This window comes from Chlorocebus sabaeus, chromosome 21 (genome assembly GCF_047675955.1).
Source record: "Chlorocebus sabaeus isolate Y175 chromosome 21, mChlSab1.0.hap1, whole genome shotgun sequence".
In the NCBI taxonomy this organism is placed as follows: Eukaryota; Metazoa; Chordata; class Mammalia; order Primates; family Cercopithecidae; genus Chlorocebus; species Chlorocebus sabaeus.
The window spans coordinates 107,390,769-108,466,826 of record NC_132924.1 but is presented as its reverse complement, the minus strand read 5'-3'; the positions used below and the strand labels follow the sequence as shown (position 1 = coordinate 108,466,826).

The window sequence follows — 1,076,058 nt, the reverse complement described above, 5'->3', positions numbered from 1 at the left end:
ATTTTTGTATTTTTAGTAGAGATAGGGTTTCACCATGTTGGCCAGGCTGGTCTCAAATTCCTGACCTCAGGTGATCTGCCTGCCTCAGCCTCCCAAAGTGCTGGGATTACAGGTGTGAGCCACCACACCCAGCCAGGTGTGGGTCTATTTTAATTCATTTTGCTGGACACAGTGGATATACAGTATGTTTTTAAAATCTTATGACTCATTTTCTTCAGTTCTCGGAGATTTTCTTGACTTATTAGTGAATTTCTTGCACTTTCTTTTTCTGTTCTCCCTTTCCAAAAATTCCATTGTTTAATTACTAGACTTTCTGGACTTCTGCTTTTTAAAATATTTTCTCCAATTTTCTATCGGTATCTTCACTTTGGCTGTTCTTTCTAGGAAGTTTTCTTTCAACTTTATAGTTTTCTTCTGCTTGTGCTGTTTCTCCAAGTTGCTTTAATCTGTTTGCTTTGATTTCTATCTTCCTTATTAGAGATTTCTACACTTGATCTTAGCCAAAAGGCCAAGAAGTGATTATATTAGAGACTCTTTAGACGCATGGTAATCCTTGGTTATCTGCTCATGAATGAGATGGAAAATTGATGGGGAGTTTTGAAAACGAGTAGGGCTTGCCAACTTTGAATTCCCCTATTGGAAGATCTGGGTTGTCTCTTCTAATGGGTAACCTCTGTTGTCATTGTCTTTAGCACCTGTCTCTTGGCCTTGGCTGGTCAGATTCCATAGAGAAGAGTCTTACAATGGCTGGCCTAGCTGGTAAGGGTCTGACTACCAGGGCTTCAGAGCTGTGTTGGGTCTCTTTATGTATTTAATATTATACTACATATAATCTCCCCGATGCAGTCTTTACCTCGCCAGATAACTCTCCAAATATCTGCCCATTTATGAGAAGAATAGCATGGAGTTGGGGAATGAATCTAGGGAGTTAACTTCTTAAAACAACTTTCTTAGTAACATTTATTTAGCCCCACTCCACACACTTTATCTCTGGTTTTAGCCGTATCTGGTCCTGTCAGTTTCTGTGCCCTTGAGGATTTTGTGATGTAAATTGGATTGGAGCTCAGTTTTCCCCGCTGTTAGCTTAAGGTTGGCCTTTCTCAAATGAGCTAGGTGAGTCCACCCAACCGTCTACTTTCTAGGTCCTTAGATTTTATTGCTGTCATTTCCTCTTGTTATCCCTGTTTTTCTTTTGTCTGTTACTTGAATTTTAATGGACCTTTAGGAAGAAATAAAATTAGATATGTAAGTTCAGTCTACCATCTTAGCCCAGATCTGTGCTCTGATTTGATAAACTAGTAGGCATAGTTTGTCTGCCAGTGAAGTAGAGGAAGGACTATCTTTTGCTATTGGCCAATGAGTGCTAGTCACCATGTTGTGTATCCCTTGGTTTGAATAGTACCTGTTTGTTTCATTTACCTTGAAGTGGTTTCTCTTTTTAACATCCCCTTTTCCAAAGAAGCTCTTGGTTTATAGTCAATAGTTTGTTTTTCAAGAGGTAGTCACACAGGGGATAATTTTAATGGTTAAATTTTAGGCTGGATGTTAAAGGCAAATTTTACTGCAGTTTCAGGGTCGTTTGCAAGTCAGATGGATGTGGGTCATTTTTTAGCCTTAGCTGAATTAGAACAAGTCTAGAAATTGCAGAGAGGGAAAAAATAACCTACTGTTACCTATGTATGCTGTGTAAGAATTGTGTTTTAAGGATGGGTAGTAATAACTGTCAACAATGTATATCTACAGAGATTATGCTATCGTATTAAAATACAGAGTTGAATTCAGTTAGCACTCTCCAACACGGTTTGCTTAAACTTGAAGACACAAGGTATACTGCACATGGCTTTTGAGTTTTCTATTAAATATTAACCATCATTTAATTTTATATCCTTATTATTACAGTATGTAAACTCTTAAAAGTTAGAAAGCTTATATATCTTAAGCATAATTTTGAGATATGCCCTTTGTCAGATGTATTTACTTCTGCCCAAGTGGCCTATCCAAGTGAAAGATGACTGGAGGTCATTAGCATGAACTATTTGAAGAAATCAAATATTTATCTTGTCCCCAAAATCAGTACTCTATTTTTTGTGCTTGTTCAGTAATTGTTAATTTAGTTCAGACTTAGACTTCACACAGTCATAGGCAGTTTTCCAGCAGGAAGAGCTGCCTTTGAAAATACTTTTTTTTTTTTTTTTTTGAGACAGAGTCTCACTCTGTCACCCAGGCTGGAGTGCAGTGGTGCAGTTTTGGCTCAGTGCAACCTCCGCCTCCTGGGTTCAAGTAATTCTCCTGCCTCAGCCTCCCAAGTAGCTGGGATTACAGGTGTGCACCACCAGTCCCGGCTGGTTTTTGTATTTTTAGTAGATACAGGGTTTCACCATGTTGGCCAGGCTGGTCTCGAACTCCTGACCTCAGGTGATCTGCCCTTCTCAGCCTCCCAAAGTGCTAGGTGTGAGCCGTCATGCCTGGCCTGAAAATACATTTTAAAAGTTGTTTCTGAACATATTAATTTAAGGAAAATGAGTAAATTATTTAATAAATTCCTTTAAGGATAAAATAATTATTTGTATTGGTGATAACCCAGATGATTTGGGAAAGAACATGCATATTGGCCCAAATGTTCATGGTACACCTTGGCCATTCTCAAGAATATATTCTGGCCGGGCATGGTGGCTCAAGCCTGTAATCCTAGCACTTTGGGAGGCCGAGGCGGGCGAATCACGAGGTCAGGAGATCGAGACCACCCTGGCTAATACAGTGAAACCCCGTCTCTACTAAAAAATACAAAAAAACTAGCCGGGCGAGGTGGCGGGCGCCTGTAGTCCCAGCTACTCGGGAGGCTGAGGCAGGAGAATGGCGTGAACCTGGGAGGTGGAGCTTGCAGTGAGCTGAGATCCGGCCACTGCACTCCAGCCTGGGCGACAGAGCAAGACTCCGCCTCAAAAAAAAATAAAAAGTTAAAATAAAAAATAGAATATATTCTGCATTTGGTCCATCTCTGAGGGAAACTGAGGGTATGGCAGGTGTTAGTAGGTGTAGTCATTGGACCTCCTTCTCTGGCTTCCTTTCGTGGGTGAAGGAAGTAAGTGTACAAGATCAATAACAATGAATAGGCCAAATAGATATTTTTGGTGGTCTGAATGATTTAAAAACTCTAATAAATAACTCAAGAGCATTTAAAGGGAAACAATCATCTGTGGCTTTCTTATTTTCAGCTTTAGTATTTGCAAAGCTAAAGTACTGTTAATAAAATGCCTGGCATATGACATCGAGTCCAGAGGCACTTTTTAATGTTGTTGGTTTTATATAATGAATTCCAGTGCTCTTATCAGATCCTATCATGTGGGAAAAGTAGGGAAATAGGCTCAGAGACGTTGAGGTTTTGTACTGGGTCACAGGTTTTATAGCAGAGCTAGAACTACTTGTTACCCATCCTCACCTACATTTGCATGACTTTGGTTGTCCTTCCTTTCTGTTTCAAAGTTGCAAGTACTTTTCTAGCTTTCTTGTTTATGGAATTACCAAGATGAGGTATTATTTGTCCCTCCCTTATATTAGCTAAGTAGTGGTGGGTGAAAGGGTGTGGAGAGTTTCTGTATTTGTTCATCCCAGATCATAAGGTATGAGTCAAAGTTTAGTTGGGAAGTCCCTTAGGGATGTCTTGATTATTTTGTGCTCATATTGAGTTGTATTTACATTCAGTTGAACTACCAAGTTAGCCAGTATCTTCTGGATTTTATGCAGATAAGGAACAGGGATGAGGTACTTGTCTTCCAATGTTTGAAAGACAAGAAGAGGAAATAGGATGAAGGATGCAGCTTGGACTAAGACGTGGAAGAGAGATTTGGGTTCAATTTAGTTTTAATAATTTTTGAAAACACCTTTAGGCTTAGCATCATGCCAGGTGCTTCCGGGGGTACAAAAGTAAAATGATCCCTGCTCTCTAACTGAAAAAGTTTGAATAGTCAGCTCTAAAACTGAAAGTGAGTGTGAGAAGTGGGAAGTGCCAAGGTCGCTCAAAGAAAGAGCTTTGGACAAACTTGAGACTTGGGTTGGAGGGAACACTGAACAAACAAAGACATCAACATGAGCCTGCCTGGGGCATGTTTAGGGCTTGCAACTTGGGGTTCCTGTAGGGGACTTGTGAGAAATAAGGCTGGAAGGGTGAGTTGGGCACTGCTTTTGTTTCAAATGACAAGTTCTAAGTAGGAGAAAGGTATGATAGGATTTTGCTTTAAGTCCTAAGTGGAAATGATGAAGATGAGAGAGCCACTGGGGTAGGGTTCTTTGCGTCAATTAAAGGACCCAAAGAAATCTAAGGTTTGGCCACAAAAGGACTATCAGTGACCCTAGAAATTGTATGCAAAAATGGTATGTGCATTAGTGTTTTATCAAATTATTTTTAAAATGTGCATGATGCAATAAAGTCTGGTAAGCTAGAAGAATAGTTCAGGTGAAGGTTTCGGGCTGATAAAGGGATTGGGAATGGAAACAAGGAGAAAGAATTCAAGAGAGATTTCAGAAGTGCTAGAGATTTTTGCAAGTTACTGGCCATAGTTAAAGGATGAAAGAAAAACAATTTCACAGCCATCTTAGATTTCTTAGATCCTCCACTAGACTGTAAGCTTTTTGAGAGCAGATAGCACAGCTAGCTTGTTAAACATTACATTCTCAGAACCTAGCTGGCACATAGTAGGCTCTCAAGAAATATTTCAGTAATTCTTGCCTGGAATTACTGAAATAGTTGCATATTTCAATATTGCATATTGAAATATTGCAAGTTTTGAGCCAGATGACTGGAATAATTGTGTCATGTTGAAAACAAATGTGGACTCATGAAAAGGAACAAGTGCAAAAAGATGAATTTGTTGACTTGAGGTTCCAGCAGGTCATCCAGCTGGTGGTGTCCAAGAAATACTTGGAAATTTGTGGGGATACAGAGGAGAAATACAGTGTTGGAGTCATCTTTATAGGGAGAGAGGTGAGATGGGAGCCTTGGGAAAAACAGATGCTAGAAGTCTAAAATGAAGGAGATCTGAGTGTATGGTGTCGGTGTAGAACAGTTTCTAGGCAAGAATTACTGGAAATTTCGTGCTATGTCAGTCAGGGTTTCATCAGGAAGCCAGGGATTTCACAACCACTGGAAGGACTTGGAGAAGAAAGGTCAGGAAGACCTCTGCTGGCTTTCAGGAGCTCCAGAAGTACAGGAGTCATAGAAAAAGCCTCCACCAAAAAGCCCTCAGCTGCCTGCAGCACCAAGTCGGTAATTCCCAGGAAGACTCTGGGAAGTGGCTACCCAATGCCCCATTTGCCAGGGACCACCTGCCTGCCCAGAGATGACACCTGTAGAATGATGGCTTTTTCTCTTACATCTTTCAAATTGCCCTAAGTACCTCCCGTTAGTAGGGTCTAACCTGGGATCCTATTGGAAGGAATCAGAACTGTGATGCAGGAGAGAATAGCAGGGGTGGGGCTGATGTCAACAGAAAAGCTAGCCCCTGTGGTTTAGAGCATCTCACAGGGCCATGTCACCTCCTTGTCAAAACTCTCCAAAAATATCTCTCCCTCAATACTTTCATAATGAAATTGAAGTTTGGCTGGTGTGGGACCTGGAACCCTCTCCCCTAATAGGAGGATATTCTTCATTTCATGCGACTGTGTCTCTGTTCTGTGCATATCTGTTTTCTCAGCCTAGAATGTATATATTATTCCTATCCTCACCCTGGCAATCTGCTTCTTGCAGCTTTTTCTCACACCTCTAGGCAGATTTAGGTGGCTCTCCCTGCCTTTGTGTCTTATACATGCCTTCATTATGCTGCAACCTCCTTGAAGAAGGGATGCTTCTTTTCATCTGTTTATACACAGAGTTTAGCACAGTTCCCAACATTCAGTTTGAATGAATGACAGAAGGAAAGCAGTTTTGGGTGGTGGGGTGCAATTAAGTTTTATTGGCAGGAGATCAGTCATGAACTTTAAGACACTGGTTTTAATCCAGTGGAGGTGCTGGAACCCAATTGCAGTATGTTGAAGAATGGAGAATGACTAGGAGTTAAAGAACTGGAGATAGTATACTCTGAAGAAGTTTGATAAAGGGATAATGATAACACAGTTTCAAGTAAAGGAAGTTTTTTTTTTCCTCAAAGGAAATCATAAGCCTTTTAGAGGAGACAAAATTATTTGAAAAAGTAAATTTGAACAAGAAAGCTGAGTTGAAGGGCATCAGGAACATGCATGGATGCTTCCCTCCAAGGTAACAGCAAAGAAAATAAGAGAGAGGGTTTTAAGGTAAAGAAAGGAATATTAAGGGAACCGCTTGGCTCAGCATAATGAGGTAGCAGAAGGTGGAATAGGAATTTGGAGCTTGAGAACATAGGAAATGTGCAATACTTTGGAGAATGTAACAGGAAGGCAAAAGAATGCGTTAAAAGAGTAGTAAACAAGCAGCAAGGGCCCAGTTGAGGTTACAATGTACAGATCCAATCAGAATAATTCGATGTGGCCTTGACTGTTCATCAATCTTAGAGAGACACAAAGGAGGCATGGAGATTACCAGGAGCTTCTGACCGATAGAAATGGTGGAAAATCATGGGGTTGAGGCTTTGGGAGGGGGCGAAGGTATCATTGAGGCTTTGGGAGGGGGCGAAGGTATCAAAGTGCTCACCATGGCCCATAGTATGAAGATAAGGGCTCACCATGGCCCGTAGAAGGCCAGCAGTAGGGGGCGCTCTTCAATCATGTTGTCAATCTCCTGGAACTGAATTGGTGCCCACAGCTGGGCACAGAGAAAGTACACAACCTATTGTCAGAGCACACAGCCATACAGTTGGACCCCTCTATGATCCCTAAAATTTCTTTAAACGTTTCAGATTTTATGATAATTTTGGGATTACTGCATAAATTACCAATAGCCAAAATTCAAAATTAAGTGTAAAATTTAACAATGTGTACAGAATGCATTATTTTATAAAACTCACAATCGCCTAATTCACATATTGAGTTTCTTCCAGGGATACCTGTATTTTCTTGTTAATAATACCCACATCATTCTTTTTTTCCCCATCTGCTCAATAACCATTTTTTGAGCATGGAGGTACTAGACTGTGATATGTGTTAGGGACACATTTGGGAATAGAACAGTCATGACTCTTTCTTTCTTAGAGCTCAGACTTAGGTGGTGAAGATGATCATTAAACAATCCAGTGAATATACCTAGTCATATGAAAATGCAGAAGAATATATTTAGAAGTATGTGTAAGCAATATCCAAAATACTAGACCCCCCAAAAAAATATTGACTAACTTACCCTAAATTTAAGACTTCTGTAAGACAAATTGCCATAAGCAAAATTAGATCAACAATGGACTGGGAGAAAATATTTGTAACCCATGTAATAGACTGAGGATTAGTATCCCAAATATATAAAACATGCCTACAAATCAATCTTTCTTAAAAATACAAAAAGCCAAAGACAACTAATAGACAATGATTACCGAGAATGTTTTGTTCTTATGATTAAGAAAAACAAAAAATATTCCTAAGGGTATAAGAAAATGGGTATCTTATGTACTTTTGCTATGATTATATATTGGTACATACTTTTATGGGGTATGAACTGACAATATGAAATTGCCCATTCACTTCAACTGAATAATTTCCCTTCTTGAACTCATACACAGAGAGGAATATATAAAAGCATTCATTATAGCATTGCTTATAAGAAGAAAAATACAAAATAGCCTGAATGTTCAGCAGTTCATTGGTAGGCAATACTACAGAACACCATGAGAAGAATAATGACATGTATTTTTGTGTGCAAAATCTACAAGTCACACAATGAAAAAACTATATGTAAATATACAGGTTTTTTTGTTTGTTTATTTGTTTGTTTGTTTTTGAGACAGAGTTTTACTCTGTCACCCAGACTGGAGTGCAGTGGCGCGATCTCGGCTCACTGCAACCTCTGCCTCCTGGGTTCAAGCAATTCTCATGCCTCAGCCTCCTGAGTAGCTGGGATTACAGGCATGTGCCACCATACCCGGCTAATTTTTTTGTATTTTTAGTAGAGACGGGGTTTCGCCATGTTGCCCAGGTTGGTCTGAGCTCAGGCAATCCGCCCCCCCTTGGCCTCCCAAAGTGCTAAGATTACAGGCATGAGCTACTGCACCCAGCCTAAATATACTTTTAAAGTATATCTGCAATATTTTCTACATTAAACACACAGGAACTAAAACTACATATTTGTATGTGCCTATGTAAATGGCAATGCATAGACAAGACCTGGAAGAGTTCATGCCAAAATGATGATAGCAATTACCCCTATGAAGAGGAGTGATGTGGGGTTGGGGCTGGCCAGGAGACATTAAGGAAAATTTCTTGCATGACTGAAACTGTTTTATCTCTTTAAGCCATACAAATGTATTAATATATTATAAAATGAAAATATTGATATAATTAAAAATTATGCCTTGAAAGGAAAGTATAACATACAATAGGTGTGCAATGGAGAAGCTGCTTTTCATCAGGGCATCAGAATGTAAACGCACTTGGAGAGCAAACAGCATGTTTGACTTTGTTTTTGTTTTCGAGATGGTGTCTCTGTCACCCAGGCTGGAGTGCAGTGGAATGACCATGGCTTACTGCAGCTTCAGCCTCCCCAGGCTCAGGTGATTCTCCTACCTCAGCCTCCTGGCACACCACCACCCCCAGCACATTTTTGTATTTTTTGTATAGACTGGGTCTCACCATGTTGCTCAGGCTGGTCTCGAACTCCTGGCTCAAGGGATCCACCTGCCTTGCCCTCCCCAAATGCTGAGATTATAGGCATGAGGAATTGTGCCTGGCTGCATGACTTGTTTACTCCAGTCTACCCAGTAAAGACATCAGGTGGATGGGTGGGCAGTTGGATGGATGAGAAAGCCCCACTGAGAAAGTGACTTGCCAATCAAAAGAAGAAAAACAAGGAACCAGCCCTGCCAACTTCACCAGCAGGAGAGCCGTGTTTGTGAGCATGTGAAGAGACCCCACTGTGGGAACCTGGGCATATCCAGCTGGAGGCAGCCCTTGTTGCCTGGTGCACAACGAATGAGGAGGAGAATGGTATAAGATGAAGTGTGTGAGTTGATCAGGGGCCTCAGGGCTCATGGCTTTAGTAGCTAGTCATGAGGAGTTCTATTTAGTCCAAAAAGTGATGAGTATACCCTGACAATGACTGAGGTGTCTCCATGGAATGAGTGTACTCGCTGAGAAAAATAAGTAGCATAGTGTGATTTGACTTGCTGCCAGTCACAGTGAGTGGGTGATGAGGATTAAGACTTGGTTCTTAGCAGCCAGTGCAGTGGCTCATGCCTATAATCCCAGCTTGAGGCCAGGAGTTTGAGAGTAGCCTGGGCAACATAGTGAGACCTCACCTCTACAAAACATTAGGAAAAAAAAAAAGACTTGGTTCTTAGAAATACCAGCCTACATTCTGTCTATCTAGCACATGAAACTTTTTTTTCTTCTTCTTGAACTGGAGGTAGGGGGAGAGTGTAGAGAAAGAATAGAAAAGGGTTTATAGTATAATGGTTTAGAGTTACAAACTCAGACTGCCTGCATTTAATTGCCAGCATTACCATGTGCCATCTGGGTGACAACGGATAGGTTACACAAATCTCTAAACTTCAATCTCCTTTCCCTGTATGTCAAATCAGGTTAATAACATGTGTACTATTATCTTAGAGTTATGGTGAGGTTTAAATAAAATTATCCATGTTCAGTACTCAGCATTTTGCCTGTCCAATGGCTTGAGGGATCTGGAACATTTAGGCCAGAAAAGAGAGGAAACCACTCACAAATATTTGAAAGTTTTGCTGAGAAGAGGAATTATACATTATTTGCATGTCCTACTGAGAACAATGAAGACTTATGAGGAGAAATTCAAGGGCAAGGGCAACCCAGTGTAAGGAAGGCCCAACACAGCCAAGGATCGATAAAGGGAATTCCTTGCTTTTATTGAGAGGTTGGACTAGGTGATCTCCAAAAGTCCTTCCAAATTCACTGATCAGTAATGGCACCAGATAATCTTGGAAGTGAGTATAAAGTCATGTCAAGTCCTGCTGTAATCAATTTACAATGAAGACCTCTAAATAACCTCAAGATTCTCAGGCATTAGCTGAGAAACCCCTAATATGAAACTGCAAAAAGTATTACCACTTACCTTACGGCCTTGGGAAGGCCACAACACCACTTCTGGCCTCTGTTTCTTCATCTGTGCACCGACATCGTTATACTCATGTGGCTGCAAGGCTTAAATGAAATATTGCAAATGCAAGTGCTCTGAAAACTGAAGTGCAATACAAATGCAAAGAATGATTGCTGTAATAATTTGCTGCAAAATGTTTTCTTCTCATGAAAAAGTGCTGCCATACTTTACACTGGTGGCTGGAGATTTGGGCATGAGCTGTTAGCCACATGGATTTCTTTGGTGTCAATGGAGGTGCATCTGGGCAGCCCCCACCCCGCCAGGCCACATTGCACTCTGGACTTCCCTCCTCCTGGGAGCAGTACCCACAATTTCCCATCAAGAAGACCTTCAGTTCAAGTGGCTTCCAGGTTTGAATTATGCTGAACAGCCCTCCTGGGGAAAGGCAATGCTTTGGGTTTGATTGCCTCAGACTATCAAGATGACAACTTTGAGTAATTACCCTGATTATCTTTGACACTTAAAGAGCTACTAATTTTTGTTTTTTTGAGATGGAGTCTCGCTCTGCCGCCCAGGCTGGAGTGCAGTGGCCAGATCTCAGCTCACTGCAAGTTCCGCCTCTCGGGTTCACATCATTGTCCTGCCTCAGCCTCCCAAGTAGCTGGGACTACAGGCGCCCGCCACGTCGCCCGGCTAGTTTTTTGTATTTTTTTAGTAGAGACGGGGTTTCACTGTGTTAGCCAGGATGGTCTCGATCTCCTGACCTCGTGATCCGCCCGTCTCGGCCTCCCACAGTGCTGGGATTACAGGCTTGAGCCACCACGCCCGGCCAAGAGCTACTAATCTTAACCAGATGTTGTGATACAACTGTTATCCCCACTTTTCATTTTGGAAGAAGATGCTCCTTTGTGGTATCTGGCAGAGTTTCCAAATGTATTAGGTTGGTGCAATAGTAATTGCAATTTTTGCCATTACTTTCAATGGCAAGTACCATGATTACTTTTGCACCAACCTAATATTATGGCATCCTGTGCTCAAGAAGCCTTTTAGGGACACCTAATATGTCCTTACGCCTCCAGAGAAGGCAGCATTTTAACCCAGTATAGATGGATGAACATTTTATTGATTTACTTATTAAACATACAGTTATTGAGTACACAACAGCCAGAGTGCCAAGAATGAAAAGACATGTTCCTGACTACTTAGGAAATCACAAACTCGAAGGGGAGACTGACATGAATATTTCTTAAAGCTTTCAATTGTGAAATATAAGACATAATGAAAACTACATAAAGCCAAGATGTGCAGAGTGTTGTAGCAACATGTGGAGGGAGGGATTAGTTCAGTGTGAAGAGTCGGGGCCAACTTCACAGGGGAAGGAACATGGAAGCTGGAATATAAAGGATGAGCAGGGTTTACCGGGTGAAGCCCAGAGATTTGGGGTGGGGTTGGCAGAGGGGATGGAGAGGATATGGCATTCCCAGCCAGGGAAGTGACAGGTGCAAAGACAGTGAGAAAGGCATGAAAGTGCTTACCAGGTAGTGGTGTGATTGGGCTATTTTTGGAGGAGTAGCAAGAGGTACTGAAAAGATAGGTTTAAGCCAGACTTTTAAAGGTCTTGACTGTCATGCTAAGGAAAGTAGGCTTCGTATTGTGGTTGACATGGAAGACTAGGCCTTCTCGTATCTTTGAAAGTTACCTTGGATTGTACTGTGGTTGCAGAGAAGCTAAGAGAGGAGTGTCATGGTCAATTATGTCAAATGCCATGGAGACCAAGTAGGACAAAGACTGAAAACAGTTCATAGAGTTGGAAATTTGGAGGTCACTGATCACCTTTTCCAAGGGGAAGGCAGAAATATGATTATAGCAGATCAAGAAATGAATAGATGGTCACACTTCTATGTGGCATCTGAAAATGTTGAGCTTCTAGGAGTAGAGAGTAGAATCGTTGTTACCAAAGGCTGGTGAGGTGGAGTGGACAGGAACAGGGGAGACAGCAAAAACGACTGGAGGAGAAAAAAAAACAATAAACACTGAACAATTGTGTGTGTGTGTGTGTGAGAGAGTTTGGATTAGTGTAATATTAACACACACACACACACACACACACACACGAAGTAATGAAACCAGTTTAAAAGCTATTGAGAAAAAGCCAGACACAAAAGGACGAATATTGTGTGATTCCACTAACATGAGGTACCGAGAGTAGTCAAACTCCTAGAAGAAGAATAGTGGTTATCAGGAGCTGGAGGGAGGGGAAAGGGGAGTTACTGTTTCGTGGGTACAGAGTTCCAGTTTGGGGTGATAGAAAAGTTCTGGAGGTGGAGAGTGCTGATATTCAGGCAACAATGTGAATATACTCAACGTCACTGAATTGTACACTCAAAAAGGGTCCAGACAGTAAATTTTATGTTGTATCTATTTTACCACAATAAAACAACAAAGCTACTGCAGTAGTCCTGGTAAGAAAGTGTACCTGAATCTGAATTATGACCAGAGGACAGAGAGGAAAAGAGTAATTTAATTTTTTTCTTTTTTTCCCCAAGAGGAGTAACTTAAATTTTAAGAGACATTTCTGATCCATGATTGACAGGACTTACATCTGTATGAGAAGGTGGAGGAAGAGAAAGTGATGGAGATGACTGAGGTCTTTGACTTGAACAACTACCTGCATGTTGGTTTAAGAGAGAGAATGATGAGTTTGACTTTGTGTGGTCTAATATGCAGTGAAAATATACATGTATGTATACACAAGCGTGCACGCACACACACACACACAACTAGAGCTCAGGAAAAAGGACAGAGAGATAAAAATTTAGGAGTTGTCAACCTGTGGCTAGTATGGAACTGAGATCACTTAGGGAAGAAAAAAGGAGCCATAAGTGGGATCTTGGAAAACATCAACTGGTGAGACTGAGAAGGAACAGAGGGAAAGGAGGGACTGGGAAAAAATGGTTGCATGGAAGCTATGAGAGAAATGTCATGGTTAACTGTGTCAAATGCACTGGAGGCCAAATGGGACAAAGACTGGAAGCAATTCATAGATTTGGAAATGTGGAGGTCACTGATCACTTTTTCCAGAGGGAAGGTAGAAGTGTGATTATAGTGGATCAAAAAATGAATGAATGATCTCACTTCTATGTGGAATCTTAAAATGTTGTGCTCTTAGGGGTAGAGAGTAGAGCAGTGGTTATCAGAGGCTGGCCAGGTGGATTGGATGGGAATAGGAGAGACGTTGATCAAAGGGGACAAAGTTTCAGTTAGACAGGAGGAATGTTTTAGTGGTCTATTGCACAGCACAGTGACTATTGTTAATAATAGTGTATTGTATATTTCAAAATTGCTATAGCAGACTATCCTAAACATTCTTACATCAAGAAATGATAAGTATGTAAGGTGATAGATATTTAATTAGCTTGATTTAATGATTTCACAGTGTATAAATATGTACTCCATAAATATATACAATTATTATTTGCTAAATAAAAATTAAAACTGATTTTTTTTTTTAAAAAGGGAATGGGATACAGCAATGAAAAGAAATGAATGATGGCTATGCAACAATATGGACTAGTCTCACAGCATACTATTGGGAAAAAAAAAGAAGCAAGATGCAAAAGAACACATAGAGTCTTGTTCCATACGTGTAAATATTTAATTTTAAAAACCTGTAAAAGAAAACTACATAAGTGATATTATGAAAGAGAAGAGTGAGCACAGGATTATTAAAAAGTGAGAAAGTTGCTTACTTCTAGAAGAAGGTGGGGGTTATGATCAGGGAAGCCATGGGGCAGGGATTCCAAAATATTGTGTATGCTGATACTTCTTGACCTATATGACTACAAGAGTGCTTACTTTAAAATTATCCATGATATGTGTATGAACAAATTTGATGCGTGCATCTTTCTCTATGTAGATTATACTTCACACAAAATATAACCAGGTCAACAATCTTATATCTGCTTCTGAAACTATTCAGAGAGCAAATTTTCAAGCAGCAAAGTTTTAGTTTGGGGTGCTGCTTTAATGTAATTACATCATCGCCTTTGACCAAATCTTCCTGAAGAAGAAGACATCCTTTCCTTTAGTCAGTTTCTGCTAATGAGGAAGGCAAGCTTAATAACTTTGTGGCAACATCACTCTTGCTAGCACAGTTTACTGGCAAGGTGAGCATCAATTTCATTTTGGAACTGTGTAGTATGGTGAGCAGAGAAAAAAAATAGCATCTAAAAGTGCTGAGAAATCAGTTTCCACACTCTAATGTTAAAATTTGAATACTGTACATTCTTAACTCTTCATGTTGAACTAGTTTTAGTATTTTGGAAAGTTGCAAAAACAGTACAGAGAATTCCCATATACCCTTCACTCAACTTCTCCTAATGCTAACATCTTATAGAACTACAGGACAGTGACCAAAACCAGGAAATTAACAATAGTGCAGTACACACACACACACACACACACACACACATACACACACATTTAGTAATAAAATTATTGAGAACCTTTTAATGTAGTTGGCAGTCATTTGGATTTTCTTTTCATGAGGTCTGCTTGGATTCTTGGCCAATTTTTCTCTTGGGTTGTCTAATTTTTTTTCAAATTGAATTTGTGCTTTTTCTGGTCATCCTCATTCAAGAACTGTTATTGGGATATTAATGTATCACTTCATTTAGGGTGACAATAATAAACCCATACATGTTAGCACAGTTAATGTATTTTATGAGGAATACCTATATTTTCAGAAACAAGGATCAGTGTAGAGGGTGGCACTATTTTGCATTTTTGCGAGTTTCTTTAATGTCTGGCTTGGTGAAGGATAGCTAAACTCTCATACCTGCTTCCTCATTCAATTTGTTGGGGTTTTTTTTTTTTTTTTTTTTTTTTTTTGGCTTTTATTCAGTGGTGTTGGTGTACAGAGTTTATTCAAACATTTTCCAATTGGTAGGCATTTACTTTTTTCCAGTTTTATGACTTTTATGTTGTTTTTGCTACCACGAATAATGCTTCAATAAACATCCTTGCATGTTTCTTTTTAAAAAAAAAAAGTGAATGGGAAGTGAAGAAATGGAGGTAGTCGGTGGAGACTAACATTTTAAAAAATATGTGATTCTTCATCTCCTTTGCAAATAACACTAAAAGTTTTATTATTAACCCTCATCCTTCATCTCTTTATGTGTTCACTCTTAATTTCCTTTAAAATACACTCTTACTTGTTTGACTATTAGTTGTTACTATCTTCAGCAAAACCTCATATCTCTGTTACACCCTCCACCCTTCTTCTCCGGTCTAAATGTGAGGCCCTTCAACTAAAGAGACAGGAAACCACTCGATCAAATATTCTCTTATAATTCCAAATGGTCCTGTATAGATAGCTCACTCTTCAGTGGGCAGCTCCCTTCGTGTCCTTAGAGAATCCCCTCAGTGATGTCCATGATACCCTCCTCTTTGTAGAAAAGGATGGTTTTCTTGATCAGCCATCAGGACTTAAACGTCACCAGTGGTTGGGATACGCACGGTTGACATGTGACACACTCGATGTTAGGAAACCTGGAGCCCACTTCTGTGGGATCTCTAACTACTTGTGTGAACACTGAATACCTATGTCACTTTGCTTTCTGGGCCAGTTTCCTCATCTATAAAATGAAGGATTTGGTGTAAGTAATTTTGAAAATTCTTCCCTGTTCGTTCTTACTTTAGTACCTTGCAACTGTGGCATCCATTTGCCAGATGATTGGCCAGGGCCACGGCTGTCGTGTATGGGAATGTGGCAAAACTAGCTGGTCCATACTGGGACTTGGCTTACAACTCACTCGTGCAGAGCGCTCCTCAGTCCTTTTCCCTGGGGTGGGGGTGGAGGGCTCCAAGGCCTCAAGGCTAATCCCAATCAATGAAGCCCTTCTCCCAGGCTGGCTTCTTAGGGCCATGGCTTTGGTTGATGGATTAGTTAAGGGCAGGAGCTGATCTGGAAACCCTGGGAGGGAGGAGGTGGGAGAAAGATATGGGGCCAAAGAGCCCTAAAAAAGTGACATGAGATTCTCCTGGCTGCCTCACACAGACAGCGTCCCTTTCCTGTTCCACGATGGTGCCCACATTCAAGTCACGCATGAGGACAGGCTGGCTGAATGACAGTGGGCTCCTAGTACAAGCCCCTTAAAATAGCAGAGGTAGGGCTCCACTCCAAAACAGTGACAGTATCAGCAAGTTAATTAAGAGATCTGCCAGGGACGATGCGAAATCTGGCATGTGGCCCATTCAGATCAGCACTGCTCAAGATGAACTGAGCGGGTGTTTGTTTGTCAGGCTGAGCTAAGTCAGGCTGAGAGAACAGCTCCCCGGAGAAGGTTTCATGTCAGATATTCAGAAAACTTCACTCCTCGCCGGGACATATGCTCTCAGATCAGATGACATTTTGATGGAAAACTGTGTAGGATTTCCATTTAAGTATCCAATATCACAGCCGGTTTGCATCATGCCTTTTGATTTTCTTTTAATGTAGCCTATCTAAATTTCATGATGTTTCATTTGGAAACCGGTCCTTGTAGGAGGATACTGCCCATCGTTAGGCTTTAGATGAAGTAAGGAAAGTGCAGTTGCCTTCTCAGTGCACTGACAGTAGAAGAAAGGGAAGGACGTGTAGGGCAGGGGTCAGGGAGTTGAGCAAGTGGTTGGGAAAAGGTGAAAAGTGAGGAGGAAAAAGAAATGGGGGGCAAATGGGCCTGCTTCTTCATGGGATGTAGATCCCTGGCCTGCATGTGAATGCTGGTCTCTGGGCCAGGGGCTGTCAGAGGAGGTGTAGTTCTCCCCCAAATCCAGCCATTTTTACCCTATGGGCTGCAGTCCTGCATGTCCAGCTGCTGGCTGGCTATTACCACTCAATGTCCACCATCCCTTCACACCCAATATGCATGAAACCTTCCATTTCCCCCAACACACTCTGCCTCTCTGCCCTGTTTCTAGGCTGCCTTTGTCAGTACTGGCGAGGTGTGGAAGGGTGGTGTGGGCAAGCCACGGCTGGGGAGTGACCCTGGGCTCTAGTCTCCATCTTACACTGAGCTGGGCCTCTCTGGGAAGACTCCAGACCTTTTCGGGTTGGGAAACACAGGTGGAGCATTACCATGACCTGTGTGAGCTGCCCGGCAGTTCTGCCTGCACACCTCAGAGCATGATATCGGACACATGCAAAGTTATCAAGACTTCCGTTTGGACTGGTCATGACAGAAAACTCTGTTCACAAATGCCCACCTTAAAAGTTTTAAAAAAATTTTTAACTTCTTTCAGTACACGCCCACTGTAGCCAAACACTCTACGTCCTGCCTCCATGAGCTGACAAATACAAACTTTCTTCTGTCTTTGCTGCTGATTACTTTTATCTGGGTTATTATAATTTAGTAGCTGTGCACATTATCCGTATATATTAGAGATGGGGTCTCACTCCAGGCTGGAGTGCAGTCGCGCGATTGTAGCTCACTGAAGCCTCAGACTCCTGGGCTCAAGCAATCCTTCTGCTTCTGCCTCTCAAGTTGTTGGGATTACAGGCATGAGCCACTGCATCTGGCTCTTCCAATATTTTCCTATTGCTCCACTGGACCCATCTTCCACCCTTCTCCATCCTATGCTCTGCCCTGGGAGGCCAACCTATCTGGGCTACACCAACAGGTTCCTATGCTGTCTGGCTTTGGTTAGTTTGGCCAATGGGGAGCACAAGTCAAATATTAGAGGAAGGAAGGAGAGTGAGGCCATGATCTTTAGTCTCTTGGATCCCTACCTGGGAGGCTACCGGATCCCCCTCAGCCAAAGGTCACACATTCTCAAGTTATCTTCCTCAATGTGACTCTCTCTTCTTAGGGGCCAGTCCCTCTTCTCTCCTTTGCCCTTGGATCTAAGGGTGGTAACAGTACCTTCACTGTTACTAGCCCTGGGGTACTGGATATCCAATATAGTTCTCCCATATTCTACCTCCACCTTTGTAAATGATCTGATTTGATTGTTGGGAGTCTGAGTGGTGGAGCGTTGCACAATAGGGGCAAGAGGAGAACTTGGGAGGGGACTCGGAGGCACTGTTTCCGAGGCTTGTAGTTCTGCCTGCTAACCACCTGTTAGTAGCGGAGTGAGTAGCTGTGCTGCCCTACCAGGATCATCCTTAGGCCTTGCAAGAGGGGCCCACTCTGGCCCTTCTCTGGGTATGCCTTCTCCATGGGGCAAGGAATCTGGGACCAAAGGAACATGCCGACCTGGACCCCCTTGTATAGACCACACTCTCATTCTGAGATTCTGCCACTTGCAGACCCTGTGCAGGCCTCTTTCCCAGGTGTGCATTCCTAGGCCCCACTGAAGAGTAACCAAGGGAAGGTGTTGGGGAGTGGGGACATGGAAGAGCTCAGATGTTAGGACAGGGGTGTTCATTTGCACATACCCAAGGACTGTTGTGTGGGATGGAGCAGGGGGTGGGCTGTAAGCTGAGGTCTGTTCTCCCTGTGCCACCCCATTTGAACACAGAATTCAAGGAGTATGCATTTCAAATGCAAGTCAACTCCCAGGTTCTTATGAAGGTGTATTCATCAAGGTTGGGCGATGGAGCATATTCATTTCACAGTTAGCTGGCCTTGTAACTTTTCAGTCCATAGACACACAGTGTGTAGTATGTAAGCCTTCATTTGGATCTGTGCCTCAGGCCTGCAAACAGCATGGGTGGGGATCTTCAGAGGAGTCCTGATTGCTCCTGTTCTATGGCAGGCAGCCTGGCCCCATTCTAAAGATTTCCTCATTAACCCTTGCAGTGAACTCAGCCTTCTTATGAGGTTCTCTTCCTTAAGTCCAGCTCCATTAAGAAACAGATATGGTGACTTAGGAAGACTTTCTGACAATGAAGTGAAGGCCATTATGGGGACTGAGCTTGTGATCAGAATCCCAGCCAGGTGGCTTGTACTTTCTAGCTCGAACAAGAAAAGGCAAGGATTGGGCCCCTTGGAGGAAGAAGACAGAACAGATGGCCATGAGTGACAGTTCCCCTCTCTTGCCACAGAATCTGGAGGGGATGCCTCCTGTGGAGGGCAGTGTGACCCAAGTCACCTCTGCTGTACTCGGAGGCCCATAGCAGGAGCCCAGGCACGTGAGCATCTTGCCCCAGCTCCAGGAATTCCAGCCGAGCCAGGGAAGCTCGGTGGGTGGCAGGCGGCTGCCTGGGGAGGCTAGTGCGCAGGAGCAGATCCTTGGCTTCTGGAGAAGGTGGATGCATGTTGAAGCTACTGATAGGGCCCCTGGTGCAGGCACTTTTGGAGGTGACCCTGGCCTGCCCATTGGCTCGAGGAGGCTACCCCAGACTGCTGCAAAAAAGGAGAGAAGAAGGAAGGAAACGAGAGGGAGCCTGGATGTGAACAGGTTAGAGCTGTGGCTGGGCTGGATGGGGTTGTCCCAGTTTGCACCGAACCTGCTGTCTTGCTCTTCAGACACAGATGCTCCTTCTGACTCCTAGGAGAGCGTGGGTCTCTTTTTCTAGTGTTCTGTGGCTGAGGGGATGGGCACTTTATCTTGTGACAAGCCCCTCCACTGCTTTCTTCCTGCTCCCCCTAATGTATAGATGACAAGTGCCAACAAGGGCAGAGTCCTGCTCCCTGCTGGAGCCATTTTCCAGCCACATTTCTCCTGCCTCCGATCACCGTCACCAGGAAGCTGCCTGCCTATATAACTGCAGCCCTTGACCCACCATTGGAGTGAGGTCTGCATTGTCTTGCTGTGTTCAAGGCAAGTGAAGTCCAGGTAACCAGTTCCTGGGTAAAAAAGGGGAGAAAAAGAAGGGAGGTGGTACCTGCTTCTGGTGACACATGCTGAAGGCCCAGATGTGTCCACCCTCCCCGCCGCACCATGAACTTGGCTGGAGAGGGGAGCCAGCGAGGACGCCCAGGCAGGGCCTGACGGGGAGACAGGGAGATGCTCCAGGGAGCAAAGCCCTCCCTGCAGGGAAGGCTGGGTGTGTGTTAGGGCTCCGGCACCTGGAAGGGAGACGCTTCATGGAGACCTGGAGGGAGCTGGCAAGAGCGTGGCTGGAAGAAACTGGTCCTGAACCCAGTGTCTGGGCCACACCCAGCACCCTCAGCTCAGTGTGCTTCTGGTCTGAAGCCACCATTCAAAAGTGGGGGCTCAGTTTCTGCACGACCCATACTGCCACCTCGCCTGCTCATGCTTCTGGGGCCCTGGGAGCCAGGCTGAAAGCTTGGCTGGCAGCCGGTGAGGGTGAAGAAATAAATGGCACTGTGGGGGCAGGGAGATGGCTCTAGGACCCCTGCACATCCTTCTCCCTGGGTCCTAAGTGCCTCTAGGTGCCAGGCTCTTCCTCTTGGGGGGGGCTGCCTCCCTGGGTGGTACCTGGGGGGCAGAGGGGGCAGGCCTGGTCCTGGAAGGGGCACTTTGAGAGCCACGATGGCTGCGTGGGCTTCCCGCCAGCACAGCCTGTGCTTCGGGACCCCTGAGCCTCTGAGAGTGAACTTCAGTATGTGAAGGCACCTCTCCTTCACCACCAGCTGGCAGATGTGGGGAGAGCAATGAAGAGGTTGCCCAGCTCCCACCTGTTTACTTAAAAAATCACAAGATCTATACATTTAGAAGAGGAGACTTTATTTTTTGTAAAGGCTTACAGCCTGCAAAGTGCCCATCCCACGGGCTGGGAAGTGTAGCCCCCAGCCAAGGCCAGACACAGGCCCTTAGGAGGAGGAGGAGCTGGGGCAGGGCTTTATGTCGAATGGGTCGGCTAAACGTACATATTCAACAGGTTACAGGAGGAACTATGAACATTCATGAAGGTGGTCCTGACGCACATGGATTAAACATGCATGTAACATGCGACCCGTGTTCACCTTGGGATGGAGACTTAACATTTAAATGCGCTACAGTTAGGCCCTAAATGTCAAAAGGTGAGCAGAGACACAAAGGCACTCAAGTGTGCAGCCTCTGTAAACTGGCCAGAACCAGTCCGTGGTCAGTGGCCTTCTTATTCAGGAGAGTTACTGCAATCAGCCTCTTGTCCAATGAAAGCTGTGGTTATGGCTGGTAGAACAGGAGGTTAGTCCATGCCTGTGAGCTGCAAGTGTTGTAATAGTTTCAGTATTGCTTATCTTGAGACCACTGCTTGTTTAGTGGCTGGAGAAAAGGAAGACCCTTGTGGCAGTTGGACATAGTCTATTCTTTTAGTGTAGGGTGCACAACTTCACTCTTCTCTGGCATGGTCCTAGGTCCTGTTGATAATTTGGTATCTTATTGCCACAAAGAGTCTGTTCCGTCAGGCTTATGACCTCTGTTGTAGCATTAATGCTGGTCAGTCATTGTGTCTAAACTGCAAAAAGGAGGCAGGTGTAAGGTGTGTCTAATTTCAATTCCATGATAGCCAGGAATTTAGTTTTTCAGGATTCTCTGGGAACCCCTTGGCCAAGAGGGCATCCATTCAGCCAGTTGGGGGGCTTAGGATTTTAATTTTAGTTTACACACCTCTCCTGTGTCTATTCCCCCCAGGGTCAGATCAGGGCCCTGTGTGACACAGATCGGCCCTGCCAGTCTTGATGCACTGGTCTGGCTCATGTGGCTTCAGTGGTCCTGTCTGGAGGGAGCCCAGCCAGGGGCTGTGCTGCCAAAGCAAGGCATGGAAGGAAGGCTGGTCCTGGCCCCCAAAGGCCCCATCCCCACTGCTTAGTGCCCTTTTGCCTGGTCCTGGCTTCCTCTTTCTGCTCAAGGATCTCACTCAACAGTTCTTGAATCAGGTGGGACCACAGTGACTGGAACCTTAGCCCAGGAACCCTAACAATGTGGTTCTCCCCTTCTTCCAGCTGCTGTTCCTGGACTGACCTGTGTGCCCTTGAGGCAGGTACCTTGAGGCTATTCTTAAGACGTTATTGTCGGGCAAGTGGCCTCGTGTCCACTCCTCATGCTGTCCTTTTTCTTTGGGCCTTCTCATCCATGCCTATGATGTCAGTGACCATGTATGCAGAGTTGACTCTCAAAGTTGACATCTCCACCTGTCTCCTGGGAGACCCTCTGTATGTACATATGCCTCCTTCACATTCTCACTTGCATGTCTCAAGTCACCCTGAACTCAACAACTGCATTTATGTTCATCCACTCCAAACCTGGGCCTCTTCCAGTTTTCTCTAACTCAATACAAATCCCCACCTTCCATCACATCAAAAAAACCCCAAACCCCATGTCATCCCTAATACTTCCTTCTCCCTTATTCCACCCAATGGCCAATTCATCACCAAGTTCTGTTGACTTTGCTCCTAAACATCTCCTCTTCCCATTCAGTTTTGCCCATTTTCACCTTCACCTTCACCATCACTTTGGTCTGAGCCACCACCTTTTATCATCTAGACTCCTGCAAAGGCCTCCTCCCTGGCCTTTCTGCATTCATTCTTCCCCTTTCTAGTCTGTTCTCTACGTAGCAGCCAGAGCAATCATTTTGGAACATAAACCTGCTCATGTCACCTCCCTAATTGAAGCATATCCATGACTTTCCATTGCTCTTTAGATAAAAGACAAAACTCTTAACATGGCCAACAAGGCCATGCATGTCTGGCCCCTGCCCACTCCTCCAGCCTCAATTTACAGCCCACTCCTCCTCACTCCCTGAACTCCAGGCTTCTTTTAGTTCCTTGAGTGTTTTTGTGCCTTTGCACAAGCTGCTTCCTCTGCCTCAAACCCTCTCAACTCATCTACCTATATCAAAGCAGTCATTATTTTCTCAGGAAAGCTCTTTCTGGCTTCCTTGACTAGGTAAAAAAAATCTTCTTGTAATAGTCTCACAGCACCACTTGCCTGTTCTTCATAGCACTTATCACATCTGGAATTATGGATTGATCTGTAGTAGTATTTGATTAATGCCTGTATCTTCTCCCAGACAATGTGTTTCACGAGGGCAGGGACCTGTGGGTCTGTTTTTGCTTGCTGTGATATACGCATCACCCAGCACGATGCTCAAAACATACCAAGTGGTAGTAAGTGCTCTAGAATGTGTTGAGTGGATGAATTGGTGGGTGGCTGGAAGGAAGAAAGCATGCAATGAAGGAAGGGATGCCTGTTTCCTAGGCATGCTCGAGCAAAACCCCACAGCTAACATTCTCTGTTAGGGTTCTGTTATTAATTGCAAAGGCTTTGTAGAATGGGAATAACATCTTTTATCTCCTTGCCTTCTTTTTGTAGGAGAGAAGAGGAATCGACCATTTGATAAAGGCCAGGACTTGAGCCTTGCCTCAGGAAAACAGCATTCGAGGCTTGGGAGGTCACCTGTGGTTGGTGGCTGCGTGAGCTGTGGCCTTAAAGTCCCTGAGACAGCAGACATGCGAAGTCAGGCCCTGCCATCGACATCCAGTCTGGCCCACCCTTTCTCCCATCCTAGGATGTCAGCACCATGGACAGGACCCAAGCCCAGCCCTGGAAGGTGGGGTCTGTGAGGAATTCTGGTGAAGCAGAGGGCAGTCCCATGCCCATCTCTAGGTGGAAGGGAGCTGGTGTACATATCTCCACTGGGTGTCACTGCTGCCCTTGTTTTCTGTCACCTGAGGCTCTGGCAGGCTGCAAGGTGATGAATCAAAGGGTGCCCCTCCCCCTCCTCCAACAATGGATGGGGAAGGAATTACCTGGATCAATTTAGAGAATGCTGGCTTGGGGCCCAGTTATAGGTTTTAGTTTTCACATGCTACTTACAACACAGTGGCCCCATTTGACCCCAGTGGTAATAGAGGTGGGGAAAACTCTCTGATGGAACAACATGAGGCTGTTTCCTGCAGCCAGGACTTCCTATCATGTCCATGTCATCTCCTGCAAACATCTGAGCAGGGTGGTGGCATGAACACTCCTGAGAAGGTGGAGGGGTATGGGGGCTTGGTGCCCCTGCCTCCCCATGGGCCTGTCCGCCCATAGGGTCAGCACAGGCCCATGTGTGCTCAGTATGCCTGGCCCTCGGGAATTTCCACGGGGCCGGGGCAGGTACACAGAATGAGCAGCTGCAGAGCTGCCCTGTGGCACCTGCTCCTGGAGGAAGCACAGGGCGAAGAAGATGGAGTCAGCTGGAAGGATGAGAGAGAGGCACTCACTGCTCTGTAGAAGCCATCCTTGGAGGGCTCAGGGGTTACTGGGACAAAGATGGCTTGAGAAAGTGAAGGGGCAGCTTTTGTCTAGTTCCTGCCTCCAGGGATAGCCCCACCATGTGTTGGGGTGGTGTGGGCTCACCCTCCAGGACTCTGAAGAGCGGCACTCCCCTCCTAGGGACAGGCCAGTGCTGTGCTGCCTGTTGGCCCCCAAAGGAACTTCAAGAAGCAGGTGACTCAAACTGCAGCAGCTTTCCTCAGCGCTAAGCTACTTTGCACCGACTTCCCTCTGAGATCTTTGGCACCCTCTCTCTTCCTTCTCAGCTCCGAGGTCAGTTTATTTTTCCTGTCAAGTGGCAGAGATTGTCCAGGAAGTATGCATGGGAAGGTTTTATTTAACGCTCTCCATTCTCTTTCCTAGAAGTCTTCCTTTGCCCTTTTCCATGGACCTTTTTATGGAGGAAGGGACTGTTGAGGTCATTACAAAGGGGATGGGCTGGTGTGCAGTGGCTTATGCCTGTAATCCCGCATTTTGGGAGATCGAGGTAGAAGGATCACTTGAGCCCAGGCATTCAAGACCAGCCTGGGTAGCAAAAAGAGGCCTCATCTCTACAAAAAAAATTAAAAATTAGCTGGGCATGGTGGTAGCACACCTGTGGTCTCAGCTACTCAGGAGGCCAAGGCAGGAGGATCACTTGAGCCCAGGAGGTTGAGGCTGCAGTGAGCCAGGTTTGCATCACTGCACTCCAGCCTGGGTGACAGAGTGAGACACTGTCTTAAAAAAAACGAAAACAAAAACAAAAAAAAACCCAACAAGGAAAACAAAAACAATGGGGATGGTGGCAAAGGTAAGACTACTGGTTGACTGCTGTGGTGAGCAGGTACTGGTGAGAAACCCAAAGTCTACCCATCTAGCATTGTATTATCTATCTTCTGGGATTTGGGGTTCTCTGACTGGAGACCATCTGCCTTTCTAGAGCAATTCTTAGAGTGTTTTTAGAGGTAGCAAATAACTTCCCTGCAAGCCTGCCCATCATTTGCAAACTAACCAATCCAGAGCCCATACTCTCAACCATCTCCTTTATCAGGCCAAACCACTGTCTTCATGCCATAAACACCCTAGGACCAGATGGCAGACAACTAGGGACAGCCCTATACCTTACAGCCTGCCAGAATTACTCAAACCAGCCAATCCTAAGCCTGCTTAGCTGCTTAGCCTGGGTCACCCATACTTCCCCATGAAAATCACAATCAAGATTTTTGCCTACACTTTCTCCCCAATCCTTCTGCCTTCTGATGACTTTGGTGCTTCCCCTTATGGCTCTGCATGGCGTGGTGTGCCCCCTCCTCTTGGGAACTGTGAGTAATAAACTATCTTTTCAATGGCTGTCATGTCCTGATCTGCCAGCCTCACCATAACCCAACAAAAACAAAATCCCAGGTACGTTTTAAAATTAGCAAAGGAGATGAAGAAGGACCTTGGTAAAGCCATGCCCCTTTCTGAGGGACCGTTTCACCCTCTGAAATGGAAATCAGATTTCTAAAGTTTTAGAGAAAATCCCACCCTGTGACTTCCCCTGTGGCAATGACAGCAGCAGCTCCTGCTCTGGGGGTCCACCCACTGAGTGGCCAGCCTCACATTGTCCATCCTGAGCGCAAGCACAGAGGAGCAGAACACAGCCTGTGCTTTCAGAGATCCCCTGTTGTTTTATAGTCAGAGCCCTGGACAGTGGAAGGAGGGCCCTGAGGCCTACCTCTTTATGGACAAAGAACTGGCCCAAGAGAGCAGAGGCACTACTCAATGACTGACACATGCTGAGTCAACTTGGATAATCTGAGCCAATCCAGTTGCTATTGGCTGTGTACTTGTGTATGAGGTGCTGTGTGGGAGGGGAGTGGTGAACAGTGAGGCTTGGAAGAACCAAATCAGGTCATGGAAGACATCATAGGATGTGCTAAGGATTAGATTTACTTTATTCTCAGGGTATGGGGGAGTCAGGAAGAGTTAAAAATTTTTTTTCTTTTGTTCTATTTATGTATTTATTTATTATTGATATGGTTTGGCTGTGTCCCCATGCAAATCTCATCTTGAATTGTAGCTGCCATAGTTCCCAAGTGTTTTGGGACAGACTTGGTAGGAGATCACTGAATCATGGGGGTGGTTCCGCCATACCGTTCTCGTGGTAATGAGTCAGTCTCCTGAGATCTAATGGTTTTATAAGGGTTTCCCCTTTCGCTTGGCTCTCATTGTCTCTCTTGCCTGCTGCCATGTAAGATGTGCCTTTCACCTTCTGCCATGATCATGGGGTCTCCCCAGCCACGTGGAACTGTGAGTCCATTAAACCTCTTATTCCTTATAAATTACTCAGTCTTGGGTATGTCTTCATCAGCAGCGTGAAAACAGACTACTATAATCTTTTTTTTTTTTTTTGAGATGGGGTCTCGCTCTGTTGCCCAGGCTGGAGCGCAGTGGTGTGATCTCAGCTCACTGCAGCCTCCATTTCCCAGGTTCCAGCTATTCTCCTGCCTCAGCCTCCTGGGTAGCTGGGATTACAGGCACGTGCCACCATGCCTGGCTAATTTTTTGTATTTTTAGTAGAGACAAGCTTTCACCATGTTGGCCAGGTTGGTGTCAAACCCTTGACCTCAGGTGTTCTGCCTGCCTCAGCCTCCCAAAGTGCTAGGATTACAAGCATGAACCACTGTGCTTGGCCTACTGCAATTATATTTTCAGAGACAGGGTCTGGCTTTGTCACCCAGGTTGGAGTGCAGTGGTGCAATCATGTCTCACTGCAGCCTTCAACTCCCGGGCTCAAGCAGTCCTCCCACTTCAGCCTCCTGAGTAGCTAACAGAGGTGTGTGCCACCATGCCCAGCTAGTTTTTGTAATTTTTTTTGTAGAGATGGGGTCTTGCTATGTTGCCCAGGCTGGTCTCAAACTCTTGGCCTCAAGCAATCCTCTCGTCTGGGCCTTCCAAAGTGCTGGGACTACAGGTGTGAGCTACCATGCCCAGCCAAGAGTTTTGAAAGGGAAGGACATGACCAGATTTATGTTTCAAGAGTTTACCTGGACTTCTGTGCATAAAATCAATTAGTGGAAGAAAATAGGCTGTGATGTGACACATAAGGAAGCCAGTATAGAATTGAATGAGAAGTAATGAAGGGGCTTAAATGAGGTTAATATATTTGCTACCATCAGACAGAATGGAACACACATGAGAAATATCTAGAAAGGGAATTTGGTGGAATTTGGGAAGAGTTGCATATGGTGGACCAGTTTACAAGGCTGACGCTCAGGCTGTGGCTTGGGTTGTTTGTTGGATGTTGGATTAACTGAGACAAGGAGACTGACCAAATAGATTCCCTTCTTCTCTGGGCTTTGCTTTCTTCTATAGTTCCTTCCTCCTTTCATAGTCTAGATTTCTACTTCTCAGAAAATTTCTCTGCAAGAAGGTGGAGGCAAAATGTGGGAAGGGATGTTGACATGAATAGGCCCTGTTAGTCTCTGAACATCTTGCCAGGCTGGCCTTCAGCAGAGAACTGAGGAAAGGTGGGTCTTGATCAGACCCACCTTGGGCAGAAACCACTATGAGAACCACCTTGCATGCTTCCCAGGAGAAGCAGCGGCCCACTCTTCAATTCATAGCCCAAGCCAGTGCTACTCAGTTCCCTTAGAAGCGATGAAAGAGAAGATGAAGATTTAACTGTGAGCAAGATATATTTAGGTCAAACTCCTATCGAGAAGAATTGAGGGGAAAAAGGCCTGAAGCCAAAAGCACCATTCTCTTCTTATAAAGCCAACCATGGGAATTCCACATGTCAGATCTTAGAGGTCTCTGGCCCTGGGCCCCACACTTCCCAGTTGCAGTTGATTCACGTAGAGGAGCAAGTGCTGCACGCTACAGTGAAAGGACATTGTATCAGTCTATTTTCACGCTGCTAATAAGGACATACCTGAAACTGGGGAAGAAAAGCAGGTTTAGTGGACTTACAGTTCCATGTGGCTGGTGAGGCCTCACAATCATGGCAGAAGGCAAGGAGGAACAAGTCACATCTTACGTGGATGGCAGCAGGCAAAGAGAAGAGAGCTTGTGCAGGGAAACTCCCCTTTTTAAAACCATCAGATCTCATTCACTATCACAAGAACAGTGCAGGGAAGACCCACCCACATAATTCAATCACCTTCCAACGGGTTCCTCCCATGACACATGGGAATTGTGGGAATTAGAATTCAAGATGAGATTTGGGTGGGGACACACCCAAACCATATCAATCATGCAGGAGCCAGGTGCTCCTCAGCCCTGGGCTCCCACATCCCTCAGCTGCAGTCAACCCTGTCTAGTGATGGAGCTGGGTGCCAGGACACCACCGCTATAAGGATAGCACCAGGGATGGTACGATGAAGGGTACGACCTTGGGCCTCCTCCTTGAGGGCTGATCCTCAGTGTGAGCATTTTTCTGCAGGTGGCATGCAGAAAGGACAACCACTCTGATTCTGTCCCATCCATGGCCTGTATGACCACAGTCACAGTCCTGCAGAAATGTTCTGGGATCTGGTGGCTAGCCCTCCTTTCTCCTTAAGGTGCCCATAACAAGTATACATTGAGTCAAAACTGCAGATGGGCCACAAGTAAAAAACATTAACTTTTATTGTGAACCTCCATTCTGCTGGGGCTTTGCAAGTTCAACCTTCCAGCTTGCGGTCCTCCCCGTCTCTGGAGTTTGCAGCTAAGCTCCAGTTGTAGTGCCAAGGCATTAAAGAAGGTTCCATCTGGCCCTGTGTCCTAGTCCTCAGGTGTCCCTGAAGTGTCTGTCATCTGTGTGGTCCACATTCTTCAGTTCACATATGTCCCCACTGAGAAGGCCCCATCAACCATCGTGACCAACTCTGAGTCAGGCTTGAGGACCCAGGAATTATTTGACTGCTTCTGTGTCCTGGTGGGGGTGCTGTTTGTGGCACTGATTCTCTGGACCCATCACACAGATGTCCCCTCTCTGGGTTCTTGCTGTACCCTCTGGACTCTCACCAAGGAATGGGGCACAGTTACCTCTTGCCCCATTTGTTGGCCAGGTTGGTGTCAAACCCTTGACCTCAGGTGTTCTGCCTGCCTCAGCCTCCCAAAGTGCTAGGATTACAAGCATGAACCACTGTGCTTGGCCTACTGCAATTATATTTTCAGAGACAGGGTCTGGCTTTGTCACCCAGGTTGGAGTGCAGTGGTGCAATCATGTCTCACTGCAGCCTGGGTGTTGGTGTGTTGGGGAACACACCAACACCCAGCTGTCTTTATGTTCCTTATCTCACTATTCATCTCCCAACCCTCCAACCAACTACTGGCAGGGAGAAAGTCTTTCTCTATAGATAGTGCTGTTTTCTCTGAGGTATCCAGCATTAACTCCTGCATGGGTAAGACCTTCAGATGCAAATAAGAAAAAAAAAAAAAGCAAGGGACAGGTATACAGGTATTTTGCTTTCTGTCCTCTCACAATGAAGGGAAGGAAAGAGGAAAATACTTGAAGAAAAAAAATCGATTATTCTTCTTCAAACATTGTTCCTCCAGTTTTCTTTCTTCCCAATAAGTCTGTGTCCCCACAAAGAAGAGGGGAACTAGGCTCTGCCCAAATTGAATATCCCTGGTCAGTGGCTGCTCCACTCAAACTGCCTGCCCTGTGGGTGAGACTTTCCCAGGATCTCTCAGGACAGCTGAGGAGGCCGCACACTGGGCAGAATTCTCTCCTCCCTCCTCCTGGCTGGGGGCCTGTCCCCATTCTCTCCCTTGCTTTCTCTATCCTTGCTATGGGTTCAGATATCTCCCCTAGCTCAGTCTCTGCATTGGGCTCCCCAACCGCTTGCTGAATACTGGGGCCCTTTGGTCTTGGCTGCTCAGTTAGAGGTGTCCCCACCTGATGGCTGGTGACACCTGTCAAGTGCCAGCGTGGGCTGCTGGCTCTGGTAGAAAGCCTCTTGCCCCAGAGGGCAGACCCTGACAGGTGCTTCAGAACTTCCACTGGAGGGAAAATTATTTCTCTCCAGGAGGAAGGTCAGTTCTTTTAGAAATTCTCAGTCTGGCATAAAGGGCTTAAAAATCATCCTCCATGCCCTTCTCTTTCTAGATATTTTCCTGGGAATCAGGAATTAATCTGGTCCACAGCCTCTAGTCGTCTTCATCACCCCCTTTCTTCATCCTGGCAACAGCCCTGAGTCTGCTGAAGGCATTTACAGTGGTCTGTTGGACCCTCTCCCATGCAGCTTAGGGAGCGCCCTCTGAACCCGGGCCTCCTAGAGGCACACGATTCTGCCTGGGCTCCCCACTGCCTGGAAGGCATGGCTCTGTCTTGGTTTGTGACCAGTCCCCGATACAGACATGCTCTGCCTGAGGGGTCTTTGTCAACCAGGTTGAGTCTCCACACTGAAGGGTAGGACTCTGAGTCTGCAAAATCAGGGGTGCAAGAAATTACTCTACTGCTCTAAAGCTTGGTGAAGTGAGGATTCCTGCCAGCTTCCCTTGGAGTGGTCCTCTAGGGCAGGTGGGGAGGAAAGAGGGAAATACCCATACAGAAAATGTGCGTTTATAGTTCATACTGTTTGATAGCACAGTAAGGGAAATTTGCTGACTCCTCCACCCACGATATCCCCACTATGGTAACCAGGGAGTATCCGCCTCTTTCTTACGTCTTCCTCCTGCCATTCTTTCCCTTCCTTTGGAAGAACTGCCCCCTTGCTCCTTCTATGTGCATCTTGGAGAGCTGCCACTTATAGGAACCCACTTCCACCCCCATTGGCTGCCTGAATGGGTGGGCACATTACCAGCCTGGGCCAATCAGATCTTGTCTCCTGGGAATTTGACTGTTGAGTGATGGCACAAGCAAGAGAGGGTGGGTGGAGCTATGTCACCTGAAAGTAATACCCTATAAGAGAAAGTCCACAGATTTCTGCTGCTGTGATCTCTAGAGCAACCATTTCTATCCTTCCCAGTGCCTGGTTGTTGAACTCATTCGATGAGCACCCAGTATTCTTTAAACACATATTTGTTTCTTGCTTAAGTTGGTCGAGTCCATTTCTATGACTTGCAAGAAAAACCCTAACTCTATCCTCTGGTTTACACCTCTCAGGTGCCCTCTGGTTTCTAATTTCTCTGATGGCCAGGCAGTAGCAGGATGAATCGTGGGTTGCCAGGAAGGGCTTTAGAATACTGTCCTCTGGGCATGTGGGTAGCAAGTAGCCACAGGAAGGCTGCAGGCTGGTCCTCTGGCCAGGGTGAACACTCAAGGAGGCACACTACTGGACACCTTCAGGGTGAGGTAGTTTATTGGTCCAGGACCTCTCCCTCCAGACACATCTCTTTCTGAGAATCCATTCTGACTTTCACAGGACTCTGCTCTGTCCAGCTTATGGGAGCCCAACCTTCCACTCTGAGCCTTGGTGAACCAGTGTGGGGAAACCTAAGTACAGTATACAGGAAGAGCTGGAATCAGGAAGATGCCAAAGTTGGCTGCAAGACCTGCTGCTACAGAGCAGGAGCAGCTTAGAGCAGTAGTTACATTTTGGCAACCTGTTTTCCAGTTTGGAATCAGCATGATATTAGAGTAGTGATTTTCAACCATAGACACTCAGTCAAATTATCTGGGTTTAAAACAAAATCAAAAGCTGTTGCTGTGTGTATGGGGTGGTGGGGAGTCAATTAAGTAGGAATCTCTGAGAGGTAAAGCAATATGCACCCAGGACTGGGAACTGCTTCCGACCAGGTGAACCTCTGTAAGCCCTGATCCTGCTGCATTTATGGGAAAAGTTTAGGCTGGGCCCTGGGCTCTGTGTCCTGGCACCTCAAGGAAAGTTGCTGGCTCCCATCTCTGAACCTCTCTTCTGAGCCTGTTTGCTCTCAATTAGTGCCTTCTGCCCCTGGCCAGAGCGTTTGCACCTGGTTCCTGCCTTTTCTAAATGATGCTAAGGAAGCGTGGGTGACCTGACACCATAAGCTGATTTTGCACCTTAGTTCCACATGTGCCAGCTCCATCCCCTCCAGGTGTTTGTTCCTGGCTCCAGGGACCCTACCTGGATATTCTTCCCTGGGCCCTGCTTGTCCAGTAAAAGACCTTGGAAATGGAGAGACAGAGATAAGCTGAAGGGTTAGCAGAAGCAGTTAGTTATACAAGAGCAGAGGTGGAAGATTATAAATGGCAAATTGCCCATTATGACTGTTCCTGTTAAGCAGCCCTTGAGTAATATCTGTGTTCTGCAAGACTGAACTCAAATAAAAACTTGCAGTATGCTTAATCCCTGAAGAGAAAAGCAAAGCTGTTATCAGTTGAAGAGAAGAAAATATAGTTTTTTTAAAGTACTTAGTTATACTCGTTGCTTTTGCTTATTTAAACCTATCTACATTGTATGTTAGTTAATAATAAAGATTAAAAATTATATGCTGAAGACTTAAAATTGAGTCTTTCTTTTCCTTCTCTCTCTCTCTCTTCTTTTTCCTTCCTTCCTTCCTTCCTTTTCTTTCTTCTTTCTTTCTTTTTTTTTTTTTTTTGAAAAAAACCAACACTATATTAACTATAGACTTTGGGCGATAATGGTAAGACAATGTTCATGTGTGGCTTTATGTACACTGGCTGTGTGAAATTGGTTTAATTCATCTGACTACTGAGGCTTGATGGCAGGAGACAGCTTGTGGAATAAAATCAAGAAATTAAAAGGTGACCACCATCACTGCTTTTGTGAAGCTGAATGGCCTATGTGCAGATACTGAGTTAGGACGGGCAATAAAGTCTCTATTTCCTCTGAAATTCCCCTAGGGAATAATCTGGCTAATGGGAAGGAATATAGTTATGAACTTATGACTAGAAAAAAGATTATTTATTACTGTAATATTACTGTCTAGACTCAGTACCTGCTGGGTGATAATAGATTTTGGCCCCAGAATGGAAGTACTGAATATTGGACTTTGATAAAATTAGAGGACCTTTGTCAGAGAGTAAGGAAATGGGACAAAATACCATACACCCACTCTTTTATGCTATTGCAGAATCAGGACTCAGGACGGGAAAGGGGCCATAGGATATTAGCCATGCAGGGAGGTGTGAAGAAAGTACTCCCAGATAGTCAAACTCAGGAAAAAAGGACAAGAAAGATTTAACCCTTTTATAGGCCTTGAACCTGGCAGCCACTATGGGTCTCATTGAGGCAGCTATGGCTCAGCCAGCAGCCACCCTTCCCCCTGGTCAAGGCAGACCCATAACACAGCCCATTCCCACGGGGCCAGCAGCTGCTTTCTTAGCTGCCATGCCAACTGCTTCCACCCCACATTATGAAGAAGTAGATTTAAAAGAGGGGGCCACAGCCCCTTCTGAGTATGAGGGAGCTGGAATGGTCTCCCCCTCAAAGATTTGGCAGGGCACCCAGTTTGGACAGGGCAAAAGTAGGATTGGGGCAGGGCAATTCACATTTAGGCGATTACCAGTAGAAGGTTTAAATAAAAATAGACAACCTGCAGGACATTGTTAGACATACAGCTCATTTTTAACATATGACTTACTGAATTAGAAAAGTTCTAATCCACCCTACTGGGAGGACCCCAAAAGGATGGCAGACCTTTTAAAATCCATTTTGCCACCCATCAATCCACTTGGGCAGATATACAGGCCTTCCTGAATATGCTTTTAGTGGCAAATAAAAAATATATTAGCAATCAAAGAGGCAAATGAGGAGGTGCAGCACCTCCATAAAACCAACCCACAAAATACTCCCAATCCTGCCATGGACATTCCAGGTACAAACCCTCATTGGGACCCCAACCAAGCAAATGATATGGCTTGCCTAGAACACTAATGTAAGTGTGTCCTAGTTGGACTCAGAAAGGGAATACTCAAGCAAAATTGCCTGAACAAAGTCCAAACAGTCATCCAGAAGGCAAATGAGGATCCTTCTGAATTCTGAGAACATATCTACCAGGGTTTTTGTAGAAATAGAGGCATAAACCCTGAGAAGTCTGAGAACTCAAGGCGATTAAATGTGACTTTTATTTAGAGAAGTGCCTCCAACATAAGGAAAAAAATTAGAAAAATATGATGAGGTGCTGGAAATGACCCCAGATCAGTTGGTGGATGTTGCTTTGCAGGTGTATAATCACAGAGACAATAAGGGAGAAAAGGAATAACCACCTGGCACTGCATATATGGCACAGGCAGGGTTCCTCAATGCCCTAGGAACCGGGGCAAGCCCCCTAGGCCACAAAAAATGTGCTTACTGCATGGAGGAAGGCCATTGGAAGGCCAACTGTTCAAAACTAAAAGAGACAGGGGGCCAAAGAAAATCAGGATCCATCCAGGAGTGAGGTCATGGACAGATGTTGGGACAGAGCTGTGATAATTAATGGGGAGGCCCACGGGCTCCCTTAGGTCTTTCAAAACCAATTAACACTTCCCCAGAAGAGCCCTGGATATTATTGACAGTGGAAAGCAAACTTATTAATTTCCTGGTTGATACAGGGGCTTCATACTCAATTCTTAACACCCCAGAAGCACAGAGCATAAGAATAACAGCACCTATGATGGGAATAGCAGGGGGTATCCAGCAAAAAGCCTCTTTTCAACCTTCGATATATAAGTTGGGGGATCTGGAACTAAGGCATGGTTTATATGTATGTCAGAATGCCCTATCTCTCTGCTTGGATGATGCCTACAATGTAAATTAAATGCTCAAGTAGCCTTCTTCCCTGAGGAACAGCAGTGATGCTTGCAGGTTCCCCCATGGTAAGCACTTTGGTTACAGATGTTGCTTACCCTCTAAACAAAGGAGGAAAAACTTTTCCCTCCAGAAATCTACAAAAAAAGTGAGTAGTTGTGGCAGATAGAACTTTGGGAAAAACTAAAAATGTGCGGCCAGTGCATATATAATTAAATAAAGAGCTAAGGTGACCCAGAAAAACAAAACCCACTAAAAAAGAAGGCCTTGAAAGAAACACAACCAATTTCCAAAACTTTTAAAGGAATGGGCTAATTCATCCTTGCAGGTTCCCATATTACCCTCATTCTTCCTGTAAAAAGGTCACACTGTGATGCATACTGATTTGTCCAGAACTTAAGAGCAACTAATGAGATAGACCAGGATGTTCACCCAACTGCGTGTAACCTTTCTACTTTACTAACTGCCATACTTGGAAACTACAGATGGTTTTCTGTGTTGGACCTTAAAGATGATCTTTTCTGTTTTCCAATTGAGGAACCAGCTCACCAGTTATTCACTTTTAAATGTTAAGACCTGGAGACCAAAGTGACTTTCCAATATTGTTGAATAGTACTGCTTCAGCGGTTCAAAAACTCTCCCACTGTTTTGGGGGAAATACTGGCAAGAGATTAGAGACTTGCAACTAGATGAAGGAGTTTTGTTACAATATGTGGATAACCCTGATTTTGAGAAGTACCTATCGCTATTCTAGTCCTAAATCAACTGGCTCAGTGTAGGTAAAAGGTATCCCCTGTGGATATAAGATATCCTAGCAGAAAGCTCACATTTGCAAACAAAAGATCATTTATCATGGCTCCAAGTTAAGGCTAGACAAGAGAAGCCAAATGACTGATTGAAAACAGGCAATAGCAGCCATCAAAACCCTGGGGAAGGGGAGGCAATTGCATGGATTCCTGGAAATGACCCGTTTCTGTGGGATCTGGATTCTAATTTTGGGCTGACGGCCAAACCACTTTAGAAAGCCTTAAAGGGACTAGATTCAGAGCCCCTTTAAGGATAAATTAATAACAACCCCAGCACTGGGGATACTAGGTCTCCAGAAGCCATTCAAACCTTATATCCATAAAAAACAAGGAGTCAATTTGGGCAGGTTAATTCAAATGCAGGAGGCACACTGCAATCCATAGCCTATTTCTCTAGGCAATTGAATCAGACAACCAAGGCATGGCCAATCTGCCTTCAGACTGTGGTAGCTACCTGTATAGTTTTGCAAGAGGTAAAAAAATTTTCCCTGGGACAGTTGGTTACAGTGTTTGTTCCCCACCAGGTATTGACTTTACTAAAACAAAAGGGAGATTATGGCTCACTGCAGAGCAAATGGGCAAACACCAGGCCATTCTCTTGGATGACCCAAAGGTTACCTTGCAGACTACTACACCTCTAAACCCCACCACACTGCTCCCAGCTACAGGACCCAATTCTGATTTACAGCATGGCTGTTTAAAAATCCTTAATGCAGGCCAAGCAAGGTGGTTCACCTCTGTAATCCCAGCACTTTGGGAGGCCAAGGAGGGTGGATTGCTTGAGCCCAGGAGTTTGAGACCAGCCTGGGCAACATGGTGAAACCCTGTCTCTACTAAAAATACAAAAATTAGCCAGGTGTGGTGGTGCATGCCTGCAATTCCAGCTACTCGAGAGGTTGAGGCATGAGGATTGCTTGAGTCCAGGTTGCCGTGAGCCAAGATTGCGCTACTGCACACCTGCCTGGGAGACAGAGCGAGACTCAGTCTCAAAAACAAAACAAAACAAAAAATCTTTATGCAGTCTATTCCAGCAGACCAGACCTGGTAGACCAGCCAGAGATCGAGAACTCTACACCAGTGGGAGCAGTTTCACGGAGGATGGACAGCGCCACGCCAGGTATGCCGTGGTAACTATCAACCGGGCAAAAGAAGCCCTTGCCCTTCCTGCTGGTACCTCTGCACAAAAGGCTGAGCTAATTGCCCTCACCAGGCCCATGGAGCTATCCCAGGGAAAGTGGTTACACTGATTCTAAGTATGCCTTCACGCTAGTGCATGCTCATGGGACCATCTGGAAAGAGAGAGGCCTCCTGACATTAGGAAATAAAGACATTAAACACCCAGTGAAAATTTTAGCTCTATGAGAGGCGGCTGCTCTGCTCACCCAGACCTCCATTATGCATTGCCCCAGGCACCGAAAAGATGACTCATTGACAACTAAAGGAAATTAGGCAGCTGCTGGGAGCTTTAATTCCCCATTTGAACTTGTCAGATTTCAAACCCTGTTACACTGAGCAAGACAAGAAGCGTGTCTGGGGACTAGGGATTTGATAAAACAGACTCAGATTCATTCTGGAAAACTGATGCTTAGGGAACAGTCTTACTCCCCGAGGCCCTGGTCTATCCAGCTTTAAAACATTTGCAGGAAAGAACACACTATGAGAGAGGCACCCTTGCAGACCTTGTGTGGCCATATCTCAGGGGCCCCCACCTTTGGAAAGCTATTCAGAAAATTACACAGGGGTATGTTTTGTGCACCAAAAAGAACTCCAAGACTGAACATAATCCTGCCAACAGAGGAATGCAACACAAAGGACTGTGCCCCTTTAAAGATTGGCAGGTGGAATTCACTCAGATGCCTACAGCCAGTGACATAAACTCCTCCTGGTATTTTTTTTGAGATGGAATCTCGCTCTGTTGCCCAGGCTGGAGTGCAGTGGCTCGATCTTGGCCCACTACAACCTCTGCCCCACAGGTTCAAGCGATTCTTGTGCCTCAACTTCCCAAGTAGCTGGGACTACAGGTGCGTGCCACCATGCCCAGCTAACTTTTGTACTTTCAGTAGAGACGGGTTTTCGCCATGTTGGCCAGGCTGGTCTCGAACTGCTGACCTCAAGCGATCTGTCTGCCTCAGCCTCCCAAAGTGCTGGGATTACAGGTGTGAGCCACTGTGCCCGGCGCTGCTGGTATTTATAGACACCTTCTCAGGTTGGGTAAAAACATACCCCACCAAGTCCAAAAGAACCACAGAAGCAGCTAAGACATTATTCCAGAAAATCATTCCCAAGTTCGGACTCCCATGCACTACACAGAGTGACAGCAGTCCTTCTTTCATTTCACAAGTTACCCAAAAGGTAAGTCAAGGAATACAGAGCAAATGAAAACTACATTCATCATAGAGACCACAGTCAATGAGCACGACAGACAAGATAAACCACTCTTCAATCAAGACAGTGGCCAAACTCTGGCATAAAACTAACCTGAGTTGGGATAGGGTTTTACCTGTCACCTTGCTCCTGGTCAGGGTGGCACCCCGAAGCAGGCTTGGGTTAAGTCCCTTTAAAATGATATAGGAGAGGGCTTTCCAGACCCCTTTGCCAGAAACTCCACCTTTGGATGTGGTCAATAAGGCCAGAGAAACAGCATGTGCAGCAGTTGGGACAGACGTTGCTGGCTGGCCTGTGAGGGTGGGGGACTGTGGTGGGCAGTGGGGTGGCTCATTACTCTGATCCAGGCTGGCCAGGCCTTCCCACAGCAACCAGTGGATGTTGGCCCTGCTCCTAGTCCTGGCCCAGCAACTCGCCCGGCCCAGGGGATTGCAGTCTTATTGTTTTCAGGAGAACTCCATAGCGGCAGGAGCTCCTGACTTCCTGATACCCAGCCGTTCCCATCTTACTTCTGGGGTGAATGTGGGGCCCTAAGCACGACGGTGGAGGATCCACGCTTCCTCCATGGCCACACTTGCTGAACCTCAATCAGAACCTCTCTGGGCCGTGGGCCATCTCCTCTGGAGCCCCTGCCCAGGCCCAGAGGGTGGTGTCTTCACTCACCATCCTCTGTATGTCATGGGCTGTGGAACCGCCTAGGTTTGAATCTCAGCTCCCGCATTTATTATGAACCTTGAACAAAAACGTAATTCAACAACATCTGAATTTCTTTCTTTTTTTTTTTTTTTGAGACAGAGTCTCAGTCTGTCACCCAGGCTGGAATGCAGTGGCACGATCTCAGCTCACTGCAACCTCCACCTCCCGGATTCAAGTGATTCTCCTGCTTCAGCCTCCTGAGTAGCTGGGACTACAGCCGTGCACCTCCATGCCTGACTAATTTTTGTATTTTTAGTAGAGACAGGGTTTCACCATGTTGGCCAGGCTGGTCTTGAACTCCTGGCCTCAAATGATCAATCTGCCTCGGCCTCCCAAAGTGCTGGGATTACAGACGTGAGCCACTGTGCCTGGTTGTCTGAATTTCTTACTCTATAAATAAAGATGTGAATGCCAGGTGTGTCATGAAGATGAAATAAGACAGTCCATATAAAGGCAGAGCACAGTGTACAAAGCCGTGTTCAGTAACAGTCAGTGACTTAGCGGCTTTTGACGGTCTCTTCATCTTGGTTTTTCTGTCACAGCCCAAGCCTCATCTGTCTTCTTCTTCAAACCTCTTTTGAATTCAAATATCTAAGACAGGTCTCCTCAATCAACTTGGAAAGTGTATTTTGCCAAGATTAAGAACGTGCCTATGACATAGCCTCAGGAGGTCCTGAGGACATGTACCCAAGGTGGTTTTACACATTTTAGGGGGACATGGTAGGGGGTATGACGGGTTCCAGGTCATAGGGGATAGATAAGAGACAAAAGTTGCTTTGTTTTGAGTCCTTGATCAGCCTTTCACTGAATACATAATTTAGTTTGGCTCAGTGAGTCCACATTTTTTTTTCTTTTTTGAGACAGAGTCTTGCTCTGTTGCCCAGGCTGGAGTGCAGTAGAACAATCTCAGCTCACTGCAATCTCCGCCTCCAGGTTTCCAGCAATTCTCCTGCCTCAGCCTCCCAAGTAGCTGGGACTACAGCTGTGCAGTACCACATCCAACTAATTTTTTATTTTTAGCATAGATGGAGTTTTGCTATGTTGGCCAGGCTGGTCTCAAACTTCTGACCTCAAATGATCCACCAGCCTGGGCCACCTAAAGTGTTGGGTTTACAGGTGTGAACCCAGCCTGAATCTGCATTTTTACATAAATGATAGGGCAGAGGAAGCAATCAGACATGCGTTTGTCTCCAGTGAGCAGAGGGATGACTTTCTGTCCCACATCTATGAAGATGAGACATCAGTTCATACTGCTAGGGTGAAATTCCACAGAGCTGTCTTAGGGTAAAGATCTTGAGGTCCACTAGGAGTTTCCTTGTAGGCAAATTGCGAGTGAGGTATGCAGCGTTTTTATCTTTGCAGCTATCTTATTTAGGAAACACATGGGAGGCAGGTTTGCCCAAGGTGATGCCCAGCTTGACTTTGTCCTTGGCTGAGTGATTTGGGGGTACCAAGATTTCTTTTCCTTCCACAATCTCATCGTCATGTTCTTCCGGGTTTCCTTTTGGACCAAATCCCATTGACTTTTATGTGGGTCCTGCCATGTGCTTCCTGAGCCTTGGGAGCCAGTGCCACCCTTTCCAGAACATTCTGCCACCATGAGGAGCTGGTATTTGCTTGCTTTGGACTTCATGAAGTGGGGTTTGATCAACAGCTTTTGAGGAGGGGCTTTCAAGTGTTCTGTGCAGAATCAGCGAAACTACACCTTCCTGGACTTCTCTCTTTAGAAGGCAGATTATCAGGTGTTTCTGGGTCTTTGGGAAACAAGCACAAAGGGTTGGAAGCATTTGTCTCTCAGGCTCTCACCTGAGAGAGCCTTGTGAGGCCTGAAAGGCTTGTGAGGCCTTTGCCGTACCCATGAGCCTTAGCGGCTGTGGCCAGGACAAGAAGTAATCTTCCTTGTTAATCATCTCATTAGGTATTGCAGGGGTCAGGCTGTTCCAGCTATTTTGCAACAATTTCCATTCAGCTCAACCAGTCACAAGGAATCAGCTTAGAAAATGGAAAAGTCTCTATTTTCCAGCCAGATCCCCCTCTTTTTCTGCCGCCTCGAACCTGGTTTCCAGAAAGTGCTCTTCTGCCACACCCTGATGGGCTGGCCTCCGCTTGGTTTCCTGAGTGCTGTGGGGGATCATTAACTCCTCTGCAGCTACCAAAACTTATGAAACGTTTCCTGCAACCGAATGCACCTTGGTTCCCTGCAGGACAGGCTGGAGCGGCAGCCTGTTAGAGATGAGCAGGCAGGTAGGAGCTGGAGGCCCCTCCCTCCTGGGGGCTGCCTGGGCAGTCCTAGGACCCGCCCTCGGTGCAGAGTTGTGCCTAGAGAAGTTAATCTCCGTCTCCTGCGGCACTGTGTGTGTGTGTGTGTGTCTCTTCCCTGCCCTGCTTCCCCAGAGGAAGCCAGAAGGAGAAGACCCCAGTTGCCATGAACTCTGCCGCCACCAGCCTTGAGCACTCCACTTCCTCGGTGAGGCCCGGTGGGAGACAGAGGGAGAGAAAGATGGGGAGCCGCAAGAAGGGCTGGGGGGAGGTCCTACTGCCCTGAACAGGGGAGCAGGGAGAAGGGCTGGGGGGAGGTCCTACTGCCCTGAATAGGGGAGCAGGGAGAAGGGCTGGGGGGAGGTCCTACTGCCCTGAACAGGGGAGCAGGAAGAAGGGCTGCGGGAGGTCCTACTGCCCTGACTCCTTCTTAGTGCTAAGGCCTAGCCTCATGCTTTAGATCAGATGAGACCTGGGCAGCACTCTCTCCCCACCTCCAGCCTTAGTGCCCCTTAGTGTCACCTGTGGTTACCGTCACAACAGACACAGAATCTGCCCCGAATAAACAGTAAATTACAAAAGAGGGGGGAAGATTTGGAAGATTGGATTTCCTGGCAATCCCGGCAGCTGATCCTGTTTGCAACATCCTAATGCACGGGGTGGATCTGTTGAATCTGAAGGCCTGTTTTCCAGGTTGCATTTCAGTTTCTCTTTTCAAAAGCTTTTTCTGAATGGAAGCAAAGTGAGAGAGAGAAAGAAGTCACTTTTATCGAGCAGCCAGTATGCCCTAAGCACTTTCTGAACTTTATTTTATTCCAAACAAGCCAATGGAAACAGGCACTTCTGTTCCCATTTTACAGATGAGAGACCTGAGGCCCAGAGAAGTCAAGTCACAGTGACACATCTGATGGTCTCTCTAGCTAAGCCCTGAGCCCTGGTCCCACCACCCCCTCCAACTTATTTTGGCCACCTGAACATAACAGGGTGGACTAGGGGGAGACCCTCTGTTCTTGCCAATACCTGCTGCACGGCCGGTTCTGCAGCCCTAATCAGGCCCCGCCCAGATGTCTGGGGACAGGGACCACCCACGATCCGGGCTGGGCTCTCAGGCTTCCCTGAAGCCTGGCCGCAGTCCCCTGCCTGCTGCTGGTCAGCCTTCCAGCAAAGAGCCACACACATTCTCTTCTGAGAAAGTGTAGGAGGCACCAAAGAACTCACGTCACTCAGCGGAGGTGCCGCTAGCTCTTGGGAGCCAAAAACAACCCCTAAACAACGACACGAAAACTTGGGAAATGAGTTGATTCCATTTTCTGGAGACTATTGTGTGTTCCCACATTTTTGGCTTCCCTGAGGCAAACTGGAGAGTGGGGGTTCTGGGCACCTATCCCTCTCCTCCTCAGCGGCCTTTCTTCCTGCTGTTTTTCTCACAGCCTCAGATCAGCACCCAGATGACAAAGTCACCATTCTGAGATGCTGCTGGTTTTTGGGAGCACATGGCTCTGCTGGAACCTCCTAGAGTTATAAACTGGGGGAAGGCAGCTTCCCGACCCTGAAAGCTTATGACCCAGCTAGGCAAAAGCAGGAAGAGGCGGCATCTAAAACATATCTCTGATACAAGGGAGAAAATGGCACATGATGCACCAGAGATAAAGGCCACAGGCAGTTGGGGAATCAGGAAAGGTGATGGGGCAGGAATTTGAGCTCCTCCAAGGAGGCCGCGAGTACAAGAAGCAGGTGGTGGAGATGGAGGGGGGCCCGGGGTGAGCAAAGGCACTGAGGCTGGACCATGGAGGCCACACTCGGAGAAACCCAGACAAACCCACTGGCGAGAGCCAGGTGAATGGGAGTGTTAGGAAATGAGGAAACGAGCCCAGGTCAGGTGAGCCTTGGAGGCTGGAAAGAAGGAAAGGCTGTATGGCGTGTAGATGGTGTCAGACGGGGAAAGGCATTCACCTTCCCCCAAGGAATTCCCCGCCTTGTTATTACTGCTCTCCGCACATCTCTGCTGCCTCCTGCTCTGCTAGTCTGTCCCTGGGAGCTGAAGGACTGTCCCTGTATGCCCAGGGCAACACCTGCAGGTGACAGCCCTCGACTCCACTTGTCCCTGTGTGAAACCTTCCTCCTCTGGTGGACCTCAGACAAGCCTTGTAATGTCAGTGAGCCTCAATCTCCTCATCTGTCAGAGGAAAGCAATGAGATGGTGGTGAGACTTAAATGAGATTTTTTTTTTTTTTCCTCCTGAGACAGAGTCTTGCTCTGTCTGGAGTGCAGTGGCACAATCTTGGCTCACTGCAACCTCCGCCTCCAGGGTTCAAGCAATTCTCCTGCCTCAGCCTCCCAAGTAGCTGAGATTACAGGCCCGCACCACCACGCCAGGCTAATTTTTGTATTTTTAGTAGAGATGGGGTTTCGCCATGTTGGCCAGGCTGGTCTGGAGCTCCTGACCATAAATGATCCACCTGCCTTGGCCTCCCAAAGTGCTGGGATTACAGGCATGAGCCACTGTGCCCAGCCTAAGTGAGATGTGTTGGAAACTCTTTGTAAACTGCAAAATACTATAAAATGCCAAACCTCAATCAGGATGCCTCTTTTGATCAAGTCTTATGGTGAAATTTACAATCCATGCATTGAGTTGACAGACTTCTCCAACCAGAAGAGGAGGTTGTGGCTCATATTCTCATACCACTCTCAATGTCAGGGAGCGCTCTGTGAAGAATTCATTCTTCCTCCAAAAAGGGGCTTGCAAGCTTGCTTCTGCCGCTGTGTGAGTCACAGGCACAGACTTCTCCCAGCAAGGGATTCTCTGGGATTAAAAAGTACTTCATATGTATATATATGCACGCACACACATATACACACACATATGTGTGTGTATATATGTATGTATATTTTGATTTTTTTTTTTTTTTTTTCTGGTAGAGACAGATTTTCCCTATGATGCCAGACTGGCCTCAAACTCCTGGGCTCAGAAGATCCTCCCACCTTGGCCTTTTAAAGCACTGAAATTACAGGTATGAGCCACTGTGCCTGGCCTACCCGTATTCTGATATGCTCTGAGGTGAGGCATCTCCTGCTTTAAGCTATCTTTGGGCTGTTCCTTGTTTCTGTGAATGTCTTTAAGCCCTTCCTCACCGACACACAGGACTCTTAGCATCCTGTATCCCTGCTGTTCGTTTCTATGTCCCCCTCTTTGCCTAGATGACTTGAGGAAGTTTACAACAAAAGGCGTATTTACAAACAATTAGGTGAATAACATAGAGATCAACAACCAAGCACACAGAACGGAGAAGAAAATGAGTATGTTCAGAGAAGGGCTGGGATTACTGAGCTCAAAGTATTCTCCCAGGCTCTGAGCTTTCTACCAGTTCTGGCTGGCGGGCTTCTTGGTCACACTGTCTTCACAAGGGAAGGACAAGTTGTTCTCAGGGAAGGCAAGGTTTCTCCCGGTTCTATGTGCTATTTTTTTTTTTTCATGTGGACCCTCAGGATCCATTTCCCAGAAAACTGTTTTAAAGCAGATGCAGAACTGGCTTCCACGACCTTCCCATGGTCCACATTGCTATAGACAGACCTTAGATGATTCAGAGATCATCAGACTGTGAACAGTCTTTGACACTGGCTCCTGCTCTGCTGGGAAAGAAAAGACAAGTAGGTTAGAGCCCACATTTTTTCCCCATCACGTTGTCTCCCTCGCCTTCACCTTCCTGAGAATTCTCAGAGGTCCTGGGAGAGGGTGCGATGTGAGCCTGCTGGCAGGACACACACAGCTGGAGCGGCCACGGCCCTGTGAGCTCATTCACGGGTACACGCAAGTGGATGGCACACATGTTGCACGCATGCTAGCCTGCAGGCATTCTTATGACCCCTCCAGATTCTAGAGGGGGAGACTGAGGCTGGGAGAGGCGATGTCAGGTGCTTGTGGTTGCTGAGCCGGGGGTGACAGAATCACGTTGGCCCAACTGCTGCTGCTCTTCTGTGACTTCCCTGTTCAGAATCCATCCATCAATCACTCCATCTCCCTCTCCCCCTCCTCTTTCCTCAACAGTGAAATTTCTCGCTGTTCCTCATGGATCCCTCCACACATTCACTGAAACCTCAGCATAAGCACTCAGGACCCAGAGCTCCCTCCAGTCTACCTTTGGCTCAGCTTTGACCACTTTAGGAAAATCAGATTTCTTCCACATGCAACCTGTGTTCCAAGCAGCCTCAATACATCCTTTTTTCCCTAGAAGTCTAAAGAGAGTAGGCATGATGTTTCGGAAGAGTTCCAACCAGCTAAAGTTAGAGATTTATTTTAAAAAATCAGTTAGAAAAATTCTCCATAGTCATTGGTTTGTACATTTGTTCATTCGTTTCATCAGTGCCAAGAGCACTATGTGCTAGGGATGGAGATAGAGAAGTTATGGGACTATACAGTCTTTTGGGTAAGGGATCATAGGATTATGATATGAGTGTTTGGGGCTGTGGTAAACATGCTCATGATTCCGTAGGAGTCCCTGAGGAAGGGCAGACCTTCTCTAGTCTGAGGCTGGCTGCGGTGGAGTCAGGGAGGGCTTCCTGGAGTAGGATGAGCAGTCCCTAAACAGATGAGCCGAAGCAAAACTCTTACATAGATGTTTTAGGACCTAGTGTTAGGAGATGAATGAGCAAATGCTGATCTGTGCTGAGAACCAAATGATCCTGCAGAGCTGAACCAGAGCCAGGTCAGTAGACCCCCATATCAGGATCCTGGACCTTAGCCCTGGGTTCTCCTTGGTGTGCAATGCCAGGCTTCCTCCATTCCTGCCATATGACTTCAAAGGAGCATACTGGGAAGGAATTAGGATGAGCATTTGCCAGCACTCGGCCCCCATGGAGAGGGACTGGCTTCCTTTATCTCCACACAGGACAGCGTGCCGCCCACTCCACCCACCTCCCCATCCTTTCCACCCAGCACTGTCCCAAAGTTAGGGCTTCCTTGGGGAGACCAATACTCTTACAATAATGGTTCTTAACTGGGGGCAGTTTGACCCCCAGGGGATATTTGGCAGTGTCTGGAGGCATTTTTGGTTGTCAGATGTTGGGGGAGGGAGTGCTACTGGCATCTCATGGGTAAGGCCAGGATGCTGCTTAGCATAATGTCACACACAGGACAGCGCCCATGCCACCACACACACAACACAACAAAGAATCGTCCAGTCCAAAACAATAGTGCCGAGAGGCTGAGAAACTCTGTCTTAGAATATAATGTCTCCTTAGCAGAGTGCTCTCCCGGAGATGGTAGGGGATGACTGCCCAGTTCTTCTGGTGGCTTGCTTGCCTCTTTCCACATCAAAGTTAGTGGTAACCCCCACCCCCGTCTCATCTCCTGCTGCTGCTTCTGCAGAGCGGAGCTGCTGATCCATTTAGGTGCAGGAAGCACGGCGCCCAGGACCCATGAAAATGCCCTCATTTCTTTTAAAACTGGAAGGGAAATACACACTTTAAGGTCAAAGAAAAAGTTTTAATATATTAATATAGGCCAGGTGCAGTGGCTCACGCCTGTAATCCCAGCACTTTGGGAGGCCAAGGTGGGCAGATCACCTGAGGTCAGGAGTTTGAGACCAGCCTGGCCAACATGGTGAAACCCCGTCTCTACTAAAAATACTATATATATATATATATATTCATCTTTATACCATGTAGTCCCCAGATCTAATTTATTTTATTGTATTTTTGAGACAGGATCAATGTAGTCCCCAAATATAATGTATTTTATTGTATTTTTGAGACAGGGTCAATGCAGTCCCCAAATAGAATTTATTTTATTGTATTTTTGAGACAGGGTCTTGGTCTGTTGCCCAGGCTGAAGTAGAGTACAGTGGCACAGTCATGGCATACTGCAACCTCAACTCCTGGGTTCAAGTGATCCTCCTACCTCTGAGGATACTAGTAGCTGAGACTGCTGGTGTGCACCACCACACCTGGCTAATTTTCATATATTTTACAGAGATGGGGTCTTGCCATTTTGCCCAGGCTGGTCTTGAACTCCTGAGCTCAAGTGATCTGCCCTTCTCAGCCTCCCAAAGTGCTGGGATTACAGGAGTGAGCCTTCATGCCCAGCTTCCAAATACAATTTTAAATATGTTTTCTATGGAGGAAGGGGCCCACAGAGTCCAAGTGCTCAGTGCCTGTGAGCATCATAACGTGGCCCTGCTCCGGAAGTGGTTCTCTGAGGCTGGGCTGATGTAAAGGGTATGTGGGCAGGGAGCTGGGCATTGGAGTGGATGACCTCGACATTCTCTTTGGAACTGTCTCCATGAGAAGCCCACACTATCCTCAGGCTGTGTCATTGTAGAGACCTGCCCTCTGTGATCTGACTGGGGACTAGCACCCTGCGGAAACACATCACATAGAGTGACCTGATCTTCATATTGGCAGCCTTACCACCTTCTGGCCACACCAGAGACAATGCTGTCATGTTCTTCTCACTCATGACCAGATGCTCAAATGGTGGCCCTAAGGGCATGTGCAAGGCCCTTTGAACATGTGGAAATATGGAAGCTCAGAGTAATTAGACCCGATAATATCGATGGGGTGATTACACTGTTCCAGGCGCTAGGCGATGTGCTCATGCTCCAATTTGATTTTCTCATCCATCTATGAGGTAGGTGCTATTGACGTTTCTTTTATATAGATCAGAAAACTGAGACAGAAATATAAGGAAGGGGCCCGATTAGTAATTTATCCCACCAATAAGTCGGAGGGAAGGTCTATAACTCAAAGTTAATTTTGGTTAAGCCGAGAGGAATGCAAGTTGGCTATCATTCCGTATGCGTGGCACTCATTTACAGTGTTACATTCATTCATTTCGTCTACACGGAGCACAGGGACTTCACTAGAAGCTGGGATGAGTGAGAAGAGAGAAACAATCCATGCATGCTGGAAACTGACATTTCAGCAGAAGGGATGGGTAAGGAAACCACCCATTACGATAAACATGTTGTGAGGAGGGCTTTGGCAGATGGAAACACTGGTCCATGTGGGAAAACTACCCGTTTTCTGATCTTGGAGTTGGCCCCATCTCCTCTCCCACAAAGCTGCTTCTCTGCCAAGGCATCCGGTAAGGCGCCCACTCCCCTCGTGTGGCCCCAGACTTCACACAGAGGCCCTGCTGCAGATCATAGCATAGGAAGCCACTGCTCTTTTGAGTCTGCAGCTAAAATCCTGAGCTGGCCCACAGTTGTCCCCATCCAACTGCCTCTTGCGTTTTGAAGGCCGTCTGTCCGGTTGAAATCAGGAAGTCCACTTAATCACTCTTGAAATGCCCAGAGATGTCCTTTTCTTGTTCCTAGCAGGGGGGTGATGTTGTGCTCAGCTCCCAACCTGTGGCCAAGGCAGGAGGACAGATAGGGAGCCCGGGAGTCCCGCAGCAGCCGCCTGGTCCATGGCATCTTGGACATCCTGCCATGTTATCTCTGTATCTTCTTGGGGATCCAGGAAATTCCTCCTGAAGAGGCTCTGCCTCAAAAACCACATCAACACATAGTCAGGTCAAATGAAGTTGTTGACCTCTCGCAGGAACTCAAAGCTCCTCCACCCTCTCTCTCCATGGGTGTTGGGAGGGGTGTGGAGGATTAGAGGAGGATTTTCCCTCCTACTGCACTGACTGGCCATATCCAAGCCTGGCTGGGCCATTGTTCTCCTAGGTGGGTTCACTGGGCTGGTTAAAGCCCAGTTCTCTTGGAGGAGGTGAGAGGTACCAGGCCAGTTCTCCTTCTTTAGAGCAAGCCCTGTGGATGATAACTTCTCTTCCAATTTCAGCTTCCATGAAAATGCCTGGTGGCCAGGCAAGGTGGCTCATGCCTTAATCCTAGCACTTTGGGAGGCCAAGGCAGGAAGATCGCTTGAGATCAGGAGTTTGAGACCAACCTGGCCAACATGGTGAAAATACAAAAATTAGTTGGGTGCGGTGGCTTGTGCCTGTAATCCCAGCTACTCAGGAGGCTGAAGCAGGAGAATTGCTTGAACCTGGGAGGCAGAGGTTGCAGTGAGCCAAAATTGTGCTACTGCACTGCAGCCTGGGCAACAGAGTAAGACTGTCTCAATAAATAATAAATAAATAAATAAATAAAAGGCCAGGCGTGGTGGCTCATACCTGTAATCCCAGCACTTTGTGGGGTTGAGGTGGGTAGATCACTTGAGGTCAGGAGTTTGAGACCAGCCCGGCCAACATGGTGAAACTCCCTCTCTACTAAAAATACAAAAATTAGCCAGGTATGGTGGTGGGTGCCTGTAATCCCAGCTACTCAGGAGGTTAAGGCAGGGGAATTGCTTGAACCTAGGAGGTGGAGGTTGCAGTGAGCCAAGATCTTGCCATTGCACTACAGCCTGGGTGACAGAATAAGACTCTGTCTCCAAAAAAAAAAAGAAAAGAAAAGAAAAATTGCCTGTATGATCAAGAGATTTATTTGCTAATGAGGGGTAGTTGGCCCTGTCTGTAAGGGTGGTTATAGCTAGTGCTTCTGGGCAGGCTATGAGATGGGCAATCTAACACTGGTGGATTCTTGGCCTGGAGAATATTATGGTCTGCATTGAATTCGTGGGTAGCAGGTCCAAGAACATCTATGAGAGACTGTGAAGGACTGTAGGAACAATGGCAAGGATTGTCAAAGTGCCCCTACAACACGTAGGCACCTATTCTCTGAAGCTCCCCCACCCCCTTATCTCATCTTCCCCAAGGGGGCAGCCAATTTTTAGATGACCACAATTTGTCTGCTGAATCTGCTGGGTTAACCAGAGAAAGAATGCAAATGGGGGACTTGGTCTTTTAGTGAGTTCAAGGTCTCCCCTTCCTCCTACACACGTTGCATCCTATCCCTTTATTCTACTGCCAAAGAGCAGCGCTGATCACATTGGGCAGATTATTTCAGGGGATTAACCATGACTGGTTAAATGGCCTCTGAGACAGTTGAAGTGGTAACAGGAGCTGGAACTGCTTCCTTAAAGAAGGCCTGGCCGTTTCTCTTTTGCTTTTCTTTTAGGACACCTTCCACCCATATGGCTGGAGAGACATGAGGCTTGTGCTTCCCAGGTGGACTGGCCCAGGTTTCTTCTGGGGTCCCAGGCCTGTCTCACTACAGACGGTGGGCAAGACACTCATGTGCTCTCTCCCTCTGGCTCGGAGGAGAGGGTGTGGTCCTTGGTCCTGTTGGGTTCCCACATTTTGAGACTCAGCTTTGCTTGGGGGTGAGTGGGGATTGCAAAAGCAGGCCTGTGCCATGTATGGATATTTTTTAGGTTTAATTTTTTAAAGACAAATCAACCTTCCTGTGGTCTAATTTAGCTCACACCGAGGTTTGGATCAGAGCCCCAACTAAATAAGAACATCCTGATTTGCCTTGCTTTGCCTTCTTTGTGTGCAGATTTTGCTCTGTGTTGTGTGGAGCAGGAGTGGTTGGGACAAGGATCAGGTGTTCTGGGCCTAATTCCTCCTAACAGCACCGGATGGGAACTCTGTGTAGAGCAATGCCTTACAGCCAGCTCTTCCTTCCTTCCTTCCTTCCTTCCTTCCTTCCTTCCTTCCTTCCTTCCTTCCTTCCTTCCTTCCTTCCTTCCTTCTTCCTTCCTTCTTCCTTCCTTCCTCCCTTCCTCCCTCCCTCCCTTCCTCCCTCCCTTCCTCCCTTCCTTCCTCCCTTCCTCTCTTCCCTTCCCTTCCCTTCTTCCTCCTCCTTCTCCTTCCTTCCTTCTGTCCATCTCCTTCCTTCCTTCCTTCCTTCCATCTCCTTCCCTCCCTCCTTCCCTTCTCTCCCTTCCTCTCTCTTTCCTTCTTTTGTTTTCCTTCCCTTTTTTCCATCTCTCCCTGTTTCTTCTCCTTTCCTCTCTTTTTATCCCTCCCTCCTTTTCTTCCTTCCTTCCTTTTCTTCCTTCTTTCTGTCCTTCCTTCTCTTCTTTCATTTTTTTATCTTGACTAACCCAGCACCTAACTTTTATAAACCAAGCCTACATCTGCTGGATTGATTTATGCTGTATTCTTAGGGGATGAGGTGGAGAGCCAATACTCTTGGGTAAACATGCAGTGGGACATTGGCTGCTCTTGCAGATGCCAAATCAGAGTGATTCTACCAGCACCAGGAACATGAGACCCTGTGGAAATGCTGGCCTCAGGTATCAGAGAGCCAGTTGCATCGAAGTGAAGGAGAGAAGCAAGTGGCTTCACATGTCTGTTCTCAGAATGTTTGGCTCAGTGGCCAGATAAGTGTGGGGACTGGAGCCATATATTGGCCAGTTAGCGTGGCTCAGAACAAAACTGACAACAGCCCATAAATGTCCCCCTAGACTCGGCCAACCTTTCAACTCTGGGGCTACAGTGTGTGAGATAGAGGCTGCATTAGTCTATTTTCACACTGCTATAAAGATACTACCTGAGGCTGGGTAATTTATACAACAAAGAAATTTAGTTGACTTACAGTTCTTCATGGCTAGGGAGGCCTCGGGAAACTTACAATCATGGCAGAAGGGAAAGCAGGCATGTCTTACATGGCAGAAGGGAAAGCAGGCAAAACAGAGAGAGTGAAAAGCCCAGGGTAGACTGCCATTGATTGATTGATTGATTGAGCCTCACTCTGTGGCCCAGGCTGGAGTGCAGTGGCTCAATCTTGGCTCACTGCAACCTCTGCCTCCCAGGTTCAAGCAATTCTCCTGCCTCAGCCTCCTGAGTAGCTGGGATTACAGGCACCTGCCACCACATGTGGCTAATTTTTGCATTTTTAGTATAGATGGGGTTTCACCATGTTGGCCAGGCTGGTCTTGAACTCCTGACCTCAGGTAATCTGCCTGCCTCGGCCTCCCAAAGTGCTGGGATTACAGGCATGAGCCACTTTGCTGGGATGGGAGACTTCCATTTATAAAACCATCCAATCTCATAAGAACTCACTCACTATCACGAGAACAGCATGGAGGAAACCGCCCCCATGATCCAATCACCTCCTACCGGGTCCCTCCCTTGACAGAAGAGGATTATGAGGATTACAGTTCTAGGTGAGATTTGGGTGGGGATACAAAGCCTAACCATCAGTGGCCCATTTCTGTGTTGATTGCTTGCCCTGTATCTATCAATCAATTGGTCAATCTGACATCTATATTTAATTTACCTTCTTTATAGCTGAGGCTGCCTGCTATGGGCTCAGCCCTACCCTGAGCTCTGGGTCTAACTCTGTCCTGTCCAGTGAAACTCCAGTAGCCTTTGGCCAATGGCTGCAAGCTCATGCTCAGGCTCTCCTTGTAGATGGTCTGCTCTCACAGTGGGCCTTGTTTAATAATGAGCCTCTTGCCTTGCTCTGAAGGCCCTGTCTTGGTTCCTGTTATCCCCTCCTATGCTTGCCTCCCTGCCTTGGTTTCCTCCCCAGGATATGAGTTCCTGGAGCCAGGGCCCTGATCCCGAGGCCAGTTCCTATGGCTGGGTCCCTGCTTCTCACCACCAGGCCTTGCTCATTCCCCCTGCTTGCCTTGTCTTTGCTTGTCACTCATGGCCAGGTGACTCTCAGAGCAGTGGGAAAGGCACCCCTGGTAATGTTGGGCACTGTCTGGTTTGGATTATGAGAATGGAACTGGAGGCCACAGCATCACACGCCCACTCCTCTCACTCTCTGCCCACAGCACTTCCTCACAGCCCTGGGGGGCCTTGTGGCGGTGCCACTCATCCTGGCCAAGGTCATGTGCCTGCAGCACGATGTTCTGACACAGGGCTACCTCATCAGCACCATTTTCTTCATCTCCGGCATCTACACGCTCCTGCAAGTGTTTTTAGGGGTCAGGTAGGTAAAATGGTTTCCCATGGGTTCTGACTTTTACCTGCCAGGGTGCCAGCAAGGCTTTCTTGGCTCATGGCTGGAGAGATGGTTGGGAAGCTGGTGTGGCATAAGGGAGGGTGCACAGGGTTAGGAGACAGAGCCTGGGTTCAGGTTTCAGCTCCATCACTTACTCTCCACATTGGCTAGGATCCTTGATGGGAAGTAACACAAATCCAGATCAGCTTGGGCATAAATGTATGCTTTATTAACTGATAAGGTGGAAACAAGAGAAATGCAGGGGTGCATCCAAGCCTCAGGAACACGATGAACCAGGAACTAAAATGCTGCCGGGATCCTCTCTGTCTCTCGACTCTGCTCAGGCCTGCCCTTAATATTTACAAGACCCCTGGCACGAGTACAGATGGAGACCCACATACTCCATGTCTAAATACTGGAAAGTTATAAACCAAGCTGACAAACTCTGAAATAAAACATGTTCTCCTCATTCTACCTGGTAAGGCCAGGTTTGAACTTAGAATCTTCTGCCCAGTTGGATCTCTGCTTTGGAGCCTGGCAACATGGCAAGGACCAGTCCCCAGCCTGCAGCCTCCCAGTTCTCTCTCCACTTCAAGCTTTACTCCAAATCACAAATGGTCTCCTGTGTATGGATGTGAACACCCCAACCTGCACATCCAACTTCTTTTCTCGCCTCCATGACAACAGACTCCCCAAATAACTGCCCTCAAACAGCTGGCCCATGGCCATCTTTGGGGTGTGTGCACCTGTATCATTGCCTGCCCTCAGCAGCGTCTACGGAAGACTCACAAGCAGCCTTTGGAAGAGGCTCAGGGCCATTTGGGCACAGCATTTCGGGGACTCAAAGGGGAGAGGGACATAGACCTCAGGTTAGCACATCCCCTTGGCCCTGCAGACTCCTCCCTGAGAAGCTAGAGTGGACCCTTTAAGGCACTGGGCTAAGTGCAGGAGGCTCTCTTCTGGCTGGAGGGCAGGACCGTCTCTTCCTTACTCTGCCGGCGCCTGGTCTTCTTACTTGCAGACAGCCTTCCTGCACGTGTGCGTTAGTCAGGGTTCTCAGAGAAGCAGAGCCAATAGGATATATAGAGATATATGAAGAGGAGATTTATTACAGGAATTGGCTCACACAGTCATGGAGGCCAAAGTCCTGCTACTTGCAATCTGCTACTTGCGAGCTGGAGAACCAGGAAAGCTGGTGGTTCAGGCTGAGTCCAAAGGACTGAATGTTGAGGTCAGGGTAGGGTAGGCCAGTATTGTAAGTTTCAGTCTGAGTCTGAAGGCCTGAGAACCAGGAGTACCAGTGTCTGAGGGCAGGAGAAGATGGCTGTCCCAGCTCAGGAAGAGAGCAAGAGAATCCAGTCTTTCTCTGCGTTTTGTTCTATTTGGGTCCTCAGTGGATTGGATGATTCCCACCGCATTGGTGATCTTCTTTACTCACTTCACCAATTCAAATGATAATCTCTTCCAGAGACACCCTCACAGACACACCCTGCAATATGTTACCAGCCATCTGGGCAGCCCTTAGCCTGGTGAAGTTGACCCATAAATTCAACCATCACAACGTGACTGCAGGCAGCACTCCTAGACATCCTCCTACTTACCACCCAAAAGCAAGTGAGGGCTGCTCTGGCTAGTCTCACATTGTAAAATTCCAGGAGAGCTCTGTTGCCCAGCCCTGGAGCTGCCTGGGCAACAAATATGGCAACTCCCATTCGGGAAGATTTCCCAATAAAGCAGAGTAGAGGAATTCTGCTCTGGGTAGACAAGACAGCAGACATTCACTGTGGTTTGGGACCTGTGCAATGCAGCTAATGAGTATATGTGCCTCTGTTCCCTTACAGAATCACTGAGATGCTCAATTGGTATAATCAGTGGAATCCCTTTTTTAAAATAAAAAAATCAAGTCCTCGTGTTCATATGTGGGCTGCTAAAATTAGCCCGAGTAAAATGGAGCTCTATTACTCCGGCCTGGACAAAATGGTGAAGCCAGGAAATGTGTCTTTGGAGACCATTCCTTCCTCATTTCCACACATCCTCTTTTTTTACACTCTCCATTACCATTCCCTATCCCATTGTGATTCCCTAGAACCTCACACAATGGCTTTTTTGGGTTACCACCTTCTTGGGAAATTTCTTTGTAGGTCCTCTAGATCTTTCTCATTCTCCTCCCTCCCTGCAAACCTGTTAGTCCGGTGTTCCTTCCCTTATGTCTGTTTAGCATCCAGTCCAAAGAGAGTTTTGCACAACCTGAAGCTTAGACAGTTTTTGGTGTCCCCTTTAAGAAAAAGAACAGAAAATTACAAATATAAAATCGTGCACAAAAGAAAATATTTATTTAGATTTAAGAAAGTAATTACAATAAATTACAGGTGTTAAAAAAACAGATAAATACTACAAATGTCACACATTTCAGAAAATAGCATGACATACTTATTATTTAACCATCTGACAGTCACCTATGATACTTTCTCCCTCTACATTTTATGGTTTCATCTCTTCAATGACCTCATTTTGCAGAAAAAAAGGAAAGATAACTCAGTCATTCCTCTAGGATGGGTTAGTCCAAGTTTATTTGTTATTACTGCTAGCTGGGATGCCTCGTTACGACTTTCCATGCAGACTGTGGTACTGCTATAGATTTGTGCCTTACAAACACAGGAGTTCTGATAAACTTTATTGGACCTGATTCCTATCAAAAAATGTTTAAATGCATAGTGAATTCATAAGTTTATATGCTGCATTCCTAAGTATATTCCTGATAGGAGAAAATGTCCACTTTTGCCTAGACATCAATAACAACCAATTCTCTGGCAATGTTGCGTGTCAGATGATTGTCAAGTTTTCCACAGATAGCTTCTGGCTCCATACATTTCAAACCTTGTTGGTCATCCACTATCCACATACATCAAGTGCCAGGTGCTAGAGGACATATTCACATCCTAAAGTGGCCTCTGGTCCTGCACCATCATGTCATGACATCGGGTGAACTGGCCCAGCGGGTGTAATTCCACTTTACACAGTGATGGGAGGGGCCCATCACTGTAATTCCACTTTCTATCTGATCTGCACCAAGCCTGTGCTCCGCTCTGGGGTTGCAAAGGAAAATGGAAAACATTCCCCACAATATGCTTCTGCCTATCTTAAGAGAAAATGACTCGGCAGGAACAATGAATACGCAATTAGTCTTAATTATCTGAATCAAAGCTACACAAGTGTAGACTGAGGTTGGCTAGTTATTTCCAGAGTAGATGGAATCTAGGCAGCATCTGGAGGAAAATGTTCATTCCTAGGATGGTCTTTGTGTCTAAATCAAATCAAAAGTACTTCCCAAAGTACTTCCTTTGCAAGTCATTTCCAGGAGACCTAACAGTGCTTAAGCTCTCCCTTTGTTCTGCAGAGGATGGGAGGCCAGTGCCTCCCTCTTGCACAGGTGACTTCCCTTCCCCCTCTTCCTCCTTTGTCACTATCTCTGTGAGCCAAGATGCCTTCCAAGGGTTCACTCTGGTCTATCAGGCCCCTAAAATCCGGACCCCTCCCTTCCAGGATCAGCCCCACAATGTAAGATGTTGCAGTAGCAGTGGAGAGGCCTTGTAACTCCCTGTGGAGATACCCAGGAGCCCCCACGCCAGCCCCCGCCCCATGAAGAATTACAAACACAAAGCTATTGTGAATGGGGGAGCCCCTCACCCAAACCTGAGGTGATGTTAATTTTGATTATGGAAAAGCTTCACGTTTGGAAACTAGAGGGCTGAATTCTAGCTCTGTGCTGTGGGAACTTGGATGAGTCATAAACCCTCTTTAAGGCTCCAGTTCCTCATCTGCAAATTAAACAAGATGAACTAGGTAGTATCAAAAAGTCCCTTCCATCTCTAATATTGTGGACACCTCTGATGTTGACAGAGAAATTGACCAAGTGTCCTATTTCTTTCCTTCTTTTTCATTTTTTTTGAGACAGAGTCTTGCTCTGTCACCCAGGCTGTAGTGCAGTGGCACCATCTCGGCTCACTGCAACCTCTGACCCCTGGGTTTAAGCAATTCTCCTGCCTCAGCCTCCCTAGTAGCTGGGATTACAGGTGTGTGCCACCACACCCAGCTAATTTTTGTATTTTTAGTAGAGACGGGGTTTTGTCATTTTTGGCCAGGCTGGTCTCAAACTCCTGACCTTAGAGAATCCGCCCACCTTGGCCTCCCAAAGTGCTGGGATTACAGGCGTGAGCCACCCCGCCTTGCCAAGTGTCCTATTTCAACTGAATCATCAGGACTGAAAAGGCCTATGGGGCTAGCCTTCTGGTAAGTTCTGTGAAAAGCACAAACTAATTAGAAATTAGGGTTCAAGGAATTTATACCCTAATTAAACATGCAAAGAAAAGAGGGAAATACAATTCAGAAATAAAATCATGCTCCTGTCTTTAGACTAAGCTGAGGGCAGAAACAAACTTGAGTTTTGTTTCACCCCTGCAAATGGGCTTCCCTCTCAGATCCTAATGAGTAACTTACCTGAAACAGATAGGTTGTAAAACCTAACTAATAGCTTATGAACTAAAGGCCAAGTAGATTTGATTGTTGGTTAAGCAATATTTAATGATGGGTTTTTCTAGATTAGAAACAAGAATGCCGATGTCGCAATAAGACTTCAGAAGATCTTAGCACTTCCTAAGTTAAATACTCAGAAGGGAAAAGGTAATAGCCACTGCTTTGGGCATAAGAGCTAACAGTTGTTTCACCCAGCGTTGGCAGGAGCTGTAATTCTCAACAGTGTGGATGGCTGCCTCCTTCTTATGACTTTAGAGGTCTTGGGTGTATCCCCTAAAGGTCTTCCTTACTTAGTGCTCACTTCTGAAATTCACGTAAAGGAATGCATCACCATTCATTTCAAAAGAAGACATCAAGTTTAAAAGGCAATCGCTAGAGGAAGAAAATATTGACTATGTGAAACTCCAGATTTTAACTAATCTCTGGAATTATTCATGATTTTTGCATAATTCTGGTAATTTCGTTTTCTGGAGTGATCCCAGGCGATATGTCTCCCTTTCTATTATCCTTGGAGTATCTCAAATGTGGAGCAAGAACTCTTGCCACAAAGCAATTCCAAAGTCTCATGCTTACTTGAATACAGTTTGGCCGGAGTCAGCCCTGGCCTGGGTCCTTTTCATCTACCATCTTCCCTGCTGGCTGAGCCCTACCTTGCCCTAGCTCTGGTTCTGCAGAAAGATCATGCTAACCACCAGGGGTCTGCAGCCATGTTGCCCCTGCCCCTGTTGAAAGGTAGGTTACCAGATGCAACCCTAGGGCTCTGGCCAGAGGGGTAGGAGAGTGAGCTGGTGATCAGCCATGTCAGAGAAACTGGAAGTACTGATGTGTTTGGAGGAGTAACCTGGGTTTCTGTTGGGTAGTCATCACAAGGAAGGCATGGGAGGAGCCCTTCCACAATTTAGCAGGTCCTTCCCTGATTGATGTAGGGAGCTCAGGGAAAAAAGTAACAAAGTTCGGTCCTGTGAGGTGCCCAGAATTTCTCAAAACACAATGACCCTTTTAAATTCAAGAAGAATTAATCAGTCCCATTCCACATTCCAGAGGCTCTCCTCCCCTCCCTGACCTATTTCAAATAAAAGTCCTTGTGACATCATTTTTTACCCACTCACTGGATGGGCTCCAAGAAGGGAACACAGAGGTGATGACACAGGAGAGGTTGGATTCCAGCAACTGGAGCTCCGGAGGCATCCATCCCCAGCTGGTGGTATCTCTCCCATTTACTCACAAGTTGGTCAAACTTCACACATCTGTAAGAATTAAAGAAAGAGGAGAGAAACACGAAGGATGGGTTTACAGTTAACAGAGTCAGGTTTATTTTAAACAAACCTGAGAGGGGCTGCTGGCCGAGTTAGGTTAGAGCCCCACTCTTTTACAGACTAAGAGTTTTTAAGGATTCAGGGTGGGAGAGTTTACCAGAGGTTTGGACTGCTTCTGTGTCTTTTTGTTGTGTTTATTTGGGAGGGAGAGTTGTATGTCTGTTCCCACACGTCTTTCTGCAGCTGCAGGCATATTCCCGGAGTCTGCTTTTAACTTTCCTATCTTAGTGCACCTGAAGGAAAAGGAATGTGCTTATTAAGGCCCACTGTCTTACTGGGGCCCATTGTATGAGGGTGAGGTTTGACAGTTACCCAAGAGACTTTCCCCCCACCTCCCTCTGTGTCTGAGCTGTCTTATCTGTATTTTACTCTGTAGTTAGAAGAGAAGTGATTGCCTTGAAATGCTTGAGGCTAGAAAGGGAGCTGGAACTTAAAGTGGCAGTATTTGTCTGAGATGATGGTGCTGTTGCGTCCCAACCCTAAACCTAGTTGGGGCTTCATCCTCTCCAAGTCCCTAGGTGCAGAGGGCATAGTGCCCCACCTAGTGGGGACTTCATCTTGCTCCTTGTTCTCCCTACCCCTGGCAACATCTCCATTTATATTCTCTCAGAGACCTCCTGTTCCCATTAGGAGAAGCTACTTTGTATTTTTGCAAACCTTGAAAATTAAATTAGATAATGCACATATAGTACTTTGCTCAGTTCCTGGCACAGAAAATTTATTTTTCACATTAAAAAAAGGATTATACTACATACACAATTTTATATCTTCTCCCTCTTTAAAATAATTTTTAATTTTCTTAATTGTGGAGAAAAAAACAGCTCCATCTTTTTAAAAGCATATATAATACATTGTAAATATCTTTCCATTTCAATTAATACATTCCTGCAATAGCACTTTGTAAAACACTGGTCGTTTAGTATTCCATAGAATAAATACGTTTTGGTTTAAGCATTTCCTATTAAGGAACATTTAAGTTGCCTCAAGTTTTCACTATTATTACTGCGACCAATGCAACTCTTGATTATGAGAGACATACATTATGGATGTGCTGACGTACACTTATCTAGTGAAAAATCAAAAAAAGACTGGAAGAAATGTTAATTTTTTTTCTGGGTGGTACATATATTAAAAGGTGTTACAGTTTATGTGTGCTTATAAAGTTTATCTAGTTACAGATCAAAAGAATATTGGAACAAACTGTTAATGGTTATTTCTGAGTTGTAGAATTATGGTAATTTAAATTTATTCTTAATATTTTTCTTGATTTGCTATTTGCTTTTCTTCAAAGTGCATGTGTTTTATAACTGGGGAAAATAAAAACAATTCAAAATGTTTTTTAGAATAGTATCAGGGCATATTTTGCGAGCTGTACCCTTTGAATCTGTGCCTAAGAGTGAAAGTCCAGGAGGCTGCTCGTGACTATCTTGGGACGGGGGCCTGGAGCTGTGGATCAAGGCCTCAGCCTCGAGACAACTGCTGAGATTCTGCAACCTTTGTGGTTTCACCTGCTTTTAATCTTTGTCTCACTAGTCTGTTTCTCTGTGATGATCAGCATTAAAGCCATAACAACAAAAGGGGCAGGTATGCTTGGTTTGGGAGCATAACAGAACAGAGGTCTGGAGCAAAGACCCCACTCTGTTGCCAGTTTGGGGTGTCACGGCACACTCCGGGTAGCAGATAAGAAAGACTTCCCGTCCCCACCAGAATCTTCCTCTTCTTTTCTTCTAGGCAGAGGCAAGCACTTGCACCTTTCTTAGCTGGTGATATAGATATTTTCTTCTGTATCTCTAAATAACACACTTCCATTACCGATTGATGTGCCAATACAAATGATGACAATTTCATTTTCTTTCACCACCCCACTCCCACCACATGCAAGCATACTTCCCATCCTCCTATCTTCCCACCCACCCGGTACAGGTCAACATTCAGTGTTTACATTAGAATGATGATGATGCTCTTCAGAGCTGAATCATAAAGTTCTTTTCCTGCCCAACTTTTTGTTTTTCCTGGAGTTAATATGTTTCTTGTTTTTGAGATACTTAATTTTCTGTCTACTTATTTCTAATTCAATTTTAAATGCTCTGCCTGTTGTCTAAATATCTTCTTAAAATTTTTATTCATATTAGAAGAGTAAACTTCATCTTCTTGATGAACTATCTCCTGGGGCTCTCTGACTTACTACAATCTAGAACAGTTGCTGTCTATTTCTGGTGCTCAGCTGTCATCCAGAGATGCCCCTTCACCCTTATCCTGGGAGTTCCCTTTCTCTGCTGAATCTTTTGTTCCCATGTCTTCCTCTAAAAAAATTTTTTTTTTGGTGAAACACATAATCCATCAACTCCCTGAGAGAGAATGCATGAGAGGTAAATTTTGTGAGACTTAGCATGTGTGAAAATGTCTTGATTCTCCTCTCAAATTTGATTGATAGCTTGGCTGGGTATAGAATTTTAGGCTAAAAATAATTTTCTTTCAGAAGACTGAAAATCACAGCTCACTGCAGCCTCAACCTTCTAGGCCCAAGCCATCCTCCCACCTTAGCCTCTCAAGCAGCTGGGATTACAGGCATGCGCCAATATGCCTGGCTAATTTTTGCATTTCTTGTAGAGATAGGGTGAAGTCTTGAACTCCTGGGCTCAAGCAATCTTCCCATCTCAGTGTCCCACAGTGCTAGGATTATAGGCATGAGCCACTGTGCCTGGCCTGAAACTCCTGTTATTCACATGTTGAACTTCTTGTACTAGTTCTCTAATTTTCTTTTTGTTTCTTTCCTATTTATATCTCTTTGGGTTTTTGTTTTTTGTGGTGGGAGAAAATCACATCAATTTTATCTTCTAACTCTTCTTCTGAATTAAGAGCTCTTTTTGTTCTCTGAATATTCCTCCTGATGCATCCTGTTCGTGTTTTAGAAATACACAATCTTCTCTTCTCTCTCAAAGACATAAATGAGACTGATTTTTTAAAGTTACCATCTCCTTGCAGAAGAAGTTACTTTCATCTGTCTCTGTTATTCATATTCCCTTTGTTGTTGGGGATTCTCGTATATCTGCATATATTTAAGAGCAGAGTCCTAAAATGTTGACTGAAAGGTTCTGAGCCTGAGAGTGGGTCTTTTTCTCTTTGGGCTCACTGTAATATGATATGCAGGAATGCCCCAAAACCCAATTGCAGAAAACACATTTCACAGTGTAATCTTTAAATGGCACCATGATCTAGCTGGAGAGGCCTAAATTTAGCCATCTTTATGCTCTTCCTGACATCTTGTCACATTCTCCCTAAAAGGATCGTCCAGTCCCTTGCCTAGAGGGTGAAGGCCTGGTTGGAAATATTCTGGAAGCTGAGTGAGAAAGTGAGCTGGAGGTTTTAGTGTTCAGAATGCACACATTAAATTATACCCCAGTATTCAGTATGGTATCCCTGCTTCCAAATCTACCTGATTTATTTATTTATTTATTTAACTTTAAGTTCTAGGATACATGTGGAGAATGTACAGGTTTGTTACGTAGGTATACACGTGCCATGGTGGTTTGCTGCACCTTTCAACCTATTGTCTAGGTTTTAAGCCCCGTATGCATTAGGTATTTGTCCTAATGCTCTCTTTCCCTTTGCACCCGACCCCCCAACAGGCCCCAGTGTGTGTTGTTCCCTTCTCTGTGTCCATGTTTTCTCATTGTTCAAGTCCCACTTATGAGAACATGCGGTGTTTCATCTTCTATTCCTGTGTTAGTTTGCTGAGGATGATGGCTTCCAGCTTCACCATGTCTCTGCAAAGGACATGATCTCATCTTCTTTATGGCTGCATAGTATTCCATGGTATATATGTGCCACATTTTCTTTATCCAGTCTATCATTGATGGGAATTTGGGTTGGTTCCAAGTCTTTGCTATTGTAAATAGTGCTTCAATAAACATACATGTTCATGTGTCTTGATAATATTGATTTATATTCCTTTGGATATATACCCAGTAATGGGATTGCTGGGTCAAATGGTATTTCTGGTTCTAGATCCTTGAGGAATTGGCACACTGTCTTCCACAATGGTTGAACTAATTTGCACTCCCACCAACAGTGTAAAAGCGTTCCTATTTCTCTACAGCCTCGCCAGCATCTATTGTTTCCTGACTTTTTAATAATCACCATTCTGACTGGCGTGAGATGATTTCTCATTGTGGTTTTGATTTGCATTTCTCTAATGATCAGTGATAATAAACTTTTTTTCATGTGTTTCTTGGCTGCATAAATGTCTTCTTCTGAGAAGTGTCTGTTCATATCCTCTGACCACTTTTTGATAGGGTTTTTTTTTTCTTGTAAATTTGTTTAAGTTCCTTGTAGATTCTGGATATTAGACCTTTGCTAGATGGGTAGATTGCAAAAAGTTTCTCCCATTCTGTAGGTTGCCTGTTCACTCTGATGCTAGTTTCTTTTGCTGTGCAGAAGCTCTTTAATTAGATCCTATTTGTCAATTTTGGCTTTTGTTGTAATTGCTTTTGGTGTTTTAGTCATGAAGTCTTTGCCCATGCCTATGTCCTAAATGGTATTGCCTAGGCTTTCTTCTAGGGTTTTATGGTGTTTGGTTTTACATTTAAGTCTTAAATCCATCTTGAGTTAATTTTTGTATAAGACATAAGGAAGGGGTCCAGTTTCAGTTTTCTGCACATGGCTAGCCAGTTTTCCAAGCACCATTTATAACAGGGATTCCTTTCCCCATTGCTTGTTTTTGTCAGGTTTGTCGAAGATCAGATGGTTGCAGATGTGTGGTGTTATTTCTGAGGTCTCTATTCTGTTCCGTTGGTCTATATGTCTGTTTTGGTACATGCTGTTTTGGTTACTGTAGCCTTGTAATATAGTTTGAAGTCAGGTAGTGTGGTGCTTCCAGGTTTGTTCTTTTTGCTTAGGATTGTCTTGGCTATATGGGTTCTTTTTTGGTTCCATGTGAAATTTAAACATTTTTTTTGTTGTTTTTTTGTTTTTCTTTCAAATTCTGCAAAGAAAGTCAATGGTAGCTGAATGGGAATAGCATTGAATCTATAAATTATTTTGGGCAGTGTGGCCATTTTCACGATACTTTTTCTATCCATGAACATGGAATGCTTTTCCATTTGTTTGTGTCCTCTCTTATTTCCTTGAGCAGTGGTTTGTAGTTCTCCTTGAAGTGGTCCTTCACGTCCTTTGTAAGTTGTATTCTTAGGTATTTTATTCTCTTTGTAGCAATTGTGAATGGAAGTTCATTCATGATTTGGCTCTCTGCTTGTCTATTGTTGGTGTATGGAATGTCTGTGATTTTCACACATTGATTTTGTATCCTGAGACTTTACTGAAGTTGCTTGTCAGCTTAAGGAGTTTTGGGGCTGAGACGATGGGGTTTTCTAAATATAGAATCATGTCATCTGCAAACAGAGACAATTTGACTTCCTCTCTTCCTATATGAATATCCTTTATTTCTTTCTCTTGCCTGATTGCCCTGGCCAGAACTTCCAATGCTACGTTGAATAGGAGTGATGAGAGAGGGCATCCTTGTCCTGTACCAGTTTTCAAAGGGAATGCTTCCAGCTTTTGCCCATTCAGTATGATATTGGATTTAATAGCTCTTATTATTTTGAGATATGTCCCATCAATAACTAGTTTACTGAGAGTTTTTAACATGAACCAAATCTACCTGTTTTCTTGTGGCCCAGAGACCCTGTATTTTGCCTTTTCTAGAGGATAAACACCTAGTCTTCTGCCAAGATGGGAGGACTGTCACCTGGCTGGTGCTTAAAGAGGACTTTGAACTTGTTTTGGCTTCACATATATCCCACTTTAAGAATCAATTCCTTGGAATGTGTGTTTTTCAGAATATTGCCATCTACCTATTGCTAGCATAAGATTCTGCTTCTCCAGGGCTGTTTAATCAGTTACCAATCTATATCTGCTTTTCAACTTCCAAAATTTTGTTGTGATTGTGTCCTGCTCCATTCTCTTAATCCTTGTGATTTATGCTTCTAAAATACATTTTAATGTCAGTTTAGTGGATTTTTAAGAGGGAGTGAGAGTGCAATCTGACATTTTTATCCAGAAGTCAATGTTTTTCTTAGTTTACAAGGAATTCAATGCATATAAATAACATTAAAACTTTGTCTTTATTGTCATAAACATTTTAAGTGTGTCTTTCATTTTAATTAAGAAATTTTTCTATGCCAAAGATTTTATGTTTCTATGGTAAAATTTATCACTTCTGCTCTTTTAAACTTAATCTAATTTTAGACTTAGAAATTCTTCCTATATCTAATAAATAAGATAAATATTGCCTTATTAAAAAGTACTGTGTAGCTAATAAATAAGATAAAATCATCTTATTAAAAAGTATTGTGTTATTTAGATTTTTAAAATTTAAGCATTGAATTCACCTAGAATTTATTTGGGTATATGTTGTAAAGTTAGGTTTTAAATTTTTTTTTTCTCCCTAACAGCCAATTTCCTCAACATCATTTGTTGACTAAATCCATTCCTCATTGAGAATCATGACTTTATTCATCACGTATTAAGTTCTTTTATACTCTGGGATGTATCTGTTTCTGGATTGCTATTTTTTCCATTAATCTGTTTGTTGTGTCTTCAATTAATACTGCACTGTTTTAAAATTAATAACTTTGTAGTGGACTTCGTCTGGTTGGGTATGATTTTCCTCATCTTTTCCTTTAAAATTTTTCTAAATTATTTTCACTTTCTATTCTTCTACATTAATTTGAAGTGAATTTTATTAAATAAGATAATCTCATTGGGATTTTAATTGAAATTGTATTACAATTATAAATTAACTTGTGATAATTGGCATCTTCACAATACTGAATTTTTCTTTCATAGAACATGGTATATGTCTCATTCAAGTTACCATTTTGTCTTCTATTCAAATTTTGTAAAAAAAATTATCCTAAGTTAATCTATAATGCAGCTGTATCCTCATTAATATTTTATAAGCATACTCAATAGTTTTCATTTGCTTCTTACAGAAAATTCTTCCCCTAAGTCTTCAGAGCAGGGAAACCTTTCCCTTCTTGTTGCAGGATTTTGTACAGGCCTGAATCCTGCAGGGTTTTCCATTTATTTATCATATAACCAGGAGGGGTCTATCTAGTCATGGTGCTTATCATAGAAGGTGACTAGAATGTCCTTCGTCCCCCAGTCATCTGAACACTTGGCTCCTGGCAGCCGTTTTTTTGTTTTTGTTTTTTTTTAACCAACCTAAGGTTGTGGATACAACTTCTAGCTTAGTTTGGGATACTTAGCTTCCATTCTTCTAGTTGCCAGGCCTGAGGCTGGTGGATGCCCTATTCCAACTGCTGGTATCTCAGTCTATGCTTAAGAGTCATTAAAAAAAAAAAAAAAAAGAGTCATTTGCAGTTCCTTTTTGGGCAGTCTGATTTTGTAAAGACCACTCACTTCCTTCATCATGAACAATTTTGACCACTTTTATCCTCTCCACTCATTTATATTTCTTGTTAAGTGACTAAAAAATTCAGAATTCTGGAATTCTCCCCTTTTCTTGTCTTATAAGCCAAGAATGTCATCTCTGAAAGAATGTGTCCTGGTATGGACCCTGGACCACCTGCATTAACGTCATCTGAAGTGCTTGTTAAAAACACACCTTTACAACTAATCACAACCAGTTACATATTTCTTTGTTCCTTCTCTGCTCCCACTGCTTCACTTGACTACAAAATAAATGCAAAAAACAAAAACACAGCTTTTGGCTAGCTGTGGTGGCTCACGCCTGTAATTCTAGAACTTTGGGAGGCCAAGGTGGGAGGATCACTTGAGCCCAGGAGTTCAAGACCAGCCTGAGCAACATAGTGAGATCCCACCTCTACAAAAATAAAAGTAAAAAAAGAAAAAATTAGCTGGGCATGGTGGTTTGCACCACGTAGTAGTCCCAGCTATTCGGGAGGCTGAAGCAGGAGATTGCTTGAGCTCAGGAGGTCGAGGCTGTAGTGAGCTATGATCATACCACTGTACTTCAGCTTGGGCGACAGAATGCAATCCTATCTCCAAAACAAAAACAAAAACCAAGCCAAAAATGCATTTTTCCTGGGCCCTCTTCCAGGTCTAGTAAAAAGTCAGAACCTCTCAGGGTTCTGGACATTTTAACAGAAGCCCCAGATAATTCTTATGCACATTCATATTAGGGAATCAAGAGAGGCAAAGTTAGAGTGGGAAGGTGGGGAGTCGGATGATGGCCTACTGATTTTCACAGCAATGTAGCCATGGACTTGGATGGATAATTGATAAGGTCACCTGGCAAGTTCTAGTTTAGAGGGTAAAGCGTGTGGCAGGTAATCAAGAATATTTTCCTCAATCAATCTCATCAATGAGGTAATTAGTAGCAATTATGCCTGAACCTTGGTTTTTGCCTAAGTGCAGCTGTAAATTTTCGTGCATTCCCCATGTGTTCTAATGAAATCTGGAGGAAGCATATCTGACATGATTAGTTACTCTCCAAGCTACCCTGAGAGCACCCCATCTCCTTCAGTTACTGCAACCCCTGCTGTCCTTTATCAGGCCTTGGTGACCTCCTTGAGACCTGCAGATCCAAACAGGGCAGTTGAATAGGCTTCGCTCTGTGTCCTCCCAGAGGCCCTCCGGATCTAAGTGGGCTTATTTGCAGATGATTTCCTCATACCTCATCCCTGTAGAGTGGGGAGAAACAAGGGGAAACTGTTGCTGATAAAGCGGTGATGAGGAAAAGCTCAGGTCGACTCCATGATTCACTTTAAGTGAGGTGGGGCAGCAGCCTGAACACAGGGGCCCAGCCCAATACCTCATCTGTTCCGCCTTCCTGTAAGATAATAACAGTATGGGTAATGCATGAATGAGCACCGTATGACTTACAAAACATGTAATGCTCACTACACTATTTGAGGCAGGTATGATTGTTAGGCTTATTGTACAGAGAAAGAAACTCAGGCATAGACAGATTAAGTGACTCACTTGTTTCCCATTCCATCTTGTTTGCTAAGTGTCTTAGTCTGCTCAAAAGCCAGTAGACTGGGTAGCTGAAACAACAGAAATGTTATTACAGTTCTGGTGGGTGGAAGTCTGAGATCAGGGTGCTAGAATGGTCGGGCTCTGGTGAGGGCCTTCTATTGGCTTGCAGACAGCCACCTTCTGTGCTGTGTCCTTACACGGCAGGGGTAGGGAGGGGAAAAGAGTCTCTTATAAGAGCACTGATCCCATCACGAGGGCGTCACCATCCTGACCTCATGTAAACCTAAATAGTTCCCAAAGGCCCCACTTCCAAATAACATCATATTGGGGGGTAAGGCTTCAATATAAGAATTTTGGGGGATACACACATTTGGTCCATAGCATTAAGTGACTTATACCTTCCCCAGAGGTGAGCAGTTTTGGTGTATTGGAAAATGGAGGCAATGTTAGTATCGTATTCTGGGAGCAACCCAGGGCATCTGTCTCCTCGGAGAAGACTCCTTGTAGGTTGGGAATCCCTGGATCTTCGTAACTGGAAGGCTTTGAATGCTGTCGGTTTCCTGTAGGCACAACTTCCACCCTCAATGCTGTAGCACTAGTAAGTCCTGAAACTGAGGTACTAGCAGCCTTTACTCTCATGCCGCAAGATTGCCTCTGCCACTCGTGGACACTGGGATTCCCCCATAGTTCTTGCCTTCAAGGAGATGAGAGTCTTAAAAAGGGAATTAGAGATGTGAATAAATAATTAAAACCAGCGTGGTCATATTGTTACATTCTAAGTGATGTGGTAGCAGGAGAAAGGAGTAGTTAACTTTCTTAGGAAGCCAGCAAGGCTGTGGTACTTGACAAATGATAACCAGCTGGAGGTGGAGGTCAGGGTTGGGGAGAGCCACTGAGAGCAGAGGCAGTCACGCTCACATTTACGGAATGCCTGCTATGTTTCTGGCACGATGGATACTATGAGGGGCAAAGTCAGACATGGTCCCTTTGACATCTCAGGCCTGAAGCAGGATATTCTAAAGCAGGATATTTCCCTGACCCCTTTGCAAGACTCACAGCAGGGGTGCCTCAGTTACTCAGCGCACCACTTTCAACTCCTCATGGGAGGGAGCATGCAAGCAAATGAGGTGGGAACTGGAGTAATGAGTGCTGGAACCAGCTGGCTGCTTCAGCACTGGCAGGAACAAACTCCATGTGGGCCCTGCAGCAGCATCCAGGTGGGGGTGCCTGTGACCCCCAAAGTCCCAGAGAGTGTGGTACGGTGCTTTTTTAGCTGTGCCATCCACAGACAGCTTAAGTGTTAACAGCTCAGTGGACCCTCTGCCTTTTCGTGTGAGGCAGCTGCCCTCCACCAGTGAGGACAAAGGGCTGGTGTGACAGCTTTTTGTATCCACACTTGTGGCTCCTGAGCTCTTGTCCAGCTTCCAGGAAAAATGAGGTCGCGTGAACAAGTTGCAGGATGGTAAATGTGGGGGATTTTATTGCTGATGAAAATGGCTCTCAGCAGGAAGGGGAGCTGAAAAGGGGACTGGGGGTGGGGGTAGGCAATCCTCCTCTGAAGTCCAGCTGTCACTGGCTGGATTCTTCCCTGAAGTTATGCCATCAAGCTGTCCCTCTGAAGTGAAGCCGTTTCTCTCCAACATCCAGCCACAGTCTCTGCTCCTCTCTGACTGAGTCTGGGGTTTTTATAGGCACAGGATGGGGCAGGGTGGGACCAGGGGTAGTTTAGGAAAAAGCAACATTCAAGCGGGAAAACAGGGATAGAAGTTCTCACTTCAGACTGCAGTTTCAGGCTTTTTGGCTTGAGGGTGGGGTTTTCACCAGGGACCTGCCCTTTTCTGCCTAGAAGTTCTCTGCCTCCTGTCCCCGTCAGTTCCTTATCTCCATCATCCTAAACTGGGGCAGTCTTCTCTGTTACATGCTTGCAAAGCACTGTATAATTTCCTTTTACAGCACTTAATCAGCGTTTGCTATGGCATACTTGTCCTTCCTCACTAGAGAGGAAACCTCTGTCACAGGGATTGTGTCTGACTTTGCTCCTATACCTGAAATGTAGGGCACACCTCCCAGACAGCAGACAGATTCGTAATTTTAAAATAAAAAATATGCACACACATATACACATTTACACACATATACATAGCGGCACCATTGTGTTCCAACCCCGTGTACACAATGTACTGTGCTCCATTCTCTTGTGGAGCTTTGTGGGTCTAGATTTGTGACTCTAGACCAGCTGTTCTCATGGATGGCTGCACATCAGATGTACCTGAGGATTTTTAGGCAATCCCCATGCTGGGCCCATTCCCAGACAAGCCCACGGACTTGCCTGGGCAATGCCCAGGAATCATGCATCCTAATGTTCACCAGCTCACAAAGTCCATTTCAGCAGCAAAACTCTTTCATAAACTATATTTTCTTCACATAAGATGTGTTCCTTCTCAAGAATCATCCTTTATGCTTTCTTCATGAAGCACTGATTCAAAAATACCCTTCTAGTATTCAGTAAAAGGACCTGGACTAGGTGGGTCAAAGTGACAAGTGCAGTCAAGATGCCATGGTCCCTCTGTCCCACCTTCTTACCCTAAAATTCTAATATCCAAAGCTGGCAGGCTCAGGAAGCCTTGATAGCCTCTGACCCTCTAGTAAGAGGGGTGGCTGTAGGTTGACTTACCAGGTTGTCTTGACCTCAGTAGGAAGGCAGGTGGGGCAGGCACTGCCAGAAGTTCTCACAGAGGCCAAAGTAAAAACCCCACCAGGAGTGAGGAGGGCTGGGCTGGGAACATACCCTGACAAAGGACGTATCTTATTGCCCTGCGAAAAGAAGGCGCCTGAAGGTCTTGGATTGCTCTTGGTTTCTGAAGACACACACAAAAAACTGGCAACCCAGATTTTAAGCTGTGCAGCTCTTGATAGTGGGAGAATTGACTGCTGGGCACTGCAGGTATGGGAGCTCTGCTGTGGGCCTGGGGCCTGCGGAGGGTTCTCTGGGGCTGAGGTAGAGAATGGCACCCACTAGGTGTGTTCACTGAGCTCCATGCCATCCCCAGATTCTTTCTCAGGGCGACTCCTTCCTCCTGAGTTTGCATCTCCAGGCCCAGGTGTGGATCTGGGTGCCTCCCTGCCTCCCTGCCTCCCTCTCCTCCCTGTCCAAAGTTTGACAGGGCTCATGGGTCTGCTTTGAAACTTGGTAGGATCTCTCTGCAACTGAGAACAGAAGGGTCATGGTTTTGCTTCTAAATTGGGCTAGGCCGGGCACGGTGGCTCACGCCTGTAATCCCAACACTTTGGGAGGCCAAGGCGGGTGGATCACCTGAGGTCAGGAGTTCGAGACCAGTCTGACCAACATGGTGAAACCCTGTCTCTACATAATACAAAAATTAGCCGAGCCTGGAGGTGGGCGCCCGTAATCCCAGGTACTCAGGAGGTTGAGGCACGAGAATTGCTTGAACCCAGGAGGCAGAGGTTGCAGTGAGCCGAGACTGTGCCATTGGATTCCAGCCTGGGCAACAAGAGAAAAACTCCATCTCAAAAAAATAAATCCATAAAAAACAAATAAATAAATTGGGCTAGGACTTCGGATTGAAGACCCTCCTTGGGGCCAGTGACAGGCCAGTGCTAGAGGACCTCATGGGTAACTGCATCCTTTCCTTCCCTCCAGGCTGCCCGTTCTCCAGGGAGGTACATTTGCTTTTGTGGTACCTTCTCTGGCCATGCTCTCCCTTCCCACCTGGAAGTGCCCTGAGTGGACACTCAATGCCAGCCAGGTGAACGCCAACTCTCCAAAATTCACTGAGAAATGGCAGAAGAGGATCCGAGAGGTAACAGAGCAAGGGGGATGGCTGGGAGCAGGAGAGGTGTCTGCAACAGGGACTCCTGAGTGCGTGCATTCGTTCAACATTCCTTATCCAACTTTCTGCCAGGCAAGGTCCTGGACTTTAAGATACTGCGGTAGATGAGACAGAGAAGGATTCTGCCCTCACAGAGCTAACGTTCTAGTGGACATGTGTGGTGAGGTAGGGTGGAGAGAGAAAGACGCTAATAAGCAAATGGAAAAGGCAAATTTCAGCGAATTATAAGTGCGATGAAAATAAAACAGAATGATGAGCAAGAGAGGCACTGGGCTACCCAATGGAAAGGATGGAGAGTGAAAATGGGTGTTCTTGGAAATACTCCTGCATGTATCAAGGAGGAAGAGCTCAAGCATTGCTCCAACCAGTCCCAGGAAGTAGAGAGGGCAGCAAGTAGTACTCCCGCTTTATATTAATTCACTAAACATCATTAGTTGAACATCTGGCAGGTCCCTATTCACTGAATATCATTTGTTGAACATCTGGCAGGTTCCAAGCGTTGTGTTGGGACTATAAGGAGAGAGACACATCATGGTGGTAGTGGTGATGATGGTGGTGGTGGTAGTGGTGGTAGCAACAGATCATGGTTACTGAGCACTTAGAGTTTTCCAGGCACTCTACTACAAGTTTCTCGTAGATGCACAAGTGCCATATTGATAAATGTCTGCAGTGGGCTCAGATTAATGGGAGGTCCAACATGCCGGACTAGGGCTCAGCACCACTCGGTTAGTGGGCACTGACAGCTTAGCTTGCCCATTTTCGAGAGTTGTGCCCCTGTGTTTATCCCACCATGAAGCATGACCCTTGCTAAACTCAATTGTATCATCTGGGGAGAGGAACTGGTGGCCTGGAGCGGGCTCTGAAAGTCAGCAGTGTTCCAGGTTGGTTTATCTAAAGGGTCGAGAAGAAAGTTAGCACACTCAGGATTCTTGGCAGAGATCACCACAGGCTTAGGGACAGACCCCGGCAACCTCACCCAAAGTGGGCAGGTGGAGGGGTGGCCTGCGGGTGGGGTGCAGTTGTAGGTGGTACACTGTGAGAGAGTGAAGGTCACTTGAGATCTTTAGGGAACCTGAACCATCTACTTCCCAGCTCAACCTGAAACCCCTAGGGCCATGGCATCTGTGCATGGGCTGGCCGGGAGCCGTGCCCAGCACCCCCTGCTCTGGAGCATTACACAGCACAGCGTGAAGGTGGGGCCCAGTCCGATGTAATTTGCTCAGGCATGAATACGGCCCCCATTTAAGACCTTCTGTACCAACTCCCCGGTATCACTGGGACTGGACCAAGGATGTTCCAGAACTTAGGGCTATGGACCTAGAGCAGGGTGGGCTCCCTAGATATATCTGGGAGCCAAGCCAAGAAGCCTTAGACCAGGCAGGGCCCATCCTACAGCCCACCTTGATCCATGTTGAGTGTCCTCGTAGCCTCATTGCTTCAACAATTGCCAGTCTCCCATATGGGAAATACAAAGGACAAACATGGAAGACGGGAAACAATAGTAAGATTCCTATTCCTACCCATATTTGACCAAGTAAGAAGGAACAGGATCCACAAAACATCTCAGTGCCTAACAATGCTACTCTGTGCTTGATAATATTGCTCTAGTTTGATTTTTCCCTCCTTGCTTCCAAAGTTTGAACTAGTACCTTTTAAAATAAACTTTTCCTTTTTTTTGAGACAGAGTCTTGCTCTGTCACCCGGGCTAGAGTGCAGTGGTGCTCACTGTAACCTCTGCTTCCCGGGTTCAAGTGATTTTCTTGCCTCAGCCTCCCGAGTAGCTGGGACTGTAGGCATGTGCCACCAAGCCCAGCTAATTTTTTGTGTTTTTAGTAGAGACAAGGTTTTGCCATGTTGGCCAGGCTGGTCTCAAACTCCTGATCTCAGGTGATCCACCCACCTCGGCCTCCCAAAGTGCTAGGATTACAGGTGTGAGCCATTGTACCCAGCCATAAAATAAACTTTTAATTTAAGTCTTACAAGCATAAAGCAAAGAACACAATCAATTTTCAAAGTTGAGCTGATCTATGTAACCTAGCTCAAGAAATAGGCATTAACAACACCCCTTAAGCCCCATCATGCCTCCTTCCAGTCACCCCTCCCATAACGGTTACCACTATCCCAACTTCTAATACCACAGATTATTTTTGTTTGTTTATTGTGGAACCACACAGTACATATTTGTTAGTGTGCGACTTCATTCATTCAATATTATGTTTGCAAGATTCTTCCATATTGTTATGTGTGGTGGTAGATTATTCATACTCATTGCTGAATAATGTTTCATTATATAATGTTCCATTATGTAAATAGACAGCAGTTTATCAATTCTGTGTTATCCAAATTATGTGTTTAAGGGTGGTTTCCTGTTATTTGCTATTGTAAATTGTATTGCTATGAACATTTGTGTACTTGCGCTTAAGTGAACAGATATATGTACGTCCTCTGAACGTGTACTTAGCATTGGTTGGGTCATAGAATGCGTATGTGTCCACCTTTAGTAAGGACTACTAAATACCTCTCCAAAGAGGATCTTCCAACTTCCACTCCCGCCAGCAGTGTGTGTGAGCTCCAGTTACTTTACATTCTCGCAAACATTTTCTATCTTTTTTATTGTAGCCATCCTGGTGGTACATTTGTAGCTTTTTTATGATGCTGTTGGGATGCTTTAGAGTTAAGTATAATGGTCCCTCCTCAACTTGTAGTTCTGCTTGACTTCCTTGGGTCATTTTTTCCCTGTGCTTACCACATTAACTGGTGACCGGAGTTAAATATCCTGATATAGACTTTGTCAGATATCACCACTTCCATGATTTTCATTTCATTGAGTATCATGCAAATCTTCATCTAAGATAAAAGTTCAAGCAACAGACCATGTCCTAATGTGCCAGCATCACGTTAGGAATTGGCTACATTCACAGCGGTCCCTCCTCCTTGCCTATCCAGCTCAGCCAAGTGTACTCTGGGCCCAGTTTTATCAAGACAAAAACATTAAATGTGTTCCAGTTTGGTAGAATCAACTCTGATGCCATCATCTCTCATCTAAGATTGAAGACATATCTAAAAATATTGCTAAGAAATAATTTTACTAGCAATTTATTTTAAAGATAAAAGGCGAAAGTAGCATCATTTTAAAGATAAAGGGCAAAAGTAGCATCATTTTAAAGATAAAGGGCAAAAGTAGCAAAAGTACAGCAGTATTTCTGGTGACTCCAGTTCTTTCTGCTACTTCTTTCCTTTTTTCCCCTATTGGGATCCCTAAGTCCATTCCCTTGCTCCTATTAAAGGAGGAGTATTGCATTCCTTCTCTGTTATCCTTCAAATAGTGAGCAGCAAAATTAACACTGTTAAACCTACTTCATGTGTTCTTCCCAAGATACTTTCAAATAACTTAATAAGTATATTGTAACTGGGTCCTCTCCACTGGGTAGGGTGCCTCTTGAAAATACCAGATTTTTCAATACGGCTGATAAATGCCTTCAGGGTTCCAACAAGTGAAATTAAATTAATTTATATTATTCCTACTTTAGGGAACACAATCAAATCCCTAGTCCTGGAAAGGTTTCCTTATCTCTCCATTTCTTAACCTATGCCTTAGACAATGGTCCACTGTTGACTTGCTCTCGTGCTCCTCCTACCCTGGAAAGCCAGGCCTCTGTGCCTTTGTCACTAACATTTTGTTGCTTCAAGCACACATTCCAATTTTTTCAAAATTGTGCTGCTTTGTAGAAGTGATGTGAAATATGAAGAGGTCATTTGATATTGTATTTCTTGGTCTACTCTTGCCCTGTTCATGCTGTGAAAAGTGATCCTTGAGCTGTTGATGTGTAAGTTGATATCATGTTGGTGGATGATCTGCGCTGCCAGTCTTTTTATAGTACTCTGGGTCAGATCTTTAGTTGCAGAATGGGCAAAGCTCAAACCAGAAACATTGTCAATACCAGTTTTTAAAAAGTCTTTAAATTTCCCTTGCTCTGTGATATGTCCAGGATAGGCAGCCTGCCAGCTCTGTGATGGGCCATAAACCCTCAAAGTGTATTTCCCCACCAAAGGCACAGGAGCCCATTGCTGTTAACAGTCTGGACCATCCTGGGTGACACAAGTGGCAACAGATGGAGGTGGGGATTATGTTGTTTGTGAGCATGTGTGTGCATGGCTTGTGGTCCAAGGTGTCATCTCGTGGACTCTAGTGACTACTTTCAAAGATATACTTCCCTCCTCTTTTTTTTTGTTTTTTGAGACGGAGTCTTGTTCTGTCGCCCTGGCTGGAGTGCAGTGGCCCGATCTCGGCTCACTGCAAGCTCCGCCTCCCAGGTTCACGCCATTCTTCTGCCTCAGCCTCCCGAGTAGCTGGGACTATAGGCACCCACCACCACGCCTGCCTAATTTTTTGTATTTTTTAGTAGAGACCGGGTTTCACCTTGTTAGCCAGGATGGTCTTGATCTCCTGACTGCGTGATCCGCCTGCCTCGGCCTCCCAAATTGCTGGGATTACAGGCGTGAGCCACCGCACCTGGCTACTTCCCTCCTCTTTTTAAGACTAGGGGGCATCAACATGAACAATCAGTCTCTAAAATTTAAACATGAAGTCCTGTCCCATGAAAGGGAAGAAACATAAATAGCGTTTTCTGTGATCCACTTGCCAGATCAGTTAGTTTATTGACTGTGGCCCAGGAATCTGTGTAATTACATATGGTATAATTGCTGGTAGGATTTACATGTGCACAGTTAACACATCATATATACCTTGGTCCATTGGCCTGACTTAGACTTGCCGGACTTCTATCAGGGGTCTTCTGTTGGCTGGACAGAATGTTGCATTCTTCTAGTTCCAATCTTTCCCAGTTAATTGAGTTCCACCTTCAGAAAGATGCCAACTAGTGCTTTTGAATTAAAAGATTTATACAATGGGGCCCAAGCCTCTGTTGCTGGGTTTAGATTATACTGTGAGGTTATGGCTGCCCTAGGAGATGGGGACTAAATCACTTGCTTGTGGATCTTATGTATCCTTCCTGGGTAATTGTCTTTTCTTTTCCTGAATATAACTATTTCCCTGCAATCAATACATTTTGTTTATCAGGCTGGTCCTCATTTGAATGTCTTTCTAACATCCCTCAAGACACAACTGACATCTCTGATCTCAGACTTATTTGCTTATTCATTAGTGGTCTAATCCCAAACAGTGCCCAGTGGTGGACTGCTTGGTAACGGTCTTTCAAAGGGAGAGTGGTTGAGTCGCTGCCTTGGGCTACATCTGCACCAAAAGCCCCATGGCAGTGCTGGACACCTGTCTTTTGCAGGGTCAGTCCTCACTCAGCGTAGACTCCATCACCAACACTTCCCGTAGCTCAGGAGCACTGTGCCTGTGAGAATGCAATAGACTAATCTGAGCCCTAACTTGTGAATTTCAGCTAGAACCTTCTGTTACTCTTGGCTACTTTCAACAACAGCCTTTTTGCATGTGCTTGTACTCTGACATATAGTCCAAAAGTACACCCAGATGTAAGCAGACTCAATCACCTCATCAAATGCCTGTCCTTGTTTTTTATCTCAGGGTGGACCTGGCGTTAACAAGGCATTTCAAGCTTTAAAGAACTGTTCCATGTAGCTCCAGACCAAGATATACTTAAGGCCTTTACTTGTCAAGCTGGTGGGACCTGGAGTTTTGCCAGGTCAGTTGTCCAATCTCAGAGTGGTATGTGCTGCACTACCTTTTCCAAATCAGGAAGTTCTTCAGTGAAGTCTATTCATATCGTATCATCAATAGAATGAATCACAGCACACATGCGGCTTGTGAGTTTGTGGGGTTTCTTGTTTTTGTTGCTTTTTGCTATCCCCCGGGGAGCCTATACTTGGCTTTGGTAAATTCAAATTAAAACTGAGCATCTGCTCTGCTAGATTCCAGGGCAGGGTTTCCCTACACTCAGCCCCGCTGAGAACTACGATTCCTTATGTAAGAATCTGTTGCCTTCCTACTTCCCAAGAAGTAAGATCTGACAAGTGAATTCATCTTTACTCCTAGCTAAGCCCTTCTGCTGCTCAAATCCTTCCTGTGTTTTAATGCAATGTCTGCCTCTATCACTGCAATGGAACAACTAAAAAAACTTCAGTATGGCCGGGTGTGTTGGCTCATGCCTGTAATCCCAGCACTTTGGGAGGCTGAGGTGGGCAGATCACCAGAGGTCAGGAGTTTGAGATCAGCCTGGCCAACATGATGAAACCCATCTATACTAAAATACAAAAATTAGCCAGGTGTGGTGGCACATAGCTACTTGGGAGTCCCAGCTACTCGGGAGGCTGAGATACAAGAATCACTTGAACCCGAGAGGCGAAGTTTTCAGCGAGCTGAGATTGTGCCATTGCACTCCAGCCTGGGCAACAGAGCAAGACTGTCCAAAAATGCAAAAACAAAAAATGTCAGTGCATTTAGAAGCAGTTGCCTTGTGTTTTGAGGATAGTGGACAATAGTTGTGGAAAAGAATGTTCCTGGGGCCTGAACAGTATCAGTAGTGAGAGTGGATGTTTAGGGATTTGGGTCATGCCCTGCCAGCACTGGGGACTAGATTCCAAGTGACAAAGGCATTCTTATTTTCTTTAATACATTTGCTCTTTACTTTTGTGCTTGTGATATGTAGAGTCCTCTAAAGCAGGAATTTGCAAAATATGGCTCTTGGACCAAATCCAGCCTGTGACTTGTTTTTTTATTTTTATGGCCCATGAACTAAGAATGTTTTTAAAGGTTGTTTTACAAAAAGATCGTGCATCAGAAACTATATGTGGCCTACAAATTCTAAAATATTTACTATCTGGCCTTTTATGGAAAAAGTTTGCCAGTCGTTGCTCTGAAACATAGGGCCCAGGTGGAAGGGAGCCATCTTCACCCACACTGCCCCCAAGTGTTCAACACAGTGAGCCACAAACCTAGGGTCTTATCTGTGGTATTTTAGCTCCCTCTGCTGGGCCAATGTTTTTCACCAGTGCTGTAAATGCGAAAAAGTTCTTGCTAATTTCAACTTCATCTTATTAATTGATGATTGATTGGTTTCATTCACCGAGTCAGCCTATTGGAAGGGAAGACAGATTCCCATGTTTCACTAAGTTATACTGATCCACACACATCTCAAGGCTTGAAACCACTGACGGTCAGCTGACCAATTGTACAGCACGACGCTAGCCACAGATGAAAGTGTCAGCAATACGGAACCAATAGGAACATCATTACTCATTTGGGATGCAAGAAGTAGTGGAGAGGGAAAAGTGAATGATGATTCTCTTTTGCAGGAATGGTGGTTGTAGTAAAAGTGGAAAACCGTGGGCAGAAACGGCAAATTCAGTTTTCAACACCTTAGACCAATTTAAACGTCATCCTCCAGTATCATGGTAGTTTGAGCTAACATAGAACCCACAAACATTACCAACACCTGAAAATGCTGGATGAACTGTTATTAAATCCAGAATCAAGTTCAAAACCAAAGGGAAAACGTTACTTTCTAGAAACAAAGATGGGAATTATAGCCAGGATCATGGGGCTTATGATGGTTGGGTAAAGAATCAGACCCAGATATACGACCAAAGGCTAGGAGCTTGGGTTGTAATGATCAACTGGGATCTGGAAGAGCACCTGCTTCAGTGAATGGGTGAAATAATAATCCCATCAGCCCAGGGAATAAACAAGGAAAGTTTTATTCTTCCTAGAGATCTGTGGGAAGTGTTAGAATATGGAGTTGCATGAAAAATAAGGACTCCAACTCTACAATGTGTGAACACATATGGGTGTGGTGGAAAGATGTGCCAGCTCAGAAATTAAAGCTAAAACTGGTCCTGTCAATAAAATACCTGTGGTTCTCACAGAAGAAAATGTACAATTATTCTTTAGGGATATTTTGACATTCTAAAACACATAAGACACAGGGGAAAAAACAATTCCCCTGAAGATGAGTTCACAGACATAAATTTTGTCATTTCACACAAGGTAATAATGTATTATGAGAGAGAATCAGCAGAATCAAGAGCTAATAGAACAATTTAAAAGATGATATTAAATCAATATGTTTAAAATAATTAGAGTCAAGAAGCAATAGAAACCATAATCTAGAAGATAAAATGAAACAAGAACAAGGAAATTTGAACAGAGAACCAAACAGAAGTTTAGTAATAAAATCAAATAAAGTCATTGCAATTTAAAAATGCATTTAATGATTTAAACAGCATTTAGACACAGCTAAAGATATATTCATGAACTGAAAGATTATCTAAGGAAATAATCCAGAATGCAGCCCTGAGAGATAAAAAGATGGGAAATGTGAAATAGAGGATGGGAAATATGAAACAGAAGTTAAGAAATGTGAAGCTAGACTGAGAAGTCCAGCTTGTTTCTAGTAGGAATTCCTGAAGGTGATAATGAGAAAATGGAAAAGTGATAGTATTAGAAGAGATATAATGGCTAATAATATTTTAGAACAGATGAAAAATATGAATATTCAGATTTAAAAAGCACATGTAGTCTCAAGTGTAATAAACAATTAAATCTACAATTAGATATATCATAATGAAACTGCAACACAAATACAAAGAGAAAAATTTTAAAAGTAGTAAGAAAGAAAAAAATACCTACAAAAGAATAGCAGTTGGACATTTAGCAGCCTTCTCACTACCAACGGTAAAGGCTGGAAGACAATGGAATATTTTCAAAATGCTAAGAGAAAATATTATCTTCCTAGAATTCTATCCCACTGTAGAATCCCACATCAGGCAACACTGATAGCAAAATAAAGACATTTTCAGGTAAACAAAGACTAAGAGTTTATCAGTCACAGACCCTTATTGAAATAATTACTAAAAGCTAAACTTCAGGAAAAAGGAAATGGAATCTTGAATGAAAGAGTGGTGGAAAAGAAGCTATAAGTGAGCAGAGGAGCATACGGGTAGAAAACATAGGTGGATTAGTCAGCTTGGGGTGCCACAACAAAACACTATAGCTGAGTGCAGTGCCTGTATATGTCTATAGTCGCAGCTACTTCGTAGGCTAAGACCGGAAGATTGCTTGAGTCCAGGAGTTCGAGACCAGCCTGGGCAACATAGTGAGACCTTGCCTTTTCAAAACAAAAACAAAAACCAACCACAGACTGGGTGGTTTGAACAACTGAAATTTATTTTTTCACAGTACTGGAGGCTGGAAGTCTGAGATCTGGTTGCCAGCATGGTCAGCTTCTAAGGGGTGCTCCTTTCCTGGCTTGCAGATGGCCACCTTCTAGCTGTGTTCTCACAAAGACTTTCTTTGGTGCATGCAGAGAGAGAGAGGAGAGGAGAGACAGAAAAATCTCTTCTCTTTATAAGGGTACTAAGCCCATCAAAGGGGCTTTTCCCTTATGTATTAGTCTGTTTTCATGCTGCCAATAAAGACATACACAAGACTGGGTAATTTATAAAGAAAAAGAAGTTTAATGGACTCACACAGTTCCAGGTGGCTGGGGAAGCCTCAGAATCATGGCAGAAGGCGAAAGGCACATCTTACATGGCGGCAGACAAGACAGAATGAGAGCTAAGTGAAAAGGGAAACTGCTTATAAAATCATCAGATCTTTTGACTTTTTTACTACCATGAGAACAGTATGGGGGAAACTACCCCATGATTCAGTTCTCCCACCGAGTCCCTCCCACAACATGTGAGAATTATAGGAGCTAAAATTCAAGATGAGATTTGGGTGGGGGCACAGTCAAACCATATCACCTTACGACCTCATTTAAACCTAGTTTCTTCCCAAAGCCTCCATCTTCAAACACCATCATATGAATTCTGAGGGAACATAAACATTTACTTCACAGTACTAGGTAAATCTAAATAAGCACTAATTGTAGGAAAACGGAATAAAAACAATGATGAACAATGTCAGTAGAAACAAAACAAATATTTGACAACAACAGCAGAATGGTGGTAGAAGTTCAAGTTTTCTAAGGTCATTGTACTATTTGATGGGAGACTGACATTTTATTTACCCGTGGACATTGTTAAGTGAAGAATTCACATTAAAAAGTTGTGAGCAACTTCTAAAAGAATAAAATAACAAATCAAACATCCAAACAAGTAAAATAAAAAGGGGAAATAAAGCAAACTTAATCCACAGAGAAGTTGGCAAATTGCAGCCCAGGAGCCAGATCTGGCCCATCACCTCCTTTAGAGCAGACAGCCCACGACTAAGCATGGTTTTACATTTTAAGTGGTTAAAAAAATCAAAAGAAGAACATTTCATGACACATCAGAATTATCTGAAATTCAAATGTCAGTGTCTATAAGCGAAGTTTTATTGGAACACAGCTACACTCATTTCTTCACATCTTGTCTGGAAAAGTGACAGAGCCCGTATGGGCATAAAGCCGAAAATATTCACTTTTTTGGTCCTTTACAGAAAAAGTTTGCATAGTCGGGCATGGTGGCTCAAGCCTATAATCCCAACACTTTGGGAGGCTGAGGCAGGCAGATCATGAGGCCGGGAGCTCAAGACCACTCTGACCAACATAGTGAAACCCTGTTTGTACTAAAAATACAAAAAAATTAGCCGGGCGTGATGGCATGCACCTGTAATCCCAGCTACTCAGGGGGCTGAGGCAGGAGAATCTCTTGAACCCAGGGAGGCAGAGGTTGCAGTGAGCTGAGATCGTGCCACTGTACTTCAGCATAGGCGATAGAGTGAGATTCCGTCAAACAAAACAAAACAAAACACCCAAAAACATAAAGTTTGCCTACTTCTGCAATAGAAACTAGGAAAACAGAAAAATGCTGCAGCAAGATGTTCAATCGTGACCAAGTGTGCTAGTGTTGGGAGTCATCAACATCATCATCATTGTGACTACAATCAAGAATTAATTTTGAAGCCTATTTCCTGAAAAGCTTTGTTAAGCGAAAAAGTCCAACACACAGTTGGAAATACAGACTGGAGGGAGGAGTGAAATCAGAGCTGTCCTCTCAGTTCTTTTGGGGTCCAGCTTTGCCCCTGCACTGTCTAGGAACCACCTAGGGGTCACAATATTTCACCATGGGCTGCAGCATCCCGGACTATTAGGCTGACCTGGGCCGCGCTGAGGGGCTGCAGCATCCCAGACTGTTACGGTGGCCTGGGCCGCACTGAGGGGCTGCAGCATCCCGGACTGTTATGGTGGCCTGGGCCGCGCTGAGGGGCTGCAGCATCCCAGACTGTTACGGTGGCCTGGGCCGCGCTGAGGGGCTGCAGCATCACGGACTGTTACGGTGGCCTGGGCTGCGCTGAGGCCCACAGTCCTGACCACTTCTCCCCTTAATTTGCGGGGTGCCGTCATGGTCACTTCCTGTGTCCAGATGCTGGTGGGCTTCTCGGGCCTCATTGGCTTTCTCATGGGTTTCATCGGTCCCTTGGCCATTGCTCCAACTATCTCCCAGGTGGCCCTGCCCCTCTTCGATTCTGCAGGCAATAATGCCAGGATCCACTGGGGGGTTTCTGCCATGTAAGTGCTCCCTGGGGAGGGAGTGCCATGTACGTTCTCTTTGGTGGAGAATCACCCAGAAAGAATAATGGAGGTCCTGGATATTGGTAAACTCTTGTGGTTTACAAAGACTTTCATGAATGTTGTCAAACCTTAAAAAGCATCAAAGTTGTTACCTATAATTCATCATCACTGCTCATTATTATTATCCTATTTGTATTCACAATGAGGCGGAGGTTTCAGTGAGCCAAGATTGCACCACTGCACTCCAGCCTGGGCAACAAGAACAAAACTCCGTCACAAAAAAAAGAAAAAGAAAAAAAAAAAGAAAAAGAAAAGAAAGGAAAACAGATTCACAAGTGTTGGGAAAAGCTGAGTGTTGGGAGAAGCTGAGGCAGGGCTTGCATGTCTAACATAATATAAAAGAGTCTTGGAACATGTCTAGGGTCCAGGGTCTAAAACCCCTTGTGGCCTTTGGAACACCAGGCTCTGTGCTAAAGGGTGGAAGGCTACCCTGACGCACCATAATCTAAGCCCAGGGCATAAAATCCCTCATGGCTTGGATAGAATCCAGGGCTCGTGGCTCTGGAATGTGTCTAGACTCCCTGGCTCCTTGCTCTCCCAGGATCAACTATATCTTGAGTTAAAAGAACCTGCTTTCCATTATCCCAAGTAGCAGAGCAAATGCTAAACTATCACAGCTGTAAATCATGTGCTTAATGCAACGTGCCCTTTCGACCTCCACATTCTCACCACCTGTTTCTCTGTTGGATTACCAATAAATAGCATGGGCTTCTAGAGCTCAGGGCCTTTGCAGCTTCCACAATCGCGATGGCCCCCTGGTCCCACTTGTCTCTCTCAAACTGTCTTTTCTCAATCCTTTGACTCCACCAGACTTTGTTGCCCCCATGACTTGGTGTTGGGTCTGATCACCCCAACAACAGGTTTGGGGAGAAGGGCATGGGCCTCTGTAAGGGGCTATGATTTTGTCTTCCACATCTGGCCTTCTTTGCCTGTGGCGATTCCACAGGCAGATATTCAATACTGGCCCCAGCAGAGCTCTTTGGTGGCTTTCTGAAGTGTAGGGGGGAGTTTCATTACCTCTGACCCAGCCCCACATCTGAACTCCAACCCTGAATATTCACGTGTGTCCTGACCAGCCCTGTCTGATGTCCCAAAGGCACCTCACCCTCAGTGGCCTCTGTGAAGCTCAGCCCATGCCCCCATCCTGAGTTCTCCTGCAATCCTTGTCTTACTGGGCCCACCCAGTCACCCATGTTATCTGTAGCTTCTTGCTCTCCCACACCCTCACCAGCGGGTTCTATTTTCTCAACACCCCCACTTCCTTCCTCTCCTCTTTTCTGCATTTCCAGTCCCATGGCTTCATCATCTCACTTGGATGCACAATGACCTCTTACATTCTCTGTTTCCAGGATCTTGCCCACGTCATTCTACCACACGGCTGCCCAAAGATCTTTCTAGAACCTAATTCTGATGAGATTAGTCTCTGCTTAAAATCTCTTCATGGCTCTCCATTTTTCACAGGAAAGCTCCATAAGATCAGCAGGAATTCTTCAGGATGAAACTTTCTAAGGTGACACAGAAATGATAGTGTCTAATTGTATTGTTTTCCACATATCTCAGTGGACCTCTGCAGTTCCCAGCGCAAGTCTTGTGAGCTTTGGAACAATAGAGACCCTCCCTGCTGCCCACACTCTACCTTGCATTTTCTTTTTTCTTTTCTTCTTCTTCTTCTTTTTTTTTTTTTTTTTTTTTTTTTTGAGATGTCACCCAGACTGGAGTGCAGTGGCACGATCTTGGCTCACTGCAACCTCCACCTCCCAGATTCAAGTGATTCTCCTGCCTCAGCCTCCTGAGTAGCTGGGATTACAGGCATCTGCCACCAAGCCTGGATAATTTTTGTATTTTTAGTAGAGATGGGGTTTCACCATGTTGTCCAGGCTGGTCTTGAACTCCTGGCCTCAGGTGATCCACCCACCTCGGCCTCCCAAAGTGCTGGGATTACAGGCGTGAACCACCGTGCCTCCCTTGCATTTTCTTATAGCTCCATCAGTGGTTCTGACGTGCAGCCTGGTGGCATCATGTCTTTCTAGCATCAGATCTGCCCACCTCTGTCCTCCTGCATGGCTCTGGCACACAGCTGTAGTTGGTATCTGTGAGCAAATAGCTGAGCCAGCATCTACCCAAAAAGCAGATTCTATATTCTTGACACCATGGACTCTTTGATATTTGTCCAAGATTTCAAAGCCTTTGGCACAGGCGAGGGGAACGTTTTTCCACAGGAGGACCACTGAACCACGCCAAAACATAGCTGGAGAGGAACAAATAAGTATAAAGCAGCAAATATTATCTTTTCTGCTAAAGGGAGTGCATTTCATGCAGAACATAAAACTATATTCAATATACAGAACAAACATTTATTTGATGTATTATCTCTAAAATAAGGCCCTTAAAAGAGAGGAAAGAAAAATACATAGACACAGCAGGCTACAAATCAATTAGAAGGCTTAGATTAACCCTGAAGGCTTAGATTAACCTGTGCAAAGACCACTTTATTTATGGACTCACACCTCCCCCTCGTGGCCTTTTAAGGTATTGCTTTGTGTTGCATCTTTGCAACGATGAGCTCTGGCCGCTTGGTTCTCCACGTGAGTCGTGAGTCGGGGGACTTGAGGCCCAAGGCCAGAGATCTCCTGCCACTTCTCTGGGTTACCACGGCTCCCTGCCCAACAGTCAGTTCTGAGGCCATGATAAGTGGACTGCATAAGTGGAATTGGTGGGTGACTGCAATCTTTATGAGACAATCAGCAGATCCAAAGGGCAGTGGTTGATCCTCACAAATTGTTCCCATAGTTAATTGTTAAGATTATAAACAAAACAAAATGTTCTTTTGATGTGGTAAGAATTTTTTTTCTTTTTTTTTTAATTTGAGATGGAGTCTCGCTTTTGTCACCCAGGCGGGAGTGCAGCGGCGCTATCTCGGCTCACTGCAACCTCTGCCTCCCGGGTTGAAGCAATTTTCCTGCCTCAGCCTCCGAGTAATTTTTGTATTTTCAGTAGAGATGGGGTTTCACCATGTTGGCCAGGCTGGTCTTGAACTCCTGAGCTCAGGTAATCTGCCTGCCTTGGCCTCCCAAAGTGCTGGGATTACAAGCATGAGTCACCTTGCCGGGCTTAGAGTTTTTTTTTTTTTTAATTTAATTGCCATAAAAGACATATAAAATTTACCATCATAACCATTTTAAAATGTACAGCTCAGTACTGTCAAGTATGTTCACATTGTTGTACAACAGATCTCCAGAACTTTTTCATCTTACAAAATTGAAACTGTATTAGAATGTCTTTGCAGGGCTCCCCAACTCCTATGCTGCAGAGCAGTACTGCTCTGTGGCCTGTTAGAAACTGGGCTGCACAGCAGAAGGTGAGCGGTGGGTAAGTGAGCATGACCGCCCGAGCTCCACCTCCTGTTGGATCAGCAGCAGCATTTGATTCTCATAGGAGCCTGAACCCTTTTGTGAACCGCACATGCAAGGGGTCTAGGTCGCGCGTTCCTTATGAGAATCTAATGTCTGATGATCTGAGGTGGAACAGTTTCATCCTGAAACCATCCCCCACCCCAACCGGTCTGTGGAAAAATTGTCTTCCCTCCAAAAAGGTTGGGGACCACTGTTTTAAATGCTGGGAGTAGACACAAATGAATGAGAAACAGATTCAAGAACTATCTAAATCATCTCCTGTGGCCGGGCACTGTGGCTTACACCTGTAATCCCAGCACTTTGGGAGGCTGAGGCAGGAGGATTGCTTGAGGCTGAGCTCAGTTCAAGACCAGCATGGGACCTTATCTCTACAATTTTTTTTTAATTAGCCAGGCATGATGGCACATGCCTGTAGTCCCAGCTACTCAGGAGGCTTAGGCAGGAGGATCACTTGAGCACTGGAGGTGGAGACTGCAGTGAGCCATGATCATGCCTCTGCACTCCAGCCTGGATGACAGAGTGAGACCTTGCCTTAAAAAAAAAAAAAAAAAAAAAAAAAAAAAAAAAAAAAAAATCATCCATTAACAATAGAGTCATGATAAAATATTCAAACAAGGACATTTACAAACAGCCCTAACTTTGGAGAATGATACCAAGTGCCTCAAAGTCAGGAGTCTTTTTTTTAAGACTTAAATTTTTTAGAGCCACTGCACTCCAGCCTGGGCAACAGAGTGGGACTCCGTCTCAAAATAAACAAATAAATAATACTAATGAAACATTTTACAGACGGAGCTTTAGAAATGTAAATCTCATTATGTCACTACCTTGCTTAAAATCCCTCTACTGAGGGTTTCTCTCATCTTTGGATTTTTTATTTTTAATACACATAAAATTTACCATCTTAACCATGTCTGAGTGTATGGTTGGGAAGTGTTAAGTACATGTACATTGTTATGCAACCATCATCACCATACATCTTGTAAACTCTTTTCATCTTGAAAAATTAAAACTCTGTCCCCATTAAACAACAACTTCCCGTTTCTCCCTCCCCTGGCTTCTAGCAACCACCATTCTCCTTTTGGTGAATTTGACTACTCTGGGTACCTCATATGAGTAGAACCATAAAGGATTTGTCTTTTTGTGATGGGTTCATTTCACTTAGCATAATGTCTTCAAGGTTCATCCATGCTGTAATGTGTACCAGAATTTCCTTCTTTTTTCTAGGCTGAATAATATTCCACGGTAGGAATATGCCATGTTTTGCTTATGTCTTACCTTTGGATTTTAGTCTGACTCCTTTCCATGGCCCCCAAGGCCCTGCAGGACATCCCATCTCCTCCCTCTCTCCCTCTGTTACTGACCCCCAGGCACAATGATTTTCCTTTTGCTCTCAAACCACCCAAGCTCCTCCTACCACAGCGTCTGCGTTTGCTGTTTCCTCTCTAGAATTCTCTGAAAACTAATCTTCATGTCCATGACTCCTTCTCTTCCTTTGGGTCTCAGCCAAGCTCTCACCTCCTGGGCAGACCTTTTCTGACTGCCCTCCAAAGAGCCTCCCGTCCCAGACACCCTCTGCCCTGTGACTTATTGTGGAAGACCGATTGCTATCAGAAATTGTCTTCCTTCTTTATTAGCCTGCCTGTTTGCTAACTGTCTCTTCCGAAGATAATAGTAGCTCCATTGACAAAGTCACAGGCAACGTGGATATGGAATATATGTGGTGTAAATCAAGCACCCTGTCGGTGAACTCATAATGCTGTTTACAAAACCCGGGGGGCTGGGTGCAGTGGCTCATGTCTGTAATCGCAGCACTTTGGGAGGGTAAGGTGGGCTGATCACGTGAGACCAGGAGTTCAAGACCAGCCTGGTCAACATGGTGAAGCCCCATCTCTACTAAAAATACAAAAATTAGCCGGGCATAGTGGCACGTGACTGTAATCCCAGGTACTCAGAAGGCTGAGGCATGAGTATCCCTTGAACCTGGGAAGTGGAGGTTGCAGTGAGCCAAGATGGCACCACTGCACTCCAGCCTGGGTGACAGATTGAGACTCTATCTCCGGAAAAGAAAAGCAAAAAAAAAAAAAAAACTCAGGGTCCTAATTACCAGGCTGGACTCAGGAGACCTGGTGTTAGGCAAGTGTGACTACCCTGTGGCCTTGGGCCCCTTGTTCCCTCTCTTTGGGCTTTGATTTTCTCTTCTGTAAAATGAGAGGTTTGAACAAGGCACCCTCCAGGTTTCCTTCCTGCCCTGGCCCTCTAGGATATATTAAAGGTGTATGTATATCAGGTGCTGTATGGCCACAGAAGTGTTGTGGTCAAGGTGTGGCTGTAGGAGGTAAAATGAGCAAGATTCCTATCTTTGGGGAGTAGATCTGGTGGGGAAATAGAAACACATGATCTGAGTGGACAACAGCATGAGCCACCCGCAGAGATGTAGCATCATACAAGAGAACTTTACACCTCTGTCCCTTACAAAAAACCTCTGCCCTTTATTGAGCGCCGGCTATACTCAGTGCTTACTATTGTTGTAAGCACTTCACCTACAGGACGTGACTTAGCTTTGTGAAGTAGGTGTTACTAATCCCCTGTGGCTCACATGGAGGCTGACACTCAGAGAGATTAGGTAACGTGCCCCGAAGTCACAGAGCTAGTTAGAGGCGGAACTGGGATCTGCTTTCAAACCTCCATTCTGAAGCACTGGGCCACTCTCCCTTGATGGGCGATCTCTCGCCTTGCTGTCCAGGCTTCCTAGGGGAGAAGCATCAGAGCCAGGACGTGAAGACGTGAGAGCAGCAGAGTGGCGAGGTGAGGGCACAGGCCGGGTGCCCAGCTCACACCTTCATCCTTTCCCAAGCCCCATTTGGGAGCAGAGGGAGCGGTGTGGGGTGAGGTGGTGCTGCTCCTGCAGTGGGCAGAGGCCTCGGGGGCGCCTGGCCTGGCTGGTGCTCCTCACTCTCTGTGCCTGGTTGCTGCAGGTGGGGAGTCGGGCAGTGATTGTCACCGTGGGCCATGTGCTGCTCCTGATGGGCGCGTTTGGGAAGATCAGGGCTGCGTTTGCCACCATCCCCACCCCCGTGATCGGAGGCATGTCCCTGGTCGTGTTTGGGGTCATCACCACTATGGGGATCTCCAATCTGCAGGTGAGGCGAGCGAGGTGCTCTTGGGACGCCAGCAGCAGCGCCTCTCCTGAGAGGAGCCGGTGGGATTGAGATGGATGGGATGGGGCTGGGGCAGAGGAGGAGGAGAAGGGAGTCCTGGGTCCCAGAAACCACGTTGGCCCCTAAATGGAGCAAAGAAACAGCCAGAAGCATCCAGACCTCTGCAAACCAGTGGTGAAGGTGCTGACCGCCCTGCCTGCCTCTGGGTCCTGTCTCCCGCAGTATGTGGACATGAACTCGTCCCGGAGCCTCTTTGCCTTTGGCTTCTCCATCTACTGTGGGCTCACTATTCCCAACTGGGTAAGCAAGAACCCCGAGATGCTCCAGACAGGTGACTGTTCCCTGCCCTCTGGACTGTCTCTGCTCCAGGGGCAGAGCCAGCATGGCCGCTGGTCCCCGTGGATGTGTCGCTTTGTCTCCACTCCAGGGATTCTCCAGCTGCACCAGGTCGCTCAGGTGCTGCTGACCATGGGCATGTTCGTTGGTGGATATCTGGGTTTTCTTCTGGACAACACCATCCCCGGTAGAACTCACCTCGCCCCTGAGGTAGGGCAGGGTAGGGCAGGCCTGAGGTAGGGCAGGGGTAAACATGGGGCCGCTGGCTCTAAGGCGACGAGACCGATTCTCTTCTTCTATAAAGAGGCAGAGGGTCCTGCTGGCCTCTCCATCTCCTCCCTCTCTAGGCCCGCCCCACCAGGCTGGTGTTTGGGAGCAGTGAGGGGCACCCCCACTCCTCCTGCCCCTCCTCTGTATCCCTGCCGCTCCAGCCTCATCCAGCACAGGGAACCGTGGCCCAGTGTTGTCTACCCAAGCAGGAGGAAAGCTGAATACATAGCCAGCAGTCCTCTGTGGTGTCACCACACACTGCTGTCCCCTGCTCTGTCCACACATGTCCCCTAGCCCCACCTTCCCACTGCTCTTCAGACTCCCTTTCAGGAGTTGTGGGGTGGGGACTGAAGAGCCCTTCAAGGTAGGGAAGGGAGTACTGGGCCAAGGACCTAAGTCCAGGTGTGGCAGGACTGGACCTGGCCTGCTCAGACCCCAGACTACTTGTCTACCAGAGTAGACTGCAGGCTGCTGGGAAGTTGAGGTCACCGCTGCTTTGGGCTTCTCCAGAATCTTCCATTGTTTCTCCAGGGGACTTAATCTGGATTTCTTTTTCTTTTCTTTTCTTTTTCTTTTTTTTTTTTTTTTTTGAGACAGGGTCTCACTCTGTTACCCAGGCTGGAGTGCAGTGATATGACCACAGCTCACTGCAGCCTCAGCCTCCTGGGCTCACTGACTAATTTTTGATGGACTCTGGGTACTACTAGCAAGAAAAAATAGCCATGCCCTCCTTCAACACCTCCTCTCCCACCAAGAACTCTCTCCTTGCTTGGCCAAACCCTCTCCTCAGGGAGGAAGATGGGGAGACACGTTGCTGTAGGGATGGGGGAAGGGGGAACATCTGTGATTGTTCCAGGAGCCCCTTCTAGCAGGGGCTCCTCTGCCCTCCATACTGGCCACCCATCACCGCTTGGCACTGGGTGGGGGGAGTCAGTCCCTGTAACCTACTTTCCAAGGCTTGGTGATTTTCCATCTCCCATCAGAATGGGCGGGAAGGGTTTGTGTACTCAGAGAGGGGCAAGTGTGTGTATTCTTGTGTGTTAGCAGTGGGGGCCCTAAGTGGGTCTAAAAGCTGCACATCCCTGTTCTCAGGGAGGGAACACATCAGGAGTGCTGACCCCATGGAGATGGGTGTGTATGGGGAGGCAGGGCTGTGAAGGGCACAGATGCTCTCACCATGGTCTCAGACTTCTTCCTTTCCCTCCCAGAGCTCCTTCAATAAAACCTTCAAGCAGCCTTTCATGTCACAGGTTTCTTTCAATCTCTGAGTGACCTTGGAAATGGGAGGGGTCACCAGGTGGGGAGGAGGGGCTTATGACCTGGCTTTGGGATATAGCTATGGAAGCATTTCTCCAGGTGGGAAAGTCAATCGGTGAGATTTCTTAAGGGAGGCGTCCTGAGACTGTGAGCCAGAACTGGGAACGTGCAGTGAGATCCACCTGACCCCAGATTCCCTTCAGTTCTGCAGTGTGGTGGTAACAGGAGCCAATGGGGAGGAATTGACAGGGAAAAGGGAGATGACTTCAGTGTGTGCAGTTTCAAGCACACACATGCAGGGATGTTTATTCCGACCCTCTGTGTTGGGTGATGGGTTCAGAGTGGCCAACCCTGAAGACCAGTCCTGGGGTGCATTGGACCAATGCCCTGATGTCCCCACCACTGACTGTCAGGCACCTCAGTGAGAAGGGCAGACGTTCCCTGTCTCCTGGGACAATTCTAGTCACTGTCGCTCCGGAGACAGTGGACCCAGGAGGAAGGAGGAGTGTCACTGAGCATGCAGAATTTCAGTCTTTAAGGGGGCGGGGAAGTGAAGTAGGGGAAGGAGTGTAATACAGCTGAATTCTAGAATCCAATGGACCAGAGTGATAATAATACTTCTAAGAACAATCCTGAATGATGCCCAGTGAGTGAATTTGCCCAGCCAGTCCTAGATCCTGGAATATTACAGGAGTAGTCATGCCTACGTGCTTGGGAGTTGAGTGATAAGTAAATAAAAGGAAGCAGGAGCATGACAGATAATATCCCCAAACATGATCCAGGCCAACAATACCTTTAAAAGCTTCTGACTCACAGATGAATCCTAAAGGGAAGGGAGGATCTTGCAGATCCTTGAAGCCTGGCATCCCTGTGACCTGGCAGGCTCTTGTAGAGTGCTGTGTCTGTGGCACCCCCAGCTCTGCCCCATCAGGAGATGGTCACAGCCTCTAAATCCTCTGCTGAGCCACACATGAGATCTCTGTGTAATTAGTCAGGGTCCTTTTGGCTGCAAATGAGAAAAGTTTAACTAAAAAAATGGGAAGTGGGTGGGATTTATTGGTTCTTGCAGTGGGGAAGGAAGGAAACTGGGAGAGCTAGAAGAACCAGGGCCTAAAGGATGAGAACCCAGGCTTCTCTCCTCCCTGTCTCTCTCCACCTCCCTTTGCTGCTTCTCCTTGCCTGCTGACCTCATCCCTCTCCTGGTGTAGCTGAGGATGATGCCCTCCTAGCCTTCCACTGTCACTGCAAAGGCAGAAGAAAATCACAGCCTTCCACTGGCTCTACCAGAAACATCCCAGGGAGAACAATGGTAGGTCAGAGTATCCTATGCAAAGAAGTTTTGTAAGTGCCGGGCTTGAAGACTTTATCTTTCCTGTCCCTGTCATCATTTTCTATGGCTGCTAAAACAAATGACCACAAACTGCGTGTCTTGAAAGAATACAAATGTATACATTCCTGGAAGAAATGCAGCTCAGAGGTCTAAAGTGAGTCTTACAGGGACAACACCAAGGTGTGGGCAGGGCTGCTTCCTCCTGGAGGTTCCAGGGGACAATCCATTTTCCAGCCTTTTCCAGTGTCTAGAGTCTAGAAGGGGCCTGCATTCCTTGGCTTGTGGTCCCTTCCCCATCTTAAAAGCACAATACTCCCACCTCTGCTTCCCTTGTCCCATCTTCTGTTTCCTTTGACCTGTGTCCCTCCCTTTTATAAGGACACTTTGATTACATTTAGAACCCACCCAGTTAATTTAGGATAATCACCCCATCTCAAGATCCTTAATGTAGTTATTAATATATCTGCAAAAGTCCCTTTGCCATAGAAGGGACTTTTGCCATAGAAGGTAACATTCACAGGTTTTGGTGTTTAGGACATAAATATCTCTGGGGGCCATTATTCAGCCTACTATAGTCCTTAATTTAAAATCTTATACAGGGCCAGGCGCTGTGGCTCACACCTGTAATCTCAGCACTTTGGGAGGCCATGGCAGGAGAATTGCTTGAGTTCACGAGTTGGAGAGCAGTCTTGCCAACCTCGCAAGACCTCATCTCTACAAAGAATACAAAAATTGGCTGGGCATAGTGGTGTGTACTTGTACTCCCAGCTATTCGGGACACTGAGGCGGGAGGATCGCTTGAGCCCGGGAGGTCCAGGCTGCAGTGAGCACCTGCACTGCACTCCAGCCTGGGTGACAGAGCAAGACCTTGCTCAAAAAAAAAAAAAAAAAAAAAAAAAATCCTATACAGTAGCCTCCCCTTATCCTTGGTTTCTCATTCCCTGGTTTAAGTTACCTGCAGTCAACTGAGATCCAAAAATATTAAACAGAAAATGTCAGAAATAAATAATACGTAAGTTTTAAATTGAGTAGCCTGATGAAATCTCTCACTACCCTGCTCTTTCCCACCCAAGACTTGAATCATTCCTTGGTCTAGCTTCTCTACGTTGTGGAGGATACCCGCCCCCCTTAGTAGCTGTCTTGGTGATCAGATTGACTATTGAGGCATTGCAGTGCTTGTCCTCAGGTAACCCTTACTTGAAAATATTATGATATTGTTATAATTGTTGCATTTTATTATTAGGCATTTTGTTATTAGGGATGCCTAATTCATAAACTTTGTCATAGGTATGTATGTACAGGAAAAAACAGAGTCCATATAGGGGTTTGGTACTATCCTTGATCTCCGGCATCTGCTAGGGGTCTTGGAATGTAGTTCCCAAGGATAAGGGGGGAACTACTGTATTGGTTACAGCCTTAGTCTGTTTGGGCTGCTATAACAAAATACAGTAAAAACCGAGTGGCTTATAAACAACAGAAATGTATTTCTTGTGGTTCTGAGGCTGTGAAGTCCAAGATCAAGGAAGGCACTGAGAGATCTGGTGAGAGTCTGCGTCCTCACAGATGAGCACCTTCTCACTGTAACCTCACAAGGTGAGGGAGAGGGGGATCTCTCTGGGGCCTTGGTTGTAAGGCCAGTAATTCCATTCACGTGGACTCTGCCCATGACCTAATCACCTCTCAAAGACCCCCACCTCCTAATACCCTCACAGTTAGGATTTTAACATACAAATTTTGGGTGGACACAAATATTCAGATCATAGCATTTCCTTTATAGTATGGCAGCTCTTCCTTAAGAAAACAAGGCTGAAGATTTTCTGCACTTTGGGAAATTGATGGGCACAGAGATCGAAGCCTGGTTACATGGTCACTTTCACACTTTTATTCATTTATTTTTTTTTTAATAGAGAGATAGGGTCTTGCTGTGTTGCCCAGGCTGGTCTCGAACTCCTGGGTTCAAGCTGCCCTCCTTCCCCTCCTAAAGTGTTGGGATTACAGGCATGAACCACCGTGCCCAGCCTTCAAAAAAAATTGTATTTTTAATTCTAACTTCACACTTTTAAACACACTGCCCAGAGTCCACAGTATTCTTGCTTTTATGGAAGCTATCTTCCTTATGTATACCCTTAGTTGATGAAAAGTCATGTTTTTTTTTTTTTTTTCACTGCTTGCTAGTGAAGTTTCTGAACAAATTCTGCTCTTTTGAAGCAGTTTTTCTTCCCTAATATATTTTATGTTGATTATATAATGTATCCAATTTGTTCCTAGGAGACATTTTGCAGTCTTATCCCATGGAAAAATTGACAATTATTTTTATGTAATCTGTGATAAGCCATTCCTCTACACATTTTTTCTTTTTGTTATATAGTTAGATAACATACTTATGTGAAATGTAACCTTTGCAAAACTCTACTGGAAGCTGACTAACAAAACTAGTACTTTACTTCAGGATAGTGAGGAATGGGGAAGAACTTTAATTCCAGATCCTACAGGACATCTCTACTGTGCTTTTCCTTTGAACCTCACACCATTGGATTTTCTACCTATGCACCTTTTTGTTGTTGGCATCTACAGACCACCCTCCTTCTCTGAGGATGTTAGTGTGTTGGTCACAGTTCCTGTCTCCAAAATTACTGTCTTCATAATTGGGGGCTTCATCTCCACAGAGCTCATCCTTCCCACACCTTGGCCTCTAGTTCCTTGAGCTCCATGATCTGGCCCTTTTGATAGCGGCAGGAGGCAAATTCCTAGACAGACAGGGGCAGGTCCCTGGGGAAGCCCGACCTTCAAACCAAAGACAGCTTAAAGCCCGAAAACTGGGCCTCCAGTTCCAGGTAGAGTCTATGAGCCAGAGTGAGAACTTCCTTGTTTAAGCCTGAAAACTGGGCTGCCAGTTCCAGGTAGAATCCGCAACCTGGAGTGAGAACTTCCTTGTTACTTTTTTTTTTGGGACAGAGTCTTGCTCTGTCGTCCAGGATGGAGCGCAGTGGTATGATCTTGGCTCACTGCAAACTCCACCTCCTGGATTCAAGCGATTCTCCCCTCAGCCTCCCAAGTAGCTGGGACTACAGGTGCATGCCACCATGCCCGACTAATTTTTGTATTTTTAGTAGAGACAGGGTTTCACTATGTTGACCAGGTTGGTCTCAAACTCCTGACCTCAGGTGATCCGCCTGCCTCGGACTCCCAAAGTGCTGGGATTACAGGCATGAGCCACCATGCCTAGCCCCTCCTTACCTTTTAGTCAATCAAATGGTGCTTTTTCCAGGCCCGTCCATACACCAGTCAGCATACATTCCCCCATTCTGAGCCCATATTCAGCCGTGCACTGGGACTACCTGCTTTTAGGTAGGGGCTACCACTTTTGGTCCTCTCTCCTGCAAGAGCTGTGCTGTCACTCAATAAAACTCTTCTCTGCCTTGCTCACTCTCTGGTTGTCCACTAAACTTATTTTTCTTGTACACGGAACAAGAACCCAGAGCCCACCAAAGGACTGGTGTGAAAGGAGCTGTAGCACTATATCCATCCCACCCTCCACTGGTACTGGACGGCTGTCCCACATGACAGGAAGTGGTGGTGCGGTCAGGCCGGCAGCTCAGGAGCCATGGGCTGGAGTGGGGCACTGGGACTGAGTGAGCTGTAACATGAACAAGCTGAAACACGTTCCTGGCCGGCCTGCCGAGCTGTGGGCAGTGACATGCTCTCATCTGCCAGACTACAAGAGAAGAGCTGTGACCCTTTGGGGGCCCATACCTTGGGGGTCCCCAAGCCAGAGCTGTGACATGCTATAACACCCTCTTGGGGCTCCACCGTTGCTAGCGTCTTTGAGTTTTCAGGCACCATGGTGTTCCTCTCACTGGGTGCCCAGGGTGGAAGCCAGTTGAGGCGTGCCTGGTCCAGCCACAGCCTCACATGGTTGTGGCACCTGGAGCTGCCCACCCCTCCACAGCAGTTGGCACACCTGGCTCTGTGGTGTGGCTGGACCCCGTGCTTGCTCACACACCTCCCACTACTCCGTGCCTGGCTCACTCATGGAGGGCACAGGATCTAGGCCAGTAGTGCAAGCTGAGGACAGCCTGCCGGGCTGAGTAGGCAGAGCCAGCCCAGCAGTTGCCAGCAAAACTTGGTCAGAGGCACCACTGGTCACAGAATTTTCTGGCTGGTGAAGTGGCACTGAAAGAATCCCATGTGACTTTGCTCATCTCAGTTATTCATTCTGTGGCCACATCTCAGACCAACCTTTGGGGTTCCCAGCAGCTGTGCCTGCAATCCTCAGTTTCAAGCAGTTGTCTGACCACCATCTCCTATTTTTCCAGCTCAGTACTTCTAGTCCCCCAAGTCCAATAACTCTTTAATCAGCCAGGATCTAAATCTACCATCCTTCTACCTTCCTCTGGTCCCCTCTTCCCTCCTTGAGCAGCCTCAATGCCACAGTCAGTCATAATAACCACCTTCTCGCACTTGTAATGTCCTTGTTCTGCTCTCTTCTTTACACTCTCCTGGCAAAACCTTTACACTGAGGAGAAATAATTCTTCACTCTGCACCTGCTGTGCAACTGAACATCTCTGGGGAAAACACACACTTGAACTGAGTGGTTGTAGATTCAGACCCTGAACTTTACGTGGCCCTCAGTGCTGCCTGGCAGGCAAGAAACCTTCCCAAGCACACTGCTCTTCTAAAACTCTTTCCACCTCTGTCTTTATTTTTTTTTAATTAAAAAAAATTTTTTTTTTTGAGACTGAGCCTCACTGTCACTCAGGTTGGAGTGTAGTAGTGCGATTACAGATCACTGCAGCCTTGACCTCTGGGCTCAAGGGATCCTCCTGCCTTAGCCTCCCATGTAGCTGGGGCTACAGGCACATGCCACCACACTCAGCTAATCTTTTAAAATACTTTGTGGAGACAGAGTCTCATCATGTTGCCCAGGCTGGTCTTGAACTGCTGGGCTCAAGCAATCGTCCGGCCTTGGCTTCCCAAAGTGCTAAGATTACAGACATGAGCCACCATACCCAGCCTCAGCTTCTTATTTCAGAGAAATCTGTAAAGAAGTAATCAGATGAGAAACTGTGCAAACACCTGCATGTCTCCACTCCCAGCTTTGGTGCCCCTGCCCTTGGCTCGCCCTCCTGTTGGGTGAATGAGCTGCCTGGCTCCTCCCTGAGGCTGGTTCCTCCCCGTTGTACTCCAGAGCTCATTCCCCGATTCCTACTCAAGGGTTTCACTGCGGCAACTCTCCTATCTTGCATCAAGTTTTCTCTTTCTTTCAGTAACGCATGTCAGCATATATGCCTGCTGTTATTTCTGCTATCTTAAAAAAAGACTTTTTTCTTAAAAACAGATTTTTGTGAGTGTGTAGCATGGTAGGCTTAAAGTAACAGGGTCCTGCCCATCTAACATGCTGTAATAAATGTGCTAGTTGAGGACCTGTGCTTAGCGGCTCCAGGAGTCCTGGATGCCTCTCACACCAGTCAAGAGCAGGCCCATCCTCCTTCCTGCTGCTTCTCTACCCACCAAAGTCCTTCAAATCCTGTCTGATTCTGCCCTTTGTTCCTTTTCCTTCGGTTGACAGCTCCAGGACTTCAGAATGTTCCCTATGTTCTCACCAAACAGCTGCCAGGCAGCCAGGCTCGGTTTTCCAAGTGGACTTTCCTGTACTTTCTTTTCATATCATGCTGTCCCCAGGCAGCCAAAGCAGGATGAACAGCAGGAGAAGAGTGCCAGGCCCTCTCCTGGAACAGCCTCCCGGTCTTCCCTCAGCTGTCCTTTTTTTTTGTCGGAACACGTGGTTTCAGAGCTTCAGGGACAAGGCAGCTTTGTGAGAAGCATATGCAAGAAGGGACAGATTTCTGACATTTCCATAAAAGCGCAAAAGCTTGTTTTGTTCAGAAGCAAGGTTGGAGAAGTAGCTGGTGGGTAATTGACGAGATGGGCATGGGGTAATTAGCTTGATTCAATTACCATGAGGTGGAACTGAGTTACCCAAACTAGATGTCAGCTCAGCCCAGCCACCACCCGCCCACACCATCTGCGCTCAATAAGCATTTATCTGTTGGAGCTTTTTCTGCACATTCCAAGGTCGCTGTCAGAATCTGAATCCCCCGTTCTGGCGATGCAGTGCCTAGAGCCAGGGCCTCGCAGCTTCCCTCCTTCACCGCCAATCTTGCTTCTTCCTGCCTCCACTTGACCTCCGTGGTCCCCGTCCCAGCCACCACCTAGAGGTGATGCACGTGGCCGACAGAGTGAACTCCATTCCTACATCCTAATTCTTTAGCGGCAGAGCCTTTTTGTGACCTTATGCTTAACAACAAAATTGCTCCGCATTCATTAACTTACTGGGGATAAAAAGACAGAGTTAGAGGTGAGGCGATCTGAGATTCTTCTATTAAATGGTTTGGGGCTTCAGTTAAATCATTATTTCTTCATCTGTCAAATGGCAGTAATAACAGAGGCCCAGCCTCCATAGGGAGCTGTTATAACAACAACATAAAAATCCCCAAGGGGTACCTGTGATGTTGGTTTCATGTGTCAAGCTGGCCAAGCTATAGTATCCAGTTATCTAATCAGGCACTTCTTTAGGGGGTGTTGTGAAGGCATTTTATAGATGTGGTTAACATCAACAACCAGTTCACTTTAAATTAAGAAGACTGCCCTTGGTGATGTGACTGGGACTCACCATCAATTAGCTGAAGGTCGTAAGAACAGCTGAGGTTTCTGGGAGGAGAAATTATTTCAAGACTGCAGTGCCAACTCCAGCCTGAGTTTCCAGCCTCCTTGGAAGTCCTACAGATTTCAGACGTACAGTCCCCACAAACAGATAAACCAGTTTCTTAAAATAAACCTCAGTGTCTCTATATCCTATTGGTACGGTTTTTCCTGACTGCTGCAGTACTGACTGATAGATGTAGGAAGATACCTTCCTGATACAGTCCTTGGTAGGGAAGAAGGGAGATTAAGAACCATGTGAAGGTAGTTTTATGCAGCAAATCCATCCCAGGCTATGCCAATACCCAAGGCTGCGGGAGAGAAGCAGAGGGCTGCTGGGCTCACAACCCAGCACAAGGTTATGGGGGGAAGAGACACCTCCACACCCCGCTGAGGTCCTCTCTGACTAGGGGTACTGGCAGGTACGAATCAAGGAATGAAGTTGCAGCCTTGGACTAAATAGGATCAGGGTGGAGCTTGGTACAAAGAGGGAGGGGCTGGCTAGCACTGGCACACATTGCTTGAGGACCTACTATGTGCAGGCCCCTCTGTAAAGCTGCATTTCTTCTTTCCCACACAGCTGGCTTGGTGAGCCACTGGGGGTGGCCAGCCCGAGCTCCCGCAATCCTCTCTTTCCAGCAGGAGTTCAGGCTGCCCCTGAGCACAAAGGCCCTTCCTGCCCAACTCCTGGAGAGCCTCCATCTGCCCACTCAGTGCAGTGATTTGTAAGTTGTAAAGGGTGGGCGAAGCTCCTATCCCTGCACACCCCCGGGGGAAGTCCTCGAGTGTGGGCTCATGCATCTCCGGACCGCTCTGGAATTACACAGGACTGGGTCTGGGTCCTAAGACTTAGCCTGCTTTTCAGGCTCTCGCTAGGAGATAACACAGTCCAAGCCTTTGGGAGGGCTTCAATGGAGGGGAGGGGCTGTTATGATGCCTTGAAAACTGTAAAGAGCTATGCAAGCCCATTCTCCCGGCACACCCTGAATTAGTCTGGGTTCTCCAGAGAAATAGAACGAAAAGATGTGTATGTATGTAGATACAGAGAAAGAGAGAGGTGAAAAGTTATATTAAGGAAGGGACCCATGCAGTTGTGGAGGTGCAAGTCTAAAATCTGCAAGGCGGGCCAGCAGGCTGGGAAGAGCCGCAGTTCAAGTCCAAAGTCGGACTGCTGGCAGGATTCCCTCTTTCTCCCGGGAGGTCAGTCTCTTTTGATTCGGGCCTTCAACCAATAGGAAGCATTCTGAGGATCATCTGCTTTACTGGAAGACTCCTGACTTACATGTTAATTTCATTAACAATACCTTCACAGAAACATCTAAAATAATGTTTGACCAAATTCCTGGGTACCACAGACTAGCCAGATTGACACATAAAATTCACCCTCACCCCCAGTGTCCAAGCCCAGGGAAATGTATGTACCCTTTGCCCAGAAGCCTCACCAGAAAGCCCTCAGAACCCCGGGACCTCACTGTAGCTCCTGTTCAGCTGACTTTATTACCAGGAGCAGCAGATGAATCTGGTTCCACCCAGCTGTCCTGTAGCACAGGGTTGAGGTCAGCACTTCCCCTGGCTCTCAGAGTGTGCAGGATGAGCAGATGGGCTCTGGAACACTCTAGAACACATCAGGGCAATGCCCTGTGCCCAGGACATGCTGAAAGTATCTGGGGTTATGTCACCTCCAAGGACAGATCCTGCCTGTCCTCCTTGAAAGGCCCGTGGCCTGGGCCCCAGCTGTACTTTGTACCTCCCTAATAGGAGCACAATAGCAGCAGGCCAGCCCTTTGTGCCAAATAGCCCTAAAAGACCAACAGGAGGCGATGCTTCTCTTATACTTTATAATAATCAGAAACTAAAATCATCAAAATTCTTCTGGAACAACCCACTCCAAAGAGTCCTGGAGGCCAAGGCAGGTGCAACCTTAGCTGCCAGCATTCAACCTTAGGAACTGCCCACCTCATTGAGTCCCTCCCCTTCCAGCCCCTCTTCTGCATCACAAATCTTCATCATCAAAGGTCTCTGTACACTGCAACATGATCATCTCTTCGTCAACAGGAAAGGATGCTTCCTGCAAGACACATAGTGGAAGAGGTTCACTTTGTATCTGTGGGTCTCAGGCCCCAGGCAGATAGGAAGGCTCCTGCATCTCTGGCGTGCCCAGCCCCCAGACTCTATCCTATGTCTCTTCAGCTGCATTTTCACCTCCAGCTTGGGCCAGGAAGCAAGGGCTCTAAGGGGGAAGGTCCCATTTCAATTTCACTCAACTCAGCACTCTATGACCTCCAGAAAGGAGAGAGCAGAACTGGCTTTTTTTTTTATCCTGGGGATTTCCAGGGTCCCACAAGAGAGACAGAGGACCTCATAAGGCTTTATCCAAATGCTCACCAATAGAAGATGGTACACTGCACCACAGTGCTCCCACCAGTGGAACACCATGCAGCTCCTTTCCAACAATAATGAGAGAGTGCTCTATCTGTGGGATACGCTATTTACAAAGGGCAAAGTGCAAAGCAATGTGTATCGTAGGCTACTACTATTTGTGTTTGAAAGAATATATAATATCTGTAGAATATCTTTGGATGAGTGTACAAGAAACTGGTCACTGCAGTTGCCTCTGGGGAGGGTATGGGCTAGGAAGCAAGGAAGAGAGAGAGAGAGACTAAGTAAGTGTCCATTGTATATCTTTTGGTAACTTGTAAATTTTATGCCATGTACATGGGTTACCTATTACGATTTTTTTTTTTTAAGCAGCAGTACTGTGGCTGGTTATGGTAGCTCAATTCCTGTAATTCCAGCACTTTGGGAGGCCAAGGCAGGCAGATCGCTTGAGGTTAAGAGTTCGAGACCAGCCTGGCCAATGTGGCGAAACCCTGTCTCTGCTAAAAACACAAAATAATTAGCTGGGCGTGGTGGTGTGCACCTGTAATCCCAGCTACTCGGGAGGCCATGGCGCAAGAATCTCTTGAACCTGGGAGGCAGAGGTTGCAGTGAGCCAAGATCACACCATGATTGCATGCCAGCCTGAGTAAAAAAAAGCAACAGCACTGTTTGCTTAGCAAGGGTTTCTCAGTCCCTAAAGGGACACTGTAAACAGTGATCCCAGCCAACCCCTCAGGACACTCCATGACTTCTTCCTCTAAAAATACGTTCCTGAGGTTTTGCTCCTTCTGTCTCTCTCCATCCCAGCAGAAAATGACCCCTGTAACTTGTCGGCCCTGCAGTTCGGGGTTGATCCCCATGGACCCAGGTGGCATCCCCGACCCCAGTCAACCATCTAATGAATGTGGGACCTGGTCCCAAGGGTGACATTCTGGTAGTGGGGACAACCTCCACAAACTGAGCCTTTCTTGCCCCGGAGAAGCAGTTCCCATTCACCATGCTCTCCTGATAGGGGCAGGGAAATAGGGATCAAGAGTGTCAGGGAGGTGGGACCACGGTCTCCAGGCAAATCATGTGGGCCCCTTGTTCAGTGGGAAGACAATGGCAGAGGTTGAGAGGAGAATGAAACTTTTCTGTTTACATCAGAGTCTATCAAAGCCTGAGTCCTCTTGCCCCAGAGCCACTCGGACAGCTCATTCAAAATGCAGATTTCTGGGCCCCGCTCTTGCAACACTGAGGCATCGGGAATCTAGGAGTGCTGAAGTTTGGCATCTTTGCTTTGTTTTGTTGTTGTTGTTTTGAGAGAGTCTCACTCTGTTGCCCAGGCTGGAGTACAGTGGCATGATCTCAGCTCAGTGTAACCTCTGCCTTGTAGGCTCAAATGATCCTCCAAACTCAGCCTCCTGAGTAGCTGGGACTACAGGCATGCACCACCACACCGAGCTAATTTTTGTATTTTTTGTAGTGATGAGGTTTTGTCACACTGTCTGGACTGGTCTTGAAATCCTGGGCTCAAGTGATCTGCCCACCTCAACCTCCCAAAGTGCTAGGATTCCAGGTGTGAGCCACCGCGCCCGGCCACACCTTTGCTTTGTATGGACACTGGAATCCCAGCTTGTTATCTTTTCTGCCACATGTGGAGAAGGAGGGAAAGCAAAGATTGTCCTTTTGTCTATTCTCAAAGTCTTAATAAAGCAGGCTAATTTAACTGTATCTGAGAGAAAGAGGGGACAACTGGTCCAGGGGACAGTCACCCAAGGATTGGTGGGAAGGGGAGAGCAGACTGCAGGGAAGGGCTGGGACAACTGGTCCAGGGGACAACCACCCAAGGATTGGTGGGAAGGGGAGAGCAGACTGCAGGGAAGGGCTGGGACAACTGGTCCAGGGGACAACCACCCAAGGATTGGTGGGAAGGGGAGAGCAAACTGCAGGGGAGGGCTCCATGTGAGGATTTGCCGTGATCCCAGCAGAGGGAAATGAAGACTGAGTTGGAAAAGGGCAAGTTATACCTTAGCCTATTGAACAGGTGTCCTGACTATTTTGAAACAGACATTTGCTATTATTATAACTTACCTTTTAAATAAACAGTTGTATTATTGCTAAATTAGTAAAGAAAAATCCATGGCTGTGAATCTGAAAGGACCTGTCCCCTTGGTGGCTCAGGCATAATCCCCCTTCCCTGACAAAAGCTTCCAGGAATGGCCCTCCGAACCAAGAGTCCCACTACTCATAGCACTCTAAGTGGAACAATTTGGAAGCAGACATTACTATCCTTCAAAAGCTGACAGCAAATATTACTGAAGATGATGAAAATTGTAGAAGGTGATGCAATAGCTCAGTGTTTTGGGAAGGTGTCAAGGGTTCACACAACATTTATGAATGCCTGTTGAGAGTCAGACCCCTAGGATTGGGTTCCTGCTTCAAAGGGATCCCAGTCCAGGTCTGCCTTAGAGCAGTTGTTCCCAACCTCTATGGAACCAGGGACCAGTTTCATGGAAGACAATTTTTCCACAGACCTGGGAGGCAAGGGTAGTTTCAGGATGAAACCGTTTCACCTCATATCATCAGGCATTAGTTAAATTCTCATAAGGAGAGAGCAACCTAGACCCCTTGCATGAGCAGTTCATAATAGGGTCTGCGCGCGTATGAGAATCTAATGCCCCTGCTGATCTGACATGAGGCAGAGCTCAGGTGGTCACGCTCACCCTCTGCTGTGCATCTCTGTTCCTAGCAGGCCATGGATCTGTACTAGTCTGTGGTCTAGGGATTTGGGACCCCTGCCCTAGAGGACACCTCTGTGTCTTTCCTGTTTCCCTGGCTGTCTTCCATTCATTCTATAGGATGCATCAGGCTGAAGGTGACCATCCACGGAGCAAGCTAGAGAGAATGAAAGAGTGTCCCTGCCCAGTGGCCCTTCATGGTATGATTGGGGTGAGGTCTGGTGACGGCTGCCCTTAAGAGTCCTTTTTGCTATCTAAGAGAGGTGGGTGGAGGTACCACGGTCCTCTACTTTGTCCTACCTGCTTTACTTGAGTGTTTGCACAGCTAAGGCCTTTAAAAAAGTCGATGATCTGCATATAGAGCTGAAACTTCTCCTCTGGGTTTTCTGGGTTGCAGCTGGCAAGCATTGAACTGACAACAGAAAGGAAGAAGAGACAACAAATATTCAGGATCCTGATCTTTCAACTCTGCTCCCTGCTCCCCTGAAAGATTTGGGTCACAGTGTGAACCAAGCACTTGTAAATCCTCAGACAGCCCAGACCTCTCCTTGAAAGGTCTGTGTTACCTCTGCTCCCATATCATGTCTGGAATCCCCTGGAAAATCGAGACTGTGGTGAGACTGACTCCTGTGCCCTAATTTAGTGTTCTGAGCTATGGCTGCTGGAACAAGGGAACAAGAGTTCCTCTATCCCTCAGTCAATCTTCTGCGGAATGCCCCCACGGTTCTGCTTCCACCGTGGCTGCTGAGGCAGCTCCAGGCACGCTGCGTGTCTTGAGTTCAGTTCGCTGAGTTGCCACCGCTCAGCAGGTCTAACGTGGAACTCAAGCCCTGGTGCAGAAAGGAGGCCTGTTGTGCAGGTTCTTTTCCTCCTGCCTGTCTGGGACAAGGGGAGAAGCCCTGTGTGACTCGAGCTTATGTCACCATAAGCAGCACAATTTCAAAGCAGACATTAAAATCCTTCAAAAGCTAACGGCAACTGTTGTTGCGGGGCCTCAGAAGATGATGAGATAGCTCAGCCTTTAGGAAAGGTGGCAGAGGCTCATGCAACATTTAGGAATGCCCGCTAAGAGCCAGGCCCTGCAGTGTAGACCCTGCTTCAAAGGGCTCCTTAAAGCACAGAGGCTGTGTGTCTGCAGGACAGCTGGCACGCACTCATTGTGAGTCAGTAGGCAGCCCTCACTTCCTCCCAGGATGTAGGCCCCACAGTCAGCTGAGGAACCCTCTGGCCCCAACCCCTGACTTTTCTAGGGAAAGTGGAATGTTTTTAATAGATTGTTTTTCTGTTCCATCAGCAGTGCAGAGAGTTCTGAATATTGCTTGGCAAGGACAGGCTGGCAGCTTCTCGATGGTTGTCTTTGCAGCCCAAGCTCAGCACAGAAACAGGAATGTCTCTTCCAGCCAATTGCAGCAAAATGAAACTCAACGCACAGCTGAGAAGCGCTTGAGTCACTCTGTAAGGTCGATCTGGAGAGGACAAAGCCCTCCTCTGACAACCCCACTTCTCCCCAAGTCCATCTAGGCCTGGATGGAACAGGGAGAATGGAGGGAAAATGCTGATGTGTGGCCTGCCTGAAGCTCTGCTGAAAGGCCAGCTGGGTTACAGGGGACAGCTGTGGCCCCAAGGCCTCACAGGCACCCATAGGCCAGGCTCCCCTTGAGAGGACAATGGAGATATTCATTGGGATCACAAGGATATGTCACTCTCACTCCCAAAGCAGAAAAATGAAACATCCAGGATTCTTTTTAGCCATGACAGCAGCACAGGTATCTGAAGAACTTGTGCCTTCAGGCCCTGAGACCACAGGTTTTTCAAGCAAAGCAGCAAGGGAATTTCAGTCCTAAATTATTTCTCTCTCAGAAAACACTCCTTTGGGACATGGTTAGTCAAGCTGCTTCTTGTTTTAAAATCTTTTCACATCTTATTTTGTGTCTTCCCACTTCATGGGGTCAGCTATCCTTTTCTCCCCTCCTTCCATATCCATTCCCATTAGCACCATGAAAAGCAGTAACCCGCTTTTGCAGAACTCAGACAGTCCCCTAAACTCAGGGCCCAGGCCTGTTTGCATGTTGGCCCTTATTCTCTGTGCCCCAGAGCCCCCTCCCGCCTTCTCCTTCCAGGTCAGCTGGGAGAACCTGCCTGCAAGTTGCCCTGGGAGCTACAGACTGATGGTTTATGTTCTTCCAAAATTCATATGCTGAACCCTAACCCCCAACGTGAAGGTGTTAGGAGGTGGGGGGCTCTGGGAGATCATAGATTAGGGCATGAAGGTGGGCCCCTCATGATGGGATTAGTGCCCTTATAAAATAGGTCCCAGAGCCAGGCACTGTGGCTCATGCCTGTAATCCTAGCACTTTGGGAGCCGAGGTGGGTAGATCATCTGAGGTCAAGGGTTTAAGACCAGCCTGGCCAACATGGCAAAACCCCGTCTCTGCTAAAAATACAAAAATTGGCCAAGCATAGTGGCATGCACCTGTAATCCCAGCTACTTGGGAGGCTGAGGCAGGAGAATCACTTGGACCCAGGAGGTGGAGGTTGCAGTGAGCCAAGATCACACAACTGCACTCCAACCTGGGTGATAGAGTGAGACTCCATCTTAAAAAAAAAAAAAAATTAAAAAAAAAAGAAATAGGTTCCAAAGAGATTTCTTGCCCCTTCACCATGTGAAGTTTTATCTAGAAGGTGCCCTCTGTGAAAAAGCGAGGCTCTGACTCTGCTGGCACCTTGATCGTAGACTCCCCAACCTCCAGAACTGTGAGAAATACATTTCTATTGTTTATAAGCCATCCAGTCTATGGCATTTAGTATATAATGGACTTAAGGCAGGGATACAGCAGCCCTCAGCAGAGGTTAGCAGGACTAACACACACTGGGAATAGGGTGCAAAGTGAACAGATGACTTTCCACAACCTACAGCTGATAACCTGGTGTGTCCCAGCCCTGCACCAGGATGGAAGAATTTTCTACTCTAAAGACACCACAGATAATGTCATCCCCAGGTCTATGACACAATCCTAGAACCAGCTCACTTCTAATCACAGAAAAAAAGTGGATCCCAAGAATGCCCACTGAATTAGGCTCCGGATCTGGTTTGGCTCTGTGTCCCCACCCAAATCTCCTGTCGAATTCTAATCCCCACGTGTTGAAGGAGGGGCCTGGTGGGGGTGGTGATTGAATCATGAGGGTGGATGTGCCCCTTGCTGTTCTCATGACAGAGTCCTCACAAGATCTGGTTGTTTGAAAAGTGTGTAGCACTTCCCCCTTCACTCTCTCTCCTGTCACCACGTGAGGATTTACAGGTTTCCCCTTTGCCTTCCACCATGATTGTAAGTTTCCTGAGGCCTCCCCAGCCATGCCTCTTTTATAGCCTGTGGAAGTGTGAGTCACTTAAACCTCTTTTCTTTATAAATTACCCAGTCTTGGGTAGTTCTTTGTAACAGTGTGAGAATGGACTAATACAACACCCATCTAGGGGCTGCAGAGGAGAGGCTCCTGAACACCCCAGCAGGGGTGTGTGCGTGCACACACACACACACACACACACACACACCTCTCTCTCTCTGACTTACCACATTCATGCACATGCAAACTCACACAAACACACCTGCACACACACAATCTCACATCCACCCACACACAGGCACATGCTATCTCATACCCTCTTCCTCACCTGGAGCTAGATGTACTTGGAACCTCACTTTTGTCCAGGAAGCTTGCCACATCAAAGGCATCCTCAAAAAGGATCTGAAAGAAAGCACAACACTTCATGTGTGGGAAATAACTTGACAATTTCACGCTTGCTCTGGGCTGCTGGGGAGCGATGAGTGGAAAGGCTCTGTCTTTACACCACACCCCAGAGGGTGTGCATATCAGAGCAGGGGCCCACACCTGGGGGCTCTGCTTGGTGTTCTTCCTAGGGGGTGAATGCTAAACTCTAGAGTGCCCAGGACAAACTGCCAAGCCTGGAGGTGGCTGTGAGGGACAGGAAGAAATGGGGATTGTGACTCCTCTTGCCGAAGAAGGTGGGAGCTCAGGTGTGAGATGTAATTACCAGAGCCTCAGTTTACCACTGAGAAAAAGCTCATCAAAACCTCCAAGGTGGACAGATTATTGGAGCCCAGGGTCCTCAGTCTAGCAGTCTCATGCCAGGGCAGCTGAATCCAGAGGGTCAGGAAGGCTCTGGGTTAGGCTGCAGGCAGGCCAACTCCCAGGCCTGCCCCTTGCTAGCTGTGTGACCTGGGACAAGTTACTTCATCTCACAAATCCTCCACTATAAAATAGGAGTCACATCAGTGTCTACTCACAGGGCTATTCCAATAATTAAGTAAGATAATGTATGTGAAGTATCTGGTTACATTTAAACATTACCTACTTCATAACAGACATACCTGACACATAATTGAACATTACCTGCTTTATAAAAGACATATATGTTCATTGTGGAAATTTTGGAAAATAGAAACAGATCAAGAAAATAAGAATTACTGAGAAACAATCCCACCCATGTCCATTGTTGACACGTTGATCTAATTCTCTCCAGTCACTTCCCCCAGGTCTATAATATATATTTCCAATTTGGAATCTTGCTATTTAGACAGTTTTTCATCCTGCTTCCCCCTAAAGTGTTAGAGGATATTAAATATGTTACAGAAACATGAGTTACACTTACTTGACTGCCAGATTTAGCAAATACAAATACGGGATGCCTAGTTACATTTTGAATTTCTGATAAAGAATGAATAAGTTTTAGTATAAGAATGCTCCAAATCGTGCATGGGACGTTTTTGTATTAAAAATTTAACTGAACCTTTGGGAGGCCGAGACGGGCGGATCAAAAGGTCAGGAGATCGAGACCATCCTGGCTAACACGGTGAAACCCCGTCTCTACTAAAAAAATACAAAAAACTAGCCGGGCTCGGTGGCAGGCACCTGTAGTCCCAGCTACTCGGGAGGCTGAGGCAGGAGAATGGCATAAACCCCAGAGGAGGAGCTTGCAGTGAGCCGAGATCCGGCCACTGCACTCCAGCCTGGGCGACAGAGCGAGACTCCATCTCAAAAAAAAAAAAAAAATTTAACTGGGCATGCTTTACTTTAACTGGCATCCCCTTTACACTGGCAGGTACTGGCAGGTTCTGCCAGGGTCTCTCCTCTCCTCTCCCCTCCCTGCAACACACAGCTCTTTCAAGAGGATTGATGTCTGCCCTTTCTTTCAATTTGCTTCCTGGAACTGAATCCCTTGGGACTCTGGCCCCTCTCTTAGTTTTCCGAACATTTTCTGTAGTCCTTCTACATGATATCTCTGTGGTCATTTCAAAGAGGATCTGGAAAGGGGCCACAGAAAGACCTGTGATCCAGTGGCCATCAGCTCTGAAGCCCATCAGCTCCATGTTGCTCCCTGGCAGGCCTGAAACAGGGACGGAGAACTGAAATTCCTGTCCTTAAGCAATCGGCCCACCAAAGTCGCAGGCCACACATCGTGCTCACCTGTGCAAATCTCCCTCACAAGCCAGCTTGAGAGGGGACCCCCACACCAGCCTCCACAGCCTTTCCAGAGTGCCACCACACTCGCAGGGCAGCTCCTCTCTGAACTGAAATGGAGCAGTCCAGGGCCTCCCGGGCCCATCTGACCCCGCTGCTGTCCTCTAACACAACAGTTGTGCAGCAGAACCTCTCCAGGTGGACTAGGGGCTGCAGTGGTGTCACTGCACAGCAGGAGTAACTGTGGCTTTGTCCCTGCTTTGGGTATGGGAGTTCTCTGTTCTGCCTACCTTATCGCCCAGCCCTGGCCTGGCCTAAACCTGGGCACAGCAGTGCAGGCAGAGCCCTGCTTCTGGCCACAGCTGAGGGAATCTGCTGCCAGCTTCCCTTAATACCCAAAAAACCTCAGCCCATAGGCCTCCCTGAAAAACCCAGAAAAGCTGTTTCCATGATTTGGAGACATTAGATGATTCTGGTTATTTTCTTTTTGGATGTGTTGGCATGCTTGCACGGTCAAGTTTGACAGAATGGCTCAGGCATTTGGTAGATACTGTCACGCAACACTTACTGATGGGGATAAGTTCTGAGAAATGTGTCCTTAGGCAACTTTGTCACGTGAACATCACAGAGTGTACTTATGCAAACCTAGATTGCATATATATATATATGTATCTTTTTTTTGAGACGGAGTTTTACTCTTGTCACCCAGGCTGGAGTGCAATGGTGCGATCTCAGCTCACTGCAACCTTCACCTCCCAGGTTCAAGTGATTCTCCCGCCTCAGCCTCCTAAGTAGCTGGGATTACAGGCGCTCGCCACCATGCCCAGCTAATTTTTGTATTTTTAGTAAAGATAGTGTTTCACCACGTTGGCCAGGCTGGTCTCGAACTCCTGACCTCAGATGATCCACCCACCTTGGCCTCCCAAAGTGCTGGAATTACAGACTGGAGTCACTGCACCCAGCCCATATATTTATATATATATATATTTTTCATATGGAAAACCAAAAATCCAAACTCCATTACTGAAGATCGATTATTTCCCCTACTTGATCTGCAATGCCAATATCAAGTGCCATATATCAGGTTTCCATATGTGCTCCATTATCATCATTATACATCACAGACCATTGTATATGTGGTCTGTTGTTGCCCAAAACATTTTTACGTAGCCCATGACTGTCTTTTCCTTTCATTTTCTTCATATGAGACTCCAGGGCTTGGCACTTTGGGGCTGTAAACACATCTGTTTGGCTGCCCTTTCATACATGCCTTGGGCACAAGATCCTAATCATCTGGCTCTCTTGAGCCATCATGGAACAGAACGCATCATGGTGGACGCAACATCAGAGGAAAACCAGATCAGAAGCCACGGTCTGGTGGACCAATGCTTGGGGGTCGGGGAAAGGACCAAGGCAGTAGCTGGCAGGCCACTGAACATCTGCACCGGAGTTCCCTCCAATAGGATCCACCGCACCAGCCACCAGGGAAGCTTGTTAAAAAGGCGGATCCTGAGGCCCCACCCTCAGAGGCTCTGATTCAATGGGTCTGGGATAGCAGCCTGGCACCTGACTTTTTTCTTTTTTTTTCTGAGATAGCGTCTTGCTCTGTTGCCCAGGCTGGAGTGCAGTGACACGATCATAGCTCACTGCAGCCTTGACCTCCTGGGCTCAAAGGATCCTCCTGCCTCAGCCTCCTGAGTAGCTAGGACTACAGGGGTACACTACCACAGCTCTCTACTTTTTAAAATTTTTGGTAGAGACACAGTCTCACTGTGTTGCCCAGGCTGGTCTCAAACTCCTGGGTTCACGCAATGCTCCCACCTTGCTCGGCCTCCCAAAGTGCTGGGATTACAGGCGCGAGCCACCGCACCCCGCCAGGCACCTGACGTTTAAAAAACTCCACAGGTGATTCAGTTGAGAAGCATCAGGGGAGATAACGGAGGGTTGACCACCAACAGGTGACCAAAGGGCAGAGTGGTGTGAAAAAATGTGTAATGAGAGACATACAGCCACTGAAGCGGGAGCTGGGTGTTCTGGGCAAGTCACGCTGCAGGCTAGGCCTGCAAACTAGAAGGACAGGAACGGGGGTGATATCTGTCCGTCACCAGGCTTGGGCCTGATAGCTGAGGAACCTTCTAAAAAATGGAGGCATTCCAGGGCTGTAACCCCAGGGTCAGAGTCAATCGGAGGCTCTCTGGCCCTAAGACTCCACAGAGAGACACTGGGAAACTAGCATGTCGTCTCCTCAAAGGCGCACCGACTGAGGAGCATTTGGAAAGTCAGGACAAGGGGGTGGCATGTATCAGGTGGAAGCCATGGATGCTAAATGTCCACGAAGCACAGGGCCTGTGCAGAGTGCGCATCGTCTGCCCCTCTAGAGGAGCGAGCGCAGCCTGGGCCGTGCGGTAGAGCAGTGTTCTGAGGCCATCCTCATTCTGGAAGAGCAGCTGTGGGCCCACTTTTATCTCCGTGTTGGGCGACCTCAAATGCTACCTGATGCTCTGCTTTGCAGACTATGGCCACAGCCATTCTGACTAGTGTACTGAACGCTGAGAAATGCATTTATAGTGGCAGTTGTGGTGACCTCCCCTTCGCAGATCGCTCCCAGTGCTCTTTAGGGTGGGAACTGACCGCCTTTCAAGGGCTGGACCTGATTGGTCCAAGCGTGATCCACTCTATGGCCAGTCATTGGCTCAGCAGGTTGGCAATTTGGCCAGTTCCGGCCAATGAGAGGGGAGGAGCGGTTCTGGAAAACTTTTGCCTTAACCCTTAAGAAAGAGCTTTCATAGGAAATCTTTGTCTTACCTGATGTAAAGTAGGAAGAATGACCGTTCGATTGCTCTAGCCGCCATTCCACAGCCACAGGGGCCGGGAGAGGTGGGGAGGGGAGAGAAAGATAAGAAACCAGGCAGAGCCAAAGGAGGCCAGAATCCACGCGGACATCGTGAGCTCCTCTGCCTGCCTCGGACCTCCCCGATGTGAGGAGTGCATTTCTCCATGGTTTAATAATCCAGGCCAGGCCGGTCGCGGTGGCTCAAGCCTGTAATCCCAGCACTTTGGGAGGCCGAGACGGGCAGATCACGAGGTCAGAAGATCGAGACCATCCTGGCTAACACGGTGAAACCCCGTCTCTACTAAAAATTACAAAAAACTAGCCGGGCGAGGTGGCGCGTGCCTGTAGTCCCAGCTACTCGGGAGGCTGAGGCAGGAGAATGGCGTGAACCCGGGAGGCGGAGCTTGCAGAGAGCCGAGATCGCACCACTGCACTCCAGCCTGGGCGACAGAGCAAAACTCCGTCTCAAAAAAAAAAAAAAAAAAAAAAAAAAAAAAAAAAAATTCCAGGCCCTAGCAGCCCAAAGAATCCTAACTGAGACAACCTCCCAAGCCTTGTCTTCTGCCATCCCCAGGGAAAGGCCAGGAAACTAACCGCAGAAAAAGAAATACTGTTCCGTGGCCCCAAGGATAAGAAAACCGGAAACTACCTTGGGAGCCAGAAGGCAAACTGCACCTCCGACCTGCTAAATGCAAAGCCCTGGTGTCCCCGGGCGGGGGCGAGGGCGGTTGCTGCGCCCCATCCACGCCACCGGGCAGGCCCGCTCACCTCCTCGGGCGTGGAGACCAGCGAGCAGCTGGCCCCCTGGCTGTCCACGCCGCTGTCCTTCACGCTGCCCTCCGCACAGGCTGGCTCTCGGCAGGCCTCCGCCAGGCTCGCAGGGCCGCGGTGCTTCTGCGCCCAGGCCTGCCGGAGGCTGGCCTTCCTCTCCTCCGAGAGGTTCTGCCACAGGTGGGAGATGGCCGCAGAGACAATAGGCAGCGCCGCCTCCTGCGGAGTAATGATCCCGCTGCCGGTGAGGAGGTCCATCGTCTGTTTGTAAAAGTTGAGATACCTGGAATAGAAGCGGCGCTGTCTCGCACCTCTGAAGCTCCCTCTCGAAGCGTCTCCCCGGGATTCGGTCCATGGCGTGGACCCCAGCACACAGGCCCGGCCACGGTGCCACGGCTCACCAGGGGCTTAGACTTCTCTGACTCTGCACGCCCATGGCCCTTGGAGAGCAGAGCCTTCTTGGGGGCCATGAAGGACATAGACTTGGGTTTTGGGGCCCCTCCCCGAGTTCCCCCGGTCCCTGCCCCATGAAGCCCTCAGTGTTAGAGAGAAGCAGGTAAGAGACGTAGCTGCCTCGGCTCTCATCCTAAGGGAATATTCTTTAAAATTCTGAGCCCATGAATGTGTGGGCATGGTAGGACTCTAGCTTTATCCTGCAGCCCGAAAGTCAGGCTCGGCTGTGGAGACAGCCTCCTGCTATTGAGCCAACTCCTCTGGAAGCCAACACGGCTGCTGAGGGGCCTTGAGTCTGTGGAGGAGGCAGTGGCAAGGTACGTCTGAGCCAGCCATTCCTATCTTTCCTACTATAAGACCAGTGCGGACTTGTAGGGGTGTGTGTTTTGGGGGAAAAGGGGGTTAGCCCTCATAATCACCATCAGCTGTGCCCCCCACAAGTCACCCCAGATAAACACCCAGTCTAAGTAAAAACACTGTATGAGTGTATGTGCTATGCTAATGCAGCTTCAAGACTATTTCTCTAGCCTCTCTGCCAGTCCTGTCCCTGAGCCCCTCCCATATGAAAATCCTGGAGAGTTCGTGATTCAGGGCCTCCTATGAACCGTTCACTCCAGCTGGCGTACACAGCTGCAGCGTACTCCAGCCAGAACCTCTGTCCCCTTCCCCATGGGAGGGAGCTCCACGGGTGCACAAAGCCACCCCACCCAGCTGTTCACACCGTTCAAATTCCATGAGGTCAGGCGACAAAGTGCCTGGGGAGCATAAGAGCACTTTTTTCTCCTCTTCCTCCTCCTCCTCCTCTTCCTCCTCCTCCTCTTCCTCCTCCTCCTCTTCCTCCTCCTCCTCCTCTTCTTCCTCCTCCTCTTCTTGATCTTCCTCTTCCCCGTCTTCCCCCTCCTCAGCATCCTTCCTGACTGCCTCAATTGGGCACCAAGGGGAGGAACCATTCTGAGAAAAACTGTTTGACAGCAGGCTGGGAAAGAAAACAAACAAGACAACTATAGACTAATATCCCTCATGAATATGGACAAGACAGTCTTAGCAACTTTAGCAAGTATACATGTATATGTATGTGTGTGTAGGTGTACACATCACGACCAAATGGATTTTTCCTAGGAATGCAAGATAACTGGTTCAACATTTGAAAATCAATCAGTGCAATTCAGCATATCAACAGACTACAGAAGAAAAACCTCAATAGATGCAGAAAAGGCATCTGACAAAATCAACATCCATGAATGATAACAACTCTCAGCAAACTAGAAAAAAAAGGGAGTTTTGTTAACCTGATAAAGGGTATCTCAAAAAAAAAAACCTACCACTAACATCATGCTTAATGGCAAAAGACAGTTTCCCCTCTCAATCAGGAATAAGATGAGGCGGTCCACTCTTACTATTTCTATTCAAAATTGTTCCGGAAGTTCTAGCCAGTCCAGTAAGGCAAGCAAAAGAAATTAAAGGAATATAGACTGGAGCAGAAGAAACAAATCTATCTTTATTTGCACACAGCATGATTATCTGTGTAGAAAAATCTCAAATAATCTACAAACATGTCATTAGAACCAAGAAGGGAATTGAGCAAGGTTGCAGAAGACAATATCAGAATATAAAAATCAATAATATTGTTACATAGTAGCAATGAATAATTGGAAACTGAAATTTTAAAAAGCATCATTTACAATAGCATGAAAAAATGACATACTTAGGTTTAAACCAAAAGCTCAATCCATTAAAAAAAGGATAAATTGGACTCATCAAAATCTACAAATTCTGCTCTTCAAAAGACACCTTGAAGAGAATGAAACAGCAGGATACAATTTAGAAAAGTCATGACCCACACCCAGGGTCTCTTTATACTTATAGGAATAATCCCCAAGGTACCATGTTGAGTTAAAAAAGCAAGCTCAGCTGGGCGCGGTGGCTCACGCTTCCCAACACTTTGGGAGGCCGAGGCGGGTAGACACCTTCAGGTCAGGAGTTTGAGACCAGCTTGGCCAACGTGGTGAAACCCCGTCTCTACTAAAAATACAAAAACTATCCAGGTGTGGTGGTGGGTGCCTGTAATCCCAGCTACTCAGGAGACTGAGGCAGGAGAATCTCATGAACCTGGGAGGCAGAGGTGGCAGTGAACTGAGATCATGCCACTGCAGTCCAGCCTGACTGACGGAGTGAGACTCCATCTCAAAAAACAAAACAAAAACAAAAACAAAAAACAAAAAACCATGAGATCATAAAAGTACATTTCTCAGATCAGTTTCTCCTTCAAATTATGAATGTGACATATTAATAATGTTCCCTTTTCAGCATTTGTGACACCTTTTCTTAGGTTCCCAGGAGGCCTGGAATATAGACTGAGATTTGCATTTTCCTGATGGTCATATGAAGCCTCCAAGAAAGCGATTAGTTGTGGCTTTAAAAAATACATACAGAAAAAGCTACCATATAATATAAACACTAGGGTCTAATTTCTCTAAAGAATAACATGCAACTTTTTAAAAAACTTGATGGATTTTCTTGAAAATTCACATTGATTTTCTTTGAGTTCTGAGGTAATATATATTTTTGGGCTTTTGTGTATTTTCTGCATCTTCTCTGATAAGCATGGATCATTTTTATAATTGGGAAAGAATTGAATGCATGTTACTAGAATAAAAGAGAAAGGAATGGTCTCCAGCATATGGCTGTTTTGGATGATGAGCAGCAGCCTGATGGTTCTGCAGGCCTGAGGGGAAGGGTGAGTTGCTACCAGACAGTACTGATGGCTGTGAGGGCACAGCAGATCCCCAGGTTCCTGGGGTTTGCGGTGTCTTACCTGTCATTTCCAGAATACATGCTGGCATATTCTTTCTTGACCTCCTCTAAGCTGCTTGCATGCCCATCCTCCAGGTTGAAGGATGCTATTGGGGAGTTAAAGGCCAGGAACACAAAGAGAAAAGTCAGGCCTCTGTTGGAGTCTCTCCCACCCTCTGGCCCAGGTGGGCCATGGGTGGGACCCCGAACCCTCCAGGGTCAGCATTAGGGAGACCAGAGCCCACTTTCTCCTTCTAGGTGTGAGGGGAGAGCCTTAGACAAGCAACAGCCCACTCTTCCTCTGGCCTCTGAAGATGAGATCAGGTGCCTTCAGCAGCACTCCAGTAGGGAACTCATCAAAGTCTCATGTCCTGGTGCCTCTGGCCGGTCTTGCTGGACTGCAGGCTCACTAAGGACAGGGACCCTCAACATTGGCCCAAGCACAGTTCCTGGCACACAGTAGGCCCTCAATAAATATTCGTTGATTCATTGTAACCCAACTTCTGTTTTCAATAGAAAAACGGAACCAGTTTTCTCCAGGGAGGGAGATGGGGTTGGCAAGTAGGGATCCATTACCTTTCAGCTTCAACAAATTATCCAGGGTTTGCTCCAGTTCCGGAATATGACTCTTTGCCTTATTCAGAACCTGCCACTGAGGATAGACAGACAATGCTGAAAGCCAGCCTCTCACTGCAGAGACTGGTTTTGTGGACCAAGGAATCCCTTCCCAGGACTGAGGCCACACTCCCTCAGATGCAAAGTCACATCCCTTAACTTCGTCAGTGAAAAGAATAGGAAGTTCGTTCTGATGCACAGGAGGCACTAAGTTTTGTTTGTAGCCTAGAAATGGGTTCTCACCAAAACGCCAAAGGATTTGGAAAGAGTTAAGCTTTGTTCAGCAAATTGCTACTGCTGTAGAAAGGCAAATGACTACAGAGGCGGCTTGAAGGTGGAATAAGGAGTGATGAAAGAGGCGCAGTCTGCATGAACGTCAACCCCAGGCATGCACAAAGCAGAGCTAGACTTCAGCTCAGTTGTAACATTGTGCAAAGGGCTAGTTAATATTAAATGTCCTATTCTCCCACTATTTTTATTTGCTAACTGCATACTCTCCAGATGATCTAAAAACTTATCAAATGCTGTCAACCCAAACTCTAAATTTCCCTCTTTCCCTTTTTCCCTCCTTCCCTCTCTCCCTTCCTCCCTCCCCTCACTTCTGCTTCCCTCCCACCCTTCTTCTTTCCTTTTTTCCTTCCTTCCTTCCAACTTCCTTCCTTTTTTTCTCCCTCCCTTCCTCCCTTCCTTTCTTCCTTCCTTCCTTTCTTCCTTCCTCCCTTCCTCCCTTCCTTCCTTTTTCTTTCCCTCCTCCTCTCTCTTCCTTCCTTCTTCCCTCCTTCCTTCCTGTATGTAACATTATTAAAGTCAAAATGGTAACAGCAAGATCATTCAAAAACGAGCAATGCTAAATGTTGTTTGTTAGGCTGACCACCTGTATCTGTCAGGGGCTGCATGCATCCCTTGGACATGTACAAGGGCAAAACTGTGTGCTAAGTCCCAGGGATACAGAGTACATAAGACAGTCCCTGCTCTCAGGGTGCTGACCTCTGACAGGGAAGACAAGCAAGGAAACAACCCCTCATAACACAAGATAGAATTAAGTAGGTACTAACAAGGGGTAGAAGCAAAGGGCTGTGGAAATGTACAAGGAGGAGGGAATAGTCCAACTGGAGGGGTCCAGAAGATTCCATGGAGCAGGGCAGCTGAGCAGAGTGAGCCAAGCCCAGCTTTGAAGTGTGCACAGAATCCCAAAGGCAGAGCTAACTGCATGAGCAGAGACACAGAGGCCATGAGAGGCAGGCCTGGCTCAGGGAACTGCTGCAGTGAGATGTGGCCAGAGTGTGGGGCAGGCATGGGCGGGACCCCAAAGCAGCTGGGGGCAGAGCAGCCTGGGATTTCACATTCTAGAGTCCAAGGATTCTGGTGGGTGCCTAAAAAGGAGACTTGAGGGGGGCTGGGGTCACAGCGCTCTGCCAGCCCGAAGAGAAGGTGAAGGGAACCGCAGCTACACGATGACACAGTCAGTTGCAAGCTCCCTGAGCACTCCTATGTGTTTTGCTCTCCCCAGTCCCAGAGTTCATGTCCATGCTGGTGGGTCAGCAAGGACTTGGAACTCGGGGCTGACTGATTTCCAGCATCTGGGGCTTGTTCGTAGGGTGGAAAGATGATTCTCCAGCTGCTATGGTCTGAATGTTTGTGTCCCCCCAAAATTTAGTATATTGAGTCCCAATCTCCGATATGATGCTATTAAGAGGTGGGGGCTTTTGGAAGGTGATTAAGCTGATTGGTGCCCTTATAAAAGAGTCCTGAGGGAACCTGTTTGTCTTTCCCCCGTGTGAGGACACAGCAAGACAGCCCTGTCTATGAACCAGACAGCATGCCCTCACCAGACACCCAATCTGATGGCACCTTTGTCTTGGACTTCACAGGCTCCAGAACCAGGAGCAATAAACTTCTGTTGTTTATAAATTTGTCTAGGGCATTTGTCGCAACCCCAGCAGAAGTGGCAGCTCCAGGCCAGTCCCTGCCTTGCAGCACAGTCCCTCCACACGTGAAAACGTCTCCTCCCCTGTGGAAATGCCCCCTCTCCTCCTCTAGGTCCCCATACCTTTGAGGCTGTGAGATCAGACTGAGAGTACACTGTCCTCCTGAGGCTGTTGAAGAGCGCTGCCAGGGTGGCTCGGTGGCGGGCCTGGGACAGGCGTCTCCGGGCCACCCGATGCTCAAGCTCCTGCAGCTGTGCTGGCAGCTGGGGTGTCTCTCTGTCATGGGGGTTGCTGCTTTCTTCAGGGGTTGCCATTATAAGCTGTAATGCACTATTATGCTTTTTTGCCCTAGATAATAAAAATACAATATTAAAGGAAAAGGAAGGCAAATTGAGGCAGGCAGAAAAGAGGTACCCTTCCCAAGTAAAGGCCCCAAATTCATTCCCTCATGAATTCAGTTATTGGTGAGATTTACAGTGAGAGAAATTTGACAAGTTTACAAAAGCCCTTTGAAGGTGATGTTGGTCAATTGCTAATTAAGAAAAGTAGATGGAGATTATACATGGTCAACACAAATTCTGTTATTGAAGCTCAGCTCCTAAAATTGCAAACCACCCATATAGGACTTAACAGTTGAGGGGTCCTGGGACTTACCTCGAAAGGTTCCAATACATTGCAGGTACTCACCAGACACTTGTTAATTTCAGGGGTTAATTTTAAGCACGGCCAAGGAAAGCAGCCATATCCTGAGATCTCAGGCTTTACTTTAGTCTGTTCAAAGCCGAACAGGTACTTGTCCCCACTGTGAGGTCTTTTTCTACCTTAAGAATGCCACCTCTTTTATGTGGGTAGTAGTTACGCAGGTGTATACATATGAAAAAAAATCCCTCAAGGGGTACACTTTAGACTCATGAATTTTTTTGTGATACACCTCAAGGAAAAAAAAAAAAAAGAAAACAAGAAAATTCACTTTACCACCTGTGCAAGCAAGAAGTCACCCGATGACAGAGAAGTGAAAGCCATTTTGCCTTATCTTGCCTCTAGTGGGTTCTGGAGGTGATCACTGTGTCCTTCTTTGTCACATCTGAGCTTACAAGCAAGAAGCCCTTCCCTAGGAGAGGCGATTCTGGGACTCATATGTAATTGTTTCAATAAGATACAGGGGCCAGGGCTTTTTACCTGAGCCATAGACCCTTCCATCAGTCCTCACCCCACCACTCAGAGAGCTATTCCCCACTAGCCTGCCTGCTGTTTGAACAGGGAGGCTGTGACTTCGTCCCTTCTGTACCCTCAGTGCATAACACAGAGCCTGACCCCATTAGGCCCTCAGTGCTGGAGTTTCTGATGAATTACAGTGAGAGGTTTCCACTAGGCCCACTCCCCGCTGAGCTCAGTCCTGCTGTACAGAGACAATGCATGACCTCCGCCAAGGGTTTGTTAATTTTGAGGTATGTTAGGGTCACATGTGGAGACTGTTGAAAATATACATGCCCAGGCCCTGCATCGAAAACATCGGATCTGAACCCAGCGTGCAGCTCCCCAGGTGATTCTTTATATTTTCACAATTTGAGAGCCACTATTAACTCTTGATTTGTGTGTCAAGCATCACCACAGCTGGCAGCAGCTGGAAACAGAGTCTTCATTAAGGGATTATGGGGAAGGGAGATGGAAGACACCTTTCCCACTATGTTTTAGTACGGAAAATAGGCCAATGAGATGGTCAACCCAATCAGGCAGTGTGAGATGTTAAAACACTTTTTAGGTCAGAAAACAACTTCTCATCAATAATCTGGTCTTCCCCAGTGTATCGACTTTTCCTTGTTTTGCTTTTTGGAACAGGGCAGGAAGATGGGAACAGTAAAGCTGTGGTTGCCTCCGCTGGTCCCTGCATGCCTCTGTCACATCTGTTACCAGGAGTTACACTGTGGTATCTTCCAAGGGAAAACAGCATGAATCTGCAGAGGCCCCTCAAGCCTAGCTCCAGGGTTATGTTAGATTAGAGCCTATGCCTTTATGGTCTTCAATTTCCAGACACCAACTAATCTTTAATAGGAAGCAAAGTGAAACTGTGAAGATTTTGAACTGCCCAGGGAAAATGAGAACTTTTTGAACAGAAGAATGTACGGTTTTTTTGTTTTTTGTTTTTACTTGTTTAAATTAAGGAGCAACAGATGTGCCTGGACACCAGGGGATTTAGGTTAACATACATTAAAAAGGGAAGCAGGTGGGAAGCATTGTTCTAGATGAATAGAGGTATAAAAATAACAGGGTCCTCCCAGGACCTCAAGTTCTCTAACAGTCTCAGGATACTAACACCAAAGGCCTCTGGGCTTGTAGGGAGTCTGGAGTTCACCCAATGCCAGTGCTGGGTGTCCTCCCTTCTGCCCAAACAAGCTCAGCCTCAAATTCCTGGATGGCTGTGTGGACAGTTTCAGCCCTGGACAAGGGTGCAGTCCTCTGCCTCCCTGATAGGGGGCAGATTTCCCACCAGTCGCCTCTAGGGGCCGCCAGGGCTGCTCGCCCCTAGGGGACAGCCCCAGAGCCTGCTGGCCAAGCTGCCTGGAGCCGTGGCCTCCATCTTGCCTGCCCCTAGGCGCCCCCTGGTCAGGAGCTGGGGGAAATTTCCACCCCTCCCCTGGCTCATGGAAGGGGCACACAGCAGGAAGAATGGGAGATGACCCTCCTACTCTGCTTTAAGGGCAGAATCAAACCCTGGAGATGTTACTCTTAATTAGACCTTGAGTGATTATCAATGTCTTCTCTCTAGATCCTGCCTTCTGCTCACAAGGCATTCTTTCCAAGTTATTTCGATTGACTTGGAATTTTTTCTTCTCTGTGGCCCTGACAGGGTCTTAGGTAGATCTTCGTTAGACAGAGCTTTTTTTTTTTTTTCTTTTGAGACGGAGTCTCGCTCTGTCGCCTGGGGTTGGAGTGCAGTGGCATGGATCTCCGCTCACTGCAACCTCTGCCTCCCGGGTTCAGTTCAAGCGATTCTCCTGCCTCAGCCTCCTGAGTAGCTGGGATTACAGGCGCCCGCCACCACGCCTAGCTAATTTTTGTATTTTTAGTAGAGAAGCGGTTTCACCATGTTGGTCAGGCTGATCTCGAACTCCTGACCTTGTGATCCGCCCGCCTCGGCCTCCCAAAGTGCAGGGATTACAGGCGTGAGCCACCGCACCCGGCCGACAGAGCTCTTTTTATCTAATAATACACGGGTCTGTCCGGTCAGCACCTGTGATTTGTGTGAAGGGCTGGCTGGCCTGGAACAAGTGCCTCAGAAGTTACTGTCTAGGATGGGGAGAGGAGGGCAGGACCCTCCGCCTCATTCCAAGATTAGCCATTTGACTAGGAAGGGGCAATGGAACATACTGTGAAAGGGGGAGCTAACTATTGTAAAAATGAGATCAAGAAGTGATCTGTTATTTCAAAACAAAACTCTGCTCTCCTAAAAGCCCTGTGCAGTTCAAAGTATATCAAAGAAACTGCTCTCAGCAGTGTAAGGAATTATAGCAGTGTAGAGAAAATATTCTGGAACTGTCCTCCCTAGGGCCTGGAACTGCATTTTAATAGCCTTGAAAACTCAGAATCTCCCAATTGCCCCTTTGGTTTGCTCCCCTGCTCACCAATCTTTATTCCATGACCCACTGCCCCTCCTTCCATCTGTAACACCATCTCTGTCTGCCCTGGTCTGCAGTTTCTATGGATCTAGAGCCAACTTGCCCTTCAATTCCCGGTTTAAGTCCCAATTCCTTTAATGAGTTTCCCAGTCCCAGGCCACACTGGTTTCTAAGTCAATCATGTTCTGGCAACAACTCAGAAAAATCTTTGGTCAGAACCTGTGTGTCAAGCATCAGTTGTGTCCCTCCCAGGAAGTGGTACCATGCATAGACATAGATGATTAACTCAAGCTTCCCTTTCTTGGCTGCCTCTTCTAAACTAAAACCACTGACAATTCTATTGCCTGGACTACTAAGACAAAAATCTCCCAAACATGGGGATGGGCAGAGACACTGGGTTGAATGAGCTAAAGGAAAATGAAGATTAAGAGAAAAGCTTGGTGGGTGGAGGGGAAATAACATCTCAGTTCCACCCTAACCCAAAAGACCTCTCTGCATCCCCTTGAGAAGGCTTCAAAATCTCTTTCAAGGTGATGTTGGTCAGTTGCTAATTAAGAAAGGTAGTGAAGATTATACAGGGTGAAGAAGCTGGATATCCTATCCAGACTTGGAAAACTGGTCATGCTTGGAGAGGTGAATGTGAATGTTTGGGCACCTAAAATGAGCGAGAATTGAGGGAACTCACTACGGAGATGGTAGTTTGAAGGAAGCTAATCTTAAGGATGATGCAGAGACACAGTCAAAGATGGGATGAGCTGGTAAAGGGAAAGGCAAGTTGGGTTATGGATTGGCTTGAGACCTGGGTCATAACCATAGCTTCAGGCTAACCCACCTTGTGACCTTGTGACTTTGGATGAGGCAAGAAATCTCTCTAGTACACACACACACACACACACACATATACACACATACACACACACACACATATATACACACACACACACACACACACACACACACATATATATATATATAAAGATGGGGTCTCACTGTGTTGCCCAGGCTGGTCTTGAATGCCTGGGCTCAAGTGAATCTCCTGCCTCAGCCTTCTAAAGTGTTGGCCTTACAAACATGAGCCACCACCTCTGGCCTCTAGTTCTTAGTTTTTTTTTTCTTGTTGTTTTCCTCTTTTGAGATAGGGTCTCGCTCCATTGCCCAGATTGGAGTGCAGTGGCAAGCTCATAGCTCATTGTAGCCTCGAACTCCTAGGCTCAAGTAATCCTCCCACTTCATCCTCCTGAGTAGCTGGGACTACAGATGTGCACCACTGGGCCTGGCTAAATTTTTCTGTAGAGATGGGGTCTCACTATGTTGCCCAGGTTGGGCTCAAGTGATCCTCCCATTTTGGCTTCCCAGAGTGCTGGGATTACAGGCATGAGCCACCATGTCTGGCCTTAATTTATTTATCTACATAAAAGAGGTAAAAATTCTTTAACTAGACTATAGTCTGAATGTTTTTGTTTTTAAAAGGTCATTGCCAGCCGGGCGCGGTGGCTCATGCCTGTAATCCCAGCACGTTTTGGGGCCAAGGCAGGCAAATCACCTGAGGTCAGGAGTTCGAGACCAGCCTGGCCAACATGGTGAAACCCCATCTCTTACTAAAAATAGAAAAATTAGCTGGCATGGTGGCAGGCACCTGTAATCCCAGTTACTCAGGAGGTTGAGACAGGAGAATCACTTGAACCCAGGAAGTGGAGGTTGCAGTGAGCTGAGATCATGCCACTGTACTCCAACCTGGGTGACAACAGCAAAACTCTGTCTCAAAATAAAAAAGTCATGATCATGATTCTATGAGTATCTGGAGCAATAAAAAAAAAATAAGCCACTCAAAACCCATAGAAGTGGGGTATGGATCACAGAGCAGTATGAGAACCTTCGTCTTAAGGAATTTTGGAGACTTATGTTTATGAACAAATGTTTACTGAACACTTTCTCTGTGCAAAGACCATTTATTCTGCAGGAAACTGGAGCCCAAAATAATATTAGGCATTTCAGAATGGCCATAGCTCTAACATATTTTCCCCTTTTAAAACTTATTGCTGCTCAGGTGCGGTGGCTCTTGCCTGTAATCCTAGCACTTTGGGAGGTTGAAGCAGGAGGATCACTTGAGCTCAGGAGTTTGAGACCAGCCTGGGCAATGTGGCCAAACCCTATTTCTACAAAAAATACAAAAATACAAAAATTATCGAGGCATCATGTGCCTGTAGTCCCAGTCACCCAGGAGGCTGAGTTGGGAGGATCACTGAAGCCAGGAAGCAGAGGTTGCAGTGAGCTGAGATCGTGCTACTGCACTCCAGCCTGGGTGACAGAGTGAGATTCTGTCTAAAAGCAAACAAGTGAACAAACAAAACCAAAACTTATTGCTGTGTTCAACCTTGTTCATGAGATCTCAGCTTGCCAAACATAACCCTTCAGTCTAACAAAGTTAGAAGGCAGCTTCATTGATACCTTCTTCCAAAAGGGCATTTTGTGAGGATTAACACTGTCACATGACATATTTTTATTAATTGTCATCTATAAAGCAGAGCATACTTTCATGACCATATATTTTCCTATTAAAACGCTATTTAATATCCACTCAGAGCTGACATTTAAAAAACTCCCTAGACTAAACTTTTAAAAAATGCCCTCACCTTCTCCAAGTTTCAAAGAAATGTTAATTTTTAAGCATCAGTCCACAAAATATTTGAGTGTGATCCATTCTCATTAGCAAGCCCCAGACAATACAATACACTCGATAATGTACTGCAACCCACAGGCAACTTCATTTGATTCTCTATCTATATCAAATTATGTAAAAATAATCCAGAATTGGCTGGGTACGGTGGCTCATACCTGTAATCCCAGCACTTTGGGAAGCTGAGGTGGACGGATCACCTGAGGTCAGGAGTTCGAGACTAGCCCGGCCAACATGGTGAAACCCCTGTCTCTACTAAAAATACAAAGATTAGCCGGGTGTAGTGGCCCACACCTATAGTTCCAGCTACTCGGGAGGCTGAGGCGGGAGAACCGCTTGAACCTGGGAGGCAGAGGCTGTGGTGTGCTGAGATCACACCATTGCACTCCAGCCTGGGTGACAAGAGCGAAACTCCATCTCAAAATGATAATAATAATAATAATCATCATCATCCAGAATCACTCTCAAAAATATAGGTAGCCACGAAGACGGATACAAAGGCTCCTGTGAACCTCGCGCTAAAAGTTCACCTGTGTGGCTCCACTGCATCGAATTCATTCGCGTCTACACAACACTCATATGCCCAAGGGCATCTTTCTGGAGAGGAGTGTTCAAAGGATACTTACTCGCCGATGGTGCACGCGACGTCCCCACTCCCGGGACAGCAGTCACCCGGCCTCGTGTGCTGGAGTGGGGATCGCGGCTCCTGCCTGGGTCAGAAAACAGACCTGGCACCTCGTTACAGGAGTGGAGACCAATCGCGGCTCTGTCCCCGGCCGCCACAGCCAATGGAGATGCGCGGTGACGGGCCAATGGGCGTGTGGGCAGTGGAAGAAACAGTGTTACAAGTTGTTCGAAGGCGACAGAAAAAGGACTGAGAAGAGGGAGGGGCGGGGCTGACTCTCACCTCGCAGGGTCGCGAGGCGTCAGGGAGGGGACCCCCGCGTCAGTCATCAGCTCGGAGGCGCCACACAGCCTTCATGTGCCGTCGGAGGACTAAGTAGATGCCCTCCACCTGGTTCCACTCACCTGGCATTGAACCCCAGTTTTCTCATTCCTCAAATGGGGGCAATGCCACCAGCTTACAGGGTTGTCCTGAGGGTTAGGGAAAACCCCTTAGATAAGGGAATCAAAATACCAGGCTTGCTGTCTCAAGCGAAAACATGAGAAAACGGCATGAAGGAAATAGACGCATAAAAAGGAGAGAGGGGAATAACATTTAAAATAAGGCAGGAAGAAATAGAGGATGCGGAGAAAACGGGGTGCAGAGAAGGGACCTTTAATAGCTCAGATTAAAATATCAAGAATAAGAGAGAAAAGCGGTTCACTCTGGGCAGTAGGAAGTAGGTATTCTTTCAGTTTGGAAAAAAAAATTCATTTTTTCTCCCCAAATATAGATGTACTCTCGTTTAGGCTTCTTTTTGCTTGTGTCCTTATATCCTGAAATATTTTGTGATGCTCATGATCCCACTATATCTGGTTGACACTGGTGGGCGTACCAGCGAGTCTCTGCACATTTGGTAGCAGATGCATGACCAAGCCCCTCGAAGTGCCTAGCTCAGGGCCGGTGCACGGTACAAGAAGCATGGCTCCGCCCAGGCGCCGCCTTGCTGCCATCTGATGGGTGAGCTCCTTCACTCCTGAGGCAGGGGTGAAACAGGGGTCACACGCTTAGCAGGCGTAGCAGGGGATTCTGGATTAGAATCCACCTCGCAGGGAATGAGAGGGCTATCAACGAGCCCCTACGGAAAGCACGCAATAGGGTACCCGGCAGGCTTAGACACTCAGGAATTTTTACGTCAGTGAGATGGTGTCCCACACATAAAGAAACTGTCACAAAAAAACATAAAAACCTTCCAGTAAGGGTCAATTCTCATTCTCACTTTCTAGCATTTTTTTTTTTTTTTTTTTTTTGAGACAGGTTCTCGTTCTGTCGCCCAGGTTGGAGTGCACTGCAGCCTCACCGCAGTCTGGAATTCTCGGACTCAAGCGATTCTCCTGCATCAGCCTCCCGAGTAGCTGGGACTGCAGGCCTGCACCACCACGCCATGCTAATTTTTAATTTTTTGTAGAGACAGGCGTTTCTAGGAAAATTTAAAATGTTGATTTCACTCCAAAATTCTGCTCGGGTCGGCTGCCACCCTTCTGGCTCTCATGCAGTCCTTGATCTAGGGTCACTGAGGGCTTTAAAGTGCTTGTCACTGCCCCACTCCACCCCCACTCCCTGACTTCTCTCTCTTGGGCCTGCCCACCACCAGCACTACCTGCAGTGTTGCTGGGGACCTAGGAGTTTGTGAAGCTCTGTCTTGGGGAGCCTTATCCTTGCACCAAGATGACACAGAGTGGTTTGGAAACTGACCTCTGACCTGCCGCAACCTTTCATGTAGTCACCCCACCTCCCACCCCAACCACTGCCACACACACAAGCAGATGTGCACCCAGAAAAAATGTCGTCCTGTGAGGGAAGTTACTAAGAAGCTTACTTACCTGCCGCAGCCTGATTTCTTGATTGAAAATGAGGATCTTGTCCACTTCAATCTTCCCCACAGCTGCAAGGCAGAAGGCTCTGCCCATGAACACTGGGGGCCTCCTGGTGGCCTCTCATTAGCTCTGGATACGATGAGTTATCCCTGGTAACATCCACACACACCACCACCCTCTGATCTTGACCCTTTCCTCCCAGTAGCAGGGTCTTAAAGTACACCCTTTTGCCTTAAAGTACACCCCCTCCCCACCACAGGAACATAGATCCTGTCCAGAAATGCCCTCTGCCTATAATAACATAGATCCTTCTCTGAAATACTCCCCCAGCAACATAGATCCTGCCCTGAAATTCCTCCTGCACAGTGGCATAGATCCTGTCTATGGATCTATGTCTATGGAAATACTCTCCTTTTCTCCCATTTGGAGTACATGCCCTCCTTGCAGATCCAGCTCAACACCCAGGAAGCCTTCCAAGATCCCTGCATTCACACCAACTCGGGGTGGCCACCCCTTTTTGTGCCCCTCGGGCCTAACTTTCTGGTTGGAGGAATAGCCCTCTGAATTTGTTCTCCTTGTTAGTGTCTATCCATTTCATGAAATAAAAGGCAGGGACCTTGGGCTGTATTATCTTTTTATTCTCCAAACAAAATGAGAGTGATGGATCCTACACTGAGACTTTACTGTGCTCAGAATCCTCATGGACAACCCTGTGAAGAGTCTTCTCCCCAGACTCAGAGAAGTCCAGAGACTTGCTCAAGATCTTCTCTCCAGTCCTCTGCACTCCATGCCCCCTTGGGGGGGGGTGCATTTAGACCCTTAAATATCAACTACCTTAGACGAGAGAGAAATATGCAAGATTTTGTAACTTTTAGAACAAAAAACCCTCAGTTTTGAGCTGAGGTCTTCAGACAGTGGCTCCCAGGGAAGAAAGAAAAAGGCAGAGACACAACGGAGGGGTGCACTCTCTGACTGCAGGCAGGGACTCCCAGCACTTCTGCCAAGATGAACCTGAGACACAATCCTAGATAGGCTTTTGCTCACTGTGTCCTTTGCATGGGGCTAGACATTGACTTCCAAGGGACCCTGTGGATACAGTAAACTCCTTTATGGGGAGTATTGCTGGGTCAGTATGGCTGGGCACATCCTGTTATAGGAGGGCACATGTATGATCCCGTCAAGACATGTCCCAGGATGAGAGTCCCCACCCTCCCTAGACCTCCATAGTGAAAATTCCCAAAGACATACTCTCATCACAACTCAGCAGCAACTTCCAAGGGACTGCTTTTGGAGTTTCTATTTTAATGGTTTAATGTATAAGTGGAAGTGCTTCAAAATGTAGAAAGATCTGTAGAAATACTGATAAAGAAGGTTGAAACTTGTGAATAAAAGTACGTTCTTAGTGTTAGCTGCTCAGTGGTTCGACAGGGAACTTCTGCTATAGGGAGTCACAATTTATTTCACTATAAAGATTAAAAGCTGCTTTCATTCACTCAGTTAATAGACCTAACCTATTGTGCTTGAGATTCACTGAGAAAATACATGGGCCTCTTAATGTTTCACCATCAAAATGGGCAAACTATTGCTGTGAAAGTTAGATTATTTCTTTTGTGGATAAAATTGATTGTAGATCCTCAAATGTGCTCAATTTAGATGGCACTTTAAGCTAGAGCTACTAAGTCAATAAATATTTCAGTGCACTATAGTCATCTATTTCATTATATTTTTCTCTAATTCATATTGGAATTTATTTTGTTTCCTTTTAGGGAATGACCTTTACAGTTTTTATACCACTCAGTTTAGTTATTTTTCAGAAGGACAGAGGATTTGCATATGTGATGAGATTCACTTCTTTCTTGATTATATAAGAATATTGGGCCATCCTAATGTTGGGCTACTTTGGGATGAAAGAGAGAGTTTAGTTTCTTGGGTGGGGTGGTGTGTGGAGTAGGAACGAGTCCTTGGAATCAGAGGGTTTAATAGTTCAAGGACGTAGGATCAGGAACATGGAAACTACATGGTCTGATGTTGAGGCAGCTCCTTAGCAACTCCAAGAGCCTACTGGGGCAGTCTTGGCCACCACATGGGCAGTGAAACGGGGTTGAGAAATGAGGCTTGCTTGCTTCATGTCTGAGAGACTGATCCATTAGGTTTCCTTTTCACCTGTTCCAAACTAATATCTTGGTTTCCAGCATAGACTATGGCAGGGTTTGAATAACCACCACAGCTGCAACACAGGTGAAGGTCACCCTTCTTAGCAAAAGTTAGAGTAGATCAGTCACCGTGAGCATCCAGGGCACAGGGGACTTCATGCATTTTCTCAGAGGGTGAGAGAGGGTAAGCGGCCCAAGCACAACTAAAGATTTTCATGAGAGGGCAGTGGTTACCCCAGGCCTCAGCCCACGTTGATGGCTATCCAAGAGGGACAGTCTTCTTATTTAATTCCACTGTGCATTGTACCTTGAGTCCAGTGGCTCCACCTCATTATAAATAGAGGAGTCATGGGGATTACCCCTTTTCACCTCCATATTATTTTCTCTTCTGTCTCCTACCATCAGGACTGATGCGAGTTCTCTCAGTTGTGGTCCATGGGCTCTCTTTCTTCACCACAACATTCCAGGTGGTAGGTGAGAAATAAACAGACCAACTTCACATAGGAGTTGGGGTGAGGTCAGGGTTCTCTCTTTTGATGGAGGGGGCCATTTAACGGGTTAAGAGGATGAAGACAGCTTTATACACTCTGGCCACTCCCCTTGAAAGTGAGGGATTGAAAAAATTGCAAATGGTTAAGTAGATGCAAAATGGAGATGTGTCCTTTGAAACAGACAGAGAATGATGGTAAATATAGACCTTGAAGCAGAGACAGGACGAAGAGAGAGATGGCTGCCTGAGGGAAGGAAATCATGACCTCCATGGGCAGAGAGCACTAACACTTTCTCTACTTTTTTCTTTTTGGAACATTGATGTAGCTGCTTGGTATGGTTTGGCTCTGTGTCCCCACCTAAATCTCATGTTGAATTGTAATCCTCAGTACTGGGGGAGGGACCTGGTAGGAGGTGATTGGATCATGGGGGTGGACTCTGCCCTTGCTGTTCTCATGACAGTGAGTTCTTATGAGATCTGGTTGTTTGAAAAGTGTGTACCACTTTCTTCTTTTCTCTCTCCCTCTCTCTCTTTCTCTCTCTCTCTCTCTCCTGCTGCCATCTGAAGATGTTCTTGCTTTCCCTTCACCCTTCTGCCATGATTGAAATTTCCTGAGGCCTCCCCAGCCATGCCTCCTGTGCAACTTGTGGAACTGTGAGTCAATTAAACCTCTTTTCTTTATAAATTACCCAATCTCAAGTAGTTCTTTTAAGCAGTGTGAGAATGGACTAATAACACTGCTCTTAATGGAAAAAGCAATACGCACACATGGTTATAAAAAAGTTCAAGCAGAATAAGATAGTGCACTGTAACTTTTAAGTCCTGGTGATAGTTTTATGTATCAATTGGCTAAGCTATGGTACTCAGTTATTCATCAAACACTGATCTAGGTGTTGCTGTGAAGGTAATTTGTAGTTGTGATTAATGTCTACTATCAGGTGATTTAAACTAAAGTGGGTTACCCTAGATAATCTGGGTAGGCTCGATCTAATTGGTTGAAATGCCTTAAAAGCAGAGCTGAGAAAAAAGAAATTTGGCCTGTGGACTGCAGCATCAGCTCCTGTTTGAGAGTTTTCAGCCTACCCCTCCTGATCACCCTCCCTATGGATTTCAGACTTGCCTAGTGACTGCTCCCTCAATCATGTAAGCCAATTTCTTATAACAAATCTCTCTCTCTCCTGCTGGCTCTGTTTCTCTGGTGGAACCCTGAATGACAAAGGATCCTTTCTACTCCAGTCTTCCTGTCACCACAGAGGCAACCACGCTTTTTTTTTTTTTTTTTTTTTGAGACAGAGTCTTGCTCCATAGCCCAGGCTGGAGCACAGTGGTACGATCTTGGCTCACTGCAACCTCCGACTCCTGGGTTCAAGCGATTCTCCTGTCTCAGTCCCCTGAGCAGCTGGGATTACAGGTGCACACCACCACACCTGGCTAATTTTTGTATTTTTAGTAGACACGGGGTTTCGCCATGTTGGCCAGGCTGGTCTCGAACTCCTGACCTCAGGTGATCCACCCACCTGGGCCTACTAAAGTGCTGGGATTACAGGCGTGAGCCACCGCACCCTGCTAGTGGCAACCACATTTAACTATTTAGAAATAGTCTATGCTGATACAAATGAATATATGTTTATGTGCCTCATTACTCTTACTCAAATGGCACACTGAATACATACTGTTCTTCACCTTGCATTTTCACCTAATAATATATCTTCTTTTTAATGACTTTTTATTTTGGAATAATTTCAAATTAAGAAAAAAAGTGCAAAAATATTAGAGTGCCTATATACCCTTTACCCAGTTTTCCCTAATATTCACTTATCTAACTATGATATAATTGTCGTAATCAAGAAATTAACATTGTTGCAATATTATCAACTAAACAGACCTTATTAGAATTTTGCCAATCCGTCAGTTTATCTTACAGATCATTCTTACAGATCTGCCTGTAAATCTACCAAATCTTTTACTTACCTATCTGTATATACCAATATTTCATATTGCAAAAATTGAAAATGCTAAATCAAAGGGTAGATGCATTGTAAATATTGGTAGAAACTGTACAATTACTCCTGAAAGAAGCTGTACCAATTCGTACTACCACCCTCAGCATACATAGTACCTACTTAACCATACCCTCATCAGTACTGTGTATTGTCATGATTTTAGGACTGGTCCATCTGATAGGTGAAAGATGCTACAACATTTCAATAAGAGCTTTATTGAGAAAGAATTGACACCATAAAATTCACCCTTTTAAACTGTACAATTCAGTGACTGTTAGTATGTTCATGGAGTTTTGCAACTATCACCACTGTCTAATTTTAGAACATTTTCATCACACCAAAAAGAAAGCCCATCCCCATTAGCAGTCCCTCCTCATCCCTGCCCTGCCATTGCCCTACCATTCAGTGATTTGCAGCCTCCAGTCTACTTTATGTTTCTGTGGCTATGCCTATTCTGGGCATTTCATAAAAATGGGATCATACATATAAAAGAGACTATACAATCTGTGGCCTCCTGAGTCTGGCTTCTTTGCTTAGCATAAGGTTTTGAAGGTTCCATGTTATAGCATGTATCAGTGCCTCATTTTTTCTGTGTGTGTGTGGCCAAATAACGGTTCTTCGTATTGATTTTGTTTATCCATTCTTGGGTTATTTCTACTTTTGGCTATTCTAAATAATGTTTCTATGATTATTTGTATGCACATTTTTGTGAGGACATGTTTTCAATTTTCTTGGTTATACACATACAAATGGAATTGCTGGGTCACTTAGAAACTTTATGTTTAATTGTTCAAGGGACCACCAAACTGTTTTCCAAAGCAGCTGATCATTTCACCTTCCTACCAGCAACGTACAAGGGTTCCAGTTTCTCCACATTAATGCTGACACTTGTTACTGTCCTGTTTATTATAACCATTGTAGTGTGCTTAAAGTGGTAACTCATTGTGGTTTGGATTTGCATTTGTCTAATGATGAATGAGGTTGAGCATCTTTTCATGTGCATGTTGACCATTTGTACCTTCCTTGGAGAAATATTTATTTAAATCCTTTGTTCACAGTGTATAACCCTTATAATATGCTGTTGGATTCAGTTTGATAGTACTTCGTTGAGGACTTTTTCATTCTGTGTTCATCATGGGATTTTGAATAGTTTTCTTTCTTTGTGTTTTCTTTGTCTGGATTTTGTATCAGGCTAATTCTGGCCTCATATAATTATCTAGAAAGCTGTAGCTCTTCCATTTTGTGGAAGAGTTTGAGAAGGATTGATTTAAATTCCTTTTTTTTTTTTTTTTTTTTTGAGAAGGAGGAGTCTCACTCCGTTGCCCAGGCTGGAATGCAGTGGCCCGATCTCGGCTCACTGCACACTCCGCCTCCTGGATTCACGCCATTCTCCTGACTCAACCTCCCAAGTAGCTCGGACTACAGGCGCCCACCACCACACCCGGCTAATTTTTTGTATTTTTTAGAAGAGACGGGGTTTCACCATGTTAGCCAGGATGGTCTCGATCTCCTGACCTCGTGATCCACCCACCTTGGCCTCCCAAAGTGTTGGGATTACTGGTGTGAGCCACGCGCCTGGCCGATTTTAATTCTTTTTAAAATGTTTAGTAGAATTCATTAGTGAAGCCATCTGGTCCTGGCTTCGATTGCTGATTCAATCTCTTTACTTATTATAGGTCTATTCAAAGTTTTTATTTCTTCTTCAATCACTTTTGGTAATTTGTGTTTTTAGGAATTTATTCATATCATTGTGGTTATCTAAGTTGTCACTATACAATTGTTTATAGTATCTCTTATAATCCTTTTTCTATAGGGTTAGTAGAAATGCCCCCACTTTCTAATTTTAGTCATTTACCTCTCTCCATTTTATAATCAGTCTACCTAAGATTTGTCAATTTTGTTGATCTTTAAAAAAAAAAACAAAAAAAACGCCTTTCGGTTTCATTGGTTTTCTCTATTGTTTTTCTATTATCTATTTCATTTATCTCTGTTCTAATCTTTATTATTTTCTTCCTTCTTCTAGTTTTGCATTTAGTTTGCTCTTGCTTTTCTAGTTCCTTAAAGTGTGAAGTTAGGTTATTAATTTTAGATCTTTCTTCTTTTTCAGTATAGTTATTTATAGCTATAAAATTTCCTCTGTGCATTGCTTTCTCTGTATCCCATAAGTTTTGGTATGTTGTCTTTTTATTTGCATTCATCTGAAAGTTTTTTTGTAAGTTTGCTTGTAATCTACTTTTTGACTTATTGGTTGTTTATCAATGTTTTGTTTAATTTCCACATATTTTGTGAATTTACCAGTTTTCCTTCTGTTACTGATTTCTAGCTTTATTCCTTTGTGGTTAGAGAAGAAATACTTTGTATGGTTTTAGTTCTCTTAAAATTTATTGGAACTTGTTTTGTGGCCTAATACATGATCTATCCTGGTTAATGTTCTGTCTGCACTTGGGAAGACTGTATATTCTGCTGCCACTGGGTGGAGTGTTCTATAGAAATACACTAAGCCTAGTTGGTTTATAATGTTCTGCTCTTCAATTTTCTATGTTTATCTTTTGGCTCTTTGTTCTGTCTATTATTAAATTATACCATTCTTGAATGGCCAGTTTCTCCATTCTATTTGGTCAGTTTTTGCCTGATATATTTTTGATGCATGTGTGCTTATAATTGTTATGTCTTCCTTATGGGTTGACCCTTTTATCATTGTAAAATGTCCTTTTTTTCTCTAATAACAATTTTCAGGCTTTGTGTGTGTGTGTGTGTGTTGTTAGTATAGCCACTACACCTCTACTTTGGTTAATGTTTGTATGGCATATTTCTCCGCAACCTTTTATCTTCAACTCCTTTATGTCTGAATGTAAAGCGTGTCTCTTGTAGACAGCATATAGTTGGATCATGTTTTTTAAAGTTATTCATTTTACTGATCTTTGCCTTTTGATTGGAATCCTGAGTTTATTTCCATTTAACACTATTACTGAGAAAGTATGATTTACATGTGTGATTTGAGTATCTGGTTTATGTTTGTCTTATGTCTTTTTTGTTTCTTTATGTCTCCATTACTGCTTTCTTGTGTGTTAAATATACATTTTGTATTATACCATTATAATTCCTTTGTTTCCTTTATCAAATATTTTAAAATTATTTTTAACTTGTTTTTCTGGGGATTACAATTAACATCTTAACTTAAAACACTCTACTTTGCAATAATATTAACTTAGTTTAAATAGTATGTAAAAACTTTGTTCCATTATAGGTCTGTTCTTTGCCACCCCTTTTTGCTACTAGTGGCATAAAAATTACATATTTATACATTATGAGCCCATTACATAGGTCTATAATTATCGGTTTATGCAATAAGCTGATTTTAATAAGAAGAAAAGAGTTACAAACTACATTTTTACTGTCTTTTGTATTTACCTATGTAATTACCTTTACTAGCGCTTATTTCTTTGTGTGAATTCAAATTATTGTCTAGTGCCCTTTCTTTTCAGTTTAAAGGACTTTCTTTGGTATTTCCTATAGGGCAGGTCTACCAGCAACAAATCCTCTCAATTTTTGTTTATATGGGAATATATTTTTCCTTTATCTTGGAAGTATAGTTTTGCTGGATATGGAATCATTAGTTCACAGCCCTTAACTTTCAGTCCTTTGACTATGTCATCTCACTGCCTTCTGAACTCCATTATTTCTGCTGATAAGTTCATTGTTAATCTTACTGAGTCTCCTTTCTATACGATAAGTTCTTTTCTCAGCCTCCCAAAGCACTGGGATTACAGGCATGAGCCATTGCACCTGGCCAAAAATGGGTATTTTATATAATATAATGTGACACCTCTGAAAATCAGATTCTGCCCCTTCCTTGGGGTTTATTGTTGCTTTTTATTTGCTTACTGATATGGTTTGTCTGTATCCCCACCCAAATCTCATCTTTAATTGTAGCTCCAATAATTCCCATGTGTCATGGGAGGGACCTGGTGGGAAGTAATTGAATCATGGGATTGGGTTTTTCCCATGCTGTTATTGTGATAATGAATAAGTCTCACGAGATATGATGGTTTTATAAAGGGGAGTTACCCTTCACAAGCTCTCTTTTCTACTGCCATGTAAGATTTGACTTTGCTCCTCATTTGCCTTCAGCCGTGATTGTGAGGCCTCTCCAGCCATGTGGAATTGTGAGTCAATTAAGCTTCTTTCCTTTATTCATGACCCAGTCTCTGGTATGTCTTTATTAGCAGTGTGAGAACAAACTAACACACTTACTATTATTCCAGTGACTTCCCTGGACTAACTTTGTAAAATCTTTTTTTTTTTTTTTTCTTTGAGACAGAGTCTTGCTCTGTTGCCCAGGCTGGACCGCAGTGGCACAATCTTGGGTCACTGCAAGCTCCACCTCTCAGGTTCACACCATTCTCCTACCTCAGCCTCCTGAGTAACTGGGACTACAGGCACCCCCCACTGCACCTGGCTAATTTTTTATATTTTTAGTAGAGATGGGGTTTCACAGCATTAGCCAGGAGTCTTGATCTCCTGACCTCATGATCCACCCACCTCGTCCTCCCAATGTAAAATCTTTATTCTTTGTCATGTATAGCCACAGACACCTAAGCTTGGTTAACTTAGTGGTCATCTAGTGATTGGACAGAGACGTCCCTAAATACCTTGAACCAATAAGCCTCCCGGCCTTTGCCAAGGCAACCACTTGTGTAGGGCATGACTTCAACATTCTTTCACTTTACAATTCTGCCTCAGTCTTCACTTGTCACTTGCACAGAGCCTCAAAGTCAGCCAGAGGTAGGAGAAAAGAGCCTTCTTATTTTCTGGGCATGCACACATGTATGTGGCCTTCTAAATCCCATGGAATATTTTGGAGCTTTATGAATGTCCAGATGTCCCCTATGGAGATCTAATTTCACTTTTCTTTTTTGGTTTTTTAGCCAGTCTCTTGTAAGCCTCAACTGATAGCACTGCCTCAGGCAGCTGTGATGTTAAACAATTGCTAATGATTATCTCTGACAAATTCCCTACCCATAGACTGTTCATACAGACCAACCTTAGGCCAAATAAAGACAAGTCCTGAGAATGGAGCTTTTAAAGGAGCTGCCACAAAAATCAAATAGTGATAATTATCTGGAGATGAGGCTTTTGGGAATTCCAATCCCATTTTATTTCCTTTTGGGAATTCTTGGATGCTGTTTTTCATAGCTACTGTTACTGTAAGTTTCTTGGTTTTCAAGGCTATTGCAGAGCTACAGAGAGGGAGATGGGAACAGGGTGCATTAAAATGATAAAAGTGTGCCATTCTTACCAAGCTGCAGCTGAATAAATAATCCTCAGACTGTTGCATGCCTTTGACTAATTTTGGGAGTTTTGCAAAAGTTGATTTTGAGCATTTTTGACAGTGTTCTTATCACTTTAATGGAAGTCTTTGCTATACTAGAAGTGCTTTCTCGTCCTCATTTGTTGCTTTAATTTTGAATTTAAAGTATTATTGGAAGGAGAGACATTGACTAGATATTTCCTCAAACAAAAACAAAACAACAGAGGGCCAGGCAAATGGTCCAAGATGATGAATTGAGAAGGTTTGGACTGTTAATCCTAGCTGTACCTTTGAACTACTTGGGGAGCTTTTTAAAAATTCCCACCCTGAGAGATCCTGATTTAGTTGATTTAGAGTATGGCCTCTATCACAGTATTTTAAAGGCTCCCTTGGCCAGGTGCCATGGCACATGCCTGCGATCGTGGCACTTTGGGAGGCTGAGGTGGAAGGAGTTCAAGACCAGCATGGGCAACATGGTGAGACCCTGTCTCTACAAAAAATAAAAAAATAGCTGGGCTTAGTGGCACACACTTGTGGTCTCAGCTACTCAGGAGACTGAGACTGTGGGTCGCTTGAGCCAGGAGGTTAAGGCTGCGGTGGGCTGTGTTTGTACCACTGCAATCTTGTCTTGGCAACAAATAGAGACCCTGTTTAAAAAAACCCAGCAACTATAAAAACAAAATAACAACAAGAAAAGACAAAATAAAAGCTTTCTAGTGATTTTAATATGCTACCAGAGGGAAAATCACTGGTCTAGAGTGAGTTTCAAGACAGAGGTTGACTTTTTGAGCCAGGGATGCAGTATGGTGATATGAACCTGGACAGTAATGTTTGTCGAAGTGTGTGCTATAGGCTAATTCCCTCCAAGTCACCCAGACTGGCAATTTCCAAATCATATGTCTTGAAGGACCAAGTTTTCAAAAATTATTTTTTATTTCTAATCTATATTGACTGAAACTTTTATAAAATGCAACAAAAATGAATTACCAGAAAAACAGAATAAAAAGTGATGCACAAAATATGTCCAAATATTTTATTATTACATCCAACAGACATATGATTATTGTGTAAAATAAATATAAATATGTCTGCTTAAGCTCAGTGGACCTTGGTGTGGACTAGCAACTAAGTATGTGAACTAGTACAGAGACCAGGTAAACTTGACTTTGGGTTCTTTGTTGAAGAGGCCCATCTTAGGGAGGCATTTCTGCTGTACTGGCAAAGCCAGCCAAAGGAAGGGACCCACAGATAAGGCTCAAAAGTCCTTCTTTACCCTGTTGGGCTGGCAACAAGACAATTGTGGATGTGTGTGTCTCGCAAGCACACATCAATCTGGGGTGGATACTGGGAATTTTGAGGATGGACAGCTAGCTTATATGCCATCTGCACAGGAAAGTGGAATCCACCAGATGTGGTCACTGACTCAGATCCTCCTGATACAAGGAGACATAGAAGGTTTCCCTAAGAGAAGTGCTGGGTGACCCCCTCACAGACAGTGGAAAATGATATGAAGAGAAGCCCTGAGGAGGATGACAATGATGTGTTGGAAGAGGGAGAATTCATACTAGCATGCACCATGACACAGAACACACAGGTACTGCAGAAGGCAGAAATGGTTTTGGTTTTTAGGAAATGTGGCAACAGAGTTGGAATTCTCCCATGCTGTGCTCCAGTTGATGTTTGTGAAGGCCATGTTACTTTTTAACCTAGGAGACTTGAATCATTTCAGCAGTGAAAGTGAATGATTTTACAGGCCCATAAACTTGCAAATTCCTACCACTGACCATCTAGCAGTATTATGAGTGGTTTGATACCCTGAGCTAATGGGGACTTTGCTGGGGTGGAAGGTGGTAGGGTAGGCAAGTGGCAGGTTCTCACACTAATTTGAGCTGCTTCTCAAGGAGATATGATCATAGTCTGAGACCTGAGAGAAAGCGGTTCATTTTCTCTCTTTAGAATTCATTATCTCTAAGTAGACAGACCAAAGTTCCCAGAAGGTTCTTGGTAGCAGCATGAGGCCGAGGACTGTAAGGGTGAAAGAAGCTCAGGGTCCTTCTGGCCCAAAGTCTTTAATTTGCACATGATTGCTGGGAGCCAGAGAAATGACACAACTTGGTAACCGGAGTTCAGCTGTGGGGTCCTAGATTTGGTTCCAAAAATTTAATTGTAGAAGTACAGGATTGGAAATTCTTAGTTTCACGGCAATTTATGTCTAAAAGTTTGGGGGGACTAGTTGATAAAAGTTTTGGGGGGGCTATTTGATAAAAATTTTGGGGGGCTAGTTGATAAAAGCTTTGTATGAGTTAGCACTAAGGTATGGTTGTTATTACAAATGAATGTGCTATGATTAAAGATTATATTCATTATATTTATAAATTACAAAATGAATATATGTTCATGGTAAGGAATTTGAAAAATATTAAAAAGCCTAAACTCAGAAATCTCTTATAAAATCCAACATCTCTACTACCTAGAGCCAATACTTAAGATTTTTTGTGTGTACATACGATTAAGAATATGCAAAGCAATGGTGTTGCACCTATACTTCTGTATCAACTTTTTAAAATTAAACTTGTTATTCTGATATAACTATAGACTACACATTAATAAGCAGTTATAAGAAATAATATAGAGAAAGAAAGGATTTTGAAGGTTTACAGTGTGAATAAATGATAAATGTTTGAGGTGATGGATATGCTAATTACCCTGCTTTGATCATTACATGTTGTAAATGTGTATTGAAATATCATTCTGGGCCGGATGCGGTGGCTCATGTTTGTAATCCCAGCACTTTGGGAGGCCGAGGCAGGTGGATCTCTTGAGGCCAGGAGTTCGAGACCAGCTTGGCCAGCATGGTGAAACCCTATCTCTACTAAAAATAAAAAAATTAGCTGGGCATGGTGGCTCATGCCTGTAATCCCAGCTACTCAGGAGGCTGAGGTAGGAGAATCACTTGAACCCAGGAGGCAGAGGTTCAATGAGCTGAGATTGTGCCATTGCACTCCAGCCTGGGTAAGAGTGAGATTCCATCTCAAAATAAATAAATAAATAAATAAATAAAAGAAAAAATAAATAAATAAAAGAAATATCACTCTGTATCCCATAAATATGTATAATTATTACATGCTAACTAAAAATAAAAGGAAAAAAGAAAAAAGAAATAATTCAGAGAGATCTCATTGTACCCTTTACTCAGTTTTCTCCAATAGTAACATCTTGTACAATATAATAACCAGGATACTGACATTTACTGATCTTATTCAAAATTCCCTGTTTTACTTGTACATGTGTGTGTATTTAGTTCTCTACAATTTATCATGTTAGGCTTGTGCATCCATAACCACAGTCAAGATGCAGAACAATTCCAGTGCCACAAGGATCCTTTGTGTTGCCATTTTAAAAATCACGCCCCTTCCTTCCTCACCCCCTTCCCATGCGCCCATCCCTCTTCATGGCCTTCACTAATCTATTTTCCATCTCTACATTTTGGCTTTTCAAAAAGGTTCTATACATGGAGTCATGCTGTTGAAGGACATCTGGGTTGTTTCCAGTGTTGGCTATTATGAATAAACCTTTGTGTACAGGTTTTTATGTAAAAATCTAAGTTTTCATTTCTCTGGGACAAATACCTGAGTGTCATTACTAGGTTGTATGGTATTTGCATGCTTAATCTTGTAAGAAACTGCCAAATTGGTTTCTAGAGTGTGAATCATAATTTTGAACACATTGTAGCATAACTATTTCTCCAAATAATTAAATTTTCTTAAAAAACAAAAATTTTAACAACTGCATAATATTACATGGGATAGATGTAGCATAATGTATAAGATTTCCTCTAATGTTGAACATGTTGGTTGTTTGAGATTTCTTTCTCCTTGTAGAAATCAGTAAAAGACTCCTGCATGTGGAACTAGTGTGAACAGACCTGCTGGAACTGGTTCCTGTAGTCCCCAGGAGTGACTAAGTTCTGAAAGGCTGATTTGTGCTGACCTCATTGCACAGGGGCCTGAGGAAGATATCATGATGTCACTTTGTAAATCTCTGAATGAGACATATAACTGCCACACAGGGACTATTCGTGGTAGCACTGGCATAAATGATATCCTTTCCACCTACGTTGGAAAACTATTGTAATCAAAAACTACCTTTTAGTTTACCAGGAGGAAGACACTGGAATGCTATGTTTCCATGTAGTCAAGTGCTGGAGGACACAAATGGTCTTGTTGTGAGCTTTGTACCAGGAAAAGGGGAGTGGGATGCCTCTCGGGCCCAATTTTGGGATGGTCTAGTGCCACCTTCTCATCTTGGGGATGGCCTTGCCATAGGTCAGAACGTAGGACGAGTGCCGGCTATGTTGCACGTGAGCGTGGGCCCTGCCCATGGCACTCTCTGGTTTCTGTGTGCCTGTGTTAAAACCTCTTCCGACTGACATAATATTTATTTTGGAAGTGAATGCCCTCAACCAAAGCTAGTGAGCCTAGTATCTTTTCTCTCTCCACTGATTTTGCATCCTTGGATTCTACACCATCTTAGGTTGATTTTGCAGTTTAACTCTCAGTGGAAAGTACAATTTCTTCATTCCCAAGATCTTGGAGGGTATCTCACTATAACTTCTAAATACTTATACCTTTCACTGTTGTAAATAACTTCCATTATTAAAGATACGTTGCACTCTTATAAAAGAAATATTCTGCATAAATCTTATTTTTAATGTTTACATTAATTTATTTTCTTTTTAAAAAAAATAGAGAAGGGGTCTCCCTATGTTGCTCAGGCTGGTCATAACTTCTGGCCTCAAGTGATTCTCCCAACTGGGCCTCCCAAAGTGCTAGGATTACAGGTGTGAACCACTGTGCCCAGCCTTTTTTTTCTTTTCAGCTTATTTTAAAAATTATTTCTGTAAGGGAAATTAAAGAAATTAAGTGGGATCATTGGGCTAAAGAGTAGAAACATTTTGGAAGTTTTGATAAATTGACTCCTAGAAAAGTAGCTCCTTCTGAAGCTTAATGACAATGCCCCTTTCATTTTATGTTCACCAACAGCGGGCAATAAATTTTAAAAATTACTAACTTGAGGCTGGGCGCGGTGGCTCAAGCCTGTAATCCCAGCACTTTGGGAGGCCGAGACGGGCGGATCACAAGGTCAGGAGATCGAGACCATCCTGGCTAACATGGTGAAACCCCGTCTCTACTAAAAAATACAAAAAACTAGCCGGGCGAGGTGGTGGGCGCCTGTAGTCCCAGCTACTCGGGAGGCTGAGGCAGGAGAGTGGCATGAACCCGGGAGGCGGAGCTTGCAGTGAGCTGAGATCCGGCCACTGCACTCTAGCCTGGGTGACAGAGCGAGACTCCGTCTCAAAAAAAAAAAAAAAAAAAAAATTACTAACTTGAGAAGTGAAAAAGGGTATCTGGTTTAACTTGTATGTTACTGATTTTCAGTGGGCGAAACAACGTATACACAGGCTACCTCCTACAACAAGCATGAGGGCTATCAATAGGAAACCTGTGAATTACTGGATGGATCATGGTGGGCCATTTCCAGTTTTCAGAGGTGCTTATGACTTTTTATGGAACTGACTACAGTCAGAAAAGATTTATCTATCAAAGGCTATGGCAATGGATGCTCTCTACTGAGCATGTAACTTGGCACTATCTATGAACCAGACAGTGGGCATCCACCAGACAACGAATCTGCTAGTGCCTTGATTTTGGACTTTCCACCCTCCAGAACTATGAGAAATAAGTTTCTGTTGCTTATAAGCCACCCAGTTCATGGCATTTCCAAAAAAAAAAAAAAAATTGCAGCCCAAAAAGACTAAGACAGTGACATTTGAGCAAACACGTGAAGGAGGAAAGGCAGCTATCCATGTGAGTATTTTGGAGAAGACATTCTGGTAGAACAGAGGGCTTGTGCTTAAGCTCTGAGGAGCTGCCTTTCATTGATCAGAAAACTGATCTTAGCTGGTTTTACAGGCTCTGGTCTGGGAGGTGTCAGGGTAGATGGAGGTGGGGGAGGTGAGATCTATGGTTGCCGACTTCAGGTGCCCTTAGGGAAATCTAATTCACAACTTTCCTGTAGGTGGAAGCTTTGGTGGTTGCAACTCATCCAAATTTTCCAAGTTCACTTTGATGATCTGAGATCTCAAAGTAGGAGTTAGTCTCCCAATAGTCACAGTCATGACTCTCCTTTCCTGCCCTCGAGGCGAGGTTAGCTGCCTGGAGGGTACACTTGTGGAGACAGGTAGGGCAAACAAAGAGGACAGAACAAGGTCTGTCTTGTCCTGCTGTGGCTTGCTCTGTCCTATCTTTTTGGCTTTCTCTAGTGCAGATCAGAGCCCTTTTGGAGCTGAATTTCCATAGAGTAGGATTGGAGGGTCTGAGCAGAGGGGCAGCAATGATTCTGAGTTGTATTTTGACAAACGTGAAAAGTTACAGCATTCGAGGGAAGGAGAAGGGAACACTTACTGCATTTTACCAATAGGCCATTCACTGTGCTAAGCGTTTTACATACACTGTCTTATTAAATCTTCATTACTACTGTGCAAGGTGGGTGTTATTGTCACCTTTTTTTTTTTTTTTTTTGAGACAGAGTCTTGCTTTGTTGCCCAGGCTGGAGTGCAGTGGCGTGATCTCAGCTCACTGCAAGCTCTGCCTCCTGGGTTCATGCCATTCTCCTGCCTCAGCCTCCCAAGTAGCTGGGACTACAGGCACCCGCTACCACGCCTGGCTAATTTTTTGTATTTTTAGTAGAGACGGGGTTTCATCGTGTTAGCCAGGATGGTCTTGATTTCCTGACCTCGTGATCCGCCCGCCTCGGCCTCCCAAAGTGCTGGGATTACAGGCGTGAGCCACCGCGCCCGGCCTATTGTCACCATTTTGCAGATGAAGAAAGCAAGGCTCAAAGATATTGGCTATTTTCCTACTTACAAAAATACGTACACCTTGTAAAAACTTCAACAATAAAAAGAAAGTTAAAAACAAGAAGGCCTTCATAGTCTCACCTCTCAGATAAAACCACTCCAATTGTCCCTTGGTATCTGCAGGGGTTTGGTTTTAGGACCCTCCCTAGAAGACCAAAATCCATGGATGCCCTGACGTAAAAAGGCCTAGCATTTGCATCTAACCTATACACTTCCTCCTGTATACTTTAATTAATCTCTACATTGCTTATAATACTGAATACATTGTACATGTTATGTAAGTTGTTGTTAAGCTATATTTAATTTCTGTTTTTAAAAATGGTATTTTTTTTTTTTAAACTGAGACGGTGTCCTGCTCTGTCACCCAGGCCGGAGTGCAGTGGTGCAATCTCAGCTCACTGCAGCCTTGACCTCCTGGGCTCAAGTGATCCTCCTGCCTCAGGCTCCCAAGTAGCTGGGACCACAGGCTGCACCACCACGTCCGGCTAATTTATTTATTTATTTTTTGAGACAGAGTTTCGCTCTTGTTGCCCAGGCTGGTGTGCAATGGCGCGATTTTGGCTCACTGCAACCTCCGCCTTCTGGGTTCAAACGATTCTCCTGCTTCAGCCTCCTGAGTAGTTAGGATTACCGGCATGCGCCACCACGCCCGGCTAATCTTGTATTTTCAGTGGAGACGGGGTTGCTCCATGTTGGTCAGGCTGGTCTCGAACTCCCGACCTCAGGTGATCCGCCCGCCTCGGCCTCCCAAAGTGCTGGGATTACAGGCGTGAGCCACTGCGCCCGTGAGCCACTGCGCCCGGATATTTTTTATTTTTGAAACTTTGGAAAAAATATTTTCAATCCTCGTTGGCTGAATCCGCGAATGCGGAACCCGAGGATGCAGAGGTCCGACTGCATAGGAACTTGGTGTAGAATCCTACTGAATTTTAAAAATATACACACACATACCTTTTTTTTTTTTCCCACAAGAAACTAGGACTATAGCGTACATACACTCCTATGAAATTTGCCTATCCTAGCAGTGCATCTTGGTTATCTTGCTGTGTAGCCAATTCGTCTTACTAATGAAAGCAGGGCTTTGGGGGAGTTAGCGCTCCCTGAGGATACGCGTGGTTGTGGCTTCACGGAGGTCACTCTGCTCTAAGGGCTCCAGCTTCCTCCCTGTACGAGGAGGGCAGGGGACCGTGAACTCTGCGATGTAACGCCAACCAACAGGGCGCCGCACCCCCTGCCCGCCTCGTGACTACCTGGGATGTTAAGGTCCAGTCTTGCTTGACTTGGGTGGCAGCCGCCACTTTCAGTAATTCAGACAAAGCTGCCGCCAGCGCCGCCAGGACCCCCCTCGCCACCCCTCGGGCGGGGGGAGGATGACCGGAGCGGCCAGGCGGGGTGGGACTGGCTCAGGGGCGGGGCCTCGGGCGAGCCGGGGGCGGGGCGCCAGCAGAGGGGCGGGGCCTCATGCTGGGGCGCCCGGTGCGTGCGGACTGGTAGGCCTGTCTCGTCGTGACGTGCTCGGCGCTCGCGCCCGGCCCCGCCCCATCCCTCCCAGGCCCCGCCCCTCCGTCGCTCCGTCCCTCGCCGCTCCACCCCTAAAGACGGTGGCGCTGCGATGGCGGAGGCCGTGGAGCGCACTGACGAGCTGGTCCGCGAGTACCTGCTCTTCCGCGGGTTCACGCACACACTGCGGCAGCTGGACGCCGAGATCAAGGCGGACAAGGAGAAGGGGTTCCGGGTGAGGGCCGGCGGGAGCGGCGCGGGCAGAGGCGGCCCGAGGGAGCCGGGGAGCGGGCTCCCCCAGCACTGCCTCCGGGGCGGGAGCGGCGCTGTCACTCGCGCCGGGGCGCTGGAGACCTCAGCGCGTCCGACCCCAGCTTGACGGATGAGGAACTGAGGCCCTCAGACGGACGGGACCTGCGTGAAGCCGCCCCCCGAGTCAGGAGCATCGCCGAAGCTGGAGCCCCGATGCCCCGGCTTCTGGTCCAGGGTTCTGTCTCCACTCCCGCCTCCTTGGCCAGAATGGCGATGAGGTTTTAGGAGCCGAGGTTAGGTAGATGGTTGCGTTTTGGCAACAGATATTCGTGTTGGCTTCCAATGGCAGTGGAAGCAAAGAAGTCTGCAGTTCAAAACGTTAGCTGTGTTCAAGTACCTGCGGTGTTTGTTTAAAATGGCCTCGTCAGGGACTCCTTGGCAATTTTGCTTCTGTAGTTGTGGAAGACCTCATGGCACATTAGAGAAACCCAGACTTCCCCTACTCTAAAATGATTTTGCATTGCGAGGTTCTTGGAATGTGTATGTGTGTGATTTGTATGTTTGTATGTACTGACTTCAATGAGAGGCAGTGAGCTAACAGCAAGAGCACTGGAGGGGAGTTAGGAGATCTGGTTTCCTGCCTGGTCAAAGTTAGTGGCTATTTAGTGGCAAAAGCAAATCATTTCATCCCTCTGGGCCTCAGTGGCCTGATCTACAAGCTAGGGGTGTTGGATTGGTATTGATATCTAAACCCTTTTCCAGATTCTGTACTCTGCTGTAATTGCTCCTCACAAGGAGGTGACTTCCTTGGCTGACACTCTGAGCAGCTACCACGGCTTCAGTGGAAGTCTGATGACTTGAAGGAGTCAGTCTGTGCACCTTCTTATGATCCTTGGTATCCAGGAATTGTGGAGATCCTCTCATACTCTCTTCTCTCCACCCCACCCCCTTTTTAAAAAATGTGAGGTAACTGAGACTACAGTTAAGCAGCAATGCCGTTTTTTTTTTTTTTTTTTTTTTTTTTGAGACAGAGTCTTACTCTGTCACTTAGGCTGGAGTGCAGTGGCACGATCTTGGCTCACTGCAACATCTGCCTCCTGGGTTCAAGCGATTCTCCTGCCTCAGACTCCTGAGTAGCTGGGATTACAGGTGCGCGCCACAACACCTGGCTAATTTTTGTATTTTTAGTAGAGTCGGAGTTTCACCATGTTGGCAAGATTGGTCTCGAACTCCTGACCTCAGGTGATCCACCCGCCTCGGCCTCCCAAAGTGCTGGGATTACAGGTGTGAGCCACGGTGCCTGGTCTGGCACTGCCAAATTGATCAAATAAGTCAGAGGCAGATCCAGGATCTCGAGCCAGATCTCTTACGTTCTGGGCCAGAGCCCTTTTACACCTGAAATTTCCGTGCTTGCTAGAGGGTCAAACCACTTCTCTAACATCAGAAAACTACTGAAAAACCGTTACATTAGTATGTTTTGAAAATGTTACAGATTGCTAACTTACGAATTTTTTTTTACACCCAGAAGCCATGACAAGAGGAAAATACTTTATTCCATGGAGGGGAGAATTCCCTTCCGTCCCTTACCATCTTCTCCATCCATGTTTCTTACCAGGTGGATAAGATTGTGGACCAGCTGCAGCAGTTAATGCAGGTGTATGACTTGGCTGCCCTTCGGGATTATTGGAGCTACTTGGAGCGTCGACTCTTCAGCCGCTTGGAGGATATATACAGACCCACCATCCACAAGCTGAAAACCAGCCTGTTTCGCTTTTATCTTGTCTACACAATCCAGGTACCTGTTGATTCAGGGGTTCTGTTTCCCTTGGTGGAAGGAGCTCTTTGATCCTGAAATAGATTTTCTTCCAGTTCCTAGAGAGGACTCTGTATGTGACTATGGGAAAGAGTGCAGCAGTTACAGTGCAATTATTTTTGGCTGTTTTCCTTCTTTTTTTTCCTTGCCGTCATCTGTAGATCATCTGACTTGTCTTCCCCATTCCTATTTCCTTTTTTATTCTAAGCACATAAGCTTAAAACAAAGGTGGTATTTTAAAGAATATAAGTAGCTGGGTTAAAGTTTGAGTAATAAAGATGATAGCTGACCTGGAGGAATGAGTCACTTAGTTATTTGAACATCAGCTAGGGATTAATTTTTAGGATGGGATTTATCATTAGAACTTCAGTTTAAACCAGCTTTGAAATGACAAGTTCCTTGAGAAAAGAGTGATGATTTCCTTTATATTATGGAATTATATTTTGCCACTTACCTGGCAGGCTGATAGCCAAAGGTTGTCTGCTGTACGGTGATGAAGAGTCTTACCTCTGGATTTCCGTCTCTTCTCCCTCCTTGCTACCTCCTTGTGTCTTGGCAGACAAATAGAAATGACAAGGCTCAGGAGTTCTTTGCGAAGCAGGCCACAGAACTCCAGAACCAGGCTGAGTGGAAGGATTGGTTTGTCCTGCCCTTCCTGCCATCTCCGGACACCAACCCCACCTTTGCTACCTACTTTTCTCGACAGTGGGCCGACACCTTCATTGTGTCCCTGCACAACTTCCTGAGCGTCCTGTTTCAGTGCATGCATATCCTTTCAGTTGCCTGGGGCTGAGGACCCAGCCTGAGGCCCCTAGGCCTCGGTGTCAATAGCCCGCTGCTTTCCATACAGGCATTTCTTCTACAAAAATGCCCGGGGACCATTTTCATGGGTCATATAAGGGGACCGGACAAATTGTGGTTGTTTTTGTCAGTAAGCCAGGGAATCATGAATCTTAGTTCTGACACTGTGCTGCTGAAGTATTAGCTGACGTGTGGGCAGGGACAGTGGTAGCAGTGGAGTGCTAGCACCAACTTTGTCAGCAGGCACTGGGGTTGGAAGGCAGCTGCTGCTTGGAGAAACTGGGCAGCCTTGAGAGTATCCTCTCTGTGCATGAAACATGTTCCAAGGGATGTACCTTTGCTGGGATTAGGTACAGATGAGAAGACTTCTTGGGTTGGAACTTTTGCCTGCGTTAGTGTTTGAGTTACTGTCTCTAATAGTAACTTCAGTGTTCCTCAAGTTGCCAGAAAACACAGTAGCTTTAAGAATATATGTGCGGATATTTGCGAGGGGGAATGAATGAGAATGCAGGTAAATAATTTATGGCCTACCAAACGTACAAGCCAGAGCTCCCGAGGCCATCGTTCATACTCTCTAGGCTGGAAATTTAGAGGAGGAGGAGGGAGTCTGGCTTGAATGGGGCTGGCTGGTGAGGCACTGATAAATTTGGGTGTTTAGAGGCCCACCCATGGGCGGGCATTTTGGCCTCTGGGAGGAACACTTTGTGGTGGAGGTGGGAAGCGCACCTTTCCTGCCTTCACCCTTTCTGTGCCGCAGATGAGTGTGAATTCCACCCTTGCCAGAGCTGCTTTGTTTCCTCCCCCTTGCTCCCTCCCTTCATCCTGAGGGCTCTCCAGTTAGTCTCGTGGGCCCTCCAGTGACATCGAAACTGTCACTCGAAGTCTTTTCAGTGGTCCTCAAACTAGGTTACACACATACGGGCTCCAGTCCTTTTTCCAATTCTGAGGCCCTGTCTGCTCTGTGCTCCTCCTAACTGAGGCTGCCTGAGGCAGTGGAGAAGGACCAGTATCCCAAGCTAGATTGTGGTTGTTCTTGGGGCGGCCATGCCATCTGCAGAAAACTTTCTCTTCTCAATCCAAACCTTTGCTAGGGAGAGGCTCAATCTGGGAGGCAAAGCCAAGTGACTGGTCTTTTCTGCCTCATTGGCTGTATTCTTGTGGAGCCACTGGCCTCCAGGGCTGCTTTTAGCTGAATGTACTGACCTCCCTAAAGCTCAGACTGGCTGTGAAGTCCACTGGATGCTAGCTTTTTGCTGCTGGTATTTGAGAGAAAATGCTTAGGTTTGGATTTATGTCCCCTCTGTGGGCTGGCCAGGCAGATGGTCATGTGTCTGTGAGTCTGTCCGAATGAAATGAGGCCAGACCTAGAGAAAGTCTTGGAGACAAGAGAGCGACTATTTCATTAAGCCCACAAGAGCCCACAGCGCCGCTCCTGTACTCTGTTCTCTGTGTCCCTGTGTCTCATGTGTTTTACTGATGTGTCAAGGGTTTGGGAAGGAGTTTTAAACATTTCACGGGCTGGCTTATTGTTTAACTTTGTGCACCAGTCCCTGTGATCCTGAACTTTGATGCGGAGTGTCAGAGGACTAACCAGATTCAAGAAGAAAATGAAGTTCTGCGTCAGAAGGTTTGTTCTGAATAGGCTTGCTCCTGGGGAAGTACTTCTGCTTTTTGTGTGTAAAATTAGGTAGTGGCAGTGGAAGACTATATTAATCAGCTTTTCACTGCCACTACCTAATTTCTCAGATGGAAATGAGTTACCAGAAAGTCAGTATTGGGAATTTGGAGAGTAACAGTCTCTCAAAACCAGAAATGAGATTCGTATTTTAAGTCAGATATATAGCATGAACAATATAGTAACAGTAATTAACTTTTAAGGAGAAAAAGACTATATGCATCCATGCCACCTTATAACTAACCTGGTTTCGTATGTCTGTTTCATCTTTCCACATATAGCTATATATGTGTATGTATCTATACACATATGTAAACTATACGTATATGTATATATGTAAACTATATATGTAAACTATATATATACACACACACATATATAGTTTACAACCCAGATATAATTTAGTTGTTCCTACTCAGCTATATGCTTCTCTAGTTTGATAAAACAGTAGAGCCAGGGGACCCACATTTGCCTGTACATTTTGCCTGAGGAACATTTCTCTCTCCTGAAATCTCTGTAGGTGATATTGTTAGGAAAAGGAAGATTATAGGCTGTTTAGGTTATGGGGTTTAAGATTCTTGGGTTTTGAGGTGTGTGTATATGTAATTTTCTTCAGGTGAAAGGTTAAAAACGCTGTAATTCATTAAATTTTTTTTTCCATTCCAAAGAGCAAAGCAGGATGGGTGGAGCTATTTTTCTCAGTGAGTCTAGGAGGAAGCAAGTCGAATGATTAAAACGAAAATGGGTTTTGGATTTCTAATGGTTTTTGGTTTTCTCACCTCATTGTTGTTCAGTGACAGCAGTCACTTTTCCCAGTCTGCAGTGAGCAGAGTGAGACGGGCCCCTTGATGCTGAGGCGGGTGGCACTCAGACCAGTGGGCTTGGATGCAATGTGTCTCGATATCTTCCTCCGCAGAGGGAAGGTTAGGTGAGATCATTGGCTAACTCAGCCCCACCCCTGTGTAGCTTTTTGCATTGCAAGCTGAAATCCACCGCCTAAAGAAAGAGGAGCAACAGCCAGAAGAGGAAGAGGCCTTGGTCCAACACAAATTGCCTCCTTATGTCTCCAACATGGACCGCCTGGGGGACTCAGAACTGTGAGTGTGTGTGACGGCCCTCTCCTTTTCTTTGCCCTTTGTGCTCTCAGCCCCACCGTTCCCTCTGATCTTGCCTTGCCTGTAGCCTTCTGTGCCTGCTGAAGGAGAATTGCGGAAGAGCCTCCTGGCACACACTGCTCTTGCTTGAGAGCTTTATTTTTATTTTTAGAGATGGAGTCTTGCTCTGTCACCCAGGCTAGAGTGCCGTGGCACAATATTGGCTCAAAGCAACCTCTACCTTCTGGGTTCGAGAGACTCTCCTGCCTCACCTCCCAAGCAGCTGGGATTACAAGTGCATGCCACCATGCCTGGCTAATTTTTGTTGTATTTTTGGTAGAGATGGGATTTCATCATATTGGCCAGGCTGGTCTCAAACTCCTGACCTCAAGTGATCCACCTGCCTTGGCCTCCCAAAGTGCTGGGATTACAGGCATGAGCCACCACGTCCAGCCTTGCTTCAGAGCTTTATGAGTAAGGTCCCCATGGCCTCAAAAGTCCTCTAGGAGTTCTGAGCCTCCAAGCCTGTGGCTGTGCCTAGAGCTGGGGAACTGCAGAGCTCTGCCAACTCTACATCCAGATATGTGTAGCCTGGATAAATAAAAACACAACCACTGTGGTAAAGTCTGGGGAAGGTTTTGTGCATTGGAAGGAGCATCTCATGTATGGAAAGATTGATAACCACAGGTTGGATGCATTCCTCAGTAGAAGCATGCACCTCTCTGATGGTTTAAAGAGGAAGGCAGATTAGAGAGAGGTATTTGACCTTCAGACAGCCAGTTAAAGCAGAAGCCCCAGCTGGTGATAATAATAGTAGTGGTTGAAGAAACAGAGGTACACACAGGTGAGGAAGATAGTGATTGGTGAGTCATGATGCAAACCCAGGCAGCCGGATTCCAGACCTCCACATAACCAAGTACTGCACCAGATGACATAGCTCTGGTGGTGGAGCCAGTGCTTTCAGATGGAAATAAAATGCAAGCCAAATATGTAATTTAACTTTTTTAGTAGCTATGTTAAAAAAAAAAACAAAAAAACAACAAGATGAATTTTAGTGATATATTTTATTTGGCCTAGTATATTCAAAACATCATTTCAATATGTAATGGATATAAACAAAATGTTAATGAGCTATGTTATACTTCTTTTCATGCCAAGTCTTTGAATTCCAGTGTGAATTTTACATCTCTAGCACATCTTGATTTGGACTAACCACTTTTCATGTGCTCAGTACCACACGTGACCAGTGGCTATCGGACAAGACAGCTCTGAGTTTACTGTGACCCTCAAAGAAGAGCCGCAGACTTCACCCTTGTAACAGATAAGCTGCTGGCTCCCTTTGTACAAAAAGATGATACCAAGGATAATACCACCTTAAAGCCCAGCCTCCTGGACCTGACCCAGGCCTGGTCACTTAATATCATCCATAGCCCGGGAGGTCTGTGTTCTTGGTTTTCCACATCCCGTTTCAGCCCTCTGACCCTGTGGTGTGTTTGCTGACCAGTGCCATGGTGTGCAGCCAAAGGAATGCCTCCCTCTCCCAGTCACCTCGCGTGGGCTTCCTGTCCTCGCTGCTGCCTCAGAGTAAGAAGAGCCCCTCAAGGTTGTCACCTGCCCAGGGCCCTCCTCAAGCTCAGAGCTCGGCCAAGAAAGAGTCCTTCGGTGGTCAGGTAAGCACAAGTCCTGCCTCTCTAACCGTGGCCAAGAAGCCCCTGACGACTGCCTGTGCTTCCAGACCTCCTGGTCAAGTGTAGACTTATTTGCCCTCCCTTTAGGACTGATTTCTTGGGCATGTTGATGAGATTCTAAATTGACATCTCATTACCTTTCTTCCTCCTTCCCTGCCTTTCCTCTCAGAAAGTGATGGTTCTGCAGGATGAGAATCTAGAGAAGACTGTAGCGGAGGAACTGGGAGGAGAAGGAGGAAAATCCACCGAATGCGTTCTGGCTCCCCGCTCCATCTTCACCTGTGGCTAGACTGCAGGCACTGTGGTGTTTGAGATGCTAGGTAGATGCTTGTGCACTGATCAAGGCAGTGCCAGACCTCACACCCCGGTCTCCTGACCCAAGGGGTTGCCTTCCCCTGCCTGCACTCCTGTGCCAGTTCTCTGAAGTCTGTGATGCTTCCTGGGTGAAGTAGTAGATCTGATGACAGGAAGCAGGCTTTGAAGAGTCTCCCTCTTTTCTCATAAATTTCCTATGAACTCATGAGGGCTTATGACTATGTTTTGGTGGCTCAAGTGTGGGTTCAGGCAATTAGAATTTTGAATTTTTGGTGATACAAAAATAGTGTTTGGCTAAAGAGTAAATCAAGAATTACCTCTGAATCCATGCATTTTGCCTACAAGTTGGTATTTGCTGATTCTGCAAAGGATTTTCACTATTTCCTACTTTTATGGAAAACTGCAAGTGGGTTTTTTTTTTATGTCAGCTTACGTCCCAAACAGCCAAGGGTCCTACTGACTAGTTTAACTAGCAGACATTGTCAGAATTCATTGCTTTCAGAAATGCCTGCAGACTGTTTATTGCTTGCGTAGGGACACTTTCTCTTTGAGTGCATTATTAGTTGCAGTCATAGTCTGTGGCTTCTTCTCTTACCAGCCTCGGCGTGAGACCAGTTGCAAGTGGCACAGCAGTTTGGGGCTGCTTGCTGTACCCAGGGAGGTAGGGGTCTGCCTCAGGCTGCCATTGGAATACAGCACTTGGGCTGGGTATTGTTGAGCTGGAGACACTGAGCAGGACACTGGATCAGAAAGAGCATGGGCTTTGGGGCCAGGCAACTTTACGTTTAGCTCTGGCTCCTCGTTTTTCATTGGTGCTCAGATTGCTTAAACTCACCCCAGTTTGCTTGGGATGATAATAATAGTATTTACTCCCCAGGGAAGGATAAATTGAGTGGCTAGAAGAAGAGTGCTTGGCAGAGGGTCAGCACTCAGTAAACGTTGGTAGTAGAAGTTATATTCCTGCAGGCCCTGGCCTATGTTAGTTCTGAGACCTAAAGTGCCATTAATGCAAAAAAAACCTCTAATCTTAGCAGCCATGAGGGTTCAGGCAGTTAAAACTCAATCATGGTTACTCCTATGAATATTTTTCTGAAATTCAAATCTTAAAGTTAGAATTCCAGTTCTGTGGAATGTGGCCGAGTAAGTTGTACTGCTTGCTTTCTGGATCTTTCACTGTGCAACATTTTATAAGTTTAATAAGTGACATGTGGAATGTTGAGTCCTTTGAAATGAGGTTGAAATTATGAAATTTAATTTCACTAACTTGAAAGAAAACATAGAGACAGCTTCTGTGGGAGTAAGCTGTGGCCATACTGTATGTGGTTTGGAACTGTGTGTCACATGGTGAGGTTGAAATGAGATTGGAAATTACTTGTGCAGTTTACAGCTAAGCAATGGGGATAAGAATGTGTGATTTGCAGTAAAGCATGCCTTTACCTTTCCTCTAAAATATAATGGAACAAAGATTGGGTCACTGTGTGGTATGTTAACAGAGCAGTTTGTAGTTCTTCAGTGAAGACGAAAGATATCTCTAATCTAAAAAAACCCAATAGTCAGGTCACTTGTTTTTTATTAGTGGTAGATGAGTTAGATTCAGCATTAATGTTTCACTTCTAAAAATAACTAGTAGATTTGAGGTTCAAGAAAATCACAGAATTTTAGAGTTAGAGGGAAGCTCGAAGGTCATCTGGCCCACCTTCTGCTGAGTATAGGAGTACACTGTCTGGATTGATTGCCTCCTAAGATGCAGTGCTCATTGCTTGTCAAAGCAGGAACATATGCATGTTAGAAAGCTATTAGAAGAAACTTCTTTATGACTTTTCCTCACGGATCTTAGCTTAGCCCTCTGGAGCTACATAGAATAATAAGGCTTATTGTATAGAATGATTCTTCCTATGTTTTCCATGCTAAGCACTCTTGTTCATCCTCCCTTCAACTCCCACCTCAACTGTTTGTCCCTATGGCATGATTTCCCCTCACATCCTGGGCCCCCTGCTCTGGGGGGACATTCTAATGTTTCAATCCCACTATTACAATTAATGCCCAAATTTGAGTGTACGATTCCAGATGCTCTCTCACAGATACTAAATGCAGGGCATGGAAGGATCACTTCCTGCCATTTTGATAATATACTGCTTTGAACTCAGTATACAATGGCATTGGTTTTTAAATAAGCCACATTGCTTTATTAGTGTAGATTAAACATGTCATCTTTTTTCCTTGCTACTACCACACCAGAGCCCTTCTTTTTTTTTGTACTGTTAAAGAATAAGCACACACACAAAAAATAGGCTGTATTTTATTGTTAAATTAGCAATATTGTAAAAATGATTAGATTTTCCTATCTTAAATATAATTTATAGAGAGCGTTGTAAATTTTGCTCACATCAGCATTTTGTCTGCTTGTAATTGGTTGCTGTACCCGTTGTCATTATTACTGAAATGTTCATAGCATTATTCTTGTAAAATAGATGGCAAAATAAATGCAAAATAGATTGCTTTTATATTGAAAGCCTGGCAAATACTCTCCAGGCTTTCAATATGAGTCTGGAGGCAATTTTTTCTTTTTTTTTTTTTTGTGGTAATAACTGCAAAACTACACTTCCCAAGCCCTTCTAGGATCTCTAATTACAATAGCCAGGGAGGGCACATCCATAGCAGGCTTGCCTGGGCTGCTGCTTGGCTCATACAGCCTGTAGTTTGTACTCCATCCTTCCCGCCAGCGATAATTCTGCTCCTTTTACACCCACTTGGTGAGCCGTGGAAATTACCTCATTATAGAGATAACCTTTAATCGGCTGTAATGTAAGGCAAGCAAAGCATCCACAAGCTTCTGTGTTTGTGACTCTTATTAGTGTCAAATTACCTCCCAGTTACTGAGAAGTAAGTGGTCACAACCACTGCCCTGAAGGTTTTTCCCAAGGATCTTGACAGGAAGGGGAAAGCCTGTCTTTCATTCTGGGATTTCTGTGTTATGAGGGCCTGTTTTCTGGATAACTTTGTTTAGCTTCAGGTGAGACCAAATTACTGGAACTTGTTTCCTGCTCCGTCTGGATGGCTGCCATCCTGGTAAGCTCTGTGAGGCTCTGGAATCCCTCCTGACCTACTCAGTCCACCGGAAATTAATGGGTATCAACTTATGTCTGTCTCCAGAGTGAGAAGGTCAAATGATAAGACAGAGGTTACCGTGTCTCTCTTTAACTGTAGGAGTCAGGTAGATTATGACAGAATATACTTTAGACTATTGGGATGTTCTATTATTTGAAGCCAGCAGTTAAAGACTATTATGAGGGTTGCACTTAAAATGAAATAAAACTTTCAATTAACAGTTATTTCATCTGTCCATCAGTCCATCGTCTATTTAGCCAGTCATGAATGAGTGCCCAGCTTATGCAAGGTGTGGTGCTGGGTGCTAAGGTTACAAAGATGTGTAAGGTAGAGTCACAGTAGAAGAAGCTTCCAGAAGGGTGCGAGCTTCTCTGTGTGCAAGTGTGATTGTCCAGAGAGTACACAGTTCTGCTGACGTCTTTCATTCTCTCCAGCTCTTTACCCATATGCAAGTGCTTGGCCATAATTGTATGGATTTGTTTGAAGGTAATGACTTACATTGCATTGTGACTTTACCCCTTTTTCCTTTGTTTTCTCTTTTTTTTTTTTCAGCTTTTTATTTCTGAAAAATTAACAGTTGCCAGTATACCTTCACTTGGTATGTACATTTGTGGCTAGACACAAATTGGCCTTCACTTACTTATTAAAAAGTTTTGTGGACAACCGCATTCACCAGCTTTTAATATATTACTATCTTTTATTCTTCTTCTTCAGTGACTAACGTAGATTTAAGGAGAAAGGAGAACCTCTCCTCTTCTTTAAGCAAAATCTGATAGGTCATGCTTAGGTCCATCACTCTCTTGGCATAAACTGCCCTATCATTGTAAAGGCAGTTCTTCTCTGTACCAGACGCCTTCCTTGCTATCTTGACTTGTGAAGGAAGTATTAGCTTTGTACTTCTCAGTGTTTTATTGTTTGCTCTTGCTAGGGAAGTGTTACAAGTGGCCTTCAAATCAGCGAGAGGAATTCGAAACCACCTCCTTCCATCAATATTCACCAATTGAATTGAGCACTCTTTGCTGTTGCTGAAAAAGGAAAAAACACCATTTATCCAGTGGAGGGGCTGAATAAGGCAGGAAGGGGCCCATAAAGTGTCTGTCTCCCTCTGTAACAGTTCCCACCTTTGTTTCCAAGGCAGAGTCTCCCTGTGACCCATGTACAGCGTGGCATACATGTAGCAGCGCAGAATGTGGCAGTGGCACCTCCTGGACTGTGATGCGACTGCTCGGTGTTTGCATTTTCAGTGATTTGTTCTTATGGGGGTTTCAAAGCCTTGTCTTGAAACAGGACACGACGCAACTGCCTATCACCTCCCCAGATCTTAGCCTTGACAGCCCACTCCAACAGGCCACCTCCCCACTCCATCTCTCTGAAACTCTCTGAGGAGTGGACATTACCTCTCCGTGGCTTTTGTCCTCCCAGGACCCATACACAATTGTTATTGACACAGTTCTAATACTTGGAATTAAATGTGTTTGTGGCTGATTGAGACAGATTTACTATCCTTTCTTTGTTCACGGAAATACTTGAAGTTTATAAACAGGCCAAAAATAGCAAATACCCTGCAGGTTAGCCATGGTTTGGTTCCCGGTAAGCTAATAGTCCTTTAAAATTTTCTTTCTTAACTGTTCCCATGGCTGCAGGATTCCAAGGACTCCATGTTAATCATTTTAAATTGTTTACTGTTGACATAAAAAATAACAAGTAGAAGAACTGGAAAGCAGTAGGTAGACTTTGATTGAGTTTCTTCTCTTCACTTAGGGCTTGTGTAGAAATCGTTTCTCAAGAAGACTGGTCTCAAACCTGAGTGGCTGTTTGCATTCATATCTCTTGGCTAAAAGTGTAAAAACTGAGGGTGAGGGTGTTTGAACATCACAATTTGTGGGTACACACCCGGAAAAAGAGAGCCCTGCCCAACAATCTGGAAAGGTGCCGGGTGGCCACTCCTTTTAAGAGTTTCTAGATTAAGAATAGAGACTTCTTCTGTCTATATGCGTGGGGTGGGGGTGATCAAATTCATTCCCTCTTGTTATAACTTAGTTGACCCTATCACTCTTGTTATGAAAAGGAGCCAGAAAATACCAGTTTATTTCCTGTCCAATTTATCTTTCTTAATGTTCCTTGGGTTTTCAACAGTTTCAGTTAAGAATTTCTGGTTTTCTAGTAATCATTTTAAAACATCTCAGTATTTGTTAATATTAGCTGCTTTAGTCCACACTTGGCCCAAAACAAGAGAGGGTACTGTGTTCCATTTCCCTCCAGAGGTGATTGCTTGTTGCATCAATAATTTTTAGATTGCCCAAAAATATTGTTGCTTGTAAATGTGTATAACACCAAGCATAGGCCCCGGCTTTCCTTAGTCATCACTTAGTAAGTGCTGGCTCTTCCCCGTCAACTAGACTAAATTGTTCCGATTAGATCAAGATGATATCTCCCTCCAGATGAGAGATACTGCAGGATGAGGATTGCAGGTGACCTGTCCTCTTAACAGGTAGAGGACAGAAAGGAGGAGGTCATAGCAGGGGCTGACTATGACCTTACCTACCTAGTTAAGCCAACACCATTTTAACCACCTGCCCCCAACCCACCATGCCCCCCCCACCACCCCCCTGCCCTGCCCACTGCCTCCCCGCCATGTCCCCTCCTGCCCACTTCCTCCCCGCCCCCCGCCTGCCCAGGGCTGACCTTACCTGGGAGCTGTAGGGTAGAGGAGCCACTCCCTGGTTCTTGCTGCTTTCCTGGCATGCTTATCATGGCCTAGGCAGATGGGAAGAGACTTCACAGCCAGCTTCTTTTCCTCTAGGGCACGAAGGGAAAGGACCCGATGTCAGGAGCCAAGGATGGGAAGAGCCTCCTCAGCGGGCTGGCCACTGGGGAGTCCGGCTGGTCACAGCACCGGCAGCGGCGCCTGCAGGACCACGGCAAGGAGAGGAAGGAGCTTTTCTCCACAACCACTTCCCAGGTATGGGGTTGTCCTGAACACCCCTGGGGACACTCATGCAGCTACTGAGGAGCAATGTGGGGGGCCTCCTCTTCTCTCTCCTCTGAGTCTGCTGCTGTGCGGAGTGTGCTTTTGCCTAATTGGTTTTAATGGCTTGTATTTTCGTTGTTTGGGTTCCTCGTTTGCCTGGCTCTTCTGTGGTCCATTTCTCCCATGCGCATTTCCCTAAGTAGGGGCCAGAAAATGCAGGCCTCTGGAAGTGCTCCCAGAAGATGACTTCTGTGATTAAGCTGGCTTGGGAACCTTTGCATACTCATCCTTCCCTTAGGTTAATTGTGCTTAGCAGCCTGTCCTGGGCTCCTGGAGACCTGGTTCCCTCGGTTCACCCAGTCACTCAGACTTGCTTGGTCACAGGATTCCTTTATCTTGTGCTGCCTGAGGCCCTGCTGCCTGCATTGCTGCACTGAGGGTCATGTGCCCACACAGTGGGAGGCTGTGGCCCAGGCCCTTCTGTGCTAAGCCCTGGGCTCTGGGGACTCCCCTCATTGGCCAGTGTGGACCATGGCCTGCTCTTTGTGGCATTACAGCTGCTTCTGCTTCTGCCAGATACTCCTGATTGATGGCAAAGTCTAAGGTGTTTACTGGTTCTCTTGCTCAAGTCACCTTCTTGACCATTTATCTCATAACTGAGGCTATTTGCCTGTTTTAAAGGCATTTCCTCATTAACAGCCCTCTGCTGTGGTGACAACAGACCCTTAAGGCTCAGATTATAAGTTCTGGCATTTCAAGATTCAAGATGTGCTTGGGGGCCAGCCACAGCCCCATAAGGTCTGAAGATCCTCTGTTACTATTTTTTATTGTTGAACTCCTCCTCCAGCCTCTCTGAGGAAGCACTTGCAGGAGCATCCGGACCCCAGGGCTGGTAGAGAGTGCCCTGGCCGATGCCCCCAGCCTGGATTGTGTCTGGGTGAGCACTAGATGGTAGCCAACACCTGCTGCCCCAGGGATGCAGAGACTGGGCAGCCTTGAACCCCCAGCGGCCCTTGGGTCTCTGTCTTTCTTACTGGCCAGTTGTGTCTGTTTCTTAGTTTCTCAGTGCCCACCTCCCAGGAGGGCTGGTGGGCCTAGGGGTGCACTGGAAAGGGGCCGGGCTTACCTGTCACCCACCCAGCTTCACATCCAGTTTCTCCCCCTTGCCAGCCGTATGACTTTGGGCAAGAGATTTGGCTTCTCTTTCAGTCTTTTAGTTTCCACAGCTGTAAAATGGGGAAAATAATAGCATCTCTGTTCGAGGAGGACTAAATGAGAGAAATCTGTAAAATGCTTAGTGCGGTGTGTGGCCTGCACCACACATCCTCCCCACTGGCCTGTTGTCCAGGCAGATGTGTGTCCTGGGTCCCATCAGCTGTGTCACAGAGAGGCCACAGCCCCCTTTCCTTCAGCGGGGACTGTGTGGAGCGAAGTCTCCAGGAAGGGGCTGTCAGAGGGGCAGGCCCTGCACCCTCCCAGGGTGAGCTAAGCACTACCCTCGCAGGTCAGAGCTCTCCTCTCCTCTCTAATTACCGAGAGCCCCGTAAAATGCTGCGGCCTAGGCCTAGTCCCCCTGTGGTGTATGCCCTGGTGTGGGGGACCCTTTCCTGGCTGACTTGTCCCCGCCCTGCTTGTGACAGTGTGCAGAGAAGAAACCAGAAGCCAGTGGCCCAGAGGCCGAGCCCTGCCCAGAGCTCCACACGGAGCCAGTGGAGCCACTGACTCGGGCGTCCTCGGCAGGCCCTGAGGGTGGAGGAGTCCGCCCCGAGCAGCCCTTTATTGTGCTGGGACAGGAGGAGTATGGGGAACACCACTCATCCATCATGCACTGCAGGTGGGTTGGGCCTGGGGCCAAGGAAACCCTGGGAAGCTCAGATTTTCAGGCAGCACACATGGAGGTGTGGCCAGCAGGAGATGGCAGAGAATGGGGGCTTGGACGAGGGCCACAGTCATGGCTGAAGAGTCATGGGAGTTGCTTGGAGCTGCCAGTGGACTGGTCAGCCCATCTGCCCTTTTTTTTTTTTTTTTTTGTTTTTTGTTTTTTTTTGAGACAGAGTCTTGCTTTGTCACCTAGTCTGGAGTGCAATGGCACAATCTTGGCTCACTGCAACCTTGCCCTCCCAGGCTCAAGCGATTCTTGTGCCTCAGCCTCCCAAGTAGCTAGGACTATAGATGCCTGCCACCACACCCATCTAATTTTTATATTTGTAGTAGAGACAGGGTTTTACCATGGTCTGAAACCTGGTCTGAAACCATGGTTTCACCATGGTCAAGCCTGGTCTTGAACTTCCCGACTTCAAGTGATCTGCCCATCTCAGCCTCCCAAAATGCTGGTATTACAGGCGTAAGCCACCACACCCGGCCTCTCTGCCCTTTTTAATTGTGTTTTTCTCAGTTTTAGGAACAATTTACCCTACTTTAGCCCCCCAAACTCACTCAATTTTAATTTGCTTTATGTTGGTACTTTTAGGTAAATACCTGATTTGTAATTTACCATTTGTAAGTTTTTACTTAAGCACAGTAAAAACCTTTCAAGAACAAACCCTAGTGGAGCATAATTTTCAGCTGGTAGATGGGTTTCTTGTTTTGACAGCCCTGACAGCTCTTGGGGCCCTTGGGCTGTTCTGGAGTGTGAGTCTGGAGGCTCTAAATCTCCAGAGACTGCAAGTGGCCCCAGGGCAGGGCCGTGCAACTCTTGCTCACCGCTCTTTGCCCAGAGTTGACCAAAAGGTCCACACATGGTTGGCACTTAATAAGTATTTCTTAGACAAACAAATGAATGAATATTTCTGGAAATAGTCTATACCAGTCCTTTGAATGTAGACCTCTAGGGATTGTTTTTTAAAAACAGTAAGGAAGTCAGGAAAGCGATCATCTTGGCATTAGCGGAAGATGGGGATGGAGAAGCCAGCTGACAGGCCTCCCTTTTCTCTCATCTCAGAGTGGATTGCTCTGGGAGGAGAGTCGCCAGCTTAGACGTAGATGGGGTCATCAAAGTGTGGTCCTTCAACCCCATCATGCAGACCAAAGCGTCCTCCATTTCCAAATCGCCGCTGCTGTCTTTGGAATGGGCCACCAAACGGGACAGACTGGTGAGTAATGGTGGCCTGTGGGGCCTGCTTTGCTGGCTCAGTGGAGGAATTCCCCAGGGTTCTCCACCAGCTGAGTCAAGACAGCCAAGCCAGTTCCCCTCCCTTCTCTCCATTATTGGGGATTCAGGGACACACATCCAGGACTGGCCAGAAGGCTCCTGTTGTGGGAAGGCAGTAAGGTTACCAAATTGACATTGAAATGAGCTGCAGGGGGCCTGGAACACACGGCTTCTTCCTGTCTGTGGTGGTCTGCCCTGGCGACCACCTGCCAGACTGCTGTCCCCCCATCTGTCTGTGTTTCCAGCTGTAGTTTCAGTGGGCGCCCTCCCGTGCCAGGCCCCATGGGAAGTGGCTTCCGCTGGTGAGGGGCTGGTGTTCTGTTTTGTGGTTCCCATGGGTGTTATTGTCCCCAGGAATAGTACAGTGTTCTTCCTTCTGGATTTTAGATTTGAGATAGGACTTGTAGTTAAGGAGGTAAGATTGACTTGCTGTTTTTTCTTTTACTTCCTTTGTGGGGATCATACCACATAGCCCAAGATGCAAATCCTGTTTTTCTATATTTTTTGGCAGCTGAAGGGATTACCCTCATGGATGAGGGCCTCAGGGCTTGCCCTGTGCCAGCACCAGTTTGCCAAGTGAATGCCAAGGTCACACTCTACCTAATATTCCTGGGAGACACCCTCAGACCTGGGCTGCTTCTGGCACTTTCCTCTGGCACTATTATTATCTTTGAAGCTTTTCACCAAATAAGTCACAAGTTCCTGAATGCAAGGATAGCCCCTTTTATTTTTTTTCTGAAGGTCTTTATAGACCCAGAGCCAGAGCTGTCCCCTGAAAAGGCAAATGGGAGTCACCCAGGCTCCGTGGCAGTCGAAGCCAGTATGCTGGGAGGGGTGCTGGGCAGACCAAGAGTGGGAAGGAAGGGTTCCAACAGCTGGGGTTTCAAACTGAAGAAAGGGAGGATCAGAGGGCCTCATTCACCAGCCGGAACAGATGTGTCCAAGGTGACACGTCTCTCCCATTCCACAGATACTTTTTGTGGTTTTGCTTAAAGTTCAAGGTCAGCTCTCATGTCTTTGTTTAATTTTGAAATGAGGCTCATTTTAGCCAGATTTCCCCCGAACTGCCTGGATGCGTAGAGGAGGGGCCTCACCCCCGCAGCCTGCCCAGCCTCGCCCCCTCTGGAGATCCTCCCTGACTCAGCCTCACTCCATGCTGTCCTTCCCACCTCACGCCCCTTGTCGTTCCAGCTCTTGCTGGGCAGTGGTGTGGGGACGGTGCGTCTCTATGACACGGAAGCCAAGAAGAATCTCTGTGAAATCAATATCAACGACGACATGCCCAGGTGAGCTGGAACCCACCCCCCACCATCAAGGCCGCAGGCTGCCAAGTGTGGTCCGCAGGGCTAGGCCTTTCTCGAGCCTTGTGCCCCATCTCCTGTGCAGGATCCAGCCTCAGTGCACCCTCCCTCTGTGGGCAGGTGGAGGGTCTGACCCAGGCCCATGTGTGTTGCAGAATCCTGTCTCTTGCGTGCAGCCCCAATGGGGCCTCTTTCGTCTGTTCGGCTGCAGCTCCGAGCCTCACTTCCCAGGTGGACTTCTCAGCACCAGACATCGGCAGCAAGGGCATGAACCAGGTTCCTGGCAGGCTGCTGCTGTGGGACACAAAAACCATGAAGCAGCAGGTACGGGCCTGCCCTGTGGCTCTCTCTGGGGCCAGGCACACTCTCTGCATTCCCTTGGGTTTCTGAAGAGCCTCTTCCCTCTTTTTGCTTTGGTCTCCTCAGATTTTTAATAAAGTTTTAAGTGTTGAAAAGTAGTGTACTCCAACTGGGCAGATTGTTAGTGACATGTCATTCAGAATTGTGCCACAAACTTAGGAGCCGCACAGAACCTACCAGAGGGCCCCTGTGGTTGATTTTTTAGGAGAGGACTCGTGTCTCCCTCTGACATCCTGTTAACTTAGAATTGTATGAGAATTATAGCAGCAGCAGCCAGCAGTAGCAAGGACACATGCAGATTCATAAGAAGCGAGGTGACCAGACAGCCTGTGAACTTGCTCCCAGGGGACCTGGGCACCACCTTGGAGCCGAGGACCCCTTCCTTCAACACAGTAATAGATGCTGCAGCCGCCACCCTGAGCCCCAGAGAGACTGAATGATGCTAAACTCACCTTCTAAGGCAGTGCTACTTCTTATTAAAATGATTTGTTTCACTGCTCACAAGTCATATGGCCTTTATGTTGAACACATTGTTTCCTAATGCTGCTGGAAACTCCTACTTTCAGTTGGTTCCTGTTCCAGATGTTCAGTTTGTTCTGTTCTGTATCTGCCTGTAGAAGTGCTCTGTGTTCCCTTTGGGTCTCTCAGACCTCTCAGGCCTGTCAGGGTCACACCCGAATTCTTGACCTCCACCCCTTGCCACATCCATCCCTCCCCTCATCATTTTCCTTACTTTGGCAAATGTGCCTCATCTAGAAATTTGGGATCTTGGCCGGGCGCAGTTGCTCATGCCTGTAATCCCAGCACTTTGGGAAGCTGAGGCAGGTGGATTGCTTGAGGCCAGGAGTTCAAGTCCAGCCTGGGCAATGTAGTGAGCCCTTGTCTCTACAAAAAATTTAAAAATTAACCGGCTGTGGTGGTGCTCACTTGTAGTCCCAGCTACTTGGCAGGCTGAGGCAGGAGGATTGCTTGAGCCTGGGAGGTGGAGGCTGCAGTGAGCTGATGTGGTGCCACTGCATTCCAGCCTGGGTGACAGAGTGAGACCCTGTCTCAAACAAAACAAAACAAAACAAAAATTAGGGTTCTTCCCAGACCTGTCCTTTTCCCTCTGCTCACACAGTCCATCCATAAGCAAATGCTGCCAGTGTTTTTCCAGTCTGATCACTTCTCTGCATTTCCAGGGACATACTCTAGACCTATCTCTTGTGCCCCTCTCTGCCCACTGTCCTCTCTACCGGTTTAATTCAATTCCTCTTAGTTCGTAGCATCTTGTATTTTCCTCCAAAGCTCTCATTACAATTTGTAATTATGTGTTTACTTGTGATTTTCAAGGTTTTAATTAAACATTGAATACATACAAAAGCATATTGAAATCATAGGTGTATAGTATAATAAGAAGAAAAGCAGTGCAGTGAGCACCCGCAGACCCATCACAGTTTATAGAGAGCATCACCAATACTTTTAACTCTTGGGTAGCCCTTCCCAATCTTGGTCTTTTTCCCTTCCAGAGAGAACCTGTCTTGAATTTTGTCATATTGATGTCTTTTTTTTTTTTTTTTTGAGACGGAGTCTTGCTCTGTCACCCAGGCTGGAGTGCAGTGGCACAATCTCGGCTCACCAAAACCTCCACCTCCTGAGTTCAAGCAATTCTTCTGCCTCAACCTCCCAAGTAGCTGGGATTACAGGCACCCAACACCACATCCAGCTAATTTTTTGTATTTTTAGTAGAAATGGGTTTCACCACGTTGGCCAGTCTCGAACTCTTGACCTCAGGTGATCCACCCACCTCAGCCTCCCAAAGTGCTAGGATTACAGGCATGAGCCACTGTACTCTACCTGCCTTACATTTTAAAAATTACTTTACCATGTTATTACATATCCCTAAACAAACAAATTTTTGTTTTGTGTGTTTTCTGAGTCCATATAAATAGAACCACAGTATATGTGTTTTTCTAGAATAGCTTCTTGTATTCCAGGCTGAACACTGCTTCCCTAACCTTGTGACTTGCTTCATCCTCTGGCTGCCTTTGCTGAGACCGGGACATTACCTCTCCATGTAATTGGCATTCCTTTGTTGTCTTTTCTCTCTGGCTGCTTTTAAAATCTTCTTCTCTGGCTCTCTGGGTGTGGATTTTCTGGTTTTTAAGTTTTAAAATTTATTTTTTTAAAGTTCTGCTTGGGATTTGTTTTCTGAATCAGAGGATTTATGTCTTTGTTCAATTCTGGAAAATTCTCAGTCATCATTTTTTCCAGTATTGCGGTTCTCTGATCATCTCTTGCCTTCTGAACCTCCCATTCCATATGTGTTAGAACTTGCCTCTTCCTCTTTTTTGTTTCACTTTGCGGCATTCTTGATAAGAGTTTCTTCAGATCTATCAGTTTGCTAATCTCTCCTCTACTATACCTAGTCTTCTGTTTCATCTATTTATTAGGATGGTAATTTAAATTACTGTATTTCTCATTTTTAGAGGCTCAGCTTCATTTTTTAAAACCTGCTTTGTTGTGTTTATAGTCTCTCATTTTTACCCATATTTTCAATTCCTTATTTTATTTTGTTGAACAATTGAATGTGCTTGTATGTTGTGCATTATAAATCTAATGTCTGAAGTTTTTGGGTCTAATTCTGCTCTGTTTCTGTGGGTGCTGGCTCCTTTTGCCTTATTTTCCTGTTTCTTATGAATTGTGATCATGGTGTTTCTTGGGCTAATATCTCTGAGAGTATTTTGAGGTTTGGGTTGGAGGTACATTTCTTTGGATTTGCATTAGTTTTTGCCAGGTTCCTCCCATGTTAGGGCTAGTTTGTGGTTATGAATTTGCAGGGAGGTAAGTTTTCTTGTTATCCCTTTCTGTGAAGTAGGTTTATTTCTAGTTCATTCCTGCACTGAAGGTATAGCTCTTTGGAGTCCCAGCTCCGTGTGACGCTTTCTTTTTTTTATTTTATTTTTTCTTTTTCTTTTTTTTTTGATTATACTTTAAGTTCTAGGGTACATGTGCACAACGTGCAGGTTTGTTACATATGTGCGGTTTCTTATCGCCTGACCTTGGGCAGGTCACACATTGTTGTCTTCAGGCTCCTGAGCTCTTCATGGGAAGCAGAATGGGAACTTGAGTCACCTGGATCTGATTAATGCCCCATAATGAAAGGCAGCTTTGGAGTGCGCTAGTTCTCTGCATTCTTGCTTTCTCTTAGTTTTGGCCCTAGAGGATTCTTTTATTTGCCAGCTCAGTACTCTGTGTGTATTTTAAATAACATTCTATCTTGCATTTTTAATTTCAGGAGGATTATTTAGGGTTCTCAGGGTTCCATATTGTTTGAAATGATAATGTTCATTCATTACGTAATTAATAGACCTTATGTTCTATGAGGTGGTTTTGTTTGCTACTATATTTCTAAGTGTTTCTGTGGGGAGCCATAGGGCAGGTTTATTAGTGTTGTCTGTCATCAGAAGTGGTTGATGAAGTGTTATTTTCTGAGAGCAATGAGACTTTTCAATGAGAATTTGCTTGGAATGCATTCTGGTGAAGTATAGGCTGCTAAGATATGTATTACTTATTTTATAATGGAGCAAGCATGGATTATTATCTATCTATGGAAACCAGAATAGGCACAGAGACCTTGTTCTCAAAAGAGCACAGAAGGTCACTGGCACAGCACTTTGGCAAAGGCTCAGATCTTTCTGATTACGTAAATTTCCAGATTACATAAGGGAGGAGCTGGTGGAAAACCCAGTCTGGGGCACCTGTCTGCATTGGAATAAGCAGCATGCCTGGGCTGAGTGAAGATTGCTACTGGCATTTTTGTTTTGTTTCAATAGCTCCAGTTCTCCCTGGATCCAGAACCCATTGCTATCAACTGTACAGCCTTCAATCACAACGGGAACCTGCTGGTCACAGGGGCAGCTGATGGCGTCATCCGGCTGTTTGGTATGCAAGTGTGCTCATAGCAATCCTTGATATCTCCTTAGATGTCCCAGGCATTTTTTTTTTTTGCCAATGTTGGATTTTTTTTTTCCCAGCTGGGCCAGAGGCTTTTGCAAAACCCTGACTTCAGATGCATGTACTAGAGCTTAACTTTGGTCAGCGTTTTCAAAACACCCACCATAATAGACATGGGAGGGGGTGGAGCTCAGCAGTCCTTGAGTCTTGAGTTGTTCCATCTGAGTCCTTGTCACCCATGTGAAATACAGGAGGGCACACAAGAGTACTGCTGTCCTACCCACTTGCTGTGGGTAGTTCCTTCTCAAAAGCATCAGAACAGGGCTCCTTAACCAGAGGCGTACATCAGAATCACCTGGCATGCTGTGTACAAATCCTCAGGTTGGATTCTGTCCCCAGGAGACATCCCCAGAGCCTGGGCTGGGGAAAGGCAACTGTATCTTTAAGGGATTCCCAGGGCGCCCATGGGGAAGTTACAGAGGGTAGTTTCTTGGGTGTCTTGCTAGACTTAGGGCTCTCCAGATGAGCTCCCCCCAGGGAGTCCTGAGCCTCGCTTCTGACCTGGTGAAAGAAGCTGCCTCTGAGGCTCAGAAACAGCCTGACAACTTGGGCAGCGGCAGCTTTATGGTGCTCACTGGGTCCTGGGTGCCTGCCGTTGGCCTGAGAACAGCTGTCAGCCTGAGTAGAGGGTGAGGGGGCCTCCTGCTGCAGGCAGATGCCTTCTTCAGAGCCCTGGCCAGGATGTGAGTGACGGTGTCTCATTGCCTCAGACATGCAGCAGCACGAGTGCGCGATGAGCTGGAGGGCCCACTACGGGGAGGTCTACTCTGTGGAGTTCAGCTATGATGAGAACACTGTGTACAGCATCGGCGAGGACGGGAAGGTATTGCAGCCACAGGATTCAGATAAGAGAGCACTGGGATGACATGTGGGCCGGCTGCAGGTTGTGGTCATACCTGTTATTAGCTCTGCCACCTGGGGCCTCTTTTTGCAGCTTTGTTATCTGTAGAATAGGGATAAACTAGTAATTCGTCTTACAATCTTTGTGAGGTTTCAGTGAGTTCAGCGGGAGATGGCTATCCTTATGAAAGGAAATACCAAAAATTACTCATCTTACCATAGATGGATCTGTGGGGTCTGGATTTAGGGCTGAGTTTGCTTTGATGGGCTTGGTAATGAGTGGTCCCAGGACCACTCACGGATGCGTAGAGTTTGCTGAGTGGCTGGGGACAGCTTCTTAGATGCCTACAGACCCCAGCAGAGCCCAGAGATGTAAGAAGGAAGCCAGAAAAAAAGGAAAAGTAAATGCCCCTGGTAGATTCCCTCTGTGGAGGATTAGGAACTAGGAATAGTGACCACCTCAGAAGGGGAGCTGGCAGGGGCAGAGGTGGGAGAAGGACGCCATTTCCATGTGTGCCTGCCTGGACCTTTTGGATTGGACACTGTCTTTTTGTCTCTTGAAAGGAGTAACTACAAAATAAATTCTTCATTTGAAAAGTTTGGGAAGGGACGTTGACATTAAAGCTAGACTTCCTTCTTAGGTGGGATGCTCAGTGAAGAGGTGATCACAGCCAAGTAACCTGTCCATGGGGTAGGCTAAGGGATGATGTCTGCTGTGGTAAGGAGCTGAGTTTATAATGGCATCGCCCAGTGTTCAATTGATTGTATGCCTGAAACACTGGAAATATATGTGGAATGTGTCCTCTGTACCTTGTTCCTAGGACAGAAAAATCTAGTTGGGTTCTAACTCTGATGATGATGATGATAATAATAATAATAACAACAACAACAGGTCACTTGAAGCATTCCTCCTGCTTGAGAGACCAGGAATCCAGGCAAAGCCACTTGCTGTCCCTTTTCCTCTCCTAGGGTCAGGCCAGAGGGAAAGAGAAGGGTTGGACTTTGATGTGAAGTTGCTGCCTCTTTTTCTAGATTTTCTTCCCTAAAAAATGCTTAAATCATGTTGGCCAGAGATAGGACTTGTAGACCTGTCACCTGCTTTTCTGCCTCTGGCACTTGAAAGGCTCTTCAAGGATGTCAGCATTGTGGTTGGGGGAGGTGGGTCGCCTTCTCCAGCCTCTGCTCTGGGGTGGGTTCTTGCTCTTCCTTGAGGCCTGCATTGGCCGGCTCTGCTGAGAGCACCCTGCTTGTGCCCTGTGACTGCAGTTCATCCAGTGGAACATCCACAAGAGTGGCCTCAAGGTATCCGAGTACAGCCTGCCCTCAGACGCCACCGGCCCCTTTGTGCTATCTGGATACAGCGGCTACAAGCAGGTTCAAGTCCCCAGGGGCCGACTCTTCGCTTTTGACTCGGAGGGCAATTACATGCTGACATGTTCTGCCACAGGCGGCATCATCTACAAGGTAACTGGTGGTTGGGGGTGGGAGGTGGTGGTATCGTGGTGGGCAGGGATTCCTCCCTGGAGGTCTGGGCCATGTCTGCTGAGCGTGGCCTTCTGTCCCCGAGCTGCATGGCTGTGGAGATGCCTTTGACAAAGGATAGGCAGCGCCTAGAGCGGGGATGTCCCATCGTTTGCCTTCCCTGAGCCATGTTGGAAGAAGAAGAATTGTCTTGGGCCAATTCTTCACACTTCTTAGTGTTAGTGGGCTAACACTAGTGATAGCTGTTGAGCTAAAAAAAAAAAATCGCAAAAAAAAATCTCATAATGTACTTACAACACAAATTTGTGTTGGGCCTCATTCAAAGCCGTCCTGGGCTGCATGTGGCCCGCAGGCTGCAGGGTGGACAAGCTTGGCCTACAGTCTCCTTGCTGCAGGCCTGGCCAGGGCTGCTTTGCAGCTCAGGTGGATAGAAAAGATGGGACCGGGGCATGAGACCCCCATTCTCTCTGCTCATCCTTGACCAGATTCTGCCCTTTCTCTGCCTTCTTTCCTTGGGAATAGCCTGTTATAGAAATCGCTCAGGAGTAGGGAGAAGAGTTGGGGAGTGTTGGGATGGAGGAACATGCCCCCAACCAGGTCCCAACTAGGTTGTTTATTTTAGTACTCGAATATGGTATAGATTTATTAATTTATTGAATGTCCCGTGGGTCAAGTATATTCCAGTCCAGGTTTTTAAAAAAAGTTTTAAATTTTTAATTTTTGTGGGTACATCCATAGGTATATATATTTATGGGGAACATGAGATGTTTTGATTCAGACATGCAATGTGAAATAAACACATCATGGAGAATGGGGCATTCATCCCCTCAAGCATTTATCCATTGCATTGCAAACAATTCAATCACACTCTTGACTTTAAAATATACAGTGATTATTGACTATGGTCACCCTGTTGTGCTATCAAATAGTAGGTCTTATTCAGGTCTTATTCATTCTTTTTATTTTATTTTAATTTTTTACCCATCCAGTCCATGTTAGAGACAGAAATTTGAGGGCGTGATTTGTCAAACCATACTGTAAGTTGTCCACATTGTTTTTTGCCCCTCCTTTTACGCGTTTGTTTTAGCTCTTAAGTCAGAGCTCATTTCATGTATTTTTAAGTGTCTTCTATTTTACTGGTGTCACCTAGACTAATGATGGGGATTTGTGTCGTAGCCTAAGCTTCTGTGTCTGGTGTTGAGTGGGTCCATTCTCAGCCTGTGTGATACTTTTCAGTTATTTGCCCAGGGGTGGTGTTTGTGTAGGATCAGAGTCCTTCAAGGTAGGATATTCTCAGCAGCTCTTGCTGCCACAGCTCATTGACCAGTCAAGGGCATGTGTTTTGGATGGCAGTTTTGTGCTGGGCATTGGACCAGGCACTGTGGAGTGTATGAAGGACATCCAGAATATGATCTTCGCTCTCTTGGGGTGCACACTCAGAAAGAGGCACAGTACCAACAAAGGAGAGCAATGCGGAGTTGAGCAGCTCAGGGAGAAGAAAGCTGTCTCAGTGGGGACTGAGTCCTTGCGGGAGGTGGGAGGCTGTGGATTGGAGGCCTTGGAACCAGGAGGAGAGGATGAAGAGGAGTTGTTGGGTAGATGGAGAAGAAAGCAGGTCTTGGGGCCCCACATGGGCAGAGGTGAGCAAGAGCTCACAGTGAGGCAAGGGGCACTGCCCGTGCTGAGGTGGGAAGTGGGAGCCTCGTAGACTCTCATCTGAAGTGTGCACCACAGGACCTGCGCTCGCTGTCGGTTAGGCTCCTCTCTTCTGTGCAGCATGATTCTGTCAGTTGCCCTTGCCCGTTCCTTCAAAATTAGCTCCATCATTTCTCATAACCGATATTTCCCAATGGAGACACTAAAACGCTTTCCGTTTACAAGCCTGCTCTTATTTTATTCTCCAGAGGTTTGTTTTTGTTGCATTTTTGGTGGGCTGTTCAGTACTTTGCTCTCTGTATGGATATATGTGTGTATGTGTTTTATTTTTAGTCATGCAGCCTTTGTCATTTGATCTGATCAGTTCATATGATTGGCAGTCAGACTTGCTGTATGACCAATTAGTTGGTGGAAAGATTTTCCTCTGTAGAATTCTTTGAATGTGAATAATGAGATCTAATTATTTAAGGAATATATTGAACTTCAGGTCCCACTTTTATAATCTATAAACAATGTAATTTATGGTTTTTGTAAGTGTTTTCTCCACGATGGCTGAAGACTGCGTTGTCTCTCGCTCACAGTTGCTATACATAGTGGTACTGATAGGAATTCGGTTCGCTCCCAGCTTCTCCTTCCCCGTTAGTGCCCTATCGCACAGAATCGCTGGCTAGCTAGTGCCGGGGTTCAGAGAGCCATGTTTCCACACTAACTGAAGGCTCCCCTGCGCCAGCACTGTTCTGGGTGTGGCAGGCTGGCCCCCCGCAGGAGAGAGCTGCCTGAGGCCCTACTCCCCTGCAGCTTGCATTCCCCAATATGGGAGTGAACCTTCAACCAATGAGCAGATTCATGAGCACATGTCAGGTAGTGAGAAGTGATGCTGTAGTGAGAACAACCAGTGTGCGTGCAAGCAGCACCAGCCCACAGCAAGTTCAAGGCAGCTGAGAAAATGCCTTATTTTAAAGAGCTGCTCAGGGACTTGTTTTCTACTTCAGATGGACCAGCTGTAGTTGGGAAAGTGAAAGCATTTCCTGGTTCAAGAAGTTAAACAGACTTTCTAGAAAGGTGGGCATGTGTGCCTGGCCTCAAGCACATCCTCAGGTAGGCCACTGAAAGTGGATCAAGTATGTGTAAGTGGTGTTTGCTGACACCTCCTCCTGTTTCCTGTCCTCTTGCAGCTGGGTGGCGATGAGAAGGTTCTGGAGAGCTGCTTGAGCCTGGGTGGCCACCGAGCCCCTGTGGTCACCGTGGACTGGAGCACTGCCATGGACTGTGGGACCTGCCTCACTGCCTCCATGGATGGGAAGATCAAGCTGACCACCCTCCTGGCCCATAAAGCCTGATGACCTGCCCCAAGGGCCACCTGAGGAAGCAGTATTATCCGGGGTAGGGGGAGGAGGTATAGGACAGGAAAACCAGGTGCTCCACTCCATCTCCCTGCCAGTGCAGTGACTCTGCAGGGAAAGACTGGCAAGGAGGGTCAGGCACTGCCATCTTCGGTGACTGGAATGGGACCCACGTGGAGTAGGTGGCATATGCTTCCCAGAGACTGGTATCATGGCTGTGCCAGAAGTACATGTGAGACTATGGAGGAAAGCTCTGGAAGAAGGAGAAACATTGCAGTGGCTACTGTGTTGGCTCAGAAGAAATTGACAGTATTTTGTATATATATGCCCATTTTTCTTTTTCTTTTTTTAAAAAAGAGAATGCTCTTATGGTCCCCTGGTGTCTCTTTCTAGGATGTGTGTCACTTTGCTTCAGTGACAGCCCTCCACCCAGCCTGGCTCTGCTGGCCCGGAGCTGAACCTCTCCAGGCTCTCCTGTTGCTTTGCCATGGAGCCAGGTCAGCTCTCTGTCTGTTCTGCTGCGTAACAAGGCTTGGCAGTTCCTGTTTCTCTGGGCTTCAGTCAAGGCCACAGAGTTCTTTTTCTTCCCTGAAAGCTGGCAGCTTTTGTTACAGAAGATTCTCAGGATGAAGGCAGGGGCTGAGGCCTCTGCCACTGGCTTCCCCTTTCCATCCAGTGGCTGCTGTTTCCCAAGATGGGCTAAGCATTCCTTATCTAAAATGCTTGGGACAGGAGTGTTACAGATTTTGGATTTTTTCAGACTTTGGAATATTTGCATATATACATAATGAGGTGTCTTGGTAGGTCTCATGTCTAAACATGAAATTCACTCATGTTTTAGATATACCTTATACATGTAGCCTAAAGATAACTCTATACAGTATTTTAAATAATTTTGTACATGAAACAAAGTATTGATTGTGGTCAGGTGTGGTATTTTCTACTTGTGGTGTCATGTTGGTGCTCAAAGTTTTGGGGCGGGGCACAGTGGCTCACATCTGTAATCTCAGCACTTTGGGAGGCCAAGGTGGGTGGATCACTTAAGGTCAGGAGTTCGAGACCAGCCTAGCCAACATGGTGAAACCCCATCTCTACTAAAAATACCAAGATCAGCTAGGTGTGGTGGCAGGTGCCTGTAATCCCCGCTACTCCGGAGGCTGGGGCAGGAGAATCACTTGAGCCCAGGAGGCGGAAGTTACAGTGAGCCAAGATCACGCCATTGACCTGCAGCCTGGGCGACAGAGGGAGAACACAACTGAAAAAAAAAAAAAGTTTTGGGTTATGGAGCATTTTGGATTTTGGATCTTTGGGTTAAGGCCGCTCAACCTATACCTCTTTCATTTGGTGGCTCCTCTCCTTCCTCCAACTGAACATCTTTGTGGAAAGCTGACTGCTGCCTGCCCCCCTCTGCTGGCGAATGGTGAGGTCAGAGCAAGGGGGCCAAGTTGCTGCTGGTGGGCACCTGGGGTTAAGGCCAGCCCAACTGTGGCTGAGCCCATCTGTAGCTGAGCTGAGCATCAACCAGCTGTGTCCACACCCTGCCTGAGGCCTGCCCTCTCCTCCCTGGCTGGGGTGGGACCTTGAAGATGCAGATCCTCCCACGAGGTGAGGAGGAACAAGAGACTCACTCCCCTTTACCCTCTTGCCTTTCACAGCTGAGGCAGAGCTTATGGGAGGAGTCACTGTGGGAGTGATGGGCCTGGGCTTTGGTCTCCAGTGCTTAGCAGGGGTGACCTTATCACTGAGCTGGGAAAGGTGGCTGCCACTAGTCATTTTAAGTCTCTGAGCTCCAGCCCAGTTCTGGGGGCACAAGGCTGGAGTAGGGATACTCCTAGTTACCTGCTTGTGGAAAAGCACAAAGAAACTTGTACCAAAGCCTTGGCTCTGTTCTGGGAGTTGAGGGAAAAGTAGGGAGGTATTTAAGTGGCTTGATTATGAGAAAACACCAGAGATAGTAGTAAATAGTTATTTATTGATTTTTACCCATTTCTACCCTAGTAATCCTCCCTGCAAATGAAGAAAACCAAGACTTCTTCATTTATTATTTTTCCCCATCTTCTGTATTGAAACAGTGATCTTACTTATCTCACCCAGTGACTCTGTAGGACATTTAAAAAGTGGTCATGGGTTTCATTGGAGTGACCATGTATTAATGTTTCCTCTCTTCATCTCAAAGTTTCTGTCTTACTACCTTTTCTCTCCCCTTAATACCATCTCTACAGCTTGCTGAGATGCTTTAAGGATCACAGAGGCACAAAGAAGATTTGAACCTTGCACTCCTCCCATCCCACCTCTTTTCTCCCTCCTGGGTGAGCGCTCGTCCTCAAATAAAGCATGTTGGAACTTCAGCTTATCTCTCCTTCCATAGACCTGCATGGCATCTGCCTAAGAACCCAAGCAAGACTCTTCCATTGTCTTGGTTGAGGGCGGCATAGAAGAAAACCTCTTTACCAGTCCCAGCCTCAGTTCCCAGCCCAGGTGTTGACCCTCAGCTCTGGGGAGGGCTGCACAGAGAGCCTTGCGGGTACACTTCCCCACTTCCTCCTTCTCTTCAGATACCTGCCGGTATTTGCCTCGTCTGCTCCATGGCCTCAGGCCTTGGCTGTGTTCTGGGAGTTGAGGGAAGCATTTGAATGGGGAGGGCCTCATAGCCAGTCCCCATTCAAATGCTTTAGGGGTTCAACGTAATCTTTTGAAGTATGTATACATTGTGGAATACAGACAATGTAGAATGATTAAATCTAGCTAACTGACATGTGCATTACCTCACATGATAAATAACATTTTAGCTGTCAATTAAAAAAAAATCCCCCAAGCCTCCAAATGCTTTGGGTGCTGACTCCAATCTGTGCAAATCACACAGTTCAGATTCCTGACCCCTGCTTGGGGCGGGAAGCATCTCTCCCTTCAGATAGCTCATTTCAGCTGGCTATGGAAAGAGATTTTAAGGAGAGAAATGTGCAAGGGGTTCTTCTGTTAAAGAAAAACTTAGTCAATGATACTCATTAAAGCACAGTAAAGACTACCATCTCGGTAGGTATAGGGACCACCGCAATGGGGTCTTGCATGGGGGAGAGAGATTGGGCTCAATTCCGAATACAGCGTGCGCAGTGGGAATTCACAGCCAAGGAGCAGGGTGGGGGTCTGTGAATAGAAAATTACTAAGCGGAGCCATCAGGGTAAGAGAGATTCTGGTGAAACTGACTTAACAGGACTCTTGCTGAAGACAGGCTAGGGCGATAGACCACTCGGGGATGGTGGAGGGTAAGGAGCCTGATAAGGCTTGGAGGGTGATCAGATACCAACGGGAAAGGAAAGGGGTTTTTTGCTAAGACTGGATTTTACAAGGAAGCGTACAGACTGGCCTTGCAGAAGACTCAGAAGCCTGACTGAAGCTTGGACAAGTAAAGCCTCTTTGTCAGTTCCAATTGCCAAGGATTTTTTTTCTATAAGTGACAAGGCAGAATAGCCAAGTATTTTCTGTTCCTTTACTCACAAGGAAAAGATGCTTCTCCACCCCAGCCCGTGAGACCTGGGCTTGTCCTGGCTCACAACGGGTGACGGCGGGGACCCTGGAGGTCAGTGACCCTAACCCCTCAAGGCAGCGGTGGCGGAGGAAGCAGGACCTGCCCGAGACTGCCCTCCTGAAGAGCTACGTGGACCCCAGTGTGGCAGTTCGGTTTGTGACCTGAAGGCACTGAGGCCGCCCCCTTCAGCCTTGCTATCTAGACACTGTCCCATGCAGCCAGGGGCTGAGGGCAGAGATCCAGCTGTGTGGGTGTCGCTGCTGGGGAGGAACCACAGGTGCCGCGTAGGGAGGGAGTGCGGTGTCCGAGTTCTCTGCGCCTGGGTATGGCCAGCACCCATTCTAGTTGCTGATGTTTTTGCGAACCACGTTTCAGATTGCTGTCCTGAGTTCCCATTTTAGGGCCAGATCTTGTCAGAGCATCCTTTCAACCTGAAAGTGCTGCTGGGGAAGGCCTCACTGGCCACTGCTTGCACGGGCATTTCCAGTCTGGGCTCCGGCATCCTTTGGGCTGTGTGAAGCCAGGAGTGTAGTTTTCAACTAAAACTCAGCACTGACGCCACGTGACCGTGGCGGAGCCCAGCATCCAGCAGGACATGTGGGCAGAGGGGACCCCCGGGGCCACATTAGCAAGGCCTCCTGTCTTGAAATGTTGCAAAAATTAAGGGACAAGAGAGACCGAAGAATGGGATGCAGGAAAGTTTTTATTTTTAGGTGTACATCAGCTCAGTGGAATTGCATCCAGATGTTTCATAGGTTATTATTTCAAGAACAGCCTGTAACCTTATGATGTGGTTGAGCATATAAATTGGGGTGCAGTATCCCCATGACCTATTTTGTGCCTAGGTAGCTGGCCCATAGTATTTAATGATTTTTTCAGGAGGCCATTCATTATTTTCCTAGTCTCCTATGTCTATGTCTTTTTTGATATTTGTATTTATTTTTGAGATCATGCTCCTTTTAGTTCCTTTATTCTCATTATAGACTGGATATCCTAAGAGTTCCCCTTGCTTTAGAGGAATTAGAAAGAAGGATGGCTAGATTGTCCTACTTCCTTTTGCTTCTGTGCTACCTCTTGTCTGATGTCCTTTACAGTGAATAACGGCCACCTTGTCTGGGGCCCACACAGCGTCTAAGAGTTGTAAGATTTCTTCTTTAATTTCTTTCCCTCTAGCAGTTAAGAGCCCACTTTCTTTGTAAATGGCTCCATGGGCATGTAATGTAGCAAAGGCATACTTTGAGTCAGTATAGATGTTAACTGTCTTTCCTTTGGCTACTAATAGTGCTTTAGTTAGAGCTATTAATTCCGCTTTTTGTGCGGAGGTCCCGGTAGGGAGGGCCTGTGCCTCTGAATTTAGAGTCACCACTGCAAACCTGGCTCGGCAGACCCCTTCTGATATAAACTTGCTTCCATCTGTGAAATATTCAATGTCTGGGTCCTTAAAGGTTTGGTCTCAAGTCTTTCTGGCTTGAGAACACCTCATCTACTATGTCTACACAATAGTGTTGGGGAAACTGGTCTTGCAATTTGGGCATTTCTACAGGCAACAGGGTAGCCAGGTTGAGTATTCATGGTTTTTAAAGTTATGTATGGATTTCCACATAAGAGCCCTTGATATCTTAACATTCTTGGATTAGATAGCCAGTGATATCCTCTTTGCTCCATTAAGGTGATCACTGTGTGTGGCACCCGTATTATTAGCTTTTGTCCTAGTGTCAGCTTCCCAGCATTTTCTGCCAGCATGGCAGTGGCATCTAACGCTTTTAAGCAGGGGGGCCATCCCAGGGCCACAAGGTCTAACCGCTTTGACAAACAGGCTACTGGTCGATACCATGATCGTACTGTTTGAACTAAAACTCCTGTAGTCATTCCTTTTCTTTCATGGACATAGAGAAAGAAAGGCTTAGTCAGGTCCGGCAATCCCAGGGCTCAAGCTTGGCTTAAGGCCTTTTTGATCTCATTAAAGGCCTTCTCCTGCTCATTACCCCAAAGGAGGGACTCTTGTTCTCCCCCACTTTGTGGCTTCATACAATGGCTTTGCCATGAGTGAAAAGTTTGGCATCCAAGTACATCAAAAGCCTGCTGCCCCTAAAAACTCCCTTATTGTCGCCGGGTGACAGGAGTAGGGAGTGCACATATGGTTTCCTTCTGCCCACTGCCGAGTTCGCACTGCCCTTGGGCTACTAGGAAACCTAGATATCTTACTCTTTTTGCACAGACCTGAGCTTTTTCCTGAGATACTTTGTAACTTGCCTTCTATAGAAGGTGAAGGAGATCTTTGGTGCCCTGGAAGCAATCTTCCTTGATAGGTGCTGCAAACAAACAAACAATCATCAATGTATTGTAACATACACACTTGTCATTTGGTGGGACAAAAGCCTTAAGGTCTGATGCTAGTGCCTCTTCAAAGAGAGTGGGGGAGTTTTTGAACCCTTGTGGGAGCCTGGTCCAGGTGAATTGTATTCCTCCCCACTGGAATGCAAAAATAGGCTGACTTATTGGAGCTAGCCTGAGGCAGAAAAAGGCATCTTTTAAGTCCAAACAGGTAAACCAGGCGGCATGAGCAGGAAGGTGGCTCATCAGTGTATATGGGTTGGGCACCACCACATGTAAGGTAACAGTAACTTTATTTATGGCCCATAGGTCTTGCACAGTCCAGAACCCACCAGACGGTTTTTGCACTGGTTAAGAGTAGAGTATTCCAGGGTGACTTGTATTTCTTTATGATCCCATGTTCTAGTAGCCGATTTATGTGCTTGGTCATTCCTCACACTGCCTCTATAGACACCTGGTACTGGGGAATGCGTACTGGAGTTGCACCTGGAACTAACTCTACTACCACTGGTGCCTGGTTTATGACCAATCCTGGAGGATTGTCTTCTGCCCACACCTCAGGTATTTCAGTGACTAGTTTGTCAAATATTCTGTCCATAAATTCAGACAGCCTGTATGTCTCTTTTATGTATAGCCTCCATTCCTCAGCCTCAGGGAGGGTAAGAGTTAACATCATAACTTTTGGTCAGCTTAGATCCAGAGTCATGTTTCCTTCCGGCCTGAAGGAAATTTGTGCTTGTAGTTTCTGAAGCAAGTCTCTCCCTAACAGGGGCACTGGACAATTTGGCAGATATAAGAATTCATGTTGGACTTCTTGTCCTCCAATGACACACCTTCTGGATTGACAGGCCTTTTCTCTGATACTCTGGTTGCCCCAACTATAGTAGCATAGGTTTTAGATAGCAGCCCAACGGGCTGTGTCACTACCAAGTGTTCAGCACCTGCATCTACCATAAAATCCATCTGTTGACCTCCCACTTTCATAGAGACCAGGGGCTCCTGGAGGCCTACAGAGATGGAGCCTGGTCTGTCTCAGTCCTTATATTCCTCAACTCCTGCTAAGCTGACCAGATTGGCATCCAGCTTTAGAACAACAGCTAGCGGCTGCAGGCCTTGGGCAGGCGTCAGGTCCCTAGCTGCTGCTTTCTTCCTTTTTTCTCTTTCTGGACATTCATCCTTCCAATGCCCTTTCTGTTTGCATTCTTGCACATTGATCCCTCTCAAGCCTAGGCCGGCCTTCAAACCCTGGCCTAGCTTGTCCTCTACTGTGACCACAACTATGTCTGCATCCTTTCACAAAACCAGTCTCTCTTTGAACTAGAGCAGCAGCCAACAAATCAACCTTTTCCTTGACTTTGCGTTTTGCCTCTTTCTCAGCTTCCTCCTCTGGCTAATACTAATACCTTAGTAGCTACTTGAATAAGCTGGGTAATACTCATAGCCTCAAAACCTTCCAACTTCTGAAGCTTCCATCTAATGTCACCTTGTGCCTGGCCCACAAATGCCACATTAACCATGCATTGATTCCCTACAGCCTCCGGATCAAACGGTGTATAAAGCCGGTATGCTTCACAGAGTCGTAAAATTCACTGGGACTCTCATCAGCCTTTTGGCGTACCTCTGAGACCGCTCCCAAATGCGTTGCCTTTTTCCCTCCAGCCTTCATTCCATTAAGGGGTGCTTCCCGATACCTCTGCAGGTTTTGCAATTCTTCTGCCTGGATTGGATCCCAATTTGGATCTGCTTCTGGGAACCTCTTCTGTGCATACTGCTTAACAGGTGCATTGCTTTCTAACCACCGTAAGGCTGCCTGAGTAATTCTCCTGGCGTACTTCTGTATTGAACAATATTAAAAGTAGCTGCTGAAAATCAGGCCAGGTAGGGTTATGAGTCAGAAAGACTGACTGCATGAAGTCTATGACAGCCTGGGGCTTCTTGGTATAGGAGGGTGTAAGCTGTTTCCAGTTTAGGAGGTCAGTGGTGGAGAAAGGCTGGTAAACGAAAAGGCGTTGCTCTCCTTGTACATTATTCTGTTTATCATGATAAATTTGGCTTTGTGTCTCCCAGAGAAACATCTGCAAGGCTCGGGTGCGGCGGAGTGCTTCTTTAGTCTTTATAGGTAGGGGCTCTGACTTTTCCCTGTGGGGTGACGCCTGAGGCTCACTCTCCTCTGAGCTTGATTCCTCAGGGGCCGTTTGTGTGGGCCTGCAGAACAGATTTTTCCTGTTTTCCTTGCGTGTTTTCCTTTCCTTCCACTGTCCCTTTGGGTTCTAGTGGCAGGATCTCGGCTCACTGTAAGCTCCGCCTCCCGGGTTCACCCCATTCTCTTGCCTCAGCCTCCCGGGTAGCTTGGACTACAAGCGCCTGCCACCGTAACTGGCTAATTTTTTGTATTTTTAGTACAGACGGGGTTTCACCGTGGTCTCGATCTCCTGACCTCGTGATCCGCCCGCCTCAGCCTCCCTTTAGGTTCTTTTACTGCCTCAGATCTGGCACAAACTACCAGGGTCTCAGAATAGGCTTGTAGCCACTTGGGGCGAATTTGAAAGATGCTCAGCCAGGAGTCAATGTATGGGAACTGGTCCGGGTACCCAGGCTATTCTCTGGCTCCGGTTATTATCCTAAACACACAGTCAATTATCTATCTGTCTATTGTCCCTTCGGTGGGTCACCCAACATTAAAAGAAGTCCAATCTATTTCACAGAGAGTTCTCAATCTCGGAGGGGTTAATTTAACTCCATAATCTCCATTAAAACCTTTGTTGAAATTTTCCCAACATACAATCCAATGGAGTAGGCTTTGATGCTTTTCCTCCCATTTTGCCCTTTGTGATGTGCTTTCACTCTCACTTTCATTCCTGGACTGACCAGACTGGGTCCTATTATGGGAGGGGGAGGTTCGGGCACTGCTTAGCTAGGAGAGTACCTTATTCCCACTACAAGCCTGCTGCAGCTGTAGGGCAGCTCCTGTTTGCCGGATCCGGTGTCCTAGGTCTGGCTCGTCGCACCCTGGGAACACACAGTCTGCGCTAGGAGATCTGTGTCTCCCCACATCACGCCCCGCGTTGGCCTCTGCCAAGACTGTCTCTTTCACACAATTTCATGCACCTCCCCCGTTCCCAGTTGCTGACCTTTAGTTAAAGTTGCGAAGCCCCTCTTGCCATGTTCAGTTTCCTTTCACCTCCCCCATTCCCAGTTGCTATCCTTTAGTTAAAGCAGCGAGCACCTCTTGCCACTTTGGTTCCCTTTCCTGACCAATCTGCGAGCCTCTCTCACATCCTGCATCAGTTAGGGTGTGAGTTTCATCCGAATGAATGGATCTCTCCCATTGTCTCCAGCCCCTCTGGGTCGCACTAGTTTTAGTTCTCACCCCCTGGAAGGTGATCAGGCTCCCCTTCCGTCCTTATGGGATAGGTCCTGCCTTAGGGCCCAAACCTTACTATGGTTCAGATGGCTGCTCCTGTCACTGTCCAGCAGTCCATTTTTACTGGTTCTGTTGCGCTGTCGGGAAGGGCACTGGGGCCGGGGAGGGCAGATCCCCTTCCAGGCCGAAAGTTGGCGCCAGGGGTCCCAGGTCTCCCCTGCCTCAGAGCCTCAGTCCCACAGGCAAAAGAGACAGAAATCTGCCCTCTCCAGTCCCAGATTTCGGCACCAGAAATGTTGCAGAAATGAAGGGACAGGACAAACCAAAGAATGGGATGCAGTAAAGTTTTTATTTTTAGGTGTACACCAGCTCAGTGGAATTGCATCCAGAAAGTCTGAGCATAGAACAGAGAAAACAAATGCCTTTTAAGCATTTTGAGGCAGGAATTACGTGAAGCAGGAAGCAGGCTTACAGAAGTGAGAACAAAGGCCATTAATTATCTTGTGATACTTTTGCAACATATCTTACATCTCTGGGAAAACTTGGTTTGCAACTTACTCTTATCTGTCTTGTTGAGAGGTGACAATGTGCTAGCAGCCCTGGCTCTTGGCGCCTCCTTGGCCTCGGCGTCCACTCTGGCGGTGCTTGAGGAGCCCTTCAGCTTGCTACGGCACTGTGGGAGCCCCTCTCTGGGTTGGCCCAGGCTGAAGCTGGCTCCCTCTGCTTGAGGGGAGGTGTGGAGGGAGAGGCGCGGGTGGAAACGGGCTGTACGCGATGCTTATGGAACAGCGTAAGTTCCAGGCGGGCTTGGGCTTGGAGGGTCCAGCACTCGGAGGGGCCGGCTGGCACTGCCACCCATGGGCAGTGAGGGGCTTAGCAGCTGGGCCAGCAGTTGCTGAGGGTGTGCCAGGTTCCCCAGCACTGCTGGCCCGCCCACACCACGCTCAAATTCTCGCCGGGCTTCAGCAGCCTCCCTGTGGGGCAGGGCTAGGGACCTGCAGCCTGCCATGCCCAACCCCCCCTCCACCGTGGTGGCCTCCAGCGTGGCCGGAGCCTCCCCGATGGGCACCGCCCCCTGTTCCACGGCGCCCAGTTCCATAGACCGCCCAAGTGTGGAGGAATGCAGGCGCGCAGTGCAGGACTGGCGGGCAGCTCTGCCTGCAGCCCTGGTGAGGGATCCACTAGGTGAAGCCAGCGGGGCTCCTCCTGGGTCTAGTGGGGACTTGGAGAACCTTTATGTCTAGCTAAGGGATTGTAAATACACCAATCAGCACTCTGTGTCTGGCTCAAGGTTTGTAAATACACCAATGAGTACCCTGTATCTAGCTAATCTAGTGGGGACTTAGAGAACTTTTCTGTCTAGCACTCTGTGTTTAGCTAAAGGATTGTAAAGGTACCAATTAGCACTTGGTGTCTAGCTCAGGGACTGTAAATGCACCAATCTGCACTCTGTGAAAATGGACCAATCAGCTCTCTGTAAAATGGACCAACCAGCTCTCTGTAACGTGCTCTGTAAAACGGACCAATCAGCAGGATGTGGGTAGGGTCAGATAACAGAATAAAAGCAGACTGCCCCAGCCCGCAGTGGCGACCAGCTCCGGTCACGTTCCACCCTGTGGAGCTTTGTTTCTTCACTCTTTACAATAAATCCTGCTGGTGCTCACTGTTTGGGTCCAAGCTGCCTTCATGAGCTGTAACACTCACTGCGGAGGTGGTTTCAGGTTACTCCTGAAACCAGTGAGACCACGAACCCACCGGAAGGAAGAAACTCTGAACATATCCGAACGTCAGAAGGAACAAACTCTGGACTCACCATCTTTTAAGCACTGTAAAAGTTCTTACACTCACAACCAGGTCTGTGGCTTCATTCTTGAAGTCAGTCAATTCCGGACACACTGTGAGACCTTGTAGCTGTGCAGGGAAGAAAGAAAACACAAACTTAACAGAGCCCACAAAATATTTGAAGGGCAGATACAGTTAATGTTTCTTGGGACTGGCAGTTAATATCCTCCTTTAACTTCGGGAGGGCTGAAATTCTTTTCAGCTTTGGTTAATACAGCAATTCATTCTATGAGCTTTTATTTCTCTTACTATAATTTTACTATTAGTACTTATAAGGGAGGAGACCACCCCCCCATATTGTCTTATGCCCAATTTCTGCCTCCAGAGAAAGAAAAAGTAAAAACTAAAAGGCAGAAATGAAATCCACAAGCAGACAGCCTGGCGCCACACCCAGGGCCTAGTGGTTAAAGATCGACCCCTGACCTCATCGGTTATGTTATCTATAGATTACAGACATTGTATAGCAATGCAATGTGAAAATCCCTATCCTGTTTTGTTCCGATTTCATTACCCCTGCATTCTGCCCCTAATCACGTACCCCTTGCTTGCTCAATCGATCAGCACCCTCTCACGCAGACCCCCTTAGAGTTGTGAGCCCTTAAAAGGGACAGGAATTGCTCAGTTCTTGACACAGGAGTCTTACTGATGGCCCTGGCTGAATAAACCCCTTCCTTCTTTAACTCAGTGTCTGAGGAGTTTTGTCTGCGGCTTGTCCTGCTACACTTATGCTATTATTCTATTATCTTCTTAATTTTCCACTTCATTAGGATAACAAATGGAGGCCGGGCTCCCATCCTCCTCCAGCGCTCCCCGAGGGCTGCCTGGCCCAGCAGGGATCCTCTACCTGGTTTCCGAGGGAATTCCCGGGAGGCCTTTCCAAAACACTCCCATTCCCTTCCGCTAACTTCAGGGGCCAGGAATGGACACTTTCACTTTCCTCAGGCCTGCTGCCCTGCCTCGCGTTTGTAGTGCGCAGGAAACCGTGTGCCAGCAAGGGGCGCAGGCACGGCCAGAAGGGGGCGCCCGCGGACCTCCCAGTGAGCCAGCTGCCCAGAGCCGGAAGTGTCTCGGGTGCTAGGACTCCGAGGGGGCCGGGAGCCGCGCCAGGACCGGAAGTGTACGAGGCGGGAGCGCGCAGGGCCAAGGCAGGCGGCAGAGGAGGCCAGGGGAGTTCCGGTGCCAGGCAAGAAGGTGGGGATTTAAGTTCTGGGTGGGGCGCGGGTCCCACAACTGCTCGGAATTTGCCTCCTGGCTCCGCTCTGGAAGCTAAGAAGGGGCACAAGAAGTGGAGAGAGGGAACCTGAGAGCAGGGAAGCCAGTAGCCGGCGGGAGGAGCGCGCTGTCGCTCGGATCGGAAGGAGCCGGTGCAGCCCGGACCCGCGTGCGGCAGGGTCAGCGAGGCCCCTGCGGTGCTTCGCCTGCGCCTTCTCCTCCGCAGTCACCGGCCCTCTGGGCCTCCCACAGGTCTAGCGGCGGGTACTGGCCCCCAGAGCTAGGGCGGGCTGTGAACTGGCAGCACATCGCGTTCCCGCGGGGGCCCCGTTCCGCTTAGGCAGGGAGCGGCTGGCATGGGACTGAGGTCTGTCCGCTAGCGCGGTGCCTCGGAGACCCGGCTTCTGGAAGGTGCTGCGTCCTGCCCTTGGGGCCCAGAAGCAGGGCGGGGAGGCGCGGGGTCTGGAGTCTGCAGGACCTGGCTGCGAATCCAACCAGCTGATTTCAAACTTTTCTGTGATCTTCTGCAAGTTAACTCAGTCTCAGTTCCTCGTTTGCGAAATGTACTTAATATGCACCCCAGGGTGAACTAAATTTGTCCACATAGACTGCAGCAGTGCACTTGCGAGGCGCCTTAGGGAGTAGGAGTCACTAGTATCAATGAGTTTTGACAGAAATGAGGGGGCATTGGCAAAGGTGTGCCCCGTGGCCATACAGGTTAGGAGGAGGGCCTGCTAATATTTTTTCTTAAGTTGTAAACAGCCATCTGAATGAGCAATACATTATCAAATTGTGATTCAGAGAGGACTAACGCTGACTACTTTTTTCTGAGCATACCTCTGCTTCAGGAGCTTGTGGTTTGATTCCTAAGTGGAAGGTAGAGACCTAGGCCCTCTGAGTCACAACTCCATCTCTCTGGGTGAGGACTGAGCTCCAGGACTGCAGAGTGGAGGCAGAACAATTGGGATAGGAAGAAGAGAGGCCAAACTAGATCAGAGTCTGGCGTGGGCTTCAGAGTCTACAGACTGGCACAGTTATGCTTCCTGGCCCCTATTGCTGGTTCAAGTTTGACCAATCAGAAATATCTTTAGCTTAAGGGCGGGGTGTTGGCTAATGAGACTTTATTGTGAAATAAAATGCCCTCAGTTTCATGTGACTGAGCCACCACAGAAGAGTAGAGAAATCGAGTTGACCAGGTGAGGGAGAGGCCATTAAGAGGTATTTTAGGGATTGGATGGGCTGGGCACTCCGAGGACTGGCATTTGGGGTGGTAATGAGGAGGAACATTGGGGGCCTCCGCCTCTTCCTTTCCTCCTGTGCTGAGTCAGTCAGCACAGAGGCTGCAGGAGGTAGCTCTGGTTGGCTCTGGCTGCCTGTGGGGGGCACCAGCTTTGTGGAGGTCAGAAGGCTCTCTCCTGAGCCGCTCTCATGCCCACAATCACATCTGCCTGATGTCTGTGAATGGCCGTCTGAGTCTCCTGGGCCCTGCTCACCTTTTGGTCACCTCTGGCCTGCCCTGCACCGACCGGTAACTGCTTGATGACTGGAGGTATTGGAATTCACTGAACTTTATTGTTCTTTGTAGGAATCAAAGATCAGCTCCCACTGAGGACAAATGGACCTGTAATTCCGGGTGTGACGAGAGAACGGGATTTACCTTCCTGAATTAAAAAGCAGGTCATTAAACTTTGGCCCTGACTTTTCTTTGTGAGAAGGTACAGAGATGGAAACCTTACAATCCGAGACTAAAAAGAGGGTCCTTCCCTCATGGCTGACAGCCCAGGTGGCTACCAAGAATGTGGCACCAGCGAAGGCCCCCAAGAGGATGAGAATGGCAGCAGTGCCGGTGGCAACAGCAAGGTGCGACAACCCTGGTCAGATGACTCCTGCGAATCTGGCGAGTGGAGCAGGGACCTCCACGACCTGGGCCAGGTCTTCCAGCGTAGGCAGAACAGCAAGATGGGTGGGCGTTTCAGTCTGATCATCTCTTGAGCTTTTAGGAGGTGGAGGGGCTGTGGGCAGGAGGCAAAACAGGTTAAACCTCGAGGACAGGCACCCGCTTCTGCCTCTGCACTGGTGAGTGCTCTGCTGTCAGCACACACAGAGTGGGTTTTCCATGTCAGCCAATCTCTGATGCCAGTTGTCCAAAATGCCAGTCTCTTCCTTTACAACAAACATGGTAACATCAGATGGGCAAGATCAGTGGTAGGGTCTGTTCTGAGTGGTGCCTGCTCCTCCTGTGGACAGCCCTTTAGGGATGGACAGATGAGCAGCAGCTGCGGGGCCAGCAAGCGGTCTGGAGCTGAGGAGTGAGTTGAATGACGGTAATTGCGTGGGGTGGGGTGAGTCTCCAGGCTGCAGCATCAAGTGGGCGGGGCCCCAGCACTCAGTGTTCCCCTCTCTGGCTCCTCCTCCTCTGGCTCCTCCTCCTCTAAGGTTTCCTGACCAACAGCCTTCCCATGTGACTGCTGCCGCCTTTCCCTAAGTCTGGTCCTGCTTTCAGGTTCCTCTCAGTGCAGCCTCGGCCTGAGGTCTCCTTCTTCTTGCATCCACGTGTGTGTTTCAGAGGTGGCAGCACTTCCCTACTTCCACATCCTTGTAGGGCAGTTGGTGGAGGGTGGGAGGCACCCCGGTGTTGCCTCCATGAAGCCCTGTGCCAGTCACTGGTCTGCAAGGCTAAGGAAATTGTGTCCGTGTCGGAGAAAGCTCCTCGGCTCAGAGGTGCTGGTGCCTCCTGCGTGGTGGGAAGTTGGCGGGAAGAGGCCCTCTTCCTCCTGTTTTCTTTGTCCTTGTGAGACCTGAGAGTCTGTGTCATCTGTGCCTTGCGTTTCTTTTTTCAGACTCCCTGCGACGAGGACTGTGTACTGCATGAATGAGGCCGAGATAGTCGATGTTGCTCTGGGAATCCTAATTGAGGTAAAGTCAGCCAAGCCTCTTACTCATGACCAGAAACTCTGCATGGGCAGAAGCTAGACTAGGCCCTTGGTCACCGTCAGTAAGAGAGACACCCTCTGCCGTAGGCTACCTCTTCTTTCTCCTGCCACTTGCCTCGCTCTTGTGTCGCCATGTTCCCCAGGCCTCTCCCCATGTGGTTGTGTGCTCGCGGGGTGAGTCTTTGGGGCTAGATGCATGGGAGGGCGTGCGTGTGTTGGGGAGACCGTGACTGTGCGCTAGTGTGTATGTGGATGGGACATGAAGCCTTTACCTGTTTGTGTTCTTGGAAAGGTTCCCAGTTGGGTAGATGACTTCTTAACCGTTGCCCCTCTCCTGAGCAGAGGCTGCCGAGCTTCCTGGCTTCCTGCAGTAATAATTGCAGTGCCTCAGAGTTGCACAGCATTCTGCGGTTTACCCAGTGCCTTGAAAGCGTGTGTGATGTCATTTGGGCCTTGCGGTAACCCTGTGGTATGGGGCTTTTCCTAGTGCTAAGGCATGGGCCCACACCCAGGTTTTGTATCCTGGGCTCCTTCCATTCTGTCACCGCCCCTTCTAGACATGTGTCTTCCATTTCTTTTTCCTTTCCCCTCACTAATCCTCATGCCTCTGCTTGCTTCTCTCCCAAGTGGGTCCTGGTTTCTTCAAGAGCTGTGAAGAGGGGGTGCAGGGAGGAGTGGCGTGAAGAGAGGGTAGGTGCTCAGGATATGGGTACATTGCCTGGCCTGATCACACTGGCTTTGTAGTTGCTTCTGGATACATCCTGCGTGAGTCACTGACAGACAGATCAGCATGTTAGGGAAATGAAACGTATGTTGAGCCTGCCGTTTCCTGTACTCTGCAGAGCCGCAAAAAGGAAAAGGCCTGCGAGCAGCCGGCCCTGGTGGGTGCTGATAACCCAGAGCTCTCCGCTCCCTGCTCTGTGTCGCCTCACACAAGTTCTGGGAGCAGCAGTGAGGAAGAGGACAGTGGGAAAGAGGCACTGGCTGCAGGCCTCAGCCCTTCCCAGAGGCCAGGGGATTCCAACTCTGCCTGCAGCAGGAGCCCCGAGGAGGAGGAGGAGGAGGAAGAGGATGTGTTGAAATACGTCCGGGAGATCTTTTTCAGCTAGGGCATAAACTGTGCACTCAACTTTCTGCTGAGAGCAGCTGGAGGACAGCTGAGCTTCCATTGGCGCTGCTGGACCACCCGCCTGTGGGAATGGGGTTCTCTGTGCTCCTACCTTTGTGCCTCCTTGGGCCTGGCAGATTCACCTCAGGCCAGAAGTCCCAGGACGCTTCAGGCCTTGGGGCTGCCATTCTGAGTGTGTGGAAGGCAGGACTCAAAACAAGATCCCATTTGAATCCTGCTGTATGTACTGCATCCTCTCCCAGCTCTGAGGCTCTGGAATGCCAACTGTCTGTGTTAGTCAGTCACCAGGTTCCAGGGAAAATGATGTCATTTGGTGGTCCAACTTACTGGAACCAAAGAGACAGAACTTTTCAAAGAAAAGGATCACTGCCAGGCGCACTGGAATTGCTAGTTTGGTCCACATGATCTCTCCTGGAGGAAGCCTGTTTAAAAAATAGTTTCCATCATGAGTCAATCAATGAGCTCCCACCTCTCCAGCCAGCCTAGAAAGCAAACGAGCTGCCCACAGTTCTCTGCTGTGTCTGGGAGGTTGAGGCCACAGTGTTTGGACTGGTAAGTCAGACAGGCCTCCTCCCCCAAGCTGCTACCTTGCTTTCACATGTACCTTGGTCCCTGGGCAGCTAGTTATAAAACAAGAGGGACAGGAACCCAAAAGAGACACTAAGGACAAGATCACACCAGAGTACATGTTTCTGTGTTTCTTTTCAGTGTGGTTTTGGACAGGAATAAATGAGTGAATCATTTGCCATACAGGTTTTCCAATGCGCAGGTGCTGGAAAATACACACAATTCCCCAGTGCTTAAGTCTTTCCTTAAGTGCTAATGTCTTTCCCAGTTCCGGGTTGAGAAGTGGAGGGTGGCAGCATTTGTATGTGTGCAACCGTCCAGTCCTGATCACACCGAGGATTTGGTGTCCTCCAGGGTCTCATCATGGGAGTGATTTGCCAGCGGATGCCTCTGCCCTGACTCGCTTCAAGTCCAGGGAAGCTTTGAAGCAACCAAGGCTTGTCTTTGTGCTCCATGTGTCCTGTCTTTGTTGAGTCACTCAGAGATCACTCCTGGACCTCTGGGGTTGGAATCCCAGTGGCGGCTTATGGCGGCCCACTCACCATCGTGGGCTGAGCGGAAGCTCCTTAAGCAGGCGCCCAGAAGCACTGAGGTGCTCGCTCTTTTAATATCCTCATTTGTTTCCATAAGTCTTTGCTAGGTTTCAGTTTGGCATTTGGTGAATCAGCCTGGAATTCTGACCTCTTGACAGGAATCACTCCCTCCCCACCCTCCTGAAGCTAGAGGAAGATTTGCTCAGACCCATTAATTAAAGCAGGAATTGGTATGACAATGAGCTGCGTGGTTTTAGGGAGTCCTTGGGAGCCTTGGAAGTCGTGAAGGACAGATAATCCTATACTAAGAAGCCGCAGGTGCCCTGGCTGCCCTTGCTGCCCCTTGGCCTCTTTGACACGGGGGCCCCACCTCCTCTGCAGTAGGTTCCATCTGCTGGAGCTGGAGATCAGTGTTAGCTATAAAATGAGATGGCTGAGCAGATGTGCCACCTCCGACCATAGTTGGAACTGAACCCTTGCAATCACATAAGCCTTTAGCAGCTCTCAAGCTCGCTGTAAGCCCTCTAAGCCCTTAGAGGGAACATAACTGTGGCCATTAACAAGAGGATGAGTAAGGCCTGGGCGCTACCCAGAGCTAGAAACCCAGGCCCCAGGAGGGAGAGCCTGACCCACTTCCACATACAGGAGAGGAAGAGGCCCAGGCCGCCGGCCAGCAGCATGGAGGACACAGCCAGGAAGCCCACTGCTAGCTGCCACTCTCTGTCATTACCATTGCACCAGGCTAGGAGGAGAGCCTGAAAGGAAAAGAGGGTGAGGACCAGGGCCCCGTACACGCCAAGCCTGGCCAGGGCCAGGCCAACCAGAGGCACCCCCAGGGCCTCCAGCTCAGGGAACTGGTGACACTGTAGGCTGCTGGCATCCTCATTCCACAGGCAGAAGTTGTAGAAGCCTATTCTCAGATCGGGCAGGTCAATGAGGTCCCCAGACTTCCAGAGGAGAGCGTAGAACATCAGGCAGATGACCACAACTGTGAGGACAATGATGCTCATGAACAGCAGCTGGTCGCCCCACCAAGGCCTTGGCCTGGCCATCTCTCCTGCCTTCTGCGGGGGGACCTGTGGGGAGGTCACAGCAGTCAGTCTATCTCTGCCTCACTTGCCCCCTGTGTCCTCACAAGCTCATGTTCTCCCTTTGGCATTTCTTATAAACCCATGGCAAGCTTCCCTCCTACCCTGCCCTCTGCCAAGGACCAGAAATCTGAGGTAACCTCGTGCCAGGAACTATTTGCTAATAAGTCATTAGCTGCCCTCTGATTTGAGGTCTAGAGGAAAAGTCTCTCCCAAGCAGCTTTGAAAGTGTGAAACATCTTCAACTGAGTGAAGTGCTCTTTAGCCAAAGACTTTGCTTCAGTCCAAATACAACAAACCATTGGAAACAGTGAGGGGATTTCTCAGCTCTTTTTTGAAGGTGGGTTTTGACTGAGGTGAAGGGCAAGGCCCACCCTTAATGGGGACCTGAAGGTGGAGGAAGCTATTGGTTTTCACCACAGCTGCCGAGACAACCACCTGGGGAGCTGTAAGAACTACCCATTGCTGGGCCACAGATCAATCAGAGCCCAACTTTCGTGCTTAGGGCTGGGCACTAGTGTGTTTCTGAAGCTCTGCAGCTCATTCGAAGGTGAGCCTGGGTCAAGGACCACTGACACACGCACTCTGATTTTACCTGTGGTGCTCTGGGAACTCATTAGTGGGTCAAGACAAGATGTCACCTGGTGATGAAATCCCATCATATACTCATTACTTTAAAAACTAACACAATTTTTTTCCTGACAATAGTAGTATATGTTAATTATAGAAAACTTAGAAGTTTTTGTTTGTTTGTTTGTTTTTGAGGTGGAGTCTCGCTCTGTCACCCAGGCTGGAGTGCAGTGGTGTGATCTTGGCTCACTGCAACCTCTGCCTCCCGGGGTCAAGCGAGTCTCCTGCCTTAGCCTCCCGAGTAGCTGGGACTACAGGCACCCGCCACCATGCCTGGCTAATTTTTGTATTTTTGGTAGAGATGGGTTTCACCATGTTGGCCAGGCTGGTCTTGAACTCCTGACCTCAAATGATCCACCCACCTTGGCCTCCCAAAGTGCTGGGATTACACCATGCCTGGCCAGAAGATATTTTTAAAATAATAATAAAAAAGATAACCTTTTATCCCACCATACACATAAAACCACTGTTAATAGTCTACCAATATTTTCTTCCTGTGCTGATGTATTTTTACATAATCATGGTGTTGAACGTAATGTTTTTCTCTAGATTTAGTAAACATTTTCAAAGCTGTTAAATATTCTTCAAAAACACGATCAATGGCTATGTAATAGTTCATGTGGAATCATCCATTACACTATTATTAGACAAATTGTTTCCACTTTTCACCATTATAAGTGGTCAGTGAAGATACTGTGTGAATTGTGTTTGGAATCTGATTTTTCTCAGGTGATCTACCTATAAGTGCAATAATTGGATCAAGGGTAGAAATATCTTTTAGTGATCTTATAAATACTGCCTAACTGGCCTACAGAAAACTTGCTAATCATAGGCCCTCTAGTTGTATATAAAAGTGCCGACTTTGTTATACTCTTTTAAAAAATTCTTTTCACTTCTTTTTAAATCAGAAGGGCTTTGTCCAGTTGGCCTCTGAAACAGTGGTCTGCACACTGTACCTTTACATATGTGTATTTTTCAATATGGGATAAGGTTTGGCTGATATGGTTTGGCTGTGTCCCTACCCAAATCTCATTTTGAATTGTAGTTCCCATAATCCCCACATCATGGGAGGGACCCAGTGGGAGGTAATTGGATCATGGGGATGGGTTTCCCCCATATTGTACTCATGGTAGTAAGTCTCATGATACCTGATGGTTTTATAAAGGGCAGTTCCCCTACACGTTCCCTTGCCTGCTGCCATGTAAGATGTGCTTTTGCTCTTCCTTTGCCTTCCGTCATGATTGTGAGGCCTCCCCAGCCATGTGGAAATGTGAGTCCATTAAATCTCTTTTTCTTTACAAATTACCAGGCATCTCTTCATAGCAGTATGAAAATGGACTAATACAACAGCATTTACACCGGGAAGTGACTAGGAACACAGAGCTTCAAGCTTTGTGAGGCATGAGGTACTGGGGCCATGATACCAAGTGGCCTCCTGGAAGCCCCAGCAAGGAGTCCCAGGTGGTGTTCAGCAGCAAAATGAGTGGTGGCCCTGGAAAGGGACCTGAAAACTACACAGCCCTGATGATCAGCTTCTGAGGGGAGCCCTCTGGGGGAAAAGCCCCCTCCTCTTTCCCAGAGCTGACTGGAAGGTCTGTCCCATTCCACACACTGCATTTGTTACAGGAAGGGACCAAGTGGGGGAAAAAAAGAACATGGAACAGGCTGAGAGAGAGGGCAGCTCCATTCAAAGGACCTATGCCAAAAATGAGAATAAAGATTGACTAGCGACGACTTTGGTAGAGACCTGGACACCCTGGCCAGTGAAGAGCTGGGGCCTGTGAGTACAGCAAAGGTGGAGTCCACATTGCCACCACCTCCCCTCAGATGCCGCTGCTCTGGGCTCAGCAGCACTGGGCAGTCTGCCCAGTCCTGCCCATGGCTTTTGCTCCAGAGGAGCCCAGTGGGGACAGTCAGAGTGGAGGAGTGAGGGGCTGTCCCAGCGGAAGCCCTGGCTGCTGCCTTGGGTGGCACTGTTTCTCAAACACTCTGGAGGCCCCAGAGGGCCAAGGGTCTGAAGACTTGGGTTTGAATGGAGTTGAGAGATTCTTGGAGCAATGATACTTGTTACAGAAGGATTTACTGGGAACTGAAAAGGTGGCATTAGTCTGGGATGATAAGGAGTTTTAACCCTTTGAGTCCATGGTATGGGAAAAATTGCCATCGGGAACATATTTTGTATGGTTTTGCTTATTTAGTAAATGTTTGTAAAAGCCTGTATCTGTGCTTTTAATGGGTTTGGGTATTTTAGGGTGTGGAATAGATTTCCAGGACTTCTCTGATTTATGACGTCATGCTGTGGAAAAGAAGGTTTGACTTCCTCCACTGTTCAGGACCAACTGGGAAGGGACTTGGGGATGCCTTTGTTTAAACACTCCCTCTCACTTTTCCCATTTGAATTCTGTTACACTGGGGTTCCAAAAAAAATTATTAAACATTTTGCTTTGAAAACAGAGCTCCCTTTTTAAAAATTAATGTGGCTTCTCAGGGGGAGATTGCATCAGCCACCTTGCGGCAGCTCCTGCCAGGTGCCAGGAGCCTTTGTTTTGACTTCCTCATTTTCTCTCAACTGACCTTTTAATGTAGAGCAAAACAAAACAAGCCAAGAAGCCCAGGACCAGGCATATGGAGAAGGTGGTGGCCCCTCAACCTTTTTGTATTCAGTCCCAGCTCCTATGAGGCTCCCCACCATCTGGTTCGACTTGGAACTTGAACTTGGAATTCTCTAGTGAGGCCCAGCTTCCACTCTTGCCTTGTGCAGTCCAGCACCTGCTTAGCTGCTCAGGCTGTGTATGAACACATTCCCATCTGCCCATCCTCAGCCACCCCCCAGCTCCTAAATTCCTACCCTACTTTCTGCTTCTCTAAATCCAATCCATGCAGCATGAGCATTCCTGGGCTCCTTCAGCCCACACTCTGGTTTAGCTCTAAATTAGGATTTATTCTCCACTCTAGTGTCACATCTCTGAGGAACAATCTTCATCTGTTTTGTTATTCTGATACACAGTAGGCACTTTTTTTTTTTTTTAAATGAGTGAATGAAAATGCTACATAGTCTCCCTGAGTTCTTTCATGTACAAATCTTGGTTACACATCTTAGGACAGCAGAGCTGCTTGAGGGAGAGCTGTGTTTAATGTCACATGCGTGTTCAGCACAGTGCTGGCGTGGCCCATCTATGCTTTCTATTGAACTATGGACAGACTTCAGGAACTTGTGCATGGAGAGGGTGGAGGTTAGTGCTCGCTTCTTTCCCTAAACTTTGTGCAGTGACAGCGTATGGATCTTTGGTTGGAAACCCTAGGCCTACCCTGGTTTTTGTTTTTTTCTTTTCTTAAACAATCCTGATAATGACACTTCCACCACAATGAGCTTGTAAATGCCCTTTAATGGTAAGCCAGTGTTTCCTTCAGAGAGCAAAAGGGAGACTGCTGAGTCACTGCGACCATTTTTAGATAAACTTTTTCCTGTTTATAATAAAATAACACATGCTGATTGCAGGAAACTGGAAAATACATGAAACTGCAGAGAAAAGACTAAAAGTCATCTATACTTCAGGTCGTAGAAGTAACCACTCTGAACAGCACACTTCTTTTTACAGTATTGTTTTACACCGTTGGGGTTACATAAAATATATGTTTGTATCCCACTTCGTGAACATCATTCTACGTGAACTAGAAATGTTACCTAAACACTATTTTAAGGGCTCCAGATAGCTGTATCAAAGTTTATAGTTTATACATAGATGCTTTGTAACATTATTTTGTTATGTTATGAATGCTATGGTGAATACTTTTGTGAATCAACTTATGTTTCCACCAGCAGTTTCAGCGAGTGCCTGTCTCATCCCATCCTCCCCAGTATTGCATATTCTTGAGTCTTTTATTCTTTGATAATGACAAATGATGAATCAGTGATAGTTTTTCTTCATAATGAGTAAAGTTTAACATTTTCAAGTGTTTGTTGACCATTTGTATTTCTTCTTTTGTGAAGTGCTGTCAGTTCTTTTGCTATTTTACAAATAATTTTGAGTTTCAGTTTTTGTTTGCTGGTCTGTATGAACCCTTTAAAAATAAAGGCTGTTAGCCTTTTGCCATCGTAGTTGTGACAGTAAAGTATAATCCTTTCCTGCACTAGGTCCTCTGGACCAAGATGCAGATTTAGACTCCAGGTCAGCATGTAATTTGACCACTGTCACTCGAGAGTCACAGCCTGAGCAGGGCCTTAGCGGGGAGATGATTTCTGCTTAAAGGTGACACAAATTCCTAGTTAGGGAAATAGAAGGAAAGTATTCTCAGGAGATTAATTTAAGGCAGCTTTTTTGTTTGTTTGTTTAGGCATCTCTAACATTTTCATACCAATAAGGGAGAATGGGATGGGGGCTGAAAGAGACACAAGTATTGTATCATTTAATTCTAAATTATGTATTTGTCAGGTTCTTATTGAAAGAGTGAAATTTTCAAAAGGATCAAGATAGCCATCTAAACGCAGGTAGTATGTGCCTCCACCGTGGTGAGAAACTAGAATAGTAAGTGGATCCATTTTGAACAGATTGTCTAGGAGAGAATGCTAGGATAAACCATAAAAGATACGGGAAACATGAGAAGTAAGGAGAGGGTTTGAGGCAGCTTGCCCTACTGGGAACTGACTGAGAGTCGGGAGAGGCTCCTGATGTGGGGAAACAGTAAGAGAGAACCCCCTAGGGCTCCAAAACAAACTTCTACAATCTTGGCCATGGAAGGACACCTTGACCCCACTGGGCCAGGGCCTGGGCCTGACATTCAGAGCTGCCTAAACATTGCACAGAGGCATTGCTCCAGAGAGGAAACCAATACAAAATCTCACATGCATCTGAACTTGGAACAGCCTCAGCAGGTGCCATTTTGAGAGCTTAGATACTGGGACTCTACAGACATGGCTCTTGCTCCCGAGCTGCTCCAAGGAGGGAGACAGGAGAGCAGGTGCTCCCATGCCCTCTGGGAGGGTCTGCTGCCCTTCTGTGTGCTGCTGTTGAGACAGATGTGAGTAGACGCCTCTCCCCACAACTTCTTTTCCGCTTGTCTGGGAGGGACACTATGATCCCAGGCCCAGAGTGGCATTTTGAGAGTTTAATGCTGGGTTGCATCCCCCTCCCAGCCTGAGTTTGGGCTGATGAGGCTGCAGCTGCCTCCTGGCTAAGGAAGGACAGGGAAATCAGGCCATCCTACACATATCTAGGACAAGACCCACTGCCCTGCCGTGGGCTACTGTGAGACTGAGATGTGACTGGCCCGTGTGTTCCACAGCTTGTTGCCAATGCTGCTTGCTTTTAAGGTGCTCCACCCTCTCTGGTCTCAGGCTTCAGTTGCTATTTTGAGAGTTTAATATTGGGCTGCACCTCTCCCTGGAACTGAGATTGGGCTGGTGCAGCTGTAGCTGCCACCCAGCCAAGGATTAATAGGGAAATCAGGCTGTCCTATTGTGGGCGGCAAGCCACCCAGGTGCCGAGGCAAGAGACCGAGGGCACGAGCTGTTCCAGTATAATAAAATATATAAAATAAGAATAGTTATACTAGATATCGGTAATAGATATGATTATATATGAATATCATTAATCATTAGTTTGTAACAATTACTCTTTATTCCAGTATTATTGTAATCCTCACTCTACAATCATAACCTAGGAAAAACCAGGCCATACAGAGATAGCTGAGGGGACGTAGTGAGAAGCGACCAGAAGACAGGAGTGCAAGCCTTCTGTTATTCCCAGACAGGGCCACCAGAGGGCTTCTTGGTCTAGCGGTAATGCCAGCGTCTGGGAAGATGCCCATTACCAAGTGGACTGTGGTCTAGCGGTAGCATCAGTGCCAAGGAAAAACACCCGCTACTTAGCAGACTGGGAAAGGGAGTCTCCCTTTCCCCGGGGGAGTTTAGAGAAGACTCTACTCCTCCACTTCTTGTGGAAGGCCTGACATCAGTCAGGCCCGCCCGTAGTTATCCGGAGGCCTAACCGTCTCCCTGTGCTGTGCTTCGGTGGTCACACTCCTAGTCCGCTTTCATGTTCCATCCTGTATGCCTGGCTCTGTCTTCTAGATAGCAGTAGCAAAATTAGTGAAAGTACTAAAAACCTCCAATATGAAGAAATAATGGTGTAGGCTGTGTCCTCTCTCTCTCTCACTCTCTGTCTCTCTGCCGCGGCTGCCAAACAGGGAAGGTCCCCTGTCCAGTGGACATGTGACTCACGTGACCTTGTCAATCATTGGAGATGACTCACACTCCTTACCCTGCCCCTTTGTCTTATATCCAATAAACATCAGCACAGCCTGGCATTCAGGGCCACTACTGGTCTCTGCGTCTTGGTGGTAGTGGTTCCCTGGGCCCAACTGTCTTTTCTTTTATCTCTTTCTCTTGTGTCTTTATTTCTACAATCTCTCATCTCCGCACACGGGGAGAAAAACTCACTGACCCTACGGGGCTGGACCCTACACCTATGCGCATCTAGGTCAATACCCACTGCTCTGCGACATGCTGCTGTTGAGACTGAAATGCGAGCAGACCTCCTTCCCCACAGCTTCTTGCCCATGCTGCCTGCCTGGAAGGAGCCCTGCCCTCTTGGTCACAGGCCCAAGGTGCCATTTTGAGAGTTTAATGCTGGGTTGTACACCACTTCTTGATGAGTTCAACTTGATGTGGCTGCAGCTGCTGCCCAGCCAAGGAGGGACAAGGAATCCATGCTGTCCCACACATACCTAGGACAACACCCAGTGCCTGCTACAGGTTGCTATGAGACCAACTCAAGTAGACCACACTCCCTATAGTTTCTTGCACATGCTGCTCACCTGAGAGGGGCCCCACCTTCTCTGGTCACAGGCCCACAGCTGGCACCATTTTGAGAGTTTAATGCTGATTCACAATCAATCTGAATGTGAGACAATGTGGCTGCAGCTGCCACCCAGGTAGGAAAGGGACAGGGAAGACCAAGCTCTCCTAAGCACACTTAGAACAATGCCCACCACCCTGCTACAGGTGGCTGTGAGACTGGAGAGTAGCTCACCCAACCCATCACAGCTTCCAGCAACACCAACATGGACTGCTTGGATCCCAGTTGGCTGCTTTAACACTGCTACTGCCATCACTCACATGACACCACCTGCTCAGGGGCTAGAGATCATGCCCACACACTAGGCTCACCACTCCCACTACTAGCTTCTAAACAAGCCATGTGGAGGCCCAAGAATCAGACCTCCAGGACCCACTAACCACCAGAGCCAGCATAAGCTGCTGTGGGGACTAAAAATGGCACACTCACCCCACTGTTGCCACCATTCGGGCCCAAAGGCTTCCAAGTTGGCATCCAAGTCCCCAGTTAAACTTCTGGGGACTTAGTCTCAGCTAATTACTGTACTCTATCCCACTGAGGAAATCACAGAGACCACTGACCCTAGGTACTGCCGAAGAAGTCATAGAAAGATCACACTGCTGCAGGCATCCAAAATCAAAGTCAAAGTATCTTAATCAACATACATACATCCTCAGGAAAAAATTCCCCCTTATGAAAGCAATTTCAAAAAACTGGAACAAGCAACTGCTACATCAGATGCAAAGAAATCAATGAAAGGAAACAGGAAACATGTAAAAGCAGAGAAACATGACACCATTGTATTAGTCCATTTTCACACTGCTGATAAAGACATACTTGAGACTGGGAAGAAAAAGAGGTTTAATTGGACTTACAGTTCCACATGGCAAGGGAGGCCTCAGAATCCTGGCAGGAGGTGAAACACACTTCTTACATGGTGGCAGCAAGAGAAAATGAGGAGGAAGCAAAAGTGGAAACCCTGATGAACCCATAAGATCTCATGAGACTTATTTATTATCATGAGAATAGCATGGGAAAGACCAGCCCCCATGATTCAATTACCTGGGTCCCCTCTCACAACATGTGGGAATTGTGGGAGCTACAATTCAAGTTGCGATTTGGGTGGGGACACAGTCAAACCATAACAATCATCAAAGGACCACAACAACTGTCCAGCAGCAGCAGATCCCAATCAAAGAGAATTCTTCAAAATGCCACATAAAGAATTCAAAATATTGATTTTAAAGAAGCTCAATGAGGTACAAGAGAAATCTGAAAACTAACACAAAGAAATCGGAAAATTAATCCAGGATATAAATGAGAAATTTATCAAGGAGATAGACATCTTAAATAAAAACAAGCAGAAATTCTGGAATTAAAAAATTCATTGAAGGAAATACATTATATGCTCAAAAACTTCAATAGTAGACTACACCAAGCAGAAGAAACAATCTCAGAACTCGAAGATAGGACTTTTGAAATAATCCAGTCAGACAAAAATGAGGAAAAAAGGATAAAAAAAGAATGAATAAAGCCTTTGAGATTTCTGGGACTACAAGAAGTAACTGAACTTATGAATTATTGGTATTTCCGAAGGGGAAGAGAGATTAGAAGGTTTGGAAAACATATTTAAAGAAATAGACATCCAGATACAGGAGGCCCAGTGATCCCCAGGAAAATACACTGCAAAAGGACCTCACCGTGGCATATTCAAAATGTCTGAAGTCAAGTGAAAGAAAGAATTTTAAAATCAGCAAAAGTGACTAGTCACCTATAAAGGAAATCCCAAATCACATCAGACTAATTGAGGACTTTTCAGCAGAATCCTTACATGCCAGAAGACAAGGGGATGGCATTTTCAAAGTGCTAAAGAAAAAAACCCAAAAAAACAAAAAAAAACAAAGTGTCTGTCAGCCAAGAATTTTGTATCCTGCCAGAATAAGCTTTATGAAAGGAGAAATAAAGTCCTTCCCATACAAGCAAATGCTGAGGGAATTTGTCACCACTAGACTGGTACTACAGGAAATGCTCAAAAGGGTCTTAAACATTGAAATGAATGGTGTTTTTAATTATTTTTGATGCAGGGTCTTGCTTTGTCACTCAACGTGGAATGCAGTAGTGCAATCATAGTTCACTGCAGCCTTGACCTCCTGGGCTCAAGCAGTCTTCCTGCCTCAGCCTTTTGAGTAGCTAGAACTACAGACACGTGTCACCATGCCCGGTTAATTTTTAATTTTTTTGTAGAGACAGGATCTTGCTATTTTGCACAGGTTGTTCTTGACCTCCTGACATCAATTAATCCCCCTGCCTGGCATCAATTAATCCCCCTGCCTAGCATCCCAAAGCACTGGGATTAAAGGCATGAACCACTATGCCCAGCCAAAAGGTTGATATTCACCATCACAAAAACATACAGAAATATAAAACTCATAGTTTGTATAAAACAATCATACAAAGGAAGAGAAAGGAATCAAATGGCAACATGACAGAATTTCATCAAAATACAAAGTCAAAAAGGCAAAGACAAATAATTTATAAAACAACTTGAAAACAATAATATAACAGAAACAAAGTCTCACAGATCCATATTAACCTTGAATGTAAATGGATTAAATGCTCCACTTAAAAGATAAAGATTGGCAGAATGGATTAAAAAACATGATCCAACTACATGTTGCTTACAAGAAACTAACCTTACCCATAAAGACATATAGACTGAAAACAAAGGGGTGCAGAAAGATATTCCATGTAATTAGAAACCAAAAGCAAGCAGGCATAGCTATACTTATGTCTGATAAAACAGATGACTTTAAATTAAAAGTAGTAAGAAAAAAAAGATAAAGAAGGTCATTGTGTAACGATGTAGGGATAAATTCAGCAAGAGGATATAACAGTCCTAAATATATACGTACCCAACATTTAAGCACCCAGATTCACAAAACAAATATCACTAAAGAAAGAGGTAGACAGCAATACGATAATTGTAGGGGACTTTAACACTCCACTCACAACACTTGACAGATCATTGGGACAGAAAATTAACAAAGAAACATTGTATTTAAATTGAACTTTAGACCAAATGGACTTATAAAACATTCTACCCAACAACTACAGAATATACATTATTTTTGTCAGCACATGCAACATTCTCCAAGATAGATCACATGTAAGGCCACAAAAGAAGTTTTAACAAACTTTTTAAAAATTGAAATTATATCAAGTATCTTCTCAGACCACAGTGGGATAAAACTAGAAATCAATACCAAGAGGAACTTTGGAAACTATATGGATACATGGAAATTAAACAGCATGCTCCTGAACAATTACTGAGTCAATGAAGAAATTAAGACAAATTAAAAACATCTTTGAAATGAATGCAAAACCCCATAGTACTAAATCCTGCAGGTTACCGCAAAAGAAGTGCTTAGTGGGAATTTTATAGCATTAAATGCCTAAATCAAAAAAGTAGAAAGATCATGAATTAGCAACCTAACATTGCACCTCAAGGAATTAGAAAAGGAACAAACCAAATCCAAAGTTAGCAGAAAAGAAATAGCAAAGATCAGAGCAGAAGTAAATGAAATAGAGACAAAAAATGTACAAAGGATTGATGAAACTAAAAGTTCATTTATTGGTTCTTTGGATCAATGAAACTAAAAGCTGATTATTTGAAAAGATAAACAAAATTGATAAACCACTAGCTAGACTAACCGAGAAGAGAGAAGATCCAAATAAACACAATCAGAAGTGAAAAAGACATTACAACTGATATCATAGAAATACAAAAGATCATCAAGAACTATTATGAACAACTACATGCTCACAAACTAGAAAAACTAGAGGAAATGGATACATCCCTGGAAACACAAAAACCCCCAAGATTGAACCAGGAAGAAACAGAACTTATAAACAGACCAATAATGAGTAGTGAGATTGACTCAGTAATAAAAAAACTCCCAAGAAAGTTTAAGACTAGATGTATTCACAGCCAAATTCTACCAAACATACAAAGAAAAACTAATATGAATAATCCTGAAACTATTACAAAAATCAAGGAGGAAGGAATTCTCCCTAACTCATTCTCTGAGGTCGGGGTCACTCTGATACCAAAAACCAGACAAGGACACAACAGAAAATGAAAACACAGCCCAATATCCCTGATGAATGTAGATGCAAAAATCCTCAACAAAATACTAGTAAATCCAATTCAACAGAACATCAAAAAGGTAATACACTATGATCAGATGGGATTTATTGCAGGGATGCAAGGATGGTTCGACATATGCAAATCAATAAATATGATACGCTGGGTTGCTGGATTGCATGGTAGTCCATTTTCAGTTCTTTGAGAAATCTCCATACTGTTTTCCCTAAAAGTTGTACTAATTTGCATTCCTACCAACAATGTATAAGCATTCCCTTTTCTCCACATCGTTGACAATATCTGTTGTTTTTAGACTTTTTTTTTTTTTTTTGGAGATGGAGTCTTGCTCTGTTGTCTAGGCTGGAGTGCAGTGGCGTGATCTCAGCTCACTGCAACCTCCGCCTCCCAGGTTCAAGCGATTCTCCTGCCTCAGTCTCCTGAGTAGCTGGGACTATAGGCATGCGCTACCATGCCCAGCTAATTTTTGTATTTTTAGTAGAGATGGGGTTTCACCATGTTGGGCAGGATGGTCTCAATCTCCTGATCTCATGATCTGCCCGCCTTGGCTTCCCAAAGCGCTAAGATTACAGGCATGAGCCACCACGCCTGGCCTAGACTTTTTAATAATGGTCATTATGACTGGTGTAAGATGGTAGCTCATTGTGGTTTTAATTTGCATTTCTTTGGTGATTAGTGGTGTTGAGCATTTTTTCATATGTTTCTTGGCCACTTGTATGTCTTCCTTTGGAAAATGTCTGTTTATGTCCTTTGCCCACTTTTTAATGGGGTGGTTTTTTCTTGTTGAGTTGTTTGTGTTCCTTGTAGATTCTGGATATTAGTCCTTGGTCAGATGCATAATTTGGCAGCCCCTTCCCCACCGGGCACCACCAGCAGCAGTTGCTATCATGGCCCTGAGGACTGCCTCATGGAACTTACATGTTTTAATTTTGCTGCTGTTAAACATTACACACTTTGCAGATTTTGCAGAGTAGAATATTAAAAGAAAAAACCAGGTAAGCCATTGGGTTCCTAGGGCCTTTCTTTTCATAATGATTTCAGAAGGCCAAAGGGGACCAGGGAGGGAAGAACTTGCTTTGATAAGACTCTTTGATCAGTGGAAGGTGTCTGAGAAGAAATCTAATTTTAGTGAGAACTTATTAATAATTAAAAACAGACCTCAAAATCTCTTGAGAATTTACTATATGCCAGGCTTTGTGCTAAGCACTTAACAGGTATTATCTTATTAATTTCTTATAACCATGTGGGGTAGAGTTACTGTTTTCACCTTCATTTTCCAGAGAAGAAAACAGGCCTAGTGAGGGTCAATAACTTGCCCAAGTTTGCACAGCCAGTGAATGGTGGAGCCTGTCAGGCTGCATTGTTAATCACCTTGAGGATTTACCTCTAACTGGGGGCCTGGCCCTTTACATGCATTTACTCATTTAATCTTCACAACACCCTTGTGTGGACATTATTGTCACTGTTCCCATTTGATGTAGTGAAGATAGTGTGGAATACTGGTTCTGAGCATGGACCTTGAAGCTATGACTTCTAGGTTCAAGACCCTGCTCTTCCATTCACCAGCTGTGTGATCTTAGTTACTTAACATCCTTCTGCCTGGATTTCTCATCTGTAAAATGGCTCTAATTATATAACTTATTTTGTAGATGTTACGGAAATTAAATGAAGTAATTTGTGCATGGCACTTAGAACATGACCTGGTAAGTATTATTTAAATTATTACTACTATAGAGAGAAAACTGAGGCTCAGAGAAGTTAAGCCCAGGCTACCAGCTTGACAGTATGAAATTCTAGGAAGACAAATAGTGCCAGGGTTCATTCCCAGAGATGAACTCTAGGAAGCTGGCCTCATTTATGTTTGGTTGTGATGACTCCAGGATGCAGCTGCCCTGTTGAGAGGTAGCACAGTGTGGTGGTAAGGAGCATGGGTTTTAGAGCCAGATGACCTGGGAGCATGTCGCTGTTCTGCCACTCACAAGTCATGTGATCCTGGCAAGTTACGTAGCCAGCCTGAGCCTCACATCCTCATCTGTGATGCGTCAGTTGTCACGTTCTTCATGCGCTGTTGTGAGACTGAAGGAAGTTCACTCATATATAGAGGCCTTGGGGTCTGACACAAACTGGGTCGATGTGTCTGGTCTGGTCATGATGCTGAAGCAATAGCTCAGGGGGATAAACGGGAATTGATGGAGAGTCAGGTAGAGATGGTTGGGTGTGTCGCCTGAATGGAGAGAGAACTGGGAAGGAAATGTTAGCAGAATAAAGCCAGGGCAACAGAACTTGCCAGGGCATAGAACAAGGGTGCAGGTTTACTGGTCGGAGGCCACCAGTCCTGGCTAAAATATTTCTGGTGGAACACATTGAAGATCATTGTGTTCATGGTTTGGGTGTGGCTGTCACAAAAATAAAAAGGGAAGAAGAAAGGGAAATGTATCATTTTTCCTTTGACAGAAACATGAAGTCCAGGTTCTAATTTTTTTCAAAACAGGGCTACTGCAGTGTTTTTCAACAGTGTATATAGGTGGTGGCAGCTCCTGGATTTCACAGTATTTTCTGTGGACAGCCATCCCAACCACCAAGTTTTTTATGAATGCTGTGATGTTTTGATTTACTTAATTATTCCATGTAAATAAAACAGCTTTATCAGACGAAATAGGACTATACCATGAGACTGTAACATAAAGTCAGAAGCATGAGTCCAGGCACCCAGTTAACAAGCCACTGAGATAGCTGTTTAAATGATTCCATTAATATTAGTTAACTTGCTATTTGTGCAATTGTTTTGTTGATTATTAGCTCTCACTAGCAGATAATCCAAGTGGGAACAAAGGTTACAAAAAGTTTAGAGGGAGAAGAAGATCCTTAAAAATGAGAAAATGTCTACAAATGACCCATCCTAATTTGTTTGTTTGAGACAGAGTCTCGCTCTGTCGCCCAGGGTGGAGTGCAGTGGCACCATCTTGGTTCACTGCAATCTCTGCCTTCTGGGTTCAAGCAATTCACCCGCCTCAGCCTCCCACCACCACGCCCAGCTAATCTCATTTGGTTTCTGTTGGCAGGAGTCTGCCCAGTTTATGGGCAGCTAAGATTCACAAGATTCAGTGTTTGAGAATCAGTAGTACCAGAAACTAGTGATTGCCTTGCCTTTGGCTGTCAATGGTTAGTTTTCCTGCTCCAGCCCTCTCTTCTGCAATTACAAAGGCAATTTGCCACCCACTTCGACTGATGGGGTCAGCATTTCATCTTGTAACTCTATTAGTGAAACATTTTGGATGACTGCCTGAATCAGAGGCCCTGGGGATCAGTGCCAGGACAAACCAGGTGCCTGCTCTCATTGAGCTTGTACTCTAGTTTGGAAGGCAAACACCAAACGTATTTTTTAAAAGATCATTATACTTTTTGAAAAGCTTTGGGAAGGAAATAAACAGGGTGAGTGAGGGAGATAAACTGGCAGGAGGAAGTGATGACTAGATTATAGGGTCGGGGAAAGCCTGTCTTCAGAAGAGACATTTGTTTTGCGTCCTGAAAGCGTTCTTCATTAACTAATGTTGAAGCAATTGATTAGCTAACTAGAAAAGAGAAATAAAACTATTTTAGGTCCTCATCTCACTCCACATACCAAAATAAATTTCACATGGATCCAAGAGTGAAAGGTAAAACCATAAAAAGAATCAAAGATCTGGAAAAAAGGATATATTTGATTTATGAGTGAAAAATAAAATTTGGAACTTAAGAGCAAATGGAAACTACAAAGAAAGAATTGCACAGGTTTAACTCTTCTAAAATCTAGATTTCTATTCACCAAAAACAACATAAATATAATTAAAAATCAATGAGCATATGGAAAATACCTATCACAACTATGAAATGACTAATGTACTTAACGTTTAAAATGTTTATGCAAACTGTGAAAAAACATTAAACCTCATTAAAAATGGACAAATATGAAGAGATAATTCACAAAGAATGCAAAGTAGTTAACTAACATGAAAAAAAAATTCTGTAACTTTTTTAAAGATACGCCAAATAAAATAACCTGAGTTTCCCTGTCAACACTGTAGGTAAAAACACTTGATGATACCAAAAGTCTGCGGTAAAACTGGCATTCTCACACAGTGATGGTGGATATGAACATCTGTACACACTTTCAGGGAGGCAGATTGGCAATACACATTAAAAACCCTAAAAACAGTCATATCTCTTTGGCCCACTTTTATAAATGTATCCTAAGATAGCAATCAGAAATCCAGTTAATAATTTATACATAGGAATGTTCAGCACAGCACAAAATGGGAAGCGGGTTGAAAGTCCAATATTAGAAGTCAACTATGACGTATCAGGGATAAAATACTATGCATCTTTTAGAAAAAGCAGGTATAAAATCACTCTGCATAGTGTACCTACATCCATATAAAGAGGCATAGGAGAAAGAGACTAAAGAAGTATTTGAAAATGTTAATGTTAGCTGTGGTAGCTCTGGGTAGTCACATTACAGGCAATTGTTCTTCTCTATTTGCATTAAAATATTTTTAGAATTATGGGCTACATTTATAAAAAAAATAAATTTATAAAACAGACAGACAAAACAACCTTAGTAATTAGATAAAGCAGGGACTAAGCTGGAAAGAAAGTTGAGAAAGGGGAATATGTGCAAGATTGAAAAAATATCTCATGGTCCGAGTCTCAGACCTGAGATTTTGGGGAAGGTGGTATGGGAAGTTGATATTGAAAAATGCTCTTCAGTTATCATGAGGGAAGAAAAGAAGGAAATATGTATCTTTTCCCTCTTCCAAAGGAACCTTTGATTTTATAGGCAAAGAAGCATAGTGGAAGTTATTAGCGAAACTAAGCCCACATTTTAAAAAAATCTCTTAAAATATGCACCAAGAGAACTAAAATACCACCATGGATTTCCATTGGGGCATGAGAAGCAATCTGGTCTAATAACTAATATAAGATCTAAACATCTCTTAGGTCCTATTCTTTGAGGCAAGAACACAAGTTTTTCTGTTGATATTAATTTTCAGTGTGTATTTTAAAGTTTTATGATGTGTTCATAACTACCTTTGAATAGTGGTTTAGTTAGTGGTGGTCAGTGACCTGCTTTTGTTTGCCTGTTTCTGATGAACAGTGTGTCGCACCAGCCACAGCCATGTCCTTGTACACACTGCGTGCAAGACTCTGCTGTGCGTAGTCAGCCCTGCATCATTTCTAACCAGTTACACTGGCCTTACTTTCATCATCTTTGAGGCCAGAGCTACACATGTTGATGCTGCAGAGTGGAAGGAAGGACAGCAGAAAGTAAAGGGGGTAGATTATGTAGATTATACAGACATGAGGGAGGGAAGGTCAGAGATACGGAACAACCAGTGAGTTCCCCGGTGCGGATTGCCAGAACGTGAAATATCTGAGAAGAAAACAAAATTGTCTTACAAGGTAGTGGACGTCTGGGTAAGCTGTGATGCTTGCAGGATCAGTACTTACAGAAAGCAGGTGAAGAGCCCACAGGAACAATGAAAAGGAGAAGCAGGAAATTAGGGTTGGTTATTTGAATCTTCCTTCTCGCTGGCTTTCTAATGTCAGACTCCAGAAAGGAGGAGTGGAAGGGAAATGGCAGGAGGATGCAGTCCTGAGCTGGTGCCCTCTCGCATTCACAGTTGTGCCTAGTAAACAGCTCTCTGAACTTTGGTACATTTGTTCTGACTGATGTCACTATCAGCTGATTTCACTTTCGTTTCCTAACTTGCCAGTGACCCATGACTTTTCAGAAATGAGGTATGTAAACAACTTTTTACTGTGCATCATGACATACTCTTTACTCACACTGTAGCTGGCAAACCAACTGATTTAAAGAGCCAGGAAATGTCTTGATTATATCACACAATAATTCCAGAAAGGGAAGTAGCCGAAGAACTCTCGAAGCTCCCAGTGATTTAAACTGCAAGATAAACACAACCCGGATTTTTATTCAGAAGAAACCCCTCAGGATCATCTGGTCCAAGCTCTCAGCCAATGTGGCAGTCAGGACCCAGGTCACCTCCTACTTATTCTCTTGGGAAGCAGCTATGCCGTCTGTCCCCCCATCCCCTTTCAGAGATCAGTTTTGTAATGATGACTGGGCTTCTCTGGACACAAAATTTTGTGTCCTGAGCGTTCTTACTAGGGTATTTAGGCCCATGTTGGAGCAGCTGGAACATCTATTTTATTTCAAAATAAGAGCAGAACAAAGCTTTTATTTTTGTAAGCATTGGGGCTCCTGGCCAGAGTTTAAAAATTGCTTCCGTTGCTCACATGACCAACTGGAAATTTCAACTGTGGGTTAAACTTGGTTACGTGAGTCCGCTACCTAGTGCTATTGCTGAATCCTTCAGCGTTTCTCTTCTGCTTCCCTGCCCTTCCTCCAAAGGAGGAGTTCTTCGAACTGCTACATTGCCCTCCCCCTGCCCCTAGTTCTTTTAAACTCAAACTCTAGAAAGAGGTGATGGGATCCAGGTGGAAAGAAGAACAGAGGCTTTGAGATCAGAGAGTTCTGCTACATACTAGCAAATTATTTAATCTCTTTGAGCATCAACTTCTTTTTTTTTTTTTTTTTGAGACGGAGTCTCGCTCTGTCGCCCAGGGTGGAGTGCAGTGGCCGGATCTCAGCTCACTGCAAGCTCCGCCTCCCGGGTTCACGCCCTTCTCCTGCCTCAGCCTCCCGAGCAGCTGGGACTACGGGCGCCCGCCACCTCGCCCGGCTAGTTTTTTGTATTTTTTAGTGGAGACGGGGTTTCACCATGTTAGCCCATGTTGGGATGGTCTCGATCTCCTGACCTCGTGATCCGCCCGTCTCGGCCTCCCAAAGTGCTGGGATTACAGGCTTGAGCCACCGCGCCCGGCCGAGCATCAACTTCTTATCTGTAAAATGGAAACAGTACCTACTTTGCATGGTTGCTCTGGGGACTGGAAATAATATGAGCGCTTAGTACAATACTGGGAACATAGTAGTGGTAGCTATTATTATGAAAAATGGAATTTCTGTGTATTTAGCCTTTAAGACAGAGAAAATTAACTTTTAGATACCAATATAAAGTAGTTACTCTGAAAACTCAATACTGATGAGTGAAGTAATATAGAAGAGATAGAAACATATTTATATTTATGAAATTTATTTAAGGTTACCATGTACCTAGTTTTCAAAGAGTCAAATAGTTTTTCAAAACTTGTATGAAAATCGGCAGTCCCACACGCTTCCCGTCTTCTTCTTCAGAGGCAAGCACTTTCACCTGTGCTCATTCTTTAGGCATTTACCTCAGTTCTCTAAATAACATGCTTGGATTGATACTTCTTGATTTTTCAGTTTCAGGCATAATCTACTGACTCCCAACCATAGAAGGTGCAGATTTAGCTTTCTTCTTCCCAACTGCGTGTTCCAGAAATATGCTTCCTCTCTTCCTCCTCTATCCAAATTGGTTATAGTTTTGTTTAAATCAATATTCAGTATTTACAATATTGTAATATGCATAGGTATACTTAATTTTATTGTGCATCTCTTTGTGGATCCTGCATCTTTTACACATTGAGGATTTGTTGCATCCCTGCATCGAGCAAGACTATTGGCACCATTTTTTCAATAGCCTTTGCTCACTTCATGTCCCTGTGTCACATTTTGGTAACTTTTGCAACATTTCAAACTTTTTCATTATTATTATATTGGTTATGGTTATCTTTGATGTTACTATTGTGATTGTTTTGGGGTGCCACGAACTGCACCCATATGACGGTGAACTTAATTGATAATTGTTTGTGTGTTCTGACTGCTCCACCAACTGGACATTCCTCCATGTCCCTCTCATGTTAGGTCTCCCTATTCCCGAGACACAAAAATACTGAAATTATGCCACTTGATGTCCTTACAATGGCCTGTAAGTGTTTAAGTGAAAGGAAGTGTCACATGTCTTTCATTTAAAATTGAAAGCTAGAAATGATTAAGCTCAGTGAGGAAGGCCTTGTGAGAGCAAAGATAAGCCAAATGTTAGGTCTTATGTTGTGAAGGCAAAGGCTCAGATGATCGTTAGCATTATTCAGCAACAAAGGATTTCTAAATTAAGGTATGCCCATTAGGTTTTTTTAGACATAACAGTATCACACACTAAATAGGCTACCTTATAGTATAAACATGACTTTTATATGCACTGGGAAACAAAAAATTCGTATGATTTGCTTTACTGTAATACCTGCTTTATTGCAGTGGTCTGGAACAGAACCTGCAATATATCTCCGAGGTGTGCCTGTAAATACCATTTACAGCAGCTGAGCCATGTAGAAAAATTCAGATTGCTTTTCCTATCCTGCATAACTTTTGATCTTCTCTGAAGATAATTGCCTTTTTAAAAAAAGTTTGTGTGTTTGCTTGGTTTTCTATTACTTAACACTAATCCAACCCTCAAATATTTATCAAATCTTCTATGAATAAATGTCTATGTATCAAGTATTCTGTATCTTCCTGAGAAAGGCTTTTCAGGCCCTTCCAACCTGCCCCAGTCTGGGGCTTGACACCACACACAGCTGTTGTCCTGGATTCTCACATCAACACCATGCTGGGGATTCCCTGTACTTCTGTCCTAGGTTGGATCTCCTGCTTCCTGCATCAAAGACATTTCTCTTTCTCTATTTATTCAGTTCTGGGAGAGTAAATCTCCCAGATTCCTGAGAAATGGGTACACCGAAAATAATTTTTTGAGAACTTACAAAACTGAAAATACCTTCATTCTAACTTGATCTATTCAAATGTGATCAAATATAGACTGAAAATAAAATTTTAGGTTAAAAATAATTTTCCTTTATAATTTTGGAGGTTTCGTCCCATTATGTCTAGCTTTCTTGTTTTGTTGAGAAGTCTAAAGTTGTTCTGCTTCCTAGCTTCCAAAATGGTCTCCTCTCTTGTCATCCTTTCAGCTTTATGCCTTAAAAAATAAATTATTTTGGTGGTTTTAGGAGGGAGCAAAATTGAATGTGTATCCAGTTTGCCATTTTTAACTGGAGATCTAAAATATTTCTCTGTTCTTCTTCTTCTTCTTCTTCTTCTTCTTCTTTTTAACTCTTTTGAGACAAGGTCTTTCTGTCACCTAGGCTGGAGTGTAGTGGTATGATCACAGCTCACTGAAGCCTTGACCTCTTGTGCTCAGGTGATCTTCCCACCTCAGCCTCCTGAGTAGCTGGGACTACAGGTGGGTGCCACTATGCCTGGCTAATTTTTGTATTATCATTATTAATTTTTTTTGTAGAGATGGGGTTTTGCCATGTTGCCCAGGTTGGTCTAACACTCTTGGGCTCAAGGGATTCACCTGCCTCGGCCTCCCAGAGTGCTGGGATTACAGCCATGAGCCACTGCATCTGGCTTCTTTCTTATTCCTTATCTTCCCTTTTTCTTTTCTTTGTTTTTACTCCAAGAGGGTTATTTCTTACTGTATCTTTCAGTGGTTCTCTGGCAACATAGCTGGCCTATGGTTGAGCTTGATGCTTTTATCAAGCTACTCATTTCCTGTTAATTGCTTACCATCAAAATCTCCATTGTTTTTGGCAGCACTCTTAACCTTGAACTTCCCCACACTCTGTTCCAAACAAGTCGGTTTACTTGAGGACAGCTTCAGAGCTCTCTGTTCTTAAGGCATGCCTCTCCCCTGGGCAACATATTTGAGCCACTGCTCTGGACCCGGGGTTGGTGACAGTGGCTTGCTTCTTCTAGAGTGACCCATCTACTTTTTGAGCATGGTGCTGAGTGGGGTAGTAGCCTCTGGTCTTTTCAACTTCAACTTGACTCTCCTCGCATGGAACGTCCACCCTATGAAGTAGCTGGAGGAAAGGTGACCAGGAATCCAGTATTCCCAGCCCACTGCACCTTTGCCTTATGGTTGAGTGGAGGAAGGGAGTCCCTGACCTCTTGGCCTCATTAGCCTTAAATGTTGTCTCTGCTGCACAGAGGTAGGGAGATGAGAAATGCTGGCAGCCTTCTCCTCCTAGAGGAGATACCATAGCTCTTGACTGGGAGCTGGAGGGACTGTGATCCCAGTGTTCTTGGCCATATCCTCCCACAGTGGAGTTTCCCTTCTGCTGAACATGGGGGAAGGGAAGAAGTGGGTCACGGCTAAGTACCACAGACCTTCACTTTTCTTACAGGAATTTAGTAAATTTTCTGAATAAATATGTCTTTATTTGATGTATGCCCTTCGGACAATTTTCAGAAACTTTAAATGGGTTTTTCTAAAAAATATTTCTACCAGGTTCCCCTCCCTGCCCCTCGCTGGGGAGTGGGTGAGAAGCTCCCTCAGGGTGTTGTTTTAGAGCTGGATCTCTGCCCAGTTTTTAAAAAAATTCTATATTAAACACTTCATTTCTTAGAGCGGTTTTAGGTTCACAGGAAAGTTAAGAGGAAGGTACAGAGATATCTCATGTAATTCCTACACATATCCACGGCAGTCTAGTTTTTTTCCTATGTTATCTTCTAGATTTATAGTATTGCATTTTACATTTAGGTCTGTGATCCATTTTGAGTTAATTTTTGTGAAGGCATTAAGGTCTCTGTCTGGATTTGTTTGTTTGTTTGTCTGTTTGTTTTTGCAGTATGTGGATGTTCAGTTGTTCCAGCACCATTTGTTGAAAGGACTGTCTTTGTTCCCTTGTATTGCCTTTGCTCCTTTGTTAAAGATGAGTTGACTATATTTATGTGGATCTTTTTCTTGTCTCTCTATTCTGTTCACTGACCTGTTATTTTGCCAATAACATACTGTATTGCTTATTGTACCTCTATAGTAAGTCTGTTTTTAGAATTTTCTTTTTATTTATTTTTGTAGAAACAGGGTTTTTTTTTTTTTTTTTTAGAGACGGACTCTTGCTCTGTCACCCAGGCTGGAGTGCAGTGGCATGATCTCGGCTCACTGCAAGCTCTGCCCCCCAGGTTCACGCCATTCTCCTGCCTCAGCCTCCTGAGTAACTGGGACACAGAAGACCGCCACCATGTCTGGCTAATTTTTTGTATTTTTAGTAGAGACAGGGTTTCACCATGTTAGCCAGGATGGTCTCGATTTCCTGACCTCATGATCTGCCCGCCTTGGCCTCCCAAAGTGTTGGGATTACAGGCGTGAGCCACCACACCCAGCCGAAACAGGGTCTTGCTATGTTGCCCAGGCTGGTTTTAAGCTCCTGGCCTCAAGTGAACATCCTGCCTTGGCCTCCCAAAGTCCTGGGATTACAGGAATGAGCCACCACACCCAGTTTATAGTAAGTCTTAAAGACATGTAGTGTCCGTCTTCTGACTTTGTTCTTCTTCAATACTGTGTTGGCTATTCTGGGTCTTTTGCCCCTCCATATGAACTTTAGAAACAGTTTGTTGATATCTACAAAATAACTGGCTGAGATTTTAATTGGGATCTATAGATCAAGTTGGAAAGAAGTGACATCTTGACAATATTGAGTCTTCCTATCTATGAACATGGACTATTTTTCTATTTATTTAGTTATTCTTTAGTATTTTTTTATCAGAGTTTTAGAGTTTTCCTCATATAAATCTTGATATATCCTTAAGTATTTCCTTTTTATTTTTTGATGCTAATGTCAATAGCAATGTGTTTTAAATTTAAAACTCCAATTGTTCATTGCTAGCATATAAGAAGCAATTGACTTTTGTATATCAACCTAGTGTCTTGCAATCTTGCTATTATCACTTATTACTCCCAGTTTTTGTTGTTGTTATTGATTTCCTTGCGTTTTCTACAAAGACAGTCATGGTATCTGTGAACAAATACAGTTGACCCTTGAGCTATCCAGGAATTAGAGGCACCAACCCTCTCATACAGAAGAAAATTGATGTATAACTTTTGAAACCCCAAAACTTAATAGCCTATTGTTGATCAGAAGCCTTACTGATAACAAGCAGCTGATAACACAAATTTTGTATATGTATTAAATACCATATTACAATAAAGTAACTAAAGAAACTATTAAGAAAATCATAAGGAAGGGCAAATACATGGAAAGAACTGTACTTTCCATGTACTTGATGTATTTATTGATACCATTAGGTTTACATTATCTATTTATGAAATAAATTGTCTGTCTGAAATAGTGGGCAAATGCAGCTGCAGATCTCAATCTATGGTGTATATCAAGCAATTCAGCTTCTTCTTTTAATGTCATGACACATTACAGTATTAGACATATCACTGAGGCAGAAAACTAACAAAGTTATTCTGGAACTAAACTTGACACTTGACCAAATGGACCTAACAGACATCTACAGAACACTCCACTCAACAACAACAGAATATACATTCTTCTCATTTGCACATGGCACATACTCTAAGATCAACCGCATGCTTGGCCATAAAGCAATTCTCAGAAATTAAAGAAAAAATGAAATCATACTGACCACTCTTTCAGACTAAAGCACAATAAAAATAGAAATCAACACCAAGATTTCTCTAAACCATACAATTACATGGAAATTAAACAATTTGCTCCAGAATTACTTATGGGTAAACAATGAAATTAAGGCAGAAATCAAGAAATTCTTTGAAACTAATGAAAACAAATATACAACATATGAGAATGTCTGGCCACAGCTAAAGCACGATTGAGGGTAAAGTTTATAACACTGAATGCCAACATCCAAAAGAAAGATCTCAAATTTACAATCTAACAGCACACCTAGAGGAACTAGAAAAACAGGAGAAAACCAACCCCAAAGCTAGAAGAAGAAAAGAAATAAGCACAATCAGAGCCGAACTGAATGAAACTGAGACACAAAGAACCACACAAAAGATCAACAAAACCAAAATTTGGTTTTTTGAAAGAATAAGTAGAATTGATAGATCACTAGCTAGACTAATGAAGAAACAGAGAATATCCAAATAAACACAATCAGAAATAACAAAGGGGATATTACCACTGACCCCACAAAAGTATAAGAAACCCTCAGAGACAATTCTGAATGCCTGTATGCATACAAACTAGAAAACCTAGAAGAAATGGATAAATTCCTGGAAACATACCACCTCCCAAGATTGAACCGGGAAGAAATTGAAATCCTGAACATACTATACAAGTTCTGAAACTGAATCAGTAATAAAAACCTACCAACCAGAAAAGGCCCTGGACCATAGAGATTCATGGTTGAATTCTACCAGACATATAAAGAAAAAGTGGTACCAAACCCACTGAAACTATCCCAAAAAATCAAAGAGGGAGGACTCCTCTTTAACTCAGTCTATAAGGTCAGCACCAGCCTGATACCAAAACCTGGCAGAGCCACAATGAAAAAAGAAAACTTCAGGCCAATATCCTTCATGAACGTAGACGAAAAAATCCTCAACAAAATACTTACTAGCAAACCGAATCTAGCAGCACATCAAAAAGCTAATCCACCACAATCAAGGTGGATGCAAGGTTGGTTCAACATATGCAGATCAATAAATGTGATTCATCACATAAACAGAACTATAAACAATCTTTTCTGCATCTATTGATCATCTTAATAGATGCAGAAAAGGCTTTTGATAAAATTCAACATCCTTTCATGTTAAAAACTCTCAACAAACTAGGGATCAAGACAACATACTTCAAAATAATAAGAGCCACCTATGATAAACCTACAACCAACAGCATACTGAATGGGCAAAAGCTGGAAGCATTCCCTTTGAAAATGGGCACAAAACAAGGATGTCTACTTGCACCACTGCTACTCAGCATAGTACTGGGAGTCCTAGCCAGAGCAACTAGGCAAGAGAAAGAAATAAAAGGCATCCAAATAAAAAGAGATGAAGTCAAACCATCTCTCTGCAGATCACATGACTCTATACCTAGAAAACCCCATAGTCTCTGCCCAAAGGCTCCTAGATCTGATAAGCAACTTCAGCAAAGTTTCAGGATACAAAACTCAGTGTACAAAAATCAATAGCATTCTTATACATCAATAAAGCCCAAGCTGAGAACCAAATCAGGAATGCAATCCCATTCACAATAACCACAAAAAGATTAAAATGCCTATAAATACAACTAACCAGGGAGGTGAAAGATGTCTACAATGAGAATTATAAAACACTGCTGAAAGAAATAAGAAATGACACAAATAAATGGAACAATATTCCATGCTCATGAATAGGAAGAATTGATATTGTTAAAATGGACTTACTGCCCAAAACAATGTACAGATTCAATGCTATTCTTATCAAACTACAATATTTTTTACAGAATTAGAAAACAAAAACTATTCTAAAATTCATATGGATCCAAAAAAGAGCCTGAATTGCCAAAGCAGTCCTAAGCAAAAAGAACAAAGCTGGAAGCATCACACTGCTTGACTTCAAACTATACTACAAGGCTATGTAACCAAAACAACATGGTATTGGTACAAAAACAGACAGACTAATGGAACAGGTTAAAAACCCAGATATAATGTACCCTACAACCATCTGATCTTTGACAAAGTCAACAATAACAAGCAATGGGGAAAGAGCACCCTATTCAATAAATGGTGCTGGAATAACTGACTAGTCATATGCAGAAGATTCAAATTGGACCCCTTCCTTTCACCGTATACAAAAATCAACTCAAGATGGATTAAAGACTTAAATGTAAAACCTAAAACTGTAAAAACCATAGAAGAAAACCTGGAAAATATAATTTTGGACGTAGGCTCTGGCACATTTTTCATGTTGAAGACTATAAAAGCAATTGCAGCAAAAACAAAAATTACAAGTGGGACCTAATTAAAGAGCTTCTGCACAGCAAAAGGAACTTTCAGCACAGTAAACAGCCTATAGAAGGGGAGAAAATATTGGCAAACTATGCATCTAAGAAAGGTCTAATATCGAGAATCTATAAAAAACTTAACAAGCAAAAAACAAACAACCCAATTTTTTAAAAAAAGGGCAAAGGACATGAATAGATACTTCTCAAGAGAAGACATACACATGGCCAACAAGCATATGAAAAAATTCTCAACATCACTGATGATTAGATAAATGCAAATCAAAATCACAATGAGATACCATCCCACAACAGTCAGAATGGCTATTGTTAAAGCAAAGAAAAAACAAACAAACAACAACAACAAGAACAGCCGCAACAAAAAACTAGTGAGGTTGCAGAGTAAAGGAATGCTTACACACTGTTGGTGGGAATGTACATTAGTTCAGCCACCATGGAAAGCAGACTGGAGATTTATCAAAGAACTTAAAACATAATCATTTGACCCAGCAATCCCATTATGCAGTATATATCCAAAGGAATATAAATTGTTCTACCATAAAGACACATGCATGTGTATGTTCACTGCAGCACTATTCACAGTAGCAAAGACATAGAATTAACCTAGATGCCCATCAATGGTGGACTGAGTAAAGACAATGTGGTACATATATACCATAGAATACTATGCAGCCATATAAAAGAAATAGTGTCCTTTGCAGCAACATGGGTGAAGCTGGAGGCCATTATCCTAAGCAAATTAATGCAGGAACAGAAAACCAAATGACACACGTTCTCACTTACAAGTGGGAGCTAAACATTGAGTACACATGGACACAATGAAGGGAACAATAGACACTAGGGCCTATTTGAAGGTGAAGGGTGGGAGGAGGGTGAGGATCGAAAAACTACCTATTGTGTATTACACTTATTACATGAGTGATATACCAAATGCCCACAACATGCAATTTACCCATGTAACAAACCTGCACATGTACTCCCTGAACCTAAAATAAAAGTTTGAATAAAAATCTCTTTATGACATATGAGTCATATTGGATCCTTTTTATCCATTCTGAAAGTCTCCTGTCTTATAGCTGCTGTATTTAGACCATTTACTTGTAATGTAATTATTGATATAGCTGAATTAATATCTACCGTATTTGTTAGTTTTCTATTCATTACCTTGTTTTTTTATTATTTTGTCTTCCACTTGTTTTCTACTTCCTTCTATTTAAATTGAATATTTTGTATGATTTAATTTTTTCCTATTTTAGTGTATCAATTATACTTCTTTTTTACCCTTGAATTTACAGGATACATTTACAATGAATCTAATCCTTTTTCAAATAACACTATACCACTTACTTCTTTTGGTAGTACAAGTATTTTATAACAGGTTATTCCCAATTCCTCCCTCCTATTCCTTACAACATTGCTGCTATTCATTTCACTTATCAATAGGCTATAATTTCTGAATACATTGTTATTGTTTTGAACAAATTATTATCTGTTAGGTAATTAAGAAAAATAAAATATTTAATTTTACTTTTATTTATTCCTTTTCTATTGCTTTTCCTTGCTTTACATAGGCCAGAATTTCTGACCTGTATAATTTTCATCCTTTCTAAAGAATTTCTTTTAACATTAAAAAAAAAAAGCAGGTCTAGAGGTGACAAATTCCCACAATTTTTGTTTGTCTGAAAAAGTCCATTTCTCTTTCACTTTTGGAGGACAATTTCACTGGATACAGAACTGTAGTCAGTTGTTGTTGTGGTCCGATGTTGCATCCCCCAAATTTCATATGTTGCAATCCTAACCTCTAGTGTGATGGTATTAGAAGACAGAACCTTTGGGTGGTAATTAGGTCATGAGGGTGAAGCCTTCATGAATGAGATTAGTGGTCATAATAGACATGAGATGATCTCTCCCTACCATGAGAGGATACAAGAGGGCCACCTGCAAACCAAGATGACTGTCCTCACCAGACAATGGATCTGTTGGCATCTTGATCTTGGGCTTGCCAGCCTCAGAACTGAGATAAATTTCTATTGTTTCATTAAGCAGTCTAGTTTATGGTATTTTGTTACAGGAGCCTGAGCTGAGACAGTGGTTCTTTAAACCCTTTAAATATTTCACTCCACTCTCTCCTTTCTTGCATGGTTTCTGAAGAGATGTCTGATGTAATTCTTATCCCTGCTTATCTATACATAAGGTGTTTTTTTCCTGTTTTTTTTTTTTTCAAGATTTTTTTCTTGGTCTTTGCTTATTTTGGTATTTATCCTTCCCAGTATTCTGTGAGCTTTCTGGATCTGTGGTTTGGTGTCATTAATTTTGGGAAATTCTCAGTCATTATTGCCTCAATACTTCTTGTGTTCCTTTTTTTCTTTTACTTCTGATATTCTCATTACACATGTTACATACCTTTTAAAATTGTCGTGCAGTGGGATATTTTGGAGTTTTCATCCTTTTTTGCTCTGCATTTAAGTTTTACTAGTTTCTATTGACATTGTTTCAAGCATACTGACTCTTTCCTCAGTTGTGTCTCACCTGTTGGGTAGTCCATCATCATTCTGTTACAGTGTTTGATTTCTATCATTTTTGTTTGTTTGTTTCTTAGTTCACATCTCTCTGCTTATATTACCCATCTGTTCTTGCATTGTCCAATTTTTCCATTAGAACTGTCAGCATATTAATCATAGTTGTTTTAAATTTCTATGGAAATATATGAAAGGTTGTCAGAGAAGGCAGCAGTTGAGTTGAATCTTAAAGAAGTAGGGGCTGCCAGGTGAAGGAGATGCTGGGCCAAGAGAATAAGTGGCTTTTATGAGAGAGTGGCATGCTCAGAAAACTGAAAGTATTGTAGCATAGTGAGGAAGTGGACTGCCAATTCTCTTACTTTGGATAAAGCATCTTATATTTGTATCAAATACAAGGAGTGCAATTATGGATCAAGGTAAAATTGTTTAGGTAGTATCTCTGCATCCCTTCATCTTCCAGGAAACTGGTTTATCACCTTTTTTGGTCATTCACAAAGACAATAAATTCCAGAGTTTACAGTCTCAAACTCAGACAATTGAAGATTCAAATGACATTTCACTGAATTAAAAATAAATATTTTCCCAGAGTTTAGGCTTTTGTCCTGATCTATGTGGATAACGCCAACTGAATTTTGAGCACTCTTACTCCATCCTAAAGTCAGCTATAATAAATGCTATGATCCAGAACATTAACCTCCAGCTCTCCCAAGCCCAAGCACCTACCTGGCAGAGGGCATCCCAAAAGCCAGTAGACTTCTGCTCTTGCCCAAGATAATCACTGAGAATGAGAATTTTATACCAAAAGTTGGGGTACTCTCTGAGAACCAGGATACTTGCCTCCAAAGCACCATTTAATGTATTTAGAAGGTATCTATTTCCCACCAGATGTTAAAGATTCCTGAGGAAATCTATGGTCATGGTCCTTTAAAATATAATAGTTACTCTTTTAACAGTGCAGTGGGCTCTCCTTGAAAACTCTTCAGCTACTAGAAATACTGTTGAAAGTAGATCACTCAACCCCAGATCTTCATAGTTCTACCCAGCCGTAATTAGGCTGTGGCCTGTATTTTTAATGTACCTCTCCTACCTGACCCTCCTTCTGCTTAGCCTCATCCTCTAATGGATGCCATTGTTGACGTATGACCCAAGGCTGCTTGATTCTGTTTTCTTACCACATCCATCTTGACTCTTTTGCCTGACATACCTGCTCCTCTGTGTGTCCTTCACAAATCCCTGCCAGTGCTCACTGCCTTATGAATGACAAACTGAGGTGCTGGACTTATTCCAGTGTCCACATGAATAAATGGCTGGAGATGTAAACTAATTTTCTGTAAAGGAAACTGTACATCTTTACACCTTTGCTACATTTTGAGAAATAAAATGACTATTTTAAACCATAGTCCATGCATTTCAGTGCCATTTTGTGCCACCCTTTTGCTTTGTGCAACTGGTAACTTTTAATATACAGTATTTTTTCTAATCATTGGAAGTGCGCAACTTAACACTTTATCTTATTCTGTAATCATTTTATTCAGGTATGTTTTATCCGTACAATTATGTGGTAATCTCCTAGTAGAGAGAAATGGTTCCTAGCACACCAATGATATAACAGAAAATCAGGAAATGATGTTTGTTGACTGATTCATTAAAGTGTCTAGTGGGAGGTTAAAAATCAGTGACATATTACATGTCATTCCTACGTTGAGTTCTTAAGTTTTTTGGTGTCAAATGCATAAGTAGTTTTGGAAGAAATCAAAACTTCAGAGATTTTTTTCCATGCTGGTAAAAACTAAATATAAATATCTACTTTAATATTTTTCCATATTTTCTCTGAATTTCTTTTTAAATCTCTGAAAGATGTTCCCACTACAGAAGATGGGATATCTAAAATTTGTAGTTTATGCATATGCACGTGTAGGGGGAGAGATAGGGAAAGGGGAAGGGGAGGGCTTTCCTTTTTTTCTTTTTACCACATAAGCATATGTTATCCTTCATTCACAGTTCTCAGAGCAGTATAAAACTAGATTAACTCTTCCTTTGGAACTTCAGATATAAGGTGGGTTGTCCATCATTCTTATTGGCCTGCTCATCCTTATTTTTAGTTAGATGGAGAGCTGTATGCTTAGAGCTTTGCTGGTTAGTTTCTTCAGCTTGAAGACTCTTATATTTTAGAACATTTGCATCCATTCCAAAGCTTGAAGAAGCAGTCTCCCACTTGCTGCTGAGAGGTTTTATGTCTTCATTCTTTATGGCCCAGATTTGAGAATGTTTATTCTTCTTGGGGCCTTTGAGAGGTGATAAACTTTCCAATGACCCATGGGACTTAGACTGAACCCATTCTGAAGAGTTTGCCATAACATCCCCTTGGATTACAAAAGGGTGATTTCTGGGTGCTGTCCAAGATGTGCTGTATTTCTTTATATTTCTGCAAGTAGCTGGATTTAGTCTAGAAAAGAAATGAAATATGTGAACTTTTGTCCATCATGTACCTACTTCGTAGTCCTAGGTATATTGTCATAGTACAAATAATATTTTTTCTTTTTAGTAAGTTCATAACTTCTTAAAAGTTCAAGACTTTTACCATCATAAGTCTTCATCTCTGATCATGATTTTTTTTTTAAGCACTACTCCAATCTTGTATTTCTAAATGCCTAGAGGACATGTTTATTTGCATACCTACTCTGACCTCAGCCTCCCTAATATAACAGCCACTCTGGGCCCCAGCTTCTTACCTATATATCTAGTTAAAGTAGATGGTCACTAAAAAGTAAAGTAGTTGTTTGCTCTAAAAATCTATTCTGTTTATTCTATTAGAATGGATTCAGTATATATGCTATGAGATTTTTTTCTATAACCAGTAAAAAAATCAACATCTGAGAGAGGGAAGTTTTCCTCGAGGGAGCTTTTGTAAACTAATAATTGCAGCCACTTAAAATCACTGTTTTTATAGTATTCCATTTTTTAACCATAGAATTTCAGCTATATTTTCAATTAACCTTTTAAATTTTGAGGTAACTGTAGACTTACATGCATTTGGGAGAAGTAATACAGAGAGATCCCATGAACTCTTCACCCAATTTCCCCAAAATAGCTTGCAAAACCATAGAACAATATCACAATCAGGATATTAACATTGATGTAGTCAAGATAGAGAACACTGCCCGCATGTTGTCCTCTTATAGTACCTGCTTCCTTCTTTCCCATCCCCTCCTTAATTCCTGGCAACCATTATTAATCTATTATCAAGTTATATTATTTTGTTATTTTAAGAATGTTACATAAAGGAATCATACCGTATGTAACCTTCTGGGATCAGTCTTTTTTTTTTTTTTTGTAAATGCAAAGTAATTGGAGATTCATCTATGTTGTTTTGTGTATCAGCAGTTCATTCCTTGTTATAATTGCTGAGTCTGTGACATGAATGTACCATAGTTTGTTTAATAATTCATCCATTCAATGACATATAGATTATTTCCAGTTTATGGCTATTACAAATAGTTATACACACAGAATTTTTTGTGAGTTATTTTTTGTATAAGATGTAAGTTTAAGGTTCATTTTTTTAGCCTATGGATATCCAGTTGTTCCAGCACCATTTGTTGAAAAGGCTCTTTTTTCTCCATTGAATTGCTTTTGAATTCCCTATCAAAATCAGTGGAGCATATTTATGTGGTCTATTTCTTGGTTCTCGCCTCAGTTCCACTGATGTATATATTTATTTCTCCTCTAATACTACTGTCTTGATTACTCTAGCTATATAAAAGTTGTTGAAATCAGATAGACTGATCTCTCCCACTTTATCCTTGTTTGTCAAATTTGTTTCTGCTATTGTAGTGCATCTGCAGATAAATTCTGGAATAATCTTGTCTATATATGAAAAAGATCTTGCTGGGATTTTGATAGGCATTGTGTTAAACTTGTATATTAATCTGGGAAGAACTGACGTCTTTATTGAGGCTTTCAATTTATGAACATGCTATATCTTTCCACTCATTTAGATATTTTAAAAATTCTCTTATTCATGTTATATGCTTTTGAGCATACAAACCCTGTACAACTAAGTTTTTTTTTTTTCAGATATTTTAAGTGGTATTATATTTGTGATTTTGGTGTTCACATGATCATTGCTTATATATAGAAGGACAATTAATTTTGTACATTTATCTTGTATTCCGAGGCCTAGCATAACTTATTAGTTCTAAAGGGTGTGTGTTTTAGTAAATTTATTAGGATTTTCTACATAGAGAATAGCATCTTTCACAAGGAGGGATCATTTTATTTCTTCCTTTCTGATTTGTATGCTTTTTATTTTTTTATTGCCTTATTGCAATGGCTAGAACTTCTAGCACAATGTTTAATAGAGTGGTGTATTAGTCTATTCTCATGCTGCTAATAAAAAATACCCAATACTGAGTAATTTACAAAGGAAAGAGGTTTAATTGACTCACAGTTCCACATGGCTGGGGAAGCCTCACAATCATAGTGGAAGGCAAAGGAGGAGCAAAGTCATGTCTTACATGGTGGCAGGCAAGAGAGCTTATGCAGGGGAACTCCTATTTATAAAACCATCAGATCTCCTGAGACTTGTTCACTACCATGAGAAGAGTATGGGGAAATTGCCCCCATGATTCAGTTATCTTCACCTGACCCTGCCCTTGACACGTGGGGATTATTACAATTAAAGGTGAGATCTGGGTGGGGACACAGCGAAACTATATCAAGTGGTAAGAATTGACTTTGTTAAGGTGAATAAGTTCTCCTTTATTCCTATGTTTTTCTGACACTTTTTACCATGGATGGGTATTGAATTCTGTCAAATACCAATTTATGTGCCAATTAATAGGATCTTGTGATTTTTCTTCTTAAGCTTGCTAATATGAAGGATTTCATCAATTACTTTTTGGATATTAAACTAACCTTGAATTCCTGAAATAGACTTCACTTGGTCATGGTGTATAATTCTTTTTATTTAGAGCTGAATTCTATTTGCTAATATTTTGTTAGATTTATCTTGTTAAATCTAGATTTATGCAAAATCCTATTCTGTCATTTCCTTTTTTGTTTTGCCCTTGTCTGGTTTTGATATCATGCTAATAATGGCTTCATAAAATGAACTGAAAACTCCTATTTTCTGGAAGAAATTGTATAGAATTGGTACTAATTCTTCCTTAATTTATTGGTAAAATTCTCTTCTAAAACCACCTAGGCCAGGTAATTTCTTTTTTAGGGTTTTAAAACTATGAAATCAATTTCCTTATTAGTTACAGGGGTATTCAAATATTCTATTTCATATTGAATGAGTTGGGGTAGTTCATATTTTATTGAGGAAATAATCAATTTCCTCTAAAAAACACCTGGATACATGTGCAGAATGTGCAGGTTTGTTACATAGGTTTATGTGTGCTATGGTGGTTTGTTGCACCTATTGACATGTCCTCTATGTTCCCTCCCCTCACCCCTCACCCCCCAACAGGCTCTGGTGTATGATGTTCCCCTCTATGTGTCCATGTGTCCTCACTGTTCAACTCCCACTTATGAGTGAAAACATGTGGTGTTTGGTTTTCTGTTCCTGTGTTAAGTTTGCTGAAGATGATGGCTTCTGGCTTCATCCATGTCCCTGGAAAAGACATGATCTCATTCCTTTTTCTTTCTAATTACAAGACGATTTTTAAATTTATTTTTATTTTTAAGATTAAACATCCTCTTCGACAATCCAAAAACACAGTCCTTGCTCACTCAGGACACACACACCTAAAACAGTCAAAAGCGATTCCTCAATTTTCAATGACAAAGTAGGAAAAAAAGAATATGTTCTCAAGCTGCAGTTCAATTTTTCTGTCCTCTTTTCCAAAAAATTTTACTTTGCTATCAAGTCCACCCACCAATGATAAGGAAAGACAATTTTTCGAAAAGCCAACAAGACCCAGAAAAAGGAACAGGTATCAATTCAAAATTATCACCCAAAACACTGCTGTTGCAAAAAAAGAGTATGAAGCTAAATTTCCATAGCTTGTTAGAGAAGACCTTTAAAAATAATTCAGAAAATTAGGACTGGAACTACAGTGGTACAGACAGGTTATACTGTCACTATATGCATATACAGTGGTAAATGCAGATAATTCAAGAACATTCAGATTGGGAATATATTAAGCTTTCTCCTATTCCAGCAGAGGAAATAAAAACATGTGTTGCTGGAATTGATATTAAAATTGTCCTTACAAATAGAAGGTAGAGCAATGGTAAAGAGAGAGAATGTGGAACAAAAGTAGCAAAGACAAGTCATTTTGAATCTAGGCTCTAACACCCAGGAAAGTTGAATAGAACTTAAATTCTTCTAAGCCAGTATCACTAAATTCTAGATTTGGCCTGAAACCAGTGGACCATATACACTACTAATAAACATCAAGTGCCCCACAGCATTTGTGGTATTAAAACATATTTTTAAATTATTATAAATTTCCATTCTGGAAAGCAGGTTAAAATGACACTGGATCATCCAGTGAGTTACAGAGTAAAGGGCTTCCTCCAAAGAGAACTGACTTGGCAGAAATTTAGGTTGGTAGGAATGTGATTAATGTGGAGTAAATGAGATCAGATTCTCAGTGTAATTTTCATAAGGCTTCTTCTACCTACCCCGGTTGTAAGGAGTAGTACTGAGGGAGCTCCAACAGAATGTCTTAGAGGAATGCTTCTCAGAGACAAAGGGTCTGTAAGTTTAACTCTTGACCCCTCTTCTCCTTACGTAAAGCTTGGGGAAGGAAAGAAATATTTAATTTTTAACTACTCAGAGCTTTGGACACATTATAATATTTAATATTCTGTAGTTTCATTTTCTGAACCCTTGGCTTATAATTTTTCTCAATTTACATTAAAAAATATATGAATGCACCCTCTTCAGTAGTACCACATGAAAATATAAACCTTTTCTTCCATATCTTCTACACAGGAAGAGTGAATGAATAGTACTCTAAATATCCTGCAGAGTTACTTTGTGTACTTGACAAAAGATTAGGGAAAACCAGTCCACTTCCATATCTTGAGCAAGTAGTTAACTAGTCTTCAATCTCATCTTCCAAAATATCTTCATCAACATCCACAGCATAAAACAGCTGGTTAAAACGTGGTGAAGCAGGATCAGTGAAATGTTTGTAAGGGTTTGCTCTAGAGAGAGAACTCATGCAAATCCAACAGAAGTATTGCATACAGCCAGTACATGTCATCTTGTTATATCCATCTAATTTCTCTATGGGAGTTCCACAACATGGTCAGTTCTTGAAGTTTTTCTCTGGCCATTCCTTACTTTCCATCTTTTCCAGTGCCTTCTGAATCACCCTCTTACCACACCTTTGTTCCAAAAGTCTTTTATTGGCCTCATCTGCTTGCAGGTATTCATTTCGTAAGTCTATTAATTTCTCTGCAGTCACCTTACATGGAGAGACCCCGTGGTAGGTCAACCTGCATAAAGTACAGAAGGCAAAATTGCAGCTGGAGCAGATACCCATGGTGCAGCCAGGCTCCTGCATGACAGGTAGCTGGCAGCATGGGTAGGGGCAGTACACCACATCTGCCATCAGGTCCAAGGTGAACTGGAGAAGAAGGCGGTCATAACATGCAAATAACTCTGCTTCCACTAGCTCCTCTTTGACCTGACCAGGAGTGGCCACCGAAGGGCACTTTGGTTCTGGGCAGTTGAGGCATTGAACCTGGCCATCTCTGATCTGGATTTCAAAGTAGTCCTTCAGACAGGCTTTGCAGTACACATGCCTGCACTCCAAGAAGTACATGCATTCACTATCCAGCTTGTTACAGAAACAGATATTGCATAGGAACAAATTACTACTAAAGCATTTTATCTGCTGAGCTTGATCAAAGTCCAACATTTCCCGGATCATATTTAACAATGATTCCACATCCTGCACAGCTGTCTCGTCCACAATTTCCTCTTGGTCTGTATCAGATCCAGAAGTTCCTCCAAAAACTAGGTCTGTGTTGGGAGAGGCTTGAGCTGTCCTTCTCTGCACATTTTTGTGAGAACCAATCTTGAGCTCAAAAGGAGAGACAATATTCAGGTATAGTAGGGTATCTTCCTTAAGAAATTGCATGCAGGCAAACAGGATCATGCTGCCATGGTGTTCTTCCCATAGAGCAGATAGCGCTCACAAATATCTTGAAATTCTGTAGCAAATCCAAATAGATCCTGGTTTCTCCACCTTGGACAGACTCCACTTTTCTAAATTCATCTCCATCATAATAAATACTTGCCGGGGCCAGCAATTCATCCTCCTGAGCGTCTCACTCTTCTGACGACATTTAATTTTCTGAGGAACAAAACCAAGATGGCCACGAGAGTGAACTCTGGTCGTTCTTACTGCTATGCTGCCACCAGGGTCATGACAGTTTACAAATGCCTTTTTTTTTTTTTTTGAGAGACAGAGTCTCACTCTGTTGCCCAGGCTGGAGTGCAGTGGCACTATCTCGGCTCACTACAACCTCCGCCTCCTGGGTTCAAGCAATTCTCCTGCCTCAGCCTCCCGAGTAGCTGGGACTATAGGTGCCCACCACCATGCCTGGCTAATTTTTGTATTTTTAGTAGAGACGGGGTTTCACCATATTGGCCAGGCTGGTCTCAAACTCCTGACCTTGTGATCCACCCACCTTGGCCTCCCAAAGTGCTGGGATTACAGGCATGAGCCACCATGCCTGGCAGATGCCATTCCTTTTTATGGCTGCATAGTATTCCATGGTGTATATGTGCCACATTTTCTTTATCCAGTCTGTCATTGATGGGTATTTGGGTTGGTTCCGTGTCTTTGCTATTGTAAACAATGCTGCAATAAACCTATGTGTGCGTGTGTCTTTATAGTAGAATGATTTACATTCCTTTGGGTATATACCCACTAATGGTATTCCTGGGTCAAATGGTAGTTCTGGTTCTAGATCCTTGAGGAATCACCATACTGTCTTCCACAATGGTTGAACTAATTTACACTCCCACCAGCACAGTAAAAGCATTCCTATTTCTCTACAGCCTCCCCAGCATCTATTGTTTCTTGACTTTTTAATAATTGCCATTCTGACTGATGTGAGATGGCATGTCATTGTGGTTTTGATTTACATTTCTCTGATGATCAGTGTGATTAGTGGTGTTGAGTTTTTTGTTTTTGTTTTTGTTTTTAGATGGAGATTTGCTCTGTTGCCAGGCGGGAGTGCAGTGGTGCGATCTTGGCTTACTGCAACCTCTGCCTCCCGAGTTCAAGCAATTCCCCTGCCTCAGTCTCCCAAGTAGCTGAGACTACAGGCATGCGCCACCACACCCGGCTAATTTTTTGTATTTTAGTAGAGACGGGGTTTCACCATGTTGGCCAAGATGGTCTCGATATCCTGACCTCGTGATCCACCTGCCCTGGCCTCCCAAAGTGCTGGGATTACAGGTGTGAGCCACCGCGCCCAGTCATTGAGCTTTTTTACATATGTTTTTTGGCTGCATAAATGTCTTCTTTTGAGAAGTGTCTTCATATCCTTTGCCCACTTTTTGATAGGGTTGTCTGTTTTTTTCTTGTAAATATGTTTAAGTTCCTTGTAAATTCTGGATATTAGACCTTTATCAGATGGGTAGACTGCACATATTTTCTCCCATTCTGTAGGTTGCCTGTTCACTCTGATGCTAGTTTCTTTTGCTGTGCAGAAGCTCTTTAGTATAATTAGATCCCATTTGTCCATTTTGACTTCTGTTGCAATTGCTTTTGGTGTTTTGTCATGAAGTCTTCACCCATGCCTATGTCCTGAATGGTATTGCCTAGGTTTTCCTCTGGAGTTTTCATCGTTTGGGGTTTTACATTTAAGTCTTTAATCCATCTTCAGTTAATTTTTGTATAAGGTGTAAGGAAGGGGTCCAGTTTCAGTTTTCTGCACATGGCTAGCCAGTTTTACCAGCACCACTTATTGAATAGGGAATCCTTTCCCCATTGCTTGTTTTTGTCAGGTTTGTCAAAGATCAGATAGTTGTAGATGTGTGGTCTTATTTCTGAGGTCTCTGTCCTGTTGCATTGGTCTACATGTCTGTTTTGGTTACTGTAGCCTTGTATTATAGTTTGAAGTCAGGTAGCGTGATGCCTCCAGCTTTGTTCTTTCTGCTTAGGATTGTCTTGGCTATTCAGGGTTTTCTTTGATTCCATATGAAATTTAAAGTAGTTTTTTCTAAATCTGTGAAGAATGTCAGTGGTAGTTTGATGGGAAAAGTGTTGAATCTATAAATTACTTTGAGCAGTATTGCCATTTTCATGATACTGATTCTTCCTATCCATGGAATGTTTTTCCACTTGTTTGTGTCCTCTCTTGTTTCCTTGAACAGTGGTCTGTAGTTCTCCTTGAAGAGGTCCTTTATATCCCTTGTTAGCTGTGTTCCTAGGTATTGCTTTGTAGCAATCGTGAATGGGAGTTGATTCACGATTTGGCCCTCTGCTTGTCTATGTTGGTGTAAAGGAATGCTTAGGATTTTGCACATTGATTCTGTATTCTGAGACTTTGCTGAAGTTGCTTATCAGTTAAGGAGTTTTGGGACTGAGATGATGGGGTTTTCTAAATATAAAATTATGTCATCTGCAAACAGAGACAATTTGACTTCCTCTCTTCCTATTTGAATACCCTTTACTTTTTTTTCTTGCCTAATTGCCCTGGCCAGAGCTTCCAATTCTATGTTGAATAGGAGTGGTGAGAGAGGGCATCCTTGTCTTGTACTGGTTTTCAAAGGGAATGTTTCCAGCTTTTGTCCATTCAATATGATATTGGCTGTGGGTCTGTCATAAATAGCTCTCATTATTTTGAGATATACTCCATCAATACCTAGTTTATTCAGAGTTTTTAATGTGAAGGGATGTTGAATTTTATCAGAAGCCTTTTCTGCATCTATTGAAATAATTATGTGGTTTTTGTCTTTGGTTCTGTGTATGTGATGGATTACGTTTATTGATTGGCATATGTTGAACCAGCCTTGCATCCCAGGGATGAAGCCAACTTCATCATGTTGGATACCTTTTTTGATGTGCTGCCAAATTCGGTTTGCCAGTATTTTATTGAGGATTTTTGCATCGATGTCCATCAGGGATATTGGTCTGAAGTTTTCTTTTTTTGTTGTGTCATCATCCTGGTCCATCAGGATGATGGTGGCTTCATAAATTGAGTTAGGGAGGAGCCCCTCCTTTTCAATTGTTTGGAATAGTTTGAGAAGGAATGGTACCAGCTCTGCTTTGTACTTCTGGTAGAATTCGGCCATGAATCTGTCTACTCCTGTGCTTTTTTTGCTTGGTGGGCTATTAATTATTGCCTCAATTTCAGAACTTGCTATTGGTCTATTCAGGGATCCAACTTCTTCTTGGCTTAGTCTTAGGCGGGTGTATGTGTCCAGGAATTTCTCCATTTCTTCTAGATTTTCTAGTTTATTTGCATCAAGGTGTTGATAGTATTCTCTGATGGTAGTTTGTATTTTTGTGGGATCAGTGGTGATATCCCCTTATTATTTTTTATTGTTTCTATTTGATTCTTCTCTCTTCTTCTTTATTAGTCTAGCCAGTGGTCTATCTATTTTGCTAATTTTTTCAAAAAAACAGCTTCTGGATTCAGTGATTTTTGGGGGAGTTTTTTGTGTCTCTATCTCCTTCAATTCTGCTCTTAGTTATTTCTTGTCATCTGCTAGCTTTTGGATTAGTTTGCTCTTGTCTCTCTAGCTCTTTTAATTGTGATGTTTGGGTGTGGATTTGAGATCTTTCTAGCTTTCTGATATGGGCATTTCCCCCTTAACACTGCTTTAGCTGTGTCCCAGAGATTCTGGTACATTGTCTCTTAGTTCTCATTGGTTTCAAATAACTTCTTGATTTCTGCCTTAATTTCATTATTTACCCAGGAGTCATTCAGGAGCAGGTTGGTCAATTTCCATGTAATTGTGTGGTTTTGAGTGAGTTTCTTAATCCTGAGTTCTAATTTGATTGCACTGTGGTCTGAGAGACTGTTTGCTATGATTTCAGTTCTTTTGCTTTTGCTGAGGAGTGTTTTACTTCCAATTATGTGGTCAATTTTAGAAGAAGTGCCATGTAGCACAGAGAAGAATGTATATTCTGTTGATCTGGGTGGAGATTTCTGTAGATGTCTGTTAGGTCCACTTGATCCGAGCTGAGAGTTCAAGTCCTGAATATTTTTGTTAATTTTCTGTCTTGTTGATCTGTCTAATGTTGACAGTGGGGTGTTAAAGTCTTCCACTATTATTGTGTGGAAGTCTAAGTCTCTTTGTAGGTCTCTAAGAATTTGTTTTATGAATCTGGGTGCTCCTGTATTGGGTGCATATATATTTAGAACAGTTAGCTCTTCTTGTTGAATTGTTCCCTTTACCATTATGTAATACCCTTGTCTTTTTTTTTTATCTTTGTTGGTTTAAAGTCTGTTTTGTCAGAGACTAGGATTACAAACCCTACTTTTTTTTTTTCTTTGCTTTCCATTTGCTTGGTAAATTTTTCTCTATCCCTTTATTTTGAGCCTATGTGTGTCTTTGCACATGAGACGGGTCTCCTGAATACAGCACACCAATGGAACTTGACTCTTTATCCAATTTGCCAGTCTGTGTCTTTTAACTGGGGCATTTAGCCCATTTACATTTAAGGTTAGTATTGTAATGTGTCAATTTGATCCTGTCATCATGATGCTATTTGTTTATTTTGTGCACTGATCGATGCAGTTTTGTCATAGTGTCATTGGTCTTTATATTTTGATGTGGTTTTGCAGTGGCTGGTACTGGTTTTTGTTTTTCATATTTACTGCATCTTTCAGGAGCTCTTGCAAGGCAGCCCTGGTGGTAATGAAAGCCCTCAGTATTTGCTTGTCTGGAAAGGATTTATCCTTTGCTTATGAAGATTAGTTTGGCCAGATACAAAATTCTGGGTTGAAAATTTTTTTCCTTAAGAATGTTGAATATTGGCCCCCAATCTTTTTTGGCTTGTAGAGTTTCTGCTGAGAGGGCCACTGTTAGTCTGATGGGCTTCCCTTTGTAGATGACCTGGCCTTTCTCTCTGGCTGCCTTTAACATTTTTTCCTTCATTTTGACCTTAGAGAATCTGATGATTATGTGTCTTGGGGTTGATCTTCTCATGGAATATCTTAGTGATGTTCTCTGTATTTCCTGAATTTGCATATTGGCCTGTCTTGCGAGGTTCGGGAAGTTCTCCTGGATAATATCTTGAAGTGTGTTTTCCAACTTGTTTCCATTTTTCCTGTCTCCTTCAGGTACTCCGATCGATTGTACGCGCGGTCTTTTTATGAAGTCCCACATTTCTTGGAGGTTTTGTTCATTCCTTTTTATTCTTTTTTTCTCTTGTCGTGTCTGCATGCCTTATTTCAGCAAGGTGGTCTTCAAACTCTGATATCCTTTCTTCTGCTTGGTTGATTCAGCTATTGATACCTGTGTATGCTTCACGAGGTTCTCATGCTGTGTTTTTTAGCTCCACCAGGTCATTTATGCTCCTCTCTAAACTGATTATTCTAGTTAGCAGCTACTCTAACCTTTTATCAAGGTTCTTAGCTTCTTTGCATTGGGTTAGAACATGCTCCTTTAGCTCAGCGTAGTTTTTTATTACCCATCTTCTGAAGCCTACTTCTGTCAATTTGTCTGTCTCATCCTCCAACTAGTTCTGTGCCATTGCTGGAGAGACATTGTGATCATTTGGAGGAGAGGAGGCACTCTGGCCTTTTGGGTTTTCAGTGTTTTTTCATTAATTCTTTCCCACCTTCAGGAGTTTGTCTAGTTTTGATCTTTGAGGCTGCTGATCCTTGGAGGAGGTTTTCCTGGGGGCTTTTTAGTTGTTGTTGATACTGTTGTTGTTGCTTTCTATTTGTTTTTCTTTCATTGGTCAGGTCCCTTTTCTATAGGGCTGCTGCTGTTTGCTGGGATTTCACTTCAGACCCTAGTCATCTGGTTCACTCCTGGGCCTGGAGATGTCACTCAAGGAGGCTGGAGAATAGCAAAGAAGCCTGCCTGCTCCTTCTTCTGGGATCTCTGACCTCTAGGGGCACCAGCCTGATGCCAGCAGTATTGCTTTTGTATAGGGTATCTGACAACCCCCGTTGGAGGGTCTCACCCAGTTGGGTGGCAGGGGGAACAGGACCCATTTAACGAAGCACTTTGTCCCTTGGTTGGGGGGGTATGCTTCGCTGGGGGGAAACCCACTTGTCTGGGCTGCCCAGATTCCTCAGAACTACAAGGAGGAAAGTCTTAAGTCTGCTGGTCTACAAAGACTGCGGCCACCCCTCCCCCTAGGGGCTCAGGCCCAGGGAGATCCGGGTTCCTGAGCCTCTGGCTGGAGTTACTGCAGTTCCTGCAGGGAAGCCCCACCCAGTGAGGAAGGATCGGTCAGGGCTAGGCCTGAAGAGGCACTTTGGCCACATTCTGCCATAGTCGGTATGTTGGGCTGTGGGGAACATGTCTCGGGACCAAGCTGTTCAGCCTCCCTGACTCCAGCACAGGAAAAATGCAGCCTGGAGCTATAGAGATGGATGATGCCCTCCCCCACCCAGGGAGCTTAGCGTGTGAGGCAGTTGCGAGTCCCAGTGCCGGCCGCTGCCCCTCCCCCAAGGAACTCAAACAGCTTAGACAGCAGGCAGCCACAGCTGTGGTGCTGGTCATGCCTCCCCTGGGGCATTCTGTAGGCTTAAGCAGATTCCAGCCAAGAGGCGGTTGAGAGTCTTCACGGCTCTGGGGTTGGGACACTAGGCCCTGGTGGCATGGGTTCGTGAGTGGGATCTTCCAATCTATGGGTTCCACAGTTCTGTGGAAAAAGCACGATTTCCCTGGCTGGGTAGTACACTCAGTCACCACTTCCCTTGGCTGGGGATGTAGGGGGGCGCTCTGCTGCCCTGTGTGGCTCTCAGGTGGGCTGCTGCACTACACTGTTCTTCCTTCTCTGTGGATCACACCAGCCTCCTAGTCAGTTCTGATGAGAGAACCTGGATACCTTGCTTATTATGGTTCTTTTCAATGGCAGCCTCCGAATGCCGCTGTTTCTAGTTGGCCATCTTGGCCCCACCCTGGAGAATATTTTTGATTCACGAGTTACTCAGAAGTATGTTATTTAGTTTTCAAATGTTTAGGTTTTTTTTTTTTTTCCTATTACCCTTTGGATATTGATTTCTAGTTGGATTCCATTGTGGTCAGATAATACACTTTGTATGATTAAATTATTTTAAATATGTTGAGGTTTATTTCATAGCTAGGATATGTTCTATCTTGTTATATGATCCACGTACACTTGAAAATAATGTGTATTGTGCTGTTGTTGGGTGAAGTGCTCCTTAAATGTCAGTTAGATATTTATATTCTTGGTGAATTATTTTATATCCTTGCTTATTTTCTATCTAATTATTGAAACAATTGTGAATTTGTCTATTTCTCCTTTCTGTTTTATCAGTTTTTGCTTCACATATTTTGCAGTTTTTTATTGTTTTGTTTTGTTTTTTGAGATGGAGTTTTGCTCTTGTTGCCCAGGCTGGAGTGCAATGACACGATCTTGGCTCACCACAACCTCCACCTCCCGGGTTCAAGTGATTCTCCTGCCTCAGCCTCCCAAGTAGCTGGGATTACAGGCATGAGCCACCACACCTGGCTAATTTTTGTGTTTTTAGTAGAGATGGGGTTTCTCCATATTGATCAGGCTGTTCTCAAACTCGCGACCTCAAGTAATCCACCCACCTCAGCTTTCCAAAGTGCTGGGATTCCAGGCGTGAGCCACCGCACCCAGCCAGTTCTGTGATTTTACACACACATCTAAGATTGCTGTTTCTAGTGGATTGACCTTTTAAATGTTATATATAGGGCCGGGCACGGTGGCTCAAGCCTGTAATCCCAGCACTTTGGGAGGTCGAGACGGGCGGATCACGAGGTCAGGAGATCGAGACCATCCTGGCTAACACGGTGAAACCCCGTCTCTACTAAAAAAAAAAAAACAAAAATTAGCTGGGCGCGGTGGCGGGTGCCTGTAGTCCCAGCTACTCAGGAGGCTGAGGCAGGAGAATGGCGTGAACCCGGGAGGCAGAGCTTGCAGTAAGCTGAGATCCGGCCACTGCACTCCAGCCTGGGGGACAGAGCGAGACTCCGTCTCAAAAAAAAAAAAAAAAAAAATGTTATATATAATGCCCCTCTTTGATAATTTTCTTTCCTCTAAAATCTACTTTACCTAATATTAACATAGCCATTCCTGCTTTCATCTATTAATGTTTGCATGATGTATCTTCTTCCATTCTATTACTTTCAGCCTGCCTCCATTGTCATATTTGAAATGAGTTTCTTGTGACTGCATATTGTTGGGGAATGTTTTAAATTCATTTTATTAATCTGTCCTTAACTGTTGTATTTAGATCATTTACATTCAGTGTAATTGTTGATGTCTTAGGACTTAAATCTGCCATTAAAAAAAATGTTTATTCTTTGTTTTTTGTTTGTTTTCTCTTTCCTGCCTTCCTGTGGGTAATGTGAACATTTTTCAACAATTCCATTTTGATTTATTTAGTGTTTTTTAGTATATCTCTTTGAACAGCTTTTTCAGTGGTTGCTGTATTATACTACATATGCATAACTTATCACAGTCTATTGGCTGTGTTAACTTAGTAATCTGAGTGAAGTACAAAACTTACCTCCCTTTATGTCCTGTCACCTTCTCACATTTATAATGGTCTGAAATATGTCTTTTACATGCATTTGGAACCACATCAATATCATAATTTTTGCTTCAACCATCAAATATGATTTAGAAAATTTTATATTTACCTGTATTTTATATCTACCTGTATTTTTGTTTACCATATTCTTTCTTTCCTGATATTCCTTCTTTTATCATTTTCTATCTGTTTTGCTAAATTCCGTTAGTCATTCTTTTAGAGTAAGTCTTCTGGTGAAAAATTCTCTTAGTTTTCTTTTATCTGAACATTTCTTGACTTCTCCCTTATTTTCACTGGGTATAGGATTCTAGGTTGACAGTTTCTTCCAATAATTAAAAATATTGTGCTACATCTGGCCTTTGTCGGTTTTGATGAGAAATCCACTATCATTCTAATTGTTTTTCCTCTGTAGGAAAAACAATTTTTTTTTCATTTTCAGAAGTTAAATTTGGGGGGATGGGCATGGTGGCTCATGTCTGTAATCCCAGCACTTTGGGAGGCTGAGGCAGTCAGATCACTTGAGGTCAGGAGTTCAAGACCAACCTAGCCAACATGGCGAAACCTCATCTCTACTAAAATACAAAAATTAGCCAGGTATGGTGGTGGGCACTTGTAATCCCAGCTGCTCGGAAGGCTGAGGCACTAGAATCACTTGAACCCGGGAGGCACAGGTTTCAGTGAGCTGAGATTGTTTCACTGTACTGCAGCCTAGGTAACAGAGCAAGACTTTGTATCAAAAAAAAAAAAAAAAAAAAAGTTAAATTTTGGGCTATCTTGGCATGAATTTCTTTGGGTGTATCCTATTAGTGGTCTGCTCAGCTTTTTGATCTGTAGGTTTATGTCTCCTGTCAAATTTGGCAACCTTTCAGCCATTATTTCTTTGATTTCCTTTTCAGCCCTGTATTCATTCTCCTGTCCTTCTGAAACTATGATATGTGAATATTAGATCTTGTCTTACAGTCTTACAGGTCCCTGAGGCTCTATTCATTTTATTTTAAGCCTATTTTTTCTCTTAGGTTTGGTTGGGTAATTTCTATTTTTCTCTTTCTCAATTCACTGACTCTTTCCTCTATTTGCACAATTATACTGTTGTGCTCAGCCATTAAGCTTTTACAATTTCAGTTGTATTTTTCAATTCAAAAATTTCTATTTGGTTCTTATTAACATTTTTTTTCTCTCTCTGCTGAGGCTTTCTTTTTTTTTATTTCTTCTAAGTGTGTTTATAAGTGTTTTTTGAAGCATTTTAATTATGATTGCTTTAAAAATCTTTGTCAAAAAATTCTAACATCACTAACATCTCAGTGTTTGTGTCTACTAATTGTCTTTTTTCAGTTTTAGATCTTCCTGGTTCTTGGTACAACAGTTTGCTTCTGATTCAAACATGGACACTTTCGTATTATGTTATGAGACTCTGGATCTTATGTAAACCCTCTGTTTTAGCTGGCTTTTTGTTACTTTGCTCCAGCACAGGGAGTGGGGAGATAAGACCTCATTACTGCAAGATGGAAGTGGAAGTCCAGGTTCCCCATCTGGACTCCATTGACACCAGAGATGGGAGGCTTCTAATCATTATTGGACAGATGTGGAGGTTCATCTCCATATGTAGCCTCCATTGAGACTGTGGTGGGGTCTAGATGACAATCAGGACATGGCTTGATTTTTAGTCATTACTTTCATAAGAGGTTCCTTATATATTAATACTTTGAATCTAGAAATGCACTCAATGAGGATGGGCCTGAGCATGAAGGTACAGACAAATAGTGAGGTATTAACTAAGACCTCTTTGGTTACAAGTAACAGAAACCAATTCAAGCTAGCTTAATTTGCAAAAGTATAAGGTAGGGTAGGGGAAGAATTATAAGAAAGTACGAAGCTACTCATGGAAACAAAGGGAGAGGGAATTCAGTCAGGCTTCAGGAAAGGACTAGAACTAGAAAATGGAAAACTTCCAAGGCTTTTTATTCATCTGCAGTCTCTGCTTTTCTCTCTCCACAGGAAAGTTTTTACTTCCCTTAGCTCAAATTTGCATCCTACAGCAGTTTCATGTACAAGACTGATCCACTATCTCTCATTCCAGTTCCAAAGCATAGGGAAAGATAATCTGAGTGGCAACCATGCCAGTGGGTAGAGGTCGCATAATTACAAACGCAACTTTTGGAAGTGCTACCCTTATGTAGACACCCCCAAAAGTATCTGATATAGGTGTATATGGAAGTATTAACAAGTAGGAAAGCAGCAAGCAAGGCCTTTCTTAACAGATGATCTCACTACAAACTTAAACATTGTCAGGTTGATTTTTATTGTTGTTGTTATTCTTACAACTTAGTTCTTTATGGCTGCCTTTTCTGTTTTATATATCGTTTGTTTGACTGTCTCAACACTCTTACATACTATTACTTATAGTAAGTGATTGCAGGGTAAAATGAGAATAAGCAAAGAATGAGAAGATCACACTTTGCTAAACCATCTTAGACATTGGTCTAAGTTAGGATTAAGGAGAAACTAGTTAATGTGCTGTACGAGTTTGCTGAATTATCATGTTGAACATGATATAACATCTGAATGTAATCGTAGGGCTGAAACTTCATTGTCTGTTCTGTTCTTAAGCCAAAATGAATAGGGTCTAGGTGGATTAATAGGTGGATTGCACGTTAACAAGATGATTTACATACCTTAAATTTCTCTCTGGTCAAACATGGGTCAGATTTCAAATATGAAGGAATAAATCTCATGCTTGGCATTCCATTTGGTAATGATGAAAATTCTTGAGAAAGATTATGCAAATCAAAATATAATTGGAGAGATTTTTCACTTCCAGGAGGATGAAGTAGATGCATTTTCCCTATTCTTTGAACTAAAAATAACTACAAACCCATATAAAATGAACAAAAGGCAACTCCAAAAGGTAGAAAGCAGGTAGGCTAGCTAGGGACTTCAAGAACCAAGGAACAACACAATGGTGTCTCCTGGGTTTTCTTTTTGCCTCATTTATCCAAGACTTGGAGCTGAAGAAGCTAGCAACCTGAGAACACAAAAGTGCCCAGAAACATGCACAAAAAGCTCTCAACAATAGCCTGTATTATGTAGAAAAGGACCAGGAAAGGGACAGCCTACTGATACAGAAAATGTTAGGCAATAACCACTGTACTCCAGCCAAGTGCCACTGATAAACAGTGCCCTCACTCCCACCCATGTAAGCAGAGGCAGAGGGGCTTACACTTCCACTCTTATGAGGTATAATGAGGGATCTCAAACTTCTGCAAGGGTTGTGTCAAAGAAGGACAAGTAGAAGCCAGAACTTTGACTCTCCCATTGGCCTATAAAGAGTCTCTCTCCTCCCGCAGGGTGTCATTGGAAACCAAATGGAGAGCCGAGATTTCCACACTCAATGGACAGAAATGAAGTACCTCTTTCTCTCTCCATTGGGCTGGTGTCAGAGGATGCCTAGTGAAGAGTCAGGGTTTTCACTAATGCACAGTAGCAATGGTTCATAGCCTTCACCCATTTTCTTATGAAAGTATTTGTAAGTTTCCAGTTGATATGTAAGCACTCTTTGTATATTAAGTATATTGGTCATGTTTTTCACTTTATAAAGAGAAATGGCAACACATAATGATGAAGTTCAGGAGGACTCTGGAATCAGAAGGTCTAGGTGGATTTGACTCCAGATTCCACTATGTATTGGCTTGTGAGGCTTTGGACAAATTATTTAACCTCTTAGGACCTCAATTTTCTCATGTGTAAAATGTAAAGTGTATACATGTATAACTTAGAACAGTGTGTAGCACATAGGAAGTACATTACAAAAATCTGTTGATAATATTACTATTGTATTTATTATTTTCAGCTTGTTACTGTCTTTACTTTTATTTACACATGTTTTCTTTTGGCCTTAGAAGTGGTTCTATTTTTTATCTTTAGAAGAAAACTGGGCTCACTCTTTCTGCTTTCATCTGAGTATCAATAAACTGAAGTAGCTCAGGTTAATTATTTTTAATTCTGGTTACCCCATAGGATTAGAAAGTTACCCTATAGGATTTAGAACAGCTGACAATATTCAAGTCAGGCTATAATCATACTTTATTTATGCATAATTTATTAATAGATCTAAATTAATGAGTAGTTTCATGCAAATAATCAATTAAATAAGGCCTGATAACTTACTCCTTCACTTATCCAGTGTTTTCTGACAGCTTTGGGTCTTTGTTCTTTGCCAAATGTGATGCAGCTGACATCATTTTCAAGAGCAGACTTTTTTCTTAGGATAATAAATTAATAAGCCCTGCTTCCTTTAAAAAGATTATTAAATAGCTAAGAGTGATAAAAACTGTATTGACTTACTGATGTTGGATTTGGAAGTTGGTTCTTGGATTGAATAGCTGTTTTATCTGAGCGGTTTGCATGTTTTTAGGGTTATGCATGATGGGGAGCAAATACTGCAATATTTCTTGAGTTTGAACTATTCCTTTATCCTTGTAGCTCCTTTTTTCATCATCTGTCCAATTTATGCCAGTCTTCTTGCTTTGGAAAGATATGCATTCTTTTATTTTGCTTTTTAAGTTGTGGTGCAGATCTGGGGAGCAACCACAAAAATATGTACAGGGATATAAACTCTACTCACAATTACTTATTGGGCATTATTATATGCCAGGGATTTTATCTAAAATTCCTTGCCCATCTGAAGCTTGTACTTTAATGACAGTGGGCAGAAAATAAACAAGTAAAATATATATTATGTTAGATAATGATAAAGTTTACAGGATAAAGTAAAGCTGCGGAGGGGAGTAGAGAATTCTTGAGGGGTTGATTTCCACTTTTAAAAAGGTGTTAAGAGAAAGCCTCCTTATGAAGCGGACATCTCATGGAATTGAGGAAGCAAATCAAGCAGGTTTCAGAGGAAAGATAATTTGAGGCAAAGGCCCTGAAGTAGGAGAATAGTAGTGTGTTCAAGAACACCAAGAATGCAGTCAGTGGCTGGAGGAGAATGAACAAAAGGGAAAGTTATAAGGGATAAGTTCAGGTAGGTAACATGGACTCAGCTCATGTAGGGCCTCACAGGCCAGTAGAAGGACTTTGATTTTTACTGAGCGTGAGATGGAGAAGCATTGGAAGGCATTGAGCAGAGGAGTGTCAGTCTGAGATTTGTTTGGACAAGATTATGCTAGTTGCCAAGTTGAGAACAGATTGAAGAGAGGCAAGAGTGAACAAACAGGGAGATCTCTTGGAAGGCTGCAGAAACAATCTAGGAGAGATGGTGGTAGCTTGGACCAGGGTCGTGGAAATGGCTAGAAGGGTGACAAGTGGGGTGGGAGTATTCTGGGTACATATGTGGATTTTATAAAGAATTGGATATGAGATAAGAGAATAAGAGCGGAATCAGTGGTGGCTCCAGAGCTTCTAGTCTGAGGAAATGGCAGTATAGGGATATGGGGACTGGGAAGAGCATGTTAGAAGTCCCTTTTTTATTAGATGATACAAAGGAATTATTGTTTTGTTAATGGAGACACTGGAATATAATAACATTTTAAAAAATGTTTATCCTACCCCATATTAGTTAGGATGGCTGCTATAAAAAACAAACAAACAAACAAAAACCTCCAGAAAATAAGTGTTGGCAAGGATTTAGAAAAATTGGAACCTTCACACATTATTAATAAGAATGTAAAATGGTACAACCATTGTGGAAAACAATATGATGGTTCCTCAATAATTAAAAATAGGATTACTATATGACCCAGAAATTCCACTTCTGGCTATATCCCCAAAAGAATTGAAAGCAGGGTCCCAAAGAGACGTAGCAATATTCATAATAGCCAAAAGTTGTAAGCAACACATATGTTCATTCATGAATGGATTAATAAAATGAGGTATATTCATACAATAGAATGTTATTTAGTCTTAAAAAGGAAGGAAATACTGACAAATGCTACAGTATTGATAAACCTTGAGACTACTATACAAAATAAAATAAGCCAGACACAAAAAGACAAATATCATATCTGTCATTCAAATATTTGACTCCACTACCTAATTTGACTAGAATATTCCATTGACTAGAATTCTATTTGACTAGAACAGTCAAATTCATAGATACAAAAGTAGAAGGATGGTTTCCAGGTGCTGGGGCAGGGGAGGGGGAAGTGAGGAAGACTAGGCATAAAGTTTCAATTTTAAAAGAGAAAAAGGAGTTCTGGAGATTGCATCACAATGTGACTGTACTTAACACTACTGAATTGTACACTTAAAAATAGTTAAAATGATAAATTTTGTTATGTGTATTTTATCACAATTTAGAGTCAACATACTTGGGAAGCGAGGGTAACCCTGAGTAAAGCCTGAAGGAAGATCAGTAGTCAGACATTTAAAAAAATGTCATAATTTATAATTGCCATGCTTAAATTGGTCCATAGACAGCATAAGAGAAAGTAGAATACATTCAGAATAAAAGCAAGAAATACACTGTGCTTTGTTAGTGTTTATCTAGTGATATACACTAAACTGTTTATAGGCAAAATAATATAATTTATAGAATTTATTTTAAATGCTCTAGGGAAAAAGTGGTGGGAAAACAGATGAAACAAGAGTAGCAGGATGCTGATGAGGATGGGTGATGGGCATCAGTGGACTCATTATTCTATTCTTTCTACTTTATGTTTGAACATTTCTACAATAAGTTTTTGGTAAAAAAAATTATCTATTCTTAAAAGGAAAATAAAAAGATAAAGCATGCATTGCATTAAGCTAGATCTGAAAGATAATGTATGATTACAATATCTGGCAATACTGGCATATGAAATGAACTTATTTACAGTTTCTTGATAAGCCATTCTTAGGCCACTCAATAAACATTCACTGAATGTAGGCCAGGTGTTGTAGCTTATGCTTGTAATCTCAGCACTTTAGGAGGCTGAGGCAGATGGATCACTTGAGGTCAGGAGTTTGAGACTAGCCTGGCCAACAGGGTGAAACCCTGTCTCTACTAAAAATACCAAAATTAAGTGGGCATGGTGGTGAGTGCTGTAATTCCAGCTACTCAGGAGGCTGAGGCAGACAAATTGCTTGAACCCAGGAGGCGGAAGTTGCAGTGAGCCAAGATCGCATCACTGCACTCCAGCCTGTGTGACAGAGCAATACTCCATCTCAATAAATAAATAAATAAATAAACAAACAAACAAACAAACAAACATTCACTGAATGCTTATTGTATATCTGGCACTATTTTTGTTTGGTAAATAGATGTGAAAAACACAGTTCCTGCCTTCAATATGTTAAGAATCAGGACTAGAGAGCAAAAAGTGAACTATCTATTAGAATATACTTCATAGAGATAAACCAGGACACTTACTACATACATATACTTATAGCCATACTTATAGATGGGGGCAAAGGGTATTGGGTAAATGAATGAACACAAGTCAGCCAAGTAAAAAAGAAGGAGAGTGATCTAGGATGTGGGACTAACATGGCACATTCAGGAAATCATAAATGTGGTGTAGAATAATTGGGATATCAGGTAGGTATGAAGACATGGTTCAAAACTGGAAGCCTTGTTTGCAGTAACACTTTTGAGAGATCCTCTAAGATGGGAATAATTCATGACTGATAACGCTAAATAACTGTGTTTTGAATGATACAGTTAGGGGGCCATTGAAGACCTTACGGAAGATAATCAGATTTGCAGTTTTGAAAGATCACACTGGGACCCAGGAAAACAAAAGGTGGAAGAAAAGTGAAACACAAGGCAGGGAGACAAATTAGGAGGCTAATGCAGTTCTTCAAGGGAGGCAAAATGAGGGTCTGAATTAGCGGTAGCATTAGGATGAAGAGAGCAGATTCAAGAGAATTTTTAGAGGTAGAACGGATAGAGCTTCATGTTATTAGAGACCAAGAAACAGAAGTGCACAACATTAGGATAAGTCTTGGGTTTATTACTTAGATAACTGGATGATGGCAGTACACTGACTGAGACATGGGATGCAGGAGAAAGAGATTGGCAGTGGACAAGTTGAAGATAAGTGCTTGTGGGGAAAAACAGATGGAGATATCCAGTAGGCAGAGGAATATGAAATGCAGGAGAGGCTTAGACTGAAGATTAAAAAATATCATGGTCATCAGTTGCTGGTTGAAGCTGCAGGTAGAGATGAGAGTGCTCAGAAATAAAGTATGTGGTGACAAAGACCAAAGGATGGACTACTGGAAAATAGCCTACTTAAAATTTAGGCAGAAGTGATGTCCTACATGGGCTCCTCTTCATATATTTCAACACATGTTTCATGAATGGCTAGAGAAACAGGAGTAAAACCAGGAGACAGTAATGTCACAGATATGACACTCAGATTGTGAAATAGCTCAATGAATCAAGGGAAAGAGTTTAAAGGCCCTGGGAATAATCAACAGTAGAGAAGTCAGTATGGCTTTGTAAATAACCATTTCATGGTATGGCAACAGTAGAAACATTCTCAAGCACTAGGTTGAGAAGTATACAAGCGAAGAAGTGAAGGTAATGAATGTTGGCTATATTTGAGGAAGGTGAGAAAGAGGGCAATAATTAGAGTTATTTCACTAAGGAAATTGAGGGACATGGGATCTAGAGCACTGCTGAATGAATTAACCTTAAACAGAGGGATATTTATTTCTGTGAAACAAGAAGGAAGGATGTTTGAAATGAGTTGATTTATTGATGACCTCTCTGGTTTTTGTTTCTGTTTTATATGTGAAGTAAGAAGTGAGGTTATCTACTGAAGGTAAAGTTTTATATGTGAAGTAAGAAGTTAGGTAGGAGAGAGAGAGGAAAAGATTTAGAATAGTTACTCTGGAGAATGGAAGAGGTAGTTGATCAAGTATATGTATATGTAAATTGTGCAAACAAGAATGTATAGTGCCATTTGGTAATATAGTTTTTCTGCAGCAGGGCTCTGTAATCTAAGATGGGGTAGAGATGGATAGTTAGATTCATCTAGAATTACAGTTGTTCAGCATTGGCTTAGTCAAAGGATAAGAAGGCAAAACGAGATCTAATGAAACTTAAGAGCTTCTGCACAGCAAAAGAAACTATCAACAGAGTAAACAGGCAACCTACAGAGTGGGGAGAAAATATAGGAATCTGACAAAGGTCTAAATATCCAGCATCTATAAAGAACTTAAAGCAATTTACAAGAAAAAAACCAAACAACCCCATTAAAAAGTGGGCAAAGGACATGAACACTTTTCGAAAGAAGACATACATGTGGCCAACAAGCATATGAAATACAGCTCAATATCACTGATCATTAAAGAAATGTAAATAAAAACCACAATGAGATACATCTCACAGCAGTCAGAGTGACTATTATTAAAAAGTCAAAAAATAACAGATGCTGGCAAGGTTACAGAAAAAAGGGAATCTTATACACTGTTGGTGGGAGTGTAGATTAGTTCAACCATTATAGAAAGCAGTATGACAATTCCATAAGGAGCTAAAAACAGAATTACCACTCAGCCTGGTAATTCTATTACTGGGTATATACCTAAAGCAATATAATTAATTTTATCATAAAAATACATGCATATGTATGTTCACTGCAACACTATTCACGATAGCAAAGACATGGAATCAACCTAGATGCCTAACAATGGTGGGCTGAATAAAGAAAATGTGGTACACATATACCATGGAATACTATGCAGCCATGAAAAGAATGAGATCATATCCTATGCAGGAACATGGATGGAGGTGGAGGCCATTATCTTTAGCAAACTAGTGCAGGAACAGAAAACCAAATATCACATGTTATCACTTATAAGTGGGAGCTAAATTATGAGAACACATGGACACAACAAGGGGAACAACAGACACTGGGGCCTACTTGAAGATGGATGGTGGGAGGAGGGAGAGGACCAGAAAAAGTATCTATTGGGTACTAGGGTGATGAAATAATCTGTACAACAAACCCCCGTGACGTGAGTTTACCTATATAACAAACCTGCACATGAACCCCAAACTGAAAAGTTTAAAAATAAAATAATATCATGATGAACATCCTTACATTAAAAAAAAAAAGCAGTTGAAGCAGTTGAAGAAAATTACAACACAAAGAATGGAGAAAATGTGCTAGAGACATTTTCATGTGGATGAGGTTGCAAGAGCTGAAATGTAACCTATATTCCTTAAATTTGGAATTGAGCTAATGTAGATTCTCAATCTGCCTGGCTCTGCTTATTTATACCTGTCCAGATTACAGCTTTCAGTGAGATATGATGTGACTACAGATATCTAATTATTCCCCTCTCAGTCTCCTACTGAGATGGAATGTGAAAAAGAGGAAACTGACTACCATGAGAAAACAGTAGGGATTATGGGTTTCCATATGTCAGAAACTTGAAGGTCTTTCTATTAAATACAGTGCAGATGGATCAGATAAAACTCCTGTAGGCTGATTTTTAAAAATCTCTCCTAAGAAAAAGCAGCATGCATATTAAGAAAATAAATAAACACCAGAAACATTCTATAAACATACTCTAACTCACATGGATGAGAGTTTGATTCAAGAACAGATTATTGATAGTTGTGAGAGTATATTTTTGACTTCGTTTAAAATATTTTCTATATTCCTGAATATAAAGAGACTAGGATAAGGAACTCCCTCTTAAACCTATCACTCAGCTTCAATAATTTGATTTCTTTTTGCTGCAGTGATTGATTAATATTTAGAATCCACCAAGAGCATTAAAAGAAATGATTATAGACAGCTAATATAAGCAGAAAATCTATGCCGGTGAAGCATGTTCCAAAGAAAGAGAAGTAATTCCTGGAATGCCATGACTTATTTCCAGGTGCAGATGGTCTGGCCAAGTAGAAGAGTGGATTCTGCTGGAGTATTGTGTTTGTGTTTACCAAGCTCAAAGAAGAAATGACATAGGTATAAAACAAGGCCTTTATTGATTGTACATTTGGTAAATTTTTTCCAATATGTCTCATGCATTTTAATTTTCTTAACAGTGTCTTTTAAAGAGAATGATTTTGATGAAGTTCATTAGCCAAATTTTTCTTTTACGATTGGTGTTTATGCGTACTACTGGAGGAGTCTTTTCTTATTCCAAAACCACAAAGATTCTCTCCCATGCTTTTTCCTGTGAGTTTTTATAATTTTAGCTTTGATATTTAGATCTATGATACATTTAGAGTTAATTTTTTTGCTATGGTGTAAGACAAGGGTTAGTGTTAATTTTTATATGAATATTTAAGAGCCAAACAGATGATCATTTTATGATCTGGAGATGGAAGATGGGGTAAAACCTCCCAAGCATTAAAGCAATTAAAAAAAAAAACCCATGAGAGAGGACCAAAGTTCTCTCATACTGAAATTACTCTTGGTGAAAATTTAAGCCTTCATGAAATGGTCTATTGGCTTGTCATAGCCTCATAATACTGAGAACATAAGTAAGTGTGGTGCATATTTTGAGATGCATTTTTTCAATGCTTTGGATTATGTCAATGGAGTATAAAATTATATTGGCCAATTGTTCCATATTGTTATCTTTGATATTATTAACACTTTTCAAGAATTAATGAATAGAATAACTGTTTTTGATAAAACACTTTAGGGAAGGTAAACTAAAAATGTCAATTCATTCCAGAAACAGAAGAAAATATTATGATAATTATAATTTCCATGGTAGTCCAATTTTTAAGACCTAATGAATAAACTTTATGCTCCATTGAAGGTCAGCAGATAATATTTAAGTAATCACAGATTTGGAGCAGGTGAATTTGACTTTAGCCTTACTTCCTATAATTTAAACTAACATGAATTACCGTTGTATTAGTCTGTTTTTATGCTGCTGATAAAGACATACTCGAGACCGGGTAATTTATAAAGGAAAAGAAGTTTAATGGACTCACGATTCCATGTGGCTGGGGAGGCCTCACAATTATGGTGGAAGGCAAAAGGCACGCCTTACATGGAAGTAGGCAAGAGAGAATGAGAGCAAAGTGAAAGGAGAAACCCCTTATAAAACCAATGGATCCCAAGATTTATTTACTATCACGAGGACAGCATGGGGGACACCGCCTCCATGATTCAATTATCTCTCACGGGGTCCCTCCCACAACATGTGGGAATTATGGGAGCTACAATTCAAGATGAGATTTGGGTGAGGACATAACCAAACCATATCAGTCCACCCTGGCCCCTGCCAAATCTCATGTCTGCGTATTTCAAAACCAATCATGCCTTCCCAACGGTCCCCCAAAGTCTTAACTCATTTCAGCATTAACTCAAAAGGGCAAAGTCTCATCTGAGACAAGGCAAGTCCCTTCCACCTGTGAGCATGTAAAATCAAAAGCAAATTAATTATTTCCTAGATACAGTGGGGGTACAGGCATTGGATATATACACCCATTCCAAATGGAAGAAATTGGCCTAAACGAAGGGGCTAAAGTCCCTGTGCAAGTCTGAAATCCAGCAGAGCAGGCAAATCTTAAAGCTCCCAAATGGTCTCCTTTTACTCCATGTCTCACATCTAGGTCATGCTGATGCAAGAGGTGGGTTCCCATGGTCTTGGGCAGCTCTGCCACTGTGGCTTTGCAGGGTACAGCCTCCCTCCCAGCTGCTTTCATGGGCTGGCAATGAGTGTGGCTTTCCAGGTGCATGGTGCAAGGTGTCAGTGGATCTACCATTCCGGAGTCTAGAAGACACTGGCCCTCTTCTCACAGCTCCACTAGGTAGTGTCTAGTGGGAACTCTCTGTGGGGGCTCTGACCCCCAGCCCCCCCATTTCCCTTCCACACTGCCCTAGCAGAGGCTCTCCATGAGGGCCCTGCCCCTGCAGCAAACTTCTGCCTGGACATCCAGGCATTTTCATATATCCTCTGAAATCTATGTGGATGTTCCCAAACCTCAGTTCTTGACTTCTGTGCATTTGCAGGCTCAACACTATGTGGAAGCTGCCAAGGCTTTGGGCTTGCACCCTCTGAAACCATAGCCCAAGCTGTACCTTAGCTCCTTTTAGCCATGACTGGAGCAGCTGGGATGCGGGATATCAAGTACCTAGGGTATACATAGCAAGGGGGCCTTGGGCCCAGCCCATGAAACCATTTTTTCCTCGTAGACCTCTGGGCCTGTGATGGAAGGGTCTGCTGCAACGGTCTCTGACATGCCCTGGAGACATTTTCCCCATTGTCTTGGGGATTAACATTTGTCTTCTTGCCGCTTATGCAAATTTCTGCAGCCAGTGTGAATTTCTCCTCAAAAAATGGGTTTTTCTTTTCTATTGCATAGTTAGGCTGCAAATTTTCTGAACTTTTATGCTGTTTCCCTTTAAAACTGAATGCTTTCAACAGGACCCAAGTCACCTCTTGAATGCTTTGCTGCTTAGAAATTTCTTCCACCAGATATCCTAAATCATCTCCCTCAAGTTCAAAGCTCCACAACTCTCTTGGGCATGGGCAAAATGCCGCTAGTCTCTTTGCTAAAACATAGCAAGAGTCACCTTTGCTCCAGTTCCCAATAAGTTCCTCATCTCCATCTGAGACCACCTCAGCCTAGATTTCATTGTCTGTATCATTATCAGCATTTTAGTCAAAGCCATTCAACAAGTCTCTAGGAAGTTCCAAACTTTTCCCCATTTTCCTATCTTCTGAGCCTTCCAAACTCTTTCAACCTCTCCCTGTTACCCAATTTTGGGTATCTTTACAGGAGCACCCCACTCTACTGGTACCAATTTACTGTATGTCTGTTTTCATGCTGCTGATAAAGACATACCAGAGACTAGGTTATTTAGAAAGGAAAAGAGGTTTAATAGACTCACAGTTCCACATGGCTAGGGAGGCCTCACAATCATGATGGAAGGAAAAAGGCACATCTTACATGGTGCAGGCAAGAAAGAATGAGAGTGAAGTGAAAGGGGAAACCCCTTATAAAACCATCAGATCTTGTGACTTATTTACTACCATGAGTACAGTATGGGGGACACCACCTTCATGATTTAATTGTCTCTCACTGGGTCCCTCCCACAACACATGGAAATTATGGGAGCTACAATTCAAGAAGAGATTTGGGTGAGCAGGCAGACCATATCAACCATGATGGAATCAAGGCTGAGCCAATCTTTTCTGCCCTTCTGTAGGGCACTTCAGTATAGAAATATCCCAAGACAGAAACTATGAACTATATTAGTCTTCAATTAGTTAAGGGCCACTCTAAAGAGTGATAAAGTAAAAAATGGTTTCCAACTGAAAACCCTATGTCTAGGAAGCAGAAGTTACCAGAATGCCTTTTTGTTTTCTTGGTGAGTAGTGGTGAGGATGAAAGGCATCAAGTAACAGGAAGTATTAGGAATACAGCAATTAAGTTTTTTTTTAAGGCTGTATTAAACTGAAATAATTTCCTTCTATATTCAACTCATATGCAAATTAAATAAAGCAAGTATTTTTCACAGATAGGACTAAAATAGCTATCGATCCCATCTTTTTACAAAAGTAGTTCCCATAATCCAAGTTTCACAGGATATTAATGATGATATAGTGAAAACTGTCTTTGTATGTATGAAAATCTTAAACAATAAAAACCAGTAACAACCTTCTGTTGGTATCCTTGTCTTCTCAGTCCAAGTAGAAGTTTGTTTGCCCATAGGAGACTTCAAGGATGTCACTTTGAAACAGTTTCCATACAAATCAGTTCCTTTGAGGGGAATTTTTTTCCTAGATTGGCCTCTCAGTGATTTCTAAACAATGTTCGTGTTGGTCTTTGCTATGACTCTGAGTCATACTTTGGGAGATGAAAAAAATTGGGTCCTCTGATTTCATTGTCAACAGTAAACTACTCATGTAAAAGTAATGTAATAGCTATGTTATATTTGCATATTATACCTCGGGGTATGCAAAGTCTTTTAATACATTATCATACTTGGCGCTCTGATCAGTCTCATGATGTAGGCAGGATGGCCAATGTTATTCTCATGTTACACAAGGGGAATCAGAGAGGTTAAGCTATTTGCTCAAGATCACATAACTAGTAAGGGGCAGAGGCAGGTCTAGCATTCACATCTTCTAACTTCAATACTTTTTCTATTACCTTCTTTTGTCTTGATATATCATTTGATTTCTCTCCATAGGACATGATAAATAATACATGTTTAAAAATTAAGTCAGTTTAAAATAATCAATTCTAGATCCGAGTAAAAGTAGGCCCAAAGATGCTTTACATGTTAGTCTCTTACCTAAATTTCTATATTTCTGGAGCAAGAGAGTCTACATCTTTCATCAGAACCCATTTTATTAACAGAAACTAAGTTTTTAGAAGAGAAGCCAGGAAAGAAGAAAGGATACACCACGGTCTCTCTGTTGCACAAATCTAGCTGGTTCTCAAATACTTACCTATGGTTACCTATTCCACCGTCCAGACAGTTGTTTATATTATTCCTAAGTAAGGGGAAACTTGCCAAGGGCGATAGAGATATAATAATTTACTGGTTTAGACAAAACTATAAAGTTTGTCTGTTATATTTGATTTCCCATTCTCTTCTTCCTCCAGTTTTTAGTATTATTCTTATCCCCCCATGACCAGTGCTCCAGTTGCTACAATGGATAGTAAAACATTTGATTGTCATTCATTCTAAAGTGCTAAATAATTATCTTATGCCAGCAGTGTTTCTTTTTAAAAAGAGAAACTCGCCGGCTGGGCGCAGTGGCTCACGCCTGTAATCCCAGCACTTTGGGAGGCTGAGGCGGGCAGATCACGAGGTCAGGAGATTGAGACCATCCTGGCTAACACGGTGAAACCCTGTCTCTACTAAAAATACAAAAATTAGCTGGGCGAGGTGGCGGGCACCTGTAGTTCCAGCTACTCTGGAGGCTGAGGCAGGAGAATGGGCGTGAACCCGGGAGGCGGAGCTTGCAGTGAGCCGAGATCCTGCCACTGCACTCCAGCCTGGGCAACAGACCGAGACTCCGTCTCAAAAAAAAAAAAAAAAAAAAAAAAAAAGAGAAACTCAGACAATGCAATGCTAAATGCACAGAAATAAATATCTAACTAGATTTTAAGGCATCTTCTGGGGTAATCTGGGGATATTGAAATCTCAGAACCTGCTAAAACACATCTTGTGGGGCAGGCACTAGGTGTAAAACTGACCTAGTCCCAGGTACTATGTAGAATATGAGGAGACATCTGATTAGCAATGGTTATCCAAAAGGTCCCTTTTACCTGTTGCTTTAGTTCAAAATCAAAATCTCATAAGACAGAGGAAAAGATGTAAGGTAGTCAGGTAGAAGAAATCAAGTACAGTTCTCCTACCTCAAATATTTTTTTAGAAGCCAAGAAGGGGCTCGTTCAGGTATTTTCACTAAAAAAGAGAATATGCCATAAAATATCTGAAGTTAGGTTTTAAAAATCAATAAAACTTAATTTTTAACTTTCTTGACAATTACTTCATCCACATATTTAATGGCTAGTTTAATCGCGCTTATCTTCAATTAACCTACCATTGTTTCATTCAGACACACAAAATATATGTGTACATATTTCCCCTGGAAGCCTTTAAATTAAACTGTTTCAAGAGAACAGCAAACAATATAAATACCTAACCTATCTAATAAGTGTTAAATATTTCAGAACTGAATATATCTATGTTAGGATCTATGAAAGACAGTGACAGGTACACTAAGGTGACCAACTTTTTTAGAGAGCCAATCTAGGACACAGATATACCAGGCCAAAAAATAGTCTAATATATAATAATTGCATACACATATTATTTTAAAATGAAATATGAAAATAAGTGTTTACCATTTTTATTTTTCTGTATTATTTGCTTTGTTGTTATATACAGGCGATTATTTAGGCAAAACAACAACAGGACTAGGTAACAGTGGCAATTAGTAGTAATAGAACAGATTAATAGTATGTGTGAGAAAAGTAATATTTTTATAATGTTTCTCTCCTCTGATACAGATTTTAGTTCTTTAGTGGGTATTTAAGTTTCATATGTCATATTATTATTGTATATTCTTAGGTTATAGATAAGACCTTTTGAAAGATCAATGTAAATATTTATTAAAAACTAACAAGGATATATTTCTTAGTATCCCATGATAAAGTAGGATATTTTTGCTCTTTCTGTTTCTTTTTCCAATAATACTTCTTTGAACTGCCTGCAGCCTTTGGGATATCTTTCTTTGATGTAGTGATTAAACAGAATACACTTGAATGCCAAATTCCCCGTGATAAGATCTGCTCTTATCAAGCCCCCATTACACTGCTCTTGGTATCGTTCCAATGCAATGACATCAAGTTAGATATCCTGTCGACAAAAATGTTTTGAGCATGGAATACAGTTGGCATTGTTTGTGTGGCTCCACATCCGTGGATTTAACCAACTGAGGATGGAAAATATTTAGGAAAAAAATGCATCTGTACCAAACGCGTGCAGACTTTTTTCCTTGTCATTGTTCCCTAAACAATACAGTCTCACAACTTTTTACGTGGCATTCACATCGTGTCAGGTATTAGAAGTAATCTAGAGATGATTTAAAGCATACTGGAGGATATGCATAGGTTATATGCAAACACTATGCCATTTTAGAACAGGACTTGAGCATATATGCAGATTTTGGTATCTGTAGGAGATCCTGGAACTAATCCTCCATGATACCAAGGGATGACTGTATTTAGACTTTACTTATTAGCAATGGCCGGTATTTAGACTTGTAGGAATTGGTTTCCAGCTTTTCAAAACTGTCCAATCACTTTGTATCTATAGACCTATTTTGTTAGACTAGCTGTTTGTCATTTAGTCCCTTTGCATCTATAAATTCGTCATGTAGGGTTCCATATCTAAAACATCCTGTTTATAGATTATCTAAAGCACACTGAATATCACTATAAGTTAAACTTCTCTTTCTCAGGGAAAAATGTTTTTAAAGCACTGAGGTAATTTGAACTTAAACTGAGCATAGATTACAAATAAATTATAATTTTAGTACTGTTTAACTTGTATGCTCCTTTCTGGTGACATAGTTTTGAGTTCTGAGTCAGTCTTATTTCCTCCCAAATGCCATTTTTTACCATACATGTCTTTGTCACAACCTACATATAATATCAAACAACTCAGGTACATGTCTAAGGAGGATATCTTCTTCCATTTCTATAAAGTCAGAAGTCTCATTCAGTGCTTCTGTATGTTTTCAGGAAATTAAAAAGTGACCCCAAACTTTTATTACGAAAGCCTCAATGTCACAGGCTAGCAAATCATACCCTTCACAGTACAAGGTGTGGAAGACATTTAGTGGGTAAGATCTTTTCATTTTCTTTGATAAGAAGTTCACAGACTGAATGAAACGTGCCAAAATTTACATTTTCACTGCCAATAATGCAGATTGATGAGCAAAGTCTAGTCAGTATTTGGACAAAATATTAGCTAGCAATATTTGGTTTTATGTTTTCTTTGGTTTCATTAAAATATTCATAGAAATCAAGATTATTTGAAACCCCGCTTTTCAAATCAAAGTACCTAAAAGCCATGGGGATTTTTTCTTTTGTTGCCATGATTTGGTGTATCACTTGATACACTGTAGAAAACATTATTGCTGGTAAGATCTGACAAAATGAGCTCTACCCTTTAAGAGGCCAACACATCTTTTACAAAATTTTCCCTTTGTGGACCCACGGGATATTTTAGTTGTAACCTTTGAACCAGGAAATGTAATTTTACTTTGTTTCATCAAGCAATCAAGGGAATGAATGATGTGATAAGCATTCATTTGTGTGGTATGCCCAAGCGAATTCACCAGCTATTATATTCAACTGAGCATGGGTATCTTCTTGGGTCATAAAAACACTTTCAATTGATTTAGAAGTACTTGCTTGTCTCTTCCAGGACTCCTGAGGTTCAATCTTCATATGTGCTTTCACATCCTTTCCTTTATGATGCACAGTCCCAAATTCTTTTCTGCATATTTTATCATATGCTCTATTTTGGGTATCTTCCTAGTTGTATATGTTCTTCCACCAGTCGTTAAAAGACTAGCCATATATATCCCTCCTTCCTTTTCCCTTCCTTCCTTCCTTCCTTCCTTCCTTCCTTCCTTCCTTCCTTCCTTCCTTCCTTCCTTCCTTTTCTTTCCTTCTTTCTCTTCTTCTTTTTTGGTGATGTTCTATTTTGGGTATCTTCCTAGTTGTATATGTTCTTCCACCAGTCGTTAAAAGAATAGCCATATATATCCTTCCTTCTCTTTCTTTCTTTCTTTCTTTCTTTCTTTCTTTCTTTCTTTCTTTCTTTCTTTCTTTCTTTCAAAAGAATAGCCATATATATCCTTCCTTCCTTTTCTTTCTCTTTTCTTTCTTTCTTTCTTTCTTTCTTTTTCTTTCTTTCTTTCTTTCTTTCTTTCTTTCTTTCTTTCTTTCTTTCTTTCTTTCTTTCTTTCTTTCTTTTCTTCCTTCCTTCCTTCCTTTCCTTTTCTTCTTTTCTTTCGTTTTCTTTCTTCCTTCCTTCCCTCCCTCCTTCCTTCTTTCTTTTCTTTTCCTTCCTTCCTCCCTCTTTCTTTTCTTTCTTTCTTTTTCTTTCTTTCTTTCCTTTCTGTCTCTCTTTTTCTCTCTCTTTCTTTCTTTCCTCTTTTTCTTTTTTGGTGACGTTTGGGCAATGCTGGCATTGGTATTATACTAATTCTCTTTTCATTGTCTGAACTCTTAAGAAACATGATCCCAGTATTCACAACACTGAAATTAAGTTAGTTCTATCTCAATATAAGCAAAACAGTAAACTCACAGGTAAAGTCAAAGATTAATTTTTTTTGAGAGCGAGATAGAGTCTGTCTCTGTCACCCAGGCTGGAATGCAGTGGCATGATCTTGGCTCACTGCAACCTCTGCCTCTCAGGTTCAAGCAATTCTCCTGCCTCCGTTTCCCAAGTAGGATGCACTACAGGCATGTGCTACTACACCCAGCTGATTTTTGTATTTGTAGTAGAGACAGGGTTTCACCATGTTGGCCAGGCTGATCTTGAACTCCTGACCTCAGGTGATCTGCCTGCCTCGGCCTCCCGAAGTGCTGGGATTACAGGCGTGAGTCACCGCGTCCTGCCCAAAGATGAATTGTTAGCACTCCAGATTGCAACACACTTAAGTTGCATGTCAGTCCACCTCTACTCAGAGTGATGCTCCCCTGGATGATCTATTATTGTGAGCAGCAAAAATCATGGTTGCCAACATCAGCAGTCAAGGGGAAAAAAAGTGACAGTGACTTTGAATGGTGATAATCTATGATGTATCCAATTAGCACAAAAAAAAGTGTTGCTTCCATTTTCTATTTTGGGGAACTGAAAGCAAAGATAACATATGGCTTTTGTATTTTCTTGCCTTTTAAAATGCTTTAAAATCTTTTGTTGATCATAGGACAGTGGGTAACAAAAACTGAAGTTAATAGGCCTTTACTATGGGGTTTTATATTAATCTGACAAAGAATTAGACTGTTTAATGTTTGCTGTAGCCACTGGTATCGAAGGCTTGGAATTCCTCTAGGATCTTTGTTTTTGTCTCTCCTGTTGTCTTTAGGATTTCCAAAGAACAACTTATCAGATAGAATCTGTGTCTTTCTTGTTGCTCTATCAGCTGTAAGCCACTGTGATTATACTGGAGTCATGTTGGTGTGGTGGTAAGGTATGGGGGAGAGGAAGTATCCTATAAACTTATTTTTAAATCTCAGTCTAAGCGAGCCTGTGTTCCTGGGCTGTGACCTTAATAAGTGTTTCTTAGCTTTTCTTCCTCCAACCCTCCAGTGATACAGGAAGACTACAGGAGGCTGGAGTTGCAGAAATATCCCTCCCCCAAAATGGGATAAGGTTCTGGTAAAGCCTGTTCACCTTGTGAACTTAGCAGAGTTCCAGGCTTAACATCAGTGACTCTATCTTGGGCTACTGACTCCATGCTGAACTGCTGATGAACTTTGAGACCAACAAGGGAACTATGAAAACCAAGTTCTTTTGCAAACATCTGTGCTCTCAACAATACAAGGGAATGGATCCCAGTCTTGAAGGGATTCTGTATGTAGTTTTTCCTTGCCAACTGATGCAAATGCACCATGCTACGAATGATTACAGCCTTCTTTGTTTGGTAAACCAATGAAAAATCTGACAAACAACTTATGTAATCTGAATAAATTCCTATAAATGTAAGGCCTCTTGCCCCTCTTGGGTGGTATGGTCTCTGACTACTAACCAGGTTGCAATTCCTATTCTGAATAAATGCTTCATTTGTCTCTAACCTATTGATTTTCTCCTTTTAGAGTTAACACCCTAAGAGAATAGGCCCTTGTTATGGAGAATGCTCTGGGTGTATTTCACAATGTTTACTCTTCTTCTCTCCTTCCCAGAGCAACTAAGAGGTCTTTCTTGGCTCTATGAGAACCTGGTGGGATTCCTGAAGATAAAGTCCATGAAAGTGAAGCTCCATACAAGACTATGGCCACCAGGAGTTTCTCACTTTCAAGCTAGTGTGCACTCAGCCTCTGGCAATTTGTTAAAATCACTGTTTAAATGTTCCTACCAGTTTATGATTCTAGCAGATTCTGCTTCAGACAAGCAGATCTCAGCGGTGACTCCCTGGATTCGTCTGTCTCTTCAGATTTCAGGGTGATAGTTCACTTGTCAGCCTCCGTTCTCTGATGGATCCAATAAGATGCTGATTTTTAGTTTGTTCGGCTTTTTCTTGTAAGGACAGGAATGTTGACTTTCAAGCTTTATTCATGTTGGAGCTAAAACAAGAAGGACCCTTACTGTCTGCTTAAATAGTAAGTCTATGTTTTCTTCTAAGAGTAGTTTTAGCTCCTACATTTGTTTCTATGATCCATTTTCAATTATTTTTAGTGTATTGTATAAGGAACAGGGCCAACTTCATTCTTTTGCATGTAGATATCCAGTTGTCCCAGTACAATTTGCTGAAAAGACTATTTTTTTCCCCATCCAATTGTTCTAGCATCTTTGTTGAAAAATCAGTTGAAATATATATAAAGTTTATTTCCATATTTTCAATCCTATTTCATTTATCTATATATTTACCCTTAGGCCAGTACCACACAGTCTCGATTACTATAGCTTGGTAGTCAGTTTTGATATCAGGAGTCCTCAAACATTGTTCTTTTTAAAAATTGCTTTGGTTATTCTGGGTCCTTTGCATTTCCATATAAATTTCAGGCTTGGTTTGTTAGTTTCTGCACAAAAGGTCGCTGACATTTTGATAGGGATTGCACTGAATCTGTCAATTTGAGGAGTATTGCCATCTAGCAATATTAAATCTTCTGATCCATGACCATAGAGTTATCTTGCCATTTATTTAGAGCTTCTTTAATATAGTTCAACTGTTTTTTGTAGTTTTCAGTTTATAAGTCTTGTACTTCTTTTGTAAAATTTATTCATAAGTATTTTGTTCTTTTTGATGCTAATGTAAATGGAATTGTTTTCTTAATTTCATTTTCAAAATGTTCATTGCTAGTGTGTAGAGGTATAACTGATTTTTATAACAGATTTTTGAAGATGTAATTCACATACCATACAGTTCATTCATTACAACTGATTTTTGCCTATTGATCTTTTATCCTGCAACCTTGTTGAACTCATTTATTAGTGCTAATAGTGTGGTATGTGTGTGTGTTCCTTCAGATTTTCTGTATACAAGAACATATATTCTACAGATAGAGATGGCTTTGCTTTTTTCTTTCTAATCTGGATGCCTTTTATTTATTTATTTTTTTGCCTTATTGCCCTGCCTAAGTTTTCATTATAATGTTGAATAGAAGTGTTGAGAGTGAATATCCCTGTCTTGTTCCAGGTCTCAGGGAGAAAAGCATTTAGTCTTGCACTACCAATTATGACATTAGCTGTAGAATTTTTGAAGATGGCTTTTTTTTTTGGTAGAGGAAGATTCTATCTTTCCTAATTTGTTCAGTGTCTCTTTTTAATCATGAAAAAAATGTTGGATTTTGCCAGATACTTTTTCTGCATCTATTGAGATGACCATGTGTCTTTTTCTTTATATTCTATTAACATGGTATATTATATTGTTTAATTTTCATAATCCCATATGTTAAACTAACCTTGCGTTTCTGGGATAAATCCTATTTGGTCATTGTGTATAATCCCTTTTGGTTTGCTAGTATTTTGTCTTACTTTTTCATTCTAATTCTTAGTAGATATAGAAGTTGGTTTAAAAAAAGTTCAATTTATTTGGTCCCTGAAATCTTAACAATTACCTTTTCTGAGGAACCTTTTCTGATTTGCTCCTACACACAGACAACTCCCATGTAACCCCATAACACAGTAAGTAGCATTTGTTTCATATTACTATGTCTATTGACTTGTCACCCACTCTGCTATATTTTATTTACCATTGTACCCAAGTATCTAGCACAACCACTCACTATTACAAGTTGGCACCTCTGGGAAGCAGAGAAACATCAGATTTTTTTAAAAGAACGTGAACAACAATGGAAAGATTATGTAACAAAGGTTGAATATAAGAGTGGCTAAACCATAGAATAGTTTCAGGATGATTAAACCTCAAATAAACTAAGATTTGAAGAAAATGTTGACAACAAAATTTTACATAGCTATATTCAGAATAAAAATATACCAGTGAATGTTCAGATTTATACTTTGGAATTATTTTGTAATACTTATGGATGACAAAGAGCAGAGTTCCTCAGCTCATAAGTTACTTTTCTCTTTTCTATTAAACAGAGTTTTCCCCTAACTGGAAAGGGGAGAATAAATATTGAAAGAGATGAGAGAAATCATAAGGCTCTGAATGAGTTCTCCCATCCCAGACATATTACATTACAAGTAAGGAAAGCATTTACATATAAGATCATAGAACCATTGACAATAGTCTTTTAAGAAGTCAAGGAAGTGATTTTCCTCTCTACCCTAAATGCCCAACTTCTCAGTTAAGACTACATCATGATTTAAGAATTAATTTATTTAAGAAATCATTCTTGCAGATTTCCAGGTGGATTAGATTCCCTTCGCTGAGCCAGCAGACTAACTTGTGCATAACTGTGATTCAATCTATCTCACTCTTATTTTAAGGAATTGTTTGAATCTTATTAAACCTTGGTGCTTATTCCTTAAATGATGAGTAGCTAGTCTAGCTGAAGAGAGGGAGAGGTATGTTTCAGGCAGTGAAGTCAGTATGAGCAGAAGCAAGGAGGTGAGAAGACTAATATACGGTGAGGGAACAAGATCATCTTTGTAAAGGTCAGGGTCACAGGATCACTGGAAGTCTTTCATGTCATGTTAGAGAACTTGGTTTCTATGCTGCAGCTAGAAGTTGTCAAAAATTTTTTTTTATTTCTCAGAGCAGTGTCAGCAAGATGGCTGACTAGAAGACCCTAGTTTGCACCCCTCAAAAATAACAATAAATAAACAATGAATAAACAATTACACGTGACCTGTGAACAACACAGGTTTGAACTGTGTGGATCCACTTATACATAGATATTTTTCAAGCAAACATGGATCAAAAATACAGTATTCAAAGGATGTGAAACCTGTGTATATCAAGGGTCAATTTTTTGAAAATGTGGGTTCTACAGGGCTGACTGTGGGACTTGAGTATGTGTGGATTTTGGTATACATGGGGGTCCTGGAACAAATCCCCCACATATACTGAGGGGCAACTATACGTTTAATGAAAATAACTAAGGGAGTGCACCAGAGTGCATGACAGGAGTGACAGAAACCCTGGTGAGTGCAGAAACTAGGGAAAGCTATATAGAAAATGGAAGGAAACACTAGGCCTCCACCACCCCATCCTCCAAACACGGTCAGCTGGGAACCAGGAGGAACTTCCTCCTACAGCAAGGAAGAGAAAGCAAGAGGATCCCATCAACACATTGGACACCCATTGACTTCACCACTGGAGTCCCCTGCATTCCTTACAGGCACAGTTCTTCCTCACAGCTGAAGGAGCTTCCTGGACTCCACTAGCTGTGCTCCCCACAGAGAAGGAGCTGTCATTCTGGAACTGGAACTACAGCAGAAGTATGTCTTGCACCAGGGGTAAGTAGCTATAGCTCCCCTTCATCCCTGAGACTAGGCTCTATAGAAACACCCCAGGGCTGGTGGTCCAACATCCTCAAACTGAGCTCCCTGAAACTCAACTGAAGCTGTTACACTCTCCCTCCCCTTTCATCCTTAGGGTGAAGCTTAGGTGGTACCCTGCCTCCTGGGAAAACAATACCTTGGTTGCTCAGTGTAGTCATGTCTCCCCAGTGCCTAAGTTAAAGCAGTACACTGTATCCCAGGAAATGGTGCCTTGGTCACTCAGAGTGGTCATGTACCCCAGTACCTAAGCTGCAGTAGTGCCCTGTATCCCAGGGAAATGTTGCCTGGGCCACCCAGAATAGTCACACCCCCCAGCCTTGAGCTGTAGCAGTACATTTCCACCTGGAGGATTGGTGTCTTGGCTAAGCTGAGCAGTTGTGCATCCCAGGACTGAGCTGATGTAGTACCCTGTGTCCCAAGGAAATAGCAGTGGCTGAGATGAGACACCCCACCCTACAGGCCAAACAACTAGACTATTCTGTTTCCCTAGAGTTGAACTAGCCCCTTAGCATCTGAGCTGCTGAGATACCTCCTCCCTGGAAAATGGAGTCATTGCTCTGCTGGGCCCTCTAGGGCCCAGATGACAGCTGTACTTCACCACTCTGGGGTACTTGTACCTGGTCTCACAGAGTCTGTGATATACCAACCCTCACTATTCCAGGGTCTAAAGTCACTACTACACAGTGCTTCATCCACTGGAATCTGGGTTATCACTGAGTCCTATTGCCTCAGGTTCCTGAATTGCAACCATATCCTGCCTGCTAGGCTCAAACTTCCAGAGTGCTCCTTCCTCCCCAGAGTCAGGCCAGTGCTGAGTCCAGCTTAGGAGTAGAATCACAGCTACAACGTGGCCCCATGGGATGTTTCAGATTCATAGACCCTGGCTCTGTGGGGGAATCGACATCCAACACTGCCATAGAGTGTGAACATGCACCAGAAGATCCAGGTGCCACAGTAGTTTCATGAGTCCTTGAGTCTAAGACCCTGGTCCCACAACCACTGCAAGCACCTGCACCTGGAACCCCATACCACTGCAGCTGCTTGTAGGTTGTGTCAGGTCTGACAACAAGAGGGATCTCTTGAGCTAAGTCTCCTCAGTATGGGGAAAACAAAAATAGGAAGACCTCAAAAGCCCTTAAGAGTGAAGAGATTAACAACCTTTGCTGCTGCTGCCACAAACCTCTACAGCCTATACCACTGAGGCAACCACAGTTATTGCTTATGTTGAACACAGATGAAAACTTCATGGAGACTATACCACTGCACCTATCCAGAAACAAGTCAGCACATCCTTCCCAAATAGCACACAGATACCCAACTACAGGTGAAAGTCTCTCTACAAAAGCCACTCTGGAAAGTTTGGAAGGGGCAATCATTCCACCAGATGCACAGGCATCAATACTGGGACACAAGCAACCCTAAAAAGCAAGGAAATATGACACCACCAAAGAACCATAATAACTTTCATAACCAAACTCTCATGAAAAGGAAATCAACAAATTGCTGGAAAAAGAATTCAATGAGAAACTGAGGAAACTCAATGAGATACAAGAAAATACAGACAGATAATTCAGTGAAATTAGGAAAACAATTCATAATATGAATAAGAAATTCAACATAAATAGATATAATAAAAAAGAATTATCACAGCTGAAACATTCAATGAATGAAATAAAAATTACAATAAAGAGCTTTGATGGCAGACTTAATCAAGCAGAGGAAAGAATCTCTGAACTTAAAGACAGGTAGTCTGAAACACCCAGTAAAAGGTTAAAAAAAAAAGAAGAATGAAAAACAGTGAAGAAAGCCTGCAAGACATATGGGACACCATTAAGCAAACAAATATTCATATCATGGGAGTTCCAGAAGAAGGGAAAGGTGTAGAAAACCAATGTCTTGAAATAATAGCTGAAAACTTCCCATGTCTGGGGAGACATATGAAATCCAGATCCAGGAAACTCAAAGTTTCCCAAATAGTCTCAACTGAAAAAAGGTCCTCATCAAGGCACATTACAGTCATATTGTCAAAAGTCAAGCACAAAGAATTCTAAAAACAGCAAAAGAAAAGCATCAAGTCACACACAAGGGAATCATCATTAGACTAACAACAGATTTCTTTGCAGAAACTTTACAGGCTAGAAGAGAATGGGATTATAATTCAATGTGCAGAATGAAAAAAAAATTGCCAGTCAAGAATATGAGACCCAGCAAAGCTATCCTTCAGACATGGGAGAGAAACAAAGTCTGTTGCAGACAAGCAAAAACTGAAGTAATTTATCACCACTAGACTGGTCTTACAAGAAATAATCTAGGGGATACTACATTTCGAAGGAAAAAGGTAATCACTATCATTAAAACATATAAAAGTATAAAACTGACTGGTAAAACAGATATACAAAAGAGAGAAAAGAATTAAACCTTATCAGTATAGAAAACCATTAAATGACAATGATAAACAATAAGAAGGAAAAGATCAAAGGACATACAAAACAACCAGAAAACAACAAAATGATAGGAGTATGTCCTCACCTATTAATAAAAACCTTAAAGGTAAGTGAATTAAATTCCCCACTTAAAAGATATAGACTGTCTGAATGGATTTTAAAAACCAACTATATGCTGCCTACAAGAAACTTACTACACCATAAAGACACATTTAGACTGAACTGAAGGGATGGAAAAAATATTCCACACAAACAGAAACCAAAAGTGAGCAGAAGTATCTATACTTACATCAGATAAAACAGACTTTAAGTCAGAAACTATAAACAAGAGACAAAGAAGGTTCTAAGGATGAAGGATCAACTCAGTAAGAAGATATAATGATTGTGACTATATATGCACCCCACACTGGAGCACCCAGAAACATAAAGCAAATATTATTAGATCTAAAGGGAGAGATAGAATTTGATATAATAATATCAAAGAGGACTTTAACACATCACTGCCATCACTGGACAGATCATCTAGTCAGAAAATAAAAAAGAAACATTGAACTTAAACTGCACTTTAGAACAAATGAACCTAGTAAACATTTACAGAACATTTCATCCAACAGGTGCAGAATACACATTCCTTCCATCAGCACATGGAACATCCTCTAAGACTTATGTTAGGGAACAAAATAATTTTCAAGAAATTTAAAAGAACTGAAATGATATCAAGTATCTTCTGACCACAGTGGAATAAAACTAGAAGTCAATAACAAGAAGAACTTCCAAAATTGTATAGTTACATGGAAATTAGACAACATACTTCTGAATTACTGCTGAAGAAAGTAAAAAAGAAATTACAAAATGTATTGAAACCAATGTAAATAGAAACACAACATACCAAACCTATGGGATATAGCAAAAGCACACTAAGAGGAAAGTTTATAGCAATAAATGCCTATATCCAAAAAGTAGAAAGATTTCAAATAAGGAACCTAATTATGTACCACAAGGAACTAGAAAAGCAAGAAGAAACCAAACCAAAAATTAGTAGAAGGAAAGAAATAATAAAGATCAGAGCAGAATAAATGAAATTGAGACTAAAAATTATAAAAGATCAATGAAATGAAAAGTTGGGTTTTTTTTTTGAAAGATAAAATCAACAAACCATTAGCTCATAACCAAGAGAAAAAAAGAAAAGACCCAAATAAAATCAGAATGAGGAAGATATTACAACTGATACCATGGAAATACAAGGATCATTGGAGACTATTACAAACAACTGTACTCCAACAAATTAGAAAACTTAGCAGAAATGAATAAATTCCTAGACATGTACAATCTACTAAGATTAAGCAAAGAAGAAACAGAAAACCCAAACAGACCAATTATGAGTAATGATTGAATCTGTAATAAAAAGTCTTTCATTGAAGAAAACCCCAGGACTTGATGACATCACTGTAGAATTCTACCAAACATTTAAAGAAGAACAAATATCAGTTCTTCTCAAACTCTTTTAGAAAATTGAAGATGAGGAAATTCTTCCAAACTTATTCTGTGTAACTAATATTACCCTGGTATCAAGCAGACAAGGACACAACAAGAAAAAGAAACCTACTGGCCCATGTTCTTGATAAAAAAAGATGTAAAAATCCTCAAAAAAATACTAACAAACCAAATCTCCTAAATCCAGAAGCACACTGAAAAAATTATTCACCATGATCAAGTGGAATTCATCCCAGGGATACAAGGATGAATCGATATACACACATTGATAAACCTGATACATCACATCAACAAAATGGAGGACAGAAACCCTATGATCATCTCAATATATGCAGAAAAAGCATTTGATAAAATTCAACATCTCTTTGTGACAGAAACTCTCACCAAATAAGGTATGGAAGGAATGTACCTCAACACAATAAAGGCCATACAAGACAAACCCACACCCAATATCATACTGAGTGAGGAAAAGTTGAAAGCTTTTTCCCTAAGATACGGAACAAGATAATGATGCTTACTTTTGTTCAACATAGTAATGAAAGTTCTGGCCAAAGCAAATAGGCAAGAGAAAGACATAAAGGGCATCCAAATTGGAAAGAAGGAAGTCAAACTGTCCCTGTTTGCAGATGACATGAGCTTATATACAGAAAATTCTAAAAGCTCTATCGAATACTCCTAGAACTGATAAATTTAGTAAAGTTGAAGGATACAAAACCAACATATAAAGATCAGTGGTATTTCTATACCCCACCAACAAACCATCAAAAGAAGAAATCAAGAAAGCAATCCCATTTACAATAGCTACAAAAAATAATACCTAGGAATAAATTTAGCCAAAGAGGTGAAATATCTCTACAAGGAAAACTATAAAACACTGATGAAAAAAATTGAGGAAGATACAAATAGACATCCCATGTTCATGGACTGGAAGACTTAACAGTGTGAAAATATCCATACTATCCAAAGTTATCTGTTGATTCAATGCACTCCCTATCAAAATACCAATAACATTCTTCACAGAAATGGAAAAAACAATCCTAAAATTTGTACAGAACCACAGAGGACCCCAAATAGCAAAAGGAATAAATCTGGAGGGATCACACTACCAGACTTCAAAATGAAGGCAATAGTAATCAAACCAGCATGGTTAAAAACATAAAAACAGATATGCAGACCAATGAGACAGAACAGAGAACCCCAAAATAAATCTACTTATTTACAGAAAACTGATATTTGACAAAGGTGCCAAGAACATTCATAGGGGAATGATAATCTCTTCAATAAACTGTGCCAGGAGAACTAGATATCAAAATACAGAAAAATGAAACTGGACTCCTATCTCTCACTGTAAAAAAGGTCAGTTCAAAATGGACGAAGAACTTAAATGTAAGACCCCAAACTATGAAACTACCAGAAGAAAACATGAGGGAAATGCTTCAGGACATTAGTCTGATGAAAGATTTTATGGATAAGACCTCAAAAGCCCAAGCAACTAAAGCAAATATAGGCAAATGGAATTCTATCAAACTGAAAATCTTTTGCACAGCAAAGGAAGCGATCAACAGAGTGATGAGATAACCTGCAGAATGAGAGAAAACATTTGCAAATTATCTGACAAGGGATTAATATCCAGAATATATAAGGAACTTACCTCAATAGCAAAAATAAACAAACAAAAATAACCTACTTTAAAAATGGGCAAATGAGCTGAATAGACATCTCTGAAAAGAAGACATACAAATGGCCAACAGGTATATGGAACAATGCTCAAAGCACTAATCATCAGAGAAATGCAAATTAAAACCACAAGGTGATATGATCTCGTATCTGTTAGAATAGCTATTATCAAAAAGATAAAAGATAATAAGTATTGGAGAGGATGTGGAGAAAAGCGAATCCCTGCACAATTTTGGTGGGAATGCAAATTTATGCAGTCATTTGGAGAATAATATGGAGGTTACCCAGAAAACTAAAAACAGAACTACCATATGATACAGCAATCCCACTACTGGGTATATATCCAAAAAGAATGAAATCAGTATATCAAAGAGATATCTGCACTCTCATGGTCATTGCAGCACTATTCACAACAGCCAAGATATGGAATCAACTTAAGTGTCCATCAACAGATGAAATGATAAAGAAAATATGGTATATATACACAAGGGAATAGTATTTAACCATAAACAAGAACAAAATTCTGTCATTTGTGGCAACATTGATGACCTTGGAGGACATTATGTTAAATGAAATAAGCCAGCCACAGGAATATAAATACTGCATGTTCTCATTCATATGTGGAAGCTTAAAAAGTTGCTCTCATAGAAATAGAGTATAGAATAGTGGTTAATAGAAGCACAGAGGGATGGGGGTGGAAAGATAGTCAAAGGTTGCTTAACAGATACTAATTACAGCTACATAGGAAGAATAGGGACTAGTGTTCCATAGAACTACAGAGTGACTATAATTAACAATTTATTATGTATTTTCAAATAGCTAGGAGAGCAGATTTTGAATGTACCAAACACAAAGAAATGATAACTGTTTGAGGTGATGCTAATTACCTCAATTTGATCATTATACATTGCATATATGAATCAAAATATCACACTGTACCCCATATGTACAATTATTACATCAACTAAAAATAATTATAAAAGGAAAAAATTTTGAGTTATAGACCATTATTGAAAGAAACATTGTATAAGAAAACTATTCAGGATGAAATAGACTTGGTACAATTATTATGTCAACTAAAAATAATAATAAAAGGAAAAAATTTTGAGTAATAGACCATTATTGAAAGAAAATTACATAAGAAAGCTATTCAAGATGAAAAAGGTTTGGATGGGCTAGGCCCAACTGCTTGGCCTCCAACCAATTTTCACTGTGGCCCCCATAGTGGTAACTTGCAAAGTGTGGTCTGCAGGCCATCAATGCCAGAATTATCTGAAATCCCATATAAACAATACAAATTAAGGGGTGACATCAAAGACCTACTCAGTCAGAAGCTGAGATTTACATAAACTCTTCTGGTAATTCTTTTGTTCATGCAAATTTTAAAACCAGATATTCTATAAGACGACTTGCCAATAATCTTTAAAAATGACAGTGTTGCGAATGACAAAGAAAGGCTGAGCCAATGTTCCAAATAAAGAGAATAAAGAAATATGATAATTCAATGCAATTCGCGATCCTGAATTACACCTTGAATTAGATAGTAAGTTTGCTCTAAAGAACACTATTGGGACATTTGGCAAAATTGTATTACATATGATACAAAATCGTGTTGTATCAAGTTGAATTTCCTGATTTTAATGTAAGAGAATGTTCTTTTTCTTAGAGAATATAGGTGGAAGGTTTTTAGGGGTACAAGAGCATGCTACAACTTGTGGATAATGGGGAAAAAGATAGACTGATTAATAGAGAAAGTTTTTTTTACTATTCTTGAAATTATTTTAAAATTAAGTGTAAAAAGAAATTAAAACGAGAAAGAGAAAGCCTAAAGAAAAGCCAGTGCCAGTCTTAGGGCAGTGTCAGCCCAGCCCCTGTTAGATGACTGGGAATCACTAAAAGGCTTTAGGTGGTGATGTTGCATAGTCGGATTTGTGTTTCTGGTAAATCACTTTGATGGTAGTATGAAGGGTGTAATTAGAATGACAATATTGATGGCAGGGAGACAGACTAGAAAACTGTAGTACTTCTGGTAAGTGGATGATGATAAGAATCTGAAAAGAATGATGGTAGTTAATGATGGTAGTCAAGATAGAGAAAAAGAGATTCTGAGGTAAAATCATCTGGATTCAGTGGTTGACTGGATATGAGCGACAAAAGTGAAAGTAAGAAAATAGGATACCGATCAGATTTGTAGCTGGAGTGGTTATAGAGATAGTACTGCCATCAATGCTATTGAGAATATGTGAGGAAGAGTATTTAGTGTGGAATTAGATGAATTTGAATTTGGATAAGTGGGACAGCTGTGTGGAGATGTATAGCAGATAGTTACATACAGGGTCTGAAGCTTTGACAAGAGGTCAAATACATGTACCTATGTATATGCATATGCATGTATGTATATATACGCACATATGTATTCACACATGCATATATATATAGAGTATAACAATATGACATAATAAAGATCAATAGTTCGTGAAAGGCTGAATCTAAGAAGGTTAAATTTAAATTTAACAGGAATAAATTTAAGGTCAAACGTAATGAACCAAATAGTAAGTGAAGAAGTAGAGAATGGAGGAAATACAACTTAGCAGTAGCACTATGAAAATAAAACGTTAAAGGTTTGAATATATGAAATCCAATATGTCAATATTTTAGGATAATTTTCAAAAGAAGAAATATAATCTTAAACCGCATTAATGGAAACCTAGTATCTATAAAGGAGCAAATAAAAATGAAGATACATTTTGCACTCATTAGACAACATCTGCAATACTGTGCTCAGTTTCATTTAAGCTTGAATAGCAACAAAAAAGAGTAAAATAAAATGGTAAAGGGACTTGAATCACGGTGTTTTATGGATGGTTGAAAGAAACACGGAACGTTTCAGGGAAATAAATGACAACTTTTTAAAAAATAGAGAAGGTATCACAATTGCATTATTTCAAGGAGAATTGGGGAAACTGCATCAGTCAGAATTATCTACCTTTAAGGTTTCTTCACTATTTTGTGTTATTAGAGAAGACAGATTAAAAGAAGTGGATGAAATTTACAAGGACATGGATTTTAAACTTTTTATTGTTAAAGTTTATTGAAAATAAACTTTTTCAATGCTATAGTTCTTTAGCAATGGAATGAATTATACTGCAGTTTAGTAAAGTACTTGTCACCAAGTGTAGTCAGCCAGAGGTTGGATGAGCCTGGGGCCTGTCATGAGCAGGTGAGACTAGAGCACTCTCAAGGCCTCTCTCTGCTCTAAGATTTGGTGAGATGCGAATGAAAAGATTAGACAATGAGATGAATATTCTTTTGCTTTGGTTTTGACTGGATGAAATTAAAAGAAAGCAAATTGACATACAGTAAATTTCTACTGTTTCCCCTGTGTATTTCTAGAGCTAGAGAGAAAAATAACATTCAGATCATAGGGGACCACTCATTACTGTCTGTGTGCCTATTTTACTCACCCAAACCTTGATTAGGTAACTGTCTTCTGAAATAATCAACCATATAATCACCTGGTTCATTTGGCCTTGTATCTAGAGAAGATGATAAAGATCATAGTAGCATGAAAATAATTAATTCGCCCATTTACATTTCATATTTTTCATCTTTTTTCAAAGTGACAAATGCTAGTAAATAACTTGTAGACAGCAGTTTAGTTCAGTGAAATTAAAATAAGCAGTCTTCAAATGTTACAAATTTTTGTTGCATTTAAAAATGTTCATACCTTTTGGGTCAGCAATTCCTTTTCTAGGAATTTGTTATAAAGAAATAATTAAGAAAACACACAAATAGAGAGTTATAAAGTTTTCATTGTTGTTTACAATAGGAAAAAAATTGGAAACAAAATGTAAGTTTAACACTGGGGATGGCTTAATTAATAGAATGGAATACTTTGCCACCATTTATTTACATATGAAGAGGTTTATAATATACTGGAATTTAAAATTAAAAAGTAAGTTGCAAAATAATGCGATGATTATGTGATTCATTAACATGGTGTGTATGTGGATGAATATGGGAAAGCGTTTAAAATAAATATTCTAAAATGTAATTTTTGCTTTCTTTTGCTTATCTTTATTTTTAATTTTTGACATTAAAATGTTAACAAAAGAATACATAAAAGCTACTTATAAAAAGCAGCTGAATATGCCTAGCTGACCATTATCAGAAAAAATAAAGTTTAAGTGAATTGACTATTTTAATTATAATAGTATTCTCCCCTTTCCTTGGCATGGTTCTTAGGTTCTTACCTCCATTTATATTTTTTATTATTTTGCTACATCATAAACTAAATGGATATATGAGTGTGTGTGTGTGTGTGTGTGTGTAATTAGGTTACCTCAAATCCTTTTGGGAAATAGGTAGATAAAAATGAACAATAAATTAATATATATATACACACATAAAATTAAGTATTTTAGATAAAATTAAAATATTGCCTAAATTATATGATTCCCCCTGCAAAGGACCTCAACTAAAGATAAGATGACAGAAATTAAGAAAGAAGAAAAAACCCAGAGATGCTAGAGAGTCAGTTAAAGATTCACATCAGACTTAGCAGGTTGCAGTAGAAGCCAATGAACAGTCTATGAATTAATTTGTCTCCTGGGCTCATCTTCTATTAAATTATGAAATGAGAGAAAAAAGATGGTTTTTAAAACATAAAATCCCTTTCCCTTTGGGGGCAAACTTTCAAAACCTTGGGGATAGCCCTCAAATACGTGGACCTCTCTATTCTCCAATGTAATTAACCACTCCTTTCTCTGTGCTCCCTGGGGACCCTAAACAGACTACTGGCATTGCGTCTATGACACTGCACTTGGCTTGTTGTTTCTTTCCTGATTAAAGGATAAGGTCCTGAAGGGACGAAATGGTATCATATACATTTAATATCCCTAGCGCCAAGCACAGTGGCAGCCTCAAAGTTGTGGCACCAACAATTCCTAGATGAGGAAATGAATTAACTGTTTATGAGAAGGTAGAAGCAGAATATTACCTTTCACATCAGAATTTGATTGTTTGTGCCTTTGCAGTAAATGTCCTCTATCATAAACCTAATGGAATGTAGAATCAAGGAAAACAATGCTATTTTATCAACATGAAATGGGGTATATTTCCTATACGATTTATAGTATTGTGCATTTTTAACAAATATTCCTCATTTCATCCTTACAGGTTTAGAATGACCAAAATTATCTTATAAATCAGAATCTTCTAATATTTTTCACTACACTATTCTCCTGCATCAATGAGTAGAAGAAAATATTGATACTATATTTTGGCAGTAAAGGAGGCTTAAAATTTTTCCACATCACATAGAATTTATTTGTAATAAGAAAGAGACCAAAAAAACCGGTATTCTTATAATCTCACTTACTTAAATTAGAAGAACAAACATATGGGAAGATAAAAGTGTGAAATGGATGAAAAGATATAAAATTATGTAAAATATATAAACAGATTGCAAAACTGTGCTTATATAGAAAAAGATGAGGCTGGGCACGGTGCACACCTGTAATCCCAGTACTTAGGGAGGCCGAGGCGAGCGGATCACTTGAGGTCAGGAGTTCGAGACAAGCCTGGCCAACATGGTGAAACCCCGTTTCTACTAAAAAAAAAAAAAAAAAATTAGTGGGGCGTGGTGGCAGGCACCTGTAATCCCAGCTAGTTGGAAGGCTGAGACAGGAGAATCGCTTGAACCTGGGAGGCAGAGGTTGCAGTGAGCTGAGATCGCGCTGCTGCACTCCAGCCTGGGCGACAGAGCTAGACTCCATCTCAAAAAACAAAACAAAAACAAAAACAACCCATAATAAAAGTAGACTATGAAATGGAGTTAAAAGCTCAAACCCACCTCTTCATATAAATTGATTGGCAGCAAAAAAAATGGGCAAAATCAGTATGAAAATGGGAGAAAAATGTAAATATCAAAATTTGATTATTGAAGAAAGAAACATTCTAGAAAAAATTACACAAATTTAAAAGTAGTGATATTATGTAATCACCAGGCATTGGCAAGACAAGGAGTGAAATCAGGCTGAAGAAAATTAGTAAGACTTGATTTGATAAACTCTTGTAATTTTTGGCTCCCATCTCTTGAGTGAAATGATTCTGTGAGCCATAATAAATGATTACACTTATCCTACAGAAAAATATCACCAGGTCAGTGATCTTATGTACATGAGCTACAATTTCTAATCACAGTAATTTATAATTGTTTTTGTTGAAAGTCTTCAGAATCAACAAGTGAGTGTCATGGTGGGAAACAAAGTTAACTGAAATATTTTAAAAATAATTTACCAATATTATTTTAGGGATGTATTGATATCTTATAAGCAAACAAAGTAAGAAATAGTCAGTTCAAGAGCATGAATTTAAGTTGTCCTCAGCCATTTACCTGAGTGAAAATGAGATTGTTCACTCTTTCTGTGAAAGACGGGTAGGAATTTCAAGGTAAGTGACCACAATCTCCTGTTAGCTTATGGGCAGACTTAGAATGTATGCAACTTGCTCAAAGCATTCGACCTAATGAAGATTATTTTCCATTTGGAAGTATCTAACATTAAATATAATGATTTCTTTTTTTTTTTTTTTTTTTTTTTTTTTTGAGACGGAGTCTCTCTCTGTCGCCCAGGCTGGAGTGCTGTGGCGCAATCTCGGCTCACTGCAAGCTCCGCCTCCCGGGTTCACGCCGTTCTCCTGCCTCAGCCTCCGGAGTAGCTGGGACTACAGGCGCCCGCCACTGCGCCCGGCTAATTTTTTCTATTTTTAGTAGAGACGGGGTTTCACCATGGTCTCGATCTCCTGACCTTGTGATCCGCCCGCCTCGGCCTCCCAAAGTGCTGGGATTACAGGCGTGAGCCACCGCGCCCGGCCAATATAATGATTTCATACAATTTTAAAAGCTCCAATCAAGAAAGATGCAAATACATGAGCATTTAATATAAAGGGATTTATAATATTTTACATTAAATGTAGCTTGGATAGGTGAAGAAAACCACTCTATGGATATATTTGTGAGAACTAAATAAATATGTGTCTTGCAATACATACATTAAAAAAAAATCCCCTAACAAAACCTATTTTGGTTATTGGGTCCTGCAAATGACTTAACACAGGGGTATCAATGAGAGGATTTGTTGACCAAAAAAAATTTTTAATTCCTATTCATATTACATTCCTGAAATAATGTAATTCTAGAAGGGAGAGCAGAGGGAAAGGAGCATCACTCCTTTATAGCCATCTCTGCTCCCTGCAGTACTAAACCTCTGATGTTGGTCCTCAGGGGTACAGACTTAGGTATATCCACATTCACTTGGGATGACAGTGCTAAGGCAGGGCTCTCTTTGTCTCTTTCCCTGACCACATTCAGCTCTGCTCTTCAGACTAATCCAATCAAATTTGGACTTCTTCAAAAGGATAGTTGCGGAGGTCAGTGTTTAAGATTTTTTCTGACTCCAGTAAGGCTCCTCCTAGCTGTCTCTTTCTCCAGTTCTCTCTGGCAAACTAGTCAGTATTCAATTTAGCTTGTAGCTCCAATGAATCTACCAGTGTTGTTACAGTAAGTAGCTAATAAGGCATGAGCAGGGCAGGAGAGGGCTTCACCAAAACCCCACTAGGAATGTCAGACATCAGGTGATGGTCAGGCGGTTGTTAACTGTCTCTCTAAAATAGTAATTGGTTGCAGCCAGCAGCAGGGAAAGGTAGTCTTCCTACAGATAGGAAACACCTGAGACTGGTGATCAGCTGCTTCCTGATGAGATCTCAGGAGTGCGCTCAAGCATGCGTAGTAAGAAACAAAATGGCAGAATTTAACTGGTATGTGAACTTTTTAAGATTTGACTCCAGGGCATGAGGCAGAAAAAGAGGCTGAAGGAAGTTTTAGGGCAGGAGTGGAAGGCAAGAATTGATGTTGCTGCAGACCCGTACAGATTTGATGCTGGTAAGATAACTTCCACCAGTAATATATTTGTCCTCTAGAATTTTTTTTTTTAAGCCATAATTGCACTGGTTTTGAGACTGTCCTTAAGCTTAACTTCTTTTTTTCTGGAAGAGATTAGGAGCTATCTGTTTATGACCTAGTTTTTCATCAGGGCAAAATTTATAAGCTATGGCTTATGAGCTGGGGGTGGCGGAAACAGCACTCTTCCCTCCAAGTGATACCCTGCTTTAGGAGCTGAACTGTAGGTGCAGGGGAGGCAGTAGCCTTAGGTCTCCTCCATTTGCCTCTCCCAGTGTGGAACTATCATTTTACAAACCAAGATAAGGGCAATCAGAGCCCAAGAATGCTCAGTGGTGGAGCACCTGAAGTAGAGCCTCTGTCTCATCAAAGGGGACTGGGAGAGGAAGGGAGCCCCCATCTCTTGTCGGCACTCACCTGACTTAGCAACAGGCAGCTGGGGGAAGAATAAGAAATACTGATACTCTGCCCCTCCTGGGATAGCCCTTTGGTAGCTCTGGGGAGAGGGAGCCCTAACTTCTTGTCTACACTAGTGTGGAGTTTCTGTCTTACTGAGCTGGGGAGTCCAGTGGGGGGAGGGGAAGAGGCAGTCTTGATTGAAATACCACAGGCTCTCACAGTTTTTAATGAATTTTAGTAGACTTTCTTGAATAGATTTTTGTTTCACTTGCTGTATAAGCTTCAGACCATTTCAGAGACTTTAAATATCTGTTGTTGTTTGTTGTTGTTGTGGATAATTTCACTAGTTTTGCTGGTGAATGGGTTTGCAGAGCTCTTCCTGCTGTCATGGTAGAAGCTGATCTTTCAGTTCCACTATTTTTATTTTTATACCCTTATATTCCCATTTAATTTTTCTTAATTTCTTTATTCTTGCTACCCTGGATGCATCTTTGTAAGCTTCCTCAAATACTTTTTAGAGTAAGGTAAAAGTACAAATGAAATTTAAATATGGCATCTTAATAAGGCCCACCTCTCATCTGTCAAGGATCTTTTGTGTTTTTATAAACAGTAAATAATATGAACAAAATTTTACTTCTCCTGTGGGAAAATTCGGGTATAAGAAATGTAAGAGAAAATAACTTGCCATTCTCTTTCATTCATTTAAAAAAACTTTTAATAACTAGATCAGTGAAGATTTACCTCTTGTCCTTCTCTGGCATTTTGGTGGCTTGCTGTAGTAGAATTCCTTTCCTTCTTTGTTTTCAAATGTTTTTTCTAGTAAAAGAATCATACTTAAAATCAATATTTAATCAACATATCAAAGAGTACATATGCAGACATGAGACTGTTATGAGATTCCCACTTATAAGAAGATGAGAAGTACTTTATTCCTCCCACTAAGTACAACCAAAAATTCTGGATATTACATAAGAAACTCTAAAAGATGGAAAGGAGAAGGAGACTAGCTAGGGAGTTCAAGGCCAGAAGAGTGGCATGATGATGAGTTCACTGTGTTTCCTTTTTGCTTCATACGTTCTCACATTAAAGCTGGAGAGGCTGGCAATCCAGAAATTCCAATGAATGCAATTTTTAAAAATCCCTACATAAGCCTGTTCCTTCTAGCCCAAGGACCAGGAGAGGGACAGCCTAAAGAGACCAAAACCTTTTAGATAGTAACTGTTCTACTCCAGCCTAACACCACAGAAATGACTGTGACTCCTACACCCACCCATGCCAACAAAAGCTGAGTGGGAGTGCCCCAATCCCTTCTTCAAGGTAGTGTCAGGGAAGGCTAAGCAGGGGGCCAGGCAAATAAGCATGTGAAAAGATATTCAACATAGTTGAACTGTTATGGAAATGCAAATTAAAACTACAATGAGATAACACACTTGTCAGAATGGCTAAAATAGAAAATAGAGGCAACACCAAATTTCAGTGAGGATGCATAGAAAATGGATTACTCATAAACTGCTTTTGGGAATGGAAAATTGTACATCCATTTTGGAAAACAGTTTGGCAGTCTGTTAAAGAATTAAGCATGTATGTACCATAACTACCATGCCATCTACCAATTGAACTCTTGGGTTTTTATCTCAGGGAAATGAAGACTTATTTCACTACACTTCATTCATTAGTGTACATGAATTAGTGTACATTTCATGTACACTAATGTTATGTTCATAATGGCCCCAAACTGAAAACAACCCACATGTTCTTCCACAGGTGAATGGTTAAATAGGCTATGGTAAATCCATATCGTGGAATACTGCACAGAAATAAAAAGGAAGAAACCATGGATGTATGCATCAACTTGGGGGTGGGGGATGAGTATTCCAAGAGGTAGGCCAACTGATAAAAGCCAATCCCAGCATATTGCATATTGTGTGATTTCACAGGAATGTGGAAAAACACCTGTGAATGATACATTTACAGAAGTACGGAACAGATTTGTGGTTGCCAGGGGATAACTGCAAGGTAAGGACAGCAGGGAGTGGGTATGGCTTTAAGAGGGCAATATGAGGGATCCTTATGGTCATGGAAATGGTCAGCATTTTGACTGCACGAATATAAATATCCTTATTGTAACACGGTGCTATAGTTTTTGCAAGATGTTACCATTAGGGGAAACAGAAAACAGGGTCCCTGGCATCTCTCTCAATTATTTCTTACAACAGCAAGTTAATCAAAATTAAAAGTTTAATTTTTAAAAGTTAGAATTTAATTGGTATTATGTTTTATCTGTTTATTCTTTAAAAGTTAACATTTTTATAATGCTAGAAAAATATCTTGATAAAGATGCCTATACCCAAAATATGGCACATAATCAATGTCTGACCATTGTAGGGATTCATTTAGTTTTTGAAAATGATCACACAGAATACAAACTTGCTCTTCTTACTGTTATTTTTTACTCCAGAGGGTGTGTGTGTATGTATAACTGCCTGAATTGTGGGCATGGGTATGAATATTTATCCATGAGTGTCCTGATATATATATAACTTGGAAAGACAAGGTGTTTGTGAAGTAAAGACTTGCATGGTATTTTAACAAACCCACTACAATATTTGAGTATAATCCTTTAAAGTACTGAGGGTGGAGAAAGGAGAAAGGAAAAGATTGGCAAATGGAGGGAAAGGGAGAATGTGATGGCACAGGAGAGAATATGGGAGGAGGTAAAACATTTGTGCTACGTGATTGTTTAAAATTTTTTTGAATTTGGACTTTGTTCAAATTTGTTGTTCATGTCCCCAGAACTCATTCCCTCTTCTTCTGGCAACTGTCTCTAATTTTGTTAGGGAATTTAATCATACCCACTCTCAGTTCTTGGAGTCTGGGTGAATCCTATGAGGGTTTGTCAAAGAACCCAGGCTGAAGCCAATCAGCACAGTCCATCCTGTTAGTCACAGTGAGTGATTTATGGGTTGACACATGTCTAAACCAGCCTGATAAGAATCATCTTTGCTTGTTTCCCTCCAGCTTTATTGAGGTCTAAATTGACAAATAAAAATTGTATATATTTAAGGTGTACATGATGTTTTAAGTATACATTTTGAAATTATTACCACAATCAAGCTAATTAACACATCTATCACCTCACATAGTTACCACTTATTTTGCTTTTCGTGATGAGAATACGTAAGACCCATTCTCTTAGAAAATTTCAAGTATAAAAAACAATATTATTAACTATAGTCATCACGTTGTACATTAGGTCTTCAAAATGTATTCATCTTACAACTGCAAGTTTATACCCTTGACTAACATCTCCCTGACCCCTGGTAATGACCTTCTATTCTCTGTTATGTCAACTTTTTTAGATTTCACATAAAAGTGAGATCATGTACTATTTGTCTTTCTGTGTTTGGCTTATTTTACGGAATATAATGTCCTCTAGGTTCAAAGGCTAAATGATATTCCAGTATGTACACACACATACACATACCCCTCATCTTCTTTATCTGTTCATCCATTGATAGACACTTGTTTCTGCATCTTGGCTATTGCAAATAGTACTGCAATAAACGTGGGAGTGATGATATCTCTTTAGTATCTGGATTTCCATTCTTTTAGATAAATACCAGAATGGTGATTACTGTATCATACAGTAATTCACTTTTAAACTTTTTTTGAGGAAACTCCATATTGTTTTCCATAATGGCTGTACCAATTTACATTCTCACCAACAGTATATAAAGGCTTCATTTTCTCCACATCCTTGCAAACACAGTTTTTTAACTTTTTGACCTAGCAGGCATGAGATGATATCTCATTATGGTTTTGATTTGAATTTCTCTGATGATTAGTGATGTTGAATAACTTTTCATATAATTGTTGGCCATTTATATGTCTTCCTTGGATAAATGTCTATTCGAGTATGTAGCCCATTTTAAAATCAGCTTAGTGGGTGTTTTTGCTATTAAGTTGTAGGAGTTCCTAAAAATTTTGGAGATTACCCCCATTCAGATATATGATTCACAAGTATTTTCTTCCATTCCATAGGTTGCCTTTTCCTGCTATTAAATATTTTCTTTGTTGTACAGAAGCTTTTTAGTTTGTTATAGTCCCACTTGTTTATGTTTGTTTTTGTTGTCTATGCTTTTGGTGTTACAGCCATGAAATTATTGTCAAGATCAATGTCCTGGTGCTTTCACCTATGTTTCTTCTAGGAGTTTTATGGTTTTGGGTCTTATGTTTAAGTGTTTAGCCCATCTTGAGTTGACTTTTTGTGTAGTATGAAGGTCTAGTTTCATTTTGTTTTATGTATATATCCAGTTTCCCAACACCATTTTTTTTCTTTGACACAGGGTCTCATTCTGTTGCTCAGGCTCAAGTGCAGTGGCCCAATCATGACTTACTGCAGCCTTGACCTCCCGGGTTCATTGATCCTCCCACCTCAGCCTCCTGAGAAGCTGGGACTATAGGCATGAGCCACCATGCCCAGATAATTTTCTTATTTTTTGTAGAGATGAAGTCTCACTCTGTTGCCCAGGCTGGTCTCAAACTCCTAAGCGCAAGTGATTCTCCTGCCGTGGCCTCCAAAAGTGCTGGGATTACAGGTGTGAGCCACCACACTTGGCCACCAACACCATTTTTTCAAGAGACTATCTTTTCTTCATTGTGTATTCTTAGTGCCCTGGTGAAAGATAAGTTGACTGTATATGCATGGTTTTACTTCTGGGCTTTCTATTTTGCTCCATTGTGCTGTGTGTCTGTTCATATGCCAGTGTCATATACTTTTGGTTATTGTAGCTTTGTAACATATTTTAAAATCAGGAAGTGTGATGCCTCCAGCTTCGTTGTTCTCGCTCAAGTTTGCTTTAGCTATTCAGGCTCTTTTGTCATTCTATACAAATTTTAGTACTGTTTGTTCTACTTCTGTGAAAAATGTCACTGAAATAGGTATTGCATTGAATTTGTAGAGAGCTTTGGGTAGTATGGACATTTTGACAATATTCTTCTGATTCGTGAACACAAAATACTTTCCATTTATTTGTGTCTTCGATTTCATCAACATTTTACAGTTTTCACTGAAGAGATCTTTTACCTCTTTGTTAAAAATGTCAATATCTGCATTTTTGAGGGAACTACTATATAGGAGGATGTCTCAACCAGACTTAGTATGGTGAGGATGTGAGGCTGGATTTCTATAGTCATTTTACCACGATGAGAGGAAAGTCTGTCTGAGAATGGAACCAACCAAGAAAAGGCAGAAATGAGATGAAAGCAGGAGAAAAAACCCCCCAGGATCTTAATGACATCATTTGAGCCCCTCATTTAAGCCACAACAAAAGCCAGCCTTGTCCCTAGACTTTTTATTTAGTAATCCAACAAATATCCCTTTTGACTAAGCCATTTTGGAAGGATTTTTTGCCTCTTGCAATGGAGAGAGTCCTGATACATCTTCAAAATATGGTTTAGTAGCTAGAGAACAAAATTAAGTTTGCTATTTTACCATTGTCCTCATGGAATGGAAACTCTAATCTCCAGATGCTCAGGTCCCAAATTCTAGAGACCACCTTCTCTCCTTTCTAGTTTTCAATCTTATAAACATGTCATCAGCAGATTCTCTTAACACTGTCTTGAAAATATGTCTAAAACCTAATCACTTCTCATTCCCTCTACTAGTATCACTTTGGTGCAGCCACCACTTTTATCTTGCCTGGATTATTATAAGAGCCCCCTAATTGGTCTCCCTTATGGGTCATCATTGTACTCTTAACACAGCAGCCAAGGTGACCCTGCTAACCACTTCAGGCAGATCATGTCATTCTTCTGATCAAAGATTCCCAAACTCAGAGGCAAAAACTGAAGTCCTAAGCCTACCAGGCTTTACATGACCTGCTCCTGCAACCTTCAATACCTATCTGATTTCATGTTTTACCATTGTTCTCCTTGTTCATTCTTCTCTAGCCACATTAGCTTCCTTGGTCTTCCTAGAAAATGACAGACACACTCCTTCCTCAGGGCCATTGCACTTTTAGCACTCCTGGCCTGGGAAAACATACCCCTGGATTGTTCCTAAATGTTCACTATTATAATTATACTTTCCCACCCCATTGATGTTTAATTTGGACATATGTCTTGATTTGGCCAGTGGAATGTTAAACAGAGGCTTTAAATATATTTGCATGGTTTGGCTTGCCCTCTTGAACTCTTGTGATTGGCCATGAGCAGAATATGCTCTAGTTGGCTGCTGGTCTAGGTGAAGAAAGAAAGGTGGAATAAACCTGAACCCAACCCACAGTTAGGAGCTAAGTTTGGCTGATTTCTGATTAGTTCAGTAGAGCCACAGCTGACCTTCAGATTCATGAAGAAGACAATAAATGTTTGCTATTGTAAGTCATTAACAGTCTGAGGGTGTTATGCATTAAAATCTGAGAACTACAGAAATTGATATGCAGAAGTAAGATGCTGTCCTAAGAAAACCTAAACTTTGTCATAGTCATTGCTTTTGTGACTGGATAGCAAGTAATTAGGAAAATATAACAGAAAAATAGTGACACATTCACAAGCACATGGAAATTAAACAATACGCTCCTGAACAGCCAATCAGTCAGTAAAGAAATTCAAAGGGAAATTCAAAAATATCTTGAGACAAACAAAAAATGGAAATACAATATATCAAAACTTATCAGATGCAGCAAAAGCAGTTCTAAGAGGGAAGTTCACATCAATAAACACCTACATCAAAAAAGAAGATCTTTTGAGCTGGGGCTGGAAAAAAAGGAAAGGTAAGTTCTGAAATACACAATTTAGTGTTATACTTCAAGGAAATAGGTAAAGAAGAACAAACTAAGCATGGAGTTAGCAGAAGGAAGAAAATAATATCAGAGCAAAAATAAATGAAATAGGGACTAGAAAAACAATAGTAAAGACCAATGAAATGAAGAGGTTTTTTTTTTTTTTTTAAAGAAACAAAATGGACAAATCTATAGCTAGACTAAGGAGACAGAGAAGACTCAGTTAAAGTCAGAAAAGAAAGATGAGACATTATAACTGACACCACAGAAATAGGATCATAAAAGACTACCATTATAAACAATTATATGCCAACGAATTAGATAACCTAGAAGAAATAAATTCCTAGCTACATATAACCTACCAAGACTGAATCATGAAGAAGCAGAATATCTGAATAGATGAATAATGAATAAGGAGATTAAATTAGAAATAAAAAGTTCCCCATCAAAGAAAAGCTGGGGACCTGATGGTTTCACTGCTGAATTCTACCAAACCTTTAAAGAGGTACTAATATGAATCCTTCTTAAACTCTTCCAAAAAATTGAAGAAGAGGGAGTATTTCCAAATTCATTTCATGAGGCTAGCATTTCTCTGATACCAAAGCCAGACAAGTAAGCTACAAGAAAAAGATAACAGGCCAATATCCCTGATGAGCATAGATGGAAAAATCCTCGACAAAATACTAACAAACCAAATGTAGCAGCACAATAAAAGATTATTCATCATGATCAAGTGGATTCTTCCCAGGAATACAGGGATGGTTCAACATATGCAAATTGATAAATCTGATACATCACAACAGCAGAATGAAGGACAAAAACCCTATGATCATCTCAATATATGCAGAAGAAAACATTTGATAGAATTCAACATCCTTTCATGATAAAAATGCTCCACAAATAAGATATAAAATGCATGTACCTCAATACAATAAAGGCCGTCTATGACAAACCCAAAGCTAACATCATACCCAGTGGTGAAAACTTGAAAGCTTTTCCTCTAAGATCAGGAACAAGACAATGATGCCCACTTTTACCACTTCTGTTCAACATAGTACTGAAGTCCTCGCCAGAGGAATTAGACAAGATTAAAAGGAAGAAGTTAAATTGTCCTTGTTACATACAACATGATCTTATGTATAGAAAACTCCATCAAAGAACAGAATTTAAAAATTCAGCAAAGAACAGAATTTAAAAATTCAGTAAAGTTGAAGGATAAAAAAACATGCAAAATCAGTAGTGATTCTATACAAACTATAATTAATAAACTATCTAAAAAACAAGCTATCTAAAAAAGAAATCAAGAACATAATTCCGTTTATAATATCTACCAAAAAAAGTAGGAATAAATTTAACCAAGGAAGTGAAAGACCTGTATACTGACAATGATAAAACATTGATAAAAGAAATAGAAGACATGGAATATCTTCTATGAAGAAATGGAAAGGTATCTTGTGCTCATGGATCAGAAGAATTGTCAAACTGTCTATACTACCCAAAGTGATCTACAGATTCAGTATAATCCCTATTAAAATTCCAATGGGATTTTTCAGAGAAATAGAAAACAAATTCTATAACTTATATGGAACCACAAAAGAGCCCAACTAGCCAAAACAGTCTTGAGCTACATGAACAAACCTGGAAGCTCACACTGTCTGACTTTAAAATATACTATAAAATGACAGAAATCAAAATGGCATGGTACTGGCAGAAAAACAGACACATAAACCAATGGAATGAAATAGCCCCAAAATAAATCTGTGCATTTGTAGTCAATTGACTTTTGACAGAAGTGCCAAGAACACACAATGTGAAAAGGACAGTATCTTCGATAAATGCTGTTAGGACAATAAGATATCTACATGCAAAATAATGAAATTAGACTCATCTCACACTATGTACAAAAATCAACTAAAATTGGATTAAAGACTTAAATGTAAGACTTGAAACTATAAAACTACTGAAAAAATATAGGGGAAAAGCTCCATGTCATTGGTCTGGGCAATGATTTTTTTGGATATGAACTTGAAAACACAAGCAACGAAAGCAAAAACAGATACATGGGATTACATCAAACTAAAAAGCTTTTGTACAGCCAATGAAACAATCAACAGAATGATGAGACATCTAATGGGATGGGAGAAAATATGTGCAAACCATACATCTGATAAGGGGCTAATATCCAAAGTGTATCAGGTACTCAATAGTAAGAAAACAAATAGCCTGATTAAAAAATGGGCAAAGGCTCTGAATAGATATTTGTCAAAAGAACAAATACGAATGGCCAACAGGTATATTTAAAAATGCCCTGCATCACTAATCATCAGAGAAATGCAAGTTAAAACCAAATATGGATATTACCTCATGCTTGTTAGAGTGGCTGTTATTAAAAAAAAAAAAAAAAAAAAAAAGGATAATCAGTGTTGCAGATGTGGAGAAAAGGAACCCCCGCACACTATTGGGAAGAATATAAATTAGTACAGCCATTATGGAAAACAGTATGGAAGTTCCTCAAAAAATTAAAAATAGAATTATCATCTAAACTAGCAATCCTACCACTGAGTCTATATCTACAGGAAAGGAAATCAGTATGTCAAAGAGATGTCTGCACTCCCATGGTCATTGCAGCACTATTCACAATAGCCAGTGTATGGAATCAACTTAAGTGTTCATCAACAGATAAATGGATAAAGAAAATGTGGTATGTAGCACGATGAAATATTGTTCAGCCTTTAAAAAGAAGGAAATCTTGCAACTTGGAGTAATATAGATGAATGTGGAGGACATTATATTAAGTGAGATAAGCCAGGCACAGAAAGATCATGATCTCACTTATGTGTGGAGTATTAAAAACAAAAAAAACGCTGAACTCATAGAAGTTGAGAGTAGAATGGTAGTTACCAGAGGCTGCAGGAGTGAAGGGGTGTGGGTTGGGCAGGTGTTGGTCAAAGGATGCAAAATTCCAATTAGATAGGAGGAATAAGCTCAAGAGATCTATTGTTATATCATTGTGACTATAGTTAATAACAACATATTATACTGAAAATTGCTAAGAATAGATTTTAAGTGTTTTCAGTGTTCTCACCACAAAAATAAGTATGTGAGGTAATGAATATGTTAGCTCAATTTCACCATTCCACAAGGTATACATATTTCAAAACAATGTGTCATATACAATAAATACATATAATTTTTACTTATTAAAAACAAAGAATTATGACACAAATTATGTAGAAGTGATACATTTAGTAAAACTGTCTCAAATGATAGTTTGAAAGACAGAAAATCTGCCTAACAGATTGGGTCACTGGAAAAAGGTTTTGAGGTAGACTATTAACAGTGTGTGTTAGGGATTATATTGCTTGGTTTCCCTTTATATACTCCAGGTTTTCACCATAGGATCTTCCCTGTGTATTCTCTAGCCCAAGCAAATGAGAAACATGTGGAACATAACTGAACTCAACCTGTAGCCTGAATCCAAGACCAGTCGACCCAACCCATGTCTAATAGACCCAACCTGCAGACCCATGAGTGAGAAAATAAAAGTTTGTTGTAAGCCACTGAGGTTTTGAAGTTGTTATGTACCAAAAAGTAGTTACTATACCTACTACTTGGCTTGTCCCTCATTTCCTTTGAATTCTTACTTAAGTATTTATCTTTTATTTTGGTAGCCTTTATCCAAAACTGCAATATCCACCTAAACTCTTTATTCCCCCTCCTGCTTTTTTACTCCTTAGGCACTTATCCCCATGTAACACATCATGTATTTTACTTACCTTCTTTATTTTTTATCTGTCCCTGCCAGAATGTAAGGTAACAAAGGGAAAGCTGTTGTCTCATTTTGTTCACTGCTCTATCCTCAGCACTCAGCCAGTGCCTGATAAGTAGTTGGAGCTCAATACATAGTTGAATAATAAATTCATAAATTAAGCAGTCAGGTGATGTATGTTAGGCTACCACCTCTGTCACTAACAAGTTGTATGGCTTTTAAGAAATAATTTCCTCTCTATGGATCTTAAGTATCCTCATCTATAAAGCAAGGATGTTAGAATAAGAAACCCTAAGGTTAAATAATTCTATGATTTAAAATGTGTACATAGTTGGAAAATAAGTAACAATGATGATAAAATAATGACATATCTGCAATTTTTTACCTGATTATTAGTCACAATAAGAACAGTACTTACACAGCATATCCACATATAAGCAAAAATATTCAGTCATACCTGAGAAGTTAACTTGAGAAGGTCAGTCAGAGAGTCAATGGATTCTGAACTGTCAGAGCCTCGGCTACTACAAAAAAAATAATTTTGGTTTACACAATGTTTTGGTGGCATCTTAAAATTTCAGCTGTTGCTTTTATTCTCTTATTTGAATGGTTGAAAAGTTCTAATTATAAGAAGTGGCTGGGTGCAGTGGCTCATGTCTGTAATCCCAGCACTTGGGAGGCCAGGGCAGGTGGATCAGCTGAGGTCAGGAGTTCGAGACCAGCTTGACCAACATGGTGAAACCCCCTCTCTACTAAAAATGCAAAAATTAGCTGGGCATGGTGGCACATGCCTGTAATCTCTGCTACTCAGGAGGCTGAGGCAGGAGAATCACCTGGGTCCACGAGGCGGAAGTTTCAGTGAGCCAAGATTGTGCCATTGCACTCCAACCTGGGCAACAAGAGCGAAACTCTGTCTCAGAGGGGTGGTAGGGGGGCGGTGGGGAAGAAGAAGAAGAGGAAGAATGTTTACAAAGGTGGTTTAGATGTTTAGTAGTTCCAGACAACTTAGAGGGTTTTTGTTGAATGTGTGGAGAGATATAAAGGTTTGGGAATGTGTTAATGGAATGTAAGCTCCAGAAAAGTAGTTTTTTTTTTCCGTCTGGCTCACTGCTCTATCACCAGAGTGGAAATAGTGCTCGGCATGTAGTAGGCACTCAGTAAGGTTTGTTAATATGTTAATGAATAAATGCGATATCAGGGGAGTTTCCTAGATGTCATGGGTATCAATAGCTCTTAAAATTCATTTATTTTTATATCACTATATCCATTCTGCATAAAGCAATGCAGCACCATATGAAACATAGTACCTCAAGAAAAAAGGGTCAAACAAATCTAATTATAATCATTTATTGCAATGGTAGGAAAATTTTTTTTTTGCTTGAGAGCCAATACAAGAAAGAAAACATTTCTGGGTTGTATTTTTCATGTATTATTTTAAAATTAATATAATTTATGTTTTTAGAAAAGTTCTAGGTTTACAGAAAAATTGAGCAGGTAGTACAGAGTTCCCATACACATGCCCCCATTCCCTGCATAGCTTCCTAAATTATAGTATGCGGTACATTTGTAAATTAGACATCTGATAGTATGTGGTACATTTGTTACAACTGATTAAACAACACTGATACATTATTAAAAATTATAGTTTACCTTAGGGTTGACTCTTGTGGTATACATTCTATGAGTTTTGACAACTTTATAATGATATATATCCATCATTACAGTATCATAAATAGTAGCTTAACTGCCCTAAAATTCCTCTGTGCTCCATCTATTCATCTGTCCTTTTCCCAGAACTTCTGGCAACCCAGTGTCATATAGTTGGGATCATATAATATGTGGCCTTTTCAGACTTACATTTTTCACTTAGCAATATGAATTAAAGCTCTGCCATATATTTTTTTTATTTTTTATTTTTTATTATTATTATACTTTAAGTTCTAGGGTACATGTGCATAACGTGCAGGTTTGTTACATATGTATACTTGTGCCATGTTGGTGTGCTGCACCCATCAACTCGTCAGCACCCATCAACTCATCATTTACATCAGGTATAACTCCCAGTGCAATCCCTCCCCCCTCCCCCCTCCCCATGATAGGCCCCGGTGTGTGATGTTCCCCTTCCCGAGTCCAAGTGATCTCGTTCAGTTCCCACCTATGAGTGAGAACATGCGGTGTTTGGTTTTCTGTTCTTGTGATAGTTTGCTAAGAATTATGGTTTCCAGCTGCATCCATGTCCCTACAAAGGACACAAACTCATCCTTTTTAAGCTCTGCCATATATTTTTATGGTTTGATAGCTCACTTAAAAAATCACTGAATAATATTTCATTATCTGAACATATGTTTCTTTATCCATTCACCTACTGAAGGACATTTTGGTTGCTTCCAGTTTTTGGCAATCATGAATAAAGCTGCTATATGAATGCAATCACTGGATCAAGTGTTGAGTTCTTGTTGCTCCTCATCCTCACTGGCATTTGGTATTGTCAGTGCTTTGGATTTTAGCCATTATAATAGATGTGTCATGATATTTCACTGTTGTTTTAATCTGCATTTTCCTAATGAAAATGATGTCAAGCATCTTTTATTTTTATTTTTTTCACGTGTCAAGCATCTTTAGACTTACTAATTTTTTTCTTTCATGGATCATGATTTTGTCATATCTAAACAGTCATTACCAAATTCAAGAGAATTTAGATTTCCTCCTATGTTATCTCCTAGGAGTTTTATAGTTTTGTATTTTACACCTAGGTCTATAATTCATTTGGAGTTAATTTTTGTGGAAGGTGTAAAGTTGCTTCTAGTTCACATTTTCGCCTGTGGATGTCCAGTTGTTCCAGTAACATTTGTTGAAAATTTGTTGAAAATATTGAAATATTTCTCCATTTAACTAGGGATTTTTGTTGCTCTTTTTTCAAACACCACTGACTATATTTGTCAGCGGTGACAAATATATTGGATATATTTCTGAGTTCTCTGTTTTGTTTTATTGGTCCATTTGTCTGTTCTTTCTCTAGTACTGCACTGTTTTAATTATGTAGCTTTACAGTAAGTCTTAAAGTCAAGTAGCGTAGGTCCTTAGATTTTTGTCCTTCTTCAGTATTTTGTTAGCTATTTCAGGTCTTTTGCATACCCATACAAATTTTAGAATTAGTTTGTCTATAGCCACAAAATAACTTTCCGGGATTTTGACTGGAATTACATTGAGTCAAAAATCATGTCAGGAGGAACTGACATCTTAACAATATTGTCTTCCTATCTATGAACACAAACTTTCTCTCCATTTATTTAGATCTTCTTTGATTTCTCTCCTCAGAGTTTGTAATTTTCCTCATATATATCTTACACATATTTTGTTAGCTTTAATCCAAGTATTTTAAATTTTTGTGCTAGTGTGGATGGTATTTTGTTTTCAATTTTAAATTCCAATTGTTCGTGGCTAGTATATTGAAAGGCAATTGTATATTAACCTTGTATATTTAAATCTTTCTATAATTATTAGTTTCAGGTTTTTAAAAAATTCTTTGATATTTTCTACATCAATAATCATGTCCAGTGTGAACAAAGATAAATATTTTAACTAAATTAAATGTAAAATACAACTTATTAATATTTGTAGAATGGTGCACAAGCAGTGCTTAGAGGGAAATTTATAGCATTGAATGCATATATCAGAAAAGAAGAAAGCTTTAAAATGAACAATCCAAGTGTCCACATTAGGAAATCAGAAAAAGGAGAAATAGAGACTTAATGCAAGCAGAAAAAAAGAAATAATTTAAGAATCAGAGAAACTGAAAACAGGGAATCAATAATCAATGAAAACAATGCTGCTGTTTTGAAAAGATTAATAAAATAGATAAATCCCTAGCCAGGTTAACCAAGAAAAAAGAAAGGGTACAATTTGCTAACGTCAGAAATAAAAGAGGGGTCATCACTACTGATGCTATTGAAATTAAAGAGAAAAAGAAGGAGTACTAACAACTGTGTCCTCACAAATTTTATAGCTTAGATGAAATAGACCAGCTTCTTGAAAGACACAATCTACCAGAACTCACACTGGGAGATATATAGATCTAATAGATAGATATATAGATCTACTAGATCTATATCAATTAAAGAAATCGAATTGATAATTAGTGACCCTGCAAAACAAAGCACAAGTCCCAGATGGTGTATTGTGGATTCTACCAAACATTTAAGGAAAAAATAATACTAGTTTTCTAAAATCTGTTCCAGAAAATAGAAACAGAGAGAACACTTACTTTTTCTAAAAGGCTAGCTTTATCCTAATACCAAAAGCAGACAAAGATACTGTCAGAAAGAAAAACTACACCAATATGTCTTATGAACACAGGTGCAAAAATCTTTGAGAAAATATTAGCAAATTGAGTCCAACAAGGAATAAAAAGAATTATAAACCATGACCAAGTAGGATTTATTCCAGGTATGCCAGGCTGTTTAAACATTAAAAAATGAGTTGATGTAATCTGTCACTTTAACAGGTTAAAGCAGAAAAAAAATTATATCAATAGGTGGAGAAAAAGCATTTGACAAAATCCAACACATATTTATGACAAAAACTCTCAGCTAACAAAGTAGAGGGAATCTTGTTCAACTTGGTATCTACAGAAACCTTACAGCTAACATCATACATAATGGTGAGAAACTAGATGCTTTCCTGCTTTGACTGAGGATAGGCCAAGGATGTCTTCTCATAGCTCTTCTACTCAGTATCATACTGGAAGTTCTAGCTAATATAGTAAGACAAGTGCTATAATATGGTTTAGCCCTTATGCTTTGTCCCCACTCAAACTCATGTTGAAATTTGATTCCTAATGTGCCAGTGTTGGGAGGTGGGGCCTAGTGGGAGATGTTTGGGTCATGGGGGTGGGTCCCTTATGAATGACCTGGTTCTCACTCTTGTGAAACTGGATTAGTTGTTGTGGTGATGGATTCGTTCCCACAAGAGTGGGTTATTATAAAGCAAAGATGCCCCTTGGGTTTTTGCCTCTTCCCCTGTGTGCACTTCCTCTTTGACCTTCTCTGCCATGTTATGATGCAGCATGAAAAGCCCTCACCAGAAGCTGAGCAGGTGCTACCATCATGCTTGTACTTCCTTACCTGCAAAATCATGAGCTAAAGAAACCTCTTTTCTTTATAAATTACCCAGTTTTAGGTATTCTGTTGTAGCAACATTAAACAGAGTAAGACAATAAGAGAAGCAAATAAGAAGCTATACAGATTGATAAATAAGAAAACTCTTTGGGTTGTATTTTGGATATAAATAAGCAAACATACAAATATATGTGTGCATGCATACTTTTATAACTACAGTAATATGTATACACACATATTTATGTTTTTAAGCATATTTTAATTGTCTACCGTTAAATATTTTCCTTTTTTGGCTAAGAAACTACATAACTAGTTTATTATATTTACCGCAGTATCTGAATGAATGTGCATTAGAAAATATTTTTTTATTAAACAAGATACCTTTTAAAGTTGCTTTATCTTTTTTATATTAATTATAAAATATTGCTTGTTCTAGTGGCACTATTGTATTCTCTATAAGGAAATATTTTCCATTGCAAATCAGAAAATGTATCAATGCTTTTAAATCAAAGAAACTTCTACATTTCCTTTTTTTGAGACACAATGCTCCTTTTTAAGCAGCAGCTATAAAAGGAATTTAAGTTTCATTTGGAAAATTTCTCCTCTGCACTCACAATTTAAGTTCCAATGGATTTTATTTTACTTTGCTTCTCAGACACAGCTACAAAGTACTTATCAAATGGCCCTCCAGGTAAATTTACTTATCTTTATTTCTGTGTTAGATCCAGCTTAAAGAGAGCCAAAGGCAAGAGGACACGCTGAGGTTAATTCACTGTAGGCCTTAAACTCCTCATTTGTAATATGGAAACTCCTAAAAATTATATAGAAGGCTGCCACATATGGTTAGAAAGTTAAGGGTTTCTCAATACTGACTTGATGTGTTTCACTTATGCCATCATAGAAGGTAACCAAATTTATGAAAAAATAAAAGCAAACAAATTTTTAAATAATAATTAATATATCATAACTGTTGTTCGTATCAGCCTTGATTTTATAACACAGTAGGCATCTATACTGAAAGGTCTATGTTTTAAATTGCTTTATAATAGTATTTTCTATTTAATATATACTTCTAAAAATCAAAGACATTGACTGGCAGGCTGTATTTTAAATGTCTATTTCCTATTTATTAGAAATGTTTTTATTTTCTTAAGATGAATTGTTAAATTGACAGTATCCATTAGAATCTTATAATTTTTTAGGCCTCAGGAATAATTTAACTAAATCTTTCTCACAAATAGGAATTATTTAATTAAGTCCCATAGCAGATGGTCCTCCAGCTTTGGCTGAATCCTTTCTGTTTTTGTTTTGTTTTGTTTCATTTTGTTTTTTGAGACATAGTTTTGCTCTTGTTGCCCAGGCTGGAGTGCAATGGCACGATCTCGGCTCACCACAACCTCCGCCTCCTGGGTTCAAACGATTCTCCTGCCTCAGCCTCCCAGGTAGCCGGGATTACAGACATGCGCCACCATGCCTGGCTAATTTTGTATTTTTAGTAGACATGGGGTTTATCCATGTTAGTCGGGCTGGTCTCAAACTGCCGACCTCAGGTGATCTGCTGCCTCGGCCTCCCAAAGTGCTGGGATTACAGGCGTGAGCCACCGCGCCCGGCCTGGCTGAATCCTTTCTGTAAGGTACTAACTACTTTCCACTAACCCTTCTCAGACTCATTATTAGGGAGTTCTTCCTTTTATTGTCCTGAAAGTCAGCTTCACCCATTTTTCACCCATCACTACTGGTGTGGCCTTGCTTTCTTAAGCATAGAATGAAGCTATGCCTTCTACGTGTTTCTGCATGCGAAGTTCTTAAAATATTTGGACGCTTTCATTTGAAATTGGTTTATATCTCTGGAAAAAGTAGATGGTGATTATTATGTTCCTTTTTAAAAAGGGCAATATACATAAGTAGCACATTTGTAATATTTCTGCACATGTAAGGATGAAGCTTTCTTCAATGTGTATCAGATGTTACAAAGTTTCCAAAATAACCAACATGGAATGATTCTGCAACCTCAAAAAACAGACTCCAGACTCCTGTAGAATATTGATTGGTCCTAGGAAATCAAGTTTATGTCCCAATTTACCAGAAATTCCTGAATTTCTTATAAGGTATTCTGGATAGATAACACATGATATATATTATTTATACAGTATTTTATAGCACAAAGTTATAGAGGATTTACTTACACATTATCTTATTTGATCTCACTTCTATCTCTTATCCTAATTTAGAACCACATTTAAAAGTAAATCGTTTTCAAATACCGCATGTTCTCTCTTACAAGTGGGAGCTAAACAAAGGGTAGACATGGACATAAAGATGGAAACAACAGGCATTGGGGACTCCAAGAGTCAGGAGGAAGGTGGAGGAGAGGGGTTGAAAAACCACCTGTTGGGCATTATATTCACAATTTGGGTGACGGGTTCAATGGGTGCCCAAACCCCAGCATTATGCAATAAATCCATGTAACAAGCCCACACATATACCCCCCTGAATCTATGAAAAAAATACTAATTGGAAAAAGTAGGTTATTTTCAAATGTTCCATCAATAAAGGACAGACTGAGTAAATTATGATATACCCACACTGTAGAGTACAGAAATAAAGAAAACCCCTATGTACTGAAAGATCTACAGTGACTTCCAGAGTATTGTAAGTGAAAAGAGCAAGATATGGAACAACACTGATGGTATACTACCTTTCGTATAAGGTACAGGACATGAAAATATGTGGTTATTCACTCATATTTTCAAAGTAAAACAAAGAATAAGTAAAAAAATTAATGAAAATAGTTAGCCATGGAACAAGGAAGGAAACAGGGTAGAGAAAGGGAGATGGGGTAGAATCAACACTTTTTTGAATGTTCCCTGTTATATAGTTTTGATGTTCTTATGTAAACATGTTATATAATTTAAAAACAAAAAAATTAATAAAAGTTATTCCTGAAAATTAATATAATCAAAAACAAAGACACTTAACTGTCAGACTGCTGGCATAGCCACACAGAGAAAATAATCTCTCCCCTTTTAAAAACTACTTTATATGAAGCTTAAAAAGGATTACAAAGAAATGTTAAACTGCATTCAATAGTCATTTTATTGGTGGCATTATTATGGGTATATGATAGGAAAAGGAAGAAGTAGGTAAATATTTACCCTAAAGTAATTAGGAATGAAGATTTTTCAGTATACGAGAAAAGAGAAGTATAAAAAATAAGGAAGAATAAGTTTTATAATCTTAAATTTGAACTGGAAATATAATTATGAACTGAAGATTTTTTCTTATGAAAATACCTGTTTCCCAACTCAATCCCCTGGAAAAAAAACTAGAAGCAATAATAACTATCATCTAGGCTATGTTATCTAAATATCCCTTTTCACTGAAAAGAACCAGGACTTCTGAGAGAAATGGTAGATTCCAGTTCTGGTGCAGGAAATATACAAGATGAGCCTGGGAAATGCTATCATGGCTGAAAGTTACTGAAGACTATGAGAGTCATGTCAAAAAACACAGGCCAACTTAATCGGTCTTGTATTGTCAAGGTTGGGGAAAATTTGAGCATTCAAATAATAATGACTGAAATTGATTAGAGTACATCAAATATTATATAAACAAACTCATGAGCTCAAAATGATACTCTGCATCTGGAAACAAACATATTAGTCACCAGGGAAAGTTGCAGGGGCACTAACTCAAGACTGAAAAATGTGTAAATATAAGGGAAGAATCATACATTTGTTTTACCTTTCCTGTAAGTACTGTACTCACCTATAAGTTATAAAATTAGTACATTTCACTTATAAAATTAGTACATTCTTTCTTCCAACTATATTCCCCGGTACTGAATTTTCCAGTTATTATTCATTACCTTTTATTATACTGCTTTTGTGTCATCTCACTTCTCTGTGGGTAGTGACAGCATAAGAAATAATTTGAAGAGAAGAAAAGAAAAAAAAATACTATAAGACTAATAGAAAACAACAAAATGGCAATAGTAAATCGTCTATCAATAATGACCTTAAATATAAATGGACTAAACTCGATCAAAGGACACAGAATGGCTGAATGGATTAAAAAAAGAGGATCCAACTACAATCTATCTACAAGATACTCCCTTTAGATTTAAGGACATACATAGGCTGAATTAAGGGATGGGAAAATATTCCATGCTAAAACGGCAACTAAAAGAGAGCAAGAATAGTTATAGTTATATCAGATAAAGTAGACTTTAAGTAAAAAACTGTCATGAGAGACAAGGATATTATATAATGATAAAAGGGTCAATCCACTAGGATGACATAACAAATAAAAGGATCAATACACTATGAAGATATAACAATCACAAATATATATACAGCCAACATCAGAGCACCTAAATATATAAAGCAAACATTGATAGAACCGAAGAGAGAAACGGCAATACAATGATAGCAGGAGACTTCAATACCTCATTTCAATAATAGAATATTGACATAGATGATCAATAAGGAAACAGAGGGCTCGAACAACATTATAGACCAAATGGATCTAACAGACATATACAGAACATTGTACCCAACAGCAGCAGGCTACATAGTCTTTTCAAGCACATCTGGAACTTTCTCCAGGATAGATCACATGTTAGGCCACAAAACAAGCCTTAACAAATTTAACAAGTATTATTACTGACCATAATGGGGTGAAACTAGATAAATAGCAGAAGGAAAACTGGAATATTCACATTTACAAGTATAAAGAAATTAAACAGCACAATCTTGAACAATCATTGGGTCAAAGTAGAAATAAAAAAGGAAATTAAGAACAATTTGAGACAAAAATGAAAACATAATATACCAGAATTAATGGAATATAGCAAAAGCAGTATGAAGAGGGAAATTTATTGTGATAAATGTTTATGTTTAAAAAAGAATAAAGATTCTCAAATAAATGACCTAACTTTATACCTCGAGGAGATAGAAAAGAACAAACTAAGCCTAAAATTAGCAGAAGAAAGGAAAAACAAAGATTAAAGCAGAAATAAAATAGAAAATAGAAAAACAATAGAAAAAAATCAGTGAAACTAAGAATTAGTTTTTTGAAAAGCCAAAATTGACAAACTCTTAGCTAAATTAATTATGAAAAATGGAGAAGACTCAAATAAAAAATGAAAGAGGAAACTTTATAGCTGATACTACAGAAATAAAAAGAATCATAAGAGACTATTATGAACAGTTGTATAACAACAATCTAAATAATCTGCATGAAACAGATAAACTCCTAGAAACATACAAATTACCAAGACTAAATTTTGGATAAATAGAAAGTTTGAACAGGCCTATAACTATTATGGAGATTTAATCAGTAATTGAAAATCTCCCAACAAAGAAAGCCCAGGATTAGATGGCTTCATTGGTGAATTCTATCCAACGTTTAAAGAATAATTAATGCCAATCATTCTCAAACTCAAATAGAAGAGGAGCGAACTTTCAATTCATTTTAGGAGACTCACATTAACCTGATACCAAAGATCTAGACAAAGATACCACAAGAAAAGGAAGCCACAGGCTAATATCCCTAATGAACATAGATACAAAAATTCTCAAGAAAATACTAGAAAACTAAATGTAAAAACACATTAAAAAGATTGTCCACCATGACTAGGTGGGATTTATCCCTGGGATGCAAGGATGGTTCAATATATGCAAATCAATTAATGTGATAAGCCATACAAACAGAATAAAGGATAAAAATCCATGATCCTCTCAATAGAGAAAGAACACTTGACAAAATTTAACATCCTTTCCTCAACAAACTAAGAATAGAAGGAAAGCACTTCAACATAATATAGGCCATATATGAAAAGGCCACAGCTAATAACATACTTAATGGTAAAAAACTGAAGGCTTTTACCCTAAGATCAGGAACAAGGCAAGGATGCTCACCTTGCCACTTCTATTCAACATAATACTGGAAGTCCAAGCCAGAGCAATTAGGCAAAAGAACAAATGAAAAAGTATGTAAACTGGAAATGAAGGAGTAAAATTGTCCCTGTTTCTATAGGACATAATCTTATATATGTATATAGAAAACCCTATGGACTCCATTAAAAAAAAACTGCGAGAACTAATAAATAAACTTACAAAGTTACAGGTTACAAAATCTGCATACAAAAATCCATTGTGTTTCTATATACTAATAATGAGCTATCTGAAAAGGTGATTGGGAAAATATCCCATTTACAATAGCACCAAAAAGAATAAAATAGGAATAAACCTAACTAAGACTTGTATAATGAAAACTATAAAACATTGATAAAAGAAATTAAAGAAGACTGAAATAAATGGAAAGACATCCCCTGTTGGTGGATCAGAAGACTTAATATTGTTAATATTGTTAAAATGCCCATACTACTCAAAGTGATCTACACATTCAATACAAACACTATCAAAATCCCAATGGCACCTTTTACAAAAAATAGGAAAAACAGTTCTGTATTTCATATGGAATCACCAAAGACCGTGAATAGCCAAATCAAATCAATCCTGAGAAAAAAAAACAAAGCTGGAGTCATCACTTTCTCTGATTTCAAATTAATATTACAAAGCTACAGTAATCAAATGAGTATGACACTGACAAAGAGAGAGAGAGACATCTATACTTACAGGATAGAATACAGGGCCCCAAAATATGTCCACACATATATGACCAAATAATCTTCAATAAGGGTGCTAAGGATACACAATGGGAAAAGAATACTATCTTCAACAAATAATGCTGGGAAACTGGATATCCACATGCAAAAGAATAAAATTGGATACTGTACAAAAAAAAAAAAAAATCAACTCAAAATGGGCTAAACACTTAAACATAAGACCTGAAACTACAAAACTTCCAGAAACGTAGGGGAAAAGCTCTATGGCACTGATCTCTGCAAAGATTTCATAGATACACCACCACAAGCATAAGCAACAAACCCAAAAATAAACACATGGACTACATCAAACTAAAAAGCTTCTGTACAACCAAGGAAACAATAGAGTGAAAAAGCGGCCTACAGAATGGAAAAAAATATGCGCAAACTATACATCTGATAAGGGGTAGTCTCCAAAATATATAAGGAATTCCTTCAACTTAATAGCAAAAACCCCTATAACCTGATTTTGTTATAAAATGGGCTAAGTACTTGAATAGATATTTCTACAGTAAGACACACTAGTCAACAGGTATGTGACAAAGTGCTCAACATCGTTTATCAGGGAAATGCAAATTAAAATACAATGAGATATCACCTCTTGCCTGTCAGGATGGCTGTCATCAAAAAAACCAAAAGACAAGTGTTAGGGAGCATGTGGAGAAATTGAAACCCTTGTACACTGGGGTGGGAGTACAAAACTGTGCAGCTGCTACTGAAAACAGCACAGAGGTTCCTCAGAAAGTCTAAAAACAGAACTGCCATATGATCCAGCAGTCTTCTGGGTATTTATCCAAAAGAACTGAAATCTAGACATTAGCACTCCCATTTTTATTGCAGCACTATTCACAATAGCCAATATGTAGAAACAACCTAAATATCTTTTGACAAATGAATGGATAAAGAAAATGCATATCCATACAGTGGCTTCCTATTCAACTTTAAAAAAGAAGGAAATTCTGCAATATGTTAACAACATGGATAAACAGCGAGGACATTACAGTAAGTGAAATAAGCCAATCACAGAAAGACAAATACTGCATGATTTCACTTTTGTGAAGTATCTAAAATGTCAAATTCATAAAATAAAAGTCAAATGGTGGTTTCTAGAGGGTTGTGGGGGAATGGGACTTTCTAATTAAAGGGCAAAATATTTCAGTTAAGCAAGATGAATAAACTCTAGAGATCTGCTCTACAATATTGTATCAAGAATAATAAAATATTGTACAGTAAATAAGATGGTAAATTTCATACTAAGTGTTCTTACCACAATAAAATAAAAAATGAAGAGGTAACATCGACTCCAATGCTGGAAGAAGAAAAGCCACGAAACATATTCTTATCATACTGTCTAGCAACCATGCTCCTTGATATCTACTCAAAGAAGTCAAAGACTTATGTCTACACAAAAACCTGCACATGGATGTATATAGCAACTTTATTTATAATTGGCAAAACTTGGAGGCAACCAAGATGTCCTTCAGTAGGTAAACTGATATATGAACTGTGGTACATTAAGACAATGGAATATTACTGAGTGCAAAAAATAAATGAGCTATTAAGCCATGAAAAGAGATGGAAGAAACTTAAATGCGTATTACTATGTGAAAGAAGCCAGTGTGAAAAGGCCACATACTGTGTGCTCCTACCTATATGCCATTCTGGAAAAGGCAAAACTATGAAGACAGTTTAAAATATCTGTGGTTTCCAGGGGTTAGTAGGGAGAGACGGTTGAATAGGTGGGTTCTTAGGGTGAATCCATACAGTGAAAATACTCTGTATCATACTATAATAGTGAATACATATATTATACATTTGTCTAAACCTGCAGAATTAACACCAAAAGTGAAGCCTAACATATACAGTGGACTTTGGATGATAAAGATGTGTCAGTGTGCACTCATGAACTGTAAACAAGTACCACTCTCATAGGGGATATATGGGAACTCTCTGTACTTCCCATTCCATTTTACTGTGAATCTAAAACTGCTCTAAAAAAACTAAAAGTATATTAAAAAGAAAGAGAAAAACAAAAACAATAACCAAACAAAAATCAATTTCATATGTCTTTACACCTAGTATGCTGTACACAGTAATGTTCATGTTACTTGATAAAAATAATAAATGAAGTCTTAATGAGGTCTGGCCAAAATAATGGGCATGGGCCACCACTTATAGTTGGGTTTTTCAGTTGAGAATTGACAATAACATGCTGGTATAATTATGAAGCACATAGTAAAGCAGCACAACAAATTGCATTACTTCAGTAGCCTTGAGTTACCTAGACTCTAGATCCAATGTAATGTGTATCACAGGAGTGTCTGAATCCTCAAAGACTTTTTCCAGTGTTATATGTCTTTCCATTTCTTCTAATTCTTTCAGGCACCGATAATACTAGGGAAAAATAAATACATGAGCTCATTACAAAATAATTTTATTTCCTAATTAAACTATTTAAGTATTTATAGACACCTGGAACAACTGTTACTGGGAAATTAAGTGCCAAACCCCCAACAACACTGTTGGGACATTAAAAGGCAAACACTGCATAGGCCCATAGTCAGCTTATGGTATCTGATAGGCTGGAGTCTGATGCATTACCAAATGCACTTTGCTTACCTTGGTCCGGTCGGGATCACAATAGTCCAAGAGAGAATCACAAAAATGATATCCCATTGATTCCAGGTCTTTTGTGCTGAAATGAGTGCCTCGTTTATTACCTAAAACATCAATAGGTTTATCCACCCTTGAGGGTAAGTTAATAATTTTTCTTAGCAGGTACATTGCAAAACAGTATAAACAAAACATTGATATGATTCCATATCCTGTTCTTTGGATTTTCTTCTCCAGGGCAGGTTATTTAACAGCTCATTGCTTTCCCTTGTCCCTTTTCCACCATCTGGACCAAAGCTGATTTAACACACATTAGTATATGTTGTAAAGGCAGAAAAAAATTCAGTAAGACAGTTATAGAATATTTGGTTGCCAGTTAGAAATGGTGGTAATAATCACTTTGAGAAAAACTCATGTAAAGATTTTATGAGAAAAGATTTTCATCATCACAAATAATGTTATATCAATTTCAAAGTGCTTTAAAAACTAGCTGGAAAGTACATACGTGGATTTCTAGAACTTTCCTTTAAGTTGATACATTTTTCTGATAATGTGACTATTATTTTAATATGGAGTATTCTAACCATGTTAGGATATGCTAGATGTAACTAAAAGATTTCTTAAATGGGACTACAAAGCACACTTTAAGTTTTTGTTCAGGGAACCAAGTGCTTTCATTTAAACATATATTGACTCCCAAAAGTCCATTTTGCCTTGCAAATAGCAAATCCAATAAAAAATATTTAAAAAAAAATCTGTAGATACCTCCTTAAAAATAACAAGCATTTAAAGATTACCATATGAAACAACCAATTAGAGTATTCTATTTATATGCTTAAATCTTCCTTTCTAAACAAAGGGAAATTAGGAAATAGAGATACCATATTGTGGGAGTTTATTCATCCTGTTTATAGAATTGATTAAATATTAGTATTATTTAAATAGGAAGAAAGTGCTATTGTCTGTACTATTACATTTACATTAAATTATGTATATTTGGTTTAAAGCTTTGAGAGCTGTGAATGAGAACCCTTGATCTTACCCAGAGTAGATCCACAAAAGGTGGCCTCCATGGTAAAGCTGTTCCTGATTCCCATTTTCCACATGACCACTCTTCCTGTTCCTTCTTTGCTCTTCTGAACATTAAACTTGCAAGCTGAGAATGAAAACTGAAAAGAAGCAAATAGAAATGAGACTTGTTCTGGTACCTGTATCTTTTTTGGAAAGTAGTATTAAAAATGAAAGTGGTTATGCAAAGTCTATAATTCTCACTAAAGCTTCAGGAGCTACTTTTCACTTTCTGACCAGTGGAAATATCTCATTTTAAGGATGATATGTTCACATGTCTGAGAACTATAGATTCTAATTTCTGCAATAAAATTTACTATTTTTATAGAAAGATATGTATATATCTTTATGTAACATATATTCAAAATCAGTTCCTTTTTAATTTTTGCAGGTACATAGTAGGTTTATATATATAGGGTGTACATGATATATTTTGATAGAGGTATGCAGTGTGTAATAATCACATTGGGTAAATGGGGTATCTATCACCTCAAGCATTTATCCTTTGTGTTACAAATAATCCAATTATACTCTTTTACTTTTTAAAAAATGTACAATTAAATTATTATTGACTATAGTCACCCTCTTGTGATATGAAATACTAGTTCTTATTAATTTTATTTTTTGTACCCATTAGCCATCCCCACTTCTGCCCTCCCCCATTACCTTTCCTAGCTTATAGTAACCATCCTTCTGCTGTTTCTACAAGTTCAATTGTTTTAATTTTCAGCTCCCACAAATAAGTGAGAACATGCAAAGTTTGTCTTTCTGTCTCTAGCTTATTTCACTTAACACAGTGATCTCCAGTTCCATCCATGTTGTTGCAAACGACAGAATCTCATTCTTTTTTATGCCTGAATAGTACCCATTCTGTGTATGTATCACATTTTCTTTATCCATTCATCTGCTAATGGACACTTAGGTTGCTTCCAAAAGTTGACTAATTCTTGATGCTGTTGGGATAAAATTTTATACTTTTAAAAGAGATTCAATCTTCATTCATGTTAGGAATGAAGATTAGTGTTGGAGATGTTCAAAAATAAAGATTCTTTATCTTTATATGAAAGATCATTTGAAATTATGTCCTGAAAGATTGTCTACAAAGAAAGTTGTGAGGTGCAATTTTATTTTTTCAGTAACATACAATAAAATTGACTTTTTGTGTTTCATTCTATACATCTTTTTGTTTTGGTTTTCGAGACAGGGTCTCTCTCTGTCACCCAGGCTGGAGTGCAGTGGTGCTATCATAGCTCACTGTAGCCTCAAACTCCTGGACTCAAAACTATCCTCCTATCTCAGTCTCCTAAACAGCTGAGACCACAAGCACTTACCACCACATGTAGCTAGTTTTGTATTTTTTTCCCACAGAAATGGGGTCTTGCTATGTTGCCCAGGCTGGTCTCAAATTCCTGGCTTCATGCGGTCCTCCTGCCTTGGTCTTCCAAAGTGCTGGGATTACAGGTATGGGCCACTGTGCCCAGCCTCATTTTATGAATTGTAACACATATGTAGATTCCTGTAACCACCATCACACTCAAGATACAGAACAGTTCTATTATCCTAATAGGTTAATTATAGTCACACCCTCCTGCCACCTCTAACCCCTGGCCACCATTGATTTGCTGTTACTATAGATTTGCTTTTTCAAGACTGCTGTATAAATGGAATCATATAGAATGTAATCTTTTGAGACTAGCTTCTTTCATTTAACCTAATACTTTTGAGATTTATCCAAGTTGTTGCATGTATGAATATTCCTTCCGTTTTATTGCCAAGTACTATTCCATTGTATGGGGTGTACTAAAATGTATATCCATTTACCAGTTAAAGGACATTTTGGGTTGTTTCCAGCTTTTGGCAATTATGATAGAGTTGTTATAAATGTTTGTGTGTACAGGTTTATATATGAACGTACATTTTCATTTCTCTAGGGTAAATACCTAGGAATGGGATTGCTGGATGATATAAGTGTACAATTTTCTTTATAAGAAATTGACAAACTGCTTTTCAAAGTGATATACCATTTTGCATCTCCAATAAAAATGTACAGTATGAGAGTTCCAGTTATTCCAAATTCTTATTAGAACTTGGGATTGTCAGTATTTTTATTTTAGCAATGCTAACAGGTATGTAACTGTATCTCCTCAGTTACTTTGCAGTTCCCTGAGGGCTACTGATGTCAAACACCTTTTCATGTGCTTATTTGCCTTCACATATCATTTTTGGAAATGTGTGTATTTAAGATTATTTGGTTGTTTGTTTGATTACTACTGAGTGATTCTGGATAAAAGTTCTTTGTGAGATATGTGATTGAAAATAATTTCTCCTTTCTGGAGCTTATCTTTGTATTTGCTTAACAGGATCTTTCAGAGAGCAAAAGGATGATGTCCAACTTATCAATTCATTACAATCCAATGGATAATGCTTTTGGTATTTTCTAAGGAATGTTTGTCTAATTCCATGTCATAAAAGTTTTCTTCTATGTTTTCTTCTAAAGGTTTTACAGTTTTACATTTAAGGTTTGAGGGTTAGGTGAAAGTTTTTTGTTTTTTATATGGATGTTCAATTGTTTCAACACTTATTTATTGAAAGGTTTCTTTCTCCATTAAATTTCCTATGTACCTTTGTCAAAAGGCTGTATGTATATGGGTCTATTACTAGTCTTGCTATTCTGTACCACTGCTCTTGGTGTTTACATAGTTCCTATTAACATACTATTTTTATTACTGTAGTTTTATACTGTCGTAAAATTTGATAGTGTGATTCCTTCAACTTCATTTTTTAAAAGTGTTTTGCCTATTCTAGTTCCTTTGTATTTCCTTATCCATCTTAGAATCAGCCTGTTTATATCTATAGACAATTATGCTGTGATTTTTGTCTGGAACTCTGTTAAATCTACAGATCAACTTGGGGAGTTGATATCTTACTATGTTTAGTCTTCCAATCCATAATACAACACATGTCTCCATTTCTTTGGGCCTTTGATTTATTTCATCAGCATTTTTAAGGTTTCAGCATATAGAATCTATACATTTTGTTAGATTTATAACTAAGTATGTATTTTGAAGCTGTGATAAAAATGGTATTGTTTTTAACTTTGGTTTCCAATGTTTTCATTGCGAGTATACAGAAATGCAATTGTTTTTTGTGGGTTGATTTTGTATCTTATGACCTTGCTTAAACTCCCTTGTTAGTTCTAGTTTTGTGTGTGTGGGTGTGGGTGTGGTGTGTGGATCACTTTGGATTTTCTGTGTAGATAATTGTGCCACCATCATTACTTCTTTCCAATCTGTCTGCCTTCTCCTTTCTTTTGCCTTTTTGAACTGGTAGAACCTCCAGTACAATGCCGCATGAATTGAGGAAGAGTGGACTTTCTTGTCTTCTTCCTGACCTTGGGCAGAAAACATTCAGTCTTTCATCAACTATGTTTTTAGCTGTAGAGTTTTTTGTAGATGTCCTTTATTAGGTTAAGGAAGTACACTTTAATTCCTTATTTGCTGAAAGTTTTTTTTTTTTTTTTCATAACTAGATGCTGAATTGTGTTAAAAACCTTTTTGTATCAATTGATGAGATCACAGAGTTTTTCTTCTTTCAACTGTAAACATAGTGGATTACAGTGATTAATTTTCAAATATGAAGACAGCCTTATATTTTGGGATAAACCCCATCTGGTCATGGTATATTAGTCTTTTTATATATTGCTGGATTTAATATGCTAATATTTTGGTGAGGATTTTTGCATCTATGTTCTTGAGGGATATTAGTCTGTAGTTTTCTTTTCCTGTACTATCTTTGTCTTGTGTTGGTATGGTAATCCTGGGAAAGACTGCCTTTAAATTTTTGGTAGAATGCTTCAGTGAATCCAACTGGATCTGGATATTTGTTTTCTGGAGTTTCTTTTTGGAATGCTTTTCAGGACTATTCAGATTATTTCACCTTGGGTGCGTTTTGGTAGTTTGTAGTCTTCAAGGAATGGGTTCATTTCATCTAAGTTGTTAAATTTATGTGCACAGAATTGAATTTCCTCTTATTGTCCTTTTAATGCCTGCAGAGTCTGTAGTGATACCTCTCTTTCATTCTTGATATTGGTAAGTTGTGCCATCATTGCCTCCCCTTCCTCCTCTTTCTCTTCCTCCTACTTTCTCATCAATCTTGGTAAAGTTTTATCAGTTTTACCAATCTTTTCCAAGCACAAATGTTGCTTAACTGATTTTTTTAATTGTTTCTCATTTTCCAATTTCATTATCTGCTCATCTTTATTATCTGCTTCCTTCTGCTTGGTTTATTTTATTCTTCTTTTTCTATTCTTAATGTGGAAACTTTTTACTAATTCAAGGTCTTTGTTCTTTTCTTTTTTCTTTTTTGAGATGGAGTCTCACTCTGTTGCCCAGGCTGGAGTGCAGTGATACGACCTTGGCTCACGACAACCTCTGCCTCCTGGGCTCAAACAGTTCTCCTGCCTCAGCCTCCCAAGTAGCTGGGATTACAGGTGCACACCACCATGATTGGCTAATTTTTGTATTTTTAGTAGAGATGAGGTTTTACCATGTTGGCCAAGTTGGTCTTGAACCCCTGACCTCAAGTGATCTGCCCACCTTGGCCTCTCAAAGTGCTGGGATTACAGGCATGAGCCACTGTACCCAGCCTATTCGTTTCTAATATAAGCATTTCTTGCTGTACATTTTCTTCTAAGTGCTACTATTTAGCTGAATTTCACAAAATTTCATGTTACATATTTTCATTTTCTTTCAGGTCAAACTATATTCTAATGTTCCTTAAGAGTTCCTCTTGGGCCTAAGGATTATTTAGAAATGTGGTTTAATATCTACATGTTTGTAGATTTTCCTCTTTTATTGATTTATTCTAATTCCATTATGCTTAAAAACATACTTGTATGATATTAATTATTTTAAATTTGTTAGTAGTTGTTTTAAACCAGAATGCGATTTACGTTGGTGCTGTTCCATGTGCATTTGAATATAATGTGTATTCTGCTGTTTAATAGAGTGTATTATAAATGTCAAATCCAGTGGGTTGATCCTTGCCTAGTGTCTATCTACCAGTTCCAGATTAATGTAAGAAGTATTTAAAATCTCCAACTATAATTGTGGATTTGCACAAAAAGATTCTTTTTTTTTTTTTTTTTTTTTTTGAGACAGCCTCCCTCTGTAGCCCAGGCTGGAGTGCAGCGGCGCCATCTTGGCTCACTGCAAACTCCGCCTCCTGGGTTCACACCATTCTGCCTCAGCCTCCTGAGTAGCTGGGACTACAGGTGCCCGCCATGAAGCCCGGCTAATTTTTTGTATTTTTAGTAGAGATGGGGTTTCACCATGTTAGCCAGGATGGTCTCGATCTCCTGACCTCGTGTTCTGCCTGCCTCAGCCTCCCAAAGTGCTGGGATTACAGGCGTGAGCCACTGTGCCCGGCCCAAAAATATTTTCATAAGAAACATTTAACAGAAAACCTAGAAATAGAGGCCTCTATGTTTTAAGCAACCTTTAGATGATGTGGAAGACCTGTTTAAACTGCAGAGTGGTGGTTTGAGTTGTTCAAGAAATTGGTCCATTTCATCTAAGGCACAACAGGTTAGAGATCTAAAACCCTAAGGAGAATGTCAATAGACAAACATTAAAATATCTTAGTAACACAGAATTATTTTATAGGAGTAATGAACTATACCTAAGAGTATTGATAGTATAAATTTACATAGGAATAGCTTCAGCTATGGGGTTGGGTTTTCCCGTCATTCTTTCTGACGAAATGAATCTTCTTTGGGGAACAAGCCTGTTCTTTCTTTAAAAGGCTATTTTTATCAGATTATCCTTTCCTTTATATGTCTTTGGGCCCCAATTATCCCCAAAAGACAATTAGTTCTTCTCAGTAAGTCCTTTATAATTGAATTGGTTGGTTGGGAACTTAAGGGAAAGTCTGCAGGAATTTTCTTGGCTATGTTACCATCTTTTCCCTAAAGAATGATTCAAATATAATTTTCACATCTTGGTAAATCAGTCTCCAATATTTCCATAGTTTGTGAAAATAATAATATACTTTATTCTTTTCTCATTCTAATTTCTATATAGTTTTAAAATATTGATTATTGGATTAAGTTTTTTCCTGGCAAAATTCTAATAAATACTTTCAAGAAACTGTTACACATTTCTTAAGAATACAGTGTTTAATCTGTATAATTTAGGCACTCAATGACTATTAAAACAATAAACAAGACCCTAAAATTGACTGATAAAGATGACTAATAGAGGAAGCTTTCAAAAGGTAAAAGAGCAGTGGTATTATGGTGGTAGGTTTGGGGCATTTTTGCCTTTTCCCCCTATATTTTCAAATTATTGCTCACTAAGTAGTTCTATATAGTCGCTTTCTTATTGTCAGTTGTATAAACTGGTCAAACTAACTAAATAACAAAAGCAGTTTGGAACAGTATTATCCATGTGAACCATTCTGGTATCCGACATGGGCAACATTTGGTAAAGGAAGAGTTAACACCTTAAAAGGTGCTTACTTTATCTGGACAATTTTTGCTTAGCATAAGTGGGAAGATTCGTTGCTGTAAGTATAATGTCTTAGATCTGTCACTACCATCACAGCCATACATGAAGATGTTCTCTTTCCTACTATGGCCATGAAGATCACAGTATAAAATAACCTCTCGTTTCTCCATCAGTCTGCCAGGAAGAAAGACAAGTTACTAACTTTTATCTCTGCATTTTTCTTCTATTGGTACAACTATGGATTTATAAGTGTAATATCCAAATAAATACAATTTCTTATATCCTAGCTTTCTCTTATCTATATCACATATTATTAATATACAATTTTTAAAATCTACAATAATTTATTAACTATATAAAGATCTGAATGCAGGCCAAGTGCAGTTGCTCATGCCTGTAATCCTGATGCTTTTGGAGACCGATGCAGGCGAATCGCCTGAGGTCAGGGGTTCGAGACCTGCCTGGCCAATGTGGCGAAACCCCCTTTCTACTAAAAATACAAAAATTAGCTGGGTGTGGCGGCACATGCCTGTAATCCCAGCTACTCGGGAGGCTGAGGCAGGAGAATTGCTTGAACCCGGGAGGCGGAGGTTGCAGTGAGCGGAGACAGCATTACTGCACTCCAGCCTGGGCAACTCTGTCTCAAAAAAAAAAAAAAAAAAAAAAAAAAAAAAAAAAAGTCTGAACGCAGTAGCTTTCCATTATAAGGACAAAATTTACCTTACTCCCAAGACTTTCTTCAACAAGATCTCTCTGCTTTATTTCACATATTTTCTTTCTGACTGTAATACCTTCTTTATCTTTGTAAATGTAAATACTACCTGCCATCCTTCAGTACTGACCTCATGTCTCACTTCCTTTCAATTTGTCAAGGCCACAGAGCTTTCTCTTTTTGAACTTCGGTACCACTTAAAGATATTGGTACTGTTTGCTTGGCCCTTGTCTAGAAAAGTTTTTATATTTTTCATAGTCAAGCTTGTTAAGAATGGGGAATGCTTCAAATCATCTAGAACAGTGCTATGCACATAATAAGCACCCAAATATTTGTTAAAAATTGAGTGCTTGATGACTTGGTGCTGAAGCCAATTAATATTTAACCCTTGAGTAGTGTGGTGATTAAGTTATTATCTTGAGAAAAATGGTACCAAAGTTTGAATTGACTTTTTCTGATAAATTTCTAACAAATATCTGAAAAAATATATTACACATTCCTAAAGAGCACATTTGGTCTATATAATTTAACACTCAATATAAAAATAACAAAACAAAAAATAAGTCCCTCAAACTGATTGATAAAATGACTAATATTAATAGAAGAGGCTTTCAAAAGTAAGAAAGTATGGTGTTAAAGTGGTAGGATTATTACTTAACTAATCAAAATTACATATACTATTTGCTGTATCTGGAAGGATAAACATCAAAATGTTAGCAATAGTATTTATAATATTATTAAATACAGTACATTTATAACAAAAATATTAAAACCTAAAATATAAACATTCAAAGCATTTTGCTTCTATTAGAAACCATACTGCTTTCAACTATAGTGAAATTACAAACTAAAATGTATTATGTGTTAATTTATTGCCCTTTTCTCATTTGCTGCCTAATAAGTTCTCATCGGTAACAGAAGATTGATATAAAGCCACTAAATGATAATTACAAGTTTTTAGAAAACTAACTAGATTATAAGGCATGAATATCAAGTTAAGTTCTTAAATATGAAACATGCTGCACATTTTTAAGCCACAAATTCTTCAGTCTTTCATTTTCTTATAAGAAAGTCAAAAGGAACTCTACTTCTAACAAATTAATTTCCAAAGAGATGGTATTACTTCTGAAGTGAAACAGGATATTAGGGTCTCTCATCTTACATTAATTTAAATAACTTTAGAAACAGTTTGGATTTTCTTTTTACCCATAGGTAAACAGAAATACTTAGTATAAGATTTTATCCATAGGTATCTTTATGGGTAAAAAGATATTCTACTTATACTAAATATTTTACATAAAAATCTACACTCTCTTATTCTAATATGCTTTAAATATACTTAATCTTATATATATTTATAGCTGCTCACCTTTCCACACATATGTGACTGACTTCTTATCCTACTTACCTGCGTACGATTAACTGGATTAAGATATTTCTCTTTCTTCGAAGTCTTTTAGAAACTTGCTGAATAGACTTCTGCCTTAACCTTCTTACAAGACAATCAGAGACTGATATTTAAAAGAGTTTCCAAAGAGAGACGCCAAAGGGCAGTGACCTGTAATCCATCATGTCTCAGACCAGAGACCCTTAATCTCAGACAGCATTAAGCAGACGTTATAGATATTCTATTAGACATATCATCAGCTCCCTTTATATGTATATATTTCATGTATATAATATATATATTTATAAAAAATATAAAATTATTTTAAACATCAGTGCTACCATTATCTTTAGCAAGAAGACAAATTTGGGATATGAAAGCTGATTAGTTTCATCGAGTCATCAAAACATTCTAGAATCTGTTTCATTATTTAAGGGGAGGTTAGTGAATCCAGTGGCATAATGCCAGAAGTATAGAATTACAGTTGTGAATAACGGGGAAAAATAAAGTAGTTATATAGTAGTTAGACTATCTTGCGAAGTTACAGTAAAACGAATGAGATTGTGGGAGCAAAATTCTTACTACTAAGTTTACTAAATAAGCAGAGAGGTAATTTGAGGCTTATTTTACCTATGAACCATGTTCCGGGTATACCATACAGAAGGAAAAGATTCCTTCAAGAGAGACGTATAATTACGGTTTAAATCCCGTCCAGCTAAGGAACAGCGATAATTTCCCACAATCACACCATCTGGATTCAGCATGGGTACCACCTTGAAGACAAAAGTGTCCCGAAGCAACTGTGCATCACTTGAGTTTCCTAAAATATAATCTAGGAAGCCTTTCATGATCCAAGAGCTGTTGGTTTCCCCTGGATGGACCCTTGCAGTCAGAATCACAGCCTTCCGCTTTCTTGAGTCAGAGTTCTTCAAGGGGGTAGTGATTGTTAAAATATACACCATGTTCCTAGCAAGCGTGTGGCACAAAACACGTATTTTACAAAACTTTGACCGTACTGGATCATTATTGATGCCAGAAAGGTATTCTTGCAGGTTGGTGTAAGTGTATGGATAGCAATGAGCAAAGTAGCAGGTATCTTTGTTGTGTGGAAATTGAAATGTCCATGTAAGAGAGAAATAATGGCGCCCATCTTGGCCTGGGTTGTTCCTGTAATACTTGATTTGGTCTCCTATTCTCTGCCAGCCAATATGATGAGCCTTGGCCTCTTTTTCAGAATAGAACAGTGGGCGCATACCCCGACTGTAAAGACTAGCAGGTTTGGTGAAGTTGACAATAGTGAATCTGTAGACTATTCCTGCTCGCATATTAGTGACTTGGAAATAGTACCACTGGGTGTGTTTATTTGTGAAGAGGTCACGGCGTACAGTCAATTGGTATTCATATTCTGCCCTAATACACAAGAAAGAAAGGGAAAAAAGCACGTAAGAATGTAAAAATGACATTTTATAAAAAATGAATGTAAAATTTTGAGTTAAATAAGGAAAATTATTTTATTTTTACTCATTCACAGAAAGCTTTGTTAGGAAAAAATGTGAAAGATAAAAGTTTTGAAATTTTCCCTTTTATTGGATGAGAAACTGCTTCTATGCTAATTCTAAATCCTTTGTATTCCTTGGTAATTCAAGAGAGCACATAAAAACACAGGTGTTTGATAAAAGTTTATATATTTCAACCTAATTATATTTTCTATATGAGAAATGATTAAAGAGTTACCAAAACTGAAGCAAAGTCCAACATTTCTTTTTTCACTTCAGACATATGTATCTATTAGTCTAAAACTAGGGATATAAAATAACTATCACTGAGAGATTTAAACACAGATAATATGATCACATAGATTACATAATTTGAACTATTTGAGAACAAGAACTGCATTTGATAACTATTTACATCCCTCTACTTAGTCATTGGAGATGCTTAAATAAAGGCAAAAATAATAATTTCACTGGAATATTATTTATATACATAACAATATTACCTGGTTAGTCGTGACTATTTTTCTCTATCAAGTAACTTTCTATTCTATCAGCACTCTGCACTTAGCATGTAATGTGTATGTGTACAGTTGTAAATAATCACCTAGGAATAGGTAAAATAATTGTTGCCAAACCTTGATAGCTGTCAAGTCTAGGTGATAGGTATGTAGCAGTGAACGCAGAATTGTACTATTTTCTGTACTTAAGTGTATGTTTAAAGATTTCCATAGTATTTTTAAATAAAATAATGCCCTTGGGATATTCTATGGAACACTCATCCCAAGAACTATTTCAATACAAAGTTTGAGAAGCACTGTGTGTGTGACAATTTATATTACTATACTGAAAATGTACAGTACAGAAGCCTTCTTAACTTTACACCTCATAGTTCTCAAAATTATTTGAACTCAGAATATTTTATACTCCCCTCCTCCACAATAATTTCTAATTATTAATAGTATCTATACTTCAAGGAATTACAGTTTCATAATAGATACTAAGAACTTTAATGTAACTGATTTAGAAAATGGTAAATAGTTGATGGTCTAGCTCCTTAAATAAAAATAATTAGAACCTACACTTTGACTACCTTCTGTAGATTACCACTCTCAAACCTTGCTTCAAACATCAAAGTATTGTCACGGTAATCCACAGGTTGCTTCAAAGGTGTTCGGTTACCCCCAACTCGGGAATACACAAAACAGGGCTCTTTGTAAGCTGATGAGAGAAGAAGATCATAAAGATGTCAAGGCACACCTAAAGTAAGAAAGTTATTCTGCACAGAGTTTGGAGCAATAGTACAAGTATAAGGATTGTAAATTTTCAAGTAACTGGACACTAATTTATATAGACATGTTGAAACAAGAGAGTCTAAGAGTATTTAGACTAGAAAAAACACAGCCTAAAATAAATTTGTATATTTCTTACATTACATTAAAAATACTCATTTGGCCAGGTGCAGTGGGTCATGTCTGTAATCCTAACATTTTGGGAAGCCGAGGCAGGCAAATTGCCTGAGCTCAGGAGTTCAAGATCACCCTGGCAACATGGTGAAATGCTATCTCTACTAAAAATACAAAAGAAAAAAAAAAATTAGCCAGGTGTGGTGGCATGTGCCTGTAGTCCCAGTTACCCAGGAGGCTGAGGCAGGAGAATCGCTTGAACCTGGTAGGCAGAGGTTGCAGTGAGCAAAGATCACATCACTACACTTGACCCTGGGCGACAGAGTGAGACTCGGTCTCAAAAAAAAAAAAAAAAAAAAAAAAAAAATTCACTCTGTTTCTAGTCATGATGAAGTAATTGGTTCTGAACTTGCCCTTTCACCATAAATGACTATAAAACTGGATAAAGGATATGAGCTGTTTTCATGCATTTGGACAACAAATAGAACAACTATGTAGGATATTTGAAAGATCAAGACATGATGTGAGCCTATGTTGAGCCCTGGCTTGCTGCATAGAGATACTTGCTGGACTACAGCCTAGGGAGGTGGCATTTTAGAACAGTATGACAGTCTTGAGCTGAAGAGGGAAGATTGTTGCTTGGGGCTACTGAAATTTGTGGGTCAGGACACCAGGGAAAAGAAAGCTACATAGAGAACCTCAACAGTCTACACAGTGGTTTCCCAGTCCTTGGATGAGGGTTTGGCTACCAGTCAAAAGATGAGACTAAGAAAGACGCAAGAGAACACTACTGCGAGCTGAGATGCCAGAGGACAATACACCTCTGGGATATATTAGAATTCCAACTAATCCAGAGTGGAAAGATTTTATGGAATACCTTAGGCATTCAACAGTGACTCCAGAAAGGCTGTATCTTAGGCATAAGTACCATATTCAAGAGTAAAGGTCACGACGTAGCACTGGGGATAAAATGAAAACAGACCTGCCCCTATACAAAATCAAAGCAAGCCTGAAAGAAGCAAAATGATCTCCCAGCAATTTAATTGCCAGAAAGAACAAAATTCAACATAATGTTTAAAAGAACATAATACAGGACGGATGCAGTGGTTCATACCTGTAATCTTAGCATTTTGGGAGGCCAAGGAGGGTGGATCACCTGAGGTCAAGAGTTTGAGACCAACCTGGCCAACATAGTGAAAACCCATCTCTACTAAAAATACAAAAATTAGCCAGTGTAGTGGTGCATGCCTGTAGTCCCAGCTACTCAAGACGCTGAGGCAAGAGAATTGCTTGAACCCAGGAGGTGGAGGTTGCAGTGAGCTGAGATTGTGCCACTGTACTCCAGCCCAGGTGACAGAGCAAGACTCCATCTCAAAATGAATAAATAAATAATAAATAAAAGAATATAATACAGACTCCCTAAAACATATCTTTTACAATGTTCTACATATGATGAAAACATAAGGCATTCAGAGAAGCAGGAAAATGTGATCCATGAATACATATAAAATTCAGCAGACTCCAAGATAATGCACATGTTGGAATTAACAGAGAAGGACTTTGAATACATATTCAATGACAAAAATGAAAATATAAGAGATCATGAGAAAATAGATAAGAAATCTCAAAAAAGAAAAAAACTAAAAAGAACCAAATGAAAATTCTAGAAATAAAACTACAATAACTAAAGGATTTACCAAATGACACAGAGACACAAAGTGAGCACATGTTGGAAAAATGGAGCTGACAGACTTGCTCAACACAAACCTTTAATTTGTTTAAAAACAAACAAACCCCCAAAAAACACAGTATCTGTGAAGCACAATAAAGCAAAGCACAATCACCCAAGGTATGCCTATATCATTGTTTCCTATACAGATATTCTTCAATTTACATTAGGGTTACCTCTCAATAAACCAATTTTAAGCTGAAAATATCATAAATTGAAGGTGCATTTTCAACTTGTGATATTTTCAGCTCATCATGGATTTATTTGGGCATAACTTCATTGTAAGTCAAGGAGGGTATTGAATATGTATCACTTTTACACCATTGTAAAGCTGGAAAATCATAAGTCAAACCATCATAAGTAGGAGACCATCTGTATGTAATGTGAAGATTTAATTATTCCATACTATATTCATAAATCATAACATCATTTTGTATGCCATAAATATATACAACTATAATTTGCCAATTTATAATTGAAAATTTTATAAAGAAAAAAAGAGTTAAAGCTTGCAAAAGAAATAATCAGTGAACTTGAAAACAAATACAAATTGTCCAAACTGAAAGAGAGAGAGGGAAAAAAGTGGACAAATATCCAGTGACATGGGGGGACGTATCTAGAATCCAACATACGTATAATTGGAATTCTAAAAAACATGAAAGAGTGGTATGGAAAAACTATGTGAAGAAATAATGGCTGAAATTTTCTCAAATTTTGGTGCAAAACCCCTACTAAGCTATGGATCCAAGAAGTTCAGCAAACTCCAAGCAGGATAAATATTAAGATAACTAAATCTAGGCACACCATAGTCAAATTGCTGAAGACAGCCAGAGAGAAAAAGACACATTACATACAGATGGTCTCCTACTTATGATGGGACTTATGATTTTCCAGCTTTACAATGGTGTAAAAGTGATACATATTCAATACCCTCCTTGACTTACAATGAAGTTATACCCAAATAAATCCATCATGAGCTGAAAATATCACAAGTTGAAAATACAACTTTCATTTATGATATTTTCAGCTTAAAATTGGTTTATTGAGAGGTAACCCTAATGTAAATTGAAGAATATCTGTATAGGAAACAATGATATAGGCATACCTTGGGTAATTGTGCTTTGCTTTATTGTGCTTCACAGATACTGTTTTTTTTTGTTTTTGTTTTTGTTTTTGTTGTTGTTTTTAAACAAATTAAAGGTTTGTGTTGAGCAAGTCTATCAGCACCATTTTTCTAACATGTGCTCACTTTGTGTCTCTGTGTCGTATTTTGGTAATCTCACAACATTGAAAACTTTTTCATTATTATGATATCTATTATGGGTGATCTTTGATGTTACTGTTGTAATTGTTTTGGGCCACCATGAACTGCACTCATATAAAATGGTGAACTTAAGTGCTGTGTGTTCTGACTACACCACCACCACCCATTCCCCCATCTCTCTCCCTTTCCTTGGGCCTTCCTATTCCCTGAGACATAACAATATTGAAATTAGGCCAATTAATAATCCTACAATGGCCTCCATGTGTTCAGGTGGAGAGTCACACATCTCTATCTTTAAATCGAAAGCCAAAAATGATTAAGCTTAGTGAGGAAGGCATGTCAAAAGATAAGATAGGCCAAAAGCTAGGCCTTTTGTGTCAGTTAACCAGGTTGTGAATGCAAAGAAAAATATTCTTTTTTTTTTTTTTTGAGACGGAGTCTCGCTCTGTCGCCCAGGCTGGAGTGCAGTGGCTGGATCTCAGCTCACTGCAAGCTCCGCCTCCCAGGTTTACACCATTCTACTGCCTCAGCCTCCTGAGTAGCTGGGACTACAGGTGCCCGCCTCCTCTCCCGGCTAGTTTTTTGTATTTTTTAGTAGAGACGGGGTTTCACCGGGTTAGCCAGGATAGTCTCGATCTCCTGACCTCGTGATCTGCCAGCCTCAGCCACCCAAAGTGCTGGGATTACAGGCTTGAGCCACCGCGCCTGGCTGAAAAATATTCTTGGAGGAGACTAAAAGTGCTACTCCAGTGAACACACAGATGATTAAAAAAAAAAAAAAAAAAAAAAAACAACAAAAAAACAGTCTTATTGTTGATATGGAAAAAGCTTGCTGGTCTGGGTCAAACCAGCCATAACATTCCTTTAAGCCAAAGCCTAATCCAGAGGAAGGCCCTAATTCTCTTCAATTCTATGAGGGCAGAGACAGGTAAGGAAGCTGCAGAAGAAAAGTTTGAAGCTAGCAGAGGTTGCTTCATGAGGTTTAAGTAATCCCAGCACTTTGGGAGGCCGAGACGGGCGGATCACGAGGTCAGGAGATCGAGACCATCCTGGCTAACATGGTGAAACCCCGTCTCTACTAAAAAATACAAAAAACTAGCCGGGCGTGGTGGCGGGCGCCTGTAGTCCCAGCTACTCGGGAGGCTGAGGCAGGAGAATGACGTAAACCCGGGAGGCGGAGCTTGCAGTGAGCCGAGATCGCGCCACTGTACTCCAGCCTGGGAGACAGAGCGAGACTCCGTCTCAAAAACAAAACAAAACAAAAAAAGAAGCCATATTAATAACATCAAAGTACAAGGTTAAACAGCAGGCGATGATGCAGAAACTTCAGCAAGTTATCCAGCTCTAGCTAACATAATTTTTTCTCCTCTTAATTTCTTTAAAGGCAACTGACCCATTTAAAACAAACAAAAAAAGGTATAATATTAATTTTAAATAGACCGTAAGAGGCCAGACACGGTGGCTCACGCCTGTAATCCTAGCACTTTGGAAGGCCAAGGTGGGCGGACTGCCTGAGCTCAGAAGTTTGAGACCAGACTTGGCAACACGGTAAAACCCCATCTCTACTAAAATACAAAAAATTAGCTGAACATGGTGGTGCGCGCCTCTAGTCCCAGCTTCTCAGGAGGCTGAGGTGGGAGAATCACTTGAACATGGGAGGTAGAGGTGGCAGTGAGCTGAGATCATGCCACTACACTCCAGCCTGGGTGACAGAGCGAGACTCTGTCTCCAAAAAATCAAATAAAAAGTAAAATAAAATAGACTTCAAGAAATTGTATATTGTAACTTCTAGATCAACCAAACAAAACATGAGGTATACCTAAGAAAATATTTTGATTAAAATGAAATAATAAAAGGTGTTTGATTGACCTTCAAAAAGAGGAGTAACTGAGGAATAAAAATGAGATGGGCCAATTAATAAGATAGACCCAAACCCAAACATAGATGCAAGTACATGAAATGCAAACTGTCAAACCACTCTAATTAAAAGGCAGAGATTGTCAGATTAGATTTTTTAAGTAAGGTATTACTATACACTATCTATAAGAAACAGAATTTAAATATAGTTTCATAAAAAGATTGAAAATAAAAGGGGGAGTTATTCTAAGTAAACAGTAAACATAAGAAAACTGGTATTGACTATATTACTCTAAAACAACATAAAGACATGATATAATGCCAGAGATAAAAAGAAATATTTCCTAGTTATAAAAGAGACTGGCTGGGCATGGTAATCCCAGCACTTTGGGAGGCTGAGGTAGGTGGATCACTTGAGGTCAGGAGTTCGAGATCACCGTGGCCAACATGGTGTCTCTACTAAAAATAGAAAAATTAGCTAGGTGTGGTAGCACATGCCTGTAATCCCAGCTACTTGGGAGGCTGAGGCAGGAGAATTGCTCGAACCTAGGGGGTGGAAGTTGCAGTGAGCCAAGATCGTGCCACTACACTCCAGCCTGGGCAAAAGAGCAAGCCTCCATCTCCCTAAAATAAAATAAAATAAAATAAAATAAAATAAAATAAAATAATGGTATTTATTTCTATTCTTTTGCACTTTGATGTGAGAATGTGCTTGGGGTGATTTCAATGTTTTTGAATTTATTGGGTCTTGCTTTATGACAAAGCATGTGATTGATCTTAGAATATGTTTCATGTGCAAATGAGAAGAATATATATTCTGTGGTTGCTGGGTGTTCTATTAGGTCCAATTGGTCAAGTGTCCAGTTTAAGTCTAGAATTTCTTTGTTAGCTTTCTGTCTCAATTATCTTAACACTGTCAGTGGGGTGTTAAAGTCTCCTACTGTTATTGTGTGACTAAGTCTTTTTATAGGTCAAGAAGAACTTTTATGAAACAGGATGATCCAATGTTGGGTTTGTATATATTTAGGATAGTTAAGACTTCTTGTTCAATTGAACTGTTTGTGTAATGCCCTTCTTTTTCTTGATTATTGTTGATTGAAAGTCTGTTTCATCTGATATAAGAATTGTGATTCCCGGCCCTTTTTGTTTTCTGTTTGGTAGATATTTCTCCATCCCTTTACTTTGAGCCTGTGGATGTTATTACATATGAGATGGGTTTGTTGAAGACAGCCAACAGTTGGGTCTTGTCTTTTTATGTAGTCTGCCACTCTATGCCTTTTAAGTGGAGTGTTCAGACCATTTACATTCAGTGTTAGTATTGATATGTGAGATTTTAATCCTGTCATCGTGTTATTAGCTGTTTGCTCTGTAGATTTGATTGTGTAGTTGCTTTACAGTGGGCTATATGGTTAAGCATGTTTTTGTGGTAGCAGGTATCATTATTTTATTTCCATATCATCTTGTAAGGCTGGTCTAGTGATAACAAATTCCCTTAGCACTTACTTGTTTGAGAAGGATTTTATTTCTCCTTCACTTATGGAAGCTTAGTTTGATGGGATATGAAATTCTTGATTAGAATTCTTTATTTAGGGATGCTGAAAATAGGCCCCCTTCTGGCTTGTAAGGTTTCTGCTGAAAGGTTTCTTGCTAGCTGGATGGGGTTCCCTTTGTAAGTGATTTCACCCTTGCCTCTAGCTGCCTTTAAGATTTTTTCTTTCATGTTGACGTTGGTGATTCTGCTGACTATGTTCCATGAGGATGGTCATCTTGTATAATATCTTGCAGGGCTTTTCTGTATTTCTTGAATTTGCATGTTAATCTCCTTAGTGAGATTGGGAAATTTTTGTGAACTACATCCTAAAATGCATTTTCCAAGTTGCTTACTCTCTCTTTTTCTCTCTCAGGAATATCAATGGGTCATAGATTTGGAATCTTTACATAATCCCATATTTCTCAAAGGTTTTGTTCATTAAAAAAAATTCTTTCTTCTTTATTTTTGTAAGAGTTTATTCAAAGAACTGGACTTCAAGCTCTGAGAGTTTTCTTCAGCTTGGTCTAGTCTGCTGTTAATGATTCTAACTGTATTATGTAATTCTTGTAGTGAATTTTTCAATTCCAGCAGTTCAGTTTGTTTTTTTTCTTAAAACGGCTATTACATCTTTCAGCTCTTGGATCATTTTACTGGATTCCTAGATTGGGTTTCAACTTTCTCCTGAATCTTGATGAGCTTCCTTGTCATCCAGATTCTGAATCCTATATCTCTCATTTCAATCATTTCAATCTGGTTAAGAGCCATTGCTGGAGAGCTAGTGTGCTCATTTAGAGATAAAGGGACACTCAGACTTTTTGAATTACCTGAGTTCTTGTGCTGATTCTTTCTCATCTGAGAAGGCTGGTGTTCTTTTAACTGTGGTTTAAGTTGAGTATAGTCAATTGGATTCATTTCTGGGTGTTTTCCAGAGGGCCAAAGCTCTGTATAGGGTATTATTTGTGGATAGATTCTTGCCTTGGGTTTTATAGGCAATAAATGTATATTGGCAGAATATTTTTGGTATTGTAATTTGTGCTACAAACCAGTAGATGACGCTTAAGAGTAATGGCCAGCAGAGAGGCTCTTCGCTAAAGGGCTCTTTTGGATTTCAGCACACCTGCAGCAGCACTCTATAATGGGCAGGTGGAGAGATGACCGCCATCTCCAGGCCTGCTCTGGGCCTTGCAGGAGTCCCCTCCAATCACTAGTGCCACTTCTGTGTTTTTTTGTTGTTAGATGTTCCAGGTTGTGGGGCTCCCACACCCTTCCCACATGGTCCTGTGGAGGGAGGTGTGCCCTGCTCCTTTGCTGGCCCATGAGCTTGCATGTCTCACCTCTCTCAGTGTTCTCAGAATGGGGGCTCCTCCCACTCAAGTGCTGGCCACAGATCTACACTCAGCACTCACAAGCTGCATGCCAAAGCCCTGGGCTGTACCTCCATCTGGCCCCTTGGGGTTGAGCACTGGCTGTGCTGGGGGATGTGAAGTGCTCGTAGGCCACTGGGAAGTATTCAGATGGGGCCGCCAGCAAAGCACCAAGGTTAGGCAGAGGAGGTTGTGCTGTGCACATGCTCCTGCAGGAGCAGCCAGGCAGGGGCCTTGGGAAGGGCTAGCTGGCAGAAGGGCCTAAAGAACAGACATGCCCCAGTCCCACAGGATAGGATAGTCAGCCCTGCTCTCTCTTGACCCTGTAGTCAGCTGGGGTTACAGTGACTCAGAGGAACATAGGGAGCCTTAGGAGATGGGCACCTATGGCTGTGTTCTACTTCAGCTTCCCCTGGACTCCATGCAGGCAAAAGCTCTGTCTTTGCCTACTCTCCAGGCAGATTCCCCTGCCAGTTCAAATATCTGTGGGGGTCATGAAATCTCTTGTAGCTAGGATCCCAGTAATCTGCAGCAAAAGCAGGCTGCCCCACCATCCCTTCACTTGCCTCTTCCCTAGGACCATTCAAGGGTGGGAACTAGCCCTGGCATTCAGCAACCCCATGCAGGGTTCCTAGCTTCCTCTTCAGCCTTGGTGTCTGCACCACCTCTCTATCAACCCTCAGTGTTTTCTCTCTGAGGATCTGTTCAAAGCATGTTGATATACTTAATATTTTGGTCTCTCTCAGTGGGAGTGGTGCTTCCTGACTGTCTAGTCAGCCATCTTGTCCCTTCCTTCATTGAGTTTCTATAGCACATGAAAAAGTAAAACATTTGAAAACCATAGCACAAAGAGAGGGAAAAAGGAATTGAGAATATACTTTTGTAAGGTGCTCACACTGTATGTGAAGTGGTGTAACATAATTTGAAGATAGTCTTCTAAATTAAAGATGTATACAAAAAAAAACCTAGGGCAAAAGTTTAAAAACAGGTATACATGATAAGCCAATAGTGGAAATAAAATGGAATAATAAAATACAGTCAAATTAATGTCAATGAAGGCAGACAAAGAATTAAAAAGAAATAACATAAGGAATAAAACAAAGTTAGTAAGATGGTAGCTATTAATCCAACAACAATAATTATATATTAAACATAATAATTAAAGGACAGATTTTCAGTTTATATAAAAAGCAAATCCAACCATAAAAACTCTAGAAGAAAACCTAGGCAACACCATTAAGAACATAGGCATGGACAAAGATTTTATAATGAAATCACCAAAAGCAATTGCGACAAAAGCTAAAATTGACAAATGGGATCTAATTAAACTAAAAAGCATCTGCATAGCAAGGAAACTATCATAAGAGCAAACAGGCAACCTACAGAATGGGAGAAAATTTTTGCAATTTACCCATCTGACCAAGGTCTAATATCCAGAATTTACAAGAACGTAAACAAGTTTACAAGGAAAAAAAAAACCATCAAAAAGTGAGCAAAGGATATGAACAGACACTTCTCAAAAGAAGACATTTATGTGGCCAACAAACATATGAAGAAAAGCTCATCATCACTGGTCATTAGAGAAATACAAATCAAAACCACAATGAGATACCATCTCACACCAGTCAGATGGTGATTATTAAAAAGTCAAGAAACAACAGATGCTGGTGAGGCTGTGGAGAATAGAAACACTTTTACATTGTTGGTGGAAATATAAATTAGTTCAACCACTGTGGAAGAAAGTGTGTTGATTCCTCAAAGATCTAGAACCAGAAATACCATCTGACCCAGCAATCTCATTACTGGGTATATACCCAAAGGAATAGAAATCATTCTATTATAAAGATACATGCACATGTACATTTATTGCAGCACTATTCACAATGGCAAAGACATGGAACCAACCCAACTGTCCATCAGTGATAGACTAGATAAATAAAATGTGGTACAAATACACCATGGAATACTATGCAGCCACAAAAAGGAATGAGATCATGTCATTTGCAGGGACATGGATGAAGCTAGATGCCATCATCTTCAGCAAACTAACACAGGAACAGAAAACCAAACACCACGTGTTCTCATTCATAAATGGGAGCTGAACAATGAGAACACATGGACACAGGGAGAGGAACAACACATACCGAGGCCTGTCAGGGCCAGGGTGAGGGGAGGGAGAGCATCAGGACAAACAGCTAATGCACGTGGAGCTTAAAACCTAGGTGACAGGTTGATAGGTCCAGCAAACCACCATGGCACACAGATACCTATGTAACAAACCTGCACATTCTGAACATGTATTCCAGAAGTTAAAAAAAAAAAAAAAAAAAGCAAATCCCAATGATATGCTGTATATCTCCCAAAATAAAAAAAATTAAATATAAAACATAGGTTAAAAGTAAAATGATGGAAAAATATATATGCACTATACAAATACTGATAAACGAAAGATTGACTATCAAAGTAGATTGCCATGGATAAAGCTGCAATATCAATATGGTGGTACTGGCATAAGTATCAATACATCAATGGAACAGAATGAAGTGTCTAGAAATAGACCTACATATATATTGTTAACTGACATTTAATAAAGGTGGCAGGGCAATTCAGTAGGTGATAGGATAGTCTTTTCAATAGCTGGTGATGAATCAATTTTGTTAAAAGGTGGGAAGAAATGAACCTTGACCCTTATCCCAAACCATTCACAAAAAATGATTCTAGATGAATCAAAGTCAAAGATTAAAAAAGTGAAAAGAATGAAGTTTCTTCAAAAACAATAGGTGATCTTGGGAAAAGCAAAGTTTATAGATAGAAAGGATGCAAAATGCACTAAATTTGAAAGAAAAACAATTGGTAACTGACTTCATAATAGTTTAAAAGTTCTGCTCATCAAAAGATATTGTTATGAAAGTGAAAAGGACTTCCACAGATGAAAGTGAAAATTTCACTACATCATATATATATATGATACAGCATTTGTATCTTGAATACATATCAATCATAAAAAGGCAATTTGTGGTATAGTTATATGATGGGGTACCATTTGGCAATATAAAAGAATCTGCTAACATGTATAAATCTGAAAACATAATTCCAAGTCAAAGAATTCAGACATAACAGTGTAGTTACTGTATGACTGCATTTATATGAAGCTAAAAGTCAGGCAAAACTAATCTATGGTGATGGAAATCAGACCAGTGTTTGCCTGGGGCTGGAGCTGGGGACTGACCAGAATGGGAGAGATGGGATCTTTCTGGGGTGATGGAAGTGTTCCACATCTTGATAGGCGTGTTGGTTACACAGATGACATATTTTTCAAAACTCACCAAATTGTGTACTTATGGTCTATACATTTCATTCTATTTACATTTTACCTCAATTTATCCAAAATAAAAATTAATCATGTCTCATAGTATGCCACATTCTTCAGTATCCTGTCCTAGGGTTTTAACTTTATAAGAACATTTAATTTTCATTGACATTTAAATTACATCTTACCTACTGAAATTTGTCTTTTCTACTCTTCTTTTTTGTCATTTGTGAAAATGGAAAAAGGTAAGTATTTACAATTAATCTTTCACATGTTCAATGAAAATCAAGTAAGTCAAGACTTTTTTTCATCCTCAAACCTTGTTTCTATAGCTATCCTTTCAACTTATGGACAGGCAGATCTTCACAACTCCCAAGTATGGCATAAAAATAGGATTAAGTGGGGCTGATTGCGATGGATATTCTCTGATTCTACCTACAGATCTGTCCTCTACTCTTCTGCACATTATACGTTTCCAAAGAGGTTGATCTGTATTGACTGCCTCAGAAGTTCTCTTGCCCTTTGGCTGTGGACAATGGGAGGCACTGGTAGAATATGGGAAGTTGGGAGGAGACTGAAATTGGATTATTTATCCCCCTAGCATTTTCCCTTCAGTGCCACACATTGTCAGTTGTCTGTTTCTTTACTGAAAGCCACAATTGTTTTGAGGCTGCCCTCTCCTATACCTAAAGGATTCTACAGGTCTGGAGACCATTCTGTCTTCTCACTCTTTCAGGCCTAGCAGTCATGGTTCTGCTCTGTTGATAGTCCTGTGTTGCTTCCCACCATCCCTTGTTAATCTCCATTAACTCTGTCTACCCTTTTAAAAATTCATTAAGTTAAATTTCATTAAACTTTCTTAAATTACTCTGAGTATGCTATCTAATTCCTGAGAAGACCCTGACTGATTCATCTCAATTATTTTAGTTTTTTAAATCAGATCTCATTTCAGTTATGTATGGCAGTTCTGAGGCATGTTTGCCATGTAAATATTCACAATCAAATTGGAAAAATCATAGGTATTCCTCTCCGGTTGTTTAAAAATATTGTGAGTATATTTTTGTGAGTTGTTTGTGAGTATATGATTTCTAGAATTGCTTACTGTACAGGAAATAGTCTCTATGAATTTCTCTTTGTCTTGCTAGCCCCTTAAATAAAATATATATGGTACCTAGAAGTTATCTTTAATATACGAAAACACTCTAAGATATTAAACTGTGTTGGTGAAATTATGAGGAGTCTATACTTCCTTACACTGGTGCTTCAGGAGCAGTATAGTTGAGAACATACTCTGAGACTTCTATGTTTGATTATTAGCATACTGTATCATGAAAGCAAACAAAATATTTTGCATTAATAGAGTTTTCAAAGTACAAATATGGATCTTGAGTGTTAAGAACACGTTCCTGAGATACAATCTTAGATTTTTTTTTTGCAATGTAGGGTAATTGTTTCACTTTTAAAGATTATAATGCCAAGAAATGCATCAGAGTCAGGAAATTAAAAGAAAAACATCTGAATGAATGCATGAATGTGAGCTGTACTAGAGGGAATAATAGTTGCAAAGCACTTCACTGCGTTTATCTTTCAAAATTGATGTGAAGCAAAATTCATTCTAAATATAACTCTTCATTCTAATGGCAAACATGATGTTTAATTTTAAAGTAACTTTGCGTAAACTGCAATACGCCTTCAAAAATATAACTGGCACTAAATCCACACTTGGATCAATATGTAAACAAACATCTTTACGTTTAGGGACTGGTCATTTGAAATTTCCACTACAAACAGCAAAACAAATACAACTCAGAGATTAACCTAATTACCAAATTATATTTTACGGCAACATGTGTCATTATGTGCTCACCATCTTCAGCTAGATAAACCACAGTATCTTCCTTGGAGTCTGGATAAAGAGGTTCCGTTTCTAAGCCCGTTGGGATATACACTGGCTCAGGACAAGAAGGAGTCCAATCTGGAAAAAACAGTGAAACATTATTTGAAAATGACTTCAAAATAAAACAGGAAAATTTTATTGCATACTTTCAAATTATTCATTGATAGATACAGGCTAAAATGTAGTGTTTTGTGTGGGGTAAGATTTCACTAAGAGTTCATTGACGTAATAATGAACATTGTCACACTGTAATACAACTTGTGACATTTCATTCATACCTTTTTCTGAATTATTATATTGAGTAGTTTCATGATTGCTTTTTGCTGATTACTGATTTTATACCTATTTTATAACACAGTTCTCTTTCTCCTGAGCCCTTGATACCGTTCTATCCCACCTCTGGGAATCTTACTCTACCTTTTATTCTTCCTTTCCCTTCAGCCTCTTTGCTTGATAATGCTGTCAAGATAAATCTTATAAACATGTTCAGGTTTATCTCCCAAAAGCAAAGATTTTATTTTATTTTATTTTATTTTATTTTATTTTATTTTATTTATTTATTTATTGGAGATGGAGTCTTCTTCAGTCACCCAGGTTGGAGTGCAGTGGCACAATCTCGGCTCACTGCAAGCTCCGCCTCCCAGGTTCACACCATTCTCCTGCCTCAGCCTCCCGAGTAGCTGGGACTACAGGCGCCCGCCACCAAGCCTGGCTAATTTTTTTTTTTTTTTTTTTTTTTTTTTGTATTTTTAGTAGAGACAAGGTTTCACCAGGTTAGCCAGGATGGTCTCGATCTCCTGACCTCATGATCCACCTGCCTTGGCCTCCCAAAGTGCTGGGATTACAGGCGTGAGCCACCGCGCCCGGCCTGTGTGTGCTGATTTTCAAAAGTTGCAAGACATCCAGACTTCTCAGTTAAGAAAACAGAGATTTTATTAATTTCTGCTTACGCTCTTCTTTATTTATTAATAACTAGTCCTTATTGTAGAGAACCATGAAACCCTATCATTATAACTGGAGAAAGAACTTGTATATAAGGGTCAAGTTTGCAGTTTATTAGAATACTCTTACTGACAGCCGTGTTTTGAGAATCAGATGTAACCCACTTCTGACACCCATATCCACTGTTCCACTAAAATTGTTCTTTACATTGTATTTGAAACAGGGTGAGCATTCAGTTAAATGTCTATAGATTAAATGGACAGAGATCAATGGACATATGGAGAGATGAATGAATGGGTAGTTGAACAATGCAAAGTTCTCATCCACATATTCCTTAAATGTAAATAATGTAATATATGTCTACTGCATAAATGTTTTATGTCTGGCAATATCGTCATTGCAAAAAAACTACTCTAGAGCTAGGGTTGTTTAAGTAGAAGATTTTCGCTTGAAATGAAGCATTTCAAGATTTTCTGAGTATTCTATATTAAGCAATTTCATCGGTAATGGACTTAAACATCAACATGGATTCCTGATATAGGCACTTCTTCTTGACTTGTTATTCAGTGACAGATTTCGCAGCTATCTTTTTGTCAAGTAGACTGGAAAATTATATATTCATCTTTCCGTTTTCACAATCTCCTACTATCCTTGTTGATGTCTGCTGTTCAAAAAGCTACTTGAAAGTGGTGGCTATCACTGTCCTAAGAGAACTCAGATGTCTGTGCATAACAAATACGTGTTTCCCAGTTCTCTCAAAGCTGCAGACTCTTGAGCTGCGAAACCAACACTGCATTCTTTTGAGTCCTCCTTTAATCAAAGTCATGTTCCCAGAAGAATGGAGACTGCACTTAGCAGTTACCATGTCATATGAGCACTAAATCAGTGCTGTTTGTGCCATTATGTCTCATGGATCACCTTGTGAAGGTTTCTGCTTTGTCCTTCAGCTCATTTTTCCATAGGCCTTAGGACTGGCTGAGACAACACCATGCTTTCAGCCCTACACCATATGCTTCATTTTCTTCCAAGGAAAAAGAAAAAAAATAAACTTGTATGCAAAAGAAGACTCCTTCAGGTCCTAACCACCAGTACAGCAGATTTAAAAGCCTAAGTAGGTGGTAAGGATATTCCATTTTGTATATCTCTTTTTTCACTTGGCTACTGTGAGACTTCTTGTAATCTGTTCTCAGATTTATCTTTGGTTGATCCCACTTTTTGATCACCGAGGTATGGTATATGCAAATGATCTTATAAAAGGGATATCCAGGAGTCATAGGAAATCCCAGAAATAATAGAGGTTCTGAATTAAAGGTGTTTAATTTGGAATGCTTTTTATAAGTAATTATTTTTATCAGTCTTGTTTATTGTATAAAAGTTAAAAGAAAAAAAATCCACAATCTCATTATGCAGAGATAAATATCAACTTTTTTTCTTTTTCTTTTTTTTTTTTAAGAGACAGAGTCTCGCTCCCAGGCTGGAGTGCAGTGGCATGATCTCAGCTCACTGCAACCTCCACTTCCTGGGTTTAAGCAATTCTCCTGCCTCAGCCTCCTAAGTAGCTGGGACTACAGGTGCACGCCACCACGCCCTGCTAATTTTTTTGTATTTTAGTAGAGATGGAGTTTCACCGTGTTGCCGAGGCTGGTCTCGAACTCCTGAGCTCAGGCAATCTGCCTGCCTCCGCCTCCCAAAGTGCTAGGATTACAGACGTGAGCCACCACACCTGGCCAACATTTTGGTTTTTATCTTTTTAGGCTTTCTCGCTTTCAACCATCCAGTTCAGATGCTTTTGTCATATGCTAAGAAAAAATATTATTTCACATATTTAGAAACCTAGAAGTAGAGGGGACTCAAGGGATGGTATAATCATCTGGTGACTGGTGGTCATCCAGAGCTCAGTTTCTTTATGTCGCTCCACTTTGTCATCCTCATCCTAAGGCGTACCGTTGTAAAATGTAAAACAACATGGCTGTCAGTGGAAGAGTGTCTTGTACTAACTGACTTAATCAACTGCGACGGAATCAACCACAATTAGTTAACCACAATATCTTCTTCATGTATATGGCATCATTCTATATATACTGATCACCAATTTGTTTTTCCCACCCCACTTCACTAAACATCTTAGAGATGTTTAATAGACATAGATCTTTATCATTTTTTAACATCTGTATAGTGTTCTCTAATATGGATTGCCACAATTTGACCATTAGTGGACATAATAGTTACATCTTTATTTACCTAAGAGATAAACTGCTGGTCAGGGAATACATGTATATTTTCCTTTATTAAGAAACAAAACTGTCAAATCTTTTTACAAAGTGATTATACAATTTTACATTCCCACCAACAATGTATTAGAGTTCCAGTTGCTCTACATTCTAATATTTGGTTGTCAGTCTTTTAATTTTTTTGCCATCCTGGTAGATGTAAAGTGGTATCTCATTGTGGTTCAAATTTTCATTTCCCATGTGGAAAAATTTTTTTCATATGTTTATTGATTATTATAAGTCTTTGAGAAATGTCTGTTCAAATCTTTTGTCCATTTTAAAATTAGGTTTTCATTGTTGGTTTGTAGGAATTCTTCATATATTCTGCATACAAGTCTTTTGTCATATATGTGTTGGGAATATTTATTTTTATAGACTGTGGCTTGCCTTTTCATTTTTAACTGTCTGTTAATGAGAAATTTTAAATTTTGATGATGTCAACTTTATTAATTTTTCATTGTTTCTTTTTTCTTTCCATCTCCTAAGGAATTGGTGCCTTATCTATAACTACAAAGATATTGTTCTATGTTTTCTTACAGGAGCTTTATAATGTTAGGTTATATATAGCTTTACATGTTTAGATCTATGATCTGTCTTGAATTAATTTTTGTGTACTAGTGAGGTAGAAGTCAAGGATTTTTTTTTTTCTACATGTATACTAAGTTGTTACAACACCAATTATTGAAAAGACTTTCCTTACCCTCATTGAGTTTCTTTAGTGCCTTTGTCAAAGGTCATTTGGTCATAAACATTGTTGATCAATATCTAATATGGATAAAGACTGATGAAAAGGGTCAGAGTCCTTTAGTCTGATCCTTGTCTGGGGACATGGGCTATATGCACGTGTGGTTAAAATGGACAGGGGGTGGAGAATAAGCTTTTCCAGGACTCTGACATGGCAGCCCAATGCACTGAGGTTCCAAAATCTGTTGGGTGAAATCCTAATGTGGACTACAGTTAGGTTGGGAGGACTTAGCCATGAAATGGTTGATGAAATTAAGGTGAAAGTTGAGATTAAAACTGAAATACCTAAATGGACTTCATGTGAACTGGATGTATCTCCTTTACCTGAATGTACTGGGATGGATTTTATATCTGATTGGGGAACACTTCCCTACCTTATATTGTAAAACCAAAGGCATGTAAATTTGCCCTTTATCCAGTATACCTGCTAAATGGGAACCTACAGAACTGTCCAAGCCCACAGATTTTAGTTGGAAATAGTATAGAATACCTGGTGCACAAAAATAGATTACACCTTTAATCAATGATGTGTTAAAAACTGGGCTGCTGGTACCAACACATTTTCTCTACAGTAGCCCTGTATGGACCAGAGATTGGGGCTATGGAAAAAGCCTGTGAGCACCATCCAGCAGTGACTGCCAGAATTTGGACCAGAAAATTTTCAGATGCAGCTATAAGATATACAGCTAATTTGAGAACAAATTACTAACTTGCTATTGGACATTAGTTGAAAATGCCCCTGTGACTGAATGTATTAGGGTTCTTCAGAAAAAACAGACCAGTAGACTGTGTGTGTGTGTGTGTGTGTATTATAGGAATTATATCAGTGAATATACACATATGTGTATGCACATTGTCACAGAATTATGGAGATTGAGAAGTCTCATAATCTGCTGTGTGCAAGCTGTAGAACTAGGAAGGCTGGTGGTGTAATTGAGTCCAAGTCCAAAAGCCTGAGGACTAGAAGCGCTGATGTCTGGGGGCAGATGATGAATATCCCAGTTCAAGAAGAGAATTCACCCTTCCTCCATCCTTTTGTTCTATTCAGGCAGGCCCTCAATAGATTGGATGACGCCCCACCTCCTTACACTGGTGATGGTGGATCTTTCCTGAATCTACCAATTCAAATGCTAATCTATTCCAGAAACACCCTCAGAGGGACATCCAGAAATAATGTTTAACCAGCTACCTGGGCATCCCATGGTCAAGTCAAGCTGATACATAAAATTAATTAACCATTATACTGAAGGACATATAACCGTGAAAGCTGAAATGCCCATAATGCCTTAAATGATGTGCGAGAAACACTCTAATAAGGTAGTGCCCAGAAGGGCTCCATAATAAATGGAAACAGTTTATACAGGACAATGTTACTGGGACAATGCAAGGAGGTACTCATTCTGTTCATGTGCAGGAGGTCTCTTTTCCACTGGAGCCTACTTTGAAATCAGCTGAGGAGCCACCAAATCCTATGGCCACCTGGGCAGCACCCTATGAACAGCTCTCTATTGAAAGAGAGCTACTAGGTTGACTGATGGCAGTTCCAAGGTGGATGGTCACCATCCTGTTTGGAAGACTACTGTACTACATCAGATGATGGAAAAGTTTTGATTGAAGAAAGTAAGAACAATCTGCTCAGGCTGAACTATATGCTGTCTGTGCAGTGATGAAAACACTGAACAAGTATAAAAGTTTCATTTAAAAATAATCAAAGTCTGGGTGTGCTAATGGCTGGCCACATGGTCAAATAAATGGGCAATGAAAAACTAGTCTATCAGATGCCCCATGTGGGGCACTATCCTATGGAAATCACCATGGGAATTAGGGGCACATTAAAGTAGGACATGTCAGTGCCCACCAGAAGAACACTCTTCCAGGATCAGATGATGACTGGACCCACTAAGTGGAAAACTTGGTGTGCTTACTTAAGGTGGGCATGTAGGTCCATGAAATAAATGGGAATGGGAGAGGTGTAGAAATGTAGGCATGGGCTGATTGTTGGCATATTTCTCTTTTTCCCTCTGAGGCACAAAATATAAATAAATACTGCAAGAGAGAGAGAGAGACCACAGGTGGCTATGGGCAGATTTCCTGGGGAGAAGGTGGCACACACAACTGACAAGTAACTACATCAGAATTCTGTGGTAGCCCCCAGACTATAAAAGGATCCTGATAGGACTAGACGTTTACTCTGGACTAGGCTTTGCACCCCCAGAGACAGATGGATACAAATACTTAAAATACTGTAAAAGGACTGAAACAGAAGATACTGTGGCAATTTGGACCATCAAGTTATATTTCTTCAGACCAAGAAACACACTTTACAGCCCATAGTGTATAATCATGGGCAAAAAGATATCACATCAAAATGGAATAGTGGTTTACTAGAGAATTGGAAAACGTAATTGAAACTTTTTTTTGGGGGGTCTAAAATGGGGGGTGATAAAGGCAGGAAGGGCTGACATATATACCTTCATGAGTGTGTATGCACATTCAACATGAGGGGGACAAGAGCGGGTCCCCACATGACAAATTCTTTTACTTTTATGGTGGATCTGGAGAAGAAGGGATGGAGGAGTACACTGGTACAAACAACAAAGTGATTTCTCAGGTCACCTCAACTTTTCTTTTTTCCAACCTGGGGTAGTGGTTGGAGACTGCAGGTGCTAGAAACAGGAATCATTCCTAAGCAAGAAACCTACCTTTCAACCTTTATGTCAGAATTGCTATGGGCTTAATGGGGTGGACTGTATCTTCACCCCATCTGGCAAAAATCGGATTGACAGTGAATGGAGCTGTATTTCTTGGTGGTCAAGATAGCCCACTAGTTCTATACCTATATATTCTTACTCTAAATAAAATGGAATGAGCTGAAAGGAGGCATGAGCTAGACTGGTATTACTGCTGGCAATCTAGACCAGCACAGTGGATAAGCCTAACAACTCTTCCAAAGGTGAAAATGTTTGGGTAAAAAATTATGACAAGTGAAAAATAGGAGAAATAGCCAAGGCACAGGAATAAATAAATGAATTAGGTAATAAGGAAAATCTAGTATTACACTGGTGCTTTGAGAGAGGCTCGGAGCAAGAGACTGTCTCTTAGCTTAATTATACTAGATGCCCAAAAAGGTGAAGTCAGTTTTCTAAGACCAACCTTGCTCTTAGAAGCTGAAAAGGTTGAATGGAAGCCTGCAAACTTGAGTGGCATTGCTCTGGGAGAAATTCTGGTCATATGATATAATGATGAACTGGACCAACTGATTGTTAATGACAGAGGTAACGGGCCATTATCTCTTGATTCTTATTTTTCAGGTTACATCTACTACAATACTGCAGATACAGTCTAACATTGGTACTGCTGGAATGATTCCTCTCCCTTATGTAAGTAAGTCAAATGATGATGATCAAATGTATTGGAAAATTGAATCACAGCCTCCTTGGTATGTAGTATCAATGAAAAATGGGCTAAGAACTGGATCTACTTAATTATGAGTTAATTTCTATGCTGAGTAATTATGCACAGGTTTGTCAAAAGGTATAAATAGTAGAATATTAAAATAGGAGATAATCATATTATACAAACTAGGCTCTCTGTTAAGAGAGCCTAGGCCAAGGGACAGTGAGTAGCCTGTGCATAAATGATTAACTCAGCAGGTCTTGGTTGTCCAAACCCTGCACATTGTAAAGGTTTGGACCTTGCTAAACTCTTGGGAGATAACCTCTGATGCCTTGGAATACCTTGCCTCATAAGAGTATCTTTGTCTACCTGGGACCTTGGGCTATGTCAGATAGTTTATGCTAACAACTGGTTTATTGTGGTGGTGGTGGTAGAGGGCTTGGACACACAGTATCAATTTTGACCCCGGGAAAGGCCAGAGACTAAGTAACTAAGGTCAGCCATGTGGGCACTGAATGTAAATATAACCAACCTGCAATAGAAACTAGTGACATCAAAGCTAGATGAGCATCCCTGATTAGCAGCACTTCATGTTATCTCACATTATGGCTGGGAGAATTAAGTGCTGTTCCTAAGACTCCACAGGGAGAGAACAACTGGAAGCCTGTGCTTGGTCTCACCTGGACTCTGCTGCATAGCAAGGGTCCCCAACCCTGAGGCCATGGACCAGCACTGGTCCTATCAGTTCAGCAGCAACAGTTCAAGATCCCTTGAACAAGATCCCTTGAACTGTGCATGCAAGGGATCTAGGTTGTGTGCTCCTCATGAGAATCTAACTAATGCCTGATACTCTGAGGTGGAACAATTTCATTCCAAAACCATCCCCCAACATCTGTGAAAAAATTGTCTTCCCCGAAACTGGTCCCTGGTGCCAAAAAGGTTGGGGACCGCTGCTATATGCCATTATTACCTTTGCTGATTTTAATCTGTATCCTTTCAGTGTAATAAACCATAACCATGAGTATAATGGCTTCTCTTGAGTTCTGTGAGTCCTTGAAGCAAATCGTTGAATATGAGTCGTCTTGAGGACCCCTGACCATACTCATAAACTATTTGCTTTTATGACTATAAATTGATGCAACTCTTTTTGGAGGAAAATATGACAGTATCCTTATACCAGAAATTCTAGCAAAATACCCCTAAAATATGTATGTATATATGCATTAGGCCACACCTAAAAGGATATTTATGCAGTTCTGTTTGTCAGAGCCAATGACTGGAAACCCCTTAAATTCATTAATAAGGTACCAGTTAAAGAAATTCTGATTCATCCATTTAATGAAATCTGATGTACCAGTTTATAAAAAAGGAGATTAATATATATAAACTGATATGGAAATACTTTCAAGATATATGGCTGTGTAAGACAGAGTTAATTTATAGCTGGACTGGAAAAGCTCTATTTTTACCTCTAGGGAATTCTGGCTGTCCAGCTTTGACTCTTGGCCAAGATAAGAACAGTAAGATTAATGATGTGCTGTTTACTGTCTGAAACTGCCCCCGAAAACCCCGCATGGCCAGTTTGTTTACTGATGGTTTCCATTTGGCAGATCAGGAAGACAGCCTGGCTTGATGTCATGACTACAAGGGCCTAAAAACCCAGATGGGAACTTTTGCCTTGAGGTTTTCTGAAGCTAAGATGCATCACATAGATCTTGGTGTTTCAATCTGAAGACAGGCAGTCTGTGTGAATAAGGCCACTGGAAAGCTTGCACCTGAGCCCCAATGCTTGCCATAGTATCTTTCTCTTGCTGCACCTATCCTTTGCCTTTAAATAAAAGCCACACAGAAGAATGCTCTGTGAGGTCTTGTAAGTCCTTTCAAATATCCAAATTTGTAAAATCTTTGCAATAGTCAAGTGACAAAAGCAAGGTCTAGGGCAATATGTAAGACTATGGGAAGTAAACTTTCTGAAATGCTAGCAAGCAAAGTGGAAAAAGCCATCAAGGACAAACGCGGGTGAAGATTATGAGTCTTCCTATACAAGGATGTATTGTATTGGGTGTTCCAGTTGGCTTGAGGACCAGCGGAGCTTGCAAAAATTTCAGGGACACAGACTGAAAATAAAAGAGCAGTGGCATAGCCCAAAATAAAGCTTTTATCCAGCATGACTCTACCTTGCACAGACTGTATCACTAGTAGCTGTGTGACATGACTCTGGGGATCTTGGGAAATGTATGCTGAGAGAGGCTGCATCTCCACCTGTACTGTGTGGTGACTGCACCTTCACCAGGGTGGAGGTTGGGTTCACAGAGCCCAAAGCCTATTTATTATATAAGATATCTGAAAGATGGCACCACAAACTCTAGCCACACTTATAACAATATTTTGGTTAGAAACTATATTTAAAATTTCAATAGAAGAGGCCAGAAACACAGCTGCCCTCATCTGAAAGAACCTCAGCAGTAACAGTGGGGGATTACCAAGCAACCAAAGAAAATAGAACCTCTCCCAGCTCTGAGCTGCTGATGGTGACTCCTGCAACTGAGGGCAAAAATGACGGCTGAAAGTGAGGGCTAGGAAATTTAAGGAACAGAAAGGTGTGGCAAGGATGCAACAGAAGGGTTTTCTAGTTAGATGAGGTGGAACAGAGTTGAGTGGAATGAGCACCTGGGGCTGGAAGTGACACTGAGAAGCAGTGGCCCGATGGGATCTTGCTTTCCTCTTCCTTTTGGGTCTCTTCTGCTCTCATTCTCTCATCACTGCTACTGGAGAGAAATCAGGCAGAAGTCACAGTAGGTGCATAGGGATTTTCCTTTATTGCTCCTTATCCATTCCCTCTGCCACAGATATGTCATGAGGAGGCTGGGAAAAAGAACCAAAGTACAAAAAGAAAGGGTTGGGGGAAGGTTCAAATTCAATAGCATGGCAGTGTTTTCTCTGCTTGACTTTTTTATTTCCTGCCCTGGTGCTGTAGCAAAAAATGAGGTTGGAGGGGGTGGTAACAGAGGAGAGGTGGGGATGATGGTAGAAGGACTGAAAGGAGAAAAAGGGAGAGAGATGTCCTATACTACAGAAGATAAATATATACCCAGCTTTGAAGAGATCGGTACGAATAAGTGATTCTGTTTAGTACTATTGAGCATGAATTCTTTAATATGTTTTTAACCCTATAACTTTGGAATTCTTGAAGAAAATTAACTTTGTCCTCCATGAACAAAAATCAGTGTTCTTTCTCTCTCTGCACCCCTCTCCTTTCTCCCCATATCTATCTATCTATATGCCAGATGATATATGAAGAAAATTTAGTTTTTAAGAACTCCTAGTAGGCACTGTAATAAGTATAGTTATAAAAAGTGTGTATGTGTAATTTTTTTTAATTCACCAATGAATATCTTTAAGATCTCTACCTGGCAATAAATGTCTCAATCAACAAAAGGTGGAGAGTTGTGGCAGTGAAAAGATGGTGAACAATGGGATGTTTCTGTCATACCTGTGCATAGATTGGAGAGATGAGGCTATAAGCTTTACCTAGGAAAGCAAAAACTAAATTTGGGAATGGACACATACAGAAACATTAAAAATCTATACTAAAATATACACTCTTCAGTTTCATAAACATCCATTAAAGGAAAAAGCAGAAAGTGGGTAAAAGACAAAGAAGCAGAAAGAGAAAATGAAACAGGAAAAGAAATGGAAAAAAGAAAGAAGGCAGAAAGAAGTAAAAGAAGATAAAGATACACTAAGAAGAAGACAAACATACAAGGAGGAAATGAGAAAGAGACAGGGAGCCACAAAGAGCAGGACTACAGCTCACAGCCATTCCGGCATAGCCTCCATCTGTGCCTTCACTCTGTGTATGAGTTTGTGCCTGGGACACCGTCATGCCCTTTGCAATTGTTTAGAATTGCTAAAGCTTCAGAAGCCAAGCAAATGCTGTAAGCGCCTCCATTTAAGCCCATGTGGCTACTGAACACTTGAAATGTGGCTGATCTCAATTCAAATGTCTGTAAAGATAAATGCACACCAGATTCTGAAGACTTTGTACAAAAAGAATGTGAAATATTTTGGATATTTTTGGGTTAAATAAAATACATTTTTAAAGTTAATTTCATTTTCTTTTTGCTGTTTTAAATGTGGCTACAGGCAAATTTAAAATTACATATGTGGCTCACCTTATATTTCTGTTGGAATGTACTGTTTTCTAACATTGTGAGTCTCCTCATTAAAATCAAGGTTGGCAAAGTAAGTTTGTTAATGTCTGAATCGCTCAAACTGCTAAAAACATACCAATATGCTGGACTTTTTCATCGATGACTTCACAATGGTATGGCCACCGTGTTGGGCTCAGTGGACCAGAAGAAGAGACACCATATAAATCCCGTGGTTCACGAAGACGTGGCACCCATCTCCCTAGCTGATATTCTAATAGTATCTGTGTAGTCCGGGGGAAGAAGGGATCACCAAAAGAGTCAGCTGAGAAAAAGATTCAAACACAATCATGAGTGGGAAGAAGAAAAATACCAACTCCTGTAACTTTTATATAGTTCCTTTTTTCCTTTCAACACTATTCAATGTGTGGGTATCATTACAAATGTTTTATAATTCATGGCACTTTTTATAAAAGTACTAATGAAATTTTGTGATGATCGAGCTTCACAATCGCCAAAAAATAGTTGACCTTTATACTATTAATTTATTCTAAAAGCTCACTACTACTTTAAAAACATTTCTTTCTTGTAGCTCTTCTAGCAAATCATCTAAATGTCTAATGAGTTAAATACAGTGATGAACTATAATTCCTCACTACTTACTGGAACTGTATTCTCAAGGTTTGCTGGTGAACTGAGTCACAACTTTTTTTCAGTTTTCCTTCTAGAGCTACTGTGTGATACAATGCCAGGAACACAATCCATATAGACTAGTATGGGGCCACACCAAGAAGGCCGTGCAGTGGTCTGGTATATTGGTGTGATACTGTACGGCATCAGTTTGACGTTGATGATCACCCCTCCTTAAGCGTACTTCTCTTATGACACATTTCCTGGATTTCCCCCTCCCTTCTACATATTTGGTTTTCCATTTGTCTCACTGACTCCTCTTGCTCTTTCACCTCTGAAATGTGGCTTTTTGCCGAGACGTAGTTCTTGGTTATTTTTGTACAACAGCTGATACAGCAACTGGACTAGAGCTCAGATAACTGGATTCCTTCCCTTTTATCACTTTTTTTTGTATGACTTTGTTTGGGCAAGGCAGCCTCTTGGAACACAAACCTTACTACAGGTCAATAACTAATAATATCACCTGCCCTAGCTACTTATCAGGATTGTTCTATAGACTCATTCATCCAACAGGTACTTATAATGCATCTACTATGTGCTAAAAACTATAAACAGACAATTGCCATACAGAGTGAAAAAACAGTGTCCCTGCCATCATGAGCTTAAACTGTAGTAGGGCATATATAAGTAGGAAAACAAGATAATTTCAGTGATGACAAATGCTACAAAAATAAAACACAGAAATATAAATGAAGATTAGAAACAGGAAAGTGGGAGTGAGGATGCTATTTTAGAGAGGGTGGTCAGGCAAGATTTCTCTAAAGAGGTAACGTGAGCTGACGCCTAAATAATGAACTCAGCCCTGGAGTAAAGACTGTTCTGACTGGACACACTCTAACAAAGCTGAAAGGCAAGCCTCAAAGTAATGAAACTGATCCACAAGCAAAACAACTGCTTATCAGGACAAAGTTCAACATTCTTTAACTGAATACAACAAAATCCAGCAACCACATGTAAAATTTGCAAGTTTGTCATTCAATCAAAAGTTAATGAACAAGAGTTCTAGTCCTGCTGTGGTAACATAAGTCTTATACAGGCCTTCTCTCTCACTAATTACAACTAAATTCTAGATAAAATACAAAAACATAACTATCCGAAGAATTTGAAAAGTAAACAAGAGCAGATTGTAGAGTTAAAACTTAGAGAAGCACTCCCACAGGAAGGTGAATCCAGCCCCTTGTTTGCCCTAGTGTGCTGAATGAATGTTTGCTCTAGCGTGCTAAACAGAGCAGTGCGGTGCAGTGGTGCAAAAGGCTAAATCTCAAATAGAAACTCAGTCCTTTTTTTTCCATTTACTAAAGTTTGGGGTTATTTTTATTATAAATGTTTGATTCTAAAATGCTTGAGAGTAGTCTTTTCTTTTTCTCTTGAGCAGAATAATTTAGTCACACCACCCTAACAATGATAATATCCTATTTAGTGATTACCTACTATGTGCCAGAACCAGTGCTTGGAAGAGATACAAACATTGATAAGACAGTCTCTGAGATGAAGGCGTTCTCAGTACAGAGAGAAGGAAGGAAGGGTTAGGTGATATGATATGGCAAGGGCAATCACGCAGGCATATACAGGATGCCATGGGAGAATGTGGTGGGGTTGTCAGTAGTGTAGAGGTTGAGAAATTATGAATGACTAAGAAATGACATATGTACACACACAATAAAATAAAAACAAATTCCTTCTCCAAATCAGAAAACCAGTCTTAATCTTAACAGAAGAACCAGGAAAAGGGGTCCTTACAGTGTGGAGGGAACCTGAAGGGAAGAAAGGAACCAGAGAAAGGTATCTCCTAATCCTGTGTATGAGCCCACAGGATTGGGCTAATCCCTGAGCTATGAAAGCAGACACACTCTCAGAGACTATGAAAACTTAACTGAAACTTTAACCACCCCGCCAACCCACACACAAATGTCTCAGCTCAACCCCTGAATTACACATGTGCAAGATAGTCCCAAACCAATACAAGGAAAACTTAAGAGAACTAAACAGGGCTTTGAACCATCTCAAAACTCCTGAACTACACTGGCATGGGAAAAAATCAGCATAGCAAAGGCTTAGAGATGAGAAATCAGATCTGAATGATTATCCACAGAAGGGGTGCCAGAACTTACTGTTTAAACCTAACTGGATTGATTGCCTGCTAAAAGAAATACATTGACCCAGAATCTACACAACATAGCATGAACAACGGAAAACCAGGAATAGGACCAGTTCTCAGGGCAAAAGGCAATCAACAAATGTTAACAACAAGATAACCCAGATGTTAAAACGATCAGACAAGAAGTTTAAAGGAGTGATTACAATTTTGCTCCATGAGGTAAGGGAAACACACACTTGTACTGAATTAAAACATAAGAATTCTTGGCGAAGAAATAACACATTGCTGGGAATGCAAAGGGATACACTTTCGAAAACAGATTCGCAGTTTCTCATATAGTATATATTTAGCACATAACCCAGCAATACTATTCCTAGGGATTTACCCATGAGAAATAAAAACATGTTCACACAAGGACTTGTACAAAAATATTCACAGGAGCTTTATTCATTACAGCCCCAAACTGGAAACAATTTGTGCATGGATGGATGGCTAAATGGAGAAATTGTGGTCTATTCACATAATGGAATACCTCTCAACAATAAAAAGGAACTACTGATATATGCAACAACATGGATAAATCTCAAGAGTATTATGCTAAATGAAAGAAGACAGAAAACACAAAATGTATGATTCTGTTTTGTGAAATTCTAGCGAAGCCAAATATTGGGGGGGGGGGGGGAGAATGCAAATCACTGGTTGTCTGGAGCCAGGGGTGAAGCCTGGAAGGAGAGGATCTACTGCAGAGGCACAGGAACACTTAGGGGTGATTAAATGTTTTACATCTTGCTTTTGGTAACGTTCTAAACAAAGGAAGCAACATAAAGGGATTACTATAAATGGGCAATTCATATCAACTAAGAATATGAGTAGATAATAAGCCTGTAGAAGTAATTCTCTATTTCTCTAGCAATCCCAGAAATGCTAAAGGAGTGAGTTATCCCCTGTCTCCTAATAGGTTGGCAAAATTTAAAAAACAGAAAAGGGTAGCAGGGAAAAGTCCACAAAACAATACTATAAAATTTCTATGCCCATGGGTATAGATATGTGTAATGCAAAGAAGAAGTTCTAGAATGATACACACCAAACTGAGAATGGTGGTTATTTCAAACAGAAAGATTTATTTTAGGATGGTGGTAAAAGACAAAAGAAAAAAAAGATAAAGGCCTTAACTTCAATTTCAGAGTACTTGTGATACATATGTAAATACTGAGTAGAGATATTTTAGCATTTGAAAGTACAACTCTAAGTATAAATCTTTAAAAATTAAGTATACATCAAGATGCCCACACACATGTTCAGTTGCAAATGAATGACTTTATTAAGGAGACTCTTTAGACAATATACTTCGTTTAAATGAAGATGTACTTCTAACATAATCTGTCCTTTATAACTGGAGTCATATACTCAATACAATTAAAGAAATGACAAGGTAAATCGTTATGTTAAATATAAGATAATCACCACTTTCATTTATTATATTCTAATATAAAATAGGTTTACGTAAAACAAACCTGAAAAGTTTGAATTCTGCAAGTGGATACATTTCTCTTTCACAATCTACTAGAATAATCATTCCCTATATTATTCAATCTGACTTTTTAGTTTCCTCATCTTCTTTTTTATCCACTCAAGGTTTTATACTAAACAAAAACTTTATGAATAGGTTCAAACCTGTTAAAAGTGCACACCGATGAAAATCTTCACTTACAAATTTCATGAACATATCCTCATCCTAAAATAAGAATTTAAAAATATTTCTCTTTAAAAAACCAACAGTTTTCAAATCCAGATTTTTTTACATCTATTTTAGTACTTGGGATTGAGTATATGTCTTTAACCTTTAATAAACGAGAAAATTAAAGGATTATTATCGGCTACTGGTCTCAATACACGCAACACTTCAAATATCCTGAAACCTTAAAGTTTGCATCCTTCATTCCTCCTCTTCCACTGGGTGAGGTCATAATAATGACTTCATGGAAGGAATGAAGTTTAAAGATTCTTGGTAAACCTGGGAAAACAATTTAAATTAAAAATAAAATTGGCTAGGCGTGGCGGCTCATGCCTGTAATCCCAGCACTTTGGGAGGCCAAGGCAGATGGATCACCCGAGGTCAGAAATTTGAGACCAGCCTGGCTAACATGATGAAACCCTGTTTCTACTAAAAACACAAAAAATTAGCCGGGCGTGGTGGCGCACGCCTGTAATCCCAGCTACTCGGGAGGCTGAGGCAGGAGAATCCCTTGAACCCAGGAGGCAGAGGTTGCAGTGAGCCGAGATCACACCATTGCACTCCAGCTTGAGCAACAAGAGCGAAACTCTGGCTCACACACACACACAAAAATAACAAAAAGAAAAACACAGAAAGCCGTAATTCCTTTAAGTAGTTAAAGTAAGCTTTAAGAGCTTATTTTGGGACATTAGTTTACATACATAATTTACACTTTAATAAAATTTGAAGGAAATATCTCAGAATATGTAGTAGAAACAGACTAAAGAATTTTAAATACTACATTTTCCCCTCTTTTTCTTCTTCCATGTCCCTTCCTCTGTGACATCAGAGCCACAATAAACTGTTATGGTGATACACAACAAGGTTAGAACACGGTGGTTCTACTATGATTCATACTATGATGTAACACAGTCCAATCAGCACATATAAGAAAATAAGTGGACGCTAATCCTAAAAACCCTACTAAAAATTTCATACACAAATTTTAATAAAACCTAGAAGAATCTTAGCTAAAATATTTTCTCAAAAAAATACAAACACAGTTTCTCTTTCTAGACAGGGCATAGTGTTCCCAGTGATAGCTTAGCTTTTTCAGCCAAATGATTTCCCAACTTCAATGACAATCATTTAAACATCCAATTGATTTTTTATCCAATTGACTTTATAATACTTTAATTAGGGATTTATATAATACAAATTTTATCTCCAAGTAAAATAAAGTTGAGAAAAACATACTGATTCATCTTCATCACTGATTGTTCTGTCTGAATAGTCTTCCTTTTCTGAATCTTCTGACATCTCTTCCAGTGTTTGACTTGAGATTTCTTGTAATATACAGGTAGGCTGTAAAACAATTTCTAAGGAAATTATTTGACAGCTTTTCTTTTCAAGCTGTGTTTACTACATTAAATGAGTACTCAAAAATATATTCAATTGTATTTAACAGTCACAACAGTCTTCTCTAAAAACTAGAGTACAACTAATAACACCTTCAATTTCAAAGATTTAAAGGAATTTTCCACGATTATAAGAGACAACAACCACAATAAAAGACAAATCAAGTAAATCATTTAATTAAAAGGAATTTCCAGAGTATACAGCCAAATCATTCACATTTTATTATATTTACAATTGAATACTACACAGCAAGTTCAGAATGATCCTGAGGCATTAAAAGATAATGAATTTTAAAAATTACAGTCACTTTGTGAAATGTAGCAATATAATTTTAAGTTTTCTCCTTGATTTTCACTTGACCAAAAGTTCAAGTGACAAGACTTTACATTTTGATTATCATTCTGTAGATACTGTCTGTTCTAATATTCATTTATATTATTCTTATTCTTAGAAATCTAAATAGCTACTAGAAGGTTGTATTGGTAATGACCACTACCATTCTATGTATCTTCCCATGTGGTTAATATTAAGACCAGGGAATAATCGAAATTTCTTGTCAAGTTCCCATCGTTCTTGAGAGACCAAAGGACTCGACAATTGCAAATCTATTGGTTTACGCCCCTCTCTACAGAAAGTGTGTTTTGCAGCGTGGACTACATATAAGTTCAAGCTCTCTGGCAAATCACTGCCAATGCCACGGAGCCGACTGTCTCATAGATGACACCTTCAGTCCTAAGAAACTGAAGTTTTTGCCTGGGCATCACAACTCCACATTTGGAAAACCCGACGGGCGTAAATTCCATTCCTTACAGGTGCACACGGGGCACACGAAGCGCTGACCTGCTGCGGATACAGCTCTGGCCTCAGGAGAAGGCCCTTATTCACCCGCGCTCCGCAGGTGTCTTCCACCACTGCGGAGGAGGGCAGGTGCGGGCGCGTCCACGCTCAGCCGCGTCCCGACAGTACCAAGGGAGGCAGGATGAGGCCACAACTCTAGGCGGCCGAGTTCCTTCCCGCACTCACTCCTGGCCACCAGGGTGTGGGGAGGCGCTCCTTTTCCGGGGCGCGCTCGCTTCCCGCAGGGGGCGCCCCGCCTTCCTTCTGCCTACCTCACCGTCCCGTTGGGGCCGGCACCTAGATCCTGGCCGAGTCCTCTGGTCAGGCCAGTCGTCGCTTCCGTGCGGGGACAATACCTTGGGATCTAGCGGAGAACCCAGGGTCCAGCCGCTAGAAGGAATGCCACTACTGGAGATCCGCAGCCCCAGCCACGCCCCCAACTCTCGTCACCAGGCAACGGGTCCGCCCTCGCGAGACTTTGAGCAGCCCTCGGAGATCACCTACAACCAGTGTGGAGGAAAGGAGCCTGCGCAGGTTTTGGTCCCAGGAAGTCGGAGCCCAGAGCATGCCGGGAACTTGGGGGTGGGCAGCAGGGCGGTCGGAGAGGATGTCTGGGAGGCGTTGGGGTCTGTCGGAAGAATTTAGGAGCATGGAAAGCCAGACAGCTAATAATTCCTAGTCGAAGTCTGCACTTCGACTATTGCCTTAGAGGAGGCATGCTGGTTAGGACTGCGCTTTGGAGCCCACCTGACTTTTAACAGTGTGACAATGGACAAATTACCTGAACTTCTTGGGTACAGTACTTGAAACTACTCCTTGGAGATGTTAGAATATTAAAAAGTACGTTCGTCTTGATTTTAATACAGACTGAGTTCCATTCTACACAGTTGTGTGATTAATTCTCTTTATTCATTTCGGAAAATGAGGCTTTTCTCCTTAAATACTACATGGAGAGTCATAGATGAACTAGGGTGAATTCTCAAAAATTATCAGCTCAGAGATTCTTTATAGCAATCGTCAGCTAGCATGTTTAACACTTTTCCTGATCACTGCAAATCACTATATGTAGTCTCATTTAATTAACAGACGTTATTCATGAACATCCCATATTGATTTTTTCCCTCATTTTTAGCTCTGCTGGGTAATGTAATCTGTTTGGAACAGTTTTCCAAGTACAGCTGAAAAAAAGTCTAGATTTTGGTGATATAAGAATGTAAATAAACACTTTTCACAAAGCATTATATGCCATGAGATTTGTGATAATGTAGAAATGGAGATAATGAATGGCAGCAAATTTGAAAGTAGAATAAAGGGCAAAGCACTATGGCTTAAGCATGGAAATGGGTTAATATAATTTCTTTGTATTTTGTGAGTTTCTGAAAATAGGTGTTTTGAGGTCAGCAGTTTAAAAGTCTGAACCTTCCAGATTAGACCTTGGACAGAGAATATTAATAGAGTATATCTTAGATCAGCCTCTTGAAAAGTCGCTCTTATAGTTGAACCTTGTTTTAGCCATACATAAGTCACTAAAAGTGACATGCACAGAGAAATCTTTATATATGTAATCTGTTTTTCTGTTGGGTTTTAGTCATGGCTGTAAGCCATAGGATGTCAGCTGCACAAGGTAAAACTGAGAAGTGATCTAACCAGGTTATACAAGAAATTAATGGCAGAGCTGAGAGACTTAAGTTTCATGACTTTTAGTCCAAATAGTTATATTATCACATATCAAGTAATCCATGGGAAGAAAAATGGTCTTAGTGCATAATTTTAAAACTTTAGGTTTTTTTTTTTTGAGACAGAATCTCACTTTTTCTGTTGCCCAGGCTGGAGTGCTGTGGTGCGATCTCAGCTCATTGCAACCTCCGCCTTTGGGGTTCAGGTGATTCTCATGCCTCCCGACTAGCTGGGACTACAGGCACACACCACCACTAATTTTTGCATTTTTTAGTAGAGATGTGGTTTCACCATGTTGGCCAGGCTGGTCTCGAATTCCTGGTGTCAAGTGATCTGCCCGCCTCAGCCTCCCAAAGTGCTGGGATTACAGGCATGAGTCACCGTGCCTGGCGAAAATCTTAGGAATTTGGCAAAACTTTGAAAATGATATTCATTCATTATTAACAATTTTTTTTTCTTTTTAAAGACAGCTCTGTCACCCAGGTTGGAGTGTAGTGGCACAATCATGGCTCACTGCAGGCTCAAACTACTGGTCCCAAGGGATCCTCATGCCTTGGTGTAACAAATTTACAGGATGGTTGCTGCCTACTAGGGACAGTTCACTACTGCAAGGAAAAAAACCAGACATTTATTGTGGAGGTTACGTTCTGGTGGGAGTAAACAAATAAACCAATGATGATAATAAAAATGGTATCACTCAGACGATAACTGATATGAAGAGAAATCAAGTAGGGGGAAAAAAAGAGAATAGGGGGTGCTGGGGGTGGGGGGCCTTGCTAGGGTTGCTCTTTTAGATGGAATGGCCAGGGAAGGCCTCTCTGGCCAGGGAGTATTTGAGCAGAGGGATGAACCACAGGATGTCTTATGGGGAGACTCTGCCAGGCAGGGTAAGCAGCAAGTACATAGACTGAGAAGTCTGTGTTATGAACTGCAGTTGAGCCTTGAACAACTTGGGGGTTAGGGGTATCATCCTCTACATAGCTGAAAATCTGCGTATAACTTTTGACTCCCCAGAAACTTAACTACTGAGAGCCTACTGTTGACTGGAACTCTTACTGATGACATAAACAGTCGATTAACATATATTTTGTATGTTATATGTATTATTTATTGTATTCTTACAATAAAGTAAGATGAAATGTTATTAAGAAAGTTATAAGGAAGAGAGTATATTTACTATTCATTAAATGTAAGTCATCATAATGGTCTTCATCCTTGTCTTCACATTGAGTAGGCTGAGGAAGAGGAGGAAGAGGAAGAGGAGGGGTTATTAACATTTTTTTTTCTTTTTAAAGACAGCTCTGTCACCCAGGTTAGAGTGTAATGGAGTTGCTGTCTCAAGGGTGGCAGAGGTGGGAGAAAATCCCTGTATACTTGGACTCACATAGTTCAAACTCGTGTTTTTCAAGGATCAGCTGTATACTAGGCAGTACTATTTAGCTGAAGCTTAGCTGGAATCAGTATCATTTTAAGATAAGAGACTTCACAGGGATTTTTTACTTGCCCAAGTAAAATTGAAATGGTTTGCTTAAGCATCTACTTTTTTTTTTTTTTTTAACTCTTCCTTTTTAACTTACTCTCCTATTCAAGACAGTAATATGTACTGGAAATGAAATAATTTGTCTTTAAGTTCATGTGGAAGTAAGGCCTAGAATAAACTTCTACCAAGGACTTTGTCTGAATTTTTGTTCCCCTTCCTTGTGATCTCACCAAAGAAGGTTACCGGACATGCTCCTTCTATTGCCAGCTTCTGCCTTTTTGGAAGGCAGCTTTACGCTTGTGGCAACTTTTTCTCCTCTTTTTTTTTTTTTTTTTTTTTTTTTGAGTTTGATCTAAGACTGCAGTCTAAAAGGCAATATAATAAAAAATAAAGAAAAGAGGAAAAGACAACCAAAACTCTAAGTGCCAACTGTGCCAAAAAGCACAATTACTTGTGTGGGAATCGGGAAGAAAGTTCGTTTTAGCAGGATGGCCAAAGGTAAGTTGTGTTAGGAGTATAATTTTGTGTAACTATATCATTTTGATCAGAATCAAAATAGAGTCATGAAAGAAAACTCTGACAAACAGAGCTGGAGAAGGCCATGAAAGAAGAGTCTTCACATTTGTGTGCTTGATAATGAAAAAGACTCCATAACAACCACAACCTTACACGAGGGCCATCACAACCTTACAGAAAAGATACTTCTACAAGGACAGCTGCTCAGCAACTGCCTGGCTAACCTCAGACTGGCATCACTCTTGTTATTGATCTTTGTGGCTAAGGATAATCATTTTAACAACCAGTATGTAATCTTCCTCTTATTTTCTTTTAAAAATCTTTATCTTCCTTTACCTCCCTGACTATACACATAGTTTACTATGACATGCATATTCCGATTTGCAATGTTCCATTCCCAAATAAACATCTTTTAGAGAGCCTGTCTCTGTTATTTAGGTTGACAATTGAGAGAGGCTTAAATGAATATATGAAGTGACTATGGCAATCAGTTACTTATGACATCATAGAACTCAGTAGTCTATGACCTTAGAGGTCTTGTAATTCGACTGAGGAAGCCATAGGAGGGCCTGGGAAGCCTGGGATAGTCTAGTAATTATCTTGGCCTTCTTCATACTATCTGGGTCTAGGATGACCTAGTACAGGGCCAAACCTCTTAAACTGTTTACAAGCTCAGATCTTGAGATCTGTCTCAGCCAGTCAACTAACCAACACTCAGCTCAAGCGTCATTCACTTGATGGTGTCTTTTCTAGTTACTCTGTCATCGGCAGAATTAATTGTCTGTATTTGGGGGCTACGGTGAAGCTATCATTGCCCTTAGTATTTGGAAATGAGTTAGTAAGAATGCCCCCTGCCTGCTCAACCGATAATAGATAGGATAAATCATCTCAAAAGAGAACGAATAGTTTCCCAGACTCTGAGTGAAATCTCATGACAAAAAACATGAAATTGTCTTCCTCCCGCCAAAATCTGCCCTAACTGTGCAATGGTGAAATTCCCTTTCCAGCTCAGGGGATGTTGGCTAGAGTTGGTAACTTTTCAGTTACTAAAACAGTATCATTTTGATATTTGAGATTTGCTTCTGGTATTTGGCATTCGATTTGGCATTAAGAAGTTCATTTTTTAAAATTACTACTTTAAGTTTTAGGGTACATGTGCACAACGTGCAGGTTTGTTACACGTGTATACATGTGCCATGTTGGTGTGCTGCACCCATTACCTCATCATTTACAATAGGTATTTTTCTTAATGCCATCCCTCCCCTCTCCCCCACCCCCGATAGGCCCCAGTGTTTGGTGTTCCTCCCCCAGTGTCCAAGTGTTCTCATTGTTCATTTCCCACCTGTGAGTAAGAACATGCAGTGTTTGGTTTTCTGTCCTTGCGATAGTTTGCTCAGAATGATGGTTTCCAGCTTCATCCATGTCCCTACAAAGGACATGAACTCATTCTTTTTTTATGGCTGCATAGTATTCCATGGTGTACATGTGCCACATTTTCTTAATCCAGTCTATCATTGATGGACATTTGGGTTGATTCCAAGTCTTTGCTATTGTGAATATTGCTGCAATAAACATACGTGTGCATGTGTTTTTATAGTAGCATGATTTATAACCTTTGGGTATATACCCAGTAAGAGGACGGCTGGGTCAAATGGTATTTCTAGTTCTAGATCCTTGAGGAATCGCCACACTTTCTTCCACAATGGTTGAACTAGTTTACAGTCCCACCAACAGTGTAAAAGTGTTCCTATTTCTCCACATCCTCTCCAACACCTGTTGTTTCCTGACTTTTTAATGATCACTATTCTAACGGGTGTGAGATGGTATCTCATTGTGGTTTTGATTTGCATTTCTCTGATGACCAGTGATGATGAGCATTTTTTTCATGTGTCTGTTGTCTGCATAAATGTCTTCTTTTGAGAAATGTCTGTTCATATCCTTCACCCACTTTTTGATGGGGTTTATTTTTTCATATAGATTTAAGTTCTTTGTAGATTCTGGATATTAGCCCTTTGTCAGATGGGTAGATGGCAAAAATTTTCTCCTGTTCCATAGGTTGCCTGTTCACTCTGATGGTGGTTTTTTTATTTATTTTTATTTTTTTTTATTTTTTTTTATTTTTTGCTCTGCAGAGGCTCTTTAGATCCCATTTGTCTAGTTTGGCTTTTGTTGCCATTGCTTTGGGTGTTTTAGTCATGAAATCCTTGCTCATGCCTATGTCCTGAATGACTCAGGAGCCAACTGCCTTGGGTCAAATATTCTGCCATTTAGCCATATGACTGTGGGCAAGTTTTTAAATTCTCTTTGATTCAATTTGTTTACCTGTCAAGGGGGGACAGTACAGTAGTGCCTGTCTTGTAGGGTTGTGAGGATTGGGTGAGTAACATGTAAGTTCTAAGCACTTACATGTTACATCAGGGAGCAGGTTAGAGCCACCATTCTCCTCAAGACATGGGGAAGTGGTTTTTAAAGTGTGGTCTGTGAGACCCTAGTTGAGAAACCCTAGTGAACTTGATAACTAATTTCTGTAATTTGAAAAAACCTCAAAGCACCCGTGTTACTAATGTTGGCAGGTGTGATGGTTAATACTAAATGTCAACTTGATTGGATTGATGGATACAAACTATTGATCCTGGGTGTATCTGTGAGGGTGCTGCTAAAAGCAATTAGCATTTGAGTCAGTGGTCTGGGAAAGGCAGACCCACCCTTAATATCTGGGTGGGGACAATCTAATCAGCTACCAGCATGGCGAAAATATAAGCAGGCAGAAAAATGTGAAAAGAGAGACTGGCCTAGACTCCCAGCCTACATCTTTCTTCCACGCTGGATGCTTCCTGCCCTCAAGCATCGGACTCCAAGTTCGTCAGTTTTGGAACTCAGACTGGCTCTCCTTGCTACTCAGCCTGCAGATGGCCTATTGTGGGACCTTGTGATCATGTGAGTTAATACTTAAAAAACTCCCCTTTATAGATTTTATATAAACTATTCCATTGGTGTGTCCCTCTAGAGAACCCTGACTAATACAGCAGGAACTAGACATATACAAGATAGCATTTCATTATTCTAATAAAAGCATGTTAGAATGAAAGAGTGCTAGGTAAGGTTGAAAACTGGTTAAGAAACTAATCGTGTGTTCTGTAGGATTGTGGTACTTTTGCATAATTTTTAGTATATTCAGTAAGAGAAGATTGAATTAAGGTCCTTATCCAGGTAGAAATGACCCACTGGGCCTTCCAAAATCTATTTTAATGAAACATTTTTTGAAAATCCTATTTCAAGATAGTAAAAGCCATCACTATTAAGAGCATGTCATGGCAAAACTCTGCTATTAAATCTGCATTGGAGGCCAGGTGTGATGGCTCATGCCTGTAATCCCAGCACTTTGGGAAGCCGAGGTGGGCAGATCACTTGAGGTCAGGAGTTCAAGACCAGCCTGGCCAACATGGTGAAACCCCATCTCTACTAAAAATATGAAATGTAGCTGGGTGTGGTGGCATGCACCTGTAGTCCAAGCTACTCAGGAGGCTGAAGCAGAAGAATCACTTGAACCTGGGAGGCGGAGGTTGCAGTGCAGGGAGCTGAGATGGTGCCACTGCACTCCAGCCTGGGCAACAGAGCAAGGCTCCATCTTAAAAAAACAACAACAACAACAACTGGCATTAGAGTGATGTAAGAAGCCAGTGTTCTTTATGGAGCTGAGATTCAGGGCTGAGTTGATACATGAACTATAAATTTAGTAATACAAAATGTCACAAAACTAACCTCTTATACCTCTAGAAACTTAACAGAAATTGACAGCAGCACATCTAGCAAAGTTTATAAACTGAGTTGCTCATGGTATCATCTTATTGCTTACCAAGCATTGTTATGTGTAGTGGTACTGCGTACACTTCTGGGGGTATAAAAAACGTTCAGGCAAATAGTTTTCTTCTTTGATTACCTGAGGCTGATGTATTCTCTCTTCCCTCTAAATGTTGACAAGTATATACTACATAATTCTTTGACAGTTGTGTGCTAGAGCCTTGTGATACTTTATCTCTTAAATTCTTGAATTATTACTCAGTATTTTGTAACTTTTCTCATCTTTACCATTGATCATTTATTTCCTTGCGAGAATACTAGAATTATTCCACTGAGTGGAGCTAGGTGGCAATCTGTGTGAAGACCAGATAACTTTAAATTCACCTTAGTTTTAGGAGGCAGCTCTCTGAAGACCCAACCAAAGCTAGAAGTAGTTTGCCTAGCCCTCATTCTTGGCAGTTAGCAGATTCTGACTTTTTTTCCTCTAGCCCAATTGTATTTCCAAAGATCTAGCTCAGCCTCTCAGCTGCCACTTGTAGATCAGCATGTGCTCTGAGGCAGCAGCAGCCCCGGCATGAACAAGAAAGAAAAAGTAATATAGTACAGGTGGCGCATAGGTAGGATACTATTAAATACAAAGATATCAGTAATTACATTAAATATGAAAGGACTAAATATTCCTGTTGAAACTCAGAGATCATCAGATTGGATTAAAACCCAGACCATGTGATTATTGTTAAAGACACGTATCTAAGACTAAAGGATATAAATGAAATTTAAGGGATGAAAAAATAATATGATGCAAGCCCTAGTCAAAAGAAAGCCACCATAGTAATTTTAAGAATAGAAAAAAATAACTTTAAGGCAAAAGTCTTTGCACAAATAGATGGTCACTTCATAGTGATCTTTAGCTAAAGATTTAGAATCATTATATCTTCCTAGTGAATTGAATATCTCACCTAAAAATAACCTTAAAATATGGAAAGCAAAATTAACAGAATTACAAGGAGAGACAGACAAATCCATAATCATAGTGGGAGCTTTTTCACTTCCCTTTCTCAGTAACAGATAAGGAAAAAATCAGGAGGATATAGAATATTAGGACACAATTAATAGACTTGACATAAATAGACACTGTACTAAAATCAAGACCTTGTTAGGTATCTGCTAATGTCAATGGAAGAACACAAATTTAGGATTGAAATCTTTTTTTCTTATCCATTCTTCCCCTTGGAGCATACATACAAGCAAAGGTAGGAAAAAACCTTTAATATAGACCTGTTTTGACATCACAGAAGACACTAGTATGTTTTCAAGCTCTTATCCTGAATATACATATTGTAAAATTAATTTCCATTCACCTCTAATCTTACCAGTTTGGTATTGGTATTACAGATTGTATTCTTTCCATTGCTTAATTTTGCAAATTGATTTTGATAACTATATTATTGTCTATAGTTATCACACTTCTTGTTAGGACACAGAAATAAAAATACTTTTTTTTTTATAGTAACTTAGTTAATTGTGTCAATCTTGTAGGCAGTGTTGAGGGAACTGTTCAGGAGCTTCGAACTCACAGTTTAAAACCTTTATGAGAACTTCAGATTTCAGACCAATTAGTGCTACATAAATATGCAAAATTACCATGAAAAAATAACTTTGGATTCCCATGTAATCACCAGTGCCTTGCAAGTAGTAAGTATTCTACAAATGAATGGTTTATATTAAATGGGTGTTTCTATATAAGAGACACTACTTTTGAGAAAACAGTACTGCCCATCTTAGGAGCCAGAAGGCTGGTATGTGACAACATTGGCAATGAGAAGGAGGATGGAGGGACAATCGATAGTTACTTTTTTTTGAGACAGGGTCTTACTTTGTCACCTAGGCTGGAGTACAGTGGTGCTATCAGGGCTCACTGTGGCCTCGACCTCCTGGGCTCAAGTGATCCTCCTGCCTCAGGCTCCCGAGTATCTGGGACTACAGGTGTATGTCACCATGCCTGGCTTTTAAATTATTGTGTACAGAAAGGGGTCTTGCTATGTTGCCCGGGCTGGTCTTTGTGGGTGGCAAGCAACCCAGGTGCCAAGGCAAGAGATCGAGGGCACGAGCTGTTCCAGTATAATAAAATATATAAAATAAGTTATATTAGACATAGATCATAGATATGATTCTATATGAATATCATTAATCATTAGTTTGTAGCAATTACTCTTTACTCCAATATTATAATAATCCTTGCTCGACAATTATAACCTAGAAAAATCCAGGCCATACAGAGATAGGAGTTGAGGAGACACAGTGAGAAGTGACCAGAAGACTGGAGTGCGAGCCTTCTGTTATGCCCGGGCAGGGCCACCAGAGGGCTCCTTGGTCTAGCGGTAACACCAGCGTCTGGGAAGATGCCTATTGCCAAGCAGACCGTGGTCTAGTGGTAGCATCAGTGTCAAGGAAAAACATCCGCTACTTAGCAGACTGGGAAAGGGAGTCTGCCTTTCCCTGGAGGAGAATAGAGAAGACGCTACTCCTCCACCTCTTGTGGAGGGCCTGACATCAGTCAGGCCCGCCCGCAGTTATCTGGAGGCCTAACCGTCTCCCTGTGATGCTGTGCTTCAGTGGTCACGCTCCTAGTCTGCCTTCATGTTCCAATTTGTACACCTGGCTCTGCCTTTTAGATCACAGTAGCAAATTAGTGAAAGTTAAAAGTCTCCGATATGCAGAAATAATGGCGTAAGCTGTCTCTCTCTCCTTTCTTTCTCTCTGCCTCAGCTACCAGGCAGGGAAGGGCCCCCTGTCCAGTGGACTCGTGACCCACGTGACCTTACCTATCATTGGAGATGGCTCACACTCCTTACCCTGCCCCTTTGTCTTGTGTCCGATAAATATCAGTGCAGCCTGGCATTCGGGGCCACTACCTGTCTCCGCGTCTTGGTGGTAGTGTTCTCCCGGGCCCAGCTGTCTTTTTTTTTTTTATCTCTTTGTCTTATGTCTTTATTTCTACAATCTCTCATCTCCACACATGGGGAGAAAAACCCACTGACCCTGTGGGGCTGGACCCTACAGGTCTTGAACTCCCGGGCTCAAGCAATCCTCCTGCCTCCCAAAGTGCTGGGATTACAGGCGTGAGCCACTGTGCCCGGACGATAGTTTCTTTTAGGAAAGATTTGCAAAATTCCTCTGCAGCCTTTTCCATACCTGTTTGGTCAGTTGTCAACATAAGACCAATTTTCTGTATTTTGTTAGATAATTTAAAAATATGAAAATGCTTTTCTTCTTTAAAGAGTGAAACCAAGACTCAACCTGAAATACAGGTTTTACTGTGCCATAATCTTTATTACAATAGACATACCTCTCACTGTCAATATTGTACATAAAAATAAGTGAGGCAAAGACATTTTGCAGGAAGGAATTCCATTTATTGTGGATGCATTTTCACAATATATGTTTATTGGAGCGATCAATTATCAGTGAAAAATATGAAGTGTTTATAAAAGTTTTAGGAATGGCAGATTCACAGAACATGCTAGTCAGCTTGCAGTTTTACCTCATAAAGATAACAGAGAATTATAGTCAAATCAGTAAACCAGGAATTTACTTTTCAAAAGATTAAATCCAAACTGAACAAAATTCTACCCTAAAACTTAACTCCATCCAAATATTGGAATAAAAGTCAGCAGTGATACATTCTCTTCTGAACTTTAGATTTTCTAGAAAAATATATAACAGTGATCAGGAGAAGCTCTTGTTCAAAAGTACAGCAAAGCAATGTTACCTCACCATAGGCCTTAATTCAAACTTTGATCCATTTCACTCCAACGATGGGAGTCAGTGCTACCTGGAACGTTTGTATTTGTAAATTCTGATTTAGCTTATTGTAGACTTGCGCCTACTCTGACATGAGTGTTTGACTTCTGCATTCTTCATGGCTTTCCTTCCTTTGGCCTAGGTTTGCTAAAGCTAGAATATTCAACTGCTCTTTACAAACTTCTGAGGAAGACAGACTTTATAACGCACGGGTCACTTCTCATGCCAGCCCTGCCCTGGTTAGCTCTTCTGAAGGAATACTGCAGATAAGAAAATAGTTATTTGGGAGGCTTCCTCAGTGTGGTAGGAATTGAGACTAACACAATTTTGGTTAAGTCCACTGAGGTATGAGTTTATATAACTCCACTGTACGTATCCAGCTATACCAGAACATTTTTGCCAAGACACTGGAGGGCTCTTTCATTATCTACTGTGAAGAATAAAGACTTAGAGGCTATAATAAGATCTGGATTGTGTGTGTAAAAATCATGAGTTAAAAAAGACTTGGGGGAGAAAGTAAAACTAGTAGAAGTTACATATAATTTTGAAATTTCACCACATTGTCAACTTACTACAAGTACCAATGACAAATAAAGGTAGAAAAGTTTAATTTAAAGAAATGTTTCAGAGTATATAAAGATCAAAGTACTGTCATGACTCCTCAACACTGGATTTTGCTCACTTTACTTCTCTGCTTGCAGACATTTAACCAAAGGTAGTCTTTGTGAGACTCATGAAATTTCATTCTATACAATATTGGCACTAAATTTCTTGTCTTTCAATTTTAGAAAAGGAAGAGACCTTATGACCTATTGTGAACTTCATTGTTTCTAATAAGTAGGCTTTGAGCTTGGTCGAGATGATAGCATTAATAAAATTCACACCGGACTTCAAGAATGCATTTAATTATAAACTAAATACTATGTCTTTTAGAAAATTTCAACTCCTTGTGACACTTCTAATCTCTCTTTTCAATACTTTCTTCTTATAGGTCATCAGGCATTGAAAACATATTGATACCTATCTGCCATGTTTCTATTGGCAAATATGAAATATTAATATAATGTGATTCTTTAATTTTTCAAAAGCTGTGATACTGGCTAGTTACAATGACATACTACTAAATATAATAGTCTAGCACATAAAAAAGCATTCTACCATTAGTGTGTTTGTATATGTGTATGCACATACATACATACATGAGTTATCTAAAATGTGGTTCAGGCTACTATCACTACTAAAGAAATCCACAAAACAACCAACCTAAAAAATCAGTACCACTGTCAGCTAACATAATAATGAAATTTAGATATGAATCATCAGCATGAAAAAAAGTAATACCTTAACAGTACATTTCCTTTTTTTTAAAAAAGACAACCATTACTGCAGTATTTCAAATCTGAAATGGGTTACTTTCAAAAAGTGTTACAATTGCCTACTAAGATAATTTCTTCCATGCTTTATTATAAAGTGCAGAAACAACATGACTTCTGTATTTAAAAAAACAAAAACTACGGTTCATTTTTCTAGATACTGCACACATTCCGCAGGCAATTTTAAACTTGGATCTTCTGTTGACTTCAGATGTGGTTGGTATCACTGTTCAGACACAGAGTTACGATGATCAGTAGAAAAGTCTCTATTTCACAGCATGGGTTTCTTTAGAAACAGGCTCCTGTGCAAAGGCAGTACTTTTACCATGAACATCTCTAGACTGTGATTATTAAATATAGTGATAATATACATGGGTTTATTGGGATATTGAAAAATAAAAGAAAATGAACCCAATTTAGTAAATCAACATAAATACAAAACAGAGCAAATTAGCCCTCTACAACTGAGCTCGTCCCGCATCTTGAGCTTGGGTTCTTTCTTGAACTGTCTCAAACCTGCCAAGAGAAGAGAAGTTGAAACTGACAGCTTGCAGTGTGAAACTGACAGCCTGCAGTGTTTCAGGCAGACAGTTTTTAGAGTCAGAAGAAAAAGGAATAAAAGTATGGCAGGAATAAATATTTATGAAAGGGAAGATTATTACTGGCATTCCATTCAAATATGATCTTTTGTTTTACTTTTTAAAATTTTTTTGAGACAGAATCTTGCTCTGTCACCCAGGCTGGAGTGCAGTGGTGTCATCTCAGCTCACTGCAACCTCTGCCTCCCAGGTTCAAGCAATTCTTCCATCTCAGCCTCCTGAGTAGCTGGGGATTACAGGCGTGCACCACCATGCCTGGCTAAGTTTTGTATTTTTGGTAAAGACGAGGTTTCCCATATGTTGGCCAGGCTGATCTTGAACTCCTGACCTCTAGTGATCTGCCTGCCTCAACCTCCCAAAGTGCTGGGATTACAGTTGTGAGCCACTGCACCCGGCTGGATCTTCTTTTATTTTATCCTTCCTTCTGATTTTTTTCACTTCCCTCTCCCTATCTTTCTCCTTTATGTTCTCTTTTCCTGTCTTAACCTTTGGCCTTGCTCATAGCATTTAGAGTCAAATAAGTTGCTTTGTTTTTTTTCATTTTTAAACTCTACCGTAAGAGCCAAATATCTAGTGTGTATTCCAGAACAGGCACAAGCGACTGAATAGCTCAGTGAGGGCCACATCAGTGTATGATGGTGAAGGAGGATGTTTATCTTTAGTTTTCTCCCATTTTTAATCTAGCAATCTCTATTTTCTCCCTCCTATTCTTACACCCCTACCCCACGAGACTTATCTCACCTATAGTCCTATTCTCATACCATTCTCTCCCCCTCAGCTAGTTGCTAAAATTTTTTGCCAAGCTATTAAGAAATCTTAAAGTGTTGTGAATTCAAATTTTCAAGGGTGTTCATTGTATTTATTTCTAAGGAATGACTGAGTAACAAGAAATGAGTTTGACATTTTGGAGCAAAAGAGCTACCTAATCTGCTACCTCATAAACTCAGTTCTGCGTCTGGTGGTTATATTATTACTACTGTAGAAAGAGGTTAGTGGCATGTGAAAACTCACACTGTCACCCTCCTACCTTGTACTGCTACATAACTGGTGCTACATAACTCCAGGGAGTACCATTCATGTTTGTATGTGAGTGGTGTTCTCTGAGTCTGACCATTTCACATCATCTTTGTTCTACTTTCCAGAGCTCTGGCTAGGAGGAGTGTTATCCAGAGAGACTCCATTATACTGGTGATGATGGTCTATAGCCAGCTGACATCCCCTTTTCAGGGACTCATTCTGGGACTCATAAACACTGGGACTGCCATTCTGAGAGGTCAGATACCTCTCAGAGGTCTGAGAAGAGAACCTTCTGCTGTCAACGTTCCTCCCACGGTGGTGTATGGAGAATGTCTTCCTGGGAACCTTTCCATGGGTTTGGGCTACTTACACTGCATGGCTGACAAACCTGCAATGCGCTAATAGAATAGGCTAGAGTGGTCATAAAGGCTTAAGTCAACAAGCTCATTCTTTGTTTAAAAAATAACAAAAAAAAGTTCTTTTCTCCCCTGCCACTAAGAGAAAATTACAGAAGGAATTGACAACTATACATTTTCTCCTGAATAGCATCCTAAAAGAAAGTACCATGTATAATGGTTAAAATGCAGGCTTAGATCAGACTGCTGGAGTATCAATGCAGGCTATGCTACTTATTCACTGTGTGACTTTGAGAAAGTTACTTCATCTTTCAGTGCCTTGTTTTTCTCAGCTGCAAAATGAGAATGATACACTACTTACCTCACGTGGTGACTGGAGGATCAAATGAAATAATGGAGGGTAAGAAGGCAGAAGATTGTCTAGCATACAGTGGGGTGCTCACTTAGTGCTAGTAGTTTACAATGTGATAATTACCAGCAAGCACTTTTCATGTGTGTAGCAATGACTTAGAAAGGCTAGTGAATTTCAATGGAATAAAAGCGCAATGCGTAGCTAATAGTGAAGGTGGGGTAATATGTTTAGGTAGCTGCACCAGAACTAAAAACATGTAGAAAGTAGGAAAGGGAAGGTAATTCTCTCACTGCAGTGAATTGTAGTGATTCTCTGGTTGCCTTTGATGCACTCTTTAGTCCTGAGTTTGCTTAAGAAGTGCTTCTGTTTAAATCAGTCCATAAGCAGCCTGTTCTAACCTTGCTTATTGTCCGTCTCCAGTTTCTTCCTTTTAATTTTTAATTTTCTTTTTATTGAAGGAGAAGACTAGGTCTATTACTTGAAATGGGGAAAGGCTACAGTTGGGAGTTGAATGAGCTCATTGTACACAAAGGGTCCCATTTGCAGTCTGAGCATCATTTAGATGTTCTTCAGAGCCTCCTTTCTGAAGAATGACCATATCCTTTGACCAGAAGACTAAAAGTAAGAGGAGCCCAGTCATTCTTAGCCATTCATTTTCATAGGGTATTAAATGGTTGCCTTACTCTTGAATATTATTTTAATTTTTTTGCCATAGCAACTCTGAGTCTTAGGCTGCTGGCAGTGGCAATATAATCTAAAATCGTTCCAGAAAGCAGTTTTGGAAACACTCAGGGAGACAGATGTTTTCCCCAAGTGATCTTTAAATGACTGTGGCACCAAGCTGGGACGTTGTAAGGAAACGTGGACCATAGTATCCCATACAGGCTTCTGCTGCCAACGTTCCTACCACTGTGGTGTATTGAGAATGTCTTACTGAGAACCATTCCATGGATTCGGGCTGTTGATGTATGACTGACAAACTTGCAATGCACTTTTCCTTTCACTGTGTTATGTACTGGTCTTTTAGACACCGATGAGTGTGCAGGCAAAGATCGGTAGGTCAGCGATATTTCTCATCTGACTCCAGGACATTATACTACAGCATACATCAGGAAAACGAACCTCCGAAATACTAGTCCTCCCAATGGATTACCTTAGTGGGGGAAGTGACCTTATCCACAGATTGCTTTTCCCAGAGGTTCCGCTTGCTGGATACGTCTCCTGGTCTCAAGTCCTGATAAAGAGAAAGCAGAAAAACATCGATAGGTGGCCATCTGTATTTTCCAGCCAGCTCTAAATAAATGGCCACATCTATTGTTTATTTGAATCAATTTGTTGTTTAATACACTTTACCCCAGTGATCTGAAATGGAATTGAAAGGACCATCAGCTGTTGTTTGATTTTTTTTTTGAGACAGAGTCTCACTCTGTCGCCCAGGCTGGAGTGCAGTGGCATGATCTTGGCTCACTGCAACCTCCGTCTACTGGGTTTCAAGTGATTCTCCTGCCTCAGCCTCTTGAGTAGCTGGTATTACAGGTGTGTGCCACCATGCCCGGCTAATTTTTTTGTATTTTTACTAGAGATGGGGTTAGCTGTTGTTTTGATTTTATATAGACCGTGACATGTCTTACGATATGAGAATGGGCTGGAACTATAGCCTCTGGGTCCTTGCCCTTTACCAAGGACTTACTGTTTATTGATCAGTAAAAGTGAAACAAGAGCATGTTTAAAATAATGTAGCCTCATTTTAAATTTCTGCACTCTTACAAGTGAATAGATCATAGGTTATTTAAAAATAATTAATTTGGGGTTTTATAAACATTTCCTGACTCACAGATGAACTCAATTAGTACTCACCTCTTTTCCCCCAGCCCTTACTACTTTAGTGCACACCAGCCTGACTGCCAACTGCCCACATGGCACTTCTCTGCCTAGGGACTTTCTCTGGGTACAGATGCCCGTTTTGCCTGCCCAGGAGGCAGGCTGGAAAGTTCAGAGAGTTATAACATCTCCAGGAGCAGTCCTCAATGGCTGACTGGTGAATGTTGGTGCAATATTATTTCTCAGGCTCACTCTCGCCTCAGCTTGGGTAACTCTGAAGTATGTGTTATCTGGTGGCTTCCAGGATTTCCTCCGTGGGATTAAGGTTTAACAGCCCATGTGGGGACTTGCTTAATAACACCTTCTTTTCAGGCTGCCTTCTCCCAACCTCACACCCTGTAGTGTTTTCTTCACCTCCATGTAAACAACTTGCTCTGGAATCACTATCTTGGGATCCGCTGCCGGGTAGCCCAAACAAAGTCACTTTTCTTTCTTCTTTTTCTTTTTTGAGACAGAGTCTTGCTCTGTCGCCGAGGCTGGAGTGCAGTGGCATGATCTCGGCTCACTGCAACCTCTGACTCCTGGGTTCAAGCAATTCTCCTGCCTCAGCCTCCTGAGTAGCTGGGATTACAGGCACAAGCCACCATGCTCAGCTAATGTTTGTATTTTTAGTAGACACAGGGTTTCACCATGTTAGCCAGGATGGTCTCGATCTCCTGACCTCATGATTTGCCCGCCTCAGCCTCTGAAAGTGCTGGGATTACAGGCGTGAGCCACTGCGCCTGGCCACAAAGTCCCTTTTCTAGCAGCACCTCCCTCACCCTAAAATCATTTTGTGTCTCCTGAGGGGCAAGTGGGTAATTCAGAAGTGGATCAGTAGAACCCCGCAAATATAAACATTCATCACAAATTGAACCCATGCGAGAAGATGACAGTTGATGACATGTGTAAGAACATGTGGAAATCTTGGGATGGAAACACTAAAATATGATCGATAACAGTTATATAGCTTAGAGTCTTTATTTACTACCTCATAATTAATTTCATTTGGATAAGGAACCAAATTTCTGTTTCAATTTACTTTTCTCCCAGCATTTGCTTATGTTAGTACTTGGCAAAAGGTAGTGTGTAGAAAATAAATGTGTTTTACTGAAATAGTAATGCTTATTTTGGCAAACCCTTTTCTCAGGAGGAAGGCAAAGCTAACAGCAATTGCATTTACCCATGGACACTGATCTAAATGGACATATTTCTGATAGATAGTATTGAGACTGTAACACCGAAAATGCATAGTTAAATGATACCATGTGAAGCATTTCAGATTTGCCTAAACCTTACTGAGTTTCTGGATTTCCTCTGTGGCATGAATTCCTGATATTCTATTAGAGAGTTACACCTATTTAACTTGGAGCCATTAAGCAACAAATCAGATTATTTTTGTAGAATTCCACTACATTTGCCAGCATAGGTGGAAGCTGCCAAACTGTCTGGAAGACTGTTTTAAAATTTTGGAAACTATAATTAGGAACATGCTGAGGGAAGTTCTGGAAAGCAGCTATTATCGCTTTGTTTATTTGACTCACATGAGACAAATATTTTTCCTTCTCATGCATGTTCTTCTACCTAAGAAAATGGATTGCACTTCCCATAAATCCTGCCGATGAATCTTTCAAGATCACTTAAAGAGTTTAAAGAGTCCTTTTAAGAAAATATTAACATCCGAGTTATAAGTTGGCATTTTAAATCAAAGGGGAAATATAAATGGAATTACCTGACCAGACTACATTTTAGAGAAAGACCCACTCCGGAAGAAGAGGGAGAAATGAAGGCAGGAGAAGCAGGTTTCCAATCAACCAGAGACCAAAGAGTGAGGAACAGAAGATCAGCTGAGAAAGACATTGTTGGTTTTTTTTTTTTAAACAAAAAGAAAGACAAATTAGCTTTTTAATTGCTGTGTAACGTAGTTTAGACACAAAGAATAGACAAACCAGCTAAAACAGACATACTCAGAATTGAATTGCAGTTACAAAGTTACACTGAAATCTTATAAATTCTACCCACAAATAGCAAGGGACATCCCAGTAGCAATCTGGTGTATTTACAACATTGATTTCATAGAACTTTCTTCCATCTGGTTTTCATTCGGGAAGCCATGCCAGTCTACAAAATCTAATGGGAAGAAGGATGTCACTAAAATCTATACTAACTGCCATGTTCTTCTTTCCTTTTCTTCTCCACCCTCTAGGGGGTGATCTAGCAAGTCACATACTAATTAGTAGGTAAAGCAGGCAATGATTTTGTAATTTCTCTGCAATACTTTTTTTTTTTTTTTTTTAGGAGGCTGTCAGTAACCCCAGAACATGGTGTATGTTTTGTTTTGCTGTGGAAACCTGGATACAGTTATACCTATGATAATAATAACTGAATTTTATATTTTTAACCTCATTAGGATGTCATACAGAGGATGGTAAACTTTTAAGTTTACAAATTCAAGTGCCAATAAAAGAATAGGGGGCAAGTTCTGGATCAATGTTTTGAGTATAATCTGCTACAAAAATGAAAGATTGCAAATATCATAAACTTGCAAAAATTAGCATCTCCTCCAAATATTCCATACTTATCAAAGAGGGAAACATAGATCTTTCTCTCCTTACTTACTATCTTGAGAGTTCCTCAGTAGGTCCATTGACTGCCTTGGTTTTTATATGTATATTTGGGGGGGAGAGTCCTTAAATTTCATTAGGTTTTAAAGGGGTTCATAATTCAAAAAGGGTTAATAATCACTGGTATGGAACCACAAAACTTATATACACTGCCATGGCTTCGTTTTGTTTTTGAAAATAATTTCTACTCCTTATATTACCAGAGATGCTTGGAAAACTTGAGGCACTAAAGAGCACATAACTTTTGGGTCTAGGCTCTTGCCTCAACTGTATCCTTTTATAAACCCCCATTCTTGTACCTATTGAGAAGGGGAGGAAAAGTTGCTTTTATCAGTGTGTAAAGATTTTCTAATTGTAAATTGGGTTGACATTAGTTTATACCTCCTGTGAGCCTTTATGCAAAGAATCTCGGGGTGTATATTAATTAAATGGTTCAAAGAGTTGTGTCCGAGAAGGATTTGCAAACATTTCCATTTCTTCCTCTTTAAATTGGAAAGTGACAAAAGTCAGTGACTTTGGATATTATCTATGGAGCCAACAAATGCAATTAAATGGCATGGAGCCAATGGATGCAATTAAATGCACAGAGGCCTAGGATTGGAAAGTTTTTCTTCTTCCTCTAGAATGTAGGATTATGACAGTGGACTCTCAGCTCCCTTGAGCACCAACAAAGCTATAAAAGCAAACTTAACAGGGAAAGCTCAGCAATGTACAGTGGGGAGCTTGATACTTTTTCTTATTATAATGACAAATGCAAGGCAATTGTCATACATTCAACGAAAAGGTGAAAAGAAATGTATTTTTAGTAAGATAGCTGCACTTAATAAATTAAGAAAATTTTAAATTATCAAAAACATTCGTAACCAGTTTTTCTAGTTTCCAGTTTTATGACTTTCCTGAGGAGGTGTTGACAACACAATTAGACCAATTATTTCAACAACTACCCAATAACTGCATTTTTGTGCCAAGTTATAAAAACTAGGGAAACTGGAAATATGGGTTCCCAATAGGCAACATACATATTCTTTTGGGAATAAGTTTGGGGTGCTCTTGACAAAGAACTACCCAAAATGATTTGACCTCTCATTTTCAAACTTCTATCTAGAATCTATAGAATAGAAGCTAAACAAATAGACGAGTAAAGGGTCTAAATTCGAACTGCCTCAATATTCTAGCTGATTCCTTCTCTCAGTTAGGGTGTAGAGGTGATTATTTGGTTCCATTTTACCCTCTCAGTAACTGCGATGCAGCTTCTTAGAACAGCTGTAAATCTGAACACTTTCCCGTTTGTTATTCATCGGGGAAAGCAAAGAACAGGAGCACTGCCATTCCTAGGTAAACAGAACAACTGCTTGTTTTCTTCCGCTGATAGAAGCTGGGAGATCAAAGAAACTCAGAAACACCTGAAGGTACTTACAGAAGGTTTGGGAGCAGGTGACTTGTTTCCATCTGGGGTTTTAGTTAGCCACTCATTGATGCGGCTAGAAACCCCTACCTTCAAGCCAGCAGTTTCCTACAAAGGGACAATCATCCAAAATATTAGAGAATGAAGTAAACTTTACCTGGGAAGGAATTTTCAAAGCAAATTCAAAATATCAGTAAGTATAATTTCACATAACCATAAACCTTAACACTTGATATTTATGGAATATGTCATCTGGTTTTCTTTCCCTTGTAACTCGCCCCACTCCAACTTCAAGGGTGGACGTTTCAGCTCAGGCACTTTATTTGGAGTACAATGGCCGAGGCTTAGTACATCATGCAACCTCAGGAACACACTCTCTCTGAGCTTGCTTTTGTGGTCATTGCAAAACAAAATACAAATTGTACCTTCTTCACTGCTTTTATTATTTACTAGTGTGATTCCCAAATCACAATCAACATGCAAAAAACATGTGCCCCTCTACACTTAAAAGGCAAAAATCAGACGCTTACCTTATTTGGTGTGCCTGCTGCAGTGGGGGATGAAAACACATTCCCTTTCTCCCACATACTCTTGATATTGCGTACACCTTCAGCAGGAACAGGAAGATCCGAGGCTGCCGGCTTTGTAGGTTTTGAGCTTTTTGTTCCCTGAAATTTGTGAGTTATTTTTAGGATTGGTGCTGGGAAGTTTGTTCTCATAAAATTACAGGGAGTTTGTCTTCCTCAACATTATCATCTTAAAAATTCGTTGTGTAAACACCTTCACCAAAAATGAGAGTGATAATTTCTGTTGTAAAACTTTATCCTGATGACATATGTCCCTCAAAATAAACCATCACAGCTAGATCAGAGGATCTTTCAAAAATGAAATATGCTTTTTGTTGGACACCATTTATTGTGAAATTGATATTCTACTTTGTTTCTTCAACAGATACTTTTTTTCTTTTTTGAGACAGGGTCTTGCTCTGTCACCCAGGCTGGAGTGCAGTGGCACAATCAAGGTTCACTACAGTCACAACCTCCAGGGCTCAAGTGATCCTCCCACTTCAGCTTCCCGAGTACGTGGAACCATAGGCCTCTATTTTGTAGAGAAAAATATGAAAAAATTAGCCGGGCATAGTCCCTATGTTGCCCACGCTGGTATCAAATTCCTGGGCTCAAGGGATCCTCCTGCCTTGGCCTCCCAAAGTGCTGTGACTATGGGCATGAGTCACCACACCTGGCCTCAACAATACTTCTTAAATGCCTACTGTATGAAGGGCACTTTGCTAGGCTCTGGGGATACAATGGTGCTCAAAACAAGACAGTTGGGAGGCTGAGGCAGGAGAATTGCTTGAACCTGGAATGCAGAGGTTGCAGTGAGCCGAGATGGCACCATTGCACTCCAGCTTGGGCAACAAGAGCGAAACTCCATGTCAAAATCAATCAATCAATCAATAAAATACAAAAACCAAAAAACAAACAGAAAACAAGAAGACAGTCAGCTGCAGTGGGCTTATATTTTAATAGAAAGGAAAGATAGTAACTAGTTATACAAGTATTTATTTCACATTGTGCTAAGTGCTATGAAAAATAATGATGTGCCATAAAGCATGGCACACAATCAGGGGGCAGTACTTAGTTTGGGGGTGCAAAGAAGGTTACTCTGAGGAAGTGACATTTTAAACCAGATCTGACAGAAGACTTGAAAGTGGCGAAGTAAACAGGAGCAGCAAACTCCATTCCATGCAGAGATAATAGCATGTGCAAAAGTCCTGAGGCAGGAAAGTGCTGAAAGATGGAAAGACTGAGATACCCCTGCATGGGAAATATATTGGAAGGAGTAAAGAATGAATGTAAGTAAGAAAGAAGTGTATTCAAGACACTCTGCCAGCAGTAATGAAGGCCATACCCCAAATGGCTTGAGTTTCTCCTCCAGTCCTGCTCTGTGGCCTGTGCCTATGTTCAAGAAGGCACAGCCAGGATGAGTGGCACCATTATGAGGGGCCATGGCATAAAGAATGATCTCACTGGACTATGCAAAGTTTAAAGCTGCAGTCTTGGTTTCATTACACCTATTAGTGCTATGACCAACTCAACCACAGAAAATAAAGATCTGCAATCTGTTTTATATTTTAGTGGACATTTAGTCTTGTAAATCACATCTTTAGTGTTAGGACTTGATTATTCCTTTGATAAATCATCGGATGCCTCTCTTATTCCCTCATATCATCTGTAAACTATTATATGTGTATCTCCACTCTACAATATAAAGAAGAAGAAAAAATCAAATCAAACTGATCCAGTTACTTCATAGCAGGTGCTCTGATGTGCAAGAGGCTAAAACCATTGACTAAAGTCTACACAAAGGAGAAAAAAGCAGGATCACATCTTGATCAATGACACCTTCCTTCTTGGCGCTTTGGTATTGGGAAATACACATTTCCAAAAGAATAAAACCCCCAGGTCAGTTGGGTGGGGAAAAAAAAGGTGGAGTAGATAGACACATAAAACTGTGGTCCTTCAAATATAAAACAATCAGTTTGAAATTGATGATGATTAAACTTGGGTTGGATATCTTTATATTACATTATACTACTATTTTTATTTGATAATAAAAGGTTTTTATAAACAGAGGATTAAGTAAGATTGTGAGAGACCTATTCAAACCACATATGGGAACATATTTTATAAGGAATTAGGGATATTGGAAATATACATGTGAATGTATAAAAAATATAGTTAAATACTGGCCGGGCACAGTGGCTCATGCCTGTAATCCCATCACTTTGGGAAGCTGAGGAGGGTGGATCACCTGAGGTCAGGAGTTTGAGACCAGCCTGGCCAATATGGCAAAACTCTGTCTCTACTAAAAATAAAAACAAACAAAAAATTAGCTGGGCGTGGTGGTGGGCACCTATAATGACAGCTACTCAGGAGCCTGAGGCAGGAGAATCGCTTGAATCCGGGAGGTGGAGGTTGCAGTGAGGCGAGATGGCGCCATTGTACTCCAGCCTGGGCAAAAAGAGTAAAACTCTGCCTCAAACAAACAAACAACAACAAAAAAATTATATATATATATATATGTGTGTGTGTGTATATATATATATGTATATATAAATAAATACCAATAAACCCATTTGTTTAAAAAAAAACCGTTTTCATTAAATAATATTCAGGCTGAAAGTAGAAAGTAATTTATTTAAAACTCTTCTAAAATTTATCTTTATTACTATATTTCTTAGAACTTAGAATTTCAAAGTGTAATAAATCATTAATATTCTAACACTATCAGGGGCCAGGTGTGATGGCTCACATTCGGCTTTGGGACCCCAAGGCGGGCGGATGACTTGAGGTCAGGAGTTCGAGACCAGCCTGGCCAACAGGGTAAAACTCTGTCTCTACTAAAAATACAAAAATTAGCCAAGTGTGGTGGTGGGCCCCTGTAGTCCCAGCTACTTGGGAGGTTGAGGCAGAAGAATTGCTTGACCCTGAGAGGCAGAGGTTGCCATGAGCCGAGTTTGCCACTGCACTCCAGCCTGCGCAACAGAGTGAGATTCCATCTCAAAAAAAAAAAAAAAAAAAAAAAAATTCTAACACTCCTAGGGCTATTGGACTTGATTATTGTCCTAAGTGTTTTTATGATCTTCTATGTAGTCAGAATCCATTTCTGTTCAGCGGGATCATAACGCTGAGGACAATGCTCACCTCAATTGCACTGGTATACTGCTCCAGTCTGCTGTCAATCTTGGAGACTACTGCTGCTTGATGGGTTGATTTGACACCACTGCTAAAAAAGTAAACACATATAAAAATATGAGAGTGAATCTTCCCATACATATGCTAGCTGATTAGTTCAACTGAACCATCAACCATATTTACCTTTTCTGCACAGACTTATTCAAAAATTCTGCTCGCTCTTCTATCTAGGAATTGCAAAAGAAAATAAACCCAATTAATATTTCAAGCTTATAAGCAGTGTTTCTCAGCCCAGGCCAATATCATCCCTGAACCTGTTAAATAAACACACCAAAGAGCATATAAGGGTATTTGAGTTACTGTGCATAGATCTGCTAGAAAGCAAAACTACATATAAGGTATTTGGTAGTGAGATTGGGGGAATGAAGGTAGGATTGATACAGGATAGAGAAAATGTGTAAAAAAAAAAAAAAATCAAGTTTTCAAGGCAAAATAAAGACTAGACAGAAATGGAATAAAAAATGCCTCTAAAACCATATAATCAGTGACAAAATAATTGAATTTTAAGACTAACATAATTGGCTGGGCACTGAGACTCACACCTATAATCCTAGCACTTTGAGAGGTCGAGGCAGGCAAATAACACTTGAGGTCAGGAGTTCAACACCAGCCTGGTCAACAAGGGGAAACCCTATCTCTACTAAAAAATACTAAAATTAACTGGATGTGGTGGCACGTGCCTGTAGCCCCAGCTACTTGGGAGGCTGAGATGGGAGAATTGCTTGAACCTGGGAGGGAGAGATTGCAGTGAGCCAAGACTGTGCCACTGTACTCCAGCCTGGGTGACAGAACGAGCATCTGTCTCAAAACAAACAAACAAACAAACAAAACAACAACAAACTTAAATAATTTTTCCAAAAATACACACCATTACCCTTTAGGATGTATTTACTAGAGACATACCATGCTATTTGAGTTAACAAAATTTTCCCACAATGTTTTAACTATGTATTTGGTATGTAACAGGATTGAATAACTAGGAAATGTGAACTAGTCCCTTATTGCTTAACCTGATTTCCTAACTTGACAAGGGTCAATGATCAAGCCTATTGTTGAACTTCATTAGCCGTGGAACGTACAAGATGGGATGCAGGTAGAATGAGGATGGGGCACAGCTCATCTGTAATGGCTGAGGCTTCCCATGAAGCCCCTCTTAGCCCAAGTGTGAAATTAGGAAATAAGCCCAGAGAAACAGGGGTGGACATAGAAAAAAATCAGCAGTTCAGTAGTCTTTGATTAATTCTTTTTTTTTTTTTTTTTTTTTTTTAAAGCTAGGAACTTTTTGCTACAACTGAAGCTGCTAAATCAAACATTATATGTTACTGAAACTGTATCACTTAAATTTAGATGGTGGCCATAAGCAAATATTTGTTGAATCCATGCCACAGCCAACTCCAGACTAGAAATATCCTCTGCCACCCATGACTTATCAATACCATGAGCAAATACCTTCTTTGCTCATGACTGCATGTGCCAAAGCACAGGCATGCTGAAAAGTTCCATTTTGTTCCCTGTTCAGGACAGCCAAGAAATCTACTAGATTATCGTTGCCCTAGGCTAGTATGTTTCAGTGGCCCCTTGTCTTAGTGAGTCTCGGTTAATGTGAGAAATTACCATAGACTGGATGATTTAAAACAACAAGCATTTCTCACAGTTCCGGAGACTGGGAAGTCTAAGATTAGGTTGCCAGCATGGTTGGGGTCTGCTGAGAGCTCTCTTCATGGTTTGCAGATGGCCACCTTCCTGCTGTGTCCTCATATAGCACAGAATAGAAAGGGAGCAAGTAAGGTTCTGTGTCTCTTCTTAAAAGGGCACTAATCCCATTAAGGGGGCCTCCACCCTCATGACCTAATTGTTTTCCAAAAGTCCCACCTCCTAATACCATCATATTGAAGGTTAGGATTTCAACATATGAATTTTGAGGGGACACACAATTCTCCAAGATGTGAGGGGTTCTTTCTGACCCAGACTGGTCTGGGATTCATGAGCAATTAATAAGTATCACAGAGTTTTTCTTTTGAAAACATGCTTCCTCTCTAATATCAGTTGAATAGCACTTTTATAGATATTAGTAAGAGCATTTCATTCTTCCTGATGATTTCCTACAAAGATAAAAGCAAACTCTTACTTAAAAACCTTTATGCAAAAAAGTACTATAAGTAGTGCTGAGTTTATGGGATATATAAAAAATCTATAAAGTAACTCTTATTTTTCTGATTTTAATTATAAACTTAGAATTATATTTCTGTAGAAAAAATTCTCAGGTGAGTAAGGTGAAATAGTTTAGAACCATGCAATGCACTGGCACTTTTAATAAATATTACCCATCCATCCATCCGTCCGTCCATCCATCCATCCATCCATCCATCCATCCATCCACCCACCCATCCTATTTTTATCCCTGATAGCCTGTCAGCCAATTAGCCAATAAATTATGTACCTTCTATATAAAATTGAATACTAATAAATAAAATAGTGCTATTGATCAAATTGTGTCCCCCTAAAATGCATATGTTGAGGCCCTAACCCCCGATGTGATTGTACTTGGAAATGGGGCCTCTAAGGAAGTAATTAAGGTTAAATGAGATCACAGCAGTGGAACTCTGATCCTACAGGATTATTATCACTACAAGAAGAGACACTAGAGAGTGCACCCGCTCTCCTTCCACCATGTGAAGACACAGTAAGAAGGCAGCCATCTGCAAGCCATGAAGAGGGCTCTCATCAGAAACTGAATCTGCTCGCACCTTGATCTTGGACTTCCAGCCTCCAGGACTGTGAGAAATACATTTCTATTGTTTAATACATCCAGTCTATGGTATTTTGTTATGGCAACCTGAGTAAACTAAGATAGACAAGGTCTTATTCTTTTTTTTTTTCAGACAGAGTCTCGCTCTGTTGCCAGGCTGGAGTGCAGTGGTAGAATCTCGGCTCATTGCAACCTCTGCCTCCTGGGTTCAAGTGATTCTTCTGCCTCAGCCTCGAGTAGCTGGGACTACAGATGCGTGATACCACGCCCAGCTAATTTTTGGTCACCATCTTGGCCAGGATGGTCTCGATCTCTTCATCTTGTGATCTGCCCACCTCGGCTTCCCAAAGTGCTGGGATTACAGGCGTGAACCACTGTGCCCGGCTGACAAGGTCTTATTCTTTAAGGAACACAGAATTTAGTAGGGAAGACTAATACAGTATATAAAATAAAATATTTAAAAATTAACAGCAGGTACAATATTAAAGAAAAAAATGCTGTGTGTATAAGAGAAGTAACTATCTGGGGGAGTTGGAGAAGGCTTTTCAGTAGTGTTGATATTTCAGCTGAGATTAGTAGTTTCTGGTTTACACATTTCAGAAATGGATTTATGAAAGTGAGGAAGGAAGTGCATGGCTTAGCCAGGAAAGGGCATTTCTGGCAAAGCAAGCACATGTACAAAGATTTGGAGAGCCATAAGGCATGCAGCGTGGTGAGACTGAAGGATAAAGAAAAATTCAGTGTGGTGGGAGGACAGAGGCACCGCAGAAGGGGATAGCGGAGGTGAGAATTGTTCTTTGTCCCACCTGCAGCATCTTTATGACTCAAGGATCATCTTTCTAACCTTAGCCCTGGCATTTATTCAAATCACCGAGGTTCTCAGATTCCTACTCCTCCTTTTGCTTCTATCATAGCTAACATAGCTTGACTTCATCATCGCATTCCACACATTTTGTCAGGATGCACTGTTGGTTTACTGATGCACTCCTGTTAGAAAATATCCTAACTTAGTGGCTCTATGTAATTTAACAATTTGTACTGAATTTGTATATTAAATGTTCTGTTTAAGTTTAATGAGGGAAATTGGTTCTTCTGAAGACCAAGAGGTGGCAGTATTGTCTCGATAAAACTCAAATAAAAGCACACTATTTGTTTTAGAAAACTGGTGCTCTCATTACTCCACACCCTGCCCCCAACCAATGAAAGTAATAGAAATAAAAAAATCTTTGAATTGAATTTACTTAAAATCTATTCTTTATTACATATGAAAATCACTCACTGCTAACATAATTTAATGATGAAAAACCAGGTACAGACTTTCCCAAACAAGGAATAGAAATCATGAGATATTTTTTAAAAAAATACTAGTTGACAGTATTTTGATATCAAATAGCAAATATTTTTCCTCCCATTGGTATTCTACAATGCTAACTTGTAACCGCTTATAAAAGCTGCAGGGCCAAGGGCATTAATAGCTATCCCAATTAAGTTGTAGAACATGAAATTGAACTTGAAAATCAGAGTCACAGCAGGTTCTTCAAGGCACATATATGGAGGGAAGCATAGACTGTCTGCCCCTGAATATGTGTCTCTCTTATGTAGAAATTTAAAATATTCTGGACCTTTTTTATACATCTACTTTAATCAACTGCAGACAGATGCCTCTCCACCAGAGGGAGTAGCTAAATGGCTTCCTGGGGGGCACTAGATGAAATGGGAAGTCAGCATTTGGTTGAGGGAAAGACCAGAGAAATAAGTAAGTTGAGAAATTTGGTAGAGAGGAAATAATTAAAGAGGTGGGAAGGGTGGGTTATAGTTTCTCCTGAAAAAAAAAAAAAACCACAGTAGAATTTAGAAGTCTAAATGACTACTATTTTCTTCATGTTACCAAGACTGTTCAAGGAAGGCTTGAGCGGGATTTTAAAGAAGGTAGAAAGAGACAGCATGGTTTTCTTCTTCTTTCTTCTTCTTGGTTTTTGGAGATGGAGTTTTGCGTTTGTTGCCCACGCTGGAGTACAATGGCCTGATCTCGACTCACTGCAACCTCTGCCTCTCAGGTTCAAGCAGGTCTTCTGCCTCAGTCTCTCAAGTAGCTGGGATTACAGGCATGCGCCACTGCGCCCAGCTAATTTTGTATTTTTAGTAGAGACAGGGTTTCTCCATGTTGGTCAGGCTGGTCTCGAACTCCTGACCTCAGGTGATCCACCTGCCTTGACCTTCCAAAGTGCTGGGATTACAGGCGTGAGCCACCTCGCCCGGCCGACTGCATGGTTTTCTTTGACTACTGTTGAGCCAGGAACAGAAGACCTAGACTGGGAATGGGTTGAACTCTGAGAGCTGTACAGAGATAGCCTGAGCCCAGGGAGGTTTTGTTTTCTAGAGCAGGGGGTCTGCAAGCCATGGCCCATGTGCAGCCTGTGTTTTCCACACACAGCCACCAACTTGAAATGTTTTTTTTTTTTTTTTTTTTTTTGAGATGGAGTCTCGCTCTGTTGCCCAGACTGGAGTGCAGTGGTGTGATCTCAGTCACTGCAACCTCTGCCTCCCAGATTCAAGTGATTCTCCTGTCTCAGCCTCCTGAGTAGCTGGAATTATAGGCACCTGCCACTTTGCCTAGCTAATTTTGTATTTTTAGTAGAGATGGGGTTTCTCCATGTTGACCAGGCTGGTTTCAAACTCCTGACCTCAGGTAATACACCTGCCTCGGACTCCCAACATGCTGATATTACAGGTGTGAGCCACCGCACCTGGCCTTGAGAATGGTTTTCACATTGTTAAATGGTTAAAAAAAATCAAAAGAAGAAGAATATTTCATGACATTAGAAAATCACAATAAAATTACATAAAATTCAAATTTCAGTGTTTATAAATAAAGCTTGCCTACTCCACAAGGCCTTTCTCTACTCATTTTGCTCTGCTCTGAGATCAGCATTTGGTCACCTTAGTACTTCTTGAATTGTTTCTTTGAGGCAGTCATTAGTGCCATCAGGGCAGCCACCTTGCTTTGTTCTTTCCCTCATAGGACATAGCATGCATTAAGTATTTCATAAATAATCAGATACTAAATGTATAATCCCTCTGTGGCTTAGTTTCAATTTTCCCTGAAGCAGATCTTGAGACAAGGGTTCGAGTACAAATAATTTGTTTGGGAGGTATCAGAAATATGACTGGGACCCAGACCATCATAAAGACTAAGTAAGCCAGGCACGGTGGCTCACACCTGTAATCCAAGCACTTTGGGAGGCCAAGGTGGGCAGATAATGAGGTCAGGAGTTCGAGACCAGCCTGGCCAATATGGTGAAACCCCCATCTCTACTAAAAATACAAAAATTAGCCGGATGTGGTGGCATGCACCTGTACTCCCAGCTACTTGAGAGGCTGAGACAGAAGAATTGCTTGAACCTGGGAGGTGAAAGTTGCAGTGAGCCAAGATCGTGCCACTGCACTCCAGCCTGGGCTACAGGGTGAGACTCCATCTCAAAAAAAAAAAAGACTAAGCGAAGTTATTTGGGGATTTAAAAATTCTTATTTTCATGTGGAACAAGTAATAACTGTAAAATGTAAGCAGCTTTTGGTCATTTTGGTGTGCCACTTGATATAACCTTATACATATGTACATAATTAACCATCCAGACCTCGCTATGATTCCTTTTTTGTTTTTTTAGAGACAGGGTCTCATTCTTTTGCATAGACTGGAGTGCAGTGGCACTATCTCGGCTCACTGTAACCTCTGCCTCCCAAGTTCAAGTGGTTCTCCTGCCTCAGCCTCCCAAATAGCTGGGATTACAGGTGTGCACCACCATGCCTAGCTAATTTTTGTGTTTTTAGTAGAGATGGGGTTTCACCAGGTTGGCCAGGATGGTCTAGAACTCCTGATCTCAGGTGATCCACCTGCCTCAGCCTCCCAAAGTGCTGGGATCACAGGTGTGAGCCACTGTGCCTGGCCAGACCTGGGTATAATTCTATCATGGCTTTGCCCATTGTTGATGCTTTATAACCTAGCTAGGTTGATGGAAAATGAAATGTTAAAGGTTCCAATCTCTGAAGATTCATTCATTTATTCATCATTTAACAAATTTTTATTAAGTATCTTCAATATGATGTAAAGCACTGTGCTAGATGCTCAATAATGTTAATCCTCAAAGAAATCGCCACTGGCAATAATGGTGGACTGATTATAAATCAAAGATGCCACTTTCTTGAGTCCACTGTGTTTTCCCTACATCTCAACTATTCTATCATCTACCTGACTCAGCTGATTCCTGCTCCTTCTCTGTTGTCTTGGCAGCACTCCGTTTTACATCAAATAGGAGCTGTCTTCCATGAAGGCTGTCATAGGACCAAAGCCATCCTGGAAAAGAACCCTCTCCAAGTCACATTTCACCTCCTCCCATAATAATTGCTTTAAAATTTGCACCTGTATCGTTTCCAGCTGGCTTTTAATCATGACAAAGAAGAAATGAACAGCTAGCATGAAAAGCAGCTTAAACTTTTAAAATATACTTTCCCATTTTATAAATTTTAAATGTTTCTATTCTCAGTTGCTCAAAGGAATGAGGCACATGGAGAATATGGATCAGTAAAATTCAGAGATAATCACCGAATGTCATTTTAATGTATGCCAAAGCATCTAATAAATAACAGATTAAAAATTTCACTACTGTCTCTCCTTTCCATATGTTGTAAACAAAGAGAAGCTGTGAAACAGCTGAAAGGAGGTGCTATGGTCCAACATTTATATGTTGAAACTGAATCCTTGATGTGTTGGTACCAAGAGGCAAGACCTTTGGTTGGTAACTGGGTAATGAGGGTGGGGCCCCTGTGAATGGGACTAGTGCCCTTATAGAAGAGGCCTAAAGGAGCCTGTTTTTTCCCCTTCTCCTTCCACCATGTGAAGACACAGGGAGAAGGTGCTGTCTTTGAAGAACAGGCCCTCACTAGACACCACATCTGCTGGACTTCCCAGCCTCCAGAACTGTGAGTGATAAATTTTGAGACAGAGTCTTGCTCTGTTGCCCAGGCTGGAGTGTAGTGGTATGATCTCGGCTCACTGCAACCTCCACCTCCTGGGTTCAAGTGATTCTCCTGCCTAAGCCTTCCAAGTAGCTGGGATCATTATAGGTGCGTGCCACCACGTCCGGCTAATTTTTGAATGTTTTGGTGGAGGTGGGGTTTCACCATGTTGGCCAGGCTGGTCTCGAACTCCTGACCTCAGGTGATCTGCCCACATTGGCCCCCCAAAGTGCTAGGATTACAGGCATGAGCCACCGCACCTGGCCCCAGTCTAAAGTATTTTGTTATAGCAGCCTGAACAGATTAACATGGAAGGATAGCAAAAAGATAAATGAAGCAAAGGCCCTGAATAATCAATAACTAAACAAGGGGCTAAAATCCAGTTTCTATCATATTCTAATAGAAGTTTTCTGGGGGAAAAAAAAATACCTTGAGAGATGAACCTTTAGGAGTGAAACACTTGAATGGTTTCTTGTCATCTGACAAGCCATCTTCTGGCATCTTCTGGCGTTTCTCAGCAGCTTCTGCTCTTCGCCTTTCAATTTCTTCCTTTAGCCTCCTCTTCTCTTCCTAAGAGAGAAAGAACAAATAACGAGGCATCAGTTCCAGCTTCACAGCCAAAGGGAAGAGTGCTGTAGGAGAGAGAGCACAGTCAGGAGAAGCAGCAGACTCAGGCCGCAGGCTGGACACTCCCCTTCTAGGTGGTCACCAGAGGTTTAGCCTGAGAGCTGGAGTCGAGCTGCCTGTATTTGCATTCTGGTGGTGCTACTTTCCAATGGCCTGACCTTGGCCATGTTATTTATCTGCTCTGTGGCTCAGTTTCTTCATCTGTAAAACAGGGATAACAATAGTACTCATTTTATAGGGCTTTTGTGAGGACTCAGTGAGAAAGCACATGTAAAATGCTTAGACCAAGCTTGTCCAACCCACAGCCCAGGGGCCACGATGCCCAGGATGGCTTTGAATGTGGCCCAACGAATTCGTAAACTTTCTCAAAACATTATGAGACATCTTTGTTTTTTGTTTTGTTTTGTTTTGTTTTTTCAGCTCATCAGCAATCATTAGTATTAGTGTATTTTATGTGTTGCCCAAGGCAATTCTTCTTCCAATGTGACCCAGGGAAGCCAAAAGAGCGGACACCCCTGGCTTAGACTAACACTCATTATGGTGATTTCCCATAGGGCGACACATAATCACCACTGTCCTGTGGGTCATTAACAAGGACCTCACACTTCTGTATATGTAAAAGGAATATGAATATTCCTTCTACCTACATCCTAGGAGAGTTGTGTTGTGAAGACAAATAAATAACTTATGTGAAAAGCTATCTAAATCTGTGGTACTATATTTGCCAGATGGTACAAGAGGTGATTTTATGGGTGCTCCCCACTGCAGGTGAATCTATAATTTGAGATGGTCTGACAAACCTGAAATACTGTAGACACTGCACCATAGTGGTGCAAACGTAAATGTTTACAGACTGTCCCATTAACCCCTCTGTGTCTTCATTCCTAGTCGAGAATACTCTGTCTTCTCTATCAGGCAAACAATTCAGGGCTCTGATCAAGTTGCACAACTTGATTTTCTGAGAGATTTATGCAGTCTTTGGTAGTTCTTAAACTGTGAGATCATTATCACTGCGTGTTCTCAAGCAGAGACTAGATGTTCTTCTGTTAGAGGATGCCGTAGAAGGATCCTGTGTTTCGTAGTTTAGCCCAAATAATCTCCTAGGTTCAATCCAGTTCCAAGACTTCACGATTTCCCTTCAGCCTTTCCTGATACTCTCCTCCTCTGAATAATAATCATAATAACAATGATGGCAATAATGATATCTACCGATTTTTGAGTGCCTAGAATGTGCTAGGCACTGGGAGCACAATGATCTATTAAATTATCAGAAGAATTCCTGCAAAGTGGATATTATTTCACAGATAAGGAAAAGACACAGAGTAGTCCAGATTTCCCAAGGCCCCAGCTTGTTAGTGGCAGAGTTAGAAGACTGGGTGTGTTCCGAGATTGCACCACTGCACTCCAGCCTGGGTGACAGAGCCAGACTCCGTCTTAAAAAAAAAAAAAAAAAGCCTGGGTGTGTTTAACTCCAAAACTCTATCATCCTGATTACTTCCCAACCAAAGGTACTTGGCTCATTGAAAGTTGGAGTTAAAAGAGACCTCAAAATAATGTATCCAAATTTTCCATACAGTTCCGGAAAATTTTGCATAGGATCCATGTCAAAATGCCATTGAAAGTTTTTTTTTTTCCTTTCATATTTTGAATGATGGAAGGTCGCTATTTCAAAAGCTCTAGGCTCTGAGTTGGAAAAGCAGGGTCTCCATACTGATTCTACCATTTATTAGTCAAAAATCTTCAAATAAGTCACTCAAACTATTTGATTCCTGGTTTCTTTGCCCATAAAATGAGAACAACATACCTCAGAATGAAAGGAAAGAATGCACTTTGTAACCTGTAGTACTGTAAGTTGTAGTTGGTTACACATTATTTCATATGCTAAGCCAAAATGTTCCTCCTTGTAACTTTATCTGCTGTTTTTAGCTCTGTCTTAAAAGATGAAACAAATTCATCTGTTTATAATGATGGGGTTCCTCCTGCATGTCAGGCACGGTATGGGGTCCTGGGTACACAGTAATGAACAATGCAGATACTGTCCCTGCCTATTTACATTCTAATGTACTTACTTGCTCATTAAAAAAAAAAAAAAAAAAAAAAAAAAATTAAAAAAAATCTTCTCTATAAAAACTCTCCAACTATTAGAAAAGAAGTATCTCATAACTTCATTCTGGTAACTAATTTGCAGACCTTTCATCCTTCTCAGCTTTCTAACTTTTCCCTTTTGAGAGGAAGTAAAGGGTAATGGGTTAACACAAGGGAGACCTCAGGAAAATTACAAAACAAAGAAACAAACAAACAAAAACAAACCTCTCTGTGCCTCAGTTTTCTCATCTGTAAAATGGGGATAAGTACCCACGTCAGCGAGTTCTTAGAAGCAGTGGACAAATTAATATGTCTACAAGTTTTAGAACCGTAACTAGCACATGTTAAGTTTATTATTCTTAAAAAATATTTTTGAGAGCCCATGCTCAAAAGAGCAGCCGCATGGCACCAGGGAATTTTCTCGTGCAACGTTCTCAGAGGGCTAGCGCCCACCTTACCTCCTCTCTGAGTTTTCGATCGGCTTCCTCCTGCTTCCTCCTCTGCTCTTCCTCCTCCAGGACCTTCCTTCTCTCTTCCCTCTTTTTCTTGAGTTCCTCTAGCTCCAAAGCCGCCTCCTGCTGCTTCTGTTTGAGCTTCTCAAACTCTTCGCTCTCGGTCTCCCCGCGACGACGACGAAGCTCCTCCAGCCTTTTGCCGGCTTCCACCTGGGGGGCGCCTTCAGCCTCCTTGGTGTCCACACTGGCCCTCCCTCCAGGGCGGCTGTGGTTTGGGGGCAATGGAAAGGGGTTTACATGCTTTTGCCTGTAGTCTCCCTGGAGGAAGGGGAGGTCGGTCTGCGGCTTTTGCATCCCAGACCAAATCCCCACTGCCTCTCATTAGCCCAAGGGGTAGGCTGGGGAAGGGGTCTGCCTGGAATCAGAGTCTGAATGGGAGCCTCTGCTCTGCCACTTGCGCTTGGTTTCCTCAGCTGTAAAATGGGACAAATATGCACTGCAAAATGGGATTGTAAAGTTGTGCAGCTGCTATGGAAACAGTATAGAGGTTCCTCAAAAAATCAACAAGAGAACTACCACGTGATCTAGCAGTCCCACTTCTGATACACATCTAGAAGAATGGAAAGCAGGGTCTTGAAGAGATATTTGTATACCCGTGTTCATAGCAGCACTATTTACAAAGACCAAGAGATTGATGCAACCCAAGTGTCCATCATGGCAGGAGTGGATAAATAAAAGGTGGGCCAGCCATTCCATGGAATATTATTCAGACTTAAAAAGGAAGGAGATCTTGTTACCTATTATGACATGGATAAATCTTGAAGATACTATGCTAAGTGAAATAAGCCAGTCACAGAAATCATACAAATACTGTGTGAGTCCATGTATATGAGGGATCTAAAGTAGTCAAGTTCATAGAGACAGAAATAGAACTGTAGTTACCAGAGGCAGAGCGTGGGTGGTGGTAGGAAATAGAGTTGTTGTTTAATGGGTGTCGTCTTTCAGTCTTGCAAGATGAAAAGAGTTTTGGAGATCTATATGCCTGACACTACTTAACTGTACATTTAAAAATGCTTAAGATGGTAAATTTTAGGTTATGTTTGTTTTTACCACAGTTTTAAAAAAAGATACATGCTACAACATGGAAAAATGGGGCAAATACTATTTATTCTATTTACCTCTGCGAGTTGCATGGGATTATGTATTATATCAATATGATAGATATCATACTGATATACTATGATTTATATATCATCTACAGTATAAATATTAGTTGTTATTAGAAAGGAAGGCATGTAGTGCAAAACGTTACTTGTGAATGAGTTCAAAAGTCTCCTAGTGGCCTTACTAGTCCTTTCCCATAAGTTACTGGTTAACTTGGGTCTGCCTGGAGTAATGGATCAGGAGGGAAGACACAAAGGTTCGGGCACTGCAAATGGGAAAAAGTGGCTGAACTAAGCAGAGGCATTGAAGTAAATCCATCTATCCACAACTTTGTCTTGAGCTTGACTCTAGCAGCTGATCTCTGGCAGATGAAATTACCCATTGCCTCTTGATTAAGAGCTAAACACAGTGATTTATGTCTATTCTTACAGAGCTGCTCCAGGAAAGTCCTTCATGACTGCATTAACCTATGGCTGCAATTTGTCTATTTTCTATGCTCTTTGACTCCAACACAACTGGAATACTCCTTATACAGACTTAAAATTATGAAATTAGCTTGGTATGAAGTGGTTATTACTTACATGTCATTCTTTATGCTTTCTAAACCCTTTTCATATCCACTACTTCATTTAACAGTCACAATAACTGGGAAGATGTCAGGTTAGGTTTATTATCCCCACCTTACAAACAAGGAAATCACAGGTAAGAGAGAGAATAATATACTCAGACTTTTGGTAGCTAGAAAGCAGTTGAGCCATGATCAGATTCTAATGCTTATCTATTAGTTGTACTCTTCTTGTCACTATAATTATACCTGAAATTAAATACGTTTTGTTATGAAACAATGAATAAACTGAAATAGAACATGTTAGCCTATCTCTCCACCTCTCACCTCAAACCTTCAGGATAAGAGTCTCAGAGAAACCTTTCCAAACTCTGTCTCTAGAGTTTCTACAGTCTAGGTCTAGCTACCTTCCATGCCTGAGCAGAAGCAATGCTTCATCAGATAGAACAGCCTATAAAACAGAAAGAAAATGGGTACTTTTTTATATAAATAAGAATTAAAATTGAAATTATGTTGAATTTTATTTTGTGATTAAGGAGATACACAGGGACTTCATTGCAGAACTGGGAACATGTTAAGACTTAAGACAGAATGCTATCCGAAGAGTCCTTATGGTAAAATTTTATTTCAGAACTGGTATTTTTAGTATTTTACACATCTATAAGAGGATGGAGACATATCATTAGCACCTACTGTGACCCCTGAGTTTCTTTAATAAATTTGCTATATGATACAGTTAGAACACTGATAATTTTAAAACATGTTGATACTCAAAGTAGGACTTCGGTGGAATACAGCATTTTCACTAACACGGAATTCACCTAAGTTGGATTTGCCTGGGGCTTCACTAAGCAGAATTTAGTGGCTTAATTTAGGCTTAAAGGCCCTTGTTGTAAGTAGTCTTTAAGAGGCAGAGATACAGCTTTGCCATTTAAATACTTATTAGCAAGTAGTAAGGTCATTCTTAACTAGATGTGAACGTAGATATCCTATTCCTGACATTTTTGTCTAAGGAACAAAAGAATTACCACACCCTAATATCATGTACTACATTTAAAGAATGGCACAGTATTTCTAGCTGTGGAACAAGAGAAAGAATAAAACAAGAAATGGTCTCAAGAAATACACTGTGCAATATTGATTTTATAATATATATGTATATTATATATCATGCTTTTTAAACACTGAAGTAGTTCTGAATATACTGTGTCCTCCAGAATAATAATTTTCAAGCTGCAGACCGGAAAGTCAATTTAGTAGTTTGTAATCAACATTAAAAAAAAAAAGAAACAGAAAATATCGGAGTGCACTGCATAGAGCAAAAGAAACTACCATTTCTTGACACACTTGTTTCAGTTATGAAAACATATACAGGCGTGTACTGGGTCATTATGTAAAATTTATTTCTTACTAAGGGCTTAGGTTAAAAAATTTAGAACTAACTTTGGGAGGCCGAGACGGGCGGATCGCGAGGTCAGGAGATCGAGACCATCCTGGCTAACACGGTGAAACCCCGTCTCTACTAAAAAAAAAAATGCAAAAAACTAGCCGGGCGTGGTGGCGGGCGCCTGTAGTCCCAGCTACTCGGGAGGCTGAGGCAGGAGAAAGGCATAAACCCGGGAGGCGGAGCTTGCAGTGAGCTGAGATCCGGCCACTGCACTCCAGCCTGGGCGACAGAGCGAGACTCCGTCTCAAAAAAAAAAAATATTTAGAACTATTGGCCTAGGCTCTTGTCGGTTACAAGTAACTTTTATTTTGAACTCAAACAAGGTTAAAGGGTCCCTCAAAACCTTGTCATCAAAGGCTCTTTCAGGCTCTTCTAGGTTCACAGGCCTGTGACTTCTCTCTCAGTCAATTTAGGGTCTTTCCTTTCAAAAATGAGTTTGTTCTCTCTTTGTGTTCATCATATTACTGTACAGGAACTGAACCGGCAAAACACATGCCTATGGAAACATCTATGGATTCCACTAGGTGTCGCTCAGTCTTCATTTTGGACAATCAATATGTCCGTCATTAAGGACTGGCTGAATAAGTAATAATACATCCATCCAGTGGAATCTAGTATCATTAATTATAGGCTTATATTTATTGGCATAGAAAGCAAGCTATGATACATTCTTATGCACAGTGCAAGAATCAATGTAAAATTGTAAGTATACTCACACACATGTATATACTACATATAAATATACACACGTGTGCATTTATCTTGAATAGTATACGCATAGATAAATATCTGGAAAAAGTGTTACTGGTGGTTATCTTTGGGTGGTGAGTGCTTATTTTTATTCTTCTATTTTCTGAGCGTTTTTATAATGAGTACTTTTTTTCTATAATTGGGAAAAAACCTTTTAATTCCCACCTTCAAAAATAAAAAATCAAAAAACCCTTCATTTTGCACTTTCTATAAAACCCTTGGTAATAATTTGCATCGCTGTATCCTGCTTATTGAATTGAGATTTTTATGTCATGTTTTAGAGAAAACAAGTGAGTTACAAGAAAACGCAAATATCAAAGGGAACAGTAATTAAATCAAACATAAGCAGCTATGCTCAAAACAAGAGCAACAGTTTTGTTCACACCACCTCTGCCTATGTGCACGACCTCAGCATTAGGGTACCACTTAAGGTGGAAATCTCTTCCATAAAGTTCTTTCTCCCGCGCCGTCCTTGGCTTCTTTAGGTGTAAGTCAAGATGAGTATTAGGCCTTTGACCATTGAGAACACAGCTTGTTTTCAGTTAAGCTGGTGCGTACCAAACTTATCTAAATAGAGGCTGATACTCTCTTCCTCTCTTCTCATTTTATATGTATATGGAGCAAAACTGTACTTCTCTGCTTCAGTCAGCATGAACTTCTAATTGAAACTAAAACTCACATATGTTGGTGGCTAAACAAAAATAAATAATATGGTAGCAGCTTGTTCCTAGGTATTTTTTTTTCCTGTCCAAAATAGAAAAATTAAGGCCAGAGTCACATGTAAGGGTTCTTAGCACTTAACTTGTCACCATCCATTGTGACTATTCCTCCCTTCAAATTACCCAGCTTTTTGGATTTCTACACAATAGGCATGTTAATTATTAACTTGAGCTTTGACTGAAGCTTGTTGGCAAGTATGCTAATTGTTAAACAGTACTGACAGATTTTTTCAATGTTATTTCTCTTAACAAAAAACTTACACCTTAAAGAACCTTATGCTTACAAGACGTATTTTAAACTATTAATTAAAAAATTATAATATTAGGTAATATTCATTGAATACTTTTCATGAACCTAACACTATTCTAGGGCATTAAAACATTAAACTACAGGCACTTCAGCAAGTTTTAGACTCAACTTACCAACCTGAATCAACTTGCTTTGTAGATTTTCTATGGATGTTCAATAAACTTAATTTTCACATCTATTCTCTTGGCAATCCCAAGTAATATCTATAGATTCTACCTTTCTTACACCTTCATCATTTTATTTAGATCTTTTACGTACACCTTTTCTTCTGCATGCTTTAGGTTCTCCTTTGGATAAACATGAGTAGGTTTCTACTCAAATTTATGTATAGAAAAATTGTTTTGGGGCAACTGTATTTATCCACCTTAGCCTCTTGGATGAGATTGAAATGTCTATCACTAGTAGCTCCGCCTGCTTTTGAATATTACAAAGGCTTTGGTGTGAGGAGCATGTCAAATTTCTCCCTCATACCTGCTTGATGACTTTCTTGTTTGAAGTGTTCAGAAAAACAGGGTCTCTAGGCAAGGCTGCAGCCAAGGAACAAGCCCAGGGAAATCCACATTGCAGGAACCCAAGACTCTTCTCCAGCACATCTGGCACAGCAACCAGTGACGTAACAGAGGTTGGAATTCGGCTCCAGTGGTTGGAGGGAGTGTTTTGTGGGGAAGGAGCACAGGAATCACGTAGCCAGCCCAGTGTCTGCACCTCAAGTTCTTCTACAAAACTGGTAGAGAGCTCTCAGGATTTGACTGTATTTAGAAATGATGATTTACCTGCATATGCTGGTCTCATCTGTCTGATAATCAGTTGCCCAGATTTTCAATTTGATGGGGCAGGGGGTTATGTTGAGGGGAAAGCTCAAGCTATACAAGAGAGTTTTTCCAAACTGTATAAAATAGAGCAGTCTGTCCATACCCTCTCACTCCCTCTTAGAGACTTCCAATGCAAATGAGCATGAAGGGCTCTCAAAGTCATGTGGTTAAGAAATCTGATGAATTTAGCTTAATTCAATGTTTCCCAAGTATTTCACCACAAAACAATCTTAGTCTTACACAGTATTTATTTACAACCTTTAGAAAATGCATTCTTGAAAATGGTACTGAGAAAGGTCTCTTAGGAAGGTGGTCAGACCATATAGAGATTCATTGAATGATATGAATCCCAGTCATAATGTTTTCTAATACACTCATCTCACAAAAGGTCAGTGAACAAAAACATGGATGCCAAGCATGATCTGCCTTTCAAAATAATGGGAAAAGCAGACTAAGCCCTGTCTGAGCGGTGACTGCTGGTCTTCTGTTAGTGATATGAGAACTGGACCTGCTGACTGAGTATCTCTAAGACAATGGCTAATGACCTCACAACAAAAGCATGCTGCCTGTTTAGCACGTTTCTGTCTGGAAGCACAGGATGGGAAGACTGACATTTTAAAATTTTTTTTGCATGTGAACACAGTTACTATTAACTAGTTGCTACTTCTTACCTGAAAGTATTCTCAGTATGTTTAAGTTTATGGGTCATGAATTCTCCATTCTGCGACTTAACTTCTGTAAATCCCTTCTTTCGATCCATGAAGCTCTTAACTTCTTCTTTGGGTTCTTTGTCCTTTTTAATCTTTTCATCTTTGATCTAACCAACAGTACATATCAGGAAGAAACAGAACAAGAAAAATCTTATTAGGTTTTGGTTGGTGTCATCAAATAAGACCCAAAATTGTTAGGAAGGCAGAAAACTCAGAAAGAAACCACTCAGATGTGGTAGAGTTGGAATCAGGTGAAATTCTTAGAGAATGAGCTATGGTCCTTTAGCCTGTGAACAAACACCTTTACCACATTTTTAAGAAGGTAAGATCATCCCTGATCTCACTGGGGTTTTTATTTTCAAGAGCAGTGGTAGTACTATTGTTTGGAAACCATTACGTTGTGGGAACTTCATGTAAAAGTAGGTGTTTGCAGTTCCCACTGGGAAGAGCAATTATTAGGGTGGCTTTGATGGAAGAATGACCACGTTGCTTAGACAGGTTTCTTCCTGGATGGAGAGAGAATCTGTGAGAAAGACACAAATGTGAAAGGAAGAAAAGGAAACCTTCCAGTTTAGCTAGATCTGCCAGGCCAATTCTGGCAAAGACCAGTATGTTAATCAACTGAGTAAATTATGTCCCAAGGACGGGACACTTACTAACCCTATCTTTAGCAGGAGGATCCAAAGATATGTGGGGTCTGTGAGAACATGTCTATAGTCATCTAAACCATTAAAATTAGAATGGAATAGGTTTACCTTGATTTCCATTGTCAATAAAAATTTAGTTCTCTGGAAGTAGTTTTGTGGTTGTGGTGGGAGACATAGGAAGATGATATATGGAGGGCAGGTGTTAGCTTTCATATTTTGTGTTTCTTACAGTAAATGAGACAGATTGTTTAAAAGTAAAATGAATTTACACAGCTTTTTTGGGGGAGGGGGTAAAGGAATTCAAATTACTTCACTTGTATCATCTCATCCATTCTTAAAAGATGCGTGTGAAAACAGGTGAGGTGCATTCACAATGGTTCTTTTCAAGACAGTTACAAAGCACGAGCATTCTAAAGAAACCCACAGAGGAAGGGTAGGCCATAAGAACTCAGGACTTTAGGTGCTGTGGCCTAGGAGGTTCTATCCTAACCTGATCACTCACCTCTTCTCACCATTCTTCAGATGTCCTGTGAAGATTTACTCCTAAAGTGCATTTTTTTTTTTTGTTTGTTAGAGACAGAGTCTTGCTCTGTTGCCCAGGCTGGAGTGCAGTGGTGCGATCTCGGCTCACTGCAACCTCCGCCTCCCGGGTTCAAGGGATTCTCCCGCGTCGCATCATGAGTAGCTGGGATTACAGGCATGCAACACCACACCCAGCTAATTTTTGTACTTTTTAGCAGAGAACGGGTTTCACCATGTTGGCCAGGCTGGTCTCAAACTCCTGACCTCAAGTGATCAACCCGTCTCGGCCTCCCAAAGTGCTGGGATTACAGGTGTGAGGCACCGCACTTGGCCTAAAGTGCATGTTTTACAAAGCAGAGCACAGTTTTTTGCTCTTTATTGATACGTTTTAAGTAATTTGTCTTCTTTGGGTATTATCTGATTAATTACTAGGGATTCACTACTATGCTGTCCTAGTTAGTTAAGACTTCAATCTTTCACCATGGGGTATATACCTAGGATGTCCCTTGGACACGCTGAAAATGGGGGCTGTACTTTGCCATTCTCTCCAAGAGCTTTGTCTGTAAATCAAGAAACCTGACTTTTGGCTCCAGTGCTGACAACAAAGTAGTTGTGTTACTTAGACAAATCACCTGACTGCTCTGGGATGCTGGTACCACAAACGTGAAAAAATGTGGTTGGACCAGAGGATTCCTTCTGAATTTTTCATCCTGTCATTTCCCTCTTGGCTCCTCATGGGTCATGAGAGGCTACAGAAAAAAGGAACAAGCTCATAGCTTGAATGACAGCTTCACTGTGGCTCCCTGATGGCTATCCTTCCCCAAGAATACATCAGTATTCATTGGACAGGAAGGAGGAAACAAAATATATTCTCATTTTGGCCTACCATTGTTAGACTTAGCCCCAAAACCCAGACACTGGAGTTTATGTTCTGGTTAAGAATCATCTGTGGCTCCAAATGTGAGGGAAACCCATTTTAGGGATAACCATGAAACAAATTCTGAGCAGGAGCTCACGGTCTGTGGAGCACTATGCATGGAGACATTCCCTTTTAACTCGTTTCTCCTATGTTGCAGTCAGAAAAATTTCCATTCTCCCCAAATGTATTATATCTGATTTACTGGTCCCAAAAGTGTTTAAAGGAGATTTGTAAGACGATATATGTCTAACACAAAAAAAATTCCCCTGTTTTTCAAGCTCTGCCTTTATTGGCAAAGGCTGCAGTGGATGGCAGGCTTATATTCTTTATGGAAAACCTTAGAAACATTGTCAGTGTAATAATGATGATTTGAGTTCAACTGAAAATTATTTTCTCTTTCTGGGAAATGAATACATAAAGTAATTTCATAGAGCCTTTACATTTTTTTTTAGATGTTATGGCAGATTTAACCAAACTCATGGGATTCTGAGCCCCCTGGGAAAGGCATTAGATCTTATAGGTCAGAATGTTACCATGGAGAACATCTGTGCTGAAGGATTACTAGGTAGCCGCGTATCCTAAAAGAGTTTGTGTGCCTCATACACAGATAACATTAGCATACTCAAAAGAAAGGCTCTGGCCAAATGTGATCATTTGGGTTTTGGAAATCTAGATACTTGGGATATCCAGTGGAATAACACATGGGGATGAGGTGGGGGATGGGAATTCAAGTGACAGGCCCCTGTGCCAGAGAGACACTCAGAAAGTCAAGTGAGCAAGGACTGAGATGTGTCTCGAGCATATTTTGCATTATTTGGTTCCAGAATAGCAACAAGAGCTGGGTGTAGCTACTGTTTCCTCAGGCTGGGTGTAACGTGCTTTTGTTAGCTTCAGAAGCCCCAAATCCTTTCCTGGGTTCAATTTCTATAACATGGACGTCTTCTAGACTCCTCACTACTGAAAGTTTGGTTCACGGACAACATGGACCTCATGGAATCAGATTCTGCATTTAAGACTCCCAGGTGATTTGCATGCGCACTAATATTTGGGAAGGGTTAATCCGCATGACACAAACATCACTTTCAATACCTCAGGAGCAGCTCTGCTAGAAACTGTTCTCCTGTTAGAAGCCAGAAAAGAAATAAAATAGCTCCTGCATGAAGAACTAAAAAGAGACTTTCTATAATTGGAGAAGAGAGAAAAAAAGCTAAATTAAGTTTCAATGTTGGTGATCGTCTGCAACTCATTGCCACAGTTAAACTGCAGTGGAGAAAGACGGGTTTTATTTTGTGTGTTTTTTAAGACATTGGAGTGATTTCTGGAAATGTTTTCTCTAAGAAGGCTCACGTGATGTTTGTGTTTACTTGTGGTTGCCCTATCCTATGCTGCATAAATCCTTGAAAGGAAAGGTTTTAGTTAGTTGCTTTCTTTTTTTTTTGAACAAAAAGGAAAAAAAAATAGGAAGAGGTTGTTTAAAATGGCTGAATCATGTAAACATGATTTAAAGCTGTCTACATAAAGGAACAACACAACTAGCTGGAAAGGGGAAAACCTAGTCTTTCGACCAGCAGGTTATGTACACAATGTTAAAAAAGGAACATAGATTGGATTTGTTTTCTTTCTTTTTCTTTTTTTTTAACCAGTTTGAGTAGCTTATCTGGCCTTGTGTCAAAAACAGGCCAAATGTTTTGGAACTGGCTGGAATGTGCTGAGGGGCAACTGGGGAAAAGGGCAGGGCTCAGTCATTCCTGGGAGTATCTGATTGACACCAAGGATGCTGTTGAACTGGGGCCTTATCTGAAAAGAGACAAAAGGATCATCCGAGTGGCAACTGATGGGCCCTTCTAGTTCTCAGACACTCTACGTAGGTACAGAAAGCTTTGGTCAGTAAAAACAAATCCCATTTTAGTGAACTGAATGAAATTTTAAATACAGACTCCAGTGTTTTCTACAGCCTCCCTTCCCCCACGTGTTTAATTACTGAGTCATCATTTCATGCCCACTTCTTTCTTCTATAAAGACATTCACCAAGAAACACTACAAGAACCCATGTGGGACATATTTCTGAGTTTAGTTCTGAGGTAACTTTCATTTTTCTTTTTTGTAAATGAATTTGTAGGCATTTGGTCACCAAATGAAAAGTGTTTCCCAACATGTTCAGTGAATGATTTCCTTGACTGCCTCATGAGAGCTAAATGCAGTTTTCCTGTTATTAGCATTTACACTTTCTCCTTCCTTTATATGGCCTGTGCTCATATTCAATTTTCAATTCCAAACCACCGCAACTTCTGTTAGAAACAGAGGAACATACATCTTAACAGAAATGTAATATGTAACGTGAACTGGGGGTTTTCATTTTTCACGTGAAATTGACAAAACATATTTAAGAAAATAATCCACTCCCTATTTAATCTGGTCACCTGTTTTCTAAATATGGATTTCTGTTTAAGATTTTTAGCTTTCTTAATAGATGCCATGATAGGCACAGAAATGTAGCAACAGTCCATGTGGGTTGGAGCTTGTTGGCCACAAATCACTTCACCAATCTCTTGGTGAAGAACTTCGGGTCTTCCTACTTCTAATAATTCAGTTTCACCACATTCTAGTAAATATTGTGAACTTATTCGAAATAGTCACAATTTTTAAGATTATTTGGGGCAAACACAGCACCAGAGTTGAAATGCAATCAGGTGTTCTGATGTGGTGTTCTGACTACTGTCAAATCCCGTGCCATTCTATCTGTAGAGCTCCTTGTTCACTTACCTACAGTCAAACACCCTGGCACCCGCTCCTGTGTGTGCCTCAGAAATGCAATGCAGAACATTTGGTCAAACTTTTCTTTTGAAAACCAAATATCATCTTCAGTTCATCAAATTTTCTACTGAGATGTATATGGGTGTTTTTCCTTTGAAAAGTTAAAGCATTAATCAAGGCCAGTTGGAAATATTTCATGATTGAAATGAAAGTAGAATGGCTCAAGGAAAAAAAATTAGCATTCAGAAGACTAGAAAGCAGGATAAATTGATTCCAGCAGTGTTTTTCAAGTCTTTTTGATGGTGTCCCACAGAAAAAAAGACAATTTACATGACAATGCAATACTTACTACCTACAGTGCCCTATGATGCTTTCTATCCATTTCATTTTTAAAAAAATGCTGACTGATACATTTAATTAATTTTGAGACACTCTAAGCTGATCTTACTATTTAATGGATTGTGAGTCATGGCTTGAAATACACTGGATATAGGGTTACAATTTTGAGATCATCAGACCTGAGATATCTTGGAACACTGACTGCTTTTTCTGTTGCTTTACGATCATTACTTCTCAATCATATTTACCTCCTCTTTTTTGAAGGTAGGCTTGTCTTCTTGGAGCTTTTCCCTTTTAGCTTGCACTTTAGCTCCCTTCTCTTCTCCCTTTTTATTTTCAAGAATGGTAAGGTCATACAAGTAAAAGAAGCCCTTTCTAGTTTACAAGAGTGACAGGGTGCTCAGATCGCTTTGCACGTGCTGCATGGGATGGCTTCTCTTCTGCCGTCTCAGTGCTCACAGCACATTGGTTCTAAACAGCAAGGTGGGCTATTTTCTTCCCACCCCAACATCTTCTCGTGTGCCTGCCATTGCGCTTACTGAAATCTAGCATGATGTGGCACTCCTCGTGTGTTTACAAACCTCGTGTGTGGTTTGGTGCACTTTGCTCATGATCTCAATTATAGCTTTGTTCATGAGCCTCTTACACAGAAGCAGGAGTTAAAGACACCTTCAGTGCAATGCAGGCTTAGTGACAGAGAATTTGCTCTGGAAAGGTGAATGTGAAAGCATCTCCTTTTTTCTTTTTTTAGGGGTGGTGGTGGTGTGGTGGTGGTGGTGATTAGGTACAGTGCTTTTAATGCAGCCTTGCAGACAGAAAAAAATCTTTCTCAAAGCTTACAAACATTTCCCCCCTGCTATTTCCACCCTTCCTCAGGCCACAAGAATTTGTGTCACCCAGATAATAAAGAAGCATGTATGCTCTTAATTACCAGTCAGTTATACATTGATATTACCCTAAATTAATGGCTTTCTGCAAGTCTACATTAAGCTGAGGTCTACATGTTGGCAAATCAGGGTTTTGACTTTTTTTTAAGGAAAGGTTCCAACCAGTTCCTTTCCCCTCTTTATTACCAGTTAATTTCCAGGTATTTGTTTTTGCCTTCTTTTTTTCTTTCTTTCTTTCTTTTTTTTGTTGTTTTTGTTGTTGAGATGGAGTCTCGCCCTGTTGCCCAGGCTGGGGTGCAGTGGCACAACCTTGGCTCACTGCAACCTCTGCCTCCTGGTTTCAAGTGATTCTCCTGCCTCAGCCTCCTGAGTAGCTGGGATTACAGGCACATGCTGCCACACCCAGCTAATTTTGTATTTTTAGTAGAGACAGGGTTGCACCATGTTGGCCAAGATGGTCTTGATCTCCTGACCTCATGATCCGCCCTCCTCGGCCTCCCAAAGTGCTGGGATTACAGGCGTGAGCCACCGCGCCCAGCCTGTTTTTGCCTTCTTAAGATGAAATGTCTGACCATTATTATTCATGTCTATTTCCCACCCCAGCTCTTATCATTTTTTTAATTCAACATCAAACCCATGAGTGAGGTAAGGAGTTAAGGGCCTCTTGCCTCATGTAGACCTATGGATAGAGGAAAGATAATTAAAAGAATGAGTTTAGATGCAGGTGCAGAATCAGAAGCCAACACACCACCACCACATTTATCATCTTTGGATTAATTCGGTTTTTTTGGTATTCATAACAATCAAGCACAGAGCAATCAATTTCTCTCTGTCTTCTGGACAGCCAAATTTACTGGCTGTCCCAGTAAAGTTGGTTGATTGAATATTCAGCCATCAATCAATTGCCGCATGCTTGTGTATTGCTATGGCCTGAAAAAATGAACAGCTTGCCAAATGATCAAGCATGTGAGCTATATGCATGTGGCCTCAGTCCCAAATCAGATGTGCATTACATTTCTCACAAGTCACAGGCATCACACATTTGGTACAAAATGTTTACTGTACCTGTTTCTTTAGGACAGCTGTCTGAAGTTTATCTTCTTGCGCTTTCTTTTCATTTACCCATTTCCCTTCTATTTTCTGTTCTACCTTTTCCCCTTTTATCTTTGTCTCTTGCATGGCACGTTTTTTCTCTTCTAGCTGCTTGTTACGTTTCTGCTCTTCTATCTTAGCCTTCTCTTCCTCCTCTGCCCTGGCCCTTTGCCTCTCCTCTGCTGCCCTTTTCTCTTCCTCCTTTATCCTCTGCCTCTCCTCTGCTGCTCTTTTCTCTTCCTCTTTTATCCTCTGCCTCTCCTCTGCTGCCCTTTTCTCTTCCTCCTTTATCCTCTGCCTCTCCTCTGCTGCCCTTTTCTCTTCCTCCCTCATCCTTTCCCTCTCCTCTGCCTCTCTCCTTTCTCTTTCTTGGGCAGCTGCTTTTTCTTCTGCTTCAATTCTTGCTCGTTCATCTGCTATCTTTTTGTCTTGCTCGGCTTTAATTCTTTCTCTTTCTTCCGCTTCCAACCTTACCCTCTCTGCCTCAGCTCTTTCCTTGTCTTCCTCTTCCATCTTTTCATGATGGGGAATCTCATCTGAACCTTGTTCCCTCTCCTCCTCTTGTTTAGGCTCTTCAGAACTGATTTGCCCATTTTTTAATGACATTACCACTGTTTCCTCCTGGCTTTCAGTTGTTTTCTCTTCCACCATCACCTCTACCTGATTTTCTCCAATGCTCCCTCGCTTTGGCTTCTCTTCTTCCTCCTCCTCCTTTTCCTTGTCTTCTTTCTTGTTTTCTTCAGTATCCCTCCAATCATTCTTCTGGTAGGACTTGGTGACTGTTTCTGTTTCCTCTATCTCGTATCTTTCTTGGCGACTTTCACGTTTTTCTTCCTTCTCGGCAGTTTCGTTTTCTGCTGTGTCATTTTGCATTCTTTTGCTTGGGAGCGACAGACTTGCATCTGTTACTGTTGGGTCAAACTCCTTCTGCCGCTCCAGAGCCTCTTGAAGGCGTTTTTGGCGTCTTTCCTCTCGCCGAGCCAGGCGCTCCAGGAACGCGGCCTCATCATCCCCTTCCACTTGAGTGTTTGTGGTGGTTGTCTTGGCCTCCTCGTCAGGCACACTGTACAACAGAAAGAACAACACCAAAGACAGCTTGCTCATTCATCAGTCAGCGGCATTCATACAGCCTGTGCCACCCAGGACTACAGCAGATGCCAGTAGTGCCAAGCCTGCCCATGTCCCCAGTACGTTACCATTTTAGTACATGCCTGCCTGGCTTTCAGCTGACAGCATGTGCAAGCCTTTCTCTGGGACTGGAGTCTACTCCCCATGCCAGAAGTGCTTTAGGTATTAATGTCCCCTGGGAGCAGTTTTCAAACAAAAATTGATGAGCCTTAGTGTTTAGATACCTCAGCACCCCTCACTTTTTGAGTTGGAAAACTCCGAGGTGTGTGTTCCACACTGGACCTCAGAGTTTCCCCGTGGAGTGAAGCTCCAGATACCCAGTGGTGATGTGCTTGGTCATGCAACCTTTATTTGGTGGCCTTCCCTTTTCTGTCTCACCTTCCCACACCCCCACCAGCGTTTCCTAGCATCACCTTACAAATAAATGACTTGTAGTCAAATCTTTGTTTCTGGACTTGCTACTTGGGGAATTCAAACTTAAGGATCAAACTGAAATAATAAGTGAATTCCTTCGATGTCATGTAGTATTCTCACCTGTAACCAAGTCATCTAGAATTCCTGATCTGGATTGAAGGCTCCCAAGGTACTTTGAGAGGAAGAAAATGTACATTACAGTGTTGAGATTCCACACTCATGCCAATGACCCCCGTGGAAGAGACATCTAAGTGTCCCTTACAATTCCTGCTCCTCCTTCCATAGTCGGGGGGAGTGATCACCACTCAAGGATTAAATTTGCACCATCTCCTTTCTTTGCGCCTAGGCGGGGCCAGGTGACCAATAACTGCCAATGAAATGTAAACAAAGTACCCAACCAAGGCAATGAACAAACAGAGGTGCACTCCCTGTCTTCTCCATCTCTGTCTGTTGGTAGATCAGTAAGCGCCAAGCCCTAGGGATTGAGAACCACAAGAGAAAAGAAGACAGGTGGCTGGTTCCACCAACTAGACGGAAATATGCTTAATGGTAAGTGTTACTGCACTAAACTTACAATTTGGAGGTACTAATCTTTATAGCAGCCAGCATTACCCTAACTAATGTATACACAATCTACTTCTTTGTCAAGACTTCCATGAATAAAGGGTTTCTTGTCCATCTTTTCTACAGTGGAAAAAGGGCAGTTAAATTTGACATTTATTTTTAAAAGGAAAAAAAATCTCCAGAAGTTAAACTGCTGTCCATCACCTCCCTCACTATTGCAGGATGCTGGACACTGTCCAAGCCAGGGTGTTGGTTTCTACTTGCAGGAAACAACCAGTCATGTGACACCAGAACTGTGACCAGAGTTGGAAGAATTTGTCTTTCAATGTTTAGAAACTCCATCAAATTTCATAGTTCAGACCAAACTTTCCAAATTCACTTAATTTTGGAAAAACACATTTCATATTTAACAATGAAAACTAGCATAGTAAAAACTAGCTTTAAAACTTTCTTGGCCTTTACTTTTGCTTCAGGATACTGCCTCCATGAAATTAGACATATAAGGATTAAATGTCCCTACAAATGTAAAAAATTTATAATTGAAGGGGAAGTCTATAGAGAGGGCATTTGGATCAATTGAATTCTAATAATTTTAAAAAGGCACCAAAATTCCAAAGTGCTAGCCAGATTAAAGTACTCTTATGCTAAGAAACCAACAAACTGTATTGAACATTTCTTTGCCTATTTATAAATCATGACCACAATCACCAGTAGATATCAAATGCCAGTTAGAGTGGTTTAGCCCCAAGAAGACTTATTCTTCTTGTGGCTAACTAATATGTCAGAGATAAATCACACATTCTCAAACCTCAATATGATTTTCTAAAAAAAAAGCATTTGAATTCGATCAATAGCATGAAATAATGAATAATAGCCAAATATGAGAAGAGAAGCACAAGGAAAAGCAAGATTTTAAAAGCAAGAAAACTACAGACCAGCAGTAACTTTTTAAGCTCCTGTTGACCACTCATTAATAACAAGATTCAGGAAAGGCATCAAAATGCCATTTTTAAAACTCTTTCTATTATTTCTCTCTCAGCTTGAAAATAGAAAAGGCAGTGAATAACTATGTTGTCCTCCCGTGTTAAGAATCTGGTAACAGTGAAAATTTATTGAGTGCTTACTATGTGTATGACGCTCTGCATTTTACATGCATTATTACATAGTTTAAGTTTAGCAGCATTTTTAGGAGAAAAGTATTAATTTTTATTTCCATTTAACTGAAGAAATACAATTAGTGAAAGGTCAAATTGGGAGTCAAAGTCAGTTAGTGAACCCCAGAAATTATACCTATTTCCCCTTTGCTATACCTACTCCCCAATTAGAAGCTACTTACTGAGGGAAAGGGTAACCAATATCTGTGCTACCGGCCAACATTTTCAAGACTGCTTTCAGAAACCTTCTAATACAGCCTCCCAAACTTAGGTTAAGGAAGCCAGGACCCATTCCCTTTAGAATTTTCTAAATAGATTGAATTAAACAAAGTAAAACAAACTAAAACCAAAACCACATGTGAGATCTTATATAGTGTAACCATTATAATCAGTCCATGGTTTTAAATTAAAATTATTTTCTCCATTTTCCTCCTCAAATATCCTCATCTTTTTTAGACCTTAGGGCATATAAATGACAATATAAATGACACATACTAACCATTAGCATAATGAACCATATGACCTTATTTCTGCTGCAAAAGCCCTCTTTGAAGAAGTTGAACCTATTAGGCATTCTCAACTTCCCTGATTTCTACCAGGGCCTGAGTGAGAAAATACGTAATAGCAAACTCATTAAGTGTGTTTGAATAACCACATTAAATTAAGCAGAATTCTGTATCTTGTTGAATATTATAATCAGAGACTATTGATTCAGGCTGTGTACTGGAAAAGAGAAGACATCTGCAATTCATGCCCACTTTAAAAATTCATGTGTTACCTATTAATGGTAGGCACAGAGAACTCTACTATACTAACATATCTTCAGTTCAAAATGGATAGCAATACCCTACAGAATAAATGTAAATACTTTTTCTTATTTAAAGAAATAACCCACCAGAAAACCGTATAGATTCCTTAAAGAACTAAAAGTAGAACTAACATTTGATCCAGCAGTCCCACTACTAGGTATCTACCCAGGGGAAAAGAAGTCATTATATGCAAAATATACTCGCACGTGCATGTTTATAGAAGCACAATTTGCAATTGCAAAAATATGGAAGCAGCTTAAATGCCCATCAACCAATGAGTGGGTAAAGAAAATGTGTTGTGTATATATACATACATCTATATATATCATATATATATATATATCAGGTCAAATTGGGAGTCAAAGTCAGTTAGTGAACCCCAGAAATTATACCTATTTCCCCTTTGCTATACCTACTCCCCAGTTAGAAGCTACTTACCATACACACACACACACACACACACACACACACACACACACACACACCATGGAATACTATTCAGCCATAGAAAGGAACACAATAATGGAATTCACGGCAACCTGGATGGAGTTGGAGACCATTATTTTAAGTGAAGTAACTCAGGAATGGAAAACCAAATATCATATGTTCTCACTTACAAGTGGGAGCTAAGCTATGAGGATGCAAAGGTACAAAAGTGATATAATGGACACTGGGGACTCAGGGAGAAATGTAGGAGGGGTGTGAGGAATAAAATACTACACATTGGGTATGGTGTACACTGCTCGGGTGATGACTGCACTAAAATATCAGAAATCACCATTAAAGAACTTATCCATGTAACCAAAACCCCACCTGTTCCCCAAAAACTATTGAAATTTTAAAAAAGAATTAAACAAAAAATACATACATATATATATAAAAAAGATATAGCACACCATAGTTATTAATTAAACAAATGCTAGATTGTAAAATGAAATAAAAGCCTTCAAGTGGGGTATGTTTATGAGATGGGAACGGGGTGGAGAGAAATAGAATATCGTGTCCTAATGTCTAAATCAGATTGCCTGTCTAATCAGATGAGTTGCCTAAAATGACTGCAAAATAATTCAACAAGTTAGATTGAAAAAGGGTTGAGTTGAGCTGGGAAAGGAATGCTTTGCTTGACAAATTCCATTCAACAGACAGGCTAACACGTAAGTTAGAAATTCCCCGTCCCAAAGAGGAGAGTACCTGTTCTGGGCATTCACCTCCGCCTGATCGGTCCCCTGTCCCAAGGATTCTTCCTCCTGCTTCTGCCGCAGCCGTTCCTGTCGGGCTCGGCGGCGCCGTTCCCGGGCTGCCTCCTCTTCATCATCGTCATTCCTCTGGTAGGCGATTCTGCGACATTACAAAGACAACCTCTTGAGCATGCCACTTGCCAAATGCCTTCACCAACTTCTTGGCAGGAACAGCCCTGAGCCCTTTTCTGAACTTAACTGCTTAATGAACCACATACGTCTAAAAGGATGGTTCAGTTCCTTAAGTTTAGAGACCTAGTCAACTAGCTTTCAAACTTTTAACTATGTGAAGTGCATTAATCCAATAGCTACAGAAGATAATTTACAATTACCAAATAACAACTTAAACTAAAACATTCTGCACAAAAACAAGTTCCTTTGGAAACTGCGGGTTAGCCTTTTTTTTTTTTCTTTTTTTTTCTTTTTTTTTTTTTTTGAGACGGAGTCTCGCACTGTCACCCGGGCTGGAGTGCAGCAGCACGATCTCGGCTCACTGCAACCTCCGCCTCCTGGGGTCCAGTGATTCTCCTACCTCAGCCTCCCAAGTAGCTGGGATTACAGGCACGCGCCACCATGCCCAGCTAATTTTTGTGTTTTAGTAGAGATGGGGTTTCACCAAACTGGCCAGGCTGGTCTCGAACTCCTGACCTCATGATCCGCCTGCCTCGGCCTCCCAAAGTACTGGGATTACAGGCATGAGCCACCAGGCCTGGCCTTGGGTTAGGAATTCTTTACAAAGCTGATTACCAGCATGTAAGATTTAGAAGAAGGGACTCAAAGTATTGAACCAAAAATAATCAAAACGCTTACTTCAAAAGATACAGCATGTTGCATGAATTATTTGTGTAGACACTGTCACGAAGATCAGAAAAGAATCAAGTTACACTACCAAACCGAGGCTGGTGCTAATAAGCCAAATTATTAAATTTATTTAATAATTATAATAAACATAATATTATAATAAATATTATTATAATTAAATATTATATTCGGTAATAAGTATTATTAAAATTGGGAGTAGGATATCTTCTTTGCTTGGATTTTGTTTTTCCCTCCAGTTCCTTTTCACTGGAGAGAGAAGGTGTTAGTGACAATTGGTAGGATGCTTCAGAGTCAGTGCATTTTGAAGGGGTGGCAGCTCCCTTTAAGGCCCCCCTCTTTTGCTCTAAAACATGCCTTAGTATCATACCACTGCCATGCTGGGCACATCACAATGGCCCACAGGTGTGTATTTAGATAGAAGTCGATGGGCTGAGGAAGGCAGAAGAGACACAGAGGACTTCACATGTGTATATATTACTTAGCTCTTTTTTTTTTAGGCAGAGTCTAACTCTGTCACACAGGCCAGAATGCAGTAATGTGATCACAGCTCACCACAGCCTTGACCTCCCAGGCTCAAGCAATTCTCCCATCTTAGCTTCCTGAGTAGCTGGGACTACAGGTGCACACTACCACACCCAGCTAACTTTAGTATTTTTTTTTTTTAAGAGATGGGGTTTCACTATGTTGCCCAGGCTGGTCTCGAGCTCCTGAACTCTTTAGCTTTTGTAGTCATCTAAAGTGAACATCTATTTGAGGAAATTACAAATCAATATCACGATGCTAGGTATGTTTCTCCTAATACTTATTTCCAAATAAAGAATTGGGGCTGGGGAACTGCAGATGCTCAAACTCAAGAGGAAATAGCTATTTTGAACTTGTTTGACTTAGCTATTTTTGAAGGTAGAATGTGTACTGAGATGCAGAGTGCCAAGAAAGGATAGGTGCTGACTCGACGGGTCAATGGGTTGGGTATGGGTGTGGGGCTGCATTGTGTAGCAAGCTGCTTTCTGTACTGGAGAGTTACAGCGTTTTTATTACAATGTTACTTACATATCTACAAAATAGAAATCCAGATATGTAAACATTTCATGCTAATAATTTTTTAAAATTGTGGTAAGAACACTTAACATGAAATCCACCCTGTTGGCATATTTTAAAGTGTCCAATACACTTAACTATAGGTTAACTATAGGTACAATGTTGTATGGCATTTCTCTAGAACATGCTTATAATTCTTACATCACTGCAAAGCCAAAATAATTTGCAAATTAAAACAAAACAGTAGAACCATACCACTTATACCATATATTAACCTAATATAACTGATGATGGTGTGCTCATGTTAGAGTTATAAACTAGGCATTTTTAGGCTTAGAGTCAGTACTTTATTTCACCTGTGTCATCTTTTGACTTCAATAATAAGAATGCTATGAATGTTTTTTTCACTGAGGTATCTCATAAAAAAACAGGATTAATGATTCCAAAGGTTGGTTGGTTTCTTCTTTGCTACTTGAGAAAATCTGACTTCATGTTTACCAAAATCTGCTCATGTGCAATCCTCAAAAGCCAATACAAATAAAGTGTCACTTAGTAATTCTATAAAATGGGCTGGTTTACTTCACAAATACGGCGGGGAAGGGCAGTGTGATATAGTTGATAATGGATGACTAGATTAGGATTCAGAACACTTGGGTTTTAGAATTGGTCTCTTACTTATCTGCAGCCCTTTGATTAATCTTTTAAAGTTAAATTTTAGAGTTAAATTTTCTTGTGTGTGATAATCAAATGAAATAATAGACAGATATGTCGTGGCAAAGCATTCTGCACTGCAGTGTCTTCCTGTTGTTAGGAAAGTTGAGTTAAGGAACCGCTTCGTGAGGAAAGATGAGTTCAATTTTAGACTTGTTGAATTTGAGGTGACAACATGACATGGTTTGAATGTTCCTTTCTAATTCAATCACACTGTAGTTGCAGTAGAAAGCCCTTCCCAGTGGTTTGGCTTCACCCTTCAGATTCTTGGCCTAATATTCATTTGGCTTATTTCTTGGTAGACAGCTTTAACCACAACAGGGAGAATCAATCCTTAATAACTGCTTCCCAAACTAATCAAAACAGGAAGTCTCAATTTGCTTTTTTACGTCTCTGGATCAGCCATGAGGTCATGACTATTACTTGGGGCCGCCTTCTTCCAAGACAAGCAAGAGGCACAAAACTCCATATGGGATATCCCAATTGATAGGGTTAGGCTTTGTGTCCCTACTCAAATCTCATCTTGCATTGTAATCCCCAGGTGTCAGGTGTTGAAACAAGGAATGTGGTGGGAGCTGACTGGATCATGGGGGTGGTTCCCTCATGCTGTGCTCATGACAGTGAGTGAATTCTCACAAGATCTGATGTTTTTTATAAGTGTTTGGCAAGTTCCTGCTTCCCTCACTCTTCTCTCTTCTGCCGCTTTGTAAAGAAGGTGCCTGCTTCCCCTTCCTCCGTGATTGTAAGTTTCCTGAGGCCTCCCCAGCCATGCAGAACTGTGAGTCAATTAAACCTCTTTTCTTTATAAATTACCATCTCAGGCAGTTCTTTACAGCAGTGTGAAAACGAACTTATACACCTATCCTAAAAACAAAATTCCTCCATCCCCTTAATGGAATATAACCTTAAATCCTTAATTTCCCACTATTTTGAGAAGTTACCATCTTTTTCCTTTCACCTACCCACTGGGCTTCATGGCTGGATATTGCTGGCTGTTAGCTCTGACATGAACTAGATTTGCCACATAGGCCACATCACATGTAACCTCTCTTCATCTTTGATTTCTCAGTGGAGCAACCTGAACAACCAATCATCTCCACTAACTTTCTGACTCTTCTTGCTTGGTACAGCTTAAAGTTTCTAGGCAATCATTCTCCATTTGGAGCCCCTTTTCTAGGATACACAGCTACTAGAGTGTATTAGTCCATTTCACACTGCTATAAAGAACTGCCCAAGACTGGGTAACTTATAAATGAAAGAGGTTTAATTGACTCACAGTTCAGCATGGCTGGGGAGGTCTCAGGAAACTTACAATTATGGTAGAAGGTGAAGGGGAAGCAAGGCACCTTCTTCACTAGATGGCAGGAAGAAGTGCCAAATGAAAAGGAAGAGTCCCTTATAAAACCATCAGATCTTGTGAGAACTCACTATCATGAGAACAGCATGGGGGAAACTGCCCCATGATTCAATCACCTCCACCTGGTCTCTCCCTTGACACGTGGAGATTACGGGGAGTACAATTCAAGATGAGATTTGGGTAGGGACATAAAGCCTAACCATATCACAGGGCAAAATTTCTAAGGATCTTTTAATGACTACTGATAAAGAAAGATATTAAGGTTGTTTATAAAGTTAAGAACAAAAACAAGAGCTAAAATGGTTTCATGGCATTTTCAATCATAACATGTCCAGTCGCTGGTTCAAGAACATATCAATTGACTTTATAGGTAAAATTGTGTCCATGCCAAATGACCTGATAGGGGTGGAAATTCTTCAACTCTGAGGCTCCCTACATTCACCTTAGGCATGCAAAACAGTCATTTCTTAGCTTTTAGGCCTCTCCCTCGTGGTGACGTTCCCATCCTACTAACACCACAGGTTTATTATCTTTTCTTTCAAAATTGAAAAAAAAAATACTCTCAATTGTTCATTCTTTTGGATTTTAAAAGCAACACGCATATAAAAATTTTTTTTTAAACCAAACAATTCAAAATGTATAAAGGAGAAATTAAAAGCCACTCCCTAGAATCATACCATTCAGATTTGAACATGATGAGTATGTGATATATTCTACCATTTTCCTGTGCATGCACAGACATTTTCCTTCTTAATAAAATAGGATTATGTCATGCATATCATTTCATACACCATTTCTTTAATTTACCTTGTTTATGACTATTTTTAACATATTAGCAATATATAATTTCAATAGCAACACAGTATTCCACTTAGGTATACACATACATAATGATTACATGGATCTACTATGGTCTAACCAATTTTCTACTGAGGCACATTTGAGATTGTTTTCAACTTTATATCTTCTTATAAATAATGCTGCTAAGGACGTTATTATAGACTCACTTTAATCACTTGTTCAATTATTTACTTAGGAAAACTTCTCAGAAGTTAGAATTTCTGAGTTTAATTTGTGAGTTTAAAAGTATGCTAGTTTTACAGGCTTTTGATAATCATCGACAAATTGTCATTTTAACACCAGTAATGCATGAAAGCTAATTTCACCACAAAGCAGAATTTATTCAAAAAGACAAGTACACAGGATCCTTATTATATCAAATGATAGCACAGGGCCTGCTTCATGCTTCAGTGAAAGACAAAATGTTGACATTTCTGATTTTCCACACGCCAGATTTAAATGTCTTTGAAATGCTGCTGACTAGTAAAAATCATACCTAACCAACCACTGGATTGTAATAAAAGCATAATAATCCACTTGTTCCTTCTGTGAAAATTCAGCAGATGCCAGTATTAACCTGTCTGCCATATGCTACAGAACAAAGCCACTGATGTTCCCAGATGATTCAGAAGCAGTGTGGGATACTAAAGTTTATCTGAATCATCTGAGAATGACTGAATTATGTTTAATAGAGTTTAAATCAAATGCATTTTATTGTGGATCTATTTTTTTTTAAACTGGTAGTCCACAAATGATCTATAAAGTAATTCTCTATGAAATAAAATGTTTGTTTGACCAGAATCCATGAACTTCCCACCTATGCTGGTTGGAAGAAGGTTTATTATGGAGTATTCTACTTTGTTACTTGGTAAGTGCTTTTGCTCATCTTTTGGCACAAACACTTGGAGAAAGGTACAGTCGACCTTTCTGCAGCAAGGCCAGTTGACAGCAACATGGCTCACTGGATATTTGGGAGAAAGAGACATAATCTCGTGTGTGTGTGTGTGTGTGTGTGTGTGTGTGTGTGTTCACACACTGACGAATAAATGCAAAGAATTGTAAAAGTCCATCATAATCACATGATGTTATTCGATTGTGTGAGTATGAAAAAGTAGAGAGGACTGGCTTTTCTTCCATTCCTGGAACCACTGCTTAAGGGCCCTGGTGTTACAAGATAAGAAAAAAACATATATGCAGTGGGAAAGCGCTCTGCCAATGCTGTGGCTTTTACACCAAAGATATTTTAGGTCTTTAACACCAGGCCCTGCTGCCACAGTGTATTTAAGTAACAAGATAACCATGTTACAGTTGGTGCCTTTTAGATAGAAAGTTCAAATAAATTAAAGTCTTGCAGACATGGCAAATGAGGAGATCATTGAGATGTTATTACATTTGGATGGGCCAGGGTCTAAAAGTATGCCAGACAAGAGACAGAGGAACTTGCAGAAGCTTCCTTAGCAAGACACCGGAGCAAGGCACGAGTTATCCTCTTGCCCCAGAGTTCCCCCACCCCAGCTTCCCTATCAAATATTTCTCAAAACTTCTGCAACACTGGCAAAATTCTTATTATCATCTCAACTATAGTATAGATCGTCTTGTTTGATTTTTACTCTGTGTTCCCCGTAGTTTAAATAATGTTGCTCTTATTCCCTTCATTTTATCTTTTCTCCATTTTGGTATCTTCTGGTTTGAGATTATAGGACATCATCCTTAAAGATTCAAGTAAAATCATGGCAATCGTATTTTATTAACAAAACAAGATCTCTTATCAGGAAGCCATGTTAAAAATTAAATCAGGGAAAAAATAATAGACATTTTTATGGGGAGGGTGCCAATTTTATTACATGTTTAGGCGCATTAAAGACTCAGAGAGAATGAAAAAGAACAGTTTAAGTCTATAGAGAGTATAAATATTTACTTATTTTATGTTGATAATCACAGTACTACTCTGAGTAATGACCTAGATAACCAAATAGTTAATCAAGTTTGGATTTGCATATTGCAATGCTGTATTTTTTACATATGTGGGATATATAATATAGTTATTTTGCCTGTAAAAAAATTTAATAATATGTTTGAGGACTTGTCAAAATCAGTTCAGTAGGGTATACCTTTATTTTCATCATTTATGTAATAGGATACCACAGTTTAACCATTCTATAGAAAGATATTTTGGGTTCTTTCATTTTTTCCCCTATTGCACAATGTAAGTAATTCTTTTGGGTAGATATTGAGAAGTGAAATAGTATGTGTTCATTTAAATTTAAAATTTAAAAGATCAGATCAAATTATTCTGCACAGCAGTTTTTTGTTTATTTGTTTTTCTTTTTTTCTTTTCTTTTTTTTTTTTTTTGAGACAGAATCTCACTGAAGTACAGTGGCCCAATCTCGCCTCACTGCAACCTCTACCTCCCGGTTCAGGTGATTCTCATGTCTCAGCCTCCTGAGTAGGTGGGAATAGAGGCTCCTGCCACCATGCCCAATTAATTTTTGTATTTTTAGTAAAGAGAGGGTTTCACCATGTTAGCCAGACTGGTCTCGAACTCCTGACCTCAGGTGATCTGCCTGCCTCGGCCTCCCAAAGTGCTAGGATTACAGGCGTGAGCCACTGCACCCGACCACAGGAGTTGTTTTAATTTACATTCCCATGCTTTGTCATTTCAAATAGCCAAGCTGGGTCAACATACACTAAGATAGTCCACTGCTAACTGGTAAGATTAGAGAAAAGATGTAATCTTCTGTATCTTGTATTGCAATAGTTTCTAACATTTTAAGAATGAGGATCCTTTTAAAATATTAAGAAAAAATTAAGATCTCATGACAATTACTTATACTTTTCTTATCTATTGATAAAATGTTTTATAAACTATCTATAAATTCAATAGTGCATAAAAAGGAATCTGTATTTTATAAACCAGTGCATATATGCTTATCTGAAAAACAGTCATACATGAGACAACTATGCATCAGACTACAGAAAATCCTTGGTGTGGACATGAATTTGGGAATCTCTTTCAGAATCTTCACCGCTAGAGAACCACTGCTGTATTGAAAGAGATTACAAGTGTGCCAGTGGATAGACTTTGAATTGTCACCTTCAACCTTTTTTGTGTTCTTCAATATTCCCTGTGCTTGATAAGCACACACACAAATGCAGACACAGATGCAGGCCCACAGGTTAAGTGAGAAAAAGCCTCAGAGAAAACAAAAGGCTCCAAGTATTGTAGTGAAGCCCAGTTATAAAAGACTTAAAGAGGACTCTATTCAGATCAAAGTTTCCAAGTCTGTTTTCCTTCATTGTTTCTGCCATATTCCTATATTTTGAAAAAGAACTCTGCACCCGAAATTCCAACAGATCAAATGAATTCACTCACAGAAGGAATGCTATTGAAGTTCACCATTTGTGAATTCATAGTAACTTACTGGCCAGTAGACAGTTGACTGGACCCCAAGATCAGCTCTAATCTTTCTGCATTCCACCGTCTCTGCACTTTCATATAAGGAGTCGTTTGAGAGAAAGCGGTGTTGAGCGATGGAGATTTCAGGCTGGTAACTGAGATACTCAATCCAGGACACTATCCTGTCCCCAGCTTTCTGCAGCTATACACTCCCCATAAAGGCCACACCCCGAAGAAGAATGCCTGGGGCTCACAGCCTCAAAAAAAGATGACTTCTTAGTCAATTACTTTTATCTGATTCCCATCATGATTGGTTCTGCTAATGGCATTGTCTGAACCTGGGTCTTAATATGGGATCCAACTTAAAAAGTTAAAACCTCATGTAGGTTGGAAGCATGCTTATCAACTATTTGGAGGCAAAATGACTCACACATACTTTCATTATTCTTTTTCATATACCAAAACCCCCAGGGATTTTATTTCATAGCATGAAATGCAAGCACATTCTCCAAACATATCCAAGTAGCTCTATAAATTGCTCAAACATTCTTAGCAAAATCTCAGACCATACTGTGATCAGGAGGGAAAATCCTGAGCTACCGAAATGAGTCATATTTGCCTTGCAGATTTACTGTATGTTTGAAAGTTAAAAGAAGTTTATAGAAACATTCCAGGCTCTTAAATATGATTTTGTTTATATGTGGTGTCTGCAAAATGTTGTGGTTTCGTTTAATTCACATAAAATCCAACTCTGAATTTTTTTCCTTGGATTCCTTAAAAGGCAGGCATTAAAAATTATGGAGGAAAAAAAAATCAGGAAAATAAAAATATTTTTCGTATCAGAATATGTTTAGACAGTGATTAGTAAGTAGTCCATAGTCAATTGGTCTGTTATTAATATAATAGAGAGTAAAAGAAAGCCTTCTTGGTTTAGAAGATAAAAAATGTTCATGGAAATGTGCTGTATTATTTCATTGTGGGGTTCATTGCTGTATCAGTGTTATGCCTTTTCCTGGGGTGAGAGCACGCAAGGGGATATATTACTTGGAAGACAGTTACTCAGGAAGCAAAGCATTTCCCACTTCATTTATTCCCCATTCTCCCACCCCATCTCCCCATACATAGACATAATTTGAGAGTCACTAAAGTTTGCATACCAACCATACTTGGGTTCTCAATAATAAAACACTGTGTACTTGGAAGCTTTAGTGTTCTTATGTATGTACTCACAAGTTGTCACCACCAGCCCAACATTTGCTTTATACAATGGTGACATCCCATAATTGGATGAGTTTCTATAATTACAGACCCTAACAGGGGAAACGTGCTGCAGAACAGAGTACACAGCGACATAAAATCCTCTTCTTGTGTCTACACATACCATAGCAGTCTGGTACTTAGCATCATTATGACTGGAACATCCTGTCCAACAAACAGATCAGGTCTGGTTGGTCCTGCATGGTTAGAAGGCACCCAGGGAGTACTGAGAGTTCTGATTCTGACTCTGAGTTATAAAAGGACAGTTCTTAGAATGGTCCTGCCCCAGGGCAGGCAGATCCCCAAGCTTACAGGCTCATTTCTGAATCTATGCACATATTCACAGGACATTTTAAAATGATGGATTCTAATTGTTTGGGTTTATTATTTCAAGCTAAAAATACTTTTATTATGACTTATATTGTACCTACAAATGAATGTGTAGTACATAACTACTTTATTACTATTATTAATTTATTTATTTATTGAGACAAGGTCTCCTCTGTAACCCAGCTGGAGCACACTGGTACAATCTTGGCTCACTGCAGCCTCGACCTCCTGGGGGTGATCTGACCACCTCAGCCTCCCAAGTAGCTGGGACTACAGGTGTGTGCCACCACATCTGGCTAATTTTTGTATTTTTTGCAGAGACAGGGTCTCCCCATGTTGCCCAGGCTGGTCTCGAACTCCTGAGCTCAAGCAATCTGCCTGCCTTGGCCTCCCAAAGTTCTGGGTTACAGGCGTGAGCCACCATGCCCAGCTGTGTACAAAACTACTTTAAAGAATAATCAGACACATAACCATGTGCCTACTGCCCAATTTAAACAGCACCAGTTGTTAGGGATCCTTATGTGCTCCTCTTCAATTGCATACCTATCTCTTTTTAAATGCCTCCAAATAAGCACTAGCCTGAATTTTAGGATCTCTGAATTATTCTCTTGCTTTTCTTTGTAGTTTTACCAGCATGGTATGCATCCCTAAACAATGTATTTTTCAGTGTTGCCTTTAAAAAAACTATACATAACAATACTGCATGTATTCTGTGATTCTTTCATTCGACATTATGTTTTTGAGGTTCATCTATGTTTATATGAATAGCTGTAGTTTATAACAACAGAGGAAGCACAAGCTTTTCCAAATATTTCTTGAGATTATAATTTGTGTGAGATAAATGTTTAATTTCTTTTTCAATTGGTGCATTTTCTTTTAAAACGTCCAGAAATTGTTTGTGATATTCAGTACAAATAAAATGAACAGAAACTGGATTTGTCTTTTATTGAGTTCCTCTTTTTCTCACATTTATTTCTGAAAGAAATAATGCATCTGCCAACCCCGGTAAATACGGATTTTGGAAGGATAATTCCGTGACAGTTTCCTAAGATAAACTAAAATCTATTCATCTTGTCACAAACAGGGACAGAATTTGCACCACCCCATCTACCCCAACCTATTAAATCAATAAGCTTGCTCAGATACAAACATTCACTTTTTAATTTATAAATGTTTACAAAGAATATGTAAGGAAAGACAGGGTTGATGGTGGAGAAGATATCTATTGCTCTTGACTTAGTTACTTGAATTAAACTTTAGGGGAAATGAATGAAAAGGGGTTATGAATGCTTAAGTGGCCAGGAAGATGATTAAAATAAAATAACCAAGCTCCTTCCTCTCTTTCCATCATTATTTAAGATTCAACTGGTATAAATGTGACTAAAAAAGATAAGCCCAGTTACTACCTGGTTTTTCATGAACTTTACCTTTTCTTCATCCCCAACCTAGAATTCTTTGTTTATAAGGGTCTTAAAATAACGAGTAAGAATTTTAAATACGCCTGGTGTGGTGGCTCATACCTGTAATCCCAGCACTTGGGAGACCAAGGCAGGTGGATCACCTGAGGTCAGGAGTTTGAGACCAGCCTGGCCAACATGGTGAAACCCTGTCTCTACTAAAAATACAAAAAAATTTAGCTGGGCGTGGTGGCGTGCGCCTGTAATCCCAGCTACTCAAGATGCTGAGGCAGGAGAATCTCTTGAACCCAGAAAGTGAAGGTTGTAGTAAGCTGAGACCACACCATTGAACTCCAGTCTGGGCAACAAGAACAAAACTCCATCTCAAAAAAAAAAAAAAAAAGAAGAATTTTAAATAAATAGGATCCTCAATGAACTTAGGCTTTTAAAAAGTGTTGTCAATCAAAAGTAAAATCTGAGTTGGAGCTGTTCTTTGACTGCTATTATCTAGTAAAGGACAATTTTGCTTTAATGTGCATAGTAGATGTGGATAATAAACCTTGGGCTTAGTCGTTTAAAGAAAATAAAACATTAGGAAACACTTCAGACCCAGGTGTTGATGGCTGGCAGCACTATATTTTTCTAGCTCTTTCTCTTGCATAGAGGTCTGGATCTGGATATGCAACTGAATCACACCTGCTCCAGAGCAGGATGAAGGATATTCCCCCATTTCTACTGGCTGAGTTGGATGCAATGACATCTGACCACAGGTATATAAATAAGCACGTTATTTTCATATCTGAAGACAATCTCCTAGAAAGAGGAATTTCCATTGTCTTCTTCAAACGTAAAAAATATGAACTCCTTTTAGATGAGTCTTATATTTAGAGTGATCTCACCCCCAAATCTGAAATGTTCATGTGATGCAATACTAAAGTCCATAATCTCACGTGGTTGAGCTTCAAATTATGGTACTACTATCACATCGGTAAACATCTGACGAAAGACATAAAGCGATTGGAAAATGAAAGCAAGATGTCCTTAAATGGAGATTATAAGCCTGTGAGTAATTAAAGGGGTTCTCTGCAAGGGAAAGTGGTATTGCAGACAGGCCAATGGAAACGGTAAACGGCATGTGGATGCCGCTAACTCAAGTCACATTTCTTGTGTCAGCTGAGTGAATTCTCAGCATCCTCTCTAGACAGGCTCTGCTTAATGTGGGGAAATTTATGGGTAATGGATTTTCATAACAGGCCTTTTACGATCTTTCCCTCCCCCAAAAGTGCCCTCTGGAGCTTTTTTGCTTCCACTCTCATTTTTCTTAATTGGAAAAAGATTTACTATTCATTTCCTCCTTCCCAGGGCTCCTTTCCACTCGAGTGGCATTGCCTCCCATCTTGTTCCTCCCTCTTGTACCCCTCATCTCTTCTTCAGACAGGAAACTGTAATATATGATAGATCTGACACTGGGGCATTGTTGCTAGCTCTGCTAGTAAAGAAGTCACTGCCATTCTAATAAGAATGGAGTGAACCCTACCTGCCTGACTCCAGAGGTCCTGCACATAGCTATCTAACATCCAGTTGGTTCATACCCCTACTCCAGGTGCTAGCATTGGAGAGCTTTGTGTACAAGTGGCAGAAAGTAGAAAGACAAACCTTGAGTGGAGACAGGAAATGGGAAATGAAGGACCAAATCATGGATGCTTTGCCCACTGGAGAGAATATTCATTCTTGCAGGGGACTTGGCAGCCAACCACGGCTCACGAGTCCCATCTCCCTACTGTTGAGAAAGGAAGTCAAGGAGTCTGCGGTGCTCTTGATAGATCATCTTTCTAAATCAGTGGAAACCTTGCTTAACACAGGGCCTGCTCATTGTGGAGGGAGAAAAGCAAACACCCATTTGTTGTGATTTGGTACAAAACCAGCCTGACCAAACCAAACCAAGTAGAATCTTCTATGATTAAAGATTCCCTTTGGGTTAATAGAAGACCCCTATAAAAATGTGAATGTTTTAACAGACAGAATAATATTAAATAACTAAGCACCCACATTTGTGTGTGTGAATTGAGTTAGAATCACCAACAGCTTAAGACTCAGGGAACCAGGACTCTGAGAGAGGGAGCATGAGCATTAGAGACATTTGACAACACTTAAATGACTTGAGGGTTCCTATCTGTCCTGTAACAGATTTCTATCCCAACGAGGCAACTCCATCCTAATCCATTGGTTAGATTAATCCATTAGATTAGATGACTAACCAATAAGGCTTATGCTGTCTTGTGACTGGATCACCAATGTAATCACTAATTCCTTAAACTTGTTACCTAATACAGGAGGAACTGCTTCAGTGGTGGAGATCACTGACTTGACTTAAAAAAAAAAAGTTCATATTTCTGAATTACAAAGTTACAGCACTGGCGCTGACTTATAGGCTGCTATTCTTGTATACGTTCCTCTCCCTGACCGATCCACGTGGAACCTAGACTTGGAGGCAAGGACAGTTCGATTCAGAACTGTCATCAGGGTGGTGAGCTCTGGGCAGCAAGGGGGCTGCATGGAGGCCTAGGTTGCGAGGAGGCGGCATAGGGGGCCTAGGTTCCGAGGAGGAGGTGGTAAACCATTGTTCAGAACCATCCGCCACATACCAAGGTGGAGTGTGAACTTGCGGTTGTGGGATGCTGGTAACGCTTGCTGCTATAACCTGGAAACAGACACACAGGTGGCTGGAATTAGCACATCCATTCAACAGACATTTATTGAACATTTACTCCATTCAAGCCACTGAGGGCAGAAGCCAAGATGAATTCAACCCCTGAGAGGAGTCCATAATCTGTAGGGATGTTAAGACCTGTTCAGAATGTGATAATAGGTACAATGTGGTAAATATTAGAGAAGACTTATAGATAAAGTGATTTAAAGTTTAGAGGAGGAAGAAGGCAATTCCAGCTAAGGGAACAGAGGAGGCTTCATAAAGAAAGTGGTATTCAAGCTGGCTCTTTTGGGATGGCTAGGATTGGGAGCTGGGGGGATGAAAGAGGACCTTTCCACATACAGAAAGCTCAAATAGCAAGGTTGCAGAATCGGGAAATATGGTTACGGAAAAGCACACTATTCCATCTAGCTAGGGCTTGGAAGGCATGAAGGGCATTAGCGAGGTGCCAATCATACTTGGCGCATACAGAAAGATGGCTTTGAAGAACTGAGAAGAGCAGACCAATCATTTAACAAAGTATAAGCTCCTTCCAAAGGCTGTGGCCCTGTGGAAGGGAGCCCCGGAAGGGCAGCACACATTTTCCAGTTTCAATCTCCACTCCAGGTGTTTCATCTCACTCTGCAGCTTTCCCCAAGAAATAAAAGAAATTAGGGCCAGCTACCCCATATCAAGGACCCCATCCATCTTAGCTGCAAGAGGAGACTTCAGTTCAGCAAGTCCCACAGTCATTTAGAACAGTAGCACCATGGAGGACTCCTCAAGAGCTGTAAGCTGTGACTTTCCATTTTTCAGAATGGAATTTCTGTCCTTTTTGATTCTTGTCACCTTTTCCACTCTCTTGAACTCACCTTGCCCACCTTGTATTAAATTGGATTTTCACTTATTCTGCTTCTATTCAGAGCCCAGCTGAAATCGTGGCAAAGTAGTGAGCATCTAAGATGATAGATTAATGAAACTAGAAGGAATTTTGAGGTTATTTCGAATTCAAGCTTTATATTTTATACTTGGCAACCTGGGATCTAAGAGGAGAAGTGACTCATACAAGTAATTACAAAATCAGGATTGACCCAGGTCTTCAAGTTCCTATACCTGTTTTCTTTCTACAATAGGAAGCTTTCTTAGGGTGCCCTGGAGATTAACAAAGAGCTTCAGTCATCTGAGCCAGGGACTGGCAAACTATGACCTGCAGGCCAAAGCCAGCTCACTCTGTTTTTGCAAATAAAGTTTTATAGGAATACAACCACACCTCTATCATCTATGGCTGTTTTGCACTTCAGTGCCAGAGCTCAGTTGTTATGACAGAAGCTGTATGGCTCACAAATTTGAAAATATATACTATCTGACTGTTTACAAAAAAGTTTGGTGATGCATGATCTAAGCCAATGGTTTCTAAATGTCTTTTCATACTATACTACAATCAATTTAAAAAATGAAGCATACGCCACTGACACTGAAATATACATATACGTTTACATGTATACGTATACATATGTATGTATGTGTATACATATATGCATGTATACATATACATTTATACGTATATGTATAATCATTTATAAATTACATGTAGTGTTATTTAAATGTTTGTAGACATTACAAAACACAATGAACAAAAACTTAAAAGGATAGAATGACAATAAAACAAAGATATATTTAAAGTAATGTTAAATTGAATTTATTAATGTTCATAAAACTAACTATTTTTGAAAAATCTTGGCTCAACGCATTGTAATAGATAATGTGAAGGTCTGGTTCTAAGTTCAGTTTATTCTGGCATTTAGTTTTAAATGACAGTCACAGCTTATTTATTTGTTTATTTATTTTTGGGGTGGAGTTTCACTCTTGTTGCCCAGGCTGGAGTGCAATGGCATGATCTTGGCTCATTGCAACATCCACCTCCTGGGTTCAAGCAATCCTGCTGCCTCAGCCTCCCATGTAGCTGGGATTACAGGCATGCGCCACCACGCCCGGCTAATTTTGTGCTTTTTTAGTAGAGACGGGGTTTCTGCATGTTGGTCAGGCTGGTCTCGAACTCCCGACCTCAAGTAATCCACCCGGCTTGGCCTGCCAAAGTGCTGGGATTACAGGCGTGAGCCACCACGCTCAGCCCCGCTTAATTCTTTTAATTCCAAAGATATACAAAGAAACACATCGTTGGCTTGACTGGTGGAAGCACAGTACTAATATATTAAATCTGCCCCACTAACCATGCACAATTTTTTGATGCAATTTGCCTAGAAAATTGTATCAAAAATGGTCTGTCCTGATGTCAATCAGTTGTTCCAGTTCAAAGTAATCCCAAGGTGTTTCAATTTTACGTTTTAAATAAATAGTTTCAAAACCTACTGAAATTCTTCACTGGGGAGATTTTTAAATACAGTAGAAAATGTTTCCAAGGTGGAGTGTGAAGATACGCTAGTCCTGATAGGTTACATGTTTCCATCTTTTCCATCAACAAAATAAAAAAATGGTGCCACTCGCCAAAAGATCTGTCCACTCATGAGTTTCTTCTGAAAAGCAGTGAGATTGCCCCTCTCTGCTGGAAACTCACCTCTGCTGAAAGGAACACATAAAGTGTGAGGCTAAGGACGCACTGGTCTGCGTTCACAAGCATTAGTGTCCGCTCCGTGTGTGTCAGCGTTGTCTTGGGTTTGCATTATTAGTGTTACCTATGCTTGCAGCTTCTTCAGAAATCCTTCTCAGTACAGGTCTATTTCATGATGTTTAAACTAGATAAAGTCTACCACTGGTAAATCCATTTACCTAGTCAGTTACAAGTAAACTGCCTTGAATCATAGAATGCTGAAAAGACAGGGCGAAGAGAAGGCCCCACTGTTCTCCCCTCTGGGGGTGCAGGGGACTCATGTTCCATTTTTCCAGGGCACTATTTTTGTGTGATGCTCTCAGGACCAGTCACATGGGGTCAGAAATTGAGGGAAGGTGCTGATGCCAGGAAGCATAAAGAATATCAGCAAGGTTTTCTTTTTGTTTCTTTTAACTTCATTTTATATACTCTTGCCCTCTTTGATTATGCTTTTCCTTAAGTGGTTCTTTCCTCCTCTCCATTTTTACTGTGACCCCACTTATCTGTCCCTCAATGTCAGCTCAAATGCTCCACTCTTCCGTCATGGAAGTTAACGAGAAGGAGCTCTTTAATGCCTCTAAAATCTCTGTGGTTGTTCCAGTTATTTATCACATATTGCTCTATTGCTGTTATTTGTGTATTATCTCCCATATTATGGCATCTGTTTCTTGAAAGCAAGAATCATGTTTTATACATTTTTAGCACCCTTCTCGAAGTGCCTTGCATAAAGCAGGTATTTAATAAGTATTTTTAGTAACTGTAGTCAAGAAAGGCATATGGCATTAAAACACAAAGCAATAGCAATCATGAGGCTAACCTGTACCTGAGTAAGAGGTGAACTGCCTAAGCTCATGGGGATTCATCTAAATCAGAACATGGAAAGGCCAAATACTCCAAGACTTAAAAGTTTTAGTGTCAAATACAGAACAACAGTGCTTCCTTAAAAGGCAGATCAATGAAATGTGACTCCAATCCATGTGTAGGGAAAGGCTGACAATTCTATGCTAGGCTCATGAGTATTTACTGCAAAAATGGTGTTTAAGGTTATTAAAGCTTTATCTTCTCTCAGTAACAGAAGTGGGAGAAGGTCATCCAGAGCGTGTGCACATACATGGAGCACACATACACTCTATCGGAAGTTTTGTGAGTGGCTTTAAAAGCAGACACTTCGTAGGCTCATGGATATGAACCTGGAATACCTGGCTATGCCTGCTGCCATGTTGCTATGGGCTGTAGGGCTCATTCTCTGACCATCAGTTCCAGAAGGTAAAGCCTGATCATCGGATCATTCACCAAAAAAAAAAAAAAAAAAAAGAAAGAAAGAAAAGAGAGAAAAAAAGAAAAGAAATGACCTCTCAGGTTTCAGTTTCATCATCATGACAAAACCATTGCAAACCAACCGAGGAGTGATGGTGGCAGCCTACTAAAAGCTGGGCTTAGAGACAGAAGAATTTTTAGAAAAAAAATACAGGAGATGGAACCCCCAACACTTTGCACTTCTTTCAATATCTTCCTGCCAATAGTTGGAAGCAATTACCAGCCACAGACTTTCTTGCCAGTGTTTGCTTAGGTAGGTTCTTGGTGCATTTTGCTCACTGGACCAGAATGCAAATGTTTTCATGCATTTCTTTGCTTCTCATTCCCATGCTACTTTCTCTGGAGATGGCATTATGTTGCAGCTATACACAGAAAATCCCCTTGAGTTCAGAGCTGGAAAATGGATATTTTACTTATTAAGAAAACCAAATGATTATGGACAGGAAAAGTATTTGACTTTTGAACCTAGTCAATGATCAGGTGCTAAAGTCAAACGGAGTCAACCGGTGTTTTCCAGTGAGATTGTGGACTTTTGCCTGTTTCAAGAGCGTGTGTGTGTGTGTGTGTGTGTGTGTAGTGTGTGCATGTGCCATCAGCCTTTTTTATTGTCATGTGATTGGCCTTGGCTTGGCTCATGAATAGAGCTGTTCTATATTTTCCTGCAACTCTAGCACATGCCTTCTTACCTCCATAATTCCTCCTGCACCATCTTCCCTTGCAAATTTCTTATATTCTTTCTCTTTTCACTATCAAGCCTAGTGTTAGTTTTGGCCTTTTGCAATGTCTGTGGAAAGCAAAAAGAACTCAGTACAACTAGGTAAACTGAGCATGTTTGATTTAGCAGTCCTTTGGAAATATTTTCATGTGCTGTAGCCAAAATTTGTTCTGAAATTCAATGCATAAGTCATTAATAGCCCAAAATAGTTAATTCCACTCTATCACGAGCTTTCTTGTCAGTTTACATTCAATTTCGGAGTTAGGTTTATCAGTTAGTTTAACCTACCTGGTAGTTGACCTAAAATCATCTTGGGATGGATCTCTACGGGGCTAGTCATTTTTAGTTCCAGACATCTTAATCACTTGCCCAGTTGATCAAAATATCAAAAGAACAGTTCAGTTCCATTATTAAATATATCAGAACACTATGTTGACTATATTTAATATTTTTGATGCAGGTATTAGTAGCTCTAACTCCAAAATGACATTATGTTATGAGCTTGTGCTCTGTAAGCTGTCCTTTGAGACAAATTGTCCAATGTCCCCTTGGGCTCTTAGTCTTACTTGGTCCCGCAAAGAGCTTGGACACTGTTGACCACATCTTCCTTTTTGAGATTCTCTGTTTTTAAATTTATTTTGTAGTTTATTTTGTACCTTTTATTGGGTTTCTTCTCTTATCCAACATATGCTCCCTGGATAATGTCATCTATGTTTATAACTTGTCTGTAAATTTTAAGGTGAGGATTCTCTAATTTATATTCCCAACTCAGTCTGCACTCCTGAATTTCCTTTTTTTTTTTTTTTGAGACTGAGTTTTGCTCTTGTCGCCCAGGCTGGAGTGCAATGGCACGATCGTGGCTCACTGCAACCTCCACCTCCCTGGTTCAAGCAATTCTCCTGCCTCAGCCTCCCAAGTAGGTGGGATTACAGGTGCCCGCCACCACACCTGGCTAATTTTTATATTTTTAGTAGAGACAGGGTTTCACTGTGTTGGCTGGGCTGGTCTCAAACTCCTAACCTCAGGTGATCTATCTGCTTCAGCCTCCCAAAGTGCTAGGATTACAGGCGTGAGCCACCACGCCCAGCCTTTGCATTCCTGAATTTCTAAATGAGCTTTCTTCCTTGGTAATGAAATATCCAGTAAGGAAGCTGAGAGTTATGAGTAATTCTAGACACCTGATTAATCCACAATTCTTTCAAAATTCCAAACTTCTCTCCATACTGGTACTGCACTTCCATATCCTCTTACTTTTGAAAATTGATAATCTGAAAAAATTTTTTAAATCTCTTGATCATATCATCCTATCCTTGCTACAGCGATTTCACAATTCCAGGATGTGAAGTTGGCTTCATATTATAAGAAAAAGTAAAATAAGAGGTATGTATTAAGTAAAGTAAATATCAAGGGATGAATAACTTGCAGGGACACAGAGAAAATATAAAAAATCTCACCTCATTACTTATGACTTTGAAATGGACACCGTTTTCAGCTGCTTGGTAGAGTACTTCACTCCTTATATGTATGGAAAATAAAGTTTAAACAATACTCATGTGTCTGGAAGTTGATTTTGGTTGAAAGCACAGTTCTCTACTGTTGAGTTTTAAACAACCGAACTGAATCTACCAACTTGAGAGGAAACCTGTCTAACTTGTTTCATATATATATACACACACACACACACACACACACATATCTAACTTGTTCCATATATATATAGAGAGAGAGAGAGTATTTTCTTGAGAGGTTTCAAAATGTCAGGAAGAAACACTGCCTGGCCCTTTAGGGGGCCTGATGATCCAACAGATGATGCATTCAGAGCAGTGGTTGCTTCTCAAGGTCCTCAACCTTAGCTGCACATTAGAATCACCTGGGGGAATGCCTAAGAATCCTGATGCCCAGGCCATGCCTCAAACCAATTAAATCAGAATCCTGCTTGAGGTCTTATCTAGGCATTAGAACTTTTTAAAGCTCCCCAAATGATTCCAGCGTGCAGCTCATGTGAGAAACACTGATGCATAATGAGTGACTGAAGAACACTGTGGACCAGATGCAGTTAAGTTAAAAGGCAGTGTCGAGTCATTCAGAAAATAGAGCAGAGAGAGGAGTCACTGGCAGGCATTTAGTGATCAGATAGGAAATAGATGAGCAACGCATCACTATGGTCCTAAATGCCAGGCTCTTTTTGTTTATTATTTTAAAACTGGAGAATATAAATATTTATAAGCAAAAGTAGGTGTTACTTAATATTGTTGCATAGATAAATGTTTAAAACTTATTAAACATTTGTTAAATATACCCAATGATATATCCCTTGTTCTCTCCATGACTAAATTTGATCAAGTCCAATATCACCTTCATCACCTGGTGACCGAGAGGATTTTAACCTATAACCTCAAACCTCTTTTAATGAAAACATCATACAACCCCAAATTCCTGTCTTTTTTCAACATAGATAAACTGTGTCAGCATGATATTCCTAAGGCTCAGTTAGACATCTGTGAAAAAAACAATTCTTAGCAGTCTGTTCTACAGAATTCAAACTGAAAAAAGAGAAAAAACCTAGGTCTGGAGCCAGCCAAACCAATGAGATACCTGCCAAACCACACCTTATCCTCTTCAATCAGCAAAAATATCATCCACCGCCTGACTCCCCTTCCCTCACCAATAGGCGCTTGCTCATTCCCTTATTAGGACACTGGCATCGGCCAGAGGGATTGCTCGTGTCTGAGGGCCCACGAGTGGCTCCCACAACATGTGTAGTTCATCAAAAATGAAAAGGCGGGGGGACTGGAAAAATGAAATCCTCACTGTAGGGAGGAGAATCCATTTGGGGTAGGCCACAATTATGGTTTGGAAAACAATTTTTTTTTTTTTAAAGTCCAAACCAAAAAAACACAATCCTAATATTTTTTGTCAATGCATTTTTAGGAAGAATATGTTTGAAACTTAGAAATGCCATCAAAGAAATTTTACTTGCGTGCTCCCAGGGAGTTGAATATATAATCAGGAAGCACCTAGTCTTACTTTTAAGAAGGGTTGGGCTTGGTTGGTCTGTTCCAGTTCTAGGACCTGGGACAGACACCTGAATATAGAGTTGTAATGTGCTTTTTTTTTTTTTTCTTTTTAGGCTGGAGCAAAATAAAAGCTCTGTCCTCCCTTCTGTCTTTCTGCTTCTCCTCTGTTTACAGGGCTACTTTCTCTACTATGCTCTGATCTTAGTTCTTACCACCTTCTTCGTCTTCTCACAAGGTACCAACCAACAGTTAAACCAGGTTTGTTTTTTTTTCTTCCAATGATATTAGTGCAGCTTCCAAGTCAAAATGAGACATCTCCCTGTTATGATCTGTGTCAGCAAGGCTGTCCTGCTAATCTTATCCTGTTTCATGGTAAGCTGTTTTCAGAGCCAACTCATGAACTCAGGTCCATCCAAGCAAAAACAGATGGCAACTTTTTACAAAACACTTTCATCATGTATATGCGATCTGATTTGATCTTCATAGTTATAGTATCTGTGAGATGGGCACTATTATTTCTATTTCATAGTTGAGGAAATTGGCTCAGGGGAGTTAGGTGACTTGTATTCAGAATGAGGACACCACTACAATGGTGGGCTTTTCTGACCGGTGGTGTTCTCTTCTTTCTCCAAGATGTCACAGTTCCGCTCAAATAAGGAGCTCTGAAGCCTACCAGAGAGAATTTAAGTCCTCAACTTCTGCTAGGAACCCCTAACCAAAGGGTATCAAGGCCGCTAGGAGACTATAGGAGGCCCCAGGAATCACCTCACCCTTCTGGGGTTATGCTGCTAGTGAGGAATACCTAACCTGCTCAATTTTACTCCTTGTTGAAGTTCTAGGTTTATCATTTGTAAGGCTAAAAACCTAAAAATCATAGCCACTGTCTATTTAAAAATGAACACTAACGTTGATAATTTTAAATAAAGAAGAATGTACATGTCCTGCCAATCTTACTTGGAATAAGTGAGTCAAACAAACAAATTATTTTACAGGATAGGGAAGCTTACTTAACAGTGATAACTTGCATTTGTGCAGGACTTACAAGGTGCCAGGCAGATACATCTCATCTCATCCTTAGAACAACATTGAATAGACATGATTGCTCTATTTTACAATCTAGATGAGCAAACCTGGCACAGAGAAGCCAAATCACTTGCCCAGGATTACACACACAACATTTTAGCCATCACCCGGCCAACCCCAAAGTCGGGGCTCTTTACACGACAGCAAAGCCCATTCATTTCTTTCCAGGTCTCAGTTCTCTGGCTTTGAAAGGGCAGGGGTTAGAACTTAAGATATAGAGAAGTCCAGCCAGGCGCAGTGCTCACGCCTGTAATCCTAGCACTTTGGGAGGCTGAGGTGGGTGGATCGCCTGAGGTCAGGAGTTCGAGACCAGCCTGGCCAATGTGGTGAAACCCTGTCTCTACTATAAATACAAAATTTAGCCAGGCATGGTGGTGGGTGCCTGAATCCCAGCTACTTGGGAGGTTGAGGCAGGAGAATCGCTTGAACTGGGAAAAGGAGGTTGCAGTGAGCCAAGATCGTGCCCCTGCACTCCAGACTGGGTAACAAGAGCAAAACTCTGTCTCAAAAAAAAAAAAGATATAGAAAGGTCCAAAATTATGCCGAGTTTCTTTTCCTTGAATTGGCATACAAAGTCATGTGAGATTAATAACAATGGAGTTAGATAATTGGCTGGTTATATGGAAGTCCATGTCTCCTCCTGGGGAAAGAGGTACACTCATGACCTCTTTTTAGGGCCCGTAAAGCAGTACTTAGACCCCTGGGCTGGTTATTTCACGGAAAGAGTTATAGAACTCAAAGTCTCTTGCTAGATCCTTCCTCTCCAGCCCTCCTGCCCTGCTCCTCCAGGAGGAGAAGTTTGCTCATCAAGCAGGATCTGATGTAATAATATAGCTGCTGCCAGATTCACCCACTCAAAGACTAGCGGTTAGAGCTCTGAAAACACAGGGAATAACTTTCATTACATGTTAAGCTGGAGAGACCAGGGGAGCCACCAGGAGCGAGCCTGGAGCCAAAAACCAGGCACCAGTCTTACATACGCCCAAGCCGAGAGGAGGTGGGCAACTGAGTGAACCCCTCTGGCCTAATTTTCCTCATCTGCAAATGGAGGTAACACATTAGCTAACCACTGAAGTCATAGTGGAGTGGTAAGGATTGAATGAACTAATAGTTGCACAGTACTTAGCACAGTAGCTTGGCCTATAGTTAGTACTATATGAATGTCCACCATTTTTATAATTTTATCATCATCATCATGATGGAAATTAAATCTGTGCTTACAGGTCTTGCAGAGCATGTTCTTGTTTCCAAACAAGAAGTGGGGAATTGGGCAGAAAAGATTTTTCTAACTTAAGGATCTTAAATGCCTTTTCATTGATGATAGTAACACCACAGAAGGCTGAGAAATGCAGAATAAACGTAGGGGAAAATTCTTATCTCCTCTTTGTGACCCCTTGTTCCTCCCTGTTGATTACTTTTTCTTTCTTTTTTGAGGGGTGTACAAGGAGAACTGTGGCTAAAAATGTCCAATAAATGGAATGCCTTTCATCTCTTATTTTCTCTATCTCTTTCTTAATCCATGTCATTTCTCATTAAAATGTACTTGGAAATTTATCATCAGAGAGCTTTATCTTCCCATGTCAGAAAAGGCATGTGTCTTAGTGGAAGAGGATAATCCCCTTTTCTGTTCTTCTTTGGGGCTGGTTTAATACCCAGACTTCATGGAGAATTGATGGATCAGAGCTCGATGCAGGGAGATTAGTTAGCTTTCTAAGAAGCGAATACTTCCTGATCACAAAGCAGCAAAAGCTGCCTAGACCCAATGGTTTTAGACAGGTATTTACCTGTGAGGGAAGGACCCAGCTGTCCTCCCTGCCCCAACAAACTTCAGCCAGCTGGCATTTTATTTATTAATTTTTATTTTAAGACACCATCTCACTGTGTCACCCAGGCCAGACTGCAGTGGCGAGAACACCGACCTCCCAGCTTAAGCAATCCTCCCACCTCAGCCTCTCGATAGCTGGGACTGCAGGTGTGTGCCACCATGCCCAGCTAATTTTTTTAGTTTACGTAGAGACGAGATTTCACCATGTTGCCCAGGCTAGCCTCAAACTCCTGGGCTCAAGCAATCCTCCCACCTCGACCTTTCAAAGTATTGGGATTACAGGTGTGAGCCACCACGCATGGCCAGCTGGCATTTTAAATGTACTCAATAATTATCCCACTTACTGCATTTATTTATTTATTTATTTAGAGATGGTGTCTCACTCTGTAGCTCAACTGGAGTGCGATGGCATGATCTTGGCTCACTGCAACCTCTGCCTCCTGGGTTCAAATGATTCTCCTGCCTCAGCCTCCCAAGTAGCTGGGATTACGGGCACACACCACCACGCCTGGCTAATTTTTGTATTTTTAGTAGAGACAGAGTTTCGCCATGTTGACCAGGCTGTTCTCAAACTCCTGACCTCAGGTGATCCGCCTACCTCAGCCTCCCAAAGTGCTAGGATTATAGACGTGAGCCACCACGCCTGGCCTATCCCACTTATTGCTTATGAATTAAACTATGAAACCACATATTAAAATTTTAAAATCTTTCAGTATTTGTCATGCATTCAGTTTGTGTCCTCCAAAAAATGATATGTGGATGACCTAACCCCCAGTATCCTAGAATGTGGTCTTATTTGGAAACAGGGACTTGACCGAGATAAGTGAGTGAAGATAAAGTCATTAGGGTGGGTTCTAATCCAATATGATTGATGTCCTTATCAAAAGGGGACATTTGGTTTCAGACACAGACAGACCTGCACAGAGGGCAGATGCTAAGAAGAGACACAGGGAGACGGTCTTGGCCACGTGAAGACAGAGATTCAAGTGCTGCATCTACAAGCCAAGAAATGCCAAAGCTTGCTGCCAAACCACCAGAAGTGAGGACAGAGGCATTGAACAGAGTCTTCCTCACAGCTCTCAGAAGGAACCAACCCTACTTGTGATTTATTTATTTTTAAAGACTTTATTTTTGTGGAGGAGTTTTACATTCATGGCAAAATTGAGAGGAAGATACAGAGACATCCCATATAGTCCATCTCACACACACATAGCTTCTCCCATTATAAACATCGCCTGCCAGTGTAGTACATTTGTTGCAACTGATGAACCTGCAGTGACACATCAGAATCACCCGAAGTCCATAGTTTACATTAGGGTTCACTCTTGCCATTGTACATTCTATGGGCTTGGACAAATGTAGCGTCATACCAACTATTTTCACTACCCTAAAAATCCTCTGTGCTCTGCCTATTCATCCCTCCCTTCTTGCCCTAGCGCCTAGAAACCACTGATCTTTTTACCATCTCCATAGTGTTGCCTTTTTCAGAATGTCACCTAGTTGGAATCCTACAGCATGCAGCCTTTTCAGACTGGCTTCTTTCACTTAGCAATATGCACTTATGTTTCCTCCATGTCTTTTCATGGCTTCAGAGCTCATTTGTTTTTTGTTCTGAGTAATATTCTGTTGTCTGGGTGCACCACAGTTTATTTATCCACTCATCCACTGAAGTCCTTTATCCATTCACCTATTGAAGGACAATCTGTTATTTTAAGCCACAGAGTACGTGATACTTTGTTAAGGTAGCCCTAGGAAAGGAATACAGTAGTCAGTTTAAGGATTAAAGGATTCTACTTTGTTAATAATCATGTTTCAACAATTTCCAGCACCTTGTACTATTTATTTAGGTAAGTGGTTCATTACACTGAAGTGGCAGCCCACCTGACTTTTTCAGATGCCTTCTGTTGCAGATTGTAAATTTATTCTTTTGGATGTTCAGTTTTTCCCTTTGCTGTGTTCCTTTTGTCCTCTGGTATCTGGGGATCTTGGATGGAGATTTCCCTGTAGCTCCAAGGTGGGCTCATGAAACGTAAGCCTTCCTAGGCTCCAAGGGGTAGCTGGATCACAGAGCCACTCCATTCCCTGGGAGTAGGGGGTGCTTTACATGATCTTCCTCCCAGCCCCAAAACCTTCAGATTCAGGAAAAACAGACTCATAATACTTCCCTGGATCACACTGAATGTTTCATTAATGTCAGACATTTGAACATGTATACAGGAAAGGGAGAGCAAGTAGGAAAATATTCCCCATGCTATGAACTTATGTAGACCTGGGATGGCTCAGTCTACAATGCAAGGCTGTTTCCTTTAGGGTGAATGGATATACACACACTTCCTGGTTGCCCTTCACTCAGTGAGGTTCAAAGGAAAGTCCCTGCCTATGCTTGAGTCTAGGGAACTTTTGCTCTTTTGTGATGAGAAAATATTCACTTAGAAAGCTAACCAATATCACAATATCATTTTTCACAATAGGCCTCCCTAGGTTGCAGGAAATTTGCCCAATGTGTGGAGACCTCAGCCGATTCTAGAATGCAGAGGTAATGCCCAGGCTCACTGCATTTAATCTAGAAATATGTACACTCAGACGATGGGTTGAACTGTCTCCTCCACCTCCAAAACTATGTTGAAGTCTTAACCCCCAGTACCTCATGATGTGACCTGATTTGGAAATAGAATATTTGCAGATGTAACCAAGATGAGGTCATTAGGATGAGTCCTAATCCAGTGTGGCTGGTGCCCTTTGGACACAAACACAGACACAGACAGAGGGAAGCCTCTGTGAAGGGACATAGGGAGAATGCCATACGAAATTATGGAAGCACTAGAGTTATGTTGGCACAAGCCAAGGAACATCTGGAGCTACCAGAAGCTACAGGAGGCAAGGAGGGATCCTCCCCTACAGGTTTCAGAGGGAGCATGACCCTACTGACACCCTGATTCTAGACTTCTAGCCTCCACAACTGTGAGACAGTGTCTATTGTTCTAAGACACCCGGCTCATAGTACTTTGTAATTTACAAGCAAAGCAGCCCTCAGAAACTAATACAACTCATCACGGTCACTCATGCTTTTGTGATTACCCAGAAGCTCCCCCAGATTCATCTCCTACGCACCCAGTTCATGGCAATAATTATTGTTAAACACCTACATTCCCCCCATTCCCACCCCTTGAGCACTGAGTAGGCACCAGGCACTGTGCTAGCCACTTTATATATATCTTCCTCTTTTTGTAGATTAATCAACTGAGAAACTCAGAGAGATTCAGTAACTCACTCAAGGGCACATAGTTGATAAAATGATGGGACTAGGATTTGGATTCAAGTTTATCTGGATTTTGAAGTCAACAGTCTTAATTTATGCTCTCCTCACTTGTCCAGAATACTTCAAGATTGGTGGCATCTGCTGGCAAAAAAAACCCTACTTCTTCCTATTTCCCTCTTGGCACTGAATCTGGTTTAGGCCCACCAAGAAAAGTAGTAATTCTATATTTTGCCAAAAAAAAAAAAAAATCAGTTTTTAGCAAGTTTCCTTTAACATCAGTCAGCCAACGTATAGTAGTACAAATTCTCATTTTAAATAGTAAGCCAATGAGATAACTCCATCTGAAATAAAGAGCTCTAATTTTCCTGAAAGCAGAAGGATGTTTTAATAAATGCATGCCAATCACAAATTGAATTCTGCTGATTTCACCCCAGTATCTATCAGTTTGTTGGCAGAAGATATCATGCCATTTCTCTTCATGGGTCTTTGGGGAGGGGAATGTTCAGAGGGAAAGGGAAACGATGGAAATGTCACACTGATCAGGCATCCACTGTGGTTTATGTACTTTGCATAGCTGGTTCCTTTCATTTACACCTATAAGACAGACAATAGACATCTTTAACAGATGGAGAAACTTAGGCCGGTGAAATTAAGTGACCTGCTTGTGGTCATACACTGAGTCATGAGTGGGATCTAAATACAGATGTGGGAATCAGCGTTATCGGGCCCCAGTTTCTTATTTGTCAAGAATGTACCCATTTAGTGCTGCGAGGGCTAGGCCTGGGTAGCAGGAGGGGCGCTGAGACTCCTTCGTGCAACCTGCAGTGCAGCTATGAGTGAAGATGAACAATCAGCTGCTCTTTAAAGCCTTCCCTTCTGCTTCCAGTCCAGTTGGACCTAACCCCTCTGGGCTTCAGCTTACTGATTCAAAAGCCGTGTGAACTCAGTCTTTTTCAATTCAATTAGCAGGCATACCATAACATTCATGAAACAGCTGCAGAAAGTATCGACAAAGAAGCTATACGACAGTCATGAAATCAGCTTAAAGCTGGGTATAAAAAAACTGCTTAACTTTTATGCATTTTGGATGTTTTCTCTGGAAACTACACTAAGAGCTGATGAGCAGTGGCCTTTGGTGGGCATTGCTGATTTGTGTAATGAATATTTTCACTCTTAAAGTGCAAAAGGGGTCGATTATTTTCTTCTCTTTGGGGTGAATATAGTTTTGTTTTTATTTTATTTTATTGTTATTTTATTTTTCCCACTGTTACTTACAAAGTGAAAGGTAGAGTGATTTGGAGAACTGAGTCCTAGAAAAGGTGAATGTAGACATTCCTTTTAAAAACAGATCAGCAAACAGGCTGGGTGTGGTGACTCATGTCTGTAATCCCTACACTTTGGGAGCCCAGGGCAGGAGGATATCTTGAGTCCAGGAGTTTGAGACCAGCCTGGGCAGCACAGTGAGACCTCGTCTCTACAAAAAAAATTTAAAAATTAACTAGGAGTGGTGGCATGCACCAGTAGTCCTAGCTACTCAGGAGGCTGAGGTGGGAAGATTGCTTGAGGCCAGGAGGTTGAGGCTGCAGTGAGCCGAGATAGTACCACTGCACCCTAGCTTGGGAGACAGAGCAAGACCCTGTCTCAAAACAAAAACAAAAACAAAAAAGAAAGATCAATAAACAGACATGAAAAGGTAGAGAAAAGAAGAGGTGATGCAGCAGGCAGAGCTAGCCTGTAAGGCACAGCTCTAGGGTAGATTAGGCCACGAATAGGAATTCAGCAGGCCTTGAAAAAAACATTCTGGCCGGGCGTGGTAGCTCATACCTGAAATCCCAGCACTTTGTGAGGCCCAGGCGGGTGGATCACCCGAGGCCAGGATTTCAAGACCAGCCTGGCTAACATGATGAAACCCCGTCTCTACTAAAAATGGAAAAATAGCCAGGCGTGGTGGCAGTGCCTGTAATCCCAGCTACTCGGGAGGCTGAGGCAGGAGAATCGCTTGAACCTGAGAGGCAGATGTTGTAGTGAGCTGAGATTGTGCCACTGCACTCCAGGCTGGGCAACAAGAGTGAAACTCTGTCTCAAAAAAAAAAAAAAAAAAAGAAAGAAGCATCTGTTCTCACCAATGTCTGTGTAAGATGAGGTTTAGTATAGTTACAAAAGGAAAAGTGAAAGATAAATGAGGAAAGTGCCATATTTGATCTAAAAGTTTACTGTGTTAAACTCTTCTTGATAAAATTATCTCTATTTGTGGTTGCTTTTATTTACTATTAGTTGCTTTTAATAAAAAATGGTCTTACAAACAGTAGAAATTAGTGTTTATAAATCTACTGGGTTAGAGCAGATAATAGGCAAAACACACTCCTTTACAAATAGGCTCATGACTTAAAAACCCAGCGACCACCTAGTTGCTTCCTTGATTTTAAAACCAGAAAAATGGCCAGGCACAGTAGTTCACGCCTATAATGCCAGCACTTTGGGAGGCTGAGGTTGGCGGATCACCTGAAGTCAGGATTTCAAGACCAGCCTGGCCAACATGGCGAAACTCTGTTGCTACAAAAATACAAAAATCATGCCTGTAATCCCAGCTACTTGGGAGGCTGAGGCTGGAGAAGCGCTTGGACCCAGGAGGTGGTGGTTGCAGTGAGCCGAGACCTCACCACTGCACTGCAGCCTGGGTGATAAGAGTGAGACTCCATCTCAAAAAAATAAAGATAAAAAATAAAACCAGAAAAAAGTATTTAAGGGAAGAGGGACCAGGGTAACTTGGCTGAGCTTCTTCAATTCAAACCTCGTTTTAATATTACAAACCAATGCCACCCTGAGATTTCCATTTATGAAGTGGCATCATATTATATATAGCCTTGTTCAAGAATCCTTTCCCAGATCTACAAAGAACAAATGGTCCCTCCAAGGTGTTCCTCTGATATTAAATTTTAATTGTAAAAGTAAGACTGTTTAATAATAACTTGCCTGTGCTCTGTACTTAATGTTTTTCTGCACACTTTAATGCACATTATGATACTGGATGTTCTTGCTCACCCTGTAAATTACACAGAGCAGGCATCAGCATCTCCACTTCATAGCAAGTTGAAGCGACTTGCTGCAGATCACAGTGCTGATTACTGAAGGAGTTAGACCAGAATCCACACCCTCTGACTCCCATCCAAAAAAACTTCTCTTAAACCTCCAGGCTAGCCAGGCATGGTGGTGGATGCCTGTAATCCCAGCTACTCGGGAGGCTGAGGCAGAATAATCGCTTGAACCCGGGAGGCAGAGGTTGCAGTAAGCCAAGATAGTGGAGGCTTATCACTTTTGGGAGGCCGAGGTGGGAGGAATGCTTGAGCTCAGGAGTTTGAGACCAGCATGGGCAACATACCAAGACCCCATCTCTACAAAAAAATGCAAAAAATTATCAGGGCATGTTGGCACACGTCTATAGGAGGATCGCGTAAGCCCAGGAGGTTGAGGCTGCGGTAAGCCAAGGTTGCGCCACTGCACTCTAGCCTGAGTGACCAGAGACCTTCTCTCAAAAAAACCGAAACGAATTAAATTAAAACAAAAACAAAAACAAAAAACCTCCATGCTGACCCATGTAGCTGGCAGCCTGGGTGGTTACCAGCCAACATAGCTTCCTAAGCTGCCCTGAAGGCAGGGACCAGATACCAAGGTCACGTGGTATGTTCAGTGGTTTCCAAACTTCGGTTTGGGACCCATCTGCAGCTTCTGAAATCTATTTAGTGGGTGACCAGCATTTTAAAATGAAATAGAATCGTATAGAAAATACCAGATCACATTGTACACAGCAAGGGTGAGCACTGTTTTGTGAAATTTTTGTTTCAAATGTATATAAATATATAGTGTATAGGTACTGGACTTACAAAATAAAATGCATTTATTTCAGGTCATAGGAAAAAAAAAAAGAAAACTGAGAATATTGATGTAGATAATGCTAAGCTGGGTGGGAGGTCAGAAGACAACAGAACCCTTGAGGCCAGAGCCTGTGCTTTGTCCTTCTTGATGTTCTTAATGCTCAGTGAGTACAGCAGTATTCACTAGAATGCGAAACCCTCAATGAGTATTTGCTGAATGAATGACTAAATGAGTCAGGTTTACAGATTTTCTAAAGACTCCTCTTAAAAATTCAATTAGGCTTGGAAATAGATCCAGGCAGCACTACATTTATGAAGAGGTTGTTTCTAAGACCTTCATTGTAAATTGGCTTTTGAAACTTTCAACACCATGACACATGGTATTCGGGCTCTCAGGCCAGCCTACAACCACCTTTTTAAACCTAAGGTATGTCTGAAGCTGGTATGGAGAACTGAAGCTGTGTTTCTACAGGGAAACGGATCCTCACTAGTCTGGTTAAAAATGCCAGGGGTAAGTTCGCCTCCAGAGGACAGAGGACCTCTTTCCCATTTCTCATTCCTCTTGCCACTGTTAGGCCTGTCTCTATAAAGTGATTTTGATGGGCTGAGAGGAATGTGAGAAGCAGCATAGGCAGGGCTCATTTCAAGGGTTCAATAGATCAAAGGTAAGGAGAGGGAAAAACGCAGATAGCAATGCAAATAGCATCAACAGATTTGAAAGCTTGTGGCCACCAGGTATTGAACCAGTGTGAATGTGCGTGGGCTGGCCATTTGCAGAGAAGACACATAATACAGAAGGTCAAGACCACCTCCATAATCACCACTGCTCGTGCAGTGCTGCAATATCATGTATAGAGTACCCAATACATGCAAAGCACAGTGACCTATTTCTCTGCCATTCTTTCTTTCTTTTTTTTTTTGAGACGGAGTCTCGCTCTGTCGCCCAGGCTGGAGTGCAGTGGCCGGATCTCAGCTCACTGCAAGCTCTGCCTCCCAGGTTCACGCCATTCTCCTGCCTCAGCCTCCTGAGTAGCTGGGACTACAGGCGCCCGCCACCACGCCCGGCTAGTTTTTTTTTTTTTTTTGTATTTTTTTAGTAGAGGCGGGGTTTCACCATGTTAGCCAGGATGGTCTCGATCTCCTGACCTCGTGATCCGCCCGTCTCGGCCTCCCAAAGTGCTGGGATTACAGGCTTGAGCCACCGCGCCCGGCCCTCTTATTTTTAATCTATAAACAGCAGTAGCAATTTTATCTCTGACCAGATAAGGGGTCCAGATCATTTAAAACCTTTCTTTGAACCAAAAAGTAGGCAAAATTGGTCAGTGTTAGAAATGCAAAATGCTTGTTCCCCAGTGCCGCAAAGAAATAGCACTCAAACATATATGCAATTTTCTCAGAAAGGCAAACTTTACTTTCTGCAGAAAGGGTGCCCCTTGAAGATGGAACAATGGCAAGAGCACACCTGGACAGAGGAGGGGCAGAAGTTCTTATTCCTGATGCAGGTAGCCCCTACTGCTGTGTCATTCCCTATTGGCTAGGGTTGGACCGCACAGTCTAAGCCAGTTCCGACTGGCTATTTTAAAGAAGGCAGGGGTATGAGCCAGAGTGGCGGAGTGAGTAGTTTGGCAGGAAAGATGGTTAGGAACAGGTAATCAAAGGTGACTTAGGTCAGAGCAGGTGACCAAGGGTGACTCAGGTCAAAGGTCAAAGCAGGTGACCAGGATGAGACAGGACGGAGCAGGTGACCAGGGGAACAGATGTGAACTACTGATTAGGACTGGTGGGAAAGTTGTTTACTGAAACTAGAAGCAAGTGGGCAAAGAGAACCAGGAAGTTAAACTTTAAAATGGAGAATTAAAGAATAAGAGAGCTGAACATACTGACATACTGATTCTTTGAAGAGAAACTTGAAGTTCACTATATTTAACAGTTGGGCCTACAAACCAACAGTCACAAAATGTAAATGCCCATTACTTTGTAAGAGAGAAGACCTCTCTCACCAGATTGTTGATTTTTACTTTGAACGTAATTCTAACAGATGGGTGTCCTGTTATTCTTGGCTACAGCAGAACAGGGAGTGGGACCACAAGAGGCAGATGCATTAATAGGTATTAGAAGAGATTTAAAAGCATCAGTAAGTAGATGGAAGACATCACATAATAACTGGACCCATTTTTGGATGGGAGTCTTATCCCCTGAGGTATCACTGTTTTACAGCATGATTAAAAAAACTACGTTCCTAAGGAAAACTCCTAGCAATTTGAAAATGTTTTAAATGTATTGTAATATCTGTTTTAATGAAGGCAAAGAGTTTCCACTAAATACATATACACACATATATATAAAACAAAATTTAGCATTCTGCATAACTATAATGCTACATTTCCTGATAACCTTGAATAAACCAGGCATTCCTAAACTTTTAACAAATCTCAATATTCTTGTGTTCATTTCCTTTGTCATTCCTGCAGAATCTTTAAAAATTCTGCCAATCATTTATTTATTTCCCAGCACTGTTTTGGATTCAGTTCCCTCAGAAAACAGTGGGATGAACTAAATAATTTCCTATGTTTCCTTGACCCCATGATTTTACAACTTATATGCCCTTCCATGTTTGTTAGAAAATGTAACACACACAAAACAACTTTTAACTTTCAGCTTCAGGATACATAAAAGCACACTTCTCTATAAGAAAAATAACCCTTTATGGACTAAAACAAATATTTACAGGAAACCCCAAATCTTGTTGCAAGTAAACTTCCTTAGGCTGGGCCGGGCGCGGTGGCTCAAGCCTGTAATCCTAGCACTTTGGGAGGCCGAGACGGGTGGATCACGAGGTCAGGAGATCGAGACCATCCTGGCTAACATGGTGAAACCCCGTCTCTACTAAAAAATACAAAAAAAACTAGCCGGGCGAGGTGGCGGGCGCCTGTAGTCCCAGCTACTCGGGAGGCTGAGGCAGGAGAATGGCATAAACCCGGGAGGCAGAGCTTGCAGTGAGCTGAGATCCGGCCACTGCACTCCAGCCTGGGCCACAAAGCGAGACTCCGTCTCAAAAAACAAAAACAAAAAAACAAAAAAAACCAAAAAACTTCCTTAGGCTTTGGGAAAATGATAAAAGCACCAGTGAAAATATTAAACTGCAGGTCACAGAATCTCTCAGTACAGAATCTCTCAGAATCTTGGTAGGAACAAATTCAACACCTTGAAATCTAAATAACTGAGCAACCATTCACACCTGCTCCTGAAAATAACATGGCCCTTGTGTAGGTCTTGGCATTCAGGAATTTTAACATGCCTCATTAAAAAATCACAGCCAATCTTGCTCTACAGGTGATGAAACAGAGATAAATTATCTGACAGAAATGCAAAGGAACTTAGAATTCATTTTGTTGGGCACCTGTTTCAGCATTTAACCTAGTAGAGTCTAGCAAAGCAAAAGGAGTGAAGGTTTTGTGTGTTCAAACGGCTCAAATGAAAAATGTAAACTAAGGTGAACTGAGTTTGATTTACTCAATAACAGGAAACTTAAAGAATATTTCTGGAGCATCAGCACTGTTCTGGATGCTGAAGATTCAAAGATTCAAAATCATTCCTGCCCTCAAGTGAAGTACCATTTATTGGGAGGGAAGATAGCTGTGTTCAACAGTAACTTTAGTACTGTGAAAGGAAATTAAATTTTGGTACCCTGAACACATTTGGACAAAGAGAAAAGTCAAGCTGAGAACTGGGTCACTCAAAGTCTTCCCCTTTTAGTTCCTAAATAAGATGGCTACAAGGTGAAAAGCTATACAAGGCTCCCACATATTTTGTCCACAAGGATATTCCTAGTGAGCTGTTAAAACTTCACCATGGCAATGCAAACGGACAGCTTATCTTTATAGGTGCAGTCACCCTGGCCCACCAGACACCAATGCATATCTGAGTGTTGCCCTACCCCATTTTTGTCTGTTGTCATATGTAAAATGCAGATTCCCCGCATTTTTCCTCTGCCCCTTTATGTGATCTTATGTAAAAAATGCAGATTCACTTACATGAAAATTGTGTACTTCTCAATATCCCTGCCCTTTCCCCTTTAAATATGGAGCCCTCAAAATCGTCTTCTGATAAAGGCAGAGACCTATCTCCCAGGCACATCCTTAACTTTGGCAAATAAACCTCCTAAAATGATTGAGACTTGCCTCGTCATTCTCCTCGATTGACGGTACAAAGCTAATAAAAGAAGGATGGACAACGGTTATTAGAGTGAGAGAAGTGAGGAATGAGGAAGGTTTATAGAGGAAGGGAGCATCTGATCAGGGCCTTGCAAAACAGGAAGGAGGTCAGAAATAGGAGGGTGAGGGTATTCCCTGTGTAGGGAATAGAATGAGTCCAGAAACAGTGGTGGCTTGTATATGCTGAGTGTGGGGAGCTGTGAGTGATCTTATTTCACTGGATCAGGTACTTCTATACTTTTTACAAATCTCGACATCCCTGTGTGCATTTCTTTTGTCATTTCTGCAGAATCTGATAAAATTATGCCCATCTTTATTTATTTCCCCGCAATGTTTTTAACATTCTCCCTGGTGAAAGTCAGAATGGGAAGAAATATTGAAGGTATATGATGGAGAACTTTGAATGCTGTAAGAAGGAGAATGGACTTTATCTTCAAGGGTGGGGTCTGTAGGGGACTGGATCAGAAAGGGGAGAGAGAGGCCGAGGACCAGATGGCAGGCAATGACAACCATCCCAGTGAGAGGCAATAGCTGTTGAAATCCAGGAAATGGCAGAGTAAACAGAGAAGGGAGACACAGAGAAAGGAGACTGATAGAACCATAGGCATGAAGCAGTGGAAACAAGTGTCAGGACCATGAGTTGAGAGAAAGAGAGACAGCCAGCCACACTGGGCTCTTTTCCTAGCATCCCATGCTCCATTGAGGATCAGCTGTGTGACCCTGGGCAAGCCCTTCCTGTGCCTCAGTTTCCTCAAATGAAGGCTTTCAATGCGATCAGTGGTTTCTGAACTGTTCCATGGAGACCTAGGATTCCAAGGAAGTTTTGATGGAGAGGGAGGGGAGGTGGGGTAGAAGAGGGATGAGGAGTGGGGTACAACTGTGCAGTGGGCTGTGACTGGAAAGTAGAGTGAGGACGAGGAGCTCTAGATCCCAAACCTTCTCTCTTTAACCAGAACATCTCCTTCACACAATAGCATTCCCTTTAAGATCAAATTTGATTTTTAAAAAAGTTTGATAAACACCGTACTATACAGATTACCTCTAAAGTCCCTTTGAGCTCTCCCATGTGAATAACCACACTTACAGAAACTAGTTATCCAAGAGATCTGCTAATGTAATGGACATGGGTCTTGTTTTTAGGACCCTGATGAGTTCCTCTGTTTATTTGATTAACTGTTGTACAAACGCTGGAACAACTGGAACGACAATTGTCATGCTGAATCGGTGCCAAAACTTTCAAAAATGGAAAAGATTTACTGAAAGGCCATTTGGTGTTCTAATTCTTGTGCAGTACCTTTTCCCAAGACCCAGTAAGTTTTTCAAACCTCATAAACACCAGTGTGAAAATAGCCCTTTGCATGAGAGTACAAAGCCATGGCTTGGCTACCGACTGTTGTCTGCTTTGGGGTAAATTGAGTTACCCCTCTGGGTTCTGTTTCCCTGCCTGTTGAACGACAGCATTGCACCAAAGAGTCTAAAGGCCTCCCTTCTGGCTTTAACATTCCAGGATTTCATGATCCTAAACCCTTGGAGCCCGTTATCTGAACAATTCCCTGATCAATAGCATATGCTCTGGGTCTTGTTCTGTCTTAGTCAGATGGTCAGTATATTGAGGGCTTTGGCTGTTTACTTTAAGGATTGGGCAATGTGTAGTTCAGCCAAAATCTCTGAGCCCTGCAAATGGATCACTCTGAATGGAGGGCTAAGGTCTAAATTAACAGCAGACCTTTAGAAACACAATGCTTTATGGATTGGTATTTGAAACGCAGAAACCCCGTGCCTAGGTATAAACTCCTGGCAAATGGTCCACAAACCACCATTAAAATGGAAACAAGAAAAACCAGCGAATCAGAGCAACCATGAAGTGGAAACCAGAAAGTTTCAGACAGGTCTGAAACTCGCACACTCACTGCATTCCTTTCCTGCCTGGTGTCTCCTCCTCTCCCCTCCCACTCCCACATTTTTTTTTTTTTTTTTTTTTTTACAACAATTCGTTTGTTTTTTAAAAAAAAAAAAAAAAAAGAAAAGAAAGGAAAAACCAAAGAGGCGAAATGAGGACTCACTTGGAGAGCGCGGCCAGGCTGCGTCTTCCATGCGATCCGGATCCACCCAGCATGTCCGCAGTTGGGAAGGGGCGGTGGGGCAGAGAGGTACGGAGACCTGGCCGGGCCGGGCGGTCAGGGCGTGGGCCGGGCCCGCGGAGGGGCCATGTGATCTGTGGCTGAAATGCACGGTGCAGGATGCTCCCGTGTTCTCCCTTTGTGTTAACACGTTGGTCTGTCCCTGTGACGAAAGTCTGGGCTTGTCCTCAGCCAAATCTACTCCTCCCCACCCGTTCCCTCCTCACAGGATCATCAGAGAGCTGATTGTTATTTTTTACTGTAATCTCTCTAATAGAAGCCCATCCTGTTTAGCGATTAAAGAGCACTGATTGCTTCGAGAGTTCCAGAAATGTTATTGCTGGGTAGTGAGGCCAGGATCCCCAGTAGCTTTCCTGATGAAGACTTTATATGCTTAACTACAAATAATTTTTCCAAGGTAAGTAACTGGTCAAAGGAAAAAGACACTGATGCATTTGCTCAGCCTTTTGGAAAACAGTTGATCATGGTATTACAGGCATATACAACCTAATTCTGACAAGATCAACAGAAATCAGCCCACCAAAAAGTTCATCCGGGTGCAGTTCTCAGGCTCCCATTCTGAGCTCTGTTCTCAATTAGCATTGGTGTAGGTGGCTTCCAAAGCAAACAGTTCCCACTGAGAAATCAAATCTGAGAAACTCCTCTTATCCCTTTTATCCAGGGAAGGAGGCATGACATAAAAATGCAAACCAAATGAAAAGGGCTGAAGAGAGACGGCCCTGCTCAGTGATGGGCTGGATGGTTCAGCATGTTTGGTGCTCACACCTCTCCAAGAAATGTGGGCAAGAGCCCTCCGGAGAACATGTTGAAACAGCAGGCCCCGTCTGCACCCATGGTACTCTGGCAGTGATCTCATCAGCCAAGCTGGGCAATGGAGCCTGGTCAGCAGCGGCTTGGAAAGCAGCCAAATTCCAGTTCCTGAGGAGGGGGTGGTGTTGATTCTGTCTGGAGATGACACTCCGTCTCAGCTTGACTTATGAATATGGTTCTTCACCTCTAATGAGTACTAAACAGACTGGTGCTTGGGTACCAAGCTGCTCGTGGGACTGGCTTTTGGTCAAGTGAGAACAAATCAGATCTCCACAAAGTAGGGTTAAGATTATTCTCTTGGTAAATAGCCGGAGAAGCAGTCAACTTCACACATTGAGAGCGCTTTCACAGAATGAAAGCAATCTTTGAGATCTGTGGCTTCATATCACACACAGACAAGGACACCAAAGCACAGAGCATTTAGACAACTCACCCAGTGTCACGGAGCTGAACTGCATCTGCTACTCTTGTGTTCAACTTAAAGTTTAACTGGGTTAGGTTAAATGCTCTCTTCACTTTAGCTAGAACATTTTGGTTGTTTTCTTGCTTAAATACTATGCGGTCATCAGAGTCATAGTTTATAGGCCAGGTGAGGTGGCTCATGCCTGTAATCCCAGCACTCTGGGAGGCTGAGGTGGGTGGGTCAAGGTCTGGAGTTCAAGACCAGCCTGGCCAACATGGTGAAATCCCGTCTCTACTAAAAATATAAAAATTACCCGGGGTTGGTGGTGGGTGCCTGTAGTCCCAGCTACTTGGGAGGTTGAGGCAGGAGAATCGCTTGAACCCAGGAGGCGGACGTTGCAGTGAACTGAGATCACGCCACTGCCCTCCAGCCTGGGCGACAGAGTGAGACTCCATCCCAAAAAGCAAAAAAACAAAACAAAACAAAAAATAAAGTCATAGTTTGTAGAGTAAATACAGTTTAATAAACAAAGTTAATTATCTCCATATATCATTAGGTATATATGCATTTAAATATCTCTGATTACACATATGATCACTGTACATATATTGACAAAAGTAGCACATAAGACACTCATGAAATAGAGATATGTCTGCCTTCACACAAGAGTACTTAAATACACACTGACTTGTCTTGAGTTTCTCGCGCTAGAACTGAGACAGAAACATGTATCGAGGCATTCTGCCGCTCTTCTTTCTCCCGAACTTTGCCCAATTAATTTTTTTCCCTTCAATTACTTACAAAAGTCAGTGGCTTTCTGTAGTAGGTAGAATAACGTTTCCCCCAAATCTCCAGAACCCGAGAACATGTTAATTTGTGTGGCAAAAGGGACCTTGTAGTTGTGATGAAATTAAAGGCACTGAGATGGCGAGAGCATCCTGGATTGTCCAGGTGTACTGGAACGAATCACATGGCTCTTCAAAATCAGAGACCCCTTCCCAGCTGTGGTTAGGGGAGCTATGTCTTCGGCGTGGGCAGACAGTTAGACTGGTGATGGCTTTGAAGATGGAGAGGGGGTCCAAGAGCCTGAGAATGTAACTTCCTCTAGAAGCTGGAAAAAGCAAGGAAATGGATTCTCTCCTGGGGCCTCCAGGAAGGAACGCAGCCCTGCTGACACCTTGATGTTAGCCCAGTGAGACCTGTGTTGGTCTTCTAACCTATAGAACTGTACATAATAAGTTGTGTTGTTTAAAGCCACCAAGTTTGTATTTATTTGTCGCAGCTGTGTGAGAAAGCTATCACCTCCTGATTCCCTCCTCCCCAGCCCCCCACTCCAATTCTGAGGTGACAAGTATAGTTTTGGCATATTCAGAATAGGTTCATAAAATGGAATAACCTAAAAAAAAATCTGTGGTTCTTTCTGGCCAGTGGTTTCCATGGAGGAGAGCAAGAATTTAGTGATCTTCCACACATGTGCAGAATCCATGTACAGAAAGTGTGCTAATTGCCAGTTGTACACAGGATGTCCACCAGGCTATTTCCCTAGCTGCCAAAAGAGGGAAAAGGAAACAGTGCACACCCTCCTTTGTTATTAGGGGCATGCATTTGGGAAGCAGCTGTCTGTCTTCAGTTTGTGATAGTAAAACCCAGTGGTGTTATAACTCGTGCTACCTGGTAGGGTACCAACATGGGAACAGTGAAGAAAGAAGTGAGTCCTGGACCTGGTTCAGACACTCTCTGGGAACAGGAAGAGCACAAAGGCCAATGAAAGACAGGCATTGCAGGAAGATGCATGGAGATAACCAGTGAATCACAAGCTCAGAGCAGGGCTGGGCCAGGCAAGTACTTCCAAGAGTCCTCTGAGACCTGGTGGCTGGGGCCGGAGAGGCAAGGTGAGAGGATTGAGAAATAACAATCTAAAGGTTATTTGTGCACAGTGTTCTGGTCCTGCGGAGACCTACAGGCCTGTGTGCTTTCACTGCATAGCAGAGAATGGTACCCAGTGTCCAGCTGCCAGAACTGGTGTCTCTGAGAAGTGAACTAATGACTATTCATTGGCACCATGAACAAGTGGGCCAGTCATCCTTCAGCAAGATAATAGGTATTGTGAATTTGATGATGCTTCAGGACTCTTTTACTAGGAAAAATGAAAGTCTGGGCCACTCTGAGATTACTCATAGCATCCTTTGTTTCTGGATACTTTATTGTTTAATTTTTCATCAAAGAGATTCTGGGCTGGGAAGGTTTGAGGAAGGTCAGTGTAATAGAAAGGAACAGCTCCTACCACAGGGTGGTCCTTTATTAAGAAAATATGATTTTTAAAAAATAACTTTACTTCATGGAGGTAGGAGACCGGACCACATGATCTGTTCCAGACTTTAGAGTCTGCAGCGGTTGTTTAAGAATAGCTTCTACCTTGGAACAATTCCCTAGGGAAAAGAGAGGTATGTGGGAAGCACTGTGCACACACCCTAATGCACTTATGACACACGTGCACACACAGGCACACACATATACATGCATGCATACGCACACATGCACAGACACATATATACACAGGCATGCATACGCACACATGCACAGACACATATATACACAGGCATGCATACGCACACATGCACAGACACATATATACACAGGCATGCATACGCACACATGCACAGACACATATATACACAGGCATGCATACGCACACATGCACAGACACATATATACACAGGCATGCATACGCACACATGCACAGACACATATATACACAGGCATGCATACGCACACATGCACAGGCACATATATACACAGGCATGCATACACACACATGCACAGACACATATATACACAGGCATGCATACGCACGCATGCACACACATACACATATGCATGCATACGCACACATGCACAGACACATATATACACAGGCATGCATACGCACGCATGCACAGACACATATATACACAGGCATGCATACACACGCATGCACACACATACACATATGCATGCATACGCACACATGCACAGACACATATATACACAGGCATGCATACACACGCATGCACACACATACACATATGCATGCATACGCACACATGCACAGACACATATATACACAGGCATGCATACACACGCATGCACACACATACACATATGCATGCATACGCACACATGCACAGACACATATATACACAGGCATGCATACACACGCATGCACACACATACACATATGCATGCATACGCACACATGCACACACATAGACGTGTGCACACAGAGACACACACATATACATGCATGCATACGCACACATGCACAGACACATATATACACAGGCATGCATACACACGCATGCACACACATACACATATGCATGCATACGCACACATGCACACACATAGACGTGTGCACACAGAGACACACACATATACATGCATGCATGCATATGCACACATGCACACACACAACATGCACAGAGTCATTCACTTCCTACAGAAACTCACATACATCTACCACTAGGGAGGCAACAGTACAGGTAGTATAAAGGGGATGTTTGAAAAGGCTGTTGGAGATAAATTTTCTTATGAAGAAATTCATAGGCTCCGTACTCTTAGAACTAGGCAAAAAATCTGGCCTAGACAACTGTTCCCCCATCCCAAGGTGAACAGGAATGTAGGTAAAGGAGTTTCCATAGTCACAGGCAGCATCTCTTTCCTCCTTTCTGTTGGCCTCTCATCGTCTTCCCCCATAGCTGATGGCATCTCCCATCCCCTGCCTCTGCCATGGCGTTGAATATGTTCACTTAAACTATACTGCTCTGTAATGTCCTGTGATATTGAATGTAGGGGCTGCTGTGGAAAAATCACAGTTTACTCCTCACCCTAGTCTGCCAGTGGTTCTTCGTGGCCTGTGTTGATACACGTTTCTTAATTATTCTTTGCCTCATCTATCTCTAGGCCTGTAATAGGGGCTTGGGTTGTGACACTCCCTTATTATCCTTATAATGGTGACCATGTAGTTTTATTTTGTCACAGCACATTCCTTTTTGCTTTGCTTCACTTAGCACTATTGGAATGTTTACTACAAGCAAGTCATTGCACTAAGTGCTGTGGGGGATGCAAAGATAAGAAGGGCAGTCCCAAAGGGAGATAAGACATGTATACAAAAATTCTACTACAAGACAGAAAGTGAACAGTACTCTGAAAGCAGTAGAGCTAAAGAACTTCAGTAGGTGACATCCTGTGATCAAGGTCCCAGTGTTTAATCACTCTCACGCTCAATTTATCCTGTTATCGAACTAGATTTCCTGTTTCTGAAATAGAAACCTACTTATCTCTACGGGGGCCACAGGTATTAAGTCATCCTTTAGTCTCGTCTTTTCTAGGCTAGACGCCAATGCCTATTTTCCATCCTTTTAATATCAGCCTGACTATAACAACTCTTCAAACGGGAAACCAAAATTGGACATAATAAAAACTGACCAAGGCCTGGCTGAAGTCCCAGTGCTGCCTGCCACGTTCCTGTTAACACATCCTAACATCATTTTCACATTGATAATAGCATCTCTTAGAGAGATCATTCATTCAGTTTTGTGCTACATCCAGGGTTTTTGCTTTTTCTTTTTTCTTCTCCAAATGAATTGCTTTGTAAGTCCTATGCCCACGCTTACTCCTTTTGCTTTCTCGCGGTTCTTTACGAACCAGTTCCTGGCCTCACCTCTATGAAGTCTTCCTGGATTTGACTTTATTTCTTTCTAATTTATCTTGTTAGGGAGAGAGAAACCCAAAAGCTTGAGCCCACTCTTTTTTTTTTTTTTTTTGAGACAGAGTCTCGCTCTGTTGCCCAGGCTGGAGGGCAGTGGCCGGATCTCAGCTCACTGCAAGCTCCGCCTCCCGGGTTTATGCCATTCTCCTGCCTCAGCCTCCCGAGTAGCTGGGACTACAGGCGCCCGCCACCTCACCCGGCTAGTTTTTTGTATTTTTAGTAGAGACGGGGTTTCACCGTGTTAGCCAGGATGGTCTCGATCTCCTGACCTCGTGATCCACCCGTCTCAGCCTCCCAAAGTGCTGGGATTACAGCCTTGAGCCATGGCGCCCGGCCGAGCCCACTCTTGTTTGCATGTTATTTGAGAAATAATTATGTTGCAATGTGTGAGTCAGCCCCTCCAGCCAACTTGCCGTGAGACTCCCTGTTTCTGTTTAAACTGTCTTGCACCAATTACTTAGGCCGACTCTCTAAGCTCTTTTTAAAATCCAGGATTTTTAAACAACTGGACTATTTTCTTTTCCTGAAAAGTTTCTATCTGAAAAGGATCACGCCTCTAACTCCTTTCTGCCCTCCAACTTGAAACATATCTTTAAAACAATAAACAGTGCTTGGAAATAGCAGGGCTCTAATGATTTTGAATGAATGGTGGCTGGTGCACATCTACAAAATCCTGGTTCTGGTCTCAGTGAAAATAATAATAATAATATCTGCTTTATATAATTCCAGGAAAGAAGTGTGTACATGAAGAATGTGATTTCGATCCATAAGAAACTGAATCTAAGCCATAGTGCTATATTGTAGAATGTAGATTTGTTGTTCATAGGTACGGGTTGTGAAGGAAATTATTATAAGGACTCAGGAGATAATTCTAGTGCAGAAGAAAAGGTCAAATCTTCAAAGGAAGCATATATTAGTTCATAAGCCACAGAATTCTCAGGGTGTACCACTCTTGTTCAAAGTATCTAAATATTTCCACAACCATAAATTTATTTGCTGGTGTCCACTTTATGCATCTGGATATTAAATTTACACATGGCTTTTATACTGGAATCAAATCCAGATTTTTTTCCAGTGAGTCTTAAAAAATATTGATTTCCTTCTTTTTGGGGGGTGGTCAGACCTGGATGAAAGCATATTGCTCCTATTGCTAGGGAAATAATCCATTGTGTGTTTCAGATACTTTAGGTGTTGTGTTTATTATTTACATTATATAATGACATTGTATTAGGTTCTGTTATATTTTATAATCACATCTGACTGGGATCAGCACTTGATTATGATATCTATAGATAGAAATAAATGTATGGTGCTAGGCATGGGGGCTCACACCTGTAATCCCAGCACTTTGGGAGGCTGAGGTGGGTGGATCAGCTGAGGTCAGAAGTTAGAAACCAGCCTGGCCAACTTAGCGAAACCCCATCTCTATTAAAAATACAAAGGCTAGCCTGGCATCAGCTACTCCAGAGGCTGAGGCACGAGAATCACTGGAACCCGGGAGGCGAAGGCTGCAGTTAGCTGAGATTGCACCAGTGCACTGTAGCCTGGGTGACAGAGTGAGACAGAAAGAAAGAAAAGAAAGAAAAGAAAGAAAAGAAAGAAAGAAAGAAAGAAAGAGAGACAGAGAGAAATACAAATACACAGAGTCTTATTTATTCATTGTTCTTGTGTATATACTTGTTTTTACCAAATAAGTTACAGTGTAACATTTTTGCTGGAAGGGATATTTCCTACCACCACTTTTGCACCTGATACAGCCTAGAAGGGTGTTTGTATGTAACAGATGGCCAGTAAACACTGTCATTTGTTCTCTGGGGTGAAGAAGGACAATGATGGAGTAGAGATGCTGCTTGTTCTTCCAAAGGTTTCTACAGATTAGCCTTTTTTTTTTTGGAATATTCATAACAGTTCTGCACCAGAAATTGGATCTTGGGAGTTCAAGAATTGACAGGTATCAGGAAGATTGATAAACTCACAGATGCACAAGAGACCGATGCCATCATCTCTAGTGCCATTTAAGATAGAAGAAATGCCATCCGTCTTCAGTGCCTGGAGAACTCCCATTTCCCAACCAGGGCACGTCCCATTCCCCAAGCCAGGATGTCAGGAAGCTGCACAGTCAATAGATACTTCTTCATGAGTGTAAAGTCAGAGCAAAGGGAGGTGAAATCATCACAGGTAATATTTTACCCAAGCCAAGGGGAGACATGAGGAAACACTTCTCCAAGTGGAGAGAATACTTTTCATGTCACAACTCTGAGATTCAAGTCATAAATCTCATGTTACCACCCTGAAACTCAACCAACCCTGAGTTCAAGGTCTGTCTCATTTGGATATTCCTAGATCCCCAGGGCCAACCCAGGTCTTGAACTTGGCAGTCATGCAGGTTTCTACTGGCCATTCCTTTTTTTTTTTTGAGACGGAGTTTTGCTCTTGTTGCCCAGGCTGGAGTGCAATGGTGTGATCTCAGCTCACTGCAACCTCCGCCTCCTGGGTTCAAGTAATGCTCCTGCCTCAGCCTCCCAGGTAGCTGGGATTACAGGCATGCACCACCATGCCCAGCTAATTTTGTATTTTTAGTAGAGGCCTCACCGTGTTGGTCAGGCTGGTCTCGAACTCCTGACCTCAGGTGATCCACCCGCCTTGGCCTCCCAAAGTGCTGGGATTACAGGTGTGAGCCACCGCAGCCAGCTTCTACTGGCCATTCTTTCTTTACACTCATTAATATTGTGGATTACAGTTGGACTCCACTTGCTTCAATCTGGGAGACCTACTGCAATTTGACCCTTATGCATTGTATTTCTCAGAAATGCTCTTCTGTAGGATCTTAGGTACCTTTATGATGGTAGCCTAAGGCAGGAGATTAGAAATACAGTAGGAGAAGAAAGCTTTTCATTTTAAGATGCTATTTTACTTTGACGTTATTGAGCAGTGAAATCAAGCTCTTACTAAGATTAAAACAAGAAAAGCAAATGGGGCCTTTTTTTATCTCACTAATTTATAGAATAACAACCAGCCTGGCAGGTTTTTAAGGGAAAATATTTAGTAAAAAAACATATTCAATTTTCTCATTTCAAAGCCAGAAGCCATCTGGAAAGCTTTTTAATGTTAACACATTATGAAGACAACAACAACAACAAAATAAAATAGATGATACTTTAAAAAAAAAAAAAAGCAGACAGTCACTTCAAATTTGAAAGCCAATGATCTGAAATATGAATTCAGCTTTCTAAAATATGTTGCAAAGTAGAGAGGGCTGAAGTAATCTGAGATTCTCCTAGGTATTTTAGAATTCAGTCTTTCTAGGATAACTTCAAATTACCTTTCCTTCTGACCTTTTCCCAGTAGATCTACGAATCAAAAATTAAGCTGAAAGGTAAAAATACAATTCTGAGGCTATTCTATTGTGCTTCTGGGTCTATGTATTTTGAGAGTTCCAGTTCCCTAACTTTATTTTAATTACAAATTTTATGTTAACAAATTAACCAAAGGGTATATTTTATGATGAAGAAACTCCATTTATAAATACTCCTCCTCCTTCTTCCAAATAGCGCTACTCAAGGAGCATAAACCATTTATAAAAATGCTCGACTTCACTGGAAAAAAATAATTAAGTCCTCGTATGTTGACTAAAAAGTATTGGGCTCCAATGTATTACTTCATTCTTTTTCTTTTTCTTTTTTCTTTTTTGGTCCATCATTACATCCCAATATTGGAAAACCATTTACCATTTGGAATCTAAACTTTGAACTCAACTTATATGTTAAACACTACATTCTATTGTATGCTAAACATTCTATTATCAGAAAGAATGTTGATAAATACATGCCAGAGATTGTCCCTACCCTTATCCTACTTCTGCCCATTCTTCTGGGATTAACTGGATACTTTACTCCTCCTGACCACAAGCTTGATCTTTCATTAGAGAAATTTTTGATTATGCAGTTTGTTCACTGTTGGACTCCTGTACGTTTGGTATAAAACCTTTAATTGGATGATTATCTGATTTATAATGCAGATACTAATTGCAGATATACTAAGGGCTTGAGTACTAGAGTAAATAGGCCAACAAAAGGAAATGGACTGTTACCAAATTCATATCATTTGCCTCTACAATGCAACTAAATAAGCATAAGTGGTCAAAATTATATGTTGTAAAAGTCCAATTATCCTTAATAGTCAAAGAAATACATGAGATAAATCTCTTCATTTCTCTAGAGAAAAGATATGGAGCTGAAATTGCAATGGCTTGAAGGCTCAGCAGAGGAGTGATGAAACCCCAGGAGAGGTATTGATGGTGCCAGCATTTAGAAGACACAACGAATGTCACTAACATTTCTGCCTCCCTCACAAGTAGCTTAGCAAATTTGTCACAGTTGTGCCTTAATACACAGATATGGACTAAAGTATTAGTGTTCATTCAACATTGTATGCTGGTCTTGGAGAAATAAAAATGAGTAAGACGTAGTTTCTGATCTACAATTGCTTTCAGTTTGGTGGAGAAAACAAATATGAGAACAAATAAACATATAAAATAGATGATAATAGTTAACATACGTAAAAAGTGCCATGTAAGACCCAAGGTGGGAGTAGGGTTCTCCTAGTAAGCACAGCACACTTTCCTTCTGATTGGGATAAAGTCAGAATTTTAAATCTTCTGCATTTTCTCCTCAATTCACAACTAAAGGAAAAGGGAAGATAAAATGGCTTTGGCTCTCCTAATCTGCAATTGAGGTCCTAAGCCCTCTCCAGAGGTGACAGGCTCTAGGCAGAGTGACGGTGACATTTTATTTCATTGTGTTTTCTCAGCATCTGATTTTTGACAGACTGGAATGCCTGACAGCCAGTCAGCTAGCATAAGGCAGCAGGGTGAGAAGTGTGAAAATTCCTTTGAAATGTAGCACATGACCAGCATGAAACCTGCAACTCTCCATGTAGTTAATATAGAAGTGAATCCAATGTAATCACCCAGGCACTTCAACATGATAAACGTATGTCAAGAACATTCCCCTTTACACTTTCGATGATATTTTTTCTATATCTTGCTTAATTTTCTCAGCCACCCTGAGAAGTGTTAGTTCTCTTTTATAGATAAGGAAACCCTGATCTGCTGAACTTTTACCCAGTCTCTTTTCTTTTGTCCTTGATTTAAAAGACAATCTCTTCAGCAGGAGTTAGAGGACATTTCGCTCTAATGTGGTAGTAAATTGAGAGTGGAGCCTCGCACAATGCAAAGAAAAGAAGTGCCAGAGTTGCAGTAAATGACAGGGTTTCCGGATTTGACCCTGCCACTGACTGTGTGCTCTTGGACATGTTGCTCTACAGACTGTCCAATGATTTGGACTTCCAACCCCCTTTCAGAGAATGTAGGAAAGACAGCGTATGTTAATTTCTGATGACATAACCCAACTGGACACCAGAATCTGTCTTCTAGAAGTAATTCTGCACTTCAGGCAGAGTTCTCATGGGAAACTGACACCCTTCTGAAGGGTATATGTCTCTGATTTCAGCTCTACCATAGCTCTGACAATGCCACAATGAGACATAATTTGTATGACGTGAGGCACTTAGAGACTAAAGGATTTGGGAATTTCTCCCTGGCCTCAGTCTAGAGTTTTAAAAAACTTCATTCTGTTCAGTTCAAAAGCCACTGGGCATCTGTAGCAATGATAATCCCTAGGTAGCCAGGATATGCTATGAAGATGCTGGCTCAGGGAAAATACACTCTCATGGTTAGATAGGAAGAGTCAAAGAATCTTAAAAGGTAGTAGCAGGAAGGACAGGTATCAGATATCAGTTCTTTCTACATCACAATTTTTGCCCAAGGCCCCTTAATAATAGGTCCTTTCTCATCTTCTTCATCAAAGGACAAATAGTGAGGGAATATTAGATCCCCCAAATGAGCCCCCACTAAAAAAAGATCAAGATCTACACAACAGTTTTGATTAGAGAAACAGAAGAATTGTTCAAGGAAGGAGTGGGCAGAGATATACATGTATTGTATCTGCCAATCGTGCCTTGAGAAAGATGCAGTGTGATTAGACCTGAGGATGCTTCTTGTCTTTGATTCAGCCTGATAACCCATCACCTCGTCCTGCTTGTTTATTTGCTCACTTCCTGCTCATTTTTCATATTAGTCTCTTGAGTCTCCCCCCACCTCCAGAAAACCTTCCAACAGTGTAAAGTTTTCTGTGGGAATAAAAAATGGGTTGACTGCTGTTATTCTAAGCGGGCACAGTAGTGCTACTAGCTCCAGCAATAAAGGACTCTTTCATTACCTAGTTGCTTTGGTGCCGGCTCTGAGTTATCTAGCTTTTATTTGGAGAGCCCCATGAAGCATACAAAATTCCCACCGGACAAAAAGACCCAGGCTACCCTTAGAAAAATAAAAAGCACATATTGAGCAATCCACTGGAAACTGTCAGCTGAGTTCCTAAATGATACAGGAAAACAGAACCCAGTGAAGATGTGACATGGGATAGTCCATGTCACCCACAATGGAAAATATGAACATTGGAAGAATTTCCTATTCTAAACAATGTGGGGTTTAAAATACACTCTCTGGAGACTCTCCTGAATGTACAGGCTTGTAGCTGCTATTTATAGTGACCGATGTGTACTTTACTGAGATTTTTATCCCAACAAAGGAACTGTATGTGATGTAGGGAGTTATTAAAATGGAAAATAAGCCCTCACATTCTAACCTAGTCATTGGTACTCATCTCAAATGCAATGTCAAGTCTCACTAAAATAGATCAACTAGAAGGAAGGCCAGTAAAAATTATAAAATACTTTAAAAGAAATTTAATTTTGAAAAATGTTTAAGTCTACCTACCTGGTAACTTCCACCAGGCTAGCAAAACGTTAGAAGCTTATTCAAATGGTGAATAAATAAAAATGGTTTATAATGAACAAATTAAGCTGTTCAATGTAAGTGAATGTTTTTAAAGTTATTTAAAAGGTTTAAAAAAGTTGTACTCTCCAGTGTTTAAAAACTAAACCATGGAATGTAGCTTACATATTTAACATGTTCACCAAACCCTTTATTTATAAATAATTCAAAGTTGTACTTTACTAATATCCCTGAATAAATGATTAAAAATTCAAAAACAGTCTGAGTTAATGCAGATTTAGGACAAGCTAAAAACTGATTTTCCACTGCTGATGAATAGTGCTCATTAGATAGCAAACTAGTGGAAAGAACTGATTTTGTTCACAAAATATGCACATGATTCCTCTTTAACCTGATTCACAGATGAATGAGAATCTACTTACACAGCCACCACATTGGTCCAACATGTTCGTGATTCACGCCCTGTGGTACTTTCTTGTAGCACCATTTAGGGACCTTTGGGAAAATAAAGGTCAAGAACTTCCTTGGAAGACTTGAGAGCAACTGAAGTCATCATTTCTGTCTGCCAGTTCCACCTGACCAAATGACAGCTGCAAATGCAGATCTGTCACTCCTGCTGGCCAATGAGAAAACCAAAGGGCAAAAGAGAGAGGTTCAATATAAATATTGGATAGCTTTCATTACTTTTTTTTTTTTTTTTTTTTTTTGAGACAAGGTCTCCCTCTGCTGTCCAGGCTGGAGTGTAGTAGTGCAATCATGGCTTACAGCTTATTGCAGCCTCTAACTCCCAGGCTCAAGTAATCCTCCTACCTCAGCCTCTAGAGTAGCTGGTACTACAGGCACACACTGCCACATCCAGTTATCCAGCTATTTATTATTATTATTATTTGTAGAGATGAGGTCTTCCTATGTTGCTCAGGCTGGTCTCAAACTTCTGAGCTCAAGTGATCCTCCCACTTTAGCCTCCCAAAGTGTTGGGATCCCAAAGGAGTGAGCCACTGCACCTGGCCTATATTTTTATTTTATTTTGATGAGAATTCTTTGTTCACACTGTATACTTCTTACAACTTTAGACAGCATAAGAACATTTGTCTTGTGTGTTTATTTTTATTTTTTCTTGAGGCAAGGTCTCATTCTATCACCCAGGCTGGAATGCAGTGGTGACATCTCAGCTCACTGCAACCTCTGCCTCCTGGTTTCAAGTGATTCTCCTGCCTCAGCCTCCCCAGTAGCTGGGATTGTGGGTGCCCACTATCATGCCTGGCTAGTTTTTGTATTTTTAGTAGAGAAGGGCTTTCACCATGTTGGTCAGACTGATCTCAAACTCCTGACCTCAAGTGATTTGCCCGCCTCAGCCTCCCAAAGGACTGACATTACACGCAGGAGCCACCATGCTCAGCCTGTCCTGTGTGTTTAGAAAGACAAACTTCTTGCCCTCTCAGGGAAGTGGGCTCTCACTGACACCTTTACCTGAGAGTCTGGAGAGAATCTTTGGAATGCCTGGATCCCAGGGCCCTGGAGAAGCTAATACCTAAATTCGTATGATCTCATTTCAAATTTTATTTTAAAATAAATGAATTATTCAGGACACCGGTTACCACTGGGGGTGGGGAGGTGAAGGGAAGGGACTGGAGAGGAGCCTGGGGCTTCAAGGGCATTGGAAATGTCCTAGGTCTTGGGCTGTGTGGTGAGTTTATAGGATATGCATTAGGATGAGTTAGAACTTCCATATATATTACATAGGATTACTTTGGATGCATCAGCTTTCTCATAATTAAAATGAATCAATTAGTAATTTGGGATACACTTTTTCAAAATCATTTCGTAAAAATTAGGCAAATGATTTTTCTTCTGTTATTATTACAATATTTATATACAATGTTGGCACTGAGAGGCTTCTGGTTGATGCTTTAATGGTAATGAAACCATAGATTATGCAACATGAAAAGAGAAATGATAATTTCACAAGGCAAAAAGAGTATTTTAAATATAGTCATCCCTCAGTATCAGCAGGGGAATATAAATGCTACATACATAGTTGTTACACTATATTGTTAAGAAATAATGACAAGGAAAAAAGTATGTACATGTTTAGCACAGATGCATCCATGGCAGGCCTAACTACATTTTTGATCTGGGTTGGTTGAATCCCCAGGTAGAGAGAGCTGACCATACATGATTAATTAAATCATATACACACACACACATATGTATATATAATTGTGACAAAACCTTGATATGTACCAGACTATTGTATGCTTTTGTCTTGATTTCAAACAAGTAGGGAAAATGGAAAAGCAATTCTTGATAATAAAAAGGTAAATTTTCTTTTTATATAGAGACCTTTATATCCATAATTGTCCCGTCACTTTCAAGGTAGCTGCTAAAACAGATTTGAAACAGAGAAGAGATTAGACACTGAGCCATCTGACACATGCAGTTGTACCTTGTTCAGCGATACCCCAGATGGTAGCTGCCAAAAGGCTGAGTTTCCTGGGAGGTGACCCCAGAGAGAGCTTTTCTGAGAGCACCTTTCTTACCATGTCCTTCAGCCAGCAGAAAAACAGCAACGAGAGGTAACAGACTGAGCACTAATCATGTTTCAGGAATTGCCAAGCACTTTATAATCTGCATTAAACCTTATAAGGAAGAATTGTTCCGACGACCATTTTCCACATGATGAAATGGGCTGAGAGGTGGAGTAGAACCACCCTTAAGAATCCAGCTGGGATTCTGGGATTTGAATCTAAGTCTTCATGACTCTAGATCCTACTCTCTGAAAGGCACCAATGGGCTGAGAGAGGCGGAGTAGAACCACCCTTGAGAATCCAGCTGGGATTCTGGGATTTGAATCCAAGTCTTCATGACTCTAGCTCCTACTCTCTGAAAGGCACCTGTCCCACTGCAAATCTGTCCCATCCTCCCCAAAGATAGTAGTGATAAATGTAAAATAATAAGTTTCTCTGTTAAGAATCAAATCAGTTATCTTTTTCATATTTAGAGAGAAAAGTCATTTGAGGAATTTTCTAAAAACTGGTAAGAATGGAGAAATCCTACATAACTTAGTTTCATAATTAAGCTTTGTTTGAAGAAATCATGCTAACACAACATTCACCAAATAAAAAACTTCTAAAATTGATGAAAAATGGGATTGTAGTAAGTCCCCATAGTTTTTTTGTCCTTGTTGACAAAGATGGCAAAGTTTGATTCCAAGTTCCTGACAATTAACTGGCATCATTCTGCCTATCCACTCATCTTTCTTTGTTTTTCACTTTATTCACTGTAATCTGACCTAATCTCCTTTATTTAGAAATATTATCCATAATCGATTTTTAAGTTTTAAAAAGCACTCTACATGCAGTACATTGTAGAATACACTCTTTTCCAAAAGTATGTTTTATTTTCCTAATCAATAGCCATAGACTTTTTTACAGACAGCAAAATGAGGATGGCTTTGTTTGTCCAGGGGCCCACACTATGCAAATAGCTTAGCTGGGTGATCTTGAGGGGATATGTCTCCTAGGCTTGAGTTTCTTCATATTTAACAGGCAGTTTTAAAATTCATTAGATCAGGGATTCTTGGCCAGAAGGCATCAGCCCCAGGAGGTCTGCGGACGGAGGTTCATGATGCCACTGAATGTAAGTGCCAAGTTTGGTGGGTGCATATGTGCATTTTTCTTGGAGGAGGGTCCACAGCTTTCATCAGTGCCTCAAAAACAGTGTGTGGTCCAAAACTGAATACATAACGTTCCCCTGCGGAAGATGATTCATAAGGTCAGAGACAGCCTTAAGTTTTTAAGAGTGATGATGTGACTAAGTCCCTGTCCTAATGATGTACAGTCTTGCTGAAAAAAGTCCAGTGAAAAGTCAAGAATAGTCATATCAACAGCCTTCTTTGCCTTAAGCAGGGAAACTCGATCTTCTCTGTTTCCATTTTCTGTTAAATGGGAATAACACAGGAGAACTTCTGAGGGCAAACAAAACAATGACTGTGCCTACACATGTAAGCCATTTACCTGAAGAAGCATAAAAAATAGTTCAACTAGGCACAGTAGCCTTTGTTTAGTCTATTGCTGTTGCAGGACTTTCCTTAGTTCAGCTAAAGACAGGGTTCTTGTCTGTCCCATGGCCACGAAAATTTGGGCTCACAGACGGTTTAAAGGTTGAGCAAAGCAGGATTTTATCGGGTGAAAAGCAAGAAAAGGGGGAAACAGGGACTCTCCCAAGGCCAAAGTCCCTCTGCTAGAGCACTTCCCGCCCGCCATTTGAACCCCCCGTTCTGCACAGGAAGAGGCGGGGCCAAGCTCCTCCCAGCTGCAAACCTCGTGAACTTCCTGAGACTCCACCTCAGTGGGCAGGCTGGTTGGAGTTTCTCCAGGGACCCCCTCCCACCTGGCTGTCTCATTGCCGCATAACTGCTGTGAATGAATTTCCCCCATTTTGGGGAGCTATTTTGCCATTATGGAGATTATGGATTTTCAGCCAAGACCACCAGTTAAAACATGAAAAATTCCATGGATCAGTTTGTTTCCGTGGGAAGGCTTTGAGATTTGGGGCAGGCAGGGAGAATCAGGTTGTAGTCTCTAGCTATAGGAAGCTGAACATGTTACTTAGACTTTCAGACTCAAGGATTCCTCAACTGTAAGTAAAATATCCAGGTCTTAGGGTTGTTTGGATGATTAAATGAGATAATGTATATAAAGTATATCACCTAGTACCTGGAATTTGGTTGATGTTAAACAATTGATGGTTCATTTTCTTATTAATATTAGACAAAAAATTTGGCTGATAGTTTTTTCTACTTGAGAACTATTTTTCTACTTGAGAACTACTCTAAATTAAACTTTTAACGTGAAATTCAGAGAGATGTTTTAGACATTATATTTAAAATAACGAATATGTCATTCATGAATTAGAAAATCAGCCACATGTCTACAATATGTGATTTTGAACTCCTCATGGAGCAATTATATTTGCCAGGTAGACTTCAATGTTGCCAAGGGTTTAATTCTTTCCCAACTGCAATAAAAACAACTCAGCAAAGTCAAGGTCAGTATAGAAAAGAAGCTTTGTGGTGAGGATGCAGGAAGTTATAATGACCGAGATGACAGAGACATAAAATTCGTATTCAGGGCCAGGTGCAGTGGCTCATGCCTGTAATCCCAGCACTTTGGGAGGCTGAGGCGGGCAGATCACAAGGTCAGGAGCTTGAGACCTGCTTGGCTAACATGGTGAAATCCCATCTCTACTGAAGACACAAAAAATTAGCCAGGCGTGGTGGCACATGCCTGTAATCCCAGCTACTCAGGAGGCTGAGGCAGGAGAATTGAACCTGGGAGGTGGAGGTTGCAGTGAGCCGAGATCACTCCACTGCACTCCAGCATGGTTGACAGGACAAGACTCTGTCTCAAAAAAAAAAAAAAAATTTGTATTCAGTAAAATTTTATTTTGTACCAAAGGCCTACCAAAACATTAAAACAATTTTAATAATAACATCTAACATTTTTTGAGCATATAGTATATGCCAGGCATTGTGCTAATTTTTCTTTCTTTCTTTTTTTTTTTTTTTTTGAGACGGAGTCTTGCTCTGTCGCCCAGGCTGGGGTGCAGTGGCCGGATCTCAGCTCACTGCAAGCTCCGCCTCCCGGGTTTACACCATTCTCCTGCCTCAGCCTCCCGAGTAGCTAGGACTACAGGCGCCCGCCACCTCGCCCGGCTAGTTTTTTTTTTTGTATTTTTTAGTAGAGATGGGGTTTCACCGTATTAGCCAGGATGGTCTCGATCTCCTGACCTCGTGATCCACCCATCTCGGCCTCCCAAAGTGCTGGGATTACAGGCTTGAGCCACCGCGCCCGGCCATGTGCTAATTTTTCTACATCCATGGGCCAACTAGTTTAATCTTTTTTTTTTTTTTTTTCAGACAGTTTCACTCTGTCGCCCAGGCTGGAGTGCAGTGGCGTGATCTTGGCTTACTGCAACCTCTGCCTCCCGGGTTCAAGCGAGTCTCCTGCCTCAGCCTCCCAAGTAGCTGGGATTATAGGCGACTGCCACCATGCGCAGCTAATTTTTTGGTTTTTGTTTTTGTTTTTGTAGTTTTTAGTAGAGATGGAGTTTCACAGTGTTGGCCCGGCTGGTCTTGAACACCTGACCTCAAGTGATCTGCCCATCTCAGCCTCCCAAAGTGCTGGGATTACAGGCGTGTGCCACCGTGCCCAGCCTAATCTTTACAATGACTCTATGAGGCATTTTTATAGATAAATAAAAAGGAGCAAGAAATATTTAATTTATCACAAGGTAACCCAACTAATAGCTCTCCAAGTCAGGATTTGAAACTAGGTCTATCAGACTTCATCACTCACACACCTAACTACCACATCATCCTCCCTTTCTCTAGGTGACCGAGGATTGTTAAATTATAAATGTTACATATGGAAACAAACAAACAAAACAAAACAAAACAAAATTGCTTTTTAATATGTAAATGTATGGACTTACATATTTGTTACCTTTTTTTTTGCAGCTAAGAATGCAGTGATGGATCAGCATGTGAGAGCCTTAAGAATCTAGATATTTAATTTTTTGTACCAAAATTGGTTATTGAATGGATGCCACTTTGGGTAGATCCTCAATTCTTGATGTTCTACTGGCAACCATAGCATAGGATAATTTTAGGTTGAGAGGAATTGTTAGGCTAGTGGAAATTGGTCAAGGTATGTCATCTTTACCTATAAATTGACAAAGGTAACAAATAATGTCTATTTAGAGTGAGTCAGAGAAAAAAAGTACAAGAGGGAGAGGATATCAATGTGTATGTATATTTTTATGTGACTGGACACAAACAAATAAGGATCCCTATACATGGAAATTATCTACTTCATCTTGTTCATGCCCCTACATTCAAGTTGGACTGAAACTAAAGAAATAGATTGTAAAAAGTATAAATCGATATCAAAACCTATAATTTTTATGTCAAATAGATATGAAACCTTCCAGAAATATTTTTAAATGTCTTTCAAACCAATTGCTTGAAAACAAACCCTTTTTTTTTTTTTTTTTTTTGAAATGGAGTTTTGCTGTTGTTGCCCAGGCTGGAGTGCAATGGCGTGATCTCGGCTCACTGCAACCTCCACCTCCCCGGTTCAAGCAATTCTCCTGTCTTAGCCTCCTGAGTAGCTGGGATTACAGGCACCCACTGCCACGCCTGACTTAGTTTTTGTATTTTTAGTAGAGACGGGGTTTCACCATGTTGGCCAGGCTGATCTCGAACTCCTGACCTCAGGTGATCCACCTGGCTCAGCCTCCCAAAGTGCTGGGATTATAGGTGTGAGCCACCGTGCCCAGCGACAGATCTTTTAATTTCAAGGTATGTGGTGACTCACGCCTGTAACCCCAGCACTTTGGGAGGCCAAGGTGGGAAGATTGCTGGAGTCCAGGAGTTCGAGACTGGACTGCACAACATGGTGAGACCACATCTCTACAAAAAATAAAAAATAAAAGTAAAAAACTGGATGGCAAATTCTAATTTTCTTTTGCCTCCTGGAGTGATCAATTTTCTGAGAGAATTGAAGGGAAATTTTGAGCAAATATAGCTACTTTGATAATTTAGATAGTTTCAAAGGAATATTGTATTTAACTTAATGGAAAATAATGTTCTGATGATAAAATAACAGAAATTTCATTTTAAAAGATTTTATTTAAAAGTGTCAAGGTCCTGATGCTAAGCATGTTGAGTGTGTGTGTTTGTGTGTGTGAGGGGGTGTGTGTTGTATAATCATTGATTGGTCATTTCTATTAAATCATGTAAAAAAGTCTCAGTGATACAGTTCTGGGAGGGGACTTTAGAGACCCCATGGATTTTTAAAAATTGCTTCTTTTTATAGTGTAGTAAAAATGTTTACTTTCAAATGTCTAATCATCAAGCTTATTTCAGAGGCCCATAAAAATGTATGAATGATGACAACAGCAAGTGTTTTCATTCCCTTTATTTATGTCTGTGAGCTTCTGAATCTGATAACATAACTCTACAATAGGGGCCTTTCTTCTGATCAGTGAGAGGAACTCATGTCGGGTGCAGAAAGCAGGTGCTGGGAATGTAATGAGCACATCTTGGAAAGCGAGAGAGCCGCTTGTTGGGGAACCAAGCCCAGTGTCGGGCAAAGTATGTCTGCTGGAGATTTTCTCGTGGATAAAATCTTCGCTGCTGGTTTCTCAGAAAATACATCACAGCTCCTCAAGCCTGTTATCCCGGCACTTTGGGAGGCTGAGGCCGGTGGATCACCTGAGGTCAGGAGTTCGAGATCAGCCTGGCCAACATGGTGAAACCTCGTCTCTAATTAATACAAAAATTAGCTGGGTGTGGTGGCATGTGCCTACTCGAGAGGCTGAGGCAGGAGAATTGCTTGAACCCGGGAGGCGGAGGTTGCAGTAAGCAGAGGTGTTTCCACAGTACTCCAGCCTGGCCGACAAACCGAGACTCCATCTCATAAACAAAACAAAACAAAACAAAACAAAAAACAAAGAAAATAACCCACAGCTCAATATTCTTTCGGCCAAATTTTAAAAAATTACTTAAACTGGTGCTAATTCTTCCAGCTGAGACAACATAGTCCTTCCTCAAAAACTGTTACCGATCACAACCACTCAAAGCTCTTCAATCAGTCACGAATTCCTGCCTTTTGTCTTGCCTATGGTGCTTGTATCGTCGATGATGTGCAAAACAATAAACAAGCCTTTCATATTTTTATTTTTTATTTCCATGTTGTAGAGAATCAAATTAGATAATAATAATTAATAATGAGTTTACTGAATGTTTATTAGATGAATAACACTGTGTTCATACTTTCATGTATTATCTTTTTACATCCCCACAGAAGCCCAGTGAGGTGGATACTTTTATTACCCCCATTTTGTAGAGGAGGATACAAAAGATTTGAAAGATTGAATAATTTGGTAGATCCCATAGTTAATAAGTGGCAGAGCTGGGATTTGACACTATAGCTGCCCAATGCTGAAGCTCATGCCCTTAACTGCCAGCTATGCTGCCTCCCACTATTATACATCTGGGGGTTGCCTCATTCATATCGAGCATAAATGTTCCATTCAGACATAGCTAGTTCTGGGGCCGGTGGCAGTCCATCTTTACTAGACACACATACAATGTGTAACTTTTTTTTAATACTTGCCGAATAGGAAGAGAACTGGGTTTCTCTCTCCCTCTTTCCTGGCCAGAAGTATGTATTTCCTGGTGATGTAACAGTACATGCACACATAATCCAGAGCAGACAGATTAGGAGGGCAGATGGGAAGAGACACAGAAACAAACAAATCGCGTGTTGATGAAGATGCACGTGGGCCAAGGAAGAGGCACATGAAGATACACCAAGGAATACAGAGATGAAGGCAGAGGAGAGGGATTGAAATAAAAGACAGAAACAGAAAAGGAAGCAGAATATAGCTTTTTTCATTTTTATTTTTATTTTTTAATTTTTATTATTTTTGCTCTATCACCCATATTGTAGTGCAGTGGCATGATTGTGGCTCACTGCAACCTCCGCCTCCCAGGTTCAAGTGATTCTCCTGCCTCAGCCTCCCGAGTAGCTGGGATTACAGGTGCCAGCCACTATGCCCAGCTAATTTTTTTGTGCATGCGTTTTTAGTAGAGACAGGGTTTCACCATGTTGGCCAGGCAGGTTTCGAACTCCTGACCTCCAGTGATCTGCCTGCCTTGGCCTCCCAAAGTGCTAGGATTACAGGAGTGAACCATCGCATCCGGCCAGAATGTATCTATTTAATTTTTTACTCCCATGAGATTAGTGGAGAATGATAAACAGTGAAACTACATTTTTATCTATTTGTTCAAATGAGTAATTGGTTTAAAATATAGCTTAATTTGAGATGTGGGCAAATAGTGCCTTTTGCTTAGAAACAATGCATTAAGGATTTTCACTGATTACCTGCTCATTCCATTCTGCCTACTGAAATTTTTTTCTCCCTCTTTTGGTCACGATTGCTCTAAAGTTACTAATCCCCTTAGAATAGGAGCTTAGTGACCACTGGGACACTATCTACTGGTGACCACTGATTCCTATAGTTCGGTATAGTATCTTGCATTTTGAAGGTATTCAACATCTGTATTTTTTTTTTTATGACGAAATGAAGTACTTCCTTCCTTTTTGCCAAATCTGAAGACCTTATCTCAAGAACTCAGAGTGAGAAAGCCAAATGAAAGACAAGGACAAGGTAATGGCATAAAAGTTGCACAGGCTAAGGGGCAAGATAAAGAAGGAAAAAAAAATTTTTTTTTTTTTTTTGAAACTGAGTCTCACTCTGTCGCTTAGGCTGGGGTGCAGTGGCATAATCTCAGCTCACTGCACCCTCTGCCTCCCAGGTTCAAGCGATTCTCCTTACCTCAGCCTCCAGAGTAGCTGGGATTACAGGCACCCACCACACACCTGGATACTTTTTGCATTTTTAGTAGAGACGGGATTTCTCCATGTTGGCCAGGTGGTCTCAAACTCCTGACCACCCACCTCGGCTTCCCAAAGTGCTGGGATTACAGGCATGAGCCACCGTGCCCGGCTGGAAGAACGTTTTTTGATGCACTACGTTTGCAGATGAGGTTATTTGAAATGAACTGGGCTAAAACCCTTAGAAGGAGATATGTGGACGATAGAGTCTCAGGACAGCTCGGATGCAGTGAGTAAATGCCAGTCCCAAGCACATGCAAGCCAGCATGGCACAAAGCCTGCAATTAGCTTGCAAAATAGTCTTTGAAAAGGTCTATTTCTGAAGAATAAAATGTGTAAAAATTCGGTTTATTTTAATCTATGGTTATAACACTGGGGAAAAGGACAAGTTTTAAATTGTTTATCATTTCAATGTAAAACTGCACCTGGTAATAAAACTCAATACTAATAAAAAGAAAAATAACAGGGTATTTTTATTTGGAAAGCTTTTATGGGTAAGGAAAGTCAATGGACTTTCTCTTCTCTGTAGTACCCCGTCCCCCACACTGTCTGCAAGAGTGAAGTATACAAAGGCTGTGGGTCATCTTTAATAAGTATGAACCCATATGGGGTACATGTTATGTTTGAGGATATAAAAGTATAATTCCTCGATCTTTACTTGGTTTTAGATAGGTTGAAAAGGATTAAGCACATATTTCCCAACACTGTTACTCTGTGGGTCTATTCTCAGTACCCAAAATAGAGCCTGTTTGTGGAATAGATGCCCAGTGAAAATGTGTTGAGAGTAAGTGAATGAATCTGCAGCTCTGAGCCTTGGAGCCACTCTATTACCGGTAGTTGGTAACTGCCCTCCAGATCAGGGATGCAATCTTTGTTTTAGTTCCCTAAAATCAAAGAGAAGTTAAGTCTTCTCCCATCTGGGCTCAGGTATACTGCACAGGGTCATAGAATTATTTTTTTCAAAATAGAAAATTGCCTTAATTTTTATTTGGCTTTAAATAAAGTAACATATGATCGTTGTAAAGAAATATCTACAATACCAAAAGCAAAAAAAAAAAAAAAAAAAAAAAAAAAAAAAAAAAAAATTAAAATGACCACCAATACCCCAGAGAAAATGGCTAGTCTTATTTTAGAGGAGGAAGCCAAGGTCTGGAGCTAAAGGAAGAGGGACTTGCTCAGGGTCTCACATGCCCTTTGTCTTCAGATCAAAACCATGATTTTAGATGGCCTTGATTTCTGCTTCTGGCCACCTATTTCCTGCACACACCCTGCACTTTTCCACCAGAGCTGACTGAACCATAAAGCCTGACTTTCACTATTCCCATAAATGATCAGATTTTACAAAATTCTGAAGGGTGGACATGGACTTACCAAATCTCAGAATAGCAGAACTAGAAGGTTCACCTTGAAACATGGAAAGGTAAACTTAGTATGAGTATAAGGAAATACATAAGTACTACTCTTCCTTAAGAAGAAAGAAAGAGCGAGAGAGAGAGAGAAAAGGAAGGAAGGAAGGGAAGGAAGGAAAGAAGGAAGGAAGGAAGGAAGGAAGGAAGGGGAAGGAAGGAGGAAGGAAGAAGGAAAGAAGGAAGGAAAGAAGAATGGAAAGAAGGAAGGAAGAAAGAAGGAAAGAAGGAAGGAAGGAAGGCAATGAATAGAAGCAAGAAAGAAAAGGAAGAAAAGAAGAAATAAAAAACAGAAAAGAAAACAATATAATATCCCAAAAGAAGTAATACAGACAGAAATGTAAGTTAAACAAGGTTAGGATTAATTTGTGTACGTTTATTTTAGGTTATTCAGGGTACATAAGATTTACTGTGTACATTCCTTTTATGTCTGAATGTAAAAGAATGAAGAAGACAAATTTAAAAAGAAGAAAAATTAAAAGAAGACAAATTCTTCCACACAAAACAAAAAAGTTGAAGGAACAAACCATGTAGCTGTGTGGTCAATTCTTAAGCAAAGTCCTGAATCTGAAGAAATTGGGTTTATTCACTCTAATGACAGTATGGCTCTAACCACAGCAATTTAGTTCTGTCACACCTCTGTCAATGATTCCCTGACCCCCTGTTCACATGGAAAGAAAAGAAGCTGACAATGGCAATCTAGCCTGATGCCCAGTGTCTACATCCCCAGTCCTGAGCCTCTCTAGCCACAGCTCTATCAGGCCTGCCCCGGCACCCTGACCTGTCTGCTTTCTGATTCTGTTACACTTTGGTTTACTAGCATGCTGTGAGGTACATAAAGGCAGGAACCATGTCTACTTCTTTACCACCATTATTTTTCCCATCCTTAGCACACTTAAACCTGGTTAGTGCTTAATAAATAGTTGTTGGATGAAGATATTTTGTAGACTATCATGAGACCCTGAGGTGAAATAACACAGCATTGGAAGGAATAAGAGGTGTGGTTCACTGAGCCCAGCCACCGCCCACAAGACTTCCATGTCCACCATGTCCACTCAGCACTGAGCCTCATACTGTCCCTGGTTCTCCCCCATCTCCCTGGTACATTGTCTTCTTTGATGGTTTCCATTATACCTTGATGATCGCTCACTTTTTCTACACTTGCTTTTTTGGGCATATCCCTTCAGCTTTTGTACTGGCACCACCATACTGTGTCTGCCCAAATTTATTTCTCTAATAATGATTTCTCTCCCTTTTTGAACAAAGAGTGAAATTTTCTATCTCCACATGCCTGCAGGAAATCTCTTTTTGGATGTGGTTTCTACCTGAAATTAAACACTGCTCCTCTGACCATTCAAGAAGGAAATCCTCCATTTGGGACAAAGCAGAGACTTTCCTTCCAGCTTCTCAGACATCTATTCTTTGGAATCATCTGTAAGTTCTTTGCTCTCTTAAAAGGTTTGCTAATTCTCCCTCTGTAAAGACTCTCATATTTGATCTTTCTTCATTTCCACACCCACTGACCTGATTCAGGCCTCATTATCCTATATTCCATACTATCTCTTCCAGTGCTGGTATCCCCATATTCTAGTCCACTGTAGATAAGTTTCTCTAGCATAGTGTCATCACATATAACTCCCTTGTTAAGTCTCTGTCTATTCCTTGTGTAGCAAATAGGAACAGCCAAGATATACAAGTCCAGTCCATTTTCCCTCAAACACTCAACAGGTTTCTTGCACCAGGATTCTTATTTCTACTTCTGTACTTTTGCCAGTGTCATTCCTTCACCTAGACAGGCTCCCTTTCCCTCTTCATTGCCATCATTACCTCCTCCATGGCTCACCTCCACCAAGAAACTTTCTCTGACTAGTTCCATTGCAGGATGATGACTACCTTTCCTTTTCTTGGCATGATGGTTTAGCTCTGGCTGTGCTGCTATGTTGTTTCTCACTTGTTTGGCTAGTGGTAATGGTTAATAATAATAATAGCTATCATTTATGAAAAACTATCATTTACAAAAAACTACTGTGTGTTAGGTACCTGACTAGGCTATTCATGAAGCTCAGTAATCTTCCCAACAATCACACAGGCTATGTAGATATTATGCCTATTTTATATATATGGCAACTATGGCTTAAAGAGAAAAATCATTTGCTCAGGGCCACACAGCATGTAAATGGCAGAGCTGGGATTTGAACCAACAGAATGCAGGTATCATCCATAGTGCCTTGTGGACATGTTTAGTCATTTCATGAATGGCGGCTGACTCGGGCCAAGTTTATCATAGGCAATTATTTTATCTTCTGCTTTTGCATTCTCCATGCAAATAAGTAGAACATAAGAACAATACTTTTCATTATAGGTGTAAGTTTCCACTTTTCTACTTTGGGATCGTTAAAGAGTCATCTTTCATCTGTGCATTGGAGTTACTGGGAACAAAATCGATTTGATTTTAAGGTCATCGTTTAACATTTTTCTCTCTGTGAATGCCTCACCTGCTTTCTCAAAAGAACATCTGATTTAAGTCACATCAAATACCACACTGTCCTTTGTTCTGAGGCCTAAAATGTTAAAATATGCATTTATGCCCCAGGTTTTATATGCCAAAGCTTTATCTCCCCAGTTTGACCTCGTAGTCACCACTATAGAGGCCTCACATGACATGAACAGCTTCCAATTACACCCAGAATCTCCTCGGTAACATAGCCCACTATTAACCTGTACTATGCAGATCCGTAGAGTTCAATACTTTTCTAATAAGAATGAAAATTTTTCACAAGATTCATCCAGGGCTTTTTGCTTTTTTTTTTTTTTAGATTGAAGATTCTCATTTCCTAAATGGTTCCAATATTCAATACTTGGCATTTTCCTGTCATTTCTTATTATATAAGCTTTTTAAATCTTCACTCACACATTACTTTTGTCATTTAAGACATTCCAATGTGAAAGGTATTGATTAAATGCAATTATCAATATGCAATTATCAATTGATTCCTCTCAAATTTCTCTTTTTCTTGATCCTTGTTTGTTTTCCTTTTTTAAATGCTAAATTTAGAGTCTTAGCAGAAAAAGTTTCCATAACTACTTTTGCGAACAGTTTGGTGTGCAATATGACCACATTTGGCCTCTCAGAAGGATGGTCTTTGAGGCCTGAAACCAACGTTGTTAATAAGGGAATACAAGTATTTTTCACCCTAGATCCTTACCTTTCTGCTTCGAGTCGCATCTCCTCCCTCTTTTGCCTTCTAAGTTCTCTGCGACGTTCAAAATCATCCATGGTGTGATTTCAGGTTCAGGGAGACCAGATGACGTCTGGACCTGAAGAAGAGGAGGTAGAGTCAATATCATAGATAACTCAGTGTGTTACCTCTCTTTCAGTCACTGTGGACCCTCTCCCATTTGCCAGTCTCCTGATTTTTCTTTACTCTTAGAAAGCTGATAAGGTAGCCAGTGATCAATTTCTGACTCCTGAGTCAAGTTAAATTCAGTCTCATTCATGAATCTCTTAGAGACAAGTGAGTAAGATCCCAAGGTTATATATTCTTTTAAAAAGACCTCAGGAGACAGAGAGGTTTTGAAGACTTGAAATATTGGTAGAATCACTTGAAATTCTACTGAATGATTTTGTTCTTTGTAACTTGCTGAACCCCAGACCAAAGTTATGAAAAAGTGAACAAAGAAGGAGGAAAACAGGAATGATAAACAGAAAAGTGGCAAGAAGAGGAATATGTAGGAACTAGGAGAAAAGTGAAAGTGAGAAATAAAATAATACAGTATCTAGGCATATAATGTGCATATTCTCAAAGAAGCATCAGGATTTTAATAAAGACTGCAGCAGTAACATCATGAATAAACATCATGAAGCAACATTTTTAAAAGCAGTTAAGTGGTGATCAAGCTGTTTTCCAAGTTCTAAAATCACTGCTCTTTCTACGGATGTAACCCAACCATTTTACCCTTTCCTACCTCCTCTGTGATGGTTTTAATTCCGGAAAGACCTTCCCCTTCCAACTCTTTAAATGAGGAGCCCGTTTCCCCTGCGTTTTTGTGCCATGGAGTCAACTATTCCAGAATTCCCCTGCAGCCCCCAAACCCAAAATGACTACCAGAAAGGGGGAAGCGGGCTCTTTTTGTCCTTGCTTTGTTTACAGAGCTGTCAGTGGTTAGTTAAACTCGGCCTGGAATCTGGCATTTAAGGCCTGCTTGAAGATTGTTTCCTGTGCGGAACGGGAGGCCTCCACTTCCTCTGGAATCCTAGACTCTCTGCTGCACTCGAATCACAAAAATATTTTCCAGCCCTTTCTGTGCACATGAGACAAGCCATTTGCCCTGTGTGAAAAAATAAGGAGCTGTACAAAACCTAAAGCCATCACACCTGAAGGCATCTTTGTTTGAAGGAGCAAAAAACAAAACTTAGATTTTGAAGCCAAGTTCAGAAACCTTCTTAAATAAATTGTCCAATTCTTTTATTTTCAAATGTTTTTTCCCCTCTTAAAAAATCCCACAAAAACAAAAATAAAAGCTCAGCCAACAAAAGCAAAACTATACAATGTTTGAATTTTTCCCCTTTTTATCGTCTAAGGTGTTATTAATGTTGCTTATAAATCTTTAGAAATTCAAATCTTGGTGTTTATTTGGAGTTTTAATTTTTGGTGTTTATCTATCTTACTCTTACCAAGAGTACTTCCTGAGGCTTTGCTAGCTGTGAAAGAAACAACTCATTTTCTTTCTTATTATTTCATCAACCATAAAGAAATTTTTCTACACTTTCCAATCTAGTCTACAATTATCAGAATGGAAAAAGAAAAAGTGATTTGAGAGTTCCCTAAGAGGCCATCCGAGGGCCCTTCTCCCTGGGGTAGGCTCCTGTTCTGACCACAGGGCAGGAGTGTGTGAGGACAGCCCTGTGGGCAGTAGGATCTAAACTCATGGACTCGAATGCCAGGTGTAATGGGAGAGCAGACTCTTCTCTTCCTTCAATGTGGTCTTTTGTTGCATATAAAGTGCCCCTTGAATAACTTTAGCAATAGCAAATAGACATGGGAAAAAGAGGTCCATCTATAAGCAAACAATTTTACCTTTTAAAATTTATCCAAGTAGCTTGAAGAGCATCCTCTAAGCCTCTGTCTGGTTTTTGCTCCTACCTCATCAAATTTAAGCTGTCATTCTTGCTGTTTGTCAGCAACAGTGATTCTCAGCCTATACCTCTGGTGGAGGTGCTAATGAGCAGTGAAATGAATATCTCCAAGCAGGCTGGAGAGGTACATGGTCTGCAGAGCCCAGCAGTGTCTTGGAGTACTTAGAGGAAAGTGAAACTAACATCGTGAGGTCACTTCTGCTGGCCATCCTCACTGGCTCTCAACCCACGCAAATTCTTTTTCTACTACCCATTTTCTTCTCCCACTTTTCACCTTCTCTTGCTTACTTGGGCACTTTTTCTTTCTCAGCCATAGAAAAACTACCTGTCGTTTGAGTGCTGCTGAGTATATATGTGGAGGCACCCAGAGGGAGAGAGAGTGTGTGTGCCATTTCCTACACACCAGTGCTTTTCTAGGTGAGGCTTTGTGCACATGAGTGGGTGTAGCTTAGAGGAAAGCACAAAACCACATCTGTGTACCATGTGGTATGACTGTTGGTGGTGTGTGTGTGTGTGTGTGGTGTGTGTGTCTTGTGTGTGGGGGAGAGAAGGTGTATGTGTGTATGAAAATTGTTCTCAGTATCAACCCAGGATGGGGCTGGAGATCCTCCTTCATCCCTGCACCCTTACATCACAGAGCTTTTCGGCCCTTCTCCATCATCTTCCCTTTGTAAGAGGAGCCATGTCTAGGTAGAATGGTAAGTGATTTTTTTTTTTCTCTTCTATGTCCCCAGGCAGTAATCCCTCATTTCCTGCCCTACCCCTACTCAGTGCTGAATTCTTTTCAGCAACATTGGTTAGGAAACAAACTCTCAACCAATGAAGGGATGAAAAGTCAAGACAGGGAGATTCCATCAGTCGTGAGGCTCTGGGTGTCACAAATAGTGTGAAAGAGCTAAGTATTGATGTTTGTGACAGATGGGTTCTTGGAGAGTTTTATGAAAATCTAAATTTTTGTGCTCGAGGGGGGATTGTGGTCATGCTATAGAAAGATTTACTGAGGTGGCTTCTTTCGTAAAGAGGGGAAAAACCAAAACCTTAACAGAGGCAGATAAGTCATCACCTATGGACATGTCTGTGTTTTCAATATGGGTTCTCATAGATTGGATTTTCTTTTAAAACAGGGCCTGCCTACACTGCCATGATTAAGAAATAAGTCAGTGTTAAAGGTTTCAGGCCAGACGCAGTGGTTCACGCCGGTAATCCCAACACTTTGGGAGACTGAGGTGGGTGGATCACTTGAGGTCAGGAGTTCGAGACCAGCCTGGCCAACATGGTGAAACCCCATCTTTACTAAAAACACAACAAATTAGCTGGGCGTGGTGGCAGATTACTGTAATCCTAGCTACTTGGGAGACTGAGGCAGGAGAATCACTTGAACCCATGAGGTGGAGTTTGCAGTGAGCTAAGATTGGGCCACTTCACTCCAGCCTGAGCAACAGAGCAAGACTCCATCTCAAAAAAAAAGGAAAGAAAAAAGATTTCAATCACCGAACACACTGCCGTTCCTTTTTTTTTCTTTTTTTGAAATGGAGTTTCACTCTTTTCACCCAAGCTGGAGTGCAATGATGCGATCTCAGTGCACTGCAACCTCTGCCTTCCACGTTCGAGAAATTCTCCTGCCTCAGCCTCCCGAGCCCTTGGGATTACAGGTGTACACCACCACGCCCGGCTAATTTTGTTATTTTTAGTAGAGACGGGGTTTCACCACATTGGCCAGGCTGGTCTCGAACTCCTGACCTCAGGTGATCGTCCCACCTCGGCCTCCCAAAGTGCTGGGATTATAGGCATGAGCCACCGCGCCTGGCCTGCCCTTCTTTTTGAACAAAGCCACAAGCCTGCGGCCCAGGGGATTGGCATGATGTGACAAGAGGTGTGTCCTGCATCTTACCATCACGCCAGGGCTTCCGGGACTTTCCTCTCTTTCCTTTCTTTCCTCCTTGCTTTTTTTTCTCTGCCTCTTTTCAAAGGCGGAATATTGACTGGTATTTCTTCTGACATTAAAAAATTTTTCTCTTTCTTTGTCACTTTTTTCCTTCTCTATATCCCACCCTATGTTGGAAATTAAAGTATGTTTGTATTTATTAAAACTAATTTATGGCTCTTTTCCTTTAAAAATTTAGTTCAATAGCTAATGTGCATCTTTCAACCAAGAAATTTATTATGTTTTATATTCACAAAGTTTTTGCTGTTTTCTTTTTCCCTCTATGGGCATGTGGCCCTCAGTATAGATATTTCCTGTGACGCCTTTACAAGGAGAACTAGTAAGTTTCTGCTTTTGTTTGGATCAGGGTTGGTGGCAGATAAGCCATTTTAGGTGTGTGTGGGTGTACTCACCTGTGCACACGCACATGTGTAAATTCAGTCAAGGCAGGAGATGTTTGTGAGCAGGTGGCTTTCTAACCTAGCACTCAACACTTAGGGACAAAGCCGTATGGAAGAAGCTAAGTCTTACCTACTTTTTGGGCAGTGCCAATATTGGTTTGGAATGCAAGAATAACAAAATCTGTTGTATCCGGGACACTGAATAAGTTACATCCAAAAGGAGCTAATATTTATTGAATATGTACTGTGTGGCAGGCCATTTTTTAAGCCTTTAACATTTTAATGAATAGACTTTATTGCTTAGAGCAGGAAAAAAGCGAGTAGAGAGTACAGAATTCCCATATATTCCCCCCTCCCCAACTCCTGCCCACATTTTCTCCTGCATTTGGAGATAGAGTCTTTGCAGATGTAGCCAAGATGAGGTGATTAGGATGGTCCCTTATCCAATATAATGGTGTCCTTATGAAAAGGGGAAATTTGGCACAGAGACAAACACACACAGAGGGGAGATAATGTGAAGGCATGGTGAGATGCCATGAGAAAATGGAGACAAGGAAGACCTAAGGTTTTCACCAGAAAGCTGGGAAAGAGAAATGGGGCAAACCCTTCCCCAGCGCATTCAGAGGGAGCCTGGCCATGCTGACACCTCCATTTCAAACTTCAGCTCTCCATAACAGTGGGACAAGAAATTACTGTTATTCTAAACCAACGAGTGTGTGGTACTTTGTTATGGCAGCCCTAGGAAACTATTAGGAACATCTTGCAGTAGTGTGGTACATTTGTTCCAATTGACAAACCAATATTCATGCATTATTATTAACTAAAGTTCATAGTTTACATTAAGGTTCACTCTTTGTTGTATCGTTTCAAAGGTTTCACCAAATACCGAATGTCATGTATTCACCATAGTAGCCTCATACAGAATAGTTTCACTGCCCTAAAAATCCCACCTGCTCCACTTGTTCATCCTTTCCCTCTCCTTATTCCCAAATCCTGGCAACCACTGATGTTTTTATGTCTCTGAATTATCAAGTCACAAAAGATCTGAATTGAATTAGCCTTCCAAATGCTTATTTCATCTCTGTTAATTTATTGTTAGGGCTTTGTAAAATTCATAACTCAGGATGGCTGTATCCTCGACAGCATCATTGCATACTCTTCTTCAGTATCTTAGTTTCTTCTCTTATATTGCACCTTCTTCATTACACATATTTCTCCTCTAACCCACTATATTCTCATTCACAACATCATCATTTCTCTGCTCTTGCAAGGAATTCTAGTCTTGGAACACTCAAAACCATTATTAGACAGGTCCTCTCTGACTAGTCATCATTTTGCACCCACCGGAAATTTCATGATTCAGCTACCTCGATGAGGTCTCACAAAAACATTTACACAATCAATATTCAATAAATATTTACCAAACAGCTACTATGTACCGGTACTGTTCTAGATACTGGGATATAACAGTGAACAAGACAGAAGAGGTCTTTGCCTTCCTGGAATTGATAGTTCAGACTTTTTTGCTTCTTTAAACTTCCCCCAGGCTTATCACACTCATCTTCAACCTTGGACCATACCCATCACCTGCTTTCTGTTTTGTGTTCTTGAGATTCAGTGCTTTGTGGGAGAAAGGGTGCATGTTGTGTCTATCCTGAAGATTTGCATTCATTTCAGTTGTGCCATCGCTGCAACTCAGTGATGTTTCTCTTTATCCTACAGGTATTGGGTGATTTCTGGGTATAACAGACTCCAGCAGATTTCCTACCTCTGATCTGCAATGATCGTCACTCACCCTGACCCTTTAATTGTTTTCCTCCCTTGGCAAATAGTGACCTGGAATGAGACCTAGGAGACTGAAACTGAAGCTCTATGAGCTTTGTTTCTCTATAAAGTGAGCTGGTTGGAGAGATAATAGTCAAAGTTTCATCTTACTCCACATAATAATACTATGAATGTATACCTGCTTGAGCCAGTAAAGCTGGAGGTATCACGCATGACATATCCATGCTGCTTCCTCCTTCCCAGATGTAAATGTCTTGAGTATCTAAGTCTGTTCTCATTTAATTGTTTGATCTAGAAACCATTAACCTTCCTTTCAAGCTGATCATACCACAGCATCCTAGATAAAAAATATTTTATTACCTCTCAAATATGTCTTACAACTTTCTACCTCTACATTTTTACTCATTCTTTTTAATCCACATCTTCACTATCCATTTTCGGGCTCAAATTTTACTTCCCTCATGATGCCCTTTCCTGAGAACCCTAGCTTAAGTGTGACAGTTCCCTCCTTGAATGTCTATAATTCATTTTGATAATCAATAACACACTATCGGCTGCAGCTCATCAATTGTTCTTTTTCACTAGTCTTTAAATATTTGTATTAATATTTTACTTTCCATATGCTTTTGTTCTTAAGGCCACCTATGAAAAGATATAGTCTTTTAAAAAATTTTTCCACAATTGGGACAGAGTAGGCACTCAGAAATTGTAGCCAATTTGAGCCACTGGATTTTTATTCTAGATTTTACCATTCTGAGTATGGAAAATGTAAGTCAAGTCAATTCATCTCTCTGTACTTTATTGACTGATCAGTGTTTACAAAGTGAATCAAAGACCTTGGTAATTGACTATGTATGCATCTCAAAAATCATATAAACCCACATTTGCAGTAGTTACACAGTAAATCTGGCAGCACTTTCTTTCTGACTGTACAAAATGAACTTTTGTCCTTTTCGAAAAAATTAATTTATCAACCCACTTTGCTCTTTTCTGAACTGAATGGTTCATTTGGGATTCGAAAACCAAATAAACAAATGGATTATAATGTACAGTTTACACTTAACTTTCGCTCAACCTTCACCATCTTGTTCCAAAAATCTGTGCTACTTTAAAAAAACACATGCATTTACCAAGGCAGGTCTGTCAAGAATAGCAGCATAGAAATAAGAATGAATACAATCAACCTGAGGCTCTTTGTCCTTTCAAGGTGTTTCTTTTCTCTAATCAGTGGAATCCAAAACACAAAGCCCTACTAAGGGCAGGTTAACAGGTTATGACCTGTTTTTCCCTTGCCTTCCCTGCACAATCTTTTAGTATTACCATTTCTCTATTTGTACTTCTCCACTATCAAACAGAAGACCTGTCATTATTAAAGTCAATGTCTTTATGCCCTCTCTTTCACCTTCTGAGTAGCAGACAGTTTGGGTAGTTTAGATTTGTGAAATGATGGTTTTTGTATATACTAACATCAACACTTAGGAAGACACCATGTTTAGGGACTTTAGGTTGCATCTTCCAGTGTTATCACAAATAAAACCACCTTAATTTGGAGCACTTTATATTTTTCAAAACTTTATGGTTACCATTATTTGATCCTCTCAGGGAAGAAGAATCAATTCAACCCCATTTAAAGAAAGGAGACTGAGACATATAAATCTTTGACATTAGCTCCTTAACCACTACAAATCAGTGGAAAACCAGGATTGGCATTTAGACTAATTTCTAAACCAACTTGAAAGTTGCTTAGAAGAGTGAAGAGAAGTGAAAATGTGCGACATGACTTCTGTTTTCTTTTCAAGCATTTAAATACTTTTCCTTGATGAACTCAAGGAGAATTAGGCTGAAAGACAGAGTTTAATGCTAAATCAGAATAGGAATGCTGCTCTTTTGGCCCCTAGAGAAGAGCAAATGACATAAGTGTAAACCCTAAGGCAAAGTGGAAATTCTCCACTAACTTGTGTCCATGTGAGAAAAAATGCATAGACTTGCTACAAATATGTAAAGATGCTTTCTAAATGTATGCCTGACTAACAGAGGCATTCACAATATTATCACACATAATTCAGATGCAGGGAGGGCCAGCTCCAGCAGAACTACCCAAAAATGGGGGTGCATGGAAAGGGCAGATCCCTGTCTCTGAAAAAAGCCAGGGAGAAGTAAAGTGGCCATCTGTTTAGGGTTATGGTGAAAATATGTTTTTTAAGATTCTAAGGCTATGCTGTCCAATATGGTAGCCACCAGCCATGAGGTCATTTAAATTTAATTGAAAATAAATAAAATTTAAAATTCAGTTTCACCAGTCCCATTTCAAGAGCTCAGTGGCCATTATGTGGTTAGTGGCCCCCATATAAGATGGTGCAGAGAACATTTTCACCACTGCAGAAAGTTCTATTGGATAGCCCTGCTATAAGATCTTCCAACTTCTGGCTGGGCATGGTGGCTCACACCTGTGATCCCAGCACTTTGGGAGGCCGAGGCAGGTGGATCACAAGGTCAGGGGATCGAGACCATCCTGGCCAACATGGTGAAACCCTGTCTCTACTCAAATTACAAAAATTAGCTGGGTGTGGTGGTACGCGCCTTGAGTAGTAGTCCCAGCTACTCAAGAGGCTGAGGCAGGAGAATCACTTGAACCCAGGAGGTGGAAGTTGCAGTGAGCCGAGGTCACACCACTGCACTCCAGCCTGGTGACAGAACAAGACTGTTTCAGGAAAAACAAAAAATAGATCTTCCAACTCCTAATATGAAGTGATTGTACTGAGTGAAGTAATGCTGTGCACTTCAGAGACATGAAGGTAAGTTAGACATGGTCTCTGTCTTCAAAGACCTTACAATCTCATAGAAAAGATATGATAAGGTGTGGGTGTTATGTAGGGCAACATCTCAAAGCATGGCTGTGCTCTCTTAATTCCCTCATTGATACTCTCTCCATTTTCCTGTGGAGGCTCTTTGGATGGGGGCAATCTTGCTGTGACTGGGCACTTGCAACTGAGAAAGTAAAATGCTTGGCAAATGCAAAAGAAGCTGAGACACTGGCTGAAGAAAGATCACACTTCAAGTTAAGTAACAAGGCCCAAGAGTGGTTCACATGGAATGAAAGTTCAGAAACCATGGGTCTTTGTAAACATTCTGCAGAGATCACCATATTTTACATAAAAGTAGTTTAATTTGTGCATGACCTTCTGGACTTGCTGAACTACTCATCTTAAAAAAAAAAAAAACAAAAACCAGCAACTCATGTGCCTGCTTTTTGTGACTGGTTTGCTCAGCTAACACTTCCAGTTTAGTGATCAAAAACCACATACAGAGCCTTGGCCAGCTATCTTGCTAATATAAAGTAGGAGAGCTTAGATGGCAGGATGCAAATCCATTTATATTGCTGAAAACAATTCAAAGGTGTGTTCTAGAGGTGCTTTGTTAATAGCAGTATTTTTGTATGTGAAGGACAAGCTGTTATTGATCAGGGACTAATTAGTCTCTAGTGAATTATTTGACGTCTGTTCATTTTGATCATCAGGTGTGTCTACTGTAGTCTGAAACTGCAAAGCAGGTTAAAAACTGTCTTCTAGAAGTTTATAATCCAAGGTGGAAAGCTTTGAAACCCAACTAAAGGACACTATCTGCTATGTCCCTTGGACGTAATAGACATATAATTTAAGCATATACATTTACAGATAAATAATAAGTTGAAAAGTACTTAGATTGATTCCTCTTTCTTTACATGTAGATGGTAATTTAGATAGTAATGAGTCATTTCGATAGTAGTTTCACTTATTTGTTAGTTTGGGGATACCTGGACTTTTCATCAGGTAGGGAATGGCTCACAGTTGGGGCCTGCTTAAGAATAGCACAAAACCATAGGATCTTTGAACAAGTGACCCAATAACCTGAGTTTGTACTAACACCCATATTGTATTTCTATTGGAGCACTTAGTCTCTAGCTTGTATTTTAATTACCAAGTACATATTTGTCTTCTGTAAAAGGTTGTTATATCTTAGAAGTGATTACTCTCTTTCATGATTCCTCAAAGTTCTTAACTGACTATTTTTCTTATACTCAGCTTTAGGCTCACACTTGTTGAGCTGGAACAGATGCCAGGGCAGTGCTTATTTGTTGAACTTAGTTGTTAAACGAATGAACTTGGCTAAGATGTTATCAAAAGGCGGTGTCTCTGGCTGAGCTCTTAGTAACCTTGGAAATGGTGGTGGTTTACTATGGAACTCTATTTTATATTTTGATTTGTAGTTGCGGTTGTTTTTCTCTAGCGGAAAAGAACTTGGTCTTAGAGAGACATTTCGGTTTCAGGAAGAGGAGTATTAGGCATTTAACCGAGGGAATAGGTTTGTTCTTGGATGTTGAAAGAAAAAGAAGACATGATGAATAAGAAAAGAAGAGAATCAGAATTCAGCTGATATACTTCAAATTTCCGCAGCCTTTGGAAAGTCCTTGCTACTCCTCCATCATAATTAGAGAACACTGACATTCAGAGCCGATTTAAATGTTTCCATCAGTCTAAAAAAGTGTTGCCTGATTGTGCTCTCTAAGCATGCTCAGTAATTAGAAACATAAGGCACCATTCTGGAGGTTTGCTTGGGACCCTTCCAAGGCCTTGTGTGGCAACCCATTGGCTACAGGACTTTTATCTTTTCTCACCATCTCTTAGGAGCCCCAGCCTAGATCACAGGAAAAGTGTGAGGTTGCCATGGGCATTCCTGGAAAAACTAGATGCTTCCGGCGCCACTTTAGACTTTAAAATACACAGAAGAAGCTCACTCTGCCTGCCTGTTTTCTCGCTAAAGCACTATAGCTCTGTACTATACGCGGAAGGCAACAGTTCAAGGATTCAAACCAAAAGAGGCAAAAGGAGGATCTTCGTGACAACCAGCTTGAAATGGCATCCTTGCTCGCTTCTTAGGACAAGAAAGCTGTTCCAGCAGCTGACGTTAGAGTTCCTCACACTCTTGCTGAAAAACCTATACTTTGCAGAGTGTAGGATTAGAATACCATCTAAGAAGCGGCAGCAACAGCTTTCTACTTCTGACAATATCTACAAAGAAAATGGAAAAATGCTTGTAATCAAGGACTTCAACTCGACAGTTACCTAGCTTGTCAAATTAAAACATGTGGCAACCACCTGCTGAATATCTTGAAAGAATGATACTTTCTTGTTTCTCTCCCTGACTTAAAATCTCCTTGGAGTACATTTGCAATTCCTAATTTTTCACACTTAAACAAAAGCTGTCCACACTATGTTTAAAGATGACTAAGCAATTTTGTATTAAGTAACCAAAGAGCACCCTGCCAATTTTAGAATAATTAAGTTTCTGCAGCCTAATATAAACAGTTCCAAGAACTACATGCGGCCTACCAAAAGTATATATTACAAGTAGTCAATCCTGTGGCCAGCTGGCAGACAGATCAACATATTAAAGTAGAATTGTTCAGAATTTGGAGTATTATTTTTCTTTTCTCCCAGTATTTTTTCTGCATCCAACTTTGTTTCTTTGGGAATGTTTTCAAGTACACAAAGCAAGAAACTATTGTGGGATTGTACCTCTTGTAAACGAATGAGCATTTCTCTTGAGATCCTTTGGAATGCACCTATCATTCCCATTTCAATTGCATCTACACAGGCAGCCAAAGAAAAATGGAGCAAATGAATCCACCTTCGTACCCCTCAAGTGAAAGCATTCGTATTTTGCTTGATCACCAGAAAGATCTGCATTGACCGCTGGACAAGTGAATGTGGACATTACGCCATAGGTCTGTTGAGTACCAAAACACCTTTCTAACCCTAGATCCTTGCACTGTGCATTAGTCTGCTCTTGCAGTGCTCTAAAGAACTATCTGAGACTGCATAATTTATAAAGAAAAGAGTTAATTGGCTCATTATTCTGCAGACTGTATAAGTAACATGGCTGGGGAGGCCTCAGGAGACTTTCTTTTTTTTTTTTTAATGGAGTCTTGCTCTGTCACCCAGACTGGAGTGCAGTGGCGTGCTCTCAGCTCACTGCAAGCTCCCCTTCCTGGGTTCACGCCATTCTCCTGCCTCAGCCTCCCGAGTACAGGCGTGTGCCACCACGCCCAGCTAATTTTTTTTGTATTTTTAGTAGAGATGAGGTTTGACTGTGTTAGCCAGGATGGTCTCTATCTCCTGACCTCATGATCCGCCTGCCTCGGCCTCCCAAAGTGCTGGGATTATAGGCGTGAGCCACGACGCCTGGCCGGCCTCAGGAGACTTTCAATCGTCGTAGAAGGCAAACAGGAAGCATGCATGCCTGACGTGGCCGAGTAGGAGGAAGAAAGAGCAGGGGAGGTGCTGCACACTTTTAAACAGCCATATCTTGTGAGAACTCACTCAGTATCAGGAGAACAGCAAGGGGGGAAATCCTTCCCCATGATCCAGTCGCCTCCCACCAGGCCCCTCCTCCAACAATGGGGATCACAATTCAACATGAGATTTGGCAGGGATACAAATCAAAACCATATCACACTGCCTTTACCAGATAGCTTCGTGGGCCAGAATTTCTTGCTAATAAGGCTAAAGTCACAGATTTATCCCACCAGGAATGAGTTACTCATTTGAGGGGAAAAAATCCTAAACTACAGCCCTGTGCTATGACATTAATCCTGGCCAGCTATATGACAGATATAGCTGACCACCTTAAATAGAGAAAATAGAGATAGTTAGTTTAGCCTATCCTGCCGTGACCTTCAGTAGTGTGTATGGCCAAATGAATGTGAGTGTGTCATCACACAAAAGGCCCGTACATATTCAGCTGCATTTTAAGTCCTGTCGTCTTCTGCATTATATTTAAATTCAGATACAGTCAAGAGCGGCTGAGACTCTATAACTATCATCCCAATGAGAACTTTAATACAAACATTCAATGGCGATCATTAAAAAGTCAGGAAACAACAGATGCTGGAGACCGTGTGGAGAAATAGGAACGCTTTTACACTGTCGGTGGGAGTGTAAATTAGTTCAACCATTGTAGAAGACAGTGTGGCAATTCCTCAAGGATTTAGATCTAGAAATACCATTTGACTCAGCAATCCCATTACTGGGTGTATACCCAAAGGATTATAAATCATTTTCCTATAAAGACACATGCACTCATGTTTATCGCAGCACTATTCACAATAGCAAAGACTTGGAACCAACCCAAATGTCCATCAATGATAGACTGAATAAAAAAATTGTGGCACATATACACCATGGAATACTATGCAGCCATAAAAAAGGATGAGTTCATGTCCTTTGCAGGGACATCGATGAAGCTGGAAACCATCATTCTCAGCAAACTAACACAAGAACAGAAAACCAAACACCACATGTATTCACTTATAAGTGGAAGCTGAACAATGAGAACACATGGACACAGGGAGGGGAACATCACACACTGGGACCTGTTTGGGGGGTGGGGGGCTAGGGGAGGGATAGCATTAGGAGAAATACTTAATGTAGGTGATGGGTTGATGGGTGCAGTAAACCACCATGGCACGTGTATACCTATGTAGCAAACCTGCACGTTCTGCACATGTACCCCAGAACTTAAAGTATAATAAAAATGAGTAAATAAATAAATTCAATAAATGTTTATGAAATATTATTAATGTACTAGCTACCTTGCTTAGTGTAGGATATAAGATGTGAATGCAACTATTCTGCCCTCAAGATGCGTGTAGCCTGACGGTGGAGACGGGCAATCAACAAATAAAATACAAATGAAGATAATGTCAGGAAGAAACCAAAAAAGAGGAAAAAAAGAAGCTACTATGAGAGAGAACTATAGGAACAATCTAATGGTTTCCTATGTGTTGATTAAGATCTGGGCAGTGGCCGGGTGCGGTGGCTCAAGCCTGTAATCCCAGCACTTTGGGAGGCCGAGACGGGCGGATCACGAGGTCAGGAGATCGAGACCATCCTGGCTAACACGGTGAAACCCCATCTCTACTAAAAAATACAAAAAACTAGCCGGGCGAGGTGGCGGGCGCCTGTAGTCCCAGCTACTCGGGAGGCTGAGGCAGGAGAATGGCGTGAACCCGGCAAGCGGAGCTTGCAGTGAGCTGAGATCTCACCACTGCACTCCAGCCCGGGCGATAGAGCCAGACTCCGTCTCAAAAAAAAAGGTCTGGGCGGTAATCACTTTTTCCAAAAGGAATGACATTTGTGTATATATATATAGACATGAATTCATACAGGGAACATAAATTTATCAGACTGGAGTTTGTATTCATTCAACAAATTAAATTGACATCGGGTACGTGCCAGACATTCTCTCCCCTACGTGCAGATAAATATAATTCCTTTCCACTTCTGTCTCCTAAATAGGTGGGTGAGGAGAAAAGCAACTAGTCAGATTTGAGGGATGGTGAACTAGTCTCACCCACTTCTTTCCCACTTCAGGTCCTACATAAGTTACATAAAATTAATGATCCATCAGAAGCTGTTGCCAGAATTCATGCAGACCCAGGGAATCCATGTTAAGACATTAGCTTCACGTGGCTAAGGTGGGAGGCATGAAAGAGAGCATCTTTCTAGACCCATCCAGCTCTGTGAACTTCCGACAATAAAAACATGGTTCTAACCCATCATCAAGCAGAAATATGCTGATTTAAACAAAGCTGGTCCACCGTGTTTTTCAAATGCTGGTGCTTGATTCCAAGAAACAAACAGTCCATAATAAATTTATCCCAGTGGCAGAACATCTCACAACCAGCTTTTCCACTTTGAATACCACAAACAGACCTTTTATTTGTTGACACACAGCCCCTGGACATTCATGAAAACAAGATGTTCTCTTGCTGCTTTTTAAGTTAAACAGATTTAAGTCAAGGTCTCAGCTCTCAGCCGAATTTTAAAAACAGATGTTACATAGCAAAAAGGCTGCACTGACCCCAGCAACAAGAGGCTATTTCACTTGAACTTGGATATTCTTTGTCAGCAGGAGAAGTGATCAAAGGTGCTTTAAACTGGAGGCAGGAGCAGCCCAGGGTTTACTACTGTCTCCATTCAGTGACTGCCTAGAAGATCTGGGAAGCTGTTGGGTATTTGGGACTCTTGTTTTGGGAATAAATGTGGCTGGGAAGGGCTGGTGATTGGGAGGTGCAAATTCCTTGGTTTTGAATGGAGGTATTCAGGAAAAATGATCTTCCTCCCACATACCACCATCTTGTTTCTCTGAAGACCCCAGAAACTCTCTGTGAAATGACTCCACTCTTTCCATCACATGATTCCTTTCCCCACCCTACCCTCCCATGCAAACACAACTCACAGCCAAGTCAAACTCCTGAGTCCTGCAATGATTTCACCCTCATTTCTCCTCTGGGCCTTTGTCCCTGGCTTCCTGCCGCCCATAACCTGAAGTGCCCTCCACTCCTGCAAATCCCATATATTTTTCTAGAGTCCAGCTCAAGTCCTATCTTCATCCCAGAACCACCCTCCCTTTCAACTTCTACAGCAATTATTGGCCTTGTTCTTGGTGATCGATACTACATGGCCTTGTTATTCAAAGGTTTTATACCATCGCTTTCTCTTTACAAAGTCTGAAGCTGCTCGGTGTCAGGGCCTGCATCTCCTCTGACACCCTCTCACAGTGCTGAGTACTTTGCTATGCAGTTATGTATCAATAGAAATATTTGCGAAGTTGAACTCCTTGAAAAGCTTAAGAATCCTGGCCTGAGACTCCAAGTTCCAAATAATGTCGCAGCTATGATCCCCTGTGCTGTTTGCCCCATGTTCTTGTTTTACTTCTTCTGGGCACATTATAGAATTGTGCTTGCCTCTTGTGGTCTTCTGGGGCCAAGTGGCTAATTCTGGTCAGTGAGTTTTGAGCAGAAGTATCATGTCACTTCTAGGGTAGCCTTGCCAGTAGGAGACCCTCCAAAGAGCTCTTTTCTCTCCACCATGGTTGGTAAGATTTCCAGACAGTCATAGTCTGTAGAGGTTGCTAAGCGTGGATGACAGTGATGTGGACTAGAAACCGTTGCCTATCCAGGGTTAGTGACAAAGCATGAGTGATAAACACGTGTTCGTTTTGAAGTTGCTGAGATTTTAGCTGTTTCTGACACCAGTATAACCTAGCTTGTCATGACTGATTAAGTCTTGGCCAGCTCTGACATTAGGTTGTACTCATTTCTGTTTCTTAGCAAGTACTTGCTCCGATTCTTGATTTCCTATTTCCCTTCTGAGACCTTTAGTTTAGATACAGGGATAAGTAGGTTAACCGGAACACTGTTTGCAGGTAGGGTATCAAGGAGTGGAAGTGACTCATATTTCAATTCCTTATGGGCCCATCTCTCTACTTCAATGAGCCATAAAACTGCCACTAACTGTAGCAGTGTTCATGTGTTATGTGATCATTCATTTACATCAGGCATGACAAACTCAAACAGTTTAAAGGACCAAAGAGGTAACTATTTGGGGAGTGGTAGCTTATGGGAAAATGGAGAACATATGCATGCCTGCATCCCTATGAGCATTCAGACTCAAAATTTTTTTAAAAATGCTTGTATTAGTCTATTCTCACACTGCTAATAAAGACATAGCTGAGACTGGGTAATTTATAAAGGAAAGAGGTTTAATGGACTCACAGTTCCACATGGCTGGGGAGGCCTCACAATCATGGCGGAAAGTAAATGAGGAGCAAAGGGACGTCTTACATGGCGGCAGGCAAGAGAGTGTGTGTATGGGGGAAATCCCCTTTATAAAACCATCAGATCTTGTGAGACTTATTCACCGTCACATGAGAACAGCACAGGGCAAAACCCACTCCCAAGATTCAATTACTTCCCACCTGGTCCCTCCCATGACACATGGGGATTATCACAATTCAAGGTGAGAATTGAGTGGGGACACAAAGCCAAACCACATCAATGCTGGACAAGGGAAGCACATTTGCAGGGCAGCATGGGCCTTGGGTTGCTAGTTTGTGACCCTGATTTCTACAGTCTTTCACTGATGACTGACCATGTGCCATGTTAGGCACTGTGAGGAGTTGCAAGGGTGAACCCACAAGCAATCCCATACAGCTTTCAGTCTAGATGGATAAGTTGATTTATTTAGACAACAGTTATGTAGCACTTACTATGTACCAAGCACAGTTCTAAGAACTGTGATAATATCAGTTTAAATCCTTGTGACAATCCTTATTATCTCCATTTTACAGATGAAAAGACAGAGGCCCGGAGAAGGTGAGTCATTGGCCCACGGTCACATAGCTAGTAAGTGGTAGAGCTGGGATCTACATCCAGGCAACCCAGCCCCAGATTGTATGCTTTTAATTACAACACTCTGTTACATCTCACAAGACCTGTAAATGGATGATACAAAGTAGACTGTGGCAAGGACCTCAATGATGAAATGATCACGTGATTGCCTGGAAGGATTTATGTTCTTCTACTAATGCTCTTACTAGGAGCTGTTTCCTGTCAGCAGGAGGCCTTGGCCTGCTTGATGTTAGGTTCCGTTCATATTTGATGTTTATTAATGAAGTAAAAATGAATCTTCTGTTTATATTCACTTGTGCTTTGGCAAACTGATTTATTATTTCACTTAAGTGGGGTTCACTTTAGAAAATAAGCTGAATTTGTCTTAAAGCCTTAAAAAAATAAATGATCACATTTCACACTTTGACGATTTCTTTGCTTTGCTCACTTAATTAGCTTTAGACATGATGCTAAATCATCTCAGTTTATCTGTGTCGGTTTCAGGGCAGGTCCAGGTTTTGTGGGACCTGAAGATTATTTGAGAGGCCTTCTTGGAAAACCAGAATACAATAGTAAATGTAGAAAGTTAGGCACGGGGGTGTTGAGGCAGGGACGCTCCCTGTGAGAGGCCCTATGGCTTAAGCTCTACTGACTTCGGGGTAAATTGGCTTCTGGTCTCTCATCTTTGATTCTCATGAGCATTTCATAAAAATATCACAGCACCCTTATTTTGCTTTTAAGTTCAATTACTAGCAGCTCTCCATATCCATGGGTTCTGCATCCATAGATTCAATCAACCAGGGATAGAAACATAATTAAAAAAAAAAATGTAATTGAAAAAACCATACAACAATAAAAAAATAGGAAATATAGTATAATAGTGATTTACATAGCATTTACATTTTATTAGGTGTTAGAAGTAGAGATGATTTAAAGTATACACGAGAATCTGCATAGATTATATGCAAATACTATGCCTTTGTATATCAGGGAATTGAGCATCAGTATATTTTGGTATCCTGGGAGTCCTGAAACCAATCCCCTATGGATACAGAGGAAGGCGCATACTTGAAACTACTTTATAGTCTGCTTTTAACAACATTCTATACAAAAGTTATAATCTAGGAAACAAATAAGGAAGGGGCAATTATGCATTACCCTTCAAGTGATTTGCTGAAAAGTAGATTTACAGATACAGGCAGTGCATGCCTGTGTTTTGCCTATAAACCGCATAATAAAGTATGATAGGTAGATGAGAGGGCAGAGAAATTTACAATATTATGACCCTTTGCCAAGACGAGGCCAATGAAAAATAAATACAGTATCAGAAATCACAATTTACGTCACTGAACGCGTCATTGGATTCACAAAATTTTCCACTGCATTTAATTTTTAAAAAGTCCATTTTATGGTAAGGAATACTAGAATTGCAAATGTTACACAGACCTAATATGGCACATGAGATGGAGAAGGTCCAATCCATTGATATCTGTAGAATGGATGAATTAATGCATGTTTAAGGAAGGTGCTAATGGTGGTCACAGGCTTCCCTCATCAACCCCAACTTATAATTGCATTTTTAAATTTATAAACCATGAGCCAGTAATGGGAGACAGTTACATAGATCCCTGGAGTCTCTCATAATAACAAATGTCTTTATATTTATAATTTTGTAATTCTGTGTGAAATCAGATTCAGCATCATGGTATCATATACTTATGGGAGGAATTCTTTGAGGAACTTGGAGAAAATGCTCCTAAAAGCGCTTCTTCCTTAGGGCCCAACATGAATGCAATATGTTTGCATGCATTCCCGTCTGCATCCTGTGGATATGATAAAATGCTTTCCCCCAAACTCAGGACGCCCCATTCCATGATATATCATATTTGCTCATTCAAGAACAGGATTCAATATTAATGTTGGCCCTCTTTACTGCTCTTTAGCAAAGTGTTTTCAGCCAAGTATATTAAACTAGTCAGCTGCCCTTTTCTCCTGTCAGTAAAACAGCCAGTATCCTAAAATCACAGCTCATTTGTACCACATTGGCGTGAATATTCAGACTCCATTTGTCTCTAGCTCTTAGAGGCTGGTGTTAGAGTGGGTGATGGACATTTTGTTTTGAATTAGCAAAAGGGAGGAGGAAAGAAAAAATCCAAGTTATAAGTTTGAGCTAAAATATGTTTCAGGGAATGCAGCTCTGCCTTTTCCTCTAGGAAACGTCTATTAAAAAAAAAAATCTAGATTTAATTTGGCACTAGGTTGAGCCTGGGATGCAGAGAATAGTAGGAAGGAAAATGTCTTAGGGTTTTTTTTTCCTCCTAGACTGTTTGTTCTGCTTAAGTCCTATTAGAGTATTGTTGCACGGAGTGGCATGAGATGTGCACAACTTAATCTTGTTAGGCATCCTACAGCAGAGTTCAGAAGCAGTTGAGTCTGTGTCCTGCAACTGTACAAATCCTATTAGAGTTGGAACCTTAGGAAAGACTTGATAGTTTTTGGTTCAGAGCTAAATAGCACAATCATTCTTTTCTCTTTACTTGTGTACTCACGCGCGCTTATGGGAACAAAAGCCTGGAAAGGAGTTCTAGACAAGAGCTCCTGGCACCGTTGTGTGTTTTACTCCCTGCTCAGTCCCTCTTCTCAGCACAGTCTTTCTCTGTCAATGGTCACGCCAGGCAGGAAGGTGTGTTTTTGTGGAGGCGCCTCTCAAGACCAGGTGCAATTCCCTGGCTGGGGAAACACGTTTATTTGGGCAACGTTACTAAAGCTGCACGTGGTGATGTTGGAATGTCCTCCACCCTCTTTACTATGAAGGTTTCCAGAATGCTGGGAGTCCCATGGGGTCTGTGACCTTGTGTCCCCTCAATCCTTAACCAGATCTGGACTGTGCCCAGACTCATCGTGGATTTTGATTCTCGTATCTCATGACAAGGACCCTGAGAGCAGTCTGCTTGAGAGGAGACTCCCAGGGAAGGGAGTGGATGGCAGACCTTCTCCCATATGAGCCTAGTTCTACAGCTACTACCGAAAACCCACAGGAAGGAATCTTAGTTTAAGAAATATCCCTTCAGATCCTACTATAAAAAGCTTGGGCCCACCTAAACCAAAGGAGACTAAGGACTTTGTCAGGGTTTCCAGGGAGGCTCATTTTGCAAAACTCAAGAAAAGAAGAAGAAGAAAATAAAAACCCAAACTTCTCTTTCCACTCCATCTGGAGCTTCAACTGACTCCAAAAATATTGACCCACAGTGGTTATAAAATCTCCCATTCGAAAATGAAGGCAAAGTCTTCGAAGTGCTTACAACTCAAAGCATTTCTTTTACATGCTCATAGGAAAATGATCCTTCTCTCCAAACCTGTGAGCTGATTGAAATTAATGAAACACAGTCGGGAGGCACTTACGTTGGCCACCAGCCATCATTCATTGGAAAACCCCAACTAGACCATTCATGGATTGCAAAGGGTTTCCTCTTGCTTTCCACATTTCTCATTTGATATACATAGCAATTTGCATAAAATCACTGACCCAGGTGTCACTGACATTTTGGGTACCTTCAAGAAAATGGGCATCTTTTTCCTGGCTACTCCAAGAACACAAAGAGGAAAATGTGAAAGTGGGTTCTTGGAGATAGCTGGTGTCTCAATATACATTTAAAACAATTGGATGAGGTAGGAGAATAAAGAAACGCAGGAGGTGGCTTCCAGATCTCTGATAGCCTCTTCTGCTAATAATCAGAAAATCACCCTGAAGATCAAGGGTTTCTATTAAGGAAGGAGAACTAAGGAAGAGAGAAGAAAAATAAAGTAAAAGCAAGGCAAGAACTTAAAGAAAAAGAAATAACACTTTGTAAAATAAAAGAGAGATGAATAAATACCTTTACCCCTTTCATTTGCATCATGCTAGCAGAGCAAATTAGGGAAATTCAGCCCAGGGGTAAATATGACTCCATGAGAAATGACATTTGATGGTGAGACCTAGAGAGGGGAGGCTGGTAATGACTGTCAGGGGTCATGGCCTGGCCCCTCCACTCTCTGGTCTGACAGGGAAACCCCAAAATACTGCCAAAGCTTATTCTGGGGAACAAGTGGAGTGGGACAATCAGCAGGGGACAATGGACAAAGGAGGAAGTTCAAGGAAAAAGAGGCACAGTCCTCCACCCCTATCTGGGGCCTTTACTGACTAAACAACATGATGCTCTGTGACCACTGCATTGCAGCCACCTGACCCTGAAAACGACCTGCCCCTGTCTCTCTTTGGTCATTAAGGATTCTCATCCTGGCCTCCCCTTCTGTCCATTCTGATCGGCTCTGATTGGCTGATGAAGAAAATGGGCCCAAAGGAAGTTTGTCTAGGATTCCCCGAGCAGGCAGCAGGGGAGTCAGACAATGACCATAGGTGGAGTTAGCAAGAAGGGAGCAAAGGTGGGTAGGGCTAGGCTCACAGGAATGGTTTGGGGCATAGCCCCCAAAAGACAGGACAGAGAAGGAACAAAATAGGTCCAAAAACGCAAGGGAAGAAAAAATAGACACACACATTAGCTCATCTACATGTTCTCACACAGCTTCATTAGAAGTATTGTGTAGTGTTCTTCCTCTTGGACGGGTCCTTCTCCTATTATCTAGCAGGAAAAGTTTCCTTATACAATTTCTGATGGAATCTTTAAGTCACTGCTCCTCTGCCTCTACAGTCTTCCTTGGTGGCCTCATCCATTGACACACTGCTGCTTCCTGCCTGTAGGCGGTGACTGTGAACATCTCTGGTTCTCACCTGACCTTCAGACCTGCATATGCATTGTTTTCTAGACACGTGCCCTTGCATGTCCCACAGGCTTTAAACTCAGTAAGTCCCTCTTGGATTCCCAAACAGTATTCTCATGGAAAGGCCACCTTAACTGGGGCATGCTCGTGCTATTTACTGTTTCCTGCCTCTTTGGGAGAAAGGTAACTCTCCTGCCATTAGTCAATCACACCTTTCTTTCAATCTTTCTCCTCAGCCTTAACTTATTTCTACCTGTCTTAGGGGGCAGGAAGTGAGGAGAAAGCATCATTAATACTCATCCTTTGGAGACAGTCTTAAAGTAAATAAATTGTAGGTTCAGAAGCTGCATCTAATCCTCTTTCCATTCATTCATTCATTCATTCATTTAACAAATATTACAAAGTATCTACTGTATACAAAACATCTCCTCTAGTGCCTTTTACATCTCCTCTAGTGCTATGAGAGATGTAAAAGGCACACTCTCTGATTTCAGAATTTATAGACTGTCATAAGGAAATGAGAGCTGCACACACATGACTGTAATACACTGTAGGAACTGCCAATGCTCTGAGAGTAATGTAATCGCTAAGGGAGTTCAGAAGGGGAGAATCAGAGGGAAGTCCATGTGCAATAAACAAAAAAATCAGCATATTAGAGAGAGAAAATGATGGCAGCAGCATTATGGACTGAATAGTATTTCCCCCAAATTCATATATTGAAATCCTAACTTTCAGGACCTCAGAATGTAACTGCATTTGGAGATAAGTTCTTCAAAGAGCGATTAAGTTAAAATGAGGTCTTTAGGGTGGGCCTAATCCAATATGACTGGTGTTTTTACAAGAAGAGGAAATTTGGGCACAGAGAGAAAGACACCAGACAGGTGTGTGCCTGGAGAGACGACCATGTGAAGACACAGGGAGAAGGTGGCCATCTGCAAGGAGGGCCTCGAGAAATCCACCATGCCAACACCTTGATCTCAGACTTCCAGCCTCCAGAACGGTGAGAAAAGAAATCTCTGTTGTTTAAGCCACCCAGTCTGTGGATTTTCACTGTGGCAGCCCGAGAAAACTTGCAGGGGGGCAACAGATAGAATCTTGAAACAACAATTGCCTGAGTGGTGTGCTGAACTCCTGAAGAACTGTCCTACCTACTGGAGCCAAGCTCAGCAAAATTGTGAATGAGTGAAGTGTCCTTTGGTTTCTCCATCCTCTAAAGTGGAAATCCCCTCTTTCACCTCCCTAGGTGGTCCTTGTTCTGGTAGAAGTTTTCTTCCCAGGTGAGAGAGATTTGTTGAAAGTGAGGGGTACTTAGTGCTCCTGAGATCACCAGTGTTTGCACAAAGGTGAGCTTATTCATCTTGGAAGGCTGACTCATGTTGTCTTTATTGATTCAAGTCACTAGCATTTTCACAAGAAGTGAAGACTTCATGATGTATCAGGACTGTTTTGTGAAAGATATTAATTACATTGCAGGAAACATTTAACAATAAAGCAAAAAAAAAAAAATCAGATTACAAAACAGGATACAAGACTTGATAAATCCTTCAAAACTTGATAGATTCTAACTGATTAATTAACTGGTAAGTAAAGTAGGAGGGCCATAGCAGAAAAACTGGTCTCTCACAGTACATCTTTAGATGTAAGAATTTAGAATACCAGGCACAGAGACTGGGTAATTCCTAAGAGCAGAGCCCAAAGTATTAATAAAACATAAACTTTACTCACAGGTCAGCAATCAGATGTCTGAGCCTTCTGGTAGATCACCAATCCCTGTGGAATTTGATTTGATGATCTTGAAATGTTCCAATGATACCTGGAATAAAAGGAGGATCGAAACATAATTAAGTTGAATGAATTTTAGTTAATACAGACTTATATATATTTTCAAATATCATTTCTTCCTCAAGTACTGTTGTTAGAATCTAAAGGAAGAAATAAGGCAGTGGTAGAAATAGCTATTGTGCATTTGCATTTTAAGGAAAATACAATTATTGCAGAGTCCATCTCAGAATTATTCTGAATAAATTATTCTGGAGAAAGAGGTATAGTTAAGACAAACCCGGGGACAGTATCTAATTGCCAAGTTTCTTTTTTGCTGCTCCCAATCCCCTCAGTATTTTTATTTTAAAATTTGAGAATGAATAAAGGGAAAGTGAAGGAAGAAAATGTTATAAGTGGAAAACTTTTTGGTCTATAGTGTCTGTGTATGTCCACAAACTATCTTGTTAGTGAGACAAAGACAGAAAGGCTTTCAAGAGAAAACATAAAATGAATGGCAGAATCACTAACAGTAGAGTTTGCCTTCAGATAATCTCTTTCCTTTCTATTTTCAGATTTAGGGTCTAAGGGCCAGAGTTGCGAAAGCATCTCACTCCCTGTTTTAAGATCTTTCTCTCCCATCGGTTACCTTGCAACTTCAAATAGATGCCCGGGTGAACCATTCCTCACTTGAGCCCTTTAAGCCATAGCTTAAAGCAGTGCCCGACACACAGATGCTGGCTGCCCTGGCTCAGAAGCAGTTGCCAAAGGTCTCTGCAGGGAAAGCTGAGTCTAGACCGGAGGTAGTAAGGAAGGAAAAGGCCCAAGATGAAGGAAGACGGGAAGGGAGCTGGGCCCTGTTAGGCAAATGAGCCTGTCTTCCTCCCCGAGTCCCCATTGCAGCCAGTGGCAAACAGCCAGGGACTAGTTATTGCTCCTTTGATTTAACCATCTCCTCAGGCATGGGGAGAAATGAGTTTTATATGAAAACATTTACTATGGGAGAACCAAGGTGTAATAAAAAGAAAGAAGTAATTTCTTCCCTCTTGATCAGATTTCTAGTCCTCTAAGTATAGTGATTTTCTTAGAACCCTCAGGAAAAGTCATTTAGTAGCATGAACCTCTAGCAAAAGTCATTTAGTAGCATGAACAACTGTAACTAGCACCTTTCTATTAAACATTTCTAAAAACATTGCTAGCACATATTTACAGGAGACGGTTAATATCCTAATTTAAAATCTCTATTGCAAGTATTCTCAGAAAGATGGCAGGCTGGGCACGGTGGCTCATGCCTATAATCCCAGCACTTTGGGAGGCTGAGGCGGTTGGATCACAAGGTCAGGAGATCGAGACCATCCTGTGAATGGTGAAACCCCATCTCTACTAAAAATCAAAAAAAGTTGCCGGGTGTGGTGGTGCGTGTAGTCCCAGCTACTCGGGGCTGAGGCAGGAGAATGGCATGAACCCAGAAGGCGGAGCTTGCAGTGAGCTGAGGTTGTGCCACTGCACTCCACCCTGGGCAACAGAGTGAGACTCCGTCTCAAAAACAAAACAAAACAAAAAAACAAAAACAAACAAAAACAAATTAAAAAAAGATGGCATTTTCCAAATGGGTACTAAGAGGCTAGTGGTGGGGGAAGAGGGGAGGATGTATGATAACTTATTTCAACAGAGAATCATTGCAAAGGTTAAATTAGGGATCCTTTACAAAAATAAATAATTGTAAATAACTAACAAGAAGACCCAGATTTTCATTAATTTAAAATTTTATCTTACATGGTTGAATTAGGGTCTCTGATTTCAACATTACCATTTTTATAAAACAATTCCTCAGTGACTTTTTCATAATATGATTTGCTTTCATTATGGAAATAATAATAACAACTATTGTTTGTTAAGTATTTTTCAGTGATAGGTCTTGTGCTAAACACATTGCACACATTATTTCATTTGATTACTGTAACAACCTTGTAAAATACATATTCTTATCTTATGATAAGCACTGCGAAGTTCCTTGGCTGAAGTCATTTGCCTGAATTCACCCCGCTAGTGGTGAGGCCAGTATTCAAAGCCAGGGCCTGACCCACTGTGCTGGGTGTATTTGGTGGATACAGGAGCACATTTGTTTGTTCACTGAGTGAGTCCTCTGCTCCAGGACACAGCACACAGTGATGTACAAGGGCTCTGCTTCCATGGAGCTTATATTCTGCTAGAGTTCAGACAACACACATTTCTGATGGTGAGCCAATAAAAAACAGCAGGATGTAAAGAGGTCCACTGAGGGTCCCTGGAGGTTGGTTGGTGAGGGACAGTCTCTCTGAACAGGAGACATCTAGGCTAAAAACACATTTCTAGGAAGAAGCCCCCAGTGTAAAGATCTGAGGGAAGCATGTTCCAGGCAGAGCCCTTGAGAAGCCTGATGTGAGGCTTTTATGAGATGGGTGTGTGCTCTGGGATCATGTAACTCTTCCAAGTTACTCAGTCCATGTGAGATTCAGACTCATATGTCTGTTCGTAGAGTACACAATGCTGAAAGATATGCTGGACAGAGGGTCTTACCAAAAAACGATCCCCACAGGGCTGCCCTTGCTGGAAAGCATGAGGATCTGTCCCTGCCCAGAGATGAAAGTGCCAGAGAAGCACATGGTCACCTTTTTATCCAGTGCCCAGAGGGATGGAAGTTCCCCACTCCCTTTTTTGCTTGGTAGACTTCAAGAGAACTGTGTTCTACAGGCTTGCACGAGCTCCTTTCATACATTACAGGATAAGGCAGATCATTTCTTAACAACAGACAGAAAAATGAAAAGCTACAGGACATAATCCTTAAAATGGGAAAGGAATGGCAAGTAGCTATTTCAATCATAGTTGGCAGGAAGTCACATAATTTGTGGGGATGGAAATTAAAATAAAATATTTAAAAATAGATCAATAGGTTTTAGTCAGAATGAGTCAGTAATAATGAAACATTATTAATTGTCTCTACTTTGCATTTATAGTTAAACATGGGAGCTAGGAGTATGTTAGAAGAAAAGAAATATATGATCTTAGCGAATTTGGGTCATTTAAATAAATACTAACAAGTGAATTGCCCTTGAAAAAGTCATTTAACCACTCAATTCCTTCATCTGTAACATGAAGCATTTGGAATAGATTTGCAACAGTACTTCGATTCAGCTGATTTATTTCTACCATCTTTCCATTAAAAAAATGTATTGTGTATGTGAATGACCTTGATATCATTTTGAATAAAACAAGTTCAACCAAGTTTCCCCTTTTCAGCATCTAACAGGGTGCTCAGAGAAGAGTATTACTTTTCAAGTCCACCTACCCCTACTCCTTCTCTATTATTTCTAAGACATGACTGCATTTTATAACTCTAAGAGAAATGATAATATATTACATAATATTATCTATAATTTATTGAATGCCTACTATTTGCAAGGTACTTGATGTCTGTTCTTTCATTTAATCTTCACGAGAAAACTGTGAAACTAGTTGTTTTTTTATTATCCCCACTTGGAAGTAAGATTCATTGTCACATGGTTAATAAATGACCAAGTTAGAATTAAAACCCAGGTTTATTTTATTCCAAAGCTCCTTTCATGACTGGATACATGGAGCAGCCATAGCTGCCAACACTGACATTTTCTTTTACCTTTTTGAGTTCTATACAACATTTTTTTTTTTTTTTTTTTTTTTTTTTTAGTAGAGACGGGGTTTCACCGTGTTAGCCAGGATGGTCTCGATCTCCTGACCTCGTGATCCGCACGTCTCGGCCTCCCAAAGTGCTGGGATTACAGGCTTGAGCCACCGTGCCCGGCCTACAACATTTTTCTTTAAATGTTTTGGAGGAGATTGTTGATGAGTTTGTGGAATGTAGCTAGACCAACGTAGGTATCTGCCTAAATGGAATACCTTGTGGCAGTCCAGTGCTTTCATTGAGAACAACTAGAAACTCTGGATAATATTCCACAAAACCAAAATTAATTTGGAGGCATCCCAGAACTGCTATGGTAACCAGGATTTGAGGGGCCAACATCTTAGAGAGAAGGAAGGCCTGGAAAAGTAATCTCACATTCAGTGATTTCCCCCTCAAGGAATTTGGTGTACTTAAGATACAAAGGACAAGAAGATACAAGAGAGAAACTAAGTAGAACATTTCTGAGAAGCTGAGCAGAGTCTTAGCAGTCTTGTGGGGCTGAGTAGAAAACAACTTTAAGTGCAAGAGGGAAGGACCATTCTGGGGTGACAGAGCTGTGCTATATCTTATTCATGGTGATTGTTATTTAACTATACGCACTTGTCAAAACTTGCAGAACTGTACACTGAAAAGAGTAAACTTTACTGTATGCAGATTACACTGTGATAAACGGTCTTGGATACAACCTTAGTTAGGACCCTTGGAGAATTCAGCCACGGAGAGGGAGCAAACCAGAGGTTGAAGGAGTCATGCAAAATTGAAGAGGAGTTGTAGGTCAGCTCAGCCCCGTTTCACTGAAGAGAACTTTCCCAACTCCATCGAAACAACCAGAAGGTAAGACAATCCCTATCTGTAGGAAAGTAACATCATCCCACACCTAAATGAATATCTATATGGAAAAAGGAAAATCAAAACTTGACCTCTATTTAGCATCATTCCCTCAAATTCTTTCAGATTGACTGTAGATCTAAATGTGAAAACTTACACATTTGGACTTTCAGAAAAAAAAAAAATCTCCATGATTTTGGGATAGGCAAAGATTTTGTAAACAGGACATAAAAATAAAAAACTTGTGTTGCATTAAAACTAAAAACCATAAAAAGAGTGACGATGAAAGCCATAGATTGAGAAAATAATATTAGCAATATGGATGACAAAGAACTTGTATCTGGAATATATAAACAATTTCCACACATCAAAAAGAAAAAGATGGATGATCTAGTAGAGAAATAAGTAACGATTTCAACAGGCATTTCACAAAAGAAGATATTTAAAATTGCCAACAACTAAAAAATAAATTAGCCAGGTGTGGTGGTGCATGCCTGTAGTCTCAGCTACCTGGGAAGCTGAGGTGGGAGGATCTCCTGAACCAGGGAGGTCAAGGCCACAGTATGCCATGATCGTGACAGTGCACTCCAGCCTGGGGACAGAGAGAGACCTTGTCTCAAAACAAAAACAAAAACAAAAAGACAAAAAGGTCAACAAGCATATGAAAAAGTGCTGAATCTCATTAATCATTAGAAAAGTTCAAATTGAAACTTATGATGAACTAAAGCTACATGCCACTAGAATAACTAAAATTTAAAAGACATAAATCAAAATGTTAGTGAGCAACTGAAATGCTCATGCACTGCTGTGGGAATATAAATTGGCAAAATCACTTGGGAAAAAGATGTGGCAGCAGCACGTGCTAAAGCTGAATATTTGTATACCCTGTGACCCAGAGATCTTACTCATAGGCATATATACAACAAAAATCCATGCATATATTCACCAGAAGACATGAACTTGAACGTTCATAGCAGTACTATTAGTAATAGCCACGAAATGGAAATAACCTCAATGTCTATCAACAGCAAAATGGATAAATCGTGGGAGGTAAACAATGAAACCCTATATAGCAATTAGAATGATCTAAGTGTTGCTCAGGCAATCAATCTCAGAATAATAATGTAAACAACACAACAAAAAATTACTGTATGATTTCATTAATATAAAAACTAAAGCCCAGACAAAATTAATATTTCATGTTAGAAATCAGAATAATGGTTATCATGAGGTAGTGGCTGGGTGGGGGAAGGCATGACTCTGAAGGAACATTTGGGGGGCTTTTGAGTGCAAGTAGTATTCTGTTTTGTGATCTGGATGCTGACTACTCAGTTGCGTTCATTCTGTGAAAGTGCATCATTCTGTACAATTATAAATTGTGCACTTCTCTATATGTCACACATCATTAAAAAGATTATTTTTAGAACATGTGAATAGAAAAAGATGAAGCTTTAGTCTGGAAAGATGACAACTCAAGGGAATTTATGAGCTCAAAATATATAAAATCATGAAGGTTCACTATCTCTGGTCATATATTGTACCCGTAAGAAAATAAAATAGTAAAAAGAAAGACAAACAATGAGAGAAAACAATAAGATGATACAAATCAATGTACTCTGCAGGGGGAGAATTGTAGTCGGGAAGGCTGGGATCAATTTGGTCAGTTTTATCTAAATTAAAAGTCAACACTGGATTATTTACCAATGACTTAGTGAACTTTCCATATATATTTTTTGGCTTACCATATCTTAGAAGGGAAATATTGAATGTTTTTGCAAGTGGCCCATACCAAGGCAATCCAAATACAGGGACTACTTATCATCTTAAGAATGCCATGAAATTTCACCATCCATCCACCCCCTTGCTTAGTATCCACTGTTTCTCCTCCTCACTTTTAACCACCCACCTTCCCCAAATTATTTCTTGTAGCTCTTTTGTGCATCAAGCCCTTGAACAATGTTGCCTCTTTATTTCTTAAAATTGTATGTTTCCATTTCAGATTTTGCCTATATCTTGAACAAATTCATTTACAATATGCTTGTATTTTAGTGTATAGGTTTATGTTTGTATGAGACTCTCTTGATTTTTATGGGATATGTTTTCTGTGTTATTAAGGACTTATGCATATGGAAATGTATACAGATATTTGTATAAATGAGTAGATAAGAGGGATGAGATGTATTAATATGATAATATGTTAGGAATTTAGCTACCAAACAGGCTAAAGTGGGAAATTAAGGAAATTGTTCTTGTAATTAAAGAAAAAGTCAATTATTCAGTGAAAGTCAGAATTCTTGTGGCATTCTGTAGCAAACAGATTTATTGGATTGCAGACAAAGCTTTAAATCATTCAGTTGGATTGAAAATAGATCTTTCCCATTAAAACAGCATGGAGTTGTAAGACTGACTATGGGGTCACATAGAACTCTACACTTAATAACCTAAGAGAAACTCTTTAAAAAAGATACCTAACAGGTATCAGCTACTTCAATTTTAAAATGAGGATAGTAATAACTACCTTGAAGGATTTTTTCATTCTTCCATTGTACTTGGTTAATGCCTCTACGGTAGCATTGCATGAGCATGGGCTTCCCAATGGTAAGGGCATGGTCTTATCAATCACTCCATACCAAGCATTTAGCATGTTCTCTGGCATATATCATATGCTTCATAAAAGTCTGTTATTCGCCGGGTGCATTGGCTCACGCCTATAATCCTAGCACTTTGGGAGGCCAAGGCGGGCAGATCACAAGGTCAGGAGTTTGAGACCAGTCTGGCCAACACAGTGAAACCCCATCTCTACTAAAAATACAAAAAAAAAAAAAAAAAAAAAAAAAAATTAGCCGGTGTGGTGGTGTGCTCCTGTAATCCCATCTACTCAGGAGGCTGAGGCAGGAGAATCGTGTGAATCCGGGAGACAGAGGTTGCAGTGAGCCAAGATCGCACCATTGCATTCCAGCTTGGGAGACAGAGCGAGACTCAGTCTTAGAAAAAAGAAAAGAACGAAAGAAAAAAGTCTGTTGTTGAGTGATGATTGAGATAACACATAAAGTGCCTAGTATTGAACCCAGCGTATTGTTGACCCTTCATGAATATTATCAGCTCCTTTCTCTGCCTTCTTCTTTGTTATCCTGCATCTAGAAAGTAGAATGACTCAATTCGTAGCTTATTTCTATACCATCAGGTCCCAAGACTAGGAAGCTACCCAGGGAAATTTTGCTGAGTTCTTCTTAAAATTTTATGGAGTGCAAAGGATACAGCTTAGATGTATGTTCTCAGAGGAGCCAATTTTGTAAAACTATGAAAAAAAAAAAAACCACCAGATCTTATCCTGTTCTATAATAGTGCAAAAGATGGGCTTTGATATCTTAAAATGGTGCCTAATCACAGGTGCCTTTTCTCCTTTCTCTTGGACAATCATTTAATGAAGAGTAATGTGCGATGCTATTTGCATCATCCGAGATCTTTCCATTGTTAATAGAAGAATGAGGGTGGATTTTTACAGGCAAGATGATTTCTGATTGGAGAAGCATTGAGAATGTATCCATGAAGGTCAGATGTTTATTTTCAAGCTTTATGAAGAGTTCTGTACTTGTCTGAAGCAAATAGGAAAGAGCCAAGTCATTTGTGGTCTTATGAAATTTCTGAACTTCTCATGGGAAAGTAGCTGACGTCAGTGTTTGATAAGTTTCCCGTGGCTACAGGCATAAGAGACACTGAGAAAAATGTATCTTTCTCTTCACAGAGTCATGGTATACCTGAAGTTTAAACTGGGTATAACTACCACTCATCATGAAAGACCTAGTGTAGATAATAAAAAGTCCAAAGTTTGCGGAAAGGCAGTGGCAGTTGTTTCTCTTGTCTTCATCATCGTAATCATCACCACTGCCACTACCACTGTCATCATTATCAACAAGCACTGACTGTTGTTTGTGAGGCGTGATGTGAAGTCACCTAGGTTTCAGCCAGTGATAAGACACGGTGCACTAAATTTTTATGTATATTAAATTTTCCAATGGATGCAGTCTTCCAGTTCTCTTCTTCTGCCTGTGTGCCTGTGTGTGGCTTCCTAAATAAATAGAACTTATCGAAGAGAAGCAACTATGAAGATTAAAACCCTCACGGTTGAGGAGGCAAAGCTGAGGAAACAGTATGGACATCTGTGCAAAGGTAAGAGTCATATCATTTATCTTCTTTTTTTTTTTTTTTTTTTTTTGAGATGAAGTCTCACTCTGTCAGGCCAGAGTGCAGTGGCATGATCTCAGCTCACCGATTCAACCTCTGCCTCCCAGGTTCAAGTGATTCTCCTGCTTCAGCTTCCTGAGTAGCTGGGATTACAGGCGCCCACCACCACACCTAGCTAATTTTTGTATTTTTAGTAGAGACGGGGTTTCACCATGTTGGCCAGGCTGGTCTCGAACTCCTAACTCAGGTAATCCGCCCAACTCGGACTCCCAAATTTCTGGGATTACAGGTGTGAGCCGCCTTGCCCAGCCTCATTTATCTGTTATCTGTAGAATTTAGCACAGCCTCCAGCGTATAGGATAAATTTAATGATTTCCAGTTTGACAAAATTGAACCTCTTTAATTCTATTAGACTTGATTTTTGACAATCTCATCAATAAAGGTTGTACTTAGAAATTTTTGATATTCACAAAGAAGGAGTGTCTGAAGTCAATACCTTCTAGTTCAGGCTACACGTCATCAAAGCGATCGGATTATCTATTATGTAGTTAAGTCAATTCTGAAAAATTTAGGCACACTTTACTGATGTAATAAATACATTTCATGTTCCTATTTCTAATATGTTCTTGTTTGTTTAAAGTGTGGTTAAAACTTTTTCTAATGTTAGTTTTAACTACTGATTGAAATTTAACTCTATAAGGACAGGGCTATATATTTCCTTTATGGCCAATTGCTTAAGGTAAGCAAAAAACAAAGCAAAATAACACCCTAAGTGGAAATATCCTGTTCCTCTTTCCCACGTTCTAACCAACTGGCATTGCCCACCTCTCCTCTCTGCCACAGAGCTGTGTGGTAAGACCTAATCCAGAGCCTTGAGCTCAGTCAGTGGCAAGCATGAAACACTGACAAAGAGAATCTGGGCAGCAGCAGGACACAGGGCTCAGGTCAGGATCTAGAATCACCTTGTCTACCATTGCAACCAAAAGCAAAACCATCAGTATCTGTAGCCTTGAAAAAATTCACTAGATGTCATTCCTCAGCATTTTAAAGAAAGGCAGGCAGTACTTTATCTCTTTGCACATTCAACTGAAAGAGTAACTAGTGAAGGCTGCAAGCCCATAGATTAGATACAGAAGCCTTTGCATTAGAAAACTGGTAAAATATCACACTCACTCTGTCTGTTCATCATCACCCAGATATCCATCTGCTAATGTCTAGGAAGTTGTGGACATCGGCAAACACAGCAAAATAACAATGCACAGGGGACCATTTTGTGCACAGGGCCCTGGGAAGGGCCAGTGGAATTCCTCTGATCAGTCTCCTTTTGACTTTTTCCCATAGACCTTATTCCTGCACTGAAATGTCTGGAATGTTTGCTAGGGATGAAGTGGGTTGGTCACAAGGCAATTATGCTTCTATCATCAATCAGATCAGCCATTTGTGGGCTGATTTCCAAGTGCCTAGTGACATCACAAATGGGTTAAGAATACAAATACATGGCACTTTTACAGTAAACAGGGCTTTCATATCCCTATTCTTAAATGATTTTCATAGCAACCCTGGGGGTCAGTAAGACAAGTATTATCGGCAACATTTTATAAATAAGACCTAGAAAGGCCTAGAGAGGTTAAATGGTTTACCCAAGGCTTCTTAGCTAGTTATGGGAGGAGCTGAGTCCCCAAATCTGTTCTTTTTGTAGAACACCATTCTGCCTGTGTTTGATTGGTTAACAACTGAGTTCATGAAGCAGGAGCTGGTTATTTTTTATTTTAGGACAAATCAATCACTACATCTGCTTTTAGACATCGGAAGAATCTACTGCTTGATTTTTTTTTGAGATGGAGTCTCACTCTGTCGCCCAGGCTGGAGTGCAGTGGCGCCATCTCGGCTCACTGCAAGCTCCGCCTCCCGGGTTCACACCATTCTCCTGCCTCAGCCTCCTGAGTGGCTGGGACTACAGGCACCCACCACCACGCCCAGCTAACTGTTTGTATTTTTAGTAGAGACGGGGTTTCACCATGTTAGCCAGGATGGTCTCGATCTCCTGACCTCGTGATCCGCCCGAATCGGCCTCCCAAAGTGCTGGGATTATAGGTGTGAGCCACGGCACCCAGTCTACTGCTTGATTTCTAAATGCTATCATGGGCTAAACAGTTTTCAAATAATTATCTCAAGAACTGATCCTTTGTGGCCCTTGCAATCTGGCCTGTCTTTGCAGTAATCACACAGCAGAGAAAGTATAACAAGCGATAAATACTTCAAGCAACCGTCCTCTCTCAAAGCATTTGAACATCAAAATAGATCTTCCGTCAGGTATGGTGGCCCACCACAGCGGCTTTCTGTGTGGGGTTCTGATCACAGTATTGTTGCTACTCCGATGTGACATCAGAAATGTGAGGTTTCACGTGATTTACTTTTTAAAATATTAGGAAGGATTCAAAGCTATCCATATAAACTCATTCAATTGGATTCTAGGCATCTTTCTCCAGTGGAAGAAAAAGGCCTATTTGTCTTCCTCTAAGTGGGTTTTTTTCTGTGAATATCATTCCTCATATGGGGGGAAAGTTTGAGATTTTCTCTTCTACTATTCGTATCTCATGAGACAAAAAGTTAGGCCCACCTTGGGATTCTATTTCCAGTTATTAAATGGGAGTTGCTAAGGAGCCTGCAGAGATGGAGACAGACAAGATCACTGCCCTCAGAGGTCTAACACTCTAGTGGGCAAATAAATATTAAATTACTTATGTCATATTCATTTCTGTATCCCCAGTATCTAGCATAGCTCTGAGCACATAGCAGTTTCTCAATAAATGTGGGTTAAGTGAATAAATGAGGTCTCCAGAAGCTCAATCTCTTTCACTTCTAAATCTTGATGAAAACATCATTCTCCAGTGCCCTTCTTCCCAGGGCTACGCTGAAAACTCATACAAGGTGGACAATGAGAATCTCACTGAAGAATAGTACTGATGTTTTTATTGGTAATACATTAGCTGGTTGATGGTAATGTGGACAGTATCAAACTTCAGTCTTATATGGCCACAAAATTCAACCCAAGCTGCTATCTTTTTTAAAATGTGGAATTTTAACCAGATGAAGGATGACATGCAGATACAGATGGGTTAATGAAACCCATTTCCACATTGATAAAATATTTCATATTGAACATCCCATAATGTTTATCTCCAAAGGATAGTATTTTTAAACATAGCAATGCTTCCATTCATATGCCAAAAAAATCCCCCCAAAACCAGAAGTTTCACTGGGTTCAACATTTATAGCTAAGTGGATTGAATTAAGTGAAAAAGATAAATTAATTCAATAAAAATTTTTGGCAGTTGCCACCAAATAACTGTTGGGGAGCTCTCGGTCTCTGTTGAAATGACAATTCTGGCATTATGCAGACACAATTATAGGCTAAATAGAGCTGATAAGCTCAAGTATAAAACATGTCTTACGGCTTCATAAGGAAAAGTTCTAAAACATACTGTCCAGAGACAAGACAATAATTCTTATGTATCTGGCACATAAAGAGGTGATTGTGACAAGTTACTTTTAAAGGGTTAAAAAACAAATAACTGTGAATGACTTAAAATAACTAAGCTCACATACAAACGCCATTCCAGAACCTTGAGCAGAGCTGTAACTACATTATGTGGAATACACTAGAAGAGCGAAGGAGGAAACAAAAAAAGGAAAAAAAAACCTTAAACTTAGCCAGAATTTAAATGATATTGAGGCTGCACAGATACTTAGGTTGTTTTGCGAGTGTGTTTCTCCCGCTGTCTGTCTGTGTTCCTTCATTTCCTGATGTGGCTTAAAAGAAAAACCTCAGAGACGAAAATCAAAACTGCCCTTACTATGTTCTTAGGCTGTTTGAACCCCAACAAGGGAAATCCAGGAGTGTGGGAACTTGATCATAAGATCCATGAATGAGCAATCACGTTTTCACGCCACTTTATACCCCACAGTTTCTCAGGCAGTACTTACAATTATTCATTGCTGGTTTTCAGGACTGCTTTTATTTGGATTTCATTCTACTGAAAAAGGTCCCAAATTGTTACATGTAGTCAGTTATGAGCGGGGAGCAGGAGAGGGCTCTCCCACCACCCACGAGAAATGTCAGGTGATGTTTGGCAATTATCCCTTTACCTCTCTAAAAATGATAATTCACAGCAGCCAGAAAGAGACAATCTCCTAATGGTTCATACCTGTGAATATTTAAAGTGTTAACTGAATGCAGACCCCAGAGAGAAACAGCTTCCTGGAAATGCATATTAGCAGACAAAAATGACGAAGTAAGATCTCCTGGGTACTCTCTACCGGAAGAAGGAAGAAAACCTCAGATGGGCATGTGTCTAACTCCCTAAAAACACTGCATGTGCGCATTTCTCAAGAGTAAGAAGGGCTCTGCGCATGCCCACCCTAAGGAAGATCATGGGGAAGAGGAGAGCTTATAAAAGTCCTGGGATCACGGTTAAACAGGACACTTGACCTTCTCTCTTTAACACTCACGTGCCTGCTTGAATCTCTTCCAAGCACACCTTTCTTTCCTGTTCTAAAACTTTTTAAAATAAACTTCCACTCTTGCTCTGAAACTTGCCTCTATCTCTTTTTCTGCTTTACATGCCCCTCAGTTGAATTCTTTCTTCTGAGGAGGCAAGGACTGAAGTTGCTGTGGACCCCTATGGATTCGCCGCCGGTAACTCGCAGATAACTCAGATCTCTTCCACTAACAAAAATCATCAAATCTGTAGAAGTTATGCCATCTCTGAGTGCTATATAGATATACATTTTATTATAGAAAGTATGCAAATATGCATTTTATTATAGAAAATACAGAAATTATGCAGAAGCCGGGTGCGGTGGCTCATGCCTGTAATCGCAACACTTTGGGAGGCCGAGGCAGGTGAATCACAAGGTCAGGAGTTCAAGACCAGCTTGGCCAAGATGGTGAAACCCCTGTTTCTACTAAAAATACAAAAAAAATTAGCCAGGCTTGGTGATGGGCACCTGTAATCCCAGCTATTCAGGAGGCTGAGGCAGAGAATTGCTTGAACCTAGGCGGCGGAGGTTGCAGTGAGCCGAGATCATGCCACTGCACTCCAACCTGGGCAACAGAGTGAGACTCCGTCTCAAAAAAAAAGAAAGAAAGAAATTATGCAGAAAATAATTATAAAGTCTCTTTTTCATCCTTCCCACCATGAGATTACTTTAAAGTTTCAATATATTTCCTTCCAGTCTTTTTTTTCAACAAACATAAGATTTATTTTAAAAACAAATGTGATGTTATGCACTCAATTTTTTCACTTATTGTATTATACGTATTTTTTACACAATTTTTAAAACATGATTGATAACTTTACAGTTATATGTAATCATTCCCTTATGACTGGACATTGAGAGTATTTCAGGTTTGGGCTATTATAAGTAGTGCTGTGATGGACATTCTTGTACATAAATCTTGATCACTAAATATCACTTTGTTTTTGCATTACTAAGTAATGTAGAGCTTAGTACTCTACCAACGGCTCTCAGGGGAATCAAATTGATCACACTTTCTTTCTGTGAATTCTCCTTGTTTCCACATACACCACTGGAGAAGTTGGAATATTTGTAGTTGAGTTACAGCAAATAACAGGAAGACAAAACGGTAGAGACTTCTATTGTCATTATTCACTGCCAATATTATAGAAGCACCAAAAAAATATATATATATTGCCTTTAAAGATCTGGTTTGAGATCATATCCTTCACAGGGACATGGATGGAGTTGGTGGCCATTATCCTTAGCAAACTAACGCAGGAACAGAAAACTAAAGACTGCTTGTTCTCACTTATAAGTGGGAGCTAAATGATGAGAACACATGGACACATAGAGGGAAACAACACACACTGGGGCCTATTGTAGGGTTGAGGATGGGAGGGGAGAAAAGATTAGGAAAAACAACTAATGGGTACTAGGCTTAATACCTGGGTGATGAAATAATCTGTATAATAAACCCGCATGACACACATTTACCTGTGTAACAAACCTGCACATCCTGCACACGTACCCTTGAACTTAAAAAATTAAAGAAATTGAAGATCTAGTTTTTAAGATCGACTGATGCCTTGATAAATGAGATAATCCAAAGGTGTTGCAAATTAAATTATTAAAATCAATTGCATTATATGTGGACACACACAGAGGAAGGGTGAAGAGAGAATAAATTCTAGGAGTGAGATAACCCACATCATAGTAGAGCCTCTGGTGGTTTGAGAAAGTCTGTTAAGGAAATATCAACAGTGGATTTAATGCTTAGGGTGTAAGCATTCTGAAGACAGGTGTTAAGCTTTATAATTTTGTTTCCTCTCTATAACTCACAAAAGGTTCCACCACTACTCTCCCCCGTTTTTTTTTTTTCCCCCTCAGCAAACAGGATAGAACTGAACACAGTCCATGTTTCCCAAGTTTTTCCCATCTTAGCAAATGACACCAATATTTACCTGGTTGCTTAAGCTCTGGACTTGGGAATCATTTCCTACACTTCCTCCTTCCTCATCTACCATTACTCCCTCTACAGTAAATTACTAAATCCAGGTGATTCTCCCTTCAGGATATTTGCCGAAAATGGTCCATTTATCTTCATTATCGTTGCTGTCACTCAAATCCAAGCCACCATCATCTCATCTGGACCCTTCCAAGAGCCTCCCAACTGGTCTTTCTGTTCTAGTCTTCCAGCCATCTGCAAACAATTACCTTTTTAAAAACATAAATCTAATCATGTCACTACCCTGCTTAAAACATTTCAGTAGCTTTATAGTGCATCTAGAATACAGATCCAGCTCTTCCCATGGCCTACAATGTCATGTATGATCTAGCCTAGCCTGCCTTTCCAGCTTTCTCTTGTGCCTCTCTCTTGTGATTCAGTCATACAAGCTTGCTTTCAATTTCTTGCATGGATCTAGAGCTTACTGGCCACAGAGACCAGAAATGAGCCCCTCACCATTAGCTAATGACAAAGGCATACTTCTCACTTGGATAATTCTTAGCCTTTCTTAAACCCACAAAGTCAAAATTGGAATAGTATTAAATAATTGCGACACCCTGAAAACACCAGTTTTTGTGTTACAGTGCGATTAGATGATAACGTTTTCAAGTATCCTATCCATTTATTGCCAAGGTATTGTAAATTAAAATTTGTTGCATTAGACATATAGATTTTTAAGATTTTACTTCCATGTCATTCTCTGTTATAAGTCTCTGCTCTTTGTCTTCATGTACAATCACAATTTGCGATGATATTTATGTTTGAGTACTTATGTATTTAATATCTGTCTTTTCTACTAGACTGAAATCTCCATGAGGATGTATCTATTGTGTTTACTAATGATTCCTCAGCACTTTGCAGTTGCCTGCCATTTAGTAGTCACTCAATAAATATACATGGAATGAATGAATGGATGGCCAACATGTATCTTGACATAAAAATATTTCAAAAGAGTATCTAACGATAAGATGGGGGGGAGCTTTATTGATTTATCATCTATTTGCAACGATGAGAATTAAGAGCTCCTAATTAAGAGCTTGGCACTTGCTAAGTGCTCAATATTCTGAATAAAGGAATGGATATATGAATGAATAATTATTAGCTGTCAAAGCAGAATGATACATCTAAATTAAAAGCAGATAACTGTATCAGAGCAACCAGGGGCAGACCTAAAAGCTATTTTTTCTGCTGCTACTTTTCTCCAACTGTTGTAGTTTGAAAGACAGAAGGCTCATAATACGCTTTTTTGGTAATAATTGAATCATGCATTATCTCATTGGATTTTCCTAAGAATCCTATGATGGAGGTAGTATATCATCCCCCATTTGACAAACAATGAAATTAAGCCCAGTGTCTAGGATTACTTGGAATGTAGTGAATCCAGAGCTCAAATGCTGGTTTTCTAACCCACGAGATTAAGCAACGAGAACAACATTGGACAATTATGGAACAGATGATGCAATTTTGTTTTGATTTCCTCCCTAATATCTGTGTTAAGGTTGACTGGGCTTTTTAAAAATAGAGTCTTTCAATAAGAAGCAAGCAAATACCCAAATCTCTCCAAGTCTTAAAAATCTGACTTTGGTCTAGCTGCAATTCTGAATTCTTTTTGGATCAGTGAATTTTTATTTTTCTTTCCAGCCATATTTAAAAATATACTCTGAGCCACATTTGTCTCTATTCCTGTTAAACCAGTGAGAAAATGCTCTCAAGAAAACTGCCTCGGTGCAGAAGACCTACTCATACACCAGCCACGACATTGGCTTATTTCCATATAACCTAATATGGTTAAGAAAATGTTTGACTGGAACAGAGTGAGGATTGCCAAACTTAACAACTTTTTAGTAAGAAAAGTGCCACAGAGTCCTCTGTTTAGACATAGTGTGATTTCAGTTCACATGCAGTGCTTATCCGTTCACATCAACGAAACCAAAGTTGTATTTCTATGCAGTAACAAAAACCAGATACCTGCCCCCTTTGCCCAGTCTCAGGCAAGATGAATAAATACAAGCTTCTCAGAAAGGCTTTTGGTGATAGTCTATTAAATATGTTGCCCTTGTTGGGTTATAAAAACTAAGTGACCTGGGGATACCCAATTCAGATTCTGTAGAAGGTCCTCAGAGTGTGTGTTAAATCCGGTAGCTTTAAACAGAAGAATGAATGAAAGGAAAGTCATCTCCTCTATCTGAACCTCAGTCCATCATGGACCTTCCATCGCCTTCCCCAGATAACACCTTTGACTGACATTTCTATTTATTCTGACTCCCAGCACTCTGATAAATTTGAAATATCATGTGATCTGATATGGTCCTCACTGTTTCCTGTGCCTGGGTCATTGCCGTTGTCACCTGGCCAAGTCCTGAAAGGCTTTTAAAGCCAGGCAGATCTGGGTTTGAATTCTGGATTGTGCCACTTTCTTGCTGGATGACTTTGGCAAATTGTTTATTTGCTCCACTGAAAAGTGGAGAATGCCTACCTTGCATGGTTGTTGTGAGAATGAAATGGGGTAACGTGTATAACAGTATAGAACCTGGTATGGAGAAAAAGCTCAGCAAATGGCAAAAAAAAAAAAAAAAAAAAAAGCCCATTTTCTGCTTTTACTCTCTTCCTGATCTCACTACATTCTGGAAAATAGTGCTGGATTCATTTTCCCAACTAAGAATGTAGCAAATGAATACCCATTGACTCCTGCCATTGTCCTGATCCATTGAGATAGGGAGATCTGCCTAAGATTTCAACCTGGGCCAAGTTAAAGAAAAACTAATGTCAAAACTTCTGTTGCTTCTTAGAGTTACTAAAGGCATAAGCCCAGGGTAGATAACTATTATATTTTGTTTACGTAAATATCCTGACCTTGCTTTGCGGTTGTAAAAGTTGAATGGTCCTGTCCACTCCAAAATCACATGGGAGAGAATTAAGGCAAAGAGCTAAAGAGCTAATTTTTTTTCTCAAATTAAAATATTTAATTTTGAGCTGTGATCCAGTGTGGGCTGCACTTTAATGCCCTTCTATCACCATAAACCATTCATCAAACTCTGTTAAATGCAGCAGCTTTGTGGGAATGAAGAAAAAAAGAACTTTTCCATGCTCAGACTTAAGCCGGTAGAGGTTGGACTGAGGCTGTAAATGTGTGACTGGAATTTGGAGCAGGAGGGGACAAAAATATAAAGCATCCCACCACCTTATCTCTTTCTTGGGGAGTCTCTGAAATATTGAGATGGAGGCCCCAATTATTTTATTTGGATCTGAAATGAAAGAATAATCCAGGAACAATTTGGGCATATCCAGGTTTCATACTTAGGAACAATGAACCAACAATACAAAACCAATATTATCAGTAAAATGCCTGTTATCCTGATGAGTTTAGGGAATCCAGGCAACAGTATTGGTGGTAAAAGACATCAATTTTGAGTCATGGTGACACTAACTTCCTTTGTGACCTCAGGCAAGTCACAAACTCTGCAGGTTGGATCTTCTAAACTGTAAAAAGTTGAAGAATAGACTAGAAAAGCTCTGGTGTGTGTTGATTAGGTGGGTTGGAGTACTTAGGAGATGCTTCAGAAAGATGATTGGCACTTAAAGAGTTAAGATTTAGATAACTAGAAAGGAGGTGTGAGAATATTTCAAACATGAGGAAGGAGCAATGTCAGCAGAACAGAAATATATCAGTTGTGGTCATGGGCAGCTGTGGTCGTGGGAGAGTACATTCAAAAGCCTGCCTGGGAGGGTGGGAGAAAGCAGGAATATTGACCAGGTCCTTGGATATCAGTTTTGTACTTTATTCTTTGGAGCAGACAATAGAGTAATAAAATTATCCTTATACAGAGAATTTTAAAATGCTAGTTTTGTTCACCTCTCTTTAATTTAAAATTTTTAAAGTAAATAGTACTTTGGGAAGATTTTTGAGACTAAGATTTTTTTTATATAAACAGTAGTTTGGGAAGATTTAAAATCAGTTTATAGGATGGAATGATACTTGAAAGGGCTAAACTAGAGTGTGTAGGTAAGTTTGGAGATTCTTGAAACCTGAATTAAGATGGTGTTTGTGAAACTGAAGGAAAAGATAGCCTGAGACATTGAGAAACGTGCATGTATTTCTCCCCAGCATACCCGAGGCTCTTCTGGTCAGTCGGTACAGGGATCTGTTCTCAGTTGCCATGCCCTGAACTCTGACCCCTGGGTCTAAAAATTGAGCTATTAATGACCAATAAATCATTTGGAAGGTTAATCTATAGGAAGGGTCAAAACAATTTTTTATTGTAAATATATAAAATGGCCTTGGGTTATTATGTGATGCAATATTTTAAATTAATTGCATAATTGAATATAATTTTGTAGATTATACCAACCAACAATGAACTCTAAATGACTTCACCAAAAGGGAAATCTTCACGTTTTTTCTGGGAGAATATACATAAGATATCTATAAATCCAAAAGTTAGACTATAAAATTATCCTTATATAGAGAATTTTAAAATGCTAATTTTTCTCACCCCCCTTTAATGCTCAGATATTTTATAGCAATTTAAAGACCTTAAATTACCCTAATCACTTTTAAAAATAAATGTTTGGAAAGAGGAAATCCAAACTTAAATTTATAGTTAACAAAGCAAATTTATTTTAATGCGGGTACATTACATTCTCTTAACAACTCTATGCCCTGGAATGAGACAGAGCTGGAAGTGAAGTTCAGGTCTACCGCAATGTATGACCCCATCTATTTTCTAATAAACTTGGCCATCATCTTATAAATGTTAATTACTTTACCCCTTTTCTCATGCTCCTTTTTCTATCCCCCTTTCTCCCCACTTTATCTAAATCTTAAAGCTTTGAAGTGATCATTTTAGGTCGAATAATAGAAAAACCTCTTTACATTATAAGTAGTAAATACTTGGAATATATTACTTTCAATACTGGTACCAGGCTAAAAATGTGCATAGGTTCAAGAGTAGTGTAGAGATGTTACTGCATAATAGATATTTAAAAGCCTCTGAAGGAAAGGTAGTATTTTTAAAGCCTCAGAGAATAACACAAATTCCCACAGCAGTCTCTTCTTGCCATCATCACAGACATCAGGCCCTGGAGCTCAGATCTGACCAAGTGAGGTATATCTCTAGTTCTAATATTTTTTAACAGAGTAATATAATGAGTGTCAAATATTCTTTTAACCCTCTGTTGAGAAGTTATCATCACAGTGGAAAATGAATAAAGGCAGAAAACTCCATATGTACAATTGAGGGGAAATTGGGAAAAAATTACATTTATTGTAGGCCAATCATGTGGTATCAAATGTATCAAATGCCACAGCATCTATTTAACATCCCAAACATAGCACAAGGTGAGCGTTTGTTCTCTCCATTTATAGATAAGAAAAATGAGGCTTGAAAGGTTAAGAGAAACTTTTCAAGCATCAGATAGAGGTGGAAGAGTTGAAGCTAGAATGCAGATGTTAACCAATCCTTCCACCACTCCAAAGAGAAACAGAAGAGGAAGAGGAAGAGGAAGAGGAAGGAGAAGGAGAAGGAGAAGAAGGAGAAGGAGAAAGAGAAGGAGAAGGAGAAGAAGAAGAAGAAGGATTGTCCAGTTACACAATTATTTCATTCACTGTTATTTGAATAGAGCAATTGATGTCTTAAATCAATCTGATCAACTGCACAAAAATGGTTGTTTGGATTTTTTAGAAGATTTGATTGAAATCCAGTTGTTTCAGTGGTCATGTGTAGACCTGGACTTAATAAATGACCACTTTTGAGTCCCCCAGCTGAAAGAGAACAAAAGAACCCAGAGGCAAATGAATGGCAAATTGCCACCCCAAACAAATTGCAGTATGTAAGTTCTGAAACTTGAATTACCCTTCAAGGATTAAGGTTCAAGACTGTGAAAAATTAAAAATGTTGCCTGGCCTAGGAAATAGCATATGAATCAAAAATCTCATTAGTAAGCTTAACGGCACTCCTAATCTTCTACTTTCATGACATCTAAACTGTTTTGTTATTCTTAATGGACCAAATCCCCCTTCTGGTAATATTCTGAAAATTCTATTTTTGTGGCGATTTAAAAAATCATACGGCATGTTCTTTATATTTGGTTTGTGTAGGAGTTAAGACCACTTCAAACATACTTTTCTTTCTTTGTCAGATGACTATTTAATATTGTGTCATTCACTCGTTGAAATAAAAGTAAGTTAATCTGCAAAAATACATGAACACCCCAAAAGGATTGAATTGTATCTTTGAGAAATGATATTTTTTTCAAAGTCAGACATCAAAGGCTCCATATTCCAGAAAGTTTATTTTGAGAAGCTTCAGTCAAAACAGTTTGGGAACTATGAAATGAGTCATTTTTTCTTAAAGAAATGTAACTTTGTCTATTCCCACTGCATTTTTGGTTTGGTAGGAGACATCTTTATTCCACAGGATTTTAAAAGCGTGTTTAAGATTCCATAGGTTTAGTATTACATCACTAATGGTTCCTAATGAGATCCAGGCAATAGCAAGACAGGGGAAAAAGAACACACAAAGGCTGAATTCTACAACACCAAGCACCATGTAAAATGTGGAAAAGTCTCCATGCTTTATCTATTGCTGAAGCCATCTGGATAAAAAGGGGGCAATTCATATTCAATCAACCAGACATGTGGATGACATGATACCCAATGTTTGGCTCTTCACAACCAGTCATCTAACAAGCTGAATTTTTTACTTTTCATGCAGATGTTCGCTGCCCTGTGGGTACAGTCAAAATGAACCATGTAAATATCGAGATATTTTATTCTTCCCATTGAGTGCTTAGGGCCTTAGCTACTTGTTTGGCTTTGTTCTCATAGGCATCTTTTAGATAAAAATTACAGAAATTTTCTTTTTGAGATGATATGTAAGTACATATAGAAGCATACATCTTTCCCAAGCTTCCAGTAATTTTGCATTTTAAGAAGACATGTGAAGGTACAGTTGGGGTGGGCAGGGTGACACGCAGAGAAATCATTTTTCTGCAGACCTATTCACCAATTCATCTTAAGGCAATTCCACATTATTGACTTGAGTACTGAGCTTCTACATGTAAAGTACTAAACCAGTTACAGTGGAGAGGCAGGGATAAATTAAAGCATAGTTTCTGCTTTCAAAGAACACATGATTTAGCCAGGGAGATAGAAGCAACTAACTATATTGCCAAATAGAACGTAGAGTGTAGAAATATAATAGAAAAATGCAATGAACGAAAACCATACCTAATTCTCTTCAAATGAAGTAGAAAAAGTTGTTTGAAGATTTGGGGAGGAAGTTTGAAAAGGAGATGGTAAGATGAGAAATTTTAGAAATTTAAAATATTTTTATACAAGGAAGTATCAATGCCTCATTTACAGTGAGTGTTAGCATTCACTCATAAAACAATTATAGAATATGTTTGACATTTCAGGATTATGCTAGATAAGTTAGTATTTTTTTAACAAATGCATAACTTATTAAATTTTGTCATTTCTTATGAAAAATCACTATATTCTGAATTCAGCTGAAGAATAAAATTTGTGGATAGACACAAATGTCTTTCTTGTTTGACAAGTGAACTGATCAATTCATATCTTGTTCAGACAAGATATGATTCTAGAAATTCTAGAAAGTTTCCCTTCATCCCATTTACCCATTATCATTCACCAAACAACCTCTTTTGGGCCTAGGCATTGGCCCAAATAAAAGATAAATAAAAGATAGCCAACAGTACCTCATCAAACAGAAAATTCTAGAAATAAAAATATCTGATTTCTCTTCAATATATAACTTTAACTTAGCAAGCAGTCTTGTGCCCAAGATAATATAGACCTGTCCAAGGGTTGGCACTGTCTCCAAGAATTGGACGATGTGCCACAAAGTTGTCAGCTGTTTGTGATTTTAGACTGAATAATTTTTTTGAGACTTCCCCCTATAAGTTTCTGGCCAACAAGAGAGGTCAGTGTGCCACAATTGAACCAATGTTTTAAAGAATTAATTGTTAAACCTTTGAAAGAAAAAAAGGAAATCATAGATAGAAATAAAGAGAGAGAGGTTCAACTAGCTCTCTCTATAAACATCTATCTCTTTTATTAAAATGTTGTTGACTCTTGGCCGGGTGCAGTGGCTCACGCCTGTAATCCTAGCACTTTGGGAGGCTGAGCTGGGCAGATCATGAGGTCAGGAATTGGAGACCAACTTGGCCAACATGGTGAAACCCCATCTCTACTAAAAATACAAAAATTAGCCAGGGGTGGTGGTGCACACCTGTAATCCCAGCTATTCAGGAGGCTGAGGCAGAAGAATCACTTGAACCTGGGAGGCAGAGGTTGCAGTGAGCTGAGATTGCGCTGTTGCACTCCAGCCTGGGTGACAGAGTGAGACTCCGTTTCAAAAAATAATAATAATAATTTTTTTAAAATGTCATTGACTCTTTTAAAAAGTTAAACATAAAAAAGTATAAAGAACATTTTTTAAAAATCACTTGTATCTAGCACTCAGAAATAAATTGTTAACATTTGGTGAACAAAATTCTGGTTATCTCTAAAAATATAAGAATAGATAGATGGATAGGCAGAAATAGTTTTATAAATATAGTCTAATATTTAGAAATATTACTTACAATAATTTAACAAAGAGAAACAGCTTCAATGATAGAAGCTGATGAACTAGATAAATGTTTCTTTACAATGAGATATGGGTTTTTAAAAGTTAAAATTATGAAAAAAAACTAAAAGGCTGGGCTTGTTGTTGTTTTAACTACAGACATTATCACTAGATATTATCTGAATCCCTGTTATAAAGCATAGGGAAATTTGCACACTTACTTTTTTTTCTTACAGTCTCTTCTGTATTTAAAAAATTGTTATTATTATTTTACATTGCCAAGGTATGTAACATTTACATGGTGTAATCACAAATTCCAACAGTTGCTTAGCTTTCATTTTATAATTGAGTCAGTTACGCATAAACATATTCTAGGTTTAACAGAAAACAACTGCATTCTAGCCTCTAAGGGGAAGTAAATAGTTTACATCTTTTTTCTCCTCTCCTCTCCTTCACTGCTTACTGTGGTTTCATGTTACCATTAAAATTTTTCTAAGGAATGTATCCCTTTGTCCATATGTTATATTGTTAGTCTTTTAAAAGTCTTTTAAAATAATGGAAATGCTAATATATATTTTGAAGTCAACACTCCCTACAGTCCACGACCACCCCTTGCTACCCACCATATCCCCCAGAATAAAATATTTGACCAATATGTCAGAGTATCACGTAGATTTTTCCTTTGAAATTGGGCAACGATGGACATCTAGCATTTATGGAAAATCTCATTTTAAAAGGGATTAATTTTTAAATGATATTAATTACTAAAGGTGCATGATAGTCCTTCAGAACATCTCAACATTCGTAGTGGGTAAAGTGTAGACAGAAAGACTTCTTCCAGGAGCAGTGAAAATGATTTTTCTCCTGGTAATATGACTTTACTTCAAATATTTTGTATATCTTACAATGCTATCTGGAGAAGATCACCCAACATCTAGACTTTCAAGTATCTTTCAGCAGCCTTTAGACCGGAAGCATTTTATCTGGTGGATTAAATGTGTTCCACCCACTTCTACCCATGACAGATTTCTCCTAGATTTTATTGTTCACCTTTTTGACAACATAGAACTGAATATTTTACCATAGAAATCAACAGATTCAGGAGTAAAATGGCTCCAGGGGCAATTTTAAGCATAGCTTTTAGGTCATTGTCCATCTATACATACAAGATCATAGATCTGTCAGTTTAATCTTCTTACAATGTAGACAGACCACCCTCATCATTACGGGCTGAAAATTACACTGAGAATATGTCTTAGAAGTTTCTGGTTACCACCTGTGTAGACAAGAACTCAAAATTCTCTCTTAGATCTGAATTTCCGTGAAAATCAAACTGAAGTGAATAGACTGGTGGAAAAAGAAGAACATTAACAAAATTTCAAAACCATACCTGATTTTCATTAGATCCATTGTTTCAGTTTCCATTCTCTTTTAGCATATACATTTATAGGCTAGTGTGTATTTTCATGGTTATCTTCATTGTTTTCTTAAAACCAGGGTTTTTTGTTTGTTTGTTTGTTTGTTTTGTTTTGAGATGGGATGTCACTATGTTGCCTAGGATGGAGTGTAGTGGTACAACCATAGCTCACTACAGCTTTGAACTTCTGGACTCAAGCAATCCTCCTGCCTCAGCCTCCCAAGTAGCTGGGACCACAGGCACATGCCATCATATCTGGCTCAGGAACTAGAGGGTTTATGTGTAGTCATCGTTGGGTACTAAAATGCTTTTTACAAGCGCTTCTTAGATGCTGATTGAATTTTCCAAAGCTTGGTAGAGATTATTTCAATACCATGGGACTGGGCTGAGGTTGTAAAGACATTTAAACACTTTATTAAGCCATCTGGAGCATCCCAAACATTAAAGGCATGGCTGACATAAACAACACATATATATTAAGCATTTCCTGTGTGCTAGACACAGTGCTAAGCAAAAAGCATACAATTGTAAACATGAGCGGTATGGCCCCAGTTCAATTAGGCTTGCAGTCCAGTAGGGATGTCAATATTAAATATTACAATGCAGTGTGATAACCCTGCTCTGGAGAGGGTATCAAGAATTGTCAGAGCACAGAGAAAGGTAATAAGTCAAACTTGAGTCTGTTAAGCTTTCCTTGGGAAGCGGTATCCTAAGCTGAGACGTGAAGGAAGACTAGGAGTTAAGTCAGCAAAAGGCCGCGGAATAGAGTGGAGAATGCTTCTTAATTCCCTAGAGACTGTCATTCATGTTCTAGCATGTTCTACAACTCCAGGCCTTTTGTTCTTGCTCCTGGGCCTCCCCGAGGGTTCCAACTTCATCTAGTCAGGCTCCCTGTTCTCAGTTGCTCTTGCCGTGTGTGAAATCAGAAGCACTCACAGAGGAAAGAGGAGAGGAAATTAGTCTGGGATTTTGGATCTGGTTTAGCGTGGTCAGTTTGGATTTTCCTAAGTGACTGAACAGGATTGAAATCTCTACCTCACACCCCTGGCACCCAGTCTCCTGTGTTTTCCTCCTAAAGTTTTCCATTACAAATAAACAAAAATGTTGGCATATGAACTACTGCCACTGGTTTACTGCTCGGTTGCCATCTTGGAGTTTGTCATAGACAACAAATTCACATCATGTCCAGCTGCCTCGTGGAGCTCGGCTGCCCACAGAAGCTCTGGCGCAACGGTGGGTCATTGAGTTACATTTTCCAGTGTGGAGTGATAATTCAAGATTTACTGAGCAGAGAAATATGACCCATCAAATTCAGTCTAAAAATAATTGTTGCTCTGAAAAAGAAAATCTAATTACCTTGCTCTTCACCATGAAAAATTGGCTTCATCTGGGTCAAGAGACATGGAACCTTTCTTTGAAGTACACCCTACATTCCAAAATATCACTGGCAAACTCTGGGGCCTGCTTCTGATTAAATAATTGACATAAACCTCCCCCAAGTAAACATCGAACCCTTCAAAAACAGAGAAGTAAATGAAAAAAAAAATGCATCTGTGCTTTAAGTAGAAGATCTTCTGCAATAATTTGTTACCAGAAAGCAATTTACTTTTCCTTTGGTAAATCAGCATTAAAACCTAAGAAGAAAGCACACTGGGTGAAACTCTAGTTGAAACTTCAAAATAGTCTTAAATCTATTCTACATATTATCAGATTTAATGTTGACCTTAAGAGAGTGCTTTCATATTTATGGTTTTCCATCGTATCCCTCAAAACTAAATTTATTACTCATAAAATATGAACCTTAAAAAGTAAAATATTGTATTTTCCTGAGATTATTTGGTCTTTAAATTGAGAACAGTATAAATACATTGTAAGAAAAAAATAGCAACCAAACTGTGTGTATGTATACCTTGCCTCTTTCTTCAAGGAATGTTCTCTGTGTATATAAAACTCAAAAACAGTTAACTAAGAAATAAAGAAAAAGAGTAAACTCTTTTGGGTTTATTACAGATGAGGTTATAACAAAATGGGTTGAAGATAAGTGTGACAAAAAGTATCGTTTGAAAACTCTAATCTTGTTGCCACAAAACTGTGACTTTTCAGAAATATATGGGAAAATTTTATTGTAAGTAAATAAAATTTTATTGTAATAGAATGGAATTGAATTTATTGAAATTTTATTGTAAATGAATAAAATTTTGAAGAAGTCTTCAATAATGGAATGAGTAAGATAATTACTACTTCACTTAGCTTTCTAAAAACTTTGCACCAATGGATTTCTGCCTTCCCAGATGATTTTTTTCTCATTTAGCTTTTGTATACTTTGAAAAATAGAACAATGACTTTGTTCTGTCCTTCATAGGTTGGGATTTATAAAAATGATTTTGTTTGCCTCTGCAAAATGTGGAGAAGTACTGAATAAACAACAATCAGGCATTTTTCAGTCAAAGGGACAGTTTTTAGAGGAAACCTGTGGTTGTAATGAATTATTTCTTGTTTTAAAAAAAGACCTTCTTATCTGAATAACGTTGTGAATCACACGAATGTCAATTTCTTGGATTTTGGTATTGTACTGTAGTTATGCAAGATGTTACTACTGGGGAAAACTGGGTGAAGGGTACTTGGGACCTTTCTGTACTATTTTGTAATTTCCTGTTAATCTTTTACTTTATTTCAGAATAAAAATGTTCTAAAAAGAAAAAAATTAAAATAAATATCAGTGGTCAAAAAGAGCAAACAAAGAAAAAAGTCCTTTCTAACCAGCTCAAGGGGGTCTATGTCCATATGTTGAGATTCTGTTTGTTAAATATAAGCCTTCTTTTAAAGTAGTCTTGAGGAAGCTCTTAGCAAGCTTACCTACCTTGCATTCCTCCAAAGATGCACTCTTTATAGTTTTGACCATAAAGGAGAATAGTAGAGATAAAAAATTTAAATAAAAATAAAACCAAAGTAGTAATAACATCCTAGCAAATGTGAACAGCTCTCCATTGGTCTGTGATCTACAATACTATTATAAAATTTGTGACAACAAATAATCCAATTCAACGAATTGTCTCTAATCCTCTGACAGCTACTTTTCCAAAAACAGAAGACATAACTTTTTAATAAAGCCAAGGAGGAAACAGGTTCCACAAGAGAAGTTCAAGGAGACTGAAACTCATTGTTGTACCTTCTGACACAGTAGAGTCTCACCTATTGAAGCCAGGGGATTGTCAATGAAATGTAACTAGCATGGGAAACAGTGGAAATGTCTTCTCCAGTGTCTGGCTGAATACAATGACCCTATGACTGCACAGTTCACTTCAAAGTGTGCTTACTCCCTACATTTTACCCATTCGTCTGGAAACTTCTAAAATCCTCTGACCAGCTCAGTCAGAGCAACAACATAACCATAAATCTTCCAAACGAATTAATGTTGCATATACAAAACAGTCTACTGATTGCTTAAATTGACTGAAGAGAAAGGGGTTATTCAGGAATAGGTTTGGTTTCTGAGCATGTACACATGATCTAAGAATGATGTCATAAGCTCTTTCAAATATTTTGGGGTAGCTTTCAAATTGCAAACTAAATGGAACTAGTCAAATTCTCACCTTTTCCAGCATGCAAAAATTAATAAGTGGAAAATCCAAGAACTCTAGCAATTTCCTTCAATAAATGGCTGCCAGTAGACAAACTGTAAAGCTCTTGGATCGACATGGCCCCTGTGTTCCTCATCCTTACCTGATGCAGTGCTAGGGACACGTCTATTGATTTGCAGCATCACATTATATACTCAGACACTGAGATAAACAGCGATTGCATGTAAAATTTGGCTCTATTTTTAAAGCCTAGAGTCCATATTTGTGCATAACAAACTCTTGCATGATTCCAGAAAAATAAAATTTTAAAGCTGGAGATGACTCCCACTAGAAGGAAGTTATACAACTGAACTAAATTAGTAGAACTTTAGCTAGGCTGAGGGAAAGCAGGACAGCACTGAGCAAAACAAATGTTCTGGATCTAGTTAAGAGGAGGCAAGACAAGTTCACAAGTGAATGACCCTGGTTATCACAATTGTTATTTTAAAAGAAGGATTCTTAAGGAATTGATATTTTACAAAGGGAATATATGCCAGTTCAAGGGTAGTTTTTTTTAAAAAATTAATAGGCTTTGTTTTTCAAAGGATAGATATCTTAAAATGTTTTATTTGATAATTGGTTCTTTTGAGAATATTGTATATTTGTAAATGATGGTAAGTATTCTGTCTCTATTTTCATTTTCTTCACGCATTTGGTTTAAACACCAAATTTCTCAGTTCTACCAATTCATTGCATTTTTTAGTTTAGTAAAAATCCTAGGCCTTGCTAGCTTCCAGAAGATAGGTAAAATTTTGGTATAGGACCTCATAGGCTCAGTTAAACATTCCTTCAACCTTAAAAACCACAAGAAATGGTTTAGAGGGTCACCCCTCTAAACAGTAAGACTTCAGATAGGTGAATGATATCATTACAGTGCATCAGTGTTATACAGCCAAAACCATGTTTAGTTAATATTCACAAAGCAAGAGTGACATGTACTAAAACCCCAAGCAGAGTGTTCCTTATCCAGGAACAATGACAGGAAACTTCTCCAGGAGGAACTGGGACTGGGAAGTCCCACTAGCACTGGGGAAAAAAGAGGCAGAAATTCTATAACTTAAGGATCAGCTGGAGAGACAACATGGAGTATATGTTCTCCTTTCATCTCTTCTTGTTCTTGGTGCCATAGACATACAAGCAATGCGATAGTTGCTTCTCAGACAGTATGCACAGCCTAAATTCCAACCATATTATTGTGTGTTGGGTTCTAACCCACTTCATCCCCAAAGGCAAGCTAGAGTTGCAGCAATCCTTGGCATCACTTGTCTGGACATGATGAAGACACAGTCATCTAAGGGACAGGAAGCAACCTAGTCAAAAGTACTGTGGCTGGTCCATGCTCCTGACATAAGAAATGAAAAGTTAGACCATGGCAAAACTGAGAATAAAGGGTAGGAACCAGGGGCTAATGTAGGCCAAACCCAAAAGCTAGGAAGCCACAGTTAAAGACTCAGATTCAGGGCTTAAAGGGAACATACATGTCATGTGATCCAGCTCCCTTATTTTACAGAGGAAGACATTCAAAACCAAATTGGGGGAGGCATTTATCCAAGGACACTCAGTCAAGACCACTACCCAGGTTTCTTGACTCCGTTGAGTGTTAATTCCAGGAGTCAACAGGCAAATAGTGAATCAACAATCACAGAGAGACTGTTGCTTTTTTTCCAACAGGGGTGTGCCTTCACTCTTTATCTGACCTTCTTCTGGATACAGCAAAGACTTATGGACCAGCTGTACTGAAGCATTAAACAAGGTGTGGAACAAATAGCATCTTCTGTAGGGTTAGAGGAGTTAAGGTGGTTCCCAGGGCTTTGTATACTCTTAGTAACCAACTCCTTCCCAAGCTTCCAATCAACCTCAGTAGGAAGGGAAAGGGAGCCCCAGAATTCTGTGTGTTGCTGAAAGGAAATCCCTCCACAGCAGTCCAAGTCTCACCACTACACTCTTCATGACAGACCACTGGGACTGACTGCATGATGCCTTACATTCTGCAAGACCCCCAGGACTTCCAGATCCTTGTGGAACCCCTACTCCAACAGCCAACTGGCTCTATGCATCTCCTGCTCTGATTCAATGTCATTCCCCTTTCTGATTTCTCTGTAACTCCAAATAAGTCATTAGCCAAGACCCTGTATCTCAAACTCTTCTTTGAATGTTCCCTGCAACTTCATGCTTTATACTTCCTCTCATGATTTATAGCTCTTCTGACAGCTTCCATACCCTTTGTATCACAGAGCCTGGAAGTAGACTCAATGGTCACCTTGCTCCACAGCTATTTTCCTTCCTGAAAATATTATCCTCTACCCCTCCTTGTTGCAGTCATTTCCTGATCCCTGCATTACTTTCCTTCATTTCTAGATGTTAGCTGTTTTTAACTCTTTCCAATGCTACTTCTGCCATAATTCTCAGTGATTTTAATATTCTTGTCTGTGATCATTCTAATTCCCTGGTCTCTTAGTTCCTTGGGCTTCTCTCCTCCAATGATCATGTCTTCCCACATGCCTCAGCCACCCACCCTCCTTTACCAGCTGATATCCCCTGATTCATCACTCTAAACACTGCTCTCCATGTAGCAAGCAGGCAGGCAGCTAAATCCAGCTGGAGGAAAACACGCAGCTAAGCTAACTGCTTTTACTTAAAATGTGTTACCAGTAATGTTAACTGGGTCCTTAGTGCTACCTGGCAAGTCTGCTGTTTCCCAAGTCCAAGCATCCTCTGTTGCCTTAAAGTCTCCCAAACCTCCTGCTTCCTTAACTTCGTCTTAGTTGAAGAACTTGCTTCCTTATTTCACTGAGAAAATGGAGGCAATCCGATAAGAGCATCACAGGCTTCTACCATCATATTTTCCAATCTACTATAGCTGAATCCAGATAGTTTGTCTACTCCTGCAATGATGCCTGATTTGTCCATGCTCCTACTGAAGGTCAACCCTTCCACTTAGCTCTAGATTTCATGCTCTCTTTATCTACCCAAGGACATTGCTGTAGCAATTGTCACCTCTCTTATGCATCATCAGTGATCTCTGTCTACTAGATTATTCTCATCATCATACAAGCATGTCAAAATATATCTCATATTAAGCTAAGAGAAAAAAAGAAATATTCATTAAAACCCATACAACTCTCCAGCTACTGTTCCAATTCTCTGCCCCTCTTTCAACAAAAATTCTGAAAATCTTGTCTCTATTCACTGCTCCGAGTTCTTTTCCTCCCATCTTCTCTTGAACCCATGCCAATCAGGCTTTTTCTCTACCATCCTTGACGTTTTTCAAGATCATCAATATTTCTACATTGCCAAAGCTAATGGTCAGTTCTCAATTCTCATCTTAATATATGAGCATTTGACACAGATGATCACTTCCTTCTTTTGGAAGTCCTTTCTTCATTTGGCTTCTAGCACACCTCACCCTTCTGGTTCTCTTTCTGCCTCATTGGCCACTCTTCTCGGTCTCCTCTGCTGGTTTCTGGTCTTTATTCTGATCTTTAAATGTTGGAAGACCCTAAAAATTATCCTGGGACTGCGCTCCTCTATCTAATAACTCACTGGCTTGGTCTCATCTTGTCTGTTGGCATTGAATACCATGCAAATGCATGACTCCCAAATAAATATATTCAGGACCTCTTCCCTGAACCCCAGACTTGTTTATCCAACTGCTTATTTAACAATTCCAATCAAATGCCTAATTGTCATGTCAAATATAAAATGTTCAAAGCTGAACTACTGATTTGCATTCCCATAGCTCCTCCTTCTATGTTCTTCCTAGGTTTGATAATGAAAACACCATTATTCCAGTCTTTTAGACCAAAAACCTTGAGCTCATCTTTTTTTCCAGTGTTGTGCTGATGAATGGATAATAGTGGTTTCTCATCTCTGAAAGGTGGAAAGTAGGAGAAGGCCTGACTTCCTTGTGTAAACCTTCCCAGTATTGTCGATTTCTAGCTATAAGAATGGGGCCACTAACTGGTCCTTGGAAACAGCATACACAAAATCAATTGAACCCCAGTTTTGCATTCTGCTTATTCAGTCATTCTGTGTAGCTCCAACTTTGGGAGAAGTAGTTACAAGAACTGGAACCGCATTCTTCTTTCTTTATAGAAAATAAAACAATAACTTTCTACCACATGAAACTAGGTGGCTAAAGAGGTTATCATAAGAAGTAGGAGAGTAATGGTAGCATGCAGCATATAGGGAACGTTTCCTATGACATTCCCAGTAACAAATTGGTCTCCAAAAAATGGCTAATTGCAAATACTTGATAAGTTTTTAAAAGTTTTCCCCAAACCTCCAAACCCTAGGGAAGATAGAGTGTTCCCAGGCCAGACAAAAACCTTTTAACCTTAAGTCTCTTAAACATAAATGTTGCCAAGATGCCGAGTGGATATTTAAATCATCCACTTCCTGTTTCAGTGCTATCTCTCTGTTTTGGAGAGGGACCAAAAATGTTTCATTTCTTTTGGCACTGCTTTCTTCATTTAAAAAGGATTTATACTTTAGGGGTTTTGACTCCAGAAAAAAAAATAGCACATATTTTGGATGTCAGATTCTTAATGTTTTGACCCTTTCAAACAAAAACGCACTATTCTGTAGCCAGTGGGGTGAGAGAACAAGATCGGGATAGAACATGTCCAGATGGACTTCTAAGTAACAAGTAAAGAGGGAAAATTGGCCCACCTACAATAACTTGTTTAGGAAACATTAAAAATAGCCCATTAAAGAAACAGATTTTTACTAGATCACTTGTAAATGGTTTTGTTTAAATGTAATTTAAGAGCATCTAAGAATTTCCATTGTGCCTGAGTTATCAGTTAATTAAACTTCAAGTGTGATGAAAACACATCCAGGACTAGTTTTAGGAGGCTTTCATTAAAATGAAGAAAGCTAAACAGAAGATTCTGAATGATGTATTCTGGACAGGGAGCCTTCTTTGAAGGTTGTCTACTAGCATAAGGATTGGTGAGATGCGAGCAGGGATAATTTCAGAGTATCCTGAATAGCTTTTTAACACAATCTGCTAACATTAGCCTGTATAGTTTGGAAAACTGTCCAGTTGATTCTGATTGTACTCCAGACCTCTGCCCCCAGTGAAGATTCCCCAGCGAGGCAGGATAATATTAGAAGTATTAGTACAGTGTCAGTAAACAATCCTTTCTTCAATTAATTGAATTCAGTCCAATTCAGCATTTGTTGAGCCTCTACTTTCTGTCTGATGCTGTGCTTGGCATTAGAATTGAGGGCAGGATATACAAGGATCAATAAAAATCGTTCCTGCCTTTTAATGAAGTACGGAGATGACAGTAGTAAACCCTATTGGTCAGATATAATACACAGAGGTTTGTGCTGTGGGAACCCAAGAGGAGAACCATTTATTCTCACTGGGGCAATAAGGAGGTGGAGGTATATGAGCTGAACCTTGATTTATGGATTAATTTTCAATCAGTACGGAGTGAATGGAAAAGCATCCAAGACCAATGAAACAATCTGCCTGGCTGACAGCACATGTTGATAGACATGTGCTTGGGAAAATCTGTAGGCAACTTGGGTGGTTGGCCATTCCTCCGTGGTCCAGGAGTTGCCAAGAGGCTAACTCCCACACACCTAGCTGCTGCATGGTCAGCTAAAAGAGGATGGGAAGCGTTCTCAGAATGAGAATGCAAAAGTTGAGCACAGAATGAAGGCTTGAGCAAGCCTCACAGGTAAACTTTGGGTTTTATGAAACTGCTGCCATTTCAAAAATTGGCCCACACTCGTGTGGTCGTGTTGTGGCAGAAAAAGAGAAGATCTTCAGCTATCATGGGAGGAACGCTAAAGATAAAGTCAACAGTTTGATCCTCTGATGGCCAGTTCAATGGTGGTTGTAGCTCTCTCCTCAGGGAGCCATCACACAGGGCACACTCTTGTCCCAGGGTGCAAGGCAGGAGGATATTGACTATTTGAAAAACAGCATGCATGCACCCTACTAATGGTGAGCTCAGTATACATATTCTTATACATAAATTATGATATAACTAAATAAAGGGCAAATAGATCCTCCATCGGGTGTAATCTGGCAGTTCAAAGGTGTACCAGAAACTGGAAAAATGTAGGAAACACTAATTAAGACAGCTGAGAGTAACCTATTGGCAGATTTGCTATCTCCGACCACTGATTTATTTCATATGAGTAGGATTTAAGTCAATTCACTGAAAGTGCAGGATTTGACCAATTGGGATGATTAGACAGCAATTGGCAGCTAGTCCCCATATGTTCACTTTTAGTAAGCATTTATGATCCTTAAGTTTATGCTACCTCTGAGAATAATATTAATCAATTTAAATACTTTTATAAAAATTCAATATCTACAAAGTGTTTTGGTGACCTTACCATTTCTGTAAGTCATCCAAGATTCCTTTTAAAAGTTTATAGTCTTTGGTTTTCTAAATATTGTCAAAAGATGGGGAGAAAACCCTTAAACTCGAGGGTGTTCTTGTGGAATTTGGCTCCCATGTCCCATTTCTGTCTATATAGCTTACTTTTTTTCTAGCAATGAAAATATGTTCTCATCACCTCTGCAATGCAAAGCTGAATGTTGGCTCACAGCCTTTTGTGATTGTGAGTAAGCTGTCAAGGCATTAATATTTTAGGGCTCCAAAGTTGATTTGAAGGAATTTTAATCTTATTTTCTTTGTTTTCCAATGTGACTACCCTAAACCTCTCTTTTCATGTTGGAAAATAAAAAATGACAGATATGACTAAAACTGACAGTAAAAACATACACAATTATACCTTGTTGAATGTATATTTTGTTCTAGATGGAGTTCTCCTGGAAAAGACATGAGCAGAATGTAACATATCAGCTTGGTTAAAACTTGGTGGCTACAAGAGGAGGGAACTGATATTTATCCAGCCTCAACAGGCAGTGGCTAAATTATTTATATTATTTCATTTAGTTCTTATAACTCCCACCCCTCACCCCTATTTTTTAATGGATGAGGAAATGCAAGCTCAAAGGGTTCAATATTTTATCTAAGTTCTCACAGCTAGGACAGACCCAGTGCCTTTTGTATTACAATGAAGATCTCTCTTATGCATCAATTCTGACCCGTCAGCTTCAGCTGCCCAAAATACTACATTAAAAAGAATTTTAAAACCATAAAAATTTAAAAGAATTTAAAACCATGATTCATTAGCAAGAGCCCATGAGCAGGACTGTAGTAGGTATACTACCTGTGTCCCCGGTATCATACCACGATGTCTCTCATGAAATTTTATTGATAATTTCAGCTTAAAAGTAGGGTGCTGGGAGGAATATAAAATCCTCATGGATTCTAGCCTTCATGCTCTTTCCTTAGTAAATATAGATTTTCTATGAGATAGTCTTTCCCCTGGTTGTACTATTTTCTTAACATTAGTTTATTTTCATCCTAAAACATTCAACTACTTTTTTATCCCTTGGCAATGAGCCCCTCATCGCCTAAAAGAGTTAGCTCAGCATTGTCACCAATGTTATATTGTTGAAAATGTGTTTTAAAATATTTCAGTGCAGACAATATAGTAAATTAACTCTAATCTGCACCCTAGGAACTGTAAGCATATGAAGGACTCTAGTCAAGAGTACATACTCCAGAAAGCCTAAGATTGATGTTTTCAATATCATTCTCTAAATCCACACCTGAAGGTCTACAAACTGGCATAAAGGACAGAGAAATAATGCTTCACCAGACAAAAGAGTGGGTGTTCAATATATGTGACTGGGTGGGATAGAAAGACTTATTTAGGCATCTCCAGCCTTGTGTGTACAGGGATTAAGAATCTGACAAACCCAGCATTCAGAGCCGTGCCATAGATCTAGGATTCTATTCAGGCCTGTGCCCATTTACTGAAAGTTTCTGGCCTGGCTAGAACACAAGCTGGCTCTGCCGTTAGAATATTGTAACATTTGCCAGGGAGTGGATCTTTTGCTTAAAATGCAAAAGCACTTGTCAGAGCACTTAAAAAAATAGAATGGGAGCCAGGCAGCGGCTCTCGCCTATAAACTCAGCACTTTGGCAAACGGAGTTGGGAGGATCACTTGAGCCCAGGAGTTCGAGACCAGCCTGGGCAACATAGTGAGACCTTGTCTCTACAAAGAGTAATTAGAAAAAAAATTAGCTCGCCATGATAGCACATGCCGGAGGTCCCAGCTACTTGGGAGGCTGAGGTGGGAGGATTGCTTGCGCCCAGGAGTTTGGGCCTGCAGTGAAACATGATTGCACCACTGTACTCAAGCATGGGCAACAAAGTTAGACCCTGTCTCAAAAAAAAAAAAAAAAAAGTAGAATGGGGACTTTACCAAATGTATGGAACAGGCTTTGTAATTGTTTTTACGCCTATTTGTTTCATGTGTGGCAGAATTTAGTCTCTGAGACTTGTTTCCATTGTAACATATCACCTGGCATTGAGGTTATCTGGGAGGAAATGGTGCCTACATCTAAAAACTGGAGATCATCAGCTGGGCGCCGTGGCTCACACCTGTAATCCCAGCACTTTGGGAGGCCGAGGCGGGTGGATCACTTGAGGTCAGGAGTTTGAGACCAGCCTGGCCAACATGGCGAAACCCCGTCTCTAATAAAAGTACAAAAATTAGCTGGGCGTGATGGCGGGCACCTGTAATCCCAGCTACTCAGTAGGCTGAGGCAGGAGAATCGCTTGAACGAGGGAGGCGGAGGTTGCAGTGAGCTGAGATCGCACCACTCTACTCCAGACAACTGTGAAGAGGCAGATTGGCTTAGGTCATTTCACAACACCAGTTATTATGAGAAGTTTAGTGCAGACCTCTTCTTCCTCCACCCTCTTCATGCTCCCTCATATTCCAGGGTTGTTCACTGGAATGAAGGAAAAGAAGCTGTTTAAGAGTCAGAACCCTACAATTCTAAGCCACTAGACTGTAGCCTGGGGGCAGTGGGGTGAGGGTGGGATCAGTGCTTTGAATCAGATATGAGATGAAATTTAAGTTTTAAAACAAACATTTATCCTTTTTGAGCTTAGAAACTGGTCAGAGATGTAATTAAAGGCCCCCTGTAGCTAGTAATAAAAGGAAGTTTGACACAGAACAGTACTGATAGGGAAAAATATAAATCATTTCTTCTTTATACCCCCAATGAATTGAGACTCCTCAATAAACCAGTCATGGTATCATGGAAAGGATGTTGCACGGTTGTGCTAATGTTTTAATAGGTATAAAATCTGAGGTCTTCAGGTCTCATATTCTTCAAATCCTCAAGGAGCAATATTTCCATTTTTCCCATTAAGAGACTCATTTCTATTTAAAAGGTTGAGCATGAAAAAAATAGAAATTAGAACCAGGGACTAAGTCTTCTGCCCATCATGATTCTTCTCCACTTGCACACAAAATGAGAATCTTCCTCCCACCACAGCTGTCATGTCTGAAATTACCTTCAAGGCTAAATCTCCACTAGATAATTTAATTTTCCTCAATTAGTAATGCAGGCTGAATGAATAAATAGGTGAAATTTGGGGGGAAAATGATGGCAATGGTTATTAAGATAGTCCAAGGCAACCTGTTTCATCTACTAGATCCACTGTTCGGGAGCCATGTTGTGACAGGAAAAACTACCAGAAAAAAATCTCCTTTGACCACCATGTAACACTAATGGACAGATATAGGAAAATAAGTATTATAAAAATACTAACAGGAATTTTTTTTAACAGACAAAATTGTTGGCGAAGGATTGATAACATACACATAAGCAAACCAAGGCACTATAATTTACTGATTGCTCTGAGAGTCCAGAATTCTGAATCAATAACTTGAGACTTTTGGTCAATATGGACTAAGCAGATCCAAGAAGCATTTCTACTCTGCTTCAAATGCATAAATGTTGCAGAAAAAATAAGCAAAACATTTACACACAACATTTAAATGAGCTTGTAAGCAAGAGAACATCTCCAGGTTGCAGAATACAGAGGAAACTCAAAGACAGACAAGCTGGCCTGAGTTAAGGGTATGATAGCATTCATTGGTAACATGGTAGAAAACTGGAACTGAGCGCTTGTGTAAGGCCACAAGCTAGAAAGGTGGCATTTCATCTGTGAACACAAATGGAAACACTCTACCCATAACAGTCTACTAATGAGGAAGCTAAACTGTGGGCTGAGGGGAGAAAAAACACTTTTTGTGTGAGGGAATGGTAAACAAATATGAACTATCTGCTTAGGAATTCCAGCCAAGACACTGATGTGAAACATGGCCTAGAACCAGTGAAAGTGACAGGGCCTACCGAAGGCAAATGGGGGAACTATCCCATGGGGATGGCTCTGCAATGCAGGTAATGCCCTAAGACTTCTCAGAATGTCGACCCTTTGCTTACAACTCAGAGGAAGAGTTTTGGAAAATCTTCTTTGGGGCCGGGCGTAGTGGCTCACACCTGTTATCCCAGTACTTTGGGAGACCAAGAGGGTGAATCACTTGAGGTCAGGAGTTCAAGACCAGCCTGGCCAACATGGGGAAACCCTATCTCTACTAAAAATACAAAAATTAGCCAGGTGTGGTGGCACGTCTATACTCCCAACTACTCAAGAGGCTGAGGCAGGAGAATCACTTGAACCCAAGAGGCAGAGGTTGCAGTGAGCCGAGATCACACCACTACACTCCAACCTGGTCAAGAAAAAGGATCTAGAGATATGGGTATTTGGAGATTGCCATGGGAAGAAAAATAACTGGCCCATTTTCTGCCAGCCAGCACTCCCGAACCTACAGCTTTTAATCAGCTTTTTATTGCCTTGCTCCTTTATGTGGACAGACAGCCAAGGATCACCAGGATTCTGAGGGAAGGATGAAAGACAGAGACTAGCACAGATAATAGAAAACAGGAACACAGAGAAAACTCAGATAAGGCAGGGGCAGAAAGGCACTTAAAATATAAATCATATTTCCAGGGACATAGAGAAGTACTGTATCTATGAAATAGGATCAGGATGTTATAAAAAGAAATGTTCAACAACAATAACAACGAAGAACCCTTAGAAATTAAAAATAGTATGGCTAAAAACAATATATAGCCAAAGTTAAGGAAACTCTCAAAAATTAGAATAAGATACAGAAAAGTAGAATACAGTTAAGAAAATATAAAATCAGAGAGTTGGTTTAGGAGGTTCAAGCTCTCAATAATTCAATGACAGAGGAGAGAGAGTGTGTGTGTATCAGAACATGGGAAATGAGGAGAAGGAAATTATCACCAAAATTATATAAGAAAATTTCTAACTAAAAGATGTGTTTTTCTGGATTGAACAGGCCCATAGTGGTCAGAATGAATAAAAATCCAAAAACTGTCTCATCTGGGCTTGTGGCCCCCAGCCAGGAGCTGACCAAGCTCAAGAGGACGGCTTCTACTTCCTATGATTTCATCTCTGACCCGACCAATCAGCACTCCCAACTCACTGGTCCCCTATCCACCAAATCACCCTTAAAAATTCCCATCTCGAATTATCAGAAAAGCTGGTTTTAGCAGTAATAAAACTTTGGTCTCCCCTACAGCCGATTTTGAGTGAATTACTCTTCCTCTATTGCAATTCCCCATCTTGATAAATCAGCTCTGTCTAGGAAGCAGGCAAGGAGAACCTGTTGGGTGGTTATAATGCAGGTATGTTTGGGGAAGTTTTAGGAAAAATGATTTCCAGCCTAGAATTCTATGCCCAGTCAATAAATTAATCAAGTATGACTTAAATCAAAGATACTAAAAACAATTAAGTTTTCAGAAATGTTGTCTTCCCTGGACCCTTGTTCAAGATGCTGTTAGATAACCTTCTTCATCAAGAGTATAAAGAAGGAGGAATAATGGGAACCAGGAAATGAAGGATTCAAATTTCAGCTCACATACAAAGGAAATTCCTTTCAGTCCTAGGAAGGAAATGCCTAAGATGACTGTGAAGTAAAGATTTAGAACAGCAAGCTGTGCACCAAACCTAGAAAGTGCCAAGAAGTTTCCAGAAGAATCCCTTAAAAGAAAAATAATTGACAAATTACTGATGTGTTTGACTGTATTGAAAAGGATTTGACATTCCTGTCAGATACCCTGGAGCAGGCATTAATAATAGAAAACAAACAGGTAAAAGAAATGAAGTCATTATTAAATCCTGGTGGGTAGTAGGAAGAAAAGTGGTAATAAAGAAAAAAAATGTAATCGTAGTATACCATGTGGTCAGCTATGAAGTATTCATACAGTTATTATAATATCAAAAGAATGGGGAAGATGCTGTATCGAAGGGGGAGATTTTATGAATGTACAAATCCTTATCTCCAACAGTAGAAAGGTAACAAGCAATGTCTAACATTAATGAAGCCACAGTAATCAAGACAGTTTGGCATTTATGTAAGAATAGACAAATGGATCTATAGAACAGAAAAGAAGCTATAGAAATAGAACCATGCCTGGCCGGGTGCAGTGGCTCACGCCTGTAATCCCAGCACTTTGGGAGACCATGGTGGGCAGATCACCTGAGGTCAGGAGTTCAAGACCAGCCCGGTCAACATGGCGAAACCCCGTCTCTACTAAAAATGCAAAAATTAGCCAGGTGTGGTGGCCCGTGCCTGTAATCCCAGCTACTAAGGAGGCTGAGGCAGGAGAATCGCTTGAACCCAGGAGGTGGAAGTTGCAGTGAGCCAAGATTGTGCCATTGCACTCCAGCCTGGGGCAACAGAGTAAGACTGTCTCAAAAAAAAAAAAAAAAAAAAAAAAAAAAAAAAAATTAGAACCATGCCTATGCAGGAGATGATTGATTTTCAACAAGGAGTCAATGCAATTCATAAAGAAAAGGTTTTTTTGACAAATTGTTCTGGAACAATTGGATAAATGAATGGGAAAAATGAAACTCAACTGCTATCTGAAACAATATACATGGACTACAGATCTAAACATAAAAACAAAAACTATAAATTTTTTAAAAATAGAAGATCCTTGCAACCTAGAGTATGCAAATATTTCTTAAAGAGAAAAGAAAAAGAACTAGCCATAAAATTTTAAAGAATGATAAATTGGATTTCATTAAAATATAAAACTTTTGTTTATCAAGATACAGCATCAAAGAAATGAAAAGGTGAACCACTGACTGGGAGAAAATATGTATTCATATAATACATATATCTAACTTGTATCCAGAAAGTATAATGAGCTCTACAAAATAATAATAAACAGTTTAAAGATTAGGCAAGAAACTTGATATACATATGTTCAATAAGGACAAAAAATATGCTGAATATCATTCGTCATTAGACAAATGCAAAATAAGACCACAATGAGATATCACCAAACAACTACTAGAATTGTGTAAATTAAAAAGACTGACTACTCCAAATGTTGTTAAAGATAAGGAGCCACTGGAATGCTAATTTATTGCTTGTAAGTGTTAAAAACAGCATCACCACAGTGAACAGTTTGGCAATTTCTTGTAAAGACAAACATGTACATTAGACTCAGCAATTCCACTTCTGAATTTTAGCCAAAAGAAATAAAAACTTGTGCTTACACACACAAACACGGAAAAAGGTACTTGAACATTACACAGATCGTCCTTGACTTAAGATGATTTGACTTTACAACAGTATGGAACTGTTGCGATTTCAGTGTACTTCAAATTTCAAATTTTGATCTTTTCCCTGGCTAGCGATATGCAGAACATAAGATTCAACATTTTATTATAAAATAGGCTTTGTGTTAGATAATTTAGCCCAACTGTGCTCTGAGCACATTTAAGGTAAGCTAGGATACGCTGTGATGTTTCAGTAGGTTAGGTGTATTAAGTGCATTTTCAACTTAAAATATTTTCAACTTACAATAGCTTTATCAGGATATAACCCCATCATAAGTTGAGGAGCGTCTCTTGTATCTTTATTCATAAAATCCCAAACTGGGAACGACTCAAATGACCATTAACAGGACAATGGAAAACAAGTTATGTATATTAATTCTATGAAATATTATTCATTAAGTTTAAAAAATGAACTACTTACACATGCAACAACATGGATGAATCGCAAAAACATTATGTTGCACAAAACAAACCAGACAAAAAATATATACTATTTGATTCCATTTATATGAATTCCAAGACTAGACACATGTGATCTATGGTGATAGAAATCAGAACAGTAGATGTCTAAGGTAGGCAATGTGGTAACAGAAACTGACATATATAGACAGACATATATATATGACATAGACATGCACACACACATATATATTGACATATATATGGCAAACATATATACCCTATACATAGACATATATATGTATACATACTGCACACATACACACATATATATCACACTTAAAATCTGAATATTTCTCTGCGTAAAAATTTTGCTTTTTTACTTCAGTTACAAAAATGACCAGAGAGAAAACATGAATTATATTGGCAGAAAAAAGGACAGCAAGACTGACAGCCAACTTCTCCTAAATAGATGTGAGAAGAAAATGTAATAATATCTTGACTGGGTGTGGTGGCTTATACCTGTAATCCCAGCACTTTGGGAGGCTGAGATGGTAGGATGGCTTGAACCCAGGAGTTTGAGACCAGCCTGGCCATCATGGCAAAATACCATCTTTTAAAAAAAATACAAAATTTAGCAGGCATAGTGGTGTGTGCCTATAGTCCCAGCTACACGGGAGGCTAAGGTGGGAGAATCCCATGACCCCAGAGGTCAATGCTGCAGTGAGCCATGATTGTGCTACTGCACTGGAGCCTGGGTGACAGAGTGAGACCCTATTTCAAAAAAAAGAAAGAAAGAGAGAGAGAGAGAGAGAAAAGAAAATGTGATCTCTTCAATGTACCAAGCAAAAATATTCTATACTCAGCTAAGCGAATATCCAAGAGTGAGGTCTAAATTAAAAGTAAAAGCAAAAAGTGTATTTTTACAAAGTCTAAGAGCTTACAACCCAAAGTCACTCTGTAAAGGAACTACTAAAGAATAAGTTCAGCAAATAGGAATTTGAACCCAGAAAGGGGGAGTGAAATGCCAGAAACAAGGGTGAACAAAGAAATCAACAAAATATATTCGTAGATTATTGTAAGAATTGACTCTTTAAAAAAAAATGAATTTTTCAGGGTTTAAAAATGAAACAGATTGTTAAACAATAATAGCTTATAGGATGAACACAGATAGTTTGGAGAGAAAATAAAATTTATACTTTGTAATATATACGTATTAAATTTTAGTAGAAATATTTTCTGGAATAGGGATGTATATAGCCAAAACAGTAAAGACGAAAAGGGAATCAATAAACATAATAAAACACTACAAAGGGAGAAAATAAAGACGTGAAGAATACACATGGAAAAGAAGAAATACAAAATATGATGTTAAAAATAAGACTAAATTACCTTGAGTCCAAAAAAACCAGAAAATACAGGGTAAGCACTTACACTGTAGATTAGATACATTTCAGATAATATGCTCATAGGTTTTGTACAATAAATACATTACATAGGGTCTAAAAAATCTGGAAATTCAGGGAAAATAGTATATTTATTATACTTTTTAGGGTTAAAAAATTGGACATTGCTTTAAATTTAAAGATACTTTACTTGAAATGTTGACTGAAGCTTGAAGAAAACATATTGAGCAAATATTTTTAAAATGTGACTAATATATTCTTTAAAATTAAGTTTGTCCTGTTTTCAGATTTTCAGACATCCTGTATATAATCCATAATAACAAATACAATGGATTTATCTCATACATTAAATGATAGAACTCTCTCTGACTAGATTTTGAAATGTATTTATATGCTATTAATGAGACCTACTTTAAAATAATTAGACAGAAATATTAAAAATAAAAGGTTTAAAATTTATGTAATAAGTAAATAACAAAAGAAAAATGTTGTAGCAATATTAATAGCAGACAAAATATGCTTTAAGATGTAAAAATCATAAACTTATTTGTATCAAGCAACATAGTCAGAATCATGAACAGTAATTATGGCAAATTTTATAAGGAGAAATTTTATAAGGAGACTGTCATAGATCCACAATCATTGTGGGAAATTGACACTGCTGTCTTGGAAATGAATTAGTTAAGAAAAAAATTTTAATTAGTAAGAATATCACAGATTTAAGCAATACATTTAAACTAAATTGAAAAAGTTTAAGCAAATTAGAAGCCCAAAAGTAGAAGTTTTTATTTTCGTTTCATTGTAAAATCTAGCATAAAACACTCAGCTTTAAAAAAATCAAAACATTTGTATTAAATACTGTGACACAAATTAATTTATCAGCAACATTTTTACTTTTACTGTCTAGAATTTTAAAGTTCTCGTTCTGTGTGCAATTTTTAAATGATCTGCAATTTGCCAATCTTTTTTTTTGACCCTGATTGTCTATACCACCTAAGGATATTTTCTTCTGTAGGTTAACTAATTCTACCTTTTTTCATCTTTTCTCTCGCATTGTGTTATTTTTTCCCCAGTCCTCTAATTTTTATCCTCTTGGCCCTTTCTTATCAGATTCTGAGAGACTTTAAAAATATTTTTGAAATGTTCCTTGTTTTTCTTGATGAAGAAAAACATATGAACACCATTTCCATCTAGTCACCAGCTATCCGCTCTGTGTGCAAGGGGGAACAACCTTGCCTGATTACTGTCATGGTATTTTCTACCAAGTCTTTCATGAGTGTCAAATGGTGCATTTTTTCACTTGGTGAAGCAGCGTCTCTCTGTATACCAGAAGGCCAATCCAAATGACACACGTTTGCTTTATCAATCTCTGTAAAAGTCTAGTGGTAATTTATATTGATTACATAATAAGAAACTTCATCCCTGGTACAACATGTTCTTTCAGCTGCGGAGCCACACCTGTAGAAATGCTAACTCACATCTGGTTCCATAAATCTGTTCTTTCTGATCCTCTGGAGAGATACTTCTATGTAAACTATATAGCTACATGTGCAACAGGAAAGACCAAAGCAGATGGCTAAACCTACTAACCATTTCCACCCCAGGCCTTGAGCTCTTACTTTCTTCCTTGACTTTGATGTCTTCCTATTTGAGACTTAGTTCAACCATTCCTTTCATGAAAGGTGTCTCTTACCAACTTTATTTATACTTAGATAACCAGTTCAAAGTGCAGATATTGTTGTTATTTTGAGGTTTTAAGGACATTCTCTGAGTCAAGAATATTAGTTTCACTCATTATTAAGGGTTCCTCTCAATTAATTTTTTGATATGAAGATACCTACATTTCCTCATCGTGATATATTTTCAACTTGATTGATTCACTTGCACGTGTTTGATTATAACTCTACACAAAATCAACTTTAAAAACAAACCAACTGTGATCAATCAAATAACTAGTTATCTTGAAGGCAACAAATGTGTAACTAGTATTTGAACCACATCTAGCATTTTTTCCCGTGAAGCAATTTGTTAATGAAAGTGAAACAGTAGAAAAAGAAATTTGATAGAAAGGACACCAACGAGCCTTCTGAGGGAACGTTATAAAGCCCCAATCCAAGCAGCTTTAAAACTAGGAGAGACCACACCTATTCCAGCCCTTTCCCCATAAGTTGCCACCCCAGAAGACTGAGATGCCTCCAGATGTCAGTCAGCAAGTTGCTCAAAGGCAGAAAATGAATTCAAAAGACTCTTTCCACTAGTGTCTGCTGGTAACTCGTATTTGAAAGAAAGCTTGGAAGCTCAGTATGTGGAAGACTGTCATTGGGGTGATGTCTAGAAAGCAATCTCCTTCATAATTTATTTGTTACTAACAGGTATTTCCCACAGATTGTAGTGTTTTTAAACTGGCCAAAGTCTTTAGATCTCAAGATTTGGAGGAACATGGCTCAGGTCTTCTTGTGGACCTTCTGTTAATGTCAAAGCTCTCACAAGTCACTGTGTTATGAAACAGCTTTAAGAACAGTTTCAGCAATTCAACAGCCAGGTAAACGTTTTCACTCTAAGGCTTCTGCCTAAAACTGTGAAATTGTGGGAGGGGTGTGATGCTGGATATTACCATCTGTTTGGAATGACTAGTCAGATTGGCAGCAGCAAGAGGGTTCCAACATCTGGCACCAGGGTGGGTCAGGCTGAGCAATCTGCTAATGGTCTCAAGGGAAACAAACCAGAGACCAGAAGAGGCCTAAGGTATTACAGGTGGAAAGTCCTCAAGAGATTGTCAGTCCAGTAAGCATATGTTCAAGAAAAGAGCTAGCTTATACCATTTTCACTCATGTATTAGAGTTCCATCAATATAGCTACAGTGTGAACATTACATTTTCCCCATATGAAACACTGTTCTATTTTAAGGGGCTTAAAAGGTAAATAAAGGACCTTAGGTAAAACCTAAAGCAATCCAAATCAAGGCTGGACTTTCATTAGTAATAATAAATCAATATTGTTTTATTATTTGTGACAAATACGCTTAATGTTAACAATAGTGGAAACTGGGTGTGGGGCATATGAGAACTCTGGAATATTCTTGCTGCTTTTCTGTAAATCTGAAAGTGTTCTAAAATAAACTTTTATTTAAAGAACAACGAAAATAAACAATTTGGCCAGCCACGGTGGCTCACGCCTGTAATCCCAACACTTTGGGAAGCCAAGGCAGATGGATCACCTGAGATCAGGAGATCGAGTCCATCCTGGCCAACATGGTGAAATTCCGTCTCTGCTAAAAATACAAAAATTAGCCAATGTGGTGGCGCACGCCTGTAGTCCCAGCTACTCAAGAGGCTGAGGCAGGACAATTGCTTGAACCTAGGAGGCGGAGGCTGCAGTGAGCCCAGATTGCACCACTGCACTCCAACCTGGCCACAGAGAGAGACTCCGTCTCAAAATAAACAAACAAACAAATAAATAAATAATAAACAATTTAACCCATCCACATGATTGCTCGTTCAAGCCTGGCTGCAAGCACAGTTGCTGGAGTCAAACATGCTTTTCTTCTACTCTTCTTATATTCCTGGAGCACTTTTGCACTTTAATATATTCTGCTATAGATAGTAAAATCACAGATATTACAAAGCACAAACTCTTTCATATATGTGATCTCATGTGTTAGAAACTTAAATGCTGATAAAAGACAGTCTTAGAAAATATGAGGGCAACAAGATTCTAAGATTCTGCCTTTGTGCACTATGTGCTTTGGTTTCAGATAAAGCTTTTAAAAAAGTTTTCTGGGTCGGGTGCAGTGACTCAGGCCTGTAATCTCAGCACATTGGGAGGCCAAGGTGGGAGGATTACTTGAGTCCTAGAGTTTGAAACCAGTTTGAGTAATATTGTGAAACCTCGTCTGTACAAAAAATAAGGTTTTTAAACTAGCCAAGTATGGTAGCCCCAAGCTACTTGGGAGGCTGAGGCTACAGTGAGCTATGATTACGCCACTGCATTCCAGCCTGGGCAACACAGCAAGGCTCTGTCTCAAAAAAAAAGAATGAAAAAAAGAAAAAAAATTCTCACTCCATTAGAGGAAAAGCTTCAATTGAATGGCAATCTGTTTCAATCCTCCCTTTTCAGCACTTGGGGAAACTATCAGAGTTTCTCCAAACAAGATGATTCTCAATATTGCTTTTAAAGATGAGGATGGGGCCAATGTGGTGGCTCATGCCTGTAATCCCAGCACTGTGGGAAGCTGAGGCAGAGGATCAGTTGGGGTCAGGAGTTCAAGACCAACCTGGGCAACACAGGGAGACCCCTTCTCTACAAAAAAGTACAAAATTAGCCTGGCGTGATGGTGCTGTGTCTGTGGTTTTAGCTATTCAGGAGGCTGGGGCAGGATGATTGCTTGAGTCTAGGAGTTCAAGGCTGCAGTGAGCTATGACTGCACCACTGCACTCCAGCCTGGGTGACAGAGTGAGACTCTATCTACCTCTAAAATAAAAATAAAAGAAGGAAAGGCTGGAACTGGGGGTGGGGCAGCCCCAGCAGAGGGAGTCAGCTCTCGTGCATGAGATGATTATTGGAAACCCCAAAATCTGAACTTTGAATATGGGGTGTTTCCTTTATAAATATATGATTTCTATCTTCCCCCCAAAACCAACCAGCAAAAGTCTTCCTATTTCAAAGGAAGAAGAGAGGAAATCCATGTCTATATTTTAAGACACTTTACTGCCTAATGTCCTTTTGTATTAAAGATCACATTGCTCCCTACCTTGGCATCATAGAGAAGGGAAAAGGCTGTTGGCAGTTTATAATTAAGAAGCCTGAGGCACCAGGAGGCCATTCAAAGTCACACAGAGTATCAGCTGTGGACATGAGACAGGAGCCAGGGCTACTTTTCTACTAGACCACTATCTGGAGTCAAGGGCTCCTACAAAATGTAAGAGCCAAGACTTTAAAAACTTAAAACCTCACGCAAACACTCTCTCAAAAAAGAATTAGCAAGCTAGAAATGACTCCCACAGAAAGAGCAATTGTTTCATTTTACTAGAATATCTAAGAGCAGAAATAGGGAAAGGCACGAAAGTTTAAAAAAATAAAAAACAAAAATAACTCTCAAACTCCTATACTCCTTGTTTCCTAGTTACTCAGACACAGGTGGGTCAGTGGCTCCAGGCTGGCTGGGGATGACTCTATTAAGTCTAGGGCAGTAGGGAGCTCTCTGGATAGATATTTCCGTTCCACCATCGCATAACCATATACCTACCCAGCAGAGTGTGGGTGAAGTATTTTTTGTTACCATCAATCTTCATAAAAAGATATATATAAGCAAGAGAGCTATAGGCCACCATGGATAAAGCACAAGGCTGCCCCATAGTAATAGCACATTTCCAGCCATATCTGTCTCAGTGAGAGAAGAAACAAAAACTGGAAGAATGTAAAGAATGAGGAGAAAGAGAAAGAAAGAAAAGGAGGAGGGGGAAGGAAGGGAAAGAGAGAGGAAGGAAGGAGAGAACTTGAACAAAACCTGTATTTCCGTTCATAAAATATCTTGTATACTGTTGTATTAGTCCGTTCTCACTCTGGTAATAACAACATATCCAGGACTGGGTAATTTATAAACGAAGGAGGTTTAATTGACTCACAGTTCCTGGGGAAGCGTCACAATCATGGTGGAAGGCAAATGAGGAACAAAGTCATGTCTTACATGGTGGCAGGCAAGAGAACATGTGCAGGGGAACTCCCCTGTATAAAACCATCAGATCTCACAAGACTTATTCACTACCATGAGGACAGCATGGGAGAGACCCACCCCCATGCTTCAATTACCTCCTGCTGGGTCCCTCCCACCACAAGTGGGAATTATGGGAGCTCGAATTCAAGATAAGATTTGGGTGGGGACACAGCCAACTGTCTTCTTTCCTCATTCATTAGTTTTTAGAATATTTGGAAAAAAAAAAAAGAGAAAGAAAATTATGGTCAAAATCCCCAAATAAGTAAATAAAAAATAGAAAAGACGAGAGCAGCTCCTGACAGCTGACACAGTGCCATTCTGTCAAGCATTTCAGGTATCTGTGGACTGGCTTCCAGAGACTTACATTAGGAAAACACTCTTCCTTTCTCATTTTCAAGTTGGGAAGGAGTTTCAGGCCTTCCTTGCACAAGCTTAAGTCCAAGGAACATCTGGAAAATTGAAGTGATTTTTCAGAATGAACCGTAAGTTGCAGATGACTGTGTCATGAGAACATTTAAAAAGAACTGAAATAAATATTTATTCTATCTTGTTGCCTAAAAGTTTATTGTTAATTATGTTAGACCTATAGCAGGCCGGGCACGGTGAAATCCTAGCACTTTGGGAGGCTGAGGCGGGCAGATCACTAGAAGTCAGAAGTTCAAGACCAGCCTGGCCAACACGGTAAAACCCCATTTCTACTAAAAATACAAAAATTAGTGGGGCGTGTTGGCACACACCTGTAATCCCAGCTACTCGGGAGACTGAGGCAGGAGAATCGCTTGAACCCAGGAGGTGGAGGTTGTAGTGAGCCGATATTGCACCACTGCATTCCAGCCTGGGCAACAGAGTGAGACTCTGACTGAATTGAGAACAACAACAACAACAACAAAAAACCTATAGCAGCCATTGCTAGGCCTTTGGTGTACATTTCTTTAGAAGATAAGATGGTCCAGATTACTGAAGTCATAACAAAGGCAATGCACAGTTAGCTTCACCTGTCACTTTCTTTTTGTTTTTCGGGTCATATACTTTCATCATTTTCAATTCTAGTGTACATAGGCACACGTATAGGAAATGCATCCCGTGAGAGCCTAGACACATACACAGAACATGTCTCCGTAACAGTAACAGGCATGGCTGCTTGTGTGCTGTAGGGATTCTTCTAGTCTCTGGGTAGAGGTGCTGAAGGGGTGAACAGTCTACTCAGGGCTCCTCTGAGACCCAAAGCAGCTTGTAACATGTGGTGGCTTATTTTGAAGTGCGTACAGTGTATGTGCTCAGTTGTGCCTTGATTTGTTTCCGAAATGCAGGGACTATGTTCTGCGTGTATCCTGGCAGACAGGCGTGGCCGCTGTGAGCTGCAGTCTAGTCTGTACCCAAAAGAAGGAAATCAAGGGAGAAGAAGAATTGAAGTGGTGAGACAAGATAGAGAGCAGAGTAGAGGAAAGTGAGGGAATGAGGAGGAGATGACGGAAGACAGAAGTACAAAAACACAAAGGTTCTTGGGGTTGAAATAAAAAAGAAGGACCAGAACATAAAACGTTTAAAAAAGAAAGGTATATAAATAGAGGGAGTGGTTGATAGGTAAAGAGAGATTTACGGAAAGCAGAAAACCACACCATGATAGAATCAGCATCCACTCCAGCGTGCCTGGGACGATCCCACTTCAGGACTGCGTTTTTGGGAATTTATTAACAGCTCCTTCTTTCCCTCTTCAAATGTCCCAGTTTGATGATACATGGTCATCCTGTCTATCGACTACCCCAGCCTAAGACAGAGAAGCCACGAGCAGGACCAAAGCTGGGAAATGGGCACCAAGAAGAGCTTTAGGGAAGGGACAAAGAGAAATAATGGCTAAAATAAAATACTTTAAAAAAAGAACATGGAAAATGGAGACAAGACACAATGTAGAGGCACTTGTAAACAATTAGAGCAAAGACAGATAAAGTGAGAAGGGCTGTTGAGAGAAAAAGTATAAAACTTTAAGGAGGGATAGAGAGGAGCAAGAGGAAAACAAAGACAAGAGACAGATGATTCAGAGCACAAATATGTGTAGGCTTCAAATATTTTTCCTTGTGTCTGGGGATTTGTGGTTGTGATCAGCATATATAAAAATGACGGAAAAGGGCCACCCTCTTTGGGCCCTGCGCAGGCACGCACAAGGTCCCTCTGTGGCTGCCTCCCTGGCCCGGCTGGCTACCCTGAAGCTGCTCCCCTCTCAGCGCCTGCCTCCCTGGCTTGCAGGCTGCCCTGGCCAAGCCTTCCCACTGAGCCCCCTCCTTGGCTCCCAAAGGCCTCATACCAGATGGTCTGCCTCCGTGGTTTCAGAGCTGTCCACAGATAGGCCACAGTATGTGAAACCGTACTTCAGTGCGTCATTTTGAAAACCTCTTTTGACTTTTAACGGGATCAGAATTTCATATTGAGAAAGGCGGAAAGTAAATGTCAAAAGCAAGTTCAAAAGGCCAAGGGATTTCTAGCAAAGCATTCCCTTAGACCCAGTGGAAAGATAGAACACCAGCGACAGTAGGGTCTTTGGCACTTGAGCTTCAGAAAATGTGTCATATAGATTTCTACCATCATTTTGAGTTGGGTCATACTATGGGTTGAACTGTATCTCCCCCGAGTATTCATATGTTGAAGCAGTCCTAATGCCTAAGACCTCAGAATGTGACCTTATTTGGAGATAGGGTCTTTACAGAGGTAATTAAGTTAAAATGAGGTCATGAAGGTGGCCCCTAATCCGATACAACTGGTGTCTTTATAAGAAGAGGAGGCCAGGCTTGGTGGCTCACGCCTGTAATCCCAGCACTTTGGGAAGCCGAGGCAGGCAGATCACCTGAGAGCAGGAGTTCGAGACCAGCTTGCCCAATATGGTAAAACCTTGTCTTTACTAAAAATACAAAAAATTAGCCTGGTGTGGTGGTGGGCGCCTGTAATCTCAGCTACTGGGGAGGCTCAGGCAGGAGAATTACTTGAACCTCGGAGGCAGAAATTGCAGTGAGTCGAGATGGTGCTACTGCACTCCAGCCTGGGCAACAAGAGCGAAACTCCATCTCAAAAAAAAAAAAAAAAGGAAGAGGAAATTTGGATGCAGATACACGTTCAGAAAGAATGCCATGTGAACACGAAGATAACCATCTACAAGCAAAGGAGAGAGGTCTGGAACAGAGACTTCCCTCACAGCCCTTGAAGGAACCAATCCGCTGACACCTTGATCTGGGACTTCTAACCTCCATCCAGAAATAAATTTGTGTGTGGCATTTTGTTATGGCGTCTGATATGGTTTGGCTGTGTCCCCACCCAAATCTCACCTGGAATTGTAATAATCCCATGTGTCAAGGGCAGGGCCAGGTGGAGATAACTGAATCATGGGGGCAGTTTCCCCCATACTGTTCTCATGGTAGTGAATAAGTTTCAAGAAATCTGATGGCTTTATAAATGGGAGTTCCCCTGCACAAGCTCTTTTGCCTGCCACCATGTAAGACATGACTTTGCTCCTCATTCGACTTCCGCCACGATTGTGAGGCCTCCTCAGCCATGTGGAACTGTGAGTCCATTAAACCTCTTTCTTTATAAATTACTCAGTCTTGGGTATGCCTAATAAACTAGTACTCCAGATGCAATCTCATCAAAGATGATAGTTAGGAGAAGATGACCAGACTATTTACAGGTTTTTTTTTGGTTTTTTATTTTTCATTTCCCTGGGGACACTAAATGATGCCTCTTTGAATTATCTGAAAGTGTGGGCTCTCTGTATGGCGAGATGGAACTGGCTGTCTTTGAGGAAATCGTTTCAACTGTTCATGCCTCTGTTTCTCCCTTTATAAAGTTGGTTACTGAGCCTGCATTCTGAAGTGCCTATTTTGGCCGGGCATGGTCCCTGTAACCCCAGCTACTTTGAGAGGCAATAGCAGGGAGATCTTTTGAGGTCAGGAGTTCAAGACCAACCTGGCCAACATAGTGAAACCCCATCTCTACTAAAAATACAAAAAATTAACCGGCCATGGTGGCGTGTGCCTGTAATCCCAGCTACTCAGGAGGCTGAGGTGGGAGAATCGCTTGAACCCGGGAAGCAGAGGTTGCAGTGAGCCAAGATCGCGCCACTGCACTCCCGCCTGGGTGACAGAATGAGACTTCATCTCACACACACAAAAAAAACAAACAAAGTGCCCATTGTGTCTGAGTCTTAAGGCAAAGAGTGATCCCGTGAATATTCTCAGCTTTGGACAAGACGCTCAAACTTAAATGTAAAGTCTTCTGAATAAGCGCTCTTTCTGAGAGTGGCTGGAAGGTGAGTGGACACTAACTTCTCTTGTAAATCCTTGGACAGAGAAATACAGTCCTTGACTTTCTACCTGACCCACACAGAAGCAACTCTGTCTTGGCCTTTTGAGTACCTTTTGGATATGTTGGCTTTTTTAATACCTCAACTGATCCTCTGCCTTTTAAAAAAATTTTACATAATCAAACACCAAAACAGCTTGAAGTATTTGCACGAGCAGTTGAATCCTTTAATGCCTAATGTCAGAGAAAATCTCCCGTTGAGTCAGGGAGAAGGATGGAAACTGCTTGTTAAACTATCTCTGGTACCAGAAAAAGAAAACAAAAAACTACTTGTCTGACTTTCTTTCTTTCTTTTTTCTGTTTCTTTTTTTTTTTTTTTTTTTAATTTAATTTAACTGCTCTAGGTCTAGATCCTCATCTTGTCTAACTCTAACTTGAGCAATCTCTCCAGTCAATAGTGAAAGGAATGGTGTTTAGCTCTGTTTCCTTATATGGCAGAGAATGACAATGTGCTTGTCTAGTTGAACTGCAGCATGGCTCCCTGACAAATTATAATGACTGGTTACGGAAACCTCCTGCTCTGGTTTCCATCGCTTTCTTGGGGGAAGACACAGAGCAGATAGCTGTAGAGAAATGGAGAGGGTTGGCGTTAGGGAGCGGCTTTGAACAGCCCTGGCGTTTTCCAGCAGTGTGACTTTGGGCAAGTTATTTGATTTACTTTACTGCTCTGAGAGAGCAGTCCTCAACCAGAACAGTGCCTGACACACAGCTAGTATGCCAGCAAGGTAGCTGGATGAGCTAGCTTATCTTCTCAAGCATCCTTAACCTGTGAGGACTTCAGATAACTATCAATCCATTGCTATTCAGTCTCTCTCCCAAGTTCAGTACTTTTTCTCCAGATAAATTCCAATTTCCTTCTTCCCTCCCTCCTCTTCCCCCTTTTCCCTTCCTCCCTCTCTCTCCTCTCCTTTCTCTCTCTCTCTTTCTCTCTCTCTCTCTCTCTCTCTCATTTCTTTTTCTCTTTTCCCCTCCCTCCCTCTTTTCTTACTCCCACTCATTCCAGGTCTAAAACACTGAAAACCTCCAAAACAACCCAATCTCAGGAATAATACAACTCTTTAGCTATACTAGATAAAATGATTTAAAATGTTAAAGGTAGCACACATTTGTGGATAAGGGCAAGCGGGTAAACCTTCTGGTTGAAGAGGACAGTGGGAGTTGTCCGCTTTCTGCAGAGCAGCAAGGTTCATGCTTCAGAGATAGAAATATCTATTTAGAAAGTGCGTAAGCTGATCTGAAATAGGACTTCCTAGAACTTGTATCTGTTGGTCCTAGTCTTACTTCCTGGAGACCCCAAATATAGAAGCAGTCAGCCCTTTTTAATCTGTCTACAGGATGGCCTAGAGGAGGCAACAGGGGACAGTGTGTGGCTAAGCCCCACGCTTACACATAGCCTCCACAGGAAATCACAACCAATAACTGACCATTTGTAATTTAGTGTCTATCACGTACGTGCAAAGCAGTTTTGAGATATTACTTCTAGTAGTTGTGACAACTACAAAATGGAGGAGAAATCATCCCCATTTTGCAAAGTGGTGAATTTGAGATTCAAACTCAAGTTCTCCTGACTCCAAAGTTTGTTCGCAAATAGATCGCAATTCTTTCTAGAACTACAAACAAAAGAGGAGTCTCAGTCACGTGGAGTAATTAGCAAGAGGCAGCACAGCACGGTGGTGAAGAAGGTGGGCAATGCCTCCAGATTATCCCGGGTTTAGATCCTGACCCAGCTACTTACTAGTTGTGGGACCTTACCTGTATTACTTAATCTAATTGTAACTCAGTTTCTTCATCTGTAAAATTAGCTGTTACGAAGATAACTTATTTTATTTTTCCTAATAAAAATCTATACACTACTTAGCATGTGCCAGGCACTGTTCTAAACACTGAGCAATGATACAATTCGCTAGAAATTAATGAGCTCCAACATGAACATTGGCTTCAGGTATCTTTAAGGAAGAAATTATAGACTTTTTTTCTTTTTACTTTTTATTTTTTTCTGAGACAGGGTCTCACTCTGTCATCCAGGGTGGAGTGCATTGGTGCAATCTCAACTCACTGCAGCCTTAACCTCCCAAGCTCATGTGATCCTCTCACCTTAGCCTCCCAAGTAGCTGGGACTGCAGGTGCACACCACCATGCCCAGCTAATTTTTGTATTTTTTGTAGAGACAGGGTTTCACTATTTCACTTAGGCTGGTCTCGAACCCTTGCACTCAAGCAATCTGCCTGCTTTGGCCACCCAAAGTGCTGGGACTACAGGCGTGAGCTACCACTACCAACCTGACGTTTATTTCTTTCACTCATTTAACTCATTTATTAATACTACGTGCAGGAAACAGCACATTTTTAGGCTCAAATCACAGCACTGAAAAAGGCAGACAAAGTCTCTGCTTTCATAGTGCTTATGTTCTGGGAGCATAATAAATAAATAAGCAAGCAAACAAACAAATATGCGATCATAAGCATACATTGTGAATATGCATGTAACTGAACGACAGAGGTATTCCAATGGGCTCTCCAAAGCAGAGCTAATTTTACCACTGTATCCCTTAGGATCAGTGCAGTGCTAGTCAATGTTTAGCAACAAGTTCTTGGGGGAGGGGGAGGGGAGTCTGCTTTGTAGCATGGGCTGATTTCTGTGGTGTAATTACTTCCATCATGGTCAATTTCAAGTTCTGAATATGACATCACTGAATGAAGAATTGGGAAGAAAAGCTCAGTTGCACAGCATTTTATACAGTATTTCCACCATATAGCCACAATAGATGTAACTAACCTCAAGAGAATAGATAATAGTGAAACATAGTAAAATAATTAGGAAGAGTTTTGAGTATTTATTATCTTGGCTTTTCATATAATGTGTTTAATTGTAAGCTTATATAATTTAGTTTTTATAATGGCTGTGTTTTACAACTGGCTCTCAAAATTCTCGAAAGTTTAACAATCAGCTTTTGGAAGCCAGTATGAGTTTGGGGTGCAGAGAAAGTGGGGACAGTGTTAGAGATGAAGGAGACCCAGTCCAGATGATGTCATTGTACAGAGGTGGATTCTAATCTAATTCCTTTTTAGCTGCTCTTCTCCAACAAGCTCTGCTTCCATGTACACATGGAAGCACCTGCCCTCTAAACCAAAGAGCATGGGTACAAATATAGTAACAATTTTGACATTCCTACTAGATCAGGTCACTCTTACAGAGAAACTTTTGGCTCTCCAATCTTTAGTGAATATAATTCATGCAGTCAGTGCTCTGAATATGGTAGATTCTTCTGTGCAATATGGAGTATGTAATTCCTAACTGCTGAATAAAGGAAGAACCTAGAGATAAATTTTCTGTTCTTCTGCAAAAGCAAATTATCCCCCGTCCATGCACTCAAAGTCTCCTGTCTCTTAGGGTCCACATACATTCAAAAGGGCCACCCAGGGAAACATCTAAACCAGGGGCTGTGATGACTCCGGCCCTAGAGAAGATGTAGGGGTGAGGATGGAGGTGGAGCAAGCTTCTCCCCTCTTCAGGATTTGCGCATCCTCACCACAAAGTGGAAACAGAGAAAAACATCTTCAGCTTTTCCTAGGAACCGAAATATGTGCTCAAAACCTCCTAAGAACAGAAATGCTTAAATTTTTTTCCTCCTAGATTCACCCCTCCCCCTAAGCCTAAATTTCCCTTAGTAATGATGGCTGGAAAAGGAAGTGGGAAATAGCATGACAAATTTTATTCTTGCCACATTTCCAGTGCTTTTCAAAAGCAAACGCTGGAAATCTCATCAGAAAAGTTTGACCTTACGGGGTTGATAACTTTGTGCTTAAACCGAAAAAAAAAAAGCAAAATTAAGGTTTTGCTTTTCTGGCCAAACCAATTATTTGGCATATGCAACTATAATTTTTAGATAGAAATTATTCAAAACTAAAGACATAGGCTTCTGAGGAATAAGAAACTACATACATCTACTATCAATTATTTTAACGATAGGTACACAGAACTGTTTCGGAGCCAGGATGTTTTATCAGAGTCATCAGGGAGCTTTTACAAACTACAGATGCCTGGACCCCCTTCTAGACCTACTGAATCAGGGTCTCCAGAGGATAGGTCTCAGGGATGTGTATTTTCAAAAGGCTCGACAGTTGATTCTGATTAAGATACTGGTTAAGATCCACGGGTATATAGGCAGATTGGGCTGCATTGTATAACCTAAATTTGCTAACTGTTAAAATATGCTCTCTTACTATCAGGGGAAGTAATGTGGTGTATTGAAAAGGTTAACTGCTTGGAACTTAGGAGCTGTGTGTTTTGGAACTATCTTACCACGAATTAACTGGATGACTTTGGTCAAGTTACTTGGTTAGTTCTTTCATTCAACAAATATTTATTCCGATTCTGCCTTGTGCCACGCACTGGGTATATATGAACGAAAAAAGAAATAGAGGTTCTCTGCCCTTATGTATCTGACAGATCAATAAGACAGGGCAGACATTAATCAAAGACACCTACAAATACATATATAATTTTACTTGGTGTGGCTAGGCTTTGGAGAATAAAAAGTACATCACTGGTTCCTCCTTTAAAAAGAATTTCTACTTAAGATCCCAAATTTCCTGTCCCAACCTTCCCATGCATAACATAATTATATGTTTTAAGTCCACTCATTTATAAAACACAAAACCAAAAGCTACTATGAATTCAATAACTCTTTTAAATAAATTAGCATTTTATCATTATAATGTAGGTATATAATTACAAAAATAGTAGCACATATGCTGTAAGATGTATTATTTACTCAGAGCAGCTTGCCAAAAGCACTTGCTGCATATACAGATTTGTTTACCTCCTGCAATGACTTTGTGACCTCCCAGGGATCCACCACCCAGAGGTTAAAAACCTACAGACCACATTAATGAAGACTAAAACATGGTACTTGAGTAGACATGGCCCTTTTCTTCCACAACAGATAACACTATCAGTGACCACATTTTCCCCTCCCCTCTGAGCTTAGACTCATCCTCAGAATCCTTCTTCACATGCCAGTTGGTTGGAGCTGGCATACAGATGAAAAATTATATGTACTCCTTGGACTAAATGAGCTCCTAAGGTCTTGCCCAGCTTAAACATTCTATGAATTTATATATTCAATGCTGTTCTGCTGCCTTGAGGAACACAAATGCCTTCTCCTATGTTCATATAAAAGTACCCCAAATATTAGAAGACATTTATGTGGCCTCCTCATTTTCTTTTCTTTGGGATAAACAGCTCTAGATCCCTTATCTGTTCTGCATATATTTTGCCTCCTGACTCCCTCCAGCCTTTGATGCTCCCCCTAGAATGCGTATGTGTCCGCGTCTTTCTGAAAAATGAGCCCAGAACAGAGCACGGAGTCCCATTTGGGATCTGAACTGTGCAGAACTCAGGGGATTTTTTACTCTACTTGACAAACACCATGATGGGTGCTCAATGGATTAAAAATTACATTGCAAATATTGCTTAGATCTGAAACTTCCAGTGATTAACAGTGCACCAGCTTTTATGCATTCACCTTATTATGTATTGTGGTTTACATTGAGTTGTGCTTGTTTTTATTTATTAAAATTGTTAAATCATTACACATTAAATCTTCAAGACTGCTTTCGTTTGAAGGGAGCCGTATCACATGGAAGGTTCATATGAAGTTTCTTGCCAACAATAATATCCAGAATGTTTTTTCCCAAAATCTTTCTGAGATGGATGATTCTCATCCTTTCAGTTGTCAGTGGTGCCAACTTCCAGATTAATCTCCCTTAACACTGGCTCACTAGGTCGTGTCACAGTGATCATCAAGAACTGTGTAATCATTCATTGGGTGTTTGCCTCTCTAGGAATTTATTCACCTGAAAATTCAAATGATTCCCATTGAGAGCTGTTGGACATTTCAGCTAATTTGCCTTCCATGCTCAATTTCTCTTCTAACTAAAATTACCCATTGAGCTCTTCTTTGCCCAGGGGTGACCACTGCCTGGATTAGAGTCATTCATCCGTAGGCCTGTGCCTTTCATGTCCTCCTCCTACTAAAGGATTTGCCATAGACAATAGTCTTTGCCTGAACCAGTCAGACTTCCTCTCTCAGGACTGGACCTGGAAGCACAGAAGAAATTTTCCAGTTGATAGAACAACAGAAAGGGGCAGACACGTGCACTGAGCTGAGTCACACTAGTGGAAAAGGATGGAGTAAACATCCGTGGACCGCTGTTGGGATCCTCTCACCCACCTTGACTGTAACTCTACTCTCTTTGGGCCCTGGTCCTATATGGGCTTCTGCTCTTGGATATCCCTGTGATCCCATCCCTTCATTAATCTATGTCTTATAATCCTGGCCCTTTACTGGAGCTACCGAAGTTTGCTCACATAGAGGTCTATTTCTTCTTAACACTGGGCCACGTGCTCTCCCAGACTTCACCTTATTCATCCATACACTGCTTCGCTAAGCTCTGCCTGACTTCTGATTGTTGCTGTTTCTTCTTTACTCACCTGGCTGTCATGCACAACTTAGCCCATTTTTGTAACTTATATCCATGCTGGCTTAGACTGGTCCTCCTGACCCCAGTGGAACTAGTATCTTTGATGCCAATTGGTCCTTGGGCCTCTTGGGCACTTTGCCTTGGTCCTGCCCGTCTTTAGCACAAAGTGAAGTCAGCCTGGTTCCTCAGCAATACATCTTGAGACAAGTGATGAGGGATGTTATATGTGGGTGTCACAAGGAACTAATTACATATTCCTACTTAATATGCTTATCTCCAAGTGAGGTTGTTCCCTTTTAGTCAAGTGCTTTCATGGAGTATTCACAAAACAATGCCAGAAGCCTCAGGATACCATCACAAAGCAATTTATCTTCAAGTCATGCATCATTTATACATATACATGTATTTTCAAAGAAAAGCCACGTACTAAAGTGAGTGCCCAATTTACTAAAATTTTTTTAAAATGTATTTTCCTTCAACTATTCCCTCACTGCTGCTTAGCAAGCCTTTTATTAACTTCTTGGTGTTCTTCTCACATACACTTAATAGCAGCCATTCCTGGATTTCTCTAGCCCCCAAGAGCTCCCCATAGAAAACTGCTTCTTTTCTAGAAATGACCTTCTTTTCTTTGAAATAGAGGCCATATGAGGCAATCTCCGCCTATACATCTGCGTATTTACCCCCTCTTTTCTTCCTTCCAGATCTGGGAAACAAAAATGGACTCCACTTGTGTTCTGATCCCATCCACCCTTGTCTTCTTTGGGAATCCACACCTGACCCCACTCGCCATCTTACATGCCCCAGCTCAAAGGTCTCTCACCTGTCAATCATGAAGGGTGGGTTTACAAAGGGACCTTAAGGGTTCACAGTTTTTATCAGATTCTCAAAGGTTTCCATAGCAACAACACAGGGAAGAACAACACAGGGAACAACCTCATCACCCTTCCCTCACAGCCCAGATCATACTTTCCCCCCCTGCCCCCTTCCCACAGCCTTACCCACAGCCTGCCAATTGTGAGTTTGGGGTGAGAAGCAGAGTGGGTCCTTACCACAAAACATGCTCTGACATCTCCTCTGTTTGTGCAAGTGGCTTTCCCTAGCTAGAACGCATCTGTGCTAGAGTGTTCTTCTGTGCTCTGGGCCTAATCTTAGAGCTGGTCCCTGCAAATTGTCAATGTTGGATCAAGAAAGCTCCCTATCCGGCACGGGGATGGGGGAGCTGGGGAAGAGGCTAGAGGTGGAGGCCTGGGGGTAAGGAAGTTAGGGATGCAACCAGGGTCCGTTACAGCTGGGAGCACTAAAGACAGAGGCAAAGAGGTGAGAGGCGAGCTCTGAGGAGCAGTCTGGTTTCCATACCAACAGGAACCACAGCCAGGTGTTCCTGCCTTCCTTGCCCTTCCTACAAGGCCCAGGCATGACGTGCTGGGATTCATTCCATGCTTTTGGCTAGAGGGAGAGAAGCTGTCTCATTCACTAAGGCCTTTATGTTGTCAGCACTTTCTCACTGGTCTTCTGCTCAAGTAGATCTTTGGATTTCCTGGTTCCTGGATATTGCCTTGTACCGCTGATGGCCCATCTTATTCCACTTCCTTATATTTGTGTCCTCTTGGTCTGTGATCATCAAAGTAAAAATTCAGACAACATTGGGATAGACCAGTATTCACTGGACATGGCTCAGGGCTCTAGAAAGAACTAGGAGCGAGAAGATACCACTCAAGGGTCCTCAAATATGAGAAAGGAAGAGATCATTAGGGATACTAGGTAAGAAGTGGAGGATCCAGCCAAGAGGAGCATAATGTCCAGAGGACTCAAATGATAGGCAGTTCAAGGTATAGAATCTACAAGGAAGAGGGGGCAAAGAGCTTCATCTCATTTGGACATCTTAACCACTATGGGACATAGGAGAAGCATGACCAATGTCCATTCTGCACTCCAAGATGAAGTCAAAAGCTGATGATTTCCTCAAAGGTCAGGGTTACTTAAGTAGAGGAACCAATACTAGAACCGAGATTTTGTAGCGGTTCTCATAAGTTAAGCCTATGCCGAAAGTATCTATTTAAGCTACCCTTCTACTCAGGACTTATGGGCATCTCTCCAATAGCAAACTTGGATTAGCCTGACAGATGAAGAACTTTCAGTAAGGAGCTAATGGTATCTTCTCAGGCTCTAAGAAAACTTATGCAGAAAATCCCCTTTTGAAGTCTGAAAATTCTTTGGCAGCATCTTTGTAACCTCCTCCTTAGTCCTACCATGCTATTTGCATACCACTCTATCAGCATTTTTCCTGTCCCCCGACCACATTTCTGAGACATGTGATAGACTACAGGAAATGGGAAACTAGCAAATCTCTTTTCATGCCCATCTCTAAGTCACTTTTGTGTCTTGCTAAGGAATGACTAACTAGTAATCACGCTATCATGAAAATGGCAAATGGAGAAAATTACAGGTGTTTCTACAAAAATGCCTGCTGAGGTGCATTTTAATGATCAAAACAGAGAATACCTGGGCTAGATTCTGGAACTGTACGTGGCTGGCCATAGGACAAACTTACTCTATCTACCTAAGAGGAGGAGATTCTCAGACCAGTCACAGGAGCCAATTAGAATTGTTAATAATGCTAATAACAAGGCAGTTGCCTTACTGTCAGGAAATGCTTTCATGTATCTCATGTAAAATCCTTTAAGCTGCAGTTTGAGCCTGGTTCTTCTTCTCCTAACTTTAACATAAGAATTGTGTATTTACTTAAGGAAATATTTTGATTGGAATAATTGAAATTACACATTCTTTTTGCTTCGAATTCTTGAAACAACCCTGCACTTTACTTATGGATCAACCCATTGTACATACATTCCTTGTGTGTCCTAGGCTCAACTCTTAGTGACTTTTTGTTCTGAAATTTTGCGATTATATTTCTGAAATGAAAGTTACTGTGCTTTCATTGTGTTCCTTTGACCTCACTATGTGGCGAAATATGTTCTAGGTAACATTCAACAGGAAGGAAGTAGCACAAAGAACTGCCTAAAATTCAGCATAAACTCAAATCCTCTCTCTCTATCTCTACCTATATAGCAGAACACCTAAAGTGTTACTTTGAAAAACCTAAAGTGTCTTTATGGTTGTTGGGGGTGGGGAGCCCAAGAGGAGGGGGATGGGGGATCCGGAGAGAGTGGTCATAGCGCATTTTGAACTTTCAGGGATTCTGAGATGTTGGTTTCAAAATGGAATTTATCCTCAAATCCCAAGATTATAGATTTCCTTCCAAACTGCATTCCCTTCATGGTTTAGAGAACAGTTAAAAGAAAAATTGCTCTCCATATTTTGATTGACATTAAAAACACTGTGAAAAGAGTTTGGAACTTGATCTCTTCGAGGGAAGGACAGTAATTAAACTAGAGCTTTCGCCTGCAGCTTTTCTCTCACACTTACTCAGAACTGTTCCAGGGAAGGAAATTCACAGGGAATTTTGTTCTCATATGTCACTTCTAGAAGGAGAAAGACGCATTCCCAAGCAAATTATCCCCAAACTTCTAAATACAAAGGGAAAAGGTTATTTAATGAATCTCAACCCCAAACCACCACATTCCACGGAATAAAATCCAGTTGAATCAGTCATTTGCAGCTGGTAGTCTTTCATAGCCAGCACTATTAAAAAATCATCAGATTTACCCTGCTTGCCATATAGCATCTAGTCTTCAGTCAAGTTCTAGCTGTATACGTCTGGTTTTGGCAAACACATTAGAAACCATCTGCATAGTCCTGTTAACAGAAGGGATCTATAAATACCAAGCACTTTGTTCTCATCCACTTTTTTTGACCATGTATTGCCACAGCACTAAAATTCCCCCACCCCTTACAATCAGCTCTTTCTAAAAGGAATTCCAGGCTACTACCAACTAACTGCCTTGTACTACTGTTTCAGACACCCAAATATGTCTATGTCGATATGAAGACTGCCTCCTCCCTTTCTAAACCACATTTCCAATCGACATCTCTTTAGATTATCTGGACACACTCAGGCACCCTTTCAAACAGAAAATAAGATTTCTTAAAAAAATAGTTTGGTAGGACGTTAAATGTGCTTTCTCAAAACACACCCACTAGCGCATGCATTCTCTTGTTATTAGGTTTTATAGGAAACAGACCAGCCTAGGCATCTTCCGTCTTAGCAAATATCCCATCAGTGACATTAACCCAACCAGTGCTAGGTGCTAGTGATCTCTCCATCTCTGACCTTATTTCCTTGCAACTCTGGAAGTCTAGTTTTAAATACTGGCAGCAGACTATAACGCAAATGCCTTTGGTTAAAAAAATCATTCCTTTTTGGCTTCTCATCAACCTAAAGAATTGTTGGTTTTGTTTTTAAAGCAAATCCACGTCAAATCTTTGGCAATAAAAGATGCAGAAGAGACTGTGTGAGCAGTCTGGTGCAGTAGGCTTGCTAACACTGGCCTTTGGGTATCAGGTATAATCTCATATGGCTGTCCTAAACAAAAGGCTATCCTAATCAAAGTTGCCAGTGCTCCCCAAATGTAAGTCTCTATATGGTCGCTCTTCTTGTCCCAACTCTAAAAACAAAACTTGAAATCTCATCCTGTTGGCCTTCCGGGAATATCCGTGTGGCAGGGAAGCCCAGTCAGGCTCCGGAGTTTGCATGGTTTATTGCCTCGAACATTCTTGCATCTCCAGCTACCTTAGCCAGGAATGTTGACTGAAAACCGGAGAAAGTCCCCAGATTCTCTCTAGAAGGAAAAAAGAAAGCCTTCTGTGCCTTACCTCGTAGGCTGAAACTTCTTCCCAAGGACTAAGTCGGAAAGGAAGGACTGATTTCTTTAAGCAGGAGCACAGCCAGAGAGCAAGCAGGCAGGCAGGCAGCCGAATACACACTGCTCTATTCAATAGAACTCCAGACCGCCCTTCCTTGGCCCCTCCCAGAAGTCCATGCTAAGTGAACACATATCCCCTATGTTTACAGTCGGCAGGCGGTGGTATGCATTGTCCTGTCGTTTTTCTAATAGGCAGCCAATGACGACACCCCAGCCAAGGTGGATGCAGCCTGCCTGTGGAGATGCCTGTCATTCCCTAGGCATGCTCAGGAAATCACTCATCAGAAAACCCAAGACCTAAAAAGCTCTGAAACTGCGTGCAGGCTGCCAAAACCAGCCCGCTCCATGCCCTTTTTTGGTTATCCTTAGCAAGGCCTCTGGAAGTGAATCCATTGTCAGGAACAATCATAAGAAATGTTAATCTTGGAGAGGCCGTCTTGTAGAACACAAATGCAGCAATAAAAAGAAAGTACAGTCTCTGAAACAAAAAGTTAACAGATCAGTTTATTGGGTGTGGGGGTGGGGAAGGCTTCTTACCAGAGGGAGTCTTAATAGTATATTTCTTTTCAAAGTACTTGTACGTACAAAATGAGTTTAAATTGTTATGCAATTCTAAAACCTGAAGGAGACAGGACCTGGGTCTGCTGTGCAGACTAAATTCTAGCCTGAAAGAGGCACAACTCCCCAACATATGTCGGCATATGTGATAAAAACAAGTGACCGAAGGGAAACCAAAAACTTAGGTCTTTTTTAGCAGGTAATACTGGTCAGAATAAACCTAAGGTCCTACAGGCTTGGATATCCTCACTGACTTCACTTTCCTCTCCTTATCTCTTTTGTTTCCTCAGATTTGGCAATGTGGAGATAGTACTAGAAATTCCTAGAAATTGATGCACATCAGAGAGGGCACGAAGAGATGCACCACCTGCTTTGGGCTGGGGTAGACAGATGCATATATCCCGCAGAGGTGACATAATGTTCAGGTGGCTTCTTGAAAGTGCTCTCACCAACCCTGCATTGGTAGGACGTGTGCTGTAAGAGGATCAGAATTAGGAGATGCTAAAGAGAATGAAGGTAACTGGCTCACACATAGTCTTGTCCTTTTCAATATAGAATTCACTCAATTAGTACTTAATTAAAAGTGAAAATCCCTTTTTTGGAGCACTTACTATTTGTCAGGTCTGGGTATAGGTGCAAGATCTATGTCTCATTGTTGTATGTTTGGAGACTGTTTCATCACTGACCAAGAAGTTTCACAGTATTTTTCCTGGTTAATTACAAGTCCAGAGGTTGGTCTTTAAAAATGTGAGGTTTTACTATATGCCTTTCCCTATTTATGAAGATGTGACTTAGAAATGATCTCTGTTTACGAAAATGTCCGTGCCTTTTGTGCCTCTTTTAGAACAGTTGGGAAGTAACTAATTCACACTGTCAGTTTCCTTCTTCAGCCTTCCAGAATTAACGAGTTACCCAGAGGCATCCATATCAACTCTCTACACTCATCTCTTTCTTGGGAAGGTTGCTTCCCTCGCCTCTTCCTGACTGCTACTGCTGCACAGCCCAAAAAAGCTATAGCCGAGACTCCCAGGCAGAGGGAGAGATGAGCCTCAGGCATCCCAACATAGAACTAGGAATGCACGTTTCCAGAGAAAAGAATAAATAATGGTTGGTAGGAATCGTACAGTCAATGTTGCATTTCAGGTACACTGTGGCACAAGCAGGCATTTGTGGAACATCACTGTTTATAAAATTGTTCCTGTGGGAAAATGTCTTCTGCTCCCAGATAAATGATTTAGAAATAAATTTTCGGAACACAGCCAGTTTTGTTGATGGGGACATCCCATATCTAGACAGGGAGGAAAGACAGAATACTACATAGTCTGGTAAACTGCTGGGCTTGAACATATTGTAGGGCGACATCAGGGAGTTCAGAAAACAGCAAAATCAGTGATGTCTGTGCAAAGATACGACCTGTGTCCAGAGAAGTTCCGGGTGCATGGTCTCCAGGTGGTATCCTCCATAACTCAGTGAGGCCTGTTTGAAAGTGCTATTTTCCATTACTGCTGCTGATTATATCCTAAACCACACTCTCCCTGCTTGTATAAATAATGCCCTTTGGTGGGACAGCATCAGGGTATAATTTTGCAATCTATGAATAAAATAAATACCAGCTTCCCAGAGGAAAGAAAAGTTGTGCTACAAATGGGGAAAATATTATCAACAGGAAACACAGCAGGGACCTGCATTTTGCATGGTTTTTAGAAGATAAATGGCTTAGTATTTTTGGGTTATGTCTTTTGATTAAAAAAATAGTATGTTTCCCTAGATAAATTCTGGATATCTCATATATAGGGTATAGTGGATGAGTGACCACACAACCTATTTTATGTATTTGAAATACACTTATCATGGAGGAACTATATAGTTTGAAGAAAAATTTAACAAATTTCATGTAGTGTATACCATGATATTGAAAAATTCTTCTTTCTTTGCCTTCTACTTTTTTAATAAATAATCAAGAATTTAAAAAGAAAGGAAGGGGAATAAAAAGAAAAAAAAGATACATGTTGCTGAATCTCTGCCATGGGAAACTTTACTTTCATAGTGTTTACTTTTTCCAGAGGTCATTTGTAAACAGCCCTAAAAATACACGAGATTTATATAGGAAATTTCTGTGAAATATATTTCCCAATTGGATCATCCCAGATACAGGACCGCTTGTCTATCATAGGCTAGATCTACCTAATCAAACCATAATCCATCTAAAAAGACATTTGAAAATATCTGGACAATTCTTTGTATTTTTTTAGTTACAACTGAGTGTTTGCTATCATGTAGATCAGTAGCAAGAAATTATATTTTGCTTGCATGTCAACTTGGGAAAAGTAAAAACAGGCCATTTTTTAATTCAAAATTAGTTACTTCATTTAGTCATGAAAAATATACCTCCTTCCAGCTTAAAATGTCTACTTTGTTCAATAGAAAAGAAGATTTGAAAATTTTAAAAGGCAGCAGAACACCCCTTGCCAGATTCTTTCAGTCAAATAAAACCTTTGCCAATACCCAGGTTTATCAAACGATAAAAGCAGACTGGTAGAATCTTGATATCAAAATTGGACACAAAAGTACCCAACATAATAGAGAATTTGGATTAAGTGCACTTATGAATGCAGATGAAAAAATCAGTAATTGAATCCAACAGTGTGGAAAAAATAGATAAGACCAATCCAGAGATGGTTTAAAATCTGAAAATCCACTGATATAATGTACAACATTACCAGTTTAAAAGTAAAATAACATAAATAAAAGAAGTAGAAAAAAGAAAAGAGAAAGATTGTCTTAATAGGTGAATGATACTTGGTAAACTTAGTAATCACTTTAGAAAAAAAATCTCTAGGAAAACTAGAAACAGAATCTTTTTAAACATAACAAGAGGCATTTACCAGAAGTCTATAGCAAACGTCATGCTTAATGATAAAATGTTAAAAGCATTCTCATTGATTATAATGGGAAGTATATAAAGTAACTACTATCTCTTCTACAACTAAAAAAATGTGCTAGATACCTAACCAAGACAAATAAATAGAAAAAAATAGCCACTGGGATTAGAAAGAGAAATAAATGTCTTTGTCTGCTGTATGATTATCTGTGTAGAGAATTCGAGAGGATCTACAAATATATTGGAAGTAATAGAAGAGCTTAGCAAGATTGTTGGAATTAAGGTCAAGATGCAAAAACCCAGAGTTTCTGTAATCAGCCATCTCTAATTTTTAAATATAATGGAAAAAGATGCTATTCATAATAACAAAAAGTGTTCATTACCTGGGAATAAATGTAATAAAATATGTGCAAGAAAGTTATAAAACTTGAGTTAAGGGCATGAAAAACCTGACCAAATGGTGAAATATATCATCTTCATGAGTGGAAAACCTGGAAGTTGTAAAGATATACATTCTCCTCGAAGTAATCCATGCATTCATTATTCTGATTAAAATCTCCAAATGACGTATGTTGTAGAACTTGACAAAACAATAGTAAATATTTTAAAAGTAAAGACCTAAAAATAGGCAAAGAGGTTTTTTAATAGAGAAATTCTAATTAAGATAAGTGCTATTCACACAAGACTAAACAAGTAGATCAATAGAATAAAGCAGAAAGCCTAGAAATAGACCCAAGCATATATGATTTTTTTTAATAATAGAGGAGGTATTACAAATAAGGAAGAAAAGGGTGGATTACTCTATTAATGGTAAGGGTTACAATCAATTTTGTGGAAACAGAAAATTTAGATTCAAAGTTTCTACTACACACTATGATAAACTAGGTTACATAAAAAACAAACTTAGAAATGATTAGAAAAAATTGAAGGTGAATTTTTTTATCATAGGTTATATAACATAAAAAAACAGAATTAACAAATGAAAAGACTGATAAATTTGAGGATATGGTTAAACACGGCAGATCAAATAAGAACACTCATTTATTTCTGCTTCCCTAAACCTCTCCAGAATGATAGTAAAGAAATAAAAAATCATAAATAAATCCTACAAGACAAAGAGTACCTGAAAGGTATCAGCATGAGTCCAGATGTCAGCCAAATTTTGGACTATGGAAAATGGACTGATGGCTGGAAATTGACTCAACAGAGCTGAGAAACTGAAATCTGGTGCTGTGAATTAGGATGCCAGCAGGAAAGACGCTGATTCAAGCCTTGGAATCAGGAAAAATTCGGGATGTGGAAGCCCTGGGAACCTCTGAGGACAGACGGTGGAGCAGAAAACAGATTTGTTGAAAGTCTGGGTAAGGAATAGTTAGAAGTCCAGATAGCGTCCTCTACCCCACACAACCAGGTGAGCATCTCTCTCTCAACCAGACAGAAAACTGGAAGTTTATTCTGATTCTTCTTTCAAGTGCTGGACTCAGAGGAACCAGGTGAAGCCGTGAACAGGGAAGAGGCTGAATGCGGAAAATAAATGTTTAAATGAAAGCCAACTCGTTGAACACTGAACATCTCCAATCGCCTCACCCTGCAGGGCTCCCAGGACACCAACAATCAGTTTTGTATCCCACAGACAGGAAATTGAAGGATTCCATTCCAGAGAAACTGGCATGCTCATGGAAAAAAGACCTAAACTCACAGATATTTGAGAGACATTGTCCAGTGCCCTTTAGTAACCCATTTGCAGCAACTTCCAATTGGCTACTTAGGACCTCATTATTATTATTTTTTTTTTTTTGAGAGAGTCTCACTCTGTCACCCAGGCTGGAGTGCAGTGGCACCATGTCAGCTCACTGCAACCTCCATCTCTTGGGTTCAACCAATTCTCCTGCCTCAGCCTCTCGAGTAGCTGAGATTACAGTCACCCACCACCACACCCAGCTAATTTTTGTATTTTTTAGTAGAGACGGGTGTTCCCCATGTTGGCCAGGCTGGTCTCAATCTCCTGACCTCGTGATCTACCTGCCTGGATCTCCCAAAGTGCTGGGTTACAGGCGTGAGCCACTGCACCCGGCCTACCTCACTCTTAAATATGAGCATCACATTAAGGAAAGAGGAAAGAGAGATTATAACAAACAGAAACACACACACACACACACACACACACACACACAGAAGAAAGGTTGGGTAGGAAATGGAAGAAAACTTGGAGAAAACTACTATTACAGTTCTCAGTGAGATAAGAGTATTGTATCCATGAAACAAGAAAATCATGCTTTAAAAAGGCACTTTCAGAGAACAGAAAAGAACACTTGCGTATGAAAAGTATGATGGCAGAAATTTACAAAAATTCAACTCAAGAAATGCAAGATAAGGTTTAGAAAAATCAACTGGATATGGGGGTTCATGCCTGTAATCCCAGCCCTTTGGGAGGCTGAGAAGAAAGAGCCTAGGAGTTCAAGATCAGCCTGGGCAACAGGGCGAAACCCTGTCTCTATGAAAAATACAAAAATTAGCTAAGCATGGTGGCACGTGCCTGTAGTTCCAGCCCTAGGGTGGCTGAGGTGGGAGGATAGCTTAAGCCCAGGAGGTGGAGGCCACAGTGAGCCATGATTGTGCCATGCACCCCAGCTTGGGCAACAGAGGTAGATCTTGTCTTTAAAAAAAAGTTCAGAAAAATCTTACAGAAAAATGAAGAAAAAGGCAAGCTGGAATAGAAAAGATAAAAGATAAAACCAGTACATAATTACACCTGAGTGTACATAAAAAAGAGGACAGAAAAAAATAGTAAGAAGAAAATTCTCAAAGGAGATAATAAAACAAGACTTCTGAAAACTAAAGGACACAAGTTTCCAGATCCAAAGGGCCCAATGGGCAAATACAATGAATAAAAACATATTTCATTCTGAAATTATCACGTTCCAAGGTTATATGCTTCACCCAAAGGGGGAATAATACTTTGGAGTGAAAATTAGAAGCCAAGGAGGAGGACAAAAATCAGGAAATAGAGAATGCAAACCCAGGATAGAGGGAAAGAGTCCCATGATGGTAAAAGAAAATCCTAGGACAATAGCTGTATGGCTCGTTAAGAAAGCAACTATTAGATATTGGAGCAGTGGATGCCAGGAGGAATGTTTTAAGGAAAAGTGAGGTAGATAGATTATTCAATATATTCTTGGCAAAAGCACTTGCAATAAGTACATAGAAAATAAGTAAATGGAAGATTGAGATCATTATAATTTTAAAAACAAACCATTTGTATAAGAAAGGAAAAGTAATCATTGGATACCATATAGTTCAACTGTAAGGAAACTTTACCATAGTTATAAGAATGTAAATATTGCACATTGATTTTTACCAAAACAAAGATGATGTAATTAGATTCAGAGGATAGCAGGCAAGACCATGTTAGTAGGATGATGGTAGGGAAGAGAGCCAAACCTTCATTTTGTTCAGCAAGAAATCATAGATAGTGTCTACTACTGAAGATGTAATAAATAGCAGAATTAGTATGTCGTTTAGGCTCGTGGAAATAAATGCCTAAAAGAACAGTAAGTCTGGGCACGGTGGCTTGCTCCTATAATCCCAGTATTTTGGGAGGCTGAGGCAGGAGTTTGAGGCCAGCCTGGAAAACATGCTGAAACCCCATCTCTGCAAAAAATATAAAAAATTAGCCAGGCGTGGTGGTGCATGCCTGTATTCCCAGCTACTTGGTAGGTGAGGTGGGAGGATCACCTGAGCCTGGGAGGTCAAAGCTACAGTGAGTCATGTTTGCACCACTGCACTCCAGCCTGAGTGACTGAGTGAGACCCTATCTCAAAAAAAAAAAAAAAAAATTGTTCATTTATTCTTTGATTCACTCACTGAACAAATATTTACTGAGTTTCTACCACATGCCAGGGCCTGTTCTAGATGTTGTGAACAAGACACATTTTGATGGAGGGAGGCAGATAAACACATTAGCTAATACATGAACATATAATGTCAGGCAGTGGTAAGTGCTATAAAAAAATAAGGAGGAGGAAAGGAATAGAGAGAAACAGGGAAGTCTTTTCTGAAGAAGGTTTTCAACAGAGACGTGAGCACTTTGGGAGGCCGAGGCGGGCGGATCACAAGGTCAGGAGATCGAGACCATGGTGAAACCCCGTCTCTACTAAAAAATAGAAAAAAATTAGCCAGGCGCAGTGGCGGGCGCCTGTAGTCCCAGCTACTCAGGAGGCTGAGGTAGGAGAATGGCGTGAACCCGGGAGGCGGAGCTTGCAGTGAGCCGAGATTGCGCCACTGCACTCCAGCCTGGGCGACAGAGCGAGACTCCGTCTCAAAAAAAAAAAAAAAATATTTAAAAAAAAAAAAAAAAAAAAAAAAGAACAAGCCACAAGACTACATGAAGGAAAAGCCTTCCAGAAGGCAGGACAGCAAATGCATATTAAAGAAATAGCAATGAGCCCAGGGGACTTGGGGAGGAGGGAGAGCCAATGGCCAGATCCATCATCCAGAGGCTTCTAGCCATGGTAAGGACTGTGGGGCTTGTTCTAAGATGGAAGCTCACTGAAAGATTTTGAGCCAGGAAAGAAAAAAAAAATCACTGTGGCCACCTTATCTAGAACAGGGGCAAGATTGTCAGAGGTGGAAACAGGAGGTGATTGCCCCCTCCAAGGTGAGAGGTGCTGTTGGGAGCTGAGAGAGCCGTTGAATTCTAAGGCATGGAGATTCACTGATGGCTTAGATGAGGGCTGTGAGAAAAAGAGAGGAATCAAGAGTGTCTCTGGTTATGGTCTGAATAACGGAGTGAATGGGAGTGCTATTGAATAGAATGGGCATCTCTGAGGGAGACGGACATTTGCAGGGAGAGGTGGTAATCATATTAGACACATTTCAGGCATGTTAAGATGACCAGCAGGCATCCAGTGTGAGTGAGGGGAGGGAGCATCATATGCAAATCTGGTGTTCAGAAAAGGGATCGAGTCTTGGGATGCACATTTGCGAATCCTCAGTTTTTAGATAGGATTTAAAACCAGGAGTGAGTTACCTGAGGGAGTGCAGACAGAAAAGGGCAGAGATGTGGGAGCTAACACCCCAACATTTACAGCCCAGAAAAGGAGGCTGAGAAGGAGCTGTGAGCCATTGCTTAGGGAAAGAAGCAGTTGAAGGAAGGGGTGGTGTGGAGGACTCCTGCTTTTGTTAAAAGTCATATAGTATTATTTAACTTTTCAAACAATATAACTTGTGATAGATTGGGTTATTGTGTCCCAATTCGCTTCCTCTTTTAATGGAATTCCTTGCAGCACTCTGAGTAGGTGGACTTGACCATATGGTTTGCCTTGAGCAGTGCAATGTGGCCAGAGGTGATGGCGTGCCTGTCCATGGCGGAGGCTTAAAGAGGTGTCACATGTTTGCTTTTGCCTTTAGCACTTGCCCTTTGCCATGATAACAGCATACCCCATGCAGTGGGTTGAGCAGTACCCCCGCAACAATATGTTCATCCAAACATATAGGACGTTATTTGCAAATAGGATCTTTGTATATATAATTAAGGATCTCAACACGAAATCATACTGGATTGTCCAGGTGGGCCTGAAATCCAACCACAAGTGACCTTATAAGAAAAAGACAGGGAGATCTGAGATACACAAGACACAGAGGAGCAGAGTGGGTGAATACAGAGGCAGGGATGGAAGCGACACACCTACAAGCCAAGGAGTGCTGAGGTTTGCCAGTGACTCCCAGATGATAGGAGGGAGGCGTGGGGTACAGTCTCCCTCAGGGCCCCAGAAAAAGCCAACGACCCTGTTGACACCTTGATTTTGTACTCCTGGCCTCCAGAACTGTGAGACAAGAAATGTGTATTGTTCTAAGTCACCCAGTTTGTGGTAATTTGTAACAGCAGCACAGGAAACGAATCCTCCCCAGATAGTGGCTGCTCTGCAGTTTGGTTTCTAGAATAAGAAGACACATGGAGCTGGGCTGGGCCAGTGAGTCCAGCCAACACCAGCAGAGCTGCTATTTCCCAGGCCTCATGTGATGGGAGCAAGAAACAAATGTTTGCTGTTGTAAGCCACTGAGGTTTGAGAGCATTTTTTCTTTTTACAAAGAAAAAGTTAACTAATATTTATAAATATTAAGTAAGAATTAAACTAAAGAAAAAAATTTGGTTACATCAAGATGTAAAAATTTCTGTTCAAAAAAAGCCACCATATACAAAGGGAAAAGACAAGCCAAGAGAAAATTTTCAATGTTTAAAACAAAGAATTAGAATCTAGACTATCGGCCGGGTATGGTGGCTCACACCTGCAATCCCAGTACTTTGGGAGGCTGAGGCAGGCAGATCACCTGAGGTCAGGAGTTCGAGACCAGCCTGGCCAACATGGTGAAACGCTGTCTCTACTAAAAACACAAACATTAGCAGGCATGTTGGCGCATGCCTATAATCCCAGCTACTCAGGAGGTTGAGGCAGGAGAATTGCTTGAACCCAGGAGGCGGAGGTTGCAGTGAGCCAAGATCACACCACTGCACTCTACACTCCAGTCTGGGCAACAGAGCAAGACTCCATCTTAAAAAAAAAAATGTAGACTATCAGGGAATGCCTACAAATCAACTGATACACACACACACACACACACACACACACACACACACAGAGAGAGAGAGAGAGAGAGAGAAAATCCAATAAAAAATAGGCATAGGATAAACAATCCACTTAGGAGAACACTGCAAAGGTGAAAAGACTTGAAATGATGTTCAACTTCATTAGTAATCAAAAAATGCAAGTTAAAACAATGACAACCAGATTGGTAAAGAAAAAAAGTTTAATCATGCAAAACTAAATGTTGTTGATGAGGTACAGAAAAAAATTATCATACATTTTGGATAAGAAAGTAGATTGGTGCATTCACTTTGTTAAGTGATTTGACAATATCTAGTGACTTTCAGTGTGCACATCTATATTCTGTAATCCCATTTATAGGTATATCGTCTTGGGACGCCCTCACCCTCTTAAGCCAAGAGATATGTCAAAGGAAGCTCATTTGAGCATTGTCTGCAGCACTAAAAACATTGTTAAAAATGCTCCAACAGCAATTGTCAGGGGAGAGGCTATGGAAACCATGATCTATAACATAATAGCTAAATACCTAATTATATAAATATATGTATAATTATAAAAATATATAATAGCTAATGCCATATTATATATGGTATTGGATGGGGTATTATACCTAATAGCTAAAACGAATGACCTAAATGTACCTGAAACTCAAAAGCATATTGGGTGGGAAAAAAGAAGCAGGTTGCAATTGAAATTATTCCATTTGTATGTATCATTTAAGAATGCATATGAGAATGGACTAGATAGTTTAAGATAAATTTAAGATAAACATCAAATTTAAGATAGTTGTTGGCCATAAGGAGGGAGAAAGGGGAATGGTACTGGTCTTGAAATTAAGAAATTTAAAATGTATCAGCAATGTATAAAAGAGGATCTTAAGCAATTATGAAAAAAAATACATCTGTTAACACTGCAGAGCATGTACACAGGTGTTTGTTGTATTATTCTTAAGCTTTTTGTTGTTTTGTTTTTTTTTAACAAAATTGCAATATAAATGAGACATTCTCCCCCCAGAGCACTGGTAATCTGGTCCTCTAGATTACTTCTCGGATGTTCCTGTGACATCAGGAAAAGCCACTGTGCTTCTCTGTCCTCAGGCCAACAGAGCAGCTCACTTGGGGCCAGCCCAACTAGCAGGAGAATGAACCTGCCCTGACTGTGAGGTCCTCAGCTTAGTCACACATTTGTACAAAGGCTTTGACACCATAACATCAATAGTCACTCTTTAAGGAGTAATAACTTAAGCCACAGTCTGCTTAGCACCTGCTCAGCGCTAAGTGCCACCTGCTTTATGAGTAGGGTGCAGATGAAATGAGAGCCTGCACTGACCCACTTTGATAGGGCCAGTCTCCTGGAGCGGCAGGTGGAAGAAGAAGGGCACTGATGGTCTGGGATAAGGCTGACGACCTGACAAAATGAAAGAGGGCATGATCAGAGAAGACCCAGTGTGGATGAAGGAGCTCCTGAGATAAATGGTACTGCTTCTCACTTCCATGGAACAGGACTGGCCATCCCCTCAGCCTCCCTATAGGAAGCCTCTGTCTCCTTATTTCTTGAGTTATAGAGGATGACTGGATGTCTCCATGTTCCACCCTTCCCAGTCCACCCATATTCATTGCTGTTGGATTTGCTCTAACCTTAGAGAAAGATTCCAGCTTCCAGAAATTTCTCCCAGTCTCCAATGGGTATCTGAGTCATGCAAAACTGTGGCTAGATTTTTCTCAGCTGTTATTTCTTCATTAATTCATTTATTCCCTCAACATCTGAGCATCTGTTACCTGCAAGGCTTAGTGTTAGGTTCTGTCCTGTTATAATCTTGTCACTGTCACTTTGATATAATCAGAGACACGGTGTGTGCCTCTAGAGAATTGCTGTTCTAATGGGGAAGCTCTGACAGGCACAGAAGATGGACTCCAGGATGGCAAGTCCTGAGAGAGACCATTTGGCTCTGCACGTCTGCATGTGCGTACCCAGCCATGCACGTTTCCTCTTCCCGTTCATGCTCAAGGAAGCCTGTTTGAAATCCAACCAAGACTATTTGGTGAGGCCTGGCCTCCCCTCCTAACCAGAAAACACGCCCTTCACTCATTTCAGAAAAAAAAAAAAAAAGCCAATCTTACAATTGGCTTTGCATTGCAGGCATACTTGTAAGGGGTGCAAATAAGAAAACATTTAAAATATTTGATCTATTTTGGGTGAGGTTCTGTAGCTTTGGCCTAGCTGACTGTCATCTGAGAGGCAAGAAGCTAGAGTTTTCTCTTGGGGGATAGACTATTTTTAAGATCGGAAAAATATTTTTAAAGAGATTGCTGACTCTGGTGATAACTGGGGAGAAATGGCTGTTTGGATTAAGCAAACCGACTATGTGATATAGATGCATCTAACCACTGATCAAGCTCTGCTGGAGGTTTGATGGATCTATGTCACACACGTGCACGCACGCGGACACACACACACACACATACAGGGACAGAGAGAGAGAGAGAGAGAGAGAGAGTACACGAGGGAGAACTGAAATACCTTTGCAGCTTCACGGTCTCACCCCTTTCTGAACCCTCACTGGGCCTTTTAGCTTCATCTCACCTCACGCTGCTTCGTGCTCTTTTGTCTTTCTGTTGCTCCCTCCTCTCTGTCTATAAACATGTCCAAGGGTTGGGGTGAAAATACCTTTGACTGACTCTTGTTTCTTTTAGCTCCACTCTTCTCTTTCCTTTTAGTTTCAAATTTCTCCAAATGATTAGTTTGTGAAGCAGCTCCTCCCCGTTCTTCGTCCATGACCTCACCTCTTGATACACAGCCATTTTGTCTCCAGCCTCCCTTCCTTCCTCCCTGTCTGCCTGCCACGCTCCCTAACTCCTCTTGCTTCTCTCTTTGTCTTTGGTGGCTCCTGACACCAGTGTCTAGCCTATCATCCTATCTCTCTGGCCTCCTGGTGTTTTCTACTTGTGCTTTCTTTTCCCTAAATATGGGCATCCTCCCAGGTTCAGGCCTGATCTCTCTCCTAGAGACAAATACTTACTTCACAGGGCAGAAGTAAGAATTAAATGAAATAAAATGCGTATGAAGTTGCTTTTTGAACTAACTGCTCATTTACTCACACCCAATAAGCATTTATGAAGTCGCTTCTCTGCACCAAAACTTTTCTCAGTCCTGATATATGAGGCCATTCTAACATTGCTAAAAATACCTGAAACTGGGCAATTTATAAAGAAAAGAGGAGGCTGGGTGCGGTGGTTCATGACTCCCAGCACTTTGGGAGACTGAGGTGGGTGGATCACCCGAGGTCAGGAGTTTGAGACTAGCCTGGTCAACATGGTGAAACCACATCTCTACTAAAAGTACAAGAATTAGCTGGATGTGGTGACCTGTAGTCCCAGCTACATGGGAGGCTGAGGCGGAGAATTGGTTGAACCCAGGAGGCGGAGGTTGCAGTGAGCCAAGATAGTGCTACTGCACTCCAGCGACAGAGTGAGACTCCCTCTCAAAAAAAAAAAAAAAAGAAAAGATTAAAAAAAAAAAGAAAGAAAAGAAAAGAGGTTTAAGGGGCTCATGGTTCTGCAGGCTTTGTAGGAAGCATGGTACTGGCACCTGCCCAGCTTCTGGTGAAGCTTCAGGAAGCTTTCAATCATGGTGGAAGGCAAAGCAGGAGTAGGTGCTTCACATGGCGAAAATAGGAACTAGCAAGGGAGAGCGAGAGAGAAAGAGAGGTTCCATACACTTTTAAACAGCCAGATATTGTGAGAACTCACTCACTATCCTGAGGACAGCACCAAGAAGATGGTGCTAAATCATTCATGAGAAATCCATCCCCACGATCCAATCACCTTTCAGGGCAGCACCAAGAAGATGATGCTAACTCATTCATGAGAAATCCATCCCCACGATCCAATCACCTTTGAAGACAGCACCAACAAGATGATGCGAAACCATTCATGAGAAATCCATCCCCATGATCCAATCACCTTTCAGGGCAGCACCAAGAAGATGATGCTAACTCATTCATGAGAAATCCATCCCCATGATCCAATCACCTACCAGGCCCTACCTCCAATACTGCAGATTACAATTCAATATGAGATTTGAGTGGGGACAAATATTCAAACGATATCACCTGGGAATACATTGATACTGCATAAGACACTGTACCTGCCCTTCTCGTAAAAGGGGCTTGCCTTTTGCTGGCAGATGTACATGGAATCGCGTAAGTGCAGTAGAACGGGGCAGGTTTCCCACAAAAATTCTGTGCAGTGGGGGTTATGTCAAGCAACCAAGAAGGAAGAGGTCATTCCTATCTTACTAGGGTTTTTAAAACAATCTCATTTGTTCTCATGTTGTTAACAATTAGCTCTTGTAATAACAAATAAAATGCATATTTCTACCCTGAACTTTTCTTTCTTTTCCGAGACGGAGTCTTGCTCTGTCATCCAGGCTGGAGTATAGTGGCACAATCTCAGCTCACTGCAACCTCTGTCCCCGGGTTTAAGCAATTATCCTGCCTAAAATAACTGGGATTGCAGGCGTGCGCCACCACACCCAGCTAATTTTTGTATTTTTAGTAGAGACGGGGTTTCACCATGTTGGCCAGGCTGCTCTCAAACTCCAGACCTCGTGATCTGCCCACGTTGGCCACCCAAAGTGCTGGGATCAGAGGCGTGAGCCATCGTGCCCGGCCTGAACTTTGTTTTCATTGCGAATTAATGCACTTGCTCAGACACCTTCAATATCATCTTACTACCAGTACAGTAAAGTTGAGGCTTGGCTGAGCATTTTAGGGGAATCGATAATTGTCCCTCTGCTTGCCTTTCCTACAATTCCCCGCACAAACTTCTCTCTCCCTCTCTGATCTCCTTGGCACCAGCTCCACATCGTGTAGTGCACCTCCTGCCTCAGTGACTTCAGTCTTGGTGCTTCTCCTGCTTCACATTTGCCCACTCTGGCTCCAGACCCACATGAAAGCAGCCTCCAAAATCCCAGCACCCAGCTCACACCCTTTCTCGGACAATTTGTAATCCAAGAAGTGAGGTCAGACTCTCATTTTCTCTTTATCATTTACTGACTTGATTTGATTTGATTGTATTTAAGTATATCCATCCTGTTTCCCTAACTAGATTAATTAACAACTAATTAATTAATAGTTGAATGATAGCTAATGAATAACTAATTAATCAATGAATAATTGACAAATATTTCTTGAGTGCCTGTTACGTGTTACTCTACTAAGTCCTAGTGCCATTGTGGTGAACAAGGCAAACAGAATTTTTAAAAACCGAGTCTATATCATAAAATCATCAGCCATGTATCATCCCTACCTATATTTCTCTTTTTTTCTTCTTTCTCTACTCCCTTTCTGAGCCAGAATTGAAAAATGCAAACAAAATATGAAGATACCTTGACAAAACTATTTATCCTCAACTTGTACACAAACCCAGAACCAAATCTGAGAATGCAAGTTGGTGCCTGGGGAATGGTGAGTGTGGATTTGGGTCCAGGCCAGGAGCCCTGGAGTCTGGTTGTTTGTTGCTACCCTAATTAAGAGGTGCAGGTGTCTGGAAAGGGGAGCTAATGATACAGTCCTCCCACATGCCCAGGAATGCCAGGCATACCACACACAGAACTACCCTTGTATGGACTTTGGGGACACTTTGTTACATGTATCTTCTGGAAGGCAGAGAAGTAATAGCCATAATAATAACAAACACCTAAGTGTGGCTAAGGGTCGATTTAGAAACTAGAGTGCCAATTAGCTAAGTTAAAGTGGGAAATGCAATTTTTTTTTTTTTTTTGAGATGGAGTCTCGCCCTGTCACTCAAGCTGGAGTGCAGTGGCACGATCTCAGCTAACTGCAACCTCTGCCCCACAGGTTCCAACAATTCTGGTGCCTCAGCCTCCTGAGTAGCTGGGATTACAGGCGCCTGCCACCACACCCAGCTAATTTTTGTATTTTTAGTAGAGACAGGGTTTCACCATGTTGACCAGGCTGGTCTCGAACTCCTGACCTCATGATCTACACACCTTGGCCTCCCAAAGTGCTGGGATTACAGGCGTGAGCCACCATGCCCAGCCAGTGGGAAATATATTCTGAGAGGGAAAACTCAGGTGGCCATTTATAATGAGTCTTCTGTCCAGTGGACAGCCCCTCTCACGACACAGAGAAAGAGGTGTTAAGGAAAGTTCTGACCGAGAGCCCAAGAGACTGGCAATCTGGATAGATGGCTCCAGCAATCTGTGGTGGCTGATAAACTGCCCCTCTTTAGGGACATTTCTGTCTGAAAAACTAAACCCCATTGCTCGAAGAACTTCTTCTCCCTAAAATAATACCAGAGGAATACTCATATGTTCTTGCTCAAGCTCTAAAACACTTGCCTTCTCTTTGCCAGGCATTTTCACTGCCTTCTTTCAAGTTATGGATCTCCTGTTTATGTATTATGTTTAGTGGAATATTTCCTGGTGTTTTATAGGTATCTATCTCCTTAGAAAGACTATCTCTAAATCTCGAAATCACTTTGTTGAATAGTTAAAATCTGGGAAGTTTTTATTTAAGTAGACTATTTACAATATGTGACTCTAGATAGATTGACTGAGAGACTGATTAGATAGATAAATAGACAAATAGATTAGATAGATGATAGATAGATGGATAGATGATAGATAGTAGATGATAGATAGATAGATAGATAGATAGATAGATAGATAGATAGATAGATAGATAGATAGAAAGATAGAGGTATAGATAGTTAGAGATATGGTCCTAGATCTAGATCTAGATATAACTGAGCAAGTACTTATTTCTGTATCCCAGCCTCTGGCATAATATCACACAAAATGTTATGGGATGAATGAATTTTAGAGAGTTTTAACTTCCTGATCTCATTTCCAAATTTGGGGATTCTCCTTACTTTCAGAACCCTATATGATTTGGATCTGTGTCCTGGCCCAAATCTCATGTCCAGTTGTAATCCCCAATGTTGGAGGTGGGGCCTGGTGGGAGGTGATTGGATCATGGGTGTGGATTTCCCCCTTGGTGCTCTTCTCGTGATGGTGAGTGAGTGCTCACGAGATCTGTTTGTTTAAAAGTGTGTGGCATCTCCCTGCTCTGGCTCCCTCCTCCTCCAGTCATGTAAGATGCGGCTGCTCCCCCTTTGCCTTCCACCAGGATTGTAAGTTTCCTGAAACCTCCCCAGAAGCCAAGCAGATGTCAGCATCATGCTTCCTGTACAGCCTGCGGAACCATGAGCCAATTAAACCTTTTTCCTTTATAAATGACACAGTCTCAGGTATTTCTTTATAGTAATGTGAGAATGGGCTAATACAGAATCCTTAGCTAGGAGGGCTTTTAGCAACTCTCCCAATCCAGAACTCTAACACTCCTCCCCTCCCATGAAGAAAACCCATGCTCGAGACTGCCCAAGTTCAAAGAGACCATTCTACATTATCTAGGCACTAGAGCCTAGAGCCACAGAATATATCTATTTAGGGCCAGATGCTCCCTTTACCAGGCTGGAGTGGCAAGGAGAGCTGGGACTACACTCACTTAGGAGAGCGCCTGGCCATTTCTATTTTCTGCTTCCTCTTCATTTTGCTGGCTGGTGGGCTTTGGACCAGCCTTCTTCCTCAATGGAGTGATAAGGTCCAAGATTCAACTGAAGATTCAATTGTAGTCCAACTAAAATCGGTTGGAAGATACCCTGCATTTGGAGGCCAAGGCTCCAGCCAATGGTGCTCCTTCATCCAGTACTGGCCTCTGCACATATTTCTTCCCTTGGGAAATTCACAGACAAGGTTGCCTGATGGTAGGGAGCCAATTTGGGGGTTCCCAGGTCTGTTCCTGCTAAATACTACCCTTTTAAGATGGTTTATAAGCTGCAAAGACCTGATCGCAAATATTAAAAATAATAATAATAATAATAATAATAATACAAACAATGGTAAACCTCTATTGGCGCTTTTCATCCAACAGGTTGTGCCACCCATACTGTCACCACTTTTCTTTTCTATATCCTCATAAAGTTCATTGGCAAATGTTACAATGTTCCCACTTACAGGAAGCAAAGACAGGTTTAGAACCTGACCTCAGGACACAGGAAGAGTTCTAACACAGAAGGAGTGCAGATTACAAGTTAAGCAACTTGGGTAAGTCATTTAATCTCTCCGAGTTTTAGTTTTCTCATTTGTAAAGTAGCTGCCTCACAAGAGTTGATATGAAGATCAAACAGATTAAGAAATGTGAACATGCTTTGTAAACTAAGAAGTACTTAGCTATGTTATCAGCACAAAACTGAGATAAAACCCAAGTAACCTCCTGACTGCCAGTTTTATTTTTTTTAACTTTAAATTAATCGACTGCAAATTTTCTTTCTACGAGACCTTGAACCTCAGTAGATTATGGAGCAGTGGTTTCCGCAGCGGCGGCAGAACTTTTTCTGATACTTGTCATTCCAAAGAAATTGGTGAAATTCCACTGAGCGCAGAGAGGAAAACGCTAAATTTTTTTCTTAAATGTCGGAACAGGATATCATTTGGAAAACTGGGTTGGAGCAGAGGGTTGGGGGTAGGGAGAAGTAAAAATAAAACTTCACGCAGAGTTAATTTTAAGTGGAACTGTGGAGGAGGTAAAATTTGTTTTCAGAATTCTGTTTTTCTCACTTCTTATGTCCCAAAGACCTAGCTCTGACTGGTCACATGGTACCCACCTTTCTGGGCATCATTTGCCTAGCTTTCTCCTTTTCACCATTCGCTGTTAAAGCCTGACTATCCCGAGACCTGTTCTCTCAGAGACCTCCTCTAAACTAGAACAACTAACTAAGCAGCACTGAGTTGCTAGTGCTCAACAATGTTTACTGTTTTGATCAGTCTGAAAAGACAGGGTACTATACTTGCTACCTATGTGCAGTTTACCTACATAATAATTCTGCACATATATCTCTAAACCTAAAACAAAAGTTGAAAAAGGAAGAAAGAAGAAAAAAAAATGTGCATTCTGGAACTTTGTTCTTTTGTTTGGTTTTGTTTGATTATTTTTATAACATCGTCTTATCTTACTTCTCCCCACTGTAGGCAACATCCTATTCTATTTCCTGTGCACTTTCTATATTGCACATCTTCTTCCAAAGTTATAAGTATTGCTTCATATGCATACATCTTTAATTTATGTAAATGTATTGTTTTATATATCATCCTTATTTTTCTCTCTAAATTCTATGTTTTTCTGACCAAAAACAAAAACACAATGTGCCCAAATAGAATCTTTCAATTCTTTAAACTCGAGAGAGATACTATAATAGGAAAAACTTCAGTCAGTGTGCAAGTTGTGATAAACAACATTTTGGAATCAAGGAACAGGATCCTTTTAGCATCCTTCAATTTTCTCTCTCTCTTCTGCCTCTAATTTGTCACATATTCCAATACTATTACCTTGCTTAGGTCATCATCATTACTTATCTGATTTTATGCAATAAGCAGGTCTCCCCCGCCTACTCTGCCACTCCATCCCCAAACCCCACCCTCAATCCGTTCTTCTGCAGCTAGAACTATGCAAGCAGGGTTGTGCCACCTCCCTACTGAAAACTCACGTTTGATTTCCTACCACACTCAGGATACAACCCTACAAGTCCCTCTGCAATCTTGCCCTTCTATTGCTCAGACTTCATCTCCTACTGCTTCTGTGCTCTTTGCTCTCTCCCTTTGCTCCAGCCAGAGTAGCCTCTGGGTGTTCCCACAACACACTGAGCACCTGGTGGTCCAGCTCTCCGTGCTCTTTCCTCTGCGCAGACTTTCCCCTGCGCAAATCTTCATAACTTCTTCCTGCATTTCCTTAGATCTCTGCTGAATGCCACCACATCAGTGAGACCTCATTGCCCTATGTGAAATGCAAACCATCCTGCCACAGTCCTTATCGCCCACCCTGAGTTATTTCTCTTCTTGGCATTTATTGCCGCTTGACTTACTATATATTCAATTTGATTATTTGTTCATTGACTTCCTTCCCCTCTTCATGAGAATGGAAGCTCCTTGAGGGCTCATTCTTTGTCTGTTTTATTTGTTGCTTTATCCCCAGCACTAGTTCCTGGCACGTGGTAGGTAAATTAATGGATGAATGGTTCATGGATAAAGGTTAGTCATCTACAAAGAACTTAAAAGGCCAGCCCTTAATAATTTAGCTCCCAGTCCTCTGTCCAGGGGCATCTTGGACATCCCTCCCAAATCTGCCTTTACCCCCGCACTCACATGCGTACACTCACTCTCCACTCTAGCCAGATTAAACTGGTTTTCATTGTCCTGAATGTGCCTTGCTGCCTCTTGTCCTCAGGTTTTCACACATGCTGTTCTCCCTGCCTTGAGCACTGTTCCTCCATATCTGTGTCCAGCTAGCTCCCCTCTGGCCTTCTTCTAGGTAACCTTTATGACTGCCCAAGTCTGAGTTAAGAGCCCTCCTAGCCCCGACACAGTGAACTTCCAATGTAATTGTGCTCAGTCTCCTCTATTGCAATCACCCTGTGACTTTTCAGTCTCTACCTTGCACTTTGAGACTTTTGAAGACAAAAGTAGATCTGCTTTTTTCTTATGAACTCTGCAGTGCCCAGAAGAGAGCCTCAATAAATATTTGTGGAATGACTGGTCTCTTACTAGTATATTCTAGACTCTAGTTTGCTAGAGGGCATTGCTCTTAGGTTTAACTTGTTCTGAGTAGTTCTTTACAAATGTGATGGTCATGCATTTTGGGACTGAAGTCTACATGGGTCACAGTACACCAACTAGAAAGATCCACAAACTCTCCAAGGTGTTATTTTTACCTTTAGAAATAGCCACAGGGGAATAAATGCCTAATCAGTGGACTGTAGGAATTTTTAAACAACCTTGATTTGGAGAATTGCCATGTACTATCATTTCCATCAGTGTAAAGGGGCCTAGGGCTGGGAAGGAAGGGTACAGATGTAGGTGCTGAGCTGAGTGACAGGTGGCTGCCTAGATCCTCTGGGCTATTCGCAGTGTATGTTCCCAGGAAGAGACTGTCAAGCCCTGTGTACATGCAGTTGTCTCACATGTTACTATGAGAATAGCAATAAGGGGAGTCTCCTTCCCAGCATCCTTTTGGGGAATAAAAAGTAAATGTTGCTTAAAAAATAAAACTGTTTCACAAAGTAAAACAGACTTTGGAGTAAAGAAACAGCCAGCCAGAATTCCACAGGGAGCTGGCAACTGTTCCACATTTTAACCATTCCCATCTGTCTAATGGGTGGCAATTAGTAACTTCTCCACTGCTATGATCTTGGAAACACACACACACACACACACACACACACACCCCAATGGGAGCTACAGATATTTAAAAGAAAGGAGAACTAACTTCACATGCTTATATCCCAAATGACCAGTTCACTTAAAGTTTAAATGTATATGAAGTTTTCATTCATTTGTTATTACTATGATTAACATGGTTGATTATATATGTTATAAATGTGTGTGCCTATATATTTATAAATGAAATATACTAAAGTCAACAGGCAGTCATCCCAGTTCTAAAATCAGATGGTTCAACAAGAAAGTCCCTGAAGTATTTGCAGTTCTAACCATCTGCAAGTCTTGGAATTTTGACTTTAACTTTGCATCTTCTCACGCAGGCTTTAGGAAAGAAGCATAGAGTTGCACACAACAGTCGGAGTCAGCCAGCATCACTCAGCATGTGGAATGTACCTGTAGAAAGTTTCTGGGTGGGCCCACGTAAACTATGTTTGCTATACTGAACAGAGTCTCTGTGCTCAACTGGTTACAAGTTTGACTCAAGGTATGAGCCTTGCATTGTCAAATAGATACTTGTGCAGAATCAACAGTACCTGTGTGAGTGAGCAAGCCATCCTCCTGTACAGCCATTCTGAAAGTTTCATTGGACTCCATTTTTTTTTTTTTTTTTTTTTTGAGATGGAGTCTAGCTTTGTCGCCCAGGCTGGAGTGCAGTGGCATGATCTCTGTTCACTGCAACCTCTGCCTCCTGGGTTCAAGCAATTCTTCTGCCTCAGCCTCCCAAGTAGCTGGGATTACAGGCATGCACCACCAGGCCTGGCTGATTTTTGCATTTTTAGTAGAGACAGGGTTTTACCATGTTGACCAGGCTGGTCTTGAACTCCTGATCTCGTGACTCACCCACCTCGGCCTTCCAAAGTGCTGGGATTATAGGCATGAGCCACCGTGCCTGGCCTCCATATTTTTAAAATAGTCATACAGGAGACCATTTGAACTTTTGTAAGACAAACCCTGATAAGAACTCAGGCCTGGAAACTGCTAGAAGTCTCCAGGCTAATTACATGAGTAACCTTTGCAGTCTGTGGGATGATGTCTTCAAGGAACACAGAACTGCAAATCGTAGGCATCAACGGATCTATCTACAGGCAGAGCCAGGAGGATCTTTTTGAATAGAGAAACATAAAGAATGGAAGTGGGAAGGAGAACAGTACTGTGCACTGCACAATCCAGGGGTCATCATCACATTCTAGTCTACATAGGCTGTGCTCTCCAGAGAGAAGGGAGAGTAAAGTAAATCCAGTTTTCATTCAATTGCACCATATGGAAAGCCAAAATGGAGAATAATATTTATGCTTTGGGGGTTTATTTGATAGCCAATAACTAAACAACTAAGTGTTTTGGGTTTGTTTTTTTTTTTTTTTGAAAAAAGGTCAAAGAAAAAAGCTTAAATTGACTCAAAATTTTCTGGCAAAGAAAGCGATTCATGCCAAGTTCTAATACCATATGTCTTAAAACAGCAAGAGTAAAACAGCTACTCTGAATGAAGCAAATCAGTGAAGTGCCTAGAAAAAAGAGCGTGAATGGCAGTTTTCAAGTTACACATAGTACTACTTTCATTCTGCATATATTTATTCACAGACTACTACTTGTCAAACTGTGCTATCAGATGGCATTTAAGGTTCATATGGGCCCATGGAGAAGTTCATATTTATATTTTTGAACTCTTGTTCTAAATGATCAGTTCACTTAAACTTAAAAGATATATGAATAAATGTCATTAATGCACTATGAATCAAGTTATGAGTTTCAAGTCATAATAATATTCAGGAAGAAATAAAAACAAGTTGGCTGCTTCACTGGACACCAAGATCTTTGTCTAAGAGTCATGCAGGTCCTCAATGTGGGAGCTTTAAAAGATAACAAAAGCATGATTTAGACTGAGCCTCCTGTCAGAAGTGAGAACTCCATATCATTTATAATACATAGTTTATTATAACATTAAGTTATATACTATGAATTAAACTCAATATAGAGTAGATCTTTATTTAAACCAAACCTCTCACTTACTAATAGATCGTGATTACCCATGACCATTTGTAGCGAAATGAATAATTTCTCCAAATATAATTTTAATCATAAGAATAGAATGCAGAGCCTCAAAATGGGCCTATGAATATAGGAAAAAATGCCTTATGATAGAGGTAGTATTTTATTTATTTTTTTAATTTTTAATTTTTAAAATTTTTTAAATTTAAATTTTCTTTTTTTTGAGACGAAGTCTCGCTCTTGTCCCCCAGGCTGGAGTGCAATGGCACGATTTCAGCTCACTGCAACCTCTGCCTCCTGGGTTCAAGCGATTCTTCTGCCTCATGTCTGTAATCCCAGTACTTTGGGAGGCTGAGGCAGGTGGATCACCTGAGGTCAGGAGTTCAAGATGAGTCTGGCCAACATAGTGAAACCCTGTCTGCACTAAAAATACACAAATTAGCCAGGCGTGGTGGTAGAGGTAGGATTTTAGGTAAGAGATGTCTTTTGGATGTCTATTCAATAATTTGTTGGTATTATTAGTTACCCATTTGGACAAAGATAATGTTAGATCCCTACCTCACATCATCCACCAGTCGTTTCTAGATAGATTAAATATATGAGCATAAAAAGTAAAACTACAAAAGAATCAGAGGCCATACAGGAAAATGCTTTACTTTGGGTAGGAAAGATGATCTTAAACAAGACTCAGAAGGCAAACAACACAAAGGAAAAGACCGATAAATATGACTAGAAAAACAACTTCTACACTGTGAAAAATAACACAAGTAAAATGTAAAGACAAGAGACAGAGTAAGGATAAAATATTTACATATTGATCACAAACAAAAGCTGACTGCCAGTTACGGCTGTGCAGGCTGTGTACTGTACACCACCGGGGGGAGCCATTCAAGTAGACTACAATGTGAATTGTGTCCTGAAGGAAATCCATAATCTATAAATCACTCCTCTACCAATAAGAAAAAAGATAAGCCACCCAATAGAAAAATGGGCAAAGAATATGGAAAGTGAAGGAGTAAAACCAAATAATAGTAGGCATACACAAAAATGTTCAATCTTACTTGTAACCAATGAAAAGCAAATTGAAACAATAATGAAGCATATTTTCACCACACCAGTAATAAAAAAAAATACATAAATGCAAACAAAGAAATACCATTCCAGAGAAGCAACATTTGAAATATGTGGCATGGTGGCTGACGCCTGTAATCCCAGCACTTTGGGAGGCTGAGGCAGGCAGATCACTTGAGGTCAGGTGTTCGAGACCAGCCTGGCCAACATGGTGAGACCCCGTCTCTACAAAAAAATACAAAAATTAGCTGAGAGTGTTGATGGGTGTCTGTAAACCCAACTACTCAGAAGTCTGAGGCAGGAGAATCACTTGAATCTGGGAGGCAGATGTTACAGTAAGCCCAGATTGGGCCACTTTACTCCAACCTGGGTGACAGAGTAAGACTCCATCTAAAAATAATAGTAAAATAAAGTAAAATATGTGATAGTGTTGAGTAGAGTATGGTAAAACGGTATTCTCTTGCATTACTAGGTGAGGTATAAATTTGACAATACCTATTTAAAATAAAAATTCATCTACCCTATTGTCTAACAATTTTACTTTTCCTGATCTTCTCTAAAGAAACCTTCACACACACACATATCAACTATACATTGTATTTATACAATTGTTTATAATCATATCCATTGGAAACAGCTTATTTGTCCATAGTTAGCATTTAGTAGTTGAGTAGAATGAGATTTATATGTGGTGAAATGAAAGATCTCCACTCTAGACTGTTGAGTGAAAAAAAAGTAATTTTCCTAATGATGTATGTGGTATTACTCCAGTTATATAAAACACACATGAAGCAATATCATACATGTATTTTTTTTGTACATCAAACAGTTCTTCCAGGACTACACATTTGTTAACAGAGGTACCTCTGGGAGCCAAAAGGGATTATACATGGATATCAGCAGTGGGTTTTAGGTTTACTTTTAATGTTTGGTTGAAAATTAGAGCATGTGTATTATTTTATAGACATTTTCTTTTCAACTTACACTTCTGGGCTTGTACCTTGAGACAATGGTGGTATTAAAAAGTCATGAAGAAGACATGATACAGAATTTTTAAAATGACAGCAGCAATTTATAAGCGACAGTGGCCAATGCTAACATTTATAATACACACTTAGGTTTACCTAAAGAAGATGGTCTTACTCATCATTTTCTCTTCTCCCTTCTCTTTATAGTCTCTTCTTTCCACATCTCAGGCCCTAGCTCAGGAACCTACTCCCTAGTCACCTAGGCTTTCTCTCTCTTACTCTACTGTAATTTCCTCATGCAGGATTCAAACCCAGGCTGGTTTCATCCCATGACAAGAAGATTGTTATCTAGATGGACACGCTGGGACTTCATCTCATCCCACAGAAGTTAAGTGTTGAACAAATATGGTCAGGTGCTGCCTGTGGAGATGTCCCCAGCCTCTTGCCAGAGGGAAGGGACTGGAAGTTAGAATCCAACTGAGAGGGTTGAATCAGATGCTTGCTTCAAGTCAATGCAGCTAGGGGAGCTTGCAAAGCCAGAGTTTGCAACAGAGTGGGCAAATACTCAGAAGAAAATACAAATTTCTGGAGTCAGAGCAGGCCAGGGAGGGGCCAGCAGGCATCTGGGATATCAGAAGCATTAAATTATAGACAACAGATACAAGACAATCTGTAGTCAAGGACCGGCGCTGCAAGGCAGGAGAATAAAGAACATGAAGGAGAAAGGGCAGCAAGAATGGGAAAGAGGCCCCACTGTTGTCTTGTGTGCATCTCTGCAGAAAGACTTTGTCATAGTCTTTGCAAGGCAGGAGCTACCCTCAGGGCAGTTGGCCTAGACCAGTGCTTCTTACCTAGTGTGCTTTAAGAAAACTAGCAGTGCCTAGGCTGCATCCCAGTCTAATTAAACTAACATTTCCTAGGTGGAGCCGGATGTCAGTATTTTTCAAAACTCCCCAGGTGATTCTCCAGGACTCAGATGCATTGCTCCGGCCTTACAAATTTAGAGTTGGTGATTGGTGGCACCTGGCAGAAGTGAGGCATACACAGGGTGGAGAATCCTGGGAATCCACTCCCTCAGAACAATTTCATCTCATTATTTTTTTTAGTAAATGAGATGATACACCCATTTATTTTCCATAAAAATTAAGATGGCTGCCCTCATTATTTGCTCATATGAGAGCTTAGGCCCAGGGTTTATCAAGTCATCACGATTTCTGGATCCTTCGTTTCAGTTCTCTTTTCAGAGCTGAGTCTTGTCTTTTTTCTCTAGACAGGCTCCACTCCACCCCAAGGCCCAGCAGACTTTGCAGTATGGAACCAATATAGCATTCCATTAATTATATTCTGTCTGAAAATAATATATTCAACACTGAAAAGTGTGAAAAGTAGTCTTTTTTTTTCTTTCTTTCTTTTTCTTTTTTTTTTTTTTTAAATAGAGTCTGGTTCTGTTGCACAGGCTGGAGTGCAGTGGTGCCATATCGGCTCACTGAAACTTCCACCTCCCGGGTTCAAGTGCTTCTCCTACCTCAGCCTCCCGAGTAGCTGGGATTATAGGCACCTGCCACCATGCCACCACTTCTGGCTAATTTTTGTATTTTTTAGTAGAGATGGGGTTTCACCATGTTGGCCAGGCTGGTCTTGAACTCCTTACCTCTGGTGATCTGTCCGCCTCGGCCTCCTAAACTGCTGGGATTACAGGCATGAGCCACTGCGCCCAGCCTGAAAAGTGTATTTTTGATAATCGGTGCAAAGACTGGATTTATATTCTGATCTGACATAAATCAGGCTCGAAATTTATTGGCAGAAATAGAAGTTGCATAATTACTCGGCTGTGGTTATGCATTCTTGACACATTTATCTCTCTAAGCCTGAACTCTGTACATGCATGGACACATATGAAATTCCCCACTCATGATGCCTATTTTCTGGCATTTGGAAATAGATTTATGAAGGTATCACTGTATAATATATAGTTTCACTTTTATAATTTGGATGGTTTAGGGTAGTGATGAGAAGAATCTAAACTTCTGTGTGCTAAAATCATAACTTATTCCTTTGAGAATCTGAGACTGGATGTACAAATGCAAACACAAAATGAAAAATAATTAATTTGGAAATTATTTGACTGGTTATTTTGACTAGCAAATTTTTTTGGCATCAGGCTGAAAGCTTCCTTTTCTGACAGGCTCAATACTCTCTACTTAGCCTATATGAAATAAGCGTTCTGCCCAAGTTGCACATCCAAGATGATTCATCATGCTTTTGAAAGCTATTCCATTAAGCTCTCAGGTCTGATCTTCCTGATTCTTCTGCCATTTGAAGATCCTTATTAACTTTCTCCTGGAAATCTTCTCCCAGTATGTCTTGAGTTAAAATACTACATGAATGATATTTCTGAAAATAAACTATGCCTTGGATGAGGAATCAAAGGACTCAAGAGTACAGATGATAAACTTTTTTTTTCTTTTTTGAAACGGGTATCACTCTGTCACCCAGGCTGGAGTGCAGTGGCACGATCTCGGCTCACTGCAACCTCCGTCTCCTGGCTCAAGCGATCATCCCATCTCAGCCTCCCAAATAGCTGGAACCACAGGAGCACACTACCACACCCGCCTAACTTTTTGTATTTTTGGTAGAGACAGGGTTTTGCCACGTTGCCCAGGCTTCTCTTGAACTCCTGAGCTCAAGGGATTCATTGCCTCGGCCTCCTGAAGTGCTGGGACTACAGTTGTGAGCCACCATGCCCAGCCCTAGATGATAAACTTATATAATGGTTTTCTCTACCAATAATAAAGACTTTGAAGAGAAAGAAAAATCTGTGGGTTGAATGTACAATTAAAAAGATGGTAAAGAGAAGTGACATTTATAAGACGAAGCCGTGGTTTATGTACTGGGATGAATGATGTATTCTTGGTGAGGGAAGGATATTTGACCAGAATCTGGGTGACCCAACTGAAAAACTTTAAGTAAAGGAAGAAAGAAGGACAATCACCTTGATAAACCTATGAATATGGTTCCTATGGAAGACAACAAGCGTAAGATGAGAATATGAATAAAAGCAGGGGATATGCCTGGGGATTTGCACCTCCAAAATATTGGAAAGCAGAGAGGAGATGGAAATAATACTAATAGCCTCAAAACCATTATACTAATAATAGCTGTCATTGATTGAGTACTTACTATCTGTATATCTCTTTTCATCTTAGAAACAACCTTACAAAGTAGGTACTGTTGTTACTTCCATTTCAAAGATGGAGAAAAATGAGGCTTATGGGAGTTAAATAACTTGCACAAGGACATGTACAGCTGGTAGGTAGAAAAACAAGGATTTGGACATGGGCAATCTAGTTCAGAGGTCACTTTATCATACCGTCTCAGTGTGCATTGTGAATGAACCAAGTTGAGGTTATACCATAGTGTGATTTTTTGAGACATGGTGGGAAGGGGCTTCAGATTAAAATACAGTGATGGAGAAGCATGCCATATTCCCAAATGATAGGCTGTAATAAGGGGAGACTGAATGGTATGATATATCAATAAGATATTCACTTGAGTAACCCCAAAACAGAAACACTGTGGAGGAGTGAGTCAGAGAAAAATGTAAGTGACCTGCTCTGGAACTTTGGTATAGGCCACCTGGCCAGAAGGAGAAAATTAATCATGCATTTTAGACAGATGGAAAAAAAAAACCAATATAGAAGTAATGTATAGAATTGGTCATTGAATATATATTTTATACAGTGGTGATGAGAAACTTCAACTATTGGATATTTGCTAGAGAGTTTGGTGGACATGCTCTTGACTTTTCAGAAGAAAGTGAAAGTGGATCTTTTTTTCTGTTAATAGCTAGGAATGGAAAGGATAAACATTGTCAAACATGTGCCTCAGCTTTTGAGATAGCAGGATTTTTAAGTCTGCCAAAGATAGGTATGGTTCTCCCAAGAGAAGGTACATGGAAAGGGCTCATATACAATTCTAGCTGTAATCGGTAATACACGGTTCTGCTAGGAAAGAAACATGGGTCTTGGGACGCTATAAGGAGAACGTGCCACTTACAAAGTTGTGACCTCGCCAACTCCAGACCCACGCTCCTGTATTCCACTGAGGCTAGGACTCTGCACAGCACCTTTCTGCTTGGCCAGCTGACACCCTGTTAGGCTCTGCCAGTAGGGGGCACCAGAGAGAGACCACAAGCCTGGATGAAGGGATGGGGGTTCCTTGCTTTTGTTGGCAAACAGGTCTTCAGGTCACCCCAGCAATGGCAGTGCCTTTCTGAAGCAGCAACTAAATCTAGTTTGCAAGATTTGTTTGTTTGTTTGTTTGTTTTAACACTTGCCATATCAACCTTCCAACTTGTCCCCCAAGACAGTTGGTCTGTGTCTTGGAAATCTGGGTGTCATGAGGCCACTCTTTCAAGTTCAGAGACACCAACACCAGCCCAGCAGCTCTCTGGGAGCCCTCCCTGAAGTTTCTCTGTTTCCCTTATAGAAGGTTCCTGTTTACTGGGAACTGCATTCCCTAAAGCGATTCGAGAGCCAGCTCTTTCTGTGAGAGTAAGAACCTCTTTTGTGTATCCCTGAGAAACCTATGTCAGTTCTTTAAATTAAATTACGGAAATATAGTCCACCCTTCCTTGGCATCACTGAACCCTACTGCTGTTTTCTGGAACTTTGAAAAACTCCCTGTACTTTTGGCGAAACAGAATTCCTTCATGATGTTAGAATGAGCACCTGGGTCCCTGGCTCCAGGTGCATCTTGACCTTACACATCAAGCATCCTCTGAGGCGGGATCATTCCACGTCCACACCTTACCTCACTCTCCTGGTCTTGGTTTTTTTTTTTTTTTTTTCTTTTTGAGATGGAGTTTCACTCTTTTTGCCCAGGCTGGAATACAATGGCGCAATCTTGGCTCACTGCAACTTCCTTGGTTCAAGCGAGTCTCCTGCCTCAGCCTCCCAAGTAGTTGGGATTACAGGCCTGCATCATCATGCCCAGCTAATTTTGTATTTTTAGTAGGACAGAGTTTCACCATGTCGGCCAGGCTGGTCTTGAACTCCTGACCTCAAGTAATCTGCCCACCTCTGCCTCCCAAAATGCTGGGATTATAGGTGCGAGCCACCACACCCAGCCCCTGGCCTTGCTTCTTAAAGACCCAGTCCTTGCTCTGCATCCTTGAGTTACTTCTTCTATCTTTGGTTCCAGGGCTGAGAGGTATTCCTTTGTATTTGTGAAGACAAACAAATAAGTGTCTTTTCTCTTTTCATTTATTGGGCCTCTTTAGACTAATCTCCAGTTCTTGAAACATTATTTCTCACTAGATTCCTCTTTCCAAAAGTCCAAACTGGGATGTCTTATTCCATTTCAACTGCCACAACAAAATACTATAAACTGGGTGGCTTATAAATTATGAAAATTTATTTCTCACAGCTCCCGAGGTCGGGAAGTCCAAACTCAGGGCAGATTCAGGGTCTGGTGAGGATCTGCTTTCTGCCTATAGACAGTGCCTTCTTGCTGTGTCCTCACATGCGGAAAGGGGTGGGGGTCTCCCTCTAGCCTTTTGATGAGGACTTTTTAATCCCATTCATGAGGACTGCCCTGATGACCTAATCACCTCTCAAAGGCAGGACCTCACAATACTGTCACCTTGAGTGCTAGGGTTTCAACATGAATTTTGGAGGAGAAACAAACATTCAGACCATAGCATTTCACCCCTGCCTGTACCCAAATTCATGTCTTTTTTTTGGTGGGAGAGGTGGATGGAGTTTCACTCTTGTTGCACAGGCTGGACTACAATGGCACAATCTTGGTTCATTGCAACCTCTACCTTCCAGGTTCAAGTGATTCTCCTGCCTCTGCCTCCTCAGTAGCTGGGATTACAGGTGCCTGTCACCACGCCCAGCTAATTTTTTGTATTTTTAGTAGAGACAGGGCTTCCTCATGTTGACCAGGCTGGTCTCGAACTCCTGACCTCAGGTGATCCACCCACCTTGGCCTCCCAAAGTGCTGGGATTACAGGCGTGAGCCAGTGCACTCAGCCTCATGTCCTTCTTGCATGCGAATATATTCAATTCATCCCAAGAGCCTGAAGTTTTAACTCAGTCCAGCATCAATTTAAAAGTCCAAAGTCCAGGGTCTCATCTAAATGTCATCCAAATTATATGCATGAGACCCGAGGTACTATCCATCCTGAGCTGTGAACCTCTGAAATTAAACACGTTAAGTGCTTTCAAAATAAAATGATGGGACAGGCATAGGCTAGATATTCCCATTCCAAGATGGAGAAATAGTAAAGAAGTGGCAAATTCTGAACAAGTCCAAAATCTTAATGCTCAAGCATAATCTTTTTGGTTCAGTGTTCTGCTGTCTAGGTGCTGGGGCAGAGGTCCTGCCTTGCACACCCACTGGGATGGCAGTCCTACCTCTGCAGTTTTGCCTGCCTTCATGGCCTCGGACAGCTCTGACACCACAGATTTTCCAGGTGGAGCCTATGGCACAGCTCTCTCGGTTTGGAGTTGAGTGCCTGCAGTTCTCCCAGATGGGAATCACATGCTAGGGGCTCTACTGGTCTGTGGTCTCAGGGGTGGCCCCACTCCCATGGTTCCACTGGGTATTGCCTTAGTTGGGACTCTCTATAGTGGCCCCACCTTTGTGGCGTTTGTCTGCCTGGGTCTATGACGTTCCAGGGCATTCTCTGCAATCCAGTTAGAGGCAGCCGTGCCCCCATGGCTTTGCTGGGTGCAGACCATGCTGCACTGGAGCCACCTGAGCTGGCCCTGGGGCAGCCAAGGGGCACAGTGATGGAGTGCAGGGAGTGGAGCCCCTGATATAAGGCTGCTCTGGGCAGTGATGGCCTTCCTTTGATATTGTTCTGCACTTCAGGACCTATGATGGGAAGGGCAGCCCCAGTGATCTCCAAAATGCTTTCTGAGTCATTCTTAATCCATTGTCTCAAACAATAGGTCCCGGATTTCATTTAAAGTAAATTACAGAAATATATAGTCCACCCTTCCTTGGCATCACGAATCTTACTGCTGTTTTCTGGAATTTTGAACAACTCCCTCTAGGGTTGGCAAAACAGAATTCTTTCACATTGTTAGAATGAGCACCTGGATTCCTGGCTCCATTTGCATCTTGACCTTAGTATGAAACATCCTCTGAGGCTGGATCATTCCACATCTGCACTTTACCTCACTCTACTGGCTTTCTTTCTCAAAGACCTATTCCTTGTTCTGCATCCTGAGTCACTTCTTCTATCTTTGGTTCCAGGGCTGAGATGATAAATGTCCCAATTATCTTGATGAATAGCATCTGGCTTCCATTGAGATGACAATCTATACCAACTTTCTTATCAACTAATCATTTGGCTACACGCTTGTTCTCTTCCACACAAGTTTTCTCATATTTTTTCAATGTGAATAGACTAAGAATCTTCTAAAATTTTAAGCTCTGCATTCCTTTTAGTTAACAATTCCATCTTTAAATCATTTCTCTCTTCTTGCATTTTACTATGAGCAATCAAGAGAAAACAGGCTACACTTTCAACACTTTGCTTAGAAATAATTTCAGCTAAATATTTAATTTCATCACTCACAAGTTCTACCTTCCACAAAACACTAGAACAAGAACACAAAGCAGCCAAATTCTTTGCCACTTTAAAAATAGAATTGCCTTTTCTCCCATTTTCAATAACATATTTCTCATTTCCATCTGAATGGCATCATCAGAATAACCTTTACCATTCATATTTCTACTAACATGTTCTGTTCATGACCACTTAGGTATTCTCTAAAAAGACTGAGGTTTTCTCTACAGCTCTCCTTTTTTCTTTCTGGGCCCTCAGCAATATTGCCCTTAATGGTTAGTTCACCACAGTGTAGGCTTTTTCTAGCATGCACCTCAAAACTCTTCCAGCCTCTATTCATTATCCAGTTCCAAAGCTACTACAGCAGCACCCCCACTTCGCAGTACTAATTTTTGTCTTAGACTGTTTGGACTGCCAGGACAAAGTACCATAAACCAGGTGGCTTATAAACAGCAAAAATGTACTTCCTACAACTCTGGAGGCTAGCAAGCCAAGATCAAGGCAGATTTGGTGTTTGGTGCAGGTCTGCTTTCTGGATTATAGACAGTGCCTTCTTGCTGTGTCCTCACAGAGTCAAGGGGACAAAGAGTCTCTCTTCAGCCCGATCCAGTTCATGAGGGAATGGGCCCTTACGATTTAGTCACCTCCCAAAGGCATCATCTTCTAATATTATCATCTTAGAGTTAGGATTTCGACATATGAATTTTGGGAGAGACACAAACTTTCAGACCACAGCATGGGAGAGCATTCAAATTAGAGAGTCCAAGCTTTGACTCCTGAAGGCACCATTTCTGGAGATTCCAGTTAAGCTCTTCCTACTACCTTCCCCATAGGTTCTCTTTAGTCATCATGAACTAATAGCAGTGGCTTCATCAACCCACACAACCATGGTAGATAACACCATACATCACAAATTGAGAAATAAATACCACTATCACCACAACAAAAGGGTTTCCAAAATCTTCCAGAACTCTTGGATGCTGAGCAAAAAGACCAGAAATTGCTTATCTGTTAAGGCCACATCACACCATGTATTATAAAGAACAACTGGGAGATGAAAGGCGCAACTTCTGGGACATTAAAAGAAGATGAAGTACATTTTAAGTTGCTATTTCTAAAGTATAGCAAAACAACACTTCCTCCCCAACTTTTATTAATGTAGCCAGGGAAAATTTATCAGAGAAGATAGGTCCACGAGGTGAGAGCTGAAAGGCAATTGCCCCTTGGAATTTAAGTTAAATTCACCTCTCTAGCAGATGTTTTGATTTAAAATAGTTACCTTTTGTTCAGCTTAACTCTCAGCTCCCAAATCTTTCTGCTTTCAATTCTTCAAGGAAGGCACCCCTGAATACAATGCGAGGGAGGGAGTTTAATCCAGAATTCTTGAAAACAGCTTGATATTTTCAACTAAATCCAGTAGCGGAATGCAGGCTTAACTGGCCCCACCCAATTTCTCCCACCCAGATATTTTTCCTTTTTGTCCAGCAAAGTTTCTTCTGGTTCCAAAGAAAGAAAAAGGAAGGAAAAGAAAAATGTTTGCTTAAACCATTAAACTCTAAACTACTAAACTAATTCTGACCAAATTTAAGATGCCTGATACTGAATTAGGATGGAGAAAATAAGAAAAATTTTTAAATGGAGTTTTAATTTTATCTTCTCTGGTAAGAACACTTAGGTTATAGGTTACTACTGTACAGTATAAGTGGCTTTGGATGCATTTATTTTATTAATTAAACACACGCTTATTGTGTGCCTATAAGGTGCAAGGTACTGTGCTAAAATCCATGTGGAGGTACAAAGTGAAATCTACCCTAAATATTGCTTGGTGGAGCTTATAAATCAGTAGAAAAGATTAGGTAAATATGATTAGAGAAATGTGAACACAGATTACTATGATATATGGCACAATTAAATACATGCCAGAAAGACATGGAAGTAAAGTTCTATGGGAGTCCAGAGAAAGGGGGGCCACTTCTTTTCTCCAGGAAAGGCTTCCTGGAGGAAGAGGCGTTTCAGCTGCCCTTTCAAGAGAAAAGAGAGAAAAACCTTCCAAGCCTCCTTAAGGAAAAGCACACACAAAGGGCGTAGCCAAGGAAAGGATGAGGCTCCTTTAGGGAATGACTTGCAGTACTTATCACAGTAACCAAGCCAACTCTGCCAATGTTTGGTGAAGAATATCGCTCTAGTAAACTTACTCTAATTAGCTTACTTTGATTTTGCTTGGTTTCTGGAGGAATTCAGGTAACGTCTACATAAGTGATGTTACCTCCTCTGCTTTCAATATGTCTAACATTTAATACATAAAAGTATTAAATTAATCTTGCTCTTTCTCTCTCTTTCTCCCCATCTCTCTCTCCCTCTTCCACTTCTCTTTCAATGTGTGTGTGTGCACGCACGCACACACACACACATACACACACACACACACACAACTTCCTGATAGCAAGGAATAAAATAAATACTTAAAACCAACTTTAAAGAGGCAAGACTTCTGATTTTCTTCATTAAATAACCAACCTGCATTTCAAGCTGCACAGTAAATCCCATCAGAGACATCTGGAGTTAGGCCCCAGTCTTGCTTCCTGGGAACAAAGTCAAAAGATTTCAGGCCTGACAGCAGGCTCGAATATTTCCTCAGCCACTTTACCTCCCCTAGAAAAGCAACAGTTCTGTGTAATACCACCCAGTGTCTGCTTTAATAAAAATCTCTCTCATTACTACAGGCTGCTACTAGAGAAGGTTTGCCATTGGCCAAGGGCTTAACCTTGAGGCCCTGTTCTTGCATCTTCTCTCCTCGGTCTTCCCCTTGACCATGGCTGCTGCAGGAAAAGAGGGGTCTGCTGTCATCCAGACCTTAACACAGCCGGTTTATTTTTTAAATGATCGCAAACAACTAATCTGATTGGCTATTTTTCATTGAATGTATCAGCGGACTTCAGTGAGGAAATTAACCAACTGCTTGTGGATCATACTAAAATAGACCTCAAGTTTACGCATGTGAATTCATCTGCCCCTGGGAACGAGTAATTTCTGCTATGTGATTATGCAAATAAACTAGATTTAAGTCTTATATCTGTGAGAAACTCCACAAGTAAAGTTATGCAGATTTCAAAAGGTGAATTCAACAAAAAGTGGACAGAAATTAGACTACAGACACTGTCACAGATTATGTTAGGATACAGATATTTTAATAACCGGCAACACTTTTCTGATTGATTCCAAGCTAATACTATCCAGCACATGCTGCTTATTTCTTGTTCATTGACAAAATGCTAAATTGAGTCATTGCACAGAGGACATCTCCACTTTGAAAGAGATGATCGACAAAACAGCAAGATCACTTTAGCAGGCATCAGAGGAAAGAAGTTAAGTATTTGCTGACCTCTTAGAGAAGGAAATGAACTCCAATTCTCACCCCCTACCCCCTTAGATTTGTGCAGGATTGTGAAGAGCTGAAAAACTTCAAAGTATAACAAAACTGCGGCTCAATTTTAGAAATATAAAGCATTTGGAGTAACTAATTTGGCCAAATATTTATGTTTTGGTGCATAGTTGAACTGCTTATCAGACCTTCAGGAATTCTTTGTTTTTCATTTTTGTGCTTTTATTTCCTCTCCTATCTTCTCCTCCCCTCAATCGAAGCAAAACACCCTTTGGCAATGAAAGCTGAAGATGCTTCTTCATGGAAGAACCAAGCCAGGGCCAAGGGGGCTGATCCCCAAGTTTCTGCCAACTGCACTCAAAGCAGTCATCTTCCCTCCCACTAGCTCTCTTCTGAGAAGTGCTGGGAAATGTGGAAATCCCTAAGGCCTCCCCAGGAAAGAAACAAAAATCTTTTCCTATGAGTATAAAAACCCTTCTTGAGAGATCTTAGATTGACTTTAAAAGGCTGCTGTAAAGAGCTGGCTTTTGTGTCTTTACAAACTGGGGCAGAGAGGTAGGCAGGGAGGGTTCCCAGGAGCCTCCAGATCTGGTGGACCCTCTCTTTCCACTATCAATACCCACCAGCCTTCCCTGCCACCTCCCACAATCTCTCTGCAGTCCTAACTTTAAAGAAACAGAACACTGCTCAGGGGGATGATGCTCATTTATGAAAAAGAAGGGTAGGTGTTAGTTACACTGCTAACTTTCAGTGGAGACAGGGCAAAGGGAAGGCACTTGGACAGTCTTTGCGGGAAATTACGCTGAGATGTTCTATACCAGTAAGAAGGGCAGAGGAACCACTGTTTTTCCTTTAATCTCCAGGCTGACCTCTGCTCTAAGGGCTGCCCGCAGTGACAAGTTCTGCATTTCCTATTAGTTTCTTCACCCTCCAGCCCTGGGGGCTGCTGAACCACACCAAAGATCCCAGGTGGGCCCCAACCCGCTCCTGCCAGCAGAACTCTACTGCTCCCAGGCTTCAAAGCCCACAGGGCTTCGAGCACATTCCAAGACATTACACAGCTGGGAGGCTGGGAGCCTGGAATGTCTGGAGCCCACAGAGGGAAGGTGTCCCAGCATGCTCCCCCATCCCAACCACATTTCCCCAAAGATCTCAAAGCATTCTCCAAGGGTGATCTCATTTACTAATAGACATTTATTTCCATTTTCATCCTTACTGTTAGGAATGGCCTTCTTTTGCATGAATGTCATTTTGAGTTTTTTCACATAGCCTATCTCATGGTAAGAATATCACCTTGGGAACAAAGAACCCAGTTACTACTCAACTACCAATTAGATATCACTTAAGCCCTTTCCCAGTGCACAGACCTTTGACATTTAACAATGAAGCAGCAAGGAAATGACTGTTCCAGTTCCACCCATTGAAAGAGAAAAATGTAATATGGGGCCAAGACATACATCACAAATATGTGTGTGTTTGCGTGTGTGTGTGTGTGTGTGTGTGTGTGTGTGTATCATACCTCATAGTGCTAGTGCTACTGCAGTCTTCAGGACTTCTATTTCCTTAACTGTAGAATGAAGATAATAACACTACCTTACGAAGTTCTTTTGGTCTTGCTATAGTGACTGGAACATAGTAGGCACTTAATGAATGTTTGCTGAATAAATACACTGATGGATGAATAAACATAAAGTTTCAGGGTTTGTTTCCTCATCTCTTAACCTGCCATGTTTAATTCACAGGGCAATTTGGAGGATTAAAGGACATCCAGGTTTTTAAAAATGGCTTTTGAAAATAAAAAACTAACTGTAAAAAAATACCAGATTATTATTGCGCATGTGCCTACTAGCATTGGTGCCCAGGTGTGTCAAAATCTCATGGATCTATATCTTTTTTAAAAATATGCATTGGGCACTAAAGCAACTCCCTGTACAGGGAGTAACTCTGCCTCTCTGGTTCTTTCTATAACTTTGTTTTTATGTGTTAATTGCCTCAACCCCATTAAAACTATTGAATGTGAATCAAGTACTTGAGATGGAAGAGTTTCAGAGCTAATATGGTTTGGCTGTGTCCCCACCCAAATCTCATCTTGAACTGTAGCCCCATAATCCCCACGTGTCATGGGAAGGACCTGGTGGGAGGTAATTGAATAATGGGGGTGGTTACTTCCATGCTGGTTTTGTGATAATGAGTTCTCAGGAGGTCCGATAGTTTTAAAGGGGCTTCTGCCCCTCTTCACTTCTCCTTGCTGCTGTCATGTGAAGAAGGACGTGTTTGCTTCCCCTTCCACCATAACTGTAAGTTTCCTGAGGCCTCTCCACCCCTGTGGAACTGTGAGTCAGTTAAACTTCTTTCCTTCATAAATCACCCAGTCTCAGGTGTGTCCTTATAGCAGTGTGAGGATGGACTAATAATACAAAGCTTAATTGGGCAGATAGTATGTGGTGTAACAGTATCAGTCCTAGAGTCTAAATGCCTGCTTTTTGTGCTCTGACCCCCTGATTTACTAAGGTACCTGACCTGGCTATGCCTTAATTCATCCATAAAATGGGGACATTAGTAGAATACTTTCATAGAATTGCTGTGAAGATTGGATAAGATACATGTGTAAAGCATTTAGAGAACTGCCTTGCACATGGTAAGAATCCAGTAAATGCTAACTCCAACCATTGTTGGTGGTATTGCTATTATTATCCCTTTGCTAATGAGCTTGCAGTCTAGTGGAAAAGATAGACCATAGAACAAAACTGGAGAAGTAGCGCAGCACGAAAAAGGTTACCAGCAGTATGCTTTGGGTGCAGAACCAGGAGACATCTTTATTCACAATCCTCATCACCTCCTCTGCATAGTCTCTAGTTTGTCACTGTTCCAATGTACACAGAATTTAAAAATAATGTCCCAGATTCCATCTGAGGAGCACAGAGCCTAACGCTTCTCACGATCATCACACAATACTTCCATTAATGCAGTAAGTTTGTGGAGCCATATCACACTGTTGGCTCACATGAAGCTTTTGGTCAAACAAGACCCCCAGGGCCTTTTCACATCAATTGCTGCCAAGTCGCATGTTCTCTATCCTGTATCCCTATAATTCTTTTTTGGACCTAAAAATAAGACTTTGCATTTATCCTTATTACATTTTGTGTTGTTAGTCTTGGCCCAGCATTGCAGCATGTCAAGATAATTTTAAATCTTGATTCTGTCAACTCTCTCATGTCTTTTTTTAAAAATCCCCTCCAGACTTGTGTCATTGCATATTTGATCAGCATACCTACTACCTCCTCATTCAAGGCACTGATTCAAATGTTGACCAAAATGAGGCTAAGAGAATAGCCCAACAGTTCAGTTTCAGAGCCCTCAGCATACTCAATTGTGTCCACTAATCATTTTGGGAATGATTGTTCAAGTAGTCTTAAATTCATTGAGAAGTATCCCTATTTCACCATTTTATTCAAAATACCTTGCTGATATGAAGATACACTGGGTCTATGACATTATTGAATATTATTTTATTTTAAATGTTCCTGAAGTGCTTGTATCTCCCTTAAATTTTATGAGAATATTCAATTTCTACATCTAGATTATCAGTAAAGAACATAGTGGACACCATTTAATAGGTGACTTAAGAATAAAATTATGCCATTTGATTGTTACTCTTGCACTCCAATTTGAAGCTTTAGTTTGAAGGTGCATTTGCTAGGATATTTAACTGCCTCAACAAAGAGCCTCCAAAATCTCAGTGGCTTCAGACAATGGAAGCTTATTTCTCACTCACATGAAGTGATCCTGGTTGTCAGGCTGCCTTCCATGTGTCATTAAGGAAATCTGATTTCTTCTATTTAGTGGCTTGCCTCTCCTCTTGTACTTTGCAGTTTTAGAAAGTCAGAAGTTAATGGGGAAAGGAGAGAGATAATGACATGTGGAATGTTTTTGTGGCCCAGACCTGGGAATAGTGCAAGTCAGTCACGTGACCACTCTACCTGCACGGGAAGCTGGGAAGTGCACTTCACGTATGTGCCCAGCAAATCCAGAAAGGCAACAGAAAGCTTGGCTTAAAAACAGACAGAAAACATAGTTTAGGTGGAACCCACATGGTATTTCATGTTAAGTATGGTACTAAACCTGACAGTGTATGGGGTTGATGGATCAAAAGTGATAAGACCTAGGTTCTAATTCCAGGTCCGTCATTTATTGGGTAAATGTAGTCTTGGATAAGTCACAGAACTGTACAGTTGCAAGGCTTATGATACTGTCTTCGTCCATTTTGTCCATTGCTAAATCCTTTTTGTTTGTGCCCATTTGTGTCACATTCTGTGGGCTGATCTCTTCCACATAGTTTTTGCTTGTTTCGCACTATAGAAAACAGACAAGCTCTAAAAACCATTCAAGGTAAAGCTCTGCCCTAATTACACTGCTTCTATGACTTGAAGTCCAGTCACCGATGTTCCCTCTATAATTAAACTTAAGAAGCAGGCATTGAGTGCCTGTTGAGACCAGGACATGTGCTAAGTTGTGGGGTAATACATAGATTGATACAGTGAATCCTAAAATAAACAAAAACACTTGCAAGTGGTAGGAATTCAAAACTTCCAAATGAATTAAAAATTACTTGAACAATCATACCCAAAATGATTAGTGGACACAATTAAATTTGCCCAGGGCTCTGCAATTGAACTGCTGGGCTATTCTCTTAGCCTCCTTTTGGCCAACATTTGTGTCAGTACCTTGAATGAGGATGCAGTAGGTATACTGATCAAATGTGCAATGACACAAGTCTAGAGGGGATTTTAAAAGACACATGACAGAGTTGAGAGAATCAAGATTTAAAATTATCTTGACATGCTGCAATGCTGGTCCTAGAGTTGAGGATCCATCTGACAGTTTTATGTACCAGATAGCTCTCACCTAATTTGTCAATAAGAATTTTCAACAGCGAACAATCAACATCTTCACTAAAACTACTAGAAAATATATTTAACTGGAGGCCAGATAATAAATGACCTTAAGTGCAAGGACAGGGAATTTAGACTTTATTCCACAGGCAACATGTGGGCCGTCAACAGTTGTTAAGCCAGAAAATCTTATAGTCAAAGTGAAGAAAACATAAAGCATAGATGAAAGAACCTCTCATTCTGATGAGATGGCAGGCTGAAATTACTGGGAATCTCTGCCTTTTGGGTATGCCTAGGATTTGAGGATAAAATATAGCAAAACAATTTTTTATGCAAAACTAAGATCACAGAAAGAAGGGGAAATCACAGAAAGAGAAAGAATGAAACCAAGCAAGTTAGCGTGTGAACTGATTCTCCATTTCCTGCAAAATTGGAGTGAGTCACGGAGCTTCAGAATCCATGGAACTTGGGTTTTAATGATCACAGGAGATAAAGCCTTGAGCCTGCACAAGATGGGGATGGAAATGAGACTCCCTCATAAAGCCAACACCCTTGGAGGCCTGAACCGTCAGGGAGGATATGAACGAGAAAAAAAGAAATTTCTCAACCAACATAGCAGGATGACACAGAAACACATTTGTCTCTCTTTGTGGAAAAAAAACATATTCAAAATCTTGGAGAATATGAAACCCTGGATCTACTCTACATACGAATTTGGTTTTTAAAATTACCCTATTGGAATAGCCCAGAAACTTCCAAGCCAAGAAATTAATGTAAAAACTGGTCCCTGGCTAATAATATTTTGGAGTGGCTGGCAGAAGCACTTACAAAAACACTCCAGAGAGACATTCCACCATCCAGAATGCGAGGTGGTTTCAAAGGAGCAAGCGGGTCCACGCAAAATGAGCTCACAATACAAGGAATTACAAAACACTGGAGGAAATCATCCATCCTGGGCAGGAGTCAGTAGATATTACACACAGCAGGATTCACGAGCACTGCCTCCTACCTCCCAAGGAACCAAGGTGCTAGAACAACAATCTGAAAGAGAATTTAAAATAAACATGTTTAGAATGATTGAAGACATTACAGAAGGAAAGAAATCCGCAAGGAAAACAATACCATGACCAAAAAAAGGCAGACTTTTTTAAAAGAACTAAATGGAAAGTGTAGAAATAAAATGCACAGTTATTTAAACTAAGAACTTAATGGAGGCCAGGTGCAGTGGCTCACACCTGCAATCCCAGTACTTTGGGAAACCAAGGCAGGAGGATTGCTTGAGCTCAGGAGTTCAAGACCAGCCTGGGCAACTTGGCAAAATCCCGCCTCTGCAAAAAAAGTTACAAAAATTAGCAGGTTATGGTGGTGTGCACCTGTAATCCTAGCTACTCAGGAGGCTGAGGTGGGAAGATCACTTCATCTCAGGAGGTCAAGGCTGCAATGAGCTGTAATAGGGGCACTGCACTCCAGCCTGGGTGACAGATCAAGACCCTGTTTCAAAACAAATATATATATAGTTACCATTAGCCAAATCAGATGTCATTTGCTTGAAGATATACATTTCACATATATATTTGAGATATGTTTCTCTCAAGTACTTATCCAGATGTATATACATAAATGGATGAACTAAATAGCAGATTAGACATATCTGAAGAAGAATTAGTGAATAAGAAGACCAACCTAAAGCAACACAGTGAAGGTAGCACAGAAAAATAAAGGGGTGAAAAATTTGGAAGAGAAGTTAAGATAGAAAAGATAGCACGAGAAGCTTTAATGACGTCTAAAATGATTTCTAGAAATGAAGAAAGAATGGAGCTGAGGCAATATTAGAGAAAGCAATGGCCAGAAATTTCTAATTGGTTGAAAAGCATGAATTCGGGGGGAGCGGAGCAAGATGGCCGAATAGGAACAGCTCCAGTCTCCAACTCCCAGCGCGAGCAACACAGAAGACCGGCGATTTCTGCATTTTCAACTGAGGTACTGGGTTCATCTCACTGGGGAGTGCCAGACGATCGGTGCTGGTCAGCTGCTGCAGCCGGACCAGCGAGAGCTGAAGCAGGGCGAGGCATTGCCTCACCTGGAAAGCGCAAGGGGGAAGGGAATCCCTTTTCCTAGCCAGGGGAACTGAGACACACAACACCTGGAAAATCGGGTAACTCCCACCCCAATACTGCGCTTTAAGCAGACAGGCACACCAGGAGATCATATCCCACACCTGGCCGGGAGTGTCCCACACCCACGGAGCCTCCCTCATTGCTAGCACAGCAGTCTGTGATCTACCGGCAAGGCAGCAGCGAGGCTGGGGGAGGGGCGCCCGCCATTGCTGAGGCTTAAGTAGGTAAACAAAGCTGCTGGGAAGCTCGAACTGGGTGGAGCTCACAGCAGCTCAAGGAAACCTGCCTGTCTCTGTAGACTCCACCTCTGGGGACAGGGCACAGTAAATAATAACAAACGCAGCAGCTCTGCAGACGCAAACGACTCTGTCTGACAGCTTTGAAGAGAGCAGTGGATCTCCCAACACGGAGGTTGAGATCTGAGAAGGGACAGACTCCCTGCTCAAGTGGGTCCCTGACCCCTGAGTAGCCTAACTGGGAGACATCCCCCACTAGGGGCAGTCTGACACCCCACACCTCACAGGGTGGAGTACACCCCTGAGAGGAAGATTCCAAAGCAAGAATCAGACAGGTACACTCGCTGTTCAGAAATATTCTATCTTCTGCAGCCTCTGCTGCTGATACCCAGGCAAACAGGGTCTGGAGTGGACCTCAAGCAATCTCCTACAGCTACAACCTACAGCTGAGGATCCTGACTGTTAGAAGGAAAGCTATCAAACAGGAAGGACACCTACACCAAAACCCCATCAGTACATCACCATCATCAAAGACCAGAGGCAGATAAAACCACAAAGATGGGGAAGAAGCAGGGCAGAAAAGCTGGAAATACAAAAAATAAGAGCGCATCTCCCCCGGCAAAGGAGCGCAGCTCATCGCCAGCAACGGATCAAAGCTGGATGGAGAATGACTTCGACGAGATGAGAGAAGAAGGCTTCAGTCCATCAAATTTCTCAGAGCTAAAGGAGGAATTACGTACCCAGCGCAAAGAAACTAAAAATCTTGAAAAAAAAGTGGAAGAATTGATGGCTAGAGTAATTAATGCAGAGAAGCTCACAAACGAAATGAAAGAGACGAAAACCATGGCACGAGAAATACGTGACAAATGCACAAGCTTCAGTAACCGTCTCGATCAACTGGAAGAAAGAATGTCAGCGATGGAGGATCAAATGAATGAAATGAAGCGAGAAGAGCAACCAAAAGAAAAAAGAAGAAAAAGAAATGAACAAAGCCTGCAAGAAGTATGGGATTATGTAAAAAGACCAAATCTATGTCTGATTGGGGTGCCTGAAAGTGAGGGGGAAAATGGAACCAAGTTGGAAAACACTCTTCAGGATATCATCCAGGAGAACTTCCCCAACCTAGTAGGGCAGGCCAACATTCAAATCCAGGAAATACAGAGAACGCCACAAAGATACTCCTCGAGAAGAGCAACTCCAAGACACATAATTGCCAGATTCACCAAAGTTGAAATGAAGGAAAAAATCTTAAGGGCAGCCAGAAAGAAAGGTCGGGTTACCCACAAAGGGAAGCCCATCAGACTAACAGCAGATCTCTCGGCAGAAACTCTTCAAGCCAGAAGAGAGTGGGGGCCAATATTCAACATTCTTAAAGAAAAGAATTTTAAACCCAGAATTTTATATCCAGCCAAACTAAGTTTCATAAGTGAAGGAGAAATAAAATCCTTTACAGATAAGCAAATGCTTAGAGATTTTGTCACCACTAGGCCTGCCTTACAAGAGACCCTGAAGGAAGCACTAAACATGGAAAGGAACAACCGGTACCAGCCATTGCAAAAACATGCCAAAATGTAAAGACCATCAAGGCTAGGAAGAAACTGCATTAACTAACGAGCAAAATAACCAGTTAATATCATAATGGCAGGATCAAGTTCACACATAACAATCTTAACCTTAAATGTAAATGGACTAAATGCTCCAATTAAAAGACACAGACTGGCAAACTGGATAAAGAGTCAAGATCCATCAGTCTGCTGTATTCAGGAGACCCATCTCACATGCAGAGACATACATAGGCTCAAAATAAAGGGATGGAGGAAGATTTACCAAGCAAATGGAGAACACAAAAAAGCGGGGGTTGCAATACTAGTCTCTGATAAAACAGACTTTAAACCATCAAAGATCAAAAGAGACAAAGAAGGCCATTACATAATGGTAAAGGGATCAATTCAACAGGAAGAGCTAACTATCCTAAATATATATGCACCCAATACAGGAGCACCCAGATTCATAAAGCAAGTCCTTAGAGACTTACAAAGAGACTTAGACTCCCATACAATAATAATGGGAGACTTCAACACTCCACTGTCAACATTAGACAGATCAACGAGACAGAAAGTTAACAAGGATATCCAGGAATTGAACTCATCTCTGCAGCAAGCAGATCTAATAGACATCTATAGAACTCTGCACCCCAAATCAACAGAATATACATTCTTCTCAGCACCACATCGTACTTACTCCAAAATTGACCACGTAATTGGAAGTAAAGCACTCCTCAGCAAATGTACAAGAACAGAAATTATAACAAACTGTCTCTCAGACCACAGTGCAATCAAATTAGAACTCAGGACTAAGAAACTCAATCAAAACCGCTCAACTACATGGAAACTGAACAACCTGCTCCTGAATGACTACTGGGTACATAACGAAATGAAGGCAGAAATAAAGATGTTCTTTGAAACCAATGAGAACAAAGATACAACATACCAGAATCTCTGGGACACATTTAAAGCAGTGTGTAGAGGGAAATTTATAGCACTAAATGCCCACAAGAGAAAGCAGGAAAGATCTAAAATTGACACTCTAACATCGCAATTAAAAGAACTAGAGAAGCAAGAGCAAACACATTCGAAAGCTAGCAGAAGGCAAGAAATAACTAAGATCAGAGCAGAACTGAAGGAGATAGAGACACAAAAAACCCTCCAAAAAATCAATGAATCCAGGAGTTGGTTTTTGGAAAAGATCAACAAAATTGACAGACCACTAGCAAGGCTAATAAAGAAGAAAAGAGAGAAGAATCAAATCGACGCAATAAAAAATGATAAAGGGGATATTACCACCGACCCCACAGAAATACAAACTACCATCAGAGAATACTATAAACACCTCTACGCAAATAAACTGGAAAATCTAGAAGAAATGGATAATTTCCTGGACACTTACACTCTTCCAAGGCTAAACCAGGAAGAAGTTGAATCCCTGAATAGACCAATAGTAGGCTCTGAAATTGAGGCAATAATTAATAGCCTACCAACCAAAAAAAGTCCAGGACCAGATGGATTCACAGCTGAATTCTACCAGAGGTACAAGGAGGAGCTGGTACCATTCCTTCTGAAACTATTCCAATCAATAGAAAAAGAGGGAATCCTCCCTAACTCATTTTATGAGGCCAACATCATCCTGATACCAAAGCCTGGCAGAGACACAACAAAAAAAGAGAATTTTAGACCAATATCCCTGATGAACATCAATGCAAAAATCCTCAATAAAATACTGGCAAACCGGATTCAGCAGCACATCAAAAAGCTTATCCACCATGATCAAGTGGGCTTCATCCCTGGGATGCAAGGCTGGTTCAACATTCGCAAATCAATAAACATAATCCAGCATATAAACAGAACCAAACACAAGAACCACATGATTATCTCAATAGATGCAGAAAAGGCTTTTGACAAAATTCAACAGCCCTTCATGCTAAAAACGCTCAATAAATTCGGTATTGATGGAACGTACCTCAAAATAATAAGAGCTATTTATGACAAACCCACAGCCAATATCATACTGAATGGGCAAAAACTGGAAAAATTCCCTTTGAAAACTGGCACAAGACAGGGATGCCCTCTCTCACCACTCCTATTCAACATAGTGTTGGAAGTTCTGGCTAGGGCAATCAGGCAAGAGAAAGAAATCAAGGGGATTCAGTTAGGAAAAGAAGAAGTCAAATTGTCCCTGTTTGCAGACGACATGATTGTATATTTAGAAAACCCCATTGTCTCAGCCCAAAATCTCCTTAAGCTGATCAGCAACTTCAGCAAAGTCTCAGGATACAAAATTAATGTGCAAAAATCACAAGCATTCTTATACACCAGTGACAGTCAAACAGAGAGCCAAATCAGGAATGAACTTCCATTCACAATTGCTTCAAAGAGAATAAAATACCTAGGAATCCAACTTACAAGGGATGTAAAGGACCTCTTCAAGGAGAACTACAAACCACTGCTCAGTGAAATCAAAGAGGACACAAACAAATGGAAGAACATACCATGCTCATGGATAGGAAGAATCAATATCGTGAAAATGGCCATACTGCCCAAGGTAATTTATAGATTCAATGCCATCCCCATCAAGCTACCAATGAGCTTCTTCACAGAATTGGAAAAAACTGCTGTAAAGTTCATATGGAACCAAAAAAGAGCCCGCATCTCCAAGACAATCCTAAGTCAAAAGAACAAAGCTGGAGGCATCACGCTACCTGACTTCAAACTATACTACAAGGCTACAGTAACCAAAACAGCATGGTACTGGTACCAAAACAGAGATATAGACCAGTGGAACAGAACAGAGTCCTCAGAAATAATACCACACATCTACAGCCATCTGATCTTTGACAAACCTGAGAGAAACAAGAAATGGGGAAAGGATTCCCTATTTAATAAATGGTGCTGGGAAAACTGGCTAGCCATAAGTAGAAAGCTGAAACTGGATCCTTTCCTTACTCCTTATACGAAAATTAATTCAAGATGGATTAGAGACTTAAATGTTAGACCTAATACCATAAAAATCCTAGAGGAAAACCTAGGTAGTACCATTCAGGACATAGGCATGGGCAAAGACTTCATGTCTAAAACACCAAAAGCAACGGCAGCAAAAGCCAAAATTGACAAATGGGATCTCATCAAACTAAAGAGCTTCTGCACAGCCAAAGAAACTACCATCAGAGTGAGCAGGCAACCTACAGAATGGGAGAAAATTTTTGCAATCTACTCATCTGACAAAGGGCTAATATCCAGAACCTACAAAGAACTCAAACAAATTTACAAGAAAAAAACAAACAACCCCATCCAAAAGTGGGCAAAGGATATGAACAGACATTTCTCAAAAGAAGACATTCGTACAGCCAACAGACACATGAAAAAATGCTCATCATCACTGGCCATCAGAGAAATGCAAATCAAAACCACAATGAGATACCATCTCACACCAGTTAGAATGGCGATCATTCAAAAGTCAGGAAACAACAGGTGCTGGAGAGGATGTGGAGAAATAGGAACACTTTTACACTGTTGGTGGGATTGTAAACTAGTTCAACCATTATGGAAAACAGTATGGCGATTCCTCAAGGATCTAGAACTAGATGTACCATATGACCCAGCCATCCCATTACTGGGTATATACCCAAAGGATTATAAATTATGCTGCTATAAGGACACATGCACACGTATGTTTATTGCAGCACTATTCACAATAGCAAAGACTTGGAATCAACCCAAATGTCCATCAGTGACAGATTGGATTAAGGAAATGTGGCACATATACACCATGGAATACTATGCAGCCATAAAAAAGGATGAGTTTGTGTCCTTTGTAGGGACATGGATGCAGCTGGAAACCATCATTCTTAGCAAACTATCACAAGAACAGAAAACCAAACACCGCATGTTCTCACTCGTAGGTGGGAACTGAACAATGAGATCACTTGGACTCGGGAAGGGGAACATCACACACCGGGGCCTATCATGGGGAGGGGGGAGGGGGGAGGGATTGCATTGGGAGTTATACCTGATGTAAATGACGAGTTGATGGGTGCAGCACACCAACATGGCACAAGTATACATATGTAGCAAACCTGCACGTTGTGCACATGTACCCTACAACTTGAAGTTTAATAATAATAAATAAATTAAAAAAAAAAAAAAAAAAAAAAAAGAAAAGCATGAATTCTCATAGCAAAGATGCATAGTGAAACTGAATAGCATATATAAAAATGTGTCCAGGCCCGTCCTCTCTGTGATGTACCTACCATCAAGCACTGTCAGTCTTTGTTTTCTGGGGATTTAAGGTTGTCTTGACAGTTACCATTAGCCAAATCAGATGCCATTGGCCAGATGATATTACTTAGATTTGTTCTTTAAGGGAGAAAGAGTGGTACTCATTTTGCCTATCTGTAAGAAAACACGTGATTTCTCTTTGGAGTCTCTAAAGCATGGAAGGAAAGAGAGAGGTCCTATTGCTGAGAAGTCCCGTTTTGCAAAGGATCGGTCTGGGAGTCTGTAGAATGTGGAGCAGCATGAATGAAGTGGAGGGAGCTGAGGGTGCACGTTGATGTGTGTACATTTTTCTGTAGCTCTATACTCTTACAGACATAGGCACATATTCAAAGGGATTTCAACAGGCTCTCACTGACTTTAAGCCTCTACCATGAGATTTTAGATTTGTCTATCCCCAGCTTTAAGAAGTCTATAGTTTTGTCAAGAGGATTTGGGAATTCTGAAAACACTTCTGTGGCTTCTAGAAAGATATTTTTCCCCTAAACACCTCTGGGCTCTTGTGCCACCGGTAACTCATCTCCATAGAGAAGTGAGTTACCCAGATGTAACTTTTCAGAAAGGAACTGATCTGGAGGTGTTGCTGGGGCTCCTCCCCTCTGCCCTTTACTCTTGAGTGCTGGATTCCATGCATTAGGAAGCCTATAATTGCAGCAAAACAAAGAAACTTCCTTCAGAGACAGTTTTATCAAAAATAAAGCATTGTGTTTTTATCCTATCTGCCGCTCCTTCCCCTCTCTTCTTTGGTTCAGCGCTCAAGTGGAGAGGAGAAGGGTGTAATTTTTTGGAGGCCCCTGCAGTCCCAATAGGAGTGAGATGTGTAACAGGTAATTCTAACTCAAAGCATAGTGTCATCAGTGTCGTGTGAGTTCCAGAATGCTAGGAGATCATCAGCAAAGGAGCGTGCACTCCTGCCAAGAGATTTGCTAAGAAGCACAGCCAGAGCGCACATCCAGGCCTGGGCCCATCCTGCTTGAGAATTTCTTATGTGTGATGATACATTTAGTTATTGATTAAGTACACTTGAGTTAGAGGATTTTTGTTACTTGCTCTCTTTAGATAAAAAAATATAGCATGGGATTATGTGGTGGTCGCTTAAGTAAAGAACTGGGGTGAGAAACAAAAACTCTTGAGAAATAAAATTGGAAGGGTCATTTGGGGATGGAGGTAGAGAACCTGTCTTCGTCCATTCAGGCTGCTATAACAAATACCTTAGATTGGGTAATTTATAAACAATATAAATTCATTTCTCACAGTTCTGGAGGCTGGGAAGTCCAAGATCAAGGTACTAGCAGATTCAGCGTCTGGTGAGGGCCTATTCCGCATAGGCGGTGCCTTCTGTGAGTCCTCATTTGGTGGAAAAGCAAACAGCCTCCCTTTAATCTCTTTTATAAGTGAACTGATCCCATTCACACAGGCTCTGCCCTCATGGCATAATCACCCCCAAAAGCCCCCACCTCTTAATATTATGATATTGGTGATTGTTTCAACATATGAATTTCGCCAGTACACAAACATTCAAACCATAGCAGGTCCATAAATGCATTGTGTACGCTTTAGGCATTGGGTGACCCTTGAAAGTATTTGGGCAGGAAAATGCCCAGCTTAGATGTGTGCTTCAGGAAGACTGATATACAGCAGTGTGTCAGGTGTAAGTTGCAGCTCAGTAGGGTAAGACTGAAAGCAGAGAGACCTGTTAGGAAATTATTGCATTAAGTAAGGTAGGAGAAAGTCAAACCATGAACTAGAGGGATATCAGTGGAAATAAAAAGAAAACAGCAAACAGAAAAGCTACGTTTTTTTCCAACAAAATTGATAGGACTTGACTACTAATCAGATGAGAGACAAGAAAAGAGGAAAGAATGAAAGAGTTTATCAATCTTTTGAGCTGGCGCCATTAGAAAGAAAAATTTTGATGAATAGAAATTGGAAAAAAATAAACAATGAGGGTGGCAAGGGATAAATTTAGTCTGAAACCCATTAAGATCAGCACACTGTAGAATACATGGGTGGAAACTTTCCAAAAGGAGTTAGTAAAGCCAAACTGGAAAGAGGAGGTTTCAGAAATGTGTCACGAGGAAGGAAGAATTAAACATGAGACTGAGTGAATTCACCAAGAGAGCGGAGAGAAGAGAGAATGAAAGAAAAGGTTAATAGCAGATTCTTAGAAAAAACTTATATTTGGAGCTGGAAAAAAAAAGAGGAAGTGGAGGAGACACAGGGATGAAAGGGGGATAAAAATAGCACATTATCAGGGAAGCCAAAGGAGGTGAGAATTTCACAGCGGGGCATGGTTAGGAGTGGATGAACAGGATCAATGATGTAAAGCAATTAAGCAAAATGAGAACAAAATAAACACTGCTTTCAGTAACTCACTGATCACTGATCTTTAATAAAATTATTATGGAGCATTCAGAGCTGAAGCCAGACTGCAGGGATTAAGAATGCTGTGGGTGGTTATCAGAAAAGAAGCAGATGACAAGCTGACTTTTAAAAGAAAAGTTTAAAAGATGGTGAAGAGAAAGAAAGCAGGGAAACTTGCTTTAGGGAGAGAGACAAAATGGAAGAAGAGTGTTTTTGTGTGTGTTTGTTTCCATTGGTTGGCTGGTTTGGAACAGCAGAAGCTTGAGCATGACTACAGAGGAGCAAGATCCAGTGGTAGAGCCAAAGAGAGGGTAAGAGGGAATGAGTGTGGAAGAGCATGGAAACTGATGGAGCAAAGCTTCAGGGTAGGTAGGAGGAGCTCCAGTTGGGAGGCTAAGGTTAGCTGTAGGGGAGGGAGGTGCTGTAACATGTGTGAGGTGTGCTGTTAATGATAGAACCAGAGATATCTAGGGTAGACAGCATGGAATGAGGGACATAAAGGAGGTAGACCAGATGCTGGAGGTGGCAGTAGATGAGCAATGATGCAGCACAGGTGGGGTGGGAGAGGCAGGTGGGAGCTGGGAGGAGCAGCTTTTTCTTTGGGCCTACATAATCTAAAGCTGGAAGTCTCCCCCCACAACCCCCAGGCACATTCCAGCCTGTCTGACATACAAAATCTTAGGAATCATGAGAGCCAAAGGTCTATTTTAATCCTAAAGTTACCATCTCCATTGCTATTTTATAACTTGTGTTGTTCCTAATTATGGTATTAACCAGTCAATGTTTTATTTTACTTTTTTTGATTCTAAAAGATGAGTAAGACCAAAAAAATTGTAAATAGACTAATCCATCTTGCTAGTTTCTGTGTTTCTTCCAAAGACTGGATGGCAGAGAGAAGACATTTTTGAGATATGATCTGTTATCAAAGTGCCATTAAGTCTGGGCTTTTCCAGGAGCTTATACCACAGTGTGGTGCTTGCATTACTGCTTGTAAAACCTTCTGTGAATACTTCCTAATGCTTTTGTGAGGATGAAAGAATTGGGAAGTTGGAGTCCTCACATGATGGATTTATTAGGAGCCTTTCTGTTTTTCTCCACTAGTCCCTGGTCTGATTGGGAAAACGAAAGGGTTTTTTGGTGTGATTTTGTTTCTTTCAGTTCTCTTTACTTATCCTCTAATGTTTCTGGATGTTTGATTTATATTTAGAGGCAAACACTGTGAATGTTCTGAGAAAGAGAGGGAGGGAGGGAGGGAGACAAGGAGGGAGGAAGCAGGGAGACAGAATGAATGAGGATGGGATTTGAATCCTGGTTTGGATTCAGGCCTTTTCTGTGAATGGGACAGGCTCCCAGAACTAAAGTTTCAGATTCCCTTTAGAGCTAAGACATTCCCCAGGCAGCAGCCACCTCATGTCCTCTGTTCTCTCATCTGTGACTGTGTCTGTTTACGTCGTGCTCTGGCAATCCCTCTCTTCAGGGACTGCATTCTGGGGCTCCGGGTCCACAGAGCCCACCATCCAGGAGCGTAAATGCCATCTGACTCTCCATCCAGAGTCTAGATTTGGCTCCAGCAGCTTTCCTTCTTTCTTAGCAGGGGCTTTTCTCACTGTTACACATGTTGCTATCTTTGCTTTCAATAGGCAGCAAGTAATTTTCCACCTCCTTAAGCATCACTCACAGCTCCTCTTGATATTGACCCTGTCCTCTGCCTTTCTTTTTGGACTTCAAGGTAGCAGAAAGAATCTGCTGGTTTTTTAGAAATGAAAAACGTTGGTGACTTCTTCAGAAGGCAGTGTCCTCTGGCAGAGACCGTCTGTACAAGAGGGCTACGGCCCGCCAGGCAGGAAGAAGGGAGGCCCTTGGCCATTGGAAGACCCGTGCCAGCTCTCCAAATCTTCCTTGTGTGTCCCCTCACAGGCACAGTTCCCATCTGGACTTGGGCGTGCCCTCGGGAGCTGCGTGCCACACCCTTCTCCCATTTATGGGCACTTACCTGCCCTGCACCCTGTGCCACCACTATCCGAGGTGAGACGCAGCAGAGGGCACAGGTTAAACAGGTAGACATTGGAAACCACCTTTGGGATTTTGAGTCCCAGCTCCACCATTTACTAGTTGGGTGACCATGGGCGAGTCATTTGACTTCTCTGTCCCTTACTTTCCTCATCTGTAGAAAAGGAGTAATAATACTACTCTATGATAGGGCTTGTGTGAAGAAGAATGTGCTAAATTGTGCAGGAAGCACTCTGTAGTGCCAAATAAGTAGTAGTTATTACCTAAAATCTCACTCCTTGAATGGTGTCTTTTGGCCAGGCATGGTGGCTTATACCTACAATCCCAGCACTTTGGGAGGCTGAGGTGGGCAGATCGCTTGAGACCAGGAGTTCAAGATCAGCCTGGCCAATATGGTGAAACTTTGTCTCTACTAAAAATACAAATATTAGCCAGGCATGGTAGCGGGCACCTGTAGTCCCAGCTACTCAAGAGGCTGAGGCACCAGAAATGCTTGAACCAGGAAGGAGGAGGTTGCAGTGAGTCAATATCGTGCCACTGGACTCTAGTCTGGGCACAGAGCAAGACTCTGGGTCAAAAAAAAAAAAAAAAAGGTATCTTTTATCTGTTGTCCCTCCTATGATTTTTGTATTTTAATCAGAGCTTCATGGAAGGGCCAAAGGAATTAACCTCAAGGGATAGAACGATAGGGACAGGAACGGTCTAGAGATCTTTCCATCCCAAATGCAGCTGTTGGAGACACTGGTCTTTCCAGATACTTGCTGGTCTAATGCTTCCTTTGAATTAAGAAGAATGGGGGTGACTGCTTAAGAATCATCCCAGATTTGTTCAATCAGGTTTAGCCTAAAGCTGCCTCCTTACATATTTTAAGTTCGGCCTAAAGGTTCCTCTGTACGTCGTCAACTATAACAAACTATAACAAGTGGAGGTGTAAACAGACCGTAGCCTACACTTGTGCCAATCACCGAGTGTCAGCCAATTAAATGTAGCCAACTGTCCGAACTGTGTTGAGATAAGGCAAATGCCGAGCTGTAACCAAGCAGGTTGTTTCTGTACCTCCCTTCTGTTTTCTGTACCTCACTTTCCTTTTTCTGTCCGTAAATCTTCTACCACGTGGCTGTGCTGGAGTCTCCGAGCATACTCTGGCTCAGGGGGCTGACCGATTCGTGAATCGTTCATTGTTCAATTAAACTCTTTTAAATTTAATTCAGCTGAAGTTTGTCTTTGATCAGATCAAAGACTTAATCCAGGAAGCAGGTTGGTCAAGGCTAAAATAGGCTCAACGTCATTCTCTACATTGAACATTATAGCACAAAGGAACTCACCGCCATTCTCTTTTTGGATTTTACTTTTCTCCATGCTAAATACAAAGAAAATCAGTTGGCAGTTAATAGGACATCCGTAAAGTAACTAATGTTAGCAAAGAAAAATCGCCAAAAATAGGAAGTTCATAACACAGACTTGGATTATTTACTTCCTCAGGATCACTCATAAATCTCAAATATGTCTGACTAAAATCTACTCATTAGCAAAGTTAAAGAAAACTTATGGGAGATCCCTCATTTGTGCTGAGCTTCTTCTGCACTAGATCCCAACAGACCAACCCAAAATAGAGTCATTCATACTAATGTTCATCATCACCAAACTGAAAACCAAGCTTTTCACTTGTACAATCTGACCTGAGAAGTCAGGAGAGAGATGATAGCCAAACCCCTAGACAGGCCAGTTTTCCCCAAAAAACCATGAGATTCACAGCAACCGGCCAACCTGAGCTGGCATGAGAAGGAAGTCCCCTCTGCTGTAACCCGTACTAGGAAAGTAACCTGATGTTAACCAATGTGCTTTTTGCCCCATGCTGTTTCCTTGTTCCTCCTGTTCAACCTACTTTATAAAAATGGACTTTGCTTGTTCTTCCTGCTCAAGCTACTTTATAAAAATGGACTTTCCTTGTTTCTCCTGCTCAAGCTGCTTTATAAAAATGGACTGTTCCCGTCATGCCTGGCAGAGCTCCTGTCTATTTTGTAGACTAGATGATGCTCAGTTTATGAACTAACAAAAGCTGGTTTGATAGTTTGATCTTTAAAATTCCATTTGTTAAAATTTTGTTCTTTGACAGGAATAAGAAGCAAAGATGGGTGTGGGCATGTGACTGGAGGGTCCTGAAGGGCAGAAGATGAGTTGCATGTGCCATGATCACCTGTTTGCCCTGCAAAGCACATGCCTCTCACTAACATCAGTAGAATCTGAATCCATGGAACAGATATTTGTCAATTACTATTGTCATTAGTTTTCTTTTTTATTGGATAGTTCAGAGTCTGCACCCTCTTCAGGTTTCTAGAAGCATTCTTTTCCTATAAATCTCGATGAGAGGCAAAGCTTGCTTCCCGTTGTGCAAGTAGAAGGCTTATTTCCCAGTCTCCCTTGCAGTTGGGGTTCAGAATATAACTGAACTCTTCCTGGCAGATGCACCCTTCTAGTGGTGCAAAGAAGCTGTGAGGAGGAGGAACATTTCTGGAAGTTGGCGGCAGTACTGCCAACAATGTGGCCTTTCTAGTGACAACAGTGGCTGAGGAGCACCAGATGTGGAGTGACTGGTGACTCCAGGGGCAAGTTGTGACGTCCAGCATTATCCTCACTAGATGGGCTCTGGAGCAATATTTTGGCTGTGGTCCTGGCTGCTGCCAGGCCTCATTTGTCCCTGTTCAATTTCTAAGCCTGGTTTTGAAGTCTGTGAAATACACAATACCCTTTTATTAAATGCTTTTTCTGCTGAAATCGACCACATCTGTTTGAGTTGTTTGCAATTATAAAGCCCTGACTAATACAACTGGTGATACAAATTTTTTTTTTTATTATGATGGCTGGGACTGCCAGCTGTCTGCCATTGTTCTCCTTTTTGTCCTTTGGTAACAGAATTCTGGATTTCAGCTGTATCCCTGGCAGCATCCATGTCCTGATCTTAATATATATATATATAAAGATATATATTACATATAATATATAAAGATATATAATATAATATCTAAAAGATATACATAATATTAAGTTATATACATCTAATATATAAACATCAATTAAGATTAATGTATATGCTAATATATATTTATATATTCATATATAAGAATATATATGAATATATTTATATATGCTAATTGTGTTATCTGAGTCTTTTCTGAGTCAGTTTCAACTGATTTTTCTCCTCCTTATGTGTTGTATTTCCCAGCTTTTTTTGTATGCCTGGTAAGTTTTGGTGGGATGTTAGCCATTGTGGATTTTATCTTATTAGGTGCTGAATAATGATGTATTCCTATAAGTATTCTTGGGTTTTGTTATGAGATTCAGTTAAGTTACTTGGTGTATTAGTCTTTTAATGCTGCTGTAACAAATTACCCAACTTTAGTAGCTTGAAACGATAGAAATTAATTTTTTCGCAGTACAGGAGACCAGAAGTCTGAAAGCAAAGTACCATTAGGGCACTCCATAGAGGTTTTAGAAGAGAATTCATTCCTGACCTCTTCTAGCTTCTAACAGTGCCTTGGCCACGTCAGTCCAATGTGCCTCTGTCTTTGTAGCATCTTCTCCTCTGTGTGTGTCTAATCTCCTCCTGCTTCCGTCTTATAAAGACACTTATGATGGCATCAAGGGCCCAGCCAGATAATCCAGGATGTTATTCTCATCTCAAGATCCTTAAGGTAATCACATCAGTAAAGACCCTTTTTTCAAACAAAGTGACATTTATAGATTCCAGGGATTAAAATCCAGTGTCTTTGGGCCACCATTCAGCCCACTGCATTTGGAAATAAGTTGATCCTTTCAGGTCTTGTTTTCAGCTTTGTTAGGTGGGACCAGAGCACTGAAGAGTGACATTTGTTAAGCACCAACTGTTAGAATTGGGGGTACCACAGAATCGAAGGGTGATATTAATGCCATACATGCTCAGGAAATTGAGGAATAGCAAATCCTGTCCGAAATCACCCACTTTTGAAAAGCCCTTTGACAGAGAGATGCATACAAATTCTAAAACAGACGAAGTGACAGTTTGTTTTCATCAGGGTTTGGATCCCACATGGAATGTAGAATCTGGGGAGGCAGGTTGAACCCATGGACATCTCCTTTTGTTCCATGGATGACAGGCCTGAGGAGAGGTATCACTGTCAATTTCTGCACTAAGATCCAAAAATATTGAATTAAGGAAAGACTTACTTTGAGGCCTTGAATAGAGCTAGTCTGGGCTGTCCACATAGGTACTCAGGGCAGGGCTGTGGCCCTGGAGAACGGTGTTTGAGGGGTGAAAGAGATTACAGGTCTTTCTGGCTGTCACGAGCAATCCCTAGGCCACCTCATGTCATCATTCTCAGAAATTAAGTAGAAAAGGGAGGCCACAGGAAGAGGGGGTTGACTGCACCCACATCTTGGCTCCTAGACATAGGGAGTTAGCTGAAGCTTTGCAGGAGGAAGAGAAGGTTGCAGAAGCCAGCCCCCTGGATAGGCACAGGACCTTGATCTCAGTACACTGATGTCCCCCTGGGTGTGAATAGCTGATATACGTTCTTAAGGCCATCCAACCTCAGAAGGGGAGGGAGAAGGCAGTAGAATGGAGGAAGGAGCATGGAGCTCCCCCTGAAGGAGCGCTGGCCGAAGCATCCTGAATTGTTCTAAATTCACTTTCCTAATCTTCCTCTGTACCCATTTCACAGGCCACAAAACTGGGGCTTAAAGAAGCTAAGGACTTTGGGAGGCAGTGTGGTGTAAAAGAATCATAGACCTTGGAGTTAAACAAATCAAGAGTACTTTAGCCAGCTACTGACTGTACGATTTAGCTGAACTATTTTCATGTGCTATTGTAAAAATAAAGTGAAATCATATTGCATATGCAATACTGCCATCAAGTCTGGCATACAGTAGGTGTGCTGTAATCTTAGTTATTTTTCCTTTCTTTGGCCAAGGGCACAGAGTCAGTCCACAGCTGGAGGAGCTGAGGTTCAGACTCATATCTTCCTGAGCTGCAACCCCAGGCGCTCTCCCCTCAGTGATGCTTTTCTCTCAGCTTCCCCTGAATATTAAACCCAGGTTCCCTTCTCAAAGGCCTTTCCCAGCTAAGCTGGTTAATCTTCATATCCAAGAAACAAGAAGATGGTTGCTAAACAACCCCTTTTTAGGACTAGAGTGCCTTCCCTTCCCTAAAGCGTATTCACTCTCACCTCCGGAGAAATATAAACACGCCTTGGTGAGGGGCTGGAACTTGAAGCTGGCCAGGCTTGCCCTTTCCCAGTGATTCTTCAGGCTCACAAGGGAAACCCTTGCAGGGAATCCCTCTGGGCAGCAAAGTCCATCCCTTTTATGGACAGATTCTCCTGCTGCCGCATAGCAAACCCTGAGCAAATTTTTGGCATGCAAGAGGCCCAACATCTTTTTGTCTAAAAGGCAAACGTGCTTCTCTGAATTCATAACAGCAGCTCAGTTTTAAAAGATTTTGCAGATCCCAGTGAACACCTCCTCTGTCCAGGCTTTTCTCAGACTCAATAAACAGTAGGATTCTAAAGCCAAGAGGATCCCCCTACTTCCAATATGATTTTGTCCAACTGGCTACCTCTAAACTAGGCTTTCTCAACCTCAGCACTACGAACATTTGGAACAGGTGCATTCTTTGCATTGTGGAACATTCAGTAGCATCCCTGGCTTCCACTCATTATGTGCTAGTAGCACCATCCTACCCGCCCCCAAAACTGTGACAGTCAGAAATATTTCCAGACACGCCACATGTTCTCTAAGAGGCAAAGTCACCCCCACTTGAGAACACTGCTTTAAACAGACCTGGAATGAGGTTTAAAACTGGTTTTGAGCTTGCCGTTTTCTGCAAAAAAAGAAAAACTTGCCTTTTCTACTGTAGTTGACAGCTCGAGTCATTAGTGAATCAAATGGGAATATTAGGGGTATCCATGGCTGGATTTAAGGGTGCCAAGAGTAGCAGTATATAGCATGATATTGAGCACTACCTTATTTCTGACTCAATTAATGTCAGGACAAGAGGACCAGGATAGGGTTCTGAGCCATGCTAACCCTAAACTACCCAGAAGATAGATAGAATTTTCCTAAGGGATTAAAAATCCTAGGCCAAGATGGAGAAACTGCAGAGAAACTTCAGAGTACCTTAAATGCACTTTACATATGTGATCTCATTTAATCTGTGATATGACTCTAGGAGGTAAAGCAGTTATATCTTTTTACACAATAACTGAAACTCAGAAAGGTTGAGTAATTTATCCAAGGTCAGTCAGCTGATAACTGATAGAGATGAGCTTCATACTCAGGCTTAGCTGTGGGGGTGACAGTCGATATTAGAAACCAATCCGTGTTAGTGCTTCCTTTGACTGGTTAGAATCCTGATGCCTCTGGAATCACTACAACCCCAGGCAGCTGGTAGGTCTCATCCTGATAGGTCTCATTCCAAAGGAGCTGGGCTGTCTGACAACAGTCTCTGGAAATTCAGCCCCAGAAGTTAACTGTGAGTCCCGTTTTCCTAAATTCAAAGAAAAGAAAATGCCTTTCCACTATGTATCTAATAGAAAAGTCCTCCCAGCAGGGACTGTGGGTAAATGGAAGTAAAAGGATAGAGAGCAGAAAGGAAAGGTGGAGGGGGTGGAATAAGACGTAGCAAAGGAGTGAGAAATAAAACTGCAGAGGCTGAGCACGGTGGTTCACACCTATAATCCCAGCACTTCGGGAGGCTGAGGTGGGCAGATCATGAGGTCAGGAGTTCAAGACCAGCCTGACCAACATGCTGAAACCCCGTCTCTACTAAAAATACAAAAATTAGCCAGACATGGTGGCATGCTCCTGTAATCTTAACTACTTGGGGAGGCTGAGGCAGGAGAATTGCTTGAACCTGAGAGGCGGAGTTTGCAGAGAGCTGAGATGGTGCCATTACACTCCAGCCTGGGCGACAGAGCAAGACACCGTCTCAGAAACAAACAAACAAAGGAAATAATAAAATAAATAAATAAACAAACAAAACCAAACTACTGTAGAATGCACAGTACAAAGTTGGAAAGATGAGAACACTAAAATCAAAAGATTAGAAGAAGAAGAAAAGAGAAAAGAGAATGGTGAAAAGGTAAGAGAGGAAAAAAGAGGCAAACAGAAGAGAAACTTGGCTGGAGGAAAGGAACAATAGGAGAGAGGGAATCTGCTCCAAAGTCATCTTTGTGGCTATTGACTCCTGGTGAGCTTTTAATTTGAACACCACCTGTGAATAACCGGCAAGGTGTCTGTGCACAAATCATACAGTAAAAGCTTCCATGTATTAGGGCCCAGCCTTTCTAGGATATTCACTTAACTAGAACTTTTTAGCTGTCCTCTAGCTTTAAGAAAGAGAAAAACCATCAGAGTAAAAAGCTACAGTCAGGGAATGAAAAGAAAAACCCCACCATATATCTTCAGGGTAGAGTCACACATGCTTAGGGCCAAAGAGAAACCCCATCACAAAGTATTGAGACTGTGTTCCATAAATTACACAGCACAAGCTACCCCACTACTATGAAGTCTTACCTATGTGATGAAAAATATTCTTCAAGGACTGACTCCAAATCTGATAGGATATCGTGGTTACCATATGCTCATCATTTACCAGTATTCCTAGAGCAATAACGTTGCAAGGAATACCATTGTCTCCATTGATGGGGATGGAGACACTACGGACAAGAAGGGTGGAATAACTGGCCTGAGGTCACACCGCTAGTCACTAGGATTGGCTGTAGACCCCCTCAGTCTTTCCCTTAGGCCACACCCACCCTTCACCCCTCCACCCCTCCTACACACACACAGCTATGGGGTTGTATTCAGTGCTCAGTTTTTGCTACAGTAGAACAGTAAACCCAGGAATTCTAAGTTTTTTAATCCACAAAGGCTGAAACAAAATCATGCCTTGTGCTCAATTCATAGAATTGCCGAATGCCGAGTCTGGCGGGACTCCAGGGCCATGAAGTACCCCCATCCTTTTTTTCTTTTTTTTTTTTTTTCTTTTTTTTTGCAGATGACCTAAACCGGGCTCAGTGAGTTGAAAGGCCCCAAGTCACTGCAGTTTATCAGAAAATTAAATTAACTGAAAATTGCCATTCTTGAAAATATCCTATTCCCAAGCATTTTCTTGTACCCATAAGGGGAACATTTTTCTCTTCCAGAGGGCTGCTCCACTGCTCTTGCTCCAACTGTCAGGGACACAGGGAGGCCACAGAGCCTCCTGTGCCAGTGGCCTATGGCGAATATCAGGAACAGCCCCAGGCAGTCGGGCTACAGGTAGGGAGGAGATCCAGAGGGTCTATTAGGCAGACCACCGCTTTTCTAAGAAGTTACGTGGCAAACACCAAATCACCAGTTCTCAACTCTTTGTTTGATGCTATTACTTTTATAATCGATGGTTCCCTTAAATCTAGTGTAATATGACAAGCTTATAATTCAAAACACATTTGTACAAAATGTAAAATACACACTGTACAAGCCCGTGAATATAAGACGCAATGTCCCCTTCAGGCCTCCTACTGAAAGCAGACAACACTTCTTCAAATCATCTGACATTTCTTGTCTGCTAGCTTGAAGACCCTTAATTCCCCACTCTGTTGTTTTCCTGTTGACCAACTGCTACATTTCATGTGGGTCCTCTTGCTCGTGTGTGAGTATATGTTAAGCGTTTGTTTTCCTTTAGGACAGACATTCCCTGCTGTGTGTTTCCTGGATTTGGACTATTTTTACTATTTACTTTATGTTGCCATGGAGATGGGGAGATCACAGATGTTAAGCGTTGGAATCTGGGGCCACAGGAGACATTTATCATTGTACTTTGTATGAAGTGGGCTCTTGTTCCCCATTTCTGCAGAGCCTCGTGTTTATTTTACAAAGAAGTTACTAACGAGGACTCAGGCCTAATGAATAATGGGAAACTCTGCTTCACCTCCATGGCACATGCTTGCTGCAACAGCGATCTTATTAGAAAGGAAGGTAGAGCTCCTGAACACACAGAGATTAGCAGCTGTCAGTTTTTTCCTGTGTAGGAAATAGAAGGATGCATCAGAACAAGGGGGCCATTCATCATTCTTTCCCAGCTCCTTGAAGAAAAGAAACTTTCCCAAATTATTTCAACTATGCTCTGCAAGGAAAAAAAAAAAAAAAAAAAGGGAGAAGGGCTAACCAGAGTGCCACCGTCGTCATTAACAAACGTTTGCTGATTACTGGTGAGCAAAGGGTGAGTCTGACTACAGCAAAATACAGCGGGTGAAGTTTACAAAGGCTACCTGCTAAAAAATACATGTGCTGAAACACATGTGCTGAAAGCATACACACTAACCAAAGTGGGGGTTAAGAAACCCAACTTTTATTCTTTTGAAGGATCTGTGTAGCTCAAAGTCCAGCTGAGCTGAAACAGAGATAAAAACAAGAAAACAAAAACTCACTGCAGGCATCTTTGGTGATTGATTTGAACATTTCGGGATTTGAACATTTTGGCTTTTGAACAAATAACTCAAAATTCATTCTCTGAAGACCCAACCAAGGTAACTTTTGGCTTCTATCACCTTGCCCAAACCAGACTGGAGTCCTTAAAAGGTCTTTTTTTGCACACACACAAGGCCGTTGACATCCAAGCAAAACAAAATGGACGAACACATATCGGACAATGGCCATTGATGGGCCCAGCTACACTCTTCCTGTGCTTGGAGAAATCTCTCCTATCCCCCTCGCAAACTTCTGGGTTCTTTCCCTAGACCCTGTTCTCTTTCTAAGAGACTATGATGACTGCCCCATTTCCCTGGACTCTAGCCCTTTGCCTGAATGTTACTTTATTTCGATTGGCTGTTTGGCTTCTCCTAGGCTTCACCCTGGGTGCTCTGCCACTTTTTACACATCTACACCAAGTTCCCCTAGCAAGCTTCATAACCCTGTTCTGCTCCCAACTCTTGTTTTAGGGACCCCAGCCCTCTATTTGCCCTGTAAAGTTATTTGGACATTTTTTTAATCCCTTTTTGTCTCTCCTCTTTCTATTTTCTTTCATCCTTATTTCCTCTTCACTTCTCCCTTTTCTTCTTGTGTGAAGCTTAAATTTTCTCTTTAAACAATCATTTTTCCTTTCCCAGTGACCTTTATAATTTGATCTGAAAATTAATATTTCTGTAGCTAAAATGTTTTAAGAGGCAATAGCGGTAAAAAGAACATTGGACTAGCTTCAGACCTTAGTTCTAACATTTGTGAGCTGTAGGATATTGGGGAAAATAATGTCCCTATACCTCAGTTTCTTCATTTGCAAAATGGAGATAATAATCTATAGTATACACAGTGGTTGTGATGCTAGCATGGGTGAGAACCACTGATAGGTTCCCAGTAAAAGGTAATTCTTTCATTCAACTTGACTCAAAGATTTATTTGGCAAGTGTTATTCATCTAGGTATGACATCTAAGCAATAGTGACAATATTTTGGGGAAATAAAAACTCCAGAAACAGTTGTTAAGAACTGCTAAGGGTCTCAGATTTTACCCTTCTTGAAAACTAGCAACTGGTATAAGACATGAGACTCCTGGGTCAGAGACAAAGAGTTTTATTATTCACAACAACAGCAGTAGCCAACGTCTTCTAATTGCAACAGAAATTTGAACAGTAATTTACTCCAATTTTAAAACAGCTAAGGCCAGGATGTATGCATTTTTAATGCATAACAAGCCTTTTGTAAATCATCTATATTTTACTACTTGTCTCTGCTCCATCTCAGATATGTCATATGAATCTTTTCCCCATTAAATAAACACATGTATACAAATAAATATAAGCATGTAATTTATAGCAGTAGAGTTTAGTGATTAAAAACTCAGGTTCAGGAGTCAACCTGCCTCGGCTCAAATCCCAGCTTAACCACCACAGAGTGACCTTGGGCAAGCTATTTAACTTCTCTGTGCCTTTTTGTCATGTCTGTAAAATGGAGATAATAACAGTGTCTACTTCATGAGATTGATGAGTATATAGAATGTTATAGTCCATGTAAAGTGCTTATGACATCAAGCTTAAAATAAATGGTAACTATTATTAATAGTGTACATTCACACAATCCTTTGGATTTCATCTTCTTTCCCAAAAGGAGGATTAAAAAAAATGTTTTCAATCTAGAGCTTAGGGTTTCAGAATAAATCCACAGGTACTTATAACAAAAAAATCCTCTCCCATGTTTCTTCTCTTACCATGAACCAACTTTAGATTGATTCTGTGTTTAAAAACAAAAGGGAGAAAGAAAAATAGGTACCACATGAAAATTCTACCTTCTGGAAGCATTCACATAGTTAGTATTGTTTCTGTTTTTCCACGACAAGAAGAATGTTCTTTTATCTAGAAACAATCTATATTGTTATCATTTTCTCTTTGTTTTAGCTGTAGTCTAAGCATGTTATTTACTAAGAAGATAAAAATCCAAAATATATGTCTTCATATTTATGTTTTCTTAGTCATTTGTTTTTTAATTCTTGAAATCTCCAAAGGCAATTGGCACACACAAAAAGATCCTGGGGCTTAAGGAAAATGTTCACCAATCCATTAAACACATACGAGTCCTGGTTATAATGACTGTGCCTTCTTTCAAGTGGAGCTGGCAGGACCTTTCCTATCATGGAGTCAAACTCCTCACTTTGACTTTATGAACCCGGAGTCTGAGCCCAGGGAGGCAGGCGAATGCTCCAGTCTGAGCAGCCGAGTGCAGCTGGATTCCAGTGCTTTCTCTGCATCACACCATTCCTTCTGCCTGGCCACCTTCTATCCCTTATTTTCCTTCATTCTTGGGATCAAAGCAGGTACATTTAGTTGGTATTGCATGAAATGGGATGTACTGAATGAAACTGAAATGTGTTTCGATTTCATTCCTGGTGCTTTCTTGACCATTGTAAGCAAGGTAACCAAGGTCACTCTGCTTTTCCAATTGGGCTCTTTCAGCTTATTAAAACTACAGTGGTCCTTTGGGTGGTGACACCATTATGTATGGCACTGTTATGGCAGATACATGACATTATGCATTTGTCAAAACACAGAGACCTATACAACACAGAATGAACCCTAGCCTAAACCATGGACTTTAGTTCATAATATAGTGGTATCGGTTTTGATTCATCAGTTTTAACGAGTGTACCACACTAATGTCAGATGTTAACACTAGGGGAAACTGTGTATGTTGAGGTAGGGGAGAGAGACAGCAGCTCTCTGTACTTTCTGCTCAATTTTTCTGTAAAAATACACTGTCCTAAAAATGAAATATAGACAGACAGACAGACAGATAGATAGACGGACAGATAGATTAGATAGATAGATAGATAGATAGATAGATAGATGATAGATAGATAGATAGATAGAGTCTAAGATAAGTATATATATAAAGCTTCAGTGCTCCAACCTTGTTATATTTGAGAGATAGTATGGTAATGGAGTTTGTTTACCAACAACAATAACCACAACAAAACAAAGACCAGTGATTTCTCATCTCATTTGGCATTGGTCTTTGGTGTGAAAAAGGTAAATTCCAGAACTCACTATTCACATCATCCCTATCACACATCAAAGTCTACAATGTAAATACTATTCCTTAATAAAACTAACAATTTGCAAGGCATGGTGCAAAGTATTTTGAAAGATGCTATCATATTTTTAATAACTAGCTCACGTCCACTCTACCTACCATGAATATTTGAACTCACTTTGGTCATGGTGTTGACATGAACCCTTCCGGCTGAGTTTTTTCCCTGCCATTGTTTTCACACTGTCCATATTGCTAGCTTATATTTTTGCCAATTTATTTGAAGGTGTGTTAAAAACTGATTTAAACATCTAAAAATTTCTTCTTCTGTCGTGTACATGTCAAGAGTTTAGAAAATAACAAATCTTTCTCATATTTGCCTGCATAAACCTCCAATACAAAAGCAAGCAACACAGAGTCTTGTCCACCGGAGTTATCAAAATTTCACAAAATTTCAGCCTTTTAATGGATTCATTAAACACACTGGCTGATAATTCTTGCATCTGAGCTAGTATCTTATGAGACATGAGAGTGGTTGAATTTTTATAGTAGCCAGTTGCATTGTCTAAACAGATTGTTTAACAAAACTACCCCTGATGGTACATTCCATTTTCTCTCAGAGTACATCTACTTAGAGTCATGCTGGATGTGCCTTTTTATTGTAAGATTTAATTTTAGTTCATATTCAGTTTTCTAGGTACAGTAAGCTCAAGACACACTGTAAGATACCAATAACCTTATTTTTATTCTCACTACATTCTGTTTCAAAATACCATTGTAACTTGGCAGGCATCATAGAACTATTTTGCAAATTTTTACTGCCTGAAGTACATCCAGTAACTTTTAGCTCCATAAAAGGTGAACCCCAATGACAAATAATTATTAATGTTCTCCTTGTCTCTGCATGACTTTATGAGAAAACTTTCCACACATGGCCTTCACTGACTGGCCTTCGACCTGGTCAGACTTGTCATTTTTATCTTGATACATTTCTTATTGTAAGTATAATTATCCCATTCCCACTTGTGGGGCAGAGGAAAATAAATATAAGCATAAACTCTGTCTTATACACACATATATATGTGTGTGTGTGTGTATATATATATGTAGACATATAAAATTTGTAAACTTGAAGGCAAGAAAACTTAATTCATTAAAACTACTACAGTATGATACTGCCATAAGAAAATGCATAACATGTCCACTTGTACTGAATCACTGATTTTCACCCTAGAAGATAGCACAGTGCTGACCATATATACCCAAGCCTTACCTAGCAATTTAATGGAGCATGGTCTTTCCCATGTTAACAGAGGGTGTATACTTGAATAGTTTACTTTTGGGTACATGCACAGGCCCAAATTCAGGAACAGATTATGGCAGACCTACATGATCTGTTCAAAGACACGTGTATAAGACATTCAAATATATACACAAGAGTGAAAATATATTTCAAGAGAGAAATGCTGTTTCCGGGTTTGAACTTAACCAAACTCACCCAGTAGTAGAAGTCACTGTAGTGGTGGTCTCTAGTATGTTAAAATCTGGTGCATGTCAAATTTGAGTGTGTGTTTATTATAATTTATTTTTCTAAAGAGTTGAAGTATATATATCTTACAATGAAGCTAGAGTTTTATATTTGTGGAATCTTTGCAACAAGGCATAGCCTTCCTCCATGGGTAACATATAACAACTCATTGAAGGAAAGAAGCTGAGCCAACTAATAAGGAAAATGCAGCTGCTCCCCTACTAGGCAAAGGAGAAAGTACAGCTGGTATTGAAGTAGGAGACTGGCAGGACTTGTTTTCCAGACCAGATAGGAAATTGCCCAGAACCAGCAAGTGACACCTCTTTCAACCCTTTGGTGCCCAGAACCAGCAAGTGGCACCAAGAAAGCAACCTCTACTTGCCCTAGCTGCCCATCAGCATAAGACACTCCCACCAGTGCCATGACAGTTTACAAATGTCATGGCAACACCCGGAAGTTGTCATGCCTTTCCATGGCCAAATCTAGAAGTTACCACCCATTTTCTAGAGATTTCGGAATGACTCACCCTTAATTTGCATTTAATTAAAAATGAGTATAAATACTGCTTACCAACAGCCCATACGCTGCTCCTCTGAGCAAACTGCCTGTGGCTAACTCTACTGGGCAAGGAGCAGTCAGTGAGCAGTGACACTGCTGCTTCAATAAACTTGCTTTCTTCCACTGCCAGCTCGCTCTTGAATTTTTTCCTGAGCAAAGCCAAGAACCTGCCTTGTATCAGTACTGACATGCAGAGAGGCACACAAGAGTGGCCTGAGAGGAGAGCAAGGTGGGCAGAGTTAAGTCTTCTCGATGGAGAAGTGGACAAACTTGAAGAGGAGGGACCTGAAAGGACCGGGAAGAACCTGCCAGAGGAAGGACAAGTCCGCTGGGAGATGAAGGAGCGTGGGATGTATCTACAATATGGGTCTGCATGTTCTTGGGGTGCCATGCAGTTGGGATGGAACTTCTTCCTGTCCTCTAAACCAACTGTATTAGGCCATTCTCACACTGCTATAAAGAAATACAAAATTTGGATAATTTAGAAAGAAAAGAAGTTTAATTGGCTCACGGTTCTGCAGGCTGTGCAAGAAGCATGACGCTTGGAGGCCTCGGGAAACTTTCAATCATGGCAGAAGATGAAGGGGAAGCAGGCACATCGTCCATGCCTGGAGCAGGAGGAAGAGAGAAAGGTGGGAGGTGGGAGGTGCTACACACTTTTAAACAACCAGATCTAGCAGTAACTCACTCTCAGGAGAATAGCACCAAAGGGGAAATCCATCCCCCTGATCCCGTCACCTGCCACCAGGTCCCACCTCCAACACTGGGGATTACAAGTTGACATGAGATTTGGGCTATAACACGGACCCAAACCATATCACCAACCCTCCCCAGTTCAAGACATTTTTTCTCTCTGCTGTTTGGAGTCGTCTGAAATCTCACCACTTCTATTTCCTTTTCTTAACTTCATGAGTTTGGGCGTGCATTTTCTAAGCTACTGTGCTGTGGACCATCATTCCATAGGAAAAAATCAATTTCCCACTTGGGATTACTATTAAGCTGAGCTAAAATCAATGAGTTTCTTTACTGAAGGGTATCAAGCCTCTACTATACTGATTTGAGGCACGGGGGAATTTCCTAGGGGGGATTTATTATGTCATGTTTTCCATACTCATTCAATTTTTTTAAAAAGTTTCTCTTTGTAGCATACCTGTGAATTTCTCCTGAAACTCATATCCCACAAAACACGGTCTGAGAAATCCTGCTTGGTGTAAGGCGCTGCATGTCCCGGAGCCCCAGGCTTTCAGTCACCGAGGCAGCAAGTCATTCCCAACCTTCCCTACAGTCAGAGGGAACTGCATGTTTGGGGGCCATCCATGTTTCCAACTAGATCCCTTAAAAGGAAATTGTTTACTATGGTTATTTTACACAGCACCATCCAGGTGAGAAGGAATAGGGGCTAGCTCAGGTAAGTTTGGATTAAAGTGGAAATTAACATGAAGTGTAGGTTCTAGGCAGGCATTAAATAGAACTACCGAAGGGGTGTCCACAGGGTGTCTAGGAAATGAGGAATGAAAAGTGAGAAGGAGGGTAATGAACACCAATGTCACTTATTTCCTGATGCTGACTAGTTAGGAAGTAATTTGGTGAAATCACCAGACCTGCATCTGTCAATGTGAAAGGTGGATTTAAAGTTCCTTTTCTGTTTTTGTACCTTTACCCTTCTCCCAAGTTATGTATATATGAGTCCCTTATATATTATGGACTGTCAATAAATCCTTGAACGAAAGAGGAAAGGAGTGAATGAGAATTGTCCTAGTCCAAATTATAAAACGCATAAAGTTTATTTTTAGGCATGTTTTCCTCTTGGATTTTTAATGACTTTTTTCTCTTCTTTCCCTCTATTATGTAAACCCCACTCGAAGGCATGTCTGATTCCATCTCAGAGTGCTCTTTTATTCAGGGGTAGTTTGTTATTTCAATACACATCAGATCTTAGCTAAAAGACTGATTCTCTGACCCTATGGTGGGAAGAATCCCTTTGAGCATCAAAGTCTCCCCAGAATCCTGCAATTCTTCCACAAAAGAGAAAACTCACTCTTGAGTTCTGAGGATGAAAAAAACTAAAATAATAAATTGATAACCCATCATCTTTAGTGTCTACTTTAATTCTAGAAGGCATTCCAGGGATTGTCCCAGGTGGGACATTTTCCCAGAGACACAATTCCAGCAATTCCAGTGTCTTGCGCAGGAATGTGGCTGCTTTGTGGGTGACTACAGTGCATGCAATGCGTGTATCCAATTGAAACCACAGGGAAGAATTCTGGTGGCCGGGATGTCATTACCCAGTAATCTGGGGCATTTGTCTTCCGGGTCCCATCTCTCCACCAGTCCATAATCAAAGCAGGGCATTATGGCTGTGCCAAGACAGATTCCAGACTAAATATTTTAAAAAGAAGATATTGTTGGCTGGACCTCCAAGTGAGATAGATGAGAGAGATGTCTGATGAAGCAAAAGGTCTGGAGGAAATGGTAAGAGATCTGTGCTTGTTGTTTGATTTTAGAGTATGCTGAAAAGGAATACTCTAGGCATTGTTTCAAGAATTAAAAAGGGAGAATGACAACTAGAGCAGAATCTTGCCTCAAGCCTGTCTTGGGAATTTCTGTTTTTCCTCTTTCCCATCTTCCCTTCCTCCCTCTCTCCTTTCCTTCTTTCCTTCTTTCCTTTATTTGGTACCTATACACCAGGAACTGCGTTAAGGCTACAAAGATAAATGGGAGATGATTCGTGCTCTGAATATGTCCAATGATCCCTTTCTCTTCCCTCCTCCACCAACCTTGCCTGACCCTTCATTGTCTCCATTTTACTTTTCTCTATTTTTTCTACATTTTACATAACAGCATGTGTTACTTACAGTTTTCCAGAGAAACAGAACCAATAGGATATATATGGAGAGAGACAGACAGAGACAGAAAGAGAGACACACATACAGAGAGAGAGAGAGAGGGAGAGAGAGAGAGACTGAGGTTGATTTTAAGGAATTGGCTCACGTGATTATGAGGGCTGGCCAGGCTGAAGTCTGCGCAGCAGGCAGACAGGCTGGAGACCAGCGAAGAGCTGGTGTTGCTGCTGAAGTCCAAAGTTGGTCTGAAGGCAGAATGTATTCCTCTCTAGGGCACCTCTGGTTTTTTCCTTCTTAAGGCCTTTGTGGTGAGGCCTAACCACATCCTGGAGAATAACTACTTTACTCTTAGTCTAATGATTTAAATGTGAATCACCTAAAAAATACCTTCATAGTGACATCTAGACTGATGTTTATTCACATATCTGGGTGCCACGGCCTGCCCTAATTGACACGTAAAACTCACATCACACAGTCCCTCCCACCACTGACACCAGCATCCTCCCTAGACTCTGTTTCTTCTTGGGATTCTTCTCTGTACCTTACCCCACCTGTCCTCCCATCAACTTCCCTCACTCTCACAGGAACCCTGAGGTAACAGTGACACCAGCTGACATTTACTGAGCCCCTCCTGTTTACCAGACACTGTGTCACATGCTTTGCATGGATTTCTTACTTAATTCTCGCAACTCTTTGAAGTAAGCACTTTCATTATCACCTTATCTCATCCGGAGAGGTTCGAGAGCTTGCTGGAGGGCCTAGAGCTGGTGTACAGTGGGGCAGGGATTCAGAAATCAGTCAGCCTGACACCAGCCTGGGCGGTTCACTGCTGGGCCACACTGGCACTCTTCACATGCAGGGCGGCCCCTGTGGGAAGCCTCCTCCCCTTCCCTCCCCATCCCCTTGAGACTGTGAAAATCATCAGGCACGAGAGGGTACGACTGCTGGTTTGGTTGACCCCATGGGACAGCACAGGGAGCGTGACCTGGGGGGGTGGCAGAGCAGATGGGTGCCTCTATGGGATGCCCTGCATAGAGCACGTGCTCCCCTACAGAGCAGGGCAGGCAGGGAAGTGCAACCCAGTGTTGCCCTGGGGAAGGGCTTCCTGAACCCTGTGGCCAGGCCACAGCAAAACCCACTGCCATGGGGCACTCTACAGCCTTTTACAATCATTCTGGAGTAGAAAATCAATGACATGGGGAAATGTTCATGATATACTAAATTAAAAAGCCAGTTCTGCCTGTAATCCCAGCACTTTGGGAGGCTAAGGCGGGCAGATCACCTGAGGTCAGGAGTTTGAGACCAGCCTGGCCAACATGGTGAAACCCCGTCTCTACTAAAAATACAAAAATTAGCCGGGCATGGTGGTGGGTACCTATAATCTCAGCTACTCAGGAGGCTGAGGCAGGAGAATCACTTGAACCCTGGAGGCAGATGTTGCAGTGAGCGGAGATTGTGCCACTGCACTCCAGCCTGGTGACAGAGCGAGATTCCATTTCTTTTTTTTTTTAAAAAAGCCAGTTTCTAGTAGCTTGTAAATATGAGCTCTCAAAGCATGTATTACACATATTACACATGTAAACATACATATCGATGTGTATAAATAGATGTACATACATATAAAAAAACTGAAAATCTAGGCTCAAAAATGAAGTAGGATTATGTGTGGTTATTACTTTAGTCTTTATGTTTTCCTACATTTTCCAAATTTTCTACAAATAAATATAGTTTGTAGAAATGTAAAAAATATTGTATTATTCTTCTGCAATTAAAAAACTGGTCACATAGGAAGACATTTAGATACTTAACTGTTTCTGGGTAGTTTAATCCTATACCAATCTATTGTTACAAATTAATTCCTGGCCGGGCACGGTGGCTCACGCCTGTAATCCCAGCAGTTTGGGAGGCCGAGGCAGGCAGATCATGAAGTCAGGATTTCAAGATCAGCCTGGCTAACGTAGTGAAACCCCATCTCTACTAAAAATACAAAAAATTAACTGGGCATGGTGACGGGTGCCGGTAATCCCAGCTACTTGGGAAGCTGAGGCAAGAGAATTGCTTGAACCCGAGAGGCGGAGGTTGCAGTGAGCCGAGATCGAGCCATTGCACTCCAGCCTGGGCGACAGTGCCAGACTCTGTCTCAAAAAAATAAAATAGATAATACTAATAATAATTCCTAGAAATACAGGGCTCAAAAAATCCATATTGAAATTATTAGTTACAGATGGATGTCAGTCCCTAAAGAGATAGGGTGGCCAGCCTGGGAGGGAGCGTCAGCTCTCCCAAGAGGAAAATAATCCAGCAAAGGTGTTTGGCTTAATGACAAGAATTTCCATTGCAAAAATATTTTCCATTCTTTAATCAGAGCCTAATCCAAAAGAAACTTCAGATGCCCGTCATGGTACTTTCCATTTTAAATCTCCACCTCCCGCTTATTTCGGTCTCCATAGCATTCCTGCCCTTTGTGAATGGTAAAGAAAAAGCTGGAAATTGTAAAGGTCTTTTTCAAATTGTCACCCATTTTATTAATCCCTCAAGTTGTAGTGGTGTGACTGAGTTTTTAACCAGCATTCCAGGACTAATAAAACAAATAAGAGCTGTCTGCTTTGCAAAGAGAAAAACTTATTCCAATTAACTTTCATATTGGAAAATGGATCAAATTGGAAAATGGATTTCATATTGGATCCAAATGCTTGTAAATCTTGATGTTATTTTCACAGGCTATGTATATCCCTTTAAATAACAATAATAAATCATCATACCATGTATCATATTATTTATACATTATCCCATTTATGCTCAAAACGTTCCCAAGACTCTGTATAACTTCTGTGGCATGAAGAAACCAAGGCCTCAAGCTGTTGAGTTGTTTGCCCAAGGACACACAGCTGACAAATAAGAAAGCCAGAATGTCTGACTCCAAACAGTGTACTATCCACCTCACACCACCTCCTTCACATCTTAGAAGGTGGTTTGAGGTTGTGGAAACAACTATAAGTCATTCAGACCAAGGTCTCATAAATTAAAGGGGTCATTCAGCCAATGGTTGTCAGTGAAGAATATTGAATGTGCACCATAGTCCGTGTATGGTTTTACTTGGGGAGATGGTCAGATGAATGGTCCTTACTGTCACCAAATTGAGTAACGGTATTTGGTCAAAAAATGATATGAGGGGGGGTGAAAGAGGGGTGGGGATAGTTAATGGGTACAAAAAAAATAGGAAGAATGAATAAGGCTTACTATTTGATAGCAAAATAAGGTGATATAGTCAATAATAATTTAATTGTACATTTTAAAATAACTAGAGGAGGATATAATTGGATTGTTTATAACACAAATGATAAATGCTTGAGGGGATGGATACTCCATTCTCCATGATGTGGTTATGACACATTGCATACTGTATCAAAACATCTCATGTACCTATAAATATATACACCTACTGTGCACCCACACAAATTTAAAATAAAATTTGAAATTAGAAAAAAATGAGGTGTCACTTTTAATGTAATGAGACTGTGTGTGTGTGTTTGTGCATGTTGTAAACCCGCTTCAAAGGCCTCCATTAGCACCTATGCCCTTGAAGGCACTGGGAATGTTTTAGATATTGGGCAATGTATGATTACCCTCACAAAAGAGGCTAGTTTCAGACTGATTTCACAATGCATGTTTGGTCACATTACTGAAAAGTAGTCTAAAAAACTGAAAATGCTGCTTTTGTGTGTTGATTTATTAACTTGTTAGGACACATGACTATCAAAACCTTACCTATCATTAATACTTTCAGAGTCAAACTAAGGATTGACATTCAGGCACTATAAATCTCATATTTCATTTGCCCTTTGTATCCTTTTAAAATATATTGCCTTTGGTTTGGAGTGATTTGAGGGTTTTCTTTTTTTAACTGGTGCTGCTATCTATCTATCTATCTATCTATCTATCTATCTATCTATCTATCTATCTATCATCTACCATCTATCTATCTATCTCTATGTCTGTATATTAGTTAGGAGCTGTTTTCTTTTTTCTTTGAGATGGTGTTTTGCTCTTGTTGCCCAGTCTGGAGTGCAGTGGCGCTATCTCGGCTTACCGCAACCTCCGCCTCCTGAGTTCAAGCAATTCTCCTGCCTCCCGAGTAGCTGGGATTACAGGCATGTGCCACCACATCTGGCTAATTTTTGTATTTTTAGTAGAGACAGGGTTTCTCCATGTTGGTCAGGCCGGTCTCGAACTCCCGACCTCAGGTGATCTGCCTGCCTTGGCTTCCCAAAGTGCTGGGATTACAGGCGTGAGCCACCGTGCCCAGTCTAGGGGCTGTTTTCTAAAAAATTGATATCTGATTCCTTCCTGTTCAAATCTTCATAATGTTACATTCTAGATCACTTATTTTTTGTGTGACTTTTCCTAGGAGCACTTGGTAGTGTTGCCTTAAATATTACACTTGAAATAGAAAATTCACTAGGGCTTTAGCAGGCATCAGGATGCTGATAGGCTAAGATCAAATTAGATGGTGTGGTACAGACCAAAGAGCATTGACTCTTCTGCACCAATTAACATATGTGATTCTTTGATAGTCCCTACAAATAGGCCTTTTAATGTAGAGAAACTAGTAAATTTTATTCTAGAGTCCTTAAAAATAAAAAAGTTTACAAAAAACCAGTCATAATTCTCAATGGTATGATTCACTAACTTCTACTCTTCTGTATTTTGAACTTCTAAATCCAGGCCATATGGCAGTGGATATGGCCAAACTTGTCTGTAATAAAGTTTTTACTGGTTCACAGAGCAGTTAGAAAAGTGAACACATAGAGTAAATATAATAAATAAATGTATAGATGTATTCATGAATTGGGATGTGCTAGTTAAGCTAAATAATAATGCACCTCTAATATATAACCCTCAAATCTCAATTGCTTAACACAATAAAGGTTTATTTTGCAGTCCTATCACAGTCCATGAGCGTGAGGACTGCTTCAGTGGTCATTCTGGGACCTGAACTCCTTCCATTCAGGGGCTCTGACATCTTCTAGAACCTGGGAAGGGAGGGTAGAGAGGACACACCTGCACCTAGCCACCTGGCCCAGAGCAAGCATGCATCCCTTCTGCACTCCATTGCTAAGAACTAGTCACATGGCCCCACCTAAATGAAGGCAGGGGGCTGGGGATGAAAAAATGCAGTCCAGCAGCACACGCTTGAAGGAAAGTATGCAGACATTAGCCAAAACCTAGCTGGAATATGCTACAAGGTTAAGGCTACCTATCACCTTTACTTGGAAAGGAGGCTCTTTTATTCTTAGTTTATGTTTTTATCCTCCTTTTGTTAATGCGGAAAAAGTCCTTTCTTTTGTGGAAAACTGCAGCCTCAACTGGGGCTCAAGAGATCCTCCCGCCTTAGCCACCTGAGTAGCTAGGACTTCAGGCACACACACCAGGCCCTGCTAATTTTTTTGTGTATTTGTTTTTTGTACAAATAGAGTCTTGCTATGTTGCCCAGGCTTGGTCTTTAGCCCCTGGACTCAAGTGATCCTCCCACTTCGGCCTCCCAAGTATTTGGATTACAGGCATGAGCCAGCACTCCTGGCCCCTAATTTTAAAATGAATTTCAAAATACTGGAACCACTGGCTTACAGAACACTCAGATATTAGAAAGCTACCGCCTGAATTTACTGACTCACTTCATAAAACGACTTCTAACTTTGAATGGTATAGCATTTGGCCACAGGTACTCTTTGAAATTGCAAAACATTTTTCTGCTATTTCTTTCTACAGACTCCAACAGCTACATAAGTGCAGGAGAACCAAAAACAAAACAAAGCCCTTTTTTTTCATTGTTTGTTTGGTAGGAATAATTCATTGGTTGGTTGGTAGAAATAATCACATCATTCTAGTATTCTAGTATTCTCCACTCATTAAAACCATGTGCTCCCTCAAGGGATCTGGACACATTACCAGGAAAGTGGATCCCACTGGAATTTAACATCAAATGCTGCAACTTTAGTAAAATCATATTTGCAAAAGCTTTTCTAATAAATATAACTGGGCTTCAGAAGAATGGTCAACAGTGGAAGCAGCTGTTACTACTGAACACTTTTTAGCCGTGTTACTGTCCTCTGCTTACCTGGCTCTGTTAGGATGGTCTTTCCCTGTCATTACAGACATGTCAGTGATCCCACAGTGTCCAATTTTGTGTCTAGCACCAGAAGCGCCCTCCTGAGAGGAACACAAATCTATACTGGCACAGTTCTCAGCATGTGGTAGCTGCTCGTTACATGCTAAATGAAGGACAGAGATCATCTCTTTCTGGTATCAGCAGATTGGCTCCTATGTTCTTGTTTGCTGTCCCTTTATTATTTGTACTTGCAACTCGGCAAGTTGCTTCACTCTTCAAAACAGTCTTGAGTCTATCGCCACCCATTCTCTTACAACCATCCCTAACAATCATTCTTGTTGTTGCGTGGCTGATCTAAAGATTTGTTATGTCAGAGTGGGATAGGGTGACAATTTGTAACACTTCTTTTCAATTCCCAAAGATCACTGATCTTTCTCTGTATTGGGTTACAGACAATAATGTGCACTCTCTCCCTAACCCACTCATTTGTTTCTACTCTCCAACCACAGTAAAAATTATAGCTATCCTATGTTATGTGTCTTCTATGTTCCAGAAACAATGTTGGATGCTCGACATATGTATATCATCTCATTTGACACTGACCTTAGCTCTGTGTGTGGGTGTTATTAGCCTGGCTTGATAGATAAGGAATCTGAGGTTCAGTGAAGCATGCCTCAGTAACTAAAAGTATCATATTATTTTCATAATTACATTGCAGTGTGGCTTCGAGGTTTGGCAGATGTGAGTTTGGACCCCAGCCCTGCCACTCATTCTAGTGGGACTTTGGATGAATTGCTTAACTCTCCTGGACCCATTTCCCTGGGGTGCAAGGAGTCCCAGTGGGGGCCAAGCACTCCCTTTGGGTGTGAGGAAGAGGGTTTGCAGGTGCTACCATGGAGTGTCCAGTTCTTGATCTGTTCACCCCTCCCTCTCGAGGGTACTCTGGGAAGGTCAAGTTCTCAAACTCCCCAAAGTCTCAAAATCCCCAAGAAGCCCCTTTCTGCAATTTGGAGTTTGCTCATGACTCCCTAGAAGTAGCTGAAATTTTTCTAGGAGGACATGAACTTCTCACATTTCCCGAAATACTTTTCAGAGGGGTCTCCAGGGCCCATTTCAAACAAAGTCTATCGGCAATGAGGTCCTATGGTTTCTCAAAGTTAAATTGCAACAGGTTTGGCCCTTCCACCTGTTCAAAGGGACTTCTTTGCTAGGTAGTTAGCCCTGCGTAGTGGGTGTATCCCAGGGCCCTACAACACTCAAAGTACTACCACACAATGTTTACTAAGGTGACCCAGGAAAATTTTTTAAGCCATTATTTACAGAAAAAGAAAAAGTAGAATGAAATAACAGATAGGCTTAGCAAAGAACTCTTTGAAATTCACAATACTCTATCAGAAAAGTCTCTACAGAAACAGTACTCCTGTAGGCTCTCGGTTATAAATATTTAAAAGTCTGAACACACGGAATGCCAAATTTGTCTATCAGCTCTGCAAATAAAACAACCTATTAATTTTCCATTAGTACTACACATTTCCTAATTTATACATGCCTCAAATCGAGCTGTCCCTCCCTTATACAGCGGTTTGGCTGCTCCCTGGGGTGACCTAAGTGAGTCAGCTGCAAAGGAGATTGATGCTTTTATTTGCAGTTTGTTCTCAGCCTTTGACCTCGGAGAAACTGCTTTCGTAAGAGGGTAGGACTCTGCTTGGTGGGGGTGGCAGGGGGCAGATGTTTTCAGAACAACCCATCGGTGACATCTTGTGACCTGCAAGGAAAGGCCTATGAGAGTAAGGGCCTCCTTTCTCAGCACGCCTTTCTCCTCACCCTAGTAACACCTCAGACCATGTTTACACCAGAATTAACATATTTCAGGGAAGCATGCAAAAGGAAATCAAATCTACCTTTGCCTGGGCTTTGAGAATTTCCGAGCGATTTCTCACCTCCATTCTGCCTTATGCTTAGCTCTCTGAACACGGTGGCTTAGAAGAAGCAGCACTGAGGTCAAACTCTACTTCTCTACCCTGAACACCTTCTGTCTGGAAAGAAGCAGAGAAAAATGAAAGAGCTGGTCCTTGTTTGTCAGTGAGAAGAATGGACCACATCAGTGGTTCTAAACCTGAAGCCTAAGAGTCAGCTGAGATGCTGGTTAAAATCCAGATTCCTGGGTCCCATCCCCAGTGGCCCTGGTTCATTAGTTCAGACTCCCCTGCGGATATCTTCCAGACTAGCTTCTAGGGGGACATGGTGATCACTTAGTCCACCCAAGCTGATACAACCTGAGGTTCTATAGGTCATTCACCCCTGCTATTCCTGGCAGCCTGGGGCCAGACAGCCAGTTCTCATCAAGTCTGTAACCAGTCACTGCCTCACCGATGTTAGATGTGATCTGGGCTTCCTGGTCAAATTCCTGATCATCCTGTCTTCCTCAGTAATAACAACTCAAAGTTCCCGTGTTCTTCTTCCTCTGCAGTCAGAGATACCTAAAAAACAAGGCACAGAGAAACAAGAGAAGCTGGTTTATAGCCGAAGGGAAAGGCTCTTTGATCCATCTTTCTCTCACCACTGCCTGCTCCTTCTGTTCCATTCCTGCCTCTAATAGGTACAGTCATCATTTTTATATTTTTTAAATAAATAAAAGCACAATCATGTCAGGGCTGAGCAGCACCTCTGAGAGGATCTGATCCCCTTCCTTACTGTTCAGGCAAGGAAACTGAAAACAGAGGTTAAGGAACTTGCCAGACATCACAGTCAGCAGAGGCAGTGGTGGGATTTGAACCCAGGTAGTCTGACTCCAGCACTCAGGCTTGTAACCAGAATGTTCCATAATGCATAGATGCAATAAGAAAGCTGATCTAATAGCACAAGATTGGCGAGCATAACAATGTTGGGAAGATACATGCAGAGGGCGGGGGAAAGGTTATCCTTGTGCTATTCTTGTAATTTTGTTCAACAAAATTGTCAGCATGTGGGCAGGAAAACAGGCAAAGCCACACACTGTCTTAACCATTTGCAAGCACAGACTGTATCACAAAGGGGATTAAAACTCACATGGTCGGATTCTGACTTCTCTTGCTCCCTTCCCTTAACTCACAAGAAGAGTCAGGCAGCCTGGGCCAGACTGGACCCCTCATGGGCTCCAGCAGCCTGGAGTTCTTCTTCCCATGCTGCCTCTTCCCAACTGCATGGGGCAACCAATCCCCTTCTCTGGGTATTGTTTCTTCTGTAAATCGGGGAGAGGATTGTTGCAGGGGATTACTGAGGGTGCTTTCCAACTCTGAAGTTGTAGGTGTGTCCTACCCTTGAGTGGCAGGGATATCAGCATAGCTTTCTGTACTTTCTGTGCAGCTGAGGGGGACAGTAAATGCATGGTCACACGCATTTTTACAGACCAATTTTGTGTCGATTCATACCTCAAACTCCGTGAATGGAGAGAACATTCATAGCTCTTGTAGCTCCTCTCAGCATCTAGAGCAGGATTCTGCCAGTGACAGGTATTTAGCAAATATGGCAGAGTGGCTGTTCCCAGGGCCAGAGCCACTTGTGGGTCCTCCAGAATCTTGATAAGGCTCCCCTTTCCATAGAGCTCCTTCCCCGCTCCTCCTATCCAAGACTGGATTTAGGGGGCTCAGGATTCTACAAACAAAGCTGAGTGACCCTGTGACCCTGTGACCCTGTCATCTCACAGTGACTGACAAGAAGACAGCCTATCTGTCCCCCTGACTCCTGGGAGGCTATTCCTCCTGGTCTTTACAGAAACCTGGCTGGAGACAAACTATCGGCCATTTTGCTTCTTGCTTGTTTTGCCTTGGGTCTTTCACGGTTTTCTTGATAAAACAAAAGGTGTTCAGTCTCTTAAAAGTATTGCCCAGTCCTTACCCTTGACAACAGCACCCCATCACCAACAGTCAGTCAATTTCATTTCTCCCATATCCATATTTCCCTTGCTTCTGGGGTAGGGGAATGGGTTTTGGCCCTGGTTTCATACAGCTGCAGAATGATTTCCAGAATGATGTCCCATGATGGCCATGTGAGAGGAAACAGGCACGAACTGCCACCTGGGAGCGATGTCTGGTCAGACATTTCATCTTCCTGGGTGGATGGCTTAACAGACAGGCTGGTGAAAGCCAAAAGTGCATCCTCCAGGAACGTTCTGGAGATTGTGCCGCCTGGAGGTAAAAGGTTATTCTAAGTCAGTCTCAGAACTTTGGACCTTTGATGTCTAATTCAATGGTTAGAACATGGGCTACATGCTTTTGATCCCTAGATGGGGCCAGTGAGCTTGGTTTAATTCAGTGGCCTAAAGCCTACCACTGACCCTATCTTGGTGAATTTCAGTGTAGTTATTCAACAGGAAAACCAAAACGAGAGGCTTCACCTCAACTCCTCTCAAGCCAGTGTGCTATCCCAAAGCCATTTGAAATGCCGACACCGATTTGGCAATGACATATAAGAAGGAAGAGTTATGAAGCTCAGCATCAAAGACTGACATTCCTATTTCTTCCATGCTTTCGTTATGTTAATGTCACCTCCTCCACATTTCTTTCAGATGGAAAGAAAGAACATCACATGAATGGTCAACTACAAAAATTAACTATTTTCAGTCCTGGCTTAGGTAAAAATCATGTATATGGCAACTCGTAAAGTATTTTCCAAAAATATTTTTTACTGCCTTAAAATACTGGAAAAGCAGAAGAATAAAGATGTTCTATTCAAGAATATAAGTTTATAAATAAGTGGCGAAAGAAAGGAACACGAGGCTGAGCGCGGAGGCTCATGCCTGTAATCCCAGCACTTTGGGTGGCCGAGGTGGGCGGATCACCTGAGGTCAGGAGTTTGAGACCAACCTGACCAACACGGGGAAAACCCCTCTCTACTAAAAATACAAAAATTAGCCAGGCGCGGTGGTGGGTGCCTGTAATCCCAGTTACTTGGGAGGCTGAGACATGAGAATAGCTTGAACCCGGGAGGTGGTGGTTGCAGTGAGCCAAGATCACGCCATTGCACTCTAGCCTGGGCAACAGAGAGAGACTCCATCTCAAACAAACAAACGAAGAAAGAAAGAAGGAAAGAAAGAAAGAAGGAAAGAAGGAAAGAAGGAAAGGAAGAAAGGAAGAAAGGAAGAAAGGAAGAAAGGAAGGAAGGAAGGAAGGAAGGAAGGAAGGAAGGAAGGAAGGAAGGAAGGGAGGAAGGAAGGAAGACGATCAGGGGGCTGGAAGGACCTGGGAGAGCGTGAAGCCCACTTGGATGAGGATCAAAGCTCAGAGAGGCCGTGTGCTTTCCTAAGGTCACACAGCTTAGGTAAGGGTTAAAATAAGAGAACATTTAACCCATTTATGCCTGAGGTTGCCATTTTTGAATTTTTGCAATCAGACCTTGGCGATGACCTTAAGCAGTAGGATATAAATACCTCCCACGTGCTCAATGTTCCAATAATGGAACACTAGGCATAAATGGGTTTTAAACAAGTAAAAACAAAAACTCATTTTTCTGATTCCTAGTATAGTGCTTGTTCCTCTACATAATGTTGCTGTCTAGATCTTTTTTTAGATTGCTCATCCATTTTGGAAGCCTAATTGGCAACATACTGGAATTTTCTGAAATCCACAGAGAGAAAAAAAGAGCCAACTTCATTCAGTTTTTTTGTTGGCTTGTTTTGGTGGAATGTATAAACAATTCACCAACAGACATCATTTCATAGTCTGAAAGCAGTAGGGAATTAAAGAGATTTTGTGCTCAACCTCTCAGTAGAGGAAAGCCCTGTGACATCAATGCACAAGGCTATGGTTGAATTATTTTGGATTTGAGGTATGTGTGTGGGATTTGGGGCATGAAAAGAGGTAAGAGAGGAATTAAAAGGAATTGTTGCTTTCTGGAGAGCCCTGAGGTCAGATACAACTACAGTGAGCTGATCTGCATCTCTTCTTATAAGGAAAATACCATCACTCAGCTATGTTTCTGAGAAAGAGAAGCTTTCTGTCTAAAAGAGGACCACAATGAGTTTGTTGAACTAAATGACTCTTTGTGAAGGAATGTTGTAACAAGGAATGGCTAAATGTGATTTGAAATAGGCAAGTTATTCAGAAAACTTGCCTATTTACATGAGCGCATCTAGCCATTGACAGTTGCCCATGTAATGCGAATCCTTTTGCTTCTCCATCACTGGGACATCTTTCCTTGGAGTGAGTCTCTTCTCAGTCTTCGGGATCCAGCTCAAATTGCACCTGATAAAGTGTAGCCTTCTCATACTGGCCCAAGGCCAAACTCCTTTGTCAGGTTTGCATCTATACCTCAATATGGAATTTACCAAAATGATTCCTTCCTGCCTTTCCTTCTCCACTTGATCATCAACTCCTCAAGATTAAGGACAAGGTCATATTTATCTTTACACTCTATCTTTACACCTACTACAGTGCCTGTCCATGTGATGGCTGATTTTCTTTGTCAATATTGGGGGCGCAACAACATGATGCGCTGTTGTTTGGTCAAACATCAGCCTAGATGTTGCAGTGAAGGTATTTTAAAAGATATAATTGATATTTAAGTGAGTTGACTTTGAGTAGATTACCATACATCGTGTGGGTGGTCCTTATCCCATCAGTTGGAGGCCTTAAGAGAAAAGACTGAGGCCCTACAAAGGGGAAGGAATTCTGCCTTCAGACTCAAGTCTGCAATGTCACCTCTTGCCAGAACTTCCAGCCTGCTAGTCTGGCCCTGCAAACTTTCAGACTTGCAGTTCCCACACTTTCTTTTAAAATGAATCAACCTCTGTCTCTCTCTCTTTCTGTCTCTCTCCATATACATGTATAGGTCCAAATATATATGTGTATGTATTGAATCAATATCTTGTTGATTCTGTTTCTCTGGAAAACATGGAGTAATGCAGCACATGTTTAGTAAGAGTTTATTGAACCACCAACTTAATAGCAAGGAAAGGAAGATGGCAAGTAGGGCTAAAGGCTGGATGGGAGAGGGAAAATGCTGGAAACTATGTGGGTAGATAGAGATTGAATAACCAGGGAAGAAACTGCATGCCACTCTTTTTAAAATAATGATGTCTACCTTTATTATGCACCTGGGTACCATATGTGCATAGAAATATTTTAAAGCAATTGGATTTCCTTGAATTTTAGAGACTCTCATGTAAATATCAAACTGTAAGGTAGAATGCGATTAAGATATTGAAAAAGGGATTTAGGCCAACATAAAGCACATATAATAAAGGGTATTTATGTTTTATGGGGGATTTTCTGGAATCTTTAGAATCTTTGGGGACTGGATTAAGTCCCTGGGATTCCTAAACCCTTAGGAGTCCTCAAACTATTTTCAGTATTTTAAAAGTCACGTTGAAGTCCTACCCCTGCCTGCTAAGCCTGCCCAGTCTCATTAAAATGTCAAATTTTGTTTGCTTTGGGCTAGAATTCTATGAACCAAGTTTGATGGTTATCTGTTGCTGCCCAGTATCTCTAATTGGCAATTGCACATATCTTGGAATAACTTTTTAAAAATGGAAGCATGGATCAACTAATTTTAAAATACAGGTTGTTTGATAACAAAGTCTTTTAAAACTAAGGAGGCACAAAAGGTGGAGAAAAAGAGAAAGGTAATGAATGGAGTTTCTAGTGATGGGCAGGTGGGGAGCCTCTTAGTGGATAATTACTGAGCTCCTGAAAGGCCCAAGAGTTGAGTAAAGTCAGTGCAGTATCTGGTTAGCCGCAAAGTTCATGGTGGTCCAATGTTAAATGCCCTGAGGTTGCACATCCAGCCAAACTCACGCACAGATGCCACTAGGGAGGTGGCTCAGAGAAGCCACCACAGGAAGCCAGGGCATCCAGGTGAGATGTAACATGCTTATAGCAACTGCAGCAGCACTGTTCATTCAGCCTTGACCAAGGGAGACCAGGAGCTCCAAAACTCAGCCAAACTTTGGGCCCCATCTCTGCCCCTCACTAGACCTTTGACCTCTTTGTGCCTCAGTTTTCTCATTGGTAAAAGAATCGATAATGATGGGTTCTAGGGTTGTCGCAATAAATAGTGTAACATACAAAGCACCCAGAACAATGACCGGAACAAAGCAAGCCTCCAATGCAGGTGGATTCTTGTTACACGTCAGGCACTGTGCCAAGAATCTTGCACACACCTTTTCCCAGTCCCCACAACAATCCCCCAAGGAAAACACTATAATTGTCTCCATTTCATAGATGAGTTTAAGGAACTTGTCCAACGTCACTCAGCTCATCCGTGGCAGAAACTGGACTCAAACAAAGCCTTGATATTACCAACCAGGGTGTGCCTGCCTGGGGACACCAACTTACCTCACTCACTGTGTGCCCTGGGGCAAGTCGCCTGGCCTCCCTGAGTTTGCATTCTTTCATCTGTAAAAGTAGAGGGTTATTTTCCAATTTCAATAATATATGTATTATGGTTATGTACGAGGTCATCACTGGGGAAAGCTGGGCACATCCACACCCTCTAGACTCATGTTGTAACTCCTCCTAAGCTAAAATGATTCAAAGTAAGAAGTTTACAAACCACTGTAGGGATACACTACTTGGCAATTTTCCTTGTATCAGGCACATACATGGTGCTCAATCAATGCTTCTTGATGTGATTTGTTTGATTTCTAGACACTAGAATGTGACCAGTACTGACCATATTGCTTTGTGTGACATGAAAAACAGGTCACTACAAAGTCTCTCGATTTAAGTAGCAAAAACAAAGAACTGAGTTGATGGAAGCATTTTATTCTTTAAAATAGTATCTCTCGGCCGGTGCGGTGGCTCATGCCTGTAATCCCAGCACTTTGGGAGGCTGAGGCGGGCCGATCTCGAGGTCAGGAGATTGAGACCATCCTGGCTAACACGGTGAAACTCCGTCTCTACTAAAAATACAAAAAAAAAATTAGCCGGGTGCGGTGGCGGGCGCCTGTAGTCCCAGCTACTTGGGAGGCTGAGGCAGGAGAATGGCGCGAACCTGGGAGGTGGAGCTTGCAGTGAGCCAAGATAGTGCCACTGCACTCCAGCCTGGGAGACAGAGTGAGACTCCGTCTCAAAAACAAAAAACAAAAAACAAAAAACAAAAAACAAAAAGAAGAGTATGTCTCATGGTATTAAAAATTTATGTATTTAAAATAAAAGAATAAAAATAATACAAATAAACTAGGAGGTTGGAGGCAGAGATCTCTAAGGCCCCTTCCCGGGGTAAAACCCTTGTTCAGGATAGAACAAGCCACTCCTTGCCCGTCCCCTCCCCCAGCGCCCTTGAGCAGAGGCAGGATTTTGTGTACGTCCTGCCCAGTGCCTGAGGCTGTCAGTCACACCTCCCTGTCTCCTTTCAGTTTAGACACTGACGTCCCTGGTAAACACGAGTGTGTCCAACTTCTACCCTTGAAATTACTATAGCTGCCTTCGGGAGCAGCTGGAATCCCTTTCTGCCAGGCATGTTTTGTCTGATCACATCTGGCCAAAGTGGAGGTAAATACAGAACTAAACAGCTCTCTTTCTGTGTCTTGGGGAGCAGTGAAAACCTGGGATCAGGCAGGTGGGCTCCAATCACTTTTCCCAGAAACAGCCACAAAGGGGTTCTTAAGAAATAAGTAAATAAAAATAAAAGCCCAGTGTTCTCTTTTTGATTGAATACCCCGTTAACTACCTGGGGTTTTGTTCTGGACAGAGAGCTCTGTGTCTCTTAATTTGTTACACAAAAATTAAGCAGAACTGGACACACGAGTCAATCTCTGTGTGCCTCAGTTTCCCCATCTGTTGTCAGTAAGCTTCTGTTCTGTGAGAAGCACTTTATTTATATGCTGGAAAGGGAGGGGGTGGGAGGGAAATAGAATAGAAATGAAGGGCTTCTTTTTTCTTATTTTAATCCATGGCCACACTGTAAAGCAGCCCATTTTAAAAACTCAGCTGTCAGAAGAAAGTCAGTAAGACCATACCAGTGGGGCTAGGACCAGGCTGAACAGAAACAATTGACGTGGTTCTAGCTTGGTTCCTTCACAAATAGCTCTCACTGGGAGCTGCTCCTCAAGGCCAGGCCTTCTGGGTCGTCCTGGGCGTCAGATGGAAATGATTTGGCACATCCGGTATGGCTTGAATTTGATCCTTAGGGTAAGATCTGAGAAAGAAAAGAAAGGCAAACTGATTCCCCTAAAAACTACGCATTCTGAAAACCTGATATTTAATGCTCACCCCTTAGAGCTGTATACCTAATTATTGGTTTGTAAGACACAACATGATTTTCCCCCTAATTCTTTCCAAAAATGCATTCCACAAATTGTTAGCATCCCTGCCAATAGCCTCAGTCAACTCACATACCAGCTTTAAAGTCAACCCCTTTTAAACCAGTGCATCAGTCCCTTGAGTTTGGGGATTATTTCCAGATTCCTATAGCTGTTGGCCTTTTTTTTTTTTTTTTTTTTTAAGTTGAAAATGATCATGTGTCTTTGTAGCTGTTAATTTTTAGAGAGAAATAGACAGTGGCAGCAGTGCATGTACACAATAGCTGTGATATCCTCTAAGGCCCCTTAGCATAGTCTAAGACACTCCACCACCCACTTCCTTGTTGCATCAGCTCTATCTTAAGGGCTCAAAACTCTCCATGTTCAGAATGTCCAAGAAATTCCCATATATGTATTGAGGCTTTGCCATTATGATTTGTCATATTACGGAGAGGTGGTGAAACATGATGGCTTAACACATGGCCTCCAGAACAAACTGCCCAGCTTTGAAGCCCAGCTATTTGCTACTTGTCCCTGTGTGACCTTGAGCAACTTATTTAACTGCAGGGTGCCTTAGTTTTCTCATCTGCAAAATGGGAATCATATTAGTACCTACTTCATACACAAATATGTATAAAGTTGTGTTCAAGCAGGGCTTGTACAAAATTAGTTCCACACAAATGTGAGCTACTATCACACAGTGTTTTTAGGTAGGGCTTTGCACCATCAGGGACTGCTCTGATGACTTTTAACTAACAACATGGAAGATGGCCAGAAGAATCTGGAGACAAATGAAAATGCATGCAGAGAATGAAGGGAAGGATGCCGAGTGGCTGTGTGACTCTTCTGAGGACATTTAATTTTCTTTAAAAAAGGCTGATGAAGGAGGGAGTTATAGACTGTAAGGACCAGCGAGTGCTCAAAGACCATGAGGCTCTCCTCCTCATTGCAGAGCCTGTTGTTAGGAAGTTGAGTGCAGAACTTGTGCCAGCCCCTGGGGTCTCTCAGTCCCCAGCCCCTAGGCCCAGTTCTTCCCATTGCTCAGTGCTGCCTCTCTTGGGGGAGAGGCGCTGGGTCCTCAGCTCTCCTAGCGTGGATTCTACAGCACTCAGGTGGTTGGCCTTGTTTTGAGTTTCGTCTTTTCTGATTCCCTATATATCTTTTGGCAGGACCGTTTTGCTCAAATGCAATTTTCTCACCCGACTCCCACACTTACGAGTCTCTAGGGCTTCCCCCCCTGTGTGTGGTGTGGCTTTGGACCTGACTCTAATTTTTATGGAGGTGTAAAGAAGCAGTTTCACTACTTCGCATGTTTTATGTCACTTCTTATTCCATCTAGTGCTTAATAATTTGCTTTCCCAAAGAGTAGGTGCTCAGTAAAGGCTTTTTGGCAACAGAAGGGACATAGGGGTACTGAAAAGTTGCTCGACATAAGTATCTCCAAGGCTACTCAGCAATTTAATAGCAGGTATAGGAGAAGATCACAATTTCCTCTTTGTTCTCTGTTGCATCTGATGGGAATAGGATGTGGAAGCGTGATACCTCCACTTAGATAATACAGAAGACATGTTTATTCTGACCATTGAAGTCATCTATGACATGGAGTGTCAAACAATATTTATTTTCAGGCTCCAATGGGATGGCAGAGATAGAAAGGAACAAGAGGCAGCCTAGGCTAGCAAGGAGGGCCTGAACTGGAAGTCAGGAAGTTATGTGATTGTTAGTAGAGGATGTAATGATTAGAAGCTATTCTTAATCAAATAATTCTTAATACAAATTCCTAGAACTTCCATATCTTCAGCAGCTCATGCAGCTAAGAAAGAAATTATCCATGCCTTGGGGGACCCTAAAACCCACCAGCATCAGCTCCCTGGCTGCCACGCTCAACCCAAGAGCGGAATAAGGTTCATGGGACCTGTGCCACATACTGAAACAGGACTGCCAGCTTCCCAGAGTGGTCAGTGATGCTCCTCCAACTGCAGCTACTCTTTGACGACCTGGAGGGGTGTTTCATCATCATCTGAGCCAGTGCAGTTCAGATCAGCCCAGGGTTCTGATGAGGCACCACGCGGGCAGGGGGAGGATGTGGGGAGCTGAATGGGCAGAGTCCTGGGGCCCCTCCTTCATTTCCACTGGGCAGCGCTGCTTGCAAAGAAAGTGTTGTGATTTAGAAAGAAGAAAACCTTGACTTAGAGCCACTGTTTTGGGGAATTAAGTCTCAGAGATGAAGTAATGGGCTGCAGGTCATTCAGTCAGTTGGTAGCAGAGCCTGGGGTAGAATCCAAACCTTGAGTGCCTTGTGCCCAGTCCCCTTCCACTTCATTCGCTCGTGCTGCCAAGTGTCTCATTATACATATACATCTCAAATAACGATGCTAGAGGATGCTCCAGTAACACTTTTTTAAAAAACCATTACAAAAGAAAGCACCAAAATGTCCACGAAAGCATGTACAAGGTTATCGATCTCCAACAGCCCAACGCAACAAGATACTTTCACACCCAGCTTGCAGGTGGACTATTCTCTCTCCTCCACCCCAGCTGAAGATAAACAACGCCAGCCCTTGGCATCATCAGCTAGTCAATAACTTAGTTTTCCAGGCCCTTCTTAAAAAAGACAGTCCCTCCTCCTCTTTAGCCCTTTTTTCACTGTCAAATCAAGAAGGAATCTGCCACCAATAATTCTACCGGAACCTCCATTGACTGACTACATTTCCGCTGTGAATAAATGTCTTCAGAATTCTCTGTTCCTTAGTGGTATGTGCTGTTAACATTTTATCTCTAATGATTTCAGTAAAGACTTTTTATGAAAAGCATTTCCAATGTCCGTGACAGAAACAAGGGTTCTGTTTTCTCAGTGGCTGGGGAAGACCTGGTGATCATATCAGGTGTTAATTCAAGTTACCCTCAGGTGGCGTAAGAGCAAGTCCTGTTTTGATCTTTTAAAGGCAGAAATCCCTCCCTAGTCATCAGGACCTATGAGTAGAACTTGAAGCATCCTTTGTTGGTTTTTCAACCACAGGCTGCCTGAAAAGCCCCTCCACGCCTCTTGCCAGGACTCTGCCTGGTAGGGGAAGACACAAGGGCCGTGGTGGCACCCTCCTCCCTGGCCCCTTTCCTATTCTACCAAAAATCTTAACTTTCCCCTGCCTCTGCCAAGTCCCCTGTGGTCTCAAGTGTTCCAGGAAATGAGGAGTAATTCTTTAAATCTTGCTTTAAAAGGGGAACACCATGTGACTCCTCCCTGTGGTGGGTGAGGGGTGGGGTGGGGAGGCTGAGGGGGCTCAGTGGTGCCTGGAGAAGTCCAGGTTCAGGTCTCCTGGGGGAGGAGCCAGCTCTGTCCCTTCCACTCAGCATCAGCCAGCCTGGAGACCGCATCAGATTGGCATAGCTCCCTGGAACAGTCTCCCCTTCCCTTCATCCTCCACCACCGCCCCACCGCCCCGCCCCCGCCTTCACTTAGCTCTTCCCTCCCTCTGCCCCCAGGCTCCTACTTGCATTCTTTATATCTTCTGGCATTTTTCATGTTGTTTTACTTTGTGTTTAATAATAGCTCCACATTCTCTTCTTTATCTGAAATCAAGGCTCATACCTGCATCATGCGTTCACTTTGGGAGTAAAATTTATGGCCGAGCTTGCCATGGGGTTAATTGCTTTTCATTAACTTCATACTTCTTAATTATTACAAATTATTTGCCTGTACTAGAAACAGTTCCATCCTGTGCTCTAAATTTACTGGCCTTCAACTGCAACCAGAAACGGGAAGTCTTGGATTGCCCGTGCTTGCGGAGTGAGGTTTCTGGCTTCATGCATCAGAGTCTGACCAGACTGAGGGTAGGAAGAGGGTGGTAATTCTAGATCTTTAGACTTCAAAGCCCAGATTAGGGCCCGTAGGCCAAATAAAAATTGAATTTAGCTTTTCTGAGCCGTAGACTGTTCTGTGTCTCAATTCTCAAATCTATAAAGTGGAGTTAGAAAGACAGAAAGGCACGATGTGTATATTTAATAACAAGTTTACTTTAAAATCAGTTTGAAAAACCTATACTTCATATAATGAGTGGGGTTTCAAAAGCAAGAAAGAGAGAAAAAGTATACCCACCAAAGGGGAGGGGAGAATAAATCCCAATGGAAAATTTGTGCCTTTCTGCGGTTGGAGTCATTTGGTCAAGAAATGATGAAATTACAAATTTCTGAAAAGGGCGTGTGTGTTGGAGTTCCTGAGGTCCAGGTCTCAGCATGGTACTTGGGCAAGGCCAGTGTTGAACTCTAAGGAAGAATAAAGACAAGGAAGTGGTCACGACCAGCATTCTTTGCCAAAACAGCAGTACCTCCATGGCCTCTTACTGCCCATGAGTCTCTTCATCTCATGGATTTGGAAGCAAGCTCTCTCAGCAAGCCTGTACACCCATTGTCCCTTGCAATGTGATTCGTCCTTTAATTCTTTAGATAGGAATGGTTGGTAAAAAGGGAATCGCAGCTGGAGGTTTGTGGGAACTGGCATATTCAGACTACACAAAGGCCCTGTGTGTGCAGCCGCAGCCGCAGCTGTGGGAGCCAAGGGCCTGGCACTGGGGAGCAGTAGGTATTTCTCAGTGCAGGAAAGCATTCCTGTCCGTGCTCACAATCCGTCTGGGATTGACTTTGAACTCATACGCAGAAAAGAAGAAAGAAGTCGGCCCAGCAGCTGAGCCCAGAATCAGCTGGGAGGACATTCAAAGTTCTCTGTAAGGGAGTGTGGATGGACAGAGGAGGACAAGGATGTGTAGCCACTTCTGCAATCTCTCAGACCATTGCCAAGTGGGCTAGCAGCAGCAGATGTTCCAGCAGGAGGGCAGCGTCTGTGCCCAGCGGCAGGGCCGTTGAGTCCTTGCTGGAACCGTCCCACGATGTGGGCTGAGTCTTGTTCTCAGCTGACTGGCTTTCCAAGCTTAACTCTCTGGCTTTCCCAAAGAGTCTGTGAGCCACCCAATATCCTTTAACAAATTCCTTTTCTGTTTAAACTAGCTAGATTGGTCTTTACAGCTTCTAATGGAAGGCCCTGGCTCATAGCTTTCAAAGGCTGGAGCTCTGTGGCTTTTAATACTCCATGCTAAAGAAAGCACAATGTTTTGCTTTATTTTCTGCAAATAAAATGTTTTGTTCTCCTCTTCCTATGTATGTATTTATATAATTCAGTTAGGCTTTAACATACAAGCTCTGAACTCTCCAAATATCAAAGCAGACAGTTTAAGAAAAGAAGGAAAGCAAATGCCTATTTCTCCCACTTTCAAAAGCACACACTTAAATTTTGTCTGGAAAAAAAATCTAAGCTCTCTAGCTCCACTCGGTGTCCTGTTGAACTGGTGTGGCACCATGTTACTTTTTAAGAGAATGAAAATGGAACTTGCTCACTGTAACTTCGTTGAACCACTTTATTCTTTGACCAATTTTGGATGGGTATTTTAATTAAATTTTTTTTTTCTGCCAGGTGCGTGGTGGGCTCATGCCTATAATCCCAGCACTTTGGGAGGCTGAGGTGGATGGATCATGAGGTCAGGAGATCGAGACCATCCTGGCTAACACGGTGAAACCCCATCTCTACTAAAATTTTAAAAAATTAGTGGGGCATGGTGGCGCATGCCTGTAATCCCAGCTACTTGGGAGGCTGAAGCAGAAGAATAGCTTGAACCCAGAAGGCGAAGGTTGCAGTGAGTTGAGATCAAGCCACAGCACTCCAGCCTGGGTAATGGAGCGAGACTCCATCTCACAAAAAAAAAAAAAAAAAAAAAATTTAAACTAAAAACAGTATGAGTTAGGTCAACTTGGATTTGAATCTTGCTGCAGCTATATACTAGCTTTGCGACTGTGTCTTACTACTCAGGTTTTGTGAGGATCCTCTGTAAGATGAATGTAATAAAAATGTTCACCTCACAATATTATTGTGAGGATTAAACAAGATCCAAGCTCTGGCTTAATTTGCCATTAGAGAATGACCCAGGGGAGTTAATTCATTGTAGCTAAATGATACAATTTAAAATCAAGATTTAAATGCTTTTAGAAGTGGTGCATTTAGAAACATTGAGGTCTCCTTGTCTCCTTGTTACTCTTTTTTTAAATATGATAGGAATTGCAGTTCTTATAGAGATTATGTTACACAGTAATCTATTTTTACACAAGAGTGTAAATGTTGTCTTGGAGAGATTACATGCTCAGATGGCAGAAGCTCTTCAGTGGCAATGAGGGCTTGGACTACTGGGCTACTCTTCTGCTTGGAAGACCTTTCCTATCTTCTGTTCACCCCACCATGGCTCAAGGTGGCTTCTGCCTACCTCCCTAATCCTCCACCACTTCAGCCTTCATTACTGACCTTAGCTGTTATCTGTTGCCTAAACACCTTCTTCAAGTTCTTCAAGTTACACTGAGCTTACCTGTTATCTGTTGCCTAAACCCTCTCTTCTTTCTCAGGACTATTGCATTTGTTATTTCTTCAGCCTGGAGCACATGCACAGGTACACACACACACACGCAAATACACACAAAATCATTCAAAGTTCGATATATATGAAACCTTTTCCGAGAAAACTGTCTTTGATGATATGTGGTGGCTTTTAGTCATATAAAATGGCTTTATATATTTTAAAATACTTTGTTATGAAGGTATATTTCTCAAGGCATAAAAAATAAACAAAACATATTGAATATAGCAGTTTATTAGCTTGGTTGAGTTTTTAAATATTTAGACATTACTTACAGCAAAACGTTGAAAGCACCTAATTTTTTTTTCCTGTGGGACATTTAAGTTCTATCCAAATGATGCAACAGTGTCCAGCCATAGAATAAAATTGTTTGAAGTCTATACAACATGGAGAAATCCTTATGATAAAGACAAGAATAAAATATGAATATAAATCAAGAATATGTGTAAGTGAAACATGCATATAGAAAGAAAGAAAGAAAATAGTTCTTAGGATGGGAACATTAGGGCATCTTTTCCACTTATTTTCAAGATATTTATATGATTATGTTTAACTCTATAATTACAGGTTAAAAACAGGTTGCAACTCCATAAGTAACCTGTTTCCATACCATTACAGGAGCTGCTTATGGAGAAGGGCTCAGAGCTGACAGGCTACTCGGCCTCATCTGCCTTCCTGTCCAGCAGTGGCAGGATTTCCACATCTACTTCCATTCATTGGCATGGTGGGAAGATGGCCGCAGAGAATAGACAGGTCAGATCAAATGCCAGCAAGAGAAATATTTTAGGCCGGGCACAGTGGTTTATGCCTGTAATCCCAGCACTTTGGGAGGCCTAGGCAGGCGGATCACCTGAGGTCAGGAGTTTGAGATCAGCCTGGCCAACATGGTGAAACTCCATCTCTACTAAAAACACAAAAAATTAGCCAGGCATGATGGTGCGTGCCTGTAACCCTACTTACTTGGGAGGCTGAGGCAGGAGAATCGCTTGAACCCGAGAAGTAGAGGTTGTCGTTACCCGAGATTGTGCCATCGTACAATTGCACTCCAGTCTGGGCAACAAGTGTGAGACTCTGTCTCCAAAGGAAAAAAAAAAAAAAAAAAGGAAGAAAAAAAGAAAAAAAAATGCCAGTTGTGAGAAATATTTTAGAGAACAAATCTAAAAAAGTGGGCAATTTAGCCCTCCAGGTGGATAATTCTAGGGAATTCTGGAGTTTAAGTCTGCATGCCTCTGGCTGGCACTCAGACTTAAATCCATTCAGTTATCCTGCCGGTGAAGCAAACAGACAAGTGAACAAGCCAGATCCAGCAAGAGTCAGTCACAGGGCTGCACAGGAGACCGTTAAGAACCCTGAAAGATGAGCAGATATTAGGCAGGCAATGAAAAGAGGGCAAGGTGGGGTGGGTGATGGAGGGTAGTTCAAAGCCAAGGGGACAGCGGGTGCAAAGGCAGAGCCTAGGAGGGGTGCTGGACCTCTGAAGGTCTGCATGAGGCTCTGTGGGGCACAGCCTCGGAGAATTACCCTGATGACTGTCTGGACGGGACTGGAGGAGAGTAAAAGCGGAGGCAAGGGGATCAGCTAGTAGGCTGCTGAAATGTTGAAAGAGAGGAAAGATGAGGGCTTGACTCAAGGCAGAACAGTGGGGATGGAGAGGCGATGAATTTGCAAGGTAAGAGGTGACGGAATCAGCAGGACTTCGTAACCATCAGAAGAAGGAAAGTCAAGGGTGATCATCAAGATGCTGGCTAGACATCTGGGTGCACTGGTGGGGCGAACATTGCCAAACAAGTGTCTAGAGACAAACGAATACTTGGTATTCATTCGTATTTTAGATCGAAAACTGCCTGCCCCTTTCCCATATTCTAATCCACGGACATCGATTGTGTGTTTATTTACATTTTATGGTTACATAGGGTAAGCTCTATAGTTAATAATCAGAGAAAGAAGTCACACCAGGGAAGGAATTCCAAGCCTCTTTAGAAACAATCTTTTGTCATAAATATCCAGAGGCATTTATGAATAAATACTGACCCCCAGTGTCTATGTACAGAAACAAAAATTTAAAAAACTATGTAAAATACCAAGACTCCTGGGAGAGTACCTGAAATTCCAGCTGCAAGTAACATTCCCTGCAGTCCAATCCCAGGATCCTAGCGGGCATCCTCAGAGATAAAAATACTGACTGGCTAACCTATGACCAGCAGCTGTCTGGAGAACTCTAACGAGTATTCCACAGAATGAGTGTCGGGATGGATTACATGGCCTCAATCGCGGTACAGAGCTATGTGTTGGCCTTTGCCCCCTCTGCTTCAGAGGTTACATATGTAAAAGTCTAGGTTCAATTACTCCAAAGAGTCTTCCCACTAGGGGTAGATTTTATGCAATTAATCTGACTAATACAAACTCCAGCTCTGTCTGATTCCCCAACCAGTTCACATCCAGATAATTTTCCTCTAAGGCGGATAAAAGGCAGTGTGGTTGGGCAGACTTTCCCTTTTCAATACTGTGTGGTTAGGGTTAAGTTCATGAGATTTTTAAATTTTTTTATTTTTTGAATTGGAGTTTTGCTCTGTCGCCCAGGCTGGAGTGCAGTGGCGTGATCTCAGCTCACTGCAACCTCCGTCTCCTGGGTTTAAGCGATCCTCCTGCCTCAGCCTCCTGAGTAGCTGGGATTACAGGCACATGCCGCCACATCTGGCTAATTTTTGTATTTTTAGTAGAGACAGGGTTTCACCATGTTGGTCAGGCTGGTCTTGAACTCCTGACCTCATGATCTGCCCGCCTCAGCCTCCCAAAGTGCTGGGATTGCAGGTGTGAGCCACCGCACCCAGCCAAGTTCACAAGAAATTTTTGAGGAAACTCTCTGCAGCAAAATAACTTCTTCAGCCGGAGTGGCTTCATCCTGAGACAGAAAGTGGCCGTCTAGCATCTTGGCCAAGAGTTGCTATAGTTTGCTATCAGAGGGCATCTATTCTTTGTAAACTAGAAAATAGGCATAGACTCTTTGAAAATATGCTTATGTCACTGTCCCATTCTGGACTACATGGAGGTTTTTTAAAACTTGGCTTTATAAAGAATTAAATTTATAGGTCAGGTAATGAGGCTGTCTTGATAAGGTAGAGCCTCCTTCATGAAAATAAGACATTTTTCCTGAATCTTGTTTTTTTAAAAACCAAATAGACTTCAGTTTAAATAGCCAACTATGACATGATCAAAGGCAAATTTTTAATGCCAACAGAATCCATTCGACTCTGTTGAGAGCAGCAAGAAGCATGCCTGACAGGCCATTGACCTTCAGCAGTCTTGATCCAAGGGTGTGTGGAAGAGTAGAAATGATAACTACTTTAGTGTCACATGGAATCAAGCTGAACCATGACAGCGAGCTGAGTGACACAAGGGACACTTGGGAGGTGGCTGCTATAAGGAGCTAAAATCCAAGGAAATGGAGGCCCAGAGATTAAGTTCAAGAGCCAAATGTTGGCACCAAGAAGGGATATCACCCAAAGGTACTAAGGAGAATAAATAGAAGGTTCTGCATCAAGAGAAAGTAATTCCATTACTATTTGTTTGTTAACTGCAAGGTGATGGCAATCATAATCGCCTTTCGGATTTGTTGTTTCAGCACACAAGCTCATTGCTGGTCTGATGCAAGCTGTAGCGTCAAAGATAATAGAAATAAAATAAGCATACAATTTGTTTCTTGACAAGATAATGCAGACTTAAGACGTCTTTCTCTTGGGCCAGGTGTGGTGGCTCACATCTGTAATCTCAGCACTTTGGGAGGCCGAGGCAGGTGAATCACTTGAGGTCAGGAGTTTGAGACCAGCCTGGTCAACATGGTGAAACTCCATCTCTAATAAAAACACAAAAATTAGCCAAGCATGGTGGCGGGCACCTGTAATCCCAGCTACTCGGGAGGCTGAGGCACAAGAATCACTTGAACCAGGGGAGGCGAAGGTTGCAGTGAGCTAAGATCACGCCATTGCACTCCAACCTGGGCAACAGAGTGAGATCCCGTTTCAAAAGAAGAAGAAGAAGAAAAAAAGAAGGCGGCTTTCTCTTATCTTTCTCTTAACAAAGACTGAGGTTTCAAAAATAAAAAGTCAAAAACCAGGCACCTCACTCTGAATAACGAGATGTATTTTAATGACTATACTAAACACAACATTGTTAAACTTACCAATTTTTTTCTTGTCACTTTATTTTTTTTTAGTTTTTTAAAAAAATTTCAAACCTACAGAAATGCTGAGATGATAGTGGAATGATACATTACAAATCATTTCCTCAATTCACCAACTATGACATTTACCATACAGTAATGTGCCACGGTCATGTGCTGTTTCGTTCAACAGCGGACTGCATATAAGATGTAAGATTATAATGGGGCTGAAAAATTCCTGTTGTGCAGTGACTTATAGCTGTCCTAAGGTCATAGCATGAGTCATTACTCATGTGTTTGTGGTGATGTTGCTGTAAACAAACCTACTGCACTGCCAGTCATACAAAAGCTTAGCACATACAATGATGTACAGTATGTAATACTTGAAAATGATAATAAATGGCTGATAGTGCTTTTTGTATTTACTATACTATACTTTTTCTTATCGTTTTAGAATATACTCCTTCTACCTATTAAAAAAATTAGTTAACTTTAAGACAGCCTCAGGCAAATCCTTCAGGTAGTGTTCCAGAAGAAGGCATTGTTAACATGGGAGATGACAGCTCCATGCATGTTGGTGCCCCTGAAGATCCTCCAGTGGAACTAGATGTGGAGGTGGAAGACAGTGATACTGATGATCCTGACCCTGTGTAGGCCTGGGCTAATGTGGTATTTGTGTCTTAGCTTTTAACAAGAAAGTTTAAAAGGTAAAAAATAAAAATAAAAAATTTAAAATGTAGAAAGAAGCTTATAGCCAGGCACAGTAGCTCACACCTGTAATCTCAACACTTTGGGAGGCCGAGGTGGGCGGATCACTTGAGTCCATGAGTTTAAGACCAGCCTGGGCAACATGGTGAAACCCGTCTCTACTAAAAATACAAAAGATTAGTCAGACATGGTATGGCATGCCTGTAATCCCAGTTACTTGGGAGCTAAGGCAGGAGGGTAACTTGAACCCAGGAAGGAGACGCTGCAGTGAGCCAAGATCGCACCACTGCACTACAGCCTGGGAGAAAGAGCGAAACTTTGTCTCAAAAAAAAAAAAAAAAAGAAGTTTATAATGATATAAAGAAAATATCTTTATGTGGTTAAATAAGGTTTCTGTTTTAATGTGTTATTACAAAAGTCAGAAGATTTTGAAATATTAAAAACTTTTTAAAAGTTACAGTAAGCTCAGGTTTATTATTGAAGAAAGACAATGTTTTAAATAAATTTAGTGTAGACAAAGTGTATGGTGTTTATGAAGTCTACTGTAGTGTCCTAAGCCTTCATGTTCACTCACCACTCACTCACTGACTCACCCAGAGCAACTTCCATTCTCACAAGTTCTATTCATGGTAAGTGCTCTATGCAAATGTGCCACTTTTTAATCTTTTATAACGTATTTTCACTGTACCTTTTCTATGTTTAGATATGTTTGGACACACAAATACTTACCATTGTATTACAATTGCCTGCTGTATTCAGTACAGTAACATGCTGCACAAGTCTTCAGTGTAGAAGCAATAGGCTAAACCATATTTTTTTTGTGTTTGTGTAGTATACTCCATGATGTTCACACAATGACAAAACCATCTAAGAATCCATTTCTCAGAACAAGTCCCGTTGCTAAGTGACCAATGACTGGTGTTTGCTTTCTGTCTCTCTCTAAAAATATAGAAACATTGTGTTGGCTGAGCCATTTACAAATGACTTACTGACATCAGGATGCCTTATCCTTAAATTTTTCAGCAGCTATCTCTTAAGAACAAGGCACCATACCATTGCTATACCCAATAAATGTAATATTTATTATCACCTAATACAGACACAGATGTTTTTGTTGTTGTTGGGGGAGTGATGGAGTCTCGCTCTATCACCCAGGCTGGAGTGCAGTGGCATGATCTCAGCTCACTGCAACGTCCACCTCCTGGGTTCAAGCAATTCTCCTGCCTCAGCCTCCCAAGTAGTTGGGATTATAGGCACCCGCCACCATGCCTCGTTAATTTTCATATATTTAGTAGAGACGGGGGTTTCACCATATTGACCAGGCTGGTCTTGAACTCCTAACCTTAAGTGATCCGCCTGCCTTGGCCTCCCAAAGTGTTGGGGTTACAGGCGTGAGCCACTGCATCCAGCCTACATAGACACGTATTTAAATTTTCCCAAGTGCCCCAAAATGTTCTTTGTAAATTTTTACAAGCTAAAGATCCAATTAAGTTCATGAATTACATTTCACTATCATGTCCCTATAGTGTCATTTAATCTGGAACTGTCCCTTTATATTTTTGTGTTTATTTCTCGGTCTTGGTATTTTTTAAAAATCCAAACCAGTTGTCTTTTAGGGTATCCTGTATTTTGAATATGTCATATTGCTTTCTCATTATTAGATTTAAAGCTTTTGGGAAGACGACTAAGTGATAGGTACTTCGCACTGATTTATACAAGGACATGCATAAAAATCACATACTATCTATTTGACCCATCCATTGGAGATTTTAAGGTTAATCCCTTGGTTGCAGTAGTGTCTAAGGGATCTATCCATTGTGAAGATACATTTTTTCTTTGTAATTAATAAGTTTATTATGACTTGAGACTACGCAAATGTTCAGTTCTCTAAAAGCCCAGTGGTTTTAGCATCCAATAATAGTCCTTGCTTGGCTCCGTTATTAACGATGGAAGCTGGTAATCTTCTGTAAAGAAACAGTATATATTTTTGTCTCTTTTTCTCTCCCCACCTTAAAAAAAATACCTTTATGGTCGTAGGCACTATTTTTTGAATTCAGTGTTCTATAATTCATTACCATCATTCTTTTTCTAAGTTTAAATTGCTCCAGATTTGGTCCTTCAAGCAAATGTCTGTGTCCGATCAGTCTTGTAACATCTTGATGAGTCAGAAAAGACAAAGGTGCTCAAAGTTCACCTTATGCTTCATCTGCCTCAAACCTGGAAGCAGGCATTTCCCCAAACATCCCTGCTTCTGTGGAATAGTACTTAGGAATCAAGACTGAAGGAATTCAGTGTGTTTGTTGTTTCTGGGTTATTGTTTCTAGGCCCTTTCAGAGGACAGAGCCAGAGTTAGTAGGGAGGGGATTGGGGGAAAGAGAGTGGAAAATACACACACACACACACAGAGGCACACACACACTCTCTCTTACACAAACACCTCTTACCCAGGACCAGTATACCACAGGGTCCTTCTTTACCTTCCTCCATTCTGTATCTTTCTTCTCCCATAGTGAGTAACCTCACTTACGATAACATCAATACATTTATACTCATTTTAATGCTACAGAATTGTTTCAGAATTACATAGTAAAAATAGTCTCAGCAACATTTTCATCTTTATGCACTTAACATCAGAGATACCAAATTATCCCATGTCATCTTGAACAAGTCGCACATAGCAAGCTAACACTAACCAGAGATAATACAGATTATACACAAGTCGAAATTTGAATTGAACGGCTTTGCAATGGCTGCAAAGCTGTTTGGTTTCTCTAGAGTCCCAAAACAGTCAAAGTTCAGAACAGATTACTGATAACTTTCATTTTAATGAATCGGAGACTATTTATGCTGGTTTCCTTTTCAAAATCTATCCTGTTTGACATTTGTCATTGATTTCAAAATAATCCAGTGGGGCGGGTGTGGGGAGAGACTGAGAAGGTACCTAATGGTGGTCACAAGAATTTGGTAGTTGGGTGAGGGGCATAGGAGTGTTCTTTGTGCTATTTATACTCTCTACTTTTGTGAATGTTTACAATATTTACAGTATCTTAAAAATGTATCTGTGTCAAATCAGGGTAAATGTAATAAGCTTAAATGACCAGCCTGGACTCAGATGTGGCTCTCTTATGTGTACCTAGGAGGTGGTAATGACACACTAGCCTACCTTTAAAAACTTGCCAAAGCAACTTACAGTAAATCTGGGGGACAACTTCAGGTCCCAGGATCTTAAAGGCCAGACTATATAACTAGATTACCGTCCAGTAAAGAAAACATCAACAGCGGGGGAAAAAGAGTGATTTCAGTTCTGTCTTTAATTTTGCCAAATAATGTTGTCATTGGAGAGATATTAGATGGCTATTCTATGTTTTGGGTGTTCCCTATTCCCTTGGGATCAGCAGTTTAAATTCCCTTCATAGTCCAACATGAAACCCTTGGGTTCCAGCATAGCACAGCATCTGCCGCCGCCAGATCTGCTGTGAGGCGAGGCAGGATTTAACACAGTAAACGGCGTCATGTAAGTGAGCCCCAAACTTGCAGATCCCAGTGATACAAAAGACAAAACCAGGAAACATGATCAGGATTTCCCAGGCTGAGGCAATCTGGGTGCCTTTCTGAGGGAATGAGAATGTGTGAAAAGCTTTCCAGGTGACAGGGAAGGTGAACTTTGAAGAGATTCCTACATGCTACTTGTGAAAGCATCAGAATAAATTTGAAATGACACTGGGGGCGTGATGAATCTTCTGGCTAGTAAAGCTGTTTCCCCCAACTCCATTTTGTCAAAAACAGTAAGGTGCTGGGAAAGTAACTCTGACTACACAATAGAGAGCGGGGAAAGAGTACTTGACCTCTGACCTCTTTCTTTCCTGGGGGACTGGATGGGTGGTAACATGACCAGAGGGAGAATTTTTGCTTCTGCCACCAAGGTGGCCAATTACAATCCAACAGAAATTGGCTCTAAGAGACTCACACTCTCACCAAAAAAAAAAAAAAAAAACAAGCATACTCCCCAAAGCTATAGGGCATGGCGAGGCTTGTCCCAGGCCAGGAGACAAATAACCACTGTTACTAAAGTGCACATTGGGAACCGCATTTTAATACAAGTGGTCACAACCTGGGATGAGAAATAACTTGCAAATGTTGAGCAGAAGAGTCAGGTTGAGCTTGGAAATAGATCGTCACATTCATCTTCCTTGCACACCTTACCAAGGAAAAATACATTAGACATAATGTATTCTAACCAAGGATCTTTTGTTAATTTGGTGCCCATATTGGTACCAAACAATGCAAAATCCTCTCTTCTGAGGCAGAACTGCTCTTTCAGAAAAACCATCCTCGGTGTACTGGGATACGGTACTGGTCTGAGAGGCTTTTTAAAAGTTAAAACTCTGGGAGCAGCTAATGCCGCTATCGCCTTTATCTTGCCACTCTGATACACATGGGACAATCATCTCAGCCTGGGAAGAGGACACATGCAGAGTTGGCTCCAGGGAAAGCCTAAACTGGAAGCAGGATAGGCTGCCCCTTCTAAGGACCTAATTCCTAGATAGGCTTTTTTTTTTTTTTTTGGTAGAGACAAGGTCTTGCCATGTTGCCTAGGCTGGTCTCGAATTTCTCAGCTCGAGCAATCCTCCTGCCTCTGTCTCCCAAAGTGCTGGGATTACAGGCATGAACCACCACAGCTGGGCTGGTCATTGTCATCCCTCTTTTTTTTTAGGAGAAAATAAATCCCTAATTTCTGTCCCTGCCTCAGAAGAGAAGGATGCCAAGATTAGGATAGAGAATAAGCAGCCTTCAAGATTCCTGCATCAGAAATTCTGACTGCTCTGCGCTACATACCATAATCTTTTGCCCTCAATGAACAACAAATTTATGTCACAAGCCCCAATATACCATTCCCTCTGCTCATGTGAATAAAGTTCCATGCACTGTATTCTACCTTCCCTGCTTCATGCTTCAGCATATAGAAAATTGCGAGTGTCTGTTGTGTTGAAATAAGTGCAACTGTTACAGGAAGGCATGAGTCAGACTCGTTTAGAAGCCTACCTAAAATTCACCAAACACATGGAGACACTTTGGGGATGCCATTTTCAGTCACTTTATTGTCAGGAACTTTATTTTAAAACTAATTACAGGTACCCAAACATTGAAGTTCGAAAAATTAAAACAAACCAAAATGAGAACCTCAACAGCCATAGTTGTCTATCTACTGCTTATTCTTGTGGCCAAAGAGGAATTCTACTAAATGTCAAATGAAGGATGTTGCTAAACTAGAAGACAAGTTAAAGGGCCTTGTTGTCATTTCTGTCATTGTGGTGGCGGTTGTTGGCTTTCTTGGATAAATATATCTGTGACTTTCTCATTTAATGGGCCTCTGGCCTTAATTATCAAAGCATCCCTTTTCCTAGAGGAAAAGACTAGTAATAAATACATATGGTATATTATCTAATATCTCTTATTGTCACCCCAGAAAATCTTACTAAATATAAAAGTGAACTACTGATTAGAATAGTGCCTGTCAATGGTGACTCAGAAATGATTTCTTGGATGATAAATACCTTTAACTTAATCTCTACTTGTTGCTCTCCCATCTCAGAAACTGATGACCTTCATTAAACCCCACTAGTTACTAGTTTAGTGACTGACTAGGGGGCTAGCAGGAAAGCTAACTCATAAGGCTGTGACATAAGCACTGAGGCATCCTAAAGCCTTATCTGGGTCACAATAAGTTACCTAGTTACCTATACAAACTCTACTCCACAGCCTAGCTCTGGAAAATCGGGGAAAAAGAGAGAGAGTTCAGCACCCATAACATGCTCCTATGCCACTTCTTTTGCATTTCTTCTTAGCCAACAGTTGGGAGAGACTATTTTTTAGCTTGTTTCACTTTTCCTTGATCTTCTACTTTCTTAATGGCTGCTTGGATCGCCTCTTGGTCACCCAGGAACTGATGAGGCCCAACAGCACGCAGGTTTTCATCCAGTTCCAGAAGAATGGGGACTCCAGTAGGAAGAGTAATGTTGATGATGTCTTCATCTGAGATACCTGTTGATCAGGACGGGAAGAGACTAGGTGTTAAAAGACAACTCAGGAGGAAGTTCTGTTTAATTACATAACTGCACTTTAATCCCATTTAATTGTGTGCCTGAAATATGCAGGTACTGAGGGATTCCAGCTATAATTCCTGGAAGCCAGGAACTTTCCAGAAATTGCAAGAAAAAAAGGCTTAGAGATTCACAGCAAGTGCTACATCAGGACAGTAGATACCTTTTGGGACAATCTGTTCCTGTTTCCTACCTAAATCTGAAAGGAAGGAAAATTATTTTCTCTATGCCCACATTTGTGTTACTAGTTTTCCCAAGAATCAGGTAATCTCAAAAAATCAGAAAGTGAACCAGGAGCGTTTTCTGTGTTTCTCCTTTTATGTGTTGTACCCAGGCTGGTACTAAAATTAGGATTTTTCGCTAATCTCTAAATCTAGTTCATTTGATTAGAATGTGTTTGGTTTTCCCACACTAAGTGAGCTTGCAATACCCAGAGCTAGATCCAGTCCAGCAGGAATGCTTTCCTAGGTGCTTAGAAAGCACAGTCAAGGGGAATCAGGAAGGGATTTTACAGCATGCCTGTGAACACGGCTCGCTCTCCTGTGGTCCTTGAACATTCCAGCTGCTAAAAAAGGAAGCTATATATATAATACACAAGCCACCTTTAGTCCTTTTTAAAGTACAACCGAATTACAGATAATTCAACTTGGACCAGAAGAGCGGTAGTTGTTGTAGAAGTGGTAGTAATAATATTTTTTATTATTACAAGCACTTTTAACAAGAAACAGCAAACATATCCTGAGTACATATTTCATGCCAGGTACTCTTTTAAGCATTTTGTATGTATTAACTCATTTAATCATCATTGCAATCCTATGACGATATATTATTTCTCCATGTAACAAGTTCTGGCACAGAGAGGTTAAGTAAACAATGATCACACAGATAGTAAATGGCACACCTGGATTCAAACCTAGGGGTCTGTACCTACTGTGTAATGTAACTCCTCTCAAGTTTCTCAGATTTCAAAGTGAGCAAAGGGAAGGCCTGAGAAAGAGATGAAGTTCAACAAACTAAAAGACAACTGAAAGTATTCAAATTATCTACTTTAAAAATACTCCTTTATTAATTACATAGCGTTCTAAATGCTAACCATATGCATCCTGTTCTATCTTAACAGAAAGGACCTAGCTGGAACAAGTTCAGGGGAGTCCAAGGGTTTGTCTTTACTTGAGGGTGGCAGAATAAGTTGTTATCAGTTAGCAATCAATGCACCTTTTCATTTTAATTAGCCATTGGTCCTAACTGTGAGCACCAGCCAAAGAGTCACAGAATCGTAGCACTGGATCCTTACTGCTGGGCTGGCTCTTTATTAGAATTTCATGTCAAGGCCTAGAAGAGCTACCTAATAACTCGTATACACAAACTATCCACACTCAAACAACTACGAAAATGGAAAAGATCTTAACTTGGAAGACACAGTCTCTTCCAAGTAAGTGTACTGTCCCATCACCTCCCCTGCCAGTCCCCCTGCAATGTCCTATGCAATTTTAGGCAAGTAACTTCTCTGGACCTCCAATTCTCCTGTCAATTAAAAGAAAGAACAAACGAAAAACACACATTCTTCCTTTGCCAGCATTTTAAAGGGTTATGGGATAAAAGGGGTGGCTTAAAAGAGAACATACATGAAAAAAAGGTAGCACAATAAGTCTCTCTTCTTTCTCTATTAGGAATTCCCTTCTAGGTAGAAGATTTAAAGGGAAGGTTACTAAGATACTCCTTTGCCCTGCCAAGCCCCCACCCTCACACTGCAACCTTACAGAAGATTACCATCACAAACTACAGCTGCTGAGAACAAATCTATTCAGACCAGACCGCTAGCTGTTTAGCAAGGAGATGACTGCTCTAGAGTCTAAGCACCTTCTGGCTCCATCAGGTCAGAAATGTCAGCTAGCTGCACAACAGCCACCACATACATCCCTGGGAAAGAGCAGGAGGGGAAGTCAACAGCCTGTCGTTTGGAGTCAGGTGACCACTGAGCCTTTCAATCCAACAGTACTCACTCCCAAATCCAGGGGAAGCTCTGGAGGTCTCCAAACCTAACTCATTCACTAACTAGTAACTGAGGGCTCTTTATGTTCCTAGTACTCTGTGGCAGAACATGTGCGAGTGACCTTGGCCAAGATTTTACCTCCAATGAACTATTTCTTCATTTATAAAATGAGAGAGGATAGTCTCTCTAGCACCAACATTCCTTTATTTTATTCTTAATGGTTAAGAAAAGCAGAGGCACCTTAGAGACACAAGAGCATGAGGACACTGAGTACTGTTTATATTCATCTACTGTGCAAGGACCATGCTTTATCTGTTTCCAGAGTCTGTAAGCATATTGCTCACTAAATTGGAGAGAAAAATGGATTTTATAGATTTCTCCAAATAATCTAAATTCTAAAAATTAATTTGTTAAAAGATAACAAAAGTGACAAAAGTGACCATGTTTGACTAAAGTTTACCAGGAGAAGCAGAAACTATGGGTGTACATATCTATCAGCATCTCAGATTCACCACTCATAGATGTGTGCCTTTGCAGTGTCACCAACCATTAATCTTAAGCTCTTGAATCCAGGACTTTATTGTAGAATGACTGAACATTCTACTTCTATTCAACATTGTATTTAAGATTCTAGCCAAGGCAACTAGGCAAGACAATGAAATTAAAGGCACCCAGATTGGAAAGGACAAAGTAAAACTATCTCTATTTGCCGAAGGTATGATCCCACCAATAACCTGTTAGAACTAATAAATTCAGCAAGGCTGCAGGATACAAGAACAATACAGAAAAGGAAATTAGGTTTTTAATACAGTAGCAATAAGCAACATGAAAGATTAAGTAAACAATTCTATTTATAATAACATCAAAAAGAATAAAATGCTAAAAATAAATTTAACCCAAAAAGTACAAAACTGTACTCTGACTACTACAACACAGTGTTCAAATTAAAGAAAACCTAAATATGTATTTATGGATTAGAAGACGTAACACGTATCAAGAGGGCAACATTCCCTAAATTAACATACAGATTCAATACAATCCTATCAAGAATCTCAGTGGACTTTTTTGTATAAATTGACAAACTGATCTTAAAGTTCATATGGAAACCTAAGGTACTCAGAATAGCCAAAACAATATTGAAAAAGAAGAAAAAACCATGGGACTCATAGTTCCTGATTTCAAAACTTACTACAAAGCTACAGCAATCAAGATAGACACAGATCAATGAAATAAAATTGGGAACCCAAAATAAACCCGCATATTTTTTATCAATAGATTTGCAACAAATGTGCCAAGGCGATGAAATGCATAATCTTTTCAACAAATAGTACTGGGATAACTGTATATCCACATGTAAAAGAATGAAGTTGGATCCCTAATTCACACTTTATAAAAAAATTAACTCAAAATGAATCAAAGACTTAGAGTCAAAAGCTAAAATTGTAAAAATTTTTTAGAAAAAAAGCCATAGGAGTAAAGTCTTCATGACCTTGAGTTAATTAATAGTTTCTTAGATATGACACCAAAAGCATACACAAGAAAAAAAAATAAACTGGGTATATAAAAATTTAAAAATGTTTGTGCTTCAAAGGACACTATTAAGAACATAAAAAGGCAACCCAGAGAATAAGAGAAAAATTTGCATAGCATATATATTCTAGATACAAGTTCCTTATCAGATATAAGAACTGCCTCCAATAATAAAAAGACAAATGATCAAATTTTAAAATGGGCAAAAGGTTTGAACAACCATTTCTCCAAAGATATACACATGGTCAATAAGCACATAAAAATAGGCTTAATATTACTAGCTATCAAGGAAATGCAAATCAAAACCACAATGAGATACTACTTTGTACCCACTAGGATGGCAACAATAAAAAGTCAGATTATAAACAAGTGTGAGTAAGCATGTGGAGAAACTGGAGTCATAATACACTGTAAAATCAGGTATGCAAAAGGCTATAGCCTCTTCGGAAAACAGTCTGGCAATTCCTTTTGTTACACACACATCTACCATATGACCCAGCAATTCCACTACTAAGCATATACCCAAGAGAAATGAAACATGAGTCTATATAAAACTTGTACACAAACCTTCATAGCAGCATTAATCATAATAGCCAAAAAGTGAACACAACACAAATGTCCATTAGCTAATGAACAGATAAATTAAATGTGGTATATACATACAATAGAATATTATTTGGCAATGAAAAGGAATGAAGTACTGATGCAAACCACAAAAAAGTTCTTGGAAGAACCTTGAAAACATGATGCTACTAAATAAAAGAAGTCAGTCACAAAGGACCACTTATTGCATGAGTTCATTTATATGTAATGTCCACAACAGGCGAATCTATAGTGACAGAAAGTAGATTAGTGGTTGCCCAGGGCTGGGTGGAATAGGGGAGGGACTGAGGGGACAGTAACAGCTAAGGGGTGCTGGGTTTCTTTTTAGGGTAGTGAAAATGTTCCAATATTGATTGTGGTAATGGAGTGACAATTTTGTGAATACACTAAAAGTCATTTAACTGCATACTTTAAATGGCAAATTGCATGGTATGTGAATTATAATGCAATAAAGATGTTAAAAAATAGTAAACAGGGCCCAGTGCGATGGTTCATGCCTCTAATTCCAGCACTTTGGGAGGCCAAGGTGGGTGGATCACCTGAGGTCAGGAGTTCAAGACCAGCCTGGCCAACACGGCGAAACCCCGTTTCTACTAAAAATACAAAAATTAGCCAGGCATAGTGGTGCGCACCTGTAATCCCAGCTACTCGGGAGGCTGAGGCAGGAGAATTGCTTGATCCTGGGAGGAGGAGGTTGCAGTGAACCGAGATTGCACTCCAGTCTGGGTGACAGAGCAAGACTCTGTCTTTAAAAAAAAAAAAAGTAAACAGATCCAGAGAGGTTAAATAAACCTGCTCTAGTCACAGGACTATTGAGGCAGTAAAAATGGACCTTTTTAAACTACCAAATCCCCAGGATTTAAACCCTGGTCAGGTGACTTATCCATGGTTATTTCCACAACTACCGAGGAGGAGAGAGGAGAATGTTTCTATGAATGCTCTGCCCTTGTGAAAGGCTGGGTCCTAACTGGACATCTGCTGATGCATCCAGTGTTCCCACGACTGGTAGAGAATGAGTAAGTTTGTCTGATCCCCAGCTAACACATGGGCCAGCTAACACACCGCGATCATGATGGGCCACGTTTAGGAGTTGTTGTCTGTGACTTTAGAAACAAGTTCTGGGTCTTCAGCAAGGGGCTGGGGCATACATGGGATTCACTTGTTTGACCATGGCCTCAGATCTAACCAGATCCACCAGGTCCCCTCTTTAACAGCGGCACTCTCAAGTTTGGTCCCTTTTATGTGGGACCAAATTAAAGAGCCAAATAAACAAAGGCCACCGAAACTATAATATTTCAACTACAAAGGAAGGAGAGTTTGACAAAAATAGTAATGTTTCCAATAAATAAATAAAATCAACATTCCACTTTAATGACTACTCAAGCCATTCACACAGCAGACTAATTACTTACAAATATTTAAAATACTCAGACTGGTTAATAATCAGTCAATGAGACTTAAGTGACTAAAATTTTAAAACAGCAGATTAGGAAAAACCACAGTGAAGCCATTACTCATTACTCAATTTTGGCATAAGTTACATTCAACATCCTAAGAAAGTTAAGCAGGCAGAGCTCCTAAGGCCAGAATAATGCATCTGAACTATATTAAACCAAACTGAATTAGTACTATCTTATATAATATCCTATTATAAACTCATTCACTGGAACATTATAGGAAAGTTAAAAATGAGTGGCTAGATATCACATCCCTCGATAACTGGCTCAGATTTTTCTACAATTCTATGGTCGTCTCTCATTATAAGTGGGGGATTTGTTCCAGGACTGCATGTGTACCAAAATCCACTCACACTCAAGGCTGGAAGTCAGCCCTACGTCTACACAGGTTTCACATCTAGCAAGTGTGGTATTTTTGATCCAAGTTTTGTTGGAAGAAAACCCATGTATAAGTGAACCTATGCAGTTCAAATCCATATTGTTCCAGGGTCGGCTATAAAGGGAACCACCGAGTTCTCACCCTGTACTGACTCCTCTCCGCCGTGGTGTGGAGTTAAATACAGTTGTCGTTACTTAGTGGACCATATTACTAAATAATTTCTGGACTCTAGCAGCCAAACCAGTGTTACTTACAGTTGAATAAACATTTACTAAATTCTTGCAGTGGGCAAGGCACTGTGTTCTACAGTAATGTGTGGAGGAGCAGGTGCAGGGTGAGAACTCAGTAGTGTTTCCCTTTACAGCTACCCCTGTCTTTAAGGGTCCACCATTGCCTTTAAGTCTTGAATCTTCATGTAGAAGCACCTCGGAGCTAACTGCAGTCAATTTAAATAATGGGATATTTTAAGGAAGAAATAATGAAAGTTTGGGATCATAAGTCCAGGAAGTAACTCAAGGTCAAAATTGGGGAGAAAGTCAAACAACTTTATTTTCTGCATAGAGGACTAACTTCAGGAAGTCAAATTTGCACCTACCAACCCTCTCCCCTAAGTCACCATAGCAGGAACAGGAACCAAAGACAAACTGTTACGTACACTGTACATCTACCAAAGCACCTCCTGGTAGAGGTGCTTGTGCAAATGCTCACTTTCCCCACCAGGATTATAAATTCCTTGAGAACAGGAACAATGTTTGATCCATTTCTGTATCACCCATGTTGTGGGAACACAGAGCCTTACCCACTGCAACATATAGTAAATGTTTGTTCAACTATAAGTAACACTTTTATGGTTTGGCTGCTAGGGTCCAGAAATTATTTAGTAATATGATCCACTAAGTAATTACAACTGTATTTATTATGTGAATCTACTTTTTACATGTAACTAAAGGCTATAAGGAATAAAATGTTAGGCTGGGTGTGGTGGCTCACACTTGTAATCCCAGCACTTTGGGAGGCAGACGCAGGCGATCACGAGGTCATGAGATCGAGACCATCCTGGCTAACACAGTGAAACCTCGTATCTACTAAAAATACAAAAACAAAATTAGCTGGGCGTGGTGGTGGGTGCCTGTAGTCCCAGCTACTTGGGAGGCTGAGGTGGGAAAATGGCGTGAACCCAGGAGGCGGAGCTCGCAGTGAGCCGAGATCGCGCCACTGCACTCCAGCCTGGGTGACAGAGACAGACTCCATTTCAAAAAAAAAAAAAAAAAAAAAGAACAAAATGTTAATTAAAAATCCTAAAACATAAAGCCTATATATGAAAATACCCTAAGGACTTTGTCAGAGGTACAGTATAGACAAATTGCAGAAAGAGGTTAAAAGCTCCACAAAAGGACCCTGTGTCTCATTCACATATAGGTGCAGTATCCCTTGTACCAAGAACAAGACCTGATGTAGTGAACCCTAGGTGCATACCTGAACTGAATAAATTCTAACTCTCTGGGTTTGCAAATTAAATCTAGACTTTTACTGTTGAAGCCTTGATTAAACATTGTGCTCCCCATGACCTTACCAAGAAAAAAAAGGAGAATTAAAAGAATCTTAGCCTCGAAGAAAAAGCTGTTGACATCTAGTGCCAATAAAATAAACAATTCAAATTAAATGGCTTTATATGTTCTTTGATTTTCTCCAAAGTGTTCAAAATCTTTGAATTTTAGAAAACAGAAGAGATGGACAGAGAGACAGAAAGATTTGCTACAGGATGAAAAGGAAAGAAGAAACCCCAATTCTGTAGTGCATATGCTTTGGAATCAGAAAAAAAAAGGAAAACAACTCCAGTCAACTCATTCATTAAATAAGGTGCGACCCACTCGTTCCTCACTTCCCTCTCCTGGTCAGTAAGTCACAATTCAAAAGCTACCGACAAACGATCTGTGATGAGAGTTCTGTATTCCTTTATGGCCAATACGAGCTGAAACGAGATTCTGAATCTCATAGATGATCTACCTATTTTTAATTTTAATTATTTAAGATCTGAATACTATATATGTAAAGATGGGCTAGGGTGATTTTAATATTATAACACGATAAAATAACAGACTAATTTAGAATAAGACAGAGAGAAGAATCCATTCTACGTTTAATTTTATAGTTAAAATAGCCTATAATGTTTAAAAAATAAAGGGTTCTACAAATCAATTATTATAAAAGAAAGCTTAGCCACACCAATAGGCAACTACTCGCCTCACAGAAGAGAGGCCTGAATTGGCTGCTTCTGAAAATATCACACTAAAATGCCAAAGGTGACCAACTCATCAGTCCCTGTCCCCACAGCTAGTCCCAGCTGACCATTCCTCTCTGAGTATCTAATTTTATCTCACCACTTCTGTGCCTTGCTATATATGCAGCTGCACACAGGTCTTCAGGGATCAAGTCTGTCTTGCATGAGTGTCTTGTGTGTCACTCTTACTCCAAACTTGAAACTGCCTCGTCCTGTGCTTGAACCCAGACTAAACAATCCATTTCCTCTGGCGAGATGCAGACTACATCCAGTGTTTCATTTTGGTACCTGGCTTTTCCTTTGATGCTCGCCAGCAGGAAACAAACAGGAAGTGACTATGCCAACCACAGAGAATGAAACACATGCCTGTCTGGAACGCTACAGTACAGGATGCTTTCAGATACTTAGGTCGACATTAGATGTTTTCATGGTGGCGCTTTGTGAGAAGTGTGTCTGAACCAGTCAGAAGTGGGCCCTGCTTTTTAACCTGGACTTATTAGCACAATCATAGGTAATTATATTTCTAAAAGCCAGTAAAGCAGTCCCTTAAGTAGGCATTTTTTTACTATATAATATTCTGTATGTCTTGTTTTGACTTCTTTCTTCTGAAAGCATTAACTACCATCAGATTAAAAGTAAAGCAATCTCAAAAGCATATACAATTTATGAGCAGAGATATTATATAAATAAGTCATTTGACAGGGGAAGGGTCATCCCCATCAGCCAAGAAGCCTGTCTTAGGTACTGACATGTGGTTTCCGTGTTTGCAATTCTCATACAAGAGTGTTATCTAGCTCCGAATCAGTATCACTTGCCTCTCAGTGTACCATTCATCTGTGTTGACTCCAGGAGGTCCTTGTTGACCTGCTCCTAGACTAGGTTGTTACAAGAAGAAAAAGGAGGTGATGGAAGGCCCAATTAAGGCTAACGAAATTGATGATAATAAGCAGAGATAGCTCTGGGATAAAAAAATTAAAAAACTTTATTAGAGGAGTTTTCAACCTGTAACAATAGCAAGATTCTCAAACAAAACTTCATGGTCCAGCAACTTAAACATAACTTCTCATGAAGAAGGATTTTAAAAGGCAGTTCCCTATAATGACCATGATTTAGGTGCTAAATAAAGTCAGAACCAGATGGCTCCTGAAGCCTTGAGAAAGCATAACAAATGCCCTCCAGGTTTGTTTATAAAGGCAAAGATAGGTGCATATAGCAACCTTCACTTAATTCTCCTAATTGGCAATGGTGAGTTCACTGGATAAAGCAAGGCTTTTTGAGGTACAATTTACATACAGCAAAAGTCACCCTTTTTAGCATATAAGTTCTATGAGTTTTGACAACTGCATACAATAGTGTAATAACCAGTCAAGACATAAAACAGCTCTATCAAACCCTTAAAATTTCCTTGTGCCCCTTGGCAGCCTACCCTTTTCCCACCAATCTGTTTTATTTCCCAATAAAACATTTTCCAAAATGGCACATAAATGGAATCATACAATACACAGCTGTTTTAGCCCAACTTCTTTCACTTAGCACAATGCAGCTGAGGTTCATCCATGATAATGGGTGTATCAATAGTTTGCTTCTTTTTATTAAAGCAGTTTCTTTAAGCAAAACAGCTTACTGATCAATGACTGATCAAACGAAATAAAAAATATGACCTGGATATACTAAACGGCAAAGTAAAATGCAGTATTGAACCATAGCTTTCCAGTGAGTTCAGAGCCATGTTCTAGTTCCTACATAAAACAATATGTGTATGTAAAATGTCTAAAACTGTGCTTGGCACGCAGTATGCACTCAAGAAAGGTCATCTTGTATAGCTATGCTAGAGTGCGCCATTCAGACCACAATGTTAAAACAGCAGTAATAATTTAGGACTCGATTAGTTGCATTAAATTACCTTTTTATAGTTTACCTGCCATGGATGTTCTTGACTCAGCTTCTTAAAACACAGTATTCCAAACAAAGAATAGGTCAAAGGAAAGGCTACCTTTTAGAAAAAAATTTTAAAGCCCAAGTGATAACTGTGTGTGGAGCCTCAGTGAACTGAGTTTTGAGTAGAGTTCTTGACGCCAACTAATTACCATGATCGTGGCCACGGAATCTGGAGTCTCTTTAGACCTCAGTTTCCTCCAACAGCACCTGTCTTCTTTTCCACAAATGGAGAAAGCATCAGTCAGGATATGACTGCCTATAGTGTCATAATATCTAATATTTGAGAAACAGCTAACATCTTCAGAACCAATACTCTTTACTGTTGAGGTACACGGATGATACCTCTAAGAGCAGACCTAAGAGGAGATGAGTAATACTAGCATACTCTTAGTAGAAAATCTTAAAGCAATTTGAGACTTCAGCATAGACCAATATTCTAATTAGTTATTTAACTGGGGTCATAATTGTTCCCACCCCATAGTTACAGTTTTCAAACAATAAGAAAGTATTTTTCTGATAGGACAGTATGCTGTCATTGATGCTATCAGTTACCACACTCCTTCCCAGTAGGTAAAACATTTTTAGCTTGTCAAGCAGTTTAAAGACAAAATAGGGAAAATTTACTCCAGTCTTTTGAAAGAGCCCATATTGTATGGGTGAAGTTTATATAAACATCTCTAGAAAGCATGGCTTGGAATCAGATGAATCTGCAGCCACAAGTGTTTTTACTTTCATAATAAATGAAAAGAAATTTAGCAACTTTTGTGCTTACAGGAAATATAAACCCTGGTTATGCCCATTTCTAGATTCAATTCTTAACAGTAGTGAAAGCTAACATCTTCATTTTCATGTTTTTATTTTCTAAAAGTGGGTCTCACTATGTTGTCCAGGCTGATCTTAAACCTAGGTACAAGCAATCCTCCTGCCTCCGCTTCCCTAGTAGCTGAGACTACAGGTGCGTGACACCACATCCAGCTCAACATCTTCACTACAACATCATTATAGTGAGTAACCACATAATTTATCATCCAGGCTGGGGCACTTTTGAAAGTAAAAGGAGATGCTATTAATAAAGACATTCGGACAACAGGTATTAATCACAAAATGGGCATGTATGATCATGTAACTTGATAGTAAGCATAAACTGGCAATTAAGATGATAACTTTTGTTTTTTTTACCACCATTAACACATACACATGAACTGGCAAAGTAGTCCTTCCTATAAAAGGAAATCTTTATTTCCCCCTAAACAGTTGGGGAGATTCACTTAATTTTTGGAGTCTTGAAAAGTTAGCATCTAAATCCAATGAAATGTTTTGTTTTAGGTTGGTAAGTAACCAAGCACACAAACCCCCGTAATTTGAGCTCTGGAAAGTTAGACATGCAATACAAGAGGACTAACGTTAGACTAACACGCCTATTCTGGCGACTTAATACATCTATCATCAATTTTGAAAGGACTAAAATCTCACTAAATTAACAGAAATGATGTGAAAAAAATATGATGACATACTATTTCTTCTGATCTTGAGTAAGTCACTTATGCTTAATTCTTACAGTTGTGAAATAGAATACTTGGGACCTTATTTTTCAATAGACATTGTAAGAGAAACTTTATTAATGCAGATTGGCATTTAGAGACAATAAATAACTTATGCAATGATCCTGAAATCCAATCCAGCCTATTTCATGTACATGACATCGTTTCTTCCATGTTAGGTGTGGGAGTTAAGTCATAGTAGGGAACTACAGCAACATCTAAGAACTCCATTAATATTAACTGGAGTACCACCAGGGGGTACTATAGGCCAGAAAGGAACAAAGTCGTCATATCCAGGATGGGTGAGAGTCAAGCTTACAAACTATCCTTCTATTTTCCTGCAGACAAATCTGGATCCTCACATCCACTCTATTAGTTTTCTTGGCTATGGTCTTATCCTAACTGCATGTTCTGGCTTTTCTGCCATTTTTTCCCTCTAACTCTCTGCCATCCTCCTTGGTCACCAACCCCATCGTTTTTATTTTCTACCTCTCTCATAGAGACCTCCCTCTCCGGTAGCCCATGTCCTTTTCTGTGTTCACATACTTCCCACTGAAGTCATTGCCTACAATTTACCTCTTTCTGCACCAACCCCACTGTTTTACATCAATTATCCCCCAAATAAAAACATTTTCTACAAAGCCTGTTTATGGTAATAGGAATAGGAGTTATAACGTAAGGCTACTTTAAAATGTCATTAATGGCCAGGTGCACGGTGGCTCATACCATAATCCCAGCACTTTAGGAGGCTCAGGTGGGTAGATTGCTTGAGGCCAGGAGTTCGAGACCAGCCTGGCCAACATGGCGAAACCCCATCTCTACTAAAAAGCTACAAAAATTAGCCAGGTGTGGTGGTACACGCCTATAATCCTAGCTACTCAGAAAGCTGAGGCATGAGAATCACTTGAACCCAGGAGGCGAAGGCTGCAGTGAGCCAAGATCGAATCACTACATTCATTCCAGCCTGGGCAACACAGTGAGACTTTGTCTAAAAAAGAAAAGAAAAGAAAATGTCATTAATCTCTAAAGGTCATTCAGTTTCATACTTCCAACTTAAAAAAATAGAATAAAATAAAAAAATAAAAAAAGACCTTTAGATGAAGGACTGGAAGCTGCCTGAAGACCAATGCCTGCTTATTTCCCAGCAGCCCTGTAAGTCCACTTCTGCCCCAGCGGTCAAAGTTGCACTTTCATTTTTCCCGGTGTTCTATACTCCACAGCCGTGCATTTCAGCTTTGTACTCACTTCCATATGTTTGCCCTCCCCTATGGTTTTCTAGGCCAATGACAAATCCTTTTACCTTTCAATTCCATTGATTATTTTTCCAGCTTTAATGAGATATAATTCACATACAATTCACCCACACAAAGTGTACAACTCAATGGCTCTTAGCATATTCAGAGTTGTGCAACCCTCACTACAATCAATTTTAGAGTATTTTGTATCACCCCAACAAGAAACTCTGTGCGCATCAGCAAATCACTTGCAAAATCTTCCATCCTCCCTACCCTCTAGGCAACAACCACTCTACCTTCTGTTTCTAAAGATTTGCCTATTCTGGGTATTTCATATAAATGAAATCCTATAATATGTGATCCCTTGTGGCTGGCTTCTTTCACGTAACAGAGTTATTTCAATGTTCGTCCATATGGTAGCATGTATCAGCATCACCTCCCCTTTTATTGCCAAGTAATATTCCATTGTATAGATAGATCCCATTTATAAGTTGATGAACACTTGGGTTGTTCCATCTTTTGTCTACTACGAATAATGCTGCTCTGCAGGTTTAGGTACAAGTTGTTGTGTGGACATGTGCTTTCGTTCCTCTTGGGCATTGTGATGGTTTGAACTGTGATCCCCTCAAAAAGATATGCTGAAGTCCCAACCTCCAGTACCTCAGAATGTGACCCTATTTGGAAATACAGTGTTTAACAGAGAATAATCCCATTAAAATGGAGGGCACTGGTGGGAGGGGGTGGGCTAATATTGTTGGTGGCCTTATAAAAGGGGAAATGTGGATAAGAAACACACACCCAAGGAGAATGCCAAGGAGTGATGCTTCTGCAAGCCACAGAACATCAAAGATTGCCAACAAACACCGAAGCTAGCCCAGGCAAGGAAGAATTGTCTCCTAGATTCATCGGAGAGAGCACAGCCCTGCTCACACCTTGATTTGGGACTTCCAGCCCCCAGAAAACACATTTCTGTTGTTTTAACCCACCCAGTTTGGGTGCTTTCTTACGGCAGCACTGAGAAGCTAATATAGCTATATGCGTAGGTGTGGGATTGCTGGATCCTATGGTAACTCTGTGTTCAGCCCTTCTGAGGAACTGCCAGATTGTTTTCCAAAGCAGGTACACCATTTGATTAAATTAATTTCATAAATTGCTAATAGTTTCAAAACCTCCCTCAAATGTGGAAAAGTAAGTTTTGCTATGTCTAAACACAACCTCTACATGTAATTTTCTCTTTGCCCCCAGCATGGTTATAGTCTTCTTTACCACCGTTTCTAAATGTTTGTATTTCCCTCAAAAAGAACAGTAACAAACAGCTAAATCATCAATGCACTAGCAGGAGGGGATGTGTACAATCAGCTGTGGGTGGGCTGTAGAATGAGTTTAAAGAGATCTATAACAAATTTGAAGATAGGTGAAGAGTCAGTGGTATTAAACAGTAGGAAACTTTTTAAAAGGGGGACTTCCAAGCTAAGAAGGTGGAGAAAGAGGATCCTAAAGGAGATAGTGGCATTTTCTTGAGGGAAGGGAGCCTGGCCACAATAAATCTGAGTCCCAATTCTAAAAAAGGAGTTGGCACAGTTGAATAGAATACACCTCTGGCAGAAATTCTGAAATTCTGAATTTCAGTTTGTTGTCTAGTAGGAGCCTCAACTCTTCTTCAAACAATAAAATACTATGGTCCATTAATGATGAAGTTATATATCACTAATGATGAAGTTAAAGATCTAATTATCCTGAACAAGAACAGAAACTTTTATATACTTGAGTAAATAAGATACGCATGTGCGTGTGCGCATGCACATAAACACACGCGTGCACACACACACACACATATCAAGTGCCACATCTAGCCAATAAAATTTTAGTATCTAATAGTCTGTAGATTTTAGGTCTCTGCATGACTAATGGATGTCAGCTATACAAGTGATGATTTAGTTCTTGGTCATGTTATAAAAATCAGGGGAAAATAATCACATGCTAAAGACTACTTCATTTTTAACTAACAATCTATTTCTACTTATTTCACATACAAGGTCAGCCTTTTTACTTGTCACAGCCTCTTATAGAAAATTCAAGTGGAATGAAAAGGAATGGTAGAGAAATGTCTTCTATTTATTACCAGTAAGCTAACTGCTGACAGTGATGAAAGGCAGGAAAACACCAGATAGGGCATATTATGCAAAAAGCACAACCATGTGGGATGAGTGGAGAGAAAGAGGGAAACGAGAAATCCGCAGAACAGTCAGAAATCCAGAAGGTGTCACAGTGCAATCACTGATGCTCAAAACCGGTGAACGTTAATTCTCAAAAGAGTTCATTTGGTTCATGTTACTTAAAAAGAAGGTAACAATACAATATGTTTTAGTATACATTTAGAACACGACATAAAGTGGTTAAAATTATGGCGCTGCTGATTTCCAAAAATTGAGAGTCAAGATAAATAAATAAACCAACTACGCTTTTAGTTTCCTTCCCCCTAACTTTCTTCCAGTCAATGACTAAGCCTGCTCTGAAAAGAGGAGTGAAACAAAAGAACTGCTCAGGAAACCTACGTCTGGAAACACAGCAATCATTGTTTAAAGTTGGAAGAACGTGAGCAAAACTGAAGTCTAGATAATTTACTCAACTTGAAAAACTCAAATTTACTTTCAAGGCCGTTTCAACAATTCCTTCCTTTCCCAGCTTCCTTTCATTTCACTACAACAAGCCATACAGTCCTTTAGACCAGTGCTTCTCAAAGTGTGGAACCCCAATCAGCAGTATCAGCATCACCTAACGCTTCTAAGAAATGCAGATTCTCAGGGTGCACCCCAGACCTACTGCTTCCGAAACTCTGAGGGTGGGACCCAGAGTCTGTGATACACCAACCTCTCCAGGTGACTCTGATGCTTGCTAAAGTCTGAAAACTGCTGCTTCGGGTAACAGGAATGGAAAACGCACAAGAGATCTGATTTCTAGAACAAGATGATTCTTAAATCTGAAGTGACAAAGGGGGATAGAGAAGGAGAGTCTATTGTGTAACTAGGGCATCATTAGCTTAATTTCTAGATTAAGGCCCAGATATCACACTTGGCAACCTCTAATAAGTGGTATATAAAGCTGGTACCTTCCAGGTGTTTTAGGAGTGCCCTACTGCTATTTCCATGAGCAGATATCAGAATGGTTTTGCCACGTAAGACTTCAGGAGCAATCCTTTCATTCCAATAGGGAAGGAGTCTTTCCAGAACATCCTTTAAGCTTTCAGACCGTGGCAGTTGATCCAAGGGCACATCGCATACTTTGTACCTCCGGTCGTTGTAGATTTCGTGGTAGTAAGGATGAGACTCCTCAATGGGAGGCGGGGTTATATTGTAGCTTCTTCTCCAGAGCCTCACTTGTTCTTCACCATGATTCAAAGCCATTTGCTCCCTGTTGAGACCAATCAAGGCCCCATAGTGACGCTCATTTAGACGCCAGGAGCTTTCCACGGGCACCCATTCCTGCCCTAGCTCTTCTAGGATCAGCCAGGCTGTGTGAATGGACCGATTAAGGACAGATGTGAATACAAGATCAAACTCAAAGTTTAACGCTTTGAGTTGCTTCCCACAGTTCCGAGCTTCCTCCATGCCGTCACTGTTGAGTTTCTGATCCACCCAGCTACAAAAACGGTTCTCCTTATTCCAAGCACCCTCTCCATGTCTTAACATAATAAGTTTGTACTTGGACATACTGATGGCTGAACTTCCCAGGCGTTTTCAAATGGGCTAATACTCAAGGACAGCAATACATCTAGAAAGACAAGAACAAGTCTAAGTTATATTCTTCATTCAACTGACCACCTAGGAATAGAAACAGCTTTACAACACCCAATTTCTAAAAGAAACTGAAATCCCTTTGAACAGTCAGAAACGTGATAACTCATACACTGGGACATATACAGGCATATTCTATAGATATTAATAATTCATTACAGGGAATCTAGTTGACTTAAATTTTCTGATGTTTGGATAGCATGTTAACTGTATGACATAAAATAACAAAACACTTCATTCTAATGGCATGCTGTGTTTCTGCCAGATACAAAGGCTATTTATGCTTACAGTAGAAAGGATTTAATAGAATGAGTTACAGACGTCTGAAAGAATGACTAGTAGCTGGGAACTCCCAGCTTCCAGCAGCTGACTCTACACTGAAGGCATCCTTTTCACTTTTGTTTTCCTGTGGTGGAAAAAGAAGTATTTACTAGTATCACATTCTTATATTATTAGAATAATATAGAAGTTATTAAACATGTTATTTCAATGCACCACTGCATATATCTGGCATGTATCACTGGCTGGTGGCAACTAGCTCTTCAATGCCACAGGCTACATCACACACTAGAAAATCTAAGGTATGCAAAATACATCAGTTCAACATTCAGACAAATTCAAAATGATTTAAAGAGACACTAACACCAAATATGGTATGCACCTAAATAATTTTGCACCTGCCTGAAGACAGTTTTCAGCAGGAATAAATCCAGATGCAAAATAAGCTATCAAATGCAAGCAGCTGAGGGATGCTGCCTGTACAAACAGATCTGGTCTGTAGGAGTGAGAGGAACCACACTGATAAAGAGGCCACGCCTCCTCCTCCCCAGCCCTCCAGATATCCTACACACACCAGCTACATCTTAGCAGGGGAAGAATCTAGTAAAGGGAGACCAGCAACTCTCAAGATATGCTGCACTCCTTACATTTAAGCCGCTGGCCTGAAGATCTGCTGGGCCCACTCTGTCCTCAGAGAATCTGCTGACATGGCTGCTCGGTCTGCCTCTCTCTCCTTGTGGTGGACACATCTGCACTGACACACGCTTGGTTTACATGCCCAGCGTCTCCATCTCCGCTCCAGTGTTTTTGCACACTGGGTTGTAAAGATGATACGAGAACTAGGGCCTGGTCTTCGGCCACTCATGGCAACTTCCATTAACTGGAGATTTTCTGTCCCACTTAAACTGTGAGTCACCCACAGTAAAATAACAATCAGTGGCAAAATTGATAGGAATCTAGATCTAGTTTCTACCTTTCTTTAGTAATTCCTAGAGATTCTGGAGGGAAAACAGTCTTTAAAATAAGGCTTTATATTTCAATGGAAGGCAAACAGAGGACTTAAGGGAAGAAATCAAATTGAGGTGATATGCAAGTACCGTCATGTGTTGCTTAATGAAGGCAGTATGTTCTGGCAAATGCATCATTAGGTGATTTCATCGGGCAAACAACATAGAATGTACTTACACAAACCTAGATGGTATACATAATTTTACTTATGTATGTTTTTTCATATGGAAAACCAAGTATCCCAGCACAATTAATGAATATCAATCATTTCCCCTACTCGATTTGCAATGCCAATGTCAAGTGCCACATATCAGATGTCTATAGATGCTCCACTGCCATCTTACAGGGTCACCATCATACACGCGATCCATGCTTGACTGAAACATCATTAGGTGGTGCATGGCTGAAGTTGAAAGGCTACAGCAGTTAGGATGATGATTCTCCTTTCTTGCTAAGTACCAGGTTGCTGTGCATGTGGAGCAGGGAAGTGCCAGGGAACCAGAAGAGCCTAGGCTCAGGACCCAGGTGAGAGCATCCCACAGAGCTGAGAATTCCCCAGAAGGGAGCCCAATGTCTCTGTCCTTAGCACAGAAGGGACATCGGGGTGGCAGAACAGAGAAGGGAACAAAAGGTATCTAGGGAGTGTTTTGCCAGATGACTGCCTGTGCCCAGGGGCAGAATAGTCATGAGTCTAACAAAGTTCAAGCTTCAGAGCCCCTCACCTGCAAGAAACCAAGCGATGAATACACACACACACACACACACACACACGGAGGGGTGTGTATATGTTAATTTGCAAATGGAAGATATTTTTGCATTGTTTCTTTACAAAGCCCCAATCCACCAAGTAGTAGAAGCCTGAGCTCTATCAAAAACTGTATCTACCCTTTGTAACCATTTATCATTTTGTTTTGTTAGTGGTAGCAGAGGAGGGGGATGGAGAAAAAAGAAGGTATCAGCTGTTGCTCTACCTTCACTCTCAGTTTATCTTGTCAAGTGAGAAGCCTCCATAAGCTAATGAAGCCGTTCTCTCTTCAGTTAAAGAAGGGCATGGTTAGACAAATTTTGTAGACAGAAGCACCTTTCCACCATCTTTTGATTATAAACTACACCAAGGGGACAAAACAATGTAGCAATAGCAACATGGACACTCAGGCACCCACCACCAAGCTTTGTGCTCTTATTCTCTTGTATTTGCTTACTGCATTAAAAGAAAGTTGTTTTCTTTTTACTGAAAAAATACACACACACACACACACACACACACTCTCTCTCTCTCTCCAGAACAGAGGAACAGTACTGCAGACACAAAAACTATGCAAATACACATCCTTCCCTCACTCTGAAGCACAGGAATACATTTACGCAGGTGAATATATGATAAAGTACTAAACTAGCATATCTATCTCAGGAAAACAAAAGGTCATTTTCCTCTCTCCTCCCTAGTACTACCAACAGACTTTTCCCACTTAACTAACTGAACTGCTGCATATTTACAAAGAAACTGCTGAGGATTAGCTTGCAAACATAAAAACTTCTATCAACATCCACTGGAGCTGATTTACCCAGTGTTTACCAAGAAATACACAACGCTGTAGCCAGTGTGATTTAAAGTTTAAGGCATGGATTGCAAACTCAGATTCCTACAATGGCCAGGCAGCTGTGTGAAGCAGAGTGCAGCTGGACCGTGGGGAGTGATGGGCACCGTGAACTGCAAGGAACATGCATGCTTCTCTGAAGGAGGCAACTCTTGTGTAAACAGTAAAAGTTTTCCTATAACCTCATCTCATTGAGCCAACAGCACTGTTCTTAGAACTTTTCTGGAAAACAAAAAGAAGATGGGATTGCTGACACCAAAGACTAGGGTGAATGCAAGACCTAGAGTCAGACCACAGAGAACCTTTAAGTAAATAAATGTCTTTTTTAAAAAGGTTAAAACAATCCTTTCAAAACCTCCCAAAAATTCATGTAAAAAATAAAAGGAGTACCTATTACTTAGCTCCAGCCCACTGCCCTGTGATACTGAGCAATTGAGGTTTCTAGATCTTCCAATTAAAAAAAAAAAAAAGAAAACGTAATTTTATCTGATATTTGATTTAAATATTAGCAACTAATGTACATTGGCAAAATGTGAATGAAACAAAACATTTCTTCTGCAGGCTAGATCACAGCTGCTAGCTTATGACCTCTGACTTAAAGGGAAACCTCCCCTAGGCCACAGATAAATGATGCAGCCACCATACCCCAGCAGACAGAACCCAAGCATCTGGACCACTTAACCAGCTTTCCTGTTATTGTCCAACACAGCCTTTCAAAGGACAGACCCTCTAATCCCCATAATGCTCTGGGCTTCCTTCTCCCTGACCCACCTTTAGAGCCCTCCCTCACCAAACCATTTGCTGGTGCCCTGCAGACTTCCTAGCTCTGTCCTCAAACTCCCACTCAGCTTTGAGCATCAGTTGTGCTGAAAAAGAACTGAACTGAAAACTACCTCTTCCCAGGTGACACTGCTTCTCTCTCTAGTAGGGGGTGCTCATGCCTCATACCCTAGGGTTAGGGTCAGGTGATGGGCAGCGTCCTGCTTCCTCTGCTGACCAAATTGCCCCTCCCCCACCATCCTGGGGAGTTGGGGAGCTTCAGTGTTAAAAGTCTTGCTATATTCAGTTGAAGTTCTCTTGCCCTCATTTATTAACTGCAAACTAACAAACTCCTTGAAAATTGATCTTATTTTAAACCCTCAATTCTTCCTATTGGTCTTAGGAAAATGTTCAGAATCCTTCATGTGACCTGCAAGGCTTTGGTTTTATTTCCTTGAGCATGTCAGGTTCTTTCTTGCCTCAGTAGTTTTGGACACACTCTACCCCATGCAGAACACTCATCCTTCATCTCTTCTCTCCATTGCCACTTCAGTCCCACCCTGCTTTAGGTTAAGCTCTAGTCATCCTTTAGATCAGTTGTGTCCAATCAAGATATAATGCGAGGCACAATGAAGTTTTAAATTTTCTACAAGCCACATGAAAAAGTAAAAAGAAATAGGTGGAATAAATTGTAATCTTGTATTTAATCCTATAGGTCCAAAAGTTATCATTCAGACATGGAGTCAAAGGAGATCATTTTGGAACTTTAAGGTGTAATGACTGCTCTATTGGATTTCGGACTTGTATGGGGCCTGCTGTACCCCCTTTGTTTTGGCCAATTTCTCCCATTTGGAACAGGTGTATTTACCCAATGCCTGTACCCCCGTTGTATCTAGGAAGTAACTAACTTGCTTTCAATTTTCTCGGCTCATAGGCAGAGAGGGCTTGCCTTGTCTCAGATGAGACTTTGGATTTGGACTTTTGGGTTAATGCTGGAATGAGCTAAGACTGTGGGGGACTGTTGGAAAGGGCATGATTATGTTTTGAAATGTGAGGACATGAGATTTGGGAGGGGCGAGGGTGGAATGATATGGTTTAGTTTTGTGTCCTCAACCAAATTTTGTCTTGAATTGTAGTTCCCATAATCCCCATGTGTCATGGGAGGGACCCAGTGGGAGGTAATTGACTTACGGGGGCAGTTACTTTCATGGTGTTCTCATGATAGAAAGTGAGTTCTCACGAGATCTGATGGTTTTATAAGCTTTGCCCCCACTTCACTTATATTTCTCCTTACTGCCACCATGTGAAGAAGAACGTGTTTGCTTCCCATTCCACCATGATTGTAAGCTTCCTGAGGCCTCTCCAGCCATGCTGAACTGTGAACCAATTAAACCTCTTTCCTTTATAAATTACACAGTCTCTGATATGTCTTTATTAACAGCGTGAGAACTAATAACAATTCTAACACATGATCCATACAAAAATTAATAAGGCAGTTTACATTCTTTTTTTCATAGTATGTCTTTGGAATCTGGTGTGTATTTTATAATGAAAACACATCTCAATGTGAACCAGCCACATTTCAAGTGCTCCATAGCCACATGTGACCAGTGGCTACCACACTAGATCATGCAGCTTTAGAGCTCAGCTTAAATGTTAGTTCCTCCAGGCCAGTGGTTCTCGAACTTTAATGTGCAACAAAATCACATTAAACAGATTGCTCGAGCCCACTTTCAGAGCTGGATTTAGTAGGTCTGGGGTGGGACTGTGAATATGCATTTCTAGCAAGTCCTCAGGTGATGGTGACATGGCTGGTCCAAGGACCATGTTTTGAGAACCCCTGCTTTAGACAGACTTCGCTCCCTTGCTCTTCACTCATTGGGAAGTAGGTCAGGCCTGCTGACCTACTCCTAGAGCATCCTGCTCAACCACATTTGGTGCACCTGCGATGGATCCCCTTGAGATATATTACCTGTTCAATGGCTACGTACCCTGTAAGACTGTAAGCGGCATCAAGGCAGGTCTTACTGCTGTATCTCTAGAACCTAGCACATCGCTTGGTACATATGAGGCACTCGGTAGATGTGCTGACTGAATCTAAGTCAGACAGGAATGACTGGATTGTACTCATGAGAGTAAGGCTTGACAGTTCTAGTAACTGCCACAGTAAAAACAGTTGGCAGGGCCAAGATGTTAGGAAGCTTTAGCTTAAGAATCCCAGTGTATCTATGTCAAATAGGAGCCAAGAATAATTATCCATTATAGTTTTGTACCTTGTACTTTTGTACTATGTTTAGTATACTCATGGATGGCCATAATCTCCACAGAAAAAAAATGGAGATTCTGATTGACTTGTCCAAAAACATATGGCCAGTAAATGGCAAACTGGAATTGCAACCCTGGTCTTCTGCCTTCAACCCACCACTGGAGATATTAGAGTCGTGGTTTGAGGATCTTGGCTTACTTGGCTTCACTTCACAGGGGCATCTCCAGTCCCAACTTGTCCTTCCAAACCCAAGCAGCCATTTCATAAAATGCAAACGAACAAGGTGAGCATGAAGGAGGACTCGGCTTATTAGTACTCTTGAGAAAAACCTCAAGGCACAAAGTAAGCCAGGCAATAGTCACCCCAACTTATAAAGAGGAACCTTACTAAGAATATATATTCCCCACCCCAAATTAAAAACGATTCCTTTTCAACCTCAAGCTTTATTTTTTTGTTTTGTTTTGTTTTTCATGAACGCTCACTAACATGCACCTGGTTTCTCATTTATCCCATAGCAAAAGTTACTGGCACTTACATTAAGTACTGATTTTAATCAATAATTTACATCATGTTAAAAAAAAAAAAAAACATAGGTTATTGAATTATCCCCCAGGGTGTCTTCCTTTTTAAAGTGTGATCTGGCTTGAAGAAAGTTTACTAAGGAAACATCTTTTACACAACTCTGTATCTTATTCCTCCCTCCCCTTCCTTTTGTCCATTTACCTTCCCTTCTAGCCATTCCTTTTTCATTTTCCTAACACCTAACTTGTACCTTGCCCACTCTACTGAAAAGGTGTCTCAAAAGATTGCAGGTTAGTTACTTCTTACTAAGTGGAGACCATCTTCTCCATGCCTTCTCTAAAACAGACTACTTCCATCAAGAAAAAAAAACCCACTAAGATTTTGGTGTAGCATTTCCTCCAGCTCTTCCATGATTACATCTCGGTCTTGGGTCTCTGCATTTTCTTACCTACCTGTGAGAGTACTATGAAGATGATCATATTAGTCACAGTAGCCAACATTCACAGAGTGCTCAACTGTGAATGTTACTTCAATGTTACCTGGCACTGTGAATCCTCAACCGCCATTCTATGGAGTGGCTACTATGTTTACTCCCATTTTACAGATGAAGAAACAGGAGGAGAGGTTAACTTGCCCAACGTAACAGAGGCTGTAAATGGCAGAGCTGGAATTTAGTCTCAAGAAGTCTATATCTATGCCCTGAACCATTTTGCTACACTATCACGTTGAAACCTGAGGCTAAGTCTTCAGTTCTTGGAAACCCTTTTCTCACTGCTTTAATCACATTAAAATGGATGACTCATAAATTGAAAGCCCCAAATACTCAGTCTCCCTAGCCTGACCAATTAATTCATTCTTCAAACATTTTGCAGATCCCGTTTAGGGATAGTCCAATGCTAGGCCTATAAGGAATATGTAATTCAACAAGAATTATGTCTTCAGTACGTGTGTGTGTATGTGTGTCTAAAACTCAAAGTAATTCACACCATGAGAAAGCACTTCATTAGTAAAAGAGAGGTGGGAAGGGAGAGAATATTTCTGAGTAAGGCTTCGTGGACACAGTACTTTTTAAGCTGGATTTGGAAAGGCAAGGTTTAGATTTACAGAAAAAAGTAAAGGAATTACAATCTAGGGGAACAGTGAGTGAAGGCAAAGGAGCAGGTACATACGGAAAATGGTGAGCCCATTCAAACTGGTTGGAGTATAGCTAGAGTAACCACACATCCTGATTTGCCTAATAGGCAAAAAATATTCTTTCCATAAAGGCCACCATAAAATTGAAGTTATGGGTCAAGATTAGCATTCTTTTGGCAAGGTCAGGACAGAGAGGGTAGTTAGGAGAAAGATGCACATGCATCATTATTACAGAACAGTATTGTCTTAGGCCTGTTTCCCCAACATAATTACTACTAGGGCCCCTTTCACACTTAAGTGTCCCATTTGGAAAATTATATGGCCACTCTAAGTACAGGGTATAACAAAGAAGGAGGAGACTAGCCTAGAAAGATAAGAACAAATAATGACCCAAAAAAGGCCTTGTTTTTCTATACATATTGGGACATCATTAAAAGTTTAGTTAGCATGCATTTTAGCAGGATCAGGCAGCACTTACACACAGAGATAGACCAGAAAACTCGAGTATGAACACTAGCTGAGAGGTTTTTGCAATAATTCTGGTAACACAGGATAAAGACTTGGACCAGGACAATGGCTGTTTAAGTGAGATGAAGGAGATAAATGTGAAAGACACTATAGCTTAGCTCAGATATTAGCAACTTTTTCTGTAAACCACCAAATAGCAAATTTTTTAGGCTTTCTAGGCTACACTCGTCTCTGCCATAATTAGGTACAATCGTATCATTCTGCCATTGCAGCTGAAAGCCACCATATGTAATATATAAGTGGATAAATCTGTTTCAATAAAACTTTACATATGGACACTGAAATTAGAATTTAATATAATTTTCATGCACATGAAATATTAATTTATTTCAACCATTTTACATGTAAAACCCATGCATAGTTTGTGGGCTGTTCAAAAACAGGCAGTAGACATATGATCCAGCAAGCCCATCACTGGGTATACATCCAAAAGAAAGAAAATAAGTATACTGAAGAGATATCTGCACTCCATGTTTATTGCACCACTATTCACAATAGCCAAGATATGGAAGCAATCTAAGTGCCCATCAACAGATGAACAGATAAAGAAAAATTGGCACATGTATACAGTGGGATATTATTCAGCCATAAAAAGAATGAAACCCTGTCATTTACAACAACATGGATGGAACTGGAGAGCATACGGTTAGGTGAAAGAAGCCAAGCATGGAAAGATTAATTTCACATGTTTTCAATCACATGTGGGAGCTAACAATTTTGAAAACTGAACATATCGTAATAGCAGAATTATGGTTGCCAGAGGCAGGGAAAGGTAACAGGAGCAGGGAGGTTAAAGTGAGGATGGTTAACAGATACAAAACTATAGTTAGAACAAATAAGATCTAGTATTCAGTAGCACAATAGGGTGATAATAATTTATTGCATTTTAAAAATAACTAAAATAATGGAATTAGAATGTTCCCAAAACAAAAAAAAAAAAGATAAATCCATGAAGTAATAGACAAATGCATGAGGTAAATCAATTAACCTGATTTGATCATTACATATTGTATACCTGTACCAAAATATCACATATACCTATAAATATACACAACTATTATGCACCCATAATTTAAAATTAAAAATGTAAAATTTCTTAAAAAAGGTATAGGCCAGAAGGCCTCAATATGTCGATCTTGGCCTAGCTGGATCCCACACTTAGATCTACTAATGACAGCAGCATTTTTAACCTTTAAGCATTCCGTCATAGAATAATCCCAACATTATGAAATCACTAGATTTTATTCTCGGCCAGAACGGCGAGTACCATGAGTAATGGAATCCCATTCATAATTGTTTTTACTCCTCATAGAAGGCCATACTGAGGACATTTAAATCAGTCTGAGTACTTGACTTTTGCTTAACTAAATTATTTAGGAATGGGTTCAAGATAGAACTATAGGGGAAAACTACGGGATTCATCCTGTTAATCTCCTTCAAAAATATCATGTGTCATTTTGACACACTTTACCCCATTAGACATCTTCATAAATTGCCCCATAGTGCCTCACACTTCAGGTGAATGTATACTTGCTCAGGAGTAGGTGCTATGTAATTGCTTTGACAATAAACAAATCGGTGATGCAAAGAACACACTTTGCAGGTGACTTATAACTTTCAAAGACCTTTCACTATAAATGTATAGGAATTCCATCTAAGTTAGCTATAAAGTAAAGAATATTCTTTCCATAAATGCCACCATAAAATTGAAACATAAAATTATGACTCAAGATTAGCATTCTTTTTGGCAAGACAGGGACTGTAGATAGGGGAATGATGTACTTGCAAGGCACTGCATTTACTAAGGTTACCCCTCTAATATTTTCGAGATCCCTGAGTACTTTCAACAAATGTAGCATGATCATCTGCTGCTGCTTCCTACTCCTTCATTAAACTATATAATTCCACATATGAAATTATGTGAAATATAATTTCACATTATTTCTCCCATAACTGAGGTTCCTCTGTTATAAGTACTCCCCATAACTGAGGCTCATCCTGTCTTCCAAACTGACACTCCTGGGACTTTGCTTCCTCCCTTCCTCACGTGTTTGAAAATTAATAATGCCTAAGACCCTAGTGGTACAACTCATGGACAAGTAGGACAAACTACAGGGTAAAGTCCAACTTAAAAACCTAGTTTTTCTTGTATTGCCAATGTTTGAGCAAGAAATTTGATCACCAATGTAATGTTGAAGTTATATAAAATAAGACAAATAGAACCAGAGTCACTTAGATTCAAAGCTCACATTTAAATATTAAATAGTCAATTGCTATCCTAGACACTCAGATGATGTTTTCCTTGGTCCAAACTCTTACTGTGTGACTTTGAGCAACTTTTAATCCCCACTGCAATAGGAATCTAACTTTATAGTAAGATGGGCTATTATTTGAGGACAGAGAAAAAGAACCATGTCTCTAACAAATTAAAAAGGAACAGTTCTCAAGGGAAATGAAATCTGGGGCTCAGTTCCTTAAGGCTTTTACTGTCTTAACAAACTATGCCTTCCCCTATATCAAGTTCACTATTAGATGTTCAAACACAATTGTACCTAAAAGTGTTCCATGGTCTATTACTTTTCCTAAGGCTTTGTAGAAACTTTTTCATCTGTACTTGCAGTTATAAGAATACTTTTTTACCAGGAGCAAACATTACCACTCACTTTTTCCAGACACTAAACCCACATTTTCCAGACACTAAAACCCTCTCATTCACCAATCTTACATCTACTAATATTTCCTACTGATTGCTTGTTACAAGAATAACCAGCCATACCAGGCAGATCCCTACTCACCGGAAAGAGAGAAACATGTGTAATGAGACATGAATTTGCTCACGGCATGTTGTATGTTCCAGCCTTCATGGCATCATCATTGTGGACAACACCCACTCATGACAGACCCCTCCTTCCTATCTCTGGTCATTGTCTTCCCCAGGGTAGTAGCTTTTATCAACACAAATTGTTTCTACCAAATCCTAAAAGTCTAAAGTAAAAACAACCTAGATATGAGCCCAGCTCTGCTACTTACTGACAATGTGATCTTAAGTAAGTTATTTAAATTCTTTGAACCTCAGGTTCCATACCTATAAAGATGAGGATCATGAAACGACAGCTCTCGGGGGCTATTAGGAAGACTAAATGAGATTATGGTAAAGCACTCTACCAAAAAGTGAGAGGTAGAATGGAGCAGACTTTGACTAACTCATAAATAATGGCACAGATCTCAGGCCTGTCAAAGCAATCCTACCTTGCTGATGATATGAGCAGAAGCAAAAACTGGGAATAAAGTAAAATGAAGGGAGGAATTAGAGGGAAAATGCTTAAATTAGGTGGTGGAAGGAGGAATGCAATCAAATATTGTAGGATGGAGGTGATGGTAAGATACAGTCTCAGAAGCTTACCAAGTACTAATATTCTGCCATCCAAATGCTTTAATGAAGTGGTTAACATTTAATTTATATTTTACACAGTATGTTTTCCTCATATTTGTGGCCAAATTTGAGCAGAAGGGTTTTGTTATTAAGTAATACTTTTTGTCCTTTTTTGTTCTGCCACCTATATAAACATCTTTCATATCAGATTTTATTCCAAGGATGTTTCAAGAAACCATTCGGTTCGAACATTTTTGTGACCTCTGTTCTTCAGGCACTAGACACACAAAGATGAAGGCCCGGTGAATTTAGGTGCACCAATCATTACTTAAAATGTGCCTCTTAATCTCAGCCAACCACAGAAGGCAAAAGAGGAAGAAAGACTAAAAGCTCTACCCAAACACTAACAGTGGTTGCTTCTAAGTGACATTTTTCTGCCACATTATACTTCTGTATGCTCCAAATTTTCTACAATAATCTGGTTTGGTTTAAATATGAACACAAAAGAGTATATCCTTGTAATGGGGACAAAAACAGGAAGATAAATAAGACCTAGTATTTGCTAGCACAACAGGGTGACTATAGTAAAAAATAATTTAATTGTAAATTTTCAAATAACTAAAAAGAGTATAATTGGTTAGGAACACAAAGGATAAATGCTTTTGGTGACAGCTACCCTATTTACTCTGATGTAATAGCACTGCATGCCTATGTCAAAATATCTCATGTAACCCATAAATATATACACCTACTAGGTATCCACACAAATTAAAAATTAAAAAACAAGAATATATCCTTGAAGCTGGGAACTTTTACTTGCTACTAGATGGCACAGAATTTACTGCAATGAGACTCTGCTTGTGTACTAATCATTTTTACTTTAAAACAGACTTTCAATACAGAGTTTATACCTCAGATATAATTTAATGCAACATCTGCTTTCTAAAGATACAGAATTCGAGGTGGTAGGATCGCTTGAACCCAGGAGGCAGAGGTGGAGGATGCAGGGAGCAGAGATTGCACCACTGCAGTCCAGCCTGGGCAACAGAGCGAGACCCTGTCTCAAAAAAAAAAAAAAAAGCAAAAATTAAGAGTCACAGTTGAAATGATTTGTTTAAGATCACACAAATAGTAACAGCTTCAGGATTAAAGCCAATGTTCTTGATTTCTAACTCAGAGCTCCTTCCACTATGACACTGTTTGAATTATGCTTCTCTGAAGTCCACCATCAACTGGGGAGCATCTGCGGTGTATGAAGTGCTACCGGAACACAAAGATGGCTAAGAAAGCGCTATTCCCTGGACTTATGAGAGGCAGTTAAAAAAAAAAAGGAGGCCAGGCCTGGTGGCTGACGCCTGTAATCTCAGCACTTTGGGAGGCTGAGGCGGGCAGATCACCTGAGGTCAGGAATTTGAGACCAGCCTGGCCAACATGGTGAAACCCTGTCTCTACTAAAAATACAAAATTAGCGCGGCGTGGTGGCGCATGCCTGTAATCCCTGCTACTCGGGAGGCTGAGGCAGGAGAATGGATTGAATCGGGGAGGAGGAGGTTGCGGTGAGCCGAGATCGTGACATTGCACTCCAGCCTGGGCAACAGGAGCGAAACTTCCTCTCAAAATGAAAGCAAGCAAGACAGCAAGGAAAGAAAGACAGAAAGACAGAAAGAATGGGGGGAGGGGGGGGAGAGGGAGAGGGGGAGAGGGGGAGAGGGGGAGAGGGGGAGAGGGGGAGAGGGAGAGAGGGAGAGGGGGAGAGAGAGAGAGAGAGAGAGAGAGAGAGAGAGAGAGAGAGAGAGAGAGAGAGAGAGAGAGAGAGAGAAGGCAGGCAGGCAGGCAGGCAGGCAAGCAGGCAGGCAAAGCCAGGCGCAGTGGCTCATGCCTGTAATCCCAGCACTTTGGGAGGCCAAGGCGGGCAGATTACCTGAGGTCAGGAGTTCGAGACCAGCCAGGCCAACATGGTGAAATCCGGTCTCTACGAAAAATACAAAAATTAGCCGGGCGTGGTGGCCTATGCTTGTTAATCCCAGCCACTTGGGAAGCTGAGGCAGGAGAATCGCTTGAACCCGGGAGGCAGAGGTTGCAGTGAGCCGAGATCGAGCCACTGCAGTCACTCCAGCCTGGGTGACAGAGCGAGACTCCGTTTCAAAAAAAATAAAATAAAATAAAAGAGAAATTGACATGAGTTCTGCTTTCACTATAAAAAAACTTTAGTACCTACAGGTGAAACTTGGGTTTTGATTTTTTCCCCTCCTTGGAAAGAGTCTGCATTTAGTCAGCTAACATTATAGTACCACTCACAAGCCAAAGATCTTCCGTAATTTGGAAGGGAGGCAGTAGAGGAATGAGAGTTATAATAAGTTAGCTAATAACCAACTATTCTTTAAAGCTTAACTGTGAACTTAACTGCAATTACGCATTTCATTGACCTTCTCTAGTGTAATACCAGCCCCTGTCCCTTAGAAAAGAGGAAAATACACTTACGTTTTTATTTCTAGTGGTTCTAAGAACTTGTGATTGGCTCCAGATTCCTACATGAAAACACTGCATATATTCACCTACTTCTCTTTTCACCGTATTCGAGTTTTTCTGTCTGCCAAACAAAATGATAGGGCCAGGTCTGCCAAAGCCCCAAATACAGCGGCATCGCCCTGCTTCCTTCCAGGGGATCTTCCTATTGAAAGGGGTCTGCCACACAGTGCCTCAAACGTCCAGGATAGCGTTTTTCTTCCCTCCAACTTCTATATATTCTTGCCATAAGCACAGCACTACCAAAGCGGGCTCCTCCTCTCAGTTAACAGAACTGTGACTGCCTGTGAGGCTCATTCTGAGAAAGGGACAAGGGAAAGGGACCAGGGCGATAAGTGAGGGTCCCAGTTTGAGGGCTGGAGTGGGCACCAGACTCCCACCAACGACTAAATCGGAGAAAGTAAAGAAACTGGCCTTCCCCGCACCCAAAAATAAAACATCACATCACTAAAAAATGGAAACATTCGCAACATTTTCTAAAACAAAACCACTCACCTGCAAAGGGGCTACCAGTAGCAGCAGCAGCAGCAGCCGCTCCTCCGAGCAGCCGAAGAGCCAGCGCCTCCTAGGACTCATCACTGCCACCGGCATCGACGCTCTTTTCTAACGCCCGAGCCAGACGTGGGCAGGTCTTAGGGCTCTGCCTATTGGAAAATCGAACTGTCACTCATCCACGGTCCCTGCCTACTCCCGGGACCAGAGAGGTCTCTTCCGTTTACCAAATCCCAGGAGTAAGAAGTGAGGTTCTGATTGGTTCGCTACAGAGACGAGCACATACCTGAACCAGTAAGGAGTTGGTTTCGACTCCAACGGGCAGGCTTGTGCCTAGGGAAGTAGAAAAACAAACCCTGCAGCATCGCCGGTGGAAAACCTCGGATCCCGGGAGCGTCTTAGCGGTTTGAGGTGCTAGAAAGCGTTTAAAGTGTTAGGAGAAACACCTGCGGGTGAAGACAGGTGTCAGCGGACTCTTGGAAGAGAGGAAGTGATATTTCTTTTACTTATGGGAAATTTTGGGATTGAAACCTGAAGACGAAGCCGGGCTATCCTCCCAGAAGAAGCTGCTTTCCCACAAATTACTCGTGGGTGAAAGTCTTAAGTCGTGATTAAAACAAATGCCTTTGAAGTGCTCGATTTATAGGCAGTAACGTATCCTTACTTTCTCTTACCGCTTTTATAGGGATTTCCGTTAGGCAGTTTGCTGACAGTATTTTAGGTGGGAAGAAAAGTCATGAATGGAATGCCCTAAAAGCTTATTGCACAGAGGAGGGGAGGCTGGAGTGGAATGAGACAATGACAAATTCGGAGGCGACAATAACTGAACAAGAGAAATCTATGAAAACACCGGAAGTCTGGCACGAGGCCTTAAAAGCTTCTAAGCAGGCTTGAACTACCAACGAGGTTTTGAAGCATATGTGTTAGAACTTTCGGGTGGGCGGGAAAGATAAGGAATGTTATGTTTGCCGGACCACCTGGGAGATTCCCTTCTTAACTTAGAAGCTATCCTACGTAGTGGTTCGTGTCCTCCTGTGAGTTTTTCCTGTTTCACCCTCATAACAAATGCATTAGGTTTGTGACAGGCAAGCAAGTCCTCATAATAATTATACATACATTTGAAAAGATAATCTTTCAACATTTGAAATTTTGTGACACACTGTGTATTGAACTCATTAAGATCTAATTGTAGCCAGTTCTGTATCTCATTTACCGATCTTAGAGCATGACAGTTCCTCCTGGGATATAAAAGAACAGAACTTTACTTCCGGGACGGCACTAATCCAAGGCTTGATAGGTCCCAGCAGGTGATAGGTCCCATCTAGTGATAGTTAGAATTTAACTTGCACAAGATTAACTAGAGTTCAGGCCAGAACAGCTGAAGAGGCAGTTTCCAAATCTTATACATTTGCCCTCTTGCTCTTTTCTCAATATCAGATGAGGACAAAGTAAGGAGAAAGCTTTTCTTCTACAGTGTAATAAAGCTCCTACTCGAGTGCCCACCATCCATACTCTGGAGGCTAAAAACAGTCATTCCCAAGTGGCAGTCTTGTGGCATTTGGCATTTAGGGATACTTAGTCTGGACTTAAGGGCGCCTATTCACTGGATTTAAGTTTACTGTTGTTATGGATACCCATGGAATGCTAGCTTGTCACATAAAACCTTAACAATATCAAACATCACTTACCTTTTAGAATCATTCGCAAGACTATATGGCTTATGAATAACTCATTTTGATATAAGATGGAAGCAATTGTTTCAGTGATTCTGTCTAGAAGGAATTGAAAAGCAAATTTTCATCAGGAGCAAGCATGTTCTTTGTAAGACAAATGTGCACAGAGGCTAACAGAATTTCAGGAGTTACTTTTGCCCTATGGAAAGATTGTTCTCCATACTTAATTATGTTACAGTATCATATCCTGAACCCTGTGTCCTGCTCTATTCGATGAGCTGTCTCCCTTATGAAGTTTTAAATAACGAGGTCGTGATTCACAAAAATGATCATAAATCCAATTAAGGCAAAGATGAACTCCAAAGAATATTAGACTTGTGCAAACTTAGTACTTGACAGGGCTTTGGAAATTAAACTCTAGCTCCTTGTTGTACAGATAAAGAAACTGAAGCTTAAGTGATGTGCTCAGAATTACTTGGTTGGGGACAAACCTTGGGCTAGGACAAGGTTGCTAATTCATATAATTCTAGGAAAATGCTTCCTCTTCCTACTGCCTTCTCTTTGCCCCAAAAGCAATGTATTTTTTTAAAATTAAGATTAATTTTAGGATTCACTTCCATTGAAGACCAACCATGAGGACTTCAATTCTGATATAGCAAGTGATATAGATACTGTGAAAATAATTCAGTGTCATCAAACAACTTTTGATGTAGTCTTTTATCCAAACAAGAAATGAAAAGCAATAAATTATTATAGGTATGTTGTCTCTTTGTCTTCCTTTCTGTTAGAAGTGTATATCAAAAAGTCAATATTAACCCATATGATACTTTGAGTTTTAGTAGAAAATTGTCTTCCTTGTGACCTGAATAAACCACTATTTTATTGATAGCATACATACCTGGTCAAAATAATTTCACAGTTATGTGCACAGAGCCTCTAGCCTTTTCCATGTATGGCTGAATTGGTCCACTATGCATCAAAACGTCATCCATGGACCTAGGCTATTCTCCCTTGTACTAGCCTAGCAGAACCATTGGCTCCCTCCTTCCAGCAAACTCCAGAGTTAGCTAGTTCTATATCCCATGTACAGGAGTGTCTCCTTCTCTTCACATGATCAGGACACACGATGAGTTGGTTATTTGCTGCCAGTATTTAGTCTCCAACTGTACCCTACTTACTTCAGGGTCAGATTAAAATGTACCACTCGTAATCTAGTATAATAGACTTATGTGTGGTCCCCATCATTGACCTCCTAAGTACAAGACTCCCTTTTCTGAAACTAAAAACTGGAAATGCTCTTATGGATCAGCCATCCAGGCCTCTCAGAAGGGACCTTAAAGTCTGCCCTTTTCTTTCTAAAGTTAAAACTTAGAATCCTCATCTTCCTCACAGAGTAGGGTGAAGAATCATGGAGGTAGTTTTGGAATAGCTTTGAAGCACCTTGTGTCTGCCACCTTCCAGCGCTGGGAACTTAGGGGCTTAATTGGACTTATAGTTCCATGAGGCTGGGGAAGCCTCACAATCATAGTTAACTCTAGAGTCTGCTGGAAGGAGGCAGCCAATGGTTCCGCTAGGCTAGCAAAATGCAGAATAGCCTAGGCAAATTGCTTGACCTCAGCCTCAAGTGTCTTTATCTGTTAAATAGAGATAATACCCAAATCACCAATGTGAAAATTAAATGGGATAATGTGGTGTGTGCCTGGCACATGGAAAGCATCTCATAAATGATAGTGGTTATTCTTTGCAATTATGGTAATGATAAATGTAAAGCATTTTAACTGCTTACAAGTATTCTAATTCAAATAACTTAGTAAAGTCTTGGCATTGTGCTTGCCTCTTTTTCCTATTCTCCACTCAAGTGGAGACCTGGACTCTTGCAGAGGACATGAGACTGGGATTTCCCCAGCTATCTTGTGGCTACCCAGAGAGGTAATGGGCAGGAAGTGAATGCCAGAGAGGGTACAGACCTAGTGGCAGAGCCAGGAACCTCTGGTATTGGGAAGCCTGAACTATGTGAAATTCCCTTACAGTAAGACTAAACATTGAGTAAGCACCTTGGCATAGGAAAAGAGCCAGGTTGATTTTTTCCCCCACTACTTTCAGATCTGGGACAAGGGTAGGGGAAAAACATAGAAACATGAGGAATCAAGAGGTGCTTTCCTCTTTTACAAATTCTCTACTCCACTAAGTAAAAACCCATGTTTCTTTAAATGATTGTTGTTTATATTGTGGTAAACACAAATTGTGCCCTATGGAGTTTTTTTTTAAAGCTTATATTTATTAATTATAAATTTATGTTTTAAAATGTTTATTGTGTAAGGTTTAGAAAAGAAAAAAACTTAAAATACCTATAATCCTACCCTCCAGAATTTATTTTTAAAATTTTTGTGTATCCTATTTCTTCCCATAAACCAATTACTTAAAAAAAACTGGAATCTTCATATATATACTGTTTTGTGGCAATCTTTTTTACTTAATTTGTTATGAACATATGAACAATGTCATTTAATATTTTTCTTCAGTGTATAATTCCGTTACATGAATGTTCGTCCAGGTGGTATGTCTCACAGTCCAACCAATTCTCTACTTTTGGGCATTGAACTTGTTTCAGTTTCTTAAAAGGATTCAGTGATTTAAATGAGCTACTGCTTTCTCTAAATGATGGTGCTCTGGGAATGTCTACTGAACCAATGGCAATGCCTGCTGGCTCCAGCCTTTCTTCATGGAGACTGATAAAGTGGCCAGGAATTCTTTTCTCTATGCTCTGATATTACAGAGCTAAGAAGGGTGAAGATAGTAACCTGATAGCTACTGAAGGGTTTCCTCTTACCCTCTGCCTCCACAAGGTTTTCTATTCTTTAACTTGAAGAAAAGGTGTTTAGCTGAGGAGTCAGGGTGGGGAGGTGATATGGAGGGAATGGCGGATGGAAATCAGAGTTTGTATTAGTCCATTTTCATGCTGCTGATAAAGACAATTTACAAAAGAAAGAGGTTTAATTGGATTTTCAGTTCCATGTGGCTGGGGAAGCCTCACAATCATGATGGAAAGCAAGGAGGAGCAAGTCACATCTTACATGGATGGCGGCAGGCAAAGAGAGAATGAGAATCAAATGAAAGAGGTTTCTCCTAATGAAACCATCAGATCTCGTGAGACTTATTCACTACCATGAGAACAGTATGGGGGAAACTGCTACCATAATTAAATGATTTCCCACCAGGTCCCTCCCACAACAGTGGGAATTATGGGGGATATAATTCAAGATGAGATTTGGGTGGGGACACAGCCAAACTATCAGAGCTCCATCAGTAAATCCTCACAAAACTCCTGGCATATATGTCCCCATTTTCAGATGAAGAAAGTAAGACTGGGAGAGACAATTTGTCTAAGACTGCACAGCTAGTTATACAACTGGAGTTTGACTCCTAGCCTTTGTTCTAAGCTCTTCTCACCATGCACTGCTACTAAAAACTTATGGAGATAACTTCATTCTTCTTTTCTTTGGAGAATTTGTTGTCAGTCATCTAAGATGTATTTATCTGCTCCCTAAAAATAAAAATTAAAAAACCACTCCTGACTGTCCAGCAGTTTCTTCTGCCTATGCGCTTCCCCAGTCAGCTAGCTCTTGGGTAAAAGACCATATCCTCATTCTTTGATGAAGACTCAGATAACATAGCTTTTCCCCTACATACTTGCTTATTTTCTTAAATAAGTGACCTCACCGTATATGTTGGAAGGTCAAACTCATAAAAGGAAGTCTTTATAAACCCTGCATCAACTTAAGAACATTACACACATATTTGTTTCCTTAGCTTTGGGGATTTATGAAATATTTTCTATATAGCAATAAGTCTATTTTTCTGGCATGGTTTATACACTGCTTCTGACGTAAGTTCTAGAAGAAGCTTCTCAGAATTGTTGACACCCATGAAGCATCATTGAAATGGGTGTGTAACCTCATAATATAACACATAGAAGGCAGTAACACTTATGTGAAAGTGTAATATCTAGAATGTCTCATTAAAGCCTCTTTACACAATCTAATCAAAATCCGTATCAATCAAGGTATATGTTTTAAATATTTTTTCCATCCTCCTCATCCTATTCACACACACACCACACCCCTACACACTGCCAACACCGTAACCCAAGCTACCATCACCTCTTGCCGGCATTTTCTCAGTAGGCTCCTAACAAGTCTTTCTGAATCTGCTTTTACTGTCTTCTAGGCAGCCAGGGGTGGGTGATATGGTAGAATACCTTAGTGATTATGTCACAGGTCACCCCCTACCACTCCCTAGCTTAGAACAGTGGCTTCCCATTGCTCCTTATAGTGACCCTTCCTTCTCCTTATGATCATTTGACCTTCACACATGTGTTTCCCCTACCTAGAATGCTATATCCTTCCCTTCACTCTCTTCTTCCTCCCTTCCCAACTCCCTGCCCCTTAGTCTAATGATTCCTATTCAACTTTGACAATTGAGTGGTCGTTTCTCTAGAAAAACTTGATCCTACCTGGATTATATCTCCTAGGTTTTCAATTACATGTTTTCAAGGCACCATGCACTTCTTTATAGAACTTTACACAAATGTTCTTACACTGTATATGATCTGTCTCTCCATTGGTCTTCAAGCTCCCTAAACATATGGGCCCTGTTGCTTTGGTTTACCACATGTCCACAATGTCTGGCATTAGGTGCTTAATTAATATATGTTAATAAATGAATGCATCAAAAAAGGAATAGATTAAATTTCCTCTGTCTTTGTTTTTTTTTTTTTTGCTAAATAGTACTTATGTATAGATTCACACAAGTAAATAAGTACATGTCTTTTTAAAAATGTTTATGCCTTTAGACCCTAGGAGTTTACAATAAAATGTGATATGTATATATAAACTTATAAGAATAATGTTAAATTTTATGTGTGGACTGAAAATGTTAGCTCTGAAAGAAACAGAAATCATACAGCTCAACTCCCTTATTTTATAGTTGAGAAAATAGAGGCTCAAAGTAGACAAAAGAATTGCTTAAGTACAAAAGCAGTTAAAGCACAGAATGAGAATCGAAGTTTCTTATGTATAGGGTAAAATCAACCTTCTTGATTGTTTTCTCTTGTTTTCTTCCAGAGAAAAACAAATGTAACATGCAACTGGGAGGCCTTCCTAGGGCAGTGAAAGACTGGTCCTAGCAGATAAGGTTTCAGGGGCTGCACTAGGTAGAGAAAGGCATATGATTACTTAGTCAAAACAAGTGCCAGGCCACAGATGCTAGTCAGCTGAGATGACATGAAGCCTAAGAGGTCTGAAAAATACAGAGGGAAAAAAATTTTAAGAAATCTAAAACAGTATAAAAATCACAACAGAGAATAAAAGGCAAGCTATTTAAAGATGAAATCATCTTAAGCTTCTAAACTGAGCCCTTCTATGTAAAATACTTTTTCTTTGGGTGTAAGCATTTTGGAGGCTACCTGAGATTCTAAGGGTCACCCTTTTTAAAAATGTTCTCTACTGGCTTTGAGAGCTGTTGTTTTCATAGCAACTTCTAGTTGTTATTTTATGTCTAGAGAGAGGCAACTTTTTTCCTAAAGATCTATGATTCCAACATGAGTGAGATAAAGTTCTTTATGTTTCCCATTTAAGTACTCACAGAATTCTTATAAAATCAATTTAAGAAATAGCTTGACTGGCTTCGTTTATTAGTAACTTTTGAAATAAGGAATAAAGAGAGCAAATAATTCATTACTTGCTTATATCTTCAGTCAGTACCAACCACTAAATTCCAGTCTCTGCCAGGTGAGTGTCCTAACTAGTTTCTGATGTTGTCACTCTGTGAGGTATCAGATAAGAGGAATAGGTAAATTGCTGTTTGCAACCAGAGGCTGTAAAAATCAGATAGGGAAGAAAAATCACTCTCATGTGATGTTCTGTTTACTAAGTTACAATTTATAAAGTGAGGAATGGCAAAGGCTTCAAAGCTTGATGATTCGAAGTAAGATGATGTTTAGATTGTTAGGGTCCTGGATCACTCTATCACAGCCAAAACAAAGAAAGAACTGCAATGCCAAATGACATACATGTCTTCACCATCAGAATACCAACAAGTATATAAAGGCCTGACATTGATATATTGCTAGAGTTTCCCTTCTGTAGGTAATTGTTTTTATGCACAGCAGGAAAAGACCTGTGTTCTTAGCTCCAAACCCAGCTATATTAGGTAAAACAAGAATAAACCAACCTCTAACAAAATATTATGGAAAATGCTTTCATTTCTTTTCTTCTGAAAACAGGTAAATATAGCATATATACATATTTTTCTCTTTTTCTAAACTCATCTATTTCCTTATGCTTTGCTGTGTCTCTGCCCTCTCTAAAAATGGGAGACAAAGGAGAGAAAAAGGATAAGGAAGAATAATAAGTAAAATCTTCAGAAGTGTACAGGATCTGTTCTCAACCAGCAAATCAATAAGTAACCAATTATTCATTGAATTCCTCTTAATGTTTAAGAACTTGCGGTAGGAATTTTGAAGGAAATGAATTAATATTTTTAGTGCCTACTATAAACAAGTCACAGTGCCAAGTACAAGAGATATGTAAATAAATTAAACATCCTCCTTGTCCTCAAGGAGCATGGTCCAGTAGGGGAAAGACTAACTCAAGAGTTTAATTACAGTCCAACAAATACAAGTGCAAGTAGAATGATTAAGGGCTCAGAGTATTTTGGGGTGGAAAGGGAGTGCTTAAGTGCAGGGATGTAATAAGTTTAGATACTTGATGGAAGAGGTGAATTCTGAGCAATGTTTAAATATGCACAGAATTCCAGTCAGAATTGCGTACTAGGTTTTCCACGGTAAACGTTCAGCAGTATTAAATAACATAAAAAGAAAATGCCTAAAATATATTCTAGGGTTCGAAAACAATATAAACATTTCTGTGAACCAAAGACAGAATAGAAACACAGAGCCAAAGGCCTGATGTGCTCTGAGACCAGAGGCTGCTGTAGAGGATGCTATTTCCGCTCCTCCCGGGAAGCACAGTCTAGCATGTACTACACTAGAAGGTGGTTACTTAAGGGATGGGGCTTCCTGTTTTGAAAGAGGCTGGAGATCCTGAACTGCTGCCATTGCTGCCTGGGGCAATGGCATATCTCAACCAACATCAGAAGAAGAACTCGAAGACATTAGACACAGTCTTTCCACTGGAAACGGGCCTGGAAGAAACAGTGGAGCAACTGAAGATACTGGAGATGAAGTGCTGGAAACCTGGTGGGGTCAGAGGAGCAGGGAAAGCACCCTCTTTGAGTTCATTCTTCTAAGGTGGACCTTCTGGGACCACATTTTTAAAGAAATACGTTGACATAGGTATAAAGACTCTGATAATAGAAATTAGAGGGAGTGGTATGAAAGGAATTCTGTGACTATGGAGAATTAGTCAAAGTGAAGATTCCTCCCAACTAGCAGTGTAGACTTCCTTGCCTGGCCCCACCCCTAGACTAAATCCTGTGTTATAACCTCTATGTGTCATTTATAGAAAGAGGTGGTATTGGAGTACAGTAACTACTCTGCTGATTTCCCAAGACTGGCGAATTTTTGAAATATTCTATCCATTCTTTCTTTGAAGAGAGACACTTTTTTTTCAACTCAAATACCCTCACTTGTTGCTTAGAAAATACCATCTATCAGCCGGATGTGGTGGCTCATTCCTGTAATCCCAGCACCTTGGGAGCCTGAGGTGGCTTGATCATGAGGTCAGGAGTTCAAGACCAGCCTGGCCAACATGGTGAAACCCTGTCTCTACCGGAAAAAAAAAAAAAAAAAAAATTAGTCGGGCATGGTGACATTCACCTGTAACCCGAGTTATTCGGAAGGCTGAGGCAGGAGAATAGCTTGAACCCAGGAGGCGGAGGTTGCAGTGAGCTGAGATCACACCACTGCACTCCAGCCCGGGCCATGGAGCGAGACTCCGTCTAAAAAAAAAAAAAAAGAAAATACCGTCTATCGCTACAGGTACAGATAAGAGAAATGAATGTAGCCTTGAAAGGGAAGTGAAAGCAGGCCTGAATGATAGAAATGTGGTCTGGACTCCTCTTAATTGTTGTCCAAGGGGTACCTTCCTAGGACCCAAAGAAGTTTAAAAGAAAATGTGGGCAATGAGGACTGGAAAACCACTGAGGTAACACTAGCCTTGGTGAACTCACTATGTGCAAGGTTTCCCACTCCATTTTGTAGAGTCGGAAGCTCAGCCCACCATTTTATAAGCTATAAAAGATAATGATTCAAAAAAAAAAAAAGATAATGATTCTATTATTTCCAAAGTTTTTATGATGTATCTCCTTGTTTTTTCATGCACCACCAAATATAAACTCACTATTCCAATCACTGTAAATTTTGAAACTATTACTAAAAAGTGACTTGGTGCTCAGCAATTATCTCCCAGCAATCTCTGATCAACCACTCTTATAAGTTACTATCATTGAACCAAATGGAAATATTTAATTCAGTTTAATATCTCTACAGATATCCCATTTCATTACTTTTCACTTTACTTCATGCTGCAGATACTACATTTTTCACAAATTGAAGGTTTGTAGCAGCCCTTTGTCAAGCAAGTCCATTGGTGCCATTTTTTTCCAACAGCATTTGCTCACTTTGTATCTCTTCCACATTTTGATACTTCTCAGGATATTTCAAACTTTTTCATTATTATATATGTTATGGCGATCTGTGATGAGTTAGCTTTGATGTTACTATTGTATTGCTTTGGTGTGCAATGAACTATACCCATATACTACATCAAAGTTAATTGATAAATGTGTGTGTTCTGACTGCTTGACTGACCAGCCATTCCCCCATCTCTCCCCATTTCCTCAGGCCTTCTTATTCTCTGAGACACAGCAACATTGGAATTAGGCCAATTAATAGTCCTACAGTGACCTGTAAGTGTTCCAGTTAAAGGAAATCACAAGTCTCTCACTTGAAATCGAAAGCTAGAAATGATTAAGCTTAGTGAGGCAGGTATGTTGAAAGTCGAGAGAGGCTGAAAGCTAGAGCTTTTGCACCAAACAGCCAAGTTGTGAATGCAAAGCAAAAGCTCTTGAAGGAAATTAAATTCTAGTGAACACACAAATGATAAGAAAGTGAAACAGCATTATTGCTGATAGGGAGGTTTTAGTGGTCTGGATAGAAGATCAAACCAGCCACAACATGCCCTTAAGCCAAAGCCTAATCCAGAGCAAGGCTGTAACTCTCTCCAATTTTATAAAGGCTGAGAAAAGTGAGGAAGCTACAGAAGAAAAGTTTGAAGGTTCAAACTAAAGAGAAAAAAGTTGGAAGCTAACAGAGGTTGATTCATGAGGTTTAAGGAAAGAAGGTGTCTTTAAAATGCAAAGTGAAACAGCAAGTGCTCATGTAGAAGCTTCAGCAACTTAGCCAGGAGGTCTAGCTAAGATCATTGATGAAGGTGGCTACACTAAACACATTTTTAATGTAAATGAAACAGCTTTCTATTGGAAGAAGTTGCCACCTTGGACTTTCATAGCTAGACAGAAGTCAATGCCTGGCCTTATCTTTTCTTATATTTCATGGCCTTGATATTTATGAAGAATAGACATTATTTTGTCAAATGTCCCTCAATTTTGAGTTTGTCTAATGTATTCTTGTGATTGAACTCCAGTTATGCATGTTGTGTGAGACTACCATGAAATGATGCTATGTCCTCATTGCATCACATTGCAGGGCTCATGACGTTGATATCTTATTACTGTGAGTGGTGCCCTCGATCGCTTGATTAAGTTGCTTTCTGCCAAGTTTCTCCCTGGTAAAATTACTGTCTTTCTCTTTGTCATCAATGTTTTAGGGAAGATATTTTGAAATGATTCAAATTTTATTTCTCCTCAAACTTTCACCCACTAATTTTAGCATCTCTTGATAGAGGATGTCTGCAAGTGTTATTATGGTGGTATTTAGTGATGACTTTTTGTGTTTTTCTTTCATTTTACATTTATTAATTCAAATTCTATCACAAGGAAGAGCTGTCCCATTTCCCCTATTTATTTATTTATTTAATTATTTATATCAGTATGAATTCATGGAAACTTATTGTATTTTATGGCTTATAATCCAATACTATACAGTTGACTCTTGAATAACATGGGAATTAGGGCCACTGACCCCCATGCAGTAAAAAAAAAATCCACTTATAACTTTCGGCTCCCAAAAATTTTAACTACGTCCAGCCTACTGTCGGCGAGAAGCCTTCCAGAAGACATTGTCAATTAACACATATTTTGTATATGTATGATATACTGTATTCTTAAAATAGAGAAAAGAAAATGTTATTAAGAAAATTATAAGGAAGAGAAAATATATTTACTATTGATTAAGTGGAAATGGATCATCGTAAAGGTCTTCATCATCGTCGACTTCACACTGAGTAGGCTGAGGAGGATGAGGAAGAGGAGGTGTTAGTCTTGCCGTCTCGGTGTGGCAGAGGTGAAAAGAAATCCATGTATACATGGACCCTCACAGCTCAAACCCATGTTGTTCTAAGGTACACTGTATTTATTTTGCTGCTCTGATTGTTCCAGGTTTGGCAGTTAGAAGCTCCTTTGTGATTGGCTGCCGTGATTTTGTTTGTTTTTGTTTCGTGGAGCATTTTCTTACTCTCTGGCACCACAAGATATTCCAAGCTCATCTTGTTTATTACTTGCCCTAGCCCTGGAATCAGCTATTTCTCCAAGGAACCTGGTTCCTTTTATTGCAGAATGGTGTTTGAAAACCAAAATCTGAGCATTAGGTGTGAAGTTGGCTAAAATTTCTGACAATTTCATGTTGGTGAGAATGCAAAGTAATGAGCTTATAGGAATTGGTAAAACTAATTTGGAAAACAATTTGGCATTAGCTAGTAAAGTTGTAGGTAAGTACACTTCATGAACCAGTAATTTCATTCCTAGACGAATACCTTGGAGAAACTTTTGCGTATGTACAGCAAGAGTCACATACAGCTTTGTTTATGATAGCACAAAACTGAAAATCACCCAAAAGCCCCAGTAGTAAGAGAACAGATGAATAAAATGGAGTACTGTAAGCTGTGAAAATGAATGAACCACAGCTATGCACATCAACATGGATAAATTTCAGATACATAATTTTGAGCAAAAAAAGAATGATTTCATTTACATAAAGTCCAACAATATGCAAATAAACAATGTATGTATTTGTAGGGATGCATAAGTGATAAGGTGATAAAACTAGAAAGAAAAGGAAAATTATCACAAAATCCAGGTTACAGGTTGGGTACGGCATGCAGTTGGGTTTCAGAGATACTGGTAATATTTCTTAGCTGAATGGTGGGTTAATCACATTCATTTTATTTAGATCACATATATGTGTGGAATATTGCATAATTAAGAAGGAAGTGAAGAAAAAGTAAGGGGGGAGCTAGGGGAAGGGAAAGAATATAAAAAGAGGAAAGCAAGAAAAGAAGGGCAGGAAGGACACAGGAAGGGACAGAAGGAGGGAAAGAGAACCAAAAGAGCACTCCTGTACGTGCTGTTGTCTTCAGATCCGGTGAAGTTCAGATTGTGACACCAAATATATGTGTGTCTTTAGATGAACCACTAAACTCTAATAAGCCTCAGTTTTCACACCAGTTAAATCGGAACAATGTGCTTTGGCCTGTGTAGTTCACACTGTTACTGTGAAGATAAAATTGAACATTTATATCTATTATATGTATATAATAGCACTTCAAAAAGTGTCCTACAATGTAAAGCAAAAAGAAAAGTAAGATATCAAGTTATCACCTTGATTCCTAATGCCAGATATGGTGTATCTCAATATTTACATGTAATTTCATATTCAGTGACTATTTAACTTACATCCTGCTCCTCTCTCAACTAAAATATAAAGAAGAAAGCAGATATTTTGCTATGCCTTTCACGAAGGTTAGTTTGCTCTTCTGACAAAATTTGTAGAAGAGCAGCTTACCCCAAACATTCTGAACTCTCAGGCTGCAGAACCTGAGGTAGTTTCTCATTCTGGAAGGGTAATGTTGGTCTGCTCTCTGGTGGTCAGAGAAGAAAGCACATATGAAGGGGTTGTCAATCCGGTCTCAGTTAAAAAAAATACATTAATAATGAAGATAGCAGCTACCATTCTTTATTATGTGCCAGGTTCTGTGCTAACTACTTAGTTCTCATTATCTCGTTTAATCCTCACAACAACCCTGAAAGATATACTACATCACATTAGCCTCATATTTTTAGGTGAGAATCTAGGGTCACAGAGATTTGAAGTAAATGGCCCATGGTCACCAAGTGAATGATGGACAGATTGCCTCCTGAGAGATGTCTGTGGCCAAAAGGCCACACTCAGCATCCACCCCAAATGTCTATTGGACAACTGAGCTCTCCTTAGAGATCTTAACATCTCGTGGTACTTTAATTGTCTCATTGTCCCTCTTCTTCACTTGGAATAATAATCTTCCCTGTATTTTGACCAGACCCCAAACTGGCTACTTCTAGCCTCCAACTTAACTAATTACTGACTCTTTATCTTTTGCTTGCTTTATCTTCTATTCTATTAATTAAATTCATTAATTGATTCTTTTATAGTATGTAAATAAATAGTATTTACACTGTATAGTATAACTATAGAATATTTAATATTTAGCTATCCTTTAATTTCTGAAATAAAAACCTACTTGGGCACAGTGTATTTTCTAAATATACTGCTAGATTCAATTGTTATATATTTTATTTAGGATTTTTTATCTATTTTTATTTGAGAGACTGGGCTGTAATTTTTTCAATGACTGTTAAAATTTTCAATGATGGTTAGGTTATTCTAACCTTGTGAGATGAATTGCAAAATTTTGTGGTTTTGATGCTTTGACATAATTTGGATATTACTGAAATGATCTACACTCTGAATGTTTGAGAGGGTTTTTTGCATAGTCATTCAAGCTTGGAGATGTTTTACAGGGTAGATTTTTTCGTATGCTTTTCATCGCCTCACGCTTTCCCTGGCCTCTGCTGCTAGCTGGTCTTTTCCTGTTTCTTATCTCTTCTTGAATCAATTTCGGTAATTTGTGTTTTCCGTATAATCAGCCATTTCATCTAGATTTTCAAGTTTATGGCACAAAAATTTTATGTTGTATTTTCTCACAATTTAAAAATATCTGCTTTAGTTGTACTTATACCCTTTTGCTATTTAGGTTGCCATCCTTTCTTATTGACTGCAGTAACCTCCTGACTGGTCTCCCCACGTCCACTACTTTTCTCTATGTATCTACCTCATCTTTTATCATTCCTTGCTGCATTCATCTATAGTCAAAGAGAGCTATAAGATCTTAACTGCAAACCCACACATTAGAGAAAGCCATTGAAGTAGCAAGGTGGTTGTAGTCTCTTGCTAGCAGATCTGTACTACAATTCACAGCTGGGAGCTGTGGAACAGAGCCCTGTGCCCATTCTTGGGTATCCAGAGTTATCGTTGTGTCACTTTCATCTCTAGCTCTTCACACACACACACACACACACACACACACATATGCACCTGCCCTTCACTGCTCCCTTGCTGTACCCAGCCTAGCTGCATCTATCCAATATACCCTGCCTCCATAGCTCACCTCTGTTACTGGAGGAAGTGAGGACGTGCTGTACAGGTTATCCTGTAAAAAACAGGTGTGACACCTGATGACCAAATGGGAGTCCACAGTGCTACAAGCAAACCCTCAACCATGTGACAACCTTCACTAAACAAACCACTAAAGAAACTCCAATCCAGTTCTACTCAGGCCCACTCTGAAGGGAGGTGGATAAATCCAGAGATAGTGTGCAAGGTGTCTTGACTGCTTTAAAACTACCCCCAAATGAGCAAAACATATCCATCTTTTAGAATTTCAGACCCCAGCCTGATTCGCCTCATGCATGTACACCTCTCTTTCTTCTCTTAACCTCTTTCATCACATATTTACCATTTATAGCTCTTAGACACCATGACTTTGATGTACAAATCAGCTCTTTCTTGGCCTCTAGCTAGATCTGTGTTTCACGTTTACTCCTGAGCAGTATTCATCCTTAGCAACTGGGGAAGTTGAGCTGTATACATACACAATGACTGTGTCCTTGCAGTATGAGTTACTTTTTAAACATACAATTGAGGACGTATATTCATAGAGAATATGTGCTTCTTTCAACAAACTAGGTTATGTATGAAGTAATCAGTAAAGAAGAAAACAATTGAATCCAAATAGAGTATTTTTATTCTCCTTCTTTGTGGCATGCAATGCCATATACTTGAATAATTTTTATTGACTCAATTCAGAGGTGTAGTGTGGTATAATACATAAGCATGGTCTGGAGTCAGGAGACTTTAGTCTACTCCTATGATCTATTACACTGGCTGTGTGACCTCAGGATAAGTCTACATGACCTTTGACAATCATTTTAGCATAGTAGCTTTGGATCCCAAAAAGTACATAGGTGTTTATTCTTTGTTGAATAAGCAATATGAAAGAGATACTGTTCTTATTCTCAAGAAGTTTATTATTTTATGAAAATAAAACTTATTTTAAGTAGTTAACTACAAGGAAACAGTTTCTCTCTTTTACTTTTTAGGTGTCAAGCCCTTCTAGCCCCTTTTACAGCTAACTTTTCTCCATATATTTTGCTATCTTTCTAGCCCTCAGAAAAAGAAGCATGGTATAATCATGGTTCAAGAAACCAAATCCTATTACCCAAGACTTCTCCCTGGTTTATTATTTACATCTCACTTCCTCTTTTTTGTTCCAAAGTCAAAACCTTCAGCGGATATAGAGAAAAGCATTCTATTCCATTTACTGCCAGGAGTATGATAGACTAGATAGAATGACTCTGCCACTATAACATGACTAAAGCCTGGATGAATTTCAAATATAATTTTTAAAACATTGCTGACTGAAACATTTATCCTCCTGATGCCAAATACATGGTGTCTTTTCCAATAGCACTTCTCCAGCTCTCTGGACACCAGTTAAGTGTCCAGTGATTCAATTCAATTCTGACACTAACAATCCAGAGTTAGTGCAGACCCCACAGGTTTGGGCTCAGTTCTACAGGACTGCCCCTCAACACAGCCTTCGAATGCCAGCCATAAGTCCCGGGCCTCCCATCTTTCTGACTGACAAGCTATAAATCAGAGGCTCTCATGACCCCCTCCTCAGGTTTGATGATTTGTGAGAACAGCTCACAAAACTCACTGGTTTATTACCAAGGCTATGACTCTGGAACAGTAAAGTGAAAGAGATTTGTAGGGCAATGTTTGGGATCAGGGGTATGGGGCTTCCATGCCTTCTCTGGTCATGTCACTCCCCCAGCATCTTGATGTGTTCACCAACTTGGAAGTTCTCCAAATCTCATCATTTAGGATTTCTTATGAAAGTTTCATCTGTAGGCAAAATTGATTAATTCATTGGCCACCAGCAATCAGTTCATTCTCCAGCTCCTTTCCCTGCCCTAGAGATTAGAGGGAGGTGGGTAGAATGTTCCAAGCTTCTAATCAAGGCTGGTTTTTCCGGAACAACCACCCTCTTGAAGCTACCTAGAAGCCCACCAAAAGTCATGTCACGAGAACAAAAAATACTCCTATCACCCTTATCACTCAGGAAATTCTGAGTTTTGGGAACTGTGTGCCAGAAACCAGAAACAAGGGCCAAGTATCCTTCTATGATATCACACTGACTGACAAGAAATAAGGAATATTCCCATGTGCCAAAAATAGAAAATGAAAAACAACTAAAACTGGAATGATGAACAGTTTAAACAAACGAAAAGGCTAGGATTACCTCGGGGAAAATGTCAGTGCCAGCACTGGAATTCAAAGATTAAGCACTAGGCTTTCTGCAAAGAAAATGAGACTCTCTCATTAAGCCAATATCTTTGAAGAACTCTAGAGTAGTCCCAGATCAGTACTTCCTCCTAGATCCATAAAGCAAATGCAAATTCCCTATTTAAGGCCTTCTGATTTGGAAACATTAAATTCAATCAAATATAATGTGTAATAAGATATTAACAAATATATCACGAACAAAAGTTAGGAGGAAACAAAAACACACTTAAGTTCTTGAGAATTTAAGATAATGAAATTATTATAGTAAAAAGCAATTATCAGCAAATGTTTTAAGATATTAAAGATGGAATAAAACTGAAAAATGATCAAAATATAAATCTAATTTAAAGTACCAGGCACATTTGAAAAAAGAATGAATTAGGATGTTTAGAAATAAAAATATCATTATTGAAATCACTAACCCAATAAATTAACCAGCAGAATATATGCAGGAAGAGAGAATTAAATCTGAAGGAAATACTCATAATACAGAGAGATAGAAGATAAATATTAAAGAAGACAAATGTTAGGCTACATGGAGGATAGAATGAGTAAATATAACATATGTAAGTGCAGTTCCAGAAAGAGAAAATAGAGGAAAGGCAATATTTGAAGATATAAAGCCTGAGAATTTTCCAGAACTGAAGAAAGGTCATGAATCCACAGATAGAAGAAACAAGAGTCCAAAGTAGAGTAGATAAAAAGGAAGTCACACTCAAATATATTTTATTAAAAACCAAAAACTATTTAAAAGCAGGCAGAGAAAAGGGGTAGAAAATTTACAAAGGAGGAAATATGATGTCAAGTTTCTCAGTAACAACAATGGAAGCCAGAATACAGTGGTAATAAAGACATTACCAGAAAAACACATAGAAATTATTACCAAGAAATATTTTCTAAACAAACTTTTAAGAATGTATTTCACAAAGAGGAAATATGATTCTAAAAAGTTCAGAGTATTCACATGCAGAAGAATACAGCTGGACTCTAACCTTACACCATATACAAAAATTAACTCAAAATGGATCAAAGACCTAAATTTAAGAGCTAAAATTGTAACATCCTTAGGAAAAAACATAAGGATAGACTTCACAGTCTTGAATTTGGCAATGATTTCTTAGATATGACACCAAATGCACAAGCAAAAGAAGAAGTAAATTGGATTTAAAAGCTTTTATTCATCAAAGGACATTACCAAGGAAGTAAAAAGACAACATAGAATTATTTGCAAATTATAGAAATGATAAGGATCTAGTATCCAGAATATATAAAGAACTTTCACAGCTCAACAACGAAAAGACAAACACCTGATTTAAAAATGGGCAAAGGACTTATATGGACATTTATGCAAAGAAGACACACAAATGGCCAACAGGCACATGAAAAAAATGTTTAGCATTGTTAGTGACTAGGGAAATGCAAATTGAAACCATAATGAGATGCCACTTCATACCCACTAGAATGGCTATCATCTTTCAAAAATGGAAAATAATATGTTGGCAAGGATGTGCAGAAATTGGAGTCTTTGTACACTACTGCTGGGTATTTAAAATGGTACAGCCACTGTGGAAAAGAGTTTGATTTCATAATCCACTAATAGATTGTAACAGTTTGGTGATTCTTCAAAAAATTAAACATAGTATTGTCTTATGAACCAGTAATCCTGCTCCTAGGTATATACCCCTAGAGAACTGAAAACAGATATCCGAATAAGTATTTGTACACAAATGTTCATAACAGCACTACTCACTGTAGCCAAAAGCTGGAAACAGCCTAAATGTCTATCAATGGATAGATGGCATATTCATACAACGAAATATTCAGCCACAAAAAAGGAATGAAGAACTGACACATGCTACAACTTGAATGAATCTCAAAAACATTATGCTAAAGAAGCCAGACACAAAAATGCCATATATTGTATGATTCCATTTATATGGAATATCCAGAATCCGTAGAGATAGATAGCAGGTTACTGCTTTTCAGATGCTGCGGGGGAGGCAGGAATGGAAAGTGATGCTTAATGAATAGGAAGTTTCCTTTGTGGGTGATAAAAATGTTCTAGAAATAGATAGTGGTGATAGTTGCACATCACTGTACTGAATGTCACTGAGTTGTGGTTAAATGATTAAACGGTGAATGTTGTGTTTTATGAAAGTTACCACATGAAAAAAGTTCACAGATGCAAAGAAATTAGCAAATAAGCAGGTAAATACAGACATTGTACACTGTATATTATGAGAATAAATTATTATAATAACATCTCATTTGTGTTGACTTAAAAATGAGAATAAAATCATGAACACCATGAACACACAAATTGAGGAAGGGGTGATCAGAGTTAAAGCATGTCCAAGTCCCTCTAAGGACTTATGAAAGCCATCTGCTCTCAACTACTCTTGACTGATTCATAGCAAAAAATGTTTTACATTTCCACATTGTGTACACACATACGTGTAAGACTGAAACAGAAATTTCATGAAATAACTTGCCTTAACCTTATGAGTGTTGTCTACTCATATTTTCTAATCTAATTAATTTAATTTTTAAAATGCTGATTGTGGCCATTAAGTTGATTGTATAACTCATAAGTGAATTGTAACCCATAGCCTGAAACACAGTGGTGTAAAGAGCATGTGGTGGCACCCAAGTAAAGAGCTAGGCAAGAACAGAAAATAGAGGAAAGGGTCTTGGTAGCTCAATATCCACTCTAATGCTCTGTAAGCAAGCATAGACAAATGGTAAATTGGCTGTTTTCCACAACCTTTTGAAGATATCTATCTGCTTCAGTATTATAATCTCCATGGGGCAAAAGAATATTTCCACTAGTGCACTAGAAGCCTTTTAAACAATTCTGTATTTGAATAGTGTTCTGTGAATTGCCAAGATAAACTTTTCTTGATTTATTCAATATGGACGCAGCTCATGGAAAACATTTCAGATTCAGGCACACTGTAAACAGTCTATTTCAATTTGAAGAAATCAGATCTGATCTGTGGTCTTACACCTTTTTACTTTGGACAAGTCACTTCATTTCTCTTGGTTTCAGTTCCCTCATTTGTAAAATTAAAGGGAACTTTTAAGTTCTCTACCTAAAATAGAAATCTGTAATTCATTCTAAGTCTACACAGAGCCCCAACTTCACACACACACACACACACACACACACACACACACACACACACACACACAAATGCATTGCATTCAGATGAAGAAAACTTAATGTAGATTTCTTACTGAAATACCCACAGCATTGCAATAATCTGTATTAAAATAAGAAGTGATGAATCAGATGATTTATTGAGCGTATTTCCCACATATTTTCAGATACATAATTTTTTATTTATAAGACATTTATAGTTTTTTAATTAGTTGCTGACTGGGTGTGGTGTAGTTTACTTATTGCAATGTCAGGAGCATTACCAAGTTATGGAAGGGGATTATACTGGTCTGAGCCCGTACCATTAAACATGTCCATATTCCGTGGTAGCTACATGGCTCATGTTTAAATTCTTTTTCCAATTGTTGCCAAGTACTTCAAGTAATAATATTTGGTAAGTTATGTTTACACTTGAGATACAAACATCTGTTTTTTTCCACCACAATTATTCATTTGTGTTAGCTAGTCATTGTACCCGTCCATGCTGTAGAATTGGATGTGACTAAGACATTTGGTGTTTTCAGTTTACCAATGTCTGGGAAGATTCCTGTGAAATGAAAGAGTGGAAAACACACTCTCTGCTCCAGCCACACTGAACTATTTTCAGTTCCCTGAAAGCTTTTTGATCATTTTTCCTTACTGTCTTTTTTAAAACTTTTTTTTGTGTGGAAAATTTCAAGTGTAGGTAAACAGAAGAGTATAAGCGACATCATTCATCACTTAACTTGTAGTATCAATGTTCTACCTCGCTTCTTTTATCTAAATCTCCACTCCTAATTCCTCCATCTGTTTGTTATTGTTTTTACAGTTTTTAAGGTAAAATGTATGTACATTGAGATGCACAAGTATTAATTAAACAATTTGAGCTGTGTGTCTATACCCTCACCAGATTTCCATCTCATAAGAAAAAAGTCCTCCCTTGGGAGCAATCCCCCAAAGCCTCAAAGGCACCACTGATTTTTTTTCAGCTTAGGTTAGCTTTACCTGTTCTAGAACTTCATATAAGTGGAAACATACAATATATCCTTTCCTGTATGGAGCTTCTTTTCTCAGCATTATGTTTTATTCACGTTATTGGATGTATCAGTACAGTAATTCATTCATTTTTATTGCTAAGTGCTAACATACTACAACTTGTTTACCCATCCTCCTGTTGACGGACATTTGGGTTGTTTTCAATTTTTGACTATAGTGAATAGAGCTGCTATGAACATTCTTGTACAAGTCTTTTTGTGAACATGTATTTTCACTTATCTTGGATAATTACCTACAACTGCAATTGCTGGATCAGAAGATGTGTTTAACTTTGTAAGAAACTGCCAAACTTTTTGTTAAAGTGGTTATATCATTTTATACTTCCATCAGCAATATATGTGAGTTTTAATTGTTCTGCATCCTTACCCATACTTGATATTGTCTGATATTGTCAGTCTTAGATTTTAGCTATTCTAGTGGGCATGAAATAGTATAACATTGGGGAAATCACCACTTCAGACTCAATTTTTGCATCTACACAATGGTGCAGTAAGACTTAGAAGTCAAAGGAAATAAGTATTTGAAAGTGCTTTATAAAGTATGAAGCCTTGATCAATACAAAATATTCATCTTGACAGAAGCCAAAATACTTGATGCTCAACATACCACACAGTGCTCTGGGTATAAATATAGGATGACGAAGATTAGACTGGGAAATAAAATGTTCATTACTTTGTAACCATTTTCTTTTTGTCATATTATTTTCTTCCTTGAAAGTGATATATAGGAAGACAAATTCAGGTAGTTAATTAACTGGAACCCCCTTGGTCAAGACTTCTAATCATTCTAATCACTGACAGGCATCCAATAAATGCTTAGTTAAGCAATGAAGTATTTAGTTACACGTTTCTCATAAGTACATGAATGTTGCTCATATTGCCCTATTAAAGAACTTATTACTTCTTTGAGGAGATATAAATAATCAATACATCTTCAGACATAATCTGCCTTTGGTCTGTTTCTGTTCAAGCAATGCAGCAGAAGCTTTTAGTTAGCCTACTACTTCCAATAGCTGTGATCTTTCTTGAATTTTCATAATTTAGCTAAATATTTACATATATTGACTAACAATAAAAACATAGCAACCACACAAATATATTTTATTTGAAGCAAAATATTGTGCTTGTAGTTTTTTTTTTTGTAATTGGTATTCAATGGTGCCTTTTCGTCTTCACTTATCAAAAGGAATCCTTTCAGTGAAGTTAATAGATAAGGAAATCTGCTTGAAAACTTCATGAGAACCAGTTTTCTAGAATCGACATCGACCATTACCTCTTTGTAGCCCCCTGGAACCTTCGGATGGAGAGGGGGGCATTCTCCTCCTTTACCATCCCCCATTTCCTATTTGGGCAATACAAATAGCCCAAGTCTCAATTATTCATTGAGTTTGATGCTAAGAGGTACAAAATGCTTATAAGGCTCTCATTCAAAGGGAAACCAGGCCAACCATAAAATCTAAAGAGAAAGTACGATGTGAAAATTGTATCTAAAGGGCAAAAAAGTGTGTCTCACCTATATTTGAATTCAGATGAATAGTCAGCTACTTGGTTTCTCAAAGAAAATTAGTATAATATTGTTTTCTAGCATAGTAGGATACTTCTGTATATAATAAAAGACATCCTCAATGTATTGGTGTTTTGGTTTCACTCACTCACCTTTGCCCATTTTGGGCAACAGAAGTGGAAAGCAAGAGTAATTTTGCTGAAGAAAGAGAGATGGCTAATGCTGGTATGTGGATATGCATGTATGGACATGTAGACCAAGGAGTCTCCAGTATCCCCTGCCCTCCACACTGTCCTTCAAAAACATTAACATAACAATTAAGTATTCAGGCAAGTTTGAGTTTGTGGATGTGCCATGGGTTGATAAATTTGGTAAATAGTTTCATATAATATTTTCATAGGTGAAGAATCAGAAGATTATAAAAAAATTGAAATAGTGGCAGAATTCTATAGCTCAGGAATCTGCTGGCACCAATATACCTTTTACTTCCCTATCCATTTAAATATTTCTTCTAAAATCCCAATGTCAAACCCAGAGATCAAGGCCAGAAGCTTGATCTCATTGCCCTCCTCAAAATAATTATCTTCCAGGTACTTTAATGTTAATTTCACTGATGCCATCTAGTGCTACAGTTTTGTCTCATGATAGTTTTAGAGAAATGCTTGAGGTCAACATATGCAATGCAAAGATATCTACTGGCCCAGCCACAGGTCATCTAATTCTCCATCTTTTTCTACCCAATTCAAAATTGAAGACTTTGTAAACTCTCTGTAACCAATTTCCTTGTAAACATAACACATTTCTTGCCAATCCTTTCCCCATGCCTTCTTTCCTGAGAAAACTGGGACAAGTGTTCATAAACATCTGTTCTGGTTATTCTTTGATTCGTTGAAGATTTATTCTGTGTTCTGTTATGTTCTTTGTCCTGGGAGCCTGACCTCTAGGTACTGTATTACCCAGGTTCCCTTGCCCTCTGGCCAGTGGGAGGAGAGAGATGTTGGAATATTTATTTTCAATATTTCTCTCCTCACCATTTATTCCCACTCACCATCTGCTTCACTGTGGTTCTATTAAAGGCCTCATCACCCAAACTACAGCTATCGTTGGGCAGCCCATCTTGACTCTAACTCTTAGCCAGTTTCCAAAAACAGCATTTTCTCCCCCTGCTGGTTAGGCCTGGGATTCGTCAGAACTCCCTGCTGTTCCTAGTGTCTGGGCACCTCAACGTGCCTTGCTAGTTCCTCTAAACCCAACCACACATCTAAATATTTCCTTTATGAAAAAGCCTCTACAAACAAAGCTGAGTGTGCTGTCTCTTCTGCTGAGACCCTGGCCGATAGAGCCTCCTGCCTTCAAGTTCTTCGTAGTCCATGAGACAGGTCAGACTTAGGGATCACAGACTCCCCTAGGCCTGAAATTAAATAAGTACCTGAGCACACAGACTCACATTGCTTTCTGTGCACTTGAAGTACTTAGAGGGAAGCGTGATGTCAGGAATAAAAACAATTGAGCTAATTAAATAGGAACATTTTTCTGAAATACCCTATGCCATTTGTGTTAGAAGCCCATAGGAAAATACCATATTTGCATATTTGGGGGTCAAGAATGATATTTTCTGGGGACAGAAACAGAACTTGGGAAGATATGGCCGTTTGTGGAACTATTGGGATGTGTACCAGCTATCGCCACAAAAATTCTGTGTCACCAACCACCCCAAAACTCAGTATCTTAAAATAGCAATCATTTAATCTCACAGAGCTGCAGGTCAGCTGGGTGGCTCTGCTTCATCTTCTTCGCATGCCTTGGACCAGTGACTAGTCAAGACATACTCTTCTCATGGCAATGATGGGGTGCAAGAGGCCAGGCCCAACCACTCAAGCACATTTCAACCCCCTATTTATGTCACATCTGCCAAGGCAAGTAATGCAGCCAAACCCAAAGTCAGGGATTTGGGGAAGGATATTTCCGTTGTGGAGGTAAAAGGGGGAAGGAGTGAGTATTTTTGAAAGTACTCTACCATAGTGAGTCAGCTACAGAAAAGTCATTCAAGAGTGGGCTGTAATTTGTTCAATTAAAGGCAGGAAAATTTTTGTTTCAGAGTTTTTCTTCTCATTCTTCATAAGTGAACAAGAGTGACTTTACAGTGTACATTGCTCAGGTGATGGGTGCACCAAAATCTCAGAAATCATCACTAAATAACTTATCCATGTAATCAAACACCACCTGTTTTCCAAAAACCTGTTGAAATAAATAAATAAATAAATAAATAAATAAATAAAATCAAACTAAATGTCTTGGCATCCAGAAACTGTTTTAAAAAAAATGTAGAGATAGTATTGCCCTAGAAATGAAGGTATTTTGGGGTTTTAGCTATCAATCAAATGTTATTATGAAGATTTCATTATCTGTTCATGGTTAAACTGGCATTGCCAGACTTTGAGACCTGAATCAAGCTTTGTCTGTTCTTATTTTCCTGCGAGATTCAGATCCCAAAAGAATTACTCTCATTCTGAATCCTGGCTGAGACTCAGTATATACCAATGAATATGGCTGTTGGTAATTCTACAATCTGGATATCCAAAAAAGTGGCCAAATGGTCCAAAACTGATACTCCCTTATCGGTACAGGATTTCCCTAATTAGTAACTAATTTGTGCTTTAACTAAGGTTTATTCGAGCCCCTCCATTTGGAAGGGGTTAAAGTTGAAGATTCCAACAGATTTCACCACGCTTAGTATCCACCAATTCTTTCCTATCCTAAGAAGGGGAGGAAAATGTTTTCCTTATATAGGACTGAAGAGGAACAAAAAGCCCTTAGTTATATTGATCACTGGGGGGGAGGAAAAAAAAAACTATTTTAAATGGTTTAAAACAAAGGAACAGCAAAGAAAATAGGGAGCAGAACAATAGGAAATGTCCATTATGCTGCTAGCACAGTGTGTGAACAAAAGAGTGTCCATAATGATGGCTGATTTCAATAGAAGCTTTAGCTTGCACCTCCAGCTCTTGAGGGACAGTACAGAAATCCAGAGCAGGGAGAAACCAGTATGATTTGCAATCACGACAAACCTCACACATCAGATAATCCTAGGACTGGAATTTAAGAATAGATTGGTTTGAATAGATGAAGAAGATGGAAACAGTGCTAGAAGACAAAGAAAGTGTATGAGAAATGTTTTGGAGTTAAGAATGAACAAGAATATTTAGGGAATAGTGAGACCACTGTGGCCCATATAGGAAAGTGGTCAGAAATTAGATGGGATAGAGATCATGGTGCCAGATTATGAGCATCTTAATAGGCCAAGGAATCTAAATTGTTATGTGGTAGATGTTAGCAGCTGTTGGAACTCCTTGGTGGAGATATTATTTAGTGCAAACAACTTCAGTTGTCACAACAGGCTAGTCTTCATTGTGACTCTTGGCTAGATTTGACTTGGAGATAGTAATGATCACAGTGAACAAGAGGGGATGATTCATGTGTGTTTCGACTCCTTTACAAATTTAATTTTAGCCTGAATCATAGAAAGACTCTACAGCCTTTTCCCATGCATTTGTTGGCAGCAGCTGCATGTTCCCATGGGAACATACACCACTTACCTAGTCAAGCCTTCCTCTTGCCCTCAGCTTTTAGTCATTGAAATGTTTCATCTTTTCTACAAAGCATATTTACACATAAGCTTAAAGCACCGTCTATTTTTTCTTCCATAACTGAGAATTCATTTTGAGTATTTGCAGATACATAAAACTCCAGGTGTAACTCCAAGCAAAACATGATGAAAGAGGGAATTTGGATAAACCGTGAAATGATGACATCATATTGAACATCATCTGGTATAAACATTTTTGCTTTCTGCAGTGACCAGATGAAGGGAATACGGCACCATGTGCTTCTTCAGTGATTAATTCAGGAAAGCCTTTGCTGAGCTCAAATCCAAAATAGGAAGAACCCACCTCCCACATGTTCAAGAAGCTTGTGGTCCTAGGGATGACACTGCCCTTTTCCTCTGCAGGAAAGATGTTTCCCCTGACCATAATGCCAAAGCTACAAACACTAACTCCATAATTCCATAAACACTCCATAATTCTGCACTGAACTCTGATCACATAGTACACAATAATTTCTGCACTATTTTGTTCCTGTCCCAAATTCTAGTGGCTTGAAATCCGAAATAGAGGAAGTTAAATCATAGCAGTTGTACACTTTAGAGAAACTTTGAATTTGGCTACTAGAGATTTTCTAAGGGATTGCTTTTCTTAATTTATATGAAAACTATTGAGCCAGGTTCTAGATTACGTGCTGGTGATTCAGACATGAATAAGTCATGATGCTTCCTCTGGAGTGTTTCAGGGAAGACAGTTACATAAAAACTAAGCTGTAATAGAATTTAATAAGTCCTTTAATAGAGGTGCAGAGTTCTGTGGGAACATAGAAGGAAAAATAATTGCTTCTTCAGTTTCAAGGAGGACTTCACAGGGCAGAAGGCATTTGGGGAAGTCTTGAAGGATGAGCCAGGACTCCCTAAGTAGGGTGAGGGCACTTGAGGTGGAGAACAGATGAATAAAAGCAGCAAATGAATAAAAGCATCAAAGTGCAGTGTTGGTTGTTATTTCTTTTTATTCCAGATGAGACAAGTCAGGAATCAGGGCATACAGGAATCTGAGAGGCTGCCCTCTTTAAGCATAGCCTTCTCAGCACAAACCTGCTGCAAGCCAAGATTTCAGGACTGCAGAATCAGGCTGACTGAATCATAAGGGTATTAGGGCTTCCTGGGAAACAAAATATTTGCAAACTGTTTCTTTCTTTTTTTTTTTTTTTTTCTGGGACATGGTCTCACTCTGTTGCCCAGGCTGGAATACAGTGGTGTGATCAGAGCTCACTGCAACCATGAATTTCTAGGCACAAGTGATCCTCCTGCCTCAGCCTACCCAGTAGCTGGGACTACTGCATGCCACAATGCCTGGCTAATTTTGTAAACACTTTCATGGAAATGGAACAATGGACTAAAAATAACTACAGATATTTCAGACTATCAGGATATGTGGTTTCTGGAAGAGGAGCCATATTTTTCTAAAGGGAACTTAAAGGAGATTACCCCCAAAGTTTCAGGGCTACAGGTAGTCTCAGTCTCCCTAGCCCCATGAATATGTCATTGTGTTTTTCCAGACCATTCCCTGTGATTGTAACATACTCAGCCTCTTTTAAACTGGAACAGATAATTTACCACTCTTACAGTTAAAGGACATGTTGGGTTCTGATTACTTAGCTAGTCAGTGGCTACAGGGTCCACCAGAATCAAGAGACTCAGAGAGAAAAGCCAGCTCCCAACATTTACGGAGGGTATACGAGTTTCTGCTAGCTCCCTATTCAGTTTTGGCAAAGAAACACCTTCAAAATGGACTGAGTACAACAACTTCTGCTTTGCCTTCCCATAAATCTCTTTTATCTCACTTTGCTTTTAACATATTCTCAAAACTCTTGGAATTCAGGATTATTGTCTCAATAAAATTTAATGTCTCTCTCTCTCTCTCTCTCTCTCTCTTGACTTGCACATTTCCTACAGCTACTGTTTTATTTCCCTACAATAAACTATTTGAAAGAGTTGTCTACAGGCTGCCTCCAATTTTACTTCTCTTTGGAACTCACTCCCTATCCTGAACTATCTCTTTAAAACTGCTCCTGTCAAGGTCAACAGTGGCCTCCAAGTGTCTAAATCCAAAGGTCAATCTTCAATCCTTACCTTATTTGACCTTTCTGCAACATTTGACATGGTTGATTCTTCCTCCTGCTTGGATTCTTCCTCTCAACTTGGAGTCCAGAACTCTACTCTCTTTTTTTCACTAGTCTCCCCTCAGTTTCTTTTCCTGGATCCATCTCATCTTCTTGACCTCCAAATGTTGGAGTGCTATAGCACTTTGGTGACCAGACCCCACCTTCTCTCTAACTTCACTCACTCCTAGGATGACATCAGATACTCTCATGCTTGGGTGCCCCATAGTCCCTCAAGACTCACCTCTGCACACAGAAGGCTGATTACTGGGGGCACTTCTGATTCTCTGTCTTGGGGCCTTTTCTTGGCCCAGGAAGCTGTGGACTCTCTTGCAGAGAAGCTGGAACTGCTGAAGAGTTAAGCTCCCAAAGCAGGCGTTGGCCAAACATGGATGAGATTTGATGGATAATTATCCTAGCTTTCTGGTCCCTCAGTTAGGATAACTTCAAGGCCTCTTGTACACTCTCTCCCAGAGTCCCACAGTGGGACTAAACTTCTGTTACCTGCAAGAGTTTACTTTATAATGCACCGTTTTTTGACATCCTTCCTTTTCCTGTCTCAATTCCCCATTTCTCCATCAGTATTTATTGGAATCTCCTCCCAAATAAAGTATTTACACTCACATCCTTGTCGGGGTCTGCTTCTAGGGGAACCCAAGCTAAAACAAATACTATTGATATGCCAAAGACTCCCATGTTTATATCTCTAGCTCTAACATCTTCCAAATTCCAAAATCATATTTTGCTTACTAAAGTGCCAGAAATACTTCTAAATGCTTTCAAATGTGAAGTGATTCAATCCTTATACTAATCCTATTATGTGGGTTCTATCATCGTCCCCATTTTACTGATTAAGAACCTGAGGGACAGATAGCTGAGGCGAAGTGCCCATGTCAACACAGCCAGAAGGTGGAGGAGCCAGGATTCAAGCCACACTCTGGATCACAGTGCTATCCTGTCTCTATGAAAAAAGGGGTACATTTGAGGCCAGGTGTGGTGGCTCACATCTGTAATCCCAGCACTTTGGGAGGCTAAGGCGGGCAGATCTTGAGGTCAGGAGTTTGAGACCAGCCTGGTCAACATGGCGAAACCCCATCTCTACTAAAAATACAAAACTTAGCCTGGCGTGGTGTTGCACACCTGTAGTCCCAGTTACTTGGGAGGCTGAGGCAAGAGAATTGCTTGAACCTGGGAGGCGGAGGTTGCAGTGGGCTGAGATCACACCATTGCACTCCAGTCTGGATGACAGAGAGAGGCTCTGTCTCAAAAACAAAAACAAAAAAACCCGAAGGGGGCGGGGAGTACATTTTAGAAAATGAGTTTTTTAATGGGTGAGGGCAACAGAGAGGGGCAATACATTTCCAACTTTAATAAACAGTATTCACAAAGAGTAAACCATTCTACAGTAGAATTATTTTCATTTTTGACAGACTTTCTAGACTGGAAGACGAAGTGAGTGCTGCATAAATTGTAGATGTGACTTGAACAAAGCATTTGGCAAGATCTCTCATGATTTGTTTTAGAAAATGTGTAATAGGCCAGGCACCATGGCTCATGCCTGTAATCCCAGCTCTTTGGGAGGCCAAGGCGGGTGGATCACGAGGTCAGGAGATCGAGGTCATCCTGGCTAACACAGTGAAACCCCGTCTCTACTAAAAATACAAAAAATTAGCTAGGCGTGGTGGCAGGCACCTGTAATCCCAGCTACTCGGGAGGTTGAGGCAGGAGAATTGCTTGAACCTGGGAGGCAGAGGTTGCAGTGAGCTGAGATCGCGCCACGGCACTCCAGCCTGGGTGACAGTGAGATTCCATCTGAAAATAAAAGAAAAAAGAAAAAAAGAAAATGTGTAATAATATGAACTGGATTCTAGATCAATTAGGTGATTTCACATCCAGTTGAATGACCGTAACCAAAGAACACTGTTTAATGAATTCTCTTTCAACCTGTTAAGAGGCTTCTTGTGGCTGGTCACAGTGCTCAGTGTTGTCTCCTGTCCTACTTAGGCTTTTTAGCAATGCCTTCAATAAAGGACATCATCGGAAAATCAATCTAATTTGAAGAAGATATGTGGAGTGGTGATGGAACAGGATAGTTTATGTGCTTAAAGGCTGCAATGAAGAAAATGAATCCAACAAGATGGAATTTACTGTGTATGAGAGGTCCTTTACTCAGATCTAGAAAAGCAAACAGCTGTCCAAGATCTGGGTGGGGAAGAGAGCATCGCATGGAGGAAGCATCACATGGAGGAAAAAGAGGCTCAGGGGTTTCCTTTGGCTAGAAGCTAAATGAGTCAACAGCAACTTGTGGCTGCTATGCCAAACCAAACCAAAGAAAACAAAACCTTGAAGAAATCCTTAGCCTGGAAAAACAGAATTGTTGCATCTAAGCCAATTGAAGCCAAGATGAAGAAGCTCTTTTGCTTCTCCTTCATTAGTCAGCTCATATCTGAGGAACTGAATATTGTTTGAGATATTGCATCATAAACGGACAGAAACAAACCACAGGTGTCCAGAAGAGGGAAACAGGAATGGATAAGCATGACACCATCTCATAGGAAGAATGTCTGTAGGAATGGGGAAAGAAATTAATGGGAGGATATACTATGTCTTCTTTTAGCGGGGCAGGGAGGGATAGTCACAGAGGGAGTTTATAGGACAGATATTACTTACTCTGTGCCACTCTCTTGTGTAGGAAAACAACAGAAAGGGAACTTGATATTGCATATCTACTCTGGGCCAGGAAGTGGTAGTCATTTCACATGTGTTGTTCTATTGCATCCTTCCACCAACTTTCTGAGACAGTTGATGGATTTCTAACACCTTAGCAACTTTCTAATAACTCTCTTTCTTCTAATGATTAAGGAATGGGGAAGCATATGCTTGTCAGTGTAAATGCAGTGTTTTGATACTGGACTCCAGCATTCAACTTGAAGGTTAAGTGATCAACTCCAGAGGTAAAGAACCCTTGGCACACAGGGTCTGACACAGAGGTGTACCATTCCCTTACTTTCTTGGTCACTCAGATCAAGATCAGACTGGGATGGGATAGTGGATGGACTTCAGCGAAAGAAAGACTTATTGGAGGATGCCAAATTCAGAAGTGGTGCCTGAGCAACAGGTGCCTGCCTGTTCCCACTTGAGCTATTGCTGACTTGCAGATGCAGCAAGAATTTTGGGCTGTCCCTTTTCACTAAGTCCCTCCCATCAGAATGTACTGATAGTTACCCCAGTCACTGCTCTGCTTCCCAACTCCCTTCCCACTGTCCCTTTGTGGAGTCTTATTCCCGATTCCTCTATCTTGAAGTCCAGTTTATAAATAAGAATTTAAATAAATTATTTTTCAAACATTAAGAGAAATATTAGAATTTCAATCAATCTTTCTTATGCTGCCTGATATGGTTTGGCTGTGTCTCCACCCAAATCTCATCTTGAATTGTAGCTCCCATAATTCTCACATTGTGGAAGGGGCCCAGTAGGAGATAATTGAATAATGGGGACAATTTCCCCCATACTGTTCTCGTGGTGATGAATAAGTCTCACGAGATCTGATGGTTTTATAAGAGGAAACCCCTTTTGCATGGTTCTCATTTTTTTCCTGTCCACCACCTTGTAAAATATGCTTTTTGCCTTCTGCCATGATTGTGAGGCCTCTCTCAGTCACGTGGAACTGTAAGTCTATTAAACCTCTTTTTCTTTATAAATTACCCAGCCTTGGGTATGTCTTTATCAGCAGCTTGAAAATGGACTAATACATTGCCTTAGTCTGTTCCTGCTGCTATAACGTAGATGGGGGAATTTATAAGCAATAGAAATGTATCTCTTACAGTGCTAGAGGCTGAGAAGTCTGAGATCATGGTGCTAGCAGCTTTAGTAATTGGTGAGGGTGCTTTCTTGCAGCATCCTCGCATGGCAGAAAAGGTAGAAGAAGCTAACAGTTTCGTTCAAGCCCTTTTATAAAGGCACTAATTTCGTTCATGAGGATGGAGCCCTCGCTACCTCCCAAAGACCCCACCTCTGAATATCATCACCTTGGGTGTTAAGGTGATCACATCCAACATGTGAACTATGTGTGCAAACCAGAGCATGCGCCCACCTATAATGTATAAATCCTGCCATCTTGTGTCCAAGACTTCAGATATTGGCCGAGTATGTTTTTCAGGCTTTGTTTTCCATTATATCTCTTCATAGGTTCTCTGTTTCATCTAAATTGGATTACTCATTTTTAATGTACTGCCATGCCTTTTCCTGTTGCTTGCTATATTCAGAAATCATTTTTTCTTTATATCTTTCAAAACCACACTCAGCATGTCAACTTCTGTTTAAGTATAACCTCTTTCATTAAGTTCTCTTTGACCAGCAGCTCCCCATAGCAATGGATGAGACATTTATTTCCTTCCTTGAGCACCACAGTGCATGGCTAAAGCTCCTGTATGACATTTTTTTTACTACTTCCCAGTCTCCAAAACCAGTTCACATACTTTGGTATGCAGAATTCATGTATTTTGTTCCCTGTGTTTATAAAGGACAGAACGTCTAGTAATTTCACATTCCACAATAGCTTATTTTAACCCATTTCCTAAATGCAAAAAAAAAAAAAAAAGAAGAGGCAGCAACTCCATTTTGCACTGCAACACCTGTGTAGCTGGTTATTTGAACTATCTGTAATTGGTAGTGAACAATGAGGAAACAGTGATTTTTCTTCCACCACTGCCTTCAAAAGTACCACTAGGGCCAGGCATGGTGGCTCATGCCTGTAATTCCGGCACTATGGAAGGCCAAGATGGGAGGATCATTTGAGCCCAGAAACACAAGACCAGCCTGGGCAACATAGTGCGACATCGTGTCTGCAAAAATGAAAAAATTAGCCAGGCATGGTAGCGTGCACCCGTAGTCCCAGCTACTCAGGAGGCTGAGGTAGGAAGATTGGTTGAGCCAGGGAGGTCGAGGTTGTAGTGAGTTGAGATCACACCACTTCACTCCAGAGCAACATCTTGTCCCCCAACCCCAAAATACCACTGGTTCTCCTCTCTTCCCTGTTCCTTGGAGATATCATAGGCAATCACTTTCCATTCACCATTGTGTGTTAAAACAGTCTGACTTTTCAGGTACTCAGAGGTACTATCTGGCTAAAAACTTCAAACTGTAATACATTTCAACATGTTTCCACTCCCGTAGTTCAGAACTGATTTTTGGTTGATGGATTTAACAGAGGGAAGAAGGTGTGTGGTCTATTCTTTCATTCTCCTTGCTCTTTGCTTTCTCCTCCCCCAGCTTGTCCTGGCATGGACAGCTGGAGCCACTGCTAATAAACTGCTAGAATAGATCCTTGCAGCTTGGAAACAATGATGCCTGCTGTCCGGAGCTGCACGCCCTGGCCATAATGAGTAATTATTGACGATTAGATGCCTGAGCTCTATTCATTTCCACCTCTCACCTCCTTCCCAGATTTGTCTTTTCCCTGTATTAAATACCTCGCACAAGATGGCGCTCTTCCTGCTTCTTCTTCACCCATCTTTCCCGCAAGCGTGAAAATTGTTACTTCGTAGCAAAATTGTTACTTCCTACCGCAGGCGCAACATGACGACCCACCGTTGAAACCAAAACCTGCCTGGCCGCGCCCTCTGAAATGAGATCATTTCCGCCTTGGCCCAACCCCTTCCTCTCCAAGTGTATATAAGGCACTGCATTACTGCCATTAAACGAGACTTGATCAGAGCACTGTCTTGTCTCCATTTCTCGTGTCTCTTGTTCCCCAAATTCCCACTCCCTCCTCCAGGGCCTGCTTCGACGATCTCGCGGGCCGGGATACGTGGCGCCCGAACAGGGACCTGGAAACGAGGGACTCCGTGAGGAAGAGGACGCCAAAGGACGGTCGACCGCTAACAAAGACAAAAGAAAGTGAACTCTTCCGATCACCGCGGGAACCTGCCGCGTCAGAATCGAAGGTAAGTGACGCGTCCGAAATGGGACAAGAATTAAGCCAACATCAGATCTATGTAGGACAATTAAAAGAGGCTTTAAAGATACGAGGAGTAAAGGTTAAAGGTAATGATTTGTTTAAATTTTTTGATTTTGTAAAAGATACTTGCCCTTGGTTCCCACAGGAAGGAACTATTGATATTAAAAGATGGCGTAGAGTAGGGGATTGTCTTCAGGACTATTATAATACTTTTGGGCCAGAAAAAATTCCTGTGACTGCCTTCTCTTATTGGAACCTCATTAGAGATTTAATAGATAAGAAGGAGGCCGATCCGCAAGTCATGGCTGCAGTTGCTCAGACAGAGCATATTTTAAAGGTTAGCTCCCGCTCTAACCTTACAAAGCCTCCGTAAGATACGGAGGAGGATCTCATTTCCCTCGAAAGTAATCATGAGGAAATCAAGTCTCCTTCTGTAACAGATAAAGAAATGCCACACGAAAACAAACCAAAAAAATACCCAATTTTACAGATGCTTCAAAAAGAGGAGGAAATTAATAAGCCTAATCAATCAGACATAAATTGGGATGATTTAGAGGAAGAGGCGGCTAAATATCACAACCCTGATTTGCCTCCCTTTACTTCATACCCGCCCCCATATAATAAGACACATAATGAGGCTTCTGCGCCCATTGTTATGGCAGCAATAGATCCCAAAGAAGAATTAAAACAAAAAATTGCTCAACTAGAGGAACAAATTAAACTTGAAGAGTTACATCAATCATTGATAATTAGGCTCCAAAAGCTAAAGACAGGAAATGAAAAGATACCCAACTCAGACGCTATGGAGGGTTCCTTGTGCCCACCTCAGTGGCCTGGACAACATGTTTAAAAAGGGGGGTTAGTTGTTAGCCGACATAGAGAAGACTCCTCCCCCAAAGACGTTTTTCCGGTCACTGAAACCATAGATGAATGGGGACAGGCTTGGAGGCATCATGCTGGATTTGACTTTACTATTATAAAAGAGTTAAAGACTGCTGCCTCTCAGTATGGGGCTACTGCTCCATATACTCTTGCTATAGTGGAATCTGTAGCTGAGAATTGGCTCACTCCTACAGACTGGAATACCTTAGTTAGGGCAGTCCTTTCTGGGGGAGACCATTTAATTTGGAAGTCAGAGTTCTTTGAAAATTGTAGAGACACGGCTAAAAGAAATCAACAGGCAGGAAACGGTTGGGATTTTGATATGTTAACTGGTTTAGGTAATTATGCAGACACTCAGGCCCAAATGCAATATGATCCTGGACTGTTCTCGCAAATCCAGGCTGCCGCTACAAAAGCCTGGAGAAAACTTCCCGTTAAAGGAGATCCAGGGGCCTCGCTCACAGCGGTTAAACAAGGACCCGATGAGCCATTTTCAGACTTTGTGCATAGACTTATGACCACGGCAGGTAGAATCTTTGGAAATGCAGAAACGGGTGTAGATTATGTTAAACAGTTAGCTTATGAAAACGCTAACCCCGCCTGCCAAGCGGCAATCAGACCTTATCGAAAGAAAACAGATTTAACAGGATACATTCGCCTTTGTTCAGATATTGGGCCCTCATATCAACAAGGCCTAGCAATGGCCGCCGCTTTTAGCGGCCAAACAGTAAGAGACTTCCTCATTAACAAAGGTAGAGATAAAGGGGGATGTTTTAGATGCGGTAAAAGGGGACACTTTGCAAAAGATTGCCATGAAAACCAAAATAAAAATCCAGAAGCAAAAATTCCAGGCCTTTGCCCAAGGTGTAAAAGAGGAAGGCACTGGGCAAATGAATGTAAATCTAAAACTGACAGTCAAGAAAATCCTTTATCCCCTAGGCAGGGAAACGGGATGAGGGGCCAGCCTCAGGCCCCGAAACAAGCATATGGGGCAGTCAGCTTTGTTCCAGCCAGCAACAGCAATCCATTTCAAAACTTAGTAGAGCAACCCCAGGAAGTGCAGGAGTGGACCTCAGTTCCACCTCCCACACAGTACTAACACCTGAAATGGGACCACAGACCTTAAATACCGGAATATATGGACCTTTACCACCTAACACTTTTGGGCTGCTTTTGGGAAGAAGTAGTGTCACCATGAGAGGCTTACAAGTGCTCCCTGGAGTTATCGATAATGATTATGAAGGAGAAATTAAAATTATGGCCAGAGCTATTGATAGTATTATTACTGTCCCTCAAGGAGTTAGAATAGCTCAGCTAATCCTGCTACCTTTGGTCAAAACAAATAATAATATCCAACACTCTAATAGAAATATAAAAGGTTTCGGATCATCAGACATATATTGGGTGCAACCAATTACAAATCAAAAACCCTCTCTAACCTTATGGTTAGACGGGAAGGCATTCACTGGACTAATAGACACAGGGGCTGATGTAACTATCATTAAACAGGAAGATTGGCCCTCTCATTGGCCTACTACAGAGACTTTAACTCACTGGAGAGGAATTGGACAAAGCAGTAATCCTAAACAAAGTTCTAAGTACCTAACATGGACAGATAAAGAAAACAATTCAGGCCTTATTAAGCCATTTGTCATCCCTTACCTACCTGTTAACCTTTGGGGGCGAGATCTGCTCTCTCAAATGAAAATTATAATGTGTAGTCCAAATGATATAGTTACTGCACAAATGTTAACTCAAGGATACACCCCTGGTAAAGGTCTTGGAAAAGGAGAAAACGGTATTCCACAGCCTATACTGGTTTCAGGACAACTTGATAAAAAGGGGTTTGGAAATTTTTAGCTCAGGCCACTGACATACCTGCACCCCAAAGGTGTGCTGACCCCATTACTTGGAAGTCAGATGAGCCCGTTTGGGTTGATCAGTGGCCTTTACTCAATGATAAACTAAGTGCTGCCCAACAGTTAGTGCAGGAACAACTGATAGCAGGACATATTGCGGAAAGTAATTCTCCTTGGAATACACCTATTTTTGTTATTAAAAAGAAGTCTGGCAAATGGAGACTCTTACAAGATTTAAGGGCGGTAAATATCACTATGATCCTTATGGGTGCCTTACAACCAGGTTTGCCTTCACCAGTTGCGATTCCTCAAAAATATTTTAAAATCATTATTGACCTTAAAGACTGCTTTTTTACAATTCCCCTTCACCCTGCTGACCAAAAAAGATTTGCCTTTAGTCTTCCATCTACAAATTTTAAACAACCAATGAAGCGCTATCAATGGAAAGTCTTACCTCAGGGTATGGCCAATACTCCTACCTTGTGTCAAAAATATGTAGCTGCTGCTATAGAGCCAGTCAGAAAAACATGGACACAAATGTATATTAGACACTATATGGATGATATTTTAATAGCAGGGGAAATTGGCGAACAAGTCTTACAGTGCTTTGCCCAACTCAAACAAGAGTTAACAGCAGTCGGACTACAAATAGCCCCAGAAAAGGTACAATTACAAGATCCATACACCTATCTTGGTTTTCAAATTAATGGACCTAAAATCATTAATCAAAAGGCCGTTATACGTCGTGATCATTTAAAAACTTTAAATGATTTCCAAAAATTACTGGGAGACATAAATTGGCTTCGGCCATACTTAAAACTCACTACAGGAGAGTTAAAACCTCTTTTCGATATATTAAAAGGAGACTCTAATCCAAAATCCCCCAGGTCCATTACTAAAGAAGCATTAATAGCACTCCAACAGGTGGAATATGCCATTGCAACACAATTTGTTACCAGTATTGATTATTCTCAGCCCTTAATATTCATTATTTTTAACACAACAATAACCCCTACTGGCTTATTCTGGCAGAGCAATCCCATTATGTGGGTACACCTGCCCTCCTCCCCTAAAAAGGTTTTGTTGCCTTATTATGATGCCATAGCTGATCTAATTATCTTGGGAAGAGAAAACAGTAGAAAGTACTTTGGAATAGAACCCTCTACCATTATACAGCCCTACACTCAATCACACATCCATTGGCTGTTACAAAATACGGAAGCCTGGCCAATTGCTTGCGCTTCTTACACTGGCACAATTGACAACCATTACCCACCTAACAAACTCATTCAATTTTGCAAACTTCATGCATTTGTGTTTCCCCATATTACCCATAAAGAACCTCTCAATGACGCATTACTAATTTTCACTGATGGATCTTCCACAGGACTTGCCACTTACACCTACAATAATGTAGTCATTAAATTCCAGACCACTTATACATCCGCTCAGCTAGTCGAATTGCAAGCTATAATTGCAGCATTATCAGCTTTCCCTTGTCAGCCACTTAACATTTACACAGACAGCGCCTACCTGGCTCATTCAATACCCCTCTTAGAGACCGTGCCTCAAATTAAACATATTTCAGACACAGCTAACTTATTTTTACAATGTCAACAACTTATTCAAAAAAGGACTACTCCCTTTTTTCTTGGGCATATCAGAGCACATTCAGGATTACCGGGACCTTTAACACGAGGTAACGCAACAGCCGACATGGCAACAAAAACCATAGCCACAGTCACTACAGACAATTTACAACAAGCACAAAAAGCACATGCCTTACATCATTTAAACGCCCAAACCTTAAGACTCATGTTTAAACTTACTAGAGAACAAGCTCAACAAATAGTTAAACAATGCGCCAACTGCATAACGTATTTACCTGTTCCTCATTTAGGAATTAACCCCCGAGGACTCATCCCCAACGAAATTTGGCAAATGGACATTACTCACCACTTAGAATTTGGTCAACTAAAATATATCCATGTATGCATAGACACCTATAGTGGATTCATTAGTGCAACTCTCCAAACAGGAGAGGCCACCAAACATGTCGTAGCTCATTGATTACACTGCTTTTCTATTTTAGGAATACCCAAACAAATTAAAACAGATAATGGCCCTGGTTATATAGCCAAAACCTTTTTACAATTCTGCAATACCCTACAAATTAAACATACCACAGGCATTCCCTACAATCCCCAAGGACAAGGTATAGTAGAAAGAGCCCATCTGTCATTAAAAATTGTTATCACAAAATTAAAAGGGGGGAGCTGGTACCCCGTGAAGGGTACCCCCAGAAACATACTCAATCATGCCCTGTTTATCCTTAATTTTTAAAATTTGGACAGTCATGGAAAATCTGCTGCTGACCGTTTCTGGCATCCTGAATCTCAAAAACAGTTTGCAATGGTAAAATGGAAAGATCCACTTGATAATTCATGGCATGGCCCCGATCCAGTTTTAATTTGGGGAAGAGGCTCAGTATGCATCTTCTCACAAAAGAATGATGCAGCCAGATGGCTGCCTGAAAGATTGGTAAGACAAATAAATCATAACCATTGTCAGTCCAGGGAAGATAAATCTCCCTGAGAAGTTTCTTCCTTTTTGTTTTTCAGGAAATGAAGCCTAACATGAGATTCCTTTGGAGAATAATCGCTCTACATAACATAGTGACAGTCTATGCAGGTTTTGGTGACCCTCGTAAAGCAAGAGGATTACTATGAAAACAATACGGCCAGCCTTGTGACTGCAGAGGGGGACAAATATCTGAACCTCCGTCAGACAGAATCACCCAGGTGACTTGCTCGGGCAAGACAGCGTACTTAATGCCAGACCAGTCGTGGAAATGAAAAGTGCTGTTTTTACGCCAACAAATCCGGAATCGTCAGAGATAAGATAAAAACTTTACAAGAAGAACTAGAAAAGCGCAAAAAGGGCCTGGCCGCCAATCCATTGTGGACGGGACTCGATGGACTTCTCCCCTATCTCCTGCCATTTCTTGGTCCTTTACTTACTCTTCTACTCTTCCTCACTCTCGGGCCTATAATCCTTAATAAGCTTATGGCATTCGTCAGACAACAAATCGAGGCCTTCCAGGCCAAACCTATACAGGTCCATTATCATCGCCTTGAGATGACTGAAAATGGTGAGTCTTATTTACCTCAATAAGACCACCTCCCCTGTGTGCTGAACTGGACAGTCAATGACGGGTAAGAGGACACTATCTCCACCGGAGCCTAAGACAGGAGGGCCGCCTTTGCTGCTGCCTTATCCCATGACGGGCCTAGAAGGTGGGGATGAGTTGACCCAACCTAAGACAGGCGCAGTTCCCGGGGGGTCGTTTTCTTGTCATAAAGCAATAAAAAGGGGGACCTGTCCGGAGCTGCGCGCCCCGGCCATAGCGAGTAATTATTGACGATTAGATGCCTGAGCTCTATTCATTTCCACCTCTCACCTCCTTCCCAGATTTGTCTTTTCCCTGTATTAAATACCTCGCACAAGATGGCGCTCTTCCTGCTTCTTCTTCACCCATCTTTCCCGCAAGCGCGAAAATTGTTACTTCGTAGCAAAATTGTTACTTCCTAGCGCAGGCGCAACATGACGACCCACCGTTGAAACCGAAACCTGCCTGGCCGTGCCCTCTGAAATGAGATCATTTCCGCCTTGGCCCAACCCCTTCCTCTCCAAGTGTATATAAGGCACTGCATTACTGCCATTAAACGAGACTTGATCAGAGCACTGTCTTGTCTCCATTTCTCGTGTCTCTTGTTCCCCAAATTCCCACTCCCTCCTCCAGGGCCTGCTTCGACGATCTCGCGGGCCGGGATAGCCTGCAGTAAATGAGGCAGAGATGCTGGAAATTCCTTGGCAGAGGAAGGGATCTAAAACTTCAGAGAGGTAGGCATGTTAGAACTGATGTATTGTGAGACACCAAAGAACCACTAGATGATTATGTTTCCCAGGAGGACCCGGAGAATGCTCTCTTTAATAAAGCAATAAGGAATAAAACATTCATAAAGGAGGCACTAGCATCTTGAGAAACTCAATGTTGTGTGTCCTCTGTAGGTCAAGGTTGATGGTAGGAGATACTCTCAGAAACTGGGCTCCCTGGTGTCAATATAAATGATAGGATCTAGAATAGCCAGATGACAGCATAAAACTGTTGAAAGGTAGGACTGATGAAATTAGCTGCTGTGTTAATTTCCACAACAATCTTGTAGGGAGACAGGTATACTCAATTACCCTAATGGGTAACAAGGCCACAGTGACAACCAGCGAGCCTAAGACTAATAAACTATGGTATCCTAGCAACAACATACATTAAGGTGTTGTTTGATTAATAATCTGAAAAAGACCTTGGGTTGGTCAGCACATGATAGGAAATCATGATCTCTTGTCCCGTTTTAAGAACTAAGGCCATTTTAAGACTTAGAATACACTGATTAAAGGGCCACGTCCCCTTGAGGAAGTTCCTGCAATGCTGTACCAAGTAGTTAAAGTAGTTATTCACAGTCTTTCCTCAAGTTGCTACTCGCTACATCCTGCAGTGATTTGTGTCTTCCTCAAACACTTAAAGGATGCAGGAGTGATGCTCCCCATGAAAACCCATTCAATTTACCAGTTTGGTCCTTGCTTAAACTAGACAGATGATGGACCTTGATCACCTGGACATTCTGGTCATTGTTCCACTATTTTGATGAGACCATGCCAAGTGGACCTGGTGCCAGGAACGTGACTAGAGTTCTGAATGCCTAAGTAAGGCATCTGCACCTCAGGTGATGGAAGATAAGCCCTACAAAGATTCAAGGGCATGACACATCTGTGAAATTTTTAGAGATGCAATGATCTAGACCAGGGATTGCCAAACTATGGCCCATTGATCACATCCAGCCTTGGTATGGTCTGCAAGTTAAGAATGGTTTTTACTTTTTTTTTTTTTTGAGAAGGAGTCTCACTCTGTCACCCAGGCTGGAGTGCAGTGGTGCCATCTTAGTTCACTGCAACCTTCACCTCCTGAGTTCAAGCAATTCTCCTGCGTTCAAGCAATTCTCCTGCCTTAGCAGTAGAATCCCGAGTAGGTGGGATTACAGGCGTGCATCACTATGTCCAGCCAAATTTTTTTTTTCTTTTCTTTTCTTTTCTTTTTTTTTTTTGAGACTGAGTCTTACTCTGTTGTCCAGGCTGGAGTGCAGTGGCATGATCTCAGTTCATGGCAACCTCCGCCTCCTGGGTTCAAGCGATTCTCCTGCCTTAGCCCCCCGAGTAGCGGGGACTACAGGCGCAATGTCACCATGCCTGTCTAGTACTAGAGATGGGGTTTCGCCATATTAGCCAGGATAGTCTCCATCTCCTGACCTTGTGATCAGCCCACCTCCGCCTCCCAAAGCGCTGAGATTACAGGCATGAGTCACTGCACCTGGCCTAATTTTTGTGTTTTTAGTAGACATGGAATTTCATCATGTTGGCCAGGCTGGTCTCGAACTCCTGACCTCAAGTGATCTGCCCACTTCGACCTCACAAAGTTCTGGGATTATAGGTATGAGCCACCATGCCCAGCCAGTTTTTACATTTTTTAATAATTGAAAAAAATCAAAAGAACAATAATATTCTATGATGTGAAAATTGTTTTAAATTAAAGCTTAATATTATAAATGAAGCTTTACTATAGCATAGCCATACTTATTCATTTCCATATTGTCTATGGCTGCATTTGAGATTCAACAGCAAAGTTGAAGAGTTGCAACAGAGACCATTTGTGGAATCCTCATCACTTCCTACTGCTGCTCAGTGAGTCAACTTGACAATGTTTCAAGTGCCAAGCATATTTGTTTTACTTTTATTTTATTTTATCAGTGCATATCTTTCATGTCAAAACAAGAAAAGTCCACTTCAAATGTTGTACTTTTAAGTTATTGTGCATCTGGCTTTTTGTAAAAAATTGAATTATATCAGAAAGCATGTGTTTATTATGCACTGACACTAAAGCTGTGCTAAAACAGCACAATATATGTCAACATTGTCAGACTAAGCACTCATCACAATATGTCCAACTCACAGGAAAGCAACAGGCAGAAAAATTAGGAAATTTAAATAGAATATCTTATTATAGTGAAATTTCTTCACAAGAATTACAAATGTAAATGAGGCTGCAACCAAACTTAGTTTCCAAGTGGTTCATTTGTCAGCAAGCAAGGAAACGCATGTATCAATGGTAAGCTAATTAAATTGTGTTTTTAATAGCGAAAAAATGGGTACACAGAAAATAAATTTGTTCAAGACTGTGAGCTTTTTGGTAAGAAAAGTTGATTGAAGAGTTGAGGACACTGGGAGCAACATCAATAGTTAGTTAAAAACAAAGTTAATTGTTCTGAGTATCTTTCCTTGTCTCTTGTTGAATAGACAGATGCTACTGATACTGCTCAGCTGTTGTTTTTTACTTGAGGTATCAATGCTAAGTTTGAAGTAACTGAAGAATTAGGTTCTATGAATACTCTGTATGGAACAACTACAAGTGAGAATAATATTTTCAAAGAAGCTGGTAAAATTTCTAAGTCAGTACAACCTGAAGTGGAATCTGCTAAGATGTGCTACATGGTGGTAAAAATTTTTGTGAAGCAGACAAAGGCTTACTTGACTTATTTAAAAGCTTGTGAAAAAGTAAGATGTTAAAACCTGTAATCATTCATTGTATTATTCATCAGTAGGTACTTTGCATAACATGTTTGGTTCTATCATATATTATTGAACAGGCCATGTCCAAAATGGACCTTATTCACTTTTGTAGTGTAAACATCTGCAATTCTACGATTTTTTATCAAAAATAGAAGCTGAATATCCTGAATTGCTCTATCAACAAGAGTTTAATGGCTTAGCAGTGGTAAAGCTTAATTGTGATTTTCTTTGGTCTTAGCTCAGGCTGAAATTAAAATTTTTCTAAACAAGAAGAGCTACTCTCAACCACTGTTATTCTAGTCTGAATGACTTTGGAAATTTGTTTGCTAAATTTTGCTAATTTTTACTTGTGACATGGCAAGTGTTCTTATTTTTTAAAACTATGCACTGTCATCGACAGATAAAAGGATATGATGTTTAGGATTTGTTTCAAAATAATCAGGGATGTAAAAAAGTACAGATGAAATAATATTGTCCGTAAATTATACTAAAGCTGAGTATGTAAACTACATTCAATACACTATTCCCTCCAGCTTTCTATATGTTCACAATTCCTATAATGAAAATTAAGAAAAAAATCAATATCCATTATTATAGCTGACAAAGAAGGAAGTCATTTTATAGATAGGTTGGACTACAAAGATGTTCTAAGAATCAAGAGACAACCAGAGTAGTCATCAAAGTGTCCAGTATGGTAGCCAATCCTTCAGGCAGCTGAGAGCCTGGGAGTCACTGCAAACTGGCTTGGAGCTAATGAGTCACATGGGAGTTAAATCAGAGTGGGGCAGGAGTGAGGCAAGCAGATGATTTAGGGTGAGAAGAAATAAAGTGTCCACTGAATAAGTAATGAAAAAAATCTCTAGAAATCCTCTAGCTTGTGGGAATTAACAAAGGAATACCTCTGGGTTGGCCAAAGACCCAGCTGACTGAAAATAGTGTGATCAAAAGCCAACTTACCTAGGAAGTAGACATGCAGGGATTTCTAATTTCCTGGAGTACTATGGGAAAGTAGAGTAACTAACTACCAAAATTTTTTACAAACTCAGAAAGGAGTGAAGAGAAGTTGGCTTTGGAGAACTCCTGGATGAACATCTTGCTTACAGAAAGTTCACAATGGCAGGAAAGGTAATTGCTACATGCGGTGTGCTACATGTGGTGTGCTCATTTCAGACAATGAGCACACAGCAACATCCAGGATGTTCTCTTGCCTTAGAAGGAATCACAACAAACTGTAAAATACCAGGAATGGGGAGATTCATCCAGTGGAGATATGTTGGGGCAGTCACTGAAGGAGTGAAAATAGCTGCCTGGCTTGAGAAAGCCAGCTATTTGAAGCCATTCTCATCTAAAAGTATAGATTAGCAAGTTCAAAGTTATAATCTCCACTCCATCCCCTACAGTCATTGTGAGTTATTGTTTTTCTTCAACACTCAAGTCAATTCAACCAACATTTTGCTGACACTGTATTGGGAAGTGTGGAAGATAAAAAATATGTATTACCAAAACGTGGACACTAACACAGGGACACTCATCTCTAAGTGGATTAATGTAAATGGCCCTTGCAACAAATTGGCCCTGAACTCCTTGACCTTCAGCTTTAATGTCCTTCTTCAGTCTTTTTCAGCTACACACAACCATAGCCACTTCTTTGGTATTATCCTCCCTTGTACTCCTCCATCATCAAGATCTCAAACTCTGAAATTCTTTTAGACTACAAACTATTATTCTTCTGTCTTGTTGGTACCTAGCAATTTTTTCTCTTTGCCCTCGTCGTGAACTCCAGACCCCTTGAATGCTTCTATCCAAGCTGTGTCTTGGTTTCACTTGCCCCCTTCCTAGCCTTGACACCGTAGACATGCAAAGCGACCAAAGACCACTAGGTGGCAGTAGAGCCCCAACTAGACTATCGCCCAGCTTGGGCACCAAGTCAGATAATTAATATTTATAATGAAAGCCTCAAGTTTGAAGGGGTAACACAATAGTGGAATTAAACAAACAATAGCGAGTAATACAGGGAGGTCAGTGAGCTGGGGCCAAGAAGATCTTAAGCCCCATGCAAGTGTAAACCAGACAAATGGTGAGACCTCAGCCACTGGGGAGATGACAGGGTACTCTCAGGTTCATTGTCTATAATCATCTCCTATCTGTCTACATGGGTAGCCTTTCCCCTGCTTTGAAGCATTTCCTGCTAAACAACCCTTAAGGATTTTCTATTTAAAGATCAGTTAATGTCACTAGGCCTCCTGGAATTCTTTGTACTTAGGCAATTCCCAGCACTAGAATCAACCTTCTTATCTCTCTTTCTCTGGGCAGCCAGGTGCTTGGCAGAAAATTACAAAAGTCTGCACAGTGACTTAATTCTAAATGCGTGATATGTAACCTCAGCGGTGACTTCAATGCTCAAGTTTCATTCTTCATTAACTCCCTAGGGGATTCCTTGTGGAAGCATTCTAAGCCTTCCCCACTCCCTGAAATCCCTTACCACATTTCAGCTTCCCCAACCGCAGCAGTTGAGCTCACATCCTCCTTTATCTAGGAGACTGAGATCATCCATCCTGTCCTCTCTGAAGCCCCTCTCTACTGTAGACTGAGCACAGGAGCTACAGAGTCTTTCAGGGTAAGTGTACAGAGTTGGATGGAGAAGACAGAAATTCCACCCTCTTCAACAGAAAGTAATGAAAATGGGTATCCTGTATCTCATCTCTGAATCAACTTACTCCCCCAAAAGATGTTGCAAACATTACTAACTGGAGCGTTTTCTAAATCATAGGAAGGACCCTGAGGTGGCACCTTTTACAAATTTTATCTGGAAAGGCAATGCTTTTAAACTATCCTCCAGCAAAATATGCTCCTGTTATTAAATTTCAACTGACTTTATCCTATCCCGATGACATGTGGTTTGTGTATTCAGTCCTTCATTTGATAAATACTTACTTTAGTGCCAAGCCTCATAGCCACTATGCATACTGCCAAATACAGAGATGATGGAAGACTTGTATGCCAGATAATGAATATTGAAAGGGACGAATCATTCATCCAGAATTCATGAGAATCTCCCTCCACAACTATCAAAAGAAGATCCACCCACTGGGTTGCAGGCATATGGCAATGTGCTCTGTCCTTACAATCAATCAAGATGGTAAGTGCCTCAGGCTTAAGTTATTTATTATAATCACTCTTCTGACATGCAAATCCTTTTCAAAGGCTTTCTGGCTACTGAAAAGATCATATATGACCAGCAGGTGCACATATGTTTCAGTCGGCTTGATGGATGTATCTCTCTGAATAGTTATGTAAGTAAGATTCTACTATATTTATCAGTTTTTTAAAATGCTCATTTGATATCTGGGTCATTTCCAATTTAAAAAATTATGATATGAAAAAACATGGTTCTAAAACTGTGAAATGACTTAATCTATAAAATATTAACATCTGACAACGGTTCAGAATTTCTTGCTTCCTAAATTTTCACTAAAATTTAAGATTATTAGAAATAAAAATTATAATTAATAATTCTATAAATTGTATTATAAAAATAATTTTATGTAATTTAGAAGTTATTTTAAAATTATTTATTTAAAAAGGAAAAGAAAGCAATATAAGTGGGGGAGGGAGATGTGAAAAAAGTTATGAATATAAAGGTATATTTTTTAATAAAAAGGTTATAAACAAAAGAATAATTTTGTATAAAAAAGAATCTTATATGTTAAATAAAGTAAAATGACATTATTTAGGAACAAGAGAAACATAAGACAAGTGAGAAAGTCCAAGCATGTTGTAGATGGTCTATATAAGTTATAAGGTTCATGAAAGGAAATTTATAAAAGGATTTTGTGTGTAATTAAATTAGCTATAATTAAAAGGAAATTATTTAAAATAATCTTTCTAAGATTGGTTCCCTATTTTAAAACAAGGTTTTCTTAAGGTATTGATTTGCTTTTAATGAATTACAAGAATTTTTTTCTCTTTTTTTTTTTTTGGAAACAGGGTCTTGCTCTGCTGCCCAGGCTGTAATGCAGTGACATGATCATAGTCCATGCCACTTTGACCTTCTGGGCTCAAGCAATCCTCCCATTCCAGCCTACTGAGCAGCTGGGACTACAGGTGTGCACCACCATGCCTGACTAATTTTTTTTAACTAATTTTTTTTTTGTAGAGACAGGATCTCACTGTGTTGCCCGGGCTGGTCTCAAACTCTTGGGCTCAAGCAATCCTACCCTGTTTAGATTGGGATTGTTGGGATTACAGGCATAAGCCATTGTGCCCAGTCAAGAATTTTTTTAAATTTTATATTTCTATAAAATATATTTATGTTTTAGAAAATAATTACCTAAAATATAAAATATATTTAGATTTTACATTTCTAGAAAATAATTTTTATATTTCTTTTGAAAATGTCTCAGAATCATATCTCAGAAGTTTAATTTTGCTGTGTCTCACTGCTCTCAGCTTCTCTCCTTGGGGAGGCCTGAGATGATAACTCTCTCCTTCAGCTTTTTCAACGTTTTCCCTCCAGTTCTAATTTTTGTTGTCTTGGCTTTTCTTGATCTGTCTAAATTTTTCATTGTAATCAGGACCCTTCTCATACAGTTATTTAGAATTACGTAGTCCCCTGAGATCACACCACTGCACTCCAGCCTGCTGACTGAGACTCTGTCTCACAAAAAAAAAAAAAAAAAAAGAATTATGTATTCCCCTGATATACTCATAACCTTGAACACACTCTTCCTGTGATTGATTAAATTCAAGTACTTTTTGTTCATCGGGTTTAACTCCTGGTTTACCTAAATGGGCCTCCCATAAGGAGAAGCACTCACACTGCAGGCTTTTTTTTGCCTTTCTGGTAACTGGTTTAAGAAACAACATATTATGTTTTATCAAAATAATTCCTGTGTTGTCTATTGGGTTTTTAATTGCTTGGAAAAACTGAGGTCTGAAGGGTTAAGGTTCTTACATCTGTGTAACCTCCTGTATTGCCCTTAAAGTCTTTTGATTATCACTTTGGCTGAATGAATAACTATTATTTTACAATGACCTGTTGTTCTATTTTGATAAAATGCTTTAAGTGTTTTAATATCTTTGACAAATGTCTTCAAAATTGAATCCAAAATTAAGTCTCTGACTTGTTGCTTGGGTTTATTAAAGCTATAAAAGTAATCACCATAAGGCTATAAAAAATTTTTGCAAGACAGCCCATTAAAAAAAAAGATAAATTTTTTTGCAGCTTTCAATCAGCTCATGGACTCCGTTATCACCACCTCCAGGTGCTATTAAACCCAATCCTTTATCAGGTGTTATTAACTAATCCTTGTGCTGCTAAGTCACAGGGCTTTGACTACTGGGTGGACATACCTCATCCAGAGAAGGCACTGACTCCTACCAGTATCTGACACCAAATCCAAGTTAACTAAAGCCTTGTCTTTGCACCCAAGCAAAAGAGACAATCAAAATTAGGTGCTTTCATGAGACACAGGGACAGGCTGACATTCAAAACCATTAAGATTGATTTAATAATTTTGCCTCTCTCTAAAACAATTTGTTATTCTATACCTTGATAGTAAATAATTTAAATGTTTACCTACCCTTAATCTGCCTTTTCTGTCATTCTCAGAACTAGTCAGGGCTTATGACATTTTTATTTAAAACTTCGCTAATTCTTTATGTTTGTTTTTACCTCCAAAATCTAAAACTACTCAATCCCTCCAGGCCCAGGAAATATTGCAGGAGAGGTGGGCATATGAGATTGTAAGGGCCGGATTTTGAGGGATAAAATTAATTTAGACCCTGAAAAGCAAGGACAGGCACACAGATGCCTAAATAGTTGAACAAAATCCTTGTGTTTCATATAGCCAATTGCCACAAGCCAAGATTACAGTAGCTCAATGCATAGAATTTGTAAATAAGTAAACTTAGCAAATTTGCCTTTTGGCTTTTGGGTTTTGGCTCTTCTATTACTTTTTTTTTTTTTTTTTTTTTTGAGACGGAGTCTCGCTCTGTTCCCCTGGCTGGAGGGCAGTGGCGCGATCTGGCTCACTGCAAGCTCCGCCTCCTGGGTTCACGCCTTTCTCCTGCCTCAGCCTCCCGAGTAGCTGGGACTACAGGCGCCTGCAACTGCGCCCGGCTAATCTTTTGTATTTTTAGTAGAGACGGGGTTTCACTGTGGTCTCGATCTCCTGACCTTGTGATCCGCCCGCCTTGGCCTCCCAAAGTGCTGGGATTATAGGCTCTTCTATTACTTAAAAGAAGTTTTAAAAGTTAATGAGTGCCTGTCCACCTCCATTCCCATCTGGCCTAAACATTTGATTGGCTGTAAGTCTTTTGACTCTAAGTCCCGTGGCCACAGAGTTCCCACCAAGGGACATAATGGACCGGGACAGGTAGCTCACCACCCCGGCATCAATATGAGACAAAGAAAATGCTTGGCTGTTAATACTGCCTCTGGCATACCTTAACAAAAAAAAGGGGCAATATAAACTTAAAAAATAAAATTCTAAGACCCTCAACAAACTGAATGGACCCCCCTTTTGGCCTTGTAAGACTAACAAAACAGGCTCTCTAGCTGTAAAATATCAAATCATCACATGACCTATGACCATACCAGGCAAAGATTAAGTCACACACTCCCACACTAAACAAGGAAACTATGTTCTTCTTTTTCTTTAGCAGCCAAAAAAAGCATCAGCCTCAAAATAAGCTGATTGATTCCCAGCCCCTGTTCCACCAGCCATAACTACAGCTTTAATTAGTCAAGAAACTAATTGCAGTAACTTTTTCCTGATAAAAGACCACCAACCATGGCCAGTTCTGGCCAGTTTACATAAACCACACATTTGTGTGCCTTATGTCCTAAAAAGACCTTTTGACATATAAGGCCTAAATGCAGTACATTTAAATATTAAGTTTCCACCTCAAAATAACATGGGTCAAAAATGCATACTTGTTCAGTACCCACATGTCAGGACCACCTTTGTATGGGCACTGAATATGTATGTTCAGCCAGGTTCTTGTCATATCCCCACAGGAAATCTGGGTACAAACAACAGCGAGGAACACGCACTGTAATGAAGACTAAATGTTTTACATACTTTCCAGATTGCTCCAAAAACACATCTTCAGCCCTACAAGGCATGCACAAAACAAACTAGTGCTATGTCTAATCGCACAATGTCTTCAAATCATATGGCTTTAAATATCCTAACTATAGCCCAAGGCAACACTTGTGCATTAATTAAGGTTGAGTCTTTTATGTATATACTAAATTATCCTCACAAGCTACACAGGCCTTAAATACCCATATTTCTACTATAGATGCTGTCTCTCAAGACCTCGTGACAGCATGGTTTAGTCAACTTCCTAATACATGGAAGACTCTCACATACAGTATGATTGGCCTTCTGCCCCTTGTTGTTTTCCGTTGCTATGGATTTTATTGCTGTTGTATACTTTATACAGTAATGTAGGACGAACTTGCTCAAACTTGCTCAGGTCCTTCCACCATAATGCTCCAACAAACACCTACTGTAAGTCCAGGGGCTCGAGAATATTTCCAATTCCAGGTCAACAGATTCCATTTCAGTACCCATTACCTACACCCCTTCTCAGCAGGAAGTGGCCAGATTGACTATGTCACCCCCTTTCCACAGAAGTAGGATAAAATTTGACCGTGGGGAACTGTAACTGGGCATCTTAACTTCAAAATGCATCTTAAACATTTTTTTTCCTTTCTCTTGGGTTCCAACATATAACCTTGAGGCAAACTGCAGAAGCCTTTTCCCTTAACCTTAAAATGGACTCCATGTCCCTCTCTTTCTCACCACATATAGGCCCTTCGCATTTATCTAACTGCATGCTAGTGTCTATAATAATTGTGTGCCTTCTTAGAAGTGCCAGGGGCTAATTTTTTAGACAGAAGACCAAGTCTGGAGACCCAGCTACAGAATTCCAGAGATTACTTCAAGGTGACTAGTCAACAACCTGGCCATTGTTAAGATGATGCCAGCCTGAGATCCAGGTGGCCTCGGACCTAAGACAGTCACCAGAACAAGACACACAGGCACTGGAATCAGCACAATTCTTACATGCCTTCCTTATCAAGTATTCCCATTTTGAACTCCTGCTTTCCCCACTAGATTCAAGGCAGTTCCTTTGAATAGGAATCCAGCAGCTTCCCCTTTACTAGTGTTGGTTAATAAAGTCACTTTCTTTCTACCAGACCTCGCTCTTGTTAATTAGACTCTGCAAGCAGCGAGCATGCGTTTGGTTCCACTTCTAGACTGGCAGGCACATGCTAAACCTCCTAAATCAACCACATCCCTTCTCCTGCAGCCCGAAGCCTACAGCTGCATGCTAGCCTCGGAGTTACCTTTTCTGCCAGCCCTATCTCATATCTTGCACAGAAACAGGGCAGGGCTCCAGTGAGACAAACCTGTTAGTTTATCGGCTTGTACAGCTTGCCGGTATGCGTGTGCTGCTTTGTACCTAGTGAATGCAATAATGGGTGAGATTGCAGCTGATAATATGATGATGAAGCAAGTGTTTAAAGTCCTTGTCTGGATGCTTGGTTTCCAGCTTGTAGGTAGAACGGAACTAAGTTACAAAACATTAGGACACACCAATTGCAGTAGGATTTTCTGCTTTAGAATATTAACTGTTTATAAATAAATCAAGTGACGCTAAACAGACAGAAGCTGCACCTTTAATGTTGGAATCAGAGGAGACAAAAGGAGCTGAAAGAAGTATTTTCCCGAGATCACTTTTTCCCTTTGCGAACTGAAGCAGAAATTAAGGAAGCAGATTCAAGGGTTCCAGCACCTTTAGGGCTAGCTCCAAATTGTTGCCAAGGAAAAGTATAGGGTTCAGAAAGAGCCTCTTCTGATGTTACATTATCTGAGAGGCAAGCGGAAGAGAGGGAACTTAATTTTTGGTAGATGTGTGAATATTAATACTTTAGGAAGGGTTGTAGTTTCTAACTTGACCAATTTACTAATCTTCTGATTGTGTACTTTTAAGAAAATACTTGGCATGTGGTTTCTTCTGAAGAGTATGCACGGGAGATGTGGGACTTTTTTAAAATAACTTTTTTGGGACTTTTTTTTTTTTTTTTAAATAATAACTAGCACCAGGAAAAGAGGTTCTTAAGAGAAAGAATGAGCTGGGGACATGTGGCTGTTTCTGATTCTCACAAGCCTGCTCTCCTCCAAGACTCCACAGCCCTGGCTTTGGTGGGAGAGAATGACAATGACGTATCTTGTACAGACAAAAGTCAAAATCCCAAATCTGAAGACAGGGTGAGGAAGATGCATCTGCAAAGTCATGGTGCTGGGAACTCAGCCAGCAAACTTAATATTTGATCAGATCATATCTGGACATGGAAATCCAAAGTGCAGAGAACCAACCTGTGGAAGTCATTAGAGTTTATTTTTAAAAAAGTAGGACCTCGAATGTGTGTCTGAGGTGATGATTAGAGTTTGATAATGTTACTAAGACAATTAAAAAACCTAAGCTTGGGTGATTTTTGTTTTTACAGAAACCAAAGTTAGATCCTGTGTATTGATTAAGCATTGAATTCCAGGAGAAACAAGAATGATCAGTAAATATTCGCTGTTTATGAAATGTTTTTAAAAACTGTTATAAACCCCTCTTATTGCCACATAAAGGAAGGTCGTTGTCTTTCTGTAATCCTGGGACCACGACAAAACTCTTGACATTTCTGTATACTTTTAAAAACATTTGTCACCTTCTTAATATACTGTAGAAACAAATACTGTTTTTCCGTCCTTCTGAAATTCTGCTTTGCCATTTTGATACCCTGATTGTCTGAGAACTACTCAGACAAGTTTGTTTTTGTTTTTGTTTTGATACAGGGTCTTGCTCTGGGGTTCAGGCTGGACTGTGTGGTTATGCCTCACTGCAATCTCCACCTTCCAGGCTCAAGAGATCCTCCCACCTCAGCCCCCTGGGGTAGCTGGAACTACAGGCTGACATCACCATGCCCAGCTCATTTTTGTCTTTTTTGTAGAGACAGGGTTTTTCCATGTTGCCCAGGCGGCTCTTGAGCTCGTGGGCTCAAGAGATCCTCCCTCCTCGGCCTCCCAAAGTGCTGAGATGACAGGCGTGAGCCACCATGCCCAGTAAGACCAGTTTTATTACTCACACTGATTTACTGACATTTCTTCCCAGTTAACAATTTTTCCATTTTTACAAACTGATTTGGTAAAGGGGACAGACCCTTATACTTGGTGATTTTTTAAAATGTTCAACATAAAATAAAATGGATTTTAAAAAGAATATGTGAGATTCTTCCCCAAATCATTTCTTTTCAATTCTGCTTTGTATCTAGTTTGTCTCTTTTATTTTCTTTATTAACTAATGATTCTTTTTTTTCTTTTTTTCCTTTTGGATAATTTCAGGAAAAAATTTCAGGAAAAATTGCAGAAATCATACAAAGAACTTTTTTTTCCTTAGTAATTTGAGAGTATTTTACCAACATGATACCCCATCACCCTTAAATACATTAGTGTGCAATTCTTACAAAGACTTACACCTCTTACTACATTTAAACCGTTGAAATGAGGAAATTAATTCTAATACATTACTATCATTTTGTTTCAGACATCATTAAAGTTTTTTCAGTTGCCCCAGTAATATCCATTTTAGCCAAATGATCCATTTTAAAATTATATATTTCATTTATCATGTCTTTTTAATATTACTTGATTTGGAACCATTTCTCAGTTTTTCTGATTTCATAATTTTGACTGTTTGAAACACTACAGACCACTAATCTTGTGGGATTTATCTCATTGTGGGTTTGTCTTATGTTTCCTAGTGTTTAGATTCAAATTATGCATCTTTAGCAGGGATATTGCAGATTTGAAGCTGGATTCTTCACACTGCATGCTATCAAGTGGTACACGATTTCAATTTGTCCTATTGCTAGTAATATTAAATTGATCACTTGATTAAGATTGTGTGGTAGGCAGAATTTTAAGACGTCCCTGTGACCTTGGCTCATGGTATTACTCCCATGATGGCGTTATATGGCAAATGGCTAATTACCAAGGTAGGCCTAATCTAAATAAATCAGGCCTTTAAAAGGAGAGAGCTTTTGAGAGCTGACAGCAGCAAAGAAGTCAAAAGTATTCAAGATGTGGCAGAGATTCACCTCCAGAGAAGCTCTACCTTGTTGAGATGGGGAAGACCCACAGCACAGAACTGTGATTAGCCTCCAGGAAAGGAACACAACCATCATCTGTCAGCCAGCAAGGAAACAGAGACCTTGGTCTAACTGCAGCAAGAAACTTCATTCTGGGAGAAGGATTCTTCCCCAAAACCTCCAGAGAAGAGCCCAGCCTGGCCAACACTTTGATTGCAGCCTTGGGAGACCCTAGGCAAAGAACTCAGGGGTACAGCCTGGACTTCTAACTTACAGAACTATAAGACCATAAATGGGCTGTTTCAAGCTGTTATGTTTGTGGTAATTTGTCATGCAGCAATAGAAAACGAATACAAGTGGTATCTGCCAGTCTGTCCGTTGTAAAGTATCTGTTTTTATTAATTAATAAGCATTTCATAAAGAGGTACTTTGAGGCAAGACAGACATCCTATTCCTCATCAAATGTTTACCCACTAGTTTCATCATCCGTTGATGTAACCATGGCAGGCAGATTGCCTGAGCTCAAGAGTTCGAGACCAGCCTGGGCAACACAGTGAAACCCCATCTCTACTAAAATACAAAACATTAGCCAGGTGTAGTGGCATGCTCCTGTAGTCCCAGCTACTTAGGAGGCTGAGGCAGGAGAATCGCTTGAGCCCGGGAGGTGGAGGTTGCAGTGAGCTGAGATCGTGCCACTGCATTCCAGCCTGGGTGACAGACCGAGACTCCATCTCAAAAAAAAAAAAAAAAGAGAAAAAGAAGAAAAGAAAACCACATTACAAAATATAGCATTCGTGTAAGGAAGGCATATCTCAGGACAGACTGAGAATGAAGGAAACATACCAATACATTAAAAATGGTAATCTTTGAGTGCTGGGATTACTGATTATTTTAATTTCTTTTTTTGAGATTTTCTGTTTTCCTACATATTCTACAGTGAAATTTATATTTGGTACTTAGAAAAAAAAATTTGCTTTCAATAACAGTGCCTAAAAATCTTGAACTTTCACCTGAGTTCAACTGAGAAATGGGGGAAAATGTATTAACAAGGTGATACAGTTTGGCTCTGTGGCCCCACTCAAATCTCATCTCTAAATATAATCCCCATGTGTTGAGGGAGGGACGTGGTCAGAGGTGATTGGATCATGGAGGTGGTTTCCCACATGCTGTTCTCATGCTAGTCAGGAAGTTCTTGAAAATCTGATGGTTTAAAAGTGGCAAGTTTCCCCAGTGCTCTTTCTCTCTCCTGCTGTCTTGTGAAAAAGGTGCCTGCTTCCCCTTTACCTTCCGCCATGATTGTAAGTTTCCTGAGGCCTCCCCAACCATGCAGAACTGAGTCAATTAAACCTCCTTCTTTTATAAATTACCCAGTCTCAGGTAGTATCTTCACAGCAAAGTGAGAACAGACTAATACACAAGAGTTTCTTGTATTATGGTATATTACAGTTTTTAAAACATTTTACTGGATCAAATGCATATCATTTTTCACTGGGGAAAAAAGTGCTAAAATATACATCTTTTTCCTTTTTCCCACAGTTTCTTTCTCAAGTTGTCATAGTGGCTTTTGTTTGTTTGTTATTTAATGTCATTTTAAGTATAGAAAAATTAAAATGTTAAGTTTTTAGCATGAGTTATACTGTTTGTCTTTATATTGTGCAATACCAGTTTTTGCAGAGTCACCAACTTTATACAACTCATATTTTGGAGCTCATATATGTGTATATATGTTTTTCTTAGAAGAGTGGAAACACTGTGCAAAACTAATTCAAATTTTTTTTGTTTGTTTTTGTTTTTTTTTGGGGGGGGGTTGTTTGTTTGTTCTTTGAGATGGAGTCTCACTCTGTTGCCCAGGCTGGAATGCAGTGGCATGATGTCCACTTACCGCCACCTCTGACTCCCAGGTTCAAGTGATTCTCCTGCCTCAGCCTTCCGAGTAGTTGGGATTACAGGCATGTGCCACCACACCCGGCTAATTTTGTATTTTCAGTAGAGATAGGGTTTCTCTATGTTGATCAGGTTGGTCTTGAACTCCTGACCTCAGGTTACCCACCCGCCTTGGCCTCCCAAAGTGCTGGGATAATGGCATGAGCCACTGTGCCTGGCCCAAATATTTTTATTTCATTTCCTGATGTGCACAGAGTCTACTAATTATACTTTATTTTTGGCTTACTGGTTGGTAAGGATGTACTGAAAGAAAAATAAACTATGGTTTCCACTTTTCATTTTCATTTCATTTCTTCTACATCATTTTCAGAATATGAGGTGTCTAATAAACAGAGGTAACATAATGAAGGGCTCATGTGATTAAGTCAGGTCCACCCCAGTGATCTCCCCATCTTAACATCAATTGATCTGAAACATTAATTACCTCTAAAAAAAATTTCTTTTACCATACAACATAATAATCATGCCAATGTGATCATGTTCATCACAGATTCTGCCTATTCTTCAAGGAAGGAGGTTACATAGGGCAAGGTTACACAAAGATCATTGGAGGTTATCTTAGAACTACATTTTCTTTGTGATAGAGAATGGCTGGTTATCACTATCAGGGCCTCCACTCAGCCTGGCTATAAAAAGCAAAATGCCCCTAGGCCAGATAGATAAAGGCCCAGTTAATCTCTCCAGTCAGATCAGGAATTTGTTTCTTCCATAAGGTCAGTAAATGTCAACTGTGGAACTAAACTGCTTGAGTCCAAATTTCCTTGTCAGAGAGCACAAATGCAAAGTCATGGTGCTGGGGAAGCTGCCAACACTCACAGACACAACTGAGAATGCTTTGCTTTGAATAAGACAATGAGAATCCAGGGAGACTGGAGAATGAATATATACAGAAACAAACAGGCTACTGAGAAGAGCAGTGGCTAAATGTGAATCAGATTATACCAAGAGATGCTATTTTAGCTACTTGGATGACGAATGAATGAGAAAGTAAGTTCTGATAAAAAATGTTGTCTGAGTACAGTGGCTCATGCCTAAAAGCCCAGGATTTTGGTAGGCTAAGGTAGGCAGATCACTGGAGGTCAGGAGTGGGGCACAAGCACCACAAGCCCTGGGGCACAAGCACCAGCCTAGCCAACATGACAAAACCCAATCTCTACTGAAAATACAAAAATTAGCCAGGCATGGTGGCACACACCTGTAATCACAGCTACACAGGAGGCTGAGGCAGGAGAATGGCTTGAACCCAGGAGGCTGAGGTTGCAGTGAGCCAAGATCATGCCACTGCAATCCAGCCTGGGCAACAGAGCGAGATTCTGTCTCAACAAACAAACAAAACTCCCTGAGTATATACTCACAAATATTAAGCATTCAACTACGAGCAGGACAATGTGTCAGACACTATATTGGGTGGAATCGTGTTCCCCCAAAGTCCATTTCCACTCATAACCTCAGATTGGGATCTTAATTGAATATCAAGTCCTTGCAGATGGAGTTAGTTAAATTAAGATGAGGACATTCTGAATTAAGGTGGGTCATAAATCCAGTGACTGGTGTCCTCATAAGAAGGTCATGTGAAAGCAGAGGCAGAAATCAGAGGGAGGCAGCTACAAGCCAAGGAACCTCAAGGATTGCCAGCAACCACCAGACACTAGGAAGAGGCAAGAAGGATTCTTTCCTGGAGACTTCAAGGGAGTATAGCCCGGATGACACCTAAATTTTGGACTCCTGGCCTCCAGAATTAGGCAGGAGTAAATTTCTGGTGTTTTAAGCTTGTGGTAATTTGTTGCAGCCACCCTAGTATTACAGGGTGGGTCTTTGTTCCTAGAGCTCCCAAGATGGTGACAGGCCACTCCCAAGATGGTGGCAGCCACTCCCAAGATGGCAGCAAGCCTTTTGTTCTCTGACCTGGGGTTCTTGGCCTCACGGATTCCAAGGAATGGAACCTTGGGCCATGCAGTGAGTGTTAAAGCTCTATTAGAAGCTATGGGTCATGGAAGAGAACTGTGGAAACCAGTGCCTAGTGTTTAGCTCAATTAGGATGAACCCAGGCACTTAGCTGCACAGGAACAATGGTGAACCTCTAGCCTGAACGGGAGCAGCAATGGGCGCCTCACTGCATCACACATGCAGCAGACACCCTGCTGAATCCAGAGAGGTGGAAGTCAACAGTGGGTCTGTGACAGCATTGTTCAGCAGTGGTGGGTGGCGAGCGAAAGCTCAGCTCGAGCCAGAACAAACACGGACCAGAAGAGTGTGCAGGTGCAAGATTTATTAAAGTGAAAACAGAGCTCCCCTACAACAGGAGGGGACCCAAAAAGTGTTGCTGCTCCCTGCTTGAATGCCTGGGTTTATATCCCAATCATTCATTGTTCCTCCTCCTGTGCTCTCAGGCAATATATGATTTGACTATTTCTTTACCTCCCACTTTTAGCCTAATTTGTATTTTAATGAACCCTCTTTACTACCTGATTGGTTGGGTGTGAGCTGAGTTACAAGGCCTGTGCTTAAAGGTGGGTGAGGTCACCTTCCCCAGCTAGGCAAAGGAATTCTTAGTCGGCTTAGGAAATCCAGGTATTCCTGTCTCTCAGTCCCCACTCTCAACAGGAAAACCCAAGTGTTGTTGGGGAGGTTGGTTGATGACCACTCTAACTGCTTCCCACTGAATTGGGGTGTAGTAGGGATTGTGTAGTTGAGATTTCCTCAGGAGGGGTAGCTTCAATGTCATTAACATTAGAGCATGGGCTAGTAGGCCTGTCCAGCGGTCCATGGTAGATCTTAGTCATGGACTGCATCTGACCATTTGTAGTTTTACAGCTTTGATTCTGGAAGAGACAAACTTAACAAGGAGGTTAAAGATACAGAGATTGAAATGTAGGCCCGAAGTGCAGGGGCATATGGCTGTGGGTGATGAAAGTGGGGTTTCTTTTTGAAAAACTCATATATGATGGGGCATCAATATTTCCAGGAAGCCGCATTCTTCATAGAAGCTCTTGGTAAGGGGAGCTACTGGTAGTACAGCAGCATGGAGGAGGTGCAGTGAGAGTAAAAGCGGGTAAGGGAAGAGTAAAAAAAATACGACAAGGGAAAGCCAGGGGGATCTATGATTCTAGTTACTTTCCTCATGGTTGTCACTTGAAGAGCAGGTGCAGATCCTCTAGAGGTTCACAGGAATAGTTAGCGTTGTCTCCTGGATTTTTGGGTTCCTTTGGCAGTATCCAGGGTTTGACTCAAGTGTGATGTATCCAAGACTCCACTCCAGCCACATTAACCATGGTTGAGGTAGATAAAATGACTGGGTAGTTTCCTTCCCAGGATGTGTCTAGGGATGGAGAATTAGAGGGAAGGGACTTGACTAATACCATGTCACCAGGGTGGAATAATTCCTTTCCCTCCTCTTGGGGACAGGTTCCCCATAATGTTTTAAGAACTTGTTGATATGATGTCTGCAACTAAGTTGGACATCTCTCGGTCAAGCACAAGGTCATTGGTTAGGAAGGGCCATCCATACAACATCTCATATGGACTACATCCCACTTTTGGGGGAGAGCTTAGGATTCTTAGTAAGGCTGTAGGCAACAGAGCAGGCCATGCAGTGTGGGTTCCTTGAGTTAGCTTTTTTAGATGTTGCTTGAGTGTTTTGTTCATTTTCTTGACTTTTCCTGAGGATTGTGGCCTCCAGGCACAGTGTAAGTGATATTGTATGCCCAACGTCTGGGATACTCCGTGGGTTACTGCAGCCTTGAGAGCTGGGCTGTTGTCACTCTGTAAGCCTTGGGGAAGTCTGAATCTGGGAATTATTTCATGAATTAGTGCCTTATTACCTCTTGGGGCTTTTCTGTCCTACAAGGGAAGGCCTCCGCCCAACCAGTGAAGGTATCTACCCAGATTAGTAGATACTGAAATGCCTGAGATTTAGTCATGTGGGTAAAATCTAGTTGCCAGTCTTCTCCTGGGTGATGGCCTGTTCTTTGTTCTCCAGAAAGAGCTTGGTGATAAGGCAAGGGATTATTTCTTTGGCACATTTCACATGCCCTGACTATCTGCTTGATAGTTTTGAGAAGGCCTGGTCCAGTAAATAATGATATGGCCATCTGATGGGTGCTATCAATGCCCAAGTGACAGGTTTGGTGAAGGGTTTTAAGTGATTTACATTGGTTAGCTGCAGGCAAAAGTATTTTTCCTTCTTCAGTGGCTAGACATCCTGAGGGGTGGAAACTATGTCCTCGTGATGTTCCCCATTCTATTTCTTCTGCTGAGTACTGGGGCTTGGTTTCCTGGAGGGGATTACCCCATACTAGGAGTCCTTCTATAAGCATTTCTAATGGAGGGTCCTGCCTCGTGCCTCTTTTGGCTTCAATATCTGCTTGGCGGTTCCCTTCTATTTCCCTTTCCTTTCTGATGACCCCGGCAGTGTAAGACTGCCACCTCTTTAGGTTTCTGTATTGCCAATAATAATCTCCTAATGGCTTCCTGATGTTTGATAGGTGTTCCCTTGGAAGTTAGGGATTCCCTTTCTCTCCATATTGCTGCGTGGGCATGGAGGACTGGGTAAGCATACTTAGAGTCTGTATATATATTTACCCCTTTTCCTTCTCCTAATTCTAATGTATAACGGCCCCTGCTTTTGCTAGGATGTCTGTCCCTAACAAAGAAGTGGGGCTTTCGGGAATAATTCGAAAAGCATGTGAAAAGAGTAAAGTTCCCCAGGCACAGCTTAGTGACTGGGAGAAGTATCTAGTGACTGCCTGTCCTAGGACCCCTTGGATAGTAACAGATCTGGAGCACAGTTGTCCAGGTCAAGAAAGTAAGACTGAGGAGGCTGCGCCAGTGTCCAGGAGACAGTTAACCTCCTGGCCCTCAATGATCAAGCATACCCGGGGCTCTGTGAGGGTGATGGCACGGGCTGGCGCTTGCCCTGGGCACCCTCAGTCCTGCTGCTGGATCATCTGGTTAGTGGCTTCTGACTCAGAGGACCTTCATCCCCTGGGGCAGTGGGCCTTCCAGTGATTCCCTTGATATAAGGGGCATGGATGAGGGGGTGGCTTATTTCTATTCGGACAATCTTTCTAAAAGTGTAATTGTAGACCGCCCTGGAAGCAAGCCCTATTAGGCATTCAATTTGCCCAGCCTTTCCCTGTTCCAGAGCCTCCAAAGTCCACTTGCCTGAGGGCCATGACTAAAGTGGTGGCCTTTTTCTTATCCTGTTTGTCCCATTCTGCCTGCTCCTCCTGATCTCTATTATAACAAACGGAGGTTGCCAAGTTCAATACGGTTTCTAAGTTTTGCTCCAGGCCTAAGGCAGACATTTGAAGTTTTTGCTAATGTCTGCAGCTGATTGAATGATAAACTCACCCTTTAAGATTAGTTGGCCTTCAATAGAATCAGGTGACAGAGAGGTATGCTTCCTCAATGCCTCCCTTAGTCTCTCCAAAAAGGCAGTAGGATTTTCTTCCTTTCCCTGTGTTATAGTGGACATCATTGAATAATTCATAGGCTTCTTCCTAGTTTTCCTTAGTCCTTCTAGCACACAAGTTAGCAAATGTCTGCAGCAACAATCTCCATGTTCTGATTCTGCGTCCCAGTGAGGGTCTACACTGGGAACTGCCTGCTGGGCTGTGGAGAATTGTTCTCTTTCCTCTGTTGTCATCCTATCATTGACCTGACTGAGATACCAGAGATCGCCAAACTCTCAGGCTGCAGTTATAGTGGCGCTTCTCTCATTTGGGGTTAGTGTCTGATCTAGCAGTGACATTGTATCTCTCCATGTCAGATCAAAGGATTGTCCTAACCCTTGTAAAACATCAATATAGCCATCAGGGTTATCTGAGAATTTACCTAGGTCTATTTTAATTTGCTTCAAGTCTGAGAAGATAAAAAGTACATACACTCTGACTGGGCTGAATTCTCCAGAATACATCTTAGGGGCATTTTTGCCTTGGGGGGAACGTTTCTGAAAAAAGAACATAGGGATGCCAGCACCTCTAGTCATTTTCCGATGAGCTTTAGTCCTAGAGCATTCTCTATGGTCCTAATGCTTATTCCTTTCTGTTGGGAACAGGCCCCCAAATCTGGCCATAAACTGGCCCCAAAACTGGCCATAAACAAAATCTCTGAAGTACTGTGACATGTTTGTGATGGCCATGACGCCCCTGCTGAATGTTGTGGGTTTACTGGAATGAGGGCAAAGAACACCTGGCCCACCCAGGGCAGAAAACCACGTAAGGCATTCTTAAACCAAAATAACAGCATGAGCGATCTGTGCTTTAGGACATGTTCCTGCTGCAGATAACTAGCCAGAGCCCAACCCTTTATTTCGGCCCATCCCTTTGTTTCCCATAAGGAATACTTTTAGTTAATCTATAATCTATAGAAAACAATGCTTATTACTGACTTGCTGTCAGTAAATATGTGGGTAAATCTCTGTTCAAGGCTCTCAGCTCTGAAGGCTGTGAGACCCCTGATTTCACACTCCACACTCTATATTTCTCTGTGTGTCTTTAATTCCTCTAGTGCCGCTGGGTTAGGGTCTCCATGACCGAGCTGCTCTTGGCACCTTTCCAGGGTGCGTAACCTCTCCTGGACCTCTGCTTATCGGATTAGTTACACTCACCGATGTAGCAGTCCTGCACCTGTTTCCCACCTTTCTTGACTACAAAGAAAGGGGTCTGGGCTGCTGGATTCTAGTGGTCCTTTACCAGCGTGCCCAATATTGCCTTTGTGCTCAGGGGTGAGTCCTAGAGCTGGGCTGGGTTTCTGAGTATTTCATAACAATCCAGCTGCCCCAACAAGATGTATTCCCATAAACAACAGTTCTTATGCAAATTCGTTTCAGAGAGGGTGTAGGTAACCTTTTGAGTCAGGATTGAAATAGAGTTTTGATTCTGTAAGTACTTTAAGGCTTGGCTGAGTGCAAACAGCTCACATGGTTGAGCAGACCAATTATTAGGCAATTCTCCTAACTCTGCTTCCACAAGAGTCTCCCTAAAAATTACTGAATACCCATTGTGATTTTTTTCTCAATTACCCAGGAGGAACCATCTGTCATCCTGTCCTGAAGGGAGTTCCTCTTAGGTATGGAAGGACCTTTGTATGGTAATTAAAATGTAAATCCCCTTTTAGGAAATCTGCTGGCTTAAGGGAATTTTCAGTGGTTAATGTTAAATCACCTTTTTCTAACAGAATAGCCCCATACTTTAAGATTTTTGAGTTAGTAAGCTACCTTTTTCTTTTTTTTGACTTAGGATAACTCTGAACTGTTGAGGTGTGCTCACAATGAGGTTTCCTCTAAAGGTTACTTTGCTACTTTTAGCAAAGCAGTTGCCACTACCTACTGAATGCATTTGGCCCATCCACAGGTTACTGGGTTAAGGATTTTTGATAGGAACATTACAGGTTGTCAGTGGTCTCAGTGTTTTTGGACTATGCCCTTGTTTACAATGACATCAAGGTGGTATTGGAGTATTATAGGGTCATGGAGAATACCTTTGATTATCAATTACAGGTTTTAAATTTACCCTGGCTTTTAAAGGAATAGGATACACTGTTTTTTTCTTTACTACTTCTAGTTTTCTCTTTCTTTCTCTCTTTGACTCCCTCTTTGTCTCTCTGTTTCCCCCCTCTCTCTGCTGCTCTTTCCTCGTCTCTCTGTCTCTCTCTCTTCTCTCTCTCTCTCTCCTCTCTGTCTCTCTTTTCTCTCTCCTCTCTCTCTCTCCCTCTCTCTCTCTCTGTCTCCTCTCTGTCTCTGTCTCTCTCTTCCCTGCCTTTGTAGATGGATTTTGGAAACACAGTGGAAGGATGTTCGCTCATTGCCCCCATTTGTCACTATAGGAATATGTGCCTGCCTTTCATTTACTCAGTTCGTTTTCATCCTGATCTATTATGTTGTTGTAGACCCAGTTCCAATTGTTAAAGTACTGCGTTATCAGTTCTAAGGACCTAGCAAGGGTGGTGGGGAATGGGTCCCACATAACTGCCCAGGTTGAGAGCTGTATGCCTGAATTGGGAGGGACACCAGGGATAAGACTCCCTGGGTTCATAGCCTAGATGCCTAAGGACACAGCATAGAGCTTCCTTAGATCCCTTTGGAGATAAAACTTGCTCTAATACTTGGGAAAGCAAGTGAGTCTGAAGCATTAGTACCTAGGAGGCAGGGATTAGAGGAAGTAGATTCAGAGGTAAGAAGAATTTTCGGGGGCAGAGCAAGATGGCCAAATAGGAACAGCTCCAGTCTCCAACTCCCAGCGTGAGCGACACAGAAGACCGGTGATTTCTGCATTTTCAACTGAGGTACTGGGTTCATCTCACTGGGGAGTGCCAGAAGATCGGTGCTGGTCAGCTGCTGCAGCCCGACCAGCGAGAGCTGAAGCAGGGTGAGGCATTGCCTCACCTGGGAAGCACAAGGGGGAAGGGAATCCCTTTTCCTAGCCAGGGGAACTGAGACACACAACACCTGGAAAATCGGGTAACTCCCACCCCAATACTGCGCTTCAAGCAAACAGGCACACCAGGAGATCATATCCCACACCTGGCCGGGAGGGTCCCACACCCACGGAGCCTCCCTCATTGCTAGCACAGCAGTCTGTGATCTACCGGCAAGGCAGCAGTGAGGCTGGGGGAGGGGCACCCACCATTGCTGAGGCTTAAGTAGGTAAACAAAGCTGCTGGGAAGCTCGAACTGGGTGGAGCTCACAGCAGCTCAAGGAAACCTGCCTGTCTCTGTAGACTCCACCTCTGGGGACAGGGCACAGTAAACAATAACAAAAGCAGCAGAAAGCTCTGCAGACGCAAACGACTCTGTCTGACAGCTTTGAAGAGAGCAGTGGATCTCCCAACACAGAGGTTGAGATCTGAGAAGGGACAGACTCCCTGCTCAAGTGGGGCCCTGACCCCTGAGTAGCCTAACTGGGAGACATCCCCCACTAGGGGCAGTCTGACACCCCACACCTCACAGGGTGGAGTACACCCCTGAGAGGAAGCTTCCAAAGCAAGAATCAGACAGGTACACTCGCTGTTCAGAAATATTCTATCTTCTGCAGCCTCTGCTGCTGATACCCAGGCAAACAGGGTCTGGAGTGGACCTCAAGCAATCTCCAACAGACCTACAGCTGAGGGTCCTGACTATTAGAAGGAAAACTATCAAACAGGAAGGACACCTACACCAAAACCCCATCAGTACATCACCATCATCAAAGACCAGAGGCAGATAAAACCACAAAGATGGGGAAAAAGCAGGGCAGAAAAGCTGGAAATACAAAAAATAAGAGCGCATCTCCCCCGGCAAAGGAGCGCAGCTCATCGCCAGCAATGGATCAAAGCTGGACGGAGAATGACTTCGACGAGATGAGAGAAGAAGGCTTCAGTCCATCAAATTTCTCAGAGCTAAAGGAGGAATTACGTACCCAGCGCAAAGAAACTAAAAATCTTGAAAAAAAAGTGGAAGAATTGATGGCTAGAGTAATTAATGCAGAGAAGGTCATAAACGAAATGAAAGAGATGAAAACCATGACATGAGAAATACGTGACAAATGCACAAGCTTCAGTAACCGACTCGATCAACTGGAAGAAAGAATGTCAGCGATTGAGGATCAGATGAATGAAATGAAGCGAGAAGAGAAACCAAAAGAAAAAAGAAGAAAAAGAAATGAACAAAGCCTGCAAGAAGTATGGGATTATGTAAAAAGACCAAATCTACGTCTGATTGGGGTGCCTGAAAGTGAGGGGGAAAATGGAACCAAGTTGGAAAACACTCTTCAGGATATCATCCAGGAGAACTTCCCCAACCTAGTAGGGCAGGCCAACATTCAAATCCAGGAAATACAGAGAACGCCACAAAGATACTCCTCGAGAAGAGCAACTCCAAGACACATAATTGCCAGATTCACCAAAGTTGAAATGAAGGAAAAAATCTTAAGGGCAGCCAGAGAGAAAGGTCGGGTTACCCACAAAGGGAAGCCCATCAGACTAACAGCAGATCTCTCGGCAGAAACTCTTCAAGCCAGAAGAGAGTGGGGGCCAATATTCAACATTCTTAAAGAAAAGAATTTTAAACCCAGAATTTTATATCCAGCCAAACTAAGTTTCATAAGTGAAGGAGAAATAAAATCCTTTACAGATAAGCAAATGCTTAGAGATTTTGTCACCACTAGGCCTGCCTTACAAGAGACCCTGAAGGAAGCACTAAACATGGAAAGGAACAACCGGTACCAGCCATTGCAAAAACATGCCAAAATGTAAAGACCATCGAGGCTAGGAAGAAACTGCATCAACTAACGAGCAAAATAACCAGTTAATATCATAATGGCAGGATCAAGTTCACACATAACAATCTTAACCTTAAATGTAAATGGACTAAATGCTCCAATTAAAAGACACAGACTGGCAAACTGGATAAAGAGTCAAGACCCATCAGTCTGCTGTATTTAGGAGACCCATCTCACACGCAGAGACATACATAGGCTCAAAATAAAGGGATGGAGGAAGATTTACCAAGCAAAAAGAGAACAAAAAAAAGTGGGGGTTGCAATACTAGTCTCTGATAAAACAGACTTTAAACCATCAAAGATCAAAAGAGACAAAGAAGGCCATTACATAATGGTAAAGGGATCAATTCAACAGGAAGAGCTAACTATCCTAAATATATATGCACCCAATACAGGAGCACCCAGATTCATAAAGCAAGTCCTTAGAGACTTACAAAGAGACTTAGACTCCCATACAATAATAATGGGAGACTTCAACACTCCACTGTCAACATTAGACAGATCAACGAGACAGAAAGTTAACAAGGATATCCAGGAATTGAACTCATCTCTGCAGCAAGCAGACCTAATAGACATCTATAGAACTCTCCACCCCAAATCAACAGAATATACATTCTTCTCAGCACCACATCGTACTTACTCCAAAATTGACCACGTAATCGGAAGTAAAGCACTCCTCAGCAAATGTACAAGAACAGAAATTATAACAAACTGTCTCTCAGACCACAGTGCAATCAAATTAGAACTCAGGACTAAGAAACTCAATCAAAACCGCTCAACTACATGGAAACTGAACAACCTGCTCCTGAATGACTACTGGGTACATAACGAAATGAAGGCAGAAATAAAGATGTTCTTTGAAACCAATGAGAACAAAGATACAACATACCAGAATCTCTGGGACACATTTAAAGCAGTGTGTAGAGGGAAATTTATAGCACTAAATGCCCACAAGAGAAAGCAGGAAAGATCTAAAATTGACACTCTAACATCGCAATTAAAAGAACTAGAGAAGCAAGAGCAAACACATTCGAAAGCTAGCAGAAGGCAAGAAATAACTAAGATCAGAGCAGAACTGAAGGAGATAGAGACACAAAAAACCCTCCAAAAAATCAATGAATCCAGGAGTTGGTTTTTTGAAAAGATCAACAAAATTGACAGACCACTAGCAAGACTAATAAAGAAGAAAAGAGAGAAGAATCAAATTGATGCAATTAAAAATGATAAAGGGGATATCACCACCGACCCCACAGAAATACAAACTACCATCAGAGAATACTATAAACACCTCTACGCAAATAAACTGGAAAATCTAGAAGAAATGGATAATTTCCTGGACACTTACACTCTTCCAAGGCTAAACCAGGAAGAAGTTGAATCCCTGAATAGACCAATAGCAGGCTCTGAAATTGAGGCAATAATTAATAGCCTACGAACCAAAAAAAGTCCAGGACCAGATGGATTAACAGCTGAATTCTACCAGAGGTACAAGGAGGAGTTGGTATCATTCCTTCTGAAACTATTCCAATCAATAGAAAAAGAGGGAATCCTCCCTAACTCATTTTATGAGGCCAACATCATCCTGATACCAAAGCCTGGCAGAGACACAACAAAAAAAGAGAATTTTAGACCAATATCCCTGATGAACATCGATGCAAAAATCCTCAATAAAATACTGGCAAACCGGATTCAGCAACACATCAAAAAGCTTATCCACCATGATCAAGTGGGCTTCATCCCTGGGATGCAAGGCTGGTTCAACATTCGCAAATCAATAAACATAATCCAGCATATAAACAGAACCAAAGACAAGAACCACATCATTATCTCAATAGATGCAGAAAAGGCTTTTGACAAAATTCAACAGCCCTTCATGCTAAAAACGCTCAATAAATTCGGTATTGATGGAACGTACCTCAAAATAATAAGAGCTATTTATGACAAACCCACAGCCAATATCATACTGAATGGGCAAAAACTGGAAAAATTCCCTTTGAAAACTGGCACAAGACAGGGATGCCCTCTCTCACCACTCCTATTCAACATAGTGTTGGAAGTTCTGGCTAGGGCAATCAGGCAAGAGAAAGAAATCAAGGGGATTCAGGTAGGAAAAGAAGAAGTCAAATTGTCCCTGTTTGCAGATGACATGATTGTATATTTAGAAAACCCCATTGTCTCAGCCCAAAATCTCCTTAAGCTGATAAGCAACTTCAGCAAAGTCTCAGGATACAAAATTAATGTGCAAAAATCACAAGCATTCTTATACATCAGTAACAGACAAACAGAGAGCCAAATCAGGAATGAACTTCCATTCACAATTGCTTCAAAGAGAATAAAATACCTAGGAATCCAACTTACAAGGGATGTAAAGGACCTCTTCAAGGAGAACTACAAACCACTGCTCAGTGAAATCAAAGAGGACACAAACAAATGGAAGAACATACCATGCTCATGGATAGGAAGAATCAATATCGTGAAAATGGCCATACTGCCCAAGGTAATTTGTAGATTCAGTGCCATCCCCATCAAGCTACCAATGAGCTTCTTCACAGAATTGGAAAAAACTGCTTTAAAGTTCATATGGAACCAAAAAAGAGCCCGCATCTCCAAGACAATCCTAAGTCAAAAGAACAAAGCTGGAGGCATCATGCTACCTGACTTCAAACTATACTACAAGGCTACAGTAACCAAAACAGCATGGTACTGGTACCAAAACAGAGATATAGACCAATGGAACAGAACAGAGTCCTCAGAAATAATACCACACATCTACAGCCATCTGATCTTTGACAAACCTGACAAAAAAAAGAAATGGGGAAAGGATTCCCTATTTAATAAATGGTGCTGGGAAAATTGGCTAGCCATAAGTAGAAAGCTGAAACTGGATCCTTTCCTTACTCCTTATACGAAAATTAATTCAAGATGGATTAGAGACTTAAATGTTAGACCTAATACCATAAAAATCCTAGAGGAAAACCTAGGTAGTACCATTCAGGACATAGGCATGGGCAAAGACTTCATGTCTAAAACACCAAAAGCAACAGCAGCAAAAGCCAAAATTGACAAATGGGATCTCATTAAACTAAAGAGCTTCTGCACAGCAAAAGAAACTACCATCAGAGTGAACAGGCAACCTACAGAATGGGAGAAAATTTTTGCAATCTACTCATCTGACAAAGGGCTAATATCCAGAACCTACAAAGAACTCAAACAAATTTATGAGAAAAAACAAACAACCCCATCAAAAAGTGGGCAAAGGATACGAACAGACATTTCTCAAAAGAAGACATTCATACAGCCAACAGACACATGAAAAAATGTTCATCATCACTGGCCATCAGAGAAATGCAAATCAAAACCACAATGAGATACCATCTCACACCAGTTAGAATGACGATCATTAAAAAGTCAGGAAACAACAGGTGCTGGAGAGGATGTGGAGAAATAGGAACACTTTTACACTGTTGGTGGGATTGTAAACTAGTTCAACCATTATGGAAAACAGTATGGCGATTCCTCAAGGATCTAGAACTAGATGTACCATATGACCCAGCCATCCCATTACTGGGTATATACCCAAAGGATTATAAATTATGCTGCTATAAATACACATGCACACGTATGTTTATTGCAGCACTATTCACAATAGCAAAGACTTGGAATCAACCCAAATGTCCATCAGTGACAGATTGGATTAAGAAAATGTGGCACATATACACCATGGAATACTATGCAGCCATAAAAAAGGATGAGTTCGTGTCCTTTGTAGGGACATGGATGGAGCTGGAAACCATCATTCTTAGCAAACTATCACAAGAACAGAAAACCAAACACCGCATGTTCTCACTCATAGGTGGGAACTGAACAATGAGATCACTTGGACTAGGGAAGGGGAACATCACACACCGGTGCCTATCATGGGGAGGCGGGAGGGGGGAGGGACTGCATTGGGAGTTATACCTGATGTAAATGACGAGTTGATGGGTGCAGCACACCAACATGGCACAAGTATACATACGTAACAAACCTGCACGTTATGCACATGTACCCTAGAACTTAAAGTATAATAATAATAATAATAAAAAGAAATAATGCTAATTAGAAATAATTGCTAATAGATATTGGGCAAACTACAGTTGAGAAATCTAGATGTTGGCTCCAATCCTAGAGTAGAGTATGATCCTCACTTATCTCCTCCTTTCAAAGATTTCGTCCAATTTTTCTTTACATCTCTATTCTGCTGTTTACTTTGACTTTAGGAACTCACAGGAAAATCCTCTGTAATTCCACGTGCCATATACTGCTGCCTACTAAGAGCAATTTAAAAAATTCACTCTTCTCCTTACTTTGCTTTATTTTTTCCACTTTGCACCTTTGAACATACAGTATATTCATTTATTTTACTGTCATCTGTCTTTCTTCATTGGTATGTGAACTTCACAAATAAAAGACTTTTTGTTCATTTAAAAAAAAAAAAAAAAAGAATTTTGGTGCTACACTTTCAAGAAAGTCATGGTTGGGACCCAGGAGGTATGGGTCAGAAGGAGAGGTAGGGGTGCACGCATGGGTGACTGTTGAGTGGAGACTTCTGACTGCGCCATGATCTCTACCAGCTGATGCCAGGAGTTCAGGATGACAGCTTTCTGCCTCTAGTCAACCTTCAGCTTCCCCAGGAAAGCTGTGAAAGCAGAAGCTGGTTCCAGGCAGACCAATGCTCCCAAATCAGAAGCGTTGGGGGTTGTTAGAAAGCCTTTTCCCAGGAAGCCTCACACCTGAGTCTTTAGTCCAATGGCCATGCTAATCGTTTTTAACTGGCCAACAGATCCCAGTTATTTTCCTCCAATTCTAAGGAAGGATAGGACAGAATAGCAAGCGAAAATGGTCTGATATTACTTACTGCTTTAGAGAATCCCTGTACAGGCCACCAAATGTTACAGGTGGGTCTTTGTTCTCAGAGCTCCCAAGATGGTGACAGGCCACTCCCAAGATGGTGGCAACCACTCCCAAGATGGCAGCAAGCCTTTTGTTCTCTGACCTGGGGTTCTTGGCCTCACGGATTCCAAGAAATGGAACCTTGGGCCATGCAGTGAGTGTTATAGCTCTATTAGAAGCTGTAGGTCATGGAAGAGAACTGTGGAAACCAGTGCCTAGTGTTTAGCTCAATTAGGATGAACCCAGGCACTTAGCTGCACAGGAACAATGGTGAACCTCTAGCCTGAACGGGAGCAGCGATGGGCACCTCACTACGTCACAAATGCAGCAGACACCCTGCTGGATCCAGAGAGGTGGAAGTCAACGGTGGGTCTGCGACAGCATCGTTCAGCAGTGGTGGGTGGCAAGCGAAAGCTCAGCTCGAGCCAAAACAAACACGGACCAGAAGAGTGTGCAGGTGCAAGATTTAATAGAGTGAAAACAGAGCTCCCATACAATGGGAAGGGACCCAAAGGGGGTTGCCGTTCCCTGCTTGAATGCCTGGGTTTATATCCCAATCATTTTCCCTCCCCCTGTGCTCTCAGGAGATATATGATTTGACTACTTCTTTACCTCCTGATTTTAGCCCAATTTGTATTTTAGTGAGCCCTCTTTACTACCTGATTGGTGGGGTTTGAGCTGAGTTACAAGCACTGTGTTTAAAGGTGGGTGTGGTCACCTTCCCCAGCTAGGCTTAGGAATTCTTAGTCGGCCTAGGAAAACCAGCTTGTCCTGTCTCTTGCTAGGAAAACTAATACAGACACTAATGGAGAAATAAAAACTAGAATAATGAGAATATTGCTATTCACAGGAAGAAAGCAAGGTTATGAATTCTTCTTATCAATAAATATAGAGGAGCCATTATCTTTTTTTAGTCTTCAGGATTATCCCAAGGTTGAAACACTAGGGTACAGTTTTTCCAATCAGGACAACCTTTAAATATACCCCAAGAGTCTGATATATAGGCTGCCTTTACCCCTGCTTTTCACTTGAGCTGTCAGCATCCCTTGGTTAATGGATAATAGTACCATGGCCACTATCTGCCCACTGCTTCTCAGGTCTTCTGAATGCTGTGTCCTAGTAGAAAGCAGATCCTGGGACTATATGCAAGCCATGTTCAACTCACACATAGGAAGGAATTGCTAATAAGGGCAATGCACCATTTTCTAGCACAGAGTAGGACACACAGAATTGAAAGGAGAGAATATTAGTGGTGCCTCAATTCCTATTTTGCCTCTCACTATTAGACTTGAATGAGAACAGATGTATAACTTCAATCATTAATTAAAGATTGACATTCTCCATATATCATCCCTGACTCCAAAATTATTCTCAGTTCCAGTTCGAGGATGTTGTACAGTCTCTGCAATGTATGACTAGCTGTAGAATTCATGAAATTACTTCAAATTATGTGAGTAGGCATTATGGGTTGTAGCAATTAAGAAATCTAGCTTCAGTTTTTTTTTAAATCTGAAATTGGAGTTAAAAAGTAAAATTGGAGTAAAAACACTTCCCATCCATCCATACATCCTTCCAACTATCCTTCCATCTATCCATCCTTCCCTCCCTCCATCCATCCATCTATCCATCCATCATCCATCCATCCATCCTTCCCTGCTTCTATCCATTTATCCATGCCTCCCTCCATCCATCTGTCCATCATTCCAACCACCCTTCTATCCATCCATCATTTCATCCATCCATCCATCATTCATCCATCCCCAATCCATGTATCCTTCTACCCATCCTTCCTTCCTATCATCCTTCCATCCATCCTTCCTTTCATCCATCCTTCCATCCTTCCATCCTTCCTTCCATGTTTCCATCTATCCATCCATGACTCCCTCCATCCATCCATCCGTTCATCCATCCATTGTTCCATCCATTCAATCTATCCATTTATTCAACAGATATTGTTGATAATCTCTTCTCCCATAGAACTTACATTCTAGTGGGTAGAAACAGGGTAAGCAAGCAAACAGCAAACATATAATATACATAATGTATTGATAAATGCAAAGGAGAAGAAGAAAACACAGAAGGGCAAGAGGAAATATCAGAGGAGATGGATTAATTTTAAATAGGGTGAGGAGAAAGCCCTCTCTGAGAAGATGATAAGTCGGCAAGGAAATTAAAAATACAAGTCAGAGAATTATTCTAATATCTGAGGGCAGATCATCACAGGCAATGAGAATAGTAAGGGCAAAAGCCCTGGGTGGCCTTGAGCAAGTTCCTCCTCCCTCCTGCGTAGTTTGATTTCCTCTTCCAGCAAATGTGAACAATAAGATGTTAAGAGTACCTACCCCAAAGGGATTATTTTGAGGATTCAATGACTTCACCCACAGGAAAACACTTCAAGTTGTCTGGGCGCACAGTCCACTCTCAATACATCTTGGTTACAATCATTATTTTTTATTATTGATCTTTACATCCTCAGTGTTGGCAGAGTTTCTGGTGCTTAAAAAACATTTGATCAGATCAGGTAAGTGGAAAAAATTGTCATTTGCTTATTCAAGCCATGCTGTTCTGTGATATTCTGATCCTAGTTGAACATACAGAAATACATGTCTAAAACAGAACCTCGATTCTCACCTACAACAGGACAAAGTTCACTGTGATTTCAGATAAGCTTGGCTAAAATAGGACTTGATGGAGATAGTCACGCTTCAGCGAAGAAAGAGAATCCCCTGTGTAATGTCACCAGGAGATTCAACCTCAATATTCTGCATCGAAGGGATAGTCCTCCAAATGAGAGGTTCTGCAGAAACAAAAAAGAGACAAACTGTGTTCCATGAAAGCAACAGCTCCGGTTGAGAAGGTATTCTTCTCTGGTGGACTCTATGGTATCTGTGCTTTCTCAGCCTCCTCCCTCCAAGAACACATGGAACAAACTGTGTTCCATGAAAGCAACAGCTCTCGTTGAGAAGGTATTCTTCTCTGGTGGACTCTATGGTATCTGTGCTTTCTCAGCCTCCTCCCTGCAAGAACACAAGAAGGGTGCTCACACCTTGACCTTCCCTCAAATCAATATGAGGGCTTTGCTAGGAAGGAGGACAGACAGTGACCAGGGCATGGGAAACAACTCGGAATGACAACTCATGGTAAGCCTGGTGCCAGGTGAGGCAACTGACAAGTCTTGTCCCAATCCACTGTCACAACATCATGAGGTAGGAAACACCAGCAGAATTGACAGCTTGGGGATTGTTATGAGTATTAAATGAGATAATAGCACCGGCAAAGGGCTCAGGACCCTGGCACATTCTCAGCTAAGGTTCAATGGATGTTAGCAGCGATTAATATTATCATCCACTTTATAGGTAAAGAAACCAACTTGGAAAAAGTAGGAAATTTATCCAATGTCACACAGCTAAGAAACCAGTGTTAGAGTTGGATTTGAGGCCAGGTGGACCTACTCCTGAGCCACCAACCCATTGCCTTCACTGGAAATAATGCTCATAGGAAGGTAAGCGGTTTAGTTTAAGGGAGAGTCCCATTTTACGTTCAACCTGCCTTTTTACACTAAGCAGCTGCTACTTTGTTAAGCACTGATAAAAATAAGCCATTTTAAGATGAGGAAAGGCTGCTGTGATACTAAGGGTGGGAAGGATAGATATGGAATATCATGACATGAAAGCTACGCTTGAGATACTGAAACCATTTTTAAAAGCTGAAAAATCATTTTGGCTATAGAAACACTGGATGAAATTCAAATTGTCATTTAATCGCAGACCTTGCAGTAATAAATGCCAGATAACTCTCTTTGATATATTTAATTAGATACATTAATCAGAAAGTATTGATTGTAAAGAGAAGATTTAGGATTCCCACCTAGCCAGAGTGAAAACTTTCTTTCAACCACATATCTGAGATTTAAAGTAAAGTTACCACCACCTCCTTTAAGAGGCATTTGGAGATTATTTAATCCAGCCTCCCCGGCCTTCTTGCCTGAATGCTTTAAACACAATCCCACCTCAGGGCCTTGGCACCTGCTGTTATCACTGCCAAGAATGCTCTTCCCCCAAATATGCATCTGGCATATCCCTCACAGCAAAGCCTCCCTTGACCCACCCCGTATAAAGGATCCGTCCCACTACCACCTACTACTTCCTATCCACTTTGCCCTACTTTATTTTTCTGTCTAGCATTTGTTACTATCTGACACATATATTTTGATTTGATTTATTTCTGTTCTGTCTTCTTCCTTCCCTCCCTAAGCACGTGGAGGCAGCAGCTTTGCATAGTATGATAACCCAAGCACCTAGAAGATGCCTGGCCCATAGAGGACCACTAGATATTTATTGAATGCAGGAATAAATGAATGCTCTGCCTCCTGCCTATTCACAACACACCTTCTGTTACAATTCTAGCTCTACATCCAGAAGTTCAGACAATGAGCAGCAATTAGAGATGTGTCCATCACAGTGATTCCTAGGCACCCCAATTTTAACTTTCAAAACTGCCCCAAAATAGTATTTGAAGACACAAGTAGTCCCAGCAGCCTTCTAATTCTTCCAACTAACCCTCTACCAGTTTAGAAAAACTCCTGGCAATGCTCCTAGTTAATTCCATGCCACTTACGGCCACACGATATAGGCCCTCCAGTTTCTGTTGAAGCTGAGGATGGTTGCCATCTCCTCATCACTCAATTTAAAGTCAAAGACCTGGAAATATAGGAGTTCCAGTACATCATCAGTAAGGCCATTACTGCTGTGACTGGAGACTGCCGGCCATTCTGGCAGGGAGCTCTAACAGCACAAACTGGCCACATGAGTTTTTTCCCATTATGCCACAGGATACAAATTCTTCTCTAAATTAAGTCGTACACAAAAACCACAGTATTTGTAGTGCTCAGTGTTCCGGGGAGAGGGAGACCAGGTTCACAGGCACTAAGCCCCAGGTGTGCACAGGCCCTGTGCTCCATGATGTGCCCTTCAAGAGGACAGTTCACCAAGGACAGTTCATACCTCCTCTGCTGCTGGGAGGTGAGCAGGGAGGCCAGGATCGTCTGCTGTTGTGTGTGGCCCAGGGCCTAGCTGCTCAGGGGCAACTAAGGGTCTTCTCGGTGCTGTGAGGCACAGCTCTGCTCAGACCTGACAGGGCTTCACCAGGCACTGCCCCAGCATGTCTTTAGCCCATGAGTCATTAATCTCAGCTCTACGGAGCCTAGATCTCTGGGCTGGAAAATGATAGGGTGGTGGGAAGGGTGGGAGCCAAAGACAGTGCAGGGATGAGGTGAGAATCCTGGTGAGAGGGTCTGCCTGTCCCCCACTCCACTGAGGAATACCAGGACCAACCAGCCAGGATCTTACCTGAATGTTCTCAACAATGCGTGCCGGTGTCACAGACTTGGGGATCACAATCACATTCCTCTGGATATGGAAATGGATCAGAACCTGTGCGGAAAGGGGACATCATGTTTCCACTCAGCTACAAGGACCCCTCCTTTCATGGAAAGGAAGAATAAAACATCTCTGCAGCTCACTGTGGCTTCAGGTACAATCGCTGATACTGACTGAGCCCTTCGCAGCTATTAGACTTGTACCAGTCCCCCACTTCATTCTCTCCCTTCACCTTAGGGACAACTCTGTGATCTTTATTTTTTAGGAATAAAGAAAGCAGTTTGGGTCATAAGGCTGATCAGAGGTAGAGTTGGCATCTGTACCCATATCCCTAGACTCCAAAGCCATGCTTTGCGACTTGGCTGTAGGGCTTAACAGGAAGCTGTGAGGCAGAAGCTATCTTTGTTTCAGTGACAGCTCTTGTGTTTCCTGGAGGTTCCAACAGACTTCGAAGGAAACACTATAGATGGCTTCAACTCCTGTGTTCTTCCCCTTTAAGGAGTTAGTTGAGGACAGCACAAGAAATGAAACATGAGACTGGAAGAAACAGTTGTTGGATAACAAGAAAAATAAAAATATGGTACCTGGGCTGCAGTTTTCTTGTGCTTTGCAGCAATCTCCTTAATCTTGGGATCCTCCAGCAGGGAAGGGTCCTCTGGCTTGGCCCTAGAGGCAGAAAGATGCTGATATGAACAATCACCATGGTTACCATGTACAGATGGACACCACTTCAATGAGGGTCTCAAGACTGATCATCAGAGCCTCTCCATTTGGGAGACAGGCAGGAGGACCTGGAAGCTTGGGTCCTTCCCCTGGGCTCTGAAGCCTCAGCATTTTGCAAAGCCTGGTTCACTCTTGGGTGGTTGAACTGGAAATATTCCCAGAGGGTCAAGCATGTCACCCTTGTTGTTATTGTTGTTTTGTTGTTGTTTAATTCCATTTGTTCCCACTGTCATCCCATTTGGTTGTACCAAACGCATTACCTTACACACATTTTTCTTTCCAGTGACTTATGGTCTCATACCAATATTTACCAAACATAAAATAATGTTTTTAAGATTATCAAGAGAAGGATCCACTGCTTGGAAGCCTCACCAAGGTCTATCCGGAGAGCCCAGGGGGCTGTAGGCCGTAACGGTGATGCCCTTGGAGTGGCAGTACTGGATCAGTTTCTCCTGCGTGAGGTATGGGTGACACTCAACCTGCAACAGCAAACAATCCTCATCATGGGGAAAGCTGGCTGGCTTTTTGAGTTGTTCATAGGGAGTTCTACACAGACACCCAAAGACCACCAAGCAAAGGCCAAACACCTACCCACTGAGATTCTTGCTAAAAAATCCATGAGATCAGCCTCACACCTCCCAAAAGTGTCCTGATCACTGACCCCTGAGGTGAGACTCAGGGCATAGCATTGAACGTTCCTCCCAATGTTTAAGAAGTAATAGGGCAAGACGTTTACCTTATACTAAAGAGAATTTACCTGGTTAGTCACTGGTTTATATTTCAGTCCAGGTTTGTTCAAGAGCTTCTCAATCTGGAAGTGGTTGAAATTGGAGATGCCAAGGGCTTTCACCAGCCCCTCATCCACCAGCTCCTCCATGGCCTGTCATAGAAAGGAAAACCTTTTGGGCAGCCCCAGAGGGACTAAAGGGACCCTGGCTTGCCTTAGTCCTCCCTGGGGCAGAAATTGCTAAAGAATCCACCACAACAGGGTTAGCCGAGGCATTCACAGGAAGTTTCAGTCCAGGGCCTGGGTGCCCATCAGTGATTGGTTCCAGCCCAACTGCCCCTCCCCTGCCCAAGAAAAACTAGGAGTAACAGGTAAAGATTTTATTTTCTTGCCACTTGTACCTTACACGTAAAGAAACACATACAAAATTATACTTCTCTACACAGGGGAAATATGAAAGTTTTGTAATACAAAAAACAAAAAATAAATAAAAATCAACATTTGCAAGTTTAGGAGATGATTTTGTTTTTAATGAATCCAAATGATAGCAGGGAGCTACTGTTGTGTGTTCATTGTAAACCCAAACCTGGGCAAGCTGTGTTAGTCAGGAAGAGGCTGCAGCATGTGGAGAAGCCTCACTGTGGGTCCTGAGTCACTGTCTCCCACACCAAACTCGCTTTAGTTTGCAGGAAGGTCATGCATTCAGATTACGCCCTGGCAGGGTCACCCGGCCAAGGAGTTGTGTGAGGCTGAAACCTGACCCACCGTCTGCATATCCAGCCATGCTTCCCGGTACAGAAACTACAGGGACCCCCAAGGAAGGGAATCTTTGTATAATTTTTAGCCTATATTGGGCATTTTCCAAACTTGCCCAAAGATATCATATATGTTAGCAGCAGCCTCCAATGCAACATATATTTATTAGCCATCTATTACGTGTTCTAGATCCTGCCCAGAAGTTGTCAGGATGTAAAAGTATACAATGTGCTTCCTTCTTCTGGGATTCTTATAGTCCAGTTAAAGTGCTAGGGTTCCCTTCTGTGGAGCCATCAACCATGACCCTGAGGCTGCCTCAGATAATATGACCGCGGCATAGACAGAGTCAGAAAGGGCAGAGAAGGAAGAGATTCACACAGCCTGCAGCTGTCAGGGCAGACCTTCAGGTAGAGTTTAAACTGGTCCTCAAAAAAAAAAAAAAAAAAAAAAAAAAAAAAAAAAAAAAAAAGAGAGAGAAAAAAAAAAGTGGAAAAATATGACCATATGAGACAGGAAGGCAGGAGCAAAGCCCAGAGGCAGGGATGAGCATGACATGTTCAGGGAACATTTTATCCAGCCCTCTCAACTTTGGCTGCAATTTGGCATCACCAGGGAGCTTTAAAAAATACAGTTGGATGCAGTGGCTCATGACTGTAATCTGAGCACTTTGGGAGACTGAGACAGGAGGATTCCTTAAGGCCAGGTGTTTGAGACCATCCCAGGCAACATAGCAAGACTCTGTCTCTACCAAAAAAACAATTTTTTAAAATTAGCTGGATATGGTGACAAGTGCCTATGATCACAGTTAGTTGGGACGATTGCTTGAGCCCAGGATTCCAAGGCTACTCTGTGCTATGATCATGCCATTGTACTCTAACCTGGGCAACAGAGCAAGACTCTCTAAATTAAAAAAAAAAAAAAATTGGCCGGGCGCGGTGGCTCAAGCCTGTAATCCCAGCACTTTGGGAGGCTGAGATGGGCGGATCACGAGGTCAGGAGATCGAGACCATCTTGGCTAACACGGCGAAACCCCGTCTCTACTAAAAAATACAAAAAACTAGCCGGGCGAGGTGGTGGGCGCCTGTAGTCCCAGCTACTGGGGAGGCTGAGGCAGCAGAATGGCGTAAACCTGGGAGGCGGAGCTTGCAGTGAGCTGAGATCCGGCCACTGCACTCCAGCCTGGGCGACAGAGTGAGAATCCATCTCAAAAAATAAATAAATAAATAAATAAATAAATAAATAAATAAATAAAATTTACCTATTCCTGGCTTTCTTCCCCCAGAGTTTCTTACTGATTTTGTGTGAGTTGTGTAGTTAAAAGAAAGAAACATCAGACTGTTCCTGTGTCTGTGTAGAAAGGGAAGACATAAGAAATCCCATTTTGACCTGTACCTTGAAAAATTGTTTTGCTGAGATGTTGTTAATGTGTAACTTTGCCCCAGTCACTCTGCCCCAACCTTGTGCTCACAGAAACATGTGTTGTATGGAATCAAGGTTTAAGGGATCTAGGGCTGTGCAGGAAGTGCATTGTTAACAAAATGTTTACAAGCAGTATGCTTGGTAAAAACCATCGCCATTCTCTAGTCGCAATAAACCAGAGACACAATGTACTGTGAAAAGCCACAGGGACCTCTGCCTTGGAAAGCCAGGTATTGTCCAATGTTTCTCCCATGTGATAGTCTGAAACATGGCCTCGTGGGATGAGAAAGACCTGACCGTCCCCACGTCCGTCACCCGTAAAGGGTCTGTGCTGAGGAGGATTAGTAAAAGAGGAAAGCCTCTTGCAGTTGAGATAGAGGAAGGCCACTGTCTCCTGCCTGCCCCTGGGAACTGAATGTCTCGGTATAAAACCCGATTGTATATCTGTTCAATTCTGAGACAGGAGAAAAACTGCCCGATGGCGGGAGGTGAGACATGTTGGCAGCAATGCTGCTTTGTTATTCTTTACTCCACTGAGATGTTTGGGTGGAGAGAAACATAAATCTAGCCTACATGCACATCCAGGCATAGTACCTCCCTTTGAACTTAATTATGACACAGACTCTTTTGCTCACATGTTTTCCTGATGACCTTCTCCCTATTATCATGCGGTAGCTCTCCTACCATGTTCTTCTTGCTGAGATAATGGAAATAATAATCAATAAAAACTGAGGGAACTCAGAGAGCGGTGCCGGTGCAGGTCCTTGGTATGCTGAGTGCCGGTCTCCTGGGCCCACTGTTGTTTCTCTCTACTTTGTCTCTGTGTGTTACTTCTTTTTTCAGTCTCTCGTCCCACCTGATGAGATACACCCACAGGCGTGGAGGGGCAGGCCACCCCTTCAAGTTGTAGCCTAGACTTTAGGATTTTTAAACTCTTCAGGTGATTCTAATGCATAGCCAACATTGAGAACTACTAATGTAGATGAAGTTATTCAGTTGGGCAGTAGAGTTTAAAAGCTATGAAATCATAAGTTTCCTGAAAACTTCCGATTGAGCAATTAGATAATTTAAAAGCTTTTGTGCATCATAGGTCAGGTTAGTTTGCCTGTATTGGAACTTGACTTCTTTATACTTTTTCCTCTCCTCTGCTTCAGGGTGGTCAATGAGGTTTCTACTGAACTGGCTGTGGGTCTACAGAAACATCCAGCGCTTTCATATTCAAGCCTGTTTGTTTCAAATCAGAGCCTCTGACCTTGATCACTAATATCTTTTCATGCCTTTCAAATGTTGTATTTAGTAGTCATCCTTGTATTCATTCAGAAAACATAGCACTGTGAGAAGCAGGCTACACTGACATACTTGCCATACTTAATATCATCATAGGAGCTAAGACAAAAAAACTGATCAAATGCATTACAAACGACTGGGTACGGTGGCTCATGCCTGTAATCCCAGAACTTTGGGAGGCCAAGACAGGTGGATCCTTTGGGGTCAGGAGTTCGAGACCAGCCTGGCCAACATGGTGAAACCTCATCTCTACTAAAAATACAAAAAATAGCTGGGCGTGGTGGCACGCACATGTAGTCCCAGCTACTCGGGAGGCTGAGGCAGGAGAATGGCTTTTATTCGGTAAAGGGAGGTTGCAGTGAGTCAAGATCATGCTACTGCACTCTAGCCTGGGTGACAGAGTAAGACTCTGTCTCAAAAAAACAATGCTGTGCTTGTGGATTAACGCCTTTGAACAAACAATACACAGAAAAAGCTACATTTAATTGAATCATGTCAATTCTAAGCTTTTCAGAAAGGTGGGGCTTAATATATTTTCCTTGTAAAACACAATAGAAGCTCACAACTGCATACATCCCTAGACAGACAGCTACCAAGATAACATGGTTAACTCTTGGAGTCATATGCCACTGTTTATTTATAACTTATTCTTCCACTTCATTCTCTATTAGCATTTGCAAAAGGACATAATGGTATAATAAAAAATGACCAGAGAAAACGTTCATCCCTTAATTCATTTTGAATATGAAGGATGTGAAACAGGTCATAATTTGATCTGAGAAGCAGGTATCTTGAACTGACACCCGGGTTGGAGTGCAATGGTGTAATCTCAGCTCAATGCAATCTCCGCCTCCCAGGTTCACACAATTCTCTTGCTTCAGCCATCCAAGTAGCTGAGATTCCAGGCACACACCACCACACCTGGCTAATTTTTTGAATTTTTCATAGAGACAGGGTTCCACTCTGCTGCAACACTGGTCTCGAACTTCTGACCTCGTGATTCGCCCTCCTCGGCTTCCCAAACTGCTGGAATCACAAGGTTCCCTGATTTCTGGATGTGTGTTCACTGCCTGCCAAGCACCATGCCGACGGCTTTGGTGGTTGGACTTGTGATTCAGATGAGTCTGGTTCCCATCCTAGCTCTACCACGCACATTGTGACATGACCTGGGCAAGTCACCAAACAATCTAGGTTTCAAATGTCATTATTGACATTATTTATAAATGAGGATGTTAACCCTGTCTCATAGGGTTAGATGATTTAAATGGGCTTTACGACGAATGTTCCTGGCATGTAAACCATCTTAATCTTTATCACACCCTTGAAGATATACATTAGTACTTTGTATTATAAGACTTTAAAGAAAAAAAAAAAGAGAGAAAACTGAGCCCTACAAGAGTTACAAAACTGACCCTAGGTTACTCAGCTGCTATGAGCAAACCCAGACCCAAACCTCCCGTTCCAAATGGCTCGCCCTGGTTTGAGAACAGCATGTGTATTCCCCAAAGTGGGGTACATTGGATTTCCAGTCTTATTTGAAGACTCAGTTCTAGACTTGAAATATAAATAGTATCAGATGCACCCAAAAGCCTAAGGTGATAAGGAAGATATTAGAAGAGCTGGAGAATCACAATGATGAAATTAGAAAGCATCAGGCACACGGCCTCTTTCATATCAACGGGAAGTCTCATGGATAACTGAAGATTTCTCTCCCAGCACACTTACAGGAAGCTGGAACCTACCTCCCAGGCTTCCAAGAACGTTGCTTTTCCACCGATGGCATTACCTTTATCATCTTTGGGGTAAAAGTCATCCCCAGACTGTAAATACAGAATGAAAAGTTTACTGGAATCTGCATCAGGACACTTGGTTCTGTTAAACAAGGTTTCAGGGTCCTCACTCTTGCTAAATACCACATGTGCACACCAATTTTTCAGACTCTGCAGTACATACTACAAGAATGTGAGTTTAAATAAAATCTCTATATCTACTGTAGCATATTGATCCTTACATTTTAGAAATCACTGGATTGACTTTAAGATTTGCTGTTAGTACATTCCAGAAGCCACCGTTATCACATGGACATTCACCTCATACACCTAGATCCTGTATACACCCAAAGGTAAACTTTCATTTCAGTATCACTGGATAAGGATGAGATCTCCAGGGTGTGGTTTTCTGGGGAAGATATTGGCCAGCTTCTATCCTTGCAGCCTCTAGAACAGACATGGAATAACGGATGGCAGGCCATCAGCACTCCCGCTGGTCAGGAGGGGAGAGAGCTGGAAATTTGTCTCTCCCACCCCTCAGGAGCAGGTAGAGCAGAGCCCCAGGCAATGGGAGCCGTGATGACTACTGGCTTCTTTCCAGCGTCACTGTACTTGGGCTTTTCTCCAAGATGCCACTCCTGGGGTGTGCTTTGCTTAATAAAATTATTAAGCCCTGGAATATAGTTAAGCCAGAGTAACCCAAGGGATTCCTTGGGAGGGCAGTCCCAGGGCATGGAAATAAGATAAAGGTGATAGGGCAGTTGCAACTTGTCTGTGCTGCCAGAAATCATGGCTTCTCTCAGACGTAACTACAAGAAAACGCAGGCATGTGGCCACCTCAGCAGCACACACGGCCTCAGCTTCCCTTCCACGCCAGCGTCTTTCTGCTCCAAGGTCTCTTCCTGACCACCTGACATTCCCAATTATGAACTCTAAGGGCTCCTGCTCCAGTCCATACCATCCCCCAGCCCTAGTGCAGCTACTATTTTCTGACACCTGCTCAGCAACTAGAGGCTGAGAAAGGGAGTCACTCAAACCTTGAATCCCTGTGGCCAGTGAATAAGGTAGACGTCCAGATAGCTCAGCTTCAGGTCCTTGAGGGTCTTCTCGAAGGCTTTCCTCACAAGGGGTCTCTCAAAGAATGTAGTCCACAACTGCAAGAGGGTAGCAATGAGCTATTAATACGGGGAAGAGGAAGGGCCACATTATACTCATTGTCTCTGCTCTTACATTTGCACCTTGATCTAACCTGGCACAGGCCATTTATAACAAAGCTGATTAAGATCCACGACACAGTGTGGAAGATCACCAGGGCTCAGCACGTCAATGACATGTCTTAAGTGTTAAAACCAATTTACTTTTTCAACTCTCCTGGTACTCTATATGTCTCTCAGATCATTTAAGTAAATGTGGCCACAGATTTGAAATGTGTTTACCTGTCTCAGTCTCTTCCTCAGCTGTGGGGTCTCTGAGAGCAGGACTTGTGTGTAGCTTTTAAATGTCAAGCATTCCTAGGCCTTCGGGAAAAGATGGTCCTTTATCTGACCTATCTGATAGGTCCCTTATCAAGCCTGTCAGGCCCCAAATGATAACTTTATAAGGGCTTTATCCACACTTGACTGCTACACAGTGGGGTCTATTTGTCCCACCAGATGTATGCAATATCCAAGTACCTAGAAACAGTGTTTTTTTCTGCAAGTTGTGTATAATGTAAATCCAGTGATTCTCAACCCTCTCTCACCCAACATCCTCTTTTTTTTTATAACATTGTGTACCTCACCTTTTACTAGACTGAATAAAGAAAACCATATGTGACAATAGAAAAATGCCCCTATTGTTTTCCAAAATGCCCCCTGGCTGAGAACCTTAGAGACACAGTGGCGGAGACCACAGTGCTGACAGGGAGACCACACATCAAGCCCTGCCTGCACCCTTGGCCTCTGACTGCCTCTGGGCAGATGGTGGATCCCTCTGATGGGGAACAGGGAGGCCCAGGGCAGTGCAGAGCTCCATGGAGACAAGCCCACTGTGGGAAAACCAACCCGCAGGCAGGTGGCGCAGCAACGACATGTTCAAATATCAATAGCGGCTTGGAGTATGGAGAGAATTGTATCCACGGATGTTATCAAGGCAGGGATGAAAAGGGCTACATGTAGAAAAGGCTGACAGAGTTCTCGCTGCCGACCCGACCCAGATACTTCTGCCTGCCTTCAAGTGAAGGCCTCCCACCCAATGCGCCATGTGCACCTTGCTGACGATGAACAGGTCCTCCCGCTTCACAGCCTGCTCTTGGATCTTCTCTTGGATGGCTTCCCCCACCTCATGTTCATTCTCATAGACATAGGCACAGTCAATGTGGCGATACCCTGCATCAATGGCCACCTTCACCGCTTCTTTCACTTTGCCGAGAGGAGACTGAAAGGCAAAAGAAAAGCCCATCACACATGCATTATTTTTTTTTTTCCTTAAGAGATGGGGCCTTGCCATGTTGCCCAGGCTGGACTCACACTCCCAGGTTCAAACAATCCACCCAACTCCCGAGTAGCTGGAATTATGCCACTGTCAGCAACCAACATAGTCTCTTATACCCAGACCACCTTCAATAGGCTGCCCCACATGGCCCAGTTTCTCCAAACCAAGTCCTCACTGGGGTCTCCTGGGCCAGGGAATATCTGGCAAACTTTAGAAAAGTTTTCAAAAGAAGAGAAGGAAAGTGAATTAATTTTATGATTATGTCCTTATGTCCTGTCCTAGTTAAAGTCAGTTCCCTTTCATCCAGGTTAGTCCTGAAATGTCTTCAGGTGTGTCGGGGAGTGCAGATGGCTCCACTGCAACTTCCTGAAGACCCCGATGAAAGTTTGACTCTAAATAACCCAGAGGGATTTTCAGACAATATCCCTAAATGGTGATAAGGATCTGGATAATGGTCATTACAGCATCAATCCGGATTCCAACACTTACTGGGTGTTTGGGCCTAAGCAGGTGATTCAATCTCTCTCAACCTTGTCTGCAAAATGGGAAAAAAAAAAAAAAAAATTGTACCAGCCTCATGAGGCCTTTGTGGTGATGACATGCTGCAATGAATGTTAAGTTAAGCACATCACCTGACACACAGTAAGGCTCAGTAGAGGCCGTCCATTATACAATGATCCTTTCAGAAAAAAAAGAAGAAATAGAAAACCTTATAGGAATAGAGTTTGTTTTCCATTCCTATAAGAAGAAAGAGGGATGGAGGGAGAACAAGAGAGAGGGAGAGAAAGAAAGGAATGAAAGAAAAGAAAGGAAATAGAATTATCACATTTTGTTCTAAACTAGCCAAGCCAATGATGGGGGTAAAAAGCACTTAAAACGTGATCTCTCACAAAATAGTCTTTTAAACGTCTTCTGTTGGGATATAAGAAGCATTGAAAAGAACATAAAACATAGATGCACAGCTGCCCTACCACCTGGACAAGAAACGGGCTGCTGCCAGGCATCCAGAAACACCCCAGTGCCCCCAACCGCTATGCTACACCATCCTTCACCTCCACCGCTAAGTTCATAATCCTTTATCTATCATCCCCACATGTTGAAGAGGCTCCCTTCATAATTCTTACATTCAATTCCAAAATTCTGAAACTGTCTGGTAAACTTACCCAGGGTGAGCAGATTCCCTGGAGTTCTGGAAGTGATTATTTGGTCTGTTTATATAGGATTGAAGCTCTGATTTTGGTCAAATATTGCTATTCAACAAGAGACGCTGTGTGCATGAATCAAACTGGAAGTGATCTCTTTGCCCAGATAGACGAAGAATGTATCCTGAGAATGACCCAGTGCGGTAATAGAGTGTCCTGCCCTCCAGTTCAGCACAGGAGAGGGGAATAACCAGGGGGCACAGAAGGAAAGAGCCAGAGGCAGAAGACTCAGCACAGGCATTAGCCATGAGGGATAGGAGAGAAGAGGAATTCCAAAGGCTGCTTCAGGTCGCTAGTTAGGGTAGTGCCATCATGGATGAAAATGGCAAAGAAGGCAGAGTGAAGTGGTGATGGAACAACTTCAAACTTAGCCTAAGAGAGGCTCAGGAACCTGCCTCACTGAGTCCTGGATGTGCCTTACCATGTTTTGCCAGCTGACATTAACACAGCCAGGTGGAGCTCATGACTCCTAGGCCAGGCTCTTGGCAGCCCCAGCAAGCTGCAGATTTCAATGTGTACAGGAACCACCTGGGGATCTTGTTAAAGTGGAGATACCCATTAGAGAGTCTGGGGTGGAGCCCGAGACTCTGCATTTTTTCTCTTTCTTTCTTTTACACAGGATCTCACTCTGCTGCCCAGACTGGAGTCAGTGGCACCATCACTGCTCACTGCAGCCTTGACCTCTCAGACTCAACACTCAGTCTCCACCTCAGCCTCCCAAGTGGCTGGGACTACAGCTGCGTGCCACCATGCCCAGTTAATTTATTGGTTATTTGTAGAAATGGAGTCTTGCTATGTTGCCCAGGCTGGTCTCCAACTCCTGGGCTTAAACAATCCTGCCGTCTGGATCTCCCAAAGTGCTGGGATTACAGGCATGAGCCACCACACCCAGCCAGTTCTGCATTTCTAACAAGCTCCCAGGTCATATGGATTCTGCTGGCCCAAGTCCCACAACGTGATCTGCAAAGGGGTGCCAAGGACTTGGGGCTCTGCATCCTCTCCGCAACCACCCAGCCCACAACAAAGCCACAGCCAAGACTCTGGGGAAACGTTGAGCCCAGTTAAGTGTCCTAGAGAGACAGAGAGAAACTGTCCTGGAAAACAATTTTAAGTCCAACAGCTGCTTGAAATTTGATACTTGCTAGAGAAGCTCTCAGCGCTGCTGGGAAAGCCAGCCTTGGAGCTTTGCAGCCTGAATCAGCTCTGAGAAAAGAAAACAACTGGAGTCCCGGCTCCAGGACTGAATCTCACCTCTCCAAACCCCTGCCCGACCTCCAGGCTTTCCTGGCTGAATGCAGAAAGAGAAAACATCCAAACGCCCCCCCAGGGAAGAAGGCTGTGCAAATATTTGCATATTTACCTGCCACGTGCCCAGGCCCACAATGGGCATCTTGGCTTTGGTACTGAGCTCCACAAAGGTGGCCATGGTTGGTGCAGAATGATTCTGAGTGAGCAGGTAGAAGTCTCACGTCCTGCTGTGTCCAGAGTTGGTTGCTTCTGGTGGGTTCTTGGTCTCGCTGACTTCAAGAATGAAGCCACAGACCTTCACAGTGATTGTTACAGCTCTTAACGATGGTGTGTATAGAGCTTGTTCCTTCAGATGTGTCTGGAGTTTCTCCCTTCTGGTGGGTTCGTGGTGTCGCTGACTTCAAGAATGAAGCCACAGAGCTTCGTGGCGAGTGTTACAGTTGTTAAAGGTGGTGCAGACCCAAACAGTCAGCAGCAGCAAGATTTATTAGGAAGAGGGAATGAACAAATCTTCCACAGCTGGAAGGGAACCCGAGCAGGTTGTTTATTCCATTATTTATCCCCGCCCATGCGTTGCAGATCGGGCCATTTTGCAGAGCACTGATTGGTGCATTTTACAGAGTGGTGTTTGGTGCATTTACAATCCTTTAGGTAGACACAGCTCTGATTTGTACATTTTCACAGAGTGCTGATTTATGCATTTACAATCCTTTAACTAGACAGAAAAGTTCTCCAAGTCCCCAATCGCCCCAGGAAGTCCAGCTGGCTTCACCTCTCAATCCTCCCTCTAAACAGGACATCCTAACTGCTGTTGGGAATTGGGCGATGTCCACTCTAGACACTTCTTGCTGGATACGGGTGAACAAGAGACCCTGCAGTTGTAGTGTCCTTCAGAGGGGAACTCTTTAGGCCAGTCAAAGGCCAGCAGGTCGGTCCAAGGGTCCTCGGTACAAGTTGTTAGTCGAGCACACTTGGGGTTCCATTTGTAAAACCATCTGTAGCTTGATGGTCTCAATCCTAGAGGAAATAAATTTACAAGGAGGTTAAAAATACAGGGCCCAAAGGTGAGTAATAGCAAGATGGCTGTCACGGGCCTAGAAAGGGGAGAAGCCATGTTGCCCAACTCCAGAGGTTGGCATAAGAGTTAGACAGGCATTGTCTGATTTCAGAAGCCTTTTCCTGTAAATGTCGGGTGGCATCTTGTGCTATCCCTAACTGATTAGTGTAAAAATAATACTCTCCCCCTAAAAAGGTGCAGAGCCCTCCTTTCTCAGCAGTGAGGAAGTCAAGGTCTCGGCGGTTTTGGAGAGTCTCTGCTGCCAAATAGTCTGGGATTGTAGAGTAAGGATAGATTTCGTTATTTCTTGCAAACTGTCTGAGAAATCCTTTGAGAGTGTGTAGTAGTAGGATAATGAAGTAGATAAACTGGCTATTCCAGTTCCTGTAGCAGTAGCCGTTCCTAACCCTATAAGTAGGGGTAGTAGTTGTATGGCTCTGCGCTGATGGACTTGAGTTTTGAGGGGCACTGATAGGGTCTGATTTCCTGGGGCAATGTTAATGTTGGGACTTAGGAAGACTAAGGTGCAGGTGCCTGTCCACTTAGTGGGTAGGCAGATATAGGTTGACATTACACAGAAGAAGAATATGCCTTGCTGGGTAGTCAGAACAGGGTGCGTATATTAAAAAGGTGTTTTGTTGTTTTCATTTTCCCATATTTCTACAGGACTTGCCAGGGTAAATCCAGTGAGTGTCTGGAAAGGGGTGTTGGGAGCAAACTGAATGGCTCTCTGTGTTCTATTTTCCCATTGGAGAAAAAACCGTTTTGTATCTACTAGGAACCATTCAAGAGAGTGCCTGAAAGATGGGATGAGATGGGATGAAAGATTGGTGCGTTTTTACAGAGTGCTGATTGGTGCATTACTGTCTGCTAGCTAGGAAGAAATGTTCTCCAAGTCCCCACTCGACTCAGGAAGTCCAGCTGGCTTCACCAGTCACTGTATTTTGTTGGTTTGTTTTTGAGATGGAGTCTTGCTCTGACTCCCAGGCTGGAGTGCATTGGTACGATCTCGGCTCACTATTACCTCCATCTCCCGGGTTCAAGCAACTCTCCTCCCGAGTAGCTAGGATTACAGGCGCCCACCATCACTCCAGTCTAACTTTTGTATTTTTAGTAGAGACAGGCTGGTCTCAAACTCCTGATCTCAGGTGATCCGCCCACTTCGGCCTTCCAAAGTACTGGGATTACAGGCATGAGCTTCTGCGCCTGGCCACATCCTGCTTAAGAAGGCTGGTGCTACCTGCTGTGGGAAGAGCTGGAGCCTGGCCACAGTAGCTTCCCTGCCCTATCCAAACAGGAAATCCCTTCCAGGCTTTTGTGAGATTGACGATTGTGTGAATGAATTATTACACATGGCAACCTTGTGTAAAGTTCTCTTACATAAGCATCTCATCGGCATTTTTGTTTGTTCATGATGAGTCAAGAAATTCAAAATAGCCCAAAGTTGGAAAGTAGTGAGGGAGAGAGAAAGGAAGGAAAGAAGAGTAGGGGGAGGGAGGGAAGGAATGAGGGAAGAGTAAAGAAGAGAGAAAAGAGAAAGAAAAAGAAGGAGAGTAAAGGAAGGGAAGGGAGGAAGGCAGGAGTGCAGGAAGGCAGAATGGCAGGCAGGCAGGCAGAAAGGAGAAAGAAAGAAAAGAAGAGAAAGAAAGAGAGAATGAAAGAAAGAAAGGAAGGAAGGAAGGAAGGAAGGGAAAGAAAGAAGAAAGAGTAAGAAGTCTGGCCACATGATGAAACCCCATGTCTACTAAAAATACAAAAATTAGTTGGTCATGGTGGTGAGAGGTGAAGCCAGCTGGACTTCTGGGTCGGGTGGGGACTTGGAGATCTTTTCTGTCTTACAAGAGGATTGTAAAATGCACCAATCAGCACCCTGTAGCTAGGATGGTAAAATGCACCAATCAGTGCTCAGTGGCTAGCTAGAGGTTTGTAAAATGGACCAATCAGCACTCTGTAAAATGGACCAATCAGTGCTCCGTAAAATGGACCAACAGTATTCCTTAAAATGGACCAATCAGCACTCTGTAAAATGGACCAATCAGCAGTAAGTGGTCAGGGAAAAATAAGGGAATTAAAGCTGGCCATCCCAGCCTGCAGAGGCAACCCACTTGGGTACCCTTACATGCTGTGGAAACTTTGTTCTTTTACTCTTCAAAATAAATCTTGCTGCTGCTGACTCTTTCAGTCTGTGCCATCTTTAAGAGCTGTAACACTTACTGCGAAGATGTGCGGCTCCATTCTTGAAGTTTGCAAGATCACGAACCTACTGGAAGGAACCAACTCCTGACACAGTGGTCATATCTGTAATCCCAGCTACTTGGGACGCTGAGACAGGAGAATCGCTTGAAACTGGGAGGTGGAGGTTGCAGTGAGCCGAGATCATGCCACTGCACTCCAGCCTGGGCAACGGAGTGAGACCCTGTCTGAAAAAGAAAGGAGGAGAGAAAGAAAGAAAGAGATTAAGCAACGCAAAGAAGGAAGAAAAAACAAGGACTTTCTTTCCCTGTGATTGTTTCCTCTGTGAAATAGAGTGTAGGGAGGAGAGGTGAGAAGCAGTGTTTCCATTTTAAAAGTAGCAATTCCAGGTTCAATGCAGAGATGGTCAAATCCTGGGCTGATTAGAGTCAGCTGTAACTAGTTGGTAGTCAGCAATCTAGGGAACATGATAAAGGCCTGTGCCATGCTGTGACACACCATGACAGGCCAGGGCCACGTCACAGCATCAGCTTTGGCTTGCGGGTAGTGGGTTTTTCTGTTTTTTTGCGTTCTTGTTTATGAAGTGGGTTTGCTTGAACATTGAAATGGACTTGAATCTCTAGGCTGTGGCTTATGACAGCTCTTAGAGGGCAATTGGCATGATATTTTGCACCTATGAGTGAAATATCTTAAATTTCATTGATGTTTGTTTACTTATGTACTTCGACATTAATAATACATGTATGGGCTGGGCATGGTGGCTCATGCCTGTAATCCCAGCACTTTGGGAGGCCGAGGAGGGTGGATCACTTGAGCTCAGGAGTTGGAGACCAGCCTGACCAACATGGTGAAACCCTGTCTCTGCTAAAAATCCAAAAATTAGCCAGGCATGGTGGCACATAGCTGTGGTCCCAGCTGCTTGGGAGGCCTGAGAATCACTTGAATCTGGGAGGGAGAGATTGCAGTGAGCCAAGATCGTGCCATGCACTCCAGGCTGGGCGACAGAGAGAGATTCCGTCTCAAAAATAGATACATAAATACACGCATGCTTCATCATCTGGTGGCCACAAAGTCTCCTGGATCTGCACATGGGGCACCTTATTTTCCCAGTGTATACTGGATGACATGCAGGGCTAGTATTGTTGAAATAGTAAATCCTTAGTGACCGTCAAGCTAAATAACAGAGAGAGGTCCCTAAAAGAAAAATATTCTCTGGGAGTAGAGCACTGCAATGGGAATATGCATGCCAGAGGAAACTATGTGTATATTTGGGGAATAAAGAAGACAAAAATTTTTCAGGGAAAAAATGAGGATTATCGAATTGCTTTGAAATAATTAGTCTTGGCTACAAAGAATCAATCATGAAAGTGTTAGTCTCAGATTGGACAGACAGTTGTTCAGAGGTCCTTGCAGAGTATGTTTTTTACTCAGTTGCAATGGCCTTTGTTCAAGTTTTTGGTTTTTGCAGTCTTTCATGGTAATTTTGGTTTTCAGTTGTACAACCATTAGAACCCTGCTTTCATGGCCTTCTGAGCTGTATTTGTTGTTGTTGTTGTTTTTTAACATTAGTGACTCCATTTTGATTCTGACCATTTTTACGTTATGCACAGAAAAAAGCAATGTGTATTATTCATGATAATATTCCTTCGAGAACCACTTAACTATGAATTGGTGAGGAGGAAGATCTTTTTTAGATAATTGAGATTAAGAAGGTATATCGATTACCTGTTTTTCTGTAACAAACCAACTGGTTATAACAGCAACCATTTATTTGCTGGTGATTTTGTGGACTGGCAGTTTGGACAGGAAGCAGCTGATAAGCCAGTCTCAGAACCACGTGGGGTCAGCTGGGTTTCCTCACCTCTGTGGGCTTCACTGGGGTGGACCGGGTTGTCAGGAAGGCAGGGACCCTTCTTCACATGTTTTTCGTTTTCCATGAGGCTAACTTGGACTTGTTCATAGGTAGCAGCATTGTAGGAGGACTACTCTCGGAATGTGAACAATGTCACTTCTGTCACCTTCTATTGATCAAAGCGAGTCTCAAGGCCAGGAAAGGGCCAAGGAGTAAGGAAATAGATTTCTACTCCTGAGGGAATTGGTTACAGGGAATTTTGGCTAATTTTTTTTTTTTTTTTTTTTTTTAAAGGCAGAGTCTCACTCTGTCACCCAGGCTGGAGTGCAGTTGCACAATCTCGGCTCACTACAACCTCTGCCTCCTGGGTTCAAGGGATTCTCCTGCCTCAGCCTCCCAAGTAGCTAGGACTACAGGTGCACACCTCCACACTCAGCTAATTATTGTATTTTTATTAGAGACGGGGTTTCACCATGTTGGCCAGGATAGTCTCAATCTGCTGACCTTGCGATCTGCCTGCCTTGCTCTCCCAAAGAGCTGGGATTATAGGTGTGAGCCACTACACCTAGCCAAATTTTAGCTATTCTTAATCAACCCCAGAAGGTTTAATAAGAACTTTGATTAGCTCCTTTCTGGCTTCATGAATTTACCAATCTATTCCTGGTTTTGCACCTTTAAGAAACTCTCATTTTTTAAATCTGATGAACATATGTCCGTAAGATGCTTTACTTTGTTAAAAATAAATACATAAAAAGTTGAGAGTAAATTATTTTGTAGAAGAAAAATGAATGAGGAGTAGTGTCATATTTCCTTCTCACATCCGTTTCTCTAAGAAATGGATCTGTTGTTAAGTGTCTGCCCCTAACCCATACTGTTTGAATATAGAGCGCTGTTGGCCATGGTCTGGGGATTATTTATAATCAGCAGCAAGGGGTTATAGCGTAATGGCTTACAATTTGGTGGGGTGGGACCACGGACTAATTGGAGTTTTTTGTTTCAGTCCTCATAACTTATTTGAAGCAGGAGGCTTGGCTGTCCACCCTTTGTACTTAGTAGTCCACCAAACATCTGCTCAGCCACTACAGGGACTTTTAAATCTCCATACTTACACTTGCTTGATTCTTTGTGGTATAGACATAGACACTTATCAACATGGGATAGCTTCCTTTGAACCTGCTCCTCTCCACACGGATGACTGAACAGGCATCAAGCAGAAGGATTAAAAAATGACTAGCCTGAGTTACATTGATGACAAGATGAACTTCTGTTGAAAAAAAAAAAAGAGAGAGAACAAACAAGTGATTATTAAGGGGATTACTTCGACCCAGTGGGTACAGTGGTCTATTATTACTAATAAGTATAACGACCAATTGGAGGCATTTCAGTGTAATCGATCTGAACACTTTGAAATGGTCTCAACCCTGGATTTCTTCCTCTGAAGGGCCATTTACTTAGAACCTGCTTATTAGATTTTTTACATATTAAGCAACTATCTATAACTTGCTTGGCCAGGGTGTCAATTCCTATACACCCATAAACCCGGAGAACTGCATCGCACATTGCTTGGGGTCCCCAATGGGTCCCTTGACATAATTGAGACAGATTTCCCTCATGAGAGGTTTTGACAACATTTCCCTTTAATCTGGTAAATCCATTTCCTTTCCGCATTTTCTTTAGCTCCTATTTTTATCAACTTCTTTTTTTCAATGGAAGAGAAAACAGGCGTTGCAGTAGTAGGAGGAAGGCATGGAGTTAAATGGAAGAAATGGCAACTTGTTTTGCTATTTGATCTGCAAGATTATTTCCTCAACTTGTGAAAGAAAAGTCCTTTTGGTGCCCTGGGACATGTACAATAGCTGTCTCTTCTGGCAATTGGAGATCGTTGAGGACACGAGCATCAGTTCTATTTGAACCAAATCTTGGCCTCTACTATTGATAAGACCCCTCTCCATCCAAATTTTTCCAAATGTATGTGCCACCCCAAGGGCATACTTAGATAGATTTTTCTTGGTTTTGTAAATGTCCTAAAGCTTGGCTGAGTGCAAACGCTTCACACCCTTGGGAAGATCAATTATCAGGCCACCTTCCTGATTTTACTTTTCAAGCATCTTTCCATTAATCACTGAATACCTATTATGTCTTTTTCTTTTAATCACCTGGGAGGATCCATCTATGAATAAGTGCTGTCCTGTCTTGAAGGGAGTTTTTCCTAAGTCTGCTTGAACTTTGGTATGGTAATTAATTAGATTTAAACATGTGTGCTCTCATTTTAAGTTTGGATTCCCCGTTAAAAAGCCTGCTGGATGAACTGAATTATTAGTAGTTAATATTAAATCATCTCTTGTCTCCTACCTTATTCCATGCACAAGAATTAGCTGCTTCAAGGATCTAGAACTAGAAATACCATTTGACCCAGTCATCCCATTACTGGGTATATACCCAAAGGATTTTAAGTCATGCTGCTGTAAAGATACATGCACACATATGGTTATTGTGACACTGTTCACAATAGCAAAGACTTGGAACCAACCCAAATGTCCATCAATGACAGACTGGATTAAGAAAATGTGACACATATACACCATGGAATACTATGCAGCCATAAAAAAGAATGAGTCCATGTCCTTGTAGGGAGATGGATGAAGGTGGAAACCATCATTACCAGCAAACTATCGCAAGGACAAAAAACCAAACACCACATGTTCCTGCTCATAGGTGGGAAGAGAACAATGAGAACACTTGGACACAGGAAGGGGAACATCACACACTGGGGCCTGTTGTGGGGTGGGAGGAGCGGGGAGGGATAGCGTTAGGAGATATACCTAATGTAAATGACCAGGTAATGGGTGCAGCACACCAACATGGCACGTGTATACATATGTAACAAACCTGCACATTGTGCACATGTACCCTAGAACTTAAAGTATAATAAAAAGAAAAAAAATTTTTAAAAGAAAATAAATAAATAAATAAATTTAAATTACTAAGATAAGAAAAAAAAAAGAATTACCTGCTCCTCTTATTGCCGCGGTCTTCCAAGGCTCTCCTCTCCTCTTTGCTGAGAATCCAGATTTATTCGTTACAACAGGTGGGCCTTGGTCTCCCTCACGCTAGGGGCACGGTAACTAGACAGTAGGATGCACCCCTCTGGGCGGGGTGACTGAAGGCCCCCTTCCCAAAGGAGAATATTCAAGTGCCAAAGTTGGGCGCCAGAACTGTTAGGAGTAACGCTCAAAACCTTAAGGAAATTGAACACTTGAACAAAGGATTCTTAGCAAAGCAATTTTACTTCTGCACCAAGGGGTGCCTCCCTAGCCAGTTGCCATGAGAGCACACATGAACAAAAGGGCAGGAGAGCCTTTATTCCTGACGCAAGTACTGCCCTTGTACCCTTTCTCCATTGGCCATGGTCGGATTGTACAAACTAAACTAATCCCGGTTGGCTAAACATCTGATTTTTTCAGATCAGGTGGGCATGTAAAAAAAAGCAGAGAATAAAGGGGAAGGAGTGTCTCTAATGAGCTCAAAAGTTAGTCTTCTTCCTAATAAGGAATGGAATGTGAGCTACTACTGATAACACCTGGTACTGTGGCATGCCTGGGCATCTAACAAAGGCAAAAAGGAAAAAAGGAGAAAAAGGAAAAAAGGTGGAGGGGTTACTATGAATTAGAGAATAAAAGATTGATCACATTATTTGAAGAGAAACCTCATCATATCCCACACAACCATGCATCCATCCATCATTCATCCAACCCCAATCCATGTATCCTTTTACCCATCCTTCCTTCTATTCAACCTTCCATCCATCCTTCCATCCTTCCTTCCCTTTTTCCATCCATCCATCCATGCCTCCCTCCCTCCGTCCATCCATTCATCCATCCATGTTCCATACATTCCATCTATACATTTATTCACCAGATATCATTGAGGCAGGGGAATATAATAATTAACAAAACGCAGAAATCCCTTCTCTCGTAGAGCTTACATTCTAGTGGGTAGAAGCAGGGTAAGCAAGCAAACAGCAAATATATAAAATATATAAGATATGGATAAACAATACTATGGAGAAAAAGAAAACACAGAAGGCCAAGAGGAAATATCAGAGGAGATGGGTTAATTTTAAATAGGATGATGAAGAAGGGCCTCTCTGAGAAGATGATAAATCAGCAAGGAAATTAGAAATACAAGTCAGAGAATTATTCTGATACCTGGGGGCAGAGCATCCTGGGCAGGAAGAATAGCAAGGGCAAAACCCTGAGGCACAATTACCTCTCTTGTGTAATTTTTCAGTAATGATCAAGGTCCTCTTGGTCCCACCAACTCTCCCTAACTTATGTGGGGGCTGACGTTTTTGAACCAATAAAAGTGCTGAAAGGCAACACTCTAAGATTTTAAGGGTGCAAAACTTTCATGACGTTTCTGGGAAAACGCTGAGAACAAATGAGGAAAAACAAATGAATTAGGTAGAATTTAAAATTAAATATAATCAAATTCCATTGCATTGTACATTCAGAATATGTATTTTTGGAAAATCGAAAGACTTGTTAAATGAGAATAATTTGAAATAAAAGTGTCTTTTTCATTTGGTTTTCAAAGTGGATGTATAAAATAACTAATTGAGTTAAATTTGTTCCTTTTTAAATCCTTAATGCATCTCTAGAATGTAAAAGTTCTTTTCTTATTGTGGAAATTTTGAAAATTATGTAAAAGTATAACAATAATAAACTTGTTGCCAAACAACATAGAAAAAACTCTGTTAATATTCAAATCTTTCTAGATAGGTTTTCCTTTTATTTCTAAGTTTTGTTGATTTGAAGTGAAAAAGGCTTATTTTATTTGCATTTTTATTACTAGTCTGTACAATTTTTCATGTCATTTAATGGTCAATTTTCATGTACCAACTTTCTTTTGGGCATCTTAGATTTCTCTTACTGATATGAATAAGCTCTATTGATTGTAAGAAAATTGCCAAATGGTTTTGTCCAAGTGTGTTTATTTCCTATTTTTGTTTGTTTGTTTGTTTGTTTTTGTTTTGAGACGGAGTTTCACTTTGTCACCCAGGCAGGAGTGCAGTGGCACAATTTCGGCCACTGCAACCTTCGCCTCCTGGGTTCAAGCGTTTCTCGTGCCTCAGCTTCCTGAGTGGGAATAGAGGGGTGTGCCACCATTCCCAGATCAGTTTTGTAGTTTTGTTAGAGACCAGGTTTCACCATCATGGCCAGGTTCCGCCATGATGACCTCAAATGATCCACCCTCCTCAACCTCCCAAAGTGCTGGGATTACAGGCGTGAGCCAATGCCGCTGGCATATTTTTGCGTAATTGTCTGTTTAGAGTTTACATTGCTATAGTCTTGCATGCTCATTAAAGCAAAAAAAAAAAATTATTTCCAACAATCTTCATTCTTGAGGCTTCTTTCAAATTTTACTGAAAAATATTTTCTACACAAATCTCTTTCATCTGTACATTCTTAACTATAATGTACAGTTAAAATCACAATAATGCAATAAGTAGGCTCCACATTTTTTAAAATAATATTTCATATAGCAACAGTCTCACTATGTTGCCCAAGCTAGTCTCAAATTCCGGGCCTCAAGCGATCCTCCTGCCTCAGCCTCCCAAAGTGCTGGGATTACAGGTGTGAACCACCCCAGCTGGGTCACAATTTTAATCATGTACAAGGCAGAGTTGTTGCAAGGTTGTTGAAATGACTGGAGCAGCCCTGGACAGTCAGGCTTTAGGGGGTCTGACTGGGAGATCCAAATCCCTTTAGGTCCCAGTTATACTTTGGCATCATCTGGTCAGCATTTGCCAGATCTCACTTCAATACAACAGGGGAAGTCTAGCCCTCTGGACTACCTGGGCCCGGCAGGACAGTCACAGTGATTCCACAATCTCCATGGTAGTTGCTACCCATCTTTCCAGCCCTCTCTTAGACAATGAGTGGAGAGAATACTTGAAACATAAGAGCCTCACTCCTTGCCTCCCTACTTCTCACGACAAGTTCCCTTCCTTTTCCACACCGACCTTACCATCTTCCTCTCTGTGGTTATTCCCCTTCCTTTCTCTTCATAAGCAAGTTCCCTACATTATCATAAGAGTTATTTAACACACGTCTGTAGTGTATACCTTAGATTCTCTCCCCATAATGGTGGCTTTGGTTTAGTTGTTGAGGATGGTGGCTTTATTTCTGACCAACTGGGACAAAATAGTGAACAAATTTTAGGATGGATGCCTTGTTTTTGTTACAGTTGTGACATTGAGGACCATGAGACCTGCAATGTTCCCATTACTCGAGATATAAATGCCGAAAATATAATCAGATAACTTGCTGGTGAGGTGGTGCATGCCTGTGATCTCATCACTTTGGAAGGCAAAGGCGGGAGGATCACTTGAGGCCAGGAGTTCAAGACCAGCCTGGGCAACATAGCAACATCACAAGATGATGTCTCTACAAAAAGTCATTAGCAGGAGGTCGTGGCCTGTGCCTGTACTCTGAGCTACTCATGGTGCTGAGGCAGGAGAATCATTTGAGCCCAGGAATTGAAGATTTAAGCGAGCTATAATCATACCAAGGCACTCCACTCTAGCCTGGGCAACAGAGCAAGACTTGTTCTCCACAAAGACAGAGAACAGAATAACTAAGAAGTTGCTTTTTAAAACACCGCATTTCTCCACATTAGCTTTTCAAATTTACCTCTGTTTGGTTAAATTCAAGTGAAACAAATGAACAAAAATATGCCACATAATAGAAACCCAATCATTTTCTCCTATAACCTAAAGTTTTAATCAAGTAAGTCATAATCACAGTCACATGAAGAAGAAAAATTTCACCAAATGCTCACTAAGGAGATATCACTGGGCTCTGTGTTGAAATTGCTTCCTGTGTATCAATTGCATACATTTTATATACTTTTTTAAAATTATACTTTAAGTTCTAGAGTACATGTGCACAATGTGCAGGTTTGTTACATATGTATACATGTGCCATGTTGGTGTGCTGCACCCATTAACTGGTCATTTACATTAGGTATATCTCCTAATGCTATCCCTGCCTCTTCCCCCCTCCCCACAATAGGACCGAGTGTGTGATGTTCCCCTTCCTGTGTCCAAGTGACATCATTCTTCAATTCCCACCTATGAGTGAGAACATGCGGTATTTGGTTTTCTGTTCTTTGCGATAGTTTACTGAGAATGATGGTTTCCAGCTGCATGCTTGTCCCTACAAAGGACACGAACTCATCCTTTTTTATGGCTGCATAGTATTCCATGGCATATATGTGCCACATTTTCTCAATCCAGTCTGTCACTGATGGACATTTGGATTGGTTCCAAGTCTTTGCTATTGTGAACAGTGCTGCAATAAACATACGTGTGCATGTGTCTTTATAACAGCATGACTTATAATCCTTTGGGTATATACCCAGTAATGGGATGGCTGGGTCAAATGGTATTTCTAGTTCTAGATCCTTGAGGAATTGCCACAGTTTTCCATAATGGTTGAACTAGTTTACAGTCCTACTAACAGTGTAAAAGTGTTCCTATTTCTCCACATCCTCTCCAGCACCTGTTGTTTCCTGATTTTTTAATGATTGCCATTCTAACTGGTGTGAGATGGTATGTCATTGTGGTTTTGATTTTTATTTCTCTGATGGTGAGTGACGATGAGCATTTTTTTCATGTGTCTGTTGGCTGTAGGAATGTCTTCTTTTGAGAAGTGTCTGTTCATATCCTTTGCCTACTTTTGGATAGAGGGTTGTTTGTTTTTTTCTTGTAAATTTGATTGAGGTCTTTATAGGTTCTGGATATTAGCACTTTGTCAGATGAGTAGAGTGCAAAAATTTTCTCCCATTCTGTAGGTTGTCTGTTCACTCTGATGGTAGTTTCTTTTGCTGTGCAGAAGCTCTTTAGTTTAATGAGATCCCATTTGTCAATTTTGGCTTTTGTTGCCATTTCTTTTGGTGTTTTAGACATGAAGTCCTTGCCCATGCCTATGTCCTGAATGGTATTACCTAGGTTTTCTTCTAGGGTTTTTATGGTTTTAGGTCTAACGTTTAAGTCTCTAATCTATCTTGAATTAATTTCTGTATAAAGAGTAAGGAAAAGATCCAGTTTCAGCTTTCTACATATGGCTAGCCAATTTTCCCAGCACCATTTATTAAATAGGGAATCCTTTCCCCATTTCTTGTTTTTGTCAGATTTGTCAAAGATCAGATGGCTGTAGATCTGTGGTATTATTTCTGAGGGCTCTGTTCTGCTCCGTTGGTCTATATCTCTGTTTTGGTACCAGTACCATGCTGTTTCGGTTACTGTAGCCTTGTAGTATAGTTAGAAGTCAGGTAGCATGATGCCTCCAGCTTTGTTCTTTTGGCTTAGGATTGTCTTGCCAATGCGGGATCTTTTTTGGTTTCATATGAACTTTAAAGCAGTTTTTTCCAATACTGTGAAGAAAGTCATTGGTAGCTTAATGGGGTTGGCACTGAATCCAGAAATTACCTTGGGCAGTATGGCCATTTTCACAATGTTCATTCTTCCTATCCATGAGCATGGTATGTTCTTCCATTTGTTTGTGTCCTCTTTTATTTCACTGAGCAGTGGTTTGTAGTTCTCCTTGAAGAAGTCCTTTACATCCCTTGTAAGTTGGATTCCTAGATATTTTATTCTCTTTGAAGCTATTGTGAATGGGAGTTCATTTGTGATTTGGCCCTCTGTTTGTCTGTTACTGGTGTATAAGAATGCTTGTGATTTTTGCACATTGATTTTGTATCCTGAGACTTTGCTGAAGTTGCTTATCAGCTTAAGGAGATTTTGGGCTGAGACAGTGGGGTTTTCTAAATATACAATCATGTCATCTGCAAACAGGGACAATTTGACTTCTTCTTTTCCTAAGTGAATACCCTTGATTTCTTTCTCTTGCCTGATTGCCCTAGCCAGAACTTCCAACACTATGTTGAATAGGAGTGGTGAGAGAGGGCATCCCTGCCTTGTGCCAGTTTTCAAAGGGAATGCTTCCAGTTTTTGCCCATTCAGCATGATATTGGCTGTGGGTTTGTCATAAAAAGCTCTTATTTTTTTGAGATACATTCCATCAATACCAAATTTATTGAGAATTTTTAGCATGAAGGCCTGTTGAATTTTGTCAAACACCTTTTCTGCATCTATTGAGATAATCATGGGGTTTTTGTCTTTCGTTCTGTTTATATGCTGGAATACGTTTATTGATTGGATATGTTGAACCAGCCTTGTATCCCAGGGATGAAGCCCACTTGATCATGGTGGATAAGCTTTTTGATATGCTGTTGGATTCGGTTTGCCAGTATTTTATTAAGGATTTTTGCATCGATGTTCATCAGGGATATTGGTCTAAAATTCTCTTTTTTTGTTGTATCTCTGTCATGCTTTGGTATCAGGATGAAGTTGGCCTTGTAAAATGAGTTAGGGAGGATTCCCTCTTTTTCTATTGAATGGAATAGTTTAGAAGGAATGGTACTAGCTCCTCCTTGTACCTCTGGTAGAATTGGCTGTGAAACCGTCTGGTCCTGGGCTTTTTTTGGTTGGTAGGCTATTAATTATTGCCTCAATTTCAGAGCCTGCTATTGGTGTATTCAGGGATTCAACTTCTTCTTGGTTTAGTCTTGGGAGAGTGTAAGTGTCCAGGAAATTATCCATTTCTTCTAGGTTTTCTAGTTTACTTGCGTAGAGATGTTTATAGTATTCTCTGATGGTAGTTTGTATTTCTGTGGGGTTGGTGGTGATATCCCCTTTATCATTTTTTATTGCATCTATTTGATTCTTCTCTCTTTTCTTCTTTATTTGTCTTGTTAGTGGTCTATCAATTTTGTTGATCTTTTCAAAAAACCAGCTCCTGGATTCATTGATTTTTTGGAGGGTTTTTTTGTGTCTCTATCTCCTTCAGTTCTCCTCTGATCACAGTTATTTCTTGCCTTCTGGCAGTTTTTGAATGTGTTTGCTCTTGCTTCTCTAGTTCTTTTAATTGTGATGCTAGTTTGTCAATTTTAGATCTTTCCTGCTTTCTCTTGTGGGCATTTAGTGCTATAAATTTCCCTGTACACACTGCTTTAAATGTGTCCCAGAGATTCCGGTATGTTGTATCTTTGTTCTCATTGGTTTCAAAGAACATCTTTATTTCTGCCTTCATTTCGTTATGTACCCAGTAGTCATTCAGGAGCAGGTTGTTCAGTTCCCATGTAGTTGAGTGGTTTCTATTGAGTTTCTTAGTCTTGAGTTCTAGTTTGATTTCACTGTGCTCTGAGATACAGTTTTTTATAATTTCTGCTGTTTTACATTTGCTGAGGAGTGCTTTACTTCCAACTTTGTGTTCAATTTTGGAATAAGTGTGATGTGGTGCTGAGAGGAATGTATATTCTGTTGATTTGGGGTGGAGAGTTCTATAGATGTCTATTAGATCCGCTTGGTGCAGAGTTGAGTTCAATCCTGGATATCCTTGTTAACTTTCTGTCTCATTGATCTGTCTAATGATGACAGTGGGGTGTTGAAGTCTCCATTATTACTGTATGGGAGTCTAAGTCTCTTTGTAAGTCTCTAAGGACTTGCTTTATGAATCTGGGTGCTCCTGTATTGGGTGCATATATATTTAGGATAGTTAGCTCTTCCTGATGAATTGATCCCTTTACCATTATGTAATGGCCTTCTTTGTCTCTTTTGATCTTCGATGGTTTAAAGTCTGTTTTATCACAGACTAGGATTGAAACACCTGCTTTTTTTGTTGTTGTTGTTTTCCATTTGCTTAGTAGATCTTCCTCCATCCCTTTATGTTGAGCCTATTTGTGTCTCTACATGTTCGATGGGTCTCCTGAATACAGCAAACTGATGGGTCTTGACTCTTTATCCAATTTGCTAGTCTGTGTCTTTTAATTGGACCATTTAGTCCATTTACATTTAAGATTAATATTGTTATGTGTGAACTTGATCCTGTCATTATATTAGCTGGTTATTTTGCTCGCTAGTTGATGCAGTTTCTTCCTAGCATTGATGGACTTTACATTTTGACATGTTTTTGCAATGGCTGGTACCTGTTTTTCCTTTCCATGTTTAGTGCTTCCTTCAGGATCTCTTGTAGGGCAGGCCCGGGGGTGACAGAATCTCTAAGCATTTGCTTGTCTGTAAAGGATTTTATTTCTCCTTCACTTATGAAACTTAGTTTGGCTGGATATGAAATTCTGGGTTGAAAATTATTTTCTTTAAGAGTGTTGAATATTGGCCCCCACTCTCTTCTGGCTTGGAGAGTTTCTGCTGAGAGATCTGCTGTTAGTCTGATGGGCTTCCCTTTGTGTGTAACCCGACCATTCTCTCTGGCTACCCTTAACATTTATTCCTTCATTTCAACTTTGGTGAATCTGACAATTATGTGTCTTAAGAGTTGCTCTTCTCGAAGAGTATCTTTGTGGCATTCTCTGTATTTCCTGAATTCAAATGTTGGCCTGCCTTACTAGGTTGGGGAAGTTCTCCTGGATGATATCCTGCAGAGTGTTTTCCAACTTGATTCCATTTTCCCCATCCCTTTCAGGCACACCAATCAGATGTAGATTTGATCTTTTCACATAATCCCATATTGGTTGGAGGCTTTGTTCATTTCTTTTTACTCTTTTTTCTCTACACTTCTCTTCTCACTTCATTTTATTCATTTTATCTTCAATCGTGGATACTCTTTCTTCCAGATGATCGAGTCAGTTACTGAAGTTTGTGTATTTGTCACGTAGTTCTCGTGTTATGGATTTCATCTCTATCAGTTCTTTTAAGGACTTCTCTACATAGGATATTCTAGTTAGCCATTTGTTAAATCTTTTTTTCAAGGTTTTTAGTTTCTTTGCAATGGTTATGTAGTTCCTCATTTAGCTCTGAGAAGTTTGATCGACTAAAGCCTTCTTCTCTCAACTCATCAAAGTCATTCTCCATCCATCTTTGTTCTGTTGCTGGCGATGAGCTGCGTTCCTTTGGAGGGGGAGATGCACTCTGATTTTTTGAAATTCCCGCTTTTCTGCACTGCTTTTTCCCCCATCTTTGTGGTTTTATCTGCCTTTGGTCTTTGATGATGGTGACACGCTGATGGGGTTTTGGTGTGGGTGTCCCTTCTGTTTGTTAGTTTTCCTTCTAACAGTCAGGACCCTCAGCTGTAGGTCTGTTGGAGTTTGCTTGGGGTCCACTCCAGACCCTGTTTGCCTGGGTATCAGCAGCGGAGGTTGCAGAACATAGAATATTGCTGAACAGCGAGTGTTGCTGTCTGATTCTTGCTCTGGAAGCTTCATCTCAGGGGTGTAGCCCACCGTGTGAGGTGTGACGTGTTCGTCTGCACCTAGTGGGGAATATCTCCCAGTTAGGCTACTCAGGGGTTAGGGACCCACTTGAGCAGGCTGTCTGTGTGTTCTCAGATCTAAACCTTCATGCTGGGGGAGCCACTGCTCTCTTCAAAGCTATCAGACAGGGGCATTTACCTCTGCCGAGGTTTCTGCTGCTTTTTGTTTAGCTATGACCTGTCTTCAGAGGAGGAGTCTACAGAAGCAGGCCGGCCTCCTTGAGCTGTGGTGGACTCCACCCAAATCGAGCTTCCTGGTGGCTTTGTTTACCTACTTAAGCCTCACCAATGGTGGGTGCCCCTCCCCAAGCCTCGCTGCCATCTTGCACTTAGATCTGACTGCTGTGCTAGCAACGAGGGAGGTTCTGTGGGAGTGGGACCCTCTGGGCCAGGTGTGGGATATAATCTCCTAGTGTGCCATTTGCTAAGACCCTTGGTAAAGCGCAGTATTAGGGTGGGAGTTACCTGATTTTCCAGGTGTTCTGTGTCTCAATTTCCTTTGGCTAGGAAAAGAAATTCACTTCCCCTTTGCACTTCCCAGGTGAGGCAATGCCTTGCCCTGCTTCAGCTGTTGCTGGTCGGGCTGCACCCACAGACCAGAACCAACTGTCCGACACGACGCAGTGAGATGAACCCAGTACCTCAGTTGAAAATGCAGAATCACCCGTATTCTGTGTCACTCACGCTGGGAGCTAGAGTCTGGAGCTGTTCCTATTCAGCCATCATGGGAGTGCCTCCATATACATTTTAAAAGCACCCTGTCTATGACATTGTGTATGGATGTGAACATATATACTAAAAATACAAAAATGAGGATGGGAAGTATACCAGCCAAAGGTCTAGCCAGGAGAAAAGAAACTGTGCTAAGATTTTTAAATATTGGATGTTTGATTCAAATAATTGGTTATAATAGGTGATCAGTTACATGTGATGGAATAGCTGAGCTATGGAAAGGAGATGAGACAACTCGGTTTAGCAGCAGCAGGAAGAGATCCTCGCTCCTAAGGAAGAAGGACAAAGAAAGGGTGCTGCTCCCTCAACCCAGAAGCTTTGTCTGGTAGGAGATAGAATCAAGGTGGAGGCTGCCTGGAAAAAGCTGGGCCCACAGAGGAATGTGCTTTCTACTGGAGATGCCACTCAAGGTCAAGAGACAGGGAGAGAGGGAGAGAGAAATACCTGTCTCTTCCCTTCTCCACCCCTTCAAGCTCCTAACAGTACCTCTCACTGAGCAAACCCAGGGGAAGCTATAACATAGCAAGGAAGCCTGGGAATGTAGGTGTACCCCTCAACCCCAATCAGAGGGTGAGGGGACTCACCAATTTAGGATAGGCATTTGCCTCTGGAAAGGTAGTCAGGGGAATGTGCACAAAGTGGTCCTTGACTGTATTGGTAACCCCTAATTTCTTTAATTTTTTTAAAGGTTTGGAGACAATATGGCAAAATGTTAGCATTTGTTTTTGTTTTGAGACAGAGTCTCTCTCTGTCACCCAGGCTGGAGTGCAGTGGTGCAAGTCTGGCTCACTGCAAACTCTACCTCCTGGGTTCAAGCGACCCTCCCACTTCAGCCTCTCTAGTAGCTGGGACTAAGGTGCACACCACTACGCCCGGCTAACACCTGTTAACATTATAATGTGGGTGACCAGAGGCTCATTACTTTATTTTCTCTGCATTTCAATATAGTTGGAATATTTCATAAGAAGTGATTATTATAGGACAAACAGAAATGTTCCAGATTAATGGCAATAGTAAGCATCTTTATTGTATTTCCACCCTACTTCCCAAGGAAATGCCACATCTCTCTCAGTGAACAGTAGCATCTTTGTGCAGTTTGCAGGCTGTGCCATTGACTCTTTGGCATGATGGTGTATTGAAGACAAGGTGGGAGAGCAAGACAGGGAATGAGTGGAGACAGGCAAGGAGGAAAGGTGGCAGGAAAAGTCTCAGGAGGAAGAGGATGACCATCGATCGCTGTGAGCTCTCCCAGAGCCTGCCTGCCTTTAAACTTGGTTCAGTCACTTATTACCTGGGGAGCCTTGAACAAGTTCCTCTTCTCTCCCTCCTAAGATGTTAATAGTACCTACCTCAGTGGGGTTATTTTGAGGATTCAGTGACTTCACCCACAGGAAAACACTTCACATTGTGTGGGCGCATAGTCCATTCTCAATCCATGTTGGTTACGATCATTATTTTTTTATTATTAATCTTTACATCCTCAGTGTTGGCAGATTTCTTGTGCTTAACAAACATTTGTTCAGATAAGTGGAAAAAACTGTCATTTGCTTATTCAAGCCACGTTTTTCTGTGAATTTCTGATCCTAGTTGAATATACAGAAATACATGTCTAAAACAGCACCTCAATTCTGGTCTACAACAGGATGAAGTTCACTGTGATCTCAGATAAGCTTGGCTAAAATAGGACTTGATGGAGATAGTCACACTTCAGTGAAGAAAGAGAATCCCCTGTGTAATGTCACCAGGAGATTCAACCTCAATATTCTGCATCAAAGGGATAGTCTTCCAAATGAGAGGATCTGCAGAAACAAAAAAAGAGAGAAACTCTGTTCCATCAAAGCAACAGCTCTGGTTGAGAAGGTATTCTTCTCTGGTGGACTCTATGGTATTTGTGTTCTCTCATCCACCTCCCTGCAAGAACACAAGTAGGGTGCTCACACCTTGACCTTCCCTCAAATCAATATGAGGGCTTTGCTAGGAAGGAGGACAGATAGTGACCAGGGTATGGGGAACAACTCGGAATGACAACTCATGGTAAACCTGGTGTCAGGTGAGGCAACTGACAAGTCTTGTCCCAGTCCACTGTCACAACATCATGAGGTAGGAAACACCAGCAGAATTGACAGCTTGGGGATTGTTATGAGTATTAAATGAGATAATAGCACCGGCAAAGGGCTCAGGACCCTGGCACATTCTAAGCTAAGGTTCAATGGATGTTAACTGAGATGAGTATTATCATCCTACTTTATAGGTAAAGAAGCCAACTTGGAAAAACTAGAAAATTTACCAATGTCACACAGCTAAGAAACCAGTGTTAGAGTTGGATTTCAGGCCAGGTGGACCTACTCCTGAGCCCACCAATCCATTGCCTCCACTGGAAATGATGTTCATTGGAAGGTAAGTGATTCAGTTTGGGGGAGAGTCCCATTTTATGTTCACCCTTCCTTTTTATACTAAGCAGCTGCTACTTTGTTAAGCACTGATAAAAGTAAGCCATTATAAGATGAGGAAAAGCTGCTGTGATACTAAGGGTGGGAAGGATAGATATGGAATATCATGACATGAAAGCTATGCTTGAGATACTGAAACCATTTTTTTTTTTTTTTTTTTTTTTTGAGACGGAGTCTTGCTCTGTCGCCCAGGCTGGAGTGCAGTGGCCAGATCTCGGCTCACTGCAAGCTCCGCCTCCCGGGTTCACGCCATTCTCCTGCCTCAGCCTCCCGAGTAGCTGGGACTACAGGCACCCGCCACCTCGCCCGGCTAGTTTTTTTGTAATTTTTAGTAGAGACGGGGTTTCACCGTGTTAGCCAGGATGGTCTCGATCTCCTGACCTCGTGATCCGCCCGTCTCCGCCTCCCAAAGTGCTGGGATTACAGGCTTGAGCCACCGCGCCCGGCCTGAAACCATTTTTAAAAGCTGAAAAATCATTATGGCTATAGAAACATTGGAAGTAATTCAAATTGTCATTTAATTGCAGACCTCACAGTAATAAATGCCAGATAACTCTCTTTGATATATTTAATTAGATCCATTAATCAGTAAGTATTGATTGTAAAGAGATGATTTAGGATTCCCGCCTAGCCAGAGTTAAAACTTTCTTTCAACCACTTATCTACGATTTAAAGTAAAGTTACCACCATCACCTTTGAGAGGAATTTGGAGATTATTTAATCCAGCCTCCCCGGCCTTCTTGCTTGAAAGCTGTAAACACAATCCCACCTCAGGGCCTTGGCACCTGCTGTTATCACTGCCAACAATGCTCTCCCCCAAATATGCATATGGCATATCCCTCACAGCAAAGACTCCTTTGACCCACCCCATATAAAGGATCCGTCCCACTACCACACACCACTTCCTATCCACTTTGCCCTACTTATTTTTCTGTCTAGCATTTGTTACTATCTGACACATATATTTCGACTTCATTTATTTCTTTTCCGTCTTCTTCTTCCCTCCCTCCCTAAGCACGTGGAGGCAGCATCTTTGTATAGTATGATAACCCAAGCATCTAGAAGATACCTGGCACATAGAGGACCACTAGATATTTATTGAATGTAGGAATAAGTAAATGCTCGCCTCCTGCCTATTCACAACACACTTTCTGTTACAATTCTAGCTCTACATCCAGAAGTTCAGACAATGAGCAGCAATTAGAGATGTGTCCATCACAGTGATTCCCAGGTACCCCAATTTTAACTTTCAGAACTGCCCCAAAATAGTATTTGAAGACACAAGTAGTCCCAGCAGCCTTCTCACTCTTCCAACTAACCCTCTACCAGTTTAGAAAAACTCCTGGCAATGCTCCTAGTTAACTCCATGCCACTTACTGCAACATGTTGCAGGCCCTCCAGTTTCTGTTGAAGCTGAGGATGGTTGCCATCTCCTCATCACTCAATTTAAAGTCAAAGACCTGGAAAGATAGGAGTTCCAGTACATCATCAGTAAGGCCATTACTGCTGTGACTGCAGACTGCCGCTCATTCTAGCAGGGAGTTCTAGCAGCACAAACTGGTCACAGGTGTTTTCCCCATTATGTCCACAGGATACAAATTTTTCTCTAAATTAGGTCCTACACAAAGACCGCAGTATTTGTAGTGCTAGTGTTCTGGGGGAGGGAGACCAGGCTCACAGGCACTAAGCCCCAGGTGTGCACAGGCCCTGTGCTCCATGATGCGCCCTTCTAGAAGACAGTTCTCCAAGGACAGTTCACACCTTCTCTGCTGCCGGAAGATGAGCAGGGAGGCCAGGACTGTCTGCTCGTGTGGTGGCCCAGGGCTTAGCTGCTCAGGAGCAACTGAGGGTCTTCTCAGTGGTGTGAGGCACAGTTGTGCTCAGACCTGACAGGGCTTCACCAGGCACTGTCTCCAGCATGTCCTAAGCCCATGGATCATTCATCTCAGGTATACTGAGCCTAGATCCCTGGGCTGGAAAATGATAGAGTGGTGGGAATGGAGGGGGCAGAAGACAGTGCAGGGATGAGGTGAGAAGCCTAGTGACAGGGTCTGTCTGTGTCCCCCTCCCCTGAAGAACACCAGGGCCGATCAGCCGGGATCTTACCTGAATGTTCTCAACAATACGTGCCGGTGTCACAGACTTGGGGATCACAATCACATTCCTCTGGATATGGAAACGGATCAGAACCTGTGCAGAAAGGGGACATCATGTTTCCACTCAGCTACAAGGACCCCTCCTTTCATGGAAAGGAAGAATAAAACATCTTCACAGCTCACTGTGGCTTCAGGTACAATCGCTGATACTGACTGAGCCCTTGACAGCTATAGACTTGTGCCAGCCCCCTGCCTCATTCTCTCCCTTCACCTTAGGGACAACTCTGTGATCTTCATTTTTTAGGAATAAAGAAAGCAGTTTGGGTCATAAGGCTGATCAGAGGTGGAGTTGGCGTCTGTACCCATATCCCTAGACTCCAAAACCATGCTTTACGACTTGGCTGTAGGGCTTAACAGGAAGCTGTGAGGCAGAAGCTATCTTTGTTTCAGTGACAGCTCTTGTGTTTCCTGGAGGTTCCAATAGACTTCAAAGGAAACAATATAGATGGCTTCAGCTCCTGTGTTCTTCCCCTTTAAGGAGTTAGTTGAGGACAACACAAGAAATGAAACATGAGACTGGAAGAAATAGTTGTTGGATAACAAGAAAAATAAAAATATGGTACCTGGGCTGCAGTTTTTTTGTGCTTTGCAGCAATCTCCTTAATCTTGGACTCCTCCAGCAGGGAAGGGTCCTCTGGCTTGGCCCTGGAGGCAGAAAGATGCTGATGTGAACAATCTCCATGGCTACCATGTAGAGATGGACACCACTCCAGTGAGGGTCTCAAGACTGATCATCAGAGCCTCTCCATCTGGGAGACAGGCAGGAGGACCTGGAAGCCTGTGTCCTTCTCCTGGGCTCTGAAGTCTCAACATTTTGCAAAGCCTGGTTCATCCTTGGGTGGTTGAACTGGAAATATTCCCAGAGGGTCAAACACGTCGCCCATGTTTTTGTTGTTGCTGTTGTTATTGCTTTTTAATTCCCATTTATTCCCACAGTCATCCCATTTGGTTGTAGCAAATGCATTACCTTACACACGTTTTTCTTTCCAGTGACTTATGATCTCATACCAATATTTACCAAACATAAAATAATGTTTTTAAGATTATCAAGAGAAGGATCCACTGCTTGGAAGCCTCACCAAGGTCTATCCGGAGAGCCCAGGGGGCTATAGGCCGTAACGGTGATGCCCTTGGAGTGGCAGTACTGGATCAGTTTCTCCTGCGTGAGGTACGGGTGACACTCAACCTGCAACAGCAAACAATCCGCATCACAGGGAAAGCTGGCTGGCTTTTGAGTTGTTCATAGGGAGTTCTACACATACACAGAGAAAAAGACCACCAAGCAAAGATCAAACACCTAGCCACTGAGATTCTTGCTAACACACCCATGAGGTCAGCCTCACACCTCCCGAAAGTGTCCTGATCAGTGACCCCTGAGATGAGACTCGGGACATAGATCGCATTGAACATTCCTCCCAATGTTTAAGATGTAATAGGGCAAGACCTTTATTTACCCTTATACTAAACAGAATTTACCTGGTTAGTCACTGGTTTATATTTCAGTCCAGGTTTGTTCAAGAGCTTCTCAATCTGGAAGTGGTTGAAATTGGAGATGCCAAGGGCTTTCACCAGCCCCTCATCCACCAGCTCCTCCATGGCCTGTCATAGAAAGGGAAACCTTTTGGGTATCCCCAGAGGGACTACAGGGACCCTGGCTTGCCTTAGTCCTCCCTGGGGCAGAAATTGCTAAAGGATCCACCACAACAGGGTTAGCCGAGGCATTCACAGGAAATTTCAGTCCAGGGCCTGGGTGCCCATCAGTGAATCTTCCAGCCCTACTGCCCCTCCCCAGCCCAAGGAAAACTAGGAGTAACAGGTAAAGATTTATATTCTTGCTTCTCTGACCTTACACATAAAGAAACACATACAAAATTATACTGCTCTATACAGGTGAAATATGAAGTTTTGTAATACAAAAAATAAAAAATAAATATAAAATGAACATTTGCAAGCTTATGAGATGATTTTATTTTTAATGAATCCAAATGACAGCGGGTAGCTACTGCTGTGTGTGCCTTGTACACCCAAACCTGGGCAAGCTGTGTTAGTCAGGAAGAGGCTGCAGCATGTGGAGAAGCCTCACTTGTGGGTCCTGAGTCACTTTCTCCCACACCAACCGTTCTTGGGTTTGTAGGAAGGTCATGCATATAGATTATGCCCTGGCAGGGGCACCTGGGCAAGGAGTTGTGTGGGGCTGAAACCTGACCCACTGTCTGCATATCCAGCCATGCTTCCCGGTACAGAAACTACAGGGACCCCCAAGGAAGGGAATCTTTGTATAACTTTTAGCGTATATTGGGCATTTTCCAAACTTGCCCAAAGATATCATATATGTTAGCAGCAGCCTCCAATGCAACATGTATTTATTAGCCATCTATTACATGTTCCAGAAGTTGTCAGGATGGAAAAGTATACAATGTGCTTCCTTCTTCTGGGATTCTTATTTCAGTTAAAGTGCTAGGGTTCCCTTCTGTGGAGCCATCAACCATGACCCTGAGGCTGCCACAGATAACATGACCGTGGCATAGACAGAGTCAGAAAGGGCAGAGAAGGAAGAGATTCACACAGCCTGCAGCTGTCAGGGCAGACCTTCAGGTAGAGTTTATTGTACGCCTCAGGAAAAAAAAAAAAAGAGAGAGAGAGAGAGAAAACAGGGGAAAAACATGAGCATATGAGACAGGAAGACAATAGCAGAGCTCAGAGACAGGGATGAACATGACATGTTTAGGGAACTCTTTATCTAGCCCTTCTCAACTTTGGCAGCAATTTGGAATCACCAGGGAAGTTTAAAAACTACCGGTGGATGCAGTGGCTCATGACTGTAATCTCAGCACTTTGGGATAGGATTGGAACAGGGGGTTTGGGCCTGGGTTTCAGCAACTTAGGGTAAGTTTTTAACTCTTGTAGGCCTTAGTACTCTCTTCTTAAAAAAAGGACTTATAATATACATACTAATAAAGTATATCTTTCTGAAACACATTATCAGAGGCTGAGACAGGAGGATTGCTTGAGTCCAGGTGCTCGAGACCATCCTGGGCAACATAGCAAGACTCTGTCTCTACCAGAAAAATTTTTTTTAATTAGCTGGATGTGGTCGCATATGCCTCTGATCCCAGCTACCTGGGAACATTGCTTGAGCGCAGGAGTCCGAGTCTGCACTGAGCTGTGATCTTGCCATTGTACTGCAGCCTGTGCAACAGAACAAGACTCTCTCTGAATTTAAAAAAAAAAAGTAATATCGGTGGCTGGGTTTCACCCCCCAGAGTTTCTTACAGATTTTGTCTGAGTTGTAGCCTAGACATTGGGATTTGTAAACTCCTCAGGTGATTCTAATGAACAGCCACATTGAGAACCACTAGTGTAGATGAAGTTGTTCAAATTGGGCAGTAGAGTTTAGATGCTATGAAAACAAAAGGTTCCCAAAACTTCCGATGGGGCAATTAGATAATATAAAAGCTATTGTACACCATAGGTCAGGTTAGTTTGCCTCTATTAGAACTTGACATCTTTATACTTTTTCCTCCCGTCTGCTTCAGGGTGGTCGATGAGGTTTCTACTGAACTGGCTGTGGGTCTACAGAAACATCCAGCGCTTTCATATTCAAGCCTGCTCGTTTCAAATCAGAGCCTCTGACCTTGATCACTGATATCTTTTCATACCTTTCAAATGTTGTATTTAGCAGTCATCCTTGTATTCATTCACAAAATATAGCACTGTGAGACGCAGGCTACACTGACACACAAGCCACATTAATATCATCATAGGAGCTAAGACAAACTGATAAAATGTATTGCAAATGGCCAGGTGCGGTGGCTCACGCATGTAATCAGAGCGCTTTGGGAAGCCGAGATGGGTGGATCCCCTGAGGTCAGGAGTTCGAGACCAGTCTGGCTAACATGGTGAAACCCTGTCTCTACTAAAAATACAAAAGTTAGCTGAGTGTGGTGGTACACACGTGTAGTCCCAGCTACTCAGGAGGCTAAGGCAGGAGAATGACTTTAACTCGATAGAGGAATGTTGCAGTGAGCCAAGATGATGCCACTGCACCGCAGCCTGGGCGACAAAGTGAGACTCTGTCTTAAAAAAAGAACGCTGTGCTTGTGGATTAACGTTTTTGAACAAACAATACACAGAAAAAGCTATGTTTAGTTGAATCATGTCCATTCTAAGCATTTCAGAAACGTGAGGCTTAATATATTTTCCCTTGTACAAGACAATACAAACTCGCAACTACATGTACCCCTACACAGACAGCTGCCAAGATAACATCATTAACTCTTGGAGTAATATGCCAGTGTTCATTTATAACTTATTCCTCCACTTCATTCTCTACTAGCATTTGCAAAAGGATATAATAGTATAATAGAAAATGACCAGAGAAAACACTGATCCCTTAATTCACTTTGAATGTGAATGATGTGAAACAGGTCATGATGTGATCTGGGAAGCAGGGCACTCAGGATCCCTGATTTCTGGATGTGTGTTCACTGCCTGCCAAGCACCATGCTGATGGCTTTGGTGGTTGGACTTGTGATTCAGATGAGTCTGGGTCCAATCCCAGCTCTGCCACACACATTGTGACATGACCTGTGCAAGTCACCAATCAATCTAGGCTTCAAATGTCATTATTTATAAAGGGGGATGTTAAGCCTGCCTTATAGGTTTAGATGATTACATGGTCGCTATGACTAATGTTCCTGGCATGTAAACCATCTGAATCTTTATCACACCCTCAAAAATACATAGCAGTAGTATGTGTTATAAGACTTCTTTTTTAAGAAGAGAAAACTGAGCCCTACAAGAGTTACAAACCTGACCCTAGGTTACTCAGCTGTTATGAGCAAACCCAGGCCCAAACCTCCTGCTCCAAATGGCTTGCCCTGGTTTAAGAACAGCATGTGTATTCCCCAAAGTGGGGTACATGGTATTTCCAGTCTTATTTGAAGACTCAGTATTAGCCTTGAAATATAAATAGTACCAGATGCACCCAAAAGCCAAAGGTGATGAGGAAGATATTGGAAGAGCTAGAGAATCACAATGATGAAATTAGAAAGCATCAGGCACACGGCCTCTTTCATGTCAATGGGAAGTCTCATTGGATAACTGAAGATTTCTCTCCCAGCACACTTACAGGAAGCTGGAACCTACCTCCCAGGCATCCAAGAATGTTGCTTTTCCACCGATGACATTACCTTTATCATCTTTGGGTAAAATGTTATCCCCAGACTGTAAATACAGAATGAAAAGTTTACTGGAATCTGCATCAGGACACTTGGTTGTTTAAACAAGGTTTCAGGGTCCTGACTCTTGCTAAATACCACATGGGCATACCAGTTTTTTCAGACTCTGCAGTACATACTACAAGTATGTGAGTTTAAATGAAATCTCTATATCTACTGTAGCATATTAATCCTTATATTTTAGAAACCACTGGATTGACGTTCAGATCTGCTGTTAGTACATTCCAGAAGCCAACGTTATCACCATGGACATTAAGCTCATACACTTAGATCCTGTGTACACCCAAGGGCAAACTTTCATTTCAGTATCACTGGATAAGGATGAGATCTCCAGGGTGTGGTTTTCTGGGGAAGATATTGGCCAGCTTCTATCCTTGCAGCCTCTAGAACAGACATGGAATAAGGGATGGCAGGCCATCAGCACTCCCGCTGGTCAGGAGGGGAGAGAGCTGGAAATTTGTCTCTCCCACCCCTCAGGAGCAGGTAGAGCAGAGCCCCAGGCAATGGGAGCCGTGATGACTACTGGCTTCCTTCCAGCATCACCGCACTTGGGCTTTTCTCCAAGATGCCACTCCCGGGGTGTGCTTTGCTTAATAAGATAACTAGGCCCTGGAATATAGTTATGCAAGTGTAATCCAAGGGATTTCCTGGGAGAGCAGTCCCAGGACATGGAATCAAGACAAAGGTGATAGGGCAGTTGCAACTTGTCTGGGCTGCCAGAAATCATGGCTTCTCTCAGACGTAACTGCAAGAAATCACAGGCATGTGGCCACCTCAGCAGCACACACGGCCTCAGCCTCCCTTCCACGCCAGCGTCTTTCTGCTCCAAGGTCTCTTCCTGCCATTCCCAATTGTGAACTACAAGGTCTCCTGCTCCAGTCCACACCACCCCCCAGACCTGGTGCAGCTAGTATTTTCTGACACCTGCTCAGAACTCGAGGCTGAGAAAGGGAGTCACTCAAACCTTGAATCCCTGTGGCCAATGAATAAGATAGACGTCCAGATAGCTTAGCTTCAGGTCCCTGAGGGTCTTCTCAAAGGCTTTTCTCACAAGCGGTCTCTCAAAGAAAGTGGGCCCCAACTGCAAAGAGTGCAACAATGAGCTGTTAATACTGAGAAAAGGAAGGGCCACATTATACCCATTGTCCTTGCCTTTTGATTTGCACCCTGATCTAACCTGGCACAGGCCATTTATAACAAAGCTGATTAAGATCCACGACACAGTGTGGAAAATCACCAGGGCTCAGCACGTCAATGACATGTCTTAAGTGTTAAAACCAATTTACTTTTTCAATTCTCCTAGTACTCTATATGTCTCTCAGATCATTTAAGTAAATGTGGCCACAGATTTGAAATGTTTACCTGTCTCAGTCTCTTTGTCAGCTGTGGGCTCTCTGAGAGCAGGACTTGTGTGTAGCTTTTAAATGTCAAGCATTCTTAGGCCTTCGGGAAAAGATGGTCCTTTATCTGACCTATCTGATAGGTCCCTTATCAAGCCTGTCAGGCCCCAAATGATAACTTTATAAGGGCTTTATCCACACTTGGCTGCTACACAGTGGGGTCTATTTGTCCCACCAGATGTATGCAATATCCATGTACCTAGAACTAGTGTTTTCTCAGCAAGTGGTGTATAATGTAAATCCAGTGATTCTCAACCCCCTCACACCCAACATCCTCTTCTTTTTTTTAACATTGTGTATCTCACCTTTTACTAGACTGAATAAAGAAAATCATATGTGACAATAGAAATATGTGCCTACTGTTTTCCAAATGCCCCCTGGCTGAGAACCTTAGAGACACAGTGGCGGAGACCACAGTGCTGACAGGGAGACCACACATCAAGCCCTGCCTGCACCCTTGGCCTCTGACTGCCTCTGGGCAGATGGTGGATCCCTCTGATGGGGAACAGGGAGGCCCAGGGCAGTGCAGGGCTCCATGGAGACAAGTCCACTGTGGGAAAACCAACCCGCAGGCAGGTGGCGCAGCAATGATGTGTTCAATTATCAATAGCGGCTTGGAGTATGGATAGAATTGTATCCACGGATGTTATCAAGGCAGGGATGAAAAGAGCTACATGTAGAAAAGGCTGACAGAGTTCTCACTGCCGACCCGACCCAGATACTTCTGCCTGCCTTGAAGTGAAGGCCTCCCACCCAATGCGCCATGTGCACCTTGCTGACGATGAACAGGTCCTCCCGCTTCACAGCCTGCTCTTGGATCTTCTCTTGGATGGCTTCCCCCACCTCATGTTCATTCTGATAGACATAGGCACAGTCAATGTGGCGATACCCTGCATCAATGGCCACCTTCACCGCTTCTTTCACTTTGCCGAGAGGAGACTGAAAGGCAAAAGAAAAGCCCATCACACGTGTATTATTATTTTTTTTAAGCGACGGGGACTTGCCATGTTGCCCAGGCTGGCCTCACACTCCCAGTTTCAAGCAATCCTTCCACCTCCGGAGTAGCTGGAATTATACCACAGTCAGCAACCAACATAGTCTCTTATCCCCAGACCACCTTCAATAGGCTGCCCCACATGGCCCAGTTTCTCCAAACCAAGGCCTCACTGGGGTCTCCTTGGCCAGGGTTTATCTGGGAGGATACACACTTTAGAAAAGTTTTCAAAAGAAAAGGAGGAAAGTGAATGAATTTTATGATTATCTCCTCATGTCCTGTCCTAGTTAAAGTCAGTTCCCTTTCATCCAGGTTAGTCCTGAAATGTCTTCAGGTGTGTCGGGGAGTGCAGATGGCTCCACTGCAACGTCCTGAAGATCCAGATGAAAGCTTGACTCTAAATAACCCAGAGGGATTTTCAGACAATATCCCCAAACGGTGATAAGGATCTGGATAATGGTCATTACAGCATCAATCCGGATTCTAACACTTACTGGGTGTGTGGGCCTAAGCAGGTGATTCAATCTCTCTCAACCTTGTCTGCAAAATGCAAAAATTAGCAAGAGCCTCATGAGGCCTTTGTGGTGATGACATGCTGCAATGAATGTTAAGTTAAGCACATCACCTGACACACAGTAAGGCTCAGTAGAGATCGTTCATTATACAATTTCCTTTCAGAAAAAAAGGAGAAATAGAAAACCTTATAGGAATAGAGTTTTTTTTCCATTCCTATAGAAGAAAGAGGGAGGGAGGGAGAATGAGAGAGGGAGAGAAAGAAGAGAAGGAGAGAAAAGAAAAGAAATAGAATTATCGTATTTTGTTCTAAACTAGCCAAGCCAATGATGGGGGCAAAAAGCACTTAAAACTTGATCTCTCACAAAATAGTCTTTTAAACCTCTTCTACTGTGAGATAACAAACATTGAAAAGAACATAAAACATAGATGCACAGCTGCCCTACCACCTGGACAAGAAACGGGCAGCCGCCAGGCATCCAGAAACACCCCTGTGCCCCCAACAGCTACACCACACCCTTCTTCACCTCCACCGCTAAGTTCATAATCCTTTAGTCTATTATGCCCACATGTCGAAGATGACTCCCTTCATAATTCTTACATTCAACTCCAAAATTCTGGAATTTTGGATTCCAGAATTTTGGGTAAGTCTGGTAAACTTACCCAGAGTGAGCAGATTCCCTGGAGTTCTGGAAGTGATTATTTGTTCCATTTATATAGGATTGAAGCTCTGATTATGAGTAAATCTTGCTAATCAAGCAACAGATGCCGTGCATGAATCAAGCTGGAAGTGATCAGTTCGCCCAGATTAACCAAGAGTGTATCCTGAGAATGACCCAGTGTGGCAACAGAATGTCCTACCCTCCAGCTTGGCTCAAGAGAGGGGAAAAATCAGGGTGCACAGAAGGAAAGAGCCAGAGGCAGAAGACTCAGCAGGGACATTAGCCATGAGGGATAGGAGAGAAGAGGAATTCCAAAGGCTGCTTCTGTTCGCTAGTTAGGGTAGTACTATCATGGATGAAAATGGCAAAGAAGGCAGAGTGAGGTGGTGATGGAACAGCTTCAAACTTAGCCTGAGAAGGCTCAGGAACCTGCCTCACTGAGTCCTGGATGTGCCTTACCGTGTTTTGCCAGCTGACATTAACACAGCCTGGTGGAGCTTATGACTCCCAGCCCAGGCTCTCGGCAGCCCCAGCACGTTGCAGATTTCAATGTGTATAGGAACCACCTGGGGATCTTGTTAAGGTGCAGATGCCCATTAGGTAGCCTGGGGTAGAGCCTGAGACTCTGCAGTTTCTTTCTCTCTCTCTCTTTGTCTCTTTCTCTCTTTCTTGGATCTCACTCTGCTGCCCAGACTGGAGCACAGTGACACCATCACTGCTCACTGCAGCCTTGACCTCTCAGGCTCAACACTCAATCTCCACCTCAGCCTCCCATTTGGCTGGGACTACAGGTGCGTCCCACCATGCCCAGCTAATTTATTGATTCTTTGTAAAAATGGGGTCTTACCGTGTTGCCCAGACTGGTCTCCAACTCATGGACTCAAGCAATCCTCCCGTCTGGGTCTCCCAAAGTGCTGGGATTACAGGCATGAGCCACCACACCCGGCCAGTTCTGCATTTCTAATAAGCTCCCAGGTCATATGGATTCTGCTAGCCCAAGTCCCACACCCTGATCTGCAAAGGGATGCCAAGGACTTGGGGCTCTGCATCCTCTCCGCAACCACCCGGCCCACAACAAACCCACAGCCAAGACTCTGGGGAAATATTGAGCCCAATTAAGTGTCCTAGAGCCAGAGAGAGAAACTGCCCTGGAAAACAATTTTGGGTCCAACAGCTGCTTGAACTTTGATACTTGCTAGAGAAGCTCTCAGCGCTGCTGGGAAAGCCAGCCTTGGAGCTTTGCAGCCTGAATCAGCTCTGAGAAAAGAAAGCAACTGGAGTCCCGGCTCCAGGACTGAATCTCACCTCTCCAAACCCCTGCCCGACCTCCAGGCTTTCCTGGCTGAATGCAGAAAGAGAAAACACCCAAACGCCCCTCCAGAGAAGAAGGGTGCGCAAAGATTTGCATATTTACCTTCCAAGTGCCCAGGCCCACAATGGGCATCTTGGCTTTGGTACTGAGCTCCACAAAGGTGGCCATGGTTGGTGCAGAAATGATTCTGAGTGAGCAGGTAGAAGTCTCACGTCCTGTTTTTTGTTGTTGTTTTTGAGACAGTCTTGCTGTGTCGCCGAGGCTAGAGTGCAGTGGTGCGATCTCGGCTCACTGCAGCCTCGGTCTCCTCGGTTCAAGCAATTCTCCTGCCTCAGCCTCCTGAGTAGCTGGGATTACAGGCGCCCACTACGATTTCCAGGTAATTTTTATATTGTTAGTAGAGACAGGCTGGTCTCAAACTCCTGACCTCAGGTGATCCGCCCACCTCGGCCTTCCAAAGTGCTGGGATTATAGGCATGACCTAAGAGCCCGGCCACATGCTGCTTAAGAAGGCTGGTGCTATCTTAATTGGGAGGAGTTGGAGCCTGGCCACAGTAGCTTTCCTGCCATAAGCAAAGAGGAAATCCATTCCAGGCTTTTGTGAGATTGAGGATTATGTGAATGAATTATTAATCACGGCAACCTTGTGCAAAGTTCCCTCTTAGGTAACAGTATCATTGGAGTTTCTGCTTGTTCACTATGAGTCAACAAACTCAACACAGCTAAAGGTTGGAAAGTAGCAAGGGAGAGAGAAAGGAAGGAAAGAAGAGTAGGGAGAGGGAGGGAAAGAAGCCTGGCCAACCTGGTGAAACCCCCTCTCTACTAAAAATACAAAAATTAGCCAGGCACGGTGGCACAAGTCTGTAATCCCAGCTACTTGGGAGGTTGAGACAGGAGAATTGCTTGAACCTGGGAGGTGGAGGTTGCAGTGAGCCAAAATCGTGCCGCTGCACTCCAGCCTGGGCGAGAGAGTGAGACCCTGTCTCAAAATAAAAAAAAGAAAAGAGAAAAGAAAGGAAGGAAGGAAGGAAGGAGGGAGAGAAAGAAAGAGAGAAAGCAAAGCAAAGAAGGAAGAAAAAACAAGGATTTTATTTCCCTGTGATGCTTTCCTCTGAAATGGAGTCTAGGGAGGAGAGGTGAGAAGCAGTGTTTCCGTTTTAAAAGTGGCAATTCCAGGTTCAATGCAGAGATGGTCAAATCCTGGGCTGATTAGAGTCAGCTGTAACTAGTTGGTAGCCAGCAATCTAGGGAACATGATACAGGCCTGTGCCATGCTGTGACGCACCATGACAGGCCAGGGCCATGTCACAGCCTCAGCTTCAACTTGCGGGTAGTGGGTATTTCTGTCTTTTTCCCATTCTTGTTTGTGAGGTGGGTTTGGTTGAAAATCGAAATGGACTTGAATCTCTAGGCTGTGGCTTATGACAGCTCTTAGAGGGCAATTGGCATGATATTTTGTACCTATGAGTGAAATATCTTAAATTTCATTGATGTTTGTTAAATTATCTACTTCGACATTAATAATACATGCATGGGCCGGGGCTGGTGCCTCACGCCTGTAATCCCAGCACTTTGGGAGGCCGAGGAAGGTGGATCAATTGAGCGCAGGAGTTGGAGACCAGCCTGACCAACATGGTGAAACCCTGTCTCTGCTAAAAGTCCAAAAATTAGCCAGGCATGGTGGCATATAACTATAGTCCCAGCTGCTTGGGAGGCCTGAGAATCACTTGAATCTGGGAGGGAGAGACTGCAGTGAGCCAAGATCGTGCCAGTGCACTCCAGGCTGGGCCACAGTGAGAGACTCCGTCTCAAAAATAGATACAGAAATACACGCATTCCTCATCATCTGGTGGCCATAAAGTCTCCAGGATCTGTACATGGGGCTCCTTATTTTCCCAGAGTATACTGGATGACATGCAGTGCTAGTATTGTTGAAATAGTAAATCCTTAGGGACTGTCAGGCTAAAAACAGAGAGAGGGTCCCTAAAAGAAAAATATTTCTCTGGGAATAGAGCACTGCAGTGGGAATACGCATGCCAGAGGAAACTGTGTGTATATTTGGGGAAATAAAGGAAGACAAAAATTTGTCAAGGAAAAAATGAGGATTATCTAATTGCTTTGAAATAATTAACCTTGGCTACAAAGATCAATCATGAAAGTGTTAGTCTGAGGGTGGACAGGCAGTTGTTCACAAGTCCTTGCAGAGTATGTTTTGTGTTCAGTTGCAATGGCCTTTGTTCAAGGTTGCGGTTTTTGCAGTCTTTTGTGGTAATTTTGGTTTTCAGTTGTACAACCATTACAACCCTCCTTTCATGGCCTTTGGAGCTGTATTTGTTGTTTGTTTTTTAACATTAGTGACTCCATTTTGATTCTGACCATTTTTACATGATGCACAGAAAAAAGAAATGTGTATTATTCATAATAATATTCCTTCGAGAACCACTTAACTATGAATCGGTGAGGAGGGAGATCTTTTTTAGATAATTGAGGTTAAGAAGATATATCGATTAGCTGTTTTCGTGTAACAAACCAACTGGTTATAACAGCAACCATTTATTTGCTAGTGATTTTGTGGGCTGGCAGTTTGGGCAGGAAGCAGCTGATAAGCCAGTCTCAGAACCACATGGTGTCAGCTGGGTTTCCTCACCTCTGTGGGCTTCAGTGGGGTGGACCGGGATGTCAGGGAAGGCAGGGACCCCTCTTCACATGTTTTTCGTTTTCCATGAGGCTAACTTGGACTTGTTCATAGGTAGCAGCATTGTCGGAGGCCTACTCTCGGAATGTGAACACTGTCACTTCTGTCACCTTCTATTGATCAAAGCGAGTCTCAAGGCCAGAACAGGGCCAAGGAGTAAGGGAATAGATTCCACCTCTTGAGGGGATTGGTTACAGAGAATTTTGTCTACTTTTTTTTTAAAGTTAGAGTCTCTCTCTGTCACCCAGACTGGAGTGCAGTTGCACAATCTCGGCTCACTACAACCTCTGCCTCCCGGGTTCAAGTGATTCTCCTGCCTCAGCCTCCCGAGTAGCTAGGACTACAGGTGCACACCACCACACTCAGCTAATTATTGTATTTTTATTAGAGACGGGGTTTCACCATGTTGGCCAGGATGGTCTCAATCTGCTGTTCTTGCGATCTGCCTGCCTTGGCCTCTCAAAGTGCAGGGATTACAGGTGTGAGTCACCGTGCCCGGCCGAATTTTGGCTATTCTAAATCAACCCCAGAAGGTTTCATAAGAACTTTGATTAGCTCCTTTCTACCTTCATGAACTTACCAATCTCTTCCTGGTTTTGCACCTTTAAGAAACTCTCATTTTTTAAATCTGATGAATATATGTCCATAAGATGCTTTACTTTGTTAAAAATAAATACATAAAAAATTGAGAGAAAATTATTTTGTAGAAGAAAAATGAATGAGTATTGTCATATTTCATTCTCACATCCATTTCTCTAAGAAATGGATCTGTCCTTCAACATCTGCTCCTAACCCATACTGTTCGAATATAGATGACTGTTGGCCATGGTCTGGGGATTATTTATAATCAGCCACAAGGGGTTACAATGTAATGGCTTACAATTTAGTGGGGTGGGACCACGGTCTAATTGGAGTTTTTTGTTTCAGTCCTCATAACTTATTTGAAGCAGGGGGCTTGGCTGTCCACCCTTTGTACTTAGTAGTCCACCAAACATCTGCCCAGTCACCACAGGGACTTTTCAATCTCCATACTTATACTTGCTTGATGTTTTGTGGTATGGACATAGACACTTATCAACACGGGATAGCTTCGTTTGAGCCTGCTCCTCTCCACACGGATGACTGAACAGGCATCGAACAGAAGGGTTAAAAAATGACTAGCCTGAGTTACATTGATGACAAGATGACCTTCTGTTGAAAAAAAAAAAAGAGAGAGAGAGAATGAACAAGTGATTATTAAGCTCTTTTTAGAGTTAATTGGTGGGGGTCAGCCCTGGAGTGACGGTTCATGACTTTGGAGGTGGTGGTGCCTTCTTGACTCAGGTGTGATGAGTCCTTCCTCTTTCTGCTGTCCAGACTGCAGTCTCAGTAGTTAGGAGCACTAGGTAGGGTCCTTCCCAGGCTGGTTTGAGCTTCCTTTCCTTCTACCTTGGATGAGAACGTGGTCTCCAGGCCGATGCTGATGTTCTGGAAACTCCAGGGGCGACGCCTGTGCTAGGAGACCTTCAGTCTTAAGGGAAGAGAAGGTAGAGGATAGAACAAGCATATAATTTTTGAGGAACTGATCCTTCATTTCAAACATAGGGATGTCAGCAGTGGAGTGAAGTAGGGAATTCCATAGAGCATTTCATAAGGTGACAGGCCAATATCTCTCCGAGGGGCAGTCCGGATTCTTAACAAGCAACAGAAAGACATTTAATCCATGGCAATCGAGTTTCTAAAGCTAACTTCAGTGGTTTTTTAGAGTCTGATTCATCCACTCTGGTCTTCCTGAGGAAGATGGATGCCAAGGGGTATGGTATTCCCAATGCATATCTAGTGCCTGGGCTCACTTCTTAATGACATGCACAGTGAAATGGGTTCCATTATCTGAATCAACATTTTCTATTTGTCCAAATCTGGGTGCGATGTTTTCACTTAATGCTTTAACTACATTGCTGGCAGTTGCACGTGAGAAGGGAATTGCTTCTACCCAGTGGGTACAGTGGTCTATTATTACTAATAAGTACACCGACCAACTGGAGGCATTTCAGTGTAATCGATATGAACACTTTGAAATGGTCTCAGCCCTGGATTGTTTCCTCCAAAGGGAAATTTACTTAGAACCTGCTTATTAGATTTTTTACATATTAAGCCACTATCTATAACTAGTTTGGCCAGGGTGTAATTCCTATAAACACAAATACCCAGAGAACTGCATCGCACATTGCTTGGGGTCCCCAGTGGGTCCCTTGACATAATTGAGACAGACTTCCCTCATGAGAGGTTTTGACAACATTCCCCTTTGATCTGGTAATATCCATTTCCTTTCCACATTTTCTTTAGCTCCTATTCTTATCAACTTCTTTTTTTTTAATTGAAGAGAAAACGGGGATTGCAGTAGAAGGAAGGCATGGAGTTAAATGGAAGAAATGGCAACTTGTTTTGCTATTTGATCTGTAAGATTATTTCCTCGACTTGTGAAAGGCCAATCCTTTTGGTGCCCTGGCACATGTACAACAGCTGTCACTTCTGGCAGTTGGAGATTGTTGAGGACAGGAGCATCAGTTCTATTTGAAGTAAATCTTGGCCTCTACTATTGATAAGACCCCTCTCCATCCAAATTTTTCCAAATGTGTGTGCCACCCCAAAGGCATACTTAGAGTCAGTACAGAGAGTGTTTTCTTGGTTTTGTAAAAGTCCTAAAGCTTGGCTGAGTGCAAACAGTTTACACCCTTGGGCAGATCAATTATCAGGCCACCTTCCTGATTTTACTTTTCAAGTGTCTTTCCATTAATCACTGAGTCTTTTTCTCTTAATCACCTGGGAGGATCCATCTATGAATCAGTGCCGTCTTGTCTTGAAAGGGGTTTTTCTAACTCTGGTTGAACTTAGGTATGGTAATTAATTAGATTCAAACATGCGTACTCTCCTTTTAAGTTTGGATCCCCCATTAAAAAGCCTGCTGGATGACCGGGTGCGGTAGCTCAAGCCTGTAATCCCAGCACGTTGGGAGGCCGAGACGGGCGGATCACCTGAGGTTGGAAGTTCAAGACCACTCGGACCATCATGGGGAAACCCCCTCTCTACTAAAAATGCATAGCAATCAGCCGGGCGTGATGGCACAAGCCTTTAATCCCAGCTACCTGAGAGGCTGAGGCAGGAGAATCGCTTGAACCCAGGAGGCAGAGGTTGCAGTGAGCCCAGATCATGCCTTTGAACTCCAGACTGGGCAACAAGAGTGAAATTCTCAAAAAAAAAAAAAAAAAAGCCTGCTGGATGAACTGAATTATTAGTAGTTAATATTAAATCATCTCTTTTTCCAGTAAGATAGCCTCATATTTTAAAATTTTCGAGTTAGTGATCTACCTCCTTGCTTTTTGATTTAATACACTTGTAACTTGGTGGGGCGTGGCCTGAAGCCTCTGGGGAGTAACCTAAAACCTCAGTTGGAGGGACAGCACAGTCTGGAGCATGGCCTGAAAAGGCTGTGCAGTAACCTGAAACCACAGCCAGAGGGACCTGAGACAGGAACAGGAGGGGCGGGATTGGGGGCTCTGAAGGAAGGAAGATGATTTACAAGATCCCATGGGTTAGTAGGTGTGGGTTGTCTAGGCATGGGAACTCTTTCCCTTTTAGAAACATTGGCTTCTGATTTTCTCCCTCCGGAGTCTGAAGGGTAAAGGAGAACTGGTCCCTGCCGCCACCAGAGGGCGGAATCGATTTTTCTAGAGACAGCTCTCATCATTAACATGTTCGATTAAGAGATGACACGTCCGCTCTTCATTAGACTTAAATTTTGGCCAGAAAAGTGATGGCTTAAGGTTGAATTCTTGAACTAAAGTAAAACAACAATATTTTATCATCCACTGTTTTTGTTTATACTTGGTTCTCTTATTATGTTTTCAAGACTTTAGCATAAGCCCCAAGGGGCTATCAGAAGGAATTTCATCCTCTCTAGACTCTCTAGTTTTCCCGTCTTACTTGAAATGTTCCCTATCTTAGGGATTATGGGAGGGGGCCCAACTCCTCCTGTTAGAGATTTCTACCCTCCCCCTTCCTGGAGGCTTACTGAGGCTTTGGGGAAAGGCTCCAACCTCACCTGTTTGGATTTTCTACTCTCCCCCTTCCTCTTTGTCTGCTCTGTCTGTTCCTGCCTCTAGTTGATAGATGGCAGCATGAGGCCACAGACAAGACTCACTCACTCCACACAATCCCCATACTTAGTCTCATTCATACACTCTCAGCCTCCAACTTATCCCGACCACCTAGGAAATACTTTGTCACCTTCGCGAAATCTCCTACCTTATTCTGTGCACAAGAATTACCTGCTCCAAGGATCTAGAACTAGAAATACCATTTGACCCAGCCATCCCATTACTGGGTAGTTACCCAAAGGATTATAAATCATGCTGTTATAAAGACACATGCACACGTATGTTTATTGCGACACTGTTCACAATAATAAAGACTTGGAACCCACCCAAATGTCCATCAATGACAGACTGGATTAAGAAAATGTGGCACATATACAACATAGAATACTATGCAGCCATAAAAAAGGATGAGTTCATGTCCTTTGTAGGGACATGGATGAAGCTGGAAACCATCATTCTCAGCAAACTATCACAAGAACAGAAAAACAAACACCGCATGTTCTCACTCATAGGTGGGAATTGAACAATGAGAACACTTGGGCACAGGAAGGGGAACATCACACACTGGGGCCTGTCATAGGATGGGGGCAGGGGGGAGGAATAGCTTTAGGAGATATACCTAATGTAAATGACGAGTTAATGGGTGCAGCACACCAACTTAGCACATGTATACATATGTAACAAACCTGCACATTGTGCACATGTACCCTAGAACTTAAAGTATAATAAAAAAGAAAAAAAAATATTAAAAAGAAAATAAATTTAAATTACTAAGATTAAAAAAAAAAAAAAAAGAATTACCTGCTCCTCTTATTGCTGCAGTCTTGCAAGGTTCTCCTTCCCGCTTTGCTGAGAATCCAGATTTTTTCCTTACAACTGGTGGGCCACGGTCTCCCTCACCCTAGGGGCACGGTAACTAGACAGTAGGATGCACCCCTCTGGGTGGGGTGACCGAAGGCCCCCTTCCCAAAGGAGAATGTTCGAGCCCCAAAGTTGGGCGCCAACACTGTTAGGAATAACGCTCAAAATCTTAAGGAAATTGAACACTTGAACGAAGGATTCTTAGCAAAGCAATTTTACTTCTGCGCCGAGGGGTGCCTCCTTGGCCAGTCGCCATGAGAGCACACATGAACAAAAGGGCAGGAGAGCCTTTATTCCTGATGCAAGTACTGCCCCTGCACCCTTCCTCCATTGGCCAGGGTCGGGTCGCACAATCTAAACTAATCCCATTTGGCTAAACATCTGATTTTTTCAGATCAGGTGGGCATGTAAAAAAAGCAGAGAATAAAGGGGAAGGAGTGTCTGTAATGAGCTCAAAAGTTAGTCTTCTTTCTAAATAAGGAATGGAATGTGAGCTGCTACTGATAACGCCTGGTACTGTGGCATGCCTGGGCATCCAACAAAGGCAAAAAGAAAAAAAGGAGAAAAAGGAAAAAAGGTGAAAGGGTTACTATGAATTAGAGAATAAAAGATTGATCACATTATTTGAAGAGAAACCTCATCATATCCCACACAACCATGCATCCATCCCTCATTCATCCAACCCCAATTCATGTATCCTTCCACCCATCCTTCCTTCTATTCAACCTTCCATCCATCCTTCCATCCTTCCTTCCATGTTTCCGTCTATCCATCCGTCCATGCCTCCCTCCCTCCATCCATCCATCCATCCATCCATGATCCATACATTCCATCTATCCATTTATTCACCAGATATCATTGAGGCAGGGGAATATAATAATTAACAAAACGCAGAAATCCCTTCTCTCATAGAGCTTACATTCTAGTGGGTAGAAGCAGGGTAAGCAAGCAAACAGCAAATATGTAAAATATATAACATATGGATAAACAAATGCTATGGAGAAGAAGAAAACACAGAAGGGCAAGAGGAAATATCAGAGGAGATGGGTTAATTTTAAATAGGATGATGAAGAAAGGCGTCTCTGAGAAGACAATAAATCAGCAAGGAAATTAAAAATACAAGTCAGAGAATTATTCTAATACCTGAGGGCAGAGCATCTCGGGCAGTGAGAATAGCAAGGGCAAAACCCTGAGGCACAAGTACCTCTCCTGTGTAATTTTTTAGTAACGGTCAAGGTCCTCTTGGTCCCACCAACTCTCCCTAACTTATCTAGGGGTTGACATTTTTGAACCAACAAAAGTGCTGGAAGGCAACATTCTAAGATTTTAAGGGTGCAAAACTTTCATGACGTTTCTGGGAAAACGCTGACAACAAATGAGGAAAAACAAATGAATTAGATAGAATTTAAAATTAAATGTAATCAAATTCCATTTCATTGTACATTCAGAATACGTATTTTCAAAAATCGAAAGACTTGTTAAATGAGAATAATTTGAAATAAAAGTGTCTTTTTCATTTGGTTTTCCCAGTGGATGTATAAAATAACTAATTGAGCTAAATCTGTTACTTTTTAAATCCTTAATGCCTCTCTAGAATATAAAAGTTCATTTCTTATTGTGGAACTTTTGAAAAGTATGTAAAAGTATAACAAATATAAACTTGCTGCCAAACAACATAGAAAAAACTGTTAATATTCATATCTTTCTAGAGAGATTTTCCTGTCATTTCTAAGTTCTGTTGGTTTGATAGTGAAAAAGGCTTATTTTAATTTGCATTTTTATGACTAGTCTGTACAATTTTTCATGTCATTTAATGGTCAATTTTTATGTACCAACTTTGTTTATGGCATCTTAGATTTCTCTTACTGACATGAATAAGCGCTATTGATTATAAGAAAATTGCCAGATGGTTTGTCCAAGTCTGTTTATTTCCTATTTTTTGTTTCTTTGTTTGTTTGTTTGTTTTTGTTTTGAGATGGAGTTTCACTCTGTCACCCAGGCAGGAGTACAGTGGCGCAATCTCGGCTCACTGCAACCTTCGCCTCCTAGGTTCAAGCATTTCACGTGCCTCAGCCTCCTGAGTGGGATTACAGGGGTGTGCCACCATTGCTAGATCAGTTTTGTAGTTTTATTAGAGACCAGGTTTTGCCATGATGGCCAGGTTGGTCTCAAACTCCAGACCTCAAAGGATCCACCCTCCTTAACGTCCCAAAGTGCTGGGATTACAGGCGTGATCCACCGCCGCTGGCATATTTTTGCATAATTGTCTCTTCAGAGTTTACATTGCTTTAGTCATGCAGTTTCAGTAAAGCAAAAAACAAAACAAAACAAAAACTTACTTCCAACAATCTTCACTCTTCAGGGTTCTTTCAAATTTTACTGAAAACTATTTTCTGTAGAAGCCTCTTTCATCTGTACATTCTTAACTATAATGTACCGTTAAATCTCACAATACAATAAATAGGTTCCACATTTTTAAAAATAATATTTCACATAGCAACAGTCTCACTAAGTTGCCCAGGCTAGTCTCAAATTCCTGGCCTCAAGCGATCCTCCTGCCTCAGCCTCCCAAAGTGCTGGGATTACAGGTGTGAACCACCAGTCCCAGCTGGGTCCAAATTTTTAATCACTTAAATGCAGCGTTGTTGCAAGGTTGTTGAAATGACTGGAGCAGCCCTGGACAGTCAGGCTTTAAGGGGTCTGACTGGGAGATCCAAATCCCTTTAGGTCCCAGTTATACTTTGGCATCATCTGGTCAGCATTTGCCAGATCTCACTTCAATACAACAGCGGAAGTCTAGCCCTCTGCACTACCTGGGCCCGGCAGGACAGTCACAGTGATTCCACAATCTCCATGGTAGTTGCTACACATCTTTCTAGCCCTCTCTTAGACAATGAGTGGAGACAATACTTGAAACATAAGAGCCTCACTCCTTGCCTCCCTACTTCCCACGACAAGCTCCCTTCCTTTTCCACACTGAACTTACTTACCATCTTCCTCTCTGTGGTTACTCCCTTTCCTTTCTCTTCATAAGGCAAGTTCCCTACATTATCATAAGAGTTATTTAACATACATCTGTAGTGTATACCTTAGATTCTCTCCCCATAATGGTGGCTTTGGTTTAGTTGTTGAGGATGGTGGCTTTATTTCTGACCAACTGGGACCAAATAGTGAACAAATTTTAGGATGGATGCCTTGTATTTATTACAGTTGTGACATTCAGGATTATGAGACCTGCAAGGTTCGCATTACTCGAGATATAAATACTGAAAATATAATCAGATAACTGGCTGGTGAGGTGGCACATGCCTGTGATCCCATTACTTTGGAAGGCAGAGGTGGGAGGATCACTTGAGCCAGGAGTTCAAGACTAGCCTGGGCAACATAGCAACATCACAAGATGATGTCTCTACAAAAAGTCATTAGCAGGAGGGCGTGGCCTGTGCCTGTACTCCGAGCTACTCATGGTGCTGAGGCAGGAGAATCATTTGAGCCCAGGAATTGAAGATTGCAGTGAGCTATAATCATGCCACGGCACTCCACTCTAGCCTGGGCAACAGAGCAAGACTTGTTCTCTACAAAGACAAATAACAGAATCACTAAGAAGTTGCTTGTTAAAACACAGCATTCCTCCACATTAGCTTTTCGAATTTACCTCTGTTTGGTTAAATTCAAGTGAAACAAACAAACAAACAAAAGCCCTGTAAAAGAAACTCAATCATTTTCTCCCATAACCTAAGCTTTTTATCAAGCAAGTCATAATCACAGTCACATGAAGAAGAAAATTTTCACCAAATGCTCACTAAGGAGATATCACTGGGCTCTGGGTTGAAACTGCTTCCTGTGTATCAATTGTATACATTTTATATACATTTTAAAAGCACCCCGTCTATGACATTGTGTATGGATGTGAACATATATACTAAAATTACAAAAATGTCCATGAGAAATATACCAGGGAAAGGTCTAGCCAGGAGTAAAGAAACTGTGCTAAGATTTTTAAATATTGGAAGTTTGATTCAAATAATTGGTTATAATAGGTGATCAGTTACACGTGATGGAATAGCTGGGCTATGGAAAGGAGATGAGGCAACTCAGTTTAGCAGCAGCAGGAAGAAGGACAAAGAAATGGTGCTGCTCCCACAACCCAGAAGCTTTGTCTGGTAGGAGATAGAAGCAAGGTGGAGGCTGCCTGGAAAATGCTGGGCCCACGGAGGAATGTGCCTTCTACTGGAGATGCCACTCAAGGTCAAGAGACAGGGAGAGAGGGAGAAATGCCTGGCTCTTCCCTTCTCCAGCCCTTCAAGCTCCTAACAGTACCTCTCACTGAGCAAACCCAGGGGAAGTTATAACATAGCAAGGAAGCCTGGGAATGTAGGTGTACCCCTCAACCCCAATCAGAGGGTGAGGGGACTCACCAATTTAGGATAGGCATTTGCCTCTGGAGAAGGAGTCATGGGAATCGGGATTGGGACGGGAACAAAGTGGTCCTCGACTATATTGGTAACCCCTAATTTCTTTAATTTTTTTTAAAGGTTTGGAGACAATATGGTAAAATGTTAGCCTTTATTTTTCATTTTTTGTTTTGAGACAGAGTGTCTCTCTGTCACCCAGGCTGGACTGCAGTGGTGCAAGTCTGGCTCACTGCAACCTCCACCTCCCGGGTTCAAATGACCCTCCCACCTCAGTCTCTCTAGTAGCTGGGACTAAGGTGCACACCACTACACCCGGCTAACACTTGTTAACATTATAATGTGGGCAATCAGAGGCTCATTACTTTATTTTCTGTACATTTCTATATAGTTGGAATATTTCATAAGCAGCAATTTTTATAGGACAAACAGAAATTTTCTTGGTTAATGGCAATAGTAAGCATCTTTACTGTTTTTCCACCCTATTTCCCAAGGAAATGTTACATCTCCCTCAGTGAACAGTAGCATCATTGTGGAGTTTGCAGGCTGTGCCATTGACTCTTTGGCATGATGGTGTATTGAAAACAAGGTGGGAGAGCAAGACAGGGAATGAGTGGAGACAGGCAAGGAGGAAAGGTGGCAGGAAAAGACTCAGGAGGAAGAGGATGACCATCGATCGCTGTGAGCTCTCCCAGAGCCTGCCTGCCTTTGAAACTTGGTTCAGTCACTTACTACCGGGGTGGCCTTGACATGTTCCTCCTCTCTGTCTCCTAAGATGTTAAGAATACTTACCTCAGAGGGGTTATTTTGAGGATTCAGTGACTTCACCCACAGGAAAACACTTCACATTGTGTGGGCGCATAGTCCACTCTCAATCCATCTTGGTTACCATCATTATTTTTTTATTATTGATCTTTACATCCTCAGTGTTGGCAGAGTTCTTGTGCTTAACAAACATTTGTTCAGATAAGTGGAAAAAATTGTCATTTGCTTATTCAAGCCACGTTTTTCTGTGAATTTCTGATCCTAGTTGAATATACAGAAATACATGTCTAAAACAGCACCTTGATTCTGGTCTACAACAGGATGAAGTTCACTGTGATCTCAGATAAGCTTGGCTAAAATAGGACTTGATGGAGATAGTCACACTTCAGTGAAGAAAGAGAATCCCCTGTGTAATGTCACCAGGAGATTCAACCTCAATATTCTGCATCAAAGGGATAGTCCTCCAATCGAGAGCATCTGCAGAAACAAACAAACAGAGAAACTGTATTCCATGAAAGCAACAGCTCTGGTTGAGAAGGTATTCTTCTCTGGTGGACTCTATGGTATCTGTGCTCTCTCAGCCACCTCCCTGCAAGAACACAAGAAGGGTGCTCACACCTTGACCTTCCCTCAATTCGATATGAGGGCTTTGATAGGAAGGAGGACAGATAGTGACCAGGGCATGGGAAACAACTCGGAATGACAACTCATGGTAAGCCTGGTGTCAGGTGAGGCAACTAGCAAGTCTTGTCCCAGTCCACTGTCACAACATCATGAGGTAGGAAACACCAGCACAATTGACAGCTTGGGGATTGTTATGAGTATTAAATGAAGTAATAGCACTGGCAAAGGGCTCAGGACCCTGGCATATTCTAAGCTAAGGTTCAATGGATGTTAGCTGAGATGAGTATTATCATCCTACTTTATAGGTAAAGAAGCCAACTAGGTAAAACTAGGAAATTTACCCAATGTCACACAGCTAAGAAACCAGGATTAGAGTTGGATCTGAGGCCTGGTGGACTTCTCCTGAGCCCACCAACAATTGCCTCCACCGGAAATGATGATCATTGGAAGGTCAGCGGTTTAGTTTGGGGGAAAGTCCCATTTCATGTTCACCCTGCCTTTTTACACTAAGCAGCTGCTACTTTGTTAAGCACTGATAAAAATAAGCCATTATAAGATGAGGAAAGGCTGCTGTGATACTAAGGGTGGGCAGGATAGATATGAAATATCATGACATGAAAGCTACGCTTGAGATACTGAAACCATTTTTAAAAGCTGAAAAATCATTTTGGCTATAGAAACATTGGAAGAAATTCAAATTGTCATTGAATTGCAGACCTCGCAGTAATAAATGCAAGTCAACTCTCTTTGATATATTTAATTAGATACATTAATCAGAAAGTATTGATTGTAAAGAGATGATTTAGGATTCCTACCTAGCCAGAGTGAAAACTTTCTTTCAATCACTTATCTGACATTTAAAGTAGAGTTACCACCACCACCTTTGAGAGGAATTTGGAGATTATTTAATCCAGCCTCCCGGGCCTTCTTGCTTGAATGCTCTAAACACAAACCTACCTCAGGGCCTTTGCACCTGCTGTTATCACTGCCAACAATGCTCTTCCCCAAATATCCATATGGCATATCCCTCACAGCAAAGCCTCCTTTGACCCACCCCGTATAAAGGATCCGTCCCACTACCACCCGCCACTTCCTATAAACTTTGCCCTACTTTATTTTTCTGTCTAGCATTTGTTACTGTCTGTCACATATATTTTGAGTTGATTTATTTCTGTTCTGTCTTCTTCCCTCCCTCCCTAAGTACGTGGAGGCAGCAGCTTTGCATAGTATGATAACCCAAGCATCTAGAAGATGCCTGGCACATAGAGGACCACTAGATATTTATTGAATGCATGAATAAATGAATGCTCGCCTCCTGCCTATTGACAACACACCTTGTGTTACAATTCTAGCTCTACATCCAGAAGTTCAGACAATGAGCAGCAATTAGAGATGTGTCCATCACAGTGATTCCCAGGCACCCCAATTTTAACTTTCAAACTGCCCCAAAATTGTATTTGAAGACACAAGTAGTCCCAGCAGCCTTCTAATTCTTCCAACTAACCCTCTACCACTTTAGAAAAACTCCTGGCAATGCTCCTAGTTAATTCCATGTCACTTACTGCAACATGTTGCAGGCCCTCCAGTTTCTGTTGAAGCTGAGGATGGTTGCCATCTCCTCATCACTCAATTTAAAGTCAAAGACCTGGAAAGATAGGATTTCCAGTACATCATCAGTAAGGCCATTACTGCTGTGACTGAAGACTGTCAGCCATTCTAGCAGGGAGTTCTAGCAGCACAAACAGGTCAGTGGTGTTTTTCCATTATGTCCACGGGATACAAATTTTTCTCTAAATTAGGTCCTACACAAAGACCTCAGTATTTGTAGTGCTCAGTGTTCCCGGGGAGGGAGACCAGGTTCACAGGCACTAAGCCCCAGGTGTGCACAGGCCCTGTGCTCCATGATGCGCCCTTCTAGAAGACAGTTCTCCAAGGACAGTTCACACCTCCTCTGCTGCCAGAAGGTGAGCAGGGAGGCCAGGACTGTCTGCTCATGTGGTGGCCCAGGGCTTAGCTGCTCAGGGGCAACTGAGGGTCTTCTCAGTGGTGTGTAGCACAGCTGTGCTCAGACCTGACAGGGCTTCACCAGGCACTGTCCCCAGCATGTCCTAAGCCCGTGGGTCATTCATCTCAGGTATACTGAGCCTAGATCCCTGGGCTGGAAAATGATAGGGTGGTGGGAATGGAGAGGACCAAAGACAGTGCAGGGATGAGGTGAGAAGCCTAGTGACAGGGTCTGTCTCTGCCCCACTCTCTTGAGGAATACCAGGGCCGACCAGCCAGGATCTTACCTGAATGTTCTCAACTATACGTGCCGGTGTCACAGACTTGGGGATCACAATCACATTCCTCTGGATATGGAAACGGATCAGAACCTGTGCGGAAAGGGGACATCATGTTTCCACTCGGCTACAAGGACCCCTCCTTTTATGGAAAGGAAGAATAAAACATCTCTGCAGCTCACTGTGGCTTCAGGTACAATCGCTGATACTGACTGAGCCCTTCGCAGCTATTAGACTTGTGCCAGCCCCTCGCTTCATTCTCTCCCTTCACCTTAGGGACAACTCTGTGATCTTCATTTTTTACGAAAAAAGAAAGCGGTTTGGGTCATAAGGCTGATCAGAGGTAGAGGTGGCATCTGTACCCATATCCCTAGACTCCAAAGCCTTGCTTTGCGACTTGGCTGTCGGGCTTAACAGGAAGTTGTGAGGCATAAGCTATCTTTGTTTCAGTGACAGCTCTTGTGTTTCCTGAAGGTTCCAACAGACTGCAAAGGAAACACTATAGATGGCTTCAACTCCTGTGTTCTTCCCCTTTAAGGAGTTAGTTGAGGACAACACTAGAAATGAAACACGAGACTGGAAGAAATAGTTGCTGGATAACAAGAAAAATAAAAATATGGTACCTGGGCTGCAGTTTTTTTGTGCTTTGCAGCAATCTCCTTAATCTTGGACTCCTCCAGCAGGGAAGGGTCCTCTGGCTTGGCCCTAGAGGCAGAAAGATGCTGATGTGAACAATCACCATGGCTACCATGTAGAGATGGACACCACTCCAATGAGGGTCTCAAGACTGATCATCAGAGCCTCTCCATCTGGGAGACAGGCAGGAGGACCTGGAAGCTTGGGTCCTTCCCCTGGGCTGTGAAGTCTTAGCATTTTGCAAAGCCTGGTTCATCCTTGGGTGGTGGAACAGGAAATATTCCCAGAGGGTCAAACACGTCGCCCATATTTTTGTTGTTGCTGTTGTTGTTGCTTTTTAATTCCCATTTGTTCCCACAGTCATCCCATTTGGTTGTAGCAAACGCATTACCTTACACACGTTTTTCTTTCCAGTGACTTATGGTCTCATACCAATATTTACAAACATAAAATAATGTTTTTAAGATTATCAAGGGAAGGATCCACTGCTTGGAAGCCTCACCAAGGTCTATCCGGAGAGCCTAGGGGGCTGTAGGCCGTAACGGTGATGCCCTTGGAGTGGCAGTACTGGATCAGTTTCTCCTGCGTGAGGTACGGGTGACACTCAACCTGCAACAGCAAACAATCCGCATCACGGGGAAAGCTCGCTGGCTTTTTGAGTTGTTCATAGGGAGTTCTACACATACAGACAAAAAGACCACCAAGCAAAGGCCAAACACCTACCCACTGAGATTCCTGCTAACACACCCATGAGATCAGCCTCACACCTCCCAAAAGTGTCCTGATCAATGACCCCTGAGATGAGACTCAGGGCATAGCACTGAATGTTCCTCCCAATGTTTAAGAAATAATAGGGCAAGACCTTTATTTACCCTTATACTAAACAGAATTTACCTGGTTAGTCACTGGTTTATATTTCAGTCCAGGTTTTTTCAAGAGCCTCTCGATCTGGAAGTGGTTGAAATTGGAGATGCCAAGGGCTTTCACCAGCCCCTCATCCACCAGCTCCTCCATGACCTGTCATAGAAAGGGAAACCTTTTGGGTATCCCCAGAGGGACTACAGGGACCCTGGCTTGCCTTAGTCCTCCCTGGGGTAGAAATTGCTAAAGGATCCACCACAACAGGGTTAGCCGAGGCACTCACAGGGAGTTTCAGTCCAGGGCCTGGATGCCCATCAGTGATTGGTTCCAGCCCTACTGCCCCTCCCCACCCCAAGAAAAACTAGGAGTAACAGGTAAAGATTTTATATTCTTGCCACTCTCACCTTACACATAAAGAAACACATTCAAAATTATACTGCTCTATACAGGGGAAATATGAGGTTTTATAATGCAAAAAATAAAAAATGAACATTTGCAAGCTTGTGAGATGATTTTATTTTTAATGAATCCAAATGACAGCAGGTAGTTACTGTTATGTGTGCATTGTACACCCAAACCCGGCAAGCTGTGTTAGGAAGAGACTGCCAGTATGTGGAGAAGCCTCACTTGTGGGTCCTGAGTCACTTTCTCCCACATCAACTGTGCTTGGGTTTGCAGGAAGGTCATGCGTATAGATTATGCCCTGGCAGGGGCACCTGGGCAAGGAGTTGTGTGGGGCTGAAACCTGACCCACTGTCTGCATATCCAGCCATGCTTCCTGGTACAGAAACTACAGGGACCCCCAAGGTAGGGAATCTTTGTATAACTTTTAGCCTATATTGGGCATTTTCCAAACTTGCCCAAAGATATCATATATGTTAGCAGCAGCCTCCAATGCAACATGTATTTATTAGCCATCTATTACATGTTCCAGAAGTTGTCAGGATGTAAAAGTATACAATATGCTTCCTTCTTCTGGGATTCTTATAGTCCAATTAAAGTGCTAGGGTTCCCTTCTATGGAGCGATCAACCATGACTGTGGCATAGACAGAGTCAGAAAGGAAAGAGAAGGAAGAGATTCACACAGCCTGCAGCTGTCAGGGCAGACCTTCAGGTAGAGTTTAAAGTACGCTTCAAAAAAAAAAAAAAAAAAAAAAGAGAGAGAGAGAGAGAGAAAAGAGGGAAAAATCATGGGCCTGGGTTTCAGCAACCTAGGGTAAGTTTTTAACTCTTATAGGCCTTAGTATTCTCTTCTTAAAAAAGTCTTATAATACATACTAATAATATATATCTTTCTGATACACATTATCAGAGGCTGAGACAGGAGGATTTATTGAGTCCAGGTGTTCGAGACCATCCTGGGCAACATAGCAAGACTCTGTCTCTACCAGAAAAATTTTTTTTAACTAGCTGGATGTGGTGGCATGTGCGTCTGATCCCAGGTACTTGAGAAGATTGCTTGAGCGCAGGAGTCCGAGGCTGCACTAAGCTATGATCTTGCCATTGTACTGCAGCCTGGGCAACAGAACAAGACTCTCTCTGAATTAAAAAAAAAAAAAAAACTAATATCGGTGGCTGGATTTCACCCCCCAGAGTTTCTTACAGATTTTTTCTGAGTTGTCGCCTAGACATTGGGATTTTTCAACTCCTCAGGTGATTCTAATGAACAGCCACGTTGAGAACCACTAGTGTGGATGAAGTTATTCAAATTGGGCAGTAGAGTTTAGATGCTATAAAAACATAAGGTTCCCAAAACTTCTGACGGGGCAATTAGATAATATAAATGCTATCGTACACCATAGGTGAGGTTAGTTTGCCTGTCTTCGAACTTGACTTCTTTATACTTTTCCTCCCCTCTGCTTCAGGGTGGTCAATGAGGTTTCTACTGAACTGGCTGTGGGTCTACAGAAACATCCAGCGCTTTCATATTCAAGCCTGCTCGTTTCAAATCAGAGCCTGTGAGCTTGATCACTGATACCTTTTCATACCTTTCAAATGTTGTATTTAGCAGTTATCCTTGTATTCATTCACAAAATATAGCATTGTGAGACGCAGGCTACACTGACACACGAGCCATATTAATATCATCATAGGAGCTAAGGCAAACTGATAAAATGTATTGCAAATGGCCAGGTGCGGTGGCTCACGTCTGTAATCTGAGCGCTTTGGGAAGCCGAGATGGGTGGATCCCCTGAGATCAGGAGTTCGAGACCAGTCTGGCTAACATGATGAAACCCTGTCTCTACTAAAAATACAAAAGTTAGCTGAGTATGGTGGTACGCACGTGTAGTCCCAGCTACTCAGGAGGCTAAGGCAGGAGAATGACTTTAACTCGATAGAGGGATGTTGCAGTGAGCCAAGATGATGCCACTGCACCGCAGCCTGGGCGACAAAGTGAGACTCTGTCTTAAAAAAAGAACGCTGTGCTTGTGGATTAACGTTTTTGAACAAACAATACACAGAAAAAGCTACGTTTAATTGAATCATGTCAATTCTAAGCATTTCAGAAAGGTGAGGCTCAATATATTTTCCCTTGTAAAACACAATACAAACTCGCAACTACATGCATCCCTACACAGACAGCTGCCAAGATAACATCATTAACTCTTGGGGTAATTTGCCAGTGTTCATTTATAACTTATTCCTCCACTTCATTCTCTACTAGCATTTGCAAGGGAATATAAGAGTATAATAAAAAATCATCAGAGAAAACACTGATCCCTTAATTCACTTTGAATGTGAATGATGTGAAACAGGTCATGATTTGATCTGGGAAGCAGGGCACTCAGGCTCCCTGATTTCTGGATGTGTGTTCACTGCCTGCCAAGCACCACGCTGATGGCTTTGGTGGTTGGACTTGTGATTCAGATGAGTCTGGGTCCAATCCCAGCTCTGCCACACACATTGTGACATGACTTGTACAAGTCACCAATCAAACTAGGCTTCAAATGTCATTATTTATAAATGGGGATGTTAATCCTGCCTTATAGGTTTAGATGATTACATGGTCGCTATGACGAATGTTCCTGGCATGTAAACCATCTGAATCTTTATCACACCCTCAAAAATACATAGCAGTAGTATGTGTTATAAGACTTCTTTTTAAGAAGAGAAAACTGAGCCCTACAAGAGTTACAAACCTGACCCTAGGTTACTCAGCTGTTATGAGCAAACCCAGACCCAAACCTCCTGCTCCAAATGGCTCGCCCTGGTTTGAGAACAGCATGTGTATTCCCCAAAGTGGGGTACATTGGATTTTCAGTCTTATTTGAAGACTCAGTATTAGCCTTGAAATATAAATAGTACCAGATGCACCCAAAAGCCAAAGGTGATGAGGAAGATATTAGAAGAGCTAGAGAATCACAATGATGAAATTAGAAAGCATCAGGCACATGGCCTCTTTCATATGAACGGGAAGTCTCATGGATAACTGAAGATTTCTCTCCCAGCACACATACAGGAAGCTGGAACCTACCTCCCAGGCTTCCAAGAACGTTGCTTTTCCAGCGATGACATTATCTTTATCATCTTTGGGGAAAATGTCATCCCCAGACTGTAAATACAGAATGAAAAGTTTACTGGAATCTGCATCAGGACACTTGGTTCTGTTAAACAAGGTTTCAGGGTCCTGACTCTTGCTAAGTACCACATGGGCATATCAGTTTTTCAGACTCTGCAGTACATGCTACAAGTATGTGAGTTTAAATAAAATCTCTATATCTACTGTAGCATATTAATCCTTATATTTTAGAAACCACTGGATTAACGTTCAGATCTGCTGTTAGTACATTCCAGAAGCCACCGTTATCACCATGGACATTCACCTCATACACCTAGATCCTGTGTACACCCAAGGGCAAACTTTCATTTCAGTATCACTGGATAAGGATTAGATTTCCAGGGTGTGGTTTTCTGGGGAAGATATTGGCCAGCTTCTATCCTTGCAGCCTCTAGAACAGACGTGGAATAAGGGATGGCAGGCCATCATCACTCCCGCTGGTCAGGAGGGGAGAGAGCTGGTAATTTGTCTCTCCTACCCCTCAGGAGCAGCTAGAGCAGAGCCCCAGGCAATGGGAGCTGCGATGACTACTGGCTTCCTTCCAGCATCACTGCTCTTGGGCTTTTCTCCAAGATGCCACTCCCGGGGAGTGCTTTGCTTAATAAGATAATTAGGCCCTGTAATATAGTTATGCAAGTGCAACCCAAGGGATTTTCTGGGGGGACAACTCTGGGGTGCAAAATCAAAACAAAGGTGATAGGGCAGTTGCAACTTGTCTGGGCTGCCAGAAATCATGGCTTCTCTCAGACATAAATGCAAGAAAACACAGGCATGTGGCCACCTCAGCAGCACACACGGCCTCAGCCTCCCTTCCACGCCAGCATCTTTCTGCTCCAAGGTCTCTTCCTGACCACCTGACACTCCCAATTATGAAGTGCAAGGTCTCCTGCTCCAGTCCACACACTATTTTTGGCAGCTGCTCAGAAACTAGAGGCTGAGAAAGGGAGTCGCTCAAACCTTGAATCCCTGTGGCCAGTGAATAAGATAGAGGTCCAGATAGCTCAGCTTCAGGTCCTTGAGGGTCTTCTCAAAGGCTTTCCTCACAAGGGGTCTCTCAAAGAAAGTGGGCCACAACTGCAAGAGGGTAGCAATGAGCTGTTAATATTTGGAGAAGGAAGGGCCACGTTATACCCATTGTCCCTGCCTTTTGATTTGCACCCTGATCTAACCTGGCACAGACCATTTATAACAAAGCTGATTAAGATCCACGACACAGTGTGGAAAATCACCAGGGCTCAGCACGTCAATGACATGTCTTAAGTGTTAAAACCAATTTACTTTTTCAATTCTCCTAGTACTCTATATGTCTCTCAGACCATTTAAGTAAATGTGGCCACAGATTTGAAATCTCAGTCTCAGTCTCTTCCTCAGCTGTGGGCTCTCTGAGAGCAGGATTTGTGTATAGCTTTTAAATGTCTAGCATTCCTAGGCCTTCGGGAAAAGATGGTCCTTTATCTGACGTATCTGACAGGTCCCTTATCAAGCCTGTCAGGCCCCAAATGATAACTTTATAAGGGCTTTATCCACACTTGGCTGCTACACAGTGGGGTCTATTTGTCCCACCAAATGTATGCAATATCCAAGTACCTAGAACTAGTGTTTTCTCAGCAAGTTGTGTATAATGTAAATCCAGTGATTCTCAACCCCCTCACACCCAACACCGTCTTCTTTTTTATAACATTGTGTACCTCACCTTTCAATAGACTTAATGAAGAAAATCATATGTGACAATAGAAAAATGCTCCCACTATTTCCAAAATGCCCTCTGGCTGACAGCCTCAGGGACATAGTCGCATGTCCACAGTGCTGACAGGGAGACCACACATCAAGCCCTGCCTGCACCCTTGGCCTCTGACTGCCTCTGGGCAGATGGTGGATCCCTCTGATGGGGAACAGGGAGGCCCAGGGCAGTGCAGGGCTCCATGGAGACAAGCCCACTGTAGGAAAACCAACCCGCAGGCAGGTGGCACAGCAACGACATGTTCAAACATCAATAGTGGCTTGGAGTATGGATAGAATTGTATCTACGGATCTTATCAAGGCAGGGATGAAAAGGGCTACATGTAGAAAAGGCTGACAGAGTTCTCGCTGCCGACCTGACCAGATACTTCTGCCTGCCTTGAAGTGAAGGCCCTCCACCCAATGCGCCATGTGCACCTTGCTGACGATGAACAGGTCCTCCCGCTTCACAGCCTGCTCTTGGATCTTCTCTTGGATGGCTTCCCCCACCTCATGTTCATTCCGATAGACATAGGCACAGTCAATGTGGCGATACCCTGCATCAATGGCCACCTTCACCGCTTCTTTCACTCTGCCAAGAGGAGACTGAAAGGCAAAAGAAAAGCCCATCACACATGTATTTTTTTTTTTTTTTTAAAGCAATGGGGCCTTGTCGTGTTGCCCAGGCGGCCCTCACACTCCCAGGTTCAAACAATCCTTCCACCTCCCCAGTAGCTGGAATTACACCACACTCAGCAACTAACATATTGTCTTGTCCCCAGACCACCTTCAACAGGCTGCCCCATATGGCCCAGTTTCTCCAAACCAAGGCCTCACTGGAGTCTCCTTTGCCAGGCAATATCCGGGAGGATACACACTTCAGAAACGTTTTCAAACGGAGGAAAGTGAATTAATTTTATGATTGTCTCCTTATGTCCTGTCCTAGTTAAAGTCAGTTCCCTTTCATCCAAGTTAGTCCTGAAATGTCTTCAGGTGTGTCAGGGAGTGCAGATGGCTCCACTGCAACTTCCTAAAGACGCAGATGAAAGCTTGACTCTAAATACCCAGAGGAATTTTCAGACACTATCCCCAAATGGTGATAAGGATCTGGATAATGGTCATTACAGCATCAATCCGGATTCCAACACTTACTGGGTGTGTGGGTCTAAGTAGTTGATTCCATCTCTCTGAACCTTGTCTGCAAAATGGAAAAAAAATAAAATAACACCAGCCTCATGAGGCCTTTGTGATGATGACATGCTGCAATGAATGTTAAGTTAAGCACATCACCTGACACACAGTAAGGCTCAGTAGAGGCCATTCATTATACAAGGATCCTTTCAGAAAAAAAGGAGAAATAGAAAACCTTATAGGAATAGAGTTTGTTTTCCATTCCTATAAGAAGAAAGAGGGAGGGAGGGAGAACAAGAGAGAGGGAGAGAAAGAAGGGAAGGAAAGAAAAGAAAGGAAATAGAATTATCACATATTTGTTCTAACCTAACCAAGCCAATGATGGGGGCAAAAAGCACTTAAAACTTGGTCTCTCACAAAATAGTCTTTTAAACCTCTTCTACCATGAGATAACAAACATTGAAAAGAACATAGAGCATAGATGCACAGCTGTCCTACCACCTGGACAAGAAACCGGCTGCTGCCAGGCATCTAGAAGCACCCCAGTGCCCCCAACCGCTATGCTACACCATCCTTCACCTCCACCGCTAAGTTCATAATCCTTTAGTCTATCATCTCCACGTGTTGAAGAGGCTCCCTTCATAATTCTTACGTTCAATTCCAAAATTCTGAAACTGTCTGGTGAACTTACCCAGGGTGAGCAGATTCCCTGGAGTTCTGGAAGTGATTATCTGTTCCATTTATATAGGATTGAAGCTCTGATTTTGGGCAAATCTTGCTATTTTAGCAACAGACGCTGTGCATGAATCAAGCTGGAAGTGATCTGTTCATCCAGATACACCTAGAATGTATCCTGAGAATGACCCAGTGTGGCAATAGAGTGTCCTACCCTCCAGCTCGGCACAAGAGAGGGGAAAGATCAGTGTGCACAGAAGGAAAGAGCCAGAGGCAGAAGACTCAGCACAGGCATTAGCCATGAGGGATAGGAGAGAAGAGGAATTCCAAAGGCTGCTTCTGGTCGCTAGTTAGGGTAGTGCCATCATGGATGGAAATGGCAAAGAAGGCAGAGTGAGGTGGTGATGGAACAACTTCAAACTTAGCCTAAGAGAGGCTCGGGAACCTGCCTCACTGAGTCCTGGATGTGCCTTACGCCTTATTGCCAGCTGACATTAACACAGCCAGGTGGAGCTCAGGACTCCCAGCCCAGGCTCTCGGCAGCCCCAGCACGTTGCAGATTTCAGTGTGTACAGGAACCACCTGGGGATCTTGTTAAAGTACAGATGCCCATTAGGTAGCCTGGGGTGGAGCCTGAGACTCTGCGTTTTTTCTCTCTCTTTTTCTCTTTCTTTCTTGGATCTCACTCTGTTGCCGAAACTGGAGTGCAGTGGCACCATCACTGCTCACTGCAGCCTTGACCTCTCAGGCTCAACACTCAATCTCCACCTCAGCCTCCCAAGTGACTGGGACTACAGGTGCGTCCTGCCATGCCCAGCTAATTTATTAATTTTTTATAGAAATGGGGTCTTACCATGCTGCCCAGACTGGTCTCCAACTCCTGGGCTTAAGCAATCCTCCTGTCTGGGTCTCCCAAAGTGCTGGGATTACAGGCATGAGCCACCACACCCGGCCAGTTCTGCATTTCTAACAAGCTCCCAGGTCATATGGATTTTGCTAGCCCAAGTCCCACACCCTGATCTGCAAAGGGATGCCAAGGACTTGGGGCTCTGCATCCTCTCCGCAACCACCCAGCCCACAACAAACCCACAGCCAAGATTCTCGGGAAATGTTGAGCCCAATTGTGTCCTAGAGCCAGAGAGAGAAACTGCCCTGGAAAACAATTTTGGATCCAACAGCTGCTTGAAATTTGATACTTGCTAGAGAAGCTCTCAGCACTGCTGGGAAAGCCAGCCTTGGAGCTTTGCAGCCTGAATCAGCTCTGAGAAAAGAAAGCAACCGGAGTCCCAGCTCCAAGACTGAATCTCACCTCTCCAAACCCCTGCCCGAACTCCAGGCTTTCCTGGCTGAATGCAGAAAGAGAAAACACCCAAATGCCCCTCCAGAGAAGAAGGCTGTGCAAAGATTTGCATATTTACCTTCCAAGTGCCCAGGCCCACAATGGGCATCTTGGCTTTGGTACTGAGCTCCACAAAGGTGGCCATGGTTGGTGCAGAAATGATTCTGAGTGAGCAGGTAGAAGTCTCACGTCCTGCTTTTTGTTGTTGTTTTTGAGACAGTCTTGCTGTGTCGCCAAGGGTAGAGTTCAGTGGTGCAATCTCGGCTCACTGCAATCTGTCTCCTCGGTTCAAGCAATTCTCCTGCGTCAGCCTCCCCAGTACCTGGGATTACAGGCGCCCACTGCGACTTCCAGGTAATTTTTTTACTGTTAGTAGACAGGCTGGTCTTAAACCCCTGACCTCAGGTGATCCGCCCACCTCGGCCTTCCAAAGTGCTGGGATTACAGGCATGAGCTACAGGCCCGGCTACGTGCTGCTTATGAAGGCTGGTGCTATCTACAGTGGGAGGAGTTGGAGCCTGGCCACAGTAGCTTTCCAGCCGTAACCAAACAGAAAATCCATTCCAGGCTATTGTGAGAATGAGGACTGTGTGAATGAATTATTAATCACGTCAACTTTGTGCAAAGTTCTCTGTTCGGTAACAGTATCATTGGAGTTTCTGCTTGTTCACCATGACTCAACAAATTCAACACACCCCAAAGTTGGAAAGTAGGCAGGGAGAGAGAAAGGAAGGAAAGAAGAGTTGGGGGAGGGAGGGAAAGAAACCTGGCCAACACAGTGAAACCCTCTCTACTAAAACTACAAAAATTAGCCAGGCAGGGTGGCACATGTCTGTTATCCCAGCTACTTGGGACGCTGAAACAGGAGAATTGCTTGAACCTGGGAAGTGGAGGTTGCAGTGAGCCGATGGTGCCACTGCACTCCAGCCTGGGCGAGAGAGTGAGACCCTGTCTCAGAAAAAGAGAGAGAAGAGAGAGAGACAGAGAAAAGAAAGAGACAAAGCAAAGCAAAGAAGGAAGAAAAAACAGCGGCTTTCTTTCCCTGTGAGGGTTTCCTCTGTGAACTGGAGTCTAGGGAGGAGAGGTAAGAAGCAGTGTTTCCATTTTAAAAGTTGCAATTCCAGGTTCAATGCAGAGATGGTCAAATCCTGGGCTGATTAGAGTCAGGTGTAACTAGTTGGTAGTCAGCAATCTAGGGAACATGATACAGGCCTGGGCAATGCTGTAACACACCATGACAGGCCAGGGCCACGTCACAGCATCAGCCTCAGCCTGCAGGTAGTGGGTTTTTCTATCTTTTATGCATTCTTGTTTATGAGTTGGGTTTGGTTGAAAATTGAAATAGGCTTGAACCTCTAGGCTGTGGCTTATGACAGCTCATAGAGGGCCATTGGCATGATATATTGCACCTATGAGTGAAAGATCTTACACTTCATTGATGTTTGTTAAATTATCTACTTCGACATTCATAATACATGCATGGGCTGGGCATGGTGGCTCATGCCTGTAATCCCAGCACCTTGGGAGGCCGAGGAAGGTGGATCACTTGAGCTCCAGGGTTTGAAACCAGCCTGGCCAACAAGGTGAAACCCTGTCTCTGCTAAAATCCAAAAGTTAGCCAGGCATGCTGGCACATAGCTGTGGTCCCATCTGCTTGGGCGGCCTGAGAATCACTTGAATTTGGGAGGGAGAGACTGCAGTGAGCCAAGATCGTGCCACTGCACTCCAACCTGGGCGACAGAGAGAGACTCTGTCCCAGAAATAGATACAGAAATACATGCATGCCTCATCATCTGGTGGCCACAAAGTCTCCAGGATCTGCACATGGGGCTCCTTATTTTCCCAGAGTATACTGGATGACATGCAGGGCTAGTATTGTTGAAATAGTAAATCCTTAGTAACCGTCAAGCTAAATAACAGAGACAGGTCTCTAAAAAATATTTCTCTGGGAGTAGAGCACTGCAATGGGAATATGCATGCGGCAGTAAACTATGTATATATTTGGGGAAATAAAGGAAGACAAAATGTTTCAAGGAAAAAATGAGGATTAGCTAATTGCTTTGAAATAATTAGCCTTGGCTACAAAGATCAGTCATGAACGTGTTAGTCTGAGGGTGGACAGGCAGTTGTTCAGAGGTCCTTGCAGAGTATGTTTTGTGTTCAGTTGCAATGGCCTTTGTTCAAGGTTGCGGTTTTTGCCGTCTTTTGTGGTAATTTTGGTTTTCAGTTGTACAACCATTACAACCCTCCTTTCATGGCCTTCTGAGCTGTATTTGTTGTTTGTTTTTTAACATTAGTGACTCCATTTTGATTCTGACCATTTTTACATGATGCACAGAAAAAAATGTGTATTATTCATAATAATATTCTTTCGAGAACCACTTAACTATGAATCGGTGAGGAGGGAGATCTTTTTTAGATAATTGAGATTAAGAAGATATATCGATTAGCTGTTTTCGTGTAACAAACCAACTGGTTATAACAGCAACCATTTATTTGCTGTTGATTTTGTGGGCTTGCAGTTTGGGCAGGAAGCAGCTGATAAGCCAGTCTCAGAACCACGTGGTGTCAGCTGGGTTTTCTCACCTCTGTGGGCTTCAGTGGGGTGGACCGGGATGTCAAGGAAGGCAGGGACCCCTCTTCACATGTTTTTCGTTTTCCATGAGGCTAACTTGGACTTGTTCATAGGTAGCAGCATTGTCGGAGGCCTACTCTCGGAATGTGAACACTGTCACTTCTGTCACCTTCTATTGATCAAAGCGAGTCTCAAGGCCAGAAAAGGGCCAAGGAGTAAGGGAATAGATTCCACCTCTTGAGGGGATTGGTTACAGGGAATTTTGGCTAATTGTTTTTTTAAAGGTAGAGTCTCTCTCTGTCACCCAGGCTGGAGTGCCGTTGCACAATCTCGGCTCACTACAACCTCTGCCTCCCGGGTTCAAGTGATTCTCCTGCCTCAGCCTCCCGAGTAGCTAGGACTACAGGTGCACACCACCACACTCAGCTGATTATTATATTTTTATTAGAGACGGGGTTTCACCATGTTGGCCAGGATGGTCTCAATCTGCTGAGCTTGCGATCTGCCTGCCTTGGCCTCTCAAAGTGCGGGGATTACAGGTGTGAGCCACCGCGCCCGGCCAAATTTTGGCTATTCTAAATCAACCCCAGAAGGTTTCATAAGAACTTTGATTAGCTCCTTTTTAGCTTCATGAATTTACCAATTTTTCTAAATCAACCCCAGAAGGTTTCATAAGAACTTTGATTAGCTCCTTTCTAGCTTCATGAATTTACTAATCTGTTCCTGGTTTTGCACTCTCATTTTTTAAATCTGATGAATACATGTCCATAAGACGCTTTACTTTGTGAAAAATAAATACATAAAAAATTGAGAGAAAATTATTTTGTAGAAGAAAAACGAATGAGGAGTAGTGTCATATTTCATTCTCACATCCATTTCTCTAAGAAATGGATCTGTCCTGCAACATCTGCTCCTAACCCGTACTGTTCGAATATAGAGGGCTGTTGGTCGTGGTCTGGGGATTATTTATAATCAGCCACAAGGGGTTACAATGTAATGGCTTACAATTTGGTGGGGTGGGACCACGGACTAATTGGAGTTTTTTGTTTCAGTCCTCATAACTTATTTGAAGCAGGGGGCTTGGCTGTCCACACTTTGTACTTAGTAGTCCACCAAACATCTGCCCAGTCACCACAGGGACTTTTCAATCTACATACTTATACTTGCTTGATGTTTTGTGATATGGACATAGACACTTATGAACATGGGACAGCTTCGTTTGAGCCTGCTCATCTCCACATGGATGACTGAAGAGGCATCGAACAGAACGATTAAAAAATGACTAGCCTGAGTTACTTTGATGACAAGATGACTTTCTGTTGAAAAAAAAAAAAGAGAGAATATACAAGTGATTATTAAGCTTCTTTTTAGAGTTAATTGGTGGGGGTCAGCCCTGGAGTGACGGTTCATGACTCTGGAGGTGGTGGTGCCTTCTTGACTGGGGTGTGATGAGTCCTTCCTCTTTCTGCTGTCCGGACTGCAGTCTCAGTAGTTAGGAGCACTAGGTAGGGTCCTTCCCAGGCTGGTTCGAGCTTCCTTTCTTTCTACCCTTGGATGAGAACGTGGTCTCTAGGCTGATGCTGATGTTCTGGAAACTCCAGGGGCGACGCCTGTGCTAGGAGACCTTCAGTCTTAAGGGAAGAGAAGGTAGAGGATAGAACAAGTATATAATTTTTGAGGAACTGATCCTTCGTTTCAAACGTAGGGATGTCAGCAGTGGAGTGTAAGTAGGGAATTCCATAGAGCATTTCATAAGGTGATAGGCCAATATCTCTCCGAGGGGCAGTCCGGATTCTTAACAAAGCAATAGAAAGACATTTAGTCCCTGGCAATCGAGTTTCTAAAGCTAACTTAAGTGGTTTTCTAGAGTCTGATTCATCCACTCTAGTCTTCCTGAGGAAGATGGATGCCAAGGGGTATGGTATTCCCAATGTGTATCTAGTGCATGGACTCACTTCTTAATGACATGCACAGTGAAATGGGTTCCATTATCTGAATCAATATTTTCTATTAGTCCAAATCTAGGTGCGATGTTATCACTTAATACTTTAACTACATTGCTGGCAGTTGCACGTGAGAAGGGGATTGCCTCTACCCAGTGGGTACAGTGGTCTATTATTACTAATAAGTATAACCAATTGGAGGCATTTCAGTGTAATCAATCAGAACACTTTGAAATGGTCTCAACCCTGGATTTCTTCCTCCAAAGGGAAATTTACTTAGAACCTGCTTATTAGATTTTTTACATATTAAGCCACTATCTATAACTTGTTTGTTCAGGGTGTAAATTCCTATACACCCATAAACCCAGAGAACTGCATCGCACATTGCTTGGGGTCCCCAGTGGGTCCCTTGACATAATTGAGACAGACTTCCCTCATGAGAGGTTTTGACAACATTTCCCTTTAATCTGGTAACATCCATTTCCTTTCCGCATTTTCTTTAGCTCCTATTCTTATCAACTTCTTTTTTTTAATTGAAGAGAAAACGGGGATTGCAGTAGGAGAAGGAAGGCATGGAGTTAAATGGAAGAAATGGCAACTTGTTTTGCTATTTGATCTGCAGGATTATTTCCTCGACTTGTGAAAGGCAAGTCCTTTTGGTGCCCTGGGACATATACAATAGCTGTCACTTCTGGCAGTTGGAGATTGTTGAGGACACGAGCATCAGTTCTATTTGAACTAAATCTTGGCCTCTACTATTGATAAGACCCCTCTCCATCCAAATTTTTCCAAATGTGTGTGCCACCCCAAAGGCATACTTAGAGTCAGTACAGAGAGTGTTTTCTTGGTTTTGTAAATGTCCTAAAGCTTGGCTGAGTGCAAACAGTTTACACCCTTGGGAAGACCAATTACCAGGCCACCTTCCTGATTTTACTTTTCAAGCGTCTTTCCATAATCACTGAGTCTTTTTCTTTTAATCATCTGGGAGGATCCATCTATGAATCAGTGCCGTGCTGTGTTGAAGGGAGTTTTTCTAACTCTGGTTGAACTTAGGTATGGTAATTAATCAGATTCAAACATGCGTACTCTCCTTTTAAGTTTGGATCCCCCGTTAAAAAGCCTGCTGGATGGCCGGGTGCGGTGGCTCATGCCTGTAATCCCAGCACGTTGGGAAGCCGAGGCGGGCGGATCACCTGAGGTCGGAAGTTCAAGACCACTCTGACAAACATGGGGAAACCCCCTCTCTACTAAAAATGCAAAACAATCAGCCAGGCGTTTTGGCACAAGCCCTTAATCCCAGCTACCTGAGAGGCTGAGGCAGGAGAATCGCTTGCACCCAGGAGGCAGAGGTTGCAGTAAGCCGAGATCGTGCCTTTGAACTCCAGACTGGGCAATAAGAGTGAAACTCTCAAAAAAAAAAAAAAAAAAAAAAAAACCAGCCTGCTGGGGAACTGAATTATTAGGAGTTAATATTAAATCATCAGTAAGATAGCCTCATATTTAAAATTTTTCGAGTTAGTGATCTACCTCCTTGCTTTTTGATTTAATACAGTTGTAACTGGGTGGGGCGTGGCCTGAAGCCTCTGGGGAGTAACCTAAAACCTCAGTTGGTGGGACAGCACAGTCTGGAGCATGGCCTGAAAAGGCTGTGCAGTAACCTGAAACCACAGCCAGAGGGACCTAAGCCAGGAACAGGAGGGGCGGGATTGGGGGCACTGAAGGAAGGAAGATGATTTACAAGATCCCATGGGTTAGTAGGTGTGGGTTGTCTAGGCATGGGAACTCTTTCCCCTTTAGAAACATTGGCTTCTGACTTTCTCCCTCCTGAGTCTGAAGGGTAAAGGAGAACTGATCCCTGCCGCCAGCAGAGGGCGGAATTGATTTTTCCAGAGACAGGGCTCTTACCATTAACATGTTCGATTAAGAGATGACACGTCCGCTCTTCATTAGACTTAAATTTTGGCCAGAAAAGTGAAGGCTTAAGGATGGATTCTTGAACTAAAGTAAAACAACAATATTTTATCATCTACTGTTTTTGTTTATACTTGGTTCTCTTATTATCTTTTCAAGACTTTAGCAGAAGCCGCAAGGGGCTATCAGAAGGAATTTCATCCTCTCTAGACTCTCTAGTTTTCCCATCTTACTTGAAACGCTCCCCATTTTTGGGATTATGGGAGGGGGCCCAACCCCTCCTGTTAGAGATTTCTACCCTCCCCCTTCCTGGAGGCTTACTGAGGCTTTGGGGAAAGGCTCCAACCCCACCTGTTTGAATTTTCTACTCTCCCCCTTCCTCTTTGTCTGCTCTGTCTGTTCCTGCCTCTAGTTGATAGATGGCAGCATGAGGCCACAGACAAGACTCACTCACTCCACACAACCACCATACTTAGTCTCATTTGAAATGTAGCAGGAAGAGCCGCCGACAAAACTCCTCAGACACCGAAATAAAGAAGGAAGCGCTTTATTCCACCAGGGGTATCAGCAAGACTTCTGTCTCAAGAGCCGAGCTCCCCAAGTAAGCAATTCCTGTCCCTTTTAAGGGCTCACAACTCTTAGGGGGTGCATGTGAGAGGGTCCTGATTGATTGAGCAAGCGGAGGTACGTGACTGGGGGCTGTGTGCACTGGTAATTAGATTGGAACAAAACAAGATAGGGATTTTTACAGTGCATTTCTATACAATGTCTGTAATCTATAGATAACAGAACCAATTAGGTCAGGGGTTGATCTTTAACTACCAGGTCCAGGGTGTGGCGTCGGGCTGTCTTCCTGTGGATTTCATTTCTGCCTTTTAGTTTTTACTTCTTCTTTCTTTGGAGGCAGAAATTGGGCATAAGACAATATGAGGGGTGGTCTCCTCCCTTAATACACTCTCAGCCTCCAACTTATCCCGACCACCTAGAAAATACTTTGTCACCTTCTCGAAGTCTCCTACCTTATTCTGTGCAGAAGAATTACCTGCTCCTCTTATTGCCACGGTCTTGCAAGGCTCTCTTCCCCACTTTGCTGAGAATCCAGATTTATTCCTTACAACAGGTGGGCCATGATCACCCTCATGCTAGGGGCACGGTAACTAGACAGTAGGATGCATCCCCTTTGGGTGGGGTGACTGTAGGCCTCCCTCCCTAAGGAGAATATTCGAGACCCAAAGTTGGGCCCCAGAACTGTTAGGAGTAATGCTCAAAACCTTAAGGAAATTGAACACTTGAACGAAGGATTCTTAGCAAAGCAATTTTACTTCTGCGCCCAGGGGTGCCTCCTTGGGCAGTCGCCATGAGATCACACAAGAACAAAAGGGAATGAGAGCCTTTATTCCTGACGCAAGTTCTGCCCCAGTACCCTTCCTCCATTGGCCAGGGTCGGGTTGTACAATCTAAACTCATCCTGGTTGACTAAACATTTGATTTTTTAAGATAAAGTGAGCATGTAAAGAAAAAAGCAGAGAATAAAGGGGAAGTAGTGTCTGTAAAGAACACAAAAGTTAGTCCTCCTTCCAAATAGGGAATGGAATGTCAGCTACTACTGATAACGCCTGGTATTGTGGCATGCCTGGGCATCTAACAAAGGCAAAAAGGGAAAAAGAAGAAATAGGAAAAAAGGTGGAGGGGTTACTGTGAATTACTAATCAAATAAAGATTGATCACATAATTTGAAGAGAAACTTCATCATATCCCACACATCCATCCATCCATCCATCCATCCATCCATCCATCAATCCATCATTCATCCAACCCCAATCCATGTATCCCCCACCCACCCTTCATTCCATTCATCCTTCCATCCTTCCTTCCTTATTTCCATCCATCCATCCACGCCTCCCTCCATTCATCCATCCATTCGTCCATCCATTGGTCCACACATTCCATCTATCCATTTATTCTCCAGATATCATTGAGGCAGGGGAATATAATAATTAACAAACTGCAGAAATCCCTTCTCTCATAGAGCTTACATTCTAGTGGGTAGAAACAGGGTAAGCAAGCAAACAGCAAATATATAAAATATATAACATGTTGATAAACAAATGCTATGGAGAAGAAGAAAACACAGAAGGCCAAGAGGAAATATCAGAGGAGATGGGTTAATTTTAAATAGGATGATGAAGAAGGGCCTCTCTGAGAAGATGATAAATCAGCAAGGAAATTAAAAATACAAGTTAGAGAATTATTCTAATACCTGAGAGCAGAGCATCTCGGGCAGTGAGAATAGCAAGGGCAAAACCCTGAGGCACAAGTACCTCTCCTGTTTAGTTTTTTAGTAACGGTCAAGGTCCTCTTGGTCCCACCAACTCTCCCTAACTTATCTAGGGGTTGACATTTTTGAACCAACAAAAGCGCTGGAAGGCAACACTCTAAGATTTTAAGGGTGCAAAACTTTCATGACGTTTCTGGGAAAACGCTGACAACAAATGAGGAAAAACAAATGAATTAGATAGAATTTAAAATTAAATGTAATCAAATTCCTCTGCATTGTACATTTAGAATACGTATTTTCAAAAATGGAAAGACTTGTTAAATGAGAATAATTTGAAATAAAAGTGTCTTTTTCATTTGGTTTTCCCAGTGGATGTATAAAATAACTAATTGAGGTAAATCTGTTATTTTTTAAATCCTTAATGCCTTTCTAGAATGTAAAAGTTCATTTCTTATTGTGGAAATTTTGAAAATCATGTAAAAGTATAACAATAATAAACTTGTTGCCAAACAACATAGAAGAAAACTCTGTTACACAAATATTCATATCTTTCTAAATAGATTTGCCTTTTATTTCTCAGTTTTGTTGGTTTGATAGTGAAAAAGGCTTATTTTAATTTGCATTTTTATGACTAGTCTGTACAATTTTTCATGTCATTTAATGATCAATTTTTATGTACCAACTTTGTTTTGGGCATCTTAGATTTCTCTTATTGATATGAATAAGCTCAATTGATTCTAAGAAAATTGCCTAATGGTTTTGTCCAGGTCTGTTTACTTCCTATTGTTTGTTTGTTTGTTTTTGTTTTGAGATGGAATTTCACTCTGTCACCCAGGCAGGATGCAGTGGCGCAATCTCGGCTCCCTGCAGCCTCCGCCTCCTGGGTTCAAGCAATTCTCCTGCCTCAGCCTCCTGAGTGAGATTACAGGGGTGTGCCACCATGCCTAGATAAGTTTTATAGTTTTATTAGAGACCAGGTTTTGCCATGATGGCCAGGCTGGTCGCAAACTCCTGACCTCAAATGATCCACCCTTCTCAACCTCCCAAAGCGCTGGGATTACAGGCGTGATCCACTGCCACTGGCATATTTTTGCATAATTGTCTGTTCAGAGTTTGCATTGCTATAGTCATGAACGCTCATTAAAGCAAAAAACACAAAAAACAAAAAGCAAAAAAACACTTATTTCCAACAATCTTCACTCCTCAGGGTTCTTTCAAATTTTAGTGAAAACTATTTTCTACAGAAGCCTCTTTGGTCTGTACATTTTTAACTTTAATGTACAGTTAAATCTCACAATAATCCAATAAGTAGGCTCCACATTTTGTTTAATAATATTTCATATAGCAACAGTCTCATTATACTGCCCAGGCTAGTCTCGAATTCCTGGCCTCAAGTGATCCTCCTGCCTCAACCTCCCAAAGTGCTGGGATTACAGGTGTGAACCACCAGTCCCAGCTGGGTCCAAATTTTTAATCATGTAAAATGTAGAGTTGTTGCAAGGTTGTTGAAATGACTGGAGCAGCCCTGGACAGTCAGGCTTTACGGGGTCTGACTGGGAGATCCAAATCCCTTTAGGTCCCAGTTATAGTTTGGCATCATCTGGCCAGCATATGCCAGATCTCACTTCAATACAACAGGGGAAGTCTAGCCCTCTGGACTACCTGGGCCCGACAGGACAGTCACAGTGATTCCACAATCTCCATGGTAGTTGCTACCCATCTTTCTAGCCCTCTCTTAGACAATGAGTGGAGAGAATACTTGAAACATAAGAGCCTCACTCCTTGCCTCCCTATTTCCCACGACAAGCTCCCTTCCTTTTCCCACTGACCTTACCATCTTCCTCTCTATGGTTACTCCCCTTCCTTTCTCTTCATAAGGCAAATTCTCTACATTATCATAAGAGTTATTTAACACACATCTGTAGTGTATACCTTAGATTCTCTCCCCATAATGGTGGCTTTGGTTTAGTTGTTGAGGATGGTGGCTTTATTTCCGATCAACTGGGACAAAATAGTGAACAAATTTTAGGATGGATGCCTTGTATTTGTTACAGTTGTGACATTGAGGACCATGAGAACCTGCAAGGTTCTCATTACTCGAGATATAAATACTGAAAATATAATCAGATCACTGGCTGATGAGGTGGCACTTGCCTGTGATCCCGTCACTTTGGAAGACAAAGGCGGAAGGATCACTTGAGGCCAGAAGTTGAAGACCAGCCTGGGCAACATAGCAACATCACAAGATCAAGTCTCTACAAAAAGTCATTAGCAGGAGCTCATGGTCTGTGCCTGTACTCCGAGCTACTCATGGCACTGAGGCAGGAGAATCATTTGAGCCCAGGAATTGAAGATTGCAGTGAGCTATAATCATGCCATGGCACTCCACTCCAGCCTGGGCAACAGAGAAAGACTCCTTCTCTACAAAGACAAAGACAAAGTTATTCTACAGAATAACTAAGAGTTGCTTTTTACAACACAGCATTTCTTCACATTAGCTTTTTAAATTTACCTCTGTTTGTTTAAATTCAAGTGAAACAAACAAAAAAAAAGCCATGTAAAAGAAACCCAATCATTTTCTCCTATAACCTAAGCTTTTTATCAAGCAAGTTATAATCACAGTCACATGAAGAAGAAAATTTTCACCAAATGCTCACTAAGGAGATATCACTCTACTCTGTGTTGAAATTGCTTCCTGTGTGTGAATTGTATACATTTTATATTTGTTTTAAAAGCACCCAGTCTATGACATTGTGTATGGATGTGAACATATTTTCTAAAAATACAAAAACGTGGATGGGAAGTATACCAGGCAAAGGTCTGGCCAGAAGAAAAGAAACTGTGCTAAGATTTTTAAATACTGGGTGTTTGATTCAAATAATTGGTTATAATAGGTGATCAGTTACACGTGATGGAATAGCTGGGCTATGGAAAGGAGAACATGAGGCAACTCGGTTTAGCAGCAGCAGGAAGAGATCCTCGCTCCTAAGGAAGAAAGTCAAAGAGTGCTGCTCCCTCAACCCAGAAGCTTTGGCTGGTAGGAGATAGAATCAAGGTGGAGGCTGCCTGGAAAAAAGCTGGGCCCACAGAGGAATGTGCTTTCTACTGGAGATGCCACTCAAGGTCAAGAGACAGAGAGAGAGGGAGAGAGAAATGCCTGGCTCTTCCCTTCTCCAGCCCTTCAAGCTCCTAACAGTACCTCTCACTGAGCAAACCCAGGGGAAGTTATAACATAGCAAGGAAGCCTGGGAATGTAGGTGCACCCCCCAACCCCAACCAGAGGGTGAGGGGACTCACCAATTTAGGATAGGCATTTGCCTCTGGAGAAGGAGTCACGGGAATGGGGATCGGGACGTGCACAAAGTGGTCCGTGACTATATTGGTAACCCCTAATTTCTTTAATTTTTTTTAAAGGTTTGGAGACAATATGGCAAAATGTTAGCATTTGTTTTTTGTTTCTTGTTTTGAGACAGAGTCTCTCTCTGTCACCCAGGCTGGAGTGCAGTGGTGCAAGTCTGGCTCACTGCAAACTCCACCTCCTGGGTTCAAGCGACCCTCCCACTTCAGCCTCTCTAGTAGCTGGGACTAAGGTACACACCACTACGCCCGGCTAACACTTGTTAACATTATAATGTGGGTGACCAGAGACTCATTACTTTATTTTCTGTACATTTCTATGTAGTTGGAATATTTCATAAGAAGTGATTATTATAGGACAAACAGAAATGTTCCAGATTAATGGCAACAGTAAGCATCTTTATTGTATTTCCACCCTACTTCCCAAGGAAGTGCCACATCTCTCTCAGTGAACAGTAGCATCTTTGTGCAGTTTGCAGGCTGTGCCATTGACTCTTTGGCATGATGGTGTATTGAAGACAAGGTGGGAGAGCAAGACAGGGAATGAGTGGAGACAGGCAAGGAGGAAAGGTGGCAGGAAAAGACTCAGGAGGAAGAGCATGACCAACGATCGCTGTGAGCTCTCCCAGAGCCTGCCTGCCTTTGAAACTTGGTTCAGTCACTTACTACCGGGGTGGCCTTGACAAGTTCCTCCTCTCTCTCTCCTAAGATGTTAAGAGTACCTACCTCAGAGGGGTCATTTTGAGGATTCAGTGACTTCCCCCACAGGAAAACACTTCACGTTGTGTGGGAACATAGTCCACTCTCAATCCATCTTGGTTACCATCATTATTGTTTGTTATTGATCTTTACATCCTCAGTGTTGGCAGAATTTCTTGTGCTTAACAAATATTTGTTCAGATCAGAGAAGAGGAAAAAATTGTCATCTGCTTATTCAAGCCATGTTTTTCTGTGATATTCTGATCCTAGTTGCACATACAGAAATACATGTCTAAAACAGCACCTCGATTCTGGTCTACAGCAGGACGAAGTTCACTGTGATCTCAGATAAGCTTGGCTAAAATAGGACTTGATGGAGATAGTCACACTTCAGTGAAGAAAGAGAATCCCCTGTGTAATGTCACCAGGAGATTCAACCTCAATATTCTGCATGGAAGGGATAGTCCTCCAAATGAGAGGATCTGCAGAAACAAAAAAAGAGAGAAACTCTGTTCCATCAAAGCAACAGCCCTGGTTGAGAAGGTATTCTTCTCTGGTGGACTCAATGGTATTTGTGCTCTCTCAGCCACCTCCCTGCAAGAACACAAGAAGGTTGCTCACACCTTGACCTTCCCTCAAACCGATACGAGGGCTTTGCTAGCAAGGAGGACAGACAGTGACCAGGGTACGGGAAACAACTCGGAATGACAACTCATGGTTAGCCTGGTGTCAGGTGAGGCAAGTGACAAGTCTTGTCGCAGTCCACTGTCACAACATGATGAGGTAGGAAACAACAGCAGAATTGACAGCTTGGGGATTGTTATGAGTATTAAATGAGATAATAGCACCGGCAAAGGGATCAGGACCCAGGCACATTCTCAGCTAAGGTTCAATGGATGTTTGATGCGATTAATATTATCATCCTACTTTATAGGTAAAGAAACCAACTAGGTAAAACTAGGAAATTTACCCAATGTCACACAGCTAAGAAACCAGTGTTAGAGTTGGATCCGAGGCCAGGTGCACTTACTCCTGACCACCAACCCATTGCCTCCACTGGAAATGATGTTCATTGGAAGGGCAGTGGTTCAGTTTGGGGGAGAGTTCAGTTTTATGTTCATCCTTCCTTTTTACACTAAGCAGCTGCTGCTTTGTTAAACACTGATAAAAATAAGCCATTATAAGATGAGGAAAGACTGCTGTGATACTAAAAGTGGGCAGGATAGATAGGGAATATCATGACAAGGAAGCTATGCTTGAGATACTGAAACCATTTTTAAAAGCTGAAAAATCATTTTGGTACAGAAACATTGGAAGAAATTCAAATTATCATTTAATTGCAGACCTCGCAGTAATAAATGCCAGACAAATCTCTTTGATATATTTAATTAGATACATTAATCAGAAAGTATTGATTGTAAAGAGATGATTTAGGATTCCCACCTAGCCAGAGTGAAAACTTTCTTTCAATCACTTATCTGACATTTAAAGTAGAGTTACCACCACCTCCTTTAAGAGGCATTTGGAGATTATTTAATCCAGCCTCCCCGGCCTTCTTCCTTGAATGCTCTAAACACAATCCCACCTCAGGGTCTTGGCACCTGCTGTTATCACTGCCAACAATGGTCTTCGCCAAATATCCATATGGCATATCCCTCACAGCAAAGACTCCTTTGACCCACCGCGTATAAAGGATCTGTCCCACTACCACCCGCCACTTCCTATCCATTTTACCCTACTTTATTTTTCTGTCTAGCATTTGTTACTGTCTGACACATAAATTTTGAGTTGATTTATTTCTGTTCTGTCTTCTTCCCTCCCTCCCTAAGTAAGTGGAGGCAGCAGCTTTGCATAGTATGATAACCCAAGCACCTAGAAAATGCCTGGCACATAGAGGACCACTAGATATTTATTGAATGCATGAATAAGTGAATGGTCGCCTCCTGCCTATTGACAACACACCTTCTGTTACAATTCTAGCTCTACATCCAGAAGTTCCGACAATGAGCAGCAATTAGAGATGTGTCCATCACAGTGATTCCCAGGTACCCCAATTTTAACTTTCAGAACTGCCCCAAAATAGTATTTGAAGACACAAGTAGTCCTAGCAGCCTTCTAATCCTTTTAACTAACTCTCTACCAGTTTAGAAAAACTCCTGGCAATGCTCCTAGTTAACTCCATGCCACTTACTGCAATACGTTGCAGGCCCTCCAGTTTCTGTTGAAGCTGAGGATGGTTGCCATCTCCTCATCACTCAATTTAAAGTCAAAGACCTGGAAAGATAGGAGTCCCAGTACATCATCAGTAAGGCCGTTACTGCTGTGACTGGAGACTGCCAGCCATTCTGGCAGGGAGTTCTAACAGCACAAACTGATCACAGGTGTTTTTCCCATTATGTTCACGGGATACAAATTTTTCTCTAAATTAAGTCCTACACAAAGACCGCAGTATTTGTAGTGCTCAGTGTTCTGGGGGAGGGAGACCAGGTTCACAGGCATTAAGCCCTAGGTGTGCACAGGCCCTGTGTTCCATGATGCGCCCTTCTAGAAGACAGTTCTCCAAGGACAGTTCACACCTCCTCTGCTGCCGGAAGATGAGCAGGGAGGCCAGGACTGTCTGCTCGTGTGGTGGCCCAGGGCTTAGCTGCTCATGGGCAGCTGAGGGTCTTCTCAGTGGTGTGAGGCACAGCTGTGCTCAGACCTGACAGGGCTTCACCAGGCACTGTCCCCAGCATGTCCTAAGCCCATAGATCATTCATCTCAGGTATACTGAGCCTAGATCCCTGGGCTGGAAAATGATAGGGTGGTGGGAACGGAGGGGCCAAAGACAGTGCAGGAATGAGCTGAGAATCCTGGTGAGAGGGTCTGCCTCTGCCCCACCCCACTGAGAAGTACCAGGGCCAACCAGCCGGGATCTTACCTGAATGTTCTCAACAATGCGGGCTGGTGTCACAGACTTGGGGATCACAATCACATTCCTCTGGATATGGAAACGGATCAGAACCTGTGCGGAAAGGGGACATCATGTTTCCACTCGGCTACAAGGACCCCTCCTTTTATGGAAAGGAAGAATAAAACATCTTCGCAGCTCACTGTGGCTTCAGGTATAATCGTTGATACTGACTGAGCCCTTCACAGCTATTAGATTTGTGCCAACCCCTCGCTTCATTCTCTCCCTTCATCTTAGGGACAACTCTGTGATCTTCATTTTTTAGGAATAAAGAAAGCAGTTTGGGTCATAAGGCTGATCAGAGGTAGAGTTGGCATCTGCACCTATATCCCTAGACTCCAAAGCCTTGCTTTGCGACTTGGCTGTAGGGCTTAACAGGAAGCTGTGAGGCAGAAGCTATCTTTGTTTCAGTGACAGCTCTTGTGTTTCCTGGAGGTTCCAACAGACTTCGAAGGAAACACTATAGATGGCTTCAGCTCCTGTGTTCTTCCCCTTTAAGGAGTTAGTTGAGGACAATACAAGAAATGAAACATGAGACTGGAAGAAACAGTTGTTGGATAACAAGAAAAATAAAAATATGGTACCTGGGCTGCGGTTTTCTTGTGCTTTGCAGCAATCTCCTTAATCTTGGGCTCCTCCAGCAGGGAAGGGTCCTCTGGCTTGGCCCTAGAGGCAGAAAGATGCTGATGTGAACAATCACCATGGCTACCATGTAGAGATGGACACCACTCCAATGAGTGTCTCAAGACTGATCATCAGAGTCTCTCCATCTGGGAGACAGGCAGGAGGACCCGGAAGGTTAGGGTCCTTTCCCCGGGCTCTGAAGTCTGAGCATTTTGCAAAGACTGGTTCATCCTTGGGTGGCTGAACTGGACATATTCCCAGAGGGTCAAACATGTCCGCAATGTTTTTGTTGTTGCTGTTGTTGCTTTTCAATTCCCATTTTTTCCCACAGTCATCCTATTTGGTTGTAGCAAATGCATTACCTTACACACATTTTTCTTTCCAGTGACTTATGATCTCATACCAATATTTACCAAACACAAAATAATGTTTTTAAGATTATCAAGAGAAGGATCCACTGCTTGGAAGCCTCACCAAGGTCTATCCGGAGAGCCCAGGGGGCTGTAGGCCGTAACGGTGATGCCCTTGGAGTGGCAGTACTGGATCAGTTTCTCCTGCGTGAGGTATGGGTGACACTCAACCTGCAACAGCAAACAATCATCATCACGGGGAAAGCTGGCTGGCTTTTTGAGTTGTTCACAGGGAGGGAGTTCGACACACACAAAAAAAGACCACCAATCAAAGGCCAAACACCTACCCACTGAGATTCCTGCTAACACACCCATGAGGTCAGCCTGACACCTTCCGCAAGTGTCCTGATCACTGACCCCTCAGGTGAGACTCAGGGCATAGCATTGAACTTTCCTCCCAATGTTTAAGAAGTAATAGGTCAAGACTTTTATTTACCCTTATACTAAACAGAAATTACCTGGTTAGTCACTGGTTTATATTTCAGTCTAGGTTTGTTCAAGAGCTTCTCAGTCTGGAAGTGGCTGAAATTGGAGATGCCAAGGGCTTTCACCAGCCCCTCATCCACCAACTCCTCCATGGCCTGTCATAGAAAGGAAAACCTTTTGGGTAGCCCCAGAGGGACTACAGGGACCCTGGTTTGCGTTTGTCCTCCCTGGGTCAGAAATTGCTAAAGGATTCATCACAACGGGGTTAGCCGAAGCATTCACAGGAAATTTCAGTCCAGGGTGGGTGCCCATCAGTGAATGTTCCAGTCCTACTGCCCCTCCCCAGCCCAAGAAAAACTAGGAGTTACAGGTAAAGATTTCATATTCTTGCCACTCTCACCTTACACATAAAGAAACACATACAAAATTACACTTCTGTACACAGGGGAAATATGAAAGTTTTGTAATGCAAAAAATAAAAAATAAATAAAAAATGAACATTTGCAAGCTTATGAGATGATTTTATTTTTAATGAATCCAAATGACAGCGGGTAGCTACTGCTGTGTGTTCATTGTACACCCAAACCTGGGCAAGCTGTGTTAGTCAGGAAGAGGCTGCAGAATGTGGAGAAGCCTCACTTGTGGGTCCTGAGTCACTTTCTCCAGCACCCACCGTGCTTGGGTTTACAGGAAGGTCATGCATACAGATTATGTCCTGGCTGGGACACCTGGGCAAAGAGTTGTGTGGGGCTGAAACCTGACCCACTGTCTGCATATCCTGCCATGCTTCCCGATACAGAAACTACAGGGACCCCCAAGGAAGGGAATCTTTGTATAACTTTTAGCGTATATTGGGCATTTTCCAAACTTGCCCAAAGATATCATATATGTTAGCAGCATCCTCCAATGCAACATGTATTTATTAGCCATCTATTACATGTTCCAGAAGCTGTCAGGATGTAAAAGCATAGAATGTGCTTCCTTCTTCTGGGATTATTATTTCAGTTAAAGTGCTAGGGTTCCCTTCTGTGGACCCATCAACCATGACCCTGAGGCTGCCTCAGATAACATGACCGTGGCACAGACAGAGTCAGAAAGGGCAGAGAAGGAAGAGATTCACACAGCCTGCAGCTGTCAGGGCAGACCTTCAGGTAGAGTTTAAACTGCGCCTCAGGAAAAAAAAAAAAAAGAGAAAACAGGTGAAAAACATGAGCCTATGAGATAGGTAGGCAGTAGCAAAGCTCAGAGGCAGGGATGAACATGACATGTTCAGGGAACTCTTTATCCAGCCCTTCTCAACATTGTCTGCAATTTGGAATCACCAGGGAAGTTTAAAAACTACCAGTGGAAGCAGTGGCTTATGACTGTAATCTCAGCACTTTGGGATAGGATTGGAACAAGGGGTTTGGGCCTGGGTTTCAGCGACCTAGGGTAAGCTTTTTAAATCGTGTAGGCCTTAGTATTCTCTTCTTAAAAAAAGTCTTATAATACATACTAGTAATATATATCTTTCAGATACACATTATCAGAGGCTGAGACAGGAGGATTGCTTGAGGCCAGGTGTTCGAAACCAGCCTGGGCAACATAGCAAGACTCTGTCTACCAGAAAAATTTTTTTAATTAGTTGGATGTGGTGGCATGTGCCTCTGATCCCAGCTACTTGGGGGGATTTCTTGAGCCCAGGAGTCCGAGGCTGCACTGAGCTATGATCTTGCCACTATACCACAGCCTGGGCAACAGAACAAGACTCTCTAAACTTAAAAAAAAAAAGTAATATTGGTGGCTGGGTTTCACCCCCCAGAGTTTGTTATAGATTTTATCTGAGTTGTAGCCTAGACATTGGGATTTGTAAACTCCTCAGGTGATTCTAATGCTCAGCCGACATTGAGAACCACTAGCGTAGACGAAGTTATTCAATTGGGTAGTAGAGTTTAAAAGCTATGAAATCATAAGGTTCCCCAAAACTTCCGATTGAGCAATTAGATAATTTAAAAGCTATTGTACATCATAGGTCAGGTTAGTTTGCCTGTCTTCGAACTTGACTTCTTTATACTTTTTCCTCCCCTCTGCTTCAGGGTGGTCAATGAGGTTTCTACTGAACTGGCTGTGGGTCTACAGAAACATCCAGCGCTTTCATATTCAAGCCTGCTCGTTTCAAATCAGAGCCTGTGAGCTTGATCACTGATATCTTTTCATGCCTTTCAAATGTTTTATTGAACAGTCATTCCCATATTCATTCAGAAAACATAGCACTGTGAGAAGCAGGCTACACTTACATAGTTGCCGTACTTAATATCATCATAGGAGCTAAGACAGAAAAATTGATCAAATGTAATGCAAACTGCCAGGTGCGGTGGCTCACACCTGTAATCCAAGCACTCTGGGAAGCCGAGATGGGTGGATCCTCTGAGGTCAGAAGTTCGAGACCATGAAACCCTACCTCTGCTAAAAATACAAACGTTAGCCGAGCGCGGTGGTACACACGTGTAGTCCCAGCTACTCAGGAGGCTAAGGCAGGAGAATGGCTTTAACTCGAGAGAGGGATGTTGCAGTGAGACAAGATGATGCCACTGCACTCTAGCCTGGGCGACAAAGTAAGACTCTGTCTTAAAAAAAGAACACTGTGCTTGTGGATTAATGTTTTTGAATGAACAATACACAGAAAAAGCTACGTGTAGTTGAATCATGTCCATTCTAAGCATTTCAGAAACGTGAGGCTTAATATATTTTCCCTTGTAAAACACAATACAAACTCGTAAATACATGCACCCCTACACAGACAGCTGCCACTATGACACCATTAACTCTTGGAGTCAGATGCCACTGATCATTTATAACTCTTTCCTCCACTTCGTTCTCTACTAGCATTTGCAAAAGGATAGAATGGTATAATAAAAAATGATCAGAAAAAACACTGATCCCTTAATTCACTTTGAATGTGAATGATGTGAAACAGGTCATGATTTGATCTGGGAAGCAGGGCACTCAGGATCCCTGATTTCTGGATGTGTGTTCACTGCCTGCCAAGCACCACGCTGATGGCTTTGGTGGTTGGACTTGTGATTCAGTTGAGTCTGGGTCCAATCCCAGCTCTGCCACACACATTGTGACATGACCTGTGCAAGTCACCAATCAATCTAGGCTTCAAATGTCATTATTTATAAAGGGGGATGTTAAGCCTGCCTTATAGGTTTAGATGATTAAATGGCTACTGTGACGAATGTTCCTGGCATGTAAACCATCTTAGTCTTTATCACACCCTCAAAAATACATAGCAGTAGTATGTGTTATAAGACTTCTTTTTTAGGAAGAGAAAACTGAGCCCTAAAAACGTTACAAACCTGACCCTAGGTTACTCAGCTGTTATGAGCAAACTCAGGCCCAAACATCCTGTTCCAAATGCCTCGTTCTGGTTTGAGAACAGCATGTGTATTCCCCAAAGTGGGGTACATGGTATTTTCAGTCTTATTTGAAGACTCAGTTCTAGACTTGAAATATAAATAGTATCAGATGCACCCAAAAGCCAAAGGTGATGAGGAAGATATTAGAAGAGCTAGAGAATCACAATGATGAAATTAGAAAGCATCAGGCAGATGGTCTCTTTCATGTCAACGGGAAGTCTCATGGATAACTGAAGATTTCTCTCCCAGCACACGTACAGGAAGCTGGAACCTACCTCCCAGGCATCCAAGAACGTTGCTTTTCCACCGATGATATTACCTTTATCATCTTTGGGGAAAATGTCATCCCCAGACTGTAAATACAGAATGAAAAGTTTACTGGAATCTGCATCAGGACACTTGGTTCTGGTAAACAAGGTTTCAGTGTCCTGACTCTTGCTAAGTACCACATGTGCATACCAGTTTTTCAGGCTCTGCAGTACATACTACAAGAATGTGAGTTTAAATAAAATCTCTATATCTACTATAGCATATTAATCCATATATTTCAGAAACCACTGGATTGACATTCAGATCTGCTGTTAGTACATTCCAGAAGTCACTGTTATCACCATGGATATTAAGTTCATACACCTAGATCCTGTGTACACCCAAGGGCAAACTTTAACAATATCACTGGATAAGGATGAGATCTCCAGGGTGTGGTTTTCTGGGGAAGATATTGGCCAGATCTATCCTTGCAACCTCTAGAAGAGACATGGAATAAGGAATGGCAGGCCATCAGCACTCCCGCTGGTCAGGAGGGGAGAGAGCTGGTAATTTGTCGCTCCCACCCCTCAGGAGCAGGTAGACCAGAGCCCCAGGCAATGGGAGCCGTGATGACTACTGGCTTCCTTCCAGCATCACCACACTTGGGCTTTTCTCCAAGATGCCACTCCCGGGGAGTGCTTTGCTTAATAAGATAATTAGGCCCTGGAATATAGTTATGCAAGTTCTAATCCAAGGGATTTGCTGGGAGGGCAACTCTAGGGCGCGAAATCAAGACAAAGGTGATAGGGCAGTTGCAACTTGTCTGGGCTGCCAGAAATCATGGCTTCTCTCAGACATAAATGCAAGAAAACGCAGGCATGTGGCCACCTCAGCAGCACACACGGCCTCAGCCTCCCTTCCACGCCAGCGTCTTTCTGCTCCAAGGTCTCTTCCTGACCACCTGACACTCCCAATTATGAAGTGCAAGGTCTCCTGCTCCAGACCACACTACCCTTAGCCCTGGTGCACCTACTATTTTCTAGCAGCAGCTCAGAAACTAGAGATTGAGAAAGGGAGTCGCTCAAACCTTGAATCCCTGTGGCCAGTGAATAAGATAGAGGTCCAGATAGCTCAGCTTCAGGTCCTTGAGGGTCTTCTCAAAGGCTTTCCTCACAAGCGGTCTCTCAAAGAAAGTGGGCCACAACTGCAAGAGGGTAGCAATGAGCTGTTAATATTTGGAGAGGGAAGGGCCACATTATACTCATTGTCCCGGCCTTTTGATTTGCACCCTGATCTAACCTGGCACAGGTCATTTATAAAAAAGCTGATTAAGATCCACGACACAGTGTGGAATATCACCAGGGCTCAGCACGTCAATGACATTCTTAAGTGTTAAAAGCAATTTACTTTTTCAACTATCCTATAGAGTACTATATAGAGTACTATATGTCTCTCAGATCATTTAAGTAAATGTGGCCACAGATTTGAAACGTGTTTACCTGTCTCAGTCTCATCCTCAGCTGTGGGCTCTCTGAGAGCAGGAATTGTGTGTAACTTTTAAATGTCAAGCATTCCTAGGCCTTCGGGAAAAGATGGTCCTTTATCTGACCTATCTGATAGGTCCTTATCAAGCCTGTCAGGCCCCAGATGATAACTATATAAGGGCTTTATCCACACTTGGCTGCTACACAGTGGGGTCTGTTTGTCCCACCAGATGTATGCAACATCCACGTACCTAGAACTAGTGTTTTCTCAGCAAGTTGTGTATAATGTAAATCCAGTGATTCTCAACCCCCTCACACCCAACACCCTCTTCTTTTTTAAAACATTGACTACCTCACCTTTCGATAGACTTAATAAAGGAAATCGTATGTGACAATAGAAAAATGCTCCTACTGTTTCCAAAATGCCCTCTGGGTGACAGCCTCAGGGACATACTTGCATGACCACAGTGCTGACAGGGAGACCACAGTGCTGACAGGGAGACCACAGTGCTGACAGGGAGGTCACACATCCAGCCCTGCCTGCACCCTTGGCCTCTGACTGCCTCTGGGCAGAAGGTGGATCCCTCTGATGGGGAACAGGGAGGCCCAGGGCAGTGCAGGGCTCCATGGAGAAAAGCCCACTGTGGGAAAACCAACCCGCAGGCAGGTGGTGCAGCAAAGACATGTTCAAATATCAATAGCAGCTTGGAGTATGGATAGAATTGTATCCATGGATATTATCAAGGCAGGGATGGAAAGGGCTACATGTAGAAAAGGCTGACAGAGTTCTCACTGCCGACCCGACCCAGATACTTCTGCCTGCCTTGAAGTGAAGGCCTCCCACCCAATGCGCCATATGCACCTTGCTGACGATGAACAGGTCCTCCCGCTTCACAGCCTGCTCTTGGATCTTCTCTTGGATGGCTTCCCCCACCTCATGTTCATTCTGATAGACATAGGCACAGTCAATGTGGCGATATCCTGCATCAATGGCCACCTTCACTGCTTCTTTCACTTTGCCGAGAGGAGACTGAAAGGCAAAAGAAAAGCCCATCACACATGTATTTTTTTTTTATTTTTAAGCGATGGGGACTTGCCATGTTGCCCAGGCTGGCCTCACACTCCCAGGTTCAAGCAATCCTCCCACCTCCCCAGTAGCTGGAATTACACCACACTCAGCAACCAACATATTGTCTTGTCCCCAGACCACCTTCAATAGGCTGCCCCACATGGCCCAGTTTCTCCAAACCAAGGCCTTACTGGGGTCTCCGTTGCCAGGCAATATCCGGGAGGATACACACTTTAGAAACGTTTTCAAAAGGAGGAAAGTGAATTAATTTTATGATTATATCCTTATGTCCTGTCCTAGTTAAAGTCAGTTCCCTTTCATCCAGGTTAGTCCTGAAATGTCTTCAGGTGTGTCGGGGAGTGCAGATGGCTCCACTGCAACTTCCTGAAGACCCAGATGAAGCTTGACTCTAAATACCCAGAGGAATTTTCAGACACTATCCCCAAATGGTGATAAGGATCTGGATAATGGTCATTACAGCATCAATCCGGATTCCAACACTTACTGGGTTTGTGGGTCTAAGTAGTTGATTCCATCTCTCTAAACCTTGTCTGCAAAATGAAAAAAAAAAAAAAAAATTGTACCAGCCTCATGAGGCCTTTGTGGTGATGACATGCTGCAATGAATGTTAAGTTAAGCACATCACCTGACACGCAGTAAGGCTCAGTAGAGGCCGTTCATTATACAAGGATCCTTTCAGAAAAAAAGGAGAAATAGAAAACCTTATAGGAATAGAGTTTGTTTTCCATTCCTATAAGAAGAAAGAGGGAGGGAGGGAGAACGAGAGAGGGAGAGAAAGAAGGGAAGGAAAGAAAAGAAAGCAAATAGAATTATCACATATTTGTTCTAACCTAACCAAGTCAATGATGGGGGCAAAAAGCACTTAAAACTTGATCTCTCACAAAATAGTCTTTTAAACCTCTTCTACTGTGAGATAACAAACATTGAAAAGAACACAAAACATAGATGCACAGCTGCCCTACCGCCTGGACAAGAAACGGGCTGCTGCCAGGCATCCAGAAGCACCCCTGTGTCCCCAACCGCTATGCTACACCATCCTTCACCTCTACTGCTAAGTTCATAATCCTTTAGTCTATCATCTCCACGTGTTGAAGAGGCTCCCTTCATAATTCTTACGTTCAATTCCAAAATTCTGAAACTGTCTGGTGAACTTACCCAGGGTGGGCAGATTCCCTGGAGTTCTGGAAGTGATTATCTGTTCCATTTATATAGGATTGAAGCTCTGATTTTGGGCAAATCTTGCTATTGAACAAGAGACGCTGTGCATGAATCAAGCTGGAAGTGATCTGTTCATCCAGATACACCTAGAATGTATCCTGAGAATGACCCAGTGTGGCAACACAGTGTCCGACCCTCCAGCTCGGCACAAGAGAGGGGAAACATCAGTGTGCACAGAAGGAAAGAGCCAGAGGCAGAAGACTCAGCACAGGCATTAGCCATGAGGGATAGGAGAAAAGAGGAATTCCAAAGACTGCTTCTGGTCGCTAGTTAGGGTAGTGCCATCATGGATGGAAATGGCAAAGAAGGCAGAGTGAGGTGGTGATGGAACAACTTCAAACTTAGCCTAAGAGAGGCTCAGGAACCTGCCTCACTGAGTCCTGGATGTGCCTTACGCCGTTTTGCCAGCTGACATGAACACAGCCAGGTGGAGCTCAGGACTCCCAGGCCAGGCTCTCGGCAGCCCTAGCACGTTGCAGATTTCAGTGTGTACAGGAATCACCTGGGGATCTTGTTAAAGTGCAGATGCCCATTAGGTAGCCTGGGGTGGAGTCTGAGACTCTGCGTTTTTGCTCTTTCTTTCTTGGATCTCACTCTGTTGCCGAAACTGGAGTGCAGTGGCACCATCACTGCTCACTGCAACCTTGACCTCTCAGGCTCAACACTCAATCTCCACCTCAGCCTCCCAAGTGACTGGGACTACAGGTGCGTCCCACCATGCTCAGCTAATTTATTTATTTTCTATACAAAGGGAGTCTTGCTATGTTGCCCAGGCTGGTCTCCAAGTCCTGGGCTCAAGCAATCCTCCTGTCTGGGTCTCCCAAAGTGCTGGGATTACAGGCATGAGCCACCACACCCGGCCAGTTCTGCATTTCTAACAAGCTCCCAGGTCATATGGATTTTGCTAGCCCAAGTCCCACACCCTGATCTGCAAAGGGATGCCAGGGACTTATGGCTTTGCATCCTCTCCGCAACCACCCAGCCCACAACAAACCCACAGCCAAGACTCTGGGGAAATGTTGAGCCCAATTGTGTCCTAGAGCCAGAGAGAGAAACTGCCCTGGAAAACAATTTTAGGTCCAACAGCTGCTTGAAATTTGATACTTGCTAAAGAAGCTCTCAGCACTGCTGGGAAAGCCAGCCTTGGAGCTTTGCAGCCTGAATCAGCTCTGAGAAAAGAAAGCAACCGGACTCCCGGCTCCAGTACTGAATCTCACCTCTCGAAACTCCTGCCCGACCTCCAGGCTTTCCTGGCTGAATGTAGAAAGAGAAAACACCCAAACGCCCCTCCAGAGAAGAAGGCTGTGCAAAGATTTGCATATTTACCTTCCAAGTGCCCAGGCCCACAATGGGCATCTTGGCTTTGGTACTGAGCTCCACAAAGGTGGCCATGGTAGGTGCAGAAATGATTCTGAGTGAGCAGGTAGAACTCTCACGTCCTGCTTTTTGTTGTTGTTTTTGAGACAGTCTTACTGTGTCGCCGACACTAGAGTGCAGTGGTTCAATCTCGGCTCACTGCAGCCTCCGTCTCCTGGCTTCAAGCAATTCTCCTGCTTCAGTCTCCCGGGTATCTGGGATTACAGGCACCCACTGCGACTTCCAAGTAATTTTTATATTGTTAGTAGAGACAGGCTGGTCTCAAACCCCTGACCTCAGGTGATCCGCCCACCTCGGCCTTCCAAAGTGCTGGGATTACAGGCGTGAGCTACCGGCCCGGCTCCATGCTGCTTATGAAGACTGGTGTTATCTACAGTGGGAGGAGTTGGAGTCTGGCCACAGTAGCTTTCCAGCCGTAAGCAAACAGAAAATCCATTGCAGGCTATTGTGAGCATGAGGATTATGTGAATGAATTATTAATCACGTCAACTTTGTGCAAAGTTCTCTGTTTGGTAACAGTATCATTGGAGTTTCTGCTTGTTCACCATGACTCAACAAATTCAACACACCCCAAAGGTGGAAAGTAGGCAGGGAGAGAGAAAGGAAGGAAAGAAGAGTTGGGGGAGGGAGGGAAAGAAGCCTGGCCAACACAGTGAAACCCTCTCTACTAAAACTACAAAAATTAGCCAGGCACGGTGGCACATGTCTGTCATCCTAGCTACTTGGGAGGCTGAGACACAAGAATTGCTTGAACCTGGGAGGCGGAGGTTGCAGTGAGCCGATGGTGCCACTGCACTCCAGCCTGGGCGAGAGAGTGAGACCCTGTCTCAAAAAAAGAGAAAGAACAAAAAAGAGAAGAGAGAGACAGAGAAAAGAAAGAGACAAAGCAAAGCAAAGAAGGAAAAAAAAGCAGCGGCTTTATTTCCCTGTGATGCTTTCCTCTGTGAAAGGGAGTCTAGGGAGGAGAGGTGAGAAGCAGTGTTTCCATTTTAAAAGTGGCAATTCCAGGTTCGATGCAGAGATGGTCAAATCCTGGGCTGATTAGAGTCAGCTGTAACTAGTTGGTAGTCAGCAATCTAGGGAACATGATACAGGCCTGGGCAATGCTGTAACACGCCGTGACAGGCCAGGGCCACGTCACAGCATCAGCCTCAGCCTGCAGGTAGTGGGTTTTTCTGTCTTCTTTGCGTTCTTGTGTATGAAGTGGGTTGGCTTTAAAATTGAAATGGACTTGAATCTCTAGGTTGTGGCTTATGACAGCTCATAGAGGGCCATTGGCATGATATTTTGCACCTATGAGTGAAAGATCTTACACTTCATTGATGTTTGTTAAATTATCTACTTCGACATTAACTATACATGCATGGGCCGGGCATGGTGGCTCATGCCTGTAATCCCAGCACTTTGGGAGGCTGAGGAAGGTGGATCACTTGAGCTCCAGGGTTTGACACCAACCTCTCCAATATGGTGAAATCCTGTCTCTGCTAAAATCCAAAAATTAGCCAGGCATGCTGGCACATAGCTGTGGTCCCACCTGCTTGGGGGGCCTGAGAATCACTTGAATCTGGGAGGGAGAGATTGCAGTGAGCCAAGATCGTGCCACTGCACTCCAGCCTGGGCTACAGAGAGAGACTCTGTCCCAGAAATAGATACATAAATACATGCATGCCTCATCATCTGGTGGCCACAAAGTCTCCTGGATCTGCACATGGGGCGCCTTATTTTCCCAGAGTATACTGGATGACATGCAGGGCTAGTATTGTTGAAACAGTAAATCCTTAGTGACCGTCAAACTAAATAACAGAGACAGGTCCCTAAAAGAAAAATATTTCTCTGGGAGTAGAGCACTGCAATGGGAATACGCATGCCAGAGAACAGTATGTGTATATTTGGGGAAATAAAGGAAGACAAAATGTTTCAAGGAAAAAATGAGGATTATCTAATTGCTTTGAAATAATTAACCTTGGCTTGGACAGGCAGTTGTTCACAGGTCCTTGCAGAGTATGTTTTGTGTTCAGTTGCAATGGCCTTCGTTCAAGGTTGCAGTTTTTGCAGTCTTTCGTGGTAATTTTGGTTTTCCGTTGTACAACCATTACAACCCTCCTTTCATGGCCTTCTGAGCTGTATTTGTGGTTTGTTTTTTAACATTAGTGACTCCATTTTGATTCTGACCATTTTTACATGATGCACAGAAAAAAGAAATTTGTATTATTCATAATAATATTCCTTCGAGAACCACTTAACTATGAATCGGTGAGGAGGGAGATCTTTTTTAGATAATTGAGATTAAGAAGGTATATCGATTAGCTGTTTTCATGTAACAAACCAACTGGTTATAACAGCAACCATTTATTTGCTAGTGATTTTGTGGGCTGGCAGTTTGGGCAGGAAGCAGCTGATAAGCCAGTCTCAGAACCACGTGGTGTCAGCTGGGTTTTCTCACCTCTGTGGGCTTCAGTGGGGTGGACCGGGTTGTCAGGGAAGGCAGGACCCCTCTTCACATGTTTTTCGTTTTCCATGAGGCTAACTTGGACTTGTTCATAGGTAGCAGCATTGTCAGAGGCCTACTCTCGGAATGTGAACAGTGTCACTTCTGTCACCTTCTATTGATCAAAGCAAGTCTCAAGGCCAGAAAAGGGCCAAGGAGTAAGGGAATAGATTCCACCTCTTGAGGGGATTGGTTACAGGGAATTTTCGCTAATTGTTTTTTAAAGGTAGAGTCTCTCTCTGTCACCCAGGCTGGAGTGCCGTTGCACAATCTCGGCTCACTACAACCTCTGCCTCCCGGGTTCAAGTGATTCTCCTGCCTCAGCCTCCCGAGTAGCTAGGACTACAGGTGCACACCACCACACTCAGCTGATTATTGTATTTTTATTAGAGACGGGGTTTCACCATGTTGGCCAGGATGGTCTCAATCTGCTGAGCTTGCGATCTGCCTGCCTTGGCCTCTCAAAGTGCGGGGATTACAGGTGTGAGCCACCGCGCCCGGCCGAATTTTGGCTATTCTAAATCAACCACAGGTTTCATAAGAACTTTGATTAGCTCCTTTCTACCTTCATGAACTTACCAATCTGTTCCTGGTTATGCACCGTTAAGAAACTCTCATTTTTCAAATCTGATGAATGTATGTCCATAAGATGCTTTACTTTGTTAAAAATAAATACATAAAAAATTGAGAGAAAATTATTTTGTAGAAGAAAAATGAATGAGTATTGTCATATTTCATTCTCACATCCATTTCTCTAAGAAATGGATCTGTCCTTCAACATCTGCTCCTAACCCATACTGTTCGAATATACGTGGCTGTTGGCCATGGTCTGGGGATTATTTATAATCAGCCACAAGGAGTTACAGTGTAATGGCTTACAATTTGGTGGGGTGAGACCACAGACTAATTGGAGTTTTTTGTTTCAGTCCTCATAACTCATTTGAAGCAGGGGGCTCGGCTGTCCACCCTTTGTACTTAGTAGTCCACCAAACATCTGCCCAGTCACCACAGGGACTTTTCAATCTCCATACTTATACTTGCTTGATGTTTTGTGATATGGACATGGACACTTATCAACATGGGATAGCTTCCTTTGAGCGTGCTCCTCTCCACACGGATGACTGAACAGGCATCGAACAGAAGGGTTAAAAAATGACTAGCCTGAGTTACATTGATGACAAGATGACCTTCCGTTGAAAAAAAAAAAGAGAAAGAATAAATAAGTGATTATTAAGCTCTTTTTAGAGTTAATTTGATGGGGGTCGGTCCTGGAGAGACAGTTCATGACTCTGGAGGTGGGGGCGCCTTCTTGACTCAGGTGTGATGAGTCCTTCCTCTTTCTGCTGTCCAGACTGCAGTCTCAATAGTTAGGAGCACTAGGTAGGGTCCTTCCCAGGCTGGTTCGAGCTTCCTTTCCTTCTACCCTTGGATGAGAACGTGGTCTCCAGGCCGATGCTGATGTTCTGGAAACTCCAGGGGCGACGCCTGTGCTAGGAGACCTTCAGTCTTAAGGGAAGAGAAGGTAGAGGATAGAACAAGCATATAATTTTTGAGGAACTGATCCTTTGTTTCAAACGTAGGCATGTCAGCAGTGGAGTGTAAGTAGGGAATTCCATAGAGCATTTCATAAGGTGATAGGCCAATATCTCTCCGAGGGGCAGTCCGGATTCTTAACAAGCAACAGAAAGACATTTAATCCATGGCAATCGAGTTTCTAAAGCTAACTTCAGTGGTTTTTTAGAGTCTGATTCATCCACTCTAGGCTTCCTGAGGAAGATGGATGCCAAGGGGTATGGTATTCCCAATGCATATCTAGTGCCTGGACTCACTTCTTAATGACATGCACAGTGAAATGGGTTCCATTATCTGAATCAATATTTTCTATTAGTCCAAATCTGGGTGCGATGTTTTCACTTAATGCTTTAACTACATTGCTGGCAGTTGCACGTGAGAAGGGAATTGCTTCTACCCAGTGGGTACAGTGGTCTATTATTACTAATAAGTGTAACAACCAATTGGAGGCATTTCAGTGTAATCAATCTGAACACTTTGAAATGGCCTCAGCCCGGGATTTCTTCTTCCAAAGGGCCATTTACTTAGAACCTGCTTATTAGTTTTTTTACATATTAAGCCACTATATATAACTTGTTAGTTCAGGGTGTAAATTCCTATACACAAAAAACCCGGAGAACTGCATCGCACATTGCTTGGGGTCCCCCATGGGTCCCTTGACATAATTGAGACAGACTTCCCTCATGAAAGGTTTTGACGACATTCCCCTTTGGTCTGCTAATATCCATTTCCTTTCTGCGTTTTGTTTAGCTCCTATTCTTATCAACTTCTTTTTTTCAATGGAAGAGAAAACGGGGGTTGCAGTAGGAGAAGGAAGGCATGGAGTTAAATGGAAGAAATGGCAACTTGTTTTGCTATTTGATCTGCAGGATTATTTCCTCAACTTGTGAAAGGCAAGTCCTTTTGGTGCCCTGGGACATGTACAATAGCCGTCACTTCTGGCAGTTGGAGATTGTGGAGGACACAAGCATCAGTTCTATTTGAACTAAATCTTGGCCTCTACTATTGATAAGAATCCTCTCCATCCAAATTTTTCCAAATGTGTGTGCCACCCCAAAGGCATACTTAGAGTCAGTACAGAGAGTGTTTTCTTGGTTTTGTAAATGTCCTAAAGCTTGGCTGAGTGCAAACAGTTCACACCATTGGGCAGACCAATTATCAGGCCACTTTCCTGATTTTACTTTTCAAGTGTCTTTCCATTAATCACTGAATACCTATTATGTCTTTTTCTTTTAATCACCTGGGAGGATCCACCTATGAATCAGTGCCGTCCTGTCTTGAAGGGAGTTTTTCCTAAGTCTGCTTAAACTTTGGTATGGTAATTAATTAGATTCAAACATGCGTGCTCTCGTTTTAAGTTTGGATCCCCCGTTAAAAAGCCTACTGGATGAACTGCCTTATTAGTAGTTAATATTAAATCATCCCTTTTTCTAGTAAGATAGGCTGAAATTTTAAAATTTTCGAGTTAGTGATCTACCTCCTTGCTTTTTGATTTAATACAGTTGTAACTGGGTGGGGCATGGCCTGAAGCCTCTGGAGAGTAACCTAAAACCGCAGTTGGAGGGACAGCACAGTCTGGAGCATGGCCTGAATAGGCTGTGGAGTAACCTGAAACCGCAGCCAGAGGGACCTGAGACAGGAACCGCAGGGGCGGGATTGGGGGCACTGAAGGAAGGAAGATGATTTACAGGATCCCATGGGTTAGTAGGTGTGGGTTGTCTAGGCATGGGAACTCTTTCCCTTTTAGAAACATTGGCTTCTGATTTTCTCCCTCCTGAGTCTGAAGGGTAAAGGAGAACTGGTCCCTGCCGCCAGCAGAGGGCGGAATCAATTTTTCCTGAGAGACAGGGCTCTTATCATTAACATGTTCGATTAGGAGATGACAAATCTGCTTTTCTTTAGACTTAAATTTTGGCCAGAAAAGTGAAGGCTTAAGGATGGATTCTCGAACTAAAATAAAACAACAATATTTTATCATCTACTGTTTTTGTTTTTACTTGGTTCTCTTATTATGTTTTCAAGACTAGCATAAGCCCCAAGGGGCTATCAGAAGGAATTTCATCCTCTCTAGACTCTCTAGTTTTCCCGTCTTACTCGAAATGTTCCCCGTCGTAGGGATTATGGGAGGGGGCCCAACCCCTCCTGTTAGAGATTTCTACCCTCCCGCTTCCTGGAGGCTTACTGAGGCTTTGGGGAAAGGCTCCAACCCCACCTGTTTGGATTTTCTACCCTCCCCCTTCCTCTTTGTCTGCTCTGTCTGTTCCTGCCTCTAGTTGATAGATGGCAGCATGAGGCCACAGACAAGACTCACTCACTCCACACAACCCCCATACTTAGTCTCATTCGAAATGTAGCAGGACAAGCTGCCAACAAAACTCCTCAGACACCGAAATAAAGAAGGAAGGGGTTTATTCCATCAGAGGTATCAGCAAGACTTCTGTCTCAAGAGCCGAGCTCCCCAAGTAAGCAATTCCTGTCCCTTTTAAGTGCTCACAACTCTAAGGGGGTGCATGTGAGAGGGTGGTGATTGATTGAGCAAGCAGTGGGTACGCGACTGGGGGCTGTGTGCACCGGTAATTAGATCGGAACGAAACAAAATAGGGATTTTCACAGTGCATTTCTATACAATGTCTGTAATCTATAGATAACAGAACCAATTAGGTCAGGGGTTGATCTTTAACTACCAGGTCCAGGGTTCGGCGTCGGGTTGTCTGCCTGTGGATTTCATTTCTGCCTTTTAGTTTTTACTTCTTCTTTCTTTGGAGGCAGAAATTGGGCATAAGACAATATGAGGGGTGGTCTCCTTCCTTAATACACTCTCAGCCTCCAACTTATCCCGACCACCTAGAAAATACTTTGTCACCTTCTCGAAGTCTCCTACCTTATTCCGTGCACAAGAATTACCTGCTTCTCTTATTGCCGTGGTCTTGCAAGGCTGTCTTCCCTACTTTGCTGAGAATCCAGATTTATTCCTTACAACAGGTGGGCCGTGATCTCCCTCATGCTAGGGGCATGGTAACTAGACAGTAGGATGCATCCCCTTTAGGTGGGGTGACTGTAGGCCTCCCTCCCTAAGGAGAATATTCGAGACCCAAAGTTGGGCGCCAGAACTGTTAAGAGTAACGCTCAAAACCTTAAGGAAATTGAACACTTGAACGAAGGATTCTTAGCAAAGCAATTTTACTTCTGCACCCAGGGGTGCCTCCTTGGGCAGTCGCCATGAAAGCACACAAGAACAAAAGGGCATGAGAGCCTTTATTCCTGACGCAAATTCCGCCCCTGTACCCTTCCTCCATTGGCCAGGGTCGGGTTGTACAATCTAAACTCATCCTAGTTGACTAAACATTTGATTTTTTAAGATAAAGTGAGCATGTAAAGAAAAAAGCAGAGAATAAAGGGGAAGGAGTGTCTGTAAAGAGCTCAAAAGTTAGTCCTCCTTCCAAATAGGGAATGGAATGTGAGCTACTACTGATAACGCCTGGTACTGTGGCATGCCTGGACATCTAACAAAGGCAAAAAGGGAAAAAGGAGAAAAAGGAAAAAGGTGGAGGGGTTACTATGAATTAGAAAATAAAAGATTGATCACATTATTTGAAGAGAAACCTCATCATATCCCACACATCCATCCATCCACGCATCCATCCATCCATCCATCCATCCATCAATCCATCATTCATCCAACCCTCATCCATGTATCCTCCAACCACCCTTTATTCCATTCATCCTTCCATCCTTCCTTCCCTATTTCCATCCATCCATCCATGCCTCCCTCCATCCATCCATCCATTCATCCATCCATTGTTCCACACATTCTATCTATCCATTTATTCACCAGATATTATTGAGGCAGGGGAATATAATAATTAACGAAATGCGGAAATCCCTTCTCTCATAGAGCTTACATTCTAGTGGGCAGAAACAGGGTAAGCAAGCAAACAGCAAATATATAAAATATATAACACATGGATAAACAAATGCTATGGCAAAGAAGAAAACACAGAAGGCCAAGAGGAAATATCAGAGGAGATGGGTTAATTTTAAATAGGATGATTAAGAAGGGCCTCTCTGAGAAGATGATAAATCAGCAAGGAAATTAAAAATACAAGTCAGAGAATTATTCTAATACCTGAGAGCAGAGCATCTCGGGCAGTGAGAATAGCAAGGGCAAAACCCTGAGGCACAAGTACCTCTCCTGTTTAGTTTTTTAGTAACGGTCAAGGTCCTCTTGGTCCCACCAACTCTCCCTAACTTATCTAGGGGTTGACATTTTTGAACCAACAAAAGTGCTGGAAGGCAACACTCTAAGATTTTAACGGTGCAAAACTTTCATGACATTTCTGGGAAAATGCTGACAACAAATGAGGAAAAACAAATGAATTAGATAGAATTTAAAATTAAATGTAATCAAATTCCTCTGCATTGTACATTCAGAATACATATTTTCAAAAATTAAAAGACTTGTTAAATGAGAATAATTTGAAATAAAAGTGTCTTTTTCATTTGGTTTTCCCAGTGGATGTATAAAATAACTAATTGAGGTAAATCTGTTATTTTTTAAATCCTTAATGCCTTTCTAGAATGTTAAAGTTCATTTCTTATTGTGGAAATTTTGAAAATCATGTAAAAGTATAACAATAATAAACTTGTTGCCAAACAACATAGAAAAAACTCTGTTACACAAATATTCATATCTTTCTAGATAGATTTGCCTTTTATTTCTAAGTTTTGTTGGTTTGATAGTGAAAAGGGCTTATTTTAATTTGCATTTTTATGACTAGTCTGTACAATTTTTCATGTCATTGAATGGCCAATTTTTATGTACCAACTTTCTTTTGGGCATCTTAGATTTCTCTTATTGATATGAATAAGCTCTATTGATTCTAAGAAAATTGCCTAATGGTTTTGTCCAGGTCTGTTTACTTCCTATTGTTTGTTTGTTTTTGTTTTGAGATGGAATTTCACTCTGTCACCCAGGCAGGATGCAGTGGCGCAATCTCGGCTCCCTGCAGCCTCCGCCTCCTGGGTTCAAGCAATTCTCCTGCCTCAGCCTCCTGAGTGAGATTACAGGGGTGTGCCACCATGCCTAGATAAGTTTTGTAGTTTTATTAGAGACCAGGTTTTGCCATGATGGCCAGGCTGGTCTCAAACTCCTGACCTCAAATGATCCACCCTCTTCAACCTCCCAAAGTGGTGGATTACAGGCGTGATCCACCACCGCTGGCATATTTTTGCATAATTGTCTGTTCAGAGTTTACATTGCTATAGTCATGAACGCTCATTAAAGCAAAAAAAAACAAAAACAAAAAAAACCTTATTTTCAACAATCTTCACTCCTCAGGGTTCTTTCAAATTTTAGTGAAAACTATTTTCTACAGAAGCCTCTTTGGTCTGTACATTTTTAACTATAATGTACAGTTAAATCTCACAATAATGCAATAAGTAGGCTCCACATTTTGTTTAATAATATTTCATATAGCAACAGTCTCATTATGTTGCCCAGGCTAGTCTCAAATTCCTGGCCTCAAACGATCCTCCTCCCTCAGCCTCCCAAAGTGCTGGGATTACAGGTGTGAACCACCAGTCCCAGCTGGGTCCAAATTTTTAATCATATAAAATGCAGCATTGTTGCAAGGTTGTTGAAATGACTGGAGCAGCCCTGGACAGTCAGGCTTTAAGGGGTCTGGCTGGGTGATCCAAATCCCTTTAGGTCCCAGTTATAGTTTGGCATCATCTGGCCAGCATTTGCCAGATCTCACTTCAATACAACAGGGGAAGTCTAGCCCTCTGGACTACCTGGGCCCGACAGGACAGTCACAGTGATTCCACAATCTCCATGGTAGTTGCTACCCATCTTTCTAGCCCTCTCTTAGACAATGAGTGGAGAGAATACTTGAAACATAAGAGCCTCACTCCTTGCCTCCCTACTTCCCACGACAAGCTCCCTTCCTTTTCATAATGATCTTACCATCTTCCTCTTTGTGGTTACTCCCCTTCCTTTCTCTTCATAAGGCAAATTGCCTACATTATCATAAGAGTTATTTAACACACATCTGTAGTGTATACCTTAGATTCTCTCCCCATAATGGTGGCTTTGGTTTAGTTGTTGAGGATGGTGGCTTTATTTCTGACCAACTGGGACAAAATAGTGAACAAATTTTAGGATGGATGCCTTGTATTTGTTACAGTTGTGACATTGAGGACCATGAGACCTGCAAGGTTCTCATTACTCGAGATATAAATACTGAAAATATAATCAGATAACTTGCTGGTGAGGTGGCGCTTGCCTGTGATCCCATCACTTTGGAAGACAAACATAGCCACATCACAAGATGATGTCTCTACAAAAATTAATTAGCAGGAGGTCGTGGCCTGTGCCTGTACTCTGAGCTACTCATGGTGCTGAGGCAGGAGAATCATTTGAGCCCAGGAATTGAAGATTGCAGTGAGCTATAATCATGCCACTGCACTCCACTCCAGCCTGGGCAACAGAGCAAGAGTCGTTCTCCACAAAGACAGAGAACAGAATAACTAAGAAGTTGCTTTTTAAAACACCACATTTCTCCACATTAGCTTTTCAAATTTACCTCTGTTTGGTTAAATTCAAGTGAAACAAATGAACAAAAAAATGCCACATAATAGAAACCCAATCATTTTCTCCTATAACCTAAACGTTTTATCAAGCAAGTCATAATCACAGTCACATGAAGAAGAAAATTTTCACCAAATGCTCACTAAGGAGATATCACTGGGCTCTGGGGTGAAATTGTTTCCTGTGTATCAATTGTATACATTTTATATACTTTTCAAAAATTGTACTTTAAGTTCTAGAGTACATGTGCACAACATGCAGGTTTGTTACATATGTATACATGTGCCATGTTGGTGTGCTGCACCCATTAACTCATCATTTACTTTAAGTATATCTCCTAATGCTATCCCTGCCTCTTCCCCCCTCCCCACAATAGGACCCGGTGTGGGATGTTCCCCTTCCTGTGTCCAAGTGATCTCATTCTTCAGTTCCCACCTATGAGTGAGAACATGGGGTATTTGGTTTTCTGTTCTTTGCAATAGTTTGCTGAGAATGATGGTTTCCAGCTGCATGCTTGTCCCTACAAAGGACACGAACTCATCCTTTTTTATGGCTGCATAGTATTCCATGGTGTATATGTGCCACATTTTCTTAATCCACTCTGTCACTGATGGACATTTGGATTGGTTCCAAGTCTTTGCTATTGTGAACAGTGCTGCAATAAATATACATGTGCATGTGTCTTTATAACAGCATGACTTATAATCATTTGGGTATATACCTAGTTATGGGATGACTGGGTCAAATGGTATTTCTAGTTCTAGATCCTTGAGGAATTGCCACACTGTTTTCCACAATGGTTGAACTAGTTTACAGTCCTACCAACAGTGTAAAAGTGTTCCTATTTCTCCACATCCTCTCCAGCACCTGTTGTTTCCTGATTTTTTTAATGATTGCCATTCTAATTGGTGTGAGATGGTATCGCATTGTGGTTTTGATTTGCATTTCTCTGATGGCCAGTGATGATGAGCATTTTTTCATTTGTCGGCTGTATGAATGTCTTCTTTTGAGAAGTGTCTGTTCATTTCCTTTGCCCACTTTTGGATAGGTTTTTTTTTTTCTTGTAAATTTGATTGAGGTCTTTAAAGGTTCTGGATATTAGTCCTTTGTCAGATGAGTAGATTGCAAAAATTTTCTCCCATTCTGTAGGTTGTCTGTTCATTCTGATGGTAGTTTCTTTTGCTGTGCAGAAGCTCTTTAGTTTAATTAGATCCCATTTGTCAATTTTGGCTTTTGTTGCCATTGCTTTTGGTGCTTAAGACATGAAGTCCTTGCCCATGCCTATGTACTGAATGGTATTACCTAGGTATTCTTCTAGGGTTTTTATGGTTTTAGGTCTAACATTTAAGTCTCTAATCCATCTTGAATTAATTTTCGTATAAGGAGTAAGGAAAAGATCCAGTTTCAGCTTTCTACTTATGGCTAGCCAATTTTCCCAGCACCATTTATTAAATAGGGAATCCTTTCCCCATTTCTTGTTTTTGTCAGATTTGTCAAAGATCAGATGGCTGTGGATCTGTGGTATTATTTCTGAGGGCTCTGTTCTGCTCCGTTGATCTATATCTCTGTTTTGGTACCAGTACCATGCTGTTTTGGTTACTGTAGCCTTGTAGTTTAGTTTGAAGTCAGGTAGCCTGATGCTTCCAGCTTTGTTCTTTTGGCTTAGGATTGTCTTGCCAATGTGGGATCTTTTTTGGTTCCATATGAACTTTAAAGCAGTTTTTTCCAATTCTGTGAAGAAAGTCATTGGTAGCTTAAGGGGGGTGGCATTGAATCTATAAATTACCTTGGGCAGTATGGCCATTTTCACGATGTTCATTCTTCCTATCCATGAGCATGGTATGTTCTTCCATTTGTTTGTGTCCTCTTTTATTTCACTGAGCAGTGGTTTGTAGTTCTCCTTGAAGAAGTCCTTTACATCCCTTGTAAGTTGGATTCCTAGATATTTTATTCTCTTTGAAGCTATTGTGAATGGGAGTTCATTTGTGATTTGGCCCTCTGTTTGTCTGTTACTGGTGTATAAGAATGCTTGTGATTTTTGCACATTGATTTTGTATCCTGAGACTTTGCTGAAGTTGCTTATCAGCTTAAGGAGATTTTGGGCTGAGACAGTGGGGTTTTCTAAATATACAATCATGTCATCTGCAAACAGGGACAATTTGACTTCTTCTTTTCCTAAGTGAATACCCTTGATTTCTTTCTCTTGCCTGATTGCCCTAGCCAGAACTTCCAACACTATTTTGAATAGGAGTGGTGAGAGAGGGCATCCCTGCCTTGTGCCAGTTTTCAAAGGGAATGCTTCCAGTTTTTGCCCATTCAGCATGATATTGGCTGTGGGTTTGTCATAAATAGCTCTTATTATTTTGAGATACGTTCCATCAATACCAAATTTATTGAGAGTTTTTAGCATGAAGGGTTGTTGAATTTTGTCAAATGCCTTTTCTGCATTTATTGAGATAATCATGTGGTTTTTGTCTTTGGTTCTGTTTATATGCTGGATTACATTTATTCATTTGCATATGTTGAACCAGCATTGCATCCCAGGCTTGAAGCCCACTTGAAGATGGTGGATAAGCTTTCTGATGTGCTGTTGGATTTGGTTTGCCAGTATTTTATTGAGGAGTTTTGCATCAATGTTCATCAGGGATATTGGTCCAAAATTCTCTTTTTTTGTTGTATCTCTGTCATGCTTTGGTATCAGGATGATGTTGGCCTTGTAAAATGAGTTAGGGAGGATTCCCTCTTTTTCTATTGATTGGAATAGTTTCAGAAGGAATGATACCAGCTCCTCCTTGTACCTCTGGTAGAATTGGCTGTGAAACCGTCTGGTCCTGGACTTTTTTTGGATGGTAGGCTATTAATTATTGCCTCAATTTCAGAGTCTGCTATTGGTGTATTCAGGGATTCAACTTCTTCTTGGTTTAGTCTTGGGAGAGTGTAAGTATCCAGGAAATTATCCATTTCTTCTAGGTTTTCTAGTTTATTTGCAAAGAGATGTTTATAGTATTCTCTGATGGTAGTTTGTATTTCTGTGGGGTCGGTGGTGATATCCCCTTTATCATTTTTTTATTGCATCTATTTGATTCTTCTTTCTTTTCTTCTTTATTAGTCTTGTTAGCAGTCCATCAATTTTGTTGACCTTTTCAAAAAACCAGCTCCTGGATGCATTGATTTTTTGGAGGATTTTTTGTGTCTCTATCTCCTTCAGTTCTGCTCTGATCTTAGTTATTTCTTGCCTTCTGCTAGCTTTGGAATCTGTTTGCTCTTGCTTCTCTAGTTCTTTTAATTGTGATGCTAGGGTGTCAATTTTAGATCTTTCCTGTTTTCTCTTGTGGGCATTTAGTGCTATAAATTTCCCTCTACACACTGCTTTAAATGTGTCCCAGAGATTCTGGTATGTTGTATCTTTGTTCTCATTGGTTCCAAAGAACATCTTTATTTCTGCCTTCATTTCGTTATGTACCCAGTAGTCATTCAGGAGCAGGTTGTTCAGTTTCCATGTAGTTGAGTGGTTTCAATTGAGTTTCTTAGTCCTGAGTTCTAGTTTGATTTCACTGTGGTCTGAGAGACAGTTTGTTATACTTTCTGCTGTTTTACATTTGCTGAGGAGTGCTTTACTTCCAACTGTGTGTTCAATTTTGGAATAAGTGCGATGTGGTGCTGAGAAGAATGTATGTTCTGTTGATTTGGGGTGGAGAGTTCTATAGATGGCTGTTAGGTCTGCTTGGTGCAGAGTTCAGTTCAATCCTGGATATCCTTGTTAACTTTCTGTCTCGTTGATCTGTCTAATGTTGACAGTGGGGTGTTGAAGTCTCCCATTACTACTGTATGGGAGTCTAAGTCTCTTTGTAAGTCTCTACGGACTTGCTTTATGAATCTGGGTGCTCCTGTATTGGGTGCATATATATTTAGGATAGTTAGCTCTTTCTGATGAATTGATCCCTTTACCATTATGTAATGGCCTTCTTTGTCTCTTTTGATCTTTGATGGTTTAAAGTCTGTTTTATCAGAGACTAGGATTGCAACCCCTGCTTTTTGTTTTTGTTTGTTTTCCATTTGCTTGGTAGATCTTCCTCCCTCCCTTTATTTTGAACCTATTTGTGTCTCTCCATGTGAGATGGGTCTCCTGAATACAGCAAACTGATGGGTCTTGACTCTTTATCCAATTTGCCAGTCTGTGTCTTTTAATTGGACCATTTAGTCCATTTACATTTAAGATTAATATTGTTATGTGTGAACTTGATCCTGTCATTATGATATTAGCTGGTTATTTTGCTCGCTAGTTGATGCAGTTTCTTCCTAGCATTGATGGAGTTTACATTTTGACATGTTTTTGCAATGGCTGGTACCTGTTGTTCCTTTCCATGTTTAGTGCGTCCTTCAGGGTCTCTTGTAGGGCAGGCCTGGTGGTGACAGAATCTCTAAGCATTTGCTTGTCTGTAAAGGATTTTATTTCTCCTTCACTTATGAAACTTAGTTTGGCTGGATATGAAATTCTGGGTTGAAAATTATTTTCTTTAAGAGTGTTGAATATTGGCCCCCACTCTCTTCTGGCTTGGAGAGTTTCTGCTGAGAGATCTGCTGTTAGTCTGATGGGCTTCCCTTTGTGTGTAACCCGACCATTCTCTCTGGCTACCCTTAACATTTATTCCTTCATTTCAACTTTGGTGAATCTGACAATTATGTGTCTTAAGAGTTGCTCTTCTCGAAGAGTATCTTTGTGGCATTCTCTGTATTTCCTGAATTCAAATGTTGGCCTGCCTTACTAGGTTGGGGAAGTTCTCCTGGATGATATCCTGCAGAGTGTTTTCCAACTTGATTCCATTTTCCCCGTCACTTTCAGGCACACCAATCAGATGTAGATTTGATCTTTTCACATAATCCCATATTGGTTGGAGGCTTTGTTCATTTCTTTTTACTCTTTTTTCTCTACACTTCTCTTCTCACTTCATTTCATTCATTTTATCTTCAATCGCTGATACTCTTTCTTCCAGATGATCGAGTCAGTTACTGAAGTTTGTGTATTTGTCACGTAGTTCTCGTGTTATGGATTTCATCTCTATCAGTTCTTTTAAGGACTTCTCTACATTGGTTATTCTAGTTAGCCATTCGTAAAATCTTTTTTCAAGGTTTTTAGTTTCTTTGCACTGGTTATGTAGTTCCTCCTTTAGCTCTGAGAAGTTTGATCGACTGAAGCCTTCTTCTCTCAACTCATCAAAGTCATTCTCCATCCAGCTTTGTTCCGTTGCTGGTGATGAGCTGCATTCCTTTGGAGGGGGAGATGCACTCTGATTTTTTGAAATTCCTGCTTTTCTGCACTGCTTTTACCCCCATCTTTGTGGTTTTATCTGCCTTTGGTCTTTGATGATAGTGACATACTGATGGGGTTTTGGTGTGGGTGTCCTTTCTGTTTATTAGTTTTCCTTCTAACTGTCAGGACCCTCAGCTGTAGGTCTGTTGGAGTTTGCTTGGGGTCCACTCCATACCCTGTTTGCCTGGGTATCAGCAGCGGAGACTGCAGAAGATAGAATATTGCTGAACAGTGAGTGTTGCTGTCGGATTCTTGCTCTGGAAGCTTCATCTCAGGGGTATAGCCCACCGTGTGAGGTGTGAGGTGTTGGTCTGCACCTAGTGGGGAATGTCTCCCAGTTAGGCTACTCAGGGATCAGGGACCCACTTGAGCAGGCTGTCTGTCTGTTCTCAGATGTCAACCTCCATGCTGGGAGATCCACTGCTCTCTTCAAAGTTATCAGACAGGGGCATTTACCTCTGCCGAGGTTTCTGCTGCTTTTTGTTTAGCTATGACCTGTCCCCAGAGGAGGAGTCTACAGAAGCAGGCCGGCCTCCTTGAGCTGTGGTGGACTCCACCCAAATCGAGCTTCCTGGTGGCTTTGTTTGCCTGCTTAAGCCTCACCAATGGTGGGTGCCCTTCCCCAAGCCTCGCTGCCGTCCTGCAGTTAGATCTGACTGCTGTGCTAGCAACGAGGGAGGTTCCATGTGAGTGGTACGCTCTGGGCCACTTGTGGGATATAATCTCCTAGTGTGCCGTTTGCTAAGACCCTTGGTAAAGCGCAGTATTTGGGTGGGAGTTATCCGATTTTCCAGGTGTTTTGTGTCTCATTTTCCTTTGGCTAGGAAAAGGAATTCACTTCCCATTTGCGATTCACAGGTGAGGCGATGCCTCGCCCTGATTCAGCTGTTGCTGTTCGGGCTGTACCCACAGACCAGAACCAACTGTGCGACCCGACCCAGTGAGATGAACCCAGGACCTCAGTTGAAAATGTAGAATCACCCGTATTCTGTGTCACTCACGCTGGGAGCTGGAGGCTGGAGCTGTTCCTATTCAGCCATCATGGGTGTGCCTCCATGTACATTTTAAAAGCACCCCATCTATGACATTGTGTATGGATGTGAACAAATATACTAAAAATACAAAAAAGTGGATGGGAAGTATACCAGGCAAAGGTCTAGCCAGGAGAAAAGAAACTGTGCTAAGATTTTTAAGTATTGGATGTTTGATTCAAATAATTGGTTATAATATGTGATCAGTTACACGTGATGGAATAGCTGGGCTATGGAAAGGAGATAAGGCAACTCAGTTTAGAAGCAGCAGGAAGAGATTCTCGCTCCTAAGGAAGAAGGACAAAGAAAGGGTGCTGCTCCCTCAACCCAGAAGCTTTGGCTGGTAGGAGATAGAATCAAGGTGGAGGCTGCCTAGAAAAAGCTGGGCCCACAGAGGAATGTGCTTTCTACTGGAGATGCCACTCAAGGTCAAGAGACAGGAAGAGAGGGAGAGAGAAATGCCTGACTCTTCCCTTCTCCAGCCCTTCAAGCTCCTAACAGTACCTCTCACTGAGCAAACCCAGGGGAAGTTATAACATAGCAAGGAAGCCTGGGAATGTAGGTGTACCCCTGAGCCCCAATCAGAGGGTGAGGGGACTCACCAATTTAGGATAGGCATTTGCCTCTGGAGAGGTAGTCAGGGGAATGTGCACAAAGTGGTCCTTGACTATATGGGTAACCACTAATTTCTTTAATTTTTTTTAAAGGTTTGGAGACAATATGGTAAAATGTTAGCATTTGTTTTTGTTTTTTGTTTTGAGACAGAGTCTCTCTCTGTCACCCAGGCTGGAGTGCAGTGGTGCAAGGCTGGCTCACTGCAAACTCCACCTCCTGGGTTCAAGCAACCCTCCCACTTCAGCCTCTCTAGTAGCTGGGACTAAGGTGCACACCACTACACCTGGCTAACACCTGTTAACATTATAATGTGGGTGACCAGGGCTCATTACTTTATTTTCTGTATATTTCTATATAGTTGGAATATTTCATAAGAAGTGATTATTATAGGACAAACAGAAATGTTCCAGATTAACGGCAACAGTAAGCATCTTTATTGTATTTCCACCCTACTTCCCAAGGAAATGTTACATCTCCCTCAGTGAACAGTAGCATCATTGTGGAGTTTGCAGGCTGTGCCATTGACTCTTTGGCATGATGGTGTATTGAAGACAAGGTGGGAGAGCAAGACAGGGAATGAGTGGAGACAGGCAAGGAGGAAAGGTGGCAGGAAAAGACTCAGGAGGAAGAGCATGACCATCGATCGCTGTGAGCTCTCCCAGAGCCTGCCTGCCTTTGAAACGTGGTTCAGTCACTTACTACCGGGGTGGCCTTGACAAGTTCCTCCTCTCTCTCTCCTAAGATGTTAAGACTGCCTACCTCAGAGGGGTCATTTTGAGGATTCAGTGACTTCCCCACAGGAAAACACTTCACGTTGTGTGGGAACATAGTCCACTCTCAATCCATCTTGGTTACCATCATTATTGTTTATTATTGATCTTTACATCCTCAGTGTTGGCAGAGTTTCTTGTGCTTAACAAACATTTGTTCAGATCAGAGAAGAGGAAAAGATTGTCATCTGCTTATTCAAGCCATGTTTTTCTGTGATATTCTGATCCTAGTTGCACATACAGAAATACATGTCTAAAACAGCACCTCGATTCTGGTCTACAGCAGGACGAAGTTCACTGTGATCTCAGATAAGCTTGGCTAAAATAGGACGTGAGTGGAGATAGTCACACTTCAACGAAGAAAGAGAATCCCCTGTATAATGTCACCAGGAGATTCAACCTCAATATTCTGCATGGTAGGGGTAGTCCTCCAAATGAGAGGATCTGCAGAAACAAAAAAGAGACAAACTGTGATCCATCAAAGCAAAAACTCTGGTTGAGAAGGTATTCTTCTCTGGTGGACTCTATGGTATCTGTGCTCTCTCAGCCTCCTCCCTGCAAGAACACAAGAAGGGTGCTCACACCTTGACCTTCCCTCAAACCAATACGAGGGCTTTGCTAGGAAGGAGGACAGACAGTGACCAGGGCATGGGAAACAACTCGGAATGACAACTCATGGTAAGCCTGGTGTCAGGTGAGGCAACTGACAAGTCTTGTCCCAATCCACTGTCACAACATCATGAGCTAGGAAACAACAGCAGAATTGACAGCTTGGGGATTGTTATGAGTATTAAATGAGATAATAGCACCGGCAGAGGGCTCAGGACCCTGGCACATTCTCAGCTAAGGTTCAATGGATGTTAGCTGCGATTAATATTATCATCCTACTTTATAGGTAAAGAAACCAACTAGGTAAAACTAGGAAATTTACCCAATGTCACACAGCTAAGAAACCAGGGTTAGTGTTGGATCTGAGGCCAGGTGCACTTACTCCTTAGCCACCAACCCATTGCCTCCACCGGAAATGATGTTCATTGGAAGGTCAGTGGTTCAGTTTGGGGGAGAGTCCCATTTTATGTTCACCCTGCCTTTTTACACTAAGCAGCTGCTACTTTGTTAAACACTGATAAAAATAAGCCATTATAAGATGAGGAAAGGCTGCTGTGATACAGCAGGGAGGATAGATATGGAATATCATGATAAGCAAGCTGTGCTTGAGATACTGAAACCATTTTTAAAAGCTGAAACATCATTTTGGCTATAGAAACATTGGAAGAAATTCAAATTGTCATTGAATTACAGACCTCGAAGTAATAAATGCCAGACAACTCTCTTTGATATATTTAATTAGATACATTAATCAGAAAGTATTGATTGTAAAGAGATGATTTAGGATTCCCACCTAGCCAGAGTGAAAACTTTCTTTCAACCACATATCTGAGATTTAAAGTAAGTTACCACTTCCTCCTTTAAGAGGCATTTGGAGATTATTTAATCCAGCCTTCTCGGCCTTCTTCCTTGAATGCTCTAAACACAATCCCACCTCAGGACCTTGGCACCAGCTGTTATCAATGCCAAGAATGCTCTTCCCCCAAATATGCATATGGCATATCCCTCACAGCAAATCCTCCCTTGACCCACCCCGTATGAAGGATCCGTCCCACTACCACCCACCACTTCCTATCCACTTTGCCCTACTTTATTTTTCTGTCTAGCATTTGTTACTGTCACATGTATTTTGAGTTGATTTATTTCTGTTCTGTCTTCTTCCCTCCCTCCCTAGGCACGTGGAGACAGCAGCTTTGCATAGTATGATAACCCAAGCATCTAGAAAGTGCCTGGCACATAGAGGGCCACTAGATATTTATTGAATGCAGGAATAAATGAATGCTCGCCTCCTGCCTATTCACAACACACCTTGTGTTACAATTCTAGCTCTACATCCAGAAATTCAGACAATGAGCAGCAATTAGAGATGTGTCCCTCGCAGTGATTCCCAGGCACCCCAATTTTAACTTTCAAAACTGCCCCAAAATTGTATTTGAAGACACAAGTAGTCCCAGCAGCCTTCTAATTCTTCCAACTAACCCTCTACCACTTTAGAAAAACTCCTGGCAATGCTCCTAGTTAACTCCATGCCACTTACTGCAAACCGGTGCAGGCCCTCCAGTTTCTGTTGAAGCTGAGGATGGTTGCCATCTCCTCATCACTCAATTTAAAGTCAAAGACCTGGAAAGATATGAATTCCAGTACACCATCAGTAAGGCCATTACTGCTGTGATGAAGACTGTCAGCCATTCTAGCAGGGAGTTCTAGCAGCACAAACTGATCACAGGTGTTTTTCCCATTATGTCCACGGGATACAAATTTTTCTCTAAATTAAGTCCTACACAAAGTCCGCAGTATTTGTAGTGCTCAGTGTTCTGGGGGAGGGAGACCAGGCTCACAGGCACTAAGCCCCAGGTGTGCACAGGCCCTGTTCTCCATGATGTGCCCTTCTAGAAGACAGTTCTCCAAGGACAGTTCACACCTCCTCTGCTGCCGGAAGATGAGCAGGGAGGACAGGACTGTCTGCTCATGTGGTGGCCCAGGGCTTAGGTGCTCAGGGGCAACTGAGGGTCTTCTCAGTGGTGTGAGGCACAGCTGTGCTCAGACCTGACGGGGCTTCACCAGGCACTGTCCCCAGCATGTCCTAAGCCCATGGATCATTCATCTCAGGTATACTGAGCCTAGATCCCTGGGCTGGAAAATGATAGGGTGGTGGGAACGGAGGGGGCCAAAGACAGTGCAGGAATGAGCTGAGAATCCTGGTGAGAGGGTCTGCCTCTGCCCCACCCCACTGAGAAGTACCAGGGCCGACCAGCTGGGATCTTACCTGAATGTTCTCAACTACACGTGCCGGTGTCACAGACTTGGGGATCACAATCACATTCCTCTGGATATGGAAACGGATCAGAACCTGTGCGGAAAGGGGACATCATGTTTCCACTCAGCTACAAGGACCCTTCCTTTTATGGAAAGGAAGAATAAAACATCTCTGCAGCTCACTGTGGCTTCAGGTACAATCGCTGATACTGACTGAGCCCTTCACAGCTATTAGTTTTGTGCCAACCCCTCGCTTCATTCTCTCCCTTCACCTTAGGGACAACTCTGTGATCTTCATTTTTAGGAATAAAGAAAGCAGTTTGGATCATAAGGCTGATCAGAGGTAGAGTTCGCATCTGTACCCATATCCCCAGACTTCAAAGCCATGCTTTACGACTTGGCTGTAGGGCTTAACAGGAAGCTGTGAGGCAGAAGCTATCTTTGTTTCAGTGACAGCTCTTGTGTTTCCTGAAGGTTCCAACAGACTTCGAAGGAAACACTTTAGAGGGCTTCAGCTCCTGTGTTCTTCCCCTTTAAGGAATTAGTTGAGGACAACACAAGAAATGAAACATGAGACTGGAAAAAAGAGTTGTTAGATAACAAGAAAAATAAAAATATGGTACCTGGGCTGCAGTTTTCTTGTGCTTTGCAGCAATCTCCTTAATCTTGGGATCCTCCAGCAGGGAAGGGTCCTCTGGCTTGGCCCTAGAGGCAGAAAGATGCTGATGTGAACAATCACCATGGCTACCATGTAGAGATGGACACCACTCCAATGAGGGTCTCAAGACTGATCATCAGAGCCTCTCCATCTGGGAGACAGGCAGGAGAACCTGGAAGCTTGGGTCCTTCCCGCGGGCTCTGAAGCCTCAGCATTTTGCAAAGACTGGTTCATCCTTGGGTGGCTGAACTGGAAATATTCCCGGAGGGTCAAACATGTCGCCCATGTTTTTGTTGTTGCTGTTGTTGCTTTTTAATTCCCATTTTTTCCCACAGTCATCCCATTTGGTTGTAGCAAACGCATTACTTTACACACGTTTTTCTTTCCAGTGACTTATGGTCTCATACCAATATTTACCAAACATAAAATAATGTTTGTAAGATTATCAAGAGAAGGATCCAGTGCTTGGAAGCCTCACCAAGGTCTATCCGGAGAGCCCAGGGGGCTGTAGGCCGTAATGGTGATGCCCTTGGAGTGGCAGTACTGGATCAGTTTCTCCTGCGTGAGGTACGGGTGACACTCAACCTGCAACAGCAAACAATCCTCATCATGGGGAAAGCTGGCTGGATTTTGAGTTGGTCATAGGGAGTTCTACACAGACACCCAAAGACCACCAAGCAAAGGCCAAACATCTACCCACTGAGATTCTTGCTAACACACCCATGAGGTCAGCCTGACCCCTCAGGTGAGACTCAGGGCATAGCATTGAATGTTCCTCCCAATGTTTAAGAATAGGGCAAGACTTTTATTTACCCGTATACTAAACAGAATTTACCTGGTTAGTCACTGGTTTATATTTCAGTCCGGGTTTGTTCAAGAGCTTCTCAATCTGGAAGTGGTTGAAATTGGAGATGCCAAGGGCTTTCACCAGCCCCTCATCCACCAGCTCCTCCATGGCCTATCATAGAAAGGAAAACCTTTTGGGCAGCCCCAGAGGGACTACAGGGACCCTGGCTTCCCTTAGTCCTCCCTGGATCTGAAATTGCTAAAGGATTCATCACAACAGCGTTAGCCGCAGCATTCACAGGAAATTTCAGTCCAGGGCCTGGGTGCCCATCAGTGAATGTTCCAGTCCTACTACCCCTCCCCAGCCCCAGAAAAACTAGGAGTAACAGGTAAAGATTTTATATTCTTGCCACTCTCACCTTACACATAAAGAAACACATTCAAAATTGTACTTCTGTACACAGGGGAAATATGAAAGTTTTGTAATGCAAAAAATAAAAATAGATAAAAAATGAACATTTGCAAGCTTATGAGATGATTTTATTTTTAATGAATCCAAATGACAGCGGGTAGCTACTGCTGTGTGTGCGTTGTACACCCAAACCTGGGCAAGCTGTGTTAGTCAGGAAGAGGCTGCAGCATGTGGAGAAGCCTCACTTGTGGGTCCTGAGTCACTTTCTCCAGCACCCACCGTGCTTGGGTTTGCAGGAAGGTCATGCATATAGATTATGCCCTGGCTGGGGCACCTGGGCAAAGAGTTGTGTGGGGCTGAAACCTGACCCACTGTCTGCATATCCTGCCATGCTTCCCGATACAGAAACTACAGGGACCCCCAAGGAAGGGAATCTTTGTATAACTTTTAGCCTATATTGGGCATTTTCCAAACTTGCCCAAAGATATCATATATGTTATCAGCAGCCTCCAATGCAACACGTATTTATTAGCCATCTATTACATGTTCCAGAAGTTGTCATGATGTAAAAGTATACGGTGTGCTTTCTTCTTCTGGAATTCTTATAGTCCAGTTAAAGTGCTAGGGTTCCCTTCTGTGGAATCATCAACCATGACACTGAGGTTGCCTTAGATAACATGACCGTGGCATAGACAGAGTCAGAAATGGCAGAGAAGGAAGAGATTCACACAGCCTGCAGCTGTCAGGGCAGACCTTCAGGTAGAGTTTAAAGTGAGCCTAAAAAACAAACAAACAAACAAACAAAAACAGAGAGAGAGAGAAAAGAGGGGAAAAACATGAGCATATGAGACAGGAAGGCAATAGCAAAGCTCAGAGGCAGGGATGAACATGACATGTTCAGGGAACTCTTTATCCAGCCCTTCTCAACTTTGGCTGAAACTTGGAATCACCAGGGAAGTTTAAAAACTGCCGGTGGATGCAGTGGTTCATGAGTGTAATCTCAGCACTTTGGGACAGGATTGGAACAGGGGGTTTGGGCCTGAGTTTCAGCAACCTAGGGTAAGTTTTTTAACTCTTGTAGACCTTAGTATTCTCTTCTCAAAAAAAGTCTTATAATACATACCAATAATATATATCTTTCTGATACACATTATCAGAGGCTGAGACAGGAGGATTGCTTGAGGCCGGGTGTTCGAGACCATCATGGGCAACATACCAAGACTCTGTGTCTATCAGAAAAATTTTTTTTAATTAGCTGGATGTGTGGCATGTGCCACTGATCCCAGCTACTTGGGGGGATTGCTTGAGCCCAGGAGTCCGAGGCTGCACTGTGCTATGATGTTGTCACTGTACTGCAGCCTGGGCAACAGAATAAGACTCTGTCTAAATTAAAAAAAAAAAAATATCGATGGCTGGGTTTCACCCCCCAGAGTTTCTTACAGATTTTATCTGAGTTGTAGCCTAGACATTGTTGGGATTTGTAAATTCCTCAGGTGATTCTAATGCACAGCCAACATTGAGAACCACTAGCGTAGACGAAGTTATTCAATTGGGTAGTAGAGTTTAAAAGCTATGAAATCATGAGGTTCCCCCAAACTTCCGATTGAGCAATTAGATAATTTAAAAGCTATTGTACATCATAGGTCAGGTTAGTTTGCCTGTCTTCGAACTTGACTTCTTTATACTTTTTCCTCCCATCTGCTTCAGGGTGGTCAATGAGGTTTCTACTGAACTGGCTGTGGGTCTACAGAAACATCCAGCGCTTTCATATTCAAGCCTGCTCGTTTCAAATCAGAGCCTGTGACCTTGATAACTGATATCTTTTCATGCCTTTGAAATGTTTTATTGAACAGTCATTCCCGTATTCATTCAGAAAACATAGCACTGTGAGAAGCAGGCTACACTGACATACTTGCCATACTTAATATCATCATAGGAGCTAAGGCAGAAAAACTGATCAAATGTAATGCAAACTGCCAGGTGCGGTGGCTCACACCTGTAATCCGAGTACTCTGGGAAGCTGAGATGGGTGGATACCCTGAGGTCAGGAGTTCGAGACCAGTCTGGTTAATACGGTGAAACCCTGTCTCTACTAAAAATATAAAAGTTAGCCGAGTGTGGTGGTACGCATGTGTAGTCCCAGCTACTCAGGAGGCTAAGGCAGGAGAATGGCTTTAACTCGATAGAGGGATGTTGCAGTGAGCCAAGATGAAGCCACTGCACTCCAGCCTGGGCGACAAAGTGAGACTCTGTCTTTAAAAAAAGAATGTTGTGTTTGTGGATTAATGTTTTTGAACCAATAATACACAGAAAAAGCTACATTTAATTGAATCATGTCAATTCTAAGCATTTCAGAAAGGTGAGGCTTAATGTATTTTCCCTTTTAAAACACAATACAAACTCGCAACTACATGCAACCCTACACAGACAGCTGCCACTATGACTACATTAACTCTTATGTTAATCTACATTAAGTCAGATGCCACTGATCATTTTTAACTGATTCCTCCACTTTGTTCTCTACTAGCATTTGCAAAAGGATAGAATGGTATAATAAAAAATGATCAGAGAAAACACTGATCCCTAATTCACTTTGAAAGTGAATGATGTGAAACAGGTCATGATTTGATCTGGGAAGCAGGGCACTCAGGCTCCCTGATTTCTGGATGTGTGTTCACTGCCTGCCAAGCACCACGCTGATGGCTTTGGTGGTTGGACTTGTGATTCAGATGAGTCTGGGTCCAATCCCAGCTCTACCACACACATTGTGACATGACCTGCGCAAGTCACCAATCAATCTAGGCTTCAAATGTCATTATTTATAAAGGGGGATGTTAACCCTGCCTTATAGGTTTAGATAATTAAATGGCTACTGTGACTAATGTTCCTGGCATGTAAACCATCTTAGTCTTTATCGCACCCTCAAAAATACATAGCAGTAGTATGTGTTATAAGACTTCTTTTTTAGGAAGAGAAAACTGAGCCCTAAAAACGTTACAAAACTGACCCTAGGTTACTCAGCTGTTATGAGCAAACCCAGACCCAAACCTCCGGTTCCAAATGGCTCGCCCTGGTTTGAGAACAGCATGTATATTCCCCAGAGTGGGGTACATGGTATTTTCAGTCTTATTTGAAGACTCAGTTCTAGACTTGAAATCTAAGTACTATCAGATGCACCCAAAAGCCAAAGGTGATGAGGAAGATATTAGAAGAGCTAGAGAATCACAATGATGAAATTAGAAGCATCAGGCACATGGTCTCTTTCATGTCAACGGGAAGTCTCATGGATAACTGAAGATTTCTCTCCCAGCACACTTACAGGAAGCTGGAACCTACCTCCCAGGCTTCCAAGAACGTTGCTTTTCCACCGATGATATTACCTTTATCGTCTTTGGGTTGAAAGTCATCCCCAGACTGTAAATACAGAATGAAAAGTTTACTGGAATCTAAATCAGGACACTTGGTTCTGGTAAACAAGGTTTCAGGGTCCTGACTCTTGCTAAGTACCACATGTGCATACCAGTTTTTCAGGCTCTGCAGTACATACTACAAGAATGTGAGTTTAAATAAAATCTCTATATCTACTATAGCATATTAATCCATATATTTTAGAAACCACTGGATTGACGTTCAGATCTGCTGTTAGTACATTCCAGAAGCCAACGTTATCACCATGGACATTCACCTCATACACCTAGATCTTGTGTACACCCAAGGGCAAACTTTCACAACAATATCACTGGATAAGGATTAGATCTCCAGGGTGTGGTTTTCTGGGGAAGATATTGGCCAGCTTCTATCTTTGCAGCCTCTAGAAGAGACATGGAAAAAGGGATGGCAGGCCGTCAGCACTCCCGCTGGTCAGGAGGGGAGAGAGCTGGAAATTTGTCTCTCCCACCCCTCAGGAGCAGGTAGAGCAGAGCCCCAGGCAATGGGAGCCGTGATGACTACTGGCTTCCTTCCAGCATCACTGCACTTGGGCTTTTCTCCAAGATGCCACTCCCGGGGTATGCTTTGCTTAATAAGATAACTAGGCCCTGGAATATAGTTATGCAAGTGTAATCCAAGGGATTTCCTGGGAGGGCAACTCTGGGGCACGAAATCAAGACAAAGGTGATAGGGCAGTTGCAACTTGTCTGTGCTGCCAGAAATCATGGCTTCTCTCAGACATAACTGCAAGAAAACGCAGGCATGTAGCCACCTCAGCAGCACACACGGCCTCAGCCTCCCTTCCACGCCAGCGTCTTTCTGCTCAAGGTCTCTTCCTGACCACCTGACACTCCCAATTATGAAGTGCAAGATCTCCTGCTCCAGTCCACACCATCCCTAGCCCTGGTGCAGCTACTATTTTCTGACAGCTGCTCAGAAACTAGAGGCTGAGAAAGGGAGTCGCTCAAACCTTGAATCCCTGTGGCCAGTGAATAAGATAGAGGTCCAGATAGCTCAGCTTCAGGTCCTTGAGGGTCTTCTCAAAGGCTTTCCTCACAAGGGGTCTCTCAAAGAAAGTGGGCCACAACTGCAAGAGGGTAGCAATGAGCTGTTAATATTTGGAGAAGGAAGGGCCACATTATACCCATTGTCCCTGCCTTTGGATTTGCACCCTGATCTAACCTGGCACAGGCCATTTATAACAAAGCTGATTAAGATCCACGACACAGTGTGGAATATCACCAGGGCTCAGCACGTCAATGACATGTCTTAAGTGTTAAAACCAATTTACTTTTTCAACTCTCCTAGTACTCTATATGTCTCTCAGATCATTTAAGTAAATGTGGCCACAGATTTGAAATCTGTTTACCTGTCTCAGTCTCTTTGTCAGCTGTGGGCTCTCTGAGAGCAGGACTTGTGTGTAACTTTTAAATGTCAAGCATTTCTAGGCCTTCGGGAAAAGATGGTCCTTTATCTGACCTATCTGATAGGCCCCATATCAAGCCTGTCAGGCCCCAAGTGATAACTTTATAACGGCTTTATCCACACTTGGCTGCTACAGAGTGGAGTCTATTTGTCCCACCAGATGTATGCAATATCCACGTACCTTGAACTAGTGTTTTCTCAGCAAGTTGTGTATAGTGTAAATCCAGTCATTCTCAATCCCCTCTCACCCAACACCCCCTTCTTTTTTAAAACATTGTATACCTCACCTTTCGATAGATTTAATGAAGAAAATCATATGTGACAATAGAAAAATGCTCGTACTGTTTCCAAAATGCCCTCTGGCTGACAGCCTCAGGGTCACAGTCGCTGAGACCACAGTGCTTACAGGGAGGCCACACATCAAGTCCTGCCTGCACCCTTGGCCTCTGACTGCCTCTGGGCAGATGGTAGATCCCTCTGATGGGGAACAGGGAGGCCCAGGGCAGCGCAGGGCTCCATGGAGACAAGCCCACTGTAGGAAAACCAACCCGCAGGCAGGTGGTGCAGCAACGACATGTTCAAATATCAAGAATGGCTTGGAGTATGGATAGAATTGTATCCACGGATGTTATCAAGGCAGGGATGTAAAGGGTTACATGTAGAAAAGGCTGACAGAGTTCTTGCTGCCGACCCGACCCAGATACTTCTGCCTGCCTTCAAGTGAAGGCCTCCCACCCAATGCGCCATGTGCACCTTGCTGACGATGAACAGGTCCTCCCGCTTCACAGCCTGCTCTTGGATCTTCTCTTGGATGGCTTCCCCCACCTCATGTTCATTCTCATAGGCATAGGCACAGTCAATGTGGCGATATCCTGCATCAATGGCCACCTTCACCGCTTCTTTCACTTTGCCGAGAGGAGACTAAAGGCAAAAGAAAAGCCAATCACACACGTATTTTTTTTTTTAAACGATGGGGACTTGCCATGTTGCCCAGGCCGGCCTCACACTCCCAGGTTCAAGCAATCCTCCCACCTCCCCAGTAGCTGGAATTATACCACACTCAGCAACCAACATATTCTCTTGTCCCCAGACCACCTTCAACAGGCTGCCCCACATGGCCCAGTTTCTCCAAATCAAGGCCTCACTGGGGTCTCCGTTGCCCGGCGATATCCGGGAGGATACACACTTTAGAAACATTTTCAAAAGGAGGAAAGTGAATTAATTTTATGATTATGTCCTTATGTCCTGTCCTAGTTAGTCAGTTCCCTTTCATCCAGGTTAGTCCTGAAATGTCTTCAGGTGTGTTGGGGAGTGCAGATGGCTCCACTGCAACTTCCTAAAGACGCAGATGAAAGCTTGACTCTAAATACCCAGAGGAATTTTCAGACAATATCCCCAAATGGTGATAAGGATCTGGATAATGGTCATTACAGCATCAATCCGGATTCCAACACTTACTGGGTGTGTGGGTCTAAGTAGTTGATTCCATCTCTCTAAACCCTGTCTGCAAAATGGACAAAAAATAATAATAATAATAACACCAGCCTCATGTGTCCTTTGTGATGATGACATGCTGCAATGAATGTTAAGTTAAGCACATCACCTGACACGCAGTAAGGCTCAGTAGAGGCCGTTCATTATACAAGGATCCTTTCAGAAAAAAAGGATAAATAGAAAACCTATAGGAATAGAGTTTGTTTTCCATTCCTATAAGAAGAAAGAGGGAGGGAGGGAGAATGAGAGAGAGGGAGAGAAAGAAGGGAAGGAAAGAAAAGAAAGGAAATAGAATTATCACATATTTGTTCTAACCTAACCAAGTCAATGATGGGGGCAAAAAGCACTTAAAACTTGATCTCTCACAAAATAGTCTTTTAAACCTCTTCTACTGTGAGTTAACAAATATTGAAAAGAACATAGAGCATAGATGCACAGCTGCCCTACCGACTGGACAAGAAACGGGCTGCTGCCAGGCATCCAGAAACACCCCTATGTCCCCAACTGCTATGCTTCGCCATCATTCACCTCCACTGCTAAGTTCATAATCCTTTAGTCTATCGTCTTCACGTGTTGAAGACGGCTCCTTTCGTAAATCTTACATTCAATTCCAAAATTCTGAAACTGTCTGGTAAACTTACCCAGGGTGGGCAGATACCCTGGAGTTCTGGAAGTGATTATCTGTTCCATTTATATAGGATTGAAGCTCTGATTTTGGGCAAATCTTGCTATTGAACAAGAGACGCTGTGCATGAATCAAGCTGGAAGTGATCTGTTCGTCCAGATAACCTAGAACGTATCCTGAGAATGAGCCAGTGTGGCAACAGAGTGTCCTACCCTCCAGCTCGGCACAAGAGAGAGGAAACATCAGTGTGCACAGAAGGAAAGAGCCAGAGGCAGAAGACTCAGCACAGGCATTAGCCATGAGGGATAGGAGAGAAGAGGAATTCCAAAGACTGCTTCCGGTCGCTAGTTAGGGTAGTGCCATCATGGATGGAAATGGCAAAGAAGGCAGAGTGAGGTGGTGATGGAACAACTTCAAACTTAGCCTAAGAGAGGCTCAGGAACCTGCCTCACTGAGTCCTGGATGTGCCTTACGCCGTTTTGCCAGCTGACATTAACACAGCCAGGTGGAGCTCAGGACTCCCAGCCCAGGCTCTCGGCAGCCCTAGCACGTTGCAGATTTCAGTGTGTACAGGAATCACCTGGGGATCTTGTTAAAGTGCAGATGCCCATTAGGTAGCCTGGGGTGGAGTCTGAGACTCTGCGTTTTTGCTCTCTTTCTTTCTTGGATCTCACTCTGTTGCCGAAACTGGAGGGCAGTGGCACCATCACTGCTCACTGCAACCTTGACCTCTCAGGCTCAACACTCAATCTCCACCTCAGCCTCCCAAGTGACTGGGACTACAGGTGCGTCCCACCATGCTCAGCTAATTTATTTATTTTCTATACAAAGGGAGTCTTGCTATGTTGCCCAGGCTGGTCTCCAAGTCCTGGGCTCAAGCAATCCTCCTGTCTGGGTCTCCCAAAGTGCTGGGATTACAGCCATGAGCCACCACACCCGGCCAGTTCTACATTTCTAACAAGCTCCCAGGTCATATGGATTCTGCTAGCCCAAGTCCCACACCCTGATCTGCAAAGGGGTGCCAAGGACTTGGGGCTCTGCATCCTCTCCGCAACCACCCAGCCCACAACAAACCCACAGCCAAGATTCTCGGGAAATGTTGAGCCCAATTGTGTCCTAGAGCCAGAGAGAGAAACTGCCCTGGAAAACAATTTTAGGTCCAACAGCTGCTTGAAATTTGATACTTGCTAGAGAAGCTCTCAGCACTGCTGGGAAAGCCAGCCTTGGAGCTTTGCAGCCTGAATCAGCTCTGAGAAAAGAAAGCAACCGGAGTCCCGGCTCCAGGACAGAATCTCATGTCTCCAAACCCCTGCCCGACCTCCAGGCTTTCCTGGCTGAATGCAGAAAGAGAAAACACCCAAACGCACCTCCAGAGAAGAAGGGTGCGCAAAGATTTGCATATTTACCTTCCAAGTGCCAAGGCCCACAATGGGCATCTTGGCTTTGGTACTGAGCTCCACAAAGGTGGCCATGGTTGGTGCAGAAATGATTCTGAGTGAGCAGGTAGAAGTCTCACGTCCTGCTTTTTGTTGTTTTTGAGACAGTCTTGCTGTGTCACCGAGGCTAGAGTGCAGTGGTGCGATCTTGGCTCACTGCAGTCTACGTCTCCTGGCTTCAAGCAATTCTCCTGCGTCAGCCTCCCGAGTACCTGGGATTACAGGTGCCCACTGCGACTTCCAGGTAATTTTTATATTGTTTATAGAGACAGGCTGGTCTCAAACTCCTGACCTCAGGTGATCCACCCACCTCGGCCTTCCAAAGTGCTGGGATTATAGGCATGAGCTACCAGCCCGGCTCCATGCTGCTTATGAAGGCTGGTGTTATCTACAGTGGGAGGAGTTGGAGCCTGGCCACAGTAGCTTTCCTGCCATAAGCAAACAGGAAATCCATTCCAGGCTTTTGTGAGAATGAGGATTATGTGAATGAATTATTAATCACGTCAACTTTGTGCAAAGTTCTCTGTTCGGTAACAGTATCATTGGAGTTTCTGCTTGTTCACCATGACAACAAATTCAACACACCCCAAAGTTGGAAAGTAGGCAGGGAGAGAGAAAGGAAGGAAAGAAGAGTTGGGGAAGGGAGGGAAAGAAACCTGGCCAACACAGTGAAACCCTCTCTACTAAAACTACAAAAATTAGCCAGGCACGGTGGCACATGTCTGTTATCCCAGCTACTTGGGAGGTTGAAACAGGAGAATTGTTTGAACCTGGGAGGTGGAGGTTGCAGTGAGCCGATTATGCCACTGCACTCCAGCCTGGGCGAGAGAGTGAGATCCTATGTCAAAAAAAAGAAAGAACGAAAAAGAGAGAGGAGAGAGAGAGACAGAGAAAAGAAAGAGACAAAGCAAAGCAAAGAAGGAAGAAAAAACAGCGGCTTTCTTTCCCCGTGATGGTTTCCTCTGTGAAATGGAGTCTAGGGAGGAGAGGTAAGAAGCAGTGTTTCCATTTTAAAAGTAGCAATTACAGGTTCAATGCGGAGATGGTCAAATCCTGGGCTGATTAGAGTCAGCTGTAACTAGTTGGTAGTCAGCAATCTAGGAAACACGATACAGGCCTGGGCCATGCTGTAACACGCCGTGACAGGCCAGGGCCACGTCACAGCATCAGCTTCAGCTTGCGGCTAGTGGGTTTTTCTGTCTTCTTTGCGTTCTTGTTTATGAGTTGGGTTTGGTTGAAAATTGAAATGGACTTGAACCTCTAGGCTGTGACTTATGACAGCTCTTAGAGGGCAATTGGCATGACATTTTGCACCTATGAGTGAAAGATCTTAAATTTCATTGATGTTTGTTAAATTATCTACTTCGACATTAATAATACATGCATGGGCCCGGCATGGTGGCTCACGCCTGTAATCCCAGCACTTTGGGAGGCCGAGGAAGGTGGATCACTTGAGCTCCAGGGTTTGAAACCAGCCTGGCCAACATGGTGAAACCCTGTCTCTGCTAAAATCCAAAAGTTAGCCAGGCATGCTGGCACATAGCTGTGGTCCCATCTGCTTGGGCGGCCTGAGAATCACTTGAATTTGGGAGGGAGAGACTGCAGTGAGCCAAGATCGTGCCACTGCACTCCAGCCCGGGCGACAAAGAGAGACTCTGTCCCAGAAATAGATACATAAATACACGCATGCCTCATCATCTGGTGGCCGCAAAGTCTCCTGGATCTGCACATGGGGCTCCTTATTTTCCCAGTGTATACTGGATGACATGCAGGGCTAGTATTGTTGAAATAGTAAATCCTTAGTGACTGTCAAGCTAAGTAACAGAGAGAGGTCCCTAAAAGAAAAATATTTCTCTGGGAATAGAGCACTGCAATGGGAATCCGCATGCGGCAGTAAACTATGTATATATTTGGGAAAATAAAGGAAGACAAAATTTTTCAAGGAAAAAATGAGGATTATCTAATTGCTTTGAAATAATTAACCTTGGCTACAAAGATCAATCATGAAAGTGTTAGTCTGAGGTTGGACAGGCAGTTGTTCACAGGTCCTTGCAGAGTATGTTTTGTGATCAGTTGCAATGGCCTTTGTTCAAGGTTGTGGTTTTTGCAGTCTTTCGTGGTAATTTTGGTTTTCAGTTGTACAAGCATTAGAACCCTCCTTTCATGGCCTTCTGAGCTGTATTTGTTGTTTGTTTTTTAACATTAGTGACTCCATTTTGATTCTGACCATTTTTACATGATGCACAGAAAAAAGTAATGTGTATTATTCATAATAATATTCCTTCGAGAACCACTTAACTATGAATCGGTGAGGAGGGAGATCTTTTTTAGATAATTGAGGTTAAGAAGGTATATCAATTAGCTGTTTTCGTGTAACAAACCAACTGGTTATAACAGCAACCATTTATTTGCTGGTGATTTTGTGGGCTGGCAGTTTGGGCAAGAAGCAGCTGATAAGCCAGTCTCAGAACCACGTGGTGTCAGCTGGGTTTCCTCACCTCTGTGGGCTTCAGTGGGGTGGACCGGGATGTCAGGGAAGGCAGGGACCCAGCTTCACATGTTTTTCGTTTTCCATGAGGCTAACTTGGACTTGTTCACAGGTAGTAACATTGTCGGAGGCCTACTCTTGGAATGTGAACAGTGTCACTTCTGTCACCTTCTATTGATCAAAGCGAGTCTCAAGGGCAGAAAAGGGCCAAGAAGTAAGGGAATAGATTCCACCTCTTGAGGGGATTGGTTACAGGGAATTTTGGCTAATTGTTTTTTTAAAGGTAGAGTCTCTCTGTCACCCAGACTGGAGTGCTGTTGCACAATCTCGGCTCACTACAACCTCTGCCTCCCGGGTTCAAGTGATTCTCCTGCCTCAGCCTCCCGAGTAGCTAGGACTACAGGTGCACACCACCACACTCAGCTAATTATTGTATTTTTATTAGAGACGGGGTTTCACCATGTTGGCCAGGATGGTCTCAATCTGCTGAGCTTGCGATCTGCCTGCCTTGGCCTCTCAAAGTGCGGGGATTACAGGTGTTAGCCACCTCGCCTGGCTGAATTTTGGCTATTCTAAATCAACCCCAGGATTCATAAGAACTTTGATTAGCTCCTTTCTACCTTCATGAACTTACCAGTCTGTTCCTGGTTTTGCACCGTTAAGAAACTCTCATTTTTCAAATCTGATGAATATATGTCCATAAGATTCTTTTCTTTGTTAAAAATAAATACATAAAAAATTGAGAGAAAATTATTTTGTAGAAGAAAAATGAATGAGTAGTATCATATTTCATTCTCACATCCATCTCTCTAAGAAATGGATCTGTCCTTCAACATCTGCTCCTAACCCATACTTATCGACATGGGATAGCTTCCTTTGAGCATGCTCCTCTCCATACGGATGACTGAATAGGCATCGAACAGAAGGGTTAAAAAATGACTAGCCTGAGTTACATTGATGACAAGATGACCTTCTGTTGAAAAAAAAAAGAGAGAATAAGCAAGTGATTATTAAGCTCTTTTTAGAGTTAATTGGTGGGGGTCGGCCCTGGAGAGACAGTTCATGACTCTAGAGGTGGTGGCGCCTTCTTGACTCAGGTGTGATGAGTCCATCCTCTTTCTGCTGTCCGGACTGCAGTCTCAGTAGTTAGGAGCACTAGGTAGGGTCCTTCCCAGGCTGGTTTGAGCTTCCTTTCCTCTACCCTTGGATGAGAACGTGGTCTCCAGGCCGATGCTGATGTTCTGGAAACTCCAGGGGCGACGCCTGTGCTAGGAGACCTTCAGTCTTAAGGGAAGAGAAGGTAGAGGATAGAACAAGCATATAATTTTTGAGGAACTGATCCTCTGTTTCAAATGTAGGGCTGTCAGCAGTGGAGTGTAAGTAGGGAATTCCACAGAGCATTTCATAAGTTGACAGGCCAATATCTCTCCGAGGGGCAGTCCGGATTCTTAACAAGCAACAGAAAGACATTTAATCCATGGCAATCGAGTTTCTAAAGCTAACTTAAGTGGTTTTTTAGAGTCTGATTCATCCACTCTGGTCTTCCAGAGGAAGATGGAGGCCAAGGGGTATGGTATTCCCAATGCATTTCTAGTGCCTGGACTCACTTCTTAATGACATGCACAGTGAAATGGGTTCCATTATCTGAATCAATATTTTCTATTAGTCCAAATCTGGGTGCGATGTTTTCACTTAATGCTTTAACTACATTGCTGGCAGTTGCACGTGAGAAGGGAATTGCTTCTACCCAGTGGGTACAGTGGTCTATTATTACTAATAAGTGTAACAACCAATTGGAGGCATTTCAGTGTAATCAATCTGAGCACTTTGAAATGGTCTCAGCCCCGGATTTCTTCTTCCAAAGGGCCATTTACTTAGAACCTGCCTATTAGTTTTTTTACATATTAAGCAACTATCTATAACTTGTTTGTTCTGGGTGTAAATTCCTATACACCCATAAACCCAGAGAACTGCATCGCACATTGCTTGGGGTCCCCAATGGGTCCCTTGAAATAATTGAGACAGACTTCCCTCATGAGAAGTTTTGACAACATTCTTCTTTGGTTTGGTAATATCCATTTCCTTTCTGCGTTTTGTTTAGCTGCTGTTCTTATCAACTTCTTTTTTTCAATGGAAGAGAAAACGGGGATTGCAGTAGGAGGAGGAAGGCATGGAGTTAAATGGAAGAAATGGCAACTTGTTTTGCTATTTGATCTGCAGGATTATTTCCTCGACTTGTGAAAGGCAAGTCCTTTTGGTGCCCTGGGACATGTACAATAGCCGTCACTTCTGGCAGTTGGAGATTGTGGAGGACACAAGCATCAGTTCTATTTGAACTAAATCTTGGCCTCTACTATTGATAAGACTCCTCTCCATCCAAATTTTTCCAAATGTGTGTGCCACCCCAAAGGCATACTTAGAGTCAGTACAGAGAGTGTTTTCTTGGTTTTGTAAAAGTCCTAAAGCTTGGCTGAGTGCAAACAGTTCACACCCTTGGGCAGACCAATTATCAGGCCACTTTCCTGATTTTACTTTTCAAGTGTCTTTCCATTAATCACTGAATACCTATTATGTCTCTTTCTTTTAATCACCTGGGAGGATCCACCTATGAATCAGTGCCGTCCTGTCTTGAAGGGAGTTTTTCCTAAGTCTGCTTGAACTTTGGTATGGTAATTAATTAGATTCAAACATGCGTGCTGGATCCCCCGTTAAAAAGCCTGCTGGATGAACTGCATTATTAGTAGTTAATATTAAATCATCTCTTTTTCCAGTAAGATAGCCTCAAATTTTAAAATTTTCCAGTTGGTGATCTACCTCCTTGCTTTTTGATTTAATACACTTGTAACTGGGTGGGGCGTGGCCTGAAGCCACTAGGGAGTAACCTAAAACCGCAGTTGGAGGGACAGCACAGTCTGGAGCTTGGCCTGAAAAGGCTGTGGAGTAACCTGAAACCGCAGCCAGAGGGACCTGAGACAGGAACTGCAGGGGCGGGATTGGGGGCACTGAAGGAAAGAAGATGATTTACAGGATCCCATGGGTTAGTAGGTGTGGGTTGTCTAGGCATGGGAACTCTTTCCCTTTTAGAAACATTGGCTTCTGACTTTCTCCCTCTGGAGTCTGAAGGGTAAAGGAGAACTGGTCCCTGCCGCCAGCAGAGGGCGGAATCGATTTTTCCTGAGAGACAGGGCTCTTATTATTAACATGTTCGATTAGGAGATGACAAATCTGCTTTTCTTTAGACTTAAATTTTGGCCAGAAAAGTGAAGGCTTAAGGATGGATTCTCGAACTAAAATAAAACAACAATATTTTATCATCTACTGTTTTTGTTTTTACTTGGTTCTCTTATTATGTTTTCAAGACTAGCATAAGCCCCAAGGGGCTATCAGAAGGAATTTCATCCTCTCTAGACTCTCTAGTTTTCCCGTCTTACTCGAAATGTTCCCCGTCTTAGGGATTATGGGAGGGGGCCCAACCCCTCCTGTTAGAGATTTCTACCCTCCCCCTTCCTGGAGGCTTACTGAGGCTTTGGGGAAAGGCTCCAACCCCACCTGTTTGGATTTTCTACCCTCCCCCTTCCTCTTTGTCTGCTCTGTCTGTTCCTGCCTCTAGTTGATAGATGGCAGCATGAGGCCACAGACAAGACTCACTCACTCCACACAACCCCCATACTTAGTCTCATTCGAAATGTAGCAGGACAAGCTGCCAACAAAACTCCTCAGACACCGAAATAAAGAAGGAAGGGGTTTATTCCGTCAGAGGTATCAGCAAGACTTCTGTCTCAAGAGCCGAGTTCCCCAAGTAAGCAATTCCTGTCCCTTTTAAGTGCTCACAACTCTAAGGGGGTGCATGTGAGAGGGTGGTGATTGATTGAGCAAGCAGCAGGTACGTGACTGGGGGCTGTGTGCACCGGTAATTAGATCGGAACAAAACAAAATAGGGATTTTCACAGTGCGTTTCTATACAATGTCTGTAATCTATAGATAACAGAATCAATTAGGTCAGGGGTTGATCTTTAACTACCAGGTCCAGGGTGTGGCGTCGGGCTGTCTGCCTGTGGATTTCATTTCTGCCTTTTAGTTTTTACTTCTTCTTTCTTTGGAGGCAGAAATTGGGCATAAGACAATATGAGGGGTGGTCTCCTCCCTTAATACACTCTCAGCCTCCAACTTATCCCGACCACCTAGAAAATACTTTGTCACCTTCTCGAAGTCTCCTACCTTATTCCGTGCAGAAGAATTACCTGCTCCTCTTATTGCTGCGGTCTTGTAAGGCTCTCTTCCCCACTTTGCTGAGAATCCAGATTTATTCCTTACAACAGGTGGGCCGTGATCTCCCTCATGCTAGGGACATGGTAACTAGACAGTAGGATGCATCCCCTTTGGGTGGGGTGACTGTAGGCCTGCCTCCCAAAGGAGAATATTCGAACCCCAAAGTTGGGCACCAGGACTGTTAGGAGTAACGCTCAAAACCTTAAGGAAATTGAACACTTCAACAAAGGATTCTTAGCACAGCAATTTTACTTCTGTGCTGAGGGGTGCCTCCTTGGGCAGTCACCATGAGAGCACACAAGAACAAAAGGGCATGAGAGCCTTTATTCCTGACGCAAGTTCTGCCCCAGTACCCTTCCTCCATTGGCCAGGGTCGGGTTGTACAATCTAAACTCATCCTGGTTGACTAAACATTTGATTTTTTAAGATAAAGTGAGCATGTAAAGAAAAAAGCAGAGAATAAAGGGGAAGGAGTGTCTGTAAAGAGCTCAAAAGTTAGTCTTCTTCCAAATAAGGAATGGAATGTGACCTACTACTGATAACGCCTGGTACTGTGGCATGCCTTGGGCATCTAACAAAGGCAAAAAGGGAAAAAGGAAAAAAGGTGGAGGGGTTACTGTGAATTAGAGAATAAAAGATTGATCACATTATTTGAAGAGAAACCACATCATATCCCACACAGCCATCCATCCATCCGTCCATCCATCCATCCATCCATCATTCATCCAACCCTCATCCATGTACCCACCACCTACCCTTCATTGCATTCATCCTTCCATCCTTCCTTCCCTATATCCATCCATCCATCCATGCCTCCCTCCATCCATCCATCCATCCATTCGTCCATCCATTGTTCCACACATTCCATCTATCCATTTATTCACCAGATATTATTGAGGCAGGGGAATATAATAATTAACAAAATGCGGAAATCCCTTCTCTCATAGAGCTTACATTCTAGTGGGTAGAAACAGGGTAAGCAAGCAAACAGCAAATAAATAAAATATATAACACATGGATAAACAAATGCTATGGAGAAGAAGAAAACACAGAAGGCCAAGAGGAAATATCAGAGGAGATGGGTTAATTTTAAATAGGATGATGAAGAAGGGCGTCTCTGAGAAGACGATAAATCAGCAAGGAAATTAAAAATACAAGCCAGAGAATTATTCTAATACCTGAGGGCAGAGCATCCCGGGCAGTGAGAATAGCAAGGGCAAAACCCTGAGGCACAAGTACCTCTCCTGTGTAATTTTTTAGTAATGGTCAAGGTCCTCTTGGTCCCACCAACTCTCCCTAACTTATCTAGGGGTTGACATTTTTGAACCAACAAAAGTGCTGGAAGGCAACACTCTAAGATTTTAAGGGTGCAAAACTTTCATGAAGTTTCTGGGAAAACGCTGACAACAAATGAGGAAAAACAAATGAATTAGATAGAATTTAAAATTAAATGTAATCAAATTCCTCTGCATTGTACATTCAGAATATGTATTTTCAAAAATTAAAAGACTTGTTAAATGAGAATAATTTGAAATAAAAATGTCTTTTTCATTTGGTTTTCCCAGTGGATGTATAAAATAACTAATTGAGTTAAATCTGTTATTTTTTAAATCCTTTATGCCTTTCTAGAATGTAAAAGTTCGTTTCTTATTGTGGAAATTTTGAAAATTATGTAAAAGTATAACAATAATAAACTTGTTGCCAAACAACATAGAAAAAACTCTGTTACACAAATATATCTTTCTAGATAGATTTGCCTTTTATTTCTAAGTTTTGTTGGTTTGATAGTGAAAAAGGCTTATTTTAATTTGCGTTTTTATTACTAGTCTGTACAATTTTTCATGTCATTGAATGCTCAATTTTTATGTACCAACTTTCTTTTGGGCATCTTAGATTTCTCTTATTGATATGAATAAGCTCTATTGATTCTAAGAAAAATGCCTAATGGTTTTGTCCAGGTCTGTTTACTTCCTATTGTTTGTTTGTTTTTGTTTTGAGATGGAATTTCACTCTGTCACCCAGGCAGGAGTGCAGTGGCACAATCTCGGCTCCCTGCAGCCTCCGCCTCCTGGGTTCAAGCAATTCTCCTGCCTCAGCCTCCTGAGTGAGATTACAGGGGTGTGCCACCATGCCTAGATAAGTTTTGTAGTTTTATTAGAGACCAGGTTTTGCCATGATGGCCAGGCTGGTCTCAAACTCCTGACCTCAAATGATCCACCCTCCTCAACCTCCCAAAGTGCTGGGATTACAGGCGTGATCCACCACCGCTGGCATATTTTTGCATAATTGTCTGTTCAGAGTTTATATTGCTATAGTCATGAGCGCTCATTAAAGCAAAAAACACAAAAAACAAAAAAACACTTATTTCCAACAATCTTCACTCCTCAGGGTTCTTTCAAATTTTAGTGAAAACTATTTTCTACAGAAGCCTCTTTGGTCTGTACATTTTTAACTATAATATATAGTTAAATCTCACAATAATCCAATAAGTAGGGTCCAAATTTTGTTTAATAATATTTCAAATAGCAACAGTCTCATTATGTTGCCCAGGTTAGTCTCGAATTCCTGGGTCAAGTGATCCTCCTGCCTCAACCTCCCAAAGTGCTGGGATTACAGGCGTGATCCACCACCGCTGGCATATTTTTGCATAATTGTCTGTTCAGAGTTTATATTGCTATAGTCATGAGCGCTCATTAAAGCAAAAAACACAAAAAACAAAAAAACACTTATTTCCAACAATCTTCACTCCTCAGGGTTCTTTCAAATTTTAGTGAAAACTATTTTCTACAGAAGCCTCTTTGGTCTGTACATTTTTAACTATAATATATAGTTAAATCTCACAATAATCCAATAAGTAGGGTGCAAATTTTGTTTAATAATATTTCATATAGCAACAGTCTCATTATGTTGCCCAGGCTAGTCTCGAATTCCTGGGTCAAGTGATCCTCCTGCCTCAGCCTCCCAAAGTGCTGGGATTACAGGTGTGAACCACCAGTCCCAGCTGGGTCCAAATTTTTAATCATGCACAAGGCAGAGTTGTTGCAAGGTTGTTGAAATGACTGGAGCAGCCCTGGACAGTCAGGCTTTACGGGGTCTGGCTGGGTGATCCAAATCCCTTTAGGTCCCAGTTATACTTTGGCATCATCTGGTCAGCATTTGCCAGATCTCACTTCAATACAACAGGGGAAGTCTAGCCCTCTGGACTTTACCTGGGCCCTGCAGGAAAGTCACAGTGATTCCGCAATCTCCATGGTAGATGCTACCCATCTTTCTAGCCCTCTCTTAGACAATGAGTGGAGAGAATACTTGAAACATAAGGCCTCACTCCTTGCCTCCCTACTTCCCACGACAAGCTCCCTTCCTTTTCCACACTGAACTAACTTACCATCTTCCTCTCTGTGGTTACTCCCCTTCCTTTCTCTTCATAAGGCAAATTCTCTACATTATCATAAGAGTTATTTAACACACATCTGTAGTGTATACCTTAGATTCTCTCCCCATAATGGCAGCTTTGGTTTAGTTGTTGAGGATGGTGGCTTTATTTCCGACCAACTGGGACAAAATAGTGAACAAATTTTAGGATGGATGCCTTGCATTTGTTACAGTTGTGACATTGAGGACCATGAGACCTGCAAGGTTCTCATTACTCGAGATATAAATGCCGAAAATATAATCAGATAACTTGCTGGTGAGGTGGTGCATGCCTGTGATCCCATCACTTTGGAAGGCAAAGGCGGGAGGATCACTTGAGGCCAGGAGTTCAAGACCAGCCTGGGCAACATAGCAACATCACAAGATGATGTCTCTACAAAAAGTCATTAGCAGGAGCTCGTGGTCTGTGCCTGTACTCCGAGCTACTCATGGCACTGAGGCAGGAGAATCATTTGAGCCCAGGAATTGAAGATTGCAGTGAGCTATAATCATGCCATGGCACTCTACTCTAGCCTGGGCAACAGAGCAAGACTCGTTCTCTACAAAGACAAAGACAAAGTTATTCTACAGAATAACTAAGAGTTGCTTTTTACAACACAGCATTTCCTCACATTAGCTTTTTAAATTTACCTCTGTTTGGTTAAATTCAAGTGAAACAAACAAACAAAAGGCCACATAAAAGAAACCCAATCATTTTCTCCTATAACCTAAGCTTTTTATCAAGCAAGTTATAATCACAGTCACATGAAGAAGAAAATTTTCACCAAATGCGCACTAAGGAGATATCACTGCACTCTGCATTGAAATTGCTTCCTGTGTATCAATTGTATACATTTTATATTCGTTTAAAAAGCACCCAGTCTATGACATTGGGTATGGATGTGAACATATTTTCTAAAAATACAAAAACGTAGATGGGAAGTGTAGCAGGCAAATGTCTGGCCAGGAGAAAAGAAACTGTGCTAAGATTATTACACATTGGATGTTTGATTCAAATCATTGGTTATAATAGGTGATTGTTTATACATGATGGAATAGTTGGGCTATCAAAAGGAGAACATGAGGCAACTCGGTTTAGCAGCAGCAGGAAGAGATCCTCGCACCTAAGGAGGAAAGTCAAAGAGTGCTGCTCCCTCAACCCAGAAGCTTTGGATGGTAGGAGATAGAATCAAGGTGGAGGCTGCCTGGAAAAAGCTGGGCCCACAGAGGATTGTACCTTCTTTTTTTTTTTTTTTTTTTTTTTTTTGAGACGGAGTCTCACTCTGTCGCCCAGGCTGGAGTGCAGTGGCGCGATCTCGGCTCACCGCAAGCTCCGCTTCCTGGGTTCAAGCGATTCTCCTGCCTCAGCCTCCCGAGTAGCTGGGACTACAGGTGCCCACCATCACACCAGACTAATTTTTGTATTTTTAGTAGAGACAGGGTTTCACCATATTGGCCAGGCTGGTCTCGATCTCCTGACCTCAAGTGATCCGCTCGCCTCTGCCTCCCAAAGAGCTGGGATTACAGGCGTGAGCCACCACGCCCGGCCAGGATTGTACCTTCTACTGGAGATGCCACTCAAGGTCAAGAGACAGGGAGAGAGGGAGAGAGAAATGCCTGGCTCTTCCCTTCTCCAACCCTTCAAGCTCCTAACAGTACCTTTCACTGAGCAAACCCAGGGGAAGTTATAACATAGCAAGGAAGCCTGGGAATGTAGGTGTACGCCCCAGCCCCAGTCAGAGGGTGAGGGGACTCACCAATTTGGGATAGGCATTTGCCTCTGGAGCGAGAGTCAGGGGAATGGGAATCGGGATGTGCACAAAGTGGTCCTCGACCATATTGGTAACCCCTAATTTCTTTAATTTTTTTTAAGGTTTGGAGACAATATGGAAAAATGTTAGCATTTGTTTTTTGTTTTTTGTTTTGAGACAGAGTCTCTCTCTGTCACCCAGGCTGGTGTGCAGTGGTGCAAGTCTGGCTCACTGCAAACTCCACCTCCCAGATTCAAGCGACCCTCCCACTTCAGTCTCTCTAGTAGCTGGGACTAAGGTGCACACCACTACACCCAACTAACACTTGTTAACATTATAACGTGGGTGACCAGAGGCTCATTACTTTATTTTCTGTACATTTTATATACCTGGAATATTTCATAAGAAGCGATTATTATAGGACAAACAGAAGTGTTCCAGATTAATGGCAATAGTAAGCATCTTTATTGTATTTCTACCCTAGTTCCCAAGGAAATGCCACATCTCTCTCAGTGAACAGTAGCATCTTTGTGCAGTTTGCAGGCTGTGCCATTGACTCTTTGGCATGATGGTGTATTGAAGACAAAGTGGGAGAGCAAGACAGGGAATGAGTGGAGACAGGCAAGGAGGAAAGGTGGCAGGAAAAGAGGAGGAAGAGGATGACCATCGATCGCTGTGAGCTCTCCCAGAGCCTGCCTGCCTTTGAAACTTGGTTCAGTCACTTACTACCGGGGTGGCCTTGACAAGTTCCTCCTCTCTCTCTCTGGTAAGATGTTAAGACTACCTACCTCAGAGGGGTCATTTTGAGGATTCAGTGACTTCCCCCACAGGAAAACACTTCACGTTGTGTGGGAACATAGTCCACTCTCAATCCATCTTGGTTACCATCATTATTGTTTATTATTGATCTTTACATCCTCAGTGTTGGCAGAATTTCTTGTGCTTAACAAACATTTGTTCAGATCAGAGAAGTGGAAAAAGTTGTCATCTGCTTATTCAAGCCATGTTTTCCTGTGATATTCTGATCCTAGTTGCACTTACAGAAATACATGTCTAAAACAGCACCTCGATTCTGGTCTACAGCAGGACGAAGTTCACTGTGATCTCAGATAAGCTTGGCTAAAATAGGACGTGAGTGGAGATAGTCACACTTCAGTGAAGAAAGAGAATCCCCTGTGTAATGTCACCAGGAGACTCAACCTCAATATTCTGCATGGAAGGGATAGTCCTCCAAATGAGAGGATCTGCAGAAACAAACAAACAAACAAAATAAAACAGAGAAAATGTTCCATCAAAGCAACAGCTCTGGTTGAGAAGGTATTCTTCTCTGGTGGACTCTATGGTATTTGTGCTCTCTCAGCCTCCTCCCTGTAAGAACACAAGAAGGGTGCTCACACCTTGACCTTCCCTCAAACCAATACGAGGGCTTTGCTAGGAAGGAGGACAGACAGTGACCAGGGTACGGGAAACAACTCGGAATGACAACTCATGGTTAGCCTGGTGTCAGGTGAGGCAACTGACAAGTGTTGTCCCAATCTACTGTCACAACATCATGAGGTAGGAAACACCAGCACAACTGACAGCTTGGGGATTACTATGTGTATTAAATTAGATAATTGCACCGGCAAAGGGCTCAGGACCTTGGCACATTCTCAGCTAAGGTTCAATGGATGTTAGCTGTGATTAGTATTATCATCCTACTTTATAGGTAAAGAAACCAACTAGGTAAAACTAGGAAATTTATCCAATGTCACACAGCTAAGAAACCAGTGTTAGAGTTGGATCTGAGGTCAGGTGGACTTACTTCTGAGCCACTAGCCCATTGACTCCACCGGAAATAATGTTCATTGGAAGGTCAGCGGTTCAGTTTGCGGGAGAGTCCCATTTTATGTTCACCCTGCCTTTTTCCACTAAGCAGGTACTACTTTGTTAAACACTGATAAAAATAAGCCATTATAAGATGAGGAAAGGCTGCTGTGATACTAAGGGTGAGCAGAATAGATATGGAATATCATGACAAGCAAGCTACGCTTGAGATACTGAAAACATTTTTAAAAGGTGAAAAATCATTTTGGGTATAGAAACATTGGAAGAAATTCAAATTGTCATCAAATTGCAGACCTCACAGTAATAAATGCCAGATAACTCTCTTTGATATATTTAATTAGATACATTAATCAGAAAGTATTGATTGTAAAGAGATGATTTAGGATTCCCACCTAGCCAGAGTGAAAACTTTCTTTCAACCACTTATCTAGGATTTAAAGTAAAGTTACCACCACCACCTTTGAGAGGCATTTGGAGATTATTTAATCCAGCCTCACCGACCTTCTTCCATGAATGTTCTAAACACAAACCTACCTCAGGGCCTTGGCACCTGCTGTTATCACTGCCAAGAATGCTCTTCCCCCAAATATGCATATGGCATATTCCTCACAGCAAAGCCTCCCTTGACCCACCCCGTATAAAGGATCCGTCCCACTACCACCCACCACTTCCTATCCACTTTGCCTTACTTTATTTTTCTGTCTAGCATTTGTTACTGTCTGACACATAAATTTTGAGTTGATTTACTTCTGTTCTGTCTTCTTCCCTCCCTCCATAAGCACATGGAGGCAGCAGCTTTGTACAGTACGATAACCAAAGCATCTAGAAAATGCCTGGCACATAGAGGACCACTAGATATTTATTGAATGCAGGAATAAATGAATGCTCTGCCTCCTGCCTATTGACAACACACCTTCTGTTACAATTCTAGCTCTACATCCAGAAGTTCTGACAATGAGCAGCAATTAGAGATGTGTCCATCACAGTGATTCCCAGGTACCCCAATTTTAACGTTCAAAACTGCCCCAAAATTGTATTAGAAGACACAAGTAGTCCCAGCAGCATTCTAATTCTTCCAACTAACCCTCTACCAGTTTAGAAAAACTCCTGGCAATGCTCCTAGTTAACTCCATGCCACTTACTGCAACATGTTGCAGGCCCTCCAGTTTCTGTTGAAGCTGAGGATGGTTGCCATCTCCTCATCGCTCAATTTAAAGTCAAAGACCTGGAAAGACAGGAGTCCCAGTACATCATCAGTAAGGCCGTTACTGCTGTGACTGGAGACTGCCAGCCATTCTAGCAGGGAGTTCTAGCAGCACAAACTGGTCAGTGGTGTTTTTCCCATTATGTCCATGGGATACAAATTTTTCTGTAAATTAGGTCCTACACAAAGACTGCAGTATTTGTAGTGCTCAGTGTTCTGGGGGAGGGAGACCAGGCTCACAGGCATTAAGCCCCAGGTGTGCACAGGCCCTGTGCTCCATGATGCGCCCTTCTAGAATACAGTTCTACAGGGACAATTCATACCTCCTCTGCTGCCAGAAGATGAGCAGGGAGGCCAGGACAGTCTGCTCATGTGGTGGCCCAGGGCTTAGCTGCTCAGGGGCAACTGAGGGTCTTCTCAGTGGTGTGAGGCACAGCTGTGCTCAGAGCCGACAGGGCTTCACCAGGCATTGTCCCTAGTATGTCCTAAGCCCATGGATCATGCATCTAAGGTATACTGAGCCTAGATCACTGTGCTGGAAAATATTAGGGTGGTGGGAACAGAGGGGACCAAAGACAGTACAGGGAGGAGGTGAGAAGCCTAAAGACAGGGTCTGTTTCTGCCCCACTTCCCTGAGGAATACCAGGGCCGACCAGCCTGGATCTTACCTGAATGTTCTCAACAACGCGTGCTGGTGCCACAGACTTGGGGATCACAATCACATTCCTCTGGATGTGGAAACGGATCAGAACCTGTGCGGAAAGGGGACATCATGTTTCCACTCAGCTACAAGGAACCCTCCTTTTATGGAAAGGAAGAATAAAACATCTCTGCAGCTCACTGTGGCTTCAGGTACAATCGCTGATACTGACTGAGCCCTTCCCAGCTAGTAGACTTGTGCCAGCCCCCCGCCTCATTCTCTCCCTTCATCTTAGGGACAACTCTGTGATCTTCATTTTTTAGGAATAAAGAAAGCAGTTTGGGGGTCATAAGGCTGATCAGAGGTGGAGGTGGCATCTGCACCCATATCTCTAGACTCCAAAGCCTTGCTTTGCGACTTGACTGTAGGGCTTAACAGGAAGCTGTGAGGCAGAAGCTATCTTTGTTTCAGTGACAGCTCTTGTGTTTCCTAGAGGTTCCAACAGACTTCGAAGGAAACACTATAGATGACTTCAGCTCCTGTGTTCTTCCCCTTTAAGGAGTTAGTTGAGGACAACACAAGAAATGAAACATGAGACTGGAAGAAATAGTTGTTGGATAACAAGAAAAATAAAAATATGGTACCTGGGCTGCAGTTTTCTTGTGCTTTGCAGCAATCTCCTTAATCTTGGGATCCTCCAGCAGGGAAGGGTCCTCTGGCTTGGCCCTAGAGGCAGAAAGATGCTGATGTGAACAATCACCATGGCTACCATGTAGAGATGGACACCATTCCAATGAGGGTCTCAAGAATGATCATCAGAGCCTCTCCATCTGGGAGAGAGGCAGGAGGACCTGAAAGCTTGGGTCCTTCCCCTGGGCTCTGAAGCCTCAGCATTTTGCAAAGCCTGGTTCATCCTTGGGTGGTTGAACTGGAAATATTCCCAGAGGGTCAAGCATGCTGTCCATGTTTTTGTTGTTGCTGTTGTAGTTGCTTTTTAATTCCCATTTGTTCCTACTGTCATCTCATTTGGTTGTACCAAACGCATTACCTTACACACGTTTTTCTTTCCAGTGACTTATGGTCTCATACCAACATTTACCAAACATAAAATAATGTTTGTAAGATTATCAAGAGAAGGATCCACTGCTTGGAAGCCTCACCAAGGTCTATCCGGAGAGCCCAGGGGGCTGTAGGCCGTAACGGTGATGCCCTTGGAGTGCCAGTACTGGATCAGTTTCTCCTGCGTGAGGTACGGGTGACACTCAACCTGTAACAGCAAACAATCCTCATCACGAGGAAAGCTGGCTGGCTTTTTGAGTTGTTCATAGGGAGTTCTACACACACACCCACAAAGAGACCACCAAGCAAAGGCCAAACACCTACCCACTGAGATTCTTGCTAACACACCCATGAGATCAGCCTGACAACTCCCGAAAGTGTCCTGATCACTGACCCCTGAGATGAGACTCAGGGCATAGATAGCATTGAACGTTCCTCCCAATGTTTAAGAAGTAATAGGGCAAGACCTTTATTTACCCTTATACTAAACAGAATTTACCTGGTTAGTCACTGGTTTATATTTCAGTCCAGGTTTGTTCAAGAGCCTCTCGATCTGGAAGTGGTTGAAATTGGAGATGCCAAGGGCTTTCACCAGCCCCTCATCCACCAGTTCCTCCATGGCCTGTCATAGAAAGGAAAACCTTTTGGGTATCCCCAGAGGGACTACAGGGACCCTGACTTGCCTTAGTCCTCCCTGGGGCAGAAATTGCTAAAGGATCCACCACAACAGGGTCAGCCGAAGCATTCACAGGAAGTTTCAGTCCAGGGCCTGGGTGCCCATCAGTGATTGGTTCCAGCCCTACTGCCCCTCCCCAGCCCAAGAAAAACTAGGAGTAACAGGTAAAGATTTTATATTCTTGCCACTCTCACCTTACACATAAAGAAACACATACAAAATTATACTGCTCTATACAGGTGAAATATGAAGTTTTGTAATGCAAAAAATAAAAAATAAATAAAAAAAGAACATCTGCAAGTTCATGAGATGATTTTATTTTTAATGAATCCTAATGACAGCAGTTAGCTACTGTTGTGTGTGCATTGTACACCCAAACCTGGGCAAGCTGTGTTAGTCAGGAAGAGGCTGCAGCATGTGGTGAAGCCTCACTTGTGGGTCCTGAGTCACTTTCTCCCACACCAACCGTGCTCGGGTTTGCAGGAAGGTCATGCATATAGATTATGCCCTGGCAGGGGCACCTGGGCAAGGAGTTCTGTGGGGCTGAAACCTGACCCACTGTCTGCATATCCAGCCATGCTTCCCGGTACAGAAACTACCCCCAAGGAAGGGAATCTTTGTATAACTTTTAGCCTATATTGGGCATTTTCCAAACTTGACCAAAGATATCATATATGTTAGCAGCAGCCTCCAATGCAACATGTATTTATTAGCCATCTATTACATGTTCCAGAAGTTGTCAGGATGTAAAAGTATACAGTATGCTTCCTTCTTCTGGGATTCTTACAGTCCAATTAAAGTGCTAGGGTTCCCTTCTATGGAGCCATCAACCATGACCCTGAGGCTGCCTCAGATAACATGACCGTGGCATAGACAGAGTCAGAAAGGAAAGAGAAGGAAGAGATTCACACAGCCTGCAGCTGTCAGGGCAGACCTTCAGGTAGAGTTTAAACTGCGTCTCAGAAAAAAAAAAGAGAAAGAGAGAGAAAAGAGGGGAAAATCATGGGCCTGGGTTTCAGAAACCTAGGGTAAGTTTTTAACTCTTGTAGGCCTTAGTATTCTCTTCTTTAAAAAAGTCTTGTAATACATACTAATAACATATATCTTTCTGATGCACACTATCAGAGGCTGAGACAGGAGAATTGCTTGAGGCCAGCTGTTCGAGACAATCCTGGGCAACATAGCAAGACTCTGTCTCTACTAGAAAATTTTTTTTTAATTAGCTGGATGTGGTGGCATGTGCCTCTGATCCCAGCTACCTGGGAAGATTGCTTTAGCCCAGGAGTCCGAGGCTGCACTGAGCTACGACCTTGCCATTGTACTGCAGCCTGTGCAATAGAACAAGACTCTCTGAATTAAAAAAAAAAAAAAAAAAAAGTAATATCAGTGGCTGGGTTTCACTCCCCAGAGTTTCTTACAGATTTTGTCTGAGTTGTAGCCTAGACATTGGGATCTGTAAACTCCTCAGGTGATTCTAATGAACAGCCACATTGAGAACCACAAGTGTAGATGAAGTTGTTCAAATTGGGCAATAGAGTTTAGATGCGCTGAAAATATAAGGTTCCCAAAACTTCTGACGGGGCAATTAGATAATACAAAAACTATTGTACATCATAGGTCAGGTTAGTTTGCCTGTCTTCGAACTTGACTTCTTTATACTTTTTCCTCCCGTCTGCTTCAGGGTGGTCAATGAGGTTTCTACTGAACTGGCTGTGGGTCTACAGAAACATCCAGCGCTTTCATATTCAAGCCTGCTCGTTTCAAATCAGAGCCTGTGACCTTGATCACTGATATCTTTTCATGCCTTTCAAATGTTGTATTTAGCAGTCATCCTTGTATTCATTCACAAAATATAGCATTGTGAGACGCAGACTACACTGACACACGAGCCATATTAATATCTTCATAGGAGCTAAGGCAAACTGATAAAATGTATTGCAAATGGCCAGGTGCGGTGGCTCACATCTGTAATCTGAGCACTTTGGGAAGCCGAGATGGGTGGATCCCCTGAGGTCAGGAGTTCGAGACCAGTCTGGCTAACATGGTGAAACCCTGTCTCTACTAAAAATACAAAAGTTAGCTGAGCATGGTTGTACGCATGTGTAGTCCCAGCTACTCAGGAGGCTAAGGCAGGAGAATGGCTTTAACTCGATAGAGGAATGTTGCAGTGAGCAAAGATGAAACCACTGCACTAAACCTACCTCCCAGGCATCCAAGAACGTTGCTTTTCCACTGATGATATTACCTTTATCACCTTTGGGTAAAAAGTCATCCCCAGACTGTAAATACAGAATGAAAAGTTTACTGGAATCTGCATCAGGACACTTGGTTCTGTTAAACAAGGTTTCAGGGTCCTGACTCTTGCTAAATACCACATGGGCATATCAGTTTTTCAGACTCTGCAGTACATACTACAAGAATGTGAGTTTAAATGAAATCTCTGTATCTACTGTAGCATATTAATCCTTATATTTTAGAAACCACTAGATTGACATTCAGATCTGCTGTTAGTACATTCCAGAAGTCACTGTTATCACCATGGACATTCACCTCATACAGCTAGATCCTGTATACACCCAAAGGCAATTATGAAGTGCAAGGTCTCCTGCTCCAGTCCACACCATCCCTAGCCCTGGTGCAGCTACTATTTTCTGGAAGCTGCTCAGAAACTAGAAGCTGAGAAAGGGAATCGCTCAAACCTTGAATCCCTGTGGCCAGTGAATAAGATAGAGGTCCAGATAGCTCAGCTTCAGGTCCTTGAGGGTCTTCTCAAAGGCTTTCCTCACAAGCGGTCTCTCAAAGAAAGTGGGCCACAACTGCAAGAGGGTAGCAATGAGCTGTTAATATTTGGAGAAGGAAGGGCCACGTTATACCCATTGTCCCTGCCTTTTGATTTGCACCCTGATCTAACCTGGCACAGACCATTTATAACAAAGCTGATTAAGATCCACGACACAGTGTGGCAGATCACCAGGGCTCAGCACGTCAATGACATGTCTTAAGTGTTAAAAGCAATTTACTTTTTCAACTCTCCTGGTACTCTATATGTCTCTCAGATCATTTAAGTAAATGTGGCCACAGATATGAAATCTGTTTACCTGTCTCAGTCTCTTTGTCAGCTGTGGGGTCTCTGAGAGCAGGACGTGTGTGTAACTTTTAAATGTCAAGCATTCCTAGGCCTTCGGGAAAAGATGGTCCTTTATCTGACCTATCTGATAGGTCCCTTATCAAGCCTGTCAGGCCCCACATGAAAACTTTATAAGGGCTTTATCCACACTTGGCTGCTACACAGTGGGGTCTATTTGTCCCACCAGATGTATGCAATATCCACGTACCTAGAACTAGTGTTTTCTCAGCAAGTTGTGTATAATGTAAATCCAGTGATTCTCAACCCCCTCATACCCAACATCCTCTTCTTTTTTATAACATTGTGTACCTCACCTTTTACTAGATCAAATAAAGAAAATCATATGTGACAATAGAAAAATGCACCTACTGTTTTCCAAAATGCCCCCGGCTGAGAACCTTAGGGACACAGTGGCGGAGACCACAGGCTGACAGGGAGACCACACATCAAGCCCTGCCTGCACCCTTGGCCTCTGACTGCCTCTGGGCAGATGGTAGATCCCTCTGATGGGGAACAGGGAGGCCCAGGGTAGTGCAGGGCTCCATGGAGACAAGTCCACTGTGGGAAAACCAACCCGCAGGCAGGTGGCGCAGCAATGACATGTTCAATTATCAATACCGGCTTAAAGTATGGATAGAATTGTATCCACAGATGTTATCAAGGCAGGGATGTAAAGGGTTACATGTAGAAAAGGCTGACAGAGTTCTTGCTGCCGACCCGACCCAGATACTTCTGCCTGCCTTCAAGTGAAGGCCTCCCACCCAATGCGCCATGTGCACCTTGCTGACGATGAACAGGTCCTCCCGCTTCACAGCCTGCTCTTGGATCTTCTCTTGGATGGCTTCCCCCACCTCATGTTCATTCTCATAGGCATAGGCACAGTCAATGTGGCGATATCCTGCATCAATGGCCACCTTCACCGCTTCTTTCACTTTGCTGAGAGGAGACTGAAAAGCAAAAGAAAAGCCCGTCACACATGTATTTTTTTTTTTTCCTTAAGAGAAGGGGCCTTGCCATGTTGCCCAGGCTGGCCTCACATTCCCAGGTTCAAACAATCCACCCAACTCCCGAGTAGCTGGAATTACACCACAGTCAGCAACCAACATAGTACCTTATACCCAGACCACCTTCAACAGGCTGCCCCACATGGCCCAGTTTCTCCAAACAAAGTCCTCACTGGGGTCTCCTTTGCTAGGGGATATCTGGCAAACTTTAGAAAAGTTTTCAAAAGAAATGAAGGAAAGTGAATTAAGTTTATGATTATGTCCTTATGTCCTGTCCTAGTTAAAGTCAGTTCCCTTTTCATCCAGGTTAGTCCTGAAATGTCTTCAGGTGTGTCGGGGAGTGCAGATGGCTCCACTGCAACTTTCTGAAGACCCAGATGAAAGCTTGACTCTAAATACCCAGAGGAATTTTCAGACAATATCCCCAAATGGTGATAAGGATCTGGATAATGGTCATTACAGCATCAATCCGGATTCCAACACTTACTGGGTGTGTGGGTCTAAGTAGTTGATTTCATCTCTCTAAACCCTGTCTGCAAAATGGAAAAAAAAATAATAATAATAGCACCAGCCTCATGAGGCCTTTGTGATGATGACATGCTGCAATGAATGTTAAGTTAAGCACATCACCTGACACGCAGTAAGGCTCAGTAGAGGCCGTTCATTATACAAGGATCCTTTCAGAAAAAAAGGAGAAATAGAAAACCTTATAGGAATAGAGTTTGTTTTCCATTCCTATAAGAAGAAAGAGGGAGGGAGGGAGAATGAGAGAAAAGGAGAGAAAGAAGAGAAGGAAAGAAAAGAAGGAAAGGAAAGAAAAGAAATAGAATTATCACGCTTTGTTCTATCCTAATCAATGATGGGGGCAAAAAGCACTTAAAACTTGATCTCTCACAAAATAGTCTTTTTAAACGTCTTCTGTTGGGAGATAACAAGCATTGAAAAGTACAAAAAACATAGATGCACAGCTGTCCTACTACCTGGACAAGAAACGGGCTGCTGCCAGGCATCCAGAAACACCCCTGTGCCCCCAACCACTATGCTACACCATCCTTCACCTCCACCGCTAAGTTCATAATCCTTTAGTCTATCATCCCCACATGTTGAAGATGGCTCCCTCCATAATTCTTACATTCAATTCCAAAATTCTGAAACTGTCTGGTAAACTTACCCAGGGTGAGCAGATTCCCTGGAGTTCTGGAAGCGATTATTTGGTCAGTTTATATAGGATCGAAGCTCTGACTTTGGTCAAATCTTGCTATTCAAGCAAGACACACTGTGTGTGAATCAAGCTGGAAGTGATCTTTTTGCTCAGATAGGCCAAGAGTGTATCCTGAGAATGACCCAGTGAGGTAACAGAGTGTCCTGCTCTCCAACTCTGCATAGGAGAGGGGAAAAAGCAAGGTTCACAGAAGGAAAGAGAGCCAGAGGCAGAAGACTCAGCACAGGCATTAGCCATGAGGGGTAGGAGAGAAGAGAAATTCCAAAGACTACTTCTGGTCGCTAGGTAAGGTAGTGCCATCATGGATGAAAATGGCAAAGAAGGCAGAGTGAGGTGGTGATGGAATAACTTCCAACTTAGCCTAAGAGAGACTCGGGAACCTGCCTCACTGAGTCCTGAATGTGCCTTACCATGTTTTGCCAGCTGACATTAACACAGCCGGGTGGAGCTCATGACTCCCAGGCCAGGCTCTCTGCAGTCCCAGCACGTTGCAGATTTCAGTGTGTACAGCAACCACCTGGGGATCTTGTTAAAGTGGAGATACCCATTAGGGAGTCTGGGGTGGAGCCTGAGACTCTGCATTTTTCTCTTTCTTTCTTTTACACAGGATCTCACTCTGTTGCCCAGACTGGAGTGCAGTGGCACCATCACTGCTCACTGCAGCCTTGACCTCTCAGGCTCAACACTCAGTCTCCACCTCAGCCTCCCAAGTGGCTGGGACTACAGCTGCATGCCACCATGCCCAGTTAATTTATTGATTTTTTGTAGAAATGGAGTCTTGCTATGTTGCCCAGGCTGGTCTCCAACTCCTGGGCTTAAGCAATCCTCCCGTCTGGGTCTCCCAAAGTGCTGGGATTACAGCCATGAGCCACCACACCCGGCCAGTTCTGCATTTCTAACAAGCTCCCAGATCATATGGATTCTGCTAGCCCAAGTCCCACACCCTGATCTGCAAAGGGATGCCAGGACTTGGGGCTCTGCACCTTCTCCACAACCACCCAGCCCACAACAAACCCACAGCCAAGTGGGGAAACGTTCAGCCCAATTAAGTGTCCTAGAGCCAGAGAGAGAAACTGCCCTGGAAAACAATTTTAAGTCCAACAGCTGCTTGAACTTTGATACTTGCTACAGAAGCTCTCAGCACTGCTGGGAAAGCCAGCCTTGGAGCTTTGCAGCCTGAATCAGCTCTGAGAAAAGAAAGCAACCGGTGTCCCAGCTCCAGGACTGAATCTCGCCTCTCCAAACCCCTGCCCGACCTCCAGGCTTTCCTGGCTGAATGCAGAAAGAGAAAACACCCAAACGCCCCTCCAGAGAAGAAGGGTGCGCAAAGATTTGCATATTTACCTGCCATGTGCCCAGGCCCACAATGGGCATCTTGACTTTGGTACAGAGCTCCACAAAGGTGGCCATGGTTGGTGCAGAAATGATTCTGAGTGAGCAGGTAGAAGTCTCACGTCCTGCTGTGTCCAGAGTTGGTTGCTTCTGGTGGGTTCTTGGTTTCGCTGACTTCAAGAATGAAGCCACCGACCTTCGCAGTGATTGTTACAGCTCTTAAAGATGGTGTGTACGGAGTTTGTTCCTTCAGATGTGTCTGGAGTTTCTCCCTTCTGGTGGGTTCGTGGTATCGCTGACTTCAAGAATGAAGCCACAGAGCTTCGTGGCGAGTGTTACAGCTGTTACAGGTGGTGCAGACCCAAACAGTCAGCAGCAGCAAGATTTATTATGAAGAGGGAATGAACAAATCTTCCACAGCTGGAAGGGAACCCAAGCAGGTTGTTTATGCCATTATTTATCCCCGCCCATGCGTTGCAGATCGGGCCATTTTGCAGAGCACTGATTGGTGCATTTTACAGAGTGGTGTTTGGTGCATTTACAATCCTTTAGGTAGACACAGCACTGATTCGTACATTTTCACAGAGTGCTGATTTATGCATTTACAATCCTTTAGCTAGACACAGAGTGCTGATTGATGCATTTACAATCCTTTAACTAGACAGAAAAGTTCTCCAAGTCCCCAATCGCCCCAGGAAGTCCAGCTGACTTCACTTCTCAATCCTCCCTCTAAACAGGACATCCTAACTGCTGTTGGGAATTGGGCGATGTCCCCTCTAGACACTTCTTGCTGGATGGGGTGAACAAGGGGCCCTGCAGTTGTAGTGTCCTTCAGAGGGGAACTCTTTAGGCCAGTCAAACGGCCAGCGGGTCAGTCCAAGGGTCCTCGGTACAAGTTGTTAGTCGAGCACACTTGGGGTTCCATTTGTAAGTCCATCTGTAGCTTGATGGTCTCAATCCTAGAGGAAACAAATTTACAAGGAGGTTAAAAATACAGGGCCCAAAGGTGAGTAATAGCAAGATGGCTGTCATGGGCCTAGAAAGGGGAGAAGCCATGTTGCCCAACTCCAGAGGTTGGCATAAGAGTTAGACAGGCATTGTCTGATTTCAGAAGCCTTTTCCTGTAAACATCGGGTGGCATCTCGTACTATCCCTGAATGGTTAGTAAAAAAACAATACTCTCCCCCTAAAAAGGTGCAGAGCCCTCCTTTCTCTGCAGTGAGGAGGTCAAGGTCTCGGCGGTTTTGGAGAGTCTCTGCTGCCAAATAGTCTGGGATTGTAGAGTAAGGATAGATTTCGTTATTTCTTGCAAACTGTCTGAGAAATCCTTTGAGAGTGTGTAGTAGTAGGATAATGAAGTAGATAAACTGGCTATTCCAGTTCCTGTAGCAGTAGCCGTTCCTAACCCTATAAGTAGGGGTAGTAGCTGTATGGCTCTGCGCTGATGGACTTGAGTTTTGAGGGGCACTATAGGGTCTGATTTCCTGGGGCAATGTTAATGTTGGGACTTAGGAAGACTAAGGTGCAGGTGCCTGTCCACTTAGTGGGTAGGCAGATATAGGTTGACATTACACAGAAGAATATGCCTTGCTGGGTAGTCAGAACAGGGTGTGTATGTTAAAAAGGTGTGTGAGTTTGTTGTTTTCATTTTCCCATACTCCTACAGGACTTGCCAAGGTAAATGCAGTGAGTGTCTGGAAAGGGGTGTTGGGAGCAAACTGAATGGCTCTCTGTGTTCTATTTTCCCATTGGAGAAAAAAGAAGTTTGTATCTACTAGGAACCATTCAAGAGAGTGCTTGAAAGATGGCATGAGATGGGATGAAAGATTGGTGCGTTTTTGCAGAGTGCTGATTGGCGCATTTACTATCTGCTAGCTAGGGAGAAATGTTCTCCAAGTCCCCACTCGACTCAGGAAGTCCAGCTGGCTTCACCAGTCACTGCTTTTTGTTGGTTTGTTTTTGAGATGGAGTCTTGCTCTGACTCCCAGGCTAGAGTGCAGTGGTGCGATCTCGGCTCACTGCTACCTCCATCTCCCGGGTTCAAGCAACTCTCCTCCCGAATAGCTGGGATTATAGGCGCCCACCATCACTCCAGTCTAACTTTTGTATTTTTAGTAGAGACAGACTGGTCTCAATCTCCTGACCTCAGGTGATCCGCCCACCTCGGCCTTCCAAAGTGCTGGGATTACAGGCATGAGCTTCTGTGCCTGGCCACATCCTGCTTAAGAAGGCTGGTGCTAACTGCTGTGGGAAGAGCTGGAGCCTGGCCACAGTAGCTTCCCTGCCCTATCCAAACAGGAAATCCCTTCCAGGCTTTTGTGAGATTGACGATTGTGTGAATGAATTATTACACATGGCAACCTTGTGTAAAGTTCTCTTACATAAGCATATCATTGGCATTTTTGTTTGTTCTTGATAAGTCAAGAAATTCAAAACAGCCCAAAGTTGGAAAGTAGTGAGGGAGAGAGAGGGGAAGGAAAGAAGAGTTGGGGGAGGGAGGGAAGGAATGAGGGAAGAGTACAGAAGAGAGAAAAGAGAAAGAAAATGAAGGAGAGTAAAAGTAGGGAGGAAGGCAGGAGGGCAGGAAGGCAGAATGGCAGGCAGGCAGGCAGGAAGGCGAAAGAAAGAAAAGAAAGAAGAGAAAGAAAGAGAGAGAGAAAGAGAGAGGAGAGAGAGAGAAAGAGAGAAAAGGAAGAAAGAAAGAAAGAAAGAAAGAAAGAAAGAAAGAAAGAAAGAAAGAAAGAAAGAAAGAAAGAAAGAAAGAGAAAGAAAGAAAGAAAGAAAGAAAGAAAGAAAGAAAGAAAGAAAGAAAGAAAGAAAGAAAGAAAGAAAGAAAGAAAGAAAGAAAGAAAGAAAGAAAGAAAGAAAGAAAGAAAGAAAGAAAGAAAGAAAGAAAGAAAGAAAGAAAGAAAGAAAGAAAGAGAAAGAAGGAAGAAAGAGTAAGAAAGAAGCCTGGCCAACATGATGAAACCCCATCTCTACTAAAAGATAAAAATTAGCTGGTCATGGTGGTGAGAGGTGAAGCCAGCTGGACTTCTGGGTTGGGTGGGGACTTGGAGATCTTTTCTGTCTTACAAGAGGATTGTAAAATGCACCAATCAGCACTCTGTAGCTAGGATGGTAAAATGCACCAATCAGTGCTCTGTGGCTAGCTAGAGGTTTACAAAATGGATCAATCAGCACTCCGTAAAATGGACCAATCAGTGCTCCGTAAAATGGACCAATCAGCATTCCTTAAAATGGACCAATCAGCACTCTGTAAAATGGACCAATCAGCAGGAAGTGGTCAGGGAAAAATAAGGGAATTAAAGCTGACCATCCCAGCCTGCAGAGGCACCCCACTTGGGTACCCTTACATGCTGTGGAAACTTTGTTCTTTTACTCTTCAAAATAAATCTTGCTGCTGCTGACTCTTTCGGTCTGTGCCATCTTTAAGAGCTGTAACACTCACTGTGAAGATGTGTGCTCCATTCTTGAAGTTAGTGAGATCAGGAACCTACCGGAAGGGACCAATCCAGACACAGTGTCCATGTCTGTAATCCCAGCTACTTGGGACGCTGAGACAGGAGAATCGCTTGAATCTGGGAAGTGGAGATTGCAGTGAACAGAGATCATACCACTGCACTCCAGCCTGGGCAACAGAGTGAGACCCTGTCTGTAAAAGAAAGAAGGGGAGAAAGAAAGAAAGAGATTAAGCAAAGCAAAGAAGGAAAAAAAAAACAAGGATTTTCTTTCCCTGTGATGGTTTCCTCTGTGAAATGGAGTCTAGGGAGGAGAGGTAAGAAGCAGTGTTTCCATTTTAGAAGTGGCAATTCCAGGTTCAATGAGGAGATGGTCAAATCCTGGGCTGATTAGAGTCAGCTGTAACTAGTTGGTAGTCAGCAATCTAGGGAACATGATACAGGCCTTTGCCATGCTGTGACACACCATGACAGGCCAGGGCCATGTCACAGCATCAGCCTCGGCTTGAGGGTAGTGGGTTTTTCTGTTTTTTTCGCGTTCTTGTTTGTGAGGTGGGTTTGCTTGAAAATTGAAATGGACTTGAATCTCTGGGCTGTGGCTTATGACAGCTCTTAGAGGGCAATTGGCATGATATTTTGTACCTATGAGTGAAATATCTTAAATTTCATTGATGTTTGTTAAATTATCTACTTCGACATTCATAATACATGCATGGGCCGGGCATGGTGGCTCACGCCTGTAATCCCAGCACTTTGGGAGGCCGAGGAAGGTGGATCACTTGAGCTCAGGAGTTGGAGACCAGCCTGACCAACATGGTGAAATCCTGTCTCTGCTAAAAATCCAAAAATTAGCCGGGCATGGTGGCACATAGCTGTAGTCCCAGCTGCTTGGGGGACCTGAGAATCACTTGAATCTGGGAGGGAGAGATTGCAGTGAGCCAAGATCGTGCCATGCACTCCAGGCTGGGCGACAGAGAGAGACTCCGTCTCAAAAACTGATAAATAAATACACGCGTGCCTCATCATCTGGTGGCCACAAAGTCTCCAGGATCTGTACATGGGGCTCCTTATTTTCCCAGAGTATACTGGATGACATGCAGGGCTAGTATTGTTGAAATAGTAAATGCTTAGTGACCGTCAAGCTAGATAACAGAGAGATGGTCCCTAAAAGGAAAATATTTCTCTGGGAGTAGAGCACTGCAATGGGAATACGCATGCCAGAGGAAAGTATGTGTATATTTGGGGAACTAAAGGAAGACAAAAATTTTTCAGGGAAAAATTAAGGATTATCTAATTGCTCTGAAATAATTAACCTTGGCTACAAAGATCGGTCATGAAAGTGTTAGTCTGAGGTTGGACAGGCAGTTAGTTGTTCACAGGTCCTTGCAGAGTATGTTTTGTGTTCAGTTGCAATGGCCTTTGTTCAAGGTTGTGGTTTTTGCCGTCTTTTGTGGTAATTTTGGTTTTCAGTTGTACAACCATTACAACCCTCCTGGCCTTCTGAGCTGTATTTGTTGTTGTTTTTTTTAACATTAGTGACTCCATTTTGATTCTGACCATTTTTACGTGATGCACAGAAAAAAGCAATGTGTATTATTCATGATAATATTCCTTCGAGAACCACTTAACTATGAATCGGTGAGGAGGGAGATCTTTCTTAGATAATTGAGATTAAGAAGGTATATCAATTAGCTGTTTTCATGTAACAAACCAACTGGTTATAACAGCAACCATTTATTTGCTGGTGATTTTGTGGGCTGGCAGTTTGGACAGGAAGCAGCTGATAAGCTGGTCTCAAAACCACGTGGTGTCAGCTGGGTTTCCTCACCTCTGTGGGCTTCAGTGGGGTGGAATGGGATGTCAGGGAAGGCAGGAACCCCTCTTCACATGTTTTTCATTTTCCATGAGGCTAACTTGGACTTGTTCATAGGTAGCAGCATCATAGGAGGCCTACTCTCAGAATGTGTGCAGAGTCATCTGTCACCTTCTATTGATCAAAGTGAGTCTCAAGGCCAGAAAAGGGCCAGGGAGTAAGGAAGTAGATTCCACCGCTTGAGGGAATTGGTTACAGGGAATTTTCGCTAATTTTGTTTTTTTTTAAAGGCAGAGTCTCGCTCTGTCACCCAGGCTGGAGTGCAGTTGCACAATCTCGGCTCACTACAACATCTGCCTCCCGGGTTCAAGGGATTCTCCTGCCTCAGTCTCCCGAGTAGCTAGGACTACAGGTGCACACCACCACACTCAGCTAATTATTGTATTTTTATTAGAGACGGGGTATCACCATGTTGGCCAGGATGGTCTCAATCTGCTGACCTTGAGATATGCCTTCCTTGCTCTCCGAAAGAGCTGGGATTACAGGCGTAAGCCACCATGCCTGGCCAAATTTTAGCTATTCTTAATCAACCCCAGAAGGTTTAATGAGAACTTTGATTAGCTCCTTTCTAGCTTCATGAATTTACCAATCTATTCCTGGTTTTGCACCTTTAAAAAACTCTCATTTTTTAAATCTGATGAATATATGTCCGTAAGATGCTTTACTTTGTTAAAAATAAATACATAAAAAGTTGAGAGAAAATTATTTTGTAGAAGAAAAATGAATGAGGAGTAGTGTCATATTTCCTTCTCACATCCGTTTCTCTAAGAAATGGATCTGTCGTTAAATGTCTGCCCCTAACCCATACTATTTGAATATAGAGCACTGTTGGCCGTGGTCTGCGGATTATTTATAATCAGCAGCAAGGGGTTACAGCGTAATGGCTTACGATTTGGTGGGGTGGGACCACGGACTAATTGGAGTTTTTTGTTTCAGTCCTCATAACTTATTTGAAGCAGGGGTCTTGGCTATCCACCCTTTGTACTTAGTAGTCCACCAAACATCTGCTCATCCACTACAGGGACTTTTAAATCTCCATACTTACACTTGCTTGATTCTTTTTGGTATAGACATAGACACTTATCAACATGGGATAGCTTCCTTTAAACCTGGTCCTCTCCACACAGATGACTGAACAGGCATCAAACAGAAGGATTAAAAAATGACTAGCCTGAGTTACATTGATGACAAGATGACCTTCTGTTGGAAAAAAAAAAAAAAACAGAGAATAAACAAGTGATTATTAAGGGGATTACCTCGACCCAGTGGGTACAGTGGTCTATTATTACTAATAAGTATAACGACCAATTGGAGGCATTTCAGTGTAATCGATCTGAACACTTTGAAATGGTCTCAACCCTGGATTTCTTCCTCTGAAGGGCCATTTACTTAGAACCTGCTTATTAGATTTTTTACATATTAAGCAACTATCTATAACTTGCTTGTTCTGGGTGTCAATTCCTATACACCCATAAACCCGGAAAACTGCATCGCACATTGCTTGGGGTCCCCAGTGGGTCCCTTGACATAATTGAGACAGATTTCCCTCATGAGAGGTTTTGACAACATTTCCCTTTAATCTGGTAAATCCATTTCCTTTCCGCATTTTCTTTAGCTCCTATTTTTATCAACTTCCTTTTTTCAATGGAAGAGAAAACAGGGGTTGCAGTAGGAGGAGGAAGGCATGGAGTTAAATGGAAAAAATGGCAACTTGTTTTGCTATTTGATCTGCAAGATTATTTCCTCAAGTTGTGAAAGAAAAGTCCTTTTGGTGCCCTGGGACATGTACAATAGCTGTCTCTTCTGGCAATTGGAGATTGTTGAGGACATGAGCATCAGTTCTATTTGAACCAAATCTTGGCCTCTACGATTGATAAGACCCCTCTCCATCCAAATTTTTCCAAATGTGTGTGCCACCCCAAGGGCATACTTAGATAGATTTTTCTTGGTTTTGTAATGTCCTAAAGCTTGGCTGAGTGCGAACACTTCACACCCTTGGGAAGATCAATTATCAGGCCACCTTCCTGATTTTACTTTTTAAGCATCTTGCCATTAATCACTGAATACCTATTATGTCTTTTTCTTTTAATCACCTGGGAGGATCCATCTATGAATAAGTGCCGTCCTGTCTTGAAGGGAGTTTTTCCTAAGTCTGGTTGAATTTGGTATGGTAATTAATTAGATTTAAACATGTGTGCTCTCATTTTAAGTTTGGATTCCCCGTTAAAAAGCCTGCTGGATGAACTGAATTATTAGTAATTAGTATTAAATCATCTTTTGTCTCCTACCTTATTCCGTGCACAAGAATTAGCTGCTTCAAGGATCTAGAACTAGAAATACCATTTGACCCAGTCATCCCATTACTGGGTATATGCCCAAAGAATTTTAAGTCATGGTGCTATAAAGACACACGCACACATATGTTTATTACAACACTATTCACAATAGCAAAGACTTGGCATCAATACAAATGTCCATCAATGACAGACTGGATTAAGAAAATGTGACACATATACACCATGGAATACTATGCAGCCATAAAAAAGGATGAGTTCATGTCCTTGTAGGGACATGGATGAAGGTGGAAACCATCATTCCCAGCAAACTATCACAAGAACGAAAAACCAAACACTACATGTTCCTACTCATAGGTGGGAACAGGACAATGAGAACAGTGGACACAGGAAGGGGAACATCACACACTGGGCCCTGTTGTGGGGTGGGAGGAGGGGGAGGGATAGCATTAGGAGATATACCTAATGTAAATGACCAGTTAATGGGTGCAGCATACCAAGATGGCACATGTATACATATGTAACAAACCTGCACATTCTGCACATGTACCCTAGAAATTAAAGTATAATAAAAAAGGAAAAAAAAAAATTTAAAAAAGAAAATAAATAAATAAATAAATTTAAATTACTAAGATTAAAAAAAAAAAAAAAAAAAAAGGGTTACCTGCTCCTTTTATTGCCGCGGTCTTGCAAGGCTCTCCTTCCCGCTTTGCTGAGAATCCGGATTTTTTCCTTACAACAGGTGGGCCTTAGTCTCCCTCATGCTAGGGGCATGGTAACTAGACAGTAGCATGCACCCCTCTGGGTGAGGCGACCGAAGGCCCCTTTCCCAAAGGAGAATGTTCGAGCCCCAAAGTTGGGCCCTAGAACTGTTAGGAATAATGCTCAAAATCTTAAGGAAATTGAACACTTGAACAAAGGATTCCTAGCAAAGCAATTTTACTTCTGCGCCGAGGGGTGCCTCCTTGGCCAGTCGCCATGAGAGCACACATGAACAAAAGGGCAGGAGAGCCTTTATTTCTGACGCAAGTACTGGCCCTGTATCCTTTCTCCGTTGGCCAGGGTCGGGTCGTACAATCTAAACTAATCCCGGTTGGCTAAACATCTGATTTTTTAAGATAAGGTGGGCATGTAAAAAAAAAGCAGAGAATAAACGGGAAGGAGTGTCTCTAATGATCTCAAAAGTTAGTCCTCCTTCCAAATAAGGAATGGAATGTGAGCTGCTACTGATAACGCCTGGTACTGTGGCGTGCCTGGGCATCTAACAAAGGCAAAAAGGAAAAAAGGAAAAAAAGGAAAAACGGTGGAGGGGTTACTATGAATTAGAGAATAAAAGATTGATCACATTATTTGAAGAGAAACCTCATCATATCCCACACAACCATCCATCCATCCACCATTCATCCAACCCCAATCCATGTATCCTTCTACCCATCCTTTCTTCTATTCAACCTTCCATCCATCCTTCCATCCTTCCTTCCCTTTTTCCATCCATCCATCCATGCCTCCCTCCCTCCATCCATCCATTCATCCATCCATGTTCCATACATTCCATCTATCCATTTATTCACCAGATATCATTGAGGCAGGGGAATATAATAATTAACAAAACGCAGAAATCCTTTCTCTCGTAGAGCTTACATTCTAGTGGGTAGAAGCAGGGTAAGCAAGCAAACAGCAAATATATAAAATATATAACATATGGATAAACAAATGCTATGGAGAAGAAGAAAACACAGAAGGGCAAGAGGAAATATCAGAGGAGATGGATTAATTTTAAATAGAATGATTAAGAAGGGTGTCTCTGAGAAGATGATAAATCAACAAGGAAATTAAAAATACAAGTCAGAGAATTATTCTAATACCTGAGGGCAGAGCATCCCGGGCAGGAAGAATAGCAAGGGCAAAACCCTGAGGCACAATTACCTCTCCTGTGTAATTTTTCAGTAATGGTCAAGGTCCTCTTGGTCCCACCAACTCTCCCTAACTTATTTGGAGCCTGACATTTTTGAACCAATAAAAGTGCTGGAAGGCAACACTTTAAGATTTTAAGGGTGCAAAACTTTCATGAAGTTTCTGGGAAAACACTGACAACAAATGAGGAAAAACAAATGAATTAGAATTTAAAATTAAATGTAATCAAATTCCATTGCATTGTACATTCAGAATACGTATTTTCGAAAATCGAAAGACTTGTTAAATGAGAATAATTTGAAATAAAATGTCTTTTTCATTTGGTTTTCCCAGTGGATGTTTTGCCAAAACTTTGTTTTGGGCATCTTAGATTTCTCTTACTGACATGAATAAGCTCTATTGATTATAAGAAAATTGCCAAATGGTTTGTCCGTCTGTTTATTTCCTATTTTTTGTTTGTTTGTTTGTTTTTGTTTTGAGATGGAGTTTCACTCTGTCACCCAGGCAGGAGTGCAGTGGCACAATTTTCGGCTAACTGCAACCTTCGCCTCCTGGGTTCAAGCGTTTCTTGTGCCTCAGCCTCCTGAATGGGAATACAGGGGTGTGCCACCATTCCTAGATCAGTTCTGTAGTTTTTTTAGAGACCAGGTTTTGCCATCATGGCCAGGGTCCACCATGATGACCTCAAATGATCCACCCTCCTCAACCTCCCAAAGTGTTGGGATTACAGGCGTGAGCCACTGCCGCTGGCATATTTTTGCATAATTGTCTGTTCAGAGTTTACATTGCTTATAGTCTTGCACGCTCATTAAAGCAAAAAAAAAAAAAAAACCTACCTCCAACAATCTTCACTCTTCAGGGTTCTTTCAAATTTTACTGAAAAATATTTTCTACAGAAACCTCTTTCATCTGTACATTCTTACCTATAATGTACAGTTAAAATCACAATAATGCAATAAGTAGGCTCCACATTTTTAAAATAATATTTCATATAGCAACAGTCTCATTATGTTGCCCAGGCTAGTCTCGAATTCCGGGCCTCAAGCGATCCTCCTGCCTCAGCCTCCCAAAGTGCTGGGATTACAGGTGTGAACCACCAGTCCCAGCTGGGTCCAAATTTTTAATCATATAAAATGCAGCATTGTTGCAAGGTTTTTGAAATGACTGGAGCAGCCCTGGACAGTCAGGCTTTACGGGGTCTGACTGGGAGATCCAAATCCCTTTAGGTCCCAGTTATAGTTTGGCATCATCTGGCCAGCATTTGCCAGATCTCACTTCAATACAACAGGGGAAGTCTAGCCCTCTGGACTACCTGGGGCCGGCAGGACAGTCACAGTGATTCCACAATCTCCATGGTAGTTGCTACCCATCTTTCTAGCCCTCTCGTAGACAATGAGTGGAGAGAATACTTGAAACATAAGAGCCTCACTCCTTGCCTCCCTACTTCCCACGACAAGCTCCCTTCCTTTTCCACACCGACCTTACCATCTGCCTCACTGTGGTTACGCCCCTTCCTTTCTCTTCATAAGGCAAGTTCCCTACATTATCATAAGAGTTATTTAACACACATCAGTAGTGTATACCTTAGATTCTCTCCCCATAATGGTGGTTTTGGTTTAGTTGTAGAGGATGGTGGCTTTATTTCTGACCAACTGGTACAAAATAGTGAACAAATTTTAGGATGGATGCCTTGTATTTATTACAGTTGTGACATTGAGGACCATGAGACCTGCAAGGTTCTCATTACTCGAGATATAAATACTGAAAATATAATCAGATAACTTGCTGGTGAGGTGGTGCATGCCTGTGATCCCATCACTTTGGAAGGCAAAGGCGGGAGGATCACTTGAGGCCAGGAGTTCAAGACCAGCCTGGGGAACATAGCAACATCACAAGATGATGTCTCTACAAAAAGTCATTAGCAGGAGGTCGTGGCCTGTGCCTGTACTCTGAGCTACTCATGGCGCTAAGGCAGGAGAACTATTTGAGCCCAGGAATTGAAGGTTGCAGTGAGCTGTAATCATGCCACGGCACTCCACTCCAGCCTGGGCAACAGAGCAAGACTCGTTCTCTACAAAGACAGAGAACAGAATAACTAAGAAGTTGCGTTTTGAAACACGGCATTTCTCCACATTAGCTTTTCAAATTTACCTCTGTTTGGTTAAATTCAAGTGAAACAAAGGAACAAAAAAATGCCACATAATAGAAACCCAATCATTTTCTCCTATAACCTAAACTTTTTATCAAGTAAGTCATAATCACAGTCACATGAAGAAGAAAATTTTCACCAAATGCTCACTAAGGAGATATCACTGGGCTCTGGGTTGAAATTGCTTCCTGTGTATCAATTGTATACATTTTATATACTTTTTAAAAATTATACTTTAAGTTCTAGAGTACATGTGCACAAGGTGCAGGTTTGTTACATATGTATACATGTGCCATGTTGGTGTGCTGCACCCATTAACTCATCATTTACATTAGGTATATCTCCTAATGCTATCCCTACCCCTTCCCCCTCCCCCCACAATAGGACCCGGTGTGTGATGTTCCCCTTCCTGTGTCCAAGTGATCTCATTCTTCAATTCCCACCTATGAGTGAGAACATGCGGTATTTGGTTTTCTGTTCTTTGCGATAGTTTGCTGAGAATGATGGTTTCCAGCTGCATGCTTGTCCCTACAAAGGACACAAACTCATCCTTTTTTATGGCTGCATAGTATCCCATGATGTATATGTGCCACATTTTCTTAATCCAGTCTATCACTGATGGACATTTGGGTTGGTTCCAAGTCTTTGCTATTGTGAACAGTGCTGCAATAAACATACATGTGCATGTGTCTTTATAGCAGCATGACTTATAATCCTTTGGGTATATACCCAGTAATGGGATGGCTGGGTCAAATGGTATTTCTAGTTCTAGACCCTTGAGGAATTGCCACACTGTTTTCCACAATGGTTGAACTAGTTTACAGTCCTACCAACAGTGTAAAAGTGTTCCTGTTTCTCCACATCCTCTCCAGCACCTGTTGTTTCCTGATTTTTTAATGATTGCCATTCTAACTGGTGTGAGATGGTATCTCATTGTGGTTTTGATTTGCATTTCTCTGATGACCAGTGATGATGAGCATTTTTTTCATGTGTCTGTTGGCTGTATGAATGTCTTCTTTTGAGAAGTGTCTGTTCATATCCTTTGTCCACTTTTGGATAGGGTTGTTTGTTTTTTTCTTGTAAATTTGATTGAGGTCTTTAAAGGTTCTGGATATTAGCCTTTTGTCAGATCAGTAGATTGCAAAAATTTTCTCCCATTCTGTAGGTTGTCTGTTCATTCTGATGGTAGTTTCTTTTGCTGTGCAGAAGCTCTTTAGTTTAATTAGATGCCATTTGTCAATTTTGGCTTTTGTTGCCATTGCTTTTGGTGTTTTAGACATGAAGTCCTTGGCCATGCCTATGTCCTGAATGGTATTACCTAGGTATTCTTCTAGAGTTTTTATGGTTTTAGGTCTAACGTTTAAGTCTCTAATCCATCTTGAATTAATTTTTGTATAAGGAGTAAGGAAAAGATCCAGTTTCAGCTTTCTACTTATGGCTAGCCAACTTTCCCAGCACCATTTATTAAATAGGGAATCCTTTCCCCATTTCTTGCTTTTGTCAGATTTGTCAAAGATCAGATGGCTGTGGATTTGTGGTATTATTTCTGAGGGCTCTGTTCTGCTCCGTTGGTCTATATCTCTGTTTTGGTACCAGTACCATGCTCTTTTGGTTACTGTAGCCTTGTAGTTTAGTTTGAAGTCAGGTAGCCTGATGCTTCCAGCTTTGTTCTTTTGGCTTAGGATTGTCTTGCCAATGTGGGATCTTTTTTGGTTCCATATGAACTTTAAAGCAGTTTTTTCCAATTCTGTGAAGAAAGTCATTGGTAGCTTAATGGGGGTGGCATTGAATCTATAAATTACCTTGGGCAGTATGGCCATTTTCACAATGTTCATTCTTCCTATCCATGAGCATGGTATGTTCTTCCATTTGTTTGTGTCCTCTTTTATTTCACTGAGCAGTGGTTTGTAGTTCTCCTTGAAGAAGTCCTTTACATCCCTTGTAAGTTGGATTCCTAGATATTTTATTCTCTTTGAAGCTATTGTGAATGGGAGTTCATTTGTGATTTGGCCCTCTGTTTGTCTGTTACTGGTGTATAAGAATGCTTGTGATTTTTGCACATTGATTTTGTATCCTGAGACTTTGCTGAAGTTGCTTATCAGCTTAAGGAGATTTTGGGCTGAGACAGTGGGGTTTTCTAAATATACAATCATGTCATCTGCAAACAGGGACAATTTGACTTCTTCTTTTCCTAAGTGAATACCCTTGATTTCTTTCTCTTGCCTGATTGCCCTAGCCAGAACTTCCAACACTATTTTGAATAGGAGTGGTGAGAGAGGGCATCCCTGCCTTGTGCCAGTTTTCAAAGGGAATGCTTCCAGTTTTTGCCCATTCAGCATGATATTGGCTGTGGGTTTGTCATAAATAGCTCTTATTATTTTGAGATACGTTCCATCAATACCAAATTTATTGAGAGTTTTTAGCATGAAGGGTTGTTGAATTTTGTCAAACGCCTTTTCTGCATCTATTGAGATAATCATGTGTTTTTTGTCTTTGGTTCTGTTTGTATGCTGGATTACGTTACCAACTGTCCAACACAACCCAGTGAGATGAACCCAGTACCTCAGTTGAAAATGCAGAATCACTCGTATTCTCTGTCACTCACGCTGGGAGCTGGAGGCTGGAGCTGTTCCTATTCAGCCATCATGGGTGTGCCTCCATATACATTTTAAAAGCACCCCGTCTATGACATTGTGTATGGATGTGAACATATATACTAAAAATACAAAAATGTGGATGGGAAGTATACCAGGCAAAGGTCTAGCCAGGAGAGAAGAAACTGCTAAGATTTTTAAATATTGGATGTTTGATTCAAATCATTGGTTATAATTCGTGATCAGTTACATGTGATGGAATAGCTGGGCTATGGAAAGGAGATGAGGCAACTCAGTTTAGCAGCAGCAGGAAGAGATCCTCGCTCCTAAGGAAGAAGGACAAAGAAAGGGTGCTGCTCCCTCAACCCAGAAGCTTTGTCTGGTAGGAGATAGAATCAAGGTGGAGGCTGCCTGGAAAAAGCTGGGCCTACAGAGGAATGTACTTTCTACTGGAGATGCCACTCAAGGTCAAGAGACAGAGAGAGAGGGAGAGAGAAATCCTGGCTCTTCCCTTCTCCAGCCCTTCAAGGTCCTAACAGTACCTCTCACTGAGCAAACCCAGGGGAAGTCATAACATAGCAAGGAAGCCTGGGAATGTAGGTGTACCCCTCAGCCCCAATCAGAGGGTGAGGGGACTCACCAATTTAGGATAGGCATTTGCCTCTGGAGAGGTAGTCAGGGGAATGTGCACAAAGTGGTCCTTGACTATATTGGTAACCCCTAATTTCTTTAAATTTTTTTTAAAGGTTTGGAGACAATATGGCAAAATGTTAGCATTTGTTTTTTGTTTTTTGTTTTGAGACAGAATCTCTCTCTGTCACCCAGGCTGGAGTGCAGTGGTGCAAGTCTAGCTCACTGCAAACTCCACCTCCTGGATTCAAGCGACCCTCCCACTTCAGCCTCTCTAGTAGACTAAGGGTGGGACTAAGGTGCACACCACTATACCCAGCTAACACTTGTTAACATTATAATGTCGGTGACCAGAAGCTCATTACTTTATTTTCTATACATTTCTATATAGTTGGAATATTTCATAAGAAGCGATTATTATAGGACAAACAGAAATGTTCCATATTAATGGCAACAGTAAGCATCCTTATTGTATTTCCACCCTACTTCCCAAGGAAATGCCACATCTCTCTCAGTGAGCAGTAGCATCTTTGTGGAGTTTGCAGGCTGTGCCATTGACTCTTTGGCATGATGGTGTATTGAAGAAAAGGTGAGAGAGCAAGACAGGGAATGAGTGGAGACAGGCAAGGAGGAAAGGTGGCAGGAAAAGACTCAGGAGGAAGAGGATGACCATCGATCGCTGTGAGCTCTCCCAGAGCCTGCCTGCCTTTGAAACTTGGTTCAGTCACTTATAACCTGGGTGGCCTTAACAAGTTCCTCCTCTCTCTCTCTTAATATATTAAGACTACCTACATCAGAGGGGTTATTTTAAGGATTCAGTGACTTCCCCCACAGGAAAATATTTCACGTTGTGTGGGAACATAGTCCACTCTCAATCCATCTTGGTTAACATCATTATTGTTTATTATTGATTTTTACATCCTTAGTGTTGGCAGAGTTTCTTGTGCTTAACAAACATTTGTTCAGATCAGAGAAGAGGAAAAAATTGTCATCTGCTTATTCAAGCCATGTTTTCCTGTGATATTCTGATCCTAGTTGCACTTACAGAAATACATGTCTAAAACAGCACCTCGATTCTGGTCTACAGCAGGACGAAGTTCACTGTGATCTCAGATAAGCTTGGCTAAAATAGGACGTAAGTGGAGGTAGTCACACTTCAGCGAAGAAGGAGAATCCCCTGTGTAATGTCACCAGGAGATTCAACCTCAATATTCTGCATCGAAGGGATAGTCCTCCAAATGAGAGGATCTGCAGAAACAAAAAGAGAGAGAAACTCTGTTCCATCAAAGCAACAGATCTGGTTGAGAAGGTATTCTTCTCTGGTGGACTCTATGGTATCTGTGCTCTCTCAGCCTCCTCCCTGCAAGAACACAAGAAGGGTGCTCACACCTTGACCTTCCCTCACACTGATATGAGGGCTTTGCTAGGAAGGAGGACAGACAGTGACCAGGGCATGGGAAACAACTCGGAATGACAACTCATGGTAAGCCTGGTGTCAGGTGAGGCAACTGACAAGTCTTGTCCCAATCCACTGTCACAACATCATGAGCTAGGAAACAACAGCAGAATCGACAGCTTGGGGATTGTTATGAGTATTAAATGAGATAATAGCACCGGCAGAGGGCTCAGGACCCTGGCACATTCTCAGCTAAGGTTCAATGGATGTTAGCTGCGATTAATATTATCATCTACTTTATAGGTAAAGAAACCAACTAGTTAAAACTAGGAAATTTACCCAATGTCACACAGCTAAGAAACCAGTGTTAGAGTTGGATCTGAGGCCAGGTGGACTTACTCCTGACCACCAACCCATTGCCTCCACCAGAAATGATGTTCATTGGAAGGTCAGCGGTTCAGTTTGGGGGCGAGTCCCATTTTATGTTCACCCTTCCTTTTTACCCTAAGCAGCTGCTACTTTGTTAAGCACTGATAAAAATAAGCCATTATAAGATGAGGAAAGGCTGCTGTGATACTAAGAGTGGACAGGATAGATATGGAATATCATGACATGAAAGCTACACTTGAGATACTGAAACCATTTTTAAAGGCTGAAAAATCATTTTGGCTATAGAAACATTGGAAGAAATTCAAATTGGCATTGAATTGCAGACCTCGCAGTAATAAATGCAAGTCAACTCTCTTTGATATATTTAATTAGATACATTAATCAGAAAGTATTGATTGTAAAGAGATGATTTAGGATTCCCACCTAGCCAGAGTGAAAACTTTCTTTCAACCACATATCTGAGATTTAAAGTAAAGTTACCACCACCTCCTTTAAGAGGCATTTGGAGATTATTTAATCCAGCCTCCCTGGCCTTCTTCCTTGAATGCTCTAAACACAATCCCAACTCAGGGCCTTGGCACCTGCTGTTTTCAATGCCAAGAATGCTCTTCCCCCAAATATGCATCTGGCATATCCCTCACAGCAAAGCCTCCTTTGACCCACCCCGTATAAACGATCCGTCCCACTACCACCCACCACTTCCTATCCACTTTGCCCTACTTTATTTTTCTGTCTAGCATTTGTTACTATCTGAGACATATATTTTTATTTGATTTATTTCTTTTCTGTCTTCTTCCCTCCCTCCCTAAGTACGTGGAGGCAGCAGCTTTGCATAGTATGATAACCCAAGCACCTAGAAGATGCCTGGCCCATAGAGGACCACTAGATATTTATTGAATGCAGGAATAAATGAATGCTCGCCTCCTGCCTATTCACAACACACCTTCTGTTACAATTCTCGCTCTACATCCAGAAGTTCAGACAATGAGCAGCAATTAGAGATGTGTCCATCACAGTGATTCCCAGGCACCCCAATTTTAGTTTCAGAACTGCCCCAAAATTGTATTTGAAGACACAAGTAGTCCCAGCAGCCTTCTAATTCTTCCAACTAACCCTCTACCAGTTTAGAAAAACTCCTGGCAATGCTCCTAGTTAATTCCATGCCACTTACTGCAACACGTTACAGGCCCTCCAGTTTCTGTTGAAGCTGAGGATGGTTGCCATCTCCTTATCACTCAATTTAAAGTCAAAGACCTGGAAAGATAGGAGTTCCAGTACATCATCAGTAAGGCCGTTACTGCTGTGACTGGAGACTGCTGCTTATTCTAGCAGGGAGTTCTAGCAGCACAAACAGGTCAGTGGTGTTTTTCCCATTATATCCACGGGGTATAAATTTTTCTCTAAATTAAGTCCTACACAAAGACCGCAGTATTTGTAGTGCTTAGTGTTCCGGGCGAGGGAGACCAGGTTCATAGGCACTAAGCCCCAGGTGTGCACAGGCCCTGTGCTCCATGATGCGCCCTTCTAGAAGACAGTTCTCCAAGAACAGTTCACACCTCCTCTGCTGCCGGAAGATGAGCAGGGAGGACAGGACTGTCTGCTCATGTGGTGGCCCAGGGCTTAGCTGCTCAAGGGCAACTGAGGGTCTTCTCAGTGGTGTGAGGCACAGCTGTGCTCACACCTGACGGGGCTTCACCAGGCACTGCCCCAGCATGTCTTAAGCCCATGGGTCATTCATCTCAGGTATACTGAGCCTAGATCCCTGGGCTGGAAAATGATAGGGTGGTGGGAACGGAGGGGGCCAAAGACAGTGCAGGAATGAGCTGAGAATCCTGGTGAGAGGGTCTGCCTCTGCCCCACCCCATGGAGAAGTGCCAGGGCCGACCAGCCAGGATCTTACCTGAATGTTCTCAACAATGCGTGCTGGTGTCACAGACTTGGGGATCACAATCACATTCCTCTGGATGTGGAAACGGATCAGAACCTGTGCGGAAAGGGGACATCATGTTTCCACTCAGCTACAAGGACCCCTCCTTTTATGGAAAGGAAGAATAAAACATCTCTTCAGCTCACTGTGGCTTCAGGTACAATCGCTGATACTGACTGAGCCCTTCCCAGCTATTAGACTTGTGCCAGCCCCCCGCCTCATTCTCTCCCTTCACCTTAGGGACAACCCTGTGATCTTTATTTTTTAGGAATAAAGAAAGCAGTTTGCGTCATAAGGCTGATCAGAAGTAGAGTTGGCATCTGCACCTATATCCCTAGACTCCAAAGCCTTGCTTTGCGACTTGGCTGTAGGGCTTAACAGGAAGCTGTGAGGCAGAAGCTATCTTTGTTTCAGTGACAGCTCTTGTGTTTCCTGGAGGTTCCAACAGACTTCGAAGGAAACACTATAGATGGCTTCAGCTCCTGTGTTCTTCCCCTTTAAGGAGTTAGTTGAGGACAATACAAGAAATGAAACATGAGACTGGAAAAAAGAGTTGCTGGATAACAAGAAAAATAAAAACATGGTACCTGGGCTGTGGTTTTCTTGTGCTTTGCAGCAATCTCCTTAATCTTGGGATCCTCCAGCAGGGAAGGGTCCTCTGGCTTGGCCCTAGAGGCAGAAAGATGCTGATGTGAACAATCTCCATGACTACCATGTAGAGATGGACACCACTCCAATGAGGGTCTCAAGACTGATCATCAGAGCCTCTCCATCTGGGAGAGAGGCAGGAGGACCTGGAAGCTTGGGTCCTTCCCCCGGGCTCTGAAGCCTCAGCGTTTTGCAAAGACTGGTTCATCCTTGGGGGGCTGAACTGGAAATATTCCCAGAGGGTCAAACACGTCGCCCATGTTTTTGTTGTTGCTGTTGTTGCTTTTCAATTCTCATTTGTTCCCACTGTCATCCCATTTGGTTGTACTAAACGCATTACCTTACACATGTTTTTCTTTAGAGTGACTTATGGTCTCATACCAATATTTACCAAATATAAACTAATGTTTTTAAGATTATCAAGAGAAGGATCCACTGCTTGGAAGCCTCACCAAGGTCTATCCGGAGAGCCCAGGGGGCTGTAGGCCGTAACGGTGATGCCCTTGGAGTGGCAGTACTGGATCAGTTTCTCCTGCGTGAGGTATGGGTGACACTCAACCTGCAACAGCAAATAATCCTCATCACGGGGAAAGCTGGCTGGCTTTTTGAGTTGTTCATAGGGAGTTCTACACAGACACCCAAAGACCATCAAGCAAAGGCCAAACACCTACCCACTGAGATTCTTGATAACACACCCATGAGGTCAGCCTGACAACTCCCGCAAGTGTCCTGATCACTGACCCCTCGGGTGAGACTCAGGGCATAGCATTGAACGTTCCTCCAAATCTTTAAGAAGTAATAGGGCAAGACCTTTATTTACCCTTATACTAAACAGAATTTACCTGGTTAGTCACTGGTTTATATTTCAGTCCAGGTTTGTTCAAGAGCTTCTCAATCTGGAAGTGGTTGAAATTGGAGATGCCAAGGGCTTTCACCAGCCCCTCATCCACCAGCTCCTCCATGGCCTGTCATAGAAAGGAAAACCTTTTGGGCAGCCCCAGAGGGACTACAGGGACCCTGGCTTGCCTTAGTCGTCCCTGGGGCAGAAATTGCTAAAGGATTCATCACAACAGGGTTAGCCGAAGCATTCACAGGAAATTTCAGTCCAGGGCCTGGGTGCCCATCAGTGAATGTTCCAGTCCTACTGCCCCTCCCCAGCCCAAGAAAAACTAGGAGTAACAGGTAAAGATTTATATTCTTGCCACTCTCACCTTACACAAAAAGAAACACACTCAAAATTGTACTTCTGTACACAGGGGAAATATGAAAGTTTTGTAATGCAAAAAATAAATAAATAAATAAAAAATGAACATTTGCAAGCTTATGAGATGATTTTATTTTTAATGAATCCAAATGACAGCGGGTAGCTACTGCTGTGTGCCTTGTACACCCAAACCTGGGCAAGCTGTGTTAGTCAGGAAGAGGCTGCAGCATGTGGAGAAGCCTCACTAGTGGGTCCTGAGTCACCTTCTCCCACACCAACCGTGCCTGGGTTTGCAGGAAGGTCATGCATATAGATTATGCCCTGGCAGGGGCACCTGGGCAAGGAGTTGTGTGGGGCTGAAACCTGATCCACCATCTGCATATGCAGCCATGCTTCCCGATACACAAACTACAGGGACCCCCAAGGAAGGGAATCTTTGTATAACTTTTAGTCTATATTGGGCATTTTCCAAACTTGCCCAAAGATATCATATATGTTAGCAGCAGCCTCCAATGCAACATGTATTTATTAGCCATCTATTACATATTCCAGAAGTTGTCAGGATGTAAAAGTATACAATGTGCTTCCTTTTGTGGGATTCTTATATTTCAGTTAAAATGCTAGGGTTCCCTTCTGTGGAACCATCAACCATGATACTGAGGCTGCCTCAGATAACATGACCGTGGCATAGACAGAGTCAGAAAGGGCAGAGAAGGAAGAGATTCACACAGCCTGCAGCTGTCAGGGCAGACCTTCAGGTAGAGTTTAAAGTATGCCTCAAAAAAAAAAAAAAAAGAGAGAGAGAGAAAAGAAGGGAAAAACATGAACCTATGAGACAGGAAGGCAATAGCAAAGCTCAGAGGCAGGGTTGAACATGACATGTTGAAGGGAACTCTTTATCCAGCCCTTCTCAACTTTGGCTGCAACTTGGAATCACCAGGGAAGTTTAAAAACTACCGGTGGATGCAGTGGCTTATGACTGTAATCTCAGCACTTTGGGACAGGATTGGAACAGGGGGTTTGGACCTGGGTTTCAGCAACCTAGGGTAAGTTTTTAACTCTTGTAGGCCTTAGTATTCTCTTCTTAAAAAAAGTCTTATAATACATACTAATAACATATATCTTTCTGATACACATTATCAGAGGCTGAGACAGGAGGATTGCTTGAGGCCAGGTGTTCGAGACCATCCTGGGCAACATAGCAAGACTCTGTCTCTACTAGAAATTTTATTTGAATTAGCTGGATGTGGTGGCATGTGCCTCTGATCCCAGCTACTTGGGGGGTTGCTTGAGCCCAGGAGTCCGAGGCTGCACTGAGCTATAATCTTGCCATTATACCACAGCCTGGGCAACAGAACAAGACTCTGTCTAAATTAAAAAAAAAAAAAAAAAAAGTAATATCGGTGGCTGGATTTCACCCCCCAGAGTTTCTTACAGATTTTATCTGTGTTGTAGCCTAGATATTGGGATTTGTAAACTCCTCAGGTGATTCTAATGCTCAGCCGACATTGAGAACCACTAGCGTAGACGAAGTTATTCAATTGGGTAGTAGAGTTTAAAAGCTATGAAATCATAAGGTTCCTCAAAACTTCCGATTGAGCAATTAGATAATTTAAAAGCTATTGTACATCATAGGTCAGGTTAGTTTGCCTGTCTTTGAGCTTGACTGCTTTATACTTTTTCCTCCCATCTGCTTCAGGGTGGTCAATGAGGTTTCTACTGAACTGGCTGTGGGTCTACAGAAACATCCAGCGCTTTCATATTCAAGCCTGCTCGTTTCAAATCAGAGCCTCTGACCTTGATCACTGATATCTTTTCATACCTTTCAAATGTTTTATTGAACAGTCATTCTCGTATTCATTCAGAAAACATAGCACTGTGAGAAGCAGGATACACTTACATACTTGACATACTTAATATCATCATACGATCTAAGGCCAAAAAACTGATCAAATGTAATGCAAACTGCCAGGTGCGGTGGCTCACACCTGTAATCTGAGCACTTTGGGAAGCTGAGATGGGTGGATCCCCTGAGGTCAGGAGTTCGAGACCAGTCTGGCTAAAATGGTGAATCCCTATCTCTACTAAAAATATAAAAGTTAGCTGAGCACGGTGGTACACACGTGTAGTCCCAGCTACTCAGGAGGCTAAGGCAGGAGAATGGCTTTAACTCGAGAGAGGGATGTTGCAGTGAGCCAAGATGAAGCCACTGCACTCCAGCCTGGGCGACAAAGTGAGACTCTGTCTTTAAAAAAGAATGCTGTGTTTTTTAATGTTTTTGAACCACAATACACAGAAAAAGCTACATTTAATTGAATCATGTCAATTCTAAGCATTTCAGAAAGGTGAGGCTTAATATATTTTCCCTTGTAAAACACAATACAAACTCGCAACTACATGTACCCCTACACAGACAGTTGCCAAGATAACATCATTAACTCTTGAGTCATATGCCACTGATCATTTATAACTCATTCCTCCACTTCGTTCTCTACTAGCATTTGCAAAAGGACAGAATGGTATAATAAAAAATGATCAGAAAAAACACTGATCCCTTAATTCACTTTGAATGTGAATGATGTGAAACAGGTCATGATGTGATCTGGGAAGCAGGGCACTCAGGATCCCTGATTTCTGGATGTGTGTTCACTGCCTGCCAAGCACCACGCTAATGGTTTGGGTGGTTGGACTTGTGATTCAGATGAGTCTGGGTCCAATCCCAGCTCTGCCACACACATTGTGACATGACCTGCGAAAGTCACCAATCAATCTAGGCTTCAAATGTCATTATTTATAAAGGGGGATGTTAACCCTGCCTTATAGGTTTAGATAATTAAATGGCTACTGTGACGAATATTCCTGGCATGTAAACCATCTGAATCTTTATCACACCCTCAAAAATACATAGCAGTAGTATGTGTTATAAGACTTCTTTTTTAAGAAGAGAAAACTGAGCCCTAAAAGAGCTACAAAACTGACCCTAGGTTACTCAGCTGTTATGAGCAAACTCAGGCCCAAACCTCCTGTTCCAAATGGCTCGCCCTGGTTTGAGAACAGCATGTGTATTCCCCAAAGTGGGGTACATGGTATTTTCAGTCTTATTTGAAGACTCAGTTCTAGACTTGAAATCTAAATAGTATCCGATGCACCCAAAAGCCAAAGGTGATGAGGAAGATATTAGAAGAGCTGGAGAATCACAATGATGAAATTACAAAGCTTCAGGCACACGGCCTCTTTCATATCAACGGGAAGTCTCATGGATAACTGAAGATTTCTCTCCCAGCACACTTACAGGAAGGTGGAACCTACCTCCCAGGCATCCAAGAATGTTGCTTTTCCACCGATGGCATTACCTTTATCATCTTTGGGGAAAAAGTCATCCCCAGACTGTAAATACAGAATGAAAAGTTTACTGGAATCTGCATCAGGACACTTGGTTCTTTAAACAAGGTTTCAGGGTCCTGACTCTTGCTAAGTACCACATGTGCATACCAGTTTTTCAGACTCTGCAGTACATACTACAAGAATGTGAGTTTAAATAAAATCTCTATATCTACTATAGCATATTAATCCATATATTTTAGAAACCACTGGATTGACGTTCAGATCTGCTGTTAGTACATTCCAGAAGCCAACGTTATCACCATGGACATTCACCTCATACACCTAGATTCTGTGTACACCCAAGGGCAAACTTTCATTTCAGTATCACTGGATAAGGATGAGATCTCCAGGGTGTGGTTTTCTGGGGAAGATATTGGCCAGATCTATCCTTGCAACCTCTAGAAGAGACATGGAATAAGGGATGGCAGGCCATCAGCACTCCCGCTGGTCAGGAGGGGAGAGAGCTGGAAATTTGTCTCTCCCACCCCTCAGGAGCAGGTAGAGCAGAGCCCCAGGCAATGGGAGCCGCGATGACTACTGGCTTCCTTCCAGCATCACCGCACTTGGGCTTTTCTCCAAGATGCCACTCCTGGGGTGTGCTTTGCTTAATAAGATAACTAGGCCCTGGAATATAGTTATGCAAGTGTAATCCAAGGGATTTCCTGGGAGGGCAACTCTGGGGCACGAAATCAAGACAAAGGTGATAGGGCAGTTGCAGCTTGTCTGGGCTGCCAGAAATCATGGCTTCTCTCAGACATAACTGCAAGAAAACACAGGCATGTGGCCACCTCAGCAGCACACACGGCCTCAGCCTCCCTTCCACGCCAGCGTCTTTCTGCTCCAAGGTCTCTTCCTGACCACCTGACACTCCCAATTATGAAGTGCAAGGTCTCCTGCTCCAGTCCACACCACCCCTAGCCCTGGTGCAGCTACTATTTTCTGACAGCTGCTCAGAAACTAGAGGCTGAGAAAGGGAGTCACTCAAACCTTGAATCCCTGTGGCCAGTGAATAAGATAGAGGTCCAGATAGCTCAGCTTCAGGTCCTTGAGGGTCTTCTCAAAGGCTTTCCTCACAAGGGGTCTCTCAAAGAAAGTGGTCCACAACTGCAAGAGGGTAGCAATAGGCTGTTAATATTTGGAGAAGGAAGGGCCACGTTATACCCATTGTCCCTGCCTTTGGATGTGCACCCTGATCTAACCTGGCACAGGCCATTTATAACAAAGCTGATTAAGATCCACGACACAGTGTGGAAGACCACCAGGGCTCAGCACGTCAATGACATGTCTTAAGTGTTAAAAGCAATTTACTTTTTCAACTCTCCTAGTACTCTATATGTCTCTCAGATCATTTAAGTAAATGTGGCCACAGATTTGAAATGTGTTTACCTGTCTCAGTCTCGTCCTCAACTGTGGGCTCTCTGAGAGCAGGATTTGTGTATAGCTTTTAAATGTCAAGCATTCCTAGGCCTTCGGGAAAAGATGGTCCTTTATTTGACCTATCTGATAGGTCCCTTATCAAGCCTGTCAGGTCCCAAATGATAACATTATAAGGGCTTTATCCACACTTGGCTGCTACACAGTGGGGTCTATTTGTCCCACCAGATGTATGCAATACCCAAGTACCTAGAAACAGTGCTCTTTCAGCAAGTTGTGTATAATGTAAATTCAGTGATTCTCAACCCCCTCACACCCAACATCCTCTTCTTTTTTATAACATTATGTACCTCACCTTTCAATAGACTTAATGAAGAAAATCATATGTGACAATAGAAAAATGCTCCTACTGTTTCCAAAATGCCCTCTGGCTGAAGCCTCAGGGACATACTCGAATGTCCACAGTGCTGACAGGGAGGCCATACATCAAGCCCTGCCTGCACCCTTGGCCTCTGACTGCCTCTGGGCAGATGGTGGATCCCTCTGATGGGGAACAGGGAGGCCCAGGGCAGCGCAGGGCTCCATGGAGACAGGCCCACTGTGGGAAAACCAACCCGCAGGCAGGTGGTGCAGCAACGACATGTTCAAATATCAATAGCGGCTTGGAGTATGGATAGAATTGTATCCACGGATGTTATCAAGGCAGGGATGAAAAGGGCTACATGTAGAAAAGGCTGACAGAGTTCTCACTGCTGACCCGACCCAGATACTTCTGCCTGCCTTCAAGTGAAGGCCTCCCACCCAATGCGCCATGTGCACCTTGCTGACGATGAACAGGTCCTCCCGCTTCACAGCCTGCTCTTGGATCTTCTCTTGGATGGCTTCCCCCACCTCATGTTCATTCTCATAGACATAGGCACAGTCAATGTGGCGATACCCTGCATCAATGGCCACCTTCACCGCTTCTTTCACTTTGCCGAGAGGAGACTGAAAAGCAAAAGAAAAGCCCATCACACACGTATTATTATTTTTTTTTAAGCGATGGGGCCTTTCCATGTTGCCCAGGCTGGCCTCACACTCCCAGGTTCAAGCAATCCTCCCACCTCCGGAGTAGCTGGAATTACACCACAGTCAGCAACCAACATATTCTCTTATCCCCAGACCACCTTCAATAGGCTGCCCCACATGGCCCAGTTTCTCCAAAGCAAGGCCTCACTGGGGTCTGCTTGGCCAGGGGATATCTGGGAATATACACACTTTAGAAAAGTTTTCAAAAGAAAAGAAGGAAAGTGAATTAATTTTATGATTATCTCCTTATGTCCTGTCCTAGTTAAAGTCAGTTCCCTTTCATCCAGGTTAGTCCTGAAATGTCTTCAGGTGTGTCGGGGAGTGCAGATGGCTCTACTGCAACTTCCTGAAGACCCCGATGAAAGCTTGACTATAAATAACCCAGAGGAATTTTCAGACAATATCCCCAAATGGTAATAATGATCTGGATAATGGTCATTACAGAATCAATCCGGATTCCAATACTTATTGGGTGTGTGGGCCTAAGCAGGTGATTCAATCTCTCTAAACCTTGTCTGCAAAATGGAAAAAAAAATAGCAGCAGCCTCATGAGGCCTTTGTGGTGATGACATGCTGCAATGAATGTTAAGTTAAGCGCATCACCTGACACGCAGTAAGGCTCAGTAGAGGCCGTTCATTATACAAGGATCCTTTCAGAAAAAAAGGAGAAATAGAAAACCTTATAGGAATAGAGTTTGTTTTCCATTCCTATAAGAAGAAAGAGTGAGGGAGGGAGAGTGAGAGAGAGGGAGAGAAAGAAGGGAAGGAAAGAAAAGAAAGGAAAAAAAGAAAAGAAAGGCAATAGAATTATCACATATTTGTTCTAACCTAACCAAGCCAATGATGGGGCAAAAAGCACTTAAAACTTGATCTCTCACGGAATAGTCTTTTAAACCTCTTCTACTGTGAGATAACAAACATTGAAAAGAACATAGAGCATAGATGCACAGCTGCCCTACCACCTGGACAAGAAACCGGCTGCTGCCAGGCATCCAGAAGCACCCCTGTGTCCCCAACTGCTACTCTACACCCTTCTTCACCTCCACTGCTAAGTTCATAATCCTTTAGTCTATCATCTCCACGTGTTGAAGACAGCTCTTTTCATAATTTTTACTTTCAATTCCAAAATTCTGAAACTGTCTGGTGAACTTACCCAGGGTGGGCAGATTCCCTGAAATTCTGGAAGTGATTATTTGTTCCATTTATATAGGATTGAAGCTCTGATTTTGGGCAAATCTTGCTATTCAAGCAAGAGACGCTGTGCATGAATCAAGCTGGAAGTGATCTGTTCGTCCAGATACACCTAGAATGTATCCTGAGAATGACCCAGTGTGGCAACAGAGTGTCCTACCCTCCAGCTCGGTACAAGAGAGGGGAAAAATCAGGGTGCAGAGAAGGAAAGAGCGCCGTAGGCAGAGGACCCCGCAGGGACATTAGCCACAAGGCACAGGAGAGAAGAGGAATTCCAAAGACTGATTCTGATCACTAGTTAGGGTAGTGCTATCATGGATGGAAATGGCAAAGAAGGCAGAGTGAGGTGGTGATGGAACAGTTTCAAACTTAGCCTAAGAGAGGCTCAGGAACCTGCCTCACTGAGTCCTGGATGTGCTTTATAACGTTTTGCCAGCTGACATTAACGCAGCCGGGTGGAGCCCAGGACTCCCAGCCCAGGCTCTCGGCAGCCCCAGCACGTTGTAGATTTCAGTGTGTACAGCAACCACCTGGGGATCTTGTTAAAGTGCAGATGCCCATTAGGTAGCCTGGGGTGGAGTCTGAGACTCTGCGTTTTCTCTCTCTCTCTTTCTCTCTTTCTTTCTTGGATCTCACTCTGTTGCTGAAACTGGAGTGCAGTGGCACCATCACTGCTCACTGCAGCCTTGACCTCTCAGGCTCAACACTCAATCTCCACCTCAGCCTCCCAAGTGGCTCGGACTACAGGTGCATTCCACCATGCCCAGCTAATTTATTTATTTTTTGTAGAAATGGGGTCTTACCATCTTGTCCAGACTGGTCTCCAAGTCCTGGGCTCAAGCAATCCTCCTGTCTGGGTCTCCCAAAGTGCTGGGATTACAGGCATGAGCCACCACACCCGGCCAGTTCTGCATTTCTAACAAGCTCCCAGGTCATATGGATTCTGCTAGCCCAAGTCCCACACCCTGATCTGCAAAGGGATGCCAGGGACTTGGGGCTCTGCATCCTCTCTGCAACCACCCAGCCCACAACAAACCCACAGCCAAGACTCTGGGGAAATGTTGAGCCCAATTAAGTGTCCTAGAGCCAGAGAGAGAAACTGCCCTGGAAAACAATTTTAGGTCCAACAGCTCCTTGAACTTTGATACTTGCTAGAGAAGCTCTCAGCGCTGCTGGGAAAGCCAGCCTTGGAGCTTTACAGCCTGAATCAGCTCTGAGAAAAGAAAGCGACCAGAGTCCCGGCTCCAGGACTGAATCTCGCCTCTCCAAACCCCTGCCCGACCTCCAGGCTTTCCTGGCTGAATGCAGAAAGAGAAAACACCCAAACGCCCCTCCAGAGAAGAAGGCTGTGCAAAGATTTGCATATTTACCTTCCAAGTGCCCAGGCCCACAATGGGCATCTTGGCTTTGGTACTGAGCTCCACAAAGGTGGCCATGGTTGGTGCAGAAATGATTCTGAGTGAGCAGGTAGAAGTCTCACATCCTGCTTTTTGTTGTTGTTTTTGAGACAGTCTTGCTGTGTCGCCGAGGCTAGAGTGCAGTGGTGCAATCTCGGCTCACTGCAATCTCTGTCTCCTCGGTTCAAGCAATTCTCCTGCGTCAGCCTCCCGAGTAGCTGGGATTACAGGCGCCCACTGCGATTTCCAGGTAATTTTTATATTGTTAGTAGAGACAGGCTGGTCTCAAACTCCTGACCTCAGGTGATCCACCCACCTCGGCCTTCCAAAGTGCTGGGATTACAGGCGTGAGCTACCGGCCCGGCTATGTGCTGCTTATGAAGGCTGTTGTTATCTACTGTGGGAGGAGTTGGAGCCTGGCCACAGTAGCTTTCCTGCCTTAAGCAAACAGGAAATCTATTGCATGCTTTTGTGAGATTAAGGACTGTATGAATGAATTATTAATCATCGTAACGTTGTGCAAAGTTCTCTGTTCAGTAACAGTATCATTGGAGTTTCTGCTTGTTCACCATGACTCAACAAATTCAACACCCCCAAAAGTTGGAAAGTAGGCAGGGAGAGAGAAAAGAAGGAAAGAAGAGTTGGGGGAGGGAGGGAAAGAAGACTGGTCAACACAGTGAAACCCTCGCTACTAAAACTACAAAAATCAGTCAGGCACGGTGGCACATGTCTGTCATCCCAGCTACTTGGGAGACTGAGATAGGAGAATTGTTTGAACCTGGGAGGCGGAGGTTGCAGTGAGCTGAGATTGTGCCACTGCACTCCAGCCTGGGCAAGAGAGTGAGACCCTGTCTCAAAAAAAGAGAAAGAACGTAGAAGAGAAAGAGAGAGAAAAGAAAGAGACAAAAGCAAAGAAGGAAGAAGAAACAGCGACTTTCTTTCCCCGTGATGCTTTCCTCTGTGAAATGGAGTCTAGGGAGGAGAGGTAAGAAGCAGTGTTTCCATTTTAAAAGTAGCAATTCCAGGTTCAATGCAGAGATGGTCAAATCCTGGGCTGATTAGAGTCAGCTGTAACTAGTTGGTAGTCAGCAATCTAGGGAACACGATACAGGCCTGGGCCATGCTGTAACACGCTGTGACAGGCCAGGGCCACGTCACAGCATCAGCTTCAGCTTGCGGCTAGTGGGTTTTTCTGTCTTCTTTGCGTTCTTGTTTATGAGTTGGGTTTGGTTGAAAATTGAAATGGACTTGAACCTCTAGGCTGTGGCTTATGACAGCTCATAGAGGGCCATTGGCATGATATTTTGCACCTATGAGTGAAAGATCTTACACTTCATTGATGTTTGTTAAATTATCTACTTCAACATTCATAATACATGCATAGGCCGGGCATGGTGGCTCACACCTGTAATCCCAGCACTTTGGGAGGCCGAGGAAGGTGGATCACTTGAGCTCTAGGGTTTGAGACTAGCCTGGCCAACATGGTGAAACCCTGTCTCTGCTAAAAATCCAAAAGTTAGCCAGGCATGCTGGCACATAACTGTAGTCCCAGCTGCTTGGGCGGCCTGAGAATCACTTGAATCTGGGAGGGAGAGATTGCAGTGAGCCAAGATCGTGCCACTGCACTCCAGCCTGGGCGACAGAGAGAGACTCTGTCCCAGAAATAGATACATAAATACATGCATGCCTCATCATCTGGTGGCCACAAAGTCTCCTGGATCTGCACATGGGGCTCCTTATTTTCCCAGAGTATACTGGATGACATGCAGGGCTAGTATTGTTGAAATAGTAAATCCTTAGTGACTGTCAAGCTAAATAACAGAGAGAGGGTCCCTAAAAGAAAAATATTTCTCTGGGAATAGAACACTGCAATGGGAATATGCATGCCAGAGGAAAGTATGTGTATATTTGGGGAAATAAAGGAAGATAAAAATTTTTCAAGGAAAAAATGAGGATTATCTAATTGCTTTGAAATAATTAGCCTTGGCTACAAAGATCGGTCATGAAAGTGTTAGTCTGAGGTTGGACAGGCAGTTGTTTAGAGGTCCTTGCAGAGTATGCTTTGTGTTCAGTTGCAGTGGGCTTTGTTCAAGGTTGTGGTTTTTGCAGTCTTGGTAGTTTTGGGTTTCAGGTGTACAACCATTAGAACCCTCCTTTCATGGCCTTCCCAGCTGTATTTGCTAGAGTCTTTTGTTTGTTTTTTAATATTAGTGACTCCATTTTGATTCTGACCATTTTCACGTGATGCACAAAAGAAAGAAATGTGTATTGTTCATAATAATATTCCTTGGAGAACCACTTAGCTATGAATCAGTGAGGAGGGAGATCTTTTTTAGATAATTGAGATTAAGAAGGCATATCGATTAGCTGTTTCTGTGTAACAAACCAACTAGTTATAACAGCAACCATTTATTTGCTCGTGATTTTGTGGGTTGGCAATTTGGGCAGGAATCAGCTGACAAGCTGGTCTCAGAACCACATGGTGTCAGCTGGGTTTCCTCACCTCTGTGGGCTTCACTGGGGTGGACCAGGATGTCAGGGAAGGCAGGGACCCCTCTTCACATGTTTTTCATTTTCCATGAGGCTAACTTGGACTTGTTCATAGGTAGCAGCATCATAGGAGGCCTACTCTTGGAATGTGTGCAGAGTCACTTCTGTCACCTTCTATTGATCAAAGGAAGTCTCAAGGCCAGAACAGGTCCAAGGAGTAAGGAAATAGATTCCACCTCTTGAGGGGATTTGTTACAAAGAATTATGGCTATTCTTAATCAACCCCAGAAGTTGTCATAAGAATTTTGATTGGCTACTTTCTAGCTTCATGAATTTACCAATGTATTCCTGGTTTTCTACCTTTAAGAAACTCTCATTTTTTCAATCCGATGAATCTATGTGCATAAGAAGTTTTACTTTGTTAAAAATAAATATATACAAATTGAGAGACAATTATTTTGTAGAAGGAAAATGAATGAGGAGTAGTGCCACTTTTCATTCTCACATCCATTTCTCTAAGAAACAGAGGAAACAGCAACGAATATATCTGAAACAGGGAGGAAAAGAACAATTCCAAGAATTGTGGGAGTGAGGAGAAGTTTCTGGGCAGAACAGTGTGAACCAAGGGGTGGAAGAGACTAAGATACATTGGAAGAACGGGAGGAAGCCAGTGTGGGGACGATCAGAGAGTGGACTTACGGGGTGCCCAGCAGAGTTAAAGCTAGAGTGGTATGCAGGTACCAGAGGGTCAGGAGCTGCAAAACTGTGATCACGGAGGTGGATTTACCATGAAACTAACAAAACTTGACCTTCAGTCGCCCTCACTTGCCTGAGCACCATCTTAGATTTTGTACCTAACATTAAATTCTTAATTTTTTATTCTTTTTCTTTAAAAGAAAACCCTAATTGTACAATGTCAGGATCACACAATCTGAATCCACCTGTATGTTAACATTTTTTGTCTTTATTTGAGAGCACCAAAGTTTTGCTTTTTATTTTTCAAAAATCTTTTTATTATGAAATATTTTGAAAATATGCAAGGTCCTCACTTTCTCTCCTTGTGCTCTATTTGTTTTTAAAATCGTATCATAGCTGGGTGTGGTGGCTTACACCACCTGTAATCCCAGCTCTTTGGGAGGCTGAGGCAGGAGGACTACTTGAGGCCAGGAGTTACATAGTGAGACCCTGTCTCTATGAAAAATACAATAAACAATTAGCCAGGCATGGTGGCACATGCCTGTAGTCTCAGCCACTCAGGAGGCTGAGGCCAGATGATTGCTTGAGCCTAGGAGCCTGGATAACAGAGTAAGACACTGTCTGGAAAAAAAAAAAAAAAAAAAAAAATCACTTTCTCTCTCTAGTTTCCCACCCTCTGGATTCTGCTGATTATTGCATTCCCAGAAATGTATTTATCATGTCACTCTATCCCCCGAATGTCTTGGCAACACTTAATAAGACCTAGAGGCTTGATAAAATTCAGATCCAATTTTTGTTTTGTTTCGTTTTTTGGCTACTTCCTATATGCTGTGTTCTTCTGTTCTGGTGGAATGACTGGCTGCCTCTTTGTTTGTATTTATTTATTTGTATTATTTATAGTAGTCATTGATGATCATTCCTTAAATCCATTATTTCATTACATTACAAAACAGCGAAATACTAATTCCACCATTCTTTCTTCATGTATTAGCTGGCATACTTCTTTAAGGAGAAATTTATTTGGCTACCCTGAGGTATAGTTTGTATAAGAACACTGAATAATGATTGATTCATTCTTTTATTTTAGTTTTTAAAATGAGGTTTCCAAGCACCCTCCAAGATGACCGATTAGTTGTCATTTAGTGTTCTTTGAATTCATGAATTTAAATATGTTATAATCTATTGCTGTTCTTATTGATGCTCAAATTATCCTCTTTGCCACTAAGAGCACTTCACATTGGCTTTTGCATTCTTTTCATGTACTCTTTATAGTCTTTGGTAACTTCATTGCTTTCCTGTTCCAGACCTACATTTATCCAAGAAGACTTGGTTCCTTTTAGTGGAAACTGATATTTATAAACCACAATTTGGGAACTAGAACCATTCTTTGCAATTGAATTGAATCTTGCTTCCAGACCTTTTCAGTAGAAAGAGGTAGGAAATAACTTTTTAAAAACCTACCATGTATGTTTAGCAATACAACAAACAATTAGCCAGGCGTGGTGGTGCACGCCTGTAATCCCAGTTACTCGGTAGGTTGAGGCAGGAAAATCACTTGAACTCGGGAGGTGGAGGTTGTGGTGAGCCGAAATCGCACCATTGCACTTCAGCCTGGGCAACAAGAGTGAAACTCCATCTCAAAAAAAAAAAAAATCATGACTTCAAATGAACATTTCTGATTCAAGTTCAGAACTGCAAGGCTTAATCTCTCCTGTCTTATGTTTCTTCATTCTCTCACACTGACTATCTCACTTCCCAAAGATACAAACATAATTGCTAATTTGCTTGATTTCACAATGTACGTGCAATAGTGCTAAAAACACAACACAACCTACACACCATAATTACTGAAAACAATTTTAAAGTATTGAAAACAGTTTAAGAGCCTTTAGGCTTGTTTATTCTGTGAACCCTGAAAATTTGAGACAGGTCTCAGTTAATTTAGAAAGTTTATTTTGCCAAGGTTGAGGACACACGCCCACGACACAGCCTCAGAAGGTCATGATGACCTGTGCCCGAGATAGTCAGAGCACAGCCTGGTTTTATACATTTTAGGGAGACGTGAGGCATCAATTAACATATGTAAGATGAACACTGGTTCCATCCAAAAAGGGAGGGGGCTTCCAGATCATAGGTAGATAAGAGACAAATGGCTGCATTATTTTGAGTTTCTGATTAGCCTCTCCAAAAGAGGAAATCACATATGCATTTATCTCAGTGAGCAGAGGGGTGGCTTTGTTTATTTGAAATGAAGTTTCGCTCTTGTTGCCTAAGCTGGAGTGCAATGGTGCGATCTCAGCTTATTGCAACCTCTGCCTCCCGGGTTCAAGTGATTCTCTTGCCTCAACCTCCCAAGTTGCTGGGATTACAGGCATGTGCCACCATGCCTGGCTAATATTTTGTGTTTAGTAGAAACGGGGTTTCGCCATGTTGGTCAGGCTGGTCTTGAACTCCTGACCTCAGGTAATCCACCTGCCTCGGCCTCCCATAGTGCCAGGATTACAGATGTGAGCCACCACACCAGGCCCAGAGGGGTGACTTTGAATAGAATGGGAGGCAGGTTTGTCTTAACAGTTCCCAGCTTGACATTTCCCTTTAGCCTAGTGATTTCGGGAGCCTAAGGTGTATTTTTTTGACAATTCTATTTTGGTTTTAAATTCCAGGGGTTCCTTTTCAAATGTTTTGTTTCAGAATTATGTTCCAAAGCCAAATATGCATAGTTTCAAATTCAAATATACAAATCAGGTTATTTTCAGAGCAGTCTGCTTCTTACCCCTGTCAGAATACTGAATGCAAAAAGGCAATGGAGAAATATTTTTCTTAAGTCGTGAAGAAAAAGAACTTTAAACTCAGAATGTTCTATCCAGCCAAACTGCCATTTAAATGGGAGACTATAATAATATTCATATACATGAAAGCCTCAGAAAATTTATCCCACAATGACTTACAATCATTAAAATGTTTATGCTTTATTTCCGGTGATCATAAAGTTCTAGGGGTTAGAAATATTTTCTTCTGAATCAGTTTATTAAAATTAGTATTTATACAAAAATAATTTTTAAGCATAAATACTTAAATTTTTGATAAACCATTAAACATCTAATATAAAATTACACGGGAACTTTATCTCTATATAACATAAATGGAGATTTTTTTTTTAAATTAATTTGTATCTGCAAGTGCTGTAAGAGTTAACTTCATCAGGGCTGAATTAGCCTGATACATTTTATTAAAATAATAAAGGCATCTCCCTGGCATACACTGTGAACCGTAATGATTAGCAGTGTTTCTTTGTGACTTTGGGTCTGAGGAGTTGCAGTTTGTGTCAGTTTTGTTGTTGATAACATTGAAATTGGTGATGTGCATCTCAGTATAAACTCTTACAGGGCTCTGTCCTTCTTTCTAGTTATGTAACAAGAAAATTCTGATGTAGGCAGAAAGATTAGATTCCATTTTTGATTCTTTAGTTCCAATGGATTCTGTACATATATTTGTGGTTCTGATTCAAGAATGTTCTGGTACAACCCTTGGAGAAAGGAAGAAAACTTGGAGCCCAAACCAGCTCCTCCAGACCCCTTGCTGGAGACAGCCTTTGACTATTACAAACAGTCTCACTTCTAGACTGTTTCTCTATTGTTTTCTTTTCCTGTAGTCACCTGTAGATTTGTAAGCCTTGCCAGTTTGGATCATGAGAGCCTTGCTTAGCGTTTGAATCCCATCTAGCTGTGGAACCCAAGGCCTTTTACAAATGTGAAAGTGGCCTGGGATGGAGAAGAAACTCTTCTTTTACTTGTTTACACACACACACACACACACACACACACACACACACATATATATATATATATATACTTTGAGTTCTGGGATACATGTGCAGAACGTGCAGGTTTGTTACATAGGTATACATGTGCCATGATGGTTTGTTACGTCCATCAACCCATCATCTACATTAGGTATTTCTCCTAATGCTACCCCTCCCCTAGCCCCCCAACCCCCGACAGGTCCCAGTGTGTGATGTTCCCCTCCCTGTGTCTTTGTGTTCTTTTTTTTTTTTTTTTTTGAGATGTAGTCTCACTCTGTCGCCCGGGCGGGAGTGCAGTGGCCGATCTCGGCTCACTGCAAGCTCCGCCTCCCGGGTTCACGCCATTCTCCTGCCTCAGCCTCCCAAGAAGCTGGGACTACAGGCGCCCGCCACTTCGCCCGGCTATTTTTTTGCATTTTTTAGTAGAGACGGGGTTTCACCGTGTTAGCCAGGATGGTCTTGATCTCCTGACCTCGTGATCCGCCCGTCTCGGCCTCCCAAAGTGCTGGGATTACAGGCTTGAGCCACCGCGCCCGGCCGTCTTTGTGTTCTTATTGTTCAACTTCTTTTACTTCTATTCGATGCAAGGGCACACTGTATATTACTGTCTAGCCCTGGTAAAGAGCTGTTTGGGGTAATAGAATTCATTTAGGGAGACATAGGGATGTGACTTTGGAAAGAATGCAAATTAAACTCTGATTAATATCAGAATATATGATAAAATGCATGGAATACTGGTATTTCTGTTATCGGAAAATACAACTGGTATGGATATAATCTCTAAAAGGAAATTCCTCCCCCTACTGGGTTAAAAAAGTAACTTGTAGATTTGGTTTTGTTCAGTATTAATTGGACATGGAAACTGGGAGCCTTGAGAGTTGCCTAAGCCAACTCAAATAGTAAATCTGAAACAATATCAACAATCAATAAGAAGTGACAGCCCTAACTAGGGAAATACTAGATGCACATGTGTTAGTGTACACAAACACCATGTACAATAGCCTGGCGTGCTCAGTAAGAAAAGCTGACCTGTTCATGGCATGGCAGTTCACTGCACAATAGAGTAGAGGAAAAGCAAAACTTTGTCCCCAACAGCCTTACCAATGCCTGACCTGGTCCAGACTCTTCTACTGATACAACAAAGTAAAGACAACTGGTAATTGATCTGTAATTAATCTGGCTAATTCGCCTCTCTCCATATCAGTCACCAAGGTGAGCCAACAATTTTCTCTGATGTAGAATGATCACCCTCATGTGTTTACTGTACTACCTCAAAAATATTTCAACTCTCCCATGTATTTTCTTTCTTTCTTTCTTTCTTTCTTTCTTTCTTTCTTTCTTTCTTTCTTTCTTTCTTTCTTTCTTTCTTTCTTTCTTTCTTTCCTTTTTTCTTTTTTTTTTTTGAGACAGAGTCTCGCTCTGTCACCCAAGCTGGAATGCAGTGGCATGATCTCGACTCAGTGCAACCTCTGCCTCCTGGGTTCAAGCTGTTCTCCTGTCTCAGCCTCCCTAGTAGCTGGGACTACAGGCACATGCCACCACACCTGGCTAGGTTTTTTGTATTTTTAGTAGAGACGGGGTTTCACTACATTGGTTCGGCTGGTCTCGAACTCCTGACCTCACGTGATCAACCTACCTTAGCCTCCTAAAGTGCTGAAATTACAGGTATGAGCCACCATGCCCAGCCTCTCCCATGTATTTTCACTAACTGTTAAGGTGAGTTCCAAATCTAATACAATTGGACAATATACTAATTATAGATTATATTGATGACATGATTATTTCTGAAACTGAAGATCAAGCTAAGAACAAAGTAATTAAGCTTATAAAGCATATCTCTAATTGGAGATGATCGCTAAAATCGAGGGGCCATGCACAGACTGTGGAAGTTTTGGGGAGATAATATGTGCTGGAATAACCCATAACATACCACAGACCACCAAAAACAAATTACTCCTAACCCTCAGACTAACTAAGAGGCTCAGTGCCCAGAGGGTCTATTTGACTTTTGGAGAAATCATATCCCTGAGTTATGAACACTGCTGGTCCCAATACATAAAATCACTGCGGAAAAGGATGCATTTGATTGGGAACCCAAACAACAGCCTTCTTATGACTGCAGGGGGCAGTGGTTCCACTGGGAACACACAATCGTCATGCTAAAATTATATGACTATTGGCTCCCCATATTCAAGCTGTGTGAACTCTCCAGCAGAAGTCCAAGACTGCTACTCACCAACTTTGAACTGGGGGACTACAGCATTACCAAATGCTGCTCTCTGCTGTACTCCTGGAAAACAGTTACTTGTTTGTTATTGGGTATTGAGATAACACAAATAACTGAAGAACATAAAGACTGGAAATACCCATCATGCCATGGGTGATGTCAGAAAAGCAATCTGGCCAGGCGCGGTAGCTCATGCCTGTTATCCCAGCACTTTGGGAGGCTGAGGCGGGCAGATCACGGGGTCAGGAGTTTGAGACCAGCCTGACCAATGTAGTGAAACCCCGTCTCTACTAAAATTCAAAAAATTATCCGGACATGGTGGCGGGCACCTGTAATCCCAACTACGTGGGAGGCTGAGGCAGGAGAATCACTTGAAGGTGGGAGGCGGAAAGGTTGCAGTGAGCTGAGATCATGCCATTACACTCCAGCCAAGGTGACAGTGCAAGAGTCTGACTTGGGGCAAAGGAAAGGAAAGGAAAAAGGAAAGGAGAAAGGAAATGAAAGGAAAGGAAGAAGAAAGAAGAGAGAAGAGAAGAAAAGAAAAGCACTCCAACAGGAGTGCAAAGCTCAAAGAAGTTCCATCTTGAAAGGGAAATGATACATACAGGAACATGTTATCAGGCAGAGCACAGGAGGGATACATTTTATTTACCAGCAAATAGCCTCTTTTCCCTTAGGACCTACAATTTTAAAAAAGAACACTAACAACAACAAAAAAGCATTCTACATCAGTTTTGCCCACCTAGTTATATTTCATCAAATTAAAGCAAACATTTCACTACCCACACAGTACAACAAGGGCCCAAGAAGCATCACATTCAATGAATTTCTTGTATTTCTTATCACTATCAAGTTAATAGGTTTATAGAAAGTTCGAATGAACAACTAAAGCATCTGCTTTCAAAAGGATTGAAAAGCTGGTCTACAATCTTCAGTGATATGTTTTGCAAGTTGACATGAGAATATTTAAAGGCGAGTTTCCATTAGATAAATTGCTACACTTTCGTGGTGGATTAGGAAATAGGAGACAACACAGAAACTCGAAGCCAACTGTTCCTTTCTTCACCACAATTTCTTTGTTGAATGTCAAACCTGCTAGTCCCTGAACCAGAGCTATTCATACAGCAAAGGGTCCCACAGGCATGTAATACTCCAAAACAAGAGACTATACCTATAAAATAGAACCTAATTGCAAGAATTCCCTAGGGATTGATACAATTATTCTTGTGTGAATTATCAAAAAGTATTATTTTTTTCTACACCTCACTAAAGTGGGGCTATTGCAATTGTTTTGTTGCTTAGTGGATAAGATGGCCCTCTGTCTCCATACTTATTTAGTCTGACCCTCAGTGATTGCAAATGAATGTAAAGGGAAGCCCTGGCATGTCCCACACTGCTACCAACAATAGGAATTGTCCACTGGCTGAAGACAGGGACCTCATTTGTGGGAAAATGTTTAGATGAAAATTAATGATAAATGAAAGAAAGGTAAGATTGTCGTTGAGAGAAAAAAGTCAACAAATGATTGTGATATCTACCTGCAATTTGGTGCCTTGCAGAGGCTGGAGCAAGAGAATAATATTTTCTCATAAGTTTTGATCCAGATTCCCCTCGAGAGGGAGAACTCTGTCTGCTGAGAACTCCTCCTTTTTTATACAACCAAGACGTGAGCTGCTTCAAGGTCAAACTAATGAGCCTACTAAGGACTTATGTTAGAAAGCAGCAGAATATTTCCCCTGTCAAATTCAGAGAACACTGATCAATAATCTTTTGAATGAACATTGCATGACCATTAATTGTGATTAGTGAAGGTTTAAGAAAGGTATTGGGATATAAATTATCCATTGAATGCTCCATCTGTTATAAAATTAGGTTTTTAAAAAAGCTGTTGTGAGTAGAAAAAGAAAATCCATGAAGAGGTAAAGGCACAATTAAAATACTTGCATCACTGACAGAGACAGTAATGATATACAACTTGGTGATCCTGCATTCCTGAGAATGAAACGCCAGCAATTAGACATGCCTGGTTCTGAGAAGCATTACAATATATACAAACCAAAATTCACCTAGGGGTCACTACTACTTATACATCCTCACCCTGAAGAATTCAACATTTTTGGATCTCCACTTTATTTCCAAATTGCACTGAAGCAATGAGTAATCAATGGCAACAATGTGTCTGGTGGCTCAAACAGCATCAGCCCACTCAAAGAAGGAGAGCTTTAGGAGGATTGTGAACTGGGCTGGAAATCGTTGACCGGGCAGAATTCATTTTTAATAAGGAAAGACTGTTGAAGAAAAAGACCTTCTAATATAAATAGAGAAACTAGAAGCATCGTATTTCAGGATGAAGGACAAAGATGGCAAGTTACCTGGCATGGCAGTACAGGACTGACAATTATAGCAGCTATTAAGATGACATGCCCAAATCTAGAAATGGGAATGAGCCTGCATGCCAACACATCTGGATTATTAGATGTCTTAATTCAAACGGAGTTTGAGGTATCCCCGACACAATGACTAGGGCATCTCACAGCAGAATTTCAAGTTACATACTTGTGGAAGACTTATAAGCCACCCAGTCAACGAAAATGTTTAATTAGAGAAAGCAACCTACCAACATGTTCTTCCACGTCTTAAGCACCATGACTCAGTGCAAACCATTCTTTTTATAGTGTGACTCATGGTGATTTGACAAATTTGGAAAAGGATTAGAGTGTTTCCCATGGGGAATAGATGGGCCCTGTTGTAGAGCCTCTTTCCGTGGGAAGCAATATTTGTTAAAGCCATATACCCAGAGGAAAGGAGTACTCCAAACATTTTGAATCCTGTGTACTCCAGACATAACAGAGATATAGCCTCAAGTTTACACTTTTTTTTTTTTTTTTTTTTTTGAGACAGAGTCTCACTCTGTCGCCCAGACTGGAGTGCAGTGACATGATCTCGGCTCACTGCAAGCTCCGCCTCCCGGGTTCACAACATTCTCCTCCCTCAGCCTCCCAAGTAGCTGGGACTACAGGCTCCCGCCACGACGCCCGGCTAATTTTTTGTATTTTTAGTAGAGACGGGGTTTCACCATGTTAGCTAGGATGGTCTAGATCTCCTGACCTCATGATCCACCCACCTTGGCCTCTCAAAGTGAAGTTTATACTCTTATGAGAAATAACACAGGGTGTGGTAGACAAAATAATGCCACCGCCACAAAGATGTTCATGCCCTAATCCCCAGAACCTGTGAACATATTAGGTTACATGGCAAAGGAGAATTAAGGTTGCAGATGGAATTAAGCCTGCCAATCTGCTGACTTTGAGATGAGGGGATTATCCCAGATTATTGAGGTGGGCCCAATGTAATCAGATGGGTCCTTATAAAGTGGAGGAGAGAGGCAGAGTTTGACATTGCTGTCAAACTAAGAGTAATTGTTTTCTTGTAAAAAGGCTGACCATGGGTCTAGGGTGGATTGTACTGTTAGGGTTCTTTCTGGCAGGCTGGAAATCACCTGAACTGTCTAACTGAAATCAGAAATCAGTAACTCCCGGATGAGATACATGACTTGCACCTGGTATGGACAAGACCCGCCCCCGCCTCCCCGGAGAAGTCTGGCCCTGGGGCTGATTATATGGCAAGAATATATCTATATGACCAGCAGGGTATAAGAGGCACCAGCTTAGACTCCATGAGCATCTGAGAATAGATGCACCGAACCTACTCTTGTTCCCCCATCCCTTAGAAAGTCCTGGGTAGGACCACGGTCATGCCTCCTTCTATAACAGGAGGAAAACTTCTTTTGTGTATAGAACAGCAGAGGACGGAAGGAGGTGGTGGAATTGACAGTCGGACGAGTAGGTGGCACTTGTCTATTTTCACGATGGGTCTGACATCTTGAAATATGCAAAGAAATCCTGAGCTGAACTTGAAGGTGTTGAAGAAGATGTAAAATTGTTTCAGAGGAGGGCAGGCAGTAAAGAACAGAGAGGCAGAATTGTCCGCTTAGATTTTTCCCCCTATCTATTTATCACTCTCCACCCTCTCTTCCTGGTGGCTACTTGTAGCCATGTTGTTTTTTGCTTTCTTCTTGGCGCTTTTCCCCATAATCAGACCACACTCCCCCTAGTGGTCTGCTGATGAATCTCTACTAACTAGGTTATGTAAAGAAACCTGCTGTGTTAAGGTCACAACTGGAGTCCCTCTCTGTTTTAAGATGGCAACTGGAAGGATATTGTTTTATTATTTACCAAGGGGATGGGGGTGGCACTACCCACCATCTCATTTATCCCTATCTTCCATAGTGATCTTCTTTTAGAAGAACTGGGCTTAAATTCCCAGTTCTAGGGTCTCTCGGGAGTTGTATATATATATATACCAGCATCATCCTTGTCAAACTAGGCCTGGAAAGAGCCACGATTGGGTCTATTCCTACAGAACTTCTATTAAAAATAATTGGTGTAGTCTTCCCTGCTGTCACCTCTTTCTTCTCCTTCTGACCAGAGAAGCTACTTTTGCCAAGTTGACTTACTGGGCAGGAGAGGGTTGTAAAGCTCTGGAGAGTCACCCATTGTGGTCTTGAAGGAGTGTCATCACCATCTCACACAGAGTGAGGCAGCATTGGAAGTGACCTGGGAATCCCAGGGAGGCAGTATGTGCCAGGACTGAGGTCCTAGTGCCAGCTTTTCTGCTATCAATGTGACCTATTGATTGGCCGCTTGGAGCCTCAGTTTCTTCATCTGTAAAATGATACTGTGGTGGTTCTCAGCAGAGAAAAGGGGTGACATACCAGAATAATGTGAAATGCTTTTTCAGCATACATATTATTTCTTTTCTCTTTGGCGAAAAAAAACCTTCAAAGTATTTCTGAAACACCCAATACTAGATGATTGTGAGTGCCCTAACAGATCTAACACATCGTTTGAAGATGTGTTAGACCTTTGCGTTAGATCAATTCACCCTAGACCCATTGCTCACAATAGAAGCAAGTTCTCACCACTGTGGTAAAGCTCAGAAAAGGTGTGTATCTAAAGGTTTCTTGCAAGGCCGGGCATGGCGGCTCACACCTGTAACCCCAGCACTTTTGGGAGGGCGAAGCGGGTGGATCATTTGAGGTCAGGAGTTCGAGACCAGCCTGGCCAACATGGTAAAACCCCATCTCTACTAAAACTACAAAAATTAGCTGGGCGTGGTGGCAGGTGCCTGTAATCCCAGCTACTCAGGAGGCTGAGGCAGGGAAAATTGCTTGAATTCCAGAGGCAGAGGTTGCAGTGAGCCAAGATCTCGCCACTGCCCTTCAGCCTAGACAACAGAGCGATACTCTGTCTCAAAACAAAACAAAACAAAACAAAACAAAAAAACAAAACAACGACGACAAAAAAACAAAATAAAGATTTGTTACAGAGCAAACCTACAAGATTAAAGGAGTGAATCTAATCCCTTTCTTGGCCTAGAACTGCCTTGACAATTTCAGGTGTGATCGGGAAACCCCATTCAATATCAAATCCAGAGCTGCGGTGGATTGTGTGCACGTCAGACTACAACCAGCAGAGGGTAGCACATACCTATGTCCTGGGTTTTCCAGGAAAGTCACAAAACACCCTGAGATCATGCTTTCTGGAGAAAGGGAACAAGGTTTAACAAAGTCTACATGGGCATCAAAAATTAAAATCCATTTAGAACACAATCCGGAACTCAAGCCCAGGTGCAGAGGTGGACCAAGCCAATCTCCCAGTGCAGGAAAACTTAGTCTTTGACTCCTCATCATTTCCCATTCCATGTCCTTCTTTGGCTTCTCAAAGTATGTTTAGAGGACTGGCACCATTGGCATTACCTAGGAACTTGACAGAAAAGCAGAATTTCAGACCGTACCCCAGACCCTCTGAGTCAGACTCTACATTTTCACAAGATTCTCTTGTGATACCTGTTCATGTTGATGTTTGAGAAGCAGCGATGGCAGCACCCCTTCCCTACCTACACATGCTGCCTGGAAACCTACCCTGTTCCCTGTGCCAGCCTCGCTCCCCACAGGGGAAGGTTCCTGCTGATTTCAGCCTTCACAAAGGGGAAGCACTTTGTGTGGCCTTAGCTGGGCAGACCTGAGATTTCTTCTTCAGGTGATTAGGGACCTCATAGTGTGTTTTTAACCACCCTGCTATATTTGTCTTCACATGACAGCTGAGCAAGGGAACATTGGGGTGACATGCCGCAAAACGATTGTTGGGGCTCAGAAAACCGTATCTCAAGTTTAGCACTTTGAACAAAAGAAAATTGGAAGGGCTGAAAGCAGGCTCAGAAACAAGTTCTCTCTGATCTTCTCCTACCCTCCTGTCTCTTGCCTCTCATTCTCCCCTGAAGTGAGTCATAGAAACCAGAATTTCCTCTCCCCAAGGTGAGTCATAAAACCTGAAAATATTACTCTAACCTTTCTCCCACCTTTCTGTGTAGGAGCTGATCTGCCTTATCAGATAGTAGGCCATAAGACTCATTCCATAGGGGTCCTGCCATATGGCCAGGAGGAAAGAATGCTCAACAGAGTGGCCAAGAAGAATCTGAACAGACTGGCTTTGCTGGGCTTCCTACCCGCTCTTAGTATACTGCCATTAGAGCACATCCTTTTGTGCAATCACATTTCTAAACAGCTGTTCGTTCTTCATCAAACCTAAGCATAAAAATAGTTTTCCCTAGGTTTTGGAGGTTTTATTTCTGAAGGCTCCTGTTTCACATACAACTTTGATTGAATAGAAGAGTGACATTAGCAAGATGGCTGACTGGAGACACCTGACCCTTATCTTCCCTACACGAAAGGACCGAGGCAATAAATAGACAGCTGACATTTGACTGGAGTGCCAAAAGGAGAGCGATGGAGTGAAGCAGGGGAGTGGAGATGCTTCTGAGGTGGTTGGAGGCCCAGGAGGACAGGATGGAGGCACCTGGCCTCTGCAGCCCCATCTCACCCACCTGGATCAGACCGGCCCAGAGATAAGAGGACTACCTCTTAGTGGAAAAAGGTAAACAGTAGAATCCCTGTCACCCCTTGCCACTGCAAACACATCCAATCCTTACTGCGGAAGAATCCCACATCCTCGTAAGCCCTGAGTCCAGTTTGGAGAGCTGCTGAGATTCACTCAGCTGTGTCACTCCAGGCGAGGAGCATACGGTGGGCACTCCCCCTTACCTCACTGAGCCACACTGCTGCAGCATGGCACCATCCTGAGAACAGAGCTACTGCTGGAGTGTGCCCTGCTCTGGTCTCATAGTCATTGTGCCTCTCTAGCACTAGGGCTCTATCTTCATTCCACCAAGCCCACATGGCACCCAGCTGCACAGAGGCTGGTCCCAGGATGGGCCATGACTCTTGTCCTGCACAACAGTGAAACAAACCCATGCTATCTGCAATACAGCTGGAAGAATAATCTAGCAGTCTCACCCAGGAAGAACCTGCTCTTGTGCCAGCCAAATGACTATGTGTTCTCCCCCAAGGAGAACAGGTCCTCAACCCACTAAGCACCTGACATGCCCCTCGGCCTGTGGAGCAGCTATGTGCAGATGTCCAGGGTCTGAAAAACAGACTTCAACACTACCCGCTCCATGAACATACCCCTGGCTTGCACAAAGTCCCCACACCCACAATCAGGGTTTGAGAAACTTGAGAGGCTGACCAAGAAGCTGTGTGCCTATGTCCTGGGTCTGAAAGAAAGTCTTATGTGTCACCTGTGACAAACACACACCGAGGTCAGCTGAGAAGTTGTGCACTCATGTTCCAAGGCTGAGAAGCCATGCTCTTCCTTGGTGCTCAAAGCCTCTGAGGGATAGTTGTCTTTCTGCAGAATATTTGAGGGATATTTGTCTTTCTGCAGAATAAGACATTTTGAGTAGTAATCTCAGAGTTGCTTTGGTAAGAGAAGGCGGCCGGACCGGTGGCTCATGCCTGTAATCCCAGCACTTTGGGAGGCCAAGGAGGGCAGATCACGAGGTCAGGAGATCGAGACCATCTTGGCTAACACGGTGAAACCCCGTCTCTACTAAAAATACAAAGAATTAGCCAGGCACGGTGGCAGGCACCTGTAGTCCCAGCTACTCTGGAGGCTGAGGCAGGAGAATGGCGTGAACCCAGGAGGTGGAGCTTGCAGTAAGCGGAGATCATGCCACTGCGCTCCAGCCTGAGTGACAGAGCAAGACTCCGTCTCAAAAAAAAAAAAAAAAAAAGGGAGAGAGAGAAGAGAAGGCTTCCTAGGCCCCACAGATGGGTCTTTGAAGGTGGCTCTGGGCCCAGGGCCAGGTGAGATGCCCTTCGGGAAGAACAGCCGTCACTGTGGGAGCTTGTGATAATGATGTAGGAGTCTACTGCACTGACCTGAAAAACTGCATGGCCTTTATAAAGGCCACAGAGAACGACATGAGCACCCACAGGAATGAGACGTTCTGTGCTCTCAGGAAACAGATAACAGAGGCCAAGGCCTGCTGATGCCTCCCCAGGCTTTCTTTTTTTCCCTCATTGCCCTTGGCCCTGCCTTTATTCTCTACCTTACTTTCCCTCTCCCTTTTTCACAGGTGAAAGAAAACAGAGCATAGGACAGGAAGAAATTCACTATGTGAATTTCTTGTGAATTTCCTTAGGGACCCACGAGCAGGAGGAGAAGGGGAGGAACTGATACCAGGGCCTGCCCTAGATCTAGCCCTGGAGGTATCTCTAAAATAAGTGCATTCTCTAGCTCCTCTGTCTCTCTGTTGCTCTCGCTCTAGCACTCTCCCTTCCTCTCTGCATCCTTGTTCACGCATACTGCGCCCTCTCTTGTTTCCTCTGTGCTAAGAAGCAATTATGATATAAACTCATGGCCAGGCACTGTGGCTCACGCCCGTAATCTCAGCACTTTGGGAGGCCGAGTAGAGACCAGCCTGGCCAACATGGGGAAACCCTGTCTCTACTAAAAAATTAGCTGGGCATGGTGACACATACCTGGAATCCCAGCTACTTGGGAGACTGAGGCAGGAGAATCACTTGAACCCTGGAGGTGGAGGTTGCAGTGAGCTGAGATCATACCACTACACTCCAGCCTGGGTGACAGAGTGAGGCTCCATCTCATTCATATATATATATATATATATATATATACACTCACTATATTCACAGGGCCTGCCTCAACCTACAGCTTCCCCCAATCTTTCCTTGCTCCACTACCCACCTTGCTGTTTCAGGTCTCCCAAGCCCAGACCCAGTCCCCATGAGGGGGGTTCTCTGCTCCCTTCTCTATAATTAAGCCCATTGAAAACTTATTCATTTGGAGCTAAATGATCCGTGAGTCCCTGATGACCCAGACCCAACAGCCGACTCCCTCAGGACATTTCCATTTCAAAGCTTGGAACTTGAACTGAAATCTTGAGAGTGAATTGGTAGAGAAGGTGAATTGGTAGAGAGTAGGGGAAGAGTTTCTGTTATTCCAATTACAGAGACATCTCCATCCCAAGGTAAAGTATATGGGGAGATGATACTAAATATGTCCCATCCAAAGGGTATTTTCCTCTTCCTGTCATTTTCTTTTGAATTTTCCCACCTGAAAAAGTGCTGGACCTAGGATAGACACTCAATCAATATTTCAAATAAAAAATAAGTTGGAATTTACAGTGTCATCAAAACTATAGCTGTGACAGTGACGGTAAGTTCTTGGGTATATATAGAAATAGAAAACAACTGATGCTATTGACATTGAATTATTGATACAACATCAGGGATGGTTAATTACTCATCACTAGTATACATTGCCATCAGAATCATAACTATTATCATTGAATTTCAGAGTCTAACAAGCTTTAGTCAGTGTAAGCACATTTTTATAAATAAGTTGAGCTTAATTTCCTAGAGAAAATTAGAGAAAAGTTTAGAGAGCTATTTTTTGGGTTTATGAGGTTCAGTATTGTATCTCATAAAATATGGAAGGCCTCACATACCCATAGTGAACAGAAGCTCTGGCCTTTGTTTCTGTGACTCACACTTTCAACTTTGCCTTGGTATTGTGCTGTTCCTAATAAGACTATAACTTCTCGCCCAAGTACAGTCCCTAATGCTTCCTTGTTTCCCCCAGAGGGCCTGGGACAGTGTAATTATATAGTAAGTGCAGTTCCCTGTGGAGTGAATGAATCCAAAATCATCTGCTTCCTATGTTCTCCAGGAAGGGTCACTTTGGCCTGCTAAGGATAGAAAAATGCCTAACAGCAAGAGGTGTGAGGAAGAGGAGGCAGCCATTATTTTTGGCCACCACACGGCATATGTGTGCTCACACCATTGCTGTTGGTTTGAGGTTAGAGACTGCCTGGGCCATGAACAGTGTCGGTCCTGCCATTAGTGAGGTCTCTGTAACAGTTTTTGCCTTCCCTGCCTGACAAGGTCCTCTTATCTATCCAGGTCTACCTTCCCCTGTGAAGTCCTTGATATGGTTGGGCAATGTCCCCACCCAAAATCTCATCTTGAATTGTAATCCCCATAATCCCCACATGTCGTGGGTGGGACCAGGTGGAGGTAATCGGATCATGGGGAGGTAGTTTCCCCCATGCTGCTCTCTTGATAATGAGTGAGTTCTCAGGAGAACTAATGGTTTTATAAGCATCTGGCACGTTCCCCGCTTGCACTCACTGCTTCCTGCCGCCCAGTGAAGGAGGTGCTTGCTTCTCCTTTGCCTTCAATCTTCCATCATGATTGTAAGTTTCCTGAGGCCTCCCCAACAATGCAGAACTGTGAGTCAATTAAACCTCTTTCCTTTATAAATTACCCAGTCTCAGGTATTTCTTCATAGCAGTGTGAGAACAGATTAATACAGTCCTTTTCAACCCCTGCAGGTACAATGCAGGAGTTAATCACAAAATCCTTTGTGCTTTCTTAGCATTTTACTCAGACCACCTGTAACATTATACATTATGTAAGTGTTTACCCTTTTCCTTGAGTCTGAAAGCTTCCTAAGAGCAGGAACCAAGCACAGTTACATTCTCTCACCACAGTTTCTTGCGAAGATAGTATTATTTGATGAGTAAATAATTAATTAGTAAATGAACAGATACAGTTCCTATGGCAAGAATGGGTAAAAATGAGAGAGACCACAGGTACTTTTCCAGATGACCTTTAAAGGCCTTACAGAAGAGAACCAAGAAGATGTTGGTAAGCCATATAAGTGGTCATTCTTCAAAAGCAAAAATACTTGAGGTAGATACAACTTGTCCTTTTTAATGAAACCTATGCTTCTTTATGGACACAGCCTGTGTCTAAATTTCAGTATGGCATCTTGATGGCTCTCCTAATCACTTCTGACTTGTACAGCATTCATCTTATGGGTCAAACCTCACACAGCATGTGCAAAGTTTTGTTCACAGGTGAGCATAGCACATGATATTTAAGAACATCTTCCTCTTTCTCTGCCAATGCCTGTCTCCAAGTGATACGTCAGAGTGGTTCATCAGTTCTTCAAAATGAAGACAGTGTGATCCTGTGGGCAGGGGCTGACATGGAGCCAGACCTCCTTGGATGGCCCCAAGACTTACTGAAGTAGAACCTTGTCACTGGGGATGTCTTTGTTACTGAAAATAAATGCCCACCTAGGAGAAACATTTACATGCAGCCAGGCCCAAGTCTTCTCATTGCTAGAACACCAGACGCGGAGCAGGACTAAGACAGAAGCCTCAGGACACCCCCAGAAGTGCTTGGCTGTGACTTCCAGAGGGAAGATGCATTGGCCAGGCTCAGGCTGGCCCAGGGAGACACTGTCCTAAAAGTTGCTGTTATTTATTCACTGGGAATTGTTTAGGTATAGAATAAAGGTTAAAAGCTTGGGACAAAGCCAGGGGTGACAAGGAACACGAATCTGTTTTAGTCTATGAGGCCTGCTATAGCAAAATACTTCAGACTAGGTAATTTATAAAGAACAGAAATGTATTCTTACAATTCTGGAGGCTGGAAAGTCAAAGATCAAGACACCAGCAGATTCAGCATCTAGTGAGGGCTTGCTTTCCATTTCAAAGATATTGCCTTCTTGCTATGTCTTCAGATGGCAGAAAGGGGCAAGGGAGCTTGCTTGAACTTCTTTTGAAAGGGCACTAATTCCATTCATGAAGGTGGAACCCTCTTAATCACTTCTCAAAAGGCTCCACCTCTTAATACTATCACATTGGGGATTAGGTTCTAACATATGAATTTTGGGGGTCACCAACCGTCAGACCATAGCATTATCCCTCCATCCTCTCCAGCTTCCCTCTATAGTCCACCAGGGTGCTCATTGCAGCTCCCCAGGAGGCTGCTGTGCACTCAGGTTAGGCCCACTTTGAGAGAGCTGAACATAGACTTTCTTATTATCTAAAAATTAACAGAAAAGCAACAGTACAGAGATCAAGACAATCATGTATTCATTGCAGAATAAAGAAGAAGCTCATTCCCTCTCCCTTAGGGGAGTAAGGAAATCATCACTGTAGCATATTTCCATAATTATAATAGCCATCTTTTTTTTTTCTTGAAACAGAGGCTCACTATGTTGCCCAGGCTGGAGTACAATGGCACAATCTCAGCTCACTGCAACTTTCATCTCCTGGATTCAAACTATTCTCGTGCCTCAGCCTCCCGAGTATCTGGGACTACAGGCGTGCACCACCACGCCTGGCTAATTTTTTCATTTTTAGTAGAGACAGAGTTTCCCCATGTTGGCCAAGCTGGTCTCAAACTCCTGACCTCAAGTGATCCACCCTCCTCAACCTCCCAAGTTGCTGGGATTACAGGCATGAGTCACTGCACCTGGCCCCCATCTTTATATTAATACCACATAAATCATATGAGCACAGCTTGGGGTAGAAATTGCTCTATCTTCATACTAATATCATGAAAATTGTACCAGTACAACTAAGGTAGGGTCTTAAGAATTATTATAGATATTTTTAAATATTATTATTATAGATAATTAAACATAGTGAGGATCCTGAGAAGGTGTGATGTGCACATCTGGAGACCCAGGTAAATTCTAGGGGCCTTGGGAACCTCTTTGCATGGATTTGACCCATTTCCTGGACAAAGCCATGATGGGATGTGTTGGAAGCAATAGTCCCATAACAAAGACTTCTGACCCAGGTATAAAAAGAGAAGGAAAAATGACTGCTCATTTCTTGTGCAGTATGTGGGGTGGGCAGAGTATTCTCTTAAAGGTAGCAACAAGTTGTGTGCTTGCATATGTACCTGAAGTATGATTCAGGGAAGGTGCTTTTTTTTTTTTTTTTTTGAGACAGTCTCGCTCTGTTGCCCAAGCTGGAGTGCAGTGGCATGATCTGGGCTCACTGCAACCACAGCCTCCCAGGTTCAAGTGATTCTCTTGCCTCAGTCTCCAGAGTAGCTGGAATTACAGGTGTGTGACACCATGCCCGACTAATTTTTGTATCTTTAGTAGGGGAAGGGTCTTACCATGTTGGCCAGGCTGATCTCAAACTCCTGACCTCAGGTGATCCACCCGCCTCAGCCTCCCAAAGTGCTGGGATTGCAAGCGTGAGCCACAGAGCCTTTCCAGGGAAGGTGCTCTGTGGAGCCTCTCACATGGTTCTCTACCCTAGACCAGTGAAACTAGTTCCAAGGTATGGAAGATTTGTGCCTGTGTGTCACTGAAGGATGGGTTAAAGAAAAATAGTATTTCTGTTGGTTGGTTGGTTGGTTGGTTTTTTGTTTTGTTTTTGTTTTGTTGTTTTGTTTTGTTTTGTTTTGTTTTTGAGACGGAGTCTGGCTCTGTCACCCAGGCTGGAGTGCAGTGGCATGATCTCGGCTCACTGTAACCTCTGCCTCCTGGGTTCAAGTGATTTTCCTGCCTCAAACTCCCTAGCAACTGGGATTACAGGCATGTGCCACCCCGCCCAGCTAATTTTTGTATTTTTAGTAGAGATGAGGTTTCACCATGTTAGCCAGGCTGCTCTCAAACTCCTGACCTCAAGTGATCTGCCCACTTCGGCCTCCCAAAGTGCTGGGATTACAGGCGCAAGCCACTGCGCCCAGCCAGAAAAATAGTTTTAAAAAACTAAGAGTGCAAGTCCAGATAGCGTATGATCCATTTTTTTTTTTAATGTTAACAGTGGTAGGAAGAGGACCTTAGTCCACTGACCTGGTCACCTATGGTGATGACAACTTTGGAAGGAGGGATACTGGAAGGGAAATTAGGGCCTCAGCTGCCAAGGTCCCAGGCAGTGGGGCTCCAGCAACATTGTGTGGAAAAGAGCACATGCAGAAGGTGAAAGCAGGTCAGGCATCCCAAATCAGCAGAGCCTAGGGCCCGGTGCCAGAGGTACCCAGCGGAACTGTGAGAACCCCAAGGATACTAGAGATGGGAAAGAAGCCATGTTACTTGACATAGATGAGATCTGAGTTTGAGGAAATTTTTACTTGGCCTTAAAGAACAAGTTGTACCCAGGAAACAGGAAGACTTCGGGACACAGAAGTATTCATCACTATTGTTTTATTTCTTTCTTTATTTGATGGAGTCTCACTCTGTTGCCCTCACTGGAGTACAGTGGCACGATCTCAGCTCACTGCAACCTCTGCCTCCCGGTTTCAACCAATTCTCCTGCCTCAGTCTCTTGAGTAGCTGGGATTACAGGCACGCACCACCACGCCCAGCTAATTTTTGTATTTTTAAATGGAGACAGGGTTTTACCATGTTGGCCAGACTGGTCTTGAACTCCTGACCTCGTGATCCACCCACCTTGGCTTCTCAAAGTGCTGGTATTACAGGCATGAGCCACCGTGCCTGGCCTAGTCACTATTATTATTATAGATACTATTATTGTGATGTATAACCACTTCTGGATTTAAGATGTGTGAATTTAGCAGATTATTTCTCTCTGAGCCTCAGTTTGATCATCTGTAGATCAATGAGTTTGACCAGATATTATGTAAGTTTCCTCCAAATATATTGGATTGTGAACCTTATAATTTTGAAAAAAAAAAAAAGGGAACTTTAGAAACCAGTAAAAATTCGATACAATGAATAAAACAAAAATGACAGAAAGCATCAAAGAAGGGATGAACTTAAAATTCTTGGGTAAACAGGATAGGATCACCTACTAGGAAAAACCCTGACTAGGGTGACCAACCTTCCCTGCTAGCCTGAGCCTGAGGGGTTCCCAAATCACAGGACTTTTGCTTTTAAAATCAGGAAAGTCCCAGACAAACCAGGATGAGTTGGCCACCCTACTTATGGACCCCAGGTACCCAAATAGTATTGCATGGAGAAAAAGAGGACAGTTTAATACAAATCAATTGGAATTTGATTAATCAAGGGTGTGAGTTCTTATAAAGAAATACATTTCACGGAAACACTAGATGCTAAAGAAAGAAAAAAGTACACCTGAACAAGAAATCTGTGAGTCTCAGAGAATATTTGGATAAAAATAAAGGAAGCAAGAAAGATGTATTTTGTTCAGGGAACCTGCCTCTGGAAATCCAGCCAGGGAGAAAATGTGTATGATAATTTACCAAGGCAAATATACAGCTCAAATTCTAAAATTATTAAGCAAATTCTAACTGTTCTAAGAATGAGTATATTTATTGCTGCTGTTGTTGTTGTTGTTGAACAAAGAAAGAGGAGAGCAAGGTTTGCTGATTTTGTTTGGGGTCAGGACAGTTGTTTTTCATTGGCAGTTGGAGATGAGGTTCATAGAAGATGGCATTGTCTCTTATCCTCACCACACCGCCTGCCTCCCTCTTCACCCTCAGTCATGTTGGACTGTTTTGAGCCCCTTTGGAGGAAGGAATTAGAAGTAAAAATTGGAGAAGTTGTTTTGGTGAGAGATTTTGTAAGACTTGGGGCTCAAATAGTGGTACTTTGGTATCTGTGTAACAAAGTACAAAATACAGTGGGTAGAGAACTTTCTCTCCACTTTAGTATGGAACCCAGCTTCCCTCTGCTCCTTAAAGACTGATGGTTTTGGGAATAAGTTTCCCATGGACATTGACACAGTCAGCAAGGGCTGTGAGGTACCCTCAGGGGGTTCTATAGAAAGTAAAATTAAATACATATTTATATCTTCTATATATATATAGAAGATATATACAGAAATAGATATATAGAAATATATATAGAGAATATATATATAGAAAATAGAATATATAGAGAAAAAATATATAGAAAGATATATAGAAGATATTCTATATGTAGAAGATATAAATATATATAAATATGTATATAAAAAGAAGATATATGAAAGATACAAATATATGTGATGGTTAATACTGAGTGTCAACTTGATTGGATTGAAGGATGCAAAGTATTGTTCCTGGGTGTGTCTATGAGGGTATTGCCAAAGGAGATTAAGATTTGGGTCAGTTGGACTAGGAGAGGCACAACCCACCCTCAATCTGGGTGGGCACCATCTAATCAGCTGCCAGCACAGCCAGAATATAAAGCAGGCAGAAAAACGTGGAAAGACCAGACTGGCTTAGTCTTCCAGCCTACATCTTTCTCCTGTGCTGGATGCTTCCTGCCCTCAAACATCAGACTCCAAGCTCTTCAGCTTTTGGACTCGGACCTTTCACCACAGACTGGAGGCTGCACTGTCGGCTTCCCTACTTCAGAGGTTTTGGGACTTGGACTGGCTTCCTTGCTCCTCAGCTTGCAGATGGCCTATTGTGAAACTTCACCATGTGATCATGTTGAGTCAATACTCCTTAAAAAACTTCCTTTCATATCTGCATCTATCCTATTAATCCTGTCCCTCTAGAGAACCCTAATACAATATATAAAGGATAGATATAATGTATATTAAATATATTATTAAATATTTAAAATATAATATATTATTTACTTATGTATTATTTATATATTAATATTAACATTTACATTATATTATTTACAGTATAAATAGCCTCATTTCATCATGAAAGATGAGGTTTCTTTCATTCATTTAATTGTAATTTCATTCTTTTAATTGTAATTTTATTTTCATCTTGATAGTCCATTGTATAAATATACTGCAATGTACTTATCCAATCTCTTGCCGATAGGCATCTGAGTGGTTTCTAGGCTTTCGCTGTTACTACCCATGCTGCTGTGAACATCTTTGTACACATAGGCACTAGGATACACATGTGTAAGTTTCCCTAGGGCAGAAATTGCTGAAGTACAAATGTTCGTATCTTCAACTTTCCTAAATAACAAATTGTTTTTCAAAATGATTACCGATGTGCTTTCCTCAAGTACATATGAAAAATTATGTTGCTCACAAACAATAAAAACCATCTGTAACTCTTCCCAATCTAGGCTGTTTGTCATGGTGTCTGGTTGTGATTTTAATTTGCCTCTCACTGATGACTAATAAAGTTTAATACTTTTTCATATGTTTATTGGCCATTGGGGTCTCCAGTTTTATTAAATAGCTGCTCAAGTCTTTTCCGATTTTTTTATTTGGTTATTGTTTCCTTAATGACTGTAGGAGTCTTTTATGTATTCTGGTAACAGTCCTTTGTTAATTATATATGTGTTGCGAATATCCTGAAACATTCTGGGGCTCAAATTTGTATGCTCTTTACAGTATATTCATATGAAAAATATGCTCGATTTTGATGGGATCAGATTTATCAATCTTTTCATTTAGTGCTCTTTATCTCTTCTCTAAGATGCTTTCTTTTACATGAGATCGGGAAGACATTCTCTTTTTTTATCTTCTAAAAACTATACAACACTGCCTTAACTACTGTAGCTTAAAATTGTTAGTGTTAGTCCTCCAATAATGTTCTTTCTCAAAGTTTTTTGGCCATTCTAGGTTCTTCCATATAAATATTAGAATCGGTTTGTCAATTTCTACCCCCCCCCCCACACTCCCCAAAAAAACTGATAGGATTTTTCTTTTTTTCCTTCTTTTTATATTAATTTTATTTTCTTTTAAGTTCTGGGGTACATGTGCAAGACGTGCAGGTTTGTTACACAGGTAAACATATGCCATGCTGGTTTGCTACACCTCTCAATCCATCACCTAGGTATTAAGCCCCTATTTATCCTGATGCTCTCCCTTTAAGACAATAAGTCTTAGTTAAGGTAGACTTGGGTTTCACATAATAAAGAATATTGCAGCTACAGGAAGTAGTAACATCCTTATCACTAGAGATATTCAGAGGCTGAATGACTGAGACCATCATGGTTTCTTGTGAAAGGTTGAGCTGAATGACTTAACATTTCCCAATTCTAAAATGAAAGATCTTTAGATGCTGCAAAATAGATTTGAAAAATGCACTAAGGGCAAAGTCTCAGTTTTGAAGCAGTATCACTTGCCGTTTTTCTCAGTCCACTACTTCCTTTATCAAGCGTTCAGCCTTTCATGTATCATTCCCTTGCCATCACCTCTCAGAAAATACGACAAAATCTCTCATCCTCTCCCCAGGTAATACCTGGGTGATGAAATAATCTGTAAAACAAATTCATACGACACAAGTTTATTTAACAAACCTGCACAGGTGCCCCTGAACCTAAAATAAAAGTTTTAAAAAATCCCAATATAGTTTGGACATTTTCCCCTCCAAATCTCATGTTGAAATTTGATCCCCAATGTTGGAGGTGGGACCTGGTGGGAGGTGTTTGTGTCATGGGGGTGGATACTGGTGGTGGTGAGTGAAATCTCACTGTATTCGTTCCCGTGAGGTCTGATTGCTAAGAAGAGTCTGGCACCTCCCTCCTCTCTCTTTTCCTTCCTTTCTTGCCATGTGATGCCTGCTCCCTCTCCCCTTCCACCATGAGTAGAAATCCTTAAAGTAGATGCTGACACCATGTTTCTGGTACAGCCTGCAGACCATGAACCAAATAAACCTCTTTTTTAAAAAATTATCCCGCCTCAGGTATTCCTTTATAGCAAAGGAAATTGACTAAGACACATGCTCTTATAGATGTATATGTATGCATTTATAATGCATATATATGTATATGTATATAACACATACACACGTGTTAGGACGTTCAGTGAATATAGAGACAGTATCAATCTCAAATAAAGGACCCCACCAAAATTAAGAACAGCACTTCTCAATACTTTCATTAATAACATTTTATAACATGTTATTCATAAAAATTAATAACATTATAGACTTTCATGTGGTTTTAGCTTACTCAAATTTACCAACATCTTTACATCTTTTTTTTTTTTGAAACGGAGTTCCACTCTTGTTACCCACAGTGGAGTGCAATGGCACAATCTTGACTCACTGTAGCCTCCGCCTCCCGAATTCAAGCGATTCTCCTGCCTCAGCCTCCTGAGTAGCTGGGATTACAGGGGCACGCCATTGTGCCCAGCTAATTTATTTTTAGTAGAGACGGGGTTTCACTATGTTGACCAGCTGGTCTCAAACTCTTTACTTCAGGTAATTCACCCGCCTCGGCCTTCCAAAGTGCTGGGATTATAGGCGTGAGCCACTGCGCCAGGCTCTTTAAATCTTTAAGTGACTATTCCTCAGAGTAATTCACTCAAAAGTGAATAGTATAGAACACCAGCTATGTTTTAAACATAGTTGTATTAAATATTTCTCTCTCTCTCTAGATATATATATACACACACACATATATAGTCACCTATATATGTTAACCTATATAGAGGAACCTATATATATGTGTGTGTTTGTGTGTGTGTGTAAAATGTGTGTACATAGGTTTTGGATTTTCACTTTCAAAAATGAAGTTGTTAAATCACCTGAATGGAAGGGGCATGGCTGTACCCTCCTGTCTTCACTTTGAGACACGTTGAAGAGTTTGCCGTTTGCCTTTGGTGGTTGAGCGCAATAAATAACTTCCACTCGACCCACAACAAAGTTGATGAGACTCAAAGGCTAATTTAACAATTTCTATGAGACCAATTAATCTGGGGGCCAAAGTAACCATAAATACTTGGTATACTCAGTGCTTAAAATTAGATAGGAATGGGGGAATTGAGGACAGTGATTTGCATAACATTTTCTTTGGAGATAAAAGCCAATAAGAGATTTTTTTTCATGTGCAATCATTTCAGGCAGTTCACCTAAAAGACAATAAAGATTATTTTGTTCTTTTCCTTAAAATAAGTGAGATTGCTCTTCATTCTATCTTTTGTCCTTTCTATAAGCACTGAGTAAGTAGGCCATTATTATCATTACTATTTCATCTTTCTCTTTTTAATATAACTTTGAATTTTTACTTGGCTTACTTGCCCTAAAATGTCATATTCACGTTCTTTATTCCAAGAATGGGAGAAGATAGAAGAAAGTTTTACCGCTTTTGATTTGAGGGGAGACTTAAAATGTGATAGGCTGAAATTTGGGAATAAACCCAAGGTCTAAATGACAGTTGGGATTTGACAAATAGTGTACAAACAGAATGGCAGAGACTTAATCCTCGGAGAAACTCAATAAAAAGAAATAAGGTTTGTGCTGCCAGTAATTAAGTAAGAACAATAGTATGAAATATAGAATGACAAACTGAGAAAGCTGATACTCTTACTGCTCTTGACTCCAGTAAGATCCTTCCCAAAGAAATTCTCTTCTTGCTATGTGTGCCAGGACCATGAAAATCCAGACAAATGAGAAGATTAAAAGTCATGTCAGATGGAGAACAGTCAAAACAACAGGAAATGATTTGTTTGGAGAATAAACAACTGGGTGAGATATGATATTGTCTTCAGAATGTGAAGGACTGTTATGAAACTTTTATGACAGCACTAAGACCAGAAAGAGGATGGTTCCAGGAGTTCTATGGGGCATGGAATAAAGACATGATGATTAAGATTGTCTGACAAATTGACAAGCTGCCTCCCAAATCCATGCACTCATTAAGAATGAAAGTATCTGGGAGCTGTATTAGTCAATTTTCACACTGCTGATAAAGACATATCCAAGACTGCACAATTTACAAAAGAAAGAGGTTTAATGGACTTACAGTTCCACATGGCTGGGGAGGCTTCACAATCATGGCAGAAGGTGAAAGGCACGTCTCACATGGCAGCAGACAAGAGAAAAGAGCTTGTGCAGGGACTCCTCTTTTTAAAACCATCAGATTTCATGAGACTTATTTACTATCATGAAAATAGCACAGGAAAGACCTGCCTCCATGATTCAATTACCTCCCACTGGGCCCCTCCCACAGCATATGGGAATTCAAGGTGAGATCTGGGTGGGGACACAGCCAAACCATATCAGGAGCTAAATGATAAGAATTTATGAACACAAAGAAGGAAACAACAGACACTGGGATCTACTTGAGCAGGGAGGGTAGGAGGAGGGAGAGGAGCAGAAAAGATAACTATGGGGTACTGGGTTTAAACCTGGGTGATGAAATATGTACAACAAACCCCCATGGCACATGTTTACCTATGTAACAAATCTTCACATATACCCCCAAAGCTAAAATAAAAGTTTTTTTAAAAATGTTTAAAGTAGTACTAATAATATTGTTTTAAGAATATTGAGATTAACTACTACCTGAAGAGTCCTATTACATTCACATGTTGTATATAAACAATCATCTTCATCTACTTACATGTAAAAACACAAAAGTTGGCATCAAACAATACAAGGTTAATTAGTACTGTAGATCTGAAAGTAGAAAAAAACAGAATGGAATTACTTGTTCCTAGGTTGAGTGACCAACTATTAGGGATGCTGTGGATGTTTCCTCATTGAATGAGGAATAGCAGTGGAACTTTACGGCAGTAGTCAAACTTCTGGGTCTCATGACCACTTTATACTCTTAAAATTATTGAGGTCAGGTGCAGTGGCTCACGCCTGTAATCCCAGCACTTTGGGAGGCCAAGGTGGGTGGATCATGAGGTTAAGAGATCCAGACCATCCTGGCCAACATGGTGAAACCCATCTCTCCTAAAAATACAAAAATTACTTGGGTTTGGTGGCACACGCCTGTACTCCCAGCTGCTGGGGAGGCTGAGGCAGGAGAATTGCTTGAACCTGGGAGGCAGAGGTTACAGTGAGCCGAGATTGCACCACTTCACTTCAGCCTGGGTGACAGAGCAAGACTCCACCTCAAAAAAAAAAAAAAATTATTGAAGACCCCAAAGAGCTTTTGTTTAATGTGGGTTTTATATCAATATTTACCATACAAAAAACTAAAACTCAGAAATTTAAACAAATTTATGTATTAATAATTTTTAAAAATAAGCATTGTATGTTATACAAATAACGTTTTATGAAAATACAACTGTATTTTCCAAAACAAAACTTTAGTGAGAAGAATGACATTACTTTGGATTTTTATAAAACTCATTAATGTATGGCTTAATAGAAGACAGCTGGATTTTCATACCTTCTTTATTCACTCTATTGGAATATCACACACCATGTGGCCTCTGGAAACTCCACTACACACTTGTGAGAGAATGACAATAAAAAAGAAAAACGCTTTTAGTATCATTACAAAAATGGTTTTAGTCCCCTGAATCCCTCTGAGAGCATCTCTAGATCCCAGATACACTTCAACCCTTTGTAGTCTGATATCATCAACCCAATTTATCAACCTAATAATACTGCATGAATGAGCCACACTCTCCCCTTTCAGGGCAGGGCTAAGACGACGCTACTTGGGTACAAAGCATAGACATGTGAATTCGTCAGAATCTAAAAGCATCATTCTACTTTCTCTTTTTTTTTTTTTTTGCCATAATCAAGATTCATTAATCCTCAACTAGAAGTTCAGTACTATTTTTTGTTTGTTTTTTCAATAGAGATAGAGTCTTGCTCTATTGCTGAGGCTGGTCTCAAACTCCTGGCTTCCAACACTCTCAAAGTGCTGGGATTACAGGTGTGAGCCACCATGCCCAGCTAAAAGTTTGATACTCTTGACAGCATCATATTATTTACCTGCAGAGGCTATTATTTACCTGCGAAGAAACTATCTGGAAAAGATTATAATGGGTCATGTCAAAGTTGATATATCTATGAGGAAGTTTACATTTGAGGTTGTCCAAAAAAGAACCAAAGGGGAAATTTTCAGTCTCCAAGTAATTGTTACTTTTTTATCGGTTCTACATAAGCTTTATCATAATTATGTTACTGACATGTTGGAATAAATGCAAAGTTAATTACAATTGAAAAAGAAGAACACTGCAATGCAAACTAAATTATTTTCACTAAATTTGAACTTACGTGGTTGATATTGTTTCACAACTGTGTAAGTTCAAATTTAGATCTGTTTAGTTGTTTAGTGTTTAGACCTTTACAAAGGCCAGATAACTAAACAAATCCTTTTCTCTACTTTTTAGTACTGATATTTTTAGATTACTTAGATTATTCTCAAAACAAACCCAGTTTATAGCCTAGCCCACAGCCTGTAATTAGATAACAATTACAATATTGGTTTAGTAAAAGTGGAAGCCATCTAATCATTTTCCAAAACAATTTAATTCCTAAACTCATTTTGCTTTTCCTCATTTGTTGCCAACAGTTTCCTACTTTGTCAGTTTCTACATATCTCTCGTGTTCTTTTCATACCTAGTCATCTGATTTTTCCTACTATCAGTATCTGTTTTCTAAATAACCCTGCACTTCATTTCAATTACTTTAAAATTTTTCCCACAAATGTTTTCTACTCAAGGCTTTATATTTCTATTGCATATTCTCACTCGTGTGGGGAGCTAAAAATGTTGATCTCATGAAGGCCAACTTTTAGCGTCTCTATCATCACCATGCCCAGATTTTCCTGAGTACAGTTTACAATTCCAGCTCAAGTTGGAACAAAAATACCCTTACTTTGGATTCCCTTAGCATAGCTCAATTAGGCAAGAATTTTAGAAATTATTACTAGCTACTAAGAAAACATTGAGAGAATTGAACCAAGAAATAACCCCTACATCTTACCCTTGTTGCCAAAGTGCCCCATGAAATATAAACTGGAGTATTTTTCTAAGGTGGAGTTAGTTGTGTCAAGGAGGGTCTACACAATCCACCCCGTGATTTTAGTAAACACAATGCAAACAATGTTTGAGGGAGTGTTACAAAAATCGAAAATGACAAGTCACCATGGGAATTAATTTCCTCTTGGCAGCTTGTTTACAAATTTTGTTTTACAAAGGCAGGTTTTAAGTAAATAGTAAGCAAAGACGGTGGTTGCAATGAAGATGGCAAAGTTCTGTGAATGCTCCCAAATATATTTAGGCCAATTCCAGAATCCAGGTTTTAATATATCCATTGAATTTCAATTTGACCATGAGCCTTCACAACGGGTATGGCTAAAGATCTTTTTAATCATTTGGAAAGGTGCATCTTCTGTGTAAACCATCTAAATCTTGATTAAATGCTATGTTATTTGTGTTTGGTATTGCTATTCTATGTAGAAGTTGTTTATGTTAAAGATCAAATAGGTCTGTTTTAACTTCCTGAATTTCTGCTTCTTGTATTCCTGAAATGACTGGGGCAGCTATTTGTAGATTTTCTAAGGCAGTTACTTGTAGATTATGTCTTTTATCTCTGTGGAAATAGTAGACATAATAATTTCAATCAATAATTGAAATAATTCCAATTGCTACAAATATTCATAGCGCTTTTCTTAGGTGAGATTTATCTAGTGGAGATAAATTTGGTAAAATGAGCTTTTTGTCATACCTTGTCCCTTTTTGTCATATCCTTGTCCCTCAAACTGTATACATTGTGGTTGGACATATGTGACTTTAAATTCTTTTATTTTGAAAATTATTCTTACTCTCCTAGCTGTTGGTTGGTAAATTAATTTTAATGAGTTAATTAGAATGTGTTTCAATAAATTTGGTTCTAATAATTTAGGTGGAGAGTTTGTTATGCCTTTGGTCCACTGTGGTTTTCAATGGTGTATTCATAAGCAATGTGCCTCATTCTAGCATCCTCTGTCAATTACGCATAGTCCAGAGTTCCAGGGTTTAACAGAGCATTTTGCAAAAGAGGTGTCTTTAGCTACAAATATAGGTAAGTGGGAGTCTAGTCTGGTTATAGTTTGGTAAATAGGATGTTGGACTGACCACATAACTTTATTCCACAATCCATTAGATGGCTAGATCATGGAGAAAAAGTAATTTGACATATCTGGGTTTATTTTTATGACTTTGTTCATATTTATTTTGGTTCCTAGTGTTTCCAACCAATTGATTTAAATTATATATTGTTGTTTAAATCATCCTGAATTTTCAATGGACACATTGAAAAAGTATCTTGATTTTGTGCATATTTGGTTTTGCTGGTAAATTTGTTTAATATAGTCATATTTCTTCGTTCATTTCCTGTAGAGAATATGCTAATTATCTCTGTTGTTTCGTATGTGGATATAAATGGTCCAAGTACTTAGATAATATCAAGTTGTAGTTATCTGGTCTGTGAGTACATGTGAATATTAATTGTTCCCATTTTGTTTGTCATAATTTATCAAAAATACTTGTTTCCAATGATGTCCAGGACCACCCAGGATTCTAGAAGATGTTGACTTCCAATAGTCAGTAAATTTAGCAGGTATTTTGCATGTTGCTATATCTACTATGATGATGGGGAGCCAGTGTAGTTTTCACAATTGTGTCCAAAATGAGCATATTTTGGTTTCTGTTGCATCCCATGATACAGTAGACTTTCCAGTTATGGTAACATATCTGTCTACATTTTCTATAAACTCTTTGCCTAAATGTAGTTTTGATATATCATAGCGAAGTTTTCTATCTAGTGTAGATTTAGTATGTGTTGTGTTATGCCAAAGCTGCCTGAATTGGGCTATGTCTGTTGGTTCAGTTTGGTTTTTAAAGCCTGTTGGTCTTGGCATCTGTAGCCATGTTGATAAGTAATTTATACTGAAGAACGGATGAGGCTAAGATTTTTCACCGATGGGATAATGAAATGTAGCTTTAGTGTATGTCAAGTTAAGTTTAAAGTATATTAATCCTGGTTGTGCCTCAAAATATATATCTTGTTGGGTAGCATTGATTCTGTACATTGTAAGTTCATCAGTTGTGGTGTTTAACTTGTACGCTTGAAAGCAATATGCTTGTATTCAGGACAAGCTTTATCTACACAATCTTAAGTTGTTTTAGTGTGTATTTCACAAGTAGTGTGTGTAAAGTGATAGGATCAGTTAAGATTATGGGGTACAATCTTTGTTTATAATCTAGTTCTGCTGGTAAGAATTATTTTTGCCTTACTAAAGAATTGTGGTCCTGTCAAATAATCTTGCCTTTTGGCATAGTAATCATAAGATGAACAGGGTGGATGAAAGCAAAACTTTCTAAAAATGGAAAGTGAACAAAAGTTACTTAGATAATAGTTACAATGTGTCTTATCCTCTTATTATGTCTTTCATCTCTGTGGAAAGAATTGAAGTAATAATTGAAATAATTCCAGTTGCTACAAATATCTGTAGCTGTTTTCTTAGATGATATTTACCTAGTGGAGATAAATTTGGTAAAATTAGCTGTTTATCATATCCTTGTTGTTCTGACATAGTCTCATGTGTATCCCAGTAACAGTGGCACTTTTTCCTGTGGAGGTATGAAATGTGGGTATATGTAACATGTAGTGGTTCATGTGGTAGCAATATCTGGTGTAGTATCATCCCTTGGACCTACTTCATAATCATCATCTTCATTTCCTTCAAGCCTGGGTTTCTTCGTTTCCTTCATAAATCATATCAAGTATTAACAAATGACTTACTTGTAGAAGTGTGTTATATTCAAGCATGTCATGTTAGATCCTGCAATATATGATTCCATCTGTGGTATCATGATTGCTGTTTGGTCTGATTTATTGCTTCTTATGCAATGATCTGTCTTGATTGATATGTCTGTTTCTGTGAGCACTTCGCTATCCATTATGTATGCTGTCTATTAGTTTGAGGTGTTATTGAATGCTTGGTTGTAGCTGCATAAATTGGGTGTGTCACATTTAGTCATGTCATTTATACATTCTTCTAAGGGGTGTTTAGAAATGTGTGCAAAGCTTCTATAAAGATGCATTGGCTGGGTGGTGGCTCATGCTTGTAATCCCAATACTTTGGGAGGACAAGGCGGGCAGATCGCTTGACCCCAGGAGTTAGAGACCAGCCTGGACAAAATGGTGAAACCTCATCTCTACAAAAAATTAGCTGGTCATGGGGGCATGCGCCTGTAGTCCCAGCTACCTGGGAGGCTGAGGTGGGAGGATCACTTGAGACCAGGAAGTCAAGGCTGCAGTGTGCCAGTGATTGTGCCACTACACTCCAGCCTGGATAATAGAGTGAGACTCTGTCTCAAACAAACAAACAAAAAAGGATGCATTGATTCGATGCGTGTGTAGGAATTCTTCAGGCATCGCTTTGGTCAAACAAATATGAACAAAATGGTCTAATTGAAGCTCTAAATATTCCTTTATCAGTCCCTTGATTTTCCAACAGTTGTTCAAAAATGGTATATTTTCATAAAGTATATATTATGAAATGTGTTCTGTTAATCCTATAATTTCAGGTGCTGTATGAGTTGGCATTGTTGGATATGTGTATGTTTGAAGCTTAGGGATTTTAATGGTCTCTTTAGAAGTAGAAGTAATAGTAGTAGTAGTAATAGTATCTACTATTTCACTTCTATACCTCCTAACATATTTTAAGCTATTTGTATCAATCCTGTGTTTGGTATTAATGATCAGATACATAGGCATTAAACTGCAAACAAAGTAGTATTAACTGCAAACAAAGGTATGATAATCTATGTATAAATCTCATTGTAATTATTTCCTTCTTTAATATTATAGTCAAGGGTTGCTTCCAGCAGTGGTATCGCTGCTGGGTTAGACTGGCGTAGATCCAACAAAGTAAGGTAGTTATGTGGAGTTTGTTCTCTCCTATTAAGCAGTTTAACAATACAACTTCTATAAAGGGTTAGCATTCAAGCAAGACCAATGCAATCATTGGGGTGTACACTTTCAACTAAACCTTGAATGGCTGCTGATGCTGCATTTAATTCATAAATGTAAGGAGTAGGAAGGTGGCAGTGGCACTTAGGTTCTGCAAAGTCTGGTATGAAATTCCCGTCTTTGCCAGCCTGCATGGGCCAGTCCGCTTTAGCTAATTCCTGAAAGAAATCAGTGAAGTGGGTCTGAGAGCTGTAGGTGGTGAAGATGAGGCTGAAACTGAAGAGGAAAGAGGGCAAGACGGGATATATGAGGGTGATGGAGATCTTGGAGAGGCTAAATCCGTATGCTGGGAGTGCACTGCAGCTGTCAGTCTGCAAGTGGTTAATCAAATAACGCTCTTAAGAAGCAGACAGTGTAATTTGTAATTTGCCTGCAAGGGGTGTGTTTACTTGTGTTAGTCTCATTTGTCTGTTTACTGTCTCTCTGGTGACAATGTAAGTAACAAGACAGCAAAGTCACTATGACGGCTAGTATGAGGTGAATGAGAAAGGTGATAAGACCAGTTGAGAAGTGACACAAATTTGTAGCCACTTTGGTGTCTTAAGTGGGTACAGTATTTAATTATTTTGATGATGACTAGAAGTCATCATTGGTTTTTTGGGTTTTTTTTTTTTTTTTTGAGACAGAGTCTCACTCTGTCTCCCAGGCTGGAGTACAGTGGCATGATCTTGGCTCACGGCAATGTCTGCCTCCTGGATTCCAATGATTCTCCTGCCTCAGCCTCCTGAGGAGCTAGGATTACAGGCACCCGCCACCATGGCCGGCTAATTTTTGTATTTTTAGTACAGATGGGGTTTCACCATATCGGTCAGGCTGGTCTCAAACTCTGGACCTCAAGTGATCCACCTGCCTCAGCCTCCCAAAGTGCTGGGATTACAGGTGTGAGCTACCATGCCCGGCTGAAATGATGTTGAAGTTAAAAATATTAGGTTAGTGGCAAGTAAAATTGTATTGAATTGAAGCATGCCTTCACTTATTCTTATGGAAAATATTAATGCATGACTAGAAGAAAACAGTGTGACAATACTGCAGAAAGTGTGAGAACATGTCTAAGTTTAGTGAGAATCTGGAGAGAGGTGGAAGATTTTGTGTAATTGTGATTCTCCTCTGCTCCTCTCCTCTGCTCCCAGTAAGATTTGGACCATACACCTTTACCATTAATTTTGAAATTATTTTGTCCAATAAGTGTTTCTGTGTCCATTGGCCACAATGTCCTGTTGGGGGATAGTGTTGTCATTTAGTTTAGTGCTTGCCTTGTAAGATATAATAGTTGCATTACATCCTTCCTTATCTTTTGTGACCATTAAGGTCAGTTGATTAAGATATAAGTGGGGGCTGCTTTTGTTAAGTCTCTCTCTTTGAGTTAAATGGAAACATGCCAGGTTAAAAGCTTATGGGAAAGTACTCATTTTGTCGAAGGTTTTTAATTCTCTTTTTAGTAGTCCGTTCAGTCTTTCTCTATACCCCACTGCTGTCAGATTAAAGCGTAGGTAATATTTCATTGTATATCCCATCGATCTGCCAATGCTTTTGTTGTCCTTAATGTAAGATGAGTTCCCTGATCATGTTCAGTTATTTTAGGGGTTCTATAGTAGCTGCCCAATTTTCTAAGGGTGAGATGGTTTATTTAGCAAGTGGGTGGCTAGCTGCTATTGCTGCACCAATTCCTGTATATGTATCCATCATCGTTACTGCATATTTTTGTGGATAGGAGTGATTTAATGATGCTATAAAATCTATCTTGAAGCGGAAATTAAAGACATCAGGTGTATATTACTATGTATCTGTGAATTTAGCATATCTATATTTGTCTAGGTTAGTTTTACATTGCTGACAATTAGCTTTGGCCTTTTTAATTTGGTGCCGTGTCACTTTTTGATTTCTGTCTGATAGCCACCTATACATTGACTGTGTGCTTACATGTCCTTTTTTGCTTATGTGATGGTAGGAGTGTTTGTGGAATGGTGTCTGGTGTCTGTTTAATTTTAGAGTCATATTTTGTTTCACTATAGTTACCAGGGTTACTTAAGGTTTCTCCCATTCACTATCTGATTTTTATCCTGAGTTGTGGAGGTGTAATGAATGTCTCCCTGAGTTGTCTGGATTTCTGTGTAGTTTTCATTTGGGTATGTTTTGAATATCAATGGTTATGCTTCTTGTTAATGCATGTACCTGTTTATTAAATTTTATGGACTCTGAATTAACTTTTTGGTGTGCTGAAACATGTGCCACAAATATCTTAATTCTTTTTGATAATTCATATGTTGTTCCCAGTAAGATTTGGACCATATACCTTTACCATTTTGTCTTCTTTTTGAAGTTAATTTTGAAATTATTTTGTCTTCTTTTATGTGGCTGCAGGGTTATGCCTGCAAGTCTGTAAAAATGTAAATTTTATTTTGATTTTCTGAGTGCCTGACTGCTAGAACAGCTGTAATTAGTTCTGCTGAGAGTGATTGACCTGCCTCCTTCAGGACTGGTTGGTCCTGAGGTCTGAGTGCTGCTGCTGTCCATTGGGCCCGGCCTTGGGTCACAGAGGCCTTTTTGTCTATAAACCAGGTGTTGAGTAAGAAGTTTGACTAGCCTGGGCCCAATTTTCCTATGTTAGCATAAATTGTGCCTACTCTTGGAATAAATTTTGGCACATCTATTTCGGTGTTGTGAATTTCTTCAGTGAGGAGACCTGGTTGACCCTTAAAGCCTGTGTCTCCATCCTGGATATACCATTTTCATGTGAACAGCTTTGGATCAATTTGGATACATGTCCATTTTTTTTATTTTTCAGGACTCAGTTTTATTCCATGAAGGAGAGGCATATGGTATCTAATGGTCATATTGCTGTAGCCAGTCAGAGGCTCAGTGTTTTTGAGGGCTTCGTATGTAAGCCATATATATATTGTTTGTTTGTTTGTTTGTTTGTTTGTTTGAGAGACAGAGTCTCACTCTGTGGCCAGGCTGGAGTGCAGTGGCGCCATCTCAGCTCACTGCAACCTCCGCTTCCCAGGTTCAAGCGATTCTCCTCCCTCAGCCTCCTGAGTAGCTGGGACTACAGGTGCATGCCACCACGCCCAGCTAATTTTTGTATTTTTAGTAGAGATGGGGTTTCACCATGTTGGCCAGGAGGGTCTTGATCTCTTGGCCTCATGATCCACCCACCTTGGTGTCCCAAAGTGCTGGGATTACAGGCATAAATCACTGCACCCAGCCCCATATGTATTTTTCAAATGGGCTGTATTTGTTGTTAGAATATGGAAACTTTGTTGTCCAAAATCTAACCAGTAGGATTTAGAATCTGATTTCTTTGTCTATAATGACCATGTTCCATGTTCATTGCTCGTTAAAATTTCCAACCTAAGTTCTGAATCTGGAGATGGGTAACGTCATGTTTGGAATGTGGTAATGTAGTCTTTGAGTGTTTCAAGTGCTTGTGTTTGTTCTTGTCCCCATGTGAAGTCTTGGGATTTCCTAGTTATCTTATTGGTTTTAGGATGATGTTTAGGTAAGGTATAGGCTGTCCCCAGTATCCAAGGAAACCTACTAGTCTATGCTTCCCGTTTATTTTTTTGGTCCCCTACGGGCTTTTGAGCCATCTATCACTGTGGTCAGAATTTTTATCCCTTCTGATAACCACTGTACTCCTAAAACTTTGCAGTTGGTGTCTGGACTTGTATCTATATTAATAACCTATCTCAGTGATCTCAAGTGTGTTGAGATTTCTTTTGGGTAAGTTTTTCTTGGTCATTGTTTACCATTGTAATGTCATCTATGTATAATATCATTAGTTTGTGTATTTTGACTGATCTATGTGTGATAATAAAATGGAGTGAGCTGTTATTGGACTATTTAAATATCCATGTGGTAATCTTTTAAATTGGTATTATTTGCCTTCCCAGGTAAAGGTAATATATTCCTGGTCTTCTTGGTCTATTGGTGTGGCAAAGAACATATCTGACATGTCTATGGTTACAGAGTATTTGCCATTCTATTAATGATCTTATTTATTTATTTACTTATTTATTTATTTTTGAGATGAAGTCTCGCTCTGTTGCTAAAGTCTCACTCTGTCGCCCAGGCTGGAGTGCAATGGCATGATCTTGGCTCACTGCAACCTCCATCTCCCAAGTTCAAGTGATTCTTTTGCCTCAGCCTCCTCAATAGCTGGCATTACAGGCATGTGCCACTAAGAGGTGAAGCCAGCTGGACTTCCTGGGTCAAATGGGGACTTGGAGAACTTTTCTGTCTTACAAGAGGTTTGTAAAATGCACCAATCAGTGCTCTGTAAGAACACACCAATCAGTGTTCTGTAGCTAGCTAGAGGTTTGTAAAATGTTCCAATCAACACTCTGTAAAATGGACCAATCAGCACCCTGTAAAATCGACCAATCAGCACTTTGTAAAAGAGACCAATCAGCAGGACATGGGCTGGGACAAATAAGGCAATAAAAGCTGGTCACCCCAGCCACCAGCAGCAACCCACTCTGGTCCTTTTCCACACTGTGGAAGATTTGTTTTTTTGCTCTTCACAATAAATCTTGCTGCTGCTCTGTCTTTGTGTCCGTGTCACCCTTAAGAGCTGTAACACTCATCGTGAAGGTGCGCGGCTTCATTCTTGAAGTCAGCAAGACCACAAACCCAGCAGAAGGAACCAACTCTGTACACATCTTGGGGGCTTGTCTGGGATATTGCCACATGGTGAATACCATCGGACCCCTTTCACTTGCTATTCTGTCCTATTTTTCCTTAGAGTTCAGGGGCTAAACACCGGACTCCTGTCAGACAGTTAAAAGCGACTAGCACAGCCACAGGGCTACAGACACGGGTGTCAGGCTTTCTGGGAAGGGGCTCTCTAACAACCTCTGACTCTTCACAGTTAGGAGCGTTGTTTTGCCTGGAACCAGCTTCCACTTTTCCTGTATTTCCAAGCTGAGCCATTCGGCTCCGGGGTCCTGACAAAAAGTTATGCTCAGTCATGAGCGTAACTCTCAAAGTTATGTTGCCAAAGCGAGACTCACCCATCTATCCTATCTATCCTGACCCTTGCCTCCTGGGTCCTAATACCTGTTAGGCAAACTTTCTCCCACCTCTCTTCTCCAAGACTAGTCCTGCTTCTAAAAACCACTCCCTGTCTCTGGTGCTTTTCTAGTTTCTCCTGTAAGAATGATTTCTAGTATAAACTTCAGAACTCTGTTCCTTTCTTTAGGCACCCAGGCTCACCAATAAGACAGGCATAATTTTTGCCCAAAGCCCTGTGGTGGGGGAGACTATCTGGAATTTTAGGATCTCTCCTCAGAGGGATGCATTTCTATGCCTGAGAGTGTTATGGTGTTCAATTATCCCATAAATGGAGGAGCCAGTCTGTATCTGTGGTCTGTCTTTGGCAAAAATCTATTCTTAGTGTTTGTAATTCTGCTCTGGTGTATTCTCATCCTGAGGTCTGCCATTTCCATGATTACAATCGATAACTCTTTTTCTAGTTATCATAGGTCTTGACTTATAGATCCCACCTCCAACAGGGATCATCAGATTCTCCTAGGTCCTCTAGATGGAGGTCTTTAAGATCCAGGGCTTCCTCCTTAAAAGTTTCATCTGAAAGGGATTGACTTTTCCTTAGGATTCTGTGAGCTAGCTCTTTGCCTTTGTGGTGACCCCTGTCTGTCTGTAAGACACTTTGCATTAAAAGTGCAGGGATTTCTTCTTTGGGGGCTCTGGTAATTAAAAGCTGAATAATTTTTGGGTCCCTCAAGTCTGACTGTATGTCCTCAGGGGATTGTACAGAGAGTCTTTTCCTGGCTTCCAACTCTGTTGGGTACCAAGGATCCTCAACACTGGGTACTGCATTTGGGCGACAAGCCCTCCAGCATGCTTGCTTAAGTTTCTTTCCTAGGGCCCACATTATGAAATATTGGTAGCTATTTTATATAGTTTATCAATAATATATATTTCAGTTTCCCACTTTCACCAGCCATATGAGTGCAGGTTATGTAATAACTGACTTTCTTTGGGCTAAATTAAATATTTGTTTCGCTAACCATCATCTCATAAATTGAGACCCTGCTTGGTATGAGCCTTTCTGGCTCCACCGGCTTCCTAGCTTGGCATCAGTCAAGACCTTGTGAGCCATCATTATCTTCATGACCTGGGCAAGGTCCCCTGTCACCCAAGGTTTTCCTCGGGGAGACAGACTTTCAAGGTGAAGAGAGATTATTTCTTCTTAGAGAGGGTGGCAGTTTGTTTTTCCAAATGGCATGATTTCCAATTTCAGTTTAAGTGGGGACTTCAGCCTTAAAATCAACTAACTATGCCAATTATGCCAAGTAAGACAACTGTGCCCATTGTGCCTAGTAAGCCAACTGTGTCAATTTTGTCCTGAGCTGTGCAAGGTTAGAAATAACCAGGTCCACACATGTTTGTGTCTTTCCACAGTGTCAAGCTTTTATTGATGCTATTTCAATCACAAAATCCACAAGCTACATGGAGTTCCCAAGGAGGCAATTCTCCTTAGTACTTCCCATTGACTTGCAGTCAGAGCTGTGGGCACACAGACTCAAGTCATTTCACAGTCAGTCAACATAACACACCATACATAATTGTATACTTAATCAATATGTAAATGTTATAGGTTAAACATCCCACAACAAACAAAGTAACATTTAACATTAAGAGGAAAAAGAGATAGGAGAAAGAGTAACAAGGCAGTGCACAGAGAACAAAGAAGATAAAAGGAGTCTTGATCTGGGCCAGGTGGTCCGTTGGTCTTGCAAGGAAGAGTCTTTGAGGTGGCAGAGCCTTCGGGGTCAGATGCCAAGTTCTCATCACAAGTGACAGCAAGATGGTGCCAGTTAAGATGGCCATTTTGAGATACTGAAGAGCTAATCTTTGATAGTCACAGTTTCCTCTGGTGAGAACTGATAGTGGAAGAGTGTCCTTATCTGGTTGGATGCAGTCTTTATTTTTTATTTGTTTATTAAACAAAACATCATATCTTTGTTGGCAAAGTACCTTATGAAATACAAAATGGAGTCTTTTCCTAAGATGGAGTTAGTTATGTCAAGGGTGCTCTATACAATATTTCTACTACTTTAAGAGAAGGGCATATGTGGAATGCTGGATCCCCAAAATAACACCAAAACAATCTATTGATCCTGCTGATAAGACAACGCTACCTCTGTGACATCTTACCAGCATCTTAGAGGGAAAGGTCAAAATGAAGAAATGTATTGAGATTTTTGAAGTCTGGTTTAAGGCAGTTCTTTCAGTAGAAGAGGGAGCAAGGGTTGGAGCTTGATTAAAATTAGGTAAGTATCATGACATAATAGATTAGAATTGGTAGACACAGCAAGGCAAAGATTTTGAGGACAGGGTTCAAGGAATCTTGAAGTGTAAACTAAACTAACATTTGATGCCTTATATAGTTTCTCAATAATATATATCTCAGTTTCCCACCACTTTAACCAGCCATATGAGTGCAGGTTATGTAATAATTGACTTTCTTTGGGCCAAATTAATTATTTGTTTTGCTAACCAAACTCTTCTGATGAAGAGTTAATGAGTCATTTAGGAAGTTCCAAGGATCAACAATAAAGTTATCAGCAATTTTTAATTTATTGAGCAAGAATTTCCTAAAGGAGTTTGGTAATGAAGAAATCTAACTTATTTTCACATAAGCTGTGAGATGTGGATAGTTTCGATTCTCGTTGTGGTTTTCAATTAAAAAGAAAAAGAAAGAAACAGGCCGGGTGCAGTGGCTGTAACCCCAGCACTCTGGGAGGTCGAGGCAGGTGGATCACGAGGTCAGGTGTTCAAGACCAGCCTGGCCAACATAGTGGAACCCCGTCTCTACTAAAAATACAAAAATTAGCCAGGTGTGGTGGTGCACTCCTGTGATCCCAGCTACTCAGGAGGCTGAGGCAGGAGAATTGCTTGAACTTGAGACAGACGTTGCAGTGAACCAAGATCACACCACTGCTCTCCAGCCTGGGCAACAGAGCAAGACTCTGTCTCAAAAAATAAAAATAAAAATAAAAAAACCCAGAAAACCACACAATTTTTCATAAAGAAAAAGATGCCTCATACATACATGTTTTTAAAAATTTTGTAGCTGGGTATAGTGGCAAACACATGTGGTCCCAGATACCCTGGAGGCTGAGGTGGGAGGATTGCTTAAGCCCAGGAGGTAGAGGTTGCAGTGAGCTGAGATCATGCCACTGCACTCCAGCCTGGGCAACAGAGCAGGATCCTGTCTCCAAAAAAAAAAAAAAAAAAGAAAGAAAAATAAAAAAGAAAGAAACAAAGAGAAGAGAAACCACAAAGTGGCATTTTTGATATTTATTATATATAAATAATATAAATTATTTATAAAACTGAATACAAATATATTTATACACACTTATTGAGGAGTGAATAAATTAATTAATTAATGGAAACTCTAGACAGGGAGGAGAAGTTGACCAAGAAGCTACCTCTGTCCCCTAGGCTTCTCCTTCCACTTTGAGTACTAATATTTAGTGTTCCCATCCCCATCACTACCATGCCCAGATTTCCCTGAGTACAGTTTACAATTCTAGCTCAAGTTGAAACAAAAATATCCTTTCTTTTGGATTCCCTTAGCATAGCTAAGCTAGGCAAGAATTTTAGAAATTATTGCCAGCTACTTAGAAAACATTGGGAGAATTGAACAAAGAAATAGCCCCAACATTCAAACAAAGAGAAGGACACCTACAATAACCAATGGTATGTACACTCACACCAATCAGTGCTGAGTCAACAGAACCATCTATTTACTTAGTGAAAATTCCATCACTGTTTCTTCAGGGCAGCATCGCTGATACTACTCTGCAATGCACACACTCTGATTTTATGATGTAATTCCCAGAATATTCCATATCCACAAGAAGAAGTTAAGGCTCCTTTGCTTGGCACTCAAGACCTAAACAATCTGTACCAGTTTACTTTTCTGGCCATATTTTCTTCTCCCTTTGCCCAGTACCTTCTTAGATGCTGTCCCCAAACTCTTTGCACAGTGTTACTCAAAAGCTAGGACAAATAGGACCCCTCTGTGAAAACTGTCCCCTTCCACCCCCACTCCCTCGTGTCCCCATTGCAGCCATAATCTCCAATATGATGGTATTTGGAGGTAGGGCCTTGGGGGTATTAAAAGGTAAGCTTAGACACATAAAAAATTTGAAGCATTTATTTGAACAAGCAGCAATTCAAGAATTGGGCAGCACCAGACCCCAAGAAGTTCAGGGCTCTACCGAGAGATCATGGGGAAACTTTTGTAAAGTGTTTATAGAAGCAAGACAAAGAAAATACTTAATTGATTCAAGTGGAAAATCCCTAGTTAGAGGATAGTTGGCAGTTTCTGATTGATACAGTTGCTAGTTGGAGGTTAGCTGGCGATCTCTGATTAGTTAAGTTTTGTTTTACTGTTTACACTGAGTTAGGCTTCAGTTTGCGGATGCAGAAACCCAAGGTAGTAGAGCTGTTTCAGCCTAATGGCCTCCCAAGTAATGATTTTAATGGGGAGGTAATCATAGTTAGATGAGGTTATGAGGGTGGATCTATCATTATGGGACTAGCGGCCTTATACGAAGAGATACCAGAGAGCTCGTTCTTTTTGTTTCTCTCAGTTACGGGAAGATACAGTGAGAAGGTGGCCATCTGCAAGGCAGGAAGGGAACCCTCACTGGAACAGGACCATGCTGACACGTTGATCTTGAAATTCGAGCTTTCAGCACTGTGAGAAATACAAGAGCTGATTAATACATGAGGCTAACTCTGCACGTTTGCTCTAAGCCAGGTTGTAAGTTCGTTGAGGCCCAGGAGGCCGGCACATGGTGCAATACATGTTAGTTGAACTACATTGACTTGACTTGGTTTGGTTTCATTTAACTTTATGAAGCCTGCCACTTTGCACACTCCTATGGTATTGCTATACTTTTAACCCCTGTGGCAGCTTTTTAAAATTGCATTTACAAGGATGAAGTGATGTATTTAAAAAGTGGAAGAAGAATAAGAACATTTTAAAAGTTTAAGTTCCATGAGAACTACTCTGTATCAAAGTTGTATTCCTCTTGCTTCTGGTTTCCACACAGGAAATAAATAGAATCTTATTTTAAAATAGATATTTTTAAATATTCCATTTCTCACCTAATGAAGTAAACCTACCTCCCTACCTATAGACAGTTGATCCTAGATGTGAGAAATTGATCCAAGGAAGGAGAGCAGATTCCATTTTGTGTGCCTTGAGATCCTTGAAGGCTCTTTCTCCTTTTCTTTCAGATAACTAGGACTGAGGGGTGCGTGTCAGACAATGGGGAGCCTTCCAAAACTGGCCAGTGTTTCTTATTGTGAAAAAATGATTTTTACCATGTCTCTTATTCCCCCATCCTCTTTCAGGAACTCTTGACTGTTTTCCTGGCCAGGGTGATCAGACATCACCTGGGGTGTGGAGGAAACTGATCAAATATTGAGTTGATCAGATATTGAGGATGGGGGTTTCTTGCACAACTGACTTAATAGAGCTGTTTGCTAGAACTGGATTTTACAAGGAAGTGCACATATCAGCCTAGTAGAAGATTTGGAAGCCTGACTGAAGTTTGGCCAAGCAAAGAATCCTTGTCAATTTCCATAACATGCTGCCTTTTGTTATCAGTGAAACTTTATTTATTTTATTTATTTTATTGAGACAGAGTTTCAGGCTGGGATGCAGTGGCACAGTTATGGCTCACTGCAGCCTCGACCTGCAGGCTTAGTCTTTTTTTTTTTTTTTTCAGAGGTGGAGTCTCGCTCTGTTGCCCAGGCTGGTCTTGAACTCCTATGCTCAAGTGATCCTTCTGCCTCAGCCTCCACATGTGCTGGGATTACAGGCATGAGCCACCATGCCTGGCCTGAAATTTAATTTTAGCAGGGCAGGTGCTGCCAAGTGCAATTATGAGGCAGCTTAATGTAGGAGATGGATGTGTGAAGAAAATAGAGAAAAAGAAGATACAAAATCAGTGCCAATGTCTAGACTTTACAGATGTAATGATTATCTATTTATGTATCTCATAAGAGCAACCAGGTATATGTGGAGAAAGATCCTGGTTATCTTCCTTAATATCAGTGTAATTGATTTGGGATGATGCCAAAGGTTCTAGTTTCCTTTAACAATGCACTCTGGAGCTGCTATCCACAATAACTTGTCCCAAAGGGTTTTTTTTTTTATGATAATGACTTTGCAGATTTTGATTTTCAAGGTCTAAGGCCATGAACCCCTCATCTGTCCTTAGGCAGCCAGCTTTGTTCTGTATGCAAAGTTATGACTCACACAGAAAGGTTTCCTGTGGGTGAAAAGGAATGTGTCGCTGATTTCAGTGGAACAGTGGGGACAGAGCTTGATATTGGATGTCAGAAGACCTGCATTTGAATTCCAACTCTGCTTTTTACTGGCTGTAAGAAGTAACTTTTTTGAGCTTTAGCTTTAGCATCAACAAAGTGAGCAATATAAAGACTAACTCCAAGGGACCGGGTGAAGGCTTAAGAAGACAATGTATGTGAACTGCTCATTGTAACTCTATAGTGTTTTAAGAAGCTGTTTTTGGAATGTATTCTATGTTGAAAGTAATGTGGGTTTTAGACCTGTATACTTAGGTTACCTAATCTTTTTTAAGCCTAAACATTTTCATGTGCTAAAGATCAGACAGAGGAAGAAAGAGAGACAGAGACAGAGCTATTATAACCTACTTTTGTAGGTTCTTATGAGGGTTAAGAAGGATAATATATGCACAGTGTCTGGCAAAAATCTCAGCAAAGAATGGGCTTCTGTCTTCCTATAAAATTACAACTCTTCATTAAATTAATAAACCATTAGTTACTTGAATTTTTAAATAAATAAGAAATGGAAGAATTTCCCACACCCAAGTTCTATCAAGTCATATCCACATTCACCTTCCACTGTTATCCATCACTGCCATCTTTTCCAGTTCAATACAGTTTCTCTTCTTGAGTCCTTCTTGGCCCATCAAGGACCTGTAACTGTGAAACACCAGGCCCTCATGTTAGTATCACAAAAAAGCTCTGGAGATTTATGGCTGACAGATTTGTATTCTCATGACTACCTGACACTCAAGACTATGACACAACTAACAAAGCGTCTTTCTGAAGATTTCATGAAAGAAGAAACACATTTTTGTTCTAGGCACTTAGGTGAAACAGGCAAAGAAAGAAATTCTAAATTCATCACATATGCATAGCTCCCTCACCACGGGGCTTCTCTATGTATAGATCGTATAACCCATCCCACTTAAGGTATAGATCAGTTAGTATTGTCACACTTTCCAACCAGTTTCAAGCTCTTGGGAAAGGATTCTCTAGTTGGCAATGAGATAACGTGAAAAGTGAAGGAGCTTTCTAAAGTCATTCAGTCTTGGCTCCATTCCCTGAATAGCTCTGTATGGTCTTGGGCAAGCTACTGAACCCTTCTGGGCTTTAAATGTCTCATCTGTAAGACAGCAACCATGCCCACCTTTCAGGATATCAAGAGGACTACAGAAACCTGGATGGAAATAGGCTGCATGGAAGAGGCAATTTCACAAAACGCCTCCTCCATTTTAGAACATCTTTGTCCAGACACTAAAGGTGGAGAGAAAGGTGCATCACTTATGCTTCAGTGGCAATGTGTATGTGGCACTCCTGTGATGAGATCAGCCCCTTCATCCAAGGTGGCCCCTTGTGACTGCCCTTCCTCAGGGTCTGGAAGTGTCCACGCAGCCTGGGGGTTTTGTATGGAGTCTCTAGACTCAGACTATCTCACTACCTGTCACTTTGCCATATGAAATACTTAGCATATTGTCCTTCATGAAAACCATTTCATGGGACCTCTCTGCTACATTTCTGTAGATTCTACTTTACCCCCATAAAGTAGAACGTTCTGCTCTTGGGAAAATCATTACAAGATAACATCTATTATCTTTCATCCAGCTCGTCACTTACTCTTCCCTGAGGGTGGTGGAGTGTTTTATCTGATGAAATCAGAAAAAGGAATTGTGTGCACTTGGCACAGCCTCTTTTGGATCTGCTCACTCTCTCTCTCTGAGAAAGAATGCTATCTTCAGGTTGCACATACTTTCCACCCAGGTGACCTGCCTCTGAGAGGGAGTCACAGTGGTCCAGTTTCACCTGACGCTGGTGGGCACATCCATTCCAGGGGGGCATTTGATGGAGTCTAGAGACAAAGACCAAATTACCTTCTGCGGTTCAGCTTTGTCAGAAACCAAGCTGATATTTTGATTTTCATGTGCCTGGCGTCTGTTACTCAACTCATTATCAGTTTAAGAAAGGAAGAGCAGTCCCGCTCAACTGCCAGTAGAGGGTGATAAATACATGTTGACTATTAATTTTATGTTTGGTTTTCCAGAGATTTCCATGTGTATGAACATACATTATATTTTGCCTAACATGAAATGAGTGTTCTTTTGTCAAACAAGCTCTGGTACTTGTAAAATAGAGAAATACTAATGGCGTGAATTTAACCAGTTTCGTATCCACCTTTCATCCATTTGTACAGGCACACCTCATTTCATGATGCTTCACTTTATTATTGCAGTTCACAGACTTCATTTTTACAAACCGAAGTTCCATGGCAGCCTTGAGTCAAGTAAGTCTACTGGCGCCATTATTCCAACAGTAAGTGCTTACTTGAGTATCTGTGTCACATTTTGGAGATTCTCACAATATTTCAAACTTTTTTATCATTATTATACCTGCTATCATTATCCCTGATCAGTGATCTTTTATGTTATAATTGTTTTGGGATTCCATGAACTGTGTCCATGTAAGAGGGCAAACTTAATCGATAAATGTTGTGTGTTCTGCTCCACTGACCAGCCGTTCCACCATCTCTCTTCCTCTTCTTGGGCCTCTCTACTCCCTGGGTAGGAGGGAGATATAAGGATATTAAAATTAGGCCAATTAATAACCCTACAGTGACTTCTAAGTGTTCAGATGAAAGGAAGAGTCTCACATCTCTCACTTTAAGTCAAAAGCTAAGTCGATTAAGACATAACTAAGCCTAGCAAGGAAAGAATGTCAAAAGTTGAGACAGGCTGAAAGCAAGGTCTCTTGTGCCAAATAGTTAGCCAAGTTGTGAATGCAAAGTTCTTTGTAAAAGCTCTTGAAGGAAATTAAAAGTGCTGCTCCAGTAAACACATAAATGATAAGAAAGCAAAGCAGCTTTATTGCTGATATGGAGAAAGTTTTAGTGGTCTGGATGGAAGATCAAACCAGCCACAACATTCTCTGAAGCCAAAGCTTAATCCAGAACAAGGCCCTAACTCTCTTCAATTCTATGAAGGCTGAGAGAGGTAAGAAACTTGCAAAATAAAAACTTGAAGCTAACAGAGATTGGTTCATGAGTTTAAGCAAAGAAGCCATTTCTGTAACAAAGTGCAAGATGAAGCCGTAAGTGCTGATACAGAAGCTGCAGCAAGTTATCCAGAAGATCTAGCTAAGATCATTGATGGAGGTGGCCACACTAAACAACAGATTTTCAATGTAGATGAAACAACTTTATATGGCAAGAAGATGCCATCTAGAACTCTTCATAGCCAGACAGGAGAAGTCAATGCCTGGCTTCAAAACTTCAAAGGACAGGCTGACTCTCTTGTTAGGGATGAATACAGCTGGCGACTTTAAGTTGAAGCCTATGCTCACAGGTCATTCTGAAAATTCTAGGGCCCCAAAGAATTATGCAAAATCTGCTCAGCCTGCTCAATAAATGAAACAACAAGGCCTGGATGACAATAAATCTGTTTATGACATGGTTTACAGCATGAATATTTTAAACCCACTGTTGAAAACTACTACCCAGAACAAGAAAAAAGATCCTTTTCAAAATAGTACTGCTCATTGACAATGCACCTGATCAACCAAGAGCTCTGATGGAGATACACAAGGAGATTCATGTATTTTTTTTCTTGTCTGCTAACACAACATTCATTCTGCAGCTCATAGATCAAGGAGTAATATCAACTTTCAAGTCTTATTATTTAAGAAGCACATTTCGCAAGGCTATCGCTGCCATAGATAGTTATTTTCTGATGGGTCTGAACAAAGGAAGTTGAAAACCTTCTGGAAAGGAATCATCATTATAGATGCCATTAAAAACAGTCATACTTCATGGGAGGATATCAAAATATCAACATTAGCAGGAGTTTGGAAGAAGATGATTCTGACCCTCATGGATGACTCTGAGGGGTTCAGGACTTTAGTGGCAAAAGTCACTGCAGTTATGGCAGAAACAGCAAGAGAACTAGAATTAGACATGAAGCCTGTAGATGTGACTGAATTGCTGCAATCCTATGAGAAAACTTGAATGGATGTAGAGTTGCTTCTTGTGGATGAGCAAAGAAAGTGCTTTTTTGAGATGTAATCTACTCTTAGTGAGGATGCCCTCAATGTTGTTGAAATTACAATGGATTTAGATAGAGTTTTACATAAATTTAGTTGATAAAGCACTGACAGGGCTTGAGAGGACTGACTTCAATTGTGAAAAAAGTTCTACTGTGGGTAAAATGCTGTCAAACAGCACTGCATGCTATAGAGTAGTCTTTTGTGATAGGAAGAGTCAATCGATGCAGTAAACTTCACTTTGTTCTTATTATAAGTAATTGCCTCAGCCACCCCGATATTCGGCAACCACTACCCTGATCAGGCAGCAGCAAGAGCAAAAAGGCAAGAGCAAAAATATTAAGACCCGGTGAAGGCTCAGATGATGGTTTAGCATTTTTTTTTTTAGTAATAAAGTATTTTTAAATTAAGGTAGACACATTGTGTTTTAGACACAATGCTATTGTACAATTATATTACACAATGTATATTGTATAGTGTAATGTAAACATAACTTTTATTTACACTGGGAAACCAAAAAACGTCATGTGACTTGATTTATCATGATAGTTGTTTTATTAATGTAGTCTGCAGTCAAGCCCACAATATCTCTGTACTTCTTAAGTGCTTGGAATAATGCCTGGTACGGATTAACAGAACCAGTTCTAAAGCCGGGCTGCCTGACTCTGTCATCTACTCAAGCCCTGTAGGTCTTGTTTCCTTAACTACAAAACTGGTGCAATAATACTTACCTGTGGGTTATAATGATGCATAAGTGAGATAATGTGTGCAGAGTTTATTGCAATCCTTCAAAGGTTAGGGTCAGTTTCAGCTGTAATACAGACTCCAAAAGAGTAACATTAATAGGATGAGAGGTTTTTTTTCCTTCTATCTCCAAAAAGGAGATTGGAGGAAGGCAAGTCTGACATGGCAGCTGAATCCTTTAACAGAATCTAGGTTCTATGAAAGAAAATAAATTTTCTTCCTGAGGAATGGTAGCCCCCTTTAATGATCAGGCCCAGGAAAGCATTGAAATGCAACAGCTGTAACCTCTCACTCCCCCTTGAGCTAGATAATTACCTCTTGAAGCCACTTGCTACGTGGGCTCTGGACTAACTGATGCCAAATAGCCATAAAATACCATATGCTGGCCGGATGCAGTGGCTCAAGCCTATAATCCCAGCACTTTGGGAGGCTAAGGTAGGCAGATTACCTGAGGTTGGGAGTTCAAGACCAGCCTGACCAACGTGGAGAAACCCTATCTCTACCAAAAATACAAAATTAGCTGGGCGTAGTGGTGCATGCCTGTAATCCCAGCTACTCGGGAGGCTGAGGCAGGAGAATCGCTTGAACCTGGGAGGCAGAGGTTGTAGTGAGATGAGATCGTGCCATTGCACTCCAGCCTGGGCAACAAGAGCGAAACTCAGTCTCAAAAAAAAACAAAAAAATACCATACGCTGGACATCACAGCTCATACCCTATAGTTCGACAATGCATAAACCAATCACCAGCCAATGTTATCTCTGTAAACCAATGAGAATTCCAGTCAAACAACATTTTTATCAGCATACTCTTTGTCCCCCTTTGCCTTTAATACCCTGCTTGTAACAAAGGCCAAATGCGCGTTCCTCAAGGCAACTTGAAGTGTGTCCCAGGCAGTTGTCCTCAACCTTTGCCCAAATAAATTATCTACATTAATTTTTGCATTAGTTTCTTTCTTTAGGTTGTTGTCTCTTTCTATTCTGCTGCTTTAACCATGCTATCTCATAATCCCAACTGGCTGCTTGAGCTCCAGCCATTACATTCACATTCCAGACAGTAGAAAGGAAGAAGTGGCAGAGAAGGGTTGAAACAACACTTTACTGATTTCTTGGTTTACTAAGAAATGTTCTCTTAGAAAACTCAGTTCCCCTTGCTTGGTTGGCATTAGAGTAGATTTCTCAACTATAATTTTACTTCCTCTGAAACTTACTAGGAATTTTTCTGCACTGATCATCAGAACTAAGTATAGAGTTTCATGAAACATTTCCCACAAGCTGTATTAAAGATTTACTAACAGTCTTACAATTCAACTTTTAAATAGGAAGCTTACGTAAGCATTTTGCCACATGTATATATGACAAGTTATGTATGTGTATGTTAGTGTGTGTGTGTGTGTCTGTGTATGTGGAGAGACAAAGAGAGAGGCATGTTGCAGTCTATGGACTTGTAGTGTGTACTTTTAGCATGTACATTTTATAGAGGCTGCTCTCTAATAATCTTAACCTTTTTGGGTCAGAAACCCACTCTAGGATCTGAAAGAAAGCTTAGAACTCTTCTCTGGGAGAATGTACATGAAAACATATACTCCAAATTATAGTCATAATGGATTTTATTACATTGGAAATGTATTTCTTTCACAAAAATTATAGAAAACATATTTACAATAATTTGTGACACCAATAAATGTTCAAGCTTGGCAAATGGTTTTAACAATGGTCTTTCCTTTTCTCTCAACAAAAGAGAAAAGTGCTTGAAGTTCAATTTTGTGCCTCCAGAAGGCCTCTGCACAGTCAGTGAGTTTCTTAAAGTCTGCTCTCATTTCTTGACAAAAAACCTCTCAAAAAATGGTGATTCAAAGCCCCGATTCTAATGAAACTGATGACTCTCACAACAGTAAACAAGACTTCTTTCAAGATTTCCGCAGAGTACTTGAAATTTTTTAAGGAAATGCGAGGCCTCCTCACTCCCTCCCCGGTCCCCAGGCATTCTCCACCCCATCATTCTGTTTTAACCCTTTCGATGTTGTAATCATTCTGTGAAATCATTGTATTTGGTTAATAAATTTATTACTTTGCTTAGCATTTATCTATCTCTGCCACTAGAATGGAAGTTCCCCTGAGGCCATGCTATAGCCCAATGCCTGTAGCTGTGTGCAGAGTTATTTGTATTCCCATGAGGATCATCACTCACAGGCCAGCTGGAGCCCATTGCACAGGCCACCGAGAGGCAACTGGGCTTATCCCTCCTTAACTCCATGTTCAGAGAAACCAGCAGTGCCATATGAAATCATATCGGAACCTGAGTCAAGAGGAAAAAACAGGCACCCCTGTATAGTTATCAAAATATCCTGTCATGTGGTAAACCAAGTGGAAAAAACTAAGTATTATGATAAAGAACAAAAACAGGCTGGGCATGGTGGCTCATACCTGTAATCCCAGCACTTTGGGAGGCCAAGGTGGGTGGATCACCTGAGGTCAGCAGTTCAAGACTAGCCTGGCCAACAATGGTGAAACCCCATCTCTACTGAAAATACAAAAATTAGCTGGGTGTGGTGGTGCACATCTGTAATTCCAGCTACTCAGGAGGCTGAGGCATGAGAATTGCTTAAACCTGGGAGGCAGGCATTGCAGTGAGCCGAGATGGTGCCACTGCACTCCAACCTGGGTAACAGAGCAAGAACCTGTCTCAAGAAAAAAAAAAAGAAAAAAGAAAAAATACCATCATTAGTCAGGCATAGTGGCACACACCTGTAGTCTCAGCTACTGGGAATGTTGAGGCAGGTATATGGCTTGAGCCCAGGAGTTCTAGGCCAGCCTGGGCAACATAGCAAGACCCCATCTCTTAAAAAAAAATTAAAAAACAAACAGAAGACCATGATTATGTATAAAGTCCTGCATAAGTAAATTAGAGATATGTAGAAATATAAATTTGCCCAATTCAATCTGTTCCCATGCCACTGTCAACTCTCATAAAACCCCCTGTTGGGTAACTCAAAAGCCACTAAGACTGAGGAGCCCCGGGCTGACTGGAAACAACTGTTGCTATTACACAATCATGTGGGTCCAAAAACACAAACAGCAGCCCATCTTTAGTCCAGGTTTTGATACTTTGCTTGTCATGGATTTTTTGCATTGATTTTGGTTTTTTAGAATATTGCATTAAAACCTTAGTCCTCATGATTACTGAGATTGTCCTAGCCCCAGTCTTGGCACTGAATGTCAGACAGTTTAAAATAAGCCACTGTGGGAGCATTAATCCCCTGGAAACTGGCAAGGGCTGCTTATCAGGACTCCACCTCTCCCAAAGAACTGATTGTTAAACTTTATTTATCAACAGACCACTGCCAACAATTCTCATTGTCAACATTCCTTATACCTTATCTTCTATCTCTTCTCTGAGTGTTCATTTCCTGTTCTTGCTATAACTGATAACATGCATTCCTTTATGGACATTGCTTCACCTGCTGTTCTCTTAAAAATTGGCTTGTTTTTCTTTGTCCATCCTCATACCAATGATCCTAAAAGTGAGGTAGATATTCTCTTTGGATATTGCAGTTCTTAGATTATTTTTTGTCAATATCCCAGATACTTTGAAGTGCTCAGCATCAAAACTATACACGCTACTATTATTTTAAATGACCTTAAGGTCACGCTCATTCATCAGAGATTTTATCGCATTTTGCTACCACTTTTGTAATCATTCTTGGGGACTTTCCATATCCATATAATTCTCAGTGACTTTGTTATCTCAGTTAATTTGCCCCCTCAATTGTTAAGAACGTTTCCTCTCTTTATTATCATTACAAACAAATCTACTACCATTGAGTTTCAAATTTAAGCAACATATTCTGACCAATACCTCTTACTTTTCCATCTTGTTCCCTGTAACACTCATACTTTATCAATTCTTGGACACTGTTAAGATCTCTGATCCACTAATCTTATCTCATTTTACTGTCTGTCACAATCTTCCTGGACAATCAACTTCTTCTTGTCCCTCTTTATCCAGTTAAGATGCTGTAATTGATCACAGTAGTTACTCCTTACATTTATGTTTAGCTGACAAATCATCTTTTTCTGTTCCAATCAATAAAGAGGATCAGAGACAGTCTGCATTCAGATACAACAGACAATAGTATGCATTTACAGCTTCATCCCAAGGCTAGGTTAGCTTTCTTACCTACTGTTAGAGTTCAAAGATATCTAGACTATCTGGACATCCCACATTGATCCATCATGTTAATAACATGATGCTAACTGGATTATATGAGCAAGAAATGGGTAGCACATTGGACACTTTGGTAAGAAACATACTCCAGAGGGGTGAAATAAATCCTATTAAGACTCAGGATGTATGTCACACCAGTAAAACCTTTAGGAGTCCGGTGGTTGGCACTTTCTGGGACATTTTCCCCAGGTACAAGAAAGGATAAATTGCATCTCCCTATCTAAATCTAACTGTCATAAATGAAGATGGAAGTATAGCTCTCGGTAGTTCTCTTCAAGCCCTGGTGGCAGCATATTTCACACTTGTGAATACTGCTCCAACTCATATCCTAGATGTCACCAAGGCAGCCAGCTTTGGGTGAGGCCCAGTGGAAGAAAGAGCTCAGCAGCCAGATAAAGTTGCAATGCTGCTCGGGCCATAAAACCCAGCAGACCCTATGGTATCAGTATCAGAGTACCAATGGTGGGAAAGGATGTGTGTAGAACTTATGGAAAGCCTCAACTGGGAGAATCACAATGAAGACCTGGAACTCTGGAGCAAGTCCATGCCATTAGCAGCAGATCATTTAATGTCTTTTGAAAAACAACTTTTGGTGCGCTACCAGACCCAGATAGAGGCAGAGTGCCTGATCACAGGACAGAAGTGACAATGTAGCCACAATTCACATCATGTCCTAGGTTCTATCAGACCCCCCAAGTCCATAGGTTGGTTAGGCTCAGAAACAATGCATCCAAAGCAGAAGTGTATATCCAACATCAAGCATGAGCAAAACCAGAGGGCACAAGTAAGCCGTGTGAGCAGGTGACTCAGAGCCATGTCATCCACTGTTGCACCAGCACCTCTCCATCGCTTTACCTGAGTGGTGGTGCAGGGGATGCCTTATAACTAGATAATGGAGGAGGAAAAAGCCTGAGCTTGGTTTCTGAGTTGGTGAATTGGTTATGTGGGTGCAAGTCAAAAATGGATGGCAGCTACACGATGGCCCACTTGGGAATAACTTTGGAAGACAATGCCGAGGTGAAGTCCTCCCAATGAACAGAGCTTCAGGTGGTGCACTTGGTCATCAGCTCCAAGGGCAGTGGCCAATGTCTTGGCCAGTCTCTAGAAAGGAAGCCTCATATAATTGGAGATCTTTTTTTTTTTTTTTTTTTTTGAGATGGAATCTCACTCTGTTGCCCAGGCTGGAGTGCAGTGGCACAATCTTGGCTCACTGCAACTTCTACCTCCCAGGTTCAAGAGATTCTCCTACCTCAGCCTCCCAAGTAGCAGTGACTACAGGTCCCCACCACCACACCCAGGTAATTTTTTATATTTTTAGTAGAAACGGGATTTCACCATATTGGCCAGGCTGGTCTCGAACTCCTGACCTTGTAATCTGCCCACCTTGGCCTCCCAAAGTGCTGGGATTACAGGCGTGAGCCACTGCGCCGAGTCTGGAGACTTATTCTCTTCATCTCTGTAATCCTAGGGCCAAAAAGAGTTCCTGTTGATATTAAATGGTGAATGCTTGTGGGATGAATGAATGAATTTACTGAATAATTGAATGAATGCCCCTCTTCCATAAAGGTGCCAAACTTGCTAATACCACAGGTTCCTCACCTGTGCACAGAAATCTTTTCTTCTAGGAGGTTTGCTTAGCAAAGTAAATTTTCACCATCTCAAAGGTAGCCATGGCCCTAGCAGTTTCCAAAAGTTGCTCCCAATATTAGAATGCTTCATGAAAGGCATGGATCTGGCCATCAAAGAGGAAAACAGGAGCTGGTGGCCAGAAAGTTCAAGATTCTAATATCGGTCGGAACCCCGGGAGGTCGCCAACAAACAGCACAAGGCAGTGTGGAGCAACACGCTGTTTTAATGAGCGCCTGGGTGCAGATGGGCTGAGGCCTAAAATGGTGTCAGCCCCAAATGAGGATGGGGCAGAGGTTTTATAGTCTCCTGTAAACAGGAAGCGTCCCAGTCTGATGTAACTGCTCTGTGGTACCCCCACGGCCTCTCTCTCGGTCTTCAAGGGGTATGTGTCTTCCGGCCAGCTCTCTTCCTGCTTCTGCTATCTTGCTGACGCACACTGCTGGCGCAGGTGACCTTGTGCCTTGGCACTGGACCTGAGAAAGGAGGAGTTATTCATTCCCCCAAGCTTTCAGGACCTGGGGAAAGTCTTTCATTCCTGTCTATTTGGTTATAGAAAAAGGGAAAAGGGATGACTTTTTAAATAACTACTTCAGGCATGACGTAGAGGGTGGTGTGGGCACCTCGGAAAAAAGAAAAACTTAATTTTGAGGTATTTTTGAGAGATGGGTTGCTATCCGTTGTGTCGTCGTAGCAGGATTGTCTGGCGGTTGACTGTAGTTTCAATAAGACTTTTAATGGCTTTTATTATCAGTGGGATAATACAGGGGAGAAACAGGAGGAACCCAATGATGAAGATTACTGCCCCTACCAGCGTTTTAAATCCTCCTAAATGAGAGAAACACCTTCCTAGGTTTGTCGGTTCCCATCCCCTCCAGGTTTGGAATGGTACATGGGTTACTTTTCTGATGTTTGAAGTGATTTCTAGAACTGCTTTTCTGTTATCATCTATGTTAACACAGCAATTGGAGATATTAAACTTACCACAGACCCCACCTTCTTCTGCTAATAAGTAGTCTAGTGCCAGCCTGTTTTGATAAATTGCCGCGCACATTTGGTTTTGTTGTTGCGTGAGCATTTCCAGAGCTGAGGTGGTTTGGTTAGTGTTTATCTCTAGAACAGCCTGTAGTCTAATTACTCTATTTAGCATATATATGGGAGTGCGATAACCATCCTCAGCCCAAGTGGCAGGACCCTAATATTCGATGATCCATTGTGGAGGCCCCTCATCCTCTTGCCATCTTTGGCTTCGACCTACCTTTAAGGATCATTTTTCTTTGTGTAGGTTATCATACACAGGGACTCCGAGGGTGTTGCCTGCCTGCTTTGGAAGTAAAAAGAATCCAGGTTTAATTGTTCCTAGGAAGAAAGTACCTTGCCAGCGATAAGGTGGCCACAAGTAAGCCTGGGTTCCACATATCCAAAGGAATCCATCAGGGGCAATCCATTGTAGGCTGGTGTTCATCAGATTGTCCCATAGTGCACTTAGGCGGGGTATGTGGCATAAGGGTTAGTGGTGTTTGTACAGTTCCAGGCCCTTTTTGACGAGACACAATTGAGGTAGCTTAAGTTAGGAGACCAGGCTCCGTGGGGTAACCTTGGCCACCGCTCTGCTGCGGAGGTGTTGACTGTTAGGGTTTGGTGACAGGGACTTTCACCTATGGTGCAATGGGTTTTATTAGTCCACTTGCGGTGTGCACACCATCCCTCTTACTGGGTTGGTAAGTGTCCAGGACTGCAGGCGTTCCTGAGGAGTGAAAGTGAGGCTGGAGTCTTGGGATGCTAGTAAGTAGGGGAGAATGTCTATCCCATACCACGGCCACTGTTCACTCATACGAGCTCCCCCACATACCCAGCAATTGCACGCATTTATGGTAAGCATGATGCGTTCTCCTAGACCTACAAACAGGATTTTTTCCTGGCTTGGGAAGGGATACGCCTGCTTGTAGTTTTGTATAAAGGGTTGGAAATACCATGGGTTATTTTGGAGGCGAGTTGTTGGCTTTGGCCTTTGCTTTGGCTATAATCTGTTCTCTCTTTATGTCCTCTGGCACTTGAGTGTTTACTCCCCATTGTCCAACTTTGGCGAAGCAAAGCCACTGCTTACCTTTTGGACATATAACCTCATTACAACTGCCAGATACTCTACACCTAGATTTTTTACTTTATAATAACTTTTCCCTGATTCAACACTTTCCTCGACTAAGGTTCCATAACAGGATTTTTCTATATGATTATGGTAAGTAAAGGACTGTTGCATTTTTCCTCCATAGTGGAAAGCCTGATAACACTCACAGCAGCTTGGAGGGGCTGCTGTGGACAGCAGGGTGGCTACTGACAGGATTAGGATTGTGGTGAGGGATATTCTTGTATTAAGATCTTTGGTTGGAAGTGGGGCATAGCAAGTGGTTGGGTAGATACAGGCCATCTCTGGAAGAAGGTGATTAGTCTTCCTCATGTTTAGGCTTTCTAGGGGGTTTTTGGTTTTAAGAAAAATTTGGGGGTTAATTTGAGCTTGATAGGAGAAACTGGCCTGTAGGACCACTTAGCTGTTAATGTTTTAGAGGAAGAAGTAGCCTTGGGGGTGAGCTTGACCCTGGTGCGATGGATCCAGTAGGGGAGTCATTGGACTCTCATTGCAGTTGGTGTGCTGAGTACCACAGTGTAGGGGCCTGTCCACTTCAGTGGTAGCTTTTTGCGAGCATCAGGTTGGCAGATAAACATGTCTGTGCCTGCAAAACAGTTATGTTGAGAGGAAAAGGAGGTGTCGACGGGGAGAGGCATGGTCTCATTTGCTGCTTCATGAATGGAAATCCAGTGTCTGGATTAAGGAGAGAAGGTAATTACCAAGTGGCTCAGAGTCTGGGAAGGGTGGAGGCTCCAAGACGAAAGTTCAGCCATCCATGATTTCAAAAGGACTATAAAAAGAGGGTGACTTTGGTGTTGCGTGGAGTCTCATGAGGGTGAAAGAGAGGTTTTTTGTCCATGACTGGTGGGTTTCTAGAGCCGGCTTGGTGAGTTGGGCTTTAAGGACAGAGTTAACTTTTTCAGCTTTGCCTGAAGATTGAGGCCTGTAGGGTGTGTGGAGAACCCATTTTACGCCTAAGGATGTAGAGATGCCTTGGGTAATTTGACTGATGAAGGTGGGCCTGTTATTGGACTGGATGGATGTTGGGAGTCTGAAACGGGGAATTATATGCATGATGAGAGTTTGTGTGTGATGATATTTGCAGCTTCTGAAGTTGCTGGGAATGTTTCTACTCACTCAGAGAAAGTACAGACAAAGACTAGAAGATAGAAGAACGATTTTTTGGGCGGCATGTGAGTGAAGTCTACTTGCCAATCTTGCCCGGGTACCTGGCCCTGGGCTTGTTATTGAGTTCTAGTTTTATTCCATTGTGGTCAGAGAAGAAAGTTGATATAATTTCAAATTTATTTATGTATTTATTTGTTTGTTTGTTTGTTTGTTTTATAGTAACAGGGTTTCATTCTGTCACCCAGGTTGGCTGGAGTACAGTGATGCAATCATAGTTCACTGCAGCCTTGAACTCCTGGGCTCAAGTGATCCTCCTACCTCAGCCTCTGGAGTAACTGGGACCATATGAATGTGCCATCAGTCCCAGCTATTTTTTTTTTTTTTTTTTTTTTTGCTTTTTGGTAGAGACAGGATCTTACTATTTTGCCTAGGCTGGTCTTGAACTCCTGGGCTCAAGCAATCCTCCTGCATTGGCCTCCCAAAGTGATGGGATTACAGCACCTGGCCTTGAAAATTGTTTTTAGAATCTTATTTTGTGTCCTAACATATGGTCAATACTGGAGAATGTTCCATGTCCTGATAAAAGTAATGTGTATTCTGCAACTGTTGTGTAAAATATTCTGTAAATATTTGTTAGGTCTACTGAGTCTATAGTGCAATTTAAATTTGATGTTGCTTACTTGTTTTTCTGTCTAGATGAATCTGTCCAATACCAAGAGTGGGATTTAGAAATCCTCAGCTATCACTCTATTGGAGTATCTCTCTCCCTTTCAATCTAATGTTTGCTTTATATATCTAGGTGTTCCAGTGTTAGGTGCATATACATTTGCAATTGTTATATTCTTTTGCTAAATTGATTCCTTTATTATTACATAATATCTACCTTTCTTTTTAGCTTTTTATTTGAATTCTGTTTTGTCTCATGTATCTACTCCTGCTCATTTTTTTGTTTCCTTTCGAGTAGAGTATCTTTTTCAATGACTTTCTATGTGCATCTTTGCCGGTTAAATGAGTTTCTTGTAGGAAACATATAGTTGTGTCCTCTTTCTTTTAATTAACTCAGCTGGTCTATATCTCTTAAATGAGAAATTTAATCCATTTGCATTCCAGGCTATTATTGATAGTTGAGGACATACTCCTGCCATTATTAATCATTTTCTGGTTGTCTTGTATATCCTCTGTTCTTTATTTCCTCCCTTATTATTTATTTTTGTGGTTGGGTGGTTTTATGTAGAGATAAGGTTCGATTTCCCTTTTTCCTTTGTGTATTGGCCCTACCAATGAGTTTTATAGTTTTACGTGTTTTCATTATGGTGATTAGGGTCTTTTCACCTCTAGATGTATGACTCCCTTGAGCATTTTTGTAAACCTGGTCTAGCGGTGATGAATTCCCTTAATTTTTGCTTGCCTGTGAAAGATTTTATTTCTTCTTCATTTCCAAAATATATATTTGCTGGGTATAATATTTTTGAGCAGTCGTTTTTTCTTTCAGTACTTTGAATATTATCACCCCTTTTTCTCCTGACCTGTACAATTTCTGCTAAGAAATCCACAGTTAGTCTAATGGGGATTCTCTTATATGTCATTTGATGCTTTTCTCTTGCTGTTTTTAGAATTATTTCTTTGCCTTTACCTTTTGACAATTTGACTATAATATGCCTCAGAGAGGCATATCAACCTATTTGTGATTCTTTGAGCTTTCTGAATCAGGATATCAGTCTCTCTCCCAACACTTGGGAAGTTTTCAGGTATTATTTTATTAAATATACTTTTCTTTTTTAGATGGAGTTTTACTCTGTTGACCAGGTGAGTGCAGTAGCATGATCTCAGCTCATTGCAACCTCTACTTCCCAGGTTCAAGTGATTCTCCTGCCTCAGCCTCCCAAGTAGCTGGGATTACAGGTGCCCACCATCATGCCAGGTTAATTTTTGTATTTTTAATAGAGACAGGGTTTCACTATGTTGGCCAGGCTTGTCTCAAACTCCTGACCTCAAGAAATCTGCCTGCCTCGGCCTCCCAAAGTGCTGGGATTACAGATGAGCCACCACACCTGGACTTATTTCATTAAATAAGTTTTTTATATTATTTCCTTTATACTCTCCTTCTGTAATGCCATAATCCAAATATTTGTTTGCTTAATGGTGCTTCATAACTCCTGTATGCCTCCTTTATTCTTTTTATCTTTTTTTGTTCATTTGCTTGTTTTATTTCAAATGACCTATCTTTAAGTTCAGAAATTCTTTCTTCTGCTTGGTCTCATCTATCACTGAAGCTCTCAGTTGTATTTTTATTTTATTCATTGAATTCTTTAGCTCTAGGATTTCTGTTTGGTTCTTCTCATTGTTGAATTTCTTATTCAAATCATGAATTGTTTTCCTAATTTTATTGAGTTTTCTATCTTTATTCTCTTTTATTTCATTGAGTTTCTTTAAGATTATCATTTTGAATTCTTTTCCTGGCATTTTGTGTATTTCCTTATTATTACAGTCTGTTACTAGAGAATTACTGTGTTCCTTTGGAAGCATTATGTTCCCTTGTTTCTTCTTGCTTAATGTGTCCCTACACTGATTTCTACACATCTGGTGGAACAGTCACCCCTTCCAATTTCATGGAGTAGGTTTTATAGGGAAAGACTTATTCTCGTAGATCGGTCTTGGGGAGTAGGTTCAGAGCAGTGTGTTGGCTTTGTTTCTAGGTGGATGCAGTAGTGTAGCATCTGCATAGTTTCTTCAACTGTAATCTTTCCTTGCAATGTTTGTGAGTATCTCAGTGTCCTAGGATGAGAGATTTTGTGGCAGTGGCAGTGCAGCTTTACCATGGTGGGCTTGCCAGGCCTTTCTCATATCTGAGTGCATGTGTGGCCACATTGGGTTGGCCAACTTCGGGTCTGGCTCACTGTGATTTCATGCCATGGGGCTGTTTCTCAAGCCTGAGGGGGCAGGTGTGTGGCTGCTTTGATGGCCCGCCTGCTTGCCTTCTAAGGATTGCCTATGGGGCTATCTCCCAGGCCCAAAATATGAGTGCATGGCTGCTTAGCTGCTTGGAAGTGTGTTTGCCAGGGCAATCCACAGGGCCATTTCTCAGGCATGGGATGCAGCCACACACCTTCTTGGCTGGCCTGGGTACATGTCTGCTGGGGGTGGCCAACAGAGCTGTTTCTCAAGTGTTGATTGCACATGCAGGTCCTTTGGGCAGGTCAGCAGCATGTTCATGGTAGGGGTGTGGTCCCATGCTGCTACTGTGTCTTAGGCCCTGGGCATGGGCACACAGCTGCTCTGTGGGCCCAGTGGCATGTCAGCTGTTAGGTGGATCAAGGACCCCTCTCACTTCAGAGAGGGTGTGCAGCAGTTTAGCTGGCTTAAGTGTAGGCTCTCCTTAGATAAGACTTCCAGAATCTTCCTCCAGCTCTAAAACCAGACAGTGTGTAGGTTGGTTTCACTGCTGTGCAGGACCGGAGTCACAGGCAATCCTGGGCCCAGACTCCATGCAGCTGGAGTTGTGGGATTCGGCCACCTGTGTGGGCTTCACACAGCTACTCAGTCAGCTTCTCGTTTCTCCAAGCCCTGGTTGTGAATGTGAGCCAATCCAAGGGTGTGTTCATGGAGGGAGTAGGTGCTATAGGCCTGTGTTTCAGGCTCTGTACATCTGCATATGGCCACTCTGCTAGCCTAGGGGTAGGCATGTCAGTTGTTTGATGGGCTAGGACCTCTCCTGCTTGAGGGAGGACACATAGTCATTTGGCTGGCTTAAAGGAAGGTTCACCCTGGGTGAAACTGCCAGACTGTTCCTTCAGCTGTATTGCAGATAACAGGGGTTGGTTTCACTGTGGTGCAGGACCAGAGTCACAGCCAATCCTGGGCCCAGTCTTTGTGCAGTTGGCCCACATGTGGGCTTGGTGGAATGAAGATGGAGCCCCAGTGCTGGAGAAGTGCAATGGCTATGGCCCCCAGAGCAAGGCACAGTCCAGAGATGGCTCTGATCTCAAGATGGTGCCATGCTGCAGCAGCCTGGCTCACTACGGGAAGGGTGTGTACACACCCTGTTCTCCTAATCCAGAGTGATACAGCTATATGGATTCCCAGAAGCTCTTCAAACTGGGCACAGGGCTTGCAAGGACTGTGGGATTATTTTATAATGAGGACTTGGGGTCATTTACAGTGGCAATGGAGACTGGTGGGGTTCTTTTAACTTTTCCCTACAAGGGGACTTCCCTCCTGTCTCTGGGCTGATGCAATTGTGGCAGGCAAGACGGGACTACAGATGCCATGTGCCTCCATGGTACTCTCTTGGGCTTCCAATCACTACAAGTTCCCCTCTACTGCCCCACTGCACCTTAATGCTCTCTTTTCATAATTCCAGTTAAATATTAGCGGTTTATTCATTCCCTTGGTCCTGTCTTGTGGCAGGGATAAGAACTAGGCATTTCTAATCAACCTTCTTCCTGACATCACTCATTCCAAAATTCTTAGTGTGAGTCACAGTTTAAAAATTTGAAAGCTACTGGTAGTGGTTGAGAGTTTGAGTGCTATAGTCAAATTCCTAGGTTTAAATATTGACCCTAACATTTGCTTAATGTGAGATCTTAGCAATTGTTTTCACTTCTCTGCATCTCAGTTTCTTCACATGTAAGATGGATTGATAATGGTATCCATGAAAGGGGTGGTTATGAAAATTAAGTGATTTAATGTACATAAAGCTCATAGAATAGTGCTGGCCATATACAAAGCTCAATAGATATATAAGCAGCAGCAGCACCTTCATATAACATATGCCAAGTGCTGAACCATAATCCAGTGTCTGAACCATAATAAAGACTCAGTAGTGGTTTGTCATTGTGGAAGAGACTTCTGGTGCTCACCATACCCATTCACTTCTGTTTTCTGGCACACAGGAGGATGACACTTCCCCATCCCATTGAAGATAGGCCTGACTGGGCTCTACCACCAGATCTGGTCAAAGGATTATAGGTAGAAGTGATGTGTGCCACTTCCAGGCCTGAGCAATTGATTGCTCATTTGAGACTCAGGTTCTCTTTTGCCTTCCTAAGCCAAACCCTGAAGCCTTAGGTTGGGACAGCAGGGAAACAATGTGGTAAGACCTCCATAGCTTGAGTCCTTGAGTGACAATGTGAACAGAGCCTACTGCCACCCTCAGCTCCACCAGCTTGTGTTGGACATGTAGCATGTAACCTTCATTTGTTTATACCAGTTTTATTGAGGCATAATTTACATACCATATGATTTACCTTTTTAAATAAACATTTGGGTGGTTTTTTGTATATTCAAACTTGTACCAGATCTCGCAGGGCCTTGAATGCCAGGCTCAGGAGTTTAAGTTTTATCCTGTGTGAATTTGACAGTTCATAAGAAGTTGTCTTTTAATTCAAAATGTGTTCAGATTATTAAGGAAATAATCTGACAAAGAGTATTCCCCATTTGCTTCTGGCTTCTTCCTAATTTTTCCCAAACGTTATAAGTTGTATTTTCCTTCTTAGCATCATGTCATAGTTACATGACTTTGTTTTCCACTTTCACCTTAACATTACCTCATATATATTTTTCTCTGTGTCTTTATCATCTTTACTTTTGATGGCTATACCTTATATCTTGCTATTGTTGGATATTTATAGTTTTACTTTACGTATACAGCATTTTAAAAATACATACACATATGTGTATACCTGTGTGCAGGCCTAGGACTAAGGGGAGGCAAGAGCCAAGGACATAAATGTAAGGAAGCTCCTACCTTCTGGCATGAAAATTTGCACCTGTGTACCTCATTTGCCTTACCTTGGTCCCAGCCCAGCCCTATACCTGTGTGTGTGTGTGTGTGTGTGTGTGTGCGTGTGTGTGTGTGTGTTTTCCTTTTAAATTATTTCCTTGGGAAATAATTCCCATGATGGGAGATTACTGGTTCAGAGCATGTTAAGATTCCAATTACTAGAGTGTTTCTCAGGAGGATTCCATTGAAGTTTTTTTTTCCCTTTTTCAAACTAAATTTTGATATGTATACTTATCAAAAGATGGGAGATCAAAAATCTTGAGATGTGTACATTTTACAAAGATTACAGAGGCAATGGGGGATGTTGGGGGCCATTACAATAGCATGTCTCAACTAGAGTGCTATTGTTGCTATAGACATTCCACTGATACAACTTTTCACATTTGCATGGCCCAGCCAAAATATTCTGGGTTTATTTATTTATTTTAGAGACAGGGTCTTGCTATGTTGTTCAGGCTGGTCTCTAACTCCTGGGCTCAAGCAATCATCCCACCTCAGCCTCCTGAGAAGCTGAGACTATAGGTATCACTCCAACTTTAGACACAGTTATACCTTCACGCAATCAAGCTGTATACTCAATTATTATCAAAACAGCAACAAAGCCTCTGATATTGAGTCCATGTCCCTAACAGATGACCCTTCTGTGTGTACCAACCTGGCCACTCAAGGTGTATCATTTTCACAAGATATTAGCTCTTTGGATTTGGACCCAGGAGTTTCAACTGGCAGAGCAACCTCCAAGTCAAGAGGACTCTCATGGAAGAAGGAACTTGGCTGTTTTACACAAAGCAAGTTCCCAGTTTTAGGCTCAAGTTCAAATTCTGTTACTTGGGGACAAATGAATTTACCCAGTAGCAACAATTTTTATAGAAGTTACATGGAAAAATATCTGGGCTAGTCTGTTCCGTATAAATTTTTCCAGGAGGGAGCACTTTTAAAGAAAGCACTAAATGGAAAATCACCAGCATGGAGTTTAGAGAGGCCTAGTGCTTGAGTCATTACCAGGCAGATGAAGTTCCCAAACTTGCATAATTAGGGGAAAGATTGGAGGGTGATAGAGCAGAAAGAGCAGTTGGGGTGAGGTAGAGTATCATGAAGAGAGGTTGTTGGAAAGAAATCAAAATTGTCTTCAAGGATCTTCAAGTGACTTTTCTGAGGCTATCTTGGAAAAACGTGTTTTTCTACCTGCCAATTAGGGCTGATCAATTTATTGTTTTGTACCTTCTAATTTGAAATACTGGAAGCTACAATATTAGAGTTAACTTTTTCTTCTGTGGGTTTCTGTCAGTTCATTTTTCTTCTTCTAGAGAGTTTTGCTAAGTTACTGTACTGGAAGTTACTGCTTTGATAGAGTCTCACTTTCCAAAGACTGATGAAATTTGTTTTACTGACTCTGAATGGAGAGTCTTTCCAAATTCTTCTGAGTGTTCTGGATCAAGCTCATCAAGGCTTTCTAACCTCAAGAGCATCAAAGGATGCTGGCTTTTGGTGGAAGGCTTGCTGAACCACACCTAGTATGCACAGACACAGCTAACACCTGGTTAGAATGGGGTGCAAAAAGAGCTCTAGAAGGCTACAAAAAGGCTGGGCAAACCTGTATTTTGTGAAGGTGCTTTGCAAAAAGATTGCAAGACATTTTTCTGGCATGCACCTTTGTCTAAGAACAAAGTACGGTAAATTATATGTATAGTCAATATGATTCACATAGATTAAGGACAAGGTATTCGTCAAATTCCCAAAGAGCATCAAACTGGGGTTGGACAATAGACAAAGGCATTCTTCTGGGCTCTTAATGAAACCAAAACTTATTTCCAGTCTATGTATTTATGGGATGCCTGTTATTTTCGCTAAAGCATTCGCTTTCACACGAAATACAGCAGCTGAGGAACTCTTCTCTGCCACGCGGGACGGGGGCTAGCGATGGGGGCGGAAAGAATTCGTTGCCACTAGGACCTGGCGGAAAAAGCATCCCTGGCGGAAGAAGCATCCCCGCCGACCCCTGGGGTAGGCGGCCGCGGCACCTCCGACGCAACCAATCAGAAGGGTCCTTCGCGCAGCGGCGCGCCAACCGCAGGCGCCCTTTCTGCCGGCCTCACGGGCTATTTAAAGATACGGGCCGCGGCCACGACCGCACCGTTTTGGGCGGGGGTCTGGGGAGCGCAGCAGCCATGGCCAGCCACCTCGTGCTCAACAACGGCGCCAAAATGCCTATCCTGGGGCTGGGCACCTGGAAGGTAGGTGGTTGGGGGGCGCGGGACCTGGACTCGTCTCACACTCTCCGCGCGGCCTGTGTCGGGGAGGGACCCGGAGTGACCCTGAGAAACCCGCCCCGCGGACGCCCGGGTTGCTGGGTGTCTCGCGCCGGCTTGCAGGGTCCCCAACGGGCTGGGGTCAGCCCTGCGGAGACCCGGGCCTTGGCTCCCGGGGCTGGCCCTGGGCGTCAGGGGAGACATCCTGCGAGTGGGGTTTGGGAGCAGCTCACGGGAGCCCTCGCCCCACCGCGGGCAACCCTTGATGGGCGGCCCCCCAGTCCGCATTTGGTGTCCGAGCGGGCGCCCCAAGCGGCACAACGGGAAAGGGAGGCGGGGAAAGTGGGCTTAGCAGACCGGTGGACCTCCGGCGCAGAACAGGGACGTGGAGCCGTGGGCGAGGTGTGGGAGCGCGGCCCCAGCCTCCTTCCCCTCGCGGCACCTGTGGCCCCGTTGCCTTACTTGCAAATAGTTTGTCTCAGTCGTTTCCGTTCTTGCCCTCCCTCAGGAATACGCATCTTAAGCGCGTAGAGGGCAGAGAATTAAATTAGGTGGCGCGAGTTTGCCCGGACCCAGCTGCTAACAAGGCTCAGTGCGGAGCTCCTCGGCCAGGCGCCGCCTCGGGATGCCCTGGGCCTGGAGCTCGGGACAAAATCTGGGCACCCCATAGCCAGTTGATAATTCAGCAGGCGCCAAGATTAGCATTTTGCCTGGAAAACCTCAACGCCACACAGCGTCCCGGAGAAGTGCCTGGCCGGATGAAAATGACAATAGGACATGAAACACCATAGGATATGAAACATGATAATATGATATGAAAAACTAAAAATAATAGCCTGATTATCTGAAAATTGAGCAATAAATGTGGTATGGGAGCTGAGGCAAAAGCCAGTATTTTTAAGTACTAAGTATCGTGTATTATATTCCACAGCCATAACCTGAGTTTCTCTCTCTGTTTTTTCTGTTTTCGTTGTTTGTTTGTGATAGGGTCTCGTTGCCCGAGCTGGGGTGCAGTGGCACAATCATGGTTCATTGCAGCCTGGAACTCCTGGGCTCCAGTGATCCTCCTGCCTCCGCCCTGCGGGTAGCTGGGACTACAGGTGCTCACCTCTACACCTGGCTAATCTTTTTTCTCCCCTCCCCCCACAGAGACAGTCTCCCCTTGTTGCTTAGGGTGATCTCCAATTCCTGGGCCCAAAGCACTCCTCCCACCTCCCCTCCCAAATACAGGTGTAAACCATCTGGCACGCCCACGTCCCAGGTTTTTCTCTTAAAATTTAATATGGGCCTGGGCGCTGGATATTTACACACAGCCAAGGGAAGAAAACAACAGAAAGGACTGAGTGAACTGGGAGATGTTTGAAATAGGACCGAAGAGTTTACATGTACCCTAAAACCTGCTGTTGAAAATTAGTAAATATAAGGTGAGTAAGAAAAAGGTCATTTGCATCAGGGAGAGTGTTTCTTGGCCAGAATGATCAGGGTACATAATTTGTTTCCTCCAGAAAGTCCAGTGGTGTCTCTGAGGGTGTAATTGAATTACAAACATGACACCAAGCTAATTTCCGTCTGTTGCAGGTTATGCTCCTGGAATGGATGCAGAAGGATGCTTTCTTGGCAATTGCAAATACTTTCTAAGCATGATGCAGCACACAGATATACATGTATCTGGAATAAAAATTACTTGACAGTACTTAACCTATGTGGGCAGCATTTCAATATTTTTATTCTATTCCATTTTTCCAAAAATTATTGTCGTAACTCTAGAAGCTAGTTTTGTGACCCATCATTTGAAAATCACTACTCTAGGGTAAATACGGAGAAAAAGTTTATTTTTTTTTTGAGACAGGGGCTCACTGTCATCCAGGCTGGAGTGCAGTGGCATAATCATGGTTCACTGTAGCCTTAACCTCTTGGGCTCAAGCGATCCTCATACCTCAGCCTCCCAAGTAGCTGGGACCACAGGCGTGCCACCACACTCGGGTAGTTTGTTTTTAATTTTTTATAGAGACAGGTCTCCCTATGTTGTCCAGGCGGAGGAGTAAGTTTATGGAAGAAGGTTTCAGATCATTCACTTGAGCACTCCACGCCCCAAAAAGCTGTGTATTTGTTTAAGATAACATCACATCGTAACATCTGTACATTTAGGTTATGCATTCCAGTAGACAGTTCATTGAGAACTTGGATAATGTCTGCTTCATTCATTATTATTTCTAGCACTTCTCACAGTGCCTGGCAAATATAGTAGTAGGTATCCAAAAGTTATGTGTTGAATTCATGTGAAGAAGTAAAATGACTTTAGAGATAGCTGTATGGTGAAAGCGCCCACTTGTATTTCTGTGGATGAGGAGATCAGGTTGGTGTAGAATTGTATGGTGGGAGCAGCAGGGAATCGTGGGTCAAATTAATGGTATAAGGATGGACTTGGAGTCAACTTCCTTTTTTTCTTTTTTAATGACTTAAAACCTTTCCCTTGGGCCGGGCACGGTGGCTCATGCCTGTAACCCCAGCACTTTGGGAGGCAGAGGCGGGCAGATCATGAGGTCAGGAGATCGAGACCATCCTGGCTAACATAGTGAAACCCTGTCTCTACTAAAAATACAAAAAATTAGCCGGGCATGGTGGCACGCACCTGTAGACCCAGCTACTCTGGAGACTGAGGCAGGAGAATTGCTTGAACCTCAGAGGTGGAGGTTGCAATGAGCTGAGATCCCGCCACTGCACTCCAGCCCGGGCGACAGAGCAAGACTCCATCTAAAAAAACAACAAAACAAAACAAAAAAACCTTTCCCTTGTATGTGTGTATGTATTCTTTCACAGATGCTCGACGAAAGATGTGATCTTTTGCCTGTCTTTGTGACAGCTGGAGAAGGCCCTGCAGGCAGGTGCAGTTCCTTATTTTCCTGGGTCTTTCCATGCTGTAGCGGCTGTGTTGTACCTTTCAGACCCTCAGTAGGATTCTGGTAGTCTCTACTCTTGAAGGTCCTCAAATTCCATTCTCGCCTCAGGTGGAGGTTTCAGGCAGGTGGGGAGACCATCTCTGCCCCAGACCCGTGTGGCTTGGACAGGGTTTCTTTCTGGCAGGCTTGCCTTCTACAATGGATAGTAAACAAGGCCACTGGCCAGGCACAGTGGCTTACACCTGTAATCCCAGCACTTTGGAAGGCCAGGGCGGGTGGATCACCTGAGGTCAGGAGTTTGAGACCAGCTGACCAACATGGTGAAACCCCATCTCTACTAAAAATACAAAAATTAGTGTGGCATGATGGTGGATGCCTGTAATCCCAGCTACTTAGGAGGCTGAGGCAGGAGAATCACTTGAATCCAGAAGGTGGAGGTTGCAGTGATCTGAGATGGCGCCACTGCACTCCAGTCTAGGCGACGAGCAAAAAAAAAAAAAAAAACTCCGTCTCAGAAACAGATAACAACAAAAAACCATCATAGCATTGTAAAGCCAGGAAGCTTTTAAAACAGAGATGATGTCTGGTGCCAGCCAGTGTCTCTTTACTGGTAAGTGTTTTTAATCTAGTTGAAAAATTGTTGGAGGTAAATAGTCATTGTAAGTCTCTTATGTATGCTCGCAGAATACTCCTAGGGCTGAAGGTACAAGTATGTTTCTCTACCTCCCTCCCACCTAGGAGCCTTGTGAGACTCCCCCCGCCCCCTGCATTTTGCCCCAAAATAAAATTGTAATGTCACAGATAATATTGTACTTCTGCTTATGGGCAGTAGCCTTCTAGAGGGTCACAAGCCATTCTCTAAGCTGAGGGGATTTTTTGCCCCAAAGAACTAATTTTTGTCTCTTTGGGGCAATAGCAACCACTTTGAGAATGCATGAGGTAAAAGAAAATGTGCCAAGAAAGACTTGCTCCACCTTCCCCAAGTGGGGTAAGCTCATGATGGCCCAAGATCCTTGGATGGGGTGAGGGTTGAGGCGCTGTGGGCATGGAAGTAACACAGGAGCTGGATTTACTGTTCACTTTCCTGGTGTCTCTAAAGCCCACATCTCCTCCTCTTCAAGACCAAAGAGATTTAAATAAGCCCTGCCCCTACAGGGTCAGTCCTGGTCCATCCACATCTCAACTAGTTAGAAATAGCAGTGTCTTAGAATTTGGGACAAATTGATGAAAATAGAACAGGAGGAAGTTAATCTCTGTTGCCAAACCTGATTCTGAGTGATGGTTTCCTGTTCCTTGCTCCAGGATTATCAGCACACCATTTTCATGGTTCCTAACCGTCATGCTTCCTACTCAGGACGGCTTCTTTACCCAAAGTGAAGTTTCCTTTGCCCCCTCCCCCTACCCTTTCATTTGAGTAGTAACACCTGCTAACTAGAGAACATTTCAAAAATGTACAACGAAGAAGAGTTCCTTCTTCCCAGAGATCCCGTGGTTAATATTGCAAAATATCCAATCTCTGAGATACTTTGGTTTTACCATAAACACGGTCCTGTGACGGTCTTCCTGTGTGGCACTGTGGCTTGCTTTTTGACTTGCAGAGGGAAGAGAGGGAGGGGTATCTTGAAGTAACTATCAAAGACCTGTAAGCAAAAGGGAAGAGGACTAGGTTTTAAAAGGAGTGTTGTGTGTTATCTGTGTAGGAGGGAGACACTGATTTTAGTTATCAGTGTCTCAGAGTTGGTATTAGCCGACCGGTGTTATCAAAGGAGGAAGCAGGACCCCTGTCTTGAAGAGGTGGTGGAGGACTCAAGGGCAGAGGCTTCTCACTGCCATCACTTGGTTCCCTCAGCCCAGAGCATTGCAAAGTCACTGCCCAACGTAGAGCTTTGCAGAGCCAGAAGTTCCAGGAGGAATGGGCATGCGTGGCTTTGCCCATTAAGGGCACACAGATTAGTGGCAGGATCGGGTTAGAAACATGTAGGATTTGCATGATTGAGTTGCAATTGGAGTGTTTCATATGCTGCATTTCTACAGCTCTTCATCAGTGATGGCTGTGCCTGGGTGCCACCCAGCATGTTTTCAGTTTACCTTCTTTTTAGACGTCAATCTGGACCCTTTCCTCTGTTCGCATTTTCTCTTCTTTGACGTGGAATGGGGAGATGTTGTCATCCTGTGTTGGCATTCCCAAGTTTAGTGAACGGTTTCTCTCCATAGCTTAAGTTGGCTGCTTCATTTGTCCTAAGGCAAATTAGTTTCTCTCAGGGAAGGGCTCTATATTGAGATCTTTAACAATGAATGTGGTTGTGGATCCTCCTACATTTTCATTGCAGAGATGACTTTTTCCCTGAGCACTCTGGTCAGCCTCGCAGCATACATGTCTCAGCGAATGGCACATATCCAAGGAACGATCAGCAGCAGCTTCCTCATGACCTCTTGCAGTCATTGTGTCCTTTACTTTCTAGAAAAACATCTCACGACTTTCTTTTTCATTTCATGCCAACTGTTTGACAACCTTGATTATCCTAGTCTGTGCTCTATGGATTCCAAAGAACTGAAAAACCACTTTAATCTTAAGCAGGAAAAAAAAAAAAATGTGTGTTTGGGGTAGGGATTGATTGACTTCCCAAACGACAGCTGCTGACGTTAGGTGTCTGAGATTCAGGGTTCTAAATGTTGTCACCAGGATTCAGCCTCCCTCTGCTTCCCTCCAGCAGTTCCAGGCTGACATTCTCCCAGCTCAGTGACCCCAGCAGAACCAGGGCTGGTCTTAGTGGTTCCAATTCAAGTGCAAAGATTGAGTCTCATGGCCTGGGTTGAGTCGTGTTCCTGCCCCCGCACCAGTTGTGTGGCAGGCAGTGTGTAGCTAGGCCGAGCCTGCGGAGTGTGCCCTCCCCTCTGTCCCAGGCTTCGAGGGATCGGGCAGGCACAGTATATATAGTACGTGCTGCAGCAGCTCCTCAGAGAAAAATCAAGGCACCATCAAGCCTGGAGAAAGTTCAGTGTGTCCTGGGCAGTTTCCTGCCTGGGCCCCAATTGTTCTCTCTGGGATAGGGATGTCCTCTGCTCTCCCTGCTCTCATCAGTGGTGACTGTACCCAGACACCACTCAGAGCCTGCAGTAAGGCATTCTTTCTGGAAATTGAGATTCTCTGTTCCTTCAACCGTGCAGAGTGGGGAAGGCTGCAAGAGCAGCTTCTGAGGCCCTCCAGTCAAATAGGAGGTTGCCAGGTCCTCTAAAGGTCTCCTCTTAACCCACACCTTCGATGAGCAACCCTACCCTGCCTCGCTGGTCCCTCTGAGGTGAAAAGTGAGCTCCTTGCTAACAGGCTCTGCTAATGGGCCTGTTCACTTGGGTGCCTTTCTTCCCCAACGCCTGTTGAAAATAGCTGATGTCAAAACACAGATGTCTGCAGCTGCTATGGCCCTGGGGGGTTTTCTTTTCATTTGTTTCTACCCCAGCTCTTCAAAGGAATGCACTCTGTTCATTCACCAGCCCACTGCGCACGTTTGTTGCTCAGCTCTGTAATCATAGCAGGATAGTGAAAGTTGGGGGGTACTTGTCCATGCAGTCTGTCTGGGTGCCAGTGAAGCGTGATGCCATGTAGGCACTTCCTCCTCTTCCTCAGTAACCAGGCTCCCCACAGCTGTTCTGGTCACTCAGATGGTCAGGTGGCTTGGCCATGGACACCCATTCAGTCATTTTGCCAGGTCTACCACTAACCATTTGGTGATCTTCCATGATCCACATTCCCCCTGGTTTCCCTTTAACTCATTTCTGTCTGCTAATATCTCTGAGGGGCCCTCTCCCCTGTCTCTATACCTCTTGAAGCAGATCCTCATACAGTGAGAATTGACATATGGGCCTTTGAATCAACATCAGTGATGTTCTTGACCTCATGATAATCTCCCAGAACTGCTTGAAAACAAGCAATTGCCGGTATCAGGAGCCATGCGTGAAAAGAGAGCATAAGGGGCAGGCATTTGCTGGCTGAACTGGGGGGCCAAGTGGGAATTGGGGCCCGCAGGACAGCTATTTTTGAAATATTTTCAGGTATTTGGAGGAAATGGTTTCCCTTACTATCTCAGCATTCAGAGTGTGGGGAAATGTTTTTAATACAGTGGTTTGCAAATCAGTGGATGTGAAGAAGCAAGAAAATGAGATGACTTCAGCATATCTTATAAAAGTGATCTGACCTGCGCTTCAGTGGCTGTCAGATTCTCCTACAGGGCAATCCTGTGTGGCCTTTCACCTCCATCCCCCACGTCTGAGGCTGGTAGTCCAGAATGCTGCGGAAGTGACCTGGTCTGTTCACTGAACAAAGCGGCAGGCTGGTCAGCAGGGATCGGCGGCCGCCACTGCCCCTCCTCCTTGCTGGGCAAACTCTGCATTCTGCAGGGCTCATGTACTTTCTCCTTTCAGTCCCCTCCAGGGCAGGTGACTGAGGCCGTGAAGGTGGCCATTGACGTCGGGTACCGCCACATCGACTGTGCCCATGTGTACCAGAATGAGAATGAGGTGGGGGTGGCCATTCAGGAGAAGCTCAGGGAGCAGGTGGTGAAGCGTGAGGAGCTCTTCATCGTCAGCAAGGTATTGTTCCACGGTGGGGCTGGAAGGGACTCGCAGTCCCATTGTCCATTGGTGCATCAGCCCAAAGCCAAGTCCACACTCAATACAGCTACACTTTTCACTGACGGGCGATTTGTTCAGGGGAAATGTGTCACTCAGGGCCATACAGGGCTCCAGAGCTTGCCCATCCTTGGCTGTCTGTTGAACGTTCTTTCCGTCTGGGCCCGTTGCTTAGAGTCCCATGCTGATGAGGCTGAGGTTGTGGATTGGCCCTCCCTCTCCAAGGAGTCACTTTCAAGGATGGAACTTGGTTCCCATCTGCAGTCTGAATCTCTACTGCTGGCCACTGTCTTTGACCTGAGATATTGATGCACAAAGGATATGAGGCAGGAGGATGGGGCTGGCTCCACAAACACCAGTCCGGCGGGGAAGTTTCCCTGAGAGTTCATGCTTAGGCCTAGGGCAGGCTGGCCAATCTGTCCATTCCATTTTGTGTCCTCTGTTTGGTCCTTGTAAGAGGTCTCGGTGACCTGGTCATCCTGCCTGCCTTTGGAAAGTTAGGATCTAGTACACAGTGGAAATGCCCTCACAACCATTCAGAGCATCATGGTGAAACAAATGGGTTTTGGGGAGAGGAGACTGCTCCGTCTTCCAGCCAGGAAGCTGCCTTGTGGCTGGCAATGATGACGTGTGCCCTCTCACTGGCTTAGCTGTGGTGCACGTACCATGAGAAGGGCCTGGTGAAAGGAGCTTGCCAGAAGACGCTCAGCGACCTGAAGCTGGACTACCTGGACCTCTACCTTATTCACTGGCCAACTGGCTTTAAGGTATGGGATGCCTGGTGCAAACCAGGTCCGCCGAGGCTCAGGTGCAACCTGTGGTGTGTTTTGAGCTCCCTTAGCAGGTTATGTGTGGGTGACTTTCTGTTCTTGCTGCTCAAGGTATAGCCAGTGAATCATCAGCACCGGCATCACCTGGGAGCGTCTTAGAAATCACAGTCTCGGGCCCCACCCAGGCCATTTGAATCTGCACCAGCAGTGACTCATGTGTACACACCTTCCAAGTTTGAGAAGCACTGCTCTTTGTCAGTTTTTAGTTGTGCAATTTAAAACTGTCAGCGAACACGGCTGTTGTCTGTAGTGCACATGGCCACGAGTCACGGTCAGTACCCTGGCCCTCCCCTCCAAGCACGTGCACACATACATTCCACACACATATGAGTCCCCACCCACATTCTGCACACATACCCTATCCTGTGGAGGCCTGGTAAATATTTGTTGGCTGTCTGGTTCTTTGCACAAGAAGAACTTGAGAGTTATTACGTCTTTTGCCTTTTTTCTAGCTGCTGCCTCAGTTTTCTGCTGTCAGCCAGGTTCAAAGTGTGCATTTAGCTTTATCCTGTAGCCCTGTTTTATTGCACCACAGCATGTCAGGGCTGAAGGGACTTGACTTTTATCTTTGGATTTTAGGGATAAGCCGGGGAGACTGGGCCAGGTGGTAGTTTTATAGGCCAGTGACCAGCCGGGCCTTGGGCCCCATGAGTCCTGCTCTTGAGTCCTTCCTGTATGCACACATTGCAGTCAGTGGCGGGGCTCATCTCGGTGGCAAAGTTGTGTCCATGTCTCCATCTGACAGTCTCAGCTCCAGCCCGTTTGATAGAGAAGTGTTGGCTGTCCACCTGTTTCCTTTTCATACTGGCACACAGATGGTCCCTAGCCAGCTGTGGTGGTTTAGAATTGTTTTAGATGCCAGCTTGCCTCAGCAGGTCTGTGAAGAACTATTACTGATTGTTTTGTTTGTTTGTTTTTTATTGTAATGACAGCCTGGGAAGGAATTTTTCCCATTGGATGAGTCGGGCAATGTGGTTCCCAGTGACACCAACATTCTGGACACATGGGCGGTAAGACAGCCCCTGGTTGGACCTTGTTTTCATGACTGGTTCCCTCCTCTTAGGAGGAATCTGCCTGCCATTTCTCACATGGCATTTTGTTATTCTGTCACTGTTGTTTGCTCTTCTTATCTCATTAAAGCCAGCCTGGCTTTCGTCTCACTGTCTCTTGGCTTCTGAAAGGTCTAATTCGCTGGCACTGAAGAGTGAGGGCAGGACCCATTAAACTGCTGCAAAAGACACTTCTGATCCTGTCCTTTCTGGGCTCGTTTCTGCACCACACAGACACTCTTTTCTCTGTAGGCCATGGAAGAGCTGGTGGATGAAGGGCTGGTGAAAGCTATTGGCATCTCCAACTTCAACCATCTCCAGGCGGAGGCGATCTTAAACAAACCTGGCTTAAAATATAAGCCTGCAGTTAACCAGGTAAACGTCCCCCAGGGACACTGGCATTGCAACGATGCTGTTTTACTGTCTGATGCTGGTAGGGATTTCTCATCCACCTCACCCAGCAAGTGGCCAGGAGGCAGCTCCTGGGCGTCAACAGAGTCCTGAGTTATGATTCAGCATGACACAGCACATCTGGGAGAGGAAATTTACAGGAAAGAAAGGGTTTGAGCCTGACTTGTGACAATTTGGGTTCTGACAAAGAGGCAGCCATGAGATCCTCAGACCTGTGATAACTGATAAGTGGCTAAAGCCAGGAAATGCCTCTAGGGCCCATGAGAACATCTATAAGAAGATGATAGTAATAACATAGTAACATCAGGGATACTACCTGGGTATTGTAGGAAGGTACAGCTTATCTGGGAAATAGGGTGTTTGTTATACATAGTTTTCTCTATGGGGTAGGAAGGGACTTTAGCATAGGAAGCTTCATCTGTGTCATATCAGCATGTAGCCACAGTGCTCCCATCAGCTCTTGTGTTTGCATTTCCAGATTGAGTGCCACCCGTACCTCACTCAGGAGAAGTTAATCCAGTACTGCCACTCCAAAGGCATCGTGGTGACCGCCTACAGCCCCCTCGGCTCTCCTGACAGGCCCTGGTGAGCTTCCCACAGGCTCATGCTCCCATGTCACTTGGTGAAGATTAGAAATGACTAAAAAGAACAATTTAGCCTCAAGGAAGATGTTTCTGGGGCTGATCTGCAAAATTTCCCCTGAGTCTCTTGTTGGTTTTCCTGGAAGGGTTGGCGTTTCTAGTAGCAAGACACCTACTCTTTTTCCAAAGGATTGGGGGTTCCTAACCCAGCTCTGAGGAAGAGACTGGTGGCTGCCCTCTGAGGTCGATGGGAGGATTAGGGTTAGGGTTTCTGGCTGCCATGAGTGGTGGCCATGATGGTGTGACCTGGACTGTCTTTCTATCCTCAGGGCCAAGCCCGAGGACCCTTCCCTCCTGGAGGATCCCAGAATCAAGGCGATCGCAGCCAAGCACAATAAAACTACAGCCCAGGTACAGCCACTTCAGGTGTTCCTGACTATCCAGAGCTCCCTGCATTCCTGATGGTCCTGTTAGCCAAGAGGAGGAAGTGACTGAGCCTGCTACCCCCTCACAGGAAGTGTGGTTCAGGGTCCTCAAGTGCAGAGTGGAAAGGGCACAGATGGGGGCTTTAGAAGAGTGGCATGGGCTCTTGGAGTAATAGTGCCTGCCCCCACTATCCCAAAGGTGACTGCCACGAGGGCCAGCACTTGTTCATCGATGTGGAAGCTCATCTCTGTACAAATGTAAGAGCTCTTACCAGCTGTGCAGGGAATGTTCTTCCCCTGAGTGGTAGTGTGCGTTCCTAGCCAGTGGAGGGCCTCGCGTGGTCTCGTGATATGCCTGAGATACTGAAGCGTGTGGCACGGTGGCTAGCACAGGACTCTGGAGTCAGATCTGGACCTGAATGCGTCGCCTACCTGTTGCTAGCTGTGACCTGCCATCTTGGAGGCCCTCTCTGATCACCTGCGGAGTTCTCGCATGTCCTTCTGCGGGTTGTGTGACACTGTGATGATGGTGCGAGTGCCCGGCATGTGTACACACTCATTATCTCCCTGGCTCACAGGTCCTGATCCGGTTCCCCATGCAGAGGAACTTGGTGGTGATCCCCAAGTCTGTGACACCGGAACGCATTGCTGAGAACTTTAAGGTAAGATCTGGGCTGGTCAGGCCTGGCCCTCCTCCGTGGAGTGGGCAGTGGGGGAAGCCGCTCATCCTGTCCCTGGAGTGTCATCTGTGGGATCCCCACCATCCTCTCCTCTGAGGCCAGGGAGCCATGGCGAGCAAGCCATAGACTGAGACAGACACCTCACCGGTGGGGTCATGTGCAGAGCCAGGCCTTGTGCCTCCAGGGCCCCGTGCTGTGCACACACACACCTACACCTTTGCTCAGGCCCTTCAACCACACCGAGAGGTTACCCAGAGAAAATCTCGCTCTTGAGCTTCACTGCCTGGACCTGCCCTGCGCTGAAACTGTTAGTTACCAGCTGCATAACCTTGGGCAAGTCCCTTAACTGCTCAGTGCCTCAGCTTCCCTATCTATGAAATAATATCCATTTTGAGGGTTGTTACAAAGATTAAGTGATGCATCAAAGCACTTCACATGGTGCTTAATACCTTAGTAAGTGATCGAGAAATGTTGCTGTGCTGATAAGTCCAGGGACCGCAAAGGACCCTCTGGGCCATTTAGCCCACTCACCAGCTCTGCAAGGAGTTCATGTGATGATGGACAGAGCCTAGACGTGTGTCAGGGCACTGGCAAAGTGCTCAATGTGGCAGCTGGAGCAGCTCAGGCTACCGGGCACCACCTCCCTCCCCGCCCGTCCTTGCAGCTTTGGTGAGTCGGGGTGGGGGCATGCCCAAAGGAGAGCAACTCAGGGGAGTCCTGATGGCCCAAGCTCTGTTCTCATGGAGCGAAGTGGCTCTGCCAGGGAAGCTCTGTCTTTATCCAAGATCTGTGCCGCACGCAGCACAACCATGGGTATGGGGCTCTTGGGCAGGCCCCAGCTCAGGTGAGCAGCTGGTTTTGCCTGATTCCACTGCCCAGAGGCTGTGGCCGTAATGCCTGCCACCTGTCACACATGAGACAGGGATGAGAGTGATCCCTGAAGTGGGAAGTGGAGCTCATTGTTGAGTAGAGGAGACGTTTTTCTTCTTACGTTGCAGGTAGATGTTCTGAGTACACAAGATAAAGTGGCAAAACCGTGGCCACTGAGGGAAAGGCATAGCCCACCGGAGATGCATCCTTTGTTTCATATGTCATTTTTTAAGGAATTAGGAAAGAAAAAATAAATGACTAATCTCAAAATGCTAACCTATGTTATTTTTGCATCTTACTGTGTAACTTCTGCACATTTTTCTGTGATTGTAATCACAGAGCCTGTAGCAGACTCTCTTTCTGCACATTCTGTGATCATCTGAAGCTAAGAGTCCTTCGGCTCTGGGAGTGTGTGTTGGCCTCTTGTGGGTCTCACCCAGTGCTGCCTGCCTGCCTGCCTCCCTGCCTCCCTCCCAGCCTCCATGCCAGCTGAGTTCTGTACCATCTGCTGCCTTCATGCAGGTGGTTCTCTTCTCCCAGGATACCTTTCTTGCCCTTCCTGTCAGAACCTTATACTTCTTAGGCCATGTCAAATACCATCTCCTCTTCGGCTGTGGTGGTTCAGTTCCCCAGCTGGAATGCATTTGGAAGACCTCTGCCCTTCCTGTGCTCTGTTGAGTGCCTTACACAGTGTGTGATTAGTTATTTGTGGCACAGCTGTAGAAATACCTCTGCCCTTTGTTTGCTTCATCAGTAGAGGCAAAGACACATCTTACCCATGATTCTACTCCTCACTGCAGCGTATCACAATAGAAGTGCTCAGTAGTGTTTTTTGAAATGCAATAAAATGTATCATTTCCCTGGGAGGTTCTGGAAAGGAAGGACTGTTTTCATCGTTCCATATATTATCTAGCCCAACATGCACATTTCCTGAATAGTAATATAATCAGCTTTTTCTAAGTTCAGTTTATCATCTCTGCTCAAAGCCATGGAAGACATCTCCTGGGTCCTGCACAGTATTTCGTCTTTTGTTTTTATTTGCAGAGCTTACTGGATTTTTTTTGTTTGTTTTTTAGGTCTTTGACTTTGAACTGAGCAACCAGGATATGACCACCTTACTCAGCTACAACAGGAACTGGAGGGTCTGTGCCTTGTTGAGGTGAGTGAGCCCCAGCGTGAGGAGCAGTTCCCAGGAGATCCTCAGATACTGCAGAGCAAAAGAGTGATCCCTGCAGGCCTCAGCGCCCATGCGCTCCTGTCACAGCTGTTCTTGCTTTGCACATTCCCTTGCTTTCTCTGCCACATGACCTTGCATTAGCTGAACTGCATGAAGCCAAGATACCAAGAGATCCGCTCCTGATACTTTCTTCTAACCCCGGGGCATTGTTGGCCTGGCCTGAAGTAACTACATATTTTGGCATTTAATTTTAAAATCCTAGTGGTTCATCTGAAACCAGGTGATCCCAGGTGACCCTGGATCAAACTCTGGAAGAATTTGCCTGTGACTTTTTGTCTTAATGACCCTAATGAAAGGGGTTTGGTCGGGAAGCCCCTGGGGCTGGGGTTTGAGACAGTCCCAGCTCTGACCCTGGTAAGCCACGTGGCTCCAAAACAGGCCCTCCCTCTGAGCAGCAGGCACCTCCGTCCCTCCAGCCATACATACATCCTCTGGCTCTGTGTCCTCTGCGTGGTAGTTTGGAAGGAGCTGCCTAGGAAGGTTTTCTGGGGGTTTTCTCGTTTCCTACCATTACAATAACTAGGTGACGTGTGTAAGTCACTTTCTGCTTTTCAAGAGGGAACTGCTCATTTTGCAGTGGAGACTAAGACGCTGTTTCTCTTTCACTACCCTTATTCTCATCTGAGCTCTCTGTTTCCACACTCTCCTTTAGTACTTCCTCTTCTAAGCAAAATTTGAACATTCCCTAAGATGGGGTGGGCCACCAGCTTTCCCTTTCCAGTCTGTCCCCTCTCCCTCCCCGGAGTTTGCACTGCTGGTGGCTTCAGCCACTGCCCCAGGCAGATGTTTGCCCAGTCTGCGTCGTGGACGATAACTTTGCCCTGCTTCAGGCATGCGTGTGTCTGGAGAGCCTGCCGCTGCCCCACTGTGGCCTCACACTCAAAACAGGCCACAAACAGAGCATGTCACAGGCAGCCCCAGGCCAGCACCCTTTCAGACATCTTTGTTAATGCTACTTAGCCTTAGACATTGAAATCATTTTTGGATCTAGTGGACAAGGAGGAGAGGAATAAATCAGTCACCAAGCTACTTTCGTTCTCCTTTCAGAATCTCCCGTTCATCCGTCTTCCTTTTCCTCTCCCACTTGAGACAGTGGATTGAAGCTCTTAGGGCTGAGGAACCACAGTGGTTTTCTCATTGCTCCCTTTACAGTTAGACTCCTCTGCCCTCCAGGATTGTTCTGGAAACCTCTGTTCGATTATCCTGTTGCGTGGTGGTGAGTGGGAGGAAGAGACGAGCGCTGACATGCCCAGGTCTCCCAGGGAGTTTTCTCTACACACGTGCCGCCCCTCTGCCAGATACTGCTTTACTGAGCCTGACCTGCTGATGTCAGTGTCACTCTCCTTGGGTACACAAAAAAGGCAGGCCATGGAGAACTTTTGAATGGTTTTGAATAAGAGTTACAGACTCTAAGCACCCAGCTCAGATTACATAACTCTGGCCTTGCATGCCTTGCTCAACCATCTGTCCAGCGTTCCTGCCTTTATGTTCCCAGCACAGCCATTGGCCTTACTAGATGGACAGTGGGTGAGCTTTGGCAAAGACATCTGCACCTGTGCTCCCTGCCCCGTTTCCAGTATAAAATCTCCAACCGTTGATTGTGCTTACTTCAGCCCCCACTGATACAAGGAGGCTCCCTCCGTCCTCAGAGCACTTGCCGTTGCTTCTCTTATCCTTAGAGATTCAGTCACATACAGAGGTTCAACATCCCTTTTTTTTTTTTTTTTTTTGAGATGGGCTCTTACTCTGTCACGCAGGCTGGAATGTAATGGCATGATCACAGCTCACTGCAGCCTTGACCTCCTGGACTCAAGCGATCCTCCCCCCCTTAGCCTCCCAAGTAGCTGGGGCTGTAGGCATGCACCACCATGCCTGGTTAATTTAAAAAATTTTTTTATTAAGATGGAAATCTTGCTATGTTGCCTGGGCTAGTCCCAAACCCCTAGCCTCAAGTGATCCTCTCGCTTCAGCCTGGAATTACAGGCGTGAGCCACTGTGCCTGGCCTACCTTCTGATGTTATTATACCCTCTTATTGTTTAAGACCACAAGATGCTGTCTGGTCCTGCCAACTAGACTGAGTTACTAGGAGGCAGAAATCGTGTTGCCATCCTGCATGGCCCAGGCACAGTGCTGCGCACATGGGGAGGGGGTGTCCCTCACACGTGTGCCGCTTGGTGACAGTAGTGGTAGAGGGGTCTGCAGGGTGAGTTGCTTCCCCCAGCTGCAGAACCGTGATCTGCAGACTCAGAACTAGCTTGTTGCCTCTGAGGTTCTGTTTTCTTTCTTCAATGAGACACATCGTTTCTCTGTTGGGAGTTGGGTATAGTCAAAATCACCTCTTCAAAAAGCAACTGTTTTCTCCTTTCTCCTGACAGCTGTGCCTCCCACAAGGATTACCCCTTCCATGAGGAGTTTTGAAGCTGTGGATGCCTGCTCATCCCTAAGTGACCTGTACCTGTGTTTCCTGCCTCATTTTTTTTTCTTGAAAATGTAGTATGGCCTGTGTCACTCAGCAGCGGGACAGCAACCTGTAGAGTGGCCAGCGAGGGCGTGTCTAGCTTGATGTTGGATCTGAAGAGCCCTGTCGGTAGAGTAGAAGTCTCTTCTAGTTTGCTTTGCCCTTCTTTTTGCCCCGCTGGGGAAAGTACAACCTGAATACTCTTTTCTGACCAAAGAGAAGCAAAATCTACCAGGTCAAAATAGTGCTACTAACAGTTGAGTTTTGACTGCTTGGAACTGTAATCCTTTCAGCAAGACTTCTCTTTGCCTCAAATAAAAAGTGCTTTTGTGAGCTTGGTTTTGTGAGCTTTGGTTTTTTAAAACAATAGCAACCTTCTACTCACTTTCAACCATCACTTTCCAGATAACCCATAAAGCAGGCCCGTCAGTGATGCAAAAGGAGTGAGGACTTGGCTTGTCTACAAGTCCTCATCTACAAGTTGGGGGCCCCCCACCCCAGTACTTGACCCATTTAGCTTTAGGGCCATGGGTTTCATCCTGGCTGCACACTGGGTCACCTTTGGGGGGTTTAAGGCTGGTGATGTCTGGACCTCGCCCTGGAGCCTGATCTGATTGGGCTGTGGCCAGGACAGCAGGAGTGTACAGGCTCTCCAGGTGATTCCAGTGTGCAGCCAAGGCTGAGCCACAGCTTTAGGGTAAGCCCATGTTCGATTGCACAGATTCCTTGGTTGCTCCTTCTATGTGTGAAGGCCGAAGTCGGTGTTTACTAAGCATCACAACCTGAGAGAAACTGCTTTCCTGAAGCCTGTTGTCTAGACGAGAGGAAAGAAAAGCATAAATAAATGGCTTCCAACTGGATAAGGATGAAATAGGGCTGCAAAAGTAAAGGCTTTGCGGCAGAATGCTGTTGTTTTTGTTACTGTTTCTTTATCCAGAGTTAAGTTTGACAAAGGCCAAGAAAGGAATGGAATAGACAAGTGCCGACTTGAAAGTTCATCAAGTTAGGTGGTTTTGTTGGCTGGCCTTGTTTATTGGATGACTAGGACCCCCATGATCAAGTCACATTAACTGCTCTACAGGTGATCTGTGTTTAAGATGTACCTCTAAAGGTATAGTTAATTGGGCATTGGTGGTTCCTGGTCCTCACCCAGGGATGGAAGGGCACACCTCGCCCCTCTGCAGCTGGGGTTGAGCCCAGTGGAGAACCCAGAGCCCCACTGCACAGGCTGCCCTCACTACCTGGCAGCCTTGGGCCTGGGACCCTCATGGCATCTGCTGATTACAGTGGTCCAGGTTCCCCTGTCAGAGTCGGCAGGTCACACCTTATCCCGAGTTAAACTGCAGGCCTCTTATGTCACCCTCTGATGATGATGAGTAGATTTTAGTTTTGTTACAACAGTTACATCAAATCATCTGACCTGATCCCCACTGTTTCCCCAGTTGGCTTCAACACTCTTTGGAAAAATAAGGTAGTCACTGGTAAGTGTTTAAATCGGTTACCTGCCTTCTAGATCTAGATAAACAAGATAAAAGGCAAGCTGCCTCCACTCCCTACTTTCCAACAGAACCCTCAGAATTTTTCTAAGGACTGCCCTTTAGGAGCCTTGCCTGCAGTGGAGGAGGAGGAAGTGAATTAAGTCATGCCACAAATGACAGGGAGAACAGCTGGTTCTGCATTTTGAAGCTCCAATCGTATTTTCAGCAGTCAGCGTCTCGGGCTCAGGTAAGGCCTGTTGCTTGTATGCTGAAAAGTGTGGCTTAGGGAGCGGAGCAGAAGGCGAGGCTGTGGAGCTCAGTGGGACCAGCTTCATTCCACTAACAATTCATCCAAGGAGCAGATGGATGCAAGAAGGTCTGTGGATCAAAACAGGTGCTGCTTCATTCACCAGTGGAGAGCTCCATTCTTCCTTCCCCTTGTGGAATCAAAACCGCTACACCTTCCTGGGCAGACTCCAGCCCAGCCTCAGGACTCTGGTGGACTCGTCACGATGAATGAAGTCACCCTTCAGAGAGCAAAGTCAGTGGCAGTGTTAGAACAATGGTTCTGGCCTCATCTCTGGGGACCTTTGCCTCTGGTGAAGTTGGGGGCACAACATACATTCATGAAATGGATTTTACCAAAATAATGTTCCAAAGAGCAGAATTGTTAAGATAATGAGACCAATGGAAAGACGGAACTAAATATTAAATCACATGGGCAAGTAAGATCTGCATTGGAAAATCTCTGAACAATGCCTCCAGAGACTTGATTTCAAACAGCATCATTTTTCAGGATCTGATTTCAAAGAACAAGGTTTCTCAACACTGTGTCCCTTATGTTGATAAAATTGCACAAACTGCTGTAGTGCAATGTCCTTGCTGCTGTCTCTCATGGTTTCTCATGGGGCTCATGGGCAGGACCCTGGGAGGGTGCTCAGCCAGGATGAGCACAGTCAGTATTGGATTCAACCCGGGAAGATTTCCCTGGAGGAGCGTTCTGGGAATTCACGGCTCTCTAGGATCCAGCCCCCTAGGTTATACCAAGTCCTTCTGTCCCTTGAAGGCAGTGGAAGCAGCTGATGGCTCCTCAGGTCCTCTTACAGCCCCAAATCCCAGTGTAGCCTGAGGGGCCAGCTTCTGTTTTCCACACCCTTCTATCCAGTTTCTAGAATTCCACCTAGGCACAGAGTAAACTGTCAGTAATGTCAGTTGATGAATAAGTGAGTAAACAAAGAGTTTTTCTTATAATGCCTATTAGAACCCCCAAGTTTTGAAATCAGTATATATTAAACCCAAATGCTAGCTGTTCAGTTCTGATCCTGGCCCATAATTCACCGAATGGTGGCCAAGAGTTCTATGACTATAGACTCTTAATTGCAGTTCTAATTCATTTAATCTATCAGCCTTCATTTCCTCATCCTACAAAATGCCTACCTCATCGTGGTCATGAAGACTGCATGAGATAATGAATGTAAAACCCCCCTGTCCCAAGGCCTTGCACACAGCACTCAAAACATGCTAGCCCTTATTGTTGATATTGTTAATATCATTATAATCAAACGTTGACAACAGAGGCAAACCTATCCAGCCCCTCAAGGCTGGCAGGTGGTGCCCCAGAGGGTAGAGCTATGCCCTGAGAGGGGCTTTTTTCTCTGCAGGAACATCACTCCATCCTCACACAAAGGAACGGATTCTCCTGACACACTTATCAGTGAGCAGCACACAGTTTTTGTTTCCTACCCCTAGGATTGTATTTCATGGCAAGAAGAAAATACTGCCCATGGGCTTATAAGAGTTATCTGTTTCATACTGATAGGTGAAATCAGAATGTGAGAGAAAAGACTATAGAGGTCATCTAATCCATTGTTTCTCTAAGCCAGCGTTTTCAAATTTATTTTTGGCAGCAGACTCCATTCTTCAAAAGAAAATCTACATGGGTCCTCAATATATAACACAGATACAGGCAGAGCTGCTGTGGTTTCCGTGGGGGAGGAATCTGGGAGCCAAGCCAGCAGCACCCCTTCCCACAATCCCCTCCACCCGTGAGGACGCTGGAACAGTTTCAAAGTCTTGGAATCTAACGCTTTGCGTTTTGTTTTTAATACCTACAAAGATTTATTTCACACAGTTGCTGGGGTTCAGCAATTTTGGAGAAGCTTAGCTGGGTGGTTCTATATGAAGGCTTGACTGGGGCTAGAGGCTCTGATTCCAAGATGGCTCACTCAACCACTGGCAAGTCAGTACTGCGTATTGGCAGGAGGCCTCATCTCCTTCCTATGTGTACCTTTCCCTAGAGCTGTCAGAGTGTTCATGACATAGTGGCTGATTCTTCGAGTGAGTAAGTAAAGAGAGCACAAAGTGGAAGCCACAATGTCTTTCATTATCTAACCTCAGACGTCACACAGCATCATCTCCACAATAGCCTATTGGAAACAATGGTCAGCCCTAGCCACTGGGGACACCTTGGAGGGTGACTACCAAAATTTGTAACCTGAAAACTACACATTGTTTAGAAGGCATTTCAGAAGTAACTGCAAACATGAAAATGATACTTCAAAAGAACATATGTTGAGATTAACAACAACAAAAACTCTGAGCATCAGAACGATGAAGTGACCAACCAAAGCTCACACTGCAATTTAGTGGCAGAAAGGTGGCTAGAATCTTGGTCTGTGGAAACTAGTCTGTGGCATTGCGTCATAATATTATTACGATGACATTCCATTATAAAAATTATAGTAGTTTACACATGTATAAAACTTTCTTGCCAGGCTGGGCATAGTGGCTCACACCTGTGATCTCAGCACTTTGGGAGGCCAAGGCAGATGGATCACCTGAGGTCAGTAGTTTGAGACCAGCCTGGCCAACGTGATGAAACCCCTTCCCTACTAAAACAAAAATTAGCTGGGCGTGGTGGTGTGCACCTGTAGTCCCAGCTACTCAGGAGGCTGAGGCAGGAGAATCACTTGAACCCGGGAGGCGGAGGTTGCAGTGAGCTGAGATCGCGCCACTGCACTCCAATCCTGAGTGACAAAGTGAGATGTCATCTCAAAAAAAAAAAAAAAAAAAGGAAAAGAAAAAAACTTTATTGCCAAGTAATCAAGGTTAACATCAACAGTGATGGGTTATGTTGATAGTACAGTCATGATATGATGTCATGACAATGACACTTGACCTCTACGATCTTCCTTCCAAAAACCAAAACCCTAGTCCAATCATGAGAGAAACATCAAATTGCAATTGAGGGATATTCTACGGTATTCCTCAAAACCAACAAGGTAATCAAAAACAAGGAAAGTTTCAGAAACGGTCACATCCAAGAATAGTGGAGGCAGGATGCCTCAATGTAATGTGGATGGGATCCTGTAGATGGGATGGAAAAAGAACATTGGGTAAAAACTCAGGCCGTCTGCATAAAGTAAGGACTTGATAATAATAACATCAATATTAGTTCATCATACCAAATGTACCATAGCAATATAAGATGTTAATTACAGGAAAGTAGATGTAGGATATATGGGAAATCTCTTCACAATTTTTCTGTAAATGTAAAACTATTCTAAAATAAAATGCCTTAAAAGAAAACTTTATAAGAGTGGTCTTTCTAAACAATAGCCAGTATGTCACCTAGATTACTCACCTGCTTTTAAAAATGCCTGCACTTTTTTTAGATCAAGCAGATAAAATAATTAGCAAGGGTACAGATTTAAATGGCAGAATCACTAATCTTGTTCTTGGAGAACACATATTTCTAAGTACATGTGGAACATTTATGTTAATCAATGATATACTAGGCCAAACTGCTGGCCTCAACAAATTTCAATGAACTGATATATAAATATTATTCCTCTGGCCACAATTACATAAAATTATAAAAAAAAAAAAAAAGTAACTGGAAACTGCCCTCCACATGAATTTGGAAATTTTGAAATAGATTTACAATCAATTTAAAGGTTAAAGAGGAAAAAAATAACAGCAAACACTATATATGGCATTTATTAATTACCTAAGGCAATTTAATAGGCATTAATTACCTATTAAAAACCCAAACACAGTTTTAAGAGTTTTACATATTTTTCCATCCTCACAACTCTATGAGGTTGACTTTATTGCTATCCCATTTGCAGATGAAGAAACTAGGACCCAAAGAGGACTCCCAAGATCATATAGTTGGAAAATGGTGGAGCTGGGATTTCCACTTGGACAGTCTGGCTCTGGAGTTCATCCACCAGTTCTGTTGGGCTGCTTCCTAATGTAGAAAACACATGTGGAATCATAACAACTTTTGGGAGGCAGCCAAAGCAGTACTCAGAGGGAAACTTACAGTGTCATGTCCATTAAAGAAAAACTAGTTAAAATTTTTCCTCAAAGAAAATACCAGACCAAGATGGCTTTATAGAAGTGTTGTATGTCACATTCTAAGTACAGACAATACCTATACAAGTTCTCCCAGAAAACAGGAAAAGAGGGAACACTTTCGAACTCATTTTATGCAGCCAACACAACTCTTGACACTAAAATTAGACAAGGACAGTTCAAGAAAACTACAGACCCGTTTCATCAAAGAACATAGTTGCAAAAGTCCTCAACAAAATAAAGTTAACCACATCCAACGATGTATAAAAGAAGGATTCATGTGATTTTATCACAGGAATGCAAAGTTGATTTAATATTAGAAATCATGAATGTGATCCACCACATGAACGAATTAAAGGTACATGTATGTATTCAAGTAGAAAAACATTTGGTAAAATTCAAAATGGTGTTATGATAAAATCTCTTGGCAAACTAGGAATAGGAGAGGACGTCTTTACCTGGTAGAAGGCATCTGCACGAGTGGATCACAGTGTGTTCTTACAGTGTAAGTCCACAGCTCTATGCTTCTACATGAATGAATCTCAAAAGTACTAAGGTGGAAGAAAAAACTCGTCACAGAAAAAAGACATATAGTAAGAATCCATTTATATGAAATTTACAAGCAGGTAAAACTAAACATTTTTTTAAGGATACAATCACAGGTCATGCAACTACTAAGAAGAGAAAGAGAAGGATTTATGCCAAATTCATGGGTGGGAGTTAGAGTGAATCTTGATATTGAAGAGGGATATACAAGGAGTCCTAAAGTACTATTTATTTCTTAACCTGGGTTCTGAGAACTTGTATGTTTATTTTAATTATTTAAGTGATACACAGAGATGTTGTACACTCTTTTGCATATATGATTTATTTCTACTAATTTTTTTTTAAAATTAAGACAAGGTCTCACTGTCATCCAGGTTGGAGTGCAATGGCACAATCTCGGCTCGCTGCAACCTCTGCCTCTGGGGGCTCAAGCAATTCTCCCATCTCAGCCTCCCAAGTAGCTGGCACTATAGGCATGTGCCACCATGCCCAGCTAATTTTTAAATTTTTCCTAGAGATGGGGTCTCCTCATGTTGCCTAGGGTGGTCTCAAACTCCTGAGCTCAAGCGATCTGCCTGCCTTGGCCTCCCAAAGTGCTGGAATTACAGGCGTGAACCACCACACCTGGTCGATATGTGATCTATTTCATAATAATAAATAAATGTTTGCAAACTATCTCATTTGATCCTTACAACAATCCCATGAGACTCGTGTTTGACGTGATTCTTCCTTTATAGATGATAAACTAAATCAAGAAAACTCATTTGGTATACCAAATGTCTCACAGCTGGTCAACGGTTTCACCTCCAAACTCTGTGACCTTTCTACTGAATCACATTGAAGCTACTTTTTATGAGTACCTCTGCTGCTATCTTAACTCTAGATACAGAAAAATTTGATTGCCCAACTGCCTGTCATTGAGCAAAAGAAGTGAAGTCCTTTCAACAGAGTTATCTTTTCATCTTGTCTCCAATTCTTGGCTTCGAGTGATAAACGGTGTTTGCCAGAGTTGTAAGCCAGGAATAATTTCATGGTATTAGAGAGTTAGTCAGAGATAAGACAACAGGTTTTGGATGAGAATTGTGAGTGTCCCAACCTGTTAGAGAGCTGGGACCCAGGGGAAGGAGAGCCAGCCTTAGGGCCCATGGCAAAAGTCAGATAAGCTTTGTTAGAAATAGAGCACAGAGTCAAAGGGGACCAGAGAATGGGGTACTGACCACAGGGCACAGGACAGCATGGAGAAAGGACAGGAACGAGCAATGGGGGGAAAGCAGAGGGAGGCCATTAATACACTCCCACTGCACAGATCTACTCAGGCTTGCAGCAGAGGCTTCCGGGCCTAAACCTGGGCATTGAGAATTGTGTGGCCTTCTCTCCCTGCAAATCAGCGGGTTGGGATTTTGACAGGCTTCTCAGAGGCCACATGGTCCCAGCCTTCACTGTACAGGAAGGATCAGGTGGTTTTGTCAAGAACAGCCAGGGCTAGAACTCTGCAGGTATTTATCCAATATTCTTTTTCTCTAGGTCACCTACCTTTTAGCCTGAACACGTGATTTTGAAAACCCCAGGCCATCCACTCTTGGCCTTATCTGGACTAGAGACCAAATCAGTTTGTCAACCAGTGGGAGGCCATATGGTTCAAACCGTGTTTCTGAAAAGGCCTGGATTTCCTCCCTGGGCTGAGGGGGCAAGGAAGGGGTGGCATAGGTGTCCTCTCCCCCTCCCCTCACCACCTCAACCAGAGCAAATTCCTTTTTATCTTTTTTTGTTGAAATTGTATATATGATTTTATTTGTGAAAAGGGTTCTGATCCTTTAAAAAAACTTCAAGAAAAATTAAAATCCATTCCATGGAAAACCAAGTTGGATCTCTTAAACTCTCTCTGTCCATTTCCCAGATTTTAGTACCATTCAATAAGTATTCTTGGAGTCCTAGTTATCTGCCTAGCATTGTGGCACATGCTAAGGGACATAAAGAAAGAGATTATTTGGCCGGGTGCGGTGGCTCATGCCTATAATCTCGGCATTTTGGGAGGACGAGGAGGGTGGATCACCTGAGGTCAGGAGTTCAAGACCAGCCTGGCCAACACAGTGAAACCTCATCTCTACTAAAAATACAAAATTAGCCAGGTATAGTGGTGGGCACCTGTAATCCCAGCCATTTGGGAGGCTGAGGCAGGAGAATTGCTTGAACCCAGGAGGCGGAGGTTGCAGTGAGCCAAGAGTGCACCATCACGCTCCAGCCTGGGCAACAAGACTTTGTCTCAAAAATAAATAAATAAATAAGTAAATAAATAAACAAATAAATAAAAGAAGTTGTTCTATTCCCCAAGGTGCAGATCTGCACATTACTCATAGGGTAGTTCCTTGGAAAACGGTAGCATTTTCCCTTAGAAACAGCTTTATATATAATACTTCATATACGATGTTCCTACCATCCTATTTAATTGCATCTCCTTTCTTGGATGTCCCTGCAGAAGGGTTGCAAAAGGATAATACAATAAGATCTCAGTCCCTGCAACTTGTTAATTTTCTGCCACAAAAGTAAAGGGGATTTCTTTCTACGTGTGTATGGGTAGCTCTAGGTGAAAAACTTTGCATAATTTTCTGTACAGGGAGAAATACGACAATAATCTCCTTCTTCTCTTTTTTCTCCTTCTCCTTGTTCTTCTTCTTCCTCTTCTTCCTTTTTTTCTTTCCTTTTTTTTTTGTTTTGAGACAGGGTCTTGCTCTGTCACCCAGACTTGAGTGCAGTGATGTAATCATGGCTCACTGCAGCCTCAACTTCCCCAGCTCAAGCAATCCTCCCACGTAAGCCTCCCAAGTAGCTGGGACTACAGGTGTGCACAACCATACCTGGCTTTTTTTCTTTTTTTCTTTTTTTTTTAGTGCAGAGTCTCACTATGTGGCCCAGGCTGGGCAATAATTGCTTCATGGTGATGTGAGGGAGGACAGAACAGGCCATTCTAGGTTGGATGTTCCTAAGTTGGGCACAGCATGTGTAAACCCGGTTGGTTCCTGGGACTGTGGGCAGAGCAGATGATAGTCCTACCAAAAAGAAGGCAGGTGAAAAGTTAGACAACATGAAGAGTTGACGGAAGTACGTAGCTCCAATTACTGTCTGGTAGAATTCTTCCCTGACCCCAGCAACTGCCCTCTCGATGTATGTGATTCAAATGCTGCTTGGCTAGAGTGGGATATACACCAGCTGGTCTCTGCCTGGTCCCTGGCCTGCCTGCCTCACCAGAACATCCCTGAAAGTGTCTAGTCAGTCTGGGTGCGCCTGATCCTACAGCAAGGACCGGCTGGCTTACGGGCACCATGGCCAAGCAAAGGAGACGAAGGAAGCCTCGGTCATCGAGTTCAGCCTGTGTGAACAAAAGGAAGTCTCCATCCACGCTCGCCACGCTCCGTCCTTAGCCTCCTGAGCTTATAGTGTGGTGTATGCTTCCCCCTTCTGGCCACAAATGGTCAACAACGTTTTCTGGTAATCCTTGGTGGGCGTCCCTGCTTACTGCTGGGAAGTGGACCTTCCTAATAACAGCGACGACAATGATACTGTTGCCACAGCTATTGATGGAAGTGGTACAATACAACAGGTGCAGTAAAAAGCCCTTTACATACACTGTCTCATTGAATCCTCAAAGCCAGGGGTCCCACAGAAAGGTACCAGTCCATGGCCTGTTAGGAACGGGGCGGCACAGCAGGAGGCGTGCGGTGGGCGAACGAGCAGAGCTTCATCTGTATTTACAGCCACTCCCCTCTCGCATTATCGCCTGAACTCTGCTTCCTGTCGGGTCAGCAACGGCGTTAGCATCTCCTAGGAGCGCAAACCCTACTGTGAACTGCTCATGCGAAGGTTCTAGGCTGCGCACTCCTTATCAGATTCTAATGTCTGATGACCTGTTACTGTCTCCCATCACCCCCAAATGGGACCGTCTAGTTGCAGGAAAACAAGCTCAGAGCTCCCACTGATTCCACATTATGGTGAGTTGTATAATTATCTCATTATGTGTTACAATGTAATAATATTAGAAATAAAATGAACAATAGGTGTAATGCACTTGAATCATCCCGAAACCATCTCACCACCCCCAGGTCTATGGAAAAATTATTTTCCACAAAACCAGTTCCCTGTGCCAAAAAGGTTGGGGACCGCTGCTCAAAACAATTTTGTAAGGAATGTATTGTTATCCCCACTAAACAGAAGACAAACTAAGACACAGAGCAGTTAAATGACTTGTGTAAAATACATGCTGATAAACACAGCAGGGCGGGGGTTCACGCCTAGGTGTGTCAGGCTTCCAAGTCCGCGCTCTGGGCCACTGTGAACATTCCCGTTTCTGACAGGATGTATTGTGGGTGGGGTATCCTCTGTCAACAGAGACATCTGTCAGACCATTCCTGCCTTTTCACTTCCATGAGTCCACATCCTGGCATCTTCCAAGTCATTTTTCCTCTTCACTTGTTGTGCTTATCGGCAGATCTATGACCATCCCAGCCTTTCTTTTCTTCCTGATCTTTGTGCAATTTGTCTCCCTCCTGCTTGCTTCAAACATTCACTCTTGCACAGTAGTTCTTTTCTTTTCTTTTTCTTTTTTTGTTTTTTTTTGTTTTTTTTTTTTGTTTTTTTTTTTGACATAGAGTCTCACTCAATTGCCCAGACTGGAGTGCAGCAGTGCTATCTCTGCTCACTGCCACCTCCACCTCCCAGGTTCAAGCGATTCTCTTGCCTCAGCCTTCTGAGTAACTGGTATTATAGGCACCCGCCACCATGCCTGGCTAATTTTTTTATTTTTAGTAGAGATGGGATTTCGCCATGTTGGCCAGGCTGGTCTTGAACTCCTGACCTCAAACGATCTGCCCGCTTTGGCCTCCCAAAGTGCTGGGATTACAGGTGTGAGCCACTGTGCATGGCCTGTGCAGCAGTTCTTAAACTGGCATCCACAAAAGGTCTGGATTGAATCTGAGAGATCTGTGAACATGGACATGGAAAATATTACATTCTATTGTGAATATAGAGAACAGAAGTGGGGCCTGTGACTTTGTCACAAATAGAAAGTCACAGCTTTTACTATATCCCATTGCTGTTACTAGGAATATCTCATGATGTCATCTATGTGCATCACTACTTTGAAATTACCAGAGCTATTAAACCTGTCACTAGACCTGTTATTTAATCATTAATAAAAAGCCTATATATTATCATATTACAAATTTGGTTTTAAAAATTATTGTGATAGCAGTCTTTCAAAAACTAAGGAATTCCTTGGTAATCTTGTGCATTTCATTTTATATACTTAAAAACATTTTTCTTAGAAGGGCTCCAAAAGCTTCTGCAGCTTGCCAAGGGGATCCTGGCATGAAAAATGATTAAAAGAAAACACACTATCACTGATTTTATGCCAGCTTTGCACCTCATGACCCAGCCCATATAATGTAACAGTGACCCCTCGTAAGAGGGTTGCACTTCTCCAGATAGGAGGACCACAGGATTTCTCTTCCAGACATGGACATTTGAGTATGGTTAGTGATACTAGCATAACAAGAGTAAACAGGAACATATGGTCACCCCACTCAAATATCAGGTATTCTGGAAACTGAAGAATTAGATAAGAAAATAATTTACAAGAATCAACATAGAAACACCCTATCTGTAAATATGCTACTGATAAAACTAGATTAAAATCCAACCAGAAGAAAATATAACTAATATGAAATATATCAGCTTCAAATGAAATAATTATAGCATATAATAAAATAAATACTAGTATATCACTGGCTATGGACAGGCATTGTCTTACAACAGCCCTCTGAGGTTGGTTCTATTATTGTCTTCACTTTAAAAATGAGGAAAACGTGCCCCCATCACACAGCTACAAAGAGGCTGAGCTGGTAGCAAATCCGAGCACACTGGCTGCTGCCTGTGTGCTCTGACCCACTGTCTCTCGTATGTCTTTTTTAGGAATTTTCATGATCTGAATGGAATCCAGGAAAATCGCAGCTGGAATACAAAACATCAGTCTTTATCTTCAGCACTGTACATGGCAGAAACTGCTTTTATTCTAAATATCTAGATCCAGTTATTTGAAATAAATTCTCCAGAATGGGGAGAGAAATCTGGAAAGTTTCCATAGAACAATCGAAATATCCCTTTATAACTCTTGAGTTGTAAGTGATGCTATCTCCAGGTACTAGCCTTTCTCTCTTAGCTGCAACCCTAGCTCCCACATCAGAGGTGGCATGGGCCAGTGATTAAGAACTGGGTTTGAAGTTCCAATTCCAGGCACCTATTTAAGCTGGATGACCTTGACTAAGTCACATAGCTGTTTGCACCGCAGTTTTCTCATCTGTAAAGTGGAAATAATGGTAATGGAATGCAAAATGCAAAATGGAAAAAATGGTGGTGACAAGTAAATGAGCTGGGAAATACACAATAAACAAGAACAATTGTTATTATCATTTTACTCGTCTCTATTCTGACAGTTTTGTCTCTAAACTCATCTCTCTTGTCTTTTTCTGAGTTCTTCCATGCGTTCAGGCATTTTCAACTTGACTTCTTCTTCAATATTTTTCATCATTTGGTAGCTATCTTTGGGTAACAATTATAACATTTGCTTATACAGCATTTGCCCCAAAACTCGTTTTGCTGATGCGGCATAAACTGACAACTGGAAGTGAGAATGGGGACACGTGATCTCGTGATTATCACACATTCTCGATTTACCCACTCCATAATAGCATTTGCGCCAGAGCTCTTCATTTGCATTTTGCTGAGCCAACGTGAATTTTTAGAAGTTCCGAGGTGTCCAGAGAATGCTTCAGTAAGAATTGAGTTGACAAAAAATAGGATAGATCATTTATCACCTCTGTAGAAACAAGATGAATTTCATTTACAACTGATAGAAGAAATTACAAAAGATTGTTGGGCCTAACCACATGAAAAATTAAAATACTGCAAAAGAAAAATAATTCAATACAAAAAGGGAAGCCTGGGAGATGTTTACATCAGTATAAAAAGGGGTTCATAAATATGCTTTATAAGGCCCATCTTTTAAAAACATCTTTGTTGCATCTCTGCTAAGAAGAAGAGTATCACGACTTAATACAAACTTACATCAAAATAAAAGTTTCATACAAAAAAAACCTTACTATACTCTGTTGATGGGAATGTACATTAGTACAACCTCTATGGAAAACAGTATGGCGATTTCTCAACTAAACATAGAGTAACATTCAATCTAGCAATCCCACAACTGGGTATAAGGAAAAGAAATCATTATATCAAAAAGACACCTACACGCGTATGTTTATTGCAGCACTATTCACAATAGCAACGATATGAAATCAGCCTAAGTGCCTATCAATGGGTGATTGGATAAAGAAAATGCGGCACGTATAGACAATGGAATACTATTTAGACATAAAAAAGAATACAATCATGTCTTTTGCAGTAACGTAGATGGAACTGGAGGTCATTATCTCAAGTAAAATAACTCAGCAACAGAAAGGCAAATACCACATGCTTTCACTTTTCAGTGCGAGCTAAGTAATGTGTACACGTGGACACAGAATGGAGTAATAGACATTGGAGACTGGGAAGGGTGGCAGGGTGGGAAGATGGAAGGGGGTAAGGGATGATAAGTTACTTAATGGGTACAGTATTCACCACTCAGGTGATAGCTACACGAAAAGCCTAGACTTCACCACTATACCATATATCCATTTTAAAAAGATGAACTTTTACCCTTGAAATGTATACACATTTTTTAACACAAAAAATCTTACTATATGCAGAATGCTCTGATATTTCTATTTTATTCTACTCTATTTTTTTCTTTAATACTAGTCATGAGCCACAATATATTTTATAGTCTACTAATGAAATCATGACATAATTTAAATAAACAGTGATGTCAAGAGCTCTTATAAATACATTATTGCATAAAGAATATATATAGATGCTTCAGATAGGAGTAAACACAATTTCTTTCAGATAGGAGTAAACACAATTTCTAAAATATGAAAAAATCTCTACTTCAGTACTCACTCAAGATACACAAATGAATAACAACGATAAAAACACAATTTCCATGGACTAAATTAGCAAACAAATTAAAAGTGATGGTGATGTCTGATGCTGACATAAAGACAGTAAAGGGTTTTCTTTAATACAGTTTTTTATTTATACCCTCTTTAATTCAAAACACATTTGAGGTGGTTTTATGTACCAATATTGCCAAACAACCAATGGCAGAATCAATGCAATTTTGTTCGAGAAGTAATTTGGTAGTATATTTGTGAAGCCACAAAAATGTTCATACCCAAAAGTAATTCTACTTCTGGGAATTTGTCCCACTGAAGCAATCCAAAGAAAAAGAAAAATCTCCATGCATAACTTTTTATATCATTACTTAAATAGTGAAAAACGAGAAACAGTCTAAATAGCCAAGAATAGCACAATATTTAAATAAGCTATACCAAATCAACTCAAAATATTTTGTAGCCAATAAAATAATTATGATGACTATAAAGCAACGGGAGAAAATCCTCATGCTAACAAATGCAAAAGTTATAAAACAAAACTCTTCTTGTGTTTCAGTGACTATAGCTGCATAAAGATTACCCAAAAACTTAGTGGGATGAAACAACCATGTATTACGGGTCAGAAATTCAGACAGCTTACAGCAGTATGGCTTACCTGGGCCCACAATGTCAGGGGCTAGATTCACATGAGGCTCATTCATTTATGTGTCTGGCAGTTGATGTTGGTCATCTGCTGAGACCTTAGCTGGCTCTGTTGGCCAGGACACCTCTGTTTGGCTTGAGCTTCCTCAGAACATGGTAGCTGGGTTCCAAGGACAAAAGATCCCAGCGAGAGAGCCAGGTAGAGGTCAGTTAATCACATATGACCTAGTCTTAGAAATTGTGCAGTGTCATTTCCATTTCCATTCACTGAGTCACAAAGTCTTGTCAGTTTCAAAGGGAAAGAAAAGCGATGCCACCTTATGTGATGGGAGAGCAACAAGTTTCTGGATAAGCATACAGGACTGGAAATACTGCTATGGCCAGTTTTAGAAAATACAATCTGCCACAATTTTTGATTGGGTTATAACCATATAAAAATAATAAAAGTATTAGGATTAGAACTGGGAAGAAACATGGAAAAATAAATGATTGATTTTTTAAATTTTCTGTTATTCTGATTATGTTCTTTGGCTAATAAGTACATAATTATTAATAAAATTATATTGACAAAAATTAAGCTGACAATACTTCAGAAATTGTCACTGGGGGTAACCCAAGCTTTTCCCTTTTACTCCTTTATTTATAAAATCCTACTGTTCTCACTGTTTCATTTTTTGTTTTTTGGGTTTTTTTTGTTTTTGTTTTGTTTTGATTTTGAGATGGGATCTCATTCCCTCACTCAGGCTGGAGTGCGGTGGTGTGATCTTGGGTTGCTCCAGTCTCAATCTCCCAGACTCAAGCAGTGATCCTCCCACCTCAGCCTCCCAAGTAGCTGGGACTACAGGTGTGTGCCACCACACCTGGCTAATTTTGCTTATTTTTTGTAGAGACGGGGTCTCACTATGTTGCCCAGGCTGGTCTCGAACTCCTGGGCTCAAGCAATCCTCCTGCTTCGACGTCCTAAAGTACTGGGATTACAGGTGCGAGCCACCGCACTTGGCCTGTTCTCACCCTTAATTCACTGCGTCAGCAACATCCCTCCCATCATCGCGAGATGGGCCCGCAGCAGAGGCCCCAGTGCCCGCACGAGCCTCATCCATATACGCCACCCTCCCCAGGCCTTCATAGCACAGCCTCAACTCCACGGGGGCAGCCTCGTTTGCAGACAACCTCATCTTTTAGTTACTGAAGAATAAAGGGGAAGGGGCACATCTCTGGTCTCATCTATTAAGAAACCCTCATCTCCACCCGGGAATTCCTGAGTTCTCACTTGCGGTGGGGTTACAACCACATAAAAATAATAAAAGTATTAGGATTAGAACTGGGAAGAAACATGGAAAAATACATGATTGATTTTCTAAAATTTTCTGTTATTTTGATTATGTTCTTTGACCAGTAAGTACGTAATTATTAATAAAATTATATTGACAAATATAATTTCCTTCTTGGAGAGAGAGGTCCTTTCCTGCACAAGGCCAGTCCTACCACCTGTCCTCTTAATCATCCCTCTTCAACTTCTTCCCAAGCTGTCCCACTCAACCACCACACTCAAAAGCCTCCTCTTTTTCCTAGCATCTTTCATCTTTGCTCATTGGCTGGATCTTTTCTCTCCACCTCCAGACATATCCAGGTGCCCCATAACCCTGATCATGCAACCCACTGAAAGTGTCATCTGATTTTTTATTCTTCACCTACTCCGGTAACAAACTCATCAAAGGAAACACTCATTCTAGCTGTTTTCATTTCATCAGCCACTCACGCCTCAACACCAGTGGTTTACCTGACAGATTTCCTTCCGACCACTATGGTCATCTGCCTTCTTAAATGTCATTTTGATCTCCTACTTGTCAGATTGAATGACCCTTTCTTCATCTTCATCCTCCCTTCCTCTTGAACTTTAGATTGTGTTGTTCACCATCATCTTCCTAAACTTCTCTTTCCAAGCTTCCCAGGACCATCTCCCCGGCTCTCCCCTCACACCTCCGAGCCCCCTTTTGGTATTTCGCTCTTCCCGTCACTGGCTCCTGCAGCCCAGTGTTCTCATAATACTCACATTCTTTAGCTGAGTTTAATGATTCCTATGCTTCTATTACCCCTGAATGACCCCTTCATGAAACTGAAAATGTAATGCATACTACATCTTGGATGTGCAACATTATAAGCACAACTGTTAAATAAGGCCTATCGCTAGTAAAGTTTAATCAGGCTGGATAACTATAAAAGCCCTGGAAGGTGCCTCAGTCTCTCTTGAATTACAGCACACAGGCTTGCATCTGGCATGGCCTAGCTCTGCAAGAAGAGGCCCTGGCCTTGTGGGTGCTGGTCTAGTCTTCTGGGAGGGCCCCTTGCTCTCCAGGGTGATATTCTTGGCTGACCCATTCCCTGTGTGCTTTATGGCCTCTGATCTTGAAACCCCAGCTGTCTAGCTTGGTCCTGGGGAGGTCCTTGGATGATGGAGCCCCATCTTAACTGTCCCTGGCAGCACAATTCTTACCCCCAGACCCCACCCCACACCCCCTAACTTCACCTTCTTTTTCCCTTGGAGGGAGCAGGGTTTCTTCTAATGCCATAGCTACCTTCATCTACATTTTCACCACCGGAGCCTTAAGACAGGGTAGGGGGCCTTCCTGTTGATGAGCTAATTGAGGAAGAGGGAACTGAAGGAATTCAGTGACTCCTCTCTCAGGATAATATCCTGGTTTGAAGACCATTGTCCTGCCACATAATCATATTTTGAATGTCAAAAGTTGAATACCAACCTGGCCTTTTTCTAGGCAATCTTTCTCTAACAGGTTCTAATCTCTTCCCAGATATATGACTGCCTAGGGCAGACTTTGTGTAAAGGTCACAGACTCACGAAGACAAAAGTGACAAATTGCATGCAACTTCAAATTATTTCTCCAGTTACAATCTTGAATCTCTATCCATCCTAACCCAGCGGCTTTTCCGAGCTCTAGCTTTTAATAGCTAACTGCCCGTGAGACATCTGCAACTCTAAAGCCAAACTTACTATCTTCCTGCTCTTCTTCCAGTCTGAAACCTTCTTTTCTTCCGGTGTCCCCAGTATCAAAGTTTAAGACCAGGTGTTTTTCAGATCCCAGGGCTCCAGCCTTTTATTCCCAGAGATTCTGAGTGGGGCTTAGGAATCTGCATCTTTAACAAGTAGGCCAGGTGGTTCTGAGTCTGACGGAAGTGGCGTGGGAATCACATTTGGAAAATGCACTCCAAGCCCTGCAAGGCAGGAACCAGATCTGGAGGAGACAGCAAACCCCACCTGTGAACTCCCCTGTCCCTCCCATCATCTTGCTTCATGACATCACCATTTGCCCATTTGCCTAGTTGAGAAGCCTGGGAATCCTTCTCTCTCACTATCCAGCCCTTGACCATCAACTGACCTGTCTTCCAAGTGCTCTTGCTTCTGCCCTCCCCTGGATTTCCCCTCCCATCACCTGATCCAGACCTGTGTCAGTTTTCACTGGAAGGCTACGCTGTCCTACTGATAGCTGTCCCAGCCAGAGCAGCCCTGATCTAATCTGCCCACTGCACCAGCTCCTTTAATCACTTCCCCTTCAAGGCCTACAATGGCTGCCAAGTTCTTCAGCCCAAATCCTTCACAGCTGAGGCCAAGCCTCCAGCTGAGCCTCACTACCTGCTCTCTTCCCTCACAGAGTCAAACTGTGGACTTGCCGTTACTCCACCGTGCCAGGGCCTCCATATCCCCTGTGCCTTGGCTCAGGCTGTGTCCCACAGTGGGGCAATCCAAGCCTGGCACTCCACAGGTACTTCCTCAATGGGCCTCTGGGGAGTAGAGTTTGGGGGACATCCAAGATGGCACTACTTTCCTCTCCTCCCACCGGCCCCGTGCCACATTCTGAGGTTCACCTGCTCAGCGGGGCTGGGTCCCTAGAAGCCATGGAAGAGCCTAGCCTGGCCTCCAAGGTGCCCTATGCCAGATGGGCAGCTCTGTGGCCTTCCAGCCCTGACACCCTGGGTGATCTTGAGCAAAGATCCTTCACCTCGTGGGCCTCAGTGCCTTCATCTGAGAATGGAATGTGGATGGAGGGATGAGTTGCAATAGGCAATGCATATGATTTCCACCAGCTCCATTCCCCTGTAAATTCTTTGTTGTTGTTGTTGTTGTTTGTGAGATGGAGTCTCACTCTGTCACCCAGGCTGGAGTGCAGTGGTACAATCTCAGCTCACTGCAACCTCCACCTCCCAGGTTCAAGTGATTCTCCTGCCTCAGTTTCCTGAGTAGCTGGGATTACAGGCGCCCACCACTACACTCAGCTAATTTTTGTGTTTTTAGTAGAGACGGAGTTTCACCAAGTTGGCCAGGCTGGTCTCGAACTCCTGACCTCATGATTTGCCTGCCTCAGCCTCCCAAAGTGCTGGGATTACAGGTAAGAGCCACCACACCCGGCCTCCTCGGCGTAATTTGGATAGCAGCACCAAATAGGGTTATGTTTAAGCCCTCAGGGAGGTGGCCACTCAGACTCCTATCTCCAGTGCCCCAGCCTTAGACCCGATTTCATGGAAGGTCTGGGGCTGGATTTCATTCCCATCCCAGGAGGGGCAAGAGGACCATGGAGGAAGAGTCTCTGGGATTGGGGACGCTACTCAGATCTGAGATAAGAGAAAGGGTCTCACCTCAACCTCAGTCTCTGCTGTCATCACCATGGAAATCTACACTCTGGCGGGATGGGTTTTTTGGTTTTTTCCCTAAGCCGTTTGTACTTAGATTCCAACCCCGCCCCAGGGTTTCTGAGGAAAAGTTCCTTTTGGAAAATTCCCACCCAGCCCCAGCTGATCAAAACGGAAGAAGGGTTTTTCCACAGGGGGCTCTGGGTTGGTGTGCGATTTAGAGCCCCCGGCAGCCATTTGTCTGAAGGAACAAGGAGCTGGGTTAGACAGAAAGGGGAGTCCCAGGTGGGCTAGAGCTGAGGTCAGCCGGGAGGGCTGGAGCTGAGGTCAGCCGGGCGGTGCTTCCCCTCGGACCCCACCACCCTCTCTCGGCATGGATATGGGTGGAGTTTTCATTATCTGACTTGCTCTTCTAGAACGCAGCACTTGGGTTTCATCTGAATCCTAATTATCCAATATATTAAATCAAGTGATAAGAGAAACATTTTCTATCCCTAAGAGCCTCTCGTGACTTCATTTTTTCCCCTTTGATAAGTATTTAAAAGTTTTTTAACAATTAAAATATAATTCACTCGATTCACTAAATATGAAATTCATCAGTTTAAAGTATGCAATTCAGTGATATTTAGTATAGTCACTATTTCCTGTGACTTCCTGTCCTGGTGGCATTTCCCCTGAGAGAGAGAAGAAGGGGGCTGGGGCTGGAAGTTTCCCTGACATGTTCCCCGGGTATGCCAAGGCTTTGGTCCTGAAGGTTTGTTCCAGCTCATTGGCACCGCCACACCTCTCTCTGGAATTTCTGGGAAAATCCTGTCCATGAAACTGGAACCTTACCATTCATGGGGCAGCTGGGTTCTTAGCTAAAGTTTTCCATGTCACGGAGCCTCTTTCATCAGTGGCACCAGGCTCAAAGTTTCCCTCCTAGGCCTGTGGGGGGTTAGAGATCCCTGACCCCACACTGAAGCCAAACCCTCAGGGTGAGCAGACCAGGTGAGCTCCAGGTCAGGGCCCCAGAGGAGAGAGAAGAGTCCTGGGATGCTGCTAGAGCCACCAGATCCTTTAGCTCAATTCCTTCCTCCTGAAGATGAGGGAATAGAGACCCAGAGACTCCAAAGATGCCCACCCCCTCCCCCCTGGTGATGGCAGAGCCAAGACCAACACCCCACACTTCAACTCCTGGGCCATGCATTCTCCACCAGGTGACTCACTCAACAGCAACCAGTGATTAGACACCCTCTACCCTCCATCGGGACAGATGGGGGGCACCTAGACATCAACATGCAGCCCAGAGAGGGCGTAGAGAGGCAGCCCTACCCAGTGGAGCCTAACCTAACCAGGAGAAGGAAGAGAGCTCCAGAGAGAAACCCCTTGGTGAGGCCAGCTGCCTGGCTAGTGGCTGCCCAGATAGTCCTGTGTGTATCCCAGTCTCATATAAAGGATTCTCTTTCCCTTCCCATTTTTATCTTTTTATTTATTTATTTTTGAGATGAAATCTCACTCTCTCACCCAAGCTGGAGTGCAGTGGCACAATCTAAGCTCACTGCAACCTCTGCCTCCCGGGTTCAAGCGATTTTGCTCCCTCACCCTCCTGTGTAGCTGGGATTACAGGTGCAAGCCACCATGCCCGACTAATTTTTGTGTTTTTTTGTAGAGACAGAATTTCACCATGTTGGCCAGGCTGGTCTTAAACTCCTGACCTCAGGTGATCCACCTGCCTCGACCTCCCAAAGTGCTGGAATTACAGGCATGAGCCACCGCGCCCGGCCCAACATTTCCAACTCTTTTAAACACGAATATTCTTCCTCCTGTCCATTGCCTCTACTTCCTTTTTCACAGAGTGGGTAAATGAGACTTCATGCACCTCACTTACTGGTTTCCCACTTTCTGGCCCCAAACTTTAAAGTACCTTAGAATTCACCTAGGGCACTTGTTAAAAATATAAATTCCCAGTCACCAGCCCGAGAGATTCTGATTAGGGCTGAAGTTGGCCCAGTAATCTGCACCTTTGCCAAGCTCTCCAGGTGGTTCTGATGCAGGCAGTATAAGAATGGCATTTTCAAAACATTTCCTTCTGTCACTGACTAAATAATACCATATTTATTGTTTTCCCTCTAGAGAGGATTCCTTTCTGCTGCTCTGTCCTCATTCTCTGGCTTGCCACCCTTCCTAGCACAGTTGTTTGATGCTTCCTTCTGGTTTAGCCGGCCCATTAACCCTATGCTCCAATGAACCTACATCAGGTGGAACTCTGAGGATAATAATGTTAATGAAAAACCAGCAGCCGAGCTCTCACTCACAGACACACCACTTGGTGGAGTCATTGCTCCACTTTTCTTCTCTGGTCCAGCTGACTGGAGTCCTGTAGCTCTTACTTTTGTGTCGACGGTTTAGGGGAAATTTTGTTTTGATCTGCTTTTCATCCTCTGTTAGAATCCTCAGTTCAGATACACAGGGACACAATGAGCAGCAGGTAGCCTGGGAAAGGGGGTGGGTTTCTTTCACCCTCACCACAGGCCTGAGGAACATGAGACCCAGCACGATCTCTCCAAATCCCACATTCTTTTGGCTACAATTGCATCTCTGTACATTCACTGATCAAACATCAATAACAAAGCAGATTTGTGAGCAATTCTATCTTGGAAAACCCAAGGGCACTTGGGCCTCTGCCTACAATCAGGAAGGAAAATACTGAGCCCCCAGCTACTGAGCCGTGGACAGAGTGGTTCACTTCTACAGCCAAGGGAGGGACAGATTAAAACATAAATGCGAAGAAGGAAAATGAAGTACTTTCTAATGAACGCGCAAACATAGTCCCATCTGCAGTTAAAATCAATGGGGCAAAACTAGATGACATTTGAGCAAGCCAGATTGAAGGGCCCAGAAGCCCTCCTCTCTTTCAGTTTCCTGAGGACACCTGCCACCCCTCACACCTGCAGATCTCTGTGGTTGTTCCAAAAGCCACTGGGGGGTGTGGCTGCAGCCACGTGGGATGTATAATGTAGATGATGCCCTCCCTGTCTTCATCCTCTCTGTGTCTAGTGAGGGCGTGGGCAGGATGGGGTTCCAGGTTGGTTAAGGTGTAAAACAGAACCTAAAAGGGCTACATTTGGGAATTACATCAAGTCATCTGGGAACAATTAAAAGCAGGTAGGATACGGCAAGGCAGGAAGAAGCCATGTCTCAGTAAAACAATAGGAAGTGAGATGGAAGACTGTTGCATGAGAGGCCGACTCTGGCAAGGGTGGAGAAAGCCCCAATACTGGTCATCTATTTGGGTGGGCATCTATTTTCTTATTTTCAGTGCCCATAGGGGTCTTTTGCCTTACTCCTCTTCCACAAGCCTCCCATACACTCAACTCAACTGGCCATTGGACCCTGCTATGGGCAGCATCTGAGACCACTGAGATCATTTCCTTTCCTGAGATCTACCCACTTTATTTGCATCTCTTTCCTCTGCCTTATGGTGACTCTACTCTCAGGACACCAGATCTGCCTAAAAAAGACAAAAGGGGAAAAATCCAACTAGCCAACAACCCATAGGGGTGACTGCAGCTAAGCGACTAGTTTATCTGATTTGCTTGATGCTCAACTGTGGATGCCAAAGTCATTTAACTGCAGTTCAAAAGGGGTTGTGCTGTGCGGCCTCTCCATGGCCACTCATGAGCCAGGTGTTTGCCTCCACTATCAGCTGTTGCCCCAGTCTAGATGTGCTGGCTTCCTGTGGCTCCAGCCCCTGTGTGTGGGCATGAGGTTCACATCGCTTCATTTACACACCCACTTAGCAAATATTTACTCCATGCCTGCTCTGTGCTTGGCCGCCCTCTAGGCACTGGAGGTCACAGTTGTGGGTGTGACAAGGACGTCTTTGCTCTCATGGAGTTGATGTTCTAGTGAAGAGAGACAAGTGGTAAACAAATAAACAAACAAATCAGATGGCGATGAAAGTTGGGGTGAAATAAAGAAATGCAAAGTGACCCAGTGTGTCCAAGGGCTTAGTTTAGAGTGGGAGAGATCTTCAAGAACCATGCAAATCTTCCCTAATTGCACCCTTTTCCACAGCAACCGCATGGGGTCCTACAGGAGAAGACCAAGAGACAGAGACAGGGACCAGGGAAAATGACCGATACCATTCCTTCTCAGGGATGCTACACATCCATGGGGCAGAGGATAAAAGGTTCCTGAAGGCATCACCCCTCTGGCCATGACTGGTGTGCAGAGGAAACTGGAGATTTGGAGTAGCCTGTTATCCTACTGACTTTTAGACTGTCCCAGCTAAGAAGAACCAACTCCTCCTATTACAGATAAAATAAACAAAGCTGCACAGGCTCTCTAGTGTCGCCCTGACAGTCATCATGCATCCGCTTCACATTTCCCTCCTGTCCCCCTGATTTTCTGGAAAAGGGAGAAAGTGTGTGTGTGGGGGGGAAAAAAGCACAATAACTTCTGTTAACTTTATAGATGTCTGGTTCCTCCATATGAGGGTGTGCTTGAATCGATTTGGGAGGGAGGGTTTCTAAAGTCTCTCTAGACTCAATTAATTTTGCTAGAGACAATAAAAGGCAGCAGGACCAATGCTATGTGGTGGGAGATCTAGCAACCATTGTAGTCACAATAGCCACCACTTACCGAACACCCACCATGTGACAAAGAACTGTGCGTGAATTACCTCACATTTTTCACAAGCACCCCGTGATTTGGGAGTTCATTCATGAGGCAACTGAGGTTCAGGGAGATGAAGTAACTCGCCCAAGGCGGCACCCTGTAGGTAGTAGGGCTGAGATCTGGACACAGATCTTGCCTCCAAAGCTTTGCCTTTTTTCTTTTTCCTACTACAGCACACCAAAGAGAGTTCTAGAAAAAACAAGAAAAAGGAATTTACCTGTAATCCTGGCTCAAGAAACCGAAGCTCTGAGGCTGCATTGTCCCAGCCTTTTGCAGCTCCTGCACGTGGATACCAGCACCAGCAGCTCCCCAGTCAGGGGCCCCAGCTAAGCTCTCCCAGAGGATGATCTTGGCTTTGTACCTGGGGTGCCAATATCCTGTGAGTCCAACATAGGGAAGACATAAGAGTATGGTCACCCAGGTAAGTGGTGGACAGCTGAGTGACTATATTCTTGCTCACCACCACCCCCATCAGAGGTGGGTGTCTGTGTTTCTAGTTGGGGGAAGCTTTGGTAGACTGTCAGTAATTCCTTCCTGTATCCCCCATCCTGTGTCCGGTAACAGACATTTGTCTTAATGTATTCACTGTGTCATCAGAAGCCAATTTTTATCCATCTTCGTGAATACTTGATGAATGAGGGGTCAATGACTAAATGAAGGAAAGAAAAGAGACTGAAAAGGAGGTATGAGAATAGGAAAGACGAGTGGAAAGATGAGATAGATATTGCCCTAAAGACACAGTAAGCCATCAGATATCTGTTTTCTAGTCCCCTTCTGGGCCCTCTTGGGTTTTGAAAAAGGGAGGAAGAAAATGGAAAAATTGCCAATAACTTCTATTGACTTTCTGGATTCCTAGTTTCCCCACATGCAGCTATGCTTGAATCAACTTGTAAAAGTCTCTTTACAGTCTATTAATGTTGATGCAGGCACTAAAAGGCCATGGTCAGCCTAGTTAGATGATCCACTCCACCCTGGGCTCTGGAAGATGTTCAGGGCATTTGTCTTTACTTGACCCTATGCTGTGGAGCTACCAATATTTTTCTTTCCACAAATTGGTTTTATTTGTACCCTCTATATATTAAATATTAGAGTATTGGCCAAGTTGAAGGAGTCTTCTTCTATGGCTAGTTTCAATAAACATGGTGGAATAAATATATATATAATATATGTATATGTATATATTATATATGTATATATTATATATGTGTATGTATATATTATATATGTGTATATTATATATGCATATATTATATGTGTGTATTATATATGCATATGTGTATGCATATATTATATGTGTGTGTATTATATATGCATATGTATATATAATATATGTATATGTATATATATGTATATATTTCTTAGTAATTTAAAGGTGCAAGAGACCTTTCGGATCATGAATCATTTTGCAGTTGTGGAACTGAAAGCCCACAAAATTAAATGACTCGCCCAAGAATACTAGCAAGTTAGTAGCAAGACCAGGACCTAGCTTGTCTTAAAAGGATTAAGAGGTAGTCCGTCAATTAATTAATCAAGTATTTATTGATAACTACAATCCATCCCCATCCCTCATGAAGAACAGAAACTAAATTGCCAACTTACTTTTGCCAGGAAGGCTATGATACAATGTAGAAAGTACTGGCATTATTGTGGTGCTCATATTGAGGCTTGTGGCAACTCTTAATTCATGCATTATAGTGACTTTAATAGACAACATAAAATAGTGAACTGAAGGATGACTTTATATCTGCAGGTCAAGCAAAGGGATATAGACCGTATGGAAATATGGCACATCAGGGGTGCCTGGTGTAATAAGAAACAACTAAAAAAAACAAAGGAGGGGATGTGGCTCTAAAAGTTATCAACTGTCAATCAGCCTTGACTATAAAAAGTTACCCAAAGAAAGACTTGGGCCCACAGGTTTTGTACAGAGGAAATCCAGGCTCCTAACAATGGTGAAAGATGAGAATAGAAGGATCAGAACACTGAGCTGGATCTTTGGTTCATTTCAGGTATGGAGAAGGGTAAATGGTCTGTAAAGATGGCCGACCCCAATGAAATTGCCTTCCAAGGCCTTGTCCACTCAAGGACATGTTGCATGCCTGAAACTCAGTATACAGGAAAAGGATAAAAATGGAATAAGATGGAAATCCATAAATCACAGGACCCTGCCGTGCAGTTTCAAACCACTGACGTGATGAAATGTTGATCCACTTTGCCATGGATGCCCCACTTTTTAACTTCTTCAGAGTCCCAGGAGGTAAGGCTCTTCTGTTTAACTGATTTGCAGAATTTTTGCTTCTGCTATTATAATGGCTTCCATAGTTGAGTATCAAAGACACATTACTATGGTGCCACAGAGATATCACAACTTGCGTTTTGCAGATGAGGAAACAGACTGTTCTACCACCAAGGCTTTGGTTTTTCTACTCAATCTTGCACAATCTCTCACTCTCAGCCCAGATCATTGCTGCATTTGTGTGAGCCATCAGCATCCAAAGTGAACACAGGGTCTAAACAACTGAAGATGGCATGAGGGAACACACAACCATGTCTTTAAAAAAAGAAGAAAGCAAATAGGCAAACTGAACAGGACATCTAGGACTGAAAAGCCTCTGTGAACAACTGGACTCATATGAAATTGACGTGAGCTCACAGAAGACCAGTTGAGTTCCAGATGTGGTTGAGTAGCTTGGGTTATGGGCCGGTATAAAGAAAATGGTCTCTTCTTATACACGGAGTTCAAAAAAAGACTAGAAGTCACCCCAAAGAGTCACTGTCTTTGTCTTTTGGTCATTAGTAGGTCAGCAAAAATCTCTAGAGAAGACTGGATTTTGTGGCTGATTATCAATTAATTGATCATCACTGGGTATCTTTGGGAGTGTTGCCTTCTCAGGGAGAAGCTGAAAATTATTCTGTGAAAGGTACTTCCACTGAGAATTGTTAAACTCTTTGGAGGTAAGAAATCAGGTATCTGGGAGAACTCAGAGATAACATAGGAGCGACAGGCTGAAGCCATGAGACAGACGGGCAGATGGCTTGAGAATGACCATGGGCAGAGGAAAGCAGTGGCAGGGAGAGCCCACAGGCCTCCACCCAGAGTCAGCCTGTCAGCAGGATGAGCTATAAGATCACCCTAGAGGGAAACTGCAGGCCAGGTCGGGGGCACTGTAAGCTTGAGGTGTGCACAGGCAGGAGGGCAGGTGGCCTGCGATGAGGGGCCATGACTGTGTGGTGGGCTTTCCCACAGTAGGAGCAACTAGACTGAAAGTTCTTTTAAGTGAGGAAGCCATCATCTGTCCAGGGAAAAGTGGTTCGGGATACAGGAGGAGCCCTGCACCCTGCACCACAGAATCGGTCTAGTCTTGGGCAGTCTGTTCCACAGATGCCTCCAGCCCAGTGATGGTTGTAGCTATTCGCAACCAATCACGGCACAAAGTGAGGCCTCCCAATCCACAGCCATCCCTGAATACAGACACTTCACTTGACGTCTGAGTATAGCTGTGTGTGCCTGGAAAGCCTAGAAATAGAAACGCTGCTGTTTTCCCCAAGACAATCATCTCTACATCCTGACCTGGATCAACAATGATCCATTCTGGAAATCCTGGACACTCCTGCTCCTGGAGAGAAGGGATAGATAACTTTTCCACCTGCCTGCCTGTCCTGTCCACCTGGAGGTGGTCTTGTGGCATCTTGGGCCTCACATGTCCCACAGTCTGTTCTCATCCCTCCAATTTGCTCCTTCTCCAGCCTTCTCTCTCTTGGTTAAGTGGTTCCACCATTTGCCCAAGTTGCTTGGACCCAACCCTTGAGTTACAGCCAACTCCTCTCTTTCTCTCACAACCCAAATCTAATTCGTCAGTAAGTCCTGGTGACTCCACTTTCGGAATGTTCCTGGGATGTCACCACTTTTTTGTCATCTCTGTTGCTGCTACCCTGCCGCTTGCTACTGTCAGCTCCAGCCTGGAGAACTGAAATAACCTCCTCACTGTCTCCAGTTGTTCTTCCCACCCGTGGTCTCTTCTCCAGACACCGCCAGAAGGATGCTTTGAAGTCCAGATGGCATCATGTTTTCCATCACATTTAGAATGAAACCTGAGGTCCCAAGTGTGGCCCGAGGGCCAGTCAGGTTGCCCCCAGGGCTCCGTTTCCTGCCACTCTTCCTCTCTCACTCTGCTGGAGCCACATGATTACTATTCCTGAACACGGGAGGCTCCCTCTTGCTTCAGGGCTCGTGCAGATTTGTTCCCATAGCCTGGGGACAGATTTTACCCCAGAAGTCCCCAGGGCTTGATTCCTCCCTTTATTTAGGTCTCAGCTGAAACGTCCCCTCTTCTGAGCAGCCTTCTCTCGCCACCCAATGGAAGCAGCCATCCCTGTACGCTCTATCACTTCACTCAGCTCTATTTTTCTTCCTAACACTTTCACAACTTGATATTCTTGCATAGTTTTTCATTTTATTTATTGAGTGCTGTCTCTTCCACTAGAAACCCCTGAAAGCAGGGATTTTTATAATCTGTTGGCCACCACTAGATTCATAAGGATGCACAGAACCTGGTAGGCTGCAGGCTGTCCATAACTGCTTGTTGAATGAATCGATGGATGAATGAGCAGAAGCAGCTCATTTCTCTCCATGAAATACAATGGGTTCCAAAGAAATCGAAGCCTTTTTGAAAGGCCTAGCCATACTTCGCCCATACAGCTACAGTGGCAGATCCATGCTCATGACCTCATTTCTCTCCTCAGAACCGCCTTAAAAGTAGACCTTTCAGAGCTACCCGAGAATCCTGGTCCCTGCAGCTGATCTTCCCACCTCCACCCAGCTCTCGTTCTCCTCTCCCTCCCCATCCACTATCGAGTGACCTGGCTTCCCCTGCTCAACAGCTCTATGCATTTGCACTTCTGGTCAAGGTCAGGTCAAGACCAGTTCCCCCAAATATGCCTCTGTACTCTCAGCCTTGTTCTAAATAGAAACTGCTGATGACACAGAGGAAGAGGCTTGAATGGAAAGGTGGGGCAGGGAAGGAAGGAACAGGGAGAAGTCATCTCTAGGTTGGCAGTCCCTGTCAGCCTCTTAGGACTTCTCGCCTCTGCAGCAATGATGGTAGAGTCACGTCTTACTCCCTGGGGGGAGGTGGGTGGTGTCTGACACCTTCCCCTGCTTCTCCAGGTTCTCCTTTTTAGAAAAGGATGAAGGACAGTCTATGATGCCGGCAAGGTCATCACAGATTCTATTCCCTCCTTCAAGTGATGTCAAATGTGACACTGAATGAATGTAACAAAGAAGTTCTTTATGAAGCTTTTGATTCTGAAATAGAATCATTCATAAAATATGAAGTAACTCTACAGACCAGATCACCTATCTTCTCATTTAATTGAAGAGGAAACAGAGAGATGATAAGTAACTTGCCCAGGGTCACAGAACTGGTAAGGCACTAAACTAGGACTTGAAGCCTCCTGAGCCTCTCTCCTGGACCACCAAGATGGTGCAGAGACCAGCTCTCTCCAGCAGGAAGTCCAGTTCCCAAAACGCTCATGGACTCCTCCAACCTTGCCAATAATTCCCCCAAATGGTGGAACCTGCAAACATACCCCACTGGCCTAAAATTGTTGCTTAAGGGCCCGCCTCATTTACCCCAAATTATCGTCCTCTTCCTCTCTCCTTCCTGCCTCCACCCTACTCTTCGAATCTCAAATCCCTCAAGCTATCCAATAACTATTGAGAGTTTAGGCATCCAGGTCCTCAACCGTACCAATCCAAGCCTGGGGAAAGATCTCCTTTCCTTTTTCTATCTTCATTGGAAGATATTTCATGAAAAAAAGTCACAGTGAGTTCCTCAATAGGGAAGCAAACATTGCTTCAAAACTCAGCTCTAAACTGCAGAGAAGGCCAGGCACGGTAGCTCACGCCTATAATCCAGCACTTTGGGAGGCCGAGGCAGGTGGACCACTTGAGGTCAGGAGTTTGAGACCAGCCTGGCCAACTTGGCAAAACCCTGTCTCTACTAAAAATACAAAAATTAGCCGGGCGTGGTGGCAAACACCTGTAATGCCAGCTACTCAGGAGACTGAGGCATGAGAATCACTTGAACCCGAGAGGCAGAGGGTGCAGTGAGCCGAGATCACACCACTGCACTCCAGCCTGGGCAAAAGAGGGAGACTCTGTCTCCAAAAAAAAATAGAAAATAAAATAAACTGCAGAGAAAATAGCATGGGCCAAGCCAGCCAGAGGGTCCTGTGCCACATGCCATCAGTGCTATGGTGGGAGCTTAATTCCACTCCCAGGTCAGCACTTCCTCCCTCATCTGTGCCCCCTAGGTCAGTGACCCCTGGGACCCATGAATGGCTAACCAGGCCTGCAGCTGAAAGCTCTGGCTCGTAATTTGTGAAATCCTCTCCTCCTGGCAGCTTGTAAAGTGGCCACTTAACAGATGGCCAGTAATACTTTGCATTCCTGGAAAATCTGTATTTCAGTAGTCACGTTATTTACATTTTTCATTTATTAATCCTATTAGGAATATTCCCTCCAGGAGACAAATAAAGGTGGAACCAAAAAGCAAGACAAATAGGCAACTGTGAAAAAAACCCACCTTATTCAAAGGCCTGCTGTTTCCCCTGGGCATAGCTTATATATCACCTGTATGCAAATAGGACGTCTGACTTGGTGCAGATAGGAGAACATCTGCTGCTCAAATGTCTTTTGAATTTTCCCAAAGACCCCATGAGATACCAGCCAGAGGAGTCTCTTGCTGCAAGGAAAGCTGTAGCCAAGTATATAATTTTTAATCCAGTAATATCGAGTACAACAAAAAGTGTCGAGAGCACAAAACATGATTAGAAAATAGACCAATGGAAGAGCCAGCAGGCATGGGCTGTTTGGTTGGCTGACTGGTGTTAATGAGTGTGCAACAGGCTAAACATTGACCTGGATGCATCAGCAACATGGTGAATGCGATCGCCTTCATTTCAGCCCAATGCCTGGCACGCACAAAGCTCAGGATTAATGCTAGGCCATGAGGTCGTCATTGCTGTTTCACCATCTGCTAGAGGAAATGCTCCTCATCCTTCAGGGACCAGCTGTCATGCTGCCTCTTCTGTTAAAGCGTCCTTGCATTCGTGCCTTCTCTAAACTCCTGTGAAATCGACCTTACTTTTTTTCCTCCATGTTTTTTAGTCCTTTGCCCATCTGATGTCCCTCACTCAATTGTTAGCTCCATAAAAACTATGATTTCTATTTACCTTTGGTTCTACCCCCACAGCATGGCCCCTGCAGTGACCTGCATCTAGTAAAGGTTACTATAATTAAGTGACATGATCTCCGAAGTTGACAGTTTCCATATGTTTTTGGTTTGGGTGGTGTATTAGTCCATTTTCACACGCTATAAAGAACTATCTGAGACTGGGTAATTTTAAAAGAAAAGAGGTTTAATTGACTCACAGTTCCTCATGGCTGGGGAGCACTCAGAAAACTTATGATCGTGGCATAAAGAGAAGCAAGCATGTCTTTACCATGGTGGAGCAGGAGAGGTGGCGGGGCAGCGGTGTGGGGGTGTGCCACACACTTTTAAACCATCAGATCTCGTAAGAACTCACTCACTATCACAAGAACACCATGGGGGAGATCCACCCCCATGATCCAGTCACCTCCCACCAGGCCCCACCTTCAACACATGCAGATTACAATTTATTTTATTTTATTTTATTTTATTTTATTTTTATACGGAGTCTTGCTCTGTCTCCCAGGCTGGAGTGCAGTGGTGTGATCTCCGCTCACTGCAACCTCTGTCTCCCAGGTTCAAGAGATTCTCCTGTCTCAGCCTCCCAAGTAGCTGGGACTACAGGCGCACACCCACCACGCCTGGCTAATTTTTGTATTTTTTAGTAGAGACGGGGTTTCACAATGTTGGTCAGGCTGGTCTCAAACTCCTGGCCTTAGGTGATCCACCCACCTTGGCCTCCCAAGAGGATTACAACTTCACATGAGATTTGGATGGGGACATAGAGCCAAACTATATCAGGTGGTTTCATTCCTGTGTCCTAACTCTTGTAGTGTAACTTCAGAGACGGGAGAAGAATGTCATAAACCAGATAGGCATCAGGGAAGGGGGATTCTTTTCCTCACTTGCCTTCATGCTTTAGTTTTCTTGAATTCCAAGACAATGGAAAGGATCTTGACCGATTTTAAAGAATCAAGAAATGAAAAAAGGTGGAGGCATCAGTTTCTAAAGTTAAAATTTGTTCATACCTAAGATGAATACTAATTCCTATTCTGACTACCTCACAGGACTCTCCTGAGGCTCAAATAAGATAATGTGTGGACAGAAGCTCTTTGCTGGTAGGAAAGATGATATGGGTGTAAAGTATTATTAGCCCTTTAATCTTTCTCGTCTCATAATGGAGAAAATTTTCCAAAGACAAATTGGGAGCTCATTTCAGTCTCTCAGCGGCCTCTTGCTACATGATGTCCATGTCAATTAAATGCTGCAGAAGAGTGTGGCCGAATCCAAATAAACAGCAGCATGAAATACATTTGTCAGTGCTCTAGCCCTGCTAAAGACAGGTGGAATTCTCCTCCAGGCCCCAGGACTCATCCACTGGCTGAGATGCAGTGGATGAACGGCATAACAACACTGTAAATGCGGCTCTGGGTCAGACCTTGCTTTCATGGATCCGAGTTTTCTGCTCTTACCGCTCCACCAAGGGCCATTCTGTAGGAGGGTGTGGCTGCTCCCTGTGACGGTGGAACACAAAGCCTCCAGAAGCCCCTTTGGGACTGAGGGACTCATTCCTCCTGCCCCTGGGAATGATGGCAGCTGATGGTTCTCCTAATCAGGGCGCTAACCTCAGCCTCAGAGTCCCTCACTCAAAGCCACACTCCGTCCTATATCCAATGACTGTGGTGTGTCAGTGGTGGGAAAGGAGGCAACAAGACCTGGCTTGCTTGTCTAGGGTAGGACAAGTCTGCAGGGCTGATTTCCCATAGGGTCAGCTGAGTTCTCTGATGCCATTTTATTGCTGCTCAACTTCTCTGTTTGCCCAGTTTCACGTCCCTTGCCCTTCACAAATATTGTCCCTGCAAACTGTGTTTAATAAAACTGCATACCGATCTCTGAGGGACTTCACCTATGACACTTCCCAAACAGTGCGGCTCTGGATAGGTTACTGGTCTGTAGGGATATTGATCCTCTAAGCCCTTGGAGAAAATAAGTGGATGGGCCGGGCGCGGTGGCTCAAGCCTGTAATCCCAGCACTTTGGGAGGCCGAGACGGGTGGATCACGAGGACAGGAGATCAAGACCATCCTGGCTAACACGGTGAAACCCCGTCTCTACTAAAAAAGAGACGCCTGTAGTCCCAGCTACTCGGGAGGCTGAGGCAGGAGAATGGCGGGAACCCGGGAGGCGGAGCTTGCAGTGAGCTGAGATCCGGCCACTGCACTCCAGCCTGGGCGACAGAGCGAGACTCCGCCTCAAAAAAAAAAAAAAAGAAAAAAGAAAAAAGAAAATAAGTGGATCCCGCATCAGTCCGTGTCCCCAAGCCAGTTACCTTAGTTGTAAGCATCACTCGCCCTCTACCCCAGCATGCTACACAAGCATTATTTTCTATGTGCCATGATGAGAAAAGGGATCTGTGTAATGTCAGTAATGTGTGGCACACTCAGAAATCAATCTGTTTTAACACAGTATAGTCATCTTTCCAATATCCATTCCCTCTTCTTTCTTACTAATGGATCCCTGATTTTTTTTTCTTCCAGGCAGTAATTTTCCCAGCAAAACAAACAAACAAACAAAACCATTTCCCAGCCTTCTCTGCAGCCAGGGAGAGCCACGTGGACAGTGAATTCTTGAATTCCAAGACAATGGAAAGGATCTTGACCAATTTTAAAGAATCAAGAAATGAAAAAAGGTGGAGGCATCAGTTTCCAAAGTTAAAATTTGTTCATACCTAAGATGAATACTAATTCCTATTCTGACTACCTCACAGGACTCTCCTGAGGCTCAAATAAGATAATGTGTGGACAGAAGCTCAAGAATTTAGTCTTGCTCAGTGGACAGAAGCAGAAATGTACTGCTCTTCTAAGAAAGGCATCTCCACATTTTCATGTTGTTCCTTTCTGTATCTTCCTGCCTGGAACAGGGATGGGAGGCTAATGACTAAGAAGATACCCATGTCCTGTGTGGATGCATCTTCTATTGCAGCATCTAAAAACTACACCAAACTTTGGAGGCTTTAAACAAACACTTGTTATCTTGGTTTCTGTGAGTCAGGAATAATGGTGGGGACTCCGGTGTGGTCCCCTGCTTACACAGCACTAATTTGGTATAACGTGAGAGGAAACTACACAAGGGTATACATCCCAGGAGGCAAGGCTCTTTCGAGGGCTTCTCAGAGGCTGCCTCCCCCAGCCCAGCCTCTGGCCCTGAGGAGTCACATCCATCTCACATACAAAATATCGTCATTCTCTCCCAAGGTCTCCAAAGGTCTCATCCCATTACAGCATGAATGTGCAATTAAAGAACCTAATCATCTAAGGCAGGTCCGAGCGTGGAGGAGACATCTCAGGCATGGCTCCTGAAGCACAGCCCTCAGGTACAGTTCTCCTGCAAACCATGCTTCTCCAAAGCCCTATATTTTGGTTTCATGACTTAGCCATGGATGTATCCAAAAGAAGAGAAAAGAACAATCTGACCATCTGCTATTTCAATTATCTCCCTACCTACCTCCGTATCCACTTGGCCCTAAAACTAGAGTGCATATATGAGGCTGTGCAAACACACACACACACACACATTCATACATGGTATGAAGTGGCACTCTAGCCAAATAAGCAAGACAAAGAGGATGACAGCCAAGCAGGAATGCCAAAACTGATATTTTCCTAATGAGAACAACAATGCAATGAGTAACAGAGCTCACGAGTGGCTGACCCAGCAGATGTCCCCTGGGGATCCGAACTATTCTTTAATTCTCCCTGAGGACCCCAAAAGAAGCAGCAATGGAGAAGAGTGGAGTGGGGAGAGGGATGGTTGGCCAGTTAGGGACTGGGACAGTAAGGGCTGGAACCAGGAAAGGAACCACGGAGAGTCCTCCAGGGCAGCAGTGTGTCTGTCTTGCTTTAACATTCTAAGCAGGCATCTCTCTGATTTCTTGCAATACTGTTTGAAACACTCTCTATGTTCTGCAAAACAAGGGGCATAGAAACACTCCTCAGCATGTCTTCAGCTGCTGAATTGCCCGAGTGTGATCTGAGGCCCTCCGTTCCTATTTAGTTGATGGCACGTCTTTGGCATTTTCGTTCATTTCTGATAACTCCCTCGGGAATGGCCAGCTAAGCACTTTCTCCGTTATGCTATCTCTGTGAAAAGTCACACTTAAGGGTTCTCAGAGGACGATTTCAGATACAGATATAAAAGCCATCCCTGAATGCCACTCTGCTGGCTTTGCTGTCTGTGCAGATGTTCTCAGAGATTCTATCATTCTTTCCGTATTTTTAAAGTTCATTCTAGAAAATTAACCTTAATAACCAATTGAAACCTTCACGGTTTTTTTTCCCCTGCTGAGGCCTCTCGACCAGAATTTTAAATCCAACCCTTTCCATCCTGTACTCAGCAGGCAGGAGAAATTTAAGAGCCTATAGTCAGTAGCTAATATCAATCCCCCTTGGCTAAGAGACCCTGTCTGATCTTGGCTCCTTGGTTCCAATCATTTTGCCCTGCCTTATTCCATTTGGCCAAGTCTTTGCCATGAGCCCCAGTTCAGCTGGATCCCAGCCTTGGTTCCAAGGACTTCAGCACATCCAAGAATTGGAGAACATTCTATCCTACCTGCTCTGAGGATGGATGTCGCATTTTTTGAACTAAAATTTCTGAAGATAGACGGTGGCTCCGCCTGGTGAGATAGTCCCCTGATGCCTACTTGTTTCTAACTTGGCCCTTCTCCTTGCCACGGATCTTCTGGAATCCTAACTGCTCCCAGGTCAAGATAGGTGGGTTTTTGGCCACATCCCTCACTTGTCAGACCACCTATAAGAAAGATGGGATTCATGGCTGGAAGGGACTTCAAACGCTGTCTAGTCCAACCATTCAAGCATGCCTTGCCTGACAATAAATGCAAATCAATCAAACAATGCCTCTGATTCAGAGCCCTCTTTTTCTCATGTTAAATAAGAACAGCTTAAAGTTAAACATTTCAACGAATTCTTCCTAATGCTAAGGTCCGGGACTGCCTTACAGGTCTCAGGAATGCTATTTTTGAGATGGTTTTAGTAAGTCTGAAGCCTGGCTATTATTGTCAGACACACAGAGCCCTGTTGCCCCGTTTCAGACAGCGAAGAGGTGGCAGAGGACGAGGGGGAACCTCACATACCCCTGATCTCCACAGCAATGACCTCCCTGGAGGTGGGTGTGGACTCCAGCTGCCTCCTGCTTCCTGATTCAGTCCTTTGGTGAGGTTGTCCCTCAGATACTGTACATAAAGCTCGTGGCTAAGCAAAGAGGACTACCTTTATGGGTTTCAGTTTTTCAAGTTCTGGAGTGATCTGATAGTTGGTGAATTTGAACCATTCTAGCTGACCCTTTAAGACAAAGCATGTCCTTCCTGGGCTCATGGTGTGTTAGTCCATTCTCACGCTGCTGATAAAGACACACCTGAGACTGGGTAATTTATAAAGAAAAAGAGGTTTAATGGACTCACAGTGCCACATGGCTGGGGAGGCCTCACAATCATGGCAGAAGGCTAAAGGCACGTCTTACATGGTGGCAGTCAAGAAAGAATTGAGAGCCAAGCAAAAGGGGAAACCATCAGATCTCATGAGACTTATTCACTACCATGAGAACAGTATGAGGGAAACTGCCCCCATGATTCAATTATCTCCCACCAGGTCCTTCTCATAACACATGAGAATTATGGGAGCTATAATTCAAGATGAGATTTGGGTGGGGACACAGCCAAACCATATCACAGGGTCAGCTAAGGAGTTTTGGGCAAGCCTTAGAAATAGGCTCCCACCTCCACCCAAAGCTGTGGAGTTTCTTTGCAAAGCATCCCCTCTCCTAGAGCACTTCTTGTGGGTCCACCCTAGCCAGTCGCACTGCTGACCTTGGGTCCTTGCCCCAGCCTGGTCAGTATTTTTCTGAAATTGCACCCTTTCATATAAGCTAGCCCATAGGACACCCTGCCAGGCTGGGTGCCCAAACACCTTAGGGAAAGCTGAGGACATGAACTTACTGCTTTCTGTAGATGTAGAGAAGTCCTGACCAAGAAATTCTGGGAGGCCCATGAAGTGTGGCAGATTTGGGGCAAAATGGAATCATCAGGGACACAACTAATTCCAGAGGTGCCCTGCTGGGGGTTCCAAAGCCTTGATGGGATGTTCTTTGCACCAAGGCACCTGCAAGTTCATGGCATACACAGTAACAGTGACAGCCATGCCCAGGCAGAGGAAGAAAGGAAGCAGAATGTGGTTGAGCCACTTGTGGAATATTTATTGAAGCAGGTAGTTTGAAGATAGCTAGCCAAATAGCATCAAATTTCATGTGTTCTACCTAGCCGTTAAGCTAAATGTAACTAAATCACAGGGAAGGGATAAGGCTTACCCAAGACTTCTCGGAGGGCTTGGAGAGGAGGAGGGTAAAACTGTACTACTCTCAGCTAATGCATCAACTGTCAGCACAAGGAGCCCCATTATCTGGGGACCAGAAAATACCAGTGGGACCCCAAGTACAGAGAAGGCTCTAAAGGGGGTCCTGGGAACCACAAGTGAAGCACGTCCCTTCCCATACTGGCCGGCAGGCACGTGGAATCAATAGGAGGCATTCAGTCTCACAGAATTTACCAGGGAAAAGGCAATTTCAGAGGGAGAAAGCAGCCCTGATTAATGCACTGCAACCTTTGAGAAGATTAATGCGTGGACAAGGAGGAACCAATGAGTGTAATTTATTTAGACTTTCAAAAAGGCTCCATACCAAAGGCTGTTTTTAAAAGTCACTGTAGCATCTGGGTTTTAAAGGACTAGCTTTTTGAGGTTAATGCCAATGAAGACACCTACATTTTCTTGGTGCCAGTGCCACACGCTGTAGAGGACTGGTGACTTGTACCCTGCGTGGCCATTTCTAAGCAGATTCTCACCTCCTCTTGCCCCCCAAGAGTGACCTCTCTCTTCCTTCTTAATTTCCAACTTGTTCCACTTTCTACACAATGTGTAATTATCTATGTGTGTCTTATCTCTGGAGTAGCCTGGAACCTACCTCTGGGCAATGTCATATCCACTTTTGTGCCCTACACGATACCTATGACTAGGATTCTATGACTCTAAATTGGAGAAGACCCAGTAATTTTTTTTTTATTTTTTTGAGACAAGGTCTCATTGTTTCGCACAGG

General features: G+C 42.0%; 16 protein-coding genes, 7 long non-coding RNA genes and 1 pseudogene across 54 annotated transcripts; 10 read left to right on the top strand and 14 right to left on the bottom strand.

The window, feature by feature from the left end:
- The first annotated feature begins 48,076 nt into the window (after positions 1 to 48,076).
- On the top strand, positions 48,077 to 101,290 carry LOC103226949 (solute carrier family 23 member 1-like). The gene is made up of 9 exons (XM_073008680.1): positions 48,077 to 48,159; positions 48,470 to 48,539; positions 52,698 to 52,852; positions 71,339 to 71,498; positions 82,824 to 83,005; positions 89,225 to 89,621; positions 89,862 to 89,970; positions 90,067 to 90,185; positions 100,931 to 101,290. The coding sequence occupies exons 1-9, from the start codon at positions 48,077 to 48,079 to the stop codon at positions 101,288 to 101,290; spliced, it is 1,635 nt and encodes a 544-aa protein (XP_072864781.1).
- A 36-nt stretch (positions 101,291 to 101,326) lies between these two features.
- Positions 101,327 to 119,819, bottom strand: STRA8 (stimulated by retinoic acid 8). Its single transcript, XM_073008665.1, has 8 exons — positions 119,628 to 119,819; positions 117,539 to 117,614; positions 116,985 to 117,069; positions 114,891 to 115,145; positions 113,714 to 113,999; positions 108,305 to 108,378; positions 104,935 to 105,046; positions 101,327 to 101,603 (listed from the first exon to the last, which is right to left on the bottom strand). Exons 1-8 carry the CDS (start codon positions 119,817 to 119,819, stop codon positions 101,529 to 101,531), a joined length of 1,155 nt encoding a protein of 384 aa, XP_072864766.1. The 3' UTR covers positions 101,327 to 101,528.
- Positions 119,820 to 137,044: 17,225 nt separating this feature from the next.
- WDR91 (WD repeat domain 91) lies at positions 137,045 to 175,416 on the top strand. Of its 3 annotated transcripts, none has more exons than XM_073009368.1 (15): positions 137,045 to 137,092; positions 148,524 to 148,703; positions 149,281 to 149,488; positions 151,067 to 151,149; positions 152,164 to 152,294; positions 153,796 to 153,961; positions 160,206 to 160,364; positions 162,014 to 162,207; positions 163,315 to 163,465; positions 164,716 to 164,810; positions 164,981 to 165,149; positions 169,001 to 169,109; positions 169,892 to 170,004; positions 171,288 to 171,485; positions 174,335 to 175,416. In XM_073009368.1, the coding sequence occupies exons 2-15, from the start codon at positions 148,557 to 148,559 to the stop codon at positions 174,497 to 174,499; spliced, it is 2,088 nt and encodes a 695-aa protein (XP_072865469.1). In that variant the 5' UTR covers positions 137,045 to 137,092; positions 148,524 to 148,556; the 3' UTR covers positions 174,500 to 175,416. The 3 variants fall into 3 exon arrangements, with proteins under 3 accessions (XP_072865469.1, XP_072865468.1, XP_072865470.1); XM_073009367.1 differs by lacking the exon at positions 137,045 to 137,092 and adding an exon at positions 146,731 to 146,891; XM_073009369.1 differs by lacking the exon at positions 137,045 to 137,092 and adding an exon at positions 146,745 to 146,891 and having other exon boundaries at positions 153,764 to 153,961.
- Positions 175,417 to 184,057: 8,641 nt separating this feature from the next.
- On the bottom strand, positions 184,058 to 186,646 carry LOC140709700 (uncharacterized). Its single transcript, XR_012090432.1, has 2 exons — positions 186,414 to 186,646; positions 184,058 to 185,638 (listed from the first exon to the last, which is right to left on the bottom strand). It is a non-coding gene; the product is annotated as an uncharacterized lncRNA (long non-coding RNA).
- A 16-nt stretch (positions 186,647 to 186,662) lies between these two features.
- On the top strand, positions 186,663 to 191,593 carry CYREN (cell cycle regulator of NHEJ). Of its 6 annotated transcripts, none has more exons than XM_037991092.2 (4): positions 186,663 to 186,760; positions 188,367 to 188,744; positions 189,622 to 189,697; positions 190,557 to 191,593. In XM_037991092.2, exons 3-4 carry the CDS (start codon positions 189,650 to 189,652, stop codon positions 190,821 to 190,823), a joined length of 315 nt encoding a protein of 104 aa, XP_037847020.2. In that variant the 5' UTR covers positions 186,663 to 186,760; positions 188,367 to 188,744; positions 189,622 to 189,649; the 3' UTR covers positions 190,824 to 191,593. The 6 variants fall into 6 exon arrangements, with proteins under 6 accessions (XP_037847020.2, XP_007981194.1, XP_072865472.1 ...); XM_007983003.3 differs by having other exon boundaries at positions 186,664 to 186,760; positions 188,367 to 188,641; XM_073009371.1 differs by having other exon boundaries at positions 186,666 to 186,752; positions 188,367 to 188,641.
- Positions 191,527 to 210,398, bottom strand: TMEM140 (transmembrane protein 140). 2 transcript variants are annotated; one of them, XM_037991089.2, is made up of 3 exons: positions 210,147 to 210,398; positions 206,639 to 206,899; positions 191,527 to 193,019 (listed from the first exon to the last, which is right to left on the bottom strand). In XM_037991089.2, the coding sequence occupies exon 3, from the start codon at positions 192,993 to 192,995 to the stop codon at positions 192,468 to 192,470; it is 528 nt and encodes a 175-aa protein (XP_037847017.1). In that variant the 5' UTR covers positions 192,996 to 193,019; positions 206,639 to 206,899; positions 210,147 to 210,398; the 3' UTR covers positions 191,527 to 192,467. The 2 variants fall into 2 exon arrangements, with proteins under 2 accessions (XP_037847017.1, XP_007981200.1); XM_007983009.3 differs by lacking the exon at positions 206,639 to 206,899 and having other exon boundaries at positions 210,147 to 210,396.
- A 10,566-nt stretch (positions 210,399 to 220,964) lies between these two features.
- Positions 220,965 to 346,940, bottom strand: AGBL3 (AGBL carboxypeptidase 3). Its single transcript, XM_007983011.3, has 16 exons — positions 345,397 to 346,940; positions 344,100 to 344,160; positions 339,777 to 339,962; positions 328,105 to 328,212; positions 314,859 to 314,997; positions 312,914 to 313,693; positions 310,196 to 310,358; positions 303,653 to 303,779; positions 302,617 to 302,717; positions 302,279 to 302,391; positions 288,668 to 288,734; positions 278,401 to 278,475; positions 274,300 to 274,357; positions 272,765 to 272,836; positions 242,960 to 243,191; positions 220,965 to 224,372 (listed from the first exon to the last, which is right to left on the bottom strand). The coding sequence occupies exons 1-16, from the start codon at positions 345,457 to 345,459 to the stop codon at positions 223,952 to 223,954; spliced, it is 2,766 nt and encodes a 921-aa protein (XP_007981202.1). The 5' UTR covers positions 345,460 to 346,940; the 3' UTR covers positions 220,965 to 223,951.
- LOC103226943 (E3 ubiquitin-protein ligase RNF14 pseudogene) lies at positions 228,579 to 237,899 on the bottom strand (annotated as a pseudogene).
- Positions 346,941 to 357,263: 10,323 nt separating the features above from the next.
- CALD1 (caldesmon 1) lies at positions 357,264 to 627,579 on the bottom strand. 15 transcript variants are annotated; one of them, XM_073009360.1, is made up of 16 exons: positions 625,597 to 625,706; positions 624,958 to 625,054; positions 490,411 to 490,498; positions 486,477 to 486,657; positions 466,675 to 466,786; positions 400,844 to 400,990; positions 396,244 to 396,646; positions 388,385 to 388,530; positions 381,950 to 382,211; positions 379,209 to 379,349; positions 371,141 to 371,184; positions 370,967 to 371,048; positions 367,790 to 367,927; positions 367,272 to 367,367; positions 362,524 to 362,604; positions 357,264 to 359,348 (listed from the first exon to the last, which is right to left on the bottom strand). In XM_073009360.1, the coding sequence occupies exons 5-16, from the start codon at positions 466,743 to 466,745 to the stop codon at positions 359,313 to 359,315; spliced, it is 1,647 nt and encodes a 548-aa protein (XP_072865461.1). In that variant the 5' UTR covers positions 466,746 to 466,786; positions 486,477 to 486,657; positions 490,411 to 490,498; positions 624,958 to 625,054; positions 625,597 to 625,706; the 3' UTR covers positions 357,264 to 359,312. The 15 variants fall into 15 exon arrangements, with proteins under 15 accessions (XP_072865461.1, XP_072865462.1, XP_072865463.1 ...); XM_073009361.1 differs by lacking the exons at positions 624,958 to 625,054; positions 625,597 to 625,706 and adding exons at positions 540,759 to 540,843; positions 556,000 to 556,172; XM_073009362.1 differs by lacking the exons at positions 624,958 to 625,054; positions 625,597 to 625,706 and adding an exon at positions 627,438 to 627,579.
- On the top strand, positions 468,301 to 499,140 carry LOC140709699 (uncharacterized). Its single transcript, XR_012090431.1, has 3 exons — positions 468,301 to 469,303; positions 494,798 to 494,977; positions 498,717 to 499,140. It is a non-coding gene; the product is annotated as an uncharacterized lncRNA (long non-coding RNA).
- LOC119621585 (uncharacterized) lies at positions 569,633 to 658,933 on the top strand. Of its 4 annotated transcripts, none has more exons than XR_012090430.1 (4): positions 569,633 to 571,115; positions 574,136 to 574,223; positions 649,082 to 649,177; positions 650,688 to 658,933. It is a non-coding gene; the product is annotated as an uncharacterized lncRNA (long non-coding RNA). The 4 variants fall into 4 exon arrangements; XR_012090429.1 differs by lacking the exon at positions 650,688 to 658,933 and adding an exon at positions 625,579 to 626,918 and having other exon boundaries at positions 649,082 to 650,506; XR_005238141.2 differs by lacking the exons at positions 649,082 to 649,177; positions 650,688 to 658,933 and adding exons at positions 577,712 to 577,875; positions 581,719 to 583,840.
- A 1,074-nt stretch (positions 658,934 to 660,007) lies between these two features.
- On the bottom strand, positions 660,008 to 692,409 carry BPGM (bisphosphoglycerate mutase). Of its 3 annotated transcripts, none has more exons than XM_007982989.3 (4): positions 692,277 to 692,388; positions 691,177 to 691,227; positions 677,104 to 677,765; positions 660,008 to 660,978 (listed from the first exon to the last, which is right to left on the bottom strand). In XM_007982989.3, exons 3-4 carry the CDS (start codon positions 677,702 to 677,704, stop codon positions 660,800 to 660,802), a joined length of 780 nt encoding a protein of 259 aa, XP_007981180.3. In that variant the 5' UTR covers positions 677,705 to 677,765; positions 691,177 to 691,227; positions 692,277 to 692,388; the 3' UTR covers positions 660,008 to 660,799. The 3 variants fall into 3 exon arrangements, with proteins under 3 accessions (XP_007981180.3, XP_007981181.3, XP_007981179.3); XM_007982990.3 differs by lacking the exon at positions 691,177 to 691,227 and adding an exon at positions 691,737 to 691,845 and having other exon boundaries at positions 692,277 to 692,385; XM_007982988.3 differs by lacking the exon at positions 691,177 to 691,227 and having other exon boundaries at positions 692,277 to 692,409.
- A 46,513-nt stretch (positions 692,410 to 738,922) lies between these two features.
- Positions 738,923 to 750,335, top strand: LOC119621586 (uncharacterized). The gene is made up of 3 exons (XR_012090427.1): positions 738,923 to 739,267; positions 739,630 to 739,789; positions 747,060 to 750,335. It is a non-coding gene; the product is annotated as an uncharacterized lncRNA (long non-coding RNA).
- Positions 750,336 to 767,375: 17,040 nt separating this feature from the next.
- Positions 767,376 to 782,708, bottom strand: LOC103226929 (aldo-keto reductase family 1 member B10-like). Of its 3 annotated transcripts, none has more exons than XM_073009353.1 (10): positions 782,034 to 782,708; positions 779,247 to 779,414; positions 778,037 to 778,153; positions 776,973 to 777,050; positions 771,799 to 771,921; positions 771,414 to 771,520; positions 770,903 to 770,984; positions 770,289 to 770,372; positions 769,558 to 769,640; positions 767,376 to 767,737 (listed from the first exon to the last, which is right to left on the bottom strand). In XM_073009353.1, exons 1-10 carry the CDS (start codon positions 782,097 to 782,099, stop codon positions 767,695 to 767,697), a joined length of 951 nt encoding a protein of 316 aa, XP_072865454.1. In that variant the 5' UTR covers positions 782,100 to 782,708; the 3' UTR covers positions 767,376 to 767,694. The 3 variants fall into 3 exon arrangements, with proteins under 3 accessions (XP_072865454.1, XP_072865456.1, XP_072865455.1); XM_073009355.1 differs by lacking the exon at positions 782,034 to 782,708 and adding an exon at positions 781,095 to 781,116; XM_073009354.1 differs by lacking the exon at positions 769,558 to 769,640 and having other exon boundaries at positions 782,034 to 782,706.
- Positions 782,709 to 801,088: 18,380 nt separating this feature from the next.
- LOC140709698 (aldo-keto reductase family 1 member B10-like) lies at positions 801,089 to 815,339 on the bottom strand. The gene is made up of 10 exons (XM_073009356.1): positions 814,917 to 815,339; positions 812,105 to 812,272; positions 810,898 to 811,014; positions 809,842 to 809,919; positions 806,170 to 806,292; positions 805,773 to 805,879; positions 805,257 to 805,338; positions 804,644 to 804,727; positions 803,915 to 803,997; positions 801,089 to 801,886 (listed from the first exon to the last, which is right to left on the bottom strand). Exons 1-10 carry the CDS (start codon positions 814,980 to 814,982, stop codon positions 801,844 to 801,846), a joined length of 951 nt encoding a protein of 316 aa, XP_072865457.1. The 5' UTR covers positions 814,983 to 815,339; the 3' UTR covers positions 801,089 to 801,843.
- Positions 815,340 to 827,799: 12,460 nt separating this feature from the next.
- Positions 827,800 to 841,080, bottom strand: LOC119621584 (aldo-keto reductase family 1 member B10-like). Its single transcript, XM_073009352.1, has 10 exons — positions 840,590 to 841,080; positions 837,804 to 837,971; positions 836,604 to 836,720; positions 835,563 to 835,640; positions 832,120 to 832,242; positions 831,728 to 831,834; positions 831,213 to 831,294; positions 830,599 to 830,682; positions 829,870 to 829,952; positions 827,800 to 828,160 (listed from the first exon to the last, which is right to left on the bottom strand). Exons 1-10 carry the CDS (start codon positions 840,653 to 840,655, stop codon positions 828,118 to 828,120), a joined length of 951 nt encoding a protein of 316 aa, XP_072865453.1. The 5' UTR covers positions 840,656 to 841,080; the 3' UTR covers positions 827,800 to 828,117.
- A 6,390-nt stretch (positions 841,081 to 847,470) lies between these two features.
- LOC103247760 (aldo-keto reductase family 1 member B10) lies at positions 847,471 to 866,555 on the bottom strand. Its single transcript, XM_073009351.1, has 10 exons — positions 866,452 to 866,555; positions 863,680 to 863,847; positions 862,421 to 862,537; positions 861,360 to 861,437; positions 857,716 to 857,838; positions 857,322 to 857,428; positions 856,808 to 856,889; positions 856,194 to 856,277; positions 855,465 to 855,547; positions 847,471 to 853,755 (listed from the first exon to the last, which is right to left on the bottom strand). The coding sequence occupies exons 1-10, from the start codon at positions 866,515 to 866,517 to the stop codon at positions 853,713 to 853,715; spliced, it is 951 nt and encodes a 316-aa protein (XP_072865452.1). The 5' UTR covers positions 866,518 to 866,555; the 3' UTR covers positions 847,471 to 853,712.
- Positions 866,556 to 884,955: 18,400 nt separating this feature from the next.
- Positions 884,956 to 898,394, bottom strand: LOC103226931 (aldo-keto reductase family 1 member B10). Its single transcript, XM_073009348.1, has 10 exons — positions 897,979 to 898,394; positions 895,207 to 895,374; positions 893,999 to 894,115; positions 892,936 to 893,013; positions 889,237 to 889,359; positions 888,880 to 888,986; positions 888,367 to 888,448; positions 887,754 to 887,837; positions 887,025 to 887,107; positions 884,956 to 885,322 (listed from the first exon to the last, which is right to left on the bottom strand). The coding sequence occupies exons 1-10, from the start codon at positions 898,042 to 898,044 to the stop codon at positions 885,280 to 885,282; spliced, it is 951 nt and encodes a 316-aa protein (XP_072865449.1). The 5' UTR covers positions 898,045 to 898,394; the 3' UTR covers positions 884,956 to 885,279.
- Positions 898,395 to 898,455: 61 nt separating this feature from the next.
- On the top strand, positions 898,456 to 911,040 carry LOC140709697 (uncharacterized). Of its 2 annotated transcripts, none has more exons than XR_012090426.1 (2): positions 898,456 to 898,997; positions 910,412 to 911,040. It is a non-coding gene; the product is annotated as an uncharacterized lncRNA (long non-coding RNA). The 2 variants fall into 2 exon arrangements; XR_012090425.1 differs by lacking the exon at positions 898,456 to 898,997 and adding an exon at positions 902,373 to 904,295.
- Positions 910,805 to 922,111, bottom strand: LOC103226932 (aldo-keto reductase family 1 member B10-like). The gene is made up of 10 exons (XM_073009349.1): positions 922,031 to 922,111; positions 919,240 to 919,407; positions 918,033 to 918,149; positions 917,535 to 917,612; positions 915,157 to 915,279; positions 914,759 to 914,865; positions 914,243 to 914,324; positions 913,627 to 913,710; positions 912,897 to 912,979; positions 910,805 to 911,171 (listed from the first exon to the last, which is right to left on the bottom strand). The coding sequence occupies exons 1-10, from the start codon at positions 922,094 to 922,096 to the stop codon at positions 911,129 to 911,131; spliced, it is 951 nt and encodes a 316-aa protein (XP_072865450.1). The 5' UTR covers positions 922,097 to 922,111; the 3' UTR covers positions 910,805 to 911,128.
- A 15,705-nt stretch (positions 922,112 to 937,816) lies between these two features.
- LOC119626318 (aldo-keto reductase family 1 member B10-like) lies at positions 937,817 to 951,409 on the bottom strand. Its single transcript, XM_073009347.1, has 10 exons — positions 950,886 to 951,409; positions 948,076 to 948,243; positions 946,870 to 946,986; positions 945,808 to 945,885; positions 942,137 to 942,259; positions 941,747 to 941,853; positions 941,234 to 941,315; positions 940,620 to 940,703; positions 939,891 to 939,973; positions 937,817 to 938,181 (listed from the first exon to the last, which is right to left on the bottom strand). Exons 1-10 carry the CDS (start codon positions 950,949 to 950,951, stop codon positions 938,139 to 938,141), a joined length of 951 nt encoding a protein of 316 aa, XP_072865448.1. The 5' UTR covers positions 950,952 to 951,409; the 3' UTR covers positions 937,817 to 938,138.
- Positions 951,410 to 951,619: 210 nt separating this feature from the next.
- Positions 951,620 to 1,037,640, top strand: LOC103226928 (aldo-keto reductase family 1 member B1). Of its 2 annotated transcripts, none has more exons than XM_073009346.1 (10): positions 951,620 to 951,897; positions 1,028,559 to 1,028,726; positions 1,029,416 to 1,029,532; positions 1,030,528 to 1,030,605; positions 1,030,897 to 1,031,019; positions 1,031,534 to 1,031,640; positions 1,031,966 to 1,032,047; positions 1,032,640 to 1,032,723; positions 1,034,688 to 1,034,770; positions 1,037,225 to 1,037,640. In XM_073009346.1, the coding sequence occupies exons 5-10, from the start codon at positions 1,030,900 to 1,030,902 to the stop codon at positions 1,037,265 to 1,037,267; spliced, it is 519 nt and encodes a 172-aa protein (XP_072865447.1). In that variant the 5' UTR covers positions 951,620 to 951,897; positions 1,028,559 to 1,028,726; positions 1,029,416 to 1,029,532; positions 1,030,528 to 1,030,605; positions 1,030,897 to 1,030,899; the 3' UTR covers positions 1,037,268 to 1,037,640. The 2 variants fall into 2 exon arrangements, with proteins under 2 accessions (XP_072865447.1, XP_007981166.3); XM_007982975.3 differs by lacking the exon at positions 951,620 to 951,897 and adding an exon at positions 1,020,747 to 1,021,224.
- On the top strand, positions 1,021,234 to 1,026,748 carry LOC103226927 (uncharacterized). Its single transcript, XR_495025.3, has 2 exons — positions 1,021,234 to 1,022,663; positions 1,022,818 to 1,026,748. It is a non-coding gene; the product is annotated as an uncharacterized lncRNA (long non-coding RNA).
- A 9,911-nt stretch (positions 1,037,641 to 1,047,551) lies between the features above and the next one.
- On the top strand, positions 1,047,552 to 1,064,453 carry LOC140709580 (uncharacterized). Its single transcript, XR_012090079.1, has 4 exons — positions 1,047,552 to 1,047,676; positions 1,050,689 to 1,050,690; positions 1,061,081 to 1,062,104; positions 1,063,601 to 1,064,453. It is a non-coding gene; the product is annotated as an uncharacterized lncRNA (long non-coding RNA).
- Positions 1,064,454 to 1,076,058: the final 11,605 nt, after the last annotated feature.

What these genes read in the sequence shown, in the direction of transcription:
- STRA8 (XM_073008665.1), bottom strand. Translation starts at nt 119,819, where the DNA reads ATGGCAACCCCTGAAGAAAGCAGCAACCCCCATGACAGAGAGACACCC. An exon ending in CTGATCTCACAGCCTCAAAG is followed by an intron (nt 117,615 to 119,627) that starts GTATGGGGACCT and finishes GTCTATCCTCAG; the next exon opens with TGGCAGGTTCTGAATAAGGC. An exon ending in TGGTCTCCACGCCCGAGGAG is followed by an intron (nt 108,379 to 113,713) that starts GTGAGCGGGCCT and finishes GCTTTCTTTCAG; the next exon opens with ATCCTTTTTGAGGATGCCTT.
- CYREN (XM_007983003.3), top strand. Translation starts at nt 188,505, where the DNA reads ATGGAAACCTTACAATCCGAGACTAAAAAGAGGGTCCTTCCCTCATGG. An exon ending in GTGCCGGTGGCAACAGCAAG is followed by an intron (nt 188,642 to 189,621) that starts GTGCGACAACCC and finishes TTCTTTTTTCAG; the next exon opens with ACTCCCTGCGACGAGGACTG. An exon ending in CTCTGGGAATCCTAATTGAG is followed by an intron (nt 189,698 to 190,556) that starts GTAAAGTCAGCC and finishes TGTACTCTGCAG; the next exon opens with AGCCGCAAAAAGGAAAAGGC.
- LOC103226931 (XM_073009348.1), bottom strand. Translation starts at nt 898,044, where the DNA reads ATGGCCACCTTTGTGGAGCTCAGTACCAAAGCCAAGATGCCCATTGTG. An exon ending in ACCTGTTCATCGTCAGCAAG is followed by an intron (nt 894,116 to 895,206) that starts GTGCACATGGCG and finishes ACCCTCTTGCAG; the next exon opens with TTGTGGCCCACTTTCTTTGA. An exon ending in ATAAACCAGTGACTAACCAG is followed by an intron (nt 888,987 to 889,236) that starts GTAAATTCTGTT and finishes TTGCTGTTGCAG; the next exon opens with GTTGAGTGTCACCCGTACCT.
- LOC119626318 (XM_073009347.1), bottom strand. Translation starts at nt 950,951, where the DNA reads ATGGCCACCTTTGTGGAGCTCAGTACCAAAGCCAAGATGCCCATTGTG. An exon ending in ACAAGAAAACCACAGCCCAG is followed by an intron (nt 940,704 to 941,233) that starts GTACCATGTTTT and finishes CTTTCCGCACAG; the next exon opens with GTTCTGATCCGTTTCCACAT. An exon ending in GCATTGTTGAGAACATTCAG is followed by an intron (nt 939,974 to 940,619) that starts GTAAGATCCTGG and finishes CTATCTTTCCAG; the next exon opens with GTCTTTGACTTTAAATTGAG.
- AGBL3 (XM_007983011.3), bottom strand. Translation starts at nt 345,459, where the DNA reads ATGTCAGAAGATTCAGAAAAGGAAGACTATTCAGACAGAACAATCAGT. An exon ending in GTGATCCCGACCGGACCAAG is followed by an intron (nt 302,392 to 302,616) that starts GTAAGCAAAGTG and finishes ATTTTTCCCTAG; the next exon opens with TATTATCGGTGCCTGAAAGA. An exon ending in ATGCCAGAGAAGGACAAGAG is followed by an intron (nt 274,358 to 278,400) that starts GTAAATCTTCAC and finishes ACATTCCATTAG; the next exon opens with GTTTATGATAGAGGACATTT.
- LOC103226929 (XM_073009353.1), bottom strand. Translation starts at nt 782,099, where the DNA reads ATGGCCACCTTTGTGGAGCTCAGTACCAAAGCCAAGATGCCCATTGTG. An exon ending in ACCTGTTCATCGTCAGCAAG is followed by an intron (nt 778,154 to 779,246) that starts GTGCACATGGCG and finishes ACCCTCTTGCAG; the next exon opens with TTGTGGACTACATTCTTTGA. An exon ending in GCATTGTTGAGAACATTCAG is followed by an intron (nt 769,641 to 770,288) that starts GTAAGATCCTGG and finishes CTATATTTCCAG; the next exon opens with GTCTTTGACTTTAAATTGAG.
- CALD1 (XM_073009365.1), bottom strand. Translation starts at nt 466,745, where the DNA reads ATGGATGATTTTGAACGTCGCAGAGAACTTAGAAGGCAAAAGAGGGAG. An exon ending in CAGCTGTCCTAAAGAAACAG is followed by an intron (nt 393,931 to 395,556) that starts GTACAGTAAACA and finishes GAAAATAAAAAG; the next exon opens with GGAGAAGAGAAGGGAGCTAA. An exon ending in ATCGAAAACTCAGAGAGGAG is followed by an intron (nt 379,350 to 381,949) that starts GTAAGGTGGGCG and finishes TTTCTCTCTTAG; the next exon opens with GAAGAGAAGAGGAGGCTAAA.
- LOC103226949 (XM_073008680.1), top strand. Translation starts at nt 48,077, where the DNA reads ATGTGGGAAAACTACCCGTTTTCTGATCTTGGAGTTGGCCCCATCTCC. An exon ending in CAAGTGTTTTTAGGGGTCAG is followed by an intron (nt 52,853 to 71,338) that starts GTAGGTAAAATG and finishes CCTTCCCTCCAG; the next exon opens with GCTGCCCGTTCTCCAGGGAG. An exon ending in CACTGGGGGGTTTCTGCCAT is followed by an intron (nt 83,006 to 89,224) that starts GTAAGTGCTCCC and finishes CTTGCTGTCCAG; the next exon opens with GCTTCCTAGGGGAGAAGCAT.
- LOC119621584 (XM_073009352.1), bottom strand. Translation starts at nt 840,655, where the DNA reads ATGGCCACCTTTGTGGAGCTCAGTACCAAAGCCAAGATGCCCATTGTG. An exon ending in GGCTCTCCGGATAGACCTTG is followed by an intron (nt 831,295 to 831,727) that starts GTGAGGCTTCCA and finishes TTCTGCCTCTAG; the next exon opens with GGCCAAGCCAGAGGACCCTT. An exon ending in AGGGCCTGCAACATGTTGCA is followed by an intron (nt 828,161 to 829,869) that starts GTAAGTGACATG and finishes TTGTTTCTGCAG; the next exon opens with ATGCTCTCGATTGGAGGACT.
- BPGM (XM_007982988.3), bottom strand. Translation starts at nt 677,704, where the DNA reads ATGTCCAAGTACAAACTTATTATGTTAAGACATGGAGAGGGTGCTTGG. An exon ending in ACTCCTAAAACACCTGGAAG is followed by an intron (nt 660,979 to 677,103) that starts GTACCAGCTTTA and finishes CCTGATCAACAG; the next exon opens with GTATCTCAGATGAAGACATC.
- TMEM140 (XM_037991089.2), bottom strand. Translation starts at nt 192,995, where the DNA reads ATGGCCAGGCCAAGGCCTTGGTGGGGCGACCAGCTGCTGTTCATGAGC.
- LOC103226932 (XM_073009349.1), bottom strand. Translation starts at nt 922,096, where the DNA reads ATGGCCACCTTTGTGGAGCTCTGTACCAAAGTCAAGATGCCCATTGTG. An exon ending in CGTTCTTGGATGCCTGGGAG is followed by an intron (nt 915,280 to 917,534) that starts GTAGGTTTAGTG and finishes TTTCTATGACAG; the next exon opens with GCCATGGAGGAACTGGTGGA. An exon ending in GGCTCTCCGGATAGACCTTG is followed by an intron (nt 914,325 to 914,758) that starts GTGAGGCTTCCA and finishes TTCTGCCTCTAG; the next exon opens with GGCCAAGCCAGAGGACCCTT.
- LOC103226928 (XM_007982975.3), top strand. Translation starts at nt 1,020,817, where the DNA reads ATGGGATGCCTGTTATTTTCGCTAAAGCATTCGCTTTCACACGAAATA. An exon ending in GGCTCTCCTGACAGGCCCTG is followed by an intron (nt 1,031,641 to 1,031,965) that starts GTGAGCTTCCCA and finishes TTCTATCCTCAG; the next exon opens with GGCCAAGCCCGAGGACCCTT. An exon ending in ACAATAAAACTACAGCCCAG is followed by an intron (nt 1,032,048 to 1,032,639) that starts GTACAGCCACTT and finishes CCTGGCTCACAG; the next exon opens with GTCCTGATCCGGTTCCCCAT.
- LOC140709698 (XM_073009356.1), bottom strand. Translation starts at nt 814,982, where the DNA reads ATGGCCACCTTTGTGGAGCTCAGTACCAAAGCCAAGATGCCCATTGTG. An exon ending in GGCTCTCCGGATAGACCTTG is followed by an intron (nt 805,339 to 805,772) that starts GTGAGGCTTCCA and finishes TTCTGCCTCCAG; the next exon opens with GGCCAAGCCAGAGGACCCTT. An exon ending in ACAAAAAAACTGCAGCCCAG is followed by an intron (nt 804,728 to 805,256) that starts GTACCATATTTT and finishes CTTTCTGCACAG; the next exon opens with GTTCTGATCCGTTTCCATAT.
- WDR91 (XM_073009367.1), top strand. Translation starts at nt 146,769, where the DNA reads ATGGCGGAGGCCGTGGAGCGCACTGACGAGCTGGTCCGCGAGTACCTG. An exon ending in TCTCCACAACCACTTCCCAG is followed by an intron (nt 160,365 to 162,013) that starts GTATGGGGTTGT and finishes TGCTTGTGACAG; the next exon opens with TGTGCAGAGAAGAAACCAGA. An exon ending in ATCAACGACGACATGCCCAG is followed by an intron (nt 164,811 to 164,980) that starts GTGAGCTGGAAC and finishes TGTGTGTTGCAG; the next exon opens with AATCCTGTCTCTTGCGTGCA.
- LOC103247760 (XM_073009351.1), bottom strand. Translation starts at nt 866,517, where the DNA reads ATGGCCACCTTTGTGGAGCTCAGTACCAAAGCCAAGATGCCCATTGTG. An exon ending in CGTTCTTGGATGCCTGGGAG is followed by an intron (nt 857,839 to 861,359) that starts GTAGGTTCCAGC and finishes TTTCTATGACAG; the next exon opens with GCCATGGAGGAGTTGGTGGA. An exon ending in GGCTCTCCGGATAGACCTTG is followed by an intron (nt 856,890 to 857,321) that starts GTGAGGCTTCCA and finishes TTCTGCCTCTAG; the next exon opens with GGCCAAGCCAGAGGACCCTT.